At 41.8% G+C, this 1,153,433-nt stretch overlaps 4 protein-coding genes and 1 non-coding gene across 11 annotated transcripts; 4 read left to right on the top strand and 1 right to left on the bottom strand.

The window, feature by feature from the left end:
• The first annotated feature begins 19,636 nt into the window (after positions 1–19,636).
• On the top strand, positions 19,637–36,243 carry EIF4E (eukaryotic translation initiation factor 4E). The gene is made up of 7 exons (XM_069976788.1): positions 19,637–19,745; positions 27,735–27,832; positions 29,250–29,345; positions 30,847–30,910; positions 33,311–33,424; positions 34,330–34,469; positions 35,079–36,243. The coding sequence occupies exons 1-7, from the start codon at positions 19,728–19,730 to the stop codon at positions 35,191–35,193; spliced, it is 645 nt and encodes a 214-aa protein (XP_069832889.1). The 5' UTR covers positions 19,637–19,727; the 3' UTR covers positions 35,194–36,243.
• LOC138797943 (small Cajal body-specific RNA 15) lies at positions 34,111–34,244 on the top strand. The gene has a single exon (XR_011364032.1). It is a non-coding gene; the product is annotated as a small Cajal body-specific RNA 15 (non-coding RNA).
• A 41,809-nt stretch (positions 36,244–78,052) lies between the features above and the next one.
• Positions 78,053–172,024, top strand: TSPAN5 (tetraspanin 5). Its single transcript, XM_069976787.1, has 8 exons — positions 78,053–78,526; positions 130,497–130,547; positions 147,831–147,977; positions 150,970–151,140; positions 164,240–164,365; positions 164,656–164,703; positions 166,202–166,318; positions 170,900–172,024. The coding sequence occupies exons 1-8, from the start codon at positions 78,446–78,448 to the stop codon at positions 170,963–170,965; spliced, it is 807 nt and encodes a 268-aa protein (XP_069832888.1). The 5' UTR covers positions 78,053–78,445; the 3' UTR covers positions 170,966–172,024.
• Positions 172,025–198,450: 26,426 nt separating this feature from the next.
• RAP1GDS1 (Rap1 GTPase-GDP dissociation stimulator 1) lies at positions 198,451–291,492 on the bottom strand. 3 transcript variants are annotated; one of them, XM_069978351.1, is made up of 15 exons: positions 291,265–291,491; positions 254,663–254,770; positions 246,375–246,497; positions 245,297–245,422; positions 232,462–232,608; positions 228,205–228,333; positions 227,094–227,219; positions 211,429–211,572; positions 209,597–209,728; positions 208,435–208,569; positions 207,609–207,734; positions 205,919–206,058; positions 203,622–203,748; positions 199,778–199,906; positions 198,451–199,084 (listed from the first exon to the last, which is right to left on the bottom strand). In XM_069978351.1, the coding sequence occupies exons 1-15, from the start codon at positions 291,266–291,268 to the stop codon at positions 198,957–198,959; spliced, it is 1,824 nt and encodes a 607-aa protein (XP_069834452.1). In that variant the 5' UTR covers positions 291,269–291,491; the 3' UTR covers positions 198,451–198,956. The 3 variants fall into 3 exon arrangements, with proteins under 3 accessions (XP_069834452.1, XP_069834450.1, XP_069834451.1); XM_069978349.1 differs by lacking the exon at positions 232,462–232,608 and having other exon boundaries at positions 291,265–291,492; XM_069978350.1 differs by lacking the exons at positions 246,375–246,497; positions 254,663–254,770; positions 291,265–291,491 and adding an exon at positions 246,313–246,370.
• A 14,183-nt stretch (positions 291,493–305,675) lies between these two features.
• Positions 305,676–725,103, top strand: STPG2 (sperm tail PG-rich repeat containing 2). Of its 5 annotated transcripts, none has more exons than XM_069978345.1 (15): positions 305,676–305,772; positions 320,205–320,318; positions 330,232–330,341; positions 333,814–333,951; positions 338,532–338,696; positions 365,983–366,098; positions 372,087–372,198; positions 426,062–426,169; positions 427,173–427,332; positions 435,767–435,930; positions 444,177–444,269; positions 495,147–495,312; positions 577,119–577,234; positions 720,839–720,993; positions 725,002–725,103. In XM_069978345.1, the coding sequence occupies exons 2-14, from the start codon at positions 320,213–320,215 to the stop codon at positions 720,968–720,970; spliced, it is 1,686 nt and encodes a 561-aa protein (XP_069834446.1). In that variant the 5' UTR covers positions 305,676–305,772; positions 320,205–320,212; the 3' UTR covers positions 720,971–720,993; positions 725,002–725,103. The 5 variants fall into 5 exon arrangements, with proteins under 5 accessions (XP_069834446.1, XP_069834448.1, XP_069834445.1 ...); XM_069978347.1 differs by lacking the exon at positions 305,676–305,772 and adding an exon at positions 313,601–313,737; XM_069978344.1 differs by lacking the exon at positions 305,676–305,772 and adding an exon at positions 313,767–313,989.
• Positions 725,104–1,153,433: the final 428,330 nt, after the last annotated feature.

The raw sequence follows: 1,153,433 nt of genomic DNA, 5'->3' as shown, positions 1-1,153,433 counted from the left end.
AGGGGGAGAGCACAGGGGGGCTATATACTACTGGGGGGAGCTCACAGGGGGCTATATACTACAGGGGGAGAGCGCACAATGGGCTATATACTACAGGGGGAGAGCACAGGGGCTATATACTACTGGGGGGAGCTCACAGGGGGCTATATACTACAGGGGAAGAGCTCACAGGGGGCTATATACTACTGGGGGAGCAACAGGGGGCTATATACTACTGAGGGAGAGCGCACAGGGGGGCTATACACTACTGGGGGAGCAACAGGGGGGGCTATATACTACTGGGGGAGTCACCCCCTTTGTACCTAATATCAAAGGGCTGGTGAGAGAGAAAAAATGCCAGTTTTCCCGCTAATAAGCAGCAATTCTGTATATAAATAGTTGAACGTTTGTGAAAAGTAACAAAACACGTTTCCTACTGATGTTCAGCTCGGACCTTCACCTGACAATAGACCCCGGTAAGTGGACCTTCACTAAAAGTGGTTGAGTACCCCTGCCCTACAGCATGTAGGGTGCGCTGTGATTGGGTGAAAAGAGTTCAATAGAAGAATTGAGAGGAGAAGTGATAGGAAAGAAGAAAGCAGAAATCCTACTGGTTTACAGATTCTGGTAACACATTAACACAATAACCGTTTGTGATGCTTCAGCTGTGCAGCTTCCATACACTAATACACAATACAGTGACATCTAGTGGACAACTCTTAATACTACTTTCATCAAAATAAGACCACAAAAAGTACAAACTTTTGCGAAGGGTGTATGTAACAGTAATGTAGAAGATAGAAAAAGTGCACCGGCACTACAGGTCGCAGACCACGTCACTGGTATCAGGTGTAGGATACTCTCACCTTTTGGTGTATCGGTGCTGCTCTGTTCAAAACAGTAGTCCATGAAAATCACATGTAGAAGAAATGGACGAACGGCACATCACCTTAAAACGAATCCACCTTTAGGGTGCCTTCACACCTACCGACTCGCAGCGTTAATAACTGCCGGCCGCTTAACCCCTTCCGATGCCGGCCGGCCGCCTCCTGCTCCGCTCTGTATACATACCCCCTTGCTCCATGGGGTCCCATGGTCCCGTGTTGCCCAGCCGCAGCCACTGATTGGCCGGGCGGGAGAGCAGGACGCCGGGACCCCGTGGAGCGAGGACAGGTAATGTATACAGAGCTGGAGCGGGAGGCGGGCAGCATCGGATGGGGCTAAGCGGCCGGCAGATTTACATCAGATTTCCATTCAGACCACTGCGTGTATGTAATGACAGTGATCTGCCAGGACCTAGCCGACTTGCAGCGTTATTAACGCTGCGAGTCGGTAGGTGTGAAGGCACCCTTATTATTCCATAAGACAGTACAAAAGTCGGTACATCAGAGAGGACCTCACTCCTTGGCAAGGAGTGAGGTCCTCTCTGATGTACCGACTTTTGTACTGTCTTATGGAATAATAAAGGTGGATTCGATTTAAGGTGATGTGCCGTTCGTCCATTTCTTCTACATGTGTATGTAACAGTAACACCCCTAGTAGGACACCACAATATCACCTTCCAAATACAACAGCTGCAAACTTTGAGTGCATGCTGGGAGTCGTATCGGGGAACACTACAACTCCTGGCATTAAAAACTTTTTTTTTTTTTTTTTTTTTTTTTAAATATTGCTGTGAACCAACCCAATTCTTTTTGCACCACATTCTTGGCTTCTGTAGTTGTCTCCCAGACCTCAGCAATCCAGATACTACCGGGGGCTGCGTTCACACTACGTATATTTCAGTCAGTATATTTCAGTCAGTATTGCAACCAAAACCAGGAGTGGATTAAAAACACAGAAAGGCTCTGTTCACACAATGGTGAAATTGAGTGGATGGCCGCCATATAACAGTAAATAACTGCCATTATTTCAATATAACAGCCGTTGTTCTAAAATAACAGCAAATATTTGCCATTAAATGGCGGCCATCCACTCAATTTTAACATTGTGTGAACAGATCCTTTCTGTGTTTTTAATCCACTCCTGGTTTTGGTTGCAATACTGACTGAAATATACTGACTGAAATATACATATACTGACTGAAATATACGTAGTGTGAACCCAGCTAAGAAGCGCTTCCAGATCGAAATCTAAAATATGAAGTCTATGTGATAGCCATATGGAAGCAGTCAGCCTGTCATCTTATGTCTGTATTAACATACCCTTCTCAGATACATATGTTGAAGGCCTTAATATGTGACTTCTCCCTGACGGATGGATGGAAAAACTAATGCATTTGTGTGCATCCATTTTTATTAATTTTTCCATTGACTTCCATTATAAAAATAAAGAAAACGTTTTTGTTTTTTTACGTACACAAGAATGCAGTCCACCTTTTGCAAAAAAAACGGATAAAATAAACGGATTGCAAAAACATAGTGTGAACCCAGTCTTCCTATTGGGTGACATTACCTTTTTAGATAGTCACCTGAAAATAACTGGTGACACTAACAAGGTGGAAACCAGTCTTTTTTTTCAGGTATAAGCTCCTTTATTGACTGCAACTCAGATTACATAATTTATGTTATGGCATGTACTATATGCCGTCTTTTTTATTATAAATTCACTAGCAGAAAATTAAAATGTAGAATAGCGGAACATCCTCACAGTAATGCTAATGGAACCACTCGCTTTCGGTTTTATGTTACCGAAAAGGTGTTTAAGAAGCCCAGGGTCGTGAAATTGTTAACCACGAGGCATTTTGAATTTTGGAACTCCACATGGGAATTTTTGATTACTTTTTATGATTTTTATGATATATAATGTGAAAAAAAATCAACAATCCTTGCATTTTCTTCTCTTTTGTTTAAGCTGCTTACCGTGCTGGAAAAATATTGTTAAATTTAAATAGTTTGCACCATTCCACATGCTACAATACCAAATATGCTTTGTAAAATAAGAAGAGGGGTGTTTATTAAGGGAGGGGTTTCTTTTATATTACTTACTTAGGCTATGTTCACACTACGTAAAAGCACGGCCGTTGTTGCCATTGGCAACAATGGCCGTACTTTATGCAGCGTGAAACGTTGCCTATTCCTCTATAGGATCCCGGACGTAGTGTATTCACATCCTATACACTCCGGCCGCAAAGAACTGACATGTCAGTTTTCTGTGGCCGTAGGAAACCCTGTCAGTTCACACAATGAAGCGAGAAACTCCAGCCGCTTGCTTCATTGTGTCCTAAGGGGAGTTCTGATGCAGGCACGTGCTGATGCTATGGCAATAAAGATCATAAACATACTTAGGTACCGACCGGGATGATCTTAGCAGAGACCGTCCGGGTCACGGAACGGGCAGTCAATTACAAAGTGTGAACATAGCCTTATACTGGTCAATGCTGAGCTACTGCATTGATTAGTGATATAAGTGCTCTGCTACTAGAGTCTGACTCTAGGACAGGGGTAGGGAACCCTGGCTCTCCAATCTACAAAACTACATCTTCCATCCCATCATGCCAAGGTTCCCCAGCTGTAGGAGCAGACTGTCTTTCGGACAGCGTGGAGGTAAGAAACAGACATCCCACTGTCACACTGTGGGATGCCAATTGGAACAGTATCTCCTATCACTGACAGAGTTAAATGTTTCCACTGGTATAGATCATGGTGTTTAAGGGGTTAATCACAATCATGCTGATATCAGTCTCTGTTGCTTGAAGAAGATGACCTGAGCAACGCGCCTTTCATGCTGATAACATGCTTCCTCCTGGCCCTATGTCATCTAAGGGATGACATGTAGGGTTAATGAGATCGTAGCTACCATAGAGGCAGGGTAGGAAGTTGCTATGGGGCCCATGGAGGAGGGGGGCTCGGGGGAGAAGGTAAGAGCATGTGTCCTTCTGCTTAACCCCTTATGTACTACAGTGTGTAAGTGACCCAATGTTTAATTACATGCTACAACACAGAAAAGGGTTAACAAGCAGAAGACAAGGAGATCTCTGCTTCACTGCACTGATAACCTCTGTTCTCCAGCTGGCAATCAAGTAGGAAAGGAAAATGTGCAGAGGTTAGGGGTTATAAGTGCGCCAGCAGTAAAGCACATATATATATATATATATATATATATATACATATATATATATATACATACATACATACACATTGCTTTGTGTTGTGCATAGGGGGGCCAATAAATTTTTTTGCTATGGGGCCCCATGAATCCTAGCTACGCCCCTGAATGAGATGTCTGTATGAGGGTGGGTTCACACTACGGAATTCTCGCAGATAAACTCAGCGGAAATCAGTCGGCTGTCCGCGAGCACGGCCGCACGCCTTTCCGCCGGCTCCATAGACACCATTCTATGGGCCGGCGTATTCCGCTATCCGCCAAAAGAAGTGACATGTCACTTCTTTTGGCGGATAGCGGAATACGCCGGCCCATAGAATGGTGTCTATGGAGCCGGCGGAAAGGCGTGCGGCCGTGCGCGCGGACAGCCGACGGAATTCCGTGGAGTTTATCCGTGGGAATTCCGTAGTGTGAACCCACACTAAGGAGGCGGACCTAAGGGATGACGTATAGCCAGGAGGAAGCGCATTACCAGTGTGAAATGTGCGTCACCCAGGTCGCCGCTTGTCCCCGCATGCATCTCTGCTTGTGCCATAGACTCCATTCTGTGGTCAGGCAGATTCCGCCGTCCACCCAAAGAATTGACTTGGGCGAGTGGCGGAATCCGCAGCAGGTCATCCGCCCGGATTCCATAGTGTGAACGCACCCTATAAGAGGACTTGGATGGATGTTACTGTAGGCTACTAGGGACTATGTTTGGTCCACTTTCTAAGCATATTTTTTTTTGTGGTAGACATTGTTTTTGAGTCTTTAAAAAATAAAAGTATGCATTCACCAACCAAAAATTGAAAAAATATTCCACTTAGTCATTTATTATTTTCTTAGCCAAATAATCCAATATCACATATCTTACTGGACGGTCACAATATCTATTGCACTTGGAGCGTCGGTATTACCATGGTGTGCGTCCAGAAAATGACGTAAGAGGTCAGCGAGATGTGTTTAGATAACCTCACCTTCAGTTTTCTTGACATACTGCAGATTACATTGTCTGTATATTGCCAGGTACACTGTGTGAATTGTGTCACAGCTGATAAAAGTTAATGGGATAACTGACAGTAGGATGCATAGACTTAAAAAGGTAATCCAGCGAAAATCTTTTTCTTTTAAATCAACTGGTTTCAGAACGTTATATCAATCCGTAATTTACTTCTATTTAAAAATCTCAAGTATTCCCATACTTATCAGCTGCTGTATGTCCTGCAGGAAATGTATTCTTTTCAGTCGGACACAGTGCTCTCTGCTGACACCTCTGTCCGAGACAGGAATTGTCCAGAGCAGGAGAGGTTTTCTATTGGGATTTGCTGCTGCTCTGGACAGTTCCTGTCTGGGCCAGAGATGTCAGCAGAGAGCATTGCGTCCGACTGGAAAGAAAATTTCCTGCAGGGCATACAGCAGCTGCAAATTATGGGAAGATTCAAGATTTTTAAATAGGCGTAAATTAAATATCTATATAACTTTCTGAAACCTGTTGATTTGAAAGAAAAAGATTTTCGCTGGATAATCCCTTTAAATGGTTTAGATTGATGGATATATTTACAAATACTGCGTCTAACTGCATTAGTCAAATTTAAAGAGTACCTGTCGCAAGACATTGGCAGGGTTGTGATCGCAGTTTTGCAATATACTCATTTTTTTCTTTACGTTTTCTATGTTTAAATCATTGTTATATACACACAGCCAAACCGTGGTCCATGCTCCCTCCATGCTGATATTTGGTCTTTTCTGTTAAAAAAAAAAAAAAAAGAGACCAAACACAGGACGTCCCAGTCCATTCTGCACTCACGCAAGGTTTATCATGTAATCATTTTCCCATGGGGCCACATGAAAAATTGGAATAGTTTTAGAGGGCCAGACTAATATATTTAACTCAGGGCCCTATTACACACACAGATATCAGACAGATCATTGAAGCCAAAGCCAGGAACAGACTAAATAGAGAACATATCATAAAGGAAAGACTGAGATTTCTCCTCTTTTCAAATCCATTCCTAGCTTTGTCATAAACAATCTGTCAGATAATCTGTGTGTGTAAAAGGACGCTCAGTCTCAGAGAGACTGACACGCATACAGCCCGCCTCCGCCCTGTGCCCTCACAGCGTCTGCCCCAGATGTACGCACTGCCCCACTGATGTGAAGGGGTTAAAGGACAACTCCGGCACTAGTAAAAAAAAAAAAAAAAACTGACAGACACAGATCCTATACTCACCATCCCTGCTGAGTTGATCACAAATCAGCCTTGGTCCTCATCTTCAGTTCTTCTTTACTTCCTGGTTCCTCTGTAATTGGCTGGAGCACATCACGTGGCTTCCAGCTTGCTCAGCCAATCGGGGGGGTGGGGAGGCGGAACAGCTACGTAAAGCTGATTAAGACACATATTACAAAGTAATTTTGTAATTTGTGTTAATTAAGGGGGGTAAAAAAACCGCTGTGGTTGTCCTTTAAGTGGTGTTCTGGAGAACTATGGGGGAGATTTATCTAACATGGTGTAAAGTGAGACTGGCTCAGTTGCCCCTAGCAACCAATCAGATTCCACCTTTCATTCCTCACAGACTCTTTGGAAAATGAAAGGTGGAATCTGATTGGTTGCTAGGGGCAACTGAGCCAGTTTCACTTTACACCATGTTTGATAAATCTCCCCCTATTTCTCCATTTAAAACTGCTTAGAGAGTGAGGAAGTAAATAAACATGTACTCACCTGTATCTGGTCCCCTGCTGGTGCCATCCCTGCTATCAACGCTTCCTGTTCCCCATCCTGACACATAGGAAATGCCTGCTCGGCCTAATCAGTGGCTTCGGCGAGTCAACACGTTAATCAGTGATTGGCTTAAAGGGCTTTTCCTATGTGTCTGGACAAAGAACAAGAAGCAGGAATGGCACGTTGTGGGCGATTGACTAAAGGTGAGAACACATTTCTTTATATTTTTACCCCCATTCTGACCAGTTTTAAATAGAAAAACAGAATACCACTTTACCGGCCGTGCGGCTTTGCTTACTCACAAACCATGCAGCTTGCACCTATTAATAAATGTGAAGTAAAACTGCATGTCAGCATGTCCTTCTGCTGCACCATGACTGGTACGCTAAACTTACCCCAACTTGTTTATCAAGTATCCACGCCTGGAAACAGAGCACAAATAAATCTGCCACTCCCTCTATAGCTTAATATATGGAATTGGTAATTAGGTTATGTACGTGAAACTGTTGATGCGTAATGCATTTCTTATGTCAACTCCATTCCTCAAATTCCACCGGCCGCATTGCATGGAGGTGACAGGCCTTGATGCAATGATGCTGTGTTCAGATATCCCATAAAATGGACAATAAACTGTTTCATAAGGGGAGTGGTGTGAGGCTCTATAACGCAGTATATGCCTAAGTGCAACTTATAATTACAGGGCAGTCAGCGTCACACAATAGGTATGACAAGCAGCTGAAAACTACTAAGTCATTATGTGATGTAACCTTACAACCACTGTCATTGAGGTTCATTTGAAGTATGACTAGACCAGGCCTCCATTGGCCTCCATGTCACCCAGCAATATGTTTTGGCTTCATTCTTTACACTAGTATGCTTTTTCTATTCTTTGCTCATATTTAAAGCGACTCTGTACCCACAATCTGTCCCCCTCCAAACCACTTGTACCTTCGGATAGCTGCTTTTTATCCAAGATCTGTCCTGGGGTCCGTTCGGCAGGTGATGCAGTTATTGTCCTAAAAAAACAACTTTTAAACCTGCAGCCCTGTGTCAAGTTGGCGTGACCTAGAGTATGTGTGCCCAAGCCTTGCATCGCCTCTCCGTCCCTCCTCCCCACCCTCCTCATCATTAAGAATACCCTGTGCAATATTTTTCCTATTCATCACTTGTGTGAACACTACACATGGGCCTTAACGATCCAGCACATGTGTCCTGTCCAGGGCATTCCTAATAATGAAGAGGGCGGGGATGAGGGGCGGAGAGGCGATGCAAGACTTGGGCACAGGCACTCTAGGCCACGGCAATTTGACACAGGGCTGCAAGTTTAAAAGTTGTTTTTTAGGACGATACCTCCATCACCTGCCGAACGGACCCCAGGAAAGATCTTGGATTAAAAGCAGCTATCCGAAGGTACAAGCAGCTTGGGGGAGTCAGATTGTGGGTACAGAGTCGCTTTAAAGGGGTTGGCCACTTTATAGTAAAATAGTTCAGTGTACAGTATTAGTAAGTGTACTCACTGCATATGCTGACAGTAGCTCCTGTGTACCTCATAGAGCTAAAATCAGACTTCACTCCTCCAGGCTGTGCTGTCCTGCTCTGTGGTGAGTCTGTCCATAAGATGGCCGAGATAGAGGAGCATATGACCATGCCCTGTCCCCCAGTGTCCACCATAGGAATATACAGGCTCAGTGGTGGACACTGGGGGTCGGGGCCTGGTCACATGCTCCTCCATGTTAGCCATCTTATGGACAGAATCACCACAGGGCAGGACAGCACAGCCTGGAGGATGGAAGTCTGATTTTAGCTCTATGAGGTACACAGGGAGCTGCTATTAGTATATACAGTGAGTACACTTACTAATACTGTACACTGAACAATTTTACTACAAAGTGGCCAACCCGTTTAAAGCTGTTTAGTTACGAAATAAAACAGAAGTAGCTTTATACAATCTTTTTCAATCCTCTGGATGCTGCCAAGAATGTAAATAATGGATGTTTTCATTCTTGTTGCCATAGTAACCTGAACCGGCAGGTATATACCTCAACCGTCAGTCTGTTTATGTAACTGATCGCTGATCATATTCATGGCAACCGGTATAAAACAGCCAGGGTTGCTATTGTTGGCTGCATTCACACTGCTTAAAAAGACAAGAGAGGAAATATTTCATCATAATTATTTCAAAATGACACAAACTGGCCATAACATTAAAACCACTGGCAGATAACATGTTTAACATTATCTTCTTAAAATTATCTCTACGTATTAGGCAGGAAGTGAAAATTCAGTTCTTTAAAGGGCTTGTTAACCAATATATGTATTCTTTCAGATCAACTGGTGCCAGAATCTGCAAGAGATTTGTAATTTACTTCTATTAAAAATCTCCAGACTTCCAGTACTTATCAGCTGCTGTATGTCCTGCAGGAAAGTGGTGTATTATTTCCAGTCTGGAGAGTAGAAGAGTTTTTTTAATGGGGATTTGCTACTGCTCTGGATAATTCCTGACATGGATAGAGGAGGCAGCAGTGAGCACCATGTTAGACTGGAGAGAATACATCCCTTCCTGCAGGACATACAGCAGCTGATAAGTACTGGAAGAGTTGAATTTTTTTAATTGAAGTAAATTTTTGGTACTTTCTGGTACCTGTTGATGTAAAAGAAAAAACATTTGGTGAACAACCCCTTTAAGTTGATTTGTTGGAAGCAGGAAAAAAATGCAAGTGTAAGATCCCCATACATTTTGAACTTTTTTTGGCTGTACTCGCAGGTGGCAGGTTTAGCCATCAGTATACAGTATATGGGGCTCTCCCGACACTCCACAGACAGGTGATGTCGGTAGAGAAAGGGGTTAGGCTTGATAGAAAATCACTGCCTGACCCCTTTGTTCTTGGAGAGATAAGCTGTCTGGCAGCAGCTTACCTTTTTCCATAGAGAGCACAGGAACGCTCAACCATACCAAACATTCCTGTGTATGGGGAGGACTGGAGATGTAACTGTCGGACAACAGTTACTTAAAGCGACTCTGTACCCACAATCTGACCCCCCCAAAACCACTTGTACCATCGCATAGCTGCTTTTAATCCAAGATCTGTCCTGGGGTCCGTTCGGCAGAGGCTGCAGTTATTGTCATAAAAACAACTTTTAATCCGGCAGCGCTGTGTCTAACGGCCGGGGCTTACATTTGTATATGCATTAGGCTGGCACACCCTCTCTGTCCTTCCTCCCCACCCTCCTTATCATTAGGAATGCTTCAGGCAGATTGTCTCCTATTCCCCACCTGTGTGCATAATGAACATGGGCTGGATCGTTAATACACGTGTGCAAAGTTTAAACAGCAGTAAATGTTCCTGGATTATTCCTAATGATGAGGAGGGTGGGGAGGAAGGATGGAGAGGTGGTGCCAGCCTAATGCATATACAAATGTAAGCCCCGGCCGTTAGACACAGCGCTGTAGGATTAAAAGTTGTTTTTATTGTTTTTTATAACTGCATCCCCTGCCGAACGAACCCCAGGACAGATCTTGGATTAAAAGCTGCTATCTGAAGGTACATGTGGTTTGGGGGGGTCAGATTGTGGGTACAGAGTCGCTTAAAGGTATGTGGGATCCGCGAAATTATAGAAAAGTCCAAATTGTGGCTAAATGGGTGGAATCCAAAAACCCACAAGCAGCAGCACAATATAAACCACTCATAACTGCACACCCCACCAGATGAAGAACAGAGCAATGTCCCTAAAGAGGACAGCAGGGAGTGGGTGCGTGAATGTAGTAAAAAAATATATATACTTACCCGTCTCCATGCCTCTGTTGAGTCAATCTCGGGTCTCTCGGACAGCAGGAAGTCATTTTCAGCCAACCTATTGGTACGTTACGGCCCCACGGCATTTCAGTGACTGCAGTGGTGTCCCACCCCAACCACTGATTGGCAATCCAACAACGGGGTATGTGAGGTCGGTGGCTGTCAGCTATAATTAACCCCTTCCCTTTAGCATACCCAGTGCAGTAGGAATGTATATATACGTTCCTGACTGAGGGGCTTACTGATGTGTGCGGGACCGCTGCAGTGAGAGCGATCCTGCACACATCAGTGTCCGGGCCGGAGGTAATTAGGTAATCCCGCAGCTGAGTCTCTTTAAACCCTTAAACGCCGTGATCTATAACGATCGCGGCTTTTAAGGTACTTATTTAAGAACAAGCTTCTGCCACTGAGTGATCGGGACCCCGGCAGCCATGCTGCAGGAGTCCTGATCGCATGTACCGATGGGTGGGGGTAAGCCTCTTACCTCCGTCCTGTTGGATCAGTGATCTATGAATAGTGTCTGCTCTTAGGCAGGCTCTATGCATAGATTGCCGATAACACTGATCTATGCTATGCTATGGCATAGCATAGATCAGTGCATGCAATCTAATGATTGCATGTGTTACAGTGAAAAAAGATGTAAAAAAAAGTGTAATAAAAAAGTTTTTAAAAGTATTAAAAAAAAACCTTATAAACCCCCTCTCAATAAAAGTTTAATATACCCCCTTGTCCATTATAAAAATAAAAATATTAAACAAAATAAAAAAAATAAACATATTACATAATGTAGCATGCAGAATTGTCAGATCTATTAAAATATAACATTATTGTTCCCGCAAGGTGAATGGCGTGAACGAAAAAAAAACCCCACCACGATTGCTGATTTTATTAAAGTATATATCAGAAAAATAATAAAAAGCGATCCAAATTTTTCTGTTACAGCAATATGATATTAATAAAAACTAGAGATCATGGCGCCAGAAATGACTCCCCAGCCAGCCCTGTAGGTGGAAAAATAAAAGCACTATGGCTCTTAGAAGGCGAGGAGGAACATTGTATTAATTTGACCCAGACTTTTGTGCATCAAAGGGCTCGGTCTTGAAGGGGTTAATTAAGGAAAAGCTATGGGGGCACAGGGATGGATAAGTATACTTTCTTTATTATGATCCCGAACGCCCCTTGCCTGCTTGTACTTTTTTTAAATTTTCATGGGACTTCTCCTTTTAGGCAAAAATATACAAAGATTTAGCACCTGGCAATCCAAACTGAAGTACTTGTTCCATCTTTTAAGTATATAGATTCTTTTTCAAGTATGAGTATCTGTTGTAAGCTTGACATCACTCATAACTTCAGAAGCCGGGACAGATTGCCAGGGCAAGTAAACAGTGCTACCAGCCAGTGCCCCTTCCTAGCTGAAAAATCTTATCCAGCATAAGAAGCCTGCCCAGACGGAAAAGCTATCAAACAGGACTTCACATAACCACATAACATAACATATTCACATAACATATTCCACATTGCTTTAAACAACTCTGTGCCCACAATCTGCCCCCCCCCCCCCCCCCAAACCACTTGTACCTTCGGATAGCTGCTTTTAATCCAAGATCTGTCCTGGGGTCCGTTCGGCAGGTGATGCAGTTATTGTCCTATAAAACAAGTTTTAAACTTGCAGCCCTGTGTCAAATCTCCTTCAGTGTCTGTGCCCTAGGCCTGCACCGCCTCTCCTAATCACTACTTGTCTGAACACTGCACATGTGTTTGATCTTTAAGGCCCAGGTGCAGTGTTCAGACAAGTGATGAATAGTAGAAATCCTGCCAAGGGGCTCTCCTAATGGTGAAGAGGGTGGGGAGGAGGGACAGAGAGGCATCACAGGCCTAGGGCACAGGCACCCGAGGCCACAACAATTTGAAACAGGGCTACAAATTTAAAGGTCAACTCCCATGGGACCCAAAAAAAAACGAAAACACAGACACCATACTCACCATCCCTCCGGTGACGATCGCCACTTGATTCGCCCGCAGTCCGCGGTTCAGCGATGTCTCTCATTTCCAGGTCCATGGGAGAGAAAAGGCTGCCAGTGCGCTTGCGCACCCGCAGCCTTTTCAGTGGCTGGAGCGCATCACATGGCTTCCAGCAAGCTCAGCCAATCAGGGCTGAGCAAGCTGGAAGCCATGTGATGCGCTTCAGCCAATGAAAAGGCTGCTGGTGCGCATGTGCACCAGCAGCCTTTTCTCTTCCATTCACTTTCTATGAATACGCTGAGGAGGAAGAAGACCCGGACCACCCCCGACTCTGACGTCGTTGTCACAAGATGGCGCCCGGGAGAAGAGGATGGTGACGACCGTAATAGGTAATGTATCATTTCTTTAACTTCCGGGGGGGTCCGAAAGTGGGGGAAGGGGGCCAGACCGGTTATTTAACCACATTACAAAGTTTTATAACTTTGTAATGTGTGTTAAATAAGCCCCAAAAAAATTGTGGGAGTTGTCCTTTAAGGGTGCATTCACACCTACAGGATCCGCAGCAGATTTGATGGTGCAGATTTGATGCTGTGTTTAGTTATTTAAATGAAATCTGCTGCGGTACCCTTAGGGTACGTTCACACGTATTGGATCCGCAGCGTATTTTTTGCTGCGGATCCACAGCAGGTTTCATTTAAATAACTGAACATAGCATCAAATCTGCTGCGGATCTGCTGCGGATCCTGTAGGTGTGAATGCACCCTAAAGGTTGTTTTTAGGACGATATGCTGGGTTTTGAATTACAAATAGGCAGACAACTCAAGGGGTTGTCCTTTCAGAAACTACAACTCCCAGCTTACCCTAAAAGCTTTATAAGTGTAGGGTATTCTGATCAGATGTGTTATTCACAAGGAGGTTTTGGTCACAGATACAGATCAATCCAGGATGGAATTGAGTCAGCATCTTAGTTCTCACTGAGTGTCACTGTGGGTATAAGTTTCAAAATCTAAAGCAACAGTAGATGTGATATAAAGCAAGTTTGCAATTTACATAATTTTTTTTTTGAAGTTATCATGGAGAACACGGCACTGCCTGTGTTCTGACTCTTTTTTTCTTCCAAACTCTAAACACAGGGAGTCCAGTGTTTCCCAGGACATCTGAACGCTTACAGAGAAGGCAGTCGTGTGATTGATGGACATATTGTGCCGTGACTCTCTGTACTGGCTTGGACCTTGTGTTTTGTGTCTTTTTTTTTCAACCAGCACAAGACTTAAAGTTTACCTGTCGTTATAGCTTTAAAAATCTAAATCAGCGGTAGATGTGATATAAAGCTTGTTTGTAATATACATTCATTATTATTTTTTTTTATTATAGAGAACAAAGCACTTCCTGTTTTCTGACTTTTTTTTTCTCAAAGATTTAGAAAACAGGGAGTCCTGTGTATCCCAGGCCTTCTAAACGCTCACAGAAAAGGCAGTCATATGACTGATGGACACATTGAGCCGTGACTCTCTGTATTGGCCGGAATTCCTGTGTTTAGTCTGTTTTTTTTCAACCAGCACAAGTCAGAAAATCTGCCTTCAGGAGACTGGACCTGGATTTCTGGTAAGTACAGCTTTGTTTTACAACATGATAACAAAAAAAATATGAATGTATATTGCAAACTTGCTTTATATCACATCTACTGTTGATTTAGATGTTAAAAGCTATAACAGGTACACTTTAAAATCTGCCTTCAGGAGATTGGACCTGGATTTCTGATAAGTCCAGCTTTGTTTTACAGCATATTAACTAAAAAAAAAACAATGAATGTAAATTGCAAACTTGCTTTATATGACATATACTGCTAATTTAGGTTTTGAAAGTTATAACGACAGTGACACCTTAAAGGGGAACTCTAGGTAGAGATTAAAAAATGACCTTACCTGTCTATCCCAGTTTTGATACTACTAAAAGTCCATTTGTTGGGGGGGGGGGGGTTCTGTATTGTGTTTCTGTCCTTCCTGGTTGAGCAGTTCACAGAATGCAATGCTTTTACTCAGCTGATCATCAAAGTCTCCCACCCTTCACAATCAGTATAATTAGTGTTGAATCTGCTTCTGGCCGGTCAGAGAAGGTGGATCACTCAGGGAATTGGGGGATCCAGCCAAGCCTCTTGTGACATCACGCACTGCCCCCTGTCTGCATCATCAGCCTGTGCTCAGCAAACACACACAATGTGAGACAGAAGCATGGAATCTTTGTGTCCTAAGATGGGATAGCAGAAGGAGTAGGAGACAATGTGAATTGGCACAGGGGCCAATTTTTTTTTCACTTCCTGGATTTCCATCGGCTACCAGTGTGGCAGAACCGTACAGATATGGTAATACATTGTATAGACACATCTATATACCTTTTAATGTACTTTTAATAGAAAACAAGTTTTTCTTATCCGGAGTTCCCCTTTAAACATGGCACACCTACAAAAAATGGCAAACCAAAAGATGCAAGGCGCAAAGCAGGGTGTTTCAGGGTACAAACACGCACACCGTATACGCAGCAGATTTGATGCTTTGTTCAGTTATTTAGATCTAATCTGCTGCGTATTTGTTGCGTATTTGCTGCGTATCGCAGCAGTAAATACACTGCGTATACGGTGTGTGTTTATACCCTCAAACTAGCTTCTTCCTAAATATCCCAATAGAAACATAATGGGACATAAAAACAAGAAGCATCTAAAGTAATGTCATGCAGCTCCAGTCAGACTGGTCCATGAAGATCCCAGTTGCAGCATTTCCATGGAACTAGTTTCTTCTAACTTGTAATTATGCAGATTTTGCTGACCTGTTAATCCCTTCGCAGAAAACATCCTTGGAATGTTTATTCTCTGAGTCAGCAAAGATTCAGAACTTAGGATGGAAAAGCAAACATTCATTACATAGTACAAGTAGGGTAATGAAACAAGTGCATAGAAGACAGTGGAGTAGCCTTAGTCACATGCTCTCAGAGAAGAACAGCAGAATGGAAATACATACAGAGGCTATGTTCACACACCCTCAAAATGATGCCTGTTTTTCCCCAGTGTCCCAGCTGTAAGCAGCCTGAAGCAATTGAGCATAGATAACATAAATCAATGCAGTACATAGCTACTGCATTGATCTCTACGAACAATCATGGTATTGCTCATTAAAGTCTCCTAGGGGGACTAGAAATAAATGTTAAAAAAAAAAATATATATATATATATATATATATATATACCATCCCATAATAAAAGTTGAAATCACTCCCCTTTTCCTATTTTTAAATTAAAACTGTAAATTAAAAAATAATAAAGATATTTGGAATCACCCAGACTATTGAATTATCACATTCCTGATGCAAAATTCCTGATTACTGGTCACATCACAGCTACAAAAAAATTGACTAAAAAGTGATCAAAAAGTCTTTTACACTCATGTGTGGTAGCAATAAAAAGTACAGATTATGATGTAAAAAACTTATTCCTCTCACAGCCCTATAGACCAAAAAATAAAAGCGTTACACTGATCAGACTAGAGCAATTTTAAACATATTTGTTAAAAAAAAATTTTAAGTAGTAAAACAAAATAAAAGTTATATAAATGTGGTACAATTGTTGCAAAAAAAAAAAAAAAGAAAGAAAAAAAAGACCTCGTATGGGTCTGTATGTAAAGAAATGAAAATGGTATGGCCTTTTTAAACACGAGGAGGGGAGATTTATCAAAAGGTGTGAAATATCCACTGGTGTAAACTGCCCACAGCAACCAATCACAGCTCAGCTTTTAGTTCTGGTAAAGTGAAAGCTGAGCTGTGATTGGTTGCTGTGGGCAGTTTACACCAGTGTTTGTTTTACACCCTTTGATAAATCTGGGCCGAGGTATGTAAATAAAAATTCTCTGTTCTTAAAGGGGTATTCCACTTAGGTAAACTGCATGTTGAATCATTCCCCCTCCTGGAGACTAACAATTTCTTCCATATTTGTCATTAACTCTTCAGTCTCCTTCCCCCGCTTCTGAGGTTGCTGCTTTGTGCTGAAGACACAGAGAACTGTCTAAGTCGCCCCCTTACGACTCATGTAAACAGCTCCCTGTCTGGCTGATTCTGCACTCTGTAATGCCAGGAGTTAATCTGAGTCAATCATCCCTAGTGATTAACCAGAATGCAGATACAGTCGGACGAGAGGGGGAAGACGGAGAGAAAAGCTCACACACAATTTTCTGTGTCTTCAACAGAAAGCTGCAGTTTAGAACTGGGGGAAGAAGACAGAAAAAGTAATGACAAGTACAAAAAGAATTGCTAGATTCCAGGAGTGTGGATGATTCAATATGCCCCTTTAAGGGGTTTATGGAAACAATTTAACAATTTAACAGAGTTTTATATCTAGAGATAACACAATTATAAATAAGTGCTAAAACACACAGGCCGTATCCGCTGTGGATCCCTTTCCTGTTTGTTTCAATGGGAAGACGCTCTATGTTAGAAAAAGAAAAAAGTCAGGCTCCTAATGTAATCCGCCGCGGATCACGCATCTCACACCCACTCGCTGACTCAGGCGACCGTGCGCATCTCCGCAGCTTCCATAAACTCGATTCTATGGTTTGCCAGATTCCGCCGTCTGCCCAAAGAATGAACCCGCTCCTTCTTCAGGCGGACGGCGGTATCTGGCAAACCATAGAATGAAGAATATGGGAACAGCGGAGATGCGCACGGCCGCCTGAGTCCGCGAGTGGGTGGGAGCTGCGGAATCTGCGATGGGTGTTCAGTTGGGATTCCGTAGTGTGCACTTACCCAAACACATTCTCCAGATTGGGACACATTTGAACACTCAGACCGGACCGATCAAAACTTTTGACATGCCTCAACTGGTGGACCACGGAGGCCAGCTGTCCGGACCCCTGCTGCAGCTTAGTATACCTGTATACTGAGCTGTGCTGCTCCCCTCTGCACAGTAACTATGAGCTCTTGTAACGAGCTCTCATAGTCACCGTGCAGGAGCAGCATTGACAGAGAGGGGCCATCGGCTCCCTCCCTGTCAGTCACTCTTGTGGTCACAGCGGTCACAATAGGCTGTGCAGTGTCCCAGAACACGCTGTCTGTTTCTCACTGTCAGTTTATTTTTGCTGCTACAGCCATGCCTGTTCTGGAAACTATTTGCACTGCAACTTTGACTATGTAGTCCCTATTACTCTCAGGTTCATGTATATTGTATATGTGTTTAACTCTGTGTAGTGGTATGCAAAGTCTGAGGATCACGTGACCATGCCCTGTAGCCATGGTTCCTCCAATGGCCGTCGAGCTTTGGCCAGGAGTACCATGTGACTTCCTGTTCTACCTCAGTCTTGTCCTCCACCTTCAGGAGACAAGTTGTGTGTTTGTGTCTCTCTTCACCTTCAGAAGAGTGGACCTGGTGCTCTGCTGTAACAGATCCTGGCTGTCCGTCTGCTCAAGTGCCTGGAGTATCTTCTCATCTGGGTGTCGTTCCTGTTATTCATCTCCCCATCAAGTCAAGATTCATACCGCAAGTACTCTAAGTCCACCCAGCATCTCTATTCTTCTCTCATTACTACTCCCATCATCCGGCACGTTTCACCTCAGCCTATGCAGCACCACCTTAGCTCTGTCTTTACAAGTCTGCTATATACCCGGTTGCATCCGGAAGAGACTGTTGCTACCAGTTACCTCGGTTACAATAAAAGTGTAACCACCGCTGTTACTGAACCCTGGCATTGGTGTCCGTTTACTGGTGCCCTGACTAGGTACAGCCAAGAATCGCATGCCCAGTAGCAAGTATACCGCAGTATCCGCAGACCGGTCCCTCAGCTGTGCCATCCTCAGGCCGTATACTGTGACAATCCTATATCCTGCAGCTGCCCCGGTTCCTGCCCGCTCACAACACCTGCACTGCGAAGTGACCCTCACTGGTCAGGGCATCGCAGCTGCTCTGTCCTGCCTCTGGTTTTAGCGCTCGAGTGACGTCACTGGAGCACCGACGCCAGGACAAGGGGAGAGCGGCCTCTTGTGACTGCTGCAGTGCGGCCACAAGAGGGTAAGAGGAGACGCCCGGACCCAGGTGAGTATAAGTATTTTTTTTTTTGTTATATGGGAGGGGGAGCACAGGGGAGCTATATTCTACTGGGGGAGCACACAGCAGGGGTGTTTAATACTACTGGGGGAGCACACAACAGGGGTGCTATATACTACTGGGGGAGTGCACAGGGGGACTTTATACTACTGGGGGAGAGCACAGGGGGACAATATACTACTGGGGGAGCACACAGAGGCTATATACTACTGGGGTACGGCACAGGAGTCTATATACTACTGGGGAGCACAAAGCTGGGGGAGTGCATAGGGGGCTATATGGGAGGGGGAGCACACAGGGGGTCTATATACTACTGGGGTACCAACAGTAGGGCTATATACTACTGGGGGAGTGCACAGGGGGGCTATATACTACTAGGGGAGGGAACAGGGAGGCTATATACTACTGAGAGACTATATACTCCTGGGGGAGCGCACAGGGGGACTATATACTACTGGGGGAGTGCACAGAGGGGCTATATACTGCTAGGGGAGGGCACAGGGAGGCTATATACTACTGAGAGACTATATACTACTGGGGGAGCGCACAGGGGGACTATATACTACTGAGGGAGTAGAGTATCCTTGCTCTATGACATATGAAAAGTTTTTACGGACAGGTACATTTTTCAAAAAAATACATTTTACACTTTTTCTTTCATTCCTCCCAATGTCCCTGACGTCACAATGTGTGTGACCTAATAACCTTTTACCCCCACAGCAAACCCTGGCTGGAAGGGAAGTAATGGGACAATGAGAGAAGTTCTGCAGCCAGGCTTCGCCCACCCCCGGCACTCCTCCAGCTGGGTCATTTTTGGCTTTTTAGCTATTTGTAGGACGCCCTGTGTCCTTCACCGGCCCCGCCCTCCGCTCTGACGTCAGCAGGTTCACAGGACTTTCCCTCTCCCACAGGACGCGTCCACTTATACAGGCGACAGGACTACAATTCCCGGCAGCTTCGGCGGCTGCAACGGGGCGGGGCTACGCAGGCCCAGAAGCTGCCGGACGTCACGTGACCCGCCCCAAACCAACCGGGTTTGAATATTTTTTTTTTTTCACGTCTCCTCTTCTTCCCTGCCAGCGGCTGCTGTGCAGTCACATCTATCTAAAATGGCGACCGTGGAACCGGTGAGTGGACCTGTGACCGGGTGAATGGGCATATAGGGCGCAGCGGGGAAGGGGGCGGCAGATGGCGGGAGGACGCGTGAGACGTAGCGCCCGAGGTGGTGTCTGGCCGCCGGGGGGGAGAGAGCGGCGGTGTTACGGGAGGAGGAGCTCGGAGCAGCGTGTCTCCTCACGGAGCGGCAGGCGGCTGTGCTGCTTCACCATGCCGGCACCTCCTTCCGTATAAGGCCCGGGCTGCAGCGCCTCCTCAGCGTCCCGTGGGCCATCTGGCGGCAGCGGGGAGGCGGAGGGGGCCGTGCTGGGGGCGCTGGTGCGCGCCGCTGTGCCCCGTGGTGGGTGCGCGTGTCACGCGGGCGCGAGGAGAGGGCCGCGTGGCGGGAGGAGGAGGGCGAGGAGACTCGGTGCGGGGCCCGCGGCGGCAGCAGTGCGGTGTGTCCCGCCGCTCCTGCCCTTATAGGGACACTGAGGAGACGCGGAGCAGCAGGGCCTCCTGTCACCCGGCCAGATCCTTCCTCCATGTGCGCTCCCTCACACTCAGGAAGTAGTCCCGGCCTCATTGTACTGGGGGCCGCGGCCGTGTGTACGGGACATATGGATGGAGGCGGCTCTCACCTCACACAGCAGCAGGCCGCACACTGCTTCTATACACAGGCCCCATGCTACTGTAACAGAACCTCAGCTGTGAGGAGAATTAGCTTTGTATGGGATCGGGAAATAAATAAATATATAATGTGTGTATTTATATTCCATGCTTTATGTAAGACTGAGAGCTTAGTGCCAACCTGTGGCTTTCCAGCTGTTGACCAGTGACATCACCCATCAGGTGTGGGCATGCTGGGAGTTGTAGTTTTCCATCAGCTGTAGAGCCACAGGTTGGGGGACACTGCCTTCTGTTCTGTTTCCAGCAGACTGCTAGGAGTCCTGTGTATGGGGGGGGGGGTTGTTTCTTTGTTTCTACTGGCAAATTTACATATTAAAGGGGTACTCTGGCTGGGTCTGCTTTTTCTACGATGCCGGGGGGGGGGGGGGGGGGTGGAGGATAACAATGTCCACTTACCACCTTTGCCCCAGCGATGCCCACATTCTGCTGCTCCGGTTTCGCTGTCCAGCCGTTTCCTGAGACGGGACTTGTGTTGGAGGCCCCAAGACCAGGAAACGGCCGGACATCAGGGGATCGGAGCAGCGGGATGTGGGTGGCAGTATACTAGACTGCGCCATTTCACCCATCAAAATGGCTTCTCTTCACATTTGCTCCCTTTTTATTTACATGATTTCTCCCCCCCCCCCCCCCCCAGGTATTTGTGGTCCGGACTGTAATGGTTTTGCGCTTTTTTTTTGCGCTTAGTGGCATTTGTTAAATAAGACATGGCACAGAATACGTCCTCCGTACAAATAAAGCCATTCTGATAACAGACAGCAAATGTTTGCATAGCAAAGCGACTGTGCAAAAATTTGCGACTTCTCTACGCCTAAAGACATATATAAACAAATCTTCTAAACTTCTGTTCACTTATACAGTAATCATTGTTTTTTTATAACTCTTCTAGGAAGTTTGGAAATGTTAATCTTATATCACAAACTAGTAGACAACATCTGACAATGTTAGGAAATACAGGAACTTTGTTGCTCTATTTGTCATGAACACTTCCAGACTTCTATAGAAGTTAACTGCTTTGCCCCCAGCCCTGTGTGTAGAGTCCGTCTCCTGCAGCGAGGTCACAAAGACTCCAATTAAGATTAAAACCTTTGGTGGCTTTGTAACATTAAGGTATGGGCACTAACTAAATCCATATGAAGAGGGCTTCTTCCTGATCAAGCTGTGGCAATCCATGCTGCTCCTGTACCGCTGGCTGCCATGACACCCTGAAATATCTTAAAGGGGTTGTCCAACGAAAAAATTTTTCTTTAAAATCAACTGGTATCAGAACGTTATATAGATTTATAATTTGCTATTAAAAAATTTCACGTTTGCCCTTACTTATCAGCTGCTGTGTGTCCCGCAGGAAGTGTTTTATTTTCAGTCTGACACAGTGCTCTCTGCTGCCACCTCTGGCCGAGACAGGAACTGTCCAGAGTAGGAGAGGTTTTCTATGGGAATTCATAGAAAACTCGGAACAAAGTTCCTGTCTCAACCAGAGATGTCAGCAGAGAGCACTGTAAGACTGAAAATAAAACACTTCCTGCAGGACATACAACAGCTGATACGTATGGGAAGACTTGAGATTTTTTAATAGAAGTAAATTACAAATCTATATAACTCTGTCGGCAGTTGAGAAAAAGTTTTTTTGTTGGACAACCCCTTTAACCTATTAATGACGCTCGTCCTGATGCCATTAACAGTGTATAGAGCTAATACCCATTAGGAGCAATCCTCTATGCTGTCAAGACTGACATTGACATGTAAATTGCCTAGATTACCTTCATTGGTGGTCCGGTGCTTCAATTGGGTCCCCTACAGCGAGATCACAGGCAGACAATACATTCTCTGTGCAGTCCCAAGCCTCAATGAGGCCTCCCGGGCTGCCTGTTATCAGAGATTGCTTAAGGCTGCCTTTAGCAATCTACAGCAGAATAATGGCTCAATGCAATACATAAACTACTGCATTGATCCCTATGAGCAGTCACGAGTTCCCCATAAGTTACCTAGGGAGACTACAAAAATGTAAAAATTTATATATACATAAATATATGCCCTAATAGTTTGTCTTTTTTAAATAAAAAAAACAAATATTTGGTATCGCTGCGTGCGCAGTTGTCTGAGCTATAACTAAATTATGGCATTCCTGATCTCGCATGGTAAATGGCGAATGCGCATCCCCATAGACCAAAAAAATATAAGCACTATTAGTAGGGATAAGTGAATTTGCAGTAATATGGAAGCGCTTCACTAGCCTCGGCGGTCGGCTTGTCAGCCAGCATCCCTCCGGTGACGATCGCCACTCCATTCGCCCGCCGTCCGCCTCACCGTCACCTGCCTCCGCCGTCCAGCGATGTCTCCTGCTTCCGGGTCCATGAGAGAGAAAAGGCTGCCAGTGCGCTTGTGCACCGGCAGCCTTTTCATTGGCTGGAGCGCATCACATGGCTTCCAGCAAGCTCAGCCAATCAGGGCTGAGCAAGCTGGAAGCCAGGTGATGCGCTCCAGCCAATGAAAAGGCTGCTGGTGCGCATGTGCACCAGCAGCCTTTCTCTCCCATTCACTCTCAATGAAGACGCCGAAGAGGAAGAAGACCCGGACCGCCCCCCAGCTCTGACGTCACCCGACACCAGAGAAGAGGACCGTGACGACCGTAATAGGTAATGTATACATTCTTTAACTTCCGGGGTGGGTGGTCGGAAAGTGGGGGAAGGGGGCCAGACCGGGTATTTAACCACATTACAAAGTTATATAACTTTGTAATGTGTGTTAAATAAGCCAAAAAAATTTTCGCCGGAGTTGTCCTTTAAGACGAAAGTTTCTCCGTTGTCAGGTTTTCCTGTGTGCCCCCCGGGCAGTGACGCTGCCGTATCCTTAGCTGCACCTTTGTCTGCCGTCAGTGGTTTTATTGCCAGGTAGCCTGGTGAGATGCTCCCTGGCATTTTTCTGCAGTAGGAACGAACCATTCTAATGATGTCATGAGGGTGCAGCGACAATGGCGCAGATTTAGATGGGAAGATTAGGGCACAATGGCTATGAAGCCCTGCCCAGTTGACACCTGTCCATCAATAATAAAAATCAGCTTTTGAACAGTAAGAGGACAAGGACATGGTTTATATACAGGTAGATATTAAATGTGCCCCATGTAAGCTTCTGAATAGTGCTAAAAGCTTCATACATGAAGAGGGATGATGGTGTCACTACTATGGGTATACTTTATTGCACTCAGAAAAAATTATCTTGTACCCATCAGTTACCACAGTCTGGGCATCCAACACAATAAGGTTAAAAAAAAAGTCCAACCTGTAACCTACTAACTATGTAACCCATTTTGGCCTCACTCAACACTCAGGACTGACATATTCTCTACCTATATATACTGAGTTGGGGCCCTATTACACAGAGCGATAATCTGCCGATTCGGCAGATCATTGCTACGTGTAATAAAGACAAGGATCATCGGCTTATCGTGTCTTTAGGTCCTGACCTAAAATCATATATTTTATCTGTAAAGAAAATAATAAAGTTTTTACATTACTTTTTCGCGCTCCCCGCCCTTTGCTTCTTTGCTTCCCCGAAGCCGTTGGTGCAACTTCTGAGCTGGTCTCTGAAGTGACCGGCTACCCAGCCAATCGCTGGTCGGGACGGGACAGACATGCTCTGAAGTTGCACCGGAGGCTGCAGGGAGAAGAGAACACTGGGGAGGTGGAAAGGTGATCTATGAACTTCTCTTTTAAAGCCGGGGCTGTAGGTACATCGCTAACGATAGATATATACAGCCGATAATTGAGCTGTGTAATATGGCCCTTACTCCCCATACTAAAAAAACAAAGCAGACAGAATGTACAATATATAATTTTAACCCTGAGCTCGCTCTATATGCCTAGGCCACTCAGCTGCCTTAACATGTAAGGCTACTAGGGCAAAGGTATCTCCTCGGAAAGTTGACCGTACGGTATACGAACACATTGAAAGTTTTGTACCCACGTATGGTTTCGCCTAAAGATCCTGCCCAAAATACTATTGAGGGGACTATAGCAATTTGGTTTTGAATCAGTTTTGATGTAAAATATTTAGAATTTTTGAGCGGCCACATATTTTCTCAATTTATTTCCCTGTGCTGTGTTTGAGAGCGTTGTCCAAAAACTTACAGCACTGCACAGATCAGCAACTTGTTTATGAACCCAGCCTTCGGATAAAGGTGGTACTCCGACCTATATATATTATTTACAATTACACTTGCCCAGGGGTTCATTCTGCCCAGCTTTTTCTGAGATTGACCCATCTCAGCCAATTGCTGGTCACACCGTTGTCCCACAGTGAGTGGCTGGGTTCACACTACGTTTTTGCAATCCGTTTTTAATTGGTATCTTTTAAAGGACAGAAAAACGTAGTCAACACTACTTTTGTGTCTGCTTAAAAAAAAATAAATCTGTTTCCACTTTTTTTTTTTTTTTTTTACAATAGGAGTCAATGGAAAACTGATCCAAAACACACAATTGCATCCATTTTTGCATCCGTTTTTTTCCCATAAAACGTATGCATTAAACGGATTGCAAAAACGCAGTGTGAACACAACCTAACAAAAGGAGTGCATCTTGATTCCCTTTTACTTTAAGTTACTTAGTTGACAGGATCTGGCAAATTCCTGGAGGATCAAGTGGAAGGGAAATTTGTACAGGAGGAGATTGTCGGCATACAATGCATCCCTGGGTCCAGTCTGTATACCATGCATACTGCCAAATGGCCACAGCTAAGTGCCCTGTACCCAGAACATATAGTCAATGGGATATAGGACAGCCCTGTCTAGTCCTGTGGCCTGCACAGTAAATAACAGTAGGCAATGTGTTACGGCTGGCTATATCCCAGGGAGTTGGGTAGCCAGTACTAATTTGCTAATGGCTTGTGACTTGTATAACCTTTCTGATAAATGAGTGACTATTCCAGCTACCGCCTGACCGCCATCTGTGACTTCCATATGCCTTAATAAAGCAAATAGGAAGTGGTTATCCAGATGGAAGAACTCTGAGATTGTCTGTACTTAAAGGGGTTAACTTTAAGGGTGAGTGAGGAGAGAGTCCCACCAGTTGCACTCCCACTCATTATGAAAGTGATAGATTCAGTCATATGCACTGACAAATATTACATAGGAAATGTAGTGGAAATTCATACATACATACATAAGTCACCAGCACTGTTTGTATAGAACCTCACTAGAACGCTTGCCTTGTGTTTCTCCTGCCGGGGTATGAGAACAAATCCCAGTGCTAGCAATTGTACTCATTTACTCCCGGCTTAGTCTTCTATTGGTGCTAAACTTTATTCCATGTTCTCAATTTGTACACTCATTAATTTTAATGTTTTTTGGATTAGTATTCTCCTGTGTGAGTGCACATTGCTTTGCAACTGGGCAATTCTGCTCTTACGGTCACACCGCTTATACTGTGGCCGAGCCGAATTTTTTACTTGACTGACGTGTTCACACAGCAGTTAGTCTGTAAAAGTCTTCTCTTATAGGCCCTGAATGTGTGTGTGTATAGGCTATAAAGAGCCTAGTGGCATAGCCAACCACTGCTTGGTAAGAGAAGAAAGAAGCATTTTTGTCTGATAAGATATATTGGTGCATAAGCCAGAGTCCAGTTATGTGGGGTCTCCACTACAGTGTGATATATTTCTGTATGCATTATCTTTAGTAACAGGTGACCTCTTTGAAGGTATCTGGTGGCTCAGTGGTTTGCTCCTCTTCAGTTTTAGTCGCCTGTCATGTTCCTGTGTTAGTACTGTTAGCTGATAGAGGTCGTTCTAGATGTTTTCAGAAGTGCTGTAGGTAAAAGCATTGTGTGCAAACTGTAAAGGCTGCAATTTTAGATGCTGCCAGGCAGATCATTTTTATGGTATTGTATAGTGCGGCCTTGTGTAGGGTTTTGCTTCTGTGCTGTTAGAGCAAAAAAAAAAAAAAATCATTCATTACAATGGAGTGAATGCCATATCACACCAACATTAGATTTACTAGCCTTGTTCTGTATTATGTAAGTGAATTGCTTTAGGTCTAGATAGGTAGGCATACTCTTAGAATCCCCGTGCGGCTCTTCGGCCAAGTATCCTGTACATAGGTTATACCAGCTGTGTGCTATATATACTACATGTATTCTGGGGCATTGGGGATACATACGATGGTTTTGGTGTCTGTGATGCCCTATAGTTATGCTAAGACCGGCATAACATGTTTCATGTGTGTCCTTTTTTTCCATGTCCAAAAGTTGAATTTGTACCTTTACATCCCCTCTTTTTTGATCTAGGTAAACGGACCATAACGGCCTATAATCGTTAAGACCACGATCACCTGATATGCACAATGTTGGCTGATCGTGGTCTTTTAACATGTTTAAAAATAATGATCACGTCAGTGTGATAGGAGGGGGGGGGGGGGGCAGCAGACCACCACTAACTTCAATGGGCAGCCCGGACAATCTAAGGATTGTTCGGACGGCCTCTCCCGCTTGCCGTCTCTGCGTGTAATAGCGCAGACAGCGCCTAACAAGCGGGGGCTCTATTCCCCCTAGTATTGTGCTGTGTAATATGGCCTTTTAGTTACAGAAACAGAGCAGCAGAATATAGCTCACTGGTCAGTATCATGACAAGATTTTTATTGTAGCCCCAAAGGTAGTTTGCAGTAGTTACAGTAACCACTGTAGTACATAAGAATCTTAAAAGGTGACTGTAAGTTCCTAAAGTTTATTGGCAACACTTTAGTACTGGCAGTCACATTGTTACTTGTGTTTTTTTCGCCCAAGTATGAACAGCTCTGAAGTGTTTTCACGCGTTAAATAGCGCAGCCTTTGTGTGTCCAATTGCCATACTTGAGATTCTATTGTTCCATCTTCACTGGTCCCTTTAGAGTTTGAATGGTGGTTGGAATTGGAACTATGTTCTCATGACTGGTGGTGGTGGGGGGGGTCCACGTGGTCAAACCTCTGCTGATCACTATAACCTGTGGCGGCGATGAGCTCTGCACCTGTATTGCAAGAACACGTCACATGTGCTGGTTTTTGTCTCCTGCTTATTCATAGTAATCCTACATAAGGCTCAAATAGTGCGGTCTATGCGCACCCAACACTGTCCAACACAAAACCTAAAAAAACAACTACGGATGCAAGACCAGTATATATAAATTAACTTTATTGTTTACATATCAAAGAGTAAAACTAACTAACTAGTTTTACTCTTTGATATGTAAACAATAAAGTTAATTTATATATACTGGTCTTGCATCCGTAGTTGTTTTTTTAGGTTTTGTGCTTATTCATAGTGACTAGACCGTAGATTGTTTTCACATATGTAAATTGTTTGCTTTGTAGGAAACTGTCAATACCCAAGAAGAAGAAAAAACAACAACAGAGACTGGTCAGGAGATTGTAAACCCTGAGCACTACATTAAGCATCCACTACAGAACAGGTAAGCACTAAGGCACGGATGGCAATATGATGAGGTGGTTGCCTTTCTTTGTTTGTGGCAGGTGCAGCACGTGGTATCTAACAGCTTATATGCTGCTAATGACTGCGGTGGAGTATTTAACATGCGCATTACTTGGTGTCCTCCATAGACATAGTGGTCAAGTATTTAAAATGACTCTGTCACCCCCTCTTTGCATTCTGACTTCTCTACACAGGTGTAAAGAGTAAATTTTGCCGTTTTCACACCTTATTTTATATCATACGTCATGGTGCTTGTTCCAGTAAAAGTGATCTTTTATCTTTGGATTGTGCTATCACGATCAAAGTGGCACTTAGCCCTGCCCACAACACCACAGTTGGCCCCACCCCCGCGACGCCAGCCTAAAAGTCTAGGCCCTACCCCCTCTAAGTTGGCCCATACCAATGGCCACTGAGGGGGCGTGGCCTATGTGATGATGATGTCACTGGTGATGTGGGTGGGGCTAAGTGGCGCTTAAGCTGTGAAGCCCCTCCCATATAGCACAATCCGCAGATGATAAAAGATCTCTTTTACTGGAACAAGCACCATGACGTATGATATAAAATAAGGTGTGAAAACTGCTAAATTTACTCTTTACACCTGTGTAGAGAAGTCAGATTGCAAAAAAGGGGGTGACAGTGTCACTTTAGGTGGGTATTGTCATTACCAATAAAATTGAGGCCTGAAAGTTAACTTACAGTTTTATCAGACCAGAGGAGCTTGCGGGCTTTAAAGTGTCTTTTACAGAGGAGAGACGACTTTCTGCCCATTGTCACAAAGCCGAGAGTGTTGGAGTGCTGTAGGGGTAGTTGACCTTAGAGGCTACTCTAACCAGCTATTACCCGATGGCTCCCTGTTGCGCACAGGGTGCTGAAGGTCAAGGTATGCCTGTTGCCTTCCCTGTGCAGTTTTACTTGAATCCTGTTTCCGATAGGGGCATTGGGAGCACTGTCCCATCCCCAGAGCGCAGATCTAGCCTGCCATCAGCCAGCCCGCTCCACTAATGATCAGTAGAAGGAGTGGGCTGGCAGCGGTGGATCGGCAGTGCTCCAAACGGAGACAGGATTACATTAAAACTGCACAGAAGCAACGCCGAGGATAAATGTTAAGAGACATAAGTTCATGCACAGTGAGGACAAAACAGCAGGTTAGATTGAAGATGCTGAAAGTTTCTCTCTAACTCTCTTAGCAAGGCCTGCCTCCCTGAATTACTGGGGCAGGTGGCCAGATCTAGGAAGAGTGTTGGTTGTCGTATATGGCCACATGGTCTGAATACTTCCTGCATGCATTGCTTATGTTATCAGTTTAGGATTTTGCCTATAGTTTGCATGGAATTTTCTAGACACTTGTTTTGATTCCACATTCTGACTGCCTGACTGTCAATGTTTGCCTGTTACAGATGGGCCCTGTGGTTCTTTAAAAATGACAAAAGCAAAACCTGGCAAGCCAACCTTCGTCTAATTTCAAAGTTTGACACAGTTGAAGATTTTTGGGCGTAAGTATCACTTCTTTTGAAACCTAATATTCTGAATGGTTTTGATATTAAAGGCGAGCCCCTCACCATCAGATGTAAAAAAGAAATGGTACAGTGTCTGCTACAATGCCTTGTCATGTTTGTTTGAATTTTTGTGGAATAAACAGTATATTTGAGAAGACTATGGTGAGTTGCCATTCTTTTCTCTTTATGGATGCCACTATTTGCTGCTCTCACCATCTCCATTTTTTGGAACAGAGAAATTGCCCTCATACTGTGAAGGTTTAGGGTTTCACTGGTAGTACTGACTCAATATACACTTCATTTACATCATATGTTAAAAAAAAAAAAATGCATGGTATTAAAGGGGCATACCAACTGAGATGCCTCCATAGACAATCCAAGCCCAGGAGACACAGAAGCCAGGAGGTCAAGACCAGCCACAACCCATCCACCGCTTAAGGAGGCAACAAGCTGTCAACTGTCAGCTGTACAGAGAGATAAAGGGGCCAAAAAGCAAAACTGAGCAATTTTGCTAATGCCAGCTTTTGCAAAATTTCTTATTTTTGCATGTTTATCACCTAATAAAAGTTTGGGTGATGAGAATACCCCTTTTAACCCCTTCATGACCATAGGTTATTGAGGCACGGATGTCCAGGTCACAATGAAGCAGCACTCTCTTCCTCGCTTTCTGAGAGCCATAATGCTTTTATTTTTCCACCTATAGGACTGGTTGGGGTGTCCTTCCTTTTTTTTTTTTTTGCAGCTTGATCTCTAGTTTTTATTGGTATCATATTGATGTAGAAGAAAAATTTTGATCACTTTCTATTTTTTTTTTTTATATGTATAATTTAAAAAAAATCAGCAATCCTAGTGGTTTTTTCCTCTTTGTTTAGGTCGTCCAGCTTGTGGGAACAATATTGTTATATTTTAATCGGACAATCTAGGATTAATTTTTTAAACATATTTTTATAATGAGAGGGTGTGATTTAAACTTTTTTTAGTGGTTATTTTTTAAGGGGCTTTTAAAAATATTTAACATAGCATTGATCAGTGCCATTGGCGATCTTCTCTTAGAGCCTGCCTGAGGGCGCACTCTATCAGAAGATGGCTGACCTGACAAGACTGAGGTAAGGAGATCTCCTCGGCCTGTCAGTATAAGTGATCAGGGCCCCAACAGCCATGCTGCAGGGTCTCGATCAGTCAGTGACAGGTGCTTATCCTGTCACTGACTTTCAAAGAACAGGTTCATTCTTTGGACAGATGGTGGAATCTGCCTGTACATAGAATGGAGTCTATGGCACAGGTGGAGATGTACGCGGCGGGTGATCCACCCGGATTCCTCATTGTGAACCCATTGTGCATTACACTCAGGGCATGCGATCTTTTGGGTAAATGTTACAATAAAGGCACTGTAGGCCTAGTTATGCAAGTTATTTCATCTCTCATTGCAGTCTTGACTTGCACTAGGGTTTGTATTGATTCTTCTTGATATATAATGTTGTTTCTTTTTATTTTTTAGGCTTTACAATCATATCCAGTTGTCTAGTAACTTAATGTCAGGTTGTGACTACTCACTCTTTAAGGTAAATGTTACACATCGGGTGGGTGCCCTAATCTGTGACACTTGTAGCAATTGTATTTAATATACAGCAGTAATTATTCTAACATTTGTTTTTTACCCATTGTGGTGAGATAGTTGCCCATCAAGATCTGAAGTCACTGCAGTTTATAGAATGTAACATACATGGGTTCATCACAATGGTGCTTGACTACAGGCCATGAATATTACTACATGGCAGTACATTAGTGTATTGTATTGGACTCCACAAGGGATTGCATAGTCTAACTTTGTACGTTGGGTTGGGTAGTTTAAAAGTCTGTTTCACCTAGCAATTTTGTTTCCAAATTTTTTGGTAAAATTAAAGGTTCCACTAAAAAAATGCGGTTCTATAAGCAAAAAACAATGTGGCTTTGATTTATTTTTATTTTTTTTCTTGAGTTTATTGGCTGTGATCTATGCTGCTCTTAGGCTCCTGACTTTAGTATGGAAGACAGCATTATGTTTAAGTTTACAAACACACTTGCCGGATCTGCAGCGAGTCTCCTTGCTGCGTTTTTGCAGCGAGACTCGCTGCAGATCCCGGCCCTATACTTTCAATAGCAGGGATGTACATCCCTGCTGCGATTTTGTCTGCAGCCCGCCCCATTAACCCCCCGGCCGCCGGACATTATACATTACCGGGTCCCCGTTCCTGCTTGCTTCGGGGCTCCCGGTGTCTTCACGGCCTGCCCGGCCAATCAGTGCGCGGCGGAGCCGCTGAAGCAAGCAGGAGCCGGGATCAGGTAATGTATATCGCCCCCAGCCCCCAGCCCCCGGCCGCACGATCGCCCCCAGCCCTGCAGCCCCTGACCGCACGATCGCCCCCAGCATCGCAGCCCCCGGTCGCACGATCGCCCCCAGCGGGCGATCGTGCAGCCGGGGACTGCGGGCGATCATGCGGCCGGGGGCTGGGGGGCTGCGGGCGATCGTGCGGCCGGGGGCTGGGGGCGATCATGCGGCCGAGGGCTGCAGGGCTGGGGGCGATCATGCGGCCGGGGGCTGGGGGCGATCGGGGCTGCAGGGGGGCGGGCAGGATATACATTACCTGATCCCGGCTCCTGCTTGCTTCGGCGGCTCCCGGCACGTTCCGCCCGGCCAATCAGTGCGCTGCCCCGCCGCAGCGCACTGATTGGCCGGGCGGGCCGTGAAGACACCGGGAGCCCCGAAGCAAGCAGGAACGGGGACCGGGTAATGTATAATGTCTGGCGGCCAGGGGGTTAATGGGGCGGGCTGCAGACAAAATCGCAGCAGGGATGTACATCCCTGCTGCGAGTTTCTCTGCTATTGAAAGTATAGGGCCGGGATCTGCAGCGAGTCTCCCTGCAAAAACGCAGCAAGGAGACTCGCTGCAGATCCGGCAAGTGTGTTTGTAACCTAAAGGATTATTCCAAGACAAAACTAGGCCCCAATTCACAGGATAGGGAAAAAGTAAGAGGGCCAGACATCCATACCCCTGGTGATCTCCGCATCGGCTGCTTTGTTTTGAATAGATTGGTCGGTACGGTACGTGACCCGCGGGTCTATTCATTCGCTTTGGAGCCTCTGGAAAGATCTGAGTCCTCTTTCAGGTGGCTCCATAGAGAATGAATAGAGCTGCGGGTCACGTACAGTATTCAAAAGAAAAGAGCCAGAATGAAATCTGTCTTCAGGGTAGCTGATCGGTCAGTTTACTGAGCAGTGAGATTATGTGCTGCCTGTAGAATTCTATGGGAGTACAGAGGAGGGGGGAGTCATTGGAAAGAGCTAAAGGCAGACAGAATATTCTATAGGAGCTTATAGTGAGCACTAGATCTCTCCACCGTGCACAATTCACAGCATACACTGCTCAGTATTGCTCTATTATGTTCTCCATGCTGTTGCTACTTGTGAGGATATACTACAGTATTAGGGCGAGTTCAGACTACGGAATTCTCACGGATAAATTTGCGTGGCCGTGAGCCTGTACAGGCGACGAAATTCCGCTGAATTTATCCGCTAGAATTCCGTAGTCTGAACCCGTCCTTAAAGTAGAGCAGTATGTCCTTGTGTGCTGTGTATAGGAGCTGTCATAGCAGCTAGTCCTTACCCACTAGCTTGGAGACAATTAAGAATTTGAGATGAAGCCTACAGAGAAAGTTGGTGAAAAATAACATAAGTTAATTATAAAATAAAAATATAAAAGTAAGATATTGGTAGGAAACAGTACTCATGTGTGAGCGCACAGCAGCTTACCCTGAAATGATAGGTATCCTTTAAATGCATCAGATTCATCTTAGGTTGTAGCCTGCTCCTGTAGGTCCACGAGCAGAAATTAGGAGGAGTAATAGTCCTGATTCTGCTCAGTGTCTGTGTGTATTAAGGCACCATATAAACCCCAAATTTATGGTGGTTTTCTTCTCTCTAGGATGGGATTGAGCCCATGTGGGAGGATGAAAAGAATAAGCGTGGAGGCAGATGGCTAATCACTCTGAACAAACAGCAAAGAAGAAATGACTTAGATCGCTTTTGGTTAGAAACGGTATGTTTATTAATTATGCCCTGGACGTTCCACTAACCGTCTAAGAAGGCAAACTGTGCTTTGGGTTTTGGCTTCTTCCAACCTTAATAGACTTTCTCCAGACTTTACAAACCTCTTGTCAAAATGTTTTATCTTTAAGGGGTAGTCCAGCAAAAACCATTTCCTTTGAAATCAACCGGTGCCAGAGATTTGTAATTTACTTCTATTTAAAAAAAAAACTCCAGTTTTCCAGTATATCAGCTGCTGTATGTCCTACAGGAAGTGGTGTATTCTTTCCATTCTGAGGGTCCATTCACACTGAGCAAAAGAGGCATTCGCGGTGCTTAAAAATTCTGCCTCTTTTGCTCTGTGTGAACGGCCCCTGACTTTCTGCTGCCACTTCTGTCCATGACAGGAACTGTTCAAAGCAGAGGAGGTTTTTTTTATGGGGATTTGCTACTGCTGTGGACAGTCCCTGTCACTGTCAGAGGTGGCAGCAGAGAGCACTGTGTCAGACTGGAAATAATACATCACTTCCTGCAGGACATACAGCAGCTGACAAGTGCTGGAAGATTGGAAATTTTTTAATTGAAGTAAATTACAAATCTCTGACACCAGTTGATATGAAAGATAAAAATTTTCACTGGAGTACCCTTTTAAAATGTAGATGTGTAATGATTTGTATGTATATAATTTGTTTGCGCACAGTGGAGGACTAAGAAAGTAAAGCTAAAGAAGTCTTGTGGCTTTTACTGATACTATCCTCCTATAAAAAACAAATGGTAGAGGAACAGGCCTGGTTCTAAGATCTACTCAGAGTCTACTTAATCTACCAACATTATTTTTACCAGCATTAGTTGCATGTAACACAGTTGAATGTTGACTTAATGGTCAGAATAAAGTCCAATTTTGTTTTTTTCTTATAGCTCATGTGCCTTATTGGAGAGTCCTTTGATGAGTTCAGTGATGACGTATGTGGAGCTGTTGTAAATGTTAGAGCAAAAGGAGACAAAATAGCAATCTGGACTACTGAATGTGAAAACAGGGACGCTGTTACACATATAGGGTAGGTTACAATGTGATCGATGGTAAATTTTAAAGTGTCATTGTCGTTTAAATTTTTCTTCTTTTTTTTGCAGAAATCAATAGTACAAGCGATTTTAAGGAACTTTGTAATTGGGTTTATAATCCTAAAAATGCATTTTTATCATGAAAAAGCAGTTTGAAGCTCTCCCCCCTGTCTTTGTTCTCTATGGAGAGGGGAGGGTGGAGAGAGATGAGGCACTAAAACAGGACAACAAAGAGTTAATTTACAGCTACATCACCGAGCTATCTCCTCTGGCCTCTGAATAGTGCTTTCACATAGGTCCTGCTGTGTAATCCTTTGCTCTCTGCTGGCGACTAATCTCCCTCCTCCTCCCCTCTCCATAGAACAGACTGGATCCGACTGATGTAAACCAGTCGAGATTTCCTGATAATGAGCAGTGAATGAGAGGGGGGGGGGGGCTGGGGAAAGTCTTTTTGAATGCAGATAATGGCATATTTGCCTAATAAACCCACTTACAAAGTTTCTTAAAATCACCTGGACTATTGATTTCTGAAAAATTTCTGATTTCTGCTGCTTTTATATTGTCCCTGTTCTTAAAAAATTTCTGTATTTTTTTTTTTTTTATAGGAGAGTTTACAAGGAAAGGTTAGGACTTCCCCCAAAAGTAGTGATTGGATACCAGTCCCATGCAGACACGGCTACTAAGAGCGGCTCCACCACTAAGAATAGATTTGTTGTTTAAGAAGACGCCTTCTGAGTATTCTTTCATAGGAGACTGCGTCAACAATCGCGACTTGGGAGCTGTACCAAAGCCTCTACAAAAGCAGAGTGGACTGCATTAAAATTTGATTTCCACCTCAATATTGCTAAGAATTGTGAAGTCATTCGCCTATGTCTTGTGCTATGTTCAAATATTCCCTCACGTTTTATTTTTTCTTTTATTTTTTTGGAAAAATAAGTTATCCAATCAAAACATTTCAACGCGCAAATGCCCTTCCTCCCAGTTATCTGATAGGTTGCCCAGGTTATCTCTGTAATAGTCCCTTTTTTTTGCGTCTTTACTATTACAGAAATATTTATCCAGAGTGTGCACTTGCAACTCCCACAAGAAAATGAATCTTTATATTTGCATTGTATGCAGTTACAATAGTTTGCTGATTTGCAAGGCGGAGGATTAAAATGCATTCAAACTTATCTAGCGATTCATGGTTTGTTTTATTTTTTTCTCTTTTTAACAGCATTGTTTTGGCTGTATTTTGTGCTGATGTTGGCTGCTAGGTTTAATTTATTTGTTCCCTCCTCGATAACATTAGTGATATTCTGATTAAATTTTTTTTTATTAGTTCATGTAACATTTGGTGATGGATCTGGGGGAAAAAAAGCAAATTGGTTGAATAAAAGTGTTATTTTGTGCGTTTAGAAACCTTCTTTAATTTAATTTTTTATTTTGTATGCCATATACAAAGCTTTGCTGCAAGTTTATGCATTTCAGTAGAATCAGTGACCTGTTTCTGTGATATCTTAAACATAATTGTGGATTTATTTTTTAATGTACATCATAATGACATTCCTTATTCCTTACTAGAAATAGTATGCCTTTTTGTTTTATTATTTTTCTTAATTTTTTTTGTGTATTCTATGGCGTATTTTAACACATTGTATTAGACTATATTTTGCTTTGGTTATAAAACAAAAAAAAAAATGGCTCGAGTAGCAAAGCAGTCACCATTCATATTAAGACAGTGTACAAAACTGTAAATAAAACATGTACAGTGAATTGTCTTTTAGACAACTAGATTTGTCATTTTTTTTTCTTTCCGTAAGCGGAATCACTCTCTTCAAAATGGCAAGAGTGTCCCACTATACTTGTAGTCATTTGTATACGCTAAAGTAGGAATCTAACATGTACCGTTTATCAAAATATGGCAATGATTTTTGTTTTGTCTTTGTTTTTTTCATCTCCGGCAACTGCTCATCTGTAACCTAAAAATTGTCCTCTTACTTCTGGTACATTTGTTCCAAGCCGTTTGCCTTTAATTTGCTGTAACCAAGTCTAAATTGACTATAAATATATGTTCCAGCTATTGGTGGTATTTTGTGACTAGAGGTCATGTTACAAAGAGGTGGCTTTCTAAAATAGTTGGGGGAACCATGATTGGGGGGCACAAAATGTTTTTTTTTTTTCCTGCCCCCCTTCTTTTTCTTTTTTCTTCCTATTCTCCCTTCCTTCCTTTTTATTCTTCCTTTCCTCCCTTCTTTCTTTTTCTTCCTTTCCCCCCCCCCCCCTTCTTTTTCTTCCTTCCCCCCCCCCCTTCTTTTTCTTCCTTTCCTCCCCCCCCCCTTCTTTTTCTTCTTCCTTCCCCCCCCCCTTCTTTTTCTTCCTTTCTTCTTCTTTCTTTTCTCACCCTCCCTTCTTCCCTCCCTCTGTTTACTATATTAGGAATCTGTAGATAAAACTGAGCAAGACATTGATATATAGTTTTTTCACATTGTTTTAAGACATGACTACTTTTTCCCCCTCCTTTGATCCAACTACCATCCAAAAAATTTAGTTTGTTGCATAAACCTATGCCAATCTTTGACCTTTATTTTTCTTGAACAAAAATAGGATCATGTTGCTGCATAATTCTATTGTAATATTGTGTGAACTGTAATGTAAAATAGACAGTAACATGGTCTGAAAGTGTTTTTGCAAGACATGCTAACAATTAAAAAAAAAAAAAAAAAAATTGTAATACTGTAAACAAGCAAGATCTTGTAATAGGAGCACCCTGGTGTCCCTATCCTGATACTCTTAATGGCTAGAAAGCCGCCCTCTCAATTTGACCCACTGCTACCTGATCAACTCTGCTGGAGATCGATTGGACGCTTTAACTCTTTCAATCTGTGTCAGGGACCCTATAGAACTGTGGCGATTCTCCTGAGAAAGCGAGCAGCTCAGCCTTACCTCCTCTCCTTGCTGCCAAAAGACTGAGAGGCCGCAGCACAGATCAAAGGAATTCCGGAATGAATTACACACGTTATCCAAGGTTTCACTGTAATTTTCAAGTTTTTTTTTTGTTTTTTTTTCTGTTTAGCAGTCTTAGTTTCACTTTTTTTTTTTTTTTTTTACACCATAATTATATTAAACATACTGAATATTTTGAAGGTTGTTAAAGCAGCTCGGTACCCACAATTTGACCCCCACAAACCGCTCGTATCTTATAGCTGCTTTTAATCTAAGATCTGTGCTGGGGTCCGTTCGGCAGGTAATGCAGTTATTGTCCTAAAAAACAACTTTTAAACTTGCAGCCCTGTGTCAAATTGGCATGGCCTAGAGTGTCTGTGCATTAGACTTGCAACATCCCTCCGCCCCCTCTTCACTATTAGCAACAACCCCTGGCAGCATTTTTACTATTCATCGCCTGTGTGAACCCTGCACATGAGCTGGATCATTAAAGCACCTGTGCAGTGTTTTAAGGATGAACAGAAAAAAACCTGGCCAGGGTCATTCCTAATGATTAAGACGGGGAGGAGGGACTGAAAGGCGGTGCAATCCTAGGGCATAGACACTCAAGGCCACGCCAATTTGAGACAGGGCTGCAAGTTTAAAAGTTGTTTTTTAGGACAATAACTGCATCACCTGCCGAACGGAACCCAGGACAGATCTTGGATTAAAAGCAGCTATCCGAAGTTACAAGCGGTTTGGGGGTCAGATTGTGGGCACAGAGTAGCTTTATAGGGGGACTCGTATTGCCTGTTAACGCCTGCCTATATAAATTGCCATGATTTGCCACTTCTAAATGTTTTACCTTTCTGTCTACAAAGCTCTATAGGGGGCTCAGTTGTGCCTCACAATTGCTTTTTATTTCCTTTCACATTTGCTGTTCATTGTGCAGTTTGAGTAACCTAATATTTTAATAGTTTGGACATGTCTGCATGTGGCAATACCAAATATGTTTATTGGGGTTTTTTGTTTACATTTTAAAAGGGGGGGGGGGGGTCATTTAGCTTTTTAAGATAGAATAAGACTTTTATAAGTAATCACTTGAGTGCACAAATAATACATTGCAGTGCATAGAATTTATGTGGTGTCTGCTTGTACATTCTGCCATTGACAACACACTGTACAGGTCCATTACTGAAGCCACTATGACTTTGAAAAGGCCCTGGGCTGCCAAGACAATGGGTCAGCTCCCTGTGCTTGGTAATGAACCTTCATCGCATTGCTAAATTATGCCAAACTTTATAACTGAAATCTTAACTCTCTTGATTTAGATAAATTCTTGAGATGTCGAATGTTCCACCACTTAAGACTTCGTTATTTTGTTTTCAAAGTTCTCTTATACTCTTGTTCATCGTTGTCAAGCTTACAGCTCTCCTGTTGCAAAACTACAATTCCCATTATGACTGGACTGTCAAAGCTTTAGCTCTCCAGGCATGATAGGAATTGTCGGTGTGAAACCGTAGGAGGGCCCCCTGTGCTCTTGGTAGATGGCATGTCCAGGTGGAAAGTAACCTACAGGTATAGGTAATTATGTAGGGCCTCCGCTAGAGGTTCAGAAGAAGCTAAGCATAGATCTAAGTTCTGAGGTCAGTAGGTCTCCTGTTAAAACACAGGTGTTATAAAACTACTGTTCCCATCATGCATGGGGAGCTAAAGCTTTGGCTTTCCAGGCATAATGGGAATTGTACATGTGGTTTGAAGAAATGGATTTGAATATTCCCTTAAAGGGATTGTCTGAAATGTATTTTTAATAAATGAACATATGTTTGTAAATAAGGTTATTTTACCACCTTTCTAGGGTTTTTCATGCTTTCCTTCTGCTTTTGATGCAAACTATATGCTCTGTTGTCTTATGGGAGTTGCACAAACAGCGTAGCCCTACCATATTATGCAAATGATCAGCTTTGGCTTTTTTGGCATTCCCGACCACCTCGGACGGCTATGAGTATACTTCAATATGCTAAAGGAGTACCAGATGAGTATACTCCTTTAAATCCAAGCCATGAAATCTCTTTCTATCTGTAATGGATATTATGGATCGGATTGTTTCCGTTCTGGTTTACTTCATACTGAAGTCAATACCTTCCCTTCTTATGGTAGTATGGAGCTGGCCTGCATTATCCAATTCAAAGGAACCAGAGAAATTGTTTTCAGAACCCAGGAACCTGAGGTTTTGCCAGCTCAGAAAAAAAATAACTGCCCAACTTTTTGTTGTCTGATATATAAACTAGATCTAGACCCACGACTGTAGGCGAGACTACATACTTACCTAGTGCCAGGTCATTTTAGACAACTAATTATGGGTCTGTCTAGAGAAGCAAACGAGGGCTCAACAGCGAGACAGGTGCTTGTTTGCAGTGTCTTCACGATCAATCACTGATGGGCTGGACGAACGATCCCTGTATTGTTTGTGCGCCCATTTGACCCCTTGAGGACACATGTTGTACCGGTACGGCATGTGTCAGCTAGGGGGTTTCAGAGAGGGGTCACACCATGACTCTGCTCTGAATCCCGCCGCTCCTGGCTGCTATCAGCAGCCGGCGACCACGGTTATTAGAGGGTGCGGGCCAATTGCCACGCCTGCTAATAAGACACTTAAATGCCGTTAAAATGCATCATTGGTGGTGCAGTGGCGGTGACCAGGCTTCCCCTAATGCAATCTGGGAAGCCCTATCACTGTTACCTAGCAGGCTGGGATTCTGTGTTTTTCTGACGCTTATCCCAGCTCACGGCTCAACTACTATTGGGCTCCAGCAGGAGAATAATGGATTCAATTTTTTAAAAAGGTCTTTTTAATAATAAAAAACCCTTTTTGTATTAAAAGTTTAAATTCCCCCCCCCCCTTTTTCCCATTTTATAAATAAACATATTTGGTATAGCCACTTGCGTGATTGCCCAAACTATTAAATTGCCTTTCAAACACAGGAAAAATTTAAAGCACAAAAGTGAAAATTGGCTTTGTCCTTCTTAATATATTGCTCATGGCTGCATATCCCATTTACGCACGGACACATGTGGCTGATAGCGATTATATATTACAGCACGATCAGCCGAGGATCGGGTGTTTTCCAACTTCTTTGCTTATCGCTGACACTTTAACGCAGGTTATTGTCTGAAGGAAAGTTTCTATCAACTCTCCTGGTCGTTAATCGACTCATGTAAATGGCTCCTTATGGTGCGTTTACACAGTACGATTATCGTTCGAATTTATGCAATAACGATCGCATTTGAGCAATAATCGGCTCATGTAAACAGTGAACGATTAAGCGATGCGCGAGAAATTGTTCATTGTGACCTTTCAACAAGTCGTCGTTGGTCGTTTGCTGAAAATTCGCAGATCGCTTCGTCTAAATAGTCTTTCACCGATTCACCCTATGTGTGAGATAGGCTTAAGTGATCTTAAAACGATCGCAATAACAATTTTTTTATTCAAACGGTATATCCTTCCGTCTAAACGCTGATCGTTATAAAAAAAAAAAAAAAGTGACTTTGAAATTGTTAATTGTTCGATTGGGCGAATTATCGCTCCGTGTAAGCGTACCATTAGACTGCTTGCCCATCCTGTACTGGTTAGGGATGATAGAGACTTTGATACCAAACTCATGGAATTTTTCACTGCTTTGGAAGTGCTTGAGGCCTTCCCTCTGACAAAATTTTGGAGAGCGAGGCAGGTGGCTCTTAGCTCTCTTAGCTTTGTGGACATCAGCGCTACCTGGATGCATCATGTAGGGTCAAAATGAAAACCATAGCAGTCAGATAAGGAGTATCACAGTCCCAGCAGCTAAAGTGCTTTCACTTTCTGCCGCCAGAAGCAGCTGAAGACTATTAAGCAAATGCATTCATTAGAAACAGGCATAACTGGTTTTATAGGAGTATAATACCTATAGGATATTTACAGATAAATAAACATACAATAAAACAAAAGTCCCGTACTATACACCATGTGTGAACTGGAGTCCGAGAGGCAATACCACCTTAAAGGGAACCATTCACCCCGTGGCCCCCGGCAGAAACTGACATACAGTGACATAAAGGTCAATATACTTACCACATCGCTCCCGGTCCCGTCCCGGATCCCGTTGTTGACACGGAGAAATCGCTGATTCTTCTTCTCCCGCCCATTATGGTAATGAGCTGAGATGAGACCAACGTCCATAGGAAACGACGGACGAGTCCAACTTATTCATGAGGTCCTCTTCTCGTCGCCGCCCATCCACGCCTCCTGGAACTTGATTGACGTCTTCAGTCTTCTGAAGAATTCCCGCGCAGGCGCCGTTGCGATGGTCTCATCACCTCTCTGCGCCTGCGCGGTAAACAGGATACGTGTTCGAGGCATTCGGCGCACGCGCAGTAAACAGTGAAGCTGCGGAGCGGCTTCAATTGTGAACTGCGCATGCGCCGGAAACGACTGTCACGGCGCCTGCGCGGGATCCGGCGAGAAGAAAGAAGACGAGGAGGAAGAGGACCCGGCGTCAATCAAGTGTCGGAGGCGGGGAGAAGGCTGGACTTCGGACCCGGCGGCGCTCATTACCATAATGGGCGCGAGAAGAAGAATCGCCAATTTCTCCGTGTCAACAACGGGATTCGGGACGGGACCGGGAGCGATGTGGTAAGTATATTGACCTTTATGTCACTGTATGTCAGTTTCTGCCTGGGGCCAGGGGGTGAATGGTTCCCTTTAACATCACTGAATCATTTGTGCCTAGTTAGTTAGAAAAAAAGACCCTTACACCCATTTTTTTCCCCATTTTGAAAAATATCTTTATTTTCTTACAAATTATCCCCAAAAAAGTGTACATTCACCAATCCCGTTACAAGCATAACAAAAATATATTACATATTTCACAATAGAACACTTTCAATGTCCAACAATACATTCAGTTATGTAGTTAAGATCTAGTAGAAAATCACCCCCAATATTAGATAGATGCTCTCGGTAGGTATATAATCTCCCCCCATTAGGTAGAAGCCCCCACTAGGCAGTTAATCCCTTATTAGATATAAGTCCCATAGGTAGATAATGCCCATTCTTTTTACATGCAGTAATACAATGGATTGCAGTAATTGATCACTTCATTGTCGTAATTATTTAACTGCCGTCCAGCTATCCTTCATTGTGTTAACACAATTTAACTCCAGCATGTGTGAACACACTCTATAGGTAATTACTTCATTAGGTTGGTAATCCCCTCCTATTGTTAGAAAGATACCCATCATTAGGTAGGTAATCCCGCCCCCTATTAGATGTCCCCAATAGGTAGTTAGCCCCCTATGGATATGCCATAGGGGTCTCAAGTTCCTATAACCCTTTAGGCTGGGTTCACACTACGTATATTTCAGTCAGTATTGTGGTCCTCATATTGCAACCAAAACCAGGAGTGGATTGAAAACACAGAAAGGATCTGTTCATACAATGTTGAAATTGAGTGGATGGCCGCCATATAACAGTAAATAACGGCCATTATTTCAATACAACAGCCGTTGTTTTAAAATACCAGCAAATATTTGCCATTAAATGACGGCCATCCACTCAATTTCAACATTGTGTGAACAGAGCCTTTCTGTGTATTCAATCCACTCCTGGTTTTGGTTGCAATATGAGGACCACAATACTGACTGAAATATACGTAGTGTGAACCCAGCCTTAAACAGATTACATTATAGAATCTTTAAATAATAACTCCTTCAAGACCGAGCCCATTGACGCCCAGATGTCTAGGTCAAATTAGTGCAATGTTCCTCCTCGCCTTCTAAGAGCCATAGCGCTTTTATTTTTCCACCTACACAGCTGGTTGGGGTGTTATTTCTTGCGCCATAATCTCTAGTTTTTATTAGTATTGGTTATAACAGAAAAATTTTGATCCCTTTTTGTTAATTTTTTTCTGATATACAATTTAAAAAAAAAAATCTGCAATCCTGGTGTTTATTTTAATAGATTGGACGATTCCACACACTACGATATGTAATATTTTGTTTTTTTTTATTATTTTTATAATGAGCAAGGGGGTATTTAAAACTTTTATAAGGGGGTTATAAGGGTTTTTTTTTTTTTATACTTTAAAAGAAAAATTTTATTACACTTTTTTTAACACTTTTTTCACTGTAAAACATGCAATCAATAAATTGCATATACTGATCTATGCTATACCATAGCATAGCATAGATCAGTGTTATTGGCGATCTATGCATAGAGCCTGCCTGAGAGCAGACTCTATACATGGAACGCCAATCCGACAGAACGGAGGTAAGTGACTTACCCCCTGCCCGTTGGTACATGCTGATGCATGGCTGCATGCAGATCACTCAGTGACAGGAGCATGTCCTGTCACTGAGTACCTTAAACGGGGCTGCCTGTCATCTCTGGCTCCCAGGACACTGATGTGTGCGGGGCCGCTCTCACTGCAGCGGTCCCGCACACATCTACAGCCCCTCACAGTCAGGAACGTATATATACATTGCTACTGCACGGGGTATGTGCAGTAGGAATGTATATATACAGATTGTTGTTGGTCATAGGATTTCCCTGTATAAATACAGTAGAGTAGAAGGTATTTAGTAGATTGACCTTTTCCTCATCCTCCTTCCACCATAACACCCAGATTATTTTGAGGGGGTTGATATTTTCAGTTTAAAGTTTTAACTTATTATTTATGTACGTGACAAATAATTTGTGATCAGTAGTCTGAATCATTGCTTTATATAATTTATTGCAATCTAAACTGTTGTAGTTAACCACATTGGTTTTCCCCTGTTTCTACTAGGTTTATTTCCATAGGATATGTGCCATTCACAAGATGGTCTTATTTACTCAATTACTTTGTTTTTATTTCTGAGGGCACTGTCCCATTGTATTCCCATTCAGTATGATTGTTCAGGACCAAGTGGATCATGTCGATAACTGGTGAGTACAAATATGCCTTTAACAAGCTTAAGGCAGTGTGAGCTGTAAATATAGCCTGGGTTAGGATTGCACAGAAGCAAGATAGGAAATACTGCACAGTTGCAAAAAGGGTATCCATAACAGATATATGTGATGTCATATGAACATGGCCTAAATATTGGCCACTTAAATCTCATATAGTACATTCTAGTGATGTAATGTCACTTTATGAAGTGGAAAATCTCCTTTAATAATTAGCCTCTGTGTTTTATATATGGGAGATCCTCGGGACATGCCCTTCTTGAGGACAGGGTTAGAGAGCACTATTTATATAACATCTGGATAAACAGCTGAGTGTGCATGCTAGGCTGGTTCTATATCTCTCACTGACAAACGGAGGGTAATCCTCTGCACAGGCTCATGGTGCAGCTCTATAAGGGCTCTATAAGCACTTACCTCTCATGGTGCCTGCGGTGAGTGGCTGGACTGGCCTTGGGACCACCGCAGGGCTCCGGGATCTCCGGCTCCGTATACGTCACTCCCAGGTGATGGACTGGCGGCTCAGCCAGCCAGCGACTGGGGCAGGATGCCGCTCCAGTCACAGATAGGCTGAGTGGTCAGTCCATCAGCTGCTCACCACTGGCATGGGGAGGGGTAAACGCGTACCGATCCACACCACCAAAATGCTAGTATTTTAGTAATTTTAAAATGTGCCCATTTCCATGGTTAGAGCAAAAAATGATCTTTTAATCTGCAGCGCATGTGTCATACTGGTGCGGCCTAGAGAGTCTGTGCCCCAGGTCTACAACGCCTCTCCTTTCTTCCTCCCCATCATTGGGAACGCCTATATTCATTGCTCGTCTAAACAGTGCATCTGTGCCCATGTGCAGTGTTTAGACAAGTGATGAATAAGAGAAATTCTGCCTGGGGGGTTTCCTAATGATGAGGAGGGAGGAAAGGAAGAAAGGAGAGGCGTCGCAGACCAGAGGCGGATTAACTTTACCATAGGCCCTGGGCTGTTCACCAAGCCTGGGCCCCCCATCCCACTGTAACTATGGCAGCACTAGCGTAGTGTTCATAGTACAGGACAGATAATATCATGATGCCCTGATTTGTGCAAAATTGCGGAAAAAAATGCATTTTATTGCAAATCATGGCAGAACTGTGGCCAGGAGCCAATACACTACTGAAAGTAGTCTTTTTGGGTGGCCATGGGCAGATTAAAAGATCATTTTTTGTTCTAACCAAGGTACCAGGTACATTTACTTTCATCAAATGGATGGTACTAGCTGTTTGGTGGCGTGGGTTGATGGATACAGATTCACTCTAAAGGAGTGCTCTGGAAAAAAGTTTTCAAATTAGTCCTAGAAAGTTATATAGATTTGTAAATTACTTCTTTTTAAAAATCTCAAGCCTTCCTGTACTTATCTGCTGCTGTATGTCCTGCAGGAAGTAGTGTGTTTTTTAAAGTCTGAGACAGTACTCTCTGCTGCCACCTCTGTCCATGTCAGGAACTGTCCAGATTAGGAGCAAATCGCCATAGAAAATCTCTCCTGCTCTGGACAGTTCCTGTGAGGGACAGAGGTGGCAGCAGAGAGCGCTGTGTCAGACTGGAAAGAAAACACCACTTCCTGTAGGACATACAGCAGCTGATAAGTACTTGAACACTTAATTTTTTTTAATTTACAAATATCTATAACTTTTAGACATCAGTTGAAAACTATTTTCACTGGAGTACCCCTTTAATGAAAATAGATGCACGTTATAAGAGCATGTCCCTAGTATATAATTCTGATAATCAAGTACAACATACTGGCTTAATTTTAACTTTAATGATATTTTATAATGATATTTCCTTATAAAACAAATGAAAGTCGCACTAATCTAAATAGTCTGAATAATGATTTCACGGAGAGGCTGTCACTAGAATATGTTATCCTATTTAACAGCAGCACAAAGTTTACCATGACAGGTCTGACTAAAATATAATGTGCCAACTGGTCAATAACAAGAGTTGCAGATACTCTACAATATACAGGCAGTACCTCCATATTCACCTTCTTTGCTAAATTGCACATTACAGACGATACAAGGGGCCTTCTTACGCCAGATAAAGTGGGAGCACTTTGTTATAGTATGCCATGCTATTATATTTCTCAGCTTCTAACTTTATAGGATTCTGCAGAATAAATATTCAACCACTAGGGGGAAGCACCTTCATTCCTAGAGTTAGGCTATCTAGACATACGCTTCTCTGTCCCATAAACAAAACCGGAGACATTACAATGTCTGCATCCCAATGCATAACCAACACCTATGGAATGGTTTAGCTGCCACATTGTAACTTGTAATATTTGTACAGTGTTGACCACTTATTCCTCTTGACATGATAAACTCATCAACTAAAATAGATCATTTCACCTAATTCTTTAGGTGTCTAATGGAACAGATCACAGTGCTGTCATTCTTAATATATCATTCCTCACTTCATGCACTTAATAGAGCAAAGCTAGCAAATAAAAAAGCTTATCAAAATGTGAGGGGCTGTAGATGTATGTGGGACCACTGCAGTGAGAGAAGAGCTCTCCTGCAGCTGCCTGTCATTAACCCCTTACGCAGCGTTTAAGGTAGTCGGTGACAGGACAAGCACCTGTCACTGACTGATCGGGACCCGATCACCTATACCGACGGGCAGGGATAAGCCACTTACCTCAGTCCTGTCAAATCGGCCAACTATGTATAGAGTCTGCTCTCAGGCAGACTTTATGCACAGATCGGCGATAATACTGATCTATGCCATGGCATAGCATAGATCAGTATATGTAATCTATTGATTGCATGTTTGAAAGTGAATAAAAGTGTTAAAAAATGTGAAATAAAGTGTTTTTTTTTTAAAGTCTTTTTTTTAAAAAAACCTTATAAACCCCCCAATAAATGTTTAAAATAGCTCCTTGCCCATTATAAAAATAAAAATATTTATAAATAAATAAACATATTACATATCGTACCGTGCGGAAATGTCCGATCTATTAAAATATAACATTATTGTTTCTGCACGGTGAATGGCGTAAATGAAAACAATAAACAAAAAAACCCCACCAGGATTGCTGATTTTTTTTTTTTTTTATTATATATCAGGAAAAAAAATTTAAAAAGCGATTAATTTTACTTTTACACCATTATGATACTAATAAAAACTAGAGATCCTGGCGCAAAAAATTACACCCCAACAAGCCCTGTGGGTGGAAAAATAAAAGAGGTATGGCTCTTAGAAGGCATGGAGGAACATCGCATTAAAGGGAACCAATCACGCCGAAAATCCATCTTAAGATAAGGAAACGTGCTGGCACATCACCCAGCACGTTTCCCAAACATCCCCCTGTAACCTCCGTGCCCCCCTCCATCAGTCAGTTATCTTAATTTGAAGAAGTCCCGCGCTGTATGTAAATTTCCGGCAAGTAGTCACGGTGGGCGGATTTAGTCAAAGTGGGCAGAATCAGTCACAGGTCCTGGGTGTCTGTAATGGCTGTAATCACGCCCAGAGGGGCGTGATTGAGAGGTCTCATCCGCATGCGCGGACTCCGGAAGACGTCGACGCTGCGTGCGGATGACGTCAGTGCGCAGCCGGCGTGAAACACAAGCTGCCGGGTCACGTGGATGGAAGGCAGACCTCTCACTCACGCCCCTCTGGGCGTGATTACAGCCATTACAGATGCCCAGGACCTGTGACTGATTCTGCCCACCTTGACTAAATCCGCCCACCGTGACTACTTGCCGGAAATTTACATACAGTGCGGGACTTCTTCAAAGTAAGATAACTGACTGATGGAGGGGGGCACGGAGGTTACAGGGGGATGTTTGGGAAACGTGCTGGGTGATGTGCCAGCACGTTTCCTTATCTTAAGATGGATTTTCGGCGTGATTGGTTCCCTTTAATTTGACCCGGACATCTGGGCACCAATGGGCTTAATCATGAAGGGGTTAATATAATTTATTCATATAATATGATGTATTTGAATAGGGGGAAAAACTCAATATAGTCTTTCAAGTAACGGATTTCATATTGTAAAATTGTACTGAGGCAGGTGGAATGATCAGTAAGTAGCACTGGCAGTTGCATACATTGCCTTAGTGAGTAAGGGTGCTATTACATGAGACAATTTTTAGCGTTTAACGATCTCAAAGGACCGATATGATGAACAATCTTACATTGTTCACCCTATTACACAGGGCGATAGTCGTTACTTACGGTCGTTCTTGCGCTCGTCCTTTTCTGGCTGATAGACCAGGGGACGACTGAACAACGTGTTATTACACCCAACAATGTTCTAACGATTTGTGAGCGATCAACAATGAAAATAGGTCCAGATTCCTTGTTGGTCATTTAATCGTTACCTGCTATTACACAAATCGATTATCGTTTAAATCTGAACGATCTAATGATTTTATGAATGATAATCGCCCTGTGTAATATAGCGCTATGTCTATGCCAAACTCAGGCCCAAAATGCATGTCCGTAGCCATTTTCACAGTCAGGAAATAGTGATCAGGAGGCTGCAGGAAATAGTATTTTCTGACTGAATAAAAGTAAAGGGGAAAAAAGCAATAAAAACACATACTGCTCTCCAGCTTGTCTTCTCTGCTGGGGTGTCAGAGCACCATGGAGAGAGTGACCTCTTGTGGCCTCCAGCCAGAGGAGTGATTGTAGGGCAGGGAGCCAATGGCTCATCACCCTGTCCAACACATGGTCACACTTAACGACCTTAATTAGGAACGCATTTAGGGCCAGGCGCGGCACTTGCCCGGGTGCTGATGCTTGCCTAGGCTGGCTAGTAGCGCATCCGGATTTAACACAGTTTCCAAATGTGCATCCGGAGCTGTCCGGAATTCTGGATGCTATGGGGCATCCGTGACAGAATTCCAAACGGTAATAGGACAGGATCTAGGAATATGACAGGATGTAGTGATAGGACAGGATTTCCTGACCTATTTTCTGGCATGGACATCCTTTGGGATAAGTCCTGAAGGGTGCCTGTGCCTAGCAGAACCCTATGAGTGTAGAAATCTGGATTTCTTGATAGGTTTTCTGACGTGCATGGGGTCAGTGCTGTGCTAGGCTTTTTCAGTAGTAGTTCACTGTAGTTTCTTTCTCCAATGCAATAAAATAGTTCTTAGGACCAACTATTGACACACCAACACATTCTGGGGGAGATTTATCAAACATGGTGTAAAGTGAAACTGGCTCAGTTGCCCCTAGCAACCAATCAGATTCCACCTTTCATTTTCCAAAGGGTCTGTGAGGAATGAAAGGTGGAATCTGATTGGTTGCTAGGGGCAACTGAGCCAGTTTCACTTTACACCATGTTTGATAAATCTCCCCCTCTGAATGTAAATGTGGAAACAGCCTTAATTTCATCAAAATCTGCAATGTGTGATGATTTAAATGGCTAAGAGATGTGATCAGTCAATGAACAAACTTTTTCTTATTCAGCCACTCGATGGCCCATTTATACAAGCAAATTATAGGGGATGAGCTTTCCTATGAATTGTTCAACAGATTATTGGCTTTTTTCTAATTTTTGTTTATCATGGATGACCCTTTTAATTTCACAGTGATCTTTTTTATTGTCATTACACAGACAGGAAAGATTATTTCATATACAAAATCCAATAATCTATATTTTAATCATCTTATAAGAAATAAACCTAAGGCTGGGTTCACATTTTTTTCATCCGTTCTTGCAAAAAAAACAGATGGAAAAATGGATGCATTTGTGTTTTTAACATAAACAAAAACGTACTTGACCGTATTTTGTGTCCGTTAAAAAAATTGATGCGTTTTGATCCATTTTTTTTTTATAATGGAAGTCAATGGATCAAAACATGCACAAAAAAGCATCAGTTTTTTGCAAAAACGGATTGCAAAAATGTAGCGTGAACCCAGCCTTAGTGGCAAATTGATGGCTTCATATGTAGCCACTGATGGGATTGGACATCCGGGGCCCTGTTGCTGTGTCATGGCCTGGGCCTATCAAAGGATGCTCTGCTTCTTTGATCAGTCAGTCTGATCCTCCATTTAGTTACAGTTTTTTTAAGATGAGAGAAAATCTACTCCTAGTTTTAAATTCTGGGCAGAATGGAAAAAATTTCGAAGATATCTACCCCAGGTTATTTTTCTCTTAAAGAGAACCAATCTTCCCCCCCCCCAAATTAGATGTAAATAATTGTTTTATTAATATTTGTAAATATAATTAATTATTTTTACAGTCGCGTTTTTGAATTATTCACTTTTTACTTTTCCAGGAAACTCCCGTCATGCAGAGCGGCAGCAAGGCCGGATGCCGCCATCTTGATTACATTAATTGCGTTCCACCCCTGGAACGCAAGTGACGCAATCAAGAAGGCAGTGCCTGGCCTTGCTGCACCGAACAAGAGGATTGGGTAAAGTAAAAGATACATACTTCAAAGGCAATCTGTATCTTTATAAATAGACAAAATTAAGATACAGACTGCCTTTGCAGTCTGTATCTTATACTTTACCTAATCCTCTTGTTCGGTGCAGCAAGGCCAGGCGCCGCCATCTTGATCATGTCACTTGCGTTCCAGCGGTGAAACGCAAGTAACGTAATCAAGATGGTGGCGTCCGGCCTTTGGCCTTATTCACACGTTCCGTAATTTACGGATCCGTATTTCCGTATCCGAGTTAGTGCACATTGAAGTCTATTGGGCTATTCACACGATCAGTAGCAGAAATGGATGAAAATCAATCCGTAAAAAAAAAAGGACATGTCCTAGTGCGGACCGGGTGCGGACCCAGATTTTTTCACGGATGCTCTCATTGACATCAATTGTCTACGGATTGTTTGCGGATTGCAACATGTTTGGCATCCGTATTTCCGTAGAAAAATATGGATAACTCATGCTCCTATTGTGCACAGCAGTATATAGAAGTGCTGGGATCTATAGTTCTCCGGATCTCCGGGCGGACAGGTGACGGAATTCCGCTGACATTTTCCGCGAGAATTCCTCAGTCTGAACCTGCGGCTGCATCAGACCCCCTCCTGCGGCTGCATCAGACCCCCTCCTGCGGCATCAGACCCCCTCCTGCGGCATCATCAGACCTCCTCTGCGGCGGCATCAGACCCCCTCCTGCATCATCAGACCCCCTCTGTGGCATCAGACCCCCTCCGGCGGCATCAGACCCCCTCCTGCGGCATCATCAGACCCCTCCTGCGGTAAGGATGCGATCTCCTATGCGATCCTCCTGTGCCGCAGGTAATTGGTACTTGTACCTTTGTAGCCCAGCTGCCAATCATCATTACCAATTAGCTCAATAAATTGGTGTTTACTATGTGGTTAGGAAAGTATCAATGAATCAATTAAGAGCACTGAAGGCAGAACGGCACAGGAGGATCGCATAGGAGATCGCATCCTTACCGCAGGAGGGGTCTGATGATGCCGCAGGAGGGGGTCTGATGCCGCCGGAGGGGGTCTGATGCCGCCGGAGGGGGTCTGATGATGCAGGAGGGGGTCTGATGCCGCCGCAGAGGAGGTCTGATGATGCCGCAGGAGGGGGTCTGATGCCGCAGAGGGGGTCGGTCTGATGCCGCCACAGGAGGGGGTCTGATGCAGCAGAGGGGGTCGGTCTGATGCCGCCACAGGAGGGGGTCTGATGCAGCCGCAGGAGGGGGTCTGATGCAGCCGCAGGAGGGGGTCTGATGCAGCCGCAGGAGGGGGTCTGATGCAGCCGCAGAGGGGTTCTGATGCCGCAGAGGGGGTCTGCCATTCATTCACTGCTCAGTTGAAGTCTGGTCCAGCAACGGATGGAATACGGATGTCCAATCCGCAATTTCTCACGGGTTGTTTCAGGACCAGAAAAAAATACTGAACGTGTGCATAAGGCCTTACTGTATCGGTGGAAAGGATTAAGTAAAGTAGAGGATACAGACTGCAAATGCAGTCTGTATCTTCATGAAGTCTTTTTATGGAGATACAGACTGCCTTTGCAGTCTGTATCTTATACTTTACCTACTCCTTTATTCTTGTGCATTAGGCCGGACGCCGCCATCTTGATGACGTCACGCTGGAACGCAAGTGACGTCATCAAAATGGCAGCGCCCGGCATTGCTGCACCGAAAAAAAAGATTGGGTAAGGCAAAAGATACAGACTCCAAAGGCAGTCTGTATCTTAATAAATAGAATTAGGGAGAGATGACCTTTAAAAATAGGGACAGTGGGGGAGATTTATCAAACATGGTGTAAAGTAAAACTGTCTCAGTTGCCCCTAGCAACCAATCAGATTCCACCTTTCATTCCTCACAGATGCTTTGGAAAATGAAAGGTGGAATCTGATTGGTTGCTAGGGGCAACTGAGCCAGTTCTGCTTTACACCAGTTTGATAAATCTCCCCCAGTGAGTTTTAGGTGATAGGTTCTCTTTAAGTACAAAACATTTCACATAATGAAGTAAACATTTTGTTAAACCTAAAATGCCATCCGTAGGTGCAGTTTATAAAAGGAAAGATAGTTGATATGCTTTAGTAATCATCTCATTATTTTACTCTAGGGTAACCCACAAATTCCCATAGCCCATCTGTGTACATTCCTTACATGTCACCCCTCAAGCTGTGTTCTTATGTTTTTTCATTATTACATAAGTCATGAAGTATGAAAACATGTGGTCCACATTCAATTCAGATATACTTTTTTGTTGTAATTAAGTTGATCAAAAGGCCACAAAACCACCAAGGTTCACAAATTTAGGTAGCAATCAATCTGTCAGCTAAAATTCATGTTCCAAACTGCTGACACTGTTATAGCTTATGGGGGAAAAAGGGAAAAATTGGTAGCACCTCTATGCCTCTGTTCACACTGCAGGTTGCACGCTGCATGTGGCTAAAGTACAGGCAAAAATACAAAAAGTGCAACAGAAATCCACAGGTGCAAGATCTTACCGTATATACTCCCCCTGATGTACACACGATAGAAACCTGCTCTGTAGATCTTGGAAAAAGAGGATCTTAGCAAACTATTTGATCAAACAGAGTGTACCATGTCACCACGTTAAGGTGTCCTCAGACACATGGTCCCTACTCATTTTCACACTAGCCATGGTCTCTCCTGGGCTGAATAAGCCTACAACTGGGAAGGTATGATCCAAATTATCTCTTTTTATAGCAGCCTTGGGACATGGGTGGAGTGCAAGCCAAAAGGAGGTAGCCACACACCCCACGTTCAACAGAAAAAAAGGGAAAAAATGGCAGCACCTCACACTGCAGGTTGTATGCTGCATATGGCTACAGTACAGACAAAAATACAAAAAGTGCAACAGCAACCCACAGGTGCAAGTGCTTACCGTATATACTGGTGTACGCACGACAAAAACCTGCTCTGTAGATATTAAAAAATGAGGATCTAAGCAAACTATTTGATCAAACATAGTGTACCATGTCATCCTCATTTTTCAATATCTACGGAGCAGGTTGCACCTGTGGGTTGCTGTTGCACTTTTTGTGTTTTTGACTGTTACAGCTTATGTCAAGGAGACACATGGCACCTTTCTTATATCTGTCTGTGCTGCCAGAATGTAGAAAAAAAGCTTCTTTTCCAGTACAAAAAAAAATCAAAGACGTGTTCCTAAAGCTTACTGCCATTGCTATTAACTAAGTCCTTAGATGTGTCAAATGTCACTGATCTCACCAGGTCTCACTCTTGAGTGGAGTGCGCAGCAGCATGCTTTATGGCTGTATTACACGGCTCGATCACCAGTTTCTGCTAGATGGTGTCAAATTTATTTAAATCAGGTTGGGTTAACACTACATTTTTGTTGTCCATTTAACAGATCCATTTCATTAAAAAAAAAGTTATGAAAAAATTGATGCATTTGTGTACATCAATTTTTCCATTGACTTCCATTTAAACAAAAAAAACACTTCAATACACAAAAACATGGTCGATACATGTAAACTGGAAAAAAAAATTATTTGCATGGTGAAATAGAATTTTTGATTTTTTTTCTTGTTTTCATTTCTAGGGGTTTCATGTTTATGCCGTTCGCCCTATGGTAAAACTGCATGTTATCTATGTCCCTTAAGTCAGTATGATTACAACAATAGGCAACTTATATAACTTTTGCCACTTGAGATTAGGAATTTAATAATTTAATAGTTGGGGTGATTCCGCAAGTGACTTTAAATATGTTTTTTATTTATAAAATGGGGAACAGTGGGTGTTTTAAACTTTTATTATGGTGAGGGATTTTTTATTAATGATAAAACTTTTTTTTTTTTAACAGTAATTTGTAGTTCTCCTTCGGGGACTTTAATGATCACTGCACTGATCTCTCATAGAGATCAATGCAGTACATATGTACTGCATTGATCTATGAGATCAGTGCTCGATTACTATGGGCTGCTGGAGCCCATAGTAACGATGGTCGAGCCGGGATGAGCGTCATAGCATGACGCATCGTGGAGGACGACCACCAGGGATGACGTTATTAGAGCATTTAAATGTTGCTTTTGACAGCAGTATTGAAATGCTTAATTTGCCAGTGTGGCGCGGTGCAGTTCAGAGCAGGGTCACGGTGTGACTTCTCTTTAAACTCCCCTAGTAGTGCCATGATGTACCAGGTACGTCATGGGTCACTAAGGGGTTAAACTACAAAGTGCACGAAAGCAGTGCCAAGGATCGAGGTAAGAAATTTACCTTCATCCTAAGCGTACCGTGCACTAGGGCCATATCAGCAGGTTAGAGACTTCTAAACTGCTAATAGTTTCCCCCTATTGTAGCACATTATGAGATTCAAAATACAGCAGTTTTATACCTATTTTACTGTTGTATTTTGCTTTCATATTACTGTGTTTAAACAAAGGAGGACATTTATGAAACATCTGCCCGAGGCGTATGCCAGGGAGAAGGCGCAGAGTCGCCCCTTCTCCCTGGTGTACGCCTCTTGTACGCCCCGCTCGCCAGGTGATGGGCTGGGGGAGCGTGACAAAATGGGAAGGAGGCGTGGCCTCCTCCTTCACCTCATATATCATGATTTACGCCTGCTCGCAGGAGTAAAATATGATTCAAATCCACACCTGCTGGAAGCAGGTGTAGATTTAGTACACCGGGTGCAGGTTCGTGCGCCCAGTCGGCCGGATTCACTAAAAGGCGTGCGCCTCTTAGTGAATACTGCTGGGGGGAAAGGGGCGGGGCATAATATAAGACTGGCGTACTTGTACGCCGGTCTTCATTAATCGCTCCCATAGACTCTAAGGAGGAGTCCGGAGTGTGACATTTTTTTTTTAAACAGCCAGGAAGAAGGTGGCTGAACATAACCGCAGACACCTACATTCCCGGCTCCAGTGCTATCCTCCGGTCCCTGCTGAGGCTCATGTCCCAGGCTCATGTCCCAGGTCCCTGCTCAGACCAGGAAGTGGCTGGAGGACAGTGGACCCCATTGCTGGAGCTGGGGAGGTAAGTGCCTGTTTTGTTTATCCACCTCTTCCCTGGCTGTTTTCAAAAAAATGTTGGACCCAAGACTTCTCCTTAAAGGCGAATTGTGTTTTGTTAATAATTGCAAAAACTGCATTTATTATGCAGTTTTTTATGCTTTTCTGATGTGGTTTTTAAACTTCAGTGAAAAATTGTACTGTGTAAGAACACGTAGAAACATAGAAACAGAATATTGTCATCATAAAAAGCGGGTCCATCTAGTCTGCCCTATTAGCACCCTAAATAAAACAGGCCGCCCACTCATTGTCATCCAATTTTTGACACCTGACTGTAATTTCACCTTCAAATTATCTGCTAAATTTGAGGCTATGTTCATACATAATATTTTGTCAGTATTTTTTTTTTCCATAACCAGGAGTGAAAAGCTATAACTCAAAGACTTGCACCAACATACTATGTGTGAAACCGGCCTAAAGGTTTGTATTCTCCTCCTGACAGATGTGTGATAGTGAAATTATTTTTCTCAATAAATAAATTACCAAGTCTAATATTTCTGACTCATTTCTCTGATTTGGTTCTACTTTTAGGACTTTAGGTGAGAAAATCCTAATGTATTAGATTTTATGCAGAAATATAGAAAATTCTGACGTGTTCACTAACTTTCAAACACCGCTATAGTTATTGTGAAAAATATTGACAGATCTGAGAGTACAAGAGTTGGGCAGTATTTACATGGACTTTCCCCGAAAATAAGACATCCCCTGAAAATAAGACCTAGTAGAGATTTTGCTGAATTTCTGCCGTCATCCCATCCCCTGCTGCCATACTTACGCTGTCCCTGCTGTGCTGTACGAGTGTGCTGTGGTGAGCTCCCCCTTGTGGCTGGAAGGAGCCATACCGTACGGTCTGTCCCTGCTGTGCATGTGACATGTCAATTCTTCTTCATTTAAAAATAAGACATCCCCTGAAAATAAGACCTAGCCCATCATTGAGAGCACAAATTAATAGAAGACACTGTCTTATTTTCAAGGAAAACACAGTAGGTACCAACCACACTTCATGTATTTCCAATAAATTTTTAGCTAATGGCATTTATTTATTTTATTTTTTTTTTGTTTCATTAGTTTACTTTTAAACTATTATTGATTTGGATGGAAACAGTGAGTCCCACTAAAGTACAAGTCAAGGAACAGTCAGCGTCTCACCTTATAGCCCTATTATAACCTGTCTTAATTAGACAGATAAGCCTACTAAGCTGCTTTTATTCTCAGTGTTATCTATCTCACTAATACTATCCGCTGGGTCATCTGAATACACGTATACCATGTTTTATGATTCTGTTTTATTATTAGTGCTTGTAGTGAGATTAATTAATTTTATAGGTATATCCACCAGAATTGTTTTCAATCAACTGTTTTCATTATTCTTCCTCTTTGAAAGCTGTCATTTCCATTTTTCTGCCTGTTACTAATAACCAACGAGGTTCTAAGGGTCCATTTACACAGGAAGATTATCGGACAGATTATCTGCCAAAGATTTGAAGCCAAAGCCAGGAATGGATTTGAAAAGAGGAGAAATCTCAGGCTTTCCTTTATGACCTGATCTCTGTCTATAGTCTGTTTCTGGCTTTGGCTTCAAATGTTTTGCAGATAATCTGTCAGATAATCTTTCTGTGTAAATGGACCCTTACTGTGATGATTTTCGAACAGTTTCCCCCCTCCAGGCGTGATATTGATACATCATGCCGGGCAGTGAAAAACTTCCATTACAGGTGGGAATAAGCCTTATGGGTATGTGCACACTACGGAATTCTCACAAAGATTTCAAGCAGATTCCACTTGATGTTCCGTCCGTCCGATAGACTCAATGATATTTTCCGGCAAATTCTGTCTGCCCAAATAATTGACATGTCAATGACTTGGTCTGGGACTTACGTTTGTGAAAAGCACTGATTCAAATAGGTGACAAGGACGCACAATGGCTTAATAATTTTTTTGTGGCACGGATCATGTCCCCAAAATGGATCGGTAACACCTGATGTGTGAATGGGGCCATAGAAATCAATGAGTCTGCATGTGTGAAAGGGGCCATAATGTCTCATCCGAATATAACAATTTTTAGGATCCAATTTGCACCACATGATGGAATAATCTGCAAGTTTGGTTCTATTATGAAGTAAGTAATTGGGGGATGGTCCTATCAGGTTCTGACCTCCTATATACCATATATAACCTTGGTCTATTAACCCTTGCTAGCTATTAGTCTTTCTTGTAAAGCGTGCTAAGCACCCTTTTGTGTCTTTATTCTCTGTCTGTTATACCTGGTTACCTGACTTTGGCGTATTGTACCTTTGACCTCACTATTTGGATCTTAGTTTTGTACGGCGTTGCTCATTTGGTTTTGACCTTGGCTTGTTTTACTAGCCTTTTCTATGTTCATCCTGTCTTTGTTTCTTTATCGCAGGTTAGGAACTGTCAGCCAGTTCCCCACAGTCACCTAGGGCTGTCAGAGGCAAGTAGGTGGTGATAAATTCAGGGTTCACCATCTGTGTTCACTCCATCCCTTCCTTGGCTGAATACTATCTGCAATTGTAACACAATCATTTCAGGATGTTTATGAGAATCTCCTTGGCAACTATCAAGCACCAAACTACATCAAATTGGTTGACAACCTTCTTGTCGCAACCTTCTTCTTACAAAGTCATAAAGTGCAACATAACATCGAAAATTTATTTTTTGCATTTACATTTGGAGTTCTTTCCTGGAATCCCCCAATGCTAGCTTACTATTGCTGGACAGTAATCCGGGATGGACAAACAAAAATCAGCAGCGAAACACTTTTGTTTCAGTGTAACTAATTCTGCGGCTGCCAATTGAAGTGACTCTGTACCCACAATCTGCCCCCCCACCCCCACCCAAACTGCTTGTACCACTGGATAGCTACTTTTAAACCAAGATCTGTCCTGGGGTCCGTTCGGCAGGTGATGCAGTTATTGTCCTAAAAACCTACTTTTAAACTTGCAGCCCTGTGTCAAATTGGCGTGGCCTAGACCATCTGTGCCCTAGGCCTGCACCGCCTCTCCATCCCTCCTCCCCACACTCCTCATTATTAGGAATGCCTCTAGAACTATTTCTCCTATTCATCACCTGCCTGAACACTGCACATGTGCTGGATCCTTAAGGCCCATGTGCAGTGTTCAGACGGGTGATGAATAGGAAAAATCCTGCCCGGGGCATTCCTAATTGTCAAGAGAATGAGGAGGAGGGATGGAGGGGCGTCGCAATCCTAGGGCATGGGTACTCTAGGCCACAACAATTTGACACAGGGCTACAAGTTTAAAAGTTGTTTTTTTTAGGACAATAACTGAATCACCTGCCGAACGGACCCCAGGACAGATCTTGGATTAAAAGCAGTACAAGTGGTTTGGGGAGGCAGATTATGGGTACAGAGTCGCTTTAAATGCTTCTTAATTAGTAAACCTTACTCTCATGTTTCTCAAAATTTCAAAAATTTCTATGTGATACAGACCATCAGAAATCATATGTCCACTTAGCTGGAATGGGTTTACTATAATCACCTCAAATTTTCCAGGAAGCAAAACTTATATCAACAAAAAAATGTTGTCCAGTAATATCAATACCAGGTTTTCCAAAAAAACAACAACAACAACAAACTGTAAATTACCTTTAAGGCAACAAAAACATGGCTAATTCTCCCATGTAGCATTTTCAAGCTTCTTTTGTCCTTTCTATGAGCTTACCAGGAGTCTGATTAGAAGCACATTGGCATGTAACAATACAGCTCAGTAGGTTTAAACAGTTAATCCGTCCAGCAGCATTGAGTTTCTTAATCCCATCCTTTTAAATCCATTCAACCTCTTCGAAAAAGTTTCTGACTGTTACATGCAAGTTAAGTATCTTAAAACAGTTATGAATCTTAAATGGTAAAAGCCGTATACACATCAATGGTTGATAAAAGTTTGTGACAGTAGTACATATTCATAGAAGTGCTATACTACGGATACTATACCAAATAATAAGTGGAAGTAAGGCTAGGTTCACACTGCGTTTTTGCATTCCGTTCTTTTTATCCGTTTTTTTTACAAAAAACGGATGAAAAAAACGGATGCATTTTTTGTGCATCCGTTTTGATCTGTTTTTCCATTGACTTCCATTGTAAAAAAACCTGATACCTTTTTTTTAAAGAGAACCAATCACGGGCGAAAATGAATTTTTTTTTATTCCCTAATTAGATGTAAATCCTAATTTTAACAATATTTGTAAATATAATTAATTAATTTTAACCCTTTGAGGACCAGGCCCAAAATGACCCAGTGGACCGCGCAAATTTTGATCTTAGTGCTTTCGTTTTTCCCTCCTCCCCTTCTAAGAGCTCCAGCACTCTCAGTTTTCTATCTACATGCCATGTAAGTGCTTATTTTTTACAGGAATAGTTGTACTGTGTAATGGCGGCATTCATTTTACCATAACATGTATGATGGAATTCCAAAGATATTATTTATGAAGATATAAATTGGTGAAATCGTAAAAAAGAATGCAATATGGTAACGTTTGGGGGGCTCCTGTGTCTACGTAATGCAGTATATGGTAACAGCGACATGACACTATTATTCTATAGGTCAGCCCGAACACAACCATATGCAGGTTACACAGATTCTCTAATGTTATATATGTATTTTTTTTATGAAATCCTTTTTTTGGCAATTAAATATTAATAAAATGGGCCTATTGTGACGCTTATAACGGTTTTATTTTTTCACCTACGGGGCTGTATGGGGTGTCATTTTTTCCGACATGATCTCTAGTTTTTATTAATACCATATTTGTGAAGATCGGACGTTTTGATCACTTTTTATTGATTTTTTTTAATATATAATGTAACATAAAATCGGTAATCCGCGCACTTTTTCCCCTCTTTTCGTGTACACCGTTTACCGTTCGCAATGACGCTTATTATATTTTAATAGATCGGACAATTACGCACGCTACGGTATATTATATGTTTATCTATTTATTTATTTTTATATGTTTTATTTATATAATGGGAAAGGGGGGTGACTTAGACTTTTATTGGGGGAGGGGTTTTGGGGTAGTGTGTTGGTGTTTTGAACTTTTTTTTTTTTACACTTTTGAAGTCCCTTTGGGGGACTTCTACATACACTACTTTGATTTCTACACTGATGATTGATATGCCATAGGCATAGCATTGATCAGTGTTATCGGCGATCTGCTCATTGAGCCGGCCTGTGCAGGCTTAGTGCAGCAGATCGCCGATCGGACCGCACGGAGGCAGGTGAGAGACCTCCGGCAGTCCGTTTCAACGATCGGGACCCCCGCAGTCACACTGCGGGGGTCCCGATCGGTAAGTGACAGGGGACTCCTCCCGCCGCGGTCGTTTAAGGGGTTAGTGACACGCGGCAGCGCAATCGCTGCAGCGTGTCATTACCGGTGAGGTCCCGGCTGCTGATTGCGGATCTTCATGAAGTCTATTTATGAAGATACAGACTGTCTTTACAGTCTGTATCTTCTACTTTACCTAATCCTCTGTTCTGTGCAGCAAGGCCGGCGCCGCCATCTTGATGACGTAACTTGCGTTCCAGCGGTGGAACGCAAAGACGTAATCAAGATGGCGGCGCCGGCCCTGCTGCATCGGCACGAAGTAGTAGGTAAGGCATAAGATACAGACTGCAAAGGCAGTCTGTATCTTCATAAATAGACTTCATGAAGATACAGACTGCCTTTACAGTCTGTATCTTCTACTTTACCTAATCCTCTGTTTCTGTGCAAGCAAGGCCAGGCGCCGCCATCTTGATGACGCAACTTGCGTTCCAACGGTGGAACGCAAATTACGTCATCAAGATGGCGGCGCCCGGCCTTGCTTACACAGATACGAAAGAGTAGGTAAGGCATAAGATACAGACTGCAAAGGCAGTCTGTATCTTCATAGATAGACTTAGGGAAAGATATACTTTAATATTAGGGACAGTGAAATTTAGATGATAGGTTCTCTTTAACGTACACAAAAGTAGTGTCAGCTACGTTTTTGTGTCCATCAAAAAACGTTTTTACAATGGAAGTCAATGGAAAAATGAATCAAAACAGATGCACACAAATGCATCCGTTTTTTTTCCAACCGTTTTTTGCAAAAAATGGATAAAAAAAAAAACAGATTGCAAAAACACAGTGTGAACCTAGCCTTATGCCTTTTTAATAAGTTCTTGAGGGTTAAAAGCAGCCCTGGCACACAAACCCTAGCAGCCCGCATACAATATTGCTTCCCAAATCCAAATCACAGAAAAATAACAACATATCAGGCCATGTTCACACAACATATGTTTAGCATAAATCACGGCCGTTGTTGCAATTTGCAACAATGGTCGTGATTTATGCTAAACATACGTTGTGTTTCAATGGATGGAATCCCGGCCAAAGCGTATAACACATAGTAGATGCTCTGGCTCTGGGATTCCATGCAGCTGCACGAAAAACTGACATGTCAGTTCACACAATGGCCAGAGCCGCACGCTCCATTGTGTGCAGTGGGAAATTGGGATGCAGGAGCACACAGGTGCACCCCGCATTCAAAATCACCTGAAATTAACTTCATCCGGCCGGTACTGCAGGATGATCTTCTCTGACACCGGCCGGGTCACAGAATGGCCAGTCTTATACCATGTGTGAACATGGTCTCAAACTCCAAACCAATCCCAACCTAACCATCAAGACAAGGAAAACAAAAGTGGAACATAGTACAGCTAGTAATACAAGGACAGGCACACACCCGCTTTCTCAGCCAAGTGTACGCTGCCACTATATAAATACCCATGCAGTTTGGAATTGACCATTGGACTATACATAAAGCCACGGCGCAAGACTCCCAAAAGAGCTCCAAGGACCTCACCAGTGTCTTTCTTGGACGTTTGTTCACACTAGGCTTAAAAATCAGCGACTGACACCTTTATCAAGCTCCTCCTCACTGCCCAGAATGGGAGCTTGATAAAGGTGTCAGTCCGATACCGAAACGCGGCACTCATTTTAAGCCTAGTGTGAACAAACACCCAAGAAAGATACTCGTGAGGCAGTAGCGTAATTTGGTGGGGGCAGAGGGGTGGCTGCTCCCGGGCCTACACAGGCAGGGGCCCACTGAAGATTTGTCCAGTTAATGCTGTCCGCAGAAGCTATTGCTTTTGCAGACAGACTGAACAAATGTCTATTGGCTGTAGGTGCCCCCAGGCCAGAAACCAGTGCTCCTGGGGGGCCCACACGACTACTGAATGTTGTGTCCAACCATTTAGTTGTATGCGCTTGTATGCGAGGAGAACATACAGTTAAATGCAGCAGGATGATTGACAAGGCGAGGAAAGCATTGGCTTCCCACCCTGCCAATCACTGTTGTGGCCAGAAGAGGCCGTTCATTCCCTTAGAGCTGTGGAACATGAGTGATGTCTGTCGTGTGCTCACAGAGCAGGGAGAGAGTTGACATGAGAAGTTTACAGTACTGCAACCACACAGCAGGTAAGTATGTCTTTTTTTTCTTAGTTATAGAGGAGGAGACTTATGTGGGTTGGTGGGGCTAACTCCTGGGAAGGATGTTATCTATGATGGTTGGGGTATGGGATGTGCAGGCTAAATGAAAAGGGGGTACCTAATTTGGAGGTACAGTCTACTCACAGTGGTAGTGGCGGTGGTGGTGGTTGTCTAACCACCAGGATTACCAGATAAATTACTGCTGGGGGAGGGGGGTGGCTGCATGGAGAATACATACCGGGGGGGGGGGGGATTACCTACATGAGATGGTGCTGGAGGGGATTCCTAAATACTAGATAGATGCACAGAGGGGAGTCTAACTTCTATATGAGGGCACAAAGGGCCCTAACTACTACTACATGGAAACAGAGGGAAATTATTACTATATTGGGGCACAGAAGGCCTAACTACCATATGGGTGCACAGAGAAGCTGAATTTCAACATTAAGGTACAGAGGGGCCTGATTACTATATGGGGGTGCACAGGTAGGTCCTATCTTCTAAATACTACATGAAGTTGTCTGCTCTCATATGCCCTGTACACCAGGATTATCGGGGCCGATTTCTCCTTAATTTTCCATGTATTGTCATGTATTGTTTCTATGGATAAATAAAGTAATTATTCCATTTAGTTACGTTGCAGTAGTATGTGGCTTTTTTGTATATAGGTAATTTAGTATAGTTCCCTTGAACTGCATGGAACAATTTATTGTTATTACCCAGCAATTGTACTATACATTACTCTATTAGTACTGCGGGTATATCCTTCGGGTGTTGCTAATTTGGTCATTGACCATCAGCTATGGTGCAGATATTAGACAGATAGATATGAGATAAACAGATAGATATAAGATAAAGAGATAGAAGAATGGATGGATGGCTAGATAGAAAACAGAAACAGCGCCATAGCTTTCTCTATGTTGTTTGTGGTATTACAACTTGGTTCCATTCTCTTATAGTGGAACTGAGCTGCACTACCACATCCAAGCTTTGGAGGAGAGTGGCGCTGTTTCTGAAAAAAGGCAGCTATGTTTTTGCAATACTGGATAACCCCTTTAATTTTTACATGGTTATATATGTGAAATGTAGAAAGTCTTTTCCCACTGTTCTCAGTCCCTGTTCACTATGAATAATGTAGTAGAAAATACCCTTTATTATTCGGAAAGCATTGTCATCTACTCAGGTTCCCTATGGGTAACATAATCGGTTGGGGGCCCACTGAGACTCACTCACTCCCCCTAGGCTGAACCCCTAGCTACGCCCCTGTCGTGAGGTCCTTGGAGTTCTTTTGGGAGTCCTGAGCCGTGGCTGTATGTATGGTCCAATGGTCAATTCCAAACTGTATTTTCGTGCTATGGCATCAGGACGGGTGTCGGGAGCAGAGATCCATAAAAAACGTTATGCAGAGATCCATAAAAAACGTTATGTCAGAGAGACATGTCAAAAGTTTCGATTGGTCCGTGTGTTCAGACCCTGACTGATCATGAGGAAGAGCAGGGAGAGGACCGAGCTACTGGTCAGTTTAATCCCTGCTCTGTGTCAGTGAAAAAAGTCATTCTCATAGGCTTTCATTATAAGTCTGACCAATCATGTGACAGAGCTGGGAGAGGACTGTGTGCTGAATGTGGACTACTCCCTGCTCGTTCTCACATTTGGTCAGGTTCTGGACACTCAAGCCCAGACCGATCAAAACCTTTGACATGTCTCTCCGACATAACAAAAAAAAGTTCAAAAGCGCCCAGGGAATAGATACTTAGTAGAAGGGAACAGAGTGAGGATGCACACTGTGTCGCTGGTATTCCCGGTTACCAGTAAAAGGACATCGACAGGAGAAGATTTAGCAGCATCCAAGAAGAGCTTTATTGCATATCAAAGTATGTGCGACGTTTCGACCACACTCTGGTATTTATCATGCCTGACAAAGACCAGAGTGTTGTTGAAACGTTGCATATACTTGGGCAGGCTCGGACTAGCCCACAAGGGAACAGGGGAATCCCCAGGAGGGCCCTACCTCTTGGTGGGCCCCTGGCAGGAGGTGGGCATCTCTGTCTGACTCTTTCTACCAGAGAATAAAAACAATTTCTATGCTATAGAAGCACAGACAAATATATTTAAGGTACCATGTGTCTTCTTGACCTAACAGCATCTAACAGTGTCAGCAGTTTGGAACACGAATTACAGCTGACAGAAGTCTCGTAACAAATGACAGGCAGGCAGGGGAGTGTGGGAAGATAATAAAGAAACTATACTCACCAGTCCCCGTGCCCCTGGACCGCCCTCTCTCCCACAGCTGCTGAAAGTTTTTCAGTAATTTTTGAACAAATTCTGTGTATTTCACGGCCCCAGCTCAATGTCACATACTCGCCTGATGGATTGCCTGCTCAGCCAATCAATAACTGCAGCAGTGTCCATCCCCAGTCAGTGATTGGCTGAGCGGGCACATTAAGGAAGAGCTTCGGGGGCACAGGGATGGGTGAATATACTTTCTTTATTATGTTCCTGCACCCCCCTGCCTACCTGAGATTTGTTAGTTTCATGGGACTTCTCCTTTCAAGGAACCTAAGTGGCAAGTTATGCTGTGTATGGCCTCTAGGGGTCTCACTACTTATATTGTTCATATTGGTCAACTGTACTTTGATATCTTGTTTGTTGTGGTTCAGTAGTTTACCTCATGTGTAATGGCAGCTAGCTGGGGCACTGAATAAAATGTCTGCTACTCACTACTCTGCCTGAGCCTCTGGATAAAGAACCCACTAACAGAACAAGGGGATATCAAGCGGAAAAAAAAAATCTGTCAAATCAACTGGTGTCAGAAATTTATAAAGATTTTTAATTTACTTTGACTAAATACCTCAAGTCTTCCAGTACTTATCAGCTGCTGTATGTCCTGCATGAAGTGGTGTATTTTTTCCAGTCTGACACATTGCTCTCTGCTGACACCTCTGTCCATGACAGGAACTTACTTTGGACAGTTCCTGACATGGATAGAGGTGGCAGCAGATATTAATGTGTCAGACTCAGGCCCGGACTGGTAATCTGGCAAGCCGGGCAAATGCCCGCTGGGCTGGCCAGATTACCAGTCTGTGGGCCGCCCGGGCTGCATAAAAAAAAAAAAATCACCGCCGCGGCCCGTTTCTCTTTCCGGTCCGCCTCTGCCCGTTCCGGTCACCGCAGCCCGCCTCTGCCCGCTCCGGTCACCGCTGCCCGCTCGGTCCGCCTCCTGTCACCGGATCACAGCCTCTGCCCGCTCCGGTCACTGCAGCCCGCTCGGCCCGCCCCTGACGTGCTCCGCTAATCCAATCAACGTGGAGCAGCGTGTGGCCGCTGCGGCCGGCCGTACATGCACCGCAGCGGCCCCACGCTGCTCCACGTTGATTGGATTAGCGCACGTCAGGGGCGGGCCGAGCGGGCTGCAGTGACCGGAGCGGGCAGAGGCTGTGATCCGGTGACAGGAGGCGGACCGAGCGGGCAGCGGTGACCGGAGCGGGCAGAGGCGGGCTGCGGTGACAGGAGGCCACAGGAGCGAGCTGCGGTGACAGGAGGCCACAGGAGCGAGCTGCGGTGATAGGAGGTAACAGGAGCGGGCTGCAGTGACCGGGGGCCATCTATAAAGGAGGGGGGAGAAGAGAGAGGGGGACATCTATAAAGGAGGGGGGACATCTATAAAGGAGGGGGGAGAAGAGAGAGGGGGACATCTATAAAGGAGGGGGGACATCTATAAAGGAGGGGGGAGAAGAGAGAGGGGGCCATCTATAAAGGAGGGGGGAGAAGAGAGAGGGGGACATCTATAAAGGAGGGGGGACATCTATAAAGGAGGGGGGAGAAGAGAGAGGGGGCCATCTATAAAGGAGGGGGGAGAAGAGAGAGGGGGACATCTATAAAGGAGGGGGGAGAAGAGAGAGGGGGACATTTATAAAGGAGGGGGGAGAAGAGAGAGGGGGCCATCTATAAAGGAGGGGGGAGAAGAGAGAGGGGGGACATCTATAAAGGAGGGGGGAGAAGAGAGAGGGGGGACATCTATAAAGGAGGGGGGACATCTATAAAGGAGGGGGGAGAAGAGAGAGGGGGCCATCTATAAAGGAGGGGGGAGAAGAGAGAGGGGGACATCTATAAAGGAGACGGGAGAAGAGAGAGGGGGACATTTATAAAGGGGGGGGGAGAAGAGAGAGGGGGGACATCTATAAAGGAGGGGGGAGAAGAGAGAGGGGGGACATCTATAAAGGAGGGGGGACATCTATAAAGGAGGGGGGAGAAGAGAGAGGGGGCCATCTATAAAGGAGGGGGGAGAAGAGAGAGGGGGGCATCTATAAAGGAGGGGGGAGAAGAGAGAGGGGGGGCCATCTATAAAGGAGGGGCGAGAAGAGAGAGGGGGGACATTTATAAAGGAGGGGGGAGAAGAGAGAGGGGGGACATTTATAAAGGAGGGGGGAGAAGAGAGAGGGGGGACATCTATAAAGGAGGGGGGAGAAGAGAGAGGGGGGACATCTATAAAGGAGGGGGGAGAAGAGAGAGGGGGCACATCTATAAAGGAGGGGGGAGAAGAGAGAGGGGGGACATCTATAAAGGAGGGGGGACATCTATAAAGGAGGGGGGAGAAGAGAGAGGGGGGACATCTATAAAGGAGGGGCGAGAAGAGAGAGGGGGGACATTTATAAAGGAGGGGGGAGAAGAGAGAGGGGGGACATTTATAAAGGAGGGGGGAGAAGAGAGAGGGGGGACATCTATAAAGGAGGGGGGAGAAGAGAGAGGGGGGACATCTATAAAGGAGGGGGGAGAAGAGAGAGGGGGCACATCTATAAAGGAGGGGGGAGAAGAGAGAGGGGGGACATCTATAAAGGAGGGGGGACATCTATAAAGGAGGGGGGAGAAGAGAGAGGGGGGACATCTATAAAGGAGGGGGGAGAAGAGAGAGGGGGGACATCTATAAAGGAGGGGGGAGAAGAGAGAGGGGGACATCTATAAAGGAGGGGGGAGAAGAGAGAGGGGGACATCTATAAAGGAGGGGGGGGGGGGAGAAGAGAGAGGGGGCCATCTATAAAGGAGAGGGGAGAAGTGAGGGGGGCCATCTATAAGGGAGGGGGAGAAGAGAGAGGGGGCACATCTATAAGGGAGGGGGAGAAGAGACTGTATGAGGTGATAGTGATATATGTACAGTGGAAGTTATTTAGTAGCAGCGGTGGTGTTTGTCAGTATGTGATGGTATTAGTCAATGTGCGGTGGTATTAGCTAGTGTGCGGTGGTATTAGTCAGTGTGCGGTGGTATTAGTCAGTGTGTGGTGGTATTAGTCAGTGTGTGGTGGTATTAGTCAGTATGTGTTGGTGGTGTTAAACTGAGCACAGTGACCGAGGGTAGAAGCAGTCTGTCTCTGTACGCTGTGTAGTGGTGACGACCTGTAACTGCAGCTCAGCTACACAGTACAGAGACAGAAGCTTCTGACCCCATTTACTGTGTTATTATCTGTAATTCCAGTCATGGCCGTGATGATACAACATGTAGCCGCGTTGCGCTCACAACATCGTCTCATAACTTATCACCGCACGGCGAGTGGGCCTGTGTGCTCGGAAATGCCAGGGCTGATTTTTAGTCCCAGTCCGGCCCTGGTCAGACTGGAAAGAATATACCACTTCCTGCTGGACATACAGCAGCTAATAAGTACTGGAAGAATGGAGATTTTTTTTGATAGAAGTAAAGTACAAATTTCTGGCACCAGTTTATTTGAAGTAATTTTTTTTGCTGGAGCACCCCTTTAATACTGTGGACTATTTTACTTTTAAACAATTTGACAACCCCTTTTGTACAGTCAATGCAGTTTCTCCAGTGATCAACAAATCGGGTGATGACCGATTTCCTATGACAGCCTGGGAAATGTGGTCTTACATGTCACCCATACTGTCTTTACTCTGGAGGATTTCCAGGTAGGGATCCCCTCCTTCTCTATTCATTTCAGCAGCTTTATTTATAATACTCTTTGGCTGCCCTTTCAACATACAACAAAATCAGATTGTCAACCATCTCCTACATGTTAAGAAATCCGCCGTATATAACCGTATACCAGTGGTTTTCTAAACTGTGTATAGAAATGTCTGTGAACCACAATGATGTCGTGTTTTCAGTCATCATCATAAGCTTTACAGTAATGGAGGAGCTTTATTAATCTGTGAGACACAAAACACGGTCTGATTTGCCCATAGCAACCAATCACAGCTCACCTTTCATATATTAACAAGCTCTTATAAAATTAAAGCTGAGCTTTGATTGGTTGCTATGGGCCTGTTATACTGTCTAAGTTGCGCATGGCAACCAATCACAGTTAAGCTTTTATTTTACCAGAGTAATTTGAGAAATGAAAGCTGAGCTGTGATTGGTTGCTATGGGCCTCATCACATTATATTATTTAGTGTTCTTAGTGAGGCCTAACCATAAGCTGTTTGCTTGGTTACAAGTGGGTTTAGTGACCTCTGCAGTAGAAGTGCATCACCAGTCATTAATGGGTTAATGCTTCAGATGTGTTTGCCTGCAGTAACCATGGCAACCGTGGACTGTGATGACAAGCGCTTATGTCATAAAGAAGGTTCCATAAAGCACTGCACCGCGCCCTGATCAGTGCCATCTTGGATGCGCCAGAGGACCTTGAGCTTGACTACTTTACTGCCCCCTACACGTAATTTGGAGGTTCTGGCAGGGGAAAAGGGGTGGTCTGCTTTAGACTATCCCTTTATCGAGTCTCCACCTTCTTGAGAAGTGGACCTGGATCTGTGAGGGAGAAGAGATACATCCGCCTGGCCATCAATAAGGTGACAGATATCGCAGTCAGATCTCTCTTACATCCAGTTTATTATATGTATATTATGGTATTACCCTCTAAGCCCAGGGGAGGGGCAACTCTCCAGCCATGGCTCCCTCAAGGTTTCCCCCACAGGGGTTTTCCTCACCTGAGTGCTGGAGGGTGACTCTTCGTGAGTCGGGGGTCTGCCATTTTCAGTGTCATGTAATTTTAAATAAAATTGGGCCCCTTTGACACCTGATTACAATGTGTTGTGTTTTTATTTTGCATCTTTGGTTTAACTTGGGAGTTGGGGATCCATCACATATTGCAGATTCATAAAGCCGGACATCTGCCTGCTACACAGATCTATCACCTGCACAATGAGAGCTAGAAGGATGGAGCAGTGGATATTAGAACTCCTGCATGTATGTGCGTATACCTGGATTAAAGGGAAACTGAAATCTTGAAGAAAAAAACATGCATCGCAAGGTTTATACCTACATCTGCTTGGCAAATGGTTTTATCAAGTGACAGGGTCACACCAATCATAGCAATATGGACAACACCATAAATATACATCATATATACATAACCCAGTGGCTCTTGTGTGTGTGGGCAGCATCAGGGGCAAGGCAGAGTATTGTGCCCCCACACCCATACATCCAGGTGTGGCCTAGGTAGCTGCCTCCCCCTGCAAAAACCACAGGATAGGGGATATCAAGCTGATTGGTGGGGGCCCAGTAATCACGAGAATGTGGGGAACGTGTCCTCCTTAAATAAACAGTGGGGACAGTGCTCCATTAATTCTCTATAGATCTTGTTATCCCTTATCCTGTGAATAACCTTGGGAGAGGGGTATGTTCTCATGTACTATATGGCTAGACTCAGACTTTTTTCAGAAATATGTCATATGGCATTTTTGGGGTTCAAAAATGCAGAGACCAGATGTTAGTTGATAGTCAGTGGGGAAAAGCGAAACACAAGACCCATAGGACATTTTTCTGCTATGGTGTTATTTTTTTTCTGTGATTTGTCACAGGCTTCTATATGGAAATTTAGTGTTTTTTCCCCAGTTCTTCAACATAAAACCAGGAATCACATGATAACGAATCACATGACTTGTACCAAAAAAAACCCACAGGGGATAAAATGCTAATAATAATTTACACTAAAATGAGAACATGGCAGAAAAAGTGCCAGAAAAAAACACCAAAAAGCAGGAAGATGTGCAACAGTCTTTTTCTTGGTTCACATTTGTAGTGAATTCAGTAGAATTAAATTGGTACTCCGGCAAATTTTTTTTCTTTCAAGTCAACTGGTGTATAAAGATTTGTATTTAACTGTTATTTAAAAAAAACAAAACAAAAAAAAACAGCTGCTGTATGTCCTGCAGGAAGTGGTGTATTCTCTCCAGTGCTGCCACCTCTGTTCATGACACGAACTGTCCAGAGCAGAAGAGGTTTTCTATGGGGATTTGCTACTGCTCTGGACAGTTCCTGTCATGGACAGAGGTGGCAGCAGGGACTGTGCACTGTGTCAGCCTGAAAAGAACACAGCACTTCCTGCAGAACATACAGCAGCTGATAAGTAATGGAAGACTTTTAAATAGAAGTAATTTACAAATCTATATAACTTTAAGACCAGTTGGTTTGAGAAGGAAAAACTTTTTTGCCAGAGTACCCCTTTAAATTAAATATAAAAGTCAATTAGCTTGACAGTGGAAACTTAAACTAGACAATGTAAAAAAAGTCTCGTTCACATCACGTTTTTATTCTTTTTGCTCCATGACCTCCATTCCTTTCCATATAGTTATGATGGAGGCCACTTTATACCATCTGTTCTACTTCATACTGCAATACCTCCCATTCCTGCTTTTTTTAATCACACCCCTTTTTCTATTTTATGAATAAAAATTAATAAATAAACATACTGTGGTACCTTAGTTTAAAGGGGAACTCCAGGTAGAGGTTAAAAAAATGAAACTTCTGCAGAAGCATATAGCATTACTTACCTATCTTACCTATTTTTGAAACTACCAAAAATCCATTTGTTTTGGGGGGTTTTGTTCTGTTTTGTGTTTCTGCACTTCCTGGTTTATCAGTTGTACACAGTACTACAGGTTCCAGAATGCAATGCTTTCCCTCCACCCTGCACCCCGCCCAAAGCTGTTGCAGAACATCTAGGCTGTGTTCATACATTGTAGTTTCATTGTGTTACTGAATTATTTGCAGTAATTTATGATTTCATTGTGGTCCCACCCGCACAGCGCACAGTTACTACCTGTAACACCACACAGCACACTGTATTCTCTACCTGTAACACCACACAGCACACTGTATTCTCTACCTGTAACACCACACAGCATGCTGTATTCTCTACCTGTAACACCACACAGCACACTGTATTCTCTACCTGTAACACCACACAGCACACTGTATTCTCTACCTGTAACACCACACAGCACTGTATTCTCTACCTGTAACACCACACAGCACACTGTATTCTCTACCTGTAACACCACACAGCACGCTGTATTCTCTACCTGTAACACCACACAGCACACTGTATTCTCTACCTGTAACACCACACAGCACGCTGTATTCTCTACCTGTAACACCACACAACACACTGTATTCTCTACCTGTAACACCACACAGCACGCTGTATTCTCTACCTGTAACACCACACAGCACGCTGTATTCTCTACCTGTAACACTACACAGCACACTGTATTCTCTACCTGTAACACCACACAGCACACTGTATTCTCTACCTGTAACACCACACAGCACACTGTATTCTCTACCTGTAACACCACACAGCACACTGTATTCTCTACCTGTAACACCACACAGCACGCTGTATTCTCTACCTGTAACACCACACAGCGCGCTGTATTCTCTACCTGTAACACCACACAGCGCCCTGTATTCTCTACCTGTAACACCACACAGCACGCTGTATTCTCTACCTGTAACACCACACAGCACTGTATTCTCTATCTGTAACACCACACAGCACACTGTATTCTCTATCTGTAACACCACACAGCACCCTGTATTCTCTATCTGTAACACCAGACAGCATGCTGTATTCTCTACCTTTAACACCACACAGCACACTGTATTCTCTACCTATAACACCACACAGCACACTGTATTCTCTACCTGTAACACCACACAGCACGCTGTATTCTCTACCTGTAACACCACACAGCACACTGTATTCTCTATCTGTAACACCACACAGCACGCTGTATTCTCTACCTGTAACACCACACAGCACTGTATTCTCTACCTGTAACACCACACAGCACTGTATTCTCTACCTGTAACACCACACAGCACACTGTATTCTCTACCTGTAACACCACACAGCACACTTTATTCTCTATCTGTAACACCACACAGCACGCTGTATTCTCTACCTGTAACACCACACAGCACGCTGTATTCTCTATCTGTAACACCACACAGCACACTGTATTCTCTACCTGTAACACCACTCCGGCACTCACCGGATTCACCTGGATGCTGTTTATTTGCAAAGTTTCCCTGTATGCCATTGCCTTTGTATTTGGTGATTTTTGCAACTAAACAGCATCCAGCTGAATCCAGTGAGTGACGTTTCGCTATTATTTTCTACATCATTCCCTATCAGGGGATGATGGGGGTTGTGTTCATGTAACACTGCAGCCTTTAGGGGATCATGGGGGTTGTAGTCATATAACACTGCAGCTATGAGGGTATGATGGGGGTTGTGGTCATGTAACACTGCAGCTATGAGGGTATGATGGGGGTTGTGGTCATGTAACACTGCAGCTATGAGGGGGTTGTAGTCATGTAACACGCACCAGCTACCAGGGTATGATGGGGGTTGTAGTCATGTAACACACACCAGCTACCAGGGTATGATGGGGGTTGTAGTCATGTAACACACACCAGCTACCAGGGTATGATGGGGGGTTGTAGTCATGTAACACACACCAGCTACCAGGGTATGATGAGAGTTGTAGTCATGTAACACACACCAGCTATTAGGGTATAATGGGGGTTGTAGTCATGTAACACACACCAGCTACCAGGGTATGATGGGGGTTTTAGTCATGTAACATACAACAGCTATCAGGGTATAATGGGGGTTGTAGTCATGTAACACATACCAGCTACCAGGGTATAATGGGGGTTGTAGTCATGTAACACACACCAGCTACCAGGGTATAATGGGAGTTGTAGTCATGTAACACACACCAGCTACGAGGGTATGATGGGGGTTTTAGTCATGTAACACACACCAGCTAAAAGGGTATGATGGGGGTTGTAATCATGTAACACACACCAGCTACCAAAGGATAATGGGGGTTGTAGTCATGTAACACACACCAGCTATTAGGGTACGATGGGGGTTGTAGTCATGTAACACACACTAGCTACCAGGGTATGATGGGGGTTGTAATCATGTAACACATACCAGCTACCAGGGTATAATGGGGGTTGTAGTCATGTAACACACACCAGCTACCAGGGTATAATGGGGGTTTTAGTCATGTAACACACACCAGCTACCAGGGTATGATGGGGGTTGTAGTCATGGAACACACCAGCTACCAGGGTATGATGGGGGTTTTAGTCATGTAACACACACCAGCTACCAGGGTATAATGGGGGTTTTAGTCATGTAACACACACCAGCTACCAGGGTATAATGGGGGTTTTAGTCATGTAACACACACCAGCTACCAGGGTATAATGGGGGTTTTAGTCATGTAACACACACCAGCTACCAGGGTATAATGGGGGTTTTAGTCATGTAACACACACCAGCTACCAGGGTATAATGGGGGTTTGGGAAATACTAGCAGCACTCAGCAGCCTGACAGACAGCACATTGATGATGACACTCACTGACAGAGTTGCTGCTGCTCCTTTTCATAGTCCAGTCCCTGGTAGGAGGCCTCCAGCTGCCGCCATCACTCCCCCTCCTCCCTCCTCACACACAGCAGGAGAGGGGGAGGGGCCGTCAGCAGCTCCATGCAGCATGTGAGTGTGAGGAGAAAACCAGCCTGGGCCAGAGGCGGCATCCGGGGGCTGATAGGGCCGCACTTGCCAGGTACTAATGGTCTGGGAAGTGCCTGTGTGGCCCGAGGGCGCTGTCAGGAAGGCAGGAGAGGGGAAAGGAACAAACCCCTGCTGGAGGAGGAGGGCGCACCTGCAGACAGAACATCTAACAGCAGGAGCGCCCCCTGTTGCAACCGCACTGGCTGCACACCCATAAGGCCGGCCCTGCATCACGCCCTGCCCCCTGTCTGCATCATCAGCCTGTGCTCAGCAAACACACACAATGTGAGACAGAGGCATGGAAGATTTGTCTCCTAAGGGGGGAGAGCAGAAGGAGCAGGAGACAATGTGCATTTGCACAGGGGCCACTTTTTTCCACTTTCTGGATTTCTATCAGCTACCAGTGTGGCAGAACTGTACAGATACAGTAATACATTGTATAGAAACATCTATATAACTTTTAATGTACTTTTAATAGAAAACAAGTTTTTCTTATCCGGGGTTCCCCTTTAAGAGTAACTTGGTTTAAGAGTATGTATACAGTGAGCACAGGAGAGGAGGAGGTGGTATATAGGTGTACAGTGTGGTATATGGCAGCACATGTGTATGTATACAGTGAGCACAGTAGAGGAGGTGGTATATACTGTAGGTGTATATTGTGGTATATAGCAGCACATGTGTAAGTATACAGTGAGCACAGTAGTGGAGGAGGTGGTATATAGGTGTATAGTGTGGTATATAGCAGCACATGTGTATGTGTAGTAGTGGAGGAGGTGGTATATAGGTATACAGTGTGGTATATGGCAGCACATGTGTATGTATACAGTGAGCACAGTAGTGGAGGAGGTGGTATATAGGTGTATAGTGTGGTATATAGCAGCACATGTGTATGTGTACAGTTAGCATAGTAGAGGAGGGGGGTATATAGCAGTATAGTGTATATGGCAGCACATGTGTATGTATACAGTGAGCACAGGAGAGGAGGAGGTGGTATATAGGTGTATAGTGTGGTATATAGCAGCACATGTGTATGTATACAGTGAGCACAGTAGGGGAGGAGGTGGTATATAGGTGTATAGTGTGGTATATAGCAGCACATGTGTATGTGTAGTAGTGGAGGAGGTGGTATATAGGTATACAGTGTGGTATATGGCAGCACATGTGTATGTATACAGTGAGCACAGTAGTGGAGGAGGTGGTATATAGGTATACAGTGTGGTATATGGCAGCACATGTGTGTGTATACAGTGAGCACAATAGAGGAGGAGGTGGTATATAGGTGTATAGTGTGGTATATAGCAGCACATGTGTATGTGTACAGTGAGCACAGGAGAGGAGGAGGTGGTATATAGGTGTATAGTGTGGTATATGGCAGCACATATGTATGTGTAGTAGTGGAGGAGGTGGTATATAGGTATACAGTGTGGTATATGGCAGCACATGTGTATGTATACAGTGAGCACAGTAGTGGAGGAGGTGCTATATAGGTATACAGTGTGGTATATGGCAGCACATGTGTATGTATACAGTGAGCACAGTAGTGGAGGAGGTGGTATATAGGTATATAGTGTGATATATGGCAGCACATGTGTATGTATACAGTGAGCACAGGAGAGGAGGAGGTGGTATATAGGTGTATAGTGTGGTATATAGCAGCACATGTGTATGTATACAGTGAGCACAGTAGGGGAGGAGGTGGTATATAGGTATATAGCAGTATAGTGTATATGGCAGCACATGTGTATGTATACAGTGAGCACAGTAGTGGAGGAGGTGGTATATAGGTGTATAGTGTGGTATATGGCAGCACATGTGTATGTATACAGTGAGCACAGTAGTGGAGGAGGTGGTATATAGGTATACAGTGTGGTATATGGCAGCACATGTGTGTGTATACAGTGAGCACAGTAGAGGAGGAGGTGGTATATAGGTATACAGTGTGGTATATAGAAGCACATGTGTAAGTATACAGTGAGCACAGTAGTGGAGGAGGTGGTATATAGGTGTATAGTGTGGTATATAGCAGCACATGTGTATGTGTAGTAGTGGAGGAGGTGGTATATAGGTATACAGTGTGGTATATGGCAGCACATGTGTATGTATACAGTGAGCACAGTAGTGGAGGAGGTGGTATATAGGTGTATAGTGTGGTATATGGCAGCACATGTGTATGTATACACTGAGCACAGGAGAGGAGGAGGTGGTATATAGGTGTATAGTGTGGTATATAGCAGCACATGTGTATGTGTACAGTGAGCATAGTAGAGGCCCTAGGGGGGTATATAGCAGTATAGTGTATATGGCAGCACATGTGTATGTATACAGTGAGCACAGTAGAGGAGGAGGTGGTATATAGGTGTATAGTGTGGTATATAGCAGCACATGTGTATGTATACAGTGAGCACAGTAGAGGAGGAGGTGGTATATAGGTGTATAGTGTGGTATATAGCAGCACATGTGTATGTATATAGTGAGCACAGTAGGGGAGGAGGTGGTATATAGGTATATAGCAGTATAGTGTATATGGCAGCACATGTGTATGTATATAGTGAGCACAGTAGTGGAGGAGGTGGTATATAGGTATACAGTGTGGCATATGGCAGCACATGTGTATGTATACAGTGAGCACAGTAGAGGAGGAGTGGTATATAGCAGTATAGTGTGGTATATGGCAGCACATGTGTGTGTATACAGTGATCACAGTAGAGGAGGAGGTGCTATATAGGTATATAGTGTGATATATGGCAGCACATGTGTATGTATACAGTGATCACAGTAGAGGAGGAGGTGGTATATAGGTGTACAGTGTGGTATATAGCAGCACATGTGTATGTATACAGTGAGCACAGGAGAGGAGGGGGCTGGAGCCCAGGCAGGAGGAGGAGGAGCACACACTGACAGGGTAGGAGGCGGCTGTGCTGCTGCCGGCTCTTGTGTCTGCTGCTGCTGCTGCTGCTGCTATCAGTCTGGCCGCTCTACATCACCCGGGAGGGCGGGACGGATCAGGATTAAGCTGTCACATAGGGCATAACATGAAGTGACGTCCACTCTGCCAGGATAAGTGACAGCCGCTCTGCCTCCATACACACAGCACATAGAGACGGATGATGTGCCCTCTCCGGTGTGTACACACTCCTATCTGCACCCTGCACCGGCTCTGACCGAGCTCCCTCATCCACACGGAGCAGCACACAGTGACTGGGAATCCCTGGGCTCCGGGCCTGGCTCCGGCTTCCAGCTGGCTCCCTCCCGGGCTCTGAGTCCTGATCTCCCCCACAGCCAGCTCGGGGATCTGCCCTCATGCACCCGCACCATGTCCGGGAAGCATTACAAGGGGCCGGAGGTCAGCTGCTGCATCAAGTACTTCATCTTCGCCTTCAATGTCATCTTCTGGGTGAGTGTGAACACTGCCCTACAGGGGAACCGCTCTCCACTCGGGGGAGTCTCCATGTAACTCGCGTGGATCTGTGTGCATGCTGTTATATTACAGTCAGGGGGATTCTGGATTGTTGTCACTGTAGGATGTGTGTGTATATATATATATCTCTACCAGTGCTCAGGCTCTCCAGTGTTGTGTCATCTGAGGTGACTTCATCCACAACCTGCAGCTCCCTGGTGAGTCCATCTATCTCCAGCACTAGGGGCACATTGGGGGGGACTAGGGGGGCTCTGTGTGTAGCCCCAGTAGTAAAGAGGTTCTGGGAGTTTAATAAATACAAGGAACTGAAGGAGAATATTTTGTGTACGTAAAGTGCTGCGGAATCTGTCGACGCTATATTAATAAAAAATATTATTATTATGGTCTACCATTCTGGCCAATGTTATATGGGGCAGACAACTCATAGGGCAGCATGTAGTACAGGTAAAGGTTACCCAGTGCCATCACATAGATGTTATATGGGGCAGACAACTCATAGGGCAGTACCCCGTGCCGTCATATAGATGTTATATGGGGACAGAAGGCTCATAGGGCAGCATGTAGTACAGGTAGAGGTTACCCCGTGCCATCACATAGATGTTATATGGGGCAGACAACTTGTAGGGCAATATGTAGACGTAAGGTAGTGTCTACCCTGCGTCATCACATAGATGTTATATGGGACAGAAGGCTCATAGGGCAACATGTAGTATATGGTAGAGGTTACCCAGTGCCATCACATAGATGTTATATGGGGCAGACAACTCATAGGGAAGCATGTAGTATATGGTAGAGGTTACCCAGTGCCATCACATAGATGTTATATGGGACAGAAGGCTCATAGGGCAACATGTAGTATATGGTAGAGGTTACCCAGTGCCATCACATAGATGTTATATGGGACAGAAGGCTCATAGTCCAATATATAAAACAGGTAAAGGTTACCCAGTGCCATCACATCCATATTCTGTGGTATATAAAAAACTCATTGGGCTGTATGTAGTGCAGGAATTACCCAGTGCCATCACATAGATGTAATCTTGTAGGGCAATATGAAGTATGGTAGCGTTTTCCCTGCCCCCATCACATAGATGGTATATGGGACAGAAGATTTGTACGGCAGTATGTAGTACAGGTTAAGGTTACCCTTGTGTTGTCATATCCATTTTCTGTGTGGCAGAAGACTCAAAGGGCAGTATGTCCATACATCCATATGATCAGAGGTTGGTTGTAGTAGGTTATCTATGTACATGGGCAGAATTACTAATTCTGCCCATATATCGCGTGACTGCTTCTTTACAGTGTCGCCAAGATTCAAACACTTTCCCCCCTCCCGACATCATATTGATACATGATGCCAGTCGGGAAGAGAGACCACTACAAAGCTTCCCTGTCCATAGGATCCGTGGAATACAGGACGTGGGAATAAGCCCTTAGGATACAGTCACACATTAAGCAGTCTTTCAGGACTGTATATGATGTCTGAAATCATCCACAATCCAAAAAAATCAGTCCGTAATGTATCTGAATTGCATCCATAATCCGTATTTTTTGCGGATGAACAAAAAGGAGGAAGGTGATAGGTTGGAATGGTTTGTGTATGCTAAAGGCCCTATTCCACCGAACAATTATCGTCCGTATTCGGCCGATATCTGCCGCTACGAACGATAATCGTCCCGTGGAATAGAGTGCAACGATCAGCCGACATCGTTCATGTTGGCTGATCGTTGCAGTCGCTTGTTTTTCAACATGTTTAAAAACAAGCGACTGATATAGCAGCGATCTGCTGCTGTCGCTCCATTGAATAGGAGTGTCGGCAGCAGACGCTGCTATATCCTATGGGCTGCCCGGACGATCAGCGATCCCCTGGGCAGCCCCCCCGCAGCTCCCCGTCGCCCCCTCCCACACTCACCCGCTCGCTGCAGCCGCGTTGAATAGCGGCGGCAGCGAGCGGGGAACGAGGAGCAAACGAGCGCGGAGAGCGCTCGTTTGCTCCTCTAAACGACCGGTGTAATAGGCCCATAAGGCTATGTTTACACTGCGTATGAGACTGACCGTTCTGTGATCCGGCCGGTCTCTGAAAAGATCATCCCGGCTGGTACTGCAGTACCGGCCAGATGATCTTTCCAGCCACAGTGTTCTGATGCGGCCTGAGCCGCTTGCTTCATTGTGTGAACTGTCAGGTCTTTCTGCGGCCGGAATTCACTGAATTGCGGCCGTAGAAAACTGACATGTCAGTTGTTTGCGGCGCTGCATGGGATCCCAGCCAGAGCGTATACTAAGTGTATACGCTCCGGCCAGGATCCCATAGAAAAATAGACATTGTTCAACACCATACAAAGTACGGCCGTTAATGCCGATGGCAACAACGGACGTACTTTTAGGCTGTGTGAACATAGCCTAATGGTGCGTTTACACAGACAGATTTATCTGATTATTGAAGCTAAAGCCAGGAATGGATCTGAAAAGAGGAGAAATATCAGTCTTTTCTTTATGACCTGTTCTGTTTATAGTCTGTTCCTGGCTTTGGTTTCAATAATCTGTCAGTTAAATCTGTCTGTGTAAAGGGACCATTAAAAAAAAAAAATCCATTTTGATTTTTTTTCTTTATAATGAAAAACCGATCCTGACGCATAGAATACATCTGCATGTTTTTACCGTCTGGCTTTTCCCCCCCATAAAATATACGTGTTAAATGGGCATCTAAAACACAGGATGACCTAGCCTATGCAGTGCATTAGCCTAAGGGGGCATTCACATGTTCCATGCATAGTCCGTATATACCAACGATGTGCTCCGGAATAGAATGCAGAGCTCTCGACATCATGTATACTTATGATGCCAGGAGCTCTGAATCAGTTTACATTTTAGCACTACTGTACAGACACAACCACGCAGCTGTGTCATAGTGTAGCAGGAAGATTTAAACTGATTCAGAGCTCCCGGCATCATAATAAATCACGGTTCTGGGAATTATTTGGACCATAATCACTGAACATATGAATGCTCCCTGAGGGTTGTATCACACGTAGGCCTAAATATATCAATCTGCCTGTAATCAAAACTATCTGGTTTCACCCATAGCAAACCAATCTTAACAAGCTCTGGTAAAATGAAAGCTGAGCTGTTCGTGTTGGCCATGGGCATAGCCAGACAGTTTGCCATGGGCATAGCCAGACAGTTTTTGGTTTCAGACAGACAGATGTCAACGTCATTGAATTAGCCAGATCTTCTTGCGGGAAGGAACAACCAAGCCAAGGAATGTCTCTAGTCAAGACAACCACCCAAGCAAGGTATCCATCAACAGACAGCTGTTTCAGGGTTTTTGCCCCTCATCAGTGTGGAGTAGGTTTCTGGCTAGTGGGAGCGACGCCTAGTAAGTGCATGCAAAAGAACACTGATTGACCTCGGGGAGATCAACCAAAACACCGCAGAGGCACCATCACTTGTCTCGACGTCAGTGTATTCTAGGACATTACCCCCTGGGAAATTAAATATGCAAAAAAACACTTACTAGGCATTGCTCCCACTAGCCAGAATCCTACTCCACACTGATGAAGGGCAAATACCCCGAAACAGCTGTCTGTGGATGGATACCTGGCTTGGGTGATTTCCTTGACTGGAGACATTCCTTGGCTTGGTTGTTTCTCCCTGGAGGAAGGTCTGGCTAGCTCACTGATGTCGAGACACGTGATTGTGTCTCTGCAGTGTTTTTTGCATATTTGATTTCCCAGGAGAAAAGTCGTTGCCTATAGCAACCTATCAGATTTTAGTTTTCATTTTAAATGAAAGGAGCAATCTTATTGGTTGCTATAGGCAGCTGTTCCTCTTCACCTGGTTTGATACATCTCCCCCATAGTGTTTGTAGGAAAACAACTTTCCAGTCTGGAGGGCAGGAGAGGTTTATTATAGGGATTTGCTACTGCTCTGGGCAGAGGTGGCAGCAGAGAGCCCTGTAATACACTGAAAATACACCACTTCCTGCAGGACATACAGCAGCTGAAAAGTACTGGGAGTTTCTTTAATAGAAATAAATTAGACCTTTCTGGCACCATCTAATTTGAAAGATTTTTTTTTTTTTTTTGCTGAACTACCTCTTTAGCATTGTAGAAGTCTGGGCATTTTGAAAAACCAGCAGCCGCAGGGAGGGGGAGAGGGAATTTGATAACAAGTACGAGCTTACCTCTTCCCATGCCCGCGGTGAGAGGCGGGACTGGCCTCAGGACTTCCTCAGGGTTTCTGGGGTGTACACGTCAAAACCCAACTGATGGACTGGCCACCTAGCCAGTCAGTGACTAGGGCGGGACGCCACTCCAGTCACTGGCTGAGCCGCCAGTCCATCAGCCGGGACAGGCATTTCCCCCCAAATTGTGACATCATCACAACTCGGGAGGAAAATGGCTTCCGGCAGGGTCCCGGCACTGGTCCCGCCGCTTACCACAGGTACAGGGAGAGGTGAGTGCTTACTTGTTATCAAATTCCCGTATTCCCGGCTTACCTCTTTAGTTTTTCTTTAGTAAACACATTGGATATTTTTGGCTGGAATTTTTCAGTTGATATATTAATAAAAATGTCAGCTGTTCTACCAGATGAAAGTTGTTTGGACCAACAGCGTCCCCCTTTTAGTCCTATTAATATGAGCATTTGTCTATGTAAAACATGCGTGCAATTTCTAGGATTCAAAACATCAGAATTACTTGAGAATAACATGGTCCAACGTCTCCTCATGATTGTCTGACGTCCCACTATACGCCTTGCTGACCCCAATGTGAACAGTGTGATCTGCCCCAGGAAGGTACTGTGTATGGAGGGAGAACTTTGCACCTAGCGGTCCAGGATTCACTTCCAGCAGCTGTCAGGAAACTGGGGCACTTGGTGGTGACAGACACTCGCTATCATTTATTTATAAGGTGCTGAATGCATTTATGAGTTGTGTGGAAATTAGGCAGAATTATAACCTAATGTATGCACAGAGCCTGCTAAGCGAGCCGGGAGCGTACCAGTGGGAATCTAAATGTCTATATTTTTCCTAGTAGTAATATAGGGTTCTATGATATCGTATGTTATAAATGTGTATATTTGTCTTGTTTATGTCTCTATACCATTCATCCTGCTCTACTACAGAGATCCCGTGGCCTCTCCTTACCCGTCTGATTTAGTAGACACATGTATTCCCCATGAAATAACAATTCTGAAACGTCTTTTCTTATAGCTCTGTAATCGGCCATTCCTTGCTAGAAATTTATGCCTAAATAGCCAAGTGGGTGTGTCCCTACACTGTCTGGCAATGTTCTCTTTGATTGGCCAATGTAATGCTGCGTTTACACGGAACAATTATCGTGCGAATTTTCGCGATAACGATGGCTTTTGAGTGATAATCGGCTCGTGTAAACACAGCGAACGATCAAGCGACGAGCGAGAAATCGTTCATTTTGATCTTTCAACGTGTTCTCAAATCGTCATTAGTCGTTCGCGAAAAAATCGCTGATTGCTTCGTGTAAACAGTCTTTCAACGATTCACCCTATGTGTGACATAGGCTTAAGCGATCTTAAAACGATCGCAGTAATGATTTTTCCAAACGATATATTGTTCCGTCTAAATGCTGATTGTTATAAAAAACACATAGTTATTTCAAAATCGTTAATCGTTCCATTGGGCAAATTATCGCTCTATGTAAACGTACCATAAGACAGTGTAAGGACACCTCCCCAGCTGGTAACACCAAGGTAGCTATTTAGCCATATATATTTTTTTGGATGGATATAAAAAAATTTCTGGATGGACATAAAATCCGGCTTTCTTTGGGGGCTCCCGGCTGGACGTCCGGCTCAGCCAATGTCTATCCCGCTGCGAGTATGTCTTCTCATTGAAAATAAACCAGCAATGGATCCGCAGGGTGAAATCCGCAGCAGATCCGGTGTGTGTGTGTGTTTGTACCCTAAAAGAAGAGAGGTTAAAAAAAGTACGTAAAATAAACTGTAATAACATAATTTGCCCCATAAAATCAACAATATTTTTTTTCCTTTTCATTCCCCCCTTCCATATAAAAAATATATTAGGTATCGCTGCGTTTGTTACAACATGGAAAACATTATTATTAAATGGTCCCAATAAAAAGTAGAACTTGTCTTGCAAAAAATAATGTAGATGGAAAAATAAAAAGGTTATACCCTAGGAGGTACCACTTGGGAGGTGACTATGGAAAAATGAAAATAAATAAAATTAATAACTTGGGCATTAAGACTGGGGAAGGGGTTAGCCTTAGAAAAACTAAACTAAGCTAAGACAGGCCGCACCAAAGCTGCTGCTGCGCGCGGGACCGGATGGAAGAAGGAGCGCAGGAGAAGACCTGCAACATGGTTAGGTAAAGTATGGTGCTTGTGAAATTGTCAGTCGCCGGCCGCGCAACGCTATTCCACACAGCAATGCGCGGTCGGTGCCCGATGATTTTAGGTTTGAACCTAAATAAACTATCAGCCGATGATCGTTGTCTCTATTCCACGGAGCGATAATCGGCCGATTCGTATGATTATTGCTCCGTGGAATAGGACCCTTAGTACAGTGGCATGAAGATATAAACTGTTTCAGAACTCCCGGCATCATCATGAATGATGATGTTTAGTGTTCCTACATTCTGTAGCATATCATGCAAAAGTGCGGACTCTGCACAAAACATGTGAATGACCCCTTAGGCACCAAAAATGTCTAAGAGCCCTATTGCTCAATGCGATTATTAGCTGAACCCGATATCACCCCGTGTAATAGGGCCAGTGGTTACCTGATGAATGAGCATTTATAATAAGCACTTTATAAGTTCCCCTTACACGAAACTATAATTGGCCCGATCGTACGATTAACAATGTCGGAATAACGATTCTTTTTTCATAATGGTCAGCGTTTAGACGGTACGATATATCGTACGGAAATTCGTTTTGCGATCGCTTAAGCCTTTCTCACACATTGGTTAAATCGGTAAACGACTGTTTACACGGAACGATCTGCGAATTTTTTGCGAACGACGATTTTAGAACATGTTGTAAGTTCAAAATGCAGCCTTTACTCGTACAATTATCGTTCGAATTTGATCGTTATCGTGCGAATTCGCACGATAATCGTTCCGTGTAAACGCAGCATAGGGTACTACTATTATGATAATAATTTCCTGCCACCATTATAAAATAATGTCCGTTATTTTACCTAAAAAGACATTGGGGGAGATTTATCAAACTGGTATAAAGTAGAATTGTCTTAGTTGCCCCTAGCAACCAATCAGATTCCACTTTTCATTCCTCACAGACAAAACGATGGTGGAATCTGATTGGTTGCTAGGGGCAACTTAGACAATTCTACTTTATACCAGCTTGATAAATCTCCCCCTTTGGCATAACATAGCCTAAAACTGACAATTATCATGTTTATTACAATAAAGGGCATAGTGAACCGTAGGCCACACCAATCATAAGAAGAATAAAAAGATCTTTACACTTCCTCTGTGTGGGCAATATTTGATATAGTACAGACACAGTAATATATAAATCCCAGAATCATTATGCCACCCACAGTGCCTCATCACATTACAGCTATAGTGCCAATCATACTACAAGCCACAGCATCCTATTGCATTATTAGTTATAGTACCTATCATACCACCTCAGTGTCCCATCTATTTTACTAGCTTTATTTGCTCTCATTATCTGTCACAGCCTTCTAGTAAACCCTTCCCCTGAGCTTACCAGCCAGTTAAGGCACGCAGCAGCAGATGGTAGGGGTGAGTAGCGTCCTTTAATAGTCCCGACAACCCCTTTAAGTCCCTCCCTTCAGCCAGTCTTAGGCTATATTCACACAAGGTATGTACAACAGTTGTTCTTGTCATAAAAAATATGTTGTGTAAACATAGCCTTAAAGCAACTCTGTACACACAATCTGCCCTCCCCAAACCACTTGTACCTTCAGATAGCTGCTTTTAATCCAAGATCTGTCCTGGGGTCCGTTTGGCAGGTGATGCAGTTATTGTCCTAAAAAAACAACTTTTAAATTTGCAGCCCATGTCAATTTGGCGTGGCCTAGAGTATCTGTGCATTAGGCTGGCACCGCCTCTCCCTCATCCCGGCCCTCTTCATCATTAGAAACATCCCCAGGCAGGTTTTCTACTATTTATCACCTGTCTGAGCACAGCACCTGGGCTGGATCGTTACGGCACCTGTGCAGTGTTCATACAAATGAGGAATAGAAGAAATTCTACGAGGGCCATTCCTAATGGTAAAGAGGGCAGGGAGGAGGGACGGGGAGGTGGTGCAAGGTGAGGACATAGACACTTGAGGCCATGCCAATTTGACACAGGGCTGCAAGTTTAAAAGTTGTTTTTTAGGACAATACATGCATCACCTGCTGAACGGAACCTCAGTACAGATCTTGGATTAAAAGCAGCTATCCGAAGGTACAAGGGGTTTAGGGGGTCAGATTGCGGGTACAGAGTCACTTTACAGTGACTCTGTACCCACAATCTAACCCCCCCCCCCCCCCAAACCGCTTGTACCTTCAGATAGCTGCTTTTAATCCAAGATCTTCCCTGCGGTCCGTTTGGCAGGTGATGCAGTTATTGTCATAAAAAAATTATTTTAAAATTGCAGCTCCGTGCCCTGCGGGCGTATCTGTGTCCTAACTTTGCACCACCCCTCTGTCCCTCCTCCCCGCCCTCCTCATCATTAGGAATGCTCCAGGCAGATCGCTTCCTATTCCCCACCTGTGTTACCACAGCACATGGGCTGGATTATTAAGACACCTGTGCAGTGTTCAAACAGAAATAAATGTTCCAGTGGCATTCCTAATGATGAAGAGGGTGGGGAGGAGGGACGGAGGGGTGGTGCAAAGTTAGGGCACAGATACGCCCGTAGGGCACAGGGCTGCAATTTTAAAATTAATTTTTTATGACAATAACTGCATCACCTGCCGAACGGAAAGCAGGACAGATCTTGGATTAAAAGCAGCTATCCGAAGGTACAAGTGGTTTGGGGGGGTCAGATTGTGGGTACAGAGTCGCTTTAAGCCAAAAATAGGGACTAGATACATTTCCATCATTCCTTCCCAGAGCCATAAATTATACTTTTTCTATTAACATAGCCATATTTCCTCATGTTTTGTGAAGGATTTGTATTTTTAATTGCACCTTTTTTAATGCACCATGATAAAGAAATGTTTTAGGGTACGTTCACACGTAACAATTTAGCAGCAGATTTCACGCTGTGCTTATTGCCGAAAATCTGCTGCGATACTCATTAGCATTAGTCTGTAGCCCTGCATTCTTGCAGTGGATTGTAGTGGCAGCTTTCTTTAAAGCGACTCATAATCTGACCCCCCAAACCGCTTGTACCTTCAGATAGCTGCTTTTAATCCAAGATCTGTCCTGTCGTCCGTTCGGCAGGTGATGCAGTTATTGTCCTAAAAAACAACTTTTAAACTGGCAGCCCCGTGCCAAACGTCCGGGGCTTAGATTGTGTATACGTTAGGCTGGCACAACCTCTCTGTCCCTCCTCCCCACCCTTCTCATCATGGAATGCTCATGGAATGCTTCGGGTAGATTGTCTCCTATTCATCAGCTGTGTGAATACTGAACATGGGCTGGATCATTAAGGCACCTGTGCAATGTTCAGACAGTAGAAAATGTTCCAGTGGCATTCCTAATGATGAAGAGGGTGGGGAGGCGGGACGGAGGGGTGGTGCAAAGTTAGGGAAGAGATACTCCCGTTGGGCACAGAGCTGCAAGTTTAAAAGTAGTTTTTTAGGACAATAACTGCCTCACCTGCTGAACGGACCCCAGGACAGATCTTTTTATTTAAATTTCCGCGGGATTCCGTAGCTTGACCCGTTCACGGCCGCGCGCCTTTCCGCCGGCTCCTTAGACATCATTCTATGGGTATGCCCGATTCCGCTATCCGCCGAAATAATTGTCATGTCTATTCTTTTGGCAGAATGCAGAATCCGCCCGTGCATAGTATGGTGTCTATGGCATGGGCGGAGAGGTGCGCGGCCATGTACTGGTACGAGCTACGGAATCCGTCGGAAATTTTCAGCGCGGGTTCCGTAGTGTGAACCTACCCCAAGAATGCAGCACTATAGACTCAATATGCTCTCTCTAGTGGATCTAGTGGCACCTGCCTGGATTGACCCACAGGTCGGATAGTCAGCAGTATTTTCATACGTTTAACCCGGTCCTACATCTTTCTGCTTTGGGGAAAAATACAAAACTCCACAGCTCAAAGGCATGCTACTATATGGGTCACTATCCACTATCATGACTCTGTATGAGCTCAGAGACCTGTTTTGAATTTATCATGGTTACAATGTGAACAACCACCATCTTTTATTCACAACACTTTCCTTTGGTTATTATAATCTACCTCGCTGTCTGAGTTTTAATAATCTCTTCTATCTTCTGGGTTGCCAAGGTGTCTGTAATGCTTGTATCCAATTTTACTATATTGAAGTAATAGAGCTAGATGTTACCTTTTAATCAAACAATATTCCAAATTTTTTATAGCATTTTATAGGCATCATGGGCAAAGGAGAAGAATTATAAGATCCTGTCTAAATAGTATTATTAGGGAATTGATATTACATATTAAAGGATCTCTGCATTATTCTATCTTGTCCTCCTTACACTATATTCTCCTATGTGCTACTTACAGTAAATTTTATAATTTTGATAATTACAGATAAAGAACCTATACTCTCCTTCCCTACTCCCCCAATTATGACTTTTCTGATTAAAGGAGAAGTCCGGCACAATTTTTATTAAAGTATTGTATTGCCCCCCAAAAGTTATACAAATCACGAATATACACTTATTACGGGAAATGCTTATAAAGTGCTTTTTTCCCTGCACTTACTACTGCATCAAGGCTTCACTTCCTGGATAACATGGTGATGTCACTCCCTGGATAAAATGGTGATGTCACGACCCGACTCCCAGAGCTGTACGGGCTGTGGCTGCTGTAGAGGATAATGACAGAGGGATGCTCAGTGTCCCTCAGTGTCCTTCTGCCATCATCCTCTCCAGCAACAACAGCCCCCACAGCTCTGGTAGTCGGGTCGTGACATCACCATTTTATCCAGGAAGTGAAGCCTTGATGCAGTAGTAAGTGCAAGGGAAAAAGCACTTTATAAGCATTTCCCATAATAAGTGTATATTGGTGATTTGTAGAGATGAGCGAACCTGGAGCATGCCCGAGTCCATCCGAACCCAAACTTTCGGCATTTGATTAGCGGTGGCTGCTGAAGTTGGATAAAGCCCTGAGGCTATGTGGAAAACATGGATATAGTCATTGGCTGTATCCATGTTTTCCAGACAACCTTAGAGCTTTATCCAACTTCAGCAGCCACCGCTAATCAAATACCGAACGTTCAGGTTCGGATGGACTCGAACCCGAACCCGGTTCACTCATCTCTAGTGATTTGTATAACTGTTGGGGGACAATACAATGCTTTAATAAAAATGTTCGGTCGCAATACGAATAGAAACCCCTGCACCACTCTCTCACCGCTTATGCATTTACACCCTTGCGCTGCCAATCAGGATCCCCGCTGAACAAGGTGCTCAATGACACTGGAGACCAATGATGTAATATACTTCCAATAACAGAAAGGAAAATCGGAGCACTTCTTTAAAGCAGCAATCTAAGTCTTTATTCAGCAACCAGGCAGTACAGATGAATGTGAAGACTGAACAGGCAACACATTCATCTGTACTGCCTGGTTGCTGAATAAAGACTTAGATTGCTGCTTCAAAGAAGTGCTCCGATTTTTCTTTCTGGTATTGGAAGTATAATAAAAATTTTCGCTGGACTTCTCCTTTAGGCCTGATCCCGCTGAAAACTAGTTTCTGGCGATGGTGTCTCTACAGGGTATTGCCAGCTCACCGCTGTGACTAGTTATTGGCTGAGTTGCCCCTAGCAACCAATCAGATTCCACCTTTCATTTTCCAAACAGTCTGTGAGGAATGAAAGGAGGAATCTGATTGGTTGCTAGGGGCAACTGAGCCAATTTCACCTTATACCATGTTTGATAAATCTCCCCAAGTATGTCTATTCTGCCCTATCTGGACCTCTGTCACTACAGCAGGGCTGCCATTATGTTCCCCTTCTTCTGCTTACCCTTTCCTTGCCTATAAAGCAAAGCTCACAAACGTGCTATAGATAACATGAAATGTGAAATTGAATATTTTGAAGATTTTTTTTTTTTTGTACGAAAAAAAAAAAAAAAGATAAAAACCTTGTTTGAAACTATCTACTTTTTAAAAATACACTATAGATTATTAATTATTTAGTGGATGGATTGCATGAATTTTGATTAAACTTATTTTCAAGGCTAACATAGCAATTGGATAAAATGCTATGAAGTTAAAACAAATATGTTTTTTGACAGATTTTCCCTTTGTAGCGTAGCTTGCGATAAATCCTCCAAGAGGTTTAGTTCAAAAGAAGCAGTCTGTGTGTAGAAAATAATCCTTAGGATATTATGGAGATTACCTCAATTTCCTGCACTGGTTTGCACAGGCGATAACATGGACAGAAATGGGATATTCAGCATAAATTCTCTGTTTCTGATTTCATGCAGTTTGTCATATCATATATGCTGTTTCTATAGAAACACTCTAGGACATTGCCCCAAGAAGTCTAAAATTGAAAAAAAAAATTCTTTTTATTCCTACGGTAGTTCACCAGCCACGTGTAATTGACTCATTCTCCACTGTCCGTGGAACCATGGTCTTCTTGACTATACAGGTTGTTTAGGTTTTGCTTCTGTTGAGGTTTGCTATTTGTTGTAATTAAAGGGGTTGTCACTTTATAGTAAAATTGCTCAGTGTACAGTATTAGTAGGTGTACTCACTGTATATACTGACAGCAGCTCCCTGTGTACCTCATAGAGCTAAAATCAGATTCCCCTTCTCCAGACTGTGCTGTCCTGGTCTGTGGTAATTCTGTCCATAAGATGGCCGACATGGAGAAGCATGTGACCATGCCCCACTCCACAGTGTCCACCACTGGGCCTGTATATGCCTATGATGGACACTGGAAGGCGGGGCATGGTTAAACGCTCCTCCATGTCAGCCATCTTATGGACAGACTCGCCTTAGAGCAGGGCGGCACAGCCTGGAGGAATGAAGTCTGATTTTAGCTCTGAAGTACACAGGGAGCTGCTGTCAGTAATTGCTGTGAGTACACTTACTGATACTGTACACCAACCCCTTTAAATGTCCCCATATACCTTAGATTTATGTGGGCCAAAGCCGCCGCTCATGGTGGATACAGCCATCGGTATAAGGTGGGGCCGTCAAGAACAACCACCAACTGGTGATAGGGGACGGCCATGATGGAAAATGACAGCCGACGCCTTTGTTCAGACTGAGAGATACAGGAGCTCTCGATGCAACTTACTCCTCCCCATAGAGAATACAGGAAGGCTTGGCCATGCCAAATATATACATAGGTGGTAGTCGTTACATTACCAACATGATATGGTCTGGATTAATTCAAGGGCTGTAAATTAATTTGGTGTCTAGTGTGGATTTATCTTGGGGTCTGCATTTATTTAGGTTTATGCAATGAGAATTCCAGATTAATTTCAAGATCTCCGTTGTTTTTTGGAGTACAGTATGGGGTGTGCTTTAGTTTTGGTTTCTGGAATGAGGTCTGAAGGTATTTTCATATCTGGGGGAAAAGTTGGGGTGCTTTAAAAGTAAAAATGAAAGCATACTGATTCCCTGGTGCACAGGGACTGCCTGCTCAGCCAATCGGTGGTTAACATTAAGTGCAGTGGTCTTTTCCTGTGATGTTGACACATCAAAGGAAGCCGCGTGCAGTGCAGTACTGTCGTAACTGCAGAGTGGTGCATATACTTTTAAAGGAGTATTCCACTCAAACATAACTTTTCCTATGTTGCTGCCTATGGTGAGACTAACAATTCATTCCATACTTGTTATTATCTATTCAGTCTCAGTCTTCTCCCAGTTCTGATCCTGGTGTTTCTACTGAAGACACAAAAACTGTCTCCCCCTCCTCCCATGTCCTATCTAAGACTGCTGATGTAAACAAGTCCCTATCTGCAACTTTGTAATGCCGAGAGGGATAATCACAGTGAGTTCATCAGCAACATGACCTCAGATTAACCCTCCCAGTATTCTGAAGAAGCTAAAAAGTTGCAGATAGGGACTTGTTTACATCAGCTATCTTGGAAGGGGGATGGAGAGAAAAGCTCACACACAGTTTTTTGTGTCTTCAGCAGAAAGCAGCAGCTCAACAACTATTAGATTGCTTAGTTACAAGTTAGAAGATTGGTTATGTGTTTGTCCTGGTTGGGGAGTCTGAAAATGTAAAGGTTTGGAAGACAGAAAATCCTAATGGTGCCCTCGTTGTACAGTTCCACGCCTCTTCTCCCAACTGGTTTTACTACTTTGAGACTTCTGGTGGGATAAGTGGCTATAATGGTCACTGAAGTTAGCCTTTATATAAACATTTAAAAAATGCTTTCAATTTTTTTCCCCCTAGATCATCTCTTCTAGATTGTGTGGTGGCAATACACAGGGTATAGACACTCTCTATTTCTTTTTGGCTGCAGACTTTATGGCTCCTTGGGCGGTATTAGGTTAAGCAAGACTCACTCCATATGTGGCCACAGCGGTTTGAAAGAAGTTGTGGTTTTCTCAAGTTTATTTACTGTATAGTTTTAAGTGCTTAAAAAAGGCATTTTGATCAAAGATTCTGTAATTATGGTTTAGTACACCGCCAAACCATGCCCTAGTATTTTTCATCGTTCATCGGCTGTATAAAATGTCATCTCTGGCTCCGAATGGCGGTACAGCCACATGAAACGCATCTCGAACAGTTAGTGGTTATGTTGTACTTTATTCTTTCCATACTATAGGTTTTCTTGATATTAGGTTAGAGAAAGTCCATTGAAGCTGTACAATTTTGCCTATACTTAAATTCAAAAGATTTCAGTACAAAGCAGTAGTGTGTGTGTGTGTGTGTGTGTGTGTATATGTATGTGTGTATATATATATATATATATATATATATATATATATATATATATATATATATATATATGCAGAAGATATAATTGCCAAAATGCCCACATATCATAGCCAGAAATTGTGGTATTACAGTCGAGGACACAGATTTTATAGACTTAAAGGGATTTTTCTTGTGTGTGTATATATATATATATATATATATATATATATATATATATATATATATGAACCCGAACGCTCGGCATCAGATTCCCGCTGTCTGCCCGCTCCGTGCAGTGGGTGGATACAGCGGGAGGACCGCCTGGAAATCTGGGATACAGCCTATGGTTATGTCTGTATCCCAGTTTTCCAGGCGTTCCTTAGGAAGTATCCACCCGCTGCACGGAGCGAGCAGACAGTGGGAATCCGACGCCGATCGTTCCGGTTCTCACGAACCAGAAATCCGAAAAGTCCGCTCATGTCTAGTCCCCATCTCGACTCAAGAAAGTTCTTACTCAGCCAGTCACTGAACAAAGTGAAATGCCAGACAACTCTTTTAGCCATAGATTCTGCCCACCTGTAATGTTAGTCTGTTACTAGTTAATGTATGTCACCAATCAAGTTATTGCTCATAGAAGTCTCCTAGGGGACTACAAAAGTGGATAAAAAAAGTTTTGGAAAATGTAAATATATCACATAATAAAAATTAAAATATTCAATATTCCCATATTTCAAATAAAAAAAAAATAAACATATTTGGCATCGCCACATACAGAACTGTTGAACTTTTGGAGTAAATGGAGCAAGAGCAAAAATACGTAGCCAAAATTGCTGTTTTTTTATGACATTACATTAATCAAAAAGTCACATCTATGCAAAACGGCACAGAAATTGAGCCCTCACACACCCCTACAGACTGAACATTAAAAAAAAAAAAAAAAAACTATAGTCAGATAGTACCATGATTCCCTGAAAATAAGACAGTGCCTTATATATATATTTTTTTTCCTCCCAAAGTGGCACCATGTCTTATTCTTGGGGGTGTTTTTTTTTTTATTTCTTTCTGTCTGCCTCCCCCCTTTCTTCTGTCCTCCCGGCCTCCCCCCTCATCTCTCTATCCCCCTTGGCTCTCTCTCCTCTCGGCTCTCTCCCCCCTCGTCACTCTTTCCCCCGGCTTCCCCTCTTGGCTCTCTCTTCCTCCCCCGGCTTTCCCCAGCATAATCACAAGACACCTGGACGTGGTGGGCGGGACATCGGGAAGTGTGGCGGGACATTTGTTGGTACATCGGGATGTGCGTTGGGGCATTGAAATGTGCGTCGGGACGTCGGGACGTGCACACGGACGTTGGGGCCATGGAACAGTGTGTCTGCGGCGCCTGCTGACAAGATCCACAAGGGGATTAGGTGAGATGAGGGGGCTGGGTCAGGTGGATGGTTAATGGCCTTTTGGGGGGTACCTTATTTTTCGAGGGGATGCCTTATTTTAGGCTAGTTGGTAGGATAGTGGGGGTGTCTTATTATAGGAGGATGTCCTATTTTCTGGGAAACACGGTAGATAACCTGTCATTTTTAATATATTGTAAACAGCATAGAAATGAACCCTCTTATGCAAATTTGAAAAATCGTGAGGTTTTCTTTTTACTCTCACCTTTCAAATACCATCTCACACCTTTTTTACTCTCACCTTTCACTTTACACCATGTTTGATAAATCTCCCCCTATGGCTTTTTATAATTAATGAGAAGAAAACAAAAATTTAAATTGGCCGTGTCCTTAAGGGGTTAACTAGCCTATGAGTCAACTTCCTGGTCAGTTATTCTTGGAGGTTTTCTTCCTGTTTTGGGGAAATAACAGATAAGAGACAAATGAGGAATGGATTGTTTTCCTTATTCCATGAAATAATCTGCAGTCATGGGCTCTTTTCCACCTACATTTATGGGCGGTGTCAGGAATATACTCTTCAATAATAAATATATTCTGTGACGTAGTTATAGATTTTTGTAGGTCAGATATGTCACAAGAGAGCGGTTTGACACATATTTGCTAAAAAAGGATAGATCGTCTAAAATAAAGGGGTATATAGAATAAAAAAAATTCTTTCAAATCAACTGGTTCAGAAAGTGCCAGAGATTTGTAAATTACTTTTACTTAAAAATATGCAGTCTTCCACTATGTATAAGCTGCTGTATGTCCTGCAGGAAGTGATGTATTCTTTCCAGTCTGATACAGTGCTCTCTGCTGCCACCTCTGTCCGAGACAGGAACGGTCCAGAGCAGTAGAGGTTTTCTATGGGGATTTGTTACTGCTCTGGAGCGTTTCTGTTACAGACAGAGATGGCAGCAGAGAGCACTAGAAAGAATACACCACTTCCTGCAGGACATACAGCAGCTGATAAGTGCTGAAAGACTGGAGATTTCTTAATAGAAGCAAATTACAAATCTCTGGCACTTTCTGGAACCAGTTAGTTTATAAGAATTTTTTTTTGTGAACAGCCCCTTTAAGTATATATATTTTTTTTTCATACTTTTTAACTATGTGGGTAAATGAGGCATCATTTTGATAAATCTGGGTAGAATTTTTACCTTTGTTGATAAGTTAGTCACATCTTGTTCTGGAATATTTACATTTTTTTTATTGAAGTCAGAAATTAGAAACTACTGATGTTTTTTTTTACTTTTTTTTTTTTTTTTTTTTTCTTTTGCCAACTTGTATATTTTGATATTATATAGGACATAAATTCTTATGGATTCCTTTGTTAAGCAATAACTGTTTTCCATATGTGCACATTATGGGGAAACCAGCTTTTTATGTGTTGTGGAAAGAGGAGAATAGCGCAGAAACCTTCACCTTGATCACAATATGACTTATGTTTGCAGAAGCAAAAACCACTTCATAACCAGTAGCCTGTGTGCCGTTCTCTGCGGAGCTACACATGACCCGCTCACAGTACACAGCTGCTTTTGCCATTATTATGTTACACTGGAGCGTCATATTGCAGAAAATGACTTCCAGACCAGGAAAATGCCTTTGACTCATAAACCTACCTACATAGGATTAATTGATGTGAGTCATACTGTTTATAGAACATATAACATAGTTACAGTGTAACAGCCATAATGCTGGGCTGCGCCTTCTTTTATTTTTAAAGAAACATTTAAAAAAAGGAAATGCAGACAGATGCATGTTACGCATTTACTTTTTTTTAGCGTAGCTTCACACGTACCGAATTCGCAGCGGATTTCAAGCCACGAGTTTGCTGCGAAATCCGCTGCGAATCCTAGTAATGTCACTTCAATGGGGTATGTAACCCGGTCCCTTTAACCCCCGCAGCATACATGCCATGCACTGATTGGCTGAGCGGAACCAATGGGAGCCTCACATGCAGCCGCGGCGCCAAACAGGTAATGTATGCTGCGGAATGAAAATTCAGCTGCGGGTATGTAACCCCATTGAAGTGACAGTACCAGGATTCGCAGCGGATTCCGCAGCGAACTTGCGGCATGAAATTTGCTGCGAATCCAGTACGTGTGAAGCTACCCTTAGGGTTTATTGTGTAAAAAAAAAATGCAATTGCTTTATTTCCAGTGTGTTCCTATCCATGGGAAAGGAAGGTGGCTGTGGCCTGTGGCCCAGGGTTCAAATCCCACCAGGGGCAACATCTGCCAGAAGTCTGTATGTTCTCCGCATATTTGTGTGAGTTTCTTCTGGGTACTCTGATTTCCTCCCACACTCCAAGACATACAGATAGAGGAATTTGGAATTTAGATTGGGAACCCTAATGAAGGCAAATACCAATTTGATTGATGACGAGCTATGTAAAGCACTGCGGAGACTGAGACTGGAAGTGGGCACTGAAACAAAATTGGATTTTTTTTAACCCTTTCACGACCAATGGGAATTGATGCCTTAATGCCCTGGTCGTCTTCGGACTTTAGCTTATGGGATCATAATGATCCCATAAGTTGATGTCCCTTGCTCTGCCCCTTGCTGCTGTTAGAAGCCTGTAACAGCGTCAGGGGAGAGAGGGAAGGGGGCAAAGCTCACGCACCGTGAAGTACCCTGCGCCGGCTTCCCCTCACTTGCCATCCGTAGCCAGGAAACCGGAATCTTTAGGCTTATGGTTTCCAAGGCTACCATAGGGGCTCTGCGATCAATTCACAGAGCCCCAATGGCTACCAGACAGAGAATTTTCCCTTTGTAGAGGGAGAATTCTCTGTCTGGAGCCCTATAGATGCTGCAGTTGTGCTGACCACAGTATCTATAGGGTTAACTGTCAGCTCCGAAGCACAGGAGACCTGCCATGGATGACACAGGCGCAGCTTCTGTGCCCGTGTCATCCTGCATCGTAAATTAATGTTGCTGCAGCATCGGGCATAGGCCGCCGCAACGTTAATTTACTGTGCAGTGGCTGGAGGGGGTTAATTTTTTTTTCTTATAATTTGCAATGAGAAAGGGGAGGTTTTTTTTTAATTTCATTTCCTTTTTTTTCTTTTTATGTTTTGCAGCAAATTACGAACAAAAATGTAAGGCTGAGTTCACACTGTGTTTTGTTTTTGTACTTTATGTGTAATTTTAATGCTTATGAACAGGATAAAAATGTATGTATTAAATGGATGCTAAAATGGTTTCTGCAGTCTATCAATTTTTTTTCCTGGACAAAATAGCGCCAATTACAGCGATATTCTATACAGAAACTTTTTCCCCCTAATGATTTATAATGCAGAAACAAGTGAAGCATAAATACAAATTGCTATGTGAACCCAGCCTAAGGGTAAATTCACACGGGCGTCTCGCATAAAAAAAACGCAGCTAATCCACAATACACGTATTAATAATAATAATAATAATAAATGTATTGCGGATTAGCTGCGGTTTTTTTATGCGAGACGCCCGTGTGAATTTACCCTAAGGCTATGTTCACACACAGTCAAAATGACAGTGGTTTTTATTATTAACGAGAAAAGATGGCTGTTATTTTATAAGAACAGATTATATTATACCAATATGGGCCCAAATTTATCAAAGGGGTAAATATAGAAGGGCGTTAACTGCCCCCAGCAACCAATCGCAGCTCTTCTTTCATTTTAACCAGAGCTAAAAGCTAAGCTGTAATTGGTTGCTATGGGCAGTTTACCCCTTTTAAAAAAATATTCCCCAATGTTATTAAATAACATAGCCATACTAAGGCATAAATGAACATAGCCATACTAAGGCATATTTCAGATTGTAATACAGTCATGTTCTAGGATCCATACTAGGACTACCAAACCTGGTCTGATGGCAGTGTTAAGTGGAACAGTGCAAGAAATTGTTATATTTATTATTATATTTTTACCTTACATAAAATTGCGCATTGTTTCACAATGGCACCCTAGGTGGTCGCCTACCAAGTATACCCTTTATCCCCTACCTGGTAGAAGCACATTTAGCTGCTCAGTGCAAGGACCTAGTCACTACAGTTGCTGTTTACATAATGCAGTTTACTTTTTTTGGCGCCTTGAGGCTATGTTCACGCAACGTATATTTTCGTAAAACCACGGCTGTTGTTCATTGAATAGCGGCCGCAGAAAACCATGTCAGTGCACACTATGGAGCGAGCAGATCCGGCTGCTCGCTCCATAGCGCGCAGTGGAGAGTTCTGATGCACCTGCATCAGAACTCTGCGGGGCTAAAGATGATCTTTTCAGAGATCAGCCGTTCCGTGACCGGTCCATGATACGGTCTGTGACCGGTCCGTGATACGTTGTGTGAACATGGCCGGGTCACAAAACGGCCGGTCTCATACATTGTGTGAACATGGCCTGAGGCCATGAGTTCACACACTGTAAGACAATGGACTTTCTCTGACACATGCGCTGTCTGTGAAGTTCACCCCGGCCGTTACTGCAGTACTGGCCGCGTTAACATCACTTCTTTTGAATTGGAATACGAGCACATTCGGGTGTGCCCACACTCCAGTTAATCATAGCCGACAATGTGAAGTATGGCCAAAGCCGCACTTTACATTGTGTGCACAGTCAATTTTGTGCAGCCGCTATTCATTTTTTTTAGTACGGCTGCACAGAATCCCGGCCAGAGTGTATACAGTATGTATACACTATGCCTGGGATTCTGTAGAACTCAATGTAATTTGATATTTTCAATAAATAGTGGCCGGTGTTGCAAACTGCAACAATGGCCGTTATTTATTGAAAAAATACATTGTGTTAATGGGGCCTGACAGTGAAAATCCTTGGAATGCAAAACATTGGAGGTTATGTATTGTCCTTGCACCAATTTCAGCTGGATTAAAAGTTTGTATCTCCTATATCTGTGTCTTTTCTTTGTAATTTCAATCTTGACAAGCCACATTTACTGTAATAATATTATGTGATTATAAATCTAACACTGTTGTATATATGTGTATATATATATATATATATATATATATAAAAAAAATTTCTTATCCCATAGTTATAAAGTATCTGAATAATTATGGGCCCCCTATGCGTCATATAACCTTGTATGCTTAGATCAATCCTAAATCTACTATAGTCATGAGGCTTTGGTTATACAAGAAGCAGATATGTATAATAGTGAATAATAATGAACAAAAGCCTCACTGACTTGTAGGTCCATTGTGAAGTGGACAGTAAGATTTACCACAACAATCCACCCACGGCTTCAGATTCTTGTGTGAAATATGTGCGGGGTGATGAAAGTGCAAGTGTAGGAAAGAAATGGCTGTGACTGCAGTCTGACATCATTCATCATATACATATATGTGGGCAAAGTAAATCGTTTGCTTTGATTCAAATCGTATATTTAGCATACTATTACCATATGACTTTCAGGACTCTTTCTAACATGATAGGATAGGCTGTAGACAGGAACCAAAGAGGGAATGATATGTCCAAATAAAATTATTTCTCTACATTAAAGGGGTTGTCTAGTGAAAATCTGTTTCTTTCAAATCAACTGGTGTCAAAAAGTTATATAGATTTGTAATTTACTTCTATTTAACCCTTTAAGGACGGGGCCAATTTTCGTTTTTGTGTTTTCGTTTTTTCCTCCTTGTGTTTAAAAGGCCATAGCACTTGCATTTTGTCACCTAGAAACCCACATGAGCCCTTATTTTTTGCGTCACTAATTGTACTTTGCAATGACAAGCTGAATTTTTGCATAAAGTACACTGCGAGTCCAGAAAAAAAATTCAAAGTGTGGTGAAATTGAAAAAAATAAAAAATGCATTTATTTTATTTGGGGGCGATTTGTTTGCACGCCATTCGCCCTGGGGTAAAACTGACTTGTTATGCATGTTCCTCAAGTCGTTACGATTACAACGATATGTAACATGTATAACTTTTCTTTTATCTGATGGCCGGTAAAAAATTCACACCATTGTTAAAAAATATACGTTCCTTAAAATTGCTCCATTCCCAGGCTTATAGCGCTTTTATCCTTTGGTCTATGGGGCTGTGTGAGATGTCATTTTTTGCGCCATGATGTTTACTTTCTATCGGTACCTTGATTGCGCATGACTTTTTGATCGCAATTTTGCACTTTGGGATTTTTTGACGCTTACGCCGTTTACCGTGCGAGATCAGTAATGTGATTAATTAATAGTTCGGGCGATTACGCATGCGGCGATAGCAAACATGTTTATTTATTTACTTTTATTTAACACATGGGAAAAGGGGGGTGATTCAAACTTTTATTAGGGGAGGGGGCTTTTTACTAATAACAATCCTTTTTTTTTTTTTTACACATATACTAGAAGCCCCCCTGGGGGACTTCTAGTATATACACTTTGATCTCTCATTGAGATCTTTGCTGTATAGTTATACAGCAAAGATCAATGAGATTGGCACTCGTTTGCTTTCGGCTGCTGCAGCTGAAAACAAACGAGTACCGAGCCGGGGACGGCGCCATCTTGGAGCGGACCCCGGCCGGCACCACACACGTTGTCCCGGAGGAGCGATCTTCCCCACTAGACACCAGGGAACGGCTGCCTCCGGTAATTGGAGACAGCTGTCAACTTTGACAGCTGCCTTCGATTACCTTATTAGCAGGCACGGCGATCAGACCCACGCCCCGCTCTTGTGCTCAAGACCGCTGGACAGGGCCGCTGCCCCGCTTGCTGCTGCCATCTGAACTGTAACTATGAGCACTCGTAATGAGCGCTCATAGTTACATGCAGCAGCACTGACAGGGCGGGAGACATTGGCTCCCTTCCTGTCAGTCACTCTTGTGGCCGCAGGAAGGGTTTTTCCCTGCGGTCACAAGTGGCAGCTTTGTCCTTGTGGTGCCGGCGCTCCAGTGACATCACTGGAGCATCGGCGCCAGGACAAGAGGTGTGCGGTCTCTTGTGATCGCAGGGAAAACCCTTTCTGCGGCCACAAGAGTGAAGAAAAGAGGAGACGCCCGGACCAGGGTGAGTATAAGTGTTTGTTTTATTGTGTTATATACTATATGGGAGAGGGAGCACACAGGGGTCTGTTTAACTGGGGGAGCGCACATCGGGGGTCTATATAACTGGGGGGAGCACACAGGGGGGCTATATAACAGGGGGAACACACAGGGGGCCTATAGACTACTGGGGCTTCACAGAGGGGTCTATATACTACTGGGGCAGCACACAGGGGGTCTATATACTACTTGGGGCAGCAGAATGGGGTCTATATACAACTTGGAGAGCACACAGGAGGTCTATATCCAAGTGGGGGAGCACACAGGGGGGCTATATACTACTGGGGGAGCACACAGGGGTCTATAAACTACTGGTGGAGCACACAGGGGGTCTATATACTACTGGGGGAACATACAGGGGGTCTATATACTACTTGCGAGGCACACAGGTGGTCTATATATAACTGCGGGAGAACACAGGGGTCTGTATACTACTGGGGCAGCAAACAATGGGTCTATATAATACTGGTGGGGCACACAGGGGGTCTATATACTACTGGGGGAACCACACAGGGGGTTTATATACTACTGGAGGAGCACACAGGGGTCTATATCCAAGTGGGGGAGCACACAGAAGGTCTATATCAAAGTGGGGGAGCACACAGGGGGGCTAAATACCCCTGAGGGAGCACACAGTGGGCCTATATACTAGTGGGGGAGCACACAGGGGGTATATACAACTGGGGGCAGCACACAGGGGGTCTATATACAACTGGGGCAGCACACAGGAGGTCTATATACTTCTGGGGGAGCACACGGGGGGCTATATATAACTGGGGGGACACACAGGGGTCTATATACTACTGGGGGAAGCAAACAAGGGGTATATCCTACTGGGGGCAGGACACAAGGGGTATGTACTATTAGGGGCAGCACACAAGGAGAATATATTACTGGCGGTAGCGGACAAGGGGTATATACTACTGGGGGCAACACACAGCGGTCTATTGTTTTGGAATGCATGTCGAGGGGGGGCCCCAGACATAACTTCGCTTGGGGCCCCAGAAATGCCAAGACCGCCCCTGTGTACGGGTACAGCATATGTCCCTAAGAGGTTAAAAAATCTCAAGTCTTTCCATACTTATCAGCCGCTGTATGTCCTGCAGAAAATGTTTTCTTTCCAGTCTGACACAGTGCTCTCTGCTGCCACCTCTATCTCAGACCGGAACTGTCCAGAGGATGCCAGATCGCTGTATATACATATACATCACTAATGCCATTGTCTATGAGAATTACCAAAGTACTCATGCAAGAGTGCAAAATTTTTTTTTCCTTCTCGCAGTTCCTGACTCTGTACACACATTTGAGCTAAATCCCTAATTTTATGCATTGTAAACGCTCACTGTGTTGATATAATTACATTTAGTATTATAGAAAACCATAGGTAACATGATTACATAGTGCACTGTGCCAAGTGAAAAGTCTCTACTAGATAGATATTTTATGGGGCCAGACAGCTAGTTACGTCTCACAATAGGTTTTTACATTCCCAGTTTCTATGTATTAGCTGTTAGCACTGTCTATGTATTAGCTGTTAGCACTGTCTATGTATTAGCTGTTAGCACTGTCTATGTATTAGCTGTTAGCACTGTCTATGTATTAGCTGTTAGCACTGTCTATGTATTAGCTGTTAGCACTGTCTATGTATTAGCTGTTAGCACTGTCTATGTAATAGTATAAATGGGTGAATTACTTGGAAGCTTTCATTTGATGTGAGTGGCAAATACATACCAGTAGCTATTCTTCTTTATGAAATTAAGCCTGTAACATTTCAATACCGTATCATTTTGCCGTAGGGTTCAGAACGGAAACCAAATAATCTTAATCCTCTCGTGTATTATTTGCTTTTCAGTATTCTTATAGTACCCTCTTCACAAAAAAGAGAATCCCTTGCAAATTATGTGGGACAGCGAAAGGATCCTCCTCCTACAATTGCTGAAAATAAATTCATGTTGCATCATATTGACGCTTAGTGTTATTATCTAAAATGTGCTAATTTATGTCTATTGTCAAGATTCCTTCCATTACAAACGAGGCTAGACAGACCTTAAAGGAGAAGTCTGGCAAAATGTTTTATTAAAGTATTGTATTGCCCCCCAAAAGTTATACAAATCACCAATATACACTTATTACGGGAAATGCTTATAAAGTGCTTTTTTCCTGCACTTACTACTGTATCAAGGCTTCACTTCCTGGATGACATGGTGATGTCACTTCCTGGATAACATGGTGATGTCAATGACCTGACTCCCAGGGCTGTGTGGGCTGTGGCTGCTGGAGAGGATGATGGCAGGGAGACACTGAGGGACACAGGGCACTGGAGGGACACTGAGCATCCCCCTGCCATCATCCTCTCCAGCAGCCACAGCCCGCACAGCTCTGGGAGTCAGGTCGTGACATCACCATGTTATCCAGGAAGTGGCATCACCATGTTATCCAGGAAGTGGCATCACCATGTTATCCAGGAAGTGACATCACCATGTTATCCAGGAAGTGACATCACCATGTTATCCAGGAAGTGAAGCCTTGATGCAGTAGTAAGTGCAGGGAAAAAAGCACTTTATGTGTATTTCCCGTAATAAGTGTATATTGGGGATTTATATAAGTTTTGGGGGGCAATACAATACTTTAATAAAAATTTTGTTTCATGAGGCAATTATCAGAGGTATTTGGCAAATTATCAGCCATTACACCTGATAATCGCATTGTGTAATAAAAGGCAACAATCAGCCGACATTGCGAAAGACCACATCGGCAACGATCTGCTGCCATCGCTCCATGTAATAGGAGACTGCCACTATCTCCTATGGGCTGCCTGAACGATCTAAAGATCATCCGGGGAACCCCCTCGTAGCTCCCTGCTGCCCCCACACTATCCTGCTCGCTGTTGGAGCGTGTAATAGCGCCGCCAGCGAGTGGAAACTGGGAGCAAGCAAGTGTTGACCTGACATGTTGGCGCTCGTTTGCTCCCTCTAATCGCCCCGTGTAAGAGGGGCTTTACTGGTACCTTTGCTGTAATAATGGAGAGGGCAGGGGGGCTCCTGTGATCTGCCTATCCACACGTTCTCTTTTATTTTTACTCATAGAATCCAGGCTGTCTAAAGGGCCCCTGCATTCATCTGACATCACTGTTAGGGCTGTTGCAGAGAATCAATGCCTGACCTCCAGCATTAGGCTATGATCGCACAGTATCTTTTTTTTGGCTGTTTGACAGCCGTTTTTTTTTTTCTTTCCCCTTTCCATTTTGATTCCAAACAAAGGACATTATTTATGGAATAACAGCTGCTGTTTTAAAATAACTGCCATTATTTTGGCTCAAAATATCTGTCGTCCCAAAAAAATAGCTGTCAAACAGCTAAAAAAAAGACGGTGTGCGATCGTGACCTAACCCTTACTGCTCCAACACAAAAGGCAGCATATCAGTTTAAAGGAAATCCACTCAAACATAACTTTATATATGTCGCTGCCTATGGTGATACTTGCAGTTCATTCCATACATGTTATCTATTCAGTCTCCTCCTCTTTCTGCTGAAGACACAAAAAACTATGTGCGAGCTTATCTCTCCGTCTCCCTCTCCTCCCTAGTGAGATGGCTATTGTAAACAAGTCCCTATCTGCAACTTTGTAACAGCTTTGTAATACTGGAGGGATAATGACAGTGAGTTTATCAGCAAGTTGACCTCGGATTAACCCTCCCAACATTAGAAAGAAGCAACAAAGTTGGAGATGGCCGGTAACTTGTTTACATCAGCTGTCTTGGTTTAGTCTTAGTTTTAGCCTATTAGTGAGAATGAAAACTGCAAGATTTCAGGTTTATTCAAAAATATAAAATAATGAAGAATTATAAAAAATTCTTAACACCCCCATTGGAGGAGGTGACAATCTTAGCCGTATCTTGGACAGTGGCTGCTGCATGTTGTAAAAGTGCCTTTGTAAATGCTATTGTTTTAAGTTTATTGTTTAAATTTGCAGTTTATTCAAAATTTACTGCAGACACAACACATCCTAGGACAGGTGGTATCATGCCACAGAGAATGGAACTATAGTAAGCCCTCCTCCTGGCTCTGCCCGCCACTCATTATCACAGGACATTTTATTATATTGGAATAAATGTAGGTTGCTGGGTGCTACCTACATTTATCTTAGTATCATACTATGTAATTATGAAGCTATGGCTTCACTGTTTCTGAACACAATGCAGGAACAGACCAACCAAAGACACAGATGAAGTAAAAACTAAGTAAAGGCTATGAGCAAGATTTATAAACCTTGCTGGCGTAAAATCTGTGTTTTTTTTTGTTTGTTTTTTTAGACATAAACCCAGTTCACCTAATGTGTGGGTAGGGGGCATGGCTAGGTGAACCGAGGAGGCGTGGCCTCATCCTGCACCCCATATATCATGACCTGTGCCTGCTCCAGAGCTAGTATGTTTTTCTATACCTGCCATAAACAACCTTAGAGTAAGAGGCTTAGTAAGTCCAGCATGGGGCTTGGGGGCTGGGATTTATATTAGACCAGCGTACTCATACGCCAGTCTTTTTTTTTTTAAATAATAAAGTATGACGTGCTTATGAATGACAGGCAGGGCAGGAAGGACGGCTTACTTCACCCCTGTGCTCCATCTTCTTAGAAGAGAAACAATGAATTTCATAGTACCTGCCCCTTAATGGGCAGTCAGGCCGCCCTCATATACATTAGATTGAGTCTTTTTGCTTCAGTACATTTATTGCACAGTAGCAGCAACTTTCTCATGGAAGCGTAAAAACATCTGCATGTTTTATTAATGTGTGTTATTTTGTACCGGCCGGGGATCTGCTTTGCAGAATTGTTTGATCTGGTGAGTCAGAACAGAAAATGAGTAGAACAAGCGATGAGGCCAGCTCCCCTTACTCCACCTGTGGATAATCGCAGGCGCATATAGGCAAAATTTAAACACCGTTTGAAACTTCATGGCCTGCAGCTAAACGTTGCCTTTATACTTTATATTTTTCTAATAAAGATGCATGAGGTTATATTTTGTATTCAGTAGTACAAGCTCTGCAGTCATAGAGTAGTATTGCACTTGTAGTGCATTGCCACTACACGCACACGGCTGTCATAGTCACAGCTTGCTCTACTAAGAAAGGTCTGTTTTATTTGGTATGGAAACATGACATTAAAGGAGAAGTCAGGTGAATTTTTTTTTATTAAAGTATTGTATTGCCCCCCAAAAGTTATACAAATCACCAATATAGTGGGGTCGTGACATCACCATTTTATCCAGGAAGTGACATCACCATGTTATCCAGGAAGTGAAGCCTTGATGCAGTATTAAGTGCAGGGAAAAAAACACTTAATAAGCATTTCCCATAATAAGTGTATATTGGTGATTTGTATAACTTCTGGGGGGCAATACAATACTTTAATAAAAACTTTCACCGGACTTCTCCTTTAAACTGGAGAGTACCTGATATTATCTAGTGTAGAGTCAAGCTGTTTTAACCCAGCATGGGATCACTAGCTGTAAAAAAAAAAAAAAAAAAACACACACATTTTTTTCAGGGCACTGCTTTTCTGCTCTCTGGCAATTTTGTAAAATGGCTACACATTTGTTTGTTTTTTCTTTTAATTTTTTCGGTGAATCACTCAGTGGGGTAAGGCTAGAGAGACAGGATCGAGCTAAGACTGGGTTCACACTACATTTTTGCAATCATTTTTTTTTTTTAATCCGTTTTTGTAAAAAACAGATGGAGGAACGTATGCATTTGTGTGCATCCGTTTTGATCCGTTTTTCTATTGACTTCTATTATTTAAAAAAAAAGGCTCAAAACGCAAGTTTTTTTTTTAATGTACACAAAAATAAAGTCATGTACTTTTTTTGTGTACGTTAGAAAAAAAACGAATGTTTATAAAGATAGTCAATGGAAAAACATCCTAATTGATGGACTCAAATGCATCCGTTTTTTCCATCCGTTTTTTTCAAGGATTGCCAAAACGTAGTGTGAACTCAGCCTAAGATTCCTGTGACATGAGAAGATGACAGGAGGGAGAAGCTGGGGACAATACAAAATTCGTAGTTCATTTGTTTTCCATTTCCTATCAGTGGTGAAGCATGGAAAAGCCTAATAAAGCCAGTACTAGTAAATAAAAAACAAAATCATCCTGAGCTGCCATCACACATAGCTATTTTTTTGAAGGCCACTATGCTTCTGATTCCTGTTGGATCCACTTCTTACTTTCGCACAAAAATTGTAGTGGATTTTTTTTTTTTTTTAACTGCTGTGGTCGCAACAGCTTCACAAAGCAGTTTTTGCTCTTATGGAGAAAAAAGACAATTTAAAAAAATAAATACTACCAGAAATATACTATTTTGGGAAACAAGCCACAAAAGCTATATCATATAAATGCAGTCAAAAAATGATCGCTTTCTTCTTGGAATCAGACAGAAGACAGGAGCAGTAAGGTCAAGAGAAAGCTGCAGTAGGACCTGTGGGTGACTGAGGTAGGTAAGTACCTTTTTTTTTTTTTTTCATAGAATTATTTTAAAATTCTGAAAAATCACATTCATTTAATGATATTGTTTTATTGCCTAAATGATTTTCTGGATATTATAAAATCAGAATAAACCATACTAATAAATGAAGCTTGTTTAGTGGCTTGAACATAATTGCTGACTGATTTTGGTTTCTGTAAATTATCATCCAATTTTGTGAAACGTTATAGAGTGTGTAAATGATCCCTGCAGTCTATAACTGTAGATAGAGAATTCCTTTGGAAAGAAGCGTGCCAAGATTCCATTTTCAGTATTTACTGTTCTGCTTTCTTAATTCAATCCCTGGCAATCAGCGTTCCTGCGATATGAAAAATTAACGCCACTTTAATTACTGTTTCTGAATGCTTCCAGTTTGTAAAGAGTTTGATTAGCAGAAAATAACATGTCTTAGGTCAGCGATTTCAAACACTTATTTTAATGTATTCTAGAAAAATGATTAAAAAAATTTTGGTTTTTTTAAGCTAGTTGCTCTGTGTGTGCCGCGCTTGGCCATTTTCTGCATTTTAGAAAGTTGAAAATTACGTGTAAAATAATAAATAACTAAGTAACTTAGTAACTTAGTAATTTTGTGCTTACCTATTCAACCCCTTCACACGTTTTCAAGTTTGTGCACATCTGGGGTTGCTGCATGCTAGCGCGATAACACGTACATGTGAAATCATGCGGCGACAGTTTAATTTCGAGTGACATCTGCCAGTAGTGACAGGTCTTGGCAACCAGCCAGGGACCTATCACCACTTGCCTTGCCCAGGGATTGCTGAGTTTGGTCTATCATTACAGACCCAAATCATAACATTAGGGGCTGGCATCTGACAGCTCTCCCGTCTCTGATCACCTTCATTGTGTGTGGGAAAAGTTCTGCACTGAGAGAGAAGAACAGTCACCCAATACAATAAGCACTAACACACACAACTTAAATCCTGCCCTGTTCATCACCCTTGTTCCCTGCTGCTGTACCTACTAGTCTCCCTTATTTCTGTACCTGATAGTCCTCCCTGTCCCCTGTTGCTGCACCTGATTCTGTTAGTGTACCTAATCATTGTGTATTTGATTGTCGCTGCTGTTAGTATACATGATCGCTGCTCATGTTACTGTACCTGATCGTCGTTCCTGTCACTTTACCTGACTAACTCCACTGTTACTGTAAGGAAATTTTGAAAAATGTGCTGATACACTTGTAAGCCCTAAAACATCCTAAAAAGTTAGAATACCTTTACCAAATAATGCCAACATAGTCATATAGTAAGTGGGAAGTATTATCTCAATTGTGTTGCGTGGCTATCTTTGTTACAAGCAGAGAATTTCAAACCTAGAAAAAAAAAAAAAAATTCTGACATTTTAGAGTTTTTCATGAAGAAAGGGTTGATGTATTTACTACTAACATGAAGTACATTGACAAAGGTATTAGCACATAAAACAAAATTGGTGGGATTTGAAAAATATGGCTCTGTCCTTATCGCCAAAAGTAGCTGCAGAGTAAAGGGGATTTTGGCTGGCACAGTATTTCACAAATACTGGTCTGTATTTGCTCTGTGAAGTGATCTTCTAATGCTGCCTTCCAGAGATGAGCGAACCTTGAGCATGCTCGAGTTCAGAGTGGGTGGGATTTGATGACTGATAGCTGCAGAATTTGGATGCAGCCCTAGGCAGTCCAGAAAAACATGGAAACAGCCTATGGCCTGAGGCTGTACCTGTGTTTTCCTGGCAGGACGAAACTGATCATGCTTAAGGTTCGCTCATCTATGCTGCCTCTGTTTCTTATTTTTGGTATATGTACTCTACGGAATACACATGGAGACTTCAAGCAGATTCCGCCATTCCGCCTGTCCTATAGATTCAATGATAGAGTTCGCCAGCAAATGTCATTGAGTCTATGGGACAGGCTGAACTTCAAGCGGAGGCCGCGCGGCGGAATCCACTAAAAGTCTCTGTGCGTATTCTGTAGTGTGCACATACCCGAAGACTCTAGGTTTTCAGACAGAGGATGTGGAGTCTGAGCACTGCAGTTTCTAATGACTTATAAATGGGTTGTTGCCAGTTCACTTTTTACGCAGTTTTGATGGACTTTTTTTCTTTTTCTTCAAAGTGTGTTTTATCAGAGAAATTCCATCACAGGAGAAAGTGATATGACCTATAGTGACAATTAAGGTGTTTTATGAACAGTTAGGGGGACATTTATGAAGCGTCCACCAGGGAGTAAGTTCAGATTTGCCCCTTCTGCCTGGTGTACACCTGCTGTATGCCCCACTCTCCCGATGGGCGGGCTGGGGGAGCTTGGGCGGCGAGACAAGGCAGAAAGGAGGCATGGCCTTCTCCCGCGCCTCATTTATCATTATTTATTTTAAATCATGATCCAAATCTACGTGCTCCTCTGAGTGAATCCTGCCTGGGAAAAGAGGGTGGGGCTTTATATGAAACATGCATCGATTTTGATCCATTTTTTCATTGACTTTTCCTCAAAAATGGATGTTTTGATCAGTAGTGCTATGTTTATATACTGTTTCTCTATAATATTTTTTATAGATTTTTTTTTTTTTAAGGAAACCTGTCACCCCCAACCCCCCACCTCCCCCCCCTGTGTGGAGCACCATATACTTACCCCTTCCCCGAAGTCCTGGTCCTGGACCCGGTCCTGCCACCGCAATATTGCCGTCTGGACCCGTCCGACGCTCATGGAGAATGACGGCTCCAGACATTCTCTATGGGCGTCGGACTCATCTCAGATGAGCGCGCACACTGCTTCTGACGGCGATATCACGGTGGCGGGTCCAGGACTGGACTTCGGCGAAGGGGTAGTAAATGGTGCTCCACCGGGGGTCGGGCGGGCGTCACCCTGGCACGGGGGGTGACAAGTTTCCTTTAAGCATTTCTATTGTTTTTGTGTAATCACTTAGGATTACAATTCACACGGAGTGAAACTCCGCCGCGGAATCCCGCCAGCCTCCGTGTCATACTGGCAGTCTATGGGAGGCTCGTGCACCTCCTCTCTCCAAACGGAAGAATGGACATGTCAGTTCTTCCAAGCGAAAAGGTGTGGAGAGAGGAGGCGCCCGAGCCTCCCATTGACTGCCAGTATGACACAGAGGCTGGCGGGATCCACGGCGAAGAATTTCGCTGCGTAATTCCGCCAGTTTTACTCCATGTGAACTCAGCCTAAGTGTTCAGATTTGTGCATAGTAAGGGCCATTGCCTGATGCCTGGTGTAAGCAAAGCCAATCTGCTAGATCAGTGCTTGCTTAGTGAGCTAGTTACACGGCTCGATAATCGTGTGGTGAAGCAAGGGCTGTATCTTCAGTGTAAAATAATAAACTTCATACATACTTGTTCAATGAAAATTCCGCTCTGCAGTTCACACAGCGGAATTTCCGTGACAGATTCACTTTCCGCCAGAAGAATGGACAAGTTTATTCTTCCGCTGGCGGAATCCTATAGAAATCAATGGGGCTTTGATTTTCCTCTGTGAGATTTTTCTGTGCGGAATTTCCTTGCGGATTCCGTGTAGAAATGTAAAAAAAAAAGAGACTCCTTAAAACAACTTCCCACATTTCAGCTCAGAAATTCTGCTTGCATTCCGCGGAATATGCAAGAACTATGTACGAAATTCCACGAGTTCTGATTTTGGGCGGAACACTTTCCTCCCTGATTCCGACGCTTTTGACCTTTCGGCCACAGCGATAATCTGCCAAATTGGCCTAATTTGGCAGATTATCGCTCATTGTAATAGGCCCCTAAGGTGTAGCCTGAATATAGTTGTAAATGTATTCCGTTTTTTTTAAATGAAGTTACTGCACCATCAATTCTTCAAATTGAGATTTTTTTTTCACATCTAGTAATAAGCTTCTTACAGTGTCCCCTCGTGACAGCTTTGTCCAGATACCATAGTGTGTAGTGGGAAATTTCACAGGCACAATAGATCAGAAAAATGTCTCTTCTTTATGCTGATCTCATGTGGGGCGGCAATAACTTGGTGGCGCATTCCTTTTAATATGACATCAGATTATCATGACTGTCAATGTGTAATCGGTAGGGGTCTGAATTCTATGCCCCCCCCCCCCCATGACCAACAGGATGAAAGGGGCTGTGGCCATGCAGTGACCACACATGGCACCTTAATTAATTATTAAGTCATAGTGATAATATTGTATATGCAGCCGTGACATGAATTAGACTAAACTGCAATACCAGGCACAGCCACAGCCACACAAAGAGACGCACCACTGAGCTTGTATGAGCATGAGCATGTGCTCTTGAAAGCATCATTCTGCTGATCAATGGGGTTCCCAGTAACTGGGCTTTCACTGGTTACACAGTAATGGCCTAAAGAGAGGATATGGCTGTCACTAGCAGTACACAATAAGGCTGGGTTCACACTACGTATATTTCAGTCAGTATTGTGGTCCTCATATTGCAACCAAAACCAGGAGTGGATTAAAAACACAGAAAGGATCTGTTCACACAATGGTGAAATTGAGTGGATGGCCGCCATATAACCATAAATAACGGCCATTATTTCAATATAACAGCCGTTGTTTTATAATAACAGCAAATATTTGCCATTAAATGGCGGCCATCCACTCAATTTCAACATTGTGTGAACAGAGCCTTTCTGTGTTTTCAATCCACTCCTGGTTTTGGTTGCAATATGAGGACCACAATACTGACTGAAATATACGTAGCGTGAACCCAGCCTAAGCCTTTAAATCATGGAAAATTCTCAATGGGCTCATTCAGAATAAGCACAGTAAGGCCATATTCCCATGTAGTAAGACACCAGCCAGGTCACGGATTGGCCGGTGTCAGAAAAGATCCGTCCTGGTGATCTTCTCTACCGCTGAATTCGGATGCGGGAGCATCAGTGTGCTCCCGCATCCAAATTCCCCGCTGCACACAATGGAGCGTGTTGCACTTACAGGTTCTCTGTGTCCACTATTCAATGAATAGCGTCCGCAGAAAACTGACATGTCAGTTTTTTGCGGCACCGCTAGGGACAAAATTACATAAGTTCCATATTAATCATGGCTGTTGTTGCAAATCGAAACATAGCCTAAGAGAGTAAGCACAGTGTGAGCCCATGGCTAGGACTTTTGTATTGGCATTGGGATTAGAGAAGTCTAGAGTTAAGCTAACTTCAAGCACGCTTAGGTTGATCCAAACCCAAGCATGCAGCATTTGATTAGCGGTGGCTGCTGAAGTTGGATGCAGCCCTAGGGGGTCCTTGAAACAAACCATTGTTCAGGAGTGGTTTGTGGAACATGACAGACATCATGGTGTTGACTGAAGGTTCCTATACACTTTATACATTTTTGGCTGTACCTGATGCTCGCGGTAGGCTCGAAAACCAGCGTAAGATGTATGGGATCGACCACAGACATGGTGTTGGTGGTGACAATCACCACCCAACCCCTTGTTCTGGGAGAGATAAGCCATTACCAGAACTCCCTGGCTGCAGCTTACCCCTCCCCATACAGAACACAGAAGCGTGACGAACGTTCCTGCGTATGGGGAAGGATTGTGGCTGAATGGGAGAGATAACCGCCGGCTAAATGATATTTCGGCCATCCAATTTTTTTAAGGCGTATGACCACCTTTTAGCCTTCCAAATTCAAATAGAATCTTTAAGATTAGCTGGAAAATCTAACCTTATCCATAGAGACCCCACCTCACAGCTTTAAGAAAATTCCAGATTGCATCATTGTATTGCTATTAAGCTGTAGTATTTATTACAAGTAATAGACACAAAAATTACAGGGTGGATGACGTGTTTCTGGAATATTTCCCTTCATCAGATCCAAAATGTATACAGAATAAGATGCAGGTCTGGTATCAATATACACAGAACAAAACCAAACACCTGGGGATCAATGGGAGGGGAAAATCGGTGCACTGGGGTAGCTGGGCCCACCAGTTCGCCAGACTAGGTAGTTGGCAGATTTACAAAAACGTAGACCTCTCGGGAACCAGGTGTTGATTTTCATAATGAGGGACACTATTGGAGTTGGTGCAGCGGCACCGATCAAGTAGTGGTTAAAACTTCATTTACTGTTTTACTCTATTTGCTTTAAAAGCATAGGACAGAGCAAGTATGATATTTTCTTTTAAACAACAAAGCAGAATTAACGAAGGAAAATATGGAAATGATTCTACATGGAAAGAATTAGTAGGAAAAGGAAAGCGTAGTCTTTCCTTTTATGACTAATATGTATTATTATAAACTGTAAGGATCCATTGTTTTTGTAAGATAAGACCGAATATCCTGCACAGCAGTCGTAAGACCTTTGATCTTGAATTCCAGATAATTTATTATTATTAAAAATTACTGAAAATAAACTTTTGAGTATTTACCTACGAGTAATTCACAGTGGTGTCAGGGCATGAACATTTATCTTGGCACAATAACATCACATCGCAGGTTCCCGTTATTGACAGCACATAGAAATCTTTCACCATTGGTCATCTAGTGATAGCATACACTAGTGATAGACGTGTACAGAAAGTTGTGTTACTTACATTGTTCCGTGCAGCTAATCTCCTTATAGACGGGTGAACTGTAACGACTGGAGTCGTGGATCGGCTGTACCACCGATAGTGATGGCGTAAGCTACACCAGGGAGCGGAGTCTTCACCAGCACCCACCACAAGGCAGGATAGACTTGCAGCAGCAGGCGACCCCCAGGTCGATACCCCTGGCTTGGCTTGCTAGCAGTGGCGGGCAGGGTGCAGCTGGAGACATGTAGGCAAGTAGGCTGGGACACAGCAGGACTCAAGTCTGGAACCAGAATAGCAAACACAGGACAGGAATCACGGGAGAGCTGGGACCATACACTATGGCCTTCATGCAGAGGCTCCAAAAGAGGAGTCAGGGAAGTGCAGGGATTTATAGGAGAGTGTTGGTGCAATTAACCGATTAAGGGCGTACTGCCCCTTTAAATCTGTGGCAGGGACACACACACCGGTTGGGAAGCTAGTACACAGGACTTTGGAGCGGTAAGGTGCCTCCGGGGGCTAAAGAGGAGGCAATGCCGGGCCCTGGCTCCGATGTCCACAACCTGAGAGGAGCAGGCAGCCCGGAGCATGGGCCGCTGCCTCAGCCGTAACAGCCTCCACACGCCTAGCGATTAGCAGCTGTCTGCCTATAAAGTCTGTGGGCAGACAACTGTCCATCAGCAGATTTAATGTTGCAGATTTAATGCTGTGTTCAGTTATTTAAATGAAATCTGCTGCGGATCCACAGCAGAAAATCAGCTGCGGATCCGGTAAGTGTGAACATACCCTAAAGGACTTTTGCATCTCTTCACTGTGATGTGCCATTACTTTCAGATCACTAAGCATCCAGACGTGCTACTGAGCAGGAAAAAATTGTAAATAGGATGGAACTAGAGATGAGCTCAACCTGACTGTGCTCTGGTCTGATTATTCGGCATTTGATTACAAGAAGTTGGATGCAGCCCTAAGGCTGTCTGGCCTATAAGCTAGATCCATGTTTTTCAGGACTCCCTAGGACTACCGGTATTCAAATGCTGAATGATCAGACTCCAGCATGTTCGAGTTGCGCTCATTTCTAGATGGAACACTTAACCAGTGCTGCATCCATTCCATTTGAGTAATGGCCGTCACCACTGATCAGAAATTGATGGCATATTCTTGTAACTTTATTAGATTGGAAAACCCCTTTAGGGTGCCATAAACACACTTTTTTGTCTGGTGTTTTTCAGGCCCCCCCAAAAAAATGCCAGTGCAGCACTGTTTTATTTTTATTTTTATCCTCATGTTTTCCACTTTGTGTAAATGATCTTTTTGGTTTTTTTGGTGTTTTTTGTGTGCTGAACTTTTCTTTCTCTGCCATCACATGACTTAGTTGCTGGACCACAAAAGGTGACAAAAACGGCAGAAAAGAAACGCCATATGCACAGCAATGGTGTTTTTAAGACAACCAGAACAATCTCATTGAAGTCTATGGAAGAAAAAAACTCAACTATTTGTCGACAAAACGCCACACTCTCAGCATGCTGCGTTTTGGAAAAACTGCCAAAGAGCCTCTAGAAGGCTAGAAAAGACAGATAAACATCACACCAAAAAACGCTGTGTGTAAGGCAGATCATAAACTTTTATTGACTTAACATCTGTCCGCTGGCGTTTTTTTTTGGAAAAAAAAAAAACATGGAGTTTTTCCAAGGCAGTGTAAGGCCAGCCTTAAATGAATAGTCTCCCATTCAGTCTCATCTGTTAGCCAGAAGGGGTAGTGGCTACAAAGATGACCTCTCTCTAGAGGACATGACATGCCCAGTAATACTGGAGATCGGGTTCAGCACATAGGAGTCATTAGAGCTCCGTTATCTAGAGGATAATAAAACAGCACATGCATATCCTCGGACTAGGATCACAAAATGATTTTCTGGAACGCTTGATCCTAATTATTAAAACACAGATGTACATGGAATTTTAAGGCCAAAACTCCCCCTTTTTATTAGACGACGGACTGTAATATTTAATCCTAAAAGTGTTAACTAATGAAAGAAAAATGCTAAATCCCGATATTAGGATTTCCATAGTTTCACACCCGCTGGAAAAATGCGTAAATTGACTTTTTAAGGCGTATGCTGTTGTGTACATTTGTATTCTTAAAAAAAAAAAAAGGATCCAAACATATAATGTAACACTAACATAGGTTCCTATGGGTGAAAGACACGCCAAAAACATGTGCTCTTGGCATATTTCCGTGGCAAGTTTACATCAGTGGAGGAGACGGATCCAAACATATGGCATACATTTACATAGTATAGATTTAAATCCATTTGACCAATAGAAAAGCAAAAACACGTAACTGTATACTAAAAAGGATATGTTTCTCTTTTTTTTTTTTTTTTTTTTGCAGCCTTACTGTCACTTACAAGGCAAAAAAACAAAACTTATATGCAATGTATATATTATATAGACTTATATTCTCATATCGTCTGATAACACAACAGAAGGAATTATTTCTTTAGGGCTAAAAATAAAATAGCTAAGATGTTAAGAACCTTAGGCACACTCTATGTACAGCTGGGATTGTGCCTCTGGCTAGCTGAGGAGATCTCCTTCTGAGTTGAATATATTGCTGTCTTATATAAAAAGTTAGACTTTGTTCACACTGCATTTTCGTCTCCTATGTTAGGAACGGATGACGCTGTATGCTATACAGGAGAATCGATTGACTTACATTATAAAGAGACGTATAGAAACATAATTTTTTTTTTGTTTTTCTGTATGATGGAATTAAAGGGCAACTATCAGCAGGTTAGACAAATCTGTCCTGCTGATAGCCCCCTATAGCGCTGGGGATGCTGAGGAGGAAGGTATGTGTGTTACCTTCCTCCTCTGCACCAGTCCCATGCTGTTAGTCAGTGTTAACTCCACTGCGTAGCACCCTTAGGAGCACTGCCTTGTCCAACGATTATTATTAGAAGGGGTAAGTTGAATGACGTGGCAGCGCTCCTTACAGTGCTCCAGAATGGATTTTACCCTGACTAACAGCATGGGACTGGCGCTGAGGAAGAAGGTAAGAACATGCCTTGATTCTCAGCTTCCCTGGCATTGTTAGATTTGTCTAACCTGCTGTTAGTTCCCCTTTAAACATGCTGGAACAGACACTGTGAAAAGGACAAAAAAACAGTGTGAGCCTAGCCTTACACCTTTCTGTATAGGGCAAATACATTTGCAACATACTAGTCCTGCATTTACACATGATAGTTCTTAACCTATTTATGAATGCCAATACGTCTTTTTCTTCATTAACCCCATTAACCCCCATATTGGTAATCCTGTTGTTTTTTTTGTTTCTTTGTTCACCATGCGGGGCCAATATTGTTATATTTTAATAGATCGAATCATTTCGCATGCTAGGAAATATGTGTATAATATGTGGTGGGGGGTTTAATGGGAAGTAATTTAAACATTTTTAAACCTATTTTATAAGAAAAACATTTTTTCAGTTAAATATGCAATCATTAGATTGCATAAACTGATCGTTGCTATGCCATAGCATTCATCAGTACTATTGGCAATCTTTGCATACAGTCTGCCTATAAGGGCAGACAGTGTAAAAAGATCCAACAGGATGGAGGTAAGGAGAACTTCTCTGTCTGTCAGTGCAAGTGATCCCGATTAGTCAGTGACAGGTGCTTATCCTGTCACTGACTTCCTTAAACGTAGCAAATGACTGACTGCATCGAAACAGCGTCGAGGAGGAAGGTAAGTAACATACCATCCTCCTCAGCATCTCCTGTGCAGTAGGGACATAGCAGGTTAGATTCGTCTAAGCTACTCATAGTTCCTCTTTAAGGCCCCGTTCCCACTGAGCAAAACTAGCGGAATTCCGAGGTGAAATTGTCCGCCGTGGAATGCCGTTAGCCTCCCGCTCATAATGGGAGTCTATGGGAGGTGCGCGCTCCTGCCCTGTCCGCGCTGAAGAATGAACATGTTCATTCTTCAGCGCGGACAGAGCAGGAGCGCGCACCTCCATTAGACTCCCATTATGAGCGGGAGGCTAACGGCATTCCGCGGCGGACAATTCCGCCGTGGAATTCTGCTAGTTTTGCTCAGTGGGAACAGGCCTAGAGATAGAGAAGAGCAAACCTCGAGCACACCTGAACGGGTGGCATTTGATTACCGATGGCTGGTGGTTGAATGCAGCCCTAGGGAGTCCTGGAAAACATGGAAATGGCCTATAGGCTTTGGCTGTATCCATGTTTCCCATGGAAGCCACCAATATTCAAAAGACGCAAGTTTGGTGTGTTCGAGGTTCGCAAATCTCTAGCAAAAAAGTATGTCCTTGCTTGTATGGAAAAGTTGCTCAGCCTATTTTCTATGGGTGAAAGGGACTAAAAAGTCATGATTTTTTTTTTTTACAACTATGATCTTACAACACTCATTTAGTTTCTTTGGAGTAACAATTCTCAGAACACCAGGATTCAGCTTTCATCCTCTCCCGCTGGTTGTGGTTTCTGCCACCTGTAATAAAGCACGATACGCAATAATCGGCTTCATTTATGTCTCTGATAGCGGGTTAAGAAGGATTTGACTTCCTTTCCCATGTCAGTATATTTACACGTAACATCACAAATGATGCTTAAGGGGCTTGTAAGACAACTCTCTCGTGCCCTCTGTTAATGGTGAGACACCGTTCGATCCCGTTTTATCTACTCGTATGCATCATGAGAAAATAATTACACATCCTCGCTGGATGCCTGAGGGCACCTGAAATTACATTTTCTATTTTTGGAATCCCCATTGCAAGTGTAATGAGATAAACAGTAAATGAAATTCATCAAGCCAAGCCAAGCTTTACCAATGAGCATGCCCGTTCCCGGTGTCAGAAAAGGAAGGCTTGTTTAATAGGCAGTGATAAACCATAAAATCAATGAACTTAGGCCATCAGATTTTACGATCTGAAGCTTGAATTCCCTTGGATAGACATTTCTTTTAACTTCTGGTTTTAAAAACTTTACTTATTTATCCTAAATGAAGTATCTCGCTATATACTATTATAGCTACAAGGCTCGGCTCGTAATAAATTGGCCTCATTTTGTTGTGGCTTGCACGGATACGCTCTCTGATCACAGACCACCTCTTTATTTGGAGATCCCACTACATGAACACGGACCTTATTTGCCCTTATATGTACATTGTGGGAAATTTACCACGGGCTTTGCGCCTATTTTTAGGTAAATAATTGGATTTTTCGCCCATTTTTGGTCTAAGTTCTATTTATGAACCAGTATTCGACGGGGAAATATTTTTTAGATGTGACTTTTTTAAAATCTGCCTGTTTTGAGTTTTCACCATAAAGTTAGTATAATCCGGGTTTTGTGCCAAATTTATCATTTGCGACTTTTTAAAAAGTCGCACAAACAGGTGCAGGCTTAAGTCCGGTCAGTACCAGACGAATATGCTTGCGCAATCTTTGCATTTTTGCGACTTTTTCTGTGACTTTTTACTTAGATACATTCACTATGGCAGTGCTACATTTTATTAAATCATTCACAAGATAATTGGAACAAAATACCCACCAGTCCTCATTAGAAGAGTCGCACAAATGACACAGGTTTTGGAAATGGCAAGACACAGGGGGAAACAACAAATGGCAGTAATTTACCACTCCCCATATCATCTGACCAGCCTCGGAACTCCTGCCGGGGTCCAGGATCTCTTCTGCTGCTGACATCACGACCCAGCTGATTTACAGCCTGCTCAGCCAGTCAGTGACCCACTCCAGTCACTGATTGGTTGAGCGAGCTGTCCATCAGCCAGGTCAGGCATTTCCCCCTGTGTCGTGACATCATCACAACTTGGGAGGGGGGGGGGGGTAAAGGCTTCCGACGGTTTCCCAGACCTTCTGGCACGACGAGTTGCGGGCACTCTGAGAGGTAAGTACTTGTTCCTTATCTTTTCCTCTTTATAAAGGTACACATACACCTGTGCAGAACACTTCCAGCAGAGAGTAGACTGCTTCTTTTAGCCACAAGTGTGGTCTGGCATTTCTGTAGTTAGGTTTATTTTCCCTACGTAGAGAACAAATTTAAGTAGTTTTCCAACAAGCTGAAAATTATCTCCACGTAACCTTGATAAAATATACAAAGCATAAATCAAGCTGTGTAAAGTATATAACCAGATGCAATCTCTCCCCTCCAGACATTAGAATTGCCTCCTGTAAGTGTTCTGAAGGCTGAGAGAGACGTGGTGTACTAAAATGGAGCACAACAGAACCCCTCAGAGGAACATCAGCTGGATCTAATATCCTTATTTTTTACTTTTCTCTAAGCAGAGGAAGATAAAAAGGTTGATAATGGCCGAGCACCGCACTAAATAATACAGGACATAATGTAAATCCTTCCTATTGATGCTCATATATGTTCTCTTCCATGTTGTAGGGATGGGAATCCATTTTTTTGCCCTAGATGCTTTCGGCTTGTAAAATATTTTATGGTTTATTGCCATGGATGTTGTCTTGTATAAAAAGCTATTTAATAAGGCAGTTTTTTTAGACCTCTCGGCTGGGCCTTTAACCTGTCCTTTAGTAACTATTTGACATAGGTTTCCTGTAATTAGTCAAAGGGGTGTTGTACATAATCCATGTTTGGTATTACCACTGAATCTCATTGACTTAAAATGGTTATTTAGTGTTAAAAAAAACATGGCCACATTCTTCCTCTTGTCTCCAGTTTGTGTCGTGTTTGCAACTCTGTTTCATTGAACTTAAAGGAGAAGTCTAGCCAAAAGTATTTTTTAATATGTTATTGTATATGGAAAATTAGACAAATTCTTCAAATTCTCTCAAAAACCGTGACGTCACGAATCAGGTGTAATTCCTATGGAGTGTCCAGCAGGGGGCAAAGTATATGTAAAAGCCTATGGAACTGTATTGTCTATTAAGCTGTATGTAATGGAGTGTTAGATGGGGTTACAGTACACTGTGCTTTATTGATTAAATATGTTTATGGAATACTTTGGGGAGCAAGTGTCCTTGCTCCTCACAGTATTCCATAAATGTGGACGGCACCAAGCAGGGAGGGAGAGGTGTCGGTGCATCTAACCACCTCCCCCTCCCTCCCTGCTCATTGCTGTGGGCACATACACACTGTACTACTCCTCCCACCATGTGCTCATAGTATAAGCACATGATGGGGAATAGTACCAGGGCTGATCCCCATCGATGGGTTCGGCCTGGTTCATTTTACCTGAAAAACCCCTTTAAATACTAGACGTGTCTAATGAAAAAAATTACTATTTTTGTAAAATAAACCCTATTTTCTCTTCCTAGACAAATTCTGTTTCTGATGATTGGTGTATTTATTTTCTGCACATGGTTATGATTTTACCTGAGTTGTTCTTTCTATGAACAGCACTTTATCAAATTACTTTTATGCAGCCGCATAGACCTGTGCTGTAATCCATGATTGACACCTGTCTCTACGCATGTTCATACAATAAAGGATGTCAATCATTGAGTGATACCACCCACTGGACTCCTAAAGCCCCTATTCCACGGGCCGACTGAGAGGAGCAAACGAGCGCTGTCAGTGCTCGTTTGCTCCTCGTTCCCCGCTTGCTGCCACTGCTATTACATGCGGCGGCAGCGAGCAGGTGAGTGCGGGAGGGGCCGCCCGGGTGATTGCTAAATCCTCCGGGCAGCCCATAGAGGATAGTGGCGGTCTGCTGCCGCCGCTCCTATACCACAGCAGTTAGCTGCTATATCAGTCGTTTGTTTTTCAACATGTTTGAAAGACAAACGACATGAACGATCAGCCGACATGAACGATGTCTGCTGATCGTTGCCTTCTATTCCACCGAACGATTATCGGGCGATATCCGCCGATAATCATTACGTGGAATAGGGCCTTAAGCCCTGAATGAGCTGGTATTCACATTATATAGCTGCAATTCATCCTGAACCTTTCCCCATATCACTATTTACCAAGCCACTCACTCCATCCTCTTCTATAACATGATGCCAGTAGACTGAACAGCAGTTTTAGGGTAAAAGTTTGCCTTGATGTATGTTATGTGTATGACCTCAAGTGAGAATGTGGAGTTTTTGTATTTTTTGTAAGGAATCAGTCTAAAGAGTGTTTACTCTAAATATGGGGTTAAATTATATTCAACCGCAACGTGTGAATAAATATTGGTAGTTTAGTGATACTTTAGTGTGTTTTTTTTTTTTTTACACAAAATATCGCGTATATTGGGGGAGAATCAAACATGGTTTAAAGTGACACTGGTTTAGTTGCCCCTAGCAACCAATCAGATTCCACTTTTCATTCCTCACGGACTCTTTGGAAAATGAAAGGTGGAATCTGATTGGTTGCTAGGGGCAACTGAGCCAGTTTCACTTTACACCATGGGGGGAGATTTATCAAACATGGTGTAAAGTAAAACTGGCTCAGTTGCCCCTAGCAACCAATCAGATTCCACCTTTCATTTTTTCTATTTTCAAAATAGTTTATGAGGAATGAAAGGTGGAATCTGATTGGTTGCTAGGGGCAACTGAGCCAGTTTCACTTTACACCGTGTTTGATAAATCTCCCCCCATGTTTTAACTTTACACCATCTCCCCCATAGTGTTTATAAATCTAATAAATAGATCCATTCAGGTCTCTTCATGCTTCACCTGCTTGGACTATTACTAACTATTCTTCACCACCAAACCTCCTCTTATAAATCCTCTGCTGATAGCTGGGCTTTACTGCTACGCTGCATCCGGACAAATAACTTTTCTTCATGGTCCTCTGCCAGTATTATCTTTATTATTCACCTTTTAACAGCAGCATATAAACAAGAAAACTGCACGCATATCCGTAGGATTTCCTTATTTCCTGCTGAACTGTTGCATTACTTTTCCTTTCTTCATCAACATAACTTTGGCATTCGTGAACATTCCTCAAAAATGTTCACTTTACCACCAGAACAAAAGAGAAAATACGGGCAGACCGCATAAGGTTGGCATATTTAGGGACTGTCTAGGGCTATGTTCCCACAACGTTTTTTCCTCTCCATTTTTGAAAAGAAAAAAGTGACTTTGGTCATTTCCCTGTTTGGCCGCCCGTAAAGATGACGGCTGTTGGTAGATTATTCTAGTTGAAGTGGAATAACTGGCCTTTGGGTGTGTCTTTAATTGACCGTTTTTACTAAGGATACTATTACACAGGCCGATGGGGGCCCGATAATAACGGTAAACGTGCACCGATCTGCTAGATCGGCGCTCGTTTACTGGGCCTATTACACGGCCCAATAATCATTTAACAAGGGCTGCATGGACATCGTTACTGATGTCCTTGCAGCCCTTTCTTAAACTCTATACATTACCTATCCATGCTGCAGGGCTCCAGTTGCAGTCTGCTTTTCCCTGGGTCCTGCACAGCATGGATAGGTAATGTATAGAGTTTGGAAATCGCCAGCCACGCACCGCTATTACACGAAGCGATGCGCAGTTGGTGCCCGACAATTATAGGTCCAAACCTATATCAACGATCAGCCGATGATAGTTGTCATCGGCTGATCGTTGTGTTTATTACACTGAGCGATAATCGGCCGGATAGGGCCGATTATCGTTCCGTGTAATACGGCCCTACTAAACTCAATGGACTTTTCACAGGGGGGTGAAATTAGGCCCCGACCCCTTTTTCCCGGACAGATTCACTAAAAGGCACACGCCTCTTAGTAAATCTGTCCGACCATACGCCCGACCCTGTGCCTGAGTACCAAATCAAATCCAGCAGGTGTAGATTTGGATCATGATTTACACCTGCGAGCAGTCATAAATCATGATAAATTAGGTGCGGGAGGAGGCCACGCCTTGCTGCAAGCCCCACTGCCCGCCCATAGTGCGAGCGGGAAGTGCGGCAGGCATACCTAGGGAGAAGGGGCGAATCTGCGCCTTCTCCCTGTGCAAGCCATACGCTTTAGCCCTGCATGCAATGGACGACCCGAGGTCCACGTGAGTGAGCGTCTCTGAGCACTCTCAGGACGCTAGTGTTCTAAGTACCGCCGCATTATTTTTATGTGATTAGCGGTACATGATATTTGCTGTTCCCTACCCTTTTGTGGTGTTATACTCCCCTGATGATTATCTGTATGAAACACGGTGTTGGGAGCTTAGGTAGGGGTAATATAGGGATAGAGGTGTAGTATTAGTACGGGGCAGGGGCCGCCCTTTCTAGGGCGATAACTCCGACAGTCCCTGAGCGAGTAGGGCTAGTTGTGGTGCACCCAATAGGGACCCTTAGGGTCAGGTGCTCCCAAATTTAGACGGTCTTATTATCTATACCGTGATTTCAAGCCTTACAGGTGGATACACGCTACGCACTTCGGTTTTTACTGTTTATATGGTTGTGTGTATTCATGTATGTATTTATATGTGGCATGCTTTAATACGTATATGGGGCTCCATATGCCTGATTTTTATAAGGTGGAGGTTTTTTCACAAGGTTTAAGTTTGGAATCTCTTTGTGCTTTTTAGTATATCAGTAAAAGTTATGTTTTAGAATTATTAGGGACCTATCTGTGCTTATTATTGATTTGTGTTTGGTCTGGTATTCCCAGTCCCTCATTAGGACTGTTCAGTGATTAGTGGTGTAAACATAGCCTAAGATAGAAACCTAAGCTCACACCATTGCACTAGGCAGCCTTCAGTTCTTTTCCACAATTCCTCATGTAAAGTACTATACAGGCTATAGATCTCTATTTAAAAAAAAAAAAAGTTTTCAATTTTCTGTTTCCATGTAAACAAAGAACAACAGTGTTTATTGTTTGAGCAGTGTAGATCTGGTGATTCAATACCAGTGCAGTGTTCTATTCCATTGTCGTTTCCAAGGCTTTGCAGAGTGGATGGGTTTTCATCCCTTTCATACTTGAAAAATAATTCCATTTCAATACATGTACAGATTATAGATGCACATGGGGCTAGGGGCAGCCTATCCAGATTAAAGGGGTACTCCAGCAAAATGTATTTTCTTTCTGATCAGCTGTTGTAAGAAAATGCCAAAGATTTGTAATTTACTTTTAGTAAAAAATCTACAGTCTTCTAGAACTTATCAGCTGCTGTATGTCCTGCAGGAAGTGGTTTATTCTTTCCAGTCTGACACAGTGCTCTCTGCTGCCATCTCTGTCCATGTCAGGAACTGTCCAGAGCAGTGGCAAATCCCCATAGAAAACCTCTCCTGCTCTCCACACTGGGAAGAATACACCAATTCCTACAGGACATACAGCAGCTGGTAACTACTGAAAGAGTTGAGACTTTTTAATAGAAGTAAATTACAAATCTCTGGGACTTTTTGGCACCAGTTGATTTGAAACATTTTTTTTTTGTTGGAGTACCCCTTTAAAGCTTATCACCCATACTGAGGATCTGACCACCACTGATCATAGGAAAGGAATAGAACAAGAGCCCACCTGCTCGACCACTTTACTTGCTATGGGACAGGTAAAAAAGTCCAGTTGCTGTGCTGGAAAGCAATATCAGGCCATATTCACACAGCGTAAAAGTACGGCCGTTGTTGCCATCGGCAACAACGGCCATACTTTGTACGGTGTGGAACACTGCATTGCCTTCTATAGGATCCTGGCCGGAGCGTATTGTGTGCTTCGTTGTGTATTGTGAGCTTCATTGTGTGCTATGAGAGTTCTGATGCAGGCGTGCACTGATGCGCCTGCATCAGAATACTGCGGCCGGAAAGATCATCCGGCTGGTACTGCTGGGATGATCTTTGCAAAGACTGGCCGTTCCGTGACCCGGCCGGGTCACAGAACGGCCGGTGTGTTCCGGCGCGTGAACATAGCCTAATACTGTAGAATTGTAAAGTTATGGAAAATGCTTCCACTGGATTTGGTGATGGTTAAAAATGTGAATAAAGTTAAAAAAGAAAATATATAACATTCTTGTAAAAACCAATACACAGGAGACTGATAATAATGTAGAGTATTGATTCAGGGATCTTTCCTTTTGACAGTAGAAGTCAGGATAGATTTCTTTTATGCTTTTTAGTGATTTAGATCCCTTAAAGCGAATGTACCATCAGGTACATCACTTTAAGTTTTTTATATGGATAAACCAATGCCGTCGCAAGGATGCCGGTGCCACAGGACTTTTTTTTTAAAACCGCGGCCTAGTCCCTGTGCAGGGTGCCAGTCTATTCCCAGGCACCAGCCCGGCCTGAAGCACTGGAGGCGGGCCCGTCCACCTTAACTGTGAGGAAACCCCTCCCCTTTGTATAACATGACATGGCAATTTTGGTCTCAAGACTTGGAACCACCGTGATGCACTGCCTGGTCACACGATCCCTTCACCCCAATGCGGAAAATTCCATTGTATGACTAGAAATCAGTGTGTAGCCCAGCCTTTACGACTACTTGTCATTAAAAAAAACTTTTGATAATTTCAGAGAGATACATCAAAAAAACCTCATCCCCACTCTGTGTCTGAGACCTCATAGACTGGTGTTAGAAGTCCGTATAGGTCACATGACACAGAGGTGTGAGTGAACGCACCATTTGTGCACTTCTTCCGGCTCATTCTTAGACCCTCGCACACTCAGGCCAGGTTCACACTGCGTAATAACAACGTCCGTATTTCATAACCATGTCCGTAGTTGTTTAAATAACAATCGTTATTTCACAAATAATGGCCATTGTTTGCACAACTATGGCCATTGTTATTAAATACAGCCATTGTTTTAACATAGTGTGAACCTAGCCTCAGACTGTAAGGTTTGGTTCACACTACGTTTTTTGCAATTCATTTTATTCATCCGTTTTTGCAAAAAAATTTATGCATTTTGTGTGTCTCCGTTTTGATCCATTTTGCCATTGACTTCCATTATAAAAAAACACAAAAACATTGGGGGACATTTATTAAGGAGTCTAATGTGTCCAACTATTCAAATGGGGATTGGTATTTTGTATTTTACTCCAATAGCTTGTGACTGATTCATTAATATGCAGCACTGCCATAGTGACTGCATGTAAGTAAAAAGTTGCAAAAATTGCGCAAATATATTCACCTTGTACTGTCCAGACGTAGGCCTGCACCTGTTTGTGAGACTTTTTAAAAAGTCGCAAATGATAAATTGGGCGCTTATACTGGATTATGCAAACTTTTGGGGTGAATTATTCACCTAAAAATACGCGCAAAAACCTTGATAAATTTCCCCTATTATTTTTGTGTACGGAAAAAAAATTGATGCATTTTGATCCTTTTTTTTTATAATGGAAGTCAATGGAAAAACGGATCAAAACGGACGCACACCAATGCAAAAATGGATGAAAAAAACAGATTTCAAAAACATAGTGTGAACCCAGCCTAACCGATTAAAACTTTTGATATGTCTTTTTTTTTTTATGACAGTGCTCATTTACTAGTAGCGCGAACTTCAGCAAGCAAGCACCCCTGACATACTGGCATCATCGCAGCTACAGGGAAATGTGATCTATCTCTGATGTTGTGTTTTTTTTTGTTTTTTTTTTCCAGTTTGTGCTGATCAATGTAGTTTAGATCCTGAACTCCTTATACCTGATTAAAAAGAAACACATTTAGCATTTCCTTTGCTAATGAAAAGCCTTCTCCTCCCATCCGCCCTCGCTGCATTACATTTGTATGATTGGACCGTAGCTCACGCTGCCGCTCTGCACATCTGGGAGTACGGTTTCTGTACAAATGTGGTGTTTTGAATTACTTGCTAGAAAATTTTTGAAATTACAATAACGTGAGTTCTTAAATTATGCAATGATGACATTCGGAGCAACAATCCAATCTGTTAGCATTTTAAAGGCGAGTTAAAGCCAAGAAATATGTCATTATATCTGAAATGAATAGATGTGAGTAATAAATCCCCGAGCTGCAGGGTGTGCCCTTAAAAAATGGGTGATTTAGCTGACATTTTCATACCGTGACTATACAATACATCTTTTCAATAATACAATGTATATGTAAAATGAACAGACTTCTCAAGTACTCTGCGGACAGTCCTCTTTATCATACTGCTCAGGGTAATTGTTCTGTTTCTTCTTAGAATTAGCATGTAATTACACCTCTGTATACTTACAGATCAGCTCTAACCTATAAGGTGTTTTATCACCTATGCGCACAGTGTCTTATCACTGGGGCACACAACTGGACCCCACCAATCACAAGAATGGGGGTCATGTGCCTTACCGTAATCATTACTGCATGAGTTCACACTACGTATTTTTTTTTCCTTATCCGTTTTTACAAGAAAAACGTGTGCATTTGTGTTCATCAGCTTTTCCATTGACTTCTATTACAAAAAAACGGATCAAAACACATCCGTTTTTGAAGCGTAAACAAAAACGTGGTTGACCACGCTTCTGTGTATGTTAAAAGAAAAAGGATGCATTTTGATCTTTTTTTTTTTTATAATCGAAGTCAATAGAAAAATGGGTGCACATAAATGCATCTGTTTTTACATCAGTTTTTTTAATGTTTTTACAAACAACTGTGGAAAAAAAAAACTTAGTGTGAACCCAGCCTAAGCCTGTTCCCTTTTGTCCATTTGAGTCCAAATAATGGTCTTTATTTAAGAGCAGCCGTAATTTTTTGTAATAATGGCCTTTATTCGGACACAAACGGGCAAATAAAAGATATTGTGGGAACATGGCCCAAGTCAGCGTTTTAAATGGAGTAATGATAAAAACAAGACTGTGGGATAGTCGGAACATCTGCAAATGGGGTGTCCCAGTAAATAGTGGTTAGTACCTACTAAGATAGATCCAAAGAAGGACAACCAGTGAATAGTGTTGAGCGGACTTGTCTGGGTTCACCAACTTACCCGAATGCTCGGCATTTGGTTCCCGGCTGAAAAAGTTGGATGCAACCCTAGGGAGTCCTGGAAAACATGGATCCAGCCTTCTCCAGACGCCGGGAGTCAAGTACCGAGCGTTCAGGTTTGAAGAAGTTGACGAACTTCTTATCAACAGACTCTCAGTCTAGGGACTTACAGAATTTAAAGGTCCTTCTACTAATGTTTTTGTACCAGATACCACAGGATGGTTTCACAGGTCTTATAGAGTCCATGTCTCGATGGGTCCCAACTGTTTCGGCAGCACAAGGGGGATCTACACAAGGAGATGGTTTTAATGTACATGTAGTCATGTAGTTCCTTATATTGTGGCTGTTGTTAGAAGGGGCTTTAATAGCCCCTTTATCATGTAAGCATGACACCTATCCATATGTGGTAATTGAATTATGTAACAGTGCTGTCAACCAGTGCAACATGAAATGGTGGTTGAGGGTTTTTGTTCCAAGATTATAACTTATTACCTGGATAAGTATGTGATCAGTTAGAGTCTGCTGCCTTTACATTCAATAACTAGCTATCTTCATTTACAGGTTGAGCTCTGCTTCATTTTTGTTATACAGTGTGTAGCCACATAAGAGTGACAAATATTATTTACTTATTATATTTTTCAGTTTTTGGGGATAGCCTTTCTTGGAGTCGGTTTATGGGCATGGAGTGAAAAGGTAAGCTAATAATACTATTCAATGTGTTGAGTAATTTTCTGCTAGATTTTTGCTCTTTATTTTACATTCTTCGAAACCCACTAAAATCTGATTTAACCCATCTGAAAATTCACTCAGATATAAAATTGACAGCAAAGTGGCCGTAGCAAAGGTTCTCTGTTGATAAATACCATATATAATATACATTTTTTTGGACAAAAAAAATTGTTTGTTTGCTATTTATACCCTGATTGTTACACTATTTTGTGAGTCTAAAATGGAGAAGGATTTAGGTGTAATTATTCACAATAAACACAAAATAAAATTACAGGATACGTTAAAACAATGTATCCTAGGAGATTTTAACCCTTTAAGGACATGGCCCATTTTCGTTTTTACGTTTTCGGTTTTTCCTCCTTGTGTTTAAAAGGTCATAGCACTTGCATTTTTCCACCTAGAAACCCACATGAGACCTTATTTTTTGTGTCACTAATTGTACTTTGCAATTACAGGCTGAATTTTTGCATAAAGTACACTGTGAAACCAGAAAAAAATTCAAAGTGTGGTGAAATTGAAAAAAAAAACGCATTTCTTTTATTTGGGGGAAATGTGTTTTTACGCCATTCGCCCTGGGGTAAAACTGACTTGTTATGCATGTTCCTCAAGTCGTTACGATTAAAACGATATATAACATGTATAACTTATATTGTATCTGATGGCCTGTAAAAAATTCAAACCGTTGTTAACCAATATACGTTCCTTAAAATCGCTCCATTCCCAGGCTTATAGCACTTTTATCCTTTGGTCTATGGGGCTGTGCGAGGTGTCATTTTTTGCGCCATGATGTGATCTTTCTATCGGTACCTTGATTGCGCATATACGACTTTTTGATCGCTTTATATTACATTTTTTCTGGATTTGATGCGACCAAAAATGCGCAATTTTGCACTTTGGGATTTTTTTGCGCTGCCACAGTTTACCGTACGAGATCAGGAATGTGATTAATAGTTCGGGCGATTACGCACGCGGCGATAGCAAACATGTTTATTTATTTATTTGTTTACTTTTATTTAAAACCTGGGAAAAGGGGGGTGATTCAGACTTTTATTAGGGGAGGGGGCTTTTTACTATTAACAACACTTTTTTTTTTTTTTTTTTTTACACATATACTAGAAGCCCCCCTGGGGGACTTCTAGTATATACACTTGGATCTCTCATTGAGATCTCTGCAGCATAGATATGCTGCAGAGATCCATGAGATCAGCACTCGTTTGCTTTCGGCTGCTGCAGCCGAAAACTAACGAGTGCCGAGCCGAGGACGGCGCCATCTTGGACGCGTCCCCGGCCGGCATCAGTAACGGAGATCGCTCCTCCGGGACAAGGTCCCGGAGGAGCGATCTCCCCCACTAGACCCCAGGGAAACGTTGCCTCCGGTAATCGGAGGCAGCTGTCAACTTTGACAGCTGCCTCCGATTAGCTAATTAGCAGCGGTCCCAGGCTACTCGCGGCACCCGGGATCGCGGCACTTCAAAGCGGGGCCGCCGCGCGGCCCCGCTTTGAAGTGCAAGTGAGGACATATGACGTACGCATACGTCCTATGTCCTTAAGAGGTTAAAGGAGAAGTCCGGTGAAAATTTTTATTTAAGTATTGTATTGCCCCCCCAAAAGGTATACAAATCTCCAATATACACTTATTACAGGAAATGCTTATAAAGTGCTTTTTTTCCTGCACTTACTACTGCATCAAGGCTTCACTTCCTGGATAAAATGGTGATGTCACTTCCTGGATAAAATGGTGATGTCACGACCCGACTCCCAGAGCTGTGCGGGCTGTGGCTGCTGGAGGGGATGATGACAGAGGGATGCCCAGTGTATCTCCAGTGTCCCTCAGTGTCCCCCTGTCATCATCCTCTCTAGCAGCCACAGCCCGCACAGCTCTGGGAGTCGGGTCGTGACATTAACATTTCATCCAGGAAGTGAAGCCTTGATGTAGTAGTAAGTGCAGGGAAAAAAGCACTTTATATATAAGTATCTCCCGTAATACGTGTATATTAGGGAGTTGTATAACTTTTGGTAGGCAATACAATACTTAAAAAAAATTGCTGGACTTCTCCTTTAATAGTTTTTAATAAAAAAAAAAATTAGATTTAGATTGTAGTTCAGACTTGAACCTAGATTTTACGAGTCATTGGTAGTTTGTACCCCCGACCACTAAGCTGCAGGTATACTACTTATACAAAGTACAGCCGTTGGACACAACTCCTGGGTTTCTAAGCACTCGAGGTAACAACCACCATTCTTCTGCCCATTCACTAGTGCAGGATGTGAGCTGTATTTGTTCAGAGCCATAGGTTTACCAATAATATAAAATTTTGGCTCAAAATCTTTCACTTTTTGCAAGGAAAGATATTTGTTACACAGTTCCCCCTGGGAATGGTGAAACCCAATATGTGCCCGTACAATGCTGTGTATGGAGAGGGGCGCCATTTTTAGTGCAGGTTTTGCACAAATGGTTTTAAGCCGCCATGTGTATTTGCAGCGCCCCTATGGTATGAATACAGTGGAAACTCTCCCAGAAGGACAGAAGACCTCATTTTTAAAACTAAACCCCTCAGAGAAGTCCACTAGAAGAGAACATTTAGACCCCAGAGGTGTTTGTGGAAAGTTTTTAGCACTAAGCTATAATAATGGAAATGGAAATATTACTTTTCCAATATGTACATTTTTAGCGCAGATTTACTAAACACAGGGGTATTTGCAACTGACCATACACTGTTGTTTTTTTTTGTTTTTTTTTGCTACACAACAGGGCTTAGGAGGCAATGGGTGCAATTTTCAGTGCAGTGGACTGGTTTAGGGCGCCATGTTGCATATGCACAACCCCTGAGGTACCAGTACAATGAGGAGCCCCGACAAGTTGCCCAATTTTGGAAACTATACCCCTCAACAAAATCTATTTTAGGTTATAGTGAGAATGTTGATCCAACACCCACAGATGTTTTCCAAGCTTAATGTAGATGATTTTTCAATGTGAAAACTGCAATTTTTCATAGTTATGACATTTCACTGCATTATGTTGTGCCATGTTGTGCCACCACAGACCACAGTAGGGCCTAGAGGAAGTGTAGTGTGCCGTGCGAAACGGCTTGTCGCCGTTATTAGAGACATGCCTTTTTAATGTCCAATTGGTGAGTGTCGCAAGCTTCTTCTGAGGAGTTTGAACTATTGATTACAAGTATAGAGGTCCTGAGTGACCTTGTATGAGAGAAGCAGCAGTGGTATTGGCGCTCTGCCACTGCATTCAAACTCTAGTGGTCTGACAGGGATAGCAGATAAGATAGCAGAATACAGCACTTTTATTGACTGAGCCGCCTGATGATGGTGGTGGGTTCGCTCATTAATCTAAGGTGTATGGGGCTCTCCCAAGTGTCCACCTTAAACTAGGGGCCCTGTTACACGGGACGTTTATCGTGCAAAAAATCGTTATATCGTTTGAATTTAAACGATAATCGCTCTGTGTGATTGCAGGCAACGATCGAAAAATCGTTTGCATGTCGTTGAGCTTTGATTTAGATCTGAGCCTAAAATTATCGTTTATCGTTTGCTAATCATTCGCTGTAATTCCATGTTCGTTCGCTCAAGTTTCGCATTTTTTCGCTAATTGTTCAGTGTAATTGCACATTGTTCATTGTTTTGCTGAGATGAGAAGGAATAAACGATTATAGCAACCATCGTAATAACGATCTTATCTAACGACCATTGTTATTACGGTGAACGATTTCAGGTTAACTATAAACAATCTCGTTTGCGATCCTTTATTGTTAGTCGTTAATCATTAAAAATTGCTCAGTGTAATAGGACCCTAACTCTACAGGATAGGGGACAAGTAAGTGATCACGGAGGTCTGACCTTCATACCCTCCACTGATCTCCAGATCAGCCCCCCAGCTCCTTTGTTTTGAATAGAGAAGCGGGTACGGCACATGACCTGCAATTCTATTAAGTCCTATGAAGCAGCTGGAAAGAGCCGACTGCTGTACTTGTCTCTCTCCGGTGGCTTCATTCATTCTCTATGAAGCCGTCGGAGAGAGCAGAGTACAGCAGTCTGCTCTTTCTGGCATGTAAATGAATAGAGTACGGAAGCTCTACAGAGGTCCTGTAGATAGGGGACAAGTAAGTTTAAGGTGGACAATATCTTTAGTACACTATGTGCCATATATGAAAGGTGTAAAATGTTTTAGAACCATTGTGTTACTTTTAAACTCTTCTTCACTGTTGACTCCGTAAGGATGCAGACTTTAAAACCTCCTTTTTTTTTTTTCCTCTTTGCTTTTCTTTATATTTGGATTCTGCCTCACTGACATTGTAACTGACAGCAAAGAACAGCTTTTATCTATAAGCCACAGGCAGCTAATGGATTTGGCCAAAAGTAGCAGATGGCACATGGCCCCATGGCTGTTGCCAATGTAATGACTCATTTCCACTTACACTTTTCAGTGCATTGTTGATGAAGTGCTAGTCTGTGTAATCAATGAACAGTGACCTTATGAAAGCCACTTTATGTCTTTCCTTACTGTAGTATAGTAAAGTTTGCTTATGTTTTGCTGGGCCTCACGAGTTATACAGAGAAGAACATATTTAAGTGCAAAACGGAAAGCAAATATACAAGTTTATGATGTTTACATGTCCCAGTCATTTTAGGATCAGTTCACGCAAACATGGGAGAGGCCCAATTTGTCTTCTGTTTTAATCAGGATTGGGAACAGATCCTAGTTTATGGAACACATAGGTCTTTTTGACTTTTATAGGTGAAGTATCATTGGAAAATTACATATTTCTTGCATTAGATATTACATATATACCTAGCGTGAGATCACTTCTAAATAAGATGTCCATCTTCATTGCTTTAAAGGACAACTCCGGCGGGACCCCCCAAAAAAAAAAAAACACAGACACACACAGACACCATACTCACCATCCCTCCGGTGACGATCGCCACTCCATTCGCCCGCCGTCCGCCTCACAGTCACCTGCGTCCGCCGTCCAGCGATGTCTCCTTCTTCCGGGTCCATGAGAGAGAAAAGGTTGCCAGCGCGCTTGCGCACCGGCAGCCTTTTCATTGGCTGGAGCGCATCACATGGCTTCCAGCAAGCTCAGCCAATCAGGGCTGAGCAAGCTGGAAGCCATGTGATGCGCTCCAGCCAATGAAAAGGCTGCTGGTGCGCATGTGCACCAGCAGCCTTTTCTCTCCCATTCACTCTCAATGAAGACGCCGAGAAGGAAGAAGACCCGGACCGCCCCCAGCTCTGACATCACCCGACACCAGAGAAGAGGACCGTGACGACCGTAATAGGTAATGTATATATTCTTTAACTTCCGGGGTGGGGGGTCGGGGGTCGGAAAGTGGGGGAAGGGGGCCAGACCGGGTATTTAACCACATTACAAAGTTATATAACTTTGTAATGTGTGTTAAATAAGCCAAAAAAAATTTTCGCCGGAGTTGTCCTTTAATTCTTTTTCAAACACATCAGACTAAAACAGAGTGGTAACGCCTCCCATCTGATTAATAAATTATAAAATAGGTATACCACATATATGTTGGCAACATATTTACATTGTTGTCAGCATATGTACCCTGTTTCCCCAAAAATAAGACTGTGTCTTATATTAATTGTTGCTTCCAAAGAGGCACTATGTGTTGTTTTCGGGGGAAGGTCTTATTTCTCTCTTTTCAGGCCCCCGACGTCCCCCTTCCCCGGAATACTCCCCAACATCCTTACGGTTTTCTTGTTGAAGCTGGAGCTCAGTAGCAGGGGGATCAGGAGCATGTGGCGGCACTGGCGTTGGGTGACCTCCAGCATGCAGCATGACGTGGAGACCATGGACCAGTATGCCTGCCGCACCGGCTGTGAAGGTCCATGAGGGGATTAGGCGAGTCCCGGGGGGTTGCAGCAAGCGGCCTTACTTTAAGGGGGCCTTACTTTAGGGTGGGGGTGCCTTATTTTCAGAGAGATGCCTTACTTTAGGCAAGTTGGTAGGCTAGTTAGGGTGTCTTATTTTAGAAGGATGTCTTATTTCTCTTTTTTCGGGGAAACATAGTAATAATAACCAATGGTGACACCAGAGTATTGACATCTGTGGGTGTGGAGAGTTGGAAGTGCGCAAAAAAAAAAAAAGAAAAAAAAGCACAGTGCGGTGCAAAAATTTTAGGCAGGTGTGGAAAAAGTGGGGAAAAAATAGTGTTAATGGAAGTGTTGATTCTGTATTAAGTACACACACACATGTTTTGAAGGAACTCGGCAAGGAGGTTGTTCCAAACATCTTGGAGAACTAACCCCAGATCTTCTGTAGATATAGACTTGCTCAAGTTCTTCTGTCTCTTCATATTATCCCAGACAGACTTGATGTTGAGATCAGGGCTCTGGGGGAGCTATAACATCATCTCCACGACTTGTTCTTTACATTGGAGATAGTTCTTAAAGTCCCCATACACTTTAGACTATTGATGGCCATACCCGTCTCTCATGGGGGGGGGTCAACTGATAGTTGTTAGTTACAATCGTTATTATTATCATCGTTTACTCCATCTGATCCCAGCAAATGAACGAACAATGTGGAATTACACTTAGCGATTGGTGAACTAATTTGGAACTATAGTGAGCGATTAATGTTGAGTTTAGGTTCAGCTCAAAAGATGCACTCAACTACACACCAATGATTTTTTTTATTGTTGCTTGCAATCACACAAAATGATTATTTTTTAAATTTGAATTATATAAGGTTGGTAACCATATAAGGTTGGGAACGATATAAGGTCGGTAACGATATAGGCTTGGGAACGATATAAGGTTGGGAACGATATAGGCTTGGCAACAATATAAGGTTGGGAACGATATAGGCTTTGGAACGATATAAGGTTGGGAATGATATAAGGTTGGGAATGATATAAGGTTGGGAATGATATAAGGTTGGGAATGATATAAGGTTGGGAATGATATAAGGTTGGGAATGATATAAGGTTGGGAATGATATAAGGTTGGGAATGATATAAGGTTGGGAACGATATAAGGTTGGGAACGATATAGGCTTTGGAACGATATAAGGCTGGGAACGATATAGGGTTTGGAACGATATAAGGTTGGGAACGATATAGGCTTTGGAACGATATAAGGCTGGGAACGATATAGGGTTTGGAACAAAATAAGGTTGGGAACGATATAGGGTTGGGAACGATATAGGGTTGGGAACGATATAGGGTTGAGAACGATATAGGGTTGGGAACGATATAGGGTTGGGAACAATATAGGGTTGGGAACAATATAGGGTTGGGAACAATATAGGGTTGGGAACAATATAGGGTTGGGAACAATATAGGGTTGGGAACAATATAGGGTTGGGAACAATATAGGGTTGGGAACAATATAGGGTTGGGAACAATATAAGGTTGGGAAGGAGATAGGCTTTGGAACGATATAAGGTTGGGAAGGATATAGGCTTTGGAACGATATAAGGTTGGGAATGATATAAGGTTGGGAATGATATAAGGTTGGGAATGATATAAGGTTGGGAATGATATAAGGTTGGGAATGATATAAGGTTGGGAATGATATAAGGTTGGGAATGACATAAGGTTGGGAACGATATAAGGTTGGGAACGATATAGGGTTTAGAACATAATAAGGTTGGGAACAATATAGGGTTGGGAACGATATAAGGTTTGGATCCTGAGGGCATTCCCAGGGACCCAAGGTCTGAGGTGAGATGCCATGTTGTGTATTGGAATAGGTATACAAAGGAGTGGATCTGTTGTGCAGAGAAATGGGGGAGGGCACCCTTGTCTGGTTCCCTTGTACAGGGGGAGAATGGAGGAAAGTATCAGCAGGACAGAGTCTGGCTATAATTGTATTTGCTGGGAACGATATAAGGTTGGGCACGATATAGGCTCAGGAACGATATAAGGTTTGGATCCTGAGGGCATTTGAAAGCCTCCCAGGGGCCCAAGGTCTGAGGTGAGATGCCATGTTGTGTATTGGAATGGGCGTACAAAGAAGTGGATCTGTTGTGCAGGGGGAGGGCACCTTTGTCACGTTCCTTTGTACAGGGGGAGAATGGAGGAAAGTATCAACAGGACAGAGAGTCTGGCTGTAATTGTATTTGGGATATATTTTTATAAAGCTCTCCATCCCTTCTCGGCCATGTTCCTGTATGCTCCCCTCAGTTTATTTACAATGTGTTCACTTACAATACGGACCAGCACACAGTGACATCTCTCTCTAGTCTATTGAGATCAGACACAGCTAATGTAAAGAGAAGGAAAAATCTATCGTTTATATGTAGTAGAAACCTTAGAAGATGGAGTAAGGTAAAATGAAAGGGCCTTATGAAATGCATACTGTCTGTCTGGCTCACGGTTGTGTCTATGCAATGAATCTTATTTAGCACACGGAGCAATGGGATAGAATAAAATGCATCTGCAGGATGTCCATGTAAGCCCAAAGCTATTTTGAATTAATCACGATTATACCTTTTATAGTTTACAAGAAATATAGTCTCATATTACCATATTGGCTGCAGGAACATCATCTTATTTTATTTGGATTGCGAGCTCATTTGGGTGTGCCAATTAACCATTGAAGTCCATGCAATGTACGGCCGTCAGAATGACCATACATTGTGTTGCCAGAGTGGGAACAATGGCCGTTGTTCCTGCATTAGCAGCCGCAAATAATTGACATGTCAATTATTTGTGCGGCCGTAGGGGAACAATGGCCGTTGTTCAGTACAGTTTGAGAACAACGGCCGTTGTTCCTTATAGAGTTTAATGTAGTAGATTATTTTAAGGCAAGAATGTCCGTTGTTTTAATTGCTAACAATGGCTGTCATTATCGATTCAGTTTCCTTCTCTCAGTTGTGAGCTGCTACTTTTTGCTGAAGACACAAAAAACTGTGTGTGAGCTTTTCTCTTCGTCTCCTCCCCCCTCTCTTCTGAGATGGGTGATGTAAACAAGTCCCTGGCAGGCTGTATCTGCAATTTTGTAGCTCCTATGTAATGCTAGGAGGGTTAAAATGAGGTCAAGTTACTGATGAACTCACTGTGATTAACAGAAAGCAGCAGCTCAGAACTGGGGGAAGCAGACTAAATGGATAATAACAAGTATGAAATGAATTGTTAGTCTCACTATGGGCAACAGCATATGAAAAGTTATTTTTGAGCAGAATACCCCTTTAATGCTGTTAAAACAGCCCTGGCAGGGTGGGAGCCCCCATAACCGTGTAAAAAAGATTAAATTAAAAAAAAAATTGTAAATCAGAAAAAAGAAACTGGTAAGAAAAATTCTTTTGTTTCAGTATCTGACTCTAATCAGTAATAGAAAATCAAGGCGGTAGATGCCCTTTAAAGATCCCTTGATCCAGTGACAAGCTGGTTACAGCCCACAGACTCCTGAATTTATAGCTGCTCCAGGAATCGAAAGAGAAACTGCTGGTTTCAGGTTTTTATGGTTTTTCAGTTTTTTTTGGATGAATTAATTCAGTATATAGTGGAACAAACCAATTTATATGCTGAACAATTTCTTGAGCAAAATCCAAGTTCATTTTATGCAAGGTGGAAAAAGTAGCAACCTTTGGAGGAAAAAAGGATTTTATAATATAATTTAGTAAAGGTAGAATAACCCCCTTAATTTTTTTCATATGTTATGGTATATATCTGGAATATGCGATAGATAGATAGATAGAATGTGACTCCAGAACTTTCACTGATCCTTACATCAAATCAGACAGATATCACCCTGTGTAACGGGGCCAACAATTAGCCAACAAACAGCAAACGCCCACTTAGAGGCTGATCGATCACGTCTGACACATCAAAAAATAATCGGCTGTAGGCCAATGTAGCAAGTGTTTGTGCAGCCCTGGCCACATGATCATTGAGCCATATAATAGGCTCCATAAACAAGCTCCAATCTAAGACATTGCCATCATTTTCTCCATAAAATATTTAAATAAATTAAATTATTATTTTATTTTATATTCTGCACAATGAACACTGGAGAAAGAGAACAAAAAAGCCAAGTTTTCTGTATTTTGCTTATACACCTCCCCCAAAAAAAACCTGAAAAGAAAATGATCAAAAAGTCCTATGTATTCCAAAATGGTACCAATAAAAACTACAAGTTTTCCCAATAAGAAAGCTTGACCCCATCAGGTAAAAAAAAATTAAAATAAAAAAACTTGACTTGTAATGGGACACTAATTAAAAAAATGTATTGCTATTTCTTTTGCACCAAGTAATAAAATGTAAAAACAACCCAAAAATTAGATAAATTTGGGGCTAGACCATGCTTTCTTAGTTGAAGGTTTTCAAAGTGTACTTTCATAAGATTTTAAAAAACCTACATGCCTTTTTTTTTTTCTTTGCATCCTAGATTTTTCAGGATACCGTTTCATCAATGCACTTGCCCTGAGTAGGGATGGTCCGAATCTGCCGAAGTTCGGGTTCGTATGAACCCAACGCTCAGCATCAGATTCCCGCTGTCTGCCCGCTTCGTACAGCGGGAGGACCGCCTGGAAAACTGGGATACAGCCTATGGCTATGGCTGTATCCCAGTTTTCCAGGCGGTCCTCCCGCTGTATCCACCCTCTCCACGGAGCGGGCAGACAGCGGGAATCATTTCCGAGGGTTAGGGTCCATACGAACCCGACCCGAACCAGGTTTGGACCATCCCTAGCCCTGAGTCCTATCTAAGTACAAGTGCAAATAACTTCTGTCCCATAATGCGCACTATAGAGTCAGGGCTGTATTTTCTACTAGGCACTCATGATCTCATGGCTGGGGCAGCATTTCAGTGAGGAAGAAAGCGACCATGTTCTTCTAACGCTGGATAATCCCTCTAACATATGTGTGAAATGCACAACAATACGCATGGAGCCTTACTTTTTCCTTTCATCTACTGAGCTGTGATGGCGTTTTCCGCAGTGATCTATAGTTTGTATTGGTACCATTTTGTGGTCAATAAGAATTTTTAAACCGTCTTAAAGGGGTTATCCAGTGCTACAAAAACACGGCCACTTTCTTTCAGAGACAACACAACTCTTGTCTCCAGTTCAGGTGCGGTTTGCAATTAAGCTTCATTCACTTCAATGGAACTGAGCAGCAAAACCTCGCCCAAACTGAAGACAAGAGTGGCGCTGTCTCTGGAAGAAAGTGGCCATGTTTTTGTAGCGCTGGATTAACCCTTTAACTTTTTCTGAAATGCAAAGTGTCTGAATAAATTTTTTTAGCATTTGTTTTGTTGTTCACTTTCCCCCCCCCCCCCCCCCTTTTTTTTTGTACAATTACCATGTGTTTTTTTTTACTGGAGGAATTTTATATGTTTTTTTTATATGCTTTTTGTTTTAAATTCTCCACAAGCGATAACATTTTTCTAAAAGACCAATTCTTTAAGAAGACCAGCCTCTTATGGCCTTTTTCTGGCAACAATCTTTTATGTTTCTTTGTTTTCCAGACCAGATTTTGTGTAGTAAATTTTTACATAGTCACAAGGCAAAGTGGCCACTTTCTGTAAGACCACTCCAATAGAAGATGAGAGGTTTAATTGTAGAGATGAGCGAACCTCTAGCATGCTCGAGTCGATCCGAACCCGAACTTTCGGCATTTGATTAGCGGTGGCTGCTGAACTTGGATAAAGCCCTAAGGCTATGTGGAAAACATGGCTATAGTCATTGGCTGTATCCATGTTTTCCAGACAACCTTAGAGCTTTATCCAAGTTCAGCAGCCACCGCTAATCAAATGCCGAACGTTCGGGTTCGGATCGACTCGAACCTGAACCCGGTTCGTTCATCTCTACTCAATTGTATTAGATTGTTTATATAGTATGCTGCAACACTACTGTATTGCAGTGTACTGTCAGATCAGCGCTACATCCTGCCATAGTAATGCAAAAATAACAGCTCTAATAGGCAGCCACAAAGGCCTCAGAAGGCCTCTAATTGTAACACATCCTTTATGGACGTCTATTTTTTTTTTTTAATTTCTTTGCCTGTGTAGATAGGATAGATTGTTACCCACAGCCTATGACTATGTCCAGGGCTCCCTAGGGCTGCATCCAACTTTTCTAGATGCCAGGTGTGAAATGCTGAGCGTTTAGGTTAACTCAAATGTTCTCTAACTTCGCTCTTCACTAATACAGTATGTACTGTTGAGCGGAGAGAGGCAGTTCGGCAAGTGATCAGAACGTACCTCAAGTCACATTGACTGTCCTGAATTACAAATTATAACGTTTATACAGTGTGCACTAACCACACTAACACACTGATGGTCAAGGTGGACCTTGTTTACTCAAAGATGGCAGCCAGTGTGTGTGTGTGTGTGTGTGCGTGTGTGTGTGTGTGTGTGTGTGTGTGTGTGTGTGTGTGTGTGTATATATATATATATATATATATATATATATATATATATATATATATATATATATATATATATAATCTATTTCCTGGGGGCATGTGTTCTTCTACTAAGGCTTGGTATCTGACTCAGGCCTAGAAAACATGAATAGTGTTGCCAAACCTGAAATGTTCAGCCTCTCCACTCAACATTACTATATGTACAGCGCTCTGGAATCAAGGGTGCTTTAAAAAGAAATAATACTTGTAATATTAACTAAATGTGTATTTCCAGGAGAAAATACAAAGTGCTTGTAAAGAGTGCCACTTTAACAGTGACTTCCCTTTAAGAAAAACTTTAACCCTTGATATCCTCCCTTCAAGAGCGACTTTGGTGCCGCCCCTTTAAGAGCAACTTCGGTGCTTAGGGTTTCTATTGTATCACAGTTCAGCTGTTTGCATGTGTGCTCTGATTGGCTGGTTAGGGCTGTGCTGTGTGATATTTGAATTCCTGAACATTCTGCCATTCATTTCTATGGGGATTTTTTATTTTTTTTTAAGACAAAAATACTTAGCACACCTGTCATCACTGAGGGCTTTGAAACGCAGTTTGAACATAGTCTGTGTGCAGAGCGGTTCGAGCTGTATTAATTGCAGAAAATTAACTGGAAGAAGAATAAAGAAAAGGGATGACAGTATAGCGCTTTTTCAAGCACTATAATATTAATGAAAGGCTTGTCATTCATAGATCATCATAGATAAACTGTGACATTTAAACAGCAAATTCTCCCCCCCCCCCCCTTGGTCTTTTGTTGATGGGCAGCAGATCTCTTATTTAGCATCAACAAACTTTTCAACACCTGCAAAGGAACAAAAAAATCCTGTTCAGCAGATAAATTTTTCCAGATATCGGACTACTTTTGCTCTGTCATGTCACAGTGTTATGCTGCGTTTACACGGAACGATTATCGTGCGAATTTGCATGATAACGATCGAATTCGAACGATAATCGTACGTGTAAAGGCTGCGAACGATCAAACGATGAACGAGAAATCGTTCATTTTGATCTTACATGTTCTAAAAATGTCATTCGCAAAAAAAATCGCAGATCATTCCGTGTAAACAGTCGTTCGCCGATTTAACCAATGTGTGAGATAGGCTTAAGCAATCGCAAAACGAATTTCCGCACGATATATCGTACCGCCTAAACGCTGATCGTTATGAAAAAAAAAAGTTACTCCGACATCGTTAATCGTACGATCGGGCCAATTATCGTTCCATGTAAACGCAGCATTATAGTTGTCAATTTATGGCCTAAATTTGGTCGTCCAGAATCTCAAGTATTTGCCCAGCTTTACATCCTATACAGTCGGATACCATGAATTTCCAGAAGATTGGCTCTGCAAAGTTATACAATGACTCTTTACCATTGCTTGGTGATTAATGAAGCCTCTAGGCAGTAAAACCTAGGTGCCAGTCTGCCAGTCGGCTGTGGGTATGTGCCCGTTTGGCATGTTTGATACAATACACAGCCTATTTGCACAGCTTTATCCTCACTAGGACCCCTGTGTAGATGATGCTCTTTATGTGTCAGATTTGCGATTGTTGAAGAGCACTCCCTTCTTGTAATGTGCAAAACAGTTATCACAGCTGGCAGGAGAGATTTTCCAGTCCACTGGTGCAGAGAGAAGGAGCCATTTAGTGAGGAAAGAGGTTGGATGAATCCCTTTTACTGTAATATTAAATTGATGGGAAGGAGAAAACAATGTGTCCTGTTTTATTCAACCAAGCTGGAAACTGAAGCCTGGCATTTCTCTTCTGAGTAAGCAAAATATTAAAAATACTACAGAAAAAAGTTTATACTAGCACTGTGTTCTATGGCTATTCTATGATAACAATGGCTAACAAGCCTGTTTTATTAATTACATGTATTTCCCATAGTTGTGGGGTATCTTTCTTATAGCTTTGATGGGCTCTTCCACTATTAACATTACTAAAAAAAAATTTTTTTAATTTTTAATAGCCAACTGGGTGTTACCAGTAGGGGGCGTGTCCTTACACAGTGTGGCAATGCCAGCTTTGATTGGACAGTGTCAGACCATGTAAGGACATTATCCCAAATGATAACACCAACTTTAAAGTGACTCTGTATCCACAATCTGACCCTCCCAAATGGTTTGTACCTTCGGATAGCTGCTTTTAATCCAAGATCTGTCCTGGCATCCATTCAGCAGGTAATTGTTGTAAAAAAACAACTTTTAAACTTGCAGAGCTGTTTCAAATTGGTGTGACCTAGAGTGTCTGTGCCCTAGGATTGCGACGCACCTCCGTCCCTCCTGCCTGCCCTCTTCACCATTAGGAATGCCCCCAGGCAGGATTTCACCTATTCATCACTTGTCTGAACACTGCACATGTGCTGAATCGTTAAGGCCCATGTGCAGTGTTCAGACAAGTGATGAATAGGAGAAATCCTGCCTGGGGGCATTTCTAATGGTGAAGAGGGCAAGGTTGTTTTTTTTACAACAATAACTGCATCACCTGCCGAACAGACCCCAGGACAGATCTTGGATTGAAAGCAGCTAACAGTACAAGCGGCCTCTGCCTCTTATGACTAGAACATTACCATGGCTGAATCTAACAATTATTGTTACCTTATCACAAGAATATGCATGTAAGGAGGGGGAGATGGGGTAATCATGAACTGTGCTGGAGGCACTGTTGCAAATTTATTTCCAACAGGGATTGTGATCGCAAGCTGGCCACTAGGGGTCTCCCATCACTGCGCATGTATACAGCTGCTGCACATCCACATTCAGTAGCAAAGAATCCTGGGGATGCTTGCATTGTATGGTCAGCTCTCCTGTCACACAGAACCAAAACCTTTGTAACCACAAAGTAACATTATACCAAATAAATTGTTGCATTACAAAGAGCATTGTCTCCTGGTAAGCATGCAGAGTTAATAATATAATTAGACTAAGTTGATTGATACACAACCTGCATGATGAACAGGTGTCTTTCCTTGCACGAGCGTGCAAAGGACTGGGACTTCCTGTGCTTGGTCTCTTTTTTTTAATTTTTTTTAAAAAGGCAGAGGGGCAGCAAATTCCACAGTTCGGCTGTATGTATAACGCTGTTGTAGGCCCCACCCCCTTCATGATGTCATTGGCATCTAGGCCTCGCCCCCTCTGGTCCGGCTATGTCTCTAGGTCAGCCCACTCTGATGACGCTGTGCAGGGGACAGGGCCTAGATGCCAATGATGTAATTGATGGTGCGCGACCTACAGCATCGATGTGGGCAGAGATATGGGCCACGACTGCCATTAAGCCCTGCCCCTATGGCACTGTCCACCAACAATAACATGCAAGAAATCCTTTATACGGTAAGATATGAAATGTTTAGAATATAAGGTTAAGAAGAATGCTGAGAACTCCTTAGGGTATGTTCACACTGAGTAAAGTAGGTGAAATTCCTCGGAGGAATCCTGCCTGTATCAGTGTTTTATTGCCCGTCTATGAGAGAGCGCGTGCTCCTCCGCTGCCACCGCTCTCCGCTGTTCCGCTGCGGAATTCCACCTAATTTACTCAGTGTGAACATACCCTTATATAGAAAGGGGGTGACAATATCACTTTAATTTCAGGAGACCCTCCATGATTGTGTTTCTCAGGTACTATGCCCCTCCTTAGTATTCATGGTTACATCATTTCGCTTCTGCAAACATTCTTTTTTTTTTTTATCTCTCTAGATTTTCTGTATTTATTCAGCGCTAGCGTGAGGCTTCTCTTCTCAGAGCTGTCCTGTAAACTAACAAGATTCTAGGCTAAAAATATTTTCTTCGTCACTTTCTCCTTCATGTGTTTAAGTATTTATGGAACTGTCAGAGCGGCGGACTTCTTTTTTTAAAGACATTAAATTGTGAATATAGTTTTGGCTGAGTGCACTTTTCTGAATTTAGACTGCGGGGAAGTAATGAGGTGTGAGCGAAAGACACGGATCTTTAGTAGTTTACACACTTAGCATTTACTATCCAACAATCATTGATATTCAAGATGACTGGTGCAACCATTGTCAGCACAGAACCAGGATCCTTTTGTCCATCATATTGATCATGGTATTTTCTTATTATTTTTTTTTTTTTTTGGGTACCAGGTTGTAGGCCCAGTGTCCTATAGTGAAGGACAATGTATGTGTTAGAGGCTAGATGAGGGGTTAATTTTGCACTATATTGTAAAGTTGCTTTACTATGTGTAAAGTTTTGAACCTAATCCACAGTGTGGGCCTTGATATGACAGCCATCTTGAATTATCCAGCCCCCAAGTTTACACTTACATAAGTTCAGGACATGCATCTTTGATGAGAAATTTAAAGGGGTACTCTGGCGAAAATCTTTTTCTTTCAAATCAACTGGTTTCAGAAAGTTATATAAATTTGTAATTTACTTCTATTTAAAAATTTCAAGTCTTCCAGTACTTATCAGCAGCTGTATATCCTGCAGGAAGTGGTTTATTCTTTCTAGTCTGACATAGTGCTCTCTGCTGCCACCTCTGTCCATGTCAGGAACTGTGCAGAGCAGTAGACGTTTTCTATAGGGATTCGCTACTTATCTGGACAGTTCCTGACATGGACAGAGGTGGCAGCAGAGAGCACTTCGTCAGACTGGAAAGAATACACAACTCCCTGCAGAGCATACAACAGCTGATAAGTACTGGAAGACTGGATATTTTTAAATAGAAGTAAATTACAAATTTATATAACTTTCTGAAACCAGTTGATTTGAAAGAAAAAGATTTTCACCGGAGTACCCCTTTTATTTGATGTTGCTGATGTTCTCAATTTTGCTATGGGGCCCTGTGATTTCTTTATACATCTCTGGTGTAAATCAGTCTGAAATGGGTCTTCTGTCTGTCTTTTTTCCTCTGCAGGGCGTGCTCTCCAATATCTCCTCCATTACTGACCTCGGAGGGTTTGATCCTGTTTGGCTCTTCCTGGTAGTGGGTGGAGTGATGTTTATCCTTGGTTTTGCTGGTTGCATTGGAGCGCTCCGGGAAAATACTTTCCTCCTGAAATTTGTAAGTATATTTTGAAGCCACCATATTAGATATATGGAAAGTATTCAATTGAAAAAGAGAAACTATACACACAGTAAGCTAAAATTTTTAACTTTTTATTTAACAGACAACAGCATAACCCTATTTTATTTAGGTTACAGATGAGGCTTTTGTGTCATGGTCATATATATATATATATATATATCACTTAAAATGTTACTGTCAGCACGCGGGCCCTACCTGAGGTGTTGACAGTGTGCTGTAACTGGCAGTCCCCTAGTGAGCATGTTACCTTTTGGTAATTTGTCCATGGAGTGGATTATGTGCAATCTCCGGTCTCCTACTGTAATGAAGAGTCAATGAGGAGTTGTGCCTCAACGTTGTGCCTTACTTTAGCATGCCTCACCACTGCTTCCTCCTCCCTCTTCTTCATGAATAATCTCTGCTGCCCTGCCTCCTGCTCAGTCAGATGTCAATCAGTATCTGCCAACAGAGGGCTGATCTGCAATCAAATATAGTTGAATCCCCTAGCTGTGGTTTAGGGCTAAATAACACGTCTACAGATCATCAACGGTTCTTTCTTTGGTTTGATTCCCCTGATAGAAAATTAAATATAGTTTTTAAAAAAATGTCTGTTAGTTTAAATTTGTTTTTAATACAATTATTTAAAAAATAAATATATAGTTTATTTTTTTTATTTTTCTCATCATTGTATTAAAAAAAACTAAAGTAGTTTGGTCCTGATTGAAAATTCTTTGCCCTTTGAAAAAATCATGTAATAATGAGAAAAAATAAATAACTATATTTCATTTCCATCAGGGCAATTGAACCAAAGAAAGATTTTGTTGCTGGTCTTCTACACATGTGATTTAACCCTAGACCACAGCTCCAACGCAGTCTGGGAAATTCAACTATATCTGATTACAGATCAGTCCTCTGTTGGCAGATGCTCACTGACAGCTGACTGAGTGAGTAGGAGGTCGGGCAGCAGAGATTATTTATTTACTGTCTTTTTTAAGTAAATAACGGCTGTTAATTTCAGTCTTCAATGATTTCCATTGAAGTCTATGGAAACAAAGTCCCTTAATTCACACAATGCATAGAATAACGGCTGCCATATTAATTTTCTAAACATTTATTGGCAGCCGTTATTTTAAGTTGTTCACACACAGATTTTTTTTTTGCCCATCCTTTTACAGTCTCTTCAACAAAATTTAACAAACATTCAAAAATAGCCACACCCAAAAGGGTGTTGAAATTCATTCATTGAATAGCGGCCGCAGAGAACCTGTCAGTTCACACAATAGAGTGTGTGGCTCCGGCCGCACGCTTCATTGTGGGCAGTGGTGAATTGGTCATGGGTGCGCCCACATCCGAATTCACTAGAGGGAAGATCGTCCGGCCGGTACTGCCGGCCATAGTGTGCAAATGGCCTAAAATTGTAAATGATTCTTTATTTATTGACCTTTGAATTCCTGTGTGCAGCCCATGAGACCCATCAGTAGGCATAAAGAGCCTGCCTTTCCCCCAGAGTGTTCCTTTAAGTGAATAGAATGGGTTTTTTTTCCCATAAAATGCTTTGTTCCATTGCAGTTGCTATAACTCATTATTTGTAATAAATTCTCAGAAACGGATGAAATATTTCCATTCTTTTCATTTTCACTATTGAAAGCACTTGAAATAGTTTGGCAAGGAAAGCCACTATAAAATGTACTGAGATGCAAGGACGTTCTCAGTTCACCGAACCACACAATCCAATACTTACAAACAAAAGTTCATGTAATACAGCTCTATGTGTTTAGAACATCTAACTCTTCCCCGGCAATGGCATTCAGCGGAATACTGCAGCATTCTGTAATTGTTCCATTATCTGAACTCAGAACACTGCATGAATAAAACCTTACAGAGAAACTGCAGTCACAAGTGATATTAAATGAATCGTACCAGGAAAAATTCCTTTTCTTCACTCATCTCTTTCCAAACACCAGTGGAATATTTTGAGATACCTTTCCAAATCCAACACCATTTTGAGGTGAAAATACCTCTGTAATTCAAAATAATGAGCATGTTGGACGGTCTTAATCAATTTACGACCGGTATTCTACGGAACTGATAGGTTTAACTTTTGTTTTGCATGACTTTATGAAGCCAGACTTTCCCCAGTTAGCAGCTGCAGTTCTGCTTACAACTTAAAATCACACAGCACAGACAGCTGATGTACGTATCAGTAACATAAGTTGGGGAAGTGCGCCCTTTATTGTTTTGTGTAAACTTTTATAGACAAAATAAGGGGTGGTACTACTCATGCGCAGTGTATTCACATGAAATATATAAACTTTCAATACAGGCAGGGTTTCAAGTCACAAGACACATACATATCACACTCTAATATATATCATATATTACCATATATTGTTTATTTAACAATTTCTCTTTCTTGCATCTGTATTGTGGCTGCAATGTAAGTTGAAGGTTCTATGCTCATTGGCCTGCTGCCAGCATTCTTTTCCTTCTTCCAGACCATCTTTCTGTCAAATCTAGCCCTCCAGCTGTTGCAAAACTACAATTTCCATCATGCCTGGAAAGCTAAATATTTGTCTTTGGCTGTCCATGCATGATGGGGAATGTAGTTCTGCAACAGCTGGAGAGCCACAGGTTCGACACTGTTTCTTTAGAGAATGATTCAGCTTATAAGCAGCAGTGCGTTGTATACATATAGAGATGAGCGAATCGGGTTCGAGTCCATCCAAACTCGATTGTTCGGCATTTGATTAGCGGGGGCTGCTGAAGTTGGATAAAGCCCTAAGGCTATGTGGAAAACACGGATATAGTCATTGGCTGTATCCATGTTTTCCAGACAACCTTAGAGCTTTATCCAAGTTCAGCAGCCACTGCTAATCAAATGCCGAACGATTGGGTTCGGATGGACTCGAACCCGGACCCGGTTCGCTCATCTCTATATACATATCATCCATATACATAATCATAACTTTTCTTTTTACTTCCTTTACAGTTTTCTGTTTTCCTGGGAATTATTTTCTTCTTGGAGCTCACAGCCGGTGTACTAGCATTTGTCTTTAAAGACTGGATTAAGGATCAGCTGTATATATTTATCAACAGCAACATCAAAGCGTACAGAGATGATATCGACCTGCAAAACCTCATTGATTTCACACAAGAATACGTACGTAACAGTCTGGCATGCAGTTATTATACGTTAGAATACGTGTTTGTGTTGCCCAGGATATAACCATAAAAAAAAAAAATTATGATTGTGATTCAAGTGCACATGCTCTTTGGCGTCTGTTTCAAAATATTCTGCATTGAAATTAGTAGTCGTATGTATATAACACATGCAGCTGGTGTCCACACACAAAACAGAAAGGACTTTTTCGAAGTTAATTTTTGAGTTCTTTTCTGTATATTCCTTAACCCTCTCCCGCCGCTGGGCAGTAAATTAACGTTGCTGCAGCCTGTGCCTGATGCTGCAGCGACGGTAATTCACGCCGCAGGATGACACAGGCGCAGTAGCTGCGCCTGTCATCCCCAGTGGGTCCCGGCTATCAGCAATAGCCGGGGACACGCTGCAACTCTCAGCACCAGAGCCGCGCTCCGATGCTGAGAGTTAACCCTACAGATACTGCGGACCGCAGCATCCATAGGGCTCCTAACAGAGAACTCTCCCTCTACAGAGGGAGAATTCTCTGTAGAGTGTCCATCAGGGATTTGCGAAGTGATCACAGAGCCCTGATGGTAGCCATGGAAACCGGAAGCCTAAGGTTTCCGGTTTCCTGGCTACGGAGGCCGTCAGGGGGAGGAAAGGCTTGGAGCGCGGGGTGCACCTCCGTGAGCTCTGCCCCCTTCCCTCTCTCCCCTGCCGCTCATGTCTACTAGAAGGCAATGCTACACAAATGCCTTTATAGGATTTAAAAAAAAGGGAAATTATATTGTACCATTGCTCACCAAACTCCATGCACCCTATGTCAATGATGTGGAAATGATGACAGCATTGGAGAAACTTTATACTATTACCTTACATTTCAGTCCCTCCCCCACCTTTCACACTACAGTGAAATCTCTTTAACATCTCTATAATTAAAGGAGAAGTCCGGCGCTGGGGACTACTTTGTAAAAGGCAAAAATGCCGGCTGCATAGCGCTTGCGGGCACATGGAGAGGTAAGTAATGCCAGCCCTTGCCCCGGCTGCTGGGTTTTTGAGATGTCCTGGTAAAAGGCTCTTTAAATGCAGATAATGGCATATTTGGCTAATAAACCCAAATACAAAATTGCCTGGACTATTGATTTCTGCAAAAAAAAAAAACAACAAAACACAACAGTAACTCTTTAAAGGAAGCTTACCCGAGAACCCAGGTGTTTTACTTTGTGGAAAATCAAAGATATGACCCCAAACAATAGCAGATTGTTTTACCAAATTAAGTAGAGAAAAAATAATGGAAACATCATAAAAAATAAATAAATAAAAATAGTACATTGTCGCCTCTCTTCAGGCATGGATAATCAATATTCTATATCAAGCTTGTTCCATCTTTTCCATGAGCAGTGTTTTTTCTTTCTTCATAGAATAGAGCTTTATCAATGACTAATTTATATGATTTCCACCAAAAATTATCATTTTCATTTGATCTGAACTGTTTGCTGGTTCTATTATTGGGTTATTATAACTTTCCTGGGGAAAATATTTAACACTGTTTCCTCTGCTCTGCATTATCATCCTAAGAAATGACTTCATCATCTCCATGACCAATGCAGACTGGTGATTCATCCCTGAATATTAATTTCATCCGGTCTTCTATGCTCTTTCGCCCACTGTAAACCCATATATTTTTTATTTACATGTTAGTGCTGGTTTTGATTAGTTTTTTTTCTATATGTAAATCCCATCTCATTTAGCTGATTTCTTACAAACTCCTTTATACTCACTTGTTTTTGATGTCATTGCTTTGTTGTGCATTCTCTGTTTTCGAGGCATATTGTTTTAAGTTTAGTATACTTTTCCTTGGTCTAGACTTTTATGTTTTCCTTATAACCTCATTTTATTTAAACATGCAACAAATTTTACACTTTAACTTGCTAGGAACAACCAACATCATCTGCCACACTCTATTTTGGATTTCCCTCTTGGAGATTTGTAACCCTTTCCATGGTTATAGTTGATAGCAATTTTGTTTGGGGCCACGTTTTCTTACATAAAAAGTCCAAGTTGATAAACGCTGTGAACGCTTTCCCGTTTAAGGGCCGTATTACACAGTAGGATCTATAGGAGGATGTAAGGGGTGACCTGTCAGATCAGCGCTCGCTTCCTCCTTGTTCCCCACTTGCTGTCTGTGCTATTTCAGACACAGACGGCGAGCGTTGGGGTGGGGCGTGGGAAGATCCAGTAGGGGTCTGGGTGGCCCGTTGAAGTCAGTGGCTATGGGCTGGCGCTCCTATTACATGGAACGATGTGCAGCAGATCATCGCTATTGTTATCGGGATTTTTCATCCTGTTGAAAGACTGCGATCAGCTGATTGTGGTCTTTTAACAGTCGCTAATACACTAAAGTATGACCGATAATTATTTGGTGTAATAGGGCCTTAACTGGAGAATTTGTATTTTTACACTTCTCAGTATTTGTATTAGAAATGTAAATTACAAGGTAATCATTTTTTTTTTGCCCTTTCACTTGCTCTGGAAAACCCTTCTGGGAAGTCTGTGTATTCACACCTTGACTAATGTGGATAAAAAAGTAGCAACTGTATGTGGCTAAAATAGAAGCTGAAGTATCAGTGATATAGTCCTCCTACTACCTGGCTAGTGAAGGGTGAATGTTACTTAACCCTTTCACAACCATCGGTCATTGATGCATCAATGCCCAGGTCGTTTTAGGACATTAGTTTATGGGGTCATAATGATGACATAAGCTGATGTCCCTATGTCTGCCCCCTCTCCTCTGTCCCCTGCCGCTGTTACAATCTTGTGACAACGGCAGGGGAGAGAGGGGAGGGGGCAGAGCTCACGGGCGCGCCTTTCCTCCCTCCCCCCGCCGGCCTCTGTCGACAGGAAACCGGAAGCCTGAGGCTTATGGTTTCCATTGCTAACATTGGAGCTCTGCGATCACTTCACAGAGCCTCGATGGACACCGGACAGAGAATTCTCCCTCTGTAGAGGGAGAATTCTCCCTCTGTAGAGGGAGAATTCTCTGTCAGAAGCCCTAAAGATGCTGCGGTCGTGCTGACTGCAGTACCTATAGGGGTAACTCAGCACCGGAGCACGGCTCCAGTGCTGAGAGTTGCAGCGGGTCTCCAGCTATCAATGAAAGCCGGGACCCGCAGCGGATGACACAGGCGCCGTAAATTAACGTAGCTGCAGCATCAGTCATAGATTAATGTTCTACAAGTAGTAGACGTCTGTCGTAATACAGTTGTAGGCTAGGTTTACACATAGTATTTTGGTCAATATTTTTTCAAGGAAAATCAGGCATGGAACTGACGGGCAAAATTATAATGGAAAAAAGACTGACCAAAAGACTGATGGAACTAACATGTGCGAACATAGCCGTATTGTGTTTCAAGTGTAATAGTAGAGAGTAGAGCCTCTTTGTGTGCTATGGAATGGATGATTGTAATGGAATTTATTCTTCAGCTTCAAGCAGCCAACAGCCATTACTCATTTAAGGGAACCCGTCACCATGAAAATGCTATCTAAGCTATCAGCATCATGTTATAGAGCAGAAGGAGCTGAGCAGATCAATATATATATATATATATATATATATATATATATATATATTCAGCATAACTTGTAATTTATTGATTGAAATCCCTGATCATACTGGGCTAAGGAGTCCAGGGGGCGGTGTCATTAATGGACTGGACTCTTTAGGATGGAAACATCAGAAATTACAATCAATGCGTTACACGCTATACAGAATAGACACCCGTTAAGATATATATCAATCTGCTCAGTTCTTTTTGCTCTATAACAAGATGGCGATAGATTAGATAGCAATGTTTTGTTGACAGGTTACCTATAAGGAATAGCAGTTTTATTAAATCGACTGTAGCCCTTTCTGACAAGGACTTGAACCGTGTTAGCCACCCGATGGCTTGGGACTGTACTTATGTGTGGAGTGTTGTGTGTCGTACACCGTTGCACATTTGCTGCCATGTGAAGGCAGACATTCTCAAAAAGTAGTGTGCTAGTAGCCATGAGGACCCAGTGGGGTGTAGAGCAGCATCAATACGTAATGGGTGCAACCCCACACGTGGTGTGTAGATGGTCTGGGCTGTGGCAGAGAGTAGCCTCTCAGAGAGCCACCCTAGGATGAGAAATAGCTGATGGTGGAACCTGACTTTGGTGGAACTTTGGATATATATATATATATATATATATATATATATATATATATATATATATATATTTATATATTTCTTTTTTTTTTTTCTTTTTTTTTTCCAGACTCCTGAACTAGGATAGAAACCTTCCAGAGAAAGTTGTACCCTTTTTGTGAATCGAAAAATAAAAGGTTATTTGTTTATCCCCGCTGAGTTGTGCATCATTCTGTAGGGACCCCCTTACTAACGTGTATTTGGTTTTCTAGCAGGATGTAGAGGACAGACGGATGGCAAAATGACTGCAGCATGGTTTGTTTGTCTGATAAAATAGAAACATACAGAAAAAAACGAGACCCTGCTGTTTACCCCAGGCTAACTACTATGTGATGTTTCCCACTTGACCTCCCTAGAAAGATTTCCCTAGAGAGCTATTACAGTAAGAAGTAGGTGGCATATGGGGGGGGGGGGGTAAGATCAGACTACATAGAATATATAAAATCTTTAATTCCTTTAGACCTAAACTGAGCAGGTAACTACTGTAAGAATAGGTGTATTTTGTATGGATTTTCTATTTCTGGGGAAAAAAAAATAAGTAGATGATAGCCGTGTCCTGAACAGTTGTAGCATCTCCATTGGTTTTCGTTAAAGTTTAGAAGCAAGTTGCTCTTGATTGCTGGATTTCTTCCAGGTTGGAATGATGAGTTGCCTGTAAATTGCTGCGCCCGTCTTGTCGTAACAACAGCTATCTGCAGAGAAGGGAAACAGATGAAGAGCACAATTTTATCGAAGCACAAGAATAAGAGCTCGGAGTCATTCGGGGCTTCAGATAGTTACTTCCAATCATCAATCATTTTGTACCGTAATCATCTAAAACGCGGAGCATTATCTGTCAGGAAGCCGGATTTCCATCTGTTCCTCAAACTTTCCGGGCAGAAACTTTATTTTAATGTCACATAAATGTTTTGCTTCCAGTGCCTCATTGGCCATTGGCCTGGATTATACAATATATTGCTTCCATCTGCGTTGTTCAATTAAAGTATTGTTCTTCTAAAGCCCTGGTATTACTGTCCATAAAAACTATCGGGGAAAGTTCAAGTGAATTAGTGCTCGGCACATCCTTCCGGATGGACATGAGTGGACGTTACTGATATACAGGACATTATCCCATCTCCTGATCTCATCAGTGGACGTCGTACATTCAGCGTCTGATCATTGCTTCCTATCAGGCTAAATACAATGTTTTTTTAACCTGTTCAGCTCCATGGAAAACGGCATTAGCATAAAACAGCTATAAAAACCGAGTATCTTTGCCATTATTTGTTTTACAGGGTTTTTGTCCACATAAAAAAGGTAATACAAAATTGACAAGGTTTTCTGGCAAATTATTATTGACGTTGACCCAAGCCTTGGGGCGGTGGGGGTGGGGGGGAATTACATCGATCAGCAGAACATAGGAACACCACGGCCTCTTCACTGCCATAGCTAACAGAGCTGCACTCTCATCTCATGTAGCTGGTATGCTATATTATAGAGCTGTAGTACCGCTCATAGCTTCACAGACATTGGAAGGTGCTGCGTTAGGCCTCATTCGCATGTTCAGTGATTTTTAAGGACCGTCCGCTAGCCAACTCCGCGATCTGTGAAAAACAATCCGTGATTGCAATTGTTTTCACATCTGTGTCCATTTTTTACATGACCCCATGTGTTCCACATTCAGGCATAGCAGAGCTGAATGTCAGATGTAGCAGAGCTGGATGTGTCACCCCCCACATGTAGTAGAGCTGAATGTGTCACATTCTAATACCCCCGCCCCCCTTGGACAGCTGGCAACTTACCAAACACCCCCCCCCCCCCCCAAACACTGCCAGTACATACCCAACCACAACCATCTGCCTGGTATGTCACATTACCTTTCCCGGCTTCTGGAAAGCTGAATGAGCCGGTGCAGAACAAAACCAACCCGCCTGAACCGCAGACAAGTGTCGTCAGTCGTAAGTTGGGAGGCAGAGGCAAAGGCGGATCCGTGCCGCAATTCTGCTCCGAGAAATGACATGTCCTATTTTTTTGCAGTATGGATAGCGGAGGGGATCGTGGCACAGGTTGTCTAAATAGACTCATAGGGGGAGATTTATCAAGCTGGTGTAAAATGAAACTGTCTCAGTTGCCCCTAGCAACCAATCAGATTCCACCTTTAATTTTCCAAAGAGTCTGTGAGGAATGAAAAGTGGAATCTGATTGGTTACTAGGGGCAACTGAGCCAGTTTCACTTTACACCATGTTTGATAAATTTTCCCCATAGGATTCAATGGGACCAAAAAATGTTTGTGGTGGTGGGTCCTCGACTACTGACAATTTCACGGGACATGTGAATGCAGCCATAGGATGGTCATACACATTGCATAAAAGTAGGTTGATGGTTGAATGAACAATCATCTGATGAACAGTTGTTTTACAGACACAGTCATACACTTTAGTTCATAATAGACATTACAGTGTTTGGTTATCCATTAGTAATGGTCTGTAACACCGGGTGATGGATGAACGATCTTTAGGGGAATGTTTTGGGAATATTTTGAGTACAGTATATTGCTCCCAGAAAAATCACTCGTGGATGAAAGTTCTTTCTTGAATGTAATTTCTTTCGTCCAACTATCCAGCAAAAATTCCGAAATGTTGTATGCTAAAATTGTTTGCTAAATTTCCCCCCGATGAATAATTGGAGAGATTTATCAAGCATGGTGTAAAGTGAAACTGGCTCGGTTGCCCCTGGCAACCAATCAGATTCCACTTTTCATTCCTCACAGACTCTTTGGAAAATGAAAGGTGGAATCTGATTGGTTGCTAGGGGCAACTGAGCCAGTTTCACTTTACACCATGTTTAATAAACCTCCCCCAATTTGTTTTAGTTGAAAGTCAATAAAATGTGTATGGGTACCTTTAGGTATGCCCCGGTCGGGTCACAGAACGACCACTGTTTGTGAAGATCTTCCTTTGTGCTGAATTGGGATGTGGGCGCATCCCAATTCACCATAGCCAACAATGGAGCATGCAGCCGGAGCCGCACACTCCATTGTATGACTTGTCAGGCTTGTGCGGCCGCTATTCAATGACATGTCAGTTTTTCGTGCTGCCGCTAGGGATCCCAGCCGGAGTGTATACTATGGAGGACATTTATGAAGTCCAGCGTTTTTTAAGCCGGGTTTACAAATGTCCCCGCAGCTCTGGAGCTCAGGGGATTTATGTAGAGGTGCATTGCCTCTACATAAATCCAGATCGCACGGAGACTCACTGTATACCTATAGTGATTGATCTATCAGATGCAGGTAATACAGCTGAATACAACTGATGGAACATTCATTTGTTTTTTTGTTCCCCCCCCCCCTCTTCAGCCAGATCCATACGTATACTGTGAAAGTATATACAGCCATAGACCCTTACTTATGTATGTGATTTCCATTAAAATCAACATATTCCTCATTGTATATATTTGAATGCATGTTTTATGGCCTCCTCTTGTTTCTAGAAGTCCTGCAGGCCACTATTTTTCTATACAGCCAAAAACATAAAACTGCCAAGAAGAGACCCTAGTAACGTACAGTGTGTTGGCCCCCACAGAAGGCTATAGATGCTGAACACTAGAAGACTGGATATCATTTGTTAGTTCTAGCTGAATACTGTAAATTAAATGTGCAATTTAGTGTGAATTGAGCTCAGTGACTTCAACCGCACAAATAAGGATAAGATTTTAGGTAATTGTTATCAGTGGTAGAATTCCATTGAGAAGTCTCTGAAGTATCTTCAGGTATTCTTTATCAGCCAGTCTTTTGGTCTCCTACATAGATAACAGCTGTTAGGTGATAACTACTAATGGCCGCCATTACAGTGCCCATATGGCTTTCCACCCAGTTTCCCAGAATAAATAAATCAGCATTGTTACACAATATACAAGTGCAGAATTATATGCCATGGAGGGTTTATGGAAAGCTTTCGGTCAACCCTTGTGTGCACTGTAATAGCTTCCCATTAGTAGTTGTCAGCTGGCATCTGTGACTTGTGTAAGAGAACTCAGAATTCACTAAATAGATGAACTGAAGACTTTAAGAGGACAAATAAAGTATAAAAATTATATATAATATATGTAGTAGTACATAATGTACCCAACGCTGCCCGATTATAAAGTGTCAGCGTGTTAATTAGATTTGTTGTAAGGTGCCCAGGAGGCCAATCTCTGACCCCATTACCCTGACAGTTATGTACTGTGTATGCAGGCCCGGACTGGTAATCTGGCAAGGCGAGCAAATGCCTGCTGGGCTGGCCAGATTACCAGTCCGTGGGCCGCCCGGGCTGTCTAATGAAAAAAAAAAAAAAATCACCGCTGCGGCCCGCTCCTGACATGCTCCTCCAATCAAATCAACGTGGGGCAGATGCGGCCGGCCGCAGCGGCCCCTCGTTGATTGGCGGAGCACGTCAGGAGCGGGCCAGCCGGGGCGAGGTGAGCGGGCTGTGGTGGCGGGAGGGGGCTGCGGTGGCGTGTCTCCACCCCGTTGTTCCCCCCCCAAGTGCCGAGGGCCGCAGACTTGCCGCGCGCAGGCACGTCTGCAGCAACCTCCACCAGGCCCCCAGCGGTGACATCACTTCCCTGACGCGCCAATGAGGACCTGGAGGAGAGAGAGGAGAGGAGCCGCCGCGGACTGAAGATCCAGCCGAGGAAGAAGCTGCTGGGAGTGAGCTGAGGTGAGAATGTTTTGTTTTGTTTTTTAAATATTTTTTTTAACCCCTTCACATGTGGCCATGCAGGGGGGCTATTCTATATGGGAGGGCGTGCAGGAGGGAGGGCTATTCTATATAGGAGGGGGATGCAGGGGGCTATTCTATATAGGAAGGATATGCAGGGGGCTATTCTATATAGGAGGGGGATGCAGGGGGCTATTTTATATAGGAAGGGTATGCAGGGGGCTATTCTATATAGGAGGGGGATGAAGGGGGGCTATTCTATATAGGAGGGGTGCAGGAGGGGGGCTATTCTATATGGGAGGGGGATGTAGGGGGGCTATTCTATATAGGAGGGGGATGTAGGGGGGCTATTCTATATAGGAGGGGGATGTAGGGGGGCTATTCTATATAGGAGGGGGATGCAGGGGGGCTATTCTATATGGGAGGGGGTGCAGGAGGGGGGGCTATTCTATATGGGAGGGGGTGCAGGAGGGGGGGCTATTCTATATGGGAGGGGGTACAGGAGGGGGGGCTATTCTATATGGGGGGATGAAGGGGGGCTATTCTATATGGGAGGGGGTGCAGGAGGGGGGCTATTCTATATGGGAGGGGGATGTAGGGGGGCTATTTTATATAGGAGGGGGATGTAGGGGGGCTATTCTATATAGGAGGGGGATGCAGGGGGGCTATTCTATATGGGAGGGGGATGCAGGGGGGCTATTCTATATGGGGGGATGCAGGGGGGCTATTCTATATAGGAGGGGGATGCAGGGGGGCTATTCTAAATGGGAGGGGGATGCAGGGGGGCTATTCTATATGGGAGGGGGATGCAGGGGGTTATTCTATATGGAGGGATGTACAGCAGGGGGGCTATTGTATGTGGGGAGATGTGCAGCGGGGGGCTATTATATATAGAGGGATGTATAGATGAGGATGTATAGAGGAAGATGTTGCTGGAGCAAGAAGCCTAAAATGTCTGTCTGGCAGATCCCGTGGAGAGGAGTCATGGCCAGAGAAGCCTTCATGATGGCCGGAGCCAGATGGAGAAGAAAAGGAAAAGTGGCCGTCTCTTCATGCAGAGAAGACGCCTACTGTGAGTGACAGGATGTAACTGCACTATAATCTCTTATAAGGTCTGCAGAAACTTTATACAGCTGGGATCTACCTCTGTATCAGGGGTGTCACACTCTGGCCCTCCAGGTGTTGCAAAACTACAATTCCCATCATGCTTTAGCTGTCCAGTCATGATGGGATTTGTAGTTCTGTAACAGCTGGAGGGATGGAGTGTAACACCTGTGTTCTATGGTCACTGTTCTGGGAGAATATTGGTCTTTATATAGTGGCTGTTATTTGGTGCCAGTATAGTGGTATTATCCAGTCACTGTATAGTGAGGGTAGTGGGCATGGTGTGATGGTATAGTGGTATTATCCAGTCACTGTATGGTGAGGGTAGTGGGCATGGTGTGATGGTATTACTTGTATTATTGGTAATATTAGTGTTTTATATAGTGGATTGTATTCAGTCACAGTGTAGCGGTATTAGTCATTATGTGGTGATAATGGCCGTGCTCATGGTGTGGTGATATTATTTGTTACTTATATTCTGGTAGTATTGGCAATATTGGTGGGTTTGCTTAGTAACAGTATGGCAGTAACGTGTACAGTATGGAGATAATATTTGCTTACTGGTGTTATCAACTATGACAGTATTATCATGCACAGAAAATTCTTACCTATGTTACCATTATATATCCTTCAATTTTTCCTGGGGCCCTACTTATACGATAGATAGATAGATAGATAGATAGATATCCAGTAGGAAATGGCTATCTAGCAGCTTATTATGTAGCTTTGACCGCCATTATATGGAGTGCAGACATAGTCAGGATAAAAGGGATTTAAAAAATATAGTAACTTTTGTCCAAAAACAGCACCACCCCTGTCCTCAGACTGTGTATGGTTATTACAACTTGGCTCTATTCACTTCAATGGAACTGAGCTGCAATACCTCACACAAACTGAAGAAGAGTGTGGCGCTGTTTCTGGAAGAAGGTGGCCATGTTTATCTCCTATAAAGGGAATCTGTGAGGTCCATACCAGGTCTAGGGCTGTAGATCTTAGCAGACAGGAGTGAGGGAGATATCACTGACAGGACCTCTAGTCCAGTGTAAACTTTTATAATTGTCCTTTTCATTTCCAACTAAAGTTTCACAACAGCAGCCGCAGCAGCAGCACCCTATATGTCCATCAGTCAGGGCAGGAAGGGGCGGGGGCAGAAAGTGCTGCTGTGGCTCCACCTCTGTGACACTTCAGCTGGTAATGAAAAGAATGATTATAGAGGTTTACACTGGACTAAAGGTCCGGTCCCTGATCTGTACGCTGGGATCTACAGCTCTGTACCTGGTATAGACCCCACAGGTTCCCTTTAAGGGCACGTTCATACCTAATCCAATGCGGATTTGATGCTTCTGATTTAATCAGTTGAAACGAATGCATAAATATGCCGCATCAAATCCACAGCAGATCATGTTATAGCATTATTTTTAGGTGCTGATGGTGGGGTTCACATGTTTAAGGGAGTAGTGGGGGACATGGCTAAATGAAGCAGAATTTTCTACAGCGCGTATTTTACACCGCTATCCATGATATATAGGGAAGGATATGGTATGTGGGCTGCTGGGGTTTGATTGCCAGGGCTGATTTTAAGTCCCAGTCCGGCCCTGTGTGTATGTGTGTGAGAGAGAGGAGGACATGTAGTCAGACACTGACGTCATCTTTGTGAGGTAAAATCTGATCTCTAGAACCTTCTCCCCTTATTTCTATGGGTCTGTTTTCCCCATCCCTCTCCTCGTGATCTCCCACCAGGCCTGGCTGTCATATATGGGACTGTGATGCTTTTGGATCTGCACATTGATGTCTCTATAACTCTGGCTGAGGATAATCCCCTCACCTGTGCATTACTGGGGAGCTGCAGCGCTAATGATGTCACCTGTGTGTGCAAGGTAGAGATTCTCCTATTCACTTCTATGGGGCGCTCTTCCCCCTCCCCTCCTGTACATCTGGCAAGGACAGGACCTTCGCTCTAACCTGCCCAGGCACCCAATGTATCTGTGGGCCTATAGAGGACGGATGGATGGACAGACATTCATTTTTATTATATAGAGTTATACCTGTCCTCTCAAAAACCTTAGTTCATCTATTTAGTGAATTCTGAGTTATCTGAGTAATAGATGCTAGCTGAAAACTTATATATATATATATATATATATATATATATATATATATATATATAGCATTTTGGTTTAAGAGCTCACAGTTTTTCAAAAATTGTGACTTGGTTTAAGAGCATTGCTTTGGTTTAAGAGCTCCCTGTACTGGGTGGGAGGGGGAGTGGGGGAGGGGCATGGTCTGCATAGCGGGGTCTACAGCACTGTACTTTGACCCAGGAAGTCTCCCTCACCTTCCAAATCATAGCAGATCCACTTCAGACTGTGGCTTGCATCAGGGGACAGGACTGTGGAGGTAATCTCTTCATAGCTTTAACCCCTCCCTCCCCAGACAGAGAGAGTGCTGCATGTATGTGCCCACATCTGTCCTGCTCATTCCTTCATGCTCTTTGCAGTCTCTGTCAGTCCTTGTGTTTCCCATCCTCTCCATTACTGTACAGTAACTTATAATATCACATATTCTGCTGTTTCTGAATGTTTGTTTCATTTGTTTTACATGTTATTCAGAATAATAAATCATTATATTTGGGGTGTGGAACCAATTGTCTGCATTTCTATGATTTCTTATGGGAAAATTTGCTTTGTATAATAATGGATTTGGATTACAAGCACGATCCTGGAACGAATTATGCTCAGAATCCAAGGCAACACTGTGTATATATATATATATATATATATATATATATATATATATATATATATAAATTTGTCTAACTTTGCTTATGTAATAACATATTGAAAAATAAATTTTGCCCGGAGTTATCCTTTAAACTAGTTATTCCTCATTAATGCTGTGAGAATCTATTCTATTGTATGGCTTCAAGTAGAGAAGATGGTGACCCATTGAGACACTATATCAGAATGTGTATGGCTCTGTATGCCAACGTCCAGCCTGCAAAACTGAGTCCTGTATATACAACAGAATAGGAAATACTGCCATAAAAACTGAATAGATACAAGCCATAGAAAACATGATGATTTATAGTCTACTTTCTGCTTCTTCCACAGTGGCAGTGCTGTGGGGCATTTGGCGCTGATGACTGGAATCTGAATATTTACTTCAACTGCACAGATGCCAACGCTAGCCGAGAGCGCTGCGGAGTGCCATTCTCCTGCTGCACTAAGGATCCTGCTGTAGGTCACAGTTTCTTCATACGTAGGGCATCTACCATTCTTTTACACCCCTGGCTACATGGGAAAAAAAATTATACTGGGGCTATTTTTAGCATTTCATTCTTCTTATACGTGTTCTCTTATATAAGGATTCTAAACAATGCTAAAGCAGATTCTAATGCATGGTCTGACCAATGAAAACCAAGGAGGCTTTAGTTGTTTTTTGCTCCCCAGACAAGTCCCTTTAAATCATGAATTGCATTTTGTGTATTACTACATTATTGACATATTTTTATTTTTCTCACTCATAGGAAGATGTTATTAACACTCAATGTGGCTATGATGTCAGGCAGAAGTCAGTAAGTATGAGTTATTACTTACCTGCAAAAATTGGCTCTTAGCTCCCATTGACTTAGATAGGAGCGGAGCTGCACTGTGAGTTGCATCCCCTTCGATCTGATATTGATGATTTTTCCTATGGATAGGTTATATATAATTATACATAAGACAACATAGCTGTAAGACTGTTTTCTATATATGATTTTACTATATATATAAAAAAAAATAGTCATACAGTGACTAAATAATACCTCTATACAAGAAGCAAAGATATATGTATATCTCAGGCAGGTTTAAATTCAGTTATTGTAGAGTTACCAACCACATCTGCTGGAAGTTTGTTCCAAACATCTACTACTCTTTCAGTAAAGTAGTATTTTCTCATGTTGCGTTTGATCTTTCCCCCAACTAACCTCTCACTGTGTCCTCTTGTTCTTAGTTTCCTACAAATAATATCACACCACAACCACAGTTCTATTACAAAATTTGAAAAAACAGTTTTCACAGACAGTATGCCCTCCATACAGTGATAACACTACTGTACAGATTTTATTGATCATATACAACTACAATGCAGTTATGCCCAGTGATTTACAGGTGACTTAGACCCCCATACAGTAGCTAGGCCCCCATATAGTAGATCGGGGCCCCATACAGTAACTAGGCCTCTTTAAATAGTTGTTAGTTCCCCCATGTTGTAGTTAGGCCCCTCTTCAGTTGCTACCACCCCCCCCCCCCACCTTATGTAGTAGTTAGGCCCCTCTTCAGTTGCTAACACCCCCCACCACCACCTTATGTAGTAGTTAGGCCCCTCTTCAGTAGTTAATCCCCCCATTATGTAGTAGTTAGTATTTAGGCCCCTCTTTAGTTGTTAGACCCCCTTTTGTAGTCAGGCCAGATTTTTTTTTAAAATCACGCTCCACTCCCCCCAGCTAGTGTGTATGTGATCCGCTCCACGGCAGCTCTTCTCCATTCTGTGTTTTCTGTGCAGACACATAGTATAGAGATGCTTAATTCACCAGAAGTTCCCAGCTTCCTCCTCTAAAGCGATGGAAGAGAGAGCCACAGGCTCCCACTTCTGTTGCATCCCCCCTTCCAATTGTGTGCATCTTAAAGACGCATATACGGCTGCACTGATGTGGGATCCAGTGCATGTCCCCTTACCCTACAGCAGAGCTAGGTACAGACAACAGGGCCCACTGTAGTCTCCAATCCCCTGGTAGGCCAGTCCAATGCTGACCCCATGACTGATGGTGTAACTATGGTTTTGGCTTCTGTGGTTCCTAGTATGTGGCAGTAATTTGTAGAATAAAACACATTCAGTCACAAGCGGGAAAGACCCAATATGGTTTAATTGCGCAATTTCTATCATTTTTCTTATATTTGATTTGTGAACGTCCTGCGTTCTAATAATGAACATGTCTCTGAGTCCACTGCAGCCCAATATAGTAACAATATTATAGGATTTGAAATACTTTGTCTGTTGTCCTTATAACTGAGTTTTTTTTTCTCTTGTAGGAACTTGACCAGCAAGCCACCATACATACCAAGGGCTGTGTTCCTCAGTTTGAAAAGTGGCTTCAAGATAATCTAACCATTGTGGCTGGGGTGTTCATAGGCATTGCATTACTCCAGGTACGTAAAATAAGAATATTCTGAACTGAAAAGAGGAACAGAATTGTACGGACCACAGGTCAAAAATTATTCTGAATAATCTTTTGATTTTGCTTTAGTCCATTGTCTCTGGGAAAAAAATCTGCACAAAAACTTGTGTGTAAACTCTCTAAGGTCTAATCTGCCTATTATGTGTCTTTCCCTATTTCTTGCACACTTCCAGGGTTCCAGCTGTGTTCCCTCCATGAAACACAGTCAGTGTGTTGGTCGCATTTCATAGACTGATTATATCCCATGAAATGTGGCCAGCACCTGGACCGTGTTTTACAGACATGCAAATTCCTGTGTGTGGTACATGGACATTCACAGAGTCACAAAATTATTAAAGCTCCTATACCCCTGAACACATTTGATAAGTCTTGCCAAGATGGCTGCCAAGGGGAGTTTGTTCAAACTTTTTTTTTTTTTTTTAGCTCTTGGAACACTGTTCCCCTCACTTGTCGGGTCCTGAGGCCCACATATAAGGAACTTTGACCTGACCGGTTCTGTGTGAATAGACAAAACTTTACTATAGGGAAAAACCTCACTCAGATAATAGTTACAAACTGTTGTTGCTTCGATCAGTAGAGGTACCTAATACATACTGAACATATGTAAGCAGAGAGGCATATAGAAAAACATATATGGTATTAATGACTGCACAAAAAAAATGTTGATCCTTGTCTTATTTAAAGTTACTCTGTACTCACAATTTGCCCCCCCCCCCCCCCCCCAAAAAAAAAAAAAACAACCACTTGTACTGTCAGCTGCTTTTAATCCAAGATCTGTCATCCTCGGGTCCGTTTGGCAGGTGATGCAGTTTTGTCCTAAAAAACTACTTTTAAACTTGCAGCCATGTGTCAGATTGGCGTGGCCTAGAGTGTCTGTGCCCTAGGTCTGCATCGTCTCTCCGTCCTCTTTATCATTTGGAGCGCCTCTAGAAGGACTTCTACTACAGTATTCATCATTTGTCTGAACACTACACATGTGGTGAATCGTTAATGCACCTGTGCAGTGTTTAGACAAGTGATGAATAAGAGAAATCCTGCCTGATGGTATTCCTAATGGGAAGAAGGGACAGAGAGGCGTTGCAAGGCTAGGGCACATACACTCTATGCCACACCAATTTGACAGGGCTGCAAATTTAAAAGATGTTTTTTTAGGACAATAACTGCATCACCTGCCTTGGATTAAAAGCAGCAATCTGAAGGTACAAGTGGTTTGAGGGTTGCAGGTTGTTTGTACAACGTCGCTTTTAACATGCACCAAAGTATTCAGCATTCGCATATTTTATGACCATTTATCAGAATGTATAAATCACCCACATATAGAGCTTTATGATATTTCATCCATTTATATGCCAGTTTGGAGTTTCGTGCCTTTCCAATGTTCTTCTGGCATGGAGCACAACTCTGTAGCGTGAACAGTTAAACAATGATCCAAGTCTGCCACGGCTGGGCATGGACGAATGCCAATGTTATAACACACTATACATCAAATTCTCTTTGTTCACTGCAGTGTGCGAATTACCAACTCACTGCCGCAAAGAAATGCATTAGTCATCAGTCCCCTGTTTATCTTCAAAGTGTGACTTAGCGGGGTATAAGTCGCCCAGTGACAGACCTCCAGCAGCTGCTCTCTTTCATTTATTATCAATGCTATGCCAAAAGAGAGCGCCATCTATATTAATACAATGAAGGGCTAAGGGTAATTGTGTAAAGTTAAAAGGTTCAATAAACGTTTCTGACTTGTGCACTAATGTAAGGATCCAATTACGTATTACTTTGTGGATATCATACAGCTGTATTGTAAGTAGTTACATGTTTTACTGGCCATCTGAGCAGCGGCTGTATCGGGAAAATGCTATTGTGATCTCTCATTGCAACAGCTATACTGAGCAATTTGTCAATTTGGCCGTCAGCCATCACTCCCCCATAAACATGTATGTTAGGACTGGTCAATAATGCATGTTATTCCAGTAAGGGGAGTGAGATAAGATGTTGTCGGACAAGCTGGGCTATTCTCCTGGTGGTGGGGGGGGGGGGTGGATTCAAATTGTTGAGATCAATGGCCAGAGCAAGCCTTACTGTAACTGCACTAAAAGAAACACATCTCATATATACAGGTCTGAGACCCATTGTTGAAACTGACTTAAAGGGAACCCGGCAGTTAAGAGCTGCAGACAAGGGCAGATAGATAAAACAAGTGACACCTATCTCTTAGCTGATGGTTGTTTTCTGAGTTATAAAATCATGTTTTCCTTCCATGCTCAAGTGTCAAAGAAACAATACTAGAAGCCAAATCCTGCACTTTTAATCGTGCAGCGCAAGGAGGGGTAGGGGGAGGAGGGGGCATGCATGCTGCGGCTTAGCATGACCTTCATGAGACTTGAGCTAAAATATGCAAAACAAGAGTCTGTGGAGTCTCGGTTGCGAGTCTCAAAACACAGGATAGCCAGATATCTCTAGCCTGTTGCCAACGGGGTGCCTCCATGATCGGGAGAGCACCACACCACCCTGATAGGTAGCCCCTTAAGTCCCACTCTGTTGCGAGTATTGGAACATAAATAGGGAAACACCAGGGTGGCCCCTTTTGTCAATGTCTAACTCAAGGTACGAGTATTGCGATCATGGCAAGGGCTTGCCGGGGCAGGCATCCATCCACAGACAGCCGTTTCTGAGTATTTGCCCCTCGTCGGTGTGAAGTAGGATTCTGGCTAGTTGGGGCCATGACAAATCAACCAACAAAACACAGTAATCACTGAACTCCAGGAGAACAGTGAAAAAATTCCAATGAAGTACTCAATCAGTCTCCACTGATGCCCCAAAAATGTAAATATGCAAAACAAGAGTCTGTGGAGTCTCGGTTGCGAGTCTCAAAACACGGGATAGCCAGATATCTCTAGCCTGTTGCCAACGGGGTGCCTCCATGATGTGGAGAGCACCACACCACCCTGATAAATAACCCCTTAAGTCCCACTTGGTTGCGAGTATTGGAACATTAATAGGGAAACACCATGGTGGCCCCTTTTTGTCAATGTCTAACTCAAGGTACGAGTATTGCGATCATGACAAGGGCTTGCCAGGGCAGGCTTCCATTCACAGACAGCCTTTTCGGGGTATTTGCCCCTCGTCAGTGTGGAGTAGGATTCTGGCTAGTTGGGGCAATGACAAATCAACTAACAAAAGACTTGAGCTTGAAAGAGAACCATGATTTTATAACTTTACAAACAACCATGAGCTAAGAGACAAGTATCATTTGTTTTATATTCCTTTGAGTTATTGGTCCATGTCTGCAGTTCTGATCCTGGCAAATGGAGCTTATACTGCAACATAGCATTGGGGTAGAGGTCCAAGCAGCTGAGTGGGTCTCATTCCAAAGCCTTATAGGAACCATTAACTAGTTTACTACTTTCTTTAGTATTATGTATTATTATCTTATATATCATATCATGTCTTATATAAACTACGTTGGAAGACCTTGTATTCACCCCTGAGGAAGGCTCGTTGGACAAAAAACGTAGGGTTTTCACTTGAGAGAACAGTAACTATATCGTTCATTTATATCTTTTTTTTTATACTTTTTTTTTTTATGCACTTTTTTTGCTGCATCTTTTGTACATATTTTTGATACTCTGGTCATTGGCACAAGTATTTCACTGTTTATACTGTTCATTCCTATTATTGATTACTATCTGTGTATTTTTCTGCTCTCAACATATCATGGGTGTGAATGGAAATTATAAGGTCTTATCGGGACTCATACTGCGCAATCTTGGATTTTAATTGATTTTAATTGTAGTGTTATCTTGTATGTTACAATAAAGATTTTTTTCATGTTAATTATTTCTGAGGAGCAGCCCATTCATCCTTGCTTGTCTGTTTGTACATTACATAGAGTTAAAGAGACTCAATCAGTAGGTTTATGCCGTCCGATCTCATAAACTAGTGACAGAGAAGCTGAACAGAATGTTGGATCACTTACATTGTTCTGTGCAGCTGATGCGAAGATATCCTCCTGAATAACATGGACAACTAGTAGTCCTCTCCATTATGTCCATGAGCCCAGTAGTCCTGGATATTCATGAGAAGCAGGAAACTCCGCCCAACAGCTGCTGATTGGCAGTTATCTATCCATGCTGTGTATAGGCAGTGAACTGTCAATCAGCAGGTGGGGGGAGGGGTGGGGCAAGAATCCTATTCCCCTGCATATTAGGAGAATGGCTGAACAAAAGAAATAAGTAATACACAGATCTGTTTAGCATTTCTTTCACTGGTTTATGCTGCCTTTGTTTAAGGCGGCATAAACCTAGTGACAGATTCCCTTTAATGATAGGTTAATATGGTTACTATGTTATCTGCCCTAGTATGTGGGAGAGGGAAATGACATTGTACTCAGACTGATGGGAGGGATTTTATTGTGTACAGTGCTGTGACATATGTTAACACCAAACAAACAACAGTCAATAGATCAATGTAGTCAAACAGAATACATATCAATAATTGAGCCTGAATGATATGTTACTGGTTCCCGTAAATCACATGTTTCTGTTTCCCCCCGCAGATATTTGGCATATGTCTGGCTCAGAATTTGGTGAGTGACATTGAAGCTGTCAGAGCCAGTTGGTGAAGCTATCCCTCTAGAGAACAAGCTCTGTAGAAGACACTGGAAGCCGATACTCCGCCTGGCAGCTCGATACCACGGTTCAGGGCCAAGAATGTTCACATCCCATTTTTGAGCGATGTAGGAGAATTCCTTGGCGGCTTTTCTTTTTTTCATAACTAATGGCACAAACTAATAGCTCGGATCTTTTCCATGCAACAAAGCATTAGATCTATCACAGAGAAGTAAATGTGAACACGGACAATCCCGGGCCTCTTATTGTGTTTTTTTGATTGCATGTGGTAAGGTCTACGGAATATTTGTAAAGAGAACATTATGTCACCATCGTGCAGCACACAATGAGTACACACTTTTTGGCAGGTGTATAGTTCCTTTCTCGCACAATTGTCAGACATTTGATCGGCCCGGTATGGTAACACTGTCTTGTATATACTACGTGCGGTTTCTTTGGTTAGGATGAGGTTTCTACTTTTACAGTCTATGGCTCCAGTCTAGTTTAATAGACTAAGAGTGAGAAGGCGCAGGCACATGGTATCATGGCTAGAGGCTAATGTACCATACATAGATATCTGAGGTTCCACACTTTTTGTGCTTTTTGATGGTGTTTTATGACGAGTAACAGTTCACCAATGGTAAGAAGCAGCTTCGGTCATCGTTGTGCCTCTCCTTATATCTGTATGAAGCACATACTACCGTCACACAAAAATAGTTGCAAAAAGTTGGAAATGAGTCGGCTGGATTTTTCAGAGAGTACTCGCCCCAGTTTGATAAATGATTTATTATGGGGAGTATTTGACTCTCGCTTGAGGTTGGCGTAGTCATGTTTGACAGAAAATGAAATAGAAAGCACTGAATTTGTTATTCCGGCAGTAATCTGAAGTTTTCAAAGGCCTTTGATGCTAATATCTGACATATCAAATGTATTTCCTTGCGAATTAGAATCCGTCTGTGAAGGACGAAAAGCGTGTTTGGAGGAAATGTAAAGGGCAGATTTACCATCTTCTGGCTACAGTAGTTAAAGGGGTATTCTGGGAAAAAATCAAGCCACCGGGGGAAAAGTAGGATATAACGGGGGGGGGGGGGGGGGGGGAACGACTGACCTCTGTACCACCCGTCGATCTCTGTATTGGGGCCCGCCTTCTGTATTATGAATAGAGCTGTGGGTACAGTGACCCGCTGCTCTATTCATTGCTATGGAGCTGACGGAAAGAGCAAAGTACAGCACTTTTCCGGCGTACCCGACTCTTTCCCTCACTCTGTAGGAATGAATAGGGCTGCGGGTGACGTGCTGTACACACGGCTCTATTCATAATACAGAAGGCGGGGCTCAATACCGAGATCGGCGGAGGGTAGAGAGTTTGCACCCCCTGCGATCTCCTACTTCCCTATCCTCTGGAGAAAAAAAAACCAGTACATTTTTCCTGGAATGCCTCTTTAAGCCTTCTGTACATTCTCAGAAGGTCTTCCGACATTCACCAAACTTTGTTATGCTTGTATATTAAAGTGACACATCAAGCAAGTGCAGATAAGGAGGACGCGTTTCGGCCTATGGCCTTCATCAGCTTCTTGAGCTGATGTGACACTTTTGGTGAGTGCCGAGAGACTTCTTTACTCACAGTATTTAAAGGAATTATAAAGAGTTCAAAAAACATGGCTGCTTTTTTTTTTTAAACCCTTAACAATAGTGCTGAGTGAAGAGTGAACGTTCTTCGAACCCCATTTGACTTCCTGCAGCTGCAGAGATCAGCTGCAGCCTTAGGCTTCGTTCCCACTGAGCAAAACTAGTGGAATTGTCCGCTGCGGAATGCCGTTAGACTCCCATTATGAGAGGGAGGCTATGGGAGGCGCACGCTCCTGCTCTGTCTGCGCTGAAGAATGAACATGTTCATTCTTCAGCGCGGACAAAGCAGGAGCGCGCACCTCCCATAGACTCCCATTATGAGAGGGAGGCTAACTGCATTCCGCGCCGGACAATTCCGCTAGTTTTGCTCAGTGGGAACGAAGCCTAAGGGCTCATGCACACTGAGCAAAAGGCGAGGAATTGAAGAGGAATCCGCTCTTAAATCCTGCTTTAAATTCCTCCCGTAAAAGAATGAACAAGGCAATGTCTCATTGTGTTCAATGGGATTTCCGCTCTGTTGTTCACACTGCAGAATTTCCAAGCAGAATTTTCTGCCGCAGATCTGCTTTTCGCCCAAAGGCTGGGTTCACACTGAGGAATTCTCGAGGGATTATAAAGGAAATTTTTCTGCTTGGCGGAAAGCGGAAAGCCCATTAAAGCCAATGTACATTCACAATGTTCATTCTTTACGGGCGGAATTAAGGGCAGATTCCGTCTGCATTTTGTTGCGGAATCTGCCTGACAATTTGCGGTAATTCCTCAGTGTGAACCCAGCCTAAGAACTGAAGCTATAACTTACAGGTGCAGTTCTTTGGCAACCTCCATTAGTATGGCCAGGATGACCATCCGCTACTTTTCAGGTTCCAAACTGCAGATACTGTTAGATCGCTGTTAGGACAAGGAAATACATGGTACCTTTCATATATCCATCTGTGCTTCCCTAGCCCCTGAAATGCTGCAAGCTGAAATGCCTTCTCTTCAGGGGCTTAGGAAAGTCTCTTTGACTCCTTGAACTGGAGAATAGAAGCATTTTTTCTACGCTCTGAAAGCATAAATGGATATATGAACCATGGGGTACCACGTGTCTGCTCGTCCTAACGCCTGTCTAACTGTGTCAGCAGTGTGGAACATGAATGTCAGCTGACAGAACTGCGTAATAAAAAATTAATGAAAGGATTTACAATGAAAACATTTTCTAGCGCATTTATTATGGAAGAGTAAAAAAAAAACACATATATTAGGTGATCACACATAAAACAAACAAAAAATAAATAAATATTAAAATAAAAAAAGAAGATGCAGATGAACCCTTATCAATAATTATTACAAAAGAAATGTATAAAAATGACAGTAGTTTATATTTACCACTGAACTGCGCCAAAAAAAAAATCAATAAAAAGAAATTTGAAAAATAAAAAAAAACTTTAATTCTGTGGATCAGTACATAATGAAAACAATATAAATTGAGTATCGCTATGTTTTAATTTTAGGAAATAAAAAATATTTTTAAAAAATTACATTGCAATATTCTGACCCCTATAACTTTATTTATCTCTTTGGGGAGCTTTGTAAAGGCTTTTATTGGGACTATTTTGGAGTAGATGGGCATTTTTAATCCCTTTTAATTCGGCACCTGTCATCCGACTGCAGCATCTAGGGGGTTATATGACTGGCATCAGAAGTAACTATTGGTTGCTGGTAGTAGCCAACACCTGTCGTGCATCGCGCAGACTCCAAAGACCAATTTATGCCATTTTAACACCCTGGTCATTAAGAGGTTAAAACATCACACCTGTCCTTATGTTTGCAGTAGTGCAGCTCATTTCTGTCAAAGGCAATGGAGCTAAAATAGTATATAATAGTACTGTCTATGGAAGAAAGCAGCCATGTTTTTCTGATAGTGCTTACCCCTTTGATATATGTTTTTTGATGCCAAATGGCTGCACCCAGTGTGAGCAGGTCCTGTTACTAGCATAGAGGTAAGCACACATTGGGGAAGATTTATCATTTTTGCTCCTGTCATACACCAACAACTGATTTTTGCACAAACCAATGTGCATCTCTTTGCCGATGTTTGTCTTGCTCGTCTGATGGGAGGGCAGGGTGGCGTAGCAAGAAGATTTGCATCGCCCCCGCACCAGATTTACCATGATTTGCAGGCCGTCTCATATTCGCTGGATTTATTGAGAGGCGTGCACCTCTTAATAAATCCAGCATGGGACAAGGAGCAGGGATTTAAAAGAAAAAATATTATGCATATAATATATCTGGAGCACTAGGGGTAGCAATTTAAAAGAGAAAACATAGCCCCTTTAACATGTTATATATATACAGTGTCTGACTGGGATACCTGGGGCCCACCAGAGGAAATGATCCTTGGGGCCCACCAAAGAAGAATCGGTAAAAAGTGACATACTGACCCGGCCCTATTCTGGATTCATCTGGATCTGCGACGACTCCCTTGTCCCCCAATCAGAGCAGGCTATAGAGATATCACTTTAATGACTGACTGTTTATACTGGTAGTTTGTGCCCATATGATGCAGCTGCACCCCATATAATCATTTTATTACCCCCTTCAACCTACTGCCCTTCAATCATCATACTACTACCCCTCATCCTCCTGCCCTTCCATCATCATACTATTACCCCTTCATCATCCTCCTGCCCTGCCACCATACTACTCCTCCCTTCATCCTCCTGCCCCTCCATCATCATACTACTCCCCCCTTCATCCTCCTGCCCCTCCATCATCATACTACTCCTCCCTTCATCCTCCTGCCCCTCCATCATCATACTACTCCCCCCTTCATCCTCCTGCCCCTCCATCATCATACTACTACCCCTTCATCCTCCTGCCCCGCCATCATACTACTACCCCTTTCATCCTCCTGCCCTGCCATCATACTACTACCCCTTTCATCCTCCTTCCCTTCCATCATCATAGTACTACCCCTTCATCATCCTCCTGCCCCTACATCATCATACTACTACCCCCTTCATCCTCCTGCCTTCCATCATCATACTATAACCCCTTCATCATCCTCCTGCCCTGCCATCATACTACTCCCCCTTCATCCTTCTGCCCCTTCATCATCATACTACTACCTCCTTTATCCACCTGCCCTCAATCATCATACTACTACCCCTTCATTCTCCAGCCCTGCCATCATACTACTACCTTCTTCATCCTCCTTCCCTTCCATCATCATAGTACTACCCCTTCATCCTCCTGCCCCTCCATCATTATACTACTCCCCCCCTTCATCCTCCTGCCCTGCCATCATCATATTACTCCCCTCTCATCCTCCTGCACCTCCAAAATCATACTACTACCACCCCTTCATCATAGTACTACCACCCCCTTTATCATCATACTACTACCCCTATATCCTCCTGCCCTTCCATCATCATAGTAGTACCCATCTCATCCTTTTGCCCCTCATCACCATACTACAGCCTCCTTCATCATTCTCCTGCCCCTCCATCTGTATTTAAAACAAAAAACAGCTATACTTACCTCACCTTTATGCTTCCTCTAGTCCCCCAGCGACTCCTCTCCCCGCTCTGCATGAAAGAGATCAGTCACGCTGACAGTGGGCGGGGCTTCCCACGATGGGACGGAGCTTGGCAGGGCTTGAGTCCAGGTATCCTTGCTGGACTGCTGAAGACCTGCCAGCTGCCGCAGCGTCCGACATTAGGGCCCACTGAGGACAGGCAGCATCACTCTATGGCTGTCTGGATGGTCACTGGGAGTGGGGGAGGGGCCCACCGGAGGATATGTGTGTGTGTGTGTGTGTATATATATATATATATATATATATATATATATATATATATATATATATATATAATATATATGGAAAAAATTGGTGCACCTGTGCATGAGGAGTATTTGTTTTTAATATTTTTGGTAAATTTCTCAGCAAACACTTTAAGTAATTGAATAAAAGTGAAGTTTTAGTCAGGTCCCTAAGGGGGCTCTATTCCCCCGGCCTCACAGCTTGTAGTACAGGTGTTAGTGGTCATATTGTCATATTGGACCCTCGACCACCAACTAGGAGGACTGGTGATTGCTCTATAATTGTGCAGACGAAGCATAGAGTATTTGACGTTTTATACCAAGCCATTAGAAGCAGAATATGCAGCTGCTATGAGAACCTTGAAAAGAGAAGGCCAAGCTCTAGTCTAGTTGGTCCCATCCTCTTTGCTATTAGGCGGCAAAGGGCTGCAGGAGACTCTTTAACTAAATAAACTGCATTGTTGTAAACAGAGTGAGAATAAATGATGATTTGGGGAACTCTAAGGGTACTATTACACCAACAGATCTGACGACAGATTATCTGCCAAAGATTTGAAGCCAAACCCAGGAGTGGATTTAAAATTAGGAGAGATCGAGTCTTTCCTTTATGACCTGTTCTCTGTTTATAGTCCGTTCCTGGGTTTGGCTTCAAATCTTTGGCAGATAATCTGTCGCCAGATCTGTTGGTGTAATAGTACCCTAAGGCCCTCCCATCATTGGTGCCAAAATCCTCTACCATAACGGGGGTCCCACTATACAGCATATGCTGTTGTTTTCTATATTATGTGTTTATGTCCCTGACTGGATTGTACGCATAAGACATATGGAGTGAAAAGTGAAGGTTCCTCTTGAAGAGACAATGCATTATATTAGGCTGGATTTCAGGTCTGCCAGATATTTTGCTCTGTTTTATACAATGTTATGTTACATGTACAGTTATTTATCACTTGCTGATCCTATTGTGAGTCATTTGGAATGTTCTCACTTCTTTGAGGGCGATGGATTTTTTTTGTACCACTTTGACACTATGAAAGTACAACTGTACAGTTTTTAAAGGACCGGGCACCAGTGCAGCCTGGGATTGTGAATAGTTGTAATTAAATATATGAAATAAAGACAAGATGTAGTGTGTCGTGTTCTTTTATTTGCTGACTTGTCACAAGCTTCATTACAATGCAGATACATTGTTTTATTCTTCCATGTGTTTTTGCTTGCAGGACCATTAGCTTCACGGCATCTGTTCCACTGCTGGTGACAGGTGCGGGGAGACAGGAAAGCACATTAGTAATATGGACATTCATACACATTGATGCGTATCCTCTGCCCATTCTGGGCTACTGCTTTCATATCAGTTCTAATGTATGGCCCAAAAATTCAGATGGATATATTGTTTCATGCGCTGCATTCAGAATACTCAATTATTTTTGAAAAATTGTACAAATGGTAGATTATCTATCTATTTTCCTTCTATCTATCTATCTCCTATCTATCTATGTATCTATCTATCTATCTATCTATCTTCCTTCTATCTATCTATTGTATGGGCTGATTTTCTGTGTACTAGTCTAGAGTAAAGACTGAAGTCCTATCATTTAGAACTTTGTTGGGTTATGTCCACTTTTGCGTCATAACCTCCTAGTGAAAAGGAACCGATCATCTTAAAAACGTTGCTACGGCTCTAAATACGTCCCTACATGACCCCCCCCCAAGCATTATTTCCGGTCATATAAGTAAACACTCTGAGCCTTACTTATATGTCCTGAAAAACTACTTTGCAAAACTCACCGATCTAGTCCTGTGAGTGGTCCGGTCCTCTACCTGGGAGCATTGGCGCTCAAGGACAGCCCCTCTGTAGTGTTGATCGAACTTTGGGAAATCCTAGGTTCGATTGAACTTGAACATTCATGAACCTGCTGCATTTGATTGCTGATGCCTTCCCGGGGAAGGAGGAGAGTGCCCAGGTGTCGCCTGGAATTCCGGAATTCAGCCTAGGTAATAGGAATTCCAGGCGGTACCCAGGCAGTCTCCTATATGCCGACGCTCCCAGGGAGACATGATTGTCGGCAAAATTTCCAGCCAGCTGTGACTTTTTAGGAGCTCTGGACCACCCACATGACTAGATGGGAGAGTTTTACAAAGTCATTTTTCAGGACATAAGAATAGCAGCAGGGCCTTTAATACAAATGTAAAAGCACAAATGTGATCTAGCACTAGTGTCAGAAACTGACCTGACCCTGTGCCTACATTGTCCTATGTCCCTGTCTATATGCTGCTCCCGGCCATCTCACCCTCTTCACTCCCCCTCCTGTGTACTTATCCCAGTGTAGGGTACATTTGCCCAGTTGGCCACCATTTAGTGCAGATTGTCGAAGTCGGTAGGGACAATAGTGTGGATGAGAGCAGGGCTGCACTCATCGCTTCCTAATGTGATATAATGACAGGTAATTCCGTATACTGTTGGCATCACTCTGTTTGCAATGTTGCATGAATTAACCCAGACAGTCCAAGAATTATCTCAGAGTGTACACAACTTTGAGATTGTCCAGTCTCAATTTTTTTTTTTTTTTTTTTTTTTACTTCTCCAGCCTTGCCCCATGAACCACAGATTAGGCTTCCTGGTCTCTAATGACAGCAAGAACTTTAGGATTTTCTGTTGTCTCCAGTTCAGGTGCGGTTTGCAATTAAGCTCCATTTACTTCAATCGAACTGAGTTTCAAAACCCCACCCAAACTGGAGACAACAGTAGGGGGAAAGTGGCCATGTTTTTGTAGCGCTGGATAACCCATTTAAAAATTCAACAAGTGGAGATTATTATTTTACTTTTACCAAAGGATCCCAAGAGTGGGCCTTCTCTCCTGCATCTACTGCTGCTGACCTACGTTCTGTTGACAGTTTTGTTTTTCTTCTTTGTTGGACTGTTATATGATGAATCAGATAGGGCCACATGTGCAGTCTCAGCTTGTTTCTCTATGTCAGGGCCCTAGACCTAGTATGTGTAGACTTCAGAAAATGGTGTTTTGCCTCAAAATGGAACCACTCCACTTTAACCCTTTAAGGACATGGCCCATTTTCGTTTTTACGTTTTCGGTTTTTCCTCCTTGTGTTTAAAAGGTCATAGCACTTGCATTTTTCCACCTAGAAACCCACATGACCCCTTATTTCTTGCGTCACTAATTGTACTTTGCAATTACAGGCTGAATTTTTGCATAAAGTACACTGCGAAACCAGAAAAAAAATTCAAAGTGTGGTGAAATTGAAAAAAAAAAACGCATTTCTTTTATTTGGGGGAAATGTGTTTTTACGCCATTCGCCCTGGGGTAAAACCGACTTGTTATGCATGTTCCTCAAGTCGTTACGATTAAAACGATATATAACATGTATAACTTATATTGTATCGGATGGCCTGTAAAAAATTCAAACCGTTGTTAACCAATATACATTCCTTAAAATCGCTCCATTCCCAGGCTTATAGCGCTTTTATCCTTTGGTCTATGGGGCTGTGCTAGGTGTCATTTTTTGCGCCATGATGTGATCTTTCTATCGGTACCTTGATTGCGCATATACGACTTTTTGATCGCTTTTTATTACATTTTTTCTGGATTTGATGCGACCAAAAATGCGCAATTTTGCACTTTGGGATTTTTTTGCGCTGACGCCGTTTACCGTACGAGATCAGGAATGTGATTAATTAATAGTTCAGGCGATTACGCACGCGGCGATACCAAACATGTTTATTTATTTATTTATTTGTTTACTTTTATTTAAAACCTGGGAAAAGGGGGGTGATTCAGACTTTTATTAGGGGAGGGGGATTTTTACTATTAACAACACGTTTTTTTTTTTTTTACACATATACTAGAAGCCCCCCTGGGGGACTTCTAGTATATACACTTTGATCTCTCATAGAGATCTCTGCAGCATAGATATGCTGCAGAGATCCATGAGATCGGCACTCGTTTGCTTTCGGCTGCTGCAGCCGGAAACAAACGAGTGCCGAGCCGAGGACGGCGCCATCTTGGACGCGTCCCCGGCCGGCATCAGTAACGGAGATCGCTCCTCCGGGACAAGGTCCCGGAGGAGCGATCTCCCCCACTAGACACCAGGGAAACGTTGCCTCCGGTAATCGGAGGCAGCTGTCAACTTTGACAGCTGCCTCCGATTAGCTAATTAGCGGGCACGGCGATCGGACCGTGCCCGCTAATAGCGGCGGTCCCGGGCTACACGCGGCACCCGGGATCGCGGCACTTCAAAGCGGGGCCGCCGCGCGGCCCCGCTTTGAAGTGCTAATGAGGACATAGGACGTACCGGTACGTCCTATGTCCTTAAGAGGTTAAGAAGACAGTTCAGATTTGGTTTTGTCTAACATCTTAAAGGATCTTATAGTTAGCTAACTTCCCTCTGAAAATTTAGATCAGCTCCGGGTCCTGAGGCCCCTCATAGAAGTCTGCGCCATTCTGGTACCTGTACCATCCCCCCCCCCCCCCCCCCCCCCCCAGATGCTTACCTGGATTGTCAGGAGAATGGGCATTGACCTAGCCTGCCTGGCCTGTTTTCCCTATCTGTCTGGTTTTGACCCTTTGGTGATTTATCTGATTTCTCTTAGCTCATATGTGCCCCTTTGGGGCCGAACCAGTCACTTAGATTTTCCCTAGTCACAGCTCTCTGTAGGTCAGCACGCTCTGCAGGGCGTGGAAAAAAAAGCTTCTAACTGGCCTCTTGTCTCAGCAATCGTCCTGCAGAGCGAGCTGACAGGCAGAGAACCGTGACTAGTCTCAGCCCATATAACCAGTTCCCGGCTTTCTGCCTGTCTTGTGCACCGGAACAAAAGACTTTGTTGCAGCAGCTAAAGTTTCTTCACAAGACATGGAACACATGGTAAGTGTTTTGGCACACCTTCCGGGCACTGCTTGTAGTGTAACCGGGAAAATCTAGGTGATTGTTTCTCTTTAACCTTTCTGACCCCTCCTGTAAGCAACTCTGATAATAGACACTCTTTTGGAATTGCTGCCTATGGCCCCTTTCACACTGAGCAAGAACAGCGGAATCGCGCCGGGCTCAGTGTCCTGCTTGGAGTCAATGAGAAGGCGCGTGCTCCTCCACTGCCGCCGCTCTCCACGCGAAGAAGTGACATGTCATTTCTTTGAGCGGAGAGGGAAGGAAGCGGACACGCGCGCGCCTTCTCATTCACTCGAAGCAGGACACTGAGCACGGCGGGATTCCGCAATGAAATTCCGCTGTTCTTGCTCAGTGTGAACAGAGCCTATGTATATAAAACACTGTATTTACTGTATATTTTAGTTTAGAACATGACATTAACTTTTTTTTTCGCCAAATTCAGGTATTATTCACTTTATAAACTAAACATTAAAGTATGTTGCCTTGTGCTGGTTTTATGATGCAAACACTAAAGCCAAAGCTGAAAACTAATCATAAGGAAAGAATGATTAACAATCATGGGTAACAATTTGGATATGTGTACTTCCCATTAGAAAAACATGATTTTTGTCTTGCTCATCTTTTGATAATCAGGAGATGTCTCCAACTTCCTCAAGTAGAACCGCTTGGTTATACCTTGCCAACTTGAAAGTTATAAAGGTTATTGATTGAATGTGTGTTTAGGTTATTTTGCTTCTTTTCCATCGGCTCAGCAGGATGGGGGATTAAGGAGGTGGCTGAGATGTTTCTCTAAGTGTAAGTTGTTACTGCTGTACTGCTCAATCCAAAAACTGCATCGAAAAAAACTGAATGTGAGAACATACAATTTTCTAATACACTTTATCCCAGTACTTTACTATTTTTAACAACTTCAAGAGAGGACTCATTAACCCCACTCTTCTTCACCAAAACATTTTCTTCCTTTTTTTTTTTTTTTTTTTTTTAAAGTTTAGTTTATACAGTGGTACCTTGGTTTAAGAGTAACTTGGATTGAGAGCGTTTTGCAAGTAGAGCTCACAGTTTTTAAAAATTGTAACTTAGTTTAAGAGTATTGCTTTGGTTTAAGAGCTCCCTGTACTGGGAGGGGGAGTGGGGGAGGGGCATGGTCTGCATAGCGGGGTCTACAGCACTGTACTCTGACCCAGGAAGTCTCCCTCACCTTCCAAATCATGGCAGATCCACTTCAGGCTGTAGAGGTAATCTCTTCATAGGTGTAACCCCTCTCTCCCCGGACAGAGAGTGCTGCATTTATGTGCCCACATCTGCCCTGCTCATTCCTTCATACTCAATGCAGTCTCTGTCAGACCCTGTATTTCCCTTCCTCTCCATTCCTGCTATAATGTGCCTGCACTCACACTTAGCTATACACAATGCTGCTATAATGTGCCTGCACTCACACTCAGCTTTACACACTGCTGCTATAATGTGCCTGCACTCACACTCAGCTATACATCCTGCTGCTATAATGTGCCTGCACTCACACTCAGCTATACACACTGCTGCTATAATGTGCCTGCACTCACACTCCGCTATACACACTGCTGCTATAATGTGCCTGCACTTACACTCAGCCATTTAAACTGCTGTATATAAAGTTTCTGTCTCTGTCCTCCTGCACAGCTCTGTGATTCTCAATTCCTGATTGGTCCATGCTGAACACACACCCCTTCCCCATTGCTATCATGTGACTACACAGACCTCTGACAGCAGCCCTGCTTCTTTATTCTAGCCTGTTGTACTATGCTACTGCATTATGGGGATCTGCATCTCTGTTCTGTATCTACAAATTGCTGCTGTATTTCCAGGTTTATGCACTTACTACACATTATACACCACATGCTGATTTCTATACTGTAGTTACTCTTAATATCTTGTATTCAGCTGTTTCCCATTGTTTGTTTCATCAGTTCTATGTGTTATTAAAAATAGAAAGAAAATCATTATTTTTGGGGTGTGGAACCATTTGTCTGCATATCATTGATTTCTTATGGGAAAATTTGTTTTGGTTTAAGCATGATTTGGATTAGAAGCACAGTCCCGGAATGATTTATGCTCGTAATCCAAGGCACCACTGTATAGTTTTTACTTGTTTGGATATTTGAATTGTTTTATTTTTTTTGTAATACATTGGGCCTTACTTTTATGTATTTTCTATTTTTCTAATCATAGCACAAAGTGCTTATTACATACTTTTTATATAGGAAATGTGTATAGTTAGTGACTCATTTTAAAGCTGTCAGAAATCACTACCCCTAAATCCTTCTCTTCTAAAGTCTTTGCCAACACAGAACTGCTGATATGATACTCAGAGGATTCCTCCTCCCCAAGTGCATTATTTTACATTTGAAAACATTAAACTGCAGTTTCCATTTTTTAGACCACTTATCTAGTAAAGCCAAATTATTTTCCATATTACTGACACCTCTGGGAATATCAACCCTATTGCACACTTTTGTGTCTTCAGCAAACAGACAAACAAACCTTACCTACCAAACCTTCCCCTGTACAGGACCACTACAGACCCTTGTGGCACATGACTTGTAATATAGCCCTGTAATCCCTGGAGAGGATTTATGGAGAGCAAAAGGCACAGTTTTTGAGAGAGGCATCCAAACTACATCTCACTGGGACAGTAAACTGAGGGAACCAGGATGTGATGCTGCACCATGGAGGGGAAAAGAATGGGCACTGGCTAGGGGAGGAAGAGGGAAAAAAACAGGGAGTGCAAGATGGCAGGGCTCCAGACTAAAAAATTTACCTAGGAGCCATTGGCTCCTAACCTGAAAAATTTAGGCGCCAAATAGAATATTTGGTCGCCAACATTTTAAACCATGTAAAATTAATGTTATGTTACATGGGACTTACTGTGTGCAGAGGCCACGGCAGCATCCTCCTCCTTTAGATTCTTTCTTTTCTTAGTTTGAAAACGTTCAACATGGAAACTTGCAACTTGACAACCATATACAGTCTGACTCAGTACTTCAGCTTCACTTGGCTAGCCTTTTAATGAGGCTTACTCTTCTGAACTTGAACTTAAAGGGAACCTGTCGACCCCCGTGCCGGGGTGACAGGCTCCCAACCCCCCGTTAGAGACCCCTATACTCACCTCATCTTCACCCCGCTTCTGAAGATGGTCGGGTCACGGAGATCTCAGCCGCTGCAGCCCGGCGTGCGCTGAGAGATGAGTCCAACGCTCATAGAGAATGACGGGAGAGTCCAGCGCTCCGTCATTCTCTATGGGTGTTGGACTCATCTCTCAGTGTGCGCGCCGGGCTGCAGCGGCTGAGATCTCCGTGACCTGACCACCTCCAGAAGCGGGACCCGGCACGATGAGGTGAGTATAGGGGGTTCTAACGGGGGGTTGGGAGCCTGTCACCCCGGCATCGGGGATGACAGGTTCCCTTTAAAAGCTTGCAACAGTCTATACATACTGAGCTAGACTTCTGACTGCAGCCATAGTGACCCCCCACAAGATGTGTATATAGATAGATATATCTCTCACCTAGTGACTAATGCAAGTGACCCCCTACAATACAGTCACCTGAGGGGCCCTGATAATAATAATTGTGCATATATCTATCTCCCAGTGTCTGCAGCCAGTTTGCCCTACACTTATAGATGACCCCCTCTACCCCCATTATAGATGCCCCCTCCTCCCCCCCATTATAGATGCCCCTCCTCCCCCCCATTATAGATGCCCCCTCTTCTCCCCCCCTTATAGATACCCCCTCCCCTTATAGATGACCCTCTCTACCCCCATTATAGATGCCCCCTCCTCCCCCCCATTATAGATGCCCCCTCTTTTCCCCCCCTTATAGATACCCCCTCCCCTTATAGATGCCCCCTCTCCCCCCCCATTATAGATGCCCCCTCTTCTCCCCCCCTTATAGATACCCCCTCCCCTTATAGATGCCCCCTCTCCCCCCCATTATAGATGCCCCCTCTTCTCCCCCCCTTATAGATACCCCCTCCCCTTATAGATGCCCCCTCTCCCCCCCATTATAGATGCCCCCTCTTCTCCCCCCCTTATAGATACCCCCTCTTCTCCCCCCCCTCCCCTTATAGATGCCCCCTCTCCCCCCCATTATAGATGCCCCCTCTTCTCCCCCCCTTATAGATACCCCTCCCCTTATAGATGGCCCCCTCTCCCCCCCTTGAAGATGGCCCCTCTTCTCCCCCCATTATAGATGCCCCCCCCCCCTTTCCTCTATGCTAAGCAATATTTAAAAAAAACAAACACACAAACTCACCTGACAACCCGCTCCCCCGGTGATCCTCTTCTTCTTCGGACGCTGTCCCCGGCTGATGCGCGGCTGCCGGGGGTGTCCCGTCCTATCCCCGGCAGCACGGCGCATCAGTGAGCTCCCTGTACGCCGGGGCTGTGACTTCTGACACAGGAAGCGTCTCTGACGCGCGCTTCCTGTGCCGGAAGTCAGGGCCCCAGGCAGCTCACTGATGCGCCGCGCTGCCGGGATAGAATGGGACACCCCCGGCAGCCGCGCATCAGCCGCGCATCTTAAAGAGACAGCGCGCTGCCGCCGGGGCCAGTCGCAAATGGCGCCCAGATTAATAAATCTGGGCGCCATTTGCAAAACGTCAGTCGCATTGGCGACCATTTTGGTCGCCATCTGGAGCCCTGGATGGTCAGCATTGTCTGTGGAGAGGAGACCCCCACCTGTGCTGGCCAGTGCTGCATCTGTGTAAGAGGTAAAATAGAGGGACCTGACAGCTAAGAAAGGAAGCACTGGGTTCACACACAACTTTCCAGCTCCTGTGTGTCCAGTGAGGAGGATCCTACCACTCACTTCCTCTGTTAAATCCTTTCTAAATGCTGCTGCTGCTCCATGTTAGAAACCTGGACTAAGCCTGGTGTGTAGGTCAGAAGAGGTGTGAGTAAGGGTCAATTTACAAAGAAAGATTATCTGACAGATATCTGCCAGATTTCTGAAGCCAAAATCAGAAATGGATTTGAAAAGAGGAGAAATCTCAATCTTTCCTTTATGAACTGTTCTCTGTTTATAGTCTGTTCCTGGTTTTGGCTGCAAAAATCTGAAAGATATCTGTCAGATAATCTGTGTGTGTAAATGGACCCTTATGCTAAGTTTACACGAGGCGATTATTGGCCCGATAGCACGATTAACGATTTCGAAGTAACAATTTTTTTTTTATAACGATCAGCGTTTAGACGGTACGATATATCATACGGAAAAATCATTTTGCGATCGCGCGCCAGCAGCCCGGCCCGCCCGCAGCCCCCCCGATCGCCACCCCCGCCGCTCCGTTCGCCGACCCCGCCGTTCCGATCACCACCCCCGGCGCTCCAAACGCCCCCCCCGGCCGCCGCTCCGATCGCCCCTTCGCCGCCGCTCTGATCGCCCCCCTGCCGCCGCTCCGATCGCCCCCGCGGCCAAGAGCATACGTTACCTGCTCCGCGCAACAGGTCTTCCGACATCCCCGGCTCCCCTCTTCAGCGCATTGATTGGCTGAAGAGATGAGCCGGGAATTTCAAACGGCTCCTCTTCAGCCAATCAGTGCTCCTCTTCAGCACTGATTGGCTGAAGGGGAGCCGTTTGAAATTCCCGGCTCCCCTCTTCAGCCAATCAATGCAAGGCAGCACTGATTGGCTGAGGGGGAGCCGTTTGAAATTCCCGACTCCCCTCTTCAGCCAATCAGTGCTGCCGTGCATTGATTGGCTGAAGAGGGGAGTCGGGAATTTCAAATGGCTCCCCTTCAGCCAATCAGTGCTGAAGAGGAGCACTGATTGGCTGAAGAGGAGCCATTTGAAATTCCCGGCTCATCTCTTCAGCCAATCAATGCGCTGAAGAGGGGAGCCGGGGATGTCGGAAGACCTGCTGCGCGGAGCAGGTAATGTATGCTCTTGGCCGCGGCGGTGGGGGCGATCGGAGCGCGGGGGGGGGGGGGGGGGGGCGATCGGAGCGGCGGGTGGGGGTGGCGATCGGGGCGACGGGTGGGGGTGGCGATCGGAGTGGTGGCGATGGGGGTGGCGATCAAGCCGGCGGCCGGGCGCGACGACTGTTTACACGGAACGATCGACGAATTTTTTGCGAACTACCAACGACGATTTATGAACATGTTAAAAGATCAAAATTAACGATTTTTCGATCGTTCGCCGTGTTTACACGTACGATTATCGTTCGAATTCGATTGTTATCGCGAAAATTCTCCCGATAATCGCTCCGTGTAAACTTAGCATTACTCTCTGTATTCTGGCTGGTTAAGCTGTGGCTGAACAGACTCACAGCTTAGATCTTGTTGGAATTCGTTCTGGTCACAAGAGTTGTTACCTCATATATTGTTCAAGCCGCTTTGTTATTAAGTGCGCCAACAATTTCTAAAGCTCACCTTATAGACATTTATCTGACTATATAGCTGCAGCCTAACCTTTTGCTTATTGCCTATAGCCACACTTATGTTTATGCCACATAGGGTTTACCATTACCCATCTTGTCATACACCATACTGACCCAGTGTTGATTTTTTTGTCCTCTAAGAATTAAATTGGTTCATGGTTCCATATTGCTTTTCTCTGTGAGTGTATTACTTATAGTATATTCAGTGTGTATCAAGCTAGGTGGGGGGTTCCTGAGTCAGCCCCTGGCAGAAGAGTGAAAACCTCCTGCTTACTTCACAAGCACTTGTCAAGACTCTGACACTGCACTCAATCACTGCACTGCAAGTCAGAAGGTGAAACAAACAGAAACCCCACCTCCTTAACCTGGAAGCCTGGTGTTTCACATCATTACCAACAAACCCCCGATATCTATCCAGACCTCCAGATACAGATGCAGTTGAGGAGGCAGTAAGTGGAGATCTGAGGGATCAGGCTAATGACTCCCCTCAGTCTTTGGCTTCTGTTGCCTCAGTTTCTTGTTTTTAGCAGAGAGAAGTGGAGCCTGGAGTGGTCTTCTGCCTTGGTGTGTTTGTCATTCAGACTCTCTTCTATGTACTACTGATGCAATGTATGCTTATCACAGTGAATGGGCCTCCCCAGAGACAAAAAATGATTTAAAAATGTCCCCTCCTAGAGTCTAGACTGTTAGTGTGCTTACACTAGTCAGCAGTGTTTAGGTCACTACCAGGCAGTGTTACCAAGCACCCCCTGTTCAAGTGTTTTACTTTAAGGGAGTTTTATATTGCCGCACTTATGTTTATGCCACATAGGGTTTACCATTGCCCATACTGACCCAGTATTGATTTTTTTTTTTCCCTCTAAGAATTAAATTGGTTCATGGCTCCATATTGCTTATCTTAGTGAGGTGAGTGTATTACTTATAGTATATTCAGTGTGTATCAAGCAAGGTGGGAGGTTCCTGAGTCAGCCCCTGGCAGAAGAGTGAAAACCTCCTGCTTACCTCACAAGTACTGAGCAAGACTCAGGTGGAGACACTGCCCTAAATGAGAACGTGAAACAAACAGAAACCCCACCTCCTTTACCTGGAAGCCTGGTATTTCACATCATTAACAACAAGCCTCCTGATATCTATCCAGACCTCCAGATGCAAATGCGGTTGAGGAGGCAGTCGGTGGAGATCTGAGGGATCAGGCTAATGACTCCCCTCAGCCTTTGGCTTTTGTTGCCTCAGTTTCTTGTTCTTTTATCAGAGAGAAGAGCCTGATGTGGTCTTCTTCCTTGGTGTGTTTGTAATTCAGACTCTCTTCTATACACTACTGATGCAATGCATGCTTATCGCAGTGTAAGGGCCTCCCCAGAGACACAAAGTGGTTTGAAAATGTCACCTAATAAAGCGTTTTTGCTCACAGAATTGGCCCAGGTAAAGGAATATATTAATGTCATGTTAAATAGTATATTTAACCACCTGGTTGCTGAATATGCCTGGACCATGCATATGCACTGACAGGTCATATATTATTAAACTTGACATACTTTGCATATAAACTACAAAAAAAAACCTCTCTAGAAACTAATAGACTGTTGTATAAAATGTTTAAGTGAGTAGTTTCCCAATCTCAGATTGCAATGCTGCCACCTGCTGCCCCAAACTGGAATGCCATTAATGTTGTGTTTTTTTTTTTGTAATTTATAAAGCATTTATTTCTCAATCCATAGTCCAATATGTGAACTTGTTTAGTATACATTAATTTAAAAAAATGTAGTTTTGTATATAGATTTTTACTGAACTAAAAATAAAAAGACATTTTGATAAACCAGCAGAATGTATACACACCTGCATAGAGTCTCCTTATAGTCATGATAATGTTTTCAAAGGGGTACTCACATCTGGTGGGCTTTTATGACATATCCAGAGGATCTACCATACATGTCCAATAGACATGGTGCTAGAGAAAAGAGAAGAGGAGGGGGTGCTTCCTGGCGCAGAATCACCACATTTCAATATATTAGATAAACACATGCAGGGACAACTCCATAAACTACTCTAGAATGTACTGTCTGCTGCTGCATCTCTGGGAATCCTTCATGGCAGTCACCCACCAGAAACATTTCAAGAATGCCAGACTGCGAAGTAATCTCCTCGAAATGTGCAGGATGGGACTAATCTGGTTCCACAAATGAGAGAGAAAGAAGATACTTCTCGGGATGTTCTCATACCCATACCTCCCAAGTGTCCCTCTTTTGGAGGGACAGTCCCTACTTTTGAACCAAGTCCCTCTGTCCCTCTTTGCCCTTTACATGTCCCTGTTTTTGACCTAGGAATTAGATTGGCATTATTATACTTTTTATACTGATAAGGAAAAACAGAAGTTGGCACTCACCGCTTGGGGTCGTGAAAGTCCTTTATTCAGAGGAACGTGGTACACTCAGCTAGGAAGGGGGAAGGTGGTAAAGGCAGAGAGCTCTCTGCCTTTACCACCTTCCCCCTTCCTAGCTGAGCGTACCACGTTCCTCTGAATAAAGGACTTTCACGACCCCAAGCGGTGAGTGCCAACTTCTGTTTTTCCTTATCAGTATTCACACTGTGCGTTTTTCTGCAATTTAGTTGAGCATCTCCAAGGGTCTGTTTTATAACGTGGGAGCTACGTGTTGCCACTTTCAGTGGTCCGAGACGTCTGTGTTTTACGTGGTGCCGGCAACCGCTCTCTCTACTCCAGATTATGTTGCTCTAGAAAGTGTCTGGTTTTCTACTGTATAATAGAGCCAAACTTGCATATTATTCCATCATGTGGTGCAAGTTAGATCGTAAAAATTGTTATAATCCGATCAATCAAGAGACATTAAGGCCCCTTTCACCCCATTGCACACATGCGGTTCATATGGCCCCATACATACATCTGTAGGTGTCACCTATTTGACAGTGGGCCCCTGCAAATGTGTACGGTTACTGAAACACATTCGTAATCCTGTCTGCAATTACATACAGAGTTACTGATGTGTGAATGAGACCTAAGGCTGCAGTCACACATACAGGATCTACAGTAGATTTGCAGATAATGTAACTAAATGTACCGAATGCATCAAGCTGCAGCAGATCCTATATGTATGAATGCATTCTTGAATTAAAAAGTATAGAAATGTCTGTAAAATTTTCCTAGACTGAACCACAAGTGTCCCTCTTTGGCCGTCCAAAAAGTTGGGAGGTATTCACACCATTTATTGAAATACATGCATCACATTTCAACTCCTCACAAGAACCTTCATCAGGCATAACCATAATCAAACCAAATATATACAAGGCATCGGGAATCAAATGCGGAAGGTTCGAATTTGATAGAACCTAAGATTTTCCGCTGTTCGATCATCTCTACTCTTAACAAGTTCTCAGACTAGCAGTGTATTTTCTGACCTTTGAATCCAACATTTTATGTGCCCAAACAGTCCCCAAACTGCAGGGCTGTTTCTCTCCTCTTCCTGCTCACTCACCCCCTCCTTGGCATTGCAGACTTGCTTGAAAATCCATGAGAATTCTGTAGTGTGATCAGACCCTAAAGAGACGCTCTCCGCCATGAGTGAGAAATAGATGTGTATCTCACTTCTGGGAACCACACGTCTCTAAATCTAGCACCCCTTCACTTTGCTTGTTGAAGTGAAAAAAGCTGATTGGGCTGCTTTACACAGTTTATATAACTACTATAGGTGAGTTGCACAAATCCATGCACATGCTCCAGAAACATGCTCATTCACATGTATTGTACCCATTACAAGTCAGATGTTTCCACTATTCTGATTCATGTGAACATAGCTTCCAGTGGAAGTGTTTTTAGTTCATTTTATCTGGTCTAAAAAAGGTGAATTTGATGGCCCAGGCTGATGGCGGTTGTTGAACCCAGCCATACCCTCATTGGCTGCACAGCTCTACTCAATAAAGATGAATTTACACATTCACATTTTTGTGCCAGATTCTTTTTAAAGCCACAAGTGGATCCAAAGCAAATTTACAGTACAAACAAAGTGAATAGCTTTGCTAGCTTTCTGCCTTTGAAGTCCCTGCTGCTGCGCCCTGAGTGGCTGGAAAAGCTGGATCTAGTCCTGGCAGAAGTTTCCCAGGACTGGATCCAGCTGAAAGCAGCGGGCTGATAAGCGTGAAATCCGCTGCGAATCCGAACGTGTGAACGCACCCTTAGGGCCAGTTCACACTGAGTAAACACGGCGTAATTCCGCGGTGGAGCCCCATCGTCCTCAGTGTGCTGCTTTCAGCAAATGGGAGAGCGCGCGCTCATCCGCTTCCTCTCCTCTCCGCTCAAAGAACTAACATGTTAGTTCTTGAGCAGAGAGCGGCGGCAGCGGACAAGCCCCTGCCCTCTCATTCACTCAAAAGCAGCACACTGAGCGCGGCGGGTCTCTCCCACAAAATTACGCTGTGTTTACTCAGTGTGAACTGGCCCTAAAGGTGCGTTCACACGTCCGGATTCGCAGCGGATTTCACACTGCGAGTTTGCAGTGTGCATGGCCCCACCGCAGTCACTGATTGGCTGAGCTGGACTGATAGGAGCCTGGAGTCTCACATGCAGTCGCGGTGCCGAGCAGGTCATGTATACTGCGGGCTGTGTGTGGCGGGGGGGATTAAAGGGGCCGGGTTACATTTTTGCAAGTGAAATTAAAATTCTGCTGCGGGTATGTAACCCTATTGAAGTTCACATAGACAAAATGAAGAAATAGTAACCGGCACTACTGGTTCTGGTACAAGAGTATTATCCAAAAAAAAAAAACAATAGCACGAGTTCTAATACATATATGGGGTGCTCATTTCTACTGTAGACAATAGTGATCATACATCGGAGAAGAAAAAAGAGAATGTAGAGGGCACTCACCATTAAAAATTTGTTCTTTATTCAAAATCTTCTAAAAATCGCCATAGCAGGACGAGCATGCAGCAAGATGCCAACTCTTCCCAATCAGCGCGGCAGCAGTTGGGAACAGTTGGCGTCTTGCTGCATGCTCGTCTCGATTTTTTTTAGAAAACTTTGAATAAAGAACAAGTTTTTAATGGTGAGTGCCTATTGAAGTTCACTGTACCAGTATTCCCAGCGGATTTCGCTGCAAACTCGCAGCGTGAAATCCGCTGCAAATCTGGTACCTGTAAAGCTACCCTAAAGGTGCGTTCACACATACAGGATCTGCAGCAGATGTGTTCAGTCATTAAGTCACAATGGTACCTGCAACATCAAATCTGCTGCAGATCCTGTAAGAGTGAACAGACTCTAAAATCCAATGTGTGACCATGCCCTTAAATGGGTTATCCTGCGGAAATCTTTTTCTTTCAAATCAACTGATGTCAGGAAGTTATATAGATTTGTAATTTACTTCTATTAAAAAATCTCAGGTCTTCCCATACTTATCAGCTACTGTATGTCCTACAGGAAGTGTTTTTTTTTTTTTTTTCAGTCTGACACAGTGCTCTCTGCTGACATCTCTGGCCGAGACAGGAACTCTGTCTTGGTTTTCTATTAATACCCATAGAAAACCTCTCCTGCTCTGGACAGTTTCTGTCTTGGACAGAGGTGGCAGCAGAGAGCACTGTGTCAGACTGAAAAGAAAACAACATTTCCTGCAGGACATACAGCAGCTAATAAGTATGGAAATACTTTAGAAAAAGGTTTTTTTTAAATAGATGTAAATTACAAATCTATATAACTTTCTGACATCAGTTGATTTGAAAGAAAAAGATTTTTGCTGGACAACCCCTTTAACCCCTTAACGACATCGGGCGTATATTTACGCCCTGATGCTGGTAAGGACGTTCAGAGCGGGGCCGAGCGGCGACCCCGCTCTGAACCGCGGCGGTCCCGGGTGCCGCTTGTAGCCCGGGACCGTAGGTATTAGCGGGCACGGTCCGATCGCCGTGCCCGCTAATACAGTAATTAGATGCAGATGTCAAACATGACAGCTGCATCCGATTACCGGACCCAGCGTCATCCCTGGTGTCTAGTGGGGAGATCGCTCCTCTTGGATAACGATCTCCGTTTCTGAAGCCGGCGGGGACCGCTCCAAGATGGCGCCGTCCCCGGCTCGGCACTCGTTTACTTCCGGCTGCAGCAGCCGGAAGTAAACGAGTGCCTATCTCATGGATCTCTGCAGCATATCTATGCTGCAGAGATCTCTATGAGAGATCAAAGCACTTATACTAGAAGTCCCCCAGGGGGAATAACCCTAACCCCAGGGGGGCTTCTAGTATATGTGTTAAAGTCAGAATTACCCCCCTTTTCCCAGGTTATAAATAAAAGTAAACAAATAAATAAATAAACAAACATGTTTGCTATCGCCGAGTGCTTAATCGCCCGAACTATTAACTAATCACATTCCTGATCTCGCACGGTAAACGGCGTCAGCGCAAAAAAATCCCAAAGTGCAAAATTGCGCATTTTTGGTCGCATCAAATCCAGAAAAATTGTAATAAAAAGCGATCAAAAAGTCGTATATGCGCAATCAAGGTACCGGTAGAAAGAACGCATCATGGCGCAAAAAATGACACCTCACACAGCCCCATAGACCAAAGGATAAAAGCGCTATAAGCCTGGGAATGGAGCGATTTTAAGTGACGTATATTTGTTGACAATGGTTTAAATTTTTTACAGGCCATCCGATACAATATAAGTTATACATGTTATATATTGTTTTAATCGTAACGACTTGAGGAACATATATAACAAGTCAGTTTTACCCCAGGGCGAATGGCGTAAAAACACATTTCCCCCAAATAAACAAAATGCTTTTTTTTTTTCCAATTTCACCACACTTTGAATTTTTTTCTGGTTTCGCAGTGTACTTTATGCAAAAATTCAGCATGTCATTGCAAAGTACAATTAGTGATGCAAAAAATAAGGGCTCATGTGGGTTTCTAGGTGGGAAAATGCAAGTGCTATGGCCTTTTAAGCACAAGGAGGAAAAAACTAAAATGCAAAAATCGAAATTGGCTCTGTCCTTAAGGGGTTAAAGTGCCTTACTGCTCTTCTCTGCTATGTTGTTCTGCACTGAGCCTATTTTCTGGAATATGTGAGACTGGCACTTTTACTATAAAATGTATATGGTTTCAACTAAAAGTTATATTTCTCATATTGATGAAGTAAAACACGAGTATTCAGCAAGTCTGAAACTTTCTGCTGACAAGTCTTCCAAACAAGTCATTTATTAGTGCTCTAGCCATAAAACAGCGCCCCTAATGGCTTATTTCTCTTTATAAGAAACTAAAGTAGTGAGCAGTGTATCTCGGAAACTGGCCGTGTAATTTAGCCTAACTTCATAGCCAAATTGCTCTTCAAGAAAAAAAATGGAGACATTTCCATGTATCATATATTGTAGCATTCTGCTCGCCGCCCATGCACTGGTATGGCCCGGGCTTCACTGAGGCTTCTTGTATTGCTACAGGATTTTAAAGGGGTTATCTGGGGGAAAAAATGTTTCTTTCAAATCAGAAAGTGTTAGAAAGTTATACAAAAAAAAAAAAATTGCTGCTGTATGTCCTGCAGGAAGTGATTGTTTCCAATTTGACACAGTTCTCTCTGCTGCCACCTCTGTATGTGACAGGAACTGTTCAGAGCAGTAGGAAATCCTCATAGAAAAAACTCCCCTGCTCTCCAGACTGGAAAGAATACACCACTTCCTGGAGGACATACAGCAGCTGGGAAGTACTGGAAGACTGGAGTACCCCTTTAACTAGTGAGCTACAGCTGCAGTCCAAACAATACATTGAGTTATGTGTAATCTTCTGGTCCGCAGTTGTCCTTTAAAGGGGTTATCTGGCGCTAGAAAAACATGGCCACTTTCTTCTGGAGACAGCATCACTTTTGTCTCCAGTTTGGGTAAGGTTTTGTAACTCGGTTCCATTGAAGTAAATGGAGCTTAATTGCAAACCACACCTGAACTGGTGACAAGAGTAGAGCTGTCTGTGAAAGGTGGCCATGTTTTTGTAGAGCTGGATAACCCCTTTAATAGATAAAATAAATCTTGTAGCACTTCAAAAAGTCATAGAGTAGCCCTGGCCTTAAAGGCGTATTCCGGTATCAGAAAATTGTATTTAAAGGGGTTGGCCACTTTATAGTAAAATAGGTCAGTACAAAGTATTAGTAAGTGTACTCACTGTATATACTGACAGCAGCTCCCTGTGTACTCACTGTATATACTGACAGCAGCTCCCTCTGTACCTCATAGAGGTTATATCAGACTCCCCTTCACCATGCTGGGCTGCCCTGCTCTGTTTTGTTTCAGTCCATAAAATAGCTGATAAGGAGGAGCATGTGACCGTGCCCTGTCCATTGTGTCCTCTATAGACATATACAGGCTCAGTGGTGGACACTGGGGGGCGGGGCCTGGTCACATGCTCCTCCATGTCGGCCATCTTATGGACAGAATCACCACAGAGAAGGACAGCACAGCCTGGAGGAGGGGAGTCTGATTTTAGCTCTATGGGGTACACAGGGAGCTGCTGTCAGTATATACAGTAAGTACAGTTACTAATACTGTACACTGAGCAATTTTACTATAAAGTGGCCAACCCCTTTAAATAAAACTGTGACTCCAAGATGTATAACCTACTAATGCTGTACAGTGGTATCACTAATAGTACCGGCTTCAGTGGCTTTTACGTGATTGACCCCTGACTGGAAACAGAGGCACTACATCCAGATCTGGTCTCAGTTCACCCACCTGAGTTTTGTCACCAGGAGTATTGCCATTGCTGTGCAATGATTTGTAGTGAAATAAGATGTTCTGCAACAGCTTTGGGGGGAGTACTAGCAGGGGTGCTGGGGGAAGGGAGTAAGCAGGGTGGAAAGACTGATGAAATGCAATGCATTCTCGCAATTGAACTGAGCAAGTTCAGACACAAAATCCAGACCAAGACAGCTCCAAAACAAATGGACAGAACTGGGGAGACAGGTAAGCAATCCTATATGCAATCCTTACCTGATGTTTGAGTACCCCTTTAAAGCTAGGGGCTCTAGCTTTGTAGATTTGTAATTTACTTCTATTTAAAAAATCTGAATTCTTCCCATGCTTATCAGCTGCTGTATGTCCTGCAGGAACAGTCTGACACAGTGCTCTCTGCTGCCATCTCTGGCCTAGACAGGAACTGTCCAGAGCAGGAGAGGTTTTTTTATGGGGATTTGCTACTGCTCTGGACAGTTCCTGTCTAGGCCAGAGATGGCAGCAGAGAGCTCTGTGTCAGACTGGAAATAAAACATTTCCTGCATGACATACAGCAGCCAATAAGTATGAGAAGAATTCAGATTTGAATAGAAGTAAATTACAAATCTATATAACTTCCTGACACCAGATGATTTGAAAGAAAAAGATTTTTCACTGGAGCACCCCTTTAATGATGGGCTTGATGGTTGTATGTTTAACCACTAGCATATTTTTCTATTATTTTAGAAATGATATAAAGAAATAATTTAGCAGACCACACCATCTATCCCCATTGATCCATTCCTAGTCAGATCTGTTTTGGCAGCACATTGAGGATTTGTTCAATATTGGTTTTAATATTAGAGATGATTGGTGATGATTTAACTTGCTGCTTCCTACAAGTTGGCCACCAGAGGGCAGTAGTGTACAGCAGCGACTCATCCTGAAGCAGACTAAGCACAAGCCACATCTGACCTAAATTCCTTGAAGAGTATAGGATTAAAATAGACATTGCAAATATTAAAAATACATTTTATATAATATATATATATATATATATATATATATATTATATACATACACACACATTTCCTCTGCATAAGTAAATGCAGTGAATACTTATCACTTATTAGCTACAAGGTTCAGACTACATTATAAACATAAATATGGCGGACACAAGCAGATAGGTGGGGAATATATAAAAACTGTAGAAAAAAAATCTGGTTATACCAATAGAACCCACCACAGGTCAGATTTAATTTAATTTTAATTCAAACTAAAAACCAAAATTGTCTGATTTTGCTAATAACAAGTTATGTGATCATACCCTGCAATCCATAACCTAAGAGCCCACATGTTACGGCAGTGATCAGATGAATTCAGCGGCATGGACAGATGTCATCAGTATTTTAGGTCATCCACACAGACAGCACAATATTGGTAAAGTAATATGTAGAAATATGGTGGGTGACCTTCATCTGGTAATTTCTTAAGGTTTTCCTCTAGGAAATGAACAGATCACAGATAAACACATGGGGGAGATTTATCAAACATGGTGTAAAGTGAAACTGGCTCAGTTGCCCCTAGCAACCAATCAGATTCCACCTTTTATTTTCCAAAGAGTCTGTGAGGAATGAAAGATGGAATCTGATTGGTTGCTAGGGGCAACTAAGCCAGTTTTACTGTACACCATGTTTAATAAATCTCCCCCCTATCTCTATGTCTATCTCCAATGGTGGTCGTAACCTAAACAACCCAGCTTCCAGTTTGTGTGTGGCATCACAGCTTGGTTCCAGTGCAGTGAATGGAGTCGAGTTGTAATACCATACAAAACTCGATAACAGGGTGATTTTTTTTTTTTTAAAGAAAGCAGCTATGTTCTTCTTATCCTGGACAACCACTTCAACAGACCTCTTACGCTGGTAGCTAAAAATAAAGAATAGGTATTTACACTGCATCACGAATATGTTGGCATCATATGAATTACATAACACATATACTTATACATATAAAGTGCAAAAATATTCTTTAGCGTCGGAGTTAGAAGGAAGGAAGTAATAAAGCACAAACACAAAGTAAGAGGGCACTGGTCTTTTTATTAGTTGACTCTGGGCATTGTACCACAAGTTTGACAGCAACAGGCAAGACTAGTGAATGAGTGGCAATACATTCCCTTACTAGCCTGCAACCAAAGCACCAAAAATGGAGCTGTTGTGACTACGTATGATAATCCAATTCCAAAAAGAACTGGCTGTTTCCTGTATTGTCCAGACTCTAGTAATACTCTAGTATGCAGTTCAGGGTTGTTATAGGGGTCAGTGAGTATCACTTTTACGTTAGAGGACTACAACATGCACATATTCCCCTTGAAGGTAAGCAACAAGAATACAAGGGAGACAGTAATGAGAAGAGACTGGCTTAGTTTTCATCTTTCTGTGCCTACGATTGTACCTACAGCAGTTCATCTGTTTCTGTGGCGACATAACACACATGCACAAGTGATACAGTCGGTGGGGATATGGCTGGGGCAGAGCACAGGAGACAATGGAATCAGCAGGATGGACAATGGGTGCCGACCACTCTCAGCTCTGTACAGTCAGTTTCTGCTCTGTCAGCGAGGCCTGTTGGGCTACAGTTTTGTTCTCATGGCTCCGTAACTTTGATACAACGTCAAGGAATGCAAGGCTTTGGACTTCCTTATGGAGGGGCTCTGTAAAACACACCGCAACTAGTCAGATTCAAGAGACACAGGGGGAGATTTATTGAGCATTTTAAATCTTTGCTCTGTTTAAATCTTCCCGCTACTGTACTCTTTTTTTTTTTTTTTTTTTTGTGTTGTTCCAATACACACAAGGGAAATAAACATGTGTATAACAAAATATGTGTAATTGCAATAATTTTCTGGGAGGAAAACTTCATATCAAATATCAAGGGTGCCAACACTTTCGGCTGTAAGACATAAGTAGCAAATATTACATTTGCAGACTGAAGATTCATCTTTGATTTGCACTGACAATATATCAGGACATTTTGGTGCAGTTTTCTTTCTTTTACTGCCCATAACATGTTGCTGCATGGTAACAGTTAAAAGGGATTTTTTTGGTCACAACGGAACGATTGGCCTATTCTTGGAATACACCATCAATATCTGATCGTCACTAAGTTATTCAGCATGACCACTGCCCCAGGGTGTACACCGAGAATGGAGCAGGAAGGCTTGGCTGCTGTCATTGAAGTGAACAGGTGTACATCAGGGCATAGTGGCTATGCCCCAGCTGATCTGCAGGGTTGTACTACTGAGCACTGAGATGCTAATACAACCGTTTGTACCAATATCTGTACATATTCCATGGTATTTATATACACTATGCAATACAGCATACCGCCATTGTATATTACTCACCAGAGCCCATAACAGCACAAATAAGAACCATAGAATTGTACTTTATCTCTGGAGCACTTCTCTCATCCGATAACAGTCTGTGCAGAACCTGGACTAGCTTGGCACTTTCCAGCTCGCATTCTGCGCTTTCTAGTACAGAGAAAGAAAAAAAGGTTATGTAATAATACAACATATAATGCTTCTCCTTGATTTTCATTCTCAGACCCAGGGTGTTTAAGAAAAAGTGTAGTCATACAGGATCACCCCTCCACATATTATGGGAATGTCCAGCATTAAAGGGTCTGTCCAACAAAAATCTTTTTCTTTCAAATCAACTGATATCAGAAAGTTATATATATTTGTAATTTGCTTCTATTAAAAAATCTTTCCACACTTATTAGCTGCTGTATGTCATGCAGGAAAAGTTGTTTTATTTTCAGTCTGACATAGTGCTCTTTGCTGACATCTCTGGCCCAGACAGAGTTCCTGTCTCGGATTTTTATGAATCCCCATAGAAAACCTCTCTTGCTCTGGAGAGTTCCCGTCTCGGCCAGAGAGCACTGTGTCAGACTGAAAATAAAACAACATTTCCTGCATGACATACAGCAGCTAATAAGAATGGGAAGATTTTTTAATAGAAGCAAATTACAAATATATATAACTTTCTGATATCAGTTGATTTGAAAGAAAAAGATTTTCGCTGGACAACCCCTTTAACCCAATTTTGGAAAAATATTGCCGACTTATTGCAAGAAATAAACCATTTTACTGTTGAACTAAGCCCAGCATGGGCATTACTGTTTCTGGGACTAAATCTCATTCCACCCGGATGCAGGCCATTGTTGTGCGAGATTCTAACAACTGCTAGAGATGCAATTACAAAGAAATTGAAAACGTTGGCATCTCCTTCCATATCAGAGGTGATAGACACCACTTACACCATTGAAAAGTATATTGCGCCGTCACACATTTAGGAATCAGTTACTCTAACGCATTTAAATAGGAAGGGCACAATAAAGATTTCTTCGCGTGAATAAACATTTACAAAATACCACCTGTTATGATTGTAAGTTTAAGTCTATGGATTTTTAAAATGCTGATGTACTCCTGTGTCCCATGTTGGAGGACAGCAGTAATTTAGGCTACAGCAAGAACAAGGACTATGCTGAGTATGGGCCCGATCCCATGGGACGATTATCGTTCGGATAATCGTTAAATCGTTCGGAACTAATCAATAATCATTCGTTTGAATAGTAGTTAACGATTAAACGACGAACTAGAAATCGTTGATAGCTTAATAAGACCTGGACCTATTTTTATGGTTGCTCGTGCGGAAATCATTCCAATGGAGTAAGACGTTGTTCGGTCGTTCGCAGCAGCGACGAACACAATAGCAACGACAAGACGACTGCAAGAACAATCATAAGCAATGATCATTGTTCCGTGTAAATGGGTGAATGATTTCCGGTCGTTCGCAATAGCGGTCGTTTGAGAATGTTTATCGTTAACGATTATGCAAACGATAATCGTCCCGTGGAATAAGGCCCTAAGCGAGGAGTGTTGATAGCGGTTACGATATGATAAGTAGTATCTCCAATTGGAACCGTTTGTGGAACACTGTGATGTTGATTATTATGGCGCATTGTTCTATTTTGGCCGGATATCATTGACAATCTGTATTGTTTTGCGTTAATTTGTAAAAAAAAATAAATAAAATAAAAATTTAAGTCTTCAATAAAAACAAATTGAAACATAAAGCTTCTCCTTACTATGACAGAAAAGTACTCTGCAGCGGATCTGAAGAGACCACTGACTATTCGTGGGGAATATAATATAATATTATATAATATAATGCGGGTTTGATACGCTATGTCTTTCAAAAGGTCCCAACATCAGGCTTCTTATGACAAAACCACATTTCAGATGCCAGCTCTGCACATGATCCGTGTCCTAGTGTGGGAATCCGGCATCTATAAGACATCAGCTTAGGATAATATATTGCTTTTAAACTTCTTAACTCAAATGCACAAAGCTTGTCAGACAGTGAAGGAACATCCCAACTGTGGAGACAGGATCATGGTTCGGGCTGCTCTGCTGCCTTATGACCTGAACTGTCTTGGAAGCAAAGAATTCAAAGGACTATCATAACATTTTACGGGAGAGTGTAACGTTGGATGATGCAATTCGACAAGAACCTAAACACTGAAGAATGTTTGAAGATGAAGATTGTTGTTTTGAAACCACCAAATGCGAGTCCTGAGCCTAATTCCATCTAGATGCTGCGGCATGGCCTGAAGACCCCTGTGTACTAAGGAATCCCAGAAATATTGATAAACTGAAACATATTGGCTAGTTCTAAATGGTTCTAAATTCCCCCTTAAAGTTACACAAATCTTTCTTTGCACATACAGGTAACACTTATTAGAGGTGATTGCTCTTAAAGGGGGATCACCAGGTTATTATAGGGGTTGTCAGGCGGTAGGCTTTTTTTTTAATATACTGCTGCCCGTCCATATAAAATAATAAACATGTTATCCTTACCTGTCCATGTACCCTCTGTGTCCTCCTCTGATGTCCTCCACTGACTGCAGAGCCTCCACTTCTGAGACAAACTCAGGAGTGACAGCAGGCTCAGCCAATCACGGACAGCCCCGTGGCCATCGATTGGCTGAGCAGACTGTCAGTCAAGAGACAAGTTTGTATCGGAAGGGGAGTCTCTGCAATCAGCGGGGGACACTGGCGACACCACAGGAGGACACTAAGGGAGCATAGACAGGTAAGGATAACATGTTTATTGTTTTATATGGATGGGCAGCAAATGGTCAACCACCGGACAGCCCCTTTATTATTAAAGGGGTTATCCAGCTCTACAAAAACATCGCCACTTTTCCCCCTCTCTTGTCTCCAGATTGGTTGGGGTTTCAAACTCAGTTCCATTGAAGTAAATGAAGCTTAAAGCGACTCTGTACCCACAATCTGACCCCCCCAAACCACTTGTACCTTCGGATAGCTGCTTTTAATCCAAGATCTGTCCTGGGGTCCGTTTGGCAGGTGATGCAGTTATTGCCCTAAAAAAAACAACTTTTAAACTTGCAGCCCTGTGTCAAACTGGCGTGGCTTAGAGTATCTGTGCCCTAACTTTGCACCACCCCTCCGTCCCTCCTCCCCATCCTCTTCATCATTAGAATGCCACTGGAACATTTTCTCCTGTCTGAACATTGCACAGGTGCCTTAACGATCCAGCCCCTGTGCCGTGCTGACACAGCTGATGAATAGGAGACAATCTGCCTGGAGCATTCCTAATGATAAAGAGGGCGGGGAGGAGGGACAGAGAGGTTGTGCCAGCCTAATGCATACACACTCTAGGCCACGCCAGTTTGGCACAGGGCTGCAAGTTTAAAAGTTCTTTTTTAGGATAATAACTGCATCACCTGCCGAACGGACCCCAGGACAGATCTTGGATTTAAAGCAGCTATCCGAAGGTACAAGCGGTTTGTGGGGGTCAGATTGTGGGTACAGAGTCACTTTAATTGCAAACCACACCTGAACTGGAGACAAAAGATGGTGAAAAGCGGCCATGTTTTTGTAGCGCTGGATAACCCCTTTAAGTTCCCTTATATTTTGTTACCTCCCTGTATTGATGGATGTTTTTTCAATGTGTCATTTGAACACAGCCTCACAGAGGCTGCATACAGGCTGAATTTGAATGCATGTATTTTTGTGCATCTTCCCACCAACATAACCTCTGCCCCTCTTAAGTCACAGAAAAAGAAAAAAAAGGGATTTGTGGATATAATTCCAAACAAATCAAGCACAGCATCAGTGAGTTAATAACAGGAAGGAATATATCCTTTAAAATACTCACGTAATTCTAATGCTGCTATTAATCCCAGGGCAACAAGTGCTTCATTCTGCATTATTACATGTTCGCTGGTTGCCATGGTGACTAAGTGCTTGATTCCACCACTTTCCACAATGGTTCTAATTACATCCTATGGCAAAGAGAAAATCAAGCAATGAAAGAAAACAGATTTGCATGAAATTGTTATCCGTTTGATAAACACAACTAAATCTCCAATGGTCAAACTGATACAAAGTTGTATTTGTCTGTACATCTGCCACCAATGTGACACGTCAATACTGTGAGTGTATTTGTTGCTTTTCAATTCTATACGCGGTAGGGCACAGGAGAAACCAGGGGTGCAGTATAGCCTAACAAGACAAAAAACTTTTGACATATAAGACACGCAGAAAGCTTTGATCGGTCAGGGCCAGAATGTTCAGACAGCTACCGATCTGTAAAATGTGCTAGGAGAAGCACATGGTTAGGCACTTCACTCTGGCTTGCTGCCTTTTCTGTATCACTGCATGAGAGGAGCACCATAGACTTAGGGCCCTATTACATGGAACGATAATCGGCCGAATCAGCCATATTCGGCCGATTATCTTCTGTGTAATAAACACAACGATCAGATGATGACAACGATTTTTGGCTCATTGTTAATATGCATCGCTACATGTAATAGCAGTGCACGGCCGGCGGCTGACCATATGCAAAGTGCATACATTACCTATCAATGCTGCAGGGCTCCTTTTGCGATCTGCTTCTCCCTGGGTTCTGCGTCTGCAGCTTTAGAGCGGCCTGTCTTAGCTGACAGGCCGCTCAGCCAATCACTGGCTGGGACCGCTGCGGCCAGTCATTGGCTGAGCGGCCTGTCATCTAAGACAGGCCATTCTAAAGCTGCAGCACGGGCGAACCGAGGAGAAGCAGAGAGCAGGAGGAGCCCTGGACCATGAATAGGTAATGTATGCACTTTGTATATCGTCAGCCACCGTCCGCGCACCGCACCATGGATAGGTAATGTATACACTAAGCAAGGGCTGCAAGGGCATCGGTAACGATGAGAGATGAGCGAACCAGGTTTGGGTTCGAGTCGATCCGAACCCGAACGTTCGGCATTTGATTAGCGGGGGCTGCTGAACTTGGATAAAGCGCTAAGGTTGTCTGGAAAACATCTATACAGCCAATGACTATATCCATGTTTCCCACATAGCCTTAGGGCTTTATCCAACTTTAGCAGCCACCGCTAATCAAATGCCGAAATTTTGGGTTCGGATTGACTCGAGCATGCTCCAGGTTCGCTCATCTCTAGTAACGATGTCCATGCAGCCCTTGTTAAATTATTATCGGGCCGTGTAATAGGCCCAGTAAACAAGCGCCAATCTAGCAGATCGGCGCTCGTAACAGTTATTATCAGTTATTATACAGTTATAGTTATTATAAAAAGGCAAACACAGAAATGGATGATGTGTAACTCTCTATAATTTGCCCATTTTGGTTGCGTTCTTATTTACATAATTACAACTACTATGTACAGCAATGGTTACTATTAGTAAACTGTGCTTTAAAAATTACTCAGAAACAAAAATATATCCAAGGAATCATGATCGCCCAAAAGAAAACAATAGCAGTCATACATAAAAAGTGTTCTACCTAAAAGTATATGTTTTCTTTGTACATTTTTAAAAAAAGAAATACACGACCACACAAGTTTCTATGGATAAATACAATCTGTAGTAGAACAGTTTCCATACATGAATGCGGATATGGTTCAGGTCTAGTATGTAGACGTTTCAGGCAAACATTCATTGTGGTACTGGCTTTTTGCAGAGCATGAGAGCGGCCTGGCACAGCCACTGTTTAGGGAAAGAGATTTTCATTTCATGTTTATTTTCTGCAGTTAATACGTCTTGTTTAGGAGTCGAATATGGCCCCTGACCATCAAGTGTAATACGGCTCACATGGTTAAGAAAATTGACAACATCTGCTTCCATTTCAGTAGTGTGCTTTCAGTAGTTTAGAAAATCTGCTTTTAAAGGGGTTATCTGGGAAAAACTCAAACTTAGCCATGCTGCCGGGGACATGACATTGATGTATACTTACCTGTCCAGCTCCCCTGCTGCGGCCGGTTCCTGGGCCCCCTTTGCGTCTATGTTCACAGGATGTCATCCGGCATTATGAAAACACTGACAGCAGCAAAGAGTGGGCAACCCGGGAACCAGCAGTAGCAAGGGAGCAGGAGAGGTAAGTATGCCAAAGTATAATTCCACCCCCCCCACCCCTTAAAACTTCCATCCCTATTTAAAAGTTCCTTAACCAACCTTGGATTTGCTGTGTCGTATAAGGGCAGAGAGCAACCTATTTGATTCTCCCATAACCCCGGCATGGTCTTTGGCTTCACACCACTCTACAAGACGCTCGACAAGTTTGGTGTTCTTTCCCAGTTGTTCAGCAGCTTCAGCTACAGAAAGATAAGAAAGACAAAGTAACATCTTATAACATTATACATTTACACCACACACAGTTGTTAATCTGTTGCTATTTGACAGGTAAAGTGTTTAGAAAAATTACCTTGGCCTATTCTAGAAACTCTAACCAAAAAAGTGTGTTTGCATTCACCCAGAACTCCATTCGGAGGAGCCAAGTAGGTCCATGAAACTGATAAGTTAGATTTTCTTACTTGCTTGTTTTTTTATAGTGTGGTAAAGAAAAGCCAAGATTACTTAGTACTAGTAGAAAGTTTTTTTTAATTTTTTTATAGCAAGCTAATGTCCCTCAAATAACATTTATAGCAATAAATTAGCTGGGTTTTAGCCCTGCAGCTATGCTGCTGGTCCTTGGTACGGTGTTTAGTGCTTTAACATACATACGTACAGCAAACATAGGACAAACGGTAGAGAAAGTAAAAGTCATGGAGAAAAGTTAACACCATTAATTTCCTATTGTAGTAACAATAAAAGAAGGTTTTCGGATATTGATCAGTACTTATCAGCTGCTGTATGTCCTGCAGGAAGGAGTGTTTTTATCAGTTACTGTCTCAGACAGGGGTGGCAGCAGAGAGCAGTGTCAGATTGAAAATAAAAATAAAAAAATTTCCTGCAGCACATACAGTAGCTGATACGTATGGGAATGCTTAAAATTATAAGCTGTGGATACCAATACCTGCGCATGCACAAAAGGATTCTCAGCTGTGGGCAACAGCTTCAAGCTCTCAATGTACATGTGCTGCTACTAGTATTCATGGTGGAGGCACAGGATTGGCAGAAAGGGCTTGGCACTGTAAGCAGAGCCCTTTATGTCAATCGGGGGCAAATAAAATAAGCGTATTCGTTGTCCCCCCTAAGGGACTTCTATCATCAATGCTAAATGGTTATTAGTCAGCATGGGCAATCTGCACGTCGTGAACCATCTTCTGTACCCAGTCATCTGTTAAGAGATTAAAACCAAAAAGATATAAACCTACAGTAGCTAATTTCTATTAAAAATGCAGAAAAAAAGGGACCCTGTTCTTGTTCTTGGTAGGGCTTCCAAAGGTCAGACTGCCCAATAATCAGGCACTTGCAATCTATGCAGAGCATAAGGGCCCTATTACACCAAACGATTATCAGCCGTACTTGGTCGATTACAGGCTGTGTAATAGCTCATGTTGAAAGGCAACGATCGGCCAACATGCACAATGTAGGTCGATTGTTGTCTTTCAGCATGTTCTAATATCCTGCTGCCCATTACTCTTCGGAAAAGGAGCAACGGCAGCAGCCAATGAGCGGGGAACGAGGGGGAAGTGAGCATTGATCTGACAGGTCGGTGCTCGCTTTCTCCTCAATATCGGGCCATGTAATAGGGCCTTTACTTGGTTGGTTGGGATAAGCCCTTTAAATATACAAATATTTATCCCAGCTTGTTTTTCTATCACAACCAGCAGCATTTTAGGTAACCTTTGTTCTCATGACCACTGAAACAAAGCAGCAACAAATGGAATAAACCTTATTACTCTCTGCAACATCCTCTTACCTTGGGCATCTATTAACATCCGCAGTGTTCCCAGTAATTTAAACTGTACTGGAGGCATTTCTGACTTCAGAAACTTCAGCACTTCCTCCGCTACTCCAGCTGACAACATTTTTGCTTTATTCACAACTATGAAATGATAAAAAGAAAATGCCGTAACACAGGATATTCTTTTGTGATGAATAAGGGCGCAGGCTGGTTCACGGTGGCTCAAAGAACATTTGTAATTATGTGTCAGAATAATAGCCTAATTTACCCAATTTACCTTTCATTGTTCGTGTCATTTTCTGCTTCACTTTCCGCACCTCCTGCTACATCTTTTAATAAAATCTCTTGCTCAACAAAAGCTCAAGCATTCGGGTGTGCAAAGGAAAATTGTCGCTCCCAGCATAGCACAATGGCAATTTTAATTTAATGTTGAAAGTGTTAGGTCAGTAAGTGCTTCCTGGGGTCATAATGACAGCGGCACATTACAGATCTCTGACATGGACTGGGTGGCTTTGTGCAGCGACTAAAAAAAAAAAAAATCCAGAACTTGACTGATTGGAAATTACAGTGGACCAGCCAAAGGCAGAATGGTATATTTTGGAAAGAATTATGTAAGATAGGACTGCGGAGGAAGGGGATAAAGTAGTCACAACCCAGTTTTATTTTTCTTCTAAGCAATAGGTAAATCTGATGTACCAACTTTTTTGGACTAGTTCACAATGATGAACAGGTTTCCTATCATAAATGACAGAACTTCACAAACCGGGGAGGAAAAGCTTCATATTACATATAGAATAAATAGAATAGAATACCAATGTATCCAAGCATGTGGACGACTTACCAGGAATTGCCAGGTTTCTCAAAGCACTAAGAGCCGCATGTTGTACAGTAACATTGCCGTCTTCTACATGTCTATCTAGAAGATCTATGAGCTTCTGCACAATGCCGTTGTCCACCATATGAATACAGTTCCCATCTAAATCGAACAGATTATGGTCAGAATTTAATCCTGCTTGGGATAAACATATATCTATCCTAAGATAATAAGAAAGGAAATACTAAACGGGCAGACTAGATGGACCAAGTGGTCTTCTTCTGCCTACAATCTTCTATGTTAACCCTCAGTGGAAATATACACAAAGAGTGAGTTCACACTACGGAATCCGCACAGAAAAGTTCTGACGAATTCCGTCGCTTGTACCTGCTTGCGGCGGCGCGCATCCGTCCGTCCCACAGACTCAATTCTTGGGGAGGACGAATTCCGCCATCCGCCGAAAGTAGTGACATGTCCGGCCCGGCCATAGTATGGTGTCTATGGCACTGGTGGATATGCATGCCGCCGTGAACGGGTACGAACGACGGAATCTGCCCGAACGTATCTGCTCGGATTTCGTAGTGTAAACCCACCCAAAGACAGGACAGGTTTGGATGAGCGCTATAAATGTTACTATACAGTATTCACTATTGTGTTTCAAAGTGAAACTAGGTGGCATAGAAATAGGATTACAAAACCTTGGCTATCACTCTAACGTTAGATTTACTAATGTGCCAGATTTCATTTTTGACTGAAATTCTTGTGTAGTAATAAGTAATAGGATAAGTAAGAACATACACCACAGTACAGAGTATTTTTGTCACTTACAAAACACGCAGCAGGAATTACTGCAAGGCTATGTTCCCACACAATATTTTTGCTCAGTATTTTTCAAACAAAACAAGGAGTGGATAAAAAAAACTCAGAAAGGATCTGTTCACACGCTGTAGAAATTTAGTGGACGGCCACCATTTAATGGCAGATAATTGCTGAAATTTTGAAACAGCCATTATTTGTCGTTAAATGACGGTCATCCACTAAATTACAACAGGGTGTGAACATAGCCTTTCTGTGTTTTTAATCCACTCCTGGTTTTGGTAGAAAAATACAGACCAAAATATAGCCCTAATGAACATAGCCCAATAAGAGTTGAATTTTAAAATGGATATAATAATAAAACAGCTATTACCATTTCTGGCAAAATTGGCTATAGCCAGGGCACCCGCTAACTGTAACTGATGATTGTGTGACGGAAGCCAGGACAGGACCCTCTGAAAGACGCTGCCTTTTCCCCCTTCAAACAGCTTCTGCATGGATTCATCTGTGCAAGAAAACAAGAAAATGTAATTCCTAAACATTCAGTAAAATCATTTTAAACATTCAATGTCAAAATCTAAATAAAAAAAACTGCAAGTAAAGAGCAACCCTCCCATCCAACGTGCTGTTACAATCATCAGCTGTTTTTCTAAAATTTCCAGTTCAATATGTTAAACGGTTTGGTGCACTGGGGGTGGTACCTTATCCCTTGGCGCACCAATCTGCCCCTCCCACCACCTCCTCATCAATAGTAAGGTGTCACTCACGCATCTCATTACTGCAGAGCACTGGATGAATATTCACAAAGAGGGGTGGACCAATGCGGATCGAATAGGGCTTTAGTACCGCCTCCAGTGCAGCTACCTCCTTCACATTCCGTTAAGCACATAATAAATATCAAAAAACAGGAAAAACGTGCATAGAATATAAGTGACCAAATGCACAAGATCACCCTAAGAATCAGGATGGAGGACATTATAAAGTAATACTGAGTAGTTTAAGCTGATTACCCTAAGAATCAGGATGGAGGACATTATAAAGTAATACTGAGTAGTTTAAGCTGTGAATAAAGCACTGGGTCAAGAAATAACAGCCTTCAGCAACTCCCCCCTTATTGACAATCTATGAGCTGTACATAACTAGTCTCTCAGTGAGCGGATAATCACTCCACTCTCTCAAGAATGAATTGAATCAGCACTGCTGTTTCTACAAACTTTGCACATATCAATACAGGTACGAGTGAATATAAAAAACTTTATTTTACCACACATACTTCCTTCTCCTGTTATCAAGGAGGATAAACTTCATCCACTTTGAAAAATCTGCTCCATACGGTCCTCTAGCTAGCTCAGGGATCAATAACAAGCAAGCAAGGGGAAGAGCCTGTGTACACAGGCAGAGAGACACAGCTAAGAGACAGATCTGTAAGTAAGAAATCTCTCACAGGGCTCTATATACAGTTTAGACCAAGGCTTCTCAAACCTTTAAAAGTGTCACTGCCGTTTTTTGTAATTGGGTTTATTAGGCAAATATGCCATTATCTGCATTCAAAAAGACTTTTCCCAGACCCCCCCCCTCTCATTCACTGCTCATTATCAGGAAATCTCGACTCTTACATCAGTCAAGCCCTGTGTAACTTATAAAGAGTGGATGGGGAAGGAGGGAGATTAGTCACCAGCAGAGAGCAGAGAACAAATGATTACACAGTGGGATCTGTGTGAAAGCTGGTATTCAGGAGATCAGAGAGGTCAGTGCTGACTTCAGAGGAGATAGCCAGGTGATGTAGCTGTAAATTAACTCTTTGTTGTCCTGCTTTGGTGCCTCATCTCCCTCCACCCCTCCACTCTCCATAGACAACCATGAAGACAGGGGGGAGAGCTTCAAACTGCTTTTTCATGACAAAAATGCATTTTTCGGCTAATAAACCCAATTACAAAGTTTCCTAAAATTGCCTGTGCTATTGATTTCTGCAAAAACAATTTAAACTACAGTGACACTTTTATTCCATTAAAACCAGAACAAAAAGGTCAATAATGTTTCTAAACCAAAGACTGTTGCAGCCAAGGAAAAATTGTGCAGCTTTGCCGCATCAGCAACTAGGGGGACGCCTCGCAGTTTGAGAAGCACTGGTTTAGACTGCTCCCTGTCAGGAAAGCCAGTGCAAAGGGCACTTTACTGTAATCCACCCTTCCCTCAACTACTTACCCCCTAAAAGTAGAAGGACCATCAGATCAGAGGCAGTTTTCAATTCTGCAATGTCATCATCCTTCTCACTGCTCACAGTTGCATGGACTATGTCAAGTAAACATTCCACCAGGCCAGCCTCCACCAGCTGAAGCTTTATGGCATCTAAAAAAACAAACAAACCACAGTACACACTATTAATTCATAGAATAGGACTGTCAAAACACAAGTCAGATAAACAATAAGACGCAGTGGCTTCAACAGTTTGACAGCTTTCACTTTCTTTATTGTAATTTAAAGCAATATTGAAGTTTCACTTTAAAAATGGGTATATTGGCAAAAAAAAATAATTATATCAAATGTCAAAAAATTATATAGATTTGTAATTTACTTCTATTTAATAATTTTAGTCTTCCAGTACTTATCAGCGGCTGTGTCTCTGGCCTCACCTGTGTAGGAACTGCAAGAAGTGAAGTATTCTCTCCAGTCTAACACAGCGTTCTCTGCTGCCACCTCCAGAACTGTCCAGAGCAGGAGAGGTTTTTTATGGACATTTGCTACTGCTCTGGACAGTTCCTGAGGTGGCAGTGGAGAGCACTTTGTCCGACTGAAAAGAATACTTCACTTATTGCAGAGCATACAGCAGCTGATAAGTACTGGGATACTTGAGATTTTTTAAGCGATTCTGTGCCCACAATCTGTCCCCCCCACCCCCAACAGACAGATTGTGAGTACACAGTCGCTTTAAATAAAAGTAAATTACAAATCTTTATAACTTTCTGACAGAATTTTTCCCCTTAGAATACCTCTTTAAAGGGAATCTGTCAGCTCCTGGGCCCTACCTGAGGTGGTGACAGTGTGCTGTAGCTGGCAGCCCCCAGTGAGCATGGTGCCTTTTTGGTAATTTTCCATGCAGCGGATTATTTACAATCTTATGTCACAGAGCAGTTGTTCGTGCCACACTTGACATGCATCCTCCTCCCTCTTCATCAATGCTTCCCGGCCTCCTGCTCGCTCAGCTGTCAGATTACAGATCAGAAACACTCAGGTATAATTGAATCTCTCCTCCCTAATGTGTTGGGATGTGGTCTAGGGGTAACTCACCTGTCTAGAGACCTGCCAGCAGTTCATTCTCTGGTTCAAATCCCCTGATGGAAATTAAATAGATTTTTTTTTTAGGTTTTTTAAGGTTATGTTCATGCTCAGTATTTTGCAACCAAATCCAGAAGTGGATTAAACCTTTAAGGACCGTTACGATTAAAACGATATATAACATGTATAACTTATATTGTATCTGATGGCCTGTAAAAAATTAAAACCATTGTTTACATATATACGTTCCTTAAAATCGCTCTATTCCCAGGCTTATAGCACTTTTATCCTTTGGTCTATGGGGCTGTATGAGGTGTCATTTTTTGCGCCATGATGTGTTCTTTTATCGGTACCTTGATTGCGCATATACGACTTTTTGATCGCTTTTTATTAACATTTTTCTGGATTTGATGCGACCAAAAATGCGCAATTTTGCACTTTGGGATTTTTTTGCGATTACGCAGTTTACCGTGCGAGATCAGGAATGTGATTTATTAATAGTTCGGGCGATTACGCACGCGGAGATACCAAACATGTTTGTTTGTTTATTTACTTTTATTAATAACCTGGGAAAAGGGGGGTGATTCAGACTTTTATTAGGGGAGGGGGCTTTTTATTAATAACAACACTTTTTTTTTAAAACTTTTACACTTATACTAGAAGCCCCCCTGGGGTTAGGGTTATTCCCCCTGGGGGACTTCTAGTATAAGTGCTTTGATCTCTCATTGAGATCTCTGCAGCATAGATATGCTGCAGAGATCCATGAGATAGGCAGCCAGAAGTAAACGAGTGCCGAGCTGGGGACGGCGCCATCTTGGAGCGGTCCCCGGCCGCCTTCAGTAACGGAGATCGCTCCTCCGGGACAACGTCCCGGAGGAGCGATCTCCCCACTAGACACCAGGGATGACGCTGCAAACGGTAATCGGATGCAGCTGTCAACTTTGACAGCTGCATCCGATTACTGTATTAGCGGGCATGGCGATCGGACCGTGCCCGCTAATACCTGCGGTCCCGGGCTACAAGCGGCACCCGGGACCGCCGCGGTTCACAGAGTGGCCGCCGCGCGACCCCGCTCTGAACGTCCTTAACGACCGCAGGGCGTAAATATACGCCCGCGGTCGTTAAGGGGTTAAAAATACAGAAAGGCTATGTTCTCACACTGTTGAAATTGAGTGGATGGATGCCATTTAATAGCAAATAATTACTGTTATTTTAAAACAACGTCCAATATTTTCCATTAAAGGACGGTCGTCCGCTCAATTTCAACAGTGTGAGAACATAGCCTTTCTGTGTTCTCAATCGACTCTTGGTTTTGGTTGCAAAATACTGACCAAAATAATGAGCAATAATACTGTGTGTGAACATAGCCTTAAAAATGATACAATAATGAGGAAAAAAAAGACATCCATTTAATTTCTATCAGAGGATTCGAACCAGAGAATGAACTGCTGGCAGGTCTCTAGACAGGTGAGTTACCCCTAGACCACAGCTCCAACACATTAGGGAAAAGAGATTCAGTTATACCTGAGAGTTTCTGATCTGCAATCTGACAGCTGAGCGAGCAGGAGGCCGGGCAGCATTGATTATTCATGAAGAGGGAGGAGGATGCATGTCAAGTGTGGCACGAACAACTGCTCTGTGACATAAGATTGTACATAATCCGTTGCACGGAAAATTACCAAAAAGGCACCATGCTCACTGGGGGCTGCCAGCTACAGCACACTGTCAGCACCTTAGGTAGGGCCCAGGAGCTGACAGATTCCCTTTAAGTATTTTAGAGGATTTATGGGCTGTCAGCCACATTTGGTTGGATGGCCTGCGGTGGATACAGATAAAATCTATTTTACACATTTGAGGAATCATTCCATCTAGAACTACTAAAGGTTCTCAGAACAGAGAACAGAGATACTGAATAAAGGCTAAAAGATAACAGATTCAAACCACGTTCCAAGTTGAACATTTGCTGTCTATGACAAATCCATGTAAAGGTGATCCAACTAACCCAATTTTCTCTTAAACCGTCCCTACAAATAGCTGTATTATGGCTTCTCAATAAGTCTCCCTACTTCCCCTATATAGCAGAACAGCCGTGCTACCCATTATGTGCAGAGCAGAATCTGCAAGTAATACAGGTGCATTTACAGTGGACTTCACCGCTTTTCATTCTGCTAACAGGTACATTTTAAAGTGTCACTGTTGTTTCATTTTATTTTTTTTTGGCAGAAATCAATCCAGGCGATTTTAAGAAACTTTGTAATTAGGTTTATTAGGCAAATATGTCATTATCTGCATTCAAAAACACTTTCCCCAGGTCCCCCCCCCTCCCTCCTCTCTCTCATACACTGCTCATTATCAGGAAATCTTGACTCTTTTACATCAGTTGGGTCCTGTCTGTTCTATGGAGAGGAGAGGGGGGAGGAAGGAGGGAGATTAGTCGGCAGCAGAGAGCAGAAAACAAAGGATTACACAGCAAGAACGGTATGAAAGCAGATATTCAGAGGTCAGAGAGGTCAGTTCTGACCTCAGAGGAGATAGCCCAGTGATGTAGCTGTAAATTAACTCTTTGTTGTCCTGTTTTGGTGCCTCATTTCACTCCACCTTTCCCCTCTCTATAGAGAACAATGAAGACAGGGGGGAGAGCTTCAAACTGCTTTTTCATGATAAAAATGCATATTTTGGCTAATAAACCCAATTACAAATTTTCTTAAAATCACCTGTACTATTGATTTCTGCAAAAAAAATTTTAACAGTGACACTTTGGCTGTACGACTTAAACATACTAAATATTTTCACTTATTAGTGATGCTTGTCAATGCCAGATCTCTGCATACACCAAGGCATCAAATGTTAATATTTATGTAGATTACCATTTCAATGCGACACCCACACAAGTGCCTTAAATAAACATCAACCTTCCAGAGGCAGTCACTTGTCAGGATGATTATTTTGTGGAACAGATGTTGCTTTAAGTGCATATTAAATGGCAAAGCTTTTCCAACGCAGAACAGCTGACATGCAGACAATTCTCCTTTCCGATGCCAAGCGTGCCTTAGAAATGTCAGATTTATCCCCCACCAGAAAGCCATATTTATTCTTATTGACAACATTCACATGCATTTCAAGGCACATAGATTTTACAGACTGCAATGTAAACAACACTGAATTTAATGAGTGTAGCTTTAATAACTCGCACATATAAACCTGAGGCAGCTGACAACACATTTATAAAGCCGCCTTCTCCTATAGGGAGTTATAATGACAGACAGAATGAAAAGCGGTATTAGGACACACATATTTCTCCCCTTATAGTTCAAGCACGCTTTTCTTGGTTGTTCCCTTCAAATTCATTACTTTTTGTAACTCATGATTTTGCCCAATTTATTTATTTTTTTGCCCCCCAAAACAATCATTGTTACATTCCTCACCTGGTGATGGCTGTGCAAAAAAATAAAAATAAAAATGGGAAAATTTTTATTTTGTGCAATAAAAAAAAAGGAGTCTAATGGAGCCTCAGGGGCTAAAAACTGCTTAAGTTAGGTACAGAATATAAAAAACAGGAAAAATGTTCAGAGCTTATTAGTAAAAAAAAAAATGCACTTATGCAATTACAGTGGTGCCTTGGATTACGAGCATAATTGGTTCCAGGACCGCGCTTGTAATCCAAATCCACTCTTAAACCAAAGCAAATTTTCACATAAGAAATCATAGAAATGCCGACAATTGGTTCCAAACCCCCCAAATAATGATTTATTATTGTGAATAACATGTAAAACTAATGAAACAAACATTCAGAAACAGCAGAATCTGTGATATTATAAGTTACTGTACAGTAATGGAGAGTATGGGAAACATAAGGGCTGACAGAGACTGCAGGGAGCATAAAGGAATGAGCAGGGCAGATGTGGGCACATACATGCAACACTCTCTGTCCGGGGAGAGAGGGGTTACAGCTATGGAGAGATTACCTCCACCGTCCTGTCCTCTGATGTAAGCCCAAGCCTGAAGTCGATTTGCTATGATTTGGAAGGTGGGGGAAACTTCCTGGGTCAAAATACAGTGCTGTAGACCACGTTATGCAGACCATGCCCCTCCCCCACTCGCGCTCCCACCCAGCACAGGGAGCTCTTAAACCAAAGCAATGCTCTTAAACCAAGTCATAATTTTGAAAAACTGTGAGCTCTTAAACCAAAACGCTCTTAAACCAAGTTACTCTTAAACCAAGGTACCACTGTATATACTTTTTATGGTACATCTGTCTTCAACATGTTTTGAGAGAAGCGGGGGCACATATTATTAACTTGAATGAGACATTTTTTTTACTTTCCCCCATAGAAGCTTAATTTCTATATTTTAATGAAATTAGCTTTTATGGTGTCTCCTATACACTGCACACACACTAAGAGGATCCTGCTCACCCATATCTATATAGTTCACCATCTAAAGCAGCAGCATGAAGGACATTATATAGCAGTACTGAGTAGTGTAAGCAGTTAATAAAGCAATGGGGCAAGATATAACCGCCTTCAGCAGCATCCCCCTATAGACATTCTATGAGGATCTTCCTCTGTGCTAATGACCCTATTCCACGGGTCGTCATAGGGGAGCAAACGAGCGTTGTCTGCGCTAGTTTGCTCCTCGTTCCCCGCTCGCTGCCGCCGTTATTAACGCAGCAGCGAGCGGGTGAGTGCGGGAGGGGGCGGCGGGGAGCTGCGGGGGGGGCTGCCCGGGTGATCGCTGATCGTGCGGGCAGCCCATAGGATATAGCAGTGTCTGCTGCCGACGCTCCTATTCAACGGAGCTACGACAGCAGATCGCTGCTATATCAGTCGCTTGTTTTTTAACATGTTTAAAAACAAGCGACTGCAACGATCAGCCGACATGAACGATGTCGGCTGATCGTTGCACTCTATTCCACGGGACGATTATCGTCCGTAGTGGCCGATAATCGTTCCGTGGAATAGGGCCTTAAGTTCTGATAGGTGGAATTGTGGGTTTGTTAGCATGCATCCATACCCTCAACGTTGGCCGTAGTGAACGACATTCCCTGGTGCTGTTGGACTTTTTTCTGTCAGGTTATGACAGAGAGACAAGTCAAATGTTTTAATCGATTGGGGTCCAAGTGTTCAGACTATGACTGATCAGGAGAACGAGCCGGGAGAAGTCTGCGCACAGCAAATTTACTCCTGGCTTTGCGTCACATGATCTAATCGGACTTTGAATGAAGGGGGTCCGACTAGGTGTGTCACCTTACGGGTGACACTTACTGATGACACTTTTGACATGTCTCTGTGATAAGAGTATAAAGGAATTCCCATAGCTTCAGTTAGTGGAAATCCTTGATAAAGTTAAACAGAGTCATATACATGTGAGCAAAGATTCAACAACAGCAGCAGCAGGGTCTTTATCAAGCTGGATTCTGGATCTCTGAATAAACTTCACCAAGGATTTCCATTAATGGATGCTATTGGAATTCCTTTATGCGGTGTTCTCTGACCTCGTTAGGATAGAAGTCATGCATCAGCTGCTTTTTTTTTTTTTATTCTGAATTTATTTTTTCAAGCAAAAAGCAACAATACAACAGGGCCAAATAGGCGCAGGTCACAAAACACATAACACAGCATGTGAACAACACAACAAGCGGCAAGTAAATCCGATTTCTAACTATAGCTAGCTTCTCACTATACTGACATTTTTGTGCTGTTAGACATTCATTGTTTGGTATGTCTCTCTGACAGGTAAAATGTTTTGTTTTAATGACAGGTACTCTTAGGCTATGTTCACACTGCGTATGTTTCCGGCCGTAGAGCGAACCGCGAATATACACCCGTAGTTTTGAGGTTGATGCATTCGCTTGAAAGTATACGATATACGCCCGCACAATGCACACTACGTATGAGCTTACGGCCGGATCGTATACGGCGCCGTGAAAAATGAACAAGGCCATTGTTTGAGGACGGAAATGTTGAAACTCACGGCTGTGGATTTACATGCGGTCCCGTACGGAGTACTTATTTCAGCCAAATAGAACTTGATTTTTCGATCCAAAAGGTTCTGTGTGGTTTACGGGGCTGGGCGAAGATTTCAAAGTAAATGACCTGTTTCAGATCGCTTCGAATCAAGCTAGGGAAGCATAACTGTACTACGGGCGTGTGTTCGCGTTCGTACGCATCCGGCCGCATGTCGATTTTTCCCAGCCTGTAGTTTCAGCCGGCCGGAAACATACGCAATGTGAACATAGCCGTAAAGTGTACCTGTTGTTAAAAAAAAAACTTTTGACATGTCAGAGACATGAGTGTTCAGACCTGTACCAATTGGCCAATAGGAGCAAGAAGACCGCAGCTGCAACGTGTCCTCTACCCGATCGGAGTTTAAAAAAACAAAAAAAAAACAACAAAAAAAAACAAAAGGGTCCATAGAAGCCCATTAAAAGTCTGACTTTTTTTTCTTCTTAATTCCAAGTGGAGAGTGTGTCTTCTCCCAGCTCTATCTCTCAATTGGTATGGGTCTGAACACACTCAGACATGTCATAAGATTTTTATAACGACAGGTACACTTTAGAGCAATTTTTCAAAATGAATGATACATTTAGAAGGGAGGAGCAGCCTGAGAAGTGAAGAAAAAAAAATAAAAAAATTTCTAAATCACACGTACACGATCTGCAGCCGATATCAATGTAACAAGATGATGGAACACAGCATAAAATCTCCAGCTTCAAATGCAGCACATGTACATGATGTACATGTAGTTTCTAGTAGGCTTGCCAAGCTGCCAAATGTAAATGCTTTCAAAACAGCATTTTTACAGTCGTTTTTTCCCCATCCATTAAACGAAAAGAAAAAAAAAAAAGTAAAAAAAACTGTGTGTGCATCTGTTTTTCTATTGATTTTCATTATTAAAAAAAAAAAGGATCAAAACGCATCTTTTAGCATACACAAAACGTGGTCACCCACAAATGCATCTTTTTTTTTTTTTTGTGCATGAAACGGATGAAAATATGGATTGCAAAAACGCAGTGTGAACCCAGCCTAACACCTTTATGATGCCCTAATATATGAAGGGTCCATTTACACATGAAAATTATCTGACAGATTATCTGCCAAAGATTTGAAGCCAAACCCAGGAACAGACTATAATCAGAGAACAGGTCGTAAAGGAAAGACTGGATTTCTCCTCTTTTCAAATCCACTCCTGGGTTTGGCTTCAAATCTTTAGCAGATAATCTGTCGTCAGATCTGTTGGTGGAATAGGGCCTAAAGCCAGGAATAGATTTGAAAAGAAGAGAAATCTCAGGCTTTACTTTATGACCTGATCTCTGCTTATTGTCTGTTTCTGGCTTTGACTCCAAATCTTTGGCAGGTAATCTGTCAGATAATCTTTCTGTGTAAATGGACCCTAATGCTATGTTTACACGAAACGATTATCGGGCAAATTTTCGCGATAATGATCGAATTCGAACGATAATCGTACGTGTAAATGCGGCGATCGATCGAAAAATTGTTCATTTTGATCTTCTAACATGTTCATAAATCGGCGTTCGCTGATCGCAAAAAATTCGCCGATCGTTCCGTGTAAACAGTCGTCGCGCGATAGTCCGGCCGCCTGCTCATCCGCAGCCCCCTGCGCCGGCTCGATCGCCATCCCCGCCGCTCCTATCGCCACCCCCGCCGCTCCGATCGCCACCCCCACCTGCCCCGATCGCCCCCACCGCCGCAGCCAAGAACATACGTTACCTGCTCCGCGCAGCAGGTCTTCCGACATCCCCAGCTCCCCTCTTCAGCGCACTGATTGGCTGAAGAGGGGAGCCGGGAATTTCAAACGGCTCCCCTTCAGCCAATCAGTGCTGAAGAGGAGCACTGACTGGCTGAAGAGGAGCCGTGGCGATCGGAGCGGCGGCGGGGGTGGCGATCGGAGCGGCGGTGGGGGTGGCGATCGGAGCGGCGGCGGGGGTGGCGATCGGAGCGGCGGCGGCGATCGGGGCGGCGCAGGGGGCTGCGGCTGAGCGGGGGGGCGGGCTGCGGGCGCACGATCGCAAAACGATTTTTCTGTACGATATATCGTACCGTCTAAACGCTGATCGTTATAAAAAAAAAATCGTTACTTTGAAATCGTTAATCGTACGATCGGGCCAATAATCGCCTTGTGTAAACTTAGCATAAGTGACTGTAATTTATGCACTGTTATTTGAACTCTCCCAACTGGGACAACAAAGGAGACCTACAGCCCCATACCCTGTTTTACAGAAGCTACCAGGTTTAGGTAAAATCTAGGTTATAGTGGATCACATCCTTTTTCTTCCCTGTATAATTGATGTAGCTGAGCTTTGTGTCACTGCTTTTCCAAGTCACTTCTGTATGAGTAACTCAATTCAAACCGCACAACAAGCTGCAAAGAAACATTCATGAATTCTGCAGCAATCAGGAGTAGAAAAAGTATTCCATTCTAAAGTAACCATGACAATGCAGGAACACAGATTAGCCTAAACAGACCTAAAAAAAACCCCACTAAAAATGGAGAGCTCTAGATTGTTGGTCTTTATTTTTCTAAGTTTTAGTATATATTAATTTGGTAAATACCACATATTAACTGCAGGCATCTTGGTAGATATCAAGTAGATAGTGAAGGATGATGGCATGCTGTAATCTGCCAAAGAGAGGTTCAACAAAACGTGGAGATGTCTTTGGTCTTGAATTCATATCATCACTATATCAGGTAGCCAGAACACACAGTGCTTTATAACTTGCTCTGTACAGGGCTGTGTAGCGTCACACCAGTAAGGGCCTGTTCACACACGCAGACACGGCACATAATCCTGCCTGCTATCTGTTTGAATGGGAGGGCTTGCACTCCTCCGCGCCTCTCACTCAAAGAATTTACATGTCAATTCTTTGAGCGGAGGCACGCAAGCCCTCCCATTCAAACAGGATTTGGCGCCGGTTTCACACAGAATTTTGGCTCCAATTATGTAGTGTGAAGGGTTATGTGCTGCCTCTTGTTAATGCCTATAAACAGACGTATAGCAGGACTCTACCTTGGAGCAATAGAAGAAGATGGCCTGGTTTGGTGGATCATTATTTCTACATTGAGCATGTGACCAAGTGTAAGTGTGCATTGCGATACTCGGGGCAATGTTCTGATAGAAAACCTTAGTTCCTGGCATTCACATGGATGTTACTTTGACATGTACAACCTACCTAATCATTGTTTCAGACCAATGAAATCTGGTAATCCCTAATAGCAGTGGGGTCTTTCAGCAGGATAATGCTCTCTGCCACATTGCAAACATTTTTCAGGAATGCTTTGAGAAATATGTGAGCTTAAAGGGGTTATCCAGTGTTAGAAACACACGGCCACTTTTTTCCCAGAGACAGCAGGACTCTTGTCTTCAGTTTGGGTACGTTCACATTGAGGAAAAGTGGCAGTAATTCCGAACAGAATCCACACCGCGGACTCCGCCTGCCTCAGTGTCTCAATGCTAAGCATAGGGCTTCTCTTTGTTGAAAGAATTGACATATCAGTTCTTTGAGTGGAGTGATGCTTAGAGCGGAGGTGCCCTATACTTATTATTAAGACACTGAGGCAGGCGGAATTCCAAGTGGAGTCCGCGTTGGGGATTCGGCTTGTAATTTCCGCCTCTTTTCCTCAGTGTGAGCGTACCCTGGGTGTAGGCTTTGCAGCTTTTGAAAGCAGCTATGATTTTCTAACGCTGGCTAACCCCTTTAAGGATTTGCTGCTAAAGCCTTGATACTATGCCTATATAGGTCAGAGCTTTTTATGAAAGCAATAGGGGACTACACTGTATTATAGAGGTGCTCTTAACAGTATGGCTAATGGTGTAAATTCTATTTTTTAATAGGTAGTAGGTAGTGAGACATCCAGATCAATTTCACTGTGCAGAACATAAAACTTTTAAGCATATAAGCAATATCCGTGTAGTGACAGGTAAACGTGTACAGGCCTAAGTGAATAACACATCATAGTTTCTTTCTGGATGTAAATTGCATTTCTGCTATTGTGTTAACAGCCTAAGTCACAAAGCGGTCACAGTAGGAGAGATGTCAGCAGGAATTCAGCACTCTGCTTCTTACCGAAAGGTCACTTTGGCTTTTCAGACAAGTCACCGCACAGTAGTTGGTAGCTGGTTGTTTATTATGTGCTACAAGCAATTAAACTGATCGGAACAGGTAGCGCACAATAAATACAATAAAAGACAGCATAACTCCTATTTTACCACATTGTAAAGACGCAATTTGTCACAGAGCATGGAAAAATTAAATTGGGGCCACAAGGTCATTGTAAATAAACGTCCTGAGCGAAATAAGTTATGAAAACTTAAGTTTTAAGTATTGCAAATAAAATAGTGTAGACCAAGGACTACCTATGAAGAATGGAGAGGTCTGTAATTTTTAGTGTAGGCACACTTAAAGGCTACGTTCACACGTAGCAAAACTAGCGGAATTCAACGGCGGAATTGTCCGGCGCAGAATGCAGTTAGCCTCCCTCTCATAATGGGAGTCTATGGGAGGTGCGAGCTGCTGCTCTTCCCGCGCTGAAGAACGAACATGTTCATTCTTCAGCGCAGAGACATGCTGTAAGAACAGCAGCGCGCGCCTCCCATAGACTCCCATTATGAAAGGGAGGCTAACGGCATTTTGCGCCAGACAATTCCGCTAGTTTTGCTACGTGTGAACGGGGCCTAAAGGAGTTATCCAGTGCTACAAAAACATGGCAACTTTTGCACCACTCGTCTACAGTTCAGATGGTCTGCGCGCGCGTTTTGTAAATGAGAAGAGATGGGTCCGACGTCCATAGGTAGAACAGTGATTTCCTATGTATCTCGGACTCATCTCTTACATATCGTGCACGCAGACCGTCGAGTGGCGATTTCTCTGTGGAGGGGCCTGCTTCTGGAGCGGGACTTGCAGGATGAGGTAAGTATTAGAGGCTCCACCGGGGGGGGGGGGGGGTTGGGCACGCTCTTCCCCCTGTTCTAAGGTGACAGGTTCCCTTTAAGCTCCATCTTGCAGCCCTGTCTCAAATTGGCGTGGCCTAGAGTACCCATGCCCTAGGATTACAACACCCCTCCGTCCCTTCTCCCCGCCCTCTTTATCACTAGGAACGCCCCTGGGCAGGATTTTTCCTATTCCTCACCTGTCTGAATCCTAGGGTACAGACACTCTAGTCCATGCCATTTTGACACAGGGCTGAAAGTCTAAAAGTTGTTTTTAGGAAAATAACTGCATCCCCTGCCAAACAGACCCCAGGTCAGATCTTGGATTAAAAGCAGCTATCCGAGAAACAAGCTGTTTGGGGGGGGGGGGGGGGGGGGGGGTCAGATTGTGGGTACAGAGTCACTTTAAACTTCAGCTCCCTCCTAGGATTTTCTATTGGGTTCAGGTCTGGATACTGGCTAGACAAATCCAGGATCTTGAAATGCTTCTTACAGATCCACTACTTAGTTGCTCTGGCATGTGCGTTTTAGGTGATTGTCATGCTGGAAGACCCAGCCACATGCCATCTTCAATGCTGTTCTTTAGCGAAGTAGGTTGTTGGCCAAATTCTTGCACTACATGGCTGGCCCCATCCATTCAATATGGTGCAGTCATCCTGTCCCCTTTGCAGAAAAGCAACCTCAAAGTTCCCACCCCCATGATTCACGGTTTGGACTGTATTCCTGGGATTGCACTTATCCTTTTTCTTCCTCTACAAACAGCGCATGGAACCGATGGCAAAAAGTTCTATCTTGGTCTCATCTGATTGCATAAACTTCTCCCATGCCTCCTCTGGATCATTTAAATGGTAACTGGCAGACTTGAAACTGGCCTGGACATGTGCTGGTGTGAGGAAGGGGACCTTGCATGTGCTGCAGGATTTGACAGTGTGACAGTGTAGTGTGTTCCTAATGGTGATCTTTGAGACTTTTGTCCCAGCGCTCTTCAGGTCATTGGCCAGATCCTCTCATGCAGTTTTGGTCTTATTCATGACTTTAGAATAATCCAATACTCCACAAGGTCAGATCTTGCATGAAGCCCCAGATCAAAGAAGATTAACAGCCATGTTTTGTTTCTTCTACTTTCTAATAGTTACGCCAACAGTTGACGTCTCACCAAACTGCTTGCCTATCGTCCTGTAGCCTTTCCAAACATTGTGCAGGTCTACAATTTTGTCCCTGGTATCCTTCGACAGCTTTTTGGTCTTGGCCATGGTGGAGAGGTTGAAGAGTATTTTTTGAAGATTGTCGCTCCTTTTCGGCAGTGGTCTGCCCGTGTTAAAAGGCCCATACTTTAGAGCAGTGATTCTCAACTGGGCACCCAAATACCATAACAGTTCAAGAATTGAGAACATTCCATAAAGAGGAAACCTTTTGCAATGCCTTATGCATTAACAGTAAGTATATTACCTGTACTGTACTAAGAAGATCCTAAAAATATGACCTGATAGAAAACATCAGGTACATAGAGGCCTAAAGAAACATGTTGCCCATAACTCATACATTATGTGAATGCCCTAGACTTTTAACTGCGGCTTAGGTTCTATTTACACAGAAAGATTATCTGACAGATTATCTGCCAAAGATTTGAAGCCAAAACCAGGAGCAGACTGTAAACAGAGATTAGGTCATAAAGGAAAGCCTAAGATTTTTCCGCTTTCCAAATCCGTTCCTGGCTTTGGCTTCAAATCTTTGGCAGATAATCTGTCAGATAATCTTTCTGTGTAAATGGACCCTTAGGCTGTTTGAAAATCTGTTAAAGGGGTATTACCCCCCATAATTATTATTGTCGAGCTCACCTGAGCCCACCACCCCCCTCCCGTGCTCACCCGCAGAGCCCTAATTTCCAGCCCATCCCCCCCCCTCCCACCCCGCACAGTGCAGGCCCCAGCTCACCCGCGGCTCCACCTCTTATAACCGCCGGCCCCAATCACTAACTCAACTCTGCTTTGTCACTGCCTCAACTTAACTCTGCTATGTCACTGCCTTAACTCAACTCTGCTATATCCTGTGGATATCAGCTCTGTTACATCATGGACCAATCAGGCATAAGCACTGCATGATGGGAGATGTAGTTTTCTGGCAGGCACCATGTTGGATACAGATCATCTTTTTAAAAAAAACTTGTAACTATGGAGCCGAAGCAGCTAAAAAGACGGGAGACAGCTCAAAATAATTAGGGAGACTTGGTGACTAAGACCAGCTAGGTTTCGGAGCATTTTTTTTTTTTTTTTTTTTTTTTTTTTTTTTTTTTAGCTCTTGGGGGGAATACCCCTTTAAGTTTTTAGACTGTCCAGTCTAACTTTGCAACATCTATTAGGTAAATTATTTTTACGACAAAAATGTATTTAAAGGGGTTAACTGGTATTAGAAAATTGTATTTAAATAAAGCTATCACTCCCAAGATATATAACTTACAAATATAGTGTTAGTACTAACAGTACTGGCTTCAGCGTGCTTAACCATTGACAGGAAATAGAAAACGCAAGCACTACAGGATTTGTATTGTCTCCAGCTACCTGGCTCCTCCCTCTACGGAGACAACACATATTCCTTCGATATCACAAAAGGCTTAGCTGGATCTTGTCTCTGAATGCTAGCCTTACCCCCCTGAGTATTGTCAGCATCTCTGACCAGCCTCTTAAGCAATGCTATATGCTTCTACAGCATGTTTGTTTATTTTTTTAACTCATGTCAGCGTATCTCTTTAAACCACACCATTCTTCCAGTAAAACCACACCCATTTTTCTTCAAACCCCACCCCCTTGTCAAGCATGGCACAAGTTTGTCTAAAAAAAAACAAGAACATTGAAAATGCATTGAAAGTCATGTAAACCAGATTTGTTTTGTTTTTAACAATGTGAACCAGATTTGTGGCGTAAGAGAAACAGATTGCTGATCTCAGGGAGTCCAGCCAAATGATAACACTGCTGGCTGCTGGTTAAAGCGCTCCACACTGATGAGGGGCAACACCCCGAAACAGCTGTCAGTGTAATGACAAGGGAAAAACCAAGGCTAGGCTTCCATCCACAGACGTATAGGACAACTTAATATGGTGGTTTCCCTACAGGATACACCCCTTTGCTGGGTCCTTCCTGAAGGAATATCTGGCTAGTCCTGTGTTTCGAGACTCTTAAATGAGGCTCCTCTCCTCTTCTTTAGATTTTTGGTGTAGACAGTTTTAATTATATACCCCTCTTCTTTCAACCCAGGACACCTTGCAGCTTTGTCAGGAGCTGCTTGGAAAAACGTAGCTGCAAGAGTGTCACTTTTATAGTAGCAGTGAAAAAAAATATGTCAGCCTGTTTAAATTGTAATAAGAGTCAGGCATTAAGGAATGATAAAGATGACAGTCAAGAATGTCTGTTAGCATTTACTATGTACAGTTGAGATTATGAACATACCCCATCTGTGAAAAAAAAATTATGCCACTCTGATGCTGAAATAATTCATTATAACTAGGCTCAAACCAGAACTGGAGGTGATCCCAGCTGTCTGGTTTACATACAAGTCACTGGTGGCAGGGGAGAACGAGAGAGAAACAAAATGCTTGACTATGACTTTAAAAGCGGTTGTACTTCAATCATTCTGAATCAATTATTCTCACCATTTTCCGCAAGAGGAGCCAGGACTTCAAAAATCATTTCCTTCTTTTCATGCTCAGATTGCTTTTTAAAAAGTTTAACAAGTTCATCAGCAACATTTGTAGAAGCAAACTGCTCTTTACTTGATTCTAAAATGAGAAAAAAAAAAAAAGAATGTAAAATTAATAAATGCTATTGACATGTATGAATGGGTTTAAAGATAAGAACTTCTGTTGCATCACAGATGAAAATTTCGATGCAAGGATGTAGTCTTATCAACCAAGAGCACAACTCAGTGGCACTGCTGTGTGCAATATACCATAGCTGAACATTCATGCAACTGCTGGATTCTTCTTTCTGATTTTAGAAGAACTGTCATATCTAAAATAATCAATTTCCGAGCAAAAACGTACTTATTTTAGTCTACCATTACATTTTTTTCAGCGTAAAAACAATGATTGGGGGGTGGGGGAGTCCGTTACATACATTCCACGTCCATGTTCCGTGCAGAACACGTAACGTGTGAATGCGGCCTAACAATTCATTCCATACTATTATCTATTCAGCCTGCTTCCCCCAGTTTGGAGCTGCTGCTTTCTGCTGAAGACACAAAAACTCTGTGTGAACTTCTCTTCATTCTCCACCTCCCTTCCAGACGTAAACAAGTCCCAATCTGCAACTTTGTAGCAACTCTGTATTGCCGGCATGAATTAATCAGCAACTTGACTTCAGGTGAACCCTCCCAGCATTACAAAGAAGCAACAAAGTCGCAGATATAGCCAGCCAGGGACTTGTTTACAGTTTATATGCTGTCTGGGAAGGGAGGGGGGAGAAGAGAGAGACAGGCTCACACAGAGGTTTTTTTTGTGTCTTCCACAGAAAGCAGCAGCTCAGTACTGTGGGAAGTAAACTGAATAGATAATAACACATATGTAATGAATTGTTGGTCTCACCATAAGCAGCAACATATGAAAAGTTAGTTTGAGCAAAATATTTAGAGTAAGGGAACTGACTGGTTTCCTATAGAAAGTTTTGCTGAAACAATACAAATAGTTTTAAAAGTGTGCATAACATAGGCAGCCTGTGTAATAAACAAAAATGCAATACATTCTTTGCAGGTTTTAGTCTACTCACCAAGCTCTGCTAAATTACCAAAGGCAACAAGGCACATTTCTGTCAAAGGAGTGTTGTGAGAATGGACTCCAAGCAGCTTCACTAATGTAGGAATCACTCCCATATTTATGAGCTGAGCTTGCAGAGAATCTGGAAAGAAACCAAACATGACTTAGTCTACCTGTTCTTAAGATGCTTAAAGATCATATAATAGACATAATAAATGCAACATGACTCCATTCCAGGTAGTTTTGTACCTACTGCCACAATAAAATGTGATAAAATGGTTAAAAAAGGTGAATACCAAGAGTGTGTATTAAACAACACATCCTATACCATAAAGTATGGGTTCTGTTGTAGCATATAACAGAAACTTATAGACAACGTAAAGTATAAGAAACGTCTTTCACTGTAGAATAAGCGGTGGGCATATCCAGCGAAGGGGAGTGTATACGAGGGTGCAGGGGGTCTAAGGAATATGACCGTTTGGGGGTGCTGACTCTCAGAAAGCAAAAATTCTTGGCAAACTCACGTATTAAGAAAATAGAGAGTGCACTTGCCCAATAAAATGTCCTTTATTGCAGTCTTTAGATACGGTCCATAAAAACTTGGCGGCTACACGCCAGCACCTTCAGTAAATGTGACGGCTGTTTCGAGCAATCAATGCACTTCCTCTGGCGTCAGAGGAAGTGCATTGATTGCACAAAACAGCCGTCACATTTACTGAAGGTGCCCAAGTTTTTATGGACCATATCTAAAGACTGCAATAAAGGACGTTTTAATGTGTGAGTGCACTCTTTTTACGAAGATACTTATAGACCTATAGAGCATCACATCGCTCCGACTATATTACTGCAGTGATATGGATGGCGCTGTTTGTTAAAAAGTTTCCAACACTGATAAACTGATCACTGGGTAATCCACTGGTGGCGACCCCAAAATCAGCTATAATCTTAGGGTGAACCTGCCAATAACTGGGTAAGAGGGGTAAACAGCCTTGTGAATAGAGAAGAATCTATTAGTTGTTTTTTTAGTATGGATCTGTGCCAAGTTTGAAATTACGTTTACATTTTAAAGCAAGGATATAACCATTAAAGGGTTAAGCAAAAGGTTAATAAAAATGGCAAACCAACTGTATACAGAACAGTGAATCAAGTTTTAGAAATGGACACAACCTTACTGATGTCTGCACAATATGTAAGCGCTCATAAATCAGAATATTGGGATTTGTACACACAGACATGGTGACTAATCATTCTCTCCAAGTGACTATAGAGCAATGATAAAATACTGTGTAGGAACAGGAACCGTGTAGGGGAAAAGGATTTCACAACAGTTTTCTTTCGTTTCAGAATTCGAAGGAAATTAAAGGGAACCTATAAACATGAGAAATGTTGTTAAAGCGACAGCAACACAAACAGCACTTTCTGATGGTAAGTCTTAACATATATCTATCCTAATAAGAAAGTAATTACTATAAAGGGCAGTCGTCTTTTTCTGCAGTCTTCTATGTCTCTAACAATGTGCCAGAGAGCTTAACCCACTCCTGATATGTTGGGAAAACCAAGGATGACCCTCAACTAGTCCTCTGGGTAATAGCTCAGGCAGGAGAACTACTCATGCTTATTGACTGACAAGACAATGAGGTTCCTATGTTATCTGCTGCAGTAGATGTCATAGGACCCTCTCTGGCTTGTCAATCTCACCTGAGATGTGATAACAGCCCTGACACCATGACTAGTTCTCTAGATCAGGGCTTCTCAAACCCAAAACCACACTGCACAAATACATACTGCTCCACCTGCATAACTAGAGATGAGCAAATTTACAATACAAACAAAGAAAATTGCTTTGAAGTACATGTCTCTCCACCCCGGGTGGCTGAAAAAGCTGTATGTAGTACTGGGAGAAATTTCCCAGAAGATGATCCAACGTTTTCAGGAACCCGGGGTAGAGTGATATGGAGCGGCATGGACTTCAAAAGCAGCAGGCAGATTGCCAAGCTAACAAAGCTATTTGCTTCATTTGTACGGTAAAATCGTTCATCTCTACGTAAAAGCCAATGCCACACTGCACCAATACATTCTGCTCCACCTGTATAACCCAACTCACACTGCACCAATAAATACTGCTCCACCTGTACAACAACAACAAAAAAAACACTGCGCTATTACATACGTCTCCACCTGTAAAACAGCACCACGTTGGAGCACTTGTCTCCCCATAACCCACCCCTCTACTTATCTGGCAGTTTTCAAAACACACAGACAGGCAGAAACACATACAAATACACACAGCGGCACTGGCTCCCTTCTTCGCCTCCTCTTCTACCTGTGGCAGCAACTTATACCTTAGTGCACGGGAGGACACATTAACAGAAAAGGCAATAAGTGCTGCAGACGCTATTATAATGTTCTTTGTGATAACAGGTTTCTTTTTAATAGCAGTATTAATTGAAAGCATTTTAAGGTGATATTGCACTGGAAAAAAAAAGTTACATAGCAAATGGCTTTTATACATAGCAAATGGCTTTTATTTCACATCCTTATACAGTATTTACGGCCAAACAATCTGCATAATACAATTACAACATCACTTAACCCTCATAAAAATGCCAACGCTGCCTGGCCACATGCATAGGCCTGTGTTAAAGTTGAAATCACAGTGGGTGGGCGGGAGCATTACTAATTTCTTGTCCAAACACTGGAATATCCCTTTAACCTATAATTAAATTAACAACTGTGCTGGTTTCCTGTTACTACAGTGTAATCTGGAAGCAAATAAGGTAAGACTATATATGCAATGATGCTGAATTGTTGATGCCAATTTATATGGATAATGACAAGACAATATGAGTTATATAGCGTGATGACGCAGTTAGCAGTGGTGAACAGTATAAACATGCAGCAAAACGCAAAAAAAAAAAAAAGAGGTGACTTTGTATCAGTCTAAAAATTTGTGACAATTAAATTAAAGGTTTTTAAGTTTGATCATGGGACAGGAAATGGGTGGATAAAGAGAAGAAACCTATACTCGCCACTCAACTAGCATCTGAGCTGTCACAGCTCCAGACTGGAGGTTCCCTGGTGACATCACCATACACTGTGCACAGGATGTTGCAGCCAGTCACTGGCCTCAGCAGTCCCAAATGCTACCCCTTACATGTGGCCGATGAGGCAACATTCTAAATAGTCTTCATTAGAAATTTCCTACCATTTAGCTGCTAATGAGACAAAGATTAGGTAAGGCCATCAGTGTCTGATGGGAGTTTCTGCTCTCTTGGTGTTATAGAAAATAGAAGGGGGAGTTATACACCAAGCTCATATAGTAGACCAGGAGGGAAAGAAACCTTGCAGGGCAGCTTACACAGGCTGGGAAGAGAGGGGAGCGAAGATAAAATACAGGGGAGAATTATGTAGATGTATAAGTAAAAAGAAATTAGAGCTCACATAGCACGCTGTAGAGGTTAAAGAAGCAAATTCCGTATTAAAGATCTAGACAAAGTGGTTTTCTTTTAGTACAGTGCTAAAAGGTTTGTTTTTGAAAGGTGTCCATAGCCTTTAAATTTGCACAGAACTACTCCTGTTTAAGCACAGTGCAGAGCAAAGTTAGCTGAAAACTTTGGACACATATTGCTGCTATAGACATAATTATACTACCGGAATTTGAATGGCACACTAGTAATAAAGTCACACATAAATTTGCTTTAAAATAACATACAACAATAACAGTTTTTCAATGTAATTTCACAAAAAATGGAATAAAACTTATCAGGAATCAATAGAGCCAACCCCTGATCTTACGACGCAAACAATCAATCTAAATGCGTACTTTTGCCACCTAGAGGGAAAAAAAGTAACTTAATGGGTAAGGGAATAATAGTAATAATGAGAAGAAAAAAAAAAAAAAGATCTGAATAACCATACTAAAGTCCCCACAGAACAGCAGGGCACAGAACAGCTTGCTTCAGAGATTCACTGCAGATCCATCTGGCAGAGCAATGTTCAGACTTGAATTAAAAGCATAGTGGAGGGAATTAGCTCGGAGTTAACACTTCGCGTTTCTCCTACATGTCTGACGCTGCATTTGAGAAGAGTTCGGGAAATGTTTTAGGAATGAAAGATAATGATGTTATTTTTTTCCAGACCCCTACTCAATCAAGTACCCTGGAAAGTTTCTTTGTTATTTCTATTTGATAATCTACAATATACATAAACTTGAATGTGACCTTATTTCCTAAGCTGCCTTTATGGTGTGTGGATAAAGCAGTTAGTTTACCATTCTCATTGCTATAGTTCATCAGCATGCCACAAAAGACAGTCATGAGCTTCTCATTTGCTGGATCTGTTAATGTGCATATTGACCGTAAATGGTCAACTACAATTTGTGCACCACCCGCTTGGTCAACTGCTCGCCTGCCCTCATCTGGAAACAAACAAAAAGGAACATTAAAACAATAGAAAGCATTCCATTAGCACCCTCACATCTCTAATAACATTGTATATATGTATATTCATATGGGGGTATGTATCTTATTTATGTCTAGGCTAATAACATATGCAACAAAGCTACAGAAATCTTAAAAATATAGTACATTTCTACCCCTGCAGTATGCCTGATATTACTGTGTAGCATTTAGTTCTATTTAACATTAAAGTTGATAGAACTTTGAGCACAGAGGGGTCCGAACCAGAGCATGCCGCATTTGAGTAGCAGTGGTTTCTGAAGTTGGATGCAGCATAGGATGCATCTATGTTTTCCAGGACTCCCTAGGGCTGCAGCCAACTTTTTCAGCCTCCGGTATCTAAATGCCACATGCTCAGGATCGATGTTCGCTCAACTTTAGTTAAGGGAGAGGTCCAGCAACATTTTTTTTTAATTTAAGAATTGTATTGCCCCCCAAAAGTTATACAAATCCCCAATACACACTTATTACAGGAAATACACATAAAGTGCTTTTTTCCCTGCACTTACTACTGCATCAAGGCTTCACTTCCTGGATAACATGGTGATGTCACTTCCTGGATAACATGGTGATGTCACTTCCTGGATAAAATGGTGATGTCACAAGCAGACTCCCAGAGCTGTGCAGGCTGTGGCTGCTGGAGAGGATGATGGCAGAGGGATGCTCAGTGTCCCTCCAGTGCCCTGTGTCCCTCAGTGTCCCCCTACCATCAACCTCTCCAGCAGCCACAGCCCACACAGCTCTGGGAGTCAGGTCGTGACATCACCATTTTATCCAGGAAGTGACATCACCATGTTATCCAGGAAGCGAAGCCTTGATGCAGTAGTAAGTGCAGGGAAAAAAAGCACTTTATAAGCATTTCCAGTAATAAGTGTATATTGGTGATTTGTATAACTTTTGGGGGACAATACAATACTTTAATAAAGATTTTTGCCAGACTTCTCCTTTAACATATCAATGCACAAAGTTTGGGTGGGGAAATTATATAGTAAGCTGACAAACTAGATGTGTGGCATAGTAGTCAATTGATCTGTACCTCTAGGGGTGGCTCCACAATACAGAAAAATCTTTTCATTATAGTGTTTTCCTTTTTTTTTTTTAACATGTCTGCTCTACTCCTGCATGTGGCTAAAATAGTGACCAAAATAAGGACCAGATACTGACTAGAATACTACATGTGGACCGACCCAGCCTAGAAAGTAATTACACTTTGCTAAGGGTTGAGGAAATAAATCAACAGTCGTACAGCAGTTAGAGACTTGCTCCGGGGCATCCTTTAGTATAGCTGGTTGAGATCTGATTCATGGGAATTGTAGTTTTCCCGTAGAAGCCCCTATGGCAATAAAACATCTGTGGCCACTTGAAAAAACACATCTGGTTCCGTTACAATGTTTTTATATAAAACGTTTGGTTCCCTAGACCTTCAGCAACAGGGGATGACACTTTATTACTAATATACTGCAGCAATGGCATTCTGGCCATGGGGAGAGGGCACACAACTGCTGGGACCAGAGTCTCCCGTCTGAAAGTAGCCAAAGATAATCAGAGCGGCAACGAGCATGAATGTCCTGCCACCCCATTACAACGGGAGACTCTCTGTTCTCGAGGTCGAAGGAGGTAGCATCAATTGGACCCCCAGCGATCAGATGGCTATGCCCTATTGTAAGGATTGGGGACAACCACTTTAAGAGTCCAGTAGGTGGTCCTACTCAGAAACTGACAGGTATTTCTGTATTGCTATTCTGATGAAGAGGACCTCTGTTCCTTGAAATGCGTAAATATTGTGCACTTTTAATAAATGTCTTTACTTTATTCAGCCTCAAATTGGAGTCTTTTGGGCAGCGCTAACATTTATGGATTAGCCACGCACCATTTTTCTACTTAGACTAGCTGTATTTAAACAAGGAATACTGTCAGTCATTGGGAAGACAGCCCACTGGACTCTTCTGCTCATAGTGACCAGGGACTTGTTGGAATAAAATACAAGTTTTATCTGTTTGCAATTAAAAAAAAACAAAAAAAAAAAAAAAATAACAAGCTATATATATATATATATATATATATATATATATATATATATAGCTACTGCTATAACCTGCTGCCTATAATGGGAGAGCATGTACACTGTGACAGGGGTTCCCTTTGTCACAGAAATTGCAATAGTACATTAAATCATTACTTAAGCCAACAGAGACTGTACCCAAGGCTGCGCTCCTTGTGTAGAAAGGCAGGCACATTTTTCCAACAAAATAAGTACCTCACCGTGCCCTAGTAACGTGGCAGAAGTCATGTGTACCAGAAAGAAACCTGCACCCTTCTATTCTGTGACATGCAGAACAGATAGGAAAAAGAAGAAATGAGGAGAGATGCAGCTAAACAACCCACAGTGGTTACACCAGAGAGACTAACACTAACATTTGTATACAATAGTAACATACAGCTCATTAGGTAAAGTAAGAGATGTGTCTACTTTATGGCAAATTGTGTAAAAAATTCAGTGGAACAGCTTTGCGAAAACTATAGGGGTTCTATGTATTGTATGTAAGGCTGGGTTCACACTACGTTTTTGCAATGTTTTTTTTTTTTGCAAAAAACGGATAGAAAAAAACAGATGCGTGTGTACATCCGTTTTGATCTGTTTTTCCATTGAATTCCATTATAAAAAACTGATCCATTTTTTTTTTAACGTACACAAAAACAGTCAATGGCATTTTTTATTCCGTTAAAAAAACGGATCCGTTTTTTTTTTAATATAATGGAATTCAATGGATTAACGGATCAACACGCATCCGTTTTTTCGATAGTTTTTTTTGCGAAAAAACGGATGGAAAAATTGGATTGCAAAAACATAGTGTGAACCCAGCCTTATATGAATTGTATACTGTTCTGATAAATTATATACAGATTGCACCAAATTAAAAACTCTTTTTAAAAGGTAAATTTTTGGCATACACTTCATCTACTTTGTGCACTTCTCATGTATTACTTGTCATGCTCTACAACTGCTTACTCCACCTACTATGTTTTATTCATATTGCCTTTATTCCTTGTTCTTTTCATTTTTCCTTTGTCTCTTTTCTTCCTTAGTAGTGCTCTTACAGCTGAATCCTGATCACACAGGTACTAGAAATTTGTTGATGAAATATTTGTACATTACTGGCCTTCAGTGACAAATGCTATGGGGGGCATGGGGACTACCCTTCAGTGACAAATGCTATGGGGGGCATGGGGATGGCCCTTCAGTGACAAATGCTATGGGGGGCATGGGGACTACCCTTCAGTGACAAATGCTATGGGGGGCATGGGGACTACCCTTCAGTGACAAATGCTATGGGGGGCATGGGGACTACCCTTCAGTGACAAATGCTATGGGGGGCATGGGGACTACCCTTCAGTGACAAATGCTATGGGGGGCATGGGGACTACCCTTCAGTGACAAATGCTATGGGGGGCATGGGGATGGCCCTTCAGTGACAAATGCTATGGGGGGCATGGGGACTACCCTTCAGTGACAAATGCTATGGGGGGCATGGGGACTACCCTTCAGTGACAAATGCTATGGGGGGCATGGGGACTACCCTTCAGTGACAAATGCTATGGGGGGCATGGGGACTACCCTTCAGTGACAAATGCTATGGGGGGCATGGGGATGGCCCTTCAGTGACAAATGCTATGGGGGGCATGGGAATGGCCCTTCAGCGACAAATGCTATGGGGGTCATGGGGATGGCCTTTCAGTGACAAATGACTTCTGGTCGTTGGCAAAAATCGCTCATTTGGAACGTTTATCGTTAATTGGAGAAAACAAAAAAATAACTGTCTAATAGGACCCTAACTTTTTAATCTACAGGTCCTTCTCAAAAAATTAGCATATAGTGCTAAAGTTCATTATTTTCCATAATGTAACGATAAAAATTAAACTTTCATATATTTTAGAATCATTGCACACCAACTGAAATATTTCAGGTCTTTTATTGTTTTAATCCTGATGATTTTGACATACAGCTCATGAAAACCCAAAAATCCTATCTCAAAAAATTAGCATATCATGAAAAGGTTCCCTAAACGAGCTATTAACCTAATCATCTGAATCAACTAATTAACTGTAAACACCTGCAAAAGATACCTGAGGCTTTTAAAAACTACCAGCCTGGTTCAATACTCCAAACAGCCATCATGGGTAAGACTGCCAACCTGACTGCTGTCCAGAAGGCCATCATTGACACCCTCAAGCAAGAGGGTAAGACCCAGAAAGAAATTTCTGAACAAATAGGCTGTTCCCAGAGTGCTGTACCAAGGCACCTCAATGGGAAGTCTGTAGGAAGGAAAAAATGTGGCAGAAAACGCTGCACAACGAGAAGAGGTGACCGGACCCTGAGGAAGATTGTGGAGAAGGACCGATTCCAGACCTTGATGGACCTGGGGAAGCAGTGGACTGAGTCTGGAGTAGAAACATCCAGAGCCACTATGCACAGGCGTGTGCAGGAAATGGGCTACAGGTGCCGCATTCCCCAGGTCAAGCCACTTTTGAACCAGAAACAGTGGCAGAAGCGCCTGACCTGGGCTACAGAGAAGCAGCACTGGACTGTTGCTCAGTGGTCCCAAGTACTTTTTTCTGATGAAAGCAAATTTTGCATGTCATTCGGAAATCAAGGTGCCAGAGTCTGGAGGAAGACTGGGGAGAAGGAAATGCCAAAATGCCTAAAGTCCAGTGTCAAGTACCCACAGTCAGTGATGGTCTGGGGTGCCACGTCAGCTGCAGGTGTTGGTCCACTGTGTTTTATCAAGGACAGGGTCAATGCAGCTAGCTATCAAGAGATTTTGGAGCACTTCATGCTTCCATCGGCTGAAAAACTTTATGGAGATGAAGATTTCATTTTTCAGCATGACCTGGGACCTGCTCACAGTGCCAAAACCACTGGTAAATGGTTTACTGACCATGGTGTTAGTGTGCTCAATTGGCCTGCCAACTCTCCTGACCTGAACCCCATAGAGAATCTGTGGGATATTGTGAAGAGAAAGTTGAGAGACGCAAGACCCAACACTCTGGATGAGCTTAAAAGGGAACCAATCACACTAAAATAGGCTATAAAGCTAAGGAAACCATTCCTAACATCCCCCTGTCCCCTCCGTCCCCTGTACATAGAGCCCGCAAAGTTAGTCTATTAGCTTCCCGGGCTCTATGCAAATTACCATCTAAGTAGTCACGGTGGGCGGGCTACTTCTTCAAGTAGTCACGGTGGGCGGGTATCTTCGTCAAGTAGTCACTGTCCTGGGCCGGCTCCGGCGCTGTTATCACGCCCCTCTGGGCGTGTGTAGAAAGCGCCGCATGGTGACATTATTAGGGGGGGGGGGCGGCATTGCACGTCGGCCTGACCGACGTCTTTACTAAGCTGTGCATGCGCAGTGCAGCCGGAGAAGACGCTGCAGTACTGCGCCTGCGCGGCCTAGTACAGCAGCGTATTCACCCACAGTACTGTGCATGCGCAGCTTAGTAAAGACGTCGGCCAGGCCGACGTGCAATGCCGCCCCCCCCAATGACGTCACCATGCAGCGCTTTCTACACACGCCCAGAGGGGCGTGATTACAGCGCCGGAGCCGGCCCAGGACAGTGACTACTTGACTAAGACATGCGCCCACCGTGACTACTTGAAGAAGCTGCCCGCCCACCATGACTACTTAGATGGTAATTTGCATAGAGCCCGGGAAGCTAATAAACTAACTTTGCGGGCTCTATGTACAGGGGACGGAGGGGACAGGGGGATGGTTAGGAAGCGTGCTGGCTGATCTACCAGCACGTTTCTTTAGCTTTATAGCCAATTTTAGTGTGATTTGTTCCCTTTAAGGCCGCTATCAAAGCATCCTGGGCCTCCATAACACCTGAGCAGTGCCACAGGCTGATTGCCTCCATGCCACATTGCTGCATTGAAGCAGTCATTTCTGCAAAAGGATTCCCGACCAAGTATTGAGTGCATAACTGAACATAATTATTTGAAGGTTGACTTTTTTTTTTTAATTAAAAACACTTTTCTTTTATTGGTCAGATGAAATATGCTAATTTTTTGAGATAGGATTTTTGAGTTTTCATGAGCTGTATGCCAAAATCATCAGTATTAAAACAATAAAAGACTTAAAATATTTCAGTTGGTGTGCAATGATTCTAAAATATATGAAAGTTTAATTTTTATCATTACATTATGGAAAATAATGAACTTTAGCACTATATGCTAATTTTTTGAGAAGGACCTGTATATTTACCATTAAAATGAATATTCTGCAGGGCACCGTGGTATATGTTGGCATTTCTTTTTTTAAGCAGGTTGGTGATGTATAGTTAGTTTGTGCTGCATGAACGCATCGTGAACCTAGCCCAAGGCAGACAACCAAAATATTAAAGCATCATTTGAAATAAGTTTTGACATGCCATGAGACATGTCAAAAGTTATTGATCACAGCAGTTCTCACAGCTGAGACTCGATGCGATCCATAGATACAGCCAGGGAGAGAACGCAGCAGTGCACTCCACAGCCGGCCAAAGATCCAAATCTTTCTCTTAAAAGGCTATAATAAAACGAATGAGCCGGTTTAGAGTGACAGCTGTAGAGAGACATGCGCTGTTGCGCTCTCTCCATAGCTGTATCTCAAGATCACAATAGGCCTTGGCAGTGAGACCATGTGCATTCACTAACTTTTCACACGTCTCATGACATAACCAAGCAAGAAAGAGTCCAACAGCACCAAGAAACATGGTACATACAGGCTCTAAGGACAGCGCAATATGGAGGCACGCTGGAAAACCTACAATCCCAGTGTAGGTCAGGAGAAGACTTTAAGATAAACCGATGTTTGTTTACATGATCTGGTACAGTGATGCAATGTTTCAACCGCAAGGGTCTCTATCAACCATGATACCCTTGTGGTCGAAAGGTCTCACTGCTGTACCGGATCATGTAAATAAACATCCGTTTTTGTATTCACCACGGACTCAGCTATTCTTTATGTGTGATGACATGCCAAAAGTGATTTCAAATGACAGTGACCAATCCCTTCTTTTTACTGTCACTTCTGAAAAGCTACAATTGTTTTTTTTTTTTTTCCTGTCGACATAAGGTCAAGAAGTGACACTTTACATCCTTTTTCCTGTGACAATCTTTTTCCTGTGTATCCTCAAGCTAATAAACTGCATATAGGCCTAGCAGAATGGCTGTAAAACCTTAGAACTGAGATCTCAGAAGTGTTTGATTATACATCTGAAGCTATACAAGTTAGCACTTGCTATGTGTTATTTTCCCATTTTACTTAGTGAATAATGCAATCTATGACGGAAATTGTGATGCTATACACTCATAAGAAGAGCAGGCCTCCACTGGCAGAGACAAGGAACAACATAGATTGGAAACAATATCACACTCACAAAGAGAACGCTAACAATTCTAGCAGTGTTCACCTGCCAACTACTTTGGACTCCTTTCCACAGATGGCTGGACTAGCTGCAGACATCAGGAATCAAAAAAAGATGGATGTTTTTCAGAGGGAGTTTGAGAAGTCCCCACATTGTGTCAGCTATCTAACAGGGTCAGCAGTTTGGGACATGATTTGGAGGTGACAGATTCACTTTAAGTGTCACTGTCGTGTTGTTTTTTGTTTTTGTTTTTTCTCCCCGGAAATCAATAGTCCAGGCGATTTTAAGAAACTTTGTAATTGAGTTTATTAGGCAAATATGTCATTATCTGCATTTAAAAAGACTTTCCCCAGGTCCCCCCTCCCCTCCTCTCTCTCACTGCCCATTATCCGGAAATCTCGACTCTTTTACATCAGTCGGATCCTGTCTGTTCTATGGAGAGGGGAGGGGGAGGAGGGAGATTAGTCGCCAGCAGAGAACAAAGGATTACACAGTGGGAGCTGTGTGAAAGCCGGTATTCAGAGGTCAGTGCTGACTTCAGAGGAGATAGCCCTGTGAAGTAGCTGTAAATTAACTCTTTATTGTCCTGTTTTGGTGCCTTATCTCCCTCCACCCCTCAGCTCTCCATAAGAGAACCATGAAGACAGGGGGGAGAACTTCAAACTGTTTTTTTTTATGATAAAAATGCATTTTTCGGCTAATAAACCCAATTACAAAGTTTCTTAAAATCGCCTGTACTATTGATTTCTGCAAAAAAAAAAAAAAAAATTTAAATGACAGTGACACTTTGAGGTAGTAAACCTGCAGTAAAGTACGCCTAGTTTACAGGGGTCCTACATTATAAGTAAAGCTGCTTAGAAGAAAAGCCTTTGTAATCTAAACCTGCAACATTCTGGTTACAGCCAGCGCTGTTAACAATGTAAGAGTTCATAATATAATATAATCATAAGAAATAGATGGGCCCATCAGGAAGAGTACTGCCCTTGTACATTCAGAGCTGGCAAACGTGGATAAACCTGGCACGAAATTGGTATGCTTTTTGTAGATTACTACATATATGATTAACATTTGAAGTATCAAGAGAGGTGGTAATGTGTGAATTATGTCAGAGAAACAGTGTCAGTGAGTGGCATCTAGTATCACAGAAAGACATGCCTAGAAGCAGTGGGGTACATGGAGGAGTTCAAACTGGACTTCACATTATGGTGAGAGCTTTTACCGTTCAGCCTTAGACATAGTAAATCTCCTTGTAAGCAGACAAATACACATGGCCTATTAAAGGGGAACACTGTCAAAAATCTTTTTCTTTCAAATCAACTGGTTTCAGAAAGTTACACAGATTTGTAATTTACTTTCATTTTAAGTGTCAATGTCGTAACAAAAATCTTAAAATGTCAGAGACATGTCAAAATTCTGATTAGTTCAGGTCTGAGTGTTCAGATCTGTACCGGTCGGGAGAAGGAGCAGGAGAAGACACGCTGCAGCGCATTCTCTCCCCGCTCTATGCTCCATTACAAAGGCTATGTTCACACTACGTAAAACTACGGCCGTAGTTTTCGCCGCAGAACTACGGCCGTAGTTTTGAAGAGTTGAACAATGCCTTATTTGCAATGGGATCCCGGCCGGAGCGTACACACGTCGTATGCGCTCCGGCTGGGATCCCATGCGGCGCCGGAAAAAAACTGACATGTCAGAGCTCCGCGGCCAGAAAGATCACCCGACCGGCACTTAAGTACCGGCCGGGATGATCCGGGCTGAGACCGGCCACGGGGTCACAGAACGGCCGGATGTTCACAGCGTGTGAACATAGCCTAAGCCTGACTCTACTTCTAACTCAGAGCAGAGAGTGGACGCACTGCAGTACTTCTTCTCCACGCTCGTTCTCCTAATCAGTACAGGTCCGAGCACTCAGACATGTTAAAAGTTTTGATAATTTCGGGTCTGTGACATGTCTAGATTTTTGGAATGACAGTGACACTTTAAATATCTCATGTCTTCCAAGACTTATTAGCTTCTATATGTCCTGCAGGAAGTGGTATTCTAAGGGAATTTCTAAGTGAATTTGCTGGTGCTCTGGACAGTTCCTGTCTCGGACAGAGATGTCAGCAGAGACCACTGTGTCAGACTGGAAAGAATACACCACTTCCTGCAGGACATACAGCAGCTGATCAGTACTGGTAGACTGGAGATTTTTAAACAGAAGTAAATAACATATTGATATGCACCTCTAAATACATTTCAAATTTTATTCCAATATATAGTTGTTGTGTACAGAGAAAACTCTCAGAGAGAGCTAGGTGTAACTTGTATTACTAGATGCACCCATGTTGTCTGATTCAGATGCAGATATATTTGTCAACCTAAAAAAGTGGATTTTTGTAGTGATAAAAATATAGATATCCCAAATCACAACCCACTAGTCTAGCTGATCGTACTAAATCTACAGCTACTAAATCACATTAGATAAAAATAATGTGGTGAAAAAAGTCAACAAGTAAAAATATCACCCCAATGTGTTTACGTAAGTACCCTAGGTAAAAGACTTCTCAGCGCACAATCTGTCAGCGTTTAAAGTGCTGCTAAAAGCAGTGTGGGTGAATTATTTAGCAACCATCACCTAAAATACAGACAAATACAGAGTGGTGCAGTGACAGATCCGCAGGCGGAAGACACGTTAAAGGTGTGCCCTGGAAAGGAAAGAGCAGAGACAAATAGTCACAGTATTTTGTACACCTGCCTCTTAGCGTAGTATTAACATGAGAAACCATTACAATAGCTGAACTGCATCCTGCCGGGTAAGACGGCACATTTACGTCTGCTGACTATTGTTTTAGCTTTGTAGCTAAGAGACTGATGAACATCTAGTTGTGAGAATTAACATATTGGTTTCAGTGAAGGAAAAAAAAGAGAGAGATTAGAAGCGGTGGAGCCCAAATCCATGCAACGGAACGGAGGAGATTCATCAGAAGAGGCGCAGCTGCTTTAAAGTAGAAAGACACAGAGGATACATGTGGAAGCAAAGAAGTCAGATCACATGCAGTAGTTACAGAGTGTGTTAGAGGACAACGCCGCCAATATTAACACAAGCGATCAATGAATCAAGGCTAGAGATGAGCAAACTGGGCCGAGGTTCGGGTTCTTACAAACCCTAACCATTGGCGTTTGTATCCTGCTTTCTTCCCGTTCTGAGGTGAAGGTGGAGACAGCCCAAGTACAGCCTGGGAAAAAAGGAATACAGCCTGTGAACTAAGCTGTAATCCTGTTTTGCAGGTGGACTCGGGCTGTCTCCGCCTTCCCCTCAGAACGGGAAGACAGCGGAAGTTAAACGCAGATGGTCCAGGTTCGTAAGAATCCGAACCTCAGCTCGGTTCGCTCATCTCTAATCAAGACTTTTCACATTACACTTAGGGCCCTATTCCACCGGATGATTACCGTTCGCATTATCGTTAACGATTAATGATCTCAAACGACCGCTATTGCGAAAGACCTGAAAACGTTCACTCATTTCCATGGAACGATAATCGTTACTTATGATCGTAATTGTGATAGTTTTTCTTCACTATTTATTCGCTATTGCGAGCGACCGAACGATGTCTTATTCAATGCGAACGATTTGCGAACGAGCAACGATAAAAATAGGTCCAGGTCTTATAAAGCGATCAACCATTTTTTCGTTCGGTCGTTAATCGTTAACTGCATTTCAACCGAACATTTACCGTTTAGATTCGAACGATTTAACGATAATCTGAACGATAATCGTCCGGTGGAATAGGGCCCTTAGGCCGCATTCACACGGAACATGGACGTGGAATGCCTGTAACGGAGTCCCCCCACCTGGGCAGCATCTGTGATAAGATGCCAGGAGGTGGAGAACTGTACAGATATGCATCTTGTTGTAATGACAGCGACGCATGGCTGATTCCTTACGGAGCGGCGCATATCTGTTCAGTTCCCCCGCTCCCAGCATCTTATCAGAGATGCTGCCCCTGCGGAAGGGGGGTCCGTTACAGGCCTTCCACGTCCGTGCTCCGTACGGAACGCATGAATGCTGCCTTAGGCTGATCTGATAGAATCTAGGGACTGCTAGATTTTTCAAACATACGCTGCATTAAAACTGGTCTCAGGGACTGGTGCCTGCAGGGACTACTGTGATAATGTACTGGTGTATATGTCAGTAACTTACCTGTGTGGAGAAGCATATGCTGGATGGGATTTGTATACATATATAGTCTACCTGCACGCACTGGTCCCTTGAAAAGAGAAAATCTTTAAAAAGCTTAGTTTTAATGCAACACACATCTGAAAATCAATGCGTTGTATATACTTAAGAGGACTCGCAGACATGAGACGAGAAAACGGCAGAAAGTAACCAACATGTCTAGGCCATTTGAATCAAATAGCTTTCTTCTACATACACTGAAAGCATTATTTTTAATTAAAGTGTCACTGTCTTTTTTTTTTTTTTTTTTTTTTTTGCAGAAATCAATAATACAGGAGATTTTAAGAAACTTTGTAATTGGGTTTATTAGGCAAATATGCCATTATCTGCATTCAAAAAGACTTTGCCCAGGTCCACCCCCCCCCTCTCTCATTCACTGCTCATTATCAGGAAATCATGTCTTGCATCAGACGTGTCCCTGTGTTCTATGGAGAGGGGAAATTAGTCGGCAGCAGAGAGCAGAGAACAAAGGATTACACAGCGGGACATGTGTGAAAGCCGGTATTCAGAGGTCAGAGAGGTCAGTGCTGACTTCAGAGGAGATAGCCCGGTGATGCAGCTGCAAATTAACTCTTTGTTGTCCTGTTTTGGTGCCCCATCTCCCTCCACCCCTCCCCTCTCCATAAAAAAACATGAAGACGGGGGAGAGCTTCAAACTGCTTTTTTATAATATAAATGCATTTTTCGGATAATACTTAATTACAAAAGTTTCTTAAAATCACCTGCACTGTTGATTTCTTCAATAAAAAATTTAAACGACGGTGACACTTTAACTATGAAGTTAGCCAACCAGAATGAGACATTTTGCTCTTCTGCCCTTTTAGCCATAGTCAGTCTTAATCTTTCCGGCATTACCGAAGGAGGGCAATGCATGAATTGTAAACCAGAAGTCATTGTTTCCACTTATTTTCCACTCCTTTAAATCCTTTAAATATTAAAAGGCTTCTCAATGAGTATCTGACGCCTCTTGCTAACCTCATATACTGTATATGTATAAAGATTAAACAAATCAAACTTGATGTACTTACGGCTATCGTAGCAAATATTTCCAAGTGCACGACCAGTTTGTAGCAAGACTTCTTGATCTTTGCAATTTAAGAGCTGCACCAAAGGTGGGATCAATTCTGCGTCCACACATGGGATGCGCATTTGTTCTGAAATAACATATTTGTTACATAGTTATTAAGCACATGAACTAACAACTGCATACAAACTCCGCAAAAAGGGCACTTAAGGTGCAACCAATGGCACTGCGATCTCTGGCCCAAATGACTTTAATGGGGTTCATAGGTTTCCAACATGGTGTATATTATTTTATCAGACAAAAAAAAAAAAAATCATACATGCTGCACTATCTCTACTGTCTAGCGTTTTGCCTGCAACATCAACGAAGCCTTAAGAAATTTGTGTATTTTTTATTTCTTTTAAATCAACTGGTTTCAGAGAGTTATATAGATTTGTAATTTTAACACTAAGCTTTACAGTACTTGTCAGCTGCTGTATGCCCTGCAGGAAGTGGTGTATTCTTTCCTTTCTGACACAGTGCTCTCGGCTGCCACCTCTGTCTGTGAGAATAACTATCCAGAGCAGGAGAGGTTTTCTATGGGGATTCGTTACTGATCTGGGCAGTTCCTGACATGGACAGAGGAGGCAGCAGAGAGCCCTGGATAAAATACACCACTTTCTACAGGACATACAGCAGCTGATAAGTTCTGGAAGACTTGAGATTTTTTAAATAGAAGTAAATTACAAATCTATATAATTTTCGATCTAAAAGAAAACATTTTTCGCTTGAGTAACCCTTTAACACAGATCAATCCACTTTGTATTAAATTGCATGTAGAAATTAGGCTGCTATTACTAATACAGGCTGTAGGCGTCTGACTGCAGGCGTCTATAATGGTATAATGCAAAATATGGAAAGCATACACAGGTTTGGCATACAAATAATATGAAGAAACAAAATAAACTGAAATGTAACGGTGGAGATTAACCATGTGTACATAAAAAAAAAAAAAAAAAATGAAAAGGAATTAAAACATACTGACAAATGAGGTGAATAACTGAAGATGTTCCAGCAGTTATAGTTCTCGTGGAAAACCTCACCATTTTTCGCTATTTCAGCTATGATGTGAGCTATTTTTGCTGTGCAGGACGATTGTGAATTCAAAAGACTTGCAAAGACTTGAAGGATCCCGCTCTGAAGGATTTTTTCACTGCTCTGAACATCTGAAAGAACAAACATGCAATACGCTTGTAGATTAATAAGGCTCTTCATACTGGAGGGCGAGATTGTCATGCAGTCACTACAGCAATACAGGAGCACAGCTTTACTATAGACAGATGGAGGGCATTAGACATATTTCTATTTATTATAAAGACACAAACGACATTACAGGTGGTGAATAATCGACGGCCGCTGATGTCGTGCCGATAAACATTTTGGTCGTCAAATTTGGACTAAATCCCTCTAGGGGTCTATTCACACAGGAAGGTAAAGCACCCATTACAAGTGACAACCTATTACTGTCATTTAGGTTTAGTAATTCATTCTTAGGACAGTTGGATGTAACTCTTCCATCCATCGCCTTGCACTGGTTGTGGGGACGACATTACTTGCCAGGAATGCTCAGTCCAACTACAATCTCCAGGAAGTACTGGCAGGTGGTCTCCACTTAGTGCCCTATTACAGGGGACGATAATAGTGCGAAAAATCGTTATATCGTTCGAATTTTAATATAATCTTTCTGTGTAATTGCAGGTAACAATCGAAAAATCGTTCATATGTCGTTGATAGTTGATTTAGATCTGAACCTAAAATTATCACTAATCGTTCGTAATTCCACATTCGTTCGCTCAACTTACGCATTTGTTCACTAATTGTTCAGTGTAATTGCACATTGTTCATTGTTTTGCTGGGATCAGATGGAGTAAACGATCAAAGTAATGGTGCGTTTACACAGGCAGATTTATCTGACAGATGTTGGAAGCCAAAGCCAGGAATGGATTTGAAAAGATGAGGAATTTCAGTCTTTCCTTTATGACCCGTTCCCTGTTTATGGTCTGTTCCTGGCTTTGGCTTCAAAAATCTGTCAGATAAATCTGCCTGTGTAAACGCACCATAACAATTGCAATAACGATCATAGTAACGATTGTAACTAACAACCAACTTTCTGTGTAATATGGTGAACGATTTTAGGTTAACGATAAACAACCTCATTTGCAATCGTTTATAGTTAGTCGTTAAAAATCATTCAGTGTAATAGGACCGTTAGGGTCCTATCACATGGCCCGATCAGAAGGTGTAAACTGAGCAATTACATGGGCCAACTATTGGCCAGCAAGGGCTGCACGGACATGGTTAGCGATGTCTATGCAGCCCTTGGCTGTAGTGTAAAATAATAAAGTATTCACTAACATTTTTCTTGGCCACCAAATTGAAACCACAACAAAAAACATTACTGCACACAAGCATCTATACTAGAGATTGTGGACGGCACAGCAGCAGAAATCACCTAGACCGTGCACAGCGGCATTTATAAGGACTGTGGACTGACTGGGGCAGTATTTGCAGTGGACTATGCAGTGACCAACAGCATTGTTCATACTAGACTGTATTCTACACCAGACTATGCACCGACTTGGGGCAGCCTTTGCACTAGACTGTGCTGTCCTGCTCTGTTGTGAGTCTGTCCAAATGATGGCCAGCATGTGACCAATGCCCCTTCCCCAGTGTCCTTCATGGGCATATACAAGATCAGTGGTAAAAACTGGGGAAGGGGCATTAGTGACATGCTCCTCCATGTCGGCCATCTAATGGACAGAATCACCACAGAGCAGGACAGCAGAACCTGGAGGAGGGGAGTCTGATTTTGCCCTATGAAGTACCCAGGAAGCTGCTGCCATTAAGTGCAGTTAGTACACTTACTAATACTGTACACTGAACTGTTTTTGCTATAAAGTGGCCAACCCCGTTAAGGGCCATTTTTGTGAGCACTCTCTGTTTAGAGCTGTGTAGGGTTGCTGTAGTTTTAGTTAGAATGTGCCCTAATTATTTCAATGGGACAATGCAATTACATTTCACATTAAGGCCAATCCAATTTCTGCCCATAATTTTTAATAAAATAATGTTAGAGGGTTAGAAACTAATCTTCTTACAAATAAAGCTCAACATGCATATTAATTACGCAGAGGCCAGGTAAGGACACGCTTAATAAAAGCTTTTACTTATATCCTTTAGAGAACTTTATACCTGAATATCTATAGAGCTGGTACGATTTAAAGGGATACTTTCACATGCCCTCGTGTCAGAAACTTATACAGATTTGTAATTTACTTCTAGTCTTCCAGTATTTATCAGCTTCTGTATGTCATGCAGGAAGTTGTGTATTATTTCCAGTCTGACATTGTGCTCTCTGCTGCCACCTCTGTCCATGTCAAGAACTGCCCAAAGCAGGAAGTTTGTTTATGGGAATTTAGCACTGCTCTGGACAGTTCCTGACATGTCAGCAGAGAGCACTGTGTCAGACTGGGAAGAAGATACTACTTCCTGTATGGCAGCTGATAAGTACTGAAAGACTTGAGATTTTTAAATAGAAGTAAATTACAAGTCTATATAACTTTCTGACACCAGTTGATCTGAGTTTCACCAGCCTTTTGCTTTTAAAGAAAAAGGATCTAACATCTGACACTTTTCCAACCCCATGTGGCATGCATAAAATGCTCAGCTGGGCATGGATGTAATAATAAAGCAAAGCATTTGACGTATGAGACATGACATTACAAGGAGCCTGTAAGCCATCATAGTCCATGTCATCCTTGTACAGAGTTCAAGTGACTTAGAAGCCACATACACACTTACAGGACCTTGCAGGATGGGGAAACTGTATTTAACCCCTTCCCGTCAGTAATCTGTATATATATAAGTTCCTACTGCACATACTCCGTGCAGTAGGAATGTGTGTATATTATATATATATATATATATATATATATATATATATATATATATATACACACACACATACACGTTCCTGACTTCAGGGGCTTACTGATGTGTGTGGGACCGTTGCAGTGAGAGCAGTCCCGCACACATCAGTGTGTCCGGGGCCGGAGGTAATGAGAGGCAGCTGCGATCCTGCAATCTATAGCAATCGCGGCGTTTAAGGTACTCAGTGACAGAAACTTATTCTGTCACTGAGTGATCAGGACCCCTATAGCCGTGCTTCGGGGGTCCCGATCGCATGTACCGACGGGCGGAGGTAAGCCTCTTACCTCCGTCCTGTCGGTTCGGCAATCTGTGCATAGTCTCTGCTCTCAGGCAGGCTTTATGCACAGATAGCCGATAACACTGATCTATGCTATGCCATGGCATAGCATAGATCAGTACATGCAATCTAATGATTGTATGTTTTACAGTGAAAAAAGTGTTAAAAGTTTTTAAAAGTATTAAAAAAAAACCTTAGAAACGGCCCTCCCAATAAAAGTTTAAAATACCACCTTGACCATTAAAAAAAAATGTAAATATTAAAAATAAATAAATGAACATATTACACATTGTAGAGTGCGGAATTGTCCGATCTATTAATATATAACATTATTGTTCCCGCATGGTCAATGGCGTGAATTGGGGGGGGGGGGGGGGAACACCAGGATTACTGATTTTATTCAATTATATATCAGAAAAATTTTTTATAAAAAGCGATCAAAATTTCTCTGTTACACCAATATGACATTAATAAAAATTTTAGATCATAGCGCAAAAGAAATGTCTCCTCAACCTGCCCTGTAGGTGGAAAAATAAAAGCACTATGGCTCTTAGAAGGCGGGGAGGAACATTGTATTGATTTGACCCGGAAACCCAGGCATCAAAGGGCTCTGTCTTGAAGGGGTTAAAATAATTCTACCAAGTTATCTTTCCTGCCTTGTAGTGAGACCATCAGAAGGGTCCTTACATAGAAACATGAGGAGCTCATTGCTGTGTAGATAGAAGGCTCCACATGGTGCGAGTGTATTGTTGGTACTAGATGAAACAACAAGTGACTTGTCTGTAATCTGCCATGATGAAATCCAGATACACATGTGAAAAAGCAACTCGCTCTGGCTTATTAAATAAAGTGTCTGCACTAAAATGATGTGGAAGATTAATAAATCCAGGAGCAGACTGCGAGGGGTTATTCCATCTGCTATTATAATACGGGAATGGCAATCACAATAAATGGTGCCTAGCGGGAGAGGGAATACACTAGACAAATTGTTATTAATGTGCAAGCCATGGGGCGTTATAGAATGATGGGTCATCCTCATGTTTCAGTCCGCCCCTTCAGTAATATCACAGGCTGCTTAGAAGTTACTCTACGGATCTACAAGATGGATCAAGAAAACCAGGCATAGGAAAAAAGAGCAAGGAGGGTAGTGGCTTTGGTGCCAATTCACTTGCTAAGAAAAGCTATTAGAACCTGAAATAAAGCTCTGGGGCGACTGGCCAAATGTGCCATAAGATTTACAACTGACTTTCAGTTTTCTATTGATATCCTATTGAGGTTCTCCTTGCCTGACAAGCTGTATTAGGAGCAGTATTGAGGGTGCTCCGGGTGCAGGCGGGCAGCGGCTGCAGTGTTCGGGTGCGGGTGGGCGGCAATTTTGTAGGTGGGTGTGTGTTTGGAAGGGGGCTTTTGTGGTCCTCCAGGTGCGGGCGTGCGGTCCTGCAGGTTGGAGCGCATCTTTATTAATTTCCTTAAAAATCCAATTTACGATTTTCGAAGAAATTTAAATCGATTGTCAAAAGCTAGGCGAATTAATTTGATTAATCACCCAGCCCTAAATGACGGTGCAAAGTCTTGCAGTGTTGTCCCAGTCACTGCATATTATAACACAGTAGACTGCACTATTCTATACACTGCACCACCAAAAAAATGTATACTGTGTGGTAAGTCTTTTCAAGTACAACTGAAGCCACTAGGTGAAGGCAATACGGCGGCGTACATCTCGGGGCCTACTAAAGGAGACATGTGACCGTGCATAACTGTGACATATAAATCTGACGCAAGGCTTAGACATGACATTATCTCCGAATGGTACGAGAAAGTGAGGCAGTGTAATTGTTATTATGTAGCAGAAGTGACGGACTCTGCCTTTATCATTTTTTTTTTAGCATTAGTTCTAGCCTCAGTAAGCAAGTCTGAAATGGTTGTGGTTTTCTGCTTTCATGGAATAAATGACGACCGTAAGAGCCGGCTGTCAGACTAAACCAAAGCACCTGGAGTCAGCAGATTAGAAAAGTGCAGATTCCCAAGCAGACAGTAAAGTCATGAATGTGGGGTCAGTGCTATGGAGCTTCTCCGTCAGTACGTCTGTCTGTACCATTCTAGATCTAAACTGTGACTTCGTGTAGCACTACACATTGTCTTTCATTACTGACGGACAGCTGCAGTCCAGATTACATTACACATCACAGCTGGACCACTTTACATTACACAAGATTACATCCATTTTACTGTATTGCTTTGGTTGCAGCTGTAGCTCGATAGATAATAAAATGACTGTGTACTGCTACAAGTAGTCACAGGGTTACCGTAGCCTAAATGTCATCCTGCTGTAGTTTTACGCTAGCGGATATCAGTATAACCACAACTGAAGGTGATCGTATATAGGTGATTGATTATTCTACTTATATTTATATGGAAGCTGATCAGCCCCATCTGATAAGCCTACCCCATGTCCTGGCTATGCACATGGAAGCACGGCAGTGACAGGTTACTTTTTTTCCCCAAAAAATTAAAGGAGAAGTCTGGCCAAAACTATTTTTTAATATGTTATTACTTACGGAAAATTAGACAACTTTCTAATGTACATTAATTATGGGAAATGCACATATAGGGCTATTTCCCTTAATCTAGTAGATCAGGGAGACTTCAGATTCTCTAAAAAAAAAAAAAGTGACTCCACGAACAGGGGGTGTAATTCCAAGGGAGTGTCCAGCAGGGGCGCACTATATATATATATAGAAGTCAATGAGTACCATTGACTTCTATATATAGTGCACGCCTGCTGGACACTCCATTGGAATTACAATGGATGTGTGTGTAAATGTAATATACAGTGTAATGTACAGTCCCCAAAGTATTCCATAAATGTAATCAATCAGTACATCACAGTAAGCCCGCCGAACCGCCGCCCCTCTGGACTACACTCATCTACTACTCTCATCTGATGAGAGAGTAGTAGCTGGGTTATACTGCGATGAGATCGCCGCCGCCGCCACTGATGCTGCCGCACAGGGGAGCCGCTCATCACTGTGCAGCAGCTATCATCCCCCTCCGCTCCCCCCTCCTGCTTCTTCTTCCTGGATCTGGCCAAACTTTACACTATGTGACGGCTGACTCCCCGCCCGGCTGCCGCTCTCCGATTACACGTGCCGGCCGTGGACCACAGGAAGCACCGGGAGCCGGCATGTGTGATCGGAGAGCGGCGGCCAGGCGGGGAGTCAGCCATCACATAGTATAAAGTTTGGCCAGATCCAGGAAGAAGAAGCAGGCGGGGGAAGCGGAGGGGGATGATAGCTGCTGCACAGTGATGAGCGGCTCCCACTGCGCAGCAGCATCAGCAGCGATCTCATCGCAATATAACCCAGCTACTACTCTCCCATCACCTGCTCAGGCTGAAGATGCAGATGTGACAGAGGGGTGGGGTCACATGGGGGTGGGGAAACAGGATGTTCTGAGTGTGCACCGCAAAGACTACATGGTGTTTTAGCTGACAGGCAGACGTAATTCATGGCGAAAATCTGCACCAGCATGGATGTGTCCGTGCACCAGCCCAAACTTTTAAATGGCTTAGGAACCCCCGGAATAATTAATCATGATGCTGGGAGCTCCCAGGTCCAGTCAGCAGAACACCGTCAATGTACGGATGGAATTCTACGGACGTGTGCAGGACCCCTAAAACTGCCTTTAGGGTATAAACCCACACACCGTATATGCAGCAGATATGCAACAAATACGCAGCAGATTTGTTGGTACAGATTTGATGCTGTGTTCAGTTATTTAGATCTAATCTGCTGCGATTTTGCTGCGAGTTTGCTGCGAGTTTGCTGCGTATCGCAGCAGTAAATACGCTGCATATACGGTGTGTGGGTTTATACCCTTACACAGAATTACCTGTATTCCAGGTTTGGAAAGAATCTGTCCCTCAGTTCCCATGCGCCCAGCTTTACCTTCCTTGGTGAAGAGGTAAGGAAGTTTAGATTTCTGTGGCTGTACTTAATATATACTGTTGGTTATTGGTGGTGGTGGGACTTTAGGAGTCCAACTCTCATAGACTTAGACCAATCAAAACCTGTGTTATGTTTCTGCCACACGTCAAAAGTTTTTATGACAGAACCCTTTTAAATACAAATGGTGACGAATATTGCTGATCTATGTGGATGTCTATGATAAGTTTGTCAGAACCAGATTATATGATTTCTTACTCTATATATATATATATATATATATATATATATATATATATATTTACAGAAATCAGTAGTATAAGTGATTTTAAGAAACTATAATAGGTTTTATTAGGCAAAAAAAACCTCTTTCTGAACTCAAAAAGCGATTTCCAAGCCCCCCCCCTCACTTCTTATCTGTGCATTATCAGGCAAACAAGTCTTCATTACAGTGAAGCCAGTAAAGACAGGTTCTGCTGTGTCCATTATATCCTATGGAGGGGCAGAGGGGAATGAGCGAGAAGGAAGAAGAGACATGAAGGTCAGCTGTTTGTAGAATGTCTAGGCACTAGAGATGAGCGAACCGGGTTCAAATCCATCCGAACCCGAACGTTCGGCATTTGATTAGCGGTGGCTGCTGAACTTGGATAAAGCCCTAAGGCTATGTGGAAATCATGGATATAGTCATTGGCTGAATCCATGTTTTCCAGACAACCTTAGAGCTTTATCCAAGTTCAGCAGTCACTGCTAATCAAATGCCGAACGATCAGGTTCGGATGGACTCGAACCCGAACCCTGTTCGCTCATCTCTACTAGGCACCTAAAACGCTGGATTCAGACCCTCCCCTCTCCATAGAGTATAATGGACACAGAAATCCTGCTTCTTCTGAAGTGAGGGGGGGACCTAGGAAAACAGCTTTTTCAGTACAGAAGGAAACTCTTTTGGTAAATAAAACCTATACAGTGTTTCTTAAAATCGCTTGTACTATAGATATTTATTGTTTACAGAAAAATGACAGTTACTTGTTAACATTTCAGGCATTGTTTCTCTGCAAATTCCCATCTTCCCTGCAAACTACATACGCCCTGCTTCTACAAGGTATATTTGCAAAGCATCACAGGCAAATGAATTCCATCCCACCCGTTACCATCTAATGAATAGGAAGAGGATACGGGAACTTACTGTTCTGACCAAGAGCCTGGAGCAGACAATCCAAACATCCGTCTAACTTGTCAGATGTGCAGTCAGATCCAGTTAGCTTCAACTTCTCCAAGGTGTCACTTAAATTGTCTGCAATGTAAGCATAAAAATAGTAAGAAATCAGCAAAATTACTTTTGTTCCAAAGTTATAGATTGATTAAATATGGATTTGTAATTTAGATGATCAGAAATAATGCACAACACCTATAAAAATGTGTAATTTTTATCGTAGGTATACCTGTGAGAGACAGAATCTATAAAAAGATTCCAGAAAATGATTTTTAAATAATTACCATTTTATTGCATGAAATAAGTATTTGATCACATAACCAGCAAGAATTCTGACTCTCATAGACCTGTTAGTGTTTACAAGCTCCTCCTACTCTGCCCTCATTTCCCATATTAATTGCACCTGTTTAAACATCTGTACACACACACTCTCAGTAAATCACATTCCAACTTATCCACCATGTCCAAGACCAAAGAGCTGTCCAAGGACATCAGGATAAAAATTGTAGACTTGCACAAGGCTGGGATGGGCTACAAGACAATAGGCAAGAAGCTTGGTGAGAAGGCAACTATTGGCAAAAATTTCTTGGTCTGGGGCTCCACGCAAAATCTTGCCTTGTGGGGGTACGGATGATTTTGAAAAAAGGTCAGGAATCAGCCTAGAACTACACAGGAGGACCTGGTCAATGACCCGAAGAGAGCTGGGACCATGGTCTCAAAGATTACTGTTTATAAGACACTACGCTATAGAACTTATCCAATGTAAATATAGTTCTTGTTTTAATGTAAAAAAATTAATATGCATTATTTCCCTTTCTCCCATACCACATATGGTTTTAGCAATACGTATACAGTATATAGTATACACATAATAAAAAATGGGTGTGATCACATTAATCGGTACTGGCATGATCTCAGGAGAACGCTTTTATCTCTAAACAAGCACATTTAGAGGTGTGAATTGTATTTGTTCATTCAGAACAACCTCTCCTAACACTGCGGATTCTGCAGATAAGAGGCGATTGTTCATTTACGGAGAAATCTGATTGCCGAAACACGGCTGTTAGAGGACCTCAAGGGCTCATGCACTCGGGCATCAAACTCATCCATCAGATTAATGCACAATAGATTAGATACGATGGCAGACAATAGGAAAATGCACATTATGCTTTCCTCTTCCATCAGCCTGTGATGCATTCACTTGTGATCTTAATAAATGCAGTTTGTGCCTACGGGAACCTTATTATGAATGCATTAACACTTGAGGTGGGTTAGCATTAAGGAAGCCAGTCAGATAAGATAGATGTTGGCCGAAAGAGCATTCTGCATTACAGCTTATCTTATCCTAACACCCCAAATGTATGAAGAGTGCGTATGAGAGAACTTCTGCTAGACAGCTGGGGTGGGGGCTTCTCTCCCAGATCCTTCACATCTGTTGGGCCCCAGTCAGCAGGCCCCTATACACATTACACCGTCAGTGGGTCAGTGGGACTTTTCTCTAACGCGTATGGAGGCTTTTAGCAAGAAAGCAGCCAGTCTTGACGAATAATTAGCAATTTGCCATGAGCATTCTGGTCAGAAGAACTATAAGGGGTGCAGGGGCATCTGGAACCCAACTTGTAAGGGGACCCAAGTGCCTCTCTGCCATATAAGTATAGACACCAATATTATAAATGGAAGGTGGGGGATCATATTTTAAATCCGTGCAAAAAAAAAAAAAAAAAATTTCATGATGGAAACAATAACTTTTTACTTTACTTTATGTTGGCCTATTTGTAGAGTCTACTAGGTAGATGCACAGAAAAAGTGCAGCAGTTGCCCAAGGCAAGCTTTAGAATATGTTCCCATAGAGTCTTTTTTTATGCAAAAAATGACAGTTTTTATCAAAAGACAGGCATTTTTATGTAAAAAAGCCATTGTGGGAACATAGATGTATGGTGATCGTCCTGGACGAAGCAGGCTGCTGCTCCACTGGCTTTTAACTTCAGAGAACAAGCAATGCACTAATGTTGTCGCTGTCCTACACCTATTGTCTTGCACAGATACAGGAAGGTTTCCCATTTCCTCATCAAAATCGCTGCGGAATCTGTTGGCGCTATACAAATATTATTATAAATATAATTATTATTAAAATCCCTTCAACGGGAGATGGGGAACTACACATCTTTTTGCAATGCACCCAAGTGCGAATTTTGCCTTTGCGACTATACCCAGAAGCCACGTTCCCACATTTGCGATTCGAACGCAGCTGAAACCAGGTCCCCATTTCTTCACCAGCAGCAGGTGATGTTGCAAATGTGGAGATGCGGTCTAAGGCTACATTCACACATTGGTTGTTCTGTCCGCAATTGCAGACAGAACATAGAACCAATAGTATTCAATGGCCCCATTCACACGTCCGTACGGGGCCGCGATCCAAGCCGCAAAAAAAAAAAAAAAAAAAAAAAAAAAATGACATGCTGTTGGGCTCCTTTCACACAGAGCAAAACTGTGCATTCTCCAGCACGGAGAGAGGAGGCGCGCGAGCCTCCCATAGACTGTCATAATGACAGGGAGGCTGGTGGGATTCCGCAGCGGAGAACTTCTCCGTGATTCTGCCAGTTTTGCTCCGTGTGAACAGCGCCTAATGCGCCTAATTGTGGCCCAGATCGCTATGGTAATGAAGTGGGAATGTACCGATGCACATTCGTAGTACGGGCTGCACTACGGGTGTGTGAATATAGCCTAACAGGTATAAGCAGGCCACTTATTCTTCATGGTCTGCTTCTTCCCCCCAGAAATTGTAGAGAATTCCTATTGTGCACATAGGTGAACTCGTACTTCTCCATTAGGTCTGCTAAGTGCCCGGTTGTTATGCCAACACCCTACTTAAAACCTGCAGAGACACAACAAAACGTCAGCAGGGACCAAAAGCTGACAAGGTAATTGTTCTCTAGTTTGCTACCAGTCCATGGAAAAGGGTGAGTGACGCGCCTCCTATTATGACAATATCTTAATATAAAATATATAAAAACATTAAAAAAGCTGTAATATTTTTTAGCTTACAAACCACATAGCCCTTGCAAGACAACCTCAAGATAGAATACAAAAACATGGACGTATTGATTCACCTTAATTTATACTCTGAGGGGTTTATCAGACAAGCAGGGTGTCTGCTGGCAAAGTTTATACACGGTCATAAGAGGAGGAATGATGGCTGCATCCACAGGGAGGATTGCCGGCAACGAGCCCAGAGAACATTGCTGATGTAAATGTATGGCTGCAGAGGTGTATAGTCTCTGTTCACATCTGCATCAAAGCTTCCTTGTACGACAGAATCCACATTAAGGGTACAAACCCACTTGACGTATTTGCTGCGTGAATCAGTCTTAAAAATAAGCAGGCAAAACACAGGTTGGCTTTATACAATTGTTCTGCGTTAAAATACGCAATTGCGTATTTTTGAAGCGTGAAGCTTGTTGTTAGCAAAGCATCAGTTGTTAACAACCTGTGCGAAAAACGCATGTAGCTTCACGCTTCAAAAATACGCAATTGCGTATTTTAATGCAGAACAATCGTATAAAGCCAACCTGCGTTTTGCCTGCTTATTTTTAAGACTGATTCACGCAGCAAATACGTCAAGTGGGTTTGTACCCTTAGGGTGCGTTCACACCTACAGGATCGACACGAGATGAGTATAATGCACCACACTTCCGGGTCTAGCGTGGGTGGGGGGGAAACACGGGGAAGGGGGACATTTACATACATAACACACATTACAAATTTGTATAACTTTGTAATGTGTGTTATTTTGTGAATAACTGTTTAGCGCCGCACTACCCCTTTAACGATTTTCTGAACAACCTGAAATCTTTCACCATAATACATGGGACAATAGACGTTAGTTACAATCACAGTTAGGATTGTTACATAATTACAATTAGTTTGTATATGAACAATCGTAATAACAAACAATGTATACATACGTCAAAAGATTGTCGAACGATTAGCGAGCGATTAACAATAATTTTATGGTCGCCTCAAAAGATGCGATCAATGACACACAAATTTTCTTTTGGGTCCTATTAGACAAAGCGATTTTTAGCGATAAACTATCGCAAACTAGATCATTTATTGTTGAACTGAAATCGTTCACCATATTACACGGAACGATAGTCGTAAGTTACAATCGTTAATCGTTAAAAGAGCAGACAAAGAGAATACATCAAGTCCGGCAACCTCACTTAGGGAACATTTACACAGAAAGATTATCTGACAGATTATCTACCAAGGATTTGAAGCCAAAGCCAGGAATGGATTTGAAAAGAGGAAAAATTAAACCTGCAATATATTAGGCCTGAATTTGTCGCATGTGTCAAATTTAAAAGGAATGTGTCATCAAAAAATAACTGATTTCAATGTTTTTATGTTAAATATTTTTTAAGAATTTTTGGTGCCGTTTCTACTAATTTTCCATTTTACTGTCTAAATTATAACATAATCCTGATATCTTGCAATTTTTATTCTCACCACTAGAACAAAAACTAAGCTGAGACTTTCTATTCTGTCTGTGGTGATGAGGAGGGTGCTGTAAAGTAATCTGTACAGCATTAGTGACATGTGACACCGGTAGATAGAGGAGACAATAGCAGCTCCCTGTGAAATGACCTCTTCTTAGGTCCCAGAGTACACTCAGTAATGCTTTACATTCATCTCAAGGGGACAGACTGACTGTTGCTGTCTATGTCCATGAGTCTTGCTGTAAAGCACGTCACTGAATGCTGTTAAAAAAAGCTCAGGCAAGATGGCAGCCACCATAATAATGTACAAATAGTTAAATAAAAAAATAGTCAGAAAATAAAAACAGATTATAATAAAATAACTTTTAGTATCTGACTCTAAGCCGTAAAAGAAAATTTAGGGGACACATGCCCTTTAAGGCCATTTCTCTTTCCCCAAGGTCATACCCAATTCCAGGCACTTCAGAAAAGGGTTTAAGCCAGTTTTTGGGTCCAAGTGCAATAGAATATCTGAAGCAATGTCCAAACAAAGCCTCAGACACAATAAGATTAAAATCAAGGATTAAAGGGGTTATCCAGGGCTACATAAACAAGGCCACTTTCTTCCAGAGACAACATGACTCTTGTCTCCAGTTCACTTGCGGTTTGCAATTAAACTCCATTCACTTCAATGGAACGGAGTTACAAAACTCCACCCACACTGGAGACAAGAGTGGTGTTGTCTCTGCAAGAAAGTGGCTATGTTTCTGTAGCACTGGATAATCCCTTTAAATCACAGCAGATTTTCATGGATCACTTTTCTATGTATGTATATCTGTAAATAAAATTAATCACTGAACACGTACAGTAAGCTATTCAGCGGCAAGGTTCTTCATAAAATCAAGACAATGTTTAGTAAAGCAGCTCTAGCACGTAAGAGAACTGCAAATACAGCAGTATACTTTTATTATGGGATATGCTCCTTTTAAAGGGGTGTTTTAGAGAAAAGAAATCGTTTTTATATCAATTTATCTTAGAAAGTTACACACATATGTAATTTACTTCTACTTAAAAATCTCAAGTCTGCTGTATGTCCTGCAGGATATGGTGTATTTTTTCCAGTCTGACACAGTGCTCTCTGCTGCCATCTCTGTCTGTGTCAGGAACTTTCCAGAGCAGTAGACATTTTCTATGGGGATTTGCTTCTGCTCTAAACCATTTCTGTCATGGACAGAGGTGGCAGCAGAGAGCATTGTGTAAGACTGGAAAGAATACACCACTTACTGCAGGACATACAGCAGCTGATAAGTACTGGAAGAAATACGATCCAGGAGAGAAAAAAAGCGCTGCACCTCACACCTATGACACTAATGCCTCTCGGCTGCATATAAAAAAATATCAGAAGTTTGTGGGTAAATTGATCAAGCCACACTGCCCCATGTACCAACGTGCAGGTCTCTGATACACATGGGTCCCTACACTAAGTCCACACTGTGTCGGTCAGGGACCACCACCCCCGCTAGGCGTGCACAGGCAGGGAAGGGAGGCCATGGAACGGCCCTGCAACTCCCATGTCACAGGACCAGACCCAAAAAGGCCCCCCCAAAAACACCCAGCCGGCACCACCGGCAGAGGAGGCTGCCCCCAAACAGCACAAGTCTGGATAAGGTATTACACTCACCAAAGCTGCTGTAGACAGAATGGAAAAGACAGGGGGATAAAAACGTGCACTCAGGTGTCTCCTGCTGATTGCGGTCAAGTGGGTCTTGCCAGGAGGAGTGCAAAAACACTTAGAGGATACAAACACACACAGCGTATACGCAGCAGATACGCAGCAGATCTGCAGCAGATTTGATGCTGTGTTCAGTTATTTAGATCTAATCTGCTGCGTATCTGCTGCGTATCGCAGCAGTAAATACGCTGCGTATGCGGTGTGTGTGTTTGTACCCAGAAAAGAAAGAAACAAATACGATCCAGGAGAGAAAAAAGCGCTGCACCTCACACCTATGGATGACACTAATGCCTCTCGGCTGCATATAAAAAAAACATCAGAAGTTTGTGTGTAAATTGATGAAGCCACACTGCCCCATGTACCAACGTGCAGGTCTACACATGGGTCCCCCGCTAGGCGTGCGCAGGCAGCAGAGAGGCATTAGTGTCAGCCATAGGTGTGAGGTGCAGCTCTTTTTTCTCTCCTGGATCGTATAAGTACTGGAAGACTTGAGGCTTTTTTTTTTAAATAGAATTTACAAAAGTGTATTGATTATAAAATATTTTGTTTCCGAATGAACCCCTTTAAGAAAGGGATAATTCTGATAGGTAAGACACAGGCAACACTAGCAAGACATTAGCAATTATGCCATCACCGCTTCCTTACACTTCCATGAGATGTACGGTCGTTCTTTGTTGGCCATTTCTACCTACTTAATATGCTAGTCCACAGACCATGGAAGAAAAGTGAGGCCACCAAGAGCAATACATTTCAAAAGGCAGTCGGAGCCATTTCTAAACGCCTCCAGTATACAAAACCAGCAAATGTTCTCAGATGATGAGACGGACAAGCTGAATTACTTTTTTTTTAAATCTGACTAAACTTCAATACTAAACTGGCCCGGCTGAATAATGTTCTAAACGGAGTGAATGGTTACGGCAGTGATTTTCAACCAGTGTGCCGCGACACATGGTCGGGTGTGCCGCGGGGAAAGTTCCCCAAACTATGTTGCCCCTGTGAAACAGAAGAAAACAATGGGGGAGAGAAACCTGGGGATGGGGGAGAAACAGGGGAGAGAAGCAGGGGGGAGAGAAACATGGGGATGGGGGAGAGAAGCAGGGGGGGAGAGAAGTTTGGTGGAGAGAAGCATGGGGGAGAGAAGCACGGGGGAGAGAAGCATGGGGGAGAAGTATGGTGGAGAGAAGCATGGTGGAGAGAAGCATGGTGGAGAGAAGCATGGTGGAGAGAAGCATGGTGGAGAGAAGCATGGTGGAGAGAAGCATGGTGGAGAGAAGCATGGTGGAGAGAAGCATGGTGGAGAGAAGCAAGGGGGAGAAGTATGGTGGAGAGAAGAACAGGAGAGAAGCATGGGGGAGAGAAGCATGGGGGAGAGAAGCGCAGGGGGAGAAGTATGGTGGAGAGAAGCACAGGAGAGAAGTAGGGGGGAGAGAAGCATGGGGGAGAGAAGCGCAGGGGGAGAAGTATGGTGGAGAGAAGCACAGGAGAGAAGTAGGGGGGAGAAGTATGGTGGGGAGAAGAAAACAGGCCCAGGTTTCAACACTGTTATAAATACATTTAGAATCTATATTATAAATTATATGTATAATATGTACTGTTTTAGTGTCATTTTGTGCCATTTTGGTTGGTGGTGTGCCCCGGGATTTTTTAAGTATAAAAAGTGTGTCGCGGCTTAAAAAAGGTTGAAAATCACTGGGTTACGGGAACGAAACACCAACAGAACGAGGAACAATAATGTTTCTTTTAGAAACAAAAAGTTATACGAGCGCTATTAAAAAAAACATCATCTCGCTTTTCATATTAAAGGACCATGATGAAACTTAGCAAAGCACTAGTGTAAGGGCCCTATTACACGGGACGATTATCGTGCGGAAAATCGTTATATCATTCGAATTTAAACGTTAATCATCATGTGTAACTACAGGCAACAATCGAAAAATCGCTTGAGTCGTTGATCGTTGATTTATGGTGGGTTTACACAAATTTATCTGACAGAGGTTTGAAGCCAAAGCCAGGAACAGACTATAAACAGAAAAAAGGTCATAAAGGAAAGACCGAGATTTCTCCTCTTCCTAAATCTATTCCTGGTAAATCTCTCTGTGTAAACGCACTATTAGATCTAACCTTAAAATCGTTGTTAGGGTCCTATTACACAGTGTGTTTTTTTTTTAACGATTAACGAAAAATGATCGCAAACGAGATTGTTTATCGTCAACCTGAAATCGTTCACCATATTACACAGAATGATAGTCGATCATTACTACCATCGTTACTCCTTCTGATCCCAGCAAAACAATTAACAATAAGCAATTACACTGAATGATTAGTGAACAAATGCAGAACTACAGCCAACAAATGTGGAATTACAGCGAACGATTAACGATAATTTTAGGTTCAGATCTAAATCAACGATCAACGACACACAAACGATTTTTCGATCGTTGCCTGCAATTACACAGAACGATTATCGTGAACGCTATAACAATTTTTCGCATGATAATCGTCCCGTGTAATAGGGCCCTTACTCAATTCCACATCCGTTCACTAATCGTTCAGTTTAATTGCACATCGTTCCTTCTTTTGCTGGGATTAGACGGAGTAAACAATTTCAGGTTCGATCATTTATCATTAAAAACCGTTTCGTCTAATACGACCCTAATATTACACAGGACGATTATCGTGTGGAAAATAGTTATATCCATCCGAACCCGATCATTCGGCATTTGATTAGCGGTGGCTGCTGAACTTGGATAAAGCCCTAAGGCTATGTGGAAATCATGGATATAGTCATTGGCTGTATCCATGTTTTCCAGACAACCTTAGAGCTTTATCCAAGTTCAGCAGCCCCCGCTAATCACATGCTGAACGATCGGGTTCGGATGGACTCGAACCCGAACCCGGTTCACTCATCTCTAGTTATATCGTATATTCAAATGTGAATGATAATTGTCCTGTGTAATTCGTAGGCAAAGATTGAAAAATCGATTGTGTGTCGATTGTGATTTAGATCTGACCCTAATATCATTAATCGTTCGCTAATATTACACATTGGTTCACTAATCGTTCAGTGTTATGCTTCGTTTACACAGAACGATTACCGTTCGAGTTATCGCAATAACGATGGCATTTGAGCGATAATCGTTCCGTATAAACACAGCAAATGATCAAGCGACGAGCGACAAATCGTTCATTTTGATCTTTCAACATGTGTTCAAATCGTCATTTGTCGTTCACTAAAAATTCGCAGATTGCTTCGTGTAAACAGTCTTTCAAAGATTCACCCTATGTGAAAGATAGGCTTAAGCGATCTTAAAAACGATCGCAATAACGATTTTTCTTACGGATTTTCTAACGATTTATTCGTCTAAACGCTGAACATTATAAAAACCAAATTTTTGCTTCAAAATGGTTAAACGATCGATTGGGCGAATTGCTTTGTGTAAACGCAGCATTATTGCACATCGTTCCTTCTTTTGCTGGGATCACATGGAGTAAACGATCACACTAACAATCGTAACTAACAACTATCGTTATGTTTAATATAGTGAACGATTTCAAGTTCACAATAAACAATCTCGTTTGCGATCATTTATAATTAAAAATCACTTTGTCTAATACGACCCTAAGGGCCCTATTACACAGGACGATTATCGTGTGGAAAATCGTTATATCGTATATTAGAATTTAAACGATAATCGTCCTGTGTAATTGCAGGCAATGATCGAAAAATCGATTGTGTGTCGTTGATTTAGATCGGACCCTTATATCATCACTAATCGTTCGCTAATATTCCACATTCGTTCACTAATCGTTCAGTGTAATTGCACATTGTTAATTCTTTTGCTGGGGTCAGATGGAGTAAACAATCGTAGTAACGATCGCTATAACAATTGAAACTAACGCCTATTGTTCTGTGTAGTATGGTGAACGATTTCAGGTTAATGATAAACAATCGATTCTCGTTAGTCGTTAAAAATCCCTTTGTCTAATAGGAGCCCAAGTCTCCCTCTCAGGATTGTACACTCAGATTTTCTACTATTTGACACTCCATGGGTAGAGGATTCTTTATGTGTTATGTTATTGTTTCTAGATGACAGTGGGACAATAATTGTGACACTTTGTCCTTGCTGTAGAAAAACAGTGAAGGACACAGAGTAAGACTCTCTGATAATAATATCTATAACTCTTTTTATCCTTCACGTCAGGATGTCAGGTCGGCTTAGAGAATGGCCAAGATGCTGCAAGAAATATCTGTGCCTCTAGCGTCAATAAAGAATACACAGCATAGTGAATTACAGTGAAGACACGGGACACGATTTATCCAAGTGTATAAAACAGAAAGTACAGTAGTATAAACTGCCCACAGTAGCCAATCACAGCCCAGTTTTCATTTTACCAGACCTAAGAGCTGAGCTGTGATTTGTCACCCCCTTTTTGCATCATGACATTTTCTACACAGGTGTAAGGGGTAAATTTAGCAGTTTTCATACCTTATTTTATATCATATGTCTTGGTGCTTGTTCCAGTAAAAAGTGATCTTTTATCATCTGGGGATTGTGCAATCTGGGCGGGGCTTCACAGACAAAAAGCCACTTAGCCCCGCCAACAACGCCCCTCGTGATGTCATCATCATCATAAGCCCTGCTCCTTGACACCCATTGGAACAGGCCAGCCTAAAGATCTAGGCCTCACCCCTCTCTAGGCTAGCCTGTTACAATGGCCGTCGAGCGGCGGGACCTATGTGCCGATGACGTCACGAGAGGCGGGGCCAACGGCTGTGTTGTGGGTGGGGCTAAGTGGCGCTTCAACCGTTAAACCCGTCCTGATAACACAATCCAGAGATGATAAAAGATCACTTTTTACTGGAACAAGCACCATGACGTATGATATAAAATAAGGTATAAACACTGCTAAATTTACCTCTTATATCTATGAAGAGTAGTCATAATGCAAAAAGGGGGTGACAGTGTCACTTTAAGGCCCTATTACACAAAACAATTATCGGTCGTATTCGGCCAATATCGGCAGATAGCGGAGGTCTGCTGCCGCCGCTCCTATTCCACGGGGCGGCGGCAGCAGACCACTGCTATCTGCTATGGGCTGCCCGGATAATCCAGCAATCACCCGGGCAGCCTCCCCACGGCCCCCTTGCACACACCCGCTGCTCTAATAGCGGCAGTAAGCAGGGAAGGAGTAGCAAGCGAGCGCGGACAGCCCCATGTAATAGGGGCTTTACTGTGGGCAGCTTACACAAATTTCTGTTGTACAAACTTTGACGAGTCACAAACATTAACCTGATCACACGGCCAACAGTCTGGATTTTAATCATACTGAAAATAAAAGGCGGAAATGAACCTGAATGAACCTTGCTGTAAATCATGGGTCTCCAAACTGCGGCACCACAATTCCCATCATGCCAAATGCTGTCCAGGCATGATGGGAGTTGTAGTTTTGCAAAAGCTGGAGAGCCAAGATTCCCCATGCATGAGTTAAAGGGTAAAAACGAATGCTGTTGTATGCCATACTGCAGGATCCGTTTCCTATTCAATTACATTATAAAACAAAAAAAATTTTTGTTAACATTCACAATTAAAAGGTAGTGAATCTAGTCTTGTGTTATTTTCACAAAGCCATGAACTTCTGGGGGCTGGACGCAGTAAGGGGCGACATGGCCCCTCTGCTACCACCACCATTTGTGTCTGGAACTGCAGGGCTTTATGGCTCTTAAAAGGTGAAGAGGAAAAAGAAAAACACAAAACTGAAAATTGTCGTCGTCGTTAAGGGCTCTGTCCTTAAGCGGTTAAATGCAGCTGTGAGTTTAGACAGCTGCATTTAAATGGCTAATTAGCCAGGCGCAGTCTTCGTCCCACATGACCCCTCTCTTAACTCACCTAAGGGCGCTCATGGATCCTTAACCTCCTAAGGACGGAGCCTAAAATGGCCTTAAGGACCGCATCAATTTTTATTTTTTTTGCATTTTCTTTTTTTCCTTCTCGTCTTCTAAAAGACATAACTCCATCTACAGGGCCATGTGAGGGCTTGCTTTTTACAGAAATAAGTGTACTTTGTAATAGTCTTTCAATCTACCATAACATGTATGACAGGACCAACAAAATATAATTTATGGGGTGAATCTGGGACAAAAAAAATGCAATTCCGCCAATTTTGGGGGGTTTACGTAATGCACTTTACAGTAAAACCGACATGATATCTTTATTCTATAGGTCCGTCTGAATACAGCAATATGCAGTTTTCATAGCTTTTCTAATGTTTTACTATTGTTATTAACAGTAAAACTTTTTGCATATAGGTATATTTAAAATGTCCATATTGTGACTCTTTTAGCGCTTTTATTTTTTCACCTACGGGGCTGTATGTGGCATCATTTTTTGTGCCATGATCTCTAGTTTTTATTAGTATATCGGACATATTGATCATCTTTATTACTTTTTATATATAAAATTTTATTTAAAAAAGTCAACAATCCTGGCATTTTTTTTACCGCTTATTGTTCACGTTATTCACAGTGCAGTAATAATATTGTTTTTATTTTAATAGATCGAACAATCATACACGTTACGACATATATTATGTTAATTTTAATATTTTTATGTGTTTTGTTTATAAAATGGGAAGGGGGGTGATTGCAGCCACATCCCCCCCCCCACCACAAAGCGAGCTCAGCTCCTGACTGATGTGCCGCTCTGACACGCCGGGCAGGTTGGGGAGCGTGCTGGGACGGGCAATTTGGGGGCGCTGGGAGAGACAGGTTGGGGGCGCTGGGACGGAGGGGTGGCATTGCTGTGCTGGGTCGGTTGGCGCTATGCTGGGCCGCTGAGAGAGGCAATGGCGGGCCGCTGGAACAGGCTGAGACGGTATCGGTATTTTCGCAGTGTATCGCCCAGCCCTACTACAGACACATTACACATACACCAATGGTATAGTACATTGTGGCTTGCAAAACACAAGCCTTCATAGTTATGTGAGTGGGAAAATAAAAATGTTATGGCTGTCTGCAATAGGAAGGCCAAAACTGGCTGTGACGTTGAACAGACATTGCCTTCTGTAAAACCTGTGATTTCCGTACTTGTTAAGAATTAAGGGGAGGAAAAAAAAAAAAAGACTGATGATCGTTAGAAATGAGTGCAACTCATGAGCATGCGCTAGTCCAATTGTTCTGCATTAAAGTGTCACGGTCAATTTTATATTTTTTTTTTGCAGAAATCAATAGTCCAGGCGATTTTAAGAAACTTTGTAATAGGATTTATTAGGCAAATATGACATTATCTGCATTTAAAAAAGACTTTCCCCAGCCCCCCCCCTCCTCACTCTCATCCACTGAAGGGAGATTAGTCGCCAGCAAAGAGCAGAGAACAAAGGATTACACAGTGGAGCTGTGTGAAAGCCTATTCAGAGGTCAGAGAGGTCAGTGCTGACCTCAGAGGAGATAGCCTGGTGATATAGCTGTAAATTAACTCTTTGTTGTCCTGTTTTGGTGCCTCATCTCCCTCCACTCTCCATTGAGAACAATGAAGACAGGGAGTTAGAGCTTCAAACTACTTTTTCATGATAAAAATGCATTTTTCGGCTAATAAATCCAATTACAAAGTTTCTTAAAATCGCCTGTCCCATTGATTTCTGCAAAAAAAATTTAAACAACGGTGATACTTTAATTATTGGTGGCTGAAGAAGTTGGATGCAGCGCTTGAGAGTCCAGGGATACAGCCTTAGGCCATAGTCATTTATGTTTTCCTGGATTCCCTAGGGCTGCATCCACCGGTAATAAAATGCTCAAGTTGTGCTCATCCCTAGTCACCATTCAATAATCTTTGCCAGTGGACGCACAACACAACCCACAGACCTGATGCATTCAAAGTGTTCAGAGACAATTTACAAAAGGTAAGAATATGCATATGTCATCTATATAAGCAGATCTATAGCCTGGATTGGTGCTTGTAAATAAGCACAACACATCCATACGGCTGCAATATAGAACGGTAAGTCAGGCCTGCCTTAGCTGAATGGCTTTTACTGTATAAATAGTACCGAATTCCTTTAAGGTACAATACGCCCCATTAAATCTTGCCACAACATCCTGCATACTCTCACAGTTTCATTTAACACCCGGTTTAGTTGTTTTATAACAATTTAACTTGTGTTCACAACAATTAAACTTATGAACCAGCTTAGAGTGGGACTTTTTTTTTTTTTTTGCAGTTTTAGCAATGTAAATACTGTGTTAAGAAATGGCACACAGAGGCAACACAATGCTTTATAGGGACAGTCTGGTGTAGAAGATTCATTGCTAAATACCCTACAGGAGGGTTTGTGGTAGATGGGGGTCCCCACTTGAGATACTTTATAAACCAGTAACCTAAGGTTATTTGTGGCCATGTTATAAGGCAGATATTGATGTCAGCCGTCGGCACCTTTCCTGCAGGAACAACAGACACTTGGTCCGCCGGGCAGGTTAGTAAACAACATGATTGTCCCTTGAGAACCAATTAAATCCAAAAGGGCATTTCATTAAAAGATTAAGGCAATGTACTGGCGAAAAAAGAAAATAAATAAGAGAAAAACAAGCAGCCAAAGAGAAACAAGAAATGAATATTGTCAGGAAGGAGAAAACGGCCACGATTTATGTCAGGGATGGGAAACCTTTGGCCCTCCAGCTGTTGCAAAACTACAACCATGACTGGACGGCCAAAGCTTTAGCTCATTCACCTATTACTTATTATATAACCACAGTATCACTTTATAACACTTTTTATAACATGTTGCAAGACAAACGACTAATATAGCAGCGATTTGCTGCTGTAGCTCTATAGGAGCGGTGGGCTGCTATCGCTCTATATGCTATGGGCTGCCCGGATGATCTACCAATCTATCACACCCCCCCCCCCCCCGGCTCACCCACTTGCCACTGCTGCGTGGAAAGGAGGTGGCAGCGAGCGGAGGACAAGTAGCAAATGAGCACTGACATCGCTAATTTGCTCCTCAAAGTCGCCCTGTGTAATAGGGGCTTAAAGGGGTTATCCAGCGCTACAAAAACATGGCAACTTATCCCCCCCCCTCTTCAATCAGTACATCAGAAGGGCACTGAGCAAGGAGGGAGAGACGTCCCGGTGCATCTACCTCCCCCCTCCCTCCCTGCTCGGTGCTGCTGCCGCCACATATACACAGTACTATTCCCCCATCATCTGCTCATAGTATGAGCAGATGATGGGGGAATAGTACCAGGGCCGATCTCCATCATTGCCGATCCGCTGCACTCCCACCGCCGTCCGCCAATCCGCCCCCGCGGCACTGGACTATATACACTGAACTACTGCTCCCATCATCTGCTCATAAAATGAGCAGGTGATGGGAGCAGTAGCTGGATTATCGCTATCAAATGCCTGATGCCGCCGGGCGCAGGCGGAGCCGATCATCACACAGGAGCGATCATGCCCCCTGCGCTCCCCTCTCCTCCTTCTTCTGGGGTCCCGTAAACTTCCCCCTATCCCACTGCTGACTCTCCGCCTGGCCGCCACTCTCCGCTCTCACATCCCGAGAGCCTGTATGTGAGAGCGGAGGCCAGGCGGGGAATCAGCAGTGGGATAGGGGGAAGTTTACCGGACCCCGGAAGAAGGAGGAGGGGGGAGCGGCATCAGGCATGTGATAGCAATAATTCAGCTACTGCTCCCATCACCTGCTCGTATTATGAGCAGATGATAGGAGCAGTAGTTCAGTGTATATAGTCCAGTCCAGTGTGGCGGGGACGGATCGGCGGGCGGGAGTGCAGCGGATCGGCAATGATAGAGATCGGCCCTGGTACTATTACCCCCATCATCTGCTCATACTATGAGCAGATGATGGGGGAATAGTACTGTGTATATGTGGCGGCAGCAGCACCGAGCAGGAAGGGAGGGGGGAGGTAGATGCACCGGGACGTCTCTCCCTCACTGCTCGGTGCCCTTCTAATGTACTGATTGAATTCATTTATGGAATACTTTGGGGAGCAAGGATACTTGCTCCCCAAAGTATTCCATAGATGTATTAATTCAATAAAGCATACTGTACAGTACATTACATTACTTTACATAGACACCCATAGAAACAATAAAGTCCCATAGACTTCTACATATAGAGTGCCCCCTGTTGGACACTCCATAGGAATTACACCGTTCGTCGTGACGTCACTGTTTCTGAGAGAATCCTAACACTCCATGATCTACTAAATTAAGGGAAAAAGCCCTACATGTGCATTTCCCATAATTAATGTACATTAGAAATTTGTCTAACTTTCCATAAGTAATAACATATCAAAAAATTATTTTGGCTAGACTTCCCCTTTAAATCACAAAGTGCGAGATGTCGAAATAGAGGTACAATCAAAGCATTGGGAGCGTCTATATAAACGCCTCCTTATCATACCACAAAGCACATAGATAAGGTGGGCAGTGGGCTATCCCCTTCTTTCATCTCTTATAAATTTTTACACAACAGCCAAAGAATAAACACAATTGTCAGAAATATATCCACAACAGCACAACATCTCTCTAACAGCCACCAAATCACTTAGTTCTAGAATAAATTCCACAAAACCTTTGTCCTCTTATTCTTCGAGTACCGCTTTAGGAACCCCACTCAGTAAACACTATAAGCATTACTTTTTTTAAAATTAGAATTTTACAGACAATTTTTCCCCAACATTCAGATTTTTTTTTTAACCTATAACATGTAACACTATAACACGTAACATAACAACCAACATAGTCTGCACATTTGTAAACCTGTATGACCTAAAATAACCTTTTTTGATCATGTATGCATGTAATTCCACTGTTCACACAGTTCCTTGAGTGTTATCGTGTTATCGTTGTGCCTTATATGAATTCACACTTGTATTTTCTTTATGAACCTTAAAGCCTACCTGTCACAAACCTTTTTTTAAGAAGTCAAAAGGGGTTGTTATTGCAAGAAGTTATGCAATATACTCGATTTTGTCATTTAAAATTTTCTGTGTTTAAATCAACATTATACATATGGCCAAGCAGTGGTCCGCGCTCCCTCCATCGCAATATTTGGTCTTTTCTCTGTTCAAAAAAATAAAAGACACCAAACACAGGAAGTCCCAGTCCTCCACATGCTCACACACACAAGGAGAGACACGTGTTCATCATGCAAGCTATAAATCAACTAAGGGCAGTTAACTTAGAATAATTTTATGATTTACTTTTGTTAATATTATTGTCACCTATGCATGCTTACCAAGAGACAAAGCTCTCTGTAATGCCACAATTCAATCAGTATGATGTCACTGAGTGGTTAAAGAAATTTTGGTGCTGTGTGACAGGAGAGCTGACCATACAATGCAAGCACCCCCAGGATTCTCTGCTACTGAATGTGGAGGTGCAGCAGCTGTACACTGTGCATTGAAGGGAGACACCTGAAGGCCATATGTATAACTTTTTTTTTTTACCATTTATTAAAAACAGCTTCAAGATACAGTCGGTATATAAATATATATATAAAGTTGTCAAACGTGCTCATGCTTTTTAACAGTATAAAAACAGTGATTATATTGTGATAAAATATCATATGGTGACAAGAGTCAACAGGTCCAGAAAACAGTGATACTTGAGGCAACTCAACTTCTACAGTTCAAACCTAGTGCGTGCAAAATAGTCGAGATAGTGAAAGATTCTGTGTCATACCGTCTGTTTCTCTTCATGGCTTACACATACAGTACATTTACATTAAAATTCGAAAAGCATTTAGTGACGTCATTAAATATTCATTATTCTACGTAGCTTGTACCACCCTTCACTTTATAGGCAGACTAGCGGGGGGGGTGCATGGGAGTCAGTGTTCTATGTAAAGTTTCCAGTGAGTGCAGACTTGGTGCGAGGAATTGGTGCAGTGAACAGGTGTTTCTTAGGAGTTTGTGCACTTGCCAGTGTGCCATTATATAAAAAGGCTAAGATAGAGAGGGGTACTAATGGTTTGTAAATGTTTTTAGCACTCTGCAGTTTCCTAATGGTGGTAAGATTAGTAGAATAGTATTTAAAAGGGGTACTCTGGAAAAAAAATATACCCTCAAACCAACTGGTCTCAGAAAGCCACACAGCTTTGTAACTTTCCTCTATGTAAAAAATGTCAAGTCTTCCCGTATTTATCAGATGCCTATGTCCTGCACCTTTCCTGGTGTATTCCCTCCAGTCTGACACCATGCTCCCTGCCGCCACCTCCCCCCGCGGCAGGAACAGATCCCCACAGGAAACCTTTCCTGCTCTGGACAGTTCCCGCCACGGACAGAGGCGGCAACAGTGAGCACACACAGACTGGAGAGAACACCACTTCCCGCAGGACACACAGCAGTCGACAAGCACCGGGAGACTGTAGATCCCTCAAATAGAAGTTAAATACAAACCCGTATAACTTTTAGGCACCAGCTGATTTGAAAGAAAACACATTTCACCAGAGTACCTCTTTAATAGTTTAGGACAAAGGGCAAATAATGTACATCAGATGTGGGTATTCCACCCTTTTGGACAGAGGCTCTTGTTCTCTCCCCACATGGGGTAGAGGAGACTGGCTGCTCTTCTAGATGCTTGGTTGTCGTCTTGTGAGGATTTCTGTCTCCAACAACACTATTGTCTTGCTCAGCCAGATGCACCATTTCTTCCTCCACCCATTCAAATAGGTCTTCAATGTTGAAGAAGTCTTGCTCTTTAGTTTCCCATGGTTTTCTATGCGCCTGCTCAATAGGGCTTCTGGAAAAGCATAGATCATAGTTGTCCCACAGAATGCTTTCAGCTTACGAGTCTTCGTAACGTGAAATATAAACGGTTTCTCTCTCAGAGATGTCCGCAGGATGCAAGAAATCTTTGGCGCTCAGAGATTTTATTGCTTGAGTGTCCAAATCGGATGGAAATTCCAACCACAAGTTCACAGGGCCAACCAAATAATAGAAGGATTCAGACTTGGTCAGATTTAAGGGATTAGGATCTAATGCGTTGCTTCCTTGTACACACAAGTTCTCCGGTATAGGCAGATACATAGTCGCCAGCTCATCCATTAGGGTCATGCAGGCTGTATCTGCTTCTGGGCTTGACCCACAAGTCCGATTTAAAGATGGGAACAAAGTGTCCATGTTCTCAAGAATTTGTTGTTCATCGGAAGAGGCATTATACAAGTGGTCAAAGTCTTCCATACTTCAATCCTGGTATAGATAGCCTGAACTGGAATAAGGTGAAGAATCAACGTAACTGAAGAGCTCAATTGCAGTGTTCAGTAAGACACACTTTAGAAGCTGGTTTGATGAAAGACCAATCTTCTTTACCAAAGACTCTATGATGTGCCCCATTGTAGCCATATCATACCACAGTGTGTGCTCCCAGCCATATGTATACCTTTGATTTAAATATAGAAAGCTTGAAAAAAAATAAAGGAGTATATTGTGAAACTGCTTTGGATCACAACCCCTGTTGAATTCTTAAAAAGATTTTTTTGCGACAATGCCTCTTTAAAAGAAAAAAAAAATGTGGGCTTTATACCCTATTAGTTATATTTTTTTCCAATTAGACTCCATCTGTAAGTACAGGCCTGTGGTTGGAAAGTGGGCTAGTTCCACATTGACATCTGTAAAGGAAATCGTTATTTAATGGCCCGAGAATTCTGCTGACACAGAAAAGAGAGAAGAAAATCTCTTCAAGTATAGCGCTCTCTCAGCATTACAGGCCCATGTTCTATTTTATTAAGCCACACTGATCTTACTTGCTTTTAAGGCTTAAAAGGGAAAAAAGAAGCTATAATCACAGCTGATCTATGGTGCGACACTGGTTTACTGCGATGGTACAAGCTGTACGCAATACATCGGGAAGAGTACAAAGCTGCAGTAAGTAGTATAAAACACAAAAGAACATATACTTACCTAGCATCTCATGGTAGTAGCACTAAGCTGCCTGTTGTAGCATCTATTTTAATGAAAACATATACTGTGGTGCCTTGGTTCACTAGCATAATTCGTTCCAGGACTGTGCTTGTAATCCAAATCTACTCTTAAACCAAAGCAAATTTTCCCATAAGAAATCATAGAAATGCAGACAATTGGTTCCACACCCCAAAAATAATGATTTCTTATTCTGAACAACATGTAAATCAGATAAAACATTCAGAAACAGCAGAATATGTGATATTATAAGTTACTGTACAGTAATGGAGAGGATGGGAAACACAAGGGCTGACAGAGACTGCAGGGAGCATGAAGGAATGAGCAGGACAGATGTGGGCACATACATGCAGCACTCTCTGTCCGGGGAGAGAGGGGTTACAGCTATGGAGATTACCTCCACAGTCCTGTCCCCTGATGTAAGCCCCAGCCTGAAGTGGATCTGCTATGATTTGGAAGCTGAGGGAGACTTCCTGGGTCAGAGTACAGTGCTGTAGACCCCGCTATGCAGGCCATGCCCCTCCCCCACTCGCACTCCCATCCAGCACAGGAAGCCTTTAAAGGGTTAGCGCGGCGCAAGACAATTATTCACTAAATAACACACATTACAAAGTTATACAACTTTGTAATGTATATTATGTTAGTGAATGGCCCCCTTCCCCGTGTTTCCCCTCACCCACGCCACCCCCAGAAGTGTAGTGCTCTATACTCACCTGATCCATGTCGACCCCCGTCCGCCATCTTGTGACAATGATTTAATCTTCGGGCGGCCGGCCGAGCCGCTCCGACCGCCCCTCGTGCCGGCCGCCCTCTGCCGCGTCATCAGCTGCTCAGCCGCGATTGGCTAAGCACAGTTATGCTCAGCCAATCGCGGCTGAGCAGCTGATGACGCAGCAGAGGGCGGCCGTCACAAGGGACGGTCGGAGCGGTTCGGCACTGATCGGGTGAGTATAGAACACTACACTTCCGGGTCTAGCGTGGGTGGAGGGAAACACGGGGAAGGGTGCCATTCACTAACATAACATACATTACAAAGTTGTATAGCTTAGTAATGTGTGTTATTTAGTGAATAATTGTTTAGCGCCGCACTACCCCTTTAAACCAAGTCACAATTTTGAAAAACCAAGTTACTCTTAAACCAAGGTACCACTGTACCCTACATTATTTGACTGGAGCTACAGACACAGAACTAAGCAGACCCTACAACACAATTGAGGCAGCTGCTAAATTACTGTTCATCAATCATTCATCCATCAACAACCACCACGCTGAAAGCAGCAGCGACTCAACAATCGAGATATGCGGAAAGATACAGACAATCCGTATGTGCGTCTTACTGATAAAATGCCAGGGAATCGCAACATCACATTTTGGCAGCCATTAGATCGTTCGGATTTGAACGATCGTCGTTTAGTGTAATAGCAGACGACGATTAAATGACCAACGAGAAATCGGTCGTTTGATAGAATTTGGACCTATTTTTTTTGTTTGTTCACTGACTTTCACTTTAAAAAAAAAAAAAAAAAAAGGGGGATCAAAAAGCATCCTTTCTTAACACACAAAAAAACGTAGCTGACCTTATTTTTGTGTCTTTTTTTTTTTTTCTAAAAAAGTACACAAAAATAAAGTCAGCTACTAGAGATGAGCGAACCGGAAACGTTTGGCATTTGATTAGCGGTGGCTGCTGAACTTGGATAAAGCTCTAAGGTTGTCTGGAAAACATGGATACAGCCAATGACTATATCCATGATTTCCACATAGCCTTAGGGCTTTATCCAAGTTCAGCAGCCACCGCTAATCAAATGCCGAAAGTTCGGTTTCGGATGGACTCGAGCATGCTCCAGGTTCGCTCATCTCTATCAGCTACGTTTTTGTGTGTTTGAAAAAGGATGCCTTTTGATCCTTTTTTTTTTTTTTTTTTTAGAATGGAAGTCAATAGAAAAATGGATCAAAATGAAGGCACACAAAAACAGATTAATGGTGTGTTCACACCTACAGGATCTGCAGCTGATTTTCTGCAGCAGATTTCATTTAAATAACTGAACACAGCATCAAATCTGCTGCAGATCTGCTGCAGATCCTGTAGGTGTGAACGCACCCTTAAAAAAGGGATTGCAAAAACGTATTGTGAATCCAGCCTAACATTGATTTAAACATAAAAACTTTAAAAAAAAATAGAGTATGCTGAAAAACTGCTCGCAAAAAAAAAAAAAAAAAAAAAAAGGGGGGGGGGGCAAACAGTCGTTTCTATACTCACCTTCACTACTGGGTCAGTCTCCGTTCGAAATTCCCACCGATCGCGGGTCCCCGCAGCTCCTATCGCTGTCATCTTCTCTCCGGCATTTCCTCCTTCTTCGTCCGGAAGCGTCAGATGACAGAGAGCTTGCTTAGCCAATCAGAGCTGAGCAAGCTGTCAGTAATCTGCTGACGGCTGGCCCACTGTGAACACGTCATTGACACAAGATGGGGCTGGTTGTGGTCGTAAGGGATTAGGTACGTATGCTTTTTTTATACTTCCGGAGTTGTCCTTTAAATAAAACAATTGTGACATTGCCTCTTCCATGAGAAATAACTGTACACCATGGAGGGGGGAGGGGACACTCCGGAGCTCAATAACAGCGAGAGCAGTAAAATCCCCTTGTCACTACCATGAGGGGGTTGATCAAACCCATGTAGGATAATAAAAATATTTTATACTGACAGGTGTGCTGTAAAATAATCCTAACACAATGCATTGTACATGGTATCTGAAATCTCGGACAAGGATACTAAATCTGCACTTATCGCTCAGCAGCTAGGATGGTCCATATGTATCTAGCTTTAGATTCTGAATGCAATCTTGCAGATATCCAATGATGCAATTGCTAGCTGGTAAAAAAAAAAAAAAAAAAAAAAGATTAAAGGGATAAGGGTGTAATCTCTGTTTATTAAGCCTGAGAGGGGAAGCCAGTGCTGGCTGACTGCTGGAAACATATTTCAAGACAGTTTGTGAATTAAGGCACAAAGACCATAGAAACTGCCCACATCTTGCCGCTAGCTGGAAAAAACACGACATTTCTAGGAAAACTTGAAACTGCAATTTATATCCTTGAACACATAAAATCCACTTCTAATGCTGAGCGCATATCTTGCCTTACTTATCCTCGACTCATCTGGAGTAATGTAATATTTTCTTCTTTATTCACGTATGAAGAAAAATCTGAAATTGTTGTTTTTCTGTTTCCAGACAGTGATGCACTGAGTAGATTCAGAAGGACAAGTTTACTAAAAGGCTTAAAAAAATTAAAAAAAAAGAAGTGTCTGCTCTTCTGGATCGATTGGCAGTTTTGGCTGCAAAAATATGTCATCAAAATCCAAAAGTGTGAACAGGGCCTGAGGTCAGACATCTCACAGAAGGAGGAGGCAAACCACTGTTTCCAGACTTAGGTCCACTATTAAAAGAGAAGTCCGGCAAATTTTTTTTATTTAAGTATTGTATTACCCCCCAAAAGTTATACAAATCCCCAAATATACACTTATTATAGGAAATGCACATAAAGTGCTTTTTTCCCTGCACTTACTACTGCATCAAGGCTTCACTTCCTGGATAACATGGAGATGTCACTTCCTGGATAACATGGAGATGTCACTTCCTGGATAGCATGGTGATGTCACTTCCTGGATAACATGGGGATGTCACTTCCTGGATAACATGGAGATGTCACTTCCTGGATAACATGGGGATGTCACGACCCGACTCCCAGGCCTGTGGCTGCTGGAGAGGATGATGGCAGAGGATGCTCAGTGTCCCTCAGTGTCCCCCTGCCATCATCCTCTCCAGCAGCCACAGGCCTGGGAGTCGGGTCGTGACATCCCCATGTTATCCAGGAAGTGACATCACCATGTTATCCAGGAAGTGACATCACCATGTTATCCAGGAAGTGACGCCTCGATGCAGTAGTAAGTGCAGGGAAAAAAAGCACTTTATAAGCAATTCCCATAATAAATGTATATTGGTGATTTGTATAACTTTTGGGGGGCAATACAATACTTAAATAAAAATTTCCGCCGGACCGTCAGACAAATTATAAACCTATATATCTTGGGAACAGAAGAGCGTATCAAGGAACTGTAAAAATGTATGTGATCATGGCACACTTGACTATTTCATCATATTAACATCTAATTTTTAGGGGTTGGCTACAGGTACTCTTTTATACAAACACAATAATGCAGCAACATTATGCTTACGATATGTTTTTGGGCCTAAATGTTTCTCCTGTTTTGGGATTCCCACATGTTACTCTGCAATGACTAGGGTTTTTTTTATTATTATGATATGTTATTTTTTCCCCCTAATTTCACAGCAATATTCCTCAAACTGTAGCTCTCCAGCAAAACTACTTCTATTATACCCTAAAAACACTAAAAGGAATTGTTCTTTTGCAACAGGGTCACAGGAGGGGGAACACTGCTATACTGTATATAACAGCAACCTTCTTCTAAACATATACATGATATATTACAATCACAATCTCTCAGAAGTGCACCGTCAGGCTTTGGGCCCAGTTACACATGTAAGATCTGATGACTTTCTAACCTTCACTATGCAGCCATAGTCCTAGTGCTATTTATACTAATAACTTTGAGAAACTTAACATTATTATTTGGTAAAGGTCTTTTTACTCTTTAGGATGTTATAAGGCTTACAAGTTTAGCAGCAAAGTTTTCAAATTTCACGTACACTAACAGCGGCAACAATCAGGTACAGTGACCGGAGCGGCGATCACGTACATTAAAGGTAATAAAAATCAGGTACGCTAACAGGAGCAATGATTGGGTATAGAAAGGAAACAGGGACAGCTATCAGGCAAAAGGGAAGTTTATTAGATACAGAAACAGGAAAACAGGGGTGACAAAGAGGGTAGGAAGGAGTTAATCGTGTTTGTTTAGTGTTTCATACCTTACTTTGTGCCAGGGCTGTTCTTCTCTCCAGGCTCTGAGCTCCTCCCACACATGGAAGGAGATCAAAGCCGAGAGAGCTGTCAGCAGCCATCCCTTCCTGACACTTTCCCCTGGAATAGTCAGTCCGTATTGATGGACCAATTGCAACTTGTAAATTTGTAATTTACTTCTATTTAAAAATCTCAAGTCTTCCCATACTTATCAGGTGCTGTATGTCCTGCAGGAAGTGGTGTATTCTTTTCAGTCTGACACAGTGCTCTCTGCTGACATCTCTGTCCAAGACAGGAACTGTCCAGAGCAGGAGAGGTTTTCTATGGGGATTTGCTACTGATCTGGACAGTTCCTGTCTTGGCCAGAGATGTCAGCAGAGAGAGCTGTGTCAGACTGAAAAGAATACGCCACCTCCTACAGCAGCTGATAAGTACTGGAAGACTTGAGAATTTTAAATAGAAGTAAATTACAATTCTATAAATCTAACATTCTGAAACCAGTTGATTTGAAAGAAAAAGATTTTCGCTGGACAACCCCTTTAAAGGGAACCAATCACGCCGAAAATCCATCTTAAGATAAGGAAACGTGCTGGCACATCACCCAGCACGTTTCCTAAACATCCCCCTGTAACCTCCGTGCCCCCCTCCATCAGTCAGTAATCTTACTTTGAGTAAGTCCCGCGCTGTATGTAAATTTCTGCCAAGTAGTCACGGTGGGCAGATTTAGTCAAGGTGGGCAGAATCAGTCACAGGTCCTGGGCATCTGTAATGGCTGTAATCACGCCCAGAGGAACGTGCTTGAGGTCTGCCTTCCATCCACGTGACCCAGCGGCTTGCGTTTCATGTCGGCGGCGCGCTGACACCATCCGCACACAGTGCAGACGTCTTCTGTAGTCCGCACATGCGCAGTACGGCGGGAGCCGACACACTGCGCATGTGCGAAATCCGGAAGACGACGGTGCTGCGTGCGGATGACGTCAGCGCACCGCCAACGTGAAACGCAAGCCTCCGGGTCACGTGGATGGAAAGCAGCCCTCAAGCACGCCCATCGAATTATCGCTCCGTGTAAAAGTACCATAAGTTAAACATCTTCTTGTAGATATTGCGGGTGTCACATGATCCATTAGGGAGATGTACGTCATTGAGTCAGGTGACCCACTTTGCTATGGTTCCCAGGATGCTTGCAAGCCTATTGGTTAAATCGACGCATGCGCTTTGAGAGTTAGAGTACGCCGGCTAGCTTGGGACACACGTGTGGTCAGTTTGTTCAGGTGGGTTTTAATCATTGTTTAATGTATTATGCTATATAAACATGTAATTTGTATGCACTGATCAATTTGAAAAAGACTCAGACGAGTCGAAACGTCATTTCATTGTCTGCTATATGGAGGAATAAAAGAGATTTTTGCACGATTGGACGCTGTCATCCATTCTCAACATATTGCACTTACTGGGTCGATTGGGATCCACGACCCGGGTGAAATCTGCGTCCGGAGGGAAGCCAAGTTGGGCCCCTGTGGTGATTTGAGTGCTACTGGGGATTTCGCTTTTGTTACATGTGACATGGATCCTTCTCAGCAAGCACCGCCACCTGCTATTACATTGGCCGGCCAAGACACAAGATGTGCGGCCGGCACCTCCTCAGCAATTTTTTCCTATACTCCGGAAGATGCCACTAGGATCCTGTCGGAATCGGTGGTGGACTCCGCATATTTAAGGACCCCTTCTAAGGATGTTTTGCAGAGGAAGTTTGAAGGTGAGAAGAAACATCTTATCACTCTGGAATTACATCTATCTACACTTATTGAATATTATAAGGCATTGAGGATTCCACGGGGACTTAGGTCCCACGTTAGACCGACACTATTTCCCAACAATACACAATTTGGTGAAAGACTAGCCAGCATTGCTAATAAGTTCTCCTTTGATGTGATGCTGCTCAACATTGAGTTCCTGCAAAAGGACATCAAGGTGAGCAAGGAGAAGATCTATGGATTTGAATCCTTGTTAAAGGGACTATATGAAGCAAGTGATTGGGAAGCCTATGCAAAGCAGATAGATGAGAGGCATCTCAAATATAAAGTGGATATTGAACAGATTAAATGCATAAAGTGGCATCGGGATTTGGATGACTATGTACGTGGCCAAATATATAACTGGCAAGGACAAGATTTATCTTTACAGAATAAAAACCGTGGCAAGAAAACTAAATGGAGAAGGAGGCAGCCAAGAAAAGCTGGACAGAATAGATTTGGCTTTACGTCACAAGATTCGGATTCAACAGATGACACGGCGAGTATAACGACCAGCTCCGCACAGGGTAACCCTTTTCCGGACAAAGGACTGGGCCAGGAGAGAAACGATCCGGGAGGCCGACCAGGAGGGGCGGCCGTAAACGGAAAAACAAATCGCAAAGGCTGGAGAACTCTACCACCGGGGATGTCGACCCGCAAACAAGCACGGAATTAAGGACAGTGGTAAATATTTCATCTTTTGAACTATCACATGACCAAATGAATATTCTATCTAAAGGTTTATCATTTTGCCCAGCGGTTCAGATTGATTGGTTCCAGACTGATGTGGACATAGAACGGTTTCTGAGAACTTTGAGACTTAAAACCTTTTTTTCTAACAGACAAGACTTTGGAGGTACTATGACAAATGCTAATGTCAGTGAACTTAGATTGAAAGATTACGGGTTACATAACAAGAGTAACTTTATGCCCCCCAGGGACAATCAGGCGGTAGAGACCTATGCACACATGGTACAACGGGATATTAAGAAGTTAAGAAAGTCCCTAAAATATGGTAAAAGTGAGAATAACTTTACCAAAAGGGAATTTGAGGCAGTGAGACAAATAGAGACAATGAAGACAATAACAGTGAAGAATGCTGACAAAGGTGGGGCGGTGGTAGTGATGGACACGACGAAATATGTTAGTGAGATTAATTCGCAATTAAATGATAACGATGTCTATGAATTATTAACAAGAGATCCGACGGATACTTTTCAGAAACAACTTGGGGAAATTGTTGATACCGCTATAAATGCTCAAATTATTGATGACAAATTGTCTGATTTTCTCAGAGTTCGGAACCCTATCATTCCAGTGTTGTATACACTTCCTAAGATACATAAGGACTTGGAGAACCCCCCCGGTAGGCCCATTGTCTCGGGGAGGGGTTCTCTGTTTGGTCCAATAGCAGTGTTTCTGGACAAGATTCTGAGAAAATTTGCAATAGAAGCACCATCTTATGTGAAAGACACTACCCAGTTCTTGAATATAATTTCTAATATCACTGTTAATGAGAACACTATTTTAGTGTCTTTTGATGTCTGTTCACTCTATACGTCTATTGCCCATGAAAAGGGTCTGTATGCAGTAAACAAGGTTCTGTCCAGCACGGACATGTCTCCCGAATGCACATTGTTCCTCTTGACGCTGCTGGAGTACATCCTGGGGAACAATTATTTCATGTTCCAGGACAGGATGTACCGCCAGCGGCGTGGGACAGCCATGGGGTCCAATGTGGCCCCCACGTATGCCAACATCTACATGGCTGTCCTAGAGGAGGAGCATGTGTATAGGTCATCTTTCTGGAGACATGTACGTTGCTGGTACAGATATATAGATGATGTTTTTGCAGTGTGGGAGGGGACAAGGCAACAGCTAGATGAATTCCTGCATGAGTTGAATAACATACATGAAACATTGAATTTTACTATGGTCTCATCCAACACACAATTACAATTTCTGGACACACTTGTAATCAAGAGAGGGACAAAATTGGAGACGGATATTTTTGTCAAAAGCACAGACAGAAATACCCTCCTCCACTATCAGAGTTGTCACCCACGGCCCATGGTGGATTCTCTGCCATGGAGCCAAATGTTGAGGGTACGCCGGATAGTGAGTGTTGAAGAACAGGTGAACCCCAGACTAGAGGAGATGGTCACAAAATTTGTAAATAGGGGTTATCCCCAAGATCTGGTTAGGTCACATAAGGATAGAGCAAAAGAGATGGATCGCATAGAACTACTTAGACCAGGCCCCCCGAGACGGAGTGGTGGTGAGAGAATACCGTGTGTATTGACTTTTAGTCCTTACAGTAAACGTATTGCACATATTTTTAACAAACATTGGGGCATTTTGAATGATGGATGCCCGGAGGTACAATCGTTCAAAGAACGCCCCCTCCTTTCCTTTAGAAGGAATAGGAGTCTGAAAGACCGGCTGGTCAAATCAGATATAGGGGCTCCAAGAACACATGTACAAACTGTCCTGTCGGAAGCAAAGAAAGGTAATTTCCCTTGCCTGGGTTGCTCCTGTTGTGGCAACCTAGTCAAGGGAGACACCTTTAGTCACCCCCACACGGGTAAGAGGTTCACGATTAAGGGGAGGTACACCTGCAATTCCAGCTTTGTGGTGTATGTGATTTCGTGCCCCTGTGGATTATACTATGTGGGGGAAACCACATTGCCCGTAAAAAATAGAATAACCAAACATAAAAGTACCATAAGAACCAATATGACTGACCTGCCCATTCCAGACCATTTCAGTAAGGCTAAACATACCATCAGCCAGTTGCAATTCCGTGTCATTGATCATGTACCCCCCCTGAGAAGGGGAGGTGACAGGAAAAAATTACTTATGGCGAAAGAATTACGCTGGATTCATACATTGGAAACGCTAACCCCAAGAGGTCTTAATGTAGATTTTTCTCTGTCTTCCCTTATTTAGGAATTCCTTTTTTATGTGGAGTAATTTTCTTTGGAGTATAGGATTAATAGGCTAATGTTTTTATCAGTATTTTAATCTAATTTTTGTTTATATTTTAGAGTCCTGAACAGCTGACATCCCATGCGTGTGTCCTGAGAAATAAGAAAAAGGGTTTCTGAAGTAGAAGACAGTGTTCACACTTGACATGCGTTTTTTGATGCGGTTATTGTACGTTTTTGATGTGTGTTTTTTTCTGTGAATTTAATGTCCATTTAATAAAAGTTTTTTCTTTAAATCTTTAGTACGGGCCCCACATATTTTTATGAGTATGGAGGATAATTTAATATTTAGGACCTAGGATAGGGTGCAGCGGATTTATATCCGCAATATTGCGGTCATCTCCTTTTTTTCCCGAGTATCAAGATCCGGCATTGGGAGATGCCGGGAGAGGGGAGACCTGCACGCTCCGTTTTTGATTTAGTCTTTGAGCTTTTTTTCTTTGTGTTGCCGGGTAAGCGTTGTAGATATTGCGGGTGTCACATGATCCATTAGGGAGATGTACGTCATTGAGTCAGGTGACCCACTTTGCTATGGTTCCCAGGATGCTTGCAAGCCTATTGGTTAAATCGACGCATGCGCTTTGAGAGTTAGAGTACGCCGGCTAGCTTGGGACACACGTGTGGTCAGTTTGTTCAGGTGGGTTTTAATCATTGTTTAATGTATTATGCTATATAAACATGTAATTTGTATGCACTGATCAATTTGAAAAAGACTCAGACGAGTCGAAACGTCATTTCATTGTCTGCTATATGGAGGAATAAAAGAGATTTTTGCACGATTGGACGCTGTCATCCATTCTCAACATATTGCACTTACTGGGTCGATTGGGATCCACGACCCGGGTGAAATCTGCGTCCGGAGGGAAGCCAAGTTGGGCCCCTGTGGTGATTTGAGTGCTACTGGGGATTTCGCTTTTGTTACAGTGCTCTCTGCTGACATCTCTGTCCAAGACAGGAACTGTCCAGAGCAGGAGAGGTTTTCTATGGGGATTTGCTACTGATCTGGACAGTTCCTGTCTTGGCCAGAGATGTCAGCAGAGAGAGCTGTGTCAGACTGAAAAGAATACGCCACCTCCTACAGCAGCTGATAAGTACTGGAAGACTTGAGAATTTTAAATAGAAGTAAATTACAATTCTATAAATCTAACATTCTGAAACCAGTTGATTTGAAAGAAAAAGATTTTCGCTGGACAACCCCTTTAAAGGGAACCAATCACGCCGAAAATCCATCTTAAGATAAGGAAACGTGCTGGCACATCACCCAGCACGTTTCCTAAACATCCCCCTGTAACCTCCGTGCCCCCCTCCATCAGTCAGTAATCTTACTTTGAGTAAGTCCCGCGCGGTATGTAAATTTCTGCCAAGTAGTCACGGTGGGCAGATTTAGTCAAGGTGGGCAGAATCAGTCACAGGTCCTGGGCATCTGTAATGGCTGTAATCACGCCCAGAGGAACGTGCTTGAGGTCTGCCTTCCATCCACGTGACCCAGCGGCTTGCGTTTCACGTCGGCGGCGCGCTGACACCATCCGCACACAGTGCAGACGTCTTCTGTAGTCCGCACATGCGCAGTACGGCGGGAGCCGACACACTGCGCATGTGCGAAATCCGGAAGACGACGGTGCTGCGTGCGGATGACGTCAGCGCACCGCCAACGTGAAACGCAAGCCTCCGGGTCACGTGGATGGAAAGCAGCCCTCAAGCACGCCCATCGAATTATCGCTCCGTGTAAAAGTACCATAAGTTAAACATCTTCAAGTACTTATCAGCTGCTGTATGTCCCACATGATGAAATGGTGTATTCTTTCCAGATTGACACAGTGCTCTCTGCTGCCACCTCTGTCTGTGACAGTAACTACCCAAGAGCAGTAGACAAGACCCCATAGAAAACCTCTCCTGATCTGGTCAGTTCCTGACACAGGCAGAGGTGGCAGCAGAGAGCACTGTGTCAGACTGGAAAGAATACACTACTTTCAACAGGGCATACAGCAGCTGATAAGTACAGGAAGGCTGGAGATTTTTAAATAGAAGTAAACTTCAAATCTATATAAATTTTGCAGGAGTACCCCTTTAATGTTAGTTGATTGCAGTACATTTATATGACAATAACTGCAAACAAAATGCATTGTCTGCTTGAAAAGAAGCGCGACTTTCATTCATTCGGTGGATAACAGTTCTGTGAAATCTGAGATACAGGGCGGATGTTTGGCTTAAAAAAATATATATATATTTCCTATAATTCTATATTGCTACCACTAATGAAGTTACCTGAGCCCGGCAAAAAGAAATGAAATGCCACTTAAACCACAGGCATCTAATATGTAGACACTTGTAATATGTACATTTACATATGAGCATGAAAATCCTGAACAGACATTATCGAAAAGGCGTGAGAAAGAGGAGGGGGCCAGATCAGTCACATATTACTTCTAGACTTTGAACATATTAGAAGAAAATACACAAGATAGTTAAGGGGTTGTCCAGCGAAAATCTTTTTCTTTCAAATCAACTGATATCAGAAAGTTATATACATTTGTAATTTACTTCTATTAAAAAATCTCAAGTCTTCCCATACTTATAAGCTGCTGTATGTCCTGCAGGAAATGTTTTATTTTCAGTCTCACACTGTGCTCTCTGCTGACATCTCTAGCCGAGACTGTCTCTGTTTTCTATGAATCCCCATAGAAAACCTCTCCTGCTCTGGACAGTTCCTGTCTCGGCCAGAGATGTCAGCAGAGAGCACTGTGTCAGACTGAAAATAAAACATTTCCTGCAGGACATACAGCAGCTTATAAGTATGGGAAGACTTGAGATTTTTTAATAGAAGTAAATTACAAATCTATATAACTTTCCAACACTAGTTGATTTGAAAGAAAAAGATTTTCGCTGGACAACCCCTTTAACAATAAATAATCTCAAACGACCGCTATGACGAGCGATCTTAAATCATTCACCCTATTACACAGGACGATGATCGTTACTTACGGTCGTTCTTGCGCTCGTCCTTTCCTGGCTGATAGATCAGGGAAGGACCGAACGACGTGTTATTACACCCAACAATGTTCGAACAATTTGTGAAGGATCAACAATGAAAATAGGTCCTGATTTTATCAAACGATCAATGATTTCTCATTGGTCGTTTAATTGTTGCCTTCTATCACACAAAACGATTAAGGCTTCATTTACACAGAAAGATTATCTGCCAAAGATTTAAAGCCAAAGCCAGAAACTGACTATCCAAATAATTATTATTCGCTCATCTCTACTAGTGAAACATCACTCTGCATGGCCAATATATACTACTAGCGACCACACCATGTTACCCGCTATGACTAGTAATGACAACACTTCTCTCCATCACCAATACTTGCCATGACTACGACTGACCCAATCTCCAAGTGTTGCAACCCAGCTACTAAGACTGTTGTCCTCCGCCTGACACTCCGCCAGGACCGACACTTGTTCTAACATTGTTTATAGGGCCAAAACAACAAAACAGACAATTGTAAATATCAGATGCCACGTGAAAAGGCAGCAAGGATTGGACAGAATAAGGATCTCAATCCTGATGTGGCCCCTGATGAATACAGAATATGTGGCCCTGAACACTGTGCACATGATGTGGGGGTGGGCCAGTCTTTCTTTTCAGGCTTCCTCCATAGACACAGAGAATACGGTCTATAGGGCTCCCTGCAGAGTTGATATGGATGTAAACAAAACAACGCTGTCTGAAATCTGCTGGCGCAGTTTTAATAGACCTACTGTGTCTTTCTAAAAATGGAGAAGCCCTTTAAGTATGTGCTGTGTAGGAGATGGAAGCCATGAGCAGGACAGGCACACTTCCAAACAGTGGATTTTAGTTCTGAGCAATTTTCTTGATAACCTACATATGTATAGGAGACAGCATGGCTGCTGTGTGACCGGGCATGTCCTACCCATAGATATATGTATACGAGGCGGCTGAGTGCTGGACAGCATTGCTGCTGTGTGACCGGGCATGTCATACCTATAGACATACATATAGGAGGTGGCTGAGTGCTGAACAGCATATATGCTGTGTGACCGGGCATGTCTAACCTACAGATATACATATAGGAGGCTGCTGAGTGCTGGACAGCATGGCTTCTGTGTGACCAGGCATGTCCTACCTATAGATATATGTATACGAGGCGGCTAAGTGCTGGACAGCATGGCTTCTGTGTGACCATGGCATGTCATACATATAGGAGGCGGCTGTGCTGGACAGCATAACTGCTGTGTGACCACGCATGTCCTACATATAGATATATGTATACGAGGCGGCTGAGTGCTGGACAGCATGGCTGCTGTGTGACCAGGCATGTCCTATCTATAGATATATGTATACGAGGCGGCTGTGCTGGACAGCATGGCTGCTGTGTGACCAGGCATGTCCTATCTATAGATATACATATAGGAGGCGGCTGTGCTGGACAGCATATATGCTGTGTGACCGGGCATGTCATACCTATATAGAAAGTAGTGGAGTCCATTCCATACCTATATGTGTATAGGAGGTAGCAGTATCCTACCTATATATATGTATAGGAGGTAGGGGGACCATCTCCTATATATATGTATGTATGAGGTAGGGGGCCATCTCCTATCTATATATATATATATATATATGTATGTATGAGGTAGGGGGACCATCTCCTACCTATATATATGTATAGGAGGTAGGGGGACCATCTCCTATCTATATATGTATGTATGTATGTATGAGGTAGGGGGACCATCTCCTACCTATATATATGTATAGGAGGTAGGGGGACCATCTCCTATCTATATATGTATGTATGAGGTAGGGGACCATCTCCTATCTATATATATGTATGAGGTAGGGGGACCATCTCATATATATATATATATATATATATATATATATATATATATATATATACACACACTCACCGGCCACTTTATTAGGTACACCTGTCCAACTGCACGTTACCACTTAATTTCTAATCTAATCACATGGCGGCAACTCAGTGCATTTAGGCATGTAGACATGGTCAAGACAATCTCCTGCAGTTCAAACCGAGCATCAGTATGGGGAAGAAAGGTGATTTGAGTGCCTTTGAACGTGGCATGGTTATTGGTGCCAGAAGGGCTGGTCTCAGTATTTCAGAAACTGCTGATCTACTGGGATTTCACGCACAACCATCTCTAGGGTTTACAGAGAATGGTCCGAAAAAGAAAAAACATCCAGTGAGCGGCAGTTCTGTGGGCGGAAATGCCTTGTTGATGCCAGAGGTCAGAGGAGAATGGGCAGACTGGTTCGAGCTGATAGAAAGGCAACAGTGACCCAAATAGCCAACCGTTACAACCAAGGTAGGCAGAAGAGCATCTCTGAACGCACAGTACGTCCAACTTTGAGGCAGATGGGCTACAGCAGCAGAAGACCACACCGGGTGCCATTCCTTTCAGCTAAGAACAGGAAACTGAGGCTACAATTTGCACAAGCTCATCGAAATTGGACAGTAGAAGATTGGAAAAACGTTGCCTGGTCTGATGAGTCTCGATTTCTGCTGCGACATTCGGATGGTAGGGTCAGAATTTGGCGTCAAAAACATGAAAGCATGGATCCATCCTGCCTTGTATCAACGGTTCAGGCTGGTGGTGGTGGTGTCATGGTGTGGGGAATATTTTCTTGGCATTCTTTGGGCCCCTTGGTACCAATTGAGCATTGTTGCAACGCCACAGCCTACCTGAGTATTGTTGCTGACCATGTCCATCCCTTTATGACCACAATGTACCCAACATCTGATGGCTACTTTCAGCAGGATAATGCGCCATGTCATAAAGCTAGAATCATCTCAGACTGGTTTCTTGAACATGACAATGAGTTCACTGTACTCAAATGGCCTCCACAGTCACCAGATCTCAATCCAATAGAGCATCTTTGGGATGTGGTGGAACGGGAGATTCGCATCATGGATGTGCAGCCGACAAATCTGCGGCAACTGTGTGATGCCATCATGTCAATATGGACCAAAATCTCTGAGGAAGCTTCCAGCACCTTGTTGTATCTATGCCACCAAGAATTGAGGCAGTTCTGAAGGCAAAAGGGGGTCCAACCTGTTACTAGCATGGTGTCCCTAATAAAGTGGCCGGTGAGTGTATATATATATGTATGAGGTAGGGGGACCATCTCCTATCTATATATGTATGAGGTAGGGGGACCATCTCCTATATATATATATATATATATATATATATATATATATATATATATATATATATATGTATGAGGTAGGGGGACCATCTCCTATCTATACATGTATGTATGTATGAGGTAGGGGGGCCATCTCCTATATATATATATATATATATATATATATATATATATATATATATATATATATATATGTATAGGAGGTAGGGGGACCATCTCCTATCTATACATATGTATGTATGAGGTAGGGGGGCCATCTCCTACCTATATATATGTATGAGGTAGGGGGGCCATCTCCTATCTATACATATGTATGTATGAGGTAGGGGGGCCATCTCCTACCTATATATATGTATAGGATGACCCTGCAGTCCTCCACACCACAGAGCCCCAGCCCGCCCCTCCATCACTACAGCCCCCGCCAGTCCCCGTCCAGCTTCCTGCCCCAGCCCGGTGGCCGCAGCCACATCCGTACACACTGCCTACAGCTGCGCCGTGTCCCTGTCATTCAGTCTCTGCACTCACCCATGCTGCTGCTGCTGTCGCCCCGCTCCCTGTGTCTCTCCGGTGTTACGGGGGCTCTGGCTCTCCAGTTGCTCTTTGCCGGGTCTATAAGCGGGTAACTCGGGGGGGTGAAGGGGACACCCTGGCGACACCCGGCGCTGATAGACGAGTCACCGCGAGAGCTACCGAGCTCCCAGGTTCTGGGCTCTGAGGAGAACGAGGGGCGGGGCTTAGATTCTGAGGGCGCCTGCGCACTAGACCGTTACAGAGCCTTGCTCCAGCCCCACCCTGCTGTGCCGCTGCTGTCGCCGCTAGTGGCATATACCGTGTGTGGTACTGCGCGGCGGTGGCTTCTGTGATATAGTGTCATATGTTTCCCTTTAGGACTAGAGCTTAGAGTATAACACAACAAAGCCTTTAGCATCCCAAGATCCCACTATAGCAGGTGTAGGGAACCTTGGCTCTAAAGCTGTTGCAAAACTACAACTCCCATCATGCCTGGACAGCAAAGCTAAAGCATGATGGGAGTTGTAGTTTTGCAACAGCTGGAGAGCCAAGGTTCCCTATCCCTGCTCTATAGTGTGGTAATATCGTCCTCCATAGCTTACAGTTTAGTATTTACAAACAGGGCTGGCTGCGGGTTATTGCGGGCCCCCAGGAAGCAGCGTCAGTAGGGCACCGTTCACACAGCCGTCAATTTAGACAATCTGGACCCATTTATTTTTACAACTCTATACGATGCTACAGAGATGGCTACGGATGTGTGAATTGGGCCTAAAACAGCAGAAACTAATGGCTGGGCACCCGCTGTAACCGCATCTGGTCCCCGACAGTGTAGATCACCTTGCACTATGGGTTTTAGTTGCAGATTTGTTATAATTTTATCTGTTATACTGCTGGTTTATATCAGGACTGGTATAACCAATAATACCAGTATACAAGAGACAAATTATATCACAGCACCATGACCACTACTATTACCAACACTATACCGTTACTAAACGGTGAAATCCTAGGTGCATTTTTCACTGGGAAACATGAATATGCCAAAAAAAGAGTCAGTGGAGCCTCATTTAAGAGTCTCAAAACATAGGACTAGCCAGATATCCCTACGGGAAGGACCCAGCCAAGGGGTGGCTCCTGTAAGGAAACCACCAAAACCACCATATTAAGTGGCCCTATAAGTCAATGTAATGACAAGGGAAAAACCAAGGCCAGGTATCCATCCACAGACAGCTGTTTCAGGGTGTTGCCCCTCATCAGTGTGGAGCAGGATTCTGGCTAGTGGGAGCAATGCCTAGTAGAGCCATATAGGACACAGATCACTGATCTCAGGGAGATCAGTTACTAAATCAAATCCTATACTGTACTAACACCACAATCCACCAATATGGTGACCATATATTGGTAGTTACCAGTTCTACACAATCTCTGCAGACCTTAAAGAGGACAGGTTCCCGACCCCCAGCTAGATCCCCTTATACAGACCTCATCTGGCTGAGTCCCGCTCCCGGAGCCAGTCCCGGGACGGAGATATGGTCTGACGTCCATAGAGAATTGCGTCCATTGACGTCCATTGCGCCATGATCTTTAGTTTTTATTGATACCATATTTGTGTAGTTGGGACTACTGAATACTTTTTATACATTTTTTTCTTAAATATAATGTAACAAAAAAAATAAAATCATCAATCCTGGTGGTTTCTATCTCTTTTCGTGTACGCTTTTAACCGGGCAGGAACGACAACAATATATCTTAATAGATCAGACAATTACACATGCTACGATATATAATACGTTTATTTATTTATGTTTTTATGTGTTTTATTTATAAAATGGGAAAGGGGGTGATTGAAACTTTTATTGGGGGAGGGGCTATGTCATATTTAAAAAATATATATATTAATTTATTTTTTTTACACTTTTTTAAAGTTGCTCTGGGGAACTATTACATGCAGTCATTGGATTGCACACACTGGTCAATGCTATGCCAATGCTGTTTATGGCAGACTCTATCAGAAGACTGAATATCAGACTGCATGGAGGTAAGCTGTATACTTCCGTCAGTCAGGCAATTCGATTGAAAAGTGCCCTATTGGTAAGTGACAGGAGCTGCTTCTGTCACTCACACTTAAAGGGAACCTGTCACGGACCCCCAGTTAGAGCCCCCTATACTCGCCTAATCCCGCTGGGTCCCGCTTCTGGATCCGGTCGGGTCACGGTGATCTCAGCCGCTGCAGCCCGGCGCGCGCGCTCCTCAGATGAGTCCAACGCTCATAAAGAATGACAGAGCGTCGGACTCTCCTGTCATTCTCTATGGGTGTTGGACTCATCTCTCAGCGCGCGCGCCGGGCTGCAGCGGCTGAGATCTCCGTCACCCGACCGGATCCAGAAGCGGGACCCAGCGGGCTTAGGTAAGTATAGGGGGCTCTAACTGGGGGTCGGGAGCCTGTCACCCCGGCACGGGGGGTGACAGGTCCTCTTTAAACACAGCGACCACACTGGCTGGGCTGCCCTGCTCTGTGGTGAGTCTGTCCATAAGATGACTGACATGGAGGAGCATGTGACCATACCTCGCTCCCAGCTTCCACCATAGGATTATACAGGCTCAGTGGTGGACACTGAAGGGCGTGGCATGGTCACATGTGCCTCCATGTCGCCCATCTTATGGACAGACTCAGGGCAGACTCAGACTCAGGGCAGCACAGCCTGGAGGATGGAAGTCTGATTGCTGTCAGGATATACAGTGACTACACTTACTAATACTCTACACTGAACTATTTTACTATAAAATGGCCAACCCCTTTAAGGGTTTAACAATGAAAGTGACATTTATCCAGTGACTCACAGGGGGGCGTTTATCCCCCATGTAGGTAGCCCCCTGGTAATTAACCCCTCTGTAAATAATATTTCCAATATAGGTAGTCCCCCTGTAGGCATATTCCACCCCCCACCCATGTAGGCATCCCCCTGTTATATAGCTCCCCCAAGTAAATAATATCAACAATCTATATAGTCCCACTAGATAACCCTATAGGTTTTCCCCATTTCCCAAAACCGCTTATCATCTATCCTTTCTCATGGATCACTTGTTTAGGTCACTTGTTATGTTGCTACTTTCTACAATTGTTAATCCTCCTCTCTGGCTTATGATCAGCCCTAGCATATAGTCTTGCTCTGGTTACTTATCTACCTTAGCACCTCAGAGGTTTGTTCTTTGTGTTTGAACCCTTGGGTGTTATCTTGTTTAACTGCACCATATAAAAAAGGCAATAATAATAAAAAAGGCATTTTTGCATCTTCAATATTGGTAAGTGCCACATCTGTTCTACAAGAGGGACTCTTATGGTTAGGTTACCATACTATACTTTGCAGTCAAGTGGCTTGTTTTCATTTCCACAGCTCTGGCGGAAATCAATGGACCGTTATTGATTGAAATGGTCACCAGCATTCCACTGGAGAAGAAATCCATACTGATGAGTCCTTTGAGTCTGGCAAACACACATGGGAAATAACGCATTCCCTATATTTTATTATTATTATGGGTAATGCATTTTCAGATGACTATTGTTATGCAGCTATTACCTTCTTATTGGCTGATATGAGTAACTTCATAGCACTAAACTAATACAGTACATATTCATATTTATTCTTATCTAAAAGAACTGCATTTTTTGTTCTTATTGTCTTTTACCATTATATATTAAGGTACAGTATATATCGTATTCACATTTATGTTCACTATTTAATTCCCTGAAATCCGAGACCCTTTAATTTTATTGGGAAATCTGTGACTTAGTGTACACATGGTATAGTTTTTTTTTATTCCAGTTTCAAAAAAGGACAATCCTTGTCAATCCTTGATGAGGATTCTGTGTGGCACTATATGACAATTCACTTTGAGGCTGCGTTCACACTACGTATATTTCAGTCAGTATATGTATATTTCAGTCAGTATATTTCAGTCAGTATTGCAACCAAAACCAGGAGTGGATTAAAAACACAGAAAGGATCTGTTCACACAATGGTGAAAGTGAGTGGATGGCCGCCATATAACAGTAAATAACTGCCATTATTTTAATATAACAGCCGTTGTTTTAAAATACCAGCAAATATTTGCCGTTAAATGGCGGCCATCCACTCAATTTCAACATTGTGTGAACAGATCCTTTCTGTGTTTTTAATCCACTCCTGGTTTTGGTTGCAATACTGACTGAAATATACTGACTGTAATATATACGTAGTGTGAATATAGCCCCCGGCTGTGTTCCCACTAGGTAAAAATGACATCAGTTTTTCTTGAATGGCAAATACCCCCATAGTCTTGATGAGTGTCTACTCTCAAAGTGTACCTGTCAACACACAAAAAAACTTTTGGAATGTCACACAGACATGCCAAAAGTTTTGATCGCCCCAGGTCTGAGTGTTCAGTCCCATACCAAATAAGAGAACGAGCGCTCCCACTCTGTGTCAGAAAAAAAGAGTCCGGCTTTATAGACTTATATTAGGGGCCCAACTGGTCACTTGACACAGAGTTAGGAGAGAATTGGCCTTAGCACAGTCTTCTTCTGGCCCGTTCTCATGATCGGTACAGGTCTGAACACTCAGGCCTGGTCTGATCAAAACTTTTGACGTGCCTCTATAACATGTCAAAAGTTTGATATAACTTTAAAATCTGCACAAAATTTTACTTCAATAAACCAGGTCCATCAGCAGTACAGGGATGTTCTACAACCATCAATGTTCTACAAACATCATATATTTATTTGAGTCAAATGAAAAGTGACATCATCATGACCTCCCCCCCCCCCCCCCCCCCCCCACACACACACACACCACCACCTCTCTATAACTCTGCCCTCCTTGCTTAGTCTAGGTTCACACTACATTTTTGCTATCTATTTTTTATTGTTTTTTTTTGCAAAAAAGGATTGAAAAAAAGGATGCATGTTTTGTTCTGTTTTTCCATTGATTTTGATTTCCATTATTAAAAAAATGGATCAAAACGGATCAGTTTTTTTAACGGAAATGAGGTCGACTACGTTTTTGTGTACCGTTTTCTTAAAAAAAAAAGGGATTGCATAAACGTAGTGTGAACCCAGCCTTAGATGCCTGTAGTCATAGGAGATATGTGTGGAGTTCTATTACTTCTTATTCTTTGTAGAAGAAGACATTTTCATAAATACATCTCAAATACCATTTATCAGTGGTAATGTCACTGAGTAACCCCTCTCCGGAAGATTCCCATACATGTTTCCCTTTCATGACCCCCTTGCTGTTTTTAGAGGGGTTGTGTAATAGAGGAGTTACATAAGAAGTGTGCATAACAATAATGACGCGGACAATGACAATAACAACACTTTCTTCTAACAAATCTGCACTCGATTCTGCACAAAGACAACATTACTTCTCGATAATGTTTTTTCTTTTTCACAGTCAAAGATGTTATAAATGGATTTCATCTTATCGATTACTGAGATGACAATCTAGTTTTCCGGATACATCACTTATTGTCTTCAATTATCTAAAACAAAGCAGTGAGTGATAGTTCCCATCTTCATCCCAGGATTTTTCGCTCACACATTGCAGTGAGTAATGTGATCATTATATGTTGTATAGTTTACCAATGAAAATACATTCAGTGTCCCCCTTTTTTTAAATTCTTTTCAGTTATACCACTGATTCATTAGGGAGACTATTACAAATGTTTTTACCTGTATTTAAAGTGACTCTGTACCCACAATCTGACCCCCCAAACCACTTGTACCTTCAGATAGCTGCTTTTAATCCAAGATCTGTCCTGTGGTTCGTTCGGCAGGTGATGCAGTTATTGTCCTAAAAAAACAACTTTTAAACTGACAGCCCCGTGCCCTACAGGCGTGGCTTAGAATATTTGTGCCCTAACGTTGTACCACCCCTCCGTCCCTCCTCCCCATCCTCTTCATCATTAGGAATGCCACTGGAACATGTTCTCCATGCTGAACATTTGCACAGGTGTCTTAACGATCCAGCCCATGTGCCGGGCTGACACAGCTGACGAATAGTAGGCAATCTGCCTGGAGCATTCCAAATGATGAGGAGGGACAGAGAGGTTGTGCCAGCCTAATGCATACACAATCTAGGCCACTCCCGCACGGGGCTGCCAGTTTAAAAGTTGTTTTTTAGGACAATAACTGCATCACCTGCCAAACGGACCTCAGGACAGATCTTGGATTAAAAGCAGCTATCTGAAGGTACAAGCGGTTTAGGGGGGTCAGATTGTGGGTACAGAGTCACTTTAAGACTGTTGCACATCTTCCTGCTTTTTGGTGTTTTTTCTGGCAATTTTTCTGCCATGTTCTCATTTTAGTGTAAAGTACTATTAGCATTTTATCCCCTGTGGGTTTTTTTTCTGTACAAGTCATGTGATTCCTTGTCATGTGATTCCAGGTTTTATGTTGGAGAACTGGGGAAAAAACACAAATTTCCTTATAGACATGACAATATTCCCCCCTATAGAAGCCTGTGGCAAAACACACAAAAAACACAATATAGCAGAAAAATGTCCTATGGGTGTTGTGTTTCGCTTTTCCCCACTGACTATCAATTAACATCTGGTCTCTGCATTTTTTAACCCCAAAAATGCCATATGACATATTTCTGAAAAAAGTCTGAGTCCAGCCATATAGTACATGAGAAAATACCCCTCTCCCAAGGTTATTCACAGGATAAGGGATAACAAGACCAATAGAGAATTAATGGAGCACTGTCCCCACTGTTTATTTAAGGAGGACACGTTCCCCACATTCTCGTGATTACTGGGCCCCCACCAATCAGTTTGATATCCCCTATCCTGTTGATTTTGCAGGGGGGGAGCAGCTACCTAGTCCACTCTGCCTTGCCCCTGATCCTGCCCACACACACAAGAGCCACTGGGTTATGTATATATGATGTATATTTATGGTGTTGTCCATATTGCTATGATTGGTGTGACCCTGTCACTTGATAAAACCATTTGCCAAGCCTTGCAGATGTAGGTATAAACCTTGTGATGCATGTTTTTTCTTCAAGATTTGAGTGTCCCTTTAATCCAGGTATACGCACATACATGCAGAAGTTCTAATATTCACTGCTCCATCCTTCTAGCTCTCATTGTGCTGGTGATAGATCTGTGTAGCAGGCAGATGTCCAGCTTTATGAATCTTCAATATGTGATTGATCCCCAACTCCCCTAAGTTAAACCAAAGATGCAAAATAAAGACACAACACATTGTAATCAGGTGTCAAAGGGTCCCAATTTTATTTAAAATTACATGACACTGAAAATGGCAGACCCCCGACTCACAAAGAGTCATCCTCCAGCACTCAGGCGAGGAAAACCCCCCTGTGGGGGAAACCTCAAGGGAGCCATGGCTGGAGAGTTGCCCCTCCCCTGGGCTTAGAGGGTAATACCATACTATAAATATAATAAGCTGGATATGAGAGAAATCCGGCTACAATATCTGTCACCTTATTGATGGCTAGGCATGCGGATGTATCTCTTCTCCTTCACAGATCCAGATCCACTTCTCAACAAGGTGGAGACTCGATGAAGGGGTAGTCTAAAGCAGACCACCCCTTTTCCCCTGCCAGAACCTCCACATTTCATCACGGGTAGGGGCAGTAAAGTAGTCAAGCTCAAGTTCGTCAGGCGCATCCAAGATGGCACTGATCAGGGTGCGGTGCATTGCTTTATGGAACCTTCTTTATGACATAAGCGCTTGTCATCACAGTGCATTGTTGCCATGGTTACTGCAGGCAAACACATTTGAAGCATTAACCCATTAATGGCTGGCGGTGCGCTTTACTGCTGAGGTAATTAAACACACCTGTGACCAAGCAAACAGCTTATGGTTAGGCTACACTAAGAACACTAAATAATATAATGTGATGAGGCCCATAGCAACCAATCACAGCTCAGCTTTCGTTTCTCAAATTACTCTGGTAAAATAAAAGCTGAACTGTGATTGGTTTCCATGCACAACTTAGACAGTATAACAGGCCCATAGCAACCAATTTTATAAGAGCTTGTTAAGATATGAAAGGTGATCTGTGATTGGTTGCTATGGGCAAATCAGATCGTGTTTTGTCTCAGGCAGATTAATAAAGCTGCTCCATTGCTGTAAAGCTTATGACTGAAAACACATGACATCAAGTTTCCCCATAATGCTTTGCAGCCAGCCCTTCCTCCATACCTCACAACATTTTGGAGGGACACTTGTAGTTCACAGTTATTTCTATACACAATTTAGAAAACCACTGGTATACGGTTATATACGGCGGATTTGTTAACATGTAGGAGACGGCTGATTTCTTTGTATGTTGAAAGGGCGGCCAAAGAGTATTATAAATAAAACTGTTGAAATGAATAGAAGGGGGGATCCCTACCTGAAAATCCTCCAGAGTAAAGACAGTATGGGTGACATGTAACACTACATTTCCCAGGCTGTCATAGGAAATCGGTGATCACCTAATTAGTTGATCTTTGGAGAAACTGCATTGACAGTAAAAAAGGGGTTGTCAAATTGTTTAAAAGTAAAATAGTCCAGCAAAAAAAAAAAATTCAAATAAACTGGTGCCAGATATTTGTACTTTACTGCTATCAAAAAAATCTCCAGTCTTCCAGTACTTATTAGCTGCTGTATGTTCAACAGGAAGTGGTGTATTCTTTCCAGTCTGACACATTAATATCTGCTGCCACCTCTATCCATGTCAGTAACTGTCCAAGGTAAGTTCCTGGCATGGACAGAGGTGTCAGCAGAGAGCAATATGTCTGACTGGAGAAGAATACACCACTTCCTGCAGGACATACAGCAGCTGATAAGTACTGGAAGGCTTGAGGGGTTTTAGTAGAAGTAAATAAAAAATCTATATAACTTTCTGACAACAGTTGATTTGAAAGATTCTTTTTTAACTTGATATCCCCTATCCTATGGATTTTAGGGGGAGCGACACCTTGGGCCCACCTGGGAATTTGATTCTTGGGGCCCACCATACCTTACACCAGATATAACAAGCACCAAATCTTTCCCATTACTATAGTGACTTTTCACAGAGCTGTGTATGTGACCAGCGATGCTGGCTCACTAATAGTACTAGTTTGTCAGTCACTCTATGCAAACAGCATAACTTGCCACTTAAGTTTCTTGAAAGGAGAAGTCCCATGAAACTAACAAATCTCAGGTAGGCAGGGGGGTGCAGGAACATAATAAAGAAAGTATACTTACCCATCCCTGTGCCCCCGAAGCTCTTGCTTAATGTGCCCGCTCAGCCAATCACTGACTGGGGATAGACACCGCTGCAGTTATTGACTGGCTGAACAGGCAATCCATCAGGCGAGTATGTGACATTGAGCTGGGGCCGTGACATACATAGAATCTGTTAAAAAATTACTGAAAAACTTTCAGCAGCTGTTGGAGAGAGTGCGGTCCAGGGGCACGGGGACTGGTAAGTATAGTTTCTTTATTATCTTCCCACACTCCACTGCCTGCCTGTCATTTGTTACGAGACTTCTGTCAGCTGTAATTCGTGTTTCAAACTGCTGACACTGTTAGATGCTGTTAGGTCAAGAAGACACATGGTACCTTAAATATATTTGTCTGTGCTTCTATAGCATAGAAATTGTTTTTATTCTCTGGTAGAAAGAGTCACACAGGGAGGCCCACCTCCTACCAGGGGCCCACCAAGAGGTAGGGCCCTCCTGGGGATTCCCCTGTTCCCCTGTGTGCCAATCCGAGCCTGTCTCTAGTGACCGCGACAGGTAAATTGGCAAACAGCTGGAATTGACTGCTTTCTCTTCCTGACTGTTACAGCAGGGTCCTGGCTGAGCCCCTTCTGAATGATTACGGGGTCGCAGCGCAGAACTGCTCACCGCGAGTCTGGCTTGGGCAAAACAGTAATGGCCTCAGTCATTTAGCCAGAGGCAGACTCAGCCAAAACAGCTTTGGCTTCATATAGACAGAATCCAAGGACTGCACGGACACTTCACGGCTTCATAATAAGGATAGACTCTGTACACTGTCAAGCTAGGTTCACACAATGTAAAAAAGATGGCCGTCTTTTATATCAGCGTCCGTCATTGCGCAAATGACGTCCATTATTTTTTAACTTTCATTTGCGCAATGGCGGCCATTGTTATAAAAGATAGACATCATTTTTTATGCTGCATTTTCTGGCATATAAGACGACTTTTTAACCCGAAAAATATTCCTAGAAGTCGGGGGTCGTCTTATACGCTGGGTATGGTCGCCCCACTGTATGGAGCGACCACTATACAAAAACAAACAGTTAACTCACCTGCCACCCGTTCCCGGTCTCTTGTCCCGTTCTCCTGACCCCACGGCAGCCGATCGTCCCTGAGCTTCTCTGATGAGACGATCGGCTGCCCGGGAGAGCTTCGGGATCTCCGGCGCAGGCAGTGTATGTCACAATGCCTGCACTGGAGATCCCGAAGCTCTCCTGGGCAGCTGAGCGTCTCATTGGAGAAGCTCAGGAAAGATCGGCTGCTGGGGGGGCGGCATTCGGGAGAATGACAGAGGCACCAGAAGTTCCCAAAGCCTCTGTCATTCTCCCGAAGCTCCCCCCAGGGCAGATCATCGCCGAGCTTCTACGATGAGACGCTCGACTGCCTAGGAGAGCTCCGGGGATCTTCGGCGCAGGTACTGTACGTCACACTGCCTGCGCCAAGAACGGGACAGGAGACGCGCGGCTGCCGGGAACGGGTGACAGCTGAGTTAGCTGTTTGTTTTTCCCACTTTAGCTGCAGTTAACCCCTGCGGTAAGGCAGGGGTTAACATTTTCCGGCGTATAAAGCGAACCCCTGACAATTTTCTTAAAAGTTAGGGGTCGCCTTATACGCCCAGCTGCCTTATACGACGGAAAATACGGTAGTGTGAACCTAGCCTTATATAGCTTAGTACACAGGGCTCTGCTTAAACACATCATGAAGTCAATTATCTGATTATAGGGGTAATATAAGGAATTTCTATGCAAAAGAGTAAGTTTATTCATGCTGCATTTTTATAGTCCTATTTGCTATGCAATAAACTGAGACTACATTAGGTGCCATCATTGCGTCTGATCTTCCTGACACTTTGATTTCTCGGGCCTCCTTACAAGACAAAGAAGAGCAGCTTATCAGCCTTACTTTTATGCTCCTCATTGTTGAGTTTACCGCTCGCCTCTGTCACTGCTTTAATATTTGATTTTTTTTCTCCATGTATGGCTGGAAAGCTTCTGTTGTCCTTAATTCACTTTTCCAGACGTCTACACTTGTAATAAAAAAAAAGATACGAGTCATCCATGGCCTTAAGAAAAACGTCTGTTGTGTAAAGTCGCATTCTAACACTTAGTAGAAAGAGAAAATGATTGTGTAGAAAATAAATCCTAAACGCAGCAAAGATTTAAAGCTGAATACTGATGGCGTTTGATGGGTCGCGCCCATGATCGCTGTGAGAAGCAGGTGGCAGTCACATGGAATATTTATAAATCTCTGACCGATTAACACATTGTCTTTAACCTATTGCAGCACTGTCGACAGGATGCTCATACATTATTCAAGAGTTGTCTCCCGAGAGACGTTAAATGTTCCATGATTCCTCCCATGCATATTAGAGGAATTTTGCGTTGTCTATTTTTGTTTAAAAAAAATAGACTGGATAATGTGAATTGTGTTCCCTTGAAAGACCATACCGACCCCGAATCCCAGCTATCTCGGTGCCTGCTTCCTTACAGTATTCTAATTGATCGGTATTCCTAAGACGCTACCACCCAGTACTGCAGTGATGTACTGTGATTAATAATGCATCTCTAGGTAGGTGCACACCCCAATGGATACGTTGACACTTTCATTTTCCTGACTATTGCTATTTAAACTGTGCATAGCAGCAGAACACAGTGTAATAGGAATTAAATGGGAACTCTGCCCCCCAAATTTTTTCCCGGCAATTAAAACACATTACAAAGTTATTTAACCTTGCAATGTGTCTTAATTACCGGTCTGGCCCCATTTCCTATGACCCCCCCCTCCTCGACTCCCCACCCAGAAGCATTAAAATATATACTTATGTGATCCCTGTCAATCACGGACCCTACGGCCGCCACCATCTTGTGTCGACAACGTCATCTGCAGCATCACCCTCAGCAGAACGGAGGGGTGGGAGATTCAACTGGCCGAACCATGAAGCGGTGAAGAGCTGATGGCGGGGATCAGCATATGGTGGGGAACCCGGGACAGACGAATTTTGGGTGGCGACAGGCTCTCCAGTGATGGTAAGTTTAAAACTCAGCTTAGGGTGGGCTGTCCCCCCCTTTCCTGCCGGCGTTGTTCTTTACATCATTCACTACAAAGAAAGCCAAGAAATATTACGACCCAGTTAGTCTGGGTTCACACTACGTTTTGGCATTCCTTTTTTTTCATCCAGTATTTTCAAAAAATTGGATGGAAAAAACGGATGCATTTGAGTGCATCCATTTGGATCAGTTTTTCCATAGACTTCCATTATAAAAAAAAAAAAAAAAAAAAGGATCAAAATGCATACGTTTTTTTTCTTTTGAACATACACAAAAATAAGGTCAGCTACGTTTTTGTGTACGTTAATAAAAGAGTGTGCATTTTGATCTGTTTCTTTTTATATTGGAAGTCAATGAAAAAACTTACCTTAACGGATGCACACAAATGCAAAAACGGATAAAAAAAAACGGATTGCAAAAACATAGTGTGAACCCAGCCATATACTTCTCTGGTCTGAATATTGTAGGTATACCTATGTAAAATATCTATATGATTTTATCGTTTTCCCATATTTATAATGGCTGTCAGATTCACTCTGTTCCGTTAGAGCTCCACTTTAAAAACTGATCAGTCTCTTTAGTGTCAGAATATATGCTATTTTCCAGTTCGTGCACTGTATTTCTACATTTCCGCAGCTCTTATCCCACGCGGACTACAGACTGGCAGCAATACTTTATGGCAGCCGACTGCACAAGTATATTTGCTGGCAGCTACAGGATTCCAACATTTCCAGGCTGTCTATCCTCCCCTGACAGATTGTCAACTGTATATTATAGCAGATTGTAAGTGGACAAAAGGTCTCTGCCACTGACTGCTATAAAATTGTCAGTGTCTTAGTCAGAAAGGAAAAAAAAACAGCCTTTAGGTTTCTGTGTGGGATCTGAGAACAGTGACCCTGGTTGTCCCAGTGTATTAGTCCTGTGGCTGCTGCACTCAGTATGTCACAGCTACGGTCAGCGATCCCCTACCATAGTCATCTGATGTGTTGTCCCAATTGACTTGCTTTAGGCCGGCATTCTCCAAGACACCAGGATCTTTTACAGGATTGTACAGGGGGGCATAGCTTTCTGCCATCTGCACTTGGGGACACTAACTTCTCACGCCAGAGGAAGCCTTAGGCTGGGTTAACACTACGTTTTTGCAATCCATTAAAAAAAAAAAAAAAAAAAAAACTGATTCAATTGTGTGCATCCACTTTGATCCATTTTTCAATTGACTTCCATTATAAAAAAAAATATAAGAGAAACAGATTGCTGATCTCAGGGAGACCAGACAAACAACAACACTGCCTGCTGTTAGTGAAAGAGCTCAATGCAGTGAAATCCTAGGTGCATTGCTCCCTGGGAAACATGAATATGCAAAAGAAGAGCCAGTGGAGCCTCATCCAAGAGTTTTGAAGCTGTTGTGGTTTGGCTGGTCTCCCTGAGATCAGCGATCTGTTTCTCTTATGGCTCTACTAGGCATTGCTCCCACCTAGCCAGAATCCTGCTCCACACTGATGAGGGGCAACACCCCGAAACAGCTGTATGTGGATGGATACCTGGCCTTGGTTTTTCCCTTGTCATTACATTGACTTATAGGGCCACTTAATATGGTGGTTTTGGTGGTTTCCCTACAGGAGCCACCCCTTGGCCGGGTCCTTCCTGGAGGGATATCTCCCTAGTCCTGTATTATGAGACTCTTCAATAAGGCTCCGCGGGATCTTCTTTTGCATATTCTCATCTCTAATGACATGTGTTGCAGCAGCTTAGATGTCTAGATTTGCTATACTTTTGTATGAGTAGATTTCAGGCAGCTTGGATTTGGTCTTTTACTATGTTTTAACATAGTTTAGTTTAGCCCTAAAACTGCAGAGAAGATGATGAGTTTAAAAGCTGATTTTCAATCACAAAACAGCCGAAAAATGAATAACACATCGGCTGCTGATTACAATTTAATATATATATATATGCATAAGATTTTATGCTGTTTAGTTTGATCTTCCAAGAGGCACTTTTTTTCAGTGGAAATTTCTGCCTTCTGCACCGAATGGACAGCGACCTGCTTTGTAACTAATTAAAAAGAGGAAATCATTTACAAACAGTTAACTTTCAATTGACGTTTCCTTTCTTTTAATTCTGCAGCTAGATTGCTAGATTTCCTGCTTCCTGAAATAGAGAACACAACCACAAACACTCTATGTCCTCAGAGCACAAGTCATGGTTTCTCTTTTGTAAGAAGGTGAGAAATAATAAGTAAAACCTGACATAATTCTGTCACCAATTACACTAAAAAGTTGAGGCTCCGCATGTTATTATTATTATTTATTTATTTATAAAGCACCCTTAACCCTTTGAGGACCAGGCCCAAAATTACCCAGTGGACCGCGCATATTTTGATCTTAGTGTTTTCAATTTTCCCTCCTCCCCTTCTAAGAGCTCCAGCACTTTCAGTTTTCTATCTACAGGCCATGTAATGGCTTGCTTGTTACAGGAATAGTTGTACTTTGTAATGGCGTCATTCATTTTACCATAACATGTATGACGGAATTCCAAAATTATTACTTATAAAGATATAAACAAATGAAATCGTAAAAAAGAATGTAATATGGTAAAGTTTTGGGGGGTTCCTGTGTCTACGTAATGCACTATATGGTAAAAGTGACAGGATACTATTATTCTATAGGTCAGTCAGAACACAACCATATGCAGGTTTACCAGATTCTCTAATGTTATATATATATTTTTTTAATGAAATCCTTTTTTTTGGCAATTAGTTATTAATAAAATGGGCCTATTGTGACGCTTATAACGGTTTTATTTTTTCCCCTATGGGGCTGGATGGGGCGTCATTTTTTCCGCCATGATCTCTAGTTTTTAATAATACCATATTTGTAAAGATCGGACGTTTTGATCACTTTTTATTATTATTTTTTTTATATATAATGTAACATAAAATCGGTAATCCGCGCACTTTTTTCCCTCTTTTCGTGTACGCTGTTCACCGTTCACAATGACGCTTGTTATATTTTAATAGATCGGACAATTACGCACGCTACGGTATATTATATGTTTATTTGTTTATTTTTATAATTTTATTTATATAATGGGAAAGGGGGGTGATTTAAACTTTTATTGGGGGAGGGGCTTTGGGGCAGTGTATTAGTGATTTTAACTTTTTTTTTTACACATTTTAAGTCCCTTTGGGGGACTTTTACATACATTAGTTTGATTTCATACACTGATCATTGCTATGCCATAGGCAATGCATTGATCAGTGTGATAGGCGATCTGCTCATTGAGCCTGCCTGTGCAGGCTCAGTGATCAGATTGCCGATCGGACCGCACGGAGGAAGGTAAGAGATCTCCGGCGGCCCAATACAGCGATCGGGACCCCCGCAGTAACACTGCGAGGGTCCCGATCGGTAAGTGACAGTGGACTCCCCCTGCTCACTGCTCACTGCATCCGGCCCCCACCTCCTATGAAGTGCGCTCCGGAACGGCCGGCCTCTGCCCAGATCATCCCGGACGGTACTTAAGTACCGGCTGGATGATCTTTTCGGCCGCAGGGTTCTGAGACAGAGCCGCTCGCTTCACTGTGTGAACTGACAGGGTTTCCTACGCCCGCAATTCATTGAATTGCGTCCGCAGAAAACTGACATGTCAGTTATTTGCAGCCCCGTGCAGGATCCTGGCCGGAGCGCATACGATGTGTATACACTCTGGCCGGGATCCCATAAAACAATAGACAGTGTTCACCCGCAGTGGCGGTCTTTGGCACCAAGCACCCCAAGCGATCGCTTGGGGCCCCCAACATCCAAGGGGGCCCCCAAGCCCCACTCTTGTGCTCAAGACGGCTGGACAGGGCCGCTGCCTGCTCGCTGCTGCCATCTGAACTGTAGCACACAGGGGGCTATAGACTACTGGGGCTTCACAGAGGGGTCTATATACTACTGGGGGCAGCACACAGGGGGTCTATATACTACTTGGGGCAGCAGAATGGGGTCTATATACAACTTGGAGAGCACACAAGAGGTCTATATCCAAATGGGGGAGCACACTGGGGCTATATACTACTGAGGGAGCACACAGGGGGTCTATATACTACTGGTGGGGCACACAGGGGGTCTATATACTACTGGGGGAACATATAGCGGGTCTATATACTACTGGTGAGGCACACAGGTGGTCTATATACTGCTGGTGGCAGCACACAGGGGGTCTGTATACTACTGGGGCAGCACACAAGGGTTCTATATAATACTGGTGGGGCACACAGGGGGTCTATATACTACTGGGGGAACCACACAGAGGGTTTATATATAACTGGAGGAGCACACAGGGGTCTATATCCAAGTGGGGGAGCACACAGGAGGTCTATATCCAAGTGGGGGAGCATACAGGGGGGCTAAATACCCCTGAGGGCGCACACAGGGGGGCTATATACTAGTGGGGGAGCACACAGGGGGTATATACAACTGGGGGCAGCACACAGTGGGTATATACTACTGGGGGCAGCACACAGGGGGTCTATATACAACTGGGGCAGCACACAGGAGTTCTATATACTTCTGGGGGAGCACACGGGGGGGCTATATATAACTGGGGGAACACACAGGGGTCTATATACTACTGGGGGAAGCAAACAAGGGGTGTATACTACTGGGGGGCAGGACACAAGGAGTATATATAACTGGCGGTAGTGCACAAGGGGTATATACTACTGGGCGCAGCACACAGTGGCCTATTGTTGTGGAGCGCATGTTGAGGGGGGGGGGGGGCCCAGACATAACTTCGCTTGGGGCCCCAGAAATGCCAAGACCGCCCCTGTTCACCCGTACAAAGTATGGCTGTTGTTGCCCACGGCAACAACGGACGTACTTTTACGTAGTGTGAACATTAAGAACGTTTTGCAGGAAGAGCTCACAGTTTTTCAAAATTGTAACTAGGTTTAAGAGCATTGCTTTGGTTTAAGAGCTCCCTGTACTGGGTGGGAGGGGGAGTGTGGTAGGGGTATGGTCTGTATAGCGGGGTCTACAGCCCTGTACTCTGACCCAGAAAGTCTCCCTCACCTTCCAAATCATGGCAGATCCACTTCAGGCTGGGGTTTGCATCAGGAGACAGGACTGGAGGTAATCTCTTCATAGCTGTAACCCCTCTCACCCCGGACAAAGAGCGCTGCATGAATGTGCCCACATCTGCCCTGCTTGTTCCTTTATGCTCCCTGCAGTCTCTGTCAGTCCTTGTGTTTCCCATTCTCTCCATTCCTGCTATAATGTGCCTGCACTCACACTCAGCTATACACAATGCTACTATAATGTGCCTGCACTCACATTCAGCTATACACACTGCTGCTATAAGGTGCCTGCACTCACACTCAGTTATACACACTGCCGCTATAATGTGCCTGCACTTACACTCGGCCATTCACACTGCTGTATAGAGAGGTTTCTGTCACTGTCCTCCTGCACAGCTCTGTGATTCTCACTTCCTGATTGGTCCATGCTGAACACACGCCCCTTCCCCACTGCTGTCATGTGACCACACAGACGTCTGACAGCAGCCCTGCTTCTTTATTCTAGCCTGTTGTACTACACTACTGCATTATGGGGATCTGCAGATCCATCCTGTATCTACAAACTTCTGTTTCTAAATGTTTGTTTCATTACTTTTACATGTTATTCAGAATAAAAAAAATGATTTAAGGGTGTGGAACCAATTGTCTACATTTTAATGATTTCTTATGGGAAAATTTTGCAAATCCAAGAGTGGATTTGGATTACAAGCACAGTCCCGGAACGAGTTATGCTCGTAATCCAAGGCACCGCTGTAATGTCATTGTATGTTAAATACATCATGAAATCATCTGGTTTGCTTTTTGTAAAGTAATCTGAATATATTTTTGTAAACTAAAGCGATACACAGTTTATCCCATTATAAGGAAGGGAACGCCATCTAGTGGCGAGTTGGTGTAAAAGCAAGAAGTTATCTATTACAGGTCCGATTTTTTGGTAGCTCTTGAAAATGTTTTTTTTTTTTTCCTCTGGAGGATTTCAGGAATAGTAATGTTATGTCAGCTTCTGTTATAGATGGGAAGACACCAATGTAGATCATAAATCATGAATACAGCTGGAAAAGATGAACAGATTTGTTCAGATTGAGATTCAGGCTATGTTCACCTTTTTTCAGCTCCGTTTAAAATAACGTCTGTCATTTTGAGTCTAAAATAATGGACGTCATTTAGCAGTCTGGCCTCCCCTTAGTACAATGACGGCTGTTGGTACATTATACTAGTTTGGGGTTACTCATTGGCCTTTGGATGCGGCTTAATTGAAAAGTCTATTGAATTTAATAGTAAAAACTGAGAAGGAACAGTGCCAAAAGAAAAACTGTGTGAACAACTGATAAAAAACGTCCGCTGTTTGCAAAAGACGTCTGAAAATAATGATCATGTTTATTGTTTTGACGCCCATTATTCAATGTATTGTGCGCATTGGACATCCGTCTTCCAATGCATTGCTATTGCAGTAAGTTAAATCACGGCAAAAGCGGCTGTTTTTTTAAATATCAAAATCGGGCGCCTTTTCTTTACTTTTGACATTGTGTGAACAAAGCCTCAGGGCGATTGGAGGGTCGTATCTGATGATTCTCATAGACATTAGCCAGACAACTGAAAGCGCCCCTAGCTCTCTGTCATGTGATAATTTGTATGCACTCTCCTTTGGTTTTGCTGATAAATTGACTAAAATACTTGAGAATTTCCTCAAGGGTTTTTTTCATTTTTTTTTAATTCACAGAACAGGGGACAAGTATGAGCACGTGTAGGATCAGAGCTCTGTGCCCCCCCGGGAATCTCTCTATAGGCGACCCGACTCCTTTGCTATGAATTGAGCCAGGGGTCAGCGTGTCCATTGATTGTTTATGGAGCTGCTGGAGAGAGACGGGTGCAGCGCTGATTTTCCTTAAAGGGGTACTCCAGCGTATAATAAATAAATTCTTTCAAACCAACCGGTGCCAGAAAGTGCCATAGATTTATAATTTAGTTCTAATAAAGAATCTTAAGTCTTCCAGGACTTATCAGCTGCTGTGTGTCCTGCAGGAAGTGGTTTATTCTTTCCAGTCTGGAGAACAGGAGAGGTTTTCTATGGGGAGTTGCTACGGCCAACAACAATTCCTGACATGGACAGAGGTCTAAGCAGAGAGCACTGTGTTAAACTGGAAAGAATACACCACTTCCTGCAAGACATACAGCAGCTGATAAGTACTGGAAAACTGGAGAGTTTTAGGAGAGAAGTGAATTACAATTCTCTAACCCTTTTTGACACCAGTTGATTTTTTTTTTTTTGCTGCAGTACCCCTTTGAGGGCATTTGAAATAAATAAACGCTTAGGCTATGTTCACACAACGTCAAAAATAGAGAAAAGGCGGCCGATTTTCACATTTAAAATACCGTTCATTTTTGCCGCGATTTAACTGACTGCAATGGCAATGCATTGAAGTCAATGGGAAGACAGACGTCCAATGCACACAGTGTATTGAATAGCGGACGTTTTTGCCGCGGGCGTCAAAATAATGAACATTAACATTATTTTCGGACGTCTTTTGCAAACAGCGGACGTTTTTTATTAGTAGTTCACACAGTTTTTCTTTTGTCACCGTTTTTCCAATCAATTCAATGGACTCTTCAATTAAAGGACAAGTGCCATGAAAAACTTTTTCCCAGTAATTGAAGCACATTACCAAGTTATATAACTCTGTAATATGCTTCAATCACCTGTCTGCCCCCTTCCCTGTCTTTTCCCCCCTCCACCCCCCACCAGGAAGTGTCCTGACTCACACAGACCTCATTACTGTCCTCACCATCACCAAGCTCTTCTCTCAGCTCCTTCTCCTGTTACACTAGCCTCCCCCCTCCCCTGCCTTGTCAGGTGACTCAGCTTGCTCAGCTCCCATTGGCTGAACAACTGCAAGCCATCACTTGTCACATCTCAGTTGCTTATCTTCCCTCAGACTGACTCCGGCACATAGGCAGCTCCCCCCTCCCCTCATCCCCTCTCTCCTGCTGCCGTGGACCCAGTGAAGGAGTCATGTCACTAGAGAAGATAAGCTGAGGAAGCAGAGTCACCTGACAAGGAGGGGGAGGGGGAGGCTGGTGTAACAGGACCTAGAGCAGCCCTCCTGCTGATGACTCATCCTCACAAGAAGGAGCTGCCTGGTGACGGTGACGACAGTAATCAGGTCTGTGTGAGTCAGGAAACTTCCTGGTTGGGGGGTGGAGGGGGGAAAAGACAGGGAAGGGAGGCAGATAGGTGATTGAAGCACATTACAGAGTTATATAACTTTGTAATGTGCTTCAATTACTGGGAAAAAGTTTTTCATGGCACTTGTCCTTTAAGCCACATCCATAGTTCAATTAGTAACCCCAAACTAGTATAATGTGCAAACACCGGTCAGTGCACTAAGGGGAGGTCAGGCTGCTAAATGACGTCCGTTATTTTAGGCTCAAAATAACATACATAATTTTAAACAGAGCTGAAAAAATGTTGTGTGAACATAGCCTTTGGCTGTATGGCATGGGTATATATTATAATAAAATGATATTCCAAAGTATACCTGAGTGTGCCTGAAGTGTGGCCATGACCTACAGCAGACCAAACATAGACTGTGACTACATTTGGTCTGTTTAGGATGGTGGTCTGTGTTTTATTGGTAGCTTACTGTGCTTTTGTGTGCCCCAGATAACACATATACTGTACCAGCAACAGACAGACCAAATGTAGTCACAAGTAGTCTATTAAGCCTTATAGCACACTGTGATATATGCCACAATCCTTTTTGATGGTATTCGGCTATGTTCATGTTTTTTTTAGCTCTATTTTGAGTCTAAAATGATGGACGTCATTTAGCTGTCTGGCCGCCCGTCAGTGCAATAACAGCTGCTGGTACATTATTCTAGTTTGGTTACTAATTGTGTCTTTGGTTGTGTCATTAATTGAAAAGTCTATTAAGCCTATTAAGGACGGTAATAAAAGGAAAACTGTGTGTGAACAACTAATAAAAAATGTCCGCTGTGTGCAAAAGATGTCCGAAAATAATGATCATGTTCATTTTCTGACGTCTACAGTTAAAACGTCCGTTATTCAATGTATTGTGTGCATTGGACGTCTGTCTTCCCATTGACTTCAATGCATTGAAAATCGGACGCCTTTTCTCTATTTTTGGCTATACTCACACTTTTTCAGCTCTGTTTAAAATAACGTCTGTTTGAGTCTAAAATAACGGACGTCATTTTGCTGTCTGGCCTCCCCTTAGTGGGCTATGTTCACACAACGTCAAAAATAGAGAAAAGGCGTCCGATTTCGCTATTTAAAAAACATCCATTTTTGCCGCGATTCAACTGACTGCAACGGCAATGCATTGGAGGCGGACGTCCAATGCACACAATGCATTGAATAACGGACGTTTTTACCGCGGACGTCAAAATAATGATCGTGATTATTATTTTCACACGTCTATCGCAAACAGCTGATGTTTTTTATTAGTTGTTCACACACAGTTTTTCTTTTGTCACCGTTCTTTCTCCGTTTTTACTATTAAATTCAATGGCCAGACAACTAAATGACGTCCGTTATTTTAGACTCAAAATAACGGACGTCATTTTAAACGGACCTGAAAAAAACGTGTGAACATAGCCCAAGGTTGGTGAAAAGACAGTGAAAAAAAGAAAAACTGTGTGTAAACAACTAAAAAATGACATCTGCTGCAAAACACGTCCGAAAATAATTGTCATGATCATTATTTCGACATCTGCGTTATTTTATACACTGTGTGCATTGGACGTCCGTCATCCCATTCACTTCAGTGCCTTTGCATTGCAGTCAACTGAACCGTGGCAATAAGGGACGTTTTTTCAGTTTTTTTTGTGTGAACATAGCCTATTCCAGTGTATAGTAATGAGAGAGACATGAGGATCCCCTGAGGAGAAATAGCACAGCTACAGTTTAGGGCTGAGCTACCTGGTGTAAGGGATGTGGGTCATGTGACCACAGATCACCCTGTGGCCCTGTAGGTGAATGGGGTTGCACTGTAATCCCCCCAGGATAGCCCTGTGGCCCCCTGCAGGTAGCAGCTATGCCGCACTGCTCAGGTAGCCCAAAACAGTCTTTGACCACGTGACCTGTCACAGCCAAAGCTGTTATATTAGTCGGTGAGTGTTATTAGTGACTATATCTATCCCTTCCTCTCATGTCTCCCGCCCCAGCTCAGCTATACGGCCGGTGCTGCCCCAGTCCGTGCACAGCGGCCGGCAGGCTGTAACCTGAGGCCGGCCTGTCAGTGCGCTCGGCCGGCGTGCCTGGGGTCGCCATAGCAACGCGTCCTGCTCAGCAGGAGTCACCGTGTGCGGCGGCAGGTGGACGGGAGCTGTGTGCTCGCTGCAGTCCGTGTAATCCCCGGTCCGGTGTGTATATACTGTGTGCTGCTGTATACGGGGCTCGTGCTTTCTAGTTACAGTCACTATTGTCAGAATTCGGAGAAAGCTAACGACTTTCATTGGTAGCATAGACATTGTGACGTCACTGACAGTATACTTACAAGTCTTACGTCATAGCTTCTGCCTGGCTCCTGTATTCATTCATTTATTATTTCTTTTTGGTGAACTTGTCATGTTTATTGCAGAGGGGCAGATTGCAGTATGACTGTACAGTGTGAGGCTATGTTCACACAACGTATTTTTTCGTATTTCTACGGCCGTTGTTGACGATTGCAACAACGGCTGTAGTTAATACGAAAAAATACGTTGGCTTGCTGTCTATGGGCTCCCGGCCGGAGCGTATACACATAGTATACGTTCCGGCCGAGACCCCTAGCGGTGCACGAGCGGCTGCGCCCGCAAGCTTCATAGTGTGCAGTGGTGAGTTCTGATGCGGGCGCGCGCTGATGCGACCGCATCAGAACTCTGTGGTGCGAAAAATCATCCAGCCGGTACTGCAGTACCAGCCGGGATGATCTTTTCAGAGAACGGCCGCTCCGTGACCCGGCCAGGTCACTGAACGGCCGGTCTCTTACGCCATGTGAACATGGCCTTAGGCTGCGTTTACTCGGATCGATAATTCGCCCAGTTAAACGATTAACGATTTTGAAGTAACAATGTGTTTTTTTATAACGATCAGCGTTTAGACGGAACGATATATCATTTGGAAAATTCGTTATTGCGATCGTTTTAAGATCACTTAAACCCATCTTACACACAGGGTAAATCGGTGACAGACTGTTTACACAAAGCGATCTGGGAATTTTTAGCCAACGACAATTTGAGAACATGTTGAAAAATTTAAAATGAACGATTCCTTGCTCGTTCTGTGTAAACGCAGCATTAGTTGTAAGGTTGTGTTCACACAGAAGCAAGTAAGGGTCCTATTAGACAAAGCGATTTTTTTAACGATAAACGATCGCAAACGAGATTGTTCATCGTTAACCTGAAATCGTTCACCAATATTACACAGAACAATAGTCGTTAGTTACGATCGTTACAACGATTTTTACTACAATAGTTTACTTCATCTGATCCCAGCAAAAGAAATAACAATTTGGAATTACACTGAATGATTAACGATGATTTTAGGGTTAGATCTGATGCTGCGTTTACACGGAATGATTATCGTTCGAATGTCCGCGATAACAATCGCATTTGAGCGATAATCGGCTCGTGTAAACACAGCGAACGATCAAGTGACGAGTGAGAAATCGTTCATTTTGATCTTTCGACATGTTCTCAAATCGTCGTTGGTCGTTCGCTAAAAATTCGCAGATCGCTTTGTGTAAACAGTCTGTCACCGATTTACCCTATGTGTGAGATGGGCTTAAGCGATCTTAAGACAATCGCAATAACGATTTTTCCAAATGATTTATCGTTCCGTCTAAACGCTGATCGTTATAAAAAACACATTGTTACTTCGAAATTGTTAATCATTCGATTAGGCGTGTTAATGCACCGTTAGGGTTTTATTACACAGAGCGATAATCGGCTGAATCGCTCCGTGTAATAGAGACAACGATCAGCTGATGACAACGATCATTGCCTGATCATTGGTTTAGGTTAACCCTACAATCTTTGGGCGACGATTCCCTAAACACCTGACACCTTACCTCTCCCTGCTCCTGGTCTTCTCTCCTGTGCTCCGCAGCTTCCCGGTTAGCAGCATCTGAGCAGCCTGTCAGCTGACCGGCCGCTCAGACGCTGCAGCTGCCGCGATCAGGAAGCTGCGGAGCACAGGAGAGAAGACTGGAAGCGGGGAGAGGTAAGGTGTCAGGTGTTTGGCCAAGGGCTGCATGGACATCGCTAACAATGTCCATGCAGCCCTTACTGCCCGATTATCGGGCCTTAGGTCCTGTAGACGAGCGCCGATCTAGCAGATGATTGGGTCGTAGTCCGCCCGTGTAATAGTATTCTAAATCAATGACACATGAACGATTTTTTGGTCGTTTCCTGCAGTTACACAAAACGATTATTGTTTAAAATTGATCTTCGGCGCGCACTTCATAACAGGACGTACCTGTACGCCAAGGGTCTATTGGGGACAGGCTTCCAAGGCGTACAGGTACGTCCTAGGTCGTCTAGGGGTTAAGAAAAAGGTACTATGTGTAAGTTAAGAGGTTTATTTTATGGTAAAATCAGGTTTTCAACAGAATGTGTAACGTTTGAGTTTAAATAAGACCTTCATCAGAAATATACTGTATAAGTGGGATAATTTGGGTTGGGCATCCATGTGTTGGAAGGGTTGGGCTGTCAGCTTCTAAGAGATTTTCGTTGTATGGCAAACATATTTAGGTCCTGAAACCCTATGGGAGAGGGGGACCCGTCATGCACTAACAGCTGTGATCCCCCTCTCCCATATGATTTCAGGGAGAGGGGGATTGACCTAAGTTATCACAATTATATATTTTATGAGTCTGACTGTAACTTTCTGATCACAAGAATCAATGCAATGAATATGCCTTCAATTGATTTATGTGATCAGCGCTCTGTTGATACAACCTTTGGCTGAGTTCACACTATGTATATTTCAGTCAGTATTGCAACCAAAACCAGGAGTGGATTAAAAACACAGAAAGGCTCTGTTCACACAATGTTGAAATTGAGTGGATGGCCGCCATATAACAGTAAATAACGGCCATTATTTCAATATAACAGCCGTTGTTTTAAAATAACAGCAAATATTTGCCATTAAATGGCGGCCATCCACTCAATTTCAACATTGTGTGAACAGATCCTTTCTGTGTTTTTAATACACTGGTTTTGGTTGCAATACTGACTGAAATATACATATACTGACTAAAATATACGTAGTGTGAACGCAGCCCCAGACTGTGTTCCCACATAGGGAAGGCGGGCATCTTGTAACATAGATGGGCGCTAATAATGATCATGACCATTATTAGATGCCGTCTATTTAACGAAAGCAGCTGACACTCACTGGATATGGAGAAGGCTCTGCTCCTAAGCCCTTTTTTAGCGCTCCTTTTTGAAAAGTAAATGCTTATTTGAGCATTCCCCAATCCCCACTGCAGTCAGTGAGAGATGTAAAACCCACATTTTCACATTCAGTGACTCCCGGATGACGTTTTCTTTAATCTGAGGCGTCACTTTCCCTTCTCCATTTTTTTCTAGCTGCAATTCATCTCTTCAGAACCTGCCACACAAACATCTTAGGCTGCATTCACATGGCCGCAATTTTGTGGACCTCACGGACGGTAAAGGCATGTAATGGATTGGTTTCCCGTATTTGCGATCGTTATTTCTTCGCTATTGCGTTCGTATCTACTGCGAACGACTGAACAACGTCTTATTCAATGCGAACGATTTGCGAACGTTTTGCGAACAAGCAATGATAAAAATAGGTCCAGGTCTTATAAAGCGATCAACGATTTCTCGTTCGGTGGTTAATCGTTAACTGCAATTCAACTGGACAATTATCGTTTAGATTCGAACGATTTAACAATAATCTGAACGATAATCGTCCTGTGGAATAGGGCCCTAAGGAGCAGAACACCTGTCAAAATGATGGGTGTTCTGCTGCTCCTGCCTTTTTTTTGTTGTTGTTGTTCGTGTCGTTTTTTTTTTTTTTCAGATATTGTCCTGAGAACTACTTCGGATTCAGTGGACTACACCAATGACTAGCGGATTTTTCTTCTTTATAAAATGGTCAAAGAGGGTAGTTTATTTCAATAAAAAAATATCAATTGTGTATTGTCTTTTTTTCTTTACTTTACAGGTTTAGTAGTGGAAGCAGTCTGATAGACGACATCCATTACTAAGCCAGGCCTTAGTGTTAGCCAGTAAAATAGCTAACACTTATCCCCACATTATTACCTCTTTACCCACCGCATCAGGGGTATTGGGAGGAGCCAGGTACCAGTTGTCCGGGAGCATTGATACCTGTCTATGGAAAAGAGGAGAGCCCTGCAAGCTTTACAAAAAATAAAATAAAAAAAGCTTCCCTCTTTTCCATAACCAGCCAGGTGAAAAATTCAAACACTAGCAGCCTAGTATTGCCAGGGTGGGAAGGGCCATTTATTTGGGCCCTCTCCAGCTTAATAATACCAGCCTGCTACCGTCTAGTCCAGTCGCTCTATTTTTTGATGCTCCGGGATCGCTGCTACCTTCCCAGTACCCTTGTGGCAGTGGGTACTGGGGTAACAATGTGGGAGGTAATGTTAGTCATTTTATTGGCTCAAACTAAGCCCTGGCTTAGTAATGTATGCTGTCTATCAAGCGACTTCCACTACTAAGTCTGTAAATAAAAAAAGAATACCCGATTGAAATGGTTTTCTTTTATTGAAATGAAAACACCCCCACACCCCTCGTTACCTATTTTATTAAAAAGAAAAATCTGCTGGTCATCGACGTAGTCCAACGAATCCGAAGTAGTCCTCAAGATACCATATTTCAAAAACAAAAAGGAAAGACACAAAAAAAAGCAGGAGCAGAACACTTATCATTTTGACAGGTGTTCTGCTCCTTACAGTATGTGGCATCTGTATAGATAGCTGTTTACAGTCTGCCACCCAAGATTTTGACCCCCTGAGGTCCAGACTGTGCCCAATATACTGTGCTAAACTGAGTGCGCCTACCACAGCAAGGAAGGGTTTAAAGGAGAAGTCAGACAAGAATCATAATTTACCAGAAGGCAGTGGCTGAGGGGGACATAATAAACAAGCACTACTTATCTCTCCTCATGCCACTGGCCTTGGGACCCCTGCGGGAACTAATTTTCCCACGAGTTGCAATGTTATCATGACGAAGGAAAATCCATGACCCGGCTGATAGATTGCCCCCTCAGCCAATTAGTCATTGGAGCTGTTTCCCCATACAAGAGCTATGGAGACAGCCTTTCCAGTGAAAGCAAACTTATTCATTTATTCATATCCTACTACGCAACGTTTCGGAAGACACTCAGCCTTTTTCAAGCGTGAAGAGGGCTGAGTGTCAGAGGAAACATCGCGTAGTAGGATGTAAATAAATGAACATGTTTGCTTTCACTGGAAGTATTGTCTCCATAGCGTTTGTATTGGATTGTATCCGGACGGACGGGTCCCGTTGGTGAGGCATGCACTTTTTTGCCTACTTCTACTATTATCTGCTAGTGCTGTTCCAACTTTCACAATTGTATGGAGCTGTCATGACGTCGGATGTGAAGGAGAATCAGGAGTCTGGTGGGAGTCCCACAGTGGTAATGCAGCGCTGCAGAGTCACGGGGAGAGGTAAGTTTAGCTTGTTTATTATGTAAACAAAGTGATACAGATAAAGTGGTCGGCACTATGGAATACTTAGGGACGGGATTCGCTTGGCATTTGCAGGTGGTTGGCGAAACAGAGCGTGAATAAAGTTCAGGTGGTGCAAACTACTCAGAAAGGCACAGTCCATCCAATACTTGTAATAGAAGAGAAACGAGAGTGCACTCACCATTAAAACTTGCTTTTATTCAATCCATTAAAATCGCATCCAGGCAATCCATAGCAGGCGACGGCGTAGCACGCCAGCACCCTCCACTGATCGTTTAATGGATTGAATAAAAGCAAGTTTTAATGGTGAGTGCACTCTCGTTTCTCTTCTATTACAAGTCTTGTTTATTATGTTCCCTGCCCCTGCCTCCTGGAAAATTATCATTTTCAGTGGACTTCTTTAAAGGGGAACTATCAGCAGGTTAGACGAACCTAACCTGCTGATATGTCCCTATTGCGCAGGCACCAAGGATAAAGGGATGTCTTTTAGTTGTCCGGTAAGACCGATAGCAACGACCCACCCCGTCCCCAGCTGGCCAGCTCCATTGATAATCATTAGAAAGGGTATTCATTTTTTTACTGTGTTATTCTAGTTGCTTTAGTATGGCTCCGAGATCACTATAACTGAAGTGTGGTTGGTTGTTATAAGCAGCTGCTCCACTCTTCCCCTTTTTCATCAGTCTCCGATGATATGTTTCATGTACTGGTTGGCCTACCGTAGCTACAAGGTATCCTTTAATGGTTCTGTATTACCAAATCTTTACAATTGTTTTACCTGATTTCCTAATGTTACTAAAGTGGAAATGCTGAATGTGTATTTGTGGAGTCTATACTTTATTATATGATTTTAACCCAAAATAATTTGTTAAAACCAATGTGTTTATTTAATAGAAGACAGGATGTATGATCGAGCTCCTCGAACACTTATTGTCGCTCTGGGCAGCACTCAGGAAAATGTGGGCCCAGGATCCTATGAGCTGATTCCTGACAAAGCGCACAAACCAGGTTAGTCTTACAGTAAGAAATGTCTATAAAAAAGATTTGGGAGTTAAGCCCCTATGTTACGGCCCAATGCCTAGTTCCATATTCTGGGTAAGCAAGCGCCAATCTGCTAGAGCCTATTACACGAGTATCGTGCAGCAAGGGCTGCACGGACATTGTTAGTGATGTCCCTGCGTCCTTACCTTAAGTGTAAAATAATAAACATTATCCATAACTCTGCATGCTGCCGGTGTTCTTCTTCCTTCTCCCCACTCCCTGCAGTTTCCGTTGAAACTTCAGAGGCGGTCTACAAAGTGACATGCCGCTCAGCCAATCACAGACCATAGTGCTGACCCATCTTGGCTAGTGATTGGCTGAGCGACCTGTCACTTCAAAGACCAGCTCTGAAATTTCAGCAGCTGTTGGACCAGGCAGAAGCTTGGAAAACACAGAGGAGTGTGGTCAGGGTAGCTATAACTTTTTTTGCATAGTCATCATGCGCGGTCGTCGACCAATGATTTTTCAACATGTTGAAAAACAACGATCAGCCAACAATCGTCTCAACTGCTGATTGTCTTGATTACACGGAGCGATAATCAGCTGATCCGGCCAGATTGGGCAGATTATCGCTCCGTGCAATAGTCCTTTAGTATCTTGACCACAGCATCTTGGTCCTGCTGAACTAAACTTCGGTCACCATATGGTTCTTCGGTGTTCAAAGTTCAATTCCGAAGAATTTTGCACTGCTGTTTTTAGTTCCCTATTAAATCACAGCAAACATGATTCAGGCTGTAGTCCATTGGGGATCCCTGTATACTGTGAGGAGAATGAATGTCCGTGTCTGTGTATTATTCATCAGTAATTTGGACCCAACACTCTGGAACATTTCTAGCAGCATCAACCACAGTGCAGCTGTGCAATACATAATGAAGTAGTGGCTTTGTCTGCTGGTGATAAGTGTAAAGGGATAAGAACCCCCTACATACAAATGACTAATGATAAATCATACTAAACTGGCTGCCAGAGATTAGGTAGGTGAAAGCAGATGCTACAGGGAAAGAGTTTGTTACAGGAACATGAAGAAGACAAATTTCCATGCTTTATTGCATGTTTATATAAAAAAAAAATATGACATGTCAGTTGACGGATTCTGTTCAGTTCCTTTTTGTTCATATAATATTTGTGGACATTTTGTGAACACATTTCTGTATATGCACCAACATGCCAGACAAGACTGTAATCACACCTATACCACAATGACAATGCTATTCAATACAAGGTCCCCAGCAACTCTACCAGATTTTATTTCAGAATAGGACTAGCTGACAAATGTTTAGGTGAACTGTTAAATATCTCCGGGGCATACATTTGGTGACACCCCATATATGCACCCAGCATATGCCCATGGTGCCATCACTCTGCATCTATCTTCTTTAAAGGAGAAGTCCGGCGAAAAATTTGTATTGTATTGTATTGCCCCCCAAAAGTTATACAAATCACCAATATACACTTATTACGGGAAATGCTTATAAAGTGCTTTTTTCCCTGCACTTACTACTGCATCAAGGCTTCACTTCCTGGATAAAATGATGATGTCACGGCTGGACTTCCAGAGCTGTGTGGGCTGTGGCTGCTGGAGATGACAGAGGGATGCTCAGTGTCCCTCCAGTGCCCTGTGTCCCTCAGTGTCCCCCTGCCATCATCCTCTCCAGCAGCCACAGCCCGCACAGCTCTGGGAGTCGGGTCCTGACATCACCATGTTATCCAGAAAGTGACATGACCATTTTATCCAGGAAGTTACATCACCATGTTATCCAGGAAGTGACATCACCATGTTATCCAGGAAGTGACATCACCATGCTATCCAGGAAGTGACATCACCATGCTATCCAGAAAGTGAAGCCTTGATGCAGTAGTAAGTGCAGGGAAAAAAGCACTTTATAAGCATTTCCAGTAATAAGCGTATATTGGTAATTTGTATAACTTTTGGGGGGCAATACAATACTTTTTTTTTTTTTTTTTTTTATTATATAAATTTTTTTATTAAATTTCAAAAACATACAAACACCCTCTAATTACACAGCTCAAAACATATCGGATTACATGTTTACATAACATCTCACATTTCAAATCCCCAGTAGCACCCACCCACCCCAACCCCACCTATCCATAACCCCACCTATCCTGTCCATAACCCCCCCCCCCCCCGCCTTGGCTTGAACCCCTCCCCAACTCATCCCCCCATCAGTCCCTAAAGAGACGCCAGATTGTTCCGCTCGAATGTCACGGCAATAATCCTCCATTCATTTACCGTTGGGGGAGTAGGAGAGACCCATCTCCGGGCAATCAAAAGTCTGGTATAGAAAATCTTCCTTATAATCTCCCCTTTCTTTGTTTTATTAAGGCTAGATACAGGGTCTACCCCCAGGAGTGCTACAAGCGGAGATGGCTCTATTCTACACCCAACATCCAATGAGACCTACTTGAAAATCTCCAACCAGAAGTTTCCAATTTCGCTGCATTGCCAGAACATATGCAAGAATCCAGCTGAATCCATCCCACACCTTGGACAAGCATCCCCCTCCCTCCTGTTAATCCTAAACAAAAAAACAGGGGTAAAATAAATCCTATGGAGTATATTTATCTGGACCAAACGATGACCCCCATTTCTAGATACCTTCTTTATGTTCCTGTATACCATAGCCCACGTATCCTCCTGCAAAGGGCCCAACACCCTATCCCAAACCATCACACTTCTCGGGGTCGCTGCAACCCGCTCCATTATATTCCTATATATCACCGATACCGCTTTAGCTTTTATTTTTCCTTCCAGAACAGACTTAAAGATACCGGTAACACTACATAACTGAGGAATTTCCTTCTCCCGTCTCCACGCATGTCTCAGCCGCATATATTCCCACCATGCATTCTCACCCAAATCAAATCTAGCTTTTAACACAGGCCATTCTTGCACACTCCCCCCATGCAAGACATCCCCCATCTTACTCACCCCGCCGCAGCCATACTAGGGAGAATCCCCAATCTATACACTTCACTGAAATTAGAATTATACCATAGCGGGGACATACTTATAAAACCGTCTACGCCGACCAGCTCTTTAAACCTTTTCCACACCCTAAATATCGTAAATGTAACAGGACATTGAGCACGCTTCAAATTCCTGGGGGGGCCCCCCTCAAGGAACTGAAAAAGATCCAGATATTTCACCTTCCCAGACTCCATCAAAAAATGAAAAAAGGGAATTCTCTTCAACTCCACCATAAAACCTAGCTGAGCTGCGAGAAAATAATTCCTTACATCGGGGATACCCAAACCACCCCTATCCAAGGGCTGGAACAGTGTGGAGATTTTAATTCTAGTTTTCCTTTGCCCCCAAACCAAAGAATTAAATACCGCTAAAATTCTCCTATACGTAGACTCGTCCACCCACAAAGGGGAAGCCCCCCAGATGTACAAAATTATAGGCAAACAGACAGATTTAATCAGTACAATCTTATCCATTCTAGAAATAGGAAGTTTATTCCATATCTCCCCTTTTCTCTCTAATTCCCTTATCATCAGAAACGTATTAATCCTATGAAAATCAGAAATTTTACCATTAATAGAGATGCCTAAGTACTTAAACTCCTCGTTTTCTTGTAGCACTCTTAAGTTCCCTATTGACGGAGGGCTATAGTCCCCTAAAGGGAGAAAAATTGATTTGGCCCAATTTATCTGTAACCCAGAAAATTTATCAAAACCCTGCAAAATCTCTGCCACATACGGCAATGATTTTTCCGGATGCGCCAAAAATAACAAAATATCATCGGCATAAAGGGAAATAACATCACTTACCCCCCGTGCTCCGAACCCCTCAATCTGTGAATGCGATCTTATGGCAATTGCCAGAGGCTCTATCACTAACGCAAACAACAGAGGGGACAGGGGGCAACCCTGCCGGGTACCCCTTCCAAGTGAAAAACCAGCTGTGCTCTCCCCATTGACCAGGACCGAAGCCCGAGCCCCCCGATAAAGGAGCTTAACCATACTTATAAATCCGTCCCCAAACCCGAACCCTCCCAGCACTTCCCAGAGGTACTCCCACTCCACCCTGTCAAATGCTTTAACGGCATCAAGGGACAGGATGGAGTGGGACCCCCCCCCCCTGACCCCACCTGCATATTACTATGAAGTCTTTGAATGTTATACTTTGCCATTCTGCTCGGAATGAATCCATTCTGATCTGGATGGACTATGTCAGAAATAACCGTTTTAAGCCTATTGGCAAGAATCTTGGCATACAGCTTAATGTCAGTAGTTAACAACGATATGGGCCTATACGACTCCACAAGTGCGGGGTCCTTCCCCTTCTTAGGGATAAGGACTATCAATGCTTCACTCATAGACGAGGGAAGTTGCCCTTCCGCAAGGGCAGACTGCAGAGTCCTGAACAAGGGGGAGAGCAGAGCATCACCAAACCTCCTATATAACTCGAAGGGGATTCCATCGCCACCTGGGGCGGAATTCCCTCTACACGCCCTTAGTGCCACCTTTAATTCCTCAAACTTCAGAGGAGAGTCCAAAAACTCCCTCTGAACACTAGAAATCCTGGGAAACTCAACCTGATCAAGAAAAGAACATAATTCATCCCGGGTATACTGAGCTTCAGATAGATAAAGATTAGAGTAGAACGTAAAAAATTCCTGGGCAATAACCTGGGGGCAGCTACTCAGACCACTATTACTAGTTCTAATTACCGGAATCCCACTGGAACTCTTCTGACTATTTATGACCGACATTAGGAACCTATTGGGCGTGCCAGAATCTCGGAACTTTCTATAATCCCGGAAAGAGAGTCCATTCCTTGCCTTTACCATCAAATAACCCTTATACTCCCCCTGTGCTGAATCCCATTTCTCTCTATTCACCTTATCAGGGACCTTAACATATTGTTCCTCAAAATGTGCAACCTGCTTACTCAATCTAGCTTCCTCCTTACTAAATTCTTTTTTAATACCATATATGTGCTGAATCAAAATACCCCTCAAAAAAGCTTTCGCTGAATCCCAAACTATTTTATCCGAAGCCGAACACCAATTAAAGTAAAAAAATTCCTTACATAACCCAACCAAATTCTCATACGACTTAATCAAATTAAACCAGTGTGCATTAATCTGTCCAGTTATACTTCTCTTCCCACCACCCCCTTTAATAACCACCTGCAGAGGAGAATGATCCGACAGACTACGCGCCAAGTAGCTGAAGGAAACCACCCTTCGTGTCATATGTTCACACCCAAGTGCTAAATCTATCCTAGATAGTGAATTATGTGACCTATTAAAACATGAATAGACTCTCTTCCCAGGATTTCTACTCCTCCAAATATCCGTCCATCCCACTTCTTTACAAAATTTTGCAAGCTGAGTTGGACCCTGACTCCCCACACTGCCATCTGCCCTCTGTCGATCCAACGACTCATCAAATACCAGATTGAGATCCCCAACAATCAAGACTGGACAGTCCCCCCATTTCTTGCAGTATTCACACAAGCTCTCAAGAACCTGAGAAGAAAAAGGGGGAGGATTATATATAACCGCCAAAATACACTCACTCCCCTCTAATTTGCCACATAGAAAAATAAATCTACCCTCTACGTCAATCTTCACCTCCCGCTCCACCCATCCCATCCTCCCGTTAATTAAAACAGACACCCCCCTGGAGTAAGACGAGTGACAGGAATGGTACCGATGACTCCACCTCGGGCTATGTAAACAAACCACTTTCTGATCCGTGAAGTGGGTTTCGAGCAGGCAAACTATACCTGCATTACATTTCTTCACAAGATCCATTACTGCCACTCTCTTAGTTCGATCACCCAGCCCTCGAACATTCCACACCAACAGCTTAGACTCCATCACTTACTACTATTCAGGGCTGGTCAGAGACCCACCTCCCCCCGAGAAGGCACCAGGGCTCCACCAAAAACGGGAAGTGAGAACAAAGCCAAGGCAACTCCCCCCCCCCCAAAAAAAACAAAAAAAAGAAAAAAGACCAGCACAACCCTCCCCCCCCCCCACCATAGTGACTCACACACACAACCGTGAGTCTCTCACAAGGCGGTACCCACCCTCTTGTCCAGCGCCCTTAATACATGACTATACAGTCAGCAACTCCATTTTTATCATCCTGCCTTAAGACCCTGAGAATTCATCCATTCCTCTACCTCCTCAGGGTGAGAAAAGAAATGAGATTTATTCTGATAAATTATACGCAACTTTGCAGGAAAAAGGAGGGAGTATCTGAGCCCATTGCTCTGCAGCCGCTTTTTGACCCCAAAGAAACTGGCCCTTTTCTTCTGTGTTTCAGTAGCGTAATCGGGGTACACCGAAATTTTGGTTCCTGAATAAGACCAACCATTCTCCAAACCACTTTCTCTGGAGGCCCTCAAAATTATCTCCCTGTCCCTTGAACATAGTAATTTTAATATTATTGCTCGAGGTCTGCTACCTGGGGGAGGCGCTCTTCCTGGGACCCTATGCGCCCGCTCAATACAGAAAAAGGAGGATAACTTATCTTTCCCCACCACTTTCTCCACCCAATCCTGGATGAACTTTACCACATCTGTGCCCTCCACTCCCTCTGGAAACCCAATCAGACGCCAATTTGCCCTCCTGGCCCTGTCCTCCATATCGGTCAATTTGTCAATCAGAGATTTATTGCTAACTGTCAGCCCTTCCAAATCCTTCTTCATCCTACTAACCACATCTTCCACTGAGGAGATCCTCTCTTCAGCTTCAGCACACCTTTCCCTCACCTTCTTCAGATCATCCCTAATCAGAGTCACCTCTGTCCCTATTCCTTCCACCCTGACAGCTAGCGTCTCTACCGATGAGGTACATTTATTAACTGCCTCCAAAATAGTTACCAAAGAAGGACCCATTCCATCTCCTGTTTCAAAACTTCTATCCGCCTCCTCACCCCTCTCAATCTGTTGACGGGAGGCATGAGTTGTTGTCCCACCACCCCCTTTCTTAGTCCCAGCAGGAGACAGAAATTTGTCAAGCTTCCCAGGCCCTTTCGGGATTTCTTTATTAGGACTAACTGGGCTTTTTTTGGGAGGCATTCTAATAGTTAAATCTAACTGGGAACACAGAGGAACTTGCAGTATATCTCAAAAAAAAACAAAAAACAAAAAACACCCCTGGTCACAAAAAGCCAATCAATTAAGGTAGTTGTCAAAATTATGCAATAAAGCAAAAGGCCACAGTCTCTAGGTCAGAAAACCTTGTCTCCAACCAAGGTAAAGTGTATATGGCATATGTACACATATACAGCCAGTGAGGTTAGTTGTGAATAATACACGGACCAAAGTCTCAGATGACACCACCTCCAAGATTGTTAGTTTTCAGTGCAAAGCACATACACCGTCAATAAAGTTAATTATGAATAATGCACAGACCGCGGTTTCAGATAACACCACCTCCAAGGTTATTAGTTCTCAAAACCGAGCTAATATACCGATATTTAGATTAGTTGGAAATAATACCCGGACCAAAGTCTCTGATGACACCACCTCCAAGGTTATTAGATCCTAATACCGGACACATATACAGACAATGAGGGAAATTGTAAGCAGTACCCGGACCAGAGTCTCTGATGAAACCTCCTCCAAAGATGTTAGTTCTTGATGCAAAACACTTATACAGTCAATGAAGTCAGTTGCAAATAATGCACAGACCGTGGTTTCAGACAACACCACCTCCAAGATTGTTAATTCTTAGTGCAAAACACATATGCAGTCAAATGAAGTTGATTGAGAATAAATGCGCGGACCGAAAAATCAGGTGACACTTTCTGAGAGGTGCAGGCAGCACAGGATCCACCAAGTCACTCGGGGGAACCTGCCAGTGTCTTTTGCTTGGTAAATAGACTATAGAACCGTATAAGGAAAAGCCTACCTGAGGGCAGTGGGAACCTCCGTGCACTTAAACCTGTGTCCGATATGTGCCCTGGGGGAGGACAATGCAGCTCTCACCTGCACCTCCCCAGCACCACAGTGTACAGGCACATCCAGATTATTGCATTCTCGCCGGAGAGAAGCCACACAGCCCCCTTTTCACTTCAGCTTCCATACGCCTACCCGCCAGCAGACGCTCCTGACACTTGCATCCAGCGCCCAAGTCTATACGATCCTGATGCGCGGGCCGTCCGCCTCTGCCTCTCCTGTATGACGTTCCTTTATCCACACGGCCAACTCAGGACGTCGCTCCAGGCAGCACCTCCAGGCACCAAGCTTCACCGCTTGCCTCTCAAACTCCAGCCGTCTCCGACCGCCAGGCAGTCACAGCCCCGTAGCCGGCAACAGCAGTCCACAGCCCGCCACCTGACTCTCGGACCGCGCTACAGGATCAGTCCAGGACGCCGAACAACGAGAGTGGGAGGAGCACGCTCACTTAGCTCCCAGCACCGCCCATCCCCGGCAATACAATACTTTAATTAAAATTTTTTGCCGGACTTCTCTTTTAATAGTTTATCATATGTATTTCTTAAAATGTTTGTATGTTGGTGAATATAGATGACTGATTTTCAGTCACATTCAGTTTTGTCCTTACCTGAACTCTCTGCCTTTGATTACTGTATATCCTGTGTACCTCATAGAGCTAAAATCCTCTCTCTTTTCTCTAATGTTACTGAATTGTCTTCTAGCTGCAGTTTTGTCCTGATTTGTGCAAAATTGTGGTAAAAAAGCAGCATTTGTTTTTGCAAATCATGGCAGAACTGTAGCCAGGAGACAATTCACCACTGAAAGTATAAGTCTGTTTGGGTGGCCAATGCTCCGCCCGAAACAGACCTGTTATAATCCGCTACTGCTGCAGAGGTGTGATATATATTTATTAGGAGGCATGGCTACAGGAGTCGATGAGAGCAGGTAAAGTAACATTCTCAGTGCACTAAACAGACTACTTTGCCCATTAATAAAAATTTATTTTACAGATAAACTGTTCATCAGAACATATAATAACATGTACCGTGCCCTATTATGCTATATCAGCAGGTTTGTATGTTGTAGCCTGCTGGTAATTTTCCTTTAAAAACTCTCAGACTTCAGTGGCTATTTTGCAAAATGGATAAAAGTAGCACACGCTAAGTGGCTATATAAATCAGGATGTGAAAAACATATAAAACAGAATCATGTGAAATTGTGGCTGTAGAATGAATTCAGCTGCACGGTCGGGAACTTTGCCATATGTAACATGAATCAACTGTGCATGATTATTCCAAGATTTACATAGAGAATATTAATTTACTCCACTTAAAGGCTATGTTAACACATAGTATTTCCCCAGAAGTGGGTTGATAAAAATGGTTGAAAAAAATTATAATTGTGCTCGGTCAGTTCCACTCCTGATTTTGGTTGAGAAAATCCTGACCAAAAGACTGACAGAAATATTATGTGTGAACATATCCACAATAAACAAGGCAGATTAATCAATTCTGTTTTGGTTGTCTTAAAGGGAACCTGTCACCATGAAAATGCTGCCTAAGCTATCGAAACCATGTTATAGAACAGGAAGAACCGAGCAGATTGATATATATCTTTGTGGGAAAAGATTCAGTATAATTTGTAATTTATTGATTGAAATCTCTGCTGTTTCCATGCTAAAGAGTCCCGTCCACTGAGTGACACCGCCCACTGGACTCCTTAACAGAGACGAGCAGGGATTTCAAACAACATGTTACAAGTTATATTGAAACTTTTCCCACAAAGTTATATATCAATCTGCTCCGTTTTTCGTGCACTATAACATGATGCCTATAGTTTAGATAGTATTGTCTTGGTGACAGGTTCCCTTTAATGTCTCACTTATTTGACAGTACCATATTCTTCACTTGTGATTTTTTTTCCACGATATTAACCTTTCTCTGTTTCCTTTAGCTGCATATGCCCCCTTTTTATCAACAGCAAGTCGAGAGTTCGCTTTTAATGCCCCACAGACAATTTCTGCTGCACCAGGACCGGGACACTATGAAATTTTCAATTTAAAGGTGAAATTAATATTGAAGTAGACATTATTCAAGTGAGAGCAGAGATATATGGAAACCTTGAAGGCAATGAACGCACAAGTCGGTGTCACATGGCTTCTGCCTGTTAAAACCCTCTGAGAGCTTCTGAGCTGCTTGTAAACCATCTGCCCTTGTAATTTCATTGTGATTACTATATAAATTGCTATTTTTTTGCACAACTATAAAGTGGATAATATTTCAGTGTATTTTAGTATTTCACTGTAGCATGGCATATATTGTAGCACATAAATGAATACTCTGGTACAGTATGCTTTTCTTCCAACGCCCTGACATTTTATAATTAATTTGCAGTGAGGGTGAATTATGTTATTGCGGTGTTTATACAACTAGTCTGATTGGGTTTTACAGGGAATAGTTGGCAATGTTTCAGTTTCTTGTTTTTCTTTGTTTACTAATATAGGCTAGGTTCACACTATATGGCTAGGTTCACACCATACGGTTAGGTTAACACTATGTAAAAATGACAGCCATCTTTCTTGAAAACGGCCATCATTGTGCAAATAATGTTATTTGTTCACTGGTGGACATTATTATGAAATTTTCACATAGTCATAGTCATTTTAACATAGTATGAACCTAGCCATATAGTGTATAAAGCAGCAGGTATTAAAGTTGCAGGCTATGTGTGGCGATAGGAAACATTTAAAGAACTGCATATATACTAGAGATGAGTGAACCATGTGCACGCTCAGGTTTGTACAGAGCCGAGCGTGCAGCATTTGATTACTTGTGACCAGATGCAGCGCTAAGGCTGCCTGGAAAACATGAATACAGCCATAGGCTATGTTTACACATAATATATCCATCAGTCTTTTGATCAGTCTTTTTTTCAACCAAAACCAGGTGTGGAACTGACAGGGCAAAATTATAATGGAACGTTTGCCCAGTTTCTGTGTTTTCAACCCACTTCTGGTTTTGGTTGAAAGAAGAGTGACCAAAAGACTTACAGAAATGTTATGTGTGAACAAAGCCATAGGCTGTATACATGTTTTCCAGGACTTCCTAGGGCTGCATTCAACTTCTTCAGCCATTGGTAATCAATTGCTGCACACTCGGTCACGGCGAACCGGGGCGTGCCCAATGTTTGCTTTTCTCTAGCATATACCATACATATTAGTCACCGTTCATATGATGGCACATGTTGTGATGGCAATATATGGTTGGACACTGGCAAAAATGTGTACTGCTATGAACCCACTGCATGCCAATTCAGTTAAATGGACCAAACATACATTGCTAGTGACTACATTTGGTCTGTATCCCAAATGTTTACTTATTTTTTTTTGTTTAACTCAAAAATATGGCCTACTGTGCTTTTGAGTTCCAAAAGTCCGATGCTCCATTCATTCTCTATGGGCGTATCTCATGCCCGCGTCCCCGGTGAAAGGTTTCCCTTTAAAAGATAATAACATGTACAGATGGCGGAATAAGCTTGAACATAGAATGGAGCCTATGCTATGGGCGGAACTTCAAGCAAAAGCGCGGTGGTTTAATCCGCGGCAAGTTAACTGTGTGATTTCCGTAGTGTGCAAGGGTCCTATGTGAGCGAACAGATGAGAAGGGAAGAAGTAAGGGACCTGATAAGGCTGGGTTCAAACTGCGTTTTTGCAATTCGTCCAACGTATCCGTTTTTAATTGGTTACTTTTAACAGACAGAAAAACATAGTCAACACTACTTCTGTGTCCGTAAAAAACCCCCCACATCCGTTTCTAACATTTAGGCCCCTATTACACGGGACGATTATCGTGCGAAAAATCGTTATTTCGTTCGAATTTGAACAATAATCGTTCTGTGTAATTGCGGGCATGATCAGAAAATCGTTCGTATGTTGTTGATCGTTGATTTAGATCTGAACCTAAAATTTTCATTAATTGTTTGCTAATCATTCGCTGTAATTCCATATTCGTTCGCTCAAGTTCCGCATTTGTTCACTAATCGTTCAGTGTAGTTGCACATTGTTCATTGTTTTGCTGGGATCAGATGGAGTAACCGATCATAGTAACGATCGCAATAACGATCGTAGTAATGATTGTAAGTAAAGACCATCGTTCTGTGTAATATGGTGAACATTTCAGGTTAACGATAAACAATTTCGTTTGCGATCGTTTATCGTTAGGGTACTATTACAAGGAACGATAATCGGCCCCATTCGCCCGATTATCGTTCTGTGTAATAAAGACAATGATCAGCCGATGATTACTGTCATCGGCTGATCATTAATATAGGTTCTGACCTATAATTGTCGGGCGCCGACCGCTACTTGTAATAGCGGTGCGCGGCCGGCGACTGACAATATACATTACCTATCCAGGTTACAGGGCTCCCTTTCCTCTGTACTTCTCCCTGGGTCCCACGCGCTCTAGCTTCGGAGTGGCCTGTCTCAGCTGACAGGCCGCTCAGCCAATCACCGCCGCGGCCAGTGATTGGCTGAGTGGCCTGTCAGCTGAGACAGGCCACTCTGAAGCTGGAGCGCTCAGACTCGGGGAGAAGCACAGAGGAGCCCTGCAACCTGGACAGGTAATGCATAACATTTAAACAAGGTCTGCAAGGACATCGGTAATGATGTCCCTGCAGCCCTTGTTAAACGATTATCGGGCTGTGTAATAGGCCCAGTAAACGAGTTTACATTTATTATCGGGCCCCCATCTGCCCATCTAATAGTACCCTTAGTCGTTAATCGTTAAAAATCTCTCCGTGTAATAGGACCCTTATTCTTACTAGTGATTTATAGAAAGTTGTCTATAATGATAGGTACCCCTTTCTCAGTTTCATACTGCCTGGACCTTGAGCCATGGTAGCCTTGATTGATAGCTTTCCACCTATACACATACAGGGAGAGAAAACTATCAATCAAGACTGATGGGGAAAAACTGCTGGGGGTGACACATGGTTCAGGGAGCATGAAAGTGATAATAAGGTTGTAAAGAGGAAAAAAAGTCAACTGTGGCGTTTTCCATGCTGGCCGTATACAGTCTCTAGGATGGTATAATATAATTTAGTGTTTGCTTCAAATGCAAGAATAAAATTGTAACTTGTGATTTTTTGTAATTTGCCGTCAAGAATGAGCACATTTCCCAGGCTAATGCAACATTTCAGTTTTCCGCAATATATATAGCCCAATTATATTTTTTTATTACCTCTACTTTTTAAGAAGGAAAAATATTTACATTTATAGTGTTGTGCAACCTCGTCACATTTACAAATGAGACAATTAGGCTGCTAGCAAGTTCTTTTAAAGTGCTCCGTAGCCTTCGACTGAATATATTATAGCGAATAGCATATTTATTTTAACAATTACAAGCTTGGTTGCAGCTTGCTATTAACTATCTTGTTTCATTTGGATGCCTCTGTGCAGCTGTTCCAGCTGGCATGGGGTGTTTTGTTATTCCTATGTCACACTACAACAACCATGGGTAATATTTTTTTTTTTAGGAAAAGGTGAAAGGAGGACAAACTATCCAGAACAAAGAAAAGCGTTTTCAAAAGTCTGTCTCTTCTGTGCCCGGACCAGGTGCATATGAGCTGCAGCATGGAACGGATATAGATGGAACAAAGAGGACACCTCAAAAAGTACATAGTATATTTTTATTAATATTGGGTATTGAGGGATTAATTCAAATAAAAAGGTAATGGGGACCCTTAGGTTCAATTTACACAGAAAGATTTGAAGCCAAAGCCAGAAACAGACTATAAACAGAGATCAGGACATAAAGGAAAGCCTTAAATTTTTCCTCTTTTCAAATCCATTCTTGGCTTTGGCTTCAAATCTTTGGCAGATAATCTGTCACATAATCTTTCTGTGTAAATGGACCCTTAGGATCTTTTTACATTAGTGTTTTTCCGGTTCCGTCATGATTCCAGTATTTTAGATGACAAGAAGGGATGCACTTATGCTGTCAGTAAGAACCTGTCTTACCCTATCATATTGATAGGGAACCTTTGGCAGGACAGGGATTGGGAACCTTTGGTCCTCCAGCTGTTCGCAAAACTACAATTCCCATTTTGGCTGTCTAGACATGATGGGAATTGTAGTTTTGCAACAGCTGGAGGACCAAAGGTTCCCAATCCCTGTCCTGCCATAAGTGAGAGAGATTCATTGTTGGAATTGTTGGAGGGAGAATTTGTTTGAAAATGAATCTATCATTGCTGCAATGGAGCATAACATATCATATCATTAGGGATGGTCCGAACCGAGTTCGAACGAACTCGTACGAACCCGAACCCTTGGTAATGATTCTCGCTGTCTGCCCGCTCCGTACAGCGGGCGGATCCAGCGGGAGGACCGCCTGGAAAACTGGGATACAGCCATAGCCATAGGCTGTATCCCAGTTTTCCAGGCGTTCCTCCCGCTGTATCCGCCCGCTACACGGAGCGGGCAGACAGCGGGAATCTGCTGCTGAGCGTTCGGGTTCATACGAACCCGAACCTCGGCAGGTTCGGACCATCCCTACATATCATTGTTGGAATGGAGCATAACAAATCTGGTGCTGATTGGCTGATACTTAGCACCGAGTGTCAGAGATCTGGTCAGCTGACTTTAACTAGGCCTTATTTTCGGAGTAGGGCTTATATTTCAAGCCTATCCAAAAGCCTGCAAAATGAAGAGAGGTCCTATTTTTGGGGTAGATCTCATTTTTGGAGAAACACGGTTTAATACCAATTTTCTGTGTACAGTGTGCCGAAAAAAAATAGAATGCAAAGAATGATGTTTGAGAAATTTGCATTAAAATGGGCTAAATTTCTCAATCTAAATTTAAAGGGGAACTTTCAGCGGGTTAGACAAATTTAACCTGCTGATAGCCCCCTAATGTGGAGGGGGCTCTGAGAAGGAAGTATGTCTTACTTTCCTCCTCTGTGCTGTTCCTGTGCAGTTAGTGGATGAATCTACAGGCACCGTTAGGAGCACTGCTCACTCAATTGATTGTCATTAGAAGGAGTGGGCTGGCTTGCATTATGGGGGCGGGCAGTGCTCCTAATGATGCTCCGGGCCATGGATTCAACTACTTACTGTACCGGGAGGACACTGAGTAGGAAGGTAAGACGCATACCTTCCTCCTTTGGGCCCCGTGCGCATTAGGTGTCTATCAGCAGGTTAGATTTGTCCTTTAAAAAGTTACAAGAAAAGTAAAGCTGTATAAAGAATCTTTAGTTCCCAAAACCTGTAAGTTTATTGTCCTGAGGTTTCTGCGTACAAAGTAGCAATTACATTGATAGGAGTATAGTAGAAAAATAGTGCTCTATGTAATACCCAGCTATGTTAGAGTGGTCATTCTATCTCCTTTTCTCTGTGCTTGCAATAAAGAAATGTAGTTCATTGCTGCAACATTTGTTTGCACATTCATTATCCTCAAACACATTAGCCGCGGAAGCCTCAGACACCACGAGAAGCCAGTCTGCATAACACTTAAGCATTAAATCATTTTGTAGAAAGAGACGCCTGGGCGGATCCGAGCCCCTCTATTAATAATGTAAATATTGGTCACAATTATTGGATTCTTGTTGACTAATTATAATATTGTACTTTCTTGGCAAGAGCTTGTGTCATTTCATTCTGGCTAACATTAATCAGTTTATTTAATTATGGCTAACATTAATCACCCTATTTGTCAGATGGTAATCCTTAGCTTTAAACTATATAAACAGTGCTGCAGCAACTAAATTATGCATCCAAAGTTTTATTGTATCTTAGGCTGGCCTTAATTGTGGTATCCAATCATACGGATGTCCCAATAAATATCTGTGGTATTTGCCTCACCTGATTTCAGCACCCTGTTCCAGCAAGTGATAATTGCTCCAACCTCTTCATTTCATCCTGCAGTCCCGTCTTGCATCTTAACCACCTGCCCACATCCTCTGCCTGTTTTCACTATGTTGCTGCCTCATCCCTGGTAGCATTCTGATTTTCTGCTGACTACACCTCATCTGCCTGTTTCCCGATACCTTGCACCAGTACCCTCTTGTCCCCACCACTGGGTGTACGCTTGTACAGTGACCTTTTGTCATCTACCGTGTTTCCCCGAAAATAAGACATCCTCCTTAGAAAGACACCCCAACTAGCTTACCAACTATCCTAAAATAAGGCACTCCCACCCTAAACTAATGCACCCCACGAAAGTAAGGCTGTTAAACACCCGCCTCCCTGTGACTCACGGAATTCTCTTATGGGGCCTTGACAAGATACTGCCGCCGTCACACGTCCTGATGCCTGCTGCTGGTCGCGCGGCTGCTGTGCTCCTGCAGGACGTTGGTGAGTATGCCCGGGGGTTCTGGTAGGAAAGCTGGGAGGAGGGCCGGGGGAAGGCTGGTGGAGGGGTCAGGGGGAGAGCCGGGGGGAAGGCCTGGGGTATAGCCAGGGGGAGAGCCGGGGGTAAGGCCTGGGGGAGAGCTGGGGAGAGGAAAATAAGATATCCCCTGAAAATAAGACATAGTCGAAAATTTATCAAACTGGTGTAATGTAGAATTGCCTTAGTTGCCTCTAGCAACCAATCAGATTCCACCTTTCATTTTTCAAGGAATCTGTCTGAACAAAAAGTGGAATCTGATTGGTTGCTAGGGGCAACTAAGACAATTCTACTTTAAGGCTGGGTTCACACACAGTATATTTCAGGCAGTATTTGGTCCTCATGTCAGGTCCTCATAGCAACCAAAACCAGGAGTGGATTGAAAACACAGAAAGGATCTGTTCACACAATGCTGAAATTGAGTGGATGGCCGTTATTTAATGGCAAATATTTGCTGTTATCTTAAAACAACGGCTGTTGTATTGAAATAATGGCAGTTATTTACCGTTATATGGCGGCCATCCACTCAATTTCAACATTGTGTGAACAGAGCCTTTCTGTGTTTTTAATCCACTCCTGGTTTTGGTTGCTATGAGGACCTGACATGAGGACCAAATACTGCCTGAAATATACTGTGTGTGAACCCAGCATAAACCAGTTTGATAAATCTCCCCCTTAGTGCCTTTGGGAGCAAAAATAATATAAGTCACTGTCTTAAGACCTAGGGGGCACACCACTCCCTGGCATGGCCTAAAGCTAAACCGGTTCAGTAGCACAGTGGGTCTACCTCTACTGCGCCTTAAACTACTATTGGGTTTAACTCCTTAGTCTGACCTTTTTGACCAAACTCCTGCCATTTCTTTCAGATTGTCTGCCAGGTACCAGACTCCTTGTTTCGTCTTTAGCCCTGTCCTATTCTTAAACAGTTACCTAGTGACAACCCCTAAGACTATTCCTGACCACAATACTGCTGTATCAGTGCTATGTTCCAGTAGTCCACACCTTGGAGAATTCACATTCCTGATAGCACATACATACTATATACCATATAGTAGCTATGGGAATTTAGAGTATCTCTAGTCATCTTGGATCCATTTTTTCATCACATACATTTCTGTAAGGTGGCTTTCTTTTTTACAGCTCTTTTGACTCTTTTTCTAAAGATCTTCCACGTCATCAACCCCAGTTATATTCTTAATTCTAAAAGATCACAGATAGGACAATCCTGTGTTTTTTCCTTACCTCTTCAGCTCGGTGTTATCCTGGCCTCCTTCATGTTTGGTGTCTGGTCATCCAGGAATCTAGCATTCAAGTTTGGCCAGGTTGGAAGCATGTCACCTCTGGCTGTTTTCCAGCCATGGCCTGTTCTAACTTGACTTCAAGGATTCTTTACTATTTGAGTGGTAGTGGAATATTTTTCCAAACTTGCCATTTTATCCATTGTCTGTGTTATCCCCCCCCCCCTTAGTTGGTCCAGCCATTTTTTAAGTAGATTTTTTCCTCCATAATCTCCCTTTCCATATTGTCAGGGTGTGTAGAGTACGATTTCTCTCAAAGTTCTGGAGGACCCTGTGTGAGGCCTTATGGATGACCTCACACTATTTCTCTGGATACTATCCCCAGACTAAGGACTACATGGGATGATCTGGTCCTTAAGCAGTTTTGATCTTTTCTACTGTCTCTTCTTCTACGTTCATTGTTCATTCTTGACCTTCCTAGCTTAGATCATGATACTTACATAGTTACATTTAACATGCCTTGAAAGCATAGTTTGCTATTGTTGTCTGTACGTTGTTCACTGTAGATCTTCATTGGTAAAAAAAGTCAATATTCATTTAAGTGTTAATAAACTTGTCATTACCCACACAGAGAGCAAAAAGCCATCTTAGAAAGAATCAAAATGGTAGTGCTCCATCTATACCAACGCCAGGACAAGCCTTTGGTTATGAAGAAAGAACAGATGGTTCCCTTGTCAAACAAAGTCCACCTGCTGTGGACAGTACCCTGGGGCCTGCCTACTACAATTCTGCAAATGTAAGTAGATATCATTGACATGGTATGACTTATCAGTGGAATGACCCATAGTAAGAACATATTCTTAGTGTGCAATATGCTACGATTATTTATATTTAATTAGAGATGAGCAAAGCAGGCAGGAATTTGTTTTGTGAATTGTCGGTCAAACTCCTTAAGGATTACAAATGGAATCTTAACGAATTTCATTAAAACAGCCAAACTATAGTACTATCGGCCAGTCAATCATCTAATTTCCGCCATTCCTCTCCTCTCTGTCCCTATATCGCTCTGTTAGTCTCTCCCTGCTCTGCTCTAACTGCCTGCTGCCCTCCTGCTCTCTCCTCCACACACAGCCGACTGGCCACCTCTGTTACCGAACCTCCCCCTATAGAGTGAGAGGTTCTGACATCACAGAGGGGCCTGTAGCTGATTGGACAGGCGCTAGGGATTATGGCTAATCCCTTTCTCCCACCCAGTGACGTTCCAGACAGCATATCTGGCCGCCATTTTGTTTAGTTTTTTGCGAATTTCCTTGATGAATCGCTAATCTCTACATTTATTAATCACATAAGAGGCTGGTGATTATTCTTGCATTTGTTATCCATCTCGATCATAAAGTAGTACAGAGTTTGTGATTATGATGGACTATACACATCGTATGAACAACCTGACATTATTGGCAAAGACACACTTTTATAGTCTGCTGTACTGTCTAACGTCCGTAGAGATTTTTCTCTAGCTGTATGATGATGATTCCAGATCCATGGAGATTCCTGTTTCAGAAGTAAACCCTTGCATTAATCAATGTATAATTCCATCTATTCAAGACTGAAAACTCATTTGCATTGTCAGAGAATGTTCTCGAGCACAACATGGTAATGATAATGGTGGTAATAGTTTCCTGAACTAATTTTATTATATTGCATTTAAACTAGAATAAATATATTGAGCTCATGCAGTTCATTAGCACTGATTTTAATATGTTAAGTCTAAATGAAAAATTGCCTGACGAGATATTGAAAGAGACTGGAAGAGAGACACATATTACACTTGGTTGCTCTTGTATTTGAAGATAGTAATGCTAAAGCAGTATGATACAAGAAATATTATAGTAATGTCTAAAATCCAAGGGTTCGCTAAAAGTTGAATTTTCAGCATTTCTTGAAATAATAATGGCATATAAAGCTGTGTCGAAGCAAACAAGAATGGATCAGTGCTTCTTGATTAGTCCAGTATACTTTTTTGAAAGATTTAGCCCATTAAACCAATGAGCAAGTTCCAGTAGTTCCGGTATATGCCTATGCGTTTCAGGTTATACACCTTTAGTCATGGCTCGAGGCACATTATGCTAAATCTTTCAATAAAGGATACTGGACTGATCAATAAGTGCTGAGAGGTGGACCATGCTCTAAATTTGTCAAGGGAATGGTGAACTGGTTTCATCTCTACTTGCTTTGATATAAAGCTGTGACTATACCTATATGGTCACCTACCTCCCCTTCTATTCAACTGCAAAGCTAGAGCTTGTTCACACATCCCTGAACCAAACCTGGCATGTGTCGCTTCCTTGTCAGATTGTGGATGATGGACAAGTGCACAGCGGTGTCATCATACCTGATGCATGGTTTCTCTAGCTCTTGGACAAGTACCTTACTATGATCCTAGTACCTCTCAGCATTTTATGTATATACTATTTTTTTTTTCCTATCACCCATTGACAGCAAATTGAGCACTATGGCAGTGTCACAGTCTATAATGTATAGCATTTCCTTCTTGTGCAGGTTCTCAAGATGGTATGGATCTTCTGTCAGCCGAGCTAATACAAGTACAGTACATTTGACAGATTAGATTTAGTGGTGGGACTATGTGATGCCTCCAGCCAGTCAATAAAGAGAACCCATCTAAAGTAGAATGTGTTATCAGTGTGAGATATAGACACTTCCTGAGCCCTGTACTAGGACATACATCCCATAGAGGCAGACCATGGGGCCACAGTGGGGCTTTTGAAGCTTTTGAAGAAAATTATTCAGCTTTGGTGTTTTTTATCTTATGACGAAAAGGGGGATAGTGCCTAAAACGTAACTTTTAATAAATATGATTAAGATACACCAATGACAGTGTGCCCATCACCAAGCTACAATTATTTATAAAAATTTGTTTGGATCCTCGCACATCCGGAATGCGTCCGAAACCAACAACATGTAAACTTATTTACAAAAGACTGAGGCTAATACGCCCCAGATCAGTAAAAAATATGTTGTGTTCTCCCAACGCGTTTCTGCCACTAGTTACCGCGGCGTCATCAGGGGAGTATATCAGCACTGATGCCACAGGTGGTGGGTACAGGTGCTAAATATAAAGATCTAAACATACCCAAAATAGGATTATATTGCTCACTTTATGTATTATGTGCCTATTTAAATACAGGGTATGATATGTTTTTTATCTTAGTTGTACAAAAAACATGGCCACTTCTTTCAGAGACAACACGACTCTTGTCCCCAGTTCAGGTGCGGTTGGCAATTAAGCTCCATTCACTTCAATGGAACTGAACAACAAACCCCCACCCAAGCTGGAGACAAGAGTGGTGCTGTCTCTGGAAGAAAGTGGCCATGTTTTTGTAGCCGTGGATAACCCCTTTAAAACTGACATATGGCCATTGCAGCAGTCATGTGTCTGCATACCCAGAGGAGGCTAATTCATTAATAATGGGTTATGGATGTCCTTCTGCTTCTCAGAGGACCAAATACATTTTAGGACATAAATTACTTGAGTGGGTTGTCAAGGGCTCTAAAATCTAAAGACAATATGCTAACACTTGATAGGCATGGGCTAGGGGACAGGTTGGGGTATGTGCCCTGTTTTGAAGAGGATTGTCGTAACATTGTAGAATCCTGAAACAACCCCTTTAAAGTTTTTTAATTCTTTTAAAGATTTACTGTCATTTAGCAAAACCTTTTGTCATGTCATAGAGACATTTTAAAAATTTGGACACCCACTGCTCACTAGAAGAAACAGGAGATGGGCTCCATAGACTTATTATAGAATCCAGCTGGATCCAGCTGGGTGCTTGTCTTGCCTTGTTCTAGTCATTGTTACCAATTTAATTGTTAACAATTAAAATGTAAAAATAATAATAATAATAATAATAATAAAAATTCTGTTTAGATTTTGTTACTGTTATGTTTATTACATTGCAGCTATGGATCTCTTCTTATCTACATAGATATCTAGCCTTATCTACTTAGTAATAGCCACCATTCTATTGCTGTCTATAGTGGCTTCCCAACTAGTGAGACTTTAGTGCTCAGTCACTATGGTAAATTTCCAGCTCCTACAGGAAGCGCTATCAATAATTCCTCATCAGGATAGTAAGCCGCACAGCCGCTCATTCTCATTATGCTAATTAGAAATATGCATGGAATATGTTTTATGCAGAATAACTTATTCCAGTAAACTTTTCTCAACAATCATAAAAAATTAAGAGAAAACACATTCATTAACGTTAAGATGCAGGCTGAGTGCTGACACTTTTTATTTCTTAATCTGTCTCTGTGGAGTTCCGTGCTTCTTTATTCTTCCTATCTTTTATATCTTTTATTTATTCATTCAGGATTTTTGTTTTTATCTGTCTTTTGATTTGTTCTCATTGTGTTGTGCTTTCTTGAAGTGTTTTATTTCTCAAGACCAGTGACCATGCATTCACAACCGAAAATCACTCAGACCTTCCCAAAACTATATATAATAATATCCCTTTCTTGGCATATCAGTGACATTAATGTCTGCTCCTCTTCTCAGCTATTCCTGGATTAAATCTGGCGTAGTATGCGATTATGTTCACAAATAAAGGGGCAGTAAAGACACCATCTGCTGTTCAGTTTATCTTTCTATGGCCTAAGTCATTGCGATTTTAATTCATTGCTGACACAGAAAGAACATTATACAGTATGGAGATGAGAATCCTCTATTGTCCGCTGTTTGCTCCCAGTCGCTGTAGAACCCGACACAGGTCACAGAGCCACTGTACATAAGCTTTTATGAGATAGCAAATACAGAAATTCCATAATCTAATGTTATTACTGAGACAGCAACACTAAAATAGCTTTATTATGGGGACCTGTAGTCACACCTGTGTTCAGTACTTTGCAGCCTTAGGCATTATTCACACGTCCCATAAAATTGTCCGTGGTCGCAGATGCACGACCACGGCCAATTTTTGGGCCCATTAAATCCTATGGGGGGAGATTTATCAAACATGGTGTAAAGTGAAACTGGCTCAGTTCCCCCTAGCAATCAGATTCCACTTTTCATCCCTCACAGACTCTTTGGAAAATGAAAGGTGGAATCTGATTGGTTGCTAGGGGCAACTGAGCCAGTTTCACTTTACACCATTTTTGATAAATCTCCCCCCATGTGTGCATTCATACCATCCGTGCTGTGATCCTTGCTGTGAAAATGTAAGACAGGTCCCAGTGACGATTGCGGCAAGGATGCTTCCCCCATCCCCCCATCCTGTCACTCTCTCCCATCTCCTCCGCTCCTGTCTCCCTGCTCCTGTTTCCCCCTGCTCCTGTCAGACCCCCACTCCGTCCCCGGACAACACCTGTGCCTCCCGATCCCAAACCCAGCTGTTTTCACGAAAAAACACTGAGCATGTGAATAAGGCCTTATTGCAGGCCTGTGAGCAGGGATATAACAAAAAATCACAGAGCCTGACAGAAACATTTGGAATCTTGCCAGAGTTGATAACATTAATCAAATACATTGATAAATACATGGATACACACATAAATACATACTTATAGGCTATTGTGTAAACTATATATTCATCCATCATACATACATACAGTACATACATGCACACACACACACGGTAACATACATGTATTCTCACATTTTTTTCCTTTAAGATATGTTCCCACAACATATTTTTTTGGCCGTTAACAGCTATCATTTTAAAATAACGGACATTATTTAGACTGAAACTGCCAAAAAAAGGTGCTGTGGGAACATAGTCTTTAACCCCCTCCTGCTGCCGCACTGTTAATTAATGTCACTGCAGCCTATGCCCAATGCTGCAGCGACGTTAATTAACGCTCTAGGATGACACAGGCGCAGGAGCTGCACCTGTGTCATCCGCGGCGGGTCCCGGCTATCAGTGATAGCCGGGGACCCGCCGCAACTCTCAGCAGCGGGGCCGGGGGCATCAATGACCTTAGGTCGTGAAAGGGTTAAAGAGGTAATCTGGCGAAAATCTTTTTCTTTTAAATCAACTGGTTTCAAAAAGTTGTATAGATTTGTAATATACTTTTATTCAAAAATCTCAAGTTTTCCAGTACTTATCAGCTGCTGTTTGTCCTGCAGGAAGTGATATATTCTTTTCAGTCTGACACAGTGCTCTCTGCTGCCACCTCTGTCTGAGGCGGGAACTGTCCACAGAAGGAGAAGCTTTCTATGGGGATTTGCTGCTGCTCTGGACAGTTCCTGTCTCGAACAGAGGTGGCAGCAGAGAGCACTGTGTCAGACTGGAAAGCAAACACCACTTCCTGCAGGACACACAGCAACTGATAAGTACTGGGAGACTGGAGATTTTTAAATAGAAGTAAATTACAAATCAATATAACTTTCTGAAACCAGTTGTATTAAAAGAAAACCAATTTTACTGGATAACCCCTTTAACTTGTTGGAGTCTGTTCTTGTTTTAGCGGGAAAAATGATGTATGGATCAAGAATACAGCCACAGGATAACTTCCTAACAATAAGTATAATGGTTGCATGGATTGTCTTATGCAATGACTGTGTATTAGAGCCTATAGAAGTACACCATACAGTAGTTTTTTTTCTGCATGTATACCATGATTGTTACTTAAGTACTTACACATATAACAAAGACAACAAAGAGCAGAAGAAAATAACGGAAAATTTATATACGAAAAGACGGAAAAAGCTTGTGTACATGTTGAATAAAACTGATCAGTTGTGTATAGAAGACTTCACTTGTGATAGGTTTGTTATATTTTGTTTGGTCACCAGGAGGCAGCAGTGATCTGTAGATGAGGATTTAGAGTCTTCAGCAATTTTTTAAGCAACTGTTCCTTATTCATTATTGAATGTTCTTTTCACAGGAACATAAGCTATGAGTTATTATCATCTAATGATAGCATTAAATATCATGATTACACTGAAACCTTATATATAAGAATATACGAAAAAGTAAATACTAAAATAATAGAATAGCTAAATACACAGATAAGTTATCAATTCAATTGGATTGAAAAAACTTAGAGCTACTCAACAATGACGCTCAAACGTTTAGCGTTCAAACATTTACAATTTAAAGTGGTCCTTAGTATTTTAAAGTGATGCCCCCCCTCCAAACTTTGTGCGGTTCTCTGCACCATCCACAAGCTTAGATGCTGCTCATTCAATATATACCTGTATAGGACTTGTCATGGGTGGACAGTGTCAACTAGGCGGGGCTTTTGGGAGAGGGAGCCCAACTGCCATAAAGCTCCGCCCAGGTGACACTTTCAGCCTATGAAATAAAGTGATTTTAGAGCAGAAAAAAGACACAGACAATTGTTATACAGGTATATATTGAATGAGCAGCATCTACGCTTGTGGATGGTTCGGAGAACAGCACATAGAGTTAGGGGGGGGATGATATCACTTTAAGACAAATCCATAGCACATGAGAACAGGCTGCTTTTGTGACTTCACATCAGCATCTACATCACAGTCTCTTAAAATGAATTGTGTTAGGGAAAGTACCAGTGGAAGTGGCTCAAGACAGTTTCTGTAACTTTCTTTTCTTTTATTAGATAGTAGGCAAACCCCTTTCAAGTCATTGGTGGAGATTTATCAAACCTGGTGTAAAGTGAGACTGGCCCAGTTGCCCCTAGCAACCAATCAGATTCCACCTTTCATTTTCCAAAGAGTCTGTGAGGAATGAAAGGTGGAATCTGATTGGTTGCTAGGGGCAACTGAGCCAGTTTCACTTTACACCATGTTTGATAAATCTCCCTCATAGTGTGTAATTTAATTATTTCCGAGGCATAGTGTGTATTATAATTAATATTAGATCCAATGTAGGAAAAAGGGTATGCGGCATTCACCAAATCAACTTTATTCCGTTAAAATCATGGAATGTGAATGAACGAGGCGACGGACATTTGTCAACGTGCTTCGTCTAGGTCCCTAGGGGCCCCTGGCTGTCTAGGTGGGGTCTACACAAAGCGCCCTGACAAGTGTGTGTTATGAATTACTATTAGGGTGCTCTGTAGGGCAGATTTATTAAACGACTTATCAAAACTAAATATGTGGTGCAGATTTAACAAAATTGTCTAAAGCCCCTATTAAGGCCCTTTTACACAGAAAGATTATCTGACAGATTATCTCCCAAAGATTTGAAGCCAAAGCCTGGAATGGACTATAAACAGAGATCAAGTCTTAAAGGAAAGCCTGAGATTTTTCCTCTTTTCAAATCCATTCCTGGTTTTGGCTTCAAATCTTTGGCAGATAATCTGTCAGATAATCTTTCTGTGTAAAAGGGCCCTTACACGGGGCGATTCAGAAGAGCCAACGACCTGTCAGTTCAGCGCTCGTTTGCTCCTCGTTCCCTGCTCGCTGCTGGTGCTATTACATGTGCTGGCAGCGAGCTGGTAAGAGCCGGGGGGGGGGGGGAGGGGGCTGCCCAAGTGATCGCTAGATCGTCCGGGCAGCCCATAGAAGATAGCGGAGGTCTGCTGCCGCTGCTCCTGTCATGCCGCGCGATGGTATCATATCACTGCTATCCTCATTGTTCAAGTTTTAACATGTTAAAAGACAACGATCAGCCAACATTGTGCACGGCCAAATACGGCCGATAATCGCTTTGTATAATAGGGCCTTAAAGGGAACCAGTCACGCTGAAAATGCCCCTAATGATAAGGAAACATGCTGGTACATCACCCAGCACACTTCCCAAACATACCCCTGTACCCTCCGTGCCCTCCTTGATTACACCATAATCTTACATTTCTGAAGTCCCACGCTGTATGGTAATTAGGTGTAAGTAGTCAGGGTGGGCTGATCTAGGCAGGGTCCTGGGCGGTTGCGAGCGCTGTAATCACGGCCAGAGGGGCATGATTGAGACCTGAGTTTAGCACGCCGCACATGCGCAGTACGTCAGCGTCTTCTCGGCATGCTAAAGACGTCGGCGCGCCACCAATGTGGAACGCAGGCCCCGGGTGACGTCAGCGGAACGCAGGTCTCCATCATGCCCCTCTGGCTGTGATTACAGCGCTTGCCACCGCCCAGGACCCTGCCTAGCTACGTCCAGGACCATGACTAGATCAGCCCACCGTGACGACTTACACCTAATTACCATACAGCGCGGGACTTCAGAAATGTAAGATTACGGCGTAAACAAGGAGGGCACAGAGGGTACAGGGGTATGTTTGGGAAGCGTGCTGGGTGATGTACCAGCATGTTTCCTTATCATTAGGGGAATTTTCGCCGTGATTGGTTCCCTTTAAAGCATGAAGTGTGTTTGCTCCTTCAAACTGAATGAGCCCCTCAATAGTACACTGTGGTATCAGCATATCTCTTTGACAGGTTGTGTCAGAAACGTGGTCTGAACCTAACCTAACCATTGCATCAACCATGGTGGTTTCTATGAAGGAGTTGTGAAATAAAGAAAGGTGACATTCCTTTAACAGAAAAATGTTTGAAAGGGTCAGCCACCTTATCTGTATATTCTTTCAAGCGATGGCAAGTATGCTTTTAAAGGCATCAACAAATTGCTTGAACCTTGTAAATCATCTTCCCCCTATTCCTTCATTCATTCATACAGAAATTCCTACCTTATTGGTTGCACTTAACTGTTACTAGGTTTTCCTACTTAAGCACTTCAGTGGCATTCTGCCATTATGGAATATATAGAAAAAACGTTGAGTGTTTTGCAGCAAAAATAGACTCTGTAGTCTGTAAATATCGATACATAAAAATCAACAGAGCCACACATTTAAAAAGGGGTGGTGGTGTACCACAGTAGTGAACATTAATTGTATATTTTTTGGGGTGGTGGTGTCCCGGAGGAGTGAACGTTACCTGTATATATTTTTTGGGGTGGTGGCGTCCCAGAGGAGTGAACTTTATCAGTACAGTGGTACCTTGGTTTAGGAGTAACTTGGATTGAGAGCATTTTGCAAGTAGAGCTCACAGTTTTTCTATATTGTAACTTTGTTTAAGAGCATTGCTTTGGTTTAAGAGCTTCCTGTACTGGATGGGAGGGGGAGTGGAGGAGGGGCATGGTCTGCATAGTGTGGTCTACAGCTCTGTACTCTGACCCAGAAAGTCTCCCTCACCTTCCAAATCATAGCAGATCCACTTCAGCCTGGGGCTTGCATCAGGGGACAGGACTGTGAAGGTAATTTCACTATAGCTGTAACCCCTCTCTCCCCGGACAGAGAGTGCTGCTATAATGTGCCTGCACTTACACTCAGCCTCTCACACTGCTGTATAGAAAAGTTTCTGTCACTGTCTTTCTGCACATCTCTGTGATTCTTACTTCCTAATTGGTCCATGCTAAACACACATCCCTACCCCATTGCTGTCATGTGACCACACAGACCTCTGACAGCAGCCTTGCTTCTCTGTTCCAGCTTGTTGTACTACCCAACTTATAGGGATCTGCAGCTTCTTCCCGTATTTACAAACTGCTGCTGTTTTTCATTCTTATGCACTTACTATACATTAAACACCACCTGCTGATTGCTGTGTCCCGGAGGTGTGAGTGTTATCTCTATATATTTCTGGGGTGGTGGCGTCCCAGAGGAGTGAACTCTATCTGTATATATTTCTGGGGTGGTGGCATCCCGGAGGAGTGAACTCTATCTGTATATATTTCTGGGGTGGTGGCATCCCGGAGGAGTGAATGTTATCTGTATATATTTCTGGGGTGGTGGCATTCCGGAGGAGTGAATGTTATCTATCTGCATATATTTCTTGGTAAATATATTTCCAGCTGGGGCCATGTTGCACTAGCACTTTATTCTTTACTTTATCATAGATTGGGCACCACAGGGCCCTGCAGTATATCCTTGTTGATTGTATTCCTTCTGTATACTGGCACTAGCACTTTAATCACTTTAATAATATTTTTGTGGGCTTGCTGCTTTTTTAAATGATATATAAAATATTGTGTTACCCTTCCTCCAGGATAGCCACTTTTTTAATGTGTGGTTCTGTTTTTAAGTGACTTTATGTATTGATATTTAAATAAAGATTGACCTTTTTTGCTGGAAAACACTCAACCTTTTCTGTAGGTTTATAGTATATGCCTGTTGAGGCAGTGTTACAACTCCTGCACAGGAATTGTTTTTGATTATATGTTGGGTACTTACCTACATACATTCATGGTACATTAAATGTGAATGCTAACATTATAGAATATAGAATATGGAAGCTTTTGTATATGTATTTAAATTGTTAAATATACAGTGGGGGAAATAAGTATTTGATGCTCTGCCGATTTTGCTTGTTTTCCCACCTACAAAGAATAGAGAGGTGTGTAATTTTTATCATAGGTACATTTACACTGTAAGGGTCTGTTCACACTACAGAATTAGCGTAGAATTTCAAGCGGAGTCGATGAACAGACCCTTAGAGACAGAATCTATTTAAAACAAAATCCTGAATATCACATTGTATGATTTTTAAATAATCAATGTGCATTTTATTGCATGAAAGAAGTATGTGATCACCTAACAACCAGCAGCAATTCTGGCTCTCTCAGACCTGTTAGTTTTTTAAGAGGCTCCTCCTACTCTGCACTCATTACCTGTATTAATTAGACCTGTTTGAACTTGTTACCTGTATATAAAACACCTGTCCAAACACTCACACTCCAACCTTTCCACCATGACCAAGACCAAAGAGCTCTCTAAGGACACTAGGGACAAAATTGTAGACCTGCACAAGGCTGAGATGGGCTACAGGACAGTAGGCAAGCAGCTTGGTGAAAAGCCAACAACTGTTGGCGCAGTTTTAAAAAATTAAAGAAACACAGTATAACTGTCAATCTTTAGTAGTTTGTAGTGAATAGCTGTTTGAGACTATATGACAGAGAGGGTATGATAGAAGTAGGACTGTTTGCTGATGGACAGGGTATTCCTACAGGTCTCCATACACTTGATACTTCTGCTGCAGCTTAACTCCGCCCCTTCCCATTGAGAGGGCAGCATTCCTGTCCATGGGGAGGGTTGGGAGGGATAAATCTTGACCACGTGATCGCTCACGTTTGGCCTACTTATACATGATAATGTTATCTTTAGTCTTGGTTCTCTCTCACCGATATTAGAAATTTTAAAAGCCTGCAACCACATGTGCTGCCTGCACCTTTCTAATTTTCACAGTTCATTTTAATAAAAGTAAAGTACTGCTACCCTTGATCAGTAACTTTTTTTGGAGCCATCCCATCGATACCAGTAATCCCACTGAAAACAAAACTTTGTAAACTTTTTTTTTTACTACGAATGACACAGCATAGAAGGAAAGGTCTGTGTCAATTTAACTTAAAGTCTAAAAATGCAGGCTGTGATTTCTTACATTCAGGGTTGTAGGAGATCTCACTGTGGATTCTTACATCTTCTGATGTCGGAAGGGGATTAGCAGAGACAACAATTGTGTCTGAACTTAAAATCTTAATTAAGTTTAAATGTTATGTCATCTGCTGATCCTGTGTAATTAAGTTACTAAATGGGGGGATGTTGGCACATCAGAGTCCTACTGTCTGTTGCCAAAAGCCATTGGGGAGTCAGCAAGTTGTTTCAGTCTTTCCTCATGTTGTGAGGCTCTGGCAGAGATGCAAGAAAATTAAAATGACAAGAATGAGCTACACCATGTCACACCCCTTAAGGCAAAGTACAAAAATCCATAGCCATGTATATTCAGCACTTTGAAGGCAGGAGTATTAAGATCTTGCCCGGTGAGACTTCCTATGGTCCATGATATTAGAGAGGAGAGCTCCATAGTTGTAATTTTAGACATTGCCCTCTGTTTTCGAATTTTTTGTTTACTTTAGTCTTCCAGTATTTATGCATTGGCCGTAAAGAAAATCCAGTGATGTTCCGGCACATTCTAAAGAAAGTGCAATGTAAAGTGCACACGTATTTCTAAAAGCAGGAATTCATAGTTATAAAGCAAAAACAAACAAACGACTTTAAGGGTACAAACCCACACACCGTATACACAGCAGATACGCAACAAATACGCAGCAAATACGCAGCAGATTTGTTGGTACAGATTTGATGCTGTGTTCAGTTATTTTGATCTAATCTGCTGCGTATTTGCTGCGTGTTTGCTGCATATTTGCTGCGTATCGCAGCAGTAAATACGCTGCATATACGGTGTGTGGGTTTATACCCTTAACACGTCAGACATGTCAAAAGTTTTTATCACTGTTGGTCTAGGTCAGGGATCGGTAACCCACCGCCCTCCAGATTTTTGCAAAACTACAATTCCCATCATGCATTAGCAGCTAAAGCTTTGCTTTTGGATGTCCAGGCACAATGGGAATTGTAGTCCCTCTTAAAGGGAAACTGTCCACTAGAAAAGATCTCCCAACCTCCTTTGTGACTACATAGCTATGTAATTAGTCAGACTAGTCTTACCTGTATTGTAATTGTATGAGGCTGCTTTTTAGAACCCCTCTTAAGTGTCATAGAGGCATGGCAGGGCACTAAAGTGCCTCTATGGTACTTCAGAGATACAGTAAAAAGCATTTTTTAGGTGATTGCAGCCTAAGTCAACTACAGTAAAGGTATGGATAGTCTCACAGCTTACATACCATATTTTCTGGCATATAAGACGACTGGGCGTATAAGACGACCCTCATGCACAGATTCTCTGGTCCGGTTCCAAAGTTTTTCAGCACCTGCCCTATAAGACCACACCTGGGGTATAAGATGATCCTTGATTTTTTAGAAGATTTACCTTGGTTAGAAAGTAGTCTTTTATGCAGGAAAATACAGTAGCTATGTATACATGTAGCAATTTGCAACAACTGCCGTGATTTATACAAAACATACGTTGTATGTGAATGAATGGAATCCCGGACGGAGCCTATACACATAGTATACACTCCGTCTGGGATGCCATCCGGCCGCACAAAAGACTGACATGTCAGTTTTGTGCAGCCACTATTCATTGAATAGCAGCCGCAGAGACATGTCAGTTCACACAATGCAGAGTGCAGCTCTTGCCACACTCTTCATTGTGTGCAATGATGAATTGGGATGGGGGCACACCGAATTCAACAGAAATGAAGATCATCTGGCCAATACTGTGGTACCAGCCAGGATGATCTTCACTAACACTGGCCGTTCTGTGACCCCGCCGGGCCACAAAACCGCCGGTATTTCACGTAGTCTGATCCCGGCCTAAAAGTGTTCAGGCGTTGTGTGCCGTGGCTTCTCTGCAACCATTTTTTTTTTCCCCCTCAGATACTTACAATATCTTCTAAAAAAGATCTTTTTAATGACATTTAGAGGAGCTCTGTTTCCTGAACTTTTCGCCTTCTTTTTTTTGTCTGTATTTGTGTCTGCCTAAAAACAACAAATAAAATCATCAGAGTTTACGGGAGACAATAATAATGACTATTATGCATGGTAGGCTAGATGTACCTAATTATTTTCTGAACACGCAGCTCATAGTTGTTTCCTAGCTCAGTGGCTCGGAACATGAAGAAATTATTTTCTTCAGACCCATTTTTTTTTATTTATTTTTTTTTATTTCGTGTGTGTGTGTTGTTAAACCACCTGCAAACGCTGAGCGTGCCAAAGTGGTAGTTGTCTCCTTGACATCTATTTGATAATTGGAAGGCAAGGCAATTTATATTGGTTACTGTTTTCTTGGTAAACTTTATTGTGATAAAAGAATACAGGGAGGTAAGATGCTGAATCAGAGCAGTGCAGTGCATGAGAATGTTAACTCAGGTCTTTTATATATAAAATAAAATAAATGTATAATTACATTGAAAACCTCTTGGTTTTATCTACCTGGTGTTACTGAGACAGATGGTTGAATGTGGGGCATTGTTAGCGTACAATATGTTACCACTAGAGATGAGCGAACCTGGAGCATGCTCGAGTCGATCTGAACCCGAACTTTCGGCATTTGATTAGCGGTGGCTGCTGAAGTTGGATAAAGCCCTAAGGCTATGTGGAAATCATGGATATAGTCATTGGCTGTATCCATGTTTTCCAGACAACCTTAGAGCTTTATCCAAGTTCAGCAGCCCCAGCTAATCAAATGCCGAACGTTCGGGTTCGGATCGACTCGAACCCGAACCCGGTTCGCTCATCTGTAGTTACCACTGATCATTCGTTGCAGGGCAAAAACAGTGGTGGTACGTCACAGCACTCATCCTGGGCCAGGAGTGCATGGTGCCTGTGGACAGAATTAGCCCCTTAAAGTGTCACTATCTATATTACTTTCAAAATCTAAATCAACAGTAGATGTGAAATAAAGCAAGTTTGCAATATACAGTCATTATTTTTTTTGTTATCAAGCTAAAAAACAAAGCTGAAGGCAGATTTATAGACTTGAAAAAGATTGAAAAAAAGAGACTAAACATAGGATACAGAGAGTCACAGCTCAATATGTCCATCAATCACATGGCTGCCTTCTCTCTGTGAGTGCTCAGATGACCTGGGAAACACACAATGTTTTTAGACTCTTTGAAGAAAAAAAAAAGAACTGTCAGAACACAGGAGGTGCTGTGTTTTCAAATACATAAATAATTAATTAATTAATGTGTATTGCATACTTGCTTTATATCACATCTACTGTTCTTTTAGAAAGAAAGTTATAACAACAGTGACACTTTAACTCTATGGCCCTGTTCACATTGAGCAAGAACGTACGCTGCCGATGCTCTCCGCTCAAAGAAGTGGCATGTCACTTCTCTGAGCAGAGAGCAGTGGCAGCAGAGGAGCGCGCCCTCTCATTCACTCAAAACAGGACACTGAGCACGGCGGGATTCCGACGTTCTTGCTCAGTGTGAACGGGGCCTATGGGTTATACAACAGCTGTCTGATCTGCCTCTATGAAATGTATACATGTGACTAGGGATGGTCCGAACAGAGTTCGGTTCGGGTTCGTACGAACCCGAACCCTCGGTAATGATTGCCGCTGTCTGCCCGCTCCGTGGAGCGGGCGGATCCAGCGGGAGGACCGCCTGGAAAATTGGGATACAGCCATAGCCATAGGCTGTATCCCAGTTTTCCAGGCGTTCCTCCTGCTGTATCTGCCTGCTCCACGGAGCGGGCAGACAGCAGGAATCTGCTGCCAAGAGTTCGGGTTGATACGAACCCGAACCTCGGCAGGTTCGGACCATCCCTACATGTAACCTAAATGAAGCACTTTTATAGATTATATAATAGATATACCGATTAGAGAGAGATACTAAAACATGTTTTGTTTCCTAATCTGTTTCTATTTTCTGATTGTCATTTTTAGAAATGTTACCTTTTCTTGATCTGCTTTTAACAGCATTTACAAATATGTTTTACAGCAAGTACTATGAACATAGGAACAGTAGACTGGAGCTAATCCTGTTTACTTCAGTAGGATTTTCTAGGCATGTTCTAGAAAAATGTTTATTTCTCCAGGCAACTCCTTTATTAAAAAGGGTTATCTAGTTAGGTAAAATACATGTTGAATCACCCCCCTCTCCTGGAGACTAACAATTCCTTCCATACTTGTTATTGTTTTTTCAGTCTCCTTTCCCCAGTTCTGAGCTGCTGCTTTCTGCTAAAGACACAGAAAACTGTGTGTGAATTGCTCACTCCGCCTCCGCTCTGATCTCCCTCTCCCCCCCCTTCCGTACGACACGGCTCATGTAAACAATGTCCTTGGCTGGCTGTCTTAGCTCTGTGATGCGAGTAGGCCTAATCTGAGGTCAAATTGGGCTGGTGACCTTTCAGCCAGCCAGGGACACTGTTTACATAAGCCGTCTCGGAAGGGAGGGGGTTCAGAGTCGATACAGAGAGAGCAGCTCATGCGCCGTTTTCTTTGTCTTTGTCTCCTGCTCCCTCTGCTGCCCCCCCCCCGTCCCCCAAGGAGACAGAGATCATGTGACCACTGTCCCACATTCAGTTTATTTTTTGGGCAAAGACTGAGGATGCAAACGTTGAAGGGCAGGGCATAGACAGGAGAGGTCGTGTTATGGAGGTGGGAAAAACAGGTAGGATGTTCTGAGCATGCACCACAAAGACTAATGGCTAATGTATTCTGATAGCAGTACAGAGGAAGAGGAACAGCAAGAGCTCCTGCAGAAAACTGCATCAAAGGAGTCAGAGTTTTTAACTAGACTCCCCGGAGTTCTCCTTTAAGGACATTTGAGAGACTGAGTGAGAGGGACTGCAAGTTGTCTAGACTGCAGAAAGACTGCAGCTGTACTGAGTGTGTGCCGTGATAGACTGCAGTGACCCCTGTGTGATAGTGACAAAAGAGGTGAGGAGCTGCACCCAGAGGGCAGTAGGAGCAAAAATAATTCACAGAGGATGGCATAATCGCAATGGATATTTAAAAGGAAACCCATAGAAACTTATGGTTCATATTGTGCATCAATATGCTTCTTATTTGATTCTATTTTTATTAAAAAAATTGTATACTAACCATAATATAAAAGTAACATTGCTTCTAACGGTAAATATGATTTTGTACTGAGGAACCATATAGTGTCATACTGAGCACTGGCAGCTACATAATATGGGACCATAGGGACTGGCATTGCACTTTGTCTCTGTGCTGTTCATAAAGCCTAAGGATGTTAATAAACTGTCCCGCTTATTCATTGGCAGCTTCAAGCCACTTACAAAGATTAAATACAATACAACATAAATTTTGTCTTTTATGTCTGCGTCCAGTTTAGATGGCAGACATGGGTTGGGTATTATAGGACTATATTAACATTTCCTGTTTAATTCGTATTTAATTCCCCCCCCCCCCCACACTTTTTTAATCTTCATAAAAACCCTTTTCTTTCCTTTATTTGGATATCACATCAAAAACGGTTATTTTTGGCAAGCTTTTTGGCTAGTAATTGTGAAAGATTGGAAGTGCACATGTATTGGCAGATTTATCAGTGTATTTGCATTCTATATGAATAACTTGTAATTTATGAAGCCACTTTGCCACTATATATATATATATATATATATATAATATATATAGAGTGGTGCCTTGGATTACGAGCCGCGTCATAGAGGGGAGGGAATTCCCTCCCACTGGGGGCGGGCCGTCCGGCCTCCAGTGCTTGAGCACCGGCCGGTAACCGTGGATAGAATGGCGCCGTACACGGGATCCGGGCCGTGGTTCGAAAAACGGACCGCGGCACCGGCTTGCCCGTGACGGCGCCGTTCTATCCCTGTGTCAGGTTAAAGAGGATGTATCGGATGGTACATCCTCTTTAAACCAAAGCAAATTTTCCCATAAGAAATCACTGATATGCAGACAATTGGTTCCACAACCCCAAAATAATAATTTTTTTTATTCTGAATAACATGTAGAACAGATGAAACAAACAATGAAAAACAGCTGAACCTGTGATATTATAAGTTACTGTGTAGTATAGCAATCAGCATGTAGTGTATAATGTGTAGTAAGCAGGGCTGTGGAGTTGGAGTCAGAGCTAGTTTTGGCTGAAGTCGGAGTCGGAGTTGGAGTCGGAGCTAGTTTTGGCTGGAGTCGGAGTCGGAAAAAAATGTACCGACTCCGACTCCAGCTTTAAGAAAATCTTTTAAAAATTTAGAATTGAGTTTTGAAATGAATTTTATAAGTTTTGCTCTTCATTATATTTTATAAGCAACATTCTAATAGGACACTGGCTCTATTAGATAAGGGCGGTTAGGGAAAAGTTGTCAGCCACTATTTGGCAGCTTGTTTCTGAGCTGGAAGAGTCCATTGTGTGGGGGGAGATCTGTGCTGTTCTCTTCCTGGATGCTGGATGATTGTATATGAGCAGCAGTGTAATATGAAGATATCCTGTGTAATATAGAGAAGGAGAAGCCATAAGTAGTGAAGCAGTAACCTCTGTCCTGTGGTGTTTTCTTTCTGGGAGAAGATTGTGTGTTTTTCTTCAGTGTTCTATGGCAGCAGCTGTGTGTGTGTGTGTGTGCTATGGCTGCAGCAGGCTGTGTGTGTGTGTATGCTATGGCTGCAGTAGGCTGTGTGTTTGTGTGTTTGTGTGTGTGTGTGCGCCATGGCTGCAGCAGGCTGTGTGTGCATGTGCTATGGCTGCAGCAGGCTGTGTGTGTGTGTGTATGCTATTGCGTGCCCCCACAGTGACCCTCAACATCACTATGTGTGACCCCTCTCTATCAGTATGGCTGACCCCTCTGTATCACAGGGATTTGGCAGTGTTTCTTTGTGTATTGTGAACATTTAGTTAGAAACATAGAAGATTGTCAGCAGGAAAAGACCACCTGTTCCATCTAGTCTAGTTCTGAGTTGTTCAGGACATGGAGCCTGGAGACTTGCTGAATCCTCTGCACACACAGGAGAATCTGCCTTATATACAGTATTCCATTATTCACTCAGAAGTTGCACCAGGATCATGTAGGACATTAGGGAGAAGCTGCTGAGCCAGTGTGAGAAAAAACTCCCCTGGTACCTGGCTGGCCATTTATGAAGGAGCAGGAGTCGGAGTCGGTCCTGATAAAATTCAGGAGTCAGAGTCGTTCCTGATAAAATTCAGGAGTCGGAGTCGGAGCTGCGGCTTACCGACTCCACAGCCCTGGTAGTAAGTGCATAAACCTAAAAAACAGCAGCAGTTTGTAGATACAGGATGGAAGTGCAGATCCCCATAATGCAGTAACATAGTACAACATGATAGAATAGAGAAGCAGGGCTGCTGTCAGAGGTCTGTGTTGTCACATGACAGCAATGGGGAAGGTGTGTGTGGTCAGTATGGACCAGAAAGAGAGAATCACAGAGCTGTGCAGCAGAGACAGAAACTTTATATACAGAAGTTTGAATAGCTGAGTGTGAGTGCAGGCATATTATATCAGGAATGGAGAGGATGGGAAACATAAGGGCTGACAGAGACTGTAGGGAGCATGAAGGAATGAGCAGGACAGATGTGGGCACATAAATGCAGCGCTCTCTGTCCAGGGAGAGAGGGGTTACAGCTATGGAGAAATTACCCCCACAGTCCTGTCCCCTGATGTAAGCCCCAGCCTGAAGTGCATCTGCTATGATTTGGAAGGTGAGGGAGACTTCCTGGGTCAGAGTACAGTGCTGTAGACCCCTTTATGCAGACCATGCCCCTCCCCCACTCACGCTCCCACCCAGTACAGGGAGCTCTTAAACCAAAGCAATGCTCTTAAACCAAGTTACAATTTTGAAAAACTGTGAGCTCTTCTTGCAAAACGCTCTTAATCCAAGTTACTCTTAAACAAAGGTACCACTGTGTATCTATTCTAAGATAATAAGAAGGGAAATACTAAAAGGGCTGACTAGATGGACCCAGTGGTCTTTTTCTGCTGACAATCTTCTATGTTCCTATGATATATCCTATCCCTTGACAGGTGCCATTGTAACAAGATAATCACTGTTATTTACTTCAATGATTTTAATGTCATGGCGAAAAGGTGTATATGAAGTAATACAATACACATACTACACAACCAATGGTACACTTTGGTCCTTTAAAAGAAACCGCATTGAATCTAATGTAAAATATCTGTGTAAGGTGAAAGCTATTGATTTACATCATGAGATATTACAGTCTGGAAGCGTCTCCAAATTATCTATCAATGTAGCAGTTTTTCAAGGCTGTGTTTTTTACCCCTTAAACATTTCCAGCAGCATGTATTCATTTTATCCTTTAAACTGGTTCAGTAGTAAATTATTTTAAAGTATGAACATTTGTATTCCTAACTCCTACGGTGAGGACTCCAGAAGCCAAATTGGAGAGTAATGTACCCCGCAGTATTAATTTTCACTTCTGAATTATGTATGAGTGTCATTGGAAAAGGTGATAAACATGAATATGATCTAAGCTGATTCTTTTTTCTTTATTTTGACAAGAATATCCACATGGAGTATTATATTTACTATTGAGAGGCAGAGTCAGATATCTCGCTCATACACAATAGAACAAAGAATTAGATGACAGATCCATCATTTTGATGTTTTATTAATTTATAATTTAAGTGTGTCCATTATAAGGGGATGTATATTGGGACCTTGTATCAGAATAGTAAGTTCTTAGTACCATATTACATATTACATATTGAAGTCTTAAAGGTTTAAAGTTGCATTTAGATTTTTGGGGATTTATGTAATATTTATACATCCATGATATTTTCTCCGTAAGGGTACTGTATTTCCGGCAACGACTTTTTGACCCCCAAAAAATCTTCTTGGAGACGCTCGGCTGCCCGGAGAGCTTCGGGAGAATGACAGCAGCTATGGAAGTACCCGAAGCCTCTGTCATTCTTCCGAATGTCTCCTGGCAGCCGAACTTTTCTGAGATTCTCTGATGAGGAGCTCAGCGGCTTGGAAAAGCTTTGGGGATCTCGGCGCAGTCAGTGTATGTCACACTGTCTGTGCCGGGAATAGGCCAGTAGACGCACGGAGGCCAGGAAAGGGCCCCAGGTGAGACAGGGGTTAACATTTTGTGGCGTATAAGGCGAACCCCTGACAATCTTCTTAAAAGTCAGGGATTGTCTTATACGCCCAGTCGCCTTATACACCGGAAAATACGTTATGTTCCCACTAGAGAATATGCACGGAAATTTCAAGCAGAGGCATCGCGGCGTACTCCAGTTGAAGTTCCGATTGTCCCATTGACTGAATAATATTCTGAAGCTCAATCAACATGTGAGTTGTTTGGGCTGATGGCGAATTGAGCTTCAGAATATCATGAGTCAAATGGAACAGGGGTAACTTCAGGAAGAGTCTGCCGCGTGGCCTCCACTTGAAATTTCTGCACATATTCAGTAATGGGAACATACGTGTCAGACTGTGGACAAGCAGGTAAGAGACAGACAGTGAGCCCTGACTGGTACCACCCACTGGCCCTACCTACTTGCCTTAAGACAGTCCTATGTAACTGTGGGTAACTACGGTGGCGGTCCCTACACTACTAAAAGTGCAAACACACAAAACGGAGACAGACGTACAAAACTCAATAAATCAAGGTCAACAATCCGGGTCGGCAACGGCGGGCAGCAGCGGTACAAAAACGTGAGGCAGAGTATTAGCCGGGGACAGGCAACAAGGTCAGGGCGGGTGGCAGACAACACAAGCGGATAAACAAGCAAAAGTCAAGGTAAAGATGCAGGCACAGAAGAAACGCTTAGCATGAACCAACTCAATAGCCAGCAGGGAAATGAGAAGACTGCTACTATTTACTTGAGATCAGGGACTGGGTCCGGCAGCTGATTAGATCAGCCCTGATCCCAGCACCCAGCTCAGCTGGACAGGCCTAAAGAAGGAGTAGTCTCCGCACTGCCAGAGTGTAACAGGCAATGCGGGTGTGGCTGGGAAGCTAAGACAGCATTCAGACAGATGACTGAAAACCAAAAACAACCAAAGGCTCAGCGCTTTTCCGGTTATCCAACACTGACCGAGAAGCGCAAAGTCACATTCCTGTCAATACACTAACTTACTGTAGTATGTTACATATTTGATAAGAATTAGCATCATGGCTTTCCTTTTGAGATCATGTTCCCCATGGTGTATTTTTCCTTAGTAAAAATACGGTACAAAATAGACAGAAATCCACATTTGACCCATTTGGCATGTATTTCAAGATTAAAAATTGAGGTCAATTAGCATAACTTTGTTTTAGCAATACGATTGGGAACAACTTGATTGTAGTTTGTAGCTTGTAGTTTAAGTTTATGGAGGGATGAAAGGAATTTCTTGTCAAGCTTATTTCAGGAAAAATGAGACTGCCAGGCAGCTAATAATAATAATAATTATTATTATTATTTGTATAATGCCAACAGATTCTGCAAGTTAGCAACAGTGAATAGTGGCCAGTAATGTTTTTAAGTAAGGTATTGGTAGTCTTGTATGAGCAAGCAACTTCTTTTACTATCAACTACTTATGTAAATTTTCTTCATCTAGACATCAGGGCGGTTCTTGTCTTCCAAGTAGTCATGGCTGGTGGGCTGTAATCCACTGTAATTAGGCCTATCTGGGCATGATTCACAGTGCTGCCGACGCTGAGACCTGCTACGGACTCCACCTGGAATTCTGACTGCATTCATGTGTCAATGTGATGCCTTCTGTGCCTCTGCTCTCCTCTTAAAGAATTTACATGTCAGTTCTTTGAGCAGAGAGCGGAGGCGCGTGAGGCATCTCATTGACATACTGAGGCAGACTGGAGTCTGTGGCAGGGGCTCTGCGTGGAATTCCACCTCTTTTACTCAGTGGGCCGGCCTCTCTGTGATGCAGGGAACAACTGCACTGTGCATAGAAGTGTACTTTCAGCGGATTACAGCCCACCAGCCATGACTACTTGGAAGACAAAGACCATCTTGATGGCCAGATAAAAATAAGGCTAGTTCACACAAGGATTTTTGCTGTCCATTTAACAGATACGTTCAATAGAAAAAGCGGATGAAAAAACGGATGCATTTGAGTGTAACCATTTTGATCCGTATTTCCATTGACTTCCATTATAAAAAATAAAAGAATAAAAATGCATCTGTTTACTTTTTTTTTATACTAAAAAAGAATGATTGGTCGACCACGTTGTTATGTACGCTAAAAAAAGAATGCGTTTTGATCCGTTTTTTTTAAAAATGGAAGTCAGTGTAAAAGCAGATCAACATAGGTGTACACAAAAACTCAATGTGAACCCAGCCTAATTTGCATACAGTATGGGACCTAAGAAAACGATGTGTTTGCCAAATAGCTGGCCCGGGCAAACTGATAAAGCATGTGATAGGACTGAGTGCAGGAAGCTGTAGTAGCAAGGATTTTCAGCTTTATACACCTATATGTGATGATCGATTCCCTTTAAAACTCCTTATTAGAGCCCTGCAGGAGAAGAGTGTTACAATAGAGTGTATAAAAACTGACCTTATAATAAAACGGATGAAAAACCGATGCATTTGTGTGCATCCGTTTTGATCCGTTTTTCCATTGACTTCCATTATAAAAAAAACGGATTGAAATGGATCCGTTTTTTTTTAACGGACACAAAAGTAGTGTTGAGACTTTGTGTTAAAAAAAACTGATCTATTTTTAAACGCAGTATGAACCTAGCCTTACATGGTGCTGCTTTCGCTATTGTATTAAAGACCCTATGATACTGTATATCTGCTGATGCTTTTAGGAGACGCAGCTTGATGTGGGATTGTTGGATATCCTTCACATGCTGTATGGCAGAATTTATTAGAATTAGTGAATGGCGTAATTAGATTGGAAAAAGGACGTAATGAAAAACATAAAGTGTGTGCAAGATTGGAGGGGATTTTGGTTATATACTTTTGGTTTCACTACATGTTACTTCTAATCAAGTCCATTTAGCTTACTAGCTCATTAGGCTTTAGCTTTGTTACAATGCATGTAAAATGTAGTTAATTCCTTACTTATTCTCTTTTTTTTCTCATTTCTTTCTCTCTTTTTTTTTTTTTTAGCTAGTGCTACTTCATTTTCTTATTTAAAAAAAAAAAAATCCTGGTTCTGTTGTTCTGTATTGACTCCAGTGGATGATTTCTCATCTTATATATGTGTAATCTTGAGGGTTCTCTTCCCCTCCCAGTAAACTGGTCAGTGACAGTTTGGGTGTGTGGTATTAAAACAAATAGAGCTAGAGTAGAAGAATAGACCAGAGTAGAGAATAAAGTCCTTTTATTCCCATTATAGTTCCATTATAAAAAAAAAACAAAAAAAAACAACGGATTAAAACACTTCAATTTTTTTAACGTACACAAAAACATACAGGACCGAATTTTTGCATACATTAAGAAAAAAACAAAAAACAAAAATTAATGCGTTTTAAGCCCCCCCCCTTTTTTTTTTATAATTGAAGTCAATGGAAAAACGGATCAAAACGGATGCTCACAAATGTATCAGTTTTTTAATGTTTAAAAAAAAAGATGAAAAACACGGATTACTAAAACATAGTGTGAACCCAGCCTAAGAGGTTAAAATGATAGGGGGCTTAATGACCTCTATGAAAAATGACCTGATAAAAAAAAGATATAAACACATGTAATGGGGATCAATAGAAAGTCATTTACATGCTTTTCGAATATAAATATGTTATTTTGCAAGAAATGGATAATAAGAGTCGTCTCAGCTACTAAAGAGGGCAATTTTCCTAGCAAGACATGGAATTGCTTTCTGCTGATAGTTTCGACACTGACATATGAGGTAGTGCTGGAAACACACTGTGAACTACCTGTGTGCAGCCATACTGGAAAACAGTCCATTAGTGACTAAATGAATGCACTCCAAGAATTTTAATTCTTTGCTGAATCTATTTCCATATTTAATTGTGGAAAGTCAAAGGAAAAAGTTGCAAAGCACCTCTTCATCCATTTCGTTGTCACCGGGAGTGGCGATTAGTAATTCTTCTTGAAGTTCTATTACAATGTTCACTTAAAATAATGTAGCTCCTTGCTGAGTTTGCTTCAATTAAGCCATATTTTATTTGGTAATGACTTACCAAGCTGACGGTGACCTTGAAGGGGAGATTGTCAACACTTCTTGGCACAAAGTATGTGATGATTTAGAGTTATTAATAGAGCATCAATTTATTCTTCTGTCCACGTCAGTATTTTTAAAAGGCTATTTAATTCAATTACAAATGTGATTTTTTTTTTCTACCTGAGTAATGCCTATTGCTTGGGCTTCTCGGTTAAGTACTAGTCAATTTATATTATTTTAATGCAGCGATTTCAGCCATCGTATGATGACATAGATTTTTTTTAATGTGCTCACTTTTTAAAGAATAGGCTCTCGTCAAACCACTTAGGAAAAGGAAATACTCTTGGTCTCTAGTTCTTATAATTACAATAAATGTGCATTGACCCTATCTACAGATCAATAGAAGCTATATGTAGGTAAAATCTTAATGTGTTGGATTCTTACAGTATATAGGAAAAGGCTACGCAGTTTTATTTTTGTAACCAAACAATTATGGAGGTAACTGATAATAATATGACTTATTTGTCGTTGGCTCATTTGCCGATAGCCCCCTAACTCCTCTAGACAGTGCTGCTCTTGTAATTCTTCTAAGTTCTGCCATTTTGAGAAGTTTGATCTGGTAAAAATATGCAAATGAGCTCGTTTGGTGTACACGAAGCGTTCCTCAAGAATGCATAAGCAAGCGGTCTTCTGGTATACCCGAATATGCATTAGTATGTGTGAACATAGGAGGCGGCTGGTGGGCCGAACAGTGCACTGGGAGGCTAAGGAGCACCAAAGGAGCTAATTTACATATTACTGAAATTTCTCCAAAACTGAAGGATCACAAGAGCGGCCCTGGATAGAGGAGGTAGGGGGATACCGGGAAAAATGATGCGATGCCTCCAAATGTGCATCTGTTAACTGTTGCAGATTCTTTCCTGAGCTGAAAAAGATAAATTGGCATTGGAAAATGTGTTTGAGAAGTTCTGCAAGGTCTTTAGTTGGTGCAATCTTTGGTAGTTCATTATAATGGTAAAAATTAAGACTTCTCTTATAATGACAGACAAAAGATTTATATTCGTTTATTTATATCTATAGATAGATGATAGATAGACATAGATAGATATATTTATATCTATTTATATTATTTACATCTATTATTGGGTCTCTTTCTGAAATCATACGGAATAAAGACACAAAGAGGTCTTTCAGAATTTCTCAAAGGGGATCATCAGATACCCTCTCAGGGATATATACTAAATTTTCCTGCATATAAGACTACTTTTTAACCCAGTCACAATCTCACGTCTCCTACTGTACTAAAGAGGAAAAGAGCAGTTGTTTGTGCCATACTCTTTCACACCTCTCCACTCCTTACTCCTCCATCTTCTTCATGAATAATCAATGCTGTCTGGCCTCCTGCTTGCTCAGCTGTCAGCCAGTGTCTCTGATTGCAGATCAGTCCACTGTAGGCAGTTTATATTTAAAAGAAACACTCAAATAGTGTTGAATCTTTGTGGTCTAGCCTTAACTCACCTGTCTAGAGACCTTCTAGCAGTTTGTTCTCTGATTCAAATCCCCTGATGGAAATGAAATAGAGGTATTTATTTATTTTCTTATTATTGTATCATTTTAAGGCTATGTTCACACACAGTATTTTTGTTTAGTATTTTAGTCAGCAATTTGCAATCAAAACCAGGAGTGGATTTAAAACAGTTGAAATTGTTGAAACTGTATGTGAACATAGCCTTAACTTAATGATACAATAAGGAGAAGAAAAAAAATCCAAAGAACTCAATTTTATATCCATCAGGGGATTTGAACCAGAGACCAAACTGCTGGAAGGTCACTAGAGAGGTGAGTTACCCCTAGACCACAGCCCCTACATAGTTTCTTTCAGACTTAACCTGCCTACAGAGGACTGATCTGCAATCAGAGACACTGGCTGACAGCTGAGTGAGCAGGAGGACGGGCAGCATTGATTATTCATGAAGAAGAGCGAGGAGGAAGGAGTGGAGAGGTGTGCCAGAGCTCCTCTTTGCCTCTTCAGTACACTAGGAGACGTGAGATTGTGCATAATCCACTACACAGAAAATTACCAAAAGGCACCATGCTTACTAGGGGACTGCCAGCTACAGCACACTTTCAGCACCTTAGGTAGGGCCCGGTAGCTGACAGATTCCCTTTAAATCGTTAGGGGTCTTACTGGATGCCAGACGGGTGAAAGAGTGAATCCTACCGGTATTACTGTACCTCTTTCTCTGCCTCTCAGATCTCGCTGCTGTCTGATGTTTTTTTCTTAATTTTTATTTGGTGTGCATTGGAAGAGGGGTCGTCTTATACGGCGAGTATATCCCAAACTCTGTATTTTAACTGGAAAAGTTGGGTACGTCTTATACGCACAGTTATCTTATACACCAGAAAATACAGTATGTCTGCTTTATATACAGATTATGGGTAAGCAGCAGGTGTAGCAGTTTTATCTGTAGATGCACGCTTGTGTCTGCTTTGAGCCACTGGATGCTCGCTGGTGTTGGAGCTCTCTCACTGCGCTTCTTCCCCTGTCTGCATTCAGCCACATTCCCCAGAGCTTTTAAATGTTAAACATTGTATTTCATAAAAGAGAATAAGATTCATATTTTGTTTCCTTTTTACCACTAGGCAGAGGCATATGCAACACAGAAATACAGAGGTGTGCACTTTGCAAAGTATTCAGGGAAGCGCACTGAATTTGAAAACCATGATGGACCCGGCCCAGGGGAATATGACATAGATCAGTAAGTATGGCATTTTTTCTAAGCTTTTCATTAACTCTTACATGCCACTTATTATTGTGCTTACACAATAACAAATCCAAAGCATTTTTGATTTGCCGAGGAGACGTTTAGATGGGTATTTATGCTCCAGCTTGTAGCACTGGCAGATTTTATTGCATTGTGAATTACATTCTAGCATTTAACTGCTATAGTGTTGTAATAGGAACTGTCAAAACCGGTTTTCATATAATGCATAATGGATAATATAGCCTTCATAAAAGAACTGTAGTAAGGGACTAGAGCCAGAAATTGAAGCCAAGCTGTGCCCAGGGATCGTGTACTGCTGTGGAAGCCAGAGAATCAGTTATGATGAGGTTAGTAGGGATTCAGCAATAGAACAATGGTCACAAACCAAAACCTTGTAGTGTTTTACGTAGACATTTAAATTACAAAATCTGAATCTTAACAAACTAGAAACTAAATTCAGGAAAAAAAAGAGAGAATTTGGCTAATTAAAAGGGACCTGCCATCCCGGCTGCCAGGGTGAAGCCCGCCCGACCCCCTGGTGGAGCCCCTTATACTTACCACTTCCTCAAAGTCCCGGTCCCTGTCCCGCCGCCAAGAAATCCCCGTCGGAAGCCGTGCATGCGCTCAACCAGAGATGAGTCCGACGCCCATAGAGAATGACTGGAGCAGTCATTCTCTATGGGCGTCGGACTCATCTCTGGTGAGCGTGCGCACGGCTTCCGATGGGGATTTGTCAGTGGCGGGATGAGGACCGGGACTTCGAGAGGGGGATAAGTATAAAGGGCTCCACTGGGGGTCGGGCGGCTTCACCTCGGCAGCCGGCGTGACAGGTCCTCTTTAAAGGGGTTGGCCACTTTATAGTAAAATTGTTCAATAAAGAGTATTAGTAAGTGTACTCACTGCACTTACCAACAGCAGCTCCCTGTGTACCTCATAAAGCTAAAATCAGACTTCCATCCTCCAGGCTGTGCTGCCCTGCTCTGTGGTGGGTCTGTCCATAAGATGGCCGACATGGAAAAGCCCTGGTCACATGCTCCTCCATGTTAGCCATCTTATGGACAGACTAACCATAATCTTGGTTAGGGTTGGCCATTGTATGTCTTAGCCTCATTTACAAGAAAATCCTTTAATAGGACAATAGTGGGACTGGATATTCTAAATAGTAGGGATTATTGGCTAATCTTAAATACACTCCTTGGGGGAGATTTATCAAATATGGTGTAAAGTGAAACTGGCTCAGTTGCCCCTAGCAACCAATCAGATTCCACCTTTCATTCCTCACAGACTCTTTGGAAAATGAAAGGTGGAATCTGATTGGTTGCTAGGGGCAACTGAGCCAGTTTCACTTTACACCATGTTTGATAAATCTCCCCCCTTAACATTAAAATTGTATAACCAAGAAGGATAAGCCGGAAGGTTATACAAAGTAGCAGATGTTGCTAAGATCTGCAAATGATCAAATTTTCAAGCAGCTAGCCCCAATCTGTGGTGTGTGGAAGGGGCTTCAATGGTATAAAAGCCAGAGGGAAAGCAAATGTTTTCAGCCACATTAAACCTTAGTAATTAGATGACATTACGGTGTGATTGTGCAGAGTCTTCTATTTGTCAATGTGCCAATTATCGCCACTTTTCCCAAACTGAGAGAGACAGAATCCTAAGAGAACCGAGCGAGACCTTGATTTATCACTCTGGTGGTTCTCTACACCCATAGGCAGAGATGTCACCTCTGTTCAACGTTGAGTTTCCCATTGGTTGGGAGACCAGCAACAAACTGGGATGACAGTAAGAGATAAACAGAATCGAACCTCCGCATGGACAGATCTTCAGATTAGATGAATGGCACAAGGGATCCATTGTGAACTACAAGTGTAATTGGAAACCATAAGTCAAGCCTAGAAAATCAAACAGTTTTTGTGCGAGCCATCAGAAGGGGGTTTCAGATTTAGGCTATGTTCACACACCGTAAAAATGACAGCCATTATTTGTTGTTAAATGACGGCAGTTATTATAGGACTAACAGACATTGTTTTAAAATAACAGCAGTTATTTGTTGTTAAAAACCACCACTGTTAACATAGAATGTCCACATCATCAGTGGTGGATCTAATTAAAGGGGTACTCCAGCAAAAATATTTTTCTTTCAAATCAACTGGTGTCAGAAAGTTATATAGATTTGTAATTTACTTCTATTTAGGGATGGTCCAAACCTGCCGAGGTTGGTATGAACCCGAACGCTCGGCAGCAGATTCCCGCTGTCTGCCCGCTCCGTGGAGCGGGCGGATCCAGCGGGAGTAAAGCCTGGAAAACTGGGATACAGCCTATGGCTATGGCTGTATCCCAGTTTTCCAGGTGGTCCTCCCGCTGGATCCGCCCGCTCCTCGGAGCGGGCAGACAGCGGGAATCATTACCGAGGGTTCGGGTTCGTACGAACCCGAACCGAACCTGGTTCGGACCATCCCTACTTCTATTTAAAAATCTTAAGTCTTCCCATTCCCAGTCCTGCAGGAAATGTTGTTTTCTTTTCAGTCTAACACAGTGCTCTCTGCTTACATCTCTGTCCATGTCAGGAACTGTCTAGAGCAGGAGAGGTTTTCTATGGGATTTTGCTGATGCTCTGGAGAGTTCCTGTCTCGGACAGAGGTGTCAGACTGAAAAGAAAACAGCATTTCCTGCATGGCATACAGCAGCTGATAAGTACTGGAGATTTTTAGAAGTAAATTACAAATCTGTATAACTTTCTGAAACCAGTTTTTTTTTTAAATAAAAAGATTTTTGCTGAATAACCCCTTTAAATTAGATCATATGATATCTGGTCATTTCACAGGACAATGTTATACTATAAGATGTGTTGGCAAAACTAAAAAAAGGAAGGATAAGAACTATATTTAAGTAATGTTTCATTCATGTAGTAACCCCAACTTGCTGAATATGATGAATGTCTGCCTGTTTGTAAAACAATGGAAAAGTGTTCTGAAAAGCAGTTTGATATGCAGTATGAATAGCGCCCTGTAGCTGAGCGCCATCATAATTCTTGTAAATGCAGCTCTCTGTAAGACGGATGATTTAAAGGAGAATAAAGCAGCAGTGAGGACTTTTTAGACGCTTCATGAGATCATCACAAATCCTGATTATTCTTTTACATTTCTGAAGATGCAAAATAAATAATTTCCAAATCCGTCTAAGTCTGACTAAGTCCCTTTTACGTTGAGAAGATGAGACATGGGTAATCACAGCATAGAAAAAAAAACGTAAAGCGTACAGGTCCCTCTTCTGCGATTCTAACGCTTTGTTATGTCCTTTTAGCCTGATAAGTCAGTCCATGGGTTCTAGTATTGTTGATGATGACCCGACACATGGGAGAAGAAATTCATAGCAAAACCACATAATTGTCAACTAAAACAGTTGGTCCTACATTTATCCAAAATTCTGTGGCTAGATAACAAGTACATGTTGTTCGTGGTTCAATACCTTGAAGATACTTACTGTTTTATTCCAGTTTGGTAAACTGATCAACATACTTCAGATGATCAGCTGTTGTTACCAAAAGAAGCAGCTTCTGGATTTGTGGAGTAATATGTCAATCATTCACACAAATGGCTATTTGTGTAATTCATACATTGCCGGGGTCTAACACAGTGGAAGCTGACCGCTGTGACTTATAGAAAGGTTCCTATATAGGCAGCTTCTGATATCACTTTAAAACATCTTGGAGGACAAATGTTATTATGTTCGGGTATGTTCACACTGAGTAAATGTGGCACCTCCGCTCCTGCTGCTCTCCGTGCAAAGAATTGACTCGTCAATTTTTTGCGCGGAGAGCGGCTGGAGCGGAGGCGGCTGAGCCCTCTCATAGACAGGCTATGGCACACTGAGGCAAGCGGGATTCCGTGGCGTAGAGTTCCGCCGCAGAATTCCGCCACATTTACTCAGTCGCGAGTACTGGTCGTGATGAATAGAAAATTTATGTTGTGTGAACGTAGCCTTAATGTGCCATGAGACCTGTTCAAATCGAGATTTTTTTGTTAAATGTTTTTCAAAATTTTTGGTGATTTCTTTTTGTTTTTCAAATTTTACTTTCTGTATTATAAATGTAATCTTTCAGTTTTCATTCTGGTCGCCAAGCCTCCCAATAAGCTGTGACTTTATGTTCTGTACTGGTAATTTTTCATCCCTTTCCTCCTTATGATCACAGTCAGGAACACTGTGAAAGGGGACACCAGTAAATTGATAATAAAGGATCAGGACATTCACAATACATGCTGGACAGAGACCCCCCTCTCCCCAACCAGTAACCTCGGCACAGGTCACAGGGCATGAATAGAAACCTCTACGTTGTAAATAGTCTCTGCTCCAGACTATTGTGTCTATGTCCATGAGACTTGCTATTTCATGTCCAAAGATTATTAAAAACATTAAGGTTTCTCTAATACTAACCTACAAAAATAAAATGAAATGATTTACTATCAGAGTATATTTCAACATATTTCTTACTCCTGAGTAGGCAAGTAATCCATGCTTTACTTTAACAAGGAATGGGAAGTGACAACCGCTCGATGTTCACACACTGTATATTTTTGTAAAAGTACGGCCGTTGTTGATGATTGCAGCAACGGACGTGATTAATATGTTACCCGGCCGGAGCGTAAACACATAGTATACGCTCCGGCTGGGATCTCTAGCGGCACCGCAAAAAAACTGAAAAAAACTCCGGCTCCGGCCGCACGCTCCATTGTGTGCAGTGGGGAGTACTGATGCGTCAGCATCAGAACTCAGTGGTGCTAAAGATCATCCAGCCGGTACTGCAGTATCGGCTGGGATGGTCTTATCTGACATCGCCCGTTAGATCACGGAACGGCCGGTATCATACAATGTGTGAACATACGCCCTCCTGACAAAGCGATAGACGCGAAAACGTGCGTTAGGGGGATCTGGTGGCGGTGGCATAAGTTTACATCACAATGGGTGAGTTCTGTTAGGGTGCGTTCACACCTACAGGATCTGCAGCTGATTTTCTGCAGCAGATTTCAGTTAAATAACTGAACACAGCATCAAATCTGATGCTGTGTTCAGTTATTTAACTGAAATCTGCTGCAGATAATCAGCTGCAGATCCTGTAGGTGTGAACGCACCATAAATGTGTTTTTTTGAGATCATATATGTGTATTGGGAGACCGGTACTAAGACTCCTTGTAGGGGCGCAGTGAGATAGGTAGTTAACCATACACAATATTATGAGACTTTATGTATATGTTTTGTATATGTCATCTTTTTTAATACATGCCATTTTTTGCACACTGCCACTTTTCATCCTGGTCTGTTTCTTTGTTGTTTTTTAGTGTTTGTGTATTATTTTACTAATAAAGTATATGGTTTTTATGGGAACTAGCCTCAGTGTTTTTTCAGTATACAGGTTTATGTAGAGGTGTTAATGTTTTGAGGTTTATCTGGACTGATACCGTTTGGGGATATATATTGAATTGTCATTATATGTCCAGGTGGGATTATAAGTATAAATGTGTGAACATAGCCTAAGGTGTCAGTATGAACAGTTACTTGCTATGATAAGCTCTCTAGTCCCATTATATGATGTTAATAAAATTATGCAGCATAAAGTTGTCTATTATGTACAACTTCGCTTACATTAGTCTTAAAAGTTGTGTATGCAAAAAGGTGAAATATGAAGAATTCTACGACTGTCATAACATCAACACACATTTAGTTATAGATATAAAGGATCTATTTTGTAAGCAGAGTTCCCCTTTAAGTTTCTAGTCTAATTCAAATAGGATATGAGCCACATCCATTTCCAGTAGATCTAAATGGCTATATCTTTCACTGTAAGTGCAGATGCCTCCATTAGTGAGTGATTTGGCCCTTATTAGAGACTGTAAACATAAAGGGGAAAGGCTTTCTCTGCTCTTGTTTGGATGTCTGCTCAATCTGAACTGCAGACTCATAAATCTTTCTTTGAACTTTCTAAAGGGAAAGTGCACTGCATTATGAGAATGTCAACTCCAAGAAGGAAGACAAGAAGAAATATGAGCCATTCATTCCACGGTATCACGAAGTAATCGTATTACAGGAAGAGAAGAAGGTAAAGTCAATTTGGCTGTTCATAGTACTTAAATAAAATCATTTACTGTGAGAGTGGAACTCATGAATTCCTAGCCCATATGATTAGAAATGAACCCAAATGACTGCAACAGGCAATGTATTAGCTAAGGGGGAAAAAAAAATAGTTCCCAAAAAGAAAAAGATCAATCTGCAGCTTATCTAAAACACATTTTTCCTTTAATCCCCTCTGTGGCTTTCACTGATTTGTATCGGATTGCACAAAAGCAAAACATGGATTTCTTGACATTAATCTGAATGATGTGTTCAATGTAGATCGTCTGCATCCATTCCTGTTATAGATTTTATTTTACTGAACTATGGAATAAATAGTCCCATTTACTCCAAAATTTTAACATAAAATAACTCAGTTTGAAGGGAAAAAAAATCTCCACAGACAGAAAGATAAAAGGTATTTTTTAAATATTTTTCTAGCTTTTTTATAGTAGTAAAACGAACCAAAATTAATTTATGCCCCACAATATTTTTTCCAGTTTCACTCAACAAATACTTTTTTTTGTGCTGTTGCAATTCAGTACATTAAAGCGACTCTGTACCCACAATCTGCCTCCCACAAACTGCTTGTACCTTCTTATAGCTGCTTTTAATCCAAGATCTGTCCTGGGGTCCGCTCGGCAGGTGATGCAGTTATTGTCCTAAAAAACAACTTTTAAACTTACATCCCTGTGTCAAATTGGCATGGCCTAGAGTGTCTGTGCATTAGACTTGCACCAGCCCTCCATCCCTCCTCCCCGCCCTCTTTATCATTAAGAATCCCCCAGGCAGGTATTCTCCTATTCATCACCCGTGTGAGCACGGCACATGGGCTGGATCGTTACGGCACCTGTGCAGTTTTCAGACAAGTGATGAATAGAAAAAACCTGCCTAGGGGCATTCCTAATGGTGAAGAGGGCGGGAAGGAGAGACGGAGAGGCGGTGCAAGCCTTGACACAGACACTCTAGGGCACACCAATTTGACACAGGGTTGCAAGTTTAAAAGTATTTTTTTAGGACAATAACTGCATCACCTACCGCATGGACCCCAGGACGGATCTCGGATTAAAAGCAGCTATCCGAAGGTAAAAGCGGTAAGGAGGGGGCAGATTGTGGGTAGAGTAGCTTTAAGTCTGATGCCCAACTTATTCACGTCTCCCTTCGCTCCTTCTCTGCTGCTCCCCTTTGTTAATCCTATTCAGTGGCTCTCCATTGCCCAATGTATTCATTTTAAATTGTTGACCAGGACATACAAGGCTATCCACAGTACATCTAAAAACCAAGGTGCGTCATGATAATACCTACACATTTCACGAGGCTGCACCAAATCAGGACCAATGTGTAGCTCTTATCATGATGCACCTTAGTTTTTAGATGTACAAATAAAAGTTATATTTTATCTGCCAACGTCCTGGAGTGCTGGCCTCCTCACCTTGTACTGTAGCTACCTCCTGCTTGCAGCGTCTGGCCAATGCTTGTGCACCCCCCATCTGGATAACCTATTGCTGTGGGATCACTTTTACATGGTGAGCTGTATCTTCCTTGTTTCTATTTTTTGCAAGGCCGTCCTCAACCTGTCCCTTCCGTATATCTGTGACCTGATATCCCGCTACCGTCCCTTACTCAACCTCCGATCCTCCAGTGACCTCTTTTGCGCTCCCCCCTTGTTCATACCTCACACAACCGCCTCCAAGATTTTACTTGAGCCTCCCCCATAATCTCGAACTCACTACCCTGACACATCCGTCTCTCATCCACCATTAAGACCTTTAACAGTAACCTGAAATCAAAACTCTTTAAACTAGGCTACAACCTACAATAGCTCTGCCCCACACTTTGACTAGCTGCCCTTCCTTCTGTCTCCCTCCTCTTACTTGATTGTAAGCCCTCGCAAGCAGGGTCCTTTATCCCTATGTATCAGTCTTCCATTTCCCTTACTTATGTAATGTGTTTTGATTCTGTAATATTTTGTTTGTCACCCACCATTGCCTGTATAGCGCTCTAGAATCAAGGGTGCTTTAAAAAGAAATAATAATAATTACATGGAAAAATGAAGCACGTGTCAGGAACTTACCTCTCTGCGCTCCAGTGTTGAACACTTCCTCTGCCCTGTGCTGGTGAAGACAGAACAGGAGTGATTTCTGTGTACTTACACTTAAACTTTGTGCTGTTATTGTTCTCTGGGTTTTGACCCTTTGACTTGTTACTCTCTTGTTGACTCCTCTCTGTTTCTGATTTGTGGCTTATCTGTTCCCAGTGGTTTTAGCGTGGATTGTTCACCATCCTTCCCTGCCTGCTCCAGCACTTACTAGTGATGGGACCATCTCTCAGTCGGGGTCTCCTACGTAGGGCAGCATGTTAAGTAGGCAGGGGCAGAAGGCTGTGTTCAGATTTGGGCTCACTGTTCCTCCTCTGACGTTGCAGCATACCAACATTTAAAACTTGTCATGCAAAATATTAAGTCCCCATATGGCTCTTTTAAAGGAGTGAAAGGTGTGTGTGTGGCGGGGGGGGGGGGGGGGGGTGGGGGGGGGGGGGGGAATCAATAAAATTGCTGTGGTGACAAGCAATTTAAAAAAAAATAAAAAAAATCTTTATGAAGTTAGTCAGCCAGTAATCATTAGCCAATAAAAAATTGTTTCCATCCGAAAATTCATTGAATCGTTTCCTCCACATGGGTCATGTCCTCTCAATGGAGGGTCACCAATCCCAGCGAGAAGCTCTTATATGATCAAGCTACATGGACTGTTGCACAGAAAACCTTCACAGCCAGAGGCAGAAACTCCCATTTAAGTTAGCAGTGATGATTACACTCCTGTTACACAGCTATAATGGATTTGATGACAGTTTAGCCTCCCTGATTGTAAAATGTAAAAACAAAAGAAAAAAAGTTGGAACTATTTCCCAGCGCTGTCTGAAGGAATAACCACAATAGCCAAAATAAAGAAATAAGTCAAGTTTTATTGGCTATTGTGGCTATTCCTTCAGTATCAAGTTTTTTTGAATTACATTTGTTTATAGGGGACCCTACTTGGCAGTATCCTGTGTGTGTACTACCAGCTTTGGCAGTCACACCAGTACACCAGTTTTGGTTCCTCAGCCACACCAGTACAGCACCCTGCAGACTACACTGGCAACGGTACCCTCACATGCCTGTCAGGGGTGATATGCAGAAAGCCCAAGAGGCAAATGGGTGAGCAGCTCCACATCATACCAAAGGTATCTTATGAGGCATCTGGTCTTTTATTTTTCCATTCCTGTATTAGAGACAATCGTGGAGTACAGGAAAAAGACAGAAACGGATAGGTGTACCCTAGGCAGGAACCTACTGTACCCCCTGTCCCTGCCTACAAACCACAATCTGCCCTAGGTGGCAGCGGTTACCTGGGCGACAGTTACTGCATTGGGTAGGTATAAAACTGAACTAGACAAGAAAAAGAAAACACAATAAGGAAAGGTCGACAGTCCGGGTAATAACAGGCGGAAAGCAAAGATACAGAATCACAAAACAGAACAGTGGTCAGAGGTCAGGAAAATAGTCAGGGCAGGCTGCAGGCAGAATACAAGGCAATAGGGACAGCAAACCAGAGATGTAGGAGAGCTGGAATGCAAGACAGGGTAGCTATGAACTTATAGGGAACCAGGATCCTGGTCCAGAATCCCATTGGAGCGACCTCCTGGTTCCAGAGCTGACAAAAAGGAAACTGACTGGCTGGAAGATCTGTCAATCACAGAAATAACCAAAGCAAAACAAAGCTTGAAGTGACTCTTTTACATGAGTTGAGCCATGTGTAACCTATGGAGAGGGGAGGGGGGAGGAGGGAGATTAGTTGGCAGCAGAGAGCAAAGAACAAAGGATTACACAGTGGGACCTGTGTGAAAGTTGGTATTCAGAGATCAAAGAGGTCAGTGCTGACTTCAGAGGAGATAGCCCGGTGATGTAGCTGTAAATTAACTCTTTGTTGTCCTGTTTTGGTGCCTCATCTCCCTCCACCCCTCCCCTCTCCATAAGAAAACCATGAAGACAGGGACAGGAGACAGAAGACAGGAGAGCTTCAAGCTGCTTTTTCCTGATAAAAAATTATTTTTCGGCTAATAAACCCAATTACAAAGTTTCTTAAAATCGCCTGTTCTATTGATTTCTGCAAAAGAAATTTAAATGACAGTGACACTTTGAACCTGATGAATCAATTTTACCATATGTACCTATGTTTATTCTCCCAAACAATCAGTCGGTGAAGAAATGCATTGTCAATGGGACTGAACACAGATCTGAAGCATTTGGAGGAGGGGGAACTGTTTTCTAGTACAAGAGGGAATATCATTTATTTGCTTCCCTTCTCACCGGCCTTCAGCCTGACAGATTATAATGTATTTATTATACTGCCCACTAGGTGGCAGCAAATTCCTTGTAAAGTAATTCCGAGGTCAGGCATCATTTATTGTCTTTATTCTGTGGACAGAATAGTTTAATTTGTCAAGACAGGAATAAAATCTATTTTTAAAGGAAAACTGACAAACACAAATTGCATTATGTCCAGAAAAACCTATTTCCAAAAAGTATAATCACAATATGATGATAAAGTAATTTGGCGTCGTCTACTGCTATACTGTATGGGGTATACACAGAAAAGTTTCCTACAGTGTTTTTTGGTAAGATTAGATGTATGAAATGTAATAATAATACAACATATGGCACAAACGTCTCTCCTGTAACGTAGCAATTTTGGTATTAAAGGGGTTATCCAGCGAAAATCTTTTTCTTTTAAATCAACTGGTATCAGAAATTTATATAGATTTGTAATTTACTTCTATTTGAAAATATCAAGTCTTCCCATACTTAACCGGTGCTGTATGCCCTGCAGGAAGTGTTGTTCTATTTCAGTCTGACACAGTGCTCTCTGCTGCCACCTTTGTCCAAGACAGGAACTGTCCAGAGCAAGAGATGTTTTCTGTGGGGATTTGTTACAGCTCTGGACAGTTCCTGTCATGGACAGAGATGTCAGCAGAGAGCACTGTGTCGGGCCGAAAAGAAAACAACATTTCTTGCAGGACATACAGCATCGGCTAAGTATAGGAAAAATTTAAATTTTCAAATAGAAGTAAATTACAAACCTATATAACTTTCTGACACCAGTTGATTTGAAAGAAAAAGATTTTCGCTGGACAACCTCTTTAAGCTATAGGGGTTGTTTTATCAACGAGAATACTGTTAGGGCTTATTCCCATGTCCCGTATATTATGGAGGCTATGGACAGGGAAGCCCTGTAATTGAGTGTCTTCCCGCCTGGCATGATGAACAGAGATGAGCGAACCGGGTTCGGGTTCGAGTCTATCCGAACGTTCAGTATTTGATTAGCTGGGGCTGCTGAACTTGGATAAAGCTCTAAGGTTGTCTGGAAAACATGGATACAGCCAATGACTATATCCATGATTTCCACATAGCCTTAGGGCTTTATCCAAGTTCAGCAGCCATCGCTAATCAAATGCCGAAAGTTCGGGTTCGGATCGACTCGAGCATGCTCCAGGTTCGCTCATCTCTAATGATGAATCATTATCATGCAGGAAGCAGGGAAACTGTTTGAATCTCTGAGGCACAAAGCCACGCGGTTCTTTCACTACAGTGCTGCGGAGATTCAAACAGTTTTTCATTCCCGATATGATATTGATACATCGTGCCAGCCGGGAAAACACTCAATTACAGGGCCTCCCTGTCCATAGCCTCTGTAATTTACAACTTAAAGCGTAACTGTCATTTCAGGGTCATTTTTCTGAAAACATTAAATATCAATAGTACAAGCGATTTTAAGAAACTCTGTAATAGGTTTTATGTACTAAAAGAGTTTCCATCTGGACTGAAAAAGCAATCTCCCAGCCTCCCCCCTGACTTCAAAAGAAGCAGGATTTCTGTCTCCATTATGTGGCTATGGAGAGGGGAGGGGCTGTAAGGAGTGACTGAGCACGGAGGATTTCTGCACAGCACAACCCCCTGCAATCTTCTCTCAGTAAGTTCATAGATAAGCACTGACCTTTCTGACACCTGAATTTAGCGTTTTAGGTGCCCAGAGAGTCTACAAACAGCTGACCTTCATGTCACCTCTTCCTGCTCCCTCATCTCCCTCAGCCCCTCCCCCCTCCATAAGGATAGAATGAAGAGAGCAGAGCCCATCTTCACTGGCTTCTCTGTAATGAAGACGTGTTTGCCTGATAATGCACAGATAAGAAGTCAGGGGGGGGGAGGCTGGGAGATTGCTTCTTGAGTAAAGAAAGAGGCTTTTTTGGCTGATGAAACCTAATACAGAGTTTCTTAAAATCGCTAATACTACTGATTTCTGCAATAAAAAAAAAAACATGACAGTTACCCTTTAAGCTATGTTCCCACTTCGGGAAAATATCAGGGAAGGTGGCTGGTTGAGACCCTCTGGCGAACTACTGATTGTCCATAATACATGGAGAACTGTGTTGGTGCCACCATCTTTTTACATCAGGGGTAGGCCCACTCCATAAGTCCATTAACGCCCAATAACTGTGATATACAAAGGTAATAAAGTACAGCACATTAGGGCCTTACAGTTGGTTTGTGTAGAATTGTTTCTGTGGTATGAGGTTGTGCACAGTGCAATTGGACCAGGGAGTTCACATTTACTTATTTATATAAGTGTATTGTATATAGTAGTGTATATAGCTGTGTTGTGTATATAGTTTATTATTTTGTCATAGTTAGCTAAAATTGTATATGTTGTACATAGGTATATGGATTGTTTGTATGGAAGAATGAGTGTGCAGATGGACCGGTGTTTTAGGTTATGGTGTGTTTTACTTTGTTTTGTTAATTTACCTATTTATTGTTTTGTTCTGGTAAGATACGGTATGTTTTTTATTTATTTATTCTTATGTTTAAAATTTTAATAAAAGAAATACAGTATATATTCTGTAACACATGGCCAATGTGCAGTAATGCCCCCTGATCCTCCTTAAAGTGTCACTGTCGTTTACTTTTTTTTTTTTTTTTTTGCAGAAATCAATAGTACAGGTGATTTTAAGAAACTTTGTAATTGGGTTTTTTAGCCAAAAAATGCATTTTTATCTTGAAAAAGCAGTTTCAAGCTTTCCCCCCTGTCTTCATGGTTCTCTTATGGAGAGGGGGGGGGGGAGATGGGACACCAAAACAGGACAACAAAGCTACAGCTACATCACTGGGCTATCTCCTCTGAAGTCAGAACTGACCTCTCTGACCTCTGAATACCGGCTTTCACACAGCTCCCACTGTGTACTGCTTTGTCCTCTGCTCTCTGCTGCCGACTAATCGGCCTCCTTCCCCCTGCCCCCTCCATAGATTACACAGGGCACGACTGATGTAAAAGAGTCGAGATTTCCTGATAATGAGCATTGAATGAGGGAGATGAGAGAGGGGGGGGGGGGGGCTGGGGAAAGTCTTTTTGAATGCAGATAATGGCATATTTGCTTAAAGTGACACTGTCACCCCCTTTTTGCATTTTGACTGCTCTCCACGGGTGTAAAGGGAAAATTTTACAGCTTTCATTACTTATTTTATATTAAACCTCATGGTGCTTGTTCTGGCAAAAAGTGTTTTTTAAAGATCTAGGCCCCACCCTCCTAGATTGACCCACACTAATGGTCGCTGAGGGGGGGGGGCTATGTGGTGATGATGTCACGGATGGGACGGGGCTAAGTGGCACTAGGGGCGGGCAATGTGTCGCTTAGGCCACGAAGCCCCACCCACATATCCAAATCCACAGTTGATAAAAAACACTTTTCACCAGAACAAGCACCATGATGTAAAATATAAACAAAGTAAGGAAAGCTGTAAAATTTACCCTTTACACCTGTGAAGAGCAGTAAAAATGCAAAAAGGGGGTGACAGTGTCACTTTAATAAACCCAATTACAAAGTTTCTTAAAACCGCCTGTACTATTGATCTCTGCAAAAAAAAAACAAAAAAAACAACAGTGACACTTTAACATGGCAGTCCTATCAGCAAGCAGAGAAAGTTGTGTCACTGGCTTTATGGTTTGTGAACTGTATAATCTTGGATCTGCGGCACAACCCATAAATGCGCAGCGCTGTCAAGTCCAACTATAACCCTGTAACCCCTCCACGCATACAGAGGCAATAAATGTATGACGACAGATTATATATTGCTTATACTGTATGTCACCTGCACTTTGTTCTCACCCTGTGACATATCAATTCAGTTAGGACGTTTGCACCTATCCCTGTACGTTCTGTGCTTTATACATTTACCAAATTTGTATTGATTTCTTGGTTCTCCTTTGACTACAGATTTTAGGCCCCTTTTCTGTGATCATAAACTCTGCTGAATACAGGACCATTCCATGCAGATTTATTGGTACCATTACAATAAAGGGACTTTATTTACAGCTGCTTTAATGCACTGGGAATGCCAAGGCTGAATATTGCAGATGCACATTGATTGTGACGAGAACCTTCTGCTTGCATTTCCTATATACATCAAGGGGTCACTTTCAGCACTGTACATTAAGCTTGCCATATGTTCCATTGCTTAGCAGCTATCGGGCCTGACCTGCAGTTACTCCATATACCAGAGCCAAAAACATATAAGGTACCTGCTAGATGGATTTGGAAATCACACATGATTTATTTGACTTCTTAGTTCTGAAATGATTAAGAAACCTCATTTCTAGCTTTAGGCAACAGAAAGCTTTTCGAGATCAGTTACTTCCAATCTATATTACCTTTTTTTCATCCTGAAGAAAACCACTGACATTCTACAGAAGGGAAGCTTAAGGCTGAATGATGTATTACTGCACAGGGTCGTAGTGTAAGGTGTTGTGGTGACATTGGTTCGTGACCTTATGGTGCATGTAGAGTGAAGGGCAAGTAGTGTGTAGATTGTGAGGAGACATTTTAGAACTTTACAATAATTTGTTTTATTTCAAAAATTAAAGCGATTCTGTACCCACAATCTGACCCCCCCAAACCACTTGTACCTTCAGATAGCTGCTTTTAATCCAAGATCTGTCCTGGGGTCCGTTCGGCAGGTAATGCAGTTATTGTCCTAAAAAACTACTTGTAAACTTGCAGCCCGTGGCAAACGGGAGTATCTGTGCCCTAACTTTGCACCACCCCTCCCTCCCTCCTCCCCACCCTCTTCATCATTAGGAATGCCGCTGGAACATTTTCTCCAGTAAGGGTGATTAATATTTGTTTTCCTACACATGTTTCTCTGAAAATTAGACCGGTAAAGGGGTACTCCAGAGACTAAAAATAATAACATTTTTAATACATTGCTTTAATAATTTTGTTTTTAATTACTTTGTAATATAATTTTTTAATGTATTTTTTAAAATTGACACAACAATCTTGCAACAGTAAGGGGAGACACGGCCCCTCTGCTGCCACCAATGATTTTGTCGGGGACAGCAGGGCTCTGAACCAAACAGTTTTATACAGAGCAGGGTCCCGTTTCTCTTGTGTACTGTATATGCCTACGTACAGTACACAGTACAGTACATGGGGAGGGGACTTCCCTAACATGATTGTAGTGTCTGGCAGCCTCTGCACAGCGAGCGGTGACTGCTATCACTATTCATTGTGCTGATAGTGTGGTGTCCTACGACAGGTGTTACAGTTATATACACCCTTCGCAAAAGTCTGTACTTATTGTACTTGTATGGTGATGAAAGTTCCCAGTACAGTTCCCTGTACCCTCAAGTCAGTCTTAGCTAGAACCCCGTATGGGAAGGACGCAAGACAGTACACCTCTAACAACTTCCTTACTAGTAACACTACACAGCACTATGCACTGTTAAACCCCTCTTAGGAGAGGACAAGCCAGAAACAACCTCAACCCTCGCCGTGGACTAGGAGAAGTTACAGAACAGGACAGTATCCACAAAAGCTACAGAAGCTAGGAACTGATCCGGATAGAGCAAAGTTGCGATAAGCATAGGAACTCAGGGAGGGAACCCTCAGCATTCCACTTATCCCAAGTAACAAGGTCTGGGGCCTGTGTCACTCTCTAGGAAGGTTCAGCTGAGTCCAGTGGGCATAAGGTGGTGTGAAGACTAATTTAAGGACAGTACACGGACACAGGTGTTCTTCTTCTTCTAAGTATTGTACCTCATCCTCCAACATCCCAGCAGAGCACAGTACTGCCTGGGTTGAGACTCTCACGGCATCCTCCTCTCTGTTACTCTGCATCTTCATATCACTCAGCACACTACCCAGTCGGCACGACTGTATCCTACACTGCATTTTCTACTCTGTATTTTCAAGTATTTGTCTGGAACTGTTGTCAACGTATTACCTGGTGCTTTATCAAGAGAAACATCATAATTTTGCAACCTACTGTAACCAAGCACTTTCTAATGAAAAACCCAAGCTTATTTAAGTAAAAGAGACTCTGTAATTTCTCACTTCCACTGACACAGCACACACACCGCAGCCTTGGGACACTTCCCCTTTTCTGTGCGTGGCGGTTCCGATAGTCCGCGGGGGTCATTACACCACTCCCAGACCCCGTAGCAACCCAGCAGGACACTGACCACAGGGGAAAGGGGTACAACTGGCCTTGTCAACTGTCAACTGCCATCACATCTGTGTGCCCAACTGACACTGGCGTCACGAAATAACACTCCAAGGTCCGGCTGTATCTTGGCCAACCACCTCCGGTGTGGAGTCACACATCACCATCTGGCAAGTGACCAGCCAATGACTTAATAACATCATCATCGGGGCTCACACCGCAATAGCATTTATTGCTTACATAGCAGAGACTGCCGGGCACATCGATAATTTCGGGCAGCCCCCCCTGCACTTTTGTACTATATACAAGAATATACAGTACACGGGAAAGGGACCCTGCTCTGCATAATGTTGTCTGGCAGTCCTAGAGCAGAGCAGGGAATTGGGAACTGCAGGGCTTACAGCTTAAAGTAATATAACTTTATTAAAGCAATGTATTAAAAAATATATCTTATGATGTTATGGTTTAGGTGGTTAAAGGGTAACTATCATTGTGCCTCAGCAGCAGGATACACATTTAAACCTTATGCAACTAAATATCCAGCTACTAGAGACAATAGCAGCTTCCTGTGGAATGTCATTTCAAAGGTCACTGAGTATGCTCAATAATGTTTCACATTCATCTCAAGGTGACAGACTCTGTCTATTGTCTTCTATGTCCATGAGGCTTGCTGTAAAGCGTGTCACTAAATGCTGTTGAGAACATGGTGGCAGCCCCCATAACAATGTACAAAAAGTGAAATTAAAAATACAGTCATAAAATAGAAACAGATTAGTATCTGAGTCTGATCAGCCTAGACTTGAATTGCAATACATCTGTGTATGTTACTCTCATAGTAAAATCCCTGTGCCCGTATGGGTTGGTATACAAAAGAAAGCCATTCCTAAACTTAGGTGTGCTTGCTGCATTGACATCTTATACAGTCTAACAAATGATATGACTCATTGGTATGTGCGGCATTTGTACCATTTTTACACCGTACATTTCTGATGCACAATCTCTGGTTCCCATAGAGCGAGGCTGACAAGTTACTTTTCCTAATCTCTATGCATGAGTCACAGGGAAATGAAATGATTTGTTGAAGGTGACTAATAGTTGGACGTAAATTGACATTTTGTAGCCACCAGCCACTTCCATATCATGATGCATAGTACAAGGATAGAGATAACCAGAGTAAAATATGGAGGAAAAAATGACTCTTTCATTTTATCTGGCAAAAAAAGTGTTGCGCTTTATATGAAAAGATTTCATTCCGGCTGCATTGTGTTTTTGACCTTATCTTCGGCAGCTGTGTGATCATTCATTTCACTGGACAGGGGTGTTTCAGAAGAATTAATTTCTGACATGTTACAGCAAAGTTATAGTACATCACCCAGCGAGAAAAGTGACTCTGGCATATTCTCAAGGAATAGAGAAAGAATGAGTGTGTGGGAAAGTGAACAAGATATTCCCAGAAGATGAATGGCACGCAAGAATTCCCCCTTCTTTATTTCAGGATAAACTCTTATGGTTATCAATCAGTCAAAGGTGACAACGAAGTGACCGTTAGGTGGTTTCATTAACACTCTGTTGGCTGCCAGCACAGGGTGACCCACATCTATCTTCATTAGAAGGTTCCTATCTGTAAGTAGTGAACAGATGGGTCATTATTGTCTACGTTGCCCTCTGGGTCTACCTAGAGGACAGGCAAAGTCATCTTGTGTAGGACACACATGTATAGGATACCTCACACTGTGTAAAACACAGGTTTACATTAACAGCGAGGTTTGTCACAGTGAGCGTCCTTGTCATTGTGTCCTTGCGAGTTAGAATTGTATGACATGAAATAAAATACAAGCAGGCTAACAATAATAATAACTTGACATATATAAAGTATTCAAATCATGTAAGGTATTTCACTTATCCTTGGTTAAAATGGATGCTTCGTATTATGCAGGTGCCTGCTTTAGGTTTATGAAATGTACAGCATTGAAGTGTCCATCAGGAGAACCACTGTTCATATAATGTATTAGGGCACACTGTATGGATGTGATAGAATAGCTATATTGCCCTGGACCGTATGCTGTGAGCCAAAGAAGAAAGATTCTACAGACAGTGGCTCTCACTGGTGGGTTCAAGCTGGCCTATGTATTACACTTAAAGTTTTTGTACAGGATAAGCCAATGCACCAAAACACTTAAAGGAGAAGTCCAGCGAAAATTTTTATGAAACTATTGTACTGTCTTCCAAAAGTTATACAAATCACCAATATATACTTATCACGGGAAATGCACATAAAGTGCTTTTTTCCCTGCACTTACTACTACATCAAGGCTTCACTTCCTGGATAAAATGGTGATGTCACTTCCTGAATAACATGGTGATGTCACTTCCTGGATAAAATGGTGATGTCACGACTTGACTCCCAGAACTGTGCGGGCTGTGGCTGCTGGAGAGGATGATGGCAGAGGGACACTGGGGGCACTGGAGGGACACTGAGCATCCCTCTGCCATCATCCTCTTTAGCAGCCACAGCCCGCACTGCTCTGGGAGTCGGGTCGTGACATCATCATTTTATCTAGGAAGTGAAGCCTTGATGCAAGTGCAGGGAAAAAAGCACTTTATAAGCATTTCCCGTAATATAATAAGTGTATATTGGGGATTTGTATAACGTTTTGGGGGGGGGGGGGGGCAATACAATCCTTAAATAAAAATTTTCGCTGGTCTTCTCTTTTAATTATCATATGGATTAAACATCTAATATCACAGAAACTACACAAAGGATAATAGTAAGAAGTTTCCCTTCATCCCGTGTGCTATATGGAGATATTAGCCGGTCAAATACTTCTAACCTGCAGATAGTTTCCCTTTAAACAAATGTTATCACCACACCTTAACCACTGCCATTACCACCAATAGTGACTAATACTTCCATACTGGTAATAAAATCCAGTATACCAAGACCAATATTAAGAGGCATGTAAGAAACAAATATTATCACCACACCATAACCAGCACTATTACCACCACATAGGGACTTATACCCCCTTACCATTACTAACTATTACCTACTATACAAAGACGAGTATTGTCCCTGTACAAATATTTGCATTGAATGAGATGACAGCTGTATACAGACTCTGCACATCATATAAATGATTATAGTGTGGTTACATCTAGTGTATCACAAGAGTGTCTTTTCCTCTCTATTTGGCCTGGACCACAAGAAGACTTTTCCGCCTCATCTCTGCAGAATCTGTTAGACAAACCTTTTAGGCTTTTCTCTTCGAATCCATTCTCACCTTCATACTTAGGCTATGTGCAGACTGCGTATGATACCGGCCGTTCCGTGGCCCAGCCGGGTCACGGAAAGGCTCCTCTCAGAAAAGGTCATCCAGACCGGTACTGCAGTACCGGCCAGATGATCTTTGCAGCCGCAGAGAACTCCCACTTCGTACTATGGAGCGTGCAGCCGGAGCCGCCCGCTCCATAGTGTGCACTGACATGGTCTTCTGCGGCGCTGTTCAATGAATTGACCCTTGAGAAAGTCTCGGCATAGAGACGGAACGCGTGGGGTTTCAAGTCCCCGACATGGGCTCCCTCCTATGGTGATATCTGCTCTTATGCTTTATTATGTGCATTTTTTTCTATTTCCTTGAGTTATTTTGGTCTTTGTGTCCATTTCAGATATAGATTGAGCTACAGCCACAGTCATATTTCTCATATTTTTTCTTATTGGTTATTTTACTCATTGTTTTTCCTCTGTATATCATCTGTTTTCATGGGAGGGGGATTACACTTGTACCAGTCGGGGTGTCCTGGCACTGAGGTTATTTTGCCCAGTCCAATAGAACCTTTCTCTGTTTTTAAATGTTTTTAGATGTTTGTCTTGCACTTGTAGTTTTTGATACATCAATAAAGAATGATTGCATTCATTTGTGAGAGATACAGTCATTTATTATCTGGGATGTGCCACTCATATTTATATGACATACTTTTTCTTCTTCTTGGATTCAATGAATAGCAGCCACAGAAAACTGACATGTCATTTTTCTACAGTGACGCGAGAGATCCCGGCCGGAGCATGTACTATGTGTATACGCTCCGGCCAGGATTCCATAGAGGGCAAGGTAAGCTATATTTTCATAAAAAGTACAGCCATTGTTGCCGATTGCAACAACGGCCCTACTTTTACGAAAATATACGTTGTGTGAACATAGCCTAACACCACATCTGTATTGCTCCACACTGCAGTGTCCCCATGTAGTATTTAGGCCCATTTGGACCCTGAAATAGTACTTAAGCCCCCTGTAAGTCCTCACATAGTTAAAAGTCCCCAATCTGTGCCATTATATGTTAGATAAGCCACCTCTGTGCCCCGTAGTTAGGTAGTAGTTTGACGCCCATCTTTTCTGACATCATTTGTCAGTGGAGACTTGGGAAGCCCCCACACACCTTATACTGACTTACTGCCAGCAACTGGTTTGTCCCTTTATTAGTTACTGTGGACAGTTTACACACATTTCTATTTTAAACACTTAGGGGGAGATTTATCAAACTGATGTAAAGTAGAATTGTCTTAGTTGCCCCTAACAACCAATCAGATTCCACCTTTCATTTTTCAAAGAATCTGCGAGGAAAAAAAGTGAAATCTGATTAGTTGCTAGGGGCTAATAAGACAATTCTACTTTACACCATTTTGATAAATCATCTTAGAGAAAAAACATAACAAACACTGAAGAACAATCATACAGAAATGGGTCACAAAACCAAATGGGCAAATACAGTACAGAGGAACTGGAGGAGAGATTCTGAGCGGAGGGACAGTGGTATAATTATGGAATGTCAGGGTACAGGGTGTGATTGTACCAGACCTCTGACACCCAGACTACACAGATTGCAGACCGGTAGGGTAGGAATATGAATGGTGAAGGATCTGTCACTGACAAATGGCTTAACCGTCTGCAGCCCCAGTACCAGGCACCCCTTTTCAGGTACCTGAAATTGCCTCAGGCCCGTTAGAATTTTTTTGCAGGATCAATTGTCGGCAGACAACTCTGGAGCCTGGACAGGGGTGTCAGGAGCTGGGGGTAGACCGGTGGGATGATTTCCACAGCTTGGTGAGTTGGCAGAGGCGGCAGGTGAAGCAGGAGCCGGTGGCTGTGGTGTGGAGGGTCACAGGTGCTGGAGCATGGCACTGGCGGCCTATATAAGGGTGCCTGGAACTACTCCAAGATGGGTGGAGGAGTAGGATAGGCTGGGGGAAGAGGGAGCCAACGGCTGCTAGGTGAGTGGTGCGGGGGGCGGCAGAGCAGGGGATTCCCATCATTATGACAGGTGTTCCCCGCACCACTCAACCATGCGCTCCTGCTTCTCAGCTGCGGGGAACCCCTTTTAAGAGCCGAGATTCCAGTCATAATGAGGGGAATCCCCACTCCTTTACAATAAGTAGTGGTGCAAGATGGACCTGAGCCATGGAGTGTAAAAACCAATTAAAGAAATTTACATTGTCCCCTATGGGAACACACAGCTCGGTTCTCAAACTGCTTGGTTTTGGAACAGCCTTCCATAACCGATTATGTTCAAGAATGGAGGTACCACTGTAATTCCCTTTAATCCTTTGAATAGGCCAACAATTAAAATATTCCAGAAGACCCTTTTACTCTTAAGCTCCATTACACATCAGCTTTTCCTTGTAATAATATATATTTCGTAAAATATAAGCTAGTAGGAAACTTTTGTAAGTCTTGTGGTATACTGTTGTTCCAGTACATTGTATTTTACTTGCCAGCAGGGTCTCTTGCCATTTACCTGTTAATGAAATCATGGTCACTAAGCATCTAGCGGAGGCCTGAAAAAAACAAGGCTATTTGTCTGTAAGCTGCCTGTGGCAGGAACATCTTTAAATACCAAGTTACTCTTTCAAGATGATAGACGATGGCCATTATGTGGACAGCCATATCAGAAGGGCTTTCTTCACCTTGTTTATATATACTATACAATTTCACGTCAGAGAATGCTGGTCATCTATTTGATCTGTAGTCCCCATTATATTTGACTCTTTTTCTAATAAGGGAGATATATAATGGGGAGAAGATTAGATAAAAAAAAAAAAAAAACACATTATATATAATTCATACAACATTATTATCCAAGAACAAGCAAAGCTACTGTATAGTTATCTAAGCATAGTGATTGAAAACATCTGTATCATAAAAGTGAATGTCTGTTTATCTATCCTCTATAGGCATTTGTCCGCTTGAGCTATTTTACCTTAAATTTGGCACGTAGGTACATTATGTACCCAGAAAGGTTTTGTTTCTATAAAGATCCTTACCGTGCCAGAAATATACTGCACTTGCTCATTGTTATTGCTATTATCACAGGATTGTATCTAGAGGATGTATACATTGTTGTTCAGCCATTATTAAGTACGAACTTACCTCTCCTCATGCCCGCAGTGAACAGCAGGATCAGCCTTGGGGCTCTCACCAGGCTTGGGGATATCTGGGGTGTACACGTCACAACCTGGCTGATGGACTGGCTCCTTAGCCAGTCAGTGACTGGGGTGGGATGCTGCTCCAGTCACTGATTGGCTGAGCGTCCAGTCCATCAGCCGGGACAGGCATGTTTCTCCGAATTGTGACGTCATCACAACTCGGGGGGAAATTACTTCCGTCGGGGGTCTGGTCCCAAGACCGTTATTTACTGTTATATAGCGGCCATCCACTCAATTTCATCATTGTGTGAACAGAGCCTTTCTGTGTTTTTAATCCACTCCTGGTTTTGGTTGCAATATGAGGACCACAATACTGAATGAAATATACGTAGTGTGAACCTAGCCCCTAAGAGGTTGTCCAGGAAAAATTACACAGAATAGGGGAAAGGTAGGAGGTTGCAAGGGTTCTGACCTCTGAACCCCTCACCAATCTCTGTATCATGATCCGCTGACTCTCTTGCGAATAGAGTGGGTATGACCCGTGGCTCTATTCCTTCCTGTGGAGGGATGGAAAGAGCTGAGTATGGCAGAAGAGCTTTGAGATTTTTTCTTGGAATACCCCTTTAATGCTCGGACAGGGCTGAGTACTTTTTATAGTAACAAGAGTACAGCCACAAACTGTGCAAGTGTTTTAAAAGTTCTCCTAACTTTAATTCCTCAGCGTTGCAGTTTAGCACATACTTATTTGGTTTACAATAGCCGGCCTTATACTGTTGGTCGAAAAGCTCATAGCAGCTGGAGACTTAAATGATTGACTGCTTTCTAGCGCAGCATGGGAGTTCAGTGCTGTTTGTGTGTATGTTTATGCAGCAAACATTTCTCAATTGCATCCGAAGTGATAGGCATGCTTCCTATAAATGATAAAATGTATTTAATTCTAGACAAACATACTTTTCACTTCGACTTTTCATGTTCATGTCTCATCTTTCTTTAACATCTATATGTTAATGATGGGGTTGATACGAGGTCTGAAGCCTTATTTGTGATAATTTTTTCATCCATTCATCTTATTTCCATAAAAAAAACCCTTCGCTTTAAGGGTAGCTCCACACGTACCGGATCCGCAGCGGATTTCACGCTGCGAGTTTGCAGCGAAATCCGTTGCGGATCCTGGTATAGTGAAGGTCTATGGGGTCACATACCCGCAGCGGAATTTTCATTCCTCTGCCCGTATGTGACCTGGCCCCTTTAACCCACCGCATCCCACCGCCCGCAGCCCCGGCCCGCAGTATACATTACCTGCTCGGTGCCGTGGCTGTGTGAGGCTCACACAGCCGCAGCACCGAGCAGGTAATGTATACTGTGGGAGGCGTGATGCGGTGGGTTAAAGGGGCCAGGTCACATACGGGCAGCGAAATTAAAGTAGTACATAAGAAAAGAGCATGAAAAGAACCAGAAGAAGCATTGTGAGCTATAAGCATGTAACCAGGCCTGCTTCTGCCATGAGGCGGAATGAGCCTTCCGCCTCAGGCGGCAGTTTTTGCGGTCCGGCAGGGGAGCAGCATTATGTCCCCCCTGCTGTCATTTTTGTTAAGTATCACTAAACAAAAATGACAGCGGCCGCTCACCTGTCCTGTCGCCCGCGCTCTCCACATCCCGTCAGGTCCCGCAACGTCACCCTGCAGCTGTCACGGACCTCCAGGCTGTGGTGAGTGCCCGGGGGTTGGTGGGGGACGCGCTGGGGTGATCGGGTCCCCCGCGCGACCCGATCACCCCACTCACTCACCACAGCCTGGAGGTCCGTGACAGCTGCAGGGTGATGTCGCGGGACCTGACGGGATGTGGAGACAGTAGAGAGCGCGGGCCGGCTCCGGTGTGGGACAGGTGAGCAGCTGGCTGGCTGGGGGAGGGGGGCGATGCCGGCCATCACTCGGGTTTGCCTCAGGCGGCAGTGACCCCAGAATTGGCCCTGCATGTAACACATAGGCAACAAGTAAGATCCCTTGAGATCTCGCTTAGTAAGCTTGTTGTGCCCTACTTAAGGGTAACATAAACTAGTGACAGAGAAGCTGAACAAAATGATGTATAACTTTCATTGTCCTGTGCAGCTGATTTGGAGATGTCCTCTTGAATAAAGTGGACTCTGAGCACTGCACACTCATCCTCTCCATTATGTGTCTGTGCTTAGTAGTCCTAGATATTCATGAGCACTAGCGTTGTATAGGCAGCTAGATGTCAGTTATCAGCCAGAGAAGCTGAACAAAATGATGTATAACTTCCATTGTCCTGTGCAGCTGATTTGGAGATGTCCTCTTGAATAAAGTGGACTCTGAGCACTGCACACTCATCCTCTCCATTATGTGCCTGTGCTTAGTAGTCCTAGGTATTAATGAGCACTAGCAATGTACAGTATAGGCAGCTAGCTGTCAGTTATCAGCCAGAGGGCAGAGGCAGTGGTACAGCATGAAGCCCATTCTCCTGCATATCAGAACATCTAAAACAGAATATCTTAGGAACTGAGCTGTGCTATATTGGCACTCAGACAAGGATCTGAAAGATCTTGCTAGAGATATGCTACCAGATTGAACACCCCTGCACCCCTGTTAAATAGCAACACAACACACACAGGAGGGTGATGCAGGAGCGGTGAGTACATTGCTGACAGCTATGTTCATGACAAAATGGAAAATAATGTGACTATCCATTAACAGTGTCGGACTGGGATATCTGGGGCCCACCAGAGGAAATTATCCTGGGGTCCCGCCAATAAAGAACTAGTGAGAAATGACATGTCAGTCAGTGTTACTGCCGGTTCTGAGCTGGGGGCCCACCGGAGGATACTCCAGTCGTCTGGTAGGCCAGTCCGACACTATCCATTAATGTTTTAATTTGCACATGTGACCCTCTTCTCTTGAGAAGTCTTGCATAGCTCTATCCTGGTTTCTAAACATAGGGGGAGATTTTTCAAACATGGTGTAAAGTAAAACTGGCTCAGTTGCCCCTAGCAACCAATCAGATTCCATCTTTCATTTTCCAAAGAGTCTGTGAGGAATGAAAGGTGGAATCTGATTGGTTGCTAGGGGCAACTGGGCCAGTCTCACTTTACCCCATGTTTGATAAATCTCCCCCATGATGTCTGTGCAACCTGTCTGTGCCACAATGACTGCCCTGTGTTGTTCTCATTAAACTCCCGATATTAACTTAGGACAGTAGGAAAACTCTGCCTTCCCTGTGAATAGCACAACATGAACCATCCTTATTTATATTCTGAGAACAAGATGTGAGCCATTTCTCTTTCAGCAGAAATTGAAAATACATTAATGTGCAATTTATTGCAATTTGCAATGGGTATGTGACAGAAAAATGATTATAATAAGAATTACAATTAAAACAGTGTGTTTATTATTTTTCCTCTAAATCATGCTCGAAAATTAAGCTCCTAAAATTATTAATTTAGAGTTATAATACAAAAAAGTTGGAGTTTAGCGAGCAGAACAAAATTTCAGCCGCATTCAGTATTAATTACCGCTTTGAAATGCCTTCATAATTACACGAATTAGCCATTAACAATTAGAATACAACTTAATTAAACGGCCTTGCCTTTGTAGGACTGTCAGTCTTAGTTACTGTAGGTAAAAGATGTGCCCATTAAAAAGCAGAATGTCTCATGATTATTCCTCCTCCAGCTAATAATTTTGCTGTAGAGATTCTGATCATTCACTGAGTATCTTTAGGTGGTTTAGAACATATAAAACATTCAGTGGGCTGCATTTTAGCTATATTGGGAGCAGTGGTAGAGGGTGGGGGGAGGCTTGCTCATGAAAAAAAAATAGGTGTACTCTAGGACCTCCCTATGACTGAGAAAAAGGTCCCCATACACATTATATTTTTGTTAGCCATACCAGCAGGTCGGTTGCCACTATAAGGTGTATAGGGCTTTCCCGACAGTCAGTGTAGTCGATGCAAAATCACTGTCTGACCCATTTGTTCTCTGAGCTATAAACGACTCTGCATGTGGTACTCCCTCAGAGAGCACAGGAACACTTGGCCATGTTGAATATTACTGTGTATGGGGAGGACAGGGAGAAGACGAGAGAGATAACTAATAGCCGCTGTTGGGTCGTCAGTTATTGAAGGTGTACGGACACCTTAATCCTTAAAGTGTTGCTGCCGTTATAACTTTCAAAATCTAAATCAACAGTAGATGTGAAATAAAGCAAGTTTGTAATATAAATTCATTAGCTTGTTGTTGTTATCATGCTGTAAAACAAAGCTGTACTTACCAGAAATCCAGTTTCAGTTTCCTGAAGGCAGATTTTCTGACTTGTGCTGGTTGAAAAAAAAAGACTAAGGGTGCTGTCACACATAGCGTATCCGCAGCGGATTTCTTGTTGCGAATTCACAGCAAAATCTGCTGCGGATACTTGTATATGCATTGTCATCCCGCTGCGAGTATGTGAAACTCCGCAGCATTGGAGCATACATCACCTCCTCCCGGCATCTCCCGGCGGTCAGCCAATCAGTGCGCTGCCCTTCACACTATGTATGAAGGCACCTTTAACACAGGAATTCTGGCCAGTACATAGAGTCACGGCTCAATGTGTCCATCAATCACATGACTGCCTTTTCTCTGTGAACGCTCAGATAGCCTGGGATACACAGGACTTCCTGTTTTTTGAGAAAAAAAACTGTCAGAAAACAGGAAGTGCCGTGTTTTCCATGATAACATCACATCTACTGTTGATTTAGATTTTGAAAGTTATAACAACAGTGACACTTTAAGATTGTTTAAACTGTATCATAGCACCCCAGGTAGGTCAGGGGTGGGGAACCTTTTCCATGTCGAGGGCCAGTCGGGCATTAATAAAATCATTCGAGGGCCGCATACCGTGTGCGGCAGTTAGTAGCGTGGGTTTGCAGCACCCAGGGCAAGGCAAAGTATTGTTCCCCTAGTGCCCCTGCTATTGTAGTTAACCCCCAGTGATGCCCCTGCTATTGTAGTTAACCCCCCCAGTGATGCCCCTTGTAGTCTAGTTAACCCCCAGGTCATGTCCCTGGTAGCCTAGTTAACCCCCCCAGTGATGTCTCTGGTAGGCCTAGTTAACCCCCATCAGTCATGTCCCTGGTAGCCTAGTTAACCCCCATCAGGCATGTCCCTGGTGGCCTAGTTAACCCCCATCAGGCATGTCCCTGGTAGCCTAGTTAACCCCCATCAGGCATGTCCCTGGTGGCCTAGTTAACCCCCATCAGGCATGTCCCTGGTGTCCTAGTTAACCCCCATCAGGCATGTCCATGGTGGCCTAGTTAACCCTCCATCAGGCATATCCCTGGTGGCCTAGTTAACCCCCATCAGGCATGTCCCTGGTGGCCTAGTTAACCCCCATCAGGCATGTCCCTGGTGGCCTAGTTAACCCCCATCAGGCATGTCCCTGGTGGCCTAGTTAACCCCCATCAGGCATGTCCCTGGTGGCCTAGTTAACCCCCATCAGGCATGTCCCTGGTGGCCTAGTTAACTCCCAAATAAAAAAAATAAACATCCCACTCACCTTACCTCCGCTCCCACGCTGTCCAGGTCCTCTTCTGTCCCAGGTCCTCTGTGCCGGTCTTCTCCTGCAGGCGGCGCGCAATGAAATGACGTCATTGCGTGCGGCCCGCAGGAGACTGAAGACACGCGCCGCTCTGCCGGGGAAGAAGCCGGCATAGACAGCATCCTCCTGTGTCCGGCAGCTGTCACAGACACCGGAGGATGCTGTGTATGCCGGCTCCTTCCTCCTCCAGAGCGGCGCGCATCACAGGGGAGCTGCGGGCCGCATCGGGAGGTCTCAGGGGCCGGATGCGGCCCGCGGGCCGGAGGTTCCCCACCCCTGAGGTAGGTTCTGTACTATCTGGTCCCATAACTAGCTTTCCATCTTGCTCTGTACTTATTAGGTTATTAGGACACCCATTTGTGCTTTTTATATGTCTTTACTTGTATATATCTCTCTTCTGTTGATATGATTACTCAGTTTTACATTGTTTGCTCTATTTTTGATCTCTCCTTAACCGGGTATTCCAGGAAAAATAAACTTATCCCCTATCCACAGGATAGGCCGAGTACCCTGGAAGAGCACTGTACTCAGCTCTTTCTGTCGCTTAATAGGAATAAATAGAGCCGCAGGTCATGAGCCGTACCCGCAGCTCTATTCATAATACACAAGCCGGGGGTCTGATGCAGAGATCGGCAGGTGGTACAGAGGTCGGACCTCTACAAACTCCTATTTTTTCCCTATCCTGTGAATAGAGGAAAAGTTTATTTCTCCAGGAATTCCTCTTTAATGTCAGAGAAACCACAAGACAATGTCAGCATTGTTGCTGATGGTCATTTCTTTATTGTATCTACCATACCAAGGCAACGTAAGTTGCATTACCTCTTATGTGTTTTTTCCTTTTATTGTTTCTTTCATTTCGAATAAAACTTTTCTTGATTTTAAAATAAGCTTAATATTTGCACACTTCTTGGGAGCAGACTTTGCACCCCATTGCAGTTACTAGTATTATAAATAATAATTATACTGTTGTTTTACAAAGTTACTAGGGATGAGTTAAGCGAATCAGACGAATTCCGATTCACATCGAATTAGGTATTAAATTTGCTTCGTAGCCATTCGCAAATTTGCCAAATTTGTTTTGCAAATTCGCTAAACGTGGCGGCTGCATATGTTAGCTTACAGAGCTGTCTTTTAGTGGAAGCAAGGGATTATCCATAATCCGCTGCAAACCCCACTGTGGTGTCAGCAACCCCCCTTCACCCTCTATATAAGGTGATTGGCTTATGGCGGCGGCCAGTCGGCTGTGTATAGTGGAGAGCATGTTGCAGCAGGCAGTTAGAGCAGGGAGAGAAATACTGAGAGATGGGACTGAGAGGATAGGAGGGTGGATTGTGGGTGGTTTTCTGTGGGAGCAGTGAAGCTATTGTCCAGTATTTCAAGTAACTGGGGGCCTGTTGTTCATTATAGGAAGTCACTGGGTGCTGGGTGTGCATTAAAGGAATTCACAGTGAACACAGTGTCCATCTTAATACCTCACTGGGTGCTCATTTACCAATATCCACTGCTGTCCACGCTGCTGATCCACCAACGTCTACTACTGTCCATGGCGAAAATTGAATGATTGACAGGCTGATTGACTTCACGAATATTCACCAACTTCGTGAAACAAATTTCTGAGTGAAAGAGAACTTAGACTATCAGGTGACCATTTTATTCCAAACACTATTATTCCAAACACTATTAAGATGGGAGGTGACTGAGTTGTCTAATCTTTCCCATTACAATCACCCAATAACATACATACTAAATACAAAATAGATGGTCAATTTGGCCACTGTTTTTTAAAAGACAAATCAGTTTTATTATGCAACACTTCATTGGAATTGAAATATATAGCTGGTAGGTATGAAGGCAGATTTGATAAATGAAAGAAAATAAATTATGGTAGCAATACCCATGTGTCTAGATACAGTGATGTGGTGATAAAACCCAAATCAAGTCAATCTGTGTGACAGCTTGAGCGATTTAACAAAATGCAATATCTTTGGATGGTTGTCAGCAATGATTTCCTTGAGAATGAATAAAGCAGTCATTTGTGAATTTTCAGATAGAAGATCTGCAGGTACAGAGAATTAATCAGACCACAACAGTGTCTTTTGTGTTGTTGAGGTGGAGAAGATTTATGACTATTTTTGGTCTTGGCACATGAGAGGGATCATTCCGATTGGTCTGTCGACAGGTGGAACTTATTTGCTGCATTGCTGTCATTTAAACAGCAGTACTCCTGATGAAGATTCATTTTACTTCCAAACATGACAAAGGCGATGGCTGCACAGTTCTTACTTTCCAGTGGTCAATTCTCAAGATTAAATTCTTACAATTTACAAGCACATTATTCCAGGAACTTTTCAGGGATTGCTTCTTTGACTGTCTTTCTTTATTACTCATGTCTCACGTAGAGTAAGCAAACTTTGGGAGTTTAGATTTTTAATTCCTTCCCTGATTAGATTTGTCTTCTATTAAAATCAAAGGTTTAATTTTGTTCTACATGGCTGATTCACAATGAACTTATTTTTAATTTTTTTTTCTTACTTGTTCTTTTGCTTTTTAGTCCTCACTAGAACAGAACACCATTGATTGAGAAAAAAAAGTGACTGATTTATGTACGACTGCTATACCTACAGAGTAAGGCTATGTTCACACTCTGTATGACACGGAACGGCCGGTGTCATTCATATTAGCGTGGCTGAATTTGGATGAGGGCGCATCAGTGCTCGCCCACATTCCTCGCGGCACACAATGGAGCGTGTGGCTGGAGCCGCACGCTGCATTGTGTGATCTTACAGGGTTTTCTGCATGTCATGTCAGTTTCTTGCGGCGCTGGCCAGGATTCCTTAGAAACCAGCACTACGTAAGTACCATAAAAATCAAGGCCGTTGTTACAGTGGCCGTGATTACGACGGTACTTACGTAGTGTGAACGTAGCCTAAGACACCAAAGTGTTCTAAAACTGTGTATATTATTAATATGAATACAGCCATCAGTCTCCAATATTCAACTTAATACTGGGGTAATACATTATAATAGTTACAAAAGATAAGTGAAAAATTGTTTACAAGATACTTTCGGTAGGGCTGAACCCATACAATCTTACAATATATAAGGAATATAGAATTTATCGAAGAGGCAAGGGAATGGAGTGGGAAGCTCTAAACATGTTCTAGTAATAGTAATAGAAAACACAGAGAAGATCATCAAAACAATGCTGGATTAAATAGAGGAGTTTAACAGTGGATTCCCTCGCCTGAAAGAAAGAGGCACAACTTTTCAAACGTATGGGGGGGAGGGGGGGGGGAACACTGATGTGCAGCCTTTTCTGTAAACCCACACCTGGTCAAATAGACAGATGCAGACCTCCACTCCTCGAGAAAGACAGTTTCAACACGCGGGCCAACACCAGGTGGATAGATGAGTATATACCCTGAAAATAAGACACCCCAACTAGCCTATCAACTAGCCAAATGTAAGGCTTTCCTCCAAAAATAAGGCACACCCACCCTTAACTTAAGCCAGTCCCTGAAAATTAGCTGTCCTCCAAAAGAGAGAAATAAGACATCCCCTTAAAATAAGACATAGTACCTGTTTGGGAGCAAACATTAATATAAGTCACAGTCTTATTTTTGGAGATACACGGTAGCTTACAACAAGGATACAGCACAATGCCTTTTCAGGCCGGACTGGCCTTTTCATCAGTAGAGATGAGCGAACCGGGTTCGGGTTCGAGTCGATCCGAACCCGAACGATCGGCATTTGATTAGCTGGGGCTGCTGAACTTGGATAAAGCTCTAAGGTTGTCTGGAAAACATGGATGCGGCCAATGACAATGTATCCATGTTTTCCACATATCCTTAGGGCTTTATCCAACTTCAGCAGCCCCGCTAATCAAATGCCGAAAGTTCGGGTTCGGATGGACTCGAGCATGCTCCAGGTTCGCTCATCTCTATTCATCAGGTTATTGATGCAGTAGAAGTCTGCATCTATCTAGTAATGGTAGGATATCCAGGGGTGTTTATATCTTATGAAGATTTCTAAGACTGTGGTGGAGAGAGTGGAATTAATGTAGGTACAGTAGATCTAAAGGGACAGGCAAGTTACATTCTACTAGTGCTCAATAATTTCCATACAGCTTGGGAGCCACCAGCAAAGAGGGATGTAGATCTATGTGATATAGATTAACCAGATTATTCCCATCTTTTGCAACGAATAAAGCACACATTGCCTACTAATATGTTTAGTAGTAGTTGAAATACTTATAAAATGTGTTATGCAGGTGCCTCTGTTAAGAAAACAAAAGAATGCCCATTGGGTCTCATGCTTTCATAAAAACAAAGGAAAAATTAAAATATCTGCCAAACCACTTCACGATATCCAGAATTTGAGGTTCACATGCCAAGAATTATAATTACTCTTCATTTGTTTCCACTTAAGAGAGAAATTCGAAATCAAAGGGCTTTGAGTAGTTCGTGTTGCACACCATGATTAAGCCTGCAAGTCTATGCTTTTATCTTTGTGAAAGAACCATAAAGTGCCAGCCTAATGGACATTTCTTGATGCATTCAATGGCGTTATTAATTACCAGTTACAGACTACACGTTTAGAGAGAAAGGGAAGATAATTTGAAAATGCTTAAGCTTGCCGGTCTCCGTTTCTAAATTATATCATCAAGTACTTGGATTATTCCTAATGAATTCCCTAGAGCGAGGTGTCAAAGTGTCCTACGGCGTTTAAGAGTAACAACATTGACATGCTTAGCACATTGTAAAAAATGATAATGTGCTACACTTTCCCATCTTTCCTTACACTTGATTCATACGGTCATGCTCTACAGAATGCTTACTTTTTATTAAACACAATACAGTAAGTCATTGTTACAACAGGTAATCAAACAAGGTTTGTATGACATGACCGTATTAGCAAGTTACTAGGTATCAGTGCAGAGAAGAAAGATACAACATGGTGCTAATCAGTTTCTTACCTTTGCTGATCAGTCATGTTTTCTACTTTATCAAATAGACGGACATTGGCGTGTCAGGCGAGAAATATCAGAGAACAAACACCCTGCAACCATTGCTAGAAGAACACAAGCTGGTGTCGGTGGAGTTATGGTCTGGGGAATGTTTTCATGGCATGTTCTGTGCCCACCCATCCCTGTAGAAAGCACAACTGATGTGGGTATAAATCCATCCTTGCACATTACCTACACCCATATACCCATACAAGACAAGTTGATTATCTTACCTGGGTGGATGGAATCTTCCAGGAAGACAATGCAACAGGTCCCATGGCTAAAAATATCTAAACATTGTTTGGAAGAGTATGGCTAAGACCAGTGTCGGAATGGCCCAGCGGAGAACTAGAGGATTCTCTGGTGGGCCCCCAGCTCACATGTCATTTCTCACTGGTTCTTTATTGGTGGGCCCCCAAGATAATTTCCTCTGGTGGGCCCCAGATATCCCAGTCCAACACTGGCTAAGATTTCCAGGTACTAACTTTCATATATCTTTCCCTGCTTCCAGAACATAGAAAAATCTTTTTATTCTCCATTAAAAACTGTCAAAAAGCCACGCTCCTGATCTGCTTCAAGCTGGTCAACCTCCTCCCGTTCTATACCTGAACCTACTATAATGACATTCATCTGCAAGCTGAGCTCCAGCAGGGTAAGGGGGAGGGGGAATTAAAACATTTTTCTACGCTCTGGAAGCACAAATGGATATATTTGTGTCTCCTTGACCTAACAGCTATCTTACAGTTTCAGAAGTTTGACAGAACATGTATTGCAGCTGACAGATTCCAAACTTTAAGGGTCCATTCAATAATGTACGTATGAATTGGACCTTTGTTATGTACAAGCGACAAATGACACTGTGAGGATGTTCCTGAACATCCTTTTAAAGTTTGCAGCAAAATGAGGAAGGTGCAGCTGCAGGAGAGAGAGATGTCAGTGACAGCCGGACTTTCCATAGAGAAGCTTTAGTTGGTTTCTTATCCTCACTTCCTTCTCAATAAGAGCTGTGTACACAGCACTGCAGCCAGTCATAAAGCTTCCTCATCCCATTCTGGAGATCATGTAATCCTAAGAGACACAGATCAGCCCTGTAAGGCTAATATGTATGTGCACACATAAAAAATAGGTGGAAATCCTGGGCGGAATCCCCACTGCAGACTCCACTCTGAATTCTGCCTGCCTCAGTGTCTCAATTTTAAAGAGGATGTACCACCAGGTACATCCTCTTGAATTTAACACACCGATAGATCGGTGCCGCGGTCCATTTTTCGAACCGTGGCCCAGTTCCCGTGTACGGCGCCGTTCTATCCAGCGGTACTGGGCCGTGCTGAAGCACTGGAGGTCGGCCGGCTCGCCCCCAGTAGGAGGAAATTCCCTCCCCTCTATAACGCGGCTCCATTGATTCTAAGTCAATGGAAAACGGATCAAAACGGATGGCATACAACAGCATCCATTTTTACCATCCGTTTTTGCATCCTTTTTTTTTTTTCATAGAAAGGATAAAATAAATCGATTGTGATGTGAACCTAGCTTCAAAAAGTTATATTTTAGCAGCATTTTGTTCTATTAAAAAAAAAAAAATTAAATATAAATTAAAAAACAACGTACAGTATTTTCTCGTTTGAGCCCATTATAATTTTTTTTAAATTTAGTAATATAAAAAGTACATAAAAATAAAGCCCCATGTATCACAGAAAAAAATATGGAAGCGTTATTTGATTATACCTGTGGATTGGATCTTAGAATCTTAGAGCCCCAGAACAACAAAGAATCACTAATAGGCTATGTTCACACAATGTAAAAAATTGAGAAAAGGCACACGATTTTGATATTTAAAAAAACATCAGTTTGTGCCGCGATTTAACTGACTGCAATGGCAATGCATTGAACTCAATGGGAATACGGACCCAAACCCGGTTCGCTCATCTCTAGTCAAAATAATGAACATGATTATTATTTTCGGACATCTTTCGCAAACAGCGGACGTTTTTTATTAGTTGTTCACATACACAGTTTATCTTTTGTCACCTTTCTTTTTCCGTTTTTACTATTAAAATCAATGGACTTTTCAATTAAGCCGCACCCAAAGGCCAATTAGTAACCCCAAACTAGAATAATGTACAAACAGCCGTCATTGCACTAAGGAGAGGCCAGACTGCCAAATGACATCTGTGATTTTAGACTCAACATAACAGACATAATTTTAAACGGAGATGAAAAAACACTGTGTGAACATAGCCATACCGTTACTAAGTGTGCCCCAAGTACAGGTATTGATTCAATAAACTCCACAAATTTATTAGTATATAGGGAAATTCAGAGCAACAAAAAGGCAACAGTATAGTCCCCCAAACCAGCAAGTTAGCTTGTCAGCCAAATTGTCGTTAACTTATACTCTATGTGACTCTAGTTCCACACTGATGGGTCCACTTCAAAGAGCGAATTATTGATCTTAGCCCCAAAATTTGCCACAGGTTGTTAAAACTGTGACTGTTAGATATGATCTCTATGATCTCTATCTCTAGATATGAACACAGACTGATATATCTCTGATTCCGCACTGACGGGTCCAGTTCAGGCAGTAAAATTATTAGTCTTTATATCAGGGTGAGATATAGTAGAGATAAGCGAACCTCCAGAACGCTTGGATTCCTCTAACCCGAGTGTACTTGATTGTATTTGATTACTGCTTTAAGGCTACCTAGAAAACATGGACACATCCATAGACCATAGGCTGTATCCATGTTTTCCGTACTCCCAGGGGCTGCATCAAACTTCTCCAGCCAACGGTCATCAAATGCCTCTCACTCGAGGTTTGATCATCTCTACTGTACGTGAATGGACAGCATACAATGACTGTATCGCAACACAGTGGCAAAGCCGGCAATTGTTTTGTTTGCACACAACAGATCAGCACTATAACTATATAGTATAGGGATTTGGACTGCATTTCCTATTACAGTCACCATCCTGGGATGGGCTATCCACTAATATATATATATATATATATATATATATATATATATAGTAATTTATTTTACACTGTAAACAGCAACCTGCTTTATAGAGGAGAAATACAATGTAACATAAGAGGAGATTCACTTTTCTAGTACCCACTGGGATTTTTAGGTCATTTTTATTGTAGTTTATCAGAGAGAAAAATTGCCCAAGCAAGAAATGTAATTCCAAGACAGATGACATTTATATGACTGAGTTTAATGTTAGCTGCTCAAGGATTTCTGTATGATGCTTCCGCAGACTGTATGGGGATAGATCTCTTAATAATGACCTTTTTACCTGAAATTGAAAAATGTTTCAGCCGACTATTTACTATTTATTACAGTCCTTGTGGTGAGTATGGGCACTTTCAGTTTTATTCACTTTTTTTTCCTTCCTTTTTTTGCTGAAATAAATTTTGTAATCTTGGTTTCAAGACCTAAAAAACAAGAAAATAAAGGCAACATTATACTAAGCGAATATTGGCCGCATTTGGCCATTACGGCCGACAATCGCTTTGTGTAATATAAGGCCACGATTAGCCGACATGCACAATGTCGGATGATCATTGTCCTTTAACGTCTTTCAATATATTGAAAGATGAAAGACAACGATAGCGACTATCTGCTGCCGCACGCTCCATTGTGTGAACTGACGGTTTTCTGCAGCCGCAGAAAGCTGACATGTCAGTTTCTCGCTGCGTCGCTAGGGATCCCGGTCGGAGTGTATACCATGTGTATACACTCCGGCCAGGGTTCCCTCAGCCTGCAGTACTGCGTAAGTACCGCAGAAATCACAGCCGTTGTAACAACGGCTGTGATTTCTGCGAAACTTACATAGTGTGAACATAGCCTGAAGCTGCATGAGTGGGTTGATCTCTGTAAGCATGCATGGCCAGTAATTGGCTGAGTGGGCTGTTGCTGCTGAGAAGAGTTTGTCTTGAAAGTGGCAGTCTGAGGGGGGGGGATACCCAGAGACACTGCAGTAGGACACCAGGGGATCGTGGTGAGACAAGAATAAGATGGTTATTACGTTGTATATAAAGACAGCATTATATACAAAGTCTTTGAGTACCCCTTTAAGTTCCGTATGAAATCATTAGCTTTATTTGTGGAATGTTCCAGTGCCTCCCACTGTGTAGTAACTGTTAAAGGGTTACTCTGGAGGAAAAATAGTTTGTTTGTTTTTTAAATCAGTTATTTGTTACTTGTATTAAAAAAATGTCAAGCCTTCCAGTATTTATCAGCTGCTGTATGTCCTGCAGGAAGTGGTGTATTCTTTCCAGTCTGACTCTCTGCTGCTATCATGTCAGGAATTGTCTAGAGCATAAGCAAATCCCAATAGAAAACCTCTCCTGCTCTGGACAGTTCCTGACATGGACAGAGGTGGCAGCAGTGAGCACTGTTTCAGAGTAGAAAGAATACACCACTTCCGGCAGGACACACTGTACTGGAAGGTTTAAGATTTTTTATTAAAGTTTTTTAAAAATATGTATAACTTCGTGGCACCCGTTGATTTGCAAACTTTTTTTGTTGTTGCCATTTTAAAGGAGAAGTCCGTCAAAATTTTTTATTAAAGTATTGTATTTCCCCCCAAAAGTTATACAAATCACCAATATACTGTACACTTATTACGGAAATGCTTATAAAGTGTTTTTTTTCCGTGCACTACTGCATCACTGAGCATCTGAGCATCCCTCTGCCATCATCCTCTCCAGCAGCCACAGCCCGCACAGCTCTGGGAGTCGGGTTGTGACATCACCATGTTATCCAGGAAGTGACATCACCATGTTATCCAGGAAGTGACATCACCATATTATCCAGGAAGTGACATCACCATGTTATCCAGGAAGTGACATCACCATGTTATCCAGGAAATGACATCACCATGTTATCCAGGAAGTGAAGCCTTGATGCAGTAGTAAGTGCAGGGAAAAAAGCACTTTATGTGTATACTGGTAATTTGTATAACTTCTGGGGGGCAATACAATACTTTAATAAACATTTTTGCAGGACTTCCCCTTTAAGCTTTATATCTTTTGTGTGAATAGAAAATGTAAGGCTTAGCATATGACTTCCTACCAAATGTATATGTAAAAAAAAAAAAAAAGTGTCTCTATATCTTCCCACGTTTGCGTCTTCATTTAGTGGAGAACATTCAGGCCACTACCATACGTACTGACTAACACAGATCTTTAGACCATAAAAAGAATGATTGCATTGCATAAGAGTTAGTGATCGCCCAGATTGTTTACCACAGGAGAAAGCAATAAAAGAAATGAATTGCTCCGCAGCAATGTACTAGATATAAGTGAGAGATATATTTCCCTCCTTGATTTAACAATGCTAATAAACTATATAGCATCTGCTTTGGAGTGATTCACTAAATCTTATATGCATGGAGTTCTTACTACCCTTTCATTTAAAGGTAAATTTTATGACCTCGGAGAGAACTAGGAAATATTTAGCCTTTTATGTGATTTCTCGCATTTATAGGCCAGAAGAGTTTTGTGGTAATGAATCCAATTCCAGTTTTTTTTCTTCCCCAATTGTTTCAGTCTGTTGCCAATGCAGCGAGCTAGCAAAGTGTTTAGGCAAGTAACATGTTCTTTTCTAAGCTCTTTGTTAAAGATAGTTGTCAGCAGTGCTGTTTTGTGCACATAGCTTTGCTGCCAGCTGCTTACTGAGCCCTGGACACCTAGGTGCTGCATCCTCCAGATAGCACGGCCATTTCACGGATCAGTTTGCTATTGGTACCGCACGTATTATCTCTGCCACTGCATTACAATATTCCTATTTGAAGGAGCGACAAAAGACAGAATTATATGTAATTATATGCTTTGTTTCCCACAACAGCCTTTGCCCAAATTAATATTGCTAGCTTTGCCAAATGGTGTATAGCTAACAATACCTCAAATTTCCTCAAATGCATTTTTGACAAAAAAAAACATCTTTATTACTGCATTTTTAGGTTTTCCATGAAATGACAGCATAACACACAAAACACAAATTGTTGCTAAGCGTAACTTTTATTCAAATGTTACCTTTCAGAAATCAATAAGTATCAATAGTACAATCGATTTTAAGAAATACGTTTTTTTAAACAAAAGAGTTTCTTTTTTTTACTCAAAAAGCTGTTTTCCTACCTTCCCCCTCACTTTAGAAGAAGCAGGATTTCTGTGTCATTATGAATTATGGAGGGGGGAGGGGCCGAGGGGGATGAGTGAGCACTGAGAGGAGAAAAGGCAGTCCTGCAAAACACTACATCCTGCAGTCTTATATCATCAAGTGTTTCCAGATAAATACTGACCTTTCTGACCTGTCAATCCAGTGTTTCTGTGCCCAGACAGTCTCCAAACAGCAGAGCTGGTTCTCTCCTCTTCCTGCTCACTTATCCCCCTCGGTCCCTCCCCTCTCCATAGGTTATAATTGACTCAGCAAATCCATCTTCACTCTGCCCCTCTGTCATGAAGACGGCTTTGCCTGATACTGAGCAGATAAGAAGGAGAGGGGGGAGGTAGGATAACAGTCTTTTAAGTACAGAAAGAGGCTTTCTTTGCTTCAGAAACCTATTACAGAGTTTCTTGAAATCACTTGTACTATTGATTTCTGCAAAAAATAAATAAATAACAGTTACACTTCAACCCTTAGAGGACGGGGCCAATTAAAATTTTTGCATTTTCTTTTTTCCTCCTTGTGCTTAAAAGGCCATAGCACCTGCATTTTTTCACCTAGAAACCCACATGAGCCCTTATTTTTTGCGCCACTAATTGTACTTTGCAATGACAGGCTGAATTTTTTCATAAATGCAAACGATTTGCGAACGTTTTGCGAACAAGCAACGATAAAAATAGGTCCAGGTCTTATAAAGCGATCAACGATTTCTCGTTCGGTCGTTAATCGTTAACTGCATTTCAACCGAACGATTATCGTTTAGATTCGAAGGATTTAACGATAATCTGAACGATAATTGTCAGGTGGAATAGGACCCTTATATTTGTTACTATTACAACGATATGTAACATGTATAACTTTTATTTTATCTGATGGCCTGTAAAAAACTCAAACCATTGTTAACAAATCTATGTTCCTTAAAATCGCTCTATTCCCAGGCTTATAACACTTTTATCCTTTGGTCTATGGGGCTGTGTGAGGTGTCATTTTTTGCTCCATGATGTGTTCTTTCTATCGGTACCTTGATTGCACATATGCGACTTTTTGATCGCTTTTTATTAGAATTTTTCTGAATTTGATGCGACCAAAAATGCGTAATTTAGCACTTTGGGATTTTTTTTGCAATTACGCCGTTTACCGTGCGAGATCTGGAATGTAATTAATTAATAGTTCCGGCGATTACGCACGCGGCGATAGCAAACATGTTTATTTATTTATTTACTTTTATTTATAACATGGGAAAAGGGGGGTGTTTCAGACTTTTATTAGGGGAGGGGCTTTTTATTAATAACAACACTTTTTTTTTACTTTTACACTTATACCAGAAGCCCCCCTAGGGGACTTCTAGTATAAGCACTCTGATCTCTCATACAGATCTAGCTATGCTGTATAGATATGCAGCATAGATCGATGAGATAGGCACTTTGATTGCTTCCAGCTGCTGGTGCAGCCGGAAGCAATCGAGTGCCGTGCCGGGATGAGCGCCATTACGGCGCTGAGCCCGGCCGGAGGAGGATGTGTGGATCGTACATGTACGTCCAGGGTCGCCTAGGGGTTAAGAGAATAGGCCAGATTTATGTATGTAGCTATCCTAGCTTTTACTATTGTTGCCTTAGGCTGGCAACACACATGGCGGTTTTTGTGCCAAAACCAGAAGTGGATCTTGCAGAAAAGAAACGTGCACTCCCTTTATATATTCTATTCCACTTTGAATCCACTTCTGGTTTTGGCCCAAAAACTGCAGTGGCAATTTTCCAAAAAAACTGCTGTGTGCATTTCCAGCCTTAGGCTGTGTTCACATTTGGTTTAACAGCGTCCATTGCATAGCAAATATACTGCTGAAAGATACCACTTCCATTAAACATCATTCATCAGCCCCACTCACCTTCCTCCATTGCTTTATGGCCCATTTATGATGCACACATGTAGGTATACACTGGGGGGAAACTATTTAGGGTGCCTTCTCACGTACCGTATTTTTTAATGGTGCATTTTTAATGGTGCATTTTTATCGCTGCGTTTTTGCGCGTTTTGATTTTCACATGACTTCACCAAAAACGCAGCGATAAAAACGCACCGTAAAAAAGGAACCGTTAAAAACGCACCGTTAAAAACACAGCGATGGTGGTCTGATGGCTGCCTGAGGCAGACGTGCTTCCTGAGAGCTCCTGCATCCCCTGACTCCTACTCCTGAAAATATTTTGAACGGGCTCCCCCCCCGGCCTCAACTTACCCCCCCGTGGTGTCCGGTGACCCCCGTGCTCCTTCTGGCAGTTCCGGTGGCTGGCGGTGCCCTGCACAAGATCCTCTGACTCTGGTGTGACGGGCGGAGCGGCGGCGGCGCGGACGCCGCGCAGAGGGCTCACCGCGGGTGACCGGCAACAGCTGCACATTCCTCTGGTCTCCCCTGCGGTCTACCAGGATCGGTGCATCCTCCGGTGGACCTCCCCGAGCTGCGGTGGTTTGACGGGTGGTGAGTGTGCCCGGCCTTGACTCCCCTCCCGGCGGCCGCCATTACACTCCGGCGCTCTCCCTCCTCTCCTCTCTCTGGACCAGGGATAGTAGGCGGTAGTCCTCTGTGCCTGTCCTCCAGCCACCCTGGGCGATTAGCTGGATACGGCCCAGGGTAGGCAATAGTACTGCCTGTGTGGTGGCCCCTGCGCGGCTCCTTCTCGCCATTTCTGTCTGCCTGCGGCCGCCATCTTAGCTACAGGCAGCCTTCTCTCCACTACCCTGCAGGCACTGACCCAGCGTGGATCACAGCTCCGGTCCCCTTCCACAGACATAGGCTGCGTATACTGCTCCTCAAACTGCAGTGTGGGGTATGGTGTGGACCTCCATCTAGCTGCTGGGGTGGAGGCCATAGACTGTTGTGACTTTCACCGTGCACCCTGTGTCTCAGACCTGCCGGGGCCATTGCTGTTGCTCCCTACTGTTATCTATACACCTGCCTGCCTTTCTCCTGGAGACTATATCCTATTATATCCTCATTGGCGGCTGTGTTACCTGTGCTGTTCGCCCCCCAGGTGTTATGGGAGGTTCCAGAGGAGGGCACAACTCTAATAAGAATAAGAAGAACAAGGGGACCCCAGCTGCTCCCTCCCGTCTCCCCCCTCGGACATAGACTCTGGGCCTGAGGGCGTTGAGGGGACCCCTGAAGAACGCAGCCCTCTTCCCACGAAAGTGCAGGCTCAAGCGGCTAAACAGCTGGAACGCTTCTCCAGATCCATGGCGCGCCGCAGGGATGCTTCTAGAGACAGACACGTATCCTGCTTTGAGGGCTCTCCTAGCCCACCCAGACTACATTCTCCTGAGTGGTCCCAATACTCAGCCTCTGTCATTGATGGGAAATTCTCAGAAATCCTGGCTGCTATAAACGCCTGTCAATCAATGCTCGTTACTAAGGTGGACGAACTCCGCCAGGACTTTGTCATTCTGGGGCATGAAACTCAAAAGATCCGGAAGCGCACCACTGAGGTGGAGAGGAGGGTTTCAGAGATGGAGGACACTGTTCATCCTATTCCTGCTCAGATCGTGGATTTGCAGCGACAGGTGAAAGCTGTCATGGCCCGTGCGGACGACTTTGAAAACAGGCTGAGAAGGAACAACGTCCGCATTGTGGGGTTGCCTGAAAAAACGAAGGGTGACGATCCTGTGGCATTTACTGAATGCTGGCTGCGCCAAATTCTGCCTGCTGAGACCTTCTCTGCTTACTTCACCATTGAGCGAGCTCATCGTGTTCCTGCTAAACCCCCGGGGGCCCCCCCAAGGCCTTTCCTGTTTCAACTACTGCATTTCCGTGATCGAGATGCTATCCTGAGAGCGGTTCTGGTCAAGGGGGAAGTCATGATTGACAATAGTAGAGTGTCCTTCTACCCTGATTTCTCCGTGGAAATACGGAAGCAGCGTACGCAATTTACGGAAGTCCGCAACAAACTTTGTGCCAAAGGATACAAATACTCCATGATGTACCCTGCTCGCCTGCGAGTGGTGGATGGCAATACCACAAAATTCCTCACGTCCCCCTCGGCTGCCTTGAAGTGGGTGGAGGTGGCACCGCGTGTCCCACCGGCTGATTGAAGAGTCACATGGCGGTGTTCCTGCTCCCGGTGTTCCAGCCGCTGTACAATCTGGGACTGTTTGCTTACGTTTGACATTTACTGAGTCTCTAGTTAGTGGTTAAAGATCCTTGGTTCACCTGGTTGGATGTTTTTTTTTTGGGGGGGGGGTTTTGGGGGGGGGGGGGTCTCTATTTCCTTGATCAGGGGGGGTGGGGGTGAGTTGAAGATTATTTAGCTGTAGTATAGAGTAACTTGCCTTGGCAGCGACTAGCTCTGTCGATTAGTGTTCAGTTAGGGTTCAAGGTCTGCACTCGTAGTTTTGTGGTGTTAGACAGGGAGTTGGGTACCCAGTCAGGTTGACTAGGATGTTTTTGCTTTTTGTATGTTATACGTTTGATGTTTGTTTCTTGTTTGTCCAGTACGTTGTGTGGAGTGTTTGGTGGTGTGTTTGGCTGCACCTTTCCCCCCCTTGGCTGCTGGCTCTGATAGGTCTGTTACCATCTTATAGTCATTATTATGGCTTCCCTTAAAGTTCTTAGTTGGAATGTGAGGGGTCTCAACTCCAAATTCAAGAGGTCCTTGGTACCGGACTTTGTGAAACGTCATTCTCCTCACATTATCTGTTTACAGGAGACTCATGTGATCGGGCAGAAAACCCTGGCTCTGAAGAGGGCCTGGATAGCCAAGGGGTACCATGCTACCTACTCTACATCTTCTAGAGGTGTCTCTGTACTCATCTCTAAAGCTCTGCCGGTTGTGGTCTCTCAGGTGGTGTGTGACCAGTTTGGTCGATTTGTGATCCTGCACTGTGCATGTCAGTCATTGTCGTTTACCCTGGTCTCCCTCTATGTTCCCCCCCCTTCTCTGAGTCTCTCCTGGACGTAATCTCTGTGCATTTATCCTCTTTCCCTGTAGACCCTGTCTTGGTGGTTGGTGACTTTAATGTAGTTCCTGACCCCTCTCTGGACCGGACGAGTGGTGTGGACCCGGCCTCCGCCCGGCTCAATGCCTGGTGTGCTGCTCTCCATTTGCAAGATGTTTGGCGCTGGAGGTTCCCGCAAACGGTGAAGTACTCATACTTCTCGCAGGTACATGGTACCTTTTCTAGGATTGACTTGGCCTTTGCATCTCCTGACTTATTGCCCCGTGTTGGGGAGATATCCTACACCAGTAGAGGGATCTCAGATCATTCTGCCCTACTAGTCTCCCTTAAACTATCTGGCCCTTCTTCCTCTAAGTTGTGGCGTATGCAACCCGGATGGTTGACCTCCGAGGTGGTGCAGGAGGCTCTGTCAACTGCTCACGCTTCCTACTGGGAGCATAACTCAGACTTTCCAGATCCGCTGATTAAGTGGGATGCGTATAAGGCAACCATCAGGGGAGCATATGTCACGGGGGTGACCACGCAAAAGAATATGCACAGACGGGAGGAGGCTTCTTTAATGGCCCTTATTGATTCTCTGGAGGTGGAGGTGGCGCGTACAGGGGAGGAAGACATAAGGAAAAAATGGTCTAGGGCCCAGAGGGACCTACTTATGCTACAAAAGGAGCGCACGAGGAAAAAACTCTTTGCCACTGAGGCGGCTCTTTTCGAGTTTGGGGACAAAAATGGCAAGCTGCTGGCTTATCTGGAGAGGGCAGAGCGCCCCATAGTTTCCATCCCTGGGGTCTCTGGTGACCAAGGGGTTCTGGTGACTGAAGCTGCCCAGATCAACTCGATCTTTCGGGCCTTTTACCAAGACCTTTACTCCCCCCACTGCTCTCCTGATCCCTTGGCATATGCGACCTTCTTGGACCAGATTCCCTTACAGTCCCTGACCCCCTCACAGTCCGAAGCCCTTGACTCCCCTCTTACGGTTGAGGAGATAGTGGAGGCCATTAAATCCATGCCTCTGGGGAAGACGCCGGGTATGGACGGTTTAGTCATAGACTGGTATAAAAATAAAGCTGGGGCTATAGCCCCCCGCCTCCTTACTATGTATGGGGAATCCTTAGAGGTGGGCCGCCTTCCGCAATCACTTCGTGAGGCCCTGATTGTGCTGCTCCTGAAGCCGGGCAAGGACCCACTATCCCCTTCCTCATACAGACCTATCTCTCTCCTCACAATAGATGTGAAAATCTTGGCTAAGCTGCTTGCGACGCGGCTTAATGGCGTCATACACTCGGTGATACACCCTGACCAGACTGGGTTCATGCCGGGTAGAGCCACGGATATCAACATCTCCCGCTTATTTATGAACATAGCTGCTAGTGCGTCGGACGCTGTCCCAGGGTATGTACTCAGTCTTGATATTCACAAGGCCTTTGACTCCGTAGAGTGGCCGTATCTGTGGTCTCTGCTCGGCGGGATGCGGTTTTGTCCGCGGTTCCGAACCTGGGTTCGGTTGTTATACGCGGAGCCCACTGCCAAGATCCGCACCAACCTTGATATCTCCTCCTCTTTCTCTCTCGGGCGGGGGACGAGACAGGGCTGCCCTCTGTCACCCTTACTTTTTGCCATTGCCATCGAACCGTTGGCGGCAGTTATTCGTGCCTCGCCCTCGGTCAGGGGCCTCCAGAGGGGGTCCATCGTTGAGAAAGTGTCGCTATATGCGGACGATACTCTGGTGTATCTTGCGGATGTGGGATCCTCCCTGGTGGCTCTAATGTCGCTCATCCATGACTTTGGTGCCATTTCCGGTCTGATGGTGAACTGGTCTAAGTCGGTCCTTATGCCCCTGTCACCTTCTCTCCCCCTGCCTACTACCTTACCAGATCGACTGTTGGTGACTCGTCAATTCCGATACCTGGGTGTGGAGGTCACAGCCTCCATAAGCAGTTATATGTCCCTGAACCTAACGCTTCTCCTGTCAGTCACTAACCTCCGCTTACATAAATGGGGGCCCCTTCCGCGTTTCCTACTAGGTAGGATTAACATTTTCAAAATGATATTTCTTCCTAAATTCCTCTATCTGTTTCACGCTTCCCCTGTCTTTCCTCCTAAACAGTTCTTTACAGACTTGGCCAAGATTCTGAGATCCTTCTACTGGCAGGGCGGGTCTCCTAGGATTGGATACTCTCACCTCCTCGCGCCAAAGCATCAGGGGGGCCTTGCGGCTCCTAATATGTATCACTATTTTCTAGCCTCTCAATTGGTATATGCTAACTGGTGGTTAGACCTGGATCTTAGCAATGCAGCGGTGGCGTTGGCCGGGGCGCTGGTGGGCTCCTACGAGGGTTTGACGAATACCCTTTATAGATACACCCCATCTTCATCTTGGGCCCCTCCTCTAGCTACGGTACAGAAGGTATGGAGAGTTGTACATAGGCAGATGTCCTTGCCCCCCTTTTCCCCCCGTACTCCCCTGTGGCTCAATCCTCATCTCCCGGAACTCTTGGGCCTACAGGGTGCTTCTCTTTGGGGTAAACACGGTGTTCGCTATTTATCACATATATTTTCATCTGATAATGTGTTCCACTCCTCCTCGGCCGTGTGTGAACTCTATGGGATACCTCGCACAGCGTTTTTTCATTACCTGCAGCTGCATCACGCTGTTCATTCTCAGTTTGGCAGCCTTACAGTTCCCCTGGAGTTCACACCGGCTGAGAAGCTTTTAGGTTCCCCTGACCTTGATAAGCCTCTGACGCATAGTTATTTACTATTAAGCCCAGAAGACTCATCCCCTTTTCAGAAGGCGTATGAGAGATGGGTGGTGGATATCCCCTCCCTGGGGGAACAGCAGTGGAAAGAGGTGGTGCACACGTATTATCCTAGGGTGGTAAGCGCTTGATTCAGTTTCGCTTTCTAATGCGGACATATTATACTCCGGAGAGGCTCAGGAAGATGGGGGTGTCCCCATCGGATACTTGTTTTAAATGTATGTCGGATGTCGGCACTTTCATGCACGCTGTATGGTCATGCCCTAAAATACAGATCTTTTGGCGTTCAGTCTTGCAATTTCTGTCTGATCACTTTGACTTCCCCTTTGTTTGTACCCCTTCTGTCTGTCTGTTAGGACTTATTAATGGAATCACATGAAACAAATACTATAGGATGTTCATAAGATTTCTTTTATTCTGTGCCAAAAAAAATTATAGCCATGGAATGGAAGTGTGTGGATGTCCCTTCTCTGGCTCGTTGGAAACAGATGGTTAATAAATACGTCCCGCTATATGAGGCCCTCTACGAGCATCACAAATGCCCCCAGAAATTTAAGAAAATATGGATTCACTGGCTCATGCTAGATGAGACGGCCAATGTTTGATCCTTTCTGTGGGTTCTCTGGCTGGGGGGGGGGGGGGGGAAGTGCGGCGCTGTCCGTGTATGTGTATGCTTGAGTGTGTGTGGAGTCTTTTCTGTTCCGTCTTTTCCTAATTGATCAGGATTGCTGTTTCCTGACAGTTTAGGTGTTCGAGATACGCTTTCGCTGTTACCCTTTATTACTGTTTTACTGTAGCTGCGGCCTGTCTTATTACATTGAGTTTCCTGCAGTTGTGTCTCTATATAACATGTGACGGGCGGATTGTGCCTGGTTTTGTTTCTGTCTGTCTTTTCTTCATGAAAACAAAAAATGTTTAAATAAATTCTTTAAAAAAAAACAAAAACGCAGTGATACGGTACGTGTGAAGCTACCCTTAAAATGATACTTTCACCCCACCTTAGTCTCACTTTATTACATTGGACAGTGTCCCCCAGCAGGGAGATGGGGCTCAACTGCCGTGCAGCCCCGCCTAGGTCACGCTGTCCACCAATGAAAATACGTGGTTTTAGAGCAGAAAGAAGACACAGACACATTTTATACAGGGATATAGCAGAAGTGCAGCATCTAAGCTTAGTACCAAAGATGGACCCGGCATTGAAAATGTAATTTAAATACAAAAATGAATATGATTGGTGTATGTAGAGGAGCTGGGTTTCATAGCAATCTGACCCCATAATGATGCCAGGTTTTGCCACCAAAGACACAAGGGTCAGTATTTTCCCTTCTACTAACCACTTTCAGTGACCCTTAGGGTCCATTTACACAGAAAGATTATCTGACAGATTATCTGCCAAAGATTTGAAGCCAAAGCCAGAAACAGACTATAAACAGAGATCAGGTCATAAAGGAAAGCCTGAGATTTCTCTTCTTTTCAAATCCATTCCTGGCTTTGGCTTCAAATCTTTGGCAGATAATCTGTCCGATAATCTTTCTGTGTAAACGCACCATTAGACCAATCTTTCCCTAATTAATTGGTAATATTGTAAAAGTGGATGGGACCAACAGGTGCACTGGGCCTTTGTGGTTTTTATGTCCTAGGCTGGAATGCTAGAAGGTAAAAACTAAAAACATTTGATGTCATATCTCAAATTACTAAAATTGCTAGTTATCTTTAGGAATTAAAGGAAAAGTCCGGGCAGTTTTCCAAACTGGTGGAAAGGGGGTGGATGTAAAAAAACAATATGCACTTACCTCCCTGGATCCAGCGCTAGTGCCTGCAGTCCAACGCTACAGTCCCGATCCCTAGCCACTTCCTGGTGTAGAAAAGAGACTTGGGATGTGGCTTTCCAGGCTCACTCAACCAGAGACTGTAGCAGTGTCCTACCTCTGTCCCTGACTTGTTGAGTGAGCCTAAAACGTCACGTCCCAAGTCCCTTCTTTACACCAGGAAGTGGCTAGGTACCGGAACAGCGTTTGAGCTTGGGTGGTAAGTGCACATTATTTTTTTCACCCACCTCCTCCCCGGCAACCTTGAAAAAAAAGTTCCTGCCTGGACTACTCCTTTAAATAAGTTTTTATTAGTAATAAACACCAGAATCCTGACAAATACTTTATGTAATGTAAAAATAAAAAATTCTCAATCATTCTAATCATTCTAATGTTTAATGTTTAGCCTATGTCATAGCATTATATACCGAGATGTAGTTTCTATTTTTCCGGTCAATAGAAATGGTATCTTATTTATGAGCAGCAATTACTGCACAGAATAGCTGATATTGCAACAAAAGAACTAGTGACATGTTTGAAAGTAAATACTCTTTTATTAGTTCTACAGTGATGGAAAAGGTTCCTATACACATCATCTTTGACTGTAGAAAACAATTACATATATCATATACAGAAGTTTACAAAAGCTATTAAAACACATGGAGAGAAATATAGAAATGTTAAGTTTTCAGTTGTTTTTATTACTTTGAATTTAGAAAGTTTTGCTTATGTCTAATAGCACATTTTATGGAATTTAAATGTTCATTGTTGCCAAGGCTGTGTTAAAGGGGACCAATCAGTCCAATTGGGCTGATATGGTTCCCTGAACCGCTTAATACAGCTCCTGCAGCAGCCGCGGCACATACCGGCAAGAGCTGTATAATCGAAAAAAAGTACCTTAATCCCCTGGGCACGTGACAGGCAGCGAGGGGTAAGTAGTCATCTGGGCGGCTCCCCGCCCGTATCTAGTCACCGCTCTCTGCCTGTCATCGCACTCCGAGGGATGATTGACTGGCCTCTCTGCCTCTCATTCTTCCCATTGGAATGTGCTGACAGGCAGAGAGCGGTGACTAGACACGGGTGGGGAGCCGCCCAGATGACTACCTCCCCGCCTCTGCCTTTCACGCACCCAGGGTATTAAAGTGCTTTTTTTCGGGTATATAGCTCCTGCTGCAGCCGTGACCGCTATGTGCCGCGGCTGCTGCAGGAGCTGTATACAGCGGTTCAGGGAACCATATTAGCCCAATTGGGCTGATTGGTTCCCTTTAAAGGAGTGGTTCTATCTGAAATATTTAGTATATTCCATAAATGTCTGATTGATAGGGGTCCCACCTCTTATACAGCCTGAGAATCAAAAGCCCTGACCCCAATGCCACCTGGCTGGGCACTTTGAACTTTAGATTAAAGGGGTTATCCAGTAAAAATCTTTTTCTTTCAAATCAACTGGTAATTTACTTCTATTTTAAAATCTTACGTCTTCCCATATCAGCTGCTGTATGTCCTGCAGGAAGTGTTGTTTTCTTCTTAGCCTTACACAGTGCTCTCTTCTGCCACCTGTGCCCGAGACAGGAACTGTCCAGATCAGTAAACAATTTCTATGGGAACTTTCTGCTACTCTGCACAGTTCCTGTCTTGAATAGAGATGTCAGCAGAGACCACTGTGTCAGACTAAAAAGAAAACACTTTCTGCAGGATATACAGCGGCTGATAAGTATGGTAAAACTTGAGATTTTACAATAGAAGTAAATTAAAAATCTATATAACTTTCTGAAACCAGTTGATTTGAAAGAAAAAGATTTTCGCTGGAGTACCCCTTTAAAACTAGCTACAGTGCAATTGCTTATTGTGTGCTAAACAGTGCAAACGTGCTAAACATATGTATCAGCAAACACCATGCAGCTGATATATATATGACAGGAAAGTCTGTCTATCTGTCTGTCCCCAAATTTTGCACACAGATACATTGGGTGCCGGGAAGGTCTTTGTGAAGGTCCCGTCCCTGCCAGATGTACAGGAGAGGAGGGGCAGGGGGAAGAGCGGTGCCCCATAGAGATGAATGGGAAAATCTCCACACTGCAAACACCGGTGATATAATTAGCTGCAGCTGCCCAGCAGTTGGCAGTTGGGAGCCTTAGCAACCAATAGGATTACTTTCATAGGGAACTGGAATGTGAATGGTTGCTAGGGCAGCTGCCTCACAACAGATCCACAGAAATAACTGGTAGACACCCTACTCCATCTATACAGTACATGTATACAGGACCCCCTACTCCATCTATACAGTACATGTATACAGGACCCCCTACTCCATCTATACAGTACATGTATACAGGACCCCCTACTCCATCTATACAGTACATGTATACAGGACCCCCTACTCCATCTATACAGTACATGTATACAGGACCCCCTACTCCATCTCTACAGTACATGTATACAGGACCCCCTACTCCATCTATACAGTACATGTATACAGGGCCCCCTACTCCATCTATACAGTACATGTATACAGGGCCCCCTACTCCATCTATACAGTCAGTACATGTATACAGGACCCCCTACTCCATCTATACAGTACATGTATACAGGACTCCCTACTCCATCTATACAGTACATGTATACAGGACCCCCTACTCCATCTATACAGTACATGTATACAGGGCCCCCTACTCCATCTATACAGTACATGTATACAGAGCCCCCTACTCCATCTATACAGTACATGTATACAGGACCCCCTACTGCATCTATACAGTACATGTATACAGGACCCCCTACTCCATCTATACAGTACATGTATACAGGACCCCCTACTCCATCTATACAGAACATGTATATACAGGGCCCCCTACTCCATCTATACAGTACATGTATACAGAGCCCCCTACTCCATCTATACAGTACATGTATACAGGATCCCCTACTCCATCTATACAGTACATGTATACAGGACCCCCTACTCCATCTATACAGTACATGTATACAGGGCCCCCTACTCCATCTATACAGTACATGTATACAGGACCCCCTAATCCATCTATACAGTACATGTATATACAGAACCCCCTACTCCATCTATACAGGTATACAGGGCCCCCTACTCCATCTATACAGTACATGTATACAGGGCCCCCTACTCTATCTATACAGTACATGTATACAGGGCCCCCTACTCCATCTATACAGTACATGTATACAGGATCCCCTACTCCATCTATACAGTACATGTATACAGGACCCCCTACTCCATCTATACAGTACATGTATACAGGGCCCCCTACTCCATCTATACAGTACATGTATACAGGACCCCCTACTCCATCTATACAGTACATGTATATACAGAACCCCCTACTCCATCTTTACAGGTACACAGGGCCCCCTACTCCATTTAGACAGTACATGTATACAGGGCCCCCTACTCCATCTATACAGTACATGTATACAGGGCCCCCTACTCCATCTATACAGTACATGTATACAGGTATACAGGGCAGTATTACCAGCTGCTGCTGCTGCCCTAAGCACTAAACCTGAAGACGCTCACTCACCAATTAGCATCAGGATAGGTAGGTTATAGCTCCACACGTCACATTTAACACCGCCACACCAAGCCTGACCAATACCGCCACACTGTGACTGGATAACACTGCCATACCAGACCTGACCAATACCACCATACTGTGACTGGATTACACCGCCATACCAGACCTGACCAATACCGCCATACTGTATTTGGATAACACTGCCATACCAGACCTGACCAATACCGCTATACTGTGACTGGATAACACCACCACACCAGACCTGACCAATACCGCCATACTGTAACTGGATAACACCACTATACCAGACCTGACCCTTACCGCCATACTGTGACTGGATAACACCACTATACCAGACCTGACCAATACCGACACACTGTGACTGAATAACACTGCCATACCAGACCTAACCAATACCGCCATACTGTGTCTGGATAACACCGCCATACCAGACCTGACCAAAACCGCCATACTGTGACTGGATAACACCGCTATACCAGACCTGACCAATACTGCCATACCCCTTCTCGAAAAGACACCAGATTTTCTGAACGGGAGGGTACTGCCCCTCTGCAAGGTGCTACCCTAGGCATCAGACCATGGGTGCCTAATGGTAAATACGACCCTGTAGGTATACAGGACACTACAGGTATACAGGACCCAAAAACTATACACTACAGGTATACAGGACCCCAAAACTATACACTACAGGTATACAGGACCTCAAAACTATACACTACAGGTATACAGGACCTCCACCAACTACATACTACAGGTATACAGGACCCTCAAACTATACACTACAGGTATACAGTACCCCCGAACTATATACTACAGGTATACAAGACCTCCACCAACTATACACTACAGATATCCAGGACCCTCAAACTATAAACTACAGGTATACAAAACCTCCACCAACTATACATTACAGGTATACAGCACCAACTATTTACTACAGGTATACAGGAACCGCGAACTATACAGTACAGGTATACAGGACCTTCCCCAACTATACACTGCAGGTATACAGGACTTCCCAAACTATACAGTACAGGTATACAGCCCCCCCCTCAACTACATACTACAGGTATACAGGACTCCCCCAACTATACACTATAGGTATACAGCCCCTCCACCCCCCAACTATGCTCTACAGATATGCGGGACCCCTAAAAACTATACACTGTAGGTATACAGAACCCCTCCAACTATGCACTACAGGTATACACTAATTCCACTGATGAAACAATACCTTTAGATTGGCCTCCTGGGCACCTTAGAAAAAAATCTAATTAACACACTGACACTTTATACCCGGGCAGCGCCGGGTACATTTTCTAGTATATATATATTTGTCCTTAAACAAACCTGATTTAAAATGAGAATAACTTGGGGAACTTTAATAAATAAGAACTAAACTATAGAACTGTAGTTCTTAAAAAAAAATCACAAGTATCCAAAATAATGAAATTGTCAATCAGACATTAAGTTGAAAAACAGGACAATGGACTCGAAATGCAATCAGTACTGGCCACTATTGGTTGCCAAGAGGGCATTCAGGCATTATGGGTCTACAGTTTGTGTAAAAATGTATAATAGGCTTTGATTGTACAGGAGATGACCCAAGACTTATCACCTATTATGCCCTCAGAATTCCTACATTTTACTGTAGTAATTGTCTATTGATTGGGTCAGGTATTCAGCTATGTAAGACTTTTTTTGCTGTAAGTGTCTGACCCTTGACTGCAGTTTTACGCACAATTAAAGTCTCACGGTTATTATAACTTTCAAATTCTAAATCAACAGGGGATGTGATATAAAGCAAGTTTGCAATTTGCATTAGTTTTTCATGCTTTAAAGAAAAGTTATACTTACTTGTATCCAGGTCCAGTCTCTTGAAGGCAGCTTTTTAGTCTTATGCTGGTTGCAAAAAAGAGACCAAACACAGGAAGTCTCTGCCAGTGCAGAATGTCATGGCCTGATGCAGTGACTGCCTTCTCTCAGAGTGTGCAGACTACTGGGACTTCCTGTGTTTTTTTAACCTGCACAAGACTAAAAAGCTGCCTTCAGGAGACTGGACCTGGACACAAGTAAGTAAAGCTTTGTTTTGAAGCACAATAACTAAAAAATATTAATATAAATTGTAAACTTGTTTTATTTCACACCCCCTGCTGATTTTTGAAAATTATATTGACAGGGACACTGTAGCAAATTTTGCAAATTCAATGAGGAGTGAATTTCTCTATCAGTGTCTTAGGATTTGAGCTATACTATTATCAAATTATGAAGGGAAGGAACTTGTACTTCTGCTCAGTCCTTTATTATAATAAAAGGTGACAGGCGATGGGTAAACTTGAAGGGGTTGTTAAAATAAATAAATAAATAAATAGTTTCTTTCAAATCGACTGGTTCTATAAAGTTCAAGAGGTTTGTAATCTATTAAAAATCTCAAGTTTTCCAGTACTTATCAGCTAATGTATGCCCTTCAGGAAGTGGTATTCTTTCCAGTCTGGAGGAGAGGTTTTTAATAGGGATATGCTCCTGCTCTGGACAGTCCCTGACATGGACAGAGGTGGCAGCAGAGAGCACTGTCAGACTGAAAAGACTCCACTTGCTGCAGGACATACAGCAGCTGTCTCAAGATTTTTTAATAGAAGTAAATTACAAATCTCTGGCACCAGTTAATTTGAAATAAAACATTTTGGGTGAACAACCCCTTAAATTATAATACTTAAAAGACGATTTTTTAGAATGCTCAACAAGTCATTTTCATTTTAAACGTTAATAATTGACACAATTGTTAAGGGGGGATTCTAGTCTGAAGTAGTTTCCATCTATTTATAGGATTCACCATAGGTAGGGGTCCTCGGTTATTTTCTACACTGCCATAGACTTTGAATGGAGAGGCAAAATTCATGTTCTACCTCCACTCAAAGTCCTTTCATCTGCCGCCTTGTGGCTAGAGGTAGTGGGGGACTGGAGTCCACTTGTTCTGGGGATTGGTAAAGGTTCCAGTGGTCAGATCCTGATCTGTCTAGCATTATTCAGTAGTATAAGTCAAAATGCTTCAGACCACAGTACTCAAGAATAATACTCAAGAAAAATACTACTTTTTAAGAATTTTCAACAGATGATTTCCATTTGAAACTAAGAAAAAAATTGGCCCAATCAGTCTATAATTCACAATTTTTAAGGAGGTATTGTAGTCTGAAGTTGTTTTGCCTATTCATGAGACTCAACATAGATAGGGGTCCTTGGTTATTTTCTTTTACGCCATGAACCTTGAATAGAGGGACCAGCTTTATGTTCCTCCTCCCAAACTCCAAGTCAAGCTCCTCCAATCTGCTGTCCCATAGCGGAGGAGGAGGACTGGTGGCTGCCGTTCTGAGGATTAGTGGATGCTCCATTGGTCACATCTTGAACTTTTTAGCATTATCGCCTATCTGGTTCATTCGTCAAAAATGCTTTAGAACAGAATACTTTTTAAAGGGGTTATCCAGGATTAAACCATGGCTGCATTTTTCCAAATAAGAAGCAGCACACCTGTCCTCACCTGTTACACTTCATGGCTATGTTCACAGTGTGTAAAAAAAGAGAAAAGGCTTCTACTTTTTAAATAACGTACGTTGTTACCGAATTATAATTGAAGTCAAAGGAATGCATTGAAGTCAGACGCCCAATACAAATAGGAGGAAATTTATTAGGGCTTTGCGCCTATTAGGTGAATAATTAGATTTTTCAACAATTTTTGGTCTAACTTATAACTTTAACTATTTATGAACCAGTATTTGGCGAATATTTTAAGATGCAATTTTTTTTAATCGGCCTGTTTTGAGTATTCACCCAAAAATTCACAAAATGTGGGATTTGGGCCTAATTTATAATTTGTGACTTTTTAAATAGTTGCATAAGCTGCTGCAGGCCTATGTCAGGTCAGTACCTGGTGAATATGTTTGCGCAATTTTTATTTTATTTCTGAGAATATTCTGTTTACAAATTTATGAAAAGTGTGTTCATTTATTCCTATTTCGACTGGGTAAAAGAACAAGGGGCGGTTTGAAAAAATCGTGATCGGTCTTTTGGGTAAAAGAACAAACGAATTCTCTTTACTTATAAATTCAATGAACCTTCAACAACCAAAAGGGCCTGAACTAGAATAATGTATCAACAGCCATCATTGTAATGACGGGCACCCAGAATGTGAATTTTGGGCGAAAAAGGACAGAAAAAAGTCACGTCAACATAACCCATCTCTATTTAATTTAATGGTCCTGAGTAGAGATGAGCGAAGCAGTCGGAAATTTGTTTCACGAGCTATGCAAATTTTGGGTCAAATTCGTTAATATTCGCGAATTGAATGTTAATGAATTTCAATAAAACAGTGAAACTATTGTAGCTACAGTACTGGGGCTATTACAGATGGACGAATTTGTTAAAGCATGTCATAAATTGGACAATCACAATTTAAAAAAAATTTCAATCAGCCAATCAATCATCCAGTCTAATGAAACCCAACTTGTATAACAGATTATGTAAGGCGCATGCTCCATTCACTGATCCCAATAAATTGGTATAACTCAATAGGAGCACACAGTGCCCAGTGAGTGAATAATATGGACTGTGTCTTCACTGGTCCCAGTGAATTCCTATAGGCACCCAGTAACTTGGTAAACTGGACACTTGGTTGGCAGCTACAACAAAAAATCACCCACAATCAGCCCTCCTATCATCTCCTCTTTGTCCCTATATCACTCTATTAGTCTCTCCCTGCTCTGCTCTAACTTCCTGCTGCCATCCTGCTCTCTCCTCCACACACAGCCGAGTGGCCACCTCGTTAACGAACCGCCTTATATAGAAGTAGAGGTGCTGACATCACAGAGGGGCTTGCAGCTGATTGGACAGGCACTAGGGATTATTGTTAATGCCTTTCTCCCGACCAGTGACGCGCCAGATAGCACGTGCGGCCATTTTTTTTTTTTTTTTTTTTACAAATTTCCTTAACAAATTGGCGGGAATTCGCTTTACAGAACAAAGCGAATTGTTGACCCGATTTGCATCAAATTTTGATTTGCCAGATTTGCTTTACTTATCTCTAGTACTGAGCCACACAAAGGGAGCAAGAATGGTATACTCACTGATGGATCTGCGTCCCGTGGCGCAGCTTCGTTCTGGTCCTGCGGTGCCATTCAAATCTGGCACGCGCTCACGTCAGCCTCAGCTGTGACTCCTCTTCTGTCTCCTGTGATGTCTTCAATGCATTATTAATAATGTTTTGTGAACTGCTTCTTTAATAAGAGGCAATATGTTTGATGCTTAAAAATCCTAGCAGTGACCTCAATTCTGTGTTAAAGCACCATAGTTGCCTATGCGTTTGGTCTGGTAAATGTCCGTTTTATAGTTTCGTCACATGACAGCCCTTTATTTCTACCTGTATGATTTTTGTTCCCTTATGTAACAATGTGACGGCACTATAATGCTACAGTACATTTTTCTACCGCTCATTCTCTTGGTGCATTTAAGTCTTTCTATGTGTCAGACTTACTTTGTGACATTGCTCATTTGATGAAAAATTGCTTCACAAAGTGGCTCCGTGCTGTGTAATTTGTCTGTTTTTCTATAGTTTTACAGAATTTCTTTTAATTTTAAGTAAAGGGGGTCAAATAATTAGAAATGTCATCAAATGTACTGAGGTTTTATTGTGAAAACAGCAATTCATACTTGCAAGAAGTTTTTACTTGTGAAGTGCTGCCAGTTCATAAGATTGAATTGTGTTTGAAAAAATTTGAATTTCAATCATTTTCTTAATACATTTCTTTTTTTTTATTGTTTACATTTTTTTTTTCCCTTAAAGTGCCGGTTGCAGGGTTGAAAATTAGGCTCAGTTCTCATCTGTGTTGTGGCTTTGATCTATATGGAAGCTATAATGCTGTACCAAATCTCTTCCTAGATAGACTCTGCTTATTGAAGTGGTCCCAGTAGAAACTTGGCATGCTGTGTTGTAAATCCCTTTTCCTATAGTCAAAATATATCACCTACATAAAGGATAGGTGATAACTGTCTGATTGCGCTAGAGACCCCCACTTATGGCACCCCAGTGATCCAAACAACGAGTAAACCGTTTGGCTTAAGTGGTGGTCAGGTATGCACACGGCTGTGCCATGCAACACAGTAGGACTGATAGCTGAGTACAGTACTTTGCCAGTCCCCTAGCTTTGGAAAGAAAGGTGATGCATTTAAACAGGGGACAAATGACCCTCAATAGGGGGTGATCCCAGCAATAGGGCCCCCAGCGATGAGACAATGGGAATAAGTTCTGTTTGTGTGAAACCCCCTCTTGTTTTAAGGCAAGGTTTCCAATATGAAAGTTGTAAGCCATGAGTTGAAGAGGGAGAATTTCCAATGCAAACTACAGTACTGAAGGTATAGAATGACACTGGATGATTTCTAATGCCACAATTGTATGGGGCTAATCCATAACTAAATCAGTGGATATGCCTTAGATTTCTGCTGCAGAATCTTTGACTTTTGTACCGTCAGATAGCTGCTTTTTATCCAAGATCTGTCCTGGGGTCTGATCGGCAGGTGATGCAGTTATTGTCCTAAAAACAGCTTTTAAACTTGCAGCCCTGTGTCAAATTGGTGTGGCCTAGAGTGTCTATGCCCTAGGCCTGCACCGCCTCTCCGCCCCTCCTCCCCGCCCTCTTTATCATTAGGAATATCCCTGGCAAGGATTTCTCATAATCACTACTTGTCTGAACACTGCACATGTGCCTTAACAATTCACCACATGTCCAGTGTTCAGGTAAATAATGAATAGGACAAATCCTGCCTGAAGCATTCCTAATGGTAAAGAGAGCGGGGAGGGGGGACGGAGAGGCGGTGCAAGCCTAGGGCATAAACACTCTAGGTAACGCCAAATTAACACAGGGTTGCACGTTTAACAGTTGTTTTTTAGGACAATAAAGCTATGCGACTGTACATGCGCTTGGCGGGGCAGATTGTGGGTACAGAGTCACTTTAAATTCAGGTCTCATAACTAAAATCTACATCATCTTGTTTTTCTGTGTTTTTCCCTGTTGTCTAGGGGGTGCCAGGACCAGGAAAATATGAAATATTACGCAACTTTGATGTTTCAAACAGGTTGACAAAATCTGCTGATGTTTCTAAGCCACCTTTTCTTTCACATTCAAAAGTAAGAAATTACTTCTAAAAGATTAAAAGGGGTATTCCAAGCAGTGTACTTGGCTCTTTTTGGTCGCTCTATATCTCTATTCAAAACAAAGATGTCCGAGACCTATTCTAAAGATAGTGGTGTGGCCCAATGGTCAAACTCTTCCTATCCTGTTAAGTTACGGTAGTGTAAGTGGTAATAGCCTTTTTAAAATGTGATTTTGCTATGTATAAATTATTATATGATAATTTTAGAGATGAGCAAATTTACAGTAGTAGTTTTTGTTAGCTTTTCAATCTCCTCATCATCCGGCTGCCTTTCAGCTGACTGATGCTCTTTGCTGCTCCTCTCCGGGTACTGGAAAAAGCTGGATCCAGTCCTGGGAAACTTCTCCCAGTTTCCCAGGCTGAATGCAGCATTTCCCAGTATTCGGGGAGGAGTGGCAATCAATTAAAAGACAGCTGACTGATGATTGCAGAGACAACAAAGTGCTTCACATCCGTTGGTTCCAACTGCCAAAGTAGAAAGAGAAATCAAAAGCTGCTGTAAGTCCTGCAGGAAGTGGTCTTTTCTTTCCAGTCTGACACAGTGCTCTCTGCTGCCACTTCTGTCCGTAACAGGAACTGCACAGATCAGTAGTGAATCCCCATAGAAACGTCTGCTGCTCTGGAAGTTCCTGTCTCGGACAGAGGTGGCAGCAGAGAGCACTGTGTCAGGCTGAAAAGAAAACATTTCCTGCAGGACATACAGCAGCAGATAAGTACTAGAAAACTTGAGATTTAATAACTTTAAGAATCCAGTCTAAAAGAGCTCAATGGCAGCTATCACTGAATCCCTTATACTATCCCAATAAAACTGGGATTGTTGATATGCCTGGCATTTGACTATACTGGATATAGGGCAGGGTCACTACTGTATGAATAAAGCAGGGGACTGATACATTCTCTCCATAGTGCCTTAGTAGTGCCATAGTAGTGATCTGTTTTTACATTTTTAATCAGTGTATTTTTTTCCTCTACAATAGCGATTTCTACCTGTGAAATCAATCACCCCAGCTCCAGGCACATATAATGAACAACGCACGGCACTTGAGGCTTTGAAGAAAACATCCAGTATGGTACAGACACCATTTGGCCAAACTGCAGTCCGATTCACTCAGGAGTCAAGGATGCAGAAAATCCCAGGTATGAATTTAATCTGCCACCACCACCACGACAATGAGCAGTTTACTGTCTTTCCAACTGCCCATTTAGACCTACAGTATATATGACAGACTTTGTGCATACTTCATGTACTGTGAGTTGGTATTAAAAGCAAGGCATGCTGCAAGGTACAGGTGCAAAAACAGAAGAGCATGCTGCAGACGCTAAGATGTGGTTAATATTGATATTAAGTATTTCTAAACAGCTTTTTTCCATGCTGTCTTTTTCATTTCTCTCCTGGTATGTTTACCTACTTCATCTCTTACTTTCTTTATTTGTGCCTTATTTCTCAGTGCTATCTTACATACAGTTTTTTTTTAAAGGTAAAAGAACTTTATGTGAACTATATGTAGTTTTAATGCTTTTCTAATTAGTACAAGTATTTGTTAGCTTTAAAGTGACTCTGTACCCACAATCTGCCCACCCCAAACCACTTGTACCTTCAGAAAGCTGCTTTAAATCCAATACCTGTCCTGGGGTCCGTTCGGCAGGTGATGCAGTTATTGTCCTAAAAAACAACTTTTAAACTTTCAGCCCTGTGTCAAACTGCCGTGGCCTACAGTGTCTGTGCCTTAACTTTGCACCACTGCAGTGAACACTGCGCAGGTGCCTTAATGATCAAGCCAATGTGCCGTGTTCTCACAGATGAGGAATAGGAAAATACCTGCCTGGGGCATTCCTAATGATGAGAAGGGCGGGAGGAGGGATGGATAGGTTGTGCCAGCCTAATGCACAGATACTCTAGGCCACACCAGTTTGGTACAGGGCTGCAAGTTTAAAAGTTTTTTTTTTTTAGGACAATAACTGCATCACCTGCCGAACAGACCCCAGGACAGATCTTGGATTAAAAGCAGCTATCTGATGGTACAAGCGGTTTGGGGGGGGGGGCAGATTGTGGGTACAGAGTCAATTTAAAGAATAGTATATAACTTCTAATGGTTGTGCCTATTGTATACATATCCATGACACTGGTGGCTGTGGGAAGTACTTGATCAATATTTAATTCACTTTTCTGCCTAATCCTGTGCTCATAAGTATAGAGAATGGCCCCCATAATGTAGCGTCAAGAGGATCAGGTTGTTAAGATTATTGTTACCCTTGTTTACATTGTTACAAATGTGACATTGCCAGACTGTGCAGGGACAAGCCTCTAGCTGGTAACGCCCAGTTGGCTTTTTCGTCATGCATAATAATAATAGTAGGGCTGCATTTACAAATTCCGTGAGGTTGTCCTTATTCACGGATCCGTGATTATGGACAATTTTATATCCCATTGCTTTCTATTGAGCCATTCACAAGTTTTTGAGAATAAGTTTCTTCACAGATCCGCAATTAGTTCCGTGGAAAAACAGAACATGTCATAACTCGGACAAGATCACAGCACAGATTCTCCCATAGATGTCTATGAGATCCATGTTTTTCATGGATTGCACTGATCTGAAATCCGTGGAATCTGTGAAAAAAACGGACGTGATGTAATCAGTGTAATTTAATCAGTGTAATTTTTTTCATGGATCACAGAGGTAGATAGCAGACTTCATCCACGGACCCTGAAAATCACTGAACATATGAATGCAGCCTAAAGGGCGCATTACACACAGCAATTATCATTAAAAGATTTGCTATAACGATCAATCGCTAGTTTTCACTAGCGATTTTGTAATCGTTCCTCAGGACAACCCACGCAACATGTTTAATTGGCAAACCACTTGTTACACAGATATGCGAAGGATTGATGAACTACCTTTTTTTCAATTCTTCACCATGTTGAAAGACAAAAATGAACAATATTTCATTCGTTGTTTGATCGTTGGGTGTTATTACACGGGCAGATAATCGCTCATTTTCGATCGTTATAGTGAATTTTTTAACGATAATTGCTCCGTGTAATAGGGCCTTAAGGATAACCGAGGAATGGCACAACAAAGAGCTAAAGAAAACATGTCAGAATTGCAATGTCATAGGAAATGCATGGACAGGCATATAGAATGGCAAAAAAACATATGTAAGATATATATTATCACATAAAAAAGTATGGACCTTAAAGTGAATGTACTATTAGTACATTCACTTTAAGTTTTGCAGATGGATAGAATGGCACCGGCATGGGGAAGCCGGGGTCCTTTTTTTGAACCGCAGCCCTGTTCCCGTGTACCCGGCACCAGCCGGGGATGAAGCACTGTAGGAAACCCCTGCCCCTCTATGATGCTGCTCCATTGATTCTAATAGAGCTGTGTCATAGAGGAGCAGGGTTTTCCTCCCACTGGAGCGGGTCGGCTCTCTTCCAGGGCTTCAGCCGCGGCCAGTTCCTGGAAATTGAAGGGCACCGTACGCGCCGTATGGGCCGCTGTTCAAAAAAGGGACAGTGCAACGGGCTCCCCGCATCGGCACTGTTCTATCCATGTGCAAAACTTAAAGAGAATGTACTGATGGTACATTCACTTTAAGGCTATATTCACACAACGTAAGTTTTGTATTAACCCCTTAACGACATCGGGCGTACCCATACGCCCCCGCAGGGTGGGCTTTAACGCAAACGGGCGTATAGGTACGCCCGATGTTTCCCCGATCGCTGTGTGTTCACACACAGCGGTCGGGGAAGATGGCCTGCTATAAATCATAGCAGGCCATCTTAGCTTCACGGCACGGGGGGTGGTTAACACCCCCCGTGCTTACGATCGCCGCTATAGGCTGATCAATTCAGATCAGCCAATAGCGGCGATCGGAACCTTTCCGGGTCATCGGTGACCCGATGACCCGGAAAAAAATGGCGGTCGGTGCTGTCCGAGGACGGCACCGACCGCCATTACTGTAAAAAGTAATGGTGGTCACCGTGCCACCGGCCCGATCGCCGTGAACGGCCGGCCGGCCGTTCACGGCGATCGGGCCGGTGGCACGGCGATCAGAGTCCCACAAATAGTAAATACCTGCCCTGGACCCCTCAGCTAGGTAGCCGAGGGGTCCAGAGCAGGTATTTGTACATTACTCACCTGTCCCGGGCTCCTGATCGGCATCTTCCGGGTTTGCGGCGTCCTCGTCTTCGTTCGGGTCTTCGGCTTCCTCCGTCACGTCACGTTCGGCTTCTCTCGGCTATTTTCGGCTCCAGCGTCGGCTTTTTCCGTATTTTGCGCTCTGCTGCCCTCTAGCGGCTGATATGTGTAATACACTTATCAGCAGCTACAGGGATGTTCAGAATGTAGAAAAAGTTTTTTTTTTTTTTTTTCAATTTTTTTTTTTCTATTTTCCGCACCCTATCGCCGCTGAGTGTTGATCAGCATCGCACGAAAGTGCGCTGCTAATCAGCAACTCCTCCTTTTTGGCGTAGGTTGTTTTTTTCCTATATTCTACTGCCACGGTCTGCTTATAAGTGCCGCACATAAGTGCGGCATTTATCAGCAACTCCTTTGTTGGCGTAGGTTTTTTTTTTTATACTTACTGTAAAAAAACACGTAAAAAAACACTACATTACACCACACTACATTGAATAAAGTTTGAAACTACACCACTACATATCCCATATACCAATCCCCGTATAAAGATGGCCCCCAGGGTGTTTTCGGCATCAGAGAGATACGTTATTATTGCCTCCGACACCGAAACAGCCAGTGAGGATGAATAGGGGGGATCCTTCTTTCCTCCATTCATCCTCATCCTCCTCATCATCCTGTGACGTGTCTGGGGGGTAGCGTAGCGTACGCTGCCCCCCAGACACGTCTTTTCTGCCAGTACCGTCCCAATAAGAGATGACGGTAAGGCGTGAAATTCTACAAACTCTGTGACAGTACCTCAGGGTGCACTTACAGATTTAGGGTACGTGCACACTGCGGAATGGCAAAGGATAACCCTTCGTGCATTCCGCAGCTGGCACCCACCGGCGGGCTGATGCGGGCGCATGTCTCCACCCGTGTCATAGACTCCATGTTATGCATGGGCGGATTCCATCGTCCGTCCAAAGAATGAACACGTTGGACGGAGAGCGGAATCCGCCCGTGCATAGAATGGAGTCTATGACACGTGTGGAGACGTGCGCCTGCATCAGTCTGCCGGCGGGTGCCAACTGCGGAATGCACGAAGGGTTATCTGTCGCGATTCCGCAGTGTGCACGTACCCTTAGAGTGTATGTAGGAAGGGACATCCGAATCCTGCCCCAGATGCCCCCAGATGCCCCCTCCCCCCCCCATCCTCGGAACAAGTGGGAAGATCGTCCGGGAACTGATCTTCCCACTGCTGGATAAAGGTCACCACCTGTACGGGGATAACTTTTATACCAGCACCCCCTCTTCCGGTCCCTCGCTGCCCGAGCTACTGTCGATTGCGGCACGATCCGAACATATCAGAAGCAGTAATAGCGCCCTAATATTTAGCAGCCATAGAGCGGACCCAGCGCTTCTGGATATGAAGGACCCCGTATCGCACCAGGGAAACATTTTCCAGGTGACGTCCCCCACACTGGAGAAAGGGAGACCCCAGAAGAAGTGCAGAGTGTGGAGTAACAGGGGGATCAGGAAGGACACCATTTTCCAGTGTGACACCTGTCCTGATCCCCCCGGCTTCTGCATACTGGATCGCTCCAAGGCGTACCACACGTCATCGGAGTTCTACATTATCTAAATTCTGTCCCTTACTCCTATTTCAGGGGTCACGTTGATCCGGGGATTATTCTGATCGCCATTATGGAGTCGGGAAGGAATTTTTCCCAGTGATGAGGCTACTGTCGTCTGCCTCACAAGGGGTTTTGGCCTTCCTCTGGATCAACACAGGTTGAGTTTGATGGACACCTGTCATTTTCAACCTTATAAACTAATAATTGGCCTAATACCCCCAAATAAATTAGAATTGTCCCTTTTCCCCAGCTAAGTAGGTATGGCCGCCATTCCCATTAGAGGATGCCATGATGCAATTACAAAGCCTTTGTGCGGCCAGGACAGTAGAAACCCCCCCACAAGTGACCCCATTCTGGAAACTACACCCCATAAGGAATCTAACAAGGGGGGCAGCGGGGATATGGCCCCCAAGTGACGGCCACATTTGGGACGTGAAAATGAAAAAAATTGTATTTTTTATTTTCTCGGCACATGTTCTACGTAAGTGCCCGTCACCAGTGGGGTCCATATCCTCACTGCACCCCTTGTTAGATTCCTATGGGGTGTAGTTCCCAGAATGGAGTCACTTGTCGGGGTTTTTTTACTGTCCTGGCAGCACAGGAGCTTTGTAATTGCGACATGGCCTCTATCCTCCATTCCAGCCTCTAAATGGCGCTCTGTCCCTTTGGTGACTTGCCCTGTGCCCATATGGCACATTATGTCCACATGTGGGGTATTTTCATACTCAGGGGAAACTACCCTACACGTTTTGTGTTCATTTTCTTTTTTAACCCCTTGTGGAAATGGAAAAAAATCAAGGCTAGACCAACATTTAGTGTAATTTTTGTAAAATTTTTACTCTAAATCATTAATCTTGTCATGATTTTTTCATTTTCACAAGGGGTTAAAAGATAAAAAAAAACATTTAATGTGTAGCGCAATTTCCCCTGAGTACGGAAATACCCCACATGTGTACATAAAGCGCCATTCGGGTGCAGGGTAAGCCTCCAAAGGGAAGGAGCGCCATTTGGATTTTGGAGGTTGGATTTGGCTAGAATGGATGATGAACACCATGTCGCATTTACAGAGCCCTCGTGCTGCCAAAACACTGGAAACCCCCCACAAGTGACCCCATTCTGGAAACTGCACCCCTCAAGGAATCTAACAAGGGGTGCAGTGAGGATATGGACCCCTTGATGACGGGCACATTTGTGCCATGAAAGTGAAAAAATAAAATTTTTTACTTTTACGTCACATTGTTCCACATTTGTGCCCGTCACCAGTGGGGTCCATATGCTCACTGCCCCCCTTGTTAGATTCCTTGAGGGGTGTAGTTTCCAGAATGGGGTCACTTGTGGGGGGTTTCCAGTGTCTTGGCAGCACGAGGGCTCTGTAAATGCGACATGGCGCTTGAAATCCTTTTCAGTGAAATTCAGCTTCCAAAAGCCAATTGGCGCTCCTTCCCTTTGGAGGCTCGTCCTGCGCCCCCTTGGCACTTTATGTCCACATGTGGGGTATTTCCGTACTCGGGAGAAACTGCGCTACACATTTTGTGTCTTTTTTTGCCTCTTATCCCTTTAAGAAAATGAAAAATTGAAGGCTAGAACAACGTTTTAGTGTAAAAAATAAATTTTTCTTTTTTCACGCCATATTGTTCGGAAAATCTGTGAAGCACCTATGGGGTCCAGATGCTCACCGCACCCCTTGTTACATTCCTTGAGGGGTGTAGTTTTCTAAATGGTGTCCCTTTAGGGGTGTTTTTTAGGTTTTGGCACCCCAGAGCCTCTGCCAACCTGAAGTGGTACAGTCAAAAATGACCAAATATAACGGAGGCGTTAAAAATCACTAGGCGCTCCCTTATATCTGAGGCTTGTGGTTGCGTCAAATAGCGCAATAGGGCCACATATGGGGTATTTCTATAAACTGCAGAAACGGGACAATAATTATTGGGGTGCATTTCTCTGGTAATAGGTTTATAATTATGAAAAATATTGGATTACAATAAAATCTCTGCACAGAAAATTAAAATTTTCAAATTCCTTACACACTTAGCTTTTATTTCTGTGACTCCCCTAAAGGGTTAAAACACTTTCTGGATATGCTTTTGCAGAGTTTGGGGGGTGCAGTTTCTGAAATGGGGTGCTTTGTGGGGCTTTCTAACATACAGGCCCCTCAAATACACTTTAAACCTGAACAGGTCCCTAAAAATATCTGATTTTGAAATTTTACTGAAAATTAGGAAATTTGCTGCTAATGTTTTAAGCTCCCTATTGTCTAAAAAAAATGAAAGATCGTTTAATAAATGCTGCCAACATAAAGTAGACATGTTGCTAATGCTATTTAATATATAATTTATGTGGTATAACCACTTTCTGTATACGCAAAAAAGTTTCAAAGTTGGAAAAATGCATTTTTTCACATTTTTTCACATTATTTGTTTTTTTTTCATAAAGATTTGTTATGAGTATCGACTCCAATTTACCAGAAATGTAAAGTACAATATGTCACGAGAAAACAATCTCAGAATCAGCCGGATAGGTAAAAGCATCCCGAAGTTATTAATGACTAAAGTGACACAGGTCATATTCATAAAATTTGTCTCTGTCATTAAGGCCATTTCAGGCTCTGTCCTTAAGGGGTTAATTAATTAGTTGTTGCCGATTTACAACAATTAATACCAAACTTACGTTATACTGCAGTCAGAGGGAATCCCGGACAAAGTGTATACACATAGTATACACTCCGGCCGGTTTCCCTAGCGGCCACTCGAAAAACTAACATTCAATGAATTCAATGAATAGCGGCCGCACAAGCCTGACAGGTCACCCAATGGAGAGTGCGGCTTCAACGGTGAATTGCGATGCAGGCGCACACGGATGTGCCCGCATCCCAATTCAATAGAATTGAAGTTTATCCGGTCGGTACTGCAGTACTGGCTGGGATAAACTTCTCTGACACAGGCCGTTCTTACGTAGTGTGAACCTGGCCTAAGCATGAAAAATAGTGCCAAGAAAAATACATCAGTCTAGGAATATTAGTTGGTTATGGTGAAACACATACTTTTTACAAATAGATGTGGAAACCAGTGTTTTGGTGGTAGAAGCAGGTAACGCGACTTTTTTTTTTTTTTTTTTATCACCGTTATTACTACCACACTCAAAATGATGATCTCATAGACCATATTATAGGTAATAGCAAAGATTTATTTTACTATGATGGGAAGAATATTTCGTCAAAGATAGTTCCCAGTAAGTGTGTGTATAATACAGACCTTAGATGATTAGCTGATGAAGTGCACCTTAACACTTATCCCGCATTTCACTAAAGAACCCCTTTTAGGTCTCTGAATATTGTAACCTACAACTTGTAACAAAGAGGCATAATTTATTCTTAGTTCTTTTTCAGACCTGATATCATATTCCGATGCTACATTTCATAATTTTTATGTTAATACTAAATTGTGGCTTTAAATATAGTATATATCAGAGATAATGGCAGAGAATCTCTGTGGGATGCCTGAACTGTAAAATTCTCTAGATCATCTCACAAAGGAGCAAAAATTAATCTTGGCTCGCTTTAATGAAAAGAAAAAATAGCCGCAGATAGAGAAGTACGTTTGATTACGAGCAAGATTGGGCTCAGGCTAAAACTTTGAGAAATTCATTTTATCAAGAAACTTTTTTTGCATTGTATTCAGTGTATCCTGACACTTATTAACAATTGTGATAATTGCTAAAGAAGAAAGATGATGATGCAATTGGTGATTATAAAAAGTGGCTGGATGCTTATTAGTCTTCTTTATTATTATAGTCTTCGTTATTCTTTGATTTTAGGTCCTGGATCATACAATATATTTAGCTATGGCATAGCAAATGATAGCTTGAAGAAGGCAAATCAGGAGAGCTTAACCAGAGCGGCGTTTGGATCTTCAGCTTCTCGTGCCTTGTACATTTCAAACAAAGATGCAGTGTGGACCCCAGGACCAGCACATTACATTGTAAGTTTAATTGTACCTCATACTTATATACATACTCAATTCAGTAACCTGCAAAATTCTGGCAGATTAAATCTTTTAAAGACCAATTACTAGTTCCAGGGACGTTGCCGCTACATGAGCCTAAAGTCAATTAACTAGTAAGAAGATGACAGCAGCAGGGTCTGGAAGACTTGGCAGCTATCTGCGGTAGTGGATCGGGTTAGGTAAGTATACATCACTGCAGCCTAATCCTTTTAAATTGGGTAATTTAGCAGTGGTTCTTCCATTGTCTAACTCTGTATATATCTGCTTTATTGACAGTTGATTGAAGGCTGAACCCCAAGCTTGGTTAGAGATGGGAAGAGGTGTGAGTGGGCATTCCAGCTTGGAGCAATTTAAAGGGGTTGTCTAGCCAAAATCTTTTTCTTTCAGATCAGCTGGTGTCAGAAAGTTATATAGATTTGTAATTTACTTCTATTAAAAAATATTAAGGCTTCCCATACTTTTAGCTACCATATAGGGATGGTCTGAACTGAGTTCGGTTCGGGTTCGTTTGAACCCGAACTCTCGGTAATGATTCCCGCTGTCTGCCCGCTCCATGCAGCGGGCGGATCCAGCGGGAGGACCGCCTGGAAAACTGGGATACAGCCATAGCCATAGGCTGTATCCCAGTTTTCCAGGCGGTCCTACCGCTGTATCCACCCGCTCCACGGAGCTGGCAGACAGCAGGAATCTGATGCAGAGCGTTCGGGTTCATACGAACCCGAACCTCGGAGAGTTCGGATCATCTCTACTCCTATATGTCATGCAGGAAATGTTGTTTTCTTTTCAGTCTGACACAGTGCTCTCTGCTGACATTTCTGGCCGAGACAGGAACTGTTCAGAGCAGGAGAGGTTTTCTATGGGGATTCATAGAAAACTGAGACAGAATTCCTGTCTCGGCTAGAGATGTCAGCAGAGAGCAGTGTGTCAGACTGAAAAGAAAACAACACTTTTTTCTGCATGACATTTAGCAGCTAATAAGTATGGGAAGACTATAGATTTTTTAAAAGAAGTAAATTACAAATCTATATAACTTTCTGATATCAGTTGATGACCTCTTTAAGGGCTTGGGAAAACCTCTTTGACACTTTGCACTAGAGAGTAAAAGCAGTTTTCAATGTTATGGAAGTACAGACTTATATATGAAAGGTACAGTGTGTCTCCTTAACCTAACAGCAATCTAACAGCAGTTTGGAAAGTTAATTACAGCTAACAAATTCATTTTAAATAAAAAAAATTATAATTTTAACAGATTGCAAACATTAGGCTACAGAGGTAGGACCAGATGTACTAGTAGTTTCTAGACAGTCTTAAACAGTGTGAACTTAAAGGGAACCTGTCAGCCAGGATGCCATGGCAGAACCCGCCCGACCCCCTGGTGGAGCATGGCATACTTAACTCTCCCTAGAAGTCCCGCTTCTGGACCCGGTCCCTGGGCAGAGAAATCACAGCTCGAAGCTGAAGGCGCACGTTATGCAAAGCAGTAGAGATGAGTCTGACATCCATAGAAAATGACCGCTATAGTCATTTTCTGTGGACGTCGGACTCATCTCTACTGCTTTGCATAAAGCGCGCTCAGCTTTGGGTCGTGATTTCTCCGCCCAGGGACCGGGTCCAGGAGTGGGACTTCTAGGGAGGGTTAATTATGCCAGCTCCGCCACGGCACCCAGGCTGACAGGTCCTCTTTAAACTAAACTTAAACAGTCTGAAAATGTGCCACAGCAGTATCACAATGGCCGTTTGATAAATCTTGTGTAGACTTTGTTCAGATCAGTTATCAGTTGCAGGGGTGACTCAAGGTTTATGTGGGCCCTTGGACAACAGAGCCTTAGTGAGCCCCTTTGCAGTACAACTCATGCATCAGTAGTAAAAATAATACTGTCTCACCTTGACCACTGTCATTACCACCATACTGTTACTGAATAAAATCCTGTCTAAGGCCAATATTCCTCATATGGTACATTTACCATATATTGGTGGATAGCAGCTTTACACAGGTTCTGCTGACTGTACAAATGATTACGGTGCACTTATATCCAGTGACTCACAAGTGATGCCTTTTCTGATTTGAGTCCTCTCCTTTGGACTTTTTGACATCTCTCTGCACAATCTTAGGAACATTTTAGGTTCTTTTGCTGCAGCACATAGTAATATGCCTCAGTGTTCCCATGTAGTAATTATGTCCCCTAATAGTGATTAGATTTCCGTGTGCCCCCGTATAGTAGTTAAGCCCCTAGTAGTAGTTAGGTCTCCTCTCTGTATCCATATAGTAGTTAGGCCCCTATGTGACCTTTTAAAGTATAAGTGCCCCCATATAGTAGTTAGGTCCCTCTGTGCCCCATATAGTTGTTAGGCCTCTCTGTGCAGGTGGGCCTCCAGTAGTTAGGATCCCCCATTTAGCTATCTAACAAAAAGGTATTTCCTTGGTATTTAGCCCCCCCCCCCCCTTACTTGATGTCCCCTGGTGTCATAGTCTCCCTATAAGTAAGCACCCCAGTAGTAAGCCTTCCATTTAGGTACCCCCAGTAAGCTAAAATGCCCCCCAAAATTAAAATTGTCACTTGGCTCCCACACAGTCCACTATTGTTTCCTCTCCAATCTGCAAGAATTGCTGTTTTTGTCCATCCCTGTTTTCAGTAAGGCTGCCGGACACCCTGAGGCACCAATATGATTGGATAAGTAAAAAAAAAATGTTTTTCTAGATGTTTTACCAAAATATTTCTCACCTGAAGACTGTTAGCACTGGATACATACTCAATAAAACGGATGAAAACATGTTACACCTATTAAAATGTGTTTTTGTTAATTTAATAAGCAGATAAATAAAACGAGAAACACCAGTAGATCTGCTTTTAAGTATGATAAAAGGCTCGACCTGTTACAGATCTGAAGTGCAGTATAATTAAAGTACATTAAACAGCGTGAATAATGGAACGCGCACAATGAAATGTATGGCCATTGTGTACTACATTCTTTGTTGTACTACATGAAAGATGTTCTTGCTTTGCTTTTGATAATGCTCCCTATATGCATGTGAACTTTCTAGAACTGAAGTCTGATTACAGCTAAAGCCAGGACAATGGCTGCTAGGCACTGAGTGATATTGGAATGAAAAAGGTCATTTGTTTAGATGCATGATGAGAAACCAGGTTTAAAGGCAATAAGCTCTCTATTTCAGACAGGATTTCAATTGTAATCCCCTAAGTGACTTCTCTGAATAGAGCTGGCAAATGAAATCTTTATAAGAACGGAATTTCCTTTGTAGAATCGTTATATAACTACATTGTTTCTTTAAGGAACTTTCATGATTCAATTAATAAATCCTTCACAAAGGTGCTAAAAAAGAGAAATCGTATTATAAGTATGAAGGGAACGACGACGGCCAAGCTGTGCTTAGGTATGGCTAAAAAGAAAGAGCGCAAGGAATAAATTATTAGGCTACAGTGAGATATGGTTTTGATGTAGCGCTACTTCTTATTTCTAAAACAATGTACCAGACATTCAAAGTTATGCTAAAAATGTTACCGGTCGGAATGAAAAATGACATTGTGAAGACTTTGTGTATTCTTCTGCATGACATTATGTGGCTAAGAGCCAAGAAGTATTATCTGCCATGTTTAAGTGGTTATGCCACAATGGACTTTTCGGCACCTATTCATACAATATAGGTGATAAATGTCTACTTGCCCAGGACCCCACCGCTACGGTCCCCACAATCATAAGATTGGTGGTCAGACACCGTCTGATGATGCGCGCATGCGTGCGTGAAACGGCTGTCACACCCTTTCTGTGATTGTATGGCGTCCCCGCCGACTGCTACATACGCTGCCAGTTTTTATGTTTTGGACTGAATAAAGAAGAATTTTATGGTGAGTGCCCTCTCCATTCCTTCTTTCTTTTGGAAAGTGGCACAATTGTTTTCCCACAGACCTCCACTAACAGTGATCCAACTTTGTTATAGTGGCATATACAGTGGTGCCGTGGATTACAAGCATAATTCGTTCCGGGGCCGTGCTTGTAATCCAAATCCACTCTTAAACAAAAGCAAATTTTCCCATAAGAAATCATAGAAATGCAGACAATTGGTTCCACACCCCAAAAATAATGATTTATTATTCGTAATAACATGTAAAACTGATGAAACAAACATTCAGAAACAGCTGGATATGTGATATTATAAGTTACTGTACAGTAATGGAGAGGACGGGAAACACAAGGGCGGACAGAGACTGCAGGGAGCATGAAGGAAGGAGCAGGACAGATGTGGGCACAGTATAGCAGCACTCTCTGTCCGGGGAGAGAGGGGTTACAGCTATGGAGCGATTACCTCCACGGTCCTGTCCCCTGATGTAAGCCCTAGCCTGAAGTGGATTTGTTTTGATTTGGAAGATGAGGGAGACTTCCATGGTCGGAGTACAGTGCTGTAGACCCCGCTATGCAGACCATGCCCCTCCTCCACTTGCCCTCCCACCCAGTACAGGGAGCTCTTAAACCAAAGCAATGCTCTTAAACCAAGTCACAATTTTGAAAAACTGTGAGCTCTTAAACTAAAAAGCTCTTAAACCAAGTTACCACTGTATTCTGTAAATGTATGCAAAGTTTAAGAGAACAATGCTTTATCCTCTCTCTCTCTCTCTCTTAGGGCCATATTAGAGGGCCCAATCACTAATGTAAGTAAGCGCCGATGTGCTAGATTGGCAATTGCTTACTGAGCCGAATTTTACATGGCTATTACATGGCTTGATAATCGTGCAGTAAGGGCTGCAGATATACCGTTAACACTGTCTGTGCAGCCCTCGCCTTTAGTGTAAAATAATAAACCTTATACATACCACTCTGCGCTCCCCTCTGCCGACTGGAACTTCTGAGCCGGTCTCTGAGGTAACAAGCTGCTCAGCCAATCACTGGCCAAGAGAGGACATTGCAGCTCACAGTGATTGGCTGAGTGGCCTGTCACTTCAGAAGTTCCACTGGCAGCTGCGGGCAGAGGGCAGAAGCGAGAAAGACAACAGGGAGCATGGAGAGGTATGTATAATGTTTATTGTTTTCTTTACACATAGTGAAACCCGCCTGGCGACTGATTATTTTTAGGTTGGAATAAACAACAGTGATCAACCGATGATCGCTTCATCATCTGATTGTTGTCTTTATTATACATAGTAACATAGTAACATAGTAAATAAGGTGGAAAGAAGACTAGAGTCCATCAGGTTCAACCTACGGGAACCCTACTGTGTTGATCCAGGGGAGGCAAAAACCCCTGTGAGGCAGACGACAATTGCCCCACCACAGGGAGAAAACTCCCCCCCCGACTCCAATGGCAACCAGAATAATCCCTGGATCAACGTATCACCGGAGCAATAATTTAGCTGATTTGGCTGATTATCGCTCCGTGTAATAGGGTCCTTATGCACCAACAGCAAGCAGGGAGTGTGTGTGTGAGGGGGGGGGGGTGGCGCAGGGAGCTGCGGGAGGGGCTGCCCCGAGCGATCCTTAGATCGTCCGGGTGGCCCATAGAGGGTCAAGGTGGTGTGCTGCTACCACTCCTTTTGCACGGAGCACCGTCCAGAAGACTGTCATTATCAGGATTTTGGCAATCAGCATGTTGGCTGATCAGTGTCTTTCTGCATGAGCTATTACACAAAAAGAATTATCAGCCGGAACGTCTGGTATTCGGCCAAGTACGGACGATAACCGCGTAGTGTAATAGTACCCTTAGTCAGTGCCATGGACGTCTCAGAATGTGGGTGAGCACAAAAAACTTCATGGAGCATCACCTTTAGGTATAGGCTTCTGCTAATGGAAAATCTAGCCATAAGGCTATGTTCACACAACGGTTTTTCATCTCCGTTTAAAATGACGTCCATCATTTTGAGTCTAAAATAACGGACGTTATTTAACAGCCTGGCCTCCCAGGGTGTTTGTACATTATTCTAGTTTGGTGTTACTATTTCGACATTGGGTGTGTCTTAATTGAAAGGTCTATTGAATTTAATAGTAAAAACGAAGACAGAACGGTGACAAAAGGAAAAAGGTGTGTGAACAGATAATAAAAAACGTCTGCTGTTTGCCAAAGACGTCCGAAAATAATGAGCATGATCATTATTTTGACGTCCGCAGCAAAAACGTCCGTTATTCAATACATTGTATGCATTGGACGTCTGTCTTCCCATTGACTTCAATGCATTGCCATTGCAGTCAGTTAAATCTCGGCAAAAACTGACGTTATTTTACATATAAAAATCTATTTCTTTCTATGTTTTGTGAACATAGCCTAAGGTTGATCTCACTTGCTATATTTTAAGCTTCAATAAATTGCAGCAAATACACATCAAAACCCTAAAAACTACTGTGAAAGCAGACTAAGCCAACTGGCCACCCTGTATTTATTATAAATAGCTGGATTCCTAAAGATTGAAATCTGCCCATGGCAGGGCCCCTATTGCTGGACTTTGCTAAGAGAAGTAACATAGCGAAGCAGGACTTTCATTATTAAGGTAGAACATAAATGTATATTATTTGCTATTTCTGAGCATAAAACGCGTGGATATAAAGGATTCCAAGGACTAGTTTCATTCTCTGTTTATTTGCATTGATTAAAAGAAAAAGAAACATTTATTCAGGTGGCTCTGGCAAGGTGAGATAAGATACTGGCTATAAAAGCCACACAACGGCAGCGGAAACGAGATTTTCATTGCCAACAACTTTTGAACAATGCAGGAAATAGCTAAATATTTATAAGTATCTTGGTTGCCCAAGGCTTGTTCCTCTTCTCCTGTATTTATTGGTTTCTAAAGTCTTGGGGTTCAAAGAACATTCCCTACTAAACCAAGGCTATTATTTGGCCTGAGAACACACCTGCTATCTCCAATTACTACACCCACAATCCATCGATAGTCTTCAATGCATAAAGTGCTTGGTGTCTACTATATATATGACCACATTGTTTTGTTGTGAATGAGAAGTTGGGTAGAAGAATAATTTATACTGTATGTATTCTGCCCATTAAGGATAAGTCACTACTGTGGAGAAGAGACAGTCAGGTATTAATTGAAAACATAAAACCAGGATCACACTACATTTTTTTGCTAAATAATTGAAGCACATTACAGGAAAATGCAGATTGCCAACAGGTGGCGACTATACGAAGTCTGATGGCGGGATTAGTCCTTATGCAAGTTCTCAGAGCCTGTTGATTGTCTTGAGCCAGGTTGTATGACCCTATGAGCTGGGGGCTCTCACTGCACTGTTATTGACAGCACAGGAGAGCACAGAGCTCTGAATGTACCATCCACACCTGAATTTTGTTCAAGCCCTACAGTTGTCTTAGAGGAATATGTAGGGTGGGTTCATACTGAGGAATTCTCCCGGATAATGTCCGTGAAATTCCGCAGTATGTCTGCACGCACGGCCGCGCGCCTTTCTGCCGGCTCCATAGACACCATTCTATGGGCCGGCGTATTCCGGAATACTCTGGCCTATAGAATGGTGTCTATGGAGACGACGGAAAGACGCGCGGCCGTGCGCGCAGACATACTGTGGAATTCCGCGGACATTATCTGCGAGAATTTCTCAGTATGAACCCACCCGTATTGAGAGAGAGAGGAGCAGAAACAGTGACACCTAATGTGCAGTTTTATAACTGTAAATTGTGCAGTAAACACTTAAACATAAGAACGAGTTACATGAATGCCTCTGTCCAAATATGCAAAGTTGTTTTAAATGACAGTGACCATTTTTTTCCACTGGATTAATGACTTTTAAATATATTTTACATTGCAGTCTTCTGTTTTCTAGATATGGTTCTATCACTTTGTACAACAGTGGCGGGGAATCTGCAGCCCCCCCAGCTGTTGCAAAACTACAATTGCTAAAATGCCTGAACAGTCAAAGGTTTGGCTGTCCAGGTATGATAGGAATTGCAATTTTTCCAACATCTAGAGAGCTGTAGCTTTCCCACCACCAATGTTTAACATACAAATTTAGCACATTTTGTTAAAAAAAAAAAGATGTTGTCAACTACATATTTGTCATTATTTTCCTGACTACAGGGTGATGTGAGGATAGTAAGCTAAATTGTGAGCTAAAAATGCACAATTACTACACATTATACCTGCCAGTAACATAACGTGAAGCCTATATGTGTATTGCTTAGAAATACTATAATTATTTTGCTTTTTGGTCTGTACATTTAATTTTTTTTTACCTTTCTGTAAATTCTGTAGGTTAAGGACAAGATTGATGAACCATACAAGCGTCAAAAATCCTCTGTATTTTCATCAGGAACAGAGAGGCTGACTACCCAAATAATTGCAAAGGTAGAGTACAGTATTTCTATGGCGTCATTTAGGTTCAATCAGTTTTTTTTTTATTGAGAATTAAGTATAACAAGAGAAATAACATATTTAAAGAGGGGAAATGTAACTTTGCGGTGCTTCGCTGTTTATGATCTTGAGAGGTGTGGGTTCCAAAGACGGGATCAGCTTCTATTAAACGTTTATTACTTATCCTGTGAAAAGGCCACAAATGTCCCAGATAGGAACACCAGATGTAATAGAACATTGTCTAAGTATATTTATTATTATTACTATTATTATTGTTATTACTATTATGGTCATTTGATACTTGCCCAATTTTGCCCAAGGTGTTGCATTCTTAATTTACTACACTTGTAAATTGAAAATTGTGTTTTTGCTTTTCATCCCCTGGTAAAGGCATTTGCACAAGAACCTTTCTTTTGTGCCCCCTATAGGATCATCCCTAGGTTTCTAGTGCAACCATATACTATATAGCTTTGATATTCTGTCTCGGAGGCACTAAAGCAATTTCTAGAAACAGATAAGCTAGATGGGATCTTCCATAGGTGTCAGGTCCCCTAGGTCAGGAGTGTAGCCCTCTGTGCTACAAGTGGTTCAATCAACCTTCCCTAAAGTCCTTGAAGTCATTGTTTTAATAACAAGGTTAAAGGGAATCTGTCACCTAGATTTTCTTTTAGATACTTTAACTCGTTCTTTCATTCTAATCTGTTACTATTTTCTAACTGTCATTTTTTTATTTGACTTTATATACTTTGGTATAGGGGCTGCCATCTTACCTGAGCTGTTTTTAACAGCATTTAGGGACATGCTTTACAGCCTGGCTTATGGACATAGACGGCAATAGACGGCGTCCCCCTGAGACGAATGTGAAACATTACTGAGCATACTCTGTGACCTTTGAAAAGGTCATTCCACAAAAAGCTACTATTGTCTCATATTTCAACTGGTGTCACATGTCGCTGCAATGCTGTACAGATCACTTTACAGCAGCCTCATCTTATCACCAAAGGCAGCACAGGAAGTCTTAGCTTAGTTTTAGCCCCAGTGGTGAGAATGAAAACTGCAAGATTTTAGGATTATTTCATAGATCATAAAGATATATAGATATAGATAAAAAAAAATTGGAAAAAAAAAACCTTTAAAAAGTTTAATAATATGTTTAACTTAAAAACTTAATTTAAGGGGTTGGCCACTTTATAGTAAAATTGTTCAGTATACAGTATTAGCCCTTACTGACAGCAGCTCTCTGTGTACCTCGTGGAGCTAAAATCAGACTCTCCTCCTCCAGACTGTGCTCTCCTGCTCTGTGGTAAGTCTGTCCATAAGATGGCCAAGCATGGAGGAGCATGTGACCATGCCCCACCCCCGGTGTTCACCATAGGCATATATAGGCTAGGGTTGGACACTTGGGGACAGGGCATGATCACATGCTCCTCCATGTCGGCCATCTTATGGACTGAATCACCACAGAGCAGGACAGCGCAGCCGTGAGGAGGGAAGTCTGATTTTAGCTCTATGAGGTACACAGGGACCTGCTGCCAGTACGGGCTGTGAGTACACTAACTAATACTGTACACTGAACAATTTTGCTATGTGGCTAAAGTGGCCAACTCCTTTAAGCAATAAGTAATTTTGTGATGGTACCTTCCCTTTAAAAGCAGAGGTTGGGTCCGACTTGTAATGAGGTCTACTCATTACAGCTCTACGAAAAGTTTGTGTTCAGTCTCCGCGATAGAACTTAAGGAAAATTTAGCAAATGAATCTTCAAGATATAATTTTAAGTAAAAAGAAACTTTTTTTTTGTTATTCATGAATGTTACTAAATAAACCAAAATGTACATTAAAGCAAGTACATTGCTGTGAAAGAGTTGTAAAATAAATATTGCAGAAATTATCTCCGGCACAGCCATATGCAACAGTTGATAACAATTCTTTGAACTGGCCTGAAGCTAAACATAGCTTTACAAGTTAATCCTATTTAGACTTTTTCTGAAGAATCGGAAATGACATTTTAGTTCTACTTCTATAAACTCATTTTAATTGTTCTACTTTTCCCCAAGGAACAATTATTCATCTTAAAAAATGCTAGGCCTTGAAGATTGCTTTGTTTGGCTCGTTGTGTATTTCTTTCAACACATTTTATTATAAATAAATGAAAGGTAATATACAGCTCTGCAAGCTATGTAATAATATGCTTCTGACATCTTTAGATTCAGATGAGAATTTAGAAGGTGAAGTTAATTTATTGTTCTCTTTCTAACAGTAATACTCTTTTTTAAAAAAAATATTTTCCATCAACTGTCCTCTTTTGTCAAGTAGTTAAAAATTCTGTTTAGCTATAACATGGCCGCCATTGCTGTTTTCCCATCATTTGTTACCCATGTTCCTGAATGGAGAAATTGACTAATAACAGTAGATAGTAGCACAGTTGAAGGAGATAGATTACTACATACAGTATGATTGGTCATTTCAGCTGTGCTAGGGACAATTGTCAGGGCAAGAAGGTACGGACACAACAAGACAGTGGGCCCTAGGTCTGTCCCTACCTACTTGCCTCAGTCGTCCCTAAACGGCCGCAGACAACCACAAAGGCGTTCCCTACGCTGTATATGTGACACACTAAACAAGACAGACAAACACAATAGAGAATGGTGAACAAGCCAAGTCAACACCACACGGGCAACGAAGTACAAAATCAGCAATACAATCGGAAAGTCACAAGTCAGGTGAGAGGTCAGATAACAAGTCAAGCAGTCAGAGGGATTAGGAAGGGATATGCAGCAGTAGACACGGGGGGAGCTGGGACCAGGAGTTCACCTAATAACCAGCAAGCAGATAATGACCGCTGGCTCTTTAAATACAGGACCAGGAGCCCAGACCAGAATGTGATTGGTCCGGACTCCTGAGTCCTGACAATGAACGCATGAGCAGGCTGCAAGCCAAGTGGCAGATGTGTCTGCCACTCAGCCTGAGCCTGACTCTGCTCAGCTGAGCAACAATGCTCGGCCGAGCCGTCATATGCCATCGGAGCCCGCGGCGTCCCTGGTAACCAGGGACACCGTTGGGTCTCCGTGACGTCACACGGCCCCCGGCTAGGAAGGCGGTGCTGCGCTCTAGCCGGGACAAACATCACTGGAGTGTGGTCAGGTAAGTTCCTGACAACAATTTTATGACAAATATATAACTAAGGAAAGATGGCACATGATGTACTGTGTTGTAATAAGAAGTAGACCTTATAAGTTTACTCTACCCAGTTTGTTGTATTGTGATCTATATCGACTGCATTTGCTACTTGTTTTCTGTGCAAATAATCATTGAAACGGTCAAATATTGCAGACCCACTGTGGAGTATCCTCATAAATCACGTAATCGCATAATTTTTTTCAAAATTATAAAACATAACTTTTATTAGATATCATAAAATGCAAAAATGACCCCCTCCAACAAATTGCATGGCACCAAGAGCCATAACACATACAAATGAGTATATACAAAAAAACAAATCCATGTAAGGGTACGTTCACACCTACTGGATCCGCTGCGGTTCCGCAGCAGATCCGCAGCAGATTTCATCGAAATAACTGAACACAGCATCAAATCTGCACCAACAAATCTGCTGGAGGTCTGCTGCGGATCCTGTAGGTGTGAACGCACCCTAATAGTCAAATCAATATACCTAGCACCAACTGTATACAAACAATGAGTGCGTAGCTCAGGTATAATAACTATACACAGATAAAATTGCAGGAAGGATTATATACTGTAGGACGTCTCCACCTGTCCACACATGTAGCGGATCATCAGACCCTGTCGGTCTCTGTAAGGTGCACCACTCTATCCCTTCTCGTTCAGGGAGTAGCGAGGTGATCATCCTAATAAGGACGGCCACTGCCCCATTTTACCCCTGTTGTCTTACCCCTACACTCTCCTCACCTATGCTCCCGACACGTGTTTTGTAGATACTCGTCAGGGGAGTCAGCACTAGGTGGATAAGCCAATATTTGGGTACAGAACATGAGACGACTAGAGATGAGCGAACCTCGAGCATGCTCAAGTCCATCCGAACCCGAACTTTCGGCATTTGATTAGTGGTGGCTGCTGAAGTTGGATAAAGCCCTATAAGGCTATGTGGAAAAAATGGATATAGTCATTGGCTGTATCCATGTTTTCCAGACAACCTTACAGCTTTATCCAAGTTCAGCAGCCACCGCTAATCAAATGCCGAAAGTTCGGGTTCGGATGGACTGGAACCCGAACCCGGTTCGCTCATCTCTAGAGACGGCGCAAAAAACAAAAAGAAAAAGCATCCTGATAGTGGTCAGAGATGCTGGACTCATGTATCCCAATGGCCAGGGTTGAATGGGGCAACAGTGTATGGCTCCAGGCATTGCTTGAACCATGCAGCGTTGCCTCATGTGACCTCATGTGACCCTGGCCAATGAGTCCAGCGTCTATAACCACTGTCATGACGCTTTTTCTTTTTGTTGTCCACAAAATTATGTCCGTGTGAATGTGGCCTTACAGAAGCCACAACTCTTTTATCAAGGTTACTGTCCTTTTGTTGGATCCAGCAGAACATGTTCAAAAAGTAGTAAATGTGGCACTGTAACATTCTGGCACAAACTGCAAGAATCTTGGCCAAAGTTTTTAGTCTATCTGAAGCAATGGGATATATACATAGGCCTCAATTTAAACTTTGCAAATGTGGCTGAATTTTGGCACAATTTGTACCAAAAACTGGTTTACATAACTCCGTTTCATTTTTACGTTTTCTTTTACATTCTTATTGGACATTTTTGTTGTAGGTCCCAAAAAGAGGAGAAAAGTTTTGGTGAGAAAAGGAGGGGTGTGGTTTTATGGTCAGCTTTACAGGAGCAAAATCTTGGTGCAGTTTTAGCCAAGTGCCACATTTGAGGGAACCTGCGCTGACATTTACAGTATATGGCACAGTGTTGAGTTGTAAGGACATGAACTAACCTCATTGTATGGAGCTAATAAACGTCATGGCATTAACCTTCCTGCATTCTAAGTGAAAATCCATATCAATCCAAGGTTATGCTCTCCTGATGTGGATAAACAATGGATTTGCTTGGGGCCCTATTGTAAGCTACAAAAATAATTGTACAATAATTTGAATAATAATTGTATTCCGCAGTACTACACTTCAGCTGTACTGTACATATGCAGACACAATCACTGTCTTATCCAGCTCACACAGGTGAAGGACGTGTCACAAGAGAACGCTCTGGTAAAGGTAACATGCTGTGTACATGTGGGGACAGCAAACTATTAGGAGCCACTGGATGCAAACTGCCAATGTCTGGGTTCACTGATTTCACGTAGAGATTGTAAAAAGCTCCAAGGATATATATATATATATATATATTACAAAGTTAGCCTTACAATAAAAAGCAATTAGAATGTTTCTGCTTAGCCAGTAGATATCATTAGTTTCAATATGTTTAGCTTTAATAACTGTTATATGCTGTGACTTTTCCTGTCTAACCTATTGCTATTTTTTTGTTTTTACCGAGTATCTACTTCCAAATATCTATTTAATTGTTTGCATTCTGATATAGTATACAGATTGTAATAACTGAATACTTAAAGTGAATGTACCATTATGTGTTTTACATGAACAGGCTGGCGCCAGTGCGGGGATGCCAGTGTCACAGTCCTTTTTTTGAACCGCTGCCCACTTCCTGTGTACGGTGCCAGTCTATTCCCAAGCACCAGCCTGACATGAAGCACTGGAGACGGGCCTGTAGACCCCCAGTGTGATGAAGCCCCCTACCTCCATTAGGATAAATCATCACACTGGGGGCTGGTGAGTCGACCCTCAGTGCTTCATGTCGGACCCGTGCTTGGGAATAGACCAGAGAAGTGTGCGGGAATCGGTTGGCGGTTTAAAAAAAAAGAACCGTGCCACAGGAACCCCCGCGCTGGCGCCTGTCTGTTCATGTAAAATACAAAGCCTTGAATTTGCCTTAAAAGAGTATTCTGGGAAAAATTTACTTTTCCTCTATCCACAGGGTAGGGAAAAAGTGGGAGATCGCGGGGGGGTCCGACCCCTGAACCCCCGACGATTCTGTTATGAATAGAGCCCCAGGTTGGCACGTGACCCCCGGCTCTATTCATCTATATGAAGTTACGGAAAGAGGCGAGTACACCGGAAGAGTTATGTACTCGGCTCTTTCTATCGCTCCATAGGAGTGAATAGAGACACGGGCGACCCAGGGCTTTATTAATAACAAAGCTGGTGGGGTCCTATATGGAGATCGGCAGCCGGGGGGTTCAGGGGTCAGACCCTCCGCAATCAGCTACTTTTCTCCTATCATGTGGATAGGGTAAAAGTTAGTTTTTCCCGGAATACCCCTTTAAGTATTCAGTTATTACAATTTGTAAACTATATCAGAATGCGAAGAAAAAAAACACAGCGATATACCTAGTGGTATACTTTACAACCAAATTTATTCTTGATCATTTTAGTAGTTAAAACAGTGCTGGAGTAGTAACCACCTTATGTAAGAATTTTATCTTTTTAACAGAGATTTTTTTTTCTCTTTGAAACATTGTCAAAATATGATTTTGTGGAAACAGAAACATATTTGTAAGTTCACCTTTGAAGTTAGTTTGCTTTGTTCCTTCCATTCTGTCTTTTCTGCTCAGTTATGGACTAGTTCATTGGCTTAGGAATATAACATTTTTTTTCTGCCATTCTCCGTTATCACACAGTATTGTGTTTGTGACCTACTCAAATTACATCAGTTTGATGAACAGACTTCTGAATCTGATTTTACAAAAAGAAAAGTTACAAAAGCCAACTAAATAGGGTTCACGATTACTACAAAAAGGAAACAAATGGCTTTTGTTCCCCAGATGAAACATTGCTGTTTCAATGTATTTGAAGAATTGCGCTATTTCAATCAATATAAGTGAAAACATGTAATAAAGTATTGATAAAACATAGCAGACAAAACACAAACAGATGTAAATGCTGCATGACTCCTGGCAAATGATTCTCTGTCTGCCTGTGAACAATAGGCCAAAATCACATCACAACTAAGTTCTGGTATGTAGGTCAGGAATTACACATAGCTTTTCCGGCGTATAAGACGACTTTTTAACCCTAAAAATTTTTCTAAGAAGTTGGGGGTCATCTTATACGCCAGGTATGGTCACTGCATACGGTGGGGAGCTCAAAAACGTCCGCATCCCCAGCATATGCCGCGACCGCTATAAAGAAAATAAAAAACAATTAAACTCACGCGTGACCCGTTTCAGGCAGCCACACATCTCCCATCATGTTTTTGGTGCAGGCAGTGTGATGCAGAGACACTGCCTGTGCCAGAGGTCCCCAAAGCTCTCCCAGCAGCCAAGCATCTCTTCAGAGAAGTTCGGAGACGCTCGGCTGCCGGGAGAGCTTTGGAAGAATGACAGAGGTGACGGAGCCTCTGTCATTCTATGTCTGAAGCTCTCCCAGCAGCCAAGCGTCTCTGAGCTTCTCTGATGAGACGCTCGGCTGCCGGTAGATCTTCCGGAGAATGGTAGAGGCGCCGGAAGTCCCCGAAGCCTCTGTCATTCTCTCAAAGCTCTCCCGGCAGCCGAGCTTCTCCGATGAGACGCTCAGCTGCCGGGAGTGCTTTGGGGACCTCTGGCACAGGCAGTGTCTCTGCATCACACTGCCTGCACCGGAAACATGACGGAAGATGCCGGCTGTTGGGAACGGGTCACAGGTGAGTTGATTGTTGTTGTTTTTTTGTTTTTGTTTTTTTTTCCAACTTTAGTTAACCCCTGTCTGACCACAGCTGAGCTCCAGCTAGTAAACGCTGCTGCAGTCAGGCAAGGGTTTACATTTTCTGACATATAAGACAAACCCCTGAAAATCTTTTTAAAAGTGAGGGGTCGTCTTATACGCCCGAAAATACGGTATATATTTATTTATTTTTTTGTCTGTTTGAGCACAATTGTCCATCATTTTTTGGCCCCTGAATACCCCTTAAGGGGATATTATTTATTTATTTTTGTTCAGTGTTTCTTTGAGGTGTAGCTTACTTGAAGGGCCTTCCAAAGTGTAAAACTGGTTCTCATTACCACTGATTAGTAAAAATATTAAATAACTGAGCTGCTTTTTGTTTTACTGGGAGCTCTGACTGTATTGATGATGTTTTACTATTACTTTGGTGGCAAAGAGCCGTGTTGTTTAAGTATTGTCTAAATAGCAGAGACTTTCCTCTAGAAAACTCTCTGCGCAGAATATTCTTTCTATTCTCAGACAACAGGCTAACTTTCGGCTGTATATTAGGAAAAGATGCAAATGCAGTATATTATGCGTTGTTAATGCCTGTGATGTTTCCTATTTGCGATACTCAGGAAAGGGTTTAATTGTCCTTTTCTTGACACAGCACGGGGCTCATGAATAAAAACATTGCCTTTATCCCAAATCTAAAATTATTTCGGCCCAACTTTAAACAATAGGGTTACTTTGCTAGCACATATATAGAGATGAATAATTCAATATGTTTGTACTTTTCGAGCAATACTCTTTCTATTAACATGCGCATTAGGTTTTCCCCCATGTAACTGTTGCGGCTTAGAAATACCGCTATTTGCACCGATTTAGTTTTACTATAGAATTTACTCTTTTTTTCTCTGTGTTATTGCAAATGCTTTATGAGGCATGTTAAAGTCCTAAAATAAAATAAGAATCTTTATAAGAGATACTAAAGAACATTGCTGTTGTGTTATATTAACTATATTAGTCATTTTATGTTCCTCCTTCGCTGGAGACTCGAGTTTGTTTGAGTTTGTGCCGTTCTGTATTGACGTAAGATAAGTAATCTATTTTTATTTTGGTACGCTGCCTGTTAAATTTGTATTTTATCTAAAATTCTCAACAGAAGGATCGTTAGAGATAACTTTACAATATAATGATGACCAGCTGCTCGGAAATTTAGACTTCTGGTTGTGTGAAATGGTTGAGTGGATTAACTGTGCCAGTGACAGCAGGTTGGTGTAAACGTATAGAATGTTGAAGCCACTTGCTTTATTTATTACCAAAGAAACCAATGACAAACAGATGGTTCTGGTTACAACAGTCTATGGGGTGGTTTATGCAGATTCCAGGAAAGCAAATGGTAACACTTATTTACAAACCCATACAACACAAACAGGTTTGAAGCCTTTTGCATGCCGGTTGGGTTGACATAATAAAGGACTATTGCTAGTCTTGTGTTCTTAAAGACCTGGCTTTGGGTCATAAATTCTACCCAAAATAAGATTTATGGAGATGCTCCCTTAAAGTGGGATTTGGGATTGTTTACAACGCATTCAAAAAGTCTTAAGGCAACTCTATACCCACAATCTGCCCCCCCCCCCCCAATCCGCTTGTACCTTCGGATAGCTGCTTTTAATCCAAGATCTGTCCTGGGATCCGTTCGGCATGTGATGCAGTTATTGTCCTAAAAAACAACTTTTAGTCTAGGTTCACACTACGTACATTTCAGGCAGTATTTGGTCCGCAAGTCAGGTCCTCATAGCAACCAAAACCAGGAGTGGATTGAAAACACAGAAAGGCTCTGTTCACACAATGTTGAAATTGAGTGGATGGCCGTCATATAACGGTAAATAACTGCCATTATTTCAATATAATAGCCGTTGTTTTAAAATAACTGCAAATATTTGCCATTAAATGACGGCCATCCACTCAATTACAACATTATGTGAACATAGCCTTTCTGTGTTTTCAATCCACTCCTGGTTTTGGTTGCTACACAGCCTCAAAAATACAGCCTCAAATATACGTAGTGTGAACCCAGCCTAATTAAACTGGAAGCCCTGTGTCAAATGGCCGTGACCTAGAATATCTGTGACCTAACTTTGCACCACGCCTCTGTCCCTCCTCCCCACCCTCCTCATCATTAGGAATGCTCCAGGCTGATTTTTTACTATTCCCCACCTGTGTCAGCATGGGCTGAATTGTTAAGGCACCTGTGCAATGTTCAGACAGGAGAAAAAGTTCTAGGGGCATTCCTAATGATGAAGAAGGTGGGGAGGAGGGATGGAAGGGTGGTGCAAAGTTAGGGCACAGATATTCTAGGCCACGCCCTCTTGACACAGGGCTGCCAGTTTAAAAGTTGTTTTTTAGGACAATCACCTGCCAAACAGACCCCAGGACAGATCTTGGATTAAAAAAAGCTCTCTGAAGGTACAAGTGGTTTGGGGGGGGGGGGGGACAGATTGTGGGTACAGAGTCACTTTAAAGGGAATCTGTCAGCTGAAATTCGTGTTCAAAACGACTAACACTGTTAGATAGTTGTTATGTCAAGAAGATACATGGTACCTTTCATATATCAGCCTGTGCTTACAGAAATTATTTTTTATCTTATAGTTAATGATGGTCTGAACCTGCCGAGGTTCGGGTTCATACGAACCCGAACGCTCGGCATCAAATTCCCGCTGTCTGCCCGCTCCGTGCAGCGGGTGGATACAGCGGGAGGACCGCCTAGAAAACTGGGATACAGCCTATGGCTATGGCTGTATCCCAGTTTTCCAGGCGGTCCTCCCGCTGTATCCACCCTCTTCACAGAGTGGGCAGACAGCGGGAATCATTGCCGAGAGTTCGGGTTCGTACGAACCCTAACCTCGGCAGGTTTGGACCATCCCTACTTATAGTACAAAGAGTCGAAGCCTGAGCTCCTAAAGTGCAGCAAACCTCCATTTTCTACTATATTCCGTGTTTTACACAGAACACATTGAAGGCCTGTAACAGAGTTTCCCCCCGCACAGCAGCATCTCTGATATGATGCTGGGAGTGGGGGAACTGTATGGATATGCACCGAGCTGTAATGAAGCAGCCGCGCGTCTCTGACATCACAGCGCATATCCATACAGTTCCTCCGCTCCCAGCATCATATCAGAGATGCTGCCGTGTGGGGGGAGACTCCGTTACAGGCCTTCCATGTCCATGTGAAACACGAAACATAGGAATATGGCCTAACTGTCACTTTACAAAAATTCACAAAACATTGCATAAAAACATAACCACAATGCACAGGACGATGGATCAGCAGCCGCAGCGCCCTGTCCCATAGTCCATACAGACTCCCACACTCCAGGAGAAACCACTTCCTGGTTTCTCCTAAAGGGTGAGATTCTTCATAGACTATTAAACCTGAGGAGCGCTGTAGTTGGGGCGTGAAGACCGGATCCATCGTCCTGTGCATTGTGGTTATGTTTTTATGCAATGTTTTGTGAATAAATTTGTGATAAAATTTTAGGGAGAAAAAAGATGCGATCAGCCGACGGGTGTTCGGCTGATCGCTGACACTTTTACACGAGCCCATTATCAGCTGAAGGAGCACTTCTAGCAACACTCCTGGCTGATACTCGACCGTTGCAAAAGGGGCTTTACAGTAAGAACGTCCTTTGTTGCAACCAGTCACAGGTCAGCTTTTATTTTACCAGAGCTCATGAATATTTGAAAGCTAAGCTGTGCAATAATCCTTGACAAATCTCCCCCTTTGGCTTTCCCACAGCTTAGTCTCAGCTTTGTGGTTATACAGGACTTTAGATGAGTCACTCAGTATACTGTATGTTGAGGATATTTTAATTATTAAACCTTTGATGCTATATGAATGCAATTATGGTTGTCTGGGCATTTATTTTAATGTATACATGTGGCCAGACTGACCTACAAAAAGTGTACTTGCCTGCCCCTATCCCCTACCACTGCTATTCCGACGATATAGATGATATCTGCTCTTCCCCATTTTCTGGTCCAGGAAGTGGCAGCTCTGCCAGTTATGCCCGCTGCAATGTCCAATCTTAATTAGTAATTCCTTGTGTCAAGACCAGGATGTTCTAAACAGTGAGACTGGTGGCAGTTTGGAGGATACATTTTTAATTTTTTTAGCCCAGTCTGACCACATTAAGGACCTGTTCACACTGAGTAAAAGTGGCGGAATTCCAAAAGAGCCTGCGCCGTGGACGCCACTTGAAATTCCTCTTGTCCCATTGTTTCAATAGAATTTCTCGTGTGCCTCTGCTCACCGCCCAAGTTGTTGAAAGGTCAATTGCTTGGGCGGAGAGCGGAGGCACGCGAAAAAACCTATGCAATCAATAGGACAGGCAGAATTTCAAGTGGTGTCAGCGGCATCTGCTGACATCTCTGGCTGAGCCAGGAACTCTCCAGGGTAGGAGAGGTTTGCTATGGGGATTCCTTGAAAACCGAGCCAGAGTTCCTGTCTCGGCCAGAGATGTCAGCAGAGAGCACTGTGTCAGACTGAAAATAAAACATTTCCTGCATGACATACAGTAGCTGATAAGTACGGAAAGACTTTAGATTTTTTAATGGAAGTAAATTAGAAATCTATATAACTTTCTGACACAAGTTGATTTGAAAGAAAAAGATTTTCACTGGACAACCACTTTAAGCATGGAATCTTCTGCCATGGATCTGCTTTCCATCCAAAGAATTGACATGTTATTTCTTTAAGAGAATGCTGCTAGTAAAATCTTATAGAAATCATTGGGGCTTTGAATTTCCACTTTCCGATCTAATTCGGCTCACATTCCGCTCGAATTTTGCCAGAGCTAAAGAAGAGGAAATTTCAAGCGGAAAACTTTCCTGTTCAGTTTCTCGCCTATTCCGAAGTGTTCACATACCCTAACACAGGAAAACTAGTACCTGGACCACTCCTTTACATTGTACAATCAGTACTTGCACCATGCTTCCTCCTTTTACATCTTTTATATGTCTGCTTGCTATTGCTCTAGAAATGTCTTTTCTCATTCAGCCTTTCATTTGGGCATCGCTGTGCTGCCTTCCATTGTCACAATGCCTTTCTCTTTAATCTGAGAATGGAAAATTCCTCCTGAGCTTGTTCAATCTGCGATGCTTTCTTCATTGTTCAATCACTATTCTGTTCAGTCATCTTTTACTTTAACTTTCTAAAATTTACTGTAACACAATAAATTCTAAGTTTTTCAGTAACTGTGTGTCATTGCGGCTTGTTGAATCAAATGTTCCCAGGAATTGGGGCAATGTTAGATCCATAATGACAGCAAACTTAGAAACTTCAAGTCTAAGGCCCCAAGCTGAGATGTCAGTGTTCTGCGAGTCATACTTCTACATGTACCATTTTATAGACAAATATACTTAGAATGCAAGTACTGCTCCTGTCCATACAATTTGAGTGTTACATTTTAGGCTAGCTCTATAATCATTGTAAAACTAGGGGTAATTGCCGATTGGTTTACATATTTGTTGTTGTGTTATGTTGGGAGATAAACCACATCTGACATTTATGGCTATGGCTGTTTGACAGAATCTCTTCTGTGATAAATAATGTAAAATGCAGCACAGAGAGTGATTGTGATTTTCAAAAATGGTGACATATGGACATTCTAACTTACTGTAGCCGCTATAGGCTTTATGTATGTGTATTATTGGAGATGAGCGAAGCAGTCAGAAATTCGTTTCGCGAGCTTTAGGAATTTTGGGTCAAATTTGTTAATATTCGCAAATCGAATCTTAATGAATTTCAATAAAACAGCCAAACTATAGTAGCTACCGTACTGGGGCTATTTCAGAAGGACAAATTGGTTAAAGGGGTAGTGCGGCGCTAAGAAATTATTCACAGAATAACACACATTACAAAGTTATACAACTTTGTAATGTATGTTGTGTCTGTGAATCGCCCCCTTCCCTGTGTCCCCCCACCTCCGCACGTGTACCCAGAAGTGTGGTGCATTATACATACCTGTCACGTGCCGACCCCAGTCCCTGATCTTCTGTCCCACGACGTCATCTTCGGCCAGCCGGCCGAAGCTCTCCGATCGTCCCGAGTGCCGGCCGCCCTCTGCCGCGTCATCAGATGCTCAGCCGCGATTGGCCGAGCACAGTTATGCTCGGCCAATCGCGGCTGAGCATCTAATGACATGGCAGAGGGCGGCCGGCACTCGGGACGATCGGAGAGCTTCGGCCGGATGGCCGAAGATGACGTCGTGGCACAGAAGATCGGGGACTGGGGTCGGCACGTGACAGGTATGTATAATGCACCACACTTCCGGGTACACGTGCGGGGGTGGGTGGACACAGGGAAGGGGGCGATTCACAGACATAACATACATTACAAAGTTGTATAAGATCACAGTTGTTGGAAGATCACAATTTAAAAAGAATGTCAATCAGCCAGTCAATCATCCAATCTAATGATTGATTATGTAAGGTGCACGCTCCATTCACTGATCCCAGTAAATTGGTATAACTCAATAGAAGTTTACAGTGCTCAGTGAGTGACTAATATGGACTGTGTCTTCACTGGTCCCAGTGAACTCCTATAGGCACCCAGTTACTTGGTAAACTGGACACTTGGTTGGCAGCTGCAACAAAAAAATCACCTCTTCTCTCCTCTCTGTTCTTATATTGTTCTGTTAGTCTCTCCCTGCTCTGCTCTAACTGCCTGCTGCCATCCTGCTCTCTCCTCCACACACAGCTGGCTGGCCATCTCTTATATAAAGGGGGAGGAGCTGACATCACAGAGGGGCCTGCAGGTGATTGGATGGGCGCTAGGGATTATGGTTAATCCCTTTGTCCCACCCAGTGACGCTCCAGACAGCATGTGTGGCCGCCATTTAGTTTTTTTTTTTTTTTTGTGTGTGTGAATTTCCTTAACGAATCAGCAGGAATATGCTTTGCAGAATGAAGCGAATTGACAGCACGATTCGCAGCGAATTTTGATTTGCGGGTATTCGATTTGCTCATCTCTATGTATAATAATATGGCTGATATTCTAAATTTCCAGTGCTTGCCTTTTCTTAATTTGCCAGTTCATCAAGACACATACCATTCTTATGCTTGGTGTCATTTTTGCTCACATATATCATGACAAGTGACATTATCCTTATCAGGTGCCTTGCGTATGACATCTGACATATCTAAAAAGAGCACAACTCAGAGTTATACAAAAAAATAATGAGATGCTAGCTATGTCAAGGCTGTTTTATGTAAAAATGGTTTCTGTACATCAAGGTCTTTATCTGGTGTACCACATGGCATGAGCCTCCAGGATTTAGAAAATATTCTTATGTCTATACTTAGTTTTCATTGACTTGTCAGTCAAAAATAATATTCTACTCTTACTGTAGGTAATATTTAACATGTTGAAAATTATATGTTTAGGGTGAGACTAAATAATCCGTAGCACTCGTTTTCATATGCAAAAAGTGTTCAAATGTTTATTTACAGCGTGCAGAAAGGTAAAGCCAGGGATATTGCAATAATTATTTCAGAAATGACACCTCATTGGTGTGATAGCAACATAAGATTTATGGCAACTTGTGGACGTTTCGACCTAATCCAGGTCTTTCTCAACGTCGCTGGAGTAGGATGTGTCGAGGTGCGCTCCTGGCGCTATCCTTGTGGCGTATCATGCGCTGTGTGCCACACGATGATACGCCACAAGGATAGCGCCAGGAGCGCACCTCGACACATCCTACTCCAGCGACGTTGAGAAAGACCTGGATTAGGTCGAAACGTCCACAAGTCACCATAAACCTTATGTTGCTATCACACCAATGAGGTGTCATTTCTGAAATAATTATTGCAATATACCTGGCTTTACCTTTCTGCACGCTGTAAATAAACATTTGAACACTTTTTGCATATGAAAACGAGTGCTACGGATTATTTATTCTGGATTACGTTGGGTTGAAGCCCGTCCGTATTGAGCACCAACAATTTGGTCTCCTGTTGTGCACCCCTAACTTTTTGCTGTCTAGGGTGAGACTATGTACTGTACAGTATGTAGTTAAAGAAATGGTTCTAAATGTAGTCTATATGTAAATACAGCAGATGAAGTAAGTATTGACCATTTTACCAATTTTCTATATAAATATTTTTCTAAAGTTGTTATTGACATGGAATTTTTACCGGGTGCCGGTAACAACCCATCCAATCCACAGAGGCAAAGAAATCAAATCATAGATGTCCATAAATTAAAAGGAACCAATTACTACCTTTTTGTCTATTAACCTACAAATGGCCTAATAAGGCTCAATTCAATCTGTCCTCTCTAGCATTGGTCCTACTCTAGCATTCTTACACTAGCAATGGCCTCTCCTGGGCTAACAATAAGCCTGGGCAGATAGGATGCAAATCTCTATTTATAACACCCTCAGGACATGTGTGGAGTGCAAGCCAACAGGAGGTAGCCACAACCCCCACATACGACAGAAAAAAAGCACCCCAATGCCTCTGTTCACACTGTAGGCTGCAAGCTGCATGTGGCTTAAATACAGAAAACAGTGCAACAGCAACCTACAGGTGCAAGTGCTTACTGTATATACTCCCCCCAGTCTACACACGGTAAAAACCTGCTCTATAGATATAATTTAAAAAAATATATCTGTAGAGCAGGTTTTTATCATGCCCTGACATCTTCACATGGCTAGACATGCACAGTATGGGATAAAGGCATTGGGGATTGGATGCCAACGTACTGCTAATGTCTGTCCCAGTGAAGACGTTGGAGTTCAGATAAATGTATAGGTACAGCCCCTCAGTGATGCTGCCGTTCCTGCATTGTGATCACGCCCTGAGAGGCGTGATTACAGATGATTCCTCACCAGCCATGACTAGTTTGGCCTATTCATGTCATTTTGGCCCATTCTTCCACACAAACACTCAGTGTGCTGCTCCTATGAACTCTGAGCTTTAGTTCCTACCATATATTAGATTCAGGTCAGGTGATTGGCTGGGCTGTTCTAGCAGCTTTATTTTCTTTCTCAGAAACCAGTTGAGAGTTTCCTTGGCTGTGTGTTTGGGATCATTGTCCACCCTTGTTTTATAGGCATTATCCTGTTAGATGGCAGCAGCTTTATATCAACAATTTTTGGGTACATTTGTCCAGTCATCCTTTTTCCAATTATATGAAGTTTGCTATTGCCATATGCCTTTATGGGATCCATAGAGTTCATTTTGGTCTTGTCTAAATGTTATTAACCCTTTCACAACCTGGGGGCATTGATTCCTCAACGCCCAGGTCGTTTCAGGACATCAGCTTATGGGATCATAATGATGTCCCTGTGTCTGCCCCCTCTCCTTTGTCCCCTGCCGCTGTCACAATCTTGTAACAGCAGCAGGGGAGAGATGAGAGGGGGCACAACTCACAGGCTAAGCCCTCCCCTCCCCCCCCCCCCCGCCGTCCTCCGTAGCCAGGAAATCGGAAGCCTGAGGTATCCGGTTTCCATGGCTACCATCGGGGCTCTGCGATCACTCCTGTCCTGAGAATTGTAGCGGGTCTCTGGCTATCACTGATAGCCAGGACCCGCCGCAGATGACACAGGCGCAGCTCCTGCGCCTGTGTCATCTTTGATCATAAATTAAGGTCGTTGCAGCCTCAGGCATAGGCTGCAGCGACGTTAAAGGGGTTATCCAGTGCTACAAAAACATGGCCACTTTCTTTCAGAGACAACACGACTCTTGTCTCCAGTTCAGGTGCGGTTTGCAATTAAGCTCCATTCACTTCATAGGAACTAAGCAGCAACCCCCCCCCCCAACTGGAGACAAGAGTGGGGCTGTCTCTGGAAGAAAGTGGCCATGTTTTTGTAGCGCTGGATAACCCCTTTAATTAACAATTAACAGCAAATCTTAAACTAAAATTTTTTTCAGAGATGCAGTCTTGCGTTATAAGCAAGTATACAGGCCATGAAGATTGAGTTAATTACTTATTGTTTTCTTTGAAACAATTATACCTGCTGATTCCAGGTTTTCTGTGCAGGTAGTCTTTGGCTCTTCGTCAACTCTTCTAATAATTCTTTTCACTCCTCTGTCTGAAATCCTGTGAGGAGCACCTGGTCATGGACAGTTTTTGGGTGAAATTATGTTTTTCCCCTTCCAGATTATTGCCCCAACATTGCTCACTGTACTTTAGAAATTCATCTGTGACCAATGCCATCATTATGTTTTACAACAATAAGGTTATAAAGGTCTTGAGAGAGCTCACTGGTTTTTGCCATCATGAGATGTTTCTTGTGTGGCACCTTCGTAATTAGACACCTTCTTATAGGTCCTCAGTTAAACCAGCTGACAGATTTGCATTCTAATTACTGATAGATTTCAGCTGGTGTTGTGTCTTTCCATGGCTTTTTGCACCTTCCTTTCTTCATGTGTTTAATACTTTTTCCCTGTGTGATTATTTTTGTCATTTGTCATTATTACACAAAACTTAAAGTGACACTGTCACCCCCTTTTTGCATTTTGACTGCGCTCCACAGGTGTAAAGGGTAAATGTTACAGCTTTCATTACTTATTTTATATCACACCTCATGGTGCTTGTTCTGGTAAAAAGTCATTTTTATCACCTGTGGATTGGTATATGTGGACGCCCCATCTGTGACGTCATCACCACATAGGCCCCACCCCCCTCAGCAGCCATTGGAAGGGCCAGCCTAAAGCTCTAGGCCCCACCCCCTAATTTGTCCCACACCAATGAGGGGGCAGGGCCTATGCGGGGAAGATGTCACAGGTGGGGGTGGGGCTAAGTGGAGCTAGGGGTGGAGCGATGTGGCAAAAAGGCAGCGAGGCCCCACCCACATATACCAATCCACAGGTGATAAAAACGACTTTTTACCAGAACAAGCACCATGAGGGGTGATATAAAATAAGTAATGAAAGCTGTTACATTTACCCTTTACACCTGTGGAGAGCAGTCAAAATGCAAATAGGGGGTGACAGTGTCACTTTAACTTATGGACATCTATTGTTTGAATGTTTTGCCTGTGTGGATTGGATGTTTTTTTTCACTGACATCTAGTAAGAAGTTCATGTCAATAGCAGCTTTAGAAATATATTTACTTTTAAAATTGGTGACGTTTTCAATCCTTAATTCAGCCGCTGTTAGGCCAAAGAGATATAACATAATTCAGAGCTATCGATAATAATGTATACTATTTTCTATTAAATAGCTTTATCTTTAAAGGATTCTACACTAATATATTGGTAGTCACAACGTAAAAAAAGTTTGCACGAAGGCACTCACCGCTTCATTTAAATAGTTCAAACAGGCATACAAGTCAGTGCAGTCGGCAAGGGCATCAGTGTAAGGGTCCTTTTAGACAGCCCGATCATAAACTGTAAATGAGCAATTACTGAGCAATTAGACGGGGTGACTATCGGGCAGCAAGGGCTGCACGAACATCAATAGTGATATCCGTGCAGCCCTTGCTTTTAGTATAAAAAAATAAAATACCACATTCCCAGGTGTCCTCTGGCCTTCTCCCGTGTCCTTGGAGGCCTTCCCGGTGTCTGCAGTTCTGCCTTCTCTGCATTGACGGGCTGCCAGCATCTCAGCCAATCTTTGGCCGTGGCCCGTCTTGGCCAGTGATTGGCTGAGCGGCTGGCAGCCAGTCTCGGCCTGTGATCTCTGCACAGTTTAAAAAATCATATAATTTCTACTTGTAAATAACTTTTTGAGAGTTCTAATGGTATCCTAAAACTTTGTAATCAAGAACAATAAAGGAATCCAACGATTGTTCTGTGCAGGAGTAATTAAATACTGTATCAGAAGACACAAACAAATGGTGATAGCCGGTGAAATGAAAGTATATTGTGTAATTAATGTTCCTCTATGATAAATGTAATTGTGTAATTGATCATGCAGTTTTGAAAAGCAGCAGATGAGAGTCCTTTCCTTTGGTGCTGTCCCGCTTGCATCACTTGTGTTGCCAGACTCTTACTGCAATTGTCTCTCTTGAGCAAAGCGGCCGTCAGAATTTGTTAAAGTTGTTGGAGCCAAACAAGAGTATAAATAATAAAACGTATCCAATTATTCTAATCACAGGGTCTGACGGCATTTCTTTTTAATGAAATGTTTAATTTGTTAAGGGATCTAAGTAAAATGCTTACAAGTCAAGCCCATTTTATTTGTGCGCCAAGATTTATTTTACTGTACAAGTAGTAACATCAGATAGTTATTGGGTTGCATTAAAATACGAATTGGCGATTTAATTTAATATGCCTAATGTTGTGTAGGCCCCCCTTTTGCCACTATAACTGCTGTCCTGACCCATTGACATGGGCTCCCCTAGACCTTTGAAGATGACCTATGGTGTCTGGCACCAAGATGTTAGCAGCTAATCCATGGGTGGAACATCCAGCACACCCCACATATGGTAGGTCACATCTGTGTCTGGTAAATCTGGTAAATTTTGGAGGCCAAGTCAACATCTTGTCATGTTACTTAAAGGGGTACTCCAGCAAAAAGATTTTTCCCAGTAATTGAAACACATTACAAAGTTATATAACTTTGTAATAAGCTTCAATAACCTATCTGCCCCCCTTCCCTATCTTTTCCCCCCTCAATCCTCCTCCAGGAAGTGAAGTAAACTTATTCTTACCTAATGACTGTTGACCGCAGGCTGTTCTGTGGCAGCCATTTTGTGACAATGACATCATCAAGAGGGAGGCGGGTGTAAGCCCTATTAATCCAGCCTCCCTTTGTCAGATGACTCAGGTTGCTCAGCTCTGATTGGCTGAGCAAGATGTAAGCTATCTAACAGTTTTACAGAGTCAGTTAGACATCATAGGAGACGAAGTGCATCATGGTAAAGCCAAAACCAGGAAGTGAAGGAAAAATGAAGCCACCAACTGGAGCTTCAGGGACCTGCAAACAGCGGAGACAGACACCGGAGGGAGACAGACACCGGAGGGATGGTAAATTAAAAAATTATGTTTAGGATTGATTGTTTTTTTTATCAGCGCCGGAGTACCCCTTTAAACCGTTCCTTTAGGTAGGTGGTACATGTCAAAGTAACAATCATGAATGCTAGAACATAGCCCAGAGCATCACACTGATGGCTTGCTTCTACCCATAGTTTGTACTGAAACCATCTGTTTCAATAGACCCAGACATCCACATGATGGTTTACTATATCAGATCACCTTCTTCCATTGCTTCATGGTTCAGATCTGCTGCTCACATTCCCAATGAACCTGCTTTTACTAGTGGACTAGGGCGCAGCATTGAAACTTCGACTGTTCTCCAACTCTGCAGTCCTGTATGTAGAGAGATGGGATTGACTATGATTTCTGACACTTTTCTATCATAGTTAACATTAATTGGGTTACTTTGCCTTCTTTTGTGCCCTCTTCTTAGGATAAGCCTTACATTTTAAATTGGTGATGTTTGGATGTGCCTGTAGTACGTGTAGTCTGCAGTACATGTTACTAATTGGGGTTTTGTCCCCACACTGTGCAATCAAAGCTGAAACGGATCAAAATGGATGCACACAGTTGCATGCATTTTTTTCATCAGTTTTTCATCCGTTTTTTGCAAAAAATGGATTGCAAAAATGTAGTGTGAACCCAGCCTAACATAAACAGCACCGCACAGACCTAATCATACAGAATTAATACCTCATGGGAAATCCATATAATTATCAAAAGAAGAGGTTAGGAGCAGAGAACCGGATTTCTGGTTCGCACGAACCAGAAATCTCGGCATCTGACTCCCGCTGTCTGCCGGACTTTTCCCTGGTTCATGATGTAGCAGTAATCTAGGTGATTAATAAGATTGATGGCTGTCAGGGAGATAGTGACGCAGCGCTGCGGGGGCACAGGGACAGGTAAGTATATGTTCTTTATTATCTTCCCCCACCCCCTGCCAGTCCGGGATTTTTAGTTGTGGCTGGGGTTTTCCTTTAAGAATAGTAGTAGTAAAGTAATATAAAACTGGTATATAATTAGGATAAAAAGAATAAAGGTGGCAGTTTCCACTTAAATAAAGCCTTGAAAGTCTATTAAAATGCCAAGTTACTCAGGTTGCTGGGAAGGCTTCATCAGTATTTCCAGCAATGGCCATTTTGGTACAGTCTGGACTTCTTTATGTTCTGTTAGAGACACATTTTCACTTAGAGTAATCAAATCAATGCTTAATGTAAAAAATTACCCTTCACAAGCAGATATTACAATAATGCATCTATTCCTTCTTAACTCCTTTATGATGGTAGTTCCAGGTTGCAATGAAACCACATCCAATTATCTGAAATTAAAACCTGAAACCGTCTATTGTAGTAAGCAATGGCACAATAACAGTATACAGTAATTTCCATTTTTTTTATTAATCACTAAAATTTTTCTTCTACACAAATAACATTTTTTTTTTTAAGTTAAAGTTATAACCCAGCACAAATTTACTTTTTATGACCTCTTTTTAAAATATTTTCTCATAATAATAGTAATAATAAAAAAATAATAATCTTAAAAAATATCACTCTTGAATACTGGTTAGATTTCTTTCTAATTGTGTGCTTATGGCTAGGTTCATACGCTGTCTCTTTTTGGCCGACTTTTAGGAAGGCAGTCATTTTGTAGCCAACTGATGTTGTTTCATAATGTTGGCCATTATATGTACAATCATGGGCGTTATTTGGCCTTAAAGTTAATATACCACCAGTATCAGCATCGGTGTGGGCATAATGGTGCCGCAGTCCTTTTTTAAACTGCCACCCGATTCCTGTGCACAGCGCTGGTGTATTACCGAGCACCGGCCGGGCATGAAACACTGAAAGCAGGCCGGCCCCCAGTGTGGCGATCTGCCCTCCCCTCTGTGACATGGCTCCATTAGAATCAATGGAACCATGTCACAGGGGGGGGGGGAGATAATCACACTGGGGGCTGGCTGGCCGGCCCTCCTCCAATTGTTCATGCCTGGCCATCCCCTTATTTAAGAGTCTCAAAACACAGGACTAGCCAGATATCCCTCCGGGAAGGACCCAACCAAGGAGTGGCATAGCCTATGCTTTTTTTGGCCGTTTTGCGGCCGTCTTTTTGGATGATTGTCCATTTGATACGAACATATGGCCACATTCTGCAAATTACAGACAAAATTTGTATATTAGCATGGACAAGGGAAAAAATTAAAGAGAGTATGACTGCAGGACTGTAATCTGTAGCCATGGAGTATGAATACAAATTGTAGGCACAAAACGGTGGGTTCATTTTCAGTCAAGACCATTTGAAAAGTTACTTCATTTTTAATTTTTTTTGTATTGGAGCAAAAAAAAAAAAAAAAGGCACAAACTGATTTTGGCAAGAAAAATATTCATTGAACGTGTTGCAAAGCTCGGACGTGTTTTATTTTACTAATCGCAGCGGAGAGAAGTGTTACTGTTGTAATTCTCCTCATTGTTATGTATCTTCTTTATCATGATCTTTTTATAAAATATTCATCCCGCATGTACACCAACCTGAAGACGTCTCAGTATCACAGAAAGCTTTTGAACTGCGTTTCAGTTTCGTTTTACAGCATTCGGTTTGGAGACTGTTTAGAAAAACTTTCACAGCGCTCCCTAATCCCCGTCTGCAAGAGCTATAAAACAAAGTGTGCCTGTGATATACACTAAATGCCAACATATTAACATAATGCAGAACAACAGTCATCTGGATCCATAGAGAAACACATGCTGCTTCCATTGCAAAAGATCTAGTGCAGCATTTGTAGCTAAAACAAGTTGGCAAGAGCCTCCAGCATCCAGCTGCTTGGGTACCACATCTCTTGCTGTTCGGAAAGACAATTTATTTTTATTCACATCTTATGTTTCTGTATGAATACAGTCTAGACTATCATAAATTGTGTCCCAGTAATTAATTTCAGCCCAGCAGTCAGCTGCCTGTAACTGCCCTGTATTTAAATTAACATACATGACTTATAATAGTCCTGGTGGTCCCAATTCATTAAAAGTTAACCATCACAGACTGTAAAGTTATAGTTGCTTAATCAGGAAAAGTACTTATATGACATAAGTTCGGATACTCTAATCTGGCAGTGAGTACAGTAGCTTCTTCGGCAGGGAATTCAATTATATTTTATGGTCCTCCTCCTTAAAGCCCATCCTGTCATGTTTTCCTATCATTTTATTTGTTAAAGGGGTTCATACAATATGCTATATATTTATACAGAAGATTTCCTTATTCTTTGTAGATGTATAATCAATTGCTTTTAAGCAGCCAAAGACCTACAAGTTTTTAATTTTTTATGACTAGATTCAGGGGCAGAAAAGAGTTAAAGGGAACCTGTCACCCGGCATTACGGCTCAGAGCGCATCCGACCCCGATGCCCATAGAGAATGACTGGAGCTGTTCCAGGAGTGGAGCTTGCAGGAAAGGGTCAGTATCCGTGTGACAGGTTTCCTTTAATAAAGTGGTTTGTTGCAGTTACGTTATGGTACATTGAAGCCTGTGTAATCCATAGTATTAAAGGGTTATTCCACCCAAGACCCTAGCTGGTCTTACTCGCCAAGTTCACCTGAGAATTTTGAGCCATCTCCTGTCTTCCTAGCTGCCGCTGTTCCTGAGTTACAAGTTTTTCTAAAAGCCAGTCTGTATCCAAGATGACGCTGGCCAGGAAACCACGTTTTCCATCATGCAGTGCCTCTCCATGATTGGTCAGTTCGCAAACTACATTGCTTTGTAAACACAGGACTGGGCAACTAAAGCTGCATCTAAAAGAGAGCAGCCCTGACAGAGTAGACAAATCCCTGGCAATAGTTATTAGTAAAATTATTATAAAATATATAAAATAAGTATTATATACCTTCAATGCCTTCAAAAACTTCCAGACAATACTCCTGCTATACCTCCTGGTATTAATCATGCAACCCCTCCTGGCATTTCTCGTGCAACACCTCCTGGAATTACTCCTCTTCAGGGGGAAGAGTTATAATCGCTAACCCAGCCAATTGAAGTGAAGGAGGACACAGGTGGGGGGCAGGAGCAAGAAGTGTGTCGGAGTGGAATTTTTTGCATAGAGAGGGGGTGGGTCAGGAGAAATAGCTCCAAAACTGCTCAGAATAGGTAATTACTTGATTTGACCAATATATAGAGCTATGGATGGGCTATTTAACAATACAAAAAAGATTTTTTGGGGGGAATACCCCTTTAAGTTCAAACATTAAGAGTAATTTAGGTACTGTTTGTCGTAAGGAATCACCAGTGGCCTTTTCTGACTTATCTGTTTTAGTAAATACTTGCATCCAAGTGAAATAACAATTCTGGAACATTGTTTCTCATAGCTGTACATTGTGTTATTCATCTCACATTATTACTAGAACTGGATGCCATTTTTTTGTTATTCCGCCTAAAAATGTAGCATTAAACAAGCAACTGGGTGTTCCCAGCTGGGGCATGTCCCTACAGTGTCGGAGGCTAACCAAACAAATGACAGCGTATAGATATGATCATAATTGGTAGCATCCAGTTGTCTATTTAATCATGCATTGCTTGGAGGAATAACAAAAGAACGGCACAACACAGAGCTATAAGAAACAATGTTCCAGAATTGTCATGTCATGTAGAACACACGTTTACTAAATCAGACTGGTAAGGAGAAGCCACAGGATCTCTTTGGTTAGCCAACTCCATCCATACGCACCATGAAGCAAAACGTAGAGGTGGTTAATAACAAAGAGAGACAAATGCTATGTCAACTAAGACTGGCTTCATGACCTCTATTCAAGGACAAGACACCAGAGGCAAATAGCAGTCTACTTGTCACATTTCATTCTGCTGCATAATTTCACTTTATAAGATACTTTGTTGTTTTGTTTAACAAGCCAAAACAGTGACAGGGAAATAGTTGTTATATTATTCAACTTTGACATCTCCCTTTAGTCATTTCTTTATTTTATAACTGGGAATGAGGCAGAGATTCCCATTCAACCTAAACAATACATCTCTGAGGCAGGCTACTCTGTCCAGTAGTAAATCGTTGGTAAGTGCCAGATATATTATAGACCACAGTGTCCCCAGTGTCAGCATTATGGTCTGATAGTACCCAGACCCCCCGCCCCCCAGAATCTCTATAAATTTTTCAGAAACTATTGTTATGCAAAAAAGGCTAGTGGAGCCTCAGTTACGAGTCTCAAAACACAGGACTAGCCAGATATCCCTCCAGGTACAGAGACCACCAAAACCACCGTATTAAGTGACTTCACCTAAAAAAAAAAAGATATTGATAAAATAGAACAGGTCCAAAGACAGGCTACAAAAATGGTGGAGGGTGAGAAAATACTACTTTACTAAAAGAGTATTAGATGCTTGGAACAAACTTCAGATTTGGTTGGTAAATCTACAATAACAGAATGTAAACCTGCCTGGGATAAATATATATCTATCCTAAGATAATAAGGAAAGAAATACTAAAAGGGCACCGACAGCTGTTTCGGGGTGTTGCCCCTCATCAGTGTGGAGCAGGATTCTGGCTAGGTGGGAGCGATGCCTAGTAGACCAATACAGCAAACAGATCACTGATCTCAGGGAGTCACCTGGTGTGTGCATTCTGTGGAGCAATGAATAGGAGTTAAGTTTTAGCTTTAGATGTATGGTTCTCTAAGGTTAATAGCATAATGGACACAGAAAGCCCAGATACTTCTTGAGAGGTCAGAGCTGGGTGGGGAGGGGTCTAAATCTGCTGGAAATCATTTGATCATATATTCCTATAGTTCAGCAGAAGTTAGTCACACAGAAAGGACTGATATCCTGTCTACACAGTAATGCATGTAATTTACTGACTGTCAGACTGGTATATATGGATGCAAGTGAGCTGGGATGAAATAAATGACATTGCTAAAATACTGGTGCTGAGTTAACATTATATTAGAAAAAAGGAAATTCAGAATGCTTCTTTATTGACTTGGAATCTGGGCTTCTCTAATGCTGGTGCTCTGCAGTGGAGTAAATCAGTTTACAGCTTACATGTTTCTACAGGTTTGACTATAAAACTTTTATTTTTTGTTTTGTTTTTGTTTTTTGACTTTTTTTTACATCTTGGTTTTCCACCTTTGTAGTTGTAAGAAAACTAAACTCAGTGAGAACAGGACATGTTGAACAAACTGGCTTTTTACTAAAAATTGTATTCGTGAGACAATTTATATATATTTTTTTTGCTATCTGCAAAGCAGCACGTGTTTGCAGTTGTTTTTAATGCATACGTATAGATGGGAGTGTATACTATACTATAGATTAGTTAGATATCCCCATTATAAGCTGTAAGCAATATCATAAGTCACTTCTAAAACCTCACCAAAGACTCTTTCAAGACAAACGTAAAGTGTATTTCTGATCCAGATTTGTGATGCTCAGTAACACGTGACCAGTCATCTTGCGGCTCTGCAGTCATTTACTCTATGGTTACCTGCCCGCCTATCATGAAAGGCTTTGTACTTGTTTTGCACTAAAGCCTCAATCTATCATCTATTTCCCTGCCTGTGGATTAGGTAAATGCTGAGAGCAGATATTCTTTAAATTATGGCCACATATTTTCCTGCCAATTGAAGAACATTTCGTAATCCATTTTCCATTTCTATTACATGTCATATATTAGGGAATATACAAAGAGCAACAAAGACCGACATCAATTTTCGGTTACTTTGTCCACATGCTTTTTTGCTTGCTGTATTGTGAAATTACCAGCTTCTTATTCGAGGCATTTGAATGCAGCTGACTCCTGTTTTCCAGCTGGCAGACAAAGGCTTGATGGCATGCTCGTATAGGCTGTGTGTCACGTTTGCTACTGCAAATGATTTAGGTGGTGCTTCCTACAGCCATTAGTTGCCCAATGCAGTATTACATTTGGAGCTATGAAAAGAATGTATCTGCAAATGGGGCAATTTACCTTGCTCATTGTGCCATTTCCTTTTGCCAGGTGGTGTAAACAGCGGCTCCAGTGATCAAACGACGACTTCCATAAATTTGTCATTGATTTTACTAGAAACATTACGGATCATGTTTTCCGTGAACCATTCTTACTATGTGTTTTGCCAGCAAAATAATGTTAAGTGCAAAATTTATAGAAAATACTTTTATGATAATTTGTCTAAGATGCTATGCTATTGCACTTAATATGTATGACCTGTGGTATAAACTTCAGTCTGTGGTATAAACTTCAGTCTGTGGTATAAACTTCAGTATGACCTGTGGATAAAACACTTCAGTCTTTACTTATCGGTCGGTTCAACATTCCCGTTAAATTTGGATGCGGGTGCATTCGGGTTTGCCCGCATCCCCTACCACACAATGAAAAGTGCGGCCGGAGCTGCACTTTCCATTGTGTAAACTGACATTCATAGTGGTTTGGTGATCTTTCTACTGGGAGGCACCCCTTGACAACAGGATTCCTCCTTTGGAGGGATATCTGGCTATTCCCATGTTTTGAGACTCGTAACTGAGGCTCCACGGACCCCATTTTTTGCATATTTAAATTTATAGGGGGCAGTGTATCAGTGGAGTACTCCATGGATTTTTTGTCGCTGATCTCCCTGAGCTCAGTGATTGCTGTGTTTTGTTGGTCTATTTTTCATTGCCCCCATTAGCCAGAATCCTGCTCCACACTGACGAGGGGAAAATACCCTGAAACAGCTGTCTGTGGATGGACATCTGGCTTTGGTAATCCCTTGTCATGTCGCAATACTCGCCACAGAGTTAGACTTTGACACAAAAGGGGCCACCCTGGTATTTCCCTATTTATGTTCCTATACTCACAACCAAGTGGGACTTAAGGGGCTATGTATCAGGGTGGTTTGGTGAACTCCCCACTGGGAAGCACCCCTTGGCAACAGGCTTTCCTTCCCTGGAGAGATATCTGAATATTCCCGTGTTTTGAGACTTGTGACTCCAAGGATCCAAGGATCCTTTTTTTTGTATACGACATTCATGTCAGACAGACATGTCAGTTTTTCCTGCAGCCTCTAGGGATCCTGGATGGAATATACTGTATACTATATGTATACACTCTGGCAGGGACTTATCTGACCTCAATGCAACGTACATTTTCTATTTATCACGGCCGGTGTTGCAGACAACCTTCAACTTTTACAGTTAAAATATAGAGTTTGGGATATACTCACTGATAAGTACACCAAATAAAAATGATTAAAAAAAAAAGGAGCGAGATCTGAGAGGCAGAGAAGGAGGGTCACCCCTCGAGATAGGCGTGTTGCCGAAACGTGCGTCAGGGCGTACTGCATGGGCACAGTGTGAACCAGCACCTTAGGTAATACTTTACTAGTAGGGAGTATTGTTGTTTATAACTTTATGATTTTGACACGTGTCGTTTACACAATGTTTATAGCCCCCCTCTCCCTGCCTCCGGCCAGTGCTGTTATCCATGCTCCTCCTGTGATGAAGTAGGGAGAGGGGGTTCAACAGATGCTAAGGGTAATAGGGTATATTAGGGCCATTTTACACCAAACAATTATCGGCTGTACTTGGCCAATTATCGTCCGATAATCGTTTGATGTAATAGTGCCTGTTAAAAGAACACAATCAGCCGACATGCAACAAAGTTGGCTGATGGTGGTCCATCAACAGGTTGAAAAATCCCAATCATGATAGTTACAGTCTTGTAGTAGCACAGTCAGCCAGCAGAGAACGAGAGGGAATAGAGCGCTGACCTCACAGGTTGGTGCTTGCTTTTCTCTTATTCGTGCCGTGTAATACAGCCCTTATTGAACTCATAACAGATTTGACCTTTGACTTTTCCTTGACCACCTTGTACTCCCTCATATACTGTTTCCATTCGGGTTTGTTATAAACTTCTCTCAAGTCCATCTGTCCCTCTCTGTGATATTTGATGCATGCAAGTTCTGTAGTGTCCAGGATGCTCCTATCTGCACTACATCTCATGCACCAGCTCAGCACTTTTTCACCTATACACCACCTATGTGATCTCCCCCATTGCAGATTGCCTGTTCCTCCTTATCTACAACATATGTGGTCTTCTCTCCCTTATAACTTCTTTATTCTGTTCTCCCGGTACACTCTGATCTGCCGAGTACAAACTACTCACCTTTTCTGCTGCTAGCTCTAAGGGTGCGTTCACACTACGGAATCCACACAGATAACCTCCAGCAGATTCCATGTGCACTCCCACTTGAAGATTTGCCTGTCCCATAGGCTTCATTCTATGCTCATAGAGATTCATTGTCAATTGACATGTCAATTCGTATTTGGGCAGACAGCGGAATCCGCCTGAATAGAATGGAGCCTATGGGATGGGCAGATCGTCAAGTGGGAGTGTGCATGGAATCCGCTGGAGTTTATCCGTGCGGATTCCGTAGTGTGAACGGGCCCTAACACCGAGAGAAAGGAGAAGTAGAGAAGACACACAGAAGCAGCAGAACAGCCACCTATGTACAGGAGGTACACATACTCTAGTAGGTTATGTTGATACCAGTATTTTTACCTTTTTCTAAATGTTCTGATCCTTGCAGAGGCCTTGTCTAGGCATAAAAAATACCCCTGCAAGGTTTGAGATTTGGACTTTATTAATGAACGCCCAAGTGGATTCTGTTTTTTTTATGTAACATTTCCCTTTTCTGTAACAATTTTAGCTGTAAAGATCAATATTTATGCAAAATTGCAATTTGGAAGTATAATTGCCCCGCTATATAAAGTGCTGAATGGCACTTTATCAGGTCTCTACTTAACCCCTTAAGGACAGAGCCAATTTCGATTTTTGCGTTTTAGTTTTTTCCTCCTTGTGCTTAAAAAGCCATAGCACTTGCATTTTTCCACCTAGAAACCTACATGAGCCCTTATTTTTTGCGTCACTAATTGTACTTTGCAATGAAAGGCTGAATTTCGCAATTTTGCACTTTGGGATTTTTTTGCGCTGACGTCATTTACCGTGCGAGATCAGGAATGTGATTAATTAATAGTTCGGGCGATTACGCACGCGGCGATAGCAAATGTTTGTTTATTTATTTACTTTTATTTATAACCTGGGAAAAGGGGGGTGATTCAGACTTTTATTAGGGGAGGGGGATTTTTACTATTAACAACACTTTTTTTTTTATTTTAACACTTATACTAGAAGCCCCCCTGGGGTTAGGGTTATTCCCCCTGGGAGACTTCTAGTATAGATGCTTTGATCTCTCATTGAGATCTCTGCAGCATAGATATGCTGCAGAGATCCATGAGATAGTAAACGAGTGCTGAGCCGGGGACGGCGCCATCTTGGAGCGTTCCCCGGCCGGCTTCAGAGACGGAGATCGCTCCTCCGGGATAACATCCCGGGGGAGCGATCTCCGCCACTAGACACCAGGGAACAGCTGAATCCAGTAATCGGATGCAGCTGTCATGTTTGACAGCTGCATCTGATTACTGTATTAGCGGGCACGGCGATCGGACCGTGCCCGCTAATACCTACGGTCCCGGGCTACAAGCGGCACCCGGGACCGCCGCGGTTCAGAGCGGGGTCGCCGCGCGGCCCCGCTCTGAACGTCCTTACCGGCATCAGGGCGTAAATATACGCCCGATGTCGTTAAGGGGTTAAAGTGTCACTGTCGTTTTTTTTTTTTTTTTTTCCAGAAATCAATAGTACTGGCGATTTTAAGAAACTTTGTAATTGGATTTATTAGGCAAATATGCCATTATCTGCATTCAAAAAGACTTTCCCAAGGTCCCCCCTCCCTTCCTCTCTCTTCACTGCTCATTATCAGGAAATCGCGAATCTTTTACATCAGTTGAGCCCTGTGTAACCTATGGAGAGGGAAGGGGGCTGGCTGGAGATCAGTCGCTGCCAGAGAACAAAGGATTACACAGTGGGACCTGTGTGAAAGCCGGTATTCAGAGGTCAGAGAGGTCAGTGCTGACTTCAGAGGAGATATAGGTGATGTATCTGGGAATTAACTCTTTGTTGTCCTGTTTCGGTGCCTTGTCTCCCTCCACCCCTCCCCTCTTCATAGAAAACCATGAAGACAGGGGGGAGAGCTTCAAACTGCTTTTTCATGATAAAAATGCATTTTTCAGCTAATAAACCCAATTACAAAGTTTCTTAAAATTGCCTGTAGTATTGATTTCTGCAAAAAATTTAAACGACAGTGACACTTTAAATATATGGGTATATCTGTATGTATAACAATGTGTGACATTTACCTTTTGATGAATACACAAATAAAATCATGATATTAAATTAAAAAAAAACCAGGTGTCTAGTTGCTATTGTATTGTAATATAGCCTAGAGATTAGTATTGAGTTTCAGAATTTATAAATGCACTGCATAATTTTTACTCTATTATTAAAATACATCATCAATATTTATCCATCAAAACAATTACACTTCAATAAAAAAAAAGTAACCATTTTAATTTTGTGGCACTCTGGCTTTATTGTTATTTAATACTGCTGCGTAACCACGGGCAAGCCCTAGCTTCTATCCATTTGTTATTACTTTTGTAACGTTATTAATTAAACATTCCTTCTAGGAGTTTTCGGTGATCAAGTAGAAGGAAATTAGATTAAAAAATTTTAAAAAATAATAATAATGCTAAATGCCACGAACGCCCGGTGCCGATGCAAATCCGAGATCGCAGCATCAAAGCCATTTAAGTAAGGAAACACTGCTCTTTGATAAAAAAAAAAATACGATTTTCCCCTTTTATTCTGCACACTAGGCATTTTGTTGCCGTCTGTGTTTTATGTTTATCAGCGCTTAGAAATTGGGGAAGCGTTGTTGGATTTTTAAAGCTGGCAGCCACCCATGTGTGTATGAAAATAAAGATTGAGTGTGATCTCTATAAATAGACAAGCCTCTTTAGTCATCTGCCTATGAAAGTAGTTTAATAATTCCATGCTGGGTCCCCTTTGAACAAATTTAATGAAAATCAGCATGGTGTTGTGGCAGCCAGTATTGGATTTTGCTACTATCTCCTTGTGCTTCATAGTGGGAGTTATTAAAAATAGTGACTAATAGCCTGGTATTAACTGCTTAACATCTCTCATATGTGACAAAAATGACAGACTCCTTCATTGCTATTCTAGGCGCCTCCGAAAGGTCCTCTCAATTCACTTCCTTGTTACCAATATCCAGGGAAAAAAGCAGCAGTTTCACAAGTTTATTTCTTATTCATTACCGATGACACAGTTAGGGTTGCATGAGCCATTTGGGGCAGGAAACAATGAGTTGATTTGTGACGGATAGTTCCCAGACAGTGTTAGCGAGCGCAGGGATACCATATGCCTTCTGTTCTTATCTACACATGAATGAGTTAAAGGGATTTTCTTGGGGTGATGTAGACAACAAGAATATGATCCCCGGGGTTAATTAATCTTCAGAGCAGGATATAACATCCTTATCCGTTTGTCATTAGCTTGAATAGTAGTTAACATTGGGATGGAGTGTGATGTACATAAATTAATCTTTACAGGAGTTTCTGATAAATTAAACATTTTAATCACAGATTAATTTCTATATTTCAAAGACTTTGGTGTGTTCCCTTACGTCGTATGACAAGAAGCTACTTTTAATTTTGACCCGTCCTTATTCTGGAAAATACGTGTTTTAATGTTTCGTACAATGTAGACTGTTCATACTGGGCTTTTTTATGCATTGCTGGTACAACCATGCCAAATTGTATAACCAGAATCTGGCTTTTAAAGGGAATGTACCATCAGTACATTCGCTTGAAGTTTTACACATGAATAGACTGGTGCCAGCATGGGGAAGCCGGTGCTGCAGTCATTTTTTGAACCTCGGCCAGATTCCTGTGCATTTCGCCAGTCTATTACTGAGCAGCGGCCTGGGCTGAAGCACTGGAGGCGGGCCGCCCCCAGTGGGAGGAAACCCCCACCCCTCTATGATGCGGCCTCACTGCGCCGGTCTATTCATGTGTGAAAGGTGTTGTCCAGTGAAAATCTTTTTCTTTCAAATCAACTGCTGTCAGAAAGTTATATAGATTTGTAATTTACTTTTATTAAAAAATCTTAAGTCTTCCCACACTTTACAGCTACTATACATCCTGCAGTGATGCAGAGAAAGTGATAAAAAACACAGGTACAGTGACTCCAGCGCTGCTACCGTAGAACCATCACAGGATTCCGATAGTTAAGATCATAGAGGATTTATTTACAAAACAAAGCATGAGGTTAACATGTTTCGGGAAAAAGCTATCCCTTCCTCAGAACCAGTATGCATGAGTGAGTAGAACACAGTCAGGTTTAAATGGAGGTAAAAAGCCCGCCAATCCCGCCCCCAAAAGGGGCGGGAGGGGAGGGAAATTAAAAAAAATAAAATAAAAATAAAAATAAAAAAAATAAATAATGAACATGAACATAGATAGATTCTAAAAACCTCATAAATAGATGAGTAGAGTGTATAAATATTAGAATAAATGGGTAGAGGCACTGGCTAGTGGGAATTACTTGATAAACACTGATACCACATATATATATATATATATATATATATATATATATATATATATAGAGAGAGAGAGAGAGAGAGAGAGAGAGAGAAGAACTAATAGCGCATGTATACATAAAAAATGAATATAATAAATGATTACATGGGTAAATGAATGGATAAATAAAAAACATACTTATAGGTGAATAAATGAAGGGATGATTACCCATTTATATAGGCCCACACATAACTAAAGGGGGAATTCAGCGGAATGTACTGTATATTAAACAACAAATGACAATGTACAGTATATTGAGATGTACATTAAACAACAACAAATGGCCCACTGAGGTGGAATGAATATACACTTATATATGTCCACACAAAAACAGAGAGGGAATTAAACGGAATGTACAGTATATCGAGATGTAAACTCTACTGTACAGTATATCGAGATGTACAGTATATAGAAATATAAATTAAAAACAAATGGCCCACTACGGTGGAAGCTAGATGATAAAAAAGACCAATGGATGAGGGATGGAGTGTAGGAATAAAAAGGGGGACGGGGGGAAGGAAGAGAATGGAGACATGGGAGGGGGAAGACCTGTATGTACAGGTGGATACTACTAGTTATGCACATTCTCGATGTACTCATTGAGTCCTTGGGGGACCAAGGTTTTCAGTTTAAAAATCCAGAAGTTCTCACGTCTGCGTAATCTCTGGAATCTCTGGCCCCCACTTGTGACGGTCTCGATAGGTGTAATAGTGAAACCTGAGAAGTTACAATTACAGCAGGTTGCCGCGTGACGTGAAACACTGTGGAGCAGAAATCCTCTTTCGACATTGGATCGATGTTGATTCATGCGGGCACGGAGCGGTTGGGTGGTGCGACCGACATATTGGATTCCACAGGAGCAGGTGAGTAGATAGATGACATAGGAAGTGCTACATGAGATGTAAGATTTAATCTAAAAATTGTCACCAGTGATGGTGGACTTAAAGTTTGTAGCTCTGTTGGTGATATTGAGACAACATTTGCACTTATTGATCCCGCATTTAAAGCTCCCTAGTGGTTTGTCCAAAAATGATGACGTGATGGTTTGGTTATTACTGCTCGTAATGCTCCTTAGTTTGCTGGGTGCTAAAATATTTTTAAGGGAATGTGCTCTTCTGAACGTGATGGCTGGACATGGGGGTAGGGTGTCTTTCAAGAATGGATCATTCTGGAGGATTTTCCAATGGTTTTTTAGAATGGTTTTGATGCCCTTATGGTCTGAAGAGTAGGTCGTGATGAAATTCAACTGGAAGTCTTTCTTGGTGGTTAGTTCGGAGAGTGCGGTGCTGTTCTTCCCTGGTTGGAGGCATTGCTGTTGATTCAAAAGTGCTGCTTTCTTCCGGGAATTGTAAATGAGGGAAGTGGGATACTTTTTGGCAAGAAAACGTTTTGTGATGGTTCTGCTTTGGATCCTAAAGTCGCTGGCCCTGGTACAATTTCTGCGTATCCTGCGGAATTGGCCAAAGGGTATATTGTTGAGCCATTTGTTGTAATGGCCACTCTGATAGTGGAGGTAGCTGTTACCATCGACACTTTTGAAAAAGGTTTTGGTGAGAATACTGGTACCTTCGTGAAAGACCACTATATCAAGGAATTCCGCGTTGTTGTGGTAGATGTTGTGTGTAAATTCCAAGCCCCAGTTATTAGCATTAATGTCCTTTATGAAATCCGCTATCTCTGATTCGCTACCATCCCAGATGATGAATATGTCATCAATGTAACAACAGTAAAGCATACATTTATGAAATGACGGATGTTGGTAGATGATGTTGTCTTCGAAATCTCCCACAAATAGATTTGCAAAACTGGGCGCAAATGTACTGCCCATAGCGGTCCCACGGTTTTGTTTGTAAATCTTACTGTTACTTATTGAAAATTATTGTGTTGTAGGATAAATTGAATGGAGTCTAGGATGAAATCTTTCTGGGCAGGTGGCATCTTGGGGTCCCGATTGAGAAATTCCCGAACTGAGTGACCTCCCAACTTATGGTCTATAACGGTGTATAATGATGAAATATCCATTGTGACAAACAGAAAATTATCTTGCCAGATGAATTAGGTGATTTGTTGAATGAAGTGGGAGGAGTCACGTGTATATGACTTGAGGGTTAGTACATGTCCTTGCAGAAAGGTGTCAACATAGCGGGATAAATTGGACGTGAGGGAGTTTATACCCAAAATAATGGGTCGGCCTGGGGGGTCTGGTGGTGTTTTTGTGGATTTTTGGCAAATAGTAGAAGGTCGCCAGTGTGGGTTCGATAATGTTGAGGAATTCGTGTTCGGTTTTGGTGAGGACTCCTGCTGCGAGACCCCTGTCAATGAATTGTCTATATTTGGTGGTATAGACTTGAAGTGGATTGCTTTCTAAGTTGGTATAGAATTGTGTGTCGGAAAGTAATCTGTTGGCTTCCTGGAGGTAGTCGTCTCTATTAAGGAGCACTATGCCTCCGCCTTTGTCTGCTGGTTTAATGACCAGCGAAGTGTCTTTAGATAGGTTTTGTAGGGCCTTTTTCTCTAAAAGTGATAGGTTTTGAGTCATGTTGGCGGGCCCGCGTAGAAGAGATTCAAAGTCTGACATGACCATGGTGGAGAAAGTTTCTAGGTAATTACCTCGGCTTTGCAGTGGGTAGAAGTTAGACTTTGGTTTGAGTCCGCTATTGATCGCGGGAGGGCTCATCGGGCAAGATGGTGTCTCGGACAAGATGGAGGACTTTTGATTAGACTCCTTGATTGCAAAGTGCCTTTTGAGCGTGAGTTTCCTAATGAAGGAATTGAGATCTAGAAACAGGTCAAAATCGTTACTTCTAGAGGTGGGGCAGAAATTGAGGCCTTTTTCTAAAATGTTTATTTCTTTGTGGTTGAGGGTGTGTTTAGAAAGGTTAAAGATTTTTACTTTCTCAATCGGGTCTGGTTCTATCATTGGTTTTGGGGATCCCTTTTGTTTCTTTTGTCTCTTACATCTTTTGGTAACTCCTCCTCTAGATCCTCTCTTTCTTTTCTTTTTCCGCTGAGTGCAGGAAATGTTGTTTTATTTTCAGTCTGACACAGTGCTCTCTGCTGACACCTCTGGCCGAGACAGAAACTGTCCAGAGCAGGAAAGGAGTTCTACGGGGATTCATATAAAACCGAGACAGAGTTCCTGTCTCGGCCAGAGATTTCAGCAGAGAGCAGTGTGTCAGACTGAAAATAAAACATTTTACTGCTTGACATACAGCAGCTAAAAAGTATGGGAAAACTTGAGATTATTTAATAGAAGTAAATTACTAATCTATATAACTTTCTGATATCAGTTGATTTGAAAGAAAAATATTTTTGCTGGACAACCCCTTTAAACTTAAGTGAATGTACTGATGGTACATTTGCTTTAAAGGGGCTGTCCAGGATCAAAGAAACTTGGCTTGGACAGTTCCACGCCTGTCTATGGGTGTCCCTTACCTGCCACATTTATTTCAAAGAAGCTAACAGACGCAGCCCCTGAACAGGTGTGATGTTGTTTCTGTAAGAAAACAGCCATGTTTTTCCAATCCTGAACAACTTTTCTCAAAAGAGACTGCAGTAATAAAGCAGGGTAGATTACAGTTTGTGAAGAGACACTTAGCTGTAGTTTTGTGCCATAGTAGGCATACTGGCTGTTTCAGTACCAAAAAAAATAAAAAAATAAGGGACAGACTTATAATACAATAGGCTTGTGATTACAGGGGCCAATGCTCAAGGAAACAGAGATTAATGCAGACAGTATGAATTGAAATTTAACTCTGTAACTCAAACACTCAGATTCCTTAGGGTTGTGCAACAGGTTATAGTTCTCAAACCATGTGGAATGGCCACTGCTCAATCCGCCCTGCAGTTCTCTATTTGCTGTTCAGTACTTTAAAGGGGTATTCCAGGCACTAAAATATACAGGATATGGCATAAGTGTCTGATCATGTCGGGTCCATCCTCTGGGGACTCAACTCGAATGGGTTTATTCTCTATGGAGCCACCTTAGAGAGCCGAGTACAGCGCTCGGCTATCTCCGTTGGATCTAGAGAGAATAAATGGGGCCTGTGCTGACCAACCCATCCATTCAGCAGGAAAAACCAGGTTCCCTTTCTCTAGATGGCTTGTGGTCACTTTACTCATCGGAGAAGCTCGGAGACGCTCGGCTGTCTGTGCTGGGATCTTAAGGGGAGACACACGGCTGCCGGGAACGAGTGACAGGGGAGTTCATTGTTGTTTTTTTTTCAATGGGGCCCTGCAGTCAGGGGGAGTCGGGCGGTGGTGGTTGTGGGGGGTTCCTGTCTTCCGCTTCAGTTAACCCCTGCCTGACCGCAGCAGGGCTCCAGCTGGTAAACCCTGCTATGGTCAGGCAGGGATTAACATATTCCGGCATATAAAACGAACCCCTGAAAATTTTCTTAAAAGTCAAGGTTCGTCCTTTACCCCCAGTCGTCTTGTACGCTGGAAAATATGGTAATTATACACTGTGTCCCAACACAAAGATATGTTTGTTACTGTGCTTAGGGCCGGCTCCATGTTTTTGCAGTCCCTTGGGCAACAGAGCCTCAGCGCGCCCATTGAATAGCACAAAACTGACAGTGCAGACAATGTAAAGTGCGGCTCCAGATGCACTTTACATTGTCTGCTGTGGTGATTTGGTATACAGGCACACCCGAATGCGCCCACATTCCAAATAAAAAGAAATGAAGATTATCCAGCCGGTACTGCAGAGGAGCTTCACTGACAGTGGCCGGTGCCATACCTAGTGGGAACCTGGCCTAAAGCCCATATTACACGGAGCGATGTAGAGAGCAAGTGAGCGCTGACCTGTCAGGTCAACACTCGCTTGTTTCTCATTCCCCGCCTGCTGCCATCGCTATTACATTCACTGACAGCGGAGGAGCAAGTGAGAGCTGATGGGGGGCGCGGGGAGCTGTGGAGGGGCTGTCCAGGTGATCATCAGATCGTCTCAGCAGCTAATAGGAGACAGCAGTGGTCTGCTGCCGCCAATCCTATTACATGGAGCGACGGCAGCGAGTCGTTAACACGCTGATCGTTGCCATTTCAGCCTTCCGAAAGACAACGATCAGCCGACATCGTGCATGTCGGCTGATCATTGTCTTGTATTACACAAAATGATTATCGGCCGTAACGGTTGGTATTGGCCGATAATCGCTTAGTGTAATAGGGCCTTAAGGCTAAGTTCACACTACATATAATTTCTAGAGATGAGAGAACCGGGTTCGGGTTCGAGTCGATCCGAACCCGAACGTTCGGCATTTGATTAGCTGGGGCTGCTGAACTTGGATAAAGCTCTAAGGTTGTCTAGAAAACATGGATACAGCCAATGACTATATCCATGTTTTCCACATAGCCTTAGGGCTTTATCCAAGTTCAGCAGCCCCTGCTAATCAAATGCCGAACGTTCGGGTTCGGATTGACTCGAGCATGCTCAAGGTTCGCTCATCTCTAATAATTTCATAAAACAACGCCCATATTTCATGTCAGCTTCGACTAATAATTGGAATTATTCGTAATTGGAATGCGGGGACAGCCAAATGTGCCCACATCCCAATTCTAAAGAAATTAAGTTGATCCAGCCGGTACTGTGAACTTCACTGACACCGGCCGTTCTGTGACACGGCCGGTGTCATATTGTGTGTGAACCCAGCCTAAAGATGTATTACCACCTCAACTTGTTAGCCTCTACCAATGGAGAATGAATGAAACAGTTTCCGCACATGAGCTGTGCTCAACATTCTTTCTGGGGACAATTCTATCCACATTCGTGGGATCAGTGGGGCTGCCATTGGTCAGACCCTACCAATCAGCTTGTTTCGGAGATGGGTTAACAAGTTAAAATGGGAATACCTTATACTAGCGATTGAATACCCCTGGATTACAACTTTTGAGATAGTAAGTGTTAAAATATAGTATAAGATTTGGATATTTAGTCGATGGTGTAACAAATGCGATAAATAGATGAATTCTTTTTAGTGTGTTTTCTTATTTACATTGTTGGTTAATAATCATACCAAGAAACTGTCCATAAAAAGCACAATGGACTCTTCATCTTACAATATTCAAGTAGGGAAAAAGAGATCACTTTCAGTGCTAGAATTAAAAAAAATGTAATATTAAATAATGCAAGAATAATTTAATTTAATCTTTAAAAATACATGGAACGCATGGAAACTAACTATTCATTCTGACAATCCTGCAATAATATAAATGACTAACACGAAATCACATCTTTTGGTTAATAAAGGCATTTTTAAAATTTATAGACCATCAGAAAGTAATAGACTCAGTAATGTATAGCCCTACTAGTCTTTTGAATTCTTAAAAGATAGAAATATGAGAAGGTATTAATAAAGATTACGTTGAATAATGAATATATAATACAAATTAACTCGTAGTCTTACAAAACCCTGAATGTCCTGATAACAAAAAACACATAGGCAAGATGTGATTGAATTTCGATGTACTTTGAGATAGTGTCTCCCGTGGTTGTGATGTCTGCTTTATGAAGATAACACGTTAGCTAGATACATAGAGCAAAACCTTAATCACACAGTGGAATTTATACCAAAGGATAAAACAAATGAAGTTGCTGGTAGACTGCTTATTCGGTTAATAGTAAAACATGGTGGAGAACCCTTAAAATTTCCTATGACACAGGGAGATTGTAGGATTTACAATAAAGGTTATTTACAAGGCATCATTTTCCCCCCTACTTTTAGGCCGGGTTCACACTATGTAAAACAGCTTCCGTCATAGAACAGCCGCTGTCTGTGAAATTCATCCCAGCCAGTACTGCAGTACCGGCCAGATGAACTTCACTTCTTTTGAATTGCAATATGGGCACATGCGGGCGTGCCCACATTCCAATTACCCATAGCCGACAATGTAAAGTGTGGCTGGAGGCGCACTTTACATTATCTACACTGTCAGTCTTATGTGGCCACTATTCAGTGAATAGCAGCTGCAGAAAAATGACTCGTCAGTTTTTTTTTTGTGCAGCTGCATGGAATTCCGGTCGAAGTGGATACAGAGTGTATACTCTCTGGTTGGGATTCCATAGACTTCAATGTGATTGGCTACTTCATTAAATAATGGTTGTTGTTGCAAACCTGCAACAAAGGCCATTGTTTAATAAATACTTAGGTTGTGTGAACTTAGCCTTAAAATGATTCCAAAATATTGTCATAGTGATAGAATTTTTATTAAAGGGGTTATCTCATTGACAATACAATAATGCCTTTCAGAATTCAGGTGTGGTGGCATTATCGTTACAGGTCATGCTCCTAACGGCTCCCATACACCTTCAACAACTGATCGCAGAATGATCATTCAGCTGTCCCGCCGTCCGTCCGCCTCATACATAGAATTGCTCGGCACAGCCAAGCAGTTCTTTTTTCTCTTTGGAGAGGGGTAAGCCGCAGAGAGAACACTCTCGCTGTAGCGTATATCTTTCTGAAGAAAAGGGTCGGATTTTCCTTCACAGCCGACCACATCATCTGTCTGTGTTTTTTTAGACGACCCCATACAAGCTAGACTGACAGCCAAATCCAAGAAATTCTAAAGTGTATGGGGACCTTAACTCCCCCAGTCAACAGATGATTTTGTTAGGGCAATTCATTTCTTTCAGACATTTCTCCAGCAGCCGTACAAAGCTTTACCTCTATGTTATTATTTCCTTAGGGTCAAAGTTTTAGTGTGGTTCCCATTCCCCTTTTTCTCACAGACCTACAAATTAGGACCCTAAATGGACAAACTTTTAAAGAATCAGACCCCCCTCTGATCAGAAACACACGTTCCAATGGGTATCAGCAATAAATTGTCACCAAGGGGTCTATTCCTTTACCCCTGTATCCTTATTAACCCAATAAAAAATCTCCAATAAAAAGCCTATTTTATAAGACATATATTATACAAGAAAAGCAAAACCAAGGCTTTCAGCTGAAATTCATAGTTTAATTTTCACATAAAAGTTAAAAACCACATATCTCATATAAAAACAAGTTTACAAAGGTTATGAAAAAAATGGCGTCCTACAAACACACTGCTTTTGATCATGGAATATAAAAATATAAAATCCTCTATTATCTGGAGTCAATATGTGTGTTACTGTCTCTAATACATCGTAGCAGGCCTCCCGAAATTGGACTAAAAATTAATTAGTTCTGGCCGCTATCTATAGACACATCTAAAACCACAATCTTAGCCGCTCATATTGACTCACCCATGGCAGTGTGGTAGTGCTTGACCCCTACGCACGTTTCGCGTGGCTACGCTTCCTCAGGGGGCGTGTCTATCACCCTGTCCTTTGTGCTTTATATACCATGTGAAGTAACCACTTCCGGGGTATCGGCGCATGTCATGGGAGGGCCGGAAATCACGTCATATTCTCCCGGCGCTCATCGCTGGAACGCACATCCATGGCGTGGAACGCACATGGACATGCGCACAGCGATTCAGAGGCCGGCCAGAACTGACGTCCTTGCCCTGAATCCCAGGGCATGCGCACAGCCGCAAATGGGGACTTAGAAAAAATAAGACACTCTGAATTCTCTCGTCTATGGGGGTATTTGCGTCAAACAGGAAAACGGGCAGTGTGAACATTCTAATATGACTATTACTAAATATAAAGTGACAATGTGCACAATGTAAAATTTCATAACCACACAATATATAGATTAATCGTATAAGGTGTACCAAAAACAATAGTTATTTAATGCATCAAACAAAAAAAAACATGAATCAATAAGAATATATAAAAAAATATACCACAATAATTACATAAGTGTACATAGATGTGCATACCTGTACATATATTACAGTGCAAATATCATAAACAACACAAAAACAATTCAAGTGCTTTTGTATACAGTAATTCATATTAAAGTGCATTGTGACAAATTTACATAATTACATTATATTATACATCTCACATCCTCCCCGTAATTCAAGTCGTTGGCCATCCTCCAACAAGAGATTTTCTCAATGTCTTGCAGATGTTATAAATCTCCACAATACTTGTCCCTCATATCTTGCCGCTATGCCAGTCCCATGTTTTAACTTGATCCCCGTCATCACATGTATTAACTAAAACGTACAAACATAAAAAATAAAATTTACAACTTACATACTAGACACAAAAGACAAAAATAAGATCTGCAGGATAAAACTAATGATCACAAAAAAGGAGCAAAGCTCTGTTGTTCATTCAACCCTCTCGGGGTTAACGTCCCCAGTGTAGAAATCCACCGACATTCCTTCTGGGCAAGGATTTTTTTCACGTTACCACCTCTAATCCCTCCTTCAACTTTTTCTATACCTCTGACACGGAAAGTTTTTGGATCACAGTCATGGTACAATTTGAAGTGACGAGGGATCGTTGTCAATTGCATCTCATCCTCCACCTCTTTTGCAGCAACGATCCCTCTCACATGCTCCCTCACTCTTATTTTCAATTCTCTAGATGTTAAACCAATATATATCTTCCCACATCCACATGTGACATAATAGACCACCATGCGAGTACTGCAAGAGATACAATCCCTAATCTTAAATTCTCTCAGACCGTCAGCTGTTGCGAATGTACTTGCTCTATCTATGTTTTCACAGGCTTTACACCCACCACATGGAAAACATCCACTCTTTACCTTCATATTAGAACCAAAGGGATTTGCTGGTTTTGGAGTGTAATGACTCCTCACCAGCAGATCCTTGAGGTTTTTGCCCCTCCTTGCTGTCATGAGGGGATTTTCAGACAATTTTCTAGCTAAGATGGGATCTGTTTGTAAAACAGCCCAGTGTTTGGAAATAGCCTTCCGCATCTCTTCCCACTCAGAATTAAATGTAGAGATAAATCTAACTCCATCATTATAAGGTTTCTGTTTTTTAGTTGTTTGTAGCAGTTGTTGGCGTTGTGTATTCCTGGCCCGTACATACCCAGAGTTTATAATTCTCTTCCCATAGCCTCTTTCCTTAAATCTCATCTTTAAATCACTACACTGTTTCTCAAACCGTGTTTCTGAGGAGCAAATTCTCCTCATCCGTAGGAACTGTCCGGTTGGGACAGCCCGTACTGTAGATGGTACATGGGCAGAAGAGGCATGCAGGAGAGCATTCACAGACGTCGTCTTACGATAGACATCCGTCTCCAAATGTCCGTCAGCACCTTTCTCAAGGAGTATGTCCAAAAATTCCATTTTTCGGGCACTCGCCTTATATGTCAGTTAAATGTTAAATTCATTAGAATTTAATTGCATCATAAAATCTTTTAGCTGGGACTCCGACCCCTGCCAAATAAACAAAACATCATCGATGTACCTGAGCCAGCACTGCACATGGGGAGCGGCGCCGGCCCCCCCATTGAAATACCAACCTCTCCCAGTACCCCAGAAAGAGGTTAGCATACGAGGGTGCGCACGCCGCCCCCATGGCAGTGCCCCGCTGCTGTAAATAAAAATTCTCACGAAAAACAAAAAAATTATGTGTGAGAACAAAATTAAGTAATTCCAAAATCAAACGGCAGGTGTCGGAGTCCCAGCTACTTGTGTTCAGAAAAAACTCAACTGCTTTCAGACCGTCCCTGTGGTCAATACACGTGTATAGGGACTCTACGTCCGCTGTGACTATTAGCATTTCAGTATCCAGAAAGATCCCATCAACCCTTACCAGGGCGTCCGTCGTATCTTTTAAAAAGGATGGTAAAGTTTCAACTAAGGGTTTTAAATAAAAATCAATACATTTACAGATCGGATCACATAGTCCGTCTCTGATCACTAGATAGAGTATGGAGAAGTGCTAACTAAAGGCCCTATTACACAGAACGACTATTGGCTGTATTCGGCCGATAATCATCCTGTGTAATAGAACACAACGATCAGCTGACATGAACGATGTCGGCTCATCGTTGTAGTCTAGTACACATATCACCCACAGACCTCACTCTCACATGAAAACTTTTGACATGTTCCTTGGGGGAGTGTACAGTTAAATCATCCAGACATGAAATGAAGTAAAAAGAAACACATGGCTTTACTTAAAATAAATTTTGGCACCATAGTCTTCCACATGAATAGTTACAGTAGAGACAGTTGCAGTAACAGACAAAAAGATGGATGGCGTGAAAAGGTGCCACTTGAAAATGAAGTGGTGGATATGGGGATGTGGAAACAAGCTATTTTCTCCTCTAGGATGTCTGAGGCATACGTCCCAGTCCTAGATATCTTCAGTGAGGTGAACTCACTGGTTGGCTTCCAGCGGCTTAATTCAGAATATAGGTATGTGTTGAGTTATGCTAAAGTACCCAGGTGCAGTTCTTTTTTTATTGGTAATACCATGAGAGTCACAACATCTCTAGGCCTGGCCTGAAGCCCTGGAAGGTCCAAGATGTGCTATGATGCTCTTGTGCAACGTCTCAAAGTATCTGTCCAGCATTTCTATCACTAGTTTATGCTGTCCTCATTGAAAGGAGAAGTTGGGCGAAAATTTTTATTAAAGTATTGCATTGCCCCCTAAAAGTTATACAAATCCCCAGTATACACTTATTACTGGAAATTCTTATAAAGTGCTTTTTTTCCCTGCACTTACTACTGCATCAAGGCTTCACTTCCTGGATAACATGGTGATGTCACTTCCTGGATAAAATGGTGATGTCACGACCCGACTCCCAGAGCTGTGCAGGCTGTGGCTGCTGGAGAGGATGATGGCAGGGGGACACTGAGGGATACAGGGCACTGGAGGGACACTGACCATCCCCCTGCCATCATCCTCTCCAGCAGCCACAGCCCGAACATCTCTGGGAGTCGAGTCAGGACATCACCATTTTATCCAGGAAGTGACATCACCATTTTATCCAGGAAGTGACATCACCATGTTATCCAGGAAGTGAAGCCTTGATGCAGTAGTAAGTGCAGGGAAAAAACACTTTGTGTTTATTTCCCGTAATAAGTGTATGTTGGTATACACTTTGTATAACTTTGTATAACTTTTGGGGGGCAATACAATACTTTAATAAAATGTTTGCTGGACTTCTCCTTTAGGGCACAGAAAAAAAATGCTGATCACAAATTACATCTTTGAAAATATACTGATTTGTGAATGTTGCCTATGTTTCATCTTCTCCACACGGGATTGTAGAGAAAGGCAGTGAGCCTTCTGTCCTCCAGTTGCCCCCAGCATTATTACAACATAGGTGCAATGACTGATCCTGGCTACCTTTCTCAGTGTAGTATGATACCACTTTTAAACCAGACCCATATTTACAGAAAGGGAATAGTGTGATCTATCTGTTTCATCTATAGAAATAACATTTGGATGCACAGTGGCTCACCTTTTCCACAGCTATTGGTATTATTGGTGCAATTCTTTTTACAATGACACTGATGCTACAAGTCTATGTTCCATAAAGTAAGAAATATTTTTTTAATCAATTGTCACATTCTTGATTTGCCACTTTACAGTGCAATGTATATATGACTACATGAACTGCTTCCCTTCTTTATATTACACTTGGGCATGAAGTGTGTTTATTTATTCAGTGTAAACGGAGCACTTTTATAACTAAATGTCACATCACTGCTCCGGGAACCATGAATCCTCCCAGAGATAATTACTTTGCTACCAGAATAAAGGTAAAAATCATATTTAAATGACTGAAGTGTCAGCATATTAAAAAGAAAAGCATCATTGTGTTCTGTGCTGTACAGCATAGCTCTTAAATTTAGCTTTAAAATTATTTTAATTTTTATTGACTTTAATTGACTTGTATCAGTTATATTGGGAGTTTAAAGTGTTTTCCTAACATACAGGCCTTAGCAGACATGTGAAATCATTCCTGACACCCCTAAGTTACATTATAACAATGTTTTATTTCCCACTGCGGAGTATACTGTAATTTTTCGAACAGATTAGTCCAGTTTTTGTCCTCCATTTAGACTGTAGAAATCACAGTCTGCAAGTGGGGGGAAGAGGGGTGTGGGAGTGCTTAGGAGCAATGAGGTTCTAAACCAGGGGTGGGGAACCTTTTCCATGTCGAGGGCCGGTCGGGCATTAATAAAATCATTCGAGGGCCGCATACCGTGCGCGGCAGTTAGTAGCGGGGGTTTGCAGCACCCAGGACAAGGCATAGTATTGTTCCCCTAGTGCCCCTGCTATTGTAGTTAACCCCCAGTGATGCCCCTTGTAGTCTAGTTAACCCCCAAGTCATGTCCCTGGTAGCCTAGTTAACCCCCATCAGGCATGTCCCTGGTAGCCTAGTTATTCCCCCCCCATCAGTCATGTCTCTGGTAGCCTAGTTGTCCCCCCCCATCAGTCATGTCCCTGGTAGCCTAGTTGTCCCCCCCATCAGTCATGTCTCTGGTAGCCTAGTTGTCCCCCCCATCAGTCATGTCCCTGGTAGCCTAGTTGTCCCCCCCCATCAGTCATGTCCCTGGTAGCCTAGTTATTCCCCCCCCATCAGTCATGTCTCTGGTAGCCTAGTTGTCTCCCCCATCAGTCATGTCCCTGGTGGCCTAGTTGTCCCCCCCCATCAGTCATGTCCCTGGTAGCCTAGTTGTCCCCCCCATCAGTCATGTCCCTGGTAGCCTAGTTGTCCCCCCCCCATCAGTCATGTCTCTGGTAGCCTAGTTGTCCCCCCCATCAGTCATGTCCCTGGTAGCCTAGTTGTCCCCCCATCAGTCATGTCCCTGGTGGCCTAGTTGTCCCCCCCCCCATCAGGCATGTCCCTGGTAGCCTAGTTATTCCCCCCCCCCCATCAGGCATGTCCCTGGTAGCCTAGTTAACCCCCATCAGGCATGTCCCTGGTAGCCTAGTTATTCCCCCCCCCATCAGTCATGTCCCTGGTAGCCTAGTTATTCCCCCCCCCCATCAGGCATGTCCCTGGTAGCCTAGTTATTCCCCCCCCCATCAGTCATGTCTCTGGTAGCCTAGTTATTCCCCCCCCCATCAGGCATGTCCCTGGTAGCCTAGTTGTCCCCCCCCCCATCAGTCATGTCCCTGGTAGCCTAGTTGTCCCCCCCATCAGTCATGTCCCTGGTAGCCTAGTTGTCCCCCCCCCCCATCAATCATGTCCCTGGGATCCTAGTTAACCCCCAAATAAAAAAATAAACATCCCACTCACCTTACCTCCGCTCCCACGCAGTCCAGGTCCTCTTCTCTCCCAGGTCCTCTGTGCCGGTCTTCTCCTGCAGGCGGCGCGCGATGAAATGACGTCATCGCGCGCGGCCCGCAAGAGACTAAAGACACGCGCCGCTCTGCTGGGGAAGAAGCCGGCACAGACAGCATCCTCCGGTGTCCGCCAGCTGTCACAGACACCGGAGGATGTGGTGTATGTCGGCTTCTTCCCCAGCAGAGCGGCGAGCATCACAGGGGAGCATCGGGAGGTCTCAGGGGCCGGATGCGGCCCGCGGGCCGGAGGTTCCCCACCCCTGTTCTAAACTGTTCCTGGATTCTTGTAGGCCACAGGCTCAATGTAGCCTGTGGCCTACAGGGTAAGAAACAGCATGAGGAACCAGCGGTCCTTGCTCTGACAGCCTTCACCAGCAAGGGGCCCTCACTAGCACTGAGGATTCAGGACAAGTGCTCAGGATTCCCGGAGCTAGTGATTGGCAACAATGGTCCCCCCCCCCCCCCCCCCCCCCCAGAACAGGTTGGCAGTGGCCTTAAATGTGTGTCTATCCTGCTTATCCCTTGTTCTGGCCCTAACCTATCACCAGTCAAACTAAACATACTGGGGGAGATTTATCAAACATGATGTGAAGTGAAACTGGCTCAGTTTCCCCTAGCAACCAATCAGATTCCACCTTTCATTCCTCACTGACTTTTGGGAAATGAAAGGTGGAATCTGATTGGTTGCTAGGGGCAACTGGGCCAGTTCTACTTTACACCAGTTTTTGATAAATCTCCCCCACTGTTTCTGCAGTGTCTCTATAGAAAACATTAACTAGCTCTCCTTAGTAGAAACAAGATCCATAGAACTAAAGAGAAACAATAAACAATAAACACAGACTTACAGAACATACAGTATGATATAATCCGCACAGATGTGTGCAAACCAGGGAGATAAACAATAGGAACTCAGTGCTAAATTCTCGAAGTATTTTAGTCCAGATAGCTGATCCAGAGATTAGCTGTGAGATAGTTGCAGAGCAATTTTTCCCAGACAAGCTAGACCAGAGGAGACAGAATAGTAGGAGAATTCCTCCTATTTGTAATATTTACCAGTGATTGGAATATGCTGCCATTAAAGCCCTAAAAAGTCTAGATTGTGCTACAGAACATACATGGAGTCCCCTGTGGTTCTGTACAAAGTCCTAAAAAATAAATACTATTTCTTAAATGCAAGCAGATAGACAACTTTGTTAATCTGGTGTGCATGATTTGTTCTGAACCGATTTGCCTTTATGGGGGTACAATATTGGCTAAAGGGGTCTTGGTCTGTACTGTAGGTCCATAGATATAGTGCCATTGTGTGCATGAGCCCTCTGAAAAATAAGAATTTACATGAGTACAATAAATAGGGACCATTGGTGTCTTATATATGTATTGTCATTGTCACGGCCGGGGCAGCGTCCTGTGCTCTGGACCGCTGCCACACTCGCTCTCCCTGTGCCCGGTCTTCTGCAGTCACCGGTGCCCATGTGCCCAGGCCTTGTAGCGATTCCTCTTTGGCCACCTGGGGTGTCTTACCACTCCATGCTCCTGCTCCCCGCTGTCCTGGCCAGAACGCGCGTCCCTGCCTCTTAGGGTCCACGTACGCCTGCTGTTGCAGATTTAAGGAGACAGTAAGTCCCTAATTGTGTATGCACCTAAACACCTCCTCACTATAAATATGTGAACCTGTCCTGCCCTTCCTTGTTGGAGCCTCTGCATGCTTCCATAGTGTGTGGTCCCAGCTCTCCGGGATTTCTGCCCATGGTTCCTGTCATCTGTGCTTCCTGCATGTGACTGCTAATCCAGTTCCAGCTTTGAGTCCTGCTGTATACCAGTCTGCCTGCCTACCAGTCTCCAGCTGCACCTCGCCCGCCGCCACTAGCAAACCAAGCCAAGGGTAGTGACCTGGGGGTCGCCTGCCACAGCAAGTCCATCCCGCCTTGCACTGGGCAGTAGTAAAGACTAGTGACCCCTTAGACTCCGTTCTCTGGTGCGGCTTACCTCATTGCTAGCGATGGTACAGCTGATCCACGACTGCAGTCGTTACAGTCATTGCGGAGACTGCTCTGCTTCATACTAGGAACAAATATTTTATGTGCTTTATCTAATATATTCAGACTACCTCAGTGAGTAATGGCATCCTATAATGTGACCTCTTAGTCATTATGCAATAATGTGACAACTAATATAGTATTTTCAGTCATTAAGGTCAAAAACTAAAATGTTCCCTATCAGATTATTAAGAATAATGTCAAAATAGCGACACTGTATAATGAAGTGCCCAGATTAGGTTTTATGTCATTCGGGATTCAGGGAAATGGCTGTGTTATACATGATTTAAGATTTCTAGTCTTTGACTCATTTCAAATTAAACACTAATAGAAAAAAGTAACATATAAGGACGGATTAACCCCGAATTTAAATATTTCCAGTTAATTTCCTGTTAATCTTTCCATAAAAGGCAATCTTACCATGTATTATTTGTATTTAAGGATATACCCCCACCTGGCTCCTATAATGTTTCTTCATCATATGAAAAACTTCATGGCAAACCTAAATACAGACCACCGAGGACATCCCAAGCTAAAAGGAAACAAGCTTCTTTTCTGTGTGTGGTTCCAAGAAATTTTGCCTTGCAGAATGATCTTGAAGTACCAGGTAAGGCATATTACTAGAGTCTTTCTATTTACTAGTACATATATACTATGTAATTTCCTGAGAATAAGACTACTTTTTAACTCAGGAAAATCCTCTCAAATGTCAGGGGTCGTCTTATAGGGCGGGTGCTGATAAACTTCGGAACCGGACTGGAGAATCTGCCATGTCATGTATAAGGTGGGAGGAGCAAAAAAAAAAAATAGCCGCATTCCGCAATGTATGCGGTGACTGTATGAAGGGCAGAGCAAGCTGCAGGCATCCGGGGTATGGAAAAAAGAGATACGGTAGAGTGGTGCTGTGCCCAGAAAAACATCCGTCTGTCCCGCCCTTGTATCCTATCGGATTACTGTACCTCCTTCTCTGCCTCTCAGATCTCGCTGCTGTCTGATGTTCTTTTATCAATTTTTATTTGGTGTGTGTTGGAAGAGGGGTAATCTTATATAGCGAGTATGTCCCAAGCTCTATATATTAACTGGAAAACATGGTAGGTGATGAGTGATGAGTGTCACAAAGCAATGAAGGGTATAATCAGGGTAGTTACAGTGCAAGGTACTACAGCATTGCCCTGCTCACTTGGAATGTGTCAATGTTAAGTATCTTGAACCACCACTACCAATATTGCAGTGATGCAAGAAAGAACATATGTAAACACCTTAGCTATGTGGTCCCTTCAAATAATTGAATGGTTTAGGTCCTGAGAATAGGGCACCCATTACTTTAACATTGACCTATTATGAAGATAGGCTATCAATTTTAAAATTACAGATAACCCAATTAAGAAGAAGAGGTTGTCCTCGTTATTCATATGTTCCAATTTTTTGAGTTGTGAACAATGTCCTATTACAGTGTGTTCATATGGGAGGATTCAATTAGAATTCTTCTGTTTTAAGTGTTCGGTTGAGCCATATTTCAGGAAACTGTCTTTGAATGCTTGAAGCTATTAAAAGTTTATTAGTAGATTAGACCTCTTCTTGAGAATACAGTGGATCCTTCTGAATATGCACCTTAGGGCTATGTTCCCACTAGGCATAAATAACGGCTGTTGTTTTAAATGAAGAATTGTATTAAAGGCTATGGACAACGGCCGGATATTAATGAACATTACTTCACTGGCTGTAGCCAAACAACGTCCGTTGTTCAATACATTGTGTGAGACAACATCTGTTGTTTGCATTGACTTTAAAGTGACTCCGTTCCCACAGTCTGACCCCCCAAACCACTTGTATCTTCAGATAGCTGCTTTTAATCCAAGATCTGTCCTGGGGTCCGTTCGGCAGGGGATGCAGTTATTGTTTTAAAAACGACTTTTAATCCGGCAGCGCTGTGTCTAACGGCCGGGGCTTACATTTGTATATGCATTAGGCTGGCACACCCTCTCTGTCCCTCCTCCCCCCCCTTCTCCTCACTAGGAATGTTCCAGGCAGATTGCTTCCTATTCCCCACCTGTGTGCATAATGAACATGGGCTGGATCGTTAAGACACCTGTGCAAAGCTCAAACAGCAGTAAATGTTCCTGAATCATTCCTAATGCTGAGAAGGGTGGGGAGGAAGGACGGAGAGGTTGTGCCAGCATAATGCACATACAAATGTAAGCCCCGGCCGCAGGGGCGTAGCTAATGACTCCTGGGCCCTGGTGCGAAAGGTCAACTTGGGCCCCCCCCCCCCCCTTCCTCGACCAAGTGATGCTATTGGTGTGTGTATATATATATATATATATATATATATATATACATATATATATATATATACACCGAGACAGATATTACCAATAACACCAGCATATAAGGAAGATAGGAAGAGAAATATTATCACCATACATATTACCGTCATATTGTTACTGACCAAATCCTGTATACTAAGACCAATAAAACACAGTACCAGATAACAAGTAACAAATAATTCCACCACATACAGACTAACACCACCACTACTGACTAACACCGCCACATACTGACTAACACCAACGCTGCTACTAACACCACCACATACTGACTAACACCACCTCTGCTACTGACTATTACCACCACCTACTAACACCACCGCTGCTACTGAATAACATCCACTGTACACTTATCACCGCATCCAGTCATATAGAGGTGGACGCAGCTCCACACAGGCTCTATACACCATATGGCCGGTTTCACACGTAGTAACAGTGCGGGCGTTAAAATTTCTGTCCCGTACATCTCCGGGTGGTCTGGCGGCTGTATTTGAAAACCACTTACGGTCTTATCGTAAGAGTCCGGCCGTAGTGTCATGATGTGTCTTGGCTTGTTTGGCCCCGCTCAAAAGCATGTATTTGATTCATGAATCTGCCCCCGGGCCAAATAAGCACACCCACATCCCTATAAAATCTCCGCCCACTCGCGAAGTACGCCCATATGCTTGTAGTGTTTTGAATGGCAAAAAAATAAAAAAAAAGATGTCTGATGGCGCTAATAATGCGCCCTATGGGCCAGCCCGGCGTATGAGGCTGCGCCGCAAGCACCAGCTCGTGGTGCTTTCGATCCTGTGGAAGATGCGTAATTATTACCAGCGTTTGTGTGTAAGTCTCTATATATTTTTTTTTTTTTTTTTTTTTTTTTTTTTAAAGCTTTATGTAACTTATTTCAAACTAGCCTTACAAACTGTTTAGGCTTATAATCCGTAAAACATTGATTTAAAAGTATTGTTTATGCAAGCTCCCTTAAGTACTGTTGACCAAAGGTCCTTAAATGCAACTGTGTAATAATTTTGTGACTAATTGAGATGTCTTAAAAATAATAAATTTAATTTTTTAAAAATTCTTCTCAGAGGCAAAAAGACGCAGAGCAGCGCCGTCTGCAGGAGGTGGGACGGCGATATTGGGTCCACCCCATCAATGTTCGGAGGGAGACCCGGGGCCACATTGGTTGCCTGTATGATGATTTGCGACGGTATGTCGATTTGAATACATCAAAGTCGTCAAATCTTTGAATGTAATATTGCAAATGTAAAGGTTACTGTCCACAAATGTTTACCCCAAAGTCCATAATTTTATTATGTTTTTTGTTTATCCTTACAACGTTTGATGTTAATTTCAACATTTGTAAACCGTATGACATCTTCCTATGATGTGTGTTTGTGTGTAATATTAGTGATCAATATTTTTCTTAATTTGTTGCAGACATCCTGACAAGTTCCAGGACTTCGTGCGCCTGCCTATGGAGGCCTTTGATAATTTACTTTCCATTTTGACCCCACATCTCCAGAGACAGGACACCTACATGCGGAAATCCATCCCTCCTGTGGGACGTCTGCTCATAACGTTAAGGTGAAGATGCTTTATTTTAATGCGAACTATTTGTTCATGTAATTGTAGTGAAATCTAATATAGTGTTAAAATATGTAATAATTTAATATGTAGCTGAATGTGAAATAGAATCATAAAATACTATTTTTCATTTTTTCACAGATTCTTGGCGACAGGGGAGAGTTATGTATCGTTGCACCTCCAATTCAGGGTTGGTACGTCCACCATCTCTGGAATTGTGAGTTGCACGTGCGCCGTGATCTGGGAGCATTTGCAGCCCATCGTGATGCCCAGTCCGACCCGGGAGATTTGGTTGCAGTCAGCAGCAGGCTTTCAGTCTGTGGCCAATTTCCCCAACTGTATAGGGGCGGTTGATGGTAAGCACATACGTGTGAAGCAACCACCGCGATCAGGATCACAGTATTTCAATTATAAGAAATTTTTTTCTGTGGTCCTGATCGCGGTTGTTGATTCCACGTATCGTTTCCTTGCCATCGACGTCGGCTCCTATGGCAGTACTGGGGACTCCCGGGCGCTACTGAGATCAGAGTTTGGGCGGCGCATACTCTTAGATCACGTGACTCTACCTCCTCCCACTCCTCTTCCGGGTACCACGCATCCCGCTCCATTCGTCATGGTAGGGGATCAAGCCTTCCCTTTACTGAACAACCTGCTGCGCCCTTACCCACGGAGAGGGCTGGATGAACGGGGGAGACTATTTAACCGGAGGCTGAGCCGGGCACGTAACTTCGTGGAGTGCGCCTTCGGGATCATGACTAGTCAGTGGAGAGTGTTTACCACTGCCCTGCAGTTGAAATTGGCCACAGTTGACATGGTCATTAAAGCTGCCTGTGTTCTCCACAACTACCTTCGGGACTATGCTCCCACCCCGGAGGTGAACGTGGAGACACTGCCAGCTTTTAGTGCCCCTATCAACTATGGCCAAGGGAGACAACTCAACCGCGGGATAGTGGTCAGGAACCTCTTTGCTGACTACTTCATGACTCCTGAAGGCGCCGTGCCCGTGCCCCTTTCACAGCCTCCCTTATGAGCCACGGCCACAGGACTGATGTTTTCCCGCATGTATGTCACCTGTCTCTGGGATGTGTGTTTTTTTATTTTCTTTTGTAGTTTGAACCCGATGTATTGGTTGATATTTAATTTTCATTCTCTTTTTACTAAAACAACAAATATATTTTCTTATTCGACTAAACAATGTGTCTGCCTTTTCAATGTATGTAAAACATGTTGTGTGTTCCCACATAGTAGTGTTCGAAAATACACATTACCTCACTCGATATACTACTGGCCAGTAATTATCGAGCATGGTCACATCATGCTAATGTTAATTGTATAGTCCTTTGAACCTAGTGTGCTGAAAGATTGATGTGATCAAAACATGTGCATTTCCTATGGAGTGACCAGCAGGGTGCGCACTATATGTCTAACTTTCTAGTGTGGGATATGTAACAGGATCTGATATCTTCTAGTGCCACAGTCCATCTCACTTCTTAACAATCACTATTAACACACCACATATATCCCTCCACACATCACCCAGGTGCGCCAGCTGGATGTGGTCTACTTAGGTTGCGGTTCAAAAATATTATTTTATCATCCATTTTTTTTCTGTAAAACACAGAAGAGTGTATTCAAAGATTAGAAATCTCGCTCTTTACTTGATCACCTGTTCCTTGTCTACAGTCATCTCCTGGATTTCTTATCCAAAATCCATCACATCAATCTGCCAGTGTAAACGCTACATTATGTAGTTTATTGTGTGTACGTTTATATATCCTCCACTTTGTACATAATGACCACATGCTGGATGTCCTGCAGGAGGAGATTTCTACTACCATCGGACATAGAGCTCTATGTGGAAATGATAGTGTCATGATAATAACATTAATGTCCCAAAATATGTTAGTGCTCATCACAAGCCTCTCCTGCTCTGCCCACTTCCTGCCTTGGCTACAGATGTCAGCATAAAGCAGGCTCAGACCTCAAAAAGAAGGAATCGCAGCATTCACTACATCTTCGCTAGTGGCTTCACAATACGTGTATTTCACTCAGTATAGCTAACAAAAACAGCAGTGGATTCTAAACACCCAAAGGATCTCGACACAATGTTGTAATGTTGTGGATGTGCGCCATTAAAACACTAAATAAGGACATTTCCAAATAACATCCATTCTTAGAAAAAAACTTAGCAATATTTCACTTTAAATGGCGCACAGCCACTCTATTTCTACATTGTGTGAACACAGCCTTTGTGTTTTTAAGCCACTACTGGTTTTGTTAACAATACTGACCAAAATATACTGACTCAAATACACGTATTGTGAACCTACTACGAACATGTAGTGAATGTTGCGATTCCTTGTTTGTCATGTATGACAGTGCTCTCTGCTGCCATCTGTGGCCAAGGCAGGAAGTGGCCACAGCAGGAGAGTGTTGGCCTGATAAATGAAATACTTAACTACATTATAATATTTCCTATCATGACACATTCATTTTAACACATACAGCAATGTCTCACATATGATTAGAAATATTCTCCTGAAGGACATCCAGCATGTGTTCATTTTCTACTAACGTAAAGCATACAACAAAATTTTATAAGACACAATAGCAACATTCAATACAGCTTTCTATGCAAACAAAGTCCACTAAGTATTTTGAAGCGTATTTCGTAGTTCCTTAGTGGCAGTCAATAATCATTTGTTTTTTTAACCCTTAAACACTAAAACATAAACAAGTAAAAAATAAGATTTCGGGAAACAACAAGATATGTCGCAATGGATTTATTACATGTCAAAAAATAAAACATTCACATGATAGTGTGTGTGGGTGGATGTGGGCGAGGGTGTGTGGAGACTACTTTGGACCATGTTGACAGAAGTTAGAATAGTGTGCAGAGGCAATAGTGTGGGCAATATGTGAAGGACACAGCCAGCCTGACTGTATTCTGGCACCACAAAAATAAAAGGGACATCCCAATCCCCCAAAGCTGTTATTGTCATCCCTAGCTAATGTGATGCCAGACCTTCTAAACAGTGTGTTATTGATGTGGTCCTGGTGCACACAAATGTTAGGAAATTATTAATGCTAGTAAGGCGCGGTTGGCACTAAGGCCCTACAGTGTAGCAGACAAGGGGTGGTGTTGGTGTAGCTGAGGAGAGGGAGTGCGGAACAAACACAAATGTTGTTGGACGGTCAAGGCACATGTCACTCTCTCTCGCCAGGCTCCACAGGACCCTCTTGACATCTTGGTGGTGGAGTCCTGGCCAACCCCTCTGCCAGATTAGGTTCTTCATTCTCTTCATCCGATGAGGCCTCTGCTGGTTGCTGAACTACTTGTGGTCTGAGGAGAAAACAACACTGGTCACTATCTAAGATGGCACTTTTGTTTAAGGACATATTTAGCCAGATAACTAAAATGGAGGCATCCAATGCAGGATTACACTCTGCCTGCTTTCACACTATTTTCTATGTACGAGGTGCCACACTAGAACTTTTTACAATATATTCACACACTGTTGACCCAAAATGTGGGTCTTCACAAGGCCACCCGAGTGGAACATTAGTTTACTCTATGGACACATTGCGTACATTGTTTAAACATTATGAAGACAGTCCACGCTATTGGCATAACTGCCATTTCATGTTCTGGATTAGATCCTGGAGGGATCAAAAGCTGTTCCCAAAGCGGTTAGGCCAGGCTGCATTTGTTAGTTATCTGGTGTCCAGCAGGGGGCGCCTCATCTTACCGAAATCGAGATTACTCTAAAGTGTTCACTAAATATACTGCTCCCCCTGCTGGAGCCTCGATGTATACAATCTATATAAATCTAACACATGTCTATGTCTGCACACATAAGACACTGAGCTACCTCCGTCATCATCTGCTCCTACCATGGACACATGCAATTAACACACACACTTACCTGCGGCGTCTGGGGGAATTCAAAATGAAACGCAGCATTGGGGCAAAACGCAAAGCGGCCAGTTCTTCTTGGGCGGCCCCACGCCTGATCAGCTGCCGTCGCTGCCTGATGAATCGGTCCCTCACACTGGACCACCTGGTCTCCACATAGTTAGCTTCAAGCAAAAGCATCCACACATTAGGAATATATCAGCGTCAGGTGACCATAACACTCGAGTTAATGGTTTGCCACAGTGGCTAAACAACTTACCAATTATCCATTGCTGTAATCTAGTATGCTGGTCCCAATCTGGGTATACAATCCGGGCAACCTCCCTCCATGCGGCACTCCGTGTTAGCCGGCTTCTGTACCCAGGCGCAGGGCCGGCCCATAGCACTGGCCGAGCATGGACCTGAAAATCCAAAATAATTACAGTAACGTCTTAGAAATTATTAGTCAATAAGGTCATAGCTACTACACCCATGTCACATGCTACACGCCATGTTTGATTGTAAATAGTACGTCACTTATGTGGGTGGGGTCTCCAGCTTCACCTGCAGCCAACTCCCTCCCTCCATGATGTTTGCTGGCGCCACATATCATATACACAGTACACTACTACTCACATCATGTCCTCATAGTATTTGCCCTAAATATATGTGCTTACTACTAGGGAATGGAAGGCCACAATCCGGCGCGGGGGTCTGGGATCGGATAGCGACACGGGGGGACACGCCTCCTCTCTGTAGTCTCGCCACCTCAGCACTGGGCGTAGCGGGGGTGGGGGGGGGTTAACTATTGCGTGTCGTGTGCTCGGCGAATTGCTATGTGACACCATGTAACGATGCTCAGCTTACCCATTTCTGTCCGGCATTGTCACGTCGTAAGCCGCTGCACTACAAGTGCCATAATGGTCGGCCACGCCTCTTTGAACGTGGCTGCTGCGGATTGTGTGTGCTTCCGACGTTACAACGCCTGACAAAGTACAAAGCAGAGCAGCGCTAAAAGCCAAAATACTCATTAGCCGAGCAGTGAACAGAATTTGCACAGCACACCAAACACTCCGGCTAAACAACAACCCCGCTACGCACACTGATGACGTGCATGTACTACAGAGAGGGGGCGTGTCCACGCTGTGTCGCTAGCCTATAGCATCATCAGCCTGCGCCGGATCTTGTGCGTGATTTGCGTACTATTTAAGCGACCTCCTTATGATGACACTATCAGCACATTATATGGTAGGATTTCTACTATGTATGTGCCGCCAACAACCATCATGGAGGGAGGAGGGAGGAGGGAGGAGGGAGGAGGGAGGAGGGAGGAGGGAGGAGGGAGAAGGGAGAGAGTTCGCTGCACGGCCATCTCGCTAAGAGCAATCCTAAGTCACGCCCTGTTTGCCCAACAACATGTGCTATTACAAGGACAATTCCTCGACCAGCCATTACTTACAAATCTCGCCTAAAATACGATGTGCGTTACATGGTCCGAAAGAGCTAACACATTCACAGATTTGGAGGAGACACACACATCTGAAAAGACTCATGCAGTCATTGCTGGATTTCAAGCGCCCCCTGATGGCAAACACATAGGAATTACACACAATCGTACTTACATAAACTACTCGGAGCGATGTATCGTGCCACTAAATGACTATAGACAATCGTACACATAAAATAAATATTATCTAGCATCTATTGATCATTACATAATCGATTTGTTTTCACTAAATTATTTACCACTTAAACAGGATGCAATTACAGATGTGACTTTTGGACATCACAAAAAGCGATATAAAAGACAAGACTTGTAAATTACATGTATGTAAATGTGACTCACACAACAAATGACAGTCATACATTAAGTCACGGCCACACAACTATCTTCTCCGAGTCCAAAGGACGATCGAAATCTTTCTATCGATGATCTTATCTATGTATAAAGCACTCCCAACAGCTCCAGAAAATACTTACTTCACTGATCAGCTGGCCGACGGCTATAACAGACCGATCAGGATACATCTCGGGCTCCATGAATCACTCCGGCTTTGTTGTCCAAATCACTTCTTCTTCCAGCGACGTTTTTCAAAGTGCAGATTCTTACAATGCAGACACATCCTAAATAACCTTGGCTTCTACCCATAGGAACTCAAAATGATACATTTGTTATCTCCATCCAGTCACGGACACGGCCTAGGTGAAGCCTGGACACAAACAGTTGTTACATTCATCCCTGTATTTTGAGTTAGATTTAAAAATATACAAGGACAATTACAAAATAAGACCGTGAGAAATGTGTGGCAAACAATATTTCTCTCATGGCTAAGCTTCAAATAAATAATTCCTTTCTTCTATCATCCTATGTCAAGGCCAAATGGCAATCCTGCTCTCATCACACAGGTGCAACTAGCCACAGTGCAGGGTGGCACTCAGATACATGCACTAACAATGCTATATAACATTTGGCCACTTCTCCAAGAAATGGACCACAAACACAACATTCCTTTCCCTTCCGGCCCAAAAGGCACCTGCAAAGGTCCAGGACACATGTCCACTCTCTGACAAGGCCGAGAGCACACCTGTACCAACGATACCTCATACCCAGCCCTCAGGCCAGGCACTCACTGGTCGTCAGTTAACTGCAAACTAAGGTGTAATCTCCAGAAGGAGAAAACTGGTGCTCAGCCATGAAATGACCACAGAACAACACGTTTGTTATTCCTAGATTCATTCCTTAAACCCCTTTGTTTGCACCATGTCGTACCTGCTTGCCGCTTGGGCCCCACGATTTCTGTGATCCATTCTATATTGGAGCTACCGAACCGGTGGATCAGCCCAGCCACTATCTCCATATGTGAGCGAACACACTCATTTACATATGCAAATAACCAGCCCTTGGCGGCAAAGGCCACTGTTGACTAGAAATCAACGTTAGTTTTCACTTTGGTTACTGACAGGGTTACGAAATGTTGAATTACCATATGAAATAGAGGCTTTGTATTCAGACTGATAAAGTGTTGCCATCTGTATACATGGCTAAAATAGGCATGTCGCATTAATGCAAATCATTACGCGAAACAAAGTGCACAACCAGCTAAGCTTTTTCTGGGAGAGGTGAAAAAATGAGAGATTATATAAATACACAAGGAATTTTTTTCAAAAACATTCTCAGACTTGCCAAGCAATATGATGTCACAATAGTAAAGTCAAAGTTAGATTAGGACAGAGGGGGAAGGGCGCATGAAGCTGCAGCTTACTGCAGACAGATCATTGCATTCTGCTGCAGGCTCCCAAAGGCCGATCTCGTGGGCCAGTCTAGGAGCAGACTATCAGATATTCATCCAGCACACACTGAGTCAATGATTAGCGTAGTGACACAACATGTTAATAAAAGCCTGAGACTTGTGGGAAATGTTACATATATATCGTCAACACATCCATTAACTGCACTATGTGCAAAGGCCAAACCAATACAAACATAATAATGGTTAATTTTTAGCTTTTTAAACTGAAAACATGTGAATAGATCCTTGATGTATCCTTGGCAAGGCTTTAGGCCTCTCCATGTGTGAAAATGTGGATTTGATTCTAGGATACAGTACATTGTGTAAGCGCGCGGTACTTTAGTAACCTTGAGCCAAATCACTACATTACACCTCCCAATCGAGAGAGAACAACGCAGATGTGTGTGGAAGAATGTCAACTATTCGACTTACACACACACACAATGTAGCATTGTTTTCTCCAGGCCAAATGTAGTTTGGATTTTATTGTTGATCATTAAAATACTTATAATGTTGAATTAAATATTATATATAAAATAATTTTACACCAAACTCTGCATGTTCTGTATGAAATATCACATTAAACCCATTATTGTGTATAAAGGTTAACAAAAAGGATACATTTCCCAAATCAACCTTCTGTGCAAGATGCTGAGTCAAACATAGGCAACAAAAGTCAGTAATGGATGTAAAAACCGGACACATCAGACACTTGCATTTAGGAACTCATCTATTTGTATGACAGTCCTTTTTTTTCCTTATTGACGTTTAAATGTAGTGACATATTGGTTCTGCTAACAAGGGCCCCTACACACAAGAACCATTCGCCCTGGAGATAGCTAAAGGAAAGACATTATGATTTTACTTTTTTCTATAGATTCTTTTAAATGAGGATCTTAGCAAACTGTTTTTTCAAACAGAGTGTACCATGTCACCCCGGTAAGGTGTCCTCAGGGACATGGACCCTACTCTACCCTAACACAAAATGACCTCTCTGGGCCTGAAAAAGGAGACCACTTGCCATAAACCAAAAAAAAAAAAAAAAAAAAAAAATTAAAAAAAAAAAAATAGAAAAATTAAACCAAATAAATATAATAATATTATGATGTATTGCCTCATACATCACATAGTAGAAATCATAAACGTCGTGGGTAACGAGATGCCCGAGAGCGCCGTCCACGCCGTGGCTGGCGCCTAGGAACGGCCCTAGTACCCTCAGATGGAGGGGGCATGGCACCAGGTGGCTCTGGGGACAATGCTGGGGGGACAAGGGGGGAGAGAGGTGGGGGCACAGGTGGGGGCGCAGTGGTCTCGGGGAAAAGAAAGCCCTCCGGCGGGATATGTGGCCTCCGTGAGTGTAACCCATACACAGATTGTAGGAGGACGCCCACATAGCAAGGGTCGGGGAAAGTATCGGGGTCAATCTGCTCGTGACACGACAGCAGCACTTCTGTAACCATCCGCGCACTACGTGCCAGATTAGTAGGGAGATTCCGTAAACGGACTCCCAGATAGTAGCAGAAGAAATCATTCTGATCATCTCCTCCATCAAACCGCCTGACAAAGTTGACGACAGATTGATCCAACTCACTCAGTGCTGAATGAGCTTCTTCTTGCTCCCGACGCCTCCTGGTGGTGGTAGTAGTGGGCCTCGTGAGTGGCTGACGTGGCCGAGCTGCCAGGGGCACACCACTAGGACCTGCACCAGATGTTGATGGTGCTGCAGCCTCCTCCTCTTCGTGCATGGAAGTCGAGCCAGAAGGTCCTGGCATCGGCTCCGTGCCCTCAGAAAGAGTAGGACTGCCAGGCTCCTGTGATGGCGGTGGCGTGGCACTATCCCCCTCCTGCTGTGATGCTGCAACATCAGAACCAGCAGCATCCTGTCCTCCCGGTGGGTCTGAGAAATTGCCACTGGTTCTGTGGAGAGACAGAAAGGTTAGCTAATATGGACACATTCATAAAGGTACTTCATATATCGAATGTTTAAGTTTTGATAACATACAGTATGTCGAAATGTGTGTTTTGGTAACACGAAGACATTATGTAGTACTATGCGCATCCTATGTTAGGACATACAACTATTTATATTAACTCATTCACATTAGTGTTTTCTAATAAACTTAAACAAAAAAACATTAGCCAAAAATGTTCCCCGTTCTGAGTGTGGAAACAATGCTCTCATCTTCAGGGCATGTTGTGGGCATGGAACCATTCTGGTGACAACACAACAACAAGTGTTTTTTAATGTGGCCCAGCAGGGAGAGGAGCCTGAGTTAGTCATGTGACCAGATACACAAGCGGCCAGTAAGAGGCCTGTGTACCTGTCATAGATCCCCGCAGGCCACACTGAGACAGTGACAGAGCAGCAGGCCGCCCAGCATTGAGTATAAAGGAAGTGAATAGTGTGGGCCGGAGAACAGCTCTCGGACTGCTTAGTACTGTAGGACACTAAATATAAAACATTATCCGCTGCATAGAAACAGCCATTTCATTCACCATGCTTACTGGCTCTGCCACCTACAGCACACGCTAAACAACTGAGGGAGTGACCGTGATCTGCAAAAATCACGAGATGTTGTTCTAGCGCCATGACAGAAACTAACATATTTTAGAGAAATGACAGGATGTTGAAGCACGAGTCAGAGTGGTGTGTAAGCATTTGTTTGAGTGTGAGCAAAGGGGACTATTGTGATTGGTCAGGATACATTAACCCTCTCTGGACAGTCACATACACCAGCATGAAGGCTAACAAACATGACACAACTAGGGCCTTATAAAGAATGGCAATAGTGTATGTAGTCAAATTATCGGGATACATTAAAGATAATTGTCTGCACATTCCTATAAAACATATACATAAAGAGGCAGATTGGTGAAATCGGATGAGATTATCTGCTAGTGAGTATGGACCAGGTTCTGCTGAACAACCAAAGGCAGAATTAAAATTCATTACTCCCATATAACATTTTATCTCATGTATTACATATTGTACACTATATGATACTATATACATTATGGAATAAGAAAAATATACTTACTGCCGTTGACTGCGGCTCGGGATAAAATCCAACAAAGGCGCATAGCGCATGGAGATCGGCTCCCCACCCCTCTCCTCCGTGCGTATCGCCCGTTGGTACTGGTCCCTGACACTAGACCAGCGTGTCTCCACTGCTCGGACTGACAAAAGCAAAGATTTATTAGAAATAGATAGATTTTAATAATTGATAGATATTTCGAGGTCTTGGTAGAAATATCGGACATTGTTCTCACAATTTTATGTCATACATTATTTGACAACACGACATACCCATCCGCAGCTGCTCGCTGTCCGTCACATCGCCCCACTGTGGGACTACCACAGCCGCTATCGTCTCCCACGTCTCGCGACGCAGGACGCGGTCGTGGTAGCCACGCACAGTCAAGTCCCACAAATGGGGACGGGACCGCACCTGAAAAATTATATAGAAAGACAGAAATCACTAGACATCTCCATCTGACTTCACCTCTCTGTGTGTCTACATCGATTAGAATAAGAACATGTTTTCCATTATGACATTACATAGAGTGGTGTTGGGATTCCAACAGACCACCTGTGTAATCTAAGGAACACAGCCTAATAACCACTGAGCCAAGACTCACTAAACCAAGGAATGCCAGAACTCTTTGAACACACTTCTGAAAACATACCAAGATTGGTGTCTAATGATTGAATTTAGGAAAGGCTTTGTATCTTAACTAGCACTAATTAGTAGGCCACAAGACCAGATCAATGCCAGCTTTGCATTCACACCTGATGAAAGAGAAAATCAACATTGTTTCGAAAATACATGAACACATGTGCAAACGAGTGAAGCTAACTATTTCACTGCTGCGGTGTTTGTTCTGGTGTGTGTGTGGTGTTTTGTTATCTTAGTGTGTGGATAAAACATGTCACAACGACTATGGTTAGAGATCTCGACATTTTGTAATAACTATGGTCAACATTTATGTATTAAACAGTCGCTGATATAGAGTGACAAATATATTTTAATAATTAAATACATGTAAGGTTAGGTATAGCATTAGGTCGAACATTCGAGGAGGAGCACACAATAACATGAAACTACGTGCAAAAACGAGCTACATGAAAAACGCATCAAAAACGCAACCTTGCTCGACTCGATTTGCAAAAGATTCCACAAACATTACTTGACTATACTGTGTACGGTGTAGTGCGCACGCTTACTCAGATTCACATGCACTATATCACACAAAAAAACGCATCAAAAACGCAACCTTGCTCGACTCGATTTGCAAAAGATTCCACAAACATAACTTGACTATACTGTGTACGGTGTAGTGCGCACGCTTACTCAGATTCACATGCACTATATCACACAAAAAACGCATCAAAAACGCAACCTTGCTCGACTCGATTTGCAAAAGATTCCACAAACATTACTTGACTATACTGTGTACGGTGTAGTGCGCACGCTTACTCAGATTCACATGCACTATATCACACAAAAAACGCATCAAAAACGCAACCTTGCTCGACTCGATTTGCAAAAGATTCCACAAACATTACTTGACTATACTGTGTACGGTGTAGTGCGCACGCTTACTCAGATTCACATGCACTATATCACACAAAAAACGCATCAAAAACGCAACCTTGCTCGACTCGATTTGCAAAAGATTCCACAAACATTACTTGACTATACTGTGTACGGTGTAGTGCGCACGCTTACTCAGATTCACATGCACTATATCACACAAAAAACGCATCAAAAACGCAACCTTGCTCGACTCGATTTGCAAAAGATTCCACAAACATTACTTGACTATACTGTGTACGGTGTAGTGCGCACGCTTACTCAGATTCACATGCACTATATCACACAAAAAACGCATCAAAAACGCAACCTTGCTCGACTCGATTTGCAAAAGATTCCACAAACATTACTTGACTATACTGTGTACGGTGTAGTGCGCACGCTTACTCAGATTCACATGCACTATATCACACAAAAAACGCATCAAAAACGCACTATACTGATTTGTGCAGAAAAATTGTCTACATTTGTACACATGTCACTGTTATTAAATACAATTGATACATGTAAGAAATCAAACAACCCTACACTCAATAGGGATACTAAATTCGACATATGTAAGTAGTGGTTTTATATGGGAACTGCACTAGAAATTAATACTATAGCAGATAAGGAAACACATGACGATACTTTGTGGTTTTTTGCAGGCCACATTCCCACGCCCGTGTCGCATGACTAAAACGATTATATTTAAGACCACTAACAGTGTTGACATTCATATGTGTGTTACATGTGGCTTAGGTGCGTTTTGGTTGGCCGAGACGACCATGTGCATTTCTAAGTCCAAGTAAAACATTTTAACACATCACATAAATATATTAACAGAGATATGTATTTGGGTTCGCATACATTACATATTATTAGACATATATTTACATAGATATATAGATAGAGAGAGGGATAAATAGATACACAGAAAGAGACTACACATCCTATTTTCCAAGTAAAACCATTCTAGAAAGATGAGTGTAATTCTTCGATCAAACTTACCTCTGCGATCAGGCGTGGAACATCAATGTCCCGCTGCCAGGAACCACGTCGCCCACGACCAGCACCACCATGCTCCGCTCGCCGTGCCATCGCTCCAGATCGGGACACCTAAAAGGATGGTCACCTATTGAAGCCCATTCACTTGGGCCTTTTAAACTGAAGGGGCGTTACGCATTGATGAATTATTCTAATGAGAATCCAGATTGATCCGGCAGTAATCAGAGGTTCCGCCAGGCCCGAATGTTACTTCCTACGGTCGACTTGGACCATTTCGGCCCGGAAATAATGGTCTTGCTCATTTTTTACGGACCCGGATACAATCAGGCCAGAAACTCATACGGAGTGTGCACTGTGCAGCCGCATATCCTATACTTCCCAGCATACACACGAAACATCAAATATACGGCCTCACTATTACATCCGTACATACGGACGCACTATTACTACGTGTGAATCGAGCCTATACATTACAGTGCAGTTATATCCGGTGACTTACAGGGGACGTCTTCTCTGATCGGAGTTCTTCCCTTTTCATCTTCTTCTCCATCCGTCCTGGGCCATCATGAACTTCTCCGAGCCACGAATCCACAGAATCTGCCAGACAGAAATATTAGGCTCCTCACACTGACACCATCCTCATCTCTCTACAAACTGCACATTTTTATTGGCCCCTTTATGCCCTCATTTAGTGGTTAGACTGACTCTATGTGACCCCCTTATAGTTTATGCCCTATATGTAGCCTCCTTATAGATGGTCCTCCTCTGTGTATACCCCCTTATAGATGGCCCCATCTCCCCCTATGTTGCCCCCCTTATAGATTGCCCCCTCTCCCCCTTATAGATGCCCCCCTTATAGATGGCCCCTTCCCCCCCTTATATATGCCTCCCTTATAGATGGCCCCTTCCCCCCCTTATATATATATATATTGCCCCCCTATAGATAGCCCCCTCTCCTATAGATGGCCCCTTTCCCCCCCCCTTATAGATGCCCCCCTCTGCTATAGATGGCCCTTCCCCCCTTATAGATGGCCCCCTCCTTATAGATGGCCCACTCTCCCCCTCCTTATAGATGGCCCCCTTCTTCCCCCCTTATAGATGGTCCCCCTCTTCCCCCCCTTATAGATGGTCCCCCTCTTCCCCCCCCTTATAGATGGTCCCCTCTCCCCCCCCCCCCTTATAGATGATCCCCCTCTTCCCCCCCTTATAGATGGTCCCCTCTCCCCCCCCCCCTTATAGATGGTCCCCTTCCCCCTTTAGATGGCCCCCTCCCCCCCCCTTATAGATGGCCCCCTCTCTTGCCCCCCTTTATAGATGGCCACCTCCCCCCCCCCTTTATAAATGTCCCCCTCTCCCCCTCCCTCCTATAGATAGCCCCCTATTTCCTTTATGAAAACAAATAAAAAAAACACACACAACTCACCTAACAATGCGCTCCCCCGGCGATCTTCTTCTTCAGCCTCTGTCTGCCCCCGGATCATGCGCTGCTGCCGGGGGTGTCGCGTCCTATCCCCGGCAGCGTGCGCATCATAGAGTTCCCTGTGCTGAGACCTCCAGCACAGGGAGCGTCTCTAATGTGCGCTCCCTGTGCCGGAGGTAACAGGCACACAGGGAACTCTATGATGCGCACGCTGCCGGGGATAGGACGCGACACCCCGGCAGCAGCGCATGATGCGGGGCAGACGGAGGCGGCCTCTTGTGACCGCAAGCAACACAATGTTGCTTGCGGTCACAAGAGGGATTGATGAGGGGGGGCCTCAGGGGCCCTGCGGGCCCCGCGGGCCCCCCCTTGTGGCGGGCCGGGTCGCAGCGGCGACCGCTGCGACCCTGGTAGTTACGCCACTGTCCGGCCGTTAGACACAGCGCTGCCGGATTAAAAGTCGTTTTTAAAACAATAACTGCATCACCTGCCGAACCGACCCCAGGACAGATCTTGGATTAAAAGCACCTATCTAAAGGTACAAGCGGTTTGGGGGGGTCAGATTGTGGGTACGGAGTCGCTTTAAAGTGATATTGTCCCCCCCTTTCATATAAGGAGTTCTCAGCACCATTCTTAAGCTTATATTGTGGACATTTCATATCTTACCAAATAAAGGATTTCTTTGTGGTCTCTCCCCTCAAAAATGCATGTTATAGTAGGTGGACAGTGCCGTAGGGGCTGGGATTAATAGCAGTGGAACCTCATATTTCTGCCCACATCACCCCTAGGCCCCTAGTCCTAGGCATCTAGACCCTGCCCCCTCCACAGTGTCATCAGAAGGGGCCGACCTAGTGACAGCCGGATTAGAGGGGGCGGGACCTAGACGGCCCATTCCAATGGCAAAATATGGTAATATATGAAATGTCCACAATATATGCTTAGGAGCTTCTTATATGGAAATGGGGGTGACAATATCACTTTACTGCAGATCATTGCATTATGAAAAACAAAAAAGGCTGTTCTTTTCATAAAAAGTACAGTGTGTAAACATATCCTAATAATGTTCCAGAATTACTTGTTACTGAAATCCTACACAGAATTTAAGTTTACTTTATGTGTATGTTATGATAGTAATTTGATAGTAAAATGTTTATTCTTTTCAAGGACAAATGACCCTGGCTAATATTATTCCCATATCCAGCCACTAAACTTAATGACTGAAAGAAAATAATTTTTTTTTCTCCGATCGTTGAGGCTTTTAACAAACATCACCATTGCAGGGAACCTTTCAAGTGTTTTTTTCAGGATCCCTTCTTTCCAAGTAATGTCCTTTTCCATATGCCAAGTCCAGTTTGTATCATCTGCAGCAGAATCGCTTTCATACACTCAGCAGTGAAATGAAATAAAAACAACAGGTAGCTTATTTTATCTAAATTAGCCACATTGGTAGAACTCTGGCAAAGAGCAGCCCAGACCTTAGCAAGTGCATAAATGTACTCTCTCATTTTAAATCAGAATGATGAATACAATTATAGAATTTTCTGAAGAGACTCTTTTGGGTATTAATAGAAAATTCATTGGTGTAGAAGACGCAAATACCATATTTTCCCTTTTGTTACTAATGGAGCTTGGAAAAAGGACTAGGCATTGAGTTTACAAAGAAAACATGGAAAAGATATTAAATCCCTTAATGTATATGTTGTATAATGATTAGAGATGAACGAATCGGGTTCGGGTTCGAGTCCATCCGAACCCGAACGTTTGACATTAGATTAGCTGGGGCTGCTGAACTTGGATAAAGCTCTAAGGTTGTCTGGAAAACATGGATACAGCCAATGACTATATCCATGTTTTCCACATAGCCTTAGGGCTTTATCTAACTTCAGCAGCCATCGCTAATCAAATGCCGAAAGTTCGGGTTCGGATGGACTCGAGCATGCTCCAGGTTTGCTCATCTCTTATAGTGATAGAAGTCCAATCTTAGAAAAAAATAGTGTAGGTCCCAAAGAGTTCTAAGACCCTCTCTATTTATGGTAATTGGAGGTGACTAGAGATGAGCAAAGCAGCCAGAAATTTGTTTTGCAAATTTTGGGTCAAATTGGTTAATATTGTATATGCGAATTGAATCTTAACAAATTTCAATAAAACAGCCAAACTATAGTAGCTACAGTACTGGGACTATTACAGAAGGATGCATTTGTTCTTGTTAAAGTGTAAAAAATTGGAACATCATAATTAAAAAAAAATGTCAATCAGCCAATCTAATGAAACCCAACTTGTATAACACAGTAGGAGTGGAGTGCGACTACTGAATATGTAAGACGCTCGCTCCATTCAGTGATCCCAGTGAATTAGTATAACTCAATAGACGTTAACAGTGCCCAGTGAGTGAATAATATGGATTGTGTTTTCACTGGTCCCAATGAATTCTATAGGCACCCAGTTACTTGGTAAACTGGACACTTGGTTGGCAGCTACAACAAACAATCAGCCCTCCTATCCTCTCCTCTCTGTCTCTTAGATACTCTGTTAGTCTCTCCCTGCTCTGCTGTAAATGCCTGCTGCCATCCTGCTCTCTCCTCCACACACAGCCGACTGCCCACCTCCGGAAACAAACCAATTTACATAGAGGGGGAGGTACTGACATTACAGAGGGGTCTGCAGCTCAGCGGACGGGCACTAGGGACTATAGTTAACCCCTTGCCGCAAAATGACGTTCCTGGAACGTCATGTAAAGCAGGTAGTTCCCGCAACATGACGTTCCAGGAACGTCATGGCTTCCCTGCCTCCCCCCGCTGTCCCTATAGAAGATCGGGCAGCAGGAGGATGCTATGTCACACAGCATCCCCCTGCAGCCTCTGCCCGGAGGGGAGCCGCGCTCCCCCCGGGCAGTTAACCCCATAAACGCCGCGGTCAATGCGACCGCAGCGTCTATGGGGAGATCGGGCGATCGGGCGGCGGGGGGAGGCTGCAGCACGTTGCCTCCCCCCACCGCCACAACTAGTATGTCCCCCGGCCCCCTCCCCTTGTCCCCCGATACCGGAGATCACCGCTATTACCGTTATAGCGGTGATCTCCGGTACCGGGAATTACCGGCGCCGCCGGTAAATGTCCCCTCAGACCCCAGATCAGCCCCCCGATCAGACCCCAGATCACCGTACCCGGGCGGCCATCAGATCCAAGATGGCCGCCCCCATCCCTGCGATGTTTGTTCGCAGGGATGGAAATAAAATAATGATCAAAGCCCCATGCTCTCCGCCACCGGAGGTAGCGGAGAGCATGGGGCATTTAATGGGGAACCCCCCTGTGTGGTCCCGGAGCAGGAGATCGGCGGTATATACTATATACCGCCGATCGCCTGTTCCCAGTGCTGCCGGCACTTTTTATCCCCTGTCACCATAAATCATTGGTGACAGGGGATAAAAAGTGTTACAGTGTCGCCCCCCAAGTCGCCCCCCACCCCCCCTGTCACCCCCGTCCCCCAGTCACCCCCCCTTCCTCCTCGACGTCCAGGCTGGTTATGAAGTGCGCATGCGCTCCACAACCAGCCAACTCTGAAAATTTAAAGTGACAGAGACCAATTTGGTCTCTGTCACTGAACTATGATTACTGTGATAGAAAATATCACAGTAATCATAGTAATACAGTGAAACAAATGTGTAAAAGTACAAAAAGTGACAAACACACAAAAAAATAAAACACACTTTTTTTTATTATAGTAATAACTGCAGTTTACTCCCAGATTATTCCTAACCCCCCAGATTACCCGTAACCGCCCCAGGTTGCCTGTAACCGCCCCAGGTTGTCCGTAATCACACCAGATTGCACATAACCGCCCCAGATTGCACGCAACCACCGCACGTTGCCCGTAACCACCACACGTTGACTGTAACCACCGCACACTGCCTCTAACCACCCCACGTCGCCTCTAACCACCGCACATCGCCTCTAACCACCGCATGTCGCCTCTAACCACCCCACGTCGCCTCTAACCACCGCACATCGCCTCTAACCACCGCACGTCGCCTCTAACCACCGCACGTCGCCTCTAACCACCGCACATCGCCTCTAACCACCACACACTGCCTCTAACCACCGCACGTCGCCTCTGACCACCCCACGTCGCCTCTGACCACCGCACGTCGCCTCTAACCACCACACACTGCCTCTAACCACCGCACGTCGCCTCTAACCACCCCACGTCGCCTCTAACCACCGCACGTCGCCTCTAACCACCGCACGTCGCCTCTAACCACCGCACGTCGCCTCTAACCACCGCACGTCGCCTCTAACCACCCCACGTCGCCTCCAACCACCGCACGTCGGCTCTAACCACCGCACACTGCCTCTAACCACCGCACGTCGCCTCTAACCACCCCACGTCGCCTCTAACCACCGCACGTCGCCTCTAACCACCGCACGTCGCCTCTAACCACCGCACGTCGCCTCTAACCACCCCACGTTGCCTCCAACCACCGCACGTCGGCTCTAACCACCGCACACTGCCTCTAACCACCGCACGTCGCCTCTGACCACCCCACGTCGCCTCTGACCACCGCACGTCGCTTTTAACCACCGCACACTGCCTCTAACCACCGCACATCGCCTCTAACCACCCCACGTCGCCTCTAACCACCGCACGTCGCCTCTAACCACCGCACATCGCCTCTAACCACCGCACGTCGCCTCTAACCACCCCACGTCGCCTCTAACCACCGCACGTCGCTTCTAACCACCGCACATCGCCTCTGACCACCGCAGGTCGCCCCTGACCATCGCACGTCGCCTCTAACCACCACGCGTCGCCTCTAACCACCGCACGTCGCCTCTAACCACCGCACGTCGCCTCTAACCACCGCACGTCGCCTCTAACCACCGCACGTCGCCTCTAACCACCCCACGTCGCCTCTAACCACCGCACGTCGCCTCTAACCACCGCACGTCGCCTCTGACCACCGCAGGTTGCCCCTGACCATCGCACGTTGCCTCTAACCACCGCACGTTGCCTCTAACCACCGCACGTTGCCCCTAACCACCGCACGTTGCCCCTGACCACCGTACGTTGCCCCTGACCACCGCACGTTGCCCATGACCACCGCACGTTGCCTCTGACCACCGCACGTTGCCTATAACCACCGCACGTTGCCTATAACCACCCCAAATTGCCAGTGACCCTCTCCAGATTGCCCGTAACGACCCCAAATTACAGGTATCCATCCCAGATTACCTATAAGCACTTCAGTTTATCCGTAACCACCCCACGTTGCCCGTAACCACCCCAGATTCTCTGTAACCACCCCAGGTTGCCCATAAACACCCCAGGTTGCCCATAACCACCCCAGGTTGCCCGTGACCACCCCACATTACCTGTAATCTAATTTTTTATTGTATTTTAGTAACTGCGCTATTCTAATAACTATTACTAGCTGCGGTTTTGCTCCAGCAAATTGGCGCTCCCTTCCTTCTGAGCCCTGCTGTGTGCCCATACAGTGGTTTATGCCCACATATGGGGTACCGTTGTACTCAGGAGAACCTGCGTTACAGATTTTGGGGTACGTTTTCTCTCCTGTTCCTCGTGAAATTAAGAAATTTTTAACTAAACAAACATATTATTGGAAAAATTCGAGTTTTTCATTTTTACTGTCTTATTTTGAATACTTTCCTCTAATACCTGTGGGGTCAAACCGCTCACTGCACCCCAAGATGAATTCTTTCTGGGGTGTACTTTCCTAAATGGGGTGACTTTTGCTGGGGTACTATTCTTCTGACACTACAGGGGCGCTGCAAATGCACCTGGCGCTCAGAAACTTCTTCAGCAAAATCTGCATTGAAAAAGCTAATTGGCGCTCCCTTCCTTCTGAGCCCTGCTGTGTGCCCATACAGTGGTTTACGCCCACATATGGGGTACCGTTGTATTCAGGAGAACTTTCTTGACAAATTTTGGGGTACTTTTTTTCTCTTGTTCCTCGTGAAATTGAGAAATTTCAAACTAAACGAACATATTATTGGAAAAATTCTAGTTTTTCAATTTTACTGTCTTATTTTGAATACTTTCCTCTAATACCTTTGGGGTCAAAATGGTCACCACACCCCAAGATGAATTCTTTGAGGGGTGTACTTTCCAAAATGGGTGGACTTTTGGAGGGGTTCTCTTCTGCGGACACTACAGGGGCACTGCAAACGCACCTGGCGCTCAGAAACTTCTTCAGCAAAATCTGAACTGAAAATGCTAATTGGCGCTCCCTTCTTTCTGAGCCCTCCTGTGTGGCGATACAGTAGTTTATGCCCAAATATGGGGTACCGTTGTATTCAGGAGAACCTTCTTTACAAATTTGGGGGTGCTTTTTTTCTCTTGTTTCTCGTGAAATTGAGAAATTTCAAACTAAACAAACATATTATAGGAAAAATTCAAGTTTTTCATTTTTACTGTCTAATTTTAAATACTTTCCTCTAATACCTGTGAGGTCAAAATGGTCACCACACCCCAAGATGAATTCTTTGAGGGGTGTACTTTCCAAAATGGGGTGACTTTTGGGGGGTTTCTCTTCTGCGGACACTACAGGGGCGCTGCAAATGCACCTGGCGCTCAGAAACTTCTTCAGCAAAATCTGCATTGAAAAAGCTAATTGGCGCTCCTTTTCTTCTGAGCCCTGCTGTGTGCCCATACAGTAGTTTACGCCCACATATGGGGTACCGTTGTATTCAGGAGAACTTTCTTTACAAATTTTGGGGTACTTTTTTTCTCTTGTTCCTCGTGAAATTGAGAAATTTCAAACTAAACAAACATATTATTGGAAAAATTCGTGTTTTTCATTTTTACTGTCTAATTTTGAATACTTTCCTCTAATGCATGTGGGGTCAAAATGCTCATCCTACCCAAAGATGATTTCTTTGAAGGGTGTACTTTCGAAAATGGGGTGACTTTTGGGGGGGATTCTATTCTGCGGACACTACAGGGGCTCTGCAAATGCACCTGGCGCTCAGAAACTTCTTCAGCAAAATCTGCATTAAAAAAGCTAATTGGCGCTCCTTTACTTCTGAGCCCGGCTTGGTGCCCATACAGTGGTTTACGCCCACATCTGGGGTACCGTTGTATTCAGGAGAACCTGCGTTACAAATTTTGGCATGCTTTTTTTCTCATGTTCCTTTTGAAAATGAGAAACTTTAATCTAAACGTATATATTATTTGAAAATTTAAATTTTCGATTTTTTTACGGCCTAATTGTGAATACTTTTTTCCAGCCCCTGTAGGGTTAAAATGCTCATTATACCCCTAGATTAATTCTTTAAGGTGTCTAGTTTACAAAATGGGTTCACTTATGGGGGGTTCCAGTATACAAGCCTTCTAAATCCATTTAAAAAAAGAACTGGTCCCTAAAAATTTTTTTTCACAAAATGTGATAATTTGCTCATAAATTTCTAAGCCCCGTAACACCCTAAAAAAGTAAAATATGTTTCCCAAATTATGCAAGAATAAAGAGGACATATTGGTAATGTGATTTAGTAACTAATTTATGTGCTATGACTTCCTTTTTTAGAAGCAGAGAATTTCAGAAGTTCATAAAATGCAAAATTTTCAAATTTTTCTTGATATTTTGATGTTTTTCACAAAAAATACACAAAGTAGTGACCAAATTTTGCTACTAATATAAAGTGTCATATGTGACGAAAAAACAATCTCAGAATCGCTAGCATACGTTAAAGCATCACTGAGCTATAAGAGCATAAAGTGAGACAGGTCAGATTTTGAAAAATGAGCCTGGTCATTAAGGCCAAAACAGGCTTTAGAGGCAAGGGGTTAATCCCTTTCTCCCACCTAGTGACGCTCCAGAAAGCTTGTGCGGCTGCCATTTTTTTTTTTTTTTTTGAGAATTTCCTTAACAAATTGAATGGTTGATTCGCAGCACTGTGCTGGAAAAGGGCGGAGCCTAAGATGTTTGTTCGGCAAATACAAGTCATAATTGGAAGAAGTGTTCATAGTAAGATTGGACCCCCCGCATTTGAGATTGGACCCCCCCCCCCCCACTGCCCTCTTTGTAAGATCCTTGTAGAAAGGATAAATACACAGGATTGTTCAGAAAGAAAAGAACATTCTGAAAAGCCTTGCCCTTGATAATCCACACCCACAAACACATCCCTAACAAGCTACATTACACCAAACCATGCCGCATCAATTCCAAAATGTCGCTGGGAAAAATGGCTTAAAAGAAAAGGGAATTTTTGTCGGGAAAACCTCTCTGTTATATATATTTTTCGACCATTTTTTACTTAGCTAAGGGTAATATTACACAAGCAGACTGCTGCTTGATTGGAGTCCTGATCTTGGCACTACTTTAAGGAGTCCATTACATGGCTTTAGGTATCTGGTAAGCAGCGCTGCGTGAAGGATCGTTGGATCATATATTCTCTATTACACAGGAAGATACACAACTGAGAAAGAATAGTTTGTAGGCAGCTTAAAAGATGTGACCAGCTAGCGAATAAGTGTTCAGCATTGTTTGGCAGTTTTTTTTATACTCCTACTCAGAAAATTATACAATTATAACAATCTGATCTAAGACTACGGCCCTGGACTGTAATACAGGCATGAGTTTTACAAGATAATTAATGATGTGTCTAAGTAGCTAATATTTTACATTCTTGTACAAACTGTAGAATAGTGATCTTAGGTGAACATTGGAATAAAGTCAAGTAAAATTGTATTTCCATTATGTTGCTTTTAGATAAAGTTACATGTGAAAAGGTCACAGCAAAACTAGAATTAAAGGAATCTATATCAGTTGGAGACAGTCTTTTACTTTATTTTTTGGCTTTTTATTCCAACTTATTTGAAGTCTTTTGATATTTCTTTGCTAAAATAATGGTAACATTTATATATATATATATATATTCTGTAAAAAGAAAATATACAGTATCTGTAGCAAAGGCCAGAGGAGTTATATACATAGTCTCAATATTTGTATCACCATAATCTGCCCTATAACTGCAATACATCCGATTTTTACAATCCTAAAAGTAGATAAAGTAAATGTCAGCAGCATATGCGGCTCCTGACAGTGGTGGTGCGCGCTGCCAGCTTCCTGGATATGTCGACGGCATCCCTGGTAACTGGGTGGCCCTGTTGCCAGGGGTGCTTCGACGGTGTCCCTAGAGTCTCTAGCCGCGGCCGGGGTTCGCACCGCCCCCAGACAGACGGCCCAGGTGATATGCTTTTAATACTATGCTAACAGGCGGCCGGCACGGCTAGTCATCTCAGACAGGAGGTTGAAGACTGGGGTCTCTGCCCCAATCACACACAGGGGCTGGGACTTCATAAGACTACTACTGCCATCATGCCTCCTTGCCTGCGATAGAGCCTCTTTAGAGTGTGACTAAGCTAGTGCTGTATCCTGATTTTTATTCTCTGGTTTCCTGATTCTGACTTGACTTTTTGACCATTCTCCTGACTTCTCATTTTGTACCGCACAGACTGATAGTTACCGACCCGGCTTGTTCGGCTTGTTTACCTGAGAGTATTGTTTTGGTTTGTCCTGTCCTCGTTTTTGTGTTTCGCCAACTCAGGTCAGGGAATGTCGCCCAGTTTCTCACTCCCACCTGGGGCAATTAGCGGTAAGTAGGCAGGGACAGAGGGGCGGGTAACAGTGCAGGGCTTCACCTGAAAGGTTCACTGTGTCTCCTTGTCCTAACAGCTATCTAACAGTGTCAGCAGTTTGAAATGTGAATCACAGCTGAGAGGTTTTATTTAAAGAACTTAGTGCTTTTGAGGAGTACCCCTCCTTACCAGTAGTAGTCTACTGGATGGCTCAGATAGAGTACAAATGACAGATAGAGTGTTGATGGCAAAGACACAAACTGGGTAACACTATCTATAGGGAAAGAAGCTGAGAGTACTAAGGCCGGAGAACTTAATGAGGAATCACTCAAATTAATAAGAGAATAAAAGAGCAATTCACTTTCCAATACCAGATACTAAACTGCACAATGTAAAAATTAAACAGACACATAGCAGCACAAGGTCATTAGTTAGATTATAAGTTGCACCTGAATGCCAGTAAGTTTCCTTATATGTGTTCAGATCCAAATGCTGTAGAAACCACACCTCAAGTTCTCCCTCCCCCAATCATAGCCATCTTTCCCATTGGGCAGGGTAGGCGGCTGCCCTGGAGCCCATGACTCATAGGGGCTCTTTCGGCCAGTCAGAGCTCCTCCCATCACCTTGTTACATACAGCTGTAGCTGCACCAATGGGTCACACAGACCCAGCAATACAGCTACCAGTGTGCTGGCTGCTTGCAGGAGAGGTGTGATTAGGATGGGGGCCAGAGAGTCTTTTCTTGCGACAACACACTTACACATTACCCAGGCCTGTCTGTGTATAAGAGATATACAAGAGGGGCATAGCTGCAGCAGGGAAGCAGCCTTCCCCTCCCCCTCCCCTCATCTGTGTGTGCTCCGAGCCTGGCCAGAGACCTCACCTGCTGTGATTGCTGGTAGGGAATCTACCCACGGCACATCAATTATCTGCTTGATGCTGGGGCATCACACCTCCCGTGTAGTGTTGTGCCTCCCATGTTCTACTATGCCTCCCTACTCTGTACTACTGTGCCTCCCATATATAACTATGCCTCCCTACTGTGTACTACTGTGCCTCCCATGTATTACTATTCCTCCTACTGTGTACAACTGTGTCTCCCATATGTTACTATGCCTCCCTACTGTGCACTGCTGTGCCTCTTATGTACTGCTGTGCCTCTTATGTACTGCTGTGCCTTAAGCCTCCCATGCACTACTGTGCCTCCCCTGTACTGCTGTGCCTTCCATGTACTGTTGTGCCTCTTATGTACTGCTGGGCTTCTTATGTACTGCTGTGCCTGAAGCCTCCCATGCACTACTGTGCCTCCCCTGTACTGCTGTGCCTTCCATGTACTGTTGTGTCTCTTATGTACTGCTGTGCTTCTTATGTACTGCTGTGCCTGAAGCCTCCCATGTACTGCTTTGCCTCCCCTGTACTGCTGTGCCTCCCATATACTACTGTTACTCCAGTGTTCTACTGTGCTTCCCATGTTCTACTGTACCTCCCATGTCTTTCTGTGCCTCTCATGTACCGTACCTCCTATTTGCCACTGTCCTTCCCATGTGCCTTCCATGTATTGTGTACTGTGTTTCCCATGTATTGTGTACTGTATAGTGTCTCTCACATACTGTGATTCCCATGTACCGTGCCAGACTTTGGGGAAGGGGGGGGGCAAGTTGAACATTTATACAAGGGCCCATGTGCCTCTAGCTACGCCCCTGCCATTGGCTGCAGTCATCACCTGTAGCTAGGGTCTCCGCCTGTCACTGGTCTCCAGGAAGTGCCACTACTTCCTTTAGGGGTCATCGTGACGCGAATGGACTAAAATACTAAAGGAAACTCAGTACAAGATAAGTAACAAATGTATATATAAAGTTACTCAACTCTCTTGATGAATTTTATAAGTATTATACATTGCAGAATGTGTATACCTTCAATAGTACATTCATTTTGTGGCTGTAATATGTCAACCAAAGTCTGACTAGTCGTATCCATCCTTTATTTATAGTGTAAAACTAATGATGTTGTTGTGAACTGATCATTCCCATAGAAGAGCCTCTTTCCCCACATATCTACTTAATATGTCGCTGATGTTTAGCTTAGCATAATCACATCCCCTAGATTTGATGAATGCAATTAAATTAGATGTGTAATTAAATGAGAATTGCTTTACATTGAGCCAGAACCTATTCCTTGTGTGGTGTTTGTCATAAGCTGTGATTAATGCTTCATACATGACTCTTCTTTTTTCATTACACTGTTTGCCATAAAAATGAAATATCAGAATTAGAATGCCTCATAAAGTTTATGAAAGACTATAAACTAATAGATTTATTGCACAAAGCATTAGAGATCAAAATATTTTCTGCAGTATCTTTTTTATTATATTTTTTGGCCATTCAGCAAGTCAGCAGTGGGTTATTATGTATAACAGGTTAAGTGCTATTATACTCGATAGAACTATTTAGAGGTGAAAGTATATTTACTGATTTACTGAATAAAGGGGGTTTACAGTAATAGGAAAACCCCCTATGGCTCTCCCAAAGTGAACTTTGTAAACTACCTGCCTTTGAAATTTTCCTCTGTTGTTCAGATAATTGAGGAATGACCTGTCACCCATTAGGATATGTTGGCCCAGCATATTTTTCAGCGGGTCTCAGCAGTGAGACCTGTTGCGATCAGTAACCGCTGACCGCTATTGCGGCACGCTTCCTCCACAGAGATGTCCTATAAGAGCTTGTTTGCTTTATGGTGACTTCATGTTGAATGCATATTATTTATCTATTCAGACCAAGATACCATGAATAAGAACCAGTTTAGTTTGAAACGCGTCGGTCGATTTTGGTCTTTTCTCTTGTGATCAGTAACTTTTGATATTTCTGATATCAAGTCAAGCCTTTGCATATAGCATGTAAAAATTAAAATAGCAGTCAGAAACTTACCTATCCATGCTCCAGCAGCATCTGCTCTGTCTTGTGGCAGCCATCACTCTGCTCAGTGTGTCAGTGCTGGAAAAAAGCTTCCTCAGTCAGGGTTGACAAGCCAATTAGGGCTTTGGCTTGGCACTAAGTCATACATCAGGGTGCTAGATTAAGTATGATGATTAAGATTAAGTATGTTCACATTAAGTAAAACAGGCAGAATTCTGTGGCAGAGCCCAAGCCACGGACACCGCTCAAAATCCTGCCTGCCTTAGTGTGTCAATGGGATGCCTCGTGCACCTCCTCTCTCCACTAAAAGAGTTTACATGTCAATTCTTTGAGCGGAGGCACGCAAGGCATCCTATTGACACACAGACAGGCAGAATTCCAAATAGAGTCCGCGGCGGGACTCCGCGCCTGTTTTACTCATTGTGAATGCACCCTTAAAGGGGAAGTATCATTAGGTTAGCCTACTCTAACCTGCTGATAGCCTACAAATACGCATGGGGCGCTGAGGAGTTGTTCCCACACTGTTAGTGATTTTATCCATGGTCGGGAGCACCCTTAGGAGCACTACCTCGCCCCCATCATGCCAAGCTGGCCTGCCCACTCCATTGATTATCATTAGAAGGAGCGGGCCGGCTCGGCGCAGTGGGTATGGGGCAGTTCTCCTATCAGTGCTCCCGGCCATGGATTCAACTACTAATAGCACGGGACTGGCACTGAGGAGGAAGGCAGGACACATACCTTCCTCCTCTGCGCCCTGGGCGCATTAGGGGGCTATCAGCAGGTTAGATTAGTCTAACCTACTGATAGTTCCCCTTTAAATCAGGCAGTTGCATTTTCTATAGCTGCTATGGTTTGACAATTGCTGCAGCCTTCCTACATATTTGATTCCACTGCGTGTGGAATTTTCCAAAATATTAAATTATCTCATTCCTGATCCCACATGGTCAATGGCGTAACCTGTAAAAACTACAGTCTGAAGTTGCTGTATTTTGTTAACATTATCATCAATGTTTCCATCATAAACCATACCCCTACAAGCCAGATCCTAGGTACACATATTATTCCTATTATGAATATTTAGTTCTGTAATTGTATTTATTCAATAAGGATCAGATTATTTTAACCTAAAGGTTAAAAGTGCTATGCCTAATATGAGAACCGCATACAATACCATTGGTGAGAGCGAGAGGTCGGCACCTGTTTCTGGTTAATCATACAGTAGATTTAGATATGAGCATTAGAAATATATTCTATGGTTCTGTGTGTAACTGATACTTAGGTCGGTTAAAAACATTAGCTGTACACTATTCCTGACCTCCATCCCAAATGTGAAATACACTAAAGAACGCCTGATGACTTTTTGCTGAACTGTGCCAAAATAGAAAAATAATGAATTGAGTTTGTGCTATAAAGTATAAAAGAATACAATGATAAAAACACATGGCTGTAAGAATCCCCAGAATGACCCAACAAATGTCAGGATTGTCTCTGCTGTTCTATGCACAGAACATAGCATAATAATAGAAGAAATTTGAAATTTGCCTAAGGCCTTATGCACACGTTCAGTATTTTTTTCTGGTCCTGAAACAACCCGTGAGAAATTGCGGATTGGACATCCGTATTCCATCCGTATTCCATCCGTATTCCATCCGTTGCTGGACCAGACTTCAACTGAGCAGTGAATGAATGGCAGACCCCCTCTGCGGCATCAGACCCCCTCCTGCGGCATCATCAGACCTCCTTTGCGGCGGCATCAGACCCCCTCCTGCATCATCAGACCCCCTCTACGGCATCAGACCCCCTCTGCGGCATCAAACCCCCTCCGGCGGCATCAGACCCCCTCCGGCGGCATCAGACCCCCTCCGGCGGCATCAGACCCCCTCCTGCGGCATCATCAGACCCCTCCTGCGGTAAGGATGCGATCTCCTATGCGATCCTCCTGTGCCGTTCTGCCTTCAGTGCTCTTAATTGATTCATTGATACTTTCCTAACCACATAGTAAACACCAATTTATTGAGCTAATTGGTAATGATGATTGGCAGCTGGGCTACAAAGGTACAAGTACCAATTACCTCAATAAATTGGGGTGTTTACAATCAACACCCCAATTTATTGAGGTAATTGGTACTTGTACCTTTGTAGCCCAGCTGCCAATCATCATTACCAATTAGCTCAATAAATTAGTGTTTACTATGTGGTTAGGAAAGTATCAATGAATCAATTAAGAGCACTGAAGGCAGAACGGCACAGAAGGATCGCATAGGAGATCGCATCCTTACCGCAGGAGGGGTCTGATGATGCCGCAGGAGGGGGTCTGATGCCGCCGGAGGGGGTCTGATGCCGCCGGAGGGGGTCTGATGCCGCAGAGGGGGTCTGATGATGCAGGAGGGGGTCTGATGCCGCCGCAGAGGAGGTCTGATGATGCCGCAGGAGGGGGTCTGATGCCGCAGAGGGGGTCTGATGCCGCAGAGGGGGTCTGATGCCGCCGCAGGAGGGGGTCTGATGCAGCCGCAGGTTCAGACTGAGGAATTCTCGCGGAAAATGTCCGCGGAATTCCGTCAGCTGTCCGCCCGGAGATCCGGAGAACTATAGATCCCAGCACTTCTATATACTGCTGTGCACAATAGGAGCATGAGTTATCCATATTTTTCTACGGAAATACGGATGCCAAACATGTTGCAATCCGCAAACAATCCGTAGACAATTGATGTCAATGAGAGCATCCGTGAAAAAATCTGGGTCCGCACCCGGTCCGCACTAGGACATGATTTTCATCCATTTCTGCTACTGATCGTGTGAATAGCCCAATAGACTTCAATGTGCACTAACTCGGATACGGAAATACGGATCCGTAAATTACGGAACGTGTGAATAAGGCCTAACGCTTGACAAATGGAAGCCAAACCGTGTGCAAATAATAGAATTATAGATGCAGAGTTACTATACGGTAGATTATCTTTAAAATATAGATACATGGCTGTATACTGAGAAGCCAAAATGATTATTACAAAGCACTACAATACAGGATACAGGGAGGATAAGATGTGGTCTCCTTCACTATACATTACTTCACCCGAGCCAATTACCTTGTGTAGAATGACACAATTCACAACTGGATTTCGTGCATGTAGTAGATGGTGTAATATATTATTACTTCTATTGTTTTTTCCCCCTCTGTTTTGCCATTTGTGTACAATAACATAAAAAAAAAATAAGTTTTTGTGATACCGCATTTAAGAAACCCGTTAAACGTTTCCATGTTCAGCCTTGTTTTCTTTTGCTGGAAGAGTTTTTATTGGTACCATTTTTAGGTACTTGGGACTTTCACACATTCAGTGATTTTTCTGGGCTGTATAACCTCCTGTTATTTTTTCTCTGTGATCTGTGGAAAATCATCTGTATTTGTATCCGTAATTGCATCCGTTTTCGTATCCATAAAATGTGAACAGTACTAGTTTGCTTAGATTTGATCCATGTTTTTGGCGGACGCCACAAATATGACGTCCGTAAAAAATAAGGATCCCCTAGACTTCTATTGTTAATCCATACCACAATCACAATCCGCACCAAGACATGTCCTTTCTTTTCCCGGGATGGATTACGGATCAAAATTAAGGTAGGAAAGGATATGCAAAATAGCTCTCACACCTCTTGAGCAAAGAGATGTCCCTTCAAGTCAAGTCTCGCTCAGTCAAGGAGCCTTAGAACATTGACTGGGGATTTTATGCCAAGCCAAACAATCTCTCCAAAAGGAAAGATTTCCCATCTGCAGACAGCTGTTTCAGGATTTTTGCCCCTCATCAGTGCAGAGCAGGGTGTTGGCTGGCTAGTGAGAGGTCTATTGATGTGGGTCAAAGGGGTACTGACTCTCCTTAAGGAGAGCTTGTCATACAGACGTGTGGAGACTTACAGACCATTGCTGCTCTACTAAGAATTCTGGGAAGAAAGGATATGCAAAATAGCTCTCACCCCTCTTGAGTAAAGAGATGTCCCTTCAAGTCAAGTCTCGCTCAATCAAGGAGCGTTAGAACATTGACTGGGGATTTTATGCCAAGCCAAACAATCTCTCCAAAAGGAAAGATTTCCCATCTGCAGAAAGCTGTTTCAGGGTTTTTGCCCCTCATCAGTGCAGAACAGCCAGCCAACACCCTGCTCTGCACTTGCTCAAAAGGTGTGAGAGCTATTTTGCATATCATTTCTTCCCAAAATTCTTAGTGGAGCAGCAATGGTCTGTAAGTCTCCACACGTCTTTATGACAAGCTCTCCTTAAGGAGAGTCATTACCCCTTTGACCTGGATCAAAATTAAAACAGACTGTGTGAATAGCCCAATATAAATCAATGTGCTGTAAGTTAAATTGTAAATATGGATCTGCAATTACTGAAAACTTTACAGGACATGTGACCTTATTGATTAGCTTTAAGACTATGTTTACACAAAGTGTTTAATTAGCGCAGTTTTACTGCAAATTGGACAATTTTGGTAAAATATGGTTATTTTTGTAGTGATTCCATCAAAATCATGCCACCAATAGCACTATTTTACTGCAAAATTTGCAGTTTGCAGCAAATGTGTTTATTTTAACATAGCCTCATTGTTTGGGTCAGTAAATATTAATAAATATTACAATTAATATTATTACGTTTGTATTTACAGTATATAAGAGTGAAAAACTGTATATTTAATATATTGTTCCCTAATATCTTTTGTCATCTGGCAAAGAAATTTAAGCTCAATAAATGATCCATAAATTGATATTCCGCAAGCTCAACCTAGTTATGTAAGATAACACAACTTTTATTATTGACGTAGAGCCATTTCCTTTTTTGTTTTAATATGCGTATAAATACTGGCTGCTTCCAAACCTCCTATCAGAATAACATTAAGCCTTCAATTCTCTGACAACTATTTGGCAACGTTAGACCTCAGTTGCATTTTGTCAAGTACACGTTGAAAAATCATTATACTGCATCTGTAAGTAAAAGGAGGAAAAAGAACACTCAAGATCTGCATACTGCTGTATTATAATTGTGCTGATTTTCATGAACGAGGAATGCACAGAAAATAACAGACTTCATATTCTTAATTGCGCTCCCGTGGGGTCCTCCTGCTGCTTCATTGGTCCCCCCTGGACACTCCCACCGCTACTTCTGAAATCACTGGCTGCGGCGCTGTCCCACCTCACTCAATGATTGGCTGGGTAGGCTGTCACTGCTAAGACGACTCTGTTTCAGAAGTAGCGGCAGGAGCTTTCAGCATGGGACCGGAAGGAATAGGATGTCTTTTATTATCTATGCAGCCCCCTCACTCTATCAAAATTTGGAGTACCCCTTTGAAGTGGGACCGCAGTGCATGTTTCACACAGAGGCAAGTGGACAATGCCATTATATTGTAATTATGCTGACTGATCAAAATATGAACTGGACTTTCTCTATGACAGTAGCTGTGAGTCCCGAGTCCTAACTGAGGTTGCCAGTACTCATGCAGTAACCTGGGGTTGCTTGATGGTAAAATCAGTGGGTGGTGTTTTGATTGGGCACTTGTCATGCTGGTCAGGAGTGGTGATGCCCACCCCCAGGTGTACTAACATTAGGCTTTGTAAAAGGTAGTACTGGGTGTGTGGGTGCAGGTGCGGAGAAAAAATGAGCACAGAGTCCAGCACTTAACTTAAGGAATCTTCAGTCCAATACAGATAAGAAAAGAATATGCGCAAAATGTAATTACAAAAATAGGTGGAAAACAATGTCCTTTTTCCTAATGGACAACAAAGAGGGCTTAGCTTGGGTGCTTGTGGTGTAGGTAGTAGGTGTTACTTGAGTGAAGTTAGGTTAAGGGACTCTGTACTTGAAGTTGAAGAAGCTCGTACTCATGGTTAAGACTAAGAAGAAGACGAAAGACTACCTTATGCCTGAAGAGCCCACAGAGTGTCAGGTCTGGTAGTACAAGTCTCAGGGTTGAACAACTGGGTGTAGCTAACCCCTCGAGGTTCCCCGAGTAGGTAGAGCACGAATCAATGGAGTTTGTCGGCTTAGGCACTTTGCCCCACTGCAGACTAATCCTCGCTTGTAATGAAAATCAATAGAGCTGGCGTGCCTGGGGTGGGCGTGCGGGGGGTGGGCCAGACCAGTGCTCTTAGTGCTCCAAAGGGCGCAATTAGCATAAGGATCTATTAACAGCACATAAGCGACACCGAGGATGAAGGTAAGAGACTTATCTTCGTCCTTAGCGTCCCGTGCACAAAAGGGACGCATCAGCAGGTCAGATTGAGTTTCCCCTTAAATACATTAATTCTTCTTAACATCTCCATGGAAATCACAGACATGTTACCTGTTTGAGGGTCTTGAGGGTTATAGTTGAGAACTCCTGTTTGGTATTAATTAAACTTCATTGTTTTAGTTGTTTTATGATTTTTTGGAAACAGTGCACTATTTTCAAATTAAAAGTAATGAGGCACAACAAATCTCCAAGAGTTACTCTGCGGCTCCACTGAGTTAAAAAATTAGATTCTCTTTAGCTTATTGCAGAATGAGCAAAATGAAATATTGGCACATTTATAAGTGAGATCGAAAATCAGCACTAACTTAAATCCCCTATTGTTCACTTCACCCATGACTTGTTTTACTGCATCTGTGAGGCTCAGACTTTTGAATAAGTATACTTCTAATGTCTGATAATTAAGTCCCATTTACGATCTCATATAAACCTTAAATACTTCAGGTAACCAGCAGACTTTCCCTGTTATGGAGGACACATGAAAATATCTTTCTCTGTAGAGACTTGTCGTTTATAGCATACTAAAAGGCGATTTTGTCCCTTCAATAGTTTTTCGTTGTGCTACCCTGGAGTATTAGATAATTCACATATTGAATGGTGCTTGAGGAAAATATTCAACATTGAGATGGTTTTTAAAGGGGTGCTCCAGCCCTTTAAAACTTTTGATTTATTGTTCTTATATATGATTTTTTGCACTTATATATAAACTAGTAAAGAACCTATTCTTACTTCACTGTACTCCTGCGGTGTCTTTGGGTTCTCGGCTGAACGGTCCTGCTGTCCGCTCCTGTGGATACGGGACAAATTAGTTTTTCCTGGACAGCCTCCTTTTTTCTCCTTGTTTCATTTTTCCATTAAAATATGTTGTGAAACCGAAAAAAAGAAATTACTTGTCAGGTAAAACTGAAAAAAAAAAAAATTTTTCAAATCCTGGGTGAGTTTTGTGTTTTCACCTGTATACCTCAAGATTGTACAATTATAGCAATAACCAATATGTATATATAACTTTTATTTTTACTTTTACAAAAGTAAACAAAGTTTTTACTTATTTTTAAATGTTTTTTTCTTTAAAGAAACAGGAAAAGGGTGTAATTTAAACTTTATTTTTATTTTTATACACACTTATGTAGTCCCCCTCATAAATAGAGATGAACGAATTAACAAAAATAACGAAGCAAAGCACTTCGTTATCTTTGCAATTTGCTCATCAGCCTTCTGCCTTTTAACACACTCCCGCTCCTCCCTGGGTGCTGGGAAAAGCTAGATCCAGCCCTGGGGAACTTCTCCAAAATTGCTCCATGCTGGCTGTTAGCCATGGTCTCGGAGCCTCCGGGTAGAGCCCCTTGATGCAAAATGATGTATCTGAAAACAATTCATCAAATAATGTAGCTGATGAAGCAATCATTGGCTGATCATTGTTGTGTTTTCCACGTTAAAAATCAGACGCTGGGCGCACTTCACGTAATAGAGATGCGCGGCTGATGACTGTGTAAAATAATACATACATGCCCACACTCCCTGGTGTTCTTCTTTTTTCTACCCTCTGCCCGCAGCCGCCACTAGAACTTCTAGTCCATTCTCTGAAGTGACAGTCTGCTCAGCCAATCACTGGCCACGGCTGAACGGCCCCTCACTTCACAAACCTGCTCAGAAGTTCCAACAGTGGCTGCAGGTGTTAGAGCAATTTCGACTGAGACCTCAAAATTGATCTCCCAGGTTACTTTGTCTGTGAGCTTCAAATTGCGAACTTCCCTGGTATGGAGGAAGGGAACAATGTCTGGCCAGAATGAGTAGACAGTCATACACCAGTGGTATGCAAATGCCTCACTCCATGGTGGAGTGAGTCCACTTTATTTATAGCAAAGCTTGACCAACTCTCTGATCATGTTCTAACGAGTTGACCAATAACATTGAACATATACATAGATAGGTTAAAAGAAGACAAGGTATGGTAATGCCTAATATGGTAGCCAAGAAATCGTACATAGTAATGGGTTTTAGCTCATGGCATAGTTTATCTTTAGCCTAAGACATATGCTGATCCTAGTGATAAAACTGGTGTCGTGTGCATACTGTAACCAAGACCCCCTCCCCATGCTGTCTTAGGCTGGGTTCACACTATGTATATTTGAGGCTGTATTTGTGAGGCTGTATAGCAACCAAAACCAGGAGTGGATTGAAAACACAGAAAGGCTCTGTTCACATAATGTTGTAATTGAGTGGATGGCCATCATTTAATGGCAAATATTTGCTGTTATTTTAAAACAACGGCTGTGGTATTGAAATAATGGCCGTTATTTACTGTTATATGGCGGCCATCCACTCAATTTCAACATTGTGTGAACAGATCCTTTCTGTGTTTTCAATCCACTCCTGGTTTTGGTTGCTATGAGGACCTGACATGAGGACCAAATACAGCCTCAAATATACATAGTGTGAACCCAGCCTTATAGCAGATGTACTAGTGAAATTATTGGTTAAACATGTATAGATGTTACATAGATAAATTACTCCATCACAGGCAGGAACGAAAAGGACACAGAGCAGTGAGAGGTATGTATAAGCTTTATTATTTTATACTAGGGCAAGGGCTACACAGACAGTTTTTCAGTGGAATACAGAAGTGCAGAGTTTAAGGGGTTAATGACAGGTAGCATCGCTGCAGTCACTGTACGATCTGAATCACTGCCGGGGTCCCGATTGTTTTTCCTTTCTGCCGGAGGTCTCATACTTACCTCCATGTAGTTGACTCGATGATCTTCTCATAGAGCCTGCCTTAGGCAGTCTCTATGAGAATATAGTAAAAAACACCAATCAATGCTATGCAATTACATAGCATTGACCAGTTTTAGCAATCTAATGATTGCCTGTAATAGTCTGCTAGTTATGGTGGAGTGATGGGGGCACAATTAATTACTCACTTTTCCTCTCCCCACTCTTTGTCTATGTGAGATTACATTATGTGGCCGTCTCCACACGTGACATAATGCCAGGAGGGGGGTGATTTGTCATGGTCTGAACACTCAGTCCCCGATCGATCAAAACTTTCTCTGACATGTCAAAGGTTTTTTTTTTTTGTGACAGTGCCTGTTTCACTTATGTCCTATAGCAAGAAGAACATACTGTACCTACTATAAAAGCATCTCTAAGAGAGCCTTTCTACAGGGTGAGAAATAGATGACGGTATGGAAACAGCTATATAAGAATGTAAATGATGAGGATTTCTCTGTGAGCATAGAGGATGATCAGACATAAGCAGTCCTCACCCAATGCATACATTCACTGTTGCTGTGAAAACACAATATATATGTCATTATCTAGAAAGACACAAAGAAACAACTTAAGAATTCACATGGTAAAATCAAATATCAGGTATAGATTAAGAACATCTAAAATTATTAGGCACCAATGCGTTATTACTGCAGTATGCAGCACTAACCATCCATTCTTGGGTAGTCACTTGGCTTAGACCATTCTATTTCTTAGAGCAGCCTTTCAAACCTGAGGCTGTTCATACCTTAAAGAAGAAAAAAACTTGGGGAGAAAATGGAGCAGAACTGAACCACTGGTGTTCCATTCTGAAGATGTAGAGCATAGACAAATGTTATTGTTTTCTGTCACCACAGCAGCCATATTGACTACTATTGGGCTCACAGTCTCGGGGGGCTCAGGCTGGCATCTAGCACATAAACCCTGATTTTATGTATGGTGCAAGACAAGCACTAGTTTCAACTGTAAGCATATCTTCACAACACAGATACCATTAAAAACTAGCAAGCTTGATTTCATACTGTTCTGGCAAACATAGTGCCCATGTTACCCAGTCTCTGACCTTCCTTTTTCCAAGTAGATGATGTGACATATATCATGTCATCTAACTCTGCTGGTTTCCACCCTGAAGGCATGTCCATCTCTAATGCTGCATCTCAACAGGTAGGAAGTGTTGTGACCCTTAACACGTAAGACTGACCTCTGCTGACACGCCTTCTAGTAGTTCATTCTCTTATAATATTAATTTGTTAAAATACAGCAGCTTCATTCTCCCCGTTCAGAAATGCAGCAGCAAAAAGACTACTTTGGAAAGGGCATTGAACACGGAGGGAAGAAACCGCTGGAACCATGAACAATGGTAGCTCTTAGCTCTTTCATAGTTCTTTGTATGGCAACCCGCAAATGTCTTTTTGTTGTATTTCATTCATTCAACTGTCTGCTGCTGGTTAAGGCGCTCAATACAGTTAAATCCTACGTGCATTGCCCCTGGGAAAACATCAATATGCAATTTTCAATGTACCTAGGATTTCACTGTATTGAGCACTTTAACCTAGCCAGAATCCTGCTCCACACTGAAACAGCTGTCTGTGGATGGATACCCAGCCTTAGGATTTCCCTGGTCATATCATCAGACTCATATGATGGTTTTGGTGGTCTCCGTACAGGAGCAATCTCTTTGCTAGCTAGTCTGGCTAGTCCCGTGTTTGGAGACTCGTACCTGAGGCTCCGCAGACCATTTTGCTTATTAAACTACAAACTACAAGGGAACAGCGTGCGCAATAAGGAGGTTTAAGCAGGTTAAATTCATCTAACTAGATGATAATTTCCCTTCAATAAGGGCCAGTTCACATGGAGTAAAACTGGCAGAACTCTCCGCCGCGAAATTGCACCAGCCGCCTTGTCAAACAGCCTGTCTATGGGAGGTCTCGCGCGCCTCCTCTCTCTGTGCCTCCCCCCTCAAAGAATTGACATGTCATTTCTTTGAGCAAAGACAGGCTCTCATAGACAGGCTGTATGACACGGAGGCTAGCAGGATTCCACGGCAGAGCGTTCCGCCAGTTTTACTCCATGTGAACTGGCCCTAATAGAGTCACTTAAGTTTTTGTTACAGTAGACATCATGGGAGTTTGGCGAGGAGAGACGTTACCCTTGAAATATAAAACACGATGGACCAAAAAGTATTGGTGTATGTGTTCTTTAGTTTTGATTGGGTATTTTTACATTTATCGTTTTCCAGTCAATGGAAATGTATTCGTGTATAAGATATATACAGATACAGTAATTTTTTAAGGTCACCTTAAAGTAATGGAGTAATATCATTAATGTGGTTTATGACTTTATTTTTAATGTCACACCAGCTCATTGATACCTGTCTAGAAAATTAGCTCGCTCCATTGGGACATACTTGTAATTATTTTCAATAGCACTTGTCTGAATAATGCATACGGTTCTGCATGTAAGTCAGAATTATAATTATAAATGTTATGGTTCAGTGAGTGTGAGCTTTGAACATAATCCTCTACTTTGTCTGTCACTCATATGTGAATTGTACTGACAGTCCACATGCAGTGATATATGAAATGTAAGATTTGAACTATTGCTTTATGGGATTTGTCAGCACCATTGTGTAAAGTTGATTTCTATGAAGAATATCATCCTACGAGGACAAACAAAAATTTACAGTATAGAATATGTATCTTCCTTTAAAAGAAAGTTGTCAAGTTACTGTCAGTAATCATTATATAGGGAGGTAACCTTGAAAAGTACTGAAACGAATATGTTCATTGCTGATTTAGTCAAGGTCATACTGCATACATCTACAGTATATTCATACATGACAAGATCAAGTTTAATACATACTAAGGGGGAGATTTACTAAGGCTGTGTAGGGCCTATGACAGGCCCATCCCGCTGAATTTACTGAGTCGTGTGTATCTTAGTAAATATGGCGGAGTACTTGGGGAAGGGTATGGTATCATATAGCTAGTAGTGATTACCAATTTATTAAAGAACCAGTTTTTAGTCTTTATTTAAAGTGATATTGCCCCCCCCCCCCGCTTACTCTATGCGTGGTTCTTTGCACCATACACAAGCTTAGATGCTGCACATTCAATACATACCTGTATAAAACTTATCCGTGTCTTCTTGCAGTCCTAAAATCGCTTAATTTCATCAGTGGACAGTGTCACCTAGTTGGGCCTTCATGGCTGTTGATACCCCTCTCCCCAGTCAAGAGATGGCCTGATTGCTGTGTATTTTTTGTATATGTTTTATTTAAAAAAGAGTAAGGTAAAGGGAATATATATTGTTTATTTTCGGAGGGGATTAAGGAACTGTTTTATTGCATTTTAGTTTGTGTATGTTTCCCCCCCCCCCCCATTTTTTTTATGTCTCACAAGTGGACTTTTACAGTGACCAGCAGATCGCTACTATTATACACTGCGACATAGTGCAGGCAGTGTAGCGGCTATTCTCAGACACATAGGCATTCATAGGCCTTCACAAGGCCCCACGGCTGTCATGGAGATGCATTGGACTGGAGATCCTCTCATCCGGATGCTGATATCTAAGTATGGATCAGCAGACTCTTAAACTGATAAACCTCCATTCATAGTGGACACAACTGGGTATGGCCTGGCTATTATATTGACAACTGAGCTCCCCCGATTTCCACACGGGGAACCTGTAGCACCTTATTCTCGGTCTGCCTTAAAAAGGTGGCAGCGTAGAATAAGTATGCTTAAGGCTATGTTCACACAACATATATTTTCGTAAAAGTACGGCCATGATTATTACGAAAATATCTGTTACGTTGCCGTCTATGGAATCCCAGGCGGAACGTATACACATAGTATGCGATGCGGGCGGGATCTCTAGCTGTGCCGCAAAAAACGGACATGTCAGTTTTCTGCGGCCGCTATTCATTGAATAGTAGCCACAGAAAACCTGTCAGTGCACACAATGAAGCATGCGGCTTTGGCCGCACGCTCTATTGTGTGCAGTGGGGAGTTCTGATGCGGGCGCACACTGATATGCCCGCATCAGAACTCAACGGCTGGTGTCATACAATGTGTGAACATAGCCGCATGCTTTATTGTTAGCATTGACAGATTCTCGGCAACTGCTATTCAACAAATAGCGGCCGCAGAAAACTGACATGTCCGTTTTTTGCGGGGCGCTAGAGATCCCGGCTGGAGCATGTAATATGTGTATACGCTCCGGCTGGGATTCCATAGAAGGCAACGTAATGTATATATTCGTATTAATCACGGCCGTTGTTGCAATCGGCAACAACGGCCATACTTTTACAAAATTATACGTTGTGTGAACATAGCCTTAAGGTGTATCGGCAGTCATTAACAGGTCAATATGTGCTCTGTCCTCCTCCTCCTTTGACTAGGATCTAATCAGAAGAAAACAAGAGCCAACATATATAGTAGAAAGAAGGGACAGGGATGCTCTTTATACTGAGTGATTTGGGCATTTATCGCTATCCCTTGTGGATGCCAGTGCTTGGTGACTAATTATTTTGTTGATTGGTTATACTGGTCAACAAGTTGTAGTAAGATAAAAGAAATGTAGTAAGATGAAAGAATATACCCTGCAGATTTTTTTTTTCAATCTGGCAGGGGAAAATGATAGGGAACAACTACTTACCTCTCCTTGTGTTCGCAAATCACCGTGCCAGAAGGTTTGGGACCCCCACTGGAAGCCATTTTCCTAAGTTGTGATGATGCCACCCCACGCAGCCAATCGGTGACTGGAGAAGCACCCAACCCCAGTCATTGACTGGCTGAGTAGGCTGTCAATCAGCAGCAGAGAAGATCCCAGAACTTGGCGGGGGTCCTGGGGCAGGCCAGATTGGGGATCACCGGCAGGAGAAGAGGTAAGTTAGTGCCATTTGTTGTTTTCCCACCGTGCCCCGCCATATCAAAGTCCCCGAGACTGGACTTCTCCTTTAACAGTACCACATACTGTACCCCCTACATATAATAATGACACATACTGTACATTATATATATATTAGGGGAAATGGAAATTGAGGTGGGGCAGAGGACATAATTGGGGAAGACACAATCGGGGCAGTAGCGGATGGGAAGGGTAATAAAAAATAATAGGGGCAAAGCACAGGTATAATAAATAGAACAGAACAGATGGAAACAGGAACAGGCAGCTCCTAGCAGCATCCCCTACTGTCATTTTTAAAAAAAGGTTACATCCACTAGTTTATTTACGCTAATGTAAGTTCCCTGTTTTGGTGCATAACAAAATAATTAAAAACAGAGTACATAGAACAAAGAAAGTTATCAAAAAAATTGTGTACTGAAGTAGGGTGTGAAACGTTTGTCTGTTAAAGCTCAACATTGAAATAATCCTTTTTTATTTATTCCTATTTTTCTTAAATGTCATCCGCAATCAGGTCTAATCACGTCTGATCAATCTGCCATTTTAAATAATAGACCTCACATTCGTTAATGGCCTTCTCTAATTAAAACCTGCCAGCATGGATTACATTCGTCAGTCCTAATATTTCTTTTATATGCGTTACATAATACTTTGTGTGAATGAAATCATGCTCACCATTCACGTGAATATACTCGAATGCTAAGTGTTTGTAATAGCTTAAAAATAAAACATCATATAGAGAACCTACAGAAGTGACAGCTTTATTATGCCAAATGAACATTATTTGCAGCCACCATTACCAATAGCCGGACGTCATTTGACACTAAAATGACATCCGTCAGAAAAGACGTAGTGGGAACATAGCCTCAGAGTGACTTTTTAGTTAATAAAGCTCCAAAATTTCTGCGCTTGTATCTTGCAGGAATAATTAAACATTCTACAGATGAAAAGTCTACTTTTCATTCCCCCCATTACCCAGAATCCTACTCCACACTGATGAGGGGCAAATACCCCGAAACAGCTGTCTGTGGATGGATGCCTGGCTTTGGTAAACCCTTGTCATGTCACAATAATTGCAACTGAGTTAAAATTTGATGCAAAAGGGGCCACCCTGGTATTACCCTATCTATGTTCCAATACTCACAATTGAGTGGGACTTAAGGGGCTACGTATCAGGGTGGTTTGATGATCTCCCCATTGGGAGGCACACCTTGGCAACAGACTTTCCTTCCCTTGGGGCATATCTGGCTATTCCTGTGTTTTGAGACTCGTAACTGAGGCTCCATGGACCCCTTTTTTGCATATTTAAATTTATAGGGGGCAATTTATCAATAGAGACTCTTGAGTGAGTACTGCATTGAAATTTTTTTACTGATCTCCCTGAGCTCAGTGATTGCTGTGTTTTACACATATATATATATATATATATATATTTATATATATATATATATATATATATATATATATATATATATATACACACACACACACACACATACCTTTTTTAATGTAATGTTTTTATCAATATTACTCTGCATCTATCCTGTGTGGGTGGTTGTATAATTCATCCCTGTAGGGAACACTACTATCCTTGTACTATATAGATTGTGCATAGTGATAACCTGGTTATAACAAAGCAATAGTTTTACAGTTCTATGTAGAAAATACACATAACACATTGTGATATATTTGTTGCACCTCGCGGCTCTATCAATATGTAACAAAATCATAACCAAAAAGTATAGCACAGAAAACTTCAATTTTTTTCTGCAGAGGTTACCATTTATGTGGAAGCTGAACTTATCTATAGCAGAATGTTCTATGTATCTTGGAAAAGTCATTTGATCTCCAGGGTTTTCTATATAATTGGAACTGTGTTTCTATGTGTCTCCTGAAACTCCATGCCCGATTGAATAAGCAGACATTGTGTAAATAAACAATAATAATTAAAATAATTATATCCTTGCAGGATTCTGATCACTTTCAATAGTGAGATTAATGACAAGTACATCATCATGGGGTAATTAGACTTGTTTTCCTGGATGTGCATTAGAGTGGAACCACAGGCATCTGACAATAGCAAATGTAAAGTGTCGGTTATAAAGGAAAAAGATTCGCTGCGGTGCAGTCAAGTAAACAGAGGAAAAATAATATAGAAACACAGTTTATTTTTAGTTTACATGTGTGATAAACACTTAGATCCTTGCAGTCTGTCATAAAGAAAGAGTGTGGGGCGAATAGAAGAGCTAGAACTTTTCTTAATCAAAATATCTTGTCCTAAGGCCATGACATTGGCAAGTCAGGAATGGGGATAGCAACGGTAGAAATACATTCTCATAATTATTTTAAATAACATTAAATCGAATGTACCACCGATACACCGGTTTCCTGATTTTTTCATTGATAGACTGGTGCCGGCGCAGGGATGCCATTGTCGTGGTCCATTTTTTAAACTGTGGCCCGATTCCCGCGTACAGCACTGGTGTATTCCCGGGCAACAGCTGGGGGTAAAGCAATAAAGGCAGGCCGCCCCTAAGGGAAGGAAACCCCCGTCCCTCTATGACGCGGCTCCATTGATTCTAATGGAGCTGCGTCATAAAGAGGAGGTTTTTTTCCCATTGGGGGCAGGCTGGCCCTCCTTCAGTGCTTCACCCCCGGCCAGTGCCCGGGGATACGCGGAAACCAGGCCGCGGTTCCAGTCTATCAATGTAAAAATGAGAAAAGCGACGAACCGGTGGTACATTCGCTTTAAGGATGATAAAAAAAACAACTTCGGCGAACCTTGAATGTGCATTCTAAAGAAGCTTTTTTTGGGCATAAAGACTCATGATATGTGGGCCTGGAGCTCGAGTAAGGCCTCTGGTGGGGTGTCAGCCAGGTATTCTACAATCATGCTACTTAGGCTGACCTCCTGAATGTATGGGGGGGGGTGTCTCTGGGCAACCTCAGGATACTTTGCCAAGAGGCGGAGGGCCAGGGGATGGATAGGACGCTAACCCCTAAGATATACGATGGTATAAGATGGGAGGCTCCAGAATATTTGAATATGCAAGAACTACGATGTGAAGTTCGATGGGACTCTTCCAGACTTGTTCAGTAGTGTCTAGATAGGTTGGTATTTAGAAACTAAGTCTGTGACATGTAGGTAAGGTAGGGGTCTGGCATAAATTGTAGATGAAATCTATGCCAGCTCCTAGTGGGCATAGATTACACTTTGAGGTGCATTTAAAAGGAGCCTGTCTCTTAACAAATTAGAAGCATGACCATATCCTGCGTGATAGCTTAAGGCTGGCATTCATGCACTTCATTGATGCAGATAAGGCTGGTAACAAGGTCCATTCCTGGAGAGCACTCTGCAGCGTGGCATGGGCTCTACTATACGCCACAAAATCCTCGCTTTCTATAACACACCCAGGATTTGTGGTTTATGCTTATCTCTCCCCCACTGACCGCAGCCGCAGAGATGTCCCGTCTAGAACAGTGATTGACTGAGCAGGCTGTCACTGCCGAGATGAGTTCATCTGTGGAATTGGCGGTGACTGCAGTCAGTAGGGGGGTACCTGGAGAGGCGTCAGGAAGACACTGGGGAACGCAGAGATGTAAGTATAAGATATCTCTTATGTTTCATTTATGGGCAGCATCATATAAAATGTTTATTAGTGCTAAATAACCCCTTTAAGTCGACTGGCTCCTCTCTTTCTCTCATTCCACAACCTGGAGCTAACTGGACTAAAACCATCTTGAGCCAAGAGGAAAAGAGGATAGTGGTTTCACAGAAAATTACCCCAATCACTTCTCTCACCTTTATTCTCAGATATAGTATATCATAGTGCTGCTCTGCGTTTTTGTGGGTATTTCACTGACCCTCTGACTGTATGTTAGTCTATGTTTAAGCAATGAGTGAAGTGATATGTATGTATGTTCGTCTGGTTATAAAATGATCTTTGATATGCACAAGCACTTTTACTGTCATAGAGGTATTTATTTACTATTGTGGATACCTATGAATCAGGGACGTAGCTAGGATTCATTGGGCCCCATAGCAAAAAACTGTATGGGGCCCCCCTCCCATATATATATGTGGCAAAAAAATCCTGCATACCTGTAGGGATCCTGTATACCTGTAGTATATAGTTCGTGAAGGTGTTGTATACCTGTAGTGTAGAGTAGGGGGGTCCTGTATACCTGCACTGTATAGTTTGGGGGTCCTGTATGCCTGTTATTTATAGTTGTTGAAGGTGCTGTATACCTGTAGTGCAGAGTTGGGGGGTCCAGTATACCTATACTATAGTGTATAGTTTGGGGAGTTGTAATGTATAGTTTGGGGATCCTGTGTACCTGTAGTATATAGTTGGTGGAGGTCCTGTATACTTGTATATAGTTTGGGGGTCCTGTATACCTGTAGTGTATAGTTTTAGGGGTCCTGTATACCTGTACTGTATTGTTTTGGGGTCCTGTATACCTGTACTGTATAGTTTGGGGGGTCCTGTATACCTGTAGTATATAGTTGGTGGAGGTCCTTTATCCCTGTAGTATATAGTTTGGGGGGTCCTGTTTACCTGTAGTGTATAGTTTGGGGGGTCCAGTATACCTGTAGTATATAGTTGGTGAAGGTCCTGTGTACCTGTAGTGTATAGTTTTGGGGTCCTGTATACCTGTAGTGTCCTGAATACCTGCACTGTATAGTTCGAGTAGGGGGTCTACCATATATTTCTGTGGATCTGTTGTCAAGCAGCTGGCCCTAGCAACCAATCCAATTCCAGCTACCTTTGAAAATGAAAGTACTAATCCTATTGGTTGCTATGGCTTCCAACTGCCATTACTGCTGGGGAGCTGCAGCGCTAATTATATGACGTATTTTCCCATTCATTTCTATGTGGCGCTCTTCCCCCTCCCCCTCCCGTACATCTGGCAAGGACGGGACCTTCACTCTAACCTTCCCGGGCACCTAATGTACCTTTGTGCCAAATTTGGAGTCAAACGGTTCAAGGGTTTGGAAGTCTATAGGGGACAGACAGACAGACTTTCATTTTTATGATATAGAAAATAAAATATGTGTATATATATTCCAATATTGCACCAACTTATTTTACTTTTAAATCCTGAAAACTTGCAGTTTTCACTTTGGTCGTTGAGGTTCAGAAGCTGACACTTCCTGTTCTGTGTTCTGTAGAGATCACTTTTCAGAAGTTTTCTCATTATCATCACAGGCAGGTTTACAATGTAAGGTGACACCTATATATAGACAAGAGAGGATGACACTCTTCAATGAACATCTCCTTTTCACAGGTTTCTATGATCCATGTAGCTGCAGTAAAGCATACGTCTAAACGCTGTTAACCGGAGTTTAGGCGAAATGGGCACCTCAGTACTCATGTATATGATTCTTAATGAGACAATTTAATAAAAATTCTACAATAAAGAAAAAAAAACTGTTAAAACAAGAAAATGTATCACTATCTGGTTTTAATTAGTGTCAAAATATATAAAGGTGATAGATTCCCTTTATTACCCGTTGATTGTACATGTATTGTCATTTCCAAAATAACCTGAATTATGAAAAATGGAAATGGAAGGAGACAGTTCCCGCAATGACTTGTGTGGGGGAGTCACCAATTCCTCTTTAAGCCGAATCAAACACTGCGAGAGTGCGGCCTCTTGTACAATGTTATGTTTTGAAATGGAATTTGTTAATGGTTCTCAGTGATAATTTATTTCTTACTTTGTGCCTAAATCTCATCTCATCCTAATAATAATGGATAGCTTATTTGCATATAAATAGATTTTAGTGTTTGCTGAAGAAGGGACCTAATCTGTTTTCTTGTTTCATGGACATTGTTAAATAGAAAGGGTGCAGTAGTGATCAGTAGTTATTATTTGAAAAAAAAAATTGTGCTCACATTCCTATATCTTTATTCAGAATCTTTTCTTAGCAAATGATTCCAAGTCAAACTTCAAAGTAAATATTCACTTTTCTCTATCTGTCTTTGAAGCCTGTTAGAAAGAAAATGCTGAAGTTGTGTCTGGGACTTCCCATACTGATCAGTGGAGTGAAAGGGCTAGAACATTTTACAGATCATCATGTCCAACTGGCAGCATATTTCAGTTTTGTGCTGTCCACATAACTTAAAGGAGAAGTCCGGTGAAAATTTTTATTAAAGTATTGTATTGGCCCCCAAAAGTTATACAAATCCCCAATATACACTTATTATGGGAAATGCTTATTAAAGGGGTGCTCCAGCGTGGGGGCACTTTTTTGGGGGGACCGGGGAGGAGGTGGCTGAAATAAAAGACGTCCACTTACCACCCTGGTTCCAGCGGCGGGTCCCGCATCACGGCACTCCGATGCCCGGTTCCTGGCCGCTTCCTGGTGTCTGACGCCGCCCGAGACGCTACGTCTCAGGGCCTCTCAGCCACTCAGTGAAGGAGGCGGGATCCGAGCGGACTTCAAACGTCTTTTATTTCATTCACCTCCCCGGTCCCCCCCAAAAAGTGCCCCAACGTTGGAGCACCCCTTTAAGTGCTTTTTTCCCTGCACTTACTACTGCATCAAGGCTTCACTTCCTGGATAACATGGTGATGTCACTTCCTGGATAAAATGGTGATGTCACGACCCGACTCCCAAAGCTGTGTGGCGGCTTTGGCTGCTGGAGAGGATGATGGCAGGGGGACACTGAGGGACACAGGGCACTGGAGGAACACTGAGCATCCCTCTGCCATCATCCTCTCCAGCAGCCACAGCCCGCACAGCTCTGGGAGTCGGGTCGTGACATCACCATTTTATCCAGGAAGTGACATCACCATTTTATCCAGGAAGTAAAGACTTGATTCAGTAGTAAATGCAGGGAAAAAAGTACTTTATAATAAGTTTATATTGGGGATTTGGGGATTTGTATAACTTTTGGGGAGCAATACAATACTTTAATAAAAATTTTCGCCGGACTTCTCCTTTAAGGCCCTTACATTGAGCGATTATCGTCCATATTTGGGCGATTATCGGCCATTACAGCCGATAATCGCTTTGTGTAATAAAAGGCAACGATCAGCCGAAATGCACAATGTCAGCTGATTTCTGTCTTTTAATGTCTTTCAACATGTTGAAAGACAAATGACTTGAATAGCAACAATCTGTTGCTGTCGCTCCATGCAACAGGAACGGCGGCAGCAGACCGCCGCTATCTCCTATCAATCTAAAGGTCGTCCAGCCCCCCCCCCCAATGGTTCCCACTGCACTCACCCGCTCGCTGTCGGCATGCGTAATACCGTCGTCAGTGAGCAGGGAACGAGGAGCAAGCTGTGTCACCCTGTGTAATAGGGGCTTTAGAGATATGCTAACATCAAAGATATCTTAAGGGTACAAACCCACACACCGTATACGCAGCAGATACGCAACAAATACGCAACAAATACGCAGCAGCTTTGATGGTACAGATTTGATGCTGTGTTCAGCTATTTAGATCTAATCTGCTGCGTATTTGCTGCGTATTTGCTGCGTATCGCAGCAGTAAATACGCTGCGTATACGGTGTGTGGGTTTATACCCTAAAGAGGTCTTGGTCTTGGTGGGTCCTCGACGTATGAACATTGGGGGGTTCCCAGACTGGTATGTATTTTATCAGTCTTCTTTAGGGTCTTTATTGAAGGAAGTTTGGTGTGGGGTCTATGATAAGAGGGCGTCTGTTTTGGTGTCTTTAATAAGGGGAATCTCAGTTGTGTTCTGTATTTCTTTATGGTGCTCTGGGATCTTTATACAAGTCTGGTCCGAGGTCTGTATTAGTTAAAGTGGTGTGTGGTCTTACAGTTTAGTAGGCTGGGTTCACACTACGTATATTTCAGTCAATATTGTGGTCCTCATATTGCAACCAAAACCAGGAGTGGATTAAAAACACAGCAAGGCTCTGTTCACACAATGTTGAAATTGAGTGGATGGCCGCCATTTAAAGGAAATATTTGCTGTTATTTTAAAACAACGGCTGTTATATTGAAATAATTTTACTGTTATATTGCGGCCATCCACTCAATTTCAACATTGTGTGGACAGAGCCTTTCTGTGTTTTTAATCCACTCCTGGTTTTGGTTGCAATATGAGGACCACAATACTGACTGAAATATACATAGTGTGAACCCAGCTGAAGCTGCAACAAGCATGCTGGACCGCAATATTATTGACATGCTGTCAGACTGTTCAGGATAGAGTTTGAATAGGGCAGCCGTGCACATACAGTATACAATGCCAATAACTGTTTCACTAATACATTGGCACTAAGAACCCTGTTCCTGTAATGGATGGGTCTCCGACTGTCTGACCCCCACCGTTTTTATCTTGAGATAATGCCTTGCTGCATCCAGAAGTCCAAAATAACAGAATCCAAACCAATATTTTAGTGCCAAATTGGCATTGGTGATTTTATTTTCTGTGAGGGACCAATTATGAGATTTGAGCTAATTTTTACACAAAGTTAATGATCTAGACTAGGACATAGCTCCTTATAGGCGTATAATCATTACTGTTTAAAGGGGTTAGGCCCCATTCACACATCCAGTGATTTTTAAGGACCGTGATTTAGTCCTGTTAGCTAGATCCATGATCCGTGGAAAACCATCTGTGATTTCATCCGCTTTTACATCTATGTTCGTTTTTTCCACTTATGTGCACTGGACATTTTAGTGTCCCTGCACATGACATGCTGGGTCTTGTAGTCCTCCTGTACATGGCATACTGGGCCTTGTAGCCCCCTCTAAACCCCCCCCAGTATATATTTCACCAGTACCCGCCAGCACCATCCCCGTAGTGTTACACTTTTAGGCTATGTTCACACAACGTAAAACTACGGCCGTAGTTCTCGCCGCAGAACTATGGCCGTAGTTTTGCAGTGTGGAACATAGTCTTATTGTCAATTGGATCCTGTGCAGTGCCGGAAAAAACTGACAGGTCAGTTTTCTGCGGCCGGAATTCAGTGAATTCCGGACGCAGAAAGACCTGTCAGTTCTCACAGTGAAGCGAGCGGCTTCGGGCTATGGGAAGCTCTGATGTGGGCGCACGCTGATGCGCCCGCATCAGAGCTCCGCGGCTGGAAAGATCACCGGTCACGGAACAGCCGGTCTCATACAGAGTGTGAACATAGCCTAAGGCACCCCAAGGGAAAAAAAACACCACACCTACCTACTGCACAGCACTGCAGTCTTCCCACATTGGCTATCTTCCCTTTATGCTTTTGCCTCTGGCCACAAGAATGATTGGCGGAGAGGGGATCCAATGCACTCCTCTCTTTGGTAATCACTGTCGGAGTGGAGCAGGGAGCCGGCTGGGGAAAGGGAGCAGGGTGCTGATGTTGGATGGGGAAAGAGAAGAAGGCACAAGGGAGACTTTAGTGGGCCTTGGAGCGCCCCCCTTCTCCTCTGCAGGTTACATGGGATCCATGTTTTTGAAAAACACAAATCCTATAGAGGTCTATTGGGGGAACCGTGACGCGATCCGCCTCTGCAATAGGACATGTCCTACTTTTTCGCCGCACAAATCCCCTGAATAGACAAAAAAGGTTGCGGATTCGCATCCACACACGCTCCACTGACACATACACCCCATGCACACAGACCCTACTGACACACACAGATATTCAGATATACTCTCCAACAAACAGCAGTTACAGCTCAGTCTTCCCCCTTTTCTGTAGACAGTCCAATCTCCACACAGTAAATTTGAGGACCTGAGAGTCATGTGATCAGGTCTTTCTCTCTCTCTTTCTCTGTGCTGCACACCAATATTCCAGGAGCTTGGAGAAGGGAGGAGTGTGGGACCCCTTAGTGTAGTGGGGGGCCTGGTTACAGTACCGCCTGCATCGTACATTGTGGAATTCATCTGGCAATGGCCCTGGTGATAGGTACACTTCAAACACAAGTGGCGCACTGAACTCCTGTGTTGGATGTAAAACAATAATAGTGCTGACAATGAAGATGTTTATGTCCTATACTAACAAATACATAAATACATAAGTGCTTATTATTTATTTAAAAACATATGGCTGAACTTTGCCGTGTATTGACTCATCTGCATTATCAGATGTGATAATGAGCAGACTAAAGCTTCCCTCAGACACAACTTTTGCCCCCCAAAACACCCCGAAAAACTGCCAGAAACTTTTACAACTTTTTTGTGGTTTTACTAAGAGTTTTTCTGTAGTTTTTCCATTATTGTGTAGATTATTATAGGTATTTTATCCCCTCATTTTTTTTTCAGTACAAGTCATGTGTTTCTTTATCATATAAGCACAGAAGAGGCAGCACATCCACTCCAATCCTTACATTTATTCACACCAGCGACATTTCGCTTCTACAAATTTCAGTGTTTTGGAAAGGTGTAGAAACTGAAACGTCGCTGGTGTGAATAAATGTAAGGATTGGAGTGAATGTGCTGCCTCTTCTGTGCTTAATACTTACATTGTTGGGACTTGAACTAGGCCCCCGCAGGCGTGCATCCTAGAGTAAGTTTTTGGTGTATCTGTATCATGTGATTCCAGATCAGAGGGCTGTCACTGCTGAGAAGAAGGGAGTAGAGTAGAGTAAAGGGAAAAAGGAGGATGACATCACAGCAAGAGCTGTGGGGGCCCGGGTTGGTTAATATGACTTTTTTATAGGACCCCCACCAAAATATTAAAAAAAATGTATCTGTGCTTAGATTCCCCCTTGATGCTTCAGAAGGGCTGTAGCAACCATGTCACTCTTGAGTCTGGTGTAATCTGCTGAGTAGACTAAATTTCTTCTAAAGGCCCTATTCCACGGAACGATTATCGTTCGTTTTCGGACGATATCGACCGCTACAGACGATAATCGTTCCGTGGAATAGAGTGCAACGATCAGCCGACATCGTTCATGTCGGCTGATCGTTGCAGTCGCTTGTTTTTCAACATGTTGAAAAACAAGCGACTGATATAGCAGCGATCTGCTGCCGTCGCTCCGTTGAATAGGAGCATCGGCAGCAGATGCTGCTGTATCCTATGGGCTGCCCAGACGATCTAGCGATCCCCCGGGCAGCCCCCCCGCAGCTCTCCGCCGCCCCCTCCCGCACTCACCCGCTCGCTGACGCCGCGTTGAATAGCTTCGGCAGCGAGCGGCGAACGAGGAGCAAACGAGCGCTGACAGCGCTCGTTTGCTCCTCCAACGACCCGTGGAATACGGGCTTTAATATATGTCAGTTGTCTGTAGATTACTGCTGTGTGAAAAACCCAAAGGATCAGGTTACAGATGATCCTGCAAAGGAAATGCCAAAGAGACTGTAGGAAATTCCCTATGTGTCTTAGAGTAACTGCAGCCAACAGAAATAGTTCAGATAATTATATTGTTCCGCACAAATCGATGATTAGGCCACTTCTTAAAGGGATAGTCTAGCTAAAAGCTTTTTCCCAGTAATTGAAACACACTACAAATTTAGATAACTTTTTAATATGCGTCAATCACCTATCTGCCCCTCTTCCCTATCTTCCCCCCCCCCTCAACCCCCCATCAGGAAGTGAAGTAAACTCATTTTTACCTAATGACTGTTGACCCCAGGCTTTTCTGTGGCAGCCATTTTGTGACAATGACATCATCAAGAGGGAGGCGGGTCTAAGCTCTGTTAGGCCAGCCTCTCTTTGTCAGATGACTCAGGTTGCTCAGCTGTGATTGGCTGAGCACGATGTAAGCCATCTAACAGTTTTACAGAGTCAGACATCACAGTAGACAAAGTGCATCATGGTAAAGCCCAAACCAGGAAGTAAAGAAAAAATGAAGACACCAACTGGAGCTTCAGGGACCTTCAAACAGCGGGAAATTCAAACCAAAACAGACTCAAGAGGGATGGTAAGTGTAAAAACTTTGTTTATGATTGATTGATTGTTTTTTTATCAGCGCCAGAGTACCCCTTTAATACTGAGAGCGATTTGACCAGTATTGAAGGGGAATCTTACGTTTTGCCACTGTAATCCATATTGTTCATAATAATCTGTTTTTTTTTAATTTATTATGATGAGAGAACTATATTTTAAAGTTGCTTAATCATGATATACATATTAAATATGTGTATATAAATGTGTCTAGAATCCCCTCTTACAGTATGAAATGTGAAAACATAATATAAGGCTATGAAATATATTCACCAATCCAATACTCCATGTATAATTATGACAGACGTGATCATAAACAAGCCAAAAAAGAACAGAGGCAAACAATTTCTCAGACTCACCAGCAGAGGGCACTCTGTGTATACATTACTAATTACATTAACCTAAAAACAAGGCAATACCGATTGAGGCTCCTACCTGTTTAGAATTCAGCTCTAGTTCAGCCGGTGCCATTGGGGACATTTGCCAAAGGCAAAATGGCAGTTACATTTTTAAAGACATGTACAGCATAAAGTTCTATAGAAAAGAAGTTGTCATTGTAGTAGAGCGATGCAATTTAGACATGTGTCATTAAACTGTGCATTTAATAAGGGATCTAATCATAAGTGATGATATCTAATGAAATGTATGGTAATGGCATTCAGACTTTGATGTTTACGGCCGCCGAGTGCTCTGTGTTTAGCAGCACGCCTGGTAATAATACGATCCATCATTTACAATAAATGGCAGGCAACCCCTTGTGCTGCCTCGTCCTCTTCTTGCTCTTTATAAACCTTCATCTCGAAGTGTTTGTTCACATTTCATCTGAGACCTGCTGTTGTCTGGTGTGCGCACAATTAATAAACAGGCTGCGATTCGCAGGTGAAATCACGCTGCCTTCCATGTAATTGGTAACGGGGACGTCATGCCTGCTGCAGGTTGTGATATCTCGCTCAGTATATTAAGTTTCGGATGCCTGGATGCTATGCAGATTCACCATAAATAGCAATGATTGGTGTTTATTCATATTCCTATAGAATGGATAGGCAAGGGAAACGCGTGCTCACCTTCTCTGCCCTGTACTCCTCTTTTATTACCAGTTATTGAGACTGAGCAATCAAGGCCAATACGAGGCACTAAAGGCCCATTATACGCAGCAATTCATATTTTAGATTCCATTTCATGGTATAGCACCATGGATAGTGCCTGGCTCATTTTCCTTCAATCCCGATATAATAGTAAATGCAGGTTTTAAAGATGCAGCCAAGAGAAATCCTTTTCAGATATTTTTCATACGCATACAGCACCTATAAAATATATGGCCCATACTATACCATGTGACTCTAATGACTCTAATGGGGCAGGTAAAATATCTGTGATATCTGTTTAGGCTCCGTACGCATGGCTTTGCCAAGTGCATTACACACGTTAGAATAAAACTGGATATGGCCTTTGCTAATAATCTACTATTACAAATTTTATGTAGTCCCCTTGTATGGGATGCAAGACCCCTAGTTTACCATAGAGCCTTGAATTGCTATCTATGTCTCATGAATACTTTAAAAAAATACTTTTTTTTTTTGCTTTATAAGACACATCTGACTATAAGATACCCCTAGTTTACACAACTGAAAACAGGAAGAAAATTATTTTATGCTAATTAAACTTCCCTGGTGGTCTAAGGCAATGAAGGGGTCAAAATGTATTGAAATTGCAGGTCCACTTTAACACTATCCATGGCAACCCATACAGTACACAGCTCTGCTGCATGCACAATACACAACCAGCTTGGTTGCATCATACACATTTAGCTTTGCTACATGATACACACACAGCTCTGCTACATCAAAATACACACACAGCTCTGCTACATCAAAATACACACACAGCTCTGCTACATAAACATATCCACAGCGACTGGGTTCTTAGTTTAACTTCTTTGTTGTGATTTTGCTTTAGCCCGACACAGTTTCAGCCCATTCGGTCCAGTGCACTTTCTTCCTTCTCTTTAAGTTCCATAGATTCTTGGTTCCATGCTTCAATAGTAGTTTACAGGCTTACTATATATGATTTTTGGGTTCAATTAAAGCTTTAGACAGTCAGAACATTATCATTTCACTCAATGGCTATGTGATGGGAAGCATAGAGTTTAATGATCAATTACCAGAATTTGTCATCAGAAATCTTCACCATGTGCCATGTAAAATCAATACATAATGATAACCAGTGATCAGAAAATCACACAGTATATCACCGAGCTTCTAGGTAAATAGATTGTCTTGAGTCATTCTTAAATTTTATTACAGACATTTTAATGTGATTGGCAACATACAAGACAAGGCTGGATGTGTATGCATGATGATAGAGATGACCGTGTTTCTTTTCTCCGCTTGCAGCCCTCTGCTCTCACTGTTCTCATACTGATAAAATATCTCCTGATAACCATGGCATCCTGTAATTAAAGCAGATCTCCAGGCTGCCCCTCACTGAGGCTCATTCGTCACAGTGTATGTGTGACAATTACCTGATAATCTTTTCTTACTGATGCTTTAGCTCTTTATGTTTTATTATTCTAGCCTTGCTGTGCTAAAAACATTCTCTCCCTGCAGTGTTTTTTTTATTTTATTGTTTTTTGTTTTTTTTGTATTCTTTATTTTTAAAAACTTTTACACCTTTTTTTTAAAAACTTTTACACCTTTTTTTTTAAACTTTTTTTGTTACAGTTAAAGTGACTCTGTACCCACAATCTGACCCCCCCAAACCACTTGTACCTTCGGATAGCTGCTTTTAATCCAAGATCTGTCCTGGGGTCCGTTCGGCAGGTGATGCAGTTATTGTCATAAAAAACAACTTTTAAACTGGCAGTCCCGTGCCCAATGGGCGGGGCTTAGTTTGTGTATGCATTAGGCTAGCACAACCTCTCCGTCCCTCCTCCCCACCCTTTTCACCATTTTTTCTATTTTTCTGCAGTGAAAACTACACAGGTGCCTTAATGATCCAGCCCATGTGCCGTGCTCACACAGGTGATGAATAGGAGGCAATCTGCCTGGAGCATTCCTAATGATAAGAAGGGTGGGGAGGAGGGACAGAGAGTTTGTGCCAGCCTAATGCATACACAATGTAAGCCACGGTCAAAGGGCACAGGGATGCCAGTTTAAAAGTTGCTTTTTATGACATTAACTGCATCACCTGCTGAACGGACCCCAGGACAGATCTTGGATTAAAAGCAGCTATCTGACAGTACAAGTGGTTCGGGGGGGTCAGGTTGTGGGTACGGAGTGACTTTAAATATGCAATAATTAGATTGCATATACTGATCAATGCAATGCCATAGCATAGCACTGCTCAGAACTATCAGTGATCTTCTTAAAGTCTGCCCTCAGGCAAGCTCTATATCAGAAGATGGACGATCCAACAGGGGTCCCGATCAAGACTCTGTTAGAAGATGGCCGATCCAACAGGGGTCCCGATCAAGATTCTATCAGAGAATAGCAGATCCAACAATGGTCCCAATAAGTCAGTAATCCCTATCAGCTGTGTGTAGCTTCTAACAATAGTAGTTTACAGGCTTACTATATATGATATGGGCAGTCAGAACATTATCATTTCACTCAATGGCTATGTGATGGGAAGCACTGCAACAGTTCCCACCCCATTAACAATACATTATAGAGTTTAATGAAGATGGACAATCCAACAGGGGTCCCGATCAAGACTCTATTAGAAGATGGCCGATCCAATGGGGGTCCCGATCAAGATTCTATCAGAGAGGGCCGATCCAACAAGGGTCCCAATAAGTCAGTAATCCGTATCAGCTGTGAGGGTTCCGATCAGTCAGTGACAGGTGTATATCCTATCACTGACTTTCTTAAACACCACGATCGCTATGTTGCATTCTGGCAGCATTTCATGACCGCAGCTGCCTGTCACTACCTCCAGCTTCAGGGATACTAATGTATGCAGAGCCGATCACACTGAAATGGCGCCGCACACGATTAAAACCCCTTCATGGCCACAAACGTTTTTATTCGTTCCTGCTGCACTGAGCATTGACAGCAGAGACGTATATAGCCGTATTGTGGACGTAAAGGGGTTAATAATTACAGTTAATATCAGATGAGGGACATGATTATCCAGTCAGGGGGTGTGAATGTTTTACACTGGGGGGAGTGTGTGCCTAATACAGCTACCCCAACAATAAGTGCAGAAAAGGCGGACACCACTAACACGTGTAAATGAGCGCTATCCCACATGCTCAAAAACTACATAACACCTGAGCAAGCATAAAGCGGACTAAAAAAGTGGAAATGCCTTATAAAATATATGACCGCAAATTAGAAAATGAAAAAATAGTTGCTGAGTAAAATATAGTAGTGGTAGTATAGTATAGTAAAATATATTTTTTCTCATGTGTTCTTTGTAGAAAGACTTTCTAAACACTATCGGGGGGAGATTTATCTAACCGGTGTAAAGTAGAACTGGCTCAGTTGCCCCTAGCAACCAGATTCCACCTTTCATTCCTCACAGATTCGGTGGAATCTGGTTGGTTGCTAGGGGCAACTGAGCCAGTTCTACTTTAAACCATGTTTGATAAATCTCCCCCAATGTCAGCTAGGTGGGACTCCCACATTTAGGAACTAAGGAGGCCTTGCTCTCCTTGCAGACAGTATCCTTACTAATGCTGGTTGAAAGTGATGCCATTATGTCCTCTGCTCAGTAATGTGCATAATCCCAACACTATATAGTCCAACATTGAGGATGGATGCAGCTGCCGTCGGCACAGATCTGTTTAGGGTTGCGGCAGCTCTAAGTGCGATTATTTTATCTCCATAGACATTCATTGTGCTTAGTGTGAGTTTTGCACCTGCTAAAAGCTGACAAGTACAGTTCCTTGCTGTGCCAAGATGGTTGCTTTCAAATTGATTATTTGCATTGAGGAAAAGGAGATGCCGTTATTCAGTCTTTATGTGAAAAAGCCCAGAATGAATGGAAAGGTTTCACATCTTTGATCTGGGTGAGAAAGCAATTTGCTTTTACAACATGCAAGACTGTGACGACAGTGTGAGACAGCCGAGCGTTAGTTTGTGAGCCTTTTTTTTTTTTTTATAAAATTTAAATTGACTCCTGGGTACAAATATGACAAAATGCAACTTCTGCATGAGGTTTATATGGGATTCGCTTGTTGCCTCAGGGTATTCTGTTTTTTTTCCCACATGCTGAAAATTTACTGACAAGTTAATTGCTTTCCTATGAAAGTGGCCATAGTGGGCATATGTGTGTTTAGATTGTGAGCCACTTCAGGGACGGGGAATGATGTGAATGGAGATGAATTGTGTCCAGCATTATCCCAGCACTATGTTGGCAATGTATAAGAAGCGCATAAGTAAAAACATCTAAAGCAAAATAATATTGTTCTATTATATTTGTACAGTTTGCATAGTAACACAAAAGTAAAACAACTAAACAGTATATATATATATATATATATATATATATATATATATATATGTATATATATAAAATGTCAGTAAGTTTATAAGGGAAGGGATGTAGTATAGCAATTGCCCAAAGCAACCAATCACACACATTGCAGTTATGCAACTTTGTAATGTGTGTTGTTTAACTGAATGCCCCCCTTCCCCATGTTTCCCCCTACCCATGCTAGACCCGGAAGTGTGGTGCATTATTCTTACGTATTTGCTGTCGACCCCGGCCGCCATCTTAAGACAACACGTCATCTTCAGCAGACCGGCCGGACCTAACTATGCTCAGCCAATCACGGCTGAGCAGCTGATGACGCGCTGGAGGGGGCCGGCATGAGGGAGGGCTGGAGTGGTCCGGCCGGCCTCCTGAAGATGATGTTATCATCCCAAGATGGTGGCTTGAGTCGACAGCGAATACGTAAGTATAATGCAGCACACTTTGGGGTCTAGCGTGGGTGGGGGGAAACATGGGGAAGGAGGGCATTCACTTAAATAACACACATTACAAAGTTGTAACTTTGTAATGTGTGTTATTTAGTGAATAAATGCTTAACACTGCACTACCCCTTTAAGGCTATGTTCCAACACTATAATGAATTCGGCAACTTACACCGTAGTGGTCATGGAACTTAACGGCTGTAGGCTTCCGGATTTATCTTGTTTTATTGATTTCAACAGAACAACGGGCGTACTAAAATTAACTACAGCCGTACAAAATAATGAACATTTCTATTTTGCATGGCCACAGTTTGCGAACAATGGCCGTAAAACATAGACCGTTCACACACACTGTGTGACCGTTCAGTCGGCCGTAGTGTGAATGGAAGTCAATGGTTAATTGATTTTCAGTAACACCTATGCAGCCAGCAGATTCTATAGGTGGAAAATAATGTTCCTACAGCTGATAATGCATTATCAGCTGGAGGAAGACGTGATACAGTGGCCGTTGTTTGGCACATAAAAATGGCTGTGTCAACCAGTGGCGTATTACACTGTGTGAACATCGCCTACAAAGGAAAGAAACAATCTGGCTCTTAACTGCTGATCTTCAGGATGCCTTGAGCCCACTTAAATTACAATACGACTTTAGCATCCTGACTGTAAGCATGGCACCATACCCCACTCTCATGCTTCTCTTTCATTCTTCCCTCATGTGTCTCCCTAGACCCCTCCCCCCCTCCCCACCTATCCTCTTGCTTTTACCTTTCACATGAGGAATTCTGCTTGGACACAAACTGGTGAATACCGGACAATTTCAGTAGTGAAGTATTATTTCTTTATTTATGAGTATTATATCTCTATTAATGTGTCTCTTGATATGTTTTGAGCGCGGCACCGCTCACTGTTTGTCATATCATTTGTTCACCTTAGTGTGAAAATCTTTTATATCTGTTTTATTAAACTAATCTGCTATGTTGTGAATGCTGTGACACAAATTAAAAAATGTTAAAATTCAATAAAAAGATAAGAAAAAAATTAAAGAAACAATCTGGTTGCTGTGGGACACAAGCTCTGCACAAGTTTTAAAGGGCATCTGTCACTAGGTTCATGCTGCCTTAAATGACGGCAGCATAAACTAGTGACAGAAATGCTGAACATAGTGTATTGCTTAGCCGTTCTGTTTAGCTGTTCTCCTAATATGCAGGAGAATAGGATTCTTGCCACACACATCCCCCACCCTCCAGCTGCTGATTGACAGTTGAGTGCCTATACACAGCATCGATAGATAACTGCCAATGAGGAGCTGGTGAAGGGGGGGGGGGAGTTTTCTGCTTCTCATGAATATCGAGGACTACTGGGCTCATGCTTACAGTGGAGAGGACTACTTATTGTCCATGTTATTTAGGAGGATATCTCTGAATCAGCTGCACAGAAGTGATACATCATTCTGTTCAGTTTCTCTGTCACTTTCTTATGCTACCCTTATATAGGGCACCATAAACATGATGTCTCTTTAATGATTCCCCTCAACCCCCATGAGCTTGCACAAAGTGCCATATGATAGACTATATTTGGCTGTTCATGTTATGCCCCCTTTTTTTAAATAAATAAAGTGTAATAATACAGTTTTATCAACTTTGCTGCTTTGGGATATTGTGTTAATGTTAATTGAACACTGTCTTTACCAATAAATAGTTGGGCACTGTCATTACCAATAAATAATTGGGCACTATCATTACCAATAAATAATTGGACACTGTCATTACCAATAAACAATTGGGCACTATCTTTACCAATAATTAATTGGGCTCTCTCTTTACCAATAAATAACTGGGCACTGTTATTACCAATAAATAATTGGGTACTATCATTACCAATAAATAATTGGGCACTATCATTGCCAATAAATAATTGGGCTCTCTCTTTACCAATAAATAAGCGGGCACTATCATTACCAATAAATAATTGGGCACTGTCATTACCAATAAATAATTGGGCACTGTCATTACCAATAAATTGGGCACTTTCATTACCAATAAATAATTGGGCACTCTCTTTACCAATAAATAACTTGGCACTATTATTACCAATAAATAATTGAGCACTGTCATTACCAATAAATAACTGGGCTCTCTCTTTACCTATAAATAACTGGGCATTATTATTATCAATAAATAATTGGGCACTATCATTACCAATAAATAATTGGGCACTATTATTACCAATAAATAATTGGGCTCTCTCTTTACCAATAAATAACTGGGCACTATCATTACCAATAAATAACTGGGCACTATCATTACCAATAAATATTTGGGCACGGTCATTACCAATAAATAATTGGGCACTGTTATTACCAATAAATAAGAGTACACTGTCATTACCAATAAGAAATCGGGCACTGTCATTACTAATAAATAATTGGACACTATCATTACCATTAAATAATTAGGCACTGTCATTACCAATAAATAATTGGGCACTGCCAATACCAATAAATAAGGCCATTTGGTCTTTAGTAACAGTGAAAAAAGAGACCAAATGCAAGACATGAGGTCAATGATTCTTCTGCTCTGCACAGTGAATATGAATGCTGATTGGTCAGTAGCTGTATCCCCCTTTTACACACCCCTGTGCACTGCTGCAGCTGCGTAAACTAACTGGACTTCCGGCCTAAGGATATGTTCACATTGAATAAAACAGGCAGAATCCCGCCTGCCTCAGTGTGACACTGCTTCTATATGGGAGAGCACACGCTCCTCCGCTGCAGCAGCTCTCTGCCTAAAGAAGTGACATGGCACTTCTTTAAGCGTAGAGCCGCGGCAGTGGAGATGCACGTGCTCTCCCTTAGACAGGTTATGGGACGCTGAGACAGATGGGATTCCGCGGCGGAAAGTTCCGCCTGTTTTACTCAGTGTGAACATACCCTAAAGCAAACATTGTTTATAATAAATGTCTGGCCTACCAGCTCAGAGGGAAATGCATCAGTATGAGCAGCGCAATGGGGCACTAATTTTATAATCAAAACAGACAGAATACATATATACCTATATATTTTCAGTTTTTTTATTTTTTATTTTTATGTCACTTTAAATTGTCACTATCGTTATAAATTTCAAAATCTAAATCAAAAGTAGATATGATATAGAGCAAGTTTGCAATTTACATTCGTTATTTTTTTTTTTAGTTATCATTGAAAACAGGGCACTTCCTGTTTTCTGGCAGTTTTTTTTTCTAAAAAAACAGGAAACAGTCAGAAAACAGGAAGTCCTGTGTATCCCAGGCCTTCTGAGCGCTCACAGAGAGAAGGCAGTCATATGATTGATGGACACATTGAGCCGTGACTCTCTGTACTGGCTGGAATTCCTGTGTTTAGTCCCTTTTTTTCAACCAGCACAAGTCAGAAAATCTGCCTTCAGGAGACTGGACCTGGATTTCTGGTAAGTACAGCTTTGTTTTACAGCATGATAGCAACAAAAATAATGTATATTTATATGCAAACTTGCTTTATATCACAACTACTGTTGATTTAGATTTTGAAAGTTATAACAACAGTGACACTTTAAAGGGAACCAATCACACACAAATTGGCCATAAAGATAAGGAAACGTGCTGGTACATCAGCCAGTACGCTTCCTAACCATCCCCCTGTCCCCTCCGTCCCATGAACATTCAGCCCGCAAAGTTAGTTTAATAGTGTCCCGCGCTGTATGCAAATTACCATCTAAGTAGTCAAGGTGGGCGGGCGGCTGGTCAAGTAGTCACGGTGGGCGGGGGCTTCGTCATGTAGTCACAGGCTCCTGGGCCGCCTCCGGTGCTGTAATCACGCCCCTCCGGGCGTGTTGTAAAGCGGCTCCTGGTGACGTCACTCGGGGGGGGCGGCATTGCACGTCGGCCACGCCGACGTCTTTACTAAGCTGCGCATGCGCAGTGCAGCCTGAGAAGACGCTGCTGTACTGCGCTTGCGCGGCGTAGAACAGCAGCGGCTTCACCCACTGTACTGCGCATGCGCAGCTTAGTAAAGACGTCGGCGTGGCCGACGTGCAATGCCGGCCCCCCCGAGTGACGTCACCAGGAGCCGCTTTACAACACGCCCGGAGGGGCGTGATTACAGCACCGGAGGCGGCCCAGGAGCCTGTGACTACATGACGAAGCCCCCGCCCACCGTGACTACTTGACCAGCCGCCCGCCCACCTTGACTACTTAGATGGTAATTTGCATACAGCGCGGGACACTATTAAACTAACTTTGCGGGCTGAATGTTCATGGGACGGAGGGGACAGGGGGATGGTTAGGAAGCGTACTGGCTGATGTACCAGCACGTTTCCTTATCTTTATGACCAATTTGTGTGTGATTGGTTCCCTTTAAGGTTCATATGAAAACTATATGAATGCGGCCGGATCAGTCCCTGTAAAAGTAGCACTGTGCTTCCAAAGCTTTTTCTCTAGTTTGTAGTATAGAAAGGGAAATGCAGATCTCATTATAAAAACTTTTAGGAATAGTTTAGAAAGGGTCGGCAGGTGTCTGACCTGGTTTCTTTAAAGAAGCTAGTTTAGATGCCTTTTTGAAGGCTTGAATTACCAATCCAAAGTGCATTTTTAAAAATATATTCCTATGATAGTATCCCTCTTTTCATGAGACTTTTACAAAACTGAAGCAGCATATGAGGGTTTAATGCTAGACAGCGTCACAATTTCAAGCTCCCGGGGCGTGATGTGTAGATCCGTAACAAGGTCCTTAACTATCACACATCATTTATACAGCTAATGCACTAGGTGTTGTTCAGCTCATGGGAGGTTTATTATCAAGTGTTAAGTCAGGGTTCTCACAGTGTTTGTGCCATATGCTTAGCATGTACATTGGGAACGCTCTACGTATACACATGCAGCCATGATTATCTTCAATTATCTTCATTAACTAGACACAGCAATATGTTGTATTGGGATATCCCAATGCACTTGGGATCAAGTAAGCATTTATTTATTTTTTATTTTTATTTTTTACAATGGAAGCCAATGGGTGACAGTTGGGACTGTATGGCATTGACCACAGGCCTCCATTAAATTGGTATCTTGTAAAGATAAAGGCGTGTATGTCAATGTCCATTAATTCTGCCATTGGAACTTCCCCAGCCAAAGATCCAGGATGTCTGGGTACAGCTATGGGACATGCAGTGATGCCTCCCTCCACTTTGCTGGTTTTCCTCCTTTCTTCTCTACTTCTGAGATCCCTTCATAGTGTTGGTACTGCTGACAGCGCTTGACATAAAGGGGCAGATAACTGCTAATGCGCCAGTGTCAGGTGGTAGTTAGCAGTACCATAGCTCTGAAGGGCAATCAGGGGAGGAGAGGAAAATTGTCTACAGAGCCAAAGTAGCCAATTTTCCTGTTGAAGTTCCAATGATATAAGTAACCATTAGAGATGAGCGAACCGGGTTCGGGTTCAAGTCCAGCCAACCCGAACGTTCGGCATTTGATTAGCGGTGGCTGCTGAACTTGGATAAAGCCCTAAAGCTATGTGGAAAACATGGATATAGTCATTGGCTGTATCCATGTTTTCCAGACAACCTTAAAGCTTGATCCAAGTTCAGCAGCCACCGCTAATCAAATACCGATCGTTCGGGTTCAGCTGGACTCGAACCCGAACCCGGTTCGCTCATCTCTAGTAACCATATATTAAGTTACCATATTTGATTATGTCATCAGAGCAGTATAGAGTACAGAGATGAACCCTACAGACATTCACTGTTGGGGTGGGAGCTGCATGGTCTACATATCTGAAAAGGTTAAAGCCTTTCATCGAATGTATACATCAGGAATCCCCCTACCACACTTCTGACAGAAGGCATTGAAAGCAAAGTAAACTCATCCTAAGAAGAACAATGTACAGCATGTCATACACATATTGTCTCAAAAGTTTAAAGGGATTCTTGCACTGCAGACATCCTATTAGCCTCTGTACATAAAAAATAAAAACATTGTAAAATCCATTACCGTATTACAAATTGAAGTTGAATGTGTCCCAAAATATTTGTATTGGTAATGGCAGCCTCAAAGTTGGTTTCATTTATCCCTGCTCACAATTATTGACAGGCAGACACTAAGCTGAATATGCACAGATGCCTTCCTGTCGTCTGCTTTTCCTGTTTTCTTGCATGTCATGCACTCAGAGCTTAGCCGGACTGCTCTGCTTTCTATCACTAGTGGAATATAATCCCAAGCTGATATGTAGTATGAGGGAGGCTTTACATATATCAAATATATCTGTTTGTCCGGCATCTTTCTTTTAATGACAACTGATGCCACAACTGATGGCAAGAATGCATCAGTTGTCATCAAGCATTCTATCCATTTTTATATTAAAGGGATAGTGCGGTGTTTAACATTTATTCACTAAATAACACACATTACAGTTTTACAACTTTGTAATGTGTGCTATTTAAGTGAATGGCCCCCTTTCCCGTGCCCCCGCCCCCCACCTCGGAAGTGTGGTGCAGTGTACTTACTCAATTACTGTCGACCCCGGACGTCATCTTGGGTGGACAACGTCATCTTCGGGAGGCCGGCTGGACCGCTCCAGCCGTCCCTCATGCCGCCCCCCCATCTGCCGCGTCATCAGCTGCTCAGCCGTGATTGGCTGAGTATAGTCATACCCAGCCAATCGCGGCTGAGCAGCTGATGATGCGTCAGAGGGGGGCCAGCATGAAGGATGGCTGCAGCTATTGTCAGAAGCTATCCTCCTATCTAATACACAACCTGCTGTCCTCTTTTTTTCTCTCTCTCTCTCTCTCTCTCTCTCTTTCTCTCTCTCTCTCTCTCTCTCTCTCTCTCTCCTCTCTCTCTTTCTCTTTCTTTGTTTTTCTAGAATTCTATTTATGATGTTCAGAGCTGTTTGGGCATTTGCCTTTCATCAGTGCCAAACAGCAATCCTCTCACTGTCTCCACTCTCACTGACACTGCTCAAACTTGGTAGCTCAGCAGTCTCCTTCTAGCAGGCCACCATGGTGCAGCACCATTACACTGTAGTATTTGCCATGACATGGACAGGGCTTCCAGACAACTAATTTTCAATGACAGGACAGAATACGTAAAGGGTACCTGTCATTATAACTTTCAAAATCAACTGGGATGTGAAATAAAGCAATAAAGCAAATAAAATATTTCCAATTTACATTTGTTTTTGTTGTTTTAGTTATCTTGCTGTAAAACACAGCTATACTTACTTTAAATACAGGTCCAGTCTCCTGAAGGCAGCTTTTTATTCCTGTGCTGGTTGAAAAAAAGACCAAATGCAGGAAGTCCCGCAAAGTACAGAGAGTGACAGCTCAATGCATCTGCCAATAAAATGACTCCCTTCTCTGTGAGCGCATCAACTAGGTCTTCCTGTGTTTAGCCTCTTTTTTTAAAACCAGGATACAAGTAAGTATTGCTTTATTTAAAAAAAATGAATGTAAATTCCAATCTTGCTTGATATCACATCCCCTGCTGATTTATACTTTGAAAGTTATAACGACAGTGACACTTTAACGTACAGTATAACAACCAATGGTAATGATGTCTCGCTACCATCCCAAAGAGGCGAAGAGAAACTTTGTGAAACCTGGTGGTACGTAGTTGCTGTGGGGTATAGGCGTCAAGTGTAAACAAGACCCACAACAAAAACAATATAAAACAGTTTTGAAAGCATTAAAGCTCAAACATATCACAACAGATGTTCATGTAAATGTTTTAAGCCAGAGATCGCTGGTACTTCGGGAGTTCAGTGTAAAATAGTTCTATTAGAACTGCTTTGTAGATATAATTTCTGACTGGCATAGGTTTATGCTCAGTGGTTTCTAATAGCCTGTCCACTAATCAAGAAGAAGGAAAAGCTGTAACAGAGATTGATGGTGCTATAATGGGATCTCATCAGTGATTTTTTTTTAAGCCGTGGAGCTATATTTGATGTAAATATTTTATTTATATCTATAGTTTGGCATACAAGATCTTCACAGAGGCAACCTTTTTACGAGCAAAGGAACTGTAATTTTTTGTTACAATTATTGAACCTGATATATCATCATCAAAGCCAAAATAAGGGATATTCTTATAAAGGCAAATATTAAAAAAAAAATAAAAAAATTTAAAACTAAAACAAACCCCACAGAAGTGAAGACTAGTAGACTAATAGGAAGGCACAATAGAAGCGCTTAAAACTCATGTATATTAATCAGTATGACACCAATCGAGTCTTTCCGTACATTAAATATTAAGCCCTTGGGAGGTCAAACACAGAGGCATTCCACATTACTTGTCATATGAATTCCCAGAACTGTGATCTTATCACATATCCCAAATGAATTCTGACATTTCAACTAATGAAGACAGCTTACTTAAATGTAATGAAAGCTGATATATATGGAAATAATCATGCCGTTTTGATCATGTATCATAGCTGTAGACTGGTGAGCAGAGAGAATACTGGCATGCGGGGTGATAAAGACTTTGCTGAACTATATTGTTTTTATTGAGTGGATGCTAAAAGAAATGTGAGGTTCTTGAAATATCAAAAATGAAATTTGCAAAATGCCATACAATTCAAGAGGAACTGGTACCCTTAAAGTGGACCTTTTAGCAGGAAAACAGAGATGTAACTAAGGACCCTTTAACACAGGCCAATTATCAGCAATGAGCACTGCTAGAAATGCTCATTCGGACGATATTCAGCCGAGGAGCGGGAAACCCTCCCTTGTTGACTGATCTCAAAAATGTATGTAGTCTTATAAATCAGTGTTTATTGGCCCCACTTGTGTGGCTGATAGAATTGTATTTAAATGGCTAAATGAATACTACAGGGATCCTTCCTGGACACGGGCGTTGAATTAGTTTTGCCATGTAAAGGCACTGCAAGCGAGTGCCGATCTTGTTAATCGATGTTTGTTTGCTTCTGTAGACAGAAATAGGCCGCCTGAAAAGACCTTAAAGGAGTAGTCCGGTGAAAATTTTTATTGAAGTATTGTATTGCTCCTCAAAAGTTATACAAATCACCAATATACACTTATCACAGGAAATTTTCTCTGCACTTACTACTGCATCAAGGCTTCACTTCCTGGATAACATGGTGATGTCACTTCCTGGTTCAAATGGTGATGTCACGACCCGACTCCCAGAGCTGTGCGGCTGTGGCTGCTGGAGAGGATAATGGCAGGGGGATGGTCAGTGTCCCCCCAGTGCCCTATGTCCCTCAGTGTCCCCCTGCCATCATCCTCTCCAGCAGCCACAGCCCGCACAGCTCTGGGAGTCGGGTCATGACATCACCATGTTATCCAGGAAGTGACATCACCATGTTATCCAGGAAGTGAAGCCTTGATGCAGTAGTAAGTGCAGGAAAAAAAGCACTTTATAAGCATTTCCCGTAATAAGCAGGTGTACATTCTGGAGCAGGTGTAGATTTTTGCCTAGTTTACCCCTGTTTCTAGACATAAACTTTGATAAATAAGGTGCGGGAGGAGGCCATGCCCCCCTGCCCACCCTTTAGGCGAGCAGGGGATACAGGGAGAAGTCAAGAATCTGTGCCTTCTTCCTGATGTACGTTGGGGCGCATCCTTAAAGGGGTACTCCGGTGAAAATCTTTTTCTTTCAAATCAGCTGGTTTCAGAAAGTTATATAGATTTGTAATTTACTTCTATTTAAAGAACTCAAGTCTTTCTGTGCTTATCAGCTGCTGTATGTCCTGCGGGAAGTGGTGTTTCATTTCAGTCTGACACAGTGCTCTCTGCTGCCACCCCTGTCCGAGACAGGAACTGCCCAGAGCAGTAGCAAATCCCCATAGAAAACCTCTCCTGCTCTGGACAATTCCTGTCTCGGACACAGATGTCAGCACTGTGTCTAAGACTAAAAAGAAAACACCACTTCCTGCAGGATATACAGCAACTGATAAATACTGGAAAACTGGAGATTTTAAAATAGAAGTAACTTTCAAATCTATATAACTTTCTGAAACCAGTTGATTTGAAGAAAAAATATTTACCCCTTTAATAAATTTCCCCTATAGAGTATTTTTCTGGGCAGCCATATATTACTTCTGGGGTGCAATATAAAATGCTTAATAAGGGTTCACACCTACAGGATCCGCAGCAGATCCGCAGCAGATCCGCAGCAGATTTGATCGTGCAGATTAGTTGCTGTGTTCAGTTATTTAAATGAAATCTGCTGCGGATCCGCAGAGGAAAATACACTGCGGATCCGGTAAGTGTGAACGTACCCTAAAAGTTTAAAATGAAGCATACTTTGGGTATAGCAATTTTTTTCCAATGGTTTCTCTATAGGACATAAAAAATGTATGCGTTAAATGTAAAAAAAAAAATCACAAAAACACCATAAAACCGATCGTTTTATAATCATTTAAAGAGGATGAAAAAGAAATGTGTGTGCGGAGGAGCCCTTAGAGAGTAACCCTTTTAGATTGGTTGAATATGTCATTACTGGCTGTTTAACCAGCTTCAGTCCTATGACCGTAAGGTGTTCTTCAGTGTTTAACATAAATTTAGTTAATGATGTATTACTAGTCAGCCTTGATATGTGCAATTAAAGTGCTTGGTGTTGTATTGCTTAATAAGCATTGCTAAGCAACTGAAATAAGAGGAAACTAGTGAAGTGGGAGCTTCTCTTAGCATTTTTTACACATAATGAAATATATGAATCATTAATCAACATCTGCAATTATCCGTACTTGTTCAACTAAGTTAGAGAGAACAATTAAAAAAAATGAAAAAAAAAGAAAATATAAATTTGCTTATATGAAAAAAAAAGTCTTTCAAGTGGGACACAGGGAATTATGTTGTATGATAGTAAATTACAGGCAGCAAAACACACGCAGGGCAGAAAGGTTTCAGGGACCACACAATTGGCTGTCTATTTCCAAAGGGCTCTTATTTGCCTGTGATTGATTATAATTACGTCTAATTTTCTCCGTGTCTATTTTTAATAGGCTTCACTTTTCTATTTGATCCTTTGGTGAGAGGATGTCAATGTAGAGCACACAGTGAAGATTTATGCACATGGCGGCAGTAAAGCACCTCTTTAATGTGACCATTGTTCACTGGCTCCCACCCATTACACGACCATTAGTATGATATAGACCGAGTTACATCCCACATTCATCTTTTTCACTACTCAGCTGCCAGTGTAGAACAATGGATAAGTAATGAGGACGCATGTAACTTTTGAGTAGACGCGAAGCATAAAAGAGAAGGAAACATTACTTGTTTAACATGTCATCTGTGTAATTTCATTATCTTGCTCAGTTTGCTTAGATAATAGGTTATTGTTCTATCATCTTTGATGCTTATATTGCTTTTGATGATTTTTTGGGACTAGGATTAATCAGAAAAAAACGACTATAGTGTCGGGAGTATGTACCTGACATAGTGGGGTGAAGGAGGTAGAAGGAGCCCAGTATCCATACGTGTCTACTGATTCCTAATTCTAGAATTAAAGCTGGATTTGCGACATAAAAGTATAGTGCTTTTTTCCCTCCACTTACTACTTCATTAAGTCTTCACTTCCTTGATGAAATGGTGACATCACAACACACTGTATAGGCCAATGAGGTGCGGGCTGTGTGGGGCGGCTGCTGTGGTGTGTGCGATCACGGCAGCCTGCCTAACACCCTGATTTATGGAGACCTGTCCCGCCTGCACTGTGTCATCAGCTTGATCCCCCCTCCGGTGTCGATTGGTTCCCTGAGTGTGTGCCGCTCTGCCTCCTCTCCTCTTCCTCCTGCCTGCTTGCCGAAACCAGAGTCTAGAGTGAACTACGGTGCCCTCCCACTGCTTTGATCAGGCCGCTCTGCCTCCTCTTCTCCTTCCGCCTGCTTGCCAGTACCTGAGTCTAAAGTGAGCCACAATGCCATCCCGTTGCAGTGATTAGGCCAGTCTGACTCCTCTCCTCCGGCCTGCTTGCCGGTACCAAGTCTAAAGTAAGCCACAGTGCCCTCCTGCTGTGGTGATCAGGCTGTTTGATGGTGTGGGGCTGCCCTGGACGGCTCTGTCTCCTCAAGACAGAGCTGTCATCCTGTTTGCATCAACGCAGGAGCCACTGAACAGCCCGCACCTCCTGAAGTTAAAGCGTCGTAATTTCTCTCTCTCGTTCCACGACGCTGTAACTCCCGGAGGTGAAGGCTGTCTGGCGGCTGATGTGTGGTTGCAAACAAGATGGCGCAAGGAGACGGAGGGAGACAGAGCCGTTCGGAGCAGCCCCACACCACCAAGCAGCCTGTTTACCATTCCAGTGCCAGCGAGCAGGCAGAAGGAGGAGAGGAGGCAAAGCAGCACACACCGGGGGGACCGACCGACACCAGAGGGGGGATCTAGCTGACGGCACAGTGCAGATGAGACAGGTCCCCAGAAATCAGGATGTTAGGCAGATCACACACACCACAGCAGGCACCACCGCACAGCTTGGCCCGCACCTCAGGGACTATCAAGGAAGTGAAGAAAGTGTAGAGAAAAAATCACTGGGGGGAGATTTATCAAATTGGTGTAAAGTACAATCATCTTAGTTGTCCCTAGCAACCAATCCTCACAGATTCTTTGAAAAGTGAAAGGTGGATTCTGATTGGTTGCTAGGGGCAACTAAGACAATTCTGCTTTACACCAGTTTGATAAATCTCCCTCTGTATGTGCATTTCCTGAAATAAGTGTCTATTGAGAATTTGGATAACTTTTATGTTGCAATAACATACTTTAATTTAGCTTTGGGACAGACTTCTTCATTAATGCATAAGGGAGAGGTTTTCAGATAGCCCCCCTCCTAAGGTGTCAAGCTAAGGAGAAGGTTGCAGAATTTAGGGCATTAAGATCCTGCATGGGGAGAGGGTAGTATTGTGAAGTCTTCATGAAGTCATCCAAGGTCTCTGATTCTGGGAAGAGGACTTATTCTAATTTTCTTTTAGGGTCCACCCTCCCAATGCCTCTGTGTAATATTTTCACTAGTTTCCCTACATGACAAGAAGATGAATTTACTTACTGTTCATGTGCAAGACCCGTAAGAGTCCCTTAGTGATTCTCCTTGGTTCTTGGTAAGAACAATAGATTGATGACCTGTCTGCAATATTCTGTAAGTCCTTGAATATGACTTCAGTTTTTTCTAGATCATAAACCTGTCCTTGGAAAGAAAGAAAATGACTGACAACTGTTTTTGAAAACTATAAAACATAAGATGTCTGAAATGACACTGGGGGGGATCTACAAAGACTGGCATTTCATACTCCAGTTATTTTTAAACCCTCACCAGTGTACTGGGGAGCTAAATTTAGCCAGAGGGATGTCTCTCGATAAATTCAGCCATCTAAGACTCATATGGTATGTATATATTACCAGTGCTTTAAAGCAAATGTACCAGCGGTATATTGTTTTTTTGTTTTTTACATGAATAGATCAGCGCTGGTGCCGCTGTCCTTTATTTAAACCACCGCCCAGTTCCTGCACATGGCGCTGGGCTATTACCGAGCACTGCTGGGCATGAGGAAGGGGGGCATGGTCACATGCTCCTTCATGTCAGCCATCGCATGGACAGAATCAACACAGGGCAGGACAGCACAGCATGTAGAAGGGGTGCCTGTTTTTTTTTTTTTTTTTAAGGCTATGTTCACACTGCATATGATTCCGTCCGTAGTGCGAACCGCGAATATACGCACGTAGTTTTGAGGTTCATGCGTTATCTTGAAAGTATATTAAAGTATACTTATTTCAGCCAAATTTTCGATCCAAAAGGTTCTGTGTGGTTTATTAGGCTGGGCGAAGATTTCCAAGTAAATGACCTGTTTCAGATCGCTTCGAATCAAGCTAGGGAAGCATAACTGTACTACGGGCATATGTTTGCGGTTCGTGCGCATCCGGCCGCATGTCGATTTTTCCCACGCCAGTAGTTTCAGCCGCACATGTACGGCGGCGTACGAACTACGGACGGAATCATACGCAGTGTGAACATAGCCTTAAGCTGTATGAGGTACACATGAAGCTGCTGCAAGTAAGTGCATTGAGTACACTAACTAATACTGTATACTGAACTATTTACTGTATAATGAACTAATACTGAACACTTAACATATGGTACACTCTATAAAGGAAAGTTTTTAAACTCTGCACCTGGCATGGATTGGGAAAAAGTCAAAAATTTTTGAGCCAATCCCACAATATGCATGAAATATGGTGACTGTTGGTTGATTGAAGCTGTACTGGCAGAGTGGGCCTGGCCTAAGTGGAGGGTGTAGCATACTGTGAATGGGGTGTGGCCAATGTATACTTCATTTACAACAATGTATTTCTGACAGCAGGTATAAAATATAGTGGAAATTTGCCCCCAGCTCTTAGCTGCTGTTAATTTCTAAGGCTGCCACACTGGCAGCCTCAGGTGCACAGGGATTTATCAAGAGGCTGGTAATATATCTTGAGTGATCTTACACTGGTGGGTGATTACTTAAAGCAGAAGTCTGGGGGATTATAAAATCCAGCAGGGGCAGGGGGGAAATTGATTACAAGTACTAACGTACCTCTCCCCGTGCCTGCGGTGAGTGACAGAAATGGCAGGACCCCTACCGGAAGGCATTTTCTGCTGAGTTTTCTCCTGAGTTGTGATGACGTCATAAGTCGGGGGAAAAGGCCTGTCCCGGCTGATGGACTGGCTGCTCAGCCAATCAGTAACTGGAGTGGCGTCCTGCCCCAGTCACTGACTGGCTGAGCGGCCAGTCCATCAGCTGGTTCAGCTCTGGAGATCCTGTAGCCTGGCAGGGGTCACGCAGCTGGTTCCACCGGTCACCGCGGGCACGAGGAGAGGAAAGTTAGTGCTTGTAATCAGTTTTCCCCCTGCCGGCTGTCAGTTTTTATAATCCACCAGACTTGTTTTTCAAGGTTAAATTACTTTTAGCTATAGGATATATATTTTATAATGAATCACTATTTGTATTTAAGTAAAATTTTGCTGCTTTACCCTCGAAATATTTACAAACAAGTACATTGTAGGCAATCCTGAACACTGTCCAATTTCCAAAGCGTTTGCAGACCACCGAAATATTGAGTTTCATACAAGCACGTAGATGTTGGTTCCGTTAGGTCTGATAATGTAAAAAAAGTATAGACCATTATCATTTTATCTTTGCATGTGCTCCGACTGTCACGCTTCTACAGCTCGGTATACATACAAGAGCATCACTATATTAACTGTACAGTTAGTCACATGGCACCTTGTTCCTCTGCATGCTAACATATGTGCTCTTTTTAAATTATCCATCTCTTTTATACTGTGCCATTTTGCCCCGTAGCACTGGCTGACATTTCATAGAGAGTGAGCCAGCATAGGGGCGTAAAATATATAATTATAGGAAGCGCCTGCTTGTGATTTTCCCATTTCATACTCTTCATGAGGCAGACAGGGGTGTTTGATCTGGAATTATAAGTTTCATTCTTCACTGACCTGTGATTAAAAAAATTTGCCATTTTAGTAAATAAACAGGCTTTTGCATAATTCAAGCCTTGCAATAGCTGCTAGAAGCCGTATGCAGCCAGGGCCGGCCATGCTTCTTCTGGTATTAAATAAATGAAACAAAATCATAGAGAGCACGTAAACCACGAGAAGCACAGCAGCTCAGTCTTTTCCAAGCAATGTCAAGACGTAGGCAATGTCTAATTTATATTGACGGCCTCATGTTGAATTAAAGAAAGGATGAAAGCAGCACTTAATATTTGCATAATATGAGCCATCCTAATGTACTTTAACATTTTTCAAATTGACTTTATTGCTGATCCGTTCGCAACGCACTATGAGGATAAAAACGGATTGCAGTGACTAAAGCACAAAGAGGTTTCGCTAATGTAACTAATATAAATGCAGAAGTTTGGCTCATATAGCTTGTCTCGTTGGCTCCGATGCCAATTCACATCACAAAGGTTCCCGTCAGCGATGAAATATTCATCAAAAAGGTACACATATATTATGACCTTACAATGCTTAGGTAGCTGCTGAGTGCAAATGTAGAATCGGAATATGAACACTTCTCAGACAGAATTGCCATGGAGGTCACTGGGAACATGGGAAGTTTGGTACATCACATGTATTTTTGCATTCCGGAACGATGATTCAGATAGGAATATTTTCAACCGTTTTAAATTTAGATCTGTGCATTCATTTGAGAATATCGGAGTTTGCAGTTCAGAGTGACAGCCTATGGGAAAAGAAAATGCCCCGTAGATAAAAGGGTCCATTACCATTTAAAGGTACCATTTGTTAGAATTAATTTAACCCTTTCACGCCCATGGGTCATTGATTTCTCAGTGCCCAGGTCGTTTTTTGGACATCAGCTTATGGGATCATAATGATCCTATAAGCTGGTGTTCATAGCTCTGTCCCCTTTCCTTTGTCCCCTGCTACTGTTATAATCTTTTAACCATAGCAGGGTAGAGAGTGAAGGGGGCAGAGCTCACAGCCCCACGCCACGTGCGGTGGCATGCCGGCCTTACCTCCCTTCACTGCCGGCCTCTGTAGCTAGAAGCGGGAAGCCTGAGGCTTCCAGTTTTCATGGATACCATCAAGGCTCACATCACAGAGCCTCAATGGTTACTGGACAGAGAATTCTCTCCTGTCGAAGAAGAATTCTCTGTCTGACGCCTTATAGATGTTGTGACCGTGTTGACAGCAGTATCTATAGAGTTAGCTTTTAGCACGATAGCACAGCTCCGGTGCCAGGACCCGCCACGGATGACACAGGCACAGCTTCTACGCCTGTGTCATCCTGCTTTGAAAATGAACATCGCTGGAGCCTCGGGCTTAGGCTGCAACGTATTAATTTATAGTGCAGAGGCGGGAGGAGGTTAAAGGAGAAGACCTGTGAAACTAAAAAAGGACATGAAGAGAGGGGGGTACGAGGAGATAATAAACAAAGTATAGTTACAAAGTATAATTCAACAAGAGCAAAATCATCAAGACTTTTGGTACAGACACATTCTTCTTTATTGAACCAACTTTATCGGACCTCGTGGCCCCAATCTCTTTTATTGTGCGAACCTCATTGGACTTCCACCTCTTAGCTATAGCAGTCCCGGTAGACATCAGCTTATAGAGCAGGACTGTCAAGTCTGCAAAATGAATATCCTCAGTGTCCGTGGAGAATAGGGTTGGAAACATCAACAACCCCTGTAGGAATTCACGTATCTTCTGCCAAGAATGTACCAGTATTGGGCACTCCCAGCATATATGCAGCAAATTGCCAACATTGACCTTGTAGCACCAGCACTCTAAGGAGGCACCAGGGTAGATTTTGGACAGATGGTAGGGTGTTAAATACTACCTGTATAGTAGATTCCTGTAAGTGTCTAGGCAGCCTATGCAATGTGAAACCTTAGAAACCAAGTCAATCATATGGTACCAACTCTCCTCCCCAAACACCCTTCCTAAGCCCTTTTCCCATTTACCCAAAAAGATGAGAGCCTACGTTGCATTGTAGGTTTTTGCGAGACCCTTAGATAGTGGTTTAGAACTATTATATAATAGACCTCATAACTCATATCTTTAGGAGGAGATTTCACACCTGCACCCTTTAGACAATGCCTCACCTCCAAATTGTTGGTTATAGGATGCTTGGAGACTAAAGGCAAGAACGGGACCAACTCTCCCTCTTCAAACAGGTGTGATATTGTCTCTACTCCTTTAAGAGCCCATGAGGTGCAATCTAAGTTTGGAATGAGGTATTCCAGCACTTTATCGACATGTTTAGAGGGCGTGTCAGGAAGAAATATATATATATATATATATATATATATAGGGTCATGCATCATCCGGCGTACTGATGATTTTCGGTGTAAAGTGCCGATATGCGAATGATTTTATTCGCAAATGGCCGATTTGCAAATAAAATATTCGCATATTGGCACTTCACGCCGAGTACGCCGGGGGGCGGGGAGGGGGTGTGGAGGGGGCGGATCGGGGGGCACGGACTCAGAGTCCGCGTGATTTATCATTTTTTCAACTCAAAGATACGCCAAAAACCTACTCCACCTTTGAGGTGGCGTAGGTTTTCGGCTGTGCGCACTGATGCGCACGGCATTTATGTAGAGGCAGTACGCCTCTACATAAATCTCCGTAGCGCCGGAGATGCGGGGACATTTATAAGTCCGGCGTAAAAAACGCCGGACTTAATAAATGTCCTCCATAGTCTTTGTGGCCTAAAAATGCTGTCTACAGAGGTCTTCAATGTGGGATGGAAGAAGACAGATATGAAATATCAAATGAATTCCCAACCAACTGGTGACTATCCAGAATATGTAAAGACTTAACTATTTAGGTGCATTCCTGCTCAAATAATAAAACCTTATTTATTTTTCTTCTATTAGTCTACAGTGAATTTCATTTACCAAAGCAATACTTTGTCCTCCAGAGCTGTTCTTCCCACTATTTGCTGACAACTTAGTGAGCTATTAAGCAGAATTATATTTGGTTGCTCCATACTGGGTACAGCTCTCTTCCCTACTCTCCTTTTTCTCTCTCCCTCTTTTTTTGAGTCTTATATATGTTATGGTGCTCAGAGGCCACATGGGTGCAGTAGGGAACAAGAATTAATTTTATTTTGTAATGGAAGTTATTCTATGTGGGATTGTACTCCATTTATATATGACCGGGTCCCTTTAAATGGAGTCAGAAATCTACTGTAGTAAATTTGAACCATGGGGGCACATCTCCAAAAGGGATTTTTAAGAATTGACTACAAGCATTCTGTAATTTAGAATCTCACACGTAACAACAACACAGTAACTTTCTTTTTAATCCATGCACTAGTAAATATTTAGTGTGATTTTTCACATTCGTGTCTACTGAAGAACTGCTTGTCTTTGATCTGAGACGGAGTAATTAATAAGAAGCAAAGCCTTCAATGACTAATTATTTTATCTATCCTTAATGCTCTGCATTTCCTAATAGAATGCTGTGCCACTAGGGTGCCATGCCTAAACTGCTCTAAATACAATTTTAGGATTTTATGGCATTAATTGTAAATTGTCAGTCTTTTTAATCGGTGGGGGGGGGGGGGTGGAAAGATCTTGGCACTTGAGAACCAACATAACTGATATTTTGTCAAAGAACAGGTTGACAGAATTCTATTTTTAAAATAGAAGAAAAAAAGCACAAAACTGACGGAACAGACAATGTAAAGTCTGGCTCTGGCCGCATTTTACATTGTCGCCCATTATGATTTGAAATGTTGGCACACTGGAACGTGCCCCCATTTCAAATCTAAAGAAATAAGGTTCATCCGGCTGGTACTGCACTACCGGTCGGGATGAACCTTACTGACACGTCTGTTTAGTGACATGGCCGTGTCACAGAACGGCTGGTGTCGTACTTAATGTGAACCCGGTCTTAGGCTGTAGCTGTAGCTTCACTAGAGCCCTTTCAGGACTTTTCAAACAGTGACATCACTGCTAAAAAGTTCTTTGGCTCTATCATGTGAAAAGCAACTTTAAGTAACTAGGTTAACCCCTTAGAACTAGTCAACCAGACAGTAATTCTCCAATTAAGATCTGTATTATGACATAAATACTGGCTATGAATTAGAAGGCAGGCCATGTCTGCATTCAGGAGCACAGGAAAATTTTCCTTTCGGCTTAGTAGACTTGAAATAAATCGCGGAGGTAGCAAAATGCATGTTGGCGAGGAAAAAGTAAGTCTTAGGCCTCATTCACGTGTCCATAGGACCCAAGCATTTCAATGACCCCGTTCACATGTCCATATGTTTATACGGGGCCATGAAAAAGAAAGGACAGTGTTGAGCCACAATTGTGAATGACGCCTCATCAAGCAGATGTCATCTATTGCAATAAAGGAGACTTGTTTGAAATATTTTCTTTAAAATATTAATCACGACACTTGATATATTACAAACTAAATGAAATGTATTTAAAATGTGCCATATATATATATATATAACGTGAAGTGTACATTGGAATGGTTAACATGTTTCAGCCCGTCTACCTTAGAGATTGCTGGTAACATAGCTGGTGTGCTACCATATCTCAGTACTTTGTGTTATATATTGATTAATCAAAATACTATTACTTTTCTTCCCCTCAGGACCAGGAGCCTATGACCCAGTGAAGAAGCTAGTTATACAAACGCCATCATCTGTTCCAAGAGAAGAGCGGTTCAAAGACCCAAAGGAGATCACTCCAGGGCCTGGATCCTATGAGGTACCAAATAAGCGTACAATAATACACAGCCATCTAGTTACTTAAATAGATTTTTATTGAACTTTAGGAAAGTGACCTTGTTTGGTATAAATGTGAAAGAATATTGTATATATATTAGAGCAGTTTTTGTTTCTATATACCTTTGGGCCCAAAGGTATATGGTCAGAGATACAATATCTGTTGGGCCTCTATACACCACCACAATGAATTTCAAACAAATCCATCAATATGTGATTAAAGTGTTGAATTCCAACTTTAACAGAATATTCAGTTAACGTTTTAGAAATTACAGATATTTTACATTGTCCCTCCATTTTTTCAGCCTGTTACCCTATTATTTCTTAACAGGTTAAGGAAATAAAAGGTCTGGGGTTGAATTTTAATAGTAAATTTACATATGGTACAAGAATGGCTGGAAAAAAAAAAAAAAAAGAGAAATAGCAGACACTTTAGCAGTGGAAAAAAAATCAACAATTTGGTTTATTCTTAAAAAGAAAGAAGGTGTGTGTCCATTGGAGCTATTGTATATAAAAAGAAAGAATCAGAATAATATATGAGTGATAGCTACATTTAGATGCCTGTTAATCCGATTACGCTTGACTGCCTGATGCTTTCAGTACTGTTTTCATCTCCCACTGCCAATCTGGACTGTCTGACCTGAATCTGAAGCTGCATGCCCCGATCCTTCATCCTGATTGACTATGCTGCTTTCTCATCCCTGGTACTGTGCTCTTCTCTCATTGACGACTCAGCTTGCTGACTATGCACATTTGGCCTGTTCTCCATTGCAAGGAGACCTTGAAGCGGCACTGCCAGGTTCTTGAGACTAGCTGTTACCCACACCAGGACCACACTAATGGAGCGACCTGGTGCCCTCTAGATGCAGAAGTACATCTTCTGCATCATGGAGTGAGATAAAGGGTGAAGATCTAGATGGCATTTAACGTCCCCACACACCTTATACAACTCGGCGGGTTAGGCCCTTAGTAAAAGGTGTATAGGGCTCTCCCGAACGACCACCAACAGATTATGCCGGTCGTCATTTGTTCTAGGAAAGATAAGCCGCAGCCAGAGAACTCTGGCTGCAGCTTACTTCCACCCTCCCGATTGAGAATAGAGAAATGTTTAGCCGTGCCTGTGTAGGGAGGATGGGCGGTGGATAATTTATGGCCGGATGATCGTTCTGCTGTCAGTAATTGAACGTGTATGGGGGGCCTTTAGTCTCTGCTCCCTGATGTGGTAACAGGGAGCACCCCCACTTTTTTGTATCTATTTCACAAACAAAGGGGGGGGGGCAATATTGAGGGGGAAAAAAGACAGATAACAATAAATCTGTGGAATAAAAAAAGTGGAAACTTTGTTCTTTTTGCCATTTGCGTCGTATGTTTTTTTACAGTTTTTTTGACAGCAAAAAATAGCAGCCGGCACTGATATTCCAGCCTTCAAATATACTGAAACCGTGACTAGTTAACTAAATAACCAGTTATCTGTCTGGAAATGGATCAGACATAGCTGATACTAAGAAGCCCTGATGACAGATGTGGACCTTTTGAGTGGTTTTTCGGAAATGTTCAGGGCTTTCATTTGTGTGGTTATTCAGAACGCTGTAGATTTCTTTGAGTTGTCTCTCGAAATGTTTATTCTTAGCTTTTGTACAAGTTCACCCTGAGGTATGTGATTAGCTATTTAACAAGACTCCAGAATTGATCAAGAAAAAAATATTAACCTTTGTACAGAATCTGCAATCATTACAAATGTCAGTCCTACCTCATAAAAATGCACAAACAGGTTGGTTATAATTATGCTAATGTAGGCATTAAAGGATTCTGAAATGACTTTGTATCGCAGGAAGTTGGCCTTAAGTGATTATGTAACTCTATCTGAACAGAAAAGTCTCATTTTATATTCTGCATCAGTAACAAACAACCATTGTCTATATAGAATGCTGCATATAGTGTTGTATTGTATTGTATTGCATTACTTTTTATGTAGAATAAAATAATAAAAGGGAAAGTCTCCCTTTATGTAGTTTGCATAGAGTTAGCTCTATAGACAATACTGATGGAAAGGTATATAATACTAATACTGGCATTGTGGAGCCTACTTGTACGGTCCCACACAAAAGCACAAAAAAATTCAACAGCTCGCCGCTTATGGCAAGAAACAAACCCAATACAGACATGAAAATCGCTAAAAGAAGCCCCCCAACTGCTTAAAAAAAATCTCCATAAAAATAATGAGGCTCTTGGTTACCATTTGCAAATAGTGTAAAACATCCCACCAACGATAAGGTGGCCTCATGCCGGGATGGATCCTACACTGTACTTTAGCCTCTCCATGGCACATAATAAGCCTATGCTCTGGGCATGCAAGATCCAACTAATACTAGAAATAATAATAACAACCTGGGTGGGAAGGGTGGAGTACATGACTAAGTAGAAGCAGCCACTCCCCCATTTGGAATACAGGCAAAAAGACAAATTTGGTCAGCTCTCCTAGAACACCATTCCAACTAGGCAGGAGCACGGTGCTATGGCTGAAATTGCAAACACACAAAATACAAAAAAATGCAACAGATCACCACTAATGGCAAGATACAGACCCAATACAGATATGAAAATCACTAAAAGCAGCCCCCCCCAGCTGCTAAAAAAAAATCTCCATAAAAATAATGAGGCTCTTGGTTACCATTTGCAAATAGTGTAAACTACCCCACCAATGATAAGGTGGCTCTGAACCGCGGCGGTCCCGGGTGCCGCTTGTAGCCCGGGACCGTAGGTATTAGCGGGCAGGGTCCGATCGCCGTGCCCGCTGATACAGTAATCAGATGCAGCTGTCAAACATGACAGCTGCATCCGATTACCGGATCCAGCGTCTCCCTGGTGTCTAGTGGCGGAGATCGCTCCTCCGGGATGTTATCCCGGAGGAGCGATCTCCAAGATGGCGCCGTCCCCGGCTCGGCACTCGTTTACTTCCGGCTGCAGCAGCTGAAAGCAAACGAGTGCCGATCTCATGGATCTCTGCAGCATATCTATGCTGCAGAGATCTCAATGAGAGATCAAAGTGTATATACTAGAAGTCCCCTAGGGGGGCTTCTAGTATATGTGTAAAAAAAAATATATATAGTGTTGTTGTCAATAAAAAGCCCCCTCCCCTAATAAAAGTCTGAATCACCCCCCTTTTCCCAGGTTATAAATAAAAGTAAACAAATAAATAAATAAACAAACATGTTTGCTATCGCCGCGTGCGTAATCACCTGAACTATTAATTAATCACATTCCTGATCTCGTACGGTGAACGGCGTAAGCGCCAAAAAATCCCAAAGTGCAAAATTGCGCATTTTTGGTCGCATCAAATCCAGAAAAATTGTAATAAAAAGCGATCAAAAAGTTGTATATGCGCAATCAAGGTACCGATTGAAAGAACACATCATGGCGCAAAAAATGACACCTGACACAGCCCCATAGACCAAAGGATAAAAGTGCTATAAGCCTGGGAATGGAGCGGTTTTAAGTGACGTATATTTGTTAACAATGGTTTGAATTTTTTACAGGCCATCCGATACAATATAAGTTATACATGTTATATATCGTTTTAATCATAACGACTTGAGGAACGTGCATAACAAGTCAATTTTACCCCAGGGCGAATGGCGTAAAAACACATTTCCCCCAAATAAACAAAATGCGGTTTTTTTTTCAATTTCACCACACTTTGAATTTTTTTCTGGTTTCGCAGTGTACTTTATGCAAAAATTCAACCTGTCATTGCAAAGTACAATTAGTGACGCAAAAAATAAGGGCTCATGTGGGTTTCTAGGTGGAAAAATGCAAGTGCTATGGCCTTTGATGCACAAGGAGGAAAAAAACTAAAATGCAAAAATCGAAATTGGCTCTGTCCTTAAGGGGTTAAAGGAAAACAATATATTTCCCCATGAGAGTTTGTAACTGTAGTTATCATGTCTGATGCAATTATAGGTTTATGAATAATAAATATCAGTCAGATGGTGCTTGTGCCCCTGCATAGTAAAAACCCAAGAATGCCACTAGTCTGCTGGATTGGGTTGTGTTATTTAATCTGCCCCAGGCTGTATCCTATAGATAATTTAGGGCTATTATAATTACCTCTGCAAAAAAATGGAGAAGGCTGTAGCTTGTCTGCACCAACAGCTTCTCTTGTCTCTTTCACCTCCACAGTTATACTAATGTCTGATAGATGTAATATGCCCACACAACTCTTTGTAATATGGGCCCTACATAAGGAATCATGGGCCACATCCTTTCCGAGGTGAATGTGTGCTAACCATGATTTCTGTAATCACAATATTAAACTGATGAAGACCTACAGAATTAATGGAATACCACCAATTCTAAAATTATTCCTTTAGACCAGGGATAAGGAGCCTTCGGCCCTCCAGCTGTTGCAAAACTACATTTCCCATCATGCCTGGACATCCAAAGCCAAAGGTTTTAGCTGTCCCTGCCATCCCTCCCACAGCTCCCCGTGGTCGCTATCTATATATTGCAGTCAAATGATAGAATCAGGGATTTGATCAAATCCCGGAAAATAATGAAATGACCGCGCCGTTCCATCATTTCCCTAGGGAATTGATCAAATCACTGACCCGTTTCAGGGAAATGATGGAATAAACTCTGTCATTTCCCCCTTGCTTACCGTATCGCCTCTCTGCTCCCCCTAGCCTGTCCGCTCTGCTCCCCATCTGCCTCCGCCGCCTCTCTGCTCCCCGTTCTGCTCATTTCCCCTGCTACACGCCTATTGCTCCCCCAGCCTGTTCACTCCGCTCCACGTCCGCCCCCGCCGCCATATGCTTTCCGGGAGGTGTGCCGTTCTGCTCCCTAGTCTGCCCCGCCACCATATGCCTGCAGTAGACGTGTGCCGCTCTGATCCCCCATCCGCCTCCGTCGCCGGGCGACTCCTCAATCGTTCATTCCATCATTTCCCTGAAAGGGGTCAGGTATTTGATCAAAAACCCTACGGAAATTATGGAACTGCGTGTTCATTTCATCATTTCCCGGGATTTGATCAAATCCCTAGTGATTTGATCAAATCCTTGGATTTGATCATTTCACTGCCACATATACAGTCGGGAAAAAAAGTATTTAGTCAGTCACCAATAGTGCAAGTTCGACCACTTAAAAAGAGAGAGAGAGGCCTATAATTGACACCATATGTAGACGTCAACTATGGAAGACAAAATGAGAAAACAAATCCAGAAAATCACATTGTCTGATTTTGTAAGAATTTATTAGCAAATTATGGTGGAAAATAAGTATTTGGTCAGTAACAAAATTTCATCTCAATACTTTGCAGAGAAACAGCCCCAAAGCATGATGTTTCCACCCCCATGCTTTACAGCATGGTGTTTGATGGATACAACTCAGTATTCTTTTTCCTCCAAACACGACAAGTTGTGTTTCTACCAAACAGTTCCACTTTGGTTTCATCAGACCATAAGACATTCTCCCAATACTCTTCTGGATCATCCAAATGCTCTCTAGCAAACTTCAGACGGGCCCGGACATGTACTGGCTTTAGCAGTGGGACACGTCTGGCACTGCAGGATCTGAGTCCCTGACGGCATAGTGTATTACTGATGGTAGGCTTTGTTACATTGGTCCCAGCTCTCTGCAGTTCATTCACTAGGTCCCCCCGCGTGGTTCTTGGATTTTTGCTCACCGTTCTTGTGATCATTTTGACCCCACGGGGTGAGATTTTGCGTGGAGCCCCAGATCGAGGGAGATTATCAGTGGTCTTGTATGTCTTCCATTTTCTAATTATTGCTCCCACGGTTGATTTCTTTATTCCAAGCTGGTTGCCTATTGAAGATTCAGTCTTCCCCGCCTGGTGCAGGGCTACAATTTTGTTTCTGGTGTCCTTTGACAGCTCTTTGGTCTTCACCATAGTAGAGTTTGGAGTCTGACTGTTTGAGGGTGTGCACAGGTGTCTTTTTATACTGATAACAAGTTTAAACATGTGCCATTGCTACAGGTAATGAGTGGAGGAAAGAGGAGACTCTTAAAGAAGAAGTTACAGGTCTGTGAGAGCCAGAAATCTTGATTGTTTGTAGGTGACTAAATACTTATTTTCCACCATAATTTGCAAATAAATTCTTACAAAATCAGACAATGTGATTTTCGGGATTTGTTTTCTCATTTTCCCTCTCATAGTTCAGGTCTACCTATGATGTAAATTACAGACGCCTCTCATCTTTTTAAGTGGGAGAACTTGCACTATTGGTGACTGACTAAATACTTCCCCCCCCCCACTGTACGTGTAATAGCACAAACAGCGAGCAACGACTAACGATAAACGATCGCATGCAAGATTGTTTATCGGTAACCTGAAATCGTTCACCTTATTACACAGAACGAAAGTCGTTAGTTACGATCGTTACTATGATAATCGTCCCGTGTAATAGGGCCCTTACACTCTTCTTCTCTGATCAATCCACTTTGGCTTTGGCTCAGGAAACAGAATAAAAATCTGTGTGTGAAAGCCCCTCTAACAGATAATGTTACTAGTCAACTCTGCAGGTCTTATTAGGCATTGGCATTTATATCTGTGAGTGATCTGGTACACATGAGCCGGCCATGATGTCAGTGAGGTTTGGAAGACAGGAAGAAGAAGGTACTTGATGATACCCCTACCTTCTGCCTTCAGCCGCTCTCCACAAAGTACCACGTAAGCAGAGAATCAGGTAACTAACTGTAAATGTAGGCTTTTTATAGGGCTAGTTTGTGACTACTCCACCTCCGTCATCCCTCCTTTGAAAGTGGGGGTGGGGGTAAAAAGTCAGTCATGTCTGGTCTGGATGTCATATTCCTTAATCTAGCTTTGTCTAAATGGCTCTCACTCTATGATATTTGTGCAGTAATTCCCATTCCTATGAAACAAAAGTCATTGTTTTCACACAATGCATTGAACAACGGCCATTGTTTGGCACTCTAAACAACAGCCATTGTTCAATACATTGTGAAAACAATGGCCATCCTTTTAAGAAATAGTACGTTGTGTGAACATACTGTAGGGGGAGATTTATCAAACATGGTGTAAAATGAAACTGACTCAGTTACCCCTGGCAACCAATCAGATTCCACTTTCCATTCCTGACAGACTCTTTGGAAAATAAAAGCTGGAATCTGATTGGTTCCTAGGGGCAACTGAGCCGGTTTCACTTTAGTCCATGTTTGATAAATCTCCTCCATAGCCTCTATATAGAACGACACTACTGATTTATTTAAGAGAGGTAACATCGAAATCCCCATTATATAACCTTATTCCAGCAGATTTGTATGTGCTAACCTGCTGTTAATTTCCCTTTAAGGCCTAGGGTCTATAGCACATATACAATTACAGGCAATGCCAAAGATAATAATTTAGCATTTTGCGTTATTTCCGTGTCCATAAAACGGCTTTTACAGCTGAGATTTTCTATTAATTGGATAATGAGGATCAGGGGAGATACATAGTAATACATAGTAATTTACCATGGTTCCTTTTCCTAAAAATATATATATATATATATATTTTCTTTTTTTTTCTCTTTCTCAGAAATAACATTCCGGCTCTACAAAAGCTGTTTGCATTTAAATTGATAAATGTCATGTCTAGAAAAATAACATTTCCCATGACTGGCAACATTCAATGTCAGTATGCAAAGAACGGCATGTTTTTAGCGACTATCATTTCAGACTGACAGAACACATCTTGGTCTTAATGGTTCCAGTCACCTATATACAGCGAGATATCCGCTGCATGTTATATGTGTGAGAGACAAATGTGCTCCCGGATTGTAATTGAACGATGTACCTTCCCTTTCTTCTAGACAATATTTCATATGAAACGAACATATCATCAAAAAGATGTTGAAGTTAATTCAATTCCAATAATGTGGGATTTCTTTCATATCTCTCTTGATCTTTTCAAATGTTCTGTTTTATTACTTACGACTATAATGACTCATATTTGTCAGGATATGTGAAATATTGATCGTGAATATAACCAGAAGAAGTATCCAATATTCTGTGTTGAAGTAGATGTTAAAGGAGTGTATTAGCCACTGTACGGCTGGGTTTACTCTACGGAATGTGCGAGGATCTGCAGTGTCCTGTACCTGCAATCTAGTGATCCATGATTATGGGTAGGGATCAGCGAACCAGACCGAGTACAAGCCCGAACCATCGGCATTTGAATCCCACTGTCTTCCAGTTCCGCGTAGAAGGTGGAGACAGGTCGAGTCCCACCTGGAAAACAGGTATACAGCCTGTGACCTAGGTTGTATTCTTGTTTTCCAGGCTATCTCCACCTTCACCATGGAACGGAAAGACAGTGGGATTCAAATGCTGATGGTTCGGGTTTGTACGAACCAGAACCTCGGCCCCGTTTGCTCATCTCTAATTATGGGTTTTCAATTCACAGAAACCTACAGATGTGGTGCTTGTCATCTTGGCTCCCATACATTGCAGCTTTATATGCAGCATCATTTACTAATGACTTTAAATTTTATGTTAATTCAAAAAGTTTTGTCTACGATTGAATATATTTTTATGTTGGTATCGAAAACTTTAATTTTTTGTCGCTTGGTATATCATATTCTTAGCTCATAGGCTTTGTCCTTTCTCCATTCAAGGTCGGCACTCTAGTCCCCCAGATATCTATTGACATTTTGGGACTGATGCTATCTGTATGATTGTAATGCTTGGGTAACACATACCCTAAGCAAAGAAATAAAAACGTGTCCTAGACCTCTCAGTCATCCCCTACCACCATCAGAATGACAGTGAAGAGTAAACTGCTAAAATCTGAATCTAAAGTATATGGCGTTTGAATGTCACCTTCTATTATGAAATGAGTCAGGATTTGGCATCTAGATATTCTTTGCAGGTTTAAGATGTTCTGAAGATGGCAAATGTTATTAGATACTTCCAGGCTGCAGCCTTAAGTGCAGAAATAAATTAAAGTTGCTCTGAACACAAATCACACAGGAGAGTGAAAAGCCTAAAAAAGCATTATGTGGCCTGTAACATATACCTGTTAGGGAGGAAGAGTCTTATCTTGTACCGTAACTGTATTTCCAGTAAGGACAATGTTCTGTTTATTTACAGCAGGTAAAATAACACAATTTTTTTGTATTTTTCTATCGAATTTATAATGATACTATGAACTTTTCAGCTTATGGACACATAAAACATATTACACACGATGGGGGAGCGTTATGAAGCTTTGTGCAAAGTAACAGGGGAGTGGTTGTCCATGGCCACCAGTCAGATTTATTTTATTTTTTTGGATTGCATGCTGCATGCTGTATATAGAGGACATGCCCAATATAAAAGTTGTTCTAGCATGCCATCTTTGAAATCTAGTGACCAACGTTAATATAACTCTTCAAATTACGCTACTTGGCTGCCTTGGACCTCTTATGAGGTGGGACCACTTTATGCTACCAGACTTAGCTAAACCCTGAGTGAAAAAATATATATAATCATCTTCACATACCTGGACAGAATAACCTCCAAATCATCACCCAACCCCTCCGCTGCCCCCTTTCCCTATTTCTCTCTTCTTTCTATTACCTTTCTGTTTGTGTTGACGACCATTGGTACATGCCCTGAAGCCTCGTATATGCTTTGCGTACTCTTACCTTCACTAATATGAATCCCCTAGCTTCTCCGTACATCCCTACGAAAAAAGCTCACCTGGATGTTTGAGATTCCAAACATGGGCGCTTCAGTTGGTCAGTGCCACCCTGTAACTTGCACTGGATGCTGTAATGCTGCCTATTGTAAGTCTTGATCACAGCAGCAAATGCAAAAAGCAGGGATGCTGATCACCCAGGCATTCTGTGGTGTCCCACCACAGGTGCACTCCTATGTACCTTAGTAAGTCGTCCTTTCAGGTTAACAAGTGGGAGATAAAGTACCTTATTTTCCCCACTAGGTGTCGCCACTGTTTGTGCCTTGTTGTTGCTGTAGAGCCAAAGGGTTAACTGTTTATACCATGTGTTGTATGCTGACCAGTTACAGGTGCTTTCTCTTCTTATCCTATTCTACCCTTCTTCTCTCTTACCCTCACTCAGCCCCACCATTCACAGGAGACTTTAGATATAGCCCTGTAAGAGGAGTGAGTTCCGTATGAGAGGAACGGAGTGAGTTTAGATTAGTTTCCAGTGTGAATAGATTTGTGAGAATCTAGCTCTCAGGGAAACTTTCCTTGTGTAAGCAACTGCCACAGTTATGCAGTGCTAAGCTCACCATGAAAAAGAAAAAAGAAAATAAAACCAGGCACAGGCGCCTTGTGTGATACCTCAATACACCAAAAGTGTGGAAATGGTGAAAAGGTGCTCACCTGAAAGCCACTTGGGCTTCATGCATATCACCCCTCACTGTGACTGGACTGCCAAGCTGACAGGATACTCCCAAATAAATCTCAGAAGTCTGCTACACCCAGGTAATCGATGACTGGGGCTCGTACTACCCACCTAGGACGGGTTCTAGGCAACTAGGGGGCAGAAGGCGGTCAGACTATAGTCTATACGTGAGTATGAGTATTACTTACTTCTTCTTATCTAAACTTTAGTTACGGCAGAGTTCAGATTCTACATTGGGCAGGGCTCCTCTGGCAACTCCTCTCCTCTTCCTTCTCTTCACAAAGCACTTACTTCTATAGGGACCTACTTCTAAAAGCACTGGTCTTATTCGACTGCAACTTCATTCAGTAAAGTGTTCTAGTTTTGTACTAAACGCACGGGACTCTTTCTTATCTTCCCGCACCTGCACCCACAAACGCCACTGTCAACCTTGGGGTTTGGGGATATAAACCGGCCAATCGGGTACCAACATCACACCTGTGTACTACCATAGTACTGGCTTCATGAATAACAACATCACTGTAATGTGAAGTGGCTGTTTATAAGAAGGGTATATCTGAAATACCACTTAAAGGTTCTTCTGCATCATGGCTAACTCAAACATGAAAATGTTAATGACAGGCTCCTTTAAGAAAAGAATATTTGCCCTGCAAATGTATTGTCTCTTATGCTGCTGTACTTCTGAAATCCTATATAATTTTAGGTTCACTTTTAAGATTTCTATTTTCACTTCTGCTCTTGGTCTTGCATAGACCCCATGTAACTTGTTCTCAACACTTATCTTCTATCTGACATTATATCTCAGTGCCGATCACATAAAATCAATAGCATTAATTGGTCACAAAAAACACCTTAAGATATGTCACAAGGACATATACGGACCCTGACCGATTAGGAGAACGAATCAGGCGATATCCGTGCTTAGTGCGTCCCCTTTCAGCATCACCTAAGCCGTGCGCCGTTTAGATGTCGAATATATAAATAACCATTGTAGTTAGCAATTATAATCAAACAATAAGTCATTTGATTTAATATGTATTGATATAATGACTGCAGGTAAATGCCACAATCAAGCCCGCCGGCACCCTATATATCATTTCCATGGTTACTGTCATGCCGGAACCAACGCAAGTGACAGGAGATTTAATGGGAATGTAAAGAGGTAGTAATATTTAAAATGAAACAAGGATCTAAACAGATTTCCAATTAGTTATTCCTGCTTTAAGTGAAAGCGAGCACAGTATGCTTCTCTATCAGGATAATGGGCTTCATGCACCTGGTCCCGCCGGTTTCCGAAATTCCATTTACTCATTTCATAATTAAATCTCAGACATATTTGAAGATAATCACGTCTGATCGTTGCACATTTATCTACGTGCTAACAATAATAATGGCAAAAGAAAGCATTTTGTTCCTTTCTTTTTTTCTATTGTGTCCCTAACTACAGTCAAGGTGCCTTTCAGCAGGGAATATGACGGATAGGTAGTGTAGCCACTATCCGCTCTACTGTCAGTGAGGGCACTTATCATGGCGACAGCAGGAGACAGAGTGCATCGGGATGCAGATACACCTTTTTTTGAGGGGGAAAAAAAAAGCGTCAAGATAAATGTGCATAATGTCACTGCTCCTCTGCTCCTGCTCAGTCATTAGTATGACACATCTATAAGTGATGAGTTGACATGAGAACGAATGTGAAATCTCTCTCCGTCTCCCTTCCCAAGAGCTATTTTTGTGCCTTTTAGGTGCATTACAAACAGTAAATGCGTCAGCGTCTACGGTTTTCAAAATCCTCTGTAATGAAAGAAAATCATAGACTCCTGAAAATTAAAGCAGGTAATATTCCGGCTTGATAGCAGCATTAGCACAAAGAGCCGGAGCCTTCTGTCATTTCGTATTTACGGCTAAGGTCAAGAATATGTTTATTGGCGACAGAGTAAATGCCAATACATTTTCCTCAATCTCCAGCAAGAACGCCATTTGCATTCTTAAAATTGTTATTTTGCTCCGACGCTTTGTGTACACTGACAAGCTCAGACGATGAGGCCGGCTATCTTTCTGTAAATGTTCCCACACTGTCATAGATTATCACTGCGCATTAAATAAATGAGACTGGCTCCGGCGTTTTCTAACTTGACATTCAGAATATGCATATCCAATCGGAATTTCATTCACATAATTGTTGTTAAATATTGAGCTTTTCAGAGACTACATGGACTATTTCCTTAATCTAATTGCTTTATCATAATGCATATTCCGGTTATTTATTCACGTCAAACAAGAAGCATAAACAGAGCTTTGGAGAATGATTAGATTTTAGTAGTATTTAGAAGCTATTTCTATATAACCTATTAGGCCATATTCACATAATAGCTGGGGGTTCTCTGATCTAGCTCAGGAGTACTGATGGCTTCTATTGTAAATACTGTGGGAGAAATCGGTTCAGGAGTCAGATAATCTTAAAGCGACTCTGTACCCACAATCTGATGCCCCTAACCGTTTGTACTGTCAGATAGCTGCTTTTGATCCAAGATCTGTCCTGGGGTCAGGTCGGCAGGTAATGCAGTTATTGTCCTTAAAACTTTAAAACTTGCTGCCCTGTGTCAAGTTGGCGTGACCTAGAGTGTCTGTGCATTAGGCTTGTGACGCCTCTTCGTCCCTTTACTCCACCCTCTCCACCATTAGGAATGCTCCAGGCAGGATTTCTCCCAATCACCACTTGTCTGGACACTGCACATGGGCTTTAACAATCCAGCACTTGTGCAGTGTTCAGACAAGAGATGAATAGGAGAAATCCTGCCTGGGGCATTCCTTATGGTGAAGAGGGTGGGGAGGAGGGGAGGGGGGGGAAAGGCCTAGGGCATAGACACTCTAGGCCACTCCAATTTGACACAGGGCTGCAAGTTAAAAAATTGTTTAGAACAATAACTGCATCACCTGCCGAACGAACCCCAGGACAGATCTTGGATTAAAAGCAGCTATCTGATGGTACAAGCAATTCGGGGAGGCAGATTGTGGTTGCAGAGTCACTCTAAGGGTGCCTTTACACGTAACGGATCCGCAGCTTATTTCACGCTGCGAATTCGCTATGAAATCCGCTGCAGATTCAGTGCCATTCATCCCTATGATAGCACACACTCGCAGCGGGATTGACATCCCGCTGTATGTGAGTTTACCGCCCGCCGCCAAGAGCATACATTACCTGCTCGGCGGCTCGGCTGCATGTGAGGCTTCTGGCTCCGGTCCCTCTCAGGCAATCAGTGCACGACAGCACCAGAGCTGGGAGCCTCACATGCAGCAGCGTCGCCGAGCAGGTAATGTATGCTTTCAGCGTCAGGCTGCGGGTGTCGGGGGGTTAACTCATATACTCACAGCGGGATGTCAATCCCGCTGCGAGTATGTGCTATCATAGGGATGAATGGCACTGGATCCGCAGCGGATTTCACGGCGAGTTTGTAGCGTGAAATCGGCTGCGGATCCGTTACGTGTGAAAGCACCCTAAGGAACTAAAATCCCTACCTCTTTAATTTCCCTTCATTATGCTATCATAATATTTAAACAAGATTCCTTTTTTTTATATGTTTAACTCCTCTATCTGTGTAGCAGAATGTGGGCCCATTGCACATTGCAAGCTTCTCAACCGATTCCCTCTTCCTGGTGTTCGTTCATGTGAACACAGTCATGGGACAGGAGGACCTAGCATTCCATCCATTGTAGGAAAAATGGCATCGGCCCTCTCTAGCCGGTGTCCAGTTCTGTACACAGATGGGCTGCAAAAATGGTGGATGGCCTAAAATGTAAAACATAGGCTGGGGTCGAACAGTAAAGGAGTGGTATAGAAACAAACTTCTTCAGAGGACACCAGCAAGATAGAACCTTTTTACTTAAACAGGGTGTGGATAGTGAAGCTACCTGTTATACCAGGTGTTTGGAAAGGATGGCCTGGGCAAGAATTTGGGTGAGTTTGCTGGCAAAAAGGCAGTGTGCATGCATCCCACAGGTAGAACAGGTCTTCCACACACCAACGATATAACGTCTAGACCCAGGTATAAAGAGACCCAAGTATAAAGAGTGGACACTTCAGAAGTTAGTTTCAAAACTAACATGATGTATGCTAGTTCTGAGAAATATGAAAGAAAATCTGTTATAGTTATAGTAATGGAGTCTACTGAACATCAAAGAGTCAAGGATAGTTGATTCTACTTTTATTTTACCAGCATGGCACCTTCGTAAATTTTTACTACGTTCCTGTCCTATTTCCTTTTTTTAAGTTCATGTTCTACACTTCTTGCACGTTTTTCTGGGTAATTATACGTACAAGATTGTAATTGTGTCATTTAAACTACTTTGAAATTGTGATGATCTATGGAGCCGAATAACTCTAATGTTCTTTTCCTATGTCTTAGATCAAGCTGCATTTCTTTTTTATGTTTTTTGCCACCTTGTAGGCATTGAAACATATTATAGTTTGGCTGAAGTATGTTTCACTCAAACCATGAATTGCATTATCACATTTTACAAAGCCATAACTCCCAAGGAAACAGTTATACACATATCTTTCTACAGTTTCCTTCAGGTTATCTGAGGCTCATTACAACGAATATAAGTATAATAAATTGATGAGTGGGTAAAACCGACAGCTAAAGAGAAAAGTGACTATCATTGCACTAAATAATATATCTAATATAAACTTAGCAAATATCACTTCTGCTATAGGAAGCTATTTTAAATATTCCTGATCCATAAGGATAAATATATAGTCATTGGTTTTTCAACTGCTTTTAAGAGGGTGTTTATGAGCAGTAATGATAACTATTGTGCTAAACTAAAAAAAAATAAAAAAAAAAAATCATTAACTATTCATAAGATGATTAATATCTGATTGGTAGGGGGTCTGACTGCAGGGACCTCCCTAATCATCACAACATGGGTCCTAAGTGCCACTTAAAGAGACTCTGTCAGTAGGTTTATAAAGTCCTATCTGAGGATAGCCTAAACTAGTGTCAAAGAAGCTGAACAGAATGATGTATCACTTACATTGTTCTGTGCAGCTGATTCAGAGATATCCCCTTGAATAACATGGACAATAAGTAGTCCTCTCCATTATGTGCATGAGCCGAGTAGTCCTGGATATTCATGAGAAGCAAAAACCTCCACCCACCAGCTGCTGATTGGCAGTTATCTATCCATGCTGTGTATAGGCAGTCACCTGTCAATTAGCAGCTGGAGGGGTGCGGCAAGAATTCCATTCTCCTGCATATTAGGAGAACAGCTGAACAAAATGATATGAGAAATACACCAATCTGTTGAGCATTTCTGTCACTAGTTTATGCTGCCCTCATTTAAGGCCCAGATGATTCTCTGCCACATGCGAGGGGATCAAACTTCATTTTCTCAGGTATAAAGCTGCTGCGGCCGATACGTGACACGGGCTGCACAGGAGCTTTATAAGAAGCTGCTATTAAGTTCTTTGAAGAGTTCTTTTTTTCACAATGCAGTATAGTGTCATCTGATATATATGGTCTATGCTGTATTGCAACAAAAATATGGGATTTGCAAATCGTCGTGTTTTGGTTACATTTTTTTTACATTTTACACATTGCCCCCACTTTTTAGCATTGGAGTTTGCACATAATAGGGGAGATTTATCAAACATGGTGTAAAGTGAAACTGGCTCAGTTGCCCCAAACGACCAATCAGATTCCACTTTTCATTCCTCACAGACTCTTAGGAAAATGAAAGGTGGAATCTGATTGGTTGCTAGGGGCAACTGAGCCAGTTTCACTTTACACCATGTTTGATAAATCTCCCCCAATATGTGCACTTTATTATTTTTCTTTTTATTATATCGCGACTGTTTAAAATCAAATCAATATACGTGTTTTGTTATTCTTTTTCCTTTATGGACATGGCTTTTTTCTTCCAAATACATTCTTTAGTTTTACAATGAAGTATAGCTCTCTGGAGTTACTGTCCTTTTGGTCATTCACGTGTAAATTTTGTTTAGAACTGTTTGCTCGTGCTGTCTTTGTCCTGTGATGTATGGGGGGTTTAAGAATTATATAGGTCAGGCCTAGAATGGTATGTGTTTGATCTTTATAGTTCACCTTGTTCTATTACAGATAGTACAATGCTATAAAGCCCCTGGGTGGCTGTTCGGAGACTAGACATAGAATTCTGGATTCAGCCGGCACAATAATTGTTGGCTACGTGATGTCTTATTATAAGAAAATAAAGTAGACACCGTAGATGCTTTCTTATTAGAGTATATGAAAAGTATAGCTCCTTGCTGAAGTGTCAACATCCTGGCACTGTTAGTCTGATATACAATACGTTCTTTCCGGAGGCCTGTACCACTAGATGTTTCTTCCATTCTTTATTCGTACGCCTTTTTCCTTTCTCAGCAGCATTGTTATTTTACTTCTTTAAAGTTAGCTGTGTATTCTGTATTACTAAAGACACCTCAGGCAAACAGCACAGAGGGTCCAGCAAACGTTAACAGACAGTATCGCCCTCTGGACATACCAAAGACATTGACTTTCTGTCAGCAGCTTGACATTCATATTGATGCAATTTTGCACTTCCAGTAAAGATGTGCTTCCAACTCTAATTAAATCCTCAACGTGTATTATTTCGTAACGTGATTTTGCACAATGGCTTTGAGTCTATAGGCTTCCAATTCATTTCATTGTAACGGGCTGCGTTGCCTAAAATAGAACACATGCGGAGAATGTGTATTCATTGGGTGTTGAAATTTAAAAAAAAAGGTTAAAGGAAAGTAGAAACTGATATGTCTATGAAGTATTTTAGGGGAATCAGTTATCTAGAGTTAGGAAGGTAATGGACCCTGGACCTTGGATGGAGCGATTATTAGCCGAATGGGCTGATTATTGCTCCTTGTAAAAGACCCAGTGATCAGCCGAGAGATAATAAATTGCTTATTCTTCTCCACATTGATTGGATTGTGTTCCCCTAAAAATCCTTTGTTGGTGGCTGCTTATCTCAGGGGATGAGTGACTAACAGTGATGCAGGTGCCGCAACAACGACCCAGCATTTGTTTATGTGGCCCTGGCCGCATAATCATTAGGCCGGGTTTACACTCTGTAAAACACAGGCCGTGTCACAGAACGGCCGGTGTCAGTGAAGATCATCCCAGCCGGTACTGCAGTACAGGCTGGATGAACATTATTTGTGTTGAATTGGGATGTGGGCGCATCCGTGTGCGTCCGCATCCCAATTCACCGCTGCTCACAATGGAAAGTGCGGCCGGAGCCGCACTCTCCATTGTGTGAACTGACAGTTCTGTGTGGCCGCTATTCAATGAATAGCGGCCGCACAAAACTGACATGTCAGTTTTCCGTGGTGCCACTTGCAATCTTGGCCAGAGCATATACTAGCCAAGATTCCATTGATTTTCAATACAAACTATCTTTTGAATTAATCACAGCCTATGTTGTAAATTTCAACAACGGCTGTGAGTAATTAAAAAAATACATTGTATAAACGTGGCCTTAAACTGTAAAAGGCTCAATAAACCACCTGATAGATTGCTGCTCATATGGGGCATGGGTCTGCAATAGTAAGCCAAGGCCTAACCCCAGTGACAAAGAATTTTTTTTTACTAATTTTAAAGTTATTTAACCTTGAAAATACAGCTGTTTATGCTACAGAATCATCCTTCTTTCCAATTCACCAACATGAAGTTATCTTCATGATACAGATAGTCAGTATGACTGAGGTAGCTAGTAGTTCCCTCTACAGACACACATTCATCCTACAATTCCTTGCTTGGTTACGATGTTGCCTTTATTTTCTCTCAGGATTATACAGATTTTTATACAGTGGAAAATGTAATGCTTTTAATGGAAATTAAACATGACATGGCAGATCGCAAAGAAAGAGAAGAGGAAACTGGAGGTATTTAGGGAGAAAAAAAACCATGTGTCAGCAGTGAAATGCACAGCCATGTTCACTGACATGTGGCCGCAAACAGAGAATTATGTGACCGTGTGCCATTAAGGACTTCAGCACAGCCCCGGCGGCACCGAAATTACAGTAGCCAGCGTCTGGCAGTGCTCCCAGGCCTGGCCATACACTCCGCAGCACCTCCCACCCAATGCGTGCTCCACATAAACCTGGTGATTACTTCTGATTTGATGCACCACACTACCGTGCTGCCGCGCAACGGTACAAGGCTCCTGTGCACCCACCCTACAGGAATCTGTGGCACGTGCACGGGGAGGGGGTTGAGAGGTTGCTGATGAAGGGATTGGGGGCAGAGGGACTGGGGGTGTATGCTGGTGAAGGGATGGGGCTGCAGAGGCAAAAAACTCACCCTCCTATACTCCAAACATTGCAACTAAGTATGCTCAACCAGCAAACTGAACTACAGGTCATAACCCTAGGCAACGAGTTATAAAGATGTTTTGGGCCAGAAAGTGGTGAGGGATTATATAGGAAACTACTGAAAAAGATTAAAGTAATGTAAATGATGTGTTGTTTTGTATACCAGTTCATCTCTGTAACTCCACATAAAAGATCATGTAGTAAGTTTTAAAATAACTATGAAATTCTCATATAAAGTTCATAATATGCTGCTTCGGAAAAGTTCACATGAAGCATGATCCCAATCATTGACTGGCAACTATAAGCAGCTTACTGTATGAGGGATGGATCAAGTCACTGTACTACTGTATAAAAGCTGAAAAAAGACATGATGATGATGAATTCATCGTATTTCACTGGTTGGTTATCAGCAGTCAGTAGCTAGCACATTTTGCTAGTCAGTAAGAGATAAGTGTTGTTCTATCAAAATGTTTAACTGCTTTGTTACTACAGAAACAGCCATCACTATGACATGAACCTATGATTGAAACTATACATAGAAATATTGGACTGGAAAAAAAACTTAAAATAAGTAAAATGACAACTATAATGATATTTGAAATGTAGCAAAAAAAATCCACAGAAATGTAAGTATATGTGGGTGTTTTCAAGTATTTGAGAATAAATTGTGGTAGATGCCACTGGGGTGATGGCCTAGAACCTCCAGTTGTTCATATAGAAAAGCCAGAGCAATTATACTTTGTAGGCATTTTTACCCTTTCCAACTTGTATCTTAAGGCCCGTTTTCACTATGGAATCGGCGCTGAAATTCTGTGAGGAACCCCCTTGCGCGGACTTGGCACCGAATCCTACCTTCTATTCTGTTTGTATGGGAGGACTTGTGCACCTCCACTCTCCACGCCTTTCCGCTCAAAGAATCGACATGTCAATACTTTGAGCAGAGAGCAGAGAGGCATAAGCCCTCCCATTTGAACAGATAGGCAGGATTTGGCGCCAAGTCAACATTATCACAGTCTCTCACCATGGTGGCTTGTGTCCTTCTTCCTTACATCTTAATATAGTAACCAGTGCTCATCCTGTTCCACCACTGCCATGGTCCTTTACCACCACAAGAGACCATTGCCATGTCTCCATTGCTCTCTTGTCTCCTGCCATCCACCATTATGCTCTCTTCGCTTCCATGGCCTTCTGTTTGGGTGGGCTGTCTGCCACTGTCCTTCTTATGGTGGGTTATCCCTGTCGTTTACTGTTTCCCCCTCCAATATCCTTTTGCAATAGCTGATTATGGATCTTCTTACTAGAGTTCCTAGGTGCCTTGCTTCATACAAGTCATTGTTCAGTTCTGAAAGAGGCAACGAGGGGTTCCCTGCAGCCAGTCCAGATTCCTATGTAGGGTAACAGTGAAAACCTTAAACTCTACTATAAAGTTTACACCCAAGTCATATTCAACTCAGAGGAATGACCTTCAGCAGATAGACCTTATATCAGTCTACTCAAGCATGACACCCACTGACATTCCCTTTCCAGAAGGATACTACCTGGAAGCTAAACTCTTCCACAGTGAACCCACCAGGATCCACCGTTCCAGAGCATCTCTTCTCATCTGAATGCTCTTTCACCTTCTACTGCACCATTTGCATCACCTTTGCTCCTGGGAGCAACTGCACTTACCTCTGCCTCCAACCCACAACATCTACCCATAGCTCTGCAGTGGACTTCTTAAAGGGGTTGTCAAGTGTAGATTGCTAATTTATCGTGGCTCCAGGGCTATGGAGAACATAACCGAGTTGTACCATCATATATCTATCCGAATATAATAAGAAGGGAAATACTTAAAGGACAGACTAGATGGACCCAGTGGTCTTTTTCTGCTGACAATCTTCTATATTTCTTTGTATACTTACCCATCCTGCTCCACCACAGCTGCCGGTTCCCAGGCCACCTGGTGCCTGCCACTGTACTCTTTTTTAAAACTTCCACTAATGAGTTGTACGGACAGGAAATGACTTCTCAGCATAGACAGAATAGATCTTTTTATGCTCTCCATGCTGAGCAGTCATTTTCTGTCCAGTACTGGCATCTGGTGACCTGTGAACTTAGAGTTGGAAACCATTTTTAGGCTATGATCACATTTGGTAAGAGACCGGGCGTTCCGAGACCCGGCCGGTCTCTGAAAAGATCATCCCAGCTGGTACTGCAGTACCGGCCAGATGATCTTTAGTGCCGCTGAGTTCTGAATTTGAGGTAAAGTGAAGGTATTAGGTATAAAGTGTAAAGAATTCGGGATATAATATTATCTAGTAGGTAAAATGAAAGATGTATTAGGCAACAAGAAAGATACAATGAAGTGGAGCCATTAAATAAAAAACAAAGTTTGAAAAATCTTTAAAGGTGGGTTCACACATAACTGATTTGCAGCAGATTTCATGCTCCGGCTTGTTTCGGGGGCTCCTGGCATCCTGATGTCGCGCTCAACCAATCAGTGGCTACGGCGGGCTGGCCCACTGATTGGATGAGCGGGATGCCAGGATGCCGTGAGCCCCCGAAGCAAGCCAGAGTGTGGACCGGTAATGTGCACACCAAGCCCCGCTGGCATTTACATACTCGCAGTGCGATTAAAATTCTGCTGCTAGTATGTAATCCTATTTACAATGACAGTCAAGGAATTTGCAGTGGATTTCGTTGCGAACTCGCATTGTGAAATCTGCTGCGGATCAGTTATGTGGGAACCCACCCTAAGGTTTTTATTAAAGGGAACCTGTCACCCCCCCGTGCCGGGGTGACAGGCTCCCGACCTCCCGTTAGAGCCCCCTATACTCACCTAATCCCGCCGCGTCCCGCTTCTGGATGCGGTCGGGTGATGAAGATCTCAGCCGCTGCAGCCCGGCGCGCGCGCTGAGAGATGAGTCCAACACCCATAGAGAATGACAGGAGAGTCCAGCGCTCCGTCATTCTCTATGAGCGTTGGACTCATCTCTCAGCGCGCGCGCCGGGCTGCAGCGGTTGAGATCTTCATCACCCGACCACCTCCAGAAGCGGGACTCGGCGGGATTAGGTGAGTATAGGGGGCTCTAGCGGGGGGTCAGGAGCCTGTCACCCCGGCACGGGGGGTGACAGGTTCGCTTTAAGTAACCTTGTTGTACATAGAACTGGTCTAGTCTACAGTGACTGACTGAATATGAAATGTAGTAAAATCTAGTATTGTAGTATTTGCTACCAGCCTGCTATCTATCAGTATGTAAGCACGGTGTAACCAGGTTGTATTATTATGTACAGTAACGCATCTGTAATAGAATACATTTGTAAAAATGTTTCAGATTTAAGTTTTATCAGCCTGTTGTTGCTAGACGAAGATTTATTTTGGAGGCGGCCGACTCTTCTGTTGGCATTCGTATATATATATATATAATCAGTGAAGCATATGTTCCTGCTACTATTAAGTGACAGTAAGGCCATTATCCTCAGGCATTTTGGTTTAGTGAAGATGTTTGATCTTTTTTTGATAAAAGTCACAGCTGCATATCCAAAAGAAGTGTAAATCTAAGGGAAATTTTTATAAACTAAAAACTAATACATAACCTGCAATAAATACCACCATATGTAGGCTGATTATTTAGCTTTTTATAGCTTGGAAACACTGAAACTTAACTGAAAATAATAAAATTGAAGATGTTAAAGGAGAAGTTTGGCCAAATTAATAATTACATGGCAGAGAGGAGTGGGGGGTGGGGGGAACCTAATAAAGAACCTATGCTTAATGGTCTCCATGGCCTCGGAGTGCGGCATCATGGGGCACCTGGCCACCACCAGATTTCATTTTCTTTCCATTTTTTAGTACATCACAAATTAACAGGGAAGGGTGGGATATATCCAGTCAGTGTCAGTTTCCCACCCCAGTCACGGACTGGCAGAGCGGGGTATCCGTCAGCCAATTCATGATGTAGCAGGTGGAGAGATGGAACACCCAGTGGCGGTCCAGGAGCAGGACACAGCACTGCAAAGGCATGGGGATTGGTTGTAGAATCTGCTTGGTTTTTGGGGCGCCATAGGTTCTTTATTATGTTCTCTCTACCCCCTGCCCGTTCTGAATAATTTTTATTTGCTCGAACTTTAACATGATGTGTCAGTGGATAGGCTATATGTATACTGTTGTTTTACCATTGTTGCCATTGAACAGCTTGGATATTTTATTTTATTTTAATGTGCTGTGATATATGCTGAAAGTTCACCTATGTAGCTCAGGTGCAGCAGCCTCAGCATTTCTTACGAGTGACTACTACATGCTAATCCATTATTATGAAGAAAGATGTACAATGAAAAATGAAAGATGAAAGATGAAAAATGCTTTGAGCATAGTACGTAGGCCTAACATTTTCTGTGAATTTCACAGATTAGTGTTTTGTATACCATGCATGATTGTTTCAGGTAATATATATATATATATATATATATATATATATATATATATATAAAAAAACAAAATACTCCGCAGAACGGCACTGTGTAGGCTCAAGGCTCAGATTGGGTGCACAATATATATATTTATCAAACTGGTTTAAAGTAGAATTGGCTCAGTTGCCCCTAGCAACCAATCAGATTCCTCCTTTCATTTTCCAAAGACTCTGTGAGGAATGAAAAGTGGAATCTGATTGGTTGCTAGGGGCAACTGAGCCAGTTTCACTTTACACCATGTTTGATAAATCTCCCCCCATATGTGTGAATGGGTTTGTACAAAAACTCAGTATTAACAAAAACAAAAAAGCCCACGGGGAGATTTATCAAACTGGTGTAAAGTAGAATTGGCTCAGTTGCCCCGAGCATCAGATTCCACTTTTCATTCCTCACAGACTCTTTGGAAAATGAAAATTGGAATCTGATTGGTTGCTAGGGGCAACTGAGCCAGTTTCACTTTCATGTTTGATAAATCTCCCTCATGCTCTTTAAATTTCTCTGGTTACTAAACCATTATATACTTATTCTATTCCGCCCCCATCCGGCCCACCCCTTCTAATGAAGCGGGCCATCCGGGGGCGGGCTGGATCATCAATACCGCGTGGAGCTCTACCTTAAAAATGCAGAGACATACCTTCATCCTCAGTGTCCTGGGCACTATAGGGAGCTATCAGCAGGTTAGACTTGTCTAACCTGCTGATAGTTTTCCTTTAAATTAAAATACTACAGAAGGAAGAAAGTCTGTCCGTATTGGCCATTTGAAATACTTCCCCAGTGCCGATGCGGTGCAATAGGGAGCTATCAGCAGGTTAGATTAATTTAACCTACTGATAGTTCCCCTTTAAGGCTATGTGCACACACAGTAAGAGACCGGCCCTTCCGTGTCCCGTCCGGGTCACAGAACGGCCGGTCTCTGAAAAGATTATCCTGGCCTGTACTGCAGTAGCGGGCGGATGATCTTTGCAGCCGCAGAGTTCTGATGCAGGCGCATCCGTGCACGCCTGGTTTAGAATAGTGTGCACTGACATGGTTTTCAGTTGTCAGTCAGTTGTTTGCGGCGCCGCTAGTGTGTATACGCTCCGACCAGGATTCCTAGGCAGCAATGGTACGTATATTCCCGTATAAATCACGCCCATTGTACAACAGCCGTGGTTTTACAAAAATATACGTTGTGTGAACATAGCCTAATAGTGATTTTTTTTTCTTTCCCTTCTGAATTGCATATATTGTTAGATGTCTTAGTATATATTGGTGACAAAAAATAGCGCTCTATATTTTTAGGAAAATTAAGAAATGATTCCTGTAGACATTTACCAGTACAAAATGTCATTAAGAAGTTATTAAGAACCATAATTAGGAAACACAATACACATCCTTAATATGTATTACACATTATCCATACAATGCAGTACTGCTCCTCTTTTTATTATGTCTAGAAGTGATTGGGGGTTTCAGCCGTTTTGAAATGCAGAAGGATTTGACTTGCTCTTCAAGGTTATATATCCCTTGTTGAATTGAATTTCTCCCCAGCCTCCAATCTACTTAAACTTTAAAAAATTTCCTTTTTCTCCAGTCCTCCTCAATCCTGGTAGTTTATACGACAGAAAGTCAACAGCCATGTGTTGAAATATTCTCTGGCATTAAAAAAATAAATTGGTTACTTAATTGCTCTCCTAAAGTATGTCTCGGTAGAAATGATTGGTTGGCTGAAGAGTTTCCTCTGCAACCACTACAGGGTTTACTCTGAGACTTCTCATTTACAAGCCGCCAAGAAATCTGTATCAAGAGAAAATGAAGATTGTTATTAGTTTTTTCTGTCTTTCTTGTGCCTAATCATCCAGTCTAATCCCCAGCTATATTTCTTCATAATATCAAAGCCTTATTAAATCAGTCATTGCATGTTAACTCTAGCTTACCAAGCTGCTTCAGTGTTTGTCTTGCCATGCGAACATCATGTGAGTAATGCGCCACTTAGCATTCTAGCATGCACCAAAATAAGCGTTCAGCTACCGTATTATAATTACAATCCTGTTTCAAGCAATACAATAAAAATATATCAACAGTGCATGTTTAGTTTGGTTAAAGGGGTATTTCACAGGATAGGGGAAAAGTAGGAAATTAAGGAGGGTCCGACCTCTGTACCCCCTGTCGAGCTCCGTATCGGGCCCCACCGGTTCTGTTATGAATAAAACCGCAGGTATGGTGCATGACCTATTCTTTCCTATGGAGCAACGGAAAGAGTTGAGTGCAGCTCTTTTCCATTACTCCATAGGAATGAATATAGCCATGGGTCATGCAGATGGGGCCCGATACGGAGATCGGCAGAGGGCACAGAGGTCAGATCCTCCTCAATCTCCTACTTTTCCCTTATCCTGTGGATAGGGGAAAAGTAATTTTTTCCTGGAATAGCCCTTTAACGGGGTTGGCCACTTTATAGTAAAATAGTTCAGAGTACAGTATTAGTAACTGTACTCACTGTATATACTGACAGCAGCTCCCTGTGTACCTCATAGAGCTAAAATCAGACGCCCCTCCTCCAGGTTGTGCTGTCCTGCTCTGTAGTGAGTCTGTCCATAAGATGCCCCACCTCACAGTGTCCACCACTGAGCCTGTATATTTCTATGAGGGACACAGGGGGAGGGGCATGGTCACATGCTCCTCTATTTCAGCCATCTTATGGACAGCCTCACCACAGAGCAAGACAGCACAGCCTGGAGGAGGGGAGTCTGATTTTAGTTCTATGAGGTACACAGGGAACTGCTGTCAGTAAGTGCAGTGAGTACATATACTAATACTGTACACTGAGCTATTTTACTATAAAGCAGCCAACCTGTTTAAGGTAAGGCACATGTGTCCCCTCTGCTGTTGTAAAGTGCCCTATAGGCTTTTTACAAAGAAAATAGTATTGCATCCTACTATCTAGTGTTTAGGTAAGGGATACATGTCAAATTAAAGTGATACTGTCACCACTCTGTTACTCTTGCTTCATTTAATCCGTAAGTGTGAACTAGGCGGGGCTTAAAGTCATTTGAGCCCCATCTCCTGGCTGGGGAGGGGGCCCCGCTGTCTTGAAGCCCCGCCTAGTTGTCACTGTCCACCGATGAATTGAAGCAATTTTAGAGCAGAAAGAAGACAATGATAGGTTTTATACAGGTATGTATCAAATGCGCAGCAACTAAGCTTGTGGATGGTGCGGAGAACTACATATAGAGTAAGGGGCGTGACAATATCACTTTAATATCCACATGAATGCTAAGCCCAAAGATTCCCAGCAGAACATTGTCTACAGCATCTTACTGCTGCCAGCACTTTATTCTCTTCCTACAGTGTTTCTTGTCTGTGAAACATTTGCACTTAACTGTCCACTTGATGTGAAACGAAATGATTCTTCCTATATTGCTCTATAGTCTGTTTTTAATGTCCGACTGTCTACTATAAGGAACTTTAAACAGTGGACAGGGATCAGTTTCCAGATCAGACAAGCAGTGCATACTTACCATCAGCACTGCTGTGTGATCCAACACTATCAGCTCCCATCTTGCCATTGCTATAAATATGGGGCCACCACCCCACCTCCTCCACAATGATTGATAGCTGCAGGAGAGGGTGTGGCGGCTGGGAGCTGACAGTGCCGGATCACACAGCAGTGCTAATGGTAAGTATGCACTGTTTGTGTTATCTGGAAACTGACAGCACAGATATATGCAAATCTGTACTTTCAGTTTCCCTTTGCTATCGGCCACACATCTCTTACACAGGAAGATGTGCGGCCGATAGCAATAAATTTTAAAGCTGCCTAAAAAGATGTGATCAGTTGAGGATGAGTATTTTCCCACTCCTCTGCTGATCGTTCTTTCTTTTGCACGGGCCAATTAGCGACCACAGTATTAGTCCTAGCAACACTCCTGGCTAATGATTGTCCTCTGTAAAAGGCCCTTTATCCTCCTCTGTTAGCTTTGTGTCACCATTTACATTCCCCCTCTGAAACACTGTTTACCATTGTCTCCATTTGGCCATAGCAACCAATTAGAACAAAGTTTTCATTTTTGGAGGCCTTTTCAAAAAATGAAACAAGTAATCCGATTGGTCTCTACTTGCTCCACTGTTCCTCTGCACCGGGTAACTTTCCTCCCATGTCTCAATTAATTCTGTACTTTCATAGCTCTGGTTCTAGCACCCATTACATCATGTCAGTATTTAAAGTGATACTGTCACCCGTTTTCTGTCCTCCTTTTCTTGTATTTCAAGTTAAAGTTATACTGTCACCCCCTTTCTGTATGAGGACCTCTCTACACAGCTGTAAAACCTAAATTCTGCATTTTTATACCTTCTTAGATTTCTTGGGCTTGGTCAAGTGAAAAATGTCTTTTATCGTTGGTGGATTGTGGCACCTGGGCTGGGCTTCACCGCTGCTGCGCCACTTCACTCCGCCCACATTTGCGTCATAGGCCCCACCCCTCCATGAATCAATGGCCTGTTCTAATGGCCGCTGAGGGGGCGAGGCCTAGATGCCGATGACTTCACAGAGAGACAGGGCCTAAGGCCCCAATGTGGGCGGGCGAAGAGGTGCAGCTGCCGTGAAGCCCCGCCCAGGTGGCACAGTCTACCAACAATAAAAAGCATTTTTCACTGGACTAAGCACCAAGAAATCTATTATAAAGTAAGGTATGAAAACTGCAGAATTTAGGCTTTACAGCTGTGTAGAGAAGTCCTCATACACAAAGGGGGTGACAGTGTCACTTTAATATGAAATACAAGACAAGGACGATCCTGTTCTTCACATCAGCATTTGACACACATTACCTCAGACTAGGAGGAATGTGTTGAAAAGAACCTTTAATGTTTCCATTTGCACATCTCAGAGACGGAGACATTCTGTAAAATGTTACACTCTATGTCTGATATCTTCCTAACATAAACTCAAGATCTTTGATCTTCATTTTACCTTTTTTTCCCCACATTGGATTGGAGGATATTTCCCGTGGCTATGTACTGTGAGTGGACTGGCCGCTGTGTAGAGAATAACTGACATCAGCTAAAGCCGGAAGGTGTGAGGTCTTTATTTTGATAGTTACTTATTTTCCAGCATATTTTATGCAGAATCCCATAGAGACGCAGTGTTCTGCTTCAGATCTTGCAGCTTTACATTTCTGAGTATTTATTATCTCTCTCCATCTCCGAAAGTTGTGATCTGAGACCTTCATTGTCAAGGATATAGCCAGTAGCTTTTTATTGACTCATATTTACAGTTAACCGTATGTAAACCAGTATTGACTGTGTAATTTCTCAAGCAGTCATTTGCATATAATCCTGGATTACAAAGAGACAGATTTACACCTTGCTTGTCACAGGCTGATAGTTCTTCTTAAATTGTGTTCTATTAATTTAAAACTCGGTGTACATAGCTGTGCAGGAAGTGAAGCCTATGAACAATTAATATGCACAAATTTTTCTTATAAACAAAACTGTAAAAAAAGAAAATGTATCAAACATAAATAAGTAGATAACAACTGGTCGTCTAGAGTGTAACTTCATGTAAAAATATTTTACAATATTAATAATATAATAAATAATATTTCACTATTTAAATGTAAAATAAACCTTAAAGGGGCTGACCCATTTATAGTAAAATAGATCAGTGTACAGTGTACAGTATAGCAGCTCCCTGTGTACCTCATAGAGATAAACTTAGACTTCCCTCCTCCAGGCTGTGCTGTCCTGCTCTGTGGTGACTCTGTCCATAATATGGCCGACATGGAGGAGCTTGTGACCATGCCCTGCCCCCCAGTGTCCCCTATAGGCACATACAGGCTCAGTGTTGAACACTGGAGGCGGGCACATGCTCATGGTCACATGCTCCCCCATGTGTGCCATCTTATGGACAGACTCACCACAGAGTAGGACAGCGCAGCCTGGAGGAGGAGAGTCTGATTTTAGCTATATAAGGTACACAGGAAGCTGCTGTCAGTATATGCAGTAAGTACAGTTACTAATACTGTACACTGAACTATTTTACTATAAAGTGGCCAGCCCATTAAAAAAAAAAAAAAAGTATACGAATGCGTAATCTCAATATGTAAAAAAAAACTCTGTCTAGTGTTGAGTAGACTTGCTGAGCTCTTCGGGTTAGTTAGTGTTAGTTCATGCTTGTTTGCTTTGATCACTGAGATTGATGGAATAAAATCACTGTTTACTTTTTGAACTGATCTTGGAGTGCTGCAGAATATTTTCTTCTATTGCTACCGTGAGTCTGTGGTCTAGGACTGGTCTGCAGGCACCCACCTCGTGTTTACAAGTGGTGCTGCTTATATTATTTGATATCTATCTATCTATCTATCTATCTATCTATCTATCTATCTATCTATCTATCTATATGTCTATCTATCTATCTATCTATCTATCTATCTATCTATCTATCTATCTATATGTCTATCTATCTATCTATCTATCTATCTATCTATCTATCTATCTATCTATCTATCTATCTATCTCATGCCACATAATCCAGAGAATTAGACAGTCATCTTGTACATTGTGTTAGTAGTGGTTTTATGTTACAGTAGGTAGACCTCAAGCATCATCCTAACCCAGAATCTTGAAATCCAGCTCTGCTACATCTCTATATGATACAAAAAGACTTCTTTTTTTTTAACACATGACTTAGATGATTTGGTTTGGCATATCTGACTGAGCATTGCCCAAGATGAATGATGTGTCCCTCTAGACTGTACTAATGTTTCTAGCAAATGACCACATAGTGATATCAGTCATTGATTAATGCATGCCTACTCCTGGGACATTGGACATCCATAAGGAGTTCAGTCATTCTCAGTCACCTATTGTTAGTGAAACCTCTCATAGGAAGGGAATCAATGCACAATGGCATAGATATGTTCAAGTTACAGAACGTAATGGCATGTCTGTACAGTGCTCGCCTCCCCCAGATCAATAACTTTGGGGGTTTACACATGTTATAGCTTATTAAAATTATTAAAAAACCTATTTGAACCTGATGAATTACTTACAATTTTATTTAATCTTAAGTTAATATTTATTGAGTTAATATTGAATTCAGCATTATAATGGTAAATATGGCCAGTCCTCCCTATTCTTAAAACTCAACCTTGCTAAGACTGAGCTTCTTGTCTTCCCTCCCTCTGCTAAACACCCTCCACCTGACATCTCCATCTCTGTCTGTGGTGCAACCATAACCCCAACACAACAAGCTCGCTGCCTTGGGGTTATGTTTGACTCAGATCTCTCCTTCACTCCTCATATTAAATCTCTTTCACGTTCCTGTAATCTGCATCTAAAAAACATCTCTAAAATCCGTCCCTTCCTTACTGTCGAATCTGCTAAAACTCTTTTTGTCGCTCTGATCCATTCCCGTCTTGACTACTGCAATTCCTTACTAATCGGCCTTCCTTCCTCTAAACTCTCCTCTCTCCAGTCCATTCTCAATATAGCGTCCAGGCTCATCTCCCTGTCCAGCCGCTATACCAATGCCTCCCCCCTGTGCCAGTCACTACACTGGCTCCCTATTAAACACAGGATACAATATAAAGTCCTCCTGCTCACCCACAAGGCTCTCCACAGTGCTGCACCTCCCTATATCTCCTCCCTCATCTCTGTCTACCGCCCTACCCATGTCCAGCAGTAGCCAGCACACGAGGACGCGCCCCCACCAGGCACCTCGCACAGACAGTAGATGACTCAGCATCTCTGAGACCCCACAGCAGACCCAGTGCACGCTCCACAGCTCATCACTCTGCAGGAGAAAAACTATCTGGATCAAACTAACTACATCTGTCCACTAACACCATCTGGGAACTGAGATTGCTGGTTACCTATCTACTACAGCTCGTATTAATACTACACAGTTGATCATACTGTAAAGGCAGAAAACAACTAACACACAAGACCAGACACAAATCTGGATAAAGTGACCACAACTTATCCACCAGACGTATCTTTATACATACAACGGTGATCCCCTACAACCGACTGGGGAGCACCCACAACATTCATCTGTAAATTCAACTTTTCCTGGATCAGACTGAGACATGTATCAAGGCATATCCCATTGATACTCCAACACTCTTCCTACTCCCTGAGGAACTTGTCGCCATAGAACAAGGGAAATGCGTTGGATAAACGGAAGAAGGGATATCAGAACCACGACTAAAAAACATCTACACCTGCCTTTCATATGCTACACACTTTGTATATTACCAGACACAGTGACAACTGACATCTGTGACGGGAAAGACCTACACAACCCTAGCACAGGGTCAGTCCCTCCTGTTGTTTGGGGACGCCTAAACCAGGGGGTCCCACTTCAGCAATAGGCAGGGTTAAACTAGGGGTAACCCATCTCGTACCTTTACCCCGTACCCCCTATATCTTTACCTATAATCATCTAAGTATAAAACCTGTCTTTCATGTTTGTGTTTAATGTACATATTAATAAATACATGCTATAAGACGTATTATAGCATTTTCACCACAGTCCCTCCACTTTGTTTATTTACCGCCCTACCCATGCCTTACGCTCCTCTAATGACTTAAGACTAACATCCACCTTAATCCACACCTCTCACTTCCGTCTCCAGGACTTCATCCGAGCTGCACCAGTTCTATGGAATGCATTACCCAAGACTGTCAGACTCGCCTCCAATACACAAAGTTGCAAACGTGGCCTCAAAACTCATCTATTCAAGCAGGCTTACCAGGTTCCCTAATTTTGACTGCTACCCTCAACCTCCCCCCCACACACACACACACACCTACCTCCGCCACACACAGACACATACATACACACATCAAGCATTTAAGCACTTAGACCTGTGCATGCAGGCATTGGCTGGTGACAGGTTCACCCCCCCCTTACCTGCGCTGCCTTATTTATAATGATGGCCGGACCATAAGAACAATGATGCACTTTGCCCCTCTGCCATTCTGTCTCGCACCCCCTCCTGATAGTGTGTAAGCTCATGCATGCGAGCAGGGACCTCACTCCTCATGTATGGATAATTATATGTATCTCTCTGTAATGTCTATTTTTTGTCTATGTATGTACCCCCAGAATTGTAAAGTGCTGCGGAATCTGTTGGCGCTACATAAATAAAAATTATTATTATTATTATTATTACATCTCTCAGAAGCTATATTCATATTTTATAAATGTAGGGGGCGATTTATCAAACATGATGTAAAGTGAAACTGGCTCAGTTGCCCCTAGCAACCAATCAGATTCCACCTTTCATTTTCCAAAGAGTCTGTGAGGAATGAAAGGTGGAATCTGATTGGTTGCTAGGGGCAACTGAGCCAGTTTTACTTTACACCATGTTTGATAAATCTCCTCCTTCATAACCCTATTACACATACTGTCCACCCTTTTTTGGACCACTCTGTATATACGAACATTTCTTTATCAATTATCAGTGTCTGTTCAGGATTGTGCAAACCCGAACTTTAAATATATAATAGAGTTGCTTGGTAGTGATGTCTCTCCTGAATAATCACTAAGAGTTTTATATCAGTATCTGTAAGACTATGAAGCACATAAAACAATAGTGAGGAAGTCTGAGCAGCTGTCAATATGTAATCCCATTCCCTTTTATCTTAAGCCACTTGCCTAAACTTAATGTGACATGATCATAAATCAGCACTGACTGATGGTTTGTGTCACATTTTTCTTTTTAATATAGACGACTGTGATTTATGTCAGGCGAACCATTTTGTTGTGTATTTGACTTCTTCCTTTTTGTCATTACAATTAAAATATACAGCAGATTATGTCCGGGAAGTGTTTTATAGCTTGCGCTGATAGAGTAGCGTTCATGTGGTCTCATCTTCCACTTTCACATTGCAGAGAGAAGCAAAGTCAGGGAGTAAATATTCTGCTTTTCCCATAGTGCACAGCCTTGAACTGTCAGAAATGTCACAGGTTAATGGCACAACTCAGCTCCATTTATCTTGTTCTGACAGCTCACCCAACCTAACACAATCTAACAACATTCTTTCTGGACCAGGTGACAGTCGTGGCCCCAATTCTCTGAATATTGTTCATCCAAAGACATTTAGAATAGTTTTGCATGTAAGCACTGACCATCCTCTGCCGCACAGAATAGTTACCTCATGAATTGATGGCATGAAAACTTCTCAACTCTTAAAGGAGAAGTCTGGCAAAATTTTAAAGTACTGTATTGGCCCCCAAAAGTTATACAAATTACCAATGTACACCTCTTACGGGAAATGCTTATAAAGTGCTTTTTTCCCTGCACTTACTACTGCATCAAGGCTTTACTTCCTGGATAAAATGGTGATGTCACTTCCTGGATAACATGGTGATGTCACTACCCGACTCCCAGAGCGGTGCGAACTGTGGCTGCTGGAGAGGATGATGGCAGGGGGACACTCTCCAGCAGCCACAGCACGCACAACTCTGGGAGTCGGGTCGTGACATCACTATGTTATCCAGGAAGTGACATCACCATTTTATCCAGGAAGTGAAGCCTTGATGCAGCAGTAAGTGCAGGGAAAAAAGCACTTTATGTGCATTTCCCGTAATAAGTGTATGTTGCTAATTAGTATAACTTTTGGGGGGCAATACAATACTTTACTAAAAGTTTTTTCACCTGACTTCTCCTTTAAAAGGCTTTAACCCCTTTATGTCAGATATATATATATATATATATATATATATATACATACGTACCTGCTGCAGATGCCCTGTGCAGCAGGAGCGTATGTAAACGTTCCTGACCGTGAGGGGCTTTAGATGTGTGCTGTAGTGTGCAGTGTGAGCTGCTCCGCACATATCAGTGTTCTGGGAGCCGAGGATAATGACAGGCAGCAGCGATCCTGCAGCTGCCTGTCATTAACCCCTTAAAGGCTGCGAATGCAGCGTTTAATGAAGTCATTGGCAGGTAAAGCACCTAGAATACAAAAATGAACAGCACTCCATAGTGTAGAATAAACTTGTTTGTTTGATCACTTCTACTGGAGTACTTCAAGTGACACTGTCACCCCCTTTGTGCATTCTGACATCTCTACACAGGTGTAAAGGGTAAATTTAGCGTTTTTCATACCTTATTTCATATCATACGTCATGGTGTTTGTTCAAGTAAAAAGTGTCCTTTTATCAACTGCAGATTGTATTAAGTGGGCGTGGACTCACGGCATTAGCGCCACTTAGCCCCGCCCACAACGGCAACGTTGGCCCCGCCCCCTCGCCACCCATTGGAACAGGCTGGCCGAAAGGTCTAGACCCCACCCCCTTTACACCGGCCTATCAATGGGTGTCAAGGGGGCGGGGCCAACGGTGCCATTATGGGCGGGGCTATGTGGCGCTAATGCCGCAAGGCCACGCCCACTTAATATAATCTGCAGTTGATAAAAGGACACTTTTTACTTGAACAAACACCTTATATAAAATAAGGTATGAAAAATGCTAAATTTACCCTTTACACCTGTGTAGAGATGTCAGAATGCACAAAGGGGGTGACAGTGTCACTTTCAGTGATTCTACTGTATTGTCTATCTATCTATCTATCTATCTATCTATCTATCTATCTATCTATCTCCTATCTATCTATCTATCTATCTATCTATCTATCTATCTATCATCTATCTATCTATCTATCTATCTATCTTATAATAAAATAACATTTTATTGTGTCAATGAAATTATTAGATTCCAACTCCATATAGCTTATTATTATTTCCTAAAGATACTGCTGTATATTTACTATTTGTGTTCTAAAGTTAGACAGGATAAAACTAGACTGAACAGGCAGAAAGTATTCCGCATTTATCACACAATTGGGCACAATGTTTTGTAATTTTTGGCATCATAAGAACATGACCTGAAAATACACTTTCTGTTCTTTAAACCACCTCTCAGCTGGCTTATTTTACATCAGTATTTCATGCATTTCATGGCATCTATTAACTGTCAAATAAGGTACATATCTTGTCTGAAACAGCATGGATGTCACCTCTGGTATACTGTATATTCCTTTCCTGTTTCAAAGATTTCCAATATTATCCTTAAGTAAGGCAACAAGGTTATGTTCCGACTGTGAGACCATAGCGGTGAAAGGTGACCGTCTCATAATATTGATGGCCGCAAATAATGATCATCACCGGGCCTGAATGCTGTGATGCTGTCCTACTTGTAACCGCTGTGCATCTCCTCTACTATATATGATTCTAAATATTATATTATTATATTATATATATTATATATATTTCCAAAGGTGTCATCTGGAATCAACTAGGCTCAATAAATTGCATTGATACGTTTTAGTGCTGACTGCTTGACATATTTGCCATTAACGAAAATAGGTGGCCACCTATATAGAAACTGCAATTCCCTCTTGTCACTTTGTAGTTCACAGAAGAATGAAATACAGTAGGTGTTTCTATATAATTATTTATTTATTTTTTTAACATACCAAATCCTTCATCATTATCATCATCATCATCATCATCATCATCATCATCATCATCATAATCCTTATATATATAGTCTTTAACCCCTTTGCGTCCCTTGATGTACACCTTGTATGTCATGGCAATGCGAGTGGGGGTTCAGAGAGATATTGTGCTGGGACCTAGCTCTGAACGACGCTACTCTATTAGCTGCCGCAGCACCCCTGTATTAGCTGGCGCGGTCCATTCGCCGTGGTGGCTAATTAAGCATTTAAATGCATCTGTCAAATCTGACATCTGCATTTAAATGCACTAAAAGCCCAATCCCTGGTGTCTAATGGGTCACATCTCCCATACAGATGCATCGCAGAGGGGGGAAGATCCATTCTTCTGCCCGGGCCGGGCCTCAGCGTCGCGATGACGCTGATTCCGGATCAGCAATACATTGCTCTGGGCTGCAGCAATGCATCACTGATCTAGTGGATCAGTGCTGTGTATATAGAAGTCCCCCAGGGGGACTTCTAGTAAGTGTCAATATTTTATATATATATATATATATATATATATATATAAATATATATATATATATTTGTTTTAATTAATAAAAAAAATCCTCTCCCCTAGTAAAGTTCAAATCACACCCTTTTCCCATTTTATAAATAAAAATAAATAAATAAACAAATATATTTATTATCACCGCGTGTGTAATCGCCCAAACTATTAAATTATCACATACCTGATGTCGCATGGTAAACGGCGTAAGCGCCCAAAAATTCCAAAGTACAAAGTTGTGCATTTTTGGTCGCATCAAATCCAGAAAAATTGTAATAAAAAGTGATCAAAAAGTCGCATGTAGGCAATCTAGGTACCGAGAGAAAGTACAGATCACAATGCAAAAAATGACTTCTCACATAGCCCTACAGACCAAAAAATAAAAGCGTTATAAGGCTGGGTTCACACTACGTAAAAAAACACTTTCGTATTTTATAACAAAGGCCGTACTTGCACAAACAACGGCTGGTATTTGCAAAGTGTTTTTTACGTACTGTGAACATAGCCTAAGGATGGTAATAGAGCGATTTCAAACATTTAGTTTAAAAAATATATATATTTTAATTTTTTAAAAGCCGTTGTAATCATACTGAAAGGAGGAACATAGATAGCTGCCATTTAATGGCAAATAATTGCCATTACTTTAAAACAACGGCGGTTGTTTTGAAACAATGTCCAGTATTGGCTGTTAAATGACGGCCATCCACTTAATTTCCGCACTTAAATCCACTGAACAAAAATACTGTGTGTGAACATTAGATTAGAAAAAAACACAACTATCTTTTTGCAAAAACAGCACCACACATGTCCCCAGGTCGTGTGTGGTATTACAATCTAGCTCCATCTCTTCAATGAAATTTAGCTGAAATACCACACCCAAACTGTGGATAGGAGCAGCGCTTTTTCTGGAAAAAAAAATGGCCATGTTTTTCTAAGGCTGGATAACCTCTTTAATGGTTATATATTATCCATTTATGGAGTAATCCATAGAACAGGATTGACAGGCATGCATCGACATTGTAAAGAACATACAGTGGTACCTCGGTTTAAGAGTAACTTGGATTGATAGTGCTTTGCAAGAAGAGCTCACAGTTTTTCAAAATGTAACTTGGTTTAAGAGCATTGCTTTGGTTTAAGAGCTCCCTGTACTGGGTGTGAGGGGAGTGGGTGGAGGGGCATGGTCTGCAAAGCACGGTCTACAGCACTGTTTCCCATCCTCTCCATTTCTGCTATGATGTGCCTGCACTCACACTCAGCCATTCACACTGCTGTACAGAAAAGATTCTGTCACTGTCCTCCTGCACAGCTCTTTGACTCTCACTTCCTGATTGGTCCATGCCCTTTCTACAAACTGCTGCTGTTCTTTCATTCTTATGCACTTACTATACATTATACTCCACATGCTGATTGCTATACTGTACAGTAACATATAATGACATATTCAGCTATTTCTAAATGTCTGTTTCATTAGTTTTACATATTATTCAGAACTTTAAAAAAATCATTTTTGGTGTGGAACCAATTGTCTGAATTTCAATTCCTTATGGGAAAATTTGCTTTGGTTTAAGAGTGCTTTGGATTACAAGTACGGTCCCCGAGCAAATTATACTCATAATCCAAGACATCACTATATATAATAAATCATATTGAAATATGGTCACAAACCCATGCATATATTAGATAGTGGGAGGGAGGCCCCTTCTATAATTCTGGGCTACTCTACTAATTCTTATAATTCTGGTGCATAAAGCAACCTCCGGTAATTGGAGAATTAATTTACTCTTTCTTAGTAAATGGCCCTGCGGCACTAGGCCATAAAATAATCAAATATAACATTTGGCATTAACTGGGTCAGTGACTCATAAATAGAGCAGCTTGACTTTGCTGTGCTAGCATTTTTAATTCATGCCACTTTTGTATCCCATTCATTATTTATTAAAGTTAAAAGGACCGGTTTGTGGCACTTGGTTTTATTTCTGATGTTCATCTCATTTGTAACACAATTTGTATCGGTCATAGGTTAAATAAACCTAAATTGATTCCTCCCCGGGTAATTTAGATAGAAATCTGAAATAGTGGACATTTATTTGAGGAAGGAATAGACAGAGTTCATCTTCTAGAGCAAGGTCTAAAAAAATGTTGTAGATAGCTTTATGTCTTTCAGATAATAATTTAAATACGCGCAATTGTAATATGCGATAGACTAAACCATCGGGAAGCGTCGCGCACGAGTTAGCACACCATGGTGTCCAATAAATCACTTGTCAGGATATAGAGAAATGGAGACATGATTGCAATGCATAATGACGGGATGCACGGGAATGAGGAGTGTAAGAAAACACGAAAGCAAAGACCGGCAGGAATTACTGTCCCATGAATGAAATGCTTGTCCATTAAAAGAAATACTTTGGTGTCATGTAATAGTATCATAGACGACAGATGGTGTCAGAAGGTATCGACGGAAAGTTCTAATGTTCAACGTAAACCATAAGATAACATAGGGCAGGTTAATAATGACATGATCATGGATGATCATCCTGCATACAGGCAAGGGGTTGTCTGCATATTAAAAAAAAAAAGAGAAAAGAAGCTACAAATAGATAAAAGAAAAGCAAGCTAATAGCTGCTAAGAAAATAGGAAAAAAAAAATACAGAACTTGATTTAAGGATGAAGCCAATTTTCGTTTTTTTGCTTTTTCTTCCTCCTGTTTAAAAGACCATAGCGCTTGCAATTTTTACCCTACAGACCCACACAATTCCTTATTTTTTTGCAACATTAATTTTACTTTGCAGTTACAGATTAAATTTTTCCATAATATACTAAGAAACCAGAAAAAATTATTTGCACAGTGAAATTGAAAAAAACTGTTTTGTTTCTTTCAATTCAAGGGGTTCTGTGTTTACACTGATCGCCCTGTGGTAAAACCAACATGTTGTCTATGTTCCTCAAGTCAGTACGATTACAATGATAGGAAACTTGTATAATTTTTATTTTATTTGACGGCTTTTAAAAAACTAAATGTTCTTAAAATTGCTCTATTCCCATCCTTATAAAGTTTTTATTTGTTAGTCTATGGGGCTGTGTGAGGTGTCATTTTTTTGCCATGATCTGTACTTTTTATCGATGCCTTGCTTTTGTGGGGTTTTGCACTAACGCTGTTTGTGTGTACAGCCCCGCCTCCTCAATGCCCATTGGTATGAGCTGACCTAGAGGGGGTGGGTCCTAGACCTTTAGGCCAGCCTGTTCCAATGGCCCACTTAGCACAATCTGTAGATGATCAATTTTTACTTGAACAAGCACCATGGCGTATGATATAAAATAAGGTATGAAAACTGCTAAATTTACCTTTTACACCTGTGTAGAGAAGTCAGAATGCAAAAAGGGGTTGACAGTGTCACTTTAAATGCAGCTGTCAGTTTTGTCAGCTGCATTTAAATACTTAATTAGCCATCTCGGCAAATGGCCCGCATCGGCTAATAGGGGCACTCCCCAGCTGCTGTTAGCAGCCGGAAGCGGCGCTGTTCAGAGAGGGGTCACAGCATGGGACACTAAGGGGTTAAACAATGCCGTTTTCTCACTATACATTCCCTTCAAATGGACAAAAACAGCCTGTATAAAATGAACTTGAATCCTTATGTAAAGTATAAATTGGTATTAAAGAAATAAAAGTGCTATGCACAGTAGGTTGTCATGCATTATAGCTCTTACACGTTGACCTGTCAGTTGTTTTAGCTTCTCGCCGTAGTTTTTCGTTATTCTTGGATAGCACTGTAATGCATAAAAAGAACAAATTTGTGATTATTTGACAAAACTAGCAAGCATGGAGAGTACTGTCACCATAATGCCACTGTTTGCTTACAGCTAAGTTCTGATAATTATTCGGCCTTTATAGATACATGAAATGTAAAGTTTGAATTGCTTACTCAAAAATTGTTCCACTGGGTGAAATGATATCGTAAGGTGATTAATGTATTGTCAATTTAATGACTTACGTTACAGACTCTTCAGGAAGAAAAATCACATTATGCTGTATAATATAAGGTTTTTTTTAGAATATTAGAGCAGCCAAAATACTTTACAGCCAGCACACAAGTAGTTACGTCCATCAAATGGGACATTTAGTTTCCTCTCAAGTTTTCTGGCAATTAAAACAACAATCCAGTCATGTCTAATATAAGTCAGAGAAATCTATATTTCCACATTATTTGCCATCTATAGCATGGGTCTCCAAACTGCGCCCCTCCAGCTGTTGCAATACTTCATTTCTCATCATGCCTGCACAACCAAATCCAAAGCTTTAGCTGTCCGGGCATGATGGGAATAGTGGTTTTGAAACCGCTGGAGGGATGCAGTTTGGAGACCCATGGTCTATAGTATACAGCATAGTATATAGCAGGACACATCAGCTTATCCATGATAATGTTTATAACAGGGATTATGTCTAGGTTTGTATTTGCTACTGATCTAAATTAATTGAAAATGGTGGATATTAGAAAACATGTTCACATACCATCGACATGACAGCCATTTTTATTGGATATGCAAAAAAGAAATAGAACAACGTCAGCTGACCAGGAGCAGTGCATGTCTGCTGCTGAATTTCCCAGGGTTATGGAGCACGTTGAGCTGGTGCGGGCCGTCTCCCGCTCCAATGAATAAAGTATTGTCTCCCAGCTCCATAAAATCTTGTAAACTCTATTTAGATATGCATCTTAAAAATAATAAACAAACTAATAAAAACATCAGAGCCGACACGTTGCAAGGTTCACCCTCTTAATCATGGCAAATGGTTCTCCATACTGATACAAATATATTTGGGTAAGATGCATGTCTCCATACCTCGGACCGCCCCTCAGGAGTCACCTGTCCAGGTTGGAGACCACATGACTTACTTACAAAGATATTAGAGAAACAAGAAATGGATACTGAAAAATGAAATTAATAATAAACATAATAATTTCAATAAATATAGTATAGATCCGTCTTCAAATTCATTCCATTTCGGTAACGGGTATCTAGATATAGTATCCAAACTGCCTCCCTTTTTTTCAAAATCTGCACCTACTCTCCTCCTTGTTGAGGTTTATTAACTCTTTCCAGAGCGCAGATAAAGAGGCTCCCTACTTCCCCCCCCCATGACACTCAATAAAGTATCTAGAGAGCCCTGAGACTGTTTTCCGCATACTAGACGCACTGTTTGTACAGATATCAGTCAGATGTTCGCTGATGCCGGTTTTAAGCATTCTTTTTGTTGAGCCTACATATTGGGATTTGCACAAAGTGCATTCTGCCACATAAATGATATATGTAGTTGCGCAATTTATGAAAGATTTAATACCAAAAGTGCGTCCTGTACTTTGTGATGTTACTGAAGTTTGTTTTTTTGCAAATTTGCATATAGGTGATCTTTGTCAACGCATCAGCGCTGATGTTTTTATCAGTTTATTTATTATTTTTAAGATGCATGTCTAAATAAAGTTTACAAGATTTTATGGAGCTGGGAGACAATACTCTCTTAATTGATGCAAATAAAGAGCCCGTGGAGCACTATTTAGTCTCGAAACACAGGACTAGCCAGATATCCCTCCGGGAAGGACCCAGCCAAGGGGTGGCTCCCCCAAAACCACCAGATCAGTGATCTGTTTCTCTTATTTTTATTGGAAGGCCGGCATTAAACTGCAAATAATGGCCATTGTTTGTATAATAGCAGTCGTTATTATAAAATAATGGACTGTATTTGCCATTTTTCATATTTAATTTTTTTCACACAAAAAAAACATGCATTTGTGTGCATTCGTTTGGATCCATTCTTCCATTGACTTCCATTGTAAGAAAGACGGATCAAAACAGATCCGTTTTTTTTAATGTACACCAAAACAGTCGACCTTATTTTTGTGTCCGTTAAAAAAAAGGATTTGTTTCTTTTTATAATGGATGTCAATGGAAAAATGGATCAAAGCGGATGCACACAAAAGCTTTAGTTTTTTTCCCATCCAATTTAAAAAAGAAAAAAAAACCACAGAGAATGCAAATTTATTGGAGAACGGTCCTTTGACCCTACAATTGTAATAGTACATATCATAAGATCAATATCACAGTCATAGTGTTTTGGTAAGAGGATCTCTTTATTGATTGCTAGGTTTTACATTACACCATGGGAGTTCACATATACTTAGTAGAAAAACAGCTGATTTCTGCAAAATACTTTACCATGCCTGGATTTATAAATGCTATTACAGCTCAACCCTAAGGCAGTAAAAAGAGGTAAACAACAATACCATAGATAACCTGTGGACAGGTAGGGCTTTGTTTTTGGAAGAAAGTAGCCAATGTTTTTTTTAATCCTGTATATTCCCTTTGTGCACATTTCTCAGTCTAGGTGTGACCACTTTTTGTGGGGGTCCCATGGATCATATCTCCACTTATCATAATGCTGTAGTATTGGTAAATACTCTGTCTGGAGCCAGCTGTCACACTCAGCTCCTGACGACGCATAAGCTTATGGCCGGCCTCCCGCAGATGCTGACCCCTAAGCGTACGCAAGTGCCGACGTCGCCACTCGCAACCGGTCTGCCCAGATGGTTGCGCCGGCAAAGGCATTCTTTGGTCTTGCTGCGGTCGGGGCTTCACTGCCCTGACCAATCGCCACAGGTGTCTAATATAATGTTTTGTTGAATGGCGCCTGTCACTGCCAGTCAGCTCTGTGTATTGTTGGGGCTTCATAAACTACTGCTTCTATCATGTCTCCTTGCCTGTGATAGAGACTCAGTGTGAAAGTATCTAAACGAGTGTTTATCCTGATTGTATTCCCTGGTTTCCTGATTTTGGTTTTGGCTTCCTGACTATTCCTCTGACCTCTGATTCTGTATTCTCCAATACTTCGTGTTTTTTTTGTCCTTTCCTGTCCGCGTTTTTCTTTTTCCACCTGTTCAGGTTAGGGACTGTCGCTCAGTTCTCCGCTGCCCCCCAGGGCAGTTGTGGTTAGTAGGCAGGAACAGCAGGGCGGGTGTGGGAGTCCTGTCCTGGTATACTCCTTGGGGCATATGATTGATCTCTATAAGCATATAAGTCATGTTCATAAAGGTAATCGGAGGGAGAATACAGTCTCTCTAAATGTTTAAATACAAAATAACATGTTTTTGTATCCTGGATTAAATAACATGGAGTACAAATAAACATGGAGTAAACAGTTTAGAAAATGCACCCTGTAATTGATGCTTATAGCACCAGGCATCAAGCAATTTTAGTTTTTCAGGTTGTAGTGCTGCTTTAATGTAAGAATTTTATGTCTGCTATATGCATGGGGACATGTTGCTGATATGTTGTTTTGCACTTGAAAGCCGCCTTTAATTTTTGACATTGTCACATTGATTGTAAAACCTAGCTTTATTCAATCCGGTTCATTTCTTCTTACCAATTTCTGTGTGCTCAAGAAGTGTTTCTGTTTAATCTTGGTCCTGATTGACTTTCAGTTATAAGCACTATTGGATTACTCAGCATTAATAGAAGTCAAAGCATCTAAGACTCTATCTGCAGACAAGGGGGCTTCAGATTTATGGAAACGGAATTGTGCTTTTTTAAAGGGAATATACACAGCTTTTCCCTGTAGTTGGCAAATAGCTTTTGTAGGGAAATGTGAAAATACAGTCAAATAATTTATTACTTTGTGTGTAAAAATAGGAATGTAACATAATGTACTGTTTTCTAAAAACTATAATGTAAGCTATCTACTATGTATGTACTTACATGTCTGTTTATTGTATATGGTTCAGATGATACTACCATACAAACAAATACTATTCCTACAATGTGATCAAATAGATAAATAAATTTACACCGGTATAAGCATATACGTGTAGTAACATTTGCTATGTCCAAATAGCATCTAAGGAAAACAGAAGTTAAAGAACAACTCTGGTGAAAAGCTTTTCCCCCCTCAACCCCCCCCCCCACCAGGAAGTGAAGTAAACTCATTCTTACCTAATGACTGTTGACCCCAGGCTGCACTGTGGCAGACATTTTGTGACAATAACATCATCAAGAGGGAAACTGGTCTTAGCCCCGTTAGATCAGCCTCCCTTTGTCAGATGACTCAGGTTGCTCAGCTCTGATTGGCTGAGCAAGCTGTAAGCCATCGAACAGTTCTACAGAGTCAGTTAGACATCACTGGAGACAAAGTGCAGCATGGCAAAGCGCAACCCAGGAAGTAAAGAAAAAATGAAGACACCAACTGGAGCTTCAGTTCAGTTTTTTTTTTTTTTATCAGCGACTGAGTTGTCCTTTAACTGTGGCATTTAGAAATCACATAAGAACAGATAAGAGTTGAGGGGGAGGGGGCTGGAAAACAGATTTTTCAGTACAGAAAGAGGCTTTTTGTCTAATAAAATTAAATGGCTTCTTAAAATGACAGTTATAAGATGTGTGTGTGTGTGTGTGTGTGAAAATATGTATTGTTGATACAATTAAAAAAAAACACCTCAAAGGTTATATGTATATGTATGTAAGTACTTCCAAGAGGTATGTCTGCTTTTTAGCTCTGCTCCATTAGAATCTGAGCTGTGATTTGTAGCTAAAGTTTAGCTATAGTGTATACAGTAAGTCTGAGAGAGTCTGAGACATATCCCTGGTCCCCCCTATTGATTCAGGTTGTTGCTGTCTCCCTCTCCCTGCTGCTCTGGTTCCTTAATAGTTTTTCTGGCCAAATTGTAGTTGTAGTGCATAGCTTTGGGGCTTTAGTGTAGCAAAGAAAGTAGGGGGGGGGGGGGAGGGGGGACACTCTACATTTTTTCAGCCAGTACAATAAAATGTCCAATACCATCATTTTGTTAACTACACTGCTCAAAAAAATAAAGGAAACACTTAAACAACACAATATAACTCCAAGTAAATGAAACTTCTGTGCAATCAAACTGTCCACTTAGGAATCAACATTGACTGACAGCCTATTTCACATGCTGTTGTGCAAATGGAATAGACAACAGGCCGCTGGAATCGGGGAGGTGAGTGGACGTAGTTTCCCTCAGCCACCTCCTTCCCGGTCCCAGGAAAAAAATGCCCCCCCCCTGGAGTACCCCTTTAATTTTGTGTGTGACTCCAAATCCAGGCCTCCATTGGCCAATACATTTGTTTTCCATTAATGATTTTTGTGTGATGGTGTTGACAGCACATTCAACTTTGTACAGAACAAGGTATTCAATGAGAAGATTTAATTCAGTCAGATCTAGGATGTGTTATTTTTTTTGAGCAGTGTACATAGTATTTTGCTTGAGTGTATGGTTTTGGGCTTAGGGTGTCAAAATGTTGTGCAGACTCCACCATTATAAATTCATCCCTGACCTTACTTAAACTTGGATCTAAGTCCGTTTGTACTGCACCATGCACCATATCACCAAAAACATTAACCCCTTACACACATGTCAAAGGTATCTCACTCAGCATGCTATGAAGAGAAAACCTCAGAAAACACTGCTCAACAGATAGGCCCATTTAGCTATAAATGACTGGGACCCATAGTAAACTTTTGATTGGGTTGGCAGATGATACATAATCATGTTTCAGGGTTCTTTTATATGGGTCAGACATTGACATACAGGTTACACACTTTCAATAGTTGGCACTAGAGATACAGCTTTCTTCCTTTTGGAAGAGATCCAAACTATGTAACCTTTTCTTAGGGATCATTGCTGGCGTATAAGACTCCCCATGCCAGCTTGGCATTCTCGCTTAGAAGACATAACATATTACCCCCTCAGACCAATATGATCACTGTCCATCTTACTGATAGTTTTCAGTTACCACATGAAAGCCTTCATTTCAAGGCTGAGATTGCATTGAAATCAAGACAGCAGAACCATCAATCAGCCGTGATCTCAGAAACATTTCTAAGAAAAGCTAAGGATGGCACAATAGCGACGTCCCTGATCACTGGCATATCACTTTCTGTGCTAAGAGAAGCTCAAAACTCTATAGAAGTGGTAACAATCAATCAAATCATTGGTGTGTAAAGATGCTGGCAGCCTAGTGATCCCGCTGTATCTTGAGATTAGATTAAGAAGATGTGACAGAAATGGAAAGCATAAAAGTATGACAAACAAAGGGTTCGGAAAGGGCACATTTAGGAGATAATCGAAAGATAAGACGGGTAATGGTTATTGCACATCATTGTTAATGTAGTAATAATATCTAGTAGAATAGCATTGCTATAGAGTGAGTACATATTAAAGTATAACGTATTGCTCCCATTATTAGCCCTATACAGTGGGAAACACAACTTATCATAACATTTATTTAGTATGTAGTTATGTAAATGATATTATAGTGGGGTGTTATAGTAATGTGTAGCATACTATTCATTCAAACTATTACCATAAGTGAGTAATTTAGCAGTACAGTTCATTTAGTCATTAGCAAAGACGCTTTTGTTTTCTAGTCTTGCTATATCAATCATTGTTAATGTTCCAGTAAAGGAAGCCGAGCTGCAAGATAACAGGGAGATAGTTTATTAATCTGTTTATGCTACCTTTTGGCATACGTTGCACTTTTAAAACAAATAAGCAAATGTGACACACACAGCCCCTAAAGTTAAAGCGTACCTATAACCAATAAAATATTTTTTGACCTAATTGTATAGAGGAAAGTGCTTCCAGATCACGACACAGAGCTCATAGGTCATAATCTAAACATTCAGACCCTGATCAATTAAAACTTTTGATATGTCTCAGTCACATCATTTTTTTTTTATTAGCAGCTACTCTTTAACATTAACGTTCACACATTATGTATTTTTTCATTTAATAATGGCCGTTGTAACACTGGCCGTTATTAAATGAAAACAAAAACTCTGTATACACGCCGGCCGAGATTCCTTGCGGCCATACAAAAAACTGACATGTCAGTTTTGTGTGGCCACTATTCATTGAATAGCGGACGCACAAGACTGACAGAGCAGACAATGTAAAGTGCGGCTTTGGCAGCACTCTAGATAGTCTGCTATGGTGAATTGGAATGCAGGCATACCCGAATGCACCAGCATCCCAATTCAAAAGAAATGAAGTTCATCCGGCTGGTACTGCAATACCAGCCGGGGTGAACTTCACTGACGCCGGCTGTTCTGTGACACAGCCGTGTCACAAATGGCCGGTGTCATACTGTGTGTGAACCTAGCCTAACTCTGTATCATGGTCCACAAAAAAGATATAATCGGGATACAAAATATGTTCATTCTTGAAGATCTTTCTGGCTTTGCATATATAAAACATATTTACCATGTACATGAAAAGTTTAATATTAGGAGAGGTCAGATGGGTCATGCTAAGCAGGACACATTTAGCTTAAATTAATATTTTTCCTATTTTTTTAATTGATTCCGGAAGATTCTTCTCCATGTCCCTTTCCCTTATTTTAAAGGGGTATTCCAAGAAAAAATAACTTGCGGATAAGATCCTGTGAATAGGGGACAAGTATGAGATCACGAGGGGTCTAACTTTTGAACCCCCGGCGATCTCCATATCTGTCCCCAGCTTTTGTGTTATCAGTAGAGCCTCGGGTACGACACATGACCCACAGCTTTGTTCAGTCCTATGGAGCTGCCGGAGAGGACCAAGTAAGCGCTCTTCTGGCTTACTTGGCTCTTTCCAACACCTCCATAGGAATGAATAGAGCTGCGGGTCACGTGCCATACATGCGGCTCTATTCATAATACTGAAGCCAGGGCCAATACGGAGATCGCCGGGGGGTTGGAGTTTGGACCCCCCGTGATCTCACAGGACAGGGGACAAGTCATTTTTTCTTGGAATATCCCTTTAAGGAGTTGAAATCTATTATATTGTTCTTTGTCTCGACTGACGGCTTGATTAAGCCTAAAAGGTGAAAGGTGACTTTGAGTTGCCAGATTTTTCCAGATACTATAAGTCATCTTTATTTTCATGCATTTTTAATTGGTTTCACCATAGTATATGGGAAAATGGAGTGTGTGGGGTCTCACCAGACACATCTATTTTGGCTCTTTGTCACAAAGACCCATGTCTTCTGCTTCTCTGTACACCACCTTACAAATTCTGGGTTTCTATGATGGGCAAGTCTTTAACTGACGTTTTTCCTTTAGTGTTCAGCGAACTTGCCAAAATTTCAGGTTTGGCAATGGTCTGAACTCAAATGCTCAGCATTTTACTCCCATCGGCTGGAGAAGTTCGATGCAGCCCTAGGGCTGTCAGGAAAACATGCATACAGCCTATGGCTGTATCCTTGTTTTCTATGAATCGGTAGGGTGGCATTTAACTTCTTCACCCACCAGGAGTCAAATTCCGAGCATTCAGGTTCGGATAAACAGTGTACATACTATAATAGTGCCACCTAACCTCCCATAGTAAAGGATTCCCATACAGTAATAGTTTCACCTCTGCCCCCTTGCTGTTTTAGTGCCCCTGTACTAAGACTCACCCAAGTAAATGTACCATCAATAGACGGGTGCCAACATGGGGATGCCGGTGTTGTGGTCCTTTTTTCGACCCGTGACCCGTTCCCGCGCGTGGTGCCGATCTATTTCTGGTCACTGGCCCAGCCTGAAGCACTGTAAACGGGCCCACTCGCCCCCAGTGTGACTTTCTGCCCTCCCCTCTGAGACGCAGCTCCATTAGAATGGAGCCTCACAGAGGGGAGGGCATCCCGTGCCAGCGCCAGTCTATTGATGTACGAATTTTAAAACAATGTACCTTCTGGTACATTCGCTTTAAGCGCAGTTACTGCGCCTTTCGTCAGGCCTACAGCCTGAGAGCAGCAGGGACATTATCCCAGGGCAGGCACAGTAATATCATATTATTGTGCCAGCCAGTATGGGGATTGTGTCAGTGCGCTAATGAGTGGCAAGCGGTCTTTATAGCTTCTGCTTCTCCATTCTGCATCACTGTATCTGTGTCCTCTTGGAGATCTCTGGCTGCAGGCTGCAATGATAGATATACAGAGGATAGTCTGCAGCACTCCAGTTCTTTGTACAAAAAAAACCCATAATATTATTCCATCAAAAATGAGCAATGCAACATAGCAGGTGACGTACGTCATCTGCTGTGTTGCATTGTTCATACTTGAAGGAATAAAATCATGTTTTTTATTGCACAAACGACTAAAGTGCTGTAGACTACCCTTTGTACTGTATATTGACTGCTTGGTCCTTGGTTGAAACAAACCCTGGTGGCGCCACCTTTCACTTTTTGGATTATTTTTGAGCAAAGCTGTACTGCAACTACACCTCCTATAGATAGATTATTTATGCATCCCATTATATTCTGTTACATCAAACAATTCAGCATTAATTCTAAGAATGTGAAGAATAGAATCTGAAAGGAATAAGCAAAATGTGTTTGAGGATGAAGAAGTCATTTCGGCAACCTGTTTTCCTAGGCAACCATGGGAAACTGAAATATAGATGATCGGCCAATTGGAAGGCTTCCTTGCTTTCTCTTGCCAAGGTGAAGGACAAAATTAATTTTGTTACATTGAATGAAAAATTAGCCTGTGCTCCAACAGACACCAGGGACATTGCGGAGATACAGACGATATACTGCAGAGATGAGCACCACTTTTATGCTGAATAGAGCAGTTTTTCCCAGTAGATACTGGTGTTTAGTTCAATTTACATCTCTCAGTTTCTACAACAATTTGCCTTTATTGTGCTATACACAAAATTACGTGGTATAATTTGCCTAGACCGCTTAATTAAAACAGTTAAACATATTTAAAGCACTTCATAAAGCAGCCCTTACAACAGCGAGCAGGCTTCATTACAGTCAGTGATTCTGGTTACAGCGAAGTGATTTGTGGATGGAAAAGCCGAGGCATTCGGGAATTCATTTTACACTGTAAAAAATGGGAAATTTCTGATACCAGATTACCGAAATGAATGTGTAAGATATATACAACTTAAAAGTTAAAGCGCAACTATAATTTAAGTGGCCAAAATATGAAAATAGTCATATAAAAAGCCCGCATTTTACCCTTTAAGGGTACAAACACACACGCCAGATCCATAGCAGAATTCTTGCTGCAAATCCGCTGTGGATGCCTTGCCTGTGATTTTCAATGAGAAGACATACTCGCAGAGGGATTGACATTAGAGATGAGCGAACCTGCCGGATTTCTGGTTTGTACGAACCAGAAATCTCGGCATCTGACTCCCGCTGTCTGCCGACTCCGTGCAGCGGGTGGATACAGCGTAAGGAACGCCTAGAAAACTGGGATACAGCCTATGGCATAGGCTGTATCCCAGTTTTCCAGGAGTTCCTTAGCCTGTATCCACCCGCTGCACGGAGCCGGCAGATGTTGGGAGTCAGATGCCGAGATTTCTGGTTCGTAGAAACCTGAAATCCAGCAGGTTCGCTCATCTCTTATTGAAATCCCGCTGTATGTAAGTAACCGCCCCCTTAACCCACTGCCGGTCAGAGCATACTGTACCTGCTCCTTGCTCAGGCTTGCTTGGGGGGGTTCCGACGTCTGGATCTCTCGCTCAGCCAATCAGTGCACTGCGGCAGGGCAGCACACTGATTGGCTTAGCAGAGCGTCCAGCTGGGAACCCCCAAAGCAAGCCAGAGCTCGGAGCAGGTAAAGTATGCTCCGGCCAGCCGGGGTTACGGGGGCTGTCACTTACATACTCTGGAGTATGTCTTTTTATTGAAAATAACAGGCAAGGGATCTGCAGTGGATTTTGCTGCAAATTCGCAGCATGACATCCGCTGCGGATCCGGTGTGTGTGTGTTTGTACCCTAAAAAGAGCACTAACTTGTGTGGATAGCGTGTGTGCTTGCTGAGTTATCTCTTATTGTTTGGCTTAGAAAAATAAATGAATTTTTCTCCTGGCTGTCTAAAAGTGGGTATAGCCTCCTCCTCTCCTCTCCATTGCCGAGTCCCTTCTTCCTCTCACTGCTGATCAGCACCTTAGCAGATGGTATCACACACAGCGGGATTAGATACAGGGCCTCAGCATAGCATAAGGCATCATATACAGTGGGATTAGATACAGTGCCTCAGAACAGTATATGGAATCACATACAATGGGATTAAATACAGAGCCCAGCAGATGTTATAGTCATCTGCTCTTACAACACTGTCAGCCGTGTGTGTGTGTGTGTGTGTGTGTGTCACCTGCTGCAGTACTATGTGCACACTGTGTGTGCTGTGCTGGGCGTTGTAGTTGTGGGCGTTGTGGGAATTGACAAGTAACACAGAGGCAGACACAGGGCTAAAGGGATATTCATTTACATCTATTATAAAAAAAACTGTTCAATTTAGTTTGAGGCTATGTTCACATAACGAAAGAGACCGGCCATTCCGTGACGCGTTCGGGTCACAGAACGGCTGGTCTCTGAAAAGATCATCTCGGCCGGTACCGCAGTACTGACCAGATGATCTTTGGCGCCGTGTGTGCACTGACATGGTGTGTGCACTGACATGGTTTTCTGGGGCCGCTATTCCATTGTATAACTGCTGTGGTTTTACGAAAATATACGTTGTGTGAACATAGCCTAATTATGTATATTGCAAAAATTCTTATCATGACCTAAGCTAACTAAAACTAAATGGTCCAAATATCTTATAGTTGCGCTTTAATTACTAGAAGATGCCACGTGTCGAGTGCATCAACCCTGCGTCTTGCTTGTGCTAGAGAATTCAGCTCTACTTACATAACATCATAGAAAATAACTATAATAGAAAAGCGTTTAAGGTGCAGATGCCACAAACCTTGTTTTGTACAGACTAGGCTGCTAATAAATCACTTTGGGTTGAAGCTGTTAGGGGCATCTCTGCACATCAATCAAGGCCTGGCAAGTGCAGTTTACAGTCAAACATTGCCAACGGCGGAGGGGAAAACAAAATGCTTTTATTTTTCAGCCTTTTGAAAGTTATAAAACTGCCTTTCATCTTTTAAATAAATGACTATGCCTTTTGATATTTACTAAGCAGTATAAATGAATGGGTACACGTAGTGCCTTGTGGTACATCTTCCTAAGCGACAAACAGGGTGTTTTAGATTTGTACGTGTGGCACTTAGTAATAAAAGATACAAGGTTTATTCAGTTTATTACTTCACATGGATTTAGGGCAAGGGAGAACATGCATTAAATAAATAGCTGAGGTCAAAGAAATAAAAAAAGTAGTTTATATGGATAGAATGAGGCCTATACATGCTCAGTGGCATCCAGTATATCCAGTATATGTTTTACTTATTGATTGCTTCAGCTTTCATATGAACAGGGCAGTTGTACAATTGCTAGCAGTATGTGGGAAAGTATAGATAATAACATAGCTTCTTTTACATGGGGGGTGTAAATACTGTGGTTGAAATTGTTTGCTCATCAATTTCATAGTATAGCTTTTAGATCAGTCGAGGCAGATCTCCTATTGCCCTGATTTCCCTCCCGGAGCTATAAAGGTAAATGATAACATTAATTATGGTGGTGGTACAGGTATAGTCTTACTGTACATAACTGTATTATTCAGTCATTTATAAATAAATACAGTGAACTACAGTGCCGCTTATAGTTACTGAAGAACAGCTATGCTTTTATCATTTAACTCTGGGACTATGTTTAAAACTCTGTATCACAAGAATGGAACGCTGTATCTGGATCTTCTTAGATTAAATGATCGTTTTAACTAACTTTGCATAAATTAATAGTACAACCCAACATAAGGCACTTTGTGATGTGTAATGAACGGATATAACTCCCTTGTCCTTTCATTAAAGTGTCAGTGTAATTTGAAAATCATTTGACACATCATAAAGACATGCCAAAAGTTTTGATCGGTCCGGGTCCGAGTGTTCAGACCCATACGTGAAAACAAACGGTCCACTCCCCGCTCTGTCTTCCACTTCCCACTCTGTGTCAGTGAAAGACTCAAGCTAAATAAACTTACATTACAAGCCAGACTCATCATGTGATACGGAGCTGGGATAGGATTGCACTTAGTGCAGTCTTCTCCCAGCTTGTTCTGGGGTCAGAAAACTCAGACCCGGACTGATCAAAACTTTTGACATGTCTCTATGACAACTCAAATGTTTTTTTAGACAACAGATACACTTTAAGCTTCTCTCCTAACCCCATCTGTGCAAAATTTTCCGCCTCACTGAAAAAAATTCTTAAAGGAGAAATCCTATGAACCAAATGAAAAGGCAGATGCGGGGGGGGGGGGGGGGGGGGGCGTTGGAGTTCAAGTTGTAGCAGGAACATAATAGATAAAGTATACTTACCATTTCCCTACCCTTCCAGCGCTGCTTTCCGATTTTTGGCAGCCACCGGCCTCCAACAGCTCGTGCTGCAACAATGTCATTTATGCCGTTGATGGATTGCCTGCTCAGCCAATTCGTGACTGGGAAGGGACACCTCTGCAGTCACTGAAAGGCTATGTTCCCATTACGTATAACACCGTCTGTTGCATAACAATGGACAGTGCTCAACTGCCGGCTGGCAGGCGGTGATTGGCATATTCCTGCAGCTGATACTGCTGTATCGGTTGCCAGAACATTATTTTTTCACAATTGATATGCGGGCACCGTTGAGTGTGCCAGCAAATCAATTAATCATTCATTCACTACAATGTAAAGTATGGCTGCCAGCTGTTCATTAAATTGTGTGAACATCTATTGTTTCGAGGCGCTTTACTGATCAGCTGTATTCTTGGGAGAATGCTTTGGTGCATCAAAATGGCCGAACCAGCCAAAGATTGATGATTTTAGTGCCAAGTGTGCCCAAGTATATACTACAGAGAACAACCTTTCCAGAAACCACTTCCTGGCCTATATGTATGGGATGTAAGTCTCCAGGGGCACTTGTGTGGCACAACATATCCTGCACTGAAATGGCATATCTATGGAAAAATTGCAGTTCTGCACCATCTGATCTGAATTAAGTTCTATAAAACACCAGTGACTGTGGGGAATACTCATAACACTCCCAGATGAATTCTCTAGGAGGTGTATTTTTATAAATGGGGTCACCTGTAAAGCACTCCCACCATATGGTTGTGCATACTGTACGTGACATGGTGCCATAAAACTATTCTAGTAAAATCTGAGCTGCCCTTTCACCCCTGTGTTCCTCGTGAAAATTAGTCATTTTGAGCTAACTATACATATTATTAGAAAATATGTACATTTTTATTTTTACTGCCCAATGCTAAAAAAATTTCCACTAACATCTATGGGGTCCAAATGCTCATTACACCCCAAGGTAAATTCCTTACAGGGGGTTGGGGGTAGTTTCCAAAATGGGGTAGCCTCTGGGGGATATTCAGCTAGCCCCCAGTACTTCATGCCGGGCTGGTGCTTGGGAATAAACCAGCGCCATCTACGGTTCAAGAAAAGTACCGCGGTACCAGTATCTCTGCATCGGCACTGGTCTATTCATGTAAAAAAAACAAAACAGCAAAGCGATGTACCTAGTAATACATAAAATAGTTAAAAATGACTACATAATTTTTTTTTCCAAAACCTATTTTTATGTGAACATGTGATCATGAAGTGCATCTCCTTGTTTTCTATAGCCATGAACTAGACAAAAAACATTTTATAGTTTACACACTTCTCTTACATTTGAGATTGATTTATTGATATACTGTCTGCATTGTTTGTATGACACTTAGGTGAAAAATTGCCCTGCTATTAATGTCTACAAAGCCACGTCGTTGTTCATTTTGGTTTCACCGTTTTACTTCTTCCTTCACAAGTAAATTACTACAGCTAAGTATAGAATACAATGTACTCTGATAATAGAAAAGTTGATATTCTTAAAAAGAAAATGTAGATGTCAGCAGAACAATCTAGCACATAAATACTTATTAACAGTTACCTTTTTTAAAGTAAAGCTTATCAGACATGTAAAATAGCTGTAAAGGTGTATATGTTTATGCTATTTTCACATTTTGTAAGAACATAGCCTAATTCTGTAAATGGTGGGATAGCTGTCAGTTAGTGGGCTAAAGTATGTTAAAATCCAGTATGCCTGACCCCCATTACCCCTGAAATCTGCACTTGGGGGTTGTCAGAAGGCTCCCATACACATTTTCAATACTTAGGATTCTAATTTGTATAATAAGTTTAAGGCTATGTTCACAATACGTAAAAGTAAGGCGGTTGTTGCCGATGGCAACAACGGCCGTACTTTTGCCACGGGGGAACAATGCCTTACTTTCAATGGAATCCCAGCCGGAGCGTATACACATCATACACGCTCTGGCCGGGATCCCATACAGGGCCACAAATAACTGACATGTCAGTTTTCTGTGGCCGGAATTCAGTGAATTCCGGCCGCAGAAAGACCTGTCAGTTCACACAGTGAAGCGAGCGGCTCCGCTATAGGAAGCTCTGATGCGGGCGCGCGCTGATGCGCCCGCATCAGGGCTCTGCGGCCGGAAAGATAATCCGGCCAAGATGAGTCGGCCAGAGACTGGCCGTTCCTGGACGGGGTCACGGAACGGCCGGTCTCTTACGTAATGTGAACATAGCCTAAATGAGAAGACTGGTGGAAATTATATTTTTAAAGCAGGTAGGGGAAGGGAGGAGCATAACAAAAAAGCCTTACTTACCTCTCCTCGTGCCTCGGCAGTGCTGCCTTACTGCTTCGGGACTCTTGCCAGGCTGCTAGATCTCCTTCTCCAGTGACATCACAACTCGGCTGATGATGCCCACTCAGTCAGCCAGTGACTGTGGTGGGATACCGCTGCAGTAACTTATTGGCTGAGAAGGCAATCCATTAGCTTGTTCAGTATTTCCCCCCGAATTGTAAGGACACAGGAATGGTGGGAGGTAAGTAGTGCTTGCTTACTATGTCCCCCCTTACTCCTGCCTGCTGGCAAATTATTATTTTCGCCGGACTTTAATTAGTCGGGTTTCGGATGTTCAGACCCTCGCCAATCGTGAGAACAAGCTGGAAGAATCACCTCTTAAGCACCTTTTTCCCCAGATCACTGTATTTGCAGTCTTACTGCAGAAGATGGATTCTAAAGGTATGGGCTGTATTACAGGGGCCTACATTTCCAAGTAAGCAAGTGTTGATCTGCCATACACTGCTCGATAATCGTTAGCAATGTCCGTGTAGCCCTTGATAAATAATAAATTTTATACTTATTCGCCCTTGGTGTCCTGCATCCTTTCCCTGATCACCGATTACGCTTCTGGCACATTTTTTTTTCAGTGACAGGTTGCTCAGCCAGTCACTTGCCAAGATGAGATACTGCAGTGTCATCAGGCCGTGTCACTACATACAGCAATGCACGGCTGGCGGCCGATGATTTTTAGGAAAGGTTTAAACAACAGCGATCAGCCAATGATCGTTTCATCGGCAGATCACTGTTTTTATTACACTGAGCAATAATCTGCCGAATGGACCACATCACGCAGATAATAGCCGTATCTTGCAGATGAGAAGAGCAGCAAGTCAGGGAGAATAGGAGTCAGCCCGATGCTTCTCCTGGCTCTATCTGATCATCGTTGAGGCTTCAAACTCCCAGTTACACGACCCCCGGCATGTGTTATCTGTATCCACTTTGATGTGTGAATAAATCACAAACATATTGAAAGAAATGGAGGGCCGGGATTCATTTACTATACCTGCATTTATCAAGAACCACAACTTGTTTTCCTTTTCAGTTATGTTAATATAGGGTAGTTGTATGAACTAATTTTTAATGAACTATAGCGCTATGGTCGGTGCAGGGATATTCAGTTGTGTGGCAATAATTGTAAAGCGATGGTAAAATATATCTATCTTATACCGGAAGAAACAGTGAAAAAAGTTAGCTATGAATGAATAAAACAATCACAATCAGGTGTATGCTAGGTGTGTGACTTTGTAACGATCTCCAATAGCGGTATACCGTTATCACACGTAGTGATACTAAATTGGTCTCATGTGCTTAATAGCAATGTCCTACCTATGTTTGACAATAAGTTCCATCTGCGTTGGTAATCCTGTACTGTTCATCTTGCAAGGTGTGATAAGGAAGAATACTTGCTGTAGGGGTTGGGAGCGAGCCCCGGCCGGCGGCTCTGCTGCTACCAAAAACACCCGACACGGTAGAGTAAGTTCAATGGAGTCCACGTTTGGGTGACGTCACTCTAGTGGATACGGAGGCCGATGTATGGCAAAAGGACATCTAACGCGTTTCAGCGAGCTTGCGGTCGCCCTCGTCAGAGATGAACAACAGATCATCTCTGACGAGGGCGACCGCAAGCTCGCTGAAACGCGTTAGATGTCCTTTTGCCATACATCGGCCTCCGTATCCACTAGAGTGACGTCACCCAAACGTGGACTCCATTGAACTTACTCTACCGTGTCGGGTGTTTTTGGTAGCAGCAGAGCCGCCGGCCGGGGCTCGCTCCCAACCCCTACAGCAAGTATTCTTCCTTATCACACCTTGCAAGATGAACAGTACAGGATTACCAACGCAGATGGAACTTATTGTCAAACATAGGTAGGACATTGCTATTAAGCACATGAGACCAATTTAGTATCACTACGTGTGATAACGGTATACCGCTATTGGAGATCGTTACAAAGTCACACACCTAGCATACACCTGATTGTGATTGTTTTATTCATTCATAGCTAACTTTTTTCACTGTTTCTTCCGGTATAAGATAGATATATTTTACCATCGCTTTACAATTATTGCCACACAACTGAATATCCCTGCACCGACCATAGCGCTATAGTTCATTAAAAATTATTACATTTGCCACATATTGATATAGAGGATTCGGAACCCTCTGGATCTATAGAGCGGCATAGTGGTTCGGTATCTGCAGTGCAGCGCCGCACAGTGTGAACTAGCAAGGAACACACATTTATTGTTAGTTGTATGAACTGCTTTATCAGCATTTGTTTGGTAATTGAAGTGTACCTATCTATTTTTTTTTTTTTGCAAAAATCAATAGTACAGGCGATTTTTAAAAAAAACACGTTGTAGTTGCGTTTATTAGCCGAAAAAGGCATTTTTATCATGAGAAAGCAATTTGAAGCTCTCCCCCCTGTCTTTATTGTTCTCTATGAAGAGGGGAAGGGTGGAGGGAGATGAGGCACCAAAACAAGACAACAAAGAGTTAATTTACAGCTACATCACTGGGCTATCTCCTCTGAAGTCAGCACTGACCTCTCTGACCTCTGAATACGGCTTTCACACAGGTCCCACTGTGTAATCCTTTGTTCTCTGCTCTCTGCTGCCAACTAATCTCCCTCCTTCCTCCCCCCCCCTTCCCTCTCCATAGAAGAGACAGGGCATGTCTGATGCAACAAGACGTGATTTCCTGATAATGAGCAGTGGATGAGAGAGAGGAGGGGGGGGGGGGACCTGGGAAAAGTCTTTTTGAATGCAGATAATGCCATATTTGCCTAATAAACCCAATTACAAAGTTTCTTAAAATCGCCTGTACTATAGATTTCTGCAAAAAAAAAAATAAAAAAAAAATACTACAATGACACATTAAGTTTTCAACTCTCCTCTAAACATCAGTATTTTATGTCTGGATCACTCAATCTTTAGGCAATAAACCATTTAGGCAATAAACCACAATAAGACTCACTCCACCAAGACCCAGGAGCTCCTCTAGCTACCCAGCTCCCAGTAATCACATGATTGCACTGGGCTATCCTTGTAATACAGGCACATACTGAGTCCTCTAAAGACAGAAACTGGCTGCTAGATGGTTTTGTATAGGATTTTTTTTTTTAAATGGGACCAGAAAACACCAAACCATTTAGCTGATTCAGGAGATAAATCAGGAAGATTAAATATTCCGGATACCACCAGACTTTATTTACATGAAATCTTTCAGACAGTTCACGAAAAAGGAAGTTGGTAAGAAAACCATACTTGCTTCAAGCTGCACAGATGGTCAGTATGAATGCCAGGCTGGCAGCACAATTCACTTTACAATCTGCCTCCTTTGGCACAGGGTGTAATGTGCCCATCTTTTTTTTTGGATTGGCAACTAATAAAAGCCATGTCATTTAAAAGGACATGGGCTTACCCCTTAGAAAACAGTATATAAAGTTATCAACATATGCCTTAATGCTAGTGGAAGCTTAACAGGAGAACAGTATGAGAGCATAGTGGTATCCCATGCTCCCCTCAACTATAAAATAGATATAATTCATATATACAGGAGTGGAGATGACCCCTGGAGCAGTTAAATAGTTCTCGCTTTTTCAAGCAAGTATGATTTGCTGCTGTTGACCTACAGGGTACGTTCATATGAGCTCTGAAAACCAACCTAAAAATCAGCATGGAATTTGCTGTGTATATTTTGGCTCTGATTTTAATTTGGTTTCCCATACATTTTTTTGGTGTTTTTATTTTTTGATGTTTCTTCGTGAAGTCCCGTTGAAGTCGAAGAGAGATGGAAAACATACTTTTTTGGTCCAGTTTTTGATATGGGTTTTGCTCTAGTGAACATACCCATTCAGTAATTTGTCTTTCCTATGCACCAAATTCTTTCTTCTCTGCCTGGAAAGTACCTTAAGAAATGCTGGAAAATCTCCTGCTGATAATTGGCCTGTGTGAGGGTACTGTATGTGCACACTACAGAATCTGCCTGGATAACTTCCAGCAAATTCCGTGCATGCTCCCGCTTGAATTTCCGCCTGTCCCATAGGCTTCATTCTATGTTCAGGCAGAATCTGCCATCCACCTAAAGAATTGACTTGTCAATTCTTTCGGTGGACGGTGGAATCTGCCTGAGCATAGAATGAAGGCTATGGGACTGGTGGAACTTCAAACGGGAGCACAGCAGTTGGCAATTATCCACATGGATTCCGTGTACACATACCCAAAAAGTGTCAGTGATCAGCGATCAGCGACTTGCTTAACAGCTGATCTTTTGAGCATTGTTTGCCGATAGCAATGAATTTAAATGGCCACTGTATCCCATTTGAAGGCACTGCAAATGAGCGCCGATCCCAGTGAGATTGGAGCTCGTTTGTGGCCGCGGACGGCAGGACATTGGTAAATGTAAAAGGACCCTTAGTGCAGATTATGTCCTTTGACCTTGAGACCTAACATTTTAATTGTGCATTACAAAGTAAGGTAAGACCCTAAAAACCTTAAAGAATGGAAAAAATGGCCATTTTGTTACAACGGCCGTGATTTCTGCAGTACTTACAAGTGCTGCAGGCTGAGGGAATCCCGGCCGGAGTGTATACACATGGTATACACTTCGGCCAGGATCTCTAGCGGCGCTGCGGGAAACTGACATGTCAGTTTTCTATGGCCGCTATTCACTGAATACCCTGTCAGTTCACGCAATGGAGCGTGCAGCTCCAGCGGTACACTCCATTGTGTGCAGTGGGGAGTTCTGATGCGGGTGTGCACAGATGCACCCGCATCAGTACTCAGAGGCGCTAAAGATCATCCGGCCGGTACTGCAGTACTGGTCGGCATGAGCTTTTCTGAGACCGGCCGTTTTGTGACCCGGCCAGGTCACGGAACGGCTGGTCTCTTACTATGTGTGACCATAGCCTTAAGTTGTATGTGCTAAGGGTTATTTTTGTTAGAACTCAGAAGTAAAGAAAAGTCTGTTTTTTGGAAAGTTTTTCGTTCTTAGGCTACTGTCATGATCGCGCCTGAAAAGGCATCAGTGCCACCCTCTGCTGCGAAGATTAGACCTCTGCGCCAAAGACTGCGATTTTGGCCATAATCTTCCATTTATTCTGTGTTTAGTTTGCCTTGTTTTTGCCCTGTCTGAACTGTGTCTTATTCCTTCTGGTCTGCTAATTGTTTTCCCTGCCCCACCCATGTCTGTGCTGCTAGTTTCTTCTGGTCTTGTAACAGTTAACCTGCCTTTGCCTCAGTGATTGACAGCTGGTCCCTCCTATCACTTTCTGGACATGGTTCCTGGTCTCCTATTTAAGATTGCAGCTTCTGCCTGTGCCTTGCCGGTTATTGACTTGTCTCTGCCTGCTTGTGTGTTCTGTTTTCTCCTGACTCCTGCTTAGTATTTTTTACCTCCCTTGTGTGCCGCCTGCCCCTGACCTCATTGCCTGTTTTCTGACTACACTTTTGGATCCGATTTTGTACTTTTGCTGCCAGATTGTTGTGACCCGGACTGTCGACCATTCTTTATTGTGTTTTGTCTGTCTGTCTTGTCTTTTTGTCCCACCAAGCCAGTGCAGGGACTGCCGCCCAGTTGCTGCCCTAGGGTTTAGCCTAGGGGGGCAAGTAGGTAGAGTCAGTGGGCGGGGCTGAGCTTAGGGCTCACTGTCTCTGTGTGTCTGGTGTCACCGGTTCCTGACATAATAACCGGCCATACAATATTTTTTTTTAACTACTTACCTGTAGCCAGTAATGGACTCAGCACAGGAGTTATCTGTCCGTTTTGAGGGTCTTGCTAACCTTGTTTTTGAGCTGGCCAAACAGGTCCAGCTATTGGTCCAGCAGCTACCAGCTACCACTCCTGCCACCCCAGTGGTCACACTCAAGGAGCCTGACAAGTGTTCTGGGGACCTGAACACATATGTGACGTTCAGAGATGCTTGGGTCAGTCACCCCACCCCTAGCTCCCTTGAAGAGGCCATTTCCCTGGCGATTACCATTGATCGCACGCTAAGTCCACGCCTAGACCACCCCTGTGTCATTAATGTTCCTACTTCTGTCCCCTCCAAACCTCTGCTTACTATGTCTCGTCCTCTGGTCACCATGGAGGAACCTCCGGAACTGGGCAAAATTAAAAGATCTCTGGCCCGTAAGGAACTCAGAAGAAGGAATGGACTCTGTTTTTACTGCGGAGAAAGTGGACATTTCATCAGCTATTGTACCAAGCGTCCCCCGAAGCCAGATCATCAGCGTCCAGATGACAACCAGGATAGTCATCTGGGCGCCCAGGTACTTGTGGGTGGTCTTGATGTGCATTATCCTGTTGATGAACCTACCAATGCTATGTCTGTGACTTCATGTATTGTGGAAGTTGGCTCTGTGTGTCCCGCCGAGGATACCATGTCTGCTAATATGTGTAAGGTGGAAATTGGCTCTGTATGTCCTGGTGATGGTACTAGGTCTGTGTCCTCATGTAAGGCAGAATTTGGATCTGTGTCTGGTATTGATTTGAGCAGTTATGGGAGATCTGTCAGACCAGTTACCTATCTCTTGGAGTCTGATTCCGATGAGTGGGAGACGGACGACGATATTTCTAGCGATGTTGAGACATGCATTGTAAGAGGTCCTTTCCCTCCTAGGTCTGGTTCATCTTGTGAGGGTCCGGAGGCCCCTCATAAAAGGGGGGGTAATGTCATGATCGCGCCTGAAAAGGCATCAGTGCCACCCTCTGCTGCGAAGATTAGACCTCTGCGCCAAAGACTGCGATTTTGGCCATAATCTTCCATTTATTCTGTGTTTAGTTTGCCTTGTTTTTGCCCTGTCTGAACTGTGTCTTATTCCTTCTGGTCTGCTAATTGTTTTCCCTGCCCCACCCATGTCTGTGCTGCTAGTTTCTTCTGGTCTTGTAACAGTTAACCTGCCTTTGCCTCAGTGATTGACAGCTGGTCCCTCCTATCACTTTCTGGACATGGTTCCTGGTCTCCTATTTAAGATTGCAGCTTCTGCCTGTGCCTTGCCGGTTATTGACTTGTCTTTGCCTGCTTGTGTGTTCTGTTTTCTCCTGACTCCTGCTTAGTATTTTTTACCTCCCTTGTGTGCCGCCTGCCCCTGACCTCATTGCCTGTTTTCTGACTACACTTTTGGATCCGATTTTGTACTTTTGCTGCCAGATTGTTGTGACCCGGACTGTCGACCATTCTTTATTGTGTTTTGTCTGTCTGTCTTGTCTTTTTGTCCCACCAAGCCAGTGCAGGGACTGCCGCCCAGTTGCTGCCCTAGGGTTTAGCCTAGGGGGGCAAGTAGGTAGAGTCAGTGGGCGGGGCTGAGCTTAGGGCTCACTGTCTCTGTGTGTCTGGTGTCACCGGTTCCTGACAGCTACACTGTCTTTTTTTGTCCGTTTGACGGCAATCTTCAAGGGTGGCCATTATTTTATACAAATAGCAGCTGTCATTGTAAAATTACTGCCATTATTTGGCCTCAAAATGGCGACCGCCCTAAAAAACAAGCGTTAAATGGCCAAAATAAGATTGTGGGAACATAGCGTTAAAATGGTTGTTTTACAGCCTTGTTACATGCACAAAATGGCCCAAAATACAACGTGCGTGCCTATGTTTATGTACTAGCAGCGTGGAACAAATGATACTTCCTACAGTTACTGCTTGTAGTTACAGGTATGTTACTGTTTTTCTCTACATCTATTTTCCACTGTGATTTTTCTTGACCTGGAATATGAAATATACTTCTTTTTTTTTTCTTTCCATCTCTACATTCCAAATAACCATTTTAAGATTAACTAAAGCAGAGCGTTATGTTAGCATGATGGATACATTTAAAGGTTTGGCTTCTGTTATAACCTCTAGTGCAGTAGTAGCAGTGTTAATGAACTGGTCAAACCCATGATAATACAGCTGTTTTTCTGAATTTGTAGATGAGCGTTTTCTCCATCTGCCTATAACTAATGGAATATGTTCTTTTTATATGCTCACTTGATATTGCTGCAAGTATCATATGTTCTATAGCGTGACCTGATGATTGCCCTATCTATACTATGTATTTAAAAAGAAGAAAAGCACAGGATCTCCTTTAAAGTTTCTACACATAAAACGGTAATGACAAACGATAAATAAACCAAATTAATAAAAGTTGAGACTTCATAAATGCCACCGAGAATCTAAATTTCTTTAAGATGCTATGCGGTTTAATCTTGCTAAATTATGTATCTATTAACCTAAGTACTGTTGAGTAGGCAAATGTCAGCCATAAATTTGTATACAATATTTAATGAAAAGTAATAAAGTCAGAATGCTGATTGCAATAATCACTTCAAGGACTCCAAGTGTTTGTGGGATATTGTATTTTAATGCAGGGAAACAGGGCTGCAGCTCTAAACATGCAGCTAGAAGTGAAGCATTGCAGTTATAATAAAACGAGCGATAAACGTCTTCTTATTTTCCACACATTTAACAGTAGATAGGGGATTGGACATTATTCAAGCAGACTGGTCATATGCTACCTTTTACTTTGTTGAATACCTGTAAAGAACAGAACACTACCCAACAAATACAATAGAAAGTAATTCATTGTTATTGTAAATTCATAATCACCGCTCAATTAAAATAAATCTCTAATATGGAATTTTGTTTTTTTTCTCAAAATGGACATTTTGTGGCCAATGATCAGAGAGATGAAGCAAAATTCAAAACTTCATTAAGATCCAGAGGATTAGTGGTTGTGAGAACCTAGATCTATCTGCTGTCACATTGTTCTAGCTTTCCAACTTATTGTTCATTTGAAAAGTCAACGTTAGTGTTGAGTGAATTTAATGAAAGTGTCTGAGTTTGAAAACGTTAGGCATTTAAAGGGGTTATCCAGTGCTACAAAAACATGGCCACTTTCTTCCTGAGACAGCCCCACTCTTATCTCCAGCTTGGGTAGGTTTTTGCTGCTCAGTTCCGTTGAAGTTAATGGAGCTTAATTACAAACCGCACCTTTAATGAAGACAAGAGTCATGCTGTATCTGGAAGAACCTGGCCATGTTTTTGTAGCACTGGATAACCCCTTTAACTCCCTGCATCTGGAGAGAGGAGTTAAGGGGAGTTTAGGAATGCCTCGAAAACATAGATACAACGTATAGTTGAATCCAGATTTTCAAGGACTCCCTTGGGCATCATCCAACTTTGAAGTTGACGAACCCAGACACTTTCATAAGGTTCACTCAGCACTTGTTAGGGTGTTGTCCCATAAAAACCCAACATAGGATCCCCTTTATAATTAACAGTTGAGAAGTCCCCACAATAGTGGTACTAACTCTGATAGACCTATACTGCCTATGTATTAAAGGAAAAGGCCCGTGGGGGGGGGGGTCAAAAATTATTATGGGCAGGGGATGGGGTGAAAATAAAAAAGACACTAAGCTTACCTGTCCTCTTGCCCACGTTATGCTGCATGACCAGGCTCCCATACTCCGCCAGGTGTCATCTCCCGGGTTCCGAGTATGTCACTTACGGCTGAAATGGCACAAGTGGGTGGGATTTAGCCTGCTCAGCCAATCAGTGACTGCAGCGGTGTCCCCCCCCAGTCACTGACTAGTTAAGCGGGGCATCCGTCAGCCAGGTTGTCACGTAGGCGGAGGGGATAGGGGAATATAACCTCTTTTTTATGTTCCCCCAGCCCCGTGCCAGACTTCTCCTTTAAAGGGGTATGTATATTTTTTACAGTATATATACACAGAGGGAATTAATTGAGACAGGCATACAGGTGCAAAAAGCACCAATCCACTACCCGGTGGCCCACACCTTCTAATGATTACCAGTGGAGTGGGCCAGCCGGGAGAGGAGCCGGGAAAGGTCTAGATCAATACTCTTTTGGTGGGGTGTAGACCCGCCTATAGTGCTTCAAACAGCCTTACTAGATGTCAGATTAAACTACAAACTTTGCGAAAACGGCGGCTAAGATACCTTCATCCTAAGCGCCCTGTGTGCTATAGGGAGCTATCAGCAGATTAGATTTGTCTAACCTGATGATAGTTTCCATTTAAACTATGCCAGAATTCCAGCATAATTTTGACGTAAGGTATTCCATCTTAAGCCACCAAAGCCATACTTATTTTATAGATGCAACACTTTCAGGGACACTTTGCCAATGATCAGCATCTCATTGATTCCGAATCTTTCTGTTGTGACTTTACTTGATTCATTTTCGTTGACTATGGTTTATGTCATGGCGGAAGATTATCCAATCCTATAGCATATAATATTAGAATATTTTCAAATTCTGAATCATTTTATAGGCACCCAGAGCCGAAGAGAAGCAAACTTGTATATTGCAAATGAAGTCGCTATCTGCACGGTAGTTTGAAAGGCATAACTTCCTTATTTAGTTTTGTAATAATACAAGATCAGTTCTAGATAAACAGTGTGAGGTTGTAACAATCCGTTCCCATTTAAGACTTACTGTGCAGCCTCACTTGAGTCTTTTTTATGAGGTGCAGATTTATTTAAATGAGTTGTAATTTTAAGTTGTTCACTCAAAGCCTTTAAAGTATATATGAGTAAATGCTGTAATCAAAATAGGAATAGGGAAACCGGAGAGATAAAAAACAATGGAGTGAAAAATAAAATAAAATGAAAAGCTAATTATCAGATTGTGAAACTGAGCATAGTCTTCTATAATTAAAACATTTCCTTGAAGAATATATTTGGATATGAACATTTGTTCCGATTGAGACTCTTTATTCTGTTGAAGGATTATGACCTTCATTAAAAACGGCAAATTAAAAATGATGTCAAATCACGACACAAGGGATATGAGGACTGATTGTGACTTTGCGACCCTAAGATCAAAGTCGTAAATTGTTCTGTTGAAGGAGCCGTATTCATTTTTTATTTTTGACATAAAAACCTCTATTCAATTAAAATACAGTGAGTTCATTTGAGATGAACGTTGTGCGGAGCTACTGTAAGACTATGTAGTTATATTGCCTATGCGTCCAGAGCTTGTACTCCCACAAATATACCCCCTTAAAAAAGGAATTAAAGTAATAAAGGCCATAAATACCAAGGAAAGTGAAGGATTTAAAAAATTCTAGGAGGAGTGAGCTTTTATTCTTTCTAAAGGAGAGCTACTTTGCATATTATTTTCCCATGGAGCAATGCAGGGCTTAAAGTCACATTATCATTAGGTTCTCCCCAATGAACCTGCTGATATGCCACAGATGTTCTTTACCCTTAAAGTGCAGGGCTGTTAATGATTCTCCTCTTCTCCCCCCCGCATTATCTTCATATTCCCTAATTGCCCCTATGCTAATGAGGGTCTCAAGAGCATTTGCGGCATCACCCGACGACCCAAAGCACCAGCTCGGCCCGCCCAGTCTGCCCCCTCCCATTCCACTCACTATCCATGTATGAATATGCATAGAGAGTGGCCCGGAGCAACCCCCTTGGCCCGCCCACCATGCCCCCTCCCATGTCGCCCACTATGCATATTCATATATGCATAGTTAGCGGCACGGAGGGGCGGTCTGGGCAGAATGGGAGGGGGTTGTTCCAGGCTGCCCACTATGCATATCTATATATGCATAGTTAGCAGAATGGGTGGGGGCAGACTGGGCCCGCTGAGCTAGTGCTCCGGACCGTTTGGTGATGCGCCAAATGCTCTTGAACCCCTCATTGGCATAGGGGCAATTAGGGAATATGAAGATAATGCGGGGGAGAAGAGAAAAAACAGCCCTGCACTGATAAGGTAAAGAACATCTGTGGCATATCAGCAGGTTCATTAGGGAGAGACTGCTGATAGTGCCTTCAAGGAGACTGTAATATATTTACCAGTCTGGCCCCCGTCAGCATGCGTCCCCCTCCACTCAATGCTCAGAGTTCTGGGTTTTCATGGCCACCAGCTTTACTGGGAGGGGGGCTATTTGGCCACTTAGTACACTAGGATGCTGAGTCACTCAGGCTTTTGCTCGGCATCCAATGCTAGTGTAGAATGATCTTTTTAAATCTGGCTTCTGCCTTTGACAGATATCTGTGAATTGAGTTGTTTCCTGGTTTATAAACTGTACTCTGGTGATTTAAGATCATCAGGCTTTGAACCTTTTGGACTGTGCACTCCATAGCTCTCCATGTCTACTGATTTTGCTTATAATGTTATGTTCTGGTTTTGATTATTGAACTGTTAACTCATTAGCCTCTGGCTTTGGATTTTACATATACATGATCTCTGGCTTCTGACTCATTGACTGTAGTTGTTAATTGTTTGTTCTTATGAGCCCTCCTGGCTATATGACTACACTATACCTCCTCTGGACTTAAATGGGTTATCCAGTGCTACAAAAACATGGCCACTTTCTTTCAGAGACAACACAACTCTTGTTTCCAGTTCAGGTGCAGTTTGCGATTAAGCTCCATTCGCTTCAACGGAACTGAGCAGCTAAACCCTGCCCAAGCTGGAGACAAGAGTGGGGCTGTCTCTGGAAGAAAGTGGTCATGTTTTGTAGTGGTGGACAACCCCTTTATGTGATTGAATTTGAAAGCAATATGTTTCCAGGAGGTGTGAATTAAGTTATTTCTTTCTAAAGGGGAGCTACTTTGCATACTTTTCCCACCCATGAAGCATTGTAACATTGTATGGCTTGAAAGGCTCCAAACACCAAAGAACTGGCATAAATGGATGGTCCTAAATTTGGATGCATAACGACATGTGCGGCATCCCTGTGCCTTTTGGTTTTTCTGCATGGGTAATAGCAAGACTTACACCACCTAACTAAAAAGGCCTGATCTGATATAAAGGAACTACCATGAGGGTGGCTTTACCTACAATAACAGCCATGCCATTCCACTATATACATTCTTCTCTCGTACAATTCAGTTGGTGAAGCAATTTATTCTGCGGAACTCTGTTTCCTTGTTTTGATGTTCTTAATTGTTGTATTGTTATTTAGCAGCACTGCACTGTTGCTTAGCTGTGTAATTTTGGGGCCGACTTTCCTCGGCCGTGTTTGTATTATTATTTGTATTAAAAATTGAAAATTTATTAAAAAAAATATTAATAAAATTTTTTTTAAAAAAGGAAGGCTCCATACACCAATCATCTTCAAGGAGACACCCTACCTCCTCAGTTCTTATTTTTTGATTAAAATTTTATTTCATTTTTATTTTTGCACATTATGATGGAGGACGTTCTGTTAAGAACATTTACAGAGATGGGCCATGTGAAACTATAGCCTAGCACTGACTTATTGGATTCTATAGTGGAGTTTTCTAGGCACGGTCTGTGACCCATATAGAGGTCAGTGTACATGGCTGGGACCATTACTCACTATGAATTATAAGAATTGGTTTTGTTTCTATATAAGTTACCTGAATGTGATGACTACAAGGAGACTACTTGATAGTCGAAATGAAAAAAAAAAAAATAATACAAACTTAATCTAAGCAATCAGTTATTTAATGTAAAACGTGACAATAGCAAACAAAACTAATGGAAACAATGCACACAGCATGCTTAAAATTGTACATTACATTAACAATATATCTATGTTGTTTAAACTATAATACACTGATAAGCCATAGTTATCACGTAAAAATAACCACTATAGTTATTCTATATAATAAAGTCCAGAGTAAAGAACAATAACAATCTGGTGGTTGTCCAAGTCCATCAGTATATAGGAGTCCTATGTTTTACATGCCTCTTCTTCACTCAAAATCCTCACACTCCCACAGAATATATTAATCTTCTCAGACAGAATACTGTTCACGTAAGGAAAAGACAAGCTAGAGATAAAAAAAAAAAAGTAAAACCCCAGAAAACACAGAATAAAAACAAAATATGCCCTAGGTTAAAATAAAATCACAGAAACGGCTTGAAGCTAACAGTCTCATTTAATCCCAAAGGTGAACCTGCTTGCAATACCACCGTCCATTCAGTCTCTTTCCGTAATAACACTCTTTAATGTCGCCACCTGTGTTTTCAATGCTGACTCGATCAATGTGCTTAGGAATGGGCTCAATTTGTCCACATTCTTCTCCCTACTGGCATCTTTTATATTCTTTTCATGTTCCAGTATTACTTTACTGAAAGAGTAGTAGATGCTTGAAACAAACTTCTAGCAGTTGGTGGTGGTAAATCTACAGTAACTGAATGTAAATATTCCTGGGATAAACATATATTGGTATGTGTAATATGAGAGCAGGCTAGAGGGATCGGGAATATTTTTTCAGCCAACAATCTTCAATGTTTATATGTTAAAGGAGTACTCCAGCTGATAATTATGGGAAAACTTGAGATTTTTAAATAGAAATAAATTACAAATCTATATAACTTTCCGAGACCGGTTGATTTAAAAGAAAAAGATTTTCGCTGGATAACCCCTTCAACCATAGACGACCCAGGGCATAAATGTACGCCCTGGTGCTGCTAGGGGAGTTCAGTATACAGTATATGCAAGGATAAGAAATGGTTGTACCCCAAATCAGTAAATATCTACATGACAATACAAAAGTGTATGTATATAAACAGTAATAAACCACAAATCAGAGCACAATCTAATACAAAAAAAAAGACTAACCTTAATGGGTGACGTGTAGCCAAAGTACAATAATAACCAAACTCAGCACCGTAATGTGGAGTAGCTGATGAGCAGGACCCAATCTCAGACCCGACGTACCTTTCACCTACCGGCTGACCCACTTACCCATTTTAAGTTGCAAAGTGCTTTAATGACCTGTTTCCATCTGTTACATCTGTTGATACTGTATAACTCCTTAACAATCCCTTTTTTATGAGAACATCAAAAAAATTCTGCTTGGGACTGTTTGTACTTCCAAGTAAACTATTTGGTCTGTGGCCTTTTCTGACATACCTGTTCCAGGGCTCCAGACTAAAAAATTTACCTAGGAGCCATTGGCTCCTAACCTGAAAAATTTAGGCGCCAAATAGAATATTTGGTCGCCAACATTTTAAACCATGTAAAATTAATGTTATGTTAAATGGGACTTACTGTGTGCAGAGGCCGCAGCCTCCTCCTCCTCCTTTAGATCCTTTCTTTTCTTAGTTTGAAAACGTTCAACATGGAAACTTGCAACTTGACAACCTATATACAGTCTGACTCAGTACTTCAGCCTCACTTGGCTAGCCTTTTAATGAGGCTTACTCTTCTGAACTTGAACTTAAAGGGAACCTGTCGACCCCCGTGCCGGGGTGACAGGCTCCCAACCCCCCGTTAGAGCCCCCTATACTCACCTCATCGCGCCGGGTCCCGCTTCTGGAGGTGGTCGGGTCACGGAGATCTCAGCCGCTGCAGCCCGGCGCGCACACTGAGAGATGAGTCCAACGCTCATAGAGAATGACGGGAGAGTCCAGCGCTCCGTCATTCTCTATGAGCGTTGGACTCATCTCTCAGTGTGCGCGCCGGGCTGCAGCGGCTGAGATCTCCGTGACCCGACCATCTTCAGAAGTGGGACCCGGCGCGATGAGGTGAGTATAGGGGGTTCTAACGGGGATTGGGAGCCTGTCACCCCGTCACCGGGGGAGACAGGTTCCCTTTAAAAGCTTGCAACAGTCTATACATACTGAGCTAGACTTATGACTGCAGCCATAGTGACCCCCCACAAGATGTGTATATAGATATATCTCTCACCTAGTGACTAATGCAAGTGACCCCCTACAATACAGACACCTGAGGGGCCCTGATAATAATAATTGTGCATATATCTATCTCCCAGTGTCTGCAGCCAGTTTGCCCTACACTTATAGATGGCCCCCTCCCCTTATAGATGACCCCCTCTACCCCCCTTATAGATGCCCCCTCCTCCCCCCCCTTATAGATGCCCCCTCCTCCCCCCCATTATAGATACCCCCTCTTCTCCCCCCCATTATAGATACCCCCTCTTCTCCCCCCCTTATAGATGCCCCCTCTTCTCCCCCCCATTATAGATACCCCCTCTTCTCCCCCCCTTATAGATGCCCCCTCTTCTCCCCCCATTATAGATACCCCCTCTTCCCCCCCCCCCATTATAGATGCCCCCTCTTCTCCCCCCCTTATAGATTCCCCCTCACCTTATAGATGCCCCCTCTCCCCCCCCCATTATAGATGCCCCCTCCTCCCCCCATTATAGATGCCCCCTCCTCCCCCCCATTATAGATACCCCCTCTTCTCCCCCCCATTATAGATGCCCCCTCTTCTCCCCCCCTTATAGATGGCCCCCTCTCCCCCCCTTGAAGATGGCCCCTCTTCTCCCCCCCTTATAGATGGCCCCCTCTCCCCCCCTTGAAGATGGCCCCTCTTCTCCCCCCATTATAGATGCCCCCCCTTCTCTTCCCCCCATTATAAAGCCCCCCCCCCCCTTTCCTCTACGCTAAGCAATATTAAAAAAAAAACAAACACACAAACTCACCTGACAACCCGCTCCCCCGGCGATCCTCTTGTTCTTCAGGCGCTGTCCCCGGCTAATGCGCAGCTGCCGGGGGTGTCCCGTCCTATCCCCGGCAGCGCGGCGCGTCAGTGAGCTCCTGTACGCCGGGGCTGTGACTTCTGACACAGGAAGCGTCTCTGACGTGCGCTTCCTGTGCCGGAAGTCAGGGCCCCAGGCAGCTCACTGATGCGCCGCGCTGCCGGGGATAGGACGGGACACCCCCGGCAGCTGCGCATTAGCGCATCAGCCGCGCATCTTAAAGAGACAGCGCGCCGCCGCCGGGGCCAGTCGCAAATGGCGCCCAGATTAATAAATCTGGGCGCCATTTGCAAAATGTCAGTCGCATTGGCGACCATTTTGGTCGCCATCTGGAGCCCTGTGTTCTAATAAACACTTATATTGCCCCCCAAAATTAAAATTCTGGAAATTCTTTTCCGATTTTACCAGTTGGGGGTCATCTCTCTAAAATTTCTGGGACTATGGGGAAATTTATCAAGGGTTTTTGCGCCTATTTTTAGGTGAATAATTGGGGTTTTCACCCAGTTTTGATCTAAGTTCTATTTATGAACCAGTATTCGACATGCTAATATTTTTTAGATGCAACTTTTTTTTAATCTGCCTGTTTTGAGTATTTACCCAAAAGTTTGCTTAATCTGGGATCAGCGCCCAATTTATCATTTGTGACTTTTTAAAACGTCGCACAAACAGGTGCAGGCTTACGTCTGGTCAGTACAAGGTTAATATACTTGCGCAAACTTTGCATTTTTGCGACTTTTTGTGCAATTTTTTTTGCGACTTTTTACTTAGATACATTTGCTACATGTTAATAAATCAGTCACAAGATATTGGAACAAAATACACACCAATTCCCATTAGAATAGTTGCACACATTAGACTCTTTAGTAAATGTCCCTCTATATGTTCAAAGCTGACAGTGTCTGGTAATGTCAGGACAAACCCCAACTATTGACACCAAGTTGACAAATTAGTCATAATACAGTCAGGAATAACAGAGGAATTATAGAATTAAAATTGTCATGAGGAATGTAACTATTTACTAAAGCAGACGGGTCAAGAGAAACCCACTTTATGGTACAGTATTTGAAAATCAATGCAAAGGGGGGACTTTCTGCTGTAATCGTAACATAAAACCATGACCATGAACCCTCCAAATTGAATCAAAGAAGTCCCAGGAGCTTTTTTCTCACCCATATGCCCAGGAAAATTCCATATGCACACACATGACAGCTTATCCTAAAAGAACAAAGGGCCCTTTAAAGGGGTTATCAGGGTAGAGTTAAAAAAAAAAGTCAGACTTTGATTATCATGACATATACTCACCTAAGGTACAGTACCTGAATCCACCCAAAATCGCTGCTCTGGTCCCCTGGTCTAGCTATTCTGTCTGGCCGGCGCACACGTGTTTCTCTCCAACTACAAGTCTCAGTAGTCTACTCTTCAGAAGGAAGTCACATGATGAATGTGACATCTCTCGGGGGCTGGGTTAGTGAGTCAATTGATAGCTAGCCCGACCCCCAGAAACTAAAATCATGCATTCTCCGTATTCGAAAGGAAGGGGGAGAGAGAGCAGCACTGAGACGGAGTGGACACTGCAGAGAAGATTTTAGACATCTACAGAGGGTTAGAATGGATAGAGGGTGGTATTGGGAAGGGAGAAAGATTAGAATATTGGTTTTTTTTTTTCAATTGGACAACCCCTTTAAAAAAAAAGCTTATAGACTATTGTTGACATAATCAGGAAGGTTATAAAAAGCATTTGTATTCTGCACACATCTACTAATTATACTGACTTTAATTTTTAACAAATCTAGAAATAATTAGAATTTATGAACACACAGTGTTTGGCTTTGGCATGTTTGTAGAATAGATTGTTGCTTATTAAAAAATTACACTTCTGTGACATTTTCACTTGCTTACATATTCACAACTTTTTAAATATGCAGTCACATCTCGCACGAACACCCACACATTTGTTCTGTATGTTACAAGTAGTTATCATTTCTTTCCTTATCTGTACCGAGGTCTGTTTTACTTAGTATTGTAATACGACAATTTGGGCTTTAGTTGGTCATACTAGATATGCTTTGCATTGGCATCCTTTTTTTTTCTCGCAATGATCTCTTTGACTTGTCAACCACCCCCGCCGCCACCCAGAGCATACTTCACCTGGTCCACCCTCTGGCTGCATCCGAGGCTCCCGATCCCAGTAGGTCCCGCTCAGTCAATCAGTGCACGGCCCCGTCGCAGTCACTGATTGGCTGGATGAGACCAACATGAACCTCAGATGCAGCCGGAGCGTGGATCAGGTAAAGTATGCTCCAGGCGGCGCAGGTTAAGGGGGCCAGCAATTACATACTTGCAGTGGGGTGACAATGTCGCTGCGAGTTGTAATCACATTGAAACTAACAGAGAAGGTATCCGCAGCAGATTTAGGGTATATAGGGAGACATATTATTGTGCCTTAGTTGTATGCGACCAGTGGATTATTGGCATCTTTTCACCATCAGAATATGTATTGTATGCAAATGTTAGAGCTTTTTTCCATTATACAACATATACAGTTTATTAGCATGTGAACATTTGAAGTCACCAAGTATTGTCTTCGTTTTTAAAAACAATTACAATCAATAAAGTGTTATCTGTTTTCTCAATTAATAAATGAAAATAGCATCAAGTACTCAAAAAACAAAACACTTTGCAACAGATAGTGTGTCTGATGTCAGCTGGAATCTGTCACACTCATTTGTGTCACACTCTTTAGCTGTTCAGAATCTTTAGTCTATGGCCAGTACCTGTCATTTTACAAAACTTCTGACATATCATAGACACAAGTCAGGGGTTATGCTCAATGGTGCTCTGGGGTTGAGCCATCCACTAGTCACTATAATGAACAGGAAGAACCACTCAGCTGATAACTATCTTTTCATGCAGTAGGGGCTCTTACTGACTTAAACTTCTGACATATCTCTTTGACATGTCAAACGTTTTGGGAAATGACTTTCTTTTGAATTACCTTTTGGCATGTCTCACAGACATGTTTAAGATCGATTGGGGCCCCCCTCCAACTGTTAGCTATAGTCTTATACACACTTATAATAAAAACCCATCCCCTGCAATGAGTTGGATCTGGTGACCAGCTAGGGAGTAAAGCCTGCTTCATCCAAATGTAACCAAGCACCTAGACCCCAACCGATCTCAACCTTTGACATCTCCATACGACTTGTCAAAAGTTAATTTAAATGACAATAACACTTTAAAGGGGTAGTGCGGCGCTAAGAAATTATTCACAAAATAACACACATTACAAAGTTATACAACTTTGTAATGTATGTTATATATGTGAATGGCCCCCTTCCCCGTGTTCCCTGACCCCGCCCGTGGACCCGGAAGTGTAGTGCATTATACATACCTGATTCGTGTCGACCCCCGTCCGCCATCTTCTGACAGTGATGCAATCTTCGCGAGGCCGGCCGACCCGCTCCTGCCGTCCTTCATGCCGGCCCCCCTCTGCAGCGTCATAACTGTGCTCAGCCCCCATTGGCTGAGCATAACTGTGCCGGTTGACACAGATCAGGTATGTATAATGCACTACACTTCCGGGTCCACGGACGGGGGTCGGGGAACATGGGGAAGGGGGCCATTCACTTACATAACATACATTACAAAGTTGTAGAACTTTGTAATGTGTGTTATTTTGTGAATAATTTATTAGCGCCGCACTACCCCTTTAAGTCTATCCTGAGAGAATGCAGCAAACAGCATCAGGCTACAACAGAAAGAACATGGGAGGTTTCAAAGTGTGGTCAGTTTAGGGTTGGGGTATTAGTCTCCATAAAAAAGTACTATAATATGCCAGCCACCATGCTTTCATATGAGCTGTTGCTGTAAACAAATAAAACAGCCTCATTCCTTATGGCCTATTAGGACTGATGTAGATGATAGAAAGGGGCTGTACAATCTAAGTATCTTTTTAGAAAATGATCTAGTAGAAAACAACAGCTGGCTTTTGAGGAGCCATGTGTACCATATTAGGTTGTTTTCTACTACCGAAGGGCATTTATTTGCTAAGTGGTTGCTATGTAATAATATTTGATTAATAGTGACCTGCCAGTGGACTTGCTGGCTGGACAGGCTTGTTCCGACTGTACAGAGTCGACCTCCCCTCTGCTGATCGAAATATTCTGTTATATTTTTTATTGCACATAAATAACACTGATTATATCAATGACAACTTTATTCTACTTACCGTTTCCCCAAAAATAAGACATCCCCTGAAAATAAGACCTAGCAGAGGTTTTGCTTAATTGCTAAATATAAGGCCTCTTCTGAAAGTAAGACCTAGCAAAAAGAACACTAGGGCATGCAGATGTGATTCTTTTTAGCCTGCCGCCGATGTCCCCTACCTTCACTGTCCATTGTAGAGCAGCTCCATGCCAGACATGAAGACCTGCCTCCAACCCCAATGTTCCCTTCTGCGGCCGTCACTTGTAAATGTAAATGTAATGTAAATGCAGGCAAGGCATCAAGAGGTTGTTGCCTTCCGCCTTCCCCATTGTCCCCTGCAGCCAAATGTAGTACGGCACACAGTCTGCCTTCAACCCCTTACCTGCCTCCATACTGTACGCTGTCCCTGCTGTGCTGTACGAATGTGCTGTGGTGAGCTCCCCCCGGTGGCTTGAAGCCGCCATACAGTATACTCTGTCCCTGCTGTGCATGTGACATGTGAATTCTTCTTTATGGAAAGTAAGACCTAGCGCATCTTTGGTAGCAAAAATTAATATAAGACATTGTCTTATTTTCGGGGAAACATTATAGTAAAGTTTGTAACTATAAAAACTATAAAAAATGTAATGTAAAAAAAAATATATATATATTTTTTTTTATAAAATATGAATGATATACATAAAGTTTACAGTTATAAGGCAGCTATCATTTCGCTCTTCAGAAAAAATTATAAATCAAAAATAAATCATGTGGTCCTGAAGGACTTAATATCTGGATCACAGATATAAAGATTTGCATTTTTAATAAGCAAGAAAAATATTAATCTGCTCTTTCTTTCAGTTTTATTCAGATGCCAGAGAAGCTGTGATAGCAGATAAGAAACTAGCAATCATTCTGCAATCACTCCGGGTAAACAATGGATTTAGGCTATTGCTCTATGTAAAGTAGCTTTTTCCCTTTAAACTTTAACATTGTCGCCATTTAACTGTATCGTACTGTAGTCCATAGCACTAAATGATTGAGAAAGTAAAATGAGCTCATCTTCTCTAGTGCATTTCATGTAAATTATTCTTATGCAGTAAAGTAATTGTTTTCGATATGCGCTAAACCAATTAAACATTGCAAATGATATGTCTAGTACCGGTACTGTGATACAGGTAGTCCGTTCTACAAGTTTTCAATTAAGATTAGGAAAATCAATATCCAAATAATCTTCTCTTACAAAAATAACTTTTTGTTGTACTTATGTAAGACCAGTAAAATAGCTTTAATTTTTAGATTTTATATATTTTTTTTACAGTTATGGTGGTGCCTTGGACTAGGAGCATAATTTGCTTGTAATCCAAATCACTGGTAAACCAAAGTAAATTTTCCCATAAGAAATCTAGAAATGCAGACAACTGGTTTTACACCCCAGAAATATTTTTTTTTAAATTCTGAATAACATGTAAAACAAATGAAAAAAATAAATAAAAATTTTGAAACAGCTGAATATGTCACATAATATGTTACTGTACATCATAGCAATAAGGGTGTGGTGTATAATGTATAGCAAGTGCATAAACTTGAAATACAGCAGCAATTTGTAGATACAGGATGGAACCGCAGATCCCCATAATGCATTAACATAGTACAACAGGCTAGAATAGAGAAGCAGGGCTGCTGTCAGAGTCCTGTGTGGTCACATGACAGCGATGGGGAAGGGGTGTGTTTGGCATGGACCAATGAGGAAGTGAGAATCCCACCTGTGCAGAAGAACAGAGACAGAAACCTTTCTATACAGCAGTGTGAGTGGCAGTGAGTGTAGTTGCAGGTACATTATAGCAGCAGTGTGTATAGCTGAGTGTAAGTGCAGGCACAGTAAAGCAGCAGTGTGTATAGCTGAGTGTAAGTGCAGGCGCATTATAGCACCAGTGTGGATAGCTGAGTGTAGGTGCAGGAATGGAGAGGATGGGAAACACAAAGGCTGACATAGACTGCAGGGAGCATGAAGGAATGAGCAGGGCAGATGTGGGCACATAAATGTAGCACAGCTATGGAGAAATTACCTTCACAGTCCGGTACCCTGATGCAAGCCCCAGCCTGAAGTGGATCTGCTATGATTTATCATGTTATTTATCAGGTAGTCAAAAGTAATATCATTTTTGGAATACTTCAATTCTTTTTGTTGCTCAAATATCTTCTTGCAATCATAGAATAGGTACCTTCAATGTTTTTTTACCTGGTCATGTGATGCTCATCCAGGTTATCATTAATGTTACCATATACAGTATGTAATAAGTCATGCACTGTTCTATCACATGGCCAGAACAGATTCACATCTACTAAAATTAAACTGTGAACCTATGGAATGACTATAAGCATTATAGAAATAATAACTTTATTGTACCTTATTTACTAATTATTACTATATTACTATACCATTTTTAAATTTTTTTTAACCCCTTAATGACTGAGCCAATTTAAATTTTTCGTTTTTTCCTCCTTGTGCTTAGGGGAACAAACCCACACACCGTATATGTAGCAGATATGCAACAAATACGCAGCAGATTTGATAGTGCAGATTTGATGCTGTGTTCAGTTATTTAGATCTAATCTGCTGTGTATTTGCCGCGTATTTGCTGCGTATTTGTTGCGGATCGCAGCAGTAAATACGCTGCATATACGGTGTGTGGGTTTATACCCTTAAAGACCATAGCACTTGCATTTTTTTTACCTAGAGACCCACATGAGCCATTATTTTTTGTGCCACTAATTGTACTTTGCAATGACACGCTTAATTTTTGAATAAAGTACACTGCGAAACCAGAAAAAAATTATACGTGTGGTGAAATTTAAAATAAAACACAATTTGTTTTATTTGTAGGGGTTTTGTGTTTACACTGTTCACTCCTGGGTAAAACTGACTTGTTTTACATTTTCTTCAAGTTAGTATGATTACAACGATATGTAACTTGTGTGACTTTTATTTTATTTGATGGCTTTTAAAAAATTAAAACCTTTTTTAAAAAAAATAAATGTTCCTTAAATGGGTACTCCAGTGAAAAGTTATATAACTTTGTAATATGCTTCAATCACCTTTCCCCCCCCCCACCCTATCTTTTCTCCCCTCAATCCCCCATCAGGAAGCGAAATTAAATCATTCTTACCTAATGACTGTTGACCCCAGGCTATTTTATAGCAGCCATTTTGTGACAATGACATCATCAAGAGGGAGGCGGGTCTAAGCCCTGTTAAGCCATTAGGGATAGTCCGAACCTGCCGAGGTTCGAGTTCGTATGAACCCGAACGCTTGACAGCAGATTCCCGCTGTTTGCCCGCTCCGTGGAGCGGGTAGATCCAGCGGGAGTAACGCCCTAGAAAACTGGGATACAGCCTATGGCTATGGCTGTATCCCAGTTTTCCAGGCGGTCCTCCCACTGGACAGCGGGAATCATTGCCGAGGGTTCGGGTTCGTACGAACCCGAACCAAACTCTGTTTGGACTATCCCTATAAGCCATCCTCCCTTTGTCAGATGACACAGGTTGCTCAGCTCCGATTGGCTGAGCAAGATATAAGCCATCTAAGAGTCAGTTAGACATCACAGGAGACAAAGTGCATCATGGGAAAGCCCAAACCAGGAAGAGAAGAAAAAATGAAGACACCGACTCGATGATTGATTGTTTTTTTTTTTTTTTTTATCAGCTCTATTACCATGCTTTTGCATATTGGATTTTTTTTTCCGCTTACACCGTTTACCTTGTGAGATCAGGAATGTGATAATTTAGTAGTTTGGGCAATTACGCATGCGGCGATACCAAAAATGTTTCTTTTTTATTTATTTTTATTTATAAAATGGGGAAAGGGGGATGATTCATACTTTTATTAGGGGAGGTGATTTTTTATTAATAAAAAAAAAATTATATTTTTTTACACACTAGGGGACTTTTAGTATAACTACATTGATCTCTTATTGCTGCAGCCGAGAGCAATAGATTGCCGAGTTGGGATCAGCGCCATTATGGCGCAGACCCCCAGCCGGGTCACAGGCGGGGACCACTCCTCTGCGATCATGTCGCGCGGGGGGGGGGGGGGGGAAATGTGTAGAAATAAAAGTATAATATAAGTATGGATTTAAGGTAGTGAATATATTTATACATATGCACTCAATGGCTATGTTCCCACTTTGAGAACAAATCGGGGCATGATCATGATTAATATCAGTGGCAATCTATTTAACAAGATGGCTGCCTTTGCCTGATATGTTCCCGAAGTTGGAAAATAACCAGTGGCAGTAAATCGTAATTGTACTGTATAATTATTTATCAAAGTATTAAAGGCTGGTGCTTATGTGATTAGATTGTTATATTTTCTGTTTATTGAGATAATTAGATTAAATATTCTCCATTACCTTCTTTTAACTAAGCTTTTTAGTGCAATTTTCCCATCTACAAAGAATCTACAAGTAGCTGTCTGTGGTGGGAAGAACATAATGCAGATACAGTTGAATGCCTCCAAGATAAGCCACTGTATAGGCGTGAACACAGAGTGAATGGGGTCTAAAAGGATACTTTGCATTGCATGTATATGCCAGAAATGTTTCTGGGGGTTTACTGAAAACTGACACTGCAGTGTGAGGGCACTGTATCATGAAATGGACTTCTTATCTTATAGAGATAAGGTACTGTAATTAGAGATGAGGGAACTTTTTAAAAGTTCGATTTTGCAGGTTGGCCAATTTTGGCATAAAATTTGGGTAAACTGCACCAAAACAGCTAAACTATTTGGGCTCTTTTGCAGTGATAACTGCATACAAAATACAAGTTTTCTGTGGCAGAAAAGAGATTTATCAATGTTACATTGCTTTTAGAGGTGAGTGAAGCAAATGTGATTCACAGCAAATCAGGCATTAAATTTGCTTTGTATCGATGCGCGAATTTGCCTAATTCACTTTGCAAATTCGCTAAACATGATAACTGCAATGGCGGCTGCACATGTTAGCTTCCAGCCTTCCAGTTAGCTTCCAAGCTGCCAGTCGGCTGTACAGGTTGCAGCAGGGAGAGAAGGACAGAGAGGAGAGGATTGTGGGTGGTTTTCTGTGGGAGCAGTGAAGCTATTGTCCAGTATACCAAATAACTGGGGGACTGTTGTTCATTATACCAAGTCGCTGGGTGTGTATTATAGGAAGTCACAGTGATCACAGTGTCCATCTTAATACCTCACTAGATGATCATTTACCAATGTCCACTGCTGTCCTGGGAGAAAATTGATAGTACGCCGCTAATTCCACCAACGTCCACTACTGTCCCTGGCTGAAACTGAATGATTGACAGGCTGATTGCCATTTTTTTTTTTTAAATTGACATTTTCCAATTTTTGACACTGTCACAGCAACAACTGTTGAAAAAAAAACACTACTCTATAACAGTCCCACTATTGTAGCTACTATCATTTGCCTGTTTTAATAAAAATTTGTTTGTACGCAATTCGCAAATATTTGCGAATTCGTGTGAATAGTGTATTTGCAAACTTCACAAAACAAATTTTGGAGTGATTCGCTCATCTCTAATTGCTTTCTATAGGTAAAGCAGCTGCTTTGAGTGTTTCTGTGTGCAATTATTCGGCATTAGCCCCCTACAAAAACACATCAAAACTAGTGCCAGAAAAACCTGCTAAAAACACTTATAGGAAGCTGCATCTACTGTGTGTTTCCGCCTCTGTGAAGCTGTGTATTTGCCCCTGTGTTTCTGCATGGCCCTGCATGAAAGTGGAATTAGAGAGGAGAAAAGTATGGGGGCAGGTGGTCATGAGCGACAAGCTTACCTTGAGTCTGGCTGTCCACGAGTGCCTATACACCTTCTATATATTAATCGCCCAACCAACAGTTATCTCTCCTGTCCTACACATACACAGTAACGTTCTGCACGGCCAAGCATTCATGGGTTCTCGACGGGGATAGGAAGGGGTTAGCCACAGCCACACAGAAAGCAGAAGGGTTGGGAAATGGAAACCCATCACGCCGGACCCACTATCTTCACTGACATCATCTTTAGTATATTACGTCTTTAGTATAAAGTGGATTGGCACCTTTAAATTAATTAGTAATAAACTCCATATAACGTGACACCTCAAGTTTACTTCATTTACCTCCATTCTCAATCAATCACAATCTTGTATTTAACAAGGAGAATGGTTTTCAGCAATGCAGTTGAGGTCTGGTAGCAGAATGTCAACCTTGCAAATAATGATCCCCTTGAATCGCATGTTCAGTATGATACTACCAGGCAAAGGTCCTTGTGCTAAACTTTTGCTGTGACAGGGAACACAGTAGACATGAATCTTTACTGGTGGTTGAACAAACCAAGGAACACGTTATCAAATTCTATGGCACTCGAGAGAAGTTTCAAAGCAGCCTAAGTATTAACTGTCAGAATGTGAACTACTTCCAGCATAATTAGCCGAGTGCTTTAGCTTGGTCTCTGACAGTTCCTTAAAAATAACAGATGTGATATAAAGGTGACTTCACTGAATGCCACTCCATGAAATAACCTTGCAGTAATTTTACGTGTTTTTTAATTGAAGCTTTACATAGAACATGCTTATGTTAACAATCAAACTAGTTTTCTTACTGATCAACCAACATTAAAGGGGTAGTTCACCAAAAATATTTTTCTTTAAAATCAACTGGTGCCAGAAAGTTCTGGAGATTTCTAATTTACTTCTATTAACCCCTTCGGTAATACGTATATATATATATATATATATATATATATATATATATGTTCCTGCTGCAGATGCCTGTGCAGCAGGAATGTATGTATATGTTCCTGACTGTATTAGGGTTTTGATCTGTGCGGGACCGCTGCAGTGTGAGCAGCCCTGCACACATCAGTGTCCCAAGAGACGAGGACAATGACAGGCAGCTGCGAGCAGCATGGGCCCCTTTCTTGCCACCGACATTCTTAGCAGGAACTGTCTAAGCCCTGGTCCTCGCCGCTCTACTCTGATCCAGGTCTGCTACACCACACTATTGTTACAGAGCATGGTCACCCTCTATATATTGTATATTCTAATTATTCTAATTATATCTCTTGCCGAACACAGTGAATGGGACAGGCAGATTCCACTCGTGTATTGTATATTCTAATAAGAGTAAACAGTATACAAGAGGGAGAACTATGCTATGCAGCACCACTGGATCAGAGCGGGAACTCAGAACCTTCAGGACTTAGTGCTGCAGTTCCTGTCAGGAAAATTAGTAGCAGCAGAGGGGGCCGTTTGCGCTTACTTCTGCCATTCAATCTTTAACCTTTTCACGACCAATGGGCATTGATGCCTTAATGCCCAGATCGTTTTAAGTCTTTAGCTTATGGGATCTTAATGATCCCATAAGCTGAAGTCCATAGCTCTGCCCCCTCCCCTCTGTCCGCTGCCACTGTTAGAAGCTCATAAAAGGCTCGGGTGCTGACAGTTGCGGTGGACCTTCAGCTATCACTGACAACCATGACCTGCAGGCTGCAGTGACGTTAATTTACTGTTCAGGCAGGTAAATAAAAAATTGTAGATTTATTATTTGAAGTTTTATAACTTAAAATTTTTTTACTCTCCACAGTAACCTCTTTAATATTGTACCTGATGTGCATCCCCAATATATTTTTTCAGAAAACAGAGCTGTATGAATATGAAGGCACGGTATTGCCATGTATACTTCTATTTTTGCCATATATCATATGTGTAAAAGTCAGAGTTATAATGTGTCTATATTAAAAAAAAAAAAAACTGATTGTAGAATCAAAACTTCAGGTTGACTTTCTTTTATATAATTTGTCTCTAAGCGGATTAAATGTATTTAACGAAAATGTCAGTCGTTGTCAACATAATGGATGTTAAAGATTTTTCTTTCTGTTTTATTTTAATGAAATGCCATATGAACAGAATATGAAATTTGATGGATCGTGGTAACAGTGCAATAAAGAGGATAAGATTTCCAGAAAAAGTAATAAAATGTTATGATCCAGGATGCTGTCCGACCTCTGGCTGAGTTGCTTAATGGCACTTAGTTATAAGAAGCAAAGTTTTATGCTGTGCAATAAGATCCCCAGCTAGAGGCTCCGTATCTGAGATGCCCCTACGATAACGTGTTTCAGATACTGACATGTCTCAAAGCATTATCCATAGTTCATGCTCAATAAGCTGGCTTGTGGAGATACCATCTAATTTATGTCTTCATATGGTGCTGCAAGTAGAGTTACAGCCTCAGTTTGATCTATGTTTACGTGTATATTCCCTAGTGTCAGTGGTCATCAACAAGATAGTGAACATATATTATTACAGCTCAATCATTCTATGTTGTGTTCAGTTCTTTTCTTTTTAACCCCTTCCCTCTGAATCACGTGCCGGAACGTCCTATTCTGCATATCGTTCCGGCAGATGGACGTGCTGGTACATCACAGAGATGACAGGGATCATCCGCGTGCGCACGGAGGGGGGGAGGGGTGGCTGTCAGTGATAGCCGGGCAGTGTGATCGCAGCACCTATAGTGGTAAAAGAAGGGAGAATCCTCCCTTCATTCCCCATTGGGGCTGTGTGGTGCGATTGCACAGCTCTGGTGGTTGCTGTGGCGTCAGGAGGCTTCCCCAAAGCTATGATGGCTGATGTAAATGTAAAAAAGAAAAAAAAAAGAAAAAAAAATATTAATAATTAAGTAAAATTCACATATAATCCCCATAGCCCCCAATACAATAATAAATGTTGGAAAAAAATAAAAAAAAGTACACATATTAAGTATCTCCGCGTGCGTAATGACAATAAAATTATTAAATGATCAGATGAGAAAAATGCTAATGTTGGTATCTTTTCATGAAAAAATTGCATTTTTCACCATTTTTTTTTTTTTTTGCATATCGGCCAAAAGTTACCAGTAACCTAAAGTACAACTTGTCACAAAAAACTGTCAGAATCAGAGAGAAAGGTTAGAGCATCACGTAGCTAAAACCACATAAAGTGGGACAGGTTGGATTTAAAAAATGGGCTCTGGTCCTGAAGGCCAAAATCAGTCCGGTCCTGAAGGGGTTAAGCTTTCCTTTAATTCTAGATATGATAATAATACATACATATACATTAGCAGTCACAGTGGCTTTGATTATCTATTTGACACATAATCTAAGAAGAGCCGAAACACATTGACATCTGTAAAGTAATGCTGGCCTACTAGAACCCAGGCTGCTCTCAAGGCTTGTCATATAAGAGGCGAGAGTAAAAAATGTTGTACCTTTGTGCTATCATCATACGTTATCTGTTCTGACAGATGTATAAAGGAGGGAATGGAGCAAATGTCTCACCAAATTGAAAGGTAGAGCTGGGGTGGTGAAAAATTTATGTTTTGTTCAATTTTTTAACTTCTGTGTTTTCCTATTAATATAATCTAGTTCAGTTCTATATCTCGGAAATAAATGAACATCTCATTAACTGAATGGAAAAATATAATAACTTGAAGGGGTTGAAAAAAAAGAAGGCTCTGGAATAATACATACCACTATTTTAACACTATAATTTTTACCCTTTTTAGCTGTTTTCTTTGTGTTGTATATATTTTTTTTTTAATAAATCAACAAGGGTTGTGATTGCAAGTAGTTTTGCAATATCCTTTTTTTAAGTTTTCTGTTTAAGGCTATGTTCACACTACGTATGAGTCCGTCCGTAGTTCGTATGCAGCCGTACATGTGCGGCTGAAAGCACGGCCGTGGGAAAAATAGACATGCAGCCGGATTGCGATCATGCGGGCGAATCGCGAACATACACCTGTAGTACAGTTCTGCTTCCCTAGCTTGTTTCGAAGCGATCTGAAACAAGTCATTTACTTGGAAATCTTCGCCCAGCCCAATAAAACACACAGAACCTTTTGGATCTAAAAATCACGTTCAATTTGGCTGAAATAAGTACTCCGTACGGGACCGCATGGAAATCCACGGCCGTGAGTTGGAACATTTCCGTCCTCAAACAATGGTCTTGTTAATTTTTCACGCCGCCGTATACGATCCGGCCGTAAGCTCATACGTAGTGTGCATTGTGCGGCCGTATATCGTATACTTTCAAGCGAACACATCAACCTCAAAACTACGTGTGTATATTCGCGGTTCACACTACGGCCGGAAAGATACGTTGTGTGAACATAGCCTAAATCAATGTTGCACGTATGACCACTCGGTGTCTTCCTTCAATGCCCATGTGTACAGGTAGCAGAGAATCCTGGGGGTGCTCGCATTGTCTGGTCAGCTCTCCTGTCACACAGCACCAAAACGTCTGTAACCACACAGTGACATACTGACTAAATTATTGCATAACAGAGAGCATTGTCTTCTGGTAAGCATGCATAGGTAACAAAAGACTGGGACTTTTTTTTTCTTTTAATTAAAGAAAATACCAAATATTGCCATTGACGACTGTTTGCCCATATGTATAATATAAAGCAAGCAGAACTGCTTCTTAAAAAAAAAAAAAGAAAAGAAAAAGAAAAAACACAACAGGTACACTTTAATAACTCCCTAGTGACTACAGCTCAGTTCTACAGTTTTTTTTTACACCTTCTGACCACTATAAAAGATAGTCCCTCACACAGAGCTCTAGAAATCTGACTGTGTTGTGTACTGCCCTGTACTGTACTGTGATTGTCTTTGAACAGTAAGAGAGAAAGTACCTTGTGTGTACTACTGCCCAACAGCTCAGCACCGGTCCTGCCCCATGAAATGAGAGAATGAGAAATAGCGGTGCACCACAGAAGGGGCTCACAGGGGATTTATAACACAGTGAAAGCACTAAAATCACCTTGTTACCACTCTGAAGGCTTAATATATGCAGTTTTTTTATGTATGTTTTTTTAAAATGACAAGTTTGCTTTAACCAATTAACAGTTCAGGCTCAGTCTGAATGACATTACAGTTTTGAAGCATCTGACAGGGAGAAAAAGCTCCCCCTGTCACCATCATAACACAGCACTAGAAGTTGCAGTGTGCCAAGGGTTGCTACGGCAAGCCAGGAACCTAACAAATGCTCCCAGGGCTGTATTAGGCTGGGCCATAGGCATGGTACAGTATATTGTATATTGCATTAGATAAAAGTCATGAACAAAAGTGTAAAAAGTAATAAAATAATTTTTTAAAAAGTACTAAAAACCCACATTTTTCATCAAAAAATCCACAATAAAAACTAATGCTCAACCCGCAAATAAGGAGCCATCATACAGCTACGTTAAAGGAAAAAAAAACTATGGCTCTTCATTTTCATAAGAATACTGAAAAAAACACTAAAATATAAAAAGACATACATATTTGGTATCAGAGCGTTCGTACTGACCCAAGAATAACAGTGGGTTTTTTTTTACTCCACAGTAAAAATTGTGGGAGAAGTTGCAACCCCCCCCCCCCCCCAGCTTTATTACTGAGTTCTTTTGCATTTTTCCACAGACAAATAATAATAAAAAATTAGTTGATACAAAATATATACCCAAAAGGGGTTCCTAAAGAAAATTGTCACACAAAATACTGGTGTTTTTTTTATTTTTTTTTTATTTTTACCCTTTTTCAAAGCTAAAACTAGTTAAACATAGACATAACAAATCAGAGTTGGGCACCAGCAAGATTTATTTAGGAAACATTTAAAATACACAATAAAAAAAGTGACATTTTTGGGAAAGTTTTTTTCCAATTGTAACGTGTCTGGTTAGGAGCCACATGCAGGAGTTTCAAAAGCCATATGCTCTTTAGCCATTCCAGTTATATATCCTTTTACTGTGTGTCTGTATATTACACTATAAATTTTGAAGGTTCAGTGCATCCTGATCTCAAATCATGACACATGTGCATGGAATTGGTATCTTCTCCCCATGCGGGACTGGGATTCAGTTTTTTTAACCACAGGTTACCTACTTGGCATGACATTTCTTCTACTCCGCTAATCAAATATATGAATTGCCAAGTCAAGCCAACCCATCATTGCCGCAGACCTTATACAGCCCTGATGGGACACAGGCAGAGTTCACAATCCAGTGACCCACAGATAACGTCTTTTCTATAGTTGTTAATTTCCTTCTGAATCTTTCCTCTGCAGGGTTTGGTGCAGAGACATCTTTGTCTTTTCACTTTTGCAGCAGATCTCTAGCCTCTATACTAAAAAAAGACTCACTTTACTGCGACACACTGTACTCTCTAAGGGCCTGTTCACACTGAGGAAAAGTGGAGAGCAGAGGCAGGCGAGAAATTCTGTTGAATGAAAAAGACAGGCAGAATTTGAAGCAGCATCTATGGCGCGGGCTCCACTTAATATTCCACCACATTTGCTCAGTGTGAATGGCCCTTAATATAATACTGTCACAAGTAGTGCCCCTGTATATAATACTGCCATAAATTGTGCCCTCTGAATATACTATTGCCATATGCTTTACCCTCTGAATATAATGCTGGCACACTCTTGCCCCTTTGAATATATTGTTACATGCTGTGCCTCTAAATATAAACACCGTAATGAGAAATACTCTCTCAGCACTGTCTTGAGCAGGGTAAGAAACATCTGAGAATGTCCTCAGCTAATGACACACGGAGCCCAACCTATGTACTCCAGCCTTATGGCGAAGCTTAGGTGGTGCTCAACATATCCAACAGTGCATCCAAATGAAATTTGTAGAAAAGAAACTGTGGCACTCACCATGCGCTTAAAAAACTTTTCTTTATTCCAGTGCAATAGATGTGATGCGGAGGAATATGGGCTATTGGCGTTTTACGCGTACACTCCCGCGCTCCGTCTGGGGGCCCATATTCCTCCACATCACAATAATTGCACTGGAATAAAGAAAAGTTTTTAAGCACATGGTGAGTGCCCCAGTTTCTTTTCTACAAATTTCCTCTGAATATAAAAATGACATATGCTGTACCCTCTTAATATAACAATTTCACATACTGTGTCCTAATATATTGCTGTCATACACTGGCCTCTAAATATAACACTGTCACATGCTTTGCCTCATAAAAACAGCCCCACACACTGCCCCCTGAATAGGATATTGTCACATACTGTACTGCCTGAATACAATACAATGCGCCAAATCCCATCCCTGTCCCAAGATGAATGTGGGTCAGGAAAATTAGGTTCTGAGCTTCATTGATTACTGTGCAAGTGATGATGCATACTATACACTGCTACAGAAGTTTAGTCGCTAAGTAAAAATAAGTAAATTAAAAAAATTAGTAAAAAAAACAAAACTGAAAAGAAAGTAGGATATTAGACATCCTAAATGTTTTTACAACTCATGTTTCATTCTGAGTCCTTAACCAGATGTGAGTTTTTCCAGCATGAGACATTAACACTGAAATAGGAAAAGCACATCTTTAATAACTATATCTTATCATTTAGAATGTTTCCACTAGTAAAAATGACTGGAAGTGATAATTCCCTCATTAATCTACTGCAAGTCTGATCAGTGCAGTGCATAGTATTAACCAATATCTCCATGAACTTGATACAATTACTTTTCACTTTAACCAATTGCTTGTAATGTTTTCTTTTCAGTACATACAATACAATAAGAACAAGCATGAATTAAAAAAATAAAAAATAAAAAAAATAATATATATGTACATATCTCCAGAATCTCACAAAAGTGAGTATACCCCTTACAGTGTAGAGTTTGTATAACAGTATAAATTTGTTCTCAAAACAACTCAACACATGGCTATTAATGTCTAACCTTCTGGCAACAAAAGTGAGTACACCCCTAAGTGAAAATGACCAAATTGTGCCCATAGTGTCAATATTCTGCATTGCTACCATTATATTCCAGCACTACCTTACCTCTCTTGGGCATAGTGTTCACTAGGGCTTCGCAGGTTACCACTGAAATCCTCTTCCGCTCCTCCATGATGACATCACAAAGCTGGTGGATGTTAGAGACCTTGCGCTCCTCCAACGTCCGCTTGAGGGTGCCCCACAGATGCTTCATAGGCTTTAGGTCTGGGGGCATGCTTGGCCAGTCCAGCACCTTTATCCTCATTTTCTTTAGCAAGGAGGTGTCTTTGAGGTCATTATTATGTTGGAATACCACCCTGCATCCCAGTTTTTGAAAAAAAGGGATCATGCTCTGCTTAAGTATGTTGGCACTTATGGCTCTCTAAATGAACTGTAGCTCCCCACAGCTGTCAGCACCCAAGCAGCTCCAAACCATGACATTCCCACCACCATGGCTGTAGGCAAGACAAACTTATCTTTGTAGTCCTCACCTAGTTTCCGCCACACATGCTTGACACTATCTAAACCGAATGAGTATATCTTGGTCTCAACAAACCACAGGACATGGTTCCAGTAATCCATGTCTTCTTTACTTCAGAAAACATTTGTGTGATTTCTTGTGGATCATCTTTAGAAGAAACTTCCTTTTGGGATGACAGCCATGCAGACCAACTTGATGCAGTGTATGGTCTAAATCAGTGCTTCTCAATTCCAGTCCTCAGGCCTCACCAACAGGTCATGTTTTGAGGATTTCCCATACAAAGATCACCTGTGATAATACCTGATGCACTGAGTAGAATTATATCACCTGTGAAATACTAAGGAAATCCTCAAAACATGACCTGTTGGTGAGACCTGAGGACTGGAATTGAGAAGCACTGGTCTAAACCACACACTGACAGGCTAACCCCCACACCACCCCTTTAATCTCTGCAGCAATGTTGGCAGCACTCATTAGTCTGTTTTGAAAAGACAACCATTGGATATGAAGCTAGTGTGTTCACTGAACTTCTTTGATCAATCATGGCTAGGCCTGTTCTAAGTGGAGCTTGTCTTGTTAAACTGCTGTACCGTACTGCAGCTCAATTTTAGGGTATTAGCAATCTTCCTATAGCTTAGGCCATTTTAATGTAGAGCAACAATTCAGTTTTTCAGTTCCTCCTAGAGTTCTTTACCATGAGTTACCATTAGGAATTTCCAGTGAAGAGACTGTAAGAGCGATGACAGCAAATTTAACACACCTGCTCCCCATTCACACCTTAAACTTTGTAACCCTAACAAGTCACGTGACACCGAGGAGGAAAATTGGGTGCACTCACTTTTGTTGGCAGGGGCAGACATCAATGGCTATGTGTTGAGGCACAGAAAATTTATACAAGCTGTACACTAACTATTTTACATTGTATTAAAGTGTCTTCAGTGTTTTTCTATGAAAAGATTTAAAGGGGTACTCTGTGGGGGTTATTTTTGGGGTATGGCCGGGAAAGGGGTGGAAATAGAGGCTGACGGTCACTTACCTCCCTGGTTCCAGTGCCGGGTCCCGGATAGCGCTGTTCCTTTCTCCTGTCTGGCTGCCGCTTCCTGGTCTGAGCTGTGGCTTGAGACGTTACGTCTCAAGGCAGCTCAGCCATTCAGCAGTCGTAGTGGAGTCCCGCCTCGGCTGCTGATTAGCTGAGTTGCCTTGAGACGTCATGTCTCAACCCACAGCTCAGACCAGGAAACAGTGGCCAGTCGGGAGATCCAATGCTGGAAATGGGGAGGTAAGTGACTGGCGGCCTCTATTTCCGCCCCTTCCCCTGCCATACCCTAAACATAACCCCCACCCGGAGTACCCCTTTAATAAAATAATATGCATATCCATGCTGTCAGCTTCCCTTTAAAAAAGCACTCCTTTTATTTTTATTTGTATCCCTGTATACACACCCATGATGATTGGTGTGGCATCATTCCGGTGCTACGATGCCGTTCAAATGGCTCGATGGCTCCTACATGACCTTTTCTACAGCTGTCCCACAACTAAACAGGCTGGTGTCTAGAATGCATCTCTATGAGAGCTCTCTCATAGAGATGCATCAAAAAGTCAAAAAGCCTTGGGGAACGAAGAAGGATCAAAAGACTTATGATGTAGGTATAAGCAAGATATGAAAGGTGCCATGACGGTAGAAAGCGACCATCACCGGTGAGTATATGGGGAAACCTGTTGCTGGGGAACAAAAAAAAGCAGAGTGCTACTTTAAGACTTCAACTGTACTTATCCCCTCTCACTGTGTCAATAATCCCGCATGCCACCAAATTTCTTCTAGTTAGCAACTAGCAACATAGGCAAAAAATGCAGCTCTGACACATTTAGTAGTAATAAATATTTGTAAAAAACTATAAATGTTCTTGGCCCTTTAAAGGAATTCTTTGCTGCTAATACAAAATGGTCAAAATAGACATTTACATAATAAATAAAACATTTTGTGACTTGTTTTATGCATTTGTATATACTGTATTTTATCAAATTATAAGGAAAAGCGCTATGCGTGCCTTAAAGGCAATTTGGATGATTTTTTTTTTATGAAAGTACTATTTTGGCAGCATATTTTTTTGAGTTTGCTATATTTTAATGATGTAGGCATTCTGAGAAGACATTTCATTTTATTGGTAGCCTGAAACTATCAATTTTTATTTGTTATGTGCTTTAGATTTCGGTTTCCTATATTGGTTAGTTTCACTTATTTTAAAGCTGCTTGATCTCAGTGCTAATATATTTTCATTCCCACTTTACTTTCTCAGTAGAGAAAGTCATAGAAACTTTTAAATGTCTAACAAAGAAATGCATTTACCCCGTTGTTCTATATAGTATGCGCATGTTGTCTCAGAATAGTCTGTTACTTAATATGCATAATAAAAAGATGAGCCAACTGCAAATGAAAAAGTTTCTACCGTATCCAGTTGATTATTTCCTTTAGTATAATATTTAACAATACAAAATTTTTTATTGTACGTTCAATACTTTTGGGCAATTTACTCAACTACAAAGTATACTATTGTAGCTGAACAATATACACACCAATCAACTATTAAAAACACTACTGACAAGTAAAGTTAAACCCCATTGTGCTTACTGACCAATCCCGTGCGAGTTTTTAGACTCTCGCTGTTCTATGTGGCCCCATTACTTCATTCAAACTTTTCAAAATTTAGGACTGTTTACAAGATGGCGCTGACCGGCAAACTTCCAGCCTGCAATGTTCCTTATATTTCTGATTCTTTGCTGCGTGCCATTGGAGAGCGGGTTTATCGGGATATGGAGCTGGAGTAGGATATTTGGGGCCCAAAGTGTGTGATCTTTTAGTCCTGCTCCAGAGGAGGCCGTAAACGTGCTGGCACTGGGAGATGAAGCTGCATAGGCCTCAGGTGGTCTTGTAGGTGCTATAAGCTGAGTAGGTGGCCACGATACCCTCAAAGAGTACCTCTTCTAAAGGACAGGTTTAGGTGGTGGGGTATGGGAAAGGTGCGACTATCTTTTTTGTGAAATTACACAGAAAAGTGTAACCCGCAGCAAGAAGCTCTCCCCTACTCCTCCTTGTTAATACTATGCTTACCTGCCTCTATCTGTTAGGTCCTGCCCACGACTGGCTCATCACGCTCCAGGGGACCATTCCACAGGGCTGATGTCAGTGGTGGGCTTGGCTTGCAGGTACCAACGACAACGTTGGCATGTCTCTGATGGGAGGGTGGAGAAAAAAGAGCGAGACAGAGAAAACCACCTGAAGAGGACTTTTGAGCTGGGGGAGTGAGTGATGGGCAGAAGCCTGGGATTTGCTCAGATTTGAAAAAAACATGGAATTAGTTGTTTAATAGAATAAAGATAACTTTTGGAAGAATAACCTTTTAATGACATTTACTCTTATTATAGTGGCACCTGTAAAACAGTTATATAGCTGGAGAACAATCGGTTCTTGAAGTTGATGTGCTTCGAGCAAAGTATAAGGATCTGGTTCATACTGACAAGGGTAGTAGTAGTTGCCTTGCCGAACTGTTGAGGTTTGTCAACGTTCCGAGGATCGAAGGTTGCGTGTGGGACGGTAGCGGGATATCAGGTCGTAGATGTACGGAGGGGACAGGTTGTGGATGGCCTTGTACGTCATGGTCAATAATTTAAAGTGAATACGTTGGGCAATAGGGAGCCAGTGGAGGGATTGGCAGAGGGGAGAGGCAGAGGCAAAGCGAGAGTAAAAGTGGATAAGTCGGGCAGCAGAGTTAAGGATAGACTGGAGGGGAGCAAGGGAGTTAGATGGAAGGCCAGAGAGGAGAATGTTACAAAAGTCCAAGCGGGAAATAATGAGAGCATGTATCAGCAGTTTGGTGGAGTCAGGGGTGAGAAAAGATCGGATTCTGGAAATGTTTTTGAGGTGAAAGCGGCAAGAGGTGGTCAGGGCCTGAATATGCGGTTTAAAAGACAGGGCCAAATTAAAGGTGACCCCAAGGCAGCGGACTTGGGGTACAGGGGATAGAGTGCAGCGATTGATAGTGATTGTCAGATTAGACGGCAGGGTAGAGCAGGATAGGGGAAAAATGATAAGTTCTGTTTTGTCCATGTTGAGTTTTAGAAAGCGGGAAGAAAAGAAGGAAGATATGGCCAACAGACACTCTGGAATGCTAGATAGCAAAGAGGTGACATCCGGACCAGAGAGGTAGATCTGAGTGTCATCAGCGTAGAGGTGGTACCTGAAGCCGTGGGATTCTATGATATGTCCCAGGCCAGAGGTATAGATGGAGAAGAGAAGAGGCCCAAGTACAGAGCCTTGGGGAACACCAACTGTGAGCGGACGAGGAGAGGAGGTGGTGTGAGAATGGGAGACACTAAAAGTGCGGTTGGAGAGGTAAGAGGAGATCCAGGAGAGGGCTGAGCAAGTGACGCCAAGGGATGAGAGAATTTGTAAGAGGAGAGAATGGTCGACTGTGTCGAACGCAGAAGATAGGTCAAGGAGAAGGAGCACAGAATATTGGCGTGAGGTAAAAAATAATAATGAGTATCACATCTACTGTTGCTTTAGATTTTGAAATTTATAACGACAGTGACACTTTAACCCACAACCATAATAATATATATGTGAAAGCTACTTAAAACCTTTGGAATCCTAGTTTATCAATGAATATCAAATTACATGAATAATAAGAGTACAACCATAAAAATGTGAATGGAGCTGAACAGCAATAAAAGATTGATGCTGGTTCTATATAAAGCCCATCTATTATATGCATCCCAGGCGATCAGTCTTTAACTATACTTCATTAGGTCCAGAAATTAAACAAGCTGTATAAACAACTATCCCAGTGTCATTGATCTATACCCGGTATTAAAGTCAAACATGCTACATATTATGAGGAAAATGTCTTGTCAGTATATAGAGACTAGCTTGAGAATGATTACGCAGTATAGCATGCCATGCTCATGTGAAAGCCGGAGCCAATATTCTAGTATGATAACATAAACCAATTTACTGTAGGAAAAAGCTAATGACTTATGACTGACATGGAAAAAGAGTCAGCTCAATAAAGCAATGAAGTTAGTGGTCTAGAGCTGTCAGAGGCGTACAGGATCATAGCTCAAACTAGACAGTACAGCTAATATAATACTCCCAGGATCTAAATATAAAAATCGCTGGTAGGTTAGAGGTCAGAACAATTCTTCTGGCAGCACACGATGTCCATATTATAAAGGGCCATGTGAGAATGATGATGAGGATTGTCAGTTTTATTTCCTAATGTATACCTCTTACATTACTACAGGAATAGAATCATCAGCCCTTCCACACTGATTCGGAATTTCGATATTTTGTTGTTGTGTTCTAGATAAGATTTCAATATAGCTTCAATGTTCTGTCAGCCCTTAGTAATTAACTGTCACCCCTAAACATCGGACAGTGTTGGATATCCCATTGCTAGAATAAATTGACACTTTTCTCTCCATTTTCCTTGAAAAATTTTTTTAATTTTTTTTATTTCACTGCATTAAAGAGACCATCCAGGACTACTCTCCTGCTCAATCTGACACTGAGCATAGAAAGTTACAATTGTAGGCAAGTGTCCTACATTCTGGGGGCACTGTATATGAGGGTACAGCCTGAGGGCCACCTGGAAAACTGGGATACAGCCATAGCCATAGGCTGTATCCCAGTTTTCTAGGTGGTCCTCAGGCTGTATCCACCTTCTCCATGGAGCGGACAGACAGCGGGAATCAGAAGCCGAGAGTTCAGGTTCATACGAACCCGAACCTCGGCCAGTCCGCTCATCTTTAGTCACTTCCTGGATAAAATGGTGATGTCACTCCCTGGATAACATGGTGATGCCACGCCCCGGCAGGGAGACACTGAGGGACATACGGCACTGGAGGGAAGCTGAGCATCCCCCTGCCATCATCCTCTCCAGCAGCCACAGCCCGCACAGCCCTGGGAGTCGGGTCGTAACATCACCATGTTATCCAGGAAGTGACATCACCATGTTATCCAGGAAGTGACATCACCATGTTATCCAGGAAGTTAAGCCTTGATGCAGTAGTAAATGCAGGGAAAAAAGCACTTTATAAGCATTTCTCGTAATAAGTGTATATTTGTGATTTGTAAAACCTTTGAGGGGCAATACAATACTTAAATAAAATTTTTTACCAGACTTCTCCTTTAAATATGGCCCCATCCCCAATTGCCTCGCCAGTTTGACTAAGAGGTACTTTCTCCCTAGTGAAGCTAGCCTGACCTGTGCCTACCATCTGGCAAGCGCAGAAATCTACACCTGTTCCTGAGCAAGTGTAGATAAAATGGCTTTCAGTAAAATGCTAAGGTAAAACTGCTGTTACAATAGTGTGTAAATAGGAAGAGTCTCTTTATTAGTAATCACGGAACAAATGATTTAGCTCTTCCAGAATTGCAGAACTATCAGACACCTGAATTTTCAGTGTGTTATTTTCCAAGCAGTTCCCTAATATAGTTTTGTTAGCTCATTATTTGTGTGCTTCCATTAACAAATTAAGGCTACAGTATGTTCCCACACAGTATTTTTGCTCAGTATTTTGCTGAGTATTTTTCAACCAAAGCCAGGAGTGGATTGAAAATACAGAAAGGCTATGTATACACGCTGTTGAAATTTAGTGGATGGACGCCATTTAATGACAAATAATTACCGGTATTTTAAAACTATGGCCAATATTTGCCATTAAATGACGGCCATCCACTGAATTTCAGCAGTATGCGAACATAGCCTTTCTATGTTTTCAATCCATCCTGATTTTGGTTGAAAAATACTAACCAAAATACTGAGCAAAAATAATGTGTGTGAATATAGCTTAAGGCCATGTTCACACAACATATGTGTTGAATAAATCACGGCCATTGTTTACACATAGTAGACACTCCGGCCAGGATTCATCCGGTTGCAGGGAAAACTGACATGTCAGTTTTCTGCGGCCGCTATTCATTGAATAGCGGCTGCAGAGAACCTGTCAGTTCACACAATGGAGCTTGCGGCTCCGGCCGCACGCTCCATTGTGTGCAGCGGCAAATTGGGGGTGCGGGCTCACACGAATGCGCCCGCATCCCAATTAATCAGAAATTAAGATCATTAGCCGGTACACAGAACTGGGCCGCTAAATAACATTGTTACTATGTCCTACCTAACTTATCTAAATCTGCAGCCTGCAACTTTAAATAAACCACAATCTATAATCCATAGGTAACTGCAAAACAAGTGAATTTTGGCCCTAGCACTCTAGATTACTGTACTGCTGCTTTGTTGCTGATGAAATATATATATATATAGTACAATTTCAAATAAATAGGATATAATAAACACTGAATATATCTTATTGTTAATACCAAAAATATAGAAAACTTATAGTTCTATGCATGAGTGCATCCTATACATGCATCAATGTAATATCAAATATTATGTTTTATCACATAATTTATCTTCTTAATTAATATATTCTGTCACAGGATATACAGCAGGAAGAACTTTAATTACATTAACAATACCGTGGGTTAAAATGAACAATAAATAGTCGGCCATTGTTACCTTCTGGAAAGGAATGTCTCCAACGAAGCAATTATCTCATTAGTACAATCAATAAACCAATTACACATTTACACCATTGTACCTCAGGCAGCTTCATTGGACACATTATCTAATTCTGTTTTATTGCAAAGTTTAACCTTAGATGGAATACAATGATCTACAATAATTCATTGGCCTCAGTTTAGCAGCCTTATTTTCAGCTTTTATTCTAATACGAACACTAAATACCGAGGTGCTTCAAACCTCATCAATTTCAAAGAACATTCTGCAATTGTGTTCTGAGTGAATGTTACGCTTGTGATCAATTATTATAGAAAAATAAACAATGTCTCTTGCCAGTTGTGATGTGAATTATAGCATTACTCCAATGTTCATCACAAAGGGCTCATTGCAAAATTATTAAAGGGAAACTATCAGCAGGTTAGAAGAATGTAACCTGCTAATATGACGATGGTGCTGATATGGCTCCCAGCAGCACAGTATAGATCTATTGTGCAGCTCGAGGTGGATACCAGCTGCAGCAGTAGCTTTACAAAGGGGAAAACGATGTTTAATTTTGCTGCGTGAGGTTGGGTGAGGGGCAGCAACTAGTCATCTGGGCAAGGTGCCGCACATGACTAGTCACGGCTCTCTGCTTGTTGGTATGCATTGACTCCCTGTCAATCATTCCAGCACTGCATGCTGACAGGCAGAGAGCTGTGACTAGGGGCTCCCTGCCAGATGACTAGTTACTGCCGCTCTCCCAACCTTACGCAGCAAAATTAAACATCTTTTTCCCCTTTGCAAAACTACTACTGCAGCTGTGGCTGGTGTGTGGCCGTAAATAATGATCATGATAATTATTTACGGCAATCATTATAAAATAATGGCAGTTTTTATAGAAACAATGGCCATTATTTTTACTAAAAACACGTTGCGGGAACATAGACTTAGATGTGCTTTTGGCAAATTACAAATAAATGCACCATTAGAAAATGACATTTTGGTTATATTGGCTTTGCAGTGTAGACTGGGACAAATTAGCAGAGTTATGAGATGCATAACTTAATGTCAGCTCTATTGTACTGATTTAGGCTTATATAGCTCTGCTTTTACCCACGCTCTACCCACCCAACTTCAGATGAAAACATGAAAACCTCCATAAAAAGAATGAGGCTCTTGGCATACCATTTGCCGATAGTGTATTTGCAAATGGTATGCCAAGACCCTCATCTCTGTTCTTAGAAAAGGTCTATAAGTAAGTATCCAACATGTAGAAATGAAATGCGGCACTCACCAGAAATTGATTGCAGTTAAAACTTTTAATCCATTCAGGTCATAGAAATGTGACAAAGCAATTAGGCAACGGACCCTTTCACGCTTAATACATTACGCACTTCCCCTTGGTCATGTATTAAGCGTGAAATGGATTAAAATGTGACCTGAATTGATTAAAAGTTTTAACTGTAATCAATTTCTGGTGAGTGCCGCATTTTATTTCTACATGTTGGATTTGGATAAAAAACTTTGCTCATTTATGCTGAGCACCACCGGTTCACAGAAGTAAGCTTCTTAAGTCAACGCATGTTCCCAGTAACATTTAAGCAGTACCAGAGTCCGTAGTAGTGCCAAGGAATTTCTCTCTATGCCTATTGGTTAAGTATGTTTTTAGTGACACATCTAATTTTATAAATGCATTTTTTTAAAATGGCGCAAAAGGCTTAAAAAGTCACTCCAGTCTGGACCATACTTATAATGCGCAAATTATACCTCAAAATGGAGCAAATTTGAAGATGCACCATGTTAATGGGTAAAGAGGCACAGCCACTCCTCCTCTCCTAATCTGTGCCTGTGCCATCTTGATAAATTTTCTGCGGGGAAAAAGTGCTCTAAAGGCAAAAGGCATAATATAGACAACTTTACATACAATTTTGATTTATGCCCCCCCCGTAGAGCTTTGCACATGTTGCTTTCTTATATCATTTGCAGTAAACACTTTTAGCATGCATAATGGGTAAGCAGATTGTGCTTCTATACGGAAAATGTCTAGAAAAAACAGAGAAGGCATATGCCTATCATCAGACTAGACATGCTTCTAACACGAGGAGCTTTTGTCTCCTATGCCCACAAGGAGACTTCCAACAGGATTAATCTTAATCATGTATGGGAAGATTGCTCTGATCTGTCATTGTTAGACAATGGACTTCAATCACTATGCTTTTTACCTCTTCACAGATACACATTGATTCTTTTGACAACTCCGCCATCATTATAAGTGACTATCTGTTCTTTGTTCTGAGATCTTTCAGCATTCGGGGTAGACAGTCATTATCTTGATGCTTTTCTTGTTGTTAATTATGCACTGTCACTTGAATAAGTGTGTAAGAAATATTTGAGTATTTACATGTTCTTTGTCACCTTTTAACTTTAAGTGTCTCACGTTAAAGTCCCTGTAATTACTGTTATAGTACTTTGGCGGAGTTATGTCAGCGTACACATGGCATTAATGCATTAACATGTCAAAACAGTATCGAATGACATGGCTCCAAACAGACTTAAAAGCTACTAATGGCGTGGATCTTCACAGAAATGATTTGTCAGCAGTAGCAGTGCTATAAAACCATCTTCTTGGAGTATAGAGAGCTTGGTAAACATGTGGTACATGGTGCAGTAGGTAATGTATATTTAAGATTCTAATAATAAAGACTTGGAAGTTTGAGAATCAAATCTACTACCGACATGCTCAACTGTAGACCTGCAGGGAAAACCCTGTATTCAATGTGGATACAAATTTTATATAAAACATAAAAAAGTACAATGGTGGGAAAAAAAAGAACACAATGGGAATGAGTGGGAAAAGGAATACATTGGCAAGTGTTTCTTGTGTTTCTGGTGTTTGAAGCCATACAATAAATCTTGGCTGATGTCATACTGCTGCCTGTAGTCACCCTATACTAATATTTGGTTAAAATCTATACACATATAACCAAGATGACATGACCATAATTAGGGTAGCCTGAGAAGAGGTGGGGAAAGAAACAGACAGTGAGCCCCAACCTGGCCCCACCAGCTGACCCTGCCTATTGGCCTTGATAGTCCTAGGAGACTGCGGACAACCACGGAGTCGGTCCCTACTTGCAGTAAAGTGAAAACATGAAACACAGATAAGACAAACTTACACATATAGTTTCAAATCAGGGTCAAAGCAAATGTACAAAAAACAGAATCCCAGAGAGTGGTCAGGTAACAGAGCCGAAGTCAGATAAAGTCAGGTAACATTATAGGAAAAGATAAGGAGACATTTGCATGATAGTAAATTAGTCTAATAGCCAGCAAGGACTATAGGAACTAGAGTAAATTATGTAGGAGGTCAGGGGTCCTGTCCAGAACGTGATTGGACCGACCCCCTGATCCTTTGACTGGCAGGGAGACCCTCCAGTCACACAATACATTGCAGCACAGCTGCTGGGAGTTTTCAATTCTCCCGCTGGTGACACAGACCTGGGACACTGTCGTGAATCTGTGATGTCACCTGGCTGGGAGCAAGACACAGACGATCCGGAATGCTCTTCTGCTGTCTACCCATTGTGTGGCTAGTGAAACATGCTGCTGGAGGTCCATGTTGGTGCTCGAGCCAATATAGAGGATGTTGCTGGAGCGTAAGGATGTAACCCAAGACCTTTGGTTCATGTTAGAAAGAACGAGAGTACGGGGTAAACCAGTTCACATAACATTTATAAAAAGGAACATATGAACACCTGTACAGGTACAGTGACCTGGAGAACACACAAATGGTTAAAGTATAGGAAATATTTTACAGCACACTATGAATAATATGCAATTCAAGGCTAATAGCCAGTGGTAAAAGTGAATGTCAGTGTCTAGGTGCTGAGACCAAGAGCCTTGTCCATGGTGCTGATAGAGCTATTTGGAAAGTAAGGCATTCAGCTAAGCACTTCTCTACCCCTCTCTCTTCTCATTGCATTAAATGGGCTCCATAGACTTTCTATAGAATCCATCCCCTGCAGTGAGGAGAGAGAAGGAAAGAAGTGCTTTTTCCTGCTTTTCTAGAAATCAGTGGTGGTCTCAGCACCCAGGCACCAACCGATCAAATCTTTTGAAATATCAAGAGTTGTTTTTTTTTTTTTCTAATTACAGTAACAATTTACCTTTTTCTGTATTTTAAGACAGAGTGATGCTATGTTCATTGACTTCCCCTTATACGTTGCAGTATTTGCATATCTTTTGAAGAACTTAGCTTCCCATGCCAATTTGTTTAATTAGCACTGTACGGATGACAGGGGCTTGGTTTCTTGTTAAGGATGGGAATAAAATTCATATTAAACTCCATTTAGAATATTTCCACAGATTTAGGCTATGTTCACCTTTGGTAAGAGACCGGCCGTTGCATGACCCAGCTCGGTCACGGAAGGACCGGTCTCAGAAAAGATCATCCCAGTCGGTACTGCAGTACCGGACGGATGATCTCTAGCGCTGCTGAGTTCTGATGCGGGCGCATCTGTGCGCACCCGCATCAAAACTCCTCACTGCACACTATGGAGCGTACGGCCAGAGCTGCTCACTCTATAGTGTGCACTGACAAGGTTTTCTGCGGCCGTTATTCACTGAATAGCAGCCACAGAAAACTGACTTGTCAGTTTCTCGTGGCGCCACTAGGGATCCCGGCCGGAGTGTATACTATGTAGCCGGGATTCCCTCAGCCTGCAGCACAACGTAAGTTTCGTACTAATCACTGTATAACTTACATTGTGTGAACATGGCCTTAGATTGTGTACATTCTCTATCACTGTACAGTATATATGTTCTTCGACATGCTATCTTTTACATATTGGTATTGATTGTTTAACATTGCACTAGGAGTATAACAAAGGAAGGATGAAACATGCCGGGCTATCATGAGCCGTTGCATAAGTATTATAACATGAGCATCTATTACACCACTTTTTGTCTAATCTTCTAGTTTGATCTGTTGTGAAGGGATCTTGGAAAACTGAATAACAGCTAGCTTAACACTGAATTTATCGTAACGTTATCTATGTATAGTCATGCTCCGTGGCAATGTAAATATCTGCTGAGCAATGAATTAACATAACATGAAAGTGACTTAGAGTCGAATGCCAAGAGATGTGACTAAATATGAACACCTGTATCTGAAATTTCCTGATTTTATGATTGCATATCCAACAGTCAGTTTCCTGTTACTTCGTCATGAACTAGCCATATTCTGTTGTGTGTGCGATCACAGCAGCCTGCCTAACATCCTGATTTCTGGAGACCTGCCCCACCTGCACTGTGCTGTCAGCTGGTTCCCCCTCCGGTGTTGGTCAGTCCACCAAGTGTGTGCTGCTCTGCCTCCTCTCCTCTTCCCACCTGTTTGCCGGGACTGGAATCAAGAGTGAGCCATTGGCTGTATCCATGTTTTCTAGACAACCCTAGAGCTTTATCCAACTTCAGCAGCCACCGCTCATCGAATGCCGAACGATCGGGTTTGGATGGACTCGAGCATGCTCGAGGTTCTCTCATCTCTAGTTGCAATAACATACTTTAATTTAGCTTTGGGCCAAACTTCTCCTTTAATTTAGATATACGAAATGGATTTTACATTTCATTTCTTAATTCAGAGGCAGAACCACACTTATCTGTTGCACATGCCTGGTATTGCAGCATAGCTTCTGTCAATTATATTTATTGGTTGTAATGCTGTTTCTGAAATAATATCTCATAAACAACTCAATACACTCTGTTGGTTTTCCTGTAAACCTTATAAAAAACATAGGTCATGTATAGCTAACGAATACATAATTGAATGTACATCACATATATAACCTGATTTTCTTTTTAATAAAGTAAGACTCAAGATATATCCTTACATGCCCTTGGATTAGGTTTCCCAAACTTTTTTTTTAAGTCAAAGGTCACTTTCATATATGACAGTTTTAAGCCACACTATTATGATTTTTAACCTAGCGTTAACTGATACTGATCCAGCTTGACAATAGTACCAGGTTCTAGTAATGTTATAATGGCCCTGGAGCCACTAATGCAGAGCTGTCAACAGCCGATTAGCTAAATTTATGCCATAAAGCGTCTGTTTCCCATATATTTACCAGTTATATGTCACCTTTACGGAAATCTGCCTGATAAACTTTTTAGTACAAATGTTTTTTTTTTTTAAATGTTAAGAACTATCCAGTTTTACATTAAAAGTCAGTCCAGATGTATGAAACTACATAGGCGTAAAGGAGCATGTGTGGAGTATACTGCAACACACTGTAACTACATACAGTAGTGCTACAAAAATAGCAATGAGTTTGAGGCTGGATTCACACGCTGTAACTGTGCGGCTGTATTTTTTATGCGGCTGTAAATGTGCGGGTGAAACTCCGGCCGTGGGAAAAAATAGACATGCGGCTCAAAACATACGGTCATTTACTTGGAAATCTGGTTCAACTAAAAATATCAAATAAAATGTTAAGAAAGTGATGGAAACACCTCTGGATGCATCTGGGAAAGCAGGGAAACAGTTTACATGAATCGCTATTACCGGGGTTTGCGATCCTCTGCACTATAGCCGATGTCTCTCATGGTTAATATATTGAATTAATAAAACACATTTTCTGTCTAATAAAGTCCCTTTTATTGTTCAATAATTAAATGTAAACGATTCCATCATTTTGCAATTAAATATACTGTTAAAATAAATATATATATAAATAAATGTATATTTATATATATATTTATTTTTTGACAGTATATTTAATTGCACAATGATGGATTCGTTAGAATTAAATTATTGAACAACGAAACTGAATTTATTTAAACGAAAATGTGTTTTCTTAATTAAATATTAATTAGTACAGGAAACTCCATAAGCCGGTAATTCATATGCCGGCAATAGAGCATTCTGTACTAATCATCACTTAACTTTAATGAAAACATCAAATGTTTCTTCTAATTATGTTATGACAATAGCATTATTAGAAGAAACATTTAGAATTATATGTGCGCTCAGCTGATTGGCTGATCGGCTCAGCGCACATATAATGAGCCGGTCCGCAGCACAGTGACTTCATTGTGCTGCGGACCAGCGAAGAGGACGCATCGGGGTGAGTATAGAGCTCTCCCCACCCCCTCCCCAGCACTGCACCCCTCCCAACAAGGAAGGGGGGTCACTTAACCCCTTCCTTGCTGGGATGGGTGCAGTCTGACATCAGTCTGGCCCCCAAGGGGTTAAGGGGGATGCAATACATCCTCCCTTAACCCCTAGGGGGTCAGACTGTAAGCAGCGATCTGTAAAGATGCTGCATACTGTAAGGTGCACAACACCGCTCACAATGATGGGTGTTGTGCTCCTGTTTGTGTGTTTTTGTGTGTTTCTCCCTTTTTGTTTTTCAGATATCGGTATCCTGGGGATTACGTCGGATTCCATGGACTACGTCGATGACCAGCGTTTTTTTAATGTTTTTTTTAATAAAATGGTCAATGAGGGGTGTGGGGGTGTTTTTATTTGAATAAAAAAATTTGTAAACTTGTGTCTTGTCTTTATTTCTTTACTTTATAGACTTAGTAGTGGAAGCCGTCTAATAGACGGAATCCATTACTAAGTCGGGGCCTAGTGTTAGCCGGTATAAAATGGCTAACACTAACCCCCTATTATTACCCCAGTACCCAATGCCACCAGGGGTACTGGGAAGAGCCGGGTGCCAGTGGTCCTGGAGCGTCAAAATTGGCGCTCCTGGACCGGGCGGCAGCAGGCTGGTAAGATTTAGGCTGGGGAGGGCCTAAACCAATGGCTCTTCCCACCCTGGTGTTACCAGGCTGCTGTCGTTTGGTTTTTAACCCGGCTGGTTATAAAAATAGGGGGGACCCTATGCGTTTTTTTTTTTAAATAAATAAATAATTAAAAAAAAACGCATAGGGTCCCCCCTATTTTTATAACCAGCCGGGTTAAAAACCAAACGACAGCAGCCTGGTAACACCAGGGTGGGAAGAGCCATTGGTTTAGGCCCTCCCCAGCCTAAATCTTACCAGCCTGCTGCCGCCCGGTCCAGGAGCGCCAATTTTGACGCTCCAGGACCACTGGCACCCGGCTCTTCCCAGTACCCCTGGTGGCATTGGGTACTGGGGTAATAATAGGGGGTTAGTGTTAGCCATTTTATACCGGCTAACACTAGGCCCCGACTTAGTAATGGATTCCGTCTATTAGACGGCTTCCACTACTAAGTCTATAAAGTAAAGAAATAAAGACAAGACACAAGTTTACAAATTTTTTTATTCAAATAAAAACACCCCCACACCCCTCATTGACCATTTTATTAAAAAAAACATTAAAAAAACGCTGGTCATCGACGTAGTCCATGGAATCCGACGTAATCCCCAGGATACCGATATCTGAAAAACAAAAAGGGAGAAACACACAAAAACACACAAACAGGAGCACAACACCCATCATTGTGAGCGGTGTTGTGCACCTTACAGTATGCAGCATCTTTACAGATCGCTGCTTACAGTCTGACCCCCAAGGGGTTAAGGGAGGATGTATTGCATCCCCCTTAACCCCCGGGGGGCCAGACTGATGTCAGACTGCACCCATCCCAGCAAGGAAGGGGTTAAGTGACCCCCCTTCCTTGCTGGGAGGGGTGCAGTGCTGGGGAAGGGGTGGGGAGAGCTTTATACTCACCCCGATGTTGTCTCTTCGCTGGTCCGCAGCACAATGAAGTCACTGTACTGCGGACCGGCTCATTATATGTGCGCTCAGCCGAACAGCCAATCAGCTGAGCGCACATATAATTCTAAATGTTTCTTCTAATAATGCTATTGTCATAACATAATTAGAAGAAACATTTGATGTTTTCATTAAAGTAAAGTGATGATTAGTACAGAATGCTCTATTGCCGGCATATGAATTACCGGCTTATAGAGCTTCCTGTACTAATTAATATTTAATGAATAAAACACATTTTCGTTGAAATAAATACAGTTTCGTTGGTCAATAATTTATTTCTAACGAATCCATCATTGTGCAATTCAATATACTGTCAAAAAATAAATATATAGATAAATATACATTTATTTATATATCTATTTTTTTTAACAGTATATTTAATTGCAAAATGATGGATTTGTTAGAAATAAATTATTGATCAACGAAAGTGTCTTGATTACAAAGAAAATGTGTTTGATTAATTTAATATATTAACTATTAGAGGCATCGGCATTCGGCATCATTGCCGGCTATTTTTGAAGTACTCCGTACGGACCGCCTGTCAATCCACGGCCGCATATTCAGCCGCAAACAATGGTCTTGTTCATTTTTTACGGGTCCGTTTACGATAGGGCCGTAGATTCATACATAGTGTGCACTGTGCAGCCGCATATCCTATACTTCCAAGCATACACACGAACCACCAAAAATACCGCCGCACAATTACAGCCGCAAATACAGCCGCACTCTTACAACGTGTGAATCGAGCCTGAAGAAGCAAATTAAGCACATTAAATGGCTATGTTTCCACTTCGAGAACATAGCAGGGGAAGCCGGCTGTCTCGTAATATAGACGGCTACAAATAGTGATCATGTTTTCGAACCGAGAACCATGTTTTGAGAACCGAGCAGTATTTTTCTATAGGAAATAATGTAAATGTGCTTAATTGGTTCCAGCACCCACCAATAATTACCTACAGTATCATTTATTACATTGAAAAATGTCCAGTTTAAGCACTGCAGTACAGAACTGCACTATTTACTGTATAGGAAATTGTAGACAAGAAATGTTCAACTAAACCAGCAATTATAGTACAGTAGTGCACCCCTACCTTAGCACTGTAAAGAATGGGAGATGGTGGTGCACTGACTGTACTACTACTGTACTGTATATACACTCCAGCAGTCTTATACAGTACAGGATGGGAGATGGTGGTGCACTGACTGTACTACTACTGTGCTGTATATGCACTCCAGCAGTCTTATACAGTACAGGATGGGAGATGGTGGTGCACAGACTTTACTACTACTGTACTGTATATGCACTCCAGCAATCTTATACAGTACAGGATGGGAGATGGTGGTGCACTGACTGTACTACTACTGTACTGTGTATGCAGTCCAGCAGTCTTATACTGTACAGGATGGGAGATGGTGATGCACTGACTGTACTACTACTGTACTGTATATGCACTCCAGCAATCTTATACAGTACAGGATGGGAGATGGTGGTGTACTGACTGTACTACTACTGTACTGTATATGCACTCCAGCAGTCTTATACAGTACAGGATGGGACATAGGAGATGGTGGTGCACTGACTGTACTGCTACTGTATATGCACTCCAGCAGTCTTATACAGTACAGGATGGGAGATGGTGGTGCACTGACTGTACTACTACTGTACTGTATATACACTCCAGCAGTCTTATACAGTACAGGATGGGAGATGGTGGTGCACTGACTGTACTACTACTGTACTGTATACGCACTCAAGCAATCTTATACATTACAGGATGGGAGATGGTGGTGCACTGAGTGTTCTACTACTGTACTGTATATACACTCCAGCAGTCTTATACAGTATTGTACAGAATGGGAGATGGTGGTGCACTGGCTGTACTACTACTGTACTGTATATGCACTCCAGCAGTCTTATACAGTACAGGATGGGAGATGGTGGTGCACTGACTGTACTACTACTGTACTGTATATACACTCCAGCAGTCTTATACAGTACAGGATGGGAGATGGTGGTGCACTGACTGTACTACTACTGTACTGTGTATGCACTCCAGCAGTCTTATACAGTACAGGATGGGAGATGGTGGTGCACTGACTGTACTACTACTGTACTGTATATGCACTCCAGCAGTCTTATACAGTACAGGATGGGAGATGGTGCACTGACTGTACTACTAATGTACTGTATATGCACTCCAGCAATCTTAAACAGTACTGTACTGTATGTGAAGCCTCACCAGTGCTAAACTCACCAAGTACCACTCACATTCCACTCTTGCAAAAAACTTTGGATAGCGAGTAAAGTTACTTCCTGTAATAGTTCCGAACGTATATGAATAGTATAGTTCCGAATGGATAAATATTCCTTGTAATACGGAATAGTTCGAACCCGGAAGCATCCAAATACCGGAGTACCAATGGACTACATGTTTAACTCAAATTCGAAACATTTAATCTAATACCAAACAGAATGTATCCAGTTTGTGTTAATATTTTATAGAATGAAAAGAAAAAGAACCATTAGGCTGTGAAAAAAGTATCAGGTTTCACTTTACTTTGAATTGCTGAGCTAATAATTAGTAGCATTACCATTGTTTCTGAGAACTGCTAGAAATCTGTGTTGGCACCTCAGAACAAGTATTCCAGATTAGGAAGATTGGACTACTGTCAGGATAGGTCAGGAAACACACAGGTGATGCAGAGACTGACGCTGTCCTATGCCCACTGTCCATGCCTACTTGCCTCAATGTGTTTTAGGTGACACAGGACAACTTGGATTTTACTCAGCACCGGCCTAGGCTGAAACACTGTTGGTGGGCCGCCCCGCCCTCAGTGGGAGGAACCCCCCACCCCTCTATGGCATGGCTCCATTAGAATCAATGGAGCCGGGTCACAGAGGGTATAGGGTTTCCTCATACTGGGGGCAGGCTTGCTCCAGTGCTTCACCCCTAGCCAGTCTGGCGCCATTCTATCCATATGCAAAACTTAAAGCAAATATACAGATGGTTTATTCGCTTTAAGGAAGGGCCAAAATTGGACCCTGTTATTCCACGGAATGAATAACTTCATCAATGACCTCCACACTGCTATTATTTGGAACAAACCCCTATCAACTAATGATTCAACTACTCAGAATAAACGGCATGCATCTCCTAATTGTTGGCTCACTTTTTCTTCTACTACAGTTACAAGTAAATTATTGCATAAATATCACTTCTACTAAGAACATTGATTTATCAGGCTAATGATGTTGGACTGCTGTTTTTTTTAACTCTACTGTATATGTTAAATGAGTAGATCTTGAATGGTTTTCCATGACGGAGTACTATAACTTATTTCTCATGATTCTTTCTCATTGTGTATTTGACCTTGGTTCCCATAGAAATATCAATAACACAAAAGTACTAATGAAAACATGGACCATCACAAAAATCCTCCACTTGGAACCCCGCCAATGTTTAATGACAGCGGTATTAAACATTTACTTACCATTTTCCTACAAATAAGAAGGGCAGGATTTCACTTAATAGAAGGACAGGAACCAAGGGCACTGTCAATTAGAAAATTAAACCTGGAAATTAAATATGAGAAAGGGTTACACAATGGAAGTCTTTGATTTTCCTGTAAATTGACAACGACTGATGTGTATAAATTGACTCAAGCATCCCACTTAACCGGAGCAGAATGAGCACTGGAGTTGCTCAAATGTTCTTCAAATTATACTTACTAAGTTTCCAGCACGAGCTTACTGAGCCTCTTGTGACTGCAATTGAAGAGTAATTCATGCAAATGAGTAAGTCCTCAGCTTTCTCAAATTACAGCAAACATAATGCCTAAAAGATGTACAGTATGCATTTAATTCATAGAAGCCTAGTTCAATGTTTGACATTAGCTCGTGCTATGTTTCTGGGGAATACAAATTTTTTACTACTACTTTTACAGTTATTATATCACTTATTTGAGGCATTCTATTTTTTAAAATTAATGATACATAGAAACATAGATAGAAACCTAGAGGATTGTCGTTAGAAAAAGACCACCGGGTCTATCTAGTCTGCCTTTTTAGTATTTCACTTAGGATAGATAGATGTTTATCCTAGGCAGGTTTACATTCTGTTATTGTAGTTTTACCAACCACATATGCTGGAAGTTGGTTCCAAGCATCAACTACTTTTTCAATAAAGTGATCTTTCCCCCAACTAACCTTTCACTGTGTCCTCTTGTTCTTGAGTTCAGTATTTTTTCCCAAAAACACTTCCCTCCTGAACCTTATTTAGTCCTTTAACATACTTAAAGCGTAACTGTCATGTTTTTTTTTATTGCAGAAATCAGTAGTATTAGCGATTTTAAGAAACTCTGTAATAGGTTTCATCAGCCAAAAAAGCCTCCTTCTATATTCAAGAAGCAATCTCCCAGCCTCCCCCCCCGACTTCTTATCTGTGCATTATCAGGCAAACACGTCTTCATTACAGAGAAGCCAGTGAAGACGGGCTCTGCTCTCTCCATTGTAAGCCTATGAAGGGGGGAGGGGCTGGAGGAGATGAGGGAGCAAGAAGAGGTGACATGAAGGTCAGCTGTTTGTAGACTCTCTGGGCACCTAAAACGCTAAATTCAAGTGTCAGAAAGGTCAGTGCTTATCTATGAACTTACTGAGAGAAGATTGCAGGGTGTTGTGCTTTCCAGGACTGCTCCGTGCTCAGTCACTCCTAAAAGCCCCTCCCCTCTCCATAGCCACATAATGGAGAGAGAAATCCTGCTTCATTTGATGTGAGGGGGGAGGCTGGGAGATTGCTTTTTCAGTCCAGAAGGAAACTCTTTTAGTACATAAAACCTATTACAGAGTTTCTTAAAATCGCTTGTACTATTGATATTAATGTTTTCAGAAAAATGACCCTGAAATGACAGTTACGCTTTAAAGGTTTCTATCATGTCCCCCCTTTCCCTTCTTTCCTCCAGACTATACAGATTCACATCCTTAAGTCTTTCCTGATATGCCTCACACCCTCCACCATTTTTGTAGCCGTCTTTGGACCCGTTTTATTTGATCTATATCCTTTTGTAGGTGAGGTCTCCAGAACCGGACACAGTATACAGATGTGGTCTCACCAGAGCTTTATACAGTGGGATCACAATCTCCTTTTTCCTACTGGTTATACCTCTAGCTATACAGACCAGCAAACCATTATATCTACAGCCCAGCATACCATTATATATATATATATATATATATATATATATATATATATATATATATATATACAGCCCAGCATACAATTTGCTTTCCCCACTGCCTGGTTGCATTGGTGACTGGCTGTCAGGAATCACTACGCCTAACAATTCCAATTCCAATTATTGTAATATACTGTTCAGACCTAGTACGACCAAGACTGCACGTTTGGCCATGATTCAGTGTGTATGTTTCCTTGTGCTTGCTGTGTGGTGATTGACAGGTTCTCACACACCTCTCTGGTTTCTGCTAGGCTAGTGCTGGGCTGCAGATAGTTTAGACTTATAATAATAAAGTGTGTGTTCTATGTGGTCTGGATGTCAGAGGGCTGGTCTAATCACACCCTGGACAGGGACTCTGACATCTCATGAGAAATTCACCTGTGTTCTGGGAGCTGGTGTTTATATTGGATTGGATTATTTGGAATTTTAACCTCTTTTCCTGTCCTTCAGACCTCTGTATTTGCCTGCTGTTTTTGTACTGACCTGATATTTCCGGTTTGACCTCTACTTGTTTCACCATTATTTATAGTTTTTTTTTTTCTTGTCTTGTTCTGTGTAAACCTACCCACCGTAGGGACCGTCGCCCAGTTGTCATATGCGGCCTAACTCACGACCAGCAAGTAGGCAGAGACAGGGTTCACACTACTGTCTTCACACCTGTCTTCCATCAGGACCCAGGGTCTCTTAAACATTCTAATGAAAATTCCTTCTGGAGAAAAGAATGCAAATGTGAAGACATTCTCAACAAAGACTATGGGAGATATGGAAATGTAAAATACAACCAATGGTCTTCCATTTATGTTTAAAGCGACTCTGTACCCACAGTTTGCCCCCACAAACCGCTTATACCTTTCGATAGCTTTTAATCCAACATCTGTCCTGGGGTCCGTTTGGCAGGTGATTCGGGTATTGTTCTAAAAAACAACTTTTAAACTTGCAGCCCTCTGTCAAATTGGCATGGCCTACAGTGTCTGTGGATTAGACTTGCACACACACCCCTGTCCCTTCTCCCCACCCTCTTCCACATTAGGAATGTCCCAGACAAGATTTTTCCTATTCATCACCTGTGTGAACACTGAACATGTGTTGGATCGTTAAGGCCCCTGTGCAGTGTTTAGACCGGTGAGAAATAGAAAAAAACCTGCCCAGGGGCATTCCTAATGGTGAAGAGGGCGGAAGGAGGTATGGAGAGGTGGTGCAAGCCTAGGGCACAGATACTCTAGGCCACGCCAATTTGACACAGGGCTGCAAGTTTAAAGGTTGTTTTTTCGGACAATAACTGCCGAACGGACCCCAGTACAGATCTTGGTTTAAAAGCAGCTATAAGAAGATACAAGCAGTTAGGAGGGGGCAGATTGTGGGTACAGAGTCGCTTTAAATAAATTAAGTATTGTAAACATACTACAGTTTTGTATAAGATTTCAAGCTTTGTGCATGGTACATTATATCTACAGAAGGCTATTAAAGGGGTACTCCGGTAAAAATCTTTTTCTTTCAACTCAACTGGTTTCAGAAAGTAATATAAATTTGTAATTTACTTCTATTTAAAAAATATTAATTCTTCCCATACTTATCAGCTGCTGTATGTTCTGCAGGTAGTGGAGTTTTCTTTGCAATCTGACACAGTGCTGTCTGCTGTTACCTATGCTCATGTCAGGAACTGTCCAGAGCAGTAACAAATCCCCATTAAAAAAAAAACAAAAAACTTCTCCTATCTTATACAGGGGTGGCAGCAGAAAGTACTGTGTCAGACTAAAAAGCAAAGACCACTTTATGCAGAACATACATCAGCTGATAAGTACTTCAAGACTGGAGATTTTTAAATTGAAGTAACAAATCTATAAACTTTCTAAAACCAGTTGATTTTAAAGAAAAATATTTTCGCCGGAGTACCCCTTTAAATACTTAATTAATTTTGTGCAACCTACCATATTCTCTAGAATCAACTGCAGAGTAATTCTAACACGGTCCTACATTTATTGTCAACAACTAAAAGCGACCTGTCACAGTGGAACATAGTTATAACAAAGTAACATCCTCTCTCTATTTACCTTAAGTGTTCCCCCATGAACGTCTGTTAAGGGGATTATTACAACTCATCAGAGTTTTGTGGGCGACCAGTCCTGCATTTGTTGCCCACATAATGGTTATGTGCTGTAATAAACTAGCGACATAAAAAAACACGGATACCTCATCAGCGGCATTATTAAGAAACTTAATTAACCTACTTTAAGACTCGCCTCTTCTAATTCCATATTGCCTACCATTAAACTGAGCTATAATTCTGGATAATATTTCCCATATAAAATTCTTACCGGTTTCAATATAGACAAATACAATAGTTTTCCCGAGATTGTTATAGCCTCTTCAAATAAGAAAATAAAAAGTAAAAAAAAAAAAAGAGACTTTTTTATGTTAGAAGCCTGAAGGGACCCTTACATGGTTGTTCCAACCACCAGTTGTGCGTCACTATTCATTCCTCATATTGACTGCTATTGTTCAGTTTAAGGTACTAAATGAAAGACTCCCGTCATTTAAGAATCTTCTCAAAGACTAAATACAAAAAAAAGCCGGTTTCAGCTCACCACAGTAACATGTCACAAAGGGTTAGACCGACATAGGGCACTGCGTGTAAGCCAGACCTCTGTTAGTCGCCTTCGTGATTTATATTAAATGATGCAGATGAAAACATACTCAGGTACATAAGGTCATGTGAATGAATTCAAACAGAAGAACTCTTTTAGGTTGAGGGGGGGGGGGGGATGTTTTTATTCCCAGCCCCTGGAGTGTGCCATACATCTTTCTCTTGTAGCCATGGCATAGCAGTGATTCTCAAGATAAAGCTTTTCATGAAACGCGGCTTAGATTTCACCAGCTGTAAGACGTTTAGAAATGAAAGAAAAACCTAAGATTTCATTTTTTGACAGAAGACACGCTGTTATGTTCTAAATTTACTTGGGGTCTCGCTTGGATTTTTAATGTTTGGCTTCAACTCCTATAATATCGTAGAGAAAAGATGCAATTTTTCAATCCTTTCTTACAGTACATCAAATTACAGACATGCTTAATTGAATGGCTCAAGATAAACCTGGAATATATGATGCTGTTTTTTTTTTAATATTATGACGTTGAAAGCATATTCACAGTATTAGAAATCTCCCATGTGAATGCTTAAACATGTTCATAGTAGCAAAATAAGCTGAAGCTCTTTTTTTAATATACACTAAGAATTTCTGCTTGCAAAATAAGAAAGAAAGCTTATTGTGATAATTCATTTCATAAATACCATGTGGATCTGGAATAAATATGGTTTTCACATTGACCAGGACTATATTGGTGATGCCACCACTTTAGAGTGTCCATCTAATATCCATACCCCTAAGAGGTTAAGTAATACAGTGCTTAGAGATTGTCATACATAGCCATGATAATTACTTAAAATGAAGTGTAGTGCAGTTTATGAGTGAAAAAGACAGTTAGATATAGTTGAATCTCCATCCCAAATGTGTTGGAGCTGTGGTCTAGGGGTAAATAACTTGTGTAGAGTCCAGCAACAGTCTCTTTCCTTGGTTCGATTCCCTTGATGGATTATGGTATAAAAAACAGAATTTTAAAAACTTATTTGGACTGGACTGGGAATTCTTTACACTTTTTAAAAATGATACAGTACTAAGAAAAAGAAAAAAATATATAATGATATTTAATTTCCATGAGAGGAAATGAACCAAGGGGGGAGGGGAAATGTTGTTGGTCTCTACACAATTTACTCCTTGGTACCGCCACCACAACACATTTAGGCTTGGAGATATACTATACCTAAGTGTTTCTTTTAGACATAAACTGCCTAAAGAGAACTGATCTGCAGTTAGAGACACAAGCTGACAGTATGAGAGAGCAGGAGGCCAAGCAGCAGAGATTATTCATGATGAAAAGGGAGGATGAAGCAGTGGTAGGGTGTGCCAGAGTAAGGCACAAATACAGAACCTCCTCATTAACACTTTATTACAATAGAAGACCAAAGTAAACCGGCCTCAAGGCTTCACTTCCTGGATAAGATGGTGATATCACTTCCTGGATAAGATGGTGATGTCACGACCCGACTCCCAGAGCTGTGCAGGCTGTGGCTGCTGGAGAGGATGATGGCAGGGGGACACTGAGGGACACTGGGCACTGGAGGGACACTGAGCCTCCCTCTGCCATCATCCTCTCCAGCAACCACAGCCCACACAGCTCTGGGAGTCAGGTCGTGACATCACCATCTTATCCAGGAAGTGAAGCCTTGATGCAGTAGTAAGTGCAGGGAAAAAAGAACTTTATAAGCATTTCCTGTAATCAATGTATATTGGTGATTCGTATAACTTTTTGGGGGTAATACAATACTTTAATAAACATTTTCGCCGGACTTCTCTTCTTAATGATCTCCTTACTTATTCTTACTTTCTCAGCAATATTTATTATCTAAAATAAACCAATCGTTCTCATTATTCATTGTTCCATGGCCTTAAAATATCTTTCTAACTTACTAATATTCTGTATTTTTTAATAGAGCCCCAATGCCCATTTTAGTATACCCATGCCACTTCTTAACACACAATTCTTCAATGACCTTAGGTCTTGCCTGAACATTTCCACACGTACCGAATCTCTTATAATGTTGTGTACATGGGCAAATGGCTAATTCTATTAAATCTTGGCAACTTTAAACATAAACTAGGTTACCTTTTGTGTAACGTTATAACTGTTATAACAATTTTTCAGATACAAGTTAAAAAAATAAGCGTAAAAAAAAAAAAGTGTCCACTATTGCTTTTGTGAAAAATAGACGTGTCCCTTGTTAGAAATAGAACGAAGAAAAATAATGTAAAAAACATAACAACTGCGCCGCCATGATGTTATATTTACGTTGCACAATGTATATTTGCAATTTAGTTTTTTTACCTCCTTTTGTATCTCGGCAATTGACTTGAATCATTTGCATCTGAATATGGAGAGTAGTATCTTTTATACAATATATTATAACCAGGCCTGGATCCTTATTTTAGTCACTTATCATTAACTCTTTTCAACTTAAATTACAGTCAATCTTTATCTTAAGAAAGGGCCTGTTGTATACACATTTGCAAGTGCATTGCTATCAGTATTTCTCTGTCTCTGTAGTTTTTTGTAATTGTACAAATGATTTTCATACAGCCTGGTTTCCAGATTTTCAGAGTTAGTTTCTTTGTATTCATTCAGTCAGTCATCCCATCATTTAGATGATTGCCTGGTGCAGGTGGACTCAATTTATCTGAACCGTTCCAGGGCCCTGCTGCCCTTTTTGATGTCGTCTGAAATGAATTCTACTCAACAACTGTGGAATTCAAATCTGTTCATTGGATAGAAGAGCACAGGCCGCCCTCACTTGGCTAATGTAGAAACAGATGTTAACTGTATTATATTTGTCCCTCTCATTAGAAGTTGGCAATCATAAATAGTTTAAATTAGAATCATTGATTGGCCAGATGGTGAACACATCTTACAGCATAGTCTGTTTAGTATAATTTAATATGATTTTATACTGATTGGCATTTAAAAGAGCATGTATTTATTCACAGACATTGAGTAAATTAGCTAAAGGATCTTTAGTAAGGTGCAGTGCTTCGAGAAGAGTCTTTATACATGGAGTGTTTTATGCATCGTATTAAGTAGTTTATTTTGGCAATTATGGCTGTACAAATCCCTTACCTAACACAGAAAAAACGGAATTATGTGTATAGAGACATCAGTCTATAACAGGAGAAAAGACCTTTTGGATTTCGTAAACTTCTACACTCTTTATAAGTAAACACAGTAGCACAAGTAACCCAAAGATAGGCAATACAATAGATGCAAGGCTATAGAGAGGAACAAAGTGTATCACTTCTCTGCAAGGAAAGGATCCATTTTCCCCTATTTTTTTCAGTGGTCAAATCCCCCACATATCTGCATATACATATATCTATCCTAAGATAATAATACTTATACTTATACTTAAAGGGATTATCCAGTAAAAAAAAAATGATGTCAAATCAACTGGTTTCAGACAGTTATTTAGATTTGTAATTTTATTCTATTTATAAATCTAAAGTCTTTCCATACGAATCAACTGCTGTATGTTCTACAGGAAGTGGAGTATTCTTCTGACACAGTGCTCCCTGCTGCCACCTCAGTCCAAGACAGGAACTGTCTAAAGCAGGAAAGGGTTTTCTATGGGGATTTGCTACTGTTCTAGACAGTTCCTGTCTCAGACAGAAATGTCAGCAGAGAGCAGTGTCAGACTAAAAAAGAAAACAACATTTCCTACAGGACATACAGCAGCTGATAAGTATGGGAAGACTTGAGATTGAAGTGATTTACAAATCTATAGAACTTTTTGAAACCAGTTGATTTGAAAGAAAAAAAAAATGTCGCTGGAGAACCCCTTTAAAAAGCAAACTAGGTGGAGCAAGTCATTTACTGCTGACAATCTTCTATGTTTCTAGCTCCTTTTGGGTGTGTATCATGCTTACAAACAGGGAAGCTTCTTTTACCCTTCTGTCTACAAAGATTTTCAGTGTTTAAATTTGCACCAGCTTACAGCAGACTGTTGTCCAACCGATTGAAACCGGCCTCAGACTTTTTAACTACTCTTCAGGCCAACAGCAGCTCCAATATATACCACATTATACGCCAATGTTAAATAAAGCCCTGCCCCTTTCCCTAGGAGGCTTTTCTAAGTGGTGCACGCCTCTTAGTACAGCCAGCCAGCCCTATGTCAGGCGTACACAAGGAGCACAACCTTAATAAATCCCCCGCCATTGCACTGACTTCCATCTCTCAGGTTTATGAAGACAATAGTACATTGCAATACAGTGCGACATGAAAAATTTACATATTGTTATATCTACTGTACCTCAGAAAAGCAAAAACATTAGAATAAGTAAATGGTTCCTTTACCTGAATTTACCTGAAGGAAGGGGAGGAAGTACACAAGTTTGTCCGTCCCCGCTTAGATACAACACAAACTTTCAAACGTTTGTTGTAGTTGTAGTTGGTTTGGAGAGGATGATGGCAGAGGGATGCTCAGTGTCCCTCCAGTGCCCTATGTAGGCTAGGTGATGTGATAAGGTGATAAGGCTAGGTGATGTGATTTTACGTGCTGCCACCGTGACCTATGGGACTACACCTATATATATATATATTTCTGAATTAGAAGGTGATTAGAACGTGACCAGAGCGTGACAGAAAGTTGGTCTGGAAGAAAGAAAGGAATGTGAACTCTAGCTTACAATGATATTTTCCAGGAACTATGACGCATATGTTAAGTTTGCAATACTTTAATACACTGCACATGAGTAGTAATGCCCCTTATCATGTCTATAAAAGCTAACATAAATTAATAGAGGGGGCACTTCCCCAACTTATGTTACTGATACGTACATCAGCTGTCTGTGTCTGTGATTTTAAGTTGTAAGCAGAACTGCAGCTGCTAACTCTCAATTAGGAACCATCCTATCCTGGGGAAAGTCTAATTTCATAAAGTCCTCTCCATCCTCTCCAGCAGCCACAGCCCGCACAGCTCTGGAAGTCGGGTCGTGACATCACCATTTTATCCTTGATGCAGTAGTAAGTGCAGGGAAAAAAAGCACTTTATATGCATTTGCAAGTGTATATTGGTGATTTGTATAATTTTGGGGGGGCAATACAATACTTTAATAAAAATTTCTGCCAGACTTCTGCTTTAAATTTCAAGTATCGCTTATGTTGTGCTATTCCCATTTACTGTAAACATCTACTAGACAGTGGGATGCCGTCACTGGATATTTTGATAAGTAGTTATTCGGCCCCTTTATTTGCATGTAATTTCACAGTATTATTTTGCTAAAACAACATTCAATTAATCATTTTCTAATTTTGTTTGAGAGCAAATAATTGATTTAAAATGGTAATAAATAAATTACAGTTCCCCGATCCAAGATCAATAGCATGTGCGTTGATTAAATCTTCCTTTAATTCATTTATCAGCCTCTCTTTTCTTAATAGATTAAATGTCTCTTGTACTGCCTCATGTTCATAAGAAAATTGTGAAAAAATTTATGTAAACAACTTGTTGAAGTTGAAGAGGTTTGATAAATGGATATTAAAGGAGACAGCAGAATAATGGTAACCATCTCACCTGATCTATGCTGGTTTGTTACAGCTACATTCACACATACATATGGGTCTCGGCATGATTGCTATGGTGGTTTTGGTGGTTTTGGTGGTTTGGTTGCACTCTTGGTGGTGGTGTTATTTGGCCGTGCGGGGCATACCTCATAGAGAGAGGTCTATTTATATTTCGCAGTTTTGGACTTCTGTGTTTGCTTTGTTATCCAGGCAAATTAATGGCCTAGATCATACAGTTTTAGATCAGCAGAGGCCTGATTCCTGCCACTCCTGCTGATCACCTGTTTTGAAGAGCCCATAGTACTTGTGCATTAGTACTAGTACTAGTGCTCCAGCCTCTTTGCACTACTAGCAACAAGGTAAGTTATTGAGAGCAAGCAAAGTGCTTTGATATCTCTGCAATCCGCTCCTCAGCCTGCCTTTTAACTCGCTGCCGCTCCTCCCCTGGTGTTAGGAAAAGCTGGATCCAGTCCTGCAAAACTTTTCCCAGTTTCCCAGGACTGGATCCAGCTTTTCTCCTGGTACGTTGCATTGTGGCTTTGAAGGCAGGCAAGGAGGGAAGGAGGAGGGCAGCCAGTTAGGAAGGGACACTCGGGCCTGATCCTGCATGTTCACCCATCCTCCAACACCTGGGTCGCAGTGTCAAACACAGTAGGGACTATAGGAATGCTGGGGGTAATGACTGCACCGGCAACAGAGTGACAAAGTGTACTCGTAGTTTCAAAAGGTTTTCAAAAACCTTCTGGATTTTTTTAATTAACCCTTGAAAATGATGACAATGTGATTTATGCTTCTGTTTTTTAGCATCTGAAAGTTTCCTCTATGGTGTACAGCCGTTTCTTATTGTTTTAACGCAGGGATGGGGAACCTTCGGCCCTCCAGCTGTTGCAAAACTACAATTCCCATCATGCCTGGGCAGCCGAAGCTTTAGCTTCGGCTGCCCAGGCATGATGGGTATTGTAGTTTTGCAACAGCTGGAGGGCCGAAGGTTCCCCATCCCTGTTTTAACGGGTGGGGCCAGAGATGGGCTTTTTTTTTTCTACCAGTAGTACAGACACATTTTCTCCTTTAGTTGCCTAGCCAATCACAGCACATTACTCCTTATTGCTATGCCGGGACATAGTGGTAATGAACGAGCACTAAACAGGCTCTCACTATGGAGAGGGATGATTTACACAGATGGCTTATAGAGGGAGAAGGAATCGCTGATGCACTGGGTTTAAAAAGTGCTATGTTAGCTGAAATGCAAGAAACAGCAGAAGGAGCAGCAGCAGCAATGATTTACTAGGCTATTGCGGCTAAAAAGCCAAAGGAAGGCTAGAGAGAGGAATTACACTTCAGCACAGTAGACATACAGCAAGTATGTGGAGGTGACTATGAAGGTGATGTTACTTTGCAAAAACACTAATCCTTAAAATGGCTTCAGCCTTGTAACTGCTTCTGCAAGAAGGAAAGGAGTGCTGGCAGGAGGACAATTCAGACACAACACAGACACAAAAGAAGGATGTTGCTAAATGTTAGCCTATAGCACAGATGCTTAACCATTACCTGGCTTGACTACACAGGACAGGGAATTGGTGACCATTTATGGATTGACCTATCAGAATGTGATATGTATGTGTCATGTGACCTATCAGAATGTGATATGTATGTGTCATGTGACCTATCAGAACGTGATATGTATGTGTCTTGTGACTTGAAATCCCACTTGTATTGAAAGTTTATATATTCCATGTAAAACCAAATAAAGCATGAGTGTGCACGCCTAACTAGCTGAGAGGGGGTTATACCATCTTTTTATTTGGTGTCATGTCCTCGTAGCTAGCGCTTGGCTTTACTTAATTTGGACAGGGATATTCACTTGGGGAAACAAGGTGGACAAAAAGGGTCCAACCTTGACACTTGAATTTACACAAAGGACAGCTGCTCAGAATTTTATGGGTGGTATCTGACCCCCTCTTCCACTCACTATGTTGTGGCTTGGGTCAAATCCCCTGACAACGTGCAGTGGGCAGCAGATTCCAAAGAAGGGAGATATCTAGTGACCAAAACCTTGCAGATGTGAAGTGATTTACAAATATCTTAGCAGTCACATAGGTTACATAAAGGGGGGCAGTGAACATTCAAAGGGGATATGTTATGACTTCATTATTAGTGGGGGTCCTGACCTCTTGGATGCCCACCAATCCTAAGAATGAAGGAGTTAAAGTACTCATTTATGAATTATGAAAATAAACAATTAAAATATAAAAAAATCTTTTCGTAATGGATAATAATTCAATGGGATATTTCACTTCAGACCTCTTATTAATTTAGCACTCTAGGCTGGTCATACACATGATGTAAGCCCTAACTTCACCATGAACAAATGTTCTTAAATTGGGTGAACATGCATATATGTTTACTGGCAACACATTGTGGATGCTTCTTTCCATTAAAATCTGTAGGCAGACAGAGAGGTCAGGAGATGAGTTAATGGAGTGGGAAACCCGCCATTCTCTTACCCAACTCCAGTAATCCAGGACCCTTTTTCAAGGCTTTAGTTGTCATTCCAGCAGCCGCACCGCCATATGTAACACACACATTCACACATACCCACACAACTTTATTTTTCACTCCTTTTCATGCATTTTCAAACATGTCGCTGAGCTAAATAGATTTTCAAAGCAGGACATGGCAAATACGTAAAAATAAAATCCGTTTAAAAAAAAATAAATAAGAGGATTTGTGTCTGTGCCCTACAAGCTTTGAAAATGTATCCTGCTGAGTTCAAATGGGACTACTTTTAATCCCGAGAGCACCGAATCTTACCTGATGTTCTGTTCTGTAAATAAAAAGATACCGCTGCTATAAAATTGATTAAATTGTGATGAGGTTTAATATAAAATGGACAACACACAATTGTAACATGTATTTTTCTCTTATTTGATAGACAATTAGGTATGCAAGAATTACTCTCTCTATCTATCTATCTATCTATCTCATATCTTTATGCTGTCAAAAGTAACTAAAGGCAAACTTAGAGCAGCAAAGAAAACTCTAACCTGCTGTGATGTTCCCTCAAGATTAAAGTGTCACTGTCGTTAAATTTTTTTTTTTTTTGCAGAAATCAATAGTACAGGCGATTTGAACAAACTTTGTAATTGGGTTTATTAGCCGAAAAATGCATTTTTTTTATTATGAAAAAGCAGTTTGAAGCTCTCCCCCCTGTCTTCATTGTTCTCTATAGAGAGGGGAGGGGTAGAGGGAGATGAGGCACCAAAACAGGACAACAAAGGGTTAATTTACAGCTACATCACCGGCTATCTCCTCTGAAGTCAGCACTGACCTCTCTGACCTCTGGATAGGGGCTTTCAGCGGCTCTCTGCTGGCGACTAATCTCTCTCCTCCCTCCTCACCTCTCCATAGAACAGACAGGACTCATGTTAAACAGTCGAGATTTCCTGATAATGAGCAGTGGATAAAATAAAGGAGAGAGGGGGGACCTAAGAAAAGTCTTTTTAAATGCAGATAATGGCATATTTGCCTAATAAACCCAATTACAAAGTTTCTAAAATCTTGATTTCTGCAAAAAAAAAAATGAAACGACAGTGACACTTTAAGGTAATTTTCAAGAAATCCTTATTCAATATTCAAATGAGTTTGGTAGTTTGGTGTACTGCTGGCGGGACTACAGCCAATGCTCCCTGCCAGCCTGCCCCTTCTCTTAAATATTCACCTAGTGTTCTGCAATGCTGAGCACCAGAGCGACAACACTGGAGAGCACAGCCTCAGCATTCATAAGGAGAGGTGGATCGGTGTACTGAGGGTGGGAGTCCCATCAGCAGTGCACCAAACCACTTAATTTGCATATTGAATGTAGTCACAAAACACCTTCAGCCTTGGTGACCCCAACTCTACGGGAACATAACAGTACAACAACTGTTGTTAGTTTCCCTTTAAAATATGAAATGAAAAAAAAAAAAAAAAAAACTTGTAACATACGTTAAAGGTTAAAATCTGTAAAGTATCTGTATACAGTAACAAAATATACAGAACGAAAAGTTTAGGAAGATGTAAACACTTAAATGGTTTGCTGCCTTAGACATTCTTTTGTCTACTATAAATTATAATATTACAAGTCAAATAGAACCTGTCAAGTTGAAAATACAGGATGCAATGCAGGCATCATACTATAAAAGAAACTAATAGATTGATGTCTTTTTCTGTCTGAAAAGTTTCAGTAGAACTGGTAATTTATTTATTGAAACCTCTGCTCATTTTAGGCTTAGGAGTCAGCGGAGCTTTAAAAGAGTAGTCCCAACAACTTTGAAATCTGCAGGCAGGGGTGGGTGTAAAAATAACAAACAAGTTAACTCACCCGTCCCCCGTGCCTCGTAGTAATGCTGCCTCGGTCCCATTCCGTGACGCTAGGGATGTCATCTGCAGGAAACCAGGTACATCCATACCCGGATCCTGCATCAGCAACGTCACGGTGCGGTTAAGCAATTGCCTGCTCAGCCAGTCAGTGACTGAAGCAGTGTCCCGCTCCAGTCACTAATTGGCTAAGTGGGCAATAACTCAGCCAGAGTCATGACATTACATCTAGCAGAACTGCAGGACCCCAACTTCGGCGAATAGGACCTGGCAGTGGGGTTTGGGGACAGGGGGGTTAACTTTGTTATTTCCACAACCTCCCCCGCCTGCCTGCAGATTTTATAGCTGGGGGGACTTCTCCTTTAATTAAAAGTCTCAAAACAAAGGACTACCCAGATATCCTTCCAGAAAAGGACCAAGCAAAGGGTAGGCTACTGTAAGGAGATAACCAAAACCACCAAAATAAATGACCATTTCAGTCAGTATCCAAGTTAATTACAAGTCTAAGGACATAAGGGAAATACCAAAGCCAGGTATCTATCATTTTAGCTAGGCTCATCCCCTCTGGATTCTGAAAATAAGCTAGAGTCTCTCTCACTCCTTACTTCTAGCCCCCCCCCCATCCGAGGCTTGGATCACTGTACGTGTCCTCCCTCTCTTTAGTGGGCTGGGTTAGCAGTAGTTAGTAGTTAGTTAGCCCAGTGTGGACAGGATGTTCAGTTCAGCCCACGCCGTGAACCTCTCTAAATAGTGCAGTGCAGTATCCTAGGACAGAGTAACTGACCTGGATAGAGCAAAGCTACTGCAATGAATGAAGGTCTACGTGCTCTATCTCGCAGCGCAGGTGACACCAGATAATTTCGGACACTTAGCTACTCTCAAGAAACCAAGACCGGTAAAGCCAATTTATTCTACTGGGATTCAGTGATCATTGCACCAGCACCTACACATTCCGGCTACATATTACTTGGGTTATTCTCCCCTTTCTGTGGGTTGAGCTAGCGTCATTCCGGGTGGGTCATCTTCCCACTCTGGACCACTGTGACAAGAGTCCAAGGGACCCATCACAACCCAGTAGGTCACTGACCATTGGGGAACAGTAAAGCCAGCCACCACTAAAAGCAGGCACACCATCAAACCTGTGTGCTAAACTAGTACTTGCGTCACAGTACCATCACCGGCTAGGCTATACCACCATAGAAGTGGTGTCACTGCTACCACCTCAGTGTGTGACTGGTAGTTACACCATCAGAGCATCACCACAAAAGCAGCATACAAGTGGATCAATGTTATGTATAATAAGATAATATATTTTATAATGGTCTGTCTGAAGCCTGTAATACACAGCACAGAAATTCAATCATTTACTGTACAGTGTATACAGCAAGTGGGCAGGGGCATGATGGGGTAAAATGCGGATGTAGTGGAAGGTGGCACATGGTATGCCGGGAGATGTAGTTTCCCATGCGGCACCATATTCAAAATAATCCCTAATATGTAAAAAGTTATACAGGATGAATGGAGGTACTGAGGAAAGCGAGAGAGGTATTAAAAAAAAACTTGGGGCAGTGATTAAAGCAAATGTACCATCAGGTACATCACTTTAAGTTTTATACATGAATAAACTGGTTCCGGCACAGGGATTTTTTGAACCGTAGCCCAGTTCCCGCACATGGCACCGGTCTATTCCCGGACACTGGCCCGGACTTGAAGCACTGCAGGTAGGCCTGCCCGCCCCTAGTTTGATGACACCCCCTCCCCTCTGTGACACGGCTCCATTAGAATCAACCAGGAATAGACTGGCACTGTGCACGGGAACTGGGCTGCAGTTAAAAAAAAGGACCGTGCTACTGGCATCCCTGCCCCGGCGCCAGTCTATTCATGTAAATATCTTACGGCGATGTACATGATGGTACATTTGCTTTAAGACTAGGTGGCTTAGGAACTTTTATATCCAAAAGGTCATGGGCGGAATACCCCTTTAAAAATAGAGGAAGCACTACATTGTTTAACACAGGAGGACCAAAGTCCAACAGACCGGTGCAGGAGGGATAAGTACTTATATCTGGATCAGGACAAGCTCTGTTGGTGTCCAGGGCAGATTTAGATTATTCCCCTCAACCTCTTTTCTCTGAAAATATATTGCTTTCATTTTCCCAAGAAGATGAAGTATACTTAATAAATATTCAGGTTTTCTTTTAGTTTTGCTATAATTCACACTAATCTGGTTTGTGTACAAATCAGGGGAACATAACATCCTCTAATGCCTTTCTAAATAAAGTGTGCATTATCCTTACACTAATCTGTTTAATTAATGCAGGAAAATAAAATCAATTTTGCAGCTTAGAAACCTTTCGAAAAGCATCACATCCTCTAAACAAATACCATGTATTTTTAATGTAAGTGTTCTATTGTTTGGTCCCCCCCCCCAGCTGTTCTCGATGTTGCAAAGCAACAATTGTTCTTTTCCGTAACGGTAAATTTACAAAGTCTTTTCAATTTTACAGAGAGTGATTTTAGATGCAAAGGTCTATAAATTAAACTTGACTGTGCAGCTTCAGACTGGAGGAGGAGATGCTTCGAGTTCTGTTAATTTAATTGTTTTCTAGTGCCCTCAGTCAGCACAGCTTAGAAGCTGGATCATGCTAAAATAAGGCTTTTTGTCCATAAATATCATTTACGGCAGGGCACGGAGATTGACATCACCTTGTCAGCTAAGAGAAAGGAAAGTGCAGTACATTAGAGAAGAGCTTTGTGAAAATGTCCTAATCTTGTCTTCCATATTGGATAAAGTATAAGAGCTTAGAAAAGATGCACATGGTGATGACCGTATGCCAAACTGCATCTGCTCTTTATATAAGCAATACAAGCTTACAATACCCATACACAAAACTATGTCACAACTGATACCAAAGCATAGAACATATACTTAATTATAGACCTGGACTGATCAAAACTTTTGACATGTCTCTATGACATTAGGAGAGGTGAAAAAGCAAAGCCAGCAGCACCACTGACTGTGGTTGGTCCACAATCCCAAATGGATAGTGTAACTGGTAGCAGAAGAGTCCAGCAGCATCCAAGTGGAAAATTTTTCAAGCTTTATTGAAGGATCAGGGATACAATACTTAAAAAAGGCTCATGGCGAGCTAAAACGTCGTATTGTTTCTAGAGATGAGCGAACCTGGAGCATGCTGGAGTCCATCCGAACCCGATTGTTCGGCATTTGATTAGCGGTGGCTGCTGAAGTTGGATAAAGCTCTAAGGCTATGTGGAAAACATGGATATAATCATTGGCTGTATCCATGTTTTCCAAACAACCTTAGAGCTTTATCCAACTTCAGCAGCCACCGCTAAACAAATGCCGAACAATCGGGTTCGGATGGACTCCAGCATGCTCCAGGTTCGCTCATCTCTAATTGTATCCTTGATCCTTCAATAGAGCTTGTAAAATTTTCCACTTTGATGCTGTTGGACTCCTTTGCCACATGTCTCTATGACATGTCAAAAGTTTTTTTTTTTGTAATGACAGTTACACTTTAAGGGTACAAACACAGACACCGTATACACAGCGTATTTACTGCTGCGATACGCAGCAGATACGCAGCAGATACGCAGCAGATTAGATCTAAATAACTGAACACAGTATCAAATCTGCTGCAGATCTGCTGCGTATCTGCTGCGTATACGGTGTGTGTGTGTTTGTACCCTAAGGGTGCCTTCACACCTACCGTATCGCAGGAGAAAATCCACTGCGGATCCGCAGCAGATTTAACTAAATGAATGAACACAGCATCAAATCCGCACTTACAAATCTGCTGCGGATCCGCAGCGTATTTGACAGTGCATTTTGAGTGCTGTGTTCATTTATTTAGTTAAATCTGCTGCGGATCCGCAGCGGATTTTCTCCTGCGATACGGTAGGTGTGAAGGCACCCTAGGGTTATTCCAGAATGAAAATAATAAAAAAAAAAAAATCACTGCTATTACAGAGCTCCACTCTTGACTGTGCATCATTTCAGCAGTTTGGGGTCGGCTCTTGGTATTGGTCAATAAGTAGCCTAGATAATTCCACTAATGTCTCTTGAAACTGTATTGTATGTGTGATAAGTTATGTCATCCTGTGTCCATTATATGACCGGGATGTTGTGTTTTTTTTTTTGCCTCTAAAACAATCAATAAAAGTTCCCGATTAATGGAAGCAAGCCGGGATCTTTAAGACAGAGTTGGATACACAAAGTATACGGAAAATTTAGATAGCTAGCCATAGTATATATTCACTCTACAATGAAAAACCCTTTTATTCACAGAAACCAGAGGATTCATTTAATGAGGAAAAATGACTTGTGCTTAACAGTGGGGAGACTGGCCAAATAGCGTATAATCCAGTTCCTCTCCGACTGCTCGACAATCTGCACGGGATGTAAAAAGTTTCAGTGTCATTATTGTTCTATTAAGATACTGTACGCACCATTCACATGCAAAAGAAAATTCTCTACTCCTACAGGTTTGTGTGGTCATTCTTTGAGGTGACAAGTGGCTTAAAAAAAAAGCAAAAAAAAAGCAAAAAAAAAAAAAAAAAGCTATTCTTGTGGTATATAGTTTCAACACAATGCATTAATCATTTCTTCTGACCTTTTCACTAGCAGGATATTTTAATGGAGATTAGCATCCAGAAATATATGCAGCTTACCCTTTTCACTGCCTTACAGGTGTTCACTGGAATGAAGAGACCGGTGTCACAGATTGGGAAATAGTTACATTGAGTTCAAAATAAATTGAATGTCTATATATTTCTGAAGATTATCTAGTGGAGCCTTTGTCTGCTATGACAATGCTAACTGGGGCATTGGAACATGAACAATGATCGCAGTTGTATTTGTACAAATGTAGGACAAGAATGGCAAACGTCCAGACCTGAAATGTACAGCTTTTATTACTTTCTAATCTGCTTCTAGTTGATTTTTCCAACAGAGCAAAACAGGCAATTTACTGATGATATGAACATAGCGGGGCTAAGCCCTGCCGGAAATATGCTGTTTGGCATATTATTACTAATGGACGTGCTATAATGCTTTTATTGGACGTGACCCGGTATTATTAGAACCATTATTTCGGATGATGTTACTGCATATATCAGTACTAAACCGTTTGCCTGTGCAGTGGAGGTATATAAATAAATAATGGTAATGTCATGCTAGTATTATTATTATTTAAAGGGGTACTCCAGTGAAAATTTTAAATCTTTTTCTTTCAAAACCACTGGTTTCAGAAAGTTATATAGATTTGTAATTGACTTCTTTTTAAAAATCTCAGATTGTACCGTACTTATCAGCCGATGTATGTCCTGCAGGAAGTGGTGTGTTTTTTTCAGTCTGACACAGTGCTCTCTGCTGACATCTCTGTCCGAGACAGGAACTGTCCAGAGCAGCATCAAATCCCCATAAGAAAACATATCCTGCTCTGGACAGTTCCTGGACAGTACTACTTCTTTTTATATATCCAAAGACCTGATTCCTCCACCACTGATTCCACTACACAGGGTGGACCTGCACAGTTTACTAATGTTTGACCTGTAACTCCAGCTTCCAACTCTACTTCCCGCTGCCATCTGTGTTGGTTACAGCAGGGCATGTGCTGAACAAATCTTTTTAGGTAACTACAACACTAAAGCACACATATTATACAGGAAAGTGTAAGGTACACTGAGAAATTTAGTAGGACAGTGGGCAGCCACTTTGGTCCAAAGTTCTGAATTGTTTAGTATGCCATCTGACTGTGGAAAAGCAAAATCACATAGTAGGTCATTTAAAGGGGTTATCTTGGTTAACATAAAATCCCCCTTCCCAACACCACCCTATGTCTAATAAACATTTATAACCTATCTTGAACCTTTCCTTTTTTTTTTTTCATTCTTATCCGCTCTGGATGTCTAAAATCCTCGTCTCTGGGTCCACTCTAACAATGCTCAGCTCCATCTTTCCTCCTTTCTATATAGTCACAGGAAAAGTGATCTCCTCTCTGGGGGCCGGGTTAGTTGTCAATTGACTTGGTATAAAGACCCCCAGGGGACATTATCTGAATCATCTCCATGCACCTGTGCTGCTTCTATAGACTAACGTGTCCCTGAGCCTTGATCTCTGTAATATGAAAAGTTACAGTTCTATCTCTGCTAGCTTTTAGTGAATGCAGGCATTTGTACCTGTCTTTGAAGGGTAAGTACGCAAATGAACCAATCAGGAAAATGCATGATGGGAAATGTAGTTTCCTATCTTGGTTATAGATTGGCTTTTTTTAGAAAAACTTGTAACTAAGGATTAGCAGCAGCTAGAAAGACAGGAGAAGGCTCAAAATTTTTTGCTCTTAGGTGGATAAGCCCTTTAAGTATTTCAGTGATAATGTGGCCAGATGATAAGCTGTATGACCACCAAGAGAGGCTACCACAATGCTGTTGTCTCTATTCCATATCCAATACTCATTGGTAATAAATTGATTCTGTCTTTTTCCTGGGTGCCATCTCTGACAGCTATTATAGACACCTAAAATGTAAGCGGTTGTAGACCTAGCTTATATATGTGCTGTATGTTTACTAGGCCACAAGTTTAAAGCAAATGTACCATCAGGTAAATTCGCTTTGAGCTTTGTACATGAATAGAACAGTGATGGCCCAGGGATGCTGGTACTGTGGTCCTTTTTTTGAAATACGGGCTGGTTCCAGCACACGGTGGCGGTCTATTACCGAGCACTGGCCCAGGTTGAAGCATTGGAGGCAGGCAGGCCCACCCCCAGCGAGAGGAAACCACCACCCCTCTATGACGTGGCTCCATTGTTTTTAATGGAGCCACGTCACAGAGGCGTGGGCAATAGACCGGTGCCTTGCGCAGGAACCAGGCCGCATTTAAAAAAAAAGAACAGAGGCACCGGCTTCCCAGCGCTGGCGCTGTTCTATTCATGTGCAAAGCATAAAGCAAATATACCTAATGGTAAATTCACATTGAACCCCCTTTGCTGTCCTTCATAGATGGGAATTGAACAGATTTGTATAATTTTGTCTACATTGTAGATATTTCTTACAATATAAGGACTTCTGAATGGAAACCGAAGTTTCTGATGCTATTATACAACATTACTACGTACCAACATTAATGGAAAAAAAAGCACAGCACAATTTGTTTCGGTTATAGCAGCTCCAATACAAGCTGGATATAAAAGGGATATAATACAAATACCCAAGAGCCTGGTTAGAAGAAGCCAATAAAGTAAATAGAACTGCATAAACACAAAATACAGAGATTATTTTTTATTGTGTTTAGCTCCTTCTTTAGATTCCTTGTTCACTACCCCTTACTCACTCAATTCACCACTATTGACATATCAAAAAGAACCAAAGCCATATTTCCAATGTTGAATAAAAATGCAGAGTCTCTCTTAAAGTTGTAATTTCCTCTACAGTAATTGGTTTCTGTGAACAACAAGTATTCCTTTCAACAGGAATATAGCAATTCTCTTTCTGAACCCTTCATTTATTGTCCAACAGCATTAGCTGTGTCCCCTATAATGGAACCATAATTACTTCCCAAACGCAGGAAGCGGCTTCTCCGGCTAGCAGTCACTTTTGTGTGAAAAAGACAAGTATTCCTGTCATTGAAAAATGTAATCACTCCTTTACAAAAATGAGCCTGCCTGGGGGTATGGCCAGACAATGGTTAATGCACCACATGTCGTTTTTTTTTTTACATGCAAAAGATTTCTATCATGGAAAATAAACAAAATAAAATTTTGTTAAAAAAACTAATTGACAAAGAATATAGAGAATTATAATACATGTACCTACAGTGTTTTTGTCTTTGTGGCATTTTTTTCCTCACATGTCAGTGTCGTGGCAATTTCTGTGTGCAGTTTTTTTAGGGATTTTTTTTTTCACAGTCTAGGGGTATGTTCACATAACGTCCATAAAAGAGAAAAATCCACAGTTTTTATTTAAAAAGATGTCTGTTAGTGCCGCGGGATGTGGGACTTTGTCTGCGCGGACGTCAAATTAATGATGATGTTGATTATTTCCTGACATCTTTTGCAAAGAGTGGACGTTATTTTTTAGATGTTCATACACAGTTTTTCTTTATTCACCGGCCTTTCACTGTTTTTTTACTATTAAATTCAATGGACTTTTTAAATAAATACACAGCCAAAGGCCAATTAGTAACCAAACTAGAATAATGTACCAGCCGTCGTCATTGCACCGATAGATGGGCAGACAGCAAAATGACATCTGCAATTTTAAACTCAAAATGACGGACATCATTTTAAATGGAGAAAAAAAATGTGTAAACATACTGTAGCCTACAATAGAAATCCTTCGATCTCATGAGAATGACATAACTCATTATGAAATTCCCATCTGTCAGTTATAGCTCCTTCAAAATTAAAATACATTTTTTGTTCCTTTTTTTTTTTTTGCATATTTTGTTCCTTCATGGGATGTTTAAAGGGAACCTGTCACCCCCGTGCTGGGACAGAGCCCGGCCGACCCCCTGGTGCAGACCCATATACTCACCGCTTCCGAGAAGTCCCACTCCTGGACTCGCTTCCGCTGCCGAGATATCTCCGTCCGAAGCCGTGCACACGCTCCCAGAGAAGAGTCTGACGCCCATAGAGAATGAAGGCTCCAGTCATTCTCTATGGGCATCGGACTCATCTCTGGAAGCGCGCACAGATTCGGATGGAGATATCTCCGCGGCAGGAGCAGGTCCAGGAGCGGAACTTCTTGGAAGCGGTGAGTATATGGGTCTGCACCGGGGGTCAGCCGAGCTCTGTCCCAGCACGGGGGGTGACTGGTTCCCTTTAAACGAAATATACACAAATTTGAAGGAAAAATCGTAATAGCTTTATGCTAAACACATAGAAATGAGGCGGGGTATGCAGGGACTATAGGCAGTTGCAAATATTCCCCACATTCATTTGTAATGTGTTTTGCATTTTTTCATTGTTATTTTTGTATATGTCGTTTAAACATTCCCTGAAGGAATGAAAGAAAAATAAAATAAACAAATCAATAAAAATAAAGAATTTTAATTCTGAACGATCGTTCCTCCAGAGAATTGCCTATATTAACCAAGTCCCTCTGCTGTTGAGTAGCGAGCACCTGGTAAAATGCTTGAGTCTTCCATTGATTTCAATGGGGCTCGTTACTCAAGTAGAACATTCAAACATTGAAAAATCCTTGACTTGAGTATTCAAGTATTTTATTACTTGCTCAACTCTAGTAGCCACCAATGTACACCAATGCCACCAAATATAGCATGGGCCACGATGACTGTTGGCATGCTACGCTGTTAAGGGCATAGAAGATGTGCTACAGATGTGCTACGAACCTGATTCACAGAACTGTAGTGCAACAATTTCAACTGATTTGGAGCTCCCAGCATCATAATGAATGATTTCAGGAGCTTTATGCTATGTACCACATGAATAATCTGCAACAATCCTCCCTTCAACAAGCATCTTGTGCTGTTTATAGTACTGCCCCCGTTATGTTGAAAGAGGTGCTGCTGGGTCCCTCTGTACATTTCCTATAGGGTTTGGCATAGAGGTAGTTTACATACCAGTTGTGTAATTCAGGAAATACGGTAAAGTTTATCAATAAACATAACCCTCCCATCTACATGAGCCCTGTAGTAATGTGCCCCCTGGTGAGTCATTGTAACAGTGCCAGTATAGACATTTCTAGAGTACTAATAAACTGTGCAAACAGCAGGGAGTATTACGAGTTCTGTACACAACTATGGATGAAATAGGATGTAAGAGAATATAAGGAAATATGTATCATATTTGTTTGCATTGTGAATCATTGCTTTAAGTGACTTTAACTTGTGGTTAAAGATTTTCTGAGCCTTAATAGAATCAACTTATGCTGCGTTTACACGGAGCGATAATTTGCCCGATCATATGATTAACAATTTCAGAGTAACATTTTTTTTTTGTAACGATCAGCGTTTAGACGGAACGATATATCGTACGCAAAAATCGTTTTGCGATCGCTTAAGGCTATCTCACACATAGGTTAAATCAGTGAACGACTGTTTACGCGGAACGATCTGCGAATTTTTTGTAAACGACGATTTAAGAACATGTTGTAAGATCAAAATGAACGATTTGTTGCTCGTCGTTTGATCTTTCGCTGTGTTTACACGTACGATTATCATTTGAATTCGATCGTTCTCGTGCAAATTCGAACGATAATCGTTCCGTGTAAACGCAGCATTACAGACATCTGTAGCTATAGAAAAAGAAAGCTGTAGCTTTCTTTTTATAGCGATTACTAATGGGCCCTCTTCAGTACAGCAGTTGATTGAGATTGCAGGAGATCGGCGGGTTTCTCCACTCCTGGTTGTTTAACCCATAACACGTCACTGTAAAATCATGACCGCACTTATAACAGAACCATCACTTATCCCAGCAGCAGTCCAGCCGCAAGATGACTGGCTGCCTTCTGAAAGCCCCCAGACCTGGCATGTATATACCAGAGGCATGGCTGTGTAGACATTGGGACCCCGCTACGCCACTAACTGGCTCAGAGGGCCTTACACGTCATGTCCCGGGTCCCCGCTCCAACAAGGAAGCGGTTGGGGGGACCAGGAACCAGAACGGGGGACACCTGCACTGGAGTCGGGGAGATAAGGGTCCATTTGCATGGGCCGACTATGGCCTGATCATTTTAGTAAAAGTGCCGATCTGCTAGATTGGTGCTTGTTTACTGGACCTATTACATGGCCTGATGTTCATGAAGAACTTGTTCAAATACCTGACACCTTACCTCTACCCGCTCTCGGTCTTCTCTCCTGTTCTCCGCAGCTTACCGGTCCTGGCGGCAGCAGCGTCTGAGTGGCTTGTCAGCTGACAGGCTGCTCATATACTGCAGCCACCATGACTGAGAAACTGCGTAGCACAGGAGAGAAGACCGGAAGCAGGGAGAGGTAACATGTCAGATGTTTAACGTTAGCCATCGCTATTACACGTAGTGATGCGTAATCGGCGCCCGACGATTTTAGGTCCAAGCCTAAACCAACGATCAGCCTATGATCATTGTCATCAGCTGATCGTTGTCTCTATCACACAGAGCGATAATCGACCAAATCAGGCCAGAGGCCAGAATAAAGGAGCTGGCTGGTTTACCAATGCAAATTTTTTAAATTTATGTTTACATTGCTAACTTTTCACCGTTTCAGGATGGCTCCTCAGAAAAGTAAAGAATTGACTCAATCTGTAGCAAATACATAGACACTGGGGAAAAAATGAAGTAAAAGCTATTTTGTTCCAATTACGTTTTGAAATAATGCGATGGCTGCAGCTGTTACTGTAACATGAAGTAGCATCTCAAGTATGTAATTACATTAATAGCTACTTAATGGCCTTAATTATTTATAAACTGATTAGGACTCTTATTACTCTTATTGCTCAAACCAAAGCAGCAGCAATCAGCACTTATTAATACAAGCTCCAATATGATGGATTACATTCGTGTGAATAGAAGTAATCTTCTTGGCCATCAATGCATAAATATTCGAGAAGATTTTTTTTCTTCTTTATCACAAGCTTAATTATAAGAGATTCCAGACTATGAAGATCCGTTTTGGATGTATGCATCATAGTAAAAAATAATTACATTCTAGGGGAATTAAGAGTCCTGTCTCTAAAGTTATTCTATAAAGAACTCATTGCCAGTATACAGCTGGTGCTGTATGTCTGTGTTACTATGAAATGACTGTGAATATGCACATAATTTCTGAAGCATTCCATATCCCTCTTCACTCTTAGCGTAAGGTGCTATAGGAAGTGACACGGCCCCCGCCCCTGTATAGTATACTGCCAGTCTGACAGTATATTATAGTAGTATTCTGCTGATGCATAAAACATTGCCATCTTTTTTTTGGAGCTCCCTATGGTAAGCTGAACCAGAAGACAGGGCCATTCTGTGGAACTGTCCCATCAGGTAAGGCTAAGCTCAATCCTTCATCTCAGCAGATCACTAGCACAAGCTTTTGACAGGCACAAGGGTTGGCTCCTGGTTTTTGCAGGTCTTTGGGTGACAGAGCCTCAGCGGGCCCCTCATCCATCCACTATGCACCCATCATCCACACACTATGTTCCATCACTTGAGACACCACTAACATACACAAACACACATTACTGACACACACACACTTACTGACACACACACTTACTGACACACACACACACACACACACACTTTCTGACACATACATTACTGACTGATTGATACAGACACTGACACACACATTACTAACTGATACACATTACTGACTGACTGACTGACAAACATTACTGACTGATACACACAGACATACAGCACTTAGAGCTTAGTCTTCTCCTTCTTCCTCTCTGTTGGGCTGATCTCTAAACTGTAAGGTTGAGGACCTGCGGGTCATGTGATCAGGTCCTTCACCCTTTTCTCTCTCTGTGCAGGTCCTGCTCCATCTCCTGTGTCTTCTGATGTTCAGCGCTCACCCTGCACTACAGTGAGGGGGCTGAACATTAGAAATCTGGGCCCCTGAACTTGCCCGGGTTAGTCCTGTGCTGATGCCGACCTGATAGGCACCCCACCTACCTTGCTAAGCTATGGCCCATTTAGTATTCACCTCAGACAGCAGGAAAGCTAGAATCATCACAGAGCGACTGATAAATCTTTTGGACAGTTGTGGCCTCCATAATGAGAGCTTAAATAGCCATAATATATATTTTTTTTTCATCACAGGGATGTTTTGCTGAGACTCCCACTGATTAAGAAAACAAGTCAAGACAAGCACACAGTAGTGCACGTCTTTCCCTGTCTTGCAGCGATCTTCGTCCAGGGGGATCAATTATGAGTAGTTATGAGCAAAGTTATTAAACGTTCAAGTTCATCTGAACCTAAACGCTCAGCATTTAACTCTCGTTGGGTGGAGAAGTTGGATGCAGCCCTAGGGAGACCTGAAAAGCATGGATATAGTCTAGGTCTGTGTTCACACACAGTATATTTCAGTCAGTATTGTGGTCCTCATATTGCAACCAAAACCAGAAGTGAATAGAAAACACAGAAAGGATCTGTTCACACAATGTGGAAATTGAGTGGATGGCCGCCATTTAATGGCAAATATTTGCTGTTATTTTAAAACAACGGCTGTTGTATTGAAATAATGGCCGTTATTTACTGTTATATGACGGCTATCCACTCAATTTCACCATTGTGTGAACATAGCCTTTTTGTGTGTTCAATCCACTCCTGTTTGAGGTTGCAAAATGCTGACCAAATACCGACTGAAATATACTGTGTGTGAACCCAGCCTCAGGCTGCATCAAACTTCTTCAGCTACCAAGGGTCAAATGATGAGCTTTTGAGTTCAGATGAACCTGAACAATCAATAAGTTCGCTCATCACTTATTATGGGGCTGTCTGGATGGAGATGATTGACAGTAGTGAAGTACAGCACACTGCCTTACGTATTCACCGGCTCCTTCTCCTGTTTGGTGGCCAGTTTGTTTCTTATAATGTCAGGTACGCTTTAAACTGCATTTGTTTTTAAGGTTTTTGCATAAAAATGTTAAGCTTGTTTTTTTTTATTTTTAGAACGTACGGAACGTAAGTTTATTAGCAACATTCTGTAAATACATATGTAATGCAAGGCAATGGTATATTCTCTTAATTTACATATTTATGAAAAACAATATCTGACTTGTCACGAGCTGTCAGAAGTGACTTGTAGAGACAGGCAAAATCTGCTAGATCAAAGAGACTCATTATTTGAAGCTAAAATAACTTGTCATGTGAGCAACATAAATCTTCATCTGGATGCATTGAAAGGGAATTTATAAATTTCTGGTTTTGAACACTTGTAAACATATTAGCAAATATGAGCCTATATGAGCATAAGTTTGGGGTTAATCTAGATACTCTATGCAATAATCAAAATAAAGTTTAAATATTAAAGTGTCATTGTCATAGTACAGGCGATTTTAAGAAACTTTGTAATTGGGTTTATTAGCCAAAAAAATGCATTTTTATCATGAAAAAGCAGTTTGAAGCTCTCCCCCTGTCTTCATAATTTACTGTGGAGAGGGGAGGGGTGGAGGGAGATGAGGCACCAAAACAGGACAATAAAGAGTTAATTTACAGCTACATCACTGGGCTATCTCCTCTGAAGTCAGCACTGACCTCTCTGACCTCTGAAAACCGGCTTTCATGCAGCTCCCGCTGTGCCATCCTTTGTTCTCTGTTCTCTGCTGGCGACTAATCTCCCTCCCCCTTCCTCCCCCCTCCCCTCTCCATAGGTTATACAGGGCCCGACTGATGTAAAAGAATCAAGATTTCCTGATAATGAGCAGTGAATGAGAGAGAGGAGGGGAGGGGGGGGGAATCATTTTGAATGCAGATAATGGCATATTTGCCTAATAAACCCAATTACAAAGTTTCTGAAAATCGCCTGGACTATTGATTTTTGCAAAATAAATAAATTAAAATGATCGTGACACTTTAAGTAGAGGGAAGTTTTTTTTCCCCTTCAGCCCAGTATTTTTATATGTCAGAGCAGTTTAAGTGGTTCCTTCTAAAGGTAACAATATGGCAAATGCATAAACTTAAAGGGTTTTTCCCAGAAATAACACTTATTACTTATGTGTCTGGTCCCTGAGGCCCCACCACTGCGACCTTCTCTGATCATAACAGGGGTTCACAAAAAAAGATTAAAAGCTTGCTAGTCCTCTTTACCTTCTCATAGAGAACACATAAAATACATATTTCATTCAGCCCCAAACCTTATTTATTCTACATACAATAAAAATACAAGAAGTTTTTTTTAAGCTCCTTTTAAATAAATAAATAAATAAATAATTAAATGAATGGTTAAAAAGTCTCATATATCCTTCAATGGCACCGATGGAAACCCTATTGTGGAAGGCAAAAACCCTTATGAGGCAGATGCCCAGTGCCCCATCACAGCAATAAAATGACTTTCTGATTCCAGTATAGCAATCAGAATAAATCCCTGGATCAACACATGTTTTAAGGGGGTTTTATTGTAAAAAAGAAGTAAAAAAAATTATAAATTTGTTATTGTTATAATGTATGTCATTTATACTGTCTTGCAAATGGGGTAAGAACAGAATCCAAAAAACTATTTCTCAATTGTGCCCCTGCACAGCCTAATAAGTATGAACCTTATCTGCCAAGGCAACTGTAGACACTCATGAACATGTTTGTGGGGTGCAATAGTAAACCACTTTCCTCTTTTAATGTACTTGCCTACAGCAATCTCTGTTGACTGTGGCACCTAAGGGGTTAAAAAAGCATTAACTCAACTGTAGTGATCATGCAAGCACAGTGTCAGGACTCGATTCGGGCTGTGGGGCCGAGAAGACGCTGAGTTGGTGTTTCTGTGCAGTTTCAGAACCCTGTCTGAACACAGGTCTATTTTAGGTTTGTTCAGCCCCACCCGTCATGCTTGTTATGCCTTGGCAGCTGCAGGGTTAACCTGCTGCTGTGCAGGTGAGCTGCGTGGAGGATCAGGAGCTGTTCCAATCAGCTGCTGGACTGAGTCCCTGATCCTCCATAAATAGTGAGTAAGCCCAGCAGACAGTGCTGGCTATTAGTGTATATTAGTCCCAGCTCCCATTGTCTCTATCCCAGCATTCCCTGCCCTAGCCTCCCTTGCTGTTGTTCTGCCTGTTACCTGACCTCCTGCCTGACCACCAACTATCTGTTCTCTTTCTGATTTTTTACATTTGTTGCCCAACGTTACTGACCCGGACTGTTCACTACTCTTTATTGCGTTTGTTGGCCTGTCTGTGTTCTTTTTACACCAGTGCAGGGACCACCTTTGTGGTTGTCCGCAGCCGCCTAGAGCTGACCGAGGCAAGTAGGCAGGGACAGAGGGTGGAAACAGCCAGGACTCACTTTCTGTCTATATCTGTCTGACTGCCCTTGCCATACCTGGTGCTAACACACAGCTCCTGGTCTAATTCACAAATATGTCATTCTGCATTAGATTAGAGGATTTGTTAAATGACTCCATACTATGGAAGTTCTTGCGGGCATTTGTCCCAACCAGGGGAGTAACTACCACTGTATCAGCCATAGCGGCTGCTATGGAGCCTACTGCATCAGGGGGCCCATTGGCCCACTCCTGCGATACACTAGGCTCCCTAAGCTCCCTTTACTAAAAGCACTCCTGATGAGCGCTTGCAGTTATGAGTGGGGGGGGTGGCGCAATCAAAAGTTTGCCATAGGGCCCAGCCATTTCCAGTTACGCCCCTTGTCCCAACGGCACAATAAATATGGTACTGTCTGGATAACAGTTGCCCCTGCCTCCCAACTGTGATTGATCACTGTCTGTTGTGTATGCGGATATTTATTTTCTACAAGTTTTTTTTTTTCTACAAAAACTTGTTGATAATAATTTTGACAATATCTTTCTCTATATAATGACAATATTTTAATTTCCTAATAATTGAGTACATTTTATTAGGTACTGGCAGTCGGCATAATTTACTGCTAATAGTTAGCAGAGATAGTTGCGGTAGTTATAGGACTTAATTATCATACCAGGTAGTCTGGAGTTTTGCATCTTATTAGCTGTAGGAATTCCGGTAAAATGTGCTGAGAATTAACTGTCAAATGACCTTTTCGCTGCCCCAGTCAATTTTTATTACAACTGTTCGGCTTTCCAATTAGTTGTTTGTGCTGTTCTTGTCCCTCTGTTTGTATGATGTGCTGCTCACTTGTTAATCTTCTCATATCCCAGAAGATTTAGCACACAGAGAGGTAAAATATTGTAGCAATCTCCTGTTTTAAAATCTTCCAGCCTTTTTTGTTTCCGACAGATGTGCTTATTGTCAATTACTTTAATTTTTTTCATAAAATTTATTATACAGTATATGGTCTCTGTTCTAAGAAAACAAAAATTAAAAACTATAAAACAAAGCTAAAACATTGGCCCACAATCTCCTTAGAGGGAATCTGTCACCTAAATTTTATTTTACTGATTACCGTCAGATACAAATATTTTAACCTGTTTCTATTTTCTGACAATTTTTTATTTTATTTAACTTTTTGTTCATTGTTATGGGGGCTGCCATATTGCCTGAGCTGTTGTTAAAGGGGTTATACTGCATTAGAAAAACATGGCCACTTTTTTCTAGAGACAACTCAACTTTTGTCTCCAGTTCAGATGTGGCCTGTGGCCTCTGCATTCTTACGGCTATGTTCACATTACGTAATAAACGCGGCCATATTTCATAAAACCATCCGTAGTTGCACAAACAACGGCCATTATTTGTAAAATAACAGCTGTTGTTTGCGCAATTACGGACGGTTTATGAAATATGGCCGTGTGTTTTACGTAGTGTGAACCCAGCCTATAGCAGATTGTCATTCCGCTGCGAGAATCTAGCCACTGCCACGTTATTAATTGTCTGCCAGGCTTTAAAAAAGATAATGCTTTACCTGCAAGCGCTTCCACCTGCTTCTCCACTGGCAGGCCGCTCAGCCAAACAGTCCCTGCCTACTTGTCTGAGGCAAATAGGCAAGGATAGTGGGCAGGGACAAGTTCAGGGTTTACTCTCTGTGTCCTCCCCATCCATTCACTGCCTGAACCTTACCTGCTGTTTGTGACAGCTAAGACTTCCTGTCCTGTCTGTAGGGATAAGAGGAAGCTGCAGTAAAGTGATCTGCACAGCATTGCAGCAACATGTGACACCATGAGATAGACAATAGCAGCTCCCTGTTTAATTACTTCTTCAAAGGTCACAGAGCATTCTTAGTCATGTTTCACATTCATTTCAAGGGTACAGGCTTTGTCTATTGTCATCTATGTCCATGAGCCTTACTGTTAACCATGCCACTAAATGCTGTTAAAATCAGCTCAGGCAAGATGCAGCCCCTATTAGACTATGTTCACACAACTTATGTTTCGTATAAATCTCGGCCGTTGTGACAGTTTGCAACAATGGCATGATTTATACAAAACATACATTGTATGTGAATGAATGGAATCCCGGACGGAGTGTATATACATAGTATACGCTCCGGCTGGGATTCAATCCGGCAGCACGGAAAACTGACATTTCAGTTTTCTGAGGCCGCTATTCATTGAAGGTCACACAACTTCACACAATGTAGTGTGCAGTTCACACAATGGAGCGTGCAGCTCCAGCCGCACGCTCCATTGTGTGTATCAGTGAATCGGGATGCATCAGCATACGGATGTGCCTGCATCCAAATTCACCAGAAAGAAGATCATCCTGTTGGTACTGCAGTACCGGCCGGGATGGTCTTCAGTAACACCGGCCGTTCTGTGACCTGGCTTAACAGTGTACAAAAAGTGAAATACAAAAAAAAAAAAAACAGACAGAAAATAAAAACAGTTTAGAATAAAAGAACAAGTTTTAGAATCTGACTGTAATCAGTAAAAGAAAATATAGGTGACACACGCCCTTTTATTATCCAGTTAGATAAAATACATGCTGAATTATCCCCCTCCTGGAGACTAACAATGTGTTCCATACTTGTTGTCTCCTTACCCCAGTTCTAAATTGCTGCTTTCTGCTGAAGACACAGAAAACTGTGTGTGAGCCGTTCTCTCCGTCTTTCCATTATAATTTTTCTCTGTTGCTTCCACTAATGATTTCGGCTACAAATACCAAAATATTGAACTTTGTGAAGTGACAGTGTAAAATAAAATATATATCTAGAAAAATAGTTTGACGTCTTATATGATTTCTTTATATTTTAACCAGAATGTGTAAGGCTGTGTGACTTATGTATCAGATTCTTTGTATACGATTTTGCAAATACCAAAATGCGGGTAAAGTAACCTTATTTGTAATGTTGTATCACATTCTCTCAATTTATTTCTACAGATGAGCCCTGTCTTTAAGGACACTGTGCTGAAAGGGACATTTAATGCAACACTTCCAAACCCTTTGCTGAGTCACGTGGAAATTCCTCTAAGAGAACAAGTGGAAAATCAGATGTTCTGTCTGAGTGTATGATTCAATATTAACAATTATACACGGTAAGTCCTTTTTAATGAGGGTATGTTCACACACAGAGTTTCATTGCGTTGACAGAATAAATAAGATGATTAATTACTGCAATGAAGTGATGTATTCACATTGCAATTTCATTGCGTTACTGCATGTGTGGTCTTTTACACCTAATAAAAATTAAAAATGTCTATCTTTTCTGGCTATGTTCACACAATGTACAATAAAAGCATAATACGGCAGTAATTTTGAGTGAAAAAAATACAATTCAATTTAATAATGTGCCTTATTGAAGTGTATGGATAGAACAGCAGCTCTAATTGAGTATGGCTATGTGCACACAACGTTTTTTCAGCTCCGTTTAAAATGACGTCTGTTATTTGGAGTCTAAAATAACCGACGTTATTTAGCTGTCTGGCCCCCCCTTAGTGCAATGACTGGAGTTTGCATGTTATTTTAGTTTGGAATTACCCTTTGCCCTTTGGGTGCGGCTTAATTGAAAAGTCCATTGAATTTAATAGTAAAAACGGAGAAAAAGCAATGAAAAAAGAAAAACTATGTGTGAACAACTAATAAAAAATGTCCGAAAATGTCTGACGGGCAGCCAATTCTCAAAATAACGGACGTAATTTTGGACTCAAAATTAAAAAGGGACAAGAAAAAATGTGTGAACATAGCCTAACACTGAACCATAGTTCCATATACAGGGAAACACTGTGCAGTATGATTAAAGGGATTGTCTGGGATCAGAAAAACATGGCGATTTTCTTCTAGAAACAACACAGCTATTGTCTTCTGTTCAGGTGTCCTTTGCAACTAATGGGGTTGTTTGGGATAAAATGATATTTAACTATGCTGCCGGGGCTGCGGATGTGATGTCAGTGATATATACTTACCTGTCCCATTCTGCTGCTGCCGGTACTGTGGTCAACGATTTTTAAACAAACGGTGACACATTGTTCCCTCTGGAAATTGAAGTTCAACATGGCCTTTATAGAATCTATGCTGAGCTTTCATTTCAGGTGGGAGCAGCACGTCACTGAATGTTTTGAAATTGATGACAGTGTCAGAGAGCAGACAATCCCGGACCTGTAGCAGCAGCGGACTGGGAACAGGTAAGTATGTATCATTGACATTTCCCCCGCAGCCCGACAGCATAGTTAAATGTCATTTTATCCTGGACAACCCCTTTAAAGGGAATTCAAATTTTCCATTTTACTACCTGTATTATACATTTATCCAGAAATCTTGCAGTTTTCTTCTTCTCACCACTGGGGCTAAAACTAAGCTGAGACTTCCTGTGCTGCCTTTGGTGATAAAAGGAGGCTGTTGTAAAGTGATCTGTACAGCTTTGCAGTGACATGTGACACCAGTAGATAGATGAGACAATAGCAGCTCCCTGTGGAATGACCTCTTCAAAGGTTAGGGTAGGTTCACACTTCGAAATCTGTGCGGATAAGTTCAGTCGGATTCCGTCGCTTGTACCCGTTCATGGAGACACGCATTACCGCCAGCTCCATAGACATCATTCTATGGCCAGGCCAATTCTGTGTTCCGCCTAAAGAACTGACATGTCTATTTCGGTGGAATGCGGAAACGGTCCGGCCATAGAATGGTGTCTATGGAGCTGGTGGATATGCATGCCGCCGTGAATGGGTATGAGCCACGGAATCCACCGAACTTATCCACACGCATTCCGTAGTGGAAACCTATCCTCACAGAGTCTGCTCAGTAATGTTTCACATTCATCCCAAGGGGACAGACTCTGTCCATTGTCATCTATGTCCATGAGTCTTGCTGTAAAGCATGTCACTAAATGCTGTTAAAATCTGTTCAGGTTTTGAGCCTTTGGCTGTGTTCACACTGCATTTTTGCTGTCTGTTTAATGGAAAAAATAGAGGAAAAAATGAATGCATTTGGGTGAACCTGTTTTGATCTATTTTTCCATTGACTTCCATTATATTAAAAGGATTTTTTGAAATATACGACATTTCCTCCATGTGTGATTTAAGCCTAATCATATTTCTAAGGATAAGTATAATGATAGTTATTAGAATGTAATTAGAGAAGACCATCTTTTCCTCACAGGCTAAAACTACAATGATTAGACCTCCTCTAAGCCAGATACTAATCTGACATACAGTATAGCCATTTATTTAGAAATTCTATTGCTGATTTAAACAGAAACTGCTGGACATCTGCAGAGCTGACACAACCATATCAGCAGTGTTGGTTTGTATCCAATGAAGGCACTTTTTTTCTATTACAAAATATAGGCAAGGGAATGGATCACAGATGTTGGGATCGAGATGGCAGGGTTTCACATCAAATGGACTGAATCTAGTACTTGTAGAACACACTCTCAAATTTAAACACATGAATAGGATAGCTTCATAATTGCCAAGTAAAAAAATAAATTTACAGTATTTAAAGCTGAAAGAACATAGGGGCTTAGAACAGGTGTTTCTCCATTGTTATTATTTTTTTTTTTTTTTAGAAATATGAAAAAAGTGACATAGGTTTCCCCCTATTTTGTACAACCAGCCAAACACAATCTAGCAGCAACAGCCTGGCATTACCAGGGTGGAAAAGCTCACATTTTTTCATCTTTCACAACCAGCTTGATTCTGCCCTAATGCTCACAATCATTAAAAAGAAGAAGAATGCAACAGCTCATCGCAATGGCAAGATACATATATGAACATTGCTAAAAGCAGCCCCCAGTAAAAAAAAAAAAAATTCCATAAAAATAATGAGGCTCTTGGTATACCATTTGCAAATAGTGTAAACCACCCCATCACGATAAGGTGGCTTCATCTCTAGGATGGCCCTACACTGTATTTTGGCCTCTCCATGGCATATAATAAGCCTATGCTCTGGACATGCAGGATCCAACTAACACTAGCAAAAATTATAACCACCTGGGTGGGATGGGTGGAGTACACGAAGTAGAGGCAGCCACTCCCCCCATCTAGAACACAGGCAAAAAGAAAAATTAGGTCAGCTCTCCTAGAACCCCATTCACACTAGGCAGGAGAATGTTGCTATGGCTGAAATTGCAAACACACAAAAACACATTTGAATGCAACAGCTCAACGCTAATGCCAAGATACAGACCCCATACAGATATAAAAATTGTAGAAAATAGTAATACTGCAACTCCTATAATGTACTGACAATTTTTTTTGGCATGATTAGTGTAGTAGTTTTGCCACCCTTTACATTCATGGTTATGGTACAATAGTGGAGATGCTGTTTGATTGCTCCAGCAGTTGAAGAACTAACAGTCTTGGACATGATGTAAGTAGCGGTTTTGCAAACATAACGGATAACAGGAACATTTTATGCTACCGATTACTCATGATTAGTTTACATTTCTTTGAGGGTAATAGGAAGGTGGAGAAATAAATTTCCCCATAATTTGTCTTTATTTTACCTGTTCAAATTCACAGTAATGCCAGCCTGTTTTCACACGTGAGGGAAATGTACTATTCCTCAATTATCATGTATTTTTCCTCTAACATTTGGTGCGTTTCAGGTACACACCATTTACTAATTCTGTACCCTGTTTACAACTTGTTTATGTTCTAAGTTTGTTTTTTTTTCCCCGTCAAAATGAGGCATGGCTAGCGGTATGTTTTCCTAATAAATTTACTAAGGAAAAAGTCTATGTTAGGTGCAATTTTTGACACAAGTTCTACCAAAAAATTCTGAAATGTAAATGACTTTGTAATTTCCTTCTGGACAGGGATCTACCCACTATCTTCACCAAAGTGATACATTGTATTGTGGTCAATGGTTAATTGAATTGCAGGTGCACCCAAAGGTGGCCACAATTCAAATAACCATTCAGTAATGTTCCTGTGACCGATATGGCAGTAACATGTAAAAATGTGATCGGTGCTGCGCTGTAATGCAACCGCCACTGTATTACAGTGTGTAAACATAGCTGGTCCCGGAATGGCTGTTAACTGAAAAGATCCAAAATGAACATCTATGGATTCATATATATTTATTTATTTATTTATTTTCTACAGTTTCCAGAGCTTCATCCTGCAATTTAGATTTCTTCCAATGCTTCCTATCACTTTGAAGAGACTGTGACATGATTCAACAAACTGCAATATATGACCACTAAGCACAAGAAAAAAAAAATCTATTTTCTTGGTTAAAAATTCTTTGATTTAACCTATGGTTCGAATTAATAAAATAAATGTATCATGATTAAATAATATTGTCATTTCCTTCATCAGTCTCCATTCCTTCTGTGCTGTAGCTGCTAGTTTAATCATTACAGAATAAGAAGTAAGAAAATTATATTTTTAAGAATTATTACAGGGGTTAGAATAACATGGAGCGGCACTAGTTTATTAGCCCTAAGAAAGCATTAGAGCACATCCAGTGTGATGTGTTTGACAACGCAAACAAAAGTATAACTAGAGTATGTACTGAACACATGTAGCACATACAGATGATGTCATTCAGTGCACTTATAAAAGCACTTACAGAGCAGAGAGGAAAAACAAGCGACACTCACCAACTCCAAGACAACATCCTTTTTTGCAACTCCATAAAAAGTAGCTTAATAGAAGGCTTGGAAAGATCAGGTACTTAAAGGGATACTTCAAAGAACAAAAAAGTTTCAAATGAACTGGTAACAGTAACCTAATTTTTTTTCTTTTAAAGCTCAAACCTTAAAGTACGTGTCAGCTGCTGTATGTCCTGCAGGAAGTGGTGTTTTCTTTTCAGTCTACTATTTCCCTAATGTACCAAAAAGAAACCCATTCTGATGGTTACTAATACAACACCCAAGGAAGGGCCAAAAGCCCACAACACATCAGGATGGGTTCCCACTGATTAAAATGTAACTTTTATTGGCTCACATTAAAATAAAAAATTGGTGTGATTAAAAATATACTCTCTTTATGTCCTTAGTAGCACAAAGGGCCCTGCATGGGTTATACATCACAGTTGCAAAGAGAAATGGCCGCCATCTTTGCTGCAGAACTTTGTCAAGAGGGGCTGTCTATCTAAAGGAGACCCGGGTCAGTAACCGTGCACATCAAACTTTCTGGGACAGATATTGGGCTTGTAGATAGTTTAGTCAGGGCAATTGTCTGTGACAGGCCATAACATATTGTGTACAGAATATATTGTGTCTTGTTATACTGTTAGGGTGCCTTCACACAAACTGGATCCGCAGCGGATTTCACTCTGCGAAATCTGCTGCGGATCCAGTGTCATTCATCCCCATGGGAGCACATACTCGTAGCGGGATTGACATCCCGCTGTTAGTATGTGAGTTAACCCGCCCGCAGCCAGTCGCATACACTAGCTGCTTGGCGCCGCAGCTGCATGTGAGGCTCCAATCGGTTCCTGCTCAGCCAATCAGTGCAAGGCAGCAGTGATTGGCTGAGCGGGTTCGGAGCCAGGAGCCTCACATGCAGCCGCGGCGCCGAGCAGGTAATGTATACTCTCGGCAGTGGGGGGTTAACTAACAGCGGGATGTCAATCCTGCTGCGAGTATAATAATAATAATAATATATTTTTGTATAGATCCAAAAGATTCCGCAGCGCTTATTTAAATATATAAATACAATACAGATTATATATTAAAATATACAATGAATAAATTAAAATGTTAAAAGTACAGAATTAGAGTCCTGCTCTCGAGAGCGTACAGACTAGGGTGACTGGGGGTGACATGAGAGGCAACAAGGGCTTTATTTGTCGTGGTTCCAGTCATTGTACATAGAATCCCAAAGTGCCAGTCACATGCCATTTTCTGAGCTGAGCTGAGTATGTGCTCTCATAGGGATGAATGGCACTGGATCCGCAGCGGATTTCGCTGCGTGTAAAGGCACCCTTATTGTGGTTTGGGAATAGTGTAAATAGTTCATAAGATGCTGTGCTAAACCGAAACTGTCAATGAGACAAACCTCCACATAATTGTTCCTGTTTATTCAGGGGATTAATAGGTATATGACGGCAGGCCTACCTGAGCTTGCTAGTAGGTAAAGTTACTGTGTGTATTCATACAACATATTTTTGAACTACGTAATGAAGGGTGAGAGAAATTCAGCCGGCACCAGCTGATGTGAGCACTTGAATGGAACCGGGGGCAAATAAATGCAGTAGGCAGTCGGTGTAGGATAACCTAGTAAACCGGGGTGCTAGGAAGCTGAAGAGGTAAATATAACTATGCAATGGAGGAAGAGGAATCCGCACTCACCGGTAAGCAGAAAGAGTAGGTTTATTAATCCAAACACCAGAGGCTGTGGCTGGGAGGGGGAAGGTCTTACGCAGGTGAGCTCCTTACAGCAACAATTGTTTCTCGCCTGCTCGGCACTTCGTCTGGCTGTGAGCAAACGTCAGAGGAAGGGGGAGGTACAATATACACAGGATACAGGTGCACAACAGGAAACAAATCATATACACCGTAAACGTGAAAAAAGATATATAACAGTATTTACAATAATGTATTCATATCGTTACGTTCGTTAAGGCCACATGGGCCTGTGGCATCTAGCTTAAGAATCCACTGAGTTTCCCGTTTTAGCAGGAGCTTAAGCCTATCTGAACCGTCTGTGGTGGGATTAACCCTCTCCAGACCAAAAAATTGTAAGAGCTTAGTGTTAGACTGGTGCACAGTCCTAACATGCTCAATAAGGCGGGGTACACCTTTGCCCGTGCGCACAGAGTATAAATGTTCTTTAAACCGCGTCCATAAAGGGCGCTTAGTTTTTCCTATATAAAATCTGTGGCACGGGCAAAGGATGGCATAGACCACGTGAGTGGTGCGACAAGTAATTAAATCACGTACCAGACAATCATGACCTGCTAGGTTTAAATATGAGGTGTTATACATTTGTACACAGTAGGTACAGGAGCCGCAACGTCTGTTACCCTCCGGCCTACTTTGTTGGAGCCAGTTCACACTACGCCTAGGTGTCACCTTGGCTAAAGCATCGCCTATGGTGGCATTTTTCCTAAACGTGATGAGAGGTTTGTTGTCGGCCGTCTCAGCAAGATCAGGATCTTGTTGCAGCAAAAACCAATGTTTTGTGATAATGTTGCGCAAAGTGTCGTTCATCTGGGTGTTCTGAAAAGCAAAGACAAATCTATTGTGTTCAGGAGTGTTAGCAGAGGAAGCATGAGATTTTTGCCTTAGACTATGTAGTGTGGATTTTTCTATGGATGTAGCTCTGACATATGCTTTATCGACAACAGGTTGTGGATAGCCTCTGTTCAGGAGGCGAATTTTCAATTCATTGGCCTGTTTGTGAAAGCCAGTGTCAGTGTCGTTAATACGTTTTATACGCAACATTTGTCCGTATGGAATGGAGTTGCGCACCTGGGGGGGATGTGAACTATGGTAATGAAGTATGGCGTTGGCTGCTGTATGTTTGCGAAAAACTGTGGTATGTAGATGAGTAGTTGTCGCAGTGACAAGAACGTCTAGATACTCAAGGCTGTTGCCTCCAAAACAGGAGGTGAAAAACATATTACAAGTGTTAGTGTTGTTAAGGAATAAAACAAATGAATTAAACCTATCAGCAGTGCCCTTCCAAATAATAAAAATATCATCCACAAAACGTTTGTAACAAACCAGGTCATCCAAAAAATGATTAGTGGGGGAAAAAATAAGATTAACTTCTAACCAAGACAGAAAGAGATTGGCATACGTACAGGAGACCGGCGTGCCCATCGCAGTGCCGGTCTCCTGACGGTACCAATCTCCTTCGAAAGTGAAGCAATTGTTCTGGAGCACAAAAAGAAGAGCTTCTTTAATAAATAATCTAAATTCAGAAGATTTTCCCATGCCTGTGAGGATGTGGATAATGGCCCCCACACCCGCATCATGAGGGATGCGGGTGTAGAGGCTCTCCACATCCACAGAGGCCAGGGAATAGACAGGAGACCAATGAACATCGCGAATGGCAAGGAGAAAGTCATTAGTGTCTTTAAGGTATGAAGAAAAACATGACAAGATGGGACGTAGTGCCCAATCCAAATATTGGGATAGACCCTCAGTCACTGAGCCAACCGCCGAGACGATGGGACGGCCCGGCGGGTGGCTCAGCGACTTGTGGACCTTAGGTAACAAATACCATTTTGGTATTCTGGGGGACTCAGGGATGAGCCGCTCCGCAGTCCTAGAGTCAATGACGCCTGAGGACACATGTTTGTGTAACAGAGAGCGTAGTTGCTCTTTTATTTTGGGCGTTGGGTCCTTGTTCAGTTTGGAATAGGTGTGTCCATCTCGCAGCTGACGATATGCCTCCTGTGTGTAGCTGTCCCGTGTCATAATAACGGCTGCACCCCCCTTGTCGGCTCTCTTAATGAGTAAATCCGGTCTGGATTTTAACCACGAGAGTGCTCTGTGTTCTTGAGCTGACAGATTGGAATGGGGTTGCGGGTATACCAGTGCTCTGGCATCCCGGAGTACTGCCTTCTGAAAAAGATCAATAGAGCTACCAGGTGTCACTTGGGGGGAAAAGGTGGACGGATTGCCACCTCTAAAGGGCTCGGTGGTAGAAACTGTATCCTCCACGAACATGGGATCTTCCTGAGAGTCCATGGTGGCCAAATCCAGTATGCACATTTGTTCTTGTGTGCTAAATGTAGTAGGAGGGAAGAAGCCAAGAGGACCAATGGAATAGTGGATTTTGGATGATTTGGAAGGTAAGGGCATTTTTTTCTGTACTGCGAAGAATTTCTGTAAATTAATTTTCCGTACGGCTTTAAATAAATCGCTTTCAAATGTCACCATAGAGAATTTTTCGTTAAGACCAAAGTTCAGTCCCTTTGATAGGAGTGACTCAACTCCTTGGGGGAGCTCGACTCCGGAGATGTTAATAACCGAAGGAGGATCTTTTAGCGGCGCCACGAGACATGCTTGCGTTTGGTGGGGCCCCTGCTGGGCGCATTTCCACCTCTTCCCACCCCTCCTGGTTTTCTTCCTAAAGGGGGGATTTCGCTGTCGTTGGGCGTGAAATTATCAGACAAGCTAGAGTCGGAGTCTGTAGTCCAGAAGTCCGATACTTTATAAGGCTGGGTTCACACTATGTATATTTCAGGCAGTATTTGGTCCTCATGTCAGGTCCTCATAGCAACCAAAACCAGGAGTGGATTGAAAACACAGAAAGGATCTGTTCACACAATGTTGAAATTGAGTGGATGGCCGCCATATAACAGTAAATAACGGCCATTATTTCAATACCACAGCCGTTGTTTTAAAATAACAGCAAATATTTGCCATTAAATGATGGCCATCCACTCAATTACAACATTATGTGAACAGAGCCTTTCTGTGTTTTCAATCCACTCCTGGTTTTGGTTGCTATACAGCCTCACAAATACAGCCTCAAATATACATAGTGTGAACCCAGCCTTAGCCTGCTTTTGTCTTCTCCTGGGTTTTTGATTCCAGTCAAAGATGCGATGTTGGTCATAGTCGGCTTTGTCTCGTATAAATTTTTCTCTTTTGCGCTCCTTTAACTCTGCTTGAAACGAGATGAGACGTTTGTCCAGCTTGCTAAAAAAGATGGCTGATTGTGTTTCTGGCAAGCGTGTACGGTACTCCATTTTAGCTTTCAGGAGATCTGTGGTGATCCTTTCGTATTCTAATTGATTCTTTTTAAGAATCAGTTTCACCAGGTTTAAGGCATGAGAGTGGTGAGCCTCTTGCCACTCCTTCACAAATGCTGGGTCGTCTTGAAACTGGGACGGTGATTTATATGTCCGGAGACCTCTAGGTACTCTGCCACTGGAGACATACGACTGTAAGGAGTTGACGGTCCAAAAGGCTTTAGTTTCTTTCTCCGCTAAGTTACTGATGCGGTTTTCTAAAGATTTGGTGCCGATGACTTGAACCTCCTCTTTGATGTTGCAGGAGGTGAAAAATTCACCTGCATCCACCCTCCCAGCTATGAATGCCTCAATAGGGGCTGTACTGCCAGTGTCCATGCCGGTATCCGTATGTGGATCATGCTGTGCCGTGTCCGGGAGAGAGAGAGACATGATAATGAAGGGTGAGAGAAATTCAGCCGGCACCAGCTGATGTGAGCACTTGAATGGAACCGGGGGCAAATAAATGCAGTAGGCAGTCGGTGTAGGATAACCTAGTAAACCGGGGTGCTAGGAAGCTGAAGAGGTAAATATAACTATGCAATGAAGGAAGAGGAATCCGCACTCACCGGTAAGCAGAAAGAGTAGGTTTATTAATCCAAAAACCAGAGGCTGTGGCTGGGAGGGGGAAGGTCTTACGCAGGTGAGCTCCTTACAGCAACAATTGTTTCTCGCCTGCTCGGCGCTTCGAACTACACTGTTAGGCACCGTCAGCTAACAAATAGAGTGACACAGATAAATGAGCCCTGAACTGGCACACAGTCCCGTATCCTGACCTATTTACCACACTCTGCCCTAAATGGCAGCGGGTAACTTGGAGACAGTCCCTCTCCTAAGTAGAGATGATCAAACAGGGCCGAGGTTTAGGTTCGTACGAACTTGAACCATCGGCATTTTACTCCCGTTGCCTTCCCGTTCTGTGGGGAAGATGGAGACAGCACGAGTACCGCCTGGAAAACAGGGATACAGCCTATTACCTAGGCTGTATCCCTGTTTTCCAGGCGGTACTCGGGCTATCCATGCGGTACTTGGGCAGTCACAGAACACGGCCGAGGTTAAGGTTCGTACGAACCCAACCTATCGGCATTTTACTCCCACTGCCTTCCCGTTCTGCGGGAAAGGTGGACACAGCCTGATTATCGCCTGGAAAACAGGGATACACCCTATTAACTAGGCTGTATCCCTGTTTTCAAGTCGGTACTCTGGCTGTCTCTACCTTCCCCACAGAACAGGAAGGCAGTGGGAGTCAAATGTCGATGGTTTGGGTTCGTACGAACTCTAGTCCTGAGTAGTTAAAACACTGAACAAGACAAGACAGGCAAAACACAAGTCGACGGTCTGGGTAATAACTGACAGCTAGGAGAGGTACTGAATCACCAGGCAAAAGGCAAAGGCAAAAATCAAGGCAAAAGTCAGGGCAGGCTGCAAACAAGAGAAGTCAGAAAGTCCAGCAAGCAGTCAAGAATAGCAGAATAAGTCGCAAGGCTAGGAGCAGGGTACACTGTATAGGGTATATACTGCAATAGCCAGCAACTACTGCAGTCCCCAAGAACAACTTATAAAAAGCCTGGAGACTGGGCCAGAATTGATTGTAAACACCTGAGCAGAGAAATTTTGACTGGCAGCATAGCTGTCAGTCAGTGATCAGAGACGCAGCTGAAGGGAGCTAGAAACTCCTGCTTGTCATGCGGACCTCACAGCAAATCCGTTGTTGGGTCATCTTGACTAGGCTTGATCAAATAGCAGAAAATGCTAGGTACAATCAAACTCGAACCTAGCCGGACCTTCCGCATTTGATGGCTGAAGCCTTCATGGTCCGTGAAGGAGGAGACATTCCTGGGACTTGCCTGGAATTCCAGGATACAGCCTATTACCTTGGCTGAATACCGGAATTCCAGGATGTCTACTCTTTCCGCATGGACCGTGAAGGCATCAGGAATCAAATTTCTGGCTAGGGTCAAGTCCGATCGAACCTAGCTTTTTCCTCTGTTCGATCAAGCCTAATCGTGACATCACCATTCCAGAGCAGAGGGGCTGGACGCCTACCCACAGTGCGTCTCTGCTGGAGCAGCGCCTCAGAGGATGCAGGAGTCTGTACAGGAACCAGTACAGATAAGACATTCATGGCTTTGCTGTATTCTGGGGAGCCCACCCCAGTACATGGCTTACACAACTTTGTACGCCCCTAGACACCTTTCATAAATAGGGGAAGTCCAGAGCCACCAGAACAGAAGCACATTTCACTTTCTTTGGGAGTAAGTTACATGCCAACAGAAATCTACAGTGTATCATTATAGATGTTTTACATGCAGATGTAGCCATGGTTGCTAGGGGCAACTGAGCCAGTTTTACTTTACACCATACTTGATAAATCAACCCCAAATGTGTGAACATAGCCACAAAGATCAAAAGAACTGCTATCTAAACCATTCACTAAATGATCCGATTTTAACTTTAACAAATCTTTAACTAACACTAGGCCCATTGTCTCCAAAATAATCCATTAAATGCCCATAATTGTTCTAAATATATTACAAATTGTTTAGAAGAAATATATAGGTAATACTGCCCTAGTTTTCATCCAAACCCTATGTAATAATTTACCTTTGGAAACTTTCAAAAGAGAATGGCCCAGATTTATCAATGTGTTTAAGACAAAAGTTGGAATCACATGCCCACTGTAACCAATCCCAGCTCAGAATTAATCTTCAAGGGTATTCTGGCAGAATTATTTTTTACTACTTTAATAAAGTTATACAATTTTTTAATAAAATATTATTAAAACAAATGTACACATTTCTTAAACCTTGGGAACAAGGTTAGGTGAATAATAAATTTTTTTCTTGTGGGGGTACTTTCACTATAATAAGGCACTAAGGCTCGAGGCGAAAAGGGAAAGTGACTGACTCTATGAAGAGACGACATTACATGTGATAAAGGCAGAGTCTGACAGCATACAAGTATGTATTTCAAGGCTTTATTGACACATCCAGGTACAATTACGTACTGTATGTGTCCTATTTGTAGCTGGATGTGCCAATAAAGCCTTGAAATGCTTACCTGGATGCTGTCAGACATGACTTTAAGGCTCTCTTCGACCTGTTTGTAGCCATTGGAGATGGTCGGGAAGTCAAAACTAGAGATGATCGAACAGCGATGATGTTCAGGTTCGTACAAACTCGAACCATCTGTATTTGACTCCTGCAGTCTTCCCGTTCCGTGGAGAGGTAGAGACAGCCTGAGTCCCACCTGGAAAACAGGAATACAGCTTGGGCCATAGGTTTTATTCCTGTTTTCCAGGCGGGACTAGGACTGTCCACCTTCCCCACAGAACGGGAAGACTGCGGGAGTCAAAACCGATGGTTTGAGTTCGTATGAACCTGAACATCATCGCTGTTCGATCATCTCTAGTCAAAACTAGTTGGTCCTCTTGTGCAATTTTGGTTACTCAAATTGACCTAATTGGGAGTGGTAAAAATAAAGTAGCACCAGAAACTATGCTGTTTATTGGAAAGGAATATTAGGTGGAAGAGGTACATTAGAGTAGTGACTGATTTATTGGGGACTGGGAATTACCCATTTAAAGTGATATAGTTTACCTTTTTACCTTTTTTATTTTATTTTATTTTTTTTTTATGGGAGGGGGTGCAGGAGGGCAGATTTAATATCTATCTGGTAGTTATCTGCAATCCCCTCATATCTGTCAGGAAAGGGAGGTAAAGACAAGATGAGACAGTGGACCCTGATACTGAACCCACCCACTGTCCCTACCTACTTGCCTCAATCGGCCCTAGGCAGCCGCGGACAACCACAAAGACATTCCCTGTACTGGATATGTGCGCCACAGAATAAGACAGACAGACGAACACAATAAAGGGGAGTCAGGGAACCAAGTCAGAACCAAATGAGCAACGCAAGTCGGAGAGCAAACGGATCATCAAAGATCAGTCGGGAGGTCAGGTAACAGGTAAATCGAGCAGAGGAATTAAGTACAGGGATCGCAGGAATAGACAAGGGGAGCTGGAATCAGGGTACGAACCTTAATAGCCAGTGCTGAGAGACTGTCTCAGCTTTCTTTTATGAGGATCAAGAGAGCGGTCCAGATCCCTATTGGACCGGCGCTCTGATCCTCCAGGTTCCAGACAGGCAGAGAAAAACGTTAATCAAACAGACTTAGCTGCGGCAATTAAGGCTAGCAGGGTTCAGTGTAACTCTTGCATTGTCGGAAACTAAGAAGCAATCGTGTGTGTCACACAAAAGCAAAAACCAGGCCCAGTTCACACCAGCCTACTGCACATTCCTGACAATATCATGATGATTCCTGTATCATGCCTGGGACTTGATGTGTCACGACGATAGCTTCTGGGAGAAGCCTAGTGAATTGTTATTGTGAAATGCTGTCAGAATAAATCAACTTTTGTGTTCATCAGAGAATATGAACTATATTTTTATTAGGAGAATAGCTACTTAGCAAGTATAGTAGCATAGCACACCTGCTAGTCACTCTTATAAAGCCTGCCATGCTGTAAGCTATTGAGAGTCTGTATAAGTAGCACCTGATTATTTATTATCAAGTACATTACTGTGGTAATAGCTGATATTTAAACTGAATGACCTTATAATTGTTAACCATTATGTGAATAGAGATAGTCCTTTACGTATATAGATAGCATTTACTATTGGAGCCTTTTACATAACAGTTAGATAGTAATATGCTTGCTGCTATCACTACGAATAAGAATGGTTCCCTCTTAGCTTTATGCTGTGGAAATCATAATGTTAGTGGTCATAAGCTAATGGGACTCTTTTGTATACAGCAATAACATAGTTGCTGTAGTGGTCCTTGAGACTTTTGCTGCACGTCACATGGAGATGAACAGAGGATTTTTCTGCATATGCCAAAAAGTGTAATGCTGCACTGAACTCCGTGACCTTGATGTAGCAATGTGTTTGTACCAGATTTCTATCCCTGACTGGGTGTCGCTTGACGTTTTCATGACATTTATTAGTATGTTGCCAAAGGGTGCATGTCGGCTCTCTGTCCACTTGTATTTTTGACAGATCCTGGTGCACATGAAACCTATTTGCTTTTAGTATTAAAAGTGTCCAACGTTACGGAGAATGTGTTAAAGTATCTCATTCATGAATGACAGAACATACATGCTGGGCAGTGGTATTTGTTAAAGGAGAAGTACAGCGAAAAAAGGCAGGGGGGGAGGGTTGCGAGAATATTAGAGATGATTGAACATCAGAAAGTCCTAGGTTCGATCGAACTTGAACATTCCCGAACCTTCCGCATTAGGTTGCTGATGCCTTTCTGGTCCATGGGGAAGGAGGAGACATCCAAGGGACCGCCTGGAATTCCGGGATTCAGCCTAGGTAATAGGCTGAATCCTGGAATTCCAGGCGATCCCTGAGCACGCTCCTCTTTCCCCACAGATCGGGAAGGCTTCAGCAATCTAATGTGGAAGGTTCGGGAATTTGGGAATGTTCTAGTTCGATCGAACCTAGGATTTTTAAATGTTCGATCATCTCTAGAGAATATACTAAAGAATGGATACTTACCTGTGCCCCCTCAGTACTGCCTTACCGATCTGTGACAACCACCGGCCTCCTGCAGCTCCTGCTTCTGTAACATCACGTACCTGCCTGATGGATTTCCTGCTCTGCCAATCAGTGACTGGGGCGGGACACCAGCAATGCCTTTCCCCCCCTTTTTGCTGTTCTTAATTTGGTTTTAAAAGCGTTACTGTCAAATAAAATAACCCCTTGATATGTCATTATAAATCCATGTAAGTGTAAGGCTATATTCACACAACGTCAAAAATAAAGAAAAGGCGGCCGATTTTTATATTTAACTGACTGCAATGGCAATCCATTGCAGTCAATGGTAAGATGGACGTCCAATGCACATAATGCATTGAATAATGGATGTTTTTACCGCGGACGTAAAAAATAATGAACATGATCATTATTTTCGGACGTCTTTTGCAAACAGCGGACGTTTTTTATTAGTTGTTCACACACAGTTGTTCTTTTGTCACCGTTCTTTCTCCGTTTTTACTATTAAATTCATTTGATTTTTCAACTAAGCCGCACCCAAAGGGCAATCAGTAACCCCAAACTAGAATAATGTACAAACACCAGTCATTGCAAGGGGAGGCCAGACAGCTAAATGACATCCATTATTTTAGTCTCAAAATAACGGATGTCATTTTAATCAGAGCTGAAAAAATGTGTGAACATATCCTAAATTGTATGTTTTTTTTTTGTTCCTGCATTTTTTTTTTATCACTGCATTTTTTACTCCTGCATTTTTTTTATCCCTGCATTTTTGTTCATTACAAGTCATGTGATTCTTTCATCATTTGATTCCAGGATTTGTATAAAAAAATATACATATAGACATGACCTTTCCTCTGTTTTTTTCCCCCTGGTATTGAAGCCTACAAGAGAAAAACTCTTTTTTAAAAAGAAAACGCTAAACAGCATATTGCAATTTTGCAACACTGCAAACAGCCTAAAAATAGACAATTTACCCTCAAAAAACGCTGTTGTTCATGTTTCCATATTCACTCTCAGCTAACATCTGGCTGCACATCTGATGTGAAAGCTCAGGGCTCTATTACATGGGACGATTATCATGTGAAAAATGGTTATATCATTCAAAATTAAATAATTGTTTAGTGCGAATGCAGGCAACGATTGAAAAATTGTTCGTATATCGCTGATCACATCTTTTGAGCTGAACCTGAAATCATTGTTAATCGTTCGCTGTAATTCCACATTGTTCACTACATGTTCAGTGTAATTCCACATGTTCGTTCACTTGCTGGAGATGAACAATCAGATGGAGTAAACAATCATAGTAACAATTACTAACGACTATTGTTCTGTATAATATGGTGAACAATTTCAGCTAGCTCTTGTCTTGTCTGATAGGACCCCAAGTCTAACAGCACCCTGACTATTGTTTGCAATGCTTTTATACTCAGACTAGACTCTTCTTTCCTTCTGTAAAAGTAATTGTTGTTACATACACAATGGCTTGAAGCCATTTGACAATTTGTGCATTGTTTTGCTCTGCGTGTACTCATGCTTTAGAAGCGCAGGAGATTGGTTTTCGTTTTTTTGCTGTAGACAAGCAGCTTGTATTTTCATGTGTTTGCATGGATAAAAGTAACAAAGAAATTGATCTCTTTTTATTCAGCTCTTTAGCAAATCCATTACTTTGTCCTGTTCCTGACCTCATTGCTCCATTAAACATTTTTAACATTCTCAAAGGTGCAGAAAAATACTTCATCTAGAACATATGAGGCTAAATACAGTTCTATTCTACTTATTTGTTGAGATAATTATAAGTATGGAGTTTTTTCTCTAATAAAATATCATGGACATAGCCATAAGGGGTGTGGGGTAACAGTCACCTGGACCCTGGTGCAGTGTTAGTCTTTTAAAAATACATAGGGGGAGATTTATCAAAAGTGGGGTAAAGTGAAACTGGCTCAAATCCCCCCAAAACAACCAATCAGATTCCACTTTACATTCCTCACAGAGTCTTTAGAAAATGAAAGGAGGAATCTGATTGGTTGCTAGGGGCAACTGAGCCAGTTTCACTTTACACCATGTTTGATAAATCTCCCCCATAGTTTCGATTTCTGTTTTGTGGTCATCAACCTGTGGTGTCCACCTCTTGTAAAACTAACAATTTATTTGTCTATGCGCTGAGCGTTATAAAAACCAAATTGTTGCTTCAAAATCGATAAACAATTGATTGGGCGAATTATGGATTCGTGTAACCAGATCATTAGTCGTTACTTCTTTCAACATGTTGAAAGATAATGACAGACAACGATCAGCTGACATTGTTCATGATGGCTGTTCATTGTCTTGTATGACACAAGATGATTATCGTCCGTAATAGCCATTAATCGTTTCGTGTAATAGGGCCTTTAACCCCTTCGTGCTGCAGCTAGTTTGGGCCTTAATGACCAGGCTAATTTTTCTAAATCTGACCTGTCTCACTTTATGCTCTTATAGCTCAGTGATGCTTTAACGTATGCTAGCGATTCTGAGATTGTTTTTTCGTCACATATGGCACTTTATGTTAGTGGCAAAATTTGGTCACTACTTTATGTGTTTTTTGTGAAAAACATCAAAATATCATGAAAAATAAAAAAAATTTGCATTTTATGAACTTTGAAATTCTCTGCTTCTAAAAAAAGAATGTCGTAGCACATAAATTAGTTACTAAGCCACATTGCAAATCTGTCTTCTTTATTCTGGCATAATTTGGTAAACATATTTTACTTTTTTAGGGTGTTATGGGGCTTAGAAATTTATCAGCAAATTATCACATTTTTGTGAAAGTTTCCAAAACTGATTTTTTTAGGGACCAGTTCTTTTTTTAAATGGATTTAGAAGTCTGGTATCCTGAAAACCCCCATAAGTGACCCCATTTTGGAAACTACACACCTTAAAGAATTAATCTAGGGGTATAATGAGCATTTTAACCCTACAGGGGCTGGAGGAAAGTATTTACAATTAGGCAGTAAAAAAATGGAAAATTAAAAATTTCCAATAATATATACGTTTAGATTAAAGTTTCTCATTTTCAAAATGAACATGAGAAAAAGCACCCCAAAATTTGTAACGCAGGTTCTCTTGAGTACAACGGTACCCCATATGTGGGCGTTAACCATTGTATGGGCACACAACCGGGCTCAGAAGGAAGGGATCGCCAATTAGCTTTTCCAATACAGATTTTGCTGAAGAAGTTTCTGAGCGCCAGGTGCGTTTGCAGTGCCCCTGTAGTGTCAGCAGAGAGAAAACCCCCCATAAGTCACCCCATTTTGGAAAGTGCACCCCTCAAAGAATTCATCTTGGTGTGTGGTGACCATTTTGACCCCACAGGTATTACAGGAAAGTATTCAAAAGAAGACAGTAAAAATGAAAAACTCAAATTTTTCCAATATTATGTTCTTTTAGTTTGAAATTTCTCAATTTCACGAGGAACAAGAGGAAAAAAGTACCCCAAAATTTGTAACGCAGGTTCTCCTGAGTACAAAGGTACCCCAAATGTGGGCGTTAACCACTGTATGGGCACACAGGAGGGCTCAGAAGGGAATAAGCGCCAATTAGCTTTTTCAATGCAGATTTTGCTGCAGAAGTTTCCGAGCGCCAGGTGCGTTTGCAGAGCCCCTGTAGTGTCCGCAGAGTAAAATTTCCCAATAAGTCACTCCATTTTGGAAAGTACACCCCTCAAAGAATTCATTTTGGGGTGTGGTGAGCATTTTGACCCCACAGGTATTAGAGGAAAGAATTCAAAAGTAGACAGTAAAAATGAAAAACTCGAATTTTTCCAATAATATGTTCCTTTAGTTTAAAATTTCTCAATTTCACGAGGAACAGGAGAGAAATGTCACCCCAATATATGTAACGCAGGTTCTCCTCAGTAGAACGGTACCCCATATGTGGGCATAAACCACTGCATGGGCACACAGCCGGGCTCAGAAGGGAAGGAGCGCCAAATAGCATTTTCAGTGCAGATTTTTCTGAAGAAGTTTCTGAGCACCAGTGTCAGCAGACTAGATTCCCCCCAAAAGTCACCCCATTTTGGAAAGTGCACCCCTCAAAGAATTCATCTTGGGGTGTGGTGACCATTTTTACCCCACAGGTATTAGAGGAAAGTATTCAAAATTGGCCAGTAAAAATGAAAAACTCGATTTTTTCCAATATTATGTTGGTTTAGTTTGAAATTTCACAATTTGACGAGGAACAGGAGAGAAAACATACCCCAAAATCTGTAACGCAGGTTCTTCTGAGTAAAACGGTACCTCATATGTGGGCATAAACCACTGTATGGGCACACAGCAGGGCTCAGAAGGGAAGGAGCGCCAATTTACTGGAGCAAAACCGCAGCTAGTAATAGTTATTAGAATAGCACAGTTACTAAAATAAAATAAAAAAATGAGATTACAGGTAATGTGGGGTGGTTACGGACAGTCTGGGGTGGTTATGGGCAATCTGAGGTGGTTACAGGTAATCTGGGGTGGTTACAGACAACATGGGGTGGTCACGGGCAACCTGCTGTGGTTACGGCAACCTGTGGTGGTTACAGGCAACTTGGGGTGGTTATGGGCAACCTGTGGTGGTTATGGGCAATGTATGGTGGTTACGGGCAAACTGCAGTGCTTACAGACAATCTGGGGTGGTTACGGGCAACGTGGGGTGGTTACGGGCAATGTGGGGTGGTTACGGATAAACTGAAGTGCTTATAGGTAATCTCGGGTGGGTACCTGTAATCTGGCATGGTTACCGCAATCTGGAGGGGGTCATTGGCAATTTGGGGTGGTCAGAGGCAATGTGGCGTGGTCAGAGGCAACGTGGCGTGGTCAGAGGCGACGTGGCGTGGTCAGAGGCAACGTGGCATGGTCAGAGGCGATGTGGTGTGGTCAGAGGCGACGTGGTGTGGTCAGAGGCGACGTGCGGTGGTCACGGGCAACCTGCTGTGGTTACGGCAACCTGGGGTAATCTGGCATGGGCACCGCAATCTGGAGGGGGTCATTGGCAATTTGAGGGTGGTCAGAGGCGCCGTGGCGTGGTCAGAGGCGACGTGTGGTGGTCAGAGGCAACGTGCGGTGGTCAGAGGCAACGTGCGGTGGTCAGAGGCATCGTGGCGTGGTCAGAGGCAATGTGCGGTGGTTACGTGCAATCTGGGGGTTACATGTAATCTGGCATGATTACGGGGAACCTGGGGGGTTATGTGCAACCTGGAAGGGTTACAGACAATCTGGGATTGTTACTGATAAACTGAAGTGCTTATAGGTAATCTGGGGTGGGTACATGTAATTTGGGGTGGTTACGGGCAATTTGGAGGGGGTCACTGGCAATTTGGGGTGGTTACGGGCAATGTGCGGTGGTTACAGGCAACATGTGGTGGTTAGGGGCAACGTGCGGTGGTTACGGGCAACTTGCGGTGGTTACGGGCAACGTGCGGTGGTTACAGACAATCTGGGGTGGTTACGGGCAATGTGGGGTGGTTACGGGCAATGTGGGGTGGTTACGGATAAACTGAAGTGCTTATAGGTAATCTCGGGTGGGTATCTGTCCTGTTCCTGACCTCATTGCTCCATTAAACATTTTTAACATTCTCAAAGGTGCAGAAAAATACTTCATCTAGAACATATGAGGCTAAATACAGTTCTATTCTGCTTATTTGTTGAGATAATTATAAGTATGGAGTTTTTTCTCTAATAAAATATCATGGACATAGCCATAAGGGGTGCGGGGTAACAGTCACCTGGACCCTGGTGCAGTGTTAGTCTTTTAAAAATACATAGGGGGAGATTTATCAAAAGTGGGGTAAAGTGAAACTGGCTCAAATCCCTGTGGTGCCTGTGGTTACGGGCAACGTGCGGTGGTTACGGGCAACGTGCGGTGGTTACGGATAATCTGGGGGGGGGGTTAGGGGTAATTTGGGAGTAGACTGCAATTATTACTAGAATAAAAAGTGTGTGTTTTATTTTTTGGGGGGGTTGTCACTTTTTGTACTTTATACATTCATTTTCACTGTATTACTATGATTACTGTGATATTTTCTATCACAGTAATCATAGTTCAGTGACAGAGACCAAATTGGTCTCTGTCACTTTAAATTTTCAGAGTTGGCTGGTTGTGGAGCGCATGCGCACTTCACAACCAGCCAGGACGCTGAAGAGGAAGGAGCTCCAGGATCAGGTAACGTATAAGGGGTAGGGGTGTGTGACTGGGGGACAGGGGTGACAGGGGGGGTGGGGGCGACTTGGGGGGTGGGGGGACATCACTTTTTATCCCCTGTCACCAATCATTCATGGTGACAGGGGATAAAAAGTGCCTGGAATCACGTGGCACAAGCGATCAGCGGTATATAGTATATACCGCTGATCACTTGTACCGGGACCCCACAGGGGGGTCCCCGATCACCGATCACTTTCACTCATTTTAACTTTTCCATCGCTGTGAACAGACATTAGTCGGTTCACAGCGATGGCGGCGGCCATCTTGGATCTGATGGCCGCCGGGGGAGGGGGGTTAGTGATCGCCCTACTAGGGGGGGCTGATCTGAGGTCTGGGGGACACTTATTTCATCTCCTCCCGCCGTAGATTCAGGGCGGGGGGAGATGAAAGGCAGCAGCACCGGTAATCCCCTTTACCGACGGCTGCCGCTATAACGTTAATAGCGGTGATCGTCAGTTGGGGGGGGGGGGCCGGGACAGACCCCACACACTGCCCCAACCCCTCAGCTACCTCCGGTAGCTGGGGGGATGGGGTGGGGGCCGTCCCGGCCCCGCAGCCTTACTCTCTGCCATCGCCGTAAAAAGCTGATGGCAGCAGAATAAGGACCCTTAGTGACCGCCGTAAAAAGCCGTATCGGCGGTCACTAAGGGATTAAAGTGACAACACCCAACACCCGTTATATTCTGGGGGATAAAATGTTCCCTTAGATTTTTTTTTAATTTATTCCTTTTTTTCAGTTATTAAAAACACTATCACTGGGCTCAGAGTTTTCCTATAACCAGGACTGGTATGATTGATACCCACATGAATGGAATGTATTCTTAAAAAACAACCAAACACTTCAGCAGTGTAACAAAACACTGTCTTTTGTTTTGGGTTGTTTTTAGGGGTGTGTTCAATGTTTCAGTTGTCTACGAGATCCAATTTCCAAGATTTGGGTCACAGCGTTCATGGTGACTCTAATACTTGTGCCTAGATTGTTACTCTAAGGGGATTACACTTTAAGGCTATGTTCACACAATGTGAGAGACCAGCCGTTCCGTGACCCGGCCGGTCTCTGAAAAGCATGATCTTTGCACCACAGAGTTCTGATGCACATCAGAACTATCCACTGCCCACAATGGAGCGTACAGCCAAAGCTGCTCGCTCCATAGTATGCACTGACAGGGTTTTCTGCGGCCGATATTCAATGAATAGCGGCCACAGAAAACTGACATGTCACTTTTCTGCGTCCGGATGGAATTCTGGCCGGAGTGTATACTATGTGTACACGCTACGGCCGGGATTCCATAGGCGGCGGCGGCACATATGTTTTCGTATAAAACACGGCCGTTGTTGTAACTGACAACAACGGCCATAGTTATACGAATACATACATGTGAACATAGCCTAAGTGTACTTGTCACAAAGTCCACTAACTGGATCTGTGGTGAATTCCACTCTGTGGCCAAATGTTTGGGTAGCCATACATACGACAACTCCGTGATGGTGATGCGCACAACCCCCATTCTAATCCAGTTAGGGTTGCGTGTATCACCATCATGGTGTGGTTTTAGCTGTGTGAATGCATGTAGGTTAATCCCTACTCTTAGGTTACAACTTCTGGGTCAGAATGAAAGGAGAGGTTACAAAATGTAACGTTTATAAAAGAAATTTGATATTAAAGGGGTTATCCAGTGCTACAAAACCATGGCCACTTTTCCCCCTCTCTTGTCTCCAGATTGGGTGGGGTTTGAAACTCAGTTCCATTGAAGTAAATGGAGCTTAATTGCAAGCCACACCTGACCTGGAGACAAGAGCGGGGCAAATGTGGCCATGTTTTTGTAGTGCTGGATAACCCCTTTAAGGTCCTAGTTCCCTATTAAAAAGATATAATCTGTCTCTTTTTTTATAAGACTCTGATTACAGCTTTGCCTTCTGTTTCATATTAAAAATTCCCACAATTCCTTTTATTTCTTTTATTATCGACCCCAGAAGCATGGGCAGATACATATGGGATGTCACTTTCTTATGAATGTTGTTGATGTGTTTTTCATTTTATCCCTGCATATTGTATACCACACTGAAATTCATATATATTCATATATACACTACTATTGCAGTTGTTATTTCATATTTCACATTTCTATTTGAGGAGATAACTTTATTCTTTGATTGTAACATTGCTTTACATTATGTTTCTTTACACTTACAATCTGACTAACTCCTGTGCTGGGCATAGAGCGCATCCTGAGCAGATCACATTAGATATTATGCTACAGTAACCAGGCAACTGCAAATCATTTTTCCATTACTTGGAAATAAGAAAGTATGTTAACCCCTTCTCTGCCCTACTCATTGTAGTGACTAGGTCATTCCCATGAATAGCCAAACTATGGTAATGGTGCAGGCAAAACAGTAGTGTCCATTCCATCATCGTGGGTGCCAACAGTAACTAATGTTAACATCTGAATATAACGACTTAAAATGACGATATCTCTGTTCCCAGCTGGTTAACCCCTTAGTCAGTAGCACTATGGCATCTAAGGAGCATAACAGAGAAAAGTGATCCTTCTCTATACCTATATCTATCCAGAAAACATATTTAGGCTTTGTTCAAACGTTTTTTTGAGCTCTGTTCAAAATGACGTCCGTCATTTTGAGTCTAAAATAACGGACGTCATTTAGCAGCCTGGCCTCCCCTTAGTGCAATGACTGGTGTTAGTACATTTACTAATTGCCCTTTGGGTGCAGCTTAATTGAAAAGTCCATCAAATTTAATAGTATAAATGGAGAAAGAACGGTGACAAAGGAAAAACTGCGTCCAAAAATAATGATCATGTTTATTATTTTGACGTCCACTGTAAAAACGTCCGTTCTTCAATACATTGTGTGCATTGGAGGTCCGTCTTCCCATTGACTTCAATGTATTACCATTGCTGTCAGTTAAATCGCGGCAAAAACGGACTTTATTTTAAATAGCAAAAACGGTCGCTTTTTCTCTATTTTTGATGTTGTGTGAACATAGCCTCATGGTGTACAAGTTGGCACGGCATGACACCTAGATTTGACGTAGAGTATATGAGCTTTCTAGGACCTTTCCAAGGCAGGGCATAATAAAATACCTGTCAGTATGTAGCTGACAGGCAATAATGAATTGCAATGCAGAAGATTATAGACTGTAAGCTCTCGCGGGCAGGGTCCTCTTCTCCCATGTACCAGTCTGCCATTTGCCTTCATGTAATGTGTTTTGATCTTGCTTTATAAATAAATGAATAATAATAATGATAATAATAATAATAATAATAATAATAATAATAATAATAAGAAGAAGAAGAAGAAGAAGAAGAAGAAGAAGAAGAAGAAGAAGAAGAAGAAGAAGAAAAAAAACAAATAAATAAATTCCCATCAAAATTCTATATAACATGTAAAAGTAATAGTGAAAAACATCTATACCTCTTTGGTATTGTTGCATTCCTATTATCCAACCATCACTATAGTTTGTGATGTTTTCACTAATAGGGCAGACAAAGGCGAGAGCAGTCTAATAACATCTGCTATTAGTATTACAGCTACAAGATCATATCCTGTATATTTCTCTACGCAGTTCATTTTCTATACATGTACCACTTACTTTATAGAAATGGCACTGCTTGATGTTGTGGGGACATTGCCAGAATAATTTTTCATGAATTTTATACTGTTAAATCTTAAGATATTATTATAGATGCTTATGGATACAAGCTTTTTAATAATAAGCAGCAATAAGTATGAAACAAGAAACAACTTCTTTGACCCTCGAGGACAGTTTTATCTTGAATTATTCAGCTGACCAGATAAATCTCACTTTTTCTTTAAGCATACGCAATACTCACTTTTCTTCAATAAATTAGAAAGAGAGATAATGCTACCGTAGTTCTAGCTCGTTTACCCTTTACATGTTATGGTCAATAAAACTAGAAGCCCGCACACCCACCCACCCCCACCCGCCACGAAAGACAAGCCCTTAAAAAGCAAGCATAAAAGTTATAGGTTAAGACAGGGAGCAAATATTTTTTTCACGAGGACAGAAGCAAATATATTTTTCAATGAAAGTATATTTCTCTTGTTAACATGTGATTTGAACTGCACACTATACACAATGGGCCGCAAAATGGGGTAAACCAATACAGGGTACCCATTACCAAAACAATCACCACTAGAGATGAGCAAACCTCGAGCATGCTCGAGTCCATCCGAATCCGTTCGGCATTTGATTAACGGTGGCTGCTGAAGTTGGATAAAGCCCTAAGGCTATGTAGAAAACATGGATATAGTCATTGGCTGTATCCATGTTTTCCAGACAACCTTAGAGCTTTATCCAACTTCAGCAGCCCCGGCTAATCAAATACCGAAAGATCAGGTTCGGATGTACTCGAGCATGCTTGAGGTTCGCTCATCTCTAATCAACACCTAAAACTAAAAGGAATACCTTAAACCCTTCAGGACCAGGTTAATTTTCGGGCTGATTTGATGTGACAAAAAATGTACAATTTTGCACTTTGCCGGGTTTTTGCGCTTACGCCGTTTACTGTGTGAGATCAGGAATATGATAATTTAATAGTTCGGGCGATTACGCACGCGGCAATATTTTTCTTAATAATCTTTTTTCTTTTAGGCTATGTTCATACTGCGTATGATTCCGTCCGTTGTTCGTACGCCGCCGTACATGTGCGGCTGAAACTACGGGCGTGGGAAAAATCAACATGCGGCCGGATGCGTACGAACCGCGAACATACACCCATAGTACAGTTATGCTTCCCTAGCTTGATTCGAAGCGATCTGAGGCAAGTAATTTACTTGGAAATCTTCGCCCAGCCCCGTAAACCACACAGAACCTTTTGGATCGAAAAATCAAGTTCAATTTGGCTGAAATAAGTACTTCGTACGGGACCACATGGAAATCCACGGCTGTGAGTTTCAACATTTCCATCCTCAAACAATGGTCTTGTTAATTTTTCACGGCGCCGTATACGATACGGCCGTAAGCTCATACGTAGTGTGCACTGTGCGGGCGTATGTCGTATACTTTCAAGCGAACGCATCAACCTCAAAACTACGGGCGTATATTCACGGTTCGCACTACGGACTGATTCATACGCAGTGTGAACATAGCCGGAGGCTATGTTCACACTACGTATATTTCCGGCCGTAGTTTTTACGCGGCCGGAAATGTGTGTGTGAAAATAGGGGGGACCCTATGCATTTTTTTTTTTTAAATAAATAAATTTAAAAAAATGCATAGGGTCCCCCCTATTTTCATAACCAGCCGGGTTAAAAACCAAGCAACAGCAGCCTGGTAACACCAAGGTGGGAAGAGCCATTGGTTTAGGCTCTCCCCAGCCTAAATCTTACCAGCCTGCTGCCGCCCCAGTCCAGGAGCGCCAATTTTGACACTCCGGGACCACTGGCACCCGGCTCTTCCCAGTACCCCTGGTGGCATTGGGTACTGGGGTAATAATGGGGGGGTTAGTGTTAGCCATTTTATACCGGCTAACACTAGGCCCCGACTTAGTAATGGATTCCGTCTATTAGACGGCTTCCACTACTAAGTCTATAAAGTAAAAAAAATAAAGACAATACACAAGTGAAATTTTTTTTTATTCAAATAAAAACACCCCCACACCCCTCATTGACCATTTTCTTTAAAAAAACAAACAAAAACAACCGCCGGTCATCGACGTAGTCCATCGAATCCGACGTAATCCACAGGATACCGATATCTGAAAAACAAAAAGGGAGAAACACACAAAAAACACACAAACAGGAGCACAACACCCATCATTGTGCACCTTACAGTATGCAGCATCTTTACAGATTGCTGCTTACAGTCTGGCCCCCAAGGGGTTAAGGGAGGATGCATTGCATCCCCCTTAACCCCTTGGGGACTAGACTGATGTCAGACTGCACCCATCCCAGCAAGGAAGGGGTTAAGTGACCCCCCTTCCTTGCTGGGAGGGGTGAAGTGCAGGGGAGGGGGTGGGGAGAGCTCTATACTCACCCCGATGTTGTCTCTTCGCTGGTCCGCAGCACAATGAAGTCACTGTACTGCGGACCGGCTCTTTATATGTGCGCTCAGCCGATCAGCCAATCAGCTGAGTGCACATATAATTTAAAATGTTTCTTCTAATAATGCTATTGTGATAACATAATTAGAAGAAACATTTAATGTTTTCATTTAAGTAAAGTATTGATTATTACAGTTTGCTCTTTTATCGGCAATATGAATTAACGGCTTAAGGAGCTTCCTGTAATAATTAATATTTAATTAATAAAACACATTTTTTTGTTGTAATAACATCATTTTCGTTGTTCAATAATTTCATTTAAATGAATCCATCATTGTGCAATTAAATATACTGTACAAAAATAAATATATATATATATATATATAAATATACATAGCACTCGGGATTGCGGCGGTTCAGAGCTGGGTCACCACGCGACCCCTCTGTGAACGCCCCCACCTGCATCAAGACGTACAGTTACGATCTGATGCGGGAAAGGTTTAATATATATAGATATAGATATATATATATATATATATGTATCTATCTATCTATCTATCTATATAAATATATATATATATATATATGACATGCAAATAAAATTGTAAACCATATAGTACTTTATTTATACCACAAACATATAAAAAATATGTTTTTTAACCTCTTAAGGACGGAGCCCAAAATGGCCTTAAGGACCGGACCAAATTTCAGGAATATGACCAGTGTCACTTTATCCATTAATAACTTCAGGATGCTTTTACCTATCCGGCTGATTCTGAGATTGTTTTCTCGTGACATATTGTACTTTATATTTCTGGTAAATTTGAGTCGATACTTGTAGCCTATCTTTATGAAAAAACCCAAAATAACGTGAAAAATTGCATTTTTCTAACTTTGAAATTTTATGCTTGCAAGAAAAATAGTTATGCCACATAAATGAGATATGAAATAGCATTAGCAACATGTCTACTTTATGTTGGAAGCATTTATTAAACTTCCCTTCAATTTTTTAAGACAATAGAAAGCTTCAAAGTTTAGCAGCATTTTTCCAGATTTTCGCAAGAATTTCAAAATCTGATTTTGCAAGGGACCAGTTCACGTTTGAAGTGGATTTGAGGGGAATTTATGTTATGAAGCCCCACAAAGCACCCCATTTCAGAAACTGCACCCCCAACACTGTTCAAAATCAATTCCAGAAAGTTTTTTAACCCTTTAGGTGAGTCACAGAAATAAAAGCTAAGTGTGTAAGAAAATTGAAAATTTCAATTTTCTTTGCAGAAATTATATTGTGATCCAATATCTTTCATAATAGAAAACCTATTTCCAGAGAAATGCACCACAATTCTTATTGCCCCGTTTCTGCAGTTTATAGAAACATATGATATGTGGCCTTATTGCGCTATTTGACGCATTCACAAGCCTCAGATGTAAAGGAGCGCCTAGTGAATTTTGAAGCCTCCATTACAATTGGCCAATTTTCAAGGTACCACTTCTGGTTGGCAGAGGCTCTGGGGTGCCAAAACCTAACAAACACCCCTAAAGTGACACCATTTAGGAAACTACACCCCTCGAGGAATGTAACAAGGGGTATAGTGAGAATATGGACCCCACTGGTGACTGACACAAATGTGGAACATTGTGACGTGAAAATAAAAAATTAAATTTTTTACACTAAAACGTTGGTGTAACTTTGAATTTTTCATGTTCACAAGGGGTTAAAAGAAAAAATGTACCCCCTAATCATGTAGAGCAATTTCCCCCGATTACAGGAGTACCCCACATGTTGACACAAAGTACACAGCGGCTGCACGGAAAGCCTCCAAGGGGAAGGAGCGCAATTTGGATTTTAGAATGGAGGACGAAGGCCATGTTGAGTTCCCAGAGCCCCTGTGCTGCCAAAACATTGGAAACCCCCCACAAGTGACCCCATTATGGAAACTACACCCCTCAAGGAATGTAACAAGGGGTATAGTGAGCACATGGACCCCACTGGTAACAGGCACAATGTGCCGTGAAAATTAAAAATTTAGATTTTTTTACACTAAAACTTGGTCTAGCCTCAAATTTTTCAGGTTCACAAGGGGTTAAAAGAAAAATAAAACATAAAACTTGTAGAGCAATTTCCCCCGAGTACAAAAATACCCCACATAGGTGCATATTCTACCATGACGGCGCAGGACTCTCCTCCAAATGGAGGGTGTGCCATTTGTCTTTTGGAACCTGGATTTTGCCAGAAAGGAGGACGGAGGTCATGTTGGGTTTACAAAACCTCTGTGCTGCCAAAACTATTGAAACCCCTCACAAGTGACCCCATTAGGGAAACTACACCCCTTGAGGAATGTAACAAGGTATATAGTGGGCATATGGACCCCACTGGTGACTAGCACAATGTGCCGTTAAAATGAAAAATTAAATTTTTTACACTAAAACGTTGGTGTAACTTTAAATTTTTCATGTTCACAAGGGGTTAAAAGAAAAAAATGAACCCCTAATCATGTAGAGCAATTTCCCCGATTACAGGAGTACCCCACATGTGGACACAAAGTGCCAAGGGGGTGCAAGGAAAGCCTCCAAACGGAAGGAGCGCAATTTGGATTTTGGAAGCTGGATTTGGCCAGAATGGAGGGCGAAGGGTTCGCAGAGCCCCTGTTCTGCCAAAACAGAGGAAACCCCCCACAAGTGACCCCAAGGAACTCAGGAATCTGTGGCTCGTACGTGTCAGGGACTGGGGTCCAGGTGGGGTCACTTGAGGGGGCTTCCTGGTGCCTAGTCCTGGGGCGGCGCCTTGGGGGCTTATCATCACTAAATGATGATGACAATGAGGAAGAAGAGGAAGAAGAGGGATCTTCCTCTTCTCCCTCATTGGTTGTTTTTCTTTAGGGTGCCTTCACACACACCGGATCCGCACCGGATTTCACGCTGCGGATCCAGCGTCAGTGCATCCCTATGAGAATACATACACGCAGCGGGAATGACATCCCACTGCATGTATGTAAGTTAACCCCCTGGCGGCCGGAGCATACATCACCTCCTCCCCATTCCAGTTTGCTTCGGGGCTCCCGGTGTCTGCTCATCCCGCGCAGCCAATCAGTGTGCTGCCCCGCCGCAGCCACTGATTGGCTGAGCGGGTCGTCCTGCCGAGAACCCCTGAAGCAAGCCGGAGCGGGGAGGAGGTGATGTATGCTCCGGCCGCCAGGGGGTTAACTTACATACATGCAGTGGGATGTCATTCCCTCTGCGTGTATGTATTCTCATAGGGATGCACTGACGCTGGATCCGCAGCAGATTTCGGGGCAAATCCACTGCGGATCCGGTGTGTGAAGGCACCCTTAGAGGGGGGGTGTAAGTGTAAGTGTTATGCTTTCACACGTGTAAGTGTTAGTGTGTGTGTTTTATGTACTGTTTTTACATTTTATTTGTGTGTGTTTTTTACTTTGATTTTTTACTTTAAAAAAAAAAAAAAAAAAAAAACAGAAGGAAATTTACACTGAAAAAGAAAAAAAGAACAGCAGAGGCCAGGGGACACTATATAAACACTGATCAAGGGGAGAGGGTGGCAGCGGAGAGAGGAGAGGGCGGCAGCGGAGAGGTGAAAGTGTGGCGACAGGAGAGGGTGGCAGCAGGGAGAGGGTGGCAGGAGAGTGGAAAGGGTAAGAGAAGAGAGGATGGCAGAGGTGAGCGTGGCAGGAAAAAGGAAAGGGTGGCAGGAGAGGGTAAGAGGAGAGGGTGGCAGGAGGGAGGGCAGCAGCGAGAGGATGCAAGAAGGGAGAGTGGCAGCAGGGAGAGGGTGGAAGGAGGGAAGGTGGCAGGGAGAGGGAGGGTGGCAGCAGGAGGGAAGGTGACAGAGGGAGGGAGGCAGCAGATAGGTGACAGAGGGAGGGTGGCAGCAGGAGGGAAGGTGACAGAGGGAGGGTGGCAGCAGGAGGGAAGGTGACAGAGGGAGGGTGGCAGCAGATAGGTGACAGAGGGAGGGTGGCAGCAGATAGGTGACAGAGGGAGGGTGGCAGCAGATAGGTGACAGAGGGAGGGTGGCAGCAGATAGATGACAGAGGGAGGGTGGCCGCAGGAGGGAAGGTGACAGAGGGAGGGTGGCAGCAGATAGGTGACAGAGGGAGGGTGGCAGCAGGAGGGAAGGTGACAGAGGGAGGGTGGCAGCAGGAGGGAAGGTGACAGAGGGAGGGTGGCAGCAGGAGGGAAGGTGACAGAGGGAGGGTGGCAGCAGATAGGTGACAGAGGGAGGGTGGCAGCAGATAGAAGGTGATAGAGGGAGGGTGGCAGCAGGGAGGGTGACAGAGGGAGGGTGGCAGCAGGGAGGGTGACAGAGGGAGGGTGGCAGCAGGGAGGGTGCCAGCAGGGAGGGTGTCAGCAGGGAGGGTGTCAGGAGGGAGGGTGACAGAGGGAGGGTGACAGCAGGAGGGAGACAGCAAGGAGGGTGAAAGGGTGGTAGCAGAGAGTGAGGAGATGGTGGCAGCACGGGCCGAGGAGGCGGCGGCGGCATCAGCAGCATCACGAGCGGAAGCGGCAGCGGCATCACTGGAGGAGGAAGAGGAGGCGGCGGCAGCAGCACCGGCCGACGAGGAGGCGGCGGCAGCAGCACGGGCAGAGGAAGAGGAGGCGGCGGCAGCACCAGCTGAGGGGAAGGCCGCGGATCGCAAGGGGGAGGTGGAGGCACCGGCAGAGCAGAAGGGGAAGGAGGAGCCCTCGGTAACGGAGGGGTGAGCACTGCAGGCGGGGGACTTCATGAGGGGGATGCTGGCAGCGGCGGCACGCGATCCTTCTCTGCTCGCCGATTCTCGGCGAGCAGAGAAGGAGATCCACCCGTGATGGGCCGGCCGGTGGCTACCGGCCATTCACGGGCAATCGCGGGCACGGAGTCTCTGGTACGTGACCCCCAGACACTGCGGTGATTGGTGCTGTCTCGTACAGCACCAATCACCGCTCAATTCTGGTATACCCACCCGGTATACCAGAATATTGCTGTGATTGGCCGTTCAGAATTGAACGGCCAATCACAGCGATCGCTGTCACGGGGGGGGGCGTGAGGATGCCCACTACGTGACACAGGAAGATGGCTGCAATAGTAAACTGCAGCCATCTTCCTGCGATCGCGACCCGGCGGCCCGCGGCAGTCCCTTAAGGGAGCGGCGTACCGGTACGTCATGGGTCCTTAAGTGACAGTGATCCATGACGTGCCCGTACGTCATGGGTCCTTAAGGGGTTAATATATATATACTTTTTTTATACCTGATACTAGTACCAACAAATTCTGACTCCTTTTTCTTCTGTGTTTGTCCAGTCTATCTCCTCCATGTGAGATATAAAAAAAGTACTATCTGGTTTACAATTTGATTTGCATGTGATATATTTTTCTTTTGAGGGTGAAAAACACAACTCGTGCCTCCAAGCTCCTATTTATATACAGTTTGTGGTGGTATTATCAGGCAATGCCAAACTTCTGGAAGGAGGGGCTTCTCCTACTCCCCAGAACTATGCCCCTAATATTGAACCTTCCTGCTGGAAGCAAGGTACACCTCTGTCTGGCAGCACCTCTAACCGGCCCATATGGCCAAGGGCACTGAGAATGAAGGTAATTTTCTAACCTTCATCTTCAGTGTTTTTTTTTTTTTACATTATTATTTAAGTCAATATGTAAATTAGAATGTTCGGTGCACTGGGGGGGATAATGCTTTGCAGGCCCACCCCTTCTCTTCAATATTCGTCTGCCACCCTGCAGTAGTGAGCACTGGAGGTGACTAAAGATGATTGAACATCGGAAAATCTTAGATTGTCAAACCTTCCGCATTTAATTACTGATGCCTTTCTGTTCCGTGGGGAAGGAGGAGACAGCCCGGGTACCGCCTTGAATTCTGGGACACAGCCTAGGGAATTCCAGGCGGCACCCGGGCTGTCTCCTCTTTCCCCACGTAACGGGAAGGCAACGGGAATCAAGTGCGGAAGGTTCGACAAGGTTCGAGTTCGATAGAACCTAAGATTCCCCGATGTTCGATCATCTCTAGAGGGGACATCACTGCAGAAGGCTGCCTCTATATTCCAGCTCTTCATTTGACCATCTTTATTTTAAAATTATTCTGATATCTTGCAGGTCTCTTGAAGCTTGTTCTAATCCTGGTAACAGTGTAAAGAACGAGGCCAGGATGTGAGCCTGCTATAAGAAGCTGGGGGGCGCCACTCATATGGTTCTGTAGGGGAAAAAATGATTTTTTTTTAAACACAAGGAGGAAAAAAAAACAACGTCCAAAAATGAAAATTGGCTGTGATATAAAGGGGTTAATGTTATTAACAGCAGAAACGAGGCTGCAGCTGAGTTAACTAACTGATCGAGGGCTATTATTAACTAAATTACATTAATTATTAATGGATGATGACCCTCCAACTCTGAATACTTACCATCATATAACACCTTTCAAAATTGTTGCCTGTGCCACAAATAATTTTGCAATTTGCTGCAGCAATTTTCTTTTTTTTCTTTTCTGTATGTTAGCCACGACAGCGTGCAAACTGCACAGTGTGAAGAAGTGTTAGTGGAGTGGTGGCTATTTGTTTGCTTTTTGTATCACATGTGGGGTGTGTGGCTCCCTCCTTATAGTAACCCTAAGGCCCCGTTCCCACTGAGCAAAGCTAGCGGAATTCCGCGACGGAATTGTCCGCCGCGGAATGCCGTTAGCCTCCCGCTCATAATGGGAGTCTATGGGAGGCGTGCGCTGCTGCTCTGTACGCGCTGAAGAATGAACATGTTCCGCTAGCTTTGCTCAGTGGGAACGGGGCCTAAGGGGTAACCCTATTGTGGTGAGATGGTACATTCAATTTGATCAAATGGTTTGCTTACAACCTCATTTGTTTTATATATAAAAAAAATTAGAACACTTTTTCAACAGGTTTTCATTGTGTGTACGCTGGAGGGAGTATACGAGGTGAGTTCTGACACTTGTTTTCTATTTTTATAAATAAATTTACTGACTTCTTTTTCCCATTAAGTACCAAACTTAATTTGAACTAAATGTCGTACATATTCACAATATTCTACAAGCGCTTCCTCCTCTTACTACGACTCGGCTGTTTCCCCCTGTTCTCAGCTGCTGCTGAGGAGGAACAGGACCCCAAAGCTAGTTTATATTTTATGTATATGTTACTTGGAATATTAGATTGTTGTCTGGATAGATTGATGGAGATTTATCTCCTAATAGCACTGTGCGGAGAGTCTACCTCTTACCTCTTTATGAATTGTGATCTACTATAACGGCAAAATTATTGAGGCTTTTAAACGATTTCAGACGTTGTGATAAACAATACAGGGAACCAGGGATTAGACGCAGCTGTACGCTTCCATGTAGTCTGAAGGGCACAGTAGGACAAAAACAGATTGAGATATTAGTCATTTACTCTCTCGTCTGTTTCTACCAATACATAGGGGAGAAATGATCATTCACAAGCCGGGGGAATGACCCCCTGCCTTTTCTAACCTGAATCCCGAAAACATTTGGCAAAGCAGCCCTAAATTTCCGTCTGCTCAGCACAGTGGGAAATAGCCGTCATCTCTTCAGGAAACCAAAATGTTTGTATGGCAGGCTCCGACTTTCAAACCTGGCCCCTTTAAATCAATCAGAAGAGACACTGATTGACGGCTGTCCTTGAGCCAGAGCGCCGTCGCTTTTCTTTTCCTATTGACCACTCTTTTTATGTAGCTTATTTTCATGCAGCACAGGCAGCCTCTCCGGAATTGCCACTTTTAATAACCCGTTTTACAACAGGGATGCCCTGTTTAATGCATATCCTCGCTGATTTATACATCTACACATCCTTGATGATTATTACACCAAATGGATCATGGCTGGTATTTCCAGCAGAGACTCAACTGCCCTTTGCGTAGTTATAAATCTTATAGCCGTGGAGAAAATTAGTCAAATCCTTCCATTGATCTTATGCGGTAAATTGCAGCCGGGCGGCAGGAGCTCCGTCGATAAACAATGAAGTCGCGCAAATAACTTATCAGTTTACTTTTAATCAATGCCGCTCCTTACAGTGTATTATTCGCACAATAGGTCTAAATCACGGGGCACTGTTGTTGTGTTTTTTTTCCCCCCGAACCTTTTAATCTAATTAGAAAACCTTCCTTTTTACTGGTAATAAACACTCTGTAAACTGTCTGCACCTAATTGAGCTCTAGTAATTTATATGTACTTCCCACTGTTCCTCCTCTCTTAGACAGGCTGTTTTATGTCTTTAACTAATGAAATCTAAGAAATCACCCTGTAGATCTGATCAGAGTTTGCCAGTGAATAAATCTTCATTACAATACATTACACAGTGTTCTTCTGTTGCATTTATACTCTTCGTGTTCATTGGCAGATTTGGATAATTTATGGCTGAATATGTTTAAAAAGAGGAACGTGGTTTATGATCAGGGTTCCTTGCTTTTATGTTACAGTTTACAGTGCCGGGAAATTGGCTTCTTTGTAACGTTTCTGCCGTGCCTCCACTGTCTATTAAAATCCTTAACTAAACTATAACGTTATATCTTAAGATCTGTATATATCTTTATGTAACAGCGAGAACAGTGAGATAGCATTCAAAAAGTTTCACAGTGATTTGAACTTTTTCTATTGTTTTATGGAAGTAACCACAAACTTTTGTGTGATTGTTCTATTATGTAGCCTTATTTTTTTCTGTTATAGAGTTATGTAAGGCATTGCTGTTAAGATCTGTTCTATATATTTCTAGCCGAGTTTCAGAAAAGCAGGCGGTAGTCTGCGTGGACGTTATTTCCTTTAAAAGAGCAAACAGCAAAAAAAATAAAAATAAAATAAAAGGCATAACTCATAGGAACTGTTGTACAATATAGTTATTATATCTAACCTTGACTTGACTATGTGTGCATGGATTCTGAATGGAAAGAGGGATAAAAGCTGCTGACAGTGGGTTAGCGCCTCAAGGTAAAAAGGGATTGGGCTTTTGTTTTTTAACCCCTAGACGTACAGTTACATCATGGATGTCTGTCACCAGATGACCCGTGACGTAACTATACGTCCAGAGTCTCTAAGAAGCTATGAAGCATGCTCCGGAGCAGAGCGCGCTTCATAGCAGGTGGGGGCTGGCTGCAGTGAGCAGCTGGACCCTCACCGTTAATGACAAGCTGAAGAGATCGCGCTGCAGCCTGTCATTAATCCCTTAAACGCTGCGATCCTGTCACTTAAGTGTAAGTGACAGGAGCAGCTCCTGTCACTTACCGATTGGGACCCCCGCAGTGTGACTGTGGGGGTCCCGATCAATTTCACAGACTGCCGGAGGTCTCTTACCTTCCTCTGTGTAGTCCGTCTAGCGCTCTGCTGATTTAATCTGCCACAGGCATTTATTATTATTTTTGTTTTTTGTTTTATTAACCCCTTTGCATCAGTAATCTGTATCTTTATGTTCCTACTGCACATAACCAGTGCAGTAGGAATGTATATATACGTTCCCTGTACTGACGGGGTTACTGATGTGAGCGGGAACACTGCAGAGAGAGCTATCCGGCTCACATCAGTCTCCGGGGCCGCAGCTGAGTTTCGTTAACTCCTTAAACGCCGCGATCTACAGCGATCACGACGCTTAAGGTGCTCAGTGACAGAACAAGCAATCAAAATTTTTCTGCTACACCAACATGATATTAATAAAACTAGAGATCATGGCGCAAACAATGACACCCCAACCAGCCCTGTAGGAAGAAAAAAGTGCTATGGCTCTTAGAAGTCGGGAAGGAACATTGCATTAATATGACCCGGACTTTTGTGCATCAAAGGGCTTTGTCTTAAAGGGGTTAATTTTGCTTAATCTTTTGTGTCTAATTTTTTTCCCTCCATACTTATACACATGCTATATTATTTATCTCTGCAAACTAGTGAGTAGCAGCTAAATAGTAGAAAGCTTTAATAAAGACTATTTAGAAAGCTTTATTATTTTGCATTTAAGAAATAGATCAACAATTGAAAAGAAAATCAGCGCAAAGGTGTCCATAGCCTTTAAATAACAACATTCTGTCTGCTTAGATAAAAAAAGTTAAAATAATCTGTCTTTAGTGTGGTATTTTTGTAGTCCTTGGTCTTTTTACAGACAGCCAAAATTAATTTATGGTTGTGTGAAGGATTATGAGTTCTGTATAAACATTTACAGAACTATAAAAATAAATAATGTACATATTATTATATTATTACTACTGTATTTTATATCTATAAAAATGACAGGTAAACACTAAAGAATTAGAATTTTTTTTATCATTGAGGATTCAAAGATGCAATGATTTACTGTCAAAACAAGCATGTTTAACAGAAATGAACAAGATTTTGTGGTTTTAGGATATGAACATTTTAAAAATTATTAAAAATATATTATGACTAGAGATGGGCGATTTTGCTAAAAGTTCGGACTCATACGAACCCAAACATTTTAATCCCACTGATTGGAGAAAATGGACGCAGCCTTAGGACTTCCTAAAAACATAAATACAGATATATGCCTCGGGCTCTACTGGGAGAAGATGACTGTATCCATGTTTTTCAGGCAGTCCTCGAGCTGTATTCACCTTCTTCAGGCAGCAGGAATAAATGCCCATGATACAGGTTTGTGTTTTTAGGATGCGTTCACACGTACAGGATCTTCAGCAGATTTGATGGCGCAGATTTGAAATTGCAGATTTAAAGCAAATCTGCAGCTTCAAATCTGGGCCATCGAATCTGCTGCTGATCCTGTACGTGTGAACGCACCCTTAAAGCTTAAAGGGTCTTCTAAATAAATAGTTTCACATGATTTGTACTGTGATTCTAATTGCTGTGCTCGAGAAATTGATAGTTCGGCTGCCAATTAAACCTATTTCATTTTTTGGTTAGACTTTTTGTATATTTCTTTTCTTCATGGGGTGTTTACAAAAATATACAAAATTGAGAACATAAAAATGTGATAGCTTTCTGCAAAACACATTAGAAGTTCAGTGGGATTGACGGCAATTGCCGGGAATTTCATCAGTTTTGAAATGTGTTTAGCAGAAAGCTATTACATTTCTTTGTAAAAAAAACCTTTTTGTATATTTCATTTGAAGATCCCCTGAAGCAACGAAATATATAAAAATTATAAGCAAAAAATTAAATATAACCCGAAAGATCATTTGTTATTCGTTAAATTTCCTATGTTTCCAAGTATATTTCCAAATAGGGGCACCTGGTAAAATGCGCAAGTCTTCCATTGTTTTCAATAGGGGTTTGTTACTTTTGAGCATTTTAGTGATTGCTCAACCTCATTCAAAACACAAATGTATTTTGCTGCCATTTTTTGAGAAAAACATATATATATTTTTTTTAATTTATGATTTTTTGGGACAATTATAGTACAATAATGGCACACTGACCCTGCTAGCAGCAGCAGACTAGGGTTACAAAAATAAATAAGGTGCATAAATATTGTTTACAAATGTTATCCAATATTCCATTTCTTTCCTTATTAGTTTATAACACCATGGCTCATACAATATATCACGACTTGAGAAATTTTACTTTGCAATTGTGAAATGCTGATCAAAGGTCTGTCTGTGGACCTGATTTATTTATTTTTTTTACTATAATTAAATGTGCTGCCGATAAGACTTTAGCAATTTCAGTTTTCTTATATATAATCTAGAATTTTCTAAAAAATATTACAAGTAAAAACATTTTGGATTATTGTGATTACCATGTCCTAAAAATCAATGATCTTAGAACAAGACTATATAATATGTGTCAGATATATTACCACATTTATCATTCCTTTTCCCCCTACAATTTAGATTGTTCAGTCATGCTGGAGACTAGGAATAATGGAAAATGTATACAATAAATCTGTCCTTATTATAAAGTAATACATCCTTGGGTATTCTTGCAGTGATATCCCATTGTGTTTTTATAGTATCCTCTTTTTTATATTTCCATTTTATTTTTCTTTATTAGCAACAATCCCTAGGCGGTATTTTTTACTGTTTATTTGTGCATTCCCTCACTCTTTTAAATACATCAACATATCATACTACTCATTAGGTAATGTCAGTAGCAGATTTTCCGCCATAAAAGACACCTTTTTAACCCCGAAAAATCTTCTTAGAAGCTGGGGGTCGTTTTGTACGCCGTGTATGGTCGCCCCATGCGGTGGGGTGGGCTAATAAATGGTTACATCCCCACCGTATGGGGCGACCATTAAATAAAAAAAAAAAAAAACAGTTAACCCACCTGGGGCCCGTTCCCGGCCTCTACGCGTCTCCTGGCCCGTTCCCGGCGCATTCAGTGTGACGTACACTGCCTGCGCCAAGAATCCCTCAAAGTACCCGAAGCCTTTGTTATTCTCCCGTCTCTCTCTTAGCAGCCGAGCATCTCCGAGCATCTCGGATGAAATGCTCGGCTGCTCGGGAGAGCTTGGGGGGGTCCCCTGCACAGGCAGTGTACGTCACACTGCCTGTGCTGGGAACGGGCCAGGAGACACGCGGACGCTGGGAATGGGCCCATGGGGGGAGACACGGGGAGGGAGAGCACAGAACGGAGTAAGGGGGACAAGGGGAGGGAGAGCACAGAATGGGGGACAAGGGGAGGGAGAGCACAGATTGGGGGACGGGGGACAAGGGGAGGGAGAGCACAGGACGGGGGACAAGGGGAAGGAAGAGAACAGAACGGGGGACGGGGGACAAGAGGAGGGAGAACACAGATCAGGGGACGGGGGACAAGGGGAGGGAGAGGACGCATCGGAGGACGGGGGGGGGAAGCTGGATCAGAGCAGGGGGAGCACTGGGGGGGACTGAATCGGGGTGGGGGGGGGCCAGGGACGGACACAGGGAGAAAGAAGGGGGGGGCTGGGGGAGCATTACAGCCATGACAACGGGAGGAGGCAACATGCTGCAGCCTTCTCCCGCCACCTGATTCTTGCTGCATAGAATCTCCCCATAGACACTGCGGTCGCAATGACCGCGGCATTTGTGGGGTTAACTGTCCAGGTGGGGGAGCACAGCTCCCCTCCGAGCAGTGGCAGTGTTACACAGCCTCCTCCTGCTTCCCGATCTCAGATAGGGACAGCGGGGGGAGGCAGGGAAATCATGACGTCCAGGGACGTCATGATGCGTTCTGGCACTGCTTTTCATGACGTCCCTGGATGTCATATTGGGGGAAGGGGTTAAGTATGTATTGCTTCTCTTGGAAAATCATCTTATCCACATTATATTCTGTAGTTGTTTTAAGCTAAGTGTATTTTCTTTTTGGATAAAATTTTGAAGTATTAAAATAAATGTTGTGAATAATTGAGCAGCCTTCCATCAGTCACAACCAATAATTTTTAAAAACATAAATGTAAAAATGATCATTCGGAAATGGAAAATCAATTAATCTTTATGTTTATGAGCATCTTAAGATAAGTCTTGGCAAACAGGATTTAAATAATCTGAGCCTTCATTTCCAAAGGAGCATAGTTTGACTTAAAGGGGAACTCCAGTTAAGAAAGATTTAACCCTGTTAAATTTGCACCCACAATCTAAGCTTTTTTGTAACAGGTTTCTATTACATAAATTGATGCATTTGTCTGCAGTACATCCTGACTCACACCCTGAGGATGCTAAAAATCCTTACTTTCTGGCCTATTCTGCACTCCTCCACTCCTCTGTCCTCCCCCTCCCTTCTGCGACAGAGGTCACTTGATCTCTGCCTCTTATGTTGGGGGGGGGGGGCAGCCTCTCCTGAGTAGTATAGGGAAAAGGAGACACTGTTGTTTCATCTCTCTCTCATTCTCTAATCTATCTATGTATAGATCCATGAATAGATAGATAGTCAGATAGATAGATAGATAGATAGATAGATAGATAGATAGATATTGTGTTTACTGAGCAAAGCAGAAGCAGACTGAGCCAGTGGTGGGCAGATACTACAAGGCAGGGGCGGGTACCTGGCAGTTGGTTCTGTGGTGCAATGAATGCTGGGAAATGTAGTGTCTAGGCTGGGTGCCATAAGACTGGAATCATTTGTAAAAGTTTGAATCTGGGGCAGGAGCAGCCTAGGCAAGTGGGAAAGGTGTGAGTGCACCTATACGCTTCTTGTGCATTTTATTTTTTATAGGATCGCTGGACTTTCCCATTAACAGGCACCTTGCATTCAGCTTTCCGGTGGTGTTGGTGGATCCGTGCTTCATGGGCGTCATGTGCCGTAAGATGTATTTTAATCTGACTTTTGTCACAAGTAAGGTGACAAAAAGATGCATGTTTATTCTTTGGGTGGAGAACGGCAGACAGTGAAGGCGCACAAGACATCGCATTGAATCAATGTAACAGACCAAATTTCAAGCAGCATCTGCGGCGCGGGCTCCGCTTGAGATTCCACCACTTTTACTCAGTGTGAATGGGCCCTAAGTGCCACATCTAGCCACTCATTTCCCCTGCAGTTTTTGCTATACATAGCATTACATGGCATTGGCTTTCTATGTAAATAATTGAAGAGCTGTGTCTGCCAGTTTGTCTGATAGTGGGAGGTGTTAAACAGAGACCCACACATACCTTTAAAGTGTACCTGTCATAATATATGAAAAATAAAAACCCCATCAAATATATATGGTTAATTCCTGCCTTATGTATGCTGTCAATTTAAATTTTTATATTGCCACTCCAGTGGCCCGTTTAGTGCCCGATTGGACGGCTCATGCTTCAGCATTTTACTCTGAGCTGTTGGGTGGGCCTCTTTCTAAATTACATATGTCTTAGGGTATGTTCACACGGAGCAAAACAAGCGGAATTCACAAAGAGAAATCACATCTGCCTCTGTCTCTATGGAATGACTCCCACGCCTCTGCTCCCACCCCTCTCTGCTCAAAGAATTGATGGAGCACGAGCCATCCCATAGAGACATTGTGTGACACTGAGGCAGGTGGGATTCCTCTGTGAGGAGTTCCGCCTGTTTTACTCAATGTGAAAGGGCCCTTAGGCCAGAAGAACAGTTCAGTTACTTAATTGCAGCAGTGCACAAAGGCATGCATGCCCGTTGGCCAATCAGTAGTCGTCTTCACTGGGCCAATCTTAGGGATAACTGATATCACCTCCTGCATTTGGTCTTTTTTTGATATTACTAAAGACCAAATGGCCTTAGTGTTGGATCCTCAGCTGCAGTTTTTCCAGTAAGTGAGACACCTAGTGGCTCGATTCATAGCATATTTCAATAAAAATAAATTGCAAAGATGTTTTTTTTATCACCTCCCCTGCTGATTTAACATTATTTATTATTAATGATAGCGCCCATTTAAGCTGGCTATAAATCCTATCATAGGAAATTTGACCAGGGTTTGCCTCAATGAAACATCCCCTTTAACAAGGTACATTAATAGAATTTACATTATTTTAAGACATGAGCTGTACATTAAATTGTAACTGTGATTTTTTTTTTTTTTTTTTGCAGAAATCAGTAGTATAAGCGATTTTAAGAAACTCTATAGTAGGTTTTATTAGAAAAAAAGGCTGTTTCTGTACTCAAAATGCAATTTCCCAGCCTCCCCCCCCTGACTTCTTATCTGTGCATTATCAGGCAAATCCGTCTTCATTACAGAGAAGCCAGTGAAGACGGGTTCTGTCTATTATATCCTTTCGAGGGGGGAGGGGCCGAGGTAGATGAAAGAGCAGGAAGAGGAGACATGAAGGTCAGCTGATTGTAGACTGTATGGGCACCTAAAATGCTGTATTGAGGGGTCAGAAAGGTCAGTGCTTATCTTGCTGAGAGAAGATTGCAGGTTGTTGTGCTGTGCAGGACTGCTCCATGTTCACTCACTCCTCTCAGCCCTTCCCCTCTCCTTAAAGCATATTGGACACAGAAATCCTGCTTCTTCTGAAGTGAGGGGGGGGGGGGAGGTGGCTAGGAAAACAGCTTATTTAGTACAGAAGGAAACTCTTTTGCTTAATAAAACCTATTACAGAGTTTCTTAAAATCGCTTGCACTATTGATATTTATTGTTTTCAGAAAAATTACATTGAAATGAAAGTTACGCTTTATATGTATACAGTGGTGCCTTGGATTACGAGCATAATTCGTAATCCAAATCCACTCTTAAACCAAAGCAAATTTTCTCATAAGAAATCATAGAAATGCAGACAATTGGTTCCATACACCAAAAATAATGATTTATTATTCTGAATAACATATGAAACAGATGAAACAAACATTCAGAAACAGCAGAATATGTGATATTATAAGTTACTGTACAGTAATGGAGAGGATGGGAAACACAAGGGTAGACAGAGACTGCAGGGAGCATGAAGGAATGAGCAGGACAGATGTGGGCACATAAATGCAGCACTCTCTGTCCAGGGAAAGAGGGGTTACAGCTATGGAGAGATCACCCCCACAGTCCTGTCCCCTTATGTGAGCCCCAGCCTGAAGTGCATCTGCTATGATTTGGAAGGTGAGGGAGACTTCCCGGGTCAGAGTACAGTGCTGTAGACCACGCTATGCAGACCATGCCCCTCCTCCACTCCCCCTCCCATCCAGTACAGGGAGCTCTTAAACCAAGTTACTCTTAAACCAAGGTACCGCTGTACTTATATTTAGCCTTTCAGTCCTCACATCTGGCTCACAATTGAAATACATCATGCTAATAGACTAGTAAAAGACTAAAGTGTTGTCCTCTCTTAAAAGGTGACTACTCGCTTATTTCCCGGCAGGTCTTAAAACACACTCCTGAGCATATAAAAGCAAAGTAATAAACAATCTAATAAACAAGAAATGAAAATAACACTGTATAATTTTTATTGTAAATAATTTTTTTTTAAACATACAATTTTTTTTTTTTAAGTTCTAATGAAAAGTTCAAATTTCACTTTTATTGCATAAGCATCCACAATTTTTAATAGTAATTGGTTTGAATTGTTATAAATAAACTCAATTTTTTTTGCGAGATAACACCGATCACATATGGTTGTCTATTGTAGTGTGTTGTCAGAGTATGTCATACAGGGAGACATTTCACGAACAGATGGTTATGATTATGTATCTTTACAATACAAGCAGTGGCAGCTTCATCATCTGATAGGGGGTCTTTCTTTCTATTTTTTGTTCTAAGTAGGTGTCCTTCCTGTAGAGGTTGTCTCTCAGGCACTTGGCACTTCATAAACACATCATTGTTATACCGAACATGTGTTCCCCCTTTTGTGTACTTTCAGTACAATGAACTGTAATACCTTCCTTATCCTCTTTAGTAGTGCGGAATAATAGCTCGTCCCTCGGGAGGAGGCTAAGGATAAAAAAAAGTCTAAAATGGAATGAGTACACAGCATGCTTGATAAATGCAGTCTATAATTTAATGTTGAACTCCGATGAACAGTTGTTAAATGTCCTCTTTTCCTTTTTACTTCCAAAGAATTTCACAAACTTTCTCCGTTCAACTTCATCTTCGCGAGACCATTATGGAAATTTAATCTAGAGGCGTAACGGCAGAAAATGGGGGTTTGATTTTTATGCGGCTTTTCCATTTATTAAATAGTTAATCATGTGTTTTAGTGGCTGTTTTGATGTGACATTTGTAGCAGGATGTCCTATGGCGTTTATTGAGGGACATTTCAGGGACGGTACCCTTGACTTTCACTACTGTACTTGAGTTTAGTACCACAGGATAATATGTCACTGTGACTTTACAATCAATAAGTCAGTTAAATAATGACATTCTGTAGATCCTAATCTAATTAGCATTATAGACACTGGCCCAGAACTGATAGCTCTTCCATCCCCTGCTACTTACGGCAAGATAAATGGATGTGGTCACTGCTGTCTTTGTTGTACCTATTCCCATGGTAGCAATGTCTAACCTCTGACCCGTAAAGGCTTCATTAAAAGAACATCTCATGGACATTGTCTGTTCACATTCCCAAGGTCATGACTTTAACTTCTATTCAGGTTATGGGTGTTATACAAATTTTTCTAGGCTGTTACAAAAAGGCTTAAAAGGTCATTTTAACAAAGACTTTGCCACTAGAGGTTCTTCGATTCAACCTGACAAAGTAATGTACAGTATTTAACACTAATTACTAATGCTACTACATGCTATTAGAGATGAGCGAACCTGGAGCATGCTCGAGTAGATCCAAACCCGAACTTTCGGCATTTGATTAGCGGTGGCTGCTGAAGTTGGATAAAGCCCTAAGGCTATGTGGAAAACATGGATATAGTCATTGGCTGTATCCATGTTTTCCAGACAACCTTAGAGCTTTATCCAAGTTCAGCAGCCACCGCTAATCAAATACCGAACGATCGGGTTTGGATGGACTCGAACCCGAACCCAGTTCGCTCATCTCTACACGCTATACTAATATACTATGTTATATGCCCAAATAATGCCTATTAGACAGAGGTAAAACTACCCCTGAATAGATAATATTATAGTTACTTATGGTGCGTTTACACAGGCAGATTTATCTGACAGATTTTGAAAGCCAAAGGCAGGAATGGATTTGAAAAAAAGTAGAAATCTCAGTCTTTCCTTTATGACCCGTTCCCTATTTATGGTCTGTTCCTGGCTTTGGCTTCAAAAATCTGTCAGATAAATCTGCCTGTGTAAACGCACCATAAGCTTGCCTCCCTATTGGATTCAATTAATGAAGACGATTATACTTGGTGTCTGGAGGGTTATTCATTAAATTTTCAACAGATATCCCCCCCCCATGTAATAGAGCCCTTAGGAGCTATGCCCATACCAGCAACCTCTCTACAATTATATGTTCTTGATATATCAAGAGAGCCCAGTAGAGGAATAGACAAGGATTGCTTAATCATAATACTGTATCTTGGAAATTGCCTTAAAATATAACATGTAACATGCAGAAAAGTTATTTCAATTCCTGTTAAACTCCCTTTTTAGGCTGAAACATTGTTTACCAGGGGTTAAATAAGATATTTTATAGGCTATGTTCCACAATGTTTTTCCTCTCCGTTTTTGAAAAGAAAAAAATGACATTCATTATTTTGAGTTCAATATAATGTCTGTCATTTAGCTTCTTGGCCACCCGTCAGTGCAGTGACGGCTGTTGATACATTAGGTGGACTAATTGGCCTTTGGATGTGTCTTCAATTGAAAAGTCCATTAAATTTAATAGTAAAAACGGTCAAAGGACGGTAAAAAAAAAAAACTGTGTGACCAACTAAAAAATAATGTCCACTTTTTGCAAAAGACGTCCAAAATAATTGTCATGATCATTATTTTGACATCCGTGCAGACAACGACCGTTATTTAGGTCTTTCACATGTATAGAACAGCACCGGCACGGGGAAGCCGCCTGTGTCGCGGTCCTTTTTTTGAACCGCAGTCTGGTTCCTGTGTATGGCGTCATTCTATTCCTGGGCACTGGCCAGGGGTGACGCACTGAAGACAGGCAGGCCCGCCCCCAGTGGGAGGAAACCCCTGCCCCTCTATGATGCGGTTCCATTAATTCTATTGGAGCTGCGTCTTAGAGGAGGGGTTTTCCTCCCACTGGGGGCATGCCAGCCCATCTCCAGTGCTTCAGCCCAGGCCAGTGCTCGGGAATAGAACGGCGCCGCATAAGTGAACTGGGCCACAGTTAAAAAAAAAAAAAAAAGGACCACAGCACTGGCTTTCCCGCGCAGGCGCCATTCTATACATGTACAGAACTTGAAGCAAATGTACCTAATAGTACATTCACTTTAAGACACTGTACATTGGGTGGCCGTCATTTCATTGACTTCAATGCGCTGCATTAAAATCAATTAAATTGTGGCAAAATGGACGTCTTTTTAATAAGAAAAAGCGGATGCCTTTCTTTTTTTTTTTTACGTAGTGTGAACATAGACATAAGGTTATTAAGATAATATAAGGAATTCATAGCTACTAGTTCTAAATACATCTTCCATCTTATCACAGTTTGTTAATGCTAAATGGTGCTAAAGGAAAGTTGCTATTCTGCTGGACAGGAAGTAGCATGAGACCTCCATTATTGTATGTATACTATATATGCTGTAGATCTACTAATTCTTCTTCTTCATTGTGAAGCTGCTTTTTATAATACCTATTCAGATCCCAACACAGAAAGAACACAATATCCAGTGAATACATTAGGATTTTTACTTTATTTGCTATACAAGCATCATTATAATTTTTTTTGTAAACCCAAGAGACTTTGTATTCATCTCCCTTTTCCCATGCCAGTGCACATCATAAAGTAATGCATCTGAAAATATACTGATGGATGGGAAAACAGCCGATGGTTGCTATGTAACATTAACATAATGCATAGCTGCTTTGGCAAGATTATAAGAGGTGTAATCTAGTGGAAGAAAATACGTTAAATGTAACCAGCCATTTTGCTCGAAATGAATAGTGTTTTGCTCTAGAGAAAAGTATGCTATCATTTATTCTCAAATACTGTATTCATGCATTGGGAGCCCGTCACAATACAAAATTGTGTCTGTGTCCCAGTGAATGGAGAGATGCTGTGTTCTCATTACTTACTATGCTGGCTACAGGATGCCATCTTCTGAATGAGAGGAACTATGGGGAGATTGGCTGACTTTATTAATAGTCCTATACGAGAAAATTTGCAGCGTTCCCATGTGCTGAGAGATGCATTATGCTACATTACATTAAGGATCATGAGAAGAAGAGTGGGAATTGAAACCAGCACATGCCACAAGAAGGCCGAGATCTGTCCTGATGCCTGCAGATATCCGGATATTCCCTATTTGCACGGCTCTTTAACCAAGCACTCTAAATGGAAATGTAGTTGACATTTTTCGGGCCATATGTAATCAAACACCATTACAATTTGGCTTATGTTACAGAAGATAATTAAACACATTTCTTTCTCATTACTAACTCTTTTTAACATAAAATTGTAAGAAATTATTTGCTGTAGAAAATGATTTCCAGATGGAAAATGGGTTCTCAAAGCAAGCTGGTGGACAGCGGATTGTTTGCCTTCATTAGAGAGTTGTCACATCCTTCATAATACGTGGGAGCTGAAATGTCTTCGCTCGACTTTAGCGGTTGAAAGGATCTTGAAGAAAAGCGATCATATAAATAAGATGGAAAGGACCATAGTGAAACGAATGTAACTGAATCTACTGTTAACTTAGGCTAGGTTCACACTGCGTTTTCAGCATCCGTTTAATGCATCCGTTTTTTGCAAAAAACGCATGAACAACGGATTGCAAAAAACTGATTCATTTGTGTGCATCCGTTTTTCCATTGACTTCCATTATTAAAAAAAACGGATCCGTTTTTTTTGGCGGACCAAAACGGACCAAAAAACGTTGCTGACCCTATTTTTCTGGACGTTAAAAAAAATGGATCCGTTAAACGGATGCTGAAAACGCAGTGTGAACCTAGCCTTAGAGGGTTTAGGTGAGCCCTTCTCTTTCCGTTTTCTTCTGGCTAAGACCACTATCATAACTAGAGATGAGAAGATCACAGATTTAAACGAAGCAAAACACTTTGTTTGATCTGCGCTCTGCTTATCAAGCCGCTGGGCTGTCAGCGCTGCTCCGCTTCCTGACGCTCCTCCCAGGATGCTCGGAAAAGCTGTATCCAATCCTGGGAAACTTCTCCCAATTTTCAGGGATTGGGTCCAGCTTTTACCTAGCACCTGGGGTGGTGTGGAGCAGTGCCAACAGCCTGATGGCTTGATAAGCCGAGCGCAGATGAAACAAAGCGATTCTCTCATCTCTAATCATGACTTCTTCCAGCCATTACTAATTTCTGCAGAATTTGGCTATGTTCACACAACGTTTTTTTCATCACCGTTTAAAATGACGTCCGTTATTTTGAGGCCAAAATAATGGATGTCATTTAGCTGTCTGGCCTCCCCTTAGTGCAATGACTGGTGTCTTCACATTTTTTTGTTTGGAATTAATAATTGGCCTTCGGGTGCAGCTTAATTGAAAAGTCCATTGAATTTAATAGTAAAAATAGTGACAAAAGAAAAACTGTGTGTGAATAACTAATTAAAAATATCCGCTGTTTGCAAAAGACATCCGAAAATAAGGATCTTGTTCAATATTTTGGCGTCCGCGGTAAAAACGTCCGTTATTCAATGCATTGTGTGCATTAGACGTCCGTCCTCCCATTGACTTCAATGCATTGCGCATTGCGCAACGGGCGCCTTTTCTCAATTTTTGACTTTCTGTGAACATAGCCTTAGACAGAAAACCAGCCTAATCTTAATGCATGTTTTCAACATCCACCCCACCTTTATAAAATGTTCCCATCTATAGTCCTCCAAATGGTAATAGTGCCCTCCTTGCTGCCCTACACAGTAAAAGCGTGGGGGCAAGTGGGTACTGTACATTTTCAACAGTAAACATGCATGCCCCCCATTAGACAGGTAGTCCCCCCAGTAGGCAGCCCCCCCACATTAGCCAGCTAGTTCCCTCATTAGCCACATATGTCTATCCAGTAAGCAGGCAGCATTCCCATTATACAGGTGTGTTCCCCCAGGAGGAAGCTAGTTCCCCCAAGCTTTGTTTATTTGTACATGTACATGCAATAAAGCTTTGAAGCTTTATTACAGGGACATGTCAAAAGTTTTGATTGGTTGGGGTCTCACTGCTGAGACTCCAACTGATGAGAAGAAAGAGTGGGGAATATTGCACTGTAGTGCACTGCCCTTTCCCAATGTCAATCATCTCCTTCCAGACAACCCCAAAAACTTATTATAAAGCTGCCTGGAGGGAGATGACGCCAACATGAACTTCTCCCATGCTCATTCTTCTGACTATGGGGATCTCGGCAGTAAGACCATGACCAATGAAAACTTTTGTCATGTCAAAAGTTATTTATTTATTTTTATTTATTTATTTTTTACAGTGGCCATTAAAATTAAAACATTTCAGCTGTACGACATGAAACTAAAGGACTTCTGGGTTATAAATACTTGCAAACATAGATTTAAATGCCTATTTGAGTTATTTAAACAACAAAACAAAAAAATAAATAATTTTTTTTTTACAATCCAAGATTCAAATGGAATCGAACTAAATGTATTTTCTGCAGAATATAATAATAATAATATACAAGCATAGAAATATTGCGGCACTCACCACGTTTGTTGCAAATCCACAGTACCTTTATTGATAAAAACGAACCATAATGACAGCAGGTAAGATGCCAGTAAAAAAAGCAAAGTGTGTTGCCAGCAACAAACATTGCTTTTTTTAACTGGCGTCTTACCTGTTTTCATTATGGTTTGTTTTTTTATCAATAAAGGAACTGTGGATTTGCAACAAACGTGGTGAGTGCCGCAATATTTCTGCGCTTATAGATTATGAAGTTGGAGATTGCTGTTTTACCAGCTGAGCACCCCACATAATCTTTATCTGTTCCCACTTACCTGCAAGTGTTTACTCTTGGCATGGACTAAAAAGAGTATGTTCTCCCAGAAAGTGTTTCTGCTGTGCCGGTACTGTGACTTTCTTGTTTTATAATAATAATAATAATAATAATAATAATAATGATATTAATAATAGTTGTTGTTATTATTATTTTCTATAAATGCACTTGAAATTACATTTTAGAATCGTCACTTATAAGTTTGTCATTGTACTTCCATTTTCTTATTATTTACCTACAATAAATAAAATTAACCAAAACATATAACAGCCATTATATTGCATTTGTGAAATGTGAACCAATTCCATGGAGATCGTTTCTCTGTAATCTCATTTTGAGTTTAATGTATTTTATATTTATTGCTCTATGACCTGAAGTTCCATCCCCAAGAGCAAAACCCATTATAGGAAAGAAAACTCTTCAAATATACAATTTTAAAAGGAGCGGTGTAAAATACATACCTCTGTGTTATAAAAGCATGGAGCTCTTCTATGATTTTATTGTTAGAATAATGCACACATTATTAAAAAAAATCAGAAGAAAATAGGCAACCAAAGTCTGTAAACATAAAAGCGGGAATTGCAAGCAAAGTTTATTGGAGTAACGCTACAATGATAAACTATTATAAGGCAAAGATCACAATATACTGTACAGTATCACATGGATGACACAAGGCTTGAGTATACTAGTTATAGTAGCAAATACACTTGTAAATACTAAAAAGGATGTACTGCTTGCACAAATGCCAGATCAGCAGTGATGCCAGGAGTCAGATCCCTGTCTATCTAATATTAACCCCTGTACACCCCCCCCCAATAAAAATTATAATACCTCCATGCCCATTATAAAAATAAAAATATGTAAAAAAACAAAAACATATAACATATCATAGCGTGTGGAATTGTCCGTTTTATTAAAATATAAAGTTATTGTTCTCACACGGTGAACGGTGTTAACGTAAAAAAGCAAAACAAAACATCAGGATTGCCGATTTTTAAAAAAATATATATATCAGGATTTTTTTTTGATAAAAAATGATCCACATTTTTCTCTTACACTTATATGATACCAATAAAACCAAGAGATCATGTTGCAAAAAAATAAAACCTCAACCAGCCCTTTAGGTGGAAAAATAAAAGCGCTATGGCTCTTAGAATGCGGAGAGGAGCATTGGACTAAATTGACCTGGTCATCCTGGCACACAAATGATTTTGGTCATGAAGGGGTTAAGGGACTATGCCAAGGACTTGTGGTCCCTCCTGATTTGTCTGTTTTAATTCTGAAAACCTTTCTTTAAAGCTTTGTGTATAGCTCTTGAGTTCAGTTTCCTCTTGAGGCGCTTGTTAATTGTATGCCGCTGATCCACCAACGTCCACTGCTGTTGAGAGTGTAAATTGAATGACTGACTGGCTGATTGACATTTTTTAAAATTTGACTTTGAGATTTGGGAATATTCGCAAATCCGACTAAATATTAGCAAATCTCGCACATCTGACAAATTTTTGACTCATTCCCTCATCTCTAGAAATTATTAGTTACTGCAATGAAATGAGGCAGTAACACAATGAAATGATGCAGTACTGCAGTAAAAATACATGTATGCACACAGCCTTAGGCCATGTTCAAGCTAAGTATAACACCGGCCATTCTGTGACTCGGCCAGATGATCTTCACTTCTAATCAATTCGGATGCGTTCGCACCCGTGTGCGCCCGCATCCCAATTCACCGCTGCACACAATGGAGCGTGCAGTCGAAGCTGCATGCTCCATTGTGTGAACTGACATGTCTTCTGCGGGCGCTATTCAATGAATAGCGGCTGCAGAAAACTGAAATTTTAGTTTTTCTTGCAACCGGATGGAATCCCGACCGGAGCGTATACTATGCGTATACGCTTCGTCCGGGATTCCATTCGTTCACATTCAACCTATGTGTTGTACATTGTGTGAACATGGCCTCAGGGTATGTTTACCCACGTTGGAGTTTCATTGCAGTAACGCAATGAAGGACAGCTTGACGGCAATGAAATGATTAATTACTGCAATAAAATGATTGATTACTGTAATTAAGTCATGCAGTAACTCAATAAAAATACAATGAAAATGCATGTGTGAACACAGCCTTATAATACAGTATACATAGGAAATGGATAAATGGTTGGTAATTATAATAGGATCATAATATAGAAAATTATTGTAATAATTACCAGAATGAGCATTTTTTTTGGTTAGGCAGTTTACAATGGCATTTAATGAGGAACATTCTGCATTGTCATTCTTAGAGTTTCTTCAGCTGTTCATCTATTTCCTTACAGTATAAATTTTTTTCTTCTGACATCCTACTGGTTGGTCTCAGCAGGCAAACAGGAAATAATGAGATCTCTTGACAGAGACTATTAAAGCAAATAGACATAGATGGGCTAAATGTACGGTGAAATTTAATTATCTCACAATCAACAAACCCTGGTCATAAATTACAAGTATGTCTGCATGAATTTGTGATCATGTATATAAAGCTAGCTTCACATTCCCTTGCATATCAAGTTGCATAGGCATAAATTATAGCATACGCTATTGGAGAGCCTTTCCGTTTAGCACATATGAAAGGAAAGACCAGATCGGTACAAGAACCTTTATTGTGTCCTTTCTTTTATGTATTATTTTATATGAATGTATGTCATTACATAACAAATCTATCTCAGATATTTCATGCCTAAAGTTTGAACCAAAATCTATCTATATCTATATATCTATCTATCTAATAAAACACAACAATCACTGAACTCAGGGAGAACGGTGAAAAAATCCAATGGAGTACTCATTTAAGAGTCTCCATTGATTGTCCCCTACAAAATTTAAATATTGTAGTCGAGTTTCAAAATACGGGAAAAGCCAGATATCCCTCTCTCCAGAGAAGAAAGCCTGTTGCCAAAGGGTGCCTCCCAGCAGGGAGAACACAAAACCACCCTGATAGTCCCTCAGATCCTTACTCTGTTGCGAGCATTGGGACCTTAATAGGGAAACACCAGGGTGGCCCCTGCAAGTCAAAGTCTAACTCTGTGGCAGGTATAATGACATAAGACAAGGGTTACAAAGTCTAGGCATGCATCCACAGATAGCTGTTTCAGGGTATTTGCCCCTCATCAGTGTGGAGCAGGATTCTGGCTACTGGAGGCAATGAAAAATAGACCAAGAAAACAGAACAATCACTGAACTCAGGAAGAACAGTGAAAAAATTTCAATTGAGTACTCATGTAAGAGTTTCCATTGATTGCCCCCTACAAAGTTTGAATATGCAAAGAAGGGGTCCACAGAGTTAGACTTTGACTTGCAGGGGCCACCCTGGTGTTTCCCTATTTAGGTCCCAATGCTGGCAACAGAGTGAGGACCTGAGGGACTACGTATATGGGTGGTTTGGTGTTCTCCCCACTGGGAGGCACCCCTTGGCAACAGGCTTCCTTCGCTGGAGAGAGGGATATCTGGCTATTCCCGTGTTTTGAGACTCCTAACTGAGCCTCCGCAGACCCCTTCTTTGCATATTTAAATTTTGCAGGGGGCAATCAATGGAGACTCTTAAATAATGAGTACTCCATTGGATTTTCTCACTGTTCTCCCTGTGTTCAGTGAGTGTTGTGTTTTCTTGGTCTATTTTTCATTGCCTCCAGTAGCCAGAATCCTGCTCCACACTGATGAGGGGCAAATACGATGAAACAGCTGACTGTGGATGGATTCCTAGCCTTGGTAACCCTTGTCTTATGTCGTTATATACACCACAGAGTTAGACTTTGACTTGCAGGGGCCACCCTAGTGTTTGCCTATTTGAGTCCCAATGCTTGTAACAGAGTGAGTCCCCTGAGGGACTACGTATCAGGGTGGTTTAGTGTTCTCCCAACTGGGAGGCACCTCTTGGCAACAAGCTTCCTTTTCTGGAGCGAGGGATATCTGGATATGCCCGTGTTTTGAGACTCGTAACTGAGACTCCGCGGACCCCTTCTTTGCATATCTATCTATCTTAGTATAACAGTATGCTAGTGTAAAAAGGGGGTGCCAAGAGCCCACCAGTGGAACTGATTCTGGAGGCCCACCAATTACGAACCATGTTTTCCAATTTCCATGCTGTGTGAATAGCAAGCTTTTAGTCAATCTACAACGCTTAAAGTGTCACTGTCGTTATAACTTTCAAAATCTAAATCAACAGTAGATGTGATATGAAGCAAGTTTGCACAATACATTTATTATTTTTTTGTTGTTGTTATTATGCTGTAAAACAAAGCTCAACTTACCAGAAATCCAGGTCCAGTCTCCTGAAGGCAGATTTTCTGACTGAACACAGGAATTCCGGCCAGTACAGACTAAACACTTGTACAGCAACGATCTGCTGATGTCGCTCCGTGGATCTGCTGTATGCTATGGGCTGCCCGAACGATCTAGCGATCACCCGGGCAGCCCCCCCCCCCCCCCCCCCGCAGCTCCTCGCGCCTCCCCCCCATGACTATTCGTGAGTGGAATAGCAGCGGCAGCAAGCGGGGGGGCAAGGAGCAACAAGTGCTAATAGCGCTCATTTGCTCCTTTCAGTTGGCCCGTGGAATAGGGCCTTTAGGCTTAGCAGCTCTGTTTCATTTGCAATGGTAGTAAGCATTCAAGAGGATCTAGAGGAAATGTTTACAGATGGGATGGGCTTTTGCATAGATCTGCATTATTGACCTAGTTTTGAACACTAATACAATTTTGAGAAGTTTTTTGTTTGAGGAATTTTGGTGGCACTTTCGGGGGGTTGAGGGAATTGGGTGTTGTGGCTTTTTTGTTAATAGACCATTCTCCACGTAGGGTGTTTTTATTTCATGCCTTTCCACCTATGCACCTGTTAAGGGGTTGAAAAATATAAGTACTAAACAATACCAGCAAAACTAGCATTTGTGAGGAGCGCTATGAAAATACAAAAACATTATAGCCATTCAAAGAGAGACTGTGGTTAGTAACCATTGCAATATGAAGCTTGCCTTTTTTCAACTTGACTGCAGCTTTTAAGCATTAGATAATCCAAAATAGAGGTAAAAGCTCAGGGAGATCAATGATAACTTCAGAGCATTAAACTTTATTTTTTCAAAGTCAGTAATGTAACTACAGAAATAGAGACAGGAAGGGGAAGCAGGAACAGTAAGTCTTTCAGATCTGTGAGAACCAGAATTTGTACAGATAAGTTTTCTAGTTGGCTAAATAATTAATTCTCATTGCTTCGCTGAATTCTTATATATTCTGATTTAAGCGAAAAATGTATCAAATAACACTATGGACACAAATGGTGTAAAATGTGTATATGTATAACAGGGCAAATACCTCTAACAGTCAGAAACATGGATATACTGTATGTGTATATATATATATAATTTTTTTTCATGATTTTTGTGCTAATGTATAGTACAGTGGTACCTTGGTTTAAGAGTAACTTGGTTTAAGAGCGTCATGATGACAGCTGCATTTGAATAGTATTATGTGGCTCCTCTCCCTGATATCCAGTGGGGTTCCCCCCCCCCCGCGATGCTATCACAGAGGGGAGATCCGTTGTAATGAGCCGGCCGTGGCTTAGCGTCGGGATGACGCTGATCCTGGCTCGGCAATCCATTTAGATGGTCTGCAGCAGACCATTTTAATAGAGCACCGATCTGATGGATCATTGCTCTATTATATACACAGCATTGATCTCAATGGGAGATCGGTGCTGTGTATATAGAAGTCCCCCAGGGGGCTTTATATTACTGTATGTGAAAATAAAATAAAGTGTTGTTGTTAATAAAAAGCCCCCTCCCCTAATAAAAGTTTGAATCACTCTCCTTTTCCCATTTTACAAATAAAAGTAAATAAATAAACATGTTTGCTATCGCCGCGTGCATAATCGTCCAAAATAATAATTAATCACATTCCTGATCTCGCACGGTAAACAGCGTAAGCGCCAAAAAATCCCAAAGTGCAAAATTGCGCATTTTTGGTTGCATTAAATCCAGAAAGATTGCAATAAAAAGCGATTAAAAAGTCACATATGCGCAATCAAGGTACCGATAGAAAGAACACATCATGGCGCAAAAAATGACTCCTCACACTGCCCCATAGACCAAAGGATAAAAGCGCTATAAGCCTGGGAATAGAGCGATATTAAGGAGCATATATTTGTTAACAATGGTTTGAATTTTTTACAGGCCATCAGATACAATAAAAGTTATACATGTTATATATCGTTTTAATCGTAACAACTTGAGGAACATGCATAACATATCAGTTTTTCCATAGGACACACTGCGTTTTTTTTTTTCAATTTCACCGCGCATATAATTTTTTTCTTGTTTTGCAGCATATTTTATGGAAAAATTCCGCCTGTCATTGCAAAGTACAATTAGTGACGCAAAAAATAAGGGCTCATGTGGGTCTGTAGGTGTAAAAATGCAAGTGCTATGGCCTTTTAGGCACAAGGAGGAAAAAACGAAAACGCAAAAATGAAAATTAGCCTAGTCCTGAAGGGGTTAAGGTCCCAATGTGGCCTAGCCAGTGTCCAGACCTTAACCTCACAGAAAATCTTTGGAGGGATCTGAAACTCAGCAACCCAGCAACATCCTTAAAACCTGAAAGATCTGGAGGAGATCTATACGGAGGAGTGTGCAAACTTGGTGAAGAACTACAGGAAATGTCTGACCTCTGTTATTGCAAACTGAGGTTTCTGGACCAAATATTAAGTTCTGATTTTCTATTGTATCAAACACTTATGTTATGTAATAAAATACAAAATGTGATTTTCTGGATTTTTTTTAAAATAGATTCTGTCTCTCACGTGTGAAGTGTACCTTCCCTTGTGTGAAGTGTACAGTACCTACCCTTGTGTACTGGTATTATTGGTAAGTGAGTTGCACTGAAAATGGGCCCATTAAGACTCTAGGGCCTGCATAAATCTGGAGCCTGACCTGGCTGTGGTAACTAGGAAGTTACTAAGGTCAGTTGCAGTTGCAAAGCACTCCTGGGAAATACAGTTGCTTTCTGGTCACATGATCTCACTGATGCCTGTCCACAGAAAGTGAAGAGACCAGGGCTGTGGAAAATCGAAGCAATGTTTTAAAATGGGTGAAAATTATATTGGAAAGCAACTGTATTCACATGGATGATGTTAGAATAATGATATGTATTACTCCAGGGGATTTTTTCATGGGAAAACCCCTGTAGATAGCCTGCGGCAAACCAATCTATCTATCTATCTATCTATCTATCTATCTATCTATCTATCTATCTATCTATCTCCTATCTATCTATTTATTTATCTTCTTTTATCTATCTATCTATCTATCTATCTATCTACACAGCAAAATTCCGCAGCACACCAGCATCGGGTGAAAAAAAGTGATATTTATTGCATGTGGCAAAAAATAACAGGGAGGATGCAACGTTTCAACGTTGCATCCTCCCTGTTATTTTTTGCCACATGCAATAAATATCACTTTTTTTCACCCAATGCTGTTGTGCTGCGGAATTTTGCTGTGTATCTATTAGGATCCCGAGCCAAGGGACTTACTCTGTACAGCACCCGCTTCTTGGATTTAGAAGTGCGGCTTTCTCCTATATCTATCTATCTATTTATCTTACTATATGAGTGATTTTGGTATCCTTTTTTTGTATACAGCTGAATTCGTTGTTGTAATTGATTTTTACTGGCCTATATAGCCTGATACCATTGCTAATCCCTTGTCCTGTTATTCTATTTTCTTTGTTACGCAAAGCTCTGATGAACTGACACATTTGACCGATACCTTCTCTTTTCCAAGAAAAGTGCTTAAGTACTTTGGAATCCCATGTGTTATGAAACAGCATCTACTTTTTGTGAGTTCTGTTTCGCTAGGGTAGGTGTGATATAATGTAGGCTGTCTGACATTTCTATTAGCAGATGTTGAAGGGTGATTTAGAAGGAACAAATTCCCAATGATGATTTTATTTACCTGCTGCCTAAAGATGTTATTGGAAAAGAATGACTCAGTGACGGGCCTCTAGTATATTGACCTGACTCTTTATATTTCCAACTAGTCAAGATGTTAGCAATGCGGCTAACATCTTGTTTAACGTGCTATTTGTACAGAATGGGATACTGTCTAAGAATATATATATATACAAGGGTTAAAACAGCACTGTGCAGACTTCCAGTCACTGAGCTTCTAGCTCATGGGTGCACGACTCCAGGTAGCCGACCTCAGGCACCATTAATAACCAATAAAAACAAAGAAGAGTAGGCACTCCAATGTAGAATAAAGGTGATAAATTTATTTGCCCAACGCGTGTGGCGACGTTTCGACTCTGCTCTAGAGTCTTTCTCAAGGCTTTAAAATGCCCTGATTGGCTGAGCAAGCTGGAAGCCATATGATGTGGTCCAGTCAATGAAAAGACTGCCTATACGCATGCGCACCAGCAGCCTTTTCTCTCCCATTCACTGCTTTGCAACCCGGAAGTGAGGGCGGCAGCCAGAGATGACGGGGAAGCAGCCAGTGGGAGATTCAAGCGGCGTTCGTCATCGGAGAGATGGTAAGTATATAAGTTGTGTGTGTGTATGTGTTGTTGTTTTTTTTATTGGTCTGCCGGAGTACTCCTTTAAAGATGTATTCTGCCTATATAAAATCTGCCTGAGGCTATCTTCCTACAACATCTTTTTAGGCAAAACAACGGCCATTGTTTTGAAAATAATGTCCAATATTTTACAATGGTGGCCGTCAATAATGATCATGATCATAATTTATGGCTGCCATTATCAAACAATGCCCTTTATTTTGCCTAAAAACACGTTGTGTGAACATATCCTCAATGTAACATGTGTCCCATACACAGAGAAAGTCAACTGAACCTTAATGTGAAGGGAGTAACCACCTTCCTGATGTGTATTGGCGGCCGCTAGAGGAGTCTGGCAGCAGTTTACCCCCTTTCTTTATTGAGAACACTTAGCCGAGAATTCCTATGAACAATGGATTTAGGAGATAGCAGTCCAAGCCAAACCAAATGAGCATTTACCGAAAAGCTCTTATATGTGTATGGATAGGTTTACATTGCAATGTCTAACTTCATTTCATATATCTTTCTTAGAAATTCATGACCAAGCAGTTTTCAGGTATCTGTAATTAATACTGGAGGTAATGTTGACAAAGCTACGACAACAGACAGACTGAGATAGTCGTCTTATATACATTACTCTATAGATAATAGCTACCAGATCTGATTAAATATAGAACATGAAATTAATTTCACTTACGTGTTCTAATTTCCACTTCAAAGACAAATTGAATAAGATAGCCTCTAGACACAGATAATTGGAAAACTTGATCACATCTAATCAATGTTCCTAAGAATACAAATATTTTCCACATAAAACACCTAATTTAATAACATTATTTTAACCAGTGCTTGCATCCATATTACTACAGAGTATAGTTTATAATAATGACAATACATGACAAACATACAACTATTACTATAGGGATTATTTTCATTACCCTGTTATTTTATGATGAACGTCTGCAGAAAATTAGTATTCAATAACAGCATAACAGTAATGTACTTTTGTATTTCAACCCTTTAAGGACAGAGCCAATTTTCGTTTCTGCACTTTGGCTTTTTCCTCTTCATGTTTAAAAGGCCGTAGCGCTTGCAATTTTTCATCTACTGACCCACACGAGCCCAAAATTTTTGTGAAATTGTGAAAATGTTTTTTTTTTCATTTCAGGGAGTTTTGTGTTTATGCTGTTTGCCCTATGGTAAAACTGACGTGTTATCTATGTTCCCTAAGTCAGTACGATTACAACAATAGGCAACTTAAATAACTTTTTTTTTTTGACTGCTTTAAAAAAAACAAAAAAAAACTACATTTTTAAAATTGCTGTATTACCATCCTTATAACGCTTATATTTTTTAGGTGTATGGGGCTAAATGAGGCATCATTTTTTGTGCCATGATCTGTTCTTTCTATCTGTATCTGTTCTTGCTTGTGTATCCTGTATGTGACTTTTTGATTACTTTTTATTACAATTTTTCTGAATTTGTTGTGACCAAAAATGTGAAAGTTTGGCAGTACACTGGGAGCCCAGGAAGGTAAGTATAAACCCTCCCCCCATCAAAACACAGTCTGGCCACCAGAGGGCTAAGTGGGAATGCAATGCTTCTCCACTCCACCTTCTGGTGCAAGACTTATTTTTGGGGCCCAAAAATTCGGGTCCCCATTGTTTTCAATAGGGTTTAGGCCAAGCACACCTATTACATGGAGAGATACTGTATATGGGTGGTGGCTGATTTTTGATAGTTGAATGACTGCGATCTTGCTTTGTCGGCTGATGGCTGTCTCTATTACATGGGGGGATATAATGGCTCCATGTAATAAAGACTTTCTTCTGCATTATGTACTTTTTAGAGATGAGCGAACCTCGAGCATGCTAGAGTCCATCCGAACCTGATCGTTCGGCATTTGATCAGAGGTGGCTGCTGAAGTTGGATAAAGCCCTAGGGCTATGTTGAAAACATGGATATAGTGATTGGCTGTATCCATGTTTTCCAGACAACCTTAGCACTTTATCCAAGTTCAGCAGTCACTGCTAATCAAATGCCGAATGATCGGGTTTGGATGGACTAGAGCATGCTCGAGGTTCGCTCATCTCTAGTACTTTTGCATTAAAAAAGTTTTAAAAAGATAAAGTATCCACCTTTAAAAATAATAGAAGCCAAAAGTATCTTAATGCTATAAAATACATAAATCTAAATCATAAATCTATTAGAAATCATAAGTTGGCACAGAGTAACAACCCATCAGGCTATTTGACAAAAGTAACACAGGACAATGCTTTTTAAGCTATAGATTTCAGTTCTGTTATACTGCTTAGTCTCTTCCATGAATTTGACAGTTAAATGTTTCTTGTACTTACAAATTCTGTAGTAAACAAAGTTTTGTTTAACTCCCCCTCCCCCCCCCCCCCAATTTTTTTAAAATTTAAATGCAACATATTTCGTGGGTGTGAATGGAACAGTCCCAGTTTATTTACAAAATACTTTCTTTTCTAAGGGAAAAAAATGGTCAATAAAGCCATAAAAGAAATAAAAAAAAATTAAAACATAATTTTCTGATTGTTATTTTTTTGTACATTGTTGGTCAGCCATTTACCTAAACTGTTTTTTTTTTTTTTTAACAGCACTTAGTGATACAATGGGGGCTTTGCAGCATGCCCCACTGACGTAGACAACAATAGACAGGACTCTAACGTGAATGGGAAACATAAGTGAGGAGGTTATTCCACAGGGAGGGGAAGGCTGAGCTGTGAGCTTCCGCTATTGTTGAATTTTATTGTAATGCAGTGCAGATCACTTTCCAGCTTTTTATCATCAAAGAGAGAATGGAAAATGGAGAGGCCTAGTGGTGAGAATGAAAACTGGTAAATTAGAAAAATACCACAATTTCTTAAAAAAATATGTTTTAAGTATGAGAAGCAGTAAGATATAATTTGTGCTTAACCTTACATAGCCTGACATTATATACAAATATTACATTTCTACTGTGGTTTATGTAAGACAGTATTAAATGCCTGTGAAAAGTCTAGATTCACAACATTTACAGTCTTACTGAGGTCCAGCTTAAAATTTTCATCGTCATAGAAGCTGATTAGATTAGTTTGACAGGCCCAATCCCTCATAAACCTATACTGATGCCGTGTTATAAGGTTATTTTCACTGAAGGATAGCATCTCTTAGAAAACCTTCAAATATTCTATCCAAATAGCGTTTAAACTAATAGCTCTGTAGTTTCTGGGCTCACTTTTTGACCCTTATATGAATAATACCACATTTGATATATACAGTGCTGGCCAAAAGTATTGGCACCCCTTCAATTCTATCAGATAATACTCAATTTCATCCAGAAAATGATGGCAATTTAATTTGTATTTAATGGAAAACCACAAAAAGAATTGTCAAAAAGCCACATTGGATATAATTCCACCCCAAACATAAAAAAGGGTGTGAACAAAAGTATTGGCACCCTTAGAAAAATCATGTGATGCTTTCCTAATTTATGTAATTAACAGCACCTGTTACTTACCCGTGGCACATAACAGGAGGTGGCAATAACTAAATCACATTTGCAGCCAGTTGAAATGGATTAAAGTTGGCTCATCCTCTGTCCTGTGTCCTTGTGTGTACCACATTGAGCATGGAGAAAAGAAAGAAGACCAAAGAACTGTCTGAGGACTTGAGAAGCCAAATTGTGAGGAAGCATGAGCAATCTCAAGGCTACAAGTCCATCTCCAAAGACCTGAATGTTCCTGTGTCTACCGTACACAGTGTCATCAAGAAGTTTAAAACCCATGGCTCTGTGGCTAACCTCCGTAAATGTGGACGGAAAAGAAAAATTGACGAGAGATTTCAACAAAAGATTGTGGCTAAAGAACCTCCAATAACATCCAAACAAGTTCTAGCTGCCCTGCAGTCCAAGGGTAAAACAGTGTCAACCGGTACTATCCGTCGCCATCTGAATGGTAGGATACCCAGGAAGACCCCACCTCTGACCCAGAGACATAAAAAAGGCTGGAGTTTGCCAAAATGTACCTGAGAAAGCCAAAAACTTTTTGGAAGAATGTTCTCTGGTCAGATGAGACAAAAGTAGTGCTTTTTGGGGAAAAGGCATCAACATAGTTTACAGGAAAAAGAGAGGCCTTCAAAGAAAAGAACACAGTCCCTACAGTCAAACATGGCGTAGGTTCCCTGATGTTTTGGGGTTGCTTTGCTGCCTCTGGCACTGGACTGCTTGACCGTGTGGCATTATGAAGTCTGAAGACTACCAACAAATTTTGCAGCATAATGTAGGGCCCAGTGTGAGAAAGCTGGGTCTCCTTCAGAGGTCATGGGTCTTCCAGCAGGACAATGTGGGTAACACTTCAACACTTCAAAAAGAACTAAAAAATAGTTTGAGAAAAAGCACTGGAGACTTCTAAAGTGGCCAGCAATGAGTCCAGACCTGAATCCCATAGAACACCGGTGGAGAGATCTCAAAACAGCAGTTTGGAGAATGCACCTTTCAAATCTCAGGGACCTGGAGCAATTTGACAAAGAAGAATGGTCTAAAATTCCAGCAGAGCATTGTAAGAAACTCATTGATGGTTACCTGAAGCAGTTGTTTGCAGTTATTTTGTCTAAAAGTTGTGCTACCAAGTATTAGGCTGAGGGTGCCAATACTTTTGTCTGGCCCATTTGTGATTGCAATCATTTTCTGGAAGAAATTGAGTATTATCTGACAGAATTGCAGGGGTGCCAATACTTTTTGCCAGCACTGTATACACCAGTACTGGAATTGACCTGGTCATTAATAGTGATGAGTGAATAGTATTCGAGCAAATAGCTATTCGATCGAATACTACGCTATACGAGCTATTCGTTTTCGTTCGAATATTCGAATGAAAATGCAGTAAAAATTCGAAATTCGAAAAGCTCCAACTGTCATTGGCTTGCTAAACTATGTCACCTCCTGAGTATACGAGTAGGTGATTTCATATTCGTTTCTCTTGCTGGTTGGAGCTAGAGAGGGACAGACTGTATACCAGGGAGAATTAGCTTTTAGGTGAAGTTAGCTAGGAAGGAACCCCCAAAAGCCCTTGTATGGGCTAAAAGTATAGAAAGCAGAGATTTAGAAGGTGTTTTGAGACAGTGTGTTCAGGGTCCTATTAGACGAAGTGATTTTTAACATTTACCGACAAACGATCGCAAACAAGATTGTTCATCGTTAACCTAAAATCGCTCACCATATTACACAGAACAATAGTCGTTAGTTCCGACCGTTATTGCGAACCTTACTATGATCGTTTACTCCATCTGATTCCAGCAAAACAATGAACAATGTGCAATTACACTGAACGAGTAGTGAACAAATGCGGAACTTGAGCGAAGGAATGTGGAATTACAGCGAACGATTAGTGAACGATTAGCGAACAATAGTTAGCAAACGATAATCGTCCTGTGTAATAGGGCCCTTGGGTAGGAAGGGACCCCCAAAAGTTAGATGCACCCAGACATGCTTCCCCTGGTGTCCCAGATGCATTCCGGGAGGTTTTGGCATCATTTCCTGAGGTGTCATTGTAGACTTGGTGCCCTCCAAGTGGTCGAATGTTGATTTCAAAGTCCAGAGTATTTTTCTCCCATAGACTATAATGGGATTCGATCGAACATACGAATATTGGGGGCTATTGGAGTTGAATTTCGAATATTTCACTATTTGCTCATCTCTAGTCATTAAAGAATCCAACTATTTCATGTTATGTTTTTACAATAGCACTTTTATAGGCAAGAGTTTAGTTAAAAAGGTGCAGAGGTAGTATTACACCGAAAAGGAGGCCACTATGGCACATAAAAGACTCCATTTATGCATTGGGCACATGGTATGTGGGGGCCCTATTCCTAATTTTCTATTTGGGTTCAGAGGAGAGGAGAGGTTAGGATAGGAGGACTGATTGTGGGTGATTTTTTATTGGTACTGCCAACCAATTGTCCAGTTTACCAAGTAACTGGGTGCCTATAGGAATTCACTGGGACCAGTGAAGATGCAGTCCATATTATTCACTAACTGGGCACTGTAAACTCCTATTGAGTTGTATCAATTTACTGGGATCAGTGAATGGAGCGTGCACCTTACATAATCAGTGCTCGCACTCCTACTGTGTTATACATATTTGGTTTCATTACTGAACTGAGTGTGCGCTTTACATTATAAGTGCTCGTTCTCCACTCCTACTGTGTTATACAAAGTTGGGTTTCATTAGATCGGATGATTGACTGGCTATTTGACATTTTTTTTTTTAAATTGTGATTTTCCAATTTTTGACACAGTTGACACTGAATTTTTCTTAACATGCATTAACAAATTCGTCCTTCTGTAATAGTCCCAGTACTGTAGCTACTATAGTTTGGCTGTTTTATTGAAATTTGTTAAGATTAGGTTTGTGAATATTAACAAATTTGACCCCAAATTTACAAAGCTCGTGAAACAAATTTCCGGCTGCTTCGCTATTCTCTAGTCTTAAGTAATGCCATTTTTGTAGCGATGAGCAAACTTTTCAAAAGTTTGGTTCGTCCAAACCTTAAACGAACCGCAATATAACTGCTAAATGATTACCCTTATCAGTGCAGTTTACAAAGTTTGCTCACCTGTGTGTGGTCCCCCTGTCTTTTCCTTCTCCTGGCTCCAGTGTCCCCAGCTGCTGCCAAAATCCAGCTTAGCCAATCACTGACTATGACGGGAAAGTGCCTCTACCAGTGATTTAATGAACTCTTGTCTTGAATCACTCTCCGTTGTCCTGTCTCAGTTAGTGATTGGCTGAGTGGGCTGGAGATGGCTGGAGACACTGGAGACCTCTAGAAGGACACCAAGGACTGCAGACAGGTGAGCATACCATCTTTACATAAAAGGATAAATCTTTTTTCGGGAGATTCTGTTCGCTTATCTATACATTTGTGTTATGAATTTATCATTATTATTAGCCTTGTCATTCTCCTATAACTATAACAATTTTTCTGATCGATGAGTTTTCATTGAAATTGTAAAATTGCGTGTAAGCCTGTAAAATTCTCCCAAGCTTATTCTAACAATATTGTATTGCCTTCTTATTTCAAAGTCACATGTTCCTAACTGGTATAGCCTATTGAAATCCACATTAATCTTAATGCAATGAATCTAAAATTAGAGCAAATCAAGTTCTTTATCGCTTTATATTCATTGAATGTTTGACAGTTCCTAGTGAGGAGTTGTTACATTATTTCTTGCTTATTCAAATTATAGGCTTTGATGGGTTGCTTTTCTAATATTTCAAAGTGCATATAATAAATTATGCTTTACTTTTTAGCAGCAAAGGAATAGAAAGTTCTAGAGTTCATGCTTTAAAAAGATTATTGATGGTATCTTGGTAAACAATCATAGAAAGGTTATTAGCGATCATCTAAATCTTATGCATATTTGCAGAAAATGAATGATATGACATGTTCTGATATGAGGGACTAAACCTTACCAGTCGGCTTTGTTGGAATAGGTAGAGGTTAAAGATGTAATCCGGGGAGTAGCAATGTGTTTTAAAAGAAATCATTTTAATATAGTTATATTACTTTGTAATATTACTAAAGATGAGTGAGCATCTTTATTCGCTTGTATCGGGCTACTCAAAAGTACTTGATACTTGACTCGATTACTACGTACTGCTCGGGGGCGCAGTAAAAAAAAAGCTTGTTGAAAGGCTGCTGGAAAGTGACCCGACCTGAATGCACCTGCATCAGAAAGATGAGGTTAAGTCACCTCCTTCATGCTTGGGTGAGCACCAGACCCAGCACACTGAGTTTGCTGATCCCTGGGTGATTAATTTAACCCCATGTAAGCCAGACTGTGCACCATGGGGGAGAGAAGAGGGGGATTAATTTACCCTTCTGGTGTTATTCTTTAATCAATCAGCCAACCAGCTGGCTGGGGCAGGACAACACTGCAGTTCTTAATTGGCTGAGCAGAGACTCCTGCAGTTTCAACTCAGCCAATCAGTGGGTGCAGTGGTGTCCCGCCTGATTGGCTGAGCAGACTTTTCAGGAGCCAGAGCGCTGTCACTGCTACTTTCAGATTAACCATGATTAAATGCCATGGTGGGAATCGCGTTGGTTCTATGATTTTAGCTGCACTAATGGATTAAAAGTTACAATTCAATACAGAATTTCTAAACGTCTGGATGTGCTGGATCATACACCAAATCCCACAGCCGGCTACCATTGGGATCCGTGCACTCCTCCCTCCACCCACTTCAATCAAGGGTTAGTTGTCCACAAACGCGAGGTGAGCTGACCCACCTAGTTTCTCTCCTAGTACTTTCTGATCAGGCTACCCACCACTCTGCCGAGTGGGTGGCGCCTGGCTAAATACTCTAGTTTCCCATTGATTTCAATGGGGCTTGTTACTTAAAACTAGCACTCAAGTATTTTGGTGCTTGCTCTCTCTAGATATAAGCAATAAAATAAATGTGTAATTTTTTTATTATATTTTTTACATTGAGTGGCAGCAGTAAGGGGCGACACAGATCACTCTACTGCCACTAACATTTGTGTTGGGAAATTCAGCGCTGTCCATTCTATCAAGTACTGATGACGGAAAATAGCTGAGCATACTTTACTGTCCATATTGGTTTGCCTGAAGGTGAAATTAAGCCTTTGGGGTAGATGGAATATTTTGTTTGTTTTTAATTTTATCTGGTATTTAGTATGACCAAAAATCTGCAATTCTGGCATTTGGTTTTATTTTTCGTTTATACTGATCACTGTGCTGGATAAATAAACTTTTATTTTATGTTTAATTTAGATGATTCCACATAGGCAATACCAAATATCATTTAATGTTTTTTTGTTTACATTTTTTATCTGAAAAATGGCAAAATGAAGATGATTTGAACTTTTATTGGGGAACTAGGGAAAGTTTTTTTTGTAAATAATGTTTAAATCCCCCTAGGAGACTATAATAAGCAATAATTTAAATTGCGTATACTGATCAAAGCTATGCCACTGTATAGCACTGATCAGTTAGATCGGTGCTCTGCTACTAAAGTCTGCCTGAGGTAAAAATAGATCTCTAGCAGCCATAGCAACCAATCTGTCTGAAACCTGTCTGGTCACTCTCTGCATTCTCAGATTAATATTCATTGTGGCATACAGAGAGTTAAACTGTTAAAATCCACACCCGGTAGTTGAAGGTTGATGTAAGCTGTGACATACAGCCAGCATTTGCCTATAGCGTGGGCTTAGTTCTTGATGCAATGACTGCTGGGCTGTACTAGAAAAAAGCATATCGTAGGTTGTAAGAGGTTGGGTTAACCCATATTTACTGTTTTTATTACCAGTCCAGTCCAGTCGTTTAACTAGGCAGAAACTTGTTTTTTACATTCCGCAGTTTAAATACATTTTAACTAGTGATGAGCGAGTACTAAAATGCTCAGGTGCTCAGTACTGGAGACGAATATTTCCCGATACTCGGTGCTCATTTCGGGTAACAAACTCCATTGAAGTCAATGGGAAACTTGAGCATTTTTGCAGGGGACCCAAGGGGAAGGTTGCGTGAAAACCTGTCAACCTCAGAAAATGATGGAAACACCAAGGAAATGGACAGGAAACAGCAGGGGCAGCATGCATGGATGTCTCTGAGGCTGCCTAATTGCACCATTACGCCAAATTGTAGGCAACAGAAAGAAAGCAACCCTGTAGACTGACTGCAGATGATAATGGTCAGACTAGTTTTTGGAGGTAGTCGTATAGAGTCTGTGTGTAAGTGGTGCTTTATGGTGTATGCCACCTCTTAAACAGGACAATGCAGCTGTACTACAAATCACAGCAATACAATGTACAACAGCAGCAGCACCAGCCACACAAAAAATAATAGTACTGAGGACTTCTTTGGGGTCTGTATGCACCACCTGCTGTTTCCTTTCTGCCAGTAGTCGATCACCACAGTGTGCAGCTAAGATCGTGGTAGCTGCACTGCAAGTCCAAGCCAGCAGTCTGGAATACTCAAAAAAAAAAAAATTAAGCCCTTACAAGGTCTGTTGGGTTCTTTGTCTAGTATCCCTGCCTACAGGAACGCTAATTCCCTCCCTAACCCTCTCCCTGACAATCAGCAGCTCTCTCCCTAAGTTCATCCAGCCTGCGTCTTAAGCGAGCATCGCAGGACCGGATTCTTTAATGCCCAGGTCATCTGATCTGGCCAGCCAATCGCTGCTATCAACATGTAGGGTTCCCACGTGATGCTACAAGCTCCCAAAGCCTCTCCTGCATGATGATTGGCTGAGAAAAAGCCGCCAAACATGCAGGAAGAGGAGATGCCATTGCCTCGAGTATCTCAAGATGCTCGCCCAAGTAACGTGCACCATCGAGTACCCTAATACTCGAACGAGTACCAAGCTCGGACGAGCATGCTCGCTCATCTCTAATTTTAACCCCTTTCAAGACAGAGCCCTTTGATGCTCAAAAGTCTGGGTCAGATTAATGCAGTGTTCCGCCCCGCCTTCTAAGAGCCATAGAGCTTTTGTTTTTCAACCTAAGGGGCTGGTTGGGGGTGTCATTTTTTTGCGCCATGATCTCTAGTTTTTATTAATATCTTGTTTGTGTAACAGAAAAGTTTTGATCGCTTTTTATAATTTTTTTTCTGATATATAATTTATTAAAACCAGCAATCCTGGTGTGTGGTTTTATCTTCCGTTTACGCTGTTCTCCGTGTGGGAACAATAATGTTATATTTTAATAGATCAGACAATTCCGCCCGCTACGATATGTATTATGTTTATTTATTTATTCATATTTTTATTTTTATAATGAGCAAGGGGGTATTTTAAACTTTTATTGGGAGAGGGTTTATAAGGGTTTTTTAATACTTTAAAAAACTGTTTCAAATTACACTTTTTATCACTGTAAAACATGCAATCAATAGATTGCATGTACTAATCTATGCTATACCATAGCACAGCATAGATCAGTGTTATCGGCAGTCTATGTATAGAGTCTGCCTGAGAGCAGACTCTATACATGGATCGCCGATCCAACAGGACGGAGGTAACTAACTTACCCCCGCCTGTCGGCACAAGCAATCGGGAACACCGCAGCATGGCTGTGGGGGCCCGATAACTCAGTGACAGATCAAAGCAATGTAAACATACAGCACTACCGGAAGGAGGGAATAACCGCACTGTGTGGACACGTACTTGATCCCGATTCAGCTGGTGGTGTTCAATCAACCCAAACACTCTTCACATGATACTGTCCATAAAGACCGGAATGTCGAGGCACTCACCACAGCTTCTTGTCAAATTCACTTGCTTTATTCACATGAAACACAGATACATAGATCTATGTATCTGTGTTTCATGTGATTAAAGCAAGTGAATTTGACAAGAAGCTGTGGTGAGTGCCTCGACATTCCGGTCTTTATGGACAGCACTCAGTGACAGATGCTTGTTCTGTCACCAAGTACCTTAAACGCTTCGATCGCTATAGATCGTGGCATTTAAGGCGTTAATGAGACGTAGCTGCAGTGTCGCTCTCATTGCAGCGCTCCTGCACACATCAGTAACCCCGTCAGTGCAGGAACGTATATATACATGTTACTGACGGGAAGGGGTTAATCGAACAAGCTTTTTATCTATTTACTTTTTATTTACATTTTAATATTTAAAAGTCTTCCATATCTTTTCTTTTAATTTAACTCTAAATTTCGCTTTATTGATATAATTATTTTCACTTTCAAGTACGCAATTATATAAAATATCTTATCCTATTAATTCATATCATTAATATTTTCCAAAATACAGTATATTAAAATAAGAATTCATCATAAAATCCGGCACCTTTTGTAAAATAGCCAAAAGTTCAACATAATGATTAAGGGTTGGCAGCTTTAAATCATGGTTATTAGCAACAGATCTGAAAGCACTAATGAGATAGGTTTGCCCTCATCGTTTTAGCATTTTAATAGTTTTATTCATATTATTTTACAGTTCTATTAATTTTATAGAGTGTAGAGATCTAATTGGACTTCTTTTGAATAAGATATGAGATATAAACTTTGTGGTGTAAACACATCAAGGAAAAACTTGAAAGAAAGGCTACACAATTTACAAATGTACATAATTAAACAAATAGATATTAAAAAACAAATGTCACTAATGAAAGTCGGCTCTTGGAATGTCACACTACACAGATGTGTGTCTCGCTTGTGTCTAAAGACCATATTACACGGCCCAAAAATCTGGGGAAAGTGAGTGCCCACCTGTCCACTCAGCACTCGCTTGACCTTCGTTCAACGCACAGACAGTGAGCAGGAAGCAGTGGGAAGGGCTACTGGAATGATCCTTAGAACATTCGGGCAGCCCATTGAAATCAGCGGCAGTCTGGTCCTATTACACGGAGAGATGCGTAGCAGACCACTGCTTCACAAATTATAATTTTTTTAGCATTTAGAAGCGTGCTCTATAAGGCTATGTTCACACTATGTTTAACAGCACCCATTGCATAGAAACAGATGCTGTTAAACTGCCGGCCGCCTGTCTGCATTCAGCACGTTCCTGCAGCTGATACCTCTGTATCAGCTGCAGAAACGTTCTTTTTTTTACAATTGATGTGTGGGCACCGTCAGGTGTGCCCGCAAATCAACTGACCATTCACTTCAATGCAAATTGCGGCGGCGGATGCACTTTACATTGTGTGAACAGCTACTATTTCCGGGCGCTGTTCATTGAACAGCGTCCTAAATAATAGGTACGCACATAATTTTAATACCCATTTTAAAGAACGGGCGTTAAAATAACAATGTGTGAACACAGTGGGCAGCATTGCATTGAATTCAATGCAATGCCGCCACTGCAGTAAAGAACGGACACTGATTCCATTGCAATCAGCATCCGTTCTTTACTTAAAAAGGATGACGTGTGAACATAGCCTTACACTAAATGATTATTGTATGGTCAGTAGGGGCTAAACTCCAAGATACCTGTAAGTCTCTATGCTATGTAAATGTTTCCTATGCCCTCTCCTTTGTAAACCATTTAACACCTAACTGCAACTAAGGTAAGGCATCTGCCATCTAAAAACTAATTCTTGTGTTAATTGTATTGTAGACCTGTGGCACCACATCCCACATAGCCCTATTTTCTACCATAATAAAATATGATTGCTTTTTAAAATATGTTTTTGTGGTTTCCTTCTTGAAGCCATAATTATGTAGTTACCAGAATCTTGATGTACGGGTAATATGTTTTCTGGAAAGTACAAAAAACCCTTAATATTACCTGTAGATCAAATAGTCCTGACTATCCACTAAATGCAAACTCATGAAAATATTCTCATTCCTGTAACTTCTATGTACAATTGGAGTTATGTTTTGTGAAATTGCATAATCTGTCTTGGAAAGGTAGATGTGGCATTTAATATAGATAATAAAGAACAAACCTCTGTGGGCGGAGCCAGAGAGGAGGGGTAAATTCCTTCCATCCCACCCCCAGTGCCGAAAGCCATAACAATGTTGGTCCAGCAAGGCCATCTTTTTCGTAAGGTGGGACTCCAATCAAATTGGACTTTTGGATCTATACAGATTAAGGACTTTACCCAAGTCCTGATAAGTATTTGACCTTTTCTGTGTTCCTCTTTTTTTTTTTTTATTGTTTTCACTGTAAAAAATGGTAATAGTTTTGCTTTGCTTTTGCCCTAGTTAAAGGGACAGGGGATTCCCACAGAAAACCTCTCCTGCTCTGGACAGTTCCTGTCTCGGCCAGAGATGTCAGCAGAGAGCACTGCGTCAGGCTGAAAATAAAACAACATTTCCTGCAGAACATACAGCAGCTGATAAGTATGGGAAGACTTAAGATTTTTTAAAAAAAGTAAATTACAAATCTATATAACTTTCTGACACCAGTTGATTTGAAAGAATAAGATTTTCACTGGATAATCCCTTTAAATGTGGTAAGAATGGGGTCAAATTATGTATTTGCCTGTTGCTCCTACTGCACAGTCCTTCCTGGTCATGGTATCAACATATGGAAGTGTCCTCTCAGTCAATAATGCAAAAGAACACTGCAGAGACACCATCACGTGTCTCAACGTCAGTGAACTAGCCAGACCTTCCTCCGGGAAGGAACAACCAAGCCAAGGAATGTCTCCAATCAAGGAAACCACCTAAGCAAGGTATCCATCCACAGACAGCTGTTTCGGGGTATTTGCCCCTCATCAGTGTGGAGTAGGTTTCAGGCTAGTGGGAGCAATGACTAGTAAGTGCATGCAAAGGACGCTGGTTGACCTCAGGGAGATCAACCAAAAAACTGCAGAGACACCATCACGTGTCTCATCGTCAGTGTATTCTAGAACATTGCCCCCTGGGAAATCAAATATGCAAAAGAACACTGCAGAGACACCATCATGTGTCTCAACGTCAGTGAACTAGCCAGACCTTCCTCCGGGAAGGAAAAACTAGGCCAAGGAATGTCTCCAATCAAGGAAACCACCTAAGAAAGGTATCCATCCACAGACAGCTGTTTCGGGGGTAACTGCCCCTCATCAGTGTGGAGTAGGTATCTGGCTAGTGGGAGCAATGACTAGTAAGTGCATGCAAAAGGACGCTGGTTGACCTGTATTTGCCTGTCGCTCCTTCTGCACAGCTCTTCCTGGTCATGGTGTAATCTCAGTTAATAAGACTTTCAAGCGAACATATATGCGTTCAGTAGAAACAACTAGGCCAGTAAATAAAGAAATGTATTATATATACTATTTTTTATAGCTTAGCAATGTTAAACTTAATATAAAATTTGGATGTTGTTAGTGTGAGATATTGCTGTTTGTCTACGCTGACAAGGACATGTATTTGTCATAAGCTGACCTTTATTATGCCCTGTCTCATTTCATTAAGTTCTATGGTAAATACAAACACAAGTACCAGATTAAGTCTCCTTGCTAGACATAAAATTAACATTTCATATATATTTCAATAGCTCAGTTCTAAATATTATGAAATGGAGAAATCATAAAAATATTAGGAGTAAAAGTTTAAACAATATGATCATGCAGCAAATATCATAATAATATTGATGGGGAAATAAAAAATAACATAAATAAATAAATAATGCATATTTGAAAGAGGCAAAAAAAAAAAAAACCCCCGGTAACAGCAGTTAATGATCGGTTTGTGAAAATCTTTTAAGAACATGGCTTAAGGCGATGTAAAATAACATGCTTCATTTTTAATAGGTTTTTATTATTTCATTTATCCTCATTTTAAGAATTCATTTGACAAGTTCTGCCTAGATATGCAGAGTTGTGTATGTGGGCTATATGCTAAACAATTAGTATTTTTCTGATATCAGTCTTGCAATAAAAAAGAAATAATTTCTACTTTGAACATATACTTTTTTTTATGTTTAGATCAACCCAATTTCTTGTAGACCACAGGTTTTACCATTTGCTATAAAGCATACATGAAAATCAACAAGAAATAGGTGGCAGTTATGTGCATAGATGCTGTGATCAGGGCAGCACATGTGGTGCTGCTATTTGGGACACCGTGTTTCCAAAAAAAAAAAAAAAAAAAAAAAAACTAAGATGAATACAACATCAAGCCCTGGAAGATCATTATTTACTTGATATTAGACACAAGATGGAAGGGTAAGAGAAAACAGAATGAGAATTAGGCTGGGTCCACACTACGTTTTTGCAACCTGTTTTTTTCATCCGTTTTTGCCAAAAAAACGGATGAAAAACGGATGCATTTGATCCGTTTTTCCATTGACTTCCATAATGAAGAAAGGATCAAAACGCATCTTTTTTTTTTTAATGTACACAAAAATGTAGCTGACCTTACTTTTGTGTAAGTTAAAAAAAGGATACGTTTTGATTTTCTTTTTAATATAATGGAAGTCAATGGAAAAACGGATCAAAACGGATGCACACAAATGCATCCTTTTTTTGCAAAAACGGATGAAAAAATGGATTGCAAAAACGTAGTGTGGACCTAGCCTTAGAGCTGCAACCTACACCACACGTCTTCCCTCCCTGCAACCTGAAGAGGCGGGTAAGCAAATCTTCCTCAGTGTAATAACTGCTGCCGCTGGACTTCAAAGGTAACTATCCCCTGTTCATTGCTAGCAGTGTTGTTATGCATAAGAGTTGTGCCCAGGTTTATAGAGTGTGATAGAGGAAAGAGCACCACACAGTTTGGACTGGGCACCGATGGGATGGCAACCTACCAGGATATTAGTTATTACGGTATTAGTAAAGGGGTTATCCAGCGCTACAAAAACATGGCCACTTTCCCCCCTCTCTTGTCTCCAGATTGGGTGGGGTTTGGAACTCAGTTCCATTGAAGTAACGGGAGCTTAATTGCAAACCGCACCTGAACTGGAGACAAGAAGGGGGGGGGGGGGGGGAAGTAGCCATGTTTTTGAAGTGCTGGATAATCCCTTTAAGGCTTAATTAAAAAAGCATTGGTCTGTGGGATTGCATACAGTAATATGATAATTACTCCTGTCATGTATGCACTTCCCTAGCACATGAGACGAAAGGATGTGACTGTAAAGGGGGGCTCTACTTTCACCCTCACTTGCTCACACACATATAACAATAGGCTGCACAAGGTAAATGCACCCGAAAACTAGCCTACGCATCCATATACCAAATGCTGTCACCACCCTTCACTTACGGCAGGCAGGATGCACTAGTACTCACAGGAACCCTAGCACAATGGCTTTCAAGTTCTACGCAGCCAAGCAGTAGTTCAAGGTCCCTCTTCAAGGTTGTGGGCATGTATAGAGCCAAGGACAGACTTATTAATTTTAAGATTTTTAATGTGAAAGTACAGTGCATAAAGTTATAAAAATGAAGAAGAGAAGATCATATATTAAGACTTAAATGTACTTACAGTGTATAAATAAAATCGGATAACATGAAGAAGACCTCTTACGAAATAGATAGGCAATTCTGGATGAGATAACCCATAACAGTTAGATTGCCTCTCCTGTCTGATCCAATGGGACTTTATGGAATTAATTTTTATATAGTCTTAGCCAAACCGTCTCTACTTACCTCTTGGTCATGTGACCGTAGGATTATTAAGACCCTACATACCGGGACTGATCCATGGCCTGATTAATATTCCTGCCATAATTCCTTTTTAAATATGTCCTAGAAGGCTGACTGGTTTATAAAGCTTTAGATAATTGTTTACCTACTCATCCACATCAAATATGGGTACTAGGGATGAGTGAATTTACAGTACTAGCAAAGCAAAGCCCTTTACTAGGCTTACCAGTTGGCTTGTCAGCCTGTTGCCTTTGAACTCTGTTCTGCTCCAGGTGGCTAAAAAAGCTGGATCCAGTCCTGGGAAACTTCTCCCAGTTTCCCAGGACTGGATTAAGCTTTTTCAGGCACCCCTGAGGAAACCCGGTATGGCGGAACACGTGGGGTGTTTTTGCTGCTCCCACCTGACCAATCCTTTCATCTACTGGACCGCACATGGTGATATTGTTTTCAGTACACTTTTCATTTTCATTATTAGTCACTACATTACCCATTCGTTTTGTAATAGTTTGGGGGATTTTTTCTTGCATTTTAGTCATGTGCTGTGTCAAGGGTCAGGTAGGGTGTTGAGTCCAGGCTGGGATTTTTTAATGTTGAGTGGCATTTAGGGCTTGTCTCCCTAGGTTTACTGCTCCTGTTTTGTATATGTTTTGTGTATTGTTAGGCTATTTAAATAAAGATTTTTTTCTTGATGTGCTACCTTTTTGTGCATATGCTTTTTCTTTATAGTCATTCTGTGTTTCCTATATGCATTGGTTCAACACTCAGGTTATAGGGTGGTACCCACTATACTCTCGGGTTTGACATACAAAAACAGACGCTGGCAAGCTGAGTTTAGCGATGAGCTTCACCTCGCTAGTACTGTAAATTCGCTCATCCCTAATGGGTGTGAAATTTTAATAATTGACACCGATATTTTATACTTGAGGATCCTATGACCAAAAACCTTTTCACATGAAGCCAGAGAAGCAAATTCTTTTTGTTACCAGTGCCTTATCTGTGGCATGTGTTGAGGAAGAGAAGGACAGTCTTGGGATCATATGCATTTTCATTGTTCTCACATTAAGAAGCACCTTTGGTTCTTAATGAGAGAACAATGAAAATGTATTTATTTGTAGTTTTAATTAATTAATCTCCTCTGAAGGGACACTTCCTGGAGAAAATAAAACACATCTGGGAGGGGCAACGTCATTACACATAATTTATACAAGGGTCAAATCCTTACCCATAATTCCTCACAACTCCCTTTGTTCTTCTTTTACTGCTTGTTCTACTGCTGTTTAAAAAAAAAAATTCCTTTATTTGCATATAATGGTTGTGTATATCATAGACAATGGGGGACATTTACAAAGGTTCCAGCAGGGGTGTATGCCAGGGAGAAGGCCAGATTCACCCCTTCACCCTGGCGTACTCCTGTCATATCCGCCGCTTTGGGAGGGGGGGAGGGGCTGTGCAGCAAGGCAGGAGGAGGCTTGGCCTAATTTTTGAAAGCCTTGTGTAGATTTGCCAGGTGTAGTTTGGTGTGTCCTGGGCACAGGTTTGGGTGTCCTGGTCGGCTGGATTCACTAAGAGGTGTGCGCCTCTTTGTGAATTCGGCTGGGGAAAAGGGGATGGGGCCTAATTTAAAACCGGCATACAAGTACACTGGTTTTGGTTAATCCCCCCCAATCTGTTTACTTATTTTTTTGTGGTATACACACCTAGGGGGAGATTTATCAAACATAGTGCAAAGTGAAACTGGCTCAGTTGCCCTTAGCAACTAATCAGATTCCACCTTTCATTTTCCTGAGAGTCTGTGGAATGAAAGGTGGAATCTGATTGGTTGCTAGGGGCAACTGAGCCAGTTTCACTTTACACCATGTTTGATAAATCTTCCCCCTAATTCTTGTATTTAGTTCATTCAGCTTTTTTTTCCCGACATTCGAGGAAATGTTCCACAAAGAGTTTTTCCTTCTAGTTTGGAAACCCCCTGCTAGGCTGACCATTTTTGAAAGCCATATCTCTGTAATATACTCCAGGATAACTTCAGCTTATGCAAAAACTTTAGTATTTGTTGACTACTTGACTCGGTTCTATTTTCCTACTAATACATTTTGTGTAAATATAATATAAACTGGAAAGCAAGTATCTGCCTTCTTAGTTTACATTTTGGTCAGGCAATACAATTAACAGTAATGCAATGAGATCACTGGGGATTATCATAGCTCATAAATAGAAGTTTGTGTACATGACCATAACCTTCCTGCTAGCTGCTCTCAGTTGGGTTGTGGTCGTCGGGCAATAAGAATTTCTTGCGTGCCATAAATTCTCTCTAAGTAAGCATACATCACATTTGTCGCGTGTGCACTGTAATTCTATCCCATTGCCCCTCTGTTTCTGCTAGATTAGTCCCCGCACTGTGCTCCCCATTTCCTTTGTCTCCATGTTAAATCTAAAGCTTGTGTTTTGTGCTTGACTGCATACAGTGCCTTCCTATTGCACCTCGGGGAATTGCCCTCTTATTACCACAATTACAATCTGTACACATTTCATTAAACTAATATCGCTCTGCACAAGCTTCTTCCACAGAGCTGCACAGCTGGAGGCCCATTTCTTTTCCTCAGCTTAAACACTTTGACAGGTTAAGAAAGCTATTATGGCTGAATAACAGGTGTTGCAAAACAATGTGCATTTGATGTTTAAATGAGAGAGCTTCTTTATTGACTGGCTTTATTGCAGATAAGATTCTCCTTTTTCAAGATGACTGGATTTTTATTGTTTTTACTGCATTTTAATGCATTTTGTGTTGTCTCGGAAATCGGTCCTAAATGACTCGGTTGGGTTATTTGTTATTCTGACTCTCATTTTTATTTTCTTATGTCTTTTAAAATTTTGTTGAAAGATACACGGTCTCATTTTATTCTTTTTTTTTTTGCAAGGGGCTTTTTTTTGTGATAGCGTTTTATATAGGTCATTAAAGTGAATTATTGGATACTTGCGTTATTGTTAGATTGGTTTATTTATACTGTGTCAACATGCGTAATACACTAGCTATCATTTTCATGTAAATCAGAGTTCTGTGCAACTATCTGAAGCCATGATCTTAAGTAATGGATGGACCACCAAACCCCAGATCAGTCAAGGATCATATAGTCCCTGGAACCTAAATCACCTTTTGTATAAACATACCAGACATGGGAAACTGCAGCCTAAGGGTCCTATTCCACAGGCCAACCAGGGCCCGATCAACGATGTAAACAAGCGCCGATCTGCTAGATCAACGTTCGTTTACTGGGCCTATTCCACGGCCCGACAATCGTTTAGCAAGGGCTGCAGGGACATCGTTACTGATGTCCTTGCAGCCCTTGTTTCATACTTTACCTGTCCAGGCTGCAGGGCTTCTACTTCTCCCGGTCCCGCGCGGCAGCAGCTTCTGAGCGGCCTGTCTGAACTGACAGACTACTCAGCCAATCACTGGACGCGGCAGTCCCGGCCAGTGATTGGCTGAGCGGTCTGTCAGTTCAGACAGGCCGCTCCAAAGTGGCTGCAGCACGGGACTAGGAGAAGGAGAAGCCCTGCAGCCTGGACAGGTAAAGTATGATGTTTGTGAAATTGTCGGTCGCCCGCTGCGCGGGTGGCGACTGATGATTTTAGGTTTGAACCTAAATGAACGATCAGCCGATGACACGATCATCGGCTGATCGTTCTCTTTATTTCACAGAGTGATTATCGGCCGAATTGGGTCAATTCGTCCGATTACCGTTCCGTGGAATAGGCCCCTAAGGGCCCTATTACATGGAGCGATAGTCTGCCGAATCAGGGTGATTTGGCAGATAATCAACCAATGTAATAAAGACAACAGTCAGCCAATGAAAACAATCATTGATTAAATATGTCTTTTGGTCCTGCCTAAAACTCATTGTCCGCCAATTGTGCATCCGTCTGTGTAATGGGAGACGCCTGGTTGGCAGCCAATGACAGTATATACTATACTTAAAATTGAGGCATGCAGAATTCCGAGCGGAGTCTGTGGCGGGGATTCCGCTCGGAATTTCCACCTCTTTTCCTCAGTGTGAACGCACCCTTACAATGTCTGTGCAGCCCTTGCTGCACGATTGGCGAGCCTTGTAATAGGCTTGATAGGAGAGTACCGATCTAGCAGATCGGTACTCGTTTACATCGATTATCAGGCCATTTAATACAGCCCTAATTGAGCAGCCTACTGATGATTCCGGCTGTCCAGAAGGTGGTATAACAGTATTATATGCTGCACCTAAAAAAGGCCATATTTTATCAGGATCAGTTTGGTGCAAGGTCTTATTGAGTGGCTCAAAGCAATGAAGCTTGAATGAATTAAAGGGGAACTCCAGGTGCAGGAAAAAAATAAACCTGCTGCAGGTTTATGCAGTAGCAACATTTCGGCTGAGGAATTGCCTTTTTCAAGCCATCAATCTATACATGATGGCTTAAAAAGCCTAATTCTTGGCCAAAATGTTGCTGCTGATCATCCAAGAACAGTAACAGTTTAGCCCTCCTGCATAGGCAGGGTCTGGTATTGCATTTCAGCTTAATGGGGTGTAGCTAAAATACCAGACCATATACAAAAGTGGTGGTTTCTTAAAAAAAAAAAAAAAAAAAACGACGATTTTTCATTCCGATCTTGTGCAACCCCTTTAAGTATGCAGGAGATGCAACATATCTGAAAATTTCTAAATGAATTTTTGTTTCACGGATTGTTGTTGAATACAATAAAGTGCGACTACATTGGCAACTAACAAAGAAATCCTATTATATTACAGCCGTTTGTCTGATTTTACATAATGGTTTTCTGTGGGGGGAATTTCAAGCAGAAGAAAACAGTGACAATGTAAAATTGGTGGTGACAGTAATTATTCTATTAATAGAAATAGTGTTTTTTGTTTGAATATTTTGGCCCACAGTCTTACAGTGAAAATTAAATGATGTCTAAATGCTGACAGACCGCTCAGCCAATTACTAGCCAGGACCGCCAGGGCCAGTGATTGGCTAAGCGGTCTGTCAGCTCAGACAGGCCGCATCAAAGCTGATGCTGTGCGTGGAACGGGGAGGAAGAAGGAGTGCAGGAGAAGCCCTGCAACATGTGTAGGTAATGTATGCTGTTTAAACAAGGGCTGCAAGGACATCGGGAACCATGTCCCTGCAGCCCTCGCTAAACGATTATCGGGCCGTGTAATAGGACCCTAAGTCTCTTACCCTTATCTTTGGAGTTGTTCCTGTGCAGTTAGTCTTTTACCGTTTAGGAAGTCTAAAAGAAAAACAAGGGACAGCGCTCCATGGCGCGGATCAGCTGGACTAAAAGGGGTGAAGGGATAGAATATGGTAACCCTCTCCTGATAGAGTTGTGCTAAACAGGAGGCACAACTCTCGGAATAGCATGAAAAGTATAAACCTGCGAACCGCAGCCACTCCCTAACTCCACCAAGGGAATAATGAGTAAAACACCACCAAACTCCAACAATGGGGATCCAGGCGCAGGTCCGACTAATGGTGACCAGATGAATAATGTAAAACTATAAAAGTTTATCAAAAAGACTAAACGCGTTTCGGAACCGTATCTGTTCCTTTTTCAAGAGTCATATAACCTGTTATATGATTCTTTAAAAAGGAACTGGTACGGTTATGAAACGCGTTGGTTCTTTTTGAAAAACTTTTGTAGTTTTACATTGTTCATCTGGTCACTATTAGTCGGACCTGCGCCTGGATCCCCATTGTTGGAGTTTGGTGGTATTTTCCTGATTTTAACGTTTAGAGCACTGCCCCACCCCCACAGCACGGATGCGGCCTGCCTGATCCATTGATAATCAGTAGAAGGGGCGGACTGACCAGAGGTGAATCAGTGTTACAGGGGCAGGGCAGTACTCCTAACAGGCTTACTGGACCCAAAAGTAAACAACTAACTGAACGGGAACAGAACAGGGTAAGAGACATACCTTCATCCTCAGTTCCCTGTGCACAAAATGGATATCTCATCAGGTTTAAATTGTCTAACCTGGTGATAATTCCCCTTTAAAGACTTTTTTTATATTGGGCAATTATTGGCTGAACAGCTGGTGGATCACGGGCATGTTGAGAGGTTAGTGCCCTTTGTTGTCGCCCCCCCCCCCCCCCCCGTGCCCTGCCATTAAAAAAAACTAAACTAAACAAAAACTGAGGCCAGACTTCCTCTATAATGCAGAGCACAATTACAATTTATCTACTAAATGACTATATACTGATGCATTTCTGTAACATCATATAGTATAATGAATTTTATTGTGAATGATGGACCTGTTTTATTATAAGCTAGTATATAAACAACTATGGTATCACCTGTATTATAACTCCCCACTACACATTGTATATCACTGTACATCTTATACTTTAGCTAGAATGCATGGCCGCAGCAGTGACACTACTATACACATTGTAGGGTGTGTTGAAACATAATCACTTTCTTTGTTAGGTTTAGTTTTATTGACTAAGCCATTGCCTTGGATTTATTTTTTCTTTTGATCATCATTTTATATTATGATTTGTTTTTTTATACAACATTCAGTAGTATACAGTGTAATAATTTTTATGTACTGTATGTGCACGGTACAAATACAAAGCAGTATTTCATTTTTTGTATTTCATTTTCGTATTTACGGAAATAATCTTTATACAAAGATTTTCAAATAGAAATACTTAAGCCATTGTGGGTGCTGGATTTATATGAACGATATAAGCAATTATAGTAAACATGTTCAGTGCTCGGATTTGCCTGTCCTTAAGGAGTGCCAGCTTACTTGTCAGAACAATTATTTTGAAAAAATAGTTTCATTTGGAACTGAAGCTACTGCACAAGTGATTTTCAATTGTCAGTGACACATTCAATTAAAACAAGACAAGATGGGAGTTCTAATGCCCATTGTGTCTTGTCTAAGTATATCAATCAAACAGAACAACCTGCAAGACCTGTCTTCTGAACTGTAGTATGGTTTTGTGGTTTGAACATGTTGCATCAACCCAGGGTTTCTTGGTGTCTTCATTTCCTGAACGGGTTGGGTTGCCAAATGCATATATCTTCTCCGCAGTCCTTATGTGCAATATGCTAACAAAGATTATGGTAATAGAATATAGAAGCGGCTAAGAAAATGTTGACAGCTGGGTTGAGCTTAGGGTGGCAGGTTGACTTGGAATGAGAGCAGTTGGAACAGTGAGGTAGAATCACTATTATTGGTGTGCAGGTGTAATTTTCCACCTAAGTGGTTATGCAATGTGACAGTAACACTACATTGTTACACAGCCAAGAAGAACCTCAAACCATGTTAGCATAGAGAAAAATATTTAATTTTTATTTTATGTATATTAGCAGTAGTGAAGTTATGTCATGTGATTGAAACTTGCAGAGGGGAAAATATTTGGAGTATAAGGAACATCACACAAGAGAAATAATTACAATCATCATGCAAAAGTATACAATTAGGAGGGGTCTCCTTTTGTATCACTGATATGATCTGCTGCTGGACTAAAAATTTTATATATGTAGAGATGAGCGAACCGGGTTCAGGTTGGAGTCGATCCAAACCCGAACATTCGGTATTTGATTAGCGGGGGCTGCTGAACTTGGATAAAGCTCCAAGGTTGTCTGGAAAACATGGATACAGCCAATGACTATATCCATGTTTTCCACATAGCCTTAGGGCTTTATCCAACTTCAGCAGCCCCCGCTAATCAAATGCCGAAAGTTCGGGTTCGGATCGACTCGAGCATGCTCCAGGTTCGCTCATCTCTAAATATATGCAATTCTTTGCAGTTGTGGTATGTTTTATATAGGGAAGACCACCAGAACCCTAAATATTTTTCTACATGTCAGATCTATAAGAACCAAAAAAGGTGTCCCTAGAATGATACAACATGTTAATGATATGCATAATGGCGATACTCATCATCTTAAGTTTTTGGGGCTTGAACGCGTTTTCCAAAAAGATGGCATAGAAACTAATAAAATATTATTACAAAAAGAAGCCAGAATTATTATACAAACTAATGCATAAAGGGAATGTGGACTAAATGAACGCATTGATTTAAGTATGTTTTTCTAATTTGTTGCCCCTGTATCCTTGCAAGAATCTGTACCTTCATAGTAACTGTTTTTAATTTAACCCCTTCGGGACCAGGCAAATTTTCGTTTTTGCGTTTTCGTTTTTTCCTCCTTGTGCTTAAAAGGCCATAGCACTTGCATTTTTACACCTACAGACCCACATGAGCCCTTATTTTTTGCGTCACTAATTGTACTTTGCAATGACATGCTGAATTTTTGCATAAAGTATACTACGAAACCAGAAAAAAATTCAAAGTGTGGTGAAATTGAAAAAAAAAAACGCATTTCTTTTATTTGGGGGGAATGTGTTTTTACGCCATTCGCCCTGGGGTAAAACTGACTTGTTATGCATGTTCCTCAAGTCATTATGATTAAAACGATATGTAACATGTATAACTTATATTGTATCTGATGGCCTGTAAAAAATTCAAACCATTGTTAACAAATATACGTTCCTTAAAATCGCTCCAGCGCTTTTATCCTTTGGTCTATGGGGCAGTGTCAGGTGTCATTTTTTGTGCCATGATGTGATCTTTCTATCAGTACCTTGATTGCGCATATAAGACTTTTTGATCGCTTTTTATTACAATTTTTCTGGATTTGTTGCGACCAAAAATGCGCAATTTTGCACTTTGGGATTTTTTTGCGCTGACGCCGTTTACCGTACGAGATCAGGAATGTGATTAATTAATTAATAGCTCGGGCGATTACGCACACGGCGATACCAAACATGTTTATTTATTTATTTGTTTACTTTTATTTAAAACCTGGGAAAAGGGGGGTGATTCTGACTTTTATTAGGGGAGGGGGCTTTTTACTAATAACAACACTTTTTTTTTTTATACACATATACTAAAAGCCCCCCTGGGGGACTTCTAGTATATACACTTTGATCTCTCATAGACATCTTTGCAGCATAGATATGCTGCAGAGATCCATGAGATAGGCACTCGTTTACTTCCGGCTGCTGCAGCTGGAAGTAAACGAGTGCCGAGCCGGGGACGGCGCCATCTTGGAGCGGTCCCCGGCCCGGCTTCAGTTACGGAGATCGCTCCCCCGGGACAACGTCCCGGAGGAGCGATCTCCCCACTAGACACCAGGGATAAGCTGAATCTGGTAATCGGATGCAACTGTCATGTTTGACAGCTGCATCTGATTACTGTAATAGCGGGCACGGCGATCGGACCATGCCCGCTAATACCGGTGGTCCCGGGCTACATGCGGCACCCAGGACCGCCGCGGTTCAGAGCAGGGTCACCGCGCGGCCCCGCTCTGAACCCCCGCACCCGTGCGAGGATGTACAGTTACATCCTCGTGCGGGAAAGGGTTAAATACATGTATTTTTGTTGCATTTTTTATTTACCTTGTCAACTCCCCTCACCTGTGCTCTAGTAAGCTTTTTAGGAACACACGTGTGTGGGTGAAGTAGTGTCTGAGGAAGCGCACATGCGTGCGGGAAACGGCTGTTACACTGTCAGCTACTGAGCGGCGTCCTCCGCCGACTGCTACACACTCTGAATGATTTTCATCCCTCCCATCAGTCAAAAGGGGGTGCCAGCACATACCGAATCTTGGCAAGTGTCCGGGCCACCGCCAGGTACTGTGCTGACCCCTTTAACTATAAGCAAGTCTAATAACATGCTTATAGATAAATAGGGTACCCTGACTGACAGCACGAGAAGCCACTTGCTCCTTGTGCTTTCAATCACTCTTGTGGACACAGGCAGCATTATGCCTGTGGTCACAAGAGGCCATTCTGTATCCAGGAGTTGTCCTTTATAGATGCATGCGTACACACACTTGCACGCATGCACTCCTAGAGGGAACGTCCAAACCTGGGCATTTTCATGCAAGGAGCATCTGTTTATCAGGCTGCCTGCACCGGAAGCTAGGAGATGACTTGGGACTAATGGGACAGCACACAAGGGGTCTTTACTACTGAGGAAGCACAAAGGGGTCTATATTTCTGGGGCAGAATATAGGAGTCTATACTATTGGGGCAGCACACAGGCGACTGCTCAGAGGCGCCTATACTATATGGGGACTGCACAAAGGGGGACCTTACTTCTATATATCGGCACAGAGCATACCTCATTCTTAAGTGGGGGCACAGGAGGACTGAAAACTAAATTGGGGCACAGAGGGGCCTAACTACTATATAGGGGCACAGAGAACTTAACTACTATATGTACAGTACTTGAGCCTAGAATGCTTTTCTGGCAGATTCTGGTGAGAGTATTTACAACTAGGAAAAGAGTTCAAGGGAGAAAAAGGAAAAGTGAAAAACTTTGAGAGAAGATGCCTCCTATGAGTCCCTGGATGTAAGTGCATTCTCTTATGGGGTCTATAGTGATGGTCATGGAGTGGCAGTATTATGTAGTGGTATCATTGCTAAAGTCTGTTTTTTTCAGAGCAGTTTAGAGTGATATGTTATCCCTATATGGTGTTAACAGTATTATAAGTGTTATCTAGTATACAATTTATCCATGTAAATATATAAAACATTCTGCTTAAATATAGCAGGAAATAAATAGAACAAGAAAATAGTGATTCTAATAATACTGCATCTGTGTGTGTGTGTTGTTGTTGGTAGTGTTGGTTGTGGGAGCGCCAAAAGCTAATTCCGCACAGGGCGCAATCTACTGTACCCTACTGTAAGGCTGTCGCTGTAAGAAAGTGCCAGAAATTTGTAATTTACTTCTATTTAAAAATCTCAAATCTTCCAGTACTTATCAGCTGCTGTATGTCCTGCATGAAGCGGTGTACGTTTTCCATTCTGGAGAGCAGGATAGGGTTTCTATGGGAATTTCTTACTACACTGGACAGTTCCTGACATGGACAGATGTGGCAGCAGAGAGCACTGAGTTAGACTGGAGAGAATACACCACTTCCTCCAGGACATACAGCAGCTGATAAGTACTGGATTTTTTTAATAGAAGTAAATTACAAATCTCTTGCACTTTCTGGCACCAGTTGATTTGTAAGAAAGCATTTTTTTTTTATAAACTACCCCTTTAAATATTTGGAAAGCTATGCTGTTCTTGGTTAAAAAAAATACTGCATTTTGTGCATGTATTTAACTAAATCGTATAATGTGTACAAATTAAACTCGTATATGTACTATATGTACTATGTGAGGTATGTCTGAAATATTGAATGAAATATTGCAAGTACTAGTGCTGGATTTATTTCGACATTAAATTACAGGGAAGGAATAATATGAAGCTGTGATGTTTCGAGGCATTGACCATATCCATAATGATGAGGAAAGGGATTTTTAATATTCCTTTGTTGAAAATAGAATAAGATTAATGTACATTTTAAAGAACACCTGAAAGTATAGTACATCTAGGAGACATTTTTATAACAATCCAGTTTAAAACAAGTGGGCTCGTAAAGGTTTTGTGGAAATTCTGCATTTGGTTGTAATAGGCATAAAATGGTAGCACATTTGGCTGAGGAAAAATATTTCAACCTATTTTCTATGCATTTAGAAAAAAATATATTACAGAAAACCCCAAAAAATTTTTTAGTAAAAAAAAACTACTGTTCTGCTAGGATGAGCTATCAATCATACATACCGACTCAAGGCGGAAATCTCGCTGTGAGTTTTGCTTCATTGTTTTGCATCTTGCTAATTGTTTTTGTTTATCTTTTTCAGGTCATTCCTGCTTGGACTGAATTCGAAATTTGCATCTTGCCAGCCCAGGGATTTTAGAAGACCACAACACCACAAGGAGGAGAGGGGTTGCAGAAACCCTGACAGAACCAGGGCCCTAAATCTTGGGTGGGGGTAGCAGATAGCCCATCCCTGGGTGCCACCTGGTCCCCATCTCCACAAGGTTGACCGATTGTGCTGTCAGGGAGATGGAACGTTCCTGGCCACAAGTGCTTATCCACATTTGGTGGTCAAGTGGACTTGTGCTAACCACGCAACTCAGGGCCTGTCCGATGTTATAGTACACGACACAATGAGAAAAATAGTGATGGCTGGGGACAGAATAGCGAGGTGCTGTGGCCATCATCACGTCGCTGAAGGATTCAGTCTTTACTGCTTGAGTTCATTGTTTTTCATCTTGCTAATTGTTTTTGTTTCTCTTTTTCAGGTCATTCGTGGTTGGGAATAAGAAGGGTCAGAGTGAGGTTCCTGCAATCCAGACTCTTGGCTAGTGATGATACTAGACTGTGTGGATGACCTGTGTGGAGGACAAGTGACTGGAAGCGTTATCGTCTACCCATTTTACCTCCTGTTCCCGCTGCTCGGGCCACTACAACGGTGTACCAAGGATGCTGGATGAGTGAAATAACAGCCAGGGCCCATGGTACCCTTACTGCGCCCCCCTTCCGTGACAACATGTGCAGACAGTTTGTATTTATCCTCCATATTTGCATGGTTAGCAGGGGGCCCACAATTTCTGAACAGCCCGAGGCCCCTGGTACCCTTAATCCACCCCTTTTGCTAAATGTTTCTCTTTGTCTTTTTCAGGCCACTCGTGTTTGGACTGTTTTCAGAGCCCCTAATCAATTTGAAATGGCACAGTGCGCAAACCGCCCTCAATTTGTCATTTGTACACATGTTAAAATATCTCCAGACCAAGGAAGAACGAGCCCTCGATGGTGGAGCTTTGCGCAGGGGCCTGCTACGGGGAAGAGCTGCAGCCCTGCTGGCTAGTCTACTCGTCTAGATATTCGTCGGACGAAGCGCGCATGCGCTCGAAATGACCATCATGACCACGCTATAATACAGGATGGCGTCTTCTCCGATCAGTGTGCAACCCTGTGTTTTTATTGCACTATGAAATAAAGAAACAGCACAACTAACGGGTGAGTGCCCTTGGCTTCTTTTCCTTATATTGAACTATGTAATATACAGTATAATTATATATTATGTATTTAAAAAAAATAATATATATACACACACACACACACACACACACACACAAACACACACACTTATACACTAATATGCTGCTCCACAACCTACACTAGTTAAATTGTGATCCCCCCTCCCACCTCTATATTTAGTCCTATATTTCGAGGTCAATGAAATAAACTCTCAGATGCAGCTTGTCTACAGAAAGACATCTTTCTACAAGCACATGTAAAAGCAGACACTTGTATTAAAACATTTGTTGGTTTCTATAGTATCATTCCTATATTGCTTCCTTTGAATCCCCCATGCAGAATACATCTCCTGAAGGGCTTTTCTTTCTGCATTTATTTAGTTGTGTTCTCTTTTTTTTCCTAAGCAATGTCAGCAGTTGGTATTGTAATGAAGACTATCCCATACCAGGCTAAAATTTCTTCAGGCAGTGTTTCTGTAGAACCACGCTGTGATGGCAATCTGTCCCATCTGTTTTCTACTCTAGAGCCTGAAGTCATTTTCAAGTAGGGTCTGAAACCCGACACCTTTCGAATTGGACCTAAGAGGAGCACTTTTACATTTTGCTGACTTGCATGACCTCTAGCCAAATGATAGACAATTCATTATTAAGTTATGGAAATCTCTAGAGGTTCTGTTGTATCCATCAGAAATTATAATCTATTCATAGGACAAGGATACCACTGCATTTCAATAAACTGGAAAATTAATAAGAATATAGCTATAGCTAATGGATACTGAAAAATTGTGGGAAACATATTGCTATTATTATCAAACTATTGACGATTCAGAAAAGTTGTAGTTGTATATGTCTTAATCTTGGTCTTGTAATCCTTTTATGTTATCTTTATGTATTTTTTTAAAATTCATTATAGAAATTAAAACTGGTAAATATTAATAATTAAGATAAAATTTTTGCTCAGATTTGTCAAAGATTTCCTGAATGTCCGTATAACCTATGAGGTAGATGGACATAGCAGGAGAGATTTTTGTTTTGCTGCCAAGCAAGATCCATTCCCAGAAGGTTGACTCAGCACAGTCTTGCTTAACATTTCCCGACCATTTGAACTAACTGTAAGGTTGTGTAATACTGTATTGCCGTAAAAGCAACTTGCTTCAAAAATATCTGGTTTTTGCTTAATCTTTTCTTCTCATGGTCCTTTTACACGGAGCGATAATTCGCTAAATCGATCATTTAACGATTTCGAAGTAACGATTAGTTTTTTTTATGCTGACCAGCATTTAGATGAAGAGATGAAGAGAAAAAATCGTCATTACGATCACTTGAAGATTAGTCGTGCGCTAGGATGAATCTTTGAAAGACTGTTTATCGGTGAACGACCAGCGATGATTCGAGAACATGTTGAAAGACCAGGTGGAACGGTTTCTCACTTGTTGCTTGACACTTAGCTGTGTTTACACAAGCCGATTATTATTCAAATGTGATTGTTATCGCGAAGATTTGAGCAATCACTCCGTGTAAAAGGACCATTACTATAGAATTGCTAATCATGACAATCTAAAGCCTGGCTCCTGTTCACAATTAGGCAACAATTAGGGTATGTGCACACTATGGAATCCCGACGAAACACCCTCTTCAGAATCCGCAGCTCGCCCCTGCTTGCGGACGCTGGTGGCTGCGCGCATCTCTGCTGCTGCCATAGGCTATATTCTATAGTTTGCCAGATTCCGCCGTCCGCCCATAGAATGAGCGGGTTCATTCTTCATTCTTTGGGCGGATGGCGGAATCTGGCAAACCATAGGAAAAAGCCTTTGGGAGCAGTGGAGATGTGCATTGCCTCCAGTGTCTGAGCAGTGCAAGCTGTGAAATCCGCGATGGGTGTTTCATTGGGTTTCCGTAGTGTGCACATACCCTTAGGGTTGGTTCACATGCTTTGAGAAGCATTCCATTTTTTAACACAAACTGGAAACATAACGGAATGTCAGTTTTTTACAAACTTGAACTGGCTGTTATACCCGATGGAAGCGTGCTAGAAACGAATGTCAACCAAAGTCATTTTCCAGCAAAAAAATAAAAAAAAATTATAAAATCCCTTTGCAATCAATTAGGACATTTACAGAATTGTTTTCTTGACCTAATTACTGAGCAGAATACAGTAGAGACAGACCAATGTGAACACACCCCAACAGCAACATACACTCACACTCAACACATCCAAATTAAATTAATACGTGCAGAAAAATGATCGTACTGTAGCTCTTCTGCTAAATGAGACACAATAAGCACTTGAACAAACAGTATTCAAATATAATAGTTGCAGAGTCAGGACTTTTGGTCATGTAGGTCACATCACGCACATAACCACCCACACAAACACAGTTTAAGACTTTTAAGGTTAGAGTTTCTATATTAATATTCATTTGATTATTTGGTTGTTTATTTGAATAATTCAGGTCTTATTTGCATATGTCAAAAATATAAAATATTGTCCAGAAACCACTGACAATAAAAAAACAAGATGCACCCGTGCCATCCACGGTGTTTCCTGGCTGTGAGTGATAGCCAGGTACCTGCCACAACTGGCATTTGACCCTATAGATGCTGTGGCCAGTGCAATCACAGCATCTATAGGGAAGAACAGAGGGAGAATTCTTCCTCTGTTAACCTTTGGGAATGTGAAAAGCGATTGCACAGCCCCGATGGTAGCTATGACAGCCGGAGGACTCCCTGAGGCCTTAGGTGTCATAGCTACGGAAGCTGATCAGGCTCTGATCAGCTCTGCCTGTGACAGGTACAGATAATTAGGCAATCAAATAGTGAAGTACCCAAAGTGGAACAGTAAATAAAGTAAAAATGTAAATAAAATAAAAAAAAACACTTCAAAATATAAATAAATTAAGTAAAATACACACATAATCCCCATATGCCCAATATTTGCATAAAAAAAGTACACATAAAAAAACAAGGACATAATTTGGTATCGCCGCAGGTGTAACAACACTGGCAATAAAACAAATGAATAAACCCACACGGTGACCACAAAAAAATTAGTTACAAACATGGTAATATTGCCATTTTTTCATGAAATGGATGCATTTTTTTCCACAAAAAAATTGGCTAAAGTGCAATGTGTCATGAGAAAAGCAATAAGTTAACCCCTTAACGACATCGGGCGTAAGTATACGCCCCCGCAGGGTGGGCTTTAACGCAAACCGGCGTATACTTACGCCCGATGTTTCCCCGATCGCTGTGTGTTCACACACAGCGGTCGGGGAAGATGGCCTGCTATAATGTATAGCAGGCCATCTCTGCTCGTCGGCACGGGGGGTGATTAACCCCTCCCGTGCCGACGATCGCTGCTATATGCTGATCAATACAGATCAGCATATAGCAGCTGAAAACAGCTTTCCGGGTCATTGGTGACCCAGTGACCCGGAAAGCAATGGCGATTGGTGCTGTCCGAGATAGCACCAATCGCCATAAGTGTCCACAAGAAAGATGGCGCCGATGCCACCCCCACGATCGCCGTGATAAGCCGTCCAGTACCGGCCGGCCCATCACGGCGATCATACTGTAAAAACACAGTTTTGCCGGGTTCTGCACCCCTCAGCTAGGTAGCTGAGGGGTGCAGAACAGGTGTGTGTGGTGCAGGTGTACCATACTCACCTGATCTGGGTGTGCGGAGCGACGATCTGCAGTCCGCGACGTCCTCGCGTCGTCTTCGGGTCACTTCCAGGTTCAGTCGTCCAGCGTCGGAAATCTTCATAATCGCTCGGGTCCTCGGGTTCGACGGGCCTCGGCAATCTCCGGCAGCGTCGCTCTTCTGCCCCCTAGCGGCTGATCAGTGAATATCATTCACTGATCAGTTGCTTTGGGTTAAAAAGATTTATTTTTTTTCTTCTTTTTTTGCGCCCTAACGCCGCTGAGTGCTGATCAGCATCGCACGTAAATGCGCCGCTGATCAGCAACTCCTCCTTTTAGGGGCATTTTTTCCCCCTATATCCTACCACCACTGTCTGCTGATAAGTGCCGCACTTAAGTGCGGCATTTATCAGCAGCTCCTTTCTTGGCGTAGGTATATTTTTTCTTACTGTCAAAAAAACAAGTAAAAAACACTACACTACACAAAATAAAGTTTTACACTACACCAGAACACATTTACATACCCCATATACCATTCCCCGTATAAAGATTGCCCCCAGGGTGTTTTCGGTGTCGGACGCATACGTTATTATTGCTTCCGACACTGAAACAGCCAGTGAGGATGAATGGGGGGGGGATCCTTTTTTCCTCCATTCATCCTCATCATCATCATCCAGTGATGTGTCTGGGGGTAGCGTAGCGTACGCTGCCCCCCAGACACGTCTTTCCCGCCATTACCGTCCCAATAAGAGATGACGGTATGGCGTGAAATTCTCCAAACTCTGTGAGAGTACCTCAGGGTACACTTACAGATTTAGGGTACGTGCACACTGCGGAATGGCGAAGGATAACCCTTTGTGCATTCCGCAGCTGGCACCCACCGGCGGACTGATGTGGGCGCGCTTCTCCCCCCGTGTCATAGACTCCATCCTATGCACGGGCGGATTCCGTTGTTCGTCCAAAGAATGAACACGTTCATTCTTTGGACAGAGGGCAGAATCTGCCCGTGCATAGAATGGAGTGTGACACAAGCGGAGACGCGCGCCTCCATCAGTTCGCCGGTGGGTGCCAGCTGCGGAATGCACAAAGGGTTATCCTTCTCCATTCCGCAGTGTGCACGTACCATTACAGTGTATGAAGGAAGGGACACCCAAGTCCACCCCCAGATGAACCCCCCCCCCCCATCCTCGGAGTTAGTGGGGAGATCATTCGGGAACTGATCTTCCCACTGCTGGATAGAGGTTACCACCCATACGGGGATAACTTTTATACCAGCACCCCCTCTTCCGGTCCCTCGCTGCCCGAGCTACTGTAGCTTGCGGCACGATCCGAAAATATCAGAAGCAGTAATAAAGCCCTAATATTAAGCAGCCATGGAGCGGACCCAGCGCTTCTGGATATGAAGGACCCCGTATTGCACCAGGGCAACATTTTCCAGGTGAAATCCCCCACACTGGAAAACAGGAGACCCCAAAAGAAGTGCAGAGTGTGGCGTAACAGGGGGATCAGGAGGGACACCATTTTCCAGTGTGACACCTGTCCTGATCATCCCGGCCCCTGCATACTGGATCGCTTCAAGGCATACCACACGTCACTGGGGTTCTGCATTATCTAAATTCTGTCCCTTATTCCTATTTCAGGGGTCACGTTGATCTGGGAATTGTTCTGATCGCCATTATGGAGTCAGGAAGGAATTTTTCCCCTGTGATGAGGCTACTGTTGTCTGCCTCACAAGGGTTTTTTGCCTTCCTCTAAATCAACACAGGTTGAATTTGATGGACACCTGTCATTTTCAACCTTACAAACTAATAATTGGCCTAATACCCCCAAAATAAATTAGAATTGTCCCTTTTCCCCAGCTAAATAGGTATGGCCGCCATTCCCATTAGAGGATGCCATGATGCAATTACAAAGCCTCTGTGCTGCCAGGACAGTAGAAACCCCCCACAAGTGACCCCATTCTGGAAACTACACCCCATAAGGAATCTAACGAGGGGAGTAATGGGGGATATGGCCCCCTGGTGACGGCCACATTTGGGCCGTGAAAATGAAAAAATTGTATTTTTTATTTTTACGGCACATGTTCCACATATGTGCCCGTTACCAGTGGGGTCCATATGCTCACTCCACCCCTTGTTAGATTCCTTATGCGGTGTAGTTTCCAGAATGGGGTCACTTGTGGGGGGTTTCTACTGCCCTGGCAGCACAGGAGCTTTTTAATTGCGACATGGTCTCTATCCTCCATTCCAGCCTCTAAATGGCGCTCTGTCCCTTTGGTGGCTTGCCCTGTGCTGTGCCCATATGGCACATTATATCCACATGTGGGGTATTTTCGTACTCAGGGAGAATTACCCTACACGTTTTGTGTTCACTTTTTTAACCCCTTGTGGAAAAGGAAAGAATCAAGGCTAGACCAACATTTAGTGTAACAAATGTTTAATTTTTACACTAAATCATTGATCTTGTCTTGATTTTTCCATTTTCATAAGGGGTTAAAAGATAAAAAAACACTAAATGTGTAGAGCAATTTCCCCTGAGTACGGAAATACCCCACATGTGGACATAAAGCGCCATGCGGGTGCAGGGTAAGCCTCCAAAGGGAAGGAGCGCCATTTGGTTTTTGGAGGCTGGATTTGGCTGGAATGGATTTCGAGGGGCCATGTTGCATTTAAAAGGCCCCTGTGTTGCCAAGACAGTTGAACCCCCCACAAGTGACCCCATTATGGAAACTACACCCCTCGGGGAATGTAACAAGGGGTGTAGTGAGCATATGGACCCCACTGGTGACGGGCACAAATGTGGAACAATATGGCGTGAAAATGAAATATTACATTTTTTACACTATAATGTTGGTTTAGCCTTAAATTTTTCATTTTCACAAGAGGTTAAAAGAGAAAAAAAAACACACAAAATGTGTAGAGCAATTTCCCCCGAGTCTGTAAATACCCCACATGTGGACATAAAGCGCCATGTGGGCGCAGAGCAAGCCTCCGAAGGGAAGGAGCGCCATTTGGATTTTGGAGCCATTTGTGCCCGTCACCAGTGGGGTCCATATGCTCATTGCACCCCTTGTTAGATTTCTTGAGGGGTGTAGTTTCCAGAATGGGGTCACTTGTGGGGGGTTTCCAGTGTTTTGGCAGCACGAGGGCTCTGTAAATGCGACATGACCCTTGAAATCCATTCCAGTAAAATCCAGCTTGCAAAGGCCAATTGGCACTCCTTCCCTTTGGACGCTCGTGCTGCGCCCGCTTGGCACTTTGTGTCCACATGTGGGGTATTTCTGTACTCGGGAGAAACTGCGCTACACGCTTTATGTTTTTTTTTCTTTTATCCCATTGTGAAAATGAAAAATTGAAGGCTAGAACAACGTTATAGTGTAAAAAATACATTTTTCTTTTTTCACGCCACATTGTTCTGAAAATCTGTGAAGCGCCTGTTGGGTCCAGATGCTCACTGCACCCCTTGTTACATTCCTTGAGGGGTCTAGTTTTCTAAATGGTGTCCCTTTAGGGGTGTTTTTTAGGTTTTGGCACCCCAGAGCCTCTGCCAACCTGAAGTGGTACAGTCAGAAATGACCAAATATAAAGGAGCCATTGAAATTCACTAGGCGCTCCTTTGTATCTGAGGCTTGTGGTTCCGTCAAACAATGCATTAGGGCCACATATGGGGTATTTCTATAAACTGCAGAAACAGGGCAATCAATATTGGGGTGAATTTCTCTAGTACTAAGTTTATTAATATAAAACATATTGGATTACAATAAAATCTCTGCACAGAAAATTAAAATTTTCTAATTTCTTATACACTTAGCTTTTATTTCTGTGACTCTCCTAAAGGGTTAAAACACTTTCTGGATGTGCTTTTGCAGAGATTGGGGGGTGCAGTTTCTGAAATGGGGTGCTTTGTGGGGCTTTCTAACTTACAGGCCCCTCAAATACACTTTAAACCTGAACAGGTCCCTAAAAATATCTGATTTTGAAATTATACTGAAAATTTGGAAATTTGCTGCTTATGTTTTAAGCTTTCTATTGTCTAAAAAAAATGAAAGATTGTTTAATAAATGCCGCCAACATAAAGTAGACATGTTGCTAATGCTATTTATTATATAATTTATGTGGTATAACCACTTTCTGTATAAGCAAAAAAGTTTCAAAGTTGGAAAAATGCATTTTTTCACAATTTTTCACGTTATTTGTTTTTTTTTTTTCATAAATATTCGTTATAAATATCGACTCCAGTTTACCAGAAATTTAAAGTACAATATGTCACGAGAAAACAATCTCAGAATCAGCCGGATAGGTAAAAGCATGCCAAAGTTATTAATGACTAAAGTGACACAGGTCACTTTCATAAAATGTGTCTCTGTCATTAAGGCCATTTCAGGCTCTGTCCTTAAGGGGTTAAAGCAGAGAGCACAGAGCTACGAGCACATAAAGTGAAAAAAGGTCACTAATGGGCTCCGGTCCTTAAGGCCAAAATCAACCCGATCCTGAAAGGGTTGAAAATCTAAATCTTCGATTGGTTGGGATCTGTGTGTTTAGACCTTAACTGATTGTTAGAGTGAGTAGGAAGATGTATGTGGCTGAGCGCTTCTCCCACCATTCCTGCTGGAAAGTGAATGTACTCAGTGCACACTTCTGGTTCATTTTCGCAACTGGTCTCTATGATGCGTAAAAGTAACAAGGCTCAGGGCGGAACCTGGCTGCTGAAGAACATGGCTACTTAATCCAAATTTCCCTCTCCGGATCTATCTTATAGCGGCTCCCAACTTACCAATGTATGCTGTGTATATTAATATATGCTGCCTCTGAAATGTATCCTATGATCCATACACATCTAATTATTGCTGAATGCTGATGAACTTAAACATCAGTACATATTCTATTTTCAACCAATTCTTCCCCTGCGTTATACACTACATTTGTCTCTAGTTTCATCTCTCTGTTTACATTTCTTGGCTGATACTGAAAGTAAATCTGCAATTCCCAAAAAGCTAATAGACTTTTTCTCAGTATCAGAGTTCTCTAACTATGCAGAACACTCTACAGCTATTAATACTTCTTTATTACCAAGTTTTCTCTGTTTTTAGGGGATTTTTTTTAACGTAACCTTGATGAGCCTTCATTATATGTGATTAGCCTTTATCATTACATGTAGTATATGAGCATATGGTTTTATGGGATTCATTTATGTTACCACCATGGCCCTGTGGTTTATGTATTGATTTATTGACATTACCCTCTGATTACCCAGGTTTATATATTTACATGTTTTACTGATCTGTCATAGTGTTTAAGTTTTATTTACAATAAAACCTTTATATCTTAGGTTTGCTTTGAGGACTGATACATTTTCCTCTTTTTTCTTTTAAGCCATTGTGCAACGGGTGGGGCACATCGGTTAACCTCAGCATACCATTAGGCCTTGTTATACCAAGCGATTATTGGCTGTTATGGCTGATAATCGCTTGGTGTCATAGCTCCTGTTAAAGGGCAACGATCAGCCGACATGCAAAATGTGAGCTGATCCTTATCTTCCAACATGTTGAAAAAAATAGAACGATAGTGACGGTCTGGTGGCCGTCGCTCCATGTAATAGGAGTGGCGTCAAAAGACCGTCACTATCTTCTATGGCCTACTTGGACGATCTAAAGATCGTCCGTGGAGCCCCTCCCACAGCTCTCGGTGGCCTCCCTGCTCTTACCCACTTGCTGTCAATGCATGTAATAGCCCCGGCAACAAGCAAGGAACAAGGAGCAAGTGAGCACTGATCTGACAGGTTGGCGCTCGCTTGCTCCTAAACATCGACCTGTGTAATAGGGCCTTATCCCTTACTGGTGAGCTTTTTTTGTTTTTTTATTATACTGACCACAGGTCCTCTTTAAAATGACAGACTTTTCTTCTTTGATTTTTTTGACTTTATTAAAAACTAAAAAATAAATGCAGATTTTTTAGTTTAAGTGAGTTGTTCGAAATTAGCACTTACCTATAGTGGTGCTCAGGTAAAGGGGGCCATATACCTTCAATAACTGTTTGGTCATCACTTATATCTCCTGCCTGCTGCACTAACCTATTTCATTTTTTTGTTCTAATTTTTGTATATTTTGAATGTTTAAACAAAATATACAAAAATTAGATCAAAATAATTGAATGTTTCTGAAAGACACATTAGAACTCCTGCAATATGCCGGCAATTGCAGAGCAGGGGGCTCCTCTTTTTATTCTCATTGATTCATTGATTTCAATGAGGTTTGTTACTTGACTCAAGCGCTCGAGAATTGGAGAAGGCTTGACTCGAGTAATGAGCACTAGTTTTATTATATTCATCATATATATTCATAGGAACATGTCTATAAACCAGTTACATTCTGAATATTATTTCAGTGTATAAAACAGGAAATAAACCACCAATTATACAAATATAAAAAACAGTTACAGTCATTCCAGTTGCTAAATAAACCTGTTTCTGTCTGTGTTTGAGGTATATAGCACAATGGCATTGAATCACACATCCTGTGACTTTGAATCTATTGATTATTCTCCCTGGACCTTCTCATGTTCTACATTAAACAAATGCTCACGGCAAATCATTTCACATTACCAAAATCTTATTCTAAGGTGCAAAGAACACAATCTGCCACTTGCCCAGAAGGATAATCTGTATGTATATTACATGACAAAACTTAAACTGACAGCTTGCTTTAATTCACTCCCTGGTGTGTGTTTTGATATTGAAAAATATGGAAAACATAATTATCATGACAAATGTTTTAAAATAATGGCCCTTATTTTACTAGGATGTGTCAATCATAAACATTGTTGAGTCATTCTCTTTTTTCAGATTTCGCCCTTCTGAATGTAAATGAAGTCTGTATTTAAAGTGCTCATGCACATGTACAGTATAACAAGAATCTTATATAAATATTCAGTATTGAAATATTGAATATTTAATATCGAAATTAAATAAGAATATATATATATATATATATATATATATATATATATATATATATATATATATAAGCAAGCAGTCAAAGTTTTTTGGTGCATACATTTGTCAAAATTTAAAGTGAAAACATTGGGATTAGAAGTATGGAATAGTTTGTAAATATATTATTACCTTGCTGTCTGTATCCAGTAGGCACATGGTATTTAATAGTTAATAATAATGGGTCAGGAGTCCAAAAACTAGATGGTTCCTAACCATGTGACTTATACTTTGCATATGTGTCACTTTCCATTAATAAAATGGGGATGTCCAGGCAAAACCAAACAATCCAGCGCAAGCGGGTGTGGCAGGACCAAAATTAATACAACATAATAAAGAATCAATACTTACTCATTCCTATACCCCCTCAACGCTTCATCATGACACCCAGACTCCGATTGTCTCCTTCAGCTCCCAGTGTTCCATGTCACAACCCAGCTCAGGAATGTCTGCTCAGCCAGTCATTGGTGGGACATCACTTCAGACACTGACTAGCTGAGCAGACCCTGAGTAGACCAGAACACCAGAATCTGAGAGAAACTAAAGCCTGGCGGCGGTCAGTGAGTCTGTGAAGTTGCGCTGCGGGTCACAGGGATGGGTAAGTATTAAAGGGGTACTCTGGCGCTGATGAAAAAAAAAATCAATAAATCATAAACATAGTTTTTAAATTTACCATCCCTCCTGAGTCTGTTTCCGTTTGAATTTCCCGCTGTTTGCAGATGCCTGAAGCTCCAGTTGGTGGCTTCATTTTTTCTTTACTTCCTGGTTTGGGCTTTCCCGTGATGCACTTTGTCTCCTGCGATGTCTAACTGATTCTGTAGAACTGTTAGATGGCTTACAGCTTGTTTAGCCAATCAGAGCTGAGCAACCTGTGTCATCTGACAAAGGGAGGCTGGCCTAACAGGGCTTAGACCCGCCTCCCTCTTGATGATGTCATTGTCACAAAATGGCTTCCTGTGGTCAACAGTCATTAGGTAAGAATGAGTTTTCTTCACTTCCTGGTGGGGGATTGAGGGGGGGGGGAGATAGGGAAGAGGGGCAGATGGGTGATTGAAGCATATTACAAAGTTAAGTAACTTTGAAATGTGTTTCAATTAATGGGAAAAAGCTTTTAGTTGGAGTACCCCTTTAATCCTTTATGCTTATCCGTACTATCAGGTTTCCTTTAAAACTTAACCAACGGGTAAATGGTGCAACCCAGAGTAGACAGCCTATAGATGCACAAAACGGATTATATTTGATCTCTAAGATGAATCTCCAAACCTGTATGATACTATAGGGACAGTTGAGTTACTCAGCTTTTATTGTTCTTTCCTAATTGCTGATGATTGTAGCTCCTGAAGGCTCTTGCAGGGCTTTAGAAAGAGAGAAGATAATCCCCCGATTGTGGCTAGCACAATCTGAGCACCTGACCTGCTCCACTTGTATGTATAGACCCTAAAGAGCTTTTCTATAGGTGGAAAAATCAGTGGGAGACTGTGTGGATGACCTGTTATCTGTTTTTTTTTTGTGTTTGTTTTTTAGAGGAGGCACAAGTTGACAGGGATTGTCTAACTATCAGCTGGTGAAAATACATGACTTTAGTAATATACACATTTAACTCTTGACATTAATACCTTTAGCTGTGCTAAGCAACAGTGAAAGATGCTGTGAGACATCTAGTGGTTGGAGTGCAGTACTACACCTTCAGCCAAGAATAGACCTAAATAATTTTTAGTGTTGACCTTCAAAGGAAAACAGAACAGCAATGGCAGCTTTGGTTTTGGGACAATGCACAATCTTCACAATGGCAATTTAAAAATCATGAGACACTAGAATACAGCAGAACTTAAAGTGAATCTGTCAGCTGCAATACACATCCCAAACTGCTGACAGAGCAAAATTATATTGGAAAGATTTGCTCAGCTTCCATGTTTTCAATCCACTCTCTGTTTGGTTAAAAAAAAGCCTGACCAAAAGACTCATGCAAATACTATGTGTGAACATAGCCATCTAGTGAATATGTATGGTCTGAGGTTTATGGTTGCTCTAAAGCCGTTTTAGACTATGTTTAGACAATTAGGAAGATTTATAAAACATTTACACCTTTTTTTTGGAGTGGAAAAGTCGCAAAATTTTGAGCAACCGTATAGCTGCACAAAATTTTTTGACTTTTCTCCAACATAGACTGATCATGCCTACTTCATCTTACTGCTGAAAGTAGGCATGATTTATCATGTGCGACTATCTAAAATAGTTGCACATGTGTCGCAAACTCACTCCACACTAGAGGTGGTCTATTTCACCACCTATACTGTGGAGTGAGTTTGCTCCGTGGGTCGGGTGCAGTGCAGTCCACAGAGTGTAAAGGGTTAAGTAGTGATGCAGCAGCATCACTACTAACCCCCTGGGGCTGTACAGTAAGGAGGGGTGCTTAGCGCACCCCTCCTTGCAGTGCAGGAGCAGGGAATCCCCTTAATTAAGCCGGGATTCCCTGCCTACAGGGTTTCCCACCCAAAAGCAGAAAGCAGTCTGCTTCTGGGCGGGAAATTTAAAATCCTGGCACAGAAGTTACAGTCTGGCTCCCAGGGGCTTGAGCCCTTGGGAGCTAGACTGTAACAGCCATGCCCATGCTGGAGGTCACCCAGCTTTCCCAGCATCCTGTAAGGTTAACCTGTAAGGTAAGCCCCGCCCCTAATCCCCGACCCAGGGTTAACCCTTACAGGATCCTGGGAAAGCTGGGTGACCTCCAGCATAGGCATGGGAGTTACAGTCTGGCTCCCTGGGACTTAACCCCTTACTTGATATTTGTTTTTGCTTGTGTCTTTTCTTTTCCAGATAGCGGCATGCAGAGGATTACGTCAGATTCGTTTGGACTACGTCATTGACCGGCGGACTTTACTGTTCAATAAAATGGTCAACGAGGGGTGTGGGGGTGTTTTTATTGGAATAAAAACATTTTCTCAGTGTGTTGTGTTTTCTTTCATTACTATATAGACTTAGTAGTGGAAGCTGTCTGATAGACAGAATCCATAACTAAGTCAGGGCCTAGTGTTAGCCGGTATAAAATGGCTAACACTAACCCCCCATTATTACCCCAGTACCCAATTCCACCAGGGGTACTGGGAAGAGCCGGGTGCCAGTGGTCCTGGAGCGTCAAAATTGGCGCTCCTGGACCGGGCGGCAGCAGGCTGGTAAGATTTAGGCTGGGGAGGGCCTAAACCAATGGCTCTTCCCACCCTGGTGTTACCAGGCTGCTGTTGCTTGGTTTTTATCCCGGCTGGTTATGAAAATAGGGGGGACCCTATGCGTTTTTTTATTTATTATTTATTTATTTATTTAAAAAAAAACCGCATAGGGTTCCCCCTATTTTCATAACCAGCCGGGATAAAAACTAAGCAACAGCAGCCTTGTAACACCAGGGTGGGAAGAGCTATTGGTTTAGGCCCCCCCCCAGCCTAAATATTACCAGCCTGCTGCCGCCCCAGTCCAGGAGCGCCAATCTTGACGCTCCGGGACCACTGGCACCGGCTCTTCCCAGTACCCCTGGTGGCATTGGGTAATGGGGTAATAATGGGGGGGGTTAGTGTTAGCCATTTTATACCGGCTAACACTAAGCCCTGACTTAGTAATGGATTCCGTCTATTAGACGGCTTCCACTACTAAGTCTATAAAGTAATGAAAGAAAACACAACACACCGAGAAAATGTTTTTATTCAAATAAAAACACCCCCACCCCCCTCGTTGACCATTTTATTGAACAGTAAAGTCCGACGGTCATCGACGTAGTCCAAAACGAATCCGACGTAATCCTCTGCATGCCGCTATCTGGAAAAGAAAGGGAGAAGAAAATGCTCATTACCTAGGAGGCAAACCAGGGCCAGTGAGACGATTTAGAGACAATTCTGAGCCAAACAAATCAGCACCACAGAAAATAGACCGGGCTTATCCCTGATAGTAAATTGCACTTTAAATAGACCAGTCTATTCTTACCAAAGCAGAAATAGATCACATCTAGAAAAATCCCCTTTTGATAGATCTCCCCCAATGTCTTTTTACGTGAAAATCGGCTGTTTTTTTATTTTTGTAAAGATGGACGTTGTTAATGATCATGATCACAAATAACGTCAAAATATGTTGTGGGAACATAGCTTTATAGTTTGGAAAAGTACAAAACCTTAGTAATCCTACATTAGAATCCATAAAATCCTGAAGTCGGATATCAAGAGACCCATGAGAAGCAAGTGCACAGCAAAAGAAGCAGCAATTTTCCAGTCAGTCAGGTACCTTAATGTTCATTCTAGTGAATAACAAGATAGTCTCTCTTATAATAAATCCTTGGGGTGATTACTATGTTTGCAATATGGTAAGATTGTGTCTCCAAATAGATAACAATACTGCAGAGAGGTTTTATAATTGTAAATTACACTCATCTGTGGAAGATTATCTGGATATCATGTTATGTTTAGCAATATAACTTGGTAAATGTCAATGGATTCTAAAAGCAAAATTCTTTGTAACATTTATTTTTAGTACATTTAGAAACATTTATGTGAACTAAGTATTGAAAATTAGCAGTTTACATAATAGTTTATATTCCATTACCTTCTGCTAACTTAAAGCGACTCTGTACCCACAATTCGTTCCCCCCCTAAACCATTTATACCTCCGGAGAGCTGATTTTAATCCAAGATCTGTCCTGGGGTCCGTTCGGCATGGGATGCAGTTATTGTCATAAAAACAACTTTTAATCCTGCAGCGCTGTGTCTAACGGCCGGGGCTTACATTTGTATATGCATTAGGCTGGCACCACCTTCCTCCCCACCCTCCTCATCATTAGGAATGCTCCAGGAACATTTTCTGCTGTTTGAGCTTTGCACAGGTGTATTAACGATCCAGCCCATGTGCCGGGCTGCCACAGGTGGGGAATAGGAAGCAATCTGCCTGGAGCATTCCTAATGATGAGGAGGGCGGGGAGGAAGGATGTAGAGGTGGTGCCAGCCTAATGCATATACAAATGTAAGCCCCGGCCGTTAGACACAGCGCTGCAGGATTAAAAGTTGTTTTTATGACAATAACTGCATCACCTGCCGAACGGACCCCAGGACAGATCTTGGATTAAAAGCAGCTATCCAAAGGTACAAGTGGTTTGGGGGGACAGATTGTGGGTACAGAGTCGCTTTAAGGACTATGTACAAGTTTGCAACAATTTTCTTTATTTCTCCAATGAATGGGAAAAAAGTAAAAATAAATAAATAATAAAAAATAAACAAATATTATAATATATATATATATATATATATATATATATATATTCATATGTTTTGAATGTATGTACGACCTCTGTTTCTCTTTCCCTCTCGCTGTGATTGGTTGCTATGTTCTATAAGATAGCCTTTTGAGGAAACCTATCAAGATTGGCGTATGAGCACATCAGTCTTACATAAAGCGCCGCTGCTATACCCTATGCCAGATTTATTTAACAAGCACAGTCAATCTGGTAGATCTTTGGCTGCTGCATTTTAGCCATGATAAATCAGGTGCAGGAGGTGATAATGCCTCCTTCTCTTTGCCTTGCTGAGCCATCTGCCAGTCCATCAGGCAAGCAGGTCATTTGCTCCGGAAAAGGTGCAGATGTTTGCAAAAGCCTAGCAGTTTGTTAAAAAATCTGCGCCTTTTTTCAAACACTATGCCACTATGTAGTTTCCAGTCAAAATACTGCTTGGAGAGTACTCTCTCTATTCTGGCAGTACTAGGCCTCACTAAAGTTTACCTCTATTGGCTGTATTACCCGGCCCGATAATCTATGTAAGGGTAGTTTCACACATACTGGATTCGCAGTGGATTTCAGGCTGTGAGTTTGCAGCAAAATCCGCTGCGAATCCTGGTAGTTTGAAGTTAAATGGGGTTACATACCCACAGCGGAATTTCCATTGTATGTAAGTTGGCCCCTTTAACTCCCCGACGCCCCCAGCCTAGAGCCCACAGCATACCTGTTTGCCGCAGCAGCTGCATGTGAGGCTCCCAGCCCCCATTGGTCAGCCTGGCACCACTAATTGGCTTAGCGGGACCTACGGGAGCCTCACATGCAGCTGCTGCGCCGAGCAGGTAATGTATGCTGCGGGCTCCAGGATGCGGGTGCGAGGGATTAAAGGGGCTGGGTTACATACTCATTCCGCTGCGGGTATGTAACCCCCATTGAACTTCACACTACCCGGATTTGCAGCGGATTTCGCTGCAAACTCGTAGCGTGAAATCTGCTGCAAATCCGATGTGAATAAGGTGTGAAGCTACCTTAAGGGTGCGAGATCTGCTAGATCAACAGATTACTGATGTCAGGATCTCAGGGAGACCATTCAAAGAAGATACTATTGGCTGCTGGTTAAAACGTTCAATACTGTGAAATCCTGGCTAGGTTGGAGCAATGGCTAGTAAAGCCATACGGGAGGGAGATCAGCTAAAGAAGTCACAGTCGGCTGCTGGTTAAAGTGCTTATTACAGTGAAATCCTAGGTGCATTGCCCCCTGCAAAACTACTTTTTGCAAAAAGTCAGTGGAGCTTCAGTTGCAAGGCTTTTGAGACTCATAACTGAGGCTCTGCAGACCTTTTTGCATATTGATCTGCTAGATCGGTGCTCACATACCAAGCCTATTACATGGCTCGACGATCATGCAAGGACTATATATATACAGTATATCTCATTAGTGATGTCTGTGCAGCCCTTGCTGCATAAATAGTATGTAATAAAGAAATACATGACCTCTCCATGCTCCCCAGCTTCCTTCCGTCTTTCAGGCTTCTCCCCACAGCCACTGCTGGGACATCTCTGAAGTGACAGGCTACTCAGACAATCACTGGCCAAGACAGGACAGAGCAGCTGCCAGTGATTGGCTGAGCAGCCCGTCATTGCAGAGATGGCAGTGGTTGTGATGAGTTGGGAGAATCCAGAGGGACTTCAGGAACAGGAAGCATCCCCCACCTCCCTGTCATCTACTTACTGTTTTACTCCAGCTTTTCTGGTAGTTAGTAAAGTGTAGAAATATCATTTGCATTCTTTTTGTCAGAGAACATTTCCTGTAAGATTCTCTCCCTCCCCTCTTGCAACAATAAATTTGATGATGTATCTTTATTTAATCACAGAACGTTTATGTCATTATAATCTCTTGATTAAACAATACGTTGTTAAACTGTAAAAACACAGAGTTTGATTTGTATCCTAAATAAATGTGAAAAAATCTTTAAGCTGCTATTTTTCTGTTAATATTGATTTGTATATTTATGTGTGATATTTTCGCTTTGTAAAATGTAATAGCTTTACGGCAATCTTTATTTTACATTTACTGGTCTGTAATTTTCAGTGTTGCTTCATGGCATTTCTTTAGTGCATTGTAGCACATATATTTGTTCCTTTTCATTTGCTTTTATACTTTGTACTTACATTATTTTCTACCTTAGAATATCATTTTATTTCATATTCGCATTAAGGTGTATATTGGTGGGGATTGGTGTATATTGTGTTCCAATATCTTGTGACTGATTTATTAAAATTTAGCACAGCCATAGTGAATGTACTGTACGGTATCTAAGTAAAAAGTCACAAAAAAAAAGTTGCAAAAAGCAAACATATTCCCCTGGTGCTGACCAGACGTTGGCCTGCATCTGTTTGTGCGACTTTTTAAAAAGTCGCAAATGATGAATTGGGCGACAATCACGGATTATGCAAACTTTTGGGTGAATACTCAAAACAGGCATTTTTCTTTTAACCCCTTCACGACCAGGCTAATTTTCGTTTTTGCGTTTTCGTTTTTTCCTCCTTGTGCTTAAAAGGCCATAGCACTTGCATTTTTACACCTACAGACCCACATGAGCCCTTATTTTTTGCGTCATTAATTGTACTTTGCAATGACAGGCTGAATTTTTGCATAAAGTACACTACGAAACCAGAAGAAATTTAAAGTGTGGTGAAATTGAAAAAAAAAAAAACGCATTTCTTTTCTTTGGGGGGAATGTGTTTTTACGCCATTCGCCCTGGGGTAAAACTGACTTGTTATGCATGTTATGCATGCCACTAGACACCAGGGAAATGCTGCTTCCGGTAATTGGATGCAGCTGTCATGTTTGACAGCTGCATCTGATTACTGTATTAGCGGGCACGGCGATCGGACCGTGCCCGCTAATACCCGCGGTCCCGGGCTACATGAGGCACCTGGGACCGCGGCAGTTCAGAGCGGGGTCGCCGCACGGCCCCGCTCTGAACGCCTGCACCCACGCGAGGACGTACAGTTACGTCCTTGTGCGGGAAAGGCTTAACTCTAAAAAATATTCACCCATCAAAAACTGGTTCATAAACAAAGCTTAGACAAAAATCCAAATTATTCAACTTAAAGTATGCTTAAAGCCCTTGATAAATTTCCTTCTAAGTGTCTACATTACTTTTTTATGAATATAAAAATATTTATTTTCCCTAATAATATCCTGCCATTTTACTGCATTTTCTTTCACTTAGTAGTTTACCTTTTTCCAAAAAACATTTCTGTATTCTCTTCTGGGTGTCCACCTGTCTCTGAGACCTGAAACTACCTCAATTATTCTTGGCCACTGCAGTTGTCGCCACCATTGAGATGAACTTGGTAGGGACAGCCCACTCAATCACTGCCCACGGCGCTGTCCTATCTTATTCAGTGATCAGCTGAGTGGACTGTCACTGCTGACACGAGTTGGAACCCAGAGACACAGTAGTAAAAATTATTTGTGATATTAAATAATGTAGTTAAAAAAAAGATTTTTTCAACATTTCAGAGCTTTTGTTTTTACACAGAGCACTTTACTGTATGAATGACACCTGTTATCTGAATTCTGTATCTGTATTTTGTTGTTCACTACAATTAAATGGGAACTATCAGCAGGTTAGACGAATCTTACCTTCTGATAGCTCAAGGGATGCTGAGGAGGAATCCGGAGGGCAGGGATCCGGAGCGGAGTTTACCCTGATTAACAGCACAGAACCGGTGCCAATAAGGATGGTAAGACACATAGTCTTCCTCCTCATCATTCCTGGAGCTATAGGGGACCATCAGTAGGTAAGATTCCTCTTACCTGCTGATTGTTCCCATTTAAAGCAATGCCATATTTATGTAACTTTTGTTTTATTTTTCTACTTAAAAAATGTTAACTTTTTTCTTAATAAAATGCATAAATAATAAAAACCAAAAACAAATTGGCTTTGAATTCCTTTATCCTGTCCTGACCCCTATAACTATATTATTATTAAGTATTATTTTTCTGTCTATGTGATTCATATTTGCCCCATGATGTGTAGCTTTTATCATTAAAATTTAGTTAAGGTGGAACTTTTGCTGGATTTTTATTACTTTTTTTTCTGATAGATGCTTGACCAAAATCAGCATTTTTTTGCGGCGCTGTAAAAAATGAACGAGACCATTGTTTGAGGACGGAAATGCCGTAACTTACGTCCGTAGCGTAGCATGCGGTCCCGTACGTAGTGGTGATTTCTTCATTTTTGCACTTTGATTTGCCGATCCCAAAGGTTCTGTGTGGTGTCCGGGGCTAGCCGAAGATTTCCAAGTAAAAGACCGCTGTCAGATCGCTCCGTACGGCGCTCAGGAAGCGTAAGTAGACTACGGGCGTAAGTTCGCGGACCGTACGTAGCCGCCCACAACTTACGTAAATCCCCGGCCGGAGTATACACGTATATGTCCGGCCGCGAAAAATATGTGGCCGGACATATACGTAATGTGAACATAGCCTCAAACAGTACTACTTTTTAAAAAATTTTCAATTTCATTTTTAAAATGAAAAAATTATCAGCAATTCAGGTGTTTCTTTAAATGTTCGCCATTCACCATGCATAAATAACATTACATTTTAATAGCTCGGACAATTACACATTATTACCTAATATGCTTCACTTTTTTTATGTTTTTACCTTTTTTTTGTTTTATTTGGTATGACGTACCTGTATGTCATATGCTGTAAGGGGTATTTTCTTTTGTCTCAATCACATAAGTAATTCTACATTTTAGCCACAGCTATTAATGCTAGTCCATTTCAAATGGCTTTTTACGTTAGCGCTTTGAAAACTACATACTGGACTATGCTATATCGATTCTCTAAATATAATGTCCACTTAATTGAATTACATTAAAAGCATTACAGATAAGCACTACAATGTCTTTAGCCAGAGAATATTCTGCTCTGACTACAAAATTCTATACTGTCCCTATTGCTAGGTGTGCTCCACATTCTGGTTAACAATTTTAAGTCATTGCATTAACTATTACAAATATGTTTATCTTTATGTTATTGCAGTGAACATAGCCTCCGAATATGTGAATATTACAATGTCATCTAAAAGCCAAATAATAACAAAACATAATGGATGGGAACAAATCTAAATATACCACGTTCATGCACAGTCATATCTCTGTCGCAGATTCTTGTTTGGAAATGTAATTCTTCTGTTGTTTATGAAATATAAAATATGCAAATATAATTTCACAAAGCTCAGATGATAAAATAATGTAATGTTCCATGCTTGGGTTTTTATTGCAGTAGGTTTACTGTAGAAGCTTATCACTTATCTCTGGCGAAGGCTAACATCATAAATTATGGGTGTGCAGTTTTACCTTCGTGGTCCTTCCAGCTATTTGGTAATTTTGTTTGCTATTTGAAGTATGTAATTATTAATTAATTCATTCAATATTAAAGACCACAGATAATTGTGTGATCAATTATATATGCATACTGACTTTCAGTGGGAAAAGATTGAATAACCTGGAGATTGCTGCTATCATATTAATTATTCGGCAAAGTGTGATTCAATGATAAGGCGGAATCAAACTACCAAAGCAATGATTCCTATTGTGCAGAAACTCTCCTTGGATTTATGGCACATTCCATTTAGGTGTGCAGTATTATACATAACTGCCCATATAGCCATAGTACAGAGTAGATAAGATCCATTGTAGTGTATCTTCTTCCTCCATTTGTTAGACTTCTCTTCTCTGCGTGAACCCTGGCCCCCTGCCGCCTGCACTGATCACTAGTGATGAGCGAACATGTTCGTAATTGTTAACATGTTCATTTAAACATTACCCTCATTGTATGTGTTTGCCGATCACAAACTATTTGTTTGATGATCGGAGTGGTTATAACCTATTCGAACTTGCAAACGTATGCAACTGCGTAATTTACGCTTTGCACCTGATTATCTGTACGCATGTGCGAAGACGAAACGTACACTTCTACTGTGCGGTCATTATTTGTTCATGAATGTTCGACGAACACTAACCTATCACAATAAAAAAAATTTTATGTTCGTGTTTGGGGTCCAAATTGAACATCGGGAAGTTCGTTCATCACTATTGATCACTTAGGGCCTTTTTTACTCGGGCTTATTATCAGCAAGGAACATCGTTAGATACACTCCTTCAGCCGATAATTGGCTTGTGTAAAAGTGACAGTGATCAGACGAGGAGCACCTGATCGTTCCACCAAAATTTATCACTATTGGCTGCATATCTCTGTGTAAACAGAAGATATGCGGTTTACAGCAAAATATTTAAATGTCCGCATGAATGATGAAGGGATGGTTCATACGGGCCGGAAAGACGACTAATTGTGCCGCATGAAGACACTGCAAACAATTGCCAATTTTGCTGATCGTTGCTTGTCTGTGTCCTTGCACGGACTATATCAGGCCATGTTAAAGGACCCTTATTCTCAATTTACTGTGAAAATTCCTACAAACTAGGCAAATATTTTAAGCTTTTCTGAGAGATCAGGTTACAGAAGCAGCCCCTAGAAGTCTATGTAGAGAGGAGGTGGAAGAGTTTGGAACAGCTGTAAAGAAAGGTATGAATAGATCTATTGCTTCTAGTAAGTGTTCTATCTCATCCCCAGGCTGTATTACCGGCAGCACTTCTTATTACGGCTGAATAATGTCATCCATGCTGCTGCTGCTTCTGAGCATTTGAGAGAATTAGAAGAACAAGTTCTTTTCATTACTCTCTCTCTTTCTTTCTCTTTGCAGATGCACCTTCCTCCTCCCATGTCTTCTCTATAGAATTTATCACCACTAACCTGATCTTTAAATAAAATTGCAAATACATCTTGTCTTTTCCATATCTAAGCTTTAAAGGGGTATTCCCATCCTAACTAGTATGCTGTAGTTAACCCTGTAGGGCTTATAAAATTAAATATTTTTCTAAATATAATTATTTAGTAATGTCGCATCCTCCAAACCACTGCTTTTAGAGCAGAGTTGTGGTTGGTAATCTAGACCATGGGTCTCCAAACTGCGGCCCTCCAACTGTTGCAAAACTACATTTCCCATCATGCCTAGACAGCCAAATCCAAAGCTTTAGCTGTCCAGGCATTATGGGAGTTGTCGTTTCGCAACAGCTGGAGGGCCGCAGTTTGGAGACCTATGATCTAGACAATGAGCTGTCAACAATGGGAGGAGAAGAGCAGGTATATCAGGAGGTAAGTTTGCCAAATGAATTTATTTGCAAAAATATCTAACTTGAGAAACCCTACACTTTTAACTTTGTTAGCTGAAATTGGAATGCCCCTTTAAGGATATCTTATTCTAATTTCAGAGGAATTCCTGTGCAGTTCATTACTCATTGCAGTAACAGTATAACATTTTTCACTATTCTGGTAAGACTTTTTGACCAGTGCCCCAATACCTTAAGTGTATGTTCTGTACAGTTTCATTACAGGTAGGCAGCAGTGCTGGAATGCTGTAGTTAGCAATAAGGATGAACACCTCATAGGCTTCCATATCCAAGGGAAGATATAGGTATGGTGGGACCTCTCGCTTAAACTGTCAAAAGGGATCCAGTATGTTAGGGCGTCCATTGTAAAGGAGGGAAATGTTTTTAAAATTGCTCCACAAAGCTATTTACGCATTTCAGTTTTCTTACAAGGCAGCCCCGCTGCACTGAGCGCATGTCCCAAGTATTTACTGCCGAGAACAAACCTGTATCATTCTATGTGGTTGTTTCCTTATGTGCAACACCTGTTGGAGGAGTCTATACAATTGGTGGAAAGGGTATGGATGTCAAAGTCTAGTTGATACCAATTAGCTGTCTTTTCCATTATATTACAAGGCTACCAGATAATGATTCGCAAGGTATGGTGGCAATGAAAGGAGTACACGTAACGCTACAAGCGGTAAAAAAGTATCTACTTAGACATTGGCTTGATCAGGTCATGCTGACACTATCAGAGGTGATGATCAACTGAAGACACTTCTTCACATGGATAGGTTGGACACGGTGAGATCTATGGGGAAAATCACCAAGCAGTTGTTTCATAAATTGAGACCATTTCTAGAAAATATCTCTTCCCCAATATAGATATAGTCATGGGCCGAGGAAAAACATAGTATTGAAAGAGAAACATACTGGTGCACTATGCAACCATGGAGACATAGGTCCATTTTTTGTAGATGAGAGAGAATTCCTAGACCCAATAGGAACTAGTTGCCCTGAAGGCTTTAAAGAAGCTTGGGAAGTTCGGCCTTAAAGTATGACCTAGATTGGGGACATGAGAAACAAGCCTAGTTGGGACAATACTAATCCTGAAACCTTTGATTGGTGTCTGATAGTAAGTGTAAGTGGAAGGGGTCCAAACATAACTATCCTGTAACACTTGTGGGAAGAGAATTGTAGGTACATTTGTGGGATCATAAGATGGCAGTAGTAGGAGCCTACCTGACAACAATCTTGTTAGAAAGTACATTTATGTCTGTACTATTGGGTCTGATAGAAGGATGTAGTTGTCAGATAATTGGTAGGAAAAGGCAATCAGGTATGCTCCAATGTAAAGTAATACAGGTCAAAAAATTGTCTTTTGTTAAAACAGAAGGACTATTTTTACAGGTAGAATACTGTTAAAAATTCTGGATACTTTGTTGGATTTTATTAGCGTGCACTTGTATCAATTCAAAGTGAATAACGCATATGGAAAGAAACTGCAAAAAGTACATTTTAGATACATGTATATATTAGTAGTTGGACAATAAAATGCCTTTCTAAAAAAAAAAAAGAGAAACTATATGCAATCGTTACCGAAAATGCACAAAACCTCAACTCAAAAATACGGTTAACATATGGTCAATGATAAGGTTAACATGCTACTGTTCCCTAAATGTTATGAAAAAAAAATGTTAACCTATCGTACATTGTTCAATTCAAAAATATGAAAGTACACAGATGTTTATTGGGATGAACACTTTCACAGATATGAAAGAAAATTGTCTTTTCAGAAAACACTGCAAGCATGAAATGTCAATAGCCTAAGGGTTCAGTTGTAAGCTCCTCAGCAAAGATTCAGAGAAAATATAAAAACACAACCTTGAAAGGCTCTGCTCATATTTCAGACCTATCTGAATTTTATGTTGATGAGAAAATCTATGTTCAAAACATATGTTTTACGTAAAACCTTAAGACCAGGTAATAAAAAAATATGTCTCAAACACAGAATTGTGGGAGACCCATGGCCCATTTCTTTGTAGATCAGCACTTGTTTCCTTTGTAATAGTTCTTTTAACCCTTAGAGGATCAGGCCAATTTCAATTTTTGCGTTTTCATTTTTCCCTCCTTGTGCTTAAAAGGCCATAGCACTTGCATTTTTTCACCTAGAAACCCACATGAGGCCTTATTTTTTGCGCCACTAATTGTACTTAGCAATGACAGGCTTATTTTTTTCATAAAGTACACTGGGAAACCAGAAAAAAATTCAATGTGTGGTGAAATAAAAAAATAAACAAAAAAAAAAAACCATTTATTTTATTTGTTTTTTTTTCATTTTTATGCCATTCACCCTGGGGTAAAACTGACTTGTTATATATGTTCCTCAAGTTGTTATGATTACAATGATATGTAACATGTATAACTTTTATTGTATCTGATGGCCTGTAAAAAATTCAAACCATTGTTAACAAATATATATTCCTTAAAATCGCTCCATTTCCATGCTTATAGCGCTTTTATCCTTTGGTCTATGGGGCTGTGTGAGGTGTAATTTTCTTGCCCCATGATGTGTTCTTTCTATCAGTACCTTGATTGCGCATATGCGACTTTTTGATCGCTTTTTATTACAATTTTTCTGGATTTGATGCGACCAAAAATGGGCAGTTTTGCACTTTGGGATTTTTTTGCGCTTACGCCATTTACCGTGCGAGATCAGGAATGTGATTAATTAATAGTTTGGGTGATCACGCACGTGCCGATACCAAACATGTTTATTTATTTATTATTTATAACATAGAAAAAGGGGGTGATTGTGACTTTTATTAGGGGAGGGGGCTTTTTATTGATAACACTTTTTTTTTTTTTTTTACACTTATACTAGAAGCCCCCCTGGTGGTCTTCTAGTATAAGTACACTGATCTCTCATTGAGATCTATGCTGCATAGATATGCAGCATAGATCGATGAGATAGGCACATTGATTGCTTTTGGCTGCTGCAGCCGGAAGCAATCGAGTGTCGAGCCGGGATCAGTGCCATTACGGCACTAAGCCCCGGCGGAGAAGGCTGTGTGGATCCACTCCACTAGACCCCAGGGAACGGCTGCATTAAGTAATCGGATGCAGCTGTCAACTTTGACAGCTGCATCCGATTACTTTATTAGCGAGCACGGCGATCGGACTGTGCCCTCTAATAGCCACGGTCCCGGGCTACGAGCAGCACCCGGGACCATGGCGGTTCAGAGCGCACGAACGGGCTCGCAGCGAGATTCTCGCTGCGAGCCCGGCAGGTCCTGGCAGTTCCCATACACTACATACTTGCTGCGGTCTAAACGACCGCAGCAAGTATGTAATTATACCGCCCTTAACCCCTTCTGCTCCCGCCCGGCTCCCCCGCTGTAAGCATACATTACCTGTCCTTGCTGCACGGGTCCGGCGTCCTGCTCTCCCATCCGGCCAATTAGTGTGTTGCCCAGCCGCAGCCACTGATTGGCCGGACGGGAGAGCAGGACGCCGGACCCGTGCAGCAAGGACAGGTAATGTATGCTTACAGCGGGGGAGCCGGGAGGGAGCAGAAGGGGTTAAGGGCGGTATAATTACATACTCGCTGCGGTCGTTTAGACCGCAGCAAGTATGTAGTGTATGGGAACTGCCAGGACCTGCCGGGCTCGCAGCGACAATCTCGCTGCGAGCCCGCCCGTGTGAATATACCCTAAAAAAGATTTAACCCTGTTCAATCCCCACCCATAATCTAAGCTTGTTTGTAATAGGTTTGTATTACATGAAACCCATTGTCGACAGCGCATCCTGCACAAACTGCAATACCTCATCTGTAACCCCACTCACCACTGACATCACACCTGTCCATTGGTGGGAAACAACAGCCTCTCCTGAGTAGTATAGGGGAAAGGAGACCCTGTTGTTTATTTCTCTCTCTTTCTTTTATCTATCTATGTAGATGAATAGATAGATAGATAGATAGATAGATAGATAGATAGATAGATAGATAGATACAGAGGAGAAAGGAGCCACACTTCTTCACAGGTGTAGCGGGTGCAGTTGGATGCAAATCCCTTGGCAGGGGGGATCCCCAAGTATCACACGAAAATCCAAAGCACTCCAGCATAAGGTGAAAAAAGGTGGTGGTTTATAACAAAAATGTGCAAAAACACTGGATGCAACGTTTCAGTTCTCTCACAGAACCATTATCAAGCCTTTTTTCATGTGACATATCAAAGGTTTTTTACAATGACAGTTACGGTTTAGCTGGGTTCACACTATGTATATTTCAGGCAGTATTTGGTCCTCATGTCAGGTCCTCATAGCAACCAAAACCAGGAGTGGATTGAAAACACAGAAAGGATCTGTTCACACAATGTTGAAATTGAGTGGATGGCCGCCATATAACAGTAAATAACGGCCATTATTTCAATACCACAGCCGTTGTTTTAAAATAACAGCAAATATTTGCCATTAAATGATGGCCATCCACTCAATTACATCATTATGTGAACAGAGCCTTTCTGTGTTTTCAATCCACTCCTGGTTTTGGTTGCTATACAGCCTCACAAATACAGCCTCAAATATACATAGTGTGAACCCAGCCTCAAAGTGTACCTGTCATGGTGACCTTCTGCCGGATCAGCAGAAATTTCCTCTGTTAATCCGGAAGTATGGGTCTCTATCACTATGTAGATAGATAATTATATATTATATTATATAATGCACCTGAACCTCATTGGATCAGAAGGTTTGTTTATTTATCTGCACACACAAACATGCATAGTAACTACCTATGGTACATATGTCTTTCTCTTTTAAGACAATGGTGAAGGTCAGCATCTGAATAACCCATGGGCACCACATTGTAATGTGATTATGAGATGCTGAGACAATGAGAGTTTGTTACAGGAGCTGAGGTTATTATGTCGGTTCCCAGGTCTGCTATCTTAGCACACCTAACATACTCTACCACAGAGAAATGATTGCAAAAGTATTGCAGTGTATATGTCAGGATGGTATCTTTGCAGAGCATTATGCACCCCCCGGCTCGTGCTGTGCGGCCGAGAAGGCGCTGATATTCTTGTATACTGTTTCTGTGTTTTTGTTTGCAGTGTGTGTACACTGGTTTATATGCTCACCTTTGTTGGGAGACACACTCGAATTCACCTGCTGAGTTCTGTCTGGCCATGTTAGGGTTAATCTGTGTTTTGGTTCTGCTGTGACTGACAGGTCTTCCTGCCAGTGGATCTGGTTTGTTCTCAGGTGTCTGTGCTTGGAGATCAGGGAGATTGTCCAATTATGTTCTGGACCAGAACCCTGGCCTCCTATATATACTAAACCCAGTCTGTGTTCCAATTGCTGGTTATTCAGTATAGTTTCCCTGTCCTGCATTCCAGCTCTTCCTTCATTTATCTGCGTTACCTCTGGTTTTCTGCCCCTTGCCTTGTTTTCTGACTACCCTTGCTTGCTGCCTGCCCCTGACCATATTGCTTGTTTTTTACTCTGCTATTGGATTGTGATTTCGTACTGTGCTGCCCTATTGTTGTGACCGGACTGTCGACTATTCTTCATTGTGTTTTGTCTGTCTGTCTTGTCTTTGTGTCCCACCTAGCCAGTGCAGGGACTGCCGCCCAGTTGCTCGCCGCCATCTTAGGGCGGATTGTGGCAAGTAGGTAGAGGACAGTGGGTGGGGCTGAGCTTAGAGCTCACTGTCTTGTCTTGTCCTGCTGTCCGGTTCCTAACAGTATATTCAAGCAATCACATCCCTCTAGTGGGAATCAATTTTTATATAAAGAGTTGAAAAAATATCTAAAAAAACAACTGCCAAAACTATAAGTTACATCTTTTAATCTGCTTAGAGAACATCCTAAAAAAATATACACAATGGCAGAATATGTTTTTGATGATCCGAGCAAAAAGACAAAACAACCCCCCCCCCCACACACACACAAAAAAACAACGACAAAAAAAAAAAAAAATACATCATATGCACTTTGGAGCAGACTAGCAGGCTGGGGACACAGTTGTGCTGACTATCCGGGACTTCCTGATGCTGAACGGCAAGCCAATTTCACTACTAGACTGATGGAAGGGGTAGTAGTGGATAAACAATTCACTTTATTGAATAGATTATGTGTTTCGAGGCATGGTCTCTTCATTAGAGATGATCTAACAGCAGAAAATCTTAGGTTCTATATAACTTGAACCTTGTCGAACCTTCCGCATTTGTTTCCCGATGCCTTCCCCGTCCGTGGGGAAGGAGGAGACAGCCCGGGTACGGCCTGGAATTCTGGGATACACCCTATTAAATGCGGAAGGTTCGTCAAGGTTCAAGTTCTATAGAACCTAAGATTTTCCGCTGTTCGATCATCTCTTGTCAGGAAGGGAAATTAAAAATACACAGAGACAAGTTAAGCCCTAGTCTGGCACCCGCCCCAGCTGTTCCTACCTACTTGCCTCAAACAGTACTAAGAATTACTGTGGACAACTGGTTGACAAACCTTACACTGAGATAAGTGCGATACAAAAACAAAACAAGACAAACACAATATAGAATTGCCAGGGAACAAGGTCAGCAACAGCCGGGCATAGAAGGTACAAAATCAGAATCCAGAAGGCAAGGTCAGGGTACGAAATCCAAAAGGTCAGAACAACAATAATAGTCAGTCAGGAGAATGCTAGGTCAAGGTACAAGGCGCTATCACAGGCACTGAAATGAGACCAGGGGCTGAGATTAATAGTAAACAGGAACATAGGTGCCGACAGCTAACTGGCTAGGTCAGCTGTCAGTCACCATCAAGGGTACACCTGAAACCGATCGACCGGGGGTGGTTAGGCCCCAGCCGCGGTAATACACAAAAGAAAAGATAAACACAGCAGGCTGGTTGCCGGGGATGCTATGGGCGGGCCCCCGGCAACCAGTCTCGCTCAACAGCAGAGCATGGTAATGTCAGAGCATTGTCCGAGATCTAAACGTGCAGGGCGGCTGCTAAGGACGCCATAGGCACGCCCCCAGCAAACATTCCTGCTTGTGGCTCCTTACATCTCTACTCTTCATCAGATCTATGCAATAAAGTGAATTGTTTATTGTCTACTACGACTCCCATCAGTTTAGTAGTGAAAACGGTGCCAGGAAGTCCCGGATCTACGGCACAGTTGTGCCTCCAGCCTGCTACTCTGCTCAGCTTAGCATAGAAAAACACAGATAAAACAAATCCAAAAGTAATCATGTAAAGTGAGATTTGCACTAAATCCAATTAGTATCTAATCGATTTGCTTTTAATAAATATACCTTGAAGCTTTCATCTATGTGTTATTCATGAAGGGAAATTTATGAATTAACGTCTCTTCAATATTGTAGTTTTCATGGCAGCTTTGTTGTAGAGTTTTGAAACACACTGATGCTCTCCTTTCCTGGGTATCCAAGGTTGGTTATCCCATTTACTTTAGACTGTGTTTCCACATTTGAATTTTGAGTGTGTTCCGAATGGGGCCAAATCCACACGGGGGTGGTGGTGGTGGTGGTGTGGATTGAAGGCAAAATTGTGTCACTGCTGGTGAAGGAATATTGGTGTGGTTTTGGATGCTGTGGAAACACAAGTTTACACTACGTCTAATGTCATTAAACAACTGCCCTAGTTGCAGGTTTGCAACCATGGCCGTTATTTAATGAAATTGCCGTTTGCTTTAATTGCTACACTGTATACACCCCGGCTGGGATTTCAAGCGGCCAGACAAAAACTGACACTTCATTGACAGAGCAGAAAATGTAAAGTGCAGTTTTGGCCGCACTTTACATTGTCAGCTATGGTGATTTGAAATGCGGGCACACCCGAATGTGCCCGCGTTCCAAATAAAAATAAATGAACTTCATGCGGCCTATACTGCAGTACCTTCTGGGATAAACTTCACTGACGTGTCACAGAACGGCCAGTGTCATACGCTGTGTAAACCCGACTAAGGCTGGATTCACACGTTTCATATATACAGTCTGTAAGCAGATTGTATGTCACAGACTGAACTGCAGGAACTCCCTGCATTATAATTCATTATGATGCAGTAAACTCCAAAACAGTTAGGGCTCGATAATCCGCCGCACGACTATCGAGCCATGTAAAAGGCTTAGTAAGCGAGCGCCAATCTGCTAGATCGGCACTCACAATACAGTAGCGCAAAGCTTTAACTTTTACGGAGCTTATTGCATCATAATGAATTATGATGCAGAGACTTCCTACAGTTCACTCTGTGACATACAATCTGCACATAGACCGTATATATGGAATGTGTGAATCCAGCCTTGTTCTGTTCTTCTGATCAGCTGCAGTAAAATAGTATAAGTTTTATCGTAACCTCTTTCTGCACTTAACTAATGACCACTTACAAAGCCCATCTGACCATATTTTCGCAATATATTTTCTAATTTTCTTTAAGTTTCAAGAGAATTCTAATTGGGTCGAGTCATTGGAGCCAATTCTGCACATATGGCAAAATCAAGGCAATTTCCAAATATTATCCAGAATATCACAACATTCATGGCTAGCTCTGCACAGCCTGTTACTTGCTCAGCATCATATCACTGCATGTGACTTTACATATTTGTTTGTATTGTTGCAGTAACACGAGTTCTCTTTTCCCCACATGACATTGTAGACAATGTAAACAGCAGATACCATCAGGACGGCTCTGTAGTAGTTCTCAGTGTGACAGTATGAATTCAAAGCCAGTTAAAAACTTCTTAGCCTTTTTCTTTCTTTATAGATAAAATAAATATTTAGATTGGAGTTGTAAATTAACAATAGTATTGATTTTCTTTTATTTTATAATGCATCAATTATTTTTCTCTTTATATTTAACAACTGTAAGGCTATGTTCACACGTTTTTTTTCAGCTCCGTTTAAAATGATGTCCGTTATTTTGAGTCTAAAATAACGGACGTTATTTAGCAGCCTGGCCTCCCCTTAGTGCAATGACTGGTGTTTGCACATTATTCTAGTTTGGGGTTACTAATTGGTCTTTGGATGCGGCTTAATTAAAAAGTCCATTGAATTTAATAATAAAAATGGAGAAAGAACGGTGGAAAAAGAAAAACTGTGTGTGAACTACTATTAAAAAAAGTCCGCTGTTTGCAAAAGACGTCCAAAAATAATGATCATGTTCATTTTTTTTACGTCCGTGGCAAAAACGTCCGTTATTCAATACAATGTGTGCATTGGACGTCCGTCTTCCCATTGACTTCAATGCATTGCCATTGCAGTCAGTTAAATCATGGCAAAAATGGACGTTTTTTTAAATATTAAAATCGGCCTCCTTTTCTATATTTTTGACGTTGTGTGAACCTAGCCTAAGGGTGGGTTCACATTACGTTTTTACAAATCGTTTATTTCATCCGTTTTTGTAAAAGACAGATAAGAAAAAACGGACCGAAAAACGGATGCATTCGTATACATCCATTTTGATCCATTTTGATGACTTCCATTATAGAAAAAATAAATCAAAACACATTCCTTTTTTAACATACACAAAAATAGGGTTAGCTACGTTTTTGGGTACATTAAAAAAACGGTTACATTTTGATCTTTTTTTTTTAATAATGGAAGTCAATGGAAAAACGGATCGAAATGGATGCACACAAATGCATCCGTTTTTCCATCCAAAGGGGAAAAAAAAACGCATTGTAAAAATGTAGTGTGAACCCAGTCTAATTTAAATTATTTATTGACATAGAAACCTAACCGACGGTAAAAAAAAAAAAGTCTGCATAATCTCATTAGGCATCTGATCATTACATGTGGGAGAGATAAAAACATAAATTCAGCTCTTGAAAACCTGTCTAATCAGGCTTATCCCGCTTTATCATTGTAAATAGACAGGGAGGTGTAATGTATTACAATAATAATTTAGAACTGAAGTGTGTGTGTGTAGGCAAATATATCAAATGATATCCAAAGATGTCAGACAAGTGGTAGGAGAGGTTACTTATCCTTTCATCTTAACTATCACACGCAGGGGACCTTTCATATCAACTCTAATACATGCGTAAGGATTAAATTGTGTCTGAAAATGATTTCCTCCTTAAAACAGCCCGGTGAATCGCACTGATTAAAACCCAGCACTTCTTTTACTTTCTGCTTGACATATCACACCTGTTTTTTTTCAACTCTGTCAAGGGATATGGACTATCTCTAATAAGGGCTGAACCTAAATCCACTTTAATTTAAACAAGTATCAAGAGAGTGTATGAAGAGGGTTATTATATCAAGACAATGCTTTTTCTACTTTAAAATCTACCTCGCGATTAGTTGATCACTGTGAGTCTGGCTTAGGGCCCTATTCCACCGGACGATTATCGTTCAGATTATCGTTAAATCGTTCGAATCTAAACGACAATCGTTCGGTTGAATAGCCGTTAAGGACCAAACGAGAAATCGTTGATTGTTTAATAAGACCTGGACCTATTTTTTTTCGTTGCTCGTTTGCAAATCGTTCGCATTGAATAAGAAGTCGTTCGGTCGTTCGCAGTAGTGACGAACGCAATAGCGACAACAAGACGACTGCAAGATCGATCATAAGTAACGTTTATCTTTCCATGTAAATAGGCGAACGATTTCAGGTCTTTTTCGTAATATCGGTCGTTTGGATCGTTTATCGTTAACGATTATGCGAACGATAATCGTCCGGTGGAATAGGGCCCTTAGGCTGCCATCACACATTGCAGATATTTTAGAGAGGGATACGGTGGTGGCAGAGGTGGGGGCTTGGCCGTGGCAACAAGGTGGGGATAGTGTGCCTAATGTACCATGGTTTACGCTTCTAGCTATACAGCCCAGCATGCAATTAACTTTCCCTACTGCCTGCTTGCTATCTTCACACCTCCCATAGACTTCATTCTATGGTCGTCTATAGACACATCAATTTTTTGGCCGGATGGCAGAATCCACCCGGGCATAGAATGGTGTCTATGTGATGAATGGAACTTCAAATGTTTGGCTGAGATACGGAATCCCCATGGAGTTATCCGCCACATTTACTCAGTGTGCATATACCCTAAAAAAACACTACCCCTAAATTCTTCTTTTATGATGTCTTTGATAACACAGAACTGTGAATATGATACTCGAACAGAAGGTTCCTTTCGCATTATTTTATATTTGAAAAAATTTAATTTCCATTGTTTTGACCACTTATCTAATAAGGAGAAAAAAAAGTCATAATATTGACACTTCCAGGAACATCAGCCTTATTGCACACGTTGCTGTCACACTTTGAGACAAACCTTGCCTACCAAACCTTCTCCTATGTCACTTACAAACACATTAAAAAGAAAAGGATCCAGAACAGACTCCACATAAACCATTAACAATCCTAACCTTCTACCAACCACAAATTCACTGAATTATCCAGGAATTAAGTCCAATTCAGTAACTTCTCTATCAGCAGTTTATGTGGAACTGCATAGGTTTTGCGACCTAATGGCACCTTATGGCACCTATGACGCCTAGCATTTCAGTTTCTTCAAGAAACTAGTCAGAGGGGTTTCTGGCAAATAGTCCCCTAACAATCCCGCATGTAATGACTGGAGTCGGGGATCTGTTGTACCACCGTTAGCGATGGCATAAGCTGCACCAGGGAGCAGAGTCTAAGGGGCCGCTGGTCTTCACCAGTGACCACCTCAAGGCTGGATGGACTTTCTGCGGCAGACGACCCCCAAGGTCTCTACCCCTGGCTTTGCTTGCTAGCGGCGGTGGGTGAGGTGCAGCTGGAGACATGTAAGCAGGCAGGAACACAGCAGAACTCATGGCTGGAACCACAGGCAGCACAGCAGCACTAATGGCTGCAACCACAGACAGCAGGACACTAGCGGGACTCACGGCTGGAACTACAGGCAGCAGGAATCACGGGAAGAAACCATGGAGAGATGGGACCACATGCTATGGGAAGCATTCAAAGGCTCCAATGAGTAGGGCAGGGCTGGTGTGCAATTTATAGAGCACAGCTGTAGTGCATTTACCAATCAAGGGCGCACTGGCCCTTTAAAGTAAAGCAGAGCCGGTTCACGCTCCCTAGAAGGTGGGGACGTGCGTGTCAGGCCGTTAGGGAGCAGGAGTAGGTGGCACTGCAGTACAGGGCAGGAGCCAAAGAACATAAGGGACCATGGTTGGGGATGACAGTGCGGCCATGGCTGGGTGTGACAGGGAGGCCACGTAGAAAGGTACGTGCCGCGACCATTGTGATGGTCTATCGTGAGGATAGACTGTCAGTTCTTAAAGGTTGGATAACCCCTTTAATGCACTGTATGACCTGAATCTGTAGATGATTGTCTCTGCTCTTCACTGTCCTTGTGACTGAGCAAGTGTATACATGGACCTGACTGTTCAAATTGTTGATTTATGTTAATTTATACATAAATGACTCTGTGTCATCCCTCTAATGAACCTCAGTCCACAAAGGCACTGTATCAAATAGATGACATAATCAGACTGGCAAGTGTATATTAATATTGAAAACTTGACCTGATTTCAGAGTGAAAACATTTTCTCCTTTACAAGGTTATTACAATTGCTGCAGGTAAAATGACATCTTACATCTTGGATTTGCTTCACATCAGTTGCTTTCTTGTTTTAGAGACAAATGTCTAATCTTACTATTTTGACCCCAAGATTGTGACCAGAATGTGGGGGGCAGAAAAGTCACTTTTATGATTGGAGTAATTTTCTTATTATTTCAAGTGGAAAAATTGTTCATAATGATCTTTTCTAGATAATGTGTGTGTATATGTGTATATATACAGGGTTGTCCAAAAGTAGGTGGACAGTATGTGTAATAGGTTTTTGAAGGGGGAGATTTATCAAACATGGTGTAAAGTAAAATTGTCTCAGTTGCCACTAGCAACCAATCAGATTCCACCTTTCATTTTCCAAAGAGTCTGTGAGGAACGAAAAGTGAAATCTGATTGGTTGCTAGGGGAAACTAAGACAATTTCACTTTCTACCATGTTTGATAAATCTTCCCCTTCATAACCCTATTACACATACTGTCCACTTATCTCCTTTATCTCCTAATTTGCATAAAGCTAAATCTTATATCTCAGCACTGGAGTGAGGGACCTAAATAAGAGTTATATTGCCTGCTCTGTATTAAGATGCCCAGTTGTACGCTGCCTTTACTTTAGTCAGCATAAATCTGCTGACAGGTCCACTTTAAGTTTTATTAGGTCATCCACTTTCTTATTGGCACACCGTGCATTGGGATATGCTTATTAGCCTAGTTTATCACATAAACAAAGTGCTGTATCCACTGTGCTGTATCTTTATGTTATTTTTTAAACAAGCCTATAAAAATACAAAATAATCAGCCGTTTTAGAAACAACACTGTGACAGGACCATTAAGTTCAAAGTCCAAAGGTTGGTCATTTATTAATAAAAAATAACCCGCTTTCTACCATCTTTAGCGAAACAGTTCTTGCAGGAATCAACTGTTCAACATTTATGAATGATAATTGTCTTCTTTTCTTTCTTTTTTTTTTAATCAATGTCGTTTAAATGTTTTAAATTTATATTTTAAATTGTTAAAGGTCTTTTACACTGACCAATTATCGGCCAGGAGCACTGCAAGAAATGCTCCTGCGGCCGATAATCGTCCCATGTAAAAGTAACATAGATCAACTGAGGACCCAGAAAGCGCCCTCGTCTGATTGTCCGTTTAGAACATTTTTTAAAAAATTTATCATCACAGGTCATCTTCCTGTGTGAACAAGGGATGTAAGGCTGATAACAATAAAGGTAAAGTGATAGCACAGATATGTATAGTTGGCAGATCACACAGCAGTACATACTCACCTAGAGCCCTGCTGCTGTGATCCAACATCCTCTTCTTTAGGTTGCCCGTCCAGCCACTGCATCTTCAGGCTCAACGGGATGTATGTATATCCGTACTGTCAGTTTCAATGGCTGCATGAACAATACATACCGTAGATGTATAAGGCCACTGGGCGTATAAGACGACCCCTGACTTTCAAGAAGATTGTCAGAGGTTCGCCTTATTCGCCGGAAAATGTTAACCCCTGCCTGACTGCAGCCCTGTTGCGGTCAGGCAGGAGTTAACTGCAGCTAAATTAAAAAAATTAAACAGTTAACTCACCTGGGGCCCGCTCCCGGCCTCCGCGTGCCTCCTGTCCCGTTCCCGGCGCAGACAGTGTGACGTACACTGACTGCGCCGGGAATCCAAAGCTCTCCCGAGCAGCCAAACATCTCATCGGAGAAGCTCAGAGAGGCTTGGCTGCTGGGAGAGCTTCGGAAGAATGACAGAGGTTTCGGGTACTTCAGGAGCCTCTGTCATTTTTCTGAAGCTGTCCCGGCAGCTGAGTGTCAGGGTCCGGGCCGCGCGCTCGGCTCCTGGCTCTGCCGGAGCGAGCGGCCGGACTCTGAGCAGAGCCGCCGGCGTCCCTGGTGACGTGTGGGGCCGGTTGCTAGGGGCGCGCCGCCAGCCCACTGTCATTACATCACGGCCGGGCTCAGGAGACGCCGACGGCGTCCTTAGTGCAGGGCTGGTTGCTAGGGGCGCGTCGGCAGCGTCCCTGGAAGTCAGCCTGCTGGGAACGCCCACTGCTAGCCCCGGCTGGGGCCATTCTTCCCCAGCTGAGCGGCGTTAGGGACATGACTGACAGCAGTGGGCTCCAGTCATATCCACCGCCCAGTGTTAATCTAGAGTCCCAGCTCCAATGATGCCTGGGGGCTGGGACTCCGGGGTGTATAAGTTCCTTTCCCTGTGTCTCAGTTCTTGCCTGCGATAGAGCCTAGTATCCCTAGTGTTTTCTTGACCTCGCTATCTTTCCTACCTTGCTTTTCCCGTTGCTCGACCCTCTGGCTTGCTTCTCTGACTACTCTCTGGACTCGTGTTTGTACCTCGCCGCTCGACTGTTATTGACCCGGAATTTTGACTCTTCTCTTGTTGTGTTTGTCTGTCTTGTTAGTTTTGTGTTGCACCTTAGCTAGTACAGGGACTGCCGTCCAGTTGTCCGTTTGCCATCTAGGGCATCTGAGGCAAATAGGTAGGATCAGTGGGGTGGGTGCCAGCTTCAGGGATCACCTGTCCTTGTACCTTCCTGTCCTTCCCTGACATTATCGCAGGCCCAAACCGACGTCACTCTTGACTGATCAGCATGAGTACCGATACTTCGGTCGCTGACCGTCTAGACGAGTTGACTACCCAGCTTAAAGGTGTGGCAGGATTGGTAGCCCAATTGTCTAACCGTGTGGACAATCTGTCTCAGGCTACCTCATCCCGCCCGGTGACACAGAGCCCGGAGTCAGCGCCCGTCCAGGTAGTTAAGCATAAAACCAAAATGATACTACCTGATAGATTTAGTGGAAGTGCTGACAAGTTCCGTACCTTTCGGGAATCTTGTTATTTGTATTTCCGTTTTAACCCTTTTATTTCAGATGCTGAAAGGGTTGCTCTAATTGTTTCCCTCCTTCAAGGTCCCCCTCAGGACTGGGCCTTAGCCCTTCCCCCTGAAGCTCCAGAGTGGAATTCGGTGGAAACGTTCTTTTCCTCCCTGGGTCAAATCTACGATGACCCAAACCGTGTTGCAGTAGTGGAGTCCCACCTATTGTCCATCCAGCAGGGCCGTCGCACTGCGAACGAGTACTGCTCGGAGTTCTGCCAGTGGTGCGCCCTGACTGGATGGCAGGATTCCCCTCTGAAGACCCTGTTCCGACAGGGTCTCACGGATTCCATCAAGGATGCCATGGTCAGTCATCCCACTCCTGATTCCCTCAGTGCATATATGACATTGGCTATTAGTATTGACCGGAGACTCAGGGAAAGAAAGAGAGAAAAGATGGGGGTGACCACAGTACAGTCGAGAGTCAGTCAGCTCCCTAAACCGTTCCCCAAGGTGACAGAGTCGCTTCCCCCTCCTACGAATTCTGACGAACCTATGATCCTGGGAAGTGCCTCAGCCCGAAGAAAATTCCGTATGGAGCATTCTCTCTGTCTTTACTGCGGAAAGTCAGGGCACTACCTGAAAGACTGTCCCACCAAGCCTTCTCGGAAGCCGGAAAACTTCAGTGCCTGAGTGATAATCCGGAGGGTCACTCAGGCACACAGGTACCTCCTAGACAGTTAATTTTTGTTTACCGGTTACCCTGGTGTTCAATAATACAGTAATTTCATGTTCTGCCATGGTTGATTCAGGTGCCGCCCTGAATTTCGTCCGTACCTCTGTAACAGACTCATTAGGGTTAACATTGATATCTCTCGGTACTCCTTTCACAGTGGCAGGTGTCAACTCCGCCCCTCTGAGGAGGCGGTTCAGTGAAATACCGCTCTCCGGAGATATTAATGCAAGTTAGGTGTCTTCATCGTGAAGAGATCTCATTTTTTGTGTTGGATGAGTTGGCTGCTGATATAATTCTGGGTCTACCGTGGTTGCGCCAGCACAATCCGGTATTCGATTGGATGTCTACAGAGCTGGTCCAGTGGGGTGGCTCCTGTGACGCTCATTTGTTACAAGTTAATCCTATAATGTGTACAGTGATTGATTCTCCTATTCCTGATTTTATTTCAGATTTTTCTGATGTGTTTAATGAGGCCATTGCTGACGCCTTACCTCCTCATCGTCCGTACGACTGTGCCATCGACCTGGTGCCCGGGGCCAGGTTTCCCAAGGGCCGCATTTTTAACTTGTCTCCTCCCGAACGAGAGTCGATGCGCCAGTACGTTCAGGACAGTCTGAGGAAGGGTTATATTCGGCCTTCAGTGTCCCCTATGGGCGCTGGATTCTTTTTTGTGGGAAAAAAAGATGGTGGTCTGCGTCCTTGTATTGACTACAGGGAACTCAATAAGATCACCATCAGAGATCAACATCCCCTTCCCCTGATCCCGGATCTTTTGAACCAGGTGGTAGGTGCCCACTGGTTTTCTAAAATTGACCTACGGGGCGCCTACAATTTGATTCGAATCAGAGAAGGGGACGAGTGGAAGACGGCTTTTAACACACCTGAGGGACATTTTGAGTACCTGGTAATGCCCTTTGGGTTAAGTAATGCCCCCGCCGTCTTCCAAAGATTTGTAAATGATCTTTTCCGTGATCTGTTTGGTCAATTTGTAGTAATCTATCTGGATGACATACTTATTTATTCCCCTGATTGGGAGTCCCATGTTCAGCATGTCCGCGAGGTTTTATCTCGACTCCGAGAGAATACCCTTTGTGCTAAATTATCTAAGTGCCTTTTTGGGGTTAAGAAGGTTGGATTCTTAGGATATATCTTAACTCCAGAATCTGGACAGATGGATCCCCAGAAGGTGGCAGCAGTACTCAACTGGGCAAAACCCACCACCTTGAAAGAAATCCAAAGATTCCTGGGTTTCGCAAACTTCTACAGGAAGTTTATCCGTAATTTCTCACTTATTGTCAAGCCTTTAACCGAATTAACAAAAAAAGGTGCGAATCCAACCTCCTGGCCTACCGAGGCAGACCTAGCTTTCACCCAGCTTAAACATAGTTTTTCATCTGCACCTGTACTGGTGCATCCTGACTTAGATTCGCCATTTGTGGTAGAAGTAGACGCATCAGAGTTCGGGGTCGGAGCAGTGTTGTCCCAAGGAAGGGAACCATATACCAATCTTAGACCTGTGGCGTACTTCTCCAGGAAATTCTCCATCTCCGAGGTCAACTATGACGTTGGTAATAGGGAACTGTTGGCCATCAAATGGGCTTTTGAGGAGTGGAGACATTTTCTGGAGGGTGCTAAACACCAAATAACGGTTCTAACAGATCATAAGAACCTGTTATATCTGGACAAAGCCAAAAGGTTGAACCCACATCAAGTGCGTTGGGCCTTGTTTTTCACCAGGTTCAATTTTGTGGTAACATATCGCCCAGGGGCCAAAAATGTAAAGGCTGACGCCCTATCTCGGAGTTTTGGGACTAATGATATGCCTGAGGAGGAACCCCAAAATATCCTAACCCCAGGTATTGTGATCGCTAGTGTATCCATGAACTTAAAAGAAAAAATTTTGAGATCTCAAAATTATGCGCCTGCTAATGTACCTCCTGAAAAGCTGTTCATCCCTGTACACCTTAGGTTAGCAGTTTTAAATGAAGTTCATGGATCTACACTTGCTGGCCACCCTGGTATTGCCGGTACTGCTTACCTCCTGTCTCGTTCCTGCTGGTGGCCCTCATGGCAGCGAAACGTACGGGAATATGTAAAGTCCTGTGAGACGTGTGCCCGGGCTAAAACTCCAAGGTCATTGCTGAAGGGTTACTTCAACCACTACCTATACCTGGTCGCCCTTGGTCTCACCTGTCAATGGATTTCATTACTAATCTTCCTCCTTCTCTAGGAAAGACAGTAATCTGGGTAGTGGTTGATAGGTTCAGTAAAATGTGTCATTTTATTGCTTTGAAAAAACTCCCCAATGCCAGGTCTCTCGCCAAGTTTTTTGTTAAGCATATCCTTCATCTTCATGGAATACCTACCAACATAGTCTCAGACCGAGGGGAACAATTCGTTTAAAAATTCTGGAGAGCCTTCTGTAAACTGTTAAATATATCACTATCTTTTCCCTCAGCATTTCACCCCGAAACCAACGGTCAGACGGAACGGACCAATCAATCGCTGGAGCAGTATCTTAGGTGTTTTGTTTCAGATAATCAGCTTACATGGTCTGAATACTTACCTATGGCAGAATTCGCCTTAAACAACCACGTAAATGCTTCCACGCAACTAACTCCGTTCTTTTGCAATTATGGCTACCATCCCAGATTCTCTGCTGTCCCAAATCAAGAAACACATTTCTCTTCTGCTAATGAACTCACAAAGAAACTGTGCACTGTTTGGGCGGAGAGTCTGGCGACTCTAACCGTTTCCCAAGAAAAACAAATTCTCTATGCTAATCGGAAACGCAGCCCCGGTCCCCAGTATGTGGTAGGTGAAAAAGTATGGCTGTCTACAAAAAACCTGCGTCTCCGAGTTCCTTCGTATAAACTCGCCCCGAGATATATTGGTCCGTTTCCCATTGTAGACATTATAAGTTTAGTGTCTTTTAGGTTACAATTGCCTCAATCTTTGAAAGTCCATCCTGTGTTTCATAAATGCCTCCTTAAGAGATATATCCCTCCAACTAATACCAGTTCCCCTCCGCTTCCAGTAGTGGTTCAAGGCGAACTAGAATATGAAGTTGAAAGAATTCTAGATTCTAGGAAAATCCGCAGAACCATACAATATCTCGTACATTGGAAGGGATACGGACCAGAGGAGCGCACATGGGTCACTTCACAGGATCTTCATGCCCCAGTGTTGATTAAAAAATTCCACGAGGAACATCCTACCAAACCTGGAGGCTCTTGTGAGGGTCCGGAGGCCCCTCCTCAAGGGGGGGGGTTCTGTCAGGGTCCAGGCCGCCCGCCGGTGACGTGTGGGGCCGGTTGCTAGGGGCGCGCCGCCGTCGTCCCTAGTGGCCGGCCCACTGTCATTACGTCACGGCCGGGCTCAGGAGACGCCGACGGCGTCCTTAGTGCAGGGCTGGTTGCTAGGGGCGCGTCGGCAGCGTCCCTGGCAGTCAACCTGCTGGGAACGCCCACTGCTAGCCCCGGCTGGGGCCATTCTTCCCCAGCTGAGCGGCGTTAGGGACATGACTGACAGCAGTGGGCTCCAGTCATATCCACTGCCCAGTGTTAGTCTAGAGTCCCAGCTCCAATGATGCCTGGGGGCTGGGACTCCGGGGTGTATAAGTTCCTTTCCCTGTGTCTCAGTTCTTGCCTGCGATAGAGCCTAGTATCCCTAGTGTTTTCTTGACCTCGCTGTGTTTGTCTGTCTTGTTAATTTTGTGTTGCACCTTAGCTAGTACAGGGACTGCCGTCCAGTTGTCCGTTTGCCATCTAGGGCATCTGAGGCAAATAGGTAGGATCAGTGGGGTGGGTTCCAGCTTCAGGGCTCACCTGTCCTTGTACCTTCCTGTCCTTCCCTGACACTGAGCATCTCCAAGCTTCTCCAATGAGATGCTCAGCTGCTCAGGAGAGCTACAGGGATCCCACACTGCCTGTGCCGAGAACGGGACAGGAGGTGAGTTAACTGTTTATTTTTTTTGTAGTAGTCACTCCATATGGTGGGGATGGGGCCATTTTTGAACTCCCCCACTGTATGGGGCGACCATAGCCGGCGTATAAGATGACCCCCGACTTCTAAGAAGATTTTTCAGTATTAAAAAGTCATCTTATATGCCGAAAAATATGGTACACGGAAATTGATAATGTGGATTTTTCATGCCATGTAAAGGCAATGGATTTGACCGACAAACTCGCTGATCGGTGCTTGTTTGCAGCAGAGATATCGCTAATGTAAAAGGACCCTTAGTAAGAACTTGAAAATAAAACATTTTCTTGCAAATGCATTCAAAATGTATTTAAAATCCTAAAAGCATTTACAACAAACAATTAACCAAATGGTATTCATACATGTAGGCGTCACATGCTACAGATTATTTACTATATGTAGTAATAGCATATTACATTTGACTGAATAGAGGCTGTCCATAACTGGCCGACAATCATATTTATCTTAAACACTTACACACACACAAGGGACATTTCATTTGAAGCTAGAGAAGCTATTACTATTTTTTTGTATATGCAAAAAAAAGAGCTATTTCTATAAATTTTTATGGCTCAAAATATGACCCAAGAAACTATAAAAAACATAACCTAAGAGGTAAAAATACCAAGTAGAAACACATGCAAACATAGGGAGAAAATACACATTCCCTATATGTTAGTATAAACTATTTGGAATGCTCCAATTCTAATGCTTAATCTGCAGAATAAATTTGGATATCTCCCATGGAGACCGCTCAAGGAATTTTTGATGAAGCGCACAAATGTCTTTTCTATAGAGCCAGGGATCTTTTTTTTTGCTAATAGCTTCATAAAAGTCCAAAATATATTTTCTCTGATGCTTATTAAAATGTAAAAATAATAAAAGATGTTTTACATTGTTCATTAACTCCGTCCCTTTTCTGTACATTAATTGACTTTTTTTTTATCTGAGGAACTTGAAAGCTCAGCTTAGATGATCTTACAGTACGTTCAAGAATAGTGGATTTTCCAGACACTAGATAAAAGAGAATCATATTACATTGTGGTTCATTTCATTTTAACTTGATGATTTACAGAGAATGTAAATCAGGATACAACCACAGAAGGTACATTTAATGACATCTTAATGCATCATAGAATTTACGACATAGCGTGGATAGCTCGAGCACTCAGCCATTTCAAGCAGATGCTGCAATAATTCTACTTAATACTTAGAAGCAAAGTAAAGCATATTGTTTTTGCACGAATGTTTATGAAACATTAATACAAATAATATGCACCGTTCTGCGCTAAGCACATAAGCTGAAATCTTCCCCTATAAATATTTATAAGTAGGACTTTTTTTTTGCCTTACCCTGCAAATTGATCACAAGCTTCAAGGATTTGGTTCTTGGGTTATCAACATAATACGGCTACTTAAAAAAACATAAACAAATGGAAATGATTAAAAGAAAAAAGAATTTATAGGACAATATTTAAGGCAAAAAGAAATATAGCAAGCAAAGGCGTTTCATATCATATGGCTAATGTGAGATCTGAATATAATACATATATTATTGTGCTTTTAACTACACGAAAGCTTGATAGTACTATTCATGGTTTCTCGTTTAAATGGTTACTTTCTAACAAGAAATATTAATATGTTATGCACTAAAAATATTTATTAAAATATATATCTAAGCACTAAAAAGGACCTGTCACCCGGAAGGACAGCGCCAAGCCCGCCCGACCCCCCGGTGGAGCCCCGGATATCTCCACTTTCCTGCAAGTCCCGCTTTTGGGCCCGGTCCCCAGATGGAGATATCGGCGCTGGAAGGTGAGCGCGCGCTGTATGCTAATTACCTGAGATGAGTCCGATGCCCATAGAGAATGACTGGAGCAGTCATTCTCTATGGGCATCAGACTCATCTCTGCTGAGTGCTTGCACGGCTTCTGACGGCGAGATCTCCGCCCCGGGTCCAGGAACAAGACTTAGAGAAAAATGGACAGTGCTCCATGGCGAAGATCAATCAACAACGGGTGAGAGGAATAGGAAAGGTAACTCTCACCTAGTCGAGTCGTGCAAACAACAGAGGCACAAATCTAGTGAAAACATAAAGAAGACCGCAGTCACTCCCCATATACCCCAAGGGATAATAGACATGAGATACAATTTCTCCAACCACCAAACGGGTAACCAGGCACAGGTCCAATGATGACAGACAAGGAAAAGTGGAAGTGAAAGATTTATTTAGACCCAACGCATTTCAAAAAGGTTTTGGTTGAAAAAGAAAAAAACACATTGGTTCTAAATAAATCTTTCATTGGACTTCCACTTTCCATTACCAGTTTGGTGGTTGGAGGAATCGTATCTCAAAGGATCTCCTAGGGCCTAGATTGACACAACAATGATCTCTAAAACTGCTGGGTCACTCTCTCATCAGGCACTGTTGTTGTGTTGTTTGGCACCGTGCCAAATTGTAACTAACTCCTGATGTTAGAATTTAATAGTGCTGAAAAGCAGGTGCTCAGTGAGAGCCATGTGGATTTTTGGCCATATCTGATTTTTATTCCTCCATGAAATTACTTCAATAATTATTACAATAATCTCGAATACAACACCGATCCAAAAGTTCAGCAGAAGACAACACATTGAACTGATTTTGGAGCCAATTCCTGGAAGCTAAGGTCTATTCTTTAGAGGCTAATAATTTATTTTATCTTTTTGATGAGATCTCACTGATGTGATCTCACTGGACGCTGTGGCACCTACAATTACATCATATTAGTGTATGCATATCAATAGCACACAATTTGTATACCAATACCAACAACAAACAATCTGGTCTCCTCATCCATGGATCCAAGCCCTCCAACCCATTTAAGGAATAAGTGGTTGCATGTCAGAACATACATTCTGGTTCCTCCATACATATACACCAGCACTTACATATAAACAACATCTACTATCTTGTACTGAGCTATTAATGCCAAACATCAATCTACTTATCCACTGATGGGCCCTGCAGGCTCCTCAGTCAATAGTACTCATCTGGTCATCATCTCAGGAGCTGCTTTCATGCAATTAAGACGAGTATCTCACGGTATAGAGATTACTATTGAAGACGTTCTTTATTAACTCTCCACAGCATTTCCTGATGAAACTATGGAAAAAGTATGGGGGAAACACGTCAGAAGTGGATGAACTACTGCTTTAAGCGCCTCAGTTCCCACAATCTGACCCCCCCAAACCACTTGTATCTTTGGATAGATACTTTTAATCCAAGATCTGTCCTGGGGTCCGTTTGGCAGGTGATGCAGTTATTGTCCTAAAAAATAACTTTTAAACTTGCAGCCCATGCCAAACGGGAGTATCTGTGCCCTAACTTTGCACCACCCCTCCATCCCTCCTTCCCACCCTCTTCATTATTAGGAATGCTCCAGGCAGATTGCCTCCTATTCCTCACTTGTGTCAGTCCGGCACATGGGCTGGATCGTTAAGCACCTGTGCAATGTTCAGCATGAAGAAAATGTTTCAGTGGCATTCCTAATGATGAAGGGGGTGGGGAGGAGGGACGGAGAGTGGTGCAAAGTTCGGCCACAGATACTTCCGTTTTGCACGGGCTGCAAGTTTAAAAGTTGTTTTTTAGGACAATAACTGCATCACCTGACGAATGGACCCCAGGTCAGATCTTGGATTAAAAGCAGCTATCCGAAGGTACAAGTGGTTTTGGGGGTCAGGGGGTGATATAGGGGACCCCTGACTTAGTGGTGCTTTAGTTGGATAGGCAGGGCCTAATAGGAACATATCCTTGACTATTAGGAGTCACACCTATCTCTACTTCTACTCCTCGTTAAAGGTCACTCTGATTTTTGTATATACACCTTTGCACCAATAAATAAAGATCTTCATCATCTCTTGAGTCCACCATGTATGTCATTTCCTCTTTATTTTCTTGTTTGTTGTTAGACTCGTGGGGACATACCATCCTATCTGTTTATCAATATATCTAGATACTTGAACATGCTGTTTAGAGTTAGGTAGAATCTTTCCTCACTAGGCGAAAGTGGTTACAATTGCTCAAGGGTTTTTCTTTTTTGTCTTCTTGTAGACAGCTGAGCCTAAAAAGGTTTAACTTGATGGATGTGCTAAATACTATAATACTATAAGCTGAATACAATATAAATTTATGACACTCTGATATGTGCAAAAACTGAGTTCCATAGTAGAATATAATGTGCCGCATTAGTGAAATGTATAAAATAAATCATGAATTAAAGCTACTGGGGCCCAAAGAAAACATTGTGGAGAAAGCAAACAAGTGCACATATTCACCTTCCTCTCTATTCTACATGGTACTGTGTAACTTAATTGATTTTCTGTCTGACACCTTGGCCCAAGTCAATTGATCATTCAGAAACATATCTAGGGTTTCAAGGTTGTAAAGTCAACCAGTGCAATGTCTTCACACTTGTAAAACCAATAACTGTGGCCTTTTCTTCAGACAAAGGCTACTGAGTATTGACTAACTGCAGCGCTAACAACTCTACTGCAGCACAAGCGTCATACAAACTTCTAGTTTAAAGTAATTGTGTGAGCAATGTTCACGAGCAGTATAGTCCAAAGGAACATAGAAACAAGAGGACATAAGAAAATAGAACCCATATATGAGTTCCTCAGCTGTTAATATTTTTAAAGGAGAACTATCATGAGGTTAGACGAATCTAACCTGCTGATAGTCCCCTATAGTGCAGGGGACACCAGTCCCGCTAATTTAGTTGGGGTAAACTCTGCTCCGGAGCACGGTTAGGAGCACTGCCACCTCATCCGGCTCTTCCCTTCTAATGATAATGAATGGAGGGGGCAGGTGGGATGACCTGGCCGTGCACCTAAGGGTGTCCGGAGCAGAGTTTACCCCGACTAACTGTGTGGGACTGGAGTTGCGGAAGAAGGTATGTTGTGTCTTACCTTCCTCCACTCTGGTCCCACGCAGTTAGTCGGGGTAAACTCTACTCCCCAGAGCTATTGGGGGCTAACAGCAGGTTAGATTTGTCTAGATAAGCAGACTCACAGTTATTTATTGGCCACTGCTAGCTTTTTTCAATGGAGAAAAATCAATGTATGCAGATTTAATTACTATGAGATGGAATGGAGAGGCAGGAAAAGTCTTGAGTAGAGCTTTAATCGTGCATATGCTGGATATTTATGCATTCTGTATTTTGATCCTTTTGGTAAGCAAATTGCAAATATTAAAACTAGGGATGAGCAAAGTGAATCCAGCTAACATAGATTCACAATGAAGTTTGCATTAAATTTACTTAGCGGATGTAAAAATTAACTAAATATGGCGGCCATGATAACAGCCACACATGTTTTCTTAGATGACATTGAGTGGGTGGGGATAAGGGATTATCCATAATCCTTTGCAACCATCCAATCAGCTGCAAGCTTTCTGACAGGCAGGGAAAGAGAAGGTAGAGGTAAAGAGAGAGATGGAGGAGAGTCAGGGATAGGAGTTCTTGTGGTCCAGGAGCCATCCAGTTACTGTGCATGTACAAGCTGTACACTGCTGGTAGATACCATGTTAAGGACCATTAACCAATTCCAAACACCTTCCAACCTGTTTCAAACACCATCCAACCCATTCAAAGCACCATTTGACCCCCTTTCCAATCCCTCTCCAAGTGACCCTTTAACCACACCTTTTAACCCTTTGTATGTGGGGCACCCTGTGATTTTATGTCAGTGGCCATGGGCTGTCAGACATAGAGTGTGGCAATGGGCTTGATGTCACATCCTTTGTTTTTTCTTGGTGAAGTTAACAATCATCAGGTTACATCTGTGGCCTGCCTCATCTACTGTGTGGCCCAAGGATTGTTGTCACTTACTTTAATACCAACATCCATAACGGGCAGCATGGTGGCTTAGTGGTTAGCACTGTAGCCTTGCAGTGCAACTTCTGCAAAGAGTTTGTATGTTCTCTCCGTGTTTGCGTGGGTTTCCTCCGGGTACTCCGGTTTCCTCCCACACCCAAAACATACAGATAGGTAAATTTAGATTGTGAGCCCTAATGGGGACAGGGAGCAATAATTGGCATAACTATGTACAGTGCTGCGGAATTTGTGTGCGCTATACAAATAAAAACATTATCCATCGATTTTTCTGGGATAAGTTAACCCAACAAATGCCCTTTCAGGTTACATATAAGCTTTTAATATGGGATGGGATCTTTTATTTAGAAAAACAATGTAATTCTTTTTTTTTTTTAAACAATAATTTGTAGTTCCTCCAGGACTGCTGAAGCCCATAGTAAATGATTGCCAAGCTGGAATAAACATCATAGTGTTGCTAAAGCCAGGCCTGGTATGTATATCTGATCAGTCCCTCCAAATTACATCGGGGGGAGGCTGATCATGACACTTTGCCATTACTGATGCCTTTTTAACTGCATTTAGGTGTCAGTTTTTACAGCATTAGTCTACGTTCATTCACAGTATGAGAAGGTTGCACCGTGACACGGACGGGTCACGGGACGGCCGGTCTTAGAAAAGATGGAGCCGCACGCTCCAAAGTGTGCACTAACAGGGTTTTCTGCAGCCACAATTCAATGAATAGGGGCCACAGAAAACTGACATGTCAGTTGTTTGCAGCGCCGCTAGGGATCCCGGCCAGAGCGTATACCATGTGTATACGCTCCTGCCAGGATCCCATAGACGGCTAAGTAACGTATATTTTCGTCATATACGTAGTGTGAACATAGCCTTACCCTGCACCACCGATCAGCTATACAGGCTAATAGTCACAGTCCCCAGCTTCTATCATTGTGACCCTGCTCTATATCTTCTAAGTGACGTCATGACTTCTGGGTGTGTCATGGGTCCTTAAAGAGTTAACGGCTCTCAAGGTTTCTTAAGTGGTATAAGGCTATAGGAAGGGTTCTTGAAGGGGTATATATATCAGATTAAGAATTTTTGGTAGTGACCAAAGCGAGGGTGGGACGGTTCCTCCCATACCCCATCAGAGGTTTTCTCCTTCCCAGTTTAGTCGAGCTGGAGACCACATGGATCGTGCTTTTGCCAGGGATGGGAGGGGGAGTATGTTTCCCGTGAACTGTCTGTTCTAGGACAATGTTTTTACATGTTGAGAAATGTATGTGGCAGAAACCATGCTCCCATTTCTTCCCCAGTAGTTATGTGATGTTTCCAGGATTATTGGCCATACGCCTATTGGTTATCACATGCAACGTACAGTAAATGTGGGAACGCGGCCTAAGGCTGATCAGGTATAAATATGTTCAGAAATTAGAAAATCATGATGCTAATTGGTGAGTGAAGATGGGGCGTCTTCAAGTTTAGTGCCTAGGGCAGCAGCAGCTGTTAATACGGCCTTGCATGTCTGGGCAGTAATTGGAGTCATCAATGTAGTATTGGCAAGGTGGATGAAAAAACAAAAGTCATATGATTATTGTATATTCTGCCTATGACTGCACCATATTACATGATCTGAACATGACCATGCTTTGCTGACCTCCTTAACGGAACTAGTATCTGAGAAATATATGGTCACTGTATCGCATCATTATTGCAAATAGTGGTATTTATATAGTAGTAGTGTACACGTGTCCGTGACTCAAAGAACAAAGCATCATCTTTTTTAAATTAATAAATATTATTAAACTAGAAAATGTACCCGGCGCTGCCCGGGTATAAAGTGTCAGTGTGTTGGGTATAAAGTGTCAGTGTCAGGTATTGTTTCATCTGAGTTAATCAGTGGAATTAGTGTATACCTGTAGTGCATAGTTGGAGGGGTTCTGTATACTCACAATGTATAGTTTTTAGGGGTCTCGCATATCTGTAGTGCATAGTTGGGGGGGCTGTATACCTATAGTGTATAGTTGTGGGGGGGTCCTGTATACCTGTAGTGTGTAGTTGGGGGGGCTGTATACCTGTAGTGTATAGTTGAGGGAGGTCCTGTATACCTGCAGTGTACAGTTGGTGAAGGTCCTGTATACCTGTACTGTATAGTTCGGGGGTCCTGTATACCTGTAGTATGTAGTTGGTGCTGTATACCTGTAATGTATAGTTGGTGGAGGTCTTGTATACCTGTAGTTTATAGTTTGAGGGTCCTGGATACCTGTAGTGTATAATTGGTGTAGGTCTTGTATACCTGTAGTATATAGTTCGGGGGTCCTATATACCTGTAGTGAATAGTTTCAGGGTCCTGTATAACTATAGTATAGAGTTGGTGAAGGTCCTGTATACCTGTAGTGTATAGTTTGGGGTTCTATATACCTGTAGTATATAGCTGGTGGAGTTCCTGTATACCTGTAGTATATTTGGGGTCCTGTATACTTGTAGTATAGAGTTGGTGAAGGTGCTGTATACCTGTATTATAGAGTTTGTGTAGGTCCTGTATACCTGTAGTGTATAGTTTTGAGGTCCTGTATACCTGTAGTGTATAGTTTGAGGTCTTATATACCTGTAGTATATAGTTGGTGGAGTTCCTGTATATCTGTAGTGTATAGTTTTGGGGTCCTGTATACCTGTAGTGTATAGTTTGGGGTCCTGTATACCTGTAGTATATAGTTGGTCGAGGTCTTGTATACCTGAAGTATATAGTTGGTGGAGGTCCTGTATACCTGTAGTGTATAATTTTGGGGTCCTTTATACCTGTAGTGTAAAGTTTGGGGTCCTGTATACCTGTAGTATATAGTTTTGTGGAGGTCCCTTGCACCTGTAGTGTATAGTTTTGGGGTTCTGTATACCTGTAGTGTCCTGTATACTTGCAGGGTTGTATTTACCCGTATGGCAGTGTTATTCAGTCACAGTGTGTCGGTATTGGTCATGTCTGGTATGGCGGTGTTATCCAGTCACAGTATGGCGGTATTGGTCAGGTCTGGTGTGGCGGTGTTATGCAGTCACGGTATGGTGGTATTGGTCAGGTCTGGTATAGCGGTGTTATCCAGTCAGAGTATGGCAGTATTGGTCAGGTCTGATATGATGGTGTTATCCAGTCACAGTATGGCGGTATTGGTCAGGTCTGGTGTGGCGGTGTTACCCAGTCACAGTTTGCCGGTATTGGTCAGGTCTGGTATGGCAGTGTTATCCAGTCACAGTATGGCGGTATTGGTCAGGTCTGGTATGACAGTGTTATCCAGCAGAGTATGGCGGTATTGGTCAGGTCTGGTATGGCAGTGTTATCCAGTCACAGTATGGCGGTATTGGTCAGGTCTGGTATGACAGTATTATCCAGCACAGTATAGCAGTATTGGTCAGGTCTGGTGTGGCGGTGTTATCCATTCACAGTATGGCAGTATTGGTCTGGTCTGGTATGGCGGTGTTATCCAGTCACAGTTTGGCGGTATTGGTCAGGTCTGATATGACAGTGTTATCCAGTCACAGTATGGCGGTATTGGTCAGGTCTGGTATGACAGTGTTATCCAGCACAGTATGGCGGTATTGGTCAGGTCTGGTGTGGCAGTGTTACCCAGTCACAGTTTGGTATACCTGTAGTGCCCTGTATATACATGTACTGTATGGATGGAGTAGGGGGCCCTGTATATACATGTACTGTATAGTTGGAGTAGGGGGTCCTGTATATATATATGTCCTGTATAGATGGAGTAGGGGGTCCTGTATATACATGTACTGTATAGTTGGAGTAGGGGGCCCTGTATATATATGTCCTGTATAGATGGAGTAGGGGGCCCTGTATATACATGTACTGTATAGTTGGAGTAGGGGGTCCTGTATATACATGTACTGTATAGATGGAGTAGGAGGTCCTGTATATATATGTACTGTATAGATGGAGTAGGGGGTCCTGTATATACATGTACTGTATAGATGGAGTAGGGGGTCCTGTATATACATGTACTGTATAGATTGAGTAGGGGGTCCTGTATATACATGCACTGTATAGATGGAGTAGGGGGTCCTGTATACATGTACTGTATAGATGGAGAAGGGGGAGGGGGTCTGTATACATGTACTGTATAGATGGAGTAGGGGGTCTACCAGTTATTACTGTGGATGTTGTGAGGCAGCTGCCCTAGAAACCATTGCTCATTGAAAATGAAAGCAGTAATCCTATTGGTTGCTAAGGCTCCAACTGCAGTGTCTGCTGCAGCTAATTATATCACCTGTGTTTGCAGTGAGGAGATTTTCCTATTCATCTCTATGGGGCGCCTCTCTTTCCCCTCCCCCTCCCCTCCTGTACATCTGGCGGGGACGGGACCTTCGCAATAACTTTCCCGGGCACCCAATGTATCTGTGGGCCAAATTTGGGGTCAAACGGTTCAGGCGTTTGGAAGTCTATAGAGGACAGACAGACAGACAGACAGAAGGACAGACAGACAGACAGACTTTGATTTTTATGATATAGATAATTGAAAAAAATATATATTAGTTTTTGCTTTTAATATATCCATGAAAAATATAGATTTATTTTTTTGTTTAACTTTGCTTTTCAATTATGTTGAAGTCTCTAGTACAGTAGTTTAAAATTGATTCTACATAGAAGACTCAAATTGCTTTATCTGCCTAGGGCACCTAAATACTGTATCAGCTGTATCAAAGGCCTTCTCATTGTGTTGGTTGAGAATTGTTTTCAGGTTACCTGATAGAAATATAATAGTGGAGTGTAGAAACATATAGTAAAGGCTAATAATGAAATGGGAAAAAAAAAATCACAAATGTTAATTTCAAATCGTTCAAAATATTTTATAAACTACTAAAACATAGTGTCACTATAGTACTAGAGGTCAGGATACCAGTGATCAACCCTGATCCAAAATCAAATCAAAATGGCCAAAAAACAGTATTATATATGCAAAGGGTTGGGATTTAAAAATTAAGGTACTCGTGGAGTCGTGGATCCACTCCTACCACTGCTAGTGATGACAAAGCTGCGCCAAGGAGTGGAATCTAAGGGGCTGCTAGTCTTCATCAGTTTCCTCTGCAGGGTGGGTTGGACTTGCTGCGGCAGTCGCTCCCAGGTTGCTACCTCTGGCTTGGCTTGCTAGCGGCATAGGGGGAGGTGCAGCTGGAAACACTAGGTAGGCAGGAACACAGCAGAACTCACTGCTGGAACCAGGACAGCAGTCACGAACTGGAACCATTGTCGGCTGGAGCCACGGGCAGGAACCACGGGAGGGCTGGGACACACGCTAGGAAGCATGCAAAGGCTCCAACACTAGGGTCTGGGTAGGGCTGAAATTCATAGGGAGGTGTTAGTGCACTTTAATCAATTAGGGACATACTGTCCCTTTAAATCCAGGACAGTCGGCATGCGCGTCCTAAGTGATGGGGACGCGCGCCGGCCAGGAAGACAGGGAGCAGAACCATGGAGCGGTGAGGCACCCTGGGGGGCCAAATAGGAAGCTGTACCGGGCCTAGGCACGTGGGCTCTGGCATCCGCATAAAGATGACAGTGGGGAGAGTGGGTGCGTTGGCCACCTGGAGCATGGGACGCCGCTGCAGCTCAAACATGTACAATTACATAAATAAATATAATTTACAGAAAAATACAAAAAGTCCTAACATTTTTACAATCTAGTAAATTTACATGATTTGTTTTTAAATCTCTTTTTATTTAGAATTTTCTATTAAAGAAGAATTGCGCCCAGTCCACTTAACATAGGAACAATATCTATTGCTTCTGGTTACAAAGCATTAAGGAAAGTAAAGATCTCAAATTACGCTGTGAAACAAAAGCCTCTCGCTAATTATTTTCTCAAAGTAACAGTTATTGAGTCCTGTAAAATGTGTTAAAGAATTGAGTATGTTCCATTACTAGGATTTAACAGCTAATAAAAGAAAAATTCTTTCTTGCTAGACCTGTTTTTAATTCACACACTTATCCTGATAGAAATGCTTAATGGATATCTGCAATTAATACTAATTAAAATTCTGCAAGTCCAGTTTTGAGAGCATTTTTATGGGAATGAATGTCAATATGGGCTCCATCTGTTTTATGAATATGTGACATGCCCGAAGCTTTCCCTTTGAAATACTGGTCATCATTTGAATAAAAGAAATGAACTGTATGAAGCATTAGCGGACACTATAAGAGAACACTTAAAAATAAGGCATGAATTCACAATGATGGCACTTATTTTTGTGAGATTTTCTATATTGGTAAAAGAATTTTACAACAACAACAATAAAAATAAGAAACATTTCTGGCACTTACCGCGGGGTTTGAGGTTTTCCATTAACCCATAATGGAAGTCTATACTAAACTTCCTATATTATGGGGTTAACCCAAGCTTATGGAACTGCATTTTGGCACTGCATTGTACTGTCATTTTGAGTGTTAAGGTGGGTTCACATTACCAGTGTGTGAACACACCCTTATATAGAATTTTTATGTTCCCATTGCGGGGGGATTTATGAAGACTGGCCCCACCCCCCTTTCCACCCTCTGAATTCACTAAGAGGCACATGCCATTTAGTGAATCTGTCCGGCCTGCGTCCGGCATAGCAAGTCAACACCTGCTTCCAGCAGGTGCAGACTTAGGTCATGATTTACGCCTGTGAGCATGCAAAAATCGTGATAAATGCTGCGTGGGAGGAGGCCATTTTACATGTGACATTTTACATGTTACATTTTACATGTGACTGCCATTTTTTACATGTGTGAATGTCCCCTACGTTTTGAATGTTCAAATTGTGCAGCAAAACTGCCCCATAGGGGGAGGAGATAAGGCCAAGCTGCTCGCTTCTACAGGAGGATCTCTGCAGTTCTACAGGATCCCTGACACGGACTGGCACTGGAGGAGAACCGGAAGGCATCTGATCCCCAGCAGAGTTGATCAGGTAGCAGTGGGTTACAATGAGAGAGCTTTGTACCCAGTACAGTATCAGGATGGGGACACCGGGGTGCTGGTATTATGAAATCTTGCTGGTTTGTTAAGTTACTAGAGATGAGCGAACCGGGTTCGGGTTCGAGTCGATCCGAACCCGAACGTTCGGCATTTGATTAGCTGGGGCTGCTGAACTTGGATAAAGCTCTAAGGTTGTCTGGAAAACATGGATACAGCCAATGACGATATCCATGATTTCCACATCCATGATTTATCCAAATTCAGCAGCCACCGCTAATCAAATGCCGAAAGTTCGGGTTTGAATCGACTCGAGCATGCTCGAGGTTTGCTCATCTCTATAAGTTACCATTTTTAAGATTGATCTCAGACTACTTACACAGTTATCTCCCAACCCCAAAAAATCTATATAGTGACTTTGTATTACAAATAACTTTATTTGTAATACAAAGTCACTATATAGATTTTTTGGGGTTGGGAGATAACTGTGTAAGTGTTGCTTTTTGCTAAAGGATTGTAAGTGCAAACATTTTTGAAGTTCAGAAGAATGAAGGTTAAACATTTAATAGTACCCCTTTAACTGGTAGAAGGAAATAAAAAGAAACATTGTCATTATCACTCAGAAAGGAAAATAAATCACTAAAGACAGCAAACAGGAGGATGCACAGTCTAAAAATGCAGATTTGAAAGCAAAATTTAACTGGAACAGATGGGTTTACAGCAGAATATCCCATAACTGAAAACAATACAATAGCAGCATTAAGATCCTTAGATTTCTTTAGGGATGTGTATTAGAAATTAGGGAAAATATAAAGAAAGCAAATAAAAATATATGAATCGTTTCTCAAACAAAATATGTATTCTACTATGTGTGGAAGTAAAAAAGTCTAAATTCCTAATTATGGAGATTAATGATGATGCCGACACACAGAATAAAAATACCAAATGATACCAAATTTGTACCCCATGCTTCACGTTAACATTGGCAACCTGTCAAAATGGGATGCTTACATACACAGTACCTGCCAACAAATACATATTGACATGAGCCCCATTGACCCATATTGGCCAGAACATAGTCAATTAGTGATGTTCAGCTTATTTCCTGAATGTATACAGCTATTTTATAGGACTACCATACCAAAAGAACAATTTAAATACACATACAGTTATTATATTAAATTGTTACTGATATACTGCTACTGAAAAAAAGCATAATACATACAAAACAAATTACCAATGATGCCAACATATAATTGCTAAGTAATACAACCCATAATTGCTGAGTAATACTATAAGACCATGACTTCTATTATTACCACTACAGCCTATATGTAGTGATTCTGTTACTGTATATCTTATGACTTACGGGTGAAATCTAATCTGAGTCGTTCCTTTTCTTCCCTATCCAGCTCAGCCTTCAATTTGAGGCAAAAGATCTTATGTCATTATGCTGCCAATGCTGAAATGCAGACACCCTCAACTGCTATTGGCTTTTTGTAGATGCAAGAGTTAAAGTGTCACTGTTGTTATAACTTTCAAAATCTAAATGAACAGTAGATGTGATATAAAGCAAGTTGGCAATATACAATCATTATTTTTTTGTTGTTGATACTAAGTTGTAAAACAAAGCTGTACTTACCAGAAATCCAGGTCCAGTCTCCTGAAGGTTATTTTCTGACTTGTGCTGGTTGAAGAAACAGATTAAACACAGGAATTCAGGGCCAATACAGAGAGTCGCGGCTCAGTGTGTCTGTCAATCACATGACTGCCTTCTCTCTGTGATGATGGCCTGGGATACAAAGGACTTCCTGTTTTCTGACTGATTCCTGTTTTTTGGTAAAAAAAAAAAAAGAGTCAGAAAACCGGAAGTGCCGTGTTTTTCATTATAATTAAAAAAAAAAAATGAATGTAAAATGCAAACTTGCTTTATATCACATCTACTGTGGATTTAGATTTTGAAAATTATAATGACAGGTACACTTTAAAGAATCAGTGGCAGTACTGAAGGTTATAGCTCTCTGCTCCTTTACACCTTTTACCTGCAAGCATGTCCTGATGAGGCAGTTCAAGAGGGGGCTCATCTGCACAGTAGTGCTGTCATGACCATGCCTGTTTGGACCTCGGCATTGGTCCTTGGCTCGTGGTGTATGGCTGAGACTTGGTTATTCTACCTACCTGGTCATTCTGATTTTGGCTCTTGTACCTCTGACTACTCTGACTTTTGGGTTCTGATTCAGTTGTCAGACTAACACAGACACAACCAGACAGTGGGCCCTATCTGAACCACCCACTGTCCCTGCCTAATTGCCTCAGCAGACCCTAGGCGGTCGCGGACAACCACGGAGACGTTCCCTGCGCTATATACGTGATACACAAAACAATACGGACAGACAAACACAATAAGGAATAGTCAACCAGGCCGGGTCAAACCACACGGGCAACGCAGTACAAAATCAGCAATCTAAAAGAGTAGTCACAAGTCAGGCGGGAGGTAAGAATAACGAGTCGAGCAGTAGGAGGGATAGGACGGGGAACGCGGGAATATATAAGGGAAAGCTGGGACCAGGAATACACCTAATAGCCAGCGATCAGTAAATGACCGCTGGCTCTTTAAATACAGGACCAGGAGCCCAGACCAGGATGTGATTGGTCCGGACTCCTGAGTCCTGATCAATTCACATGTGTAGGCTGCAAGCCGGGTGGCAGAGGCGTCTGCCCCTCAGCTTGAGCCTAATACTACTCAGTTGAGCATACAACGCTCAGCTGAGCCGCCGCGCGTCATCGGAACTCGCGGCGTCCCTGGTAACCAAGGACGCCGTCGGGTCTCCGTGACGTCACCCGACCCCGGAGAGGAAGGCGGCGCTGCGCTCCGGCCGGAGCAGACGTCGCTGGAGCGCGGTCGGGTAAGTTCCTGGCATTACCCCCTCCTCCAGGAGGGGCCTCAGGACCCTTATTTACTGGACCAGGCTTGGAAGGGTTCCGTGCATGATATTGCCGGACCAGCAAGGGAGCGTGCATGTCTCTAACTGAAACCCATGTGCGCTCTTCTGGTCCAAAGCCTCTCCAGTGGACGAGATACTGAAGTGAGCCCTGGACCCAACGTGAGTCTAGAATTTTCTCCACTTCATACTCCAACTCACCCTGGATGACAAGTGGAGCAGGAGGAGATGACGGAGAGATCGGTGGAACATACTTCTTCAACAGTGATTTATGGAATACTGAATGAATTCCAAGAGATTTAGGTAGTTTCAATCTGAAGGTGACAGGATTGATTACTTCTACAATAGTATATGGCCCAATATATTTGGGTGCCAGTTTCCCTGATTGCACCCTCAATCTCAGATTTCTGGTTGAGAGCCATACCTTATCACCCAGTACATACTGATGGCCAGATATGCGTCTTTTATTAGCCTGTTTTTGGTATGATTCTTGGGCTTTAACCAAGCTCTGATGAGCTTGGGCCCAAACTGTGCACAGTTTTGAGTATATGGCTTCTGCTGAGGGATTCACAGATTCGGCGGAGTGGGTGGATGAATACCTAGGGTTAAAACCATAATTACAATAAAACGGTGACATGTTAATGGAACGTTGTACATGATTATTGAGGGCAAATTCGGCAAGTGAAATAAAATTCCTCCATCTGTCTTGAGCATCTGCCACAAAACACCTAAGGAATTGTTCTAGGGATTGATTGATCCTCTCAGTCTGACCGTTGGTTTGAGGGTGGAACGCAGATGAGAAGGACAAAGAAATCCCCAGCTTGCCACAGAACTCCCTCCAGAATCTGGCCACAAACTGAACACCCCTGTCAGAGACAATGTTCTCAGGGACACCATGTAAACGTAAAATATGGTTGATGAACAACGTAGCTAGAGTACGAGCGTTAGGAAGTTTACACAGAGGTATAAGATGGCACATCTTAGAGAACCTGTCTACCACCACCCATATTACGGTTTTCCTCTTAGACAGTGGCAGGTCCGTGACAAAATCCATGAAAATGTGCGTCCAAGGTCTCGTAGGGATAGGTAGAGGGTGAAGAAGACCCTCAGGTGGCCTACGAGGAACCTTGGACCAAGCACATGTTTCACAAGCTTCAACAAAAAGTTTAACATCCCGGGCCCATGATGGCCACCAGTAGTGTCGTGAAAGCAAATACTTTGTGCCTGCCACCCCTGGGTGACCAGCTAAAACCGAACTATGAATCTCCTCCAAGACCCGGAGGCGAAGATTCAGGGGTACAAATAGAAGAGAATCTGGAGTATTATGGGGTGCCAGGGTCTGTGATTCCGCGATCTGTGTCACTAGGTCTGGCTGAAGAACTGATACAACGACACCGGGGTTTAATATGGTATCAGACTGGTTCCTGGGAGAGCTCTCAATGTCAAAGCTGCGCGATAAGGCATCAGCCTTGACGTTTTTGGAACAAGGCCGATACGTGACCCCAAATTTGAACCGTGTGAAAAACAGGGCCCATCTAGCCTGGCGTGGGGTGAGGCGTTTAGCACTGTCCAGATACACCAAGTTTTTATGATCTGTAAGCACTTTCACCTTGTGCTTGGCACCTTCTAAGAAGTGCCTCCACTCATCGAAGGCCATCTTAATGGCTAGTAACTCACGATTACCAAAATCAAAAATATCGTTTACAAAGCGTTGGAAGACCGCCGGGGCATTAAATAACCCAAAGGGCATAACCAAATATTCGAAATGGCCCTCTGGGGTATTGAAAGCGGTCTTCCACTTATCTCCCTCCCGGATTCTGATAAGATTATACGCTCCCCGTAAATCCACCTTGGAAAACCACTTAGCTCCCACTATCTGGTTGAATAAATCTGGAATAAGAGGCAACGGATGCTGGTTCTTAACCGTAATTTTATTCAGTTCTCGGTAGTCGATGCAGGGCCGAAGACCCCCATCTTTTTTGCCGACAAAAAAGAAGCCCGCCCCCGAAGGAGAGGAGGAAGGTCGAATATGGCCTTTACGTAAACTATCCCTTATGTACTCTCGCATGGCCTCCCTCTCAGGACATGATAAATTAAAAATACGACCTCTAGGATATTTTACACCAGGAATTAAATCGATAGGACAATCATACGGTCTATGAGGAGGTAATATTTCTACCGCCTTTTCATCAAACACATCCGCATAGTCAGCTAGGAATTCTGGAATCTCTCCCCCCCCAGGGGAACATTCTGCCAGCGACACTGGGATACAATGGGAACTACATTGAGTTCCCTACTAGACCAATCAAAAACAGGGTTATGCAGTTTCAGCCAGGGCAATCCCAGAATCACATCTGACGACAAATTATGCATAAGGAGAAAATCAAGATGTTCCACATGAACAGATCCCACCTTGACCTCCAAGCGTGGGGTTATATATCGTACGTCCCCCTGGGCAAAAGGAGCCGAGTCCGCCCCAGTAACATTCACTGGGCACCTGAGCCGGAGGGGACATACCTCTAAACCGGAAAAAAACATGGGGTTAACAAAGTTCGCTGACGACCCAGAATCGATCTGGGCGTAACCTGAAACACTCCTGTTCCCTATTACCAAAGAAATAGGTAACAACAATTTATTCTTGAAGGTTACCTGTGCGCCTGAGAGACCCCCTCGATAGTCTCTCAGGCGCTGAAGTTTTCCGGCGGTGATCCGGGCCTGGACGGACACTGCCGCACCCGATGCCCTGCCTTCCCACAATACAGGCATAGGTTGTTCTGTAGCCGATGTGCTCGTCTGGCCTTGGCGTCAGTGGAGTCCACCTGCATCGGTTCTTCTGGTGTGGGAGTAACAGAAAGGGAAGGTTTAGGGTATGAGACTGGAGTCACTGGGGTTCTGGGAAGGTCTGGGGTACCTCTCTCTCTCTGCCTGTCTCTCAGATGTCGGTCGACCCTGATGGCTAACGTCATACTCTCCTCGAGTGAGTCAGGCGTGGGGTAAGCTACCAGCATGTCCTTCAGTCGGTCACTTAACCCTGCACGGAACTGGAATCGGAGGGCTGAGTCATTCCAAGTGGAGAGGACGCTCCACTGTCTGAACTCAGAACAATATTCTTCTACGGGTCGCCTGCCCTGCCTTAACCCTGTCAGCTGACGCTCAGCATTGGGGGTCATCATATAGTAAACTCAAAGCCCAAAAAAACTGGTCAACTGAGAGTAATTCTGGTGAAGCAGGTGGTAAGGAAAATGCCCACTCTTGAGGTGCCCCTTGGAGAAGGGATATGATAATGCCGACCCTCTGAGACGGCGTAATCTAAAGAACAGCTTGCACCCCTCCTTGAACACACGGAACTTCCTCCTGTCCCCCGAGAACTGAATCCGGGAGCTGAACGGGTGGCTCAGGAGGTGGTGGAGGGGTTACCGTGATTTGTCGGGGAGTCATCTCCTGATCCTGAACCCTCACAGCAAGCTCCTGCACCATGGTGTTGAGCCGCTGCATTTGGTCCACGATGTTCGCCATGGCGGTCCTATTGTCCATGGGGCAATGGCAGTATGATGGCTGGCTATTCTGTTAGACTAACACAGACACAACCAGACAGTGGGCCCTATCTGAACCACCCACTGTCCCTGCCTAATTGCCTCAGCCGACCCTAGGCGGTCGCGGACAACCACGGAGACGTTCCCTGCGCTATATACGTGATACACAAAACAATACGGACAGACAAACACAATAAGGAATAGTCAACCAGGCCGGGTCAAACCACACGGGCAATGCAGTACAAAATCAGCAATCCAAAAGAGTAGTCACAAGTCAGACGGGAGGTCAGAATAACGAGTCGAGCAGTAGGAGGGATAGGACGGGGAACGCGGGAATATACAAGGGAGAGCTGGGACCAGGAATACACCTAATAGCCAGCGATCAGTGAATGACCGCTGGCTCTTTAAATACAGGACCAGGAGCCCAGACCAGGATGTGATTGGTCCGGACTCCTGAGTCCTGATCAATTCACATGTGTAGGCTGCAAGCCGGGTGGCAGAGGCGTCTGCCACTCAGCTTGAGCCTAATACTACTCAGCTGAGCATACAACGCTCAGCTAAGCCGCCGCGCGTCATCGGAGCCCGCGGCGTCCCTGGTAACCAAGGACGCCGTCGGGTCTCCGTGACGTCACCCGACCCCGGAGAGGAAGGCGGCGCTGTGCTCCGGCCGGAGCAGACGTCGGTGGAGCGCGGTCGGGTAAGTTCCTGACATCAGTATTGCTTTGTTCGTTTGGTTTAATCCCGGCCTGTGAAGTTTGTCTGTCTTGTTTTTGTTTCATTTTCACATCTCAGGTAAGGGATCATCACCAAGTTGCCTTTAGCCACCTAGAGCTGTCTTGAGGCAGGTAGGCAGGGACAGCTGAGTGGGACAAGTCCAGGGTTCGCTGTCAGTGACCTCCTTATACCCTTCCTGGTCTTTCCATGGCAGCCTACCTAACATGTGCCCAACTAGACCTTCACCTACACTTTTAGAGGGGCCGTGACCAAGCGAACACGAAACGCGCGTTGGATGCCACAGAACACAGGACATAAGTAGGTAATATCTTTGGTGACTTCCTGGTATCTTGGCATATTGATCGTGAGATATACTGGTACATTTTACTGGGCCTTGGACTGAGGCAAGGGGATTTTTGGCCTGGCACTGTTTGTTAGGCAAGTGTGTTGCTCTATATTGCAGTCTCCAATTCCCTTTTGTACATTTAGTCACAATGATATTACTGTGTGTATATTTTACTACTGTCTGTGGTTGTTTTCATTGTATTTTGTTCATCTATGAATTAATAAAATATTGGATATTTGGAAGGTGTTGTAGCCTGATTGTAGGAAACATAGTTTTAGAGGGGTCCATACTCCTCGAACCTTCCCGGTAAGTGCATTAGGGGAACCTAATGCATCGTTTTCAGTGTATAAAATATTATATTATTTTAATGCATTCCTTTTCAGTGGTAAATTTTTTATGAATAACTTAAAAATTAAATGCCTTCTTTTGACGAAACTTTTTTCATGTGATTTTCTGATTCAGGTATAAAATTAGCAGTAACCTGTTCTGTACTGATGTGGTGTAAAAACCCTAATACCCACAATGGAAATACTCATTGACAATGCTGCTAGCCATTCTCAGTAATTACAACTTTTTTAACGACTAAGTCATGAGAAAAGGACATACATCTTGTGGTGAGGCTTAAGACATTGCCTTACAAGTAATGGGAGGCTCTGTTTTGGCCTGCATGGGGTAAGTGAAGCCGTTTAGGGGCCTCCGTCACATGATACACCCAGTACAATTTTTTGTCTGGAATCTTATTGTCATTTTATTTTTATATATATTTATAAGCGTCATGTAGAGATGAGCAAAATGAATCTTACAAACCAAGATTACTTCCAAACCTTGTAAAAAAAACAATGGAAAAATTTGGAAGGAATTCATAAAGGTGGCAGCTACGCAATTTTTTGCACATTAAGGCTATGTTCACACTGCGTATGAGTCCGGCCGCATTTCATACGTCGCCGTACATGTGCGGCTGAAACTACGGGTGTGGGAAAAATAGACATGGGGCCGGATGTGTACGAACCGCGAACATACGCCCGTAGTAGAATTATGCTTCCCTAGCTTATTTTGAAGCGATCTGAAACAGGTCATTTACTTGGAAATCTTCGCCCAGCCCCGTAAACCACACAGAACCTTTTGGATTGAAAAATCAAGTTCAATTTGGCTGAAATAAATATTCCGTACGGGACCGCATGGAAATCCATGGCCGTGAGTTTCAACATTTCCGTCCTCAAACAATGGTCTTGTTCATTTTTCACGATCCGACCGTAAGCTCATACGTAGTGTGCATTGTGCGGGCATATATCATATACTTTCAAGTGAACGCATCAACCTCAAAACTACGTGCGTATATTCGCGGTTTGCACTACGGCCGGAGACATACGCAGTGTGAACATAGCCTAAAAAAGTGTATTTTCACCTGTCCGCACTCCTTTGGGTCTCAGGTGTCTCCAGATGCCTTCAGCCTGCTCAGCCAATCACAAATTGAGACCGAACCGCACTGTGGCCAGTGATTGTCTTAACGGGTTCTCACTCCAAAAGACAAGAGTGACAGCCCACTCAGCTAATCATTGGCGAAAGTGATGTACCATCTCAGTCAGTCAGTGATTGGTTAAACAAGCTGTCACTCTCAAGACACAAGAGTGACAGCCCACTTAGCCAATCACTGGCCACAGTGATTTACCATCTCAGTCAGTCAGTGATTGGTTAAACAAGCTGTCACTCTCAAGACACAAGAGTGACAGCCCACTCAGCCAATCACTAGGTACAGTGATTTACCATCTCAGTCAGTCAGTGATTGGTTGAACCAGCTGTCACTCCCAAGACAAGAGTGGCATCCTGCTCAGCCAATCACTGACTAACTGAAATGGGACATTGCCTCAACCTCGGCCATTTGCTAAGCAGGCTGTCACTGTTGAGATAAGAGTATTAGCCAACTCAGCGAATGACTGGCTGTGGCGCTGTCCCATCTCAGTCAGTGATTGGCTGAGCAGGCTTTTGCCAACTGTGGGGGCATCAGGGAACTGGAGAAGGAGGACACGAGGGGAAAGCGGACAGGTAAATATTGATAAACAAACTTTGTGAACCGCACTTAACCAGCCAAATGCCTACAATTATTTAGCTGTTTTAGTGCATTTCATTTAAGGTTTGGCCAAACCCGAACTTTACTTTAAAGTTCAACAAACCTGCCGAACCGAACTTTCGAGAGGTATTCTCATCTCTAGAGTTATGTTTTTATTTATTGTCTTTATATATTGATGATTACTTTTTCTCAGTGGTTCACAGGGATTTAAGGGAAGCACATTATTTATATTTCCAGGGAATTGTCTACCAACATCTGAAGTAGTTAGCAGGCATTATATATCATTTACCATGTTGCTTCTGGTGTTCTCTTCCAGAGAGAGAGCTATAATAGAATATTTAATGTTTCTAAGAGAAAACTGGGAGCCATAGAGTAGCTGGGAAATGAATAAGTGTCTAGGCTGAACTACTCCTATTGTTGTTAGTGGCTTTCCAAACAAGTAACTCTTACGAATGCTTAGAGAGCTTGGGAATAAAGCTTACAAGAATAGTAACGCAACTTTTCACTGCCTGCACTGTTATTTTATTGTGGATAAATACAGTATGTGGTATAATGTTCTACATTGATAAAGTAAGACATACCATTTTGTACTTTTATGTGGTCATAGAAGAAGATACAGCGATCTTTAAGAAAAATTGGCTGCTGTAGAACCTTCCTTTGAAGAGGAAGATGGAGCTTTATTTCGATAAATAAATTACATTTTCTTCTTCAAAATAAGATCTGTATCAGTTGAGGTGTGTATTGCAATGCCAGTCACGCAGGATGTTACTCACAGTGTCAACCTGTTAGCAACTTACCTGACTTCACTTAAGCATCGGTCTCCTTGGCTCAAGGCGCACAGACAAGATGCTGCTGATGGTAAGATTTTGTTATGCACTGGGTAGTCTGTATACTGTCCTATTTCTCTGCTCAGGTTGTGTTCTTTGGCAATTGTAGGGTTACCCTTCTGTATTCTGTAACAGGCAGGTTTGCCCCAGTATGTGTGTTTCAGGTGTCTGTGGTTGGAGATCAGGGGCTGAGCCAATCCTATCCTGAACCAGATTCCTGGTTCCTTATATAACACTTCCTGAGTCTGAAATTTCTTTATTGTGTTTGTTTTGTCATGTTTTGTCTTGTGTTTTACCTACTCAGTGTAGGGAATGTCTCCAAGTTACCCACTGTCAGCTAGGACAGATTGTGGTAAGTAGACAGGGACACTGGATTGGGTCAGTTTAGGCTCAGCTGTCTGTATCTCTACTCTTGTACCTGACCAGTCATTACACAACCCCTTTACATTACCAACCACAGTGGGAAACATCATGGCCAGTAGCTGCTCTGGACTGATTTAGGGCCACCACTACATAATTAATGCAGCCAACTACTTATTTATGTTCATTCTGTATATTCCAGAGATGGGCTCTGTTAAACAACCAGTCAATTATTGTGTCACCACTGAGTAGAACTAATCCACAGGATAGGCAATCATGCTTGGAAAACTCCTTTAATAGTGCTTGCCTTATTGAGAAAGCTAAAGGACTAGTAACAAGGACTAGAGTAAGGAAGGACCCAAGAAAAACACAGGAACACCTTGAATACCCCTGCTCCAGCCACAGGTAAGCTTGTCATCTTCTCTGTACAAGACCAATGCTGTACTACTAACCCCAAAGAAAGGAAACTGTAAGTTGTTACTTTTTTTTTTACCACCCATGGCACCTCAAACAGGAAACCTATGCAGAAACTACTACATAAAATGCGGTTCAGGGAAGAAACAGAGTGCTGCACCTTACACCTATGGCTGATACTAGTGCCGCTAGGCTAAATAAAAAACACATCAGAATTTTGTGTATGAATTGATCAAGCCATACTGCCCCATGTACCTCGTGCCGGTATCTGATACACATGGGTCCCTACACTAAGTCCACACCGTGCCAGTCAGTGGCCACCAACCCCGCAGGAGTGCACAGTCAGGGAACGGGGGCCATGGGACGGCCCTGCGACCCGCCGGTGGTGCTGGCTGGGTTTTGGTGGGGCTTTTTGGGTCTGGTCCTGTGACATTGGGGTTGCAGGGCCGTTCCATGGCCTCCCTTCCCTGTGCACGTGCACGCTTTGCGGGGTTGGCGGTCGCTGACCGACACGGTGTGGAGTTAGCGTAGGGACCCGTGTGGACCAGAGGACCTGCGCAGTGGTACACGGGGCAATATGGCTTGATCAATTCATATACAGACACTCTGGTGTTGATTTTTAATATAGGCCTAGCGGCATTAGTATCAGCCATAGATGGGATGTGCAGCGGTTCCATTCTCTCCAGTTCGTGTTTTGCAGTTCTCCCTCTCTGAACAGCTAGCACTCCTTTATAAGACCCACATGACCAAAATTAGCAGGATATGCCTGTGCTCACATGTCTGGACCCTATGTCTTCCCCATTCTGTGAGAGCAGCAATGGTAAGTGTAATACCATATCCATACTTGTGTCGTTTGGGGGCAGCCTTCCCCGCCGGTGGTGCTGGCTGGGTTTTGGTGGGGCTTTTTGGGTCTGGTCCTGTGACATTGGGGTTGCAGGGCCGTTCCATGGCCTCCCTTCCCTGCACGTGCACGCTTTGCGGGGTTGGCGGTCGCTGACCGACACGGTGTGGAGTTAGCGTAGGGACCCGTGTGGACCAGAGGACCTGCGCGGTGGTACACGGGGCAATATGGCTTGATCAATTCATATACAGACACTCTGGTGTTGATTTTTAATATAGGCCTAGCGGCATTAGTATCAGCCATAGATGGGATGTGCAGCGGTTCCATTCTCTCCAGTTCGTGTTTTGCAGTTCTCCCTCTCTGAACAGCTAGCACTCCTTTATAAGACCCACATGACCAAAATTAGCAGGATATGCCTGTGCTCACATGTCTGGACCCTATGTCTTCCCCATTCTGTGAGAGCAGCAATGGTAAGTGTAATACCATATCCATACTTGTGTCGTTTGGGGGCAGCCTTCCCCGCCGGTGGTGCTGGCTGGGTTTTGGTGGGGCTTTTTGGGTCTGGTCCTGTGACATTGGGGTTGCAGGGCCGTTCCATGGCCTCCCTTCCCTGCACGTGCACGCTTTGCGGGGTTGGCGGTCGCTGACCGACACGGTGTGGAGTTAGTGTAGGGACCCGTGTGGACCAGAGGACCTGCGCGGTGGTACACGGGGCAATATGCCTTGATTAATTCATATACAGACACTCTGGTTTTGATTTTTAATATAGGCCTAGCGGCATTAGTATCAGCCATAGATGGGATGTGCAGCGGTTCCATTCTCTCCAGTTCGTGTACTACTACATAAAAATTATGGATACTGCCCTTACTTAACTACAACTGCCATTCAATGTGCCAGGTCAAGAAATGTAAGGGGTCCTTGTGGAAGCCCTCTGCCAACTGTGACCTTAGGAATCAAGATAGTCAGTAAACATAAATACTAAAAGCCTTAGCTTTCCCACAGGTCTCATTCCCTTTTTCCATCGGCACATCCTCTGCATTGCTGCACACCCCTTAATGTCACCCATATTCCATTATTACAGTGGCCTCTTTTGGTAAAATAATATTTGCTCCTACACAACAAAAAAAATTTCAGGAATGGTTTGAGAAACATGAAAAGAGTTCAAATTATTAACTTGAATTCCCTTAAATCTTAAGGTGATTGAACGTTTGTGTTGGAATGTGCTGGAAAAAAACATGTTTGAAGTAGTGAGACTTGGTATGACTGATAAGAGTTCGCTTAAGACTTGTTCGCTTAGTATGACTGATAAGAGTAGAGACTTTCAAATAATTTACTTTATCATGAGTGCTAGGTATAATAAGTTTATGAAATGTTAACCCTTTCATGCCCATGGGTCATTGATGCATCAATGCCTAGGTTGATTTTGCACTTCAGCTTATGGGATCAAAAGGATCCCATTAAGGGGAAATCCCTATCTCTACCCCCTCCCCTCTGTCCCCTGCCTCTGTTAGAAACTTGTAACAGTGGCAGGGGAGAGAGGGGAGAGGGCAGAGCTCACGGCCATGTGCTGACCTCATCTCCCTCCCTTCCCTGCCTTACTCTGTAGCCAGGAAACAGGAAGCCTGAGGCTTCTGGTTTCCATGGCTACCATCAGGGCTCTGCGATCACATTGCAGGGCCCAAACGATTATCAGATAGAGAATTCTCCCTTTGCAGAGGGAGAATTCTCTATCTGGAACCCTATAGAAGCTGCGGTCATGCTGACCACAATACCTATAGGTACTGGAGCACTGACAGCCAGGGCCTGCAGTAAATGACGCAGACACAGCTTCTGTACCTGTGTCATCCAGGAAATGTGAATCAACGTTGCTGCAGCCTCAGGCAATTTACAGTGCCGCTGCAGGAGGAGGTTAATTGTAAAAAAAAAAAATTCTGTAAGAACAAACAGGAAAATGCTCTATTACTTATTGAGAAAAGAATGCTTTTGCCATAATTGTCGAATATGAAAATTCCATTAATTCTCCAAACTATTGGAGATTTCTGGGTGTTATAATTAGACTTGTGTTTTTTCTTTTTGCTTCTTCTCAATAGTCTTTGCTGAGGTTAGATTAGAACTTAGACATCAACATAAAAGACATGCAAAATAATCCCCGCAGCTGTGTCTTACAATTTGTTTAAAAACTGCTGCTGTAGTTAGTTACATTGTGAACTTCTCATCACTCAAGGATTATTGGTATGAAACAATTTAACCAGGACGACTGCCAATGATAAATTAATAGCCCTACCATTCTATCAATGCTGTAATTACAAGCTTTTGTTTTACAGGTTTAAAACAATTTTCTAGAAATTTTCCAGATGTTACTAAGACATTTATCTGTCTTAATTGTCATGAATTACTACTACAAGAAACCAATCAAATAAATTGAATAAATTGAGATTCTACTGAGGAAATATGCAAATATCAAAATAGGCACTCTGTCTAGAAAGCAAAGAAGTTAAACAAATAAAAGATCTATTTTCTTAAAAAGTTTCACCAAATTGCAAGGATACTTTAATTGCAATATTTTTTGCTGTATAGTTTTTTCATGTTAATTATCCTACCATTAGGTATTCAGTTCAATATTTTTTTTTTTTTTTTTTAATCATCATCTGGCTGGTTTCTTAAAGAAGTTTGCTATACCTATTTGTAAGATGTATCTGAAAGTGTTGAGCAAACCTGTCAAAATGTTTAGGTTTAGTAAAGTCATCTGAACGCTCAGTGTTTGATTCCCTATGGTTGCAGAAAATGGATGCAGTCCTAGGTAATCCTGGAAAACATGGATACAGCCTATGTCTATAGTCACACAAAGTACCATTTTTAAAAACATTGGCCATTGTTCCATTGACTTGTGTTTGTTCATAACAAAGAAAACAAAGTATACTTGTCTCTATAGCACGGCTCCCTGGTCTTGCTGACAGCTGTCAATTTTATCCGCCATCCAGGTATTAACCCCTTCAAGACCAAGCCTATTTGCACCTAAAAGACCAGGCTCATTTTTCAAAATCTGACCTATCTCACTTTATGCGCTTATAGCTCAGTGATGCTTTAACGTATGCTAGCGATTCTGAGATTGTTATTTCGTCACATATGGCACTTTATATTAGTAGCAAAATTTGGTCACTACTTTGTGTGTTTTTTGTGAAAAACATCAAAATATCATGAAAAATTAAAAAAATTTGCATTTTATGAACTTTGAAATTCTCTGCTTCTAAAAAAAAAAAGTTGTATTACATAAATTAGTTACTAAGTCACATTACCAATATGTCCTCTTTATTCTGGCTTCATTTCATAAACATATTTTACTTTTTTAGGGTGTTTCGGGGGTTAGAAATGTATCAGCAAATTACCACATTTTCGTGAAAGTTTCCAAAACTGACTTTTTTAGGGACCAGTTCTTATTTTAAGTTGATTTAGGAGGTTTGTATACTGGAAACCCCCATAAGTGACCCCATTTTGGAAACTAGACACCTTAAAGAATTAATCTAGGGGTATAATGAGCATTTTAACCCTACAGGGGCTGGAGGAAAGTATTCACCATTAGGCTGTAAAAAAATGAAAAATTAAAATTTTCCAATAATATATACATTTAGATTAAAGTTTCTCATTTTCAAAAGGAACATGAGAGAAAAAGCACCCCAAAATTTGTAACACATGTTCTCTTGAGTACTACAGTACCCCATATATGGGCGTAAACCACTGCATGGGCACACAGCGGGGCTCAGAAGGGAAGGAGCGCCAATTAGCTTTTCCATTGCAGATTTTGCTGAAGAAGTTTCTGAGGGCCAGGTGCATTTGCAGTGCCCCTGTAGTGTCAGCAGAGAGAAAAAAACCCATAAGTCACCCCATTTTGGAAAGTACACCCCTCAAAGAATTCATCTTGGGGTAGGATGAGCAATTTGACCCCACAGGTGTTAGAGGAAAGTATTCAAAATTAGACAGTAAAAATGAAAAACTCAAATTTTTTCCAATAATATGTTCCTTTAGTTTGAAATTTTTCAATTTCACGAGGAACAAGAGAAAAAAAGTACCCCAAAATTTGTAACGCAGGTTCTCCTGAGTACAACGGTACCTCATATGTGAGCATAAACCACTGCATGGGCACACAGCAGGGCTCAGAAGGAAAGGAGCGCCAATTAGCTTTTTCAATGCAGATTTTGCTGAAGAAGTTTCTGAGCGCCAGGTGTGTTTGCAGAGCCCCTGTAGTGCCAGTGGAGTAAAATCTCGCCATAAGTCACCCCATTTTGGAAAGTGCACCCCTCAAAGAATTCATTTTGGGGTGTGGTGAGCATTTTGACCCCACAGGTATTAGAGGAAAGTATTCAAAAGTAGACAGTAAAAATGAAAAACTCAAATTTTCCCAATAATATGTTCGTTTAGTTTGAAATTTCTCAATTTCACGAGGAACAAGAGAAAAAAAGTACCCCAAAATTTGTAACGCAGGTTCTCCTGAGTAAAAAGGTACCTCATATGTCGGTATAAACCACTGTATGGGCACACATCAGGGCTCAGAAGGGAAGGAGCGCCAATTAGCTTTTTCAATGCAGATTTTGCTGAAGAAGTTTCTGAGCGCCAGGTGGGTTTGCAGTGCCCCTGTAGTGCCAGCGGAGTAAAATCTCGCCATAAGTCACCCCATTTTGGAAAGTGCACCCCTCAAAGAATTCATCTTGGTGTGTGGTGAGCATTTTTACCCCACAGGTATTAGAGGAAAGTATTCAAAAGTAGACAGTAAAAATGAAAAACTCGAATTTTTCCAATAATATGTTCCTTTAGTTGGAAATTTCTCAATTTCACGAGGAACAGGAGAGAAAATTCACCCCAAAATCTGTAACGCAGTCCTGAGTAGAACGGTACCCCATATCTGGGCATAATCCACTGTATGGGCACACAGCCGGGCTCAGAAGGGAAGGAGCGCCAATTAGCATTTTCTCTGCAGATTTTTCTGAAGAAGTTTCTGAGCACCAGGTGCGTTTGCAGAGCCCCTGTAATGTCTACAGAATAGAATCCCCCCAAAAGTCACCCCATTTCGGAAAGTACACCCCTCAAAGAATTCATCTTGGGGTAGGATGAGCATTTTGGCCCCACAGGTATTAGAGGAAAGTATTCAAAATTGGCCAGTAAAAATGAAAAGCTTGAATTTTTCCAATAATATGTTGGTTTAGTTTGAAATTTCTAAATTTCACAAGGAACAGGAGAAAAAATGTACCCCAAAATCTGTAACGCAGGTTCTCCTGAGTACAACGGTACCCCATATGTGGGCATGAACCACTGTATGGGCACACAGCAGGGCTCAGAAGGGAAGGAGCGCCAATTTGCTGGAGCAAAACCGCAGCTAGTAACAGTTATTAGAATAGCGCAGTTACTAAAATACAATAAAAAAAATTAGATTACAGGTAATGTGGGGTGGTTACGGGTAATCTGGGGTGGTTACGGGTAATCTAGAGGTGGTTACGGGCAGTCTGGGGTGGTTACGGGCAGTCTGGGGTGGTTATGGATAATCTGGGGTGGATACGGTCAACATGGGGTGGTCACAGGCAACCTGCTGTGGTTACGGCAACCTGGGGTGGTTAGAGGCAACCTGGGGTGGTTAGAGGCAACCTGGGGTGGTTAGAGGCAACCTGGGGTGGTTATGGGCAACGTGGGGTGAATACGGACAACCTGCTGTGGTTACAGACAATCTGGTATGGTTACAGGCAACCTGCTGTGGTTGCGGACAATCTGGGGTGGTTACAGGCAACCTGCTGTGGTTACGGATAAACTGAAGTGCTAATAGGTAATCTGAGGTAGGTACCTGTAATCTGGCGTGGTTACGGGCAATCTGGAGGGGGTCACTGGCAATTTGGGGTGGTTAGAGGCAAGGTGCAGTGTTCAGAGGCAGGGTGCGGTGGTCAGATGCAAGGTGCGGTGGTCATAGGCGAGGTGCGGTGGTCAGAGGCGAGGTGCGGTGGTCAGAGGCGACGTGCGGTGGTCACAGGCGACGTGCGGTGGTCATAGGCAACGTGCGGTGGTCATAGGCGACGTGCGGTGGTCATAGGCGACGTGCGGTGGTCAGAGGCAAGGTGCGGTGGTCAGAGGCAACCTGCGGTGGTTGCGTGCAATCTGGGGGGTTACATGTAATCTGGCATGATTACGGGCAATCTGGGGTGGTTATGCCCAACCTGCGGTGGTTATGCCCAACCTGCGGTGGTTAGGGGCAACCTGGAGGGGTTACAGACAATCTAGAATTGTTACGGATAGAGTGAAGTGCTTATAGCTAATCTGGGGTGGTTACATGTAATTTGGGGTGGTTACAGGCAATCTGGAGTGATTACGGACAATCTGGAGGGGGTCACTGGCAACGTGTGGTGGTTACGGGCAACGTGCGGTGGTTACGGGCAACGTGCGGTGGTTACGGGCAACCTGCGGTGGTTACGGGTAATCTGGGGGGGGGGGGTAGGGGTAATTTGGGAGTAAACTGTAATTATTACTATAATAAAAAGTGTGTGTTTTATTTTTTTGTATGTTTGTCACTTTTTGTACTTTATACATTCATTTTCACTGTATTACTATGATTACTGTGATATTTTCTATCACAGTAATCATAGTTCAGTGACAGAGACCAAATTGGTCTCTGTCACTTTAAATTTTCAGAGCTTGGCTGGTTGTGGAGCGCATGTGCACTTCATAACCAGCCAGGACACTGAAGAGGAAGGAGCTCCGTGGATCCGGTGAGTATATGGGGAAGGGGGGGTGACTGGGGGACGGGGGTGACAGGGGGGGTGGGGGGTGACTTGGGGGGTGGGGGGACATCACTTTTTATCCCCCGTCACCAATCATTCATGGTGACAGGGGATAAAAAGTGACTGGAGCACATGGCACAAGCGATCAGCGGTATATAGTATATACCGCTGATCGCTTGTACCGGGACCCCACAGGGGGGGTCCCCGATGACTGCCCCATGCTCTCCGCTACCTCCGGTGGCGGAGAGCATGGGGCTTTCATTCATTTTTCTTTTTTGATCACTGTGAACAGACATTAGTCTGTTCACAGTGATCGCGGCGGCCATCTTGGATCCGATGGTCGCCGCGGGAGGGGGGGTTAGTGACTGGGGCACTAGGGGGCTGATCTGGGGTCTGATTTTTACTTATTTCATCTCCCCCCACCGTGGATTCACGGTGGGGGGAGATGAAATACAGCGGCGGCACCGGCCCATTAGTGACCGCCGTTTCGGCGGTCACTAAGGGGTTAATGGGGGTCAGCTGCGGGATCGCAGCTGATTCTCATTATCTCCGGTGCCTCACTCAGATGAGAGCGGGATCGCTGTCCCTGCAGCGATCCCGTTCTCATCACAAAGCCCCGTCAAAGCCGGAACGTATATGTACATTCCTACTGCACGGGCCATGTGCAATAGGAACGTATATATACAGATCGCTGACGTGTAGGGGTTAATAAAGAAAAAAAACAAGGCACGGGCACCTTGTGTGATACCCCAGTGATAATGAGGGATGGAATGGTGAAAAGGTGCTCACCTGAATGCCACTTGGGCTTTGTGCATAGCACCCCTTCAAGCTTTGAGGGGTATACGTCCAAGTCCAGTTCGTATTCCAGTTGGAAGCAACCCAGATCCCTCTGAGGGACTGCCAAGCTGACTGTACTCAGTAAACGTGATACTCCCAAAAAGATGGGGCTGGGGAGACAATAAATGGAAAATAAATAGGAAATAAAAAGCAAAAAATGGAAAATAAAAAAAAGTGTTTTTTAATTTTCAATTTTTTTGCCAACCAGGTATGTCACATACCCAGCTCCTCCAGCTGTCACGACCATTATGATTGATTGCCCGCTCAGCTAGATTTGCATTGTTATGTTACTATCCCCAGTTCAGTGTCACCCCACAGCTCTCAGCTTTTAAAGGGGTAGTTCAGTATTCTTTCCAGTCTGGAGAGAAGGAGAAGTTTTCTATGGGGATTTACTACTGCTCTGGACAGTTCCTGTCATGTATAGAGGTGGCATCAGAGAGCACTGTGTCAGACGGGAAAGAATACAATCCTTCCTGTAGGACATACAGCAGCTAATAAGTAGAAGAAAATTATAAATCTCTGGCACTTTTTGGCATCTGTTGAGTTAAAAGATTTTTTCCTCTGGACTACTCCTTTAACTAGGTGTGAATCTCTCTGCCAGCACTGCTCTCAGTTGTCTGCCATCACTTTCAATACTGATCCTTGCTATAGAGCATAGATGAGTGTACTGGCTTTCCACTGACTTTGTGTTTGATAAAATGCACATTCTGTCAAGAATACATAAATTATTTTGGGTGCCTTCACACGTACCGGATCCGCAGCAGATTTCACGCTGCGATTTGCAGTGAAATTTGCTGCAGGTCCAGGTAAAGTGAAATTCTATAGGGTCCCATACCTGCAGCGGAATTTCCACTGCAGATATGTGACCCGACACCTTTAACCTCCAGCCACCCTGGCCCCATACATTACCTGCTCGGCGCAGCAGCTGTGTGAAGCTCCTGGCTCCTCTTGCTCCTTATCAGCCAATCAGTGCACGGCAGCACTGATTGGCCGATTACCACAATAGGTCCCCAGTAGGTCTCTTACTTTTATCCTCTGTGGTGCTCCCGTGCAGTTTGTAGTTATATCCTTATGCTAATCGGGTTCTTTGGAGCAATGAAGGCCACCCCCAGAGGGTGCTCTGGGGGTGAGAGCCCCACCCCCAGTATTCCAACCCACCCGACAGCTATAAGAATCTAATTATTAACTGCATTAACTTACCCTTGTCCTCAGCATTTATAGTCTTTTTTTTACTTTAATCACGTAAATATTGCCAAGTCTTGACAAGAAAATCCAAAAGAACAATTAGGATTTTGTCAAATAAAATTAAAATTTTCAATTCTGTTTTTAGTTTTATCTGCTCGTCATGTATGATCACAGCAAGTATCATACAGTCAATATTTTTCCTTTTTTTTTTTTAGCAATGATAATTTTGCTGCATTTTAACACATTTGCTGGTTGGCAAAAATCCTAGCACATATGTTGGTCCCCTCTAGGTTTTTGCCAATTTGTACTAAATAAAAGATCAAAGTGTTAGCTAATCTTTCTATGGTCCCAGATTGCTTTACTGTAACTTTTAAATTCTATAATTTCTTTAATATCTTTTTTTTTTTTCTTTGCTTTGTGGTTGGTAAAAAAAAAATAAAGTTATTCATTTTGTATGCAACCTTCAAGTTTTTATTCTATACACATTGCTAAAATTATTCAGGTATGCAAAGTTGATAAGAAAAAAATCCAAAATTGTGTTGGCACATAAAAAAAGCAAAAAATAAATAAAATAATTATTTCTTAAAAGCTTAGACATTTCAAGATAATTCCTTATGGTGATAACCTATCATTTAAAAAACTGTAACCTTATGCACAGTAAATTTTAACCAAGTATCAAGGTAACTGTAGTCAATTCATCTGGGTCCTACACAGCAGTCTATTCTATTTGTATGCTTTTGACATAAATTATTAATGTAAAAGTCAAGTTTTTTTTTTTATAATGTTTCAGAATAAAGGATTCCTTTTTAAAACCACTGTTATAAAATAAACAGCAAATCTAATAAAAAATTAAAGCAAACTGTATTAAAACTGAAAAAAAAAAAACATATATACCAAAACACAAGCAAGAACAATTTAGACTTCAAATGCTAACTAAGGGCTGGCTAATTTCTGAACACGTTAGTAAATGATGACTACTGCATAATAGGTATTCTGGGAAGAAAGGACATGCAAAATAGCTCTCACACCTCTTGAGCAAATAGATGTCCCTTTAAGTCAAGTCTCACTCAATCCAGGAGCCTTAGAACATTGACTGGGGATTTTATGCCAAGCCAAACAATCTCTCCTAAAAGGAAACATTTGTCATGTGGAGACAGCTGTTTTGGGGTTGTTTCCCCTCTTCAGTGCAGAGCAGGGAGTAGGCTGGCTAGTGAGAGGTCTATCGACATGGTTAAATATAATTTAAAAGATTAAAGGACTTTAGAAACTAGTATGCTAACATGGAACATTTTTGTTCTGGCATTCTCAAGTGTACGTTACTTAAAACACAGACAACCATTGACCTATATACTTATGTAATGTAATCTGCATGTTACCTACACAAAGAAATAACTGTCCTATAAGGCTTAATACTTAGTTTTACTACCTTAAAAGCACTAATGAAACTCATGCAATTTGTGTTTCTCTTTTTAACATTAATGTTAAAGAATTTTTTTACCAATATTTTAGAACTTTTTATTTAATTCAGTTAAGTGTTTTTGTTGTTGTTGTTAATTACTAACCTGATTCAGTTCCTGTCCTATCCACATTGGCCATTGGCAACTCCAATGTTACCTGTATCCATTAATGGACGTGCCCTTTGCAACTGAGGTTATACTCTTGTTGCAAGAAACAATTACACTTTAAGGTATGTTTATTAGAGATGAACGAACCTTTAGCATGCTCAAGTCCCTCCGAACCCGAACTTTTGGCATTTGATTAGCGGTGGCTAAGGTTATGTAAATTAAACTTTCCCAACTCAAATTATTATTATTATGTTGCTTCAAAAATATCGGAAATGGGCACGTCAGATGATGCACTTGGCATTTATTAAACACACTGTATATTTGCCTTATCTCCTTTCAAAATAAAAATAAATCGGTCTACAACCACCTCTTCTAGACATATAATACCATAGACTGAAATGATATAATGGTAAACTTTAAACACTTAACCACCCTAGACCTTCAGGGACGTTAGTGTTGGGACTGTGTGCTGGCGCTCCTTAGTTTGGGCTTTGAAGCCGAAAACACGCTGAGTTGGTGTCTCTGTGCATTTCCAGAACCCTGTCTGAACACAGGTCTATTTTTGGTTTGTTCAGCCCCACCCGTCTTTCTCGTTATGCCTTGGCAGCTTGAGGGTTAACCTGCTGCTTTGCAGGTGAGCTGTGTGGAGGATCAGGAGCTGTTCCAATCAGCTGCTGGACTGAGTTTCTGATCCTCCATAAATAAGTGTAGGCCCAGTAGACAGTACTGGCTATTAGTGTTCCTGCTAGACTAAGCATATTCTTGATGTAACTTGTAGTTCTCCTGACCCTTTTGCTCATTCTTTGACTTCCTTATCTGCCGCCTGCCTTGACCTTTCTGTTTGACTTTTGACTCTTCCTTTTCCTGATGATTTTGTACCTTTGGTGCCCCCCATTGCCGATCTAGACTGTTGACCCCGAATTTTTGTGTTTGTTTGTCTATCCATATTTTGTGTTTTCACTTGTAACAGAGCAGGAACCGCCTTCGTGGCTCTATTATACACATAGGAAACTGCCTTGTGCCGATCCTTGCTCTGATATAAAGGGAGCTTGTCAATCCCTACTGCAGTCCAATAAATCAAACGGATACCAGAAATTGTCAAAATAGCTGTTTTTACTTTTCCAAACACAAATGGTACAAACTTTTCATCACTAGTGCATGTTTAGACGATACGTTACAGTCATAAGGCAGCACAGTCTCTTTATGTGGCTCAGCCAAGCTTCTTATGGGACATCCAGCCGAAGGTGACGCTGCTGGTCTGCGACGTTTCGAGAACTGAATATCTTTGTCAAGCATGGTTGCGTGTGACCCACCCCAAATACAAATACTCAGGAAGTCTTGCAATGCTTCCAATACTATGATACAGTACATAAATATAAACAGATCGTTAGCATAATATGTTGCTCAATCCCATACGTGATACATCTTATATCTTTTGACAGTATAGGAAAATCATCACAAAAATATGTTAAAAAAAAGTTCATTTAACCCATGTGGTTTAACTGTGTCCAGACGCTGAATGCAGTAAACTTCTTTCCTCAAAAGGCGCACCTGCATGTCCCCCTCAATAACTGCTTCTACCTCCTCCAGGATCAACCATCTCAGTGCACTCACTGTGTGTCTCATTTCGGCAAAGTGTCACCTCACCCCTGTTTCACCAAAGGAATTGTCATCTGCCTGTCCTTTCTGTAGAGCCTTCCTAATTGCACTCTTATGCTCTCCTAATTGGATTTTTACCTTTTTCGATGTCTGCCCGACATAGCATAGCCCACACGGGCATTTCAAGCAGTACACAACACCCTTGAAGTTGAAAGAAAACCAACCCCGTATGGTGATCATATTGCCTCTCCTCGGGTGAGCAATACTGCCCCCTCTGATGATGGAGTTGCAGTTCTGACAGCTATTGCAGGGGAAAATACAATTTTTACTTGATCTTAAAAATGCCTGTCTAGATTTGTTTTTCTTCTTAAGATCTGTCCTAACCAAATGAATGGCTAGTTTTTTACCACGTCTGTAAACAAATCTAGGCATCCGTACAAACAATGGGCGGAATTTGGGTTCATGTTTTAACATTTTCCAATGTTTCTTAATTGTTCTCTGTATTAGATTGGCATGACGATTGTATGTGGAGATGAATAAAGATCCTTCATCTTTTTTGGCCTTTTTCTGTGTTACTACATCTTCCCTACTCTGTCACCAACCTCTTCTAGTTCTTTTCTATCATACCCTCTAACTTCAAATTTCTCAATCAGTTTCTTTTTATTCTTCTCATATTTCTCATTGTTTTGAATCTATGTCGGGCCCTGATAAATTGTCCCTTAGGGATACCCTTAAAAGTTTGGGGGGCATGATTGCTCTCTTGAAGAGGCATATTATTCCGATCTGTCTGCTTGGAGAATAATGTGGTGACCACCCGCTCTGTATCACCTCTCCGCACCTCCACATCCAAATAATGCATCTAGCTCTGATAACATTCTAAAGAAAACTCAATGAGGGGGTGACAGCTATTGAGATGAGTCACAAAGGCGTCCAGCTGTGACTGATCTCCAGTCCACGCTAGCCAGACATCATCCACGTACCTGGACCGCCTTTGTGGTTGTCCGCAGCCGCCTAGGGCTGTCTGTACCAAATAGGCAGGGATAGTGGGTGGGAACAGCCAAGGCTCACTGTCTGTGTGTATCTGTCTTACTGCCCTTGCCATCGTCCAGTGCTAACAGTTAGAAATTAACTTATAACCACCATTTTAAGCCCTTTATCTTTTCAGACTTTCAAAGATATTAGGTACTACTGCTGCTAAACCAGTGTAGGTCACTAAGAGTATAAAATGAACATTACTACTAACACCTCAAAAAGAATTTATTACCTTGATTTTCTTTTACTATATATATAAAAAATGAAGATATAGTGCAGCACTCCTTTAAGCAAAAAGGGACCTCAGGGGCTTGTGAATACAGCTAAGAAGAATCCGTGGCACTCAGAAATAGTGAAAAAATCAAGTGGTTTATTAGCCCAAACCGCAACGGGCTGCTCCAAAAAACCGAGGGATAACGTGTGAGGCTTTTTTGGAGCAGCCCGGAGTCTCTCGTTTCTTGGCAACTCTGATGCATGGAGGAGTATGGACATTTAATCCCTAATAGGCTGATGGGGTAAGCATATACCCTCCACGATAGTGGACTTAGCTCTCTGTCACTATTACTTATACTGCTTACATTGTCTTCTACACCAGCCAGTGACTTGGTGCGCATTGGGTTAACTAACCCACCTGGAGTACCATGCACGTCACTGACACGCACTGTTTCGATTTTGCTGTACATGCGCATTGGGTCTCTCTGAATGCCGACATCTCCATTCCGGGGGTCAGGGCTTCGCAGTCATTATGCAGGGTAATTATCCCCTCGATTCTTTTTGATGAATTAGTAAGTGGACTTAAAGGACTTTTTATGGACACTATGAAAAAATGTGTACACTTTCACGAGTGTTGGTGGATTGTTTCACATTTTTCTACATTTGTATGTTTTTCATTATGTGAACTGAATGATCACAAGATTTATGCTTTATTACGATGTCACTTGTGTTGTTTACTTGAGTTGCTAAGTTACACTAATTGCTGATTTGTAACCACTGATTTTGATTGTGTTTGATGTGTATTTAACTAAGCACATTGCCATATGTATCTTGGACACTGCTTGAAAAGACCTCATTGTGAGGTTGAAACGTTGCGGTTTGGGCTAATAAACCACTTGATTTTTTTCACTATTTCTGAGTGCCACGGATTCTTTATATATATATATATATATATATATATATATATATATATATGTTCTTTTATTCTAGTTTTGCATTGTCACGGGGGCTGCCATGTTGCCTTAGCTCTTTTTACCAGCAGTTAGTGACATGCTTTGCAGCAAGCCTCATGGACATAGATGGCAAAAGCCAAGACCTTGAGATGAATGTGAAACATAACTGAGCATACCATGTGACCTTTCAAAAGGACATTCCACAGGGAGCTGCTATTGTCTTATACAGATGCTATGCATCTACTGGTGTCACATTTCACTGCAATGTTGTACATATCACTTTACAGCAGTCTCCTTTTATAACGACAGACAGCACATTATTAAGTACAGTATATTTCCATGTCTGTTGTTTTCACCAAAATGGACTTCTCCTTTAATGTAATCTGAGCTTTTTCACTTTGATTAAACAGGATTTTAAGGATTATAAATATAAGGCTGCTTCCTTCAAAATACAACAGTGGTTTTGCAGTTCAATTTTATTTACTCAAAATTAGAGGCTATCCAGGAAAAATTTACTTTTCCCCATATCCACAGGATACAGGAAAATTAAGAGTTTGCGGGGAGCCCGACCTCTATACGCACCGCATCGGCCCCCAGCTTCTTTCTTATGAATACAGACACGGCACGTGACCTGTAAGTCGAGTAAGCCGGAAAGTGCTGTTATCAGCTCTCTTTGACACCTTCATAGAAATGAATAGAGCCGCGCGTTACTTGCTGTACCCTGCACTGTATTCATAAGAAGGAACCCTGGGTGGTGATTTGGAGATCGTGGGGGAAAGGGAGGTTGGACCCCACAATCTCTTACTTTCCCCCCCTATCGTGTGGATAGGGTAGAAGTTAATTTTACTAGTCAACCTCTTTAAGCTGCAAAACATCATTTGACCCCTGGACAGGTCTGGTGCTGTTGATGGAAAGAAAGCAGCCATATAAAGTCAACTCCATTAACATATTGATATGTTCTTCTTTAGTAGGAAAATGCGGAGAGAAATGTGCCTCTCCTATACCTTGCTTAGCAACCGACTTACGCTGTCAAGATATATTTACATGTACATTAATCATTGTGCAAGTTAACAATATTGATCATTATGGATCTCTAATGTTCTCATGAACACATTTAACTAGGTGCTTCAATGAAATGTATGCCATTTTAAATAATGGCTAATTAGTTTTAATGCACAGTAGAAGATATATCCCACAAAGGCAGAGGTTTCCTTTAATGTTCCATCTTACAAATTCTATTTTTAATTAGGCAAAAAAATGTACGCAAAGTCATTGTAGGAAAATAAAAAATACCATAGTAAACTCATCGGCTTTACCTGGAATGTGTACTCATCATTTTTCTGCATACGTATTGGATGTTTTCAGGTAGCCTTGGAATAACAATCAGTTCACATACATAGATAACATAGTTATGTAACCTCGGGGCAAGAAATCTTGTGAAAATAAACATAATGAAGAAATCATATAACATTAAAATACTGTCAAAATTGCTTTAGAAATACACAGACGCTAAATCCAGGTACTGAATACACATATATATATATATATATATATATATATATATATATATATATATATATATACTTACCTAAAGCATTGCATCTTTTCGCTATGCACCTACCATCATGTTATATATTGCACTTTCCAGAGTATCAATTTCTTTCCGCCTCAGGCATGCAGGCCTCCAGTTCTTGCTTTGCTCCTGTTAATTTACTCAAAATGCCGATCTGTTGTCAATCAAGTGTGGAAAAGAAGTTTTAGATGGATGTATAACTCACTGTATAATATATGGCTTACCTGAAAGATGCTGTTATGTGGCTAAAATACAAACAAATGAAATATGAAGCTCACAAGAACAGCAATATTAAATTAAAATAAATACCTTTTTTTGTCTACAGGAACCATAATAAATTTCTCATAGGATGTGGACAAAACTAGATTAAAAAAAATAATACATTTTTCTATCCTAGAAGTTGACTAGTCCTACTCTATGTGCTTAGCTTGTACACAGTCTGTAACTCTGTTCTATCACTTTTTTTTTCAAAGTATCTACTGATGCATCACTCCTTATTCCCAAGTCCTGTATTTTATTGATGCTGTGGACGTGGAAGTCCTGTAGTGGAGGGTTTTCCTGCCCGGCATGACATATTCATATCATTCCAGGAGTGGGGAAACTGTTTCAATCTCTGCAGCACTGTAGTTACAGAGCTGCATGGCTTTAACATGCATAAGATGGATTCCATTAGGTCTTCTGTAAGGAAACAAATCCGTATGCATCATTGGACAAATTGTAAAAAATAAAGTGATCCTAAACATACATCAAATTCCAAGACATGGTTTTATACTGTAATTCCTGATAGATTCTAAAGTGACTATCACAGTCACCACTCCATTGAAAATCTTCGGTGAGATTTGAGGATGGTAATTGTAGTTTTTTTTTAATTGATGAGGGAAATCATGTGTAATAGGGGGATTTTTTTTATTTAATTTATTTGTTTATTTATTTATTTTTTACTCTTACTGATGAGAGGTACAATACACTGCAGTACTGATCACTATTCCTAAATATGCCTATTACTACTGGGATACCTGGATATGAAGCGCCATAAATGATACTAATATCAAATCAATTATCATTAATACTTATAAATAAATTATTAATAAATCAATACTTTAACCCCTAAGGCAGTGCTTCTCAATTCCAGTCCTCGGGCCTCACCAACAGGTCGTGTTTTGAGAATCTCCTTAGTATTTCACAGGTGATATAGTTATAGTCAGTGCATCAGGTATTCTCACAGGTGTCCTTTGTATGGGATATCCTCAAAACATGACCTGTTGGTGAGGCCTGAGGACTGGAATTGAGAAGCACTGCCCTAAGGGACCCTGGGTGTATCTGTATGTCCAGGGCCGCCTATGTGTGTTTAGAGCAGGGCCGTGCCCTGAACATGCTCTGAACCGCCACAGTCATGAGTGCGGCATGTAGCCTGGGACCGCAGCTATTATCGGGCACGGTCCGATCGCCGTGCCCGCTAATAAAGTAATCGGATGCAGCTGTCAATGTTGACAGCTGTATCCGATTACTTGAATGAAGCCATCCCTGGTGTCTAGTGGAGTGGATTGCTCCTCCAGAGGAGCGATCCACACATCCTACTCCTGCCGGACTCAGCGCCATAATGGTGCTGATCCCGGCTCGGCATTCGATTGCTTCCGGCTGCAGCAGCCGGAAGCAATCAAAGTGCCTATCTCATCGATCAGAGTGCTTATACTAGAAGTCCCCCAGGGGGGCTTCTAGTATAAGTGCAAAATTTTTTAAAAAAAGTGTTTCCATTAATAAAAAAGCCCTCCCCTAATAAAGGTTTAAATCACCCCCCCTTTTCCCATGTTATAAATGATAATAAATAAATAAACATTTTTGTTATCGCTGTGTGCGTAATCGATCAAACTATTAATAATAATAATGTTTTTATTTGTATAGCGCACACAGATTCTGCAGCACTTCCCCTATCTGTATGTCTTTGGGTGTGGGAGGAAACCGGAGTACCCAGAGGAAACCCACGCAAACACGGAGAGAACATACAAACTCTTTGCAGATGTTGTTCTTGGTGTTATTTGAACCTAGGACTCCAGCCCTGCAAGGCTACAGTGCTAACCACTAAGCCACCATGCTGCCCCATAATCCTGATCTCACACGGTAAATGGCGTAAGCGTAAAAAAATGCCAAAGTGCAAAATTGCGCATTTTTGGTCACATCAAATCAAGAACAATTGTAATAAAAAGTGATCAAAAAGTCACATATGTGCAATCAAGGTATTGATAGAAAGAAAACATCATTGCGCAAAAAATGACACCTCACACAGCCCCATAGACCAAAGGATAAAAGCGTTATAAGCCTGGGAATGGAGCGATTTTAAGGAACATATATTTGTTAACAATGGTTTGAATTTTGTACAGGCCATCAGATACAATAAAAGTTATACTTGTTACATATTGTTGTTATCGTAACAACTTGAGGAACATATATAACAAGTCAGTTTTACCCCAGGGTGAGGGGCGTAAAAAAGAAAAAACTCAAATAAAAGAAATGTTTTGTTTTTTTTTCAATTTCACCACACATTGAACTTTTTTCTGGTTTTGCACTGTCTTTTTAAGGGCTCATATGGGTTTCTTCCTTCCGAAGCTAAAATTTACTTGCTGTGGTTTTCGAAATCAGCACCACAAATCAAATTGCTACAGCATGTAGGAGAGATGTGTTAAAAGTTTAAGAGAATCTGTTGCTAGCTCTATTTCATCTTAAATAAGGGCAGCATAAACTAGTGACAGAAATGATGAACTAATCAGTGTATAACATAATTTTGTTCAGCCGTTCTCCTAATTTGCAGGAGAATAAGATTCTTGCCACACCCCTCCCCCCGCCTTCCAGCTGCTGATTGACAGTTGACTGCCTGTACACAGCATCACAGCATGGAGGATATCTCTGAATCAGTTTCAAAGAACAATTTAAATTATATGTCATTCTGTTCAGCTTCTCTGTCACTAGTTTATGCTACCCTGAGATAGGACAGCAGAAACCTACTAACAGAGTCTCTTTAACCCCTTCCCATCAGTAATCTGTATATATACGTTCCTACTGCACATACGCCGTGCAGTAGGAATGCATATATGTTCCTGCTCTGACGGGGCTTCCTGATGTGAGCAGGATCGCTGCAGTGAGATCGATCCCGCTCACATCAGTGTGCGGGGCTGGAGGTAATGAGAGTCAGCTGCGCGATCCCACAGCTGACTCTCATTAACCCCTTGAACGCCGTGATCTACTGCTCTCAGGCAGGCTCTATACATAGATCACCAATAACACTGATCTATGCTATGGCATCAGTATATGCAATCTAATGATTGCATAATTTAGAGTGAATAAAAGTCTAAAAGAAAAAATGCAATAAAAAAGGTTTTAAAAGTATAAAAAAAAACCTTATAAACCCTCTCTCAATAAAAGTTTAAAAGACCCCCTTGTCCATTTTAAATAAATAAATAAAAAAAATAAAAATAAACATATTATATATCATAGCGTGTGGAATTGTCAGTTCTATTAAAATATAACATTATTGCTCCTGATTTTATTAAATTATATATCACAAAAAAATTAATAAAAACAATCAAAATTTTTCTGTTACACCAATATGATACTAATAAAAACTAGAGATCATGGCGCAAAAAAATGACACCCCAACCAGCCCAGTAGGTGGAAAAATAAAAGCACTATGACTCTTAGAAGGCGGGAAGGAACATTGCATTAATCTGACCTGGACTTTTGTGCATCTAAGGGCTCTGTCTTGAAGGGGATAAAGGGGTTGTCTGGGCAAAATAAAACATTTCAGGGCAATTAGGGGTAGTCTAAAAAGATAAATAAAATATAATAATATTCGGCTACTGTATTCTACTTTGGATTATCTGTCCAAGAATGAAAACGGTTGACAGAACAAATACCAGCAAACACTAAGTAGAATGCCAATAGAAGGTAAATTAACAGCAGCAACAATTTTAACTGCAAATAAACCATTTCTTAGGCTGAAATCTTTTATCTGGTAATATAGATACAAAAACAGTTCAGGCATCTATAACAGAAACAACACAATAAACGCAGAGCTGTCAAAGTTCAAGGTCTTCTCCTAAGGCAGAAAATGACAACACAATTTTCAGGGGAAATCTCCTTAGGGGCTATGAGTCTCAGGTTGTCAAAACACCCTTTAAAATTGAGCACCATGCCATTATACGATGATAATCACTTCTCTTGGTGTCTAATTTTTTTTTGGCCTGTATTGAGTTATCATATTTAACAAAAACTGTCACACGTTAACAAACAAAAATCATATAAAAAACTAATGAACACGGACTGCAAACCTATCAAAAAAAAGAAAGAAATTGAAATAGTGCAGCGCTTATTAGATCTTTAGTTTTAAGTATTCTGTAAGTATTAGTATTCTTTCTCTTTCTTTTCTATTTCTAAAAAGAATATTCTAATAAGATTATGAATCTATTTTTTCTTACACTGTTTGGCTAGGTTCACATAACGTTTTTTTTTTGGCCTTTTGATGGCCGTCTTTGTGGATTTCTTGTTATTTCGAAATAACGGACGCTATTTGACCTCAAAATGACGACCAAAAAGAGGTTGTGTGAATTTAGTTTTTATATCTAACTATATTAACAATGTAAGAAATAAAATAAAATAAAATAAGAATATACTGTATATACAGTATATATATATATATATATATATATATATATATATATAAAAGTAAATATTATTATTATTATTATTAAATTTGTATTATTACTATTATTATTATTATTATTATTATTATTATTATTATTATTATTATTAGTATTATAATATTATGATTATTATGATTATTATTATTATTATTATTATTATTATTATTATTATTATTATTATTAATAATAATAATAATAATAATAATAATAATAATAATAATAATAATAATATATATTCTTCCTTGTAAGTTTATTACCAGCTCTCAGTACAACACATGCTTTTAAGATTTTTTGCATTAAATAAAGTTGTAATTCAAATTGCATACATAAATATTAAAAATAAATTAAATGTTTCCATGTAACAAAAAAATATAACCAAAATATAAATTCAAAATCCCTTCATAGAAAGCTATTTAGCATTGCTGTTGAATGAAAGAAATTTCATATGTTATCCACCAAATGATTTATATGAAACTGAGCTTCAAGGTACAAATAACCTTCAAGTGTTATCAGAGAAGCCGATATCATAGAAAAATGTATCTTGGTGTCATAGATATCTCCCCAGACCACCATCAGCAGATTTGCCTCAGGTCCCATAAGACATACAATAATAGAACTCAATGTCAAGCAGCATCTGGTTTGAAAAATGTCTATTTAAGCAGCTGCAACCCAGGCGATATTCAGTGCACCCCTCCAATAATTTCCATTTCCCACTATTGCAGTAAACGGAGCACAGAAATAGTTGTTCCAAAAGTCAATTATGAAACAAACACTTTATATCGCCATTCTGTGGCTAATTTAAATTCCCATTTAAAATGGATGTTAAAGATTGACATATGTGCAATAAGGACCATATTATCTCAACAAAAACATCATAAACTTTGATAAAATGATGAACACTATTATGACGCATTTGTAAAATAATTTCATAAATGGGCTTAAATATTTACAATTCAACAATTAAAAAAAAAAATCAATTCAAAAATAGAGGCAAAATCTTTGCAAACAAAAAAATACTTAAAAGATGCAACAAAAACACCATGGGTAAACACAGTCTAACAGGCTGTAATGGTTGGAGTATATAGGCCCAAGTTAGTAGGTTCTTTATGTAAGTAGGACCCTAGTAGGCAGTTATGCCCTGTACCCACTACAGGCTGATCCAGATTTGATGTAATGTCCTTAAAACAAGTCAAAATGAGGCTCAGTATTGTGTGTCATCTCCACGTGCCTGTTTGACCTTCCTTCAATACCTGGACATGCTCCTAATGAGGTTGCGGATGGTCTCCTGAGGGATTTCAGACCTGCACTAAAGCATCCACCAACTCCTGGACAGTCTATGGTGCAATGTGACATTGGTGGATGGAGTGAGACATAATGTCCCAGATGTGCTCAATCAGATTCAGGTCTGAGGAACGGGCGGGCCAGTCCATAGCTTCAATGCCTTCATCTTGTAGGAACTGCTAACACACTCCAGACAAATGAGTTCTAGCATTGTCCTGCGTAAAGAAGAACCCAGGGCCAACCACACTAGCATATGGTCTCACAAGGGGTCCAAGGATCTCATCTTGGTACCTAATGGCAGCCAGGCTACCTCTGGCGATCACATATCAGGCTGTATCCTCCAAAGAAATCCACCCCACACTGTTACTGATCCACTGCCAAACCGGTCATGCCGAAGGATGTTGAATCACGTCACATCTATCACGTGTCACAGTGGGAACCTGCTTTTATCTGTGAAAAGCACAAGGCGCCAGTGGCGAATTTGCCAATCCTAGTGTTCTCTGGCACATGCCAAGCATCCTGTATGGTGCTGGGCTGTGAGCACAACCCCCATCTGTGGACATCGGGCCTTCATACCCCCATGGAGTCGGTTTCTAACCGTTTGTGTAGAAACATGCACATTTGTGGCCTGCTGGAGGTTATGTTGCAGGGGTCTGGCAGTGCTCCTCCTGTTCCTGCTTGCACAAAGGTGGAGGCAGCGGTCTTGCTGCTGGGTTCTTTCCCTCCTACGGCCTCCTTTACATCTCCTGGTGTACTGGCCTGTCTCCTGGTAGCGCCTTCAGACTCTGGACACTACGCTGACAGACACAGCAAACCTTCTGGCCACAGCTCAAATTGATTTGCCATCCTGCATGAGCTGCACTACCTGAGCCACTTGTGTGGGTTGTAGAACCCGTCTCATGCTACCACAAGTGTGAAAGCACCACCAACATTTAAAAGTGACCAAAACATCAGCCAGAAAGCATAGATACTGAGAAGGGATCTGTGCTCCCCACCTGCAGAACCACTCATTTGCTGAGTGTCTTGCTAATTTGCTAATTGCCAATAATTTCCACCTGTTGTCTATTCCATTTGCACAACACCATGTGAAATTGATTTTCAATCAGTGTTGCTTCCCAAGTGGACAGTTTGATTTCACAGAAATTTGATTTACTTGGAGTTATATTGTGTTGTTTAAGTGTTTCCTTTACTTTTTTTTTGATCAGTGTATAATATATTACTTCTGTCTGTCGTACTATAGTTGTAACCAACACGGTTTTGTTACATCACATGTTTCATGATGGGAACCACACATTGAGACCTTATTCATTCACCTTCTTGCTTATTCCTTTGCATCTAGTAAATACACGTCTAACAAGAGGCAAAAAAAATTTCCATTGAGGTCCATCGATCCCTCTTCAAGAAATAGAACCTCATTTCCATTGTCCGTGTTCCTTTGCCCTAGCGAGACTCTTCCTCTTATTTATCTTCCTTAGTAGAATTTCTTTGTAGTAGAGTTTCCTGTACTTCATCTGTACTTGCTGTGAATTGTGGTTTACTGAAAATTGCTGCCACTTTGCGGCAAGTAAAGGTGAAGTATAGGATTACCACATGCAGTAACTAACGCTCACCTGAAATTTATTAAAAGGCACAAACTTAAACGGTGCCTAAAAGGTTTGTGTTTCTTTGTATTTCTTTGTTTAAAATTCGTTTATGCTCTTTACCCACTTATAGTGCCTGGAAAAAATACAAATAACATGCTAAATTGTGTTACGATCACTTAATCCCATCTCACACATAGGGTGAATCTCTGAAAGACTATTTAGACAAAACGATCTGCAAATTTTTAGCAAACGACCAACGACTATTTGAGAAAATGTTGAAAGATCACAATTTATCGCTCTTCGCTTAATTGTTCGGTGTGTTTACAAGAGCCAATTATCACTCAAATTTGATCGTTATCATAAATCTTTCACCGATAATCGCTTCGTCTAAAGGCACTATAAGTGGACAGTTTGATTTCACAGAAGTTTGAGTTACTTTGAGTTATATTGCGTTGTTTAAGTGTTCCCTTTAATTTTTTGATCTGTGTATGATATATTACTAGAAATAGTTTGGACATGTATATATGAAGTTTAGAACCCCAACCTATTCTAACAGTTTTCTCCTGCAAACAAGCGCAACAACTAAATAATATATAGAGAATAGCTGAAAACACTATGGAAAACTTTACAATTTAAAAATATACATTTTTTGTGCATGGATTGAATATTATATGTAATTGCTGGAAAATTAATTCCAGAGTACACAATGTGCCAAAAGCAATAACCAGGTTGGAGTTCAATGAACAGTATTGTGTTTATTCTTTTTGCTGGTATTTTAAAAGCCCAGAATAGAATTTGAATAATGACTATAATAACAATGAAAACACAGGAAATACCAGTATCAGAACATTTTGATCATTGTGAGCATAAAGAAAACAGCTAATTCAGTTACAACAAAGTGAAACATACAAGGACTTGAGATAAAAGAAAAAAGCTCTAAGAGAAATTATTTGTATTTTTGCGGCTATATAACAAATATTGTTGACAGTTTAACTATTTTTTGGTAAGTTCGGTCAGTTGTCCTAGATTATAAAATGGAGAATACGGCAGCCATAAAGGGGTTATCCAGCGCTACAAAAATATGGCCACTTTCTTTCAGAGACAACACCGCTCTTGTCTCCAGCTTGTGTGGGTTTTTGCTGCTCAGTTCTATTGAAGTGAATGGAGCTTAATTGCAAACCGCACTGAACTGGAGACAAGAGTCATGTTGTCTCTGAAAGTGCCCATGTTTTCGTAGCACTGGATAACCCCTTTAAAAGGTTCAAGAGTCCCACCAAATGTTTATTGTCTTTGCTTTAGGATGAGTAAAAGAGAAAGCTATATGAATCAACCCCATTCTCCATCCCTTCCACCCTGAGGCTATGTATACACTAGTGATGAGCAAACATTCAGATCCCGAACACAAATGTAATTTTTTTTATTGTGATCAGCTCGTGTTTGTGTTCGTCAAACATTCACAAACAAATAACGAATGAACAGTAGAAGCGTACGTTTTGGTCTACGCACATGCGTACAAATTATCAGCTGAAAAGCGTAAATTACGCAGTTGCATACAACGCGAGATAGACATTCGCATGTTCGAAAATAATTAATATAACCATTCCGATCATTGAACAAATTGTTTTCGATCAGCAAACATTGCTTGACAACCGGAGGGCCGTCATTTTGAGGCCAAATAACGTCTGTTATTTCATAAAGACCACCTTTATTGTACAAATAGCAGCCGTCTTTATGAAATAAAATCCATTATTTGGCCTCAAAACGATGGCCAGCCAAAAGGATAAACGTGAAGTGGCCAAAAAAAGATAGTGTGTGAATATAGTCTGACAGCGCCAATTTCGACTGAGTTACTCTTCCTGCTTTCCTTTTGACAAGCATGAGATTCTCACTTTGCCAATGTCTAGCTAAGGTGGATTACTGTATGCCAATTATGGCAAATGTATCAATTTGCAGCTGAAACATCAGCATTCGGTTATTGTGGGAGAATTACCTCTTTCAAATGAATGTACCATCAGGTGCTTCATATTGATAGAACAGTGCTGGCATGGGGAGGCCGGTTCTGCTGTTCTTTTTTTGAAGCGCAGCCCGGTCCCTATACTGTCCTGGGTGCAATCAAGTGCTGCAGCCTCCTCCTCAACTTTTTTTTATTTTTTATTATTATTTATTTTTTATTCACAATTTTTTTTTCACTATTTTGCCACTTTGATTTTTTCCACTTTTTTCATTGTAATAACAACTGCAACTAAACGAAACCATACCATGTCAGACTCCCACTATTGTAGCTGCAATTATTCAGCCGTTATAGCAAGATTTGTTTTAGGTTCGGTTCATACGAATCCAAACCTTACGAAAGTTCACCGGTTTGAACCGAACCGAACTTTTACAAATTTTTTAAAATGGGGAACATACCCTTTTAAGTTACATGAGAACATTTGTCCCAGTATTGAAATATATAATGTTAATCTACTATTTTCTGCCTAGAAAATAATAAGTAATGTAGTTGGTGTAAAAGAATAATGAAGCTAAATTAATTAATAGGGAAAATAGTCATCATCTAAATCTTACACTTTAGAAAGAAAAAGAAAGCATTATTTTAAGCAAAGGCAAAATCTTCATAACACTTAATTCCAGAGGCAGTTAAATTGTAGTAATGATATCTTAATAGCAATTAGCAAGATGTTCCGTGAAGGCCTCTTGAGCACAATGTTCTGACTTTTTAGTGCATGGTGCTGTACATGAACAAACACTAATACTGCTGCTGAAATAAAAATATAGTAATATACTAAATAACGTGAACTCTTTGTACATTAATGTTTTGTCACAGGAGAACAATTATGCAAAATTTCATTTCTTAAAGTTCTTAGCTTAAAGAATCTGCCATCTTCCATCTGCTAAATATGTTGTTTTATTTGAAATTTTAAATGAAGAAACTAAGGAAAATGAAATCATTATATGCCTACATCCATTAACTTACTATCGCAATAGAAATCTTAGGTTTTCACTGTAAAGTAGAAACCGAAAAACTGTAGGCTGGGGCTTGGATGTATCTTTAAGAAATGCTAACTATGTAACTTAAAGTCATAGAGACATAAAAAGCAAACAAATAATCAGCACTCCACTAACACTTGTTCACACTCAACAAGTGTGCCTTGCAGTGATGAGTGCTGTCGGCGCGTGTAATAACGTCGGAAGAAAGCGGGGAATGAGGAGCAAGCGAGCACTGACCTGACAGGTCGGCGCTCGCTTGCTCCCGGAAATTGCCCTGTGGGCTAGGGGCTTTAGTAAGGAGTTATCCTCTGGATAGCTTATCAGCACATTTTTCCCAGAAAACCCCTTCAAAAAAGTGCATAAAGCCTATTGAATCATCAGGAAGGCAAAACTTATTTTAGGCATAAGGATGTCAACCACAGAAAAGTGTTGACTTTTTGACTAAAGTATACCAATTATACATGGACTTAGACAGTATTTTGGAGGTATTTTATGGGTAAGCAATGTATGGGCTTTGTGTCCATTGGTTGGTGGCTATTACCGATTGCACACTAAAGGCTTGGTAAGCAATTTCTATCGTGTGCTATTATTTCCAAGAAGCCTTTAACTTTGGCTATGTTCACACAACGTCCAAAAAAGGAAAAAGGCACCCGCTTTTTTTTTTTTTTTTTAAAGACGTCCTTTATTTCATCATTTCAATTGACTTGATGTCTTTTGAGGTGGACGTCTTCAACACTGTGTGAAAAAGATGTCCGTTATTCCATAGAACTCAATGCAATTTATTGAAGTCAATTGAACTGATGCAATAATGGACGTCTTTTTTTTTTTTTTTTTTAAAGCGGACTCCTTTTTCCTTTTTTGGACGTTTTTTGAACATAGCCTTACATTGTATCCTATCTCTTTGATTTCCTGACTGTACCATATGTATTTATATTAATCTGTTTGAAATAAACCCTTTAAATATTCAGTTATGTTTTATCCAAATGTAAGGGCACCCCCTAAACCCAGAAGAATCTACAACATTTTACAGCGACTCGTAAGGTAGTGATTTTATTTCTCCAGTTTATTGTTGTTATGTGTAACTGTTTAACTATGTAAACAAATATGACTATGCTATAAAAATCTGAATAAGAAATACATTTTTAATATTCCATATTTAAACAAATAAGTTTTTTACTGTTGCAATTTACTGTTAAAAAAAGAAAAAAAAAACAACAAAAAACAGCTGCACATTCCAAAGCATACTTTTATTTCTTTATCCGTCCTTTTTGGTTTTGCAATGCTACCTCCTTCCAAAGTTATTTATCATGAACCCTGAAAAGCAAAGCCTACATGATTGCCACAGTAAAATTAAAACTAGGATTTTACATTCAGTCGGATTTTTTTTTAGAGATGAGTCCCTGGTTATTGAACCATTTCTCAGGATAAGTGACATATTTAAGGTTTTATCTTGTAGCATAGTACTTGCCAAAGGCATAAAAAGAGAATCATACCTTTATTACTATTCTACTTGCTATCACCTTGTGTGCCAAATAATTTGCTCATGAAAACAATAACAACTTTACTCATTTTAGCAGAAACTTTTTTTTAGTTTCAAGTTTCTATTTACAATCAATAATCTTTCCAACAAAATCCCCGTCTCAAAACTTTCCAGTGGACTGAAACCTCACACACTTTTTCTTTGAGTCATAATTCTTATGTAGAAGTGGAAAACCAAAGGAAGAAAGAAAAAAAAAACCTTCAAAGTTGTTAAACATTAGATCAGTGAAGAATTTTCTAAGCCAAGAAAACAAGAAACAGACACAACAGCAAAAAAATAAAAGTCATGTAAGAATAGATGGCAGTGTATAGAAAGTCATAAATAAGGAGGCTGAAACGAGAAAAGACAGTGAACAAATTGTTTGTACTGTATACTGTAAGCCGACAGCCAGTTCCACATTCAAGAATTGCAACAAATCTTCAAATAGGTTTCCATAGTATTTAGACAAAAATAGTAAAATATTCTATAACGCAAAACAATGCACGGAATGCCAAACTTTTCATAGTTATAGTGGTGTTTTAATAATGCATTATCTCAAGTAAATGGCATTTTCTATTTTATGGTTATGGTTATATACATGTATTGGGTTAAACATCATGTATACTGGTATACTAAATGAAAAAACAAACAAACAAACAAAAAACAGAAGGTGCAACAGCAACCTTCTGCAAAGAAACGGCCGGTCTCATACTATGTGTGACCATAGCCCAAGACATCATTTATACTGCCAATTTTTACTTCCCTTTGTTTTTATCCTTGGAAGCTCTTCGGAGTAATCACCTGGCCTGGAGAGTTTTCTTCGCTGTAATTCTTCAGGGGCATTGCTGCCGTTGTTCATCATTAATCCATTCATTTGTGACCTTCTTGGTGCACAGCTCAGATGATAGCCACACACTCTTGTTGCTACGACGTAAAAATGACACCTGACATTCAAATAATATGAAATAATGTCCAATATTTGGCACTAAATGATGGGCGTCATTTCAGTGGTGTGGGAACATAGCCTAAAACTGGTTAAAACTGAAATAGTCTATGTTCACAAAACGTCAAAAATAGAGAAAAGGCGTCCAATTTTCATCTTCAAAAAAACGTCAGTTTTTAGGGTGCCTTCACACGTACTATATCGCAGCAGATTTCACGCTGCGAGTTTATTGCACTGAAATCCGCTGCGATAATGATTACTATGTTACTCAATGGCAATGTATTCCCACAGCAGCGTATTATGTGCATTTATTTGTACCATGCGGATTTTCTGCAGAAAATAAGTTGCGAGTTTAATTGACTGCAATGGTAATGCATTGAAGTCAATGGGAAGACGGACGTCCACTGCACACAGTGTATTGAATAACGGATGTTTTTGCCGCGGGCGTCAAAATAATGAATGTGATCATTATTTTTGGAAGTCTTTTGCAAACAGCAGACGTTTTTTATTAGTTGTTCACACGCAGTTTTTCTTTTGTCATCGTTCTTTCTCAGTTTTTACTATTAAATTCAATAGACTTTTCAATTAAGCCGCACCCAAAGGGCAGTTAGTAACCAAAACTAGAACAATGTACCAGCAGCCGTCATTGCACTAAGGGGAGACTAGGCAGCTAAATGACGTCCGTTATTTAAGACTCATTTTAAACGGAGCTGAAAAAACATTGTGTCAACATAGCCATATAAAGTTTTTACCAGTAAAATATTGTTTTCCTGGCAAATCTGATTCGTTCACAAAAATGGGTGTGGCTCTGGGCATGAATATTTTATTTGGGGCATACACAAAGTTCACTATTTTTCTGCGCACAGTTCATGAAACACAGCCTCACTTAATTCACTGTAGTGACAGTCACTACACTTAATTCACTACAGTCAATAAAGTTAGTTTTTCTTGTAGAGATTCCTCGTTTTTAAAGTAGAAATGAATTTTATTGATCGGTGAGTTGTAAAAAAGTGAATTCATTTAGTCAAAATGTTGGGGTTCAGCATTGTTATCCGTATCAAACGGTTAGCGTTTAATTCCCTGCGGCTGCTGAAGTTAAATGCCGCCTTAGAGCTGCCAAGAAATTGTGGATACAGCCATAGGCTATGTTCATACACAGTATGAGACCGGCCGTTCTGTGACCAAGCCGGGTCACAGAACGGCCGGTCTCTGAAAAAATCATCCCGGTCGGTATTGCAGTACCGGCCGGATGATCTTTAGGGCTGCAGAGTTCTGATGCGGGCGCATCCGTCTGCGCCTGCATCAGAACTCTCCACTGCACACTATAGAGCATGCGACCGGAGCCGCTGGCGCCATAGTGTGCACTGACAGGGTTTTCTGCAGGGTTTTGAATAGCGCCCGCAGAAAACTGACATGTCAGTTGTTTGCTGCACCACTAGGGATCCCGGCCAGAGTGTGAACCATGTGTATGCACTCCGGCCGAGATTCCATAGGCAGCAACGGCACATGCATTTTCGTATTAATCACGGCCGTTGTTGCAAATGGCAACAACGTCCATAGTTATACAAAAATATACATTGTGTGAACGTTTTTCGGGACTATCTAGGGCAGCATCCAACTTCTGCAGCTGTGGGGAATTAAACGCTGAGCATTCGGCTTTGAATAATGATTTTGAACCCCAACATTTTTACGGTTTGCTCAAAACTATAAAAGGTAAATTTTAGCCTTTTTTTTATTTAATCTCCCCAGTGTATCAAATGTGGAAAGGAATATTAGATGAATTCTGTGCAGTTGTTAAATGAATGTGCTTCCAAATCCCATCTATACAGTTGTACACAGTGGTGCAAAACCTGCTGCCATCCAGCTATAGTAGAACTACAATTCCCATTATGTCTGGACAGCCAAAGGGAACTGACATTAGAAAAAAATTTCAAGCATTGGGCATCTGTTATGAGCTCTATGGGGGAAAATCTCTCATGGCACTGAAGCAGCTCATAGGGCAAATATTTATATTGTTTTTGCACAATTGCTCATTTTGAACAAAAACTATGAGAATATTTGCCTCCAATGCCGTTCTAACAGAAAGGTGGAAAGAGGAGGGGGGGGGGCAGTGGGCCCGGTCAAACACAGAGGGGGTGTGGCCTCTGCATCTATTACATTTACAATAATTTACACTGAGTCGATGGGTTAAACAATTAGTAAAATGTACACAATAAATTTTTTCTTAACAGAATAAGTAAAAAATTCCTGCTGTTATCAATTTTTGCAGTAAAAGCAGGAGACTAGGCGTAAAAGAAGCATATCTTCAGGCCCAAAAACTAAAAAAGGAGAAATGAAAAAGGGTGACCTCCATATTGCAACCTGTTCACATTCCCTCATAGCCTGAAGCCCAGTATTGCTCATATGAATCAAGCTAATAATCCTACAAAGTAAACTTTTTGTCTATATTTATCCCAAACCTTTTTGTGTCTATTTAAAAGTAGACTGCCAGTTGCAATGGTGAGGTTGTATTGTAAATATCTAACCCCCTATCATCATGACAATACATTGATATGTCTCTTAGTTACGAAATGAGGTGAGTAAGCTTAATATTTGAATTGGTATCTAGAAAAATACATTTTATATATATATATATATATATATATATATATATATATATATATATACTGTATGTTACATTCTCTATTATGTTAAATGTTATAATTGAAATATTATCATCAGTTAATACATTTAGCATTTGTCATATATTTTCTTAGCAAGTAAAGAAATAAGGAAGTGTGCAGTGTCCCTGTAAGATAAAACCTTTCATCTCCGCATGCAGTAGCTATTGATTGGAATCTTCAGCCGTAACCTTAGTGGCAGGATTATTTTATCTTACACTTGTTCCATTCGTTTTGATATGTGGTCCCCTATCTTTGACTGACACAGCATTGGAAAAGGTAATTTATGAGCGCATAATACAATTATAGATCACTGTTATTTAAATGGAAATTTATGGTTGTTCTTTCCTGACATTTCAATTTGTTGCACATGATTCCATGTAAGGCTACCTTTTCCAAGTGTCATCTACAGTGGCTTCCTCTAAGCCTGACAGTCCTTTAAAGAAAGTTATAATACAACTAATTTCTATCATCACCAAGGGCACTGTAGATGAAAAATGAGCATACAAGTTGAAATGAAAATAAATATTACATGACAAAATATATCACCACTTGAAATACAGCAGGGACAAAGTATTGTGCTGGCTAGTAGTTATGCTGTCACTTATGACAGAACCATTTCTATTTTTCTCAGAATGATAAATAGGTCACCATGTTCAGCAAAAGGGCTAGTTAACATGTACACTACAAAGACCTCCTACTCGAAGATCTAAATATTTACTGCTGCTATTTAAAAAAAAAAAATCTTATTAATGTAAAGTGGTTAATATATTAGTAGTCATGTTGGCATTCTTTATGTGCTTATATTTTTAAATAGTATTATTTATTTATAATATATGGTATGTTTATATGTAATATATTATGTCATTGAGCAATTTATATTCCTCTGGTTTAAAGTTATGTTCACACACACACACACGTAGTAAAATAAAAGCAAACTATCGCCGTAAAAAAGGAATAAATGTTTCACATTAAGGGCCCGCTCACACTACAGAATTGGCGCTGAAATTCAGCTCAGAACCCCCGCTTCTTCAAGCGGAGAGGTGTAGAGAGCAAAGGCGCATGAGGCCTCCAATTGAAAGAGATAGCAGGCGGGATTCGGCGCAGAGTCCGCGAGTGAAGGTTCCGAGCTTAATTTTGGCTCCAATTCTGTAGTGTGAACGGGCCCTTAAGGCATGTTCACACACAGTATTTTTGTTCAGTAGTTTGGTCAGTATTTTTCAACTAAAACCAGGAATGAGTTGAAAGCACAGAAAGGCTATGTTCACACATCGTCAAAATGATGGCCGTCTCTATTAGACAGCCTCCATTTAGTGGTAAATGGCGGTTGTTAGGAAATAACAGACGTTATTTGCCGTTACATGTTACCCGTCCACTAAATTTCTATGGTGTGAGAACATAGCCTTTCTGTGTTTTCAACCTACTCCTGGTTTTGGTTGACCAAAATACTTAGTAAAAATACTGTGTGTGAACATAGCCATAAAAAGGTAGTCCCGCTGAAACTAAAATCAGCAGGCAGGTGTGTGTGTGTGTGGAGGGGGTGGGGGGTGGTGAGAGAAAAGAAACCCTTGTGGTGCCGAAAAGAGAAAAAGTCACGTCAATGACAAATAAATACTCAATATTTGTTCTGCTGGGATAGAAACTATTTATTACAAGTGGAATGATGGCAGAGAATATGTATCCTGCTAACAATTAGGCAGCACATATTACATTCAAGATGGATTCTAATCTCTTTCTTTACCCAAGAATATTAGCGAGTATTTATAGCCCTTATCGCCGAGTATGAATGCACGGAAAATTCATGAGTAATTATCCCAGGCATCAGAATTGTAACACGTTCTAACTGTATTATAAAGAGAAAGAAGAGAAGAAATGAAAAGTCCATCTAGATAGAACCACTTCATTTCTATTTCTAATTATAATTTTATTAACCTCACACTGAAATAAATCACAAGTGTATAGCAACATAATTACTGATCTTTCAGATAACAAACAACATATTTTGACACACAAAACAAAAACATGTTTGTGTACTGACCTTGTGATTCCTCCGACCTTTTTTTTTTTTTCTTTTTTACATCCATAGAGTTGATTGTTTAGCTGAAAATGAAATGATTTTCTTTTATATTAATAAAATAAAGTTATTCAGACTAAACTTGTACATTCTGTGAAGGACAAATTGCAATTGTAATATGACTATAGTGCGAGACTTCATGTAAATAGAGAAAAAAATCACTCCTTAATCAGCTGTAAGGCCATGTTCACACAATATTTTTTTTTTTATGGAAAGAAATTTTAATTGTTTTCAATTTAAATAACAGTCGTTCTTTCCATAACGAAATTATTTGCATTGAAGTAAATGCAAACAATGACCTTTGTTCAAAAATGCAGCGAACAACAAAGTTGTGAAAATAATTAACAACAAAAAAAGAGAGAGGCTATGTTCACACAACGTTTTTTCAGCTCCATTTAAAATGACGTCCGTTATTTTGAGTGTAAAATAACGGACGTCATTTAGCTGTCTGGCCTCCCCTTGCAATGACTGGTGTTTGTACATTATTCTAGTTTGGGATTACTAATTGGCCTTTGGGTGCGGCTTCATTAAAAAGTCCGTTGAATTTAATAGTAAAAACGGAGAAAGAACGGTGACAAAAGATAAACTGTGTGTGAACAACTAATAAAAAAAGTCCGCTGTTTGCAAAAGACGTCCGAAAATAATGATCATGTTCATTATTTTGCCGTCTGCGGTAAAAACGTCCGTTATTCAATGCATTGTGTGCATTTGACGTCCGTCTTTCCATTGACTTCAATGCATTGCCATTGCAGTCAGGTAAATCGTGGCAATAACTGACGCTTTTTAAAATATCAAAATCGTCCGCCTTTTCTCTATTTTTGACATTGTGTGAACATATCCATACAGGAGTCGGCACTACTGCTCCCAGACAGATCTGTAGTTGCACTTTAGTGAGTATGGTTATCTCTACCGATGGTGCTCTCATTAGATAGGTACTAGTCCCAATGGCTAAACGGCTGTCATCAGTGGGATGTGTTGGCGTCTCCTGATTGTACCCATACCCGCAATAATGAGTGTTTAAATCAAGAAATGAAAAAGTTGTCTACACAATGGTGCCTATGAACTGTTTATTTGCTTGTGTTTCTGTGAAAATAATGAACATTTAAATTTTTTCTGGCTGTTGTATCGTAAACAACTGCCAATGTTTTTAGTTGCTCACACATAGTCCTTTTTTTACTCAACCTTTGCATTAAAGTCAATGGAATTTTATTACAGGACACACCCAAATAGGACAGCAGCTAATACTGAGCTAAAATAATGTTGCTACAGCTGATATTACAACGTCAGCTGTAGCAACATGCTAAGCAATGTGCAGCGTGTGAACATAGCCTAAGGGTATGTTGAAATGCATTCTCTATGGGAGAGAGTGACTTCCGGCCTTCAATTACAGGAGACAGAAGAGGGGTCACAGGAGTGGGTGACGTGAGTGCATGCTGGATTTGAACGGCACCGTGGGACAAGAACAAAGCCGCACTGTGGGACACCAATCACCTGTGGGGAGTATACGCTCCAGCACCTAGCAGGCGGGCAGATGAAAATTTTTGTGTGAACTGCTTCTTTAAGGACCCATGCACACAGAGCAGAAGAGGTGGAAATTTCAAGCGGAGCCCGCACTACAGATGGCGCTTGAAATTCTGCCTGTCCTATTGATTCAATGGGATTTCTTGTGTGCCTACACTTTCCGCTCAAATTTACAGTAGTAGATTTCTTAGACTGTCACGCGGTAGCTTCAGATTTGCCAGATTTACTTAGAGACGTGCGCCCCTCAATAAATCCCGCATGGAGAATGGTGGCTGGGATTTAACTAACGTACTGGTAGGCTGGCCTTGATAAATTCCCCAAGTGCATAAAAACATACAGTATAATATTGATACAGTACATGAACATTTTATGCTTTGTATGTACAAGATATAAGGTATAAGGCTATGTTCACATCACGTTTTTTCAGCTCTGTGTAAAATGAAGTCTGTCACTTTGAGTCTAGAATGACAGACGTCATTTAGCTGTCTGGCCGCCCGTCAGTCCAGTGCCGGCTGTTGGTACATTATTCTAGTTCACGCAGACAATTTGGCCTTTGGATGTGTCTTTAATTAAAAAATCCATCAAATTTAAATGTGTGTGAACAATAAAAAATAATGTCCACTGTTTTCACTAGACATCCAAAAATAATTGACATAATCATTATTTTGACGTCTGCGCAGATAACGTCCGTCATTTTATACATTGTGTTCATTGGATGTCTGTTATTCCATTGACTTCAATGCATTGCAGTTAAATTGCGCCAATAACGGACTTCTTTTTAAATTGAAAAAGCGGACGCCTTTTCTCTTTTTTGGACGCTGTGTAAACATAGCCTAAGAGATGTATTTTCTATTCTGAACCTAAATACACAACATATCACAAATCTTATCTACAATAAATCTAGTGGCGTAAAAATACTACTGATTTCTGCAAAAAAATCTGACAAACTTATTTCTATTTTAATTTTTTCATTGCTTGTGCCTTTTTATGTTTCAGAACTTGGTAAATCATCCAATAGTCAAACATGATTGATCAAAGTCAATTATAAAGTATAATGAATAATTATGATGAGCAACTGCTGATGCTAAAATCGGTGACAACCATGTTTATCACTGCAATGTAAATCAGTTGTAGTAGAGAATATAGATGAGATGAGAAGATTAACTTAATTTCTGCATTTATGCATTATCTATCTTGTGCAGAGAAAACACTCGGTTGCTGCCAAATATTATTTATTTTCCATGTAGTTTAGATTATTTCGGTCCATTATTTACTTGTATATATCTGAAGATGTTTAGAATGTATTTTTTTTAAATTAACACAATCCAATTATGCAAAATGAAGATCAATAATTATAGAAATTTTTTATATGAAAAGAAAGAAAAGTTAGAATCTATCATCAGTCTATCTGTCTATTTAAGCAACACTGTTTTAGGCCATCATTTCAGCCTTTTGTCAAGAAGTGTATATAAGCTACTACACAGACATACATAATGCATAATTGCTAATTATCCTATAATAAATAGTCTGGCGAACATTTTTTTTTATAAAAGTATTGTATTGCCCTCAAAAGTTATACAAATCCCCAATATAAACTTATTATGGGAAATGCTTATAAAGTGTTTTTTTCCCTGCACTTACTACTGCATCAAGGCTTCACTTCCTGAATAACATGGTGATGTCACTTCCTGGATAACATGGTGATGTCACTTCCTGGATAACATGGTGATGTCACGACCCGACTCCCAGAGCTGTGCGGGCTGTGGCTGCTGGAGAGAATGATGGCAAGGGGATGCTCAGTGTCGGCTCTGTCCCCTTCCTGGTCTCCCTGCCGCAGCTTTCCTCCAGCTCAGTGACACCTCCCCTGGTGTGCCCCATACTGTATGACAATACTCTACTAGTATCCCAACTTAAATTATTGGGGTTGAAACATGTACTTTGTTACCTAATGAGGTAGTTCAGCAAAAAATAAAAATAAAAAAATTCTTTCAAATCAGCTGGTGCCAGAAAGTGCCAGATATTTTTATTTTAATTCTATTAAAAAATCTCCAGTCTTCTAGTACCTATACGCTGCTGTATGTCCTGCAGGAAGTGGTGTATTATTTCTAGTCTGACACAGTGCTCTCTGCTCAACTCACCTCTCCGTGTGCCTCTTTAGCATCAGGAGCTGACATCATGACCTGGTTGATTAGCTGGCTGCTTAGCCAGACAGTGACTGGGGCAGTATGCTGCTGCAGTAACTGATTGTCTGAGTGGCCAGTCCATGAGCCGGGATGGGCATTTTCCCCCAAGTTATGATCGAACAGACTTGACCCATCGATTTTGAATTTAAAGCCGATGGTTCGAGTTCAAACGAACCTGATAAATTCTGCTGTTCGATCATCACGACTCAATGGAAAATGCTGTCTGGCAGGGGTCCTCGGACCAGTCATGCGGGGGATGGCAGGCTTGGGGAGAGATAAGTAAGGACTGGCTATTATATTCCCCCTTCCCCTTAAAAGAAAAGTACTTGATCAGACTTCTACTTTTAAGGGGTACTCCAGGCGGGGGTTATTTTTATTGTATGGCCGAGGAAGGAGTGGATATAGAGGCTGCTTGTCACTTACCTTCCCGATTCTAGCGATGGGTCCCGGATTACGCCGCCCCATTTTCCCGTCCCGCTGCCGCTTCCTGATCTGAGCTGCGGCTTGAGACGTGATGTCTCAAGGCAGCTCATCCATTCAGCAGCCGAGGCGGGACCCTGCCACAATTGCTGAATGGCTGAGCTGCCTTCAGACATCACGTCTCAAGCCGCAGCTCAGAGCAGGAAGCGGCAGAAGGACGGGAGAATGGGGAGCCGCGATCCGGGACCCGGCACTGGAACCAGGAAGGTAAGTGACCAGCGGCCTCTAAATCCACCCCTTCCACGGCCATACAATAAAAATAACCCCAGCCCGGGGTATCCCTTTAACTGACTGGTCTACAATGATCCCTATCTTTAACCCCCATAAAAACACCTTTATGATCTATTTGAATTTCCATTAATACTCTTGAAAGGAAACAAATTGTGCTTTTATATCCCACTATAAAGCCATCCCATGACTCAACAATCACACATGTGATATTCAGGCAGCAACGCATTGGTCGGCTTTTAGCAAATACATTCAATTTGAATGTAAGTCCAGATGGTTTATAGAGCCAATATTTATTATGTAGATTTATGAGCAAGAAGGCATTACGCATTTCAAAGTCTATATAGCTAATATGATCACTGGATATTTCAGCATATAATCTATACATTTGTATCAGGAGAACAATATTGCCATTGAATGCCTGTCTGGATTGAATCTGTTCAGTATTAAATAACGGAAACTATTTGTCCACCAACGTTCTAAACATTTATGCTCCATTTTAAAGAACAGAAGCTTTGTCATCTTTGTTTTTTTCCCCCTTTTTCCAGTAAAATCAATGGCAGCTTTCAATTTGATTTCTTTTAGTTTTGAAGTCATGTTTTTGTACCTTATCTTGAGAGTAATGAAAGTCGGTAAGATGAAAGTTGTTTTGCTAGTTATCCTTTCTAAAATTAGGCTTCATGTCAGAAGACTAATGCTTTGAGAAATACATATAAAGCATGTGAATACATTAATGTATTAGATACAAACATTAAAATGTAATAACCTGCGTGGAAAAGCTAGTTTGAAAAAAGTAAGTTATATAATTTCAAGATTTGTCAAATCCAAATGAAACACATTTCAGACATATTCCTTACTGTTATCTCTTTTTTAGTTTTAATTAATGTCATCATTAAAGGATGTGTGTGCGTGAGTGTGCAGGTGTTTGTGTAAGCGCAGTGTTCTAGTACCTGTCTCAAAGGATACTTAAGGATAATGTCATGTAGCTGAGTAATCTTTTTTAAGCTCACTCAACCCCTTAAGGACCTATGATGTACTGGTTCTTTATGGGAGCCAATCACTTACAGTGACTCTGAACCCACAATTCCCCCCCCCCCCCCCAAAACCACTTGTACCTTCAGATAGCTGCTTTTAATCCAAGATCTGTCCTGGGGTCCGTTCGGCAGGTGATGCAGTTATTGTCCTAAAACTTTAAAACTTGGAGCCCTGTGCCAAACTGGAGTGGCCTAGAGTGTCTGTGCCCTAACTTTGCACCGCCTCTTCGTCCCTCCTCCCCACCCTCCTCATCATTAGGATTGGCATTGGCAGGATTTTTCCTATTCCTCTGCAGTGTAAACTGCACAGGTGCCTTAACGATCCAGCCCATGTGCTGTGCTCACACAGGTGAGGAATAGGAGACAATCTGCCTGGAGCATTCCTAATGATGAAGAGGGTGGGGAGGAGGGACAGAGAGATTGTGCCAGCCGAATACATTGTCACTCTAGGCCCCGGCAGTTTGGCACAGGGCTGCAAGTTTAAAAGTTGTTTTTTAGGACAATAACTGCATCATCTGCCGAACGGACCCCAGGACAGATCTTGGATTAAAAGCAACTATTCGAAGGTACAAGCAGTTTGGGTGGGCAGATTGTGGGTACAGAGTCACTTTAAGGACTTATGAGGTACCTGTACACCAATAGGTCCTGAGGCTATATGAAGTGAGCTGAGGTGAGCCCAGTTGGTTGCTCAGGAGGTGAGGCTCAGGAGGCTCAGGAACTGAGCTTGCTTCGTAGAGAGTGAGGACCTGGCTGCTGGCAATGACAGGCGGCTACTGGTTAATAAGAGGCGGCTGTGATCGCGTGGCCACCCGCAAATAATCCTTGCAATGCTGCGCTCCTGTCACTGTCCAATTGGTACCCCCGCAGTGTGACTGCATGGGTTCCGATTATTATAGCTGACTGCCCTGCTGACCTTTGAGCAGTCAACTCGGTGATCATTGCATAGAGTCTGCCACAAGCAAGCAATATGCTGATGATCACCGATAACACTGATCAATGCTATGCTATGGCCTAGAATTGATGAATGTGATAGTCCCCTATGGGGACTTAAAAAGTGTATAATAAAAAATGTAATTAAAAAAAACTAAACAAAACATGACATAACCCCTCACCAAATAACTTTAAAACACCCAACTTTCCCAATTTTTTTTTATATAAAAACTTAACTTAAAAATATCTAAAAGTAAATAAATAAACATATTACATATTATTGTGTGCATAATTGTCCAACCTATTAAAATATAACAACAATTTTCCTGTATGGTGAACAGCGTAAATGGAAAAAAAAAAACAGCGCCAGAATTGCAGATTTTTTAAAATTACATTATATTTCAGAAAAATATAAAAAGCGATCAAAACGTCCTTTCTACACAAATATGGTACAAATAAAAATTAGAGATCATGGCGCAATTAAGACGTCAATCAGCCCTGTCGGATAAAAAATAAAAGTGCTATGGTAACATTGCCCTTCATCATCCCCACTATAACATGTGTTTAGAAAGTATGGAACTTTGGTCACATGACCTTTTTTCAGACAGCTCGTATTAAAAGTGTATTCTAAGGAAAGAGTCATCCAGGTTCAAAACTATCCCGCAAACCTAAAGGATCACAGCAGAGACTTGGTGCTTGAGTAATCGGCAGCAGTAATGAAGCAAGCTGGGTAAATAAACATCTTTTTATGTTTCCTGTAGCCCCAGTATCATATACACCCCCTGACTAGACAACCTCCTTAACACTGTTATTGGAGCTTCTTTTCTTCAGTTCTATCATCAGTTTTATCAGGTTAGATGACAAGAAAAGCAGAACATGCAGCCAAAGCAATGGAAATGGAAAATAAACCATGTGAAAAGCCAAGGAAGGACACACCTCACATGCAGTTTAGTGTAGGCCACATACCAGGGTCTATATTATAGCATGGAGCCTATATTACTTGAGTGGATTTCAACATAAGTTTAAAGATTTCAGTGTTTTAATATAATTTTGGGGACATCAACATATATGTCAACCCTGACATGAAGAAATCTGACATAAACATATTAATTGTATATTGGCTTGATTCCTTAAGCCCATAGGAGTACTTAGTATTTATTAATCTATCATTGCTGCTGAAGATCCATCAGGTTTAATGAGTCATGTGGCAGGACTATTTTTTTTTTATCATGATGCAATAAAGGGACTGTTCAGTAGTCTCATAAAACTCCCTTGATCTTTTATTTAGAGAGGAGTGAAGCAAATCTGGCAAATAAAGATTTCACCGCAAATCGCGCTGTCAATTCGCTTCATTCTGCTAAGCGATTTCATACTGATTAGAAAATTAAAAAAACAAAAACAAAATGGCATCCGCCTGTGCTGTGTGGAGCGTCACTGGGCAGGGAAAGGGATTAACCATAATCCCTAGCGCCTGTCCAATCAGCTGTAGGCACCTCTGTGATGTCAGCCCCTCCCCCTCTATAAAAGGCGGTTTGTCAACGGAGGTGGCCAGTCGGCTGTGTGTGGAGGGGAGAGCAGGATGGCAGCAGGCAGTTACAGCAGGGCAGGGAGAGACTAACAGAGGTATATAGGAGTAGAGAGAAGAGGAATGGCGGAAATTGGATAATTGATTGGTTCATTGACATTTTTTTAAATTGTGATTTTCCTATTTTTATCACTTTTACAACAACATGCTTTAAGAAATTTGCCCTTTTGTAATAGTCCCAGTACTGTAGATACTATAGTTTTGGCAGTTTTAATGAAATTTGTTAAGGTTCGGTTCACGAATATTAACCCCTTAAGGTCAAAGCCTATTTTCGTTTTTGCGCTTTTGCTTATTCCATTTTAAGTTTAAAAGTCCATAGCGCTTGCATTTTTTCACCTAGAGACGTATATGAGCACTTATTTTTTGCGAAACCAATTGTACTTTGCAATGACCGGCATAATTTTTCCATAACATATGCTGCGAAACCGGAAAAAAATCATTTGCGCTGTCAAATTGAAAAAAAAACGAATTTGTTTTGATTTCGGGGAGTTTTGCATTTACGCCGTCCGTCCTATGGTAAAACTGACTTGTTATGCATGTTCCTCAAGTTGTTACGATTACTATGATATATAACATGTATAACTTATATTGTATCTGATGGCCTGTAAAAAATTCAAACCATTGTTAACAAATATACGTTCCTTAAAATTGCTCCATTCCCAGGCTTATAGCGCTTTTATCCTTTGGTCTATGGGGCTGTGTGAGGTGTCAGTTTTTGCGCCATGATGTGTTCTTTCTATCGGTACCTTGATTACGCATATACGACTTTTTGATAGTTTTTTATTACATTTTTTCTGGATTTGATGCGACCAAAAATGCGCAATTTCGCACTTTGGAATTTTTTTGCGCTGACGCCGTTTACCGTGCGAGATCAGAAATGTGATTAATTAATAGTTCGGGCGATTACGCGCGCGGCGATACTAAATATGTTTATTTATTTATTTATTTATTCATTTATATTTATAAAATGGGAAAAGGGGGGTGATTTGGACTTTTATTAGGGGAGGGGATTTTTTATTAATAAAAACACTTTTTTACTTTTTTTTTTACATGGACTAGAAGCCCCCCTGGGGGGCTTGTATATACATAGCACTGATCTCTCATAGAGATCAATGCTGTGTATATACACAGCAAAGATCCATGAGATCGGTCATAGATTGCTATGGCCTGCTGCAGGCCATAGCAATCTACTGCCGAGTCGAGATCAGCATCATTCCGACGCTGAGGCCCGGCACGGCCAGAAGAACGGATCTCCCCCCCGCGATCGCATCGCGGGGGGGAGATCCGACCCACTAGACACCAGGGATGTTGTGCATAAAGCACTTCAATGCAGCTGTCAGGTTTGACAGCTGCATTGAAGTGCTTAATTAGCCGGCGCGGCAACGGGACCCGCGCCGGCTAACAGAGGCACTGCCCGACTGCACATGTCAGCGGGACCCCGCTCTGAACACCCCCCGCGGCGCCATGACGTATCAGATACGTCATGGGTCGCTAAGGGGTTAATGAATTTGACCCAAAATTTGTGAAGCTTGCAAAAAACGAATTTTCGATTGCTTTGCTTATGTCTACTTTTATTCTGAGTTCCTTGGGCTGGGAATGGCCCCAAGAAGTTTTACCTCTTGATTTTGATATGGAATCGATGCACTGTCCACATTCCCCATCACTAATATTTAGTATATGTATTTACCAGAAAAACAGCCTTCAGTTGATGTTTTATTGACCTTTATTTAGTAGAGTAAATTGAAAAGTAGAATAAAAATGAATTGCATTCACAAGGCGATGTTTGAAAAAAGTGCGGAGAACAAATCTTTCTGCCCATACGTTATTATTAAACTGTGATTAAGTACAGATGTTTCAAAATAGGTGTTTTCAGTTAACAAAAGGCGAAAAGAAAGATTCACCGGCTATCAGATATAACCTGCACACATTTATTGACAACTACTGGTTACTTTTAAATCAACCCTTAAGCAATTTAATCCTTTTCTTTGCAGTAGCCTTCATGATAAAAAATAAATAAAATAATAAAAAAAAAATTCTAAAATGTGTGCAGGCAGTTATAAAAATGAGAAATAGTTTCAAAACAAGTTTAACTTTTGTTTATTTTTCTGTCTGCGGAAAAATCACCACCACCTTCACCACCATCATTACCACAACAACAACAAAAATAACATTAATAATAATAATAATAATAACAACAACATAATTTGACATCAAGTCTAATTCACAGTTTTTAGAGGAGAGGTTTGGTACAAAGCTAAATTAAAGTATGTTATGGCAAACAAAAAAGTTATACAAATTCTCAATAGACACCTATTACGGGAAATACACTTATGGTGCTTGTTTCCCTCCACTTTTTCTCTTCTTTGAAAAAATGGTGATGTGACAAAACACTGTATAAGTCTCTAAGGTGCGGGCTGAGCTGTGCGGTGGCAGTGGCTGCTGTGGTTTGTGTGATAGCAGCATACACACGGGAGACCAATGGACTCCGGAGGGGAATTCAACTGCAGCTTGCAACAAATGAACAAAAGAAAATACTTCAAACTATCCTAGAAATATATTCACTTAGGTATTATATAAATACAACTTTATTTTTTTCTTATTAAAACTGGCCCAATTTGGGCATTTTCATCCTAACCTCTGGATAGTATGTCGGCATTGGAGTGATGATGCTTGAACATTTGCTGCTGGAGGAAAGTGGGTCAAAGGGGTAGTGACTCTCCTTAAGGAGAGCCTATCATAAAGACGAGTGGAGACTTAAAGACCATTGCTGCTCCACTGAGAATTCTGGGAAGAAAGCATATGCAAAAAAGCGCTCACACCTCTTGCACTAAAAGATTTCCCTTCAAGTCAAGTCTCGCTCAGTCAAGGAGCCTTAGAACATTGACTGGGGATTTTATACCAAGCCAAACAATCTCTCCAAAAGGAAAGATTTCCTATCTGCAGATAGCTATTTCGGAGCAGCAATGGTCTGTAAGTCTACACACGTCTTTATGATGGCCTTTCTCTAAGGAGAGTCACTACCTCTTTGACCCACGTCGATAGACCTCTTACTAGCCAGCTAACAGCCTGCTCTGCACTAATGAGGGGCAAAACCCCTGAGATAGGTATCTGCAGATTGGAAATCTTTCCTTTTGGAGAGATTGTTTGGCTTGGCATAAAATCCCCAGTCAATGTTCTAAGGCTCCTTGACAGAGCGAGACTTGACTTGAGGGGACATCTCTTTGCTCAAGAGGTGTGAAAGCTATTATGCATATCCTTTCTTCTGCTGGAGGAAAGAAAGAAGGTCTGTAGCAAAGGGTAGTGGCTGCTGGTCCCTGCTCCCACCCTATAATAGCCTAAATAATACTCTCCCTCTGGACAGAGCTCCCACCCTAACAAGGGCGACTCCACCACTATACCCCTCAACCTATTCCCTGTTTCTTCCTAACTAAACAATGGTTGCCATGTGGCTGGTAACACCCTATGTATTTTGTTCCTAACAAACTCCTCATGGGATATATACTGCCACAGTAATGTAAACAATGGGCAATCAAAAAAATCACAACGTGGAGTTTTGCTGCGTGTACGGTGCGGCATACTCGTATGGCGACCCCTAGAGTCAGCCGTCTATAGTCATTGGAGCAGTAATACAGTTGGTCTTTACATTAATACATGTAAATGTTCAAGTTTTTGTGAGTTTACGATAGTGAGGCCGAACTGGGCCTGTTTTATATAAGAAAAATATAAAGCCAATTTCTATATCTAACTCCCGTATCTGTCTTCCATATTTTAAATCTCTGAAAAAGAATCTAAATGAATTGCCTATGAAGTTATTGAATGGATGGCAGCCATCTCAAAGTAAAGAATTGTCCTTTTTGTGACTCCATATCAGTAGCAATAACAATCTGGTTATCGATCAGTGTATTTCTAATCTAATTTTTAAGAGTAGCCATGCAGCAAACAAGCTGATGTGGAGTATTAGTTTGAAATTAATGTTGACTGAGGTAATCCTACATCAAAGCAACTCACATAATGAAAGTTTATCATGTAAAAACATTCTCTCTAATGGAGCTAAAAGCTTTTGAATGTACATAAGCACAAGGTTGTTAATCAAAACGGGAAATCCTTTCCTTCAGGTTTGCTTGATGCTTTTTTTTAAATTTGCCAAAAGAATGAAATCACTAAGGCCCATATTTCTCAAACGGCATAAGACAAAGATATATATTCTATGCCCACAGCGATTGGTTGTTATAGGCAAATGGAGATTGATAAATATTGGCTTGTATTTTCCCCATTGTGTTGAAATTAGGGATGAGCGAACCGAACCGTTATGAACCAGATTCGTTACGAACTTTGCAAAAGGTTCGGTACCGAACCGAACTTTCAAAAGGTTCGTGACGAAGTTCGTTAAAACCGCAACGGTGTCGCAAAACTGTATTGTTTTCACAGAATGGAAGAGAATATAAGGAATTATTACTCCTATAATCCCTTTTATCCTTTTATTATGTGAATATCAAGGTGTGTGACGTCACTACAGGAACAGGAAGTGCCTGAGCGTTCATGCTCTTTCTCATTGTGTGTCTAGACTGCAGAGAGAGAGGAGCTCTGTGCTAGTTAGGGAGGGAAAGCACATAGATAGATAGGCAAACAAGTAGATATTTACAGGGAGGTAGAGAGAGGGAGAGATAGGCAGAGATAGGCAGAGAAAGGAAGTAAAAAACTTGTGATATCCAGAAAATAGTCAAACACTGATATATCACAAAATATCTTTATTACTTGCTCGAAATAGTATAAAGCACAGGATAGTGGTTGAGGGGGGGGGGGGCAGAGGCTGTGTGACCACTTATCACAATCATTTATGCCAACAACAACGTTAGTATAAGAGGGAGTGCAGGCAGGACGCCCACAATTTATTCTTTAACGTCAAGCCAGATGTTGGTCTCCCTGCCCAGGCTCAACAGGGCCCTCTTGGCCTCTTGGTGGTAGAGTCATGGTGCGTGCCTCCGTCAGATGAGGTTCTTTATTTTCTTCATCCGATGAGGCCTCTGCTGTTTGTTGAGCTTCTTCATCTCTGCTGACAAATGAACAGTGGACAAAATCTGTTATTACAAACATGTTAGCAACATTGTAACAACTCTCAAGAACCAATATGCATCCAATTCAGGATTTTACTTAGGCTTTTTGTGTCCTTTTTTATCCAGTATGTCCAATGTGTTAGCCAGGGGCGTAACTACCACTATAGCAGCCATAGCGGCTGCTATGGGGCCCGCCGCATCAGGGGGCCCCATGGCCTGCTCCTGCAATACACTGGGCCCCCTGAGCCATCATCATTTGCAGCACCGGGTGGCCCTGCTGGTCTCCTGGGTTTTGCAAATGTCCCTTTAACTGCAAGCACTCCTGACCAGAGCTAGCAGTTATGTAGTTATGACTTCACTTGACCGTTTAGTGGTCAGTCAGGGGGGGGGGGCAATCAAAAGTTTGCTATGGGGCCCAGCCATTTCTAGTTACGCCCCTGGTGTTAGCCTTACCTTTGCGCATAATCTAGACTATTGATCAACATTCTCACACTGCAAAGAAATAGTAATTTATTCTCACATCTTGCGCTAATTAGCCCTTGGCTCCCTAAAAATCTCACTTGAGAAATGAGTGGGACATTGTTAGGTCATATGTAATCATTGGGGCACATTTGTCGCCATTTATCCTGTCCGTGCTTTGTAGCTAAATCGAACTCCAGTTAGGTCTTACATCATCGACTTATTAAACAATTTTTAGTATCCAGTTAGGGCACGCTGTATTTATAAAGAATATTGAGTGTACAGCAGGGGGAGCATTATTTTTTTTTTTTTTTTTTTTCATTGTTGCATCAGAAATAAGTTCACACATTGTGAGAACAACATTATTTTTTTTTTTTATCTTTATTTCTTAATTTTCCTTACAAACCATTGACATTCGTCCTTTAAATTAGGACAACAGTATCACATTCATATACAAAACTTATTTTCCCCACAAGTTCAAGAATAAATACAATATCTTATAAACTCCCTACCCACCCACACCCTACCCACCCCTGCCAGCCCTGGATAAGAGAAAGGGGGGGGAAGAAAAAAAATAAATAAAATAAAATAATAATAATAATAATAAAAATAATAATAATAAATAAATAAAATAAAATCACCACTTTTCCCACAATTTTCTATACCTCTCCTCTCTACTTCCAACTCCCCTAGCTGAAATCCAATCATATCTTTTAATCAAGTTCACTTGATTTTCCCATTCTTCTATAGTTGGTCCGGCCTTCCCTCTCCAATTTCTCAATATTATCAGTCTTGCAAGGAACAACAGCTTAACCAACAACTTTCCCCCCCTCCCCTCTGCAGGTTCCTCCCCCAATACTGCTACCTCCAATGACAATTGCCCTTTGAAAATACCTTTGTTTTCCAAAACTACCACTACTTCCATCCAATATTTCTTAACTCTAGAGCACAACCAATACATATGGGTCAGATCTGCCTCAGTCTCTCCACATTTATCGCAACTTGAATTCTCCCGAACACCTACCTTATGCAGAAACAATTGTGCATAGTGCACTCTGTGAAAAATTTTAAATTGAGTAAGTTTGTGCTCAAAATTCTTTGATACTCTCCCCACACTCCTAACAATACCCTCCCATCTAGAATCAGAAAATGAACCACACACCCTCTCCCACTTAACTCTCTGAGAAGGTACAACCATTTCATACCTTTCTCTCAATAATATTGTATATATTCGTGAAGGGAGCCCCCTCCCTTTTTCCAAAGACATAATTCTATCAATTCCCTCATTCCCCATAATCAAAAAAAACTCTTTATTATGTGTTTTGTGAAATGCGTGTTTTAACTGTGAATAACTAAATCTATTTTGCCAAACCTCATCACACCCTACAAAAATGTCCTCCCTTCTCCTGAGAAGACCCTGTTCAAAAAAGCACTGCACTTTACTAAGGCCACGCTCCTTCCAAAATTTTTGGTTAGACAACTCCTCAAACTCTGGAAAGTTAATATTATTCCATAGCTCCGTGCAGGTTAAACTACCTCTTATTTTACACACTTTCCTAACTTCCTGCCATAATTTATGTGTCAATATACCAAAAAAATCTATACCCTTTGAGAACACTCTAACACCCCCTGATTCTAACCTTACAAAAATACCCTTATCTATTTGTTTCATACATTATTGTTGGAGCATTATTGTTAGTTACTTTATTATTAACCAGTTCCAGAAATATATAGGTCCCCCTGCAGGAAGCTCGATGTATATAATCTCTGTCTACGTAACACATGTCTATATGTCTGCACACATAACAGACTGAACTACTACTGACATCATCTGATCCTAGCATGGACAGATGCAATTAAGGCACACACTTACTGGCGCCGTCTGCTGGCATTCAAAATGAAACGCAGCATTGGGGCAAAGAGCCGAGTTCTTCTTGTGAGGCCCCACGCCTCATCAGCTGCCGTCGCTCCCTGATGAATCTGTCCCTCACACTGGACCACCTGTTCTCCACATGTTTGGCTGAAAGCAAAAAACCTACAGACATTAGTAATATATGAGCGTCAGGTGACCATAACAGTAGAGTTTCTTGTTTGACATAGTGGGTAAATAATTTACCAATTATCAACTTCTGTGATCTACTATGCTTGTCCCAACCTGGGTACACAATCCGGGCAACCTCCCTCCATGCGGCACTCCGCCTTAGCCGGCTTGTGTACCCAGGCGCAGAGTCGTCCCATAGCAGTGGCCGAGCATGGACCTTAATAAAAAGATAAATACATAATATAAACCTCTTGCAAACAATGCTCGCTTGGTACGGTAATAGCTAGTCGAGGCTTTTTCCTTGTTAGAGGCAATGTTGCTGACTAAATATGACGTCACTTATATGGGTGGGTTATGGAGCTTCCCGTGCTGCTAACTCCCTCCCTCCTCCCTCTCCCTCCATGATGTCTGCTGCCGGCCCATATCATATACACAGTACACAACTACTCCCATCATATGGTCATAGTGTAAGCCTCAAATATTTCAAACATAACGTAATAGTGAATTCGACACCAAAATCCGGAGGGGGGATGGGGGAGGGGGGAGTGGGTTAGCTGCACGGGCAGCTCGCTAACACAAACCATAAGTCACACCCTCGTTTCTCAGCAACATGTGATCAAACAAAGAAAATTCCTCGAAGAGATATTACACAAACAGCGAATCAAACATAATTAGCGGCACATTGGCTACAATTGGAAATACATTGCATTATGTTTCACACAGACACAAAGCCTAAGGGTACAAACACACACACCGTATACGCAGCCTATTTACTGCTGCGATATGCAGCAAATACGCAACAAATAGGCAGCAAATTTGCAGCAGATTAGATCTAAATAACTGAACACAGCATCAAATCTGCACCACCAAATCTGCTGCAGATCTGCTGCGTATACGGTGTGTGTGTTTGTACCCTAACAAATGTAAATGTATAGTGCAATTTAGAGCTAACCCTTATGGGCAAGCCATAGGAATTACACACATTCGTAGGGATGTGAACTACTATCAGCAATGTATGGTGACCAAAGTAGTCACACAGGGCAATAGGTGGGGGCAAAAATCCATAATAAACCTTTAGCTTCGTCATAAATAAAGATCATTCATGACTAACTTGTAATTGATAAATTGGGAAGGAAAGAGCCTTTAACAACACATATATAAAATGAAGCAATGTAAAGTACCGGGACAGAATGTAAGCATTATTGAGAACAGATATCTGATATATTCGAAGACCAGACCTGTACATTTAATTTTGACACTAACTCTAAAAAATACATCAAGTGACTGTCACACACATCGCTTTTCAGACTCACAATGATAAGCCAAAAAGCGGTAAGCTGTAAGAACTCCACCTATGTCAACATTTATTAACTCATTAATGGCAAGGCATTATCAAATACTTACTTATAAGATTAGTCCATAAACGTCGATGAGTGATTTATCGATAACCACATCTGCCTCCATCGATTTGCCTTCACAGTTCTAAATAAGCTAATTGAGTGAATTGCTTTCACTCTTCAGATGTGAAAATACAGAAAATGGCGAAATAACCTTGGCATATACACACAGGAACAAAAGAATGATACATTTGTTATTTTGTTTCTCAAAACAATCACTTGACCCCTAGATGCAATTGTATCATGGCCAGTGAACCTGCTTTGTAGGAGTAAGTAGATTTAGTTTGTCAGAACTTTGTAAGCCGAGGAACAAAAATAGAAATATAACCATCACTAGCAGTAGTGGATTATAATAGGGGCATTTTGGGCGGCAGCCCGGGGCCCTGAGCTCCTGGGGGGCCCATGACCACCCAAAAAGACATACTTTCAATGGTGTACTGTCTCCTGGCTACACTTCTGCCATGATTTGCAAAAAATCACTGTTTTTTTATGGCAATTTTGCACAAATCAGGACATCATGACATTATCTATCCTGTACTATGAACGCCAGGCTAGTGCTTCCATAGTTACAGTGGGGTGGGGGGGGGGGGCCAGGCTTGGTGAACAGCCCGGGGCCTATGGTAAAGTTAATCCGCCCCTGATCACTAGTAGTCTGTTTTTAATTATACTGGCCTGTAATCGATCAACTGCTGCCTCCTCCTCAAGTAGCCTCTCCTCAATAATACTGGACTGGAATCAATCAACTGCTGCCTCCTCCTGCTGCTCAACTTGTCTCTTCTCAACAATACTGGACTGGGTGCAATCAAGTGCTGCCGCATCCTCCTTGTAAACTTTTTTTCCAATATTTTTTTTCACTATTTTGGCACTTTTATTCACTATAAATTCCCCCCCCACTTTTTTCATTGTTATAGCAACTGCAACTAAACAAAACTATACCCTATCACACTCCCACTATTGTAGCTGCAATTATTCAGCCGTTAGAGCAAGGTTCGTTTTCGGTTCGGTTCGGACCGATCCGAAATTCACAAAAGATCGCCAGATCGAACCGAACCAAACTTTTCAAAAGTTCACTCATCCCTAGTTGAAATATGTTGTAGAGAGATGCCAGTCTCAAAAACAATGTTAAACCTGTACGAAAACTTTATTTTATTATGAAGCTTTTACACTACGCAATGCTGAGTGTCCAATCTTATGCGATAATGATGTAAGAAATATTAGCCCATCCCTTCAATTATTTTATTGTACAGAGAATGGTTATTAATAGAGATGAGGGAATCTGGTGACTCAAGATTCACTGCGAACCACACTGTCAATTTGCTTCGTTCTGTGAAGCCAATTCCCATCGATTCATTAAGGAAATCCCCCCCCCCCCCAAAAAAAAGGTGGCTGAACATGCTGTCTGGAGTGTAACTAGGTGCGTGAAAGGAATTAACCATAATCCCTAGTGCCTGTCCAATCAGCTGCAGGCCCCTCTGTGATGTCAGCACCTCCCCCCCCAGTTCATTAAGGAGATGGCCAGTTGGTTGTGTGTAGAGAAGAGAGCAGGATGGCAGCAGGCAGTTAGAACAGAAGAGGGAGAGACTAACAAAGTGATATAGGGACAGAGAGGAGAGGAATGGCGGAAATTGGATGATTGACTGGCACTCTGCTTCGTCGGAAAGTGAGCGTGTTTCATTTGATTACTGGTGGCTACAGAAGGTGGATGCAGCCCTAAAGAGTCTAGAAAAACATGGATACAGCCATAGGCCTTAAATCTACTGTTGTAGGAAGTTAGTTTAATGTTAGGTGACACAGCGGAGAGAGTTAGTCAACAGCTGCAACCTAGATAACCCAATACCTAATAGATATTTGTGCCTTGTCAGTCCATGCACTATGAGCGTCTTCATGTGCCTTGAGTTTTCTTTAGCTAATATCAGGTGTATAAAACAACAATGATTGGTCGATGTAAGGTACTTAAGTGACAGTTCAGTATTCCCAATAGAAGGTGGTTAGTATATTTATTTTGTTTGTATTTAGTAATTTATATATACAAAAGTTAATCCATTAATTGTCTACTTTTATGTAAGGTTGTGATGATATATATTGTCCAGTTATGGATAGTTCCTGAAGACTTTTTTTTTAACGTATATTTCTATTAGTTACTTACTATTATAGCATCCGAAACTGAAATCATATATTTATTTTTGTTAAAGCGGATGTACTGGCAGGTACATTGCTTTAAGATCTTTACATTAATAGACTGGAGCTGGCACAGGGATGCCGGTGCTACGGTTCTGTTTTGAACCCCTGCCCGTTTCCCGCGCACGGCATCGGTCTATTACTGAGCACCAGCCCACCCCCAGTGTGATAAAATCCTCTCACCTCTGTGATTGATTCTAATAGAGCTGTGTCACAGAGGGGAGGGAAGAACATCACACTGGAGGTGTCCAGTGCTTCAGGTTGGGCCAGTGACTGGGAATAGACCGGCGCCGTGTGCCATGCTGCGGTTCAAAAAAAGGACCACAGCACCGGCATCCCGCTGGCGCCGGTCTATTGATGTAAACATCTTAAAGTGATGTACCTGCTGGTACATTCGCCTTAAATTTTATTTTAAGTGCATGGTAAAAAAAAAATCTCCATCCAGGACATCATAGAATGTTGAAGGTTGTCTTTGCCAATACTTTAAACAATTTTAGCATTGCCAGGACTAGGATTATTGCCCTAAAATTTCCCAACCAACATTTTCTTTAAATTTTGAAATGTGGGGGAAAAAAGAGTGGTATACATGAAACATGTGTGATCAGTGGTTATGATCATAGAACCAAAAAATTGAATTCAATGCTATTGAGTGAATTAACAATCATCCGATTGTTTAAGTATGGATGTCTTATAGCTATTCATCTTCCGAAGAAAGACAACCTGGTCTTTTGCTGAATAATACAAGTACATATTACTGTATATAGAAAATAATGGTTCTGTTTATCTCTCCTCACATTCGGTACAGAGTTTGTACATAAATTATTTTAAGAGACGCACTGTAGAGAGAGGATCAACTAATCTGCTAAATGAATTTTACAATCCATTCTCACAACAGTTGAAAGCGGCAGACCCCCTCCATGTGTTTGGTAATTACCCCAATATTTCCTTCACACTTGTTTAAAATGGCTCCCACTTGGGTACCCTGTGAAGACGAGCTTTCCCTTAGCTCCAGTACAGATCTGAAACACAAGAGAAAGCCACATTGGCTTATCACACAGCCTCATTCCATCTGCTGCCGGTGGGGGTTCGGATAATCACAGTCATTGCTACAGAGGACAAGCAGTCTGAGAGATGCAGATAGAAGTCATAATAACGGAGAAAGGGCTTTCTTGTAGTTAGAATGACATAACAAAACAGAATCATACTTTAACAATTTCAAAGGCAAAGGAGCAAACCCTTTTAATGTGCAGCCTGCCTCTTAATTATATAAATGCAAAGATCAAAGCTATTATATCACCTTCACCAAAAACAGGAGGAAAGAAGGAAAGTATAATGATGTGTCGGAGAAAAATCCTTTAATCCACTAAATGAGAACTAATGCAAAAAAAAATATATATATATATATATATAAAATATATATATATATATATATATATATATATATATATATATATATATATTATTTTTTTTTGCGGGGGTGAGGTTGTATATAAACTGGCATTACAAGGGTGTTTCTAAGGTTGTGCAATCCCTTATAGTTCACATAACATCAATAATAGAGAAATGACGTCCGATTTTGATATATAAAAAATGTCAGTTATTGCCACGATTTAACTGCAATGGTAATGCATTGAATTCAGTACTAAGACGGACGTCCAAAGCACACAATGTATTGAATAATGGACGTTTTTTACTGTGGACGTCAAAGTAAAGAACATGATCATTATTTTTGGTTGTCTTTTGCAAACAGCGGACGTTTTTTATTAGTTGTTCACACACAGTTTTTCTTTTGGCACCGTTCTTCGTCTGTTTTTACTATTAAATTCAATGGACTTTTCAATTAAGCCGCAGCCAAAGGACAATTAGTAACCCCAAACTAGAATAATGTACAAACACCAGTCTTTGCAGTAAGGGGAGGCCAGGCTGCTAAATGACGTCCGTTATTTTAGACTCAAAATGACGGACATAATTTTTAACGGAGCTGAAAAAAACATTGTGTGAACATAGCCATATAGTTGTTCTACATGCAGTCATTGCTTGTACTTCTAAGCCTTCTCCTTTCTTTACCAGCATTTATACAAAGGCAACATTCATTGTATTCAGGAAATTCAGATGCCAAAAGAAGATCCAACTTTTTGATATTTTTGTTCTAAAAACTGCTAAATGCAATAATACCCAGTAAAATGGGACAGTACATAAAAGCAAATGATGGTGTTAGAAGGGTTTCTCCATCTGTGAGCACTGCTTTGCAGATTAAACTCAAACAATATCTGTGTCCCTTTATTCTTAGGATTAGTGGTCCAACACCCACAGTCATGATCATAATAGTATATTAACAAAATGTCGGGTTTTAGGTTCGGTAGTTTATAGTATGACCAGATTGATTGTTTATGACATATTTAAGGCATTTGGAGCACTGAGTAGACATATAGTTAAAGGGGTTGTTCACCAATTTTTTTTTCTTTCAAATCAACTGGTGCCAGAAAGTGCCAGAGATTTGCAATTTACTTCCATAAAAAATTTTTTATTAGCTGCTGTATGTCCTGCAGGAAGTGGTGTATTCTTTCCAGTCTGACACAATGCTCTCTGCTGCCACCTCTGTCTCTGACAGGATCTGTCCAGAGTAGTAGCAAATCCCCATAGAAAATCTCTATTGCTCTCCAGACTGGGAAAAAAAACCACTTCTTGCAGGACATACAACAGCTCATAAGTACTGGAAGACTTGGGATTTTTAAATAGAAGTAAATTACAGATCTATGGCATTTTCTTGCACCAGTTTGAAAGACGAAAAAAAAATTGTTTACAACCCCTGTAAAGGAAAGCTATCAGCAGGTTTGTGCAGACGAATGTTTGAATCTACTGTTATTAGGTAAAGGAAAACAAACCAGGGAATGTGTGTGTGTGTGTGTGTGTGGCGTCATTAGAGTTTTAGTTGACACAGTACGCCAGTTGTTTTTTGCCCAAGCCCTATTTTGTATGCTACATTCACAGTTGTGCAAGGTACAGGTCATAACGTAGCCAAGAAGTCATCAACGTGGATCCAACATATTTGGGAGTCCAGCATGAAACAAAAAAACAGCAGATAAAACCACCTATCAAGGCTTGAAAAAGGCGATTTTGTCTGCCGAAACGTCACTTTTTGGACGATGGTGGACTCTAAATAAAACACGTTGGATCAACATTGATGACTCCTTGGCTTCACTGTGACCTGTACCTTGAATATGTTGTTTTATTGTAGGATGACTTTTCCCTACAAGTGGTTACATGTGAACTAGTGATGAGCGAGCATGCTCGTCCGAGCTTGGTACTCGATCGAGTATTAGGGTACTCGATAGTACTCGTTACTCGGACGAGCATCTCGCAATACTCATCATCCGTTTCCTGTAAGTTTGGGCGCTATTTCTCAGCCAATAAACATGCAGGAGACTCTTTGGTACATCCTGCGATCACGTCGGACCCATACATGTCGATAGCAGTGATTGGTTGGCCAGATCAGATGACCCTGCCATATAAAACGTGCAGCCGGCAGTGCTCGCTTCAGACGCATGCTGTGAGAGATCAGGGACAGAGCTGCTGCTGGGGCTGGTGGTCCTGCTGTACTACATTGGATTGCTGGAATTTGTAGTACACCTTTATAAAAATTCACTGCTCATTGGACGGGGGTATCACAGCGTGTATCTAGGTCCAGCCACTACCAGATTGTACCGTACAGCTCCCCCTAAACTAGTAGATACTACACTGTATTGCTGGGATTTGTAGTACATCTTTATAAAACTTCACTGCTCATTGTAAGGGGGTATCACAGCGTGTATCTAGGTCCAGCCACTACCAGATAGTACCATACAGCCCCCCATAAACTAGTGGGTACTATACTGTATTGCTGGGATTTGTAGTACACCTTTATAAAACTTCACTGCTCATTGGACGGGGGTATCACAGTGTGTATCTAGGTCCAGCCACTACCAGATTGTACTGTACAGCCCCCCCAAAACTTGTGGTAACAATTTTTCCTGATTTCTGTATTTCACACGCAAGGCCTATCTAAGTTCCATTGTAACGCCTGGAGTAGTGGATCCACTGGACCGTCACTAGCGATGGCACTAACCTCACCAGGGAGCGGAGTCTAAGGGGCCGCTGGCTTTCACCAGAGCCCGCCGCAAGGCGGGATGGACTTGCTGCGGCAGGCGACCCCCAGGTCGCTACCCCTGGCTTGGTTGCTAGTGACGGCAGGCAGGAGCAGTAGGCAGGATATGGTGCTGGCAGAGGTCTGTAGGCATAACCGCAGGTGACAGGCTGAACACAGGAGCAATAGTGTAACAGAGGAGCAGGAACAAGGACTAGGGACCAGGTAACGGACAGGAATCAGGAACAACAGGGAGCTGGGCCAAACGCTATGGGAAGCATGTAGAGGCTCCAACACCTGGAAAGGGGCAGGGCTGGAACTATATAGGGGAGTGATTGACAAGCCAATTTCTGGACCCTTCCCTGAGTCAGAGCAACCGGAGCAGTCGATCTGTCCTGATGCCCAAACTATGCAGCTCACGCAGTCAGTGGGTGATGAGAGTTGGGACTTGCAAGCGGGGTTGGAAGAGGTGTCTGATGATGATGATGAGACCCGGTTGTCAGACAGTGAGGTAGTTGTCATGGATGTAACTCAAAGTGAGGAGGAGAGTGAGGAAATGGATTTAACAAAAATGACGTTTAGGATACACACCGCCACAGTTAATAGTTTGTTAATGCTGTTTTTGCCTTAAAGGGGAGGGTAACTATCACTTTATAGAATGATTGACGTGACTAACTTTCATATTGACATGTCAGCCTCCTTACCCCCAACAGTTGCCAAAATAGGGCAGAGGTGGTCAGGTCATCACCTTTCTGTTTCTGTTTGTCTATCCGGGAAGTGATGATCAGGAAGAAACAGATGCTGGACTCTGCTAATGGCCCTCTGCCCCTTCCTTTAAGCAAGTAGGGTTAGGGTCAGCACTTGGACCCTAAAAAGTTTGGTGACATGTCAGAAATTTGGAAATGATGGTTACTCTTCAGTTTAATTTGTTGGGATATATACATATTTTAAGTTTGCACAGTATGAGAGAAATCTATCTAGCTGTGCTCATGCTTGTTTGCTAACACTTAAACCAGTTAGCACTTAGAATTGTGACTTGTCACATTAGTCAACTAGGGAATGGGATGTCACTATTGAGAGGTTCATAGTTTTCAGTTCCCAGTTCACATAGTAAAAGTTTAAAGTTCTGCACTTATCTCACTTTTCATTGGTTGTTGTTGTTTGCAGAGTTTGTGTTTACTTTCACCACTTTGATAGTTTAGAAGGATGTGTGCTTTGCCCCCAAACATTTGCACTATGATGTACCACACCACCCCTTACTAAGACATCATGTATAGACATATTGTACTTTTTTCTTATTTTTTTCTTAAAGGGGAACTCCGGATCGAGGCAAGAAAAAAAATGAAACTTCTGCAGTAGCATATAGCATTATTTATTACCTATCTATCCCAGTTTTGAAACTACCAAAAATCCATTTGTTTTGTAGTTTTTTGTTCTGTTTTGTGTTCCTGTATTTTCTGGTTGAACAAATGTACTCAGTACTACAGGGTCCAGAATGCATTGCTGTCCCTCTGTTTTAACCAGGCTGTTGCACAGAATTAGGCATAATGGTGCCATTAGGCAACCTCAGAAGCATGCATACTGTACATGCTGCCCCTGCTGTTTCCTGTCCATTTCCGTTGTGTTTCCATCAATTTCTGAGGTTGACAGGTTTTCACACGACCTTCCCTCTACCGAACTTGAGTCTCCTGCAAAAATACTCGAGTCTCCCATTGACTTCAATGGTATTCGTTTTTTGAAACGAGCACTCAAGTATCGGGAAATACTCGTCTTGAGTAACGAGCACCCGAGCATTTTAGTACTCGCTCATCACTAGTGTGAACCTTTTTCTTTACTATTATATGCACTAATTTGGTGACCCTAGCAGAAAGGGGGTCCAATATGTACGTAAAATGCCATTCTTTACTAAATCTGCCCCAAAATGCCAGAGATTGCTTCTACTATTTGTTATGTCTGTGTTTATATTAGATACCTAATAAAAATATACATATAAAAAAAAATTAAAATAGATTTTTAATCTAATTTCAATATACATTTCAGTGTAATAGTATGTTATTTTTCAAATGAATTGCATTCAAAGAGAGATGGAAATGGCCCTGACACAGAAAGCATGTATCTGTTTTGCCTTTGTTGAGCTTGAGAATGTTTGTTATGGTAAAAAATGGTATGGGATGGTAAAAATATATATATATATGTATAGAGTTTACAGTATTTATTCATTGTTATTGCATAAATGCCCTAAAGTTTGACCACAGTAACGAAAAACAAATTCACGTCCGCCTCGCTGAAACGACTGCATTAACTCTGATCTATAGCTCTCGTTGATGCTAAGGTTTTGGTTTTTAAATCAACATAACAAATTTGATTCATGTTACATTACTTAATGTGACACCTTTTACTTGTTGATGTAAAACAGCAATTTTAGAAATGGAATCTTCTAATGAATGCGGTAATGAATTCACTTATGCACTGGCTTCTAGTATTAATCATGACACATTAGCGCACCTTGGGAGTATATTCCCAATAATCATAATGAATGCCTCTGCTACTAGACGTATATTATTGTGTAAGCATAGCCATTCTACACATTGCCAAAGGCCAGAGATAGATAACAAGAAAAGGCATCACATTTTAAAATTTTTATTTTATAGCCACTTACCCTGTCAGGAAAAAAAGGGTATTTACTAAAATATGGATATATTATTCATAGTTTTTTTTGTATTCATACTGTTTAAAGTTAGGAAGAGAAATTTGTAAATTACTTTACAGCCATTTCTAAAATACATATTATAGATACTCTTTTCTCATCAATCTACACACAGTATCCTGTAATGACAATGCTAAATGTATTCCACTTAATAAGAAAATGAAACATTGCATTTATTTACCAGCTAGAGACGATGTTGACATAAAAAAAAAATTAATAAAAAAATTAAATGTTAGTAGTTAGCTCGAGGTAAAATGTTTTTGGATGCAATCACTTTTACTTTATTAATTTTCAGGTTCTCTGATATACAGTTTACAACCTGCTCCTAATTCATTTATTTTTTTTCTTTTTATCTCACATGGGCCTATACCTCACAGTAAAGGGCCTACTGAACCAGGCGATTATCGGCCATTACGGACGATAATCGCTTGGTGTAATACCTAGTGTCAAAAGGCGACGATCAGCCGTCATGCACGTTGTCGGCTGAACCTTGTCATTATACAAAAAACTTCACAAAGATAATGACGGTCTGCTGGCCGTTGCTCCATGTAATAAAAGTAGTGGCAGCAGACCGCCGCTATTTTCTATGGGCTCCCTGGATGATATAAACATTGCCCAGGGTGCCCCTCCCGCAGCTCCCTGTGGCTCCCCCACATTTATCCGCTCACTGTTGGCATGTATAATAGCACCAGTAGTGAGAGAAGAATGAGAAGCAAGCGGGTGCTTATCTGGCAGTTGGCGCTCTCTTGCTCCTCCGAATCGGCCTGTGTAATAGGGCCTTAACACATGCCGGATGGGAGGTTTCTGTAATGTTGCTTACAAACATGTTGCTTTAGGAACAAAAAGTAGTAAGCTGTTAGATTTTGGTTGATGAATTAACTCAAGAAGAATTTTTTGTGCTTAAAAAATTCCTTTAACCACTTAACGACTGAGGGCATACCTTTACACCCTCAGCGCCAGGGCTTTCATGCATTTGGGCGTAAATGTATGCCTTCCTAGGGTTTAGAGCTATGAAGCGAGCTCAAGAGTTGAGCTCAATTCCTAGCAGGTGAGGTCCTCATCGTCAATGATAGTTTAACTCTTTAACTGTAGCTTCTTCTGCTCCTGTCACTTACCGATCAAATTGCCTGACTGCCGACGGTATACTACTACTTCCGTGCAGTCTGATCTTCAGTCTTCTGATAGAGTCTGCCTAGAAGATGGCAGTTAACATGGATCAATGCTATGCCATATAAATATATATATATATATATATATATATATATATATATGCCAAAGCCCCTCCCCCAATAAAAGTTTAAATCAATCCCCTTTCCCATTTTATGAAAAATGAACATGTAAAAATAATAAACTGTATATTATATGCCTAGTCAAAAGGTAAGGGCTACATGGAGGGTTTTCCTAATGGCAGGACGTCCAGCATAGTAATTGGAGAGATTGTCTTTTTTCTTTAACACAAGCTGGGCACAAATAAAGGACACTAAAATGGCATACTTGTCGAAAAATGTTCACTCTGTAACATCCACTGGGTCTTATTTTAGAGAAAAGACCTGTAGGAATCAAATACTCACAACATCCATAGATGAATAGTCTATGGCTCTCCTCTTCTGAGCCCTGCCATATCTCCAAAAAGTAGTTAATGATCACATGTGGGTTGTTTCTGTACCTATAACTGTGGAAAAAGTTCTGGTGTGCCTTTTCTCCTGAGTGTTTCCTAAAAAGAAAAAAAAAAAAAATTAAAAATAAGATAAATTGACATTTTATAGGGAATTTTTTTTTTATTTTTGTGACCCAATACTAAAAAATTTGCTCAAACACCGGTGGGGTCACGTCTGAATGAAGTCCTTGAGGGTGTGGTATTTACTTTTGCATGGTTCCACTACACTAGTACTCCAAGAGACACAAGACCCCAACGTCAGATTTACAAAATGAGCCTACTGAGACTCAGTAGGTTTATGCTACCCCATCTTAGGATAGCATAAACTAGTGACAGAGAAGCTGAACAGAATGATGTGTCAATTACAGTGTTCCGTGCAGCTGATTCAGAGATGTCCTGCTGAATAACAAGTACATAAACATAAACAGAATAACAAGTTCATAAACATGTCCTCTCCATTATGTGCATCTGCTCAGTAGTACTGGATATTCATGAGCATCAGCACACTCTGCCCACCAGCCACTGATTGTCAGTTGTCTATCTATGCTTTTTATAGGCAAACAGCTGTCTCTCAGCACTAGAGGGTGGAAGGAGTGACATGCACAAAGCCCATTCTCCTGCATATCAGAAGAACCGCTAAGCAGTATGATAAGTATTAGTGATAAGCGAATAGTGCAATATTCGAATATTCGATATTCGTAAGAATATCCCGCGAATATTCGATCGAATATTTGATCCTATTACAGTCTATGGGAACAAGTATTCGATTAGTGAAAAACATCTATTTGACCATTTGGATGGTAAAACCGGAAGCTGGGGGATTTGAACGCTTATCGAATATTTGTCGTACGAATATCGAATATTCGAATATCTCACTATTCGATCGAATATCTATTCGATCGAACAGTATTCGCTCATCACTAATAAGTATGCATCATTCTGTTTAGTATTTATGTCACTAATGCTGCCCTTATTTAGGGCAGCATAAACCTACTGGCAGATTACCTTTCAGGCCAAAAAAATAAAATAAATAGTGTTATTTTAAAATAACATTTTCCACCATTTATTATGTAAATAAATTAAACCGGAAGAATTCACTCAAATATGTAAATATAATAAATAACACTGCTCTAATGTATTCTATTTTATTTTAAATGAAAACCAGAAAACTCTTTCCACATAAATTTGTATTTAATTTGACTAAATATATCAGGAAATATTCTCTGCACTTGATAACAACCATTATGTTATGTATTATGTAACTCATGTGTGGGACCATAGTAAATACAAATTCAGATTGAATGTTGCATTTTCTTTTTTCTATTATGAGGGTATACCATTATTTGTTGAATAAAAAAATGATTTACATGATATGTTCCCTATTTCAAGGAAACAATGTTAATCTTTAGCATAGGCTTGTATAAAATAATGTATGCTGTGTGTTTATAGCCCAAATCAAAGGCGGCTTATTTATACCAATTAATGATAGATATCTACACATGTGAATGTAGGCTTATGCACATAGTGGAGCCCTATGCATGGGACTTGTAAATAAGTGCACAGAGACTGGACAAATCTTTAGTAACAACCTCAGGCAATTGCTGTACAGGCTCCAATAGACTTTGTGTATTGTTTCATAGCAGCAATGATTCAATTGTGGAATATCTCTAAACATATACGAATCGGGCACAGGTGATTTTGTTTCCAGAGTTGTACAGATTCCAAAAGGAAAAATATTAGAGGCTTATAGAAGAATAGTCATATAATTCCTTATTTATATATCACCAATCTATTTTGCAGCACTGTGCAAAGCTATTGGTCCCTGTCCCCTTTAAATGAATTTAAATTGCCAATTCATCTATCTGTATGTTTGGAATGTGGGAAGAAATCAATGTAACCTGAGGAAACCCCCACAAGCATGGGGGGGGGGGGGGCATAACAAGTGCTTGTAGATGTTGTCCTTGGTGGTGCAACAGTGCTAACCATTGAGCCAATGTGCTGCCCACCAACATGGGCTTAAGCACATCTATAGCACCCCTGTTATGGTTCCATACAGAAGAAACTATTAAGATGCTTTTGTGCATGTGTCCTAAGTGCGTAGAAAATACAGCCAAACAATGGCGTAACTAGGATTCACGAAGCCCCATAGCAAACATTTTTAAGGGGCCCCCCTCCTCTACGCACAACACAAAGCACTGTATATACATCAAACTGATCCAAAGAGTCCCACTAATAAATAACTATATATTGGAAAAATTTAACTACATATATATATATATATATATATATATATATATATACACACAGTGGTGCCTTGGATTACATGCAGATTACGAGCATAATTCGTTCTGGGACCATGCTTGTAATCCAAATTCACTCTTAAACCAAAGTAAATTTTCCCATAAGAAATCATAGAAATGCAGACAATTGGTTCCACACCCCAAAAAGAAGGATTTATTATTCTGAATAACATGTAAAACAAATGAGACAAACATCCAGAAACAGCTAAATATGTGATATTATAAGTTACTTTACAGTAATGGAGAGGATGGGAAACACAAGGGTGGACAGAGACTGCAGGGAGCAGGAAGGAATGAGCAGGACAGATGTGGGCACATACATGCAGCACTCTCTGTCCGGGGAGAGAGGGGTTACAGCTATGGAGAGATTACCTCCACAGTCCTGTCCTCGGATGCACAGTCCTGTCCAGCCTGAAATGGATCTGCTGTGATATGTAAGGTGAGGGAGACTTCCTGGGTCAGAGTACAGTGCTGTAGACCCCGCTATGCAGACCATGTCCCTCCCCCACTCGCGCTCCTACCCAGTACAGGGAGCTTTTAAACCAAAGCAATGCTCTCAAACCAAGTCACAATTTTGAAAAACTGTGAGCTCTTAAACCAAAACGCTCTTAAACCAAGGTACCACTATATATATATATATATATATATATATATATATATATATATATATATATATATGCTTTACTGCTGGTGCACTGATAACCCCTACACAGAGCTTTGCACATTTTCCTTTTCTACTTGATTGCCTGCTGGAGAACAGTGGTCAGGGGTTATTAGAGCAGTGAATCAGAGATCTCTGTCTTCTGCTTGTTAAGCCTTTTTTGTGTTGCAGCATGTAAGTAAACATTGGGTCACTGGCGAACTGCAGTACATAAGGGGTTAAGCAGAAGGACACATGCTCTTACCTTCTCCCCTGGGCCCCCCTTCTGCACAGGCCCCATAGCAACTGCATACCCTGCCTCTATGGTAGTTACACCATTTCAGCCAAACCCATAGACATTCAAATACAGAAAAGGAGTGAGTGATAGTATGCTGCTAAACTTGCTGAGCTTTGCATCCTGTAAATTATTGTGGCTAATCTCTTACTATACCTCTCACTACAAGGGAGGCACCATATACTGTAAACAGTAGCAGAAGGGGAAATTCTGCTTGATGTTGGTGTCTTTTATTACAATTGAACATGAATAACACATGGCACATATGAAGAAGAAGAAGGTGATACAGTCAAGAGACCAGGTTGGAAAGGGTGAATAATGGAAACACATTCTGGAGCTTACACCTTAAATTAAACAACATTGCGAGAAATTTAAAGCGTACCTGTCATTTCAGGTGACTTTTCCGGATAAAATGTTCCACTTTTTTCTGCAGTACCAATATATCTGCCCATTATTAAACTTGTATATGGGATTTTTAGCAGATTTCTGCTGTGCAAGTCTTTTACCCATCTCTTTCTCTGCACATCCATCTCCCTCCTCTACTATTCCTTGACTTTTAATAAATTACGGCTTTAACCCCTTAAGGACGGGGCCCATTTTCGTTTTTCGTTTTTGGTTTTTCCCCCTTGTGTTTAAAAAGCCATAGCACTTGCATTTTTCCACCTAGAAACCCATATGAGCCCTTATTTTTTGTGTCACTAATGGTACTTTGCAATGACAGGCTGAATTTTTGCATAAAGTACACAACGAAACCAGAAAAAAATTCAAAGTGTGGTGAAATTGAAAAAACAAAACAAAAACGCATTTCTTTTATTTGGGGGAACTGTGTTTTTACGCCATTCGCCCTGGAGTAAAACTGACTTGTTATGCATGTTCCTCAAGTCGTTACAATTAAAACGATATATAACATGTTTAACTTATATTGTATCTGATGGCCCGTAAAAAATTCAAACCATTGTTAACAAATATACGTTCCTTAAAATCGCTCCATTCCCAGGCTTATAACGCTTTTATTCTTGGGTCTATGGGGCTGTGTCAGATGTCATTTTTTGCGCCATGATGTGCTCTTTCTATCGGTACCTTGATTGCGCATATATGACTTTTTGATCGCTTTTTATTACATTTTTTTCTGGATTTGATGAGACCAAAAATGCGCAATTTTGCACTTTGGGCATTTTTTTGAGCTGATGCTGTTTACCGTGCGAGATCATGAATGTCATTAATTAATAGTTCGGGCGATTACGCACGCGGCGATACCAAACATGTTTATTTATTTATTTGTTTACTTTTATTTAAAACCTGGGAAAAGGGGGTTGATTCAGACTTTTATTAGGGGAGAGGGCTTTTTACTATAAACAACACTTTTTTTTTTTTTTTTTACACATATACTAGAAGCCCCCCTAGGGGACTTCTAGTATATATACTTTGATCTCTCATTGAGATCTTTGCTGTATAGATATACAGCAAAGATCAATGAGATAGGCACTTGTTTGCTTTCGGCTGCTGCAGCCGGAAACAAACGAGTGCCGAGTCGGGGACGGCACCATATTGGACGAGTCCCCAGCCGGCATCAGACAGACAAACTAGACACCAGGGAACGGTTGCTTCCGGTAATCGGAGGCAGCTGTCAACTTTAGCTAATTAGCGGGCACGGCGATCAACTTTAGCTAATTAGTTAATTAGCGGGCACGGCGATCAGACCGTGCCTGCTAATAGCGGCGGTCTCGGGCTACACGTGGCACCCGAGACCGTGGCGCTTCAAAGCGGGGTCGCCACGCGGCCCCATTTTGAAGTGCTACTGAGGACATAAGACGTACGGGTACGTCATATGTCCTTAACAGGTTAAATAATGTTTATGAAAATGATTTGCAGCTGTTATGAGTAGAGAGGAGCGAAGCAGCCGGAAATTCGTTTTGCGAGCTTTGCAAATTTTTGGTCCAAAAAATTTGGGAATTGAATCTTAACGAATTTCATTAAAACAGTCAAACTAAAGTAGCTACAATACTGGGACTATTACAGAAGGACAAATTTGTTAAAGCGTGTTGTTGTAAAAGTGTTAAAAATCGGAAAATCACACACAAAAAAAGTCAACCAGCCAGTCAATCATACAATTTCTGCCATTCCTCTCCTCTCTGTCCCTATATCGCTCTGTTAGTCTCTCCCTGCTCTGCTGTAACTGCCTGCTGCCATCTTGCTCTCTCCTCCACACACAGCCGACTGGACGTTCATTGGCTTCGAAGCAATAAAAATGTTCAGAAACCAAAAACAAAAGAAAACAAAAATTAAACAAATATTTGAAATAATAATTATAATAATAGGCAAAATACAAATAAATATTATTATTATTATTGTTGTTAATTTTTACAGAAAACATGAATTTATTGTTAGAAAGATTTCAAGCCCATTTATAAAATCCTCATATATTAAAAATTGGGGTGTATATTGGCTAGTTTGCTGGCAAATGTACAATGGGATAGGTATGGGATGTGTATAATATAATGAAGCATAGTATAACAAGTAACTGACATACTGTAGTTATGAATATTAAATGAACTTGAATTCTACACTAAAGGGCTTAGGGGAAAAAACTTCCTATACAAGCTATTAAAGTCATTGCTTTAGTTTGCTTTTATGTACCTTCCTGTAACCATGGTAAATACTGTACAGTGCTCTAAGAGTAATTATGGTAACGGTTCCTTTACTGTGAACACATAAATAATGTTAAATATAATTCCTACCATTAAGTCTGTCTGGAACAATTACTTTTGGAAACATACAACATTTGTATTTCCATTTATTGGACAGATGATTCATAAAGATGCTGGCAAAACTTCAAAAGTAAATGGAAGTAGCATGAATACTGATTATGTCAAACCACTTAGTTCTTTAGGCAAGATAGAACAATAGCTCATTTTCTATGTGAGACTGAATAGAAAACCATTTTATCAAGCTGCCATTTAGAAAAGCAAAGATAGCAGATGTTTTTAAAAAACATCATACAAAATCTTCCATCAACAGATATGTTAATAATATTGTGTAATGGTTGCATCTCAATACTAGACTATCTCCCCCCCAGTATAAGCAATCTCTTCCGTGTCTCTGTTATAGAAAAAAAGATGCAATGTGTTAGCGCTTTTCCATGGAAGGTAAAGAACAAGCTCTGATCTCACTGATCAGTGCTCGTTTTCTGAGTCTTGACAAAGCTCGCTCAATCATGTAACTTAACCATGAAAGTGATTGCTGGATCATTTGTGTGGTCGATGACAGTGACAGTTGCTTTAGAACCGTCCTGTGTAAGAGGTCCTTAAAGGGGTTGTCCGGCGATAAAAAATTATTCACAGAATAACACACATTATAAAGTTATACAACTTTGTAATGTATGTTATGTCTGTGAATGGCCCCCTTCCCCGTGTCCCACCACCCCCACCCGTGTACCCGGAAGTGTGGTGCGCTATACATTACCTATCGCGTGCCGACCACGGTCTCCGATCGTCAGCAGTGACGTCTTCTTCGGGAGCTTGGCGGATCTTCCCGAGTGCCGGCCGCCCTCTGCAGCGTCATCCGAAGCTCAGCCGCGATTGGCTGAGCATAACTGTGCTCAGCCAATCGCGGCTGAGCAGCTGATGACGTGGCCGCGTCATCAGCCGCTCAGCCGCGATTGGCTGAGCACAGTTATGCTCAGCCAATCACGGCTGAGCTTCGGATGACGCTGCAGAGGGCGGCCGGCACTCGGGAAGATCCGCCAAGCTCCCGAAGAAGACGTCACTGCTGACGATCGGAGACCGTGGACGACACGAGATGCGGTGAGTATAATGCACCACACTTCCGGGTCTAGCGTGGGTGGGGGGAAACACGGGGAAGGGGGCCATTCACAGACATAACATACATTACAAAGTTGTATAACTTTGTAATGTGTGTTATTCTGTGAATAATTTTTTATCGCCGGACAACCCCTTTAAAGGGGTATCTCGATATCAGGAAATTGTATTTAGAAAAGACATACAGCTTTCTAATATAGTGTAATGTGTCATATAGAGGGATACATATATATCTGTATTGGGACATTTAGGGAGAGTGAGTTGTGATATAACATGCTGTCTTGTGTTAAATGATGCAGCAAGTGCTGCAACCTCACTCATGTGTGCAATAGTCTTGTTAGGAATATGACTTTGCGCTCCTCGGTCCGTGCCGGGCGGTCGAGGAAGCGCTGAGTTTGTCTGTGTTTTTTTTTACTCTGTCTGCATTGTGTTGTATTTGCCAGCCACACCTGCTTTTCCTGGCAGACTCCTGGCAGCGCAGGGGTTACTGCTCTGCTTGATCTTCTCAGCTGAACTTGCTGCTGGGATCAGGGCTGGTCCAATCATCTGCTGGACCCAGTCTCTGATCCAAGATAAAAAGCAGCAAGTTTCTCCCTTCCCTGCTGACTATTAGAGTTCACTCGCCTGCTCAGCTCCCTGTTTAGTTCCTCTGATCTCTGTATTCTGACCTTCTGCATCTGACCTCGACTATTCTCCTGTTTGCTGTTTTTGTGCTTCGCCGCTCGACTGTTGCTGACCTGGTTTGTCTGACACCTCTTATTGTGTTTTGTTCGTCTGTCCGTGCTTTGTGTGTCGCACCTATTCAGTGTAGGGACCGACTCCATGGTTGTCCGGGCCATTTAGGGCCGTCCGTGGCAATTAGGCAGGGTCAGTGGGTGGGGTCAGCTCAGGGCTCACTGTCCGTGTCTTGTCAGACTGCCTTTGCCATACTGACCATAACAAGTCTGAAATGAGATTTTATACAATAACTTAGGATTGGGACTGGCACCAAAAAAATAAGTTGACATAGTGAAACTATTGCACATATGCCCAGATTGATTAGATCACACACAGTAAATATTTAAGGTGTCCAGTAAAAAAAGGAAAAATCTGTTTATCAGTGGCCGCCTCCCATAGACTGAGGCCTCATTCACACCTCGGTAGACTTTACAATTATGGACAAACTATAGATCTTTTTATTTGAATGGCTCTATTTACATGTCAGTATGTGTTACAGGGTTGTAATCCGTGATGCAAAAAAATATGGAGCACAATTGCAGCACGAATCACTATTCACTAATGAATGGGTCAGTGCATTGTGGAAGTCTAGAAAGCTATGGAAGCTATGGGTCCGCAGGTACAGACAGCGCTGTGGACATGTGAATGAGGTCCGAGACAGGAACTGTCCAGAGCAACAGCAAATCCACCTAGAAAATCTTTCCAGTTCCTGTCTTGGACAAGGGTGGCAGCAAAGAGCACTGTTTTAGACTGAAAAGTAAACACTATTTCCTGCAGGACACACAGCAGCTGATAAGTAAGGGAATACAAGATTTTTAAATAGAAGTAAATTACAAATCTTTGTAACTTTCTCAAACCAGTTGACTTGAAAGAAAAAGATTTTCGCTGGGTAACCCCTTTAAGTATACTATAACAACAAACACTACAAAGGAAGACAGCCCTAAGATGCTTTTAATGAACCCTGTGCTCTCTGCTCTTGAATGGTAAAAGCACACTCAAAGGGAAATCCCTTATGTCAGCCAAGTAAGATATGACAGCCAAGTTAGTCTTTTGAGTCTTGTACACAATGGGCAACCGCTACAGATGTGTATGGAGTCCCTGAGGCTGCATAGAACAGAGTTGTAGACACACCATGTTCAGCCATATGGTGCCTCATATGTTATCATATAAAGGGGTTAATATATATGAGCACAGCAGAGCCCAATGCACAGAGGCTGTAAGTAAATAAATCCTCTATGTCTCCTTAGTCCATAGCCATACAAGTTCAATGTGCTACTGTTCAGTCTTCTCCTGGTGCTCTATGTGCATAGATATTTCCCCCCAAAAGTGTTGCTACTAGAATAGACCGCAGAGCCCATACAGTACATACTATGTAGCCTGCAATAGTGTTTCTTTGGTCAGAAATACCTCTTTATACATAGGTTGCACACAGGTTGAGCAGAGCTCTAATACAGTCATGTGCATGAAGACTTTTGGACTCCATGTTTTATGAATTAAAAGGAATGTACCATCAGGTACATCCCTTTAAGATTTTTACATCAATAGATCGATGCCGGCGCATTCCTTTTTTTGAACCACGGCCTGGTTCCTGGGCACGGTGCCAGTGCATTTCTGGGCACCAGCCTGGTTTGAAGCATTGGAGGTGGGCCTGTCCTCCCCAGTGTGACGTTCTGCCCTCCCCTCTGTGACGCGGCTCCATAAGAATCAATCGACCGGCGTCAAAGAGGAAAGGGGTTTTCTCACACTGGGGGTGGGCCGGCCCACCTTCAGTGCTTCAGGTCGAGTTGGTGCACTGGCACTGTGGCCAGGAACTGAGCCATGGTTCAAAAAAAGGACTGCGGCTCCGGCATTCCCACTTCGGCAGCAGTCTAATAATATAAAAACCTTAAAGTGATGTACCTAGTAGTACATCTTTATATCTGTCGTTATAACTTTTAAAATGTGAACCAAAAGTAGATGTGATATAAAGCAAGTTTGCAATTTTTCATTCATTTTTCATTTTTTTTTTTATCATGGAGAACACGGCACTTCCTGTTTTATGACTCTTTTTTTTCTCAAAAAACAGGAAAAAGTCATAAAACAGGAAGTCCTGTGTATCCCAGGCCATCTGAAAGCTCACTGAGAGAAGCCAGCCATATGTCTGATGGACACATTGAGCCGTGACACTTTCTACTGGCCCGATTTCTTGTGTTTAGTTTGTTTTTTTCAACCAGCACAAGTCAGAAAATCTGCCTTCAGGAGACTGGACCTGGATTTCTGGTAAGTACAGCTTTGTTTTACAGCATGATAACAACAAAAAAAATAATGAATGTATATGACAAACTTTCTTTATTTCACATCTACTGTTGATTTAGATTTTGAAAATTATAACGACAGGTACACTTTAAGCTTCAACATGGTTTAATAATTACGTTTTGCAAATTGAGCACCATTAAATTTAAATACGTTTTACTTTTACCAGAAATAGAAATTTCTGTACCTAAAATCTTAATCAGTGAAAATAACAATCTCTGAATGTCATTCCGCATAACGAGATAAGTCACAGCTGTTTAATAGCACATTCACATTTGTTACAAGTAACTCGACTCTCTTTTCTGAAGTTGTTCAATCATTCTACATAAATGTTATTTTTGAATTGGATCGTGCGGCTGTAAAAATTTTGGAGAACTTGCAGTTAAAAGTCAATCATGGACAGACCATATTATCCTCCAGATTTTCCATCTGTTTTGTAGCCATGGGCTCTGGTGCTCAGACATTTTAATTGCTCCTTATTCTTGGGTAATTATTTTATGATAGGTTTATTGTCACATCTTCCTTATCAGGCCATAGCACGGCTATGGACCCCAGTGACAAATTATACTTTGTGACTGAAGACAGGTCTATGTTTATAAGTGTAATAAAGCACTTTCCGAATGGAAAGAGTTCAGTGCATTTCAATCTATCAAATAGTCCTTGTGATTTTACACAGATTTTATACTGCTGATTAGCTCATTAGTGAGGTTAATTGGATACATTTACTGGCAGAGTTACACAGTGAGAATATGAACCAGAAGATGAAGCATTTTAAATGGCAGGACAGAAAACAAAATGAGCGTCCGGCTTTATTTTGATGCAATGTTTCCATTTTTATTTTTTTTACAAAATATCAAAAATTTGCATTTATGGACAAGAAAAACACACTTACATTTTCACATTTTTTTTTTAAATGACTAATTATCACTAATTTAGATAGCAGTAATCACAAGCCTTCATAAAATCTATTATTACATTCTTTTAAGACTTTTAGAATTTATTGCTGAGAACTTGTGCTTTTGTTATAAAAGTTTGGAAACAAACTAAAAGTTTACTTTTAAAATGTCTATATTCCTGTTTCGGTTAATTCTGAAATACTTTATGCCTACATAGTGACGAGTGCAGTTTCAATTGAACAGTTCCACAGTTCCAAATTCTCCCTGTGGCCATAGATATTCATCAAAGCTGAGCCTAGTGGAGACCCAGCAAAAAGGCACAAATCTTTAAATTAATTTGTGCAAAATTTCCACCTCTTATGCAGGTTTGCATGGCGCTCGTCAAGTATTCAGGCTGAAGTGGGCGGGTGATTCTGGATATTGGCAGAACTAGGGTAACTCCTTGCTTGTGCACCTAGATTTAAAATCCCTACCCATGTCACTCAAGATGGGATGGGGGGGGGCAGGGGGGGGCTAGATGTGTCAGCCTGTGGAAATTCAGGGCTTAGTACTATTTAGAGTTTCCTGAGTTGTTTTTAACAGCATTTACAGATATGTTTTACAGCAGGCCCATATGCCCGGGCAGCAATAAACAAAAGCCGCCCCGTTGACATGACTGAGACAGGAATCTAGCTGTGCTCCATGACATTTGCAGAGGTCAATCCATAAGAAAGGGGAAGGCTGTGCTCCTATTGTCTTCTCTATTTCCTAGCGTCCCCTTTAACTGTAAGACTATGTTCACACATCGTAAGAGACCAGCCGTTCTGTGACCCGGCCGGGTCTCTGAAAAGATCATCCCAAACCAACCGCTGAGTTCTGATGCGGGCGCATCCGTACGCGTCAGCATGACAACTCTCCACTGCACACTATGGAGCATGCGGCCGGAGCCACTCGCTCCATAGTGTGCACTGACAGGGTTTTCTGCAGCCGCTATTCACTTAATAGCGGCTGCAGAAAACTGACATGTCAGTTTTCTATAGCGCCGGGAGAGATCCCGGCCGGAGTGTATAATATGTGTATACGCTCTGGCCGGGATTCCATAGAAGACTAAGCGGCGTATCTTTTTGAAAAAAGTACGGCCGTTGTTGCCGATTGCAACAACGGCCATACTTTTACGAAAAGAAACTTTGTGTGAACATAGCCTAATACTGTTATTTTACAATGCTGTAACATTAAATGGTCATATATAGGATAGTATGTGTTGTTTAGTATGTTCTTTTTTAGATATGTAGCCCATGGAGTTGGTATCAGGTAGATTCAATTCATGTTTATGGTGAAGGTTTTAAATTTTTTGCCTTGTTGATGTCTCCAACTTTATCTGGAATAATATTTATTGTATATCTATAATTGTAAGAATAAATGTTACTTAATTAGCCTTTTCTGGTGTATAGTTTTTTATGCAGATGGTGTATAGTTTTTTTATGCAGATGATTCAGTATATACAGTTGTGGATGAACCCACAGAATTTTTTTTTTTTTCAATCAGTCTCCCACAGAACAGTCAGTGAGCATCATTGGTCACTAATGATATGGCAATGTCATTCATACAATGTTGTCCTTGTAACAAATAGAACACTTGAAAGGAAATTTCTTAATGCTAAAATTGATAAAATACGCTGTACACTATGTAAGTACTTTAACATAAACTGCCTACATGCCAAGTACATAAGAATGTATGATAACACACTGACCTTCAAGGGGGAACATTAAGAACACATGGTGAAGATAATGCTTTCAAGCTGAAACCAGTCTTTTCCTGCCACCAAAGCAATTTATTCTGATGACCTTTTCTTTGTTCGGTCAAAGTAATGGTTTGATATTATATTAAGACCTTGCATATTGAAAAAAAGTTGCATCATATTTTTTTCATAGCTTCAGGCTATGTTTACACTGTAAGAGACCAGTGGTTCCTTGACCCCGGCCAAGTCACAGAGCTCTGCACAGATCATCCCGGACGGTACTGCAGTACTGGCCGGATGATCTTTATATCCGGAGTGTTCTGATGCGGGCGCATCAGCACGTGCCCGCAACAGAACACTCCGCAGCACACAATGAAGCAAGCGGCCGGAGCCGCTCGCTTCATTGTGTGAACTGACAGAGCTTTCTGCTGATGGAATTGCAGACGCAGAAAACTGACATGTCAGTTATTTGCGGGTCTGCATGGGATCCCGGCCGCAGCGTATACGATGTGTATACACTCCGGCCGGGATCCCATAGCAGATAGGGCAGTGTTCACAGGCGCATAAAGTACGGCCATTGTTGCCGATGGCAACAACGGCCGTGCTTTTACATAGTGTGAACATAGCCTCAATATAACGGTAGGTGGTCACAACCTTTCAGTACCAAGGTATCCTTTAAACCCTTGATGACACAGGACAACTCATCTTTATACACAGCGCCCCCTGGCTGCTATCAGCAGCTCAGGGTGGTGCTAATTTCCATTACAGAGCGATTTTCTGTGCCCAGCTTATGGCTATGTTCACACTACATAAAATAACGGCCGTTGTCCGCGCTGCAAAACTACGACCATTGTTTTGAGGGTCCCTATAATGACTGCAATGCAATGTAACTACGGCCATTGAATTCACACTACGTATCAGATAATGGCCGTTGTTTATACGGCCCCGTGAAAAATGAACATGTCAATTATTTCCGGACGGTAATACTGCAACAACGGCCGTGATTTCAATGTGGCCGCGAGCGTAAAACCTAAATATGCCGAATTAAACTTGATTTTGATGTAAAAAAATTTCCGAGTGGTTTCTCGGGCTGGGCGCAGTATTTAAAGTAAATGACCTGTTTCATCCTGTTTATAAACATGCTAGGAATTAAAATTAAACAATGGCCATAGTTTCACAACTAGCCCGTACGATCGTAATTCTAGTTTTGGTCGCAAAAGTCCGGCCGGTGAAAACAACGGCCGTTATTTTACGTAGTGTGAACATAGCCTATAACCATTTAGATGCTGTTGTTAAAACTGACAGCAGCATTAAAATGGCTTGTAAAAGCTTTCATTGGAGTTCATATGGGGAAATATGCTGCCAGCAATGTCATACATTAATCAATGTAGTACATATGCACTGCATTGATCCCTATGAGCAATCGTTGTGATAAGCACAAGGAGAAAAGAAACGTGCAAAAACGAAAATTTGTTAACAACTGATTAGTGGGGATGCTTAAAGTGGGACCAGAATATAATTATGGGTCAGTGGGTAGTGGGTCATCAATTTTAAAAACCTAAATGACCTTTTTAATGAGTGCTCTCAAATTTGAAGTACTTATTTTTCTTCATAAAATCAATTAAGAAAGTGTAGAGATAAAAAGGTTATCTGTATAAGGTTTTTATGAATTCAGCATTAATTAAAAGGAATATTTTTTTGTAAAACTTGTATCAATAGTTGAAAGTATACTTTCTCCTACTCAAAACAGCATTCTTTAATTGTTCTTTAGGTAATCTGTTATTGGTTCTTTTTTTTGTTGTATTGTACATCTTACTACACAATATTTTATACTATACTATTTCTTTATTACAATATTTACTGTATATACAATATATTAAATAATATACTTTTATGATCATTAGCTACTTTGTGTCAACTGTTACAAAAACTTGGCAAAATGCTTGACCTATTTGCCTTCAAACTCTAGATTATGAAAAAAATAAATTATGATTAACAAATACATCCCTTTCAGCAATAAAAGGAATAGTTAGCATATGTTTTACCCTTCGCTGGATTCAACAAAGAGTCTGTTTTGGAAGAAAATTAATAAGGAATTCTGCCAAATTTCTTTTAATGTGTGTTCAGATGTGATAACTGCTAGGCACCAAACATTTACATGAAAATTTTTTTTTTTTTTTGTTCTCTGATGCCCCTTTCAAACAATGGAATATACTTGCTTCAAAATACTGGCTACAACTTAGAAATTGATATTAAACACAATTTGTTTTTATACCATAAGAACTTTTGCAAAATAGAATGTGAACTTGTTGAGCAAGGTAAAAATAATATCCACTATATTAACAATAGTGATCGCTGCACTTATGTGGTTCACTGATAGGTGTCACTTGAGTCAGTACTCCGATTAGTGGAGAGTGATAAGTTCCCATAGCAGCCAGAGGCCTTCTCCCTACTTCCATGGTGCCTGATCAATGTAGTGATCAAATGGTTGCTTATAAGAGTCCCCTAGCGGGACTTAAATAGAATGGAAAAAAATAAAGTTAAAAAATGTGTATTTAAAGGGGAACTATCAGTAGGTTAGTTAAATCCAACCTGCTGATATTTCTCCATTGCAAAGGAGGAGGACACCGAGGAGAAAGGTATGCCTCCTTGGCGCCATCCGTCGCAGTTAGTCCTGTGCTCCACAATCTGGTGAAACCGCTAGAAGTACTGGGGGCACCTGTTAGGAGCACTACCCACCCCCATGGAACCGATCTGCCCTGTGGCAAGCTCGCCCCTTTCTAATGATAATTAATGGATGGATTGGCGCTATGGAGGCAGAACGTGCTTATAACGGATGCCCTAGTGCTCCTAATGGTCCCACCAAACCACAGAGCACACAACGAACTGCACAGGAAAGGCACCGAGGAGGAAGGTGAGAGACATACCTTCCTCCTTGTGTTTCCTGTACAATAGGGGGCTATTGTAGGTTAGATTCATCTGCTGATATGTCTATGTATCGCTATAGTCTGCCTGCCTGCCAGGTGTACCCTGAAAACTTACTTATAGCAAGTCCCATTTTGTATGCAAATCAGGCTTCAATTAGTCACAGTCCCGAGCGTGGTTTGGCTGTATTCACACCTTTAAGGGCATGATTTACATGTCATGCTGTGTCATCATGCTGAGACTTTCCTAGCAGCGTGAACCAACGCCGACATATCAGCTTGGACACACATGCGCAGTCGAGCTACACCCTATTTCCGCTGTCCCCGTGGTCCACTATACTACGGAATAGCCTGCAAGCCCGAGGCTATTTCAGACATGTGCAGTACAAAAGCTCCCTATTCCCACTGCACTTGACATTATGTTCGATTTGCATACAGCAAAGGACTGAATATAAATGCGTTTTTGGGGTGCACGTGGCAGACAGCCAGGCTTTACAGATAAGTTTCCAAGGGCGTGGATTAGGGGGAATTAATAGCGTTACTACATTTTTTTTATAGATGATTGGTTCCCTTTAAGAAAAAATCTCTGAAAAAGTATTGGTAATGAAAGCATCATTTTAAAAAAAGAAAGCAAAAGGAAGTCCTACAGTATACAAGGGTCAGTCTCGTGTTATGGTTATAAAGAAGAAAAGCAAGCTACAAAGTGAAACTTGAAACTTTTCCATTCTCTTTTAATGTTTTGTCTATTCCAGACTGACTTACTCAAGCACAAACTTTAAAACTATCCAGTCTCCAATGTGATTTTCTCTATGGGATAGACTAGTAACTGGGATTTAACAGGTTCTCAAAGTGTACTCAGAAGTACCTCAAAAACATTTGTCTGCTGTCTTCGTTTTGCCATATTCCCCGGACAATTATATTACTCCAAAGCACCGGATTGTGATTTGCCGCTAACATCACCTCAAATGACTTGTTATAAGTCATCAATCATAAGCACCACTTCAAAAAAAATTTTTTTTTGAAATGTTTTAAATCACTTCAACTTTTATAAATTGATTTTGATTTCTAAATTACAGTTTTGACACAAATGTCAACAGTTCCTTATAAAAGCAAGCGCTTAATATGCAGTTAAAAGCTGAAGATAGTTATTTTCACTCAATGTATATCTTTCCGGTAATGCTTTCTGATAACTGGTTTAAGTTTCATATGGAAGAATAAAAGAACAGCAGCATAAAAGATTCATGTATTACATTACGACAGTAATGCCTTTCCCGGTAATATGTCAAAGCTGAGTGGTGTATGCATTAAATGGCACCCATTTTATGTGGAACATATCATCTACCTTCATACACTTTTTTCATTTGCATACGACTATGACAACCATGTATCATGTTAGAATGTATACATCTATAATTCCATCACACAAGTATCAATACTACATTTAGCAAAGGGTTTTGATTAGAGATGAGTGAACCTCGAGCATGCTGGAGTCCATCCGAACCCGAACTTTCGGCATTTGATTAGCGGTGGCTGCTGAACTTGGATAAAGCCCTAAGGCTATGTGGAAAACATGGATATAGTCATTGGCTGTATCCATGTTTTCCAGACAACCTTAGAGATTTATCCAAGTTCAGCAGCCCCAGCTAATCAAATGCCGATCGTTCCGGTTCATATGGACTCAAACCCGAACCCGGTTCGCTCATCTCTAGTTTTGATACATATACATAAGAGCATTGTTTTCTGATTTAAGAAAATTTCTGATTTAAGAAAAGAGTAAACCAATCCAATAGTGAGCATTGACTTGACCCCAGCATGGATCTTGCAAATTCAGCAAAAATGTATACTAACTTTCCAAGTTTATTTTATACATATTTGACCATAGTCTTTACATGTTTGCAACTATCATTGATTATTGGTGTTTAACAACCTTATACACAATAGAAAAACAACCAATAGGAGGGGCAGTACTTCAAGTCAGTTACCATTAACCTATTCTGTACAAAGTATTTATTTTTACAACTATCTGTTATAAACAAGAATAATTATACATCACTGCGATGGTAAATGCTTTGGTAAAACAATGAACCTATCTAAGTGAACCACACGATATGACTGCACCTAAAGGGGTTGTCCAGGGAGCAGAAGACAGCTAAAGCCTTGTACTCCCTGCCACTCACTTCCTGTGAATAGATGTATGTGAAATAAGCCTTTCGATATGGCACACATCCCAATCATGTCCACACAAGATTATCAGCATATACACCAGTCACAACCCTAGAAAACCCCTTTAAGTACTAAGATCGTTGTCAACAATTACTTCAGCAGCATACTACTTTGCTTTCATGGCATGTTACACTATTAGGCTGGGTTGACACTACATAAAGCACTGGCTGTTCTGTGACCCGGCCAGGTCACAGAATGGCTGGTGTTACTGAAGATCATCCCTGCCGGATGGTCTTCATGTCTGCTGAATTTTGATGCGGGCGCACCCATCTGTGCCCGCATCCAAATTGACCGCTGCACACAATGGAAAAAAGCTGCAGAAAAAAGTTCATAAAAAGACTCATCAAAACCAAAATGGCACTGTTAAAAAGTATACATCATAGAGCATAGAACAGAGGAATTTTGAACACATGAATTTAAAAAAAAAAAACAATTTGGCCATCACACTGATCCAGAGAATACACTCTACTGAAGTAAAGTTTGCCAAATAACTTTTTTTTTTCCATTCCCTCCCCACAACATTTCACCCCATAATTCGTTTTCAGTATCACAGTACATTTTATAGTAAAATGAAAGAAATCATGATAAAGAACAATTAGTCTTGCATAAATAAATAAATCTCATCTAGCTCTTTACATAGAAAAATCCAAGAGTTATTGTTTTTTTTTTAATTAGGACATTAGGACAGCATTAGGGCAATAAGGTCAACCAGCATCTCCCTCAAATCAAAGGGCACCCAGGAACACAGCTGTTGCAAAACTACAATTTCCATCATGCTCATGCATCTAATGACATGATAGATGTATTTATGCAATACTAAACAGACATGGACTTTCAAAATGAGGGATCTTTGTTTGAGGTGGTAGCAGGCTTGCAGTATTAGGCCTCGTTCACACAGTGTAATTTTTCATTAAATAATGGCCATTGTTGTAGAATGCAATGATGGCCGTTGTTTAATGACACTGCAGCATTACATTATTTTTTTTTTTATAAATTCTTTATTGAACAACCACATTTTTGGACAGAGGGTAGTCAAACAGCAGGGGTAGGCACACCCCAAGCAAGTGAATAACCATACTGTAATGAACAGTATACGGATAAGTAACCCGAAGAGAGACATGTATCCTGTAAAAATAATTAAAAAAAATTACAATATATGGCAAACAAGCCCAAGGTCCCCCCCCCCGGCCGCAAACAAGAAAATATCTAGTGCAATGCGCCGAAGAGTAGGAAAAAAAGAAGATAGTGGATAAGGATTAGGGAACATAGCGGATAAGGGAAAACCAACGGGGAAGGGAGGTTTAGTAGGGAGAGTGGGGAGGGCAAGCTGAGGCAGGGATGTAGGATCCAGTATGAGAAATCCGACCCAGTGAAGGGGAAAACAGTACACATATCCAGAACGCAGTCTTCAGTCTTCACTAGAGGCCAGAGATGAGTCCATTTGAAGCAATACACCATACTCATTCCATGCTAGCCATGTGCTTGTAAAACGGGCATTTTGGTCATGTAATACAGAGGTCAGATCTTCTCATAAGCTCATTCACCTTGGCAACCCACGATGAAATTGGTGTGGGAACTGTGCGCTTCCAATAAAGGGGAACACATGCACAAGCTGCTATGACCAGAAAACGTAGGAGAGAGCGCCTATATTTCTTTGTGGAGATCTTGGTGTGATGGAAAAGAAAAAGGGCTGGGGAGAGCTCAACAGCAAGGCCAGTGACTCGGCGGGTGATCTCCTTAACTTTATACCCTCCGTGGTCCCACATCTCCAACATGTAGAGTCCACCTCGGGCCAAATTGCATGCAATCGTACTGACGCCTGGTACCAGCGGGTCAGAATTTTCTAACCTTCCTCCTAAAAGTGCAAGCTCAGCGGGCTTTTATGAACGAGAGAAAAGATGTTTGTCCTCTGCGCTGGAGTCAATGAAAGGTGGAGGTCTTCTTACCATTTTGTGAGGAACGGGGGGAGGGGGCTCCTGGTCAGGGGGAGGGTGCCAATTCATTATATAACAATGATAGTGTATGACCCATTGCACAACGCCTCCAAATATGTCTTGGATGTAGGAAATTGTGCAGCAGGGGGGGAGTGTTCAAAGAAAGTGTGTAAGCTGCGTAATGCGCCAAGTGCCAAGCAGCCATGAGTCAGATATGGCTTCTAGTTCCCCAGCTCTGTATTTGATGGCAATCCCCCAGGACCCAAATCTGGGATCCGAGATCCCTGCAACAAGGGTGAGGGTGGCCATTGATCAGGGTCAAGGGAGAAGAAAGAGGGAGCATGTGATTACGGACTACTGGGTCATCACAGACCAAGAGCGTCGAACCTAGTGTGGGGTGTGATAGCAGCGCAGCCAAGCAGTGGCCTGGGAGCCAGGGAGTGCAGGACAGAGGGATACTGATGAATGACTGTTCCAGTGTCATCCAAGGTTTCAGTGCGCCGTGGTGACACCAATCCACCCCTCTGGTAAGTATGGAGGCAATGTTATGGATGAGGATGTCCGGAAGGGCCACTCCACCTCTATCCTTTTTGCGACACAAAAGAGCATGTTTAACACGTGCAGGTTTAGAGACCCAAATAAATCTAGTTGAAGTCACAGCTTTAAAGAAGGATTTCGGGATCCTAACCGGCAGAAATTGAAAGGAATACAATTGCTTAGGTAAAACATTCATTTTGAAGATGGAACAATGACCAAACCATGTGAAGAGGCCCTTACTCTAGTTAACACAGCAGGACTGAATCGTGGCTAGAATAGGAGGGAAATTAGTCGGGCAGACGCCACTGCTGATCGGGTCGCCGGGTAGTGGGGTGTCCCGACTTTCTTCTCCGTGCATTGTGCCATCAGATTAGTGGGATAACCACTAAATAGTAAGACATTATACACAACAGGGAACCAGGACCAGACACCTTTACTCCGCACGTAGCAGATCGGGCATTAACCCCGTTGTACTCCACACCACCTTGTAAGGCTACAGCATAGTAAAAAGGTCACAGGTATCTTTCCAGGTATCTGTACACACCGCACAAAAAACTGACATGTCTGTTTTGTGCAGCCGTTATTCAGTGAACAGCGGCTGCACAAAATAGGCTGCGCACACAAAGTAAAGTACGGCTCCAGGCTGTACTTTACATTGTGTGCTATGGCTAATTGGAGTGAGAGCACACCCAAATGTGCCCGCTTTCCAATTAAAATGAAGTGATGTGCACTTGGCCAATCAGCCGGGTGAACATCATAGACAGCGGTCATTGTTTCACTCCAGTGTCAAAAAAACAAAACAAAAAAATTACAAAATTACCCATAACCAGCCAGACACAAGCCGAACATTAGAAGCCTGGCATTTACCAGAGGGGAGGGACCCTACCCAGCATAATAATACTAGTCTAAAATTAATTAATACATATATATATATATATATATATATATATATATATATATATATATATAGTAGTAACTTGGTTTAAGAGTAGCTTGGTTTAAGAGCGTTTTGGTTTAAAAGCTCACAGTTTTTCAAAATTTTCACTTGGTTTAAGAGCATTGCTTTGGCTTAAGAGCTTTCTGTACTGGGTGGGAGCGCGAGTGGGGGAGGAGCATGGTCTGCATAGCGGGGTCTACAGCACTGTACTCTGACCCAGGAAGTCTCCCTCCCCTTCCAAATCATGGCAGATCCACTTCAGGCTGGGGCTTGCATCAAGGGACGGTCCTGTGGAGGTTATCTTTCCATAGCTGTAACCCCTCTCTCCCCGGACAGAGAGTGCTGCATGTATGTGCCCACATCTTTCCTGCTCATTCCTTCATGCTCCCTGCAGTCTTTGTCAGCTTTGATTCCCATTATCTCCCTTACTTTACAGTAACTTATAATATCACATATTCTGCTGTTTCTGAATGTTTGTTTCATTTGTTCAAGTTATTAATAGTAATAAATCATTATTTTTGGGGTGTGGAACCTATTGTCTACATTTCTATGATTTCTTATGGGAAAATTTGCTTTGGTTTAAGAGTGGATTTGGATTACAAGCACGGTCCCGGAACGAATTATGCTCGTAATCCAAGGCACCACTGTGTGTGTATATATATATATATATATATATATATATATATATATATATATATAAATATATATATATAATTAAATTTTTTTAATATATAGTTATTTCATAGTGGGACTCCCATTGGATCAGTTTAAAAATGATCTCTATTGACAAACCTTGGCAAGGGAGGATCATCGGAAAACATCTAACAATGTTATGATTACAATGTTGGGATTTTTTAATAACATTATTTCAGTCTACTTAAAATGTTTGGCGATTAAATCTCATGCTGGAATAAGAGCACAGCTTTCTTGACTCTATCTGAGCTATGTTGTGGAAATGACAATCTGCTAACAATTCTACAGCTCTGTTAAACACACTGGTGTTTGTTTTTTATCAAGGCCAGATAATTGATATCATATGTTATGGCCTTTTTAGTATCATCTAGTTAAATTGAACAAAAATGCATTGTGTCATCTATTTTTTATTTAAATATTTTTTTGTTTTTCTCTTTTGGATTATTTTTTTTGTTGTTTTATCATAGGAATATATGATAATTTAAAGAAGCTATACAGGACTGGAAAATTATGTCTTCTTTCTTCTAGAAACAACTCTACACATTCGTCAAACTGTTGCCACAAAGTCAAAAATGACTTTGTAGATTGTAGAATTAACATTACTCTTTAAAGGGAATAGGAGACCTCTCAAAAACAGCTTCATATTATTATCTTTCTTTAATTAATTTTTACAGTACCATATTTTCCGGCGTATAAGAGGACTGGCTATAGAAGACGACCCCCAGCTTTTCCAGATAAAATGTAGAGTTTGGCATATACTCACCCTATAAGACTACCCCTCCTCCAACAAATAAAAATGTATAAAAAAAAACATCAGACAGCAGCAAGATCTGAGAGGCAGAGAAGGGGATTCAGTAATACTGGTAGGATACAAGGGCGGCCAGACGGGTGAAAGGTGTGTTTTTCAGGGCACCATTCTATTGTATCCCTTTTTCACATACCCTGGATGGCGTTTGCTCTGCTCTTGATAGGCTTGCCACATATGGCAGGGATGTGCCCGTTTTTGAGTTCCCCCCACCTTATGTGGCGACCGCAGATTTTCCAGTCTGGTTCCAAGGTTTTCAGCACCTGCTCTATAAGACACCACACTGCATAGAAGACTGTCCCTGGCTTTTGAAATTTTTTTCCTTGGTTAAAAGGTAGTCTTAAGCACAGGATAATACAATACATTCTGATAGTAACATTCTCCATACATCTGCCAAAACCAGATTTATTCAATAGACTGCCAGGTATAAAAAGTAATTCAGAGAACATATTTCCACTGCTCTAGAGCCCAGAGGCAAAGGGATTTTTTAGTAACTTAGATAATGATTGGCATTTCATGTTATAATCTTAGAATTGTCAGCACTTGTGCTAATGTGTCTAAAGGCAGGTATACACATGTGATAGCTCTTAGCCCAATGTCTGCTTGGCCAACAGCTACAATATCTATCGGAGTCCTCTGGGAACCAAATGATTTAAAGGGGTTATCCAGTGGTAAAAAAAAAACTGATTGAGCTGATTGAGTCAGCCACAGGCAGGCTCGATGAGCAGAGCCCCTATTGCACTGATCAATGCTATGCCTATGATATGCAGGGGGGAGGGAGATGCAGGGGGGAGGGACAGGCACTAGGAATAGGCAGGACTGTTTTAAGACAGTGTTTTTAGGTTCCTATTAGACAATGCAATTTTTAATGTTTACAGACAAACGATAAACGATTGCAAACAAGTTTGTTTATCGTTAACCTGAAATTGTTCACCATATTACTCAGAATTCTAATCGTTAGGTCAGATTGTTATTGCGTACGTTACTACAATGATTTACTCCATCTGATCCCAGCAAAACAATGAACAATGTGCAATTACACTGAACGAGTAGTGAACAAATGCAGAACATAAGTGAACAAATTTGGAAATACAGCAAATGATTAGCGAGCGATTAGCGTACATTAGTTAGCAAACGATAATCGTCCTGTGTAAAAGGGCCCTTGGGTAGGAAGTTAGATGCACCAAGACATTCTTCCCCTGGTGTCCCAGATGCATTCCAGAGGTTTTGGCATCATTTTCTGAGGTGTCATTGTGGACTTGGTGACCTCCAAGTGGTTGAATATTGATTTCAAAGTCCCAAATATTTTTCTCCCATAGACTTTAATAGGATTCGATATTCAATCAAATATATGAATATCGGGGGCTATTCAAATCGAATGTTCGAATATTTCACTATTCGCTCATCTCTAATACAGACCCAGGTTTCTGGGATATTTAGCCATGTATGCATTTTAACTAATTCTTATTCTATGCAATAATAAAGATTGTATTTTCCCCTATAACGCTGTTGGTTGTTGGTGTTTATTGCGTGTTGGGATACTTTATATGTCTGGGGATTTTTTTTTTTTTAATCAATAACATTATACAATTAAAACATTGATGAAATATGATGAAAATGTATTTAACTTTCTTTAATTTTTTTAATCATATTGGTTTTCTTTTCACATTAAGAAATAAAAATAATTAAGGAAACAAGCCGTGTTACATTGTTATTGGCTTTTCTGTCAATTCATTCTTTGGCCAATTTTGAATATATTTGCTATTCCACCATAAAGACATAAAATTAAAATTACCCTTTTCATTTCAAGTGTTTGACTTTTTTAATATTTTTTTTCTCAAACAAGTTAAAATTTCAATTTACAGGAATTTATTTAGATACGCAATATAAGATTGCCTTAGCATATTGCCTACGTTGGATAAATTATCCGACTGAAAATTCAATTTTAACGCTGCATTTGATACAGTAATTTTAGATCACTAAAACTGATGAAACTTACAGTACATGCTTTATGAAGTACGATGAGCTATAGGATCAAATTTTACACGGAATGTGTAAAGTAATGTAGTTCCAGGGTTCTATGTCATTAGGTTTCTGGTGCTTATTTTGATGAGACATGTGTAGTCTGGTACCCAATAAAAAAACAAAAAAACAAAAAACATTAGGGCCTATGAGGATCCCTCACAAAATATATCAAAATAGATGTCATTATGATGGTGATAGGAACAAAGTCTAAGTATTCCACCTGTATGACATACTGTATATACAAGGTGTTGTGTTGATAAATCTAGGCCATGGACTTTGATATCTCTAAGGAATCCTGCAAAATACTTATAAAGTAATGTATCTAGTATTGCAAAGATAAATGACCAGTACAGTCTCTGAGAAACTAACATTTACATTGTGCTATTATTATAGTGAAACTCACACGTAAAAATAAAAATAACTCTATGATTCTATCTACAAATTGGAAAAGAAATATGTACAAAGTCAATTATTTTGGTGTAAAATAGCTGAATTCATTATAGAAAATGAGTGGAAAAATAATAAAGAACATTTTTTTTTTTTTTTTGCTTTATGATGGTAGCATATACAATGTATTTATTGGGTATTTTCTATACATCCATAAAGACAGACTGTAGAAGACCATTACGACTAAGCTTAATGTAGACATAAATTGCAAAATAGCCATCGAGGCATAATGAAAAACCATTAACAAAATTAGCTGCTAATGTTACAAATAGTACTCCATTTTCTACTTTCATACTAGACTTGCATGCAAAATAAAAGAATGTATGGGGGGGGGGATTTTCCATATTTTATCTTATATAAAAAAATCGATTTTAGGTCACATTATTACATCAACTATGTCCCTGCAAATTTGCAGAGAGAGAGAGAGAGAGAGAGAGAGAGAGAGAGGAGATAGATAATAGATAGATAGATAGATAGATAGATAGATAGATAGATAGATAGATAGATAGATAGAGAAGAAAGATATGCAGAACTGCCGCAGCACTCCAAAATTGAAGAAAAATGGGGAACTATTCACTCACTTTGTGAAACATCACACAATTTAGTAATTTTGCACAAAGTAACTAAATCTCTGTTTTTCTACAAATTTTGGAGTGCTGCGGTAATTTCACACACATATATTCAGTTATACCATTGGAACCTGGAGTGATTTCTGGCACCCTCTCTATATTTTGACTTTTGAGTGCTGCAAGAATGTATTTTTTTCTAGATAGATAGATAGATAGATTATGAGACCGCTATGTGATCGCTATATTCTGTATGAGATGTGTGAAATCTAATATAGCTGCCCACTAGAGATGGGCGAAGTGAATGCTTATCTATTCATGCTCCCCCTATGTCCTCTTCTGAGTCTCTGGTGTCTTCAGTGTCTTCTGTGTCTCCGGTGTCTTTTTCTGTACCGCACAGAGATGAGAGTGACAGTGAGCTCAGCCAATCAGTGACTTGAATGAATTTCTCATTCAATTGACCTACATAGTCCTTACACTTATAGACAAAGGGTCATAAATTCATGTTGTGAAAATCTCTGAAGTTAAGGAGAAACTGACTAATAGAAATAATGTTTCAAGCTGCTACATAGCTATGTAGGTTGTGTGACTATCCACACCTTTATTGTGGTTATCTAAGGCTGCAATCACCCAAACATGCTGTTTATTCCAGCTCTGAAGGGTTATAGAGGCATTGTCAGAAGACTTCACTCCACTTTGTTGCCCTGGCCATACCTCTATGACACTTCTGAATGGTAATAAAAAGTATTTTTAGGTGAATGCAACTTGAGAGAATTAGAATAAAGGTATAAATAGTCACACCACTTAAATCACACCACTTACATAGCTATGCATCCATAAAAGCAGCCTGGGACATGTTTTCTAGCAGTCAATTTCCCTTTAAGAAAGAACACATCTGGATAGACTTCTGTCTAAGGCCACGTTCAGACGCTGTAAGACAGCGGCCGTTGTGTGACATGGCCATGTCACGGAACGGTCACTGTCTGTGAAGTTCACCCCGGTATGCACCTTGCTTCTTTTGAATTGGAATACAGGCACCATTGGTAACCATTTGACTACCTGGTCTTCTTATACCTAATTAGTAATAGGACATAGCTATACCAGTGGTGTAATATATATAGCAAATTGTTTTATCATCTATGACAGGCTACTAAGGCTTCTGTTGTTTTGCTAAAGAATAAAATTCCTCCATATTAAGTTTATAGTTACTAGACACTTCCAAATCTTGTTAGGCTTACACAAATATCACATGCAGCTGTTAGCAAAGTCCTATAAAAAAAACACAACAAACAAAACTTAAAACATGCAGATAGCAGGAATTACTATTACTATCCTTTGTAGTCTGTATCAATGGCAGGTCCATGTTTACATCTCTTGGAGTTAAAGTCATTGTTCTCTCTAGCTATTCTATTTTATTGCTGGTAGGCATTAAAGCTTGCCTTATAGTACTCCTGGGTACTTTAAAAATCCTTAGTGAATCCAGGAATCCTTACAAACCAGTGCTCCATATTTAATCTTACTTTAGTTTTTACTTCACTGTCCCAGCGGCAGCAGTATCTGAGCATGTCAGCTGACAGGCCGCTCAGCCAATCACAGGACAGGACTGCCACGGCCTGTGATTGGCTGAGCGGCCAGTCAGATGACAGGCCACTCAGACACTACAGCCCCCGGGACTGGGAAGCTGCAGAGCACAGGAGAGAAGACTGGGAGTGGGGAGAGGTAAGGTAACAGTTGTTTGGGCAATTGTCAGCGATGCACGGTCTGCTCCAGATGATTTTAGGTCCAAACCTAAACCAACGATCAACCGATAGTTGTTGTCATCGACCGATTGCTGTTTCTATTACACGGAGCGATAATCGGTCGCAATCAGCCCGATTCGGCTGATTATTGCTCCGTGTAATAGGGTCCTAAGACTGTCGAGGCAAGTAGGCAGGGTCATCTGGTGGGACTAGATCTACTAGACCTAGTGGGACCTATGGTCGTGTAAACATTCTTGTAAAATGTTACTCACTACAGAAATGTGAATACTGTATGGCAGTAAGATAATATGCACTAGGTTATAAACTGAACTTTATTGTTCATGTAATGGATTTTACTAAGGTAATAAGTATATATCGTAATTAGGGGGTAATTAGCATTACATTTACAGCCATTCGCTGTAGGGATTTATTTGTAAATCAGGCCATTTATGTCAATGTTCTATCTTAGCCAGTCCACTTGTCAATATATATAGTTTTATCCATACTTTCCTCCAGTAAATGGTCTGAGCTTTATAGTTTGGCCTTGCTTGCATATTTAGTGTAGCTAATCAAATCCTAAGCAGTACATCCAGTAAGAACCATAATTCTGCAAAGCATCTAAATAATTAAAATGATAATCAATAACATCTCCTTTAATAAAAATAAGGAAAATAAACCATCAGCCATATTCTAGAAAAAAAGTATACCATCTAATTTTTGAGTTTAGTAACATGTAAAGGTACATCAAAACTGCTAAGTAGATTTGTGGTAGCAAAATGAATGGGTATGACAAACATGTAGAACCAAGGATGGAAAGGTGGCCTAACCAGATTTCCAGCATAAGATAAAAAAAAATCTACCTACATAGTGTCAACATATATTGTAGAGAAGAAAGAAAAAATAAGTAAGAGTAAATTTACGAAAGCTTATAAAGAGCATAGAATGGCTGTAAAGGTGAGATACTTCTAAGGCCGGGTTCACACAGAGTATGATACCGGCCATTCTGTGACCCTGCCATGTCAGTGAAGATCATCTCAGCTGGTACTGCAGTACCGGCTGGATGAACTTTATTTATAATGAATATGCCCGCACCCCAATTCAGGACTGACAGGTTTGTGCGACTGCTATTCAATGAATAGTGGCTGCAAAAAAAACTGACATGTCCAACCGGCCGGAGTTTATACTATGGGGGAGATTTATCAAAGGGTGTAAAATTTAGACTGGTGCAAACTACCCACAGCAACCAATCACAGCTCAGCTTTAGGCAGTGCTGAAAGGAAAGCTGAGCTGTGATTGGTTGCTGTGGGCACTTTGCACCAGTCTACATTTTACACCCTTTAATAAATTTCCGTATGTGTATACACTTCCCTCTGACTTCTATGCAATGTATCTTTTGCATTAATCATTGCCGTTATTGCAATTTCTGTGAACTTAGCCTTCTAAAGTAATATGAATAATGCAGATGAATGATTATATATAATTTAATATTACAGGTAAATTATGACATACCATATCAAATTCTCATAGGATATGGATAGCACTATAAAATGAAGTGCCTAGCCTTCTCTCCTTTTATAAGTTTTTGCCACCCTCTTTTTTAAGCCCATGTTCACACAACGTTAAAAGTAGAAAAAAGGCGGCTGATTTTGCTATTTAAAATAACATCAGTTTTTAACTGACTGCAATGGCAATGCATTGAAGTCAATGGAAAGATGAATGTCCAATGCACACAATGGGGGGATTTATGAAGACTGGCGTACAAGTAGGCCGGTCTTATGTTAGGCCCGCCCCCTTTTCCCCTGCAGGATATACTAAGAAGCACACACGTCTTAGTGTATCTGGCCGGCCGGGCACTCAAACCTGCTCCCGGCGTACTAAATCTTTCAGCAGGTGTAGATTTAGATCATGATTAATGCCTCCTTCCCGTCTCGTCACCCCCCCAAGCTCCCCCAGCCCACCCATCAGGCGAGCGGGGCATAAAGCAGGCGTATGCCAGGGAGAAGGGACGAACCTGCACCTTCTCCCTGGCGTACACCTCAGGCGGACGCTTGATAAATGTCCCCCAATATGTTAAATAACAGATGTTATTACCGCGGATGTTAAAATAATGTTCATGTTCTTTATTTTCAGATGTCTTTTGCAAACAGCGGACATTTTTTATTAGTTGTTCACACACAATTTTTGTGACCGTCTTTCTCAGTTTTTTTTTTTTCTATCAAATTCAAAGCACTTTTTAATTATGCCACACCCAAAGGCCAATTAGTAACCCCAAACTAGAATAATGTACCAACAGCCGTCATTGCACTTAGGGGAGGCAAGAGAGATAAATGATGTCTGTTATTTTAGACTTAAAATGACGGACGTCATTTTAAATGAAGTTGAAAAAACGTTGTGTGAACATAACCTAACTGTCACATGGATCATGGATAAATGTGTTTTCATAATCTTATCATAATATGATTCCAAATCTACTACTAAGGGTACATTGCATGATTTCACAGCCACATTTTTGTATGATAAGCATGTCTTTTTCCTTACCACAATTTGCCTAAGGTAAAACTTTTTATGTAAAACCTCTTTATTTGCATAAATTTCCATCTTTCTATCTAGTTTCCCAGGTTTTTCCTACTGCACATAAACTGTAGTCACAGTTTACATCAACAAGTAGTTGCATTTATCTCTAGTCATGCTCTACCAGTCAGCAGGAAAATTGCCTACTCTCTCTCAGGCTCTAATAATAACTATCTAGCAAATTAGATTAATTCTCTCAAGACTTCAAACTGACCAGTGAATTTATTAAATATGAGAATGTACATAGAAAATACATAGTTATTTAAAACTATTTAAGTTTTAACTTAGCTAAGAAACATATACAGGATGCATTGTTACGAGAAATGTAGGGACTGGTTTTGTTTTACAATAATATATAAAAATTTTAAAATTGTAACGTTTCTCATTTATTTGAACAATATTTCCAAGAGAAATGCCCCTCTCCATTCATAAATAGTGCAAAATAATAGTTTTACAGAGACATACATTAAAGCGACTCTGTACCCACAATTTTTTACCCCCAAACTGCTTGTACCTTGGGATAGTGGCTTTTAATCCATAATCTGTCCTGGAGTCCGTTCAGCAGGTGATGCAGTCATTGTTGTGAAAAACAACTTTATAACATGCAGCCCTGTGTCAAACTGGCGTGGCCTAGAGTGTGTGTGCATTAGGCTGGCACAACCTCTCTGTCCCTCCTCCCCGCCCTCTTCATCATTAGGAATGCCCCAGCCAGCTATTCTCCTATTCCTCACTTGTCTGAACACTGCACAGGTGCCTTAATGATCCAGCCCATATGGTGTGCTCACACAGGTGATGAATATTAGAAAATCTGCCTGGGGCATTCCTAATGGTGAAGAGGGCAGGATGGAGGGATGGAGAGGTTGTGCCAGCCTAATGCACAGACACTCTAGGCCACACCAGTTTTACACAGGGCTGCAAGTTTAAAAGTGTTTTTTCAGGACAATACCTGCATCACCTGCCGAACGGACCCCAGGACAGATCTTGGAGCTATGCGAAGGTACAAGCGATTTGGGGCGGGAAGATTGTGGGTACAGAGTCACTTTAAGGTTATGCTCACAGGAAATTTTCTGAGGTGAAAATATGGCTTAATCTTGTTTATTATTTCCGGCTGTAATTATCAAAATATTTTGTTGTATTTTTTCTTTTGAAAATGTGTGAACATACCCTAATAGACATGAAGCTGCATGTTATGCTATGAACCAATAAAGTTTCTACCAAATTAACAAGGTTATGTATAAGATGGGGGATGGGGAGAAGCACATAAATCATCAAGCTATTTCTACTCATAATAATTGGGTCAGTGTTTTGGGCAATATTTTGGTGTGTTTTTTTTTTATCAAAACCTGGAGTGGGTCAAAAACTTAGAAAAGTTGCAATTTTTTCCATTATAGTCTCTCTCTATCAGTTTCACTCCTGGTTTTGGCCAAAATACTGACCAAAATACATAGCCTGAAGGAGATGAGCAAAGGCCTCAACACATGTTAGTCAAAAGTCAGCCAAATCCACTGTTTTTGTTGGGACTGGTTAGCCAGTTAATGTGTATAGAGGAGAACAGGATCTTGCATGTCGGATTTCATTTGCCCAATCATTTTGTTTTTAGGGAGCCAAACTGAGTCATGTGTACGGGGACGATGAACATGCAATGAACATTTAGCCAAATGGATATATGTGCAGCTAAAACTATGTTTACACACAGTTAGGAGCACCGCCCCCTTCCCCCAGGGTGCCGATCTTGCTCGTGGGATAGGGTCAATGCTCCTAACAGTGCTCTGGACTGAGGATTACACTTCTAACAGCATGGAATGGCTGGTGTGTGAACATAGCCTAATAATGCACTCCATTAAAGTCATTGGGAAATTGAACATTAGTGCACACACAGTGTAGAGCAATGTAGTTGATTATGGCCGTAGATAATAATTAACATGCTCATTTTTTACAATTTGCTTATGCAAAAAAAACTATTTTTTTCTACCTGTTAACACAGTTTTATGTTCACTCAATATTATGGCCTTATTTTTTTTTTTTTTTTTTTACTGTGTGTGGACATAGCCTAATATTTTTATAATTTAAGAACTTGTAGTACCAAAAGTATGTGTTCTTAATGCACAGTAATCCGTCTCAGCTTGCATTAAATGAGAATGTGGTTCTCTGCTTTTGTATATAACTAATGCCTTATAAAATGACTCCATGATGCCAAATTTCATTTAGATCCAAAATTGAATTAGGCCAAAAAGTGGTTTCTGATTATATTTTTTTGACACACCACACTTATACATATGCGTAGAGAACCATACCAGTTTATTCAAAACATCAGTCCAGGTCTTATTTCAACGAGCCACAACAATATGCTCTTATGGTTACTGAGGAGGAAGTTATGTGTGTTACCTTCCTCCTCGGCGTCAGTCCTGTGCTATTAATTATAGTTATCTTCAATCCGGTGCATAGTTAGGAGCACTGCGGCTCATTCTAATGATAATCAATGGAGTGGGCAGGTGGGATGATACAGCAGTGCTCCTTACTGTACATCAAAGCAAAGATTACTCCCACTTACAGCTTGAGACTATGTTCACACTACGTAAGTTCCGCAGAAATTCTGCGGAACTTACGTAGTGCTGCAGGCTGAGGGAATCCCAACCGGGGTGTATACATATAGTATAAACTCCGGCCGCTATCCCTAGCGTTGCCCTAGAAAACTGACATTTCAGGTTTTTTCGCCCGCTATTCAGTAAATAGCGGCCACAGAAAACCCTGTCAGTTCCCACAATGGAGCATGCGGCTCAGGCCGCAGGCAACATTGTGTGCTGTGGTGAGTTCTGATGCGCTTGACTCAGAACTCACTGGCACTAAAGATCATCTGGCCCTTAATGCGGTACCGGCCGGGATGATCTTTTCTGAAACCCGGCTGGGTCTCGGAACAGCCGGTCTCATACTATGTGTGACCATAGCCTGAGACCGGAGGAAGATAACACACAAACCTTCTTCCTCAGCGTCCCGGGTGCTGTAAGGGACTATCAGCAGGTTAGATTCATCTGACCTGCTGATAGTTCCCCTTTAATATATTATAATACAAAACCATACAGAATTTAAGAGGAATCACAAGACAGTTCAGCCTGTTACATTTTGGCAAGGGAGTCTAAGATGACAGAATACTCATCCCAGCTTACACCTTCCCAAGCAATCATCTGGCATAATTGTAATTACTGTAGTTCATAACACTTATTGGATATCTTCCAGTTATTAGCTTGCACGGAGAAACAAAAGCCTTTTTGGAATCATTAAACGCTTATTTATTTACAAAAAAATCTCATTAATATTTATGTCATTATCCTTGAAACTCACACAACGAGAACATTGAGATGTTGCATTAAAATAAACTAACAATAACAAAACAGAATTTTGGAAGCCATTCAAGATTAGCCTTTTCTGATAATAAAATTAGAGTTTGTGAATATTATGTCCTGAGTTTTCAGACTAATGTTATGAAAGCATAAATATCCAAAGGGAAAATTTCTGTTGTGGTGTTTATTATACTCACTATTTTTGACATTTTATCAATTGTTATCGAATACTTGAGTAGGAAAATAAAGCCATGCCGCAACAATATATCATGTCCCAAAGACTATAAATTGAAGATCTGCTCTCCAGTCAAGGATATGGACGATAAAGTTCTGTTTATTATTCAGAACTAATTTCCCAAAGGTAGCGGGATGCACAGTAAAGGGTGTAGACAAGGGGTTTGTCTTCTTCTCATTAAACACATTGGCCTGAAAATTTCATCCCAGTGGCAACATATTTAGCTCCCATTTCTCATTGGAACTTTAAAAACTTCCCTGACAAATAGTTAGTTTGCATGGTGTTCTTGTCCTTTTATCTTCATTGGTTTTATTACTACCTTCCCACAATATAAATTTATAGCTTTTTGTTGAAATGTCTGATGTTAAATTAACGCTTGGATCTGAAATTGCAACATTTTTATATAGATAGATTTATAGAGAATTTAATGAATGATAATACGTATAGGAGGAACTGAGTTACTGTAGGCTTGCACCAAAAAGATGAAAACATTGACGGATCTCCAACACAGCCCAAACGTGATTCAGGTCATATTAATTTGTATTTTAACCCCTTGCCTCCACCGCCTGTTTTGGCCTTAAAAGAGAAGTCAGGTGAAAGTATTGTATTGCTCCCCAAAAGTTATACAATTTACCAATATACACTTATTATGGGAAATGCTTATAAGAGTTTTTCCCTGCACTTACTACTGCATCAAGGCTTCACTTCCTGGATAACATGGTGATGTCACGACCCGACACCCAGAGCTGTGCGGGCTGTGGCTGCTGGAGAGGATGATGGCAGAGGGATGTGTCCCTCCAGTGCCCTGTGTCCCTCAGTGTCCCCTGCTATCATCCTCTCCAGCAGCCACAGCCCGCACAGCTCTGGGTGTCGGGTCGTGACATCACCATGTTATCCAGGAAGTGAAGCCTTGATGCAGTAGTAAGTGCAGGGAAAAAACACTTTATAAGCATTTCCCGTAGTAAGTGTATATTGGGGATTTGTATAACTTTTAGGGGGCAATACAATACTTTAATAAATAATTTTGCCGGACTTCTCCTTTAATGCCCAGGGCCTATTTTTTAAAATCCAACCTGTCTCTCCTTACGTATTAATATGGCTATGTTCACACAACGTTTTCTATGTTTCGTTTAAAATGACGTCCTTCATTTTGAGTCTAAAATAACGGACGTCATTTAGCTGACTAGCCTACCCATAGTGCAATGACGGCTGCTGATACATTATTCTAGTTTGGTGAACTACTAATCTAGTGTGTGAACTACTAATAAAAAACGTCCGCTGTTTGCAAAAGACATCCGAAAATAATGATCATGTTCATTATTTTGACGTCCACTTCAAAAACATCCGTTATTTAATATGTTGTGTGCATTGGACGTCCTTCTTTCCATTGACTTCAATGTATTACTATTGCAATCAGTTAAATCATGGCAATAACAGACATTTTTAAATAGCAAAATCGGCCGTCCTTTTCTCTTTTTTAGATGTGTGAACTCTGCAATGCTTTTAACTATGGCGGCTATTCTGAGATAGTTTTTTTTTTCCAGGACATATTCCTCTAATTATTAATGCAACATGTCGACTTTATGTTGACATTAGGGATGAGCAAACCGAACCGTAACGAACCAGATTCGTTACGAACTTTGAGAAAGTTCGTAACGAATCAGGAATATTCGATATGCGTACGCATATCTCCTACAATTTGAATATTTGATTGAATATTCAATCCCATTAAAGTCTATGGGAACAAGTATTCGATTATTGAAAAACATCTATTTGACCACTTGGAGGTCTCCAAGTCCACAATGACACCTCAGGAAATGATGCCAACACCACTGGAAAGCAACTGGGACAGCAGGGAAAGCATCTGACACCCCAAAATCGCTGGTAATAAAGTCACAAGTCGATGTTATACAGGTGAATTACCTGGTTATTAAAGGGTGTATGAATATTTTATAGGTACAGCTGGTCGGCTGTATTATGTAGCAGGTAGCACTTGGTAAACAGAGTGCCTTATAGTAGCACAGCAGCCTGCTTGTACCACCCTGTGTATTTATGTATGACGTAGCAGCATGTAGCACTGGATGAACACACATGCTAATCTTTTTTTATAGATCTAGCAGTCTAGCACGTATCAGCAGCACAAAGCATTTGGTCAGCAGAGTGCTTGCACTACCCTTTGTAGATTTGCTACTACATATTTAAATGGAAACACCCAGTAACCTTGTTTGCTGTCAATGAATGAAAACACCCAGTACTCTTGTTTGCTGTCAATGAATGGAAACACCCAGTAGCCTTGTTTGCTGTCATTTAATGGAAACACCCAGTGTCCTTGTTTGCTGTCACTGAATGCAAACACTCAGTAACATTGTTTGCTGTCACTGAGTGGAAACACCCAGCGACCTTGTTTGCTGTCATTGAATGGAAACAGCCAGTAACCTTGTTTGCTGTCAATGAATGGAAACATCTAGTACTCTCGATTGGTGTCAATGAATGGAAACACCCAGTGTCCTTGTTTGCTGAAATGAATGGAAACACCCAGTACTCTTGTTTACTGTCTATGAATGGAAACACCCAGTAGCCTTGTTTGCTGTCACTGAATGGAAACACACAGTAACCTTGCTTGCTGTCACCAATTTTGGGATGGTTTATATGCTACCTCTGTTTTAATGGTTCACTGTGTGATCACTGCCATGCTGTTGCCCAGAATTTGGCGTAATGGTGCAATTAGGCATGCATACATGCTTCCCCTCCTGTCCCATATGCATCCAGGGGTGTTAGCATAATTTCCTGAGGTTTCATTGTGCACTTGGTGACCTCCAATTCGTTGAATATTGATTTCCAGGTCCCAAGGATTTTTCTCCCACAGACTATAATGGGATTCGATATTCGTTCGAATAGTCGAATATCGGGAGCTATGTGAATCTAATCCAATCAAATCGAATATTTCACTATTCGCTCATCTCTAGTAACCAGGTAATTCACCTGTATAACATCGACTTGTGACTTTATTACCAGCGATTTGGGCGTCTCAGATGCTTTCCCTGCTGTCCCAGTTGCATTCCAGTGGTGTTGGCATAATTTCCTGAGGTGTCACTGTGGACTTGGAGTAGTGATGAGCGAATAGTGAGATATTCGAATATTCGATTTTTGTATGAATATCCCGCGAATATTCGGATATTCGATCCCATTAAAGTCTATGGGAACAAGGATTCGATTAGTGAAAAACATCTATTTGACCATTTGGAGGGTAAAACCGGAAGCTGGGGGATTTGAACGCATATCGAATATTTATTGAATATTTGCGGGATATTCGTACGAATATCGAATATTCGAATATCTTACTATTCGCTCATCACAATTAGCAAGGTTCGTTTTAGGTTCGGTTCGTACGAATCCGAACTTCACGAAAGTTCGCCGGATCTAACCAAACCGAACTTGTCAAAAGTTTGCTCATCCCTAGTTGACATCATTTGGTGTACGTCCTTTTACTTTTTAGAATGTTAGAGTGGATTTGTGGGGCCTGTATTTTAGTTACCCTCACAAATTCCTCCACTGTAAAAACTGCACCCCTCAAAGTATTCAAAGTAACATTTTATAAGCTTATTAACCCTTTAGGTGTTTCACAGAAACTCAAAGTGACTCTGTACCCACAATCTGACCCCCCCCCCAAACCTCCTGAACCTTCGGATAGCTGCTTTTAATCCAAGATCTGTACTGAGGTCCGTTCGGCAGGTGATGCAGTTATTGTCCTAAAAAACAACAGCATTAGGCTGGCACAACCTCTCTTTCCCTCCTTCCCACCCTCTTCATCATTAGGAATGCTCCAGACAGATTGTCTCCTATTCATCAGCTGAGTCAATACTGAACATGGGCTGTATCGTTAGGGCACCTGTGCAATGTTCAGACACGAGAAAATGTTCCAGTGGCATTCCTAATGATGAAGAGGGTGGGGAGGAGGGACGGAGGAGTGGTGCAAAGTTAGGGCACAGATACTCCCGTTGGGCACGGGGATGCAAGTTTAAAAGTAGTTTTTTAGAAAAATAACTGCATCACCTGCTGAACGGACCCCAGGGTAGATCTTGGGTTAAAAACTGCTATAAGAAGGTACAAGTGGTTTGAGGGGGGTTTAAGATTGTGGGTACAGAGTCGCTTTAAGCAAGTTGGAGGGGAAATTTATCATTTACATTTTTTTGGCAGATTTTCTATTTTAAATAATTTTTTTTCCCTCTAGCACAGCAAATACTGACTGACAAATACAACTTACTTATGATTCCTCTTATTCCAATTTTTTCAGAAATCCCCCATATGTGGCCGCAGTGCGTCACCTGACTCAACCACTGGCCTCAGATATAACAGAGGCCTGATGAATTTTGGGGCCTTTCTTTATTTCAGGTTTGTTTTTTTTAAATAGCCTTTTATCATGTCACAAAAACCTTGCGGTGACAAAATATTTTAGCAAGACAAATTGACGTTTCCTATACATGACATATGACATGTTACCTTTACTTGTCATGTTGGTACGATTACAGTGATATCCATTTTATATTATAAAAACTGTTTGTTTCTTGCATATTTTAACATATATATGGTAATATATATATTTTTTTGCCTCTGGAGTAATGTGAGGGGCTTTTAGTGGTATGCCTTTTGGGTACATGTGACATTTGATAGCTTTTTTCTATATTTTTTTAGGGGGCCAGTCAACTAAAAGTTGCAGAGTTTAAGGCTGTAATCCTCATCTTTTCCATAGATATGTCTCTCCGAATTATATATTTCGGATGTAAGGTCTGTAAATCCAAGCTGTAAATTCACTGGCTCTCATATAGTAGCACAACTCCATTACTGTATTGCCTTAGTGGTAGTAGTAAAAAAAACAGCTAAGGTGAACACAGTTTTGCTACCTGTAAAATTCTCTACTCATGCTGGATACTGAAAAGATGTGTCTTATTATTCAATTGCTTCATTCTGTCTAGACATACATCTGGCTTATGATTATTTTTTAATATGTAGTGTTTTTTTTAGCAATGAAATGTGATTGGACGCTAGTATGAAAGGGGGATCGATGGGAAATCCAAAGGTGGCCCCTGTTTTGTCAATCCCATTCTAGGAAAAACATTTTTTATAAATAAGCTTAGCCTTCTCAGACTCCATAATACACCAATATTTGTAACCATCCACATACAGCTGTTTCTGGGTGTTGCCTAGGTCTGGAGTAGGACTAGGCTACACAGTGCTCTTTGCTGCCACCTCTGACCATGTCATAAACTGTCCAGAGAGATAACAGAGCACTAGTTGATTTTATTTATTTATTTATTTTTTTTGTGAGCAACCCCTTTAACCCCTTAACGACATCGGGCGTAAACTTACGCCCTCGCAGCCTGGTACTTAACGCACCAGGGCGTAAATTTACGCCCGATGTTTACCCGACCGCTGCGTGTAAACACGCGGCGATCGGGTAATGATGGCTGCTGTTACTAACAGCAGACCACCGTAGCTTGCCGGCACGGGGGGGTGATTAACCCCTCCGTGCCGACGATCGCTGTAATTGGCTGATTTATCCAAATCAGCCAACTACAGTGATTTTCCGGTTCCCGGGTCATCGGTGACCCGGGGACCCGGAATTTAATGATGATTGGTGCTGTCCGAGACAGCACCAATCATCATTAGTGTGTATACTAGAGGGGGCCATGGTGCCACCCCCCAGATCGCTGCTATTGGCCGGCCAAGCCCGGCCGGCCAATAGCGGCGATCAAAGTAAAAATAAATATTTTTACTTTGATCTGCACGCCTCAGTCGGTTACCTGAGGTGAGCAGAGCAGGTGTGTGTGGTGTGTAGTGCACCATACTCACCTGATCGTAGCGTCCGGTGCGGCGAATCGGCGATTCCGTGGCGTCCGCGTTCGTTCGGCGTCGGCTTCTTTCCACGTCATCGTTCGGCTTCTTCGTTCGGGTCTTGTCGCGTTTTTTCCGGAGATCTTCGGCTATTTCCGTCAGGTACGTAGTACTGCCCCCTAGCGGCTGGTTAGTGTATATCATACACTAATCAGTGGCTTTGGGGTGAAGAAATAGCATTTTTTTTTTTTTTTTCCCCTCCATTTTTTTTTTTTTTTTTTTTTTTTTTGCGTCCTTTCGCCGCTGAGTGCCGATCAGCTTTGCACGTAAGTGCGCCGCTGATCAGCAACTCCGCTTTTTTGGCGTAGGGGGTTTTTTTCCCCCCTTTTCACCCTTTTTTTTCTATATCCTACTGCCACTGTTTGCTGAAAAGTACCGCACATAAGTGCGACATTTATCAGCAACTCTTTTTTTGGCGTAAGTTCCCCCCCCCCCCTTACTGTGAAAAACACGTAAAACACAAAACACTACACTACACTACCACACATTACATTACAATACATCTAATAAAGCTTTACACTACACCACTACACCACATTACATTTACATACCCCCCTACCCCAATCCCCGTATAAAAATGTCACAGAAACGATTTTCGGTGGAAGAGGCGTACGCACTTATCGCCTCTGACACCGAAACAGCCAGTGAGGATGAATGGGGGGATCCTTCATTCCTCCATTCATCCTCATCATCATCATCCAGTGATGATGATTATCCACCACGGCGTCCAAGGAGAACGCCTCGGGCTGCCCCCCGTCAATCCATCCCATCCCCTGCCCCCCAGACAAGTCATCCCATCCCGCCCCCTGCCCCCCAGACACGTCATCCTATCCCACCCCCTGTCCCCCAGACAGGTGACCCAATCCCGCCCACTGTCCCCCAGACAGGTGACCCCATCTGGACCCCAGACCCCCAAAATCATCAGCCCTGGATTCCTGGCTTTACGGCAACGGCGGGAATCCAGGTTAACCCCACAGGTCTCAGAGAAATAGACTTTTTCAAACTCTATTTCTCTGGTGACCTTGTAAATTTGATGGTGGCGCAAACAAACCTGTACGCGCACCAATTCCTGGCCCAGAACCCCTCCTCTTCTTTTGCTAGGCCCATGGCGTGGACCCCTACTGATGCAGCCGAAATGACTAAATTTTGGGGGCTCCTGCTGCACATGGGCCTAGTAAAAAAACCCACAATGCGGCAATACTGGAGTGGGGATATTATATATAATACCCCACTTTACAGAATGGCCATGGGACGGGTACGATTCGAAACCCTCCTAAAATTCTTGCATTACAATGACAATGCAAGGTGCCCCCCACGAGATGACCCCTCATATGACCGACTGTACAAAGTACGGCCGGTCATAGAGCACTTCTCAGCCAAATTTACTGAGATGTATATCCCAGAGAAATACATCTCAGTAGATGAGTCCCTCCTGAGCTTCAAAGGAAGACTCCATTTCCGCCAGTACCTTCCCAATAAAAGATCGCGGTATGGCGTGAAATTCTACAAACTCTGTGAGAGTACCTCAGGGTACACTTACAGATTTAGAGTGTATGAGGGTAGGGACACCCAAATCCAGCCCCCAGAATGCCCCCCCATCCTCGGAGTTAGTGGGAAGATCGTTTGGGAGCTGATCTTCCCACTGCTGGATAAAGGTTATCACCTGTTTGTTGATAACTTTTATACCAGCATCCCCCTGTTTCGGTCACTCGCTGCCCGAGCTACAGTAGCTTGCGGCACGATCCGAAAAAACCAAAGAGGCCTCCCAAGTCACCCTGTTAGAGAAACGATGAGAAGGGGTGCGTGCAAGGCCTATTCCTGTGAAAACATGTTGTTGGTCAGATATAAGGACAAGCGCGATGTCCTTATTCTGACCACAATTCACAGGAATAGCACCACCCCTGTCACTGTACGTGGTACCACGAACGTGGTGAACAAACCTGATTGTATTCTAGAGTACAATCAGTATATGGGAGGAGTTGATCTCTCAGATCAAGTCCTCAAGCCATATAACGCCACGCGAAAAACCAGAACGTGGTACAAAAAGGTGGCCGTACATCTGGTACAAACAGCGATGTACAACGCTTTTGTGTTGTACCGATGTGCCGGCCACCAGGGGAAATTCCTTGATTTCCAGGAAGCAGTAATCAAAGCCCTGATATTCTGCAGCCACGGAGCGGGCCCCAGCGCTTCTGGATATGAAGGACCCCGTATCGTAGAGGGACAACATTTTCCAGGTGAAGTCCCCCACACTGGAAAAAAGGGGAGATCCCAAAAGAAGTGCAGAGTGTGCCACAAAAGGGGGATCAGGAAGGACACCATTTACCAGTGTGACACCTGTCCTGATCACCCCGGCCTCTGCATAAAGGATTGCTTCAAGGCGTACCACACGTCATTGGAGTTCTAAATTTTCAATATTCTGTCCCTTATTCTTATTTCAGGGGTCACGTTGATCCAGGGATTAGTCTGATTGCCATTATGGAGTCGGGAAGGAATTTTTCCCCTGTGATGAGGCTACTGTTTTCTGCCTCACGAGGGTTTTTTGCCTTCCTCTGGATCAACACAGGTTGAATTTGATGGACTCCTGTCCTTTTCAACCTTATAAACTTCTAATTGGCCCAATACCCCCAAATTAATTAAAATTGTTCCTTTTCCCCAACTAAATAGGCATGGCCCCCATTCCCATTAGAGGATGCCATGGTGCAATTAGAAAGCCCCTGTGCGGCCAGGACAGTACAAACCCCCCACAAGTGACCCCATTCTGGAAACTACACCCCATAAGGAATCTAACAAGGGGGGCAGCGGGGATATGCCCCCCTGGTGACGGGCACATTTGTGCTGTGAAAGTGAAAAAAATAGTATTTTTCATCTTCACAGCACATGTTCTACATATGTGCTCGTCACCAGTGGGGTCCATATGCCCACTGCACCCCTTGTTAGATTCCTTATGGGGTGTAGTTTCCAGAATGGGGTCACTTGTGGGGGGTTTCTACTGTCTTGGCAGCACAGGAGCTTTGTAAATGCAACATGGCCTCCGTCCTCCATTCCAGCCTCTAAATGGCGCTCTGTCCCTTTGGTGGCTTGCCCTGTGCCCATATGGCATATTATGTCCACATGTGGGGTATTTTCGTACTCAGGGGAAATTACCCTACACATTTTGCATTTATTTTCTCTTTTAACCCCTTTTGGAAATGAAAAATATCAAGGCTGGACCAACATTTAGTGTAAAAAAAATATATATTTTTACACTAAATCATTGATCTAGTCTTTATTTTTTCATTTTCACAAAGGGTTAAAAGATAAAATAAACACTAAATGTGTAGCGCAATTTACCCCAAGTATGGAAATACCCCACATGTGGACATAAAGCATCATGCGGGTGCAGGGTAAGCCTCCAAAGGGAAGGAGCGCCATTTGGCTAGAATGGATGGTGAATGCCATCTCGCATTTACAAAGGCCCTGTGTTGCCAAGATAGTGGAAAACCCCCAAAATTGACCCCATTCTGGAAACTACACCCCTCAAGGAATCTAACAAGGGGTGCAGTGAGGATATTGACCCCTTGATGACGGGCACATTTGAGCCGTGAAAGTGAAAAAATGAAATTTTTTACTTTCACGTCACATTGTTCCACATTTGTGCCCGTCACCAGTGGGGTCCATATGCTCACTACACCCCTTGTTAGATTCCTTGAGGGGTGTAGTTTGCAGAATGGGGTCACTTGTGGGGGTTTACCACTGTCTTGGCAGCATAGGGTCTTTGTAAATGAAACATGGCCCTTGAAATCCATTCCAGCCAAATCCAGCCTCCAAAAGCCAAATGGCGCTCCTTCCCTTTGGAGGCCCGTCTTGCGGCCGCAATGCGCTTTATGTCCACATGTTGGGTGTTTCCGTACTCGAAACAAACTGCTCTACACGCTTTGAGCTTTTTTTCTCTTTTAAACCCTTGTGAAAAGGGAAAAAATCAAGTATAGACCAACATGTAGTGTAAAAATGTTTTCATTTTTACACTAAATCATTGACCTAGACTTGATTTTTTCATTTTCACAAGGGGTTAAAAGAGAAGAAACAAAACAAAACGCGTAGAGAAATTTCCCCCGTGTACGGAAATACCCCACATGTGGACTTAAGGCACTATGCAGCCGCAAGACGGGCCTCCAAAGGGAAGGAGCGCCATTTAGCTTTTTGGGGCTGGATTTCGGTAGAATGGATTTCAAAGGCCATGTTGCATTTAAAAAGTCCCTGTTCTGCCAAGCCAGTGAAAACCCCCCACAAGTGACCCCATTATGGAAACTACACCCCTCAGGGAATGTAACAAGGGGTGTAGTGAGCATATGGACCCCACTGGTGACGGGTACAAATGTGGAACAATGTGGCTTGAAAATGAAATATTACATTTTTTACACTATAATGTTGGTCTAGCCTTGAATTTTTCATTTTCACAAGGGGTTAAAAGAGAAAAAAAGCCACAAAATGTGTAGAGCAATTTCCCCTGAGTCCGTAAATACCCCACATGTGGACATAAAGCGCCATGTGGGCGTAGGGCAAGCCTCCGAAGGGAAGGAGCGCCATTTGGATTTTGGAGGTTGGATTTGGCTAGAACAGATGATGAATGCCATGTCGCATTTATAGAGCCCTTGTGCTGCCAAAACACTGGAAACCCCCCACAAGTGACCCCATTCTGGAAACTACACCCCTCAAGGAATCTAACAAGGGGTGCAGTGAGGATATGTACCGCTGGATGACGGGCACATATGTGCCGTGAAAGTGAAAAAATGAAAATTTTCAATTTCACGTCACATTTTTCTACATTTGTGCCCGTCACCAGTGGGGTCCATATGCTCACTGCCCCCCTTGTTAGATTCCTTGAGGGGTGTAGTTTCCAGAATGGGGTCACTTGTGGGGGGTTTCCAGTGTTTTGGCAGCACGAGGGCTCTGTAAATGCGACATGGCCCTTGAAATCCATTCCAGTGAAATCTAGCTTCCAAAAGCCAATTGGCGCTCCTTCCCTTTGGAGGCTCGTGCTGCGCCCGCTTGGCACTTTATCGCCACATGTGGGGTATTTCCGTACTCGGGAGAAACTGCACTACATGTTTTGTGTCTTTTTTTTCCTCTTATCCCTTTGTGAAAATGAAAAATTGAAGGCTAGAACAACATTTTAGTGTAAAAAATAAATTTTTCTTTTTTCACGCCATATTGTTCGGAAAATCTGTGAAGCACCTGTGGGGTCCAAATGCTCACCGCACCCCTTGTTACATTCCTTGAGGGGTGCAGTTTTCTAAATGGTGTCCCTTTAGGGGTGTTTTTTAGGTTTTGGCACCCCAGAGCCTCTGCCAACCTGAAGTGGTACAGTCAGAAATGACCAAATATAACGGAGCCATTGAAATGCACTAGGCGCTCCCTTATATCTGAGGCTTGTGGTTGCGTCAAATAGCGCAATAGGGCCACATATGGGGTATTTCTATAAACTGCAGAAACGGGGCAATCAATATTGGGGTGCATTTCTCTGGTAATAGGTTTATAAATATGAAAAATATTGGATTACAATAAAATCTCTGCACGGAAAATTAAAATTTTCAAATTTCTTACACACTTAGCTTTTATTTCTGTGACTCCCCTAAAGGGTTAAAACACTTTCTAGATATGCTTTTGCAGAGTGTGGGGGGTGCAGTTTCTGAAATGGGGTGCTTTGTGGGGCTTTCTAACATACAGGCCCCTCAAATACACTTTAAACCTGAACAGGTCCCTAAAAATATCTGATTTTGAAATTTTACTGAAAATTTGGAAATTTGCTGCTTATGTTTTAAGCTTTCTATTGTCTAAAAAAAATGAAAGATCGTTTAATAAATGCTGCCAACATAAAGTAGACATGTTGCTAATGCTATTTAATATATAATTTATGTGGTATAACCACTTTCTGTATACGCAAAAAAGTTTCAAAGTTGGAAAAATGAATTTTTTTACAATTTTTCACGTTATTTGGGGTTTTTTCATAAAGATTTGTTATGATTATCGACTCCAATTTACCAGAAATGTAAAGTACAATATGTCACGAGAAAACAATCTCAGAATCAGCCGGATAGGTAAAAGCATCCCGAAGTTATTAATGAATAAAGTGACACTGGTCATATTCATAAAATTTGTCTCTGTCATTAAGGCCATTTCAGGCTCTGTCCTTAAGGGGTTAAGTTATTAGTATGTTTAGAAAGATTATAGGATATATTACTGAATAAAAGTACTGAATAGAATCATATTAACTGCATAGACTTGGTTTTAGTCAAAGACTACTTACTTTTAGAGACACTGAAGAAAACAAAATGTAGACTTGCTTATGTTTTTAAAGTGAATGCACATTTCTTAATTCCTTTTATTTTTCTTTGTTTCTTTCTGTAAATTTAAAGAGAAAATAATGTTATGCAAAAAATAATGCAGAAAACACAGTCAATATAGAGGCAAGAGTAGTAGCAAAGTATATACAGAGACAAGGTAATGCCCAGGGGCCAATAATACGAAGAGCATATTGTCTGATTCAAAATAATTTGCTAACTTTTTGACAGAAGTTAAAGTTATCCTTAGTAATATAGAAAACATCAGCTCTCCTTTTTACATTTCCACTAGATTGAAACAAAAATATCCAGCAGTGCTTGTACTTTTCAAACTTGTATCCTTTATTGATATTCTTTAAAATCAATACGTCCAACTTGTAGCTGATAAACCAAAAAACAACTCACACGTTTCAGGTAGAATCACCCTTAGGCTAGGTTCACACAACGTTTTACAGCGTCCGTTTCATAGCAATGGACGCTGTTAAACAGCCAGTCGTCGCACTCAGCCCATTCCTGCAGCCGATACCTCTGTATCGGCTGCAGGCACGTTCTTTTTTTTTCCAATCAATTTGCGGGCACCAGTGCCCGTGAATTAATTAGCCATTCACTCCAATGCAATGTGCGGCCACACTGCACATTGCGTTGTGTGAACAGCTGATGTTTCCGGACAATGTTTAGTGAACAGCGTCTGAAAATAATTGACAGGCACATTATTCTAACGCCCGTTCTAAAGATCGGACGTTAGAATAACGATGTGAGAACACAGCGGCCGGCATTTTATTGACTTATATGCAATGCCGCCCCTGCAGTAACGAACAGACGCTGAGGCAATTGCAATCAGCATCCGTTCTTTACTTAAAAAGAACATTGTGTGAACATAGCCAACGTCAACTTTAAGCATTTTTTTATTGGCTACAAGTGAAACTGCATTGATTGCAAAGAATACTTTAGAGAAAATAACACAATATAATCTGAATGACAAAATTTTTTTCTATCTATTTATATCTATCTATCTATCTATCTATCTATCTATCTATCGCAAGACATCACAAATGTTTTATTGACCTAAAAGGGTATTCTGTATTTATTTTATGTAACTGTGCTCAGGGTGCAGGTAAATTGGAAAAAAAAATATTAAATTTCATCTAGCCCTTTCCCACTTTATTGCTATGTTCACACACAGTATTTCTGTCAGTCTTTTGCTCAGTCTTTTTTTCAACCAAACCCAGGAAAAAACAGAAACTGTGCAAACCTTTCTATTATAATTTTTCCCTGTCAGTTCTACTCCTGATTTTGGTTGAAAAAAAGACTGACCAAAACACTGACAAAAATACTTAATGTGAACATAGCCTAAAGCCCTTGTGTTGGTACAATAGAAGAGTAGAATAAAATATAGTAGTTACATCAATTGAGGACTGTGAAGGCCCATGAAACAGATTTTTTTCTCCCCTTCGCTTTTGTACTGTTTTTGACCTTTATATTGGCTCCGTGACCGTGGCCTCCACTTAATGTACATTTCTATTGTTTTTAGTGGGGTAAAATACATTTTTCTAATAAAGTTTATTATTTGATTTTTTGTGTGTGATGTGTCATGATGTTATGTGGGGATATGTTTGTAGCACTGACGTAGCTACCATAAAGGTAGACCATGCCCATGCGGCAGGGGGCCCTGGGCAAGCCCCTGCAAAATGTGGTCTATCTTTATGGGACTGCTCACACCAGCATCCCGCCCGCACTAGTACCCGACCCTGCACAGCCACCGGCACAAGCTCCCCTCCCGACCCCGGACAGCTGCTAGCCGCACAAGCCCCCCAGACAGCAGTTGGCTCGCACAGGTCCCCACCTCTCCACCCAGGACAGCCACCGGCATGAAAAAGCCTCCTGCCCACACTCAGCCAACAGCCCACCCCCCCTGGGGTTGGTGGAGTTTGCAGACTTCATGGGGCCCCATACAGTTTTTTTTTCTTTTTTTGTTATGGAACTCCATGAATCCTAGCTTTGCCCCTGGTTTGTAGGTGTTGGTGTGGAATGGACTAAGAAATATCAGCTTCTAAAACCTATGTGTCTCCTAATATATAGCAGATGTATAGATGAACATCTAACCTGCAATCACATTGTCCCCTCTTTTCTGTTCTTGCTTATTTACCTACAGTAAGAACGTGTGCGAGTGGAAGGGAGCAATGCATATGAATTATAGACATAGGGTTTGTTAGCAGTGTCTAGCCTGGCATAGTAGCTGTATACTCAAACAGTAGGATACTAGAATCTTGGCTTGCTTAAATTGAATCTTAGATGAATTGGAGCATTAGTAAATGTTTGCAAAAGTGCAGATAGTGTAACCTATCATGACTAGAGGATTAATTTCTACAGTTCCCACAGGTTAAGTTCACTTGTAAATAGCTGTATTGTGTTTTCTCTTATTAGATTGCTTTCATGTATAGTGCACGTCAAATAGAGATAACACTTGAAACTAATTTCAAATTAATATCTCTCATGTAGAAACAGATGAGGATTAATCCTTTTATCTTGTGATTCACTTCATTGTATTAGCTCTTAAAATGTATGATGTATGTAGCCAGAATATATATATATATATATATATATATATATATATATAATGCAACTTATGTCTCACTTTCATCACAAAAGTAATATATTTTTTAATGCAGATATATATAAATAGAAATATGCTGCAGCAAACTGCAAGTGTCAGGACTCGCTGAATATACTCTCTCCAGCGTACATACAATAAACACCTGCTCTAAAATTCTTTCATTTTTTTTTTTTTTTTTAGTTTTTTTAAATAAAACTTTAGGCTCTTAGCAAACCATTTGATCAAATAGAATGTACCAACTCACCACGTTAAGGTGACCCCAGGGAGTTGGACCCTAGCCTCTCTCGGACTATGGGGAGATTTATCAAACATGGTATAAAATGAAATTGGCTCGGTTGCTAGGCTAGCAACCAATCAGATTCCACCTTTCATTCCTCACAGACTCTTTGGAAAATGAAAGGTGGAATCTGATTGGTTGCTAGGGGCCTGTCTCACTTTACACCATGTTTGATAAATCTATCCCTATAAATCTTTACAAAATGGGCATACATGATCAACTAAACTCTGCGCAAAACACCCACAGGAGCTGGTTAGCCTTAGTTGTGGCACATAATCAAAACTTAGGATGAAATAAAGATTTGTTAAAGAAAAAAATAAAAAAAACTTAGGATGAACACACTATGTAACCAGTCAGTGACAAATGATAAAATAAGTGACATTTACAGAAGTCAAAAAGGTAATGTCAGCACTACAAAAATGGGGGAATTTACTGAGTTTATTTTCTACAATAGAAGATTTTATGTTATATGCATTATTGTCTAGTGTCTGAGTAGTAACAAAAGCTACCAACAAAACACAGTAATCACTGAACTCAAGGAGATCAGTGAAAAAATTCCAGTTAATGAACATAACTAAGTGAAACATAAATATTGTTTACACACAGAGAGCAACTTGTACTGCAATAGGTCCCGCTTCTCATAGGTATGCTCTTCCCAGGTATATGACTGAATTTCTGTAAGTTATGCTCAATAGGAGATTAAAAGTGGCAGGTAAATCCAAAGTCCATACAAGAGATAACAGAAATCCACAGAACTCACTGATCGAAGAATGTAAAAATTATTAAAAGCCATATACAGTAGGAACGACAGCAGCAAAAATTGTTCCGCTATAAGGCTATGTTCACACGACAGGATTTTGTGTCCGTTATTGCTGACAGCGGTCAGAAAGACGTCTGTTATTTGCCGATGACAGCTGTCTATAATGATCATGATCAGTGACAAATAACAGACGTCTTTTTGACGGCCATCAGCAATGAACATAGCCAGTCAAGTGAACATAGCCTATTAGCTTCATCATGGCCTAACAACATCACTGATCCCCATCCACTAAATACCCATTAAACCATTTAACTAATTTCCCAAATCCACATGTGTGAAATAAAAACAAATAAAAGCTGAAAAATATTAAAGGTGTTTCCAGCCAACTTACTTTTAGAAGAATGTCACGTCTTCCAGTACTTATCAGCTGCTGTATGTCCTGCAAGAAGTGGTGTATTCTTTCCAGTCTGACAAAAGTGCTCTCCACTGCCACCTCTGTCCATGTAAGGAACTGTCTAGACCAGGAGAGGTTTCATTCATATATATATATATATATATATATATATATATATATATATATATATATACAGGGGCGTAGCTAAAGGCTGATGGGCCCTGGTGCAAAATGTTAGCTTGGGGCCCCCCCATCTCACCCGATCAGGCAAAGTCCTATCTAACGTTATATCCAATTACTCTAATGTGCTACCATGTTCTAATGCACTGCCACTGCCTCCACCTCATGTACTGCACTACTGCCCCCTATAATTAATGGACTGTATTGTGTCATTGTCTAATCATTGTATTCCAATCTTTGACTCTCCAGCTGAAAAACTACAACTCTCATCATAAACTGCCAGTTGGAAATGATTGGGGTCGTAGTGCTGCAACTTGAAGAGCCACATGCTGCAAAACTACAACTCCCATAATAAACTGTCAGCAGGGCACGATGAAGTTTGAACTTCTGCAAACTGGAGAAGTCACCTGATATCACCTGCAGTCCTATGTAACACCACAGATAACAGTGATATCCCTCTGAGTACAGATAATGTAGTAGTCACCTGCAGTCCTATGTAACACCACAGATAACACAGTGATATCCCTCTGAGTACAGATAATGTAGTAGATGTCACCTGCAGCCCTATGTAACAGCACAGATAACACAGTGATATCCCTCTGAGTACAGATAATGTAGTAGTCACCTGCAGTCCTATGTAACACCACAGATAACACAGTGATATCTCTAAGTACAGATAATGTAGTAGCTGTCACCTCGGGGCACCCCTATTAAATGATGTTCTACAAAATAAGAAAACTGTCATACAGTGACTCACAGGTGACGTCTTCTTTGATCTGAGGTGTCACTTTCCCTTTTCCTCTCCATCCGGCCCAGACCTCCACGATGATTCCTTCCAGATATGTTTCATCTTTTCAGAACCTGCGAGACAAACAATTTAGGCTCCGCACATTTCTAGCAACTTCCTTTCCTTTCTCCCTCCTGTAGGTTCCCATAGTAACTGCGCTGTGTGGGATGCCCCCTGTATGTAGGATCCCCTGCTGTGCCCCATGTATGTAGGATCCCCTGCTGTGCCCCCTGTATGTAGGATTCCCTGCTGTGCCCCCATGAGCTAATAATGCCCCCAAAGATGCCCCCATATACTAATAATGCCCCCAGAGGTGCCCCCATGAACTAACAATGCCCCCAGAGGTCCCCCATATACTAATAATGCCCCCAGAGGTGCCCCCATGAACTAATAATGCCCCCAGAGGTGCCCCCATGAGCTAATGGTGCCCCCATATACTAATAATGCCCCCAGAGAAGCCCCCATATACTAATAAGGCACCCAGAGGTGCCCCCATGAACTAATAATGCCCCCAGAGGTGCCCCATATACTAATAATGTCCCCAGAGGTGCCCCCATGGACTAATAATGGCCCCAGAGGTGCCCCCATGAGCTAATAATGCCCCCAGAGGTGCCCACATATACTAATAATGCCCCTAGAGGTGCCCCCATATACTAATAATGCCCCCAGAGGTGCCCCCATGAACTAATAATGCCCCCAGAGGTGCCCCCATATACTAATAATGCCCCCAGAGGTGCCCCCATGAACTAATAATGCCCCCAGAGGTGCCCCCATGAACTAATAATGCCCCCAGAGGTGCCCCCATGAACTAATAATGCCCCCAGTGGTGCCCCCCATGAACTAATAATGCCCCCAGAGGTGCCCCTAAAAAACAAACATCCTACTCACCTAATTCGCACTGTGTGGCTGCAGGCAGCAGCTTTTCCTCCTCTTCGGGCTCCATCTTGCGAGCCACAGGGACGTGACCTCTCCAGCAGGCGTGATGATGTGACGTCATCACGCCTGCCGGAAGTCCCGTCCCTGTGGCTCGCAAGATGGAGTCAGAATCACCCCCCTTTTCCCATTTTATAAATAAAAATAAATAAATAAACATGTTTCGTATCTCCGTGTGCGTAATCGCCCAAAATATTAATTCATCACATCCCTGATCTTGTATGGTAAATGGCGTAAGCGCAAGAAAATCCCAAAGTGCAAAATTGTGCATTTTTGGTCGCATCTAATCCAGAAAAATTGTAATAAAAAGCAATCAAAAAGTCACATATGCACAAGCAAGGTACTGATAGAAAGAACACATCATGATGCAAAAAATGACACCTCACACAGCCCCATAGACCAAAGGATAAAAGCGCTTTAAGCCTGGGAATGGAGCAATTTTAAGGAACATACTGTATATTTGTTGACAATGGTTTGAATTTTTTACAAGCTATCAGATACAATAAAAGTTATACATGTTACATATCGTTGTAATCGTAACGACTTGAGGAACATATATAACATGTTCTTTTTTCCATAGGACACATAGCGTAAAAACTAAGCCCCCCAAAGAAAAAGAATTGTGTTTCTGAATTTTTTTCTGGTTTCGCAGCATATTTTATGCAAAAATTCAGCCCGTCATTGCAAAGTACAATTAGTGACGCAAAAAATAAGGGCTCATGTGGGTCTGTAGGTGTAAAAATGCAACTGCTATAGCCTGCTATGGCACAAGGAGGAAAAAACAAAAACGCAAAAACGAAAATTAGCCTGGTCCAGAAGGGTTTAAGGAACCTGATAAGCCTGTATAAAGATTAGAAAAGGACCATCATACAGTAAATGTGGGAATTGCAGATTCTGCACTTCCCTGTTATTTACACAGACAGTTCAACAAGGGACGTGTTAATTTCATGTGAAAGATCTCATTATTTGCTGCACCAAATAGGTATCGTAAGCTATTATCTGTGATTGTGGAAGATTTTATATTGGAAAGACAATTAGATCGCTGTATATTCTTTTACTGAACATGTTTGCTCTATTGTTAGTGGAAAAGGTGCGTCTCAGTTAATTACCATGACGGAATTGTTGAGGCATGAGATTCTCTAACTCCCCAAGTCAGAGGGTTTAGGACCATTTGGACTGAATGAGTGGGTTGACACAAGTGTGTTTTGTTTATATGTAAAGGGACACAGAATTGAACTAACATATTGTTCCTTGTTTTGTATATTAAAGGGGTACCCCAGCAAACAAATAAATATATATATATATATATGTATATATATATATATATATATATATATATACAGTGGCGTAGCTATAGGGGTCGCAGCGGTCGCCATGGCGACCGGGCCCCTACGCTAGGGGGGCCTACACGGCCCCCTTGCCACTTGTCTCTGAGCATCCCGAGAAGCTGCGGCCGCGCAGCTTCTCGGGATGCAGAGATCGCTTTGATGTTCCGCCCGCACAGTGAGCGGGCGGAACATTAAAGCGATCAGAATACAGGAGCAGGACCTGTCAGCGTCCTCCTCCTGTATTCCCTCCCATAGGCTGCCGGCACTTCATACCAGCAGCCTATGGGACGCCGGGACGTGACCTCTCCGGCAGGCGTGATGATGTGACAAACTAATAATGCCCCCAGAGGTGCCCCCCATGAACGCCTGCATCTGAAGACTTAATTAGTGGGCACGGCGATCAAACCGTGCCTGATAATAGCCGCGGCCCTGGGCTATATGCGGCACCCAGGACCGCGGCGGTCCTGACAATTTGTCCATGGAGTTAAATGTGCACATTCTTTGTCTCCTACTGTAATGAAATGTCAAAGAGGAGTTGTGGCTCAGCATTTGTGCCACACTCTGGAATGCCCTACCATTCCTTCCTCCTCCATCTTTCTGCTCTCTCAGCTGTCAGCCAGTGTCTCTGATTGCAGATCAGTCCTCTGTAGGCAGTTTATGTCTAAAAGAAACACAGATGTAGTATATCACCAAACCTAAATGTATTGGAGCTGTGGTCTAGGGAAAAAAATCACCTGTGTAGTGACCAACAACAGTTTCTTCCACCCCTTGGTTCAATTCCTCTGATGGAAATGAAATATAACTATGTCTTAATTATGGTTATGTCCTAATTAGTTTAAAAAAATGTTTATACAATGATGAGGGGAAAAAAAAGTGTTGTTGGTCTCTACAAAGGTAATTTACCCCTAGACCCTAGAACGCAGGTCTAACACATTTGGGCTTGGAGATATACTACATTTGAGTGTTACTTTCAGACATAAACTGCCTACAGAGGACTGATCTGTAATCAGAGACAGGTGCTGACTGCTGAGAGAGCAGGAGGCCAGGCACCATTGATTATTTCTGAAGGAGAGGGAGGAGGAAGCAGTGGTGAGGTGTGCCAAAGTGTGGAATAAATGGTGGGCCACCAACTCCTCTTTGACTCTAGGTTACCCGAGATTGCCCACAATCCTCTCCACAAATTACCAGAAGGTAACATGCTCACTAGAGGACAGATCTCCACAGCACACTGTCAGCACCTCAGTTAAAGTTAAGTAAGGTGATGGGTCAAGATTGCGTCCACCCAGAAAAGAAATCTGGTCTGTGATGGTTGTCCCCCTGATGTATCAGTGTAATCCTCTCCATAGAGATGGGGAGAGGGTTGGGCAGTGGGTACAGGCACATGCAGAGGGGAGAAAAGGTGTGGCTTGAACATGTGCTGCAGGCTCACTAGAGTAAATTGTTGGTGAAATCTATGCCAGCTCTTACCTGGCACAGATTTCAGTGACTGTGCACAGGGGCTATGGTTTATAGTTTTTGGATTTAGGTAGAGGAGTGTGTTTCTACATAAATCCTACTTGCCGGCGCACTGATGGGGGGATTTTTAAGACTTCCAGTCTTGATAAAATTTACCCTTTACTGTTGCATCAGCGAAACTGCTTTTCAGTCCTTGCCTTTTCCTACAAATAAATAATAAATTTACAAACATAAGAAGGACTTTTTTTTTTCTCAGAAATAATTTTTAACCACTTAGCTTTAAAGGGGTTATCCAAGGTTAGAAAAACATGGCCACTTTCTTCCAGATACAGCACTATATTCCAGTTCAGGTGTGATTTGCCATTAACCCCTAGACGACCCAGGGCGTATAGTTACGCCATGGAAGTCTGTCCCCAGACGACCTAGGGCGTAACTGTACGCCCTGGGTGTTTCTCCCGCTATGAAGCGTGCTCCGGAGCGGAGCGCGCTTCATAGCAGGTGGGGGCCGGCTGCAGTGAGCAGCAGGGACCTCACTGGTAATGACACGCTGCAGCGATTGCGCTGCTGCGTGTCATTAACTCCTTAAACGCCGCGACCGCGGCGCGACCGCAGCATTTAAGTGTAAGTGACAGGGGGAGTCCCCTGTCACTTACCGATCGTGACCCCCGCAGTGTGTCTGCGGGGGTCCCGATCGGTAAAACGGACCGCCGGAGGTCTCTTACCTGCCTCCGTGCGGTCCGATCGGCGATTTGCTACACTGAGCCTGCACAGGCAGGCTCAATGAGCAGATCGCCGATAACACTGATCAATGCTATGCCTATGGCATAGCATTCATCAGTGTAGAAATCAAACTAATCTATGTAAAAGTCCCCCAAAGGGACTTCAAATGTGTAAAAAAAAAAAAGTTAAAAACACTTAACACACTACCCCAAAACCCCTCCCCCAATAAAAGTTGAAATCACCCCCCTTTCCCATTATATAAATAAAACATATAAAAATAAATAAATAGATAAACATATAATATACCGTAGCGTGCGTAATTGTCCGATCTATTAAAATGTAACAAGCGTCATTGCGAACGGTGAACGGTGTACACGGAAAGAGGGAAAAAGTGCGCAGATTACCGATTTTATGTTACATTATATAGAAAAAAAATTAATAAAAAGTGATCAAAACGTCCGATCTTCACAAATATGGTATTACTAAAAACTAGAGATCATGGCGGAAAAAATGACACCCCATACAGCCCCGTAGGTGAAAAAATAAAACCGTTATAAGCGTCACAATAGTCCCATTTTATTTATAATTAATTGCCAAAAAAAAGGATTTCATTTAAAAAAAATATATAACATTATAGAATCTGTGTAACCTGCATATGGTTGTGTTCGGACCGACCTATAGAATAATTGTATAATGTCGCTTTTACCATATAGTGCATTACGTAGACACAGGAACCCCCCAAACGTTACCATATTGCATTCTTTTTTGCGATTTCACCAATTTATATCTTCATAAATAATATATTTGGAATTCCATCATACGTGTTATGGTAAAATGAAAGAAACCATTAAAAAGTACAACTATTCCTGTAACAAATAAGCCCTTACATGGCTTGTAGATAAAAAACTGAGAGTGCTGGAGCTCTTAGAAGGGGAGGAGGGAAAAACGGAAACACTAAGATCAAAATTTGCGCGGTCCACTGGGTCATTTTGGGCCTGGTCCTCAAAGGGTTAAAGGGGTTGCCCAGCTAAAATCTTTTTCTTTTAAATCAACAAATTTCAGAAAGTTATATAGATTTGTAATTAACTTCTATTTAAAAATCTCATGTCTTCCCATACTTACCATCTGCTGTATGTCCTTCAGGTTTTTTAGTCTGACACAGTGCTCTCTGCTGACATCTCTGTCTGAGACAGGAATTTTCCACAGCAGCAGTAAATTCCTATAAAAAACCTTTCCTGCTCTGGACAGTTCTTGTCTCGGACAGAGATGTCAGACTGAAAAGAAAACAACATTTCCTGTAGGACATACAGCAGCTCATAAGTATGGGAAGACCTGAGATTTACACATAGAAGTAAGCTACAAATCTATATAACTTTCTAAAACCAGTTTGAAAAGAAGATTTTAGCTGGAGTACCCCTCTTAGTTCCATACACTTTAATAGAACTGAGTTGCAAAAACTTACCCAAACTGGAGACAAGAGTGATGCTGTCTCTGGAAGAAAGTGGCCATGTTTTTCTAACCCTGCATAACCCCTTTAATGATTAAAAGAATTATACAAACAGTAGAAATTATAACCTATAATCTCTGAAATAAGAAATGAAAAATGAAATGGAAACATTAACATTTTTATAGAGGGTAGCTAATGCAGAAAAATGAAAATGGAAAGAATTGTATAAGAAAAACAAATCAGCAGCTTCAACTGGTGATTCATTATCCTATCAATCTGTAACTAATTTGAGCTGCTTAACTTAATTTAGGTTAAATAATAGCTCTGCTAATCATTTCAGTAACACCATGTGAGCTGCATTCACATTTGCCATAGGAACTAATTGATACGAAATTATGAACGGCACACTACCGGAATTAGATTTGAATCGAATGACTGTAAATTATGGAGATTCTTTATAAATCCCATAGCCACAAGGTCACATGGCTTGTAAAAAAAAAGCAATAATCACTAATTTATGTGTTATAATTAGTGCTTATAATTAGAGATGAGCGAACCGGGTTCGGGTTCGAGTCGTCCCAAACCCGAACGTTCGGTATTTGATTAGCGGGGGCTGCTGAGCTTGGATAAAGCTCTAAGGTTGTCTGAAAAACATGGATACAGCCAATGACTATATCCATGTTTTCCACATAGCCTTAGGGCTTTATCCAAGTTCAGCAGCCACCGCTAATCAAATGCCGAAAGTTCGGGTTCGGATGGACTCGAGCATGCTCTAAGTTCGCTCATCTCTACTTATAATCTACACTGTTAGGGTATGTACATGCATAAGATGTGTCCGTGTGACGTGTTTCTGTATGGCTCTCACTAAGCTATTGTTTCGACATGTTTTACGCTTTCTCCTTCACCAATAAGGAGAATGAGCCAGAAGAGGAGCAAGGTAGCATATTTTAGTCTCCAGTTTGCAGCAATCACCATCAAGACGGCTGTATTATAAGTCTACGGGGCAACATGACAGTGTAAGTCTCCTCTTTCGTTCTTCTAAGTGAGATCCTGACCAATCAAAACTTTGTCCCTAGGACATCACAAGTGAAGGACTCCAGCAGCATCCAGGAAGGTGCAAATCTTTAAAGTGACCCTGTCCCCCCCCTTTTTGCATTCTGATTTCTCTACACAGGTGTAATGGGTACATTTCGCAGTTTTCATACATTATTTTATATCATACGTCATGGTGCTTGTTCAAGTAAAAAGTGATCTTTTATCAACTGCAGATTATGCTTAGTGGGCGGGGCTTCACTGCAACAGCGCCACTTAGCCCCTCCACAGCATGACCATTAGCCCCGCCCCTGCGTGATGTCATCGGCACATAGGCCCCGTCCCCTCAACGCCCATTGGTATGAGCCGACCTAGAGGGGATGGGGCCTAGACCTTTAAGCCAGCCTGTTCCAATAGTCGATGAGGGGGCGGGGCCTTTGTGCCTATGATGTCATGGAGGGATGGGGCCAACTGTGGTGCTGTGGGAGGGGCTAAGCAGTTCTGTTTCCGTGAAGCCCCTCCCACTTATTTATTAGGTATTCAAACACATGTGAGATACTTTTTGACCCTCGGCTTGTGCTGTGCGGTCGAGATGGCGCTGATATTCAGTGTTGTTGTATGTCTTATGTAGTAACCTGAACGCTGTGTGAACACTGGCCTGTTTCTATCAGGATGTTCAGGTCAAAGGTGATTTTGTTTGGAACCAGGAGCCTTGTCCAATAGGGGCGGGGATGGTCTCCTGGTTCCCTATAAGTGTTAGGCTGAGGCTCATTCTAGTGCCGGTTATTGAGCTTGTCTCAGTCTGCTTCTGAATCTGCAATTCTCTGTGTTTATTCTGACACTTCTGTCTTGTATTTATGACTATTCCTGTTTGCTGCCTGCCCTGACCATTTAGCCTGTTTTTTGAACTTGCTTTTTGGATCTTGCTTTGTACTGTGCTGCCCGATTGTTGTGACCCAGACTGTCGACTTTTCTTTATTGTATTTAACTTGTTTTGTTTTGTTTTTCCACCTAGTCAGTGCAGGGGCTGCCGCCCAGTTGCTCGCTGTCACCTAGGGAAGATTGTGGCAAGTAGGCAGGGACAGTGGGCAGGATTTAGCATAGGGTCCACTCTCCATGTCTGCCATTTTGTCTGTCTGAGCGACTAGTCCCTAACAACATCCCTTTAACAACAATCCACTGGTCTCTATCCTTTAGGCAACCTCAAATCTATTGAATTATCCAGGGATTAAGTTCAATTTCACAAAGTCTATCACAGTTTATGTGAAACTGAGTTTAAACTAGGTTTAATAGATGTGTAGAGAGAGGCAAAAATTGTAACAGAAACGACTTCAAGATCTACAATTGTCCACAAAAAATTAGATGTGTCCAGTATATATGACCTGCTTCTTCTTAGTTTTTTAGCTGTGTACACATACTTTCTCCCTCTGTCAGGCCAAAGGTCCCCCATCCCTGTCCTACAACATGTAGAGTATGTGTCTTTGTGCAACATATGGTTTGTTGTACTATTATCACAATGTACTGGATTTTCATTTCCACTACTTCTATCCCACATGTACGTTCACTGCTCACACCCATAGGCTACATTCACTTGACAGCTGTCTATAATGATCATGATTAGAGATGAGTGAAGCAAATCTGGCAAATCACATATTGCTGCTAATTGTGGTGTCAATTAGCTTCGTTCTGTGAACTGAATTCCCGTTGATTTGTTAAAGAAATTCCCCCCCAAAAAACAAAATGGCTGCACATGCTGTCTGGAACATCATTGGGCAGGAGAATGGGATTAACCATCCCTAGCGCCCGTCCAATCAGCTGCAGGATCCCTCTGTGATGTCAGCACCTCCCCCTCTATATAAGGCGGTTCGTTAACAGAGGTGGCCATTCGGCTGTGTGTGGAGGAGAGAGCACGATGGCAGCAGGCAGTTATAGCAGAGCAGGGAGAGACTAACAGAGGGATATAGGGAGATATAGGGAGAGAGAGGAGAGGAATGGAAGAAATTGGATGACTGACTGGCTGATTGACATTTTTTTTAAATTGTGATTTTCCGACACTTTTACAACAAAATGCTTTAACCAATTTGCCCTTCAGTATTCGTATTCAGTATTCGCACAAATCTGCCCATTTAGTATTGTAGCTACTATAGTTTTGTCTGTTTTAATGAAATTCGTTAATATTCGATTTGCGAACCTTAACAAGTTTGACCAAAAATTTGCGAAACAAATCTCTAGTCATGATCATTATAGATGGCCATCATCAGCAAATAACAGACATCTTTTTGACGGCCCTTGTCATTGGCGGCCGCAAAATCACATTGTGTGAACACAGCCATATGAAGACATCACCATTACTGTACTGGTTGCTGAATGCACATATAATGTATGCTTCATTAAGACCCTTGTGGAGTTGAAATGTAGCTCACGTGTGTGGGTTGAAATGGCTTGAAGTTTTGTACCTTCCTGGATGTTATTGGAGTTTGTCACCTGTGAGGCCATGTTTACACATCGTAAGTAAATTATTAATCACGGCCGTTGTTGCCGATTTACAACACAGCCGTGATTAATCCTTTACCTACATTGTGCTGCAGCTGAGGGAATCCTGGTTGGAGTGTGCACACATAGTATACACTCCGGCCGGGAACCCTATGTTCATGTCAGTTTTCTGCCGCCGCAATTCACTGAATAGCTGCTGCAGAAAACCTGCCAGTGCACACAATGGAGCAAGTGGCTCTGGTCACACGCTCCATTGTGTGCAGCGGCGAATTGAGATGTGAGCGCACATGCATGCGCCCACATCCCAATTCATCAGAAGTGAAGATCACCTGGCCAGTACTGCAGTACCGGCTGGGATGATCTTCTCTGCCACCGGCCGTTCCGTGCCCCGGCCAAGTCACGGAACGGCCGCTGTCTTACGCCATGTGTACATGGCCTGATACTGTTTGTCCTTCAATCTGAGGTTTTTAGCCTTCTGGCATTTTCCCTCCTTCTACTTCACCATATGGATTCTATTTTTGTGCTGTTGGATCCCTTCCATTGATTATGTCTCTATGACATGTCAAAAGTGTTTACTAATGATGGGTGTGCTTTTTTTTTTTTACATTTTATTTTATTAAGAAGAAACATAAGATGCTGAAATATAAAATGCAACTCTTTCGAGAGTTTGAGAAAATATTTGCATTTTTGACAGCAAAAAAACAACTTTTGATGTATTGCTTCACTTTAAAACCAAAATCTTCTATATGTATTTGCCTTATTTCAGTTTTATCGAACATATAAAGTAGTGTATCCATGAGCAATCATGTGTCTAATATGTATATTAAACTCCAAGTATTTTACATGATTGTGCCGCTTAGCTTCAGTTATGCATTTTAAAAATGTTAAAAGTAATAAATAAAGCTGCTTTTATCCAGCTTAGTGACTGTCGTCGAGTATAATCCTGACATTAAGATCCAGCCTTTCATCAACTTGGGTGCATTATGATTGAAGGTATAAATGAAATGATCCTGGAAGTATCGGATGGGTAAAATAAATAAATGTAATACAAGGTATTCTTGTCAAAATAAGTCACTTCTGATAAATTGCATGGTTTACCCTGCAAAATCAATTACAGTCTAGTGTTCTAAGCAGCAAATGCAAGAAATGAAACATGCAAATTACACACACTTTATAGAAAATTGTTGGGATAAGGTGAAGCGCATTGCGCAGGCAGCAGATGATTCCTTTATTACTCATACTAAGAATTCAACATTATGGAGAATTTATCATTCAGTCTAATATATATATATATATTTTTTTTTTTCTGTGTGAACTCTTATTTGCATTTCTTGTGTGAAATATATCTATTATGTGCAAAAAAACTTTGTACAATTTTTTAACTTTTTTCACTTTGCGGATTTGCTGAAGTACCGTATGCGCAGTGTGAAATTCTCTACTAACTTGTTACATGTAAATGGATTTGATGTGACCAAAAATGCACAATTTTGCACTTTGGAATTTTTTTGCTTTGACGCCGTTTACTGTGCGAGATCAGTAATGTGATTAATAGTTCGGGCGATTATGCACGCGGCGAAAGTAAACATGTTTGTTTATTTGTTTATTTATTTATTTATATTTTTAAAATGGGAAAAGGGGGGTGATTTGGACTTTGGACTAATAGGGGAGGGGATTTTTTATTAATAAATTTTTATTTTACTTTTATTTTTACTTTAACTAAAAGTCATCTGGGGGACTTGTATATAAACAGCAATGATCTCTCATAGAGATCAATGCTGTGTATATACACAGCAAAGATCGATGAGATCGGTCATAGATTGCTATGGCCTGCTGCCGGGACCAGCGTCATGAGGCCCGGCACGGGCAGAAGAACGGATCTCCCCCCCACGATTGCATCGCGGGGGGTAGATCCGTCCCACTAGACACCAGGGACAGGGAGAGCACAGCATCTAAGTGCAGCTGTCAGGTTTGACAGCTGCACTTAGAGGCTTAATTAGCCGGCACGGCAACGGGACCCACGCCGGCTAATAGAGGCACTGCCCGGCTGCACATGTCAGCCGGGATCAGCGCCGTACAGAGCGGGGTTCCGGCGGGACCCCGCTCTGAACCCCCCCCCCCCCCCCCCCCGCACGGCACCATGACGTATCAGATACGTCATGGGTCGCTAAGGGGTTAAAGCCCGTTCTAAAAAACAGACATTAAAATAATGGTGTCGGAATACAGCGACACCATTGAATTCAATGCAATGCTGCAGCTGCAGAAAAGAACAGATGCTGATTTAATTGCAATCAGCGTCTGTTCTTTTCTGGAGAAAAAAAAATGTAGTAAGAACATAGCCTAAGGCTATGTTCACATAGTATTTGCTCAGTATTTTGGTCAGTATTTTTTCAACCAAAACCAGAAGTTGATTACAAACACAGAAACTGTGCAAATCTTTCCATTGTAGTTATTATATATAAACATGCAGGTTTTTCCAAGTGCACTTACATATTCCTGTACATATTCCTCGACTAAAATCTCTGATAACAGCACGATGATTTGCACAATTGGGCCATGTCCAAATACTTTTTTTTTAAATAAAATAACGGCCATTAGTTGATGCCGTTGAAATAATTGTGTAATAGCCTTGTCCTTCTTTTTTCTAGTTTTCTGCATTGCAGAGTCCAAGAGAATGCAGGTCATCACACTTTATACTATATACAGGCACCTGGACTTCACTGATATGTTTCCCAAGGTTGTGTCTATTGATTGGATGCTGATTGGTACAGCGACAGACAAGAGCGAAACAACCTAGCCAGTGGTCAATACTAGGAAGTCACAAGATACAACAAAGGTAAAACAAAATCCAATATCTGAAACAAGGAAACCAGAGTAAAATCAAGAGGCCACAACAAGTCAAAGGCAAAGGAGTGTCAAACAATCGAAGGTCAAAGGCAAGTAAGGGTATATCCAGAAGTACAATTAACCTGAAGCTAGGCTAGTATGCAAAGTAAATAACCCACAAGTGTATTAGGTAGTGTAAAAATAATAACTGGCAGATAGGTGAAGGCAGAGCAGGTTTAACCATTTAAGGACTGAGACTTTTTTTGTTAAGGGGTTGAAGAGCCTTCTTCTGACAAAGAATTGAAAAGAAAATACTAATGAAAAGCAATGTAAGTCAATGTGATCTAACTGTTCAAGAAAAAGTCCAAGAAGTACAGATTTACTTTGTAGTTCCTGGGTCCACAGTGCAAGATCATATATAAAAGCCCATGCCTTAGCCATTACATGCCATTGTGTCTAAACATTGTGTAGGAAATATACAGCTATGTAAATTGTTATACATGAAACCTTACCGATATTCTGCATGGCTATGTTTGTCATTCTCATGTGTAGTAGAGGAGCACTCATGTCTGATAAGTCCCACATGCAACTGAGGCCTTGCAATCCTGATATAATTAAACCTGGAGTGTCCTCCATTGTTTATTAATGTAGTTATTATTATTTATTTTTTACAGGCATCTTACTTTCTTTATGCACTGTATAATAATAATAATAATAATAATAATAATAATAATAATAAATATATTATTATTATCTAATAAAGCAGAGGTTTAAGAGGTATTCCACTTTAACATAACTTTTCACATGTTGCTGCCCATGGTGAAACTAAAGTCCTTCAATAGTTGTTATAATCTATTCAGTTTCCTTCCCCCAGTTCTGGACTGCTACATTTTCTCTCAATCAGCCCCTGCTCCCCCCTTCTTTCCCAGATGGCTGATGTAAACAAGTCCCTGGCAGGCTTTATCTGCAACTTTTTAGCTTATTTGCAATGCTTGGATGGTTAATCTGAGGTCAGGTTGCTGATGAACTCACTGTGATTAATCCTTACAGCATTAGAAATTTGCTACTAAGTTGTAGATAGGGACTGGTTTACATAAGCCTTCTCAGAAGGGAAGGGGGAGGAGGGGGAGAAGGAGAGGAAACTCACACATTTTTTTGTGTCTTCAGCAGAAAGCAGCAGCTCAGAACTGAGGAGAGGGAGACTGATCAGATAATAACAAGTATGGAAGGAATTGTTAGTCTCACCATGGGCAGCAACATATGAAAAGTAATGTTTGAGTGGAATACACCTTTAAGCCACTTACATACAAACTACATATAAGGAGCTGGCTGTCACACCCAGCTCCTGGCCCTTCCGCAATGTGCGGCCGGTTCCCTGAAAACACCAAAGGAGTCCTTGGCAACCGGCCCGGCCACTGACTGATAGTTACCGACCCAGCTTGTTCACCTAGCGAGTATTGTGTTTGTTTCTCCTGTTTTAATTTTCGTATCTAACACATCCAGGTTAGGGACTGTCGCCCAGTTACCCACTGCCGCCTAGGGCAGATTGTGGTAAGTAGGTAGGGACAGTGGGACGGGTGCCAGTGCAGGGCCTCATTTGTCCTGTGTCTTAGTCTCGTAACCTGACAGTATATCTATCTAAAAGGGAAAGGAAAAAAAAAGTACTCAGTTCAATGATCCAATTTCTTAACTTTTCTAACCTTTAATATCTTTATCTGGTATACAGCCGTGATGTTGCAAAGATGTAAAATGTAAGATCATGAAATTAATTGTGGGCTCCACTTTATGCTTTTTATTATATCTGCCAAAATAATTTGTAAATATTGTATGGGAAACTGTCAGACAATAATTCTAAGATTTCAAAAGCTAATTGTTTTTTTTCTATGACAATTCTTTTTGTTTTTTTAAGACAAAATGATTTCCAGTTTTATGCTTTTAAAATTAGAATTCCTTTCCGTAAAGACTCGTCAAACCTTCATGTTTGCAGCAGAATTGTCGGAACTAAAGGCTCTGATATCGAAAAGTGAGACATAAACTTGTTTTGTTAAGTCTAAATTGTACTCAGAATGCACAAGTTTAATATTTGTAATTTATATTCATGGGAAGGATTCCTAAATAGTCACAAAGGGAGACAGGATTGATAGCTTTAATATAAATACACAAAATAGACAGATGAACTAGTGAAGCCATTCACTTGATAAATTATATAACTTATCATTGAGGCATCAAAGAATATAGACTACAAGAAACAGTAATTGTTTGGAGAAATTTGAATTGTTACTTTTTTCTTAAAATATAAAAAATGCTTATTTTATTGTTTGTGTTATTGCTCTTTTTGCTAGATATTACATTCCATAAATTATATGTTATGTTTTCTTTTTCCTGAGAAGACAAATCTTATGAGTTATGACAAAACGTCAACTCTGGGATGTACCTTATAACAACATAATGTGTAGTTTTCTCATATTTATATTCATACTTTTATTTTGATATCACCATAGGTCACTCAGCTAGAGGCAGAGTCCATGTATCTCTGTAGGATTTTCTTGAATAACTCAGGGCACAGGGTCTATACAATGCTTAAGTTCTTCATTCATTAAGGGTACATGCACACTGCGGAATGGCGACGTATAACCTGTCACGCATTCCTCAGCTCGCACCCGCCGGCGAACTGTGGTGCATGCGCCCGTCTCAGCCCGTGTAATAGACTCCATTCTATGCACGGGTGGATTCCATCGTCCATCCAAAGACTGAACCTGTTCATCTGTCGCCATTCCGCAGTGTGCACGTACCCTAACACAGAAAGACATTATAAGCTCTACTATTTAGTATTGTATTTATGCACTACAATCTCTATTGGGAAACATCAGCAGAATGGGAATGATTACCCCACTACAGCCACTGACTGGCTGAGTGGACCTTACACGTTGCAACCTGAGTCCCTGCTTAGACCAGGAAGTGGCCAGGGACAGAAACGGCGTTATGTGGCCACCAGAACTGAACGGTGAAGGTAAGAGCATGTTATTTATTTTATCCGGACTTCTCCTTTAGGGTACGTTCACACGTACTGGATCTGCTGCGGATCCCTGCCTCTGGCTTGCTTCTGGGCTCCCGGTTTCTTTACGTCCCACTCAGCCAATCAGTGCACTGCAACGGGGCAGCGTGCTGATTGGAAGAGCAGGACGTGCCGAGAACCCCCGAAGCAAGCCAGAGAGGGGACCAGGTGAAGTATACGCTCCGGCGGCGGGGGGTTAATGGGGCGGGCTGTGGACAAATTAACAGTGGCATGTGCATCCTGCTGTGAGTTTGTCTGCCCATAGGGCTTTCTGGGCAGGGATCCGCAGCTGGACGGTTACGTGTGAACGTACCCTTAATAAATGTCCCCTATGGCTCACATGACTTTTTTCACTTTTCTCAAAATGATATCGGTCATTTTGAGTATTAAATGATGTCCGTGATTTTGCATTTTTGACGCCTGCCATTACAATGACTGATATTGGTAGATTATTCTATTTTAGGCCATTTTAGGTATGGTTCTTTTTTGAATTTCCGGTTAAAGGACAGTGAAAAAAAATGTGTGTGAACAACTAAAAATAACAGGAAAATTCCTTAAAAATAAGGAATCTGTCACCCCCTTTTCGCATTCTGACTTCTCTACACAGGTATAAAAGGTAAATTTAGCAGTTTCATACCTTATTTTTATATCATATGTCATGGTGCTTGTCCAAGTAAAAAGTGATCTTTTATCATCTGCAGATTGTTCTAAGGGGAGCGGGGCTTCACTGCAACAGCGCCGCTTAGCCCCGCCCACAGCACCACCATTGGCCTCGCCCCCTCATGACGCACATAGGTCCCGACCCCTCCCTGACCATTGGAACAGGCTGGCCTAAAGGTCTAGGCCCCATGGCGATCGGCTGCATCCGCTAATAGCCGCGGTTACGGCTGCAGAAAGAAGCCGAGATCACAGCGGCTCTAAGCAGGGGTGCGGACCCTCTCTGAACTCCCCTAACAGTGCCATGAAGTACAAGGGATGTCATGGGTCATTAAGGGGTTAAACAAGGAGAATCAAACATAGTTACAAAATAATTTCAAAATAAGATATATTCAGCAGTGAATGCACTAAACGAGTTCTAACTGTGCATATCAAATCTTACTATTTTCACGCAGGTTATTATGAAAAAAAAAAAAAAAAAAGAAGAAGAAGAAGAGGAATGCAGGTTTCCTAAATGAGAAGTGTTAATTTTCATGCAATGATTTAATGGGCACTTGTGAGACTTTTTCCCCCTGGGTGTATGATTACTTCCATTTATAAAGCAGGGTTAATAAAAAAAAAAATGTCCAAAGTAAAAATACATTTTTAATAATACTACTTAATGTCATAGCAGGAACAATAATTTTCTATAATTTTTGAAACCACTATATTTGCAATTTAATTAAGAGGCTCCATGGAGAATCATTTCTATGGTTTAGACAAAAAGTCAACATTAAAAATTTTTTTTAAAAAACTTAATGATTATGACCTTTACATTTCAGCCAGGATTTCACTGAGACTTCAATAAGCAATTTCTCTACTCCGCATCTAGTCAACACATCTAGTTACAAAGAAAAAGCACAGCGCTAATTCAATTTGAATAGTTATGAGCATTTACAATTTTGTCACATCAATAGAAGTACTAGGTCCGTGATTCATTTTATTGTACCCTACCTGTGCTTTCCATTTCTAATTAGCTGAAATTGTGTTTTAAAAGTGTGTTGCATGGCCTCTACTAATCTTATTATTATAATTGAAAGGCTATTTGGGTGTGGGCATAATTCACTTCCATAGCGAATTATGTATTATTTGACAACAGAAAATTACAATAGCCAAACAGGCATGCATGGAAATGAACAACTATACATATACACAGATATTCTTGGCTGGAGGCAAACTTCAGACTGATGTATCTACACTGCTCAAAGAAATAAAGGGAACACTCAGATAACACATCCTAGATCTGAATGAATGAAATCTTCTCATTGAATACTTTGTTCTGTACAAAGTTGAATGTGCTGACAACAAAATCACACAAAAATCATCAATGCATACCAAATTTATTAACCAATGGAGGCACACACAACATTAGTCTATGTATATGTTCGGCCATAGTTCGTACGATGCCTGACATGTGCGGCTGAAACTACGGCCGTGGGAAAAATAGACATGCGGCTGGATTGCGAACATGCGGCCGGATTGCGAACATACGCCCGTAGTACAGTTATGCTTCCTAGCTTGTTTCGAAGCATTCTGAAACAGGTCATTTACTTGGAAATCTTCGCCCAGCCCAATAAAACACACATAACTTTTTGGATCTAAAAATCAAGTTCAATTTGCCTGAAATAAGTACTCTGTACGGGACCGCATTGGAATCCACGTCTGTGAGTTGGAACAGTTCCGGCCGCAAACAATGGTCTTGTTCATTTTTCACTGCGCCGTATACGATCCGGCCGTAGGCTCATACGTAGTGTGCATTGTGCGGCCGGATATCGTATACTTTCAAGCGTACGCATCAACCTCAAAACCAGTATGGCCGGAAATATACGTAGTGTGAACATAGCCTTAAAGTGTAAAAACACACTCCAGGCTAATCCAACTTTGATATAATGTCCTTGCAATAAGTCAAAATGAGGCTCAGTATTGTGTGTGGCCTCAATGTGCCTGTACGACCTCCCTACAATGCTTGGGCATGTTCCTGATGAGGTGGTGGATGGTCTACTAAGGGATCTCCTCCCAGACCTGGACTAAAGCATACGCCAACTCCAGGACAGTCTGTGGTGTAACGTAATAGTGGATGGAGTCAGCGTCGGACTGGGGTATCTGTGGTCCACCAGAGGAAATGATCCTGGGGGCCAACCAATGAAGAACCAGTGAGAATAATCATGTCATTCAGTGTTAGCGCAGGTTTTTTAAGCTGAGGGCCCACCGGAGGACCCTCTGGTACTCTGGTGGGCCAGTCCGACACTGGATGGAGTGAGACATGTCCCAGATGTGCTCGTTGGGATTCAGGTCTGTGAAACAGGCGGGCAAGTCCATAGTTTCAATGCCTTCATCTTGCAGGAACTGCTCACACACTCCAGCCGCATGAGGTCTAGCATTGTCCTGCATTAGGAGGAACTCAGGGCTAACCGCACCAGGATATGGTCTTACAAGGGGTCTGAGGATCTCATCTAGGTACCTAATGGCAGTCAGGCTATCTGCCATTTGCCAATTCTGGTGTTCTGACAAATGGAAAACGTCCTGCACGATGTTGGGCTTTGAGCACAACCTCCATCTGTGTATGTTGGGCCCTCATACCTTCTTCATGGCGTCGGTCTCTAACCATTTGTGTAGACACCTGCACATTTGTGGCCTGCTGGAGGTCATTTTGCAGAGCTCTGGCAGTGCTCCTCCTGTTCCTCCTTGCACAAAGGTGGAGGTAGCAGTCCTGCTGCTGGATTGTTGCCCTCCTATGGCCTCCTCCACATCTCCTGATGTACTGGCCTGTCTCCTGGTAGCACTTCCAGCCTCTGGACACTACGCTTACAGATGCAGCAAATCTTCTTGCCACAGCTCGCATTGATGTGCCATCCTGGATGAGCTGCACTAACTGAGCCACTTGTGTGGGTTGTAGAGCTCACAAGTGTGAAAACTCCACCAACATTCAAAAGTCACCAAAACAAAACATCAGCAAGAAAGCATAGTTACTGAGAATTGGTCTGTGGTCTCCACCTGCAGAACCACATTTCACAGAAGTTTGATTTATTTGGAGTTATATTGTGTTGTTTAAGTGTTCCCGTTATTTTTTTGAGCAGTGTAGTTGTCATTACTATGATCAACCAATAGTGATGATAGATAGGTAGATGCCCACCTGGATAGATGCAATGGTTGCAGATGACTATGGCATCCTGAGGGTTAAAGTACCAGGACTGCAGCAACAACAGGGAGAAGGGTACAAGGGGACGGGTGTTTTACTTCCTAGCTCCTAGCAACGATTTTAAGAATGCATGTTATATACCAACAAGATCTTCATAATAAAAATGTAATTTGTGGAGCAGGAACACAGGTACTGCTGTATACTTTTGTTAAATGGGTTAAGTATTATGATACATTTGTGCATCCAAACATATAAAAATATATTTATATTTTATATATTGTAAAAAAAGAAAAAAGGAAAGCCCGAAAAATGGAACCAAATTTTAACCTCTTAGGGAGATAGGACGTACCCGTACCTCATATGTCCCCACGAGGTGTTCAGAGCAGCGGCGACCCCGCTCTGAACCGCCGCGGTCCCGGGTGCCGCGTGTAGCCCAGGACCGAGGCTATCAGTGGGCACGGTCCAATCGCCGTGCCCGCTAATAAGGTATTTGGAGGCAGCTGTGAAAGTTGACAGCTGCATCCGATTACCTTATGCAGCCGTTCTCTGGTGTCTAGTGGCGGAGATCGCTCCTCCGGAGGAGCGATCTCTGTATCTATTACCTGCCGGGGTCCACTCCAAGATTGCGCTGACCCCGGCTCGGAACTCGTTTGTTTTCGGCTGCAGCAGCCAAAAGCAAACCAGTGCCGATCTCATTGAACTTTGCTGTATAAGTATACAGCAAAGATCTCAATGAGAGATCAGAGTGTATATACTAGAAGTCCCCCAGGGGGGCTTCTAGTATATGTGTAAAAAAAATAAATAAAGTGTTGTTGTCAATAAAAAGCCCCCTCCCCTAATAAAAGTCTGAATCACCCCCCTTTTCCCAGGTTATAAATTAAAATAAATAAATAAACAAACATGTTTGCTATCGCCGCGTGCGTAATCGCCCGAACTATTAATTAATCACATTCCTGATCTTGCATGGTAAACGTCCCAAAGTGCAAAATTGCGCATTTTTGGTTGCATCAAATTCTGAAAAAATTTAATAAAAAGTGATCAAAAAGTCGTATATGCGCAATCAAGGTATCGATAGAAAGTAAACATCATGGCGCAAAAAATGTCACCTCACACAGCCCCATAGACCAAAGGATAAAAGCGCTATAAGCCTGGGAATGGAGCATTTTTAAGGAACATATATTTGTTAACAATGGTTTGAATTTTATACAGGCCATCAGATAAAAGAAAAGTTATACATGTTATATATCGTTGTAATTGTAACGACTTGAGGAACATGCATAACAAGTCAGTTTTACCCCAGGGTGAATGGCATAATAACAAATACCCCCCAAATAAAAGGAATGCGTTTTTTTTTTTGTTCAATTTCACCACGCATTGAATTTTTTTCTGGTTTTGCAGTGTACTTTATGCAAAAATTCAGCCTATCATTGCAAAGTACAATTAGTGACGCCAAAAATAAGGGCTCATATGGGTTTCTAGGTGGAAAAATGCAAGCGCTATGGCCTTTTAACCCCTTAACGACCGCGGGCGTATATTTACGCCCTGCGGTCGGTAAGGACGTTCAGAGCGGGGCCGCGCGGCGGCCGCGCTCTGAACCGCGGCGATCCCGGGTGCCGCTTGTAGCCCGGGACCTCAGGTATTAGCGGGCACGGTCTGATCGCCGTGCCCGCTAATACAGTAATCGGATGGAGCTGTCAAAGTTGACAGCTGCATCCGATTACCGGACGCAGCATCATCCCTGGTGTCTAGTGGGGAGATCGCTCCTCCGGGATGTTATCCCGGAGGAGCGATCTCCGTAACTGAAGCCGGCCGGGGACCGCTCCGAGATGGCGCCGTCCCCGACTCGGCACTCGTTTACTTCCGGCTGCAGCAGCCGGAAGTAAACGAGTGCCTATCTCATGGATCTCTGCAGCATATCTATGCTGCAGAGATCTCTATGAGAGATCAAAGCACTTATATTAGAAGTCCCCCAGGGGGGCTTCTAGTATAAGTGTAAAAGTAAAAAAAAAAGTGTTGCTATTAATAAAAAGCCCCCTCCCCTAATAAAAGTCAGAATCACCCCCCTTTTCCCAGGTTATTAATAAAAGTAAATAAATAAATAAATAAATAAATGTTTGGTATCACCGCGTGCGTAATCACCCAAACTATTAATTAATCACATTCCTGATCTCGTACGGTAAACTGCGTAAGCGCTAAAAAATCCCAAAGTGCAAAATTGCGCATTTTTGGTCACATCAAATCCAGAAAAATGTTAATAAAAAGCGATCAAAAAGTCGTATATGCGCAATCAAGGTACCAATAGAAAGAACATGTCATGGCGCAAAAAATGACACCTGACAGAGCCCCATAGACCAAAGGATAAAAGCACTATAAGCCTGGGAATGGAGCGATTTTAAGGAACGTATATTTGTAAACAATGGTTTTAATTTTTTACAGGCCATCAGATACAAGAAAAGTTATACATGTTACATATCGTTTTAATCGTAACGACTTGTGGAACATATATAACAAGTCAGTTTTACCCCAGGGCGAACGGTGTAAAAACACACATCCACTAAAAACACAAAATGTGTTTTTTTTTTTTCAATTTCACCACACATTGAATTTTTTCCTGCTTTTGCAGTGTACTTAATGCAAAAATTCAGCCTGTCATTGCAAAGTACAATTAGTGGCGCAAAAAATAAGGGCTTATGTGGGTTTCTAGGTGAAAAAATGCAACTGCTATGGCCTTTTATGCACAAGGAGGAAAAAACAAAATCGCAAAAATAAAAATTGCCCCGGTCCTTAAAGGGTTAAACACAAGGAGGAAAAAACGAAAATGCAAAAACAAAAATTGGCCCCGTCCTTAAGGGGTACCTATCATGGTGCTTAGGTAGGATTGGGTAGCTGTGGAAACGTCCCATGCCGCAGAAATTTCCATGCACAAGCCCTAGAGGCACTGTCATATTATTATTATTATTATTATTATTATTATTATTGTTATTAGTTTATTTATGTAAAATTTATGTAATATAGATTTTTTTTTCCATTTTCTATGACTAAATCAGCCTTAAACATGTAACCAATAGGTGCCTCACTTTTTCTCCCAGTTCATTCTCCTTCCTTGTCTTTTCTCTTGAAGAAAAAAAAAAGACTAAACACAGGAAGTGACCTCATCCCAGTACTTTGCATGGTAATAGGATGTGTGTGTGCCATGTGTGCTACTATCAGCGGTATGGACGCTCAGTGGTTAGCACTGTAATCTTGCAACACTGAGTCCTAGATTCACATCCCAGGTACCCCAGTTTTGACAGAGACATAGTTTTGACAAGTTGGCATAGTTTCTATTTTATTACATTTTATTTTTATAAAAAAAAAAAAATAATAATAATAAATATAATGCCACTGCAGTTGTAGTTATTTCTATTTTGTATCTCCATATGAACCCATTTAATCTACAATTACTGTATGTGCACATAGCTGTACATAGCTGCTGTTAAATTACCTTTCTCCTATCAGAATTCTATGGCCTCCATGCTTTACACTTGCTGTAAGGTAAAAATGTCTGCTACAATAATATAAAATTCCAATCTTTCCAATATTCAATAAAATAAATATTATTAGAAAACTTTAGCAACTTCTTCAACTTTTAATTTACTGCTACATGTCAATCTTTACAGTTTGAGGGTAAATTTTCTATAGATATACTTTCTTCACGTAAGAACACTATAATAGCATTCTTATTACTGGAAGCAAGACTGAGAATGAAAATCAAATAACTCACATTCATGTAGCTCAAAGTTTCAACAAAACCCTGCTAAATGTTATCTACAAGCCCCATTAGCTCAACTAAATAGGTGTGAGTTTTATTCTCAATAAATATTGGAGAAGTTTAATGACTTGGTTTACTCACCATTATTCACACAAGAAATTCTTCTCTGCATCATTTGCATCTGTGCCCAAATTACCTTTCTGTTATGGAACTATGCATCATATGTCTGTATCAGAGTACAAACTCATTAAGTTATATGCTCCAAATCAAAGATATTAGGGAGGTTTCTCATTACTGGCTCAAAGGAAAAGTGGAACAGTTACAGACACATTCCAATTGTAAAGTAGTAGAGAAAACTACAGCATAGTTGTCCTGATGATGTCCTGAGCACTGTGCTGGAGGAGGTGGGGGTGTATTTGAGCTGTAACCTGATTGGTTTCGATAAGAAAATTATTGTGCCACTTATCTTTGGTCCCAGTTTTAATGACTCTCTTCCACTGTTTGGCCATGTTTACACACTATCTTTTTTTTAAAAGTAATAAAAGGGCCGTTGTTTTCAGTTTGCAATTATTTATATTGAAGTCTATTGGAACAACAGCCGTTGGTTCTCCGATGATCGGAATGTTTTTAGCACTTATTTTCGAACATGCGAATGTACGCAACTGCATATGCAGATGCATTAGTTTCCTCCCACCAATTAAAGAGCCAATGAACAAGTGGGGGAGGAAGGGCAAATCCGGTAATGTAGTAGACATGTTCACTACTGGCATTACTGTAATTGGCTGTTCGATTAGCGGCATTACATACATGCGATAAAACATGACATTGAGGTGAATTTTCTCACAGTCTTTCCTGATTCTTGTGCCGTTCAGTAGGGAGAGTGACACGAGCAGGGACAGCACCTGTATTTAGTTTGGCAGCAATATTCACAGTGGTAGTCAGTCAGTGTAGGTAGGGAGAGCTGACCGAGTAGGGCTTAGAACATTGTGAAATTGTCAATGTAGGGAAGGTGACAGGATCCAGCGTTTTAGCACTATAAGGATTCATTTCTTAACCCTGTAGTGACCAGGCATTCTCTGGGAAAAAAAACTGAAGAACCCAACAGTCCTTTTTATATATATTATATATAGATAATTTTTTCCTATTCATCTTTTTGTCTGGCTCTGCTGTGTGCTACTGATTGCCGAGTGTTATCAATATACACAGTAGTATATACGTCATTTTATATAAATACACACACAGGCGAATTTAATTGCTTCACTATTCCGTATTTTACAGGCGAATGTAATTGCTTCATTATTACGTATTTTACAATTTGCACCTGATAATCTGTACGCATGTGCGTAATGTTTGTGAATGTTCGGCGAACACAAACCGATCCCGATCAATTTTTATGTTGTTGTTCGGGATCTTTTTAACGAAATTCAGTGGACCTTTAAAAATAGCCACACCCAAAATTGGCCATCATTCAACCTAGACTTAAATAATGCACCAACAGTTGTCACTAACGGCAGCCAAAGTATGATAAAGGTTTTGTTTTGTGTATTAAATAGCGGCCGTTGAAAATTGTTGTGTAAATATAGCCTTTCAGTAAATGTTGAATGAATCCAGCTTAATACCAGAGAGTGCAGTAATAGGACATAGCCACATAGGTCTAGCAGACATCAACACAATGTAAAATGTTCCATTTGGTATAGTCCATTTTTGTCTGCTCTTAAGAAAATGCTGCAGGCCGCCCATGTAAAACAGTTTTTTAATTCATTAACAGTATGGTGGTATTACATGTGGTGCTAATTTGTGATCAATTTCTATAGCTTTGTTTTCTTAGCATTAAAACAGTGTATAAATTATCATACCTATCTGCATAACCACACCATTTATTGCCTAACGGTGCCTTTCCACACAGAGCTTTATCTTACAGATTTTTTTTAAGCCAAAGCCAGGAATAGCTTTAAAAAGAGAATTCTCAGTCTTAACTTTATGACCTGTTCTCTGTTCATAGTCTGTTCCTGACTTTGGCTTAAAAAATTGCTATTACACGCACCAACAGCGAGCAGGGAGAAGTAGGAGGGCTGTGTGAAGTTGTGAGGGTGGAGGACTGTGGCTGCCCTGATGATCGTCTGGGTGGCCCATAGGAGAGAGCAGTGGTCTACTTCCACTCCTATTACATGGAGTGAGGGGCAGAAGATCGTTGCTATCATTATAGTTTTTTTCAACAGGTTGAAAGACAAAGATCAGACGGAATTGTGCATGTTGGCTGATTGTTGCCTTTTAACAGGAGCTATTATTATTGAGGTACCAAACGTGTCAGTAACGAAGTTAAGTGCAATGGCCGAGTATACTACTGCAACTTACTAGCATGTTACTTGACGGTCTCCTGGACAACTAGCTCTTCCACTAGATGGGCCTGAACTTTCTGATCGTGTGTCAATCTGCACCCACATGATTGTGATGTGTTTTCCTGTGGATTCAAGACTTTTCTCTAACAGCCCAAGCTGAACCACTGCATCTGAATAGGCCCCTAATCTGTAGCTGCAGTACCCAAACTTACCCTCACTTTAAAATTAAAAGTCTATTTCAACTAACTACAGGCTTCAAAAGTGTATCTCAACTCAACTACAATATTTTCTCTGTGTATCTCAAACAACCAGTATATCTTAAAGAAGATGTACCACCAGCTACATCCTCCTTAAGCTGAACTGACTGATCGAACTCCTTCCTCACGGGGAAGCCGGTGCCATGGTCTGTTTTTCGGACCGCGGCCCGGTTCCTGTGCATGGCGCCGTTCTACGCACCGGAACCGGCCGGTGCTCAAGCACTTGAGGCCGGCCGGGCAGCCCCCAGTGGGAGGGAATTCCCTTAGAATGAATGGAGCCGCGTCATACAGGGGAGGGAATTCCCTCCCATTTGGGGGCGTCTCGGCCGGCCTCCAGTGCTTGAGCACCTGCCGGTTCCGGTGCATAGAACGGCGCCGTGCACGGGAACCGGGTCATGGGAACCGGGACCGCGGCACCGGCTTCCCCGTGATTGCGCCATTCGATCCGTCGGTTCAGCTTAAAGAGGATGTACCTGGTGGTACATCCTCTTTAAGTGTATTGCAGTATTACAAACAGCTATTGTCTTCTAAAGATTGTCAAGTTCTTATCATTTTTTGGATTCTGTATTTGCCTAACCACATGAGAACACTATCAGTATTACCTTCTATGAGAGTGATTACAGTTTTAAACAAGAGCCTATTGTAGTCCAGAGACTGCTACATTTTGTACTGTCCTTCAGAGCGATACAGTAAACTATTTTTGGTTAGGCTTATCTAGAAACATCGAAGATTTTTGGCAGAAAAAGACCATTGGGTCCATCAAGTCTGTCCTTTTAGTATTTCCCTTCTTATTATCTTAGGATAGATATATTTTTATCCCAGGCAGGTGTACATTCTGTTAATGAAGATTTAACAACCCCATATCTGTACCTCTGTGATCTTACCTGCACAATACCTGTGACTGTAAAGCATGCACTGTACTCCTTACTCTAGACAACTGCAGCAACTGCTACTCTCCAGTGTGTGGTGGTCCCGAGCCAGTGTATCCGGGGATGGCCAGCTGATCTCACTGCTGGCTACCATCACAAGTGCTCGCATGGTGCTCCATCTTCTCCAACATCTGCCTTCCAGGGTTGCTGTACCCCTCGGGTCGCCATACTTATGACACATTTTAAATTAATAAAATCCGAACCTACCATGGGAGGTTCTTCTTCAAGACCCCCTCTTACCCGTTAGGATATTTCTAGAAAAGCTTAGAAATAATACCAATAATAAAGTTAAAGATGTGCTAATTACAATTTTTTCTCAAATTATGTTTAAAATTAGCCTAAAAAATGACAATGTGAAGGTTTTCATAAAAACACATTGCATGCTAGTTACATAATTATTTATCAAAAATTTTATTTTACGCAAAAGTACATTACACACACACACACACACACTCATATATTGGAATCTAAGCTGTATAACAATACTCATACTTGATACATATTGCTCAGTAAAGTGCTTTGCTAACCACATCTGTGTTTCGGAAATAACATTCCTCATAATTATGAACCAAGGTTGACGTTTTAAAAAAATATATATCTTATTGAAAAGTCTAACCAGCATTTTTAATATAAAGATTTTTCATATAACCAACACAGCTAAACAAAAGTATTAAACCTACAAGAATAATGTTGCTTGGCAACAATGTTTCTAATTTATCTTCATCTGTGTAATATTCTTCTCAATAGCAGATTATCCAGGCAATGTGTTATAAACATTGTCAATATATACAGTGTGTTATTAAGACAGTATTTTACTGGCTTACCCATAAACTTATCAAGCTGTGCAAGTAATATGACAAGTTATATTTTCTTTGAAATTAAAAATCACAAAGATTTTTGTACTATATTTCATAATCTTGGGGAATTACTTTAGTTTGCAAAGAACTGTAAAAGTAAAAACTAAAAGAAGTAAGTTTAAAACGACTTTTAGACATACAGCAAGAGAAAAACATTGATAACAGTAGCAGAAAACCTCTAGGCTATGCTTACAAACAGAAAAAAAAGGAAAAAGCGTGCAACCTGCTGTGTGAACAGAGGCAAAGAGGTGCGGTCAATTTTTACTTTTTTTTTGTTGTATGTGGGGAGTGTGGCTACCTCCTGTTGGCTTATTGGATTATTTGGATCCTATCTGCCTAGTTGTAGGCTTACTGTTAGCCCAGGAGAGGCTATTGTCAGTGTGTAAATACTAGAGTAGGGACCATGGGGAAGATTTATCAAACATTGTGTAAACAAGTGAAACTGGCTCAGAATCCCCTAGCAACCAATCAGATTCCATCTTTCATTTTCCAAAGAGTCTGTGAGGAATGATGTCTATCATTGATGTCTATGATAACAGAAAAGTCGTGTCTCCTCCATCTGGGACCCCACAAGAAATGACAACGATCAAGGGACCAGGTTTATCATTACTATATTAAATTATTTTGCTTTTGATGTATGCATAGGCAGGGGATGATTGAGAAAAATTCATTTTGCTATTAATATGTTAAGTATTACAAATGAAGATGTACAAATATAACATATTTTCCGGCGTATAAAACGACTTTTTAACCCCGAAAAATCTTCTTAGAAGTCGGGGGTCGTCTTATACGCCGTATTGGTTGGGAGCTCAAAAATGGCCCCAACCCCACTGTATGGGGCGACCACTACAAAAAAACAAACAGTTTACTCACCTGGGGCCAGTTCCCGGCCTCAGGGCCCCTCCTGTCCCGCTCCCGGCGCAGGCAGTGTGACGTACACTGACTGCACCGAGGATAACTGAAGCTCTCCCAAGCTTCCTAGCATCTCATCAGTGAAGCTCGGAGACACTTGGCTTCCGGGAGAGCTTCGGAAGAATGACAGAGGCTCCGGAAGTACCCAAAACCTCTGTCATTCTTCTCAAGCTCTCCCAGTAGCCAAGCGTCTCCGAGCTTCTTCGATGAGATGCTCGGCTGCTCGGGAGAGCTTCAGGGTTCCCCGGTGCAGTCAGGGTACGTCACACTGCCTGTGCCGGGAATGGGACAGGAGGCGAACGGAGGCCAGTGCTTTCACCGCTTTTACTATTAAATTCAATGGACTCAAAATAAAATAATGTACTGTCATTGCACTGACGGGCGGCCAGACAGCTAAATGACGTCCGTCATTTTAGACTCAAAATGATGGACATCATTTTAAACGGAGCTGAAAAAACGTTGTGTGAACATGGCCTTACACTGCTGCTTTTTTCTAAAATGTCTTACTTTCGCCAATGTTAATGTTTTGACACAGGATATTATTTAGACCAGTGCTTCTCAAACTGTGAGGTGGGCCTCACCAGTGAGGCGCCTCCTAGTTGTTGGTGAGGCCCAGCTGGGGAGCCAGTTTTCACAAAAGTAACTATGATCTGCACAGTCCTTTTGCTGTTTGCAAAAATCTCCATTTTAGCAACATTATTAATTTATTTTGTACTTGCTTTATTAGTATATAGAGGTTGGGATACAGGTGAAAGGCAGCCCTAGAATTATTTTCAGCTTTTAAATGGACTTTCACCACAGATAGTGAGGCCCAGACACCCTCTTGGTCAGTCTGGTGAGGCCCAGGCATTGCCTTGGTCTGTTGGGTGAGGCTCCAGTCGAAAAAGTTTGAGAAGCACTGATTTAGACTGTTAAAGAAAGCAATTTCTCATGAAACCAATTCAACACAATATGCCATCAAACATGCAGAATATAGACCGTTGAAAATGTTTTACTTATATTCACTGGATGTTCATATGTACGGTAGATAGCATAGACTCATGAGAGAGAGTCACAAATCATGTTGTTCTTAAAAATCTGGTAACTTCCCACAATACATCTGGGGATATGTTGAGTTTATAGATAAGTAAGGACTCATGTGTAACTCCATGTGATCAGCTGTTATTGTGTCTAAGACATGTCTTACCTTATATTTCCCTATAGCGTTGGCTGAAGTATATCTGACATTGAAATGATTTGTTGACCATGTATTCACCAGAGCAGCTATCTGTTCTGGATCATAAAACACTCTTATTCTCTTATCTTTCTCTATCGTTGTCCAAAGAAAAATGGTAGAACATGTTCAATATAGCTATTAATAAATTCAAAATACTGTTTGCAAAAATGTAAAACTTCTAATCAAAGTTCTACCGTAGCCCTGACTTTCCACCTAATTAGTGAAAGATGTTTTTCCTAAGTTACACGTTTTAGTCGTTAAATTATAATTAAATTTGAGTTACTATAATACTTTCCTCAACTTAGTTTATATAGAAATAATGATTATTCTTGCTAGAAAAAAACTTCTGACCTCTTCACTAATTGATCCGTCAGCTTCTTGGATTATTGTTGCAATTTATCGTTGTTAATTTACAGTGTGATCTTTTTAAAAGAACGTGTTTTGTAAACTAAAGGAAATTTGCCATATGATGTTAAACTCAGTGTTATGAATGTACCTGTCGGGACCTTGGCACAGTCCTTGATTTGTAAGGTACGATGAAAACTGCACTTTTGGCCATGATTTTGCACTTGTTTTGCGTTTTATTTGCATTTTGTCTGAATCTTGTCTGAACAATGTCTGATACCAGCACTTGTGTGGTGATTGACAGGTTCAACCACACCCATCTCCACTCTGTCAGTTTTATAGTTACTTTGTTTTGCCTTGGTTTTTATGTTGCTGACAGATCTTCCTGACAGTCATTTTGTCTTGTTACCAGGTTTTCAGGCAGGATAAGGGGTCCCAGTCCAATCAGATCAGGAACGAATCCCTGGTCACCACTGTGGGGCTGGTTATTGAGTTCTGCTCCTACTAGCATTTTTATCTCTATTTGCATTGTGTCTTTGACCCTCTGCTTTGAATTCTGACTATACTTGTTATTCTCCTGCCCTGACTGTTTTGCCTGACCTCTGACTACATTTTGTTTGTTGATTTTTTACTTATTTTGCCCAGCTGTTGTGACTTTGGACTGTTTACTTTTTAAAATTAATTTATTGTGCTTGTTTGTCTTTCTGTGTTTTGAGTTTTACCTACATAGGTCAGGGACTGTCACCCAATTACCCGCTTTCATAGGCCTCTTTTTTTTTTTTTTTTTTAATCTCCCGACAGTTCCTAAAATTTTGATTCCATGTCAGTTTTGCATGACATGTTAAGCTATCATAAAATAAAAGTTATTTATAATAACAGGTACTCTTTAAACTGTTTTGTGCAGCTGATTCAGAGATATCCTCCTTGAAAACGAGGATTCTGAGCGATGCATACTAGTCCTCTCCATTGTTTGTGTGTGCTTAGTAGTCCTGGATACTCATGAGCACCAGCACCCTCTGCCTACCAGCTACTGATTGACAGTAGTCTGCCCATACTATGTAAACATATTGTGTATAGGCAGATAGCTGTCAATCAGCAGCTTGAGAGCAGAGGGAATGGTGCTGCACAAAGCCCATTCTCCAGGCTATGATGCTCGAAATTTGAACCTGAAAAAAGAAAAAAATTTGCTTGGTCCCTGAGGTTCAAAAACTGTGTTATTAACCCCTTAATGACCAAAGGTCATTGATGCATGGGTTTACAGGTCACACTGAAGCAGTGCTCTCCTCCTTACTCTTTGAAAGCCAAAATTTATCTTTTTCCCTACAGGGCTGCTTAGAGCCTCATTAATCTAGCCTACGCCAATTTAACCCTCATTAATCTAGCCTAGGCCAATGTAACCCCTTATTAATCTAGCCTGGACTAGTGTGGATTGACGGCATACTCTGGTCTGTTATGCCAGCAGGATTCCCCATAGAACCCTATGGGAGCATCCAGAATTCTGCACTGCTCCAGATGTGCATGACATCCCAGATTGTCAACCAGGATCCGCAGGAGACCTGTAAATAAGGTATAATTACCGGGTAAGATGACCCAAAAATAAACACATGAGGGGGTAAAAGAGCAGAGATAAGATAGCAGCAACGTAAGTCACAGTATGTCCTTCCTATTGGTAAGTGCCATCTAATGCCAAAACTCCAATACACACACCAGGCAACCGACGACATATTACATGATAAGTCAGGTTATATGCAGGTATAATCTGTTTGTTTATATGTACTGATATTATGCAGTATCTCCTATAGGTGAATCCCTACAGATAAGGTACATATGTTTCTTGCACCAACAATGGTCATGATAACTTATCACAGATAGTATCCCTGTGGCAACAGAATAAATATGTGCCTAGATAGCAGGGTAACCAATGAAGGCAGCAGTACTAGCAATGCATATAAATCAAATCACATACTACAGAGTTACAGATTGTCTCTGCATCATTATGACATATTTAGACCAATGACGCTAGCCAGTATAAACAGATAAGAAGAACAGAAAAAACATCCCTCACTGGATGACTCACCGCCCCCCCCCCTCCTCCATGTGCCAATGATGATGACTCTGGTTTCCCACTGGCTGGTGTGGACTGGGTCCTAATTTTTCTAAATACTCTTATTGACCAGAGTATACTTACCTTAGTGTGCCTATTTATTTGCAATAGAAGTTTTTAATTGTATTTAATTAAAAGCTCTTTATGGGAAACTGTATCAAAAGCTTTGCCTATCTGGACTTCAGCAAAGCCTTTGATACAGTTCCCCATAAAAAGCTGATAGAGAAGTAGGAGAAAATATGACTTAATCCTTGGAGAGTTCAGTGGATTTGTGGTTGGCTGAAGGAGAGATATCAGAGGGTTGTTGTTAATGGTGTATATTCCGAGCAGAGCCTGGTTACAAGTGGTGTGCCACAAGGGTCTTTTCTGGGTCCTATTCTTTTTAATATGTTTGTAAGTGACATAGGAGAAGGTTTGGTAGGTAAAGTTTGTTTGTCTGTTTGCTGACGACACAAAAGTGTGCAATAGGGTTGATATTCCTGGAGGTGTCAGTAATATGGAAAATGATTTAGCTTTGCTAGATAAGTGGTCCAAACAGTGGAAATTGAAGTTCAACATTTCCAAATGTAAAAAAATGCACTTGGGGAGGAGGAATCCTCTATCCGAGTATAACATCGGCAGTACTGTGTTGGAAAAGACTTCAGAAGAGAAGGATTTAGGGGTAGTGATTTCTGACAACCTTAAAATGAGTCACCAGTGCAACCAGGCGGTGGGGAAAGAAAATCATATGCTAGGGTGTATAGCTAGAGGTATAACCAGTAGGAAGAGGGAGATTGTGATCCCGCTGTATAGAGCTCTGGTGAGGCCACATCTGGAATACTGTGTCCAGTTCTGGAGACCTCATCTAAAAAAGGACATTGATAAAATAGAACGGGGCCAAAGACGGGCTACAAAAATGGTGGAGGGTCTGAGGCACAAACCATATCAGGAAAGACTTAAAGAGGACCAATCACCTAAAAATCACTATCCCTATTATCAAAGGAAATCTCTCCCTAAGTCTATCTAAGAAGATACAGACTGCCTGTGCAGTCTGTATCTTATCCCTTTACCCAATTCTCTTGCTTGCTGAACGAAGGCCGGGCGCCGCCATCTTGATGACGTCACTTTGCGTTTCACCGCTGGAACGCAAGTGACGTATTCAAGATGGCGTCGCCCGGCCTTCCAGCACCGAACAAGAGGATCAGGTAAAGTATAAGCTACAGACTGTAAAGGCAGTCTATTTATGAAGATACAGACTGCCTTTGCAGTCTGTATCTTATACTTTACCTGTTCCTCTTGTTTGCTGCAGCAAGGCCGGCGTCGCCATCTTGATTACGTCGCTTGCGTTCCACCGCTGGAACGCAAGTGACGTATTCAAGATGGCGTCGCCCGGCCTTCCAGCACCGAACAAGAGGATCAGGTAAAGTATAAGATACAGACTGCAAAGGCAGTCTGTATCTTCATAAATAGACAAAATGAAGATACAGACTGCTGTTGCAGTCTGTATCTTATACTATACCTGTTCCTCTTGTTCGGCCCGGCCGCCGCCATCTTGATTACGCTACTTGCGTTCCACCACTGGAACGCAAATGACGTAATCAAGATGGCGGCGGCCGGCATTGCTGCCGCTGTGGATGACGGGAGCTTCCTGTCTCGAGCCGGCTCTTTTGAAAAGAGCCGGCGTGAGACAGTGAATTAAAAAGTGAATAAAACAAAAACGCGGCCGAAAAAATAAATAAAAGTATTTACAAATGTTAATTAAATAAATAATTACATTGAATTAGAAAATAAAAATTTTTTAAATTTCTTCCGTGATTGGTTCTCTTTAACCCTTTGAGGACCAGGCCCAAAATGACCCAGTGGACCGCGCAAATTTTGATCTTAGTGTTTCCGTTTTTCCCTCCTCCCCTTCTAAGAGCTCCAGCACTCTCAGTTTTCTATCTACATGCCATGTAAAGGCTTATTTGTTACAGGAATAGTTGTACTTTGTAATGGCGTCTTTCATTTTACCATAACATGTATGATGGAATTCCAAATATATTATTTATGAAGATATAAATTGGTGAAATCGCAAAAAAGAATGCAATATGGTAACGTTTGGGGGGTTCCTGTGTCTACGTAATGCACTATATGGTAATAGCGACATGATACCATTACTCTATAGGTCAGTCCGAACACAACCATATGCAGGTTACACAGATTCTCTAATGTTATATATTTTTTTTTAAATGAAATCCTTTTTTTTGGCAATTAATTATAAATAAAATGGGCCTATTGTGACGCTTATAACGGTTTTATTTTTTCACCTACGGGGCTGTATGGGGTGTCATTTTTTCCGCCATGATCTCTAGTTTTTATTAATACCATATTTGTGAAGATCGGACGTTTTGATCACTTTTTATTAATTATTTTATATATATAATGTAACATAAAATCGGTAATCCGCGCACTTTTTTCCCTCTTTTCGTGTACGCCGTTTACCGTTCGCAATGACGCTTGTTATATTTTAATAGATCGGACAATTACGCACGCTACGGTATATTATATGTTTATCTATTTATTTATTTTTATATGTTTTATTTATATAATGGGAAAGGGGGGTGATTTCAACTTTTATTGGGGGAGGGGTTTTGGGGTAGTGTGTTAGTGTTTTTAACTTTTTTTTTTTTACACATTTGAAGTCCCTTTGGGGGACTTCTACATCCACTACTTGGATTTTTACACTGATGAATGCTATGCCATAGGCATAGCATTGATCAGTGTTATCGGCGATCTGCTCATTGAGCCTGCCTGTGCAGGCTCAGTGTAGCAGATCGCCGATCGGACCGCACGGAGGCAGGTGAGAGAGCTCCGGCGGCCCGTTTTACCGATCGGGACCCCCGCAGTCACACTGCGGGGGTCCCGATCGGTAAGTGACAGGGGACTCCCCCTGTCACTTACACTTAAACGCCGCGGTCGCGCCGTGATCGCGGCGTTTAAGGGGTTAATGACACGCGGCAGCGCGATCGCTGCAGCGTGTCATTACCGGTGAGGTCCCGGCTGCTGATTGCAGCCGGCCCCCACCTGCTATGAAGCGCGCTCCGCTCCGGAGCACGCTTCATAGCGGGAGAAACACCCAGGGCGTACAGTTATGCCCTAGGTCGTCTGGGGACAGACTTCCATGGCGTAACTATACGCCCTGGGTCGTCTAAGGGTTAAGGATTTGAATCTGTATAGTCTAGAGGAAAGAAGGAAAAGGGGGGACATGATTGAAACCTTTAAGTATGTTAAAGGACTAAATAAGGTTCAGGAGGGAAGTGTTTTTAGTATAAAAAAAAACTGAGCTCAAGAACAAGAGGACACAGTGAGAGGTTAGTTGGGGGAAAGATCAGAAGCAATGTGAGAAAATATTATTTTACTGACAGAGTAGTATATACCTGGAACAAACTTCCAGCAGAGGTGGTTGGTAAATCTACAATAACAGAATTTAAACAAGCCTGGGATAAACATACATCTATCCTAGGATAATAAGAAGGGAAATACTAAAAGGGCAGACTAGATGGACCCAGTGGTCTTTTTCTGCTGACAATCTTCTATGTTTCTATTAGATTTTAATATGTGACTCTGTGAACACTATTACTATACTTTAATGACACGTTAATGACAATTTTTATGGGCACAGGAATTGAGTGTCACATCTGTGATTACCAGCCCAGTTCAGTGCCAGCACCCAGGCAATTTCCAACAGGCGCTAGCACTGGCCCTTTAACAGTACTCATTCCTAATCAGGAGTGTGAACAGTCAAATGGGGCTCTGTGTTTGACAGGACAGGAAACCACTGGCTTCCACGGCCCATCCAGGCACTCTTCCGGCCGGAGGCAGCATTATATCTCCGACCACAAGAGGCCGCTCTCTTACCCCCTGAGATTGTGGGGAACAGGTGACATCACTTGTGCACTGGCAGAGACAGAAGACAGAGGGAGAAATAAGCAGGTTGGAAGTACTGCTGCAGCTGAGTAACAGGTGAGTATGTTTTTTTTTTTCAAATTCTTCATGATCAGTGTTTCCTCAGTGTAAAAAGTGGACACAGAGCTTAAATATTTAGCTATGATGTCTCACAATAAAGTCTCTAAGGTGCTCTGTAGCATTACAAACTACAGGGTAGAAACTTTAATCCCTTCTATTGTGAATATATTTTGTGTTAACCGCATAGCCCAAAAGTGTTTGTTGGTTAAAAAACAAAACAAAAACAAAGCAAAACAGGGCTGTAAAATATTGATGGCAAAGTGTATTTTAAAACAGACGTTAATTTTGCTTAACGGGAATTTGAACTGATAAACATAAAGGGACATATTGTGGATCGAATAGGAAGCTACATATGGCAGCTGAATACGGATTTTCTTCATTACCCTAAAACAAAAGAATCATTTGTATCACAGCTTGATGATCACACATGTCATCCGCAGTATCTCTCAATCCTGCAGAAATAGATGATACAGGCAATTGGCACAAAAGTAACAATCAATTCGGTTACAATTACCATTAGAGTCAATCTGCATCTATGTAACTAAATGCAAAGGTAATAAAAGCAAAAGTTATCGTACACATCAGCTCAATTTAGTATGTAATACATAGCACATGTATACCAGTCTTTGCTCTTTTTAACTAATTTGCTTGTCTCTTATTAGGCTTTTGATTAAATTGTCTGTTGAAAATATGTCTCTCACTAGAATTAAGTGATAATTGTTATTACACTAATCACAGTTTTCCATATTCCCTTCCCAAACCGTTTCCGGATCCAATAAACTATCAAGGTCCAAATCTGTGAGACCAGACTGTACTTATACAGTTGGATGCACCAGGCTCCCAGTGGCATATGACATGTTCAGTTTCTCAAGTGCTCTGACAATCTTAGCTGCTGCTGCTGTTCTGCAGCCAATGCTGGGAAACAGACTGCTGTGTTTATTCACCTGTTAGTCTAAGCTTGCCAAGCCTTCTAGGTCTTCTGGAGGGTTCGTTCTACACATATACCTTGCTTATTTGTTATTTAATGTCAAAATTTACAATCATTTTGACTTTGTGTGTTTTTGAGTTCTCAAGAAGAAAATTAGCACGAAGATGGCAACAGCGTTTAACGCATAGTCAGCAGCACGCGCGGATTCTCCGGATACAATAAAAAAGAAAATGGTCTGTAAGGTATTGTCTTTACTGTAATTAAAAGAATCTATCATACATTGGATTTATAATAGAGCTTTACGGAATGCTTATTCATTATTTTTTTTAGAAACAGTAATTGAAGAATTTAGCTATTCTACCCAAGTATTTTATTAGCCATTGTCCACCGTGATTAAATTATTAAATTCATCAAAGCTAATCTGTGTTTTATATGTCTTTATATACACCCATTTATCTTTATTAGAAGTAATAATAATAATAATAATAATAATAATTATCCCTTTATTTATATAGCAACAACTTTTTCCACAGAGCTATACATAGATTATCATCACTTAAAGGGAACCTGTCACCTGGGAAGAGGGCGCAGAGCCCACCCGACCCCCCCAGTGCAGCCCCGGATACTTATCCTTTGCTGGAAGTCCCGCTCCTGGAACCAGTCCCGGGACGGAGATATCGTGACCCGAAGCTGAGCGTGCGCTGTATGCTAATCAGCAAAGATGAGTCCGATGCCCATAGAGAATGAATTGAGCCATAATTCTCTATGGGCATCTGATTCATCTCTGCAGCGCACACGCAGCGCTTCCAACTGGGATATCTTCCTCCCGAGACCGGTTCCAGGACTGGGACTTGCACAAAAGGATAAGTATCCGGGGCTGCACCGGAGGGGGGTTGGGTGGGCTCTGTGTCCGCATCCAGGGTGACAGGTTCCATTTAAAGGAGAAGTCCGGCACGGGGCAAAAAATCACTATGGAAGGGGGTGAGGGAGAATTAAAAAGCCGATGGGGAACATTTACTAAGGAGTCTAATGTGTGCAATTATTCTAATGAGGATTGGTGTGTATTTTGTTCTAATATCTTGTGACTGATTCATTAAAATGTAACACTACCAAAGTGACTGCATCTAAGTAAAAAGTCGCAAAATTGCAAAAATTGTGCAAGCATATTCACCTGGTACTGCACCAGTTTGTGCGATTTTTTAAAAAGTCGCAAATGATAAATTGGGTGCTAATCCCGGATTATGGAAACTTTTGGGTGAATACTCTAAACAGATTAAAAAAATTCACATCTAAAAAATATTTTTCCATTGAATATTGGTTCATAAACAGAACTTTGACCAAAAATGGGTGAAAAATCCAATTATTCACCAAAAAATAGGCACAAAGCCCTTGATAAATTTCCTCCAATGTGCTTACCGCTCTAGAAGCCCACGCTTCAGGTGGGATTTAGTCCACTCAGCCAATCAGTGACTGCAGTGGTGTCACAGACTGGCTGGGTGGGGTATCCATCAACCAGGTCCTGATGTTGCAGAGAGCTAAGAAGACGTGACACTGTGTGGGCACTGGGACAGGTGAATATGACTTCTTTTTTCAGTTTCCCCACTCCCAGCCTAAAATAACTTTTTGGCCCAGCACCGGGCGAAGTGTGGGAATAAACCAGAGCACCTGGAGAACATGGTGAGAACCATGGTGACAGATATTGTCCTTGGTTTGATTTAAACCATTTTTTCATAAACAGCTGTTGTTGTAGTAATTGTAACGGACTGTGAGTGTGGACCTGCTGTAATACTCAACTGGTTTGGCTTTGGGCCACTCCAGGGAGCAGAGTCTAAGTCCCCACTAGGTTCTCACCCTTTATCTAGGATGTAGAAGCTGGACTTCTGTAGCTAGAGGACACCAGGTTGCTCTATTAGGGTATGTTCACACTGAGCTAATTCGGCAGAATTCTGCATCCGAACTCTCCACAGTGGAATCCCGCCTGGCTCAATGTCAAACAATGTGTCTATGGAAGGGGCTTGCGCGCCTCTGCTCTCCTCTACTCAAAGAATTAATATGTTAATTCTTTCAGTGGAGAGCAAAGGCACGTGAGCCCTCCCATAGACACACTGTTTGACATTGAGGCAGGCGGGTTTCCACTGTGGAGAATTCTGATGTGGAATTCTGCCGAATTAGCTCAGTGCGAACATAACCTAAGTGTGGTCTCTGTGTGAGCAGAAGCTGGTCCCCAAGGACCAGACAGGGTTGGTGCGGGGCCAGGGGAACAGGCCCAGTAATTGTAGTCATCTGGTCAGGTTGTCAGCATGAAAGTCGTTGCACTGCTAGGGATGGGTATCAATGTCAGATATTTGAAAGTACAGAGTAGGATTCTTCATAGGCAAGTCAGACGATCCAGGTTGGCAACAGAAGAGGCACATGGTACAGAGAGGGGTCATACAGAAAGTGTAATCTGAAGAACAGGTGCCGGTCGACAGAGTCATAGAAAAGCACCTTCACATAGAATACAGAAATGCAACAATGATCAGGAAAGGTGGAGCATCTGGAGCTAGTGTAAATAGGTGAAGTTGCCTCTGGATTGGCAGTCGGCAGAAGCAAGTGGAGACAAGATTTCCATATAAATCCCAAGCAGACGGCCACATGTGGCCACAGGTATAAATGCAGCATAGATCAGAAGGAGGAACAGTGTCTGCTGTTTTGCTAATGGGAATGTTCCCTCTGCTCCAATCACCAATGACAGACAATTATATGCATGAATAGTACAAAGTATAGTTTTTACAATGGGCTGAACAGATACAAACAAAATAACCACTGGTAAGAACCTATGGGTCGGTCAACCAAGTCCCCTCATTAAAGTAATATTTCGGATTAAAATAGAAACACATAAATAGTGTTTTAAAAGAAGTTTTCCCAGAAGAATATTGGGAGGGAGGAGTAAGAGTAAAGAGGAAATGACAAACCTGGGTACTCTTCAGGAAGCCCCAAGGGAGTTGGTTCCATAGACTCTGGGAGTCCAGCAAGAGCCAGCTGTTAATGGAAAGGAAGTGTTTGGCTCTAAATCAGCCTGACACTATCTATCTTTTAAAGGTTGGGTTGTTCAGCTCTGGGATTAAAAGCCAGGTTACCTTGGATACATCCAGGACATTTAAAGGGAAAGTATCAGCAGGTTTGTGCAAACAAACTTGCTAACAGCTACCTGCAGCCATGTACCTCATGTATCCAGGGCTGGTCTTCTTTGCTTAGTCAATTCTGCCTTTTTTGAGTACTTTAATCAGAAAGAAATGTGTAAGTGAGCCGTTAGGAGCAGTGGGGACATTTGTCCTCCGTCGGCCACTCCTACCTAAAGACCACCCTGCTTATGCATAACTGTATAAGCATTAGTAGGCATGACCACAAGAGGTGGCAGACAGGCCGTGTGGTGCACTTCGGTGCCAAAGAACGCCCCAGTGTTCCTTAGAGGCTCATTTACATATTTCTTTCTGATTAAGGTACTTGAAAACGGCGGGACCAAGTAAGAAGACCAGCCCCGTAAATATGAGGTACAGAGCTTAAGGGAGCTGCCAGCAAGTTCATTTGTACAAACCTGCAGGTAGTTACCCTTTAAGTGTGTTACCCTCATTTGAGAGACTTAGGGGGACATTTACTATTGATGTGCCCCTGGCATATGCCAGGGAGAAGGCCACAGATTCACTCCTTCTCCATGGTGTATGCTAGCCTTATCCCCGCCTTGCCCAATGGGCAGGCAGGATGGGGGCACGGTGGGAAGGGGTTTCCTCCTCCCTCTCCTGATCTACCATGATTACCACTTTCTCATGGGCATAAATCATGCCTGCTTAGGAGCAGTTGCAGATTTCAGCACCCACCATATGGCAGGCGTAAGTCAGGCCGGATTCACTAAGAGGCGTGCACCTCTTAGTGAATCTGATGGGGCAATTGGGGCCGGGGCCCAACTTAAGACTGGCATACAAGTACACCTGTCTTAATAAATGTCCCCCTTAGTTTTCACCTTCACATTGCAATTGCTGTGATTATTACTGTTGTTAAACCTGTTGCTGCAGTAAATTTATTGCATTCTTCTAATACCTTGTTATTGTCATTTAAAGGACAACTTCGGCGGGATCTGTAAAAAAAACAAAAACAAAAAAAAAAACACAGACACACACACTCCATACTCACCATCTCTCCAGTGACGATCGCTACTTGAATCACCCACCGTCCACGTCACCTCCAGCCGCTGTCCCACGATCTCCCTCACTTCCGGGTTCAAGTTAAGTGAATGGGAAAGAAAAGGCTGCCAATCAGGGCTGAGCAAGCTGGAAGCCATGTGATGTCCTCCAGCCAATGGAAAGGCTGCTGGTCCGCAAGTGCAACTCCAGCCAATGCACCAGCAGCCTTTTCCTCTCCCATTAACTTTAGCAGAAGAAGCGAGGAGGAAGAAGACCTGGCCCACCCCTGGCTCTGACGACATCGTCACAAGATGGCGCCCGGGAGAAGAGGATTTGGGTCGACAGATATGTATACTTTATTTAACTTCTGGGGGCGGGGGGGGGGGGGGGTGGAAAGTAGAGGAAGGGGGCCAGATAGCTTATTGACACACATTACAAAGTTATATAACTTTGTAATGTGTGTTAAATAGGCTAAATAAGAAAATCGCCGGAGTTGTCCTTTAAGGTCCTACACCTTTAGCACCTGTAGCAGGAGAACAGGGTTAAATTGTTGCTTGGTGTATGCAATTGCAAATCACGTAAAAAGCAGACAACTACTGCCAGTCCAGTAGCAAAGGGAAAATATAAGCATTTTCTTTTATGCCTTTATAATAATGGTCTACTATATGTGACACTTCAGCTGATATAAACGGTTTAGACGTTGCTCATAAACTCCTGTCCTATGTGGGTCCATTTCACACTAATGTTAACAGAGAAATAAGTGACCTTTCAGGAACCCAGAAAGTTTCAATTATATTCCTAGCATATCTGAGTAAAGTTTCCACTGATGGGAAATGTTGTGACAGATGGGTTGTTACTATAATTTGTACATTGTTGACAGGTCTTGGATGGCCATTTATTCTAGGGAATAGTAACTAATACATGGGGGTACTTGTCAGTTTTATTACTTTTTTTCTTATTTCTTTCTGCTGTAGTTTACTATATTAATTGTAACTTGCTCATACTGTAAAAAAAAAAACTGAATGAAAACTGCAGTTATCTGTAAAAGTAATTATAACCAGTTCTCCCGCTGACTATGGTATAGCAGCAGATGTGTAGCTCATTACAAGCATTACATTCAGTTCATAGATCATAGATGTTCACATCAGAGTGAAGGGTTTGAAATATATATAAGATGCTTTGACGAAAAATGAAACATTTTAAACATAAGCCATATTGAGTCACTTATCACCTAACCATTAGAAATGTAGCCTTAAGATAATATTCTCCCTTTATGGTTCTCCAATCACAACTAACATTTCTAAGATAACATCCCCAGCCTTTGTACTCTGAAATACCCCTTGTCATGTACAATAACCAGAAACGTTTATGGGTCAGGGTTCGGTCAGTATCTATTTCATGTTATTTGTATTTATCATGAGAAAATGTTACCCTACATGATATAAAGTCTGTCGTATAGGCAGAAAAATGACTCATATGGAATTTATTATTCAAAACTAAACAGTTGTGAGAAATGCTTTCAGATATCCCCTATTAGGACTCCGAGCCAAGAATTACAAAATGTTTCTTCCCCCCCTTAATCTACATATAAAGTTTAACCAAATATAACACATTCAGGCTGAGTTCACACAACGTATAGTTTCATTAACCCCTTGCCCTCCGCAACTTGTTTTGGCCTTAATGCCCAGGACCTATTTTGTAAATCTGACCTGTCTCTCTTTATGTAGTGATAACTCTGCGATGCTTTTAACTATCGTGGTTATTCTGAGATAACTTTTCGCGACATATTCCTCTTTATGTTTGTGGTATACTTTGGTTGATACACTCAGTAGTTTTTTTTGTAAACAACATAACATTTGCGCAAAAAAAAAAAATCCTTTATATTCAAAATTCTCTTTTTCTGAGAAAAATAGTTTTGTCAAATAAACTAATTATTACTGCAACATCTACGAAATGTCTATTCTATGGTGACGTCATTTGGTGAACATCCTTTCACTTTTTAAGATGTTAGAGGGCTTCAAAATTTTTCAGCAATTTTTCAAATTTTCTGGAGAATTTCAAATTCCGATTTTTTTAGGGACCAGTTTAGTTCTGAAGTGGATTTGTGGGGCCTGTATGTTAGCTACCCCCATAAATCCCTCCACTGTAAAAACTGCACCCCTCAAAGTATTCAAAGTAACATTTCATAAGTGTATTAACCCTTTAGGTGTTTAAGCAAGTTGGAGGGGAAATTTAAAATTTTCATTTTTTTTTAAGATATTCCATTTAATCAAATTTTTCCCTCTTACACAGCAAATACTAATTAATAAATGGAACTCACTATTGATTCCCCTAATGCCAATGTTTATAGAGATCTCCCATATGTGGCCACAGTGCATCACCTGACTCAACCACAGGCCTCAGACATGACAGAGACCTGGTGAATTTTGGGGTCTTTTTTTATTTCATTTTTTTGCAGTGCCAAAATATTTGTGTAAGACAAGTTGACATTTCCATCGTTTCCATTCTGAGGGACATGTGACATCCTGATCATTATTTATTTCATTTTTTTATGAGGTGGTATGAATAAAAAAACACAATTTAGCAGCTGTTTTTCATAATTTTTTTGTACGCCGTTTACTATACGTTACATACGACATGTTATCTTTATTTGTCAGGTTGAAAAGTTTACAGTGATATTAATTTTATATAACTGTTGTTAAAGTTTTTGGCATTTATACTATAAAAACTGTTTGTGTCTTGCATATTGTAAGTAATTTTTTTTTTTTAACCAATGGAGTTATATGAGGTCTTTTTTTTTTGCTGCATAAGCTGACGTTTTTAGTGGTAAACCTTTTTGGCACATACAACGTTTTGATAGCTTTTATCTATATTTTTTAGGGGGCGGGATTAACAAAAAAATGTCATTTTGGTTAGTTTATTCATTTGGTTTTTGTTTTTTAAAGGCATTAATTGGGCTGTATTATTAATGTAAAGGTTTAATAAATTGGGTCATTACGGATACGGCTATACCAAATATGTGTATCTTATTTATAGGGGATCATTTATGAAGGGGGGATGGGGAATGTGTATATTTATTTTAATTATTTATTTATTTCATTAATTATTTTTTTGTTTAATTATTTATTTATGTATTTGTGTGTGTTTTTTTTACTTTTGCAGGTACATACAGTATATAATGCATTACAGCACATAATCAGTGCTGTAATGCATTATATAGTGAATGATGCATCTGATGAAGAGACCGGTCTGGTCTAGAAACGCGTAATGCTGAGCCTTTCATACATGTTTTTATTATTTTATCTGTTGGGAGTAGCTGCGCCTGTTAATCCTGCTGGAATTGGGAGAGGAAGACTGCGTCTTCTTACTGCCCTGGCGTGGGTTTGCAGGAAGGCTGCACACTGGTTCCCTTCTTGAGTATACGCATGATGAGTTGTGCCTCGATCTTGCACAACTTAGCCAGGTGAGAGGGGTCCCCGTTTTACTCCTTTACTGGAATTCTATCCATGCTATTGCATCTGGTCCTGCACATGGAGAGCTGTTTTTGTTCTCTTTTACTCTAGTGTTACACACTGACACTCATTCAAATGATCAGGTCCCTGCAGCTAGTTCGAACGATCATTGCAGGGGCCTAATCGTTGTGCACGGGGAGAGAGCTGAATCTGGGGGGTGGGGGGAACAAAGGGAGGGAGAGGGCCCAGATCGGAGAAGGGAGGAGGGGAGAACACGGAGGGGGGGGGTAGCTGGATTGGAGCAGGGGGAGCACTGGGGGGGCTGAATTGAGAACAGGACAGTGAGAAGGAACGGGGGCCTGGGGAGTGAATTACAGCAGTGGCGGTGGGAGGAGGCAATGTGCTGCAGCCTCCTCCCGCCACAGAAGGCAGAGAATCTCCCAATAGAGGCTGCGTCTATGGGGTTAACAGCTCCCCTCAGGACAGTGGCATCGGGAGGAGGCTGTGTGACACAACCTCCTCCCACTGCCAGTTCTCAGATATGGACAGTGGGGAGAGTCAGGGAAAGCATGACATCCAGGGACGTCAAGATGCAGAATGGCACTGCTTTTCATGACGTCCCTGGATGTCATTTTAGGGGAAGGGGTAAACAACAGCCATTGTTGCAGGTTTGCAACAATGGCCATTATTTATTGACAGACTCTTGAAAAATGGATTTTGATTGGTGGCTTGGGGCACCTGAGCCAGTTTCACTTTATACCATGTTTGATAAATCTCCCCCATAATGTCTATATTTACAAACAAAATTTATCCACAAATGAATATTTACAGTAAATGTAATGTCGCATAGGCCAAATCATTGACGGAAATGGCTATTTCTAGAGATGAGCAGACAACAGGCAATTGTTTGGGTTCATACCAACCTAAACTTTTGGCAAGTTCATTTGTACAGTCTTCAAAGTGCTTCATAAAATATTCCTTTCATTGCATTCTACTTAAAGGAAGACTTACAAAATATAAACAAGACATCAAGGAAAAAAAACATTCTATGACTTAACGAATGAAGTAGAAGATTCCCATCTTATTACCCTTCATTAGTTACTTCATTTCCAAGACTGAAGTTCCTAACAGTCTTTTTGTCACAGGGACCTAGAAAGTGAGAAGATTCGATAAGAAATTATGTCAAACTATTTCCCTTGACAGCCAGAGCACAGATGGAGGCTTCATTTGGCCATATTGTCTGATTTAATGTCATCCCTAAAGCCATTAACCATCATAATGATGACTCTCAGGTAATTTATTTCCCTACAATTTCTTTAGAGTTCATGTAGGACTTCTTTGTATCAAATCAATGAACCGGATTCAACTTTTCATTTCAGAATGTCTGTGTCCTTGATGATTAAACAAATATATACAATCGTGATGATTATTTATGGCCGTAATTTTCAATATACGTCATATTTTTGCCTGAAAAACTGTTGTGTGAACGTACGCTAAATATATTAATAAAAGTGTCTGTTATAGACATCTGTGAATTTCTTCTGTTAATGTTTAGAGTCACTTAGCGCTTACCAAATGGTATACTAAATTGCAGAAATATTATTTTCGTCAAGCTATGGGCACTAGATTACATGTGATAGGATGTTGGTGCGAATAGTAAATTTGGAGAGGGCACCACAAAATAATATAAAAGCAGAGTGCTATAGCACCAAAACAAATCCCAATATAATCAAAAAGGAAAAGAAAGAAAGCACTATATATAAGCACACCTTGATATAAGACAAAAAATATTTTATTTATAATAATGTAAAAATAATGTACATGCCTATTACTTCAGGATGCTGTTCAATGAACAGCATCCAGAGATAATGGCTGTTCACACAACGTAAAGTGCGCCACCGGCCTCACTTTGCATTGAAGTGAGAGGTTGATTGATTTGCAGGTACAAGCGACGGTGCCCGGAAGTCAATTGTAAAACGAAACATTCCGGCAGCCGATACAGAGCTATTGGCTGCAGGAACGTCCTGAAGGCAGACCGCTGGCCGGCAGTTTAACAGCGTCCATTGCTATGCTAAATGAAGTGTGAACATAGCCTTACAATGCTTCTACAAAAACAGCACCATTCCATATCACTCCATGTTCTTTGATTGGTAGTGCATTTTATTTAATTAAAGAGAATGGACTACAATAACAGACCATATTTCTACCTATGCAATGCAAAGAATCAGCACATCCAAAAACAAGCATATTTGGGTTGGGGGGGTATTATGGAGACAAGAGTGACAGCATTGCCAACCAATCACTGACCGTGGCGCCATCTCTGGTCAATCAGCCAGTGATTGGCTGAGCGTCCTGTCACTCCTGAGATGAGAGTGAAACCTACCTGCTTAGCCAATCACTGACTGACTTATACTGAACAGTGCCATGGCCAGTGATTGGCTGAGTGGGTTGCCACTCTCTAAAAAAGCAGAGGCAGTGAGAGGGAAACAAGAGCACTGAACTGACAGGTTCAGGTTTGCTTTCCCTGTATCATGCTGTGCAATATGGCCTTTAGATGATATAAAGCTGGGGTGTCATTTAGAGCTTCAAAAGGCCTGGTACCATAGGCCTGGGTTCACACTATGTTTTTGCAATCCATTTTTGGATAGAAAAAACGCATGCACGTGTGTGCATCCGTTTTAATCCGTTTTTCCATTGACTTCTATTATTAAAAAAAAAAAAAGATCAAAACGTATCCGTTTTTTAGTGGACACAATAATGAGGTGGATGGTTTTGTCTACGCTAAAAAAAACTGATACGTTTTGATCCATTTTTTTATGATGAAAGTCAATGGAGAAACGAATCAAAAGGGATGCAAACAGTTGCATCCGTTTTTTTTTCATCAGTTTTGCAAAAGGATTAGGGATGGTCCGAACCTGCCAAGGTTCGGGTTCGTATGAACCTGAACGCTCGGCAGCAGATTCCCGCTGTCTGCCCGCTCCGTGGAGCGGGCGGATACAGCGGGAGGAACGCCTGGAAAACTGGGATACAGCCTATGGCTATGGCTGTATCCCAGTTTTCCAGGCGGTCCTCCCGCTGGATCCGCCCGCTCCACCGAGCGGGCAGACAGCGGGAATCATTACCGAGGGTTCGGGTTCGTACGAACCGAACTCGGTTTGGACCATCCCTAAAAAGGATCAGTTTTCATCAGGATTGCAAAAACAGATTGCAAAAACGTAGTGTGAACCCAGCCTTACTCAGAATCAGATTAGAATTTTCTAAACTGCTCTGTTTCCCTTTAAAAAAAAGTTAGAACCTGGTTTTCAGAAGGAATCAAAATTATCATTTTATTTGAATTATGGGAAAAGTATTTACCTACACCAAGGAGAGCATAATAACTTTGTGAGATTCAACATTTTCCATTAATAACAGCAACTACAGGAAAGCTGCTGGTGTTGCTGAAACAACATAGCAATAATCTAACACTGACACCTCTTTTTCTCTGATGAATTAGCAGTCCCATGGTTGAGCCCAGTTCACTGCAATTTAGGAATTAAACTCTCGGATATGGATTCAGATTTGATTAGGATGTTTTTAGATCATGCCTAATTAGTTTTCCAAGTCACAAAGCTTTCTGTCCTCTTCTAATGTGCACAATTAGAGGCATGCTTTGCTAGCTTGTTTTTTTTGCATAATAGGAAAAAGGGAACGGAAAAGAGGAATTGCATCTTATTGTTACATCTAAATCTTTGACTCAAGTATGAAATAATTAAGGATCCATTTTTTTTCTCTAAGGGGTACTCCGACAAAAAATTTTTTCTTTCAAATCAACTGCTTTCAGAAAGCTATATTATTCAGAAAGGCATCGCCGAAACGTCTGTCGGGGTGGCGGCAGCCAGTGGACGACCTTACTACTTATCATCCATTATTTAGGTAATATTATTGGTTTGGTTTCAGTTTGTTGCTTATGGTTCTCTCTATGAGAAACATATATATATATATATATATATATATATATATATATATATATATATATATATATATATTATTAGCACTTTGCTGTGTACCTATTTATTTACTTATTTATTCCCCTACTAGTCCACACGTCACACTGTCCATCTGTAGCAGCTGTTTTTAATCATCTTGTCAGTCGTGGTTCATTGTTTTTTATGAATTGCTAATATCATGTTTTAATAATAAAGTATATTCTTTTTTGAGATTAAAAGAGAGGTTCAGTGTGTTTCTATAGGTAATTTGTTAGCAACTAGAACCCAGGTTACAGTAACACTCATTCCTTCATACATAACACTGTATATATTTCAGTGTAACTTTGCATATGTGTATACACATACAGTACATGTATTCCACCTGTGCAGCCACATACAGTACATGTATCCCACCTGTACAGCCACATACAGTACATGCATCCCACCTGTGCAGCCACATACAGTACATGTATCCCACCTGTGCAGCCACATACAGTACATGTATCCCACCTGTGCAGCCACATACAGTACATGTATCCCACCTGTGCAGCCACATACAGTACATGTATGCCACCTGTGCCCCAGCAGTGATTAAGGTCTCATTTTTTCTATCCCCCATTAGTGCTGTTCTGGGGTCACTTCCACACTCTGAGCTATATATTCTGATCTCCCACTAAGCATGCAGTGTATAATGCACCCAGGACCCTCCAAGTACAACAGATGGAAAAACTACAACTCCCAGCGTTTACTGCAGTGTGCAGCCCTCAGGATGTGCTGGGATTTGTATTACAAATTAGTAGACAACTCAAGGGGTTGAAACTACAACTCCCAGCATCAGGGGCTGGCTGGCAAACTTTAGCCTGGGGGGCAAGCACACAGCAGTGGCCCATGAGTAGCGGAGAATCATCACGGCACGGCACATATACTTAAAGGAGAACTCTTGTCGAACCTAAACATCCCAAGCCGGCAAGGGGTAAGGGGAACATAATAAAGCATTCATATTTACCTGTCCCTGTGCCCTCGCAGTGCAGCCTCACTTCTCACAGACCGGCCTCCTGCAGCTTTGCTCCTGCAACGTCACGTACTGGGGTAAGTGGGTACTTCCTGCCGGGACATGACAATGCAGGAACGTGAGGAACAGGATAACGGCACCTGTGAGAGAGCTGGGGCACAGGGAAGTATAGAATCTTTTTTTATGCCCCCCCCTCGCCCCCAGGATTTTTATATGAGGCCAGAGTGTAATCTGCTTTGGATTGGATTGTACCTGGTATGGACATGGACATTATACTAGCACTGACCAAACCCTGTATACTAATATTACCAATAATACTAGTATAAAAGGGACAAATAATACTGCCACACCATGTACCACCTACTACAATCATATAGTAACTACATTATAAAAGGTTACTTAATAATACTGTCACTCCACAAGCATTACTACTATACTGGTACTACACTCCACCACACAGGGGTTAATATTCCCCCATACAGTGAACAAATAGTGGTAGATACCAGCTGTACACAAGCTCTGTATACCATGTAAGTATAGTGCAGACACGTCCAGTGACTCACAGGTGACATCTTCTCTGATCAGTGTTGGTCAGGTTTCCTTTTCTTTCCCATTATGAAGACTTCTTCCAACCACAAATCATCACAGCAGTATCTGCCAGACAAACATCTTAAGCACCCTACTTTTACAGCATGTTTAACCACCTTTATACAAACTTTCTATCATAGTACGCCTAAACAGTAACAGAGACCTCTGTGAAGACCAATTTGTAGTAATTTCCCCTTTCTGTGCTTCTGTCTATAGCTAGATCCCTTCTTAATGCCTGTATCAGTAGTTAGGATCCATCATTGTATCCTCATCAGTAGTAAGACCACTTCTCTGTGTCCTTATCTGTAATGAGATCCCCTCTTTGTGCCCCATCAGTAGTTGTGCCCCCTCTTTTTTCCCTCTGCAGTTAGCTCCCCCCCCCTTGTGCCCACATCACAAGCTGGGCCCCCACTTTGTACCCCTATCTGCAGTAAGCGCCCCCCTTCCACCTTGTGCTAAGTGAATGCTACCCCTTTGTCCTCATGAACTGTGCCACTGCCCCCTGGATACACTGTCTCTTATGAACTGTGTTTATAATAAATAGTGCCACTGTCCCTATATTGTGCCCACAATGTACTGTGCCGCTGCCTCCCTAATGTACTGTACTACTGTCCCCTCTCATGAACTGTAACACTGCCCCCTCTAATGTACTGTGCCACTGTCCCCCCTAATGTTCTGTACCACTGTCCCCTCTAATATACTGTACCACTGTCCTCTAATATACTGTGCCACTGTTCTATCTAATGTACTGTACCACCATTTCCTCTAATGTACTGTACCACTGTCCCCCCTAATGTTCTGTACCACTGTCCCCTCTAATATACTGTACCACTGTCCTCTAATATACTGTGCCACTGTCCTATCTAATGTACTGTACCACCATTTCCTCTAATGTACTGTACCACTGTCCTCTCTAATGTACTGTACCACTGTCCTCTCTAATGTACTGTATCACTGTCCTCTCCAATGTACTGTACCACTGTCCTCTCTAATGTACTGTACCACTGTCCTCTAATGTACTGTACCACTGTCTTCTATTGTACTGTACCACTGTCCTCTCTAATGTACTGTACCACTGTCCTCTAATGTACTGTACCACTGTCCTCTACTATACTGTACCACTGTCCTCTCTAATGTACTGTACCACTGTCCTCTAATGTACTGTACCACTGTCCTCTAATGTACTATACTACCATCCTCTAATATACTGTACCACTGTCCTCTAATGTACTGTACCGCTGTCCCCTCTAATGTACTGTACCACTGTCCCCTCTAATGTACTGTACCACTGTCCTCTCTAATGTACTGTACCACTGTCCTCTAATGTACTGTACCACTGTCCTCTAATGTACTATACTACCATCCTCTAATATACTGTACCACTGTCCTCTAATGTACTGTACCGCTGTCCCCTCTAATGTACTGTACCACTGACCCCTTAAATCATTGTTGCCCAACTAATGTCTCCTCAGCTGTTCCTAAACTACAACCGCCAATAAACTAAATAAATAATACTTAATAAACTGCCCTCCTACACTATTGTTCCCCTTAAAGTGGCAAAACCACAACTCCCTTTGTATCCTGGTGGCAGGACATGATGAGAGTTGTAGTTTGGTAACAGCTGAGGGACCGCTGTTAGGAAGTAATGATTTAGGGGTACAGTTTATTTAGTGTGGTCTCCACCATGTGACCTTCCTGTTGTTCCTAAACTACAATCCTCATTATCTCCTGCCACCTGGGCATGATGGGAGTTGTAGTTTTGCACTAACTGAGGAGTGACATGTTGGAGAACACTACTAAATAAACTGTAGCCCTAAATGATTACTTCCTAACCAGTGGCTCCTCAGCTGTTACCAAACTACAACTCTTATCATGTCCTGCCACCAGGGTACAATCGGAGTTGTAGTTCTGCAATAATTGTTACAGAACAAACTACAAAGACCCCCCCCCCCCCTCCAATATACTCACTAGCAGGTCCGTACTGCTCTGCTGTTCTGGTCTCTTCCTGTCAGGTCTGGCCAGAGCAGAGAGGAGCAGGCAGGGCTAATCATACTGCAGAATCACGGAGGAAACACTGGCTGGCCGGACAGGGAGGTAAGTGTCCCTGCTCCAGCCAGCCCTAGGCTACTAGGGCTCAAGGCCCTAGTACTATACAGTAGATCCCCCCCAGACCCCCTCCCTAGATAACAGTCAGGGTGGGGGGCGGCTCCTCTCCCGGCAGGCGTCCTCTTCTCCCTCCTTCATCCTCTTCTGTGAGCTGTGCACTTCTCTTCACTCCCTGATGGAGCAAGCTGCCTGCACCACCAATGAGTAAAGGGAAGTGTGAGGAAGAGTCAGCCTGACTCCTGGAAAGCAAGTGCGGCAGCCGCTACTTAAGGGGAGAGCCTTAAAGTGGCAGAGCGGCGTTAATAACATCCGGCCGCTACAGCCCCTAGGTGCACTGGGGGGGACCGGCCCGGGGGGCATATGCCACCCTGCCCCCCGGCCCAGCCCACCCCTACCCAGCATTCTCTGAGAGCTTCATAAGTGTAAGGCATTCTGAGAGATGTATTTTTTGTTATTCCGGGAGCTGTGGCCACAGATACATCAGTCAAAGATGGAACCAGGTCAGCGTGTTGCTTCTGATGGGTTCTTTATTTGGGTGTCCCCCATGATCAGTTCTATTGGTGGGCCACAGGTACCCCAGTCCCACACTGGGACCCGCACAGACTACAGTCCAGTCCCATAGTGGGCCCTGGCATCTGTGCTGCGCTGTAGGGCCCTCCTGAGAAACCAGGACACATGTACCGGATACCCTGCCATACATATGTGTGTGCCTTCAAGGCAGAAAGGTGGAGAAATGGGTTATGGGGGCCCAAACACATTTTTTGCACAGGGGCCCTTTGCAGTCTGTGTCCGCCCCTGGGACAGAATTACTGGGATGGGACACCACAGCCTGAGATTGGCTGAGTGGGATGTTCGCTCTTCTCTAGTAAGTTACAAAAATGTTAGATATTTGTGCCTCTGTCAAAATATGCAAAGTTGTTTTTATTGACTGCGCCCATTTAGGCATTGGAGAAAGTATAATGAATGTCATATAAAGTGTCTGAATTACTCTGTTTCCTCGGCTTTGGTAAATTATAGCATGGTTGCACTGGTTGCACAGCAGATGAGGCTGCTATATATATAACTTTCTTGTAGTTCTTTTTGTTTAACTCGAGCCAGTCTAATAAATGTCATTACCAAACACACCCCAAGATCCCACCAATGCTATTTGTTAGAGCAGATTTTCTAAAATGAAAAAATGTTGCTATGTTTTGCCTTCAGCGAGTGTATTCATGCATTGTTGTTTCCGCTTATTTGGTGATCTTGGATCCATACTGTCTAGCTGATTAATATGCAGCCGATTGAAGTATACATTTTCCTTATCTAGCCCTGTGCAGACCTGACAACTGCCTTGGGAAACCCACTGCTAAATAACCACTTTGAAATATGTTGTCTGCTTTCCATGGTGAAAGAAAGGAAAAATAATCTGATAAACTTCATACAGAAATGTGAAAAACAAAGGGACGATTATCTGTGACAAAAAGATGTTTCAGATCACTGTTGCAGTTCCCATAGACACTTTATATTTACAAGTATGTGGGAGGTACAAACATTATCATGGCTATTTATATCAAAGCTTATGCTTTATATAAAAGTCAAAATAACTTTTTTTTTTAACCAGCATACCCATATTGAATGTCATACATAGTGTCTTACAACTTTCTTGCACCATTTCCCTGTTTTTTTTCTCATTCTTATGGGCTCTGGATGTCTAAAATCCTCTACTCTGAGTCCACTCTGACCAAGCTCAGCTCCCTTTTCCCCCCTCCCTTTGTAGTCACAGGACATGGGATCTCCTCTCTGAGGATTGGCTTAGCCTCCTATTGACTTGGTAACCCAACCCCTAGGAGACATTATCTGCATTATCTCCATGCACCTGTGCTGCTTCCCTAGACTTACATGTGCCCCTAAGCCCAGGTTTCCGTAATATAAAAAAGTTATAGTTCTATCTCTGCTTGCTGTCAGTGAATGCAGGCATATGTACCTGTCTTTGTGTCTCAGCTCTGCATATTGTAAATGTTATAGATTTGAAGTCTGGATTAAACTAGAATGTTTTCATTCACAGTCAACAAGCAGAGATCTAAAGCTACACTATAGCCCCTACACTAAACAGATGCCTATTATGCTACACCATGAGTGCTTCAGCTCTGCTACATCATCAGCTAGTATGGAATACATATTGGGATGATGTAGTGCAAAATCAGTGAAAAAAAAAAAAGTCCTGTGTTTACTGTGAAAAAGTAATGACAGCCGTGGGCAGGAAAGAAAGGTAAGGGGGTGAGTACGCAAATGGATTAATCAGGGAGATGCATGATGGGAAATGTAGTTTCCTGGATGGCGCCATCTTGGATATAGATCGGCTTTTAGAAAAACTTGTAACTCAATAATGGCGGCAGCTAGAAAGATAGGAGACGGCTCAAAATACAGGAGAACTTGGTGAGACCAGCTAGTATTAATTCTTTTTTTCGCTCTTAGGTGGATAACCCCTTTAATTGTATTATAATCTGTTGTTTTTAGCAAACAATAATATGCATAATCATAATTCCAGAACCAATGCTACCAGAAGGCTTTTTCAGCAGATACATGGCATCATAGGAACATGTGGGCAGGGGATAGAACTTTGACTTCCATAGAACAGTGTTCTAGACATGTATGACCTTTGCAGAAGTTAGTGTGCAGGAGCAGATGCAGGGAAGTTGTGACCATTACCTATTGTCAGTGGTGGATCCTGTATAATCTGTATATAGTCAGCTTAGTATTAGGCTTGGTGGCCAAAGAGAAAACAACTAAATTGCATATATATTATTTATATATAAAGTGACACGGGGGGACCTTTAACATTCTTTAAAAATATGTTTAAAGGGGTACTCCAACAAAAATATTTTTAAATCAACTGTTGTCTGAAAGTTGTACAAATTTTTAATTGACTTCTAATAAGAAATCTCAATCCTTCCAGTACTTATCAGCGGCTGTATGTCCTGCAGGACGTGTTGTTATCTTCCTAGTCTGATATGGTGCTCTCTGCTTCCACCTCTGTCCATGGTTGGAACTGTCCAAAACAGGACAGATTTTTAGGGGGATTTCTTCCTGTTCTAACCAGTTCCTGTCATGGACGGAGGTGGCATATCAGACTAGAAAGAAAACGTTACTTCCTGTAAGACATACAGCTGCTGATAACTACTTGAATGATTCAGCCTTTTTAATAGAAGTAATTTACAAATTTGTATAGCCGGAGTACCCGTTTAAAATTAAAATGCAATATAAACAATATTTTTTTTTTTTCTGATGGTACTTTTTTTTTTTTAGCTTTTTCTTTGGATTGAATAACAAGAATGCTGATATTAAAATCAGAAAATTCGATGCTGAGCCATTCTAGGGGAAATGTGTATACGCTTGTGACTTCATGGTGGAAAAAATCATGGATGAAGTCATTTCTAAATGAGTTCACTAAAAAGGTTTCGTTGACTTTTATCTCCATATAATTAAGTTGGACAATGCCACTGCTACACAATTTCAGAAATGAAAGTGGCAAAAATGCTGCTCTGTGTATGCGCTTTACATTAAATGACCTTTAACTGAAAACAATAAAACCAGTGCAGAAGGTTATGCATTATCGAACACACCCAATTGTGTTAAAAAGTGTTAATTAAAACATTGAAAAATACTGCAACTAATATATTAATTGCTGAAAGCTAACTAGGCAGTTACACCATCCTACTAACATGAAAGCTACAGTGGCCCTCAATGTACAATATTAATTTGTTCCAGGACGACCATTGTATTTTTAAACCATTGTATGTTGAGACCAAAACTCTATGGAAAAACTGGTAATTGGTTCTAAATCCCCCAAATGAGAAAAAAATGAAAATTTAAAGAGACTGCAAGAGACTACATTTCTCTACATTTATTTCTATGTCAAGACAATTTGCGCTTTCGTACTTTCCTCTTTCCACTTTACAAACCCACATGAGCCCTTCCTTTTTTTTTTTTTTTTTTTTTTTAGCAACTAATTGTACTTTGTAAATACAGACTTTCATTTTTTTTTTCGGGGTTGGGGGGGTTGGGGGGGTTACCCTATGGTAAAACACCCCCCACAGTAAAATTTTTTATATAGGTTACTCAGGTTAGTATGATTACAACGAAATGCAACTTGTATAACTTTTATTTTATTTGACATCATTTAAAAATTTAAACCTTAAAAAAAAAAACTAAATGTTCCTAAAAATTGCTCTATTATCATCCTTATAACGCTTTGGTCTAAGGGGCTGTGTGGGGTGTCATGTTTTTGCACCATTATCTATACCTTACTTGCATATACTCAACTTTATGATCACTTTTTATTACAGTATTTTTGTATTTGATGCGACCAAAAGTCGCGCTTATGTCGTTTATAGTGCATGATCAAGAATGTGATAGTTTAATGGATTAGGCGTTTACACATGCTGTTATAAAATAATTATTTATTTATTTATTTTTATTTATAAAATAATAAAAGGGAGGTGATTCAAATTTGTATTAGGGGATGGTTTTTTTTTAGTCAAAAAACTTTTTTTTTTTTTTTTTTTTTCTATATACATTAATTAGTCACCTGGGGACTTCTAATACAACTACACTGATCTTTCAGAGAGATCAGTGTAGTAAACATTATACAGCTTACACAGAGAGAGATTACCAGCGCCACCCAATCAGTGTTTTAGTATAGAGACCAGGACCATCAGCAGGACGTGCACTGTGTGAATCAACGCTGCTAGATCAGCTGTGTTCAGATGGAAGTGAGTACAGCAACATGACAAAACACAATAGAGCAATTCCAGCACTCACTGATACTTGATGGCAGACTTCACTTTATTCAATGCTTGATCATAGTGCAGGGAGGGAGTCAGGGAGGGTGCAGATGTACCTTCTAAGCGACGGCCATTTCAGGTGCAGAACATCTTCCCTTCAAAGAGTACTTCTTGCCGAGAAGCTAGGCTCTGCGCCTCAAATGGCCATAGCTTAGGAGGCATGTCTGCACCCTCCCTGACTCCCTCCCTGCACTATGATCAAGCATCGAACAAAGTAAAGTCTGCTATCAAGTATTGATGAGTTCTGGAATTGCTTTATTGTGTTTTTCATACATTATATAGTAATGATCGATTAGATCAGTGCTGTATTACTCTGGGCTGCTGCAGCCTAGATCTGTGGATTGCAGAGCTGGGATCAGCATCAGTGCGACACTGAGGCTCGGCTTGGTAAGAAGAAGGGATCTTTTCTCCGTTATTGCATTGCATTGATTGGCGATAAGAGCCATTTAAATGCAGCAGTAAGTTATGACAGCTACATTTAACTGTCTTAATTAGCAAGCGCAGGGATCAGCCGGCACCCACTAATAGCCATGGACCCTGGCTGCACATAGAATCCCAATAGCGGACACATGACGTATACTGTAGGTATGTCATGTGTCCTTAAAGGGTTACATTGAATGCCATTCAACTGAAAGCAAAAAGAACAGTGCAGAAGGTAATATATTATCGAATGCACCGAATTGTGTTTAAAAGTGTTAATTAGAACATTGAAAAACACTGCAACTGATAACTTATTCATTGCTCAAAGCAAAGCAGGCTGTTACACCATCCTACTAACATGAAAGCTACATACATTTTGGTAAAATATCTGTTGTTATTGATATTATATTGCTTTTAGGCTTTACTTTTTAGCTTTTTAATCAGTTCTACTTTTACTTAAATTTTTTTTTTTTTTGCACATTCCAGTTATAGAGCAATTAATGGTTCAAAAAATCTTTACATAATGCCAAAAATGTAGAGGATATAAAGTATTACATATATTTTAAAGCAAATCTGTCAACCCCCTATAATATCGACTTATATGCCAGCACTTTACAGTATATCTCATTAAATGCATTACTATCATACCTCTAAACATTCTATATAAATGTGCTTTGAAATGGCCAGTTCAACCATCAAAGAACAGGCTGAAAGTAAAAAGCTGAAAGTTAAGCCAAAAAGCAATATAATGTAAACAACAGACGATATTTTAACAAAAACGCACGTAGCTTTCATGTTATTAGGATGGTGTAAGAGCCTAGTTTGCCTTCAGCAATGAATATGTTATTAGTTGCAGTGTTTTTCGATGTTTTATTAACACTTTTTGACACAATTGGGCACGTTGTATAATATATAACCTTCTGCGCAGTTTTTTTGCTTTCAGTTGAAGGTCATTCAACGTAAAGCACATACACAGATTAGAATTTTACCACTTTCATGGCCTTCTGTGCCTTAGTACCACAACTCCTCTTTGGTCTAAGTAACTGCCCCCTTCCTGTGTAATGGGCTTGCAGAGAATCTCTGTTTGCACTGGGTCTGAGAAGTGCTCAACAGTGTATACCGAGCCCTCCATGCCCATCCCACTCAAAGAGGGTAGGCATTCATGAGTAAGAGGGACACTCCCTCGAAACGTCACGCGACAGACGGGACCCACGCCAGCTCCATGTATGCACACCTCTAAGCCTCCTCAGCCTTATGAACATGGACACATGAATAAAGAAATATGAAGACAGCAAATAGTGAGTCGGACTCCTGCTTTATTTCTATTTCTATTCTAATCTAAATGTCATAAATAGATTGGTTCCAATTCACATTGCGGTTTTGAGTACAAAGGACTAGTGGAGGTCTAGAGTTGTATGAGCCAGATCGCTAACGTTGTTCACCTGCACAGATACCTTAGCATGTTTAAAGCCAATATACCATCAGGACCATGCACATGTATAGAATGGCACCGGCACGGAGAAGCCAATGCTGTGGTCCTTTCTTTGAACCACAGCCCAATGCCCGCGTACAATGCCATTTTATTCCCCGGCACCAGCAGGAGCTGAAGCACTGGAGGCGAAATTGGATTCAAGTGGATTCAAGTGGAGGTCAAAATTGGATTCAAGTGGGATGGGAAGTATTAACAGGAGACTTAGGGCCCTATTACACTGGACGATTATCGGGCAGAAAATCATTTTATTGTTTGAATTTAAATGATAATCGTTCTGTGTAATTGCAGTTAACGATCGAAAAATCATTTACAGTATGTGTCATTGTTTGTTTATTTAGGGCCCTAATACAAGGGAAGATTATTGTGCGGAAAATTGTGACATCATTCGAAATTCAAACAGTAATCGTCCCGCGTAATTGCAGGCAACAATTGAAAAATTATTTGTGTTCGGTTGATCGTTCCTTTATATCTGACTCTAAAATCATTGTTAATCGTTCGCCAATTGTTCGCTGTAATTCCACATTCTTTTGCTGGGATCAGATGGAGTAAGGTTCCATTTACACAGAAAGATTATCTGACAGATTATTTGCCAAAGATTTAAAGCCAAAGCCAGGAATGGATTTGAAAAGAGGAGAAATCTCAGGCTTCTCTGTATAGTCTGTTCCTGGCTTTGGTTTCAAATATTTGGCAGATAATCTGTCAGATTATCTTTCTGTGTAAATGGACCCTTAAGATTGTAACTGACGATTATCGTTCTGTGTAATATGGTGAACGGTTTCAGTTAATGATAAGCAATCTTGTTTGCGATTGTTTATCGTTAATCATAAAAATCGCTTAAAAAAGGCTTAAAAAAAGAAAATCTCATATTATATCCCAGACATCAGCCCATTTGTTGCTAAGGATTCAAAAACAGCATGGTAAACTATATTAAAAGGTGGATTACAAGTACTGCAACATTTGCATTCAGCCTCATGGTTCACACTGATAAACCAACAACGATATGAAAAGTAAAATCTGTCAGGAGTTTTCTCATTATTTCCAACAAGTATACGTCAAATGAAAGTCTCTGCCACAGGGTTACTTCTTTGGAGACTCTCATAGTCTGAACTTTGTATTCAACATTAGAAAGGCTAATACTTGTTTATATATTTGTTTTGAACGGAGAAATGTTTTCAAGTGTATTTATTTGTGTTTTCAAATTACATTCACAATTCCCTTAAGCAATTCATGTATTAGTTTTCAAAAACAGACCATGTTATACTAACTAGAGGTGCTCACTGAAGAGTAAAATGCAACTTTCTGTTTGAATATATACATATGTTTTTTTATATCGTTCTAAAATATAAGATTTACAAATACAAAAATGGAAACAAACATATTGTCTGTACCTCCTAGAAAAAGGATATCAATTAACACATATGCATAAACAAAGTGTACACACCCACAAGTGTATGGGGTTTAAGTACACACAGTGGCCATGTGACAGTAAATATCAGGGTCTGCATACCGTACAAATGATGACAGAGACCTATTTCCAGTGACTGCCAAGTAATTTCTTTTTCTTTCCATCCAGCCCAGGGTACAACTCTTCTCTGCAGAATCTGCCAGAGAAACTTTTTATGTACATATAGTACTGTGTCCCTTTGTATTCCCATATAGTATTAGAGCCCATTTTTGCCCCCACATAGTACTTAGGTCTCTCTGTGTGCCCATGTAGTAGTCAGGCCCTTCTGTATTCCCATATATTAGTTAGCTCCCCCATGTCCCCTTTAATATTAGGCCTCTCTGTGCCCCTATGTAGTTGTTAACCCCCCCCATGCCCTAATATATTAGTTAGCTTCCTCTATGTCCCCCAAAATACCTAGGCCCCACTGTTTATCCATACAGTAGTTAGGCATTTTTGTGTAGGTTGGCCACCCAGTAGTAGTATTCCTCCCCATGTAGCTACCCCCCAATTGGTAGTCTTCCCGGCAGGTTTGTATCCACCTTGAAAGATGGATTTTTCTGTAATCCAAGTTCACATTTCTTTTTCTCTCCTGGCCCTGGCCAATCTCCATAGACTCTGCTGTGCAAACAGTTAATACTCCTTACTTCAGCACCCTCCTTTCTTTTATACAAACCTTACCTTCACAATAATTGTGTCCACTTTTTGTCCCATATAGCAGTTAGGACCAATTAGTGCATCCAAAGAGTAGTCAGGCATCTCTGTGTCTCCATATAGTAGACAAACTTCCTGTGTATCCTATATGGTATTAGGCATCATATGTAAACCCTACATAGAACTAGGCCTCCTTTATGACCTCATATAGTACCAGGTCCTCTCTGTGTCCCCATTTATTATAAGGTCCTCCCTACATGCTCTTCAGTGGCAGTTAGGCCCACCTCTGTGCTGCCATATAGTAGTTAGGTCAATGTCTGTGCTAACCTAGAGTTGTTTGACTCCCTTTTTATCTGCATATGCCCCTTTTGTGCCCATATATAACATAGACACCTATGAATGTATCACTGAGCTAATGTCATACGGATGGTTTCTTTAGGAAATATCTCATCCTGATTTCTGAAGTCCCAAAAGAAAAACTGATGCATTAATAAGCCTTTAAAATTCTGCCAGTTATCTTACAGAGAGGTTATATACTTACCTCTTGGGTCCTACACAGGCTCTCGGTATTGCAATGCTCTGTCCCTGATATGCAGCTGATTCCTTGTTCTGGGGTGGGGCAAGGGAGGCGGCGCCTTTAAAACATTAAAATCCATAAATCCCTGGGTCCATAAGGCATCCATCCCAGAGTTTTGCAAGAATTAAATACTGTGTTAGATAGACCCTTATTCCTAGTATTTAAAGATTTTATAATAGCAGGGATTCTTTCATGAGACTGGTGCATAGCTAATGTGGTACCAATAATCTAGTATTTCCACACTAGCAATAGCCTCCCCTTTTTCCTTTTTTTCTGTGGTATGTGGGGTGTGTGGCTACCACCTGTTGGCTTGCACTCTACCCATGTCCTGTGGGTGTTACAGAGATATGGCTCCTATTTGCCCAGTTGTAGGCTTATTCAGCCCAGGAGAGGCCATTGCTAGTGTGAAAATGCTAGAGTAGGGACCATGTCTCTTAGGAAACCTTAACGTGGCGACATGGTATACTCTGTTTGATTAAATAGTTTGCTAAGATCCTTATTTTAAAATATCTATAGAGCAGGTTTTTATCATGTGTATGCCGGGGGGAGTATATATGGTAAGCACTTACACCTGTAGGTTGCTGTTGCACTTCCTGTTTTTTTTTTTGTCTGTAGTTAAGCCACAAGCAGCGTGCAACCTGCAGTGTGAACGGAGGTGCTGCCATTTTTTCCTTTTTTTTATGTCTCTATGACATGTCAAAAGTTTTTTATAACGACAGGTACACTGTAAGGGTGCCTTCACACCTACCGACTCGCAGCGTTAATAACGCTGCGAGTCGGCTAGGTCCTGGCAGATCACTGTCAGTACATACACGCAGCGGTCTGAACGACCGCTGCATGTATGTAAATCTGCCGGCCACTTAACCCCTTCTGATGCCGTCCGCCTCCCACTCAGCTCTGTGTACATTACCTCCTCGCTCCACGTAGTCCCGGTGTCCTGCTCTCCCGCCCCGGCCAATCAGTGTGTTGCCCTGCCGCAGCCACTGATTGGCCGGGCGGGAGAGCATGATGCCGGGACCCCGTGGAGAGAGGAGGTAATGTATACAGAGCTGAGCAGGAGGCGGCCGGCCGGCATCAGAAGGGGTTAAGCGGCCGGCAGATTTACATACATGCAGCGGTCGTTCAGACCGCTGCATGTATGTACTGACAGTGATCAGGACCTAGCCGACTCGCAGCGTTATTAACGCTGCGAGTCGGTAGATGTGAAGGCACCCTTAGGTTTGTAAACATAACTGTTTGTACGCTAGACAGATCTTTTGGCTTTTTGTATATTAAATACCTCAGCATGGCCCTGTATAGTGTCTAAACTAGGGGGAAAAAAAGACACTCCCTAAAATATAAATGTACTAACTAAATACAGATTTATGAGCAATCTATCAAGACAGATGGTAGGACAATTTGCCAGATTTTGCAGTAAAATAAAGTGATTTATATTTTAGAGAATCAGTGAAGGATACAATGCTTAAAGAATTGCTCACGTCTAGTGACTATTCATTGTTGCTGAGCATTTTAAATTTTCTTCAGATAAAAGATATTCTGGCTTTCAGCGTATTAAATAGTCATAAAACAAAACTATGGTGGCAAGTAGAGATGATCGAACCTCGAACACGCTCAGGTGGCATTTAACTACTTAGGGCTGAAGAAGTTGAATATAGCCCTAGGGAGTCCTGGAAAGCCCTTCCACAACCCGGCCAGGTCACAGAACGGCCGGTCTCAGAAAAGATCATCCTGGCCGGTACTGCAGTTCTGATGTGGTTGCATCTGTGTGCACCCGCATCAGAACACGCTCCATAGTGTGCACTGAGAGGGTTTTCTGGGGCCACTATTCAATAAATAGCGACCGCAGAAAACTGACATGTCAGTTGCTCGCGGCGCTGCTAGGGATCCCGGAAGGAGTGTTTAACATGTGTATACACTCCGGTCGGGATTCCCTCATCCTGCAGCACTTTGTAAGTACCGCAGAAATCATGGCCGTTGTTACAATTTTTGCGGAACTTACGTACTGTGAACACAGCCTATGGCTGTATCCAAGTTTTCCAGGCAGCTTTACAGCTGCATCTAACTTCTTCAGCCACCAATAATCAAATGGCGTTCACTCGGGTTCAGACTAAGGCCCCCTTCACACGTCCGGAAAAACCACCCGGATTCCCTATCAGGAAATCCGGACGGATTTCCGGACGCATAGACTTTCATTGGACACGGACACCCTTCCGGAATTTTCCGGAAGGGTGTCCGTTCCGGAAAATAGGACCGGGATTTTTTAGAACCGGTCCTATTTTCGTCCGGAAATCCGGCCCGGACGCCCCCATAGGAGTCTATGGGAGCGCCCGGGCCCCGGACGCTTTCCTGATGCACATCAGGAAAGCGTCCGGAGTTCCACTCACCTTCCGCCTCTGCCCCAACCTCCAGCTGCCTCTTCGTCTGCATCCTTGTCTGCAGGTACCCCCGGCGGCCACTCGCGTCAAAACCCGCACCCCCCCCCCCCGCGGCCACTCGCGGCACCCTCGCACCCCCCCCCCCCCGCGGCCAATCGCGGCACCCCCGCGGCCAATCGCGGCACCCCCGCGGCCACTCGCGGTAACCCCGCACACCCCCCCCGCGTTCAATCGCGGCACCCCCGCGGCCACTCGCGGTACCCCCGCACCCCCCTCGCAGCCACTCACGGCACCCCCGAACCCTCCCCCCCCTTCCCACGGCCACTCGCGGCACCAACCAACACCCCCATCCCCCCCAGGAGACCAGGACAGGTGAGATTAAAACTCCCATCATGCCCTGCTGACAGGCCATGATGGGAGTTGTACTTCTGCAGCCTGTGGCCATCCAGGTTGCAGAAGTACAACTCCCACCATGCCTTGCTGACAGGCCTTGATGGGAGTTGTAGTTCTGCAGCCTGTGGCCATCCAGGTTGCAGAAGTACAACTCCCACCATGCCTTGCTGACAGGTCATGATGGGAGTTGTACTTCTGCAGCCTGTGGCCATCCAGGTTGCAGAAGTACAACTCCCACCATGCCTTGCTGACAGGTCATGATGGGAGTTGTACTTCTGCAGCCTGTGGCCATCCAGGTTGCAGAAGTAAAACTCCCATCATGTACTGCAACCTGGGTGACCACAGACTGCAGAAGTACAACTTCCATCATGACCTGTCAGCCAAGCATGATGGGAATTATAATTCTGCAAGCTGTGACCATCCAGTTTGAAGAAATACATGTCCTATTTTTCTTCTTATCAGGAAATCCTGAAGGTTTTTCCTGATGGTTTCCTGAAGGTAAAAACGGATTACTGTCAGGAAATCCTGATACTTTCCTGATGACATTTAAGGTCTCCTGATCAGGATTTCCTGACAGTAAAAACTGACACGGACGTGTGAATGGGGCCTAACCCAGGGGTTCTTGAGATTTGCTCATCTTTATTGGCGAGACTTATGCTGCGTTTACATTGAGCGATAATTCGCCCAATCGCTCATTCAACAATTTTGAAGCAACAATTTGGTATTTATAACGATCAGCATTTAGACGAAAATTTGTACGAAAAATCGTTATTGCAATCGTTTTAGGATCGCTTAAGCCCATCTCACACATAGGGCATAGACCAAGAATGATTTGAGAACATGTTGAAAGATCAAAGTGAACGATTTCTCGCTCGTCGCTTGATCGTTTGCTGTGTTTACACAAGCCAATCAAAATTCGAACAATAATCGTTCTGTGTATATGCAGCATTTTTCTTCATATGTTGGCAATCTGTACTTACAATCAAGGGTTACTCTTTAAATACATGCATATTTTAGAATAACCAAAATTCTAATTAAAGCAGACCTGTCGGCAGTTTTTAGTGTGTAAATTACATGATATGGTACAATGTGTCTTTTAAACTAATTCCGTAGACATCGTTTATAAGAAAATTTACCCCTCCTTGACATATTCTTGTTTTAACTCATATGCAAATAAGCTCCAAAAGTCCAGCAAGGTTTAAACCCTTCACTGTATAGTTATACCCTTGTATCGCTTTTACATGCCTTCACCCCTTTAGCAACCTATTTTTTCTCCTTTCTGCTTCGCCTCCCACTCGACATCTTGTGCGGGTGCACTAGAAATGTTTCCATGCCAGTTTCTCCTGTGGTCTCCAATACTAATCTCTGCATAATTTTGAGTAGATCAGCACTAGAGGAAGCTGGGAGAAGCTGCCAGAGAGGAAAGTCTTGTGGGCTCTTGGATCTAATTTGCATATGAATTTTAAAAAAAGGGATATGCCAATGCAGGAGTATGCTTTCAGGTGGATACCATGATCCAAATCTACACATCCTTGAAGCAGGAGCAGATTTGGTATGCAAGGCTCCAGACCAAATGACTTTGGCCGGGGAAAGGGGGTGGGGCCTAATTTAAAGCGTAACTGTCATTTCAGGGTCATTTTTCTGAAAACATTAAATATCAACAGTACAAGCGATTTTAAGAAACTCTGTATTAAGTTTTATGTAGTAAAAGAGTTTCCTTCTGTACTGAAAAAGCAATCTCCCAGCCTCCCCCCTCACATCAAATGAAGCAGGATTTCTGTCTCCATTATGTGGCTATGGAGAGGGGAGGATTTCTGCACAGCACAACACCCTACAATCTTCTCTCAGTAAGTTCATAGATAAGCACTGACCTTTCTGATGCCAGAATCCTGCGGTTTAGGTGCCCAGAGAGTCTAAAAACAGCTGACCTTCATGTCACCTCTTCCTGCTCCCTCATCTCCCTCGGCCCCTCCCCCCTTCATAGGCTTACAATGGAGAGAGCAGAGCCCGTCTTCACTGGCTTCTCTGTAATGAAGACGTGTTTGCCTGATAATGCACAGATAAGAAGTCAGGGGGGGAGGCTGGGAGATTGCTTCTTGAGTACAGAAGGAGGCTTTTTTGGCTGATGAAACCTATTACAGAGTTTCTTAACATTGCTTATACTACTGATTTCTGCAATAAAAAAAAAAACATGACAGTTACTCTTTAAGACTTGATAAATCCCCCCCCCCCCCCCATCATTGTGTACAAGACCTAAAATTCATAGGGGCCTAAAGCAAGAGGAGCAAGAGGTGCTGTTTCTTAGATGTGGAACCTCAAGATGGCAGAAAGGCTGAGACACCAGCCACTCCACTAAGGTCAGTAGGCTGGAGGAGAGTACTGGGATAGAGAGAAGGAAAAGGTAGTCGGTCTGGATGGTGGAGCCAGAGCAAGTTTGAAGAAGGAGCTGGAGCAGAAACAGCAGCGAGCGTTGCATTCTGGGAGGAAGCTCCTAGGATGTGAGCAGACAGCAGGCTGGAAAAAGACTTTGTAGAAATCAAAACACCTGTGCTGGGTGTGGGTTTCTTCTTCTATCTGGGAGATAATAAGATATTGCTGGAGTGGGATTGTACAGTAGGTTAAAAGAAGAACATGGTGCAGGAAATAAGTGCTGTGTGTCCTCATGTCTTTATAGCCACACCATGCTTTTTTCCCAGCATTCCCTTTTTAGAGAGAATATTGCACCAATACCATTTATCTCCTAGCTACACAATAAGTTATATATGTATGACTACTAATGGTTCAACCACTGGGACTCTCAGCGATTATTAGAATGGTGATCCTAATTCTTCTGTCAAATAGAGCAGTTACTTTTTTGGACTGACAAAGAAAGCAAACTACAGTGCTTGACTCTCCATCAGTCCATTGGTGGGACAACGCTTTCAATGCTTCAGAAAAGCTATTATTAAACTGTACCAGCGAACTGTACTAGTGTCAGAAAGTTATATAAATTTGTAATTCACTTCTATTTAAAAAATCTCAAATCTTCCCATGCTTATCAGCTGCTGTATGTCCTGCAGGAAATGGTGTTTTATTTTCAGTCTGACACAGTGCTCTCTGCTGACATCTCTGGCCATGTCAGGAACTGTCCAGAGCAGTAGCAAATACCCATAGAAAACCTCACCAGCTCTGGACAGTTCCTGACTCAGCCAGGGTTAGCATCAGAGAGTTCTGTGTCAGACTGAAAAAGAAAACACAATTTCCTGTAGGACATATGTTAGCTAATAAGTATGGGAAGACGTGAGATTTTTTAAATAGAGGTAAAGAACAAATCTGTATAACTTTTTTATATCAATTGACATGAAAGAAAAATATTTTTGCTGGACAACCCCTTAAAAGGGGTGATCCAGCGTTACAAAAACATGGCCCCTTTTGCACCACTCTTGTCTCCATTTCAGGTTTGGTTTGCAATAAAGCTCCATTTAGTTCAATGGAACTGAGTTTCCAAACCCCTGCCCAAGCTGGAGATAAGAGTGGTGCAAAAGTGGCCATGTTTTTGTAGCACTGGATAACCCCTTTAAAAGTAAGCTACTGTGTGCTGCATGAAAACACCAGAATATAAAACAATTTTTTACAAATACATTTTTTTTAATACTTAGAATTTTGAACCTTTATTTTATTTTTTAATGTATTTGTTTATTTTTCTGTAAATGTGTTTCTTTCATTTATAATTTTTGCTAAGGATAATATTTGTTGCTGTTGTTATTATTATTACTACAACTAGAGACCTTGACAGTGATTTTTCTTTATTGTATTCTTGACAAATAAGAAATTAGATATATAAATAGTTATTCAATAAGAAAACAATAACAATAAAAGATTAGATCTGATATGTGGGATGAGTCTTGAAACACTGGGCTGCAAGCAAAAAGAAAAGCTAAAAATTCTAGTTTTTATTATGGGATGGGGTCTACTTATTTGCAATTACTACATAATCACTACTAAATAAACTGAGAAAATGGATGTAAGCATTTAAAATTTTAATGAAATACATAAAAATATTTGAATTTTGCTAATTCTTCTCCAAACCTGCTGTGCCCAACCCTTATGTGAACTTCCTATAAAATAAAATAAAAATATAAATAAATACATTTTTAAGTGGGCCAAGGAAACATGCAACAGCAATAAAAATAAGAACAAAGCCTAAAAATGTGCTTTTAAGATATCGATAATAGTTAAAAGAAAACGAAGAAAGCTAAAAAAAATATATACATAATAACATATAATAGCTTTATGACAATGATAGTTAAAGGACTTTTATTTCCTAAGAAAAATGTCTCCAGTGATAATACTCACAATACTTAAACTATTTAATGTATTTTAATATTAACGCAGCCAATTTCCGTTTTTGCCCGTTTGCTTTTTTCTTCCTTGTGTTTAAAATACCATATGAGGTCTGATTTTTTGTGACACCAGTTGTAGTTTGCAAGGAAACACTTAATTTGTCTGTAAAATATTCTGAGAAATGGGAAAAAAAATATTTGCGCGGTGAAATAAAAAAAAAAAAAAGCAATTTTTTTTTCGGGGGCTTCATCTTTATGCCGTCCGCCCTGCGGTAAAACTAACATGTTAACTATGTTCTACAAGTCTATATAACTTTAATTTTATTTTACTGCTTTTAAAAAATGTAAATAAAAAATAAAGAAGTAAAGAAATTGTGGTTTTTTTGCTTGCGCTGTTTACCACATGAGGTCAGGAATGTGATCATTTAAAATTTAAGGTGATGCGGCAATAGCAAATATGTTTATTTTATGTCATTTTATTTTTTTTATCTAAAAATGGGAAAAGATTTAAAGTTTTAATATGGGTGGCATTTTTTATTTAAAAAAAACAAAAAAACTTTTTTTGTCACACAGTAACTTTTATCCCCCCTAAGTGACTTCTATGATCAGTACTCGTTTACTAAGGGCTGCTGATTACAATGTTCCTCCTCACCTTCTAAGAGCCATAACTTTTTTACTTGTACATCTACAGGGCTGGTTAGGGTGTCAGTTTTTGCATCATGATCTGTAGTTGTCATTTGTATCATATAAGTGTAAAAAAATATTATTTTCCCTAATATGTAATTAACAACAACAAAAAATCTGCAATCCTGGTGTTTTCCGCCCTCATTTACGCTGTTCACTGTGTGGAAACAATATTGTTATATTTTAATAGATTGCCCAATTCTGCACACTACAATTTATAATATGCTTATTTTTGTGTTTTTTTAAATTTTTTATTTTTTTTACATATTTTTATAATGGGAAAGGAGATAATTTTAAACTTTTATTGGGGTGTATTTTAGGGTTTAAAAACAAAATACTATTTTCTTTTACACTTTTTTTCCACACTTTTTTTTTACAGTTAAATATGCAGTCATTAAATTGCACATACTGATCAATGCTATGCCATAGCAAAGCATAGCATAGCATTGATCAGTACTATCGGCAATTTGTGCATAGAGTCTGCCTGAGAGCAGACTATATGCATAGATTACCAATCCGGCAGGACAGAGGTGTTTTACCCCTGCCTGTCAGTGTAAGTGATCGGGACCCCCACAGCATCCTGATCAGTCAGTGACAGGTGTTTATCCTGTCACTGACTTCCCTAATCGTTGTGATCGCTATGCGTCGCAGTGTTTAAGAGATTAATGAAAGTGAGCTGCATGACCGCAGCTGCCTGTCATTAACTCCGGCATCGGTTCTGCACCTTCACTTTTTTTTAACTGCTTTTTACAAAAGGGGACTTCTTCAGTGATCATTTGATCACTGCTCTAATACACTGCAATAGTTCTCTAGCACAGTGCCAAAAAGTCTCATGCAACACTTTTTGGAAAAAATCTTCCACAGAAATATTAGTACATTTGGGCTAATGTATCAGTTTGTTAGATTGTAACAGTTAAGCCACGGCCACACAACATTTGACAGCTGTTTTTTTCAGACGGTCATCATTTCAGGTACATGTAACAGTTGTTATTTCAAAACAACGGCCATTGTTTTTAGAATATTTGTTATGAAATAACGGCTGTTGTTTGGGCGCATTGATGGTTGCCCAAAAAATATCCTTCAAACTGGCAAAAAAAAGACATTGGCGGACATTAATTAAGTCTGCCATTTTTTTTTTGCCATTCTTAAATGTTACCACAGCTCCAAGGTTCACCGGATTTATGTAGAGGTGCATGCCTCTACATAAATCGCGTGCGCATCAGTGTGTACACACAGTTAGAGATAAGATAAGAGCTGTGAGAGCTGTAACATTTGTAACATAGGAAAAATGTTAACTGCATCGCATGCAGAAACCATGCCCCCTTTACGCACCCCCCTACCCCTCTGGCACGAGTGGCGCATAGAGAGCCCACTTGCGCACAAACTTTTTGCAAAACAAGCATTTGCGAATAGATTTATGCACAAGTGGATCCTCTGCGCCAGAAAATGGAAAGCGCACAACTTAAAGGAGAAGTCCGGTCAAAATTAATTTTTGATATGTTGTTACTTATGAAAAGTTATACAAATTTCTAATGTACATTAATTATGGGAAATGCACATATAGAGCTATTTCCCTTAATTTAGTAGATCAGGAAGTGTTAGAAATATCTCTGAAGAAGTGACGTCACGACCCAGGGTGTAATTCCTATGGAGTGTCCAGCAGGGGGCGCTCTCTATATAGAAGTCTATGGGACTTTATTGTTTCTATGGGTTTCTATGTAATGTAATGTAATGTAGTGTACAGTGCTTTATTGAATGAATACATCTATGGAATACTTTGGGGAGCAAGTGTCCTTGCTCCCCAAAGTATTGCATAAATGTATTCATTCAATACATTCAATACACAGTAAGCCCGCCGATCCGCCGCATTTCCACCGAATTTCCGCCGCATTTCCGCCGATCCGCCACACGCTGATCCGCCGCATTCCCGCCGATCCGGACCATATACATTGAACTACAGCTCCCATCATCTGCTTCTAGTATGAACAGGTGATGGGAGCTGTAGTTGGGTAAGGGATATCACATGCCGCCGGGCGCAGGGGGGAGCCGCTCAGTACACAGCAGCTCTCCCCCCTCCTCCTCCTCCTTCCGTGATAACTTCCGCCTATAGCACTGCTGAGTCCCTGCCTGGCCGCCGCTCTCCGCTCTCCCCCCCATACATACCGGCTCCCGATGCATCCTGGTGTCCGCGCTGATGCCGGGAGCCGGTATATGAGAGCGGAGAGCGGCGGCCAGGCAGGGACTCAGCAGTGCTATAGGCGGAAGTTATCACGGAAGGAGGAGGAGGAGGGGGGAGCGCTCCTGTGTACTGAGCGGCTCCCCCCTGCGCCCGGCGGCATGTGATATCCATTACCCAACTACAGCTCCCATCACCTGTTCATACTAGAAGCAGATGATGGGAGCTGTAGTTCAATGTATATGGTCCGGATCGGCGGGAATGCGGCGGATCAGCGTGTGGCGGATCGGCGGGAATGCGGCGGAAATTCGGCGGAAATGCGGCGGATCGGCGGGCTTACTGTGTATTGAATGTATTGAATGAATACATTTATGCAATACTTTGGGGAGCAAGGACACTTGCTCCCCAAAGTATTCCATAGATGTATTCATTCAATAAAGCACTGTACACTACATTACATTACATTACATAGAAACCCATAGAAACAATAAAGTCCCATAGACTTCTATATAGAGAGCGCCCCCTGCTGGACACTCCATAGGAATTACACCCTGGGTCGTGACGTCACTTCTTCAGAGATATTTCTAACACTTCCTGATCTACTAAATTAAGGGAAATAGCAGTATATGTGCATTTCCCATAATTAATGTACATTAGAAATTTGTATAACTTTTCATAAGTAACAACATATCAAAAATTTATTTTGGCCGGACTTCTCCTTTAATAAATGTCCCCCATTGTGTGGTCATGGCCTCACAAAGTATCACTATCAGCTTTAGGCCGCATTCACAGGTTCCGTGATCTGCATTAAACACAAATGTGGAAGGCCTAAACCGGAGTGTGTCCCCCGCACAGCAGCATCTCTGATGGGAGCTGGGAGCGGTGGAACTGTATAGATATGTGCCGCACTGTAAGGAAGCAGCTGATCGGCTCTGTTATTACAGTGCGGCGCAAGTCTTTACAGTTCCCCCACTCCCAGCAGCTCATCAGAGATGCGGGAGGGAGACTCGATACAGGCCTTCCACGTCCGTGTGGAACATGTAACATGTGAATGTGGCCTTAGGCTGGGTTCTCACTACGTTTTTGCAATCCGTTTTTTTTTTCCCATCAGTTTTTTTGAAAAAACAAAACAAAAAACGATGCATTTGTGTGCATCCATTTTTATGCGTTTTTCCATTGACTTCCATTATAAAAAACTGATCCGTTTTTTTACAGACACATAAAAGGTTGACTATGTTTTTGTATACATCCGTATGCATCCGTTTTGATCCGTTTTTTTTATAATGGAAGTCAATGGAAAAACGGATCAAAACGGATGCACAGAAATGCATCCATTTTTTGCAAAAAAAAACAAATGGAAAAAACGGATGCATGTGTGTGCATCTATTTTGATCAGTTTTTTTCTATTGATCAAAACGGATCCGTTTTTTTAACGTACACAAAAACGTAGTTGACGTAATTTTCGTGTCCGTTAAAGAAAACGTGAACGATTGCAAAAACGTAGTGTGAGCCCAGCCTTAGCTGTATTTTTGGTACTTTCTTTTTGTTCCAATGACCTCCGAATAAAGACAAAAAAACAATTAATGTTCCTATATGCGACCTGACAGATGTACGTACAGATGTTTGGAAAGCGACAGCATATCTTTTTTTGTTGTAAAAATTGCTATCAACTACTATGTTTGAATGCAATTAAAAGTATTTAAAGTACTGTGCCAATACCTTTATTTTTCACAGTCAATGAACGCATATTCTACTTTGGCTAATGTGCACCAATCCTACAGTTTTCACCTTACTTGACTGCTACCATTAGCATGAACCATTTGCACAACAGAGAATAGATTGTCAGAATTCTAACTAGCATCTGCATGATGCAACAGAAATCAGGATTAGACAGACATTTGAAGTCATTTCCATTGGTGTCACAGCCTCCTGTTCATAGCTGATAGGAATTAATCCTGGTGTGTTCCTCTGCTAGCAGTAAAAAAATGAAAAATGGGGACATTAGACAGCAAAACCTGTTATTTCCACTAGCATTGATCATTCATTCGTTCATTTTTTTAAGTAGAGAATTTTCAGTTTCTTCTGTCTCCATTTTGTAGCTGTAATGCAGAAGCATCTGAGTTACTCCCCTCTGTCAATATCAACCAGTCTGACTATCTTTATCTGATGTGACATTTACTTGTTTTGTCTCTTACTGCACATGAAAATGATTGCATAGAAGTTGTTAATATTCAATCACACTGTGGAGCACCTTTGAGTTTATTCTGATCCTTAAAGGGGTACTTCAGCTAAAAAAAAATTCTTTCAAATCAACTGGTGTCAGAAAGTTATATAGATTTGTAATTTACTTCTATTTAAAAAATCTCAAGTCTTCCCACACTTATTAGCTCCTATATTTCATGGAGGAAATGTTTTTTTTTTTATTTTCATTCTGACACAGTACTCATTGCTAGTGTGAAAATGCTAGAATAGGGACCATGTCTCTGAGGACACTTTAACGTGGCAACATGGAACACTGTGTGATCAAATAGTTTGCTAAGATCCTCATTTTTAATATGTACAAAGCAGGTTTTTGTCGTGTACACCGGGAGGAGTATATACGGTAAGAGCTTGCACCTGTGAGTTGCTGTTGCACTTTTTGTATTTTTGACAGTACTGTTTGCTGACATCTCTGTCCGAGACAGGAACTCTGGCTCTGTTTTCTATGAGTCGCTACAGAAAACCTCTTCTGCTCTGGACAGTGCCTGTCTCGGCCAGAGATGTCAGAAGAGAGCACTGTGTCTGAATGAAAATAAAACAACACTTCCTGCAGGATATATAGTAGCTAGTGATGAGCGAGTTCTAAAATGCTTTGGTGCTCGTTACTCGAGACAAATATTTCCCGATACTCGGGTGCTTGTTTCAAGTAATGAACCCCATTGAAGTCAAAGGAAAACTCAACCATTTTTGCAGGGGACCCAAGCTCGGCACAGGGAAGGTTGTGGGAAAACCTGTCAACCTCAGAAAATGATGGAAACACCATGGAAATGGACAGAAAACAGCAGGGGCAGCATGCATGGATGCCTCTGAGGCTGCCTAATCACACCATTACACCAAATTACGAGCAACAGTAAGGCAGTGATCACACAGTGAAGGATTAAAACAGAGGTAGCATATGAACCACCCAAAAACTTAGCCTGACACAGCATGATGGTGAGAACACAGGGAAGCATTAAAACAGAGGTAGCATATGAACCACCCGAAAACTTAGCCTGACACAGCATGGCACTGAGGACACAGAGAACCATTAAAATTGAGGTAGCAGGTGAACCTCCCAAAAATTATTAGAAAATATACTTGTCACACTAGATTTTGGAGGTTGTCATATAAAATCTGTGGGTAACTGCAGCTATTTACTGTATGACACCCTCTTACATAGGGCAATTAGCAGTGAGCTTGGATATGACTGCACAAAGAAATGAAGAAATTAGAAAATATACTGGTCAGTGGTCACACTAGTCTTTGGAGGTTGTAGTATAAAATCTGTGGGTAACTGCAGCTATATACTGTATGACACCCTCTTACACAGGGCAATTAGCAGTGAACTTGGATATGACGGCACTAAAAAATAAAGAAATTAGAAAATATACTGGTCACACTAGTTTTTGGAGTTTGTCATATAAAATCTGTGGGTAAATGCAGCTATAGGCTATGTTCACACAACGTACAACAAACAGTTTTGCGGGGTGGAACAATGCCTATTGATGAATGGGATCCCAGCCGGAGCGTACACACATTGTATACGCTCCGGCCGGGAGCCCATGCGGGGCCGCAACAAACTGAATTCTGGGTGCAGAAAGACCTGTCAGTTCACACAGTGAACAGTGTGTGCTATGGGAAGCTCTGATGCGGGCGCGCGCTGATGCGCCAGCATCAGAGTTCTGCGGCCGGACAGATCATCCGGCCAGAGACCGGCCGTTCCATGACCCGGGTGACGGAACGGCCGGTCTCTAAAGGTGTGTGAACATAGCCATATACTGTATGACACCCTCTTACATAGGGCAATTAGCAGTGAGCTTGGATATGACTGCACGAAGAAATGAAGAAATAAGAAAATATACTGGTCACACTAGTTTTTGGAGGTTGTCGTATAGTCTGTGTGTAAGTGATGGTATATGGTGTATGCCACCTGTTACACAGGACAATGAGCAGTGAGGTTCTATGCAGCTGTACTACAAATCACAGCAATAAAATGTACAGCAGCAGCACCAGCAAAAAAAATAAAAAATAAAATTATATATATATATATATATATATATATATATATATATATAATCACTGGCCGGTGTCTGACTGAATTTTTCTTTGGGCACAAATTTGCATACAGACCCCAAAGAAGTCCTCAGTACTGTTATATATATATATATATATATATATATATATATATATATATATATATATATAACAGTATTTATATATATATATAACAGTACTGAGGACTTCTTTGGGGTCTGTATGCAAATTTGCGCCCAAAGAAAAATTCAGTCAGACACCGGCCAGTGATTGGCTAAGCAAGCTGTTACTCTCTTTTTAGGAATGACAGTCTGCTCATCCAATCACTGGTCGTGCCTCTGTCCTGTCTCATTTAGTCAGTGATTGGCTTACTGAGACTGACTAAGATAGTGCTGTGGCCAATGATTGGCTGAGGGTGCTGTCACTCCCGCCTTGAGATTGATAACCAGCTCAGCCAATCATTGGATGTGTCGCTGTCCCATTTCAGTCAGTGACTGTAAATTTGCAGCATCCTTACCTTGAGATTTTTTAATAGTAGCAGCACCAGTTGATTTGAAAGAAAAACATTTTTGGTGAACTACCCCTTTAACTGTCGAGCAAAGCTGCAGCCCATGTTGAATGCAATCATATGGACTTTAACAGTCACTCAATAGTTAAAATCAATTTGTAGCACTATAAAAAGTCTTTGAGTAACCCGGGCCTTAACATGGTGACTGCTATAGACTTCATGACATCAAATGAATAAGATAATTGAGAAAGGAATATATCTTATTATGTCTCAGTTAAAGGGGTTATCCAGCGAAAATATTTTTCTTTCAAATCAATTGGTTTGAGAAAGTTATATAGATTTGTAATTTACTTCTATTTAAAAATCTCAAGTCTTCCCATACTTATCAGATGCTGTATGTCCTGCAGAAAATGTTATTTTCTTTTCAGTCTGACACTGAGCTCTCTGCTGACATCTCTGGCCGAAACAGGAACTGTCCAGAGCAGGAGAGATTTTCTGTGGGAATTTTATGCTGCTCTGGACAGTTTCTATCACAGACAGAGATGTCAGCAGAGAGCACAGTGTCAGAAAACAACATTTCTTGCAGGACATACAGCAGCTGATAAGCACTGGAAGACTGGAGATTTTTTCTAATAGAAGTAAATTACAAATCTGTATAACTTTCTAAAACCAGTTGATCTGAAAGAAAAAGATTTTTGCTGGATAACCCCTTTACTATACAATTATTATTAATTGTGATCCTTAGCTATGTAAAAGTTATATCTTATGTCCACCTACCAAATTGTTTCGAAAGTATTATTATTTTTGCTTCATAGCCCTGCAGGTGAGTATAACGCCTATTAAATTCCTCCATTTATTTTTACTGCACCATCCCCAGCGGCATGGAAAGGACAGGCTGATGCAGTCTCGTCTTCTGCCACTCCTTTTGCCCTCAGAAATTACTAGTTACTCTGGAGAATTATGCCGATGAATGAAAGGCAATTTACTTCACACATCTGCATATCCATCTGTACATCCTCTACAGATCAGGCACATTATAGACAAATGCCATCAGAATTCTTTTATCCTCTTTTTTGTGTTTACATGCTTTCATGCCTGATGAACAATCAAGACTCCATGGATATTATTATTTCAGAAGCAAATAACTCTATTTCAGTCATCAACAATAAGTAATGATTTTTATATTCATTTATGAGTTTTAAATGCCAGCCTCAATCTTAAAAATAACTTTATTATTAAAAATGACTAAATTCATAGGGCCGGACTTAATAAATGTCCCCCATTGTGAGAGATTTATCAAACATGGTGTAAAGTGAAACTGGCTTAGTTGCCCCTAGCAACCAATCAGATTCCGCCTTTTATCTTCCAAAGAGTCTGTGAGGAATGAAAGGTGGGATCTGATTGGTTGCTAGGGGCAACTGAGCCAGTTTCACGTTACACCACGTTTGACGAATCTCTCAAAATGGGGGAAATTTATTAAGTCCGGCGTTTTTAGCGCCAGGAGTAAAAATGTCCCTACAGCTCAGACATTACGGTGATTTATGTAGAGGCACATTGCCTCTACATTAATCCCGTGCCACCAGTGTGCTATGAGCTGGCGTAGGTTTTCGTTGCGAAAAATGATAAATGAAGCGGACCCAGAATACTCCTTAAAATAAAATATGTCACCTATTCACACCTAACTATCATCCCATTGATTAAAACACCTGACCCAAATTTCCCATTCAAATTACCTACTCTTTAAGGTTCACATACCTTTGCCACGCACAGAGATATCATACTGGATCATTTTCTAAATGACCAAGCCTAATATTTTAGATTTTTTAATGTTGTTCTCTTTACCATTAGGGCTGTTTAAAAATCCTAGTTTTAAAGGGGTACTCCGGGCTGTGGTAATTTTCATTGTACGGCCGGGGAGGGGGTGGATATAGAGGCCGTCAGTCACTTAACTTGCTGGTCCCAGCATTGGGTCCCAGATCGCGCCACCCCGTTCTCCCCATTCCTTGTTGAGACGGGACGTTTCAAGGCAGCTTAGCCATTAAGCGGTCGTAGCAGAGTCCTGCCTTGGGCGCTAAATGGCTGAGCTGCCTTGAGGCGTCACATCTCAAGCCACAGCTCAGACCAGGAAGCTGCAGCCAGACGGAAGAACGGGGCGGCACGTTCTGGGACCCGGCGCTGGAATCGGGGAGGTAAGTGACCAGCGACTTATATATCCACAAAATACAACAACAATAACCCCAGCCCAGACTACCTCTTTAAGTCAATGTTATGCAGACATATAGAAAATAGTGAAGGTTTTGCACACTTTTAAGCAATGCTGTACCACCCAGTATAGGTTTGTTAGTTTTTTTTTTTCTTTAATGTATATGTATAGGAATATTGCACAAATGTATATGCTAAAATTAGGGAATGAAACCGATAAGAACCTAGCTTAATATACGATGATCAGGCTCATCTTATATTTTTTAAGTCACATAATATTATAATCTAGTATATGTCTATTTAATATAATTATCGTAAACACTAGGTTATGTAACAAAGCTATAACATAAGCAACAAATTTGACATATAGACAATAGTCAACTGAAAAGTAAATTTTTAAATGAGATTTCTTTATTGCCTATTGTAACCTAAAAATGCACAAAAATATATTTCAGCTTATCACCGCTCTAGTCTTGCTTATGGCATCGTAAAGGTTTACCGTGTATGTTATTTTACTACCAACTGTTTGCAGCCGAATGCCACTCATGTGTGGACTATGGCTGAAATAATCACAAGAAGGGAAGAGAAAAAGCTTTCCTACTGAGGTGCATTTGCTGAGGTAAGTATAAAAAAGATTAATGTTACTCAGTGACATTTGTCACATTGTGATATGAAAATCAATAGTAATAATGATAATATACTATTCCAGTAGTGTTAGATGCATATGAAGAGCTGTGTTGCACAGCACTATAAAAATGATCAATTGTGGCTTTTTTCAATCAATGATCTATACTACATAGAGAGGAAATTCTAAGGCAAAAGGAACAGTCGCCATATACTATAGGCCAGTTTGATATAGGATACTGTTTACGTAGTGTTTAGTGTTATTTTTAAGCAGCCAGGAGTAAAATGGTCCTATAAGATACATCCATCATCTTCGTTTCTTAAGGTATTACTGTCAATTAAATTTCCTTGTGGTGAGAACCACCAATTGTTCCAAGGCTGAAACCAGGAAGTGTTGGGCTCCATTGGAGCAGTAGCAGCAGTGTATTTCAGCAGCTCAGGGACAACAAACAGGTACAGCAACAGGGATAGAGGCTATAATCAGGTACAGTGAAAGGTTACCTGGTGATGATCAGATACAGCAACAAGAGACAGGGGCGATGATCAGGTATAGCAACAGGGGACAGGTGCGATGATCAGGTACAGCAAAAGGGGAGAGGTGCGAAGATCAGGTACATCAACGGGGACAGGGGCAACAATTAGAGACGGCCGAAGCAAATCTGCTAAATTCCGATTCACAGGGTATCAGGCATTAAATTTGTTTCACAGCGATTCGCAAATTCACCAGATTCATTTCACAAATCTACCAAAAATGGCGGCCACAATGGCCGACGCACACGTTAGCTTACAAAACTGTCTCTTGCACCCCTCCAATCAGCTGCAAACCCCTCTGTGATGTCAACACCTCCCCTCACCCTCTTTATAAGGTGATTGGCTTCCTGGAGGCGGCCAGTCAGCTGTGTATAGTGGAGAGCAGGTTGCAGCAGGCAGAGCAGGGAGAGAAATACAGAGAGATAGGGGCAGAGAGGAGAGGAGGGAGGATTATGGGGGGTTTTCTGTGGGAGCAGTGAAGCCATTGTCAAGGATACCAAGTAACTGGGTGACTGTTGTTCATTATAGCAAGTCACTGGGTGCTGGGTGTGCATTATAGGAAGTCACAGTGAACACAGTGTCCATCTTTATACCTCACTGGCTACTCATTTACCAATGTCCACTGCTGTCCTGGGAGAAAATTGATATTACATGGCTGATTTACAAACGTCCTCTACTGTCCATTTCGGAAACTGAATGATTTACATTTACAGTTTTGGCACTGTCACAGCAACAGCTGTTGAAAAAAAAATCGCTACTGTGTAATAGTCCCACTATTGTAGCTACTAGAGTTTGCTTGTTTTAATTACATTTTGTTTGTATGCGGTTTGCAAATATTAGCGAACTTTACAAAACAAATTTCCGAGTGATTCGCTCATCATTAGGACAATGAAGGTATAGCTGGGTAAATTTGTGTTTGTCCTTTTTTTTTTCTTTTACACTGCAGGGCTGTACTTTACTCCTGACTCTCGCACACAACAGAAGAGATCAAAGTCCGAAGCCAGCCCCTCTTATCATACTACACTGAAACTATTCCATTTATAATCACAGACCAATCCCAAAGACTTAAACTGCAGTTAGCAACTGGGGGCAACCAGCCAGGGACCTATTAATAGGTCCCTGGCTGGTTGCCCCCAGTTGCTAACTGCACCCTGTAAACAACACCCTGTAAAGAAGCAGGGATTCCCATCATAATGGGGTGAAACCCCGTTCCAGCTAGTAAGTAATATGATATACTTCCCCAATATAATCAAGCTCACTGTACATACTATAAATTCTATCTGGGATTTACTTATTGCAATTATAATTTCATGAGAATGGTAAAGGTTAGTTAATGGTGTCAACTAATACGTTAGCTCATTAAAATGCTTAGTTCTTAGCGTTTCAGGGTCAAAAAATTAAAAAAGAAAAAAAAAAGCAATAAAATAAGTTATATAAGTAAAAGGTTTAAACTCCTATTATCAGCTACTTTCCTTTTATAACAGGCAGGGTAAACCCACTCAAAGAAATGTCACACAGTGAACTTAGCTACAGCAGGTAGCAACTTCTTCAAATGAACTAAAACTTTTCTTTCCAGAGAACAAATCTGCTGAGATATCCTAAATTGGGTGAAAAATATTAGCAAAGCAAACTTTTCTTTTTTTTTTTTTGCACTTTTTTTTTTTGTTTTATCCAACTCACCAACATTTGTAAAAGTGGCACCATTTTAAGACCTGCACTTTCTAGGGAAAGAAACAAAAAGGACATTTCTGAAAATCAAGAACAAAAAAATAAATGAAAAAAAAAAGAAAAAGAAATATACAATAATCTTGCCAGCAAAATTGACAGTAAAAGGGACATTACATAGATTGTAGTTGGTGCTACTGTGGTTAGAAATTAGATTTTTTTCTTTGCCCTCTTAGCAATCTTCCTATTTCAGGCCTTATTTTTCTGTAACCTTTTTTTTTCTTAATCAGCATAGTATTATGAAGGTTAGTTTTTTGTGTGATAAATTGTAAAAGACGGGATGAGTTGTAGCTGAATGGGGGTTGAGGGAGTTGTGGCTGTGCTAGGCAAGGCAGCATAAAGGATTGGTGTTATAGTATGAACTTGTGGTACGTTTACAAGGAGCGATAATTTGCCCAATTGAACAATTAACAATTTCGAACTTACAATGTATTTTTTATAATGACCAGTGTTTAGATGGAACAATATATCGTTTAGAAAATCGTTATTGTAGTTACACAAAGCTATCTGCAATTTTTTAGCGAACGAACAGAGATGATTTGAGAACATGTTGAAAGATCACAATGAGCGATTTCTCGCTTGTCACTTGATCGTTCACTGTGTTTACATGAGCCGATTATTACTCAAATGCGATCGTTATCACGAAAATTCAAACGATAATCGTTCCGTGTAAACGCACCATTAGCCTTGCAAAAAGATTATCCTAATATTGAAATTGTAGTACAGTGGTACCTCTGTTCTCAAATTTACTTGGTTCAGGAAGGCAGTTTGAAAACCTAGCAGTATTTTCCCATAGGAAATAATGTAAATGTGTTTTATTGGTTACCCCACCTACCAATAATTACCTACATGCCCATATATTACATTGAAAAGTGCCCAGTATAATCTCTACAGTACAGTACAGAGCCCTATACTATCACTTTACTGTACAGTACATTTAAAACAAGAAATGTTCAACAAAACCAGCAACTATAGTACAGTAGTCAACAACTCTAAAAGTCTAAAGACTAAAAGTCCCCCAAAATAAAAAAAGTAAAAATGTTTTTAAAAATACCCCATAGCCCCTCTCCCAATAAAAGTTAAAATCCTTTCCGATTATATTAAAAAAACCCCATATAAAAATAAATAAATAAACATATAATATACCATAGCATGCGTAATTGTGCGATCTATTAAAATATAACAATCGTTATCACAAATGGCAAACGGCGTAAACGAAAAGAGGGAAAAAGTGACAGGATTGGAAGAAGAAGGAGAAGGAGAAGAAGAAGAAGAAGATCGAGTCGATGCGAACTTTTGGCATTTGATTAGCGGTGGCTGCTGAGCTTGGATAAAGCCCTAAGGCTATGTGGAAAAAATGGATATAGTCATTGGCTGTATCCAAGTTTTCCAGACAACCTTAGAGCTCTATTCAAGTTCAGCAGCCCCCGCTAATCAAATGCCGATCTTTCGGGTTCGGATCGACTCGAACCCAAACCCGGTTCGCTCATCTCTAGTAATAACACTAACAACATCATTACTACACAGTGTAAACCAGGCCTACAAATCTGTATAGAGACTAGTTAGGTTACTATTTTAGAATATAAATAATGTTTAGAGTGTTGACATATAACAGCAGATAAAATCAGAAAGCAAACACAACGGTGTAAAAACTACAAGCATTTTATCAATACTGCTACAGCCATTTTGGTTTAGTTACTGTGTCTTTTTGCTACAGATAAAAAAAAAAGCATAGTTTTTCTCACTTTTTTTCTAGTGTCAAATACACACCTAGTTCTGGCAATGCAAATTTTTTCTTTCAATAAAGTTCTTGTTGATCAAATTTGCATACAGCAGCATAGAAATAACTTGGGCCATTTTTTTTTATTTTTAATATATTTATTTATTTACTTTTGCATCCACATCTTGTGGCAGTGTTCCAGAGGAACAGCAAGTAGCAGACATCGTCTATTATTTAAGATGAACTAATATTGCAACTTGAGAAATATAAACCAGTTTAACATTACTAGTGCTAAGAGAAAGATTTCTGTGTGTTGCTTAGAAACTGTATTAGCAAATATATATAACTGACAAAAAAAAATCACAGGTGAAAATCAGCATGTAATTCTGTGGGAGCACTTGTTTTATTACCGCAATATAACAAAAACAAAATAAATCCTGGACACTTTGTACATTAAACATTTTTATTAAATTGACAAAATAAAATCTGAAAATATGACATATTTAGTTCAATAACTAAAATTCCGTATGAGATAATATACTAGAAGTACACACAGCACACACATAGGACAGAGACAGTGGACCCTAGTCTGAGCCCTGCCCACTGTCTCTGCCTATTTACCACAGACTACCCTAGGCGGCAGAGGGTAACTGGGTGACAGTCCCTTACCTGGGCAAGCGTGACACCACACCCAGACAGACAGACAAACAAACATATAAAGAATAGTAGATGGTCCAAGGCATGGGCCTCCAAACTGCGGCCCTCCAGCTGTTGTGAAACAACAACACCCATCATGCCTGGATAGCTAAAGCTTTGGTTTTGGCTGTCCAGGCATGATGGGCTGTCCAGCCGGGCAACCGAAGTGCAAAATCAGCAAGCAACAACGTAGTCAAAAGCCAAGCAAAAACGGTCAGCTAAATCAGATAACAAGGACAGTCAAGAAACAGAGCAGAAAGTCAATTCAACACAGCTAGCAGAGGTATAGGGAGCACTAAGCATTGAACAAACAGGGAGCATGCTGGGAATGCTAAGGGGAAACTAGAGTAATATCCCGCAAAGGGAGTAGACATAGGAGATGATTTATAGGAGGTCCGAGGTCTGGTAAAGAACATGATTGGGCCAGAACCCCTAATCCCAACCACAGACATCTGATATTGTACCTTACACACTGGGTACTGCATCAAGGTCGCAAAAGGTGCGTTCATAACAACATCCTTTTGGGTTGTTGTCATTTTGAGGTCAAATTACAGGCATATTCTCCAAATGACTTCTGTTATTTGCAGAATATGGTCATTATTTGGCCTCAAAATGACAGACGTCCAAAAAGATGGCAATGGAATGGCCAATAAATGTCATGGCAGGAACAATTTATAGGTCTGTGTGTAAACTATAGGAGTAGGAGCAGCAGCAAAATTGGCACCAAACCTGACTTCATGCCAAGGTAGACAATTGAGCCTATAGGTGTAATACAATCACCCTGACCTGGTCTAGCTGAGAGGTGCAAAGCCGGCAATAAACTACAGTCCAATAATTTTTTACAAGTAGAAATACAGTAATGACATTGCAGGGAGTGTGGATACATGGCAGGTACGCTCCTGGCAACAGCCATTTCATGCTAATCAGCAAGGGTTTTCCAGGAAAAAAATATATTGAGCTATGCTGCCAAGGCTACAGGGGACATTTCAGTGATGTTCTATCCTGGACAACCCATTTAATCATAAGTCTGCATGTACATAATACCTGTCATGAAGGCTTGCAATTATCACTGTGTTTTGGCAATCAAAGGGTTAACACACTATGTACACTAACAATAAGTAGTTGACCTAGTGGACGTGTAAGGGTTTTTGTTAGATACTTACTATTGTAATATTGTTACTATTGATGATCCATCTTACAGCAAATGTACCATAGGCATATTCGCTTTAAGTTTTGCACGCTGATAGAATGGCACCAGAGCGGGGAAGCAGGGGGGTTAGATACAGTACGGGGGCTACCTGCGGGGGGGGGGGGGTAGTGTACACAGTATTAGAAACTTTGAAACCTCTTCTGTGTTGTCCTCACCAAGGATGAAAGGTATTGTGTATGCACTTACAGTATTATAAGCTGCAGGTTTTCTGCACACACACACACCTTACTTATGGTCTGCAGTCGGCGGGGGGGGGGGGGCACTAAAATATACAGTACAGGTATGCAGGACCCCAGAACTATACACTTCAGGTATACAGGGCCTCCACCAACTATATACTACAGGTATACATGACCTCCACTAACAATGTCAATGTTGTATATAACCAGGCTCAGCATAACATTACCAATGTTGTACATAACCAGGCTGTATATACAGTAACACTACCAATGTTGTATATAACCAGGCTCTGTATATAACACTGCCAATCTTGTATATAACCTGGCTGTATATAACACTGCCAGTGTTGTATATAACCAGGATGTCTATTAAACTGCCAATGTTGTATATAACCAGGCTGTATATAGCACTGCCAATGTTGCATATAACCAGGCTGTATATAACACTGACAATGTTGTACTGTATATAACCAGGCTCTGTATAACACTGCCAATGTTGTATATAACCAGGCTCTGTATACAGTCTGATCACATGATGACATCTCAGTTTGGCTATTAGGTATTTAGGATGTTTAAAGTTTTAAGTTTATTTCTAATCTACAATTTACATAAACAGTGAAGAACTGTCAGGTATTTATACAGTGTATAATGGGGTATATAGGGATATATAGGGCTCCTGGCGATTTTCCCTTAAACAAAAAAAAAAGAACAAGGGCATAGATTTGCCTCCTGGGGGACCTTGGAACAAATCTAATTAACACACTGACACTTTATACCCGGGCAGCGGCGGGTACATTTTCTAATATATATATATATATATATATATATATATATATATATATATATATACACACACACTTGTATATGAAGCAGGACAAATATATCACTAACAATCTGTAATAAGTCTGGTTTAGGACCATTTATGCGACTCATTGATTCTTTAAGCCATTGTGTCATGTGTTGCCCTGCACTATGCAAAATACTAAGCAATTGTATATTCTGTAGTGTGCATGTGGATACTATTTTATTTTACCATCACTTATTTTACCATTTATATGCAAACAAAACAAAACGGTATGGTAAATAACAAGCTCATTTTGCAGGATTCAGATGTTTCCACCACTAGACACATTTATGTTTTTAAACTAAAAAAGACATTTGCTCAAGAGAGACTGGTGGCACAGAAATATTTCATTGAGGGCTAAGTGACAAGAAAAACAAAGAAACCGTTCTGCTTAATTTGACTTGATTTCATAAGTGTGTGTTGGCATTATGAAATTGTTTAGAATAATAACACTAATGCATCTGCTCATTCTTTGTGCAGTTACCGAGACTACATTGCCTGACACGCAGTTCTGTAATAACCTCCATCTGCTGTGCGCTGTCTGTCATTTCGGGATCTATAACATATTGTGACAGAGTCTTCATTTACCTAAACTTATCTTGGCAACTTGTACTTCATTAAATTGAATTCTGCAAGCATCAGTTAAAGCTTTCTTATCTGGCCATGCATAGCTAAGCTTCATAAATCATTCTTTCACTTTTTTTGCAGCTTCTCTAAAGTTAACATTAGGTTTAGATTGTTAAGATAAAGAAAAGAAGTGCTGATATGTTTATTGATTGGTTTTGAATTCAGTTGTAAACTTATGTATGAATGAAGCCAGAGAGTCTAAAAGTGACTCTTTACCCACATTCTGCCCCTCCCCAAACCGCTTGTACCGTCAGATAGCTGCTGTTAATCCAAGATCTTCCCTGGGGTCCGTTCGGCAAGAGATGCAGTTATTGTCCTAATATTCAACTTTTAAACTTGCATCCCTGTGTCAAATTAGAGTGTCTATGCCCTAGGCTTGTGAGGCCCCTCCTGCCTGACCTCTTCATTATTAGGAATGGACCAGGCAGGATTTCTCCATATCCTCACTTGTCTGAACATTGTACATGTGCCATAACAATCCAGAAAATGCGCAGTGGTCAGATAAGTGATACATAGGAGAAATCCTGCATGGGGCATTCCTAATGGTTAAGAGGACAGCGGTGCAGGCCTAGGGCAAAGACACTCTAGGTCACGCCAATTAGACACAGGGCTGAAAGTTTAAAAGTTATTTTTTAAGACAATAACTGCATCACCTGCCGAACGGACCCCAGGACAGAGCTTGGATTAAAAGCAGCTATCCGACAGGACAAGTGGTTAAGGAAGGGGGGCAGATTGTGGGCAGAGTCACTTTAAAGTGAATGTCCACCTTTAAACACCTTGTAATTTTTCAACCCAAAAAACTGGGCTTATAAATAACTTTATAGTGGTGGGAGGTCTGTTTTTTTTCTCATTTTTCTCTTACAGAGCTCTAGCTCCCCTGTCCACATTAGACCAAGAGTCAAATACCACTGGAGGGTGCTTAGAAGCTCATTGCCTTTTACCAGAAAATCCTCCAGTGGGCTTTTTCCTCTTCGTGTGACTACTGCCACCTTAGCTCCCGTCAACTCCAATGTTTCCACTAAACTGTACAGCTGTAAAGCTTCTAAACTGGACCTTCTTAAATCACAGACTGTGCACTGACCATGCTTGGCCTATCCAGCATGATTGCAGCTAGACTAGAGAAGAGGCTCTGTTAAAGGGGTTATCCAGTGTTATCCACTTTCAGCACCACTCTTTCTCCAGTTTGGGTGTAGGTTTTGCAACTTAGCTCAACTGAAGTGAATGGAGCTTAGTTGCAAACCACAAGAGTCAGGCTGTTTCTGGAAGAATTTGGCCATGTTTTTCTAAGGGTCTGTTCACACTGAATATAACAGGCAGAATTTCGCGCAGAGCCCCCGTTGTGGATTTCGCTCAGAATCCCACCTGTCTCAGTGTGTTAATGCCATGCATTGTGCTCCTCCGCTCTCCGCTCACAGTATTGACATATCGGAGAGTGGAGGCACGGGATGCATCGCCTTGACACACTGAGGCAGACGGGATGCCAAGCGCAGTCCATGCCTGTTTAGTGTGAAAAGACCCTAACGCCAGATAGACCCTTTAAAGATGTTTGTAACACTGCAGTGTGTGCGGAATCCATTCTCGGCTCCATGCCCCATATTATGATGCCTTCTTTTTAACACAGGTGGCATATTAAACTATCTCCATCTCCTGGCCCGAAGAGGCTGAGATTTAAACGGGAGGAATTTACCAGTGTTTACTGCATTGTTCATTGCATTGCCGACTGCATTCTTCAAGGTGTATTTTTTGTGACAGTTAAAAATACAGTAGTATTTTACACCTGATAACGTTGAGATAACACCATTTTAGGGAAAACCCATCTAAACATGAACAGGTATGAAAAGTGTCACACGATCATACTACATTATTAGTAAATGGGGTGTGCTTGTTGTGCCCCAAATTTTGATGCTCCAGAGCATGTGATGATTTAGGAAGAGTAAATTGCCTCCTTTTAACAATGTGAGAGTGTTATTCACTTTAGTATAGAAATAACACACACAAACAAACGCGTTATAGGGAAACATACAGATAATTTTTAATAGTATATAAAGAAGAACAAAGTTCTGAACCCGAGACTCTCCACTTATCATTATTGTGTATCGAGAGGTTTGTGGTGGGACTTGCTTGGATTTGTAGACAGCCCCCCTGCATTGTTGTTGCTCCCTGCTCTTTTCCCTTTACTACCTTTGTGGGGTCGTTTGTGTCCTGTTTCTAACTTTTTATTATGTTATACAGACCCAGGTGACCGACGTCTTCATGTGTGTATTTTTAATAACGTGCTTCTTTATATACTACAAAAAAATATCTGTATGTTTCCCTATAACACTTTTGTTTGTGTGTGTAATATGTACCAATGCACATTGGGATACTTTATGTATTAGGGGTATTTTTTTGCTAATTAGTATCACTTTAGTATAGCGTAGCGTGATCTTCTGTCAGTATTCGTTATACATGGTTGGTACATATATTTGTTTTGTGCTATCACATCCTCTCTGCATGACATTTTCATTTATGTAGTGTATGTCCTGAGATTTTCATAGTGTAGGCCACTATTATCTCTAGAAAATCCCCATTACCTGCTGCCTTCCTTCTGTGCAGCTTATATACAGTATATAGCAGGTAACAGACAGTTTTTGTATCATAGCTGTGATGGGAGTATACATTCTATCCATCATATGTTGCAGTGATTTAGTAATTGTAGTCGGTATACAGTACTGCCAGAATAACCTAGAAGAAAAGCAGTACTATAGAGTGCAATGCCAATGAAGATGTATTGTTTATGAATAGATATAAGGAAGGTTAGTGTTTTTTCGGGGGCAATTCTTCTTTTGGGTCTTTTGTACTCTAAGCTTAATGCATGCTGTATAGTCCAATATATAACCAGTATGCACCTAATATTCCACCTTGCATTTACAGATTGTTTCATTTTAATATTACTTCTAAAAAGAGCATTTAACGTTCTGTAACTCTAAGTTGTGTATTAACCAACACATAAAATAAAAAAAAATCCAAACTAACGAAGTCTAATAAGCCAAATGAGCTCTCCTTCAGAAGCAAATTTCTGCATTGGTCTATGAAGGGACAGGCTGCTCAGCCAATCAGTGACCACGGCACTGCCCCATCTCAGCCAGTGACTGGCTGAGCGGCTTTTCACTTTAGAGACCGGCTCTGAAGTTCCAGCAGCAGCTTTGGGGAACGAGAAGAACACCGGGAAGCAAGGACAGGTAATGAATATACTTTATTATTTACTATATACGGCAAGGGCTGCATGGACATCATTACCGATATATATATACAACCCTTGCTGCATGATTATCAAGTTGGCACTCAATCAGCAATTCAGCACTCATTTACATTAGTGATCGGGTCGTGTAATGTTGGCCCTAAGAGTACCTAGAAGAATTGATGCTGTTTTGAAAGCAAAGGGTGGTCGATCCAAATATTAAAGCGATTTAGATTTCTCTGCATTTAGGCCAAGTTCATACAATGTATTTTTTATTAAACAACGACTGTTGTTGCTAACCTGTTTAATCACAGCGGCCGAGCGCATTAACCCCTATCGAACCATGGCTCTACTGTGTACACCCTGTATACACTACGGACAGGATTTCATGCAGCCGCACAGAAAACTGCCATGTCTATTTTGTGCGGCCGCTATTAAGTAAACAGCAGCTGCTCGAAATAGACTGTGCACACAATATAAAGTGCGGCACCGGACGTACTTTACATTATGTGCAATGGCTAATTGGAGTGTGGGCACACCCGAATGTGCTCCCAATCAAATTAAGTTGAAGTGATGTTCACCTGGCCGATACGGCAGTTTAAACCTCACGGACAGCAGGCATTCTATGACACAGCCTTGTCACAAAACGACCACTGTTTTGCCATGCGTGAATATGGCCTTATTGTATATTTTGCTAATTGATAAAATAATCTAATAAACGAAGCCTGTCACTCAGGTTGCCGGGGTGAAGCCCGCCCGATCCCCCGGTGGAGTCCCTTATACTTGCCCCTTCCTTGAAGTTCTGGTCCCGGACCCTGTCCTGCCGCCGAGAAATCCCTGTCAGAAGCCGTGCGCACCCTCACCAGAGATAAGTCCTACGCCAATAATAATAATAATAATAATAATAATAATGCACACAGATTCCGCAGGACTTTACATAGTTTTTGCCAATTATTGCTCCCTGTCTGAATTCACCCATCTGTATGTTTTGGGTTTGGGAGGAAACCGGAGTACCCGGAGGAAACAGACGCAAACACGGAGAGAACATACAAACTCGGCAGATTTTGCCCTTGGTGGGATTAACCAAGGACCCCAGCACTGCAAGGCTACAGTGCTTACTACTCAGCCACCGTGCTGCCCCATAGAGAATGACTGTGAGAATCTCTGGTGAGCACTTGCATGGCTTCTGACTGGGATTTCTCGGTGACAGGGCGAAGTCCGGGACGGGGACTTTGAGGAAGTGGTAAGTATAAGAGGCTCCACCTGGGGGTCGGGCTGTTTCACCCCGGCAGCCGGGGTGACAGGTCCCCTTTAACACATCTATTTTTGAAAGCATCTTACTTTGCACTGGTATCTCCACACCTGCCTAAAACTATTGCACAGTACTGTATAGCAGTTAACGGCATTTTATGTCCACAATATCCCTTTAAATAATACTACTTATACATCTTTATGAGCCCAAGAGACTATATTTTTCTTACAATAGTGCACTTAAGGGCTGAAATTAATTAGTTCCAACATGTCATTTATAGAATTCCTTTTCTTTCACATTTCATTTCTATTTCTATTGTGGTAGCTCCAATTTTCCATTAAGAGATGATCGCATGCGGTGTCCTATCACACTTAATAATGGTAAGAGAGCAAAAGAAATGTGATAAAACAGCTGTTTCTAAAATACTGACAGATAATTGTGACAGGAATCCCTGAGATATAATATACCCAGGAGAATCCTGTTTTTATATTAAATATTAAAAACGGCTGCAACTTTTCATCTTTTAATGTGAGAAATATCAGGTTTGAACAGTGTTTACCATGTACTGATCACACAGAGACAAATGCCACATGAAACAAACAGCGATTGAATCTGGAAAATCAGGTGACACTTTCTTACTCTATATTTTATTTATCTACCTAATATGACATGTTTAGATGTGTTTGATTCTTTTATGTGCCTTCCTGCCTTTTAATACTAAATTACTGACTAAGGCAATGAGAGCGTAAGATTACTTTATGACTACATTTACAATTCTTATGCGGTATACCTACCCATTCTTGAAGGGGTACTCCAGCAAAAATAAAAGTCTCTCTAATCAACTGGTGTCAGAAAGTGCCGGAGATTTGTAATTTGCTTTGATTAAAAAATCTCCAGTCTTCCAGTACTTATCAATTGCTGGATGTCCTGCAGGAAGTGGTGTATTTTGTCCGGTCTGGAGAGCAGAAGAGGTTCTCTATGAGGATTTGCTACTACTCTGGACAGTTTCTGTCACAGACAGAGGTGGCAGCAGAGAGCACTGTGTCAAACTGAAGAATACACCTCTTCCTGCAGGACACAAAGCAGCTGATAATTACTGGAAAACTGAAGATTTTTTTAAAAAATAAAAGTAAAATACAATTCTCTGGCATTTTCTGACACCAGTTGATTTGGGAAAAAAATATTCAGCTGGGGTACCCCTTTAACCCTTAGGGGACACAGCCAGTTTTCATTTTTGCATTTTCGTTTTTCCCTCCTCGTGTATATAAGGCCATAGCGCCTGCATTTTTCCACCTAGAGACCCAAATGAGCCCTTATTTTTTGCGCAACTAATTGTACTTTGCTATGGCAGATGTAATTTTTGCCTAAAATGTGCCGGGAAACCAGAAAAAAAATTATATGTGTGGTGAAATTGAAAAAAAAAATGTTTTTTTTTTATTTGGGGGGGGGGTTGTTTTTACTTTGTTCGCCCTGGGGTAAAACTGACTCGTTATATATGTTCCTTAAGTTGTTACGATTACAACGATATGTAACATGTATAACTTTTATTTGATTTGATGGCTTGTAAAAAATTAAAACCTTTTAAAGAAAATATATGTTCCTTAAAATCGCTCCATTCCCAGGCTTATAGCGCTTTTATCCTTTGATCTATGGGTCTGTGTCAGGTGTCATTTTTTGCGCCATGATGTGATCTTTCTATCGGTACCTTGATTGCGCATATATGACTTTTTGATCGCTTTTTATTACAATTATTCTGGATTTGATGCGACCAAAAATGCGCAATTTTGCACTTTGGGATTTTTTTGCGCTGACGCCGTTTACCGTGTGAGATCAGGAATGTGATTAATTTATAGTTCGGGCGATTACGCACGCGGCGATAGCAAACATGTTTGTTTATTAATTTATTTATTTATTTTTATTTATAAAATGGGGAAAGGGGGATTCAGACATTTATTAGGGGAGGGGGCTTTGTGTTATTAAAAATACATTTTTCTTTTACTTTACACATATACTAGAAGCCCCACTGGGGGACTTCTAGTATATGCACTCTGATCTCTCATAGAGATCCATGCAGTATAGTTATACTGCATGAATCCATGAGATCGGTGTTCTATTACTTTTGGCTGCTGCAGCCAAAAGTAATAGAATGCCGAGCCGGGATCAGCGCCATTATGGAGCAGACCCCGGCCCGGTATGGATGCAGGGATCGCCCCCCCGCAATCGCGCCGCAGGGGGGCGATCCCCCCACTAGACCACCAGGGATGTATAACAGCAAGTATTTAGAAGCAGCTGTCAACTTTGACAGCTGCTTCTAAGTACTTAATTAGCGGGCACGGCGATCGGACCGTGCCCGCTAATAGCCGCGAGCCCGGGCTACATGCGGCACCCGGGATCGCGGCAGTTCAGAGGGGGGTCGCCGCGCGACCCCCCCTCTGAACTCCCATAGCGGCACGAGGACGTTCAATAACGTCCTGGTGCAGCTATGGGTTAAAAAGTAAATCAAATCTTTTTAGAATGAATTTACACACATAATCCCCGCCCCCATGCTGGATTTACTTAGAGGCACACGCCTCTGAGGCTACTGGATCTGAGGCTACTGGTATAAAATTTTTAGTAAGTCATGATAGATCATGGATGCAAGGAGGCCACACCTTCTTCTTGACTTGACCCCCCCTGTCTACCCAGTGATTAATTTTTGATCCCACAGATGTTTCATAAAATTGTTTATAGTTGAGGCATACATTTTTAAAAAATCACTTTTTTATATATTTTTGTGTAAAAATTCTAATTTTCATAAGAAACACAAGAGAAAAAGCAACACAAAGTTTCTCCTGAATACAGAAGTCTTTCATATGGGTTTATAAACTACTGTTTAAGCAGAAAGCATGGCTCAGACAGGCTAGACATTTTGCATACTTGGCACAAATTTTGCTGGAACAGTTTTTGGGCACCATATGCATTTATAGTAGCCCTCCACCCCTCCCCGCCCATGGTACCAGTATAGGGGAAACTTCCCAGAAGTGACTCCATTTTGGAAATTAATCTAGGAATGTAGTGAGCATCCAGACCCCACAGTTGATCATTCAAATGTTGAAGCTCTATTGGAGCCATATTTTAGTGATTTGTAATAGTTCAGTGTTCAGAAACCCCACCAATCACAACATCTATCCACTGGACATGGACATGTGTCGCCACTTTGTGACTGCTATAACTATTTACTTTTCAAGTAATAATAGGGTTGTGTCAAAGCTTGTTATTTGTGGAACAAGCTGCAGTTTTCATTGGTACAATTTTTGTATTTCCCCCCCCCCCCTGATAGAGAATTGAATCTGCCATCTCTGATTGATGTTATACTTCACTGCAGTACTTACAGGCATCTTTAAATTGCAGGCCCAAAGGCCATCATCTGACCTCTGGTTTCCATGGCAATCACAGAGAATGGGGGTGAGTCCCCTCCCCTGTCAATCATGTAAGTACATCATGGAGAACAAACGACATGGCTACTATGACGTACCTGTACGTCCTGGAGTGGAAAGGGGTTAGAGGTTATTTAATGATGCTGACTGGTGATTAGACAGCAGAATTTATTTCACATACAGTACAGACAAAAAGTTTGGACACACCTTCTCATTCAAAGAGTTTTCTGTATTTTAATGACTATGACAATTGTGGATTCACACTGAAGACATCAAAACTATTAACACATGTGGAATTACTGTATATCAGGGCCAATTCTAGGGTTTTTTTTGCTGCCTGAGGTGAGAAATGAAAAATAGGGAAAAGTAGTGACTTTCATTTTTTATACAGTGGATTCATTTTTTTTTTACATCTTAACTGGGTTCACACTATGTATATTTGAGGCTGTATTTGTGAGGCTGTATAGCAACCAAAACCAGGAGTGGATTGAAAACACAGAAAGGCTCTGTTCACATAATGTTGTAATTGAGTGGATGGCCGCCATTTAATGGCAAATATTTGCTGTTATTTTAAAACAACGGCTGTGGTATTGAAATAATGGCCGTTATTTACTGTTATATGGCGGCCATCCACTCAATTTCAACATTGTGTGAACAGATCCTTTCTGTGTTTTCAATCCACTCCTGGTTTTGGTTGCTATGAGGACCTGACATGAGGACCAAATACTGCCTGAAATATACATAGTGTGAACCCAGCCGGGCGGCTATGTTCACACTATGTATATGTCAGGCCGCATATTTTTCGTGGCCGGACATATACGTGTAAAACTCCGGCCGGGATTACGCAAGTTGCGGCCGGCTACGTACGGTCTGCGAACTTACGCCCGTAAGCTACGTACGCTTCCCGAGCGGCGTACGTAGCGGTATTTAACTTGGATATCTTCGGCTAGCCCCGGACACCGCACAGAACCTTTTGGATCGGCAAATCAAAGTGTAAAAAAGAAGAAATCACCACTCCGTACGGGACCGCATGTTACGCTACGGGCGTAAGTTACAGCATTTCCGTCCCCAAGCAATGGTCTCGTTCATTTTTTACGGCGCCACATACAATCCGGGCGTAAGTTCTTACGTAGTGTGAACTGTGAAGCCGTAGATCGTATACTTTGCATTGTATGCAAACTACGTAAATCTCCGGCCGCTTATTCACGGAGCGCACTACGGCCGGAAACTTACGTAGTGTGAACCTAGCCTTAGGCGTGAAGGCCCTATTGCCTTCACTCTATGGTCCAGCTTAACCTAAACCATCTCGATTGGGTTCAGGTCTGGTGACTGTGGAGGCCAGGTCATCTGGCTTAGAACCCCATCACTTTTCTTCTTGTACAAATATCCCTCACACAGCCTGGAGGTGGGTTTGGGGTCATTGTCCTGTTAAAATATAAATGATGGTCCAACTAAATGCAAACTGGATGGAATAGCATGCTGCTACAATCTATAATTTTCATAGTCATGAAAATACAGAAAACTCTTTAAATGAGAAGGTGTGTCCAAACTTTTGGTCTGTACTGTATATCATATCAGTCATCTTTCTTTTATCCTAACAGTGCTTCCATGTACTCAGATACCGTGACTTAGATTATACCGAAATAGTGTGACAAGCTGATAAATATAAGTAAAGCAGACAAAAGTAAACCATAACACAAAATTACATTTACTGTTGAGGTTGTTCAAAGTGGGATCGAGTTTTGGCGGATCCTGGCTCCTTTTGACAGCCAAGGGCTGCTGCTAATGGCCAGTATGAAGCCTTCTCCATGCTTGATACCTAACAATTTGAATGCTGCTGTCAAATTCAGTAAACAAATTGGTACATTTGCTTTAAAACTCCATTTAAACATTTTTTACAACGCAGCAGGTGGGGCTAAGAATTATGCAGTCCTGTATTGTCTTGCACACCTATATTTGACTATAAGGGCACGTTCACACTATGGAATCCGGGCGGATAACATCCTGCAGATTCCGCAGATCGCCCCTGCGCACTCCCGCTTGACTCTCCACCTGTGCCATTGACTACATTCTATGCAGATTCTGCCATCAATTTCTTTGGCTGACAGCAGAGTCTGCCCGAGCATAGAATAGAGTCTATGGCACAGGCGGAGAGTCAAGCGGGAGCATAGGAAAAAGCACACATGAAAGCATAAAACACATGTGAAAAAAACTAATTGCATGAGTGTAGAGAATTATAATTGTAAAAGGAAAAAATTGGACTGATTTAATCATCAGTCTTTTCTTAAGAAAGTACTGTAAAGGCAGAGATTTCAAATCATACATAGAAAACATGTTAAAATATCAGTTAATTAAATTTGACCTTTAAGTTTAAAGGGAGTTATTACAATAGCAAAGTTTCATTATGTGAATTAATTCTCAGTAGATGTAGGGATTTTTCAACCAAAACTGTGATCAGCTATGAATTAAAAAAGCTGTCAATCAACGAGCTTATAGTCGCTTTATAATAGCTATTGGAAAAAATCTTGATTTTGAAAACTATATTAAAATGAGTTAATGGTTTTTAAGAACCACAGTGATGTCTCACATACATATGCATTGTACAAGATATTCATTCGGCTTCTAAACATATGAAATGCAACAAATGCTGAAAATTGGATTATACTTATTAGGCACAAAGCAAAATGTTTTGTAGAGCTTAAAGTATTTTAAGTATTATTAGAAAATAACTTGATTCACTTTAATCTGGGCTTCTCACAACGTTCCTGTTACAGTCAATCACTAGCAAAGTAGGACAGGACACACAGATAGTGGACCCTAGACTAAGCCCCGCCCACTGTCCCTGCCTACTTGCCACAATGTGCCCTAAATGGCAGTGAGCAACTGGACAACCATCCTTACACTTGTAAGGTGAAACACAAAACACAAACAAGACGTACAACACAAGAGAGAGTGGTCAGCAATCCGGGTCAAACACAAATGGGCAGCACAGTACAAAACACAATCCAAAAGCATAGTCATGGTAGGGATGAAAGGTCAGGGTGGCAGCAAACAGGGAGAGTACGAAGAACAAAGCAAGGTCAGAAAAGTGAGGAAATAGTAATAAGAAGAAAGCAGGCAAGAAACTAGCAGACTAGCCTGATAACCAGCAGCGGGGAAAATGACAGACACTATATAGGAGAACAGAAGTTTGGTGCAGGAGCTGATTGGACTGGCCTCTGATCTCCCAAAAAACACCTGAGAAATACACAGTCTGACTGACAAGGAAACCTGTTACATGGGCCCATCAGAGGGAGCAAGCGAGCATTGACCTGTCAGATCAGCGTTCGCTTGCTCCTTGTTCCCAGCTCACAGGAGATGATCTTTAGATTTTATGGAGAGACCATAGGAGATAGAGGAAGTCTGCTGCCACTGCTCCTACTATTCAGAGTGATGGCAGCAGATTGGTGCATCATTGTCTTTTGTCTTTCGGCTGATTGTTGTCTTTTATTGCACAATGCGACTATTGAGCGCAATTCCCGATAAGTAGCAAAATATGGCCGATAATCGCTTCGTGTAATAGGGCATTTACTCCAAGATTGCAAGAGCAAGCGAAGCGAGTGGGACTAAACAAGCCACACAAAACAAGCCAGTGTTCAGACAGGGCAATGAACACTTAAAAGGAGACAGAACCCAGAAAATCAGTGTCGGCTGCACAGGCATAGTCCTGACTCTTCCCTGATAAATTTTAATGGCGAATTGTTATCTAGCCGTAAAAATTAAAATAAATTTGCAATGTAATAAAGACATATCACAAGTTGTAATAGGTCAGAGTCTGCATGCTAAAAGTACTCAGATAAGTGTGTCCATTCCTATGGAGATTTTATGGAAAGCCTATGGAACCCATAACCTGTAGAGGGGAGAGAATAGGAAGGGACACACTTATGGTGCATTTACACGGATTGATAATTCGCCCAATCGAACGATTAACGATTTTGAAGTAACAATGTGTTTTTTATAACGATATATTGTTGAAATCGTTATTGCGATTGTTTTGAGATAGCTTAAGCCCACCTCACACATAGGGTGAATCTGTGAAAGACTGTTTAGACAAAGTGATCTGCAAATTTTTAGTGAACGACCAACGACGATTTGAGAACTAGTGATGAGCGAATAGTGAGATATTCGAATATTCGATATTCGTACGAATATCCTGCGAATATTCGAATATTCGATCGAATATTCGATCCCATTAAAGTCTATGGGAACAAGCATTCGATTAGTGAAAAACATCTATTTGATCATTTAGAGGGTAAAACCGGAAGCTGGGGGATTTGAACGCTTATCGAATATGTATCGAATATTCGCGGGATAACCGTACGAATATTGAATATTCGAATATCTCACTATTCGATCTAATATCTATTCGATCGAATAGTATTTGCTCATCACTATTGAGAACTTATTGAAAGATCACAATGAACAATTTATTGCTCATCGCTTGATCGTTCGCTGTGTTTACACAAGCCAATTATCGCTCAAATGTGATCTTTATCACGAAAATTCTAAAGATAATCATGCCGTGTACCATTTACTAGAGTCTATGGAAATAGAGAAGGGTGCACACTTGTTCTTGTTATTTTTTAGGATCTTAAAACCTAGTCCCCATCTGTGACATGACAAAGTTTTTATTACATGACAAGTCTCATGGTTTGGCATCTGAATACAGGTGGCTGAAGAAGTTGGATGCTGTTTTGCTGTAATCCCTAGTGCTGTATCCAACTTATTCTGCCACTGGTATTCAAACGCCGAACGATCAGACTCAAGCATTCTCAAGTTGCCCTTATCTCTATAAGTTATTACTCTTAGGGTATGTTCACACTGAGCAAATCAGGCGGAATTCCTCGGCGAAACTTTCCGCCAAGGAATTCCGCCTGTCTCAGTGTGTCATTGCCCGTCTATGGGATAGAGCACGCTCCACTGAAACCACCGATCTCCACTCAGAGAAGTGACACCACCTCAACACTGCTATGTCATGACCTTACTACCTCAACTCTGCTATGTCACTACCTTACTGCCTCAACTTTGCTATGTCACTACTGCCTCAACTCTGCTATGTCACTACCTTACTACCTAAACTCTGCTACATCACTATCTTAACTCTGCTACCTCAGTTATCCATTGAAGGGAATTTAGTATTTTACCCTAATTTTTTTCCTGTCATTTTTAGAGCCACATTTTCTTCACTAAGTTGTTTCATGTATCCATTATATTCTTCTGGATGGTAATTCCAGCTTTCAGAGTCCAGAGTCGAACCTCTAACTGAACACTACTACTGTTCGAGGTTCAACTCGAACTTGAACATTTTACTGTTCGATCATCACTAGTCCTAATAAAGGGTGCAACTGTCTCCTAATCAATTGCACACCCTTGTACAAATTATCTTCACCATTGCCCCCTAATGATGTAACACCACATCCAAATAAAGTAAGCGACTGTCCTCTAAGGTGTTGTGCCACTGTCCTCTAATGTATTCTGTCACTGTCCCCTCTAATGGACTCAACCACTCTCTCCTTTAATGTAGTGTGCCACTGTCCTCTCTAACTTACCGTTCCACTGTCCTCTAATGTACTGTACCACTGTACTCTAATGTACTGTGCCACTATCCTCTAATATATCCCCTATTTATACTGTATCACTGTCTCCTTTATTGTATTGTACCCCTGTCTAGTATTGTACCCCTCTCTAGTGTACTGTCCCACTGTCCTCTAATATACTGTGCCACTGCCCTCTAATCATTGTTTTCCAATCTGGGGCTCACCAGCAGTGAATCTCAGCAGGACATGATGAGGGTTGTAGTTCTACAACCTAGACAGCCGACGGATGCAAAACTATAACTCCCATCATAAACTGTCAACAAAGAGCCACATGACCTGAACATAAAAAAAAATAAAAATCCAGTGTGTCCGTGCGTGTGTTTTTCTCTACACATGATTACAATGAGCAGAACTTCGCTACTTGGCAGGTAACCTCTCAATACGGAATTTTATTTTATTTCTTATAAAAAGAGAATTACAGAATATGAAACTACATAGAAATGTTTGAATGCAGTAAAATATTCATTATCTTTTTTAAATGTTGTTACACTGGAACTGGATATTCTGTGAAGAACTATCTGCCATTGTTAGACACAAGTGCTCTCTTACTGAGGAGCTCTTTCAGATATTGCTGTTTTTAAAGGAAAGCCCAGCCTTGACGAATGGTGAGCTTTAGAATTACATGATTTCTTACTGTTCTCTCATTCTTATTTGAAAAATACATAAGCTAACAATTATTTCAGTGTCAATAAAAGATGCTTCATTCTACTATTATTTCAGCTAACCTGGTATAACCACAAAACTTACACAGTTTGCATTTTAACAAGATTTTGTTGATTGTAGAATACTTTTGTATTTAAAGATTTTTTTCTTCAAGTCAAGGATACCAGTTTCAACACAGTACTAGAACAATCACTTGTAAAGATAATAGTCATGACTTTTTTTGTCAAATCTATTAGTATCATCAACCTTAAAAAGAAAAAACTAAAAAAGTTCTTCAGTGCATAAGTCTCAAACTGACCCGTTACATGCTATAAAAGAGTCTATAGCACATAGCTATAAAAGAGTCTATAGCACAGAATGGAAAATCTGTTGCCAAGGGGTGCTTCCCAGTGGGGAGATCACAGATCACCCTGATACGTAGCCCCATAAGTCCCACTCTGTTTGCGAGTATTGGAACATAAAAAGAGAAATACCAGGGTGGCCCCTTATGCGTCTAACTCAGTTTCAAAGGGTTAACCAAAGCCAGGCATCCATCCACAGACAGCTGTTTTGGGGTATTTGTTAGAATAGTGACATAACATTTAAAGCTTAAAGAAACACTGTTGCAAAAAAAAAAAAAAAAAAAAAAAGAAGAAATCGACAGGTTGCAATATACTCTTTTGCCCATCCACACTCAGAAGCAGAGAATCATGGGGGTACTCACATTGTGTAGCAGGAGACACCTGTGCACACATGACTTGTACCCCCTATACTTCCCATTCTACTTGCTGGAGTGTGGTGAATGTTTTAGACCTTGTTCACACTTGTGTTGTTTGGCGACAGCCTTCTCCGCCGGCGGTGCCTGCTGGGATTTACGGGGGCTTCCAGGTACTGGTCCTGTGACATTGGGGTTGCAGGGCCGTTCTATGGCCCCCCTTCTCAACAGGTACGCTTTTAAAGGCCTCTGTCCTAAAAATAACTTTATATATTTGCACGAAATACAGAAACTGTGGGCGGGGCATTTAGAGCTCTGTACTTTCCTGTGCTGTCAATCACAGTGCAGTGTGCCCAGCAGCGGACTTCCTGTAAAAGATCAGGTGAGCAACTTTCTAAGACCACTGAAAATACTCATATGTATCTTGATGTGCAATATTATTGCAATTGCGAAATTTGCTGTAAAATTTTACCTTTTTTTTTTTTTTTTTTACACAAAAGCCCTACAAAGACAATGACGGATCTATTTTTCTGTGTGTGAAGACACCATGAACTCTTCCCAAAAGCTCTAGGAGAGTTTTTAAGTACAAACTTAGCCTTCAGAGCAGCAATCTGCCGATTAAAGGATATTATGGATAATAATAATGCTAATGCTCACACACAGAAAATCAAATAAAGCAACAGTTATGACAGGCACATTTATAAAAGGGTTAATGAGTGGTTTTATTAAAGGATTAAATTAAATTAATGCTAACCCCCTTTTAACTAGTTCTAAGTGCCACAAGAGTACTGGGAAGAGCCAGACCTTCAATGAGGACCTTTAAAATTGGCAGTGTGTGCCTGGCTTGGTAACAAGCTGCCATTATTAGGCTGGCAGCTGCCAATCTAAATGGTTCTTCCCACCCTGGTAAGATCAGGTTGTTACTACTTAATCCCAGACTTTTTTTTTTAACCTACCAAAATTTTGGATTTTCTTTACTCTACATAACAATTTTTAATTACTATTATGTAAAATGCACAAGCATCTGTTAGGACATACATGAGATATGCCCTAGCAGACAGTGTGACTAGACAGCCCTGTAGTCATTGTTAGCCAATCTACGTGGCAGATGCATCTCCCATGGCTAACAAGGACAGTCCGCCTTTGTCCACACTTCGACATTGTTTGTGATTATTAAACTAAAAGAGGTTGATCTACCAAGATCAGAAATATATACAATCCCAGCCTCTAGGTCCACAGTCATACGCCAGAGGGTGATCAAGCAAGTTTAGCCTTGGGGTGCCATGCAATCATATTACATGCATGCACATGAAAAATCTGTTTGTTTGTTTTTACTGTGCCAGGGTGAGAACTAAAGTCTTAATTGCACATCTTTTAGTCTTTCCAAAAATCGGAATACCAGGGAAGTAAAAACCAGAATTACGATAGCTAGCTAGGCAAAACACACAAAGGAGACTCTATAGCAGGCAATGAGGGAGGGACAGGCAGAACCTTAAAGGAGCTGAAGTCCCGACCCTAGGCCTGATTGGGGCAGGGACTCCAGCCTCCCCACTCAATCCCTGGCTGACTGGCAGTTGCACCTGCCAGTCAGCCATCACCACATAAACTACAGCTGAGACGCCTAGCTGGGGAACGGCCCCGGCCATGATGTGAGTATCTAGGGACTCCTTTGACATGCTCCTTGTAGCGGGTTGAACCAACTGTTAGAGATGCCGTTGGCGTGTCCCTCAAACCGTTGGCGTGCCCGCTGCTGTTATTGTCACGAGCCAAGTGTGCCGGCCAGCTCCTGACAGTATGTACATGTATTTATGCTGTGTGGTGTTGAGTTATACAGGTGGAGCATTATTTATTTTTGCACTATGGTGCTGATTTAGCGCTATTCTGGGATATTGCACACTACATGGCATTATTTGACTCTATGGGGTACATGTATGAAAAGGCGTAAATGCCTTTTTTAGGCAAAGATGGGGAAAATCAGCATAAAAATATTCGCAAATGGTATTTTTGCAAATATTTTTTTGCATCTGCCCCATCTGCGCCACCTTCGCCAGTGGGGCAGAGAGGGGGCCTTACGGGGTGTGTGGCAGCACGTAGAGGGGGCGCGGCCGCATTTATCATTTTTCCGGATGAAAAATGATACGGAAACTTACGCCAGCTCTGAGCTGGCGTAGTTTTAAATATTTTCGCTTGGAATGGCTCTGTGAGATCGGAATTTATGTAGAGGCAATGCGCCTCTACATAAATCACCTGAGCTCCGGAGCTGCAGGGACATTTGTAAGCATGGCATAAAAAAACGCCGGACTTCATAAATGTCCCCCTATGTGTTTGTTGGTGAGGCCTCTATATCAATATGGATCGCCTGTTGAGGCCCGAGAACAAAAACCTTTGAGAAGCCCCGATCTACAGAATACAGGTTGTTACAAACAGCCTTTATATGCTACGGATAAAGATCATTCCATTATCATTCTATCATCCACATTTGCATTTTACAGACCTAGGTTTTTTTTATTTTATTTATTATTCACTCATCTGTAACTTTTTGAAATTGATATCTAGGCCTAAATGCATCTATCAGACATATAGTACTAATATTATTTATCAGAGCTGCAGAACAAACACAACATTTTCAACAACATATCAAAAAGAAAGATGACTTATGATCTTTGAAAAACAAAGCCAATACCAAGTCTGCGTATTAAATCCAACAGAAAATTAGTTATTGATAGAACTATTTAAGCAGTCAATGAAGTTTCCGTTGATTGATACCTTTATGCTCGTTGCTAACATCTATGTCTGCATTTCACAGCCAAATATAGAAACTGTAATGTAATATTCGCTTTGTTGAACCTTTAAGTGTAATTCATGCGCCCATGTCTGGTCTATTCAGAAAGCTCCACTGTTCTATTCACTTTTTTTTATTTTTTTTTTATTTAGAAGGAAAGGAAATAAAGAGATTTTGCTGATTTTTTTTTTTTGTCCATTTTAAAAAAATATTTAATATAAGAATATTTTTTAATACTGATGAAATGAATCAAAGGTCAGTCCATTACACAGCAGAGAGGCGTCATAATGGAACAATAGGACGAATATTATCTGGGAAGTAGAATGAGATTGAAATTATGCATTGGATAGATGAAATGTCTATTTTTAACAGTTCTGATTATTTTCAATTTCAGATAATCTAGTATATGTTTAAATGTATTTAAAAAGAAACATCACAGAAATTCTTGCTGATAAGAAATCCTATATATTTCACTAAATTTTATCAGCACTTACCAGTTTGGGTATGTTTCATATATCTTGTGTGATATTTATTATTATTAATAATACTATTATTACTACATTGATTATACAGAGCCATAATATTGTGTCTGTATAGTACTTCAAGGACAACTCCGGCGGGACCCCCCCCAAAAAAAAAAACACAGACACACACAGACACCATATTCACCATCCCTCCGGTGACGATCGCCACTCCATTCGCCCGCCGTCCGCCTCACCGTCACCTGCCTCCGCCGTCCAGCGATGTCTCCTTCTTCCGGGTCCATGAGAGAGAAAAGGCTGCCAGCGCGCTTGCGCACCGGCAGCCTTTTCATTGGCTGGAGCGCATCACATGGCTTCCAGCAAGCTCAGCCAATCAGGGCTGAGCAAGCTGGAAGCCATGTGATGCGCTCCAGCCAATGAAAAGGCTGCTGGTGCGCATGTGCACCAGCAGCCTTTTCTCTCCCATTCACTCTTAATGAAGACGCCGAGGAGGAAGAAGACCCGGACCGCCCCCAGCTCTGACATCACCCGACACCAGAGAAGAGGACCATGACGACTGTAATAGGTAATGTATATATTCTTTAACTTCCGGGGTGGGGGGTCGGGGGTCGGAAAGTGGGGGAAGGGGGCCAGACCGGGTATTTAACCACATTACAAAGTTATATAACTTTGTAATGTGTGTTAAATAAGCCAAAAAAATTTTTTGCCGGAGTTGTCCTTTCAATATGCTGTATAGGAAGGCATACAGAGGGTTGCTTGTGAACTCTAGCAGAGAAAGAAAAAAATATACAATAATATAACTAGTACATAGGTTTATCCAGAGGAAGAGTCTCATGTGTTGATGAGGGGTCAAACTGAATTAGTATGTTACCAAGATAGCATATGACCCGTCATAATTATATAGTACTAAGTGACAAGGGAGGCAGAGTAGGGACCAAATTAGGTTCATTATATAGACAATAGACTTTTTGCTCTGTAACAACTCTATTTGACAATATCTAGTAGATTTGTAGGTCAATTTAGGCAGTGTCTTGTAAGCAAGCAGGCCTGTAAGCGGATGTTAAAGGGGTACTCCTGCAGTGATGAAAAACAGGTCCCTAAAGCTCCAGTTGTCTTAATTTTTTCTTTGCTTCCTGGTTTGGGCTTTCCCATGATGCACTTTGTCTCCTGTGATTTCTAACTGACTTTGTAAAACTATTAGGTGGCTTACAGCTTGCTCATCCAATCAGAGCTGAGCAACTTGAGTCATCTGACAAAGGGAGGCTGGCTTAACAGGGCTTAGACCCGCCTCCCTCTTGATGAATTCATTGTCATAAAATGGCTTCCACAGAACAACCTGGGGTCAACAGTCATTAGGTAAGAAGGAGTTTACTTCACTTCCTGGTCGGGATTTGAGGGGGGAAAAGATAGGGAAGGCGGCATATAGGCAATTGAAGCATATTACAAAGTTATATAACTTTGTAATGTGTTTCAATTACTGGGAAAAAGCTTTTTGCTGGAGTACCCCTTTAACAGGGCTCCTTGCCCTTCAATCACCCCACAGAGAGCACTGACAGGACAGAGAGCCGTGACTAGTCACAGTGCAGATGACCAGTTTACGGCTCCCCCCTGCCTCGCGCACGATATAGACTATAGAACCCTTGACACCATTGGAGACCAGGGTGTGAAATGCCAGCATTTAAACTTATGTTCTATGTGTGACAATGGTAAGCACTGACTGTAAAAGCAACTATTCAATATAAATCCACGAAAGGGATCTTGGAGGGTATTTGAATTGTATTTTTCCTGATCTGATCTTGATCTAGGTTAAGGTGCCTTTGTGATGTTACCATTAAAAATGAGCGAACTTGCCGAAAGTTCAGATCCACACAAACCTGAGCATTTGAATTCCACTGCCTGGAGAAGGTGGGTGCAGCCTGATGACTGCCTGGGATACAGCCTATGACCATGGATACAGTCTACTTGTGAGAACCTGAACTTTCAGCAAGTTCGCTTATCTCTAGTTACCATAAATGAGAATGTACAACACATCATCACTGCAACAAATTAATCAAAGACTGTCAGGGACCACCAGAGAATTGGCAATGAAGAAAGAGGATATACCTGATATATATATATATATATATATATATATATTTATTTTTACATTTATTTCACTTCGTCTTGTTTATTCAAATGTTGGTCAATACCATTAAAAGGCAGGTACCATTCCAAACCCGCGGACCTTCCGACAGGTCCATACAACGCTTGCCTAAGAGAAGGATGGCAGAGCAGCAGGGGTTTTGAAAAGGTATCCTGCCGCACGTTTGATATGGTAGGTACCTTTTAACATTTTAGAAAATTGTTGTACATGAGTGAAAACATCACTTATTTTAGACCAATGTAACAGAATCACCAATATAACCTAAAGCACAGAATCATATCGCCTGTCAAAAAACTGAAGCCATGCCAACGGATAAATCCTCATAAGCAATGGAGGAATTACGGATAATTTTATTGTCTTTACAGTTCACTTGTTTAATAAACTTTAATATACTTTACATAACTGTGGACTCTACCTATTAACTATAAATTATGACTTGGATATTGGCAATTAAGCCGTTTACATTACATGTCTATTATTAAACATTGGAGCTGTTTAAGCGCTGAACCAAAACAATGAGGGTAAGTATTCTATTGAAAAATGTATGTGGCAGATCATAAACCTCTTGACTGTTTCAACGTAACCACATATGTTTAATTACAGAGATACAGGAGGAAATGAAGAGTTATTACTAATGCAGACTTAACATACTATTGTTTTATACTGGTGTATTCAGTTATATGTGTACCTGTGTGTGTGCTGCAAATGTACATATATTGATAGCTGTTATGAGTTGTCAGCTTAAAGAGGCACTATCGGCAGGTTCTGGCCAATGTACCTGCTGATATGCCCCAGAAGCTCTTTACCTTCTGACTTGATTGCTTGATCGTCTTTCTTCTCTTCCGCATTGACTTTTAATTTGCTTATTGCCCCTATGCTAATCTAGGGCTTAGGAGCATTTGGGGAATCACCCGCTGGCCCAAAGCACCACCACAGACCGCCCAGACCGCCCCCTTGCGTCCCAACCACTATGCATAACAAACAATACCATACAAACAAAACCATACAAACAACTTAACTGCTTTAACTGCTTGATTTGCAACTATACAAGAATAACAATATAATTACATATAAGTGCATAGTTAAATTGTTTTACATACCTCATTTAGAAAGTAGTCTTTAAATAGAGTAGATGGTAAGAATAGCAAAACACCAGAAACAAGTCTATTTTTTTAATAGCGAATTAATATAAATTAAGAAGTTTAAAAATATTCCAAAAACTAAAATTTTCATAAATATGTTAAAATGATACCAATCTATATTGACTACTACACTGTTACAAAAATAATAATAATAAAAATCAATTGCATCAAGACATCCACAAATTATTTCCTTTATCTACTGTCCTATTATTCAACTGCAGAAGGCTATATCACAAGAACAACAGACTGTAAGTGGCAATTTACTGTATATCCCTCTCAATCACTAGGACATTGATCGTAGCATTCTAAGTACGTTGAGGGGAAACATTTACGAGCCTGAATAGAGTCAGACACAATACTTTATTTTCTCTATACTCATAACAGTAAAACACTTAAAAAGTGATTTATTTGTGATACCTATTGTTCAAATAAAGATTTCCCCTTATTTATTTATTTTTTTTCAATATAAGTCTATACTATAAAAACAAGTTTTTAAAAGTTGTATATGAAATGTGTCTTTTTTATTTTAAACATAATGGGGGAAATTTATCAAACATGGTGTAAAGTGAAATTGGCTCAATTGCCCCTAGAAACCAATCAGATTCCACCTTTCATTTTCCAAAGAGTCTGTGAGGAGTGAAAGGTGGAATCTGATTGGTTTCTAGGGGCAACTGAGCCAGTTTCACTTTACATCATGTTTGAAAAATCTCCCCCAATGGGTGTAATCATTAAAGTAAGCAGGGGTTTACAAACAAAATGTTTTGACTCCTGTGTGGCTCTTGCCTGGGGGTTTAGAGGGGGTGAGAATGGTGAGAGCAGCTGCACCTGAAGGGGCCTAGCCTCTGCCTACATCCTATTTATCATAATTTACATCTGCACACGTAAAGGGTTCACTCACACGTACAAAATCTTATTTTGCCGATTCGAAGCTTTAGGTTTTATGCTGTAGATGTCAATGTACCTAAATAATGAAACACAGCATCAAATGTGCAGAGATTTACAGTATGTACAGGTGTGTGCCGGTGTCTTGATAAATCCCCCTCTGTTTTTTTTTTTTTTTTTAAATAAAGCATGCGTATCTGAAAATGGAAAAATGTGCAATATATTATTAGTAGAGATAAGCGAGTAATGAAATATTCGACTTTAGAGAATTCGAATTGAATAGGCACCGATATTCGACTATTCGAACGAGTATTCAATCCCATTATAGTCTATGGGAAACAAATTCTCTTGGAAATCAAAATTCGACCACTTGGAGGTCACCAAGTCCCCCATGAAACCTCCCTAAACGATGCAAACACCTCTGGAATGACACTGGGACATTAGGGGGAGGGTGCACCCCAAAATCGCAGTATAATGCCACTCTCTGCAGTTGCAAAGGTAAAATATTTGCGAACGCTTTACGAACATTTATTGTATGGCAATGTTCACACATTTCATTCGTTTTACATACATGATTCCAATGTGCGTCCGCAGAGCGTCATGTTATTGGTGCGTATCACGAATAATGCTGTACGAACGTTACTGAACAGTATGTATGACGTGCCTTTTTCTGGGCTACTGGAACAATATGTATCACGTGCCCTTAGTGGTGTTAAACAGGGACACTTGTACACACAGGGTACTGGAATGAATACACCTGCTGATGCTGCTGTTATATCATCTATGTCTTAGCACTGAGAAGTGCTTTGGATTCAGAGATGACTTTTTCGCTTGATCTTAGCCCTGAAAAGGACTTTTGGGTTCAGTAGTAAGCCTGCCTAACCAAAATGCTACTAAAACCTCTCCCTGCTGCAAGATCTCTCACTGGCTAGGTTTAAAGCTCATCTGCGGTTGAGAGGCGGGAGCCAAGTATTTAAGATTCAAAGTCATGTGGTTCAACTATCCAATGAGGGTAGACGCTGTTTTCGTGCTGCGTGTGTACTCCCAGGGTCCTTCACGGCCTCCCTGCATGGTCATTGGATTAAAAAAAGCGGCAACTGCGATGGGAGGACTTTCGAATGTTTCCCGCATATTTGCCTCACTACCCGATTGAATTCGAATCTTTCGAATACTGCAATATTTGATCGAATACCTTCTCGATCGAATCGTATTCGCTCATCTTTAATTATCAGCACAAACTTATATCTAGAGCACAAAAAAGAATCATTAAGAATCTCACACCTCCAATAATTTGTGCAGATATTTTACTGGCTCAAAGTCAGTATAAAAATTTATGAATGAAAATTTTTGGATATTGTATTACCATAACGTTTGTTTTTTTAAGGTTGAGCTAAAACAAAACAAAAAAATATATACTGATTCACAATCTCAAGATCTGACTGCACTGGTACTGTGTATACTCTAAATCACAAATGACTTACTATAATTATATAATAGTGCCCTCAAGGTCAATCTATACTGCAGCTGTATTGTTAGAGATGTAATATGTACACCAATTATAATATAAAAATTGCATATTTATGTATCTAGCAATAATGCTATAGATTGACCTTGAGTGTCAGCAAAGTAGTGTTATAACAGTTGACCTAGCTCTGATGACTTATTTTGTGAGGCAATTTGCAGTTTCTTTACAGTAAATATTAGTAATTAATTTATATATATATATATATATATATATATATATATATATACATATATATACACACAAAACGAAGAAAGTGACCGCAGCACTCCAGGAAATAGTATTCAAACAGTGAACTTTATTCCTCCCACAAAGTGCATTGAATACGTGGCATGTGACGTATTCAATATGAGTCAGGTTTTTTTTTTTGGCGCATGCGCAAGGCTATTCGCCACACGCTGAGTTCTCTCAAAGCGTATACAAGCCTCGTGGTGTTTGTTTTGGTTTGGTTTGGCCGAGTGACGTCATTGGGTGAGTGATCATCCCACCTGCCTCTAGTTGTACGCTTTATGGACTTTTTTATATTGCACAACTACACTGTATGTATATAATGATAGGCAATGCCCTGTCTCTTAACACTCATGTTTCTATTTGTATCTTTTTTATGTATTATATCACCGAATGCTGATTTCACATGTTTTCTAACTAATTGAAGTGATCACCTGATTTGTGTGTGAGTTTGCTATGTAGCTATATAAAGCTTGTTGAAACACATGTACAGTGGTGCCTTGGATTACGAGCATAATTCGTTCCGGGGCCGTGCTTGTAATCTAAATCCACTCTTAAACCAAAGAAAATTTTCCCATAAGAAATCATAGATATGCAGACAATTGGTTCCACATCCCAAAAATAATGATTTATTATTCTGAATAACATGTAAAACAGATGAAACAAACATTCAGAAACAGCAGAATATGTGATATTATAAGTTACTATACAGTAATGGAGAGGATGGGAAACACAAGGGCGGACAGAGACTGCAGGGAGCAGGAAGGAATGAGCAGGGCAGATGTGGGCACAGTATAGCAGCACTCTCTGTCCTGGGAGAGAGGGGTTACAGCTGTGGAGATATTACCTCCACAGTCCTGTCCCCTGATGTAAGCCCCAGTCTCAAGTGGATCTGCTATGATTTGGAAGGTGAGGGAGACTTCCTGGGATAGAGTACAGTGCTGTAGATCCCGCTATACAGACCATGCCCCTCCTCCACTCGTGTTCCCACCCAGTCCTGGGAGCTCTTAAACCAAAGCAATGCTCTTAAACCAAGTCACAATTTTGAAAAACTGTGAGCTCTTAAACCAAGTTACTTTTAAACCAAGGTACCACAAGGTATATCACAAGCAGGTGAAAGACAAGTATGTTTTTGTTAAAGTAAAGTATTTTTTTCAATGACATTTTATTAATAAACAAAGGAGGTCATACATTGCATCATATTGTATTATTAAATGAAAGAAAACTAATACAGTGGTGCCTTGGATTATGAGCATAATTCGCTCCAGGACCGTGCTTGTAATCCAAATCCACTCTTAAACCAAAGCAAAACATCCCATAAGAAATCACTGATATGCAGACAATTGGTTCCTCACCCCCAAAATAATGATTTTTTTATTCTGAATAACATGTAAAACAAAGATTTAGAAACAGCAGAATATGTGATATTATAAGTTACTGTACAGTATAGCAATCAGCATGTGGAGTATAATGTATAGTAACTGCATAAACCTGAAAAACACAGCAGCAGTTTGTAGCTACAGGATGGAACTGCAGAAGACCGCAGGGAGTATGAAGGAATGAGCAGGGTATATGTGGGCTTAGTATAGTAGCACTCTCTGTCCTGGGAGAGGGGGGTTATAGCTATGGAGAGATTACCTCCACAGTCCTGTCCCCTGATCTAAGCCTCAGCCTGAAGTGGATATGCGATGATTTGGAAGGTGAGGGAGACTTCTTGGGTCAGAGTACAGTGCTGTAGACTCTGCTATGCAGACCATGCTCCTCCCCCACTCCCGCTCCCACTCAGTACAGGGAGCTCTTAAACCAAAGCAATGCTCTTAAACCAAGTCACAGTTCTGAAAAACTGTAAGCTCTTCTTGCAAAACGCTCTCAATCCAAGTTACTCTTAAACCAAGGTACCACTGTATATTGCACAGCTTGAAAAAAAGCTCATATTGAATGAGCTGAAACGTTTCCTATTTCCTGGAGTGCTGCGGTCCCTTTCTTCGTTTTGTGGATATCTTTACCCACGGTCCTTACGGGTATAGACCGCTGGCACTAACTGCATTGGACACTAGGAGTGCTGCGTCCACTCTACACTTGGTTTATATATATATATATATATATATATATATATATATATATATATATATATATAATAAAGTACATTTCAAGCACTCGCAACACCATTTCCACATCAATAGTGCCTCAAATGTTAATAATGCCTACCTTGGTTTTCCAAACAGTAATAGTGCCCAATGCAGTAATGTTTTCCCTTCTAGTCCGATGGGTAAGAAGATCACCATTAGAAAGGTGTGTATGCAAGTACGTAGACCCCCAAGTTAGTTAGGTAAGTAGAGCCCTATTTATGTAGGTAGGTCAAAACCCTTAGTAGCTAATTTAGTAGGATTACTGCCCCCAATATCAACTGAAAATGTAGGTAACACTCCCATTTTAGCTGGATAGTTACTCCCCCCCCTTTAAGTAGGTGGATGGTCCCCTGTATTATCTAGGTAGATGATAGGTAGTCCACCCACCCACCCCCATATTAGTTTGGCAGATAGTACCCCCATATTAGCAGCGTAGGTAACAGGTAGACACAAAAGACACTTTTCAAACTAGTAAGAAAATGAAAAGTTTAATTATTATAAACAGTCCCCTAGTAGGAGAACTATAATTTGTCAAAGTTTAATAAAGCTGCTAAACAAAAAATGTTAAAAAAATTATAACATAAAATATTATTTTGATAAATGGTCAAAATGCAAAATTGTGTAAAGATTTGTTATATAGTAAGATAAGCAGTAATGGAAGTTGTTCTTCACATCAGTAATATAGATCGAGATAAAAAAAAAAAAATGAAATCAGGACTTATAACCTTGAACATCCTACTAAAATAGTAATATACATATATAATGCAGACGTCTAATTAGAGAGAAGATCTTCACACTTCAGGTGGTCATGTCACCTGAGAAGAACTACATGCCTTTGAACTGTTTGCTTTAATTTATTCTTGTCAGTCATTCTCCTACTGGTTTGAAAAGTGTCTTTTGTTGGGTGATATCTTGAAACAAATTGAAGTGATATTGCGTTGAAAGAGTTTTGAAGATGCGTATGGTTTCTAATTACTTTGAAGATGCTTTCTTTTGTGTCTTTTTTAGTTCAAGATATTTCTAAAATCATTATTGCAGTAGGAGAAAAGAGAATGTGTTAAGAAATACCTGGGATAAAAAAAAAAATCCTAATTTGTTCTCTAAAATTTTTAGCATGAAAGCAACCTTCAAGTGTGGGTTATGGGTCATTCTGTGTGCTATTCTTAAAATATCTGCTGTCCCTATAAGTGTTAGATGGCAAAGTGTTAAAGCAAGAGGATCATCGGTTCTAAGAGAGTCAGAACAACGCATGTTCTTTGAGAGTTTCTGATCTAATGATGTGTTGGTCAGGAGTTTTCTTGTCTAGTGTTTAACGTGTGCAGTTTCACCAGTTCTTTAAAATCACGATGACTGTATGGATATTCAATAGATATGATGAATAAAATTGATCAATAATAAAAGTGTCATAAGTATTTCCCTGTTAAGAAACATTTGGCCTACAGGAATAAAAAACATATTGCCTACAGGAATAATTAAAGGGGTACTCCAGCGAAAATATTTTTCTTTCAAATCAACTGTGTCAGAAGGTTATTTACTTCTACTTAAAAATCTCAAGTCTTACCATATTTATCAGCTGCTGTATGTCCTGCGGGAAATGTTTTCTTTTCAGTCTGACACAGTGCTCTCTGCTGCCACCTCTGTCCGAGAAAGGAACTGTCCAGAGCAGCAGCTATTATTAGCTCACATGGCAACACCCACTTTTGTTTTTTTGTTTTTTTTTTACTACGCATCACCCTATTGTTAAATAAATTGTCTGAAACCTATAAACGTTGTATAAGTCATATCAGCTTGTTATATGGTGCGAGTTACAGACAGAGTTCTGGCTCATGTAAATAATAAATCTGCCCCAATGTCTCAGACTATTACAGTTCTAAAATTGTTACATTGCCTCCATTTCCTTCAAATATTTTGAAAAACTAGACTAATCTAATCATATTTTGTTAAACTTTACCAAGATACAGTAACTCCAATACTTAAGGCTCCCTAATAGGTCCAGATTTAGGTACATCCTATACAAAGAACAGCTGTATGTTTCCATCAATTTTAAAGTTTAGGCTAAAATGTAAAAAAAAAAAAAAAAAAACGCCACATACACAGATGCCTTAGCATACCCTCTAATCTAGGGTGCTGTATAGATTATATCATATAAACCATTAGAACCACAAACAGTCAAATATATATATGATATACTTGTGCCCATGAGGATATACACCAAAAAACAAACAAACAAAAAAATGCATTGGCCTGTGGGTATAGGACATGGTTCATCAGGGGTTAATAAGATTACCAGATGCATCAACTAGCATTGCTTGTAGTGATGCACCAAGAGAACATATACCCTGTATTGCCCAATCAGCCAAAGGTAATGGCGCCAAGATGCCACTCTTAGTTATATACTGATAATTTAACACCTCAGACAGAGTAATATGTTTAGTCACTGAGGGAGCGATATAATGATAATTGAAATGATGGCTCAGCCAAGCCTCTTACTGTGTCCCCTCAGATGATGAGGTCAGGTCCCCAATGGAGCTGGAATGATGGCCTATGGTTTACACAGGGCCATTTCTAGGTCTGCCAATTTATCTACTGAGCCCTAAAATAAGCAAATAATGAAGTGTTTGGACGTAGCCAATGATTAACAGCTCTCTACATACAAACTGTATTTACACAGATAATTTTTAAAGGGGTAGTCCGGGATGGGGGGGCGTTTTTACCTATAGCCGGGGAGGAGGTGGATGAGGGCATTGACATTCCCTTACCTCCCTGGTTCCAGCGCCGTGTCCCATGGTGCACCACTCCGGTCTGCGCTGCCCATCCACTTCCTGGTCTCTGCAGGGGCTTGAGATGTGACGCTTCAAGTCAGTGGTAGAGGCGGGATCCCGCCTCTGCCACTGACTGGCTGAGCAGGCTTTAAACGTCACTTCTCAAGCCTGCGTCAGAGACCAGGAAGCGGCCGGGCAGTGCGAACCAGAGCTGTGCGGAAATTAAGTGGTACTCCAGGCTGGGGGGGGCTTTTTTTTGCCTTTGGCCAGGGAGGAGGTGGATGGGGGCAATGACGTCCCCTTACCTCCCCGGTTCCTGTGCCATGTCCCGAGTCGCACCGCTCCAGTCCGCATTGCCCGGCTGCTTCCTGGTCTCTGCAGGGGCTTGAGACATGACGTTTCAAGTCCGCTCAGCCAGTCAGTGGCAGAGGTGGGATCCTGCTAACTGGCTGAGAGGACTTGAAACGTCACTTCTCAAGCCTGCGTCAGAGACCAGGAAGATGCCGGGCAGCGGGGACTGGAGCGGTGCGACCCGGGACACGGTGCTGGAACAAGGAAGGTAAGGGGACGTCATTGCCCTCATCCACCTCGTCACGTCTCAAGCCCCTGCAGAGACCAGGAAGCAGCCAGGCAACGCGGACCGGAGCGGTGCGACCCGGGACACGGCCCTGGAACCAGGGAGGTAAGGGGACGTCATTGCCCTCATCCACCTCCTCCCCGGCCATAGGCAAAAAAGCCACCTCTCTGGGAGGAACCACCCAATTGGCTATTTGACCTAGAATGAACAAAGATTTGAATCAATAAATTACAAGTTGTCCTGGAACTTTCCCCTTAAAACTATATATCAATGTTCACAGCTCCTCCTGCTCTGTAACAGGATGCTTGCCGATTGGACTGCCTTTTCAGTAAGAAAATTTCATTGAAAGCTCCATTTGGGGAATAGAGAGTTATGTGAATGACTGCAATTTGTTAACATCACAAAGGAATATGCTCACCCTACTGTTTATTAGCAACATAAATATAAAATAAAAATAAAAAAATTACAAAAAGGTTACACAAAAAGGAAAATAGTCTCATGGGACCACGGAACACAATTTCTCAGTTTCCGATTCTGCACCATACATAAATACACCTGTATATTATTTAAGTTGTGAAGAATGTCCGAAAACGTTTTAATTTTTTTTATATTTTTAAATCTATCTATCTATCTATCTATCTATATACGTATATATATATATATATATATATATATATATTTCAAAATCTAATTTACAAGTATTTACACTCTAGAAGAGTTATGGTTGCTGTATTGAAATACTTTTAGATCAGGCGTTGTCTGATATTATATTCCAATCATCTGTTATTCTGTACGTTCCCTTTTCAACATTTCAATTCCCACTCGGCAAGAGAATTCACCCACACAGAATGGTCGCTGCTTCAGGCAAAGAAAGTCAATTGCACTGATGAGAGAGCAAATAATTAGCATTAGTTTTGTCACGGATATCACAGAGTTCTTGCATTCGAGAGATAGCCTGACAAAATTAGGAAACCTGTACCGTTTCAGAAACGGGGGCTTGATTGGTTATTCATTTTATTACGGCCATGAAGGGTAAAAAAATGCTCAAAGCATTTCATTCAGTGGTAAGATTATGCATTAAAGTCAAGGGATATGAAAGGGAATTGTAGGTAGCAATAATGGGAAACTTTCATACTTTTAGTGACCCAGTTAAACATGTAATGAATAATGGGACCTGGGGACATAGATGATCAATCACTATGTCAAGGGGCTGTACTGACTCTTTATAGTAGGTATTCTAAGTGTTTTATAAATGTATTAAAAGTAGTCAGTTCATCATCCCTATCAACCTATCAAAGGAGTAGAAATAGTGTTAATAATTGAAGTAACTTTGCCCGGTTACCCTCTCCAGATGAAAATAGCTTTACTTCTCTTTCCAGTAAGGCATATATACATATAAAAAAAATTGGTATCCTGAATTTTTTTTATTTTATTTCTTTTTTAACCATAGAATAAGGTTCTTTAAGATTTTAAATGGTCACTTAAATACGGTTTTCTGGTTAAACATGACTTATAAAATCTTTAGGTTACTGTATGTTCAATTACTATGTTTTTTTTTTTGGTCGTTTAACAACAAATAACGACCATCATTTTGAAATAAGGGCCATAGTTTGGATCTAAAATGACTGCTGTCCTAAAAGATGGCCTTTCTAACATTGATCAAAGAAGTCTTTTAAATCCCCTTTAAAGCCCCTTTAAGATATAAGGTACTTACAGTAAGAGGTGGAAATGTAGAGTAGATAGGCGATGTAAACATTAAAAACATTTCTAAAGAGATCACATTTGCATTAATTAAAAATAAACATGAAAAACAAGAGTGAATAGGGTACAAAAAATAAGTTGGGTTAGATAAAGTCTGTCATGTAACAAGACACCATTAGAGAAAATGACACATGGATGGTGGGGATCTGTGTTATCGATTTTGCTGTGAGGTCTACGAGTTACTGTACAAAGTACACTCCTGATTAAAAGAGGTCACCACAAGTGTTTTGATTGGACTTGCCAAACTGTTCATAGTCAGCAATGCTCTCTGAACCTGAATGCTCTGCATTTGACTCTCAATGTCTGGAGGAGTCCTAGAAAACATGATTACAGCCCTAGGCGGAGTTCACACAGTGTGAAATACCAGCCATTCTTTGACCCCGACAGGTCACAGAAGGGCTGGTGTTAGTGAAGATTTCTGTTGAATTCGGATACGGGCGACATGTCAGTTTTTCGTGTAGCCGGTTGGAATCCTGGCCGGAGCTTATACTATGTGTATACACTCCGGCCAAGATTCCATTCATTCAAAGACAATGTATGTTTTTCATAAATGATGGCCGTTATTGCAAATTGCAACAATGGCCATGATTTATGCAAAAAATATGTTGTGTGAACATGGCCTTAGCCTATATCCCCATGTTGTAGCGTGTACGTCCATGAAGGGCCTTTGTTTAACATTTTCTACGGCCGGAATTAATAATCATGATCATTAGTTTTAGCCGTGGGGAGCGTTCAACAATGGCCGTTCATGGGGAATCGCTGTTGTTTATACAGCATGGGAATTTAGCGTTGGGCTGTATACATGTTCTTCTGGCAGCTCTAGGTTTGCATTGCACGTGGGGGTTGCCTTGCAGCCTATTTCAAGCTGCAAAGGATCATGGATAATCCCTTGCACCCACACTTTTGCTGTAAAGTAATGTACAATGTGTGGACATCATCTTGCATGAACTTTTGTATGAACTTTTGGAAAATTTGGTTACTTCCCGAAACTTTTTTTTTTTTTTTTTTGCCAAGTTTGGAACATATACAGTATGGCTTGATCAATTCATACACAAAATTCTGATGTGTTTTTTATTTTAGCCTAGCGGCACTAGTATCAGCCATAGGTGTGAGGTGCAGCACTCTGTTTCTTCCCTGAACCGCATTTTGTTTCTCTCTTTTCTCCGTGTATTGCACTCCTCCTGGTGAGACCCACATGACCGCAATTAGCAGGAGACACCTGAGTGCACATGGTTTTAATCCCTCCTGTTTTTTCCCATTCTGTTTGCTGCAGCTATGGTGAGTGTAATACCTTATCCAGACTTGTGCTGCTTGGGGGCGACCTTCTCCGCCGGCGGTGCTGGCCAGGTTCTGGTGTGGTGTTTTTGGGTCTGGTCCTGTGGCATGGGGGTCGCAGGGCCGTCCCATGGCCCCCGTTCCCTGGCTGTGCACGCCTGCGGGGTTGGTGGCCACTGACTGGCACGGTGTGGACTTAGTGTAGGGACCCATGTGTATCAGATACCGGCACAAGGTACATGGGGCAGTATGGCTTGATCAATTCATACACAAAATTCTGATGTGTTTTTTATTTTAGCCTAGCTGCACTAGTATCAGCCATAGGTGTGAGGTGCAGCACTCTGTTTCTTCCCTGAACCGCATTTTGATTCTCTCTTTTCTCCGTGTATTGCACTCCTCTTGCTGAGACCCACATGACCGCAATTAGCAGGAGACACCTGAGTGCACATGGTTTTAATCCCTCCTGTTTTTTCCCATTCTGTTTGCTGCAGCTATGGTGAGTGTAATACCTTATGCAGACTTGTGCTGCTTGGGGGCGACCTTCTCCGCTGGCGGTGCTGGCCAGGTTCTGGTGTGGTGTTTTTGGGTCTGGTCCTGTGGCATGGGGGTCGCAGGGCCGTCCCATGGCCCCCGTTCCCTGGCTGTGCACGCCTGCGGGGTTGGTGGCCACTGACTGGCACGGTGTGGACTTAGTGTAGGGACCCATGTGTATCAGATACCGGCACGAGGTACATGGGGCAGTATGGCTTGATCAATTCATACACAAAATTCTGATGTGTTTTTTTATTTTAGCCTAGCGGCACTAGTATCAGCCATAGGTGTGAGGTGCAGCACTCTGTTTCTTCCCTGAACCGCATTTTGTTTCTCTCTTTTCTCCGTGTATTGCACTCCTCCTGGTGAGACCCACATGACCGCAATTATCAGGAGACACCTGAGTGCACATGGTTTTAATCCCTCCTGTTTTTTCCCATTCTGTTTGCTGCAGCTATGGTGAGTGTAATACCTTATGCAGACTTGTGCTGCTTGGGGGCGACCTTCTCCGCCAGCGGTGCTGGCCGGGTTCTGGTGTGGTGTTTTTGGGTCTGGTCCTGTGGCATGGGGGTCGCAGGGCCGTCCAATGGCCCCCGTTCCCTGGCTGTGCACGCCTGCGGGGTTGGTGGCCACTGACTGGCACGGTGTGGACTTAGTGTAGGGACCCATGTGTATCAGATACCGGCACGAGGTACATGGGGCAGTATGGCTTGATCAATTCATACACAAAATTCTGATGTGTTTTTTATTTTAGCCTAGCGGCACTAGTATCAGCCATAGGTGTGAGGTGCAGCACTCTGTTTCTTCCCTGAACCGCATTTTGTTTCTCTCTTTTCTCCGTGTATTGCACTCCTCCTGGTGAGACCCACATGACCGCAATTAGCAGGAGACACCTGAGTGCACATGGTTTTAATCCCTCCTGTTTTTTCCCATTCTGTTTGCTGCAGCTATGGTGAGTGTAATACCTTATGCAGACTTGTGCTGCTTGGGGGCGACCTTCTCCGCCGGCGGTGCTGGCCAGGTTCTGGTGTGGTGTTTTTGGGTCTGGTCCTGTGGCATGGGGGTCGCAGGGCCGTCCCATGGCCCCCGTTCCCTGGCTGTGCACGCCTGCGGGGTTGGTGGCCACTGACTGGCACGGTGTGGACTTAGTGTAGGGACCCATGTGTATCAGATACCGGCACAAGGTACATGGGGCAGTATGGCTTGATCAATTCATACACAAAATTCTGATGTGTTTTTTATTTTAGCCTAGCGGCATTAGTATCAGCCATAGGTGTGAGGTGCAGCACTCTGTTTCTTCCCTGAACCGCATATATATATGTTTGCTTATGGCATTTATTTTATGGTAATGATGCCACTTTGATTCTATTTGTGCCACAAATTGCACAACTGCTGTGAAAGGCTATGCTCACACAACGTTAAAAATAGGGAAAAATCGCTCAATTTTCATATTTAAAATAACGTCCGTTTTTGCCGCAATTTAACTTACTGCAATGGCAATGCATTGAAGTCAATGGGAAGACGGACGTCCAATGCACACAGTGTATTGAATAACGGACGTTTTTGTCACGGACGTCAAAATAATGAACATGATCATATGTAATATATGAACAGGATATCATATTTTCGGACGTCTTTTGCAAACAGCGGATGTTTTTTATTAGTAGTTCACACACAGTTTTCCTTTTTCCACCGTTCTTTCTCCATCTTTACAATCAAATTCAATGGACATTTCATTTAAGACACACCCAAAATCCAATTAGTAATTCCAAACTAAAATAATGTACATACACCAGACATTGCACTAAGGGAAGGCCAGGCTGCTAAATAACGTTCGTTATTTTAGACTCAAAATAATGGACGTCATTTTAAACGGAGCTGAAAAAAATGGTGTGTGAACATAGCCAAATAGTGCCATTTTGGCTGTAAAGAATGAAGAGTGCAAACCACAATTTTTTTCACACAAGATAACCACTAACCTGCATAAAACATTTTTCGATGTCATAGGTGATAATAGTTCAGATCTAATGAATAAAAGATGTAGATAAAGACTTGAAGAAATATTTTTTTTCTGTTTTTTTTTTTACTAATCCATGTTTGCTCTAGTGTAACATTTTGAAATACATGAAAAAAAGAGTGAGGAGGGGTGGGATCTGTCCTCCTATTTTAATAGTCCTTCTCCAAACTGTAAACGTTCAAACAGCTGCTAGTTCGCTTTATAAAGCTCTCCTTTCAAGTTAAAATCCATTAAAGAATCCCATAATTCTTCTGGTTATGTTATTGTGGAAGATTCAAAACAGCAATAATCAATTTACAGACGACACAAAAAGATTTATGTATGCTGAAACCTAGTCCTCTTTGCTTGAGAAAGCATTCTGAATAAAGATAAGTAAAGATTTATGGAGCTGCACACTTTCCTCCCAGAAACACTCTAATGTCTCTTAAAATGCCTACTTTTAGAACTTGATTGTTCTTTGAAGAAAGAATACGGGGAAAAAAGATAGTATTATATATTATACATTCCCCAAGGCCAAGACAGAGATCACACTGAATTAGAAATGCAATTTGCCTCTTGTAACTGAGGAGCTCCACACCTAATTATATAGAAAAAATAACAAAGCACAAAGAAATTACAGAATGCTGTGCCAGATTAGGTTTCACTTTAATGCATTTCTGCATCCAGTATCTCAAGAATTTTTTCCTCACTTTCATCTTGGATTTTTTTTTTCTTTTCCTAATATTATAAAAAGGTGCTGACGATGCTGTGTTACAAGGCATCTTCAACATTTTAGCCATTATTGTAATTACAAAATCTTATATGTTTTACAGGGTTCATACTGAGGGGATGGAAAAATAGAATGTTTTAAAAATACTTCTACAGTGGTCCATATACGCCACTATCTAAAGTTGTTGTATTAAATTACAAAGGGGAAAGTCTGTTTTTTAACAGCTTGATCATTGGCTGTGTATTTATCATCAATACTCTGGATGGCTAGGTTCACACGTCTTTTTTTTGAATTTCGATGGCCGTCTTAATGGATGTCCATAATTTTGAGGTCGAATAACCATGTTTTTTTGGAAATAATGTTCGTAATTTCAAAATACAGGACGTCATTTGACCTGAAAATGATGGACGTCCACAAAGACAGTCGTCGAATAGCCAAAAAAAAAGGCATTGTGTGAACCTAGCTGATAGGTGATAAATGCTCAATCAGTGGAGGACTGACCACAGGGAGCACAAAAAATTATCAGAACAAGAGGCCACAGTAGATTATCTTCTACAATGGCCACACCATGGCTAGGACTAGCTGCAATAGCCAAGCAAAGTGGTTACGTGACAATCTCTTAAAGTTACAGTCCACAAAACAAAAGCCTTGTCATCCTCTAAGGTAATTGAAATCATTATGTTAGAAAGTAGACTGAGTTTTGAGACAAAAGAACATTTGGCTTTCCTAGAATCTCTCACAAGACTGCTTAGGAGGAATAATAGTTTGGGGTTTGGGTTAGGAAAACTTGACTTGTAGCTGGAGGACTACCTAGAGGGGACATGCATGGTACTCTCATGTAGTGGGTTCTGACAAATTTGGCTTTTGTTCTGATTACTTAGATACTTAGATAATAATTAGAGATGAGCGGACCGCATCTGCGCTCTCTCATCATGCCTTTGATACTTGATCTCCCGCGAACATGCGGCCAGGATATTCCAGGGAATTCAACAGGGATTCCCTGGAATATCCTGGCCGCATATTCCTGTGAGCGCAAGTATGCGGCCGGAATCAAAGGCATGATGAGAGAGCGAACTGCTTTCAGACCAAAAGTCCGAGCAGTTCGCTCATCTCTAATAATAATAACCCATACTTGCAGTCTGAAGAAATCTTTCAATGCTGGGTGAGTACACAGAGTGGCAAGTCCAGTGGCACAGGTCCCAGGCTAGGACAAATGGGCAGAGCTAATCCCTCCACTTAAAGGGAATTTTCCTTTACTGATTATAGTCAGATATTAAAAATTGTTCTTTTATTCTATATGTTTAATTTTGCCATCTTGCCTGGGTTGTTCTTAACAGCATTTAGTGATATGCTTTACAGCAAGACTCATGGACATAGACAAAAATAGACTCTGTCCCCTTGAGATGAATATGAAACATTATTAAGCATGCTCTGTGACCTTTGAAAAGGTCATTCTGCAGGGAGTTGCTATTGTCTTGTATTGATGCTATCTACCTACTAGAGTCACAAGTCGCTACAATTCTGTACAGATCACTTTACAGCAGCTGTGTAATCTTAAAGAATCATGAGATATCAGTAACCCTCTGACTAAAGCCACTATTACATGGGGCGATGAGAGGGAGCAAACGAACGTTGACCTGGTAAGGTCAGCAATCGCTTGCTCCTTGTTCCCAGCTATTACACACGCTAACAGCGAGCAGGTAAGAGCTGGGGGTATCACGGGGAGCAGCAGGGTGGCTGCCCGGGTGATCGCTAAATCATCTGGGCATCCCATAGAAGATGGCGGCGGTCTGCTGACGGTTCTCCTATCACACGGAGCTACGGTAGCAAGTAGCTGCTATCGTGATTGTTGCCATTTCAACATGTTGAAAGACAATGATCAGATAACATCGTGCATGTTGGCTGATCGTTGTCTTCTATTACTGCAATTATCGGCCGTGACAGTTGGTGTAGGACAAATATGGCCGATAATTGCTTTGTATAATAGGGCCTTTACTGAGTAATAATTTACAGAAAGATGCCTAAAGGTGGTGAACCCGTTTTATTTGCACATGATGCTTACTATATTACGCTGACTACAGAAGATTAGAGTTTCTTGCACACAGTGTAGTTAGCGTACAGCTAGACGCAGATCTGTATATTCCGGTGCAGTTATAGTTTCATTCTTTACTGTGTTTTTTTTTTTTTTTTTCAATGTAGAACAGAAAGGAACAATGGAAAGGAGGTTATTTCGGGAGGAGTTTATTCTTGTTTTGTTTTTGTGTTGCACTGATGAACCATAAAATAACTATCTACTGATGGGCGACTTCCCCCTTTAAGAGGACACTAGTTTGTAGACTTAATTTGCATTTGCATTCATACAAATTTGGAGTTAAAATAAACCTTGGTTGGAAGGTGAAAGTATACCTTAATTAATTCTATTATGGACAGGAAATAAAAAATAAAAAACTGGCTTGATTCAGTTTGAACAAGCCCAAAATACAGTATGGCAAATCTGACATATTACCCTATGATGATGGAATGTTGTGAGCTTTACAGAATACTGGCTGAAAGACTTTGCAAAGGTTGCTGGTTCTTGCAGCTTGGCAGCTATTTTGTGCTTTGAAGAGTAATAGCTTTACCTGTAGGCTCCAGACTATTGCCCACATTTATCAAAAGTGGTGTCATTTTTGCCAATGATTTATGACTGCACTTTCTTTCTTTGATAAATATGTCACATCAACTTTTACACTGGTTAAAATTACTACTTTTACACTGACTACAAGTGCTACTTGCTCCTATGCAGGTGTTCTTATTTCTAACAACTTTAAAAAGTTGCATTTTATGTTTGCCTAATCCGGGCTAAGAAGCATTCATGCCCACTGTTCACTCCATTGCAGCAAACTGGCATAGGGCAAGTGGCTCTGAAAACGGCTTATAAATATATCGCACAGCAAATTGGACATTAAATATGGAGAACAAGAACATAAAATATCAATGGTTAAAGAGGTTGTCCAACGAAAATCTTTTTCTTTCAAATCCACTGATATCATAAAGTTATATAGATTTGTAATTTACTTCTATTTAAAAATGTCATGTCTTCCTAATCTTATATTAGCTCCTATATATCTTGCAGGAAGTTTTGCAGAAGGTTTATTTTCAGTCTGACACAGTGCTCTCTGCTGACATCTCTGGCCGAGACAGGAACTCTGTCTCAGTTTTCTATGAATCCTATAGAAAAAACACTCCTGCTCTGGAGAGTTCCTGTCTCAGCCAGAGATGTCAGCAGAGAGCACTGTGTCAGACTGAAAATAAAACATTTCCTGCAGGACATATAGCAGCTGGTAAGTATGGGAAGACATGAGCTTTTTAGAAGTAAATTACAAATCTATATACCTTTCTGACAGTTTATATACAATAGTTCCAAGGGACACTCAACATTTACGTTTGCCTTGGTCTCTGCCTAGCAGAGTTAATTCACCACAATTACGCCCCACAATGTATTAAAATCAATAGCTTTACCATGAAACAATTACACACCACAAAGCTAGATTCTTAAATATTAACAATTTTTATTAACATGATTAAAAACCACATAAAAAAGTTTATTGTAAGCGTCCAAATCATTATATATGGTCACGCAGTGTATCCACATGGCCTCCTAGATAACCTGCATCTAACTCTACCCAAACAATGCGGTATCCAAAGAATCATAAAGAACGCTTACCCATCGTGGTATCTGGCGTCCACTACCCCGACACACGTTTCGCGCTAGGTCGCTTTCTCAAGGGGAAAATAAAACATTTCCTGCAGGACATATAGCAGCTGGTAAGTATGGGAAGACATGAGATTTTTTAGAAGTAAATTACAAATCTATATAACTTTCTGACACCAGTTGATTTGAAAGAATTTTTTTTTCGCTGAACAGACCCTTTAATTTGTTTAAAGTTTTGTTTAAAGGGACTGCCTGATGAGACAACCATTTTGAACATTTGAACCATTTGTAGCACACAAAGAGTCATTTTTAAGGTATTCAACTTGCATATCTTTACTTTGTAAATCTTTTTTTATGCCTAGATGATTTGCATACCATCTTTTCCCTGAAAATAAGACAGTGTCTTATATTAATTTTTGCTCTTAAAGATGCACTAGGCCTTATTTACAGGGGACGTCTTATTTTTCCATTAAGAACAGTTCCCATGTCACATACACAGCAGGGACGGAGCACACAGTATGGCAGCTTCACGCCACCAGGGGGAGCTCAGCACAGGATGCTCATAAAGCACAGCAGGGACATAGAGTATGGTATGGCGCTAGGCAATGGGATAGCGGCAAAATGTGTCAAGCTCTACATCTGGCGTAGAAGACAACTGGGATGTCAGCAGGCGACAGGCCTCTTGTTGCCTTGCCTGCACATCTACAAGTAATGACCATGAAAGGGAACATCAGGTTTGGTGGCAGGTGACAGTCTTAACCCCTTAGTGACCGCCGCACGTATTTTCACGGCGGCCACTAATGGACTTTATTCCGATGTGTACGCCTTTTAACGGCGGGCGCATCGGAATAAATTACCGCCCAGCAGCGGCAGCAGAGCAGGTGATCAGCGGTGAGTCTGACCGCTGACACCCTCCTGTAACTGCCCGGAGCGGAGAATCCATGACAGCGGCATCTAACGGGTGCCGGTGTGTCCCGGTCGGCGCCGTGGGTCACTTACGCAATCGCGATGTCCTGCGGTGCCGTCCGGTGTCCTGGTGGTCTCCATGGTGATCCGGGGTCCTAATGGAGGCCCCGGGGTCAACATGGAGATATCTCATGCTGACAGGGGTGGCCGTGGCTATTGCCTGTCAGCATGAGGCATGATACAATACACTGCAGTACATTAGGTACTGCAGTGTATTGTATCAGTGATCTAAGTATTTTACACTAGTGTACAGTAATGTACACTAGTGTAAAAGTAAAAATAAAGTGAAAAAAGTGTGCACCAAACACAACACAGCCCCCCCAATAATAAAAATGCATTACATTCCCCATACACAATAAAAGTTGACATAAAAGTGATCAAAAACACAAATCCTATACATATTTGGTATTGTTACGTCCGTAACGACCCAATCTATAAAACTATATCAATAATTACACCACACGACACACGCTGTAAAAAAAATTAAAAAAACAGTACCAGAATAGCAGTATTTTATCAATCTGCTTTAGAAAATACATTATAAAAGAGATCAAAAAGTCATATACATATAAAACTTGGTATCAATAGAAACTACAGATCTTCCCTAAAAAAATAAACCCAAAACCAGCTATGTCGCATAAAAGATAAGAACGCTATGGATCTTGCAATGTGGCGACAGTTTTTGTGGGTTTTTGCTAGGAAGATAGTTTCTTTTGCGCCAAAGCGGTAATAGTTAAAAAAAACCTACACAAATGTGGTATCTCCATAACCGTAGCGACCCAGAGAATACATGTATTATGTTATTAGTGACCGCCGAAACGGATTCTTACGGCGATCACTAATGGGCTCTATTCTGCTGCCATCAGCTCTTTATGGCGATGGCGCAGAATAGTGCAGCAGCGCCAGTAATGCCCGCAGTCCCCTCCTCTCAGCTATCAGAGGTAGCTGAGGGGTTGGGGTAGAATGTGGGGTCAGTCCTGGCCAGTCCCCTCACCGGCGATCACCGTTATTACCAGTATAACGGCGGCCACTGGTAACGGGCATTGCCAGCGCAGCTGAACGCTTTCATCTCTTCTCACAGTGAATCCACAGTGAGAGGAGATAAAAACATGCCCCTTCCCCCCTGTCCCCAGAATTAACCCTAGTGACACTACAGGGGCACTGCAAATGAACCTGGCGCTAATAAACTTCTTCAGAAAAATCTGCACTGAAAATGCTAATTGGCACTCCTTCCATTCTGAGCCCCGTTGTGTGCCCATACAGTTGTTTATACCCACGTATGGGGTACCGTTCTACTCAGGAGAACCTGCGTTACATATATTGGGGTGATTTTTCTCCCCTGTTTCTCTTGAAATTGAGAAATTTCAAACTAAACAAACATATTATTGGAAAAATTCTATTTTTTCATTTTTACCTTCTTCTTTTGAATACTTTGCTCTAATACCTATGGGGTCAAAATGAACATCACACCCCAAGATGTATTCTTTGAGGGGTGTACTTTCCAAAATGGGGTGACTTTTGCGGGGGTTCTATTCTGCTGACACTACAGGGGAGCTGCAAACGCACCTGGCGCTCAGAAAATTCTTCAGCAAAATCTGAACTGGAAATGCTAATTGTCGCTCCTTCCCTTCTGAGCCCCGCTGTGTGCCCATACAGTAGTTTACGCCCACATATGGGGTACCATTGTACTCAGGAGAACCTGCGTTACAAAATTTGGGGTGCATTTTCTCTCATATTGCTTATGAAAATGAGATACGTTAATCTTAACAAATATTATTATTGGAAAATTTCTATTTTCCATTTTTTTCCGGCCTAATTGTGAATACTTTCCTCCAGCCCCTGTAGAGTTAAAATGCTCATTATACCCCTAGATTAATTATTTAAGGTGTCTAGTTTCCAAAATGGGGTCACTTATGGGGGTTTACAATATACAAGCCTCCTAAATCAACTTAAAAAAAGAACTGGTGCCTAAAAAAAAAATAAGTTTTGGAAATTTCATGAAAATTTCATAATTTGCTGATACATTTCTAAGCCCCATAACACCCTAAAAAAGTGAAATATGTTTACGAAATGAAGCCAGAATAAAAAGGACATATTCATAATGTGACTTACTAACTAATTTTTGTCATGTGACTTTCTTTTTTTAGAAGCAAAGAATTTCAAAGTTCATAAAGTGCAAATTTTTCAATTTTTTCATGATATTTTGATGTTTTTCACAAACAAAAAACACAAGACAGTGACCAAATTTTTACACTAACATAAAGTACTACATGTTGCGAAAAAACTCAGAATGTTGCGAAAAAATCTCAGAATCGCTAGCATACGTTAAAGCATCACTCAGCTATAAGCGCATAAAGTGAGACAGGTCAGATTTAGAAAAATGAGCCTGGTCATTAAGGCCCAAGTCGGCTTGGTCCCTAAGGGGTTAATGTCCTGCATGCAGCTGCCCTGGAAAGGACAGTGAAGGTAAAGGACAACGACGGTTGGCTAAAAAGAATCAGAGCTGCATGCCCTGGTGTTCTGTTCTGCTGGCATGCTTTCAAACAAAAAATTACTTTTGGAGAAGGCCTCATATTTAGCAATTCAGTAAAACCTCTACTAGGTCTTATTTTCAGGGGATGTCTTATTTTTGGGGAAACAGGGTAGCTATGGCTATCAACTATAGAACCCCCAGGTGGCCGGAGGCTGCCATACTGCATGCTCCATCCCTGCTGTGCATGTGTATGCTATTCAATGAATAGCGGCCACACAAGATAGCCTGTTCTCACAATGTAAAGTATGGCTCCCGGCTATACTTTACATTGTTCTCTATGGCTAATCGGAGTGCAGGCACACCCTAATGTGCCAGCATTCCAATGAAAATAAAGTGATGTTTACACGGCCGATACTGTGGTATCAACTGGGTGATCATCTGAGACATTGGCCGTTGTTCGACATGCCAAACACCGGTCGTTTCAAACAACGGCTGATGTTTATACAGAATGTGAACATGGACTTAAGCTGCATGAGCAAGTACTGATTATTAAGATTGTAATTTAGCATTTTATGAATTCACAGCAACAGTTACTAATGTGTTTTTATTATAATCCTGGGCTGCAGACATATATCACTTTTAATGCTTTATCATACTTACTATACAATAAAATTAGAAATACGAATTTACATAAATAAGAAATAATTAGGTTTGTAACATAATGAATTAATTCAATGCATTTCGGAAGGAAAAGGTGGCTTGCAGATATCCACAATTTTTGGAGCCCAGTACTGTCTTGATACAGTTTAGCCAAAAATAAATTTGCCCATAAATTTGCCCAGAATCATGGAAACTCAATGGTTTTCTTCAGTTCCAATCAGACATTTTTTTTTTTTTTCTCAGCCAGATTGATAAATCTGTAAATTACAGATTATATCTCATGATGCTCTGCCACCATTTGAAGTTCCAGTTTGAAAAATGTAGGAAAAAAAAAACGACAAAAAAATAAGGGTAAAAAAAATATGCGCTATAGCTTAAAAGTACCAAACACCTTGTGAGAACTATACATTTTACATTTACTTATTTATTTAACTTGTACTTTGTTCCTGTTTGCATGTGGTGGGAAAAAAACACTGGTGCACCTCCAGTACTAACCTACATATTCAACAAAGGGGATTTAAAAGCACAAAGAATAAAGCAATGACATTGGAAATAATGCTTTGCTTCAGGAAAACATATTGTATGTTCGTGACCTGTTACAAGGCACCTTTGTATTTCTGTGAATGTAGGTAGAATCAGTTTGGCCAGTCTATCTTTAAATGCTTACCCAGAATCATAATTTACTTAAAGGGGTAATGTTGCAGAAGCAGATAACATTGCTTTTCTCTTTGTCCCAGTTTTAAAATCACCAAAATCCATATGTTTGGGGGTTTTAGTTCTATAGTTTGTGGTTGTACTTCCTGGTCGAACAGTTGGTCGGAACTACAATTCCCAGAATGCATTGCTTTTCCTCAGATATTGGTCACAGCCTTCCCACCCTGCCTATTCCCTGTCCCCACTTCTGCCCAAAGCTATCTCAATTGCCTGCAGACTATATCAGTGAGGCCGCAGCACCTACTGCATTCACACCCTGTCTGCTCTTTCTGTAGCATCTTTCAACACACCACATTCTTCTTAAATGCATCAACCAAAATAAATAAATAAATAAATGAATAAATATATATGTATATGTCACAAAGCCATGGTGGCTGGAAAAGCTGGTCAGAGAAAGGGACATCACTCATGAGGCGAGGATAGCTCAGAGATAAGATCCAGTCAAGCTTCCTGTGTCTTATAATGAGGATTATGTGTTGTCTCAGGAGAAAGGGAGTAGTTCTACTTTCCATTCCCTGTTCGTCTTTAAATTGACTCTGTACCCAGAATCTGCCCACCCCAAACCGCTTGTACCTTTGGATAGCTGCTTTTAATTCAAGATCTGTCCTGGGGTCCGTTCGACAGGTAATGCAGTTATTGTCCTTAAAAAACAACTTTCAAACTTTCAGCCTTGTGTCAAACTGGTGTGGCCTAGAGTGTCTGTGCATTAGGCTGGCACACCCTCTCCGTCCCTCCTCCCACCCTCTTCATCATTAGGAATGCTCCAGGCAGATTTTCTACTATTTATAACCTGTCTGAGCACGGCACATGGGCTAGATTGTTAAGGATAACCCCTACAACAAAAAATCCCCCCAAAATATTAATGTCCACAATCGTTAATTGAAAAATTCATAAATTTTATTTCAACAGGGTTTAGGGTGAGATGTGGGGAGAGTTGGGAGGTATTTGGACCTGATTGGTTTCCGAAACACAGACATTGGGACTCTATCTAGGCGGTAAGGGACCAGCACAATACTGCCCATATGATCTATAGGCCGACTAGGGCCTGTGCAATATAAGGTTGGGTACTGATTCATGTGCAATATATTTGGTGTGCAATAGTGATTGTTCTTGTTCCCATATTTGGTTTAGACTAACTCTGCCAGCATTACAGTGTAAATGTGGTTTTGTATTGTTAACTCCCACTGATATCTCTCAATTCCCTTTTTCCATATATTATGTTTTGTATGTGTAATCTACCTCATTGTTTGATTAGATGTTCCTGACTCCCGATTAATATGGTTTTAAATGTCTTCAGTGTATGTGTTTTTTATGGGGGGACTGGTTTTTTGTTGAAATAAAATTTATGAATTTTTCAATTAACGATTGTGGACATTAATATTTTTGGGGGATTTTTTGTTGTAGGGGTTATATTTATGTGTAAAAAATCTCGGATTAAAATACTGGGTGTAGGTTTGATGTTCTTATGTAGGTGTAATAGATTGTTAAGGAACCTGTGCAGTGTTCAGACAAGTGAGAAATAGGAGAATACCTGGCTGGAGCATTCCTAATGATGAAGAGGGCGGGGAGGAAGGACAGAGAGGTTGTGCCGGCCTAATGCACAGACACTCTAGGCCACACCAGTTTGACACAGGGCTGCAAGTTTAAGGGTACAAACACACAAACCGTATATGCAGCAGATATGCAGCAGATTTGATGGTGCAGATTTGATGCTGTGTTCAGTTATTCAGATCTAATCTGCTGCGTATCTGCTGCGTATTTGCTGCGTATCGCAGCAGTAAATACGCTGCGTATACGGTGTGTGTGTTTGTACCCGGGGGCTAGGTTCACACTATGTAACTGTGCGGCTGTATTTTTTATGCGGCTGTAAATGTGCGGATGAAACTCCGGCCGTGGGAAAAAATAGACATGCGGCTCAAAACATACGGTCATTTACTTGGAAATCTGGTTCAACTAAAAATAACAAATAAAATCTTAAGAAAGTGATGCAAACACCTCTGGATGCATCTGGGAAAGCAGGGAACACAGTTTACATGAATTGCTATTACCGGGGTTTGCAATCCTCTGCACTAATGCCGATGTCTCTCATGGTTAATCTATTAAAATAATAAAACACATTTTCGTTGTAATAAAGTGCCTTTCGTTGTTCAATAATTAAATTTAAACTAATCCATCATTTTGCAATTAAATATACTGTTAAAATAAATAGATATATAAATAAATGTATATTTATATATATATTTATTTTTTGACAGTATATTTAATTGCACAATGATGGATTCGTTAGAATTAAATTATTGACCAACGAAACTGAATTTATTTCATCGAAAATGTGTTTTATTAATTAAATATTAATTAGTACAGGAAGCTCCATAAGCCGTTAATTCATATTGCCGGCAAAAGAGCTTTCTGTACTAATCATCACTTTACTTTAATGAAAACATCAAATGTTTCTTCTAATTATGTTATCACAATAGCATTATTAGAAGAAACATTTAGAATTATATGTGCGCTCAGCTGATGCTGATGCGTTTTTAAAAAATAAATAAATAAATAATTAAAAAAAAAACGCATAGGGTCCCCCCTATTTTTATAACCAGCCGGGTTAAAAACCAAACGACAGCAGCCTAGTAACACCAGGGTGGGAAGAGCCATTGGTTTAGGCCCTCCCCAGCCTAAATCTTACCAGCCTGCTGCCGCCCGGTCCAGGAGCGCCAAATTTGACGCTCCGGGACCACTGGCACCCGGCTCTTCCCAGTACCCCTGGTGGCATTGGGTATTGGGGTAATAATAGGGGGTTAGTGTTAGCCATTTTATACCGGCTAACACTAGGCCCCAACTTAGTAATGGATTCCGTCTATTAGACGGCTTCCACTACTAAGTCTATAAAGTAAAGAAATAAAGACAAGACACAAGTTAAAAAATTTTTTTATTCAAATAAAAACACCCCCACACCCCTCATTGACCATTTTATTAAAAAAAAACATTAAAAAAACGCTGGTCATCGACGTAATCCACGGAATCCGACGTAATCCACAGGATACCGATATCTGAAAAACAAAAAGGGAGAAACACACAAAAAACACACAAACAGGAGCACAACACCCATCATTGTGAGCGGTGTTGTGCACCTTACAGTATGCAGCATCTTTACAGATCGCTGCTTACAGTCTGGCCCCCAAGGGGTTAAGGGAGGATGTATTGCATCCCCCTTAACCCCTTGGGGGCCAGACTGATGTCAGACTGCACCCATCCCAGCAAGGAAGGGGTTAACTGACCCCCCCCTTCCTTGCTGGGAGGGGTGCAGTGCTGGGGAGGGGGTGGGGAGAGCTCTATACTCACCCCGATGTGTCCTCTTCGCTGTTCCGCAGCACAATGAAGTGACTGTACTGCGGACCGGCTCATTATATGTGCGCTGAGCCGATCAGCCAATCAGCTGAGCGCACATATAATTCTAAATGTTTCTTCTAATAATGCTATTGTCATAACATAATTAGAAGAAACATTTGATGTTTTCATTAAAGTAAAGTGATGATTAGTACAGAAAGCTCTATTGCCGGCATATGAATTAACGGTTTATGGAGCTTCCTGTACTAATTAATATTTAATTAATAAAACACATTTTCGATTAAATAAATTCAGTTTCGTTGGTCAATAATTTAATTCTAACGAATCCATCATTGTGCAATTAAATATACTGTCAAAAAATATATATATAAATATACATTTATTTATATATCTATTTATTTTAACAGTATATTTAATTGCCAAATGATGGATTCGTTAGAATTAAATTATTGACCAACGAAAGGGACTTTATTACAAAGAAAATGTGTTTTATTAATTTAATATATTAACTATTAGAGGCATCGGCATTCGGCATCTTTGCCGGCTATTTTTGAAGAACTCCGTACAATCCACGGCCGCATGTCCAGCCGCAAACAATGGTCTTGTTCATTTTTTACGGGTCCGTTTACGATCGGGCCGTAGATTCATACATAGTGTGCACTGTGCAGCCGTATATCCTATACTTTCCAGCGTACGCATGAACCACCAAAAATACCGCCGCACAATTACAGCCGCAAATACAGCCGCACAGTTACATAGTCTGAACCTGGCCTAAAGGTGTTTTTCAGGACAATAACTGCATCACCTGCCGAACGGATCCCAGAACAGATCATGGATTAAAAGCAGCTATCTGAAGGTACAAGCGGTTTGAGGGGGGACAATATATCCACAACCAGGCAATGGTGGCACTACTAATCCCAGCTATCCTCCTGAGTCACAGCAATAACGGAGGTGCTAGTTTCAAAGTGCATCAGCAAGCATTATGTAATAAACAAAGAAGGAAGATGAAACTGCACTCACCGATAAAAAATGTCTTCATCTTTACTAATTATTCATGGTAAAACCAGGTAAGTTTGGACAAGGTGCAGACAGTGCGGTAGCAGATGCCACGGAGGTAAGGTGACAGGCTGTTTCACGCCTTTCGTATTTTAAAACAACGGCTGTTGTATTGAAATAATGGCAGTTATTTACTGTTATATGACGGCCATCCACTCAATTTCAACATTGTGTGAACAGAGCCTTTCTGTGTTTTTAATCCACTCCTGGTTTTGGTTGCAATATGAGGACCACAATACTGACTGAAATATACGTAGTGTGAACCCAGCCTAAGCATGTAAAAGCTTGAAGAAGCCAGTACTATTAGTGATAACTCTAGGTTAGAAAGTTATATGTCTGAGATTGATAATTTTATTTAAATACAACAGTCTCATACCAGAATACCCCTTTAAGAACCCTGTCAAATTGTACAAATGTTAACGCACTAGGTCTGGTTAACATAAATACAGTAGATTTCTCACTTTTGCTTTCTAGGTGTTTTTCAAGAAACCAGCTACACCTAATAGAGAATTAACCAATTCATGTCATGTAATATACCAGTGAAGACAAAAAAAAAAAAACATTTCAATGCATCTACATTTAGAAAGATAGGGGAAATAATTATATCTTCAGTCTGTAATTAAAATTCCTATATCATTTAAAGACTGATGATTACTGATCTTAACCTAACAATTTTAATCCAACAGTAGCTCTAATTACAGCAAGGGAGGGGAATAGATTTCTAAAGAACACAAAAGCCTGTAATTTAGAGGGACACAGTGGGCCAGCAAGTTGACATCTGTGAATTATGCAAATAAGCACAAAAACAGCCATGTCCTAACGAACAGGCTGTAGACAGACAAGAGAGTAGTCACTGGAAAGTGAAGGAGAGTGAAATTACACTTTTTTCTGATAATTATTAATGTTGGGAGGCAACTATTCCCATAGTGCTTTTTATGGAAGAATAGTTTGTTTTGGCTTGTCTCTTCAAGTGGAAACCTAAGTGTAAATTAAAAAATGTCACGCTGTGCTTTTGGAGTGGCTGCTGTTTTCTTTGCCAGGACGAAACATCGCATAGAGGGCAACATGTCATTGCTCTTGAAGCCCAAATGCTCTTGTTAAACCCTTGTGGAGTGTAGTAGATGATATATTGTTTTGCTTGTTAAACAGAGATTATAAATAATGATACTAACTGCATAAAAATTTTACCAGATAGACTTTTCTTCCGACCTGAGATTCAGCTACCACCTGCTCCTAAGATTTGCAGCACCACCGAATGAATCTTCTCTAATTAGTGGTTACATAGAAATTTAGTCTCAATGGGAAAATACTTCTCGTTGCTTGAAGTTTTTAAGTCAATTCATTTGGAATTGTATTAATTAACATATGCCTGGTACAGTGACTGCTACTCTTTTTTGAATACATATATTCTGAGCAAACAATATCGGACTGGAAGGAATCCAGAGTTCATAGAATGCTTTCACAGTGCCTCTGTGATTGATGCGTGTCTTCTATCTTATCCTCATTCTTTTACATTTTTTTTCTACCATGCAATCTACTTCCCATGATCCAGAAAGCTACAAATAAAAAATAAAAAAATGACTTTTTCAGAAAATAATAATATTCCCTTGACTTACTGAGTTTCGTTCCAGTTTAAATTTTTCATATATCAACATGTAAGGCGAGTCATTGGCATAAATGATTGGGGTAAAATGTAACAATTTGTTCTTCCTAAATGTTTTATTGACTTGGTATTTTCAAACCAAAAACATAATGTCATTGTCCTAAAAAAAAGGATTATTTTGATAATAAAAATGATGAAGATGAATGTGTTTATCCAATTCTGTAACAATGTGGCGGCAGTTAGAGTTAACTTTAAATGTAAATAATATTACATTAGACAAAAAAAGCTGCATTGTATGAATGGCAGAATAGAACTTCTTATAATGTTTTAGGCTATGTTCACACAACGTAAGTTCTATATAAATCACAGTCATTGTTGTACAACGGCAACAATGGCCGTGATTCATGCGGAACTTACATTGTGCTGCAGGATGAGGGAATCCCGGCCAGCTATTCACTAAATAGTGGCCGCACAATAAAGCGTGCAGCTCCGGCCGCACGTTCAATAGTGTGCAGCGGGGAATAGAGATGCGGTTGCGCACGGATGCGCTCGCATCTTAATTCATCAGGAGTAAGGATCCTCCGGGATGATCTTCTCTGACACCAGTTGTTCTGTGAGCCGGCCGGGTCACAGAACGGTCGGTGTCTTACAAAGTGGGAACATGACCTTAGGGTGCTCCCACACATTGAAAGTACTGTATGAGGCAATTGCTTGTGGTAGTCTTGTACTTTAATGTGTCAATGTCATTAACTTTAACTTTCACAATATAAATCAACGGGGCATGGGAAATAAAGTGAATTTTCAATTTACATTATTTCTCTTTTCTTTTTTTAGTTATCATGCTTTAAAACAAACCTATACTTACATAAAATCCAGGCCAGTCTCCTGAAGCTTTTCAGTCTTGTGCTGGTTGAAACAATGACATAAACACAGGAAGTCCCGGCCAGTGCAGATTGTCCTGGCTCAATGTGTTCGTCAATCAAATTACTGCTTTCTCTGTGAGCACTAAGATGACCGGGACTTCCTGTGTTTAGTCTCCTTTTTTCAACCAGCACAAGACTAAAAAGCCGCTTTGAGGAGACTGGACCTAAAAAAACTTTATTGATAACATTATAATTTATTGTCATTTATGAGTAAAATAACTAAAAAAAGAAATAAAAAATATATACATTGCTTTAATAAAACTATATTACTATGTAATATAACAAAGTAAATAAATATTTTTTTTAATTACAATTATACATTAGGTAGCAGTAGTAAGGGATGACACAGGCCTCTGTGCTGCCACCAGCATTTGGGTTAGGGGATGTAGGGGTGCCTAAGTCCTGGTTCCGGCCTCTGCACTCGGATCAAGCCAACACTGCTGAAGCCAACACAAGGCTACTGGGTACAGAATGGATACAGAATATACAGTACACTAAGGAAGGTTGACTGTAGCACTGTGTGCATGGGAATCTTTGCAGATCAAGCAAGTTACTGACAGCCATCCTACCTTACTTACATATACTATATATTATAATACAGGGCTTGGGCATTACCCAAAACGAACACTGGTGGCAGCAGAGTCACCCTTTACTGCTGCCACCCAATGTATAATAGCTTTTAATTAAAAAAATATACATATGTTTAAGTGCTCTCTTTGGAGTACTCCTTTAGGGCCCTTTTACATTAAATTATTATTGGCCTTACACGACCGTTTACCGGTCGTTCAGGCCAATAAACATTTTGTGTAATAGGACATGAACAATATAAGCTGACTGTGGTCTTTCAACATGTTGAAAATCCTGATTATGCAGCGACCGTCAGCTGCTTGTGGCACCGTGCAATAGAAGCAGCAGCAGACCGCCGTTGGCTTTAATGGGCAGCCCAAACAATCTAAGCATCATTTGGGCACCTCCTCCTGCTTTTTTCTTCTCCTCCCTCTTTGCTGTCAGTGCATGTAATACCACAGGCAGTGAGCGGGGAATGAGGGGGAAGCAAGAGCTGAACTGACAAGTCGGCCCTCACTTATTAACATGCCATGTAATGCGGCATTTACTCATGTAATACATTCTGACCCAGTCTGTCTGACTTTCCTTGTTTAGTGTAAGCTCCATGCGCTTAGTGTAAGGACCATATCCAAGTTGGGGGCCACGAATTAGAGTCGCTCATCCAAGCAGGAAGGGACAGTGGGCTATGTGGCACCCCCTGCATTTAATGCATATTCTCTGCTATTGACTATATGTGTGCCGCTGGCTCTTTGCTTTAGTTGTTATATTTAGATTTAGTTCTTGAAATGAGTGAACTACCAAAAGTTCAGGTTTGCATGAAACCAAAGGATCAACATTTGAATACATTTGCCTGGAAAAGGTGGCTGCAGCAAGAGAACTGCTTGGAAAATATGGATACAGCTTATGGCTAATGGTTACTGTTAATGGTTAAAGGGATTTTCCTATTTATTTTATTTTATGATTATTATTATTTTTTTTCTACTTTTAATCTTCCCTGCCTTTGACATATTTGTAATTTATTTTCTTTTAAAATTATGTTTTTTTTGGGTTACTGATGACAACAAGGACTCGGCTAGACTATGATGTCACTGACCAGCCTGCTGTATTTGCCGCTTCCTCTCTGCTGCCTATTATCTAACAAGCCCTATGCTCAGAACAGTGATTGTATCATAGCAGAGGGAGGGAGAAAACTCTCACTGCTGTCCACTGTTGGTTGTGGAACAAACCCTATGCATGGATCAGTGATGTTTCGTGTACAGGGCTTGTTGGAAGACAAAACAGAGGCTGCACTCCCCATCTATGCATAGTTACTGGCATTAGCGGGACAACCAGGACAATCAGAGCATTTAAACAAGTAGACCTACATTACTGCATAACTATAATCTGTAATTTTTGAGCAAAATTTGGCAGATTATAGTAATGTGCCTTTAGTCCTATAGGTGTTTGAGCTGCACAAAGCCTTTAAAATGGCACAGGCATATTTACATCCTATCTGTAAGCACCTGTGATAATGCCATCAGGTCCTTGCAGATAGAATGTGCTGATGAAGTTAATAGAGTAATGAGCATTATATAGGGGATGGGGCATAGGAGTTTATGTGTACAAGGGGGTGTCTACCTACTGGGAATGCAGAGGGGGCTTTTATTTTCCGTTCGGAGTAACAGGAGTGGGGGCGGGGTTTCATGACTCCTCTGGTACTAGGAGGGCTCCTATATACTGGGGAGGTACAGGTACAGCTGTGACTTCTAAGGGAATAAAATGAGAGAGCAGGGTAAGGGAGGGGAACGCGTAACCTGGACCTAACCACCATGGAAATGCATATTTACCCTGTAAACAAACCAGATGAATGTAAACAATATAATACAAATAGATAAGGAAGCAAAGCTGCACTCACCGGTAAAATTTCTTCATCTTTATTATTTATCCATGTTAAAAACAGGCAATATAGGACAAGGTGCAGGCCGCATAGAGGTAAGGTGACAGGCTGTTTCACGCCTTTCCGGTGCTTCTTCGGACGTTGGGGTGGTCTGTAGAAGCGCCAGAAAGGCGTGAAACAGTCTGTCACCTTACCTTCGTGGCGTCTGCTATTGTACTGTCTGCACCTTGTACTATATTGCCTGTTTTTGCCATGGATAAATAATAAAGATGAAGAAAGTTCACTGGTGAGTGCAGCTTCGCTTTCTTCTCTATTTGTTTTATGATGTTCACCTGTATACATTGAAGCTGGCACCTCCGTTACTACTGCTGTTCCAGAGGAGTTAGCTAGAACTTTATTGGGACTAGTATTGCCATCATTGCTCTTTTTCCTGGTTTACTTTTGAATGTAATGTAGGGCTGGTATAGGGGTCACAGATACCACAAATTTCTGATTTTTTCCCCTAAACTGACTCATGTGTGTATGCTAGGTGTATACTAGGTTTTAGGTCAGAGGTCTCAAACTCGCGGCCCTCCAGCTGTTGCCAAACTACAATTCCCATCATGCCTGGACAGCCAAAGCTAAAGCTTTGGCTGTCCAGGCATGATGGGAATTGTAGTTTGGCAACAGCTGGAGGGCCGCGAGTTTGAGACCCCTGTTTTAGGTAGATTTTTTTGATTTTTTTTTCGTTAGTGATTTCTTTACCTTATATAATTATTTGGTTGTCCACTGTTTTTTTCTTACCCTCTTTCATTTCCTATTTCCATACCCTTAATTAAGAAAATGATATTATTGTGTTTCTTGTACTCTATTTTTTAGCTTCATTGCATTTTTCTCAGGTACATCAAGGAACTTTTGCTCTCCTTATGTATAAAGTCTTAAAATGGTTACTTCTTCGTATAAAGATAGTAACTATCACTTAACACAACTTACAGAGAACTGAGACTTTATAGAAACTCACCATAGGTAAAGATGCTCCTATGGACATGAATTATAGACATGATTGGCTATGTTTCCACTTCGAGAACATATTGAGCAAAGGTGGCCATCGTGCAATATACACGGCCTCTAATAATGATTATGATCTTTGTTAGTGGCTGTCTATATAACGAGATGGCAACCTTTGCCCGATATGTTTCTGAAGTGGGAGCATAGCCTTTGATCTAAATTATTGAGGTCATGTTTTTGAATGTGTGTTGTATGTATTTATTATTATTTATTGGTCAATTAATTTTTATGAGGGTTCTATGTGTGTTCATTATTTGTAGCTGGGATCTCAATGGATGGAAGGCTCTATAAATCCAGGTGGGTTTATTTTCTTGTATGCTATTACTAAGGACACAATTGAAGCCTTAAAGTACTTCCCTGTAGCCTTTTTTATGAGCCTTTATTTTTATTCTTTAGTATTTTTTGTCTTAATCTTATTTAATCTTATTTGTCATGACATTCATTATTTTTTTTCTTGGCTACTCATGATCAATAAATGTTATCCTGTTCATTAAAATATATGTTGAATCATCCCTCCTCCTGGAGACTTACAATTCATTCCAAACAAGTCAATACCTTTTCTGTCTCCTTCCCTCAGGTCTAAGCATGATGCTTTCTGCTGAAGACACAGAAAACTGTGGGGGACATCTATTAAGTCTGGCATTTTCTGCACCAGACTTAAAAATGTCCCCGCTGCTCAGAGACTACGGAGATTTATATATAATCTACATAAATCCTGTGCGCACCAGTGCGTGCGCCAGGTAACCTACGCCAGCTCAGAGCTGGAGTAGGTTTCCTGACTATTTTTCAGCGAAACAAATGCTGAATTGAGCGGAAAGTGGTTGTATGTTCATCATAGCAAGGTCCTTTAAGATTTCTGGCTTTCTGTGTTTCTCTTGCTTAATCTATGAACTTGGATTCCGGGACTTGATTTCCCTTATTAGCATCTCTCTCCTCTCAGTCTGTGCTCTTGAAAGTCTTGTGCAGTTCGTCTGTTCAGCTAGATCCAGCCTTTTTGCCTTTCAGTCTGTGTGTTCCTGGTCTCCTGACCCCTTTGCCTGTTTCCTACCATTCTTTGTCTTTTGGTCCCGGGCCTCGTTTAGTCCTCAGTTTACCTTGCTTTGTCCTCAGTTCATCTTGCTACTATCTCTGGCTTTGGGTTGTCTGTTTAGCTTGTTGCATCTCTGGCTTTCATCCTCCATTTGTTTAATCCCCTGTTCATTGCTGCCTTCTTGGTCCTGTCCTTCTGTGTGTATTTGTCACTTTGCCTTGTCTACTGCCATTGTACCTTGTTTGCCTTCTCTGGCCCTATCTCTGGCCCTATCTCTGGCTTTCAAACCTTGCTTGTTTGGTATTCTCCTTGGCACGTTTGTACTACATATTTTGTGTCCTGTATTTTGTTTGTCTGCATTTTGTACTTATCTGAGTGCAGGGACTGATGCTCAGTTGCAGATGGTCAGTTAGGACCTGCACTGCAAGTAGGTAGGGACAGCGTGGGTGGTGTTAGTCATAAGGCCCACTTGTCCTGTGTCTCTTTGATCTCTGGGGCCCTGACAGATACTTTATTTGTTTGATAAATATTTTCCCAATAGTGGTTCTGAAAAAAAGCATCCACACCAGGGGTGTCAAACTCAAATACACAGTGGGCCAAAATAAAAAAAATTGGACAAAGTCACGAGCCAACCATGATAATTAGTGATGAGCGAATAGTGAAATATTCGAATATTCGATATTTGTACGAATATCTCCCTAATATTTGAATATTCGATCGAATATTTGATCCCATTAAAGTCTATGGGAACAAGTATTGATTATTGAAAGACATCTATTCAACCACTTGGAGATAAAAACCGGAAGCTGGGGGATTTGAACGGTTATCGAATATTTATCAATATTCGGCGAACTATTCGATAATATTCGATAGATCGAATACCTTACTATTTGATCGAATATCTATTCGATCGAACAGTATTCGCTCATCACTAATGATAATTATTGAAGCGCGAATGCCGTGGTGCTGGCACTGTCAGAGCAGCGTGCTTTGTTCCTGGCACTGTCAGCGATATGAGTCTCCCTGCCCTGATTATAAATTACATGACATTATGAATTGCTTTGACATGATTAAACCCCAACCCATATATTAGCCAGTGCCCCACATATTAGCTAGAGATGAGCGAACCGTCGGACTTTTGGTCCGACGGCATCTTCGCTCAATTACAATGCCTGGGATGCCTGCGATCCCGGGAGCGTAGTTGCGCTCCTGGGAATCTGCGGGCAGGATCTTCCAGGGAATTCACGATACATTCCCTGGATTTCCAGGGAATGTATCTTGCATTCCCAGCAGCTTTCGGACTAAAAGTCCGAAAGTTCCGCTCATCTCTAATATTAGCCAGCCCTCCAATAGTGCCCAAATAGTAGCCAGCCCCCCAAGGGTCCCATATAGTAGCCAGACCTCCCCAATAGTGCCCAAATAGTAGCCAGCCCCCCAAGTGTCCCATCTAGTAGCCAGCCCTCCCAATAGTCTCATATAGTAACCAGCCCTCCTTCATAGTCTCTTATATAGTAGCCAGCCCTCCCCTGTAGTCTCATATAGTAGCCAGTCCTCCCCCATAGTCTCTTTTATAGTAGCCAGTCCTCCCCATAGTCTCTTTTATAGTAGCCAGTCCTCCCCAGACTCTTATATAGTAGCCAGCCCTCCCCCATAGTCTCATATAGTAGCCATCCCTCCCCATAGTCTCTTATATAGTAGCCAACCCTCCTCCATAGTCTCTTATATAGTAGCCAACCCTCTCCCAAAGTTTCTTATATAGTAGCCAGCCTCCCCAATAGTCTTATATAGTAGCCAGCCCTCCCCCATAGTCTCATATAGTAGCCAGCCCTCTCCCATAGTCTCTTATATAGTAGCCAGCCTCCTCAATAGTCTCATATAGTAGCCAGCCCTCCCCCATAGTCTCTTATATAGTAGCCAGTCCTCCCCAATAGTCTTATATAGTAGCCAGCCCTCCCCCATAGTCTCATATAGTAGCCATCCCTCCCCATAGTCTCTTATATAGTAGCCAGCGCTCCTCCATAATCTCTTATATAGTAGCCAACCCTCTCCCATAGTTTCTTATATAGTAGCCAGCCTCCCCAATAGTCATATATAGTAGCCAGCCCTCCCCATAGTCTCATATAGTAGCCAGCCCTCTCCCATAGTCTCTTATATAGTAGCCAGCCTCCTCAATAGTCTCATATAGTAGCCAGCCCTCCCCCATAGTCTCTTTTATAGTAGCCAGTCCTCCCCAGACTCTTATATAGTAGCCAGCCCTCCCCCATAGTCTCATATAGTAGACATCCCTCCCCATAGTCTCTTATATAGTAGCCAACCCTCTCCCATAGTTTCTTATACAGTAGACAGCCTCCCCAATAGTCTTATATAGTAGCCAGCCCTCCCCCATAGTCTCATATAGTAGCCATCCCTCCCCATAGTCTCTTATATAGTAGCCAGCCCTCCCCCATAGTCTCTTATATAGTAGCCAACCCTCTCCCATAGTTTCTTATATAGTAGCCAGCCTCCACAATAGTCTTATATAGTAGCCAGCCCTCCCCCATAGTCTCATATAGTAGCCAGCCCTCTCCCATAGTCTCTTATATAGTAGCCAGTCTCCTCAATAGTCTCATATAGTAGCCAGCCCTCCCCCATAGTCTCTTATATAGTAGCCATGGTGGGCCAGATGTAATTAAACTCTGAATTGCCTGGCGAGCCAAAAATAATGGCACCACGAGCCAGATTTGGCTCGCGGACCAGAGTTTGACATGACTGATCTACACCAACTAAAAGCTGCTAAATTGCAAAGTATATTGTAATTAAGGGTATTTAAATAAAGACTATTTAAAGGTGTTATCCATTCTGAGAAAAAACATGGCCACTTATTTCCACTTACACTACCACTTTTGTCCTTAGTTTGGGTGTGATTATGCAGCTAAGTTTATTGAAGTGAATGGAGCTACATTGTAATACCATCTACAACCTGAGGATAGATTGGTGCTGTCTTTGCAAGGAATTAACTTTTTTTTTTTCTAATCCTAGATAAACCCTTGGACTGAATAATGCCTTACTTTACTGTTCTTTTACTGAATTATGCCTTTCTTTTCTGTTCTTTTAGCAGAAATCCAGAAAAAAAATTAGTTTAAAATTGCAAATGATCCATTAGGTAGGGGGGGGGGGATCAAGATTTTATTTTTAGGCCATATAGGCCAGCTCTAATGTTAGGGTATCATAAAACAACAATAGAACTCCAGCTGAATTAATATTGGTGTTCGTGAACAGGATATTACAGTGCTACCTGTTCATTAAAATATTGAAATATGATTACTGCTTTCTTGGAGTACATTTTTGTGAATTGTATTAGACTTTTAAATGCCTTTAAAAGTTATATTTATTTTGTCTTTTACATTCCTTAACCTTACTAGTAATAAAATATTCTACTTAACCCTGTGATTTTTCATCCTTATATCCAAGCCACACTAAAATAGATTTTATAATAATAATAATAATAATAATAATAATAATAATATTATTATATTACCATAACAGTTATAATTACAGAAGTTAAAAAAAGATATCATAGATCAGTTTACAAAACAGAAGGTTTTGACATCTGTAAATTATGCAACTTGTATGCCATTGAACATTGATTGTATCAAAGCAATTGGAGGGAGAAAACTGCTGTCCACTGTTGGTTATGGGACAAACCCTATGCATGGATCGGTGATGTTTCGGGTACAGGGTTTGTTGGAAGACAAAAAAGGTTAATACAAATTAATCAATAGGCATTAATAATCTAAAAATGGTCGCAATAAAAAGTATAAGTTATCTTGCTAAAAAAAAAGACCTCATAGGGCTACGAGGACAAAACAAGGGTGAAACTCTTGGAAGGTGGCAATGAAAACAAGTGTGAATATGGCTTGGTCATTAAGGCCCAAAATAGGCTGGTCACTAAGAGGTTAAAGGAAAACTAACAGCAGGTTAAAAGTCTCTAGCCTGCTGTTATATTCCCATAGCACACAGGGTGCTAAGGATAATGTATTTTTTGTACGTTGATCCTTAGCACTGTTCTATGTATGAAGCTGTTTGGTGCACTGGGGACGAGGCTAGAACCTTTTGTGCATTGATTTGCTCTGCTGGCCTGCCACTCTTACTGAATAAATATTTAGCGCATCGCAGTGATGAGCGCTTGAGTGACATCATTGCAGAGTTCTGGATGAATATTCAATAGGAGGGGCAGGCTGTGGGGAGGATCTATGCACTGAGGGTAGTAGTCCCTCCCCCAGTGCACCAAACCATCTCATTTACATATGGAATAAAATCAAGATTTCCCCAAAAAAGGCACTGAGAATCAAGGTTAGAAACGACATTCATCCTTAGAATCCTGTGCGCGATGGGAACATAGTAGCAGGTTAGATGCTTCTTACCTGCTGTTAATTTCCCTCTAATTGATCTAATTGGAATATCATCACTCTAAACTGATCATCATTTAAATTAATTGGGAACTGCCACAAAAAAAAAAAAAGAAGATATTTACAAACTACAAGATATCTTGAAAATGTTTGAAAACTAAAAATAGAAAATCAGAAAGCTTTTACCATAATTGCATTTTCTTGGAAAGGTTTTCCCGATTAAATTACTAAATTCAAGTCTTGTGCATTGACCTGCACCTAGAGCTGCGTCAATAAGCCTTAAATTCATTTGAGTGAATGGTGGGTTTTTAAATTTCATTCACTACAGTAACTTCAATACACTGCTGTACAGAATATTAGATAAAAATAAGATAAGAATTTTTTTTTTGTTTTCTACATAGATTGTAAAAAAAAGAATATTAATCTATTACAGTATTGTTGTTTATAGGGTTATATATTGTTACATGAGGCTATTGCAAAATCAGAAAGGTATAGGGTAGTGTTGAACAAGCATGCTTGGTCGAACATAGTACTCAATCAAGCATGGGGGTTCAATCGAGCTTGGGTATTTGGGGTGCTTAGGGTGCATTTTAAACATTCACGCTACTCTACAAGATTTTTCTGAAAGACACATTAGAATGCTGGTAGTATGCCATCAATTGACTGCATACCGCCAGAGTTCAGAAACCTATTGCATTTTTTCTTTCTCATTTTTGTATATTTTGTTTACATGTACCAAGGGATGACATATACAAAAACTTGAAGAAAAAAATTCAGTAGGTTACTTTAAGGTGAACCAGGCACCCTCTGCTCTGCTGAGTAGGGGCACCTGGTTAAACACTCAAGTACTGTATCTCATTGATTTCAATTGGGCTGATTTGGTTCCCTGGATCACAGTATAAAGCTTCTGTGCAGCTTTTGGCACGTACCGTCCATGGCTGCAGTAAAAGCTTTATACTGGAAAAAATGAAGATTTAATCCGCCGGCACACAGCAGACAGAGGCGGCTCCCCACTCATGTCTAGTCACAACTCTCTGCCTGTCAACGTGCTCAAAGGGGATGAGTGACAGGCAATGAGGCCAGTAACTGGCACACTGGGTGTGCCAGACCTGCTTCCAGTCCAAGTAACTGGTGCAGATGGCGATTTAAAGAATGGACTATGCCACTGGGATCTCCGCCCCAATGCTGACCAAGTGACAAATGTAAATATAAAGAAAAAATATTAGCATTTTATAGATAAGTACATAAGGCATAAGTGAAAAAAAGGGTAAATCGTTCTCTGTTACAGATATAAAAGGACGCTGGTTAACCTCAGGGAGATCAACCAAAACACCGCAGAGACACCATCACATGTCTCGACGTCAGTGTACCTAGGACATTGCCCCTGGGAAATTAAATATGCAAAAAACACTGCAGAGACACTATGACATGTCTCGACATCAGTGTACTATCCAGACCTTCTTCCGGGGAGGAACAACTAAGCCAAGGAATGTCTCCAGTCAAAGAAACCACCCAAGCAAGGTATCCATCCACAGACAGCTGTTTTGGAGTGTTTTTCCCTTCATCAGTGTAGAGTAGGATTTTGGCTCCCTAAGGTCAACCAGCGTCCTTTTGCATGCATATACTAGGTCTCCTTGGCTGGAGATATTCCTTATCTTGGTTGTTCCTTCCCGGAGAAAGGTCTGGCTAGCTCACTGATGTTGAGACATGTGATGGTGTCTCTGCACTGTTTTTTGCATATCTGTTACAGATATACAAACAGCTTATAAAAATTACTACTACTACTACAAAAAAAAAGTATTTACTGTACTTATCGGCCTGGTCGGCAGATATTCTTTGCCGAGAAATTGTGCAGAAGCCCCATAGGATAGCATATAGAATACTTATGGCTCTATAATTTGGAACAGTAGATTCCATAAGCTGCCATATGGACTGTGTGCACAAGACTATTCTGGGTTCATGATTTCTTATTATATGGACAGATCATTGCTTATACTTATAAAAACTCAATGAAGACACTTTCAATGAACAGTTTTTCCTGAAATTCTACAGGACGTTAGGGTAAAAATAATAAAATAGGAACACTCACCAGCTTTAATCAACCTTATAAAATTTTAAAATAGTGTGTTCTTTTATATAAGATTATTATATATGTACTTTAAAAATGTAACAGTTACGATACTACTGTTTTATTCATTGTTTACTGCAACAATATACTCCCCTATAATTCTTTCGGCTAACAATTCTTAAATAAAATTACAGACTGTGCACCACATGCCACCGTATACAGAAGATTTAAAACTGTATAGTGCCAACCTTAATAATAAGACTTACCATTAAAAATACATGTTAAGCCTATCGGATAAATTAAATCAATGTACATAAGTGAATAATGAAGTCGGCTTTGTTGCGTTGTAGCGCTGCACAAATATTCCCAAAAATACTGTTTTTATCTGTAGCTCCAACTTTATTATTTTCCTTTTTAGATTTATGAGTTATCTGAACTAGAACAATGTATTCCAAAGTTTATATCATGTAGGGTAAGGAACGTTTCTTGAAAACAGTATAAATCAGTTAAAACTGGAGGGTTCCATAAATCTGGCACTCTTCAGCAATAAACATAAGAAAATTAATGTCCCATAGGTCATCTGCCATCTTATAGCATTTTTATAACAGTTAGTAGATAATTTTCAGCCTGCTTTGTGATGTTGCTGATAGCGAGTCAGTAGATTTAAGAGGGGTTAGGAGCTGTTCTTTGAAAAGCAGTTGTGATATTCGCGATGATTCCATTGAGCTAAATTATAAAAAAAAATACCAGCTGCGTCTGCTGTTATTTTTCATGTTAAAGTCAACATAATACTTGAAAAGAAAAAGTCATAGTCTACTAAGCCCTTTTATCTGGTTAGCATCCTATTGCTATGAAGGAATGCTGTACAGCAATGGGTTACTCAGCTAAAGACTTATGGTTTCGCACTTATTTGTACAGTTTTGAAGGCCAAGGTTTTTAGCAACCGTGGGAGTGATTGATATATCAAACATTCTGTTCCAAATTATTGGGTAAACCTTGCTCTGTGACATGCACGCGTCGTCAATATATCACAAAGGCAATGTGAAAACATAGACACGGGAGGGCAAACAACAACAATGTTGTGAGTCAGTCCTTAAAGGAAATCAGATAGAAGTATACAATTAAAAAGTGGAAACTGTTTTTTCTTTTTTTCTTTTTATAAAGTACAAATTTTCAACTCCATAAAAAGTTTACATTTTTTTAGATTGTAGAAAATACTTCAAATACTGTCAAATTTACATGGTAAGAATGGACTTCTACCTATTTAGTGACATGATGTTGTCATGGCTAATACATTAAGTAAGTTCAAGGGAGGCCTAGATGGTTTTCTTGAAAAATATAATATTACAACTATGGGCACTAGATTTTTGGTGATACGTTGATCCAGGGATTATTCTGATTGCCATTGGAGTCAGGAAGGAATTTTCTCCCTGTGATGGGGCAATTGTCATCTGCCTCATAGGGGTTTTTGCCTTCCTCCGGATCTAAAAAGTAGGGGTTTCTGTAGGTTGAACCTGATGGACTCTTGTCGTCTTTCAACCATATTAACAATGTTACTATGTTATTATGATTAGCAGGTGTGTTTTTTATTTTATTTTACTCAACTAAAAATTTGCATAATCAATGTTTGTGCTTTGAAAGCACAGATAAAGTATATTACCCTAACACTGTATTGAGTTGCCATCTACCTGTGAATTAGTGAAAAATCCTTTTTTGGATATGCTTGATAAATCTTTATTTGAGTACTATTATCCAGGTGGTAAATCTCAAGGAAGGCTGTAAAAATCATGACTAAATAGCATTGTAAGAAATGTAACAATGCAATTACAGTAAATGAAGTCATCTTTTTAAGCATACATTAGTAAACAAGAATTTTTCCCCACTCCCTGTTAAAAGCACATGCATGCTTGTTGGCTGAACAGATATCTAATGTATATGGCAAGCTTAAGCCTTAGACTTCACAGATCAGCTGCATGAAGTAGAGACATCTACAATACACCCTCGAAATATCATAACATGTTTGTAACAATATCCTTTATTAGTGTCAATTGTCCATAAAAACTTTAAAAACGCCCTTAAAATAAACTTCTACAGGAAGGACTGTGAAATTAAAGCCCAGGAAAAACTGTAAGCATTGTGGGCATTAGAGGATCTTTCATCTGAATAAAAGTAGCACTTTTGGTAAGTTTCCTTCCCTTGTCATCGGAGAACTTTGTAAGACCGGTTTATGATGCCCTGACCTTGTTTTACCTGCAGATACAGGGAGTGGCAATGGGGACGACTTTTTCCCCCCTTATATGCCAACCTGTTCATAGAGTTTTAGGAAGTTGTCTATGGCTTATCCAAGAAAGGAAGGAGTAACCTTATGAAAGAGATTTATAGACGACATTCTATATATTTGGTAAGGTAGTGATGTAAAAAAATTTATATAAAATCACTTACTGTAGGTAGTCACAGAAATGCAGGAAGCACTTCAATTATGCTAAATGCATTACTGTTGCAGCCAGCAGATGGATCCAGAGTATTGTATAATCTAATACTTTTCTATGTTATCACACCGCATACTGGTGTGTAATTACTGTGGCCTGGCTTTCTTACCAGTATGCTGTGTAATCCCCTGGTTGTTGGTTCTTTGTCTGTATAGAAACCACTGAAGTACAGTATAGCTTTTACCCCAACATCACACAAAGTAGAAAAAAGCCAAAAAAGCACTAAAAAAGCTGGGGGGGGGGGCAATTTTGTTAAAGAGAGACCAGTTTTTTTTTTCCTTTTTGCAAAAAGAAAAATACTTAAGGGAAATAAACTATCGCTGTTGCCATTCATCACCAGTATCCCTGGAACCCCTGGTAATGTCCAATACGCGTTTCACACTTCCGTGCCACCTTTTGCGGCGATTACATCTGCTTTGGATAAGTCGCAATGAGCTTGCCACATCTTGCCAGTGGGATTGTTGCCCATCCCTCCAGGCAAGACTGCTCCAGCTTCTTAAGTTTAGAGGGTTTTTTTTGCTGATGATCATCAATCTATAACTTGAACACAGATTGAGGTCTGGGCTTTGAATAGGCCCTTCCAATACATAAACCAATCCAGTGTTACTTTAGCAGTATGCTTTGGTTCATTGTCCTGTTGGAAGGCAAACCGCCGTACCAGCCTCAAACAACTCACAGACTAAAACAAGGTTTTGCTCAAGAATATCCCAGAATATAGCACCATCTATTTACTCCTCGACTCGAATTCGTGGTCCCTGCTGCTGAAAAGCAACCCAACAGCATTATGCTGCCACCACCATGTGTCTGGAAATGCTGTTTTTGGGGTTATTAAATGCTTTAGTTTTGCACCAGACATAGCATTTTCCTTGGTGGCTGAAAAGTTCAATATTGGTCTCATGTGACCAGATCACCTTCCTCCATACATTTGGAGACTCCCAAATGTCTTTTGGCAAACTCAAAACAAGCCTTTGTATTTTTGACTGTAAATAAAGCTTTATATTTCTGGCCACTCCTCCATGTAGCCCAGCTCTATGGAGTGTACTGCTTATTGTGGTCATATGGACAGATACTCCAGTGTCTTCTTGGGAACTCTGCAGCTCCTTCAGGGTCCTTTGGACCCTTTGGTGTTCATTTTCTGATTAATACCTTCCTTGTACAGTCTGGAAGTTTCGGTGAGTTGCCCTCTCTTAGCAGGTTTGTTGTGGTACCATCATCTGAGATTTGGATATATATTTTTTTAAAACCCAATCCTGACTTGTACTTCACAACAACTTTATCCCTGACTTGTTTGGAGATCTTCTTGGTCTTCATGGTTCTGTTTGGTCAGTAGTGCCTCTTGCTTAAAGGGCATGTCCGGGAAAAATTCCTACTTAACTATTCTGCCAGGGACGCAGGGGACATGTCTGTATACTTACCTGTAATGCATTTCCACCGCTGCCAGATTCTTGGCCATTCGCCCTGTGTCTCTTTCAGTGTTTTCATAACATCCGATAATGTCTCATTCTCATGGGAAATGGCCGGTCAGCATAGACTCTATGCTGAGCCACCATTTCCTGTGCGACCATTATGTCATTAGATGTTAGGAAAACACTGACAGCGGCACAGAGCGGGCTGCCCATGAGAAGGCAGCAGTGGGGAAGTGGGACAGGTAAGAAGCCCTGATACCATGATTTAGTATGAATTTTCCCTCACAACCCCCAAGGAAAAATTATAGTTAAAAAAATTGTGAAGATGGATAGATATGAACCCCACTAACAATGTGAACAATGTGCAAATTGGAGGAACTATTTAAGTTTTTGCCTTTAAATAGAGTAAAAAATGTGTACATTATGACCCATCTTAACTATTTAAGGGAAAGAACAGATAGTCGACCAGATAGTAAATTTCAGAAACCTGCAGTATAGCAATCAAATTAAAACAGCACTGGAATTAGGGCACCCCAGTCTATGCTGACCAGATCCTCTATAAGCATGAGTAGTCAGGCACTCTCTTTGACCGTAGACACTGAAAGGCAACCTATGTAAGAAGGCCTGGGCTTGGGGCAGATATGTGCTGTCATGTCAATGTATGGTTTTTCTGTTTTTGTCTTAGGCTATGTTCACACAACGTAAGAGACCAGCCATTCTGTCACCTCGGTCAAGGAATGGCCGGTCTCTATAATGATTATCCCGGCTGGTTCTGCAGTACCGTCCGGATGACCTTTTCAGCTGCAGTGGTCTGATGCAGGCGCATCCTTGCCCGGCAGCATCAGAACACTCCACTGCATGCTCGCTCCACAGTGTGCACTGACATTGTTTCCTGCAACTGCTATTCAATGAATAGCGGCCACAGAAAACTGACATGTCAGTTGTTTGCGGCGCCACGAGAGATCCCGGCTGGAGTGTATACTATGTGTATACGCTCCAGACGGGATCCCCTAGATCATAAGGGAAAGATTGCAACAACGGCCGTACTTTTACGAAAAGATACCTTGTGTGAACATAACCTTAATCTGTAAAAGCCTGTTTTTTGTTTGGATGCAAAATAAATAAAGCCCATTCCTGTTTTTTTTTTCCTCCCAACTATATATATATATTATAATTATATATATATATATATATATATATATATATATATATATATATATATGCAAATATTCTGTATTATTTCATTTACTGGTTTTATAACTGTAAAAATAAGCATATACCATATGTCTGTTTTCAAAAACTGTGGCATTGTAAACTCCTTCTGTGTGATAGATATACTGTCACTGCTGTTGTCTTTCCTTTTCTGTTAGGATCTGGAATCTCACGGGAGCTGTATCTTGCTATGTGAGAAACAAGTCTATGACTCAGGCAGATAGAACTGTTGCGTTAATGGGTCACTGAGTGACAGCTGAGCCATCTCTCTGAGGTATCGGTCACACTGTCACTGTCAAGAATACAAAGTTTTTACTCGGAAATACATCTACTCTATTTGGAAAGACTTTCTGGTTATTAAAGATAGGGTTTTTTTAATATTCATCTAGTTAAAATGTGAAATGTAAAGTAACTAAATAGACTTAGTTCACATTGGGTCAACATATATCTAACAAAAAATGAAAATTTTGACAGCATGTCTCCTAGCCAGAAGCCATTAGTTACATATCATATGAATAGATAAAAGGAGTCTGACATAGAAAATGTTATATTGTCAAATATATGCATATTGCATTACAATTTCCCTTTCCTTATCTGTTAAAATGAACACATACTGTATCTGTGCATTGCAAAAATTCATTAAAAGGAATATGACATCAGATTTTTTTTTCCCAAAATTTTTTCCATTTTTATTATTTATATTTTCAAATAATCCTGAAATCCTGTAGCTTTTTTTGGTCACTAAGCTTAAAGTGGACCTGTCCCATTACTTTACATGGTTAAACTAAGTGCATGGTTGTATAGGGCTTCTCTGATTTCACACAATTTTGCAGAGGGCTCTAGGGCTGAGCTGTCTTTTGTAAATACATAAATGAGCTCCAAAAGCCCAGGGGATGCTCCCCTTAGATGCAAAGCCCAGCTATGTACATTTCGCGGCTTGCTTTCAATGCCCCTGTGCTCACCTCTTTCAGCCCCCAGCTGCCTGTTTGACAGCCACTAGGCTTTACTTTCAACTTCACCTACTAAGAGTTAAGCTTATCCCAGCAGTCTTATTGACTGTGTTTAATAAAGCTGGGCTATATAACCATTAACTGTGTTAGGCCATGTTCCCACTGCTTAAGTTTTGTAATAATCACGGCTGTTGTAACAATGGCCGTGATTACTACGGAATTTACGTAGTGGTACCTTCCAAGGAATCCCGGAGGGAGTGTATACACATGGTAGAAACACAATGGAGCATGCCCGCATCCGAATTCAGCGGCAGTAAAGATCATTCGGTCGGTACTGCAGTACCAGCCAAGATGATCATTTCTGACACCGCCTGTTCCGTGACCCAAGACCCGTGACCGAGTTACGGAACAGCCAGTGTCATACAAAGTGGGAACATAGCCTTAAATAGCTCAGGCAAGATGACAACCTCAATAAATTGCAATCACAATATAAACAGAAAAAATAAGCATATTTCTGTACTTGTTTATTACAAGTAAAAAAACATTCTAGGTGATTCAATCCCATTAACTTCAATTTAGACATTGCTTTAGGACGAATGTACTAGCAATATACTAATATAAATTTACTGATCGGGGCTGCCATGCTAATTTCAGCGGTGGCAATCACCTGGAGATCCGCAGCACTTTTCTGCAGCTTTGGCCATTTTTCATGACATGCTAATTAGCTTGTTTAGTACACTGCAGGCGGACCCAGCACCCCCAGTTCACCGGTATCCTGTCCCATTGCTGTTGCAAGTTTTTCTATTAATGTAAGGTGGGAAAAGATGAGAGGGGATATTGATGCACTGGTGGTTTTTGGCCCACCTCCAGTGCACCAGACAAGGTAATTAGCATAAACAAAAAATAGTGCAGAAAGGGGAGGCAGATCTCTAAATGATCTGCACCCCTGGAATAAGCATGGTGGTGCTGATCAGTAAAAAGAAAATTAAAAAACTTATTTGCTGTTAGATTTAGGACCAGTGCGTGAAATGCCAGTCTTAAAGGGCTTGTCCAGTGAAATTCTTTATTTTTTTTTCAAATCAACTGGTTTCAAAAAGTTACCGTATATAGATTTGTAATCCACTTCTATTTAAAAATCTCAAGTCTTCCCATAATTATCAGTTGCTGTATGTCCTGCAGGAAATGTTGTTTTCAGTCTGACACAGTGCTCTCTGCTGCCACCTCTGTCCGAGGCAGGAACTGTCCAGAGCAAAAATGGTTTTCTATGGGAATTTCCTACTGCTCTGGACAGTTCCTGCCTCGGACAGAGGTGGCAGCAGAGAGCACTGTGTCAAATTGAAACGAAAACAACATTTCCTGCAGGACATACAGCAGCTAAGTATGGGAAGACTTGTGATTTTTAAATAGAAGTAAATTACAAATCTATATAACTTTCAGAAAACAGTTGATTTGAAAGAAAAATATTTTCGCTGGATAACCACTTTAATAAATTCACCCTAGAATGCCTAAACAGTACCGTAGTATATACTCCACAAGGGTCTGTGCACACAGCTTTGTCAGGCGCACGAGGCCATAATCTGCAGGGAATTTTTAATGCCATGCTGCTCTACTGACGTCGCTCTCTTAATAATTCTAAGCTTGTTGCAGTGTAACAGGTCATTATTGGATCATTCCTGCTTGTAAAGTGAGATATTTTGATAATTATAAAATATTATAGTAAGAAATTGCTTTCTTAGAAAATCCCTAATCTAATATTTATAAAGGCTCCAATCCGCAGTTTCAGTTTAGGCGTATCATAAATCATTATAGAGATTGTACGGAACATCCCATTAATATAAATATACATTGGGAGAGAAAGTCATTCCACTTATTCTTTCCCGAGTCCATATTCTATTAGCTTTACCTTGAAAAGTATTGTACAGAGACATTTAGCTGTAATACCCCGATAGAGATTCAGCTTAAGTATCCATTTACTCTGTCAGACAAGACAACATTTTGCAAACATACCTTAACCAAATGTTTCATGACAGTTATTGCTGAAGTAGGAATTGCTAACTGCTAACCAGAATCTCAAGGCCCATTATTCTCCCTATTATCCTCCATCTGTAGCAGGGAAGGTTTTAAACAATGCTACCTATTAGCTATTGTTCAGTGGCTTTGCCAAATTTAGACAAATGCACAATATTGTAGAATTACCATTGTTATAACCTTGACTAGATTAATTATCCTATATCACATCAATTAATATCCAACTTTTTATGAGATTTGATAAAATGTAGATTGTGTAAAATGCATACCGTATAAGATGACTTTTTAACCCCGAAAGAAATCTTCTTAGAAGTTTGCGGTCTTTATACGCTGGGGATGGTCGCACCATACGGGGGGGGGGGGGGGGGGCTAAAAAATGTCCGCATCCCCACCTGGGGCCCGTTCATGGCCTCCGCGCGTCTTCTGGCCTGTTCCCGTTGCAGGCAGTGTGAAGTACACTGCCTGCACCGGGGATCCACTGATTTGCGGGCACACCTGACAATGCCCGCAAGTCAATTGTAAAAAAAAAAAAAGCATCTGCAGAGGTATCGGTTGCAGGAATGCCCTGAATGTAGCCCGGTGGCCTTTTAAACGCTGTGTGGACATCGCCTTACCTTTTCTATATAATATTAATGAGGTGAAATAGATTTTTTTTGTGTAATTTTGGGGTGGTATTGTGTTTACGCCATTCACCATGTGGTAAAAGTGACATGTTATCTCATCTTTTTACTTAAAAGAATAGGAAAAAAATTGAATTTATATAATTTGTTTTTTAAACAATTTTGTGGCTGCTGCACCCCCACCAGAGATCCCCCACACACACACACACACCCACACCCACACACATTCTCTTGCGCTACAAAGGCTTGGGAAAAGTTGGATGCCGACCGAAGCGTCACCACTTGTAGCCTATACGTTTATGTAATTGATTTCACTGGGTGGACTGGATCATCAACTGAACAGACTTTGAATAAACTTTTCCGAATTGCATCTAATATGAGTGCCACATTCCTTGGATATACTTGGATATACTACCACAGCAACTGCACAAAGTAGGGCTACTTATGATGACCCCTACCATGCAGTCCCTGTCTTCACCTCTGTGCAATAAGTTGTTCTTGATAAACAAAGATGTCTGTTCCAAACATGCCAGTAAATAATTGTATTTTTTCAATCAATATATTTTTAGTGAAGCTGTCACCAGATTAAAGGCCAAGCAGCTAAGCCTAAACATTTGTCATTTCTAGCCTGCGGTGCGGTACACACTGAATATGGTAATAAATGTTTGTATTAACAGATTTCAGACACAAGAATAGAATGTGTGTGAAAAGTCAAATGTAACTTTAAAATAGGATAATTTACCTTCATTTTTGCCGTTAGGAGCTTATAACAATGTTTTATACCAATCACCTATCATTTGTTTTGTAACTGTTGTAAACTGTGGTTAATGTGTACATATGTAATCCAGGTATAAGCAGCTTATCCTAACTTTTTCACTGAAATATACTGTAAGTGCAAGAGGCAGAGCCTGAGGTGGTGGCTTAGTGATAGCATGTGTTAAGAAACTAAAAGAAAGACATTTGAAAGTGCAAACTCCTAAGAAATAGGTACTTATGTATCTTCCTTGTAGGGATCAACCGAATAAGCCACATCAGCTGACACCCTTTTAATCACATTAAGGATATGTTCACACAACATATATTTTCGTAAAATCAGTTTTCTGCGGCCACTATTCATTGAATAGCGGCCGTAGAAAACCATGTCAGTGCACACTGTGGAGCGAGCGGCCCATAGTGTGCTGTGGGGAGTTCTGATGTGGGCGCGCACGGATGCGCCCGCATCAGAACTCTGCGGCCATAAAGATCATCCAGCCAGTACTGCAGTACCGGCCGGGATGATCTTTTAAGAGATCGGCCGTTCCGTGACCCGGCTGCGATCCCGCACATGTGAACACACCCTTAACCCCTTCTCAACGCAGGAGAGGAGAAGGTTCAGCTCCATTCATTCTATACGGAGCCGCCGGAAAGAGCTGAGTACAGCACATATCCTATAGAAATGGGAAGTCAGGGGATGTTATGAAAACACTGACAACTGCGACAAGCAGGCAGCCCCGGAACTAGCAGGGGGGGGGATGGTACAAGTAAGTATACATTACATCATAATGCCTGAAGTATGAATTTATCTCGGACAACCCCTTTAAGCAGTCTTATTTGATAGAGGTGTAAATTAAATCTCTGGGGCTCAATTCAAGACAATCTATAATTTGCCCTCATTAAAGCGACTCTGTACCCACAATCTGACCCCCCAAAACCACTTGTACCTTCGGATAGCTGCCTTTAATCCAAGATCTGTCCTGGGGTCCGTTCGGCAGGTAATGCAGTTATTGTCCTAAAAAACTACTTTTAAACTTGCAGCCCCGTGCCAAACGGGAATATCTGTGCCCTAACTTTGCACCACCCCTCCGTCCCTCCTCCCCACCCTCTTCATCATTAGGAATGCCACTCCATGCTGAATACTGCACAGGTGCCTTAACAATGCAGCCCATGTGCTGTGCTGACACATGTGAGGAATAGGAGACAATCTGCCTGGAGCATTCCTAATGATAAGGAAGGTGGGGAGGAGGGACAGAGAGGTTGTGCCAGCCTAATGCATATGCAATGTGAGCCCTGACCGTTGGCCACAGGGCTGCCAGTTTAAAAGTTGTTTTTTTAGGACAATAACTGCATCACCTGCCGAACCAACCCCAGGACAGATCTTGGATTAAAAGAAGCTATCCGAAGGTACAAGTGGTCCATGTGCTATTTGGGTGATCAGGATTTTCTGGGGTACTAGGGCCCAGATAGCCTGATAGTATCTTTTAAAGTACATTTTAGCATTGTTGAATGCACTTTGCATTGTTGTATGTTACATTCTACTAAAATATACTGAATAATATTTATATGTCTAATAGCAATGTTTATCTTAAATACTTACATGCCTAGTAAGTAAGTATACTTGTTAATTATAGGAAAAGTAATAAAATTCAAACTTAACAATAAGTGCCTCAGTGTGTTAGATATGAAAATTACAAATATTAAAATTATGCGCTTAAAAAGTAATTATCTGTGTATTGCATGTTAAGCTAATTATTTTGAGCATGACAGGAAAATTCTATTTGCATGTCTTTCTAAAGCTAATTAAGATTTGTTTGTTGTATTACCTTGCAATCACAATATTATACTTGCATCAATATTTTTATAGCTGCCAATATTAAATACTCCAATATAACTTTTAATTTGACTTCATAGTTTGAAATACAACAAATTTCAATCTGCAGAGTAAACAAGCCGATTTGGGCGCAGGGGGAGTTCAGAGACGGGTCCCGCTGGTGCCTCTATTAGCCGGTGCGGGTCCTAACAGCTGCACTGAAATGCTCTATACTTCATGTCCCTGGTGTCTAGTGAGTCGGATGTCCCCCTCCCCCCCCCTCCCGGGGGGGGGGGAGATCCAAGCTTCTGGCCGGGCCGGGCCTCAGCGTCACAATGACGTTGATCCCGACTCGGCAATACATTGCTATGGCCAAACATATTTGGTATCGCCGCGTGCGTAATCGCCCAAACTATTAAATTATCACATTCCTGATCTTGCACGAAAAATGGCGTAAGGGCAAAAAAATTCCAAATTGCAAAATTGCGCATTTTTGGTTGCATCAAATCCAGAAAAAAATGTAATAAAAAGTGATCAAAAAGTCCCATATGCGCAATCAAGGTACCAATAGAAAGTACATGTCATGGTGCAAAAAATTACACTCACATAGCCCCATAGACCAAAGGATAAAAGCGGTAATAGAGCAATTTTAAACACATTTAATTTATATAAAAAGGTTTTTTATTTTTTAAAAGCCATCAAATAATAATAAAAAATTATGCAAGTTACATATCTTTGTAATCATAACAACTTGAGGAACATGCATAACATATCAGTTTTACCATAAGGTGAGCAGCGTGAATACAAAACTTCCTGAAATGAAAACAAATTCCTTTTTTTTTTTCAATTTGACAGCGCGAACAATTTTTTCCTGGTTTCACTGCATATTTTAGGGAAAAATAAAGCCTGTCATTGCAAAGTACAATTGGTATTGCAACAAAAAAGGGATCATATGGGTCTCTAGGTGAAAAAGTGCAAGTGCTATGGCCTTTTAAACATAAAGTGGAAAAAGCAAAAGCGCAAAAACGAAAATTGTCAGTGACCTTAATGTCCAACCAAATTGTTGCATTCTAAAAGCTACAACTTTATTATTTTTCCGTTGATGTAGCCACATTAGGGCTTGTTTCTTGCGGGACAAGTTGCACTCTTTAAATGGCATAGTTTTGGGGGTCATATAACAAACTGATAAAATTGTATTACTTTTTTTGGGGGGGAGGGGTAGTGAAATTATGTTAAAAATAATATTATACTTTTATTTTCTGGGTCACTATGATTACAGCAATACCAAATTTATATAGTTTTTGTTTAAAAAAATATTCTGCCCAGCATTCTTTTTTTTGTAATATCCATTTACCTCCCCAGCTCCCGTGTCAACATTCCACAGCTCCGGTCCCCTGTGTGACCCCTTCCCGGTCTTGGGCAATTGCGGACAAACTACCAGTAAATCAATAGATTCCCCAAGAGGAAGGCATCCTCCAGCTCCAAGATACTAAATAAAACTAGGTAAATTATTCAATCATGTTAAACTACAAGGTCATTTAAATCCAGAAGAACACAAAAATGGGACTTAAAACTTAAAGGGGTAGTGCGGCGGTAAACAATTATTCACAGAATAACACACATTACAAAGTTATACAACTTTGTAATGTATGTTATGTCTGTGAATGGCCCCCTTCCCCGTGTGCCCCCACCCCCACCCGTGTACCCGGAAGTGTGGTGCGCTATACATACCTGTCACGTGCCGACTCGTCTCCGATCTTCAGTCTGTGATGTCGTCTTCGGCCGAATCCCTCCGAGCGTCCTGAGTGCTGTCCTCCCTCTGCCGCGTCATCAGCTGCTCAGCCGCGATTGGCTGAGCACAGTTTGGCTCAGCCAATCGCGGCTGAGCAGCCGATGACACGGCAGAGGACGGCCGGCACTCAGGACGGACGGAGGGATTTGGCCGAAGACGACATCACTGACTGAAGATCCGAGACGAGTCGGCACGTGACAGGTATGTATAGCGCACCACACTTCCGGGTACACGGGTGGGGGTGGTGCGACACGGGGAAGGGGGCCATTCACAGACATAACATACATTACAAAGTTGTATAACTTTGTAATGTGTGTTATTCTGTGAATAATTGTTTACCGCCCCTTTAAACGCGTCACAAGATTGGAGTTAAGTGGCCATTGTGAACTTTCAGCATGTTGTAGTTTTCTTTTAAATACATTGCAAAGAGGAACCGTCACACCACCAGTCTCACACCACTACTTAAAGGAGAACAGAGCCAGACCCGGAAAAGAACATGCATTATACACACAAAAAAAAAAAAATTAAACAATTTATGTGCACACATGTGAATATGATCAATAAATCTAAGGGCTATGTATACACTGCGTATGAATTCATCCGTAGTGCGAACCGCGAATATACGCACGTAGTTTTGAGGTTGATGCATTCGCTTGAAAGTATACGATATACGCCTGCACAATGCACACTACGTATGAGCTTACGGCCGCATCGTATACGGCGCCGTGAAAAATGAACAAGACCATTGTTTGAGGATGGAAATGTTGAAACTCACGGTCGTGGACCCCCATGCGGTCCCGTACGAAGTACTTATTTCAGCCAAATTGAACTTGATTTTTCGATCCAAAAGGTTCTGTGTGGTTTAAGGGGCTGGGCGAAGATTTCCAAGTAAATGACCTGCCTCAGATCGCTTCTAAACAAGCTAGGGAAGCATAACTGTACGGCGGGCGTATGTTCACGGTGCGTACGCATCTGGCCACATGTCGATTTTACGCACGCCCGTAGTTTCAGCCGCACATGTACGGCAGCGTAAGACCTGCATACGGATTCGTACGCAGTGTGAACATAGCCTAAAGGTGCATTTACACAGAGAGATTTATCAGTCAGATTTTTGAAGCCAAAGCCAGGAATGGATTTGAAAAGAGAAGAAAACTCAGTCTTTCCTTTATGACCTGTTCTCTGTTTATAGTCTGTTCCTGGTTTTGACTTCAAAGATCTGTCAGATAAATCTGTCTGTGTAAACGCACCATAAGTAGTGATGAGCGAATAGTGAGATATTCGAATATTCGATATTCGTACGAATATCCTGCAAATATTCGAATATTCGATCCCATTAAAGTCTATGGGAACAAGTATTCGA

This window comes from Dendropsophus ebraccatus, chromosome 7 (assembly GCF_027789765.1).
Source record: "Dendropsophus ebraccatus isolate aDenEbr1 chromosome 7, aDenEbr1.pat, whole genome shotgun sequence".
NCBI classification, from domain to species: domain Eukaryota; kingdom Metazoa; phylum Chordata; class Amphibia; order Anura; family Hylidae; genus Dendropsophus; species Dendropsophus ebraccatus.
The sequence above is the reverse complement of the archived record's forward strand: the minus strand, read 5'-3'. Positions and strand labels throughout refer to the sequence as shown.

Coding starts and splice junctions, on each gene's coding strand:
- TSPAN5 (XM_069976787.1), top strand. CDS start 78,446: ATGTCCGGGAAGCATTACAAGGGGCCGGAGGTCAGCTGCTGCATCAAG. Junction 78,527..130,496: donor CCTTCAATGTCATCTTCTGG/GTGAGTGTGAAC, acceptor TATATTTTTCAG/TTTTTGGGGATAGCCTTTCT. Junction 147,978..150,969: donor ATACTTTCCTCCTGAAATTT/GTAAGTATATTT, acceptor CTTCCTTTACAG/TTTTCTGTTTTCCTGGGAAT.
- STPG2 (XM_069978345.1), top strand. CDS start 320,213: ATGTATGATCGAGCTCCTCGAACACTTATTGTCGCTCTGGGCAGCACT. Junction 338,697..365,982: donor CCTACTACAATTCTGCAAAT/GTAAGTAGATAT, acceptor TTTTACCACTAG/GCAGAGGCATATGCAACACA. Junction 495,313..577,118: donor GAATGATCTTGAAGTACCAG/GTAAGGCATATT, acceptor TCTTCCCCTCAG/GACCAGGAGCCTATGACCCA.
- EIF4E (XM_069976788.1), top strand. Junction 27,833..29,249: donor AAGCATCCACTACAGAACAG/GTAAGCACTAAG, acceptor TGCCTGTTACAG/ATGGGCCCTGTGGTTCTTTA. Junction 29,346..30,846: donor ACAGTTGAAGATTTTTGGGC/GTAAGTATCACT, acceptor TTTATTTTTTAG/GCTTTACAATCATATCCAGT.
- RAP1GDS1 (XM_069978351.1), bottom strand. Junction 208,570..209,596: donor AGCCAATTTTGCCAGAAATG/GTAATAGCTGTT, acceptor TGTTCGATTTAG/ATGGGAACTGTATTCATATG. Junction 199,085..199,777: donor TTGTGCTGTTATGGGCTCTG/GTGAGTAATATA, acceptor TGTGTTTTACAG/AGCCCCTCCATAAGGAAGTC.